The sequence below is a fragment of the Xenopus tropicalis genome, chromosome 5 (assembly GCF_000004195.4).
Source record: "Xenopus tropicalis strain Nigerian chromosome 5, UCB_Xtro_10.0, whole genome shotgun sequence".
In the NCBI taxonomy this organism is placed as follows: domain Eukaryota; kingdom Metazoa; phylum Chordata; class Amphibia; order Anura; family Pipidae; genus Xenopus; species Xenopus tropicalis.
Window position 1 is genome coordinate 12,424,486 of NC_030681.2, and position 1,105,753 is coordinate 13,530,238.

Consider the following 1,105,753-nt stretch of genomic DNA (forward strand, 5'->3'; position numbering starts at 1 on the left):
AAAGAAGGAAATAAATAAAAGGAACAGCATGAGTTCATAATTTTCTTATCAACATGGATCTTATAAACAAAATCAACCAGTGCCTACCTTTTCCAGCTGAGAAGGACCAAGCCGATAGCACATATGTGGGGTTATGTAATAAAAGAGACATAGGGGCATATTTACTACATTGTGTAACATCAGCAGTGATGGTGCCCATAGCAATGAATCAGCAATTAGAATTTAATGGTCACCTATAAATTACAAAACAAAAGCAAAGATCTGATTGGTTGCTATGAGCAACATCACCGGTGATGTTGGCTTACACACTGTAATTAATATGCCCCTAAGTTTGCCCAGGAGCAGTAAAGGTCCCCATACACCTTCAGATCCACTCGCTTCACGATGTCGCCAAGCGAGCGGATCTTCTCCCGATATCCCCACCTACGGGTGAGCGATATCGGAGAATCCAGGCTGGGGCCAAACGATCGAATTATAACGACGGGTATAGGCAAAGTTGGTCCGGGGGCCACATCAACGAGCCAATGCGGTCCCCGATCCGACTAGATTTTTTAACCTGCCTGATCGAGATCTAGACGATTTCAGGCCAGATATCGGTCGGGCAGGCCAGTCGGTAGTGCCCATACACGGGCCAATTAGCTGCCGAATTGGTCTAAGGGACCCATATCGGCAGCTAGAATCGGCCTGTGTATGGCCACCTTTACCCATAGCAACTAATTAGCAGGAAGCATTTATCGGTCACCTGTTTAAAAGCAAACATCTTATTGGTTGCTATGGGTTATTGCTCCTGGGCAAACTTAGTGCCTTTTATTACATGTAGGGGAAGGAGTTAATAAAACAATGAGGTAGTAGGAATCTCTATGGATCTCTCTTCATTATGCAGCTGAGGTTGCACTGTTCATTCTAATGCATTGTGGAGGAATATAACTATATATTTATATATAATTATCCTGAAACAAATCTATAAGGGTTGGTCATTGGCCTCTATCTGGTTAATGTTAAGATTCAGTGATTGCGTAGTAGCAGTCAGTTTCTGGGGGCTCTTGTGGGCTGCTGACCTGTGGTTATTTAAAATCACGAGGGCTATAGGTGGCCTTTAAAAATGACCGTTGGTGCATGTCAATAAGCAAATTGCTTGTGTGACATTTCTGCCTTGTGACAGGCAAGTGTCACAGAGATGATACAGCGAGCTGGTATCTCAGCTACATTCTCTCATGGAGCCAAGACATGTGGAAATAGAACTGGCACAGAGTTTTCACCAGGTCTACAAACCGATAGAAATCAGAAATTCAATTTCAAACAGCTGTAATTGCTACTTTGTGGTTGGTTACCGTGGGTTACTAGACCTGGAGATGACTTTGCACTTGTTCTTGTGGGAGAGTGCTTTGCTTTACTGCAGAGTAGCTTAAGCCAAGGCCTTTTCCCTTATGACTCTCCTACGGAGCTGTCTCGTCAGAGAGTATCCACCTCCCACTCTCTAATCCAACGAGGAGGTAACTGTTGGCCCGGAATGAAGAAAAAGGGGGTACTGGCCACTCTGGAAACCCATAGGCAGGCAAACAAAAATAAAAGTTAACAATTTTATTAAATATTAATCTCACAAAGCCTTACGCATTTCATGTCTGACAATCATAAGCTTATAATTAAGTGTCAGATAGACACAAAATGCATAAGGCCTTTTTTTTAACTCTTATTTTTGTTTGACTGCCTATGGGTTTCCAGAGTGCCCAGTACAGGTATGGGATCCCTTATCTGTAAACCTGATATCCAGAAAGCTCCGAATTACGGAAAGCCTGTCTCCCATAGACTCCATTATAAGTAAATGATTAAGATTTTTAAAACTGATTTCCTTTTTCTCTGTAATAATAAAACAGTACCTGTACTTGATCCCAACTAAGATATAATTACCCCTTATTGGGGCAGAACAGCCCTATTGGGTTTATTTCATGGTTAAATGATTCCCTTTTCTCTGTAATAATAAAACAGTACCTGTACTTGATCCCAACTAAGATATAATTACCCCTTATTGGGGCAGAACAGCCCTATTGGGTTTATTTCATGGTTAAATGATTCCCTTTTCTCTGTAATAATAAAACAGTACCTGTACTTGATCCCAACTAAGATATAATTACCCCTTATTGGGGGCAGAACAGCCCTATTGGGTTTATTTCATGGTTAAATGATTCCCTTTTCTCTGTAATAATAAAACAGTACCTGTACTTGATCCCAACTAAGATATAAATAGTCCTTATTGGATTCAAAACAATCCTATTGGGTGTAATTAATGTTTTATTGATTCCTTAGTAGACTTAAGGTATGAAGATCCAAATTACGGAAAGACCCCTTATCTGGAATACCCTTGGTCCCGAGCATTCTGGACAATGGGTCCTATACCTGTACCTCCTTTTCTTCATTCTCTATACGGTTTATCTCCTCCTCTGAGCTGAGGTCTGGGGCTCCCACCCCTTTTACTTTGACAATGTCCGATTTTGTTCATTTTTTATCTGTTGTCCGGGGCCAGCTTGGAGTGGCCAGGTAGGTACCAACCCAATATGGGATGGTTTAAATGAATTACCCCTTTATTTACAGCCCTCTGGGGTCCCGAATATGAGTGCAACATTGATGACATTGACCCAAGCGCGTCTCTTACATTGGGAAAGAAATTAGATTGCAAGCGGCACTAGAGCAAGGGCTGATTAAACCCATAAAGCTCTGGGTAGGATATCAGCACTGGGAACTAATAAAGCCTATAATGCATGAAATTCTTTAAATTGGGAACCATCTGCCCAGCTGTAGGATATGTTAGCGCTATCTAAATAAATGATAATTATAGATTATTTTTATATCAGCCTTGGAAATGTTTCTATCAACACTATGTACTTGAAGGGATCTCTCATTCCAGAGCTTCGCGTCTCCCCATCACCAGCCTTCCGCAAATCTCACATTTCTCTGTATTGACTTTCTCTGCTATTTTTTCCCTCTTTCATTCCTGGCCACAAAATAAGCCATTTGCCTTCCCTATCCTGTATCTCTTGTTTGCTTTTCCATCCAATACTAGTGTGTAATGCACCATTAATTGCTGGGAAAGGAATCTAATGGATTGGGCTAAAATGTAGCTTTTAGTTTACTGTGGCCGAAACGACCAACGAATATTGACATTTGGACATTTTTTTAGCCACTTATCAGAATTCCCCTCAGGACTTTGACAGCTCAGTGTAACAGCAGGGATTGCATTCACATTCATTTTCTTCTTTTGACTATGAACAATGTAAAGATCTGATGACTGGTATGCTTTTTGACAATCCCATCATGCTCAGCTTCATATAGTGGCCAAGATGAGAACGGGTATGGCATCCCTTATCCGGTAACCCGTTATCCAAAAAGTTCTGAATTACGGAAAGGCCATCTCCCATAGACTCCATTATAAGCAAATAATTCTAATTTTAAAAAATGATTTCCTTTTTCTCTGTAATAATAAAACAGTACCTGTACTTGATCCCAACTAAGATATAATTACCCCTTATTGGGGGCAGAACAGCCCTATTGGGTTTATTTAATGGTTAAATGATTCCCTTTTCTCTGTAATAATAAAACAGTACCTGTACTTGATCCCAACTAAGATATAATTACCCCTTATTGGGGGCAGAACAGCCCTATTGGGTTTATTTCATGGTTAAATGATTCCCTTTTCTCTGTAATAATAAAACAGTACCTGTACTTGATCCCAACTAAGATATAATTACCCCTTATTGGGGGCAGAACAGCCCTATTGGGTTTATTTAATGGTTAAATTATTCCCTTTTCTCTGTAATAATAAAACAGTACCTGTACTTGATCCCAACTAAGATATAATTACCCCTTATTGGAGGCAAAACAATCCTATAGGGTTTATTCAATATTTAAATAATTTGTAGCAGACGTAAGGTATGGAGATCCAAATTATGGAAAGACCCCTTATCTGAAAAACCCCAGGTCCCGAGCATTCTGGATAACAGGTCCCATACCTGTACTGAGGAGCACAAATGGCAGAATTTACAGTAATAGACAGTGTTGCATTTGGGCAAGGAAGTCAACAATAAACAACTCAGCTTGAGGCAACCTTGAATCAAAGTCCATACTCTCAACAGTGATTGTTTTCTAAAAAGCTAAGGAGGGTTCCTGGTCATATGTTGGACCAGAAAGGGTCATTTGCTCCTTCAAAAGTTTAAGGCATTTATGTTGGTATAATTATGTTGAGGAAGAGATCATATTGTTGATTGTATATGTTTGGTAGATGTTTCTCCAGACAGTCTTCTCAGAGCTTGTTTGACCAGTATGCAGTCAAGAGTCATTCCACTTCATATACATGTTCTACCGCACTGACACATTGCACGTGTTTGTAAAAAATTACAATTGCTTAAAAAAAACACCACTCGAGGAGCGAGTTGTTGTGAAAATAAAGCCACGAGTCAAGTCTCATCAGTCATCAAAGGAAGGCAATGAAAGCAGAAGGAGCGTTTGCAAGAGAGGGTCATATTTGTCAGCAACGTTTCTGGATGTGAGACTTCACACTTGCAGTGGACTGATGTGCATTTTGTGATATGAAAACGGTGTTTTAGCCACTGTGTTAGATCTATAAACAAAAGCTAGCCTGCCACCTACATAGCAGGGACAATGGGTCCCGTAATGGGAGAACTTGAGATCATGTTGTAGCTTTGGGTGTCGGATCTTTCCATGTCGTCTCATTTAACTTCTGGTCTGTGATTCGAATTTGCTACGAATGCTTTTGTTTTGCTTCTCTTCAGATTGGGATTACACATTTAAACAAGCTATACAGACAGTGTCGGACTGGCCCACCAGGATACCAGGAAAACTCCCGGTGGGCCCTCCTGCTCCTGCCCATTTGGCCTGTTTCATGGTCATTCCCTATTTCTGAATGGGAACAAAGAGGAGAAATAGAAGGAAGAATAGATGCTAGCATGTAATTGAATAAAATAGTAGAATAAAGAGATTGGGTGAGGAACGGAGGAAAACGATTTAGGAGAGTGGGCCTATGGCCTAAGGTTTTCTGGTGGGCCCCTGGGGTCCAGTCCCACACTGTATACATGGGCCACATAAAATGGCATCTCAGCCAGCACCCAGCCAAATCAGGGAAAAATTTCCTCAGTCATCAGCTTATCAGCCACGTTTGGGGGCAAACCCAATGAATATATGGCTTGTTATAGCCTAGATATTTATCAGGGACAGTAGCAGATTAACTTCTGCCCTGGGCAGTGCCTTGTCCCTCCTTTGATTCAACCCGATCTGCCCCAGCTCCTTTTCTGCCCTACCCCTTCTCCATGCTGTTGGGCCACCTGGGAATAGAGTTGCCAGACGACAGGGAGGGACAATGACATCAGGTGATGACACTGGAGTGCAGGTATGGGCTTGGGGCGTTGACATTTTGAGGCAAAGTTGTGGCATCAAGGCTAAGATGCTAGGGGGTATGACTGGGACAAATTTTTCACAATACTGGAACCCAAGCAGGCAGTACTGAACCGGACTGCCCTTAGAGAAACTGGAGTTGCCCTTATAGGAATCCACCCCATAACTTAAGTCTGCTAAAAATTATTTTAATATTGAATAAACCCAATAGGGCTGTTCTGCCCCCAATAAGGGGTAATTATATCTTAGTTGGGATCAAGTACAGGTACTGTTTTATTATTACAGAGAAAAGGGAATCATTTAACCATTAAATAAACCCAATAGGGCTGTTCTGCCCCCAATAAGGGGTAATTATATCTTAGTTGGGATCAAGTACAGGTACTGTTTTATTATTACAGAGAAAAGGGAATCATTTAACCATTAAATAAACCCAATAGGGCTGTTCTGCCCCCAATAAGGGGTAATTATATCTTAGTTGGGATCAAGTACAGGTACTGTTTTATTATTACAGAGAAAAGGGGATCATTTAACCATTAAATAAACCCAATAGGGCTGTTCTGCCCCCAATAAGGGGTAATTATATCTTAGTTGGGATCAAGTACAGGTACTGTTTTATTATTACAGAGAAAAGGGAATCATTTAACCATTAAATAAACCCAATAGGGCTGTTCTGCCCCCAATAAGGGGTAATTATATCTTAGTTGGGATCAAGTACAAGGTTCTGCTTTATTATTACAGAGAAAAAAGAAAATCATTTTTAAAAATTAGAATTATTTGCTTATAATGGAGTCTATGGGAAATTGTCTTTCCGTAATTCGGAACTTTCTGGTTTCCGGATCCCATACCTGTATTGCGATGCTGGAGGCCCAGCATAAATGCTTTACCCTATATATATATTTTTATGCCAGTCTTTTCAATGAAGGTGCCTATGTGGAAAGTTCCCTCTTTTTCATTCTATTCTTTTTGCCAAACTGAAGACACATTTCCCCGGCTGCTATTCCCTGTGTGTCATTATAGATTAAGTTGCTGCGGACTGATATGTCACCGGCATGACTCGCGCCCATGGATAACGCCGGAGGCAACAGCAAACCTGCCTTTTTGGCATATGTGAAGCGCTCCTGTACTCTGGGGGTTAAATTACTCAGACCCCCCCCCCCCGTGGATCCGTTGCTAACGTGGCTGTAAGAGAGAGAAAGAGGGGCTATAAGTGCTGGTAGCCAGTGTAATCCTGGGTATGGCTGTGTTTACCCTACGTACAGGGGAGATAAGGATCTGAGCCATAAATATACACACGTGCGCTTTACATTACAGCGGCTGATCAGATACTCGCTGCTTTCTCTCACTGTGGCTTTAAGCCATGATATCCTAGGGCGATGTATCAAGCAATTCCTCTCAACTCGCGCCGAAGATTATTGGTGTTTCCACCAGGGAAATATTTGCACTCCATCTCTTCTATTTTTAGAGCCACTTGACAGGTACGGCATATGGTGCATTCCTACCCTCATTTTGTTGTCCTTTTGAGTCATTTTTTGCTCGCAGAGGGCATTGCAGTCCTCCGAGCGCACGTGGGTTAAAAACAATAGCCGGCAGGTCACCGAGAGCCGCTAGGAATGGGTGTATTTTGCTTTAAATTACAGCTCAGCGCTGGCAAAGTAGGGTGCTATTTCGCTAAGCGAGGGTGGGCTGCGGGTTGGTCAGTCTTGCTATAAACACAGGGATGAGCTGACCCAATGGCCAAATTGGTGCTGGATGATGATAGATTTGCGGATTTACAGGCCTTTTCTCTTAGTAATACGGAAAACGTTATGTGTGTGTGTTTCTAACACTCCTTGACCAATGGCCTTCCTCCGAATAATCAGATCAAAGCTCATAGTCCGACTGAAACCTAGGTAAAAAGTGGGACTTGATCCCACCTATTTCCACTCAAACGGTGACCAGAACCACCAGTCCAATGACCAATTTGTCTATAATCATTGGGGTAATTACAAGTTACTGGACCCCGCAGAAAATATTTCTAGGGCCCCTTCAATGTTGAGAATCAGACATTTTCATAAACATGTACTGTTTCACTGGGTCCATTTTATCTCCAGACTCCTCCCCATTAGTCGCAGGATCTGCTTCCTCTATTGGACACATTTCTTCACCGGTGCGGTGGATTTCTGCCACCGAACAAATGCCTAAAACTGCCAGCTTGGAGCACCAACTGTCATTGCACACACAGAGCGGATTTGGGACACGGAACGCGGACAGGAGCATTTCCTGGTCACAATCCAACCTTTATTCTCAGTGACTGTTACCATTTATGTCAATAGAAGTCTGGCAGTATTGGGTGTTTCTCTGCCAGCAGATATAATCATGTGTGTTACATTAGCCTATAGTAATGCCCCTGTCTATAACCAAGGAATAAATATATCAGTAAGCCTGATGCAAAAACTGCTTTGGAACTGCTTTGCCTTGCCAAATGGATTCCAGTGGGGTCAATCTCTAGAGCAGGGTAGAAAGGGTATTGGTATCACCATCTGTTTGCCAGCACCTATGGACTTTGCCTCCCAGAATCCCCAGCCAACAAACCCTATGGAACAGTTTTCCCCAACCAGTGGCTCGGGGGCAATATGTTGCTCCCTAACCCCTTGGATTTCGCTCCCAGTGGCCTTATTTTTGAATGGAGGGAAGTTTTGGTTGCACAAAAACCAGGTGTACTGCCAACCAGAGCCTCCTGTAGGCTGCCAGTCCACTTAGGGGCTACCAAATAGCCAATCACAGCCCTTTTTGGCACCACCACAAACTTTTTTTTCTTTTAAGCGTTGCTCCCCAACTTTTTTTACATTTGAATGTTGCCCCTACTATAGAACATTGCATCAGGAATGGAGTGGAGGCCTTATGGCCGGGTTGTTCCTTGGCCCACAATCTTCAGGAACCAGAGAGAGGTCTTGGTATCAAATTTCACTACCGTAATAAGATAGAGAGTTTTTATAGTAATATCAGTAGTTGCATTAGGTATTTCCCTGCGTATGTGCCTTTAATATACAATATAATATTCACCGCGCCTATATGTGCTATGTTACGGCGAGGGGGGCGGCGGGATCACTTGGAAATTGATTTCAGGACCTTGAGATATCTAGTTACACCAGCGATGCTTTTCTTTCGTTCCAAAGGGCTGAATTGGCCTTGTTCACATTTACTATTTATTGCAATCATTTCCTTTCAGAACAGTCTAATTCATTGTTTTTCACAAGCGGAATATTTTACGTGCGATTATCATAATATCACAGCGACCAAAAGGGCCTTTGATGGGCCACTGACCTTGAAAGAGTTGCTCGTTTAAACGGTGCTTAACATTCAAGGAACAAATCAGCTTTGACTTTTTTTTTTAATGTATCTTCTCCTAAACATTAACCCATTCTGCACAAATAAATATTGACGGTATGGACAATTGCAAGCTTCGGGTTCCAGAGCAAAAGGAACGTAGGGGGGGGCGTAGAGCTGTGCTGCATTTTTCCCTTGCAAATATGTCTGAGATTGTCAATGATTCCTGCTGGGAATATTTCACCAGCTCGCTAAGTTTTCCCTTTGGTGCTACGTGAGTTTCTGATGTAATTTCTACTGACATCCTACCAGTTGGATTATTAGCTTCACAAAATGAAAGTGAAATAATCCTGCATTAATTAAACAGGGCAAATAAATTCCCCTAGTTGAGTTATCTATTGCCGGGAAGACAGAAAAGGAAGAAGCTGGTGGAGGGAGGGGTGAAGTAGTAGCATAAAAATATATTAAAAACCACAGAGTATCATAAAGACGGGTATTGGATTTCCTGGTCGGATAAGGGTTTATCTATTCTTCTGCTTAGCAGATATATGTCGCTTTTATCTGCCCACCCATTCCTAGAAGATATTTTGCATACGTTTGATTTATTTACAATTACCTAACATCTCATAATATTTCAATATTTCTGTTTCATTCGATAGGTGCTTCATATTACTGCAAGTATCCTAGTTGGGTCTACCAATCACGACTGTCTCGCTCAAGTACAGAAAACTGGGAGGTAGGTTTCACTAGGTAATTACATCATTCCATACATTTTTTCAGAGGCCCCTTTTGAAATGGCCAACGAGAGTGGTGCTTCTTGGGCTTGTTGGGTGTATTGAGGTTTATCAAGATGCCTTTTGGACTTTTTGATTCTATTTGTCAGCAACACAATGTCTTCCATTCTCCAGTGTCGTCTCATAGTTCTTATAATTGTATATATTATGTTGTCACTTGTTGTTTAGATGATGCAGACCCAAACACATGGTCACAGCAGCCATGTTAAAGGTTTAAGGAGAAGGAAAGGTCTATGTAAAGTCTATGTAAATACAGCCATAAGCACTTACAGAAACGCTTATCAAAAGATACAGGATTTCTTGTCTCTTTGTTTTCCTGTGCCAGAGACACGCAGCTCTCTGCTCTTTCCTGTTCCCCTGTCCCTCAAGAATGCTAATAACTCCCCCCCCCTTAGGAATATGGATCTGAGCCAATCAGCAGGAAGCTGACTCATAGTCTAACTAACTGAGCATGTACACCGGCCTTGGTCTTGGTGCAGGAGTGAGGCATTATGGGAACTTTCTTTACACAGCTCGGCGTTTTTTTTTCCTATGAGGCTTTTGATCATCTGAACGGGAGAAATATGGGGAGACTTAAGGGCACTATTGAGACAACTGAAGGTATGCCTGCAGCTTGAGATTAACTCTTTATTAGCCTTTCCTTCTTCTTTAAGACATTGGCCATGCACTAAAGCTATTATGCAAAATCTGCTTATGGTTTTATATCCTTAGAACTAGCCTTTAGAGTAAAATCACTAGCCTTTTGCTGAAAAGAGTGGTACCATTTTGTTTTTTCTCCGTGTATCTTGCTCAAACTTGCCCAGGGGGCAAATACTTTTCAACTGTACCCAACCCAAGAAAGGAGAAGAAGAAGAATGGTGCTGATGCAATCCTCAGCAAAGATCTCCTAATCAGGTAGACTTTTAATAGAAGAAGCCCACAGGCTCTGGGCTAAAGTTTGCCGATAATGTTCACTAACAAATGCCTAACAAATATAAAAATATCAACTGACTTGGGAATACTTTGCCCCTAAATGTTTCTTGCACATAGGGGGTACATATGGCTTTCTTGCCAACCTCCAAAATGACTTGGCATGCACCTTACCCAAGGCTGTGTCGAAACACCTAGGAGCAGAGGAAAACTGGTGCTTCCACAAAGATTCTGTTGGTTATGGTGTTTTTAACTTTCCTCCTCCTTTAAAGAAGTGCATGAAACATGAACATGAAAAATTTGCCCTGTCCCCCGTCTTATATCATATTAAGTTAATGTCAGTGACAGATATAAATGGGTGCAGCAGGTGCACTAGAGAACCAGACAGTAGCGTAATTAGTCTTTTGGCCCCTAACCCCCCCATAACTCAGTCAGGATGACCTCTTTGCAAACATATGTTGAAATTGCACATCAGCCGTAACCCTACATGACCATTTACATGTATAGGCCCCCTGCTAATTGCATGGGATGGTTCACTTTTTTGTCTGGCATTAGGCTTTCTTAAGTCCTCCTCTTATTTTGTTAAACTAGTAACGACCTGAAGTCCAGGTAAAATGTGAAAAGCATCACAATATACATATTAAACAATGATCTACTGCTGCCCCATACTTTTTGTTGGAGAAATGAAAACAGGCAAGACAGTAACCCTTCCGACAATTCCCGATTTCTCTGTATACTAAGCACCTATCTAGGCTCATAGCTCCTCCCATCCCTAATTCCCAATGGGAAATGAAATCAGAGCTGACAGAAACCTTGATATAGTATGTTATATTGCATACAGTATATTTCTGCTTATTGTGTTCACTTGTCAAACTCCATTTAATTCTTAGAGCATTGCAGCAAGGTGGCTTGACTGAATATATAAGTTTATCTCTGTGTTGTAGAACTGCAACTAGGGTTCACAGCCCTACAGTACAGGACAGGAGTACAGGTTTGTAGCTAATTTGACACTTTTGCAAGATTATTTTCCATATCGGGGTCTCCAACAGCCAATACTGGAGACATTTTTGCATTTGGTTGAGTACATCTGAATTAAGGGACAACTGAATTAAGGGCCAACTTTGTTTAAAAATGCCAATCCCTTCTGATAATTTACAAATAATTTCTCTGCAGATAGTATGTGGCGAATACTAGTCAACAGAAAATATTATATAGTTATGAGATTCACATTGCATCACTTACTGAATCCAAAGAAGTCAAGACTATGCTCTACTGGTGATTGTACCAGGGCGAGCTGTGTGAAACAGGAAGTCAGTAGATTTCTACTGATAGGTAGGCCTGGACCAGATACAGTAATTGCTTGCAAATGGCTGTAAAACATATTTTGCTGACAGGCATATAGGTTTGTACTTTATTTGGTTTGACCTAGAGCATTTAATTATGATGGCTATGCTTTGCTTTACTAACGGGTCTCTCAACTGCTCCACTTTCACTATATACGGGAAGCATTTTCTTCATAGACCAAGCATGGCAAGAGTTTAAAAGTTTTGTATTCCTGTTCATGTGGGTGCTGGGTTCCCTTGGAAGTATTGAACTGGATGGACTTTGGTCTCTTTTTATAACTATATCTTAGCAATCAGAGCATGATACACTCTTGTTCCATTGACTCTAAAAAAGTAGGACACCTCTCAGTGTTGAAGGAGTAAAATGCTGTCTAAGCAGGATTGGTAGATTGATGTACCGAGCCAGTACGGCAGCAGGTAAGTGATTACTGGAAATGGAAACAAGGGGAAGAATAAACCAAAGGGGTGGAAAGAAAAAAGGGTATGTGATTTAATGGACCACTATAAGGCAGTAAATGGCACAGATAGCAGGGAGAGCTGGGTACAGAGAGAAACAATATATCTATGGCAGCAAAGGTATTCTCCTGTAGTTATTAAAACTCAGCAGGACATTGGTGTTTCTTTAGCTACAGGTCATATCTTGTGACATGAACTTTTACTGAGCAAGGTCTGTGTGAGAAATATACTTACTTTATTAACTTGTACAAATTAAAAGTAGTAAAATTACTGAATATTGAATAGGGGAATCCAGAGGGATTCCCAGCAGGCGAAAATGCTTTCCAAATTACTAGCAGTTTCCTGACTGTCGGGAATTTTTTGGAGTTTACCAAAACATTAACTCAGTTGTTCAGAATGTGTTTGGCTTCTTTAAGGTGAACTCTATTCTTTTCTATTGGGTGTGTAAGCTCAGAAGCAGCACTGAGCTCTAACACCCCATTGAATCTTTATGAACATTCAAATTAAACAGTACAAGTCAATGGGGCCCATAATGATCCTGAAATTCTGTAACCGTGCAGAACAGAGCTTTGTTACTCTAAAGATATTGGTATTGTTTTGCAGTGTGGTAACCACCGTTATTTAATTAAAAAAATTATAAAACGTTAATAATCAACCCCTGAAACTGTGTTTACACTCCTTATGCAGCAGAACACAATAACATGGATGCATCTTTAACTACCTCACCCCAATGGGAAACCACCCATTCCTCTGCCCATTCACCGCAGTGTCTTCTTTTTGTATTATATCATGTATTTGTCCTATTGGCTGTGCCGTGAAACAAGAGATACCTTGCTGGGGTGTCTTTTTTAAACGCTAATTGGTACAGGTGTGGGATCCCTTATCCGGAAACCCGTTATCCAGAATGCTCTGAATTACGGAAAGCCTGTCTCCCATAGACTCCATTTTAATCAAATAATTCAGAATTTTAAAACTGATTTTCCGAACCGAATCCTAATGATTAAAAATAAGAATATGCAAAGGGTTAAATGATAGGGGGAAAGCAGCGCAAGGTGAATTTTAACGCTTCCCCATCCCGATTCGGTTCGGGATTCGCCAGAATCCATCGGGGTGGGTTCAGGGGTTCGGCCGAACCCAAAAACGTGGGTTCGGTGCATCCCTATATTGTATATATTTAGGAACCCTAAGGGCGAGGACAGACGGGGTGATTAGTCGCCATGATTTTTCAACCCAGTTGCGACAACTATTCGCTGCTGCAAAAGTTGCAGTGACTGGTTCCGCTTGGCACATTTCGCCCACAGCAACTTGTAATTTGTGGATTTTTAAAAAAAATCAGGGCAATTAATCACCCCCATCTGCCCTAAAATGTAATAGATGATTAAGTGATAAACAGTACAATACTGTACATGTATGGGATCCCTTATCCAGAATACTGGAGACCTGGGGCTTTCCATAATGCGGATCATTTCAATATTAGAGAACCCCAGTTGTATTCGTTGGCCATCAGAATGCATCTATGTACGCTTGGCTAAAATAAAGCCCAGGCACTGCCTTATTACAGAAAAAAAGCAAATTAGTAAAAAAAAATGATTTATTTTATTAAAACAAATATTCCATATAAATATTATATATATTTAATTTTGAAAACTGTATTTCTAGAGCAAGTGCCCTGGTTAGTACCCCCCTAGCCTGACGCTAGCATCCCAGCCAACAGCTGTGTATTATATATGCCTTCTTTCCAGAGTGCCGCTGACAGTTTTATATAATAATCAATGACAGGATATGCTGATATTCTGCCGTTTGCTCCCCTCGTGTGCTTTGAATATACTTCAGCGGGGCCGGCAAATCACAATGTGTGAAAACCCAGTGCCTAATTCACATACACAGAGTCGTGGAAGCCAACGCCGGGGCCAGATTGCAGGATTGCAATCACCGTCTGTATTATCCTCACCCCAGGATAGTCCCATTCCCTCTGAAGGGAAACTCTCCAGTTATGGAGCGAGAGTAAAGCCAATTGCTTTGTCTGTCACTGCTCTCTGATGTCTGTGTAGGAAAGCGGTGGTGATGAGGACAGGCGGTTGCATGGATGAAAGATGGTTGGTGGCTAGGGAGTGTGTTGGTTGATACCGGAACAGCGGGGGAGTAGGGAGGCAGAGGCTTCTTGGTGGATTTTGAAAACATGAAAAGGAACCTGCTTGGGAAGATGGTGCGATACCATAATCTTGTAGGCTCAGAGAAATTAACAACCCAAATTGTATGCCCTTCAGTCAAGCCCGGATGTTTTTTATGCACATAAACAAAATTATTTTGGCCAATAAAAATGAAACATTATGTATAAATATCCATTAAAAAAAATAATAATCAACGACTACTGGGATCTTGTGTCGTTGACGGTTGTGTAGACCCAACAGCTACGTGTCTATGAGAAGCAGGTACGGCACAGAGGGCTTTGGAACTGGGACCTTAGCTAGCCCCAAAGGGGCCCCATAATTAATAAAAATAAATAAACTAATATTCATATTAACATTTGAGTTAGAAGAGCTTTTGTTGTGATGCCGAAACCTACAAAAAAATTAAATTTCTGTGTCATTTTCTAACCCCCCAATTATTTTTCTTCACTTTTTTTTTAAAAAGAAAACTAAAAACATGGAAAAAACAAATATTTCGGCCAGTGTTTCATTTAAAAATTTCAATAGAACTCTAACACTTTAAAAAGTGAAAAGGACATTCCCATAGGATACAATGGCTTTCGGCACCTCAGGAACTCGGAAAAAAAAAAAAGACACTAAGAAACTGAAAATAAGTGATGATATAATGAGGGAAAATGAGGATAAAAAGAAATGGTAGAAAAGCAGCTTTTTCTTTAACTTGAATCTGTTTGAATGTTACTAACTAGACCCCTTATTGCTGGAGAATTCTCCGTATACGTTAGGAATGTTGAACCTGCTGCCCCAGCTGCTTCAGGACTACAACTCCCAGCATCCCCTTCTGCCCCTGATACTACCCAGCTGCATTCCCTATGGGTATAATAACGGAGAGCCGTCAGGGAGAGATAATGCTGGATAAAGTGGCTTCTTCTGCTCAGTCCTTCCTTTATTCTTTTCATGGGATTTTTCACATTCTGATTCCAATCAAGAAGTCCTCAGCAGAAGGCGTGTGAATGTTCTAGAGCCATGGAACGACTCCCCTGTTAAGGTTTGAGCCTAATCTTTTTCCTTGTTGTACAGTGGCTGCAGAACACTCACATTTTACCTCCCGTCCCAAAGCTATTTTCATGCACCGCTCATAGCAAAATTTACATCTTAATTGCAGGGATCACATTTAACAATATAGACAGCGGAATGCTGTCGTTAATTAAGATTTTACTACTTACTGCCTTTTTTTTTTTTTATAACAGCCACCTAGTTCGGGGCTTAATCCGATCCCTTACGCTTTACGCGGACAAAAGTTAATCGGCTTGGCCAGGTATAATATGTCGGGGAATAGCCCAACTTTCTGTCGACTTTTTCAAACAAAAAAGGCAGAAATTTTCCAAAAACTGATTATTTTTGGGAGCATCGGCTGCTTTGCTCTCTCGGTGCAGCCACAGGGTATATACCTGGGCGTCGGTAGGACCGGAGCAACGTTGGCCGGGGGAAGGATCAAAAAGACATTTAAAAAATAAATAAAACGAAGGCCTGTTTGGCTATTCCAGAAACTTTTTTTTGGGGGGGGGATAAAAGCGAGCAGGTGTACTTTTCTCCTCTAGTCATTGATTAAAAGGAACCTTTCAAGCCCAACGTCTTATCTATCAACTTAAGATATCCCATTAGAAAGAACGGGCTGTTCCATATCTCCCCCCCCCCTCACCTTTCCTACAATATGTTTGCTTTTTCTATCTCCGATACATAACAATTGTATTCTACCTGTTCAAAGGAGACTGCTGTAGAATAAGGCTGGAAATGAAGGGGGGGGGGGTGAGATTTTTTTTTAATTTGGGTCATTTTTGATTTTGGGAATCATTTTTTTATTTTGATAATGGGCAATTTTTTGACGTTTTACTCTTTATTTTTCAGCAGAGACCTATTAAAGCGCGTTCCGCTTGATCTTGCTGAGAAGGAAAGCAGTGTGGGGGGCTAGTATGGGATAATCTGGTCACTGTCAGCGGGGAGAAAGCAGTTGATCAATCTGACTGCCCCAGCTTCTCTCATTGTGTTACCATAATCTGAATCCATGTGCTATGAGTGTAAGATCTGCGTTCCACACCCGAGCTAAACAAATAGGGGCTGACAAGCAGACGGGGACGCGGTTTTTATACCCACATCATATTGTGCGTCTATAAGAATTACACCTTGGATTTGGTTTGAACGCCCGCTGCGTTCTTCCCAGCGCTTTACCAACGGGGGGTGGGTTTCACCTGCTGATAAAGAGCTAAAGTGACCGTAATCCCTTCGCTTCGATATGTGGCGTGCCAGGGGTTAATAGAAATTGAAACTTTTAAATCAAACACAAATTCAATACGTAGAGGGGCTTGAATTCTAAAAATGAATCTGATTTGAAAAAAAAAAAAAAAATAGCGCATGGGGGAAATAAGTGAAATAAAAATAAAAAGCAAAAAAAAAATCTAAAAATGCAGAGAATTTATTTCTGTACCTTTTTGGGGGAGGAAAAAAAATAAACAAAAAGAGCAAATGGAATGAGGCTCCCGAAATGGCAGCTTTCATTTAGCTCTGGTGAGTTGTGTTTAATGTTATAACAAACGTTTAATGGGCAAAACAGAGAAGTCTTTTATTTCCCCTTTGTACTGTCGCCCTAAGGAAACATTTGTAGCACTGGAGAGAAGTCCCTCTCTATCTCCCTCAGTTTTCAGTCTGTTTCGTCCGTCCCCCCCCCCACCCCTCCCTCCCTTACTACCTGCCTAGCTGTCACAATGTGTGAAGTGTCTGCCCTCCCCTGCTCCCATTGGCTATCCTCCCTCCAATCCAGTAGCCAAGTGGGCCAGAGGGACTGCATATGTAAAGCCCTACTTCATATTAATAAGCTGCAATCGGGGCTTTAAGTCCTTGATTAGGAGAGTGTGAGAGCTTTTGGTCCCAACTGGCTGTGCCCATAGGCTTGACACCAGGAGAACATTTCTGTTAATTGCACCGTGCTCTGTCAAGGAAAGTTTGATTTATAGCTGGGGTGCACAAATTATGGTTGCTGAGCGCACATGGATTCGGTAGAACTTTGCCTCCCTGAATCTTTTTCCCTGCACTACGAAGAAGAGTAGGTACCTCTCCTTTTTTTTTACTTTCTTCTTCTCTTTACACAATGCTAAATATTTCTTCTTCTCCGCACAAGGATGCAGGTAAAACAAAACCAGAAGCTGAAAGGGATTTCTGTGCTTGAGTGATTGCCTGAGCTTGTCTTGTGTCTATTGTGTGCTGCCTTCTAATTCCGTGAGTGCTGAATTGTTTCAGTTGCTTCCAATGTGAGTCCTGTGACAATCAGTGGAACAGCTGTGTGACAGTCACTTCTTTTCCATGTTCTAAGAATAGGTCTCTTGGCACAAAAGCTTAGCCAAGTGTTAAAATGTTGCCTTCCCCCCCCCCCTAAAACATGTGCCGTACATCTTCCTAGAATACACAGGATCGGGGGGCTAACCTGCAGCTGATTAAGACCACAGCGTAGCCCTTTTTGCCTTTGCAGCCTATGACACTTAAGGAGAAACGTTCCGTAGAAGAACGAGCAGGCACGGTTAGAGAAACTGTTTGTGGAGCAGTCTCCTGGGTAGCACCCACAAGTAGCATTCTAGGAGGGTAAGCATTAACCAGCTGTAATGCCTAGACCGGTCAATGAGTAACCGCGGGTAGTTAGAAGAGCAGAAACTAGAAAAAAAAAAGGGGAGAGAGTTGAATTACTGTTTGGTTGTAAAATGTAAATATTCTGGTTTATTTCTGAATTCTGTAGACATTATCGATTTTGCTTTTTGTTAATTTGGAAATGGAAATTTTTTGCTGGTGTATAGAATTATGTCTGGAAAGGGGGTCTGTTGGGTAGATGGATCCAGCTTCTCCCACTAACAGTGTCCCGGAGACGGCACAAACTGGGCATTCCTATTGTGTCGGGGGCCATGTGTGCATGTGTCACTGGGGCCGCTCCGGTGTAGCTGCTCGCACAAATTGACTCCAGTAGCCGCTCATTGCAATGCAAATTTTAATTAAGGCTAAGGCTTAAGTGACTGGGAGCCGGGGAAGCGCAGATTTCTAGGGTTTTGCTGGGGCTTCAAAAGTTGCACCTTCAAAAAAATGCTCCTTAGGAGTTGTAAAATCTTAAAAAATAACATGGGGATATTATATTAACTTTTGTGCCATAATATGAATCAGGCCAAGTTTTGTCTTCAGATATAATAAACATTAGGGCATGCCCTGGGCTTTGCCTCTGCTAAGGAAGCCTTCTTAAATTTACCTTCTTATAGCTAATTGGAATGATTAGTTTGGATAAGCTCCTTACAGAACATTGAAATGATCTGGGTTGCAACGTCTTTTTGTGGCATGGCAGGTGTAGGCGGCCAAACTGCCTCGCTCCGTGCGTAGATACCGATGCCTCGGAGTCAGCTGTGTGGGTTTTTTGCGAGGAGCGGGGCAGAATTATGAAATGATAAATAAATCATCCGTCTATCTGTTTCAATTAATAAACCACAGGGTTTATGTAGTGCATGCTGATAGAACCTGCTACAGACCAGCCAGCAGATTCCGTCCAACAATTTATTCTTTCATTGGAACTTGAAAAAGAATCTCTAAAAATAAAAAATTTCCAGTTGGATTTTGGAATTAATTTTTTTTTTTTGCTGTCCAAACTGCCTGACAAGCGTTTGATGGCAAAAAGCAGAGAAGTCGAGGCCAGCTGACTGCCTTACTTCCCCCAATAATGGTTAATAAAAGTAACAGATGCAATAAATATATCTGCCCCAAATGACATATGTGTCGGGGCTAATCTTTGCAAATGAAACAGTAGGTCGCTCCACGTTGAAAGGAAACGCACACATTCTACTTCTGATTAAAATGTAACGTTGACTAAAGGATTACAAAGCTGACTTAATTTTACTGACTGTTTTAACAGTTGTCACAGCTGTTAGAAGGCAGAAAGGCAATTGAAACAACCCCCCCCCCCTTTCCTACTAACACCAACCACGACCAACAAAAAAAAAAAAAATAGCAAAGCGGGAGATTGTTAGTAATATCGATGCTTAACTGAACTGGCAAAAAGGATATGGAAGGCGACGCGTTGATAGTTTGGGTGTATTTTTGTGTTTTGGTTAAAGCTTTACAAAAAGTTGCTGAGATGATAGAAACAATGGAGGAGAATGAGGCTGGAATTGTGCGGATAGAGAGGGCCTACTGCTTGTCAAGAGTCAGAGATAAGATGACATTAGTGCTTCAATAAATGAATACACATCTTAAGTGATTGCTTTTAAATGATCATGTTTCCAACTGGGATCTCTGGATGCTGTTCTTTTTCTTTTTTTTACCCCCCCCTCCCTCCTCCGATTTCCTTGCCTTTACTTCACTTTTACCCTAAAGTTTTCTCCCGAGAGGTTTATGTCAATAAGGCAGAAATTGCGGCTCTTCGGAGAGAGAAAAGAAGCCCCTGATTGGGCTAAGTTGCTAGGAAGTCTTATTGGCAAGATGTGCCCGTTCCCAAGCCATGGGCTTCGTTCTTTGCAATGCCATCATTTACCCCAGGTTAATTAACACATTTTTTTTTCACTCTGCCCCTATTTAATTTTTTTTTCTCCGCTCTGTGATTTTACCCAGTGCTGGATTTCCTTCTACTCATTTACATTTCTGACAGCTCAGCCTGTTCTGGAGAACTTGGCCCATCTTATAGAGCTGGATGCTCATTTTAATGTGTTTATGCCTCTGTTTATTTATTGAGCCTTGTGAGTTGCTGCTGTAATTAACCCATCTTATTAGCAAAGCCCTTGTGAATAGCCATTAATTTCCCAGAATGGCTGGTCTTTCACTGCAATTTTCAAGGTGTGTTATGTGGTGGGTTTTTTTCCCCCTTCTTTTTTGTGGACTTTCATGGGGTTTTTTTTCACGCCCCAGCCTCCTTATTTCTAAGGATAGAATCAGGTGGAGGCAGACTGAGCAGATATGAAAACAGGGTAAATCCTCTTGTTTTTTTCTCTAGAATAAAACCTTATAGGGAAATGTTTTATTTATTGCACCTACATTTCTTGTGTTTTTTTTTTTAATATAGTGTTTGTAGATTGAAATGCATTCCGTCTGCTCTTGGAAAGAAATATTTATTGCACTTTGAGACACTAGTATAATACACTTTGTGCAATTGTATTGATAATGCAATGCAACCCCCCCCCCCCCTCTCCTTGCAATCAGCTTGGAGCGTGCTTGGCTTTCACATCAGATGACCCGATAGCTTATCAAATTCCATGACATTAACTCATGGCAAATTCTAGTACGGAAATATCTATATTTTTCCTAGGGTATAGAATCTAAAAACGGTTCTAATAATGCAAAGTTCTAGATTGTAGACTTTGTAGGATAAGGACATTTATCTCTAACTGAATACATCTCCAGTACCTTTGGCATCTTACTCTACTGAAGCACAAGAGGGAATTCCATAAAGCATTGTGATGCGTTGGAAGAATACTTGGCAGGGAAGTGGCTCAACTTTGTAATGCGTTACTAACACAAGGGCTCATCCTGAATGGGAAGTAGTTGTTCTTCTTCGCTCTGTCCATCATGGGGAACCCTATTGTATCTATAAGACGGACAAGACGGAGCCATGGGTAGACATCAGCTGTAGTTAAAGTGTAACCTATTCCCAAAATAGCAGTCGCCAATCCCCCGTTGAAGAGGAAATAGTTGCGTCCTGTTCTTCAACTTATCAATCAGCGGTTCTAGGTATCAGAAAATCAGATTAAGTAGGAATATATATAAGTACCCTAATGCAATTCATCGAAAACTTTCTAGATTATGTTGGAAACAACAACCTTAATAGAAAGAGTCCGAGCTCTTTTGAATGAGCAGTAGCTCCGTTCTGTTGCTCCGTTAACCCTATCAATCAGAGTGGACCCAGCACCTTTCTCCCTAGAACAGAACAGAATTATATGTTCTATGTAGACACGAATAAACCAGTTAAACAGGAGCCAGATCTCCAGAGGATGCTTTTGATTTTCCCCGGCCTTATTTTTTTTTATTTCCCCCCCCCCTTTTTTCTTTTTCATTCCATGGCCTTGCATTAAATTGTCATTGTCCTAAAGCACATGAGAGAGAAATGAATTGCTGCTCTCGACATGCTCTGACAGTGAAATATTTAGCCCCTCTGCCTCCAATCATACTTTATGTGGAGGTTTTGATAGTGCAGGAATGACATCCACCGTCATTTTCAGCCTAACACCCTGCACCCGCTGTCCTGACTCCCGCACACTTAACACACTGTTAAGTGTCTGATACATGTATGTGTGTGTGTTCACAACTCTCTCAACGTCACAATTGCTCTTTTCACTCTATTCCATCTTTCTGTGTCTCGGGCAGTCAGTTACTGTATGTTGTTGGCTAACTGTCGTTTGTGTGTGTAAAATTGTGTATGTGGATACAGTGTGTGCGTCATTTGTATGAGTGAAGGTGAATGTTGAGTGTAGGGATGGTTTCAAATAATTTACAAATGTCTATCTATCTATTTATCTATCTATCTATATATCTATCTATCTATCTATCTCTCTACATATATGAATTGAATGCAAATACCTTGACTGTACTAGTATTCTGCTGAATATATTTATATTTACTGATGGCTATATATATAGTAATGCATGTGTTGTATATGAGCGTTTGCACACACACAGACTCCCATGCAATATTATGGTTTTACTATGGAGAAAACGATCACGCTTGCACACACACACACACACTCGTAGATCCACATACATGCATATATACACACACACACATATATGAGCGTGCATGTACACACGTGTGTAGATATATGGACTATGTATGCACACACATAACTGTATATATGTAGAGACAGACAGAGCTAGAGCGAGAGATTACAGATGTAGCCATAGGGGTATATAGACGATTTGAGAAATACACACATATATATATATATATATATCAATCTTTAATATTTAATTAATGAATTACCGTAAATATAATGTTTTGCATGTGTCTTTTTTTTATTTATTTTTTTGAAAGGCATTTCCCCCAGACAACTGATAAATTCTTTTATCTTTATCTTAGGGAAATGGTTTATATACACAGGCATGGTGTAAATGTGAGGACGAGCTCTTTTTCTGAAAATAAAACCTTACCTTCATGGTAGGACGGTATCATTTTTTTTACTTTTTTTGTTATGTCTGATGCATTTTCGAATCTTAACATGTTTTGCGATGTTGTGACACCCCCCCACCATACACCTCCCCCCCCCATTATTATTCACACCCAATTTAATTCTCTGGCAAAATAACACTTAGCCCCCCACATAGATGTACTTTGCAAATGCAGTCATTTGCATTCGCAAGGTTTCTCTCTTTTTTTTTATTTGAAGCTGGTTTCTAAATTGATTGTGCAGCGGAGATCTCTCCATCGTGGGGTCCCCAGCACTATGCGCTATTCTTCCTTCTACTTGGTTGTCATCTATGAACCTGCCTTTGGTATTTGTATCCAACCGAACCCATTACAGAACCACGCCATTATCTCGCAGTCGCAGAAACACGTATTGTTCATGTGTGTCGAGTAAATATAGTCACGCTCCCCTATCAGGTGCAGTTGCATGAAACGCAATGTTCAGCTTCTCTGTCCTGGGAAGGGCGAGTCCTAATCCAAAGGCAAATTTTTGAAAGTTTGCTTAGACCTTATATATAGTGCTCAGAAGTTGTATATGTTTAATGCTCATCACAGTTTATAATTATTAATATTTCCGTAACAGTTCATGGTAGATGACCTATTTTCTCTGATGTTTGAGCTTCACAACTGCATAATTCTTCCCCCCCCCTTCCAAAAATAATGGAATTGGTTGGGATATTATTATTATTATTATTAACATTCATTTATAAAGCGCCAACATATTCCGCAGCGCTGTACAATAAGTGGGTTTCATACATTGGACATACAGAGTAACATATAAAACAATCAATAACTGATCCAAGAGGTGAAGAGAGCCCTGCCCAAAAGAGCTTACAATCTACAATAGAGCCCTAAAAGTGTAGTCTATTATTCCATAGAAAACCATTTTGTCGTTTAACCATCGATGGGGCGCGTTAACTTAGATAGAAACCCCCCAATATTTTTGTTTCCAGTCGGTTGGTCGCCACTTTAGAAGATAAAATAAATGTGCCCCCCACCACAGTTGTTATTTTTCTGGAATCCAACCCCTAAGCTACCAAATATTAAAGCAGTTTCTTGTTTCTATGGGTTGTTTTTTTTGTTAAATATCATCTTCTAGGTTTATTATGAACTGAAATGTATTATGGAGTTGACTTCAGGGTCCACTGCTGATGTCCAGTCCTTCCCAGCCTCAAGCCCGGCTTGTTGGCGCCGAGTGAAGTTGAAAGCCTGTGTTTGTTGACTAATATGCAGACAACACTGTAAACAAAGTGCCGGAGAATTAATGGCTGAAACGTTGTCTGTTGATAACAGTTACAAACACTTTTATATCAAGTACACACGTAGTCAAATTCAAACCCTGTTATGGTAGATGTGGCTGTCTAGTGATAAATATCCTCGACAGGATAGATTCAGTTGTGAAATATCTCCTTTCTTTTTTATCATGCATTCCCATGAAACTGGCTTCACGTGGAAGAATGCAATTTTTTTTTTAAAAAATTGAAGAACAAAAATAATTTTCAAATTACGGGCAAATATTTTAGTACATCTGGTTGTTATTTTTTATGTTTGTAACAGAAAGGGAAACATTTTGGACGTAAATAAATGCTACCGAATACATGCATTTTGTTTTATATATTTTTCATGTGTGCTGCTGGGATAATTAATGACGACCATTTGGTATAAAAAGATTTAATAATAATCGCAGTGTTTTTATACGGCCCCTAATACCACATTGAAAAAAAAAGTGGCAGTTTTATTCAAATCAGAGCAGACATTCGGCAGAAAACGGAGCAAGTCATATTTTCCCTTGTCATTTCTTCAAAGCAGGTTGTCCATCTGTTAACACCACTTGTGTTTCCCATGTAATGAAGTGTGAAAATGTAAACTAGACAGCAGCACTCTTTTTCAAACTGTCAGTTGAAAAAGTTGGAGGTCCCCTAACTGGATACTAGGCAGCTGTTTTTTGTTTTTTTGTTTTTCAAAAACGTAGAGATGAACGTCGAAGCAGATATTGTGGGGATCGTTCATTTATTGATCCAGACATAAAAAGACGAGACATAACAAGGCATAGAAAATTAGCATAATCACGGCATAGTTAAACCATTTTCAAAATTTCAAAAATTTTTTATCATAGCGAATACGCTCTTAAATAACCAAAAATATCCTTTTTTGATTCTTATTATTCCATAAGCAATTATATACTATTCCACATATACAAAGAAACGAAAAGGGGTCTTTTTATAATTGTAGCTCAGGGCTGGCCAATGACATTTCTACTTCTACAAGAGAGTTCAAAAGTACAGTATTGCACCGTCGTAAATTCAGGTTAAAAATGTTAAATTGTCTTCTGATTTCATCTGAACCTTTAGATCACTCTGCGGAGGCCAACATTGCAATGTACAGATATATTTTAACAGATTTCAGGTTGAAAAGGATATTTCTGTTGACACCCCCCCCCCCCCCGATTTACATACCGTGGGTGAATAACACTTTCACCTACAGCTATTTATTAAGGTTAAATCAGTTAAATAGGGAAAATTCTTGCATGTTTTTGTAGATATCAAAGGGAAATACTGAGTAGCAAGAACACATTGATTATGACATTTAGAAAATAATAAGTAAAAATGGGATAGTCCGAATGTAGATTGTGAATGAGCCTTTTCATAAAAACATTTAATTAATGAACTTTGCGCTATTTATTATACAAAACGATTTAGACAATTTATTTTATTTATGTAAATGTTAAACTATTACTGAATTTGTTGTTAGACTTCAAAGAAATCTATTCATCGAGTATGTAGTTATCAAATTGCCAGAAGCTATAGGAATTGTTCTAGTGGCAATCAGGAGGGTTAAGTAGGAACTTCGGAATAACGGCGCCTTATTATCCTGCTCTCAAAATAGGAATTAGCACAGGTGGTAATGGCCGTACCAGAGAGCCAATGACAGGCTTGCATTCATTTGAATGACACCTGTCCCATCTATCTTATGTCTACTGGGTCACGGTTGCTGGTGCAAGGACTGGCTTAGTTCTAGATCAGTTAGCTGCCTGCCATCAAGAACCTTCTCTTCTAGAACATGACGAATTCCAAACCAAACTCTTCACTCAGATTCAGGGGTAAGTCGGCCATTTATTTAAAGCCATAAGTAAAATATTTCAAAATATAGAGGGGGGGGGGGAAATCCACACATAAAAACCTTTAGCTATGGCAGAAGGAGCATTGAATTGTAAAATAAATTAGAAAAATTCACTACATTAACTTTGCTGTCAGAAGGTCAGAGCAGAGCAATCGTGCATTTCAGGCTGAAAATTCAATAACCCCTTCCTTGCCAGAGGCGCGTGCGAGGCATGAAAACCACGGCCAAACCATTTCATTAGCCTCACATTGAAAACATTTGTCTTGGGGTCACGAATAAGGGCACGTGACTGCCAATTCTCATTCGCCGGCCCGGCGCATCACCTGAGTTTCCTTGTTTATTTGTCTAATAGATTCAATCCATGAATAACATTGTGTAGGAGTTAGGCTCTGGAATATATTACGTTTTAGTAAATAAAAACATCAGTTATCAGTCTAACTTCAAAAATAAAATCGCGTCCAATAAGCTTGAATTTATTTGATTCGATTTATTTCTTGTTAAATTCAGTTCTTTGTACTTTTACCAAAACGTTAATACAATAGTCATGTAAATAAGATGCAATTGATGGTACAGGTATGGGATCCCTTATCCAGAAAACCCGTTATCCAGTAGGGCAGAACAGCCCTATTGGGTTTATTTAATGGTTAAATGATTCCCTTTTCTCTGTAATAATAAAACAGTACCTGTACTTGATCCCAACTAAGATATAATTACCCCTTATTGGGGGCAGAACAGCCCTATTGGGTTTATTTAATGGTTAAATGATTCCCTTTTCTCTGTAATAATAAAACAGTACCTGTACTTGATCCCAACTAAGAAATAATTACCCCTTATTGGGGCAGAACAGCCCTATTGGGTTTATTTAATGGTTAAATGATTCCCTTTTCTCTGTAATAATAAAACAGTACCTGTACTTGATCCCAACTAAGATATAATTACCCCTTATTAGGGGCAGAACAGCCCTATGGGGTTTATTTAATGTTTTTTAATTTTTTAAGTAGACTTAAGGTATGGAGATCCAAATTATGGAAAGACCCCTTATCCGGAATACCCTTTGTCCCGAGCATTCTGGATAATGGGTCCTATACCTGTACTTTCCTTATTAATTTAAGAGGAAATAAGAGAAAACTTCTAGCATGATATTGTGGTGGGATTCTCTCCTCTTCTCAAATCTTGAGTGGAAGTTCTACATTCGCACTCGGGTGACCCCATATAGAGTAGCACGGAATATTCCTCTGACACCTGCCTTACTCTGTATTTAGGAAGGGAGGTTGACCTTAACCCGCAACAATAATAAACAGTAGGAAATGTCTCCCCGACGTTTGTATCTGCGGCGCTGATGTTTTTATGATGATAGTGGTCATCTGTCAAGGTTAAGAAAAGTATTTTTGTATGCACAAAAACAGATCAGACACAAGTCGTAAAGAAAAGGGGTAATTTGAGGAGAGGCACTGTATCTAGATATGCCGTTTAGTGATCATGAAATGAGTAGAATGATGGTGGGTTGTCTCGGACGAGAAGGAGTTAAATGACACAGAAACATAGGTTTGTACAAAGATGTACCCTTCCAGTAGTTCTTTGAATCAGACATGTTCTAGATAATGTCAGCTAACAAGTCACCGCCGCGCTATATGTGGCAACGGAAAAGATCCGTGTTATTTAGCAGTTTTGTACTGGGAAGTGTAGCTGTGAATAAAATGTGAAAGCGTGTCACTTTGTGTAATATTAAGGGCAACGAGAAGAGATCTTCATATGTCTCTGCTTAAAACTTCCACTCTCGACACAGCAGCATTTGTGCCGCGGAGTTCATTGGGCATAAAGGTGTTTTCTCCGGAAAGGTCAAATTAGTCTTTTTTTTTTATTGTCCCTAAAATATCGCACATACGTTTGTGTTCCGTCGAATAACTAAAAAAAAACGTTATTCCTTGTTATCAGTCGGAATTGATTAATATTTGTGCGTCGGTTAGTTAGTGCAATAATGTATTTATGTATATCTTTATTTATAAAGTGCTACTTATGTACGCAGCGCTGTACAGTAGAATACATTAATACAAACAGGGGGTTATTAAGATAATAATAGATAAATACACAGTATACCAATAAATACAGATAAATACAGGATACAGTTGCAATAAGTTAAGAGTTAAAGACACAAGAGGATGGAGGTCCCTGCCCCGTAGAGCTTACAATCTATATGGGAGGGTAAGAGCCAAAGACACAAGAGGATGGAGGTCCCTGCCCCGTAGAGCTTACAATCTATATGGGAGGGGAACTTACAGACACAAATAGATAGTTGTTTAGTTTTAAAAAGACTGATATATAATAATGGGGAAAAACGGTATGGAGTAACGGGATTCTACACCAATAAAAGAAATGGAGACAGTTCCAGCAATGGCTGCCTTTAGCTGTGAATGCAATGGCAGGATTGGGTCCCAAACCCACTCCCAAAGGAATATATAACGCATTGACCTTGACATAGAATATTCCCCTGTTAGCCCGATGATAGATATATACTAATAATTCAGATATGCAGTCTATTATATGGAATATCCTTTATCCAGAAAACTCAGAAACATGGCAGCCACGTCCTGCTAAAGTTCCGTTTCTGATTGATTTGCCATTTCTCTATAATAATTAGACCTAAACTATCTTAGTTCCATGTTGATAGTAAAAAAACAATTTTATTACGTTTTTGAATGATTTTTAGTAGCCTTAACCATTGCGCTCTGAATATAGTCCCAAGAATTCCAGTTAAGAGATCTTACACCAGTATAATAATAATAACAATGATTATCTTAGTATAATAACTGCTGAGTTTATTCTTTGATATCCCTACATGTTTGATTGTTGCATTTATTTGAACATTCCTTTCAGTAAGTCGCGTGCGCAATTGATACCATTATCCATCTTTTTTTTCCCCCTCTTTACGTACAATAGTGGGTAAATACAGTTCCTTACTTAGATTATCTGTTTCCCGTGACTGCGCTGGTTAAACAACTGATAGAATTAATAAAAAAGCTTTTTAAATGCTGATATGCTTCGAATAAGAACAGGATAATTGCTTCGACTGGCACCGCGTTATCAGTTTAGAAAAAAACGCCAGAGCTTTTACAATAACAATTACGAATGTTTCAGATACAAAGCATATAAAGATGGTTGGTCAACTCATACAGTCAGTCTAAATTATTGTCCATTTAGGAGACAAACTTAAGTTGCCCTTTTTTTTAACTCTTTGGGCAATATCTTTTCCATCCCTAAGGTCTTCTGGGGGCATTTGAAAGCTATAGTCAGTAGAAGGAGCCCGTTCCTAAAGAGTTAATTTAGATTGACTGCACCTCTGACAATAAATGGTCTTTTTCTCGGTCACCAATATTTGACATATTTCCATTTCATATCAAAGTAAAATGTTACTATTTATCCAGTTGGGTTTCGGATACAAAGCATATAAAGAGGGAGGTGTTGTGGTGCCCTCTTTTTAAATGTTATGATGGTTCGTCAACTCATACAGTCAGTCTAAATTATTGTCCATTTAGGAAACAAACTTAAGTTGCCCTTTTTTAACTCTTTGGACAATATCTTTTCTATCCCTATGGTCTTCTGGGGGCATTTGAAAGCTATAGCCAGTAGAAGGAGCCCGTTCCTAAAGAGTTAATTTAGATTGACTGCCCCTCTGACAATAAATGGTCTTGTTCTAATTTCCCTTAACTGGATAGAGCTGGCGTTGATGGGATCTGAGAAGGGACAGTGATGAGGATCTCAGCTTGATTTAGTATGAAGTAGTGAGTAACTTTTTATATAATACCTTCTGCATCACTTTTATTCTGTTTTTTTGTTCATAATATATCCGTACTAGTAGTGGTAACCATGTATTTAGTTCTTGCAGAGAGGTGGACTAGTTAAGTACCTCCAATGTTTACAGTAGGATCTATCCGGTTAAAAAAAGACTTTTTGATTATCGCAACTGTCAAAAACTAGCAAAGAAGCAATGATTTGATGTTTTTTGGAGAATTAGTTGGTAGTTTTCAAGGGTGGAAAACATAGACTTTCTGATGAGCTTAGAGTTGATGTTCCGCATCGGCCATGTCTATCTGTGATTTTCAGTAAGGAAAGGGTTACTAAAGGTTTAACTTTTTATATAATACTTTCTGCAACACTTTTATTCTGTTTTTTCATTCACAATATATCCGTACCAGTAGTGGTAACCATGTATTTAGTTCTTGCAGAGACAGGTGGACTAGTTAAGTACCTCCAATGTTTACAGTAGGATCTATCCGGTTAAAAAAAGTCTTTTTGATGATAGAAACTCTCAAAAACAAGCAAAGAAGCAATGATTTGATTTTTTTTGGAGAATTAGTTGGTAGTTTTCAAGGGTGGAAAACGTAGACTTTGATGAGCTTGGAGTTGATGTTCCGCATCGGCCACGTCTATCCATGACTTTCAGTCAGGAAAGGGTTACTAAAGGTTTAACCAGAGGGTTATTGTTTAAATTCCCCTTTTTCTCATATCTCTTTTGTCTCCATTTCTCCGTGTCACTCTCTCATTTTTCTTCATTTTATACTTGGAAGTGGGTGTTGCATTCTGATGTGATGAATGATAGTGCAAAAAGTGTTGGGATTGATTTTGGATTAGTATTGATCGCTCTTGATTAGATCACTGACACCCTGGGATCAATAGGATTCGATAAGACACTGCGCCCTGTTTCCTAGACCTCTCTCTGCCAGCCGGGGGGGGGGGGAATTCAAGAAAACTGAATGTTCGAGGATGATAAATTGACCAAATGTCCATCTGAAAGAGAGGAAGAAATCCTTTTTGAGAGTACTCTCCACTTATAGACAGGGCTTTTGCTTTAGCCACGAAAACTTCTGTTTATTTGGTAATAAAAAAAGAACACTTTTTATTATTCCTGTTTTTCAAAAACTCAATGAAAATACCTTATTTTTGTAATATCTTTTTCTTGTCCACCGATATCTGACATATTTCCATTTCATATCTAAGTAAAATGATGCTATTTAGCCGGTTGGGTGACAATAATCTGGCCTAACCATTAACCTTTATTAAATGAATTTTACAAAAATATACCCCCATATATTCCGAAGGGGGACAATCTGAAGGACGTAGATTATTTCTAGCGCATTTAAAAATAACGCTAATTTGAATAATACCTATTAATATTTCTCACAGTCACCTGAGAATATAGGTGAGTTTGAGCAATATTCCACCCCCCACCCACCCCCCCCTCCGTCCCAAACCCCCAAGGCACTAATTTGCAAACAAACCCAAGACAGAATTAGGCTCGGTTCATTTAGATTGACTTTTCTTGGCGGAAACAGGAGAAAGTCCGTTACTGGTTGGTTCGTTCATAATACTGAATATTACTGCGGCGTTCATGAAGGTTAAGACCTGCAACGTTGTTGGGGTTTTCCCGTATCAGTTATCGGTAGACTTATATGTCTTCATTTTATGTCTATAGACAATTGTATTGTGAATTTCCAACGATTCTCTCTTTCGTCCAACCTTTCACTCGACTGAGAGTCGTCACTTGAGCTTTGCTTTTCCCCAAACCACCCATGACCTCCTCCCCACCCCATGCACTATTATTTCTCTTAATGTTTTACTTGCATTTGCTTTGGAATGTGATTAATTAACCTTTATTAGTGCCACCGGGGCAAATCCTGCGTGGCGGTGAATATTTTTAATTAGGTCTCCTGATTAAACCTTATGATTTTAAAACATTTCCATATGTATTTTTTTTTTTTTTTTTTTTGTCGGCATCTCAAGCAAGAGAATGTGAATGAAGTGCTCCCCTCCCCTATCTTGGTGCTTTTATAAATCTTCTTTAATCTGATCTATGATAAAAACAGGTTGCTCTGCTAAAAGCATCCCCCACTCCAAAAAAAAAAAAATCCAAGAGGAGCCTCATGAATTATTGTTGGACTTTACTGCTTTAATGCATAACATGTAGTTTGCGTTTCACTGGCTAAAAGTGGAATCGTGGACCCCCAACCTAAAGATACCAGTAGATATGGTCAAACACTTTAGAATCAGAATCAGTCAGTAATAATATTTTACAGGTATGGGATCCATTATCTGGAAACCCATTATTCAGAAAGTTCCAAATAACGGAATGCCCCTCTCCCATAGACTCCATTATAAGCAAATAATTCGAATTTTTGAAAATAATTTCCTTTTTCTCTGTAATTCTAAAACAGTACCTGTACTTGATCCCAACTAAGATATAATTACCCCTTATTGGGGGCAGAACAGCCCTATTGGGTTTATTTAATGGTTAAATGATTCCTTTTTCTCTCTAATAATAAAACAGTACCTGTACTTGATCCCAACTAAGATATAATTACCCCTTATTGGGGGCAGAACAGTCCTATTGGGTTTATTTAATGGTTAAATGATTCCCTTTTCTCTGTAATAATAAAACAGTACCTGTACTTGATCCCAACTAAGATATAATTACCCCTTATTGGGGGCAGAACAGCCCTATTGGGTTTATTTAATGGTTAAATGATTCCCTTTTCTCTGTAATAATAAAACAGTACCTGTACTTGATCCCAACTAATATATAATTACCCCTTATTGGGGGCAGAACAGCCCTATTGGGTTTATTTAATGTTTAAATTATTTTCAGCAGACTTAAGGTATGGAGATCCAAATTATGGAAAGATCCCTTATCCCTAGTTCCCGAGCATTCTGGATAACAGGTCCCATACCTGTACTTATATACAATGCAATAAGGATTTGCATCTTCTCAGAAGAGCATTTCCCAGTATCCTTGGCTTTCCAAGTGGTAGAAAGACTTTGTACTCCTTGCGTTGGAGAAGAAACACCATGATTTTTCCCTGTTTTCCCTCGTGGTGCCCAACAGGGCAGGTCTCAGCTGTGCGTTGGTCAGAAGTGATTACTCAGAACACGCAAGTTTGATCAGTGATTCTCCCACAGTCAGTAGGTGGAAGGGGAACTGGAGTGGAACTAAAGTCGTTGCCTTATAAAATAAAAATAATGGGCGCACCAGTAAAAAGCTGCGAGGGATGAATACCTCCATGACAAGATTTATGGAACCCCATGCTTTAGTGACACCCACTACATGCCAGACTCATTTAGCAGCCTTGATTGCTTTCTTCCAGCCCCCTACAGCTGGACCTCAGGCACCGGCCATGTTCTGAGACACAAACAAGCTCTTTCATTGTGTGTTTGCAAATACTTCATTGTCCTGGACCCAAATGTGTCGCTGTACATTCCCCCTTTCTATTCTCCATCAGCACATCTCATTTCCGCTAAACATTAAGCTAAACGTATTTAGGTTCCTTTGTTACCTCAACACGAGATGAGGACTAAAAATAAGTTTTGTTTGGCATCTCTCTGTGCTTTATATATGCACCAAAGGAAATGCTTGAATGTGTTATTCCAAATGTAACTTTCTATATTGGCATTGTCAGGTGAAAAGGATTTTATCTATCTATCTATCATCTATCTATTTTTATTCTATCTATCTATCTATCTATCTATCTATCTATCTACCTATCTATCATGTATCTATCTATCTATCTATCTATCTGTCTATCTATCTATCTGTCTATCTATCTATCTATCTATCTATCTATCATCTATCTATCATCTATTCATCTATCAATCTATCTATCTATCTATCTGTCTATCTATCTATGTATCTATCTATCATCTATCTGTCTATCTATCTATCTATCTATCTATCTATCTATCTATCATCTGTCTATCTATCTATCTATCATCTATCTATCTATATATCTATCTATCTTCTATCTATCTATCTATCTATCTATCTATCTATCTATCTATCTATCATCTATCTATCTATCTATCTATCTATCTATGTATCTATCTATCATCTATCTGTCTGTCTATCTATCTATCTATCTATCTATCTGTCTGTCTGTCTGTCTGTCTATCTATCTATCTACTATCTATCATCTGTCTATCTATCTATCTATCTATCTATCTATCATCTATCTGTCTATCTATCTATGTATTTATCTATCATCTATCTGTCTGTCTATCTATCTATCTGTCTGTCTGTGTATCTATCTATCTATCTATCTATCTATCTATCTATCTATCTATCTATCTATCTATCTATCATCTGTCTATCTATCTATGTATCTATCATCTATCTATCTATCATCTGTCTATCTATCTATCTATCTATCTATCTATCTATCTATCTATCATCTATCTGTCTATCTATCATCTATCTGTCTATCTATCTATGTATCTATCATCTATCTGTCTGTCTATCTATCTATCTATCTATCTATCTATCTATCTATCTATATGTCTGTCTGTCTGTCTATCTATCTATCTATCTATCATCTGTCTATCTATCTATCTATCATCTATCTGTCTATCTATCTATCATCTATCGGTCTATCTATCTATGTATATATCTATCATCTATCTGTCTGTCTATCTATCTGTCTGTCTGTCTATCTATCTATCATCTGTCTATCTATGTATCTATCTATCATCTATCTATCTATCTATCTATCTGTCTGTCTGTCTGTCTGTCTATCTATCTATCTGTCTGTCTGTCTGTCTGTCTATCTATCATCTGTCTATCTATCTATGTATCTATCTATCTGTCTGTCTGTCTATCTATCTATCTGTCTGTCTGTCTATCTATCTATCATCTGTCTATCTATCTATGTATCTATCTATCTGTCTGTCTGTCTGTCTGTCTGTCTGTCTGTCTATCTATCTATCTATCTATCATCTATCTGTCTATCTATCTATCTATTATGATGATTAGTGATGCCACTTGTATCATATGACTCATTAAATATAAGAAAAAATATACACACCCTAATTATTTCTTATTACATAATTGGTACAAAATGCTGCAGTCATACACTGGAGTCACAGAAGGAATACTGGTTGGTCGGTTACCACCTCACCCACTGCATTTAATATTATGTCCTTGTGACCCAGTTATTGCCCCAAGATCCAACACAAAATAACATAGGGGGCAAGTTCCCCAAGATCCGGACTTAAACAACCTTATTGCAAGGTGTCCTTATTCCATAGGCAGTGAAGGGAAGGCTAATGGGGGAATAGCATTTGAACTCATGTTGCAGGATCTGCAGTGCGTGGCTATTGTCTATTGGCTCCCAGTTGTGAAGTAGAAATTTACATTTGTTAGGTGCTTTTGCTTTTTTTGTAGTGACGTTTCCATCACAATACCTTACAAACCCCCAGATGAAATGTGTGTTATGTAAACAGTTGAGCGGCGGCTGCAGTTCTGGGATCTGCGGTGGGAGTCAATATGTCTCCCCTCCAATGAGTCCCTTCCCGGCCAGCCCTGTGGCGCAGTCAGAACCGCATCTCATCAGTAGGCGGCCGGTCGGCAGCAGGTGTGAACAACATAAAACAAGATTAGAGAGCGGCCGAGTGTACACTATAAACAGAAAGCGCACACCCCTCTTGCCCCATCTTCAAAGGGCAGCAAGACACCAGGCACTGTGGCCCCCGCATTCCGTGTTTACTAAACAGGACTCAGAGTGCAAATAGACTTGTGCAGCTGCGACCCAAGGCCTCACCCCCTTCATATCTATATTTAACTGAGAGACCCCTCCTGGGTAATAGAAGACAATAGATCACTTTCCTACTGCTAAAATAAACATTACTAATAAATAATACATCATTAGCTGTGTTCAAATCCAGCTAAATCATGGTTTCCTTTATTTTATTGACTACAACTCCCAGCATGCTTACCATTTTATTATATATAGAGAGTGCTGGGAACTGTACTCTGCCCCAGAGGCTGCAGGGATATCATTTCTTTGCAAATCTGTAGCCTTAAAGGTCCCTATACATGGGCCGATCAACTCGCTTGGCGATGTCGCCAAGCGAGCGGATCTTCTCCCAATATCCCCCACCTACGGGTGGGCGATATCGGGAGAATCCAGGCTAATTCGATCGTTTGGCCCTGGGGCCAAACGATCAAATTCTAAGGACGGGTATAAGAAAAGTCGGTCCGGGGACCACATCAATGAGCCGATGCAGTCCCTGATCCGACTAGATTTTCTAACCTATCCAATTTCAGGCCAGATATTGGTCGGGCAGGCCCGTCGGTAGTGCCCATACACGGGCTGATTAGCTGCCGAATCGGTCTAAGGGACCCATATCGGCAGCTAGAATCAGCCCTCGTATGGGGACCTTTATTATGTTGCAACATAACATTGCAACATCTAAATACTGAAGGTTGAGAAGCATAGACTCTTGGGTGACATTTCAATACCCTTATATTGTAAAGTAAGGGATATATTATATTTATGGTGCAAGTTTCAAGGAGTCACGTGACAAGTGACATCACTAAGCTCTCATTGCAACAGATGACATCACCAAACACTCGGGTTATTCATAGCGCTTTAGCATATTACATAGTGATATTTTCAGTTATAGGTTTTGTAGACATTTGGCAACCATTAAAAATAGCCATTAAGGGCCGGCGATCACTCAGAGCATGTGACTAATAGAACAATTCCGCCACCCTTAGTCAGTATGCTTTGGAATGTGAATGTCAGGTGTTCGGTTCTTTGGTGGGTGTAAATCCCAATAATCCCAGTGTCCTCACCCAGCCATTGGGAGTGATGGATCACAAGTGGTAGAGTGTGAAGCAGTTTAACGTGCCTAGGCTTAGAGTTGGGATGATAGAGCAGTGAGTGTTATTGGCCTTTTTACATATCTATGGGCAACAGATGACAAATTCCAACCTTGATGTCGATGACATTTGAAAATAATTTGTTGTTGGATGTTGGGCCAATGAGAATTCTGTGAAAAGGGGGCGTAATGCACCACACCTGCCATAGGTAACATACTTGTTGCTCATGGTTATTATAGTGCAATTATATAAAGTGTTATAGAGAGTTAAATTGGCCATACAACTTATCTGCCGTGTATGGGCATCAACTACGGGCCTCCCCGACCAACATCTGGCCTGAAATCGGTGAAAAGCTGAAATGCGGTCCCTGATCCGATCGTATTAATTCGATCTTTGGCCCTAGGATTATTCCAATATCACCCACCCATAGGTGGGCATATCGAGAGAAGATCTGTAACCTAGCTCGTAGGGTATGGACCAAACTGGAATTGATGCTTCCCAGGCAGGAGAACACGGGGTAGTGGCCAGGTACCAAGCTGAGGTCTTCACTCATTTTGCCCATTCAACCGGAAAAATGTTTTCTGGGTTTTCTTTTTTTACAGGGGTGGGAATGAAAGTAAGCAAAGGCTGCAATCCAGGTGACCAATCAATGGGCAGCATGAATATACCCCTGGGTTAAATGCAGTTCATAGCTTCCGCCATGCTGCTTGCCCTTTCTACTTAACGTCAATGTCTTACGCCTCATTTGCCAAAGTCCTGGGCACCGTTCATTTGTGGCTTTGATAGCAGTGCCATTTTGGTTCAATGGATTCTGCTTTTTAATGTTTAAACACTATGTTTCACAAACACCCATTTACACATGAATAAACTGTAAGGTGGCCAATATAGTATAAATGCCCATGCTTTTAAGAGGTGATATCACAATGGGCTATCGGTCCCGGTAAGGAGTGTACGTGTCGGCTGTTGTTCCACAGATTGTTTCACCCTAAATACGTTGACACTTTGGCTATGGCAAAATCCTATTCATGGGGTCGCCCGTAACCCTGCCTCCTCGCTTAAACGCTTTGTGCCGAGCTGTAAAATACAAATTGCAGGCAGCTTGTAACACACAAGTGCTCATTAGTGACTTAAATAAGTAAAAGAATTAAATATTAATACCGCTTCATACCATGGCGCTCCAACCCGCTTGTCTTTAAGCAGGAAGCTATCAAAACTCTGACAGGATCCAACATTTTAACCCTCTGGGTGATAGAGCGGGGCTCTAAGAATGTGTTAAGATGCCAATCTTATAAACTACTGGGGAGGTAATGAATTCCTAGGCATGCTGGGAGTTGTAGTCAAGAGGATCGGGTCGACAGCTGAAGGCAGCTCATTGTGCAATGATGTGATTGACTCATTATTTGTGTATGTATGCCGGCTTCACCTCTTTGCTACCGGGCGAGCATGTGTTGCACAACCTTCCTGCAGCAAAGGGTGCGAGCAATATATATATATTATACCTATATGGAGAGCACAGAATGAATTTTCTCTCTCTTAGTTTTCAGAATTTAAAGAGCAATTATTGAAGGAGAATATAGGAAATAATATAAGAGCATTTCGTTGGATTCCTTATTTTAAAACAAGATGTCTTCCAGAGATTTGCCCAATATATCTCAACAGTGGATAAAGTAAGACCTTTTTTCTACTTATTTGTGCATACATACATGCATAATGCATCTACATGTAGTCTCACTGTGCATAAGGGCTGTGTGTTTGCTGAGGGATACTATATCTGCTGTATATTAGTCCTTGCCCAATGTATCTAGGGGGAACGTGTAGTGTCCATTGGCGAATGCCAGGCAAGGTTACAGCCAGTGCAGTTAACATGCCATACGGTAAATACTTTCTTCGTATTGTTAAACAAATATACCCACTCCCTACTAACATGTTAATATTTGCATGTCCTTCACATGTTCATATGCAATAACACATTGATGAGCCAATGGCAGCTTTCTAGATGTTGTTGGACTAGAACACCGAGACCCCTAGCAGGCGTCAGTGGGATTTTAGGAGTTTCAAATGGAACCATATAGGATCACAAGTTGCCTGGGTTTGGTTTGAAGTTGAGACAAGAGTATTCCTATTCACCAATATGGAGTTGAATGGAAATAGGATGCATGTAGGCATCTATAGAATGCATTAAAATCACATTTTCAATACATTAAAACTTTATTGGATCTCGTTTAAGGCTGGTGGATATGGTCCAACCAAGTTGAGTCAAGACCTGTAGGAACCCCTAAAGGAGAATGAATCCTCTGAACTGTTCTTACTAACAGTACCGTACCTGGTGTGTGATTGGCATTTTACTTTGGCACCCAAAGCCCAATGATGTTAGAATGGAACAAAAACCAACTGCAAAGGAACCCCTTTCTCTATCCAAACCACCCCTAATGCTCACCCATCAGCTGCCCCTTTGCCCCATACCTGATCTGAGAGAAGCACAGAGGGGTTGGTGGCTGATATGTCTGGTTATGTCATGTCTGGAGAACATGCTCCCAAACGTTTATCATCGAGAAGAAATTGTTCTTCTCGATGATCAACGCTTGGGAGTCTATACTCCAGACATGACCTGACCAGACCAGACATATCAACCACTAACCTTGACGCACACAGAAAGCCAATTTGGTGCTGATTTCCAGTGCAAATGCTCCTTGTTGATAATCAATGCCAGGGATCTGCACATCAGGATTGACATGGCCAAACATTACACCCACCAAACCCTGAGCTTCTCTCAGACCAGGTATGGGGCAAAGGGGCAGCTGATGGGTGAGCATTAGGGGTGGTTTGGATAGAGAAAGGTTTTTGATAGAGAAAGTTGGTTTTTGTTCCATTCTAACATCATTGGGCTTTGGGTGCCAAAGTAAAGTGCCAATCACACACAAGGTACGGTACTGTTAGTAAGAACAGTTCAGAGGAAACTATTAGGCTAATGAGAAGTTATTCAAATTCCATTTATACTTTCTGTTTATGGCAATAGCGTCCCATTATTAATTATGGTGTCACTGAAATCAGCCAAACGGCCTGACCATTTCGCTCTGTGCATGGTTACGCTGGGCAAGGCTTCTATAGAGAGACTGAGGATTTGGCTCACTCACCTCATTGTACATCAAATTAATGGAGAAAATGCTTTATAATGCCAAACTGCGAGTGGGGGGGGGGGGGGGTTGAGCTCTGTATAAACATCAAAAAGGTTCTTCAGGCTATAGGTGCACAGAATTGGCCCAGCTTTTGACTATACTGCCTGGGAATGGGGTAGTTACAACACACCATTTTGAAATGGTATTTAATGGTAGAAAGCCTGACCAAAATGAAAACTTCATTGTTTTTGTGTAACTTAAGTCATAAGCAATAAAATCTGCTGATGTAATTTGCCCTGAGCTCCCTCGGTGGTTTTAACCTCTTCGGAGGAGGAAGCGTGGAGCGCAGTTTACGGCACAGCATTCTCATTTCAATTAGCGCAACTTGCACAGTGCATTAAGCCCTCGGCCAGGCCATAGTCTTATCAATAGCAGCTTTATTGCAGCCTTTGATTAATACTCACTTGGTTAGTTTCTTTTTTTTTTCTAAATACCACATCCAAGCCGGATACAAAAGAGACCGGCCATTTTACAAGCTAAATGGATTTTTGTGGTTCAGGGCCTGTGAAATTACCGACCCGCTCTCAGTTTCAGTAAGACAGAGATCCATCTCCTGCACAAATCTTCACGCGTATTGTAAATTCGATGGTAATGACCGACGTCGGAAAATAATTTTTACATATGAAACTTCATCGTCGGAACTAGACGGTTAAATAGGTCTTCATTTACTGTAATCTGGCAACGCTCATATAGGATGCTGTTGTTTTAAAGAAAGGGACGCTTCCTATCTATCCCTTGGAGGCACAGGGACTCGTTTCCTGAATCTGGGGGGGTTGGTGTTTGTTTGATGGACCTTATATACAAGTGTCTGTAGTTTATATGATCTCAGATCCATAGATTTTAGCACTTTAAATGATGTCCCTAATGTAACTGAGTTTCCGTAAGGAGCTATAGTGAGATATTTAGGCAAGTGTTTACTAAGGGATGGAACAGATGCAGTTTCTAAATCAAACACAAGTGCCTTCATTAACTCATTTGTCCAACTTTGGCTCAAATTGCACCTGTGCAGTTGCCACCTACAAACAATAAGACGTTTAGTACGAGAAGTTAGAAATAAAAGTTTGGTTGGTTACACCCTTGTTAATACTTCATCCACTTTTCACCCAAAAGAGTGAATACAAGTTGTATAGATGCTGTAGGACTTGAAAGCCACCATCATAAATAAAGAGGTACATTTATTCACTTGGTGTCTAATGGGACTGTCAACACAAGACATGGTCACTTGTCAATTCTGTTTATAAATACTAATTGTTAATTCTCTATGCATCATTCATCTATTTAACTCTTTCCCTAGTTATAAGCTGTGTCATGGTTATCATGTGACCAGTAGGCACGACTAATGATCAAATAAAGAAGTTGCCTGTTGTTGTATGATAGGGATCCCCAACCCTTCTTACATGTGAGCCACAATCAAATGTAAAAAGACTTGGAGAGCAACACAAGCACCATAAAAGTTCATGGAGGAGCCAAATAAGGGCTGTGATTGGCTATTAGGGGCCTCTATGCACACTTACAGGGGCTTTATTTGGTAGGAAATCTTGTTTTTATTCAACCAAAACTTGCCCCCAAGTCAGGAATTCAAAAATAACTCCCTGGTTTGGGGGCACTGAGAGCAACAACCAAGGGGTTGGGGAGCAACATGTTGCCCTCGAGCCACTGGTTGGGGTTCACTGTTCTATAGGCTTCACCCATTGAAACCATTGCTCTTCCTTTGGCCATTAGTGAATCTTTGGAATAAGTAGGGTAGTTGATGGAGGAAGCTCAGGAAATATTGCCTTTGTTGTGTTTAATATAGTGATGCCATTATATAAGGAAGCTCAGAAATCTTCGGTAGAAGTTTCTCAGTGCTGACGGGGTTATTTAATTCCCGTCTAATTCTGTCGATGTGTTCCTTTGCTTGCATGCTGCTTTCTGCTACACTGACATAAGTAGCCCTGAAAGACAAGGCAGTTCAGAGCAAGGCAGCTAGCGTCAGACAGGGCACCCTGCCATCTGTCCCACCTGCTGCATTTGTGTGTCCATCTGGTAAGAAGCAATAGCTCTTTGCAGGCTGCACTGTAAGAATTCACTGCCAGACCAAAAAAGAAAAAAAAAAACCACAGGCAATGTGAATTATTTAGGTTGCTAGTGTAAATAAAGAATGGGGAGTGGGGGGGGGGGGAATCGTGCAATCCGGTGTGGGGATAGAAACTCTGCTCCAAGCTTTGCAACTTTGCATTAACTGCTGTCTGTGTGTAGGGGGGTCTGGCCACCAGGCATTACAGGGGGCTGCAGCTGGAGAGCACCCATTGCAGATCCCCAAACCCCAATCATTTGTTTTGTTATCGTTACACAATGTACCCCAAAGGCCACTTTTGTACAGGGGCTATCGTTTGTTTGTCAAATTCACTTTACCATTTTACCAAGTTACAAACAGTCCGATATTTATTTCATTTGTCTGCCCTGTTCTATTGGAGCTAAATATAAAACCAAGTGTCCAGCAAAGTTCCATAGTGTTGCTTCTTTCTCAGAGGAACGTTGAATTCATATGTGGCTCTCCTGATGCCCCTAGGATCCCCCCTTCCCATGGAAATAAGGTTTATGATGCACGACACTTAGGGGCCCATTTACTTACTCACGAACGGGCCGAATGCGTCCGATTGCGTTTTTTTCGTAATGATCGATATTTTGCGATTTTTTTTCGGAAAATTATCGCGACTTTTTCGTTACCAATACGATTTTTGCGGGAAAACGCGAGTTTTTCGTAGCCATTCCGAAAGTTGCGATTTTTTCGTAGCGTTGAAACTTGCGCAAAAAGTTGCGATTTTTTCGTAGTTTTAAAACTTGCGCAAAACGTCGCGCCTTTTAAGTTTTAACGCTATGAAAAAAGCGCAACTTTTCGCGCAAGTTTTAACGCTACGAAAAAAATCGCAACTTTCGGAATGGCTACGAAAAACTCGCGTTTTTTCGCGCAAATCGTATTGGTAACGAAAAAGTCGCGATAATTTCCGAAAAGTCGTAAAGGCGCCGAAAAAAATCGCAAAAAATACGAAAAAGTCGCAAAATGTTCGTTTTCCAATCGGAATTTTTCCAATTCGGATTCGAATTCGTGGGTTAGTAAATCAGCCCCATGGTGTAATCTTTTTGTATGAGTTCCCACCATGGCCAGTGGGTTAATGCCCATTATACCCATATGCTTCTCGTTATGGAATAACCAGAACATGATCAGTTTGATCCCTGGCATTTGTTTAAATACAATCTCCTCTTCTCAAACCACACCCGACGTCCATGCCTACGGCTTGCTTCAAACTCCACTCAGTCCTGATTCTTTTCAGGTCAGTGAATAGGGACCGCCCTGCCAAAAATGACCAGATGGGAGAGCAGAGGAAGACTTTTTGTCCCTTTTCAGCCACCATCAACCTAACTTTACTTGAAGTGATGTTCTATTGACTTCCCTGCATTGCAGTAAACTGGAAAGTCACTTAATGAATCCACTATCCTAAAATTCATACTATAATTATAATGCAGATCTTGTAAGCTTCTCGGTACAAAGAGGGAGTAAATCTTTCTTTAACATAAATATCTCTAGATTACCAGACACTTTCTTTCCTTAACATTTGACACCCACAGAAACCACAAAAAAAGAAATACACAATTGAAAAAAAAATAAAAAAGAGGCAGTTGTTCTTCGTATTTTATTGCACCAAAGTAAATCTGGGATCTTCCAAAACAACCACAAAACCACAGAGGCTTAGCACATGAAATCCCATGCACGCGTCTGTTATAAATCATGTCGCCAAAAAAGAGAATCCAGTTTCAGAAATACGCTTGGAAACTGTGTAAAGGGGAGTGAATGAATTTTGCAGGAGGGAGGAGCAGCTACATCTGTATTGGCAAAGTTATTTACCCCTACTTCTGCTTAATTAATGGAGAAGCCACTTTTTTACTGCTGCAAAAGGTTTGGCCTTCAACCTACGACTTGTAGCCTAGATTGTCCACCATCTGGTTTCTGCCTAATGCATGAATGATAAGCTCCATGACTCCTGCTTGTGAGTGGCCCTCAAACTCATCAAGGTGTTTTCCACCCAATGGTTGAGTTATAGACTCCCAAATACTCCCCTCTGTAAACTTAATCCCCATGCATTTACTACTTAATTTACCTTCTCCCCTCCATCTGGAAGATGGCACCAAAATGTAGGTTCCATTGCAGTTAAATATCCCCTGCTTCTTTCCCCGTATGATGACATTATAAAGTTGTAGTCTTGAGTCCCACCACCCCCATAAGCTGCAAGTTTCTTTTCTCACCAATGACATGAGCTCAACTCTCTGTATGAACCCGGGGTGGGGTATTCCCAAAAGTAGAACAACAAATGATGATGTCTAGTTGGAGTAAAATATTCTTTTACATTAAAAAATGATTGAACACCAAATTATCTAAAGACACTAAAGGTGGGAATGTTGAGGCAGATGTGTATGGACACATCAGACAGGTCTACCCAACCGATATCTGGCCTAAAATCATGAAGTGTTGATTTTCCTGTTGGATCTGGGGCCGCATTGATTCATTGATGGGGTCCTCGCTCCTACGGGTTCTATTCCTATCATTGTTATTCAATCGTTTGGCCTGAGGGCCAGGCCATTGGATTACTCTGATATCTCCCACCTTATATGGACATATCGGTGGAAAGACATGCTTGTTTGGCAACCTTATAATGGATCTTATAATGCAGGGGAGGGCAAACTTTTTGGCTCAGGGGCCACATTGACTTATAAACGGATCGTCCAGCGTTACGCTGATTCCACTCGTCAGTCCCCAGACGCCAAGTCTCGCGTGATGAGACTTGTGGAGTCGGCAGGCCAGATTAAGAAGACCAGCGGGCCGTAGTTTGCCCACCCCTGTTATAATGTATGGCCATTACACCAAAATGTTTTTGTTGTCAAAACGTTGGAGTAACAACATTGGCCAAACTGGTACTTCATCTGGGTGGCTGTAAAGTTCTAAAACACATGGAAAACAAAGAAATACTAATGTATTATTATGTGCCCGATATAATTATGTATATTGGGTAGATTTTCAGAAAACTGGAACAAAAGTTAATAGACAGTATCTAGTAATTTAGTTTTTTCTCTTCTATAAGGGATGCGCCAAGAGAAACACGTAGTCAAAAAGCAAGAAATAATGCTTTGAATGTAAAATATTACAAAATAGAATCTGCTTTGCCTTTTTTGTGGAACCCCCCCCCCCAAAAAGAAATCAGCCTTATTCCAGAATAAATTCCTAAAAAGGTGGGTGCGATGTGTGTCAGACGAGGTTTAGATCTCCAAAAGAAAGAGACAGCTTGGAAACACAGCGGCTCGGCTACTTCTATAAGATTTGCACAAATTTCAGCCGCAGCCTTCAAAAGGGATTTGAGTGGATTGGATTTTTTTTTAAGGTTAGTCCATGTCAAACCTATTAAGTTCAATTCACATGCAAAATCCTTTTTACATTCTTTCTCTCCTTCTTGTATTTTTTTTTTCCCCTTTTTAGATTTAGTTAAGCCAATAAGACATTAGGATTTTTTCTTTATGCAATAGAGGTTATTCGACCAGAATATGCATTTGGTGATTTGGCAGCCGTACCGCCTGTGAGTAAATAGTACTTTCCATTAATAAATGGTACTAACATATTGATTTTACTCCCAAATAAAAAACAATACTAAAACCTTTATTCCATGTCCATTTAGCTGATTACTAAATCTGAAATCTTACTTAACGTAAGTGTGTGGGTAGTACAAACAATTCCCTATTTACATACATTTTAGGGTTGAAATAATAAATGGGAAACCAATGGTCCAAGTTTAGAAGAAAACACATCTAGTTATGTATATATATCTATATATATTTATTGAAGGGGGGATAGAAATTGTCCCCAGAATTACTCTATATATTAGTCGGTTGTTTTAGAGTTCATTTCCGTATTTATTGAGGGATCCCTTAATACTTTCAAGCTCTTGATTATAAGAAATAATGTAACCCTGATATAAATCTAAATACAGGTATAGGAGCTGTTATCCAGAATGCTCGGGACCAAGGATATTCTGGATTCTTTCCATAATTTGGATCTTCATACCTTAAGTCTACTAAAATATAAATAAAACATTAATAAAACCCAATAGGGTCCAGTAAGGATTAATTATATCTTAGTTGGGATCAAGTACAGGTACTGTTTTATTATTACAGAGAAAAGGGAATCATTTAACCATTAAATAAACCCAATAGGGCTGTTCTGCCCCCAATAAGGGGTAATTATATCTTAGTTGGGATCAAGTACAGGTACTGTTTTATTATTACAGAGAAAAGGGAATCATTTAACCATTAAATAAACCCAATAGGGCTGTTCTGCCCCAATAAGGGGTAATTATATCTTAGTTGGGATCAAGTACAGGTACTGTTTTATTATTACAGAGAAAAGGGAATCATTTAACCATTAAATAAACCCAATAGGGCTGTTCTGCCCCCAATAAGGGGTAATTATATCTTAGTTGGGATCAAGTACAGGTACTGTTTTATTATTACAGAGAAAAGGGAATCATTTAACCATTAAATAAACCCAATAGGGCTGTTCTGCCCCAATAAGGGGTAATTATATCTTAGTTGGGATCAAGTACAGGTACTGTTTTATTATTACAGAGAAAAGGGAATCATTTAACCATGAAATAAACCCAATAGGGCTGTTCTGCCCCAATAAGGGGTAATTATATCTTAGTTGGGATCAAGTACAGGTACTGTTTTATTATTACAGAGAAAAGGGAATCATTTAACCATGAAATAAACCCAATAGGGCTGTTCTGCCCCCAATAAGGGGTAATTATATCTTAGTTGGGATCAATTACAAGGTACTGTTTTATTATTACAGAGAAAAGGGAATCATTTAACCATGAAATAAACCCAATAGGGCTGTTCTGCCCCCAATAAGGGGTAATTATATCTTAGTTGGGATCAAGTAAAAAGCACTGTTTTGTTTTTACAGAGAAAACGGAAATCAATTTTAAAAATCTGAATTATTTGATTAAAATGGAGTCTATGGGAGACAGGCTTTCCATAATTCGGAGCTTTCTGTATATTGGGTTTCCAGGTAACGGATCTCATACCTGTATATTAGACACCATCTATGTGTTCCCTGACCTGTGTGTAGCCAATCAGATTGTATCTTGTTCATTATAATTTATAGAATTAAGGAGCACTTCTGTCCGAGGTAAATCACCTCTGTCCCAAGTGCAGGTTAGGGGACGATTGGGGATGGGGGTCCCTATATGCTTCCCTTCCTTATCCCATCCCTCATAAATACATTCATGGGGTTTCTTGCACAAAATGGCAATTCTTCTACCTGCAGGGGAGGGAGGAAAGTGCAAAGAACAGGATAGATCGCCCCCATGTTTGCACCTTGCCCCGCAGGACGTAAACCCCACTAGTATCCTTATTATTCAACAGTGGGGCTCCACTCCCTATATAGACATTCAAATGAAAGGATATAACCCTACAAGGGGACTACTAGTTTCTAATTGGGGCAACAGTACTTCTGGTTTTGCCATCACCGTAAAGGCAATTTAATATTTTGGCTGGGAAGGTTGGTAAACATGGCGGCCATAGGGGGTTACAGGTGGTACAGGGCTCAGAGAAACCATATTAATTACTGTTTAGTTCATGGAGGACAGGTATTGCTGGTTTATAAGGTGCCAACCGCTCAGATTTTACCCACAAAGCCCCACCAAGGGTGGAATTCCAGTGCTGCAATTGCTTGAGAACGGCACAACTCCTCCTAAACAAAGTGCATCTGCGGGACGGATAGATTGTCGAACGGAGAAAATGCAGGATCGAACGCTTGGAAAGCGTAAATGTTGATAGTCTTAAGTGCAAAAATCAATCGGCGTAGCTCCTTGGGAATACATATGGCAAACCATGCATATTAAAGTACACTATGGCAAATTGTCTGCAGTCAATACGCGTACTAGGAGACTTTATCTATTCAAGTAGAAGAAATTGGGTAACTACTGAAACAAGGGGCGCTGAAATGTTGCAGGATTTTAAAGAAACAGTGTCCAATATATTGAATATATTTCTCAAGGGATGCTGGGAGTTGTAGTCTACCAACAGCTGCCACCCTTGATTTAATTTGTCTCCATTCGATTTCCTTGCATTAGCAGAGCCCCCTTTTTTCTCTAACTGTCACCTTCGGGCACATTAGCAGCTCGGGCCATTGGCACCAAACAAGATTGCAGATCACTTTCCGAACGCACCCGCGGAACGATTAGAGCGCAGCATAACAAGTGGCATTAATGAAATCCCCGGCACTTTCCGGCGGGATCATTTCATTAGGACAATGCCATTTTAAAGAAGTGGCTCCCAACTGCAACTGCGTTGTGATCTGATTAGATTTGAGTTAAAGAATACCATTTCATTATGTAGCACTTCTCGGCGCTGCAAATGGCTCTTGTACAATTCCCAGGGCTGAGGATTCATTTGACTTATCAACGCTTGCTGAGAGTCAGATGTTGCCTGGGAAATTGCACCCTATTTATAAGTAGGGTTTATAATGCATTTACTATTTTTTTAACCTTGGGGACTCAGATGTTCCTAGACTGCAACTGCCTGCATTCTGCTTCCACTGATTATATGTTGAAGAATGCTGGGAGGTGTAGTCCGGCAAGCTGTAGGCACTCAAGGTTAAGAGACAGACTATGGGAGATACAGTTATATCCTAGAAAATAATAACATCTGTACCCCAGTAGCTTACTAGCAACAACAATAGTTTGGGTGCAGAAACCCTGCTAGACTTAAAGAATGGACACTTGCCCCAAGTCACTATCAGGAGGGCTATTGGTTGTTATGTTCTGTTCTACCCCCTGGAGAAGGCAAGCAGTTCCCATATATCTTTATAAATACAAAACTTTATTGCTGATAAAACACTCTAGTGGCATCTAAGGGCGCTTTGCATAGACTATAGGGGGCCTAGCTGGATATATATAGTAAAATACACATTTAAAACAAATGATCACCCCCAAAGAAATATTTGGCAGGGTAATGTCTAGATATGACATTGGCTATGCCCTTATATTCAGCCTACAATTGTGGGACCCTCTATAACAGGGATCCCCAACCTTTCTTACTCATGAGCCACAGTCAAATGTAAAACGACTTGGGGAGCAACACAAGCACCATAAAAGTTCATGGAGGAGCCAAATAAGGGCTGTGATTGGCTATTAGGGGCCTCTATGCACCCTATCAGCTTACAGGGGCTTTATTTGGTAGGAAATCTTGTTTTTATTCAACCAAAACTTGCCCCCAAGTCAGGAATTCAAAAATAACTCCCTGGTTTGGGGGCACTGAGAGCAACACCCAAGGGGTTGGGGAGCAACATGTTGCCCCTGAGCCACTGGTTGGGGATCACTACTCTAAGGACATCTTTGATTTTATATTTAATATACCAGTTGATTATAAATAACTACTCTACAGCTGCTCTCCGTTTTGGGGTACATGCCAATTTTTGGGTAACAGTCAATGTGGCCATTCATTTACTAACTAAAGCTTTGCATTCTGCATCATCTATATGTTTCTTATTAATGATACCTTATGGATTATTTCTAGAGTAGCATATATATATATATATATATATATATGATTGTGTTCTATAAAACACAACAGCTCTTTATTAATTAGTACCTTTGTGTTCCATGGGCCCTAAAGGCCTGTTAGCATTAGGCTCCTTCATTTTATCCACACACCTATTATACCTATATCTATATATTATATATATATATAACAACCTGGGTGCAAATCAGATAAACAATGTAAATATGTAAAAAATGCTGATGCACACCAGGAAAATTTTATCAAAAAAAAGATACTTAGTTTATTTAGATCTAAATAAACTAAGTATCTTTTTTTTGATAAAATTTTCCTGGTGTGCATCAGCATTTTTTACATATATATTATATATATATAAATATTATATATGTCACATTCTTTTATACATCTTCGTTAATAAAAACATACAGATGAGCTTAAGGCCAATGCTGCCCTGTACAATTCTGAGGCTCGTGGTGCTACTTTCACCCTCCACAATACGTGGTTACCATTAAAATGAACCCCCCCCCCTTCCAGCTGATTGTTTTGCTAAATGACCAGCACTGTTCCCCGTAGCTTGAGTCTGTGTTTTTAAAACAGTACGAGAATGACCAGTTCACAGGGTGACTATAGAATATACATCCCACCCTCTGTGACCTGGTTTTGTCTAATCCCTTTGTATTGTGTCAAATAACAAATCGTCCCTAAACACGGTGAGTTTAGATAGAGGTGATCCAGTTAGCGAAGGGTGTTACATATAAGGCCTGGTGGTCACACCTGGTGGCCAAACTGTGGGGTCAAGAACTCAAGAATATTTTTAATGTACTTATTTGTAGCCATTGCAGCTGGCAGTTTGGTGGCCATATAAGGACTTATATTGGAAGCCATGGTCTGATATATCCACTCACATTTGCTAGGCGTACAATCAAGTTGGGTCTTTAAAGCTCATTACACCGATTGGATGCCCATTTCATAGCCGCATTGCATGCACAGTGCCATATCCACCTCACTTGCCCATTACATTTATACTTATATACACCCCAAACTGTCTGAAATGTATTCTGCACCCCCTGGTGGCTACCCAGCTGGCATATAAACAAGCCCCTTGTACCTCCAGTTGGTACATTGTGCACCCAATGATTTACTCATGGTAATAGGTGCAAGACAATTTGTCTGGGCAATGAAGCCCACTGGGCTTGCACTCTAATGCAGGAGATGTATTACCCCAACAAATAAATACATTCTGTGAAAATGAATGGAAAGTGGCCGTTGCCTGCTCTGCTGGACGCGGCTTTACCAACACCGAGGTTTATTTCTTTAATGGAGAGCAACTTTTGTGAAGGTAGAAGGAGAATTAGTATTACAGAACTAAACCAGATTAGGGCGAATGTGAATTAGATTTGGTAACAGATGGTGCGGGGGGAAATTAAAGGTGCTTTGCGAATGGAAGCGACAGCCGCTCGCGGCCTCTCTCTCTGTCTTTCCTTCATGCTCTTGATAGACGGGTATAAATCACAACAATCCCGTCTTGACAGCCAATTTCTAGAATTTGATCTGGTTAAAGACATGGCTTTCCTGCTCCAGCAGCCAGCTCTTATTTTATTTTCTCTTCCTTACACGGTTCCTTGTCATCTCCATAAAACCAGCCGCCCGCCTTCCCCTGCGCCTTCTGCTAATTACAGTTGTAGGGCAATTACTTCATGACATGGACACAGTTTTCCATCAGTCTCACCAGCAGGTTTCCTCCTTTCTACTTCTAGGCTTTATCTTATGTACATTTAAAGATTCAGTAAATGGACTGACCAACCAGGGGTTATGTACTATGTTTCTATGGCTTCACTTTAGTTCCGCTTACTGGGATTCGCTATAGGAAGAGCCCAGGGAACACTGGTGGGATACTTACAATGGTAGCCAGAATATTAAGGTTTAAATGCAGATAGGTTTATCTTCAACCATGTCCCTTGTGTATTATGTTTTAATGCTCCGAATTACGGAAAGGCCACCTCCCATAGACTCCATTATAAGCAAAAAATTCTAATTTTTAGAAAATGATTCCCTTTTCTCTGTAATAATAAAACAGTATCTGTACTTGATCCCAACTAAGATATAATTACCCCTTATTGGGGGCAGAACAACCCTATTGGGTTTATTTAATGGTTAAATGATTCCCTTTTCTCTGTAATAATAAAACAGTACCTGTACTTGATCCCAACTAAGATATAATTACCCCTTATTGGGGGCAGAACAGCCCTATTGGGTTTATTTCATGGTTAAATGATTTCCTTTTCTCTGTAATAATAAAACAGTACCTGTACTTGATCCCAACTAAGATATAATTACCCCTTATTGGGGGCAGAACAGCCCTATTGGGTTTATTTAATGGTTAAATGATTCCCTTTTCTCTGTAATAATAAAACAGTACCTGTACTTGATCCCAACTAAGATATAATTACCCCTTATTGGGGGCAGAACAGCCCTATTGGGTTTATTTAATGGTTAAATGATTCCCTTTTCTCTGTAATAATAAAACAGTACCTGTACTTGATCCCAACTAAGATATAATTACCCCTTATTGGGGGCAGAACAGCCCTATTGGGTTTATTTAATGGTTAAATGATTCCCTTTTCTCTGTAATAATAAAACAGTACCTGTACTTGATCCCAACTAAGATATAATTACCCCTTATTGGGGGCAGAACAGCCCTATTGGGTTTATTCAATGGTTAAATGATTCCCTTTTCTCTGTAATAATAAAACAGTACCTGTACTTGATCCCAACTAAGATATAATTACCCCTTATTGGGGCAGAACAGCCCTATTGGGTTTATTTAATGGTTAAATGATTCCCTTTTCTCTGTAATAATAAAACAGTACCTGTACTTGATCCCAACTAAGATATAATTACCCCTTATTGGGGGCAGATCCCTTATTCAGAAAACCCCAGGTCCCGAGAATTCTGGATAACAGGTCCCAAATAGCAAATCTAGGGGGGTAATTCTGGAGAAGAGAAGAACAGAGTAAAACTGGGGTACTGAGAGTTCTGGTAGGACCTGCCTCCATTGCCAGGGCCTCATTCTGTGGTGACGCAGGTAGAGGGGCATTGCCCGAATTGTTAGACAGTTGCAGGAGGTGATAGTGTCGACCAGAGGTGGGTGGAAGTGTATGTATATATATCTTTATTTATAAAGTGCTACAAGAATACACAATGCTGTACAACAGTTTACACAGGGAGGACACATATACATATACAGATTAAGTGCCATGTAGGAAAGAGGTCCCTGAAATGTAGAGCTTACAATTAAGGTGTTTGGCAGAATCGGTGGAACCAGTGGGTGGGGCTAGAGGTTCAATACTACTGTGGGTCTAAGGTACCCCAGTCTAATACTTCAGGGCAATACCTATGCTGGCTAAGCCATATGGCATATCTCTGTGTCGACTATAAGTACGTGGAACTATGCCCCTCAAGTGCCAGACTTCCCGCTAAGGGGCTTATAACAGGGCTACAAACGATATGGAATATAAAAAAAAAAAGGTTGTGACCACAATTTAAACAATGGCTGCACCTTCAGAGTCAGTTTGACAATTATCGAAGCTACGAGTTACAAAGCAAGCAGGAAATAATTGCATATCCATCTCTTAATCTTTCCATTAGACAATTATAAAGGGGAAATAGAACATTAAAATTGTTTCCATTTATTGCTTTAAGTTGTAAGTTGCCCTCATAAGGCTCCAGTTCTTCCCAGTGCTTTGCCGCAGGCTCTTATACAGCTCTAACTGAAAGGGATTAAGCATCTGATCCCGTCCCTCTGCTATTCTGTGATTATCAGAGTAATAAAGATGTTGGGGGAAAAGAAAAAAAAAAAAAAAACGAAGTTAGAAATAAAGTGCTCAGCGATCAGGGGAAGCGGAGCCAATAAAGTCAGTGTTTGGCAATAGGGATGGTTGGAAACTTTATGCAGATTAAAGGGTAAGGATGACAACTGACTACAGTGAATTCAAATACAATTAGCCAGTCACTTTGTTTGTCAACTGGAGTTCTCTGCAACATATGCCGAGGCTCTACTGGCAAAATGGGATCAGGGGAGGCTGTCGAAAGAGAGAGCAGAGCTTTCCAAAAGGCAACAAACAGTTGGTGGAAACGACGTTTCCTACTGGCAATCAAATCAAATGTAGTAACAACTCAGCAGCCCCCCCGCCGGGAGCTGACAGCATGCAGGGACACACTGGGACAAACATTCACTTAAACACTGATTGCAGGGAAACGTCATTTTCCAACTTACAGAGCCCTGCTACAAACGACAGGGAGATAAAAACGGCGGAGCATTCTATTCACGACTACTCGGATTTGTTTTGGCTTTCGTTTTGCATTGTTTCATTAATAAGGGCAGAGGGTGCATGTATATATATATATATATATATATATATATATATATATAAAGATTTGCATTTGAAACAAAAACTAGTTTCTCATTATTCCGGGTTGTTTTCTATTTGTATATGAAATACATTCTGGTTTGGAATGAAGGTATTGTTTTTGAGAGTAATCTGATGGATTGGTAGTTTCAAAAATATGATGTTGCTCCTTTTAAGATGTTGTATCTACTAACAACAGATCTTGAGTACAGAATATCTTACGGATTGGTCACGATGGGACGGGAGAGCAAATTTGGAACATATTAGTGCTTTTTAGATGTTGTATTTACTCAAATCAGATCTTGAGTTTGATGAATTTTAGGTATAGGTCAAGATGAGTTGGAAGGGTATGGTGTTCCTCCTATTAATGCTTTGTATGCTGTGTACTAACAACAGATCTTGAGTACAGAATATCGTATGGATTGGTCAAGATCAGATGGGAGAGAAAATTTGCTTCTAAGATGTTGTATTTACTAAAATCAGATCTTGAGTTTGATGTATCTCAGGTATAGGTTGAGATGAGGTGGAAGAGTATGGTGTTCCAACAGATCAGTACAGAATATCTTACAGATTGGTCATGATGGGATGGAAGAAAGTAAAATTTGCCACATAGTGCTTTAAAGATGTTGTATTTACTTAAATCAGATCTTGAGTTTGATGTATCTCAGGTATAGGTCGAGATGAGGTGGAAGAGTATGGTGTTCCTTCTTATAAGATGTTGTACTTACTAACAACAGATCTTGAGTACTGGATATCTAAAGGACTGGTCAAGATCGGATGGGAGGGAAAATTTGCCACATATTAGTGCATTTAAGATGTTCTATTTACTAAAATCAGAACTTAAGTTTAACGTATCTCAGGTATAGGAGATGGAAGAGTATGGTGTTCCTCCTTATAAGATGTTGTACCTACTAACAACAGATCTTGTGTAAAGAATATCTTATGGATTGGTGACAATGGGATGGAAGAGAGTAAACTTTGCCACATATTAGTGCTTTTAAGATGCTGTATTTACTAAAATCAGATCTTTAGTTTGATGAATGTTAGGTATAAATCGAGATGAGGTGGAAGAGTATGGTGTTCCTCCTATTAATGCTTTGTATACTGTGTATTTACTATCATATGGACTGGTCAAGATGGGTTGGAAGAGAGTAAGATTTGCCACATACTAGTGCTTTTAAGATGATGTATTTACTAATATTAGATCTTGAGTTCAAAATGTTATGTATGGGTTAAGAAGAGGTGAAAGAGTATGCTCTTCCCCATAATAATGCTTTTAAAATGTTGTATTTAATAACAACAGCTCTTGAGTGTCGAATAGCTTATGTATGGCACAAGATGAGGTGGAACAGTATGGCGTTCCCTCTAATATGAATTCTTTTAAAATATTGTATTTACTAACAACAGCTCTTGAGTACAGAATAGCTTATGTATGGCACAGACAAGGCGGAGCAGTATTGTGTTCCTCATAATAACGCTTTTAAGATGTCTTATTTACTAACAACAGATCTTGAGTGTCGAATGGCTTATTATGGTACAAGAGGAGATGGAAAAGTATGGCGTTTGTGATATTAGGGCTTTTGAGATGTATTTACTAACTACAGATCTGAAGTTCAGAATAACATGACCCATCGTAATGGAAGCCTCTGTGTTTATTTATAACAGCCCGGGAAATTTGCACTGATTTCCCAAAAATTTCCATTCATAAATACAGCACATGGGTTTAAAAAAAATGGGATTTGCCAACCTATTTCTGTCTGTTTTGCTGCTCTGACAACAAATTCCATGGGCAATCTGCCCCAGATCTCTTCCACCTTGTCCTTTTCATGGTTCTTTGTATATACTATGTGTATGTACAGTTGGGTGGGTCATTTCTAGGGCCTTTTTGGAGACCAGGTGGCTAGCTGGGGATGCTGGGTACAACGAAACAGCTGTAGGTTCAACAATTTGGCTATTTCTGTCCTTATCTGAGCTAAAACTAAATGTTACCATATGGGGCTTGTGTTGGAATGACTTAGCTTGTTGCCTCTAATGGACAGTGGCCAGAAATAAAGGATCATAATAAACTGCATTGGGTCACTGTTCTGCAGATAGACAGACAGACAGACAGACAGATAGATACTGTACTGATACAATACTGTTCCAACACCCCAGCATACGCAACATACGCAGTACTCCCCAGCTATAGTGTGCCCGCCCATCCGTGCTGCAATGCATTAATAGTCACATGAGCTGCAGGTCAATGAGATTCACTAATGGACAAATCACAGCCTGGTGCCTCGGGCTAAGGACTAAGAATAGAGACTGATAGTTTGGCTTATGGGGGGGGGGGTCGTCACAGAACTCACACTTTGCCTCCAATAAGGGATAATTATATCTTAGTTGGGATCAAGTACAGGATCTGTTTTATTATTACAGAGAAAAGGGAATCATTTAACCATGAAATAAACCCAATAGGGCTGTTCTGCCCCCAATAAGGGGTAATTATATCTTAGTTGGGATCAAGTACAGATACTGTTTTATTATTACAGAGAAAAGGGAATCATTTAACCATTAAATAAACCCAATAGGGCTGTTCTGCCCCCAATAAGGGGTAATTATATCTTAGTTGGGATCAAGTACAGGTACTGTTTTATTATTACAGAGAAAAGGGAATCATTTAACCATTAAATAAACCCAATAGGGCTGTTCTGCCCCCAATAAGGGGTAATTATATCTTAGTTGGGATCAAGTACAGGTACTTTTTTATTATTACAGAGAAAAGGGAATCATTTAACCATTAAATAAACCCAATAGGGCTGTTCTGCCCCCAATAAGATTTAGATTTAATAGGTGGCCAATATTAATAGGGGTAAGGGCTAATTTACTGCCCTCTGCCACTGTTTCTCCCTCTGGCCGTACTGTATTTAGTTGCATGTATGGACACATATATATATATATATATATATATATACACAGACCCGCACCCACTCCTGCCCATGTACTGATGCCCATGTACTGATGCCCCTGCCTGGGTCAGCTTTCACTCCGGTGCCACCGCCTCACCCCGAAAGCCTCTATAAAAGACTCTTCTTAAAATATGTCCGGGCTCTATCGATTGAATGGTAGCAGTTTGTTTTATACGTGTGCGTTCCCCCTGTCCGTACATCTCTGCTCTGTAATCAGAATGAAAGCCATCACTATGAAATGTCACCCTCAGTTACAAAGTACCATCATAAGAATTGATCGGACTTTGGCACTAAAGGATCGCTGTGCGTTCCGGTGCCAGACACGGACGCGCTATAAATGATCGAAATTAGCCTTCGGTGCACATCATCTTCCCTCGGAGTGCTGAGATCTCTTTGGTATGGGAAAAAGATGCACAGGGTCTGGCTGAGGATGCTGGGAGTTGTGGTACCTGAGGGCAGAAGTTGTGAGGGAGGTGCTGGCAGGGGAGTCTGCCCTGGGCTTTAGTTTTGTGTTGCTCGCAGGAGCAACAGAGGAGTGAGGGGGCTGTAACAGTGGGATAGTGTATATAGTAGGGCAGAATGGGGTCATATATGGTTGCCCCTATGTAGGGTTCCAATTGCATCTATATATATATATAAAATCTGGCCCCACACAAGCAATTGCTCGAGGCCTTACCACAGGTCAGCGACTGACACGCATGTAATTGAATGGGTTGTACGGCGACTCCGGCATCTAAAAAAACCCATGGACATATACAAAACAGCGCAAGTATATTTACACGTGGTTATTATTCGTTTAATGGCGGTATTGATTTTCTGTTTCTCGTTCAGATGCCAGCACTATGACAGGCGGTTCCCCATAAACAAGGAATACTTATGTGCAGCTGCAAAGAGGATTGAATAATGAGAACAGGATCAACGGCCTGGGGGCTAAAGCGCCTCGGCTCTTAAAGGGACATTGACGCTTAAATGCCAGATCAATCAGAAATACATAGGCTGAGATACAAAGGCTCGTTTATAAATGGAGCCCAGTGTACAAAGTACAGAACTGAGTCTAACTGCAGATGCATCACTTACAAGCTATGGTGCATTTGGGTTGGAAAGGCATGACTGCATGTATTAGTATCTAGGAATTAGGGATAGGTTGCAGATACATGTGTCTAGGGCAGGGGTGGGCAAACTTTTAGGCTCAGGGGTCACATTGACTTTTAAAATTTGACAGACGGGCCGGGCCAGCGCCATCTGCGCTCGTCAGTCCCCTAGGTTTTGCGTCGCTGTGCTTACATGCAGTCTTGACGCCAAGTTTCGCGTGATGAGACTTGCGGAGTCAGGATTTTCTGAAAGACAGAAGATTGCGGTCTCTGTTAGGAAAAGCGAGACACACCAATCCTTGGTGGGCCGGATTAAAAAGACCAACGGGCCGGATGTGGCCCGCGGGCTGTAGTTTGCCCTCCCCTGGTCTAGGGCATGGTTGACCTGTGCTCACCTATCTGTTATTACCCGACATGATAGGCAAGTTAGCATAAGTAGACAGGCAGGAGCAGGTCAAAGAGTCTTCGGAACCAGTACTACTCGGCCCGGCTCTGTTAGTATCTGTCTCACTTGGTGGGACACTGGGAGAAAACCCAGTTGGAAACTATTGACGCTTCCCCCCAACCCCCTTTTGGCCGCAATGGAGAAATATAAGATACACGTTGGGGAAGAGACAGACGTTTGTGGTGGCAACTCATGTTTGGGGTGGGGGGACACAATCAAGTGAATTCCATAGGCAACGGTTTAGGAAGCCAGCAGTCCATCCCAAAAAATGACACCCCACAATTCTATTTTCCCCACCATTTCCTACATGAGTTTTGGGCTCAGACCCTTTACCAGCCCAACTGCCTGGGTCTATTTTCCCACTAAGTGATTTGCCTGTGTGTGTGGGGGGGGGGGGGGGTATAGAAATATTTTTCTTGCCTTATTGTTAGAGTGCTAGTTTGTGGTGGCAACTCATGTTTCGGGTGGGGGGCCCTGGACACCCCAGTCCGATGCTGTTAGTAATAAGCCTTATAGTCAAGTGAATTCCATAGGTAACAGTTTAGGAAGCCAGCAGTCCATCCCAAAAAAATGACACCCCAAAATTCTATTTTCCCCAACATAAGATGTTAGGCTCAGACCCTTTACCAACCCAACTGCCATCATTGGATCAGACTACTTTTCAAAATAGCTTTTTAAAGAGATTCCTGGCTTGCGTCGGTATAAACCAATAAACAGGGATTTAACGGCGTCCGCCAGCTAATAATGTTGTTAACCCTTCGACGGCCGGAGCTCTCCCCCCCGCACAAGAGGTTAATTTCTGCTAATAAATGCAGAGCAGTTCAGCCAAGCCTGCAAGCGAGAGGAAAGCTTTTCCTGCTGATCGGTCTCGGATAAGTAGCCGCCGTGCTGAATTGTCTGAGCGTTTCCATCAAGCTAACCAGGCAATCCTTGAGCGATGTCTTATTAACAAACAGGAACGGGGGGAAAAAAAAATGCTATTTGGCACCTTGCTTCAACTAAGCCGCTGCACCTTAATGCAGTGATGATATGTTAGGAGCGGCAGTTGTCAAAGCACCGTATTACTGTGATGCCGTAATGACACCCTGTCTCTGTAAAGTAGTCATGTTTTCCGAAAGCGCACGTTGCACCGGTGATTTCTGACATGACACTTTATTCGCTTCCTTCGCTTTTCTTCTACATTATTTTACCATAGCAGCCGGGGTCTATTTTCCCACTAAGTGATTTGCCTGTGTGTGTGTGTAAGGGGGGGTGGTATAGAAATATTTTTCTTGCCTTATTGTTAGAGTGCAATTTATCCAAGCAGAAAAAGAGCTCATTGGAAAAGAGAAGCCAGTGTTACTACTGTCAGCCCCTCACAGTGGAAATCCAGTTAAAAAGAGATTTGAGGAGCTGGTTTCCTCTCCTACATACCTTAAGAAGCCAAACTTGAGGGTCAGTTAGGGTGTAATTTAAGGTGAAGTCTATTAGCCTTCAAGTGTGGCCCCTTGATGTACCTAGGGCAGCAAATAGGCCCCCCAGCCGTTGCATGGGGAGGCAGTCAACAGGTTTGGAACCACTATCCTAAATATTAGTGCAAAGAGGATGAATGGCTGACACATGAACTAAAAGGGGTCCTGAGCAAATGTTGGCCGTCAAAATGGGGGGCTTGATACGAAACAGAAAGAAAAAATCTGTTCATGATAACAGGGATTGTCTTCTACTCCTAAAAATGAATGCTGGGAGTAGTATATATATCTGCATTAAGCTCCAGGGCTTGGGGCTGGTAAGGGTGGGAAGCTCCTCTGCTATATTCAATAACATAACAAGCAAAGTCCATACTGATTGGCTGCACCACCAAGTATTGCGGTATACACCATCGCCTGTGTGGCTGATCAGCAGCTCTGGACATAGGTTGAGGGTCTGGGACATGAACACGTTGCCTCAGGCCCCACATTTATGGTGACTACACAGGCAGATCCAACTGTTCAACTCAGATCTGTGGCCAGTTGCACTACATATTTGGAAGTCCAAAATGGCTATTAAAGGTACAGATCTGTACCTGCGATCAGTCCAGTGACTTCATACATGGCCAACTGGATCATTAGAATGTCCAACTGAAGGCTGCTTATAGTTATAGTTTAATATAAAGCAGGAAGGTTGCTGGTTGGATGCAGTAAATAAGGTCCTGACTATTCAGTAGGTATGCATGGCTGCTCTTTGTGGGGGACAACTCTTTATATGGGAGTGCTGCCCCCCCTAAATGGCTAATCACTGTTCAAGTTCACATATAAATATGCTTATATAAACCAGTGCTAATAATATTGTCCATCGCCAGAAGAAAATCTCTATATTATGAGGCATATGCTTGTAAAGCCCAGTGGGGGCCAAAGAGGACAATGTTCCTCCCTCTGAAACATCAATAAAGTTAAATCAGCAATCTGCTTTCAGATATTCTTTCATCTCCTTTCATCTGGCGATACCTCTCACAGCATCACAAAAGCTCGTGTTATAGTTGAGCCGTGCAGAAGAACTGTATTCCTCTCGATGTAACATTAGCAGCGGGACAATAGCAATCCCTTCAAACAAAGAGTATCACTAGACAGAAAGAGTTATATTGGGTCTTGTGTCCAAACGCCAACCTTCCAGCTGTGTCTTAAAGTGTTCATTTTACAGGAATATGTCAGTATCACACTAAACATTCCTAGATGTGATATTTTTTTAAAAAAAAAATAAAACCTCCCTTCCCTTCCATAGGTCCCGGCACCCTCTAGGGTCAGTGCTCTTCTGTTCTACAGCTGCCATGTTGGCTTTGGGCCCATCATTGCTTGTTCTCCATGCCCTGCATGGTGGCTGCAGGTAGTGGATGTAACTTATTGCTTGCATTGAAGCCATTTACTGAAGTTACTTAAGGTCCCAATACACGGGCCGATTCTAGCTACCAATATTGGTCCCTTAGACCGATTCGGCAGCTAATCGAGCCGTGTATGGGCACTACCGACGGGACTGCCGACCGATATTTGACCTGAAATTGGGCAGATCTCGATCGGGAAGGTTTAAAAATCTAGTTAGATCGAGGACCACATCGGCTTTGTTGATGTGGTCCCTGAACCGACTTTGCCTATACCCGTCGTTATAATTCGATCGTATGGCCCAAGGGCCAAATGATCGAATTAGCCTGGATTCGCCTGATATCACCCACCCGTAGGTGGGGGATATCGGGAGAAGATCCGCTCGCTAGCGACATCGCCAAGCGACTGGATCTTAAGGTGTATGGGGACCTTAACCTCCAAAGACACTCTTTGCACTTCCTATAATTCAGCAATTAGGCTTAATTATGGACTTTATGGGAGAGGGCTTTCCTGTAATTTCTGGATAATGGGTTCCTGTATAACAGATACCATATGTGTGCATAAACTCTATAAGACAGATCTTAATAGAAATAAAAGTACAGAATAAACAATCCCTTTGCCACGGTAAAACCTGTTCCTGAGCAAAATCTTTCCCCAGAGGACCTAGTCCGGCTCTCACCATCAGCACAGCACAAAGCCTTTTTTTTTAAGCCCAGATAAAGTCATCATTTTGAAAATAGCTTCATTCTGACAAAAAAAAGAAGAGCTTTTGAAATAAAGCCATATTCTCTAGATCCCAGCTTTAGTTAATGTGAATTTTAGTGCCTCCAATTTTGGAATGAAGTAAAGTCCAGGATAAAAATCCTCGGTCTGACGGCTGAATTTATAGATAATTGTGAATATTTCTGTCCTTGACTAATAAAACGACAGAAGAGAGGAATGTGAATCAGGAGCTGATGGGAAATGCTGAACATAATGGAATGAAGCTCACAAAGTCTTTAGCGTAATGAACTTGGTGGTAATTAGAAGGTCTTCCCCCCTCTTCCCGAAGTCTTGTTTGCTGCTTGACTCCAAATGGAAACACAGCACCACAATGGCTACCCTGCCGCTGATGTTTTAGGTGCCTTCATCTGGAAGGAAAAATTAGGGAGATCAGGGCAAAATGATGCTTCTTACTGTGGATATCAGTGGAATTAAGTATTTTTAATCTGCATAGCCTTGTGCAAATGCGCTGCCATCTGACAGATGGTTTAAGCACCGTAGGACATAATAATTAAAGTAAATATTGGCTATTAGTTGGCAAACTCTTCACCGACTGCTAACACTATAAAAACATATATTGAATTAAAAAGGGATAGAAAGTACTACTGTATTGGTCTACGATTTCCCTTTCCTAGGAAAATACATTGCAACAGAACTAAATTACCCATGTATAGATATATAAAGCTATCAACCCCGCTGAGGAACTTGTAGATCAAACAGAACTCAAAGAGAAGAAACAAACACTCAGCCCGTTGACATTATTCACTAACAGCCAAAAGCTGATGTTACTGACTTACCAGAGGAGAATGTTTTTGTTCAAAACAAGTCACCCAGCCTGAATTAGTTTTATCATTGCTCTACCCACCCATCCATGCTCCAAAATAAACAGCTATAAATTCTAACATATTATTACTGCACATAGAAAGGAAGTTATGCTTGTAAAAATGGGTGGAAATGCAGATCATTGTAGACTGGCTTCGAGAGCAGTTTATAGTGGTAGATCTGTGATGGACAACCTGTTAGCCAGGAAACTTATTTAAACCATAGCTCTAATAGTCAGAAGCTGGACCTCTAGACATCAGAAACTCTGAAGCCCTTCTTGTATGTGAAGATGGTTGAAGAGTCCACTCTTCTTCTATAAGTGGATAAATGAATTAATTCCATTGTGAAAAAAAAAAGGAAGGAAGTCAACTTTTTCGAAAGTTAGTAACAATTATTTTGATTTCCACAAAGTCACAATAGAATTTAAGTTCAGGAAAAAGTTCTTTCAGAGGTGGCTTTATAGAAGACAGATTAACACGCCATTTCGACTCAGCTATAAAGGTCCTCTAGACATCAGAAACTCTGAAGCCCTTCTTGTATGTGAAGATGGTTGAAGAGTCCACTCTTCTTCTATAATTGGGTGAATGAATTAGTTCCATTGTGAGCAAGGAAGGAAATCAACTACTTCTAAAGTTAGTAAACAGTTGTTTTGGTTTCCACCATTTTGATTATTTTAGGTCAGCAATAAAGACCTCTAGACTTCAGAAACTCTGAAGCCCTTCTTGAATGAGAAGATGGTTGAAGAATCCACTCTTCTTCTATAATTGGGTGAATAAATTAGTTCCATTGTGAGCAAGGAAGGAAATCAACTATTTCTAAAGTTAGTAAACAGTTGTTTTGGTTTCCACCATTTTGATTATTTTAGGTCAGCAATAAAGACCTATAGACTTCAGAAACTCTGAAGCCCTTCTTGAAGGAGAAGATGGTTGAAGAGTCCACTCTTCTTCTATAATTGGGTGAATGAATTAGTTCCATTGTGAGCAAGGAAGGAAATCAACTATTTCTAAAGTTAGTAAACAGTTGATTTGGTTTCCACCATTTCAATTCTTTTAGGTCAGCTATAAAGACCTCTAGACATCAGAAACTCTGAAGCCCTTCTTGAATGAGAAGATGGTTGAAGAGTCTACTCTTGTTCTGTACGTGGATGAATGTATTCATTCCATTGTGAGCAAGGATGGAAGGAGGGAAGAGTCATCTTTTATTAAACAATTGTTTTGGTTTCCACCTTGCATAGTTATGATAGAGTTTCAGAAGTTCAGGAAAAGGTCCTTTTAGCGGTGGCTTCACAGAAGACAGATTAGAACCCCATTTCAGCTCTTTGATTAACTTATTTGTAGAAAAGATCCCTAAAATCTATCCCCATGCATCTGGACCCACAAAAATAACCCCGCCCAAGCGTCTTAAGCAAGGGCACTGCAGAGAAATACCAGAAAGCAAAATTAAGTCTCGTGGTACCATTTAATAGTAGTGAAAGAGAACTGAAGGACAGGCAGGATGAGGGAATTGCAATCCTATTGGACAGAACATCTTTAGCTGTAACTGGGGTAAGGAAGGGAAACCTTTTGGCGTGGTTACAGAGAAAGAATCTGCAGTACCTGGCACCAGACGAGATGTGAGGGATGAGTCTGAACGGAAGAATGTTTTAATCATGGCTGCATAAAACTCAGCTCCGGGGAGAGAGAACGTGTTTTAGTGCCCTAATAACTCCTTCCTGTAGCCTAAGATCATAATGTATGTGAGAGCAGTCCAGTAATTATAAGGTAATAAGTGGTTTTGTAAGTGCTCTAAATTAAAAGGAATTCGCGGAGCTGCTGTAAGTCAGAGCCGAGACGCTTTCTTTCAAACGCCGGCGTGAGACCTGAGTGTAAAGAAATATGGGAACGTTACAGATTCTGTTAATTACCTTGCTCATTAACACTGACGGGTGCAGGCGTATCAAAGGAGGACATATACTTTTTGGGTTTTCCTGGTTATTTTTTGGGGGGAGGGATTTCTAGGTCTTCCCATTGACAAGAAGAATTATGATTATTAAATATGAATCCTAGGGTTACAGTTTCTAATATTCCATGTATTCGGTGTCCTTTCTGGAAATACATGATATATTTAATAAAATATCCTACCCCGTATTGTTCTTTGTGTATAGTGACGGACTGGGGTGGGATTTGCAGAGAATGGTGGCACAGTGGTTATCACTGGGGTCTTGGATTTGCATTGAATTAGGGCTCTTTCTTTGGAGTTGGATCTTTTTAAATACAAATGAAGAATACACTACACTGGGGTACTAGTTAGTTGCATTCCATTCAACACAAAGTGAAGGTTCCTCAATGACACTGGTCTTTGCCGACCGCTTTAGGTCACACAGTAGGGTTGCTTTATAGCTTAGGATACTTGGGTGCACATGCTGTGGATCTGAGTTGTATTTAATGGACTTATCCAATTGCCAGGGCAAAAACAATTACTGGTATATTGATGCCAATCCATCCATTTACTAGGAGCTGCATTTTGCATCTTCAAAGTTCATGCCAAAAGTGTGTGTGGGTTGTTCCGATAAAATAGCTTGGTTTGTTCACTGCATACTTAGGACAAGAATATGTATCATTGAATACCATTGGTAATTAGCCTTTTTTAGATCAATTGGCACCCTTTCTTTAACCACAGTGTTGATTAATGTTAGTTTTAATTGCAAAGCATGCTGGAAATGGCAGTTCAACAATGCCGTGGAGTAATGGTGTCTACACTAAAAGATCAAAAAGTTGCTTATACTTTTGCTTTACTCCTGAGGATCCGAATCATAGTCATCAGTTCCACTTTGTCTAACTATGAATGCAATGAAGAGTTAAAGTCATGAAACGTGTCTGCACTGTATCACAGACTGCTGATAGTTCAGTCCCCTAAAATGCGGAAGATGATATGTCTATTCAGAGAATAAGTGGTGTTTTTTAGTGCACAAGCAAAAATTCTGATACTCAATCTCTGAAGTGTTGTTTAAACAGGTAAGGTGCATTAGTATTTGGATAGTTCAGGGTTATTTTAAGCTTTTTCTCTTATGAAGAGAGAGACTGGATGAAATAACTGAGCACTAAAATGGTATTCTGTTGCATGAGTTCAGTAATATTTAGTTACGTTTTACTAAGTACCGATACATATATGTGTCCCACCGACCCTGATAAAGTTAATGGTCTTAAGCTGGAGATATGTGAGAAAGCCCACTTAAATAAGTCTGGCAAGATCTGTTATGCATAAAACCATGCTGGCATAAACTTATAGTATTGTGATTTGCGATGTATTCAAGTACCCTATCCCTTATTATCCATTCCAAAAGCTTTCCTACTACTGATGTCAGACTAACAGGCCTATAGTTTTCAGGCTGAGAACGGGATCCCTTTTTAAATAACGGCGCCACATTAGCAATCAGTTGGGGAGGTCATTGTTTGGCCAAGCGACAGCAAACTTGGTCTGGAGTGGCCAAGTCTACAGATAGTATCATCCCACGTCTATTCAGATTTAGTTCTGTGGTTGTGAGTTGCTTTCTGTCCATGATACTAACTACATGGTTTTCCTTTATTTATGGCGGTTTTCTCCTACACTCCAATAATAGAAAGACAAAGTAAATGGCATGTGTGGAGAACATGTGTTGTGTATGGTAGGGACCGCACATTTCAAGCTTCATTGGGGCAGTAATTATGAACAAACCGTTCTAAAGTGCTGCTATACAGATAAAGCATAATAATATTGTTGTTGATCCAATAAAGAGAAGCAACCCATCTACTACTAGGCGGGTACAAGTAGTTGATTACCAAAGTAGAAGAAAATGTTGGCGTAATGTTCTGGGTGTAACCACTGCCCATCTGTGTTCCATTTGCCTATTGACTGTATATACAAAAGACACAAAACCCTCACACTAGACCTCACCCTAAATCTTCTTATTATATGACACTATGTATTACAGTTACACCCAATTGTTTTGTCCTGTGTATAAAAGTTATTCTGAATTATTTTGAATCAGTCGATGTAATCTGTTTATCAAATGAAACAAATGCAATGAAACATGTTCTATTAAGGCCCCAGATTCACCATTTTCCATTTAGATCAGTGCTAGAAGACTGCACCATAGCTCTTTTCAGATCCTCTTTATGTTTCCAGCTAATCTGGAAATTAGCCATGATCCTCACTGGGCTACAAGCTGGTCTTACGTGGCCTCCCAGACACTAAAGGAGGGGGCAATGCTAAAAATAGGCCTATTTTAATCCTTTGAGTGTAATGTAAATGTGTGAATTCTGGGTTACAGTGGGTTAAACACAGGGAGATGTACTGTTGCATTTTAATTTGAGGCTCATGCATGAGCTGTATCCATAGCACATATCCTATTCATGGCTGACTTGCTATTGACAAATAGCCTACCTTTGGGAAAGGAGATTTAGGCTTTTTAAAGTTTTTGTTTACTGCCTGTCTATAACACTGCTAAATCTCTGTCATAGCCTTATGCTGATTACCTTCATGTACAACAAGAGATATTGACTCATGAATGAATGATGTGCAGCCTTCAGCCCATACAGAGCAATCTTAAAGAGCACAAAGTGTTCCTTTAATAACCAGTGTCTTCTCTCTCCCCTCCACAACACTTTTTTTATGCAGGCTTCTCTGCAGAATGTCAAGCAAAGATCGACACATTGACTCTAGCTGTTCGTCATACATCAAGACGGAACCCTCAAGCCCAGCCTCCTTGACGGACAGTATCAACCACCACAGCCCGGGAGGCTCTTCTGACGCCAGTGGGAGCTACAGTTCCACTATGAATGGACATCAGAATGGACTAGATTCTCCACCTCTGTACCCGTCCGCCACAGGGCTAGGTGGCAATGGACCTGTCAGGAAACGATATGATGACTGCTCCAGTACCATTGCCGAAGAATCGCAAACCAAGTGTGAATATATGCTTAACGCAATGCCCAAAAGACTGTGTCTGGTGTGCGGTGACATAGCATCGGGTTACCACTATGGTGTGGCTTCATGTGAGGCCTGTAAGGCCTTTTTCAAAAGGACAATTCAAGGTTGGTGCTTGTTTATATTTTTCAGAAGCCAAAGTAGTATAGATAAAGAATTCACGGAGCCCCGTTCCATCTCCGTAGATGACATTTTCTATTGACCCACAGAATGTACAGTTTCTATAACCCAGTGATCCCCAACCAGTGGCTCAGGGCAAAATATTGCTCACCAACCCCTTGGATGTTGCTCTCAGTGCCCCCAAAACAGGTGGTTATTTTTGAATTCCTGACTTGGTGGCAAGTTTTGGTTGAATAAAAACAAGATTTCCTACCAAATAAAACCCCCTGTAAGCTGATAGGGTGCATAGAGGCTGCCTAAGAGCCAATCTTAGCCCTTATTTGGCACCTCCATGAACTTTTATGGTGCTTGTGTTGCTCTCCAAGTCACTGTAACTGTGGTTCATGGGTAAGAAAGTTTGGGGACCCCTGCTCTAACCGATTGGGTCGTTGGATATACTCTTGATAAGATTTTAACCTGTAAGTGTTTGAATTTTAAACAAAAATAGTCAAGAGCTACCTACAGCACATGGAGAACATCTAGGTTCATCTCTACTGAGATGAGGGGTGAGAATGGCTTCCCCTTAAGCTCTATCACAAGTAGAAATGAAGCTTATCTATCTTAATTTTGATCAGAACAAAATATTCACCATCAACATTTTGTAGGTAAATAGGTAGGTGCCAGTTGGGGCTTCAATACCATTTTTGCGGCTGGCTGGGGAAGAGGCGCTATAACTCTGTACCATAAAGAGAATTAAAATAAGCCCATTTTCTGGTTTGTTTCATATTAGAAGCCTAGTTTCTAGGGTCTCCCCATTGGAATTATGAAAACCCATTTCAAAAAGCCACAAGCATGTTCAGTGGTATCACATTAAAATGCAATAACAGTCCAGGCTGCTCCATATGCCAGTTATAGACTCCGTGACCATATGTACACTTAATACCTACTAAGCATGCTTTATGATGCTCATTATGATATAGTAAGCTTGTAGGGATGCAGGTACCTACAATAGTTAAACTTCAACCTACAAAGAGGTTGCATGATGACAATTTTCAAATTGGCCTTCAATTCCCAATGTGGCATCACAGCTTCATTGCATGAAGGGTTTTCAGGCAACAAGATTTAACTAGTATTATTATTCCTCATTTTGCACTTCACTGAACTACTGAAGTCGTTTATCTCTATATTATATCTCTGTTTACATATGAACCATTCCAATGGAATCAGTAGACTTGCGCGGTCATTATGGAATGAAATATTCTGATTACCGTATTTACCTTAAGATAAGGGTGTTTTTAAAACCAAGATAGATTCTTTCAAATTGGTTGTGCCTTGTGGATGTGTTTGCTTATACCGGGCGCAATTCTATAGCAAACACGCACCACAAGGGAAAACCAAATATAATGTGGCTTTCAGTCGCTCTGATAACATTTTTCATTCTTATCTATTGTTTGCGATAAGACCTATTTTCCTGCGCTTGTGGTGTCATGTTAATGACCGAATAGTTTCTGGTTGTCCTTCCAAGAACAGTGTAACTAATGGTTAGAACCAGAAGGGGATAAATAGGACTTTCTAAAGTTATTCAGAAATAGAAATTGCTCCTGGGCCTTTGTGTTGTTGAGTAAGTAGAGTAGTCTTCAATATTAAAACATGAATCATGACCTTCTGCAAGACACAAGGCTTATATCACTTCATTCTGGAGGCCTCAACCTAGAACAAGTGGAGAGAAGGTCTCATAAAAGCAAGGCAATCAACACCTTATTGCTAATATATTATATAAGCTAGGCTTCATTGTCTAGGATCAGGAGTTCAAAAACAAACATCTACTTTGAGGCAACTGGGAGTAACATCCAAGAGGTTGGAGAGCAACATGTTCATAAGCTGCTGGTTGGGGTTCACTGTAGTTTGTGTTGTTGAGTAAGTAGAGTAGTCTTCAAATCATATTAAAAAACGAATCATGATCTATGACCTTCTGAAAGACACAAGGCTTAGATCACTTCATTCTGGAGGCCTCAACCTAGAACAATTGGAGAGATGCCTGGTTCATAAAAGCAAGGTAATCAACACCAATAGCTAATATATTATATAAGCTAGGCTTCATTGTCTAGGATCAGGAATTCAAAAACAAATGTCTACTTTGAGGCCACTGGGTGTAACATCCAAGGGGTTGGGGAGCAACTCCACTACTGGTTGGGGTTCACTGTAGCAGTACTTGAGATTAAACATTTCACATAACCAGTATTTCCACTAACCAAGGAAATTATTTGTGTTTTTACCACTCCCTAATCAAAATACTAGACTTTACAACAAATAAGGGAATTAAGTTTGTTACCCCTAGTTTACGATATCATGAAAGCTTTTATATATTTACCTGTATGTGTATCTATCCCCCTTCACAGCCAGGAATTATTATACACTTTGTTCATTATTCAGCCCCTTCACAGCTCTCTCTACTGAGGCAGTGAAAGGAAAGTACAAATTAAGTGCTGGCAATTCAAGCAGGAGTTTTGCATAGACCCCGTTGTTCTGTCAGCCATCGAGCTGTACCATTCTATTATGGAGCAAGTAAGAAAATTATATTGGCAGCCAACTAACTGTATACAAGATTTGTACTCCATAAACCTATCCCATTCTTTAATACCTCTTCTTGGAAAAAGCCAAGCTATTTATATATAAATACACACACACATTTATTAATCTGTTTTTCTGCTTGATCATTGTTTTATCATTCTTGACAGTCTGGTTTAAAAATCACATCTACCATGTTGGATTTATTCACTTGAAAGCACAGTAGCTTTTCCAAATATAGCACGAGGCTGATATTGTAAAGCAAGTAAATGGTATCTGCCCAGTTAACCATCTGTCACCGCGCAGCCTCATCTGGATTTGAGGGGAGCCAAGAATTTTTGTAGGAAATCAGAAATCAGAAGTTCTGGTTCGGTAATGCTATGGGCCCCACATAGACTCCATCATAAATTGGACTGTACTATCTAGAAATTATGAAAATAACAGTAATAATGTATCCATAATGACATTTTGTACTTTTGCCACTCTCTGCCATGACTTTTAAAAGTGGCCCAACTGATGCCCATGCTGAAAAGAAAGCAACATAGCTGCTTTATAGTAGGCATGGGAGCCGCCATTTACCTTTTGCCATAGGCTCAGTGTGACCTAACTCTGATCCAATAATATTGCATTTTGTACAGAAGGAGCACACTCTATCCTAATGTAGACTAGTAGTAGCAGTTTGATTCCAGTTTGACTCTTGGTTGAGTTTTATTTTTGTGTTTTATACAACAGTGGTTACATCTACTTAGTCTTGTTGGGTCACAATCTATTCTTGATAGAAATCAAGAAATTAAATGTTTTTTATACCAATTCAATTATTTAGACTCTATAGTCGTTGTGTAAGTACAGAGACATTATGGCTGCAAGGGGCCCCAGGAGTGTAGAGGACCCAGTGAGGCTAATTAATGAGCAAGTTCAATGTATCTTCGTAGAATAAGTCAACTTACCAATGTTTTGGTTTCCTAAATTAAATCTGCTGTGTGGCCCAGTAACATTTAGCCGTGCCACTGTCCATAGTCAGGAATAAAAAGCCCCTTAACCTTTGCTCCATCTGTATTAAATGGGTGAAATTGGAAAAATAGCCTAAATCCAACTCTAATATATATATATAAGCTAAAAATAGATGCCGCTGATGTTTGGTAGGATAAAAAATCAGGCTAAAGTTTGCTCCATCTGTAATATAATGTTGCCTTTGCTCTTCTGCGAGCGAGCAGCAACATTTGAATGCATCTCTCTTTAACTTTCTTTGTGCGGCTGATGCTATCTATAATGTATTCTTGAAAAATGAAGTGTAGGCTCACAATCTTGTTTTTAAGTACAGAGCGATATGACCTGCTTGACAAATAGAATATCCTGTGCATGTATTAAAGCCTCCTATATTACATCTCACTCAGCTGCATGTATAATATACATCATTAATCGTGTTCTCCTCTTAACCACTGTACTCTTGGCAAGCGCAGCAGTGCATTGTGGGCCTCGCCGTGCTTCCCCTCGCATGTGTTCATTAACCTCTCCCCGCTGTCGGCTCGTCCGCCCCTTCCGCTGTAGCCGAAGGGGTTACAAACACGTTAATTTAAAAACAGGTTGATATATGGCGTAGGAATGAATTATCCTACCTTCCCACACAATTGCTCTTCATTTCATGATGAAATTCTTAATAAACTACTGATTCCGTGGAAGGAAATCGCTCACACTTTGATTATTAATTCATATATTCATCAACAATTCCCCCCACTGCCTTACTTAAAAACAATTGCGAAGAAGGTAGTATTTTTTTTTTTTTTTTTATCTGAGAGACAGAGGGAGGCTATTGCGGAACAAGTGTGGCACAACAAAAAGGCATTTATCTTTCACTTGAGCGGCTCTTGATTTTTGCACTCAAAATATGACTACATTAGCATTCAGACTTAGAATATATACATGCCTTTGCATAGTCAAGTGTCTCTCAATGACAATCAAAATGACCTTTTTTTTTTTTACTACGGTGACACAGACAAGCCCCGTGCGTGTTACTGCCACTGGCATTTAATATTACATAGCTAATACCCCTTTCTACATTTTTATCCCCATGTAACTTTTATGTGCCTTCATAAAGGCCAAGCTTGACTGCCTATGTGCAAAAAATTGCAAATCGACAAACTAGATCAGGTGCAAATGTGAAACGCGTTGTACTGTCCTTACAGTACGCTTATGGATAAAGATGAAAAAAGATACTCATCTATGATTTGTAAACTGGTCTTAAGTCCCTTAAGTCCTCGGTCCCTTGGCAGCTTATCGGCCCGTGTAGGGGCAGAAACGACGGCCATACCCGACCGATATCTGGCCTGAAATTGGCCCGTAGGTGGGGATATCGGGTGAAGATCTGCTCGCTTGCCGATCTTGCCAAGTGAGCGAATCTTCACATGTATGGGGACCTTTAGAAACAAGTATGGGGACCTTAGGAAACAAGGCTGAGGTTCCCATTAAAGGGGTGGAAACTTACACAGATTAGGAATATTCAGTTTGAACCCTCCCCAGCTTTTGTTACACTCCTAGCATCCCTTTCTGCAGTTTAACAGCTGATGGACCCTAACGGGTTCTTCAGATCCTAGAGGCCCTGCTTTATGCTTGGAGTAAGGTTTAGAACTTTGGCTACATAGGTCAGCAAGAGCTTAAGGCAAGAAGGTTGGCCATGCCTAGAATAGACCATTTTGGAATTTGTATAGGTAAAAGCATATTTTACAAGATTAAGACAATCCAAATTCTCGACATTTGCTCAGTGTTGGTGCTCAGTGCATCTGTCTATTTCTGCACTTAATCTCTATCCCTTTGCCAGGACCCTGTTCCTATTCCCAGTTCTCATTTTTTTCCTCCTTGCATGTCAACCTCCAGTCTCTCTATTTACCTCTACCCCCTTTTTTAACTCCATTTGTGCCCCCTCGTTCCCTACTTTTCCCTGTTCTGACAAAATAATATCTCATTTATCTACATTTTTTATTATTTACATAGCATCAGCATACGTACCAGTACTGCACAATTACCTTATAACCTTATTATTATTATTATTAACATTTATTTATAAAGCACCAACATATTCCGCAGCGCTGTACAATAAGTGGATTTCATACATTGGGCATACAGAGTAACATATAAAGCAACCAATAACCGATACAGGAGGTGAAGAGAGCCCTGCCCAAAAGAACCTTATAGAATTATCCACTGATATAGAAGTCCAAGTGCTCACAAACAATATACGCCCTGTGAATTAATATTTTAAATATGAAAATACAAGTCAAGGACTTTTAATCTACCGTTACGAATTTCATCATTTCTAAAAAAGGTCTTGGCTACTCAGTGAGCTTTTGACCTTTCGGGGGGGGGGGAGGCCTATTAATTCAGCTATCAGGTCACACTTATTAGAGTAATTGAGATGGGATTGAGATGTCAGTTCTGTTTTTCAAGTGTCTAATGATTTATTTAGAGGGACATCTTCAATCTTTTTAGACAATATCATGGGGATGTGAAAACACCTATTGTAATTGCTTTTTGTTGTGTGTGTGTGTCTGCTGCTCTAGTAGACAGAGCTGGAATTATTGTAGAACATTACAATCACAATGTTTATGTCAAATGTTAATGGCCGACCTATATAGGAAGAGCAGCATAATGGATACAAGTGTCTCATATACCCAGGTTCTTCACAGTTATTCCAGGCTATGTGAATGGGTTATTGTTGTAGGGTGCTACTAGCATCTCAGAGGGATAGACCAGCTCTGGCCTCCAGGAACCAGAGGTTTAACAATAAGAACAGATAAGTAAGTCTTAAATGTGTATACTGGGCCTCCAGTGAGTGTAACATGTTGCTCACCAACCCCTTGGATGTTGCTCTCAGTGCCCCCAAACCAGGGAGTTATTTTTGAATTCCTGACTTGGGGGCAAGTTTTGGTTGAATAAAAACAAGATTTCCTACCAAATAAAGCCCTTGTAAGCTGATATTGTGCATAGAGGCCCCTAATAGCCAATCACAGCCCTTATTTGGCTCCTCCATGAACTTTTATGGTGCTTGTGTTGCTCCCCAAGTCTTTTTACATTTGACTGTGGCTCATTAATAAGAAAGGTTGAGGACCCCTGCCCTATTCCATCTCAGGTTCATTATAGTTTCTTCTAATGTAATTTGACCCCTGGTAGAATGTTATCATCACTGCTTCTGGGTTCCACTGGGGACCATTAGTTTCTTTTGGGGTCAGATCAAAGTAATTTGATAATGGGCAGAAAAATAGTCAACAGAGGACCTCTCCACTTTATGGAACTGCGTAGGGTGACCATATTCACTGCCCTTGTTTTCTACCTCCTTGATGCATGGAATCTTTTGCCATACTTCGCTACATCCCTAAAGGTCCCCATACACGGGCCGATTCTAGCTGCCGATATGGGTCCCTTAGACCGATTCGGCAGCTAATCGGCCTGTGTATCGGCACTACCGACGGGCCTGCCCGACCGATATCTGGCCTGAAATCGACCAGATATTGATCGGGCAGGTTAAAAAATCTATCTGCCTATACCCCCGTAGGTGGGAGATATTGGGAGAAGATCCGCTCGCTTGGCGACATCGCCAAGCGAGTGGATCTGAAGGTGTATGGGCACCTTTACCCTTTCTATATCTCCTACACAATAGACTTGTGAAACCTCCCAACCCCAGATGCAGCCAGTAATTAGTAATAATGATAATGCGCGTCTATATGCTTTTATTGAATAAGTAGCAGACACTCACACATACATACAGCCGCTGGAATATCCTTAATTATTCAGTTGACACATTCTTATCCTTAATTATTTAATGCTGACAAGTTTCCATATCATAGCCACTTAACACCCTCTCAACATATACGCATCTCATTTTCCTTTAGCGCCGGGGCGACTGTTCCGACTCTTTATGCAGTCCCGCAATCCTCTAATGTGATATTTAATGAGGAGACATCAGTCCGGAGAAAGGCAGTCAATATAAATCAGTGTTTACAAAGTGTGATTAACTCCGAAATATTCCATCAATGCCGCGGTCCCGAGCAGGCTCTGTGCTAATTACTGGAAGGCGCACATGTTTCTGGGGGGCTCCTCTGCTCCCCGAGTGCTGTAAACAAGAGCATGTAAAATTGCAATTATGCCTTGGCTGTCTCCCATGACAATTTATGCATTTGGTGTGCTGACCTCCCCTTCCCAAGAGAGTAATAAACAGAATGCATTTTCATTAAGATACTAATGCACTTAATCACTGAGGGGGGGTGGTTGGAAAAGTAAAGATAGTCCGGAAGCAAGATGAGATGCAGCGTATACTTTCCGTTGCGACTGTAAATGGGCTATGCCATTACTCACGCACTCCCCTATTCTCAAATAACAGGATGCACACTTGTTAATAAATCATAGTCACAGCTTTATTAACCTTTAAACTTGTAACTTTCAACCATTAACTTGGGAATGATGCTAAGAAGGGAACATGCAAATGAGCCGCTGAGCGGATACTGGTTTCCTACAAGATGTCTGGGCAAACAGATTGACCCCCCTGCCCCCTCCTCCAAGCTCTTTCAAGGCATAATCCAAAGAGGACAGCATCCTCGCCAGCTGTCCTGCACAAGCTATGGAAAGATACTCTGGCCATTTAAACGGGGGCTTTTTAAATCCCATGGAAAGGAGCAGGGAATAAGTGGTGTCATCGCTGGCCAATGAGGCGTATAATGTTTCAAAAGCTAGGTTTCTTCTTCAGTCCTGTAGTCTACAGAACCCACGCTCATATTATAGAGTATTTATGATAAAGACATAAGCCAATGACATATTCTATGCTCATCCTAACGTCTGCATGTAGCTTAAAATGCAGAGAGAGGGGTCCAAACTCATTGACGCCACCGGTTCATAGGTGGAATGAAGTTATACTTGTCCTTCAAAACACTTCGAATGAAGTTGCTTTGTGGCACGGTTAGGGAAGTTTGCCACAATAACCTATAGGTAATTTTATTAGTTATAATACATGAATGCTATAGAGCCTTATGCGTTTCGTACCATTCGTTACTTAGTCATAGGCTGAGGGGGGGTCCAAACTCATTGACACCACCGGTTCATAGGTGGAATGAAGTTATACTTGTCCTTCAAAACACTTCTAATGAAAAGTTGCTTTGTGGCACCATTAGTGAAGTTTGCCACAATGACCCATGGCTTAGTGAAATTTACAAAAAATATGCAGATCTAAGCATTTATCTTGGTAGAGAGTAAAGCTTACCAGTATATTAGATTGGTCCAGGTGCTTATGCCCCAGACCCTCAGCATGGGGGAGTCCAAATTGGAAAACAGATAAATTGAAGCAGGCAGGCACTCCGGAGTCACCAAAGAAAAAGTTGTAGAACTCAGGTATAAAGTAAAATCATAGGTAGTTTTATTAGTTATAATACATGAATGCTATAGAGCCTTGCGCGTTTCGTACCATTCGGTACTCAGTCATAGGCTGAGGGGGGTCCAAACTCATTGACGCCTCCGGTTCATAGGTGGAATGAAGTTATACTTGTCCTTCAAAACACTTCTAATGAAAAGTTGCTTTGTGGCACCAGCAGTGAAGTTTGTCACAATGACCCATGGCCAAGGTTGAGTATTCCCAATGGAACTTATTTCATGACCCCGTCCTGTTGTCTTAATTTCTATTGGCTGTATTCTAACCAGTTTGTATTTGTGCTGCAGGTAACATAGAATACAGCTGCCCTGCAACGAACGAATGTGAAATAACGAAGCGCAGACGTAAGTCGTGTCAAGCCTGCCGGTTCATGAAGTGTTTGAAAGTCGGGATGCTGAAAGAAGGTACAGTACAAACACAATTCATCTTGGATCTTTCCATAAGCAATATGTTGTCTGTATTACATGGGTATCATACACTGTAATGAGGATACATTTTGGGGCAGGGTAAAATGGGGATACACATGTAAGGATGGTTGAATAAACTGGTTGTCCTTTTGACCAGTTTGACCAACCATATGTGCTATCCTTAGATGATCAATATAAATGACCAGATGGGTTGGCTTTGGTTCCACAGTACAGAAAAACAAAATAGCCCTATCAGCACGTTAGAACTCATCATATGACAGAAACTAGCTGAAGCCAAACCTCTCCATACTCCCTGTGCAATCCCAGCATGCATCTGAACACCAGGATTCAGTGGGTTTGGAGACATCTTAATGATAATATAGCCCATGCATACTTCCACATACATCACACAATTCACTTTTATAATACAATTGTCTATGTACAGGAACAATCTTACTTTTTCCTTATTGATAAGATGAACATTCATACACATAGACATATATTTCTTTGCAGGGATAGCCTTTGCATTTGGATATGTGTTCCCTTAGAGAGCGGGCCATTTCACGGTAGCACAGAAGGTTATTTCATTTTGCTTGTGCCGGGGGGAGTCCCATCCCATAAACAGGTGTTTAGTAATTGGGCTAAGTCGCCGCTGAGCAACTGGAAGAAAGAGTGGCTTGGTTGAGGAGGGAGGAAAATTCAATACATGGTGAGACAGACAATGAAAAGGGTCTGGGAAGGAGACTGACAGAGACAGATTGTGGGTGAAGCAGTGACAGACAGAGGATTATGCGCAGTTAATAGAGAGGTCAGGGAGATGCAGGAAGATCTGAGGGAAAGTTGAATAGGTCTGTAACGGAGGAGAAGAAGATTGGCTTTTGGATATCTGGGGGCTTTTTGTTTAACAGCCTGGTTAATAGTAAGAAGATATTAAACAGGGGTGTCTAATAGTGATAAGTCTAAATCAACTGGACTTGCCATGTGAAATAAGTCCATGTGTACATAATACTTACCTTCTGCCCAGCAGGGGAGGGAGATCAGTGGCCCAGGGGAGTGCTGGTGGGGATCAGGTTTTTTTCCTGGTTTCCCTACCGGCCAAGTCCAACCCTGTCCATTGTTATTTTTTTCTAGAAGTCATGGACTGTTGGCTACTTGCGCCCATACCCTCTGCAGCCAAAGCAAAGTGACGCACAGTGAGTGTCATTTATAAAGACTGGGCAAATACCTAGGAAGTATGGCAGCCAATTAGGTATTTGCTTCTGTGACATAACAAACTGTATAAGTTGGATGAAACCATTATATATTTCTGTTTATGCTGAAATGTACCCCCTGCCCCCTCCTACCTGTTATAGCAAATGCATTGTGTAGGTTAATCTCATCTAGGTGTGTATTGTGTGTATCCAGCCGGCTCTGTCTGGCCCTCCCCATTTAATTGCCCCTATTGTGAGGGCACACAGAGCCAGACCCCATAGTGACACAATACACATAGTTACCTCTTGTGAGAGCAGTGCTCTGTCTAGTAAATGTAAAAGACTGAACTGGGCATGCTCCCTAGGTGGCTTCCCATAGGCCCAGTGGGATTAACTATGATTGGCCCCTCTGGAAGCTGCCTTTGGGTTGGCAGAAGGAGTCAAATCCTGTTTTGCATTTACGACAGGGGCTGCTCCCTTTCTGGCTACAAAGGTGGCTGCCAAGAGTTCCAAGGAGCCTTTTGTCTGGGGTGTAACCTTAGCTACGGCAGGACCCCCTCCCCTGTGTTCCCTGGAATCTACCTTAGCTGCGGCAAGAAGATTCCCCCCAACTGTGTGTATTTCCCTACTCCCTAAGGAACAAGAGTGCAGGCTGGCTACCACCTACTGGCTTATGGGAACCTGCTGATGGCTACTTGCCATTTCTCCAATAAACGCCTCATCCTGTGATACCAACTGTTTGCTCTTTGGGTCCTGCCCTATGTCTGGGAACTCACGGCCCTGAGGTTGTGACAGCTTCTATTGCTTAACCTGAAGCTGGATGAAAGGTTCTGATCACAATCACTGATGGTTGCTATAGGTCACTGCCCAGGTGTAAATGTGCCCAGTCTTTATAAATGACCCCAAGTAATTCCCGGAACTGTGTCCAAAATGCCACGTGAATCAGTTTTCTAATAGAAAAAGGCAAGTGTGGTGGCCAAAGGAAAAGGCAGCACCTTATGAATATCTTTTTGGTTAAATGAAACCTTTTGCGTTGAACTGGCTCAAAACATTCAAAAAGTGGCCGAGCGATGAGGAGAAAAGGGCCATTAATTCCTAGCAGATACATTTATGGGAGATGATAGCAATCTAGAGAGACGCTCAGGCACCGCAGCTGCTCCGTAGGCAATAGTGTCGGGCACTGCCACCGAGGAACTGTGCCAACCTCACGGAATGCTCGCACAACATCATTTTCCATTGGATGTGAGCGGAATAACACACAGCTGGTAATGTACAGAATAAAGACTCACGGCGCACTCATTTGCCAACTACTTATGAACTTGTTTTAAACGCCTGAACAATACCCCGTACTGCAATAAAGGCGTAAAGGATTATTGATATGAGCATTCGCGTGAGCAGTTGTTCCATATCCAGGAGCTGGAATTAGCGATTCTACCAACTGTCAGGAACACGCTAACATTTTATACAGTGGATTCTATTGTGCATGGGTGCTTAAATGTGTACTTAACTTGTTAAAGGGATAGTGCGCCTAATTTCTAATGGGAAAAGTAAGTGTAAGAAGCAGAAAATGGAAACACATGCAGATTTTCTTTTAATTCCATTGCGTCTTAATGGTAATTTCCCCTTAAAAGAAGATTTGTTCTAGTCGACAGGATTCACAAAGCAGGTAGTTTGTTTTCCCTGGGCCACCATCGCCCTAAGGGTGTAACAATATGGACAGCGCACTATAGGACTCATTAACAAACACCCCTTGGATGTTGCTCTCAGTGCCCCCAAACCAGGGAGTTATTTTTGAATTACTGACTTGGGGGCAATTTTTGGGTAAATAAAAACAAGATTTCCTACCAAATAAAGCCCCTGTAAGCTGATAAGGTGCATAGAGGCTGCCTAATAGCCAATCACAGCCCTTATTTGGCTCCTCCATGAACTTTTATGGTGCTTGTGTTGCTCTCCAAGTCTTTTTACATTTGACTGTGGCTCATGAGTAAGAAAGGTTGGGGACCCCATATCTAATATAATCAGTCTCATTGAGTTTGAGTGCATGGCTGGTGAAACTATATAAAGAAGAGGCGACCTTGCAGACCCTACTCATGGGGAGAGTTGCAGTTTAAGAACAGCCAGAAGGCTACAAGATGGAGATGGCTCCTGTATCTATAGTTAATATGCTTTTGAAGCAATTAAATGTGCCTATTGTACATTTATCAACATTTTCTACCCTGGGGATCCCTGTCATGCTGGGGCCCCAGCCAGCCTTTCCCATTGGCTAATACCAACTCATTACATTCTATTTTATGTGATCACGTGCCAGTCGAGAGTAGGGCTGACATTGGCTTCCTCTCATGCCCAGAGACACATTCTCCGTCTCTGTCCTAAATTGTAACCTGCGCTGAACTGGCAGGGAGTTTGGAACCACAACCCCCCCCCCTCTGTATTCCTTAAGCACGGATTCCAAGCCCATTCACTGGCCGTGAGATCATACTGCAGTAAATCTATTCAAATGTAAACCTGTTCAATTCAATTACCAGTCTATAATACAATTTGCTTCCTCCACCTCGACGCTGGCCACAACAGTCTGTACATGCTGATGGCACAGCGGGTCTCCAAATTGACAGTTCAAATCTATTTAGCCGAAAAAATAGAGTTGCACAATGTGAAATAAGCTTAGATTCGCATAGGCTGAACTCCTACTACGAGAAAATGCCATTTGGTACCATGTGATGTCTGATCTGCGGGGCATCCCGCCCGAATCGGTTTTATGTCTTGTGAAATATAAAGACTTGGTGTGTTTATCTCTGCTAGCGTTATGTTGGGAGGCGTTTATTGAGAGAGATATTAGGGCTATGGAACAGGGGGGGTATAAGCTATTCAGGATAAAGGAACTAGTTCCAAGTCATGTTACAGTTACATAGGGTTGAAAAAAGTCCATCATGTGCTTCCTATTCAAATCCCATAGGAAGGGGAAACGATGGCATCAGGCGATTCTCTGTTGCCCATAAATGCCAGTGGAGAATACGCCCTATGTGCCAAAGGCCTTATATATCTAATGCCATTTAAGTCTTATTTACAGAGAATAGTTTTATGAAATCAAATGTTTGATACCAGTATACTGACCCCAATAGACCTTAGAACACAGGGGGTTCTAGAGCTTGGGGCTTAGGATGAGCCCAATGATACAGGTCTTTATGCTACTAGAATGGAGCACAAATAGGTGCATTAATCATAGTATGAAGATGGTGGGCAGTGCACGAATGGACCCTGAAACCACCCCAGCCTTGTGGTCACTCAGAGGCCATAAGGTGTGGGAGATCCCTGTACTTAAGGCCTGTCTTTGGAAGCCATCAAAGGTAGGGCTACCTTGTGGCTAATAATACTGACGCATGGTTCCCAGCACATAATTTGCCCTTGATGCAATTAAGGGCAATTATTCCCACCTATCTAGGGCAATAATAAATGACTCCTCTTATCTTAATATATTGATAACATTTTTGAAACCTACATATCCCCTGTAATAAGTGTTATTTACAAGGAATCATTTCCATTCTAAGGACAAAAGCTGGGGGGGGGGGGGGGCACACAGCATGAAACTTGGTACCACTAGGACTTGTAATGCAATACATTTCTTCCCCCCTCCCTATTTCCACCCTACAGTTACGTTACCACTAGGTGCTAAGTGCTGGATGCACTATAAGACCATCATTACATGAATTCAAGATGCAAATGGCTTCTTCAACCCCCCCCCCCCCCCTCCAAGTCATTGATTAAGTTATACTGACTAGTTAAATGCTGTTGAGAGCTAAAACATTTCAGAATTCATTAGCTGCTGGGGCTTGTCTAGAAGAATAAAGTGAAGGTGAAGGGAAAAGAAACCTTAAGAGGATTACGTGTACAACTCAGATAATGAAAATGATTTACTGTGCAAATACCCTGCTGTTAGAAAACACCGGCCCATACATGTGGTGGTTCTTGCTGCAAGGACTGCAGGCCGTTTATTATTTCATGCCTGGAACACTAAGGCGGCTACTGATAAGGGTGAAGGGAATAAAGGCAAAGACACGAGAACCCCTTGTTATTTGTTAGATAGAATTCTTAACTAATGATAGTGATCAACATTATGAAAAGTCCTATGTATAAATATATTACATTATAAGATTTGACTTATACTTCAGAATATTAAACAGAACATTTACTAACGGCCGATGTTCTGACCCTCCTAAGAATTCCCACCGTCCATTGTGACCATAGTTTCTCGAAAGGTCATCAAACAAGAGTATCTTTGCTTGGTTTAGCCACTCAAGCAGTGGGCAAAATTGACATAGATCCATCTCGACTATATTGAGTGCTCATTCGGACCTGGAACCGATGGTGCACATCAGGAGGAGATTTTCTACCCTTCTTGATTGATATCTAACAGAGAACTTATATAGATATTGTTCCAAGAAGGATCTTTCACGGGAAATAAACCTCACCAAGGATCTGCCCATTTCCTTATATTAAAGCTAGAACAGGGGTCCCCAACCTTTTTTTTATCAATGAGCCACATTCAAATGTTCAAAGAGTTGGGGAGCAACACAACCATCAAAAATGTATCTGGGGGTAGAGGAACTAATGTGGTACACATCAACTGATGTTCTCCACCCTTCTTGATTGATATCTAACAGAGAATTTATATAGATATTGTTCCAAGAAGGCCCTTTCACGGGAAATAAACCTCACCAAGGATCTGCCCATTTCCTTATAGTAAAGCTAGAGCAGGGGTCCCCAAGCTTTTTTTTATCAATGAGCTACATTCAAATGTTCAAAGAGTTGGGGAGCAACACAACCATCAAAAATGTATCTGGGGGTAGAGGAACTAATGTGGTACACATCAACTGATGTTCTCCACCCTTCATGATTGATATCTGATGGAGAACTGGTCAGTTATAAGGCTTATCTCCTGCTATACTTTATATTTTTATTCCTAAATAAAGAAATTTGTTCATAGCTGATTTTATAGGACAGCAAAAAAAAAAATTAGTAAATGGAGAAGGAAAATATTTCTGCCTTGGACAATGGTTAATAGGGTGTAGGTGACCTCAGAGAAATATTCCCTGTGTTCTTGCTTGGAAGAGGAATCTTAAGTGGCCCCTTCATTAATGGGAGATATTAAACAAAGCACTTGCGCTATAATAGCAGGGGGAAGATGCTGCATTTTAACGTGCCTGTACGGAAAGCAAAGCCTTTATGTTTTTTTAATGTGTTATAAAGAGGCGAATGAAGGCTTGGCACTGAGCCATGGAAGTGTGAACATGACTCTGGCAGAACTTGTTTGTCGGGCTGTGTGATGACTGTATACAGGGCGCCTCGTGCTTTTACTACAATAGGAAGAACCAGTTTGTGCCTCAGACCTGAGGTTAGGAATCATGTGCTTTACAGAAAATATTTAGTGTTTTGACTGTACACTATGGATGGAACTAGGTCAGATGGGACTCTGTACTTGGGTTCTGCTTTACAACCTAAAGCTGGAACAGCAAATCCCAAGATTCCGACCAGTATCTTAGCAAATGTCCTTTGTAGGGTAGGTTTTAGGGTAGGGAAGACAGGGAAACTGCCCTCCCACAAAAGCCATGTTGTACTGTTTAACAGTTACTAGATCTTGTCAGTAGAGAAACAAAGTTTAAATGGGTAGTGTAAACCAAAACATTAGCTGTATTTGTATAACTGTAGATACATTAGACAGATAAAGTGAGAGAAAGAGAGATATGATGAATAGGGAGGTTAGGGATGCACCGAATTCAGGATTTAGTTCAGGATTCGGCCAAGATTCGGCCTTTTTCAGCAGGATTCGGATTCGGCTAAATCCACGCTCCTGGCCGAACCGAGACCTTAAGATCATGTGCCACTCGCAGTTCTCTTTGGCTGTTCTTTATACTAATTTGCGTATGCAAATTAGGGTTCAGATCCGGTTCAGTATTCGGGTGAATCTTTTACGAAGAATTTGGGGGTCGGTCAAATCTGAAGATAGTGGATTCGGTTCATCCCTAAGAGAGATACATAGATAGAGAGATGGCTAGATATGAGTCGGATAGAGCTCCTGAAAACTGGATATTATAAAATACACTATCCTTGGCTTCGGGACCCTGCCTACATTGTAATTCCATTTAAAAAAAAGAAAAAGTCAACCATATTTCATCATGGGAACTTAGTTGAAGGCTTTCATCGTGCCCCTACATTTGTCACTCCTCTCCAGGGCTTGATGAGCGATGCTTGCATTTGTCTAATTTCTATGAACACCCTAGCCGCCCCCCCCTTCCTCGCTTTCCTCGTGCTGCTATGCTTTAGAGCTACAGGAGAAGCTACTTTGGGTGGGAGTGCAGGATATTTGCCTATTCACTGAAGCTCCGGTGACAGCAGTGTAATTGATAAGGGGAGGTGGGAGCAGACCTGAAGGATGTAGGACACAGTTTGCTGTGGCATCTTATCCCTAGAGTATACAGACAAATAGCTGTCCTTTGTTCCAGCTTCCTGCCACCCATAAGCACATATATCAATATGGCACTGCCATTTGTTGCAAAGTGCATGCATTTTATATAAACAGGCCTATACATATAGATAAGGGTCAAATAGTTTTGTTTCTTTGGATTGGTAATTAAAAGGTATGTGTCCCTTAATATCCAATCTATATCTACCTACCATACCTCTACCATAAATAAAATGCCAAGCATTAGGAAATAAATACAAAGCCCTATGCACTATGGCTTTTGTTGAGCAACAGAGAATGCTGGATGTCATAGTCCAACAATCACTGACCTACCACTAGTTTGATAGAAGGCCTGATCTTTGAGTTGTAGGACTGCTGCTTAATATATTAACGTCCTCCAAAACCATCAAAATGGAAAAATATACCGCCCAAAGAAAACGGGTGTTTTAGAAGTCACCCAGCCATAAAGCTGCAGACTACACCTTGGAGGTTTTGACCAGAAGACATGAATTCAAATGAGAAGGCACTTTGTTTATGAACCCCCTTCTAACATTCTTATTACAGAGTTGTTATGGAGGTCACTCGCTTGACAAGTCCCAAGCACCCCTGGTCCTCAGCTCCACCTGTTTCCATTCCCTTTATCTAAGTCTTCAAAACATTCACAATGAAGTGTATTTCATAGCTGTGCAACTGATCCCAGGGCCCTCCTGTAGAATTTGATGGTCCTACCCAGCCCAAGCATTCCACTGTCTTCTTTATACGACATCAACATTTTTATACCCTTTTCTCTATAAACCTGCAGAAGTAACTGCATTCTGTTAATGTACACACTTCTCTCTGTAAAACTATGCATATCCCCCCCCCCTTCCCACTTTACATTTTATGTGGCTGTGTATATGCAATGACAAGTCTCAGGGTCATAACTCACGGCAAGAACAGATAGAATGAATTTTAAGGCCACACCTTCCTGTCTCATGAGCGATGAGTTGGCTTCCAACTATTTATATTCCGCCGCTCAGTGCTCATGTATCCGTAGGGACCACAACATGTAAACATTAACTCTCTTACTTTAAAAGAAGTGCATAATTATTAACTCACTGAGTAGCTGTATATATGTATACATATAAACAGAGAAAGGGAAAGAAATTTCCTAGCAAATAGGCAATTTATACGGCTTATGCCACAGCCATGTGTGGAATAAAACACTTAGCTAATATACATTTAAGCTCCTGGAAAGTTGTTGCTTTCTATGTACAATTCATATTTTCTTTAACACGTTAAAACCTTTAAACTCAACAACTCTGTAATGTCCTCCATTGACCACTAGAGGAGCTTTAATGTTATTATGGTTTCAGAGCTGCCTCTACCGGCTGCTTTTATTACCACATTTTCCATGACTTTCTATGGATAGTGGTAGAGAGGGGAATTGTTTTCCACTTAATGCCAATGGTAGTCAAAAGCTTTCGGTGTCTCTGCCCTTCAACGCCAAGTGGGCAACTCATTGGCCCATGTATGAGGCCCTAATGATGGCCTGTATTGTTGAAGAAAATCCTATTGGGCATATTGATCCTGTTCTCTTCGTAGGTCCATAGTATGATCCGATAATTGGACTGAAGATCAGATTAACCCAGTTGAGCCCAGCAAGTGAGTGACCAAATCGGGCAAAGATCTTCTGTATATGGCCAGCTTTAGAAAGCCTTTTGGACTTAAAAGTGAGGTGATTAATAATAGAAATTGTTAATTATTATTAATAATGAACATATCAAAGCAGAAAGGTAGCAACTCATGATAAACAAAGCTTGATATATGATGGCATCTGGCAAACAACACTTTGACTCATATGGGGTTACTCAATGAAAGTTGCACCAGGTCTAGTAACCCATAGCAACCAATATATCCTGTTTCAGTCAACATAAATTTTTTTATATATATATATAATGGTGGCCACACACGTGGCGATTTCCGATCTTCCGATCGGCCTCTAACCTTCAGGGCTGAAACGGCAGATAAGGAGGTAGAAACAATAGGATTTCGACCTCCTTCTGCCGATTCAGCCCTGACGGCAGATTTTGCTCAGGCACCTTCTATGGCACCCGATCAAAATCTTTTAACCTGGCCGATCGGCGAGTCAACCGATTTCAGCAGCCTCCTGCGATATCGGTCGACTAGCCGACTTGCCATACACGCACCGAATAGCGTACGAAACGAGGTTTCATACGATATTATCGGTGCGTGTATGGCCAGCTTAAGAGTCAATGGTTTGCTGTTGTCCAAGAAGGCCAGCCAGTGGGCTGAAGCATCTGTCCCTGCGTAAATTCTGGCTACAGTAGGCAATGATCTGATTTGCAAGGTGCCTGACTCTTATGTTAAGGGGAAAATAGCCCTGGCCGTATCCCATTTGATGCCCTGTTATTCTATTACTTTCCATAGAGGTCAGTATAATCAATAGCAGATCTTTAGGACATGTGTACATCATCTCCTCGCAAGCCCCGAAATATGATAATGAACCCAAGGCAAGGGCTTCATTAATTCAATTTGAAATCTGTTGCTTTGCTTAACAAATGAATAATTTGTCATGTAATCAAAGAATTGGACAGCGCTCTGTAATGTTTCGATCTGGCGGCGAAAAAACGTAATCATACAAATCAGAGGTTTCGGCTCGAAACAAAATCTTTTTGGCATCTGAAATCTATGCGCTATTGATATGCAGAGTATGTACGTATCAATTTAAATATCTTATCTGTCGAGGGTAAGTGACATCCATGTTAATGAAGGTTATTGCCTGAAATGCAGATGATGAAGGTTTAACAAGCTTAGCTCTTTGTTTTCATTTTAACTACATGGAAGGGGTTTCTGTAGAACATGTGGATCCAACCTGCAGCCAGACCGCTACAACTCTATTGCAAAATGAGTAAGGCATGATGGGAGCTGAAGTCCAACTGACCATAAATATGGCCTGAACACACTACTGTAGGACCATATACTGGTCTCTGGGTCTCACAATACCAGTAGAGACATCAGGTTACAGCCTGCCATCATCTCAAAAGAGACAGCACCACGTCTTTTCACATGGCCTCTGCTACATGTTTTGTTTGTCTCTGGGAATTAAATTTCTGCAATTTAGCTCTTTTACAGATGAAATGAAAGTTCCCAAAAGAAAATTAACGTCTGTTATCTAATATGCCTGGAAAAAAATGCCTAGGTAAGGGGGAAACTTGTTAAGGAGGAACCAGCGCCACCCAAAGAGTTCCGATATCTTTTTGAAATCAGATATGAGGGAATACAAGTATATGGGACGGACTCTTTATTATTTTTATGGGCCATGTCAGAGCAAGTCCATGGGTTCGTTGTTAACACATTCATGGAGAGATCAAAGTTATATCCTCGCGAGTGGTTTGAATTTTATTATTATTATTATTTATATAGCGCCATCAGTTTACGCAGCGTTTTACAGAATAAAGGGGTACAAAAGACAGAACAGTTAACGTGTACATATAAACGATTCACGAAAATGGGTTACAGTTCCATTTGGATGAGGATTGTAGACCCTAGGGGGAGGGCCCTGCTCGCAAGAGCTTACATTCTAAAAGGGAGGGCGGCTGAGACATAAGGTCAGGGTAACTAGCATGGCGTTAGGTCCTTTTTTGCACTCAACTGACCCTATCAGCTGTGATGCTGGGAATTGCAGTTTAACACAGAAGGCTAGACTAGCAGTTGAACATCTTTAATGTAAATATCTAGCAATTTTCTAGGTCTTTTTGTTCCCCTATGATGTCGGGCCACCCCATGTACGTATGAAATTCACTTTTACATATAGTAATAGTGATGCTTAATAATATGTCTGGTCCCAAGACCAAGATATGCGTGTAGGAAACGCTGTAGCATTTGCAGCATGGCGAGATTATTTTCGAGTCGTGCCAGCTCTTGGCAGCAGAAGTTGAGTAGAGAAGTGTTAGGGTTGCACCTGAGCTGGCTGGATTGTGCCAGCCTACTGAGAGCATCTGTCTTGCCACCACCTTGCGCACGCTGTCGCCTCTGCAGGCTTTCCCATTCTTCTGACTAAGAGCATAAATCATCCACCTGTCAAGAGCTCCGCTCGCTCGGATTATGCAACGCCTGCCTTCATTTGGAGATGGTGAGAACAGAAGATTGCTGCAAATGGTCTGCATTCATTTTAATGCCATTATAGCATCTCTACAGCTTTAATGAGGAATCAAGGTGAAGACAATGAAAGTCTCTATACACGCACACACCTGGCTGGAAAGGGAAGCCATAGGAGAATATTTATTTCTAGTAGGGGGAAGGCATAGGGGTTCATGGCTAACACTTGTGCTGGGGATGATGTACGTATCACGTATATTTGGACGTGGTTTATATTCAATAGCATTTCCATTTGTGGTTCTATAGCTTTGGATGGGGCTGAAGAACTGACCCTTTTAGTACCTTGTGGTGCCTTCCCTTATATATATATATATATATATATATATATATACAGGTATAGGACCCATTATCCAGAATGCTCGGGACCAAGGGTATTCCGGATAAGAGATCTTTCTGTAATTTGGATCTCCATACCTTAAGTCTACTAAAAAATCAATAAACATTAATTAAACCCAATAGGATTGTTTTGCATCCAGTAAGGATTAATTATATCTTAGTTGGGATCAATTACAGGTACTGTTTTATTATTACAGAGAAAAGGGAATCATTTAACCATGAAATAAACCCAATAGGGCTGTTCTGCCCCCAATAAGGGGTAATTATATCTTAGTTGGGATCAAGTACAGGTACTGTTTTATTATTACAGAGAAAAGGGAATCATTTAACCATTAAATAAACCCAATAGGACTGTTCTGCCCCCAATAAGGGGTAATTATATCTTAGTTGGGATCAAGTACAGGTACTGTTTTATTATTACAGAGAAAAGGGAACCATTTAACCATTAAATAAACCCAATAGGGCTGTTCTGCCCCCAATAAGGGGTAATTATATCTTAGTTGGGATCAAGTACAGGTACTGTTTTATTATTACAGAGAAAAGGGAATCATTTAACCATGAAATAAACCCAATAGGGCTGTTCTGCCCCCAATAAGGGGTAATTATATCTTAGTTGGGATCAAGTACAGGTACTGTTTTATTATTACAGAGAAAAGGGAATCATTTAACCATGAAATAAACCCAATAGGGCTGTTCTGCCCCCAATAAGGGGTAATTATATCTTAGTTGGGATCAAGTACAGGTACTGTTTTATTATTACAGAGAAAAGGGAATCATTTAACCATTAAATAAACCCAATAGGACTGTTCTGCCCCCAATAAGGGGTAATTATATCTTAGTTGGGATTAAGTACAAGGTACTGTTTTATTACTACATAAAAAAAGGAAATCATTTTTAAAATTCTGAATTATTTGATTAAAATGGAGTCTATGGGAGAAGGGCTTTCCGTAATTCGGAGCTTTCTGGATAATGGGTTTCCGGATAAGGGATCCCATACATGTGCAATAGGTCAAGTATAAGCCACTTCTTTAAATATACCAGCTAGGGGGCCCTCATACTCAGATTCAGAAACCACTATGGGATGTGTTCAACAGAACACATAAACCAATTACAACCACACTATATATAATATTTCAGTTAATAACAAAGCCATTATAGATGTGCACAGGGCAGCTGCCATCTAGAGTTGTGCTAACTAGGGTAATAGGGGCACGCAGCTTACCCTATTAGGCACACAGCCATGTAATAAAGAGTGTCAGGGTTATACAGCGTCATATATGTCAACTAGACCAGAAAAAACTAACTGCTAATTGCTTGCTTAGGGTTAAAGGGCTTTGGGAAACATGGCCTATGTGCATCATCCCTTTAGGTGGCCTGAACTCAGAGAACCATGGTTACACTTTGGGTAGAACTCTAGTAAGGGTTATGACTAACCAAACGCTTTGACGCTTGAGAAAGGGCAAGTAGCTGCTGACAGGAGAAGCCACTGGACCACTTGCTTTGAGATTAAGGAAGCCTTTAGAGATCCAAGGTGCTTAGGGAAGATCTACATTGAGCATAGGCTACTATACACATTCCTCATACACCCTTCTTAGCATTGGTTGGAGATCCAAGGCATTTAAATAACCATAGACCTAAAAATCTACCTTGAGCATATGCTACTAAAAGTAATTATGCAATGGAGAAACTCATTCATACACTCACCTTAGCGTTGGGCTATTAAGATATATTGGATCTAAGGCTTTAAAGCTGGTAAACAATCAGGTGCAAGAATATTGCCTTTCCAATTAACTGCGCTTACAACTGCAATTAAGTTTGTTTGATTTGTTTCCTTGGTACAAAGCCTTACGACGCAGCGGCCAATTACTCGCTTCTCAATCCCAGTCGATAAGAGCGTCAAACTGAACCAGTTGCCAATAAGGTAACTCTTTGAAAACATCTGGGAATTCGCAGACAATTTAAAGAAAAAAACCGGGACGGCATTCTGCAGAAGGCGAGCCGTGGTTATCGTAGGATGCGCCGGAGCAAGCAATAAGGCCTTTATTTACATTAAGACTTGAGAGTCGCCCCGGCTCCCACAATGCTTCACTTAACAGCATTGATGGATCTGAGGATTACTGTTTGATGTATCGCAGTGATAAACCCTTCTTTAAAGCTGCACGGAGAAGCTGCAAAATTGTTGAGATTTATTCATATGATTTAAGCACTAAGAAATATTCCCCATTGCATGGAGAAGGAGAATTGCGGTGCTTGAAATATGAGCTCCATATTAGAGAAGCCGCCCCTCCATGCGCGGACAGGCACCGTTGCGCGCTGGTGAATTACAGTACGGACGCGCATATGGCTTTGCCGGTTGGGGTGTGTCGTGACTCATATTTTTTAATTCAGGCCTCTTTTTTTTTTTTCCTCATCTGAGAGAAAAAAAACCAACCTCGTTTTGCTAATTGCATTCATGTGTCAGTGTAACAGATGGCCGCAATGATTGCAGCACTGGAACCGGACAATACGATGAGACTTCATAGGAAGAAATGCGGCGATTTAGAAATGTTTATAACTCTGACGGTCTGACGCCATTGACTTGGTAGTTGTGCTGGAAAGGAAATGTGTAGGGGCGTATTTATAGACTGTGTAAAATAGTGAGGGCCAACATACATGGCGTAAAAGATTGGGTGAAATAAATATTAATGTATAAATTAAGATCATGCATCTCCATCACGGTAAACTGATTCAATACAAGGAGCTAGAGATATTTTTTTATGCCTAAAATGGCACCATTATTTTATATGGATTCACTTTTTATACTGATTGTCATTTAGCTTCTCCCCAACCCATCTGCTTCTTTGGTGTCTTCTTATTTAGAAAACCCTACCATTTGATCTGTTATATTCTTGCCTGTTCATGGCTGACCATTCAACAAGCGATATCAGATCGTGCCCTCTTTCTGAATCCACAAGACTAAGGGTGAAGACACACAGAGCTACTAGTAGCAGCTACTTGTCGTGGCTACTAAAATAGACAATGCTGATCATTTACTGATAATTGTCTCTACATGTGTTTTAGCAGAGGAAATTCACAGTATTGTCTATGGCAGGGGATTTTCTGGAGTTTAGTAGCTATGAAATAGTAGCTGCTACTAGTAGCTCTGTGTGTATTCACCCTTAGTGTTGTGGATTGCAGATGGGCACGATCTGATATTGCTTGTTGAATGGTCAGCCATGAGCAGGCAAGAATATAACAGATCAGCAGATTCCTAAATTGTAGGGTTTGCTAAATAAGAAGAAACCAAAGAAGCAGATGGGTTGGGGACAAGCTTAATGTAGACATTGATATTCTGAGACAATTTGCAATTGGTCTTCCTTTTTCATGGTTTTTCAGATACTTATTTTTTTTGTTCAGCAGCTCTCCATTTGGTATTTTAGCAGCTATCTGGTTGCTAGGGTCTTGTTTACCCTAGCAACCAGGCAGTGGTTTAAATGAGATTTGGGGAAATGAATAGTAGACAGGGCCTGCATAGAAAGATAAGTGATGAAAAGTAACAATAATAAAATTGTAGTCTCACACAGCAATAGTTTTTAGTTTGCAGGGGTCGGTGACCCCCGCTTGAAAGCTGGAAAGAGGCAGAAGAGAAAGGCGAATAATTAAAAAAACTATAAAAAATAAGGTCAAGGTTGACCTTGACTTATTATTGGGCAAAGAAATTAAACAGTACTTAGAGTTTACCCTACCTGGAGAGCATTAAGGTGGAAAATGCCTGCATAAAGTTAATTGGACCTTTTTGTTCCCATGTGAAGTCATTTTGGAACTGTTGATTTCTTTAGGTTTGGAATATTCCAGTGCAGAATAGTGAAGCTGAAAGGACTTGATTCTGCAGCTAGTGATGGTCTAAATGTAGGAAAGCTTGGGAGAAGGTGCAGTCAGTTACCTGTACAGTCATACCTATACAGAATCACAATGCAAAGTGCTTTACGGTTTGTTTAGGCAGTAGGTTTAATAGAAAAAGTAAGAGGATGAAGAAAATGAAGAATTTTACTGCAAAACCAATAAAAAAAAGGCTTTGTAGTAAAAATCTGCCTTATGTTCACAACATTACTATTTATATTGATTGGTGTCCAGACAGAAGCTATAGTTGCCACCTGGCGAGTATTTTACTGGCCCAGCCGGTAGCAATGAGACTCGCTGCCAATGTTTTTAATAGGAAAGAGAGCTAAAAATGATGGGAAGCCTGGTATTTTTATGCAGAAATCCGGCGGCCCTAGCGGAGGCACCGGCGGAGGATCTGACCGAACATATACATGAATAGTAAGGCTTTCTATAATATGAGGATTTAGATTCTCAGAGCATAGAGAGAGAAGTAAACAATATCGTCTGAATTAATCTCTGTCCTGTACCAAGAGAAATGAGCTTTATCATCAGACCTGTCTTTGGCTTCTGAAAAGAGCTCCTGACAGTCTTTCTGCTTGGGAACGTCATCGTCACAAAGCTGTCACCGGCCCTATTTGAATACACTGACAAGCTTATTATCCTGTTTAAGACCACTGACAATGCCTTGTACTCACAATGCCATGTATTGCCAATCTGGTGTACATGAAACAGATTTCCTTCCCATTCCAACAACAGTATTATAAATTGACAGCTTTTTGCGTTTTGTGTGCACGGCGGCTCTTTATATTCTGCGCGTGGCTTCATGAAAAGGAATAAATACAACTGCCATGTAGAGCAGCTGATCTTATTTCCTAATGAAATGAGCTTTTACATTTTTTCTTGTGATAAATACTGGTTTTCTAACTAAAAAAAGAGGGACTGCAGCCCCCCCAATTTAGGAATGCCATTAATATTTCATAGGTAGCCCCACTGAGGGATTCTCTGGAATCAGACCTGATATAATGCCAAGAATCACAGCAGTTGAGGTTTATTACCAACACATACCAACACACCAAGACAATGACTCCCATAAAGACAACCTCTATTATAGAGAGGGTTCCCAATGTTGGGACAAGGTTTGCTGGCTACTAATGTTAGAGCCAATCTGCATCTCCTTTTCTTCTGGCAGCCATAATGACTGCTGGATTCCTTTATATATTCTTCCTGAGAACAAGAGAACAAGGGGATGACTGCAACCAGGTGGACTGCTGTACACTCTTTAGAAGGTAATAGGAACTTACCCAGTAGACTAGAGATAGGATTCTGTAAGGTGTTTCAGAGAAGGACTGAGGTGAAGAGCATTCTAGGCTGATGCCTACTACTATGCTACTCATAAACAAGACCAGAGGTGCCCCAACCTTTCTTTACTCATGAGCAAAAGACTTGGAGAGCACCACAAAAGTACATGGAGGTGCCAAATAAGGGCTAAGATTGACTATTAAGCAGCCTCTATACACACTATCAGCTTACAGGGGCTTTATTTGGTAGTAAATCTTGTTTTTATTCAACCAAAACTTGCCCCCAAGTCAGGAATTCAAAAATAACTCCCTGGTTTGGGGGCACTGAGAGCAACATCCAAGGGGTTTGTGAGCAACATGCTGCCCCTGAACCACTGGTTGGGGATCACTGCACAAGACCATGGTGAGATGGGGACAGAGCTTAACCCCCTTCTTAGGGCTAGGACTAGACTAGACCATTAGTTGGAGAGGAAATTATTTGGTGTTATCTGTATCCCTTTGGGAAATTTTGATTTATCCAGGTTTATGTGCCTACTTGGAAACGTTTGCCTTAGTCCCGTAACCCATAACAAATTCAAGCATCTTATTGGTGACAATATAAAACCTTGCCAACTTTGACTATAACTGTTCACTGCTACACAACGTTGCAGTATATTGATATACACTACTTTGGAGGAAATTTATATGCAATTATATTTGCACCCATAAGGGCAAAACATGAAGTCTATACAATTACACCAAAAACAGCCTCAATTACCCTGAATCTTCAGCTAATGTTCTTGTTCCCAGCACGGTTGTACAAGAAATAGGCTGAATGACATCCTTGCGTGTAATGTTGGCATTGCTGTGGCCTAAATTTCCCACATTTGTTTATGCAAAAAGCAGCCAAGATGGGTTCCTAATGCAGAAGATGCACGCACTGAACAACTTTTGGGCTCGAACAAACGGATGGAGCCCAGAGAGGTGATGTCATGTTTGCTCCGGTTCTCTCTCCAGAGGTTAGCAAAATGTTTCCTGTTACTCGCTCTAACGCTCCCCACTAGATTCAGTTTCATCAAGAACCGCAGGCAGTAATGCCTGTTTTAGGAACTCTTTAGGAGATCAATAGGAAAAAAAGCTATAGAAACTTTAAATGGCTCTATAAATGTGAATAATAGAGAATATTGCTGATGGGGCAGTGTCAGTGGGATTGTTTTACAAATGTCAAAAGCCTTGCTAAGCATCTCAGCGAGCCTCTTACAAAAGTGCAATGACTTCATAACAACTATCCACCTTTCTCTCCGGCATTAATTTATCGACGCGTTCCCGGCTCGCATTCAGAATTGTATTTATCTCTCATAAGAAATTTATTAAGGGGGGAAGAAATTAAATGTCATTTGTCGCTCGTCGTGGGGCGTTCTCCAGTCTCATATCCATAGTGTTGTGCGTAGAAGGGACAGAGGACCGAAATGGATTATTAAAAAAAAAATAGTAATACTGAAAACGTAAGCTTAACATGAAGAACCATTATAAAGTTACAATTTCCTGCCCACAAAAACAAAGCTAATGTGTAATACGACTACTTTTCAGTTGGGTATTAAGTGAATATATTCTCTTCAGATAGGTTACCGCTGGACAGCATTAACAAACAAAATACTGTTAGGGTAATTTAACCCTCTGTGTTTTTGGCAGGGACATTTCAAAAATAGGAAGACTTATAAGCTGTGGGGGTGGGGGGGATCCCGAAACCATTGGATAAGAAAAAATATGCTTATGTTATAAACCTCAGAATTGTATAAGTCTTGATTATTAAAGCAGCTGCCTCACTGGGGAGTTTGATCATCCAATGTAACCAGGGGAAAGAGTAGCAGCATTTGTCTACAGCTGGGAAGACTTTTTGGTCATCGTTGTTGATCTCTTGAGCAAGCACTTTGAGACTGGTTTGTTGCACACTTATATCTTGTGGGACAACTTATCTTACACGGCTATAGACAATTTTCTTCTTATAGTTTTGGGCAAATTCCACAATGATTAACATAGCTCTATCTCGAAATCTATTGGAACTTTAGACTATAGATCCCGCCATTGCAAATGAGGTAGCAGCTGCTTTAGACTTTAGGTAGCAGCTATTATTTGTTGGTCAGGACAACATCTCATGAAATAGTTGCAAAGCCAAATGCAATTAGAACAAGAGCCAGAGGACCTAGGTAAAGCACAGGCCTACAATCTGAGGGGTTGTTGCACAATGAGGTTCTAAAGGCCCACACTTTGAACTCCTTTGAGGTCTATTGTAAAGATATGTAACAATTCTAATTTGCCCGAACAGAAAACCAGCCCTAGCAGAAACAGCAACTAATACTGATGGAGCAAATTTTGTTGGAACTTCAAAACTGCATGACATGCAACTCCACGTCACAACATGCTTTTGAATGGGAATGTTTTTGCCAATTATCTATTTTAATGGCAGGGCATGGTGAGACACCTGAGCCAGTGGTCCCAATACAGTTTGCTCCATCTGTATTTGTGTGAACTGTTCAATATGAACCAAAGCTGCTTAACCAGCATTCCAGAAAAAAACTTTCCATTGGTGAAAGCAACCACTAATGTGATACAGAGCGCAAATTTACACGGAGGCCGCCAAGCTCTTTAAAGTCTAATTTTGGCAATCCACGAGTTCCTTACACACAGAGATAACATTAATCTTTCAATGGAAACAAGTGGGGAATGTGCCGAAGACCAGAAGCTTTGCATTCCAGTCTCTAGCCTGGCACTGCGAAGAAGTGATCTCCTCTGTTAAATATAACAGGGATATATATTGCAGCTCACTGGGATTAAGGGAGCGATGATTTCATTTGGCCTTCTTTCCTTAAAGGAACCATCAAGCTGATACTTAGGATTCCAGAAAGTGCATGTTGTAGAATACAAAAATATATACAGGCACTGGACCTGTTATAAAGAATGCTTGGATATATGGATATATATATAAATCCATATGTCTTGTATAGCTATATAGAGATTTAGAGAGGGGGCTCTTAAAAATGGGTGGGAACAGTGTCTCTTTGCTTCTGACAACAAATGCTTGTTAAGAGTTGCAATATCTGCTGCGGGTTTGACACTGTGTGTATAGAAATGTAGATGCTAAATGCAAAGTCCCTTTGCTTCTGACATTTATGTTCATTATAGAAGGGATTTTGGCAGGTCCTGTTTGTTGGCTAGTCTGACACACTTGTGTTACCCCTTCTTGACAATTAGTCTCGCAAGTCAGAGAAACCGAGCAGGCCGTTCATTATAACGCTTGTCAAGGGTTGGTATGGAAGTAGTAATCAGCTCCAGCTAAACATATAAGGTATAAACTGGGGGTATCCAATATTCAAGGGTAGGGCAAGATTTCAGAGGGCCCCACTGCACGAATATAAGAGAAGGGACAGTAGTTTGCCTGCATACACCTATTGTTATATCATCTCATTGGGCCTGTGCCAGTCATGAGTTAAGTGATTCTGTCTGTGGCGCTGGTGCCGATGTATTCAAATGTAGGGAATGATAATTATAAAAAGGAAAAAAAAAAAAGATGTTACATAGGGTCACCAGTGTTGGATCTTGACAGATTGTAGCCTTGCTTTACATGAGCAGTAACATCTCATTTGTCAGTGTTTGATCTGTGAGTGCAGGGACGGGAGTTGGAAGGCATTTCCCATCTTTGCATTGTTTTAATTGGTTACAGGGCAGCAGGAATAAATGAATCTTCTGCTCTTGAGCACAGAAATGATGGGCTTGTGGGGTGGAACACAATATGCTTTGCTTCTCAAAGAAATAGGGAACTGATGGACTTAAATGCTAAGGCTCCATTGTTACCTCACCGGTGGCTAATAATATAACGTTGAGTTTTGGCAGGGTTGTTAACTAAGCAAGCCGTGCCATCATTTACTAACATAGGTGCACATTTCCCCTATTAAAGTAACCTACAGCAGCCATTGTCTGATTTCAAATGTCTGATTGGTGGCTAAGGGTCTTTGTGCTAAAGTAGCATCTCTATAATTAAATGAGGCCCACTGAATTTATATGATTCTAGCAGCAGCCTATAATGATGTTTCAGCCCAGGATGTCCTTCCTTCTATCTATAAGGACCTGCACGGGGTTAAAGCAGAGTTCAGAAATTTCTTGCACCTTGGTCATTAAATGAAAAATCCCTGCAACTGGTGGGATAGGGTAGGTTAGTAATATTTTAGTGCATTGTGCCCTAACAGTGTTGATGTGCCTTATAGAAGAGAAGGATGGCCTTTGGGGAGGTTATCAATTGAAGGTTTCCATTGGAGAACTCATTCTCCTCTGCTTGTGAAGGCTACGCCTATATAAAGCTCCATTATTCTCTGCTTATGGTGTTTGATGCCAACCATAGCCTGGCATTACTTTTTTCTGCCATTACACTCAAAAGATTTTAGACTTGTTGGTGCATTTGGCACTATTTGGATATGCTGGAAAGTCCGGCAATCTGTAGGTTCTGACAAATACCAAAGGGGCTATTGTAAGATGCCAAAGACAGTCACTAATTGAGCCTGTATGGGAATGTTTGGGCCTCTCTTTACCAGAAATTCCAGAGCCTTGATCCTTAGTCTGGACCTGCGGGAAAGGGCCAACGACGGAATATCCTATTGCAATTTGCTCTTTATCCTCCACCTATGTTAAGCTTCTATGTGTTATATCCTGGACTTTCTTCTGACATGTCCACCTAGGATGATTCACCTAAATGCAACTTTTGTTCTAATTTGTCACTGCACCTCCATTGTACATAAGCCTGGCTCCATCCTAGTAATATGCAATGGAAATCGAGGAGAGCAGCATAGGGTTTACTAGTTACATGGACCTGGCTTGGTCTAGCGATTGACAGTCTTTCATGTAGACACTGTAGTTTAAATCAACAGGGAATTACTTTACATGAAAAAGCTGATCAGGACCTTAAGATGTTGGGAATTGTAGTTTGTAATGGAGAAAAACCTGGACCTTATTTTTGTGGAGAACTTATTGGCATATGATACAGCTGCTTCCATTACTAGTAAAGACCCCTGTCACCTCATCCTTACCCATAAGCATGCAGCCCACCGTGCCTGTGTAATATTGATTCCCGGCCGTGTTATCTCAAAGCCATTGTGAATCGTTCTGTTAAGCCAGATCCGAAAAGTAAATATCGAAATAGCCCTTTTTATTTATTTTTACCCTGGGCCAGACAGCGGTTTTATTTCAGATCGGATTTGCTGTGCGGCCAGTAACGTGTGGAAATGACAGGTTATATGTGTAAAGAGGAGACAAATTCTGTAACAGCTTGGATGCTTCCCAGCGTGAGTATTCAGTGGTAAAACGAAGGGAAATCTGGAACGCCAACAGGGAACGGTAATTGGTTCTGCCCTCGTTCCTTTATTACACCTTCAGTAAAAATCAGCACGTATGGTGGGTGTGCTTGTGTAGCTGCCTTGGAAACAATAGACAAATGTGTGTTAAATATTGGAAGAACATAGTCTTTGTCAATTAGATTGTAAGCTCTAACGGACAGGAACTCTTGTATTAAATATTGTTTCTATAGTGCTGCCTACAAAATGTGTGGGGTAAATATATTTTACAAATATTCTTAAGCAGTGTTTGGTAAATGAAAATAACAGACACTATTTGACGGATTTGTAATTCAATTCTCATTCATTTTTTGATAAGATTCTATGCAGACTTGCAGGGTGTCTACCCATAGGAACCAATAGCATTCAATGTCATTGGACTATTTTATTCTGATAAAAACAGCAGGAAAGGGGTTTACTAAATAAGCAAATAGAATGTTTCCCGTGAAAAATTCAAGCTTAATAATGATGAAATTTGAACTACAGGGCATAATCCCAATTGCTTCAATGCATTTTATGCTTATTAAAAAGATGATGACGATGGAGGTTTAAGCCCATCCAATTCTGGGTTCAAGGGACTTGGCAATGGTTTCTCATGTGGACCCCCAACAATGGCTTTGCCCAACTCAGATCTGCTTTGCCCAACTCAGATCTGCATTGTAGCAGAAGTTTGATAGTTATAGCTTAAAAACCTATTTGGCAAAAGACTTGGTTGACCTATGCCCATCGGTGGCCTTGGCCGTTGGTTCCGCTGGCTCCTAATCAAGTTGAATGGAGTTGTTCTGGGCATGGGAGCACTTCCATCCAGTATACAGTGCAGACAGTTGCTATTGGAAGCTTGATGAAAGGTCCATAAATGTGGTGGCCTTTTAGATTCGAAAGAAATATAAAAATTGGCGTTCACTTTTCTGGCGTTTGGCTGCAGTCGTAGAATAGACTATAAAGTTAAGAAGCCCTGAGACAGAGCTCAAAGCAAACATATTGCTTCTTAAACATCATATCCAAACAAATACTTGGGGTTTGTTGTTTGGATTGAGGGATTCAGACGGCTGGTAGCTTCCGGAAACCCCGGCCATACAGTTTTACGGTTGATTCCAGAGCGTCTGTCGCAACTGTTGTTAAAAATATCTGAGAATAAGCAGTTCCCAGCCGAGCTCCAGATTAATCTGCCTCTGCATTAATCTTTTAGTCAATTCCATTCCATTCTGACACAGGATACTTGGAGAGCAAAACCAGCACTTGAACAGTGAGTCGGTGACATAGTGACCCTTGTCTGGCATGGTTTTCATTAGCGCAAACGCCACCCCGCTGACAGTTAGAATCATTCCTAACGTGACCTGCTCGTGGCTCGCTTATATATTTTCTCCCTGTTTTACTTACCAGCGACATTAAGATACACATTTACATTTCAAATGAGCCACATACACCATTGCTCCTAAATAAGTGACTGATTTCTACCTCTCATGTTCCATTAATATTAATGTTATGGAACTTCTTTGACACTTACACTCACTGACTAACTCTGATAATTGCTTTGGGGAAGAACACCTTTAGGGCTCCCCGTTCTTGTTAAAGGGGAGGTACCATAGCTAATAAAATGCACCCAAAGTAAAAAGGGGCTCATTTACAAACATACTTGCAATTTGCACTTAGCACTAATACACTGTTTTAGTGAAGGCTTATTTACAAATGCAAGTGCCAAGGGCTAAAATGGATAACACTGTTTCCACATAAACATTATTCACAAAGGTACTTTGCCCCATACACGCTTCATACAATGTTCACTGAGGGCTAATGCAGGTCATTTGGCTATGCTGAATTGCTGATTTCCATGTGCCAACTATTACAGTGGAATTCTGGGAAAATGCTGTATTGTGGATAATAATCACTATTTGCGATTGGTAAAATTAGTAATGGGCTGGGGAACGATTGCACCTGTTAAGACCCATCCATTTCAGTGGAGGCTGGCTAATGATATTAAGCACATAATGTGGGCAGTGGCATAACATAAAAGCCCCCCTATGGACTTCTGGGGCCCAATGTGAACCCTCAAGCTGTTCAACCCCAGTAGAAAAAAAAAAAGAGGCTGGAGTGGGGGACTAACATACAGCAATGCCCTACTCCTGTCAATGAACCTCGGGGACTGCTGTATGTACCACCCTGCCAGTATTTGACCAGCCCAGCTAGTAAATCACAAGCTAGGATGGGGCCAGAATTACATATTTATTGTTAATGTAATTACCAGCAAGTTTGTAATACCTTACAAATCCCTCCCTTTCATGACCCTGTCCACTGACGGATTGCCCCTCATAAGTCCAGACCTGGCTATACTCTGTCCATTTCCCTGCCCACTCTGCCAATTTCCCCATCCACTCTGCCCATTTCTCCACCCCAGGTGATGCCCACGCCCCCCCAACCCGAAGGCCGATAGAAACTTTAAAAATAGGGGGGGGGGGGGGGCAACCCTATTTGTATGGTAGTTACATCACTGGATATTGGCCCAAGCAAGCACATAATTTGTCTGAATGATGTGCAAGCTAGGGCACCTCCAAGGGGACAACCACTGGCCATGCCCATTCCACAAGATTACAGAGCCACACCTTGTGCTGCTTTCTGGAAGAGCAAACCATGGGGTGTGTGATAAATGTGGCCTAAGGTGAGCTGCACACTATTGCGACCAACTATTGTTCTGTTGGGCCTATGACTAAGTACCCATCTAGGTACGAAACGCTTAAGGCTTTATAGCATTATGTGTAAGTTTAAATAAACTATACTGGTTTTATTTCAACTTATTGAGCTACTAAGGACGATTTATTTATCCGGAGTGCCTGCCTGTTTTTCCTGATTTCCCTATATTATTCTGTTGGGGCTCTGGGAAAATGCTGCATTGTGGGTAGAAGATATGTTGGTTTAGTAAACAAGCCCCATAGTGTAGTTAATTATTTCTGCTGTTTATCCGTCAGACATTCCAGATAACGTTTGACTGAGAGACCTCACTAATACCAGTTTATTTTTTTATTTATATATAAATATCAAATACTCTAAGAAAGGATGAGATAAAGAAATAAAGAACCACATAGGAATGTGTAATAGGCAAGAGGGGAAGATTCCATCTGAGGCCGAACTGAAAAGCGGCACGGACAATCCGCTTAGGGAAAAAAGCGAGATAAAATATGACTGTAAGTAAGTTAACTAAACACATTACAGAGTGTGCGAGTAAATGGAGTTAGTCTATTGTACATGTTTAATTTCCTATTAGTCTCTGACGTTTAATACACCAGCCTGAGCCGGGGCTTCTGTAAATTCAGTTAAATATGGTGCATTGTCTAAACATATCAGCGCACCAATCAGTCACCCGGGCCGCTGATAAGCACTCTCTTGCATTATTGAATCTACAAAAGGGACGCTCTGCAGGCACAAAGATAACAGCTAGTTATTTTACTTTAAGTATGAAAAAACACTGGCTCGCCTTTGCTGCCACCGCGATGACATTCATTACCAGTTGTGTGATTTGTTTTATGGGACTGACTTGATTGGTTTTTGTTTGTAGGCAGGGAATAGCCCCCCCACCCCATCACTTTTACCGTTTGTATGCCGGGGTGCCGAGGTGCAGTGTCCCAGGTAGTAGGGGCCTTGCTTTGTGTCGGTTTTAATGTTTTTTTTGTTTTGTTTTTTTTTAAATAATGCATTTTTTCTAAATACAGGTATCAGACCCCTTATCCGGAAACCTGTTATCCAGAAAGTTCCAAATTACGGAAAGGCCATCTCCATTTTAATCAAATAATTCACATTTTTAAAAATCGTTTCCTTTTCTCTGTAATAATAAAACAGTACCTGTACTTGATCCCAACTAAGATATAATTACCCCTTATTGGGGGCAGAACAGCCCTATTGGGTTTATTTCATGGTTAAATGATTCCCTTTTCTCTGTAATAATAAAACAGTACCTGTACTTGATCCCAACTAAGATATAATTACCCCTTATTGGGGCAGAACAGCCCTATTGGGTTTATTTCATGGTTAAATGATTCCCTTTTCTCTGTAATAATAAAACAGTACCTGTACTTGATCCCAACTAAGATATAATTACCCCTTATTGGGGCAGAACAGCCCTATTGGGTTTATTTAATGGTTAAATGATTCCCTTTTCTCTGTAATAATAAAACAGCACCTGTACTTGATCCCAACTAAGATATAATTACCCCTTATTGGGGGCAGAACAGCCCTATTGGGTTTAATTACTGTTTAATTCATTTTTTTAGCAGATTTAAGGTAGGAAATCCTAATTACAGAAAGACCCCTTATCCAGAAAACCCCAGGTCCCGAGCATTCTGGATAACGGGTCCCATACCTGTATTGAAAAATATATACGGGAGAAATATGTTAGGGTCCAATGCCCCAAAGGCTATTATTATTATTATTATCCCAGCGTGTATCAGTGGTACTTCCCCGCTATTATAGATGCTGCCGCACTGCTATGGCTAGCACTATAGATGCTGCGGTGCTGTTTTCCCTGCCATTATTTGTGCCATTCCTGCATCAGGGTCTGGTTTTGACCCATACAGTTCAGTTTTTGGAAGGGCCGTCCAGGTCAGGGTTGCCAGATTTATTTTTCCAAACTAGCCAGTCAGTTTTAAAACCAGCCCAAAACTAGCCAAAAGCCACTTTGAAAGTAGCCCAATAATATCCCAATATGCACAATGAAAAAAAAAATTCTAAAAAAATATAAAGTATATATGGGAAAACCTGCCTTTTTTAAGCGTATAATCACTATCCATGCCCTGTGCCCCCTCTCCAGTTACTGGGATGGCTGATAATTCCCTCTGGGACCAGTCCAGCTGGGAAGTCACTACTGGGAACCCCAGACATGATATACATATGGGTGTGTTGAACTACAACTCTCACAGTCTCAAGATACCCTGAGAGTTATAGCTTAAGGACCAACTGCAGAACTGCCCCCACATCACAGAAGAAAATAACAATACAATCACATTCCCTATAGAGCAGGGAGCTGGTTGTAGAACAGACAGGTTGAGCTGAAAGAGCAAACAGGAACACAAAATGGAGCCTCTGTCTCTACCGTCCAATTGCATGCTGGGTATTGTAGTTTTAGATCAATCCTAGCTGTAGGCTAATTAATAGATACAAACTACATTACCCAGCATGCAGTGGAACAGGCACACTAGGGGGAAAAACTTTGCCTAGTTTCCCAACTACAAATCCAAAAAATAGCCCAAATCTGTACCTTGGCGGGTTTGTACTTTGGAAACCCACCAAGGCTTTAAATTAGTAGGCCAATTTGGTGGAAAAACCTCCAACCTGGCAACCCTGGAACAGGTCAAATCAGCCTGCCTGGTTTTCCAAATTAGACAGGGCTCTACTAGACTGATGTGATGATCAACCAATCGCCGGTCACTGTGTCATAGGTCCCACCCCTGTGATGTCAACACCCCGCCCCCAGAGTTACTGAAGCTGAAAGGTGGCAAGGCTATGTTCCTTACTATTGTAGCTGCACTATATTGGGGATGCTTTACTATTACTATTTACTATTTACGCTTTACTATTATCCCTGCTACTATGGAGGCTAATGTGCTACTATAGCTACCTTTTTTGTATTGCAGGGGGCTGGGGAATGACATCAGAGGCCAGACGGATAACATCATATGGCGGGGGTAATAATGTTTAGGGGTGGAGCAATGATATCAGCAGGTGGGGCAATAAATACCAGCAGCAGAGTTTTTTCTGAACCAGACAGCTCAACTGGAAACTGTCCTGTTTAAAACCAGACTGGTTTTATGATATTATGAATGTTATTAAAGGTGCTGATCCACATTTTAAGCTGCTACTATAGGGACTGATGCAATTTTAGCCCTGCTACCATAGGGGCTGCTGTGCTGATTTAGCAGTACTTATAGGGGCTTTTGCACTTCAATTCCTGCTACCTTAGGGGCTGCTGTGTTATTATAGCTGCCACTTTAGGGACTGATGCACTTTTATCCCTGCTACCACAGGGGCTGCTGTGCTATTATAGCTGCTACTGTAGAGGCTTATGTACTTTTAACCCTACTACCATAGGGGCTGCGGTGGTATTTAAGCCTCCACTATAGGGACTGATGCACTTTTATCCCTGCTACCACAGGGGCTGCTGTGCTATTATAGCTGCTACTGTAGAGGCTTATGCACTTTTAACCGTACTACCATAGGGGCTGCTGTGCTGTTTAGGTTACTACTATCTATAAGGACCAATGCACTTTTATCCCTGCTACCACAGGGGCTGCTGTGCTATTATTGCTGCCGCTATAGGGACTGATGCACTTTTATCTCTGCTACCATAGGGGCTGCTGTGCTATTATAGCTGCCACTATAGGGGTTGGGGGCACAGTTAACCCTGCTACCATAGGGGCTGCTTTGCTATTATAGCTGCTACTGTAGAGGCTTATGCACTTTTAACCCTACTACCATAGGGGCTGCTGTGCTATTATAGCTGCTACTGTAGAGGCTTATGCACCTTTACCCTACTACCATAGGGGCTGCTGTGCTATTTAAGCTGCCACTATAGGGACTGTTGCACTTTTATCCCTGCTTCCATAGGGGCTGCTGTGCTATTTAGGCTGCTACTATAAGCACCAATGCACTTTTATCCCTGCTGCCATATGGGCTGCTGTGCTATTATTGCTGCCGCTATAGGTTCTGGGGCACACTTAACCCTGCTACCATAGGGGCTGCTGTGTATAAAGGCAGACCTAGCCACACTTGCTCTCTGGAGCTGCTTATGTAATAAAATGTGGAATGCTCCTGCACTTGTTTGAGCGCTGACAGCTGTAAAAGAGACAAGACAGTATTCTGCGGCGTAACGCTTGAAATTCGGGTTTGACCTCAAGGCAAACATTGTTGTAGCCATAAAACGCCCTGGAATTGCTGGGGATGATGTCATACATATGTATCTGTTGTGCGCCTATCACGGAGGTTATGTCTGATTAGTCGAGGCGAGAATAGCGCAAGTGTGCTTGTCACTCAGCGTTTTATAGCCGGTCAGATTCTTTTACAGTCTGGGTTTTGTTAACAGAAGCGGTTAATGTATGCTTCCCTAATCCCTCGTCAGCAGACGTGCACCTCCAGCCTCACCAGTTTAATTAACACTGAAATTCTCATATTATTTTGGTGCCCTGATTACAGGCACGGCTCTAAGTGGAAGCCAGTTTGGGATCCCGGGAGATTTGCGTTTTTCCACAATGCCGAGCATTCTCTTCTTCCTCCCGCCTTGCCTCCCAGATAAGCAGCAGGCCGGCGCTAGATTTCATTACTATCACGCACACTTCATGGTCATCTCCTAATATTTGAAAGGATCATTTGTTAACTGGAAATGGTCAATTTTTTTTCTTTTTTTTTTTTTTTTCCTCCAGCTTTTGAAATATAATTTTCAATTTTTAATTTGATTCATTTAGATGAAATCATTAATCAGGGTTGAAACTGAGTTAATTTTCTGGAAAATAAATGAGGTTGTTAGAGTGAACATTATTAAGTGGGTTCTTTGTAAGGGAAGGATAATAGCTGGAAATATAAAACTATAGCAGTTAGGGTCTTTGGGAAAAAAAAAATGATGGTTTTAATAAACTGTAGTCATTTATTTTAAAAAGGAAATAGAACTGGACACATTTAGAATTAATGATACTTAAATCAGTAGACTAAACAATTTATTAACGAAGGAGCGGGAGTAAAATATACTCCAGTTACTTTTTTTTCCTCATTTTTATTACAAATCATAGCTTTCTCTAGGGGTTTGCAAATGGGGGCAAATGTCCTAATTCCTGACTGCATTGGGGGGCCCTAACAGCAGTTGCTGGAAAGAAGAGTGAGGGACACCAGGTACAGTTAGGGTGGATACAGAAGGATAGGCAATCGGGCAAGATGGAGAGAGAAGGGCAAGATGGAGACAGTAGAGCAAGATGGAGACAGAAGGCAATACAAAATGGCAAGACTGAGACAAAAGAGCATGACGGAGACAGTAGATGGAGACAGAAGAACATGATGAGGATAGTAGAACATGATTGAGACAGAAGGGCAAGATGTAGACAGAAGGGAATACAGAAAGACAAGAGATCGTTGGGCAAGCTTAAGACAGAAGAGCAACATGGAGACAGAAGAGCAAGATGGAGACCGAAGGGCAAAATGGAGACAGTAGCGCAAGATTGAGTCAGAAGGGCAAAATGGAGACGGTAGAGCAAGATGGAGATAGAAAGGCAAAATGGAGATAGAGGTGGATACAGAAGTGCAAGATAGAGACAGAAAGGTGAGATGGAGACAGAAGAACAAGATGAGGACAGTAGAACATGATTGAGACAGAAGGGCAAGATGTAGACAGAAGGGGATACAGAAGGACAAGATAGAGATAGTTGGGCAAGCTTAAGACAGAAGAGCAAGATGGAGACAGAAGAGCAAGATTGAGTCAGAAGAGCAAAATGGAGACAGTAGAGCAAGATGGAGATAGAAAGGGATACAGAAGTGCGAGATAGAGACTGTAGGGCAAGACTGAGACAGAAAGGCAAGATGGAAACAGAAGGGGATAGAGCTGGGAACGATTAAGCTAGAAGGGCTAGATTGAGACAGTAGGACAAGATGAAGGCAGAAGGGCAGATGGAGACAAAAGGACAAGATGGATACTGTAGGGCAAGATTGAGGCAGAAGGGTAAGAAAGGTACAGATGTATTTTAGATATGTGAGTGACAGGAGAGGTGAGAGGGGTATGGGGCATTTACCTGCCAGCAGCATAATGCTTTGTGTTTTATTGGCCTATAAAAACAAGAATAGCTTGGAACCCCCCCTGCCCATACCAGCATTCATACTGTCTATGAAGATTCTCATTCATCCAGGTCATGATATACAGTATCTAGTAGAATTAAGTCTAAAACAACTGGACTTTTCAAGAAAAACTCAGAAAAGTCGAGTTGTTTTAGACTTAATTCTACTAGATACAGCATTCATACTGTTAAACACTGCAGTTATAACCCACACTGAATATCCGCAGCAGTACATCCATTATAATGCTTCAATCATATCCTTTAAATAAGATGTTTCATTTCAAGTTAACTTTTTGATTAAATATTTACAAGCCTTCCGCACTTTGAATGCGGCTAACGATCTGTCGATAAGTGCCCTATTATTAGGTTTAAGTTTTGTAGAAGGTATAGAGAAAAAAAAAAAATAATAGCGTTCTAAACCCGTAGCCGTTCCAGAAAGCACAGCAATATGATTGGTCAAATAATTAATGCTGTGGTTGGAACACTGCAGCTGTAAATATGGATCGATTTGCGAGGCCTATTATTGTCCTATACATAATGCAGATAAAATGTCAATAGAGAAAAAAAAACATTGTTATAAATCTCGCTTAAGTAGAGGATGTACTAGGAGATATAATTCATGGTGCATGACTATTTCATTTATATATAGTGCTGAGGGTGTAGGCAGCTCTGCTTAGCAATGCTGGGAGTAGTAGGGGGCAACAACCTTTTCCAAAATTGTCAGGGCCTGGCCAAGTTGTTCATTGGCAATTGGCGGACGTCTATTTTTGTGCTTGGGGAGGCTATTTATTAAAATTATTATGCCTTTCCTTTTGTAAAAAACAACTGCCAGCTATGAGATTCTTGTAAGTGGCCGGTATTACAAACTACTACATTAAGCCTATTATGTTAATCGCCTAATCACAGAGTAACTCAGCTCTGAGTGGATCACGCCATGGGAAGAAATATACTCTATATATATTATATATGTGAGAAGGAATCAATATAATAAGCAGAATTTGGGCTCTATGCTTTCATTTAATAGCTACGTCTTTTTATATCAGTGTTCTACAGGATTGGACTGGGGTGTGTGGGGCCACCGGGGTTGCCCCCCACCAGGTGGTCCAGCTGCCCGAACAACCTCCTGCCCCTAGGTGTGTTCGGTAGAGGAAAGAACCACCAGGGATCGGGTCTGGGTCAGTGGGGTCCATGGGAGCTGGGGACCAATAGGTTTTTTCCCCAGTGTCCCTGATGTTCTTTAGTAAAATACACTAAATAGGCTTTATTTGTCTTTAGTCGGTACTTTTGATTTGCTATACACTATAAACCCCTTCTGGATCGGTGCACAGTATTAGGTCTTTCTCTGCTATGTCCCTGTTCTAATATTCTGGTCTATTGACTTTTGGCCTGTCCTGACCATTCTTGATCTAGACCTGCATCACAACTCAGCCCGACCCTTCTGATCCCACCTGACCCTACTTATACCTTTCTGCTAGACTCTGTCTATTCTTCTGGTCTCAGAGAAGACAGATAACCCCATAGATGTAAAACGTCTGTAGACAGTGTCGGACTGGGACCCCAGGGGCCCACCAGAAAACCTTAGAACCTAGGCCCGCTTTCCAAACTATTTTTCCTCGTTTCCTCACCCAACCTCTTTATTCTCCAAGTTTCTTTTATTTACATGCTAGTATCTATTCTTCCATCTGTTTCTCCTCCTTCTTCCCATCCATAAATAGGGAATGGCCAAGAAACAGGCCAAATGGTTTAGGAGCAGGAGGGCCCACTTACACCTGGGGCCCCCGGGAGTTTTCCTGGTATGCTGGTAGGCCAGTCCGACACTGTCTCACCAGTAGAAAAGTTTAAATTTTCTTAAAAAAGCCTTGAGTTTTAATGCTACAGAGCATTGTGAAGAGTACCCATCAATACATCTCCATAGCATCATCATCATCATCAAGCATTCATTCCCAATCTCACTAACAGAGTTCTCGTGCCAAGTTTTGATCTCCTTTTTTTTCGGAACAATAGACCCACCTCTTCCTTTTAATTGAAACAGTAAAAGCCGTGTCTTATAAATATACGGAAGAGTCACAAAGAACTGTAATTGATTTGTCCCATTTCATTTTTTTAATGCAATTAACAATAAAACAGCAGATCACCGACTAAAGACCAAAGGAAACGACAATGGAAAGGAAGACAATGCGCACAATGCCGCCTCCATAAATTAGAATGGCATGGTAAATGTTACTCACATTAAACACATTGTTTAAAATTAACTTATTATTCTGCAAACAAAGGCCCGGGGAGATGATCTATCCCTACTAAAGTGAACTCCGCACTGTTTTAAAAGAATCTCATTTGGCGGAGCCAGCCTTAAGTGATATGGTTGGTGAAGGATAGCTGCCATTAATCGTCCCAGGCTTCCTAATAAATGGAAAGTCATATTCCAGTTAAAGCAGGGACCATTTTAGCTGTATTCCATTGCCAATATATGTTTAATCAACTTAGAACACAACTTTTAAGCTGCGTTGTACAGGGAGGCTCCATCCCTCCCCTTTAATTTGCATGGTGAGCAAAAACATAACAAAACATTGACAAAGCATTCAAGGCATTGTGGGGATTGAAGTCCTGGATTCAAAGGGTCAAACAAATGCTGATATCAATTGCAATTACGTTTGCAAATAACTGACCAGTTGAATTAATGTATATAAATACATCTCACCATCTTGGCCATTCAGGATCTGACCCCATCCACTGCATTCCTTGAGGCCTTACAGTTTGGCGACCTTGACTCTAAGAAGAGTTTATCAGGGCCTTCAGTCTAGTGTAAGATTAACAGTATTATCTATATTTGCTGTTAATTTCCAGCAACTATAGTGACTTATCAGCCCATGGAATTCCAAACTCAAAGATTAATATTTCTAAGATGTCTAGGTCAACTTCATTAGAACTGTCCACTTGAGTACTTCTAATCAACTTGAGTGGAGTGGTAGATGAGTCTTACTAATTTTAAGCTGTTGATTCAGGGCCTTCAGACCAATTCGGCAGCTTATCTGGCCATGTATGGGGCCTCCTGATGGGCCTTTGCGACCGATATCTGGTCGAAAATTGTCCGTATGTTGATCGAGCTGGTTTGAATTTCCCAACAGATTGAGGACCACATTGGCTCGTTGATGTGGTCTTTACCCTGATGGCCTTCACCCTCACCATTGTTGATCAAGCTGGTTTGAATTTCCCAACAGATTGAACACCACATTGGCTCGTTGATGTGGTCTTTACCCTGATGGCCTTCACCCTCACCATTGTTGATCAAGCTGGTTTGAATTTCCCAACAGATTAAGGACCCCATTGGTTTGTTAATGTGGTCTTTTCCCTGATGGCCTGCACCCTCACCGTTGTTGATCAAGCTGGTTTTCCCAACAGATTGAGCACCACATTGGCTCGTTGATGTGATCTTTACCCTGATGGCCTGCACCCTCATCATTGGCCCAAGGGCCAAACGATTGGGTCAGCCCAATATCGGCCACATTAGGTGGGCACATCAGGGAAAGATTCACTTGTTTGGTGACCTTGCCAAATGTGTGGATCTTATAATGTATGGCCAGCTTTAGACTGATGGGGGTACTTGGCTAATATCGCCAGGAGAACTTGTTGTTTAGAGCTGCCTATTTTATATTGTAAAATAATAATAATAATAATAATAGTAATAACTATTATTCTTATTTATATTACCAGTTATTTGTGGTTGGCAGCTTCTCTGTGACCCTAATTCCATGCCATATCAGGTTACTATCGGATAATTTATGCCTTACTGTTATTTTTCTGAAGATTTCTTTACCGATGGAAAGTGCAACTCGTAGAATCCAGATATCTTCAGCGCAGATTTAAAATTGCTAATGCTTTGGCACCCCTCCAAAAGTATCAGACGGGAAGCCGGTGTGTGTTTTGCAGCACAGAAGATGTTGGTTTTTTAGCAAAAGGCTCTGTTACACAGTGGCTGGAAATTTCTCATTCTAAGCGTCGCTAAAAAACACACAACTGATACATTTTGTATTTTTATTTGAATAACTGCTGTCATAAAAGCCCAAAATAATCCGTACTTACAGGACGTTTATGATTAACAGCTGTAGATGAGAGGATTTGTGGAGTAGCCGTACCCTTGAGCCTGACACTAACTGTTAGCTTTATTGGGTACTTGGGGATACTGATGTGATGAAGGCAGCGTTTACGACATGGAGAAGTCGGTGTTCTAGTGGGATTAACCTATTAAAACTTGTGTTAATGCAACTCAGACAATGATTGGAAGTGAGAGACATTATTGCATCAGGTTGTCATGGTCGGTGCCTGAAGGGAACTAAAGCTAAAACACCATCTTCTTCTATAGGATGGGCATTTTCTCAAATGTCTATGAAGGTTTTCAGTCCTCCAGGTCATGATATACAGCATTATGTAAGTCCAAAGCACCTGGATTTGTTGAGTAATCTTAAAAACATTTCATCACTCGTCTGAGTGGTGAAATGTTTTCAAGATTACTCAATAAGTCCAGTTGCTTTGGACTTACAAATAGTAAATTATTAATAGTGGCCATACAAGGGCCGATGGATTGTGTATAGGGCCCTCAAAAGGGCTAGCCTTGACTGATATCGGATGTTGATCGGGCAGATTCTATATCCTGTCTGGTTGAGGCATGTTGATTTGGTCCTCTTCCTGATGGCCTGTATTCTGTCAACATGATTCAATTGTTTGAAACAATCAGATCAATCTGATATCGCCCAACTCTAGATGGGCATATCAGTGAAAAAAATGCTGGTTGACGATTTTCAAATGTACAACCACCTTTACAATCATCCAATGGCATTGCAACATGGGCTGTATTCTGTCAACATGATTCCGTTGTTTGGCCCTTAGGCCAAACGATCAGATCAATCTGCTATCGCCCACCTCTAGATGGGCATATCAGTGAAAAATCTGCTTGTTGACGTTCTTCAAGTGTACGACCACCTTTACAATCATCCAATGGCATTGCAACATGGGCTGTATTCTGTCAACATGATTCCGTTGTTTGGCCCTTAGGCCAAACGATCAGATCAATCTGATATCGCCCACCTCTAGATGGGCATATCAGTGAAAAATCTGCTTGTTGACGTTCTTCAAGTGTACGACCACCTTTACTTTCATCCAATGGCATTGCAAGATGGCCTGTATTCTGTCAACGTGATTCAGTTGTTTGGCCCTTAGGCCAAACGATCAGATCAATCTTAAATTTCCCACCTCTAGATGAGCATATCAGTGAAAAATCTGCTTGTTGAAGTTCTTCAAGTGTACGACCACCTTTACATTCATCCAATGGCACTGCAAGATTCTTTTTTGAATTTGAAGCTTTTGCTGCTTTTTCCATCATCTATCTCTTTGGGATTTGTATGGCCAATAAAAGAAAAAAGTTGGCTTGTGTGTCATGGCTGGTTTCAGTACAAATATCTTCCTTTACATATTTATTAAGCTCGTGGCGTTACCCAATCAGTAAATGTTAAAGAGAATCATAACATGTCAAAGTCATTTTGGTATATTACATGTATACCATTCGGTTGTAAGTTTTAAAGGGGACATATTTATCCCCATAGACCCACCCCAGCCATTTTTCTTCATAAAGCATGTCATGTGTGATGTAATGATAAAGCAGAAAAAGTCCGAGGTATGGACTTTAATTATGGTTCAGTGGAGCAGTTAATTACAATCCAATATATCCCCGTTCTATGTGTGTTAGGGTCTCAAATTACAGGCTGCGCTCGGCAGTACAAAGAAAAAAAAGAGTTTAAATCATTTAGCTTTTGATGGCCATTGTCTCCATTCTGTTTCTATGTCTTAAAAATATCTAGACAAGCTGTTCTGGTTGGATATTTATGGGCAGTTCTATCTAGACTCAAGGGTTCATTATTTTGGCACCCAGTTTTTTTTGCTTCTCATTATTATTAAGCAGGACAACAGTTAAAGAGACAGGGGGGACTAGTAGCACCCTCTTTTGGGGCATCTGTAGGCCCATTCATTGCTATTCTTTGTCCAAGGCTCTATCCGTATATATAAGGGTAGAATGAAGACATTGTACACAGCACTTCAATAGAAGAAAAAAGAAGAGGTGGCTTATTGAGCGTTTGATTCATAAAGTAATAAGCCTCCATAAAATCATTCAGTTCCATGGCTGCCGTGCATCTTTCACTAGGGAGTCAGGGTATATATTGAACACTGAAATGGAAAACAACTGTCATTGAATTACATTACAGTGCAGTGATATATGGCCGGCTAAGCAGAGGATTCTTCCCTACAGGATCAGGAGGTTGTAAACAGTGAAGACTAAAGGAAGGCAGCTAGTCAAATTACATGATGCCGAAGAGGTCAGCGCGGTACATAGCGAGCTGTTATTATGTGCACGATATATGGGACTTTGCATGTGGGAGGATTTTTTTTCTTTTTTTTACCATTTCCTTATTTTTTTATGGCGATTGTAAAAATGGAACAAAATGGATGCTCGTCCAAGGTTGTTTGTGAAAAATTATTTCAGCTGGTTATAGGCCTTCTTAGTTCTCTACTGATCAAAACAACTATAATTAGAGCTGTGTATGTGGGGGCCCACAACAGGGGATCCCACCAATGAACATGAGTATTGGCCTGGCCAGGGTGGAGCTACACAGAGCAGCAGCTGTAGGTAGGATGAGTGTGGGAATACTTAGTAGTCTAGCACAAAGTAGCTCTTGACTCTGCAGGCAGTCCAGGACCATCTGTAGTAGCAGTGGGTTTTGGGCTGTCGGATAGCAGGTATAGTAGGGAAAGATGGTGCCTATAGTAGCGGTGGGGGGATAATAGCCTCTGGGAAGGGACTGGGGCTGTGGGGTAGCAGGTATAGTACGGAGAGATGGTGCCTATAGTAGCAGTGGGGGGATAATAGCCTCTGGGAAGGGACTGGGGCTGTGGGATAGCAGGTATAGTAGGGAGAGATGGTGCCTATAGTAGCAGTGGGATAATAGCCTCTGGGAAGGGACTGGGGCTGTGGGATAGCAGGTATAGTAGGGAGAGATGGTGCCTATAGTAGCAGTGGGGGGATAATAGCCTCTGGGAAGGGACTGGGGCTGTGGGATAGCAGGTATAGTAGGGAGAGATGGTGCCTATAGTAGCAGTGGGGGGATAATAGCCTCTGGGAAGGGACTGGGGCTGTGGGATAGCAGGTATAGTAGGGAGAGATGGTGCCTATAGTAGCAGTGGGGGGGATAATAGCCTCTGGGAAGGGACTGGGGCTGTGGGATAGCAGGTATAGTAGGGAGAGATGGTGCCTATAGTAGCAGTGGGGGGGATAATAGCCTCTGGGAAGGGACTGGGGCTGTGGGATAGCAGGTATAGTAGGGAGAGATGGTGCCTATAGTAGCAGTAGGGGGATAATAGCCTCTGGGAAGGGACTGGGGCTGTGGGATAGCAGGTATAGTAGGGAGAGATGGTGCCTATAGTAGCAGTGGGGGGATAATAGTCTCTGGGAAGGGACTGGGGCTGTGGGATAGCAGGTATAGTAGGGAGAGATGGTGCCTATAGTAGCAGTGGGGGGATAATAGCCTCTGGGAAGGGACTGGGGCTGTGGGATAGCAGGTATAGTAGGGAGAGATGGTGCCTATAGTAGCAGTGGGGGGATAATAGCCTCTGGGAAGGGACTGGGGCTGTGGGATAGCAGGTATAGTAGGGAGAGATGGTGCCTATAGTAGCAGTGGGGGGATAATAGCCTCTGGGAAGGGACTGGGGCTGTGGGATAGCAGGTATAGTAGGGAGAGATGGTGCCTATAGTAGCAGTGGGGGGATAATAGCCTCTGGGAAGGGACTGGGGCTGTGGGATAGCAGGTATAGTAGGGAGAGATGGTGCCTCTAGTAGCATAAAAAGGGTTAATCGTTTAAGCAGTAAATCCCTCATCATTTGTATCTTCTATTAATAAATCCACTGTTATTATTTTCGGAATATTATAAATGACGGTGCTGAATCTGATCTCCTGCCTCTGCAGAATATAATGTCACACCCGCAAACAATCCCGCAGTAAAATAATTATACAGGACTGGAAAGTTAAAGGCCATAGAAAACAAAACACAAATCTAAAAAGGGGTGGGGGGGGGGTTGAATAGAACACAAACAGAAGAGCCTGAAACAGCTTTGGGATGCATTTCATAATAAAGAGATACTTTCCCCAATGGCATTGCCCGGGATCTGATTAGAATAGAATTTAATGGCATTCCCTGGCAGGTATTGATACAGACACAATGACACTATTTCAGAAGGTAATTATAATGCACAGTATTACCCTGACCTGAAATAGATCCCGGCTTATTAGGCTTTCCTAATGTTAAGCACATGCTGGGATTTTTATCTTTTGAGCAATGGAATCATTTCTGATCAATTCTTTTTTTTTTTTTCTGCCGGACGGATGCAGCTCTATTGGCCTTGAGATCACATGGTTTGTGCCATCAGAAATATAATATTCCCAATAAATCTTCAATTAATCACTGGAGAATAAGCTGAGGAACAGATGCAGGAGGTGGAAGCCAGATAGAATGTCACTCTGGAGAAGAGCGCTGGTATTACAAAAGAAATAAGGGTGGGTGGATGGGGGGTTCCCGGTAAAACAAACCCCCTTATGCTGTAGAAAAGCATTGTTGGGTAGATTCAGTTACAGCCATGGGGGTATATATTATCATCTCTTTATAGGCTACAGGCTCATCACTGGGAAAATATGTGAGGGAATTCATCGTCATTAGATCTCCGTGTTCTTTTGCTCCGGAATATGAGCAAAAATATCTGTTTACCCAGTGTGCTTCTCTCGGCTCTTTGAATAAATGTAGTCGCTGTTATTATAGTCAATAGGATTCTAAAGTCATGAACGCTCCAAAGTCCTGCTGGCAACTGATTATGGCTGTATGAATTCTGTAGGTGAATTCTTAGGGTAAAAAGTGCATTTGTCCATTGGGGGTTACATTGTAGATACAAGTACAAAGGAGCACGCTGGGCCAATCAACCCATAGTGTTTACAAGGGATGTCCTTCATTTTAGATAAGACCAGAAAATTGTATCATGAGTCAATAAAAATGTATTATGTTTAATTTCTCAAACCTGTACAGTCATGTGACCTTAAGTCTTTTGATACCGGTCTTGAATGAGATTCACAATAGGCCCTGGCATTCCAAGTACTCCAAGTACACTGAGGCCCAACAGGCCCCCAAAGACACAACCAAGCCCAGACTGGGATTCAAAATAAACCCTGGCATTCCAAGTACACTGAGGCCCAACAGGCCCCCAAAGGCCCAACCAAAGCCAGACTGGGATTCAAAATAGACACTGGCATTCCAAGTACAGTGAGGCCCAACAGGCCCCCAAAGGCCCAACCAAACCCAGACTGGGATTCAAAATAGACACTGGCATTCCAAGTACACTGAGGCCCAACAGGCCCCCAAAGGCCCAACTAAGCCCAGACTGGGATTCAAAATAGACCCTGGCATTCTAGGTACACTGAGGCCCAACAGGCCCCCAAAGGCCCAACCAAACCCAGACTGGGATTCAAAATAGACACTGGCATTCCAAGTACACTGAGGCCCAACAGGCCCCCAAAGGCCCAACCAAGCCCAGACTGGGATTCAAAATAGACCCTGGCATCCAAGTACACTGAGGCCCAACAGGCCCCCAAAGGCCCAACCAAGCACAGACAGGATTCAAAATAGACCCTGGCATTTCTAGTACATAGATGCCCAAACAGCCCCCCACCAGCCCAATACATAGCACCGGTCTATGGTATATTACAGCAGTCCCTCTGGCATAAAGCTGATAAGTTATGACTCAAAGGGTCATTGAAATCTTTTATTTGGTGCAACATAGCATTTACTGGTCACCTGTTTTAAAGCAAGCATCTGATTGGACGCTAGGGGTTGCTGGAGTTATTGCAAACTTTGGGATTTTTCTGCAACATTACCCTAATTGATCTTCTTTTACAGTCCAACCATCATTTTATTTTTTCAGTAGCCCCGCGATCGCTGTTGGCATGTAGAGGCCCGTGTAACGTTAGCATTTCGGAACAGGGAACAAGGAGTAACATGCTTGTCTTACATCTAGAAAAACAGGCTCTCATCTCGAAAGAGATTAACTGTATCAGAAAGATGTTCCCTGCTGTCATATTTGGCTTCCTCCTGCATTGTTAGAATGAGCCAGCTCTTTATTAAAGCGTTTTATGTTACTCTGTGTTTTGGGCTGGAGCAGAGCTGAGAACAGATATCAGTATCCATTACGGGGCCCCGTCTGAGGCAAAGTCATGAAATACTTCAGTCACATCGGAGACCACACTAGTGTTATTCCAGTCTTATTCCACGACATATATGGACGGAGAACTTTCCCCCTGTACTATATTAAATATCTTCATCATTTATTGAACTGCAAGGCACAGCATTGGGAGGCTTGATGTGGGCCAATAGCACAGAAGGTTTAAAGAAATCCCCTCCTTCCCTCCATGGGACCGTACCACTGCACAGAAGCTAAAACACTCCTCTACCAGAACTCCAGTTAGAAATAGAGTTGGCCCAGGCAATGAGAGAACTTGGGCTCCAGTTGTGGTACCAAAATACCTCCTCTTGATTTCTGACCTTTTTTTCTGGACCTCACAACCCTGAGGCTTCTGGGAGATGTAGTTCACCTGCAGCTGGAGAGCTTCAGTTTGGAGATCCCTGCTGTTTGTAGCTGTCAGGTATCTACTAGGCATTTAATTTCCTCACTGTTGCATGAAATGAGGCTGGTACTCCCGATGGGATTCTCCCTTGTTTCCACCAAGATTTGCATCTTTGGGAGTAATGAAGAGTTCACTAGGTGTCAGCGCCAGTGTATAGATAGCTGTTTAAAAATAATGAGGTATTGGATATTGTTAGACTCATTTATTCCCGAGCTCCCCGGATCCACTTCTCAGACAGAAGTCGTTGTCTTTCAACACGCAGCTGCTTTTTCTACCTTCCCCCCTCAAAACCATGAAGACCTCAAGTTCATCTAAGGCAAAAAAAGGAGCATCTAAATTAGTGTGTCTGTGCAACATTTATATGGAAAACATTGTAAATTACATTGGGGTAATAATAAGGCTATAGTAAAGCTGTTACGTTCTGAACCTGTAAGAGATAAATGAGTTCATTTACTTATGGGTAGTTGCAAGGGCCACGGAGCCAACGTTGTGCCCCTAGAGCACCCAAGGTGGCTTTACATAGGGCACTACAAGCTGCCCTGGGTTTAACAGTGCCCAGTGGAACAAGGGAATGTCTCCCTTGAGCAATTAGTAAGTTCACGGATCTAATCCTACATCAATAAGGCACAAGTAGAGGGCATATACGTAGGCTCTGATAGGTTGGCACAAAGAGTTGCACCTGAAGTTCTAATGCATTGTGGGAAATAAATGTGCCCTTTGTGCCTGTCTTTTGCAGTTTGCCCCTTGCACTGCCCTAGGGGTTATGTAATAAAAAGCCCTATGTTTGCCCAGTAGTAACTCATAGCAACCAATCAGCAGGTAGAATATACTGATCACCTATTTCAAAGCAGACTCTTTATTGGTCACAATGAGCTACTTGGTTACTGCAATTAGGCAAACTAAGTGCCTTTTATTACATATGGGAGGAAGTCTTTATGTGAGCCTAGACACTGCGTAATTATGGGTAATATAGTTAACTAAATATAGTATAGTTAACTAAATAAATAGTTAACTATAAATGTATACAACTAGAGTTGCTTTTTTTTGGTATTTTTATAGTTCCATCCTATCAGAACAAACTAGAAATATAACAGTAGTGCCTGATTGGCTTGGGTTCGATTCCAGGTAGCTTCATAGCATTGAATGCATCTGACAAGATCAATGATTCTCTGTACTGGAAAGACTCAGAGGTCCCATTGATAACATTGGGAGGCCTTAACACAATTGTCTGGAAGTCTAGGGATAGGAAGGAAGCATGAACCAAAATTAAGGGGAAAGGGGGTATACTTTTCATAATGACATATCTAGAAACTCCTGGGCCCTGCCCATAATTCATTATAGGGCCCCCTAGAGGGACCCCATTGGCCCCAATAGCAGTCATAAGGTCTGGATCAGGCACTTTGATTTCATGAGTCAGTAACTATGCTGCATTAATATATTGGTTGCTGTACCTCCGACCCCTTAGCAGCGGCCTCAGATTACCGATATGCTCTTCATATTTGGTTCTAGCGATGGGGCGAGTCAGGGCTTTTTTATCTGCTTTTATGACACAAGATGTAGTTTTCAGCAAAAAAAAAAAATGAAGTGGCTAATGGACTGTAGTCTCCCATACTGTAGAGCTACGGGAGGTTTTGGTTTTCACCTGAGCTTGGCACTTTTACCCCTGATCTGCTGTAAATTGATTACAGTAGCTGTCAGGCGAGCGGCTTTATCTGATGTCAGCGTGCGACTATAAAAAGGTGCTGCTTTGGTTGAACAAATGATTTTTTTTTTTTGCATGGCAGGAATAAAAATAGAAAGGCGACGTTAAATGACACGCGGCCTTAAATTAACCGGTGGGGCTATTTTAGCCCTTGGCAGCCCCCGGGGTCATGTATTTCCAGGGAAGCAGGAAAACGCACAGTAGATCCCCTAACTAATCTTGTCAGTGAGCCCAGGAGTTTACATGCCTGTGTAACCGTGCATTCCCCTGGACTGAGCACAGTTCAGCAGGAACGCCCCATGCCCAAGTTTGCTCATTATCTGTATAGAAAAATACTGTACAACTACAGCAGCACAGGTATTCCCCTGTAGTAGGCACAATTCAGCAGGGACAGCCCCCTAAGTTTGCTCATAGCCTGTACATAGAGATACCATAAAACTATGGCAGCAAAAGGATTCCCCTGTACTAAGCACATTTCAGCAGGAACAGCCCCCTAAGTTTGCTCATAGCCTGTACAGAGAGATACCATAAAACTATGGCAGCATAGGGATTCCCCTGTACTAAGCACAATTCAGCAGGAACAGCCCCCTAAGTTTGCTCATAGCCTGTACATAGAGATACCATAAAACTATGGCAGCATAGGGATTCCCCTGTACTAAGCCTAATTCAGCAGGAACAGCCCCCTAAGTTTGCTCATAGCCTGTACAGAGAGATACCATAAAACTATGGCAGCATAGGGATTCCCCTGTACTAAGCACAATTCAGCAGGAACAGCCCCCTAAGTTTGCTCATAGCCTGTACAGAGAGATACCATAAAACTATGGCAGCATAGGGATTCCCCTGTACTAAACCTAATTCAGCAGGAACAGCCCCCTAAGTTTGTTCATAGCCTGTACAGAGAGATACCATAAAACTATGGCAGCATAGGGATTCCCCTGTACTAAGCACAATTCAGCAGGAACAGCCCCCTAAGTTTGCTCATAGCCTGTACAGAGAGATACCATAAAACTATGGCAGCATAGGGATTCCCCTGTACTAAACCTAATTCAGCAGGAACAGCCCCCTAAGTTTGTTCATAGCCTGTACAGAGAGATACCATAAAACTATGGCAGCATAGGGATTCCCCTGTACTAAGCACAATTCAGCAGGAACAGCCCCCTAAGTTTGCTCATAGCCTGTACAGAGAGATACCATAAAACTATGGCAGCATAGGGATTCCCCTGTACTAAGCACAATTCAGCAGGAACAGCCCCCTAAGTTTGCTCATAGCCTGTACAGAGAGATACCATAAAACTATGGCACATAGGTATTCCCCTGTACTAAGCACAATTCAGCAGGAAAATGGCAGTGTATAGTTGGCCTCCAGTATCAGTTTCCTTGAGGATCATGTATCACTAAGCATTAAGGCACCAGACTATGCATTTTCCCGGGCCTAGTTGGGTACATCAGTTCGATACCAAAGCAGAGCACAGAGGTTTTTATCCTTCCCCGGTGATATCCATCTTTAGCTCTTTTGCACTTTATATTCAGAGAAGGGAATTTATGTGCCGCTCCTATTGTGAAACCCAGGCAAATAAAATGATTGATTAGAATAGATTTATATTATTTAAATTTTAGGCTGCAGTCCTATTACTATTTGATTAAATACACTGCTTTTCTGTCCTATCCATCTTTTTGCATCCATGAAATCCGCCACCAAACAGGCGGGATGATAGCACCTGAATTATGCAGAGTTCATTTTCTTCCCTTTGCTATTAAGATGCCGGGGCGGCCAGTCATAGGTCTACTTTTCATCTTGTGATTTGCTGCACTTATCGCCCCTTCGATCCTTTTCCAGCTAATCCAAATTTCATTCCAATAGATATGATACATTATATACTGATTTATTTATATTATTGGGTGTTCATGTAACATACATAGCTCTCTTGAACTCAGTAACATGTAGTTGTACATATGTGTAATTTGTGTATTCCCTTGTGTGAGTCCATGCATTGATTTAAGGCAGTTATACCACTGTAGATCAGTGACCCCCAACCAGTGGCTTGGGGGTAGCATTTTGCTCACCACCCCCTTTCATGTTGCTCTTAGTAGCCCAAAAGTAGGAGCCATTTTTACATTTCTGGCTTGGAGACAAGTTTTGGAAGCTCAGAGACACAGTTTTACCCCAAGCAGAGCCTCCTACAGGCCAGCAGGCCACATTGGGTTACCAAATAGCCAATCACAGCCCTTATTTGGCACCCCCCAAGAACTTTTTTCATGTTTGTGTGGCTCATCATGAGTGAAAAAGATTAAAGATCCCTGTTGTAGATGGACTAAAGGTCCAATTAACTGCTTTGAGGACATGTATAGCATGGAAGAACCTATTAAAGACCCATTGTATTCACTCCCGACACATCTCTCAGACTTATATTGACAAACCATTGTATCTAATATTGTTAGCTACTTTGAATTACACCAACAAGGTACCTAATTCTAAGTTTTCTTCTACACAATCACACTGGAACCCTCCTTTTGTATTGCAGGAGTTCGCCTTGACAGAGTACGCGGAGGTCGACAAAAGTACAAGCGCAGGATAGATGCAGAAAATAGTCCATATCTGAACCCTCAGCTTGTCCAACCAGCCAAAAAGCCATGTAAGTATATCTGGTACTGTATTTACATGACTGGAAGTGAGTAAGTGATATAGTTGATACTTTTTATGTTGTGCACCAACCACTGACTACTTGACAGCTACTTTTGGTCAGTGGTTGATCATCAGGAACTAGGTTATTATAACCCTAGGCTTATACTTGTGACTTACACGGGATATCAGAAAGTCCTTTTGAGACAACATTTTGAACAGTTATATGAGCAACAGATCACTCTTGATGGTGGCCACATTCTGGCTAATGATATGCACCATGATTATTAACTCATTGGAGCGACACCTTCTGATTGCACTAGTGATCACTCAGTCACAGTTTGGCTGCTTAGTTTCCCAAACTACATCAGAGTGCTCATAAATTGGGAAAAAGAGAACTAGTCTATCAAGTTCAACCATTCTACAACTTCAAAGAAACTCAAAGAAAGACATACATAATGCCCCCGAAAACCATTCTTTAGTTCAAACGGCCTCCATTCTGAACTCAGAACACAGAAATTCCATGCTAAAGGACATCAAACCCTTATTTGGAACTCAATACTGAATTCTTCATTGACCTTTCTTGGTTGGGGATTCCATCATTTGCCTAATCCAGTGATCCCCAACCAGTGGCTCGGGGGCAACATGTTGCTCCCCAACCCCTTGGATGTTGCTCTCAGTGCCCCCAAACCAGGGAGTTAATTTTAAATTCCTGACTTGGGGGGCAATAAAACAAGATTTCCTACCAAATAAAGCCCCCTGTAAGCTGATAGGATACATAGAGGCTGCCTAATAGCCAATCACAGCCCTTATTTGGCTCCTCCATGAACTTTTATGGTGCTTGTGTTGCTCTCCAAGTCTTTTTACATTTGACTGTGGCTCACGAGTAAGAAAGGTTGGGGACCCCTGGTCTAATCTTAAACGCTTATGGCATACATGGCTCATTCTTCACCAGTTCCTACTAGGGCATTTTTGGGCTGAAAATCATCGCTACCAGCACTCTAGTCACTATTTCAGCCAGTGAAAAATACATTTAGCAGTAAATATGTAAAAATGTAACAGTATTCCCTTGGAAATGGGTCAGGTATACCATTTTGATCATGAAATCCCCCAGTAGCCATAATAACAATATAGCGTTGTATATTTCTATATAGGGTGATCAGTACAAAAGCTCCTATGCCCACCTTTATAATATAGAAATTGCAAATCTTTTATTGTCTAGTTTATAGTCTAGTTTTACTATATTTTACTAAACAATGGTTTCAATTGAAACTGAAACTGCCCCGTTGAGTTCTGGTGTCACCATAGGCAAATTCAGTAGCTCCTTGTGTTCGTAATTGTAAAGAACCTAAAAGAAATCTGCATTATTAGATTAAAAAGACCTATAAAACAATACCGGTTCCCATTTTTACCAAGAGGGGTCAGTACTGAGTTCTTTAGATAAAACTCACGCCAAACACACGTACTTTTTGTTCATACCGATGATCACAGATTTTTTTTTTTCACTCTCCGGAAAAGGACATTTTAGCTTTATCAAAGGCAGAACCACCAGTTTTACAGAAAATTAAAGCTTAAGTGAACATATGGCATAGTTTCCCCTTCGCCTTTCCAAAAACATTACGCTGATTATACCTTCAATTGTCCAATCTGGCCCGTGCCACTCAGCTCCAATAAGCCGTTCCACCGCTCTGTAAATACATTTCAGGGCTGCATTAAGCAGATTTGGAGCATTAGAATGAAAACTGTCTGATAATACTATCAAATGGAATAAAATGTAATGCTTAATTTCATTAGAGGTCTCATTTCCACTGGATTTCGGAATGGAGAGATTACCCTTGAATTTTTTTTTTTTAATTTATTTTCATTTATTTGGGTCTGTCATTGTTGACAGTGTCACTTACCAGGGATGTAGGTTAACAGCACGGGCGACGCTTCCGTTCTGGAACGGGGAGATTATTGTGAAATTGCGTGTTGCAATACCTATAAGAAGATAACTACACCAATTTCAGTAAGCCCCATTTGTCGAAGATAAACCAAGCCCTTCTGAAATCATTACTCAGTGACTAAAGGCTTCCCCGAGCTAATTTAGCCTCACTCGCCTAATTAGCTTGTTTTTGTTTAGCTCGGAGCATTTATAAAATGTAATTTTCACGACCTGTCAAAACAAACAAAAAAAAAGAAAGAAAGAAAATGCCGGTGAAACCGTCGGCATCGTTTTGTATCGTTCCTGAGCGCGGCCTTGGAGAAAGAAAATTTCAGTTCTTGTTGGTGCACAAAAGAGAAAACCGCAGAAAATTGGGTTTTATTGATTCCAATTAAGGAAACATTAAATAAGATTTACTTAGAAATAGGGCCTGCGGCTGTTCAATTTCCAGAACACCGGGGCATTGAGGGTAAAATGAGAATTCCATGAGATTTTTTTCCCAGAGTGGGGGGAAGCATGGAGAGGCATTAGCATAGTGGGATAGAAGGGTGGGAATTTCTTCAGGAAAAGGGGCAGAAAAGGTAACCCCCCCAACCTCAGAGTGCCCACAATATATATCCTTCATAAATAGGCCATACGAGATATCATACACTGACATTTACAATGATAAGGGAATCATTTATATTATATATAAAGGTACATTATATATTATAGGTACACTAAGGGGCTTATTTATTATGCTGTGGAAAGAAACGGTGACAAAATTCACCACATTGGCTTTGTAAAAAAGGGCAATATGTTTTTACTGCTGGAACTTAAATATCGTTGTTTGGACTGCGAGATTTGCCATTTATTTAACACAGCTTTTTACACCATAATATTAAATAGGCCCCTAAGTATGCTGGCACACTAGCAGATTAACCTTAATATGTAATAAAAGTTACTAAGTTTGCCCAGGAGCAGCAACCCATACCAACCAATAAGATATTTGCTTTCAAAAAGGTGACCAGTAAATGCTACCTGCTAACTGGTCACTATGCGTTACTGCTCCTGTGTAAACGTAATGCCTTTTATTACATAAACCCAAATGTGACTAGTGTCCAGGGTCACAAGAAGTTGCCGCAGGGAATCGAACCAGGGTCTTCAGTATGAGATCCCACATCAAAGGTATCACTTAACATCTCCGAGGTTCCAACCAGTTACTGTAGAACCCTGGCAGTATTTGGGGGAGTGTAGATATGAATGTATCTTTGTTGCATTGTGTTTGGTAGAGGACAACACCTTCACATCCATTTTTATCATATTTTTCCCTACAGCTTATTACCGTACATGGTGGAAGGTTCCTTCTTATATGGTCAATAGGTAGCTCTATAGCAGAGGTTTTCAGGTTTCTTACCCCCCTTCCTTCCTTTGCAGCCAAACATTTAGGGGCATATTTATTATAGTGTGTAAGCCAACCAATCAGCAATTAGATTTTAACAGTCACTTACAAGTTAGAAAACAAAAGCAAATATCTGATTGGTTACTACATCACAGGTGACTTTGGCTTAAGGTCCCCATACACGTCAAGATTTGCTCGCTTGGCGAGGTCGCCAAGCGAGCGGATCTTCACCCGATATCTCCACCTACGCGTGGGCGATATCGGAGAACGTGTAGGCCCTGGGGCAAATGATCGAATTATAACAATGGGTATAGGCAAAGTCGGTTCGGGGACCGCATCAACGAGCCGATGTGGTCCCCGATCTGACTAGATTTTTTAACCTGCCCGATCGATATCTGCCCGATTTGAGGCCAGATATCGGTCGGGCAGGCCCGTCGGTAGCGCCATACATGAGCCGATTAGGGACCGATACCGGCAGCTAGAATCACTCACTCTTCTATAGTTCCATTGATATCCAAGGCCATAAATAAGCATTCTTCCGGTCTTCATGACCAATACTCTTTCCACTATTTTGGTCACTCAAGGGCCCCATAGTTTGGAAACTGCTCTGTAGCAGTAAAGTAAAAAGGAAGTTGTCATGGTCCTTTAAAGCTCCTCTCAATTAATACAGAATCGCACAGAAAATGAGACTTTCAGCAACTCGTTTCCAAGCCCCAGAGAACATAATCTTATTTCAGCAGCGCGGTGCATCTATTTTCCCCCCTTTATCAAGCACTTTGGAGAAATGCACTGCTATGTAGTTCATCTCTATTCATGGGCTAATTATCTGGTTGATTATATTGATTTTATTGTAATTAAAATAAACGCTGAATGCTGGGGGCTATTTAAAGTTTTCTTTTTAAAAGAAGCTTAGAATAGAAAAAAAAGGGGGAAGGAAAGCCTACGTTCTAATGCTGGAAGGCAGAGTATTTGTACTTGTAGGCAGAAGTCCTATTGCATCTAGTGGGGCCCCTACAGCAGGAATTTGGTTTATTTTAAGCTCAACTTAACGATAAATGTTCCAAATCATCTTTTTGAGCTCCCTAATTATTGCATTGTCTTCTGCCCTGTCTAGTTAATGAGGATTTATTGGGGGTTGTAGGTTCCACCTCATTATCTGCTCTACTGTCTACATATATAGTGCCTAGTGAAATTGCTCACCAACCATTGGGTGATTTCTTTAGTTTAATTTCAGACATTTATTAAAAGCATCGTTATCGTCCAATGTTTGGTTATAGAGTTTCTACGTTTGCCATCTGAAAAAGCAGTTTTAGCAATTACATATTATCTTGCCAGGGCATTGAATGGGACACCGTCAGTAATGCAAGTTTTTTCCCTAAATATTGAGAACCTTCTACCATTTAGATACATTTATATCCAGCTTAACTGGGTATATCTGAAAGAAGTAAGGAATGACCTTTGTAATGGGCCAACATTTCTTCTCTAGTACCCATCAACCAAGCAGAACAGAAGTCCAGTGGAAAGTCCAGGGACTTTTAAAGGGGAACTCCACCCACACACAAACTAAGCAGAAACTTTGCAATAGGTCTTTTCATGATGTTTAATGTAATAATATGGTTTGGAACAGTTCCATAAGCCCCGCCCCCTGTCCCCCTTCTGATTTGGCTGGCTACTTTGTGACTCAAATAAAATGTAACAGTAGTCACCTGTCCTCAGCCTGCATCCTCCCATACCCACAATGTCCTGCTGGAAAGGAACATCACAGTGCAATGCATTGTGGGTTATGTAGTTCCTGCATGCTGTCTGTAAGCTGGGGCTGTTACAATTTGCAATGTTTTAGTCCCTCCTCCCCTGCCAGGATTTCTAATAATGCAGAAAGAGAAGAACAGTTTCGCAGCTTTGTTTTTTTTTTTACAGATTACAGTAATAGGTATATGTAGGGGTAAATAGGGGTAACGTTCCCTATGTTCCTGCATGCTGTCTGTAAGCTGGGGAGAAGTTGTTACAGTTTGCAATGTTTTAGTCCCTCCTCCCCTGCCAGGATTTCTAATGATGCAGAAAGAGAAGAACTGTTTCGCAGCTTTGTTTTTTTTTTTTTTTACAGATTACAGCAATAGGTATATGTAGGGGTAAATAGGGGTAAAGTTCCCCTTTAATGATCCCAGCCTGCCCCATGAACCGCGTAGATGTCATTGTTTGATATAAGTATTTTAATATAAAGTGGGTATGTGCTGTATAGATTTGCAAATTATTCTGCTACTAATTGTTCACCACTTTTGTCTACTTTTGTTTTAGATAACAAGATTGTCTCCCATTTGCTGGTGGCCGAACCAGAGAAGATCTATGCTATGCCCGACCCTACTGTCCCCGACAGTGATATCAAGGCCCTCACTACACTTTGCGACCTGGCGGACCGAGAATTGGTTGTAATCATTGGTTGGGCCAAACATATTCCAGGTAAGGACCTTACCTACATCGAACCCATTGCCCCATTCTACGGTGGGATTTAAAAATGATGCAACCCCTCAACCCTTACTACTATGGAGCATAGATGAAAATACAGTAGTATAAGTTCTAGTTATTCCGCAAACCACCACAATTCATCAGATTTTATTTCATAGAAATGAACTGACGAAAAAAAACAAAGAATAAAAAGCTCCACAAAATATCTCAGCGCGTTCTCCTCTGCCGCAAATCTGTCACCTCCACCACTCCACTCCTCTAAAGCAATCACGAGGGAGTCGGAGAAATAAAAGGTTTATTGGGATTTGTGGGAAGCGAGTTGCTTTACAGAAAATATCTCCATCTCTCTCCATGACCAAGGATATCATAAATACCATACGAACGCACACAGGATTGTAGATGGCGTGAAACAAGCTCCATTCTTACGCAATGAGATATATACGCCATTCCTGATACATAAAACAAATACGGCTTATATCTCGGCAGACAAAATAGAACAATTCAACCCAGCCATGATGCTGCCCCACTGCGCCCCCTAGTTTTGCTATAGAAGTTGGTAAAAACACTAATTATAGATGTAATAAAATTCACCAATGAGAATTCTACTGATAAAAACCTTAATTATAAATGCAAAAGAAGTGACCAATGAGAATGCTGATTCCCAGCACTATATTCCTGTTATCTTACATATAGACATAATTATGTCATTTTTCCCTTTATTATATGGCACAGGAATCAGACATGGGGATAAAGGGACAGACTTGTTCAGTGCTGGGAAACTGTTCTTATTGCTCCCAACTCCAAGAACATGGAGCCAGATTTACACAGATCAGCTGGGATTCTCATTGGAGGATCTTTTTGCATTTTAAAGTAGCCGTTGACTGTGGAGACTTGGGGAAAAGTTTTATTGTGGAATATTCTTTTAAGAATACAACCCTGATGTTGCTGGACTACAGCTCCCAGAATGCCTCAACCTTCATTATATGTTACATTATTCTGGGATTATTATTTCTGAGTAACGTTTGGCTGAGCAGTGCAGCACAGCAGGGTTTACTTACCCTTTAACCCTGGGCTTCAAGTATCTTAATTTACTCAATGGCACATATAGAATATATCTGCCATCCATATTACTTATTTCCTACCATCTTTGCCTGTTCCTCATTGCCACCTCCTTCCCTTTCTCTGCAGCCCTTTATATAATATCTAATCTAAATCTCTACAATTTTGGGGCAGCCTAAATAAAAACCTTCAGGGAAAGCATAACCTTTAACCCTAAAAGCCTTGAGCAAATTGTTAAATAGGGTTATCTCGTGAAAGCCACCGTTCTCTTACTCATAAATAAATGGAAATGGGCGGCTGAACAAAATCCCTTTATGCAGAATAACAGGCCAATATGTTTTACTGGGCATTTAAAACAAAATACAAAGCGAATGCAAGCTCTATTGATAAACGGGTTCTACTTGCACTTTAATTAAGCAAATGGAAACTTTTATACACTTCCTCGTTAAACATAAAGCATAGAATGCAATTTTCCAAAATGAAGTGTATTTGCGGTCTCGGTTGACTTTAACAGGGAGTCAATACACCTCAGTCTAGTGGCGTAATTATAGAGGAAGCCCAGGGGACAACCAAGACCACTGTGTCTATATCCTCTATAACTATATAGAGATCCCCCCTCCTTGGCTGCTGTTCTACCTGAGAGCAATTGGCTGGGAGTGAGGCACACTAGCCGGCAGTCAGAGGGGGGGGGCAGTTAGGGGTTACAATGAGCGCTGGGAAGGGGGGGGGATCCAGTGCCTAGTAGTTCCGCCACTGCCTCAGTCCCTGTGTTCTTGGGGTCTGTGGACAGTGGTTGGCATGGGAATGTTTTATAGGCAGCAACGCTCTGGGCTTCCTCTTCAATTTTGATTGGAAAGACCTTAACACAACTATGGGAAACCTACATCTTATGGGAAGATTTAAGCTGTGGACTTGGGTCCTATAGACTGATTTGGCCTTCTTTGGGGGGGGGGGACAGGCCTCCCCAAAAACTGGCCAGATGTCAATCGGTCAGCCTTGATTTTCTATTGGATCGAGGACCACATTGGCTTATAGATATGGTCCTCACCCCGAAAGATTGTAGTTCAACATCTTAACACAGCTATGAGAAACCTACATCTTATGGGAAGATTTGAGCTGTGGACTTGGGTCCTATAGACTGATTTGGCCTTCTATGGGGGGGGGAGGGACGGGCCTCCCCAAAAATTGGCCAGATGTCAGTCAGCCTTGATTTTCTGTTGGATTGAGGACCACATAGATACAGTCCTCACCCTGACTTTTAATATGTCCTTAATTGTTTGACCCTAGGGGGCAAACAATCACAATAGCACAATATCGCCCACCCTGGGCATATCAGGGGAAAGATTTGCTCTCGCCCTCGCCTAACGAGCAAATCTTACCATGTATGGCCACATTTACAGGTGCTGCTGAATTGCTCCCATCCCTGGCATAAGGCAAGCAATGTGCCTAGTGCAAGTATAATATTCCGACTCATAACCAAATACAATTCAGATGTTAGGAGTGCATTTGATAGTAAAATCAATGTGTTTCAGCTGTGGTTAACTTCTGTCTTTTTTCCCTAAACTACTTTGTCTTTATGCTTTGAATGCTACAATAATTTCTTTAATCAAATTGATGGAGGTCCCTTTCCCAGCCCCAACTGAAACCAATTTATTGGTCATGATACGCCGGCTATGTTGCTAAGAGTCGTAACGAACTGTCAGGCAATATCGCAGTGGAGCTAATTTGAAGTCATTAGGTGTGCAGCGTTCAGACAACAATTTGTTACAGTGGTTAGGAGCGCAGCTGACATTTCTGAATGGCTTTGTTCAGAGCTAGAACTATATGAGCCCAAGCAAATTGTAAACTAATTTAAACATCACTCTGTATTATACCACCCCGGCTACTTTTTTTTCCACCGACGCCGCTTTCTAATAAAGCGCCCCGAATTAAGTCAAAGCTGGTTAAATAGGTGAGTGTATTATTTTATTCTGCTTTTATCTTTGCAAGGCAGCTCCGCCGGGCAAATTTAAATGGAACAATAATGTTAGAAGTCACACACACAGCGGAAGTCCAGAATCTGCTTTTACTTTGATTAGTTCTGATGTAAAATGGCACAAACAAGGCAGCTAGTGGAACGGGTCGAAATCAGCTTCCCTGGCTTGTGTGCACAGAAATCCATTAGGCGGTTTCGCTTGGTCACAATGCTTTTATTTAAAAGGCAGGCGTCGGAGGATTGGACACTGGGCCGCCAAGGCAAGGGAGGTGCCTGTTTTTCCACTCAGTATAGAACTTTATAAATATCTGCGGATACAGATGAGATGTTTCTCTATGGACATTAATACTGGTGCTTCCAGGAAATGTGGAAAAAAGAACCACAAAATCACATATAGTGACCATCAAGGTGGTCGTGGGTTCTCCACTCTCAACGCATAAATAGTGGAACATTTAATATTTTAATGGGGTTTAGTAAAAAATATTTACTTACCCAGACCTGTCTCTGTCCTAGCAGAACTTACAATCAAATTTTCCAAAGTTTCTTATGGTAACCCAGATTGCTTCTGCTGTGGAATGTACCAGTATTGACTCCTTATAAGAAACCCCATCATCCTTCAGCCTAAACCCTAACTCTAAAACAGTGATCCCCAACAAGTGGTTAGTAAGCAACATGTTGCTCCCAGTGGTCTCAAAGTAGGCGCCATTTTTACATTTCTGGCTTGGAGACAAGTTTTGGAAGCCCAGAGACACAGTTTTACCCCAAGCAGAGCCTCCTGTAGGCCAGCAGTCCCCATGGGGCTACCAAATAGCCAATCACAGCTCTTATTTGCCATCCCCAAGGAACTTTTTTCATGCTTGTGTGGCTCCCCAACACTTTTTACATCTGATTGTGGCTCACCAACAATTATTACTTTTTATTATGGCCCACCAGTAAAAAAAGTTTAGGATCCCAGCTCTTAAATACACCACCTACAATACAATGCAAATTCACCCAAAGGTGACCAAACAGTCAACGGTATAAGTGGTTTTACCAAGTTTAACCCTGGCATCATACAACACTTACTCTACACAATGTGAAATGTTTTAGCACTAAAATCCCTGGCCTGTATCAGTAATGCCACACATTTCAGGGGCAGTTTTCTATAATACAAAGGTGAAGAAGATGCCCATTTGACATCATAAATGTTAACAATTTAATTAGTTTTGGTTATCTGCCTATAAAGAAGGTAGTAGGGTCTACTGATGCCTGATAGAATCATCTGGTTGGATATTTACCCATGTGTGATTGGATGACAGGAGGATCTGCCTCCAAAGAGCCCACTTGTAAGGATCTAAAAGATCACCCAATTGGTCTGAATTACAACCATAGTTGCAGTTACCCCCACTAACCAGCAATTAGTTATGAACAGTCTACTAAACTGGAAAATGAAAGTGAAGACCTGACTGGCTGCTACTGACAACTTGTCTATATCCATAAATCAGCCGTTATATCAGCCAAACCCATAAGCTATCTCCCTTCATGTATGGCCACCTTTAGCTACTGAGTAGTTCTTATCCAGACTAGGCTTTAGGGGCATCAGAAAAACAACTCTTTAGGTTTTAGTAAACTACACTACAATAGCAAAAGATACCAGATTAAATATTAATTTAAATAAAAAAAATATACAGTATATATATGCACCCCAATGGGATTGTCAGTCATTAGCCAAGGATATATCCAGGTAAAGGCACATTTAGAGTCTGGGACCCCAGGTCAAAGACTCTCTCTAAAAGTAAATATTTCCTTCCGGAAGGTTCTGCTACAGAATATGCTTGCCTCACAAAACATTTAGTGTCCATGGATGTCTAAGTTGACTAAAGAGAAAGGAAAAAAAAGCAAATTCTGCTATCCATGGGTAGCCTTGGAAACGGCTATGGCACATTTGACCCCATTTATGTTAAGAGACTAAATAGAAAAAGAGAACAATCCTTTTCTGTGCTTTTCGATAAGGGAAGGTCACTGATATAATCTGTGCTTTGCACTATTTAGCCGCAGATGACAAAAATCAAATTGCAGAAGGGGCTTGACATGCTAAAGGGCAGATCTGATGGGCCTGTGTCTCCGAGATTCCAGCCTGTCTGTGAGTGACGGAGATGCTTGGTTGAACTGGGCGAACAAAGAGGGGGCCAGTGATTGACAACACAGAGATGTACCCCGGAGCCCTAAATAAACACAGTCGGAAGGGTTAAATACTTGACAGAAGTCAAAATTCTGGGCAAAGTGTGAAAATCTAGTAATTAAGTTAGTAAAACAATCACTGGCCATGGGTAAATCATTAATCTCAACTGTACCATTCTGTGCTGAAAAAATCCATATGTTTATATATATATATATATACTGTATATACTTTTCTGTTTTTGCTTGCGAGATAAATCAATAGATAGTTTGACAGGGAGACTTTCTTAAGGTAACATATTATACTGTGAGCCAATTAGAATCTATCTATCTATCTATCTACCTGTCTGTCTATCTATATATATATCTTCTTTTCTGTCTGTCTGTCTATCTATCATCTATCTATCTATCTATCTAGCTATCTATCTTTTTATCTATAAGGGATGAACCAAATCCACTATTTTCTTTCCTTTTCTTTTCCTTCATGAAAGATTCGGCCGAATACCGAACCGAATGCGAATCCTAACTTCTGTGTTTATGTGACAAAAACTCACGTGATTTTAAGGGTTCGATTTGGTTCGGCCAGGAACGTGGATTCGAGCTGAAACCTGGATTTGGTGCATCCCTACTATCTATATCTATCTGTTTGCCTGTCTGTCTGTCTGCCTATCTTTCTTTATCTATCTATCTATCTATCTATCTATCTGTCTGTCTGTCTGTCTGTCTGTCTATCTATCAATCTTTGCCTTATTATCTGTCTGTCTATCTATATAAATCTGTTTTGCTGTCTGTCTCTATCTATCTATTATCTATCTATCTATCTATCTATCTATCTATCATCTATCTATCTATCTATCTATCTATCTATCTATCTATCATCTATCTATCTATCTATCTATCTATCTATCATCTATCTATCTATCTATCTATCTATCATCTATCTACCTATCTATCTATCTATCTATCGATCTATCATCTATCTATCTAGCTATCTATCTATCAACCCTGTAGTTCCTTTTACCAGCTGCCCAACCCCAACAATTGTGTTATTACCCCTCCTTATACTTATCCCTAAACTGCCATATTGGCTTATAAACTGTATGATGACACGTCCACTCAGACCAGCACACAAAGTGTTAAATCCCCCCAATCATTTCCCGCACGTAAAGACCATTGACTATGCGCAGTAATAGCAGCCTGGGTTTGGTGGTCCCTATTTCTCCCCCCTTTGGTTGAAGTTAAAAGGTGGATAAAATCAGGTGTATGCCAAGGGGCCGGTGCGTTACAGTTTCTTTTGTCTTTTTCCAATCCAAAGGGAGAGCAAAATACATATCTAGTGGCCTTTATCAGCAAATAGAATTAGCCTAGTAAGATTTATAAATCAAATAAATGGAAGGTATTTTGTTGTGAGGCATGATGGCGGCTTATCTAGGGGATGGGGACCGATCACAATGGCATTAGGGAAATGCTTGACTTTAGTTAGAGAAGCGTAAGGGCATAAGAACAGATGATGTTGGCCCTAATAGCCCTTCCTAAGAATGACAGCACCCCGGCCATTAGCATTCTTTTCTACGCCTGGAAATTGCTCATGCCTCGCTTTCCTGCTCCCTATCTGCCCGAGTCTTTTTTATTTCTCTTTCAATTTTGTCCGCGCTCGGATAAGCGCACGCTAACACAATATGATTGAGCTGTAAAATGGAACGCTGTCGCCTCTAATCTCTTTTATGTAGATATGGCGGCCCCCTTCCACACTCCCTGCCCATTGTGGTCTCGCCTTAGCGAGAAGGGACTTTAGGGTATTGGCGGCAGTGTCAGAGGATGGGATAAGGAGATTACCAGCCAGGGAACATATCTATTGCTCCTTTTTTTTTGTTGTGCCCTCAGCTCCGAGGCATTACCACTGTTGCAACATTGATTGTATATTGTACAACTATATAAGACTATATAAAACTAGTACCTCTCCCAATTCCACATCCTCCTGTTAACTAGTTTATATTGAGCTTTGTCACTTTTCATATGGTTTCCTTATTGTTTCATAAAGGTCCCCATACACGGGCCGATTGTAGCTGCCGATATGGGTCCCTTGGACCGATTCGGCAGCTTATCGGCTCATGTAGGGGCAGAAACGAGGGGCCTGCCCGACCGATATCTGGCCTGAAATTGGGCAGATATCGATCAACCAGGTTAGAAAATTCAGTCGGATCGGGGACCACATCGGCTCGTTGGCCCATTGCCGCCAATATCATTTGATCGTTTGGCCCCAGGGCCAAACGTTCAAATTATTTTTTTTTACCTACATGCTCCCCTATATCCCCCCCGTAGGTGTGGATATCGGGTGAAGAGAATCTCAGCGTGTATGGGGACCTTAAGTCAACATTGTCATGTCATTGTCGGAATGGGTTTGTTACTGTGAGAGCTGTGAAGTTGTGGGATTCCCTCCGCGAATCAGTCGTGCTGGCTGATACATTATATAGCTTTAAGAAGGGGTTGGATGGCTGTTTAGCAAGTGAGGGAATACAGGGTTATGGGAGATAGCTCTTAGTACTAGTTGCCCTAGGGACTGGTCCGATTGCCATCTTGGAGTTAGGAAAGAATTTTTTCCTCCTCTGAGGCAAATTAGAGAGGCTTCAGATGGGGTTTTTTGCCTTCCTCTGGATCAACTAGTAGTTAGGCAGGTTATATATAGGCATTATGGTTGAACGTGATGGACGTAAGTCTTTTTTCAACTTATTATGTTACTATGTACTATGTTACTATGTGTTCCCTTTAATTTATCTCCATGTAGCTGCGGGGACACGATAGGGACGAGGAAGAATCTAACAAAGCAGACACTACATTTCACTTTTGGTTCTTGGAGACTATGCCTTGCATTCCTATACATAAAAGCAGCAGGGGACCTGGAGACTGGAGGGCTGAGGGAAGCGCATACCACTGAAAAGCATGGTACCCTGGCACAGGGATAATGTGTTGTATGGTAGGAAGTCACAACTTGGCGCTACATGATCTAGGGGCTACTGTATCGTATTAAAGACGCACATAGCTTTAATTCCAAAGTTGTATCACATAGTTGAGGAAGGCTGATATGCTGGGAGAAATACATTATCCCAGGCAGATAAAACAGATACTTTTCCATAAATGGCACCAACACTCTAAATGCAATCCAAAAATTCAACAATGTTTCAGGTATCGACGAAGGGGCATGTCCCTGAAACATTGTTGGATTTTTGTTCAGCTTAATAAACCACAGGGGCTTGTACCTGTTATGAATTGCCTTTAGAGTTCCTATCACATTCTTTATAAAGGGGATCTAAACCAACTGCACTCTCTAGTTGTCTAGATGACCAAAAACTCATTTATGGATGTAAGAGATGCCACAAGTGAGACCGCTGCTCATTAGCACTATGGCAGCCATCTTGCTGAAGGAAATGATCATTTTGCCTTCATGATATCACACTGTAATCAAAGTCAGAACAGAGGGCATACTGTTATTTAGTTGTTCCATCGTATGGCGCCATTGGAGGGTTTATTTAAATGGCGAGGCCTTGGAGAGCTAGGCAAACGTTGTAATGCTGCAAGAATACAGCCCTAATGTTGCTTGACTATAGCTTATAGTCATTCCTTGGTGCCTTTGAAAGGGGATCGGGCAAGACTTGGATGCCATTGGAAGACCCCACTTCGACTAAATAACTATTAAGGCCGCTAAACATGGGCCAATAAAAGTTGCCAACAGTCATAGTCGGTAGCTTATCAGCCCATGTATGGGGCCCTCAGGTGGACTTGTCCGACCAATATCTGGAGCAGGATTAAAAATCCTATTGGTCCAAGGAGTGAATGGCTTGTTGGTGTGGTCTTCACCCCTATGACCTGGATCCTATCTATGTGATCCAGTTGTTCTAGGTCCGAACGATCGTATTAATTTGATATCACCCACCTCAAGGGTATATCGAGGAAAGATCTTTCAGTGTATTAACTGCTTTGGGCTAACCAAGCAGATTAGAGCAATATGACTAGGGAACTAATGAGTGTCCATGCACCATATATATATACAGGTATGGGATCCCTTATCTGGAAACCCATTATCCAGAAAGCTCCGAATTTCGGAAAACCTGTCTCCCATAGACTCCATTTTAATCAAATAATTCAGAATTTTAAAACTGATTTTCTTTTAATAAGAGAATAAGACTACCTTGTAATTGATCCCAACTAAGATATAAATAATCCTTATTGGATGCAAAACAATCCTATTGGGTTTAATTAATGTTTTATTGATTTTTTTAGTAGACTTAAGGTATGGAGATCCAAATTACGGAAAGACTCGGAATACCCTTGGTCCCGAGCATTCTGGATAACGGGTCCTATACCTGTAGTGAGACTGACAGAACCAAATATTATCCAAAAAGCCAAAAGAATGCATGCAAAGGGTTACAAAAAAATGCGTTCCTGCTTTTAATGAAATATGATGTTCTTTAGAGTAGAGGATGATTTCCTTGAGACCAGATCACAATTTTGGAATGACTTTAGCAACATCCCTGTAATGTAAGTGTCTAATTGACATTCAGAGAAATGTGCAATGTCCCCTTGTCTTAAATAGAGGCAGGAAACATTAAGCTCTTAAAGATGTGCCTAACAGGAAGATAAAGGAACTGAATGGAATGCCTCCATGCTTCAAAAAGTACTAACTCGCCTCCCGAAATCAGCTTTCTCTTGTACGAATTAAGGGGAAAAGTAGTTGTGCGACATTAATTGAAATAAATCCAGTAAAAAGTGGGCCAGTTTCTCTACTTCAGTAGATTTAACAACTGCACAGTCGCAATCCGTTGTGTTTGCATATTAGCCACTGTTTCTTTGGGTCCAAAATTGTATTGACGTGACAGGTTTTGCCTCCAAACATTGTCTTATTGCGCCAATTGGTAAGTCTTCTGGCTTGATGTATTGTGTTTACGCCTATTGACACGGACATATGTAGGGTAGTATGATAGTAGGGAAACTCTCAAAGTTTGCCCAGGTTTTTTACCCTATAGCGGATGTTTGCTCTCCAGCAAGCAAATTCTCCTAATGGTTGGTTGGTTTGGGTCAGTGATCCCCAACCAGTGGCTCGTGAGCAGCATGTTGCTCCCCAACCCATTGGATGTTGCCCCAAGTGGCCTCAAAGCAGGGAGTTATTTTTGAGTTCCTGACTTGGGGGCAAGATTTGGTGGAAAAAAAACAGGATTTACTACCAATAAAGCCCCTGTAAGCTGATAGGGTGCAAAGAGGCCCCTAATCACAGTTCTTATTTAGCACCTCCATTAACTTTTATGGTGCTGTGTTGCTCTCCAAGTCTTTCTACATTTGACTGTGGCTCACGAGTAAGAAAGGTTGGGGACCCCTGCTTTGGGTTAATAGACCTAGTGCAAGCTTTCATTTGTACTTTTTATTTACATTATCCCATAGATAAGCTATACATTGAACCTCATTATAACTCAAGTCTATCTAAATGGCTCTGGCGTCAGACTTGGGCGTTATTAGGATGTATCCCTCCTCCTGCATTTTTCCGCTAGTGAAGAAAATGGCAACTGTGCAATTAGCTTTATTTTCTTCTTGTTTCTACTTATTACAAGATATTTTTTCTTTATCCTAATTGAGTCAACAGTCAAACTCTTGTCACCTAATATAAAGGGGCATAACAGGGTCCCCTTTAGGAACCGTTAGCTGTTTCCTGTCACAAAATGGGACCCCCAAGTCCCATCATATTCACCTCATTGACCATCCCTTTATCTCTCCCAGACAGTCTCCCAGTGATAGAATGTCTGTCATCTCCTTGGATCTGACACTCTACAGATATTGATTAATAGTCGCCTGAAGCTCCTTTTAGCAAATCAAATTTTCACTTGTAGCAAGGAACTCACCTCTGATTTATTCAGCAAAGTGCAATGCACCAAATTGACTTTGACATTCAAGTGGAAACAGTAACAAACATGCGAGGGAACCGAAAAAACATAAATTGCACAGCAGGCACCTTTGGCGGGTGGCGTGTATGTAGAACATAGGGCAATTCATTTATAATAATATTACTTTCCAATTATTTAATAGGTTTCCTCTAGTTTCCAACTAGGGTCCAAAACTGTAATGATAGGTACATTTATTCCTTTTGAAACTGACCCTTTAGGCAACTAGAATTCATTCTCTGTAGAGTAAAAAATCAGATCAATATAAATAAAGTAGGAGATGATGGTACAGGTATGGGACCTGTTATCCAGAATGCTCGGGACCTGGGGTTTTCTGGATAAGGGATCTTTCCGTAATTTGGATCTCCATAACTTAAGCTAAAAATATTTCAAACATTGAATAAACCAAATAGGGCTGTTGTGCCCCCAATAAGGGGTAATTATATCTTAGTTGGGATCAAGTACAGGTACTGTTTTATTATTACAGAGAAAAGGGAATCATTTAACCATGAAATAAACCCAATAGGGCTGTTCTGCCCCCAATAAGGGGTAATTATATCTTAGTTGGGATCAAGTACAGGTACTGTTTTATTATTACAGAGAAAAGGGAATCATTTAACCATTAAATAACCCCAATAGGGCTGTTCTACCCCCAATAAGGGGTAATTATATCTTAGTTGGGATCAAGTACAGGTACTGTGTTATTATTACAGAGAAAAGGGAATCATTTAACCATTAAATAAACCCAATAGGGCTGTTCTGCCCCCAATAAGGGGTAATTATATCTTAGTTGGGATCAAGTACAGGTACTGTGTTATTATTACAGAGAAAAGGGAATCATTTAACCATTAAATAAACCCAATAGGACAGTTCTGCCCCCAATAAGGGGTAATTATATCTTAGTTGGGATCAAGTACAGGTACTGTTTTATTATTACAGAGAAAAGGGAATCATTTAACCATTAAATAAACCCAATAGGGCTGTTCTGCCCCCAATAAGGGGTAATTATATCTTAGTTGGGATCAAGTACAGGTACTGTTTTATTATTACAGAGAAAAGGGAATCATTTAACCATTAAATAAACCCAATAGGGCTGTTCTGCCCCCAATAAGGGGTAATAATATCTTAGTTGGGATCAAGTACAGGTACTGTTTTATTATTACAGAGAAAAGGGAATCATTTAACCATTAAATAAACCCAATAGGGCTGTTCTGCCCCCAATAAGAAAAAGGAAAGGAAATACTTTTTAAAACTTAGAATTATTTGCTTATAATGGAGTCTATGGGAGATGGCCTTTCTGTAATTTGGAACTTTCTGGATAACGGGTTTCCAGATAAGGGATCCCATACCTGTAGTTCTAACCTAAAAACCTCTCTTGCTAGAGGTGTCCACCCTGGTGGCCTACAGCTGCTGTTGGACTACTAATAGGAATGACTGAGATGCCCAGGTTACTCTCCATTTCAGAAGAAACAAGCAATTAAATATATCTTGTGTCTAACCATTGTCTCTATAAGTTACTGGGCTTCACAGCACAATATTTTATGCCCCCTCATCTAGTCTATACACCTAGAACTGTTGGCCCGGAGTGGCTCTTTGGTCATGATCTGGGAGTCATTTTGTCAATTGTGTCAATAATGGCAATAATTGTCAATAGTGGCAAATGTCTGCAAGGCCAATCCCTGTACAGATATATAATGCACAGATAGGTCTCTTGCCTAAGCATGAATAGTGCTCCTCTCCCTATTTGTGAGAAAGGTAGCAGATAACTTTGTGTTAGGAAGCAAATCGAATCTCCCGGGGGGTGGGGGGGGGGGCTGGAAATGTAGCATTTAATGTGAAACACATGTAGAGAGGCATGCTCATTTGCAGAACATTGCCACCACACAATCTAGGTAATAATGCAAGGAACAGACAGCAGCTAGCATATGCTGTAGGCTTAACAAATGTTTGTTGACAGGGCTGGCCGAACAGCTTAGGGAAGCCAGGTGGTTGCTTCGGAGACAGATTTTTATGTGAGAAGAAATGTTAATGGTATCTGTCGGCTGCGGTTCTGCTATATGTTCTTTGCTTGGGGAAAGATGTATCTTAGTTAGTTGGTTCCGCTCTTCATGCAAGAGTCCTGCCATCTTTGAAAGGGGGCACGTGGTTGGTGAACCCAAGTTAGATGTTTTATTGGCCTTCATCATGGCTGTAAGCCTTTCATATGCAGTAGGTATGTCAAAAACATGACGGGCTTCATCTGTATATAGTGAAAAAGAAATTCCCCTACCATTTGGTGATTCAGGGATTCGGCAGAATCCATCAGGGTGGCTTTAGAGGTTTGGCCGAACCCAAAAAAGTAGGTTTGGTGCATCCCTAGAATATAGTTAGTAGGCACTGGGTGCTTTTTGCATGAATTAAATATACTATATGGGATGCAATAGCACAGTAAACATTCAGGCTATCTAAGATTTTATTCTCAATTCTTTTTGGAAAGACCTGTGCTTTGAGACTTCTTAGAATCCAGCCTGAAAATGACTCCTTTTCTTTATAGTTGTCTTCACTCCCACTTAAGCCACATTGGAAAAAGGGATTAATTACACGGATAAAGTAGCTGCTAGTGGCCAGTCAGCATGTTTCTGCCAGGGTCACGCAGTGCCCCCGAGTGTATATAGTGCGTGTCAGGGAAAGACAGAGTGCCGGGGTCACCCAGGAAATTTACCGAGGAAAGTCAGCATTTTATTCTAAAGTCAGTCGTTTCGCAAATCATTATCAGGTATCTTGACCTGGTTTAAATAGTTCAAATTCTGTATTTTCAATGGAATCTTGTGTGTGTGCATTTGTGCTTGGATATCTTGCATACTGTGGAGCTACAACTTGCTGCTCCAAATGTTCTGCTTTAGCCACATTCTATAATGGCCACTCCTGAACCATGTTCTTAGGGTCCCCATACACCATAAGATCTGCTCGTTTGGCGATGTCACCAAGCGAGCGGATCTTCTCCCGATATCCCCACCTACGGGTGGGCGATATCGGGGGAATTTAGGGTAATTCGATCGTTTGGCCAGATTTTCTAACCTGCCCGATCGAGATTGGTCGGGCAGGCCTGTCGGGAGTGCCCACACACGGGCCGATTAGCTGCCGAATCGGTCCAAAGGACCGATATCGGCAGCTACTATCGGCCCGTGTATGGGGACCTTTAGTCCAGATGACATCAGTAATGACATTGTGTGGTCCTTCATTGTTCACCCTAAGCAGCAGGTCCCACTGGTGTTGCTGGCTCCATTGTGCCTTCAGCCCTAGCAGATAACAAATAAGCTATTTAGTGTTATTGGAGACATTGTAATAATAGGTGCTTATTTTCTCCAGGTCTAGAAATCCACAGGAACCAATCAGACATTTTCTTCAAATAGCAGACTAGTAAATGTTACCTGCTTATGCGTTGCTCACATGATTTAACCATTTCCTTATAACCTAAGTACTAAGTTGGCTGTAGGGTGCCTCTTCAATCAAGGCACCCTACACGTCTCTAGAAAGAAAGTCTTTCTTGTAACCATTTTTATAGACCCGCATTGTGTATAAATAAGTGTGAAATAGTGTATACACGATGCTTCTTTAGATTTGCCCTGACTTGACCTAATTTTGGAGAGGATTTACCTACACTCCTACACATACTAGAGGATTATACTAGAGGATAGGCTGCAGCAGAATTAACCCATTTAACAAAGTCAGGCATGCTGGGACACAGCGTCAGCAGAATTGTCAGCTCTGCAGGCAGGCAAGGGGATACCCCTATTTGTTGGCAAAAAAATTGAATGACAACCATATATATAAGGGTTAATACAGTAACAGATGCAAGGCTTAGTTTAGGTCTATTAAGTCATAGTAACCAATTAGATGATTGCTTTCAGTGAACTACAGTTCCCAGAAACCAATGTAGCCCCCATTTTTTAAAATAACAAAGTTTTTGTACTTTCAGGGATATACAGCAGGGTATAAATTGTAGGAGCATATTATACAGGGGATTATTTACCCCTGATGTAAAATGCAAAGTTATGTCTTGTGACACAAGTGACACCACCGCATACTGATTATATACCTGAAGACCTTATCAAGCACCATTAAATGGGGCAAGTTATTTCATTATCTCATTAAAAAGTACCAAGTGGCAGTTAGTAGAGAAGTTTACAGTCTAGGCCTCCCTGTTGTTATGGCTCAGGTACAAAATCCATCAATTCCTCAAAAGCCAAAGGGCACAGTTTGGACCTTCCTGATCTAGATACAGAAGGAATCATTTATGAACATAGGTGCCCAAATCAATCCATCAGGTCTTTGCTTTCAAGTGGTAGACTGTCAAACCTGACTGCTGATTGGCTGCTACCCGCAGCTGCACTTGTGCAAGTTAGCACCTATGTTCATAAACGAGCTGCAGGAACTGATGTATAAATATGCGCAGTTATGTTTGCCATGTATATAGCTGGTGGCACATTCAACAATAAATCACAGTCTCATTTCTGGCGGTGCTCAAGGATCAGACCTTATTATTGCTGTAGAGGCTCACAATCTATTGAAGAGCCCTTCAGGCATGAATGATGTTAATACAGTGAGCAGGCAACAGAGACACATATATTACAGTCATTGGAACCCGTCAGCGGCAGGACCAGCGGAAAAGCTATAATCTTCATGTGCTTCCCTAGTAGGTTTGGGATCCTCTTATCAAAGCTCTTTGCATCCTTTTGTTTATTGAAGAAGACAGAAAGACGGTGTCGAGGCTGCTTACTCAGGGATATCATGCTTGTTGGCAGAGAAGTGATTGCCAGTTGAAAAAACAAGGCATTATTGCTCATTTTTCCCCTCTTATTAGTTTGATTACATTTGCAAATCAAATCAATCCATCAGACATGATCAGGCCGCGTCCGCGTTTCAAGCAATAGTAATCTCCGTCTAATAAGATGCAAATGTGTCACATCGGAAAGTAACCAATAAATCACGGCCTTGTCTTTGGCAATCATTAAATATCAGAACCAACAGTCAATTTTTAGTATTTTCAATTTGCGATATGCCGCTGGAATATAAAGATAGATGGACGTAATTACACAAAACCAAACACTATTTCAGTTCATTCCAGACAGCAAATTTAGTGGAAGGTATAACTGGCTTGTCATCACACTACATTATTTCTGCCGGTTCATGCAAAGTTCACAGACAAGCTTCAAATGGACATCGGATTTTTTATTTTTTTAACTTCCCCTATGTCCCTATCGCGACCCAAACTTAAATAAATGACTTAATTGGGGCATCATTTTCATCGGTGCCAGGAAGGCATAAAGCAAGAAATATTACGGCGTTTCAAGAAGAAACCTCTAGATCACGTCAGACACATTAAAGGGAGGCTACGACGAGAATTTTGAAATATCTTGTCTCATGTTTTTGAAAATATTTGGTATCTGCCATGTTCTGCAAAGTGCAGATTTTTCTGATGTATTCTGCACTTGGATAGGTCGTTGCCTTTGGTCTTGTGTTGTGAAGGTGTTTCCACCTCTTGGTAAGGAATATGATCATTTATAGATTTATGAACTGATTTGTCTTTAAAGTATTCTGCCCTGGGTAATGGATGATTTAAAGCTTGAATTTGTTTGGGCGTTTGGCTGAGTTTGTTCCACCACAAGTTCATGATCAGCTCTGAACTCCGTGCAGTAGAATGCACGGTGGCTACGGCAAGAATTTTGAAATATCTTGTCACGTTTTTGAAAATATTGGTATCTGCCATGTTCTTCAAGGTGCAGATTTTTCTGATGTATTCTGCACTTGGATAGGTACAGTAATTGCCTTTGGTCTTGTGTTGTGAAGGTGTTTCCACCTCTTGAACATTTATAGAAAGATTTATGAACTGATTTGTCTTTAAAGTATTCTGCCCTGGGTAATGGGTGATTTAAAGCTTGAATTTGGTTGGGCGTTTGGCTGAGTTTGTTCCACCATCAGTGCATGATCACCCCTGAACTCCATGCAGTAGAATGCAGGGTGTTTTCTAAGCAATAAAACTCATTTATTCCAGCCTTCAGGTTCTGTTCCTTTGAGGTGGACACGTTAAACATCCTTGCATCAGTATGTTAGGAAATGAATCATTAGTTGCCCAAGCATTGTGTGCGTCTTCATGTGGACATGAAACACATTGGCCCACAAGTAGAGATGGGCAAAAAGGGAGCCTATGGCGAGAATTTTGAAATATCTTGTCTCATGTTTTTGAAAATATTTGGTATCTGCCATGTTCTTCAAGGTGCAGATTTTTCTGATGTATTCTGCACTTGGATAGGTACAGTAATTGCCTTTGGTCTTGTGTTGTGAAGGTGTTTCCACCTCTTGAACATTTATAGAAAGATTTATGAACTGATTTGTCTTTAAAGTATTCTGCCCTTGGTAATGGGTGATTCAAAGCTTGAATTTGGTTGGGCGTTTGGCTGAGTTTGTTCTACAATAAGTTCATGATCACCTCTGAATTCCGTGCAGTAGAATGCAGGGTGTTTTCTAAGCAATAAAACTCATTTATTCCAGCCTTCAGGTTCTGTTCCTTTGAGGTGGACACGTTAAACATCCTTGCATCAGTATGTTAGGAAATGAATCATTAGTTGCCCAAGCATTGTGTGTGTCTTCATGTGTATATGAACCACATTGGCCCACAAGTAGTGATGGGTGAACTGTTTCACCAGGCATGGATTCGCGGTGAACTTCCGCCTTTCGCCATTGGCAGATTGTTTTGCGAAACGGATGAAAAAATTTGCTGTGGAAAAATTTGCAGAGTGCCCAAAAATTGTTGCAAGAATAGTCACGTGTCAAAAGAATAGTTGCGCGTCTAAAAAAAAGTTGCAAGAATAGTTGTGGGCGTCAAAAGAATAGTCGTGCGTCCAAAAATTGTCGCAAGAATAGTCGCATGTCAAAAGAATAGTCACGGGCAACAATTGCTTTTTTGTGTCGTGCAACATTTTCGCCGCTTCCCGAATTTTTTGCCGTTTCACGAATCTTTTGAAAGATTTGCAAATTTCTCGCCGAAGCGAAACGGGACAGATTCGCTCATCACTACCCATAAGCTGTTTAGTAAATAAAACTCCCAGCACTCTTGGTGATTGACCAAGTTATGACCTGTCAACACCAATAATTCTTCTATGTTCTTTAATACTCAAATAAAACATCTAAATGATCTGTATCTCCATTGTGCCCTTTATGGAGCCCCGTCCAAGTGCCCTATGGTTCTGTACATATGAAGGGGTTTAAAATCATACAAACTTATTCTTCTAAATATACCTTCGACATAAGGGAATCAACTACAGATATTAGCTAATATATTTAATATTCTGCTTTTTAAAAGTGGGAAATATGGACAACTAGGCATCAGTATGAACGATGTAGCCTCCCCCCCCCCAATGCATTTCCTTGTTAGCATTCATTCTTAATATAGATAAAGACGTCATAAATGGGTTAATCGTATTATATATATATAGTTTCTTTCTGTCTCTGTTTTTTCTTCGGGTCACTTTCACATCATAATCAAAGCCCCACTACTGAAGTTGGCCATCTGTTCTTTTATATCCTGCATAATATACCGCGTGGGTTAGTGGCAATGTGTGTTTGGGAGAAAATTATCTTTGTATTTGTAGCAGAACAAAACTCTTGTCTCACAGATCTCGCTTTCTACTGACAAATTACTCCATTGATAGAGCAATGGTGCAATCTGTGAATTATTAAAGAGGGAGTTGCACTTGACATACACCTCATTGTCATTTTTTTTTCACATTCTTTTGTGTTGCCTTTGATCGAAATAAGATTCGGCGGTAGTTTTTAATTTAACAGATTAAGAACTACAATTAAATCATCAATGAATGGAAGATCTTAATCAATGGCTTTTCTCTCTCTTTGTTTTCTACCACCGCACTGATAACAGGCACTTGGTTTGAACAGACCTTGCAAAAGGGCCTCAGATCATTGTATAGGTAACAATTACCTCGGCATCGGCGAATCTGCTCTAGCTGCTAGCTGTGGTGTTAACAGATACCCACCAACGTTCCAGTGGGAAAAGCTTTGCTTAATTAATTAAACTAGGAAGAATACACAGGCAGAAAACCATATCTTTCTTATTAGCAGTTTCTTCTAGAAAAGAGAATCCCCGCATGTGACACATTATTAAATGCCTTACACTTGGGGCGTACATAGCCCTGGTGGGAAAAAAAAGTGTTGAGACAGTGATGGAAATAAAATAGGTCCTGGGACAGAATCAAGTGCTGTGGTCATAAAATGTCATTGAACATAAGTACAGAAAGTTTTCTGTTTACATTTCTAATCCAAGGGGGAAACTAAGAGACATAAAGGCAAGTAGTTTCTAAAAGAGTGCTCCTTGTCAAGCAAAAAGTTGGCCAGATGGTTGGAATGGAAAAGAGACATCTCTTTTTATTATCCACCTTTATTTTGCTTCTGTTGTTGATGAATTTATTTCATGCACTGAAATTGAGATCTAAATCTGTAGGATATATTTGTGACACCAACATTTGCCCAACTATTAGGAGGGATTTGCCAAATGTAGGACTTAATTCAGAATGTGGCCAAATCCTATCCAAATCTCCCTTAGACTCCATTTCTCTTTAATAATATAACAGTCCCTTGTACTTATATAATAATTAAGCTGCATAAATCCATCCTATTGGTTGGCTTCATTTAATGTTCAAATGCTTATCCAAATTACAGAAAGACCCATTATCCAAAAAAACCCAAGTCCCGAGCATTCCAGATAATAAAGCACATACCTGTATCTGTATATTCAAAGCAGGAATCAGATTCGGTTCAGTATTCAGCCAAATCTTTTAACAAGGATTCAGTATTTATCCAAATCCAAAACTGATGGATTTCTTGCCATTTTATTTCTCTGTTACAGATTTTTACTGGCCTCTACCTCCAAAACAAAATTTTTCTTTTTCTTCCAGGTGTAATTTATTCCAAAACAATTCTAAGGGGACCTTTTTTTTAAAAAAAAGAAACAATAGCTAATTAGAACTTTAGGGAAGACCTGCCATATATGAAAGTTAAAATATGGCGATGTTTACATTGATGGACGCAGGTCCCTTCACTTGGCCTCATAAGCTGTGCTTTAATATCCTTAATATACAACTACTTCTTATAGAGCAGTAATTCCCAAGCAGTGGCTTATGAGCTACATGTTGCTCCCCAACCCCTTGGGTGTTGCTCCCAGTGGCCCCAAAGCAGGTGCTTATTTATGAATTCCTGGCTTTTGGGCAAGTTTTGGTTCCATAAAAACCAGGTGTACTGCTAAACAGACCTTCCTGTAGGCTGCCAGTCCACATAGGAGCTACCAAATAGCCAATCACTGCTCTTATTTGGCAACCCGAGAACATTTTTCATGCTTGTGTTGCTCCCCAACTCTTTTTACATTTGAATGCGGCTCACACGTAAAAAAGGTTGGGGATCCCTGTTATAGAGAATTCTACAACTCTACAATACCGATTTTTGTACCTTCACAAGATGAAGCCTTCTGTCTGTTCAGTCTTTATATTATTTTGCCTACCACTCTACAGGAACATTCAACTCAGTTTTTGGTATCAAGTTTAATGAACTAATCAACCAAAAAACCATCACCCAACGTTCTATCTTCACAAATGCAAACCATACAAACATCATTTTACTCCAATATTACCCCAACTAATATATATTATTAAATATCCATCTTGGAAACCCATTTATATCATTATTATTATTTCTTGCTCCAGTTCTATAAAAAATTCATTGAGTTAGTAAAAAAAAGCAGTTTCGTGATGATTAAAATTCACAAAGAACGCTGCTCCTTCAAGAATTTCCAAATAGATTCTTTCCACCTAATTATTAAGCATCGACAGGCACCTCGTCCAGCCTAATGCTAAAAGGGCTGTTGACTTAGCTTCCCTAGACCCTTTAACACAACTGCTGGTTATTGACTGGAAGATTGTAACAAGATACTTGGTTAGGTATATTGACTGGAATAAGCCTGGGGAGATAACTGAAGAGGCCCCTGGGAGGTGACTGAAAAATCTAATACACAAAATTCTAAAAAAAAACTAATAATGCAATTTTCTTCATGTGGCCAAAAATAGATGTTTGACAGATGATGTGACTGGGAAACAAAAGACAGAATGTAAAAAAAAAAATCTGCTTATGGTAACTATTAAGTTCTCCGCTTCAGTAGTCATATCTGATGGGGAGGTACTTATCTACCTTTCTATTTCTTGTATCGTTCTACATATGTCTATGTAAATGTTTTTAATATTTACAGTTGAAAATCTAAGCATTAATAGTCCACTCATTACTGATTGAGAACATATACAGGTATGGGGCCCATTATCCAGAGTGCTCGGGACCTGGGGTTTTCCGGATAAGGGGTCTTTCCGTAATTCGGATCGCCTACCATAAGACTGCTAATAAAATTATTTAAACAGTAATTAAACCCAATAGGGCTGTTCTGCCCCCAATAAGGGGTAATTATATCTTAGTTGGGATCAAGTACAGGTACTGTTTTATTATTACAGAGAAAAGGGAATCATTTAACCATTAAATAAACCCAATAGGGCTGTTCTGCCCCAATAAGGGGTAATTATATCTTAGTTGGGATCAAGTACAGGTACTGTTTTATTATTACAGAGAAAAGGGAATCATTTAACCATTAAATAAACCCAATAGGGCTGTTCTGCCCCAATAAGGGGTAATTATATCTTAGTTGGGATCCAATACAGGTACTGTTTTATTATTACAGAGAAAAGGGAATCATTTAACCATGAAATAAACCCAATAGGGCTGTTCTGCCCCAATAAGGGGTAATTATATCTTAGTTGGGATCAAGTACAGGTACTGTTTTATTATTACAGATAAAAGGGGATCATTTAACCATGAAATAAACCCAAAAGGGCTGTTCTGCCCCCAATAAAGGGTAATTATATCTTAGTTGGGATCAAGTACAGGTACTGTTTTATTATTACAGAGAAAAGGGAATCATTTAACCATGAAATAAACCCAATAGGGCTGTTCTGCCCCAATAAGGGGTAATTATATCTTAGTTGGGATCAAGTACAGGTACTGTTTTATTATTACAGAGAAAAGGGAATCATTTAACCATTAAATAAACCCAATAGGGCTGTTCTGCCCCAATAAGGGGTAATTATATCTTAGTTGGGATCAAGTACAGGTACTGTTTTATTATTACAGGGAAAAGGGAATCATTTAACCATTAAATAAACCCAATAGGGCTGTTCTGCCCCAATAAGGGGTAATTATATCTTAGTTGGGATCAAGTACAGGTACTGTTTTATTATTACAGAGAAAAGGGAATCATTTAACCATTAAATAAACCCAATAGGGCTGTTCTGCCCCAATAAGGGGTAATTATATCTTAGTTGGGATCAAGTACAAGGTACTGTTTTATTATTAGAGTAAAAAAGGAAATAATTTTTAAAAATGTGAATTATTTAATTAAAATGGAGTCTATGGGAGATGGCCTTTCCGTAATTCAGAACTTATATATATATATATATTTTATTTTTTTTGAAGAACATTTTCTATCTATATTGTGAGCCCTATATAATTCCAACATCATTTATTTGCCAACGTCCTTTTCTACAACGTTCTTCCCCTGCGTGAAATAAATGACTCGGACTTGCTCTGATCCACTTGATACCAGTGTATAAACGCTGAACATCTATTGTTTCCTTTTTAATTCAGAGATGGAGGAAGAGGCTATAAATTTCCCCCCCGCATCTTCCTCTTTTATGCAAGGAACTGGCGGTGGAAGAGTAATGCTATTTCTTCTATCTCTCAGTCAGGAGACAACATCATCGATCTTCTTTCCTTTGATTTTTTTGATGTTGAGCAATGGTTGAGACCTTCAACTGGGAATCTGCCTCTGCACAAAATCAAAGACACTGCAAATGGAACAAGAGAGGAGCTATATGGAAGCCCTAATGCAGACGGCTCTCTTCCCCAACAGTTTCATCCTTTTTCCTTTCTGTCATCCTGAGGCAATGCGCCTGCGTTTGTGTGTAGATTTATAGTTTATCTTTATCTATGGCTTCATCTGTAGGTAGCTATTATAGCTGCCTTGCTTGGATATTGTTCGGGCCTGATAGATCTGTCTGTAGTTCATCAAAGGGAAGCAGAGTGGCTAAAAGCCGTTGGGTCCAGCTGATGATGAAATACGAGCCATCAGCCTTGGTAATGGCTGTAAAATTTCATAATTACACGGCCTTTATTACATTGCATAATGATCCTGAAGCAGTATGGAACAATTAATTAAGATTTTCAAGCGTGGCTCTTTCAGAAATTAAAAGGTGCCAGCGACTGAGAAACAGGGAAATGTCTGTCTCTAAAAGCATTAGCAATGCTCTTGAATATGTGCCGTGCCCCTCTGTCTTTACAGTATTACATGGTCATAGTTGGATAATAACAGAGTGATGTGTTTTTGTCTATGTAGTGAGCACTGACAGTGGAATTTCATCTTACTAGTGCTAAGGGGAATAAATTCATTTAAGATCCTGACACTTCGACAGACATTTCAAAGGAAGAGTTATTGTTCGCTTTCTGCCTCCCTGAAAATAAAGGATGTCAGGTGGTTTATTCTGCCAGTTTTTATGAATACATGTTTGAGAACATCTGTATTGTTAGATTTTTACTTTTTTTGTTATCTCAGATTCGGAAACCTTTCTAATTTTTAGGTATCACGTGCCGAATTAGGCACAGAGCCAAATGGAACGGGCACGTTGGTATGGGAGGCTACAGAGCGAGTATCATTCCTCTGAAATAGGACTGGTGACATCTCGATCCGCTTGCCACTATAAATCATTCCGGATAAGCAGATGCATCTTTATTCTAGGGTTAAAAAATTACTCTCTTTGACTGCAAAATTCGTCATTCTGAAAAGCATTGTGACCAATAGGGGGGGAGATTTATTGACGGTCGTTTCCTCAGAATCAAACAAAACGGTAAATTTAGATAATGACAATATTTTTTCAATATTTATCAAGTATAAAAACCATAAGAAAAACTTGAATACAAAGCTTCACCATCTAAAAGTTGGTCATGCAGAAGTCAATGGGAACTGTAAAATGTTGCGCATCCAAAAAAATTTTTAGCGCATCAATTTAGTAAAAAATTGTTTGTTGATGTGGGCATCATTTTTTTTTGCGCTGTGAATTTTTTGCAGGGCAAATTTTTCTGCCCGTTTTGCAAAAAAAAAAAATCCGTCACTGACAGAACGAGGAAATGCACCACGAATCCATTCCTGCCGAATAATTTCACCCATCATCTAATCTTTAATAACTAAGTCAACATTCGTGCTTTTTTAATTTATTAATTTTTTTCGTGGTAGATACAATCCTCTAACGTAACACAAATTCGACTTTTGATAAGTAGGCCTCCTTGTAGCCAAAAAGAAACCCACAATAAATTGCTTTATTTCAAGGGCAGATGGAGAAGATGGTGGTTCACCCGAAACTTTGATACCTACAGTAAACGTAGTAATATTGTAAGTTGAAAAAAGACATATGTCCATCACGTTCAACCATAATGCCTATATATAACCTGCCTAACTGCCAGTTGATCCAGAGGAAGGCAAAAAAAACCCATCTGAAGCCTCTCTAATTTGCCGCAGAGGGGAAAAAATTCCTTCCTGACTCCAAGATGGCAATCGGACCAGTCCCTGGATCAACTAGTACTAAGAGCTATCTCCCATAACCCTGTATTCCGTCACTTGTACTGAGAGCTATCTCCCATACCCCTGTATTCCCTCACTTGTACTGAGAGCTATCTCCCCTACCCCTGTATTCCCTCACTTGTACTGAGAGCTATCTCCCCTACCCCTGTATTCCCTCACTTGTACTGAGAGCTATCCCCCCTACCCCTGTATTCCCTCACTTGTACTGAGAGCTATCCCCCATACCCCTGTATTCCCTCACTTGTACTGAGAGCTATCTCCCCTACCCCTGTATTCCCTCACTTGTACTGAGAGCTATCTCCCCTACCCCTGTATTCCCACACTTGTACTGAGAGCTATCTCCCCTACCCCTGTATTCCCTCACTTGTACTGAGAGCTATCCCCCATACCCCTGTATTCCCTCACTTGTACTGAGAGCTATCCCCCATACCCCTGTATTCCCTCACTTGTACTGAGAGCTATCTCCCCTACCCCTGTATTCCCTCACTTGTACTGAGAGCTATCTCCCCTACCCCTGTATTCCCTCACTTGTACTGAGAGCTATCTCCCATACCCCTGTATTCCCTCACTTGTACTGAGAGCTATCCCCCCTACCCCTGTATTCCCTCACTTGTACTGAGAGCTATCCCCCATACCCCTGTATTCCCTCACTTGTACTGAGAGCTATCTCCCCTACCCCTGTATTCCCTCACTTGTACTGAGAGCTATCCCCCCTACCCCTGTATTCCCTCACTTGTACTGAGAGCTATCTCCCCTACCCCTGTATTCCCTCACTTGTACTGAGAGCTATCCCCCCTACCCCTGTATTCCCTCACTTGTACTGAGAGCTATCCCCCCTACCCCTGTATTCCCTCACTTGTACTGAGAGCTATCCCCCCTACCCCTGTATTCCCTCACTTGTACTGAGAGCTATCTCCCATACCCCTGTATTCCCTCACTTGTACTGAGAGCTATCTCCCCTACCCCTGTATTCCCTCACTTGTACTGAGAGCTATCCCCCCTACCCCTGTATTCCCTCACTTGTACTGAGAGCTATCTCCCCTACCCCTGTATTCCCTCACTTGTACTGAGAGCTATCCCCCCTACCCCTGTATTCCCTCACTTGTACTGAGAGCTATCCCCCCTACCCCTGTATTCCCTCACTTGTACTGAGAGCTATCCCCCCTACCCCTGTATTCCCTCACTTGTACTGAGAGCTATCTCCCATACCCCTGTATTCCCTCACTTGTACTGAGAGCTATCTCCCCTACCCCTGTATTCCCTCACTTGTACTGAGAGCTATCCCCCCTACCCCTGTATTCCCTCACTTGTACTGAGAGCTATCTCCCCTACCCCTGTATTCCCTCACTTGTATTGAGAGCTATCTCCCCTACCCCTGTATTCCCTCACTTGTATTGAGAGCTATCTCCCATAACCCTGTATTCCCTCACTTGTACTGAGAGCTATCTCCCATATCCCTGTATTCCCTCACTTGTACTGAGAGCTATCTCCCATATCCCTGTATTCCCTCACTTGTACTGAGAGCTATCTCCCATAACCCTGTATTCCCTCACTTGTACTGAGAGCTATCTCCCCTACCCCTGTATTCCCTCACTTGTACTGAGAGCTATCTCCCCTACCCCTGTATTCCCTCACTTGTACTGAGAGCTATCCCCCCTACCCCTGTATTCCCTCACTTGTACTGAGAGCTATCTCCCCTACCCCTGTATTCCCTCACTTGTACTGAGAGCTATCTCCCATACCCCTGTATTCCCTCACTTGTACTGAGAGCTATCTCCCATAACCCTGTATTCCCTCACTTGTACTGAGAGCTATCTCCCCTACCCCTGTATTCCCTCACTTGTACTGAGAGCTATCCCCCCTACCCCTGTATTCCCTCACTTGTACTGAGAGCTATCTCCCCTACCCCTGTATTCCCTCACTTGTACTGAGAGCTATCCCCCCTACCCCTGTATTCCCTCACTTGTACTGAGAGCTATCTCCCCTACCCCTGTATTCCCTCACTTGTACTGAGAGCTATCTCCCATACCCCTGTATTCCCTCACTTGTACTGAGAGCTATCTCCCATAACCCTGTATTCCCTCACTTGTACTGAGAGCTATCTCCCCTACCCCTGTATTCCCTCACTTGTACTGAGAGCTATCCCCCCTACCCCTGTATTCCCTCACTTGTACTGAGAGCTATCTCCCATAACCCTGTATTCCCTCACTTGTACTGAGAGCTATCTCCCCTACCCCTGTATTCCCTCACTTGTACTGAGAGCTATCCCCCCTACCCCTGTATTCCCTCACTTGTACTGAGAGCTATCTCCCATAACCCTGTATTCCCTCACTTGTACTGAGAGCTATCTCCCCTACCCCTGTATTCCCTCACTTGTACTGAGAGCTATCCCCCCTACCCCTGTATTCCCTCACTTGTACTGAGAGCTGTCTCCCCTACCCCTGTATTCCCTCACTTGCTAAACAGCCACCCAGCACCTTCTTAAAGCTCTTTTACAGACTATGGCAATATGGTCACAGTTATATCATTGTTGACCAACCATGATTTAGCTAAGCTATCAAGCATTTGCTAAAAATGTGCAGTCACACTCTGGGAACAAGACATAACTGGTGTATGTTACTGTTGTTCTTTTATAGGTCTAGTAACCCATGGCAACCATGGAAAGCAGACCAGAAAATGCTACCTGCTGATCCTTTGTTCAACAAACTTTGCACTTCTTATTACATTTCCCCCAGACAGTGTTTCATGGCGCTTTAGTCTGTTAACTCCATGCCATTAAGTGCAGAGCCATTTGTATGTCATGACACAAGCGTGCACCCTTAGCATCTTTTCCTTGGGAGTGTTGACTTGACACACATTGTATTTGCACTTTAAGGTGTTTTTTTCCCCTTGCAAGTGTGAACTGCTGCTTTCAGCCAGAAAGAGAAAATAAGAAAAAAAACATTTTGAAAATGAATATTTGTGTCAAGAGGGGATTAGCTTTGTAAAGTCAATTTCCTTTTCGGGAAATGTATTCCCTTAATAGGACTTTTCCGATCCACTGTCATTCTTGTTCACACACTGGGTGTCACTGCCTTTAAAACGCTTGTCACTCTTTAATGGAAACAAAACAGTCTTTGCAGTCGGTGCTGCAATGTCATTCCCTTACCCCTTGCTGCGTCGGCAATCGTGAAAATGACAGAGCGCCTCTCGGTAGGGGTAATTAAAATGTAAATATTGATATTTTATTATTTGAAATTACTTTCCAGTGCGGCATTTAATATCTCTCCATCTGTGCCGCTCTGTTTTGTGGTCACTTTAGTGCAGCTCGGGGATGGCGGGGAACGGCTTGATCCCCCGTTATGTCAAAATGCTTGTTGCTGCTTAATTTTGATATCTAATTAAGTGGAAAAGTACAGTCCACACAGTAATCCATGGCATCTTAACCAGCTGCTTGGGTATATTTAGAATTAATCTCCACTATGGAATCAACCTAATGTATGCAATTAAGAGTCTGCCGATGGCTAATTAGGTGTATTAGAACCAGGCAGCTTTCTATCTTTCATTCTTTCTTCTTTCTATTTGTGTGTGGGGGGCTTTTTTTGGACTGTCAAGGGCTTAACCCCATGGGTATCAGAAAGGTCTGGTTTGGAGACCTCTCCAGATAACATCAGTGGCGACTGTAACCCCAGAAGGGCCTCTAAGATTGTCATTGCTTTGACATGGAGGTGAAAGATGATAGTTAATATGATCATATTTAGAACATACCAGTTTGTTACATGATGAAGAGGTGGTACCATGACCATCATTTCTGTTAATCTCCTTCAAATGAACTTCTATCTGGTTGCAAGGTTTTCCGGGCTCAGTAAACTTGCAGAACTTGTTTCATAACCGAGTCATGAAAATGTAATAATTGCAATGGAAATTGAGCCTCGGAACTTGTGCATAGTTGTAAATGGCTTGCCACCAGTTGACCAGCCTGTTCAATTGGAGCAGTTTGGCCATACGAATGTATCCAACAGAATGGCTTTAGGATTGTTGGTCCGATAGCTCAAAATTGCTAAATAAAGCTGCTTTAAACCAGTTGACAGATAGAGATAAGTACAAGACATTTGATATCCTCTGATCTTCACATTTGCAGCCTAGATAGCTAAACTATAATGTACGCTCTATGCCACCCATGAAACTGCCACCTACATGGACCTGTATACAGGTCATAGGTCTTAAGCAAAGGGTCGTTGTGCCATATCCTACCTTCCAGATCTCCATAATATGACTTTATTTTCTATTATGGGCACAGTTCCGTGCTGCTAACTGTACAGGGGACCATTAAGTCATTGTTTTTCCTCTTAACTTGCTGAGATCTATATGGGATTGAAGAAGTAATTACCTGGTTCTTATGGCTTCGAATTGGTATATCGTTACATTGAAAACTAGGGAAAACAGAGTTCAGGGTATGATCATGCATATGAATGAAGTACCATGAACCTAGAGGTAGGTTATAGACACTGTGGAGGAGGAGGGCTGTGCTGAGGTTAATAAGATTAATATAACCTTAGCTTCTCTTGGGGTTTAGTTGCCATTTGATTTTCAACACCAAAGCCAACCAGGGTGATGATGAACCTGCAACCAAGCCAGTAAAACTGCACGTTGCTTAGATGTTTTAGTTACTGCTATTTTTTAATACAGGTATAGGACCAGTTATCGGGTTTCCAGATAAGGGCTCCGACACCTGTAGTCCCATATTGCTATTTATTTTGAACCTTCTAATGACTATATTGTCCCTACATACATACATGTATATACATTCACATTGCACCGGGAAGACTAGTTTATACTCCCCAACTCTATTTCTTCAGTGGTTGGTCTTTTTTTTTTATAAATCCTGTAGAAAGGGCAATTAAAGAAGAAAAAGAAAAAAAAAACCCACTGACAACTAGATGCAACAAGGGACTGTTTATAATTCACCAGATGGACCGACGGGGTGAAAGGATTGCCACTATTTTTTGATGAGGATATTACTGTTTTCCCCTGAAGGTAAAAAAAAATGACTTGGCAGAGCTTAAGCCAAAGTGCCTTCACAGTTGACCCAGTAGTGGGTAGATTCATAAACACAGGCTCATATGGAGATTACAAGTCATCCAAAGCAAACATCGCAAATCAGCAATAGCCAGAGGGAAATGAACAGCCAAGTACAAAACAACTTTCATTTTAAAGGGGAAAGATAGATGCCATTCTTTTCTTTTTTTATTGAAAGTGACCAGACGGTTTATTCAACAAAAATAATCAAAAAGAATTGAGAAGCATTTATGACATTATTCGTAATAGTGCACAGTTTCTTGTCACTTGTATTTGTAATTATACAATTAACTCTTAAGTTGCTGGACTGCTGCAAGATCCAGCCAAAGAGAGGTGGAAAGTAACATGACCTCTGGTGCTTTCAGAGGGCTCTATCCCTGTAAAATAGGAGGGGGGGGGGGCATGTCCAGGATACTTGGGGAAATTTCAAAGCAATGTCACTATATCTTGATCCAATAAAGGGCTAGTTATTGTTTAATGTAGAAGAATGTTAAAGAACAAGTAAACCTTTTTTTTCTATTAATAAAAGTACTCTAAACAGCCTCCCAGAATTGCCTACCTTTGTCCCTCTGTTCTTTCTGACCTGGTTCCTCAGTTACAAGATGATCAATTCCTCTCTTTCCTTGTTCAGAGTGAAGCTCCGCCCCCACTTCCTGTTCAGGTCTCTCGTAGCCCGTATATTGGCTATACCATCTAGCCTAGTGATCCAATGCCTGTGGCCAAGTAGGAACCATCTTGTAAAGCACTACCGGTGCAAGAATGGGGGTATGGTAGGGGAATATTGGGGATAGTAGGGTCATACTAGAAGATCTGGATCTCCATCACCTTCGTTTCTATGAAAAGTAAATCTGCATATAATAATATAGATACTGGAGGGGGCATCATCTCTCAGACTATGGGCATTTTCAGCCTATCCCTAAGGATATAGGAAAACAGAAACAAAAAGTTGCAAAATGTTAGTGATGCTCATCCTCTCCATATTATATTGGCTATACCATCTAGCCTAGTGATCCAATGCCTGTGGCCAAGTAGGAACCATCTTGTAATTCACTACCAGTGCAAGAATGGGGGTATGGTAGGGGCATATTGGGGGACAGTAGGATCATACTAGAAGATCTGTATCTCCGGCACCTTTGTTTCTATGAAAAGTAAATCTGCATATAATAATATAGGTACTGGAGGGGGCATCATCTCTCAGACTATGGGCATTTTCAGCCTATCCCTAAGGATATAGGAGAACAGAAACAAAAAGTTGCAAAATGTTAGTGATGCTCATCCTCTCCGTATTATATTGGCTATACCATCTAGTCTAGTGATCCAATGCCTGTGGCCAAGTAGGAACCATCTTGTAAATCACTACCAGTGCAAGAATGGGTGTATGGTAGGGGCATATTGGGGGACAGTAGGGTCATACTAGAAGATCTGGATCTCCGGCACCTTTGTTTCTATGAAAAGTAAAGCTGCATATAATAATATAGATACTGGAGGGGGCATCATCTCTCAGACTATGGGCATTTTCAGCCTATCCCTAAGGATATAGGAGAACAAAAAGTTGCAAAATGTTAGTGATGCTCATCCTCTCCGTATTATATTGGCTATACCATCTAGCCTAGTGAGCAAATATAACCTACAATGGAAAGGGTCTTTTGCTTTCTAATAGGAGATCATTATTCCATCTACATGAAACATTGTATATTAAACACCCTGTTGCTAATGATCACGTCACCTCGGGCGCAATAAGAAGAACGGCCAAAAATACTATGCAAATTCTCAGCATCTGTAAGTGAATGTCCGTCCTTAGCAGTCAATAAGCACCTTTTTAAATGAGCTGATTTGATTGGCTCCCCCTGTAAAAGTCATTAGGAGGCATTTGTACATGAAGTGGCATTCACAATTATCCCCTACATGTGTTCCATTTCATTAACACTTTCTCAAATCGCTCGAGCGAAAGGTCACAACTCGTAAGAGACAAGTAGCATCTTTGCTGTTTGTAAATGCCCAATTTACGGCTTTTAAATTGTTGCAGAACACACTTAGTATTGCAGAATGAATCTTGTGCCTCAACTACTCCTGACAAGTGAATATTTGTTTAGTGGGAATCTATTGTCCTTAATGGATTGAGATGGACGTGTACTGTGAATGCATTTTCATCGCCACCCCACCTCCGTTCTGTTGTTTCAGTGAAATTAACTCGGTGCTCTGCTAAAAGCAAAGACATTTCTGCCAACTTGGTTAAAAGCTGCAAAAAAAAAATGAACAAAAAAATGCTCTGTTCGGCAATAAGGGAATGTGTTAAAATATGAAACATGTGTTTCATTTGTTAACAGGCTATTATTGAGCTGTGACAGTCAGGAGTAGCCCGACGGTTTCTGCTTCTCATCTGGTTCTACCAGTCTATAAAAAGCATAGAAATGTTTTGTTTTTAATTATAATTAAAAACCTAAACTATAATATGGCTAGAACAGCTGTGTTTTATATGCTGAACATCTTTTACTACAACCCTGTAATAGTCATAGTCCATGTCTTCAATGTTGCCCCCAGCAGATCCCCATCTTGGATCTTGTTAGGCCATCTTTTGTGTGTCAGTGGCACTGCACGTGCTCAGTGGGCTCTGGGCTGCTGTCGAGGGGCTAAACTTGTAAACTTATCAGAAACCATCAAAATCGTAGCAGAATGCAATAGAAGGTCATATTTTAGATGCCGATTCGGGTCTTTCAGACCATTTCAGCAGCTTATCTGCTCGTGTATTGGCACCACCGATGGGCCTACCTGACTGATATCTGGCCTAAAATTGGGCAGATCTCGATCGGACAGGTTTGATTTTCCATCGAATCGTGGACCACATCGGTTCGTAGATGCAGTCCTTGGTCCAATGGCACCTATATTACTTGAGGTATGCCTGCCACCACTTGGCAGTCATTTTGGAGGCACTGATTGTTATGGACCTGTGCAGACAGCAACTTCTACATATAAGTATGATGGGTACATTTCTTTATAAAACACTTCACAATATACTCATGAAAACCTGTTCCATGTTCCATTCTAGAACTGAAAGGCCTCTTCCTATGGCCAACAAGCATGGTGCTTTGAGCTGTATTTCTGCACTTTGCCCCCTGTCCTACCAATCATAAATGAACCTTCTACTAGGTTCCTTCAAACTAGGAACCTTCAAAGTCTACTATGTCCCTTCTATAATTTCTGATTGTGATTTGGTTGCAGGAAAATCTCTTTAGACATGTTTTCTATTTAGCTGTAACAGTCACATCTTTTCAACCTCCTCCAAGCACATCCCAGAGATTTTCTATGTTGTGTTTACTATGAATACACACTGTACGACAGCTAGCAGTCTGACAGATTTGAAATTATTGCCATTTGACTCATTAGCACCAGCTAAATTCAGTGTGTGAAATCCTTCAGATAATGATTGCAAACAGGCATCTATTAGACCTATTAAGCACATGCAAGCCAATTAAAAAAAAAAATACATTTATTCCCTGTTTCCTGGAGCCCGCCGCTGATAGATATGCAATGTTGACAAAATAGTGCGGTGATTAGGGTGTAATTATCATTCTGTGATGATGTGTGCTGTTTGAGGAATGTCTAATGTGTCAGATTTCCGACACACAAACAGCAGTCAAAGCATCAAAACAGACGCATAGTGCCCTACTTTACTGATCCTAGCAGGCACTTTGGTGCGCTGGAAATGCTGAAAGCTACCGGAGAATGCCTGAGAGGGGTTAAATTCATATGCCTTCATTGCAGCCTATTTCTGTCAACACTCGGCTACAAAAATAAACATTTATGTTTTGTGAAGTGAAAGTGTATTTTTGAAGACTACCCATCAGATATTTTTTTTTTTTGTCCTTCACACTTTCCCGTGCTTAGCCGTTTTTGTTAAGTTGGCTGCAAAGTGCATCGGTTCGCTTGGCTAAAAAAAAAATTATAGAATAAAAAAAAACAAAAAAACGAGGAAAAAATAGCTGACAGCTGCCTTTAGCACCGTTGTCAGGCGAATGGACAGCAAGCGCAAAATGGCAGAGGGACAGGTGCGTCTCACTCTCTCCATGCTACGCCCTCCCTCTACTACAAAGGGAAAGATATTGACTCACAGGCTGCAGTTAATACAGTACCTTTTTATATTTACAGACAGAAGTGAGACCATTGTGCCAGGAAAATTATGGAAAAACCCCACCATACTCATTATCGAAATATGATTCCCAATATTGCTGAAGAAAACTCTATGTAATTAGCTCTAGGCATTTTGTTCCATGTAGATCAAAGTTGCAGACCCGTGTTTTAGTAAATCCATGTTCATCTAGAGCAGTGACCCCCAACCAGCGAGTAACATGTTGCTCCCCAACCCCTTGGATGTTGCTCCCAGTGGCCTTAAAGCAGGTGTTTATTTTTGAATTCTTGACTTGGAGGCAAGTTTTGAAGGTATTAGAGATATGCTGCCAAACAGAACCTCCTGTAGGCTGCCAGTCCATATAGGGGGCTACAAAATAGCCAATAAAGCCCTTATGTGGCTCCCCAAGTCTTTTTACATTTGAATGTGGTTCATGGGTAAAAAAGGTTGGGGATCCCTTATCTAGAGGGCTACATAGTGGGTGGCCACCGATGTCTTCTAAAGGACAACAATTATTTCTCCCACCTTTGTGTCTGGCATTCCCGGCAATGGGACAAATGAGTTCCATACTGAATTATGCCTCTGATATTGTTTATTTCCAGTGTAACTCACATGTTGCAGATATGATATGTTCAACCTATCTCTGCCTCCCAACTGCCATCTCTGCACATCTCACCTAGTGCTCCGAAACATTTTATAGCACGATTGCATAGGGGTGCGCCAGGGAACAAGCCACCTGGGAAATCACTGATGGCAGCCTTATACTGATTGGTTGCCACAATGTTAATCACAGCGTTCCAATCAATCTTATGTACATTGCCTTTGTGGTTCCCAACAGGTATGGGTCACATACCCACAACAGAAGCTACGCATTCAAAATGGGGGCTATTATGCCCCATTTGCATTGTTTCCCTGCTATTCCTTAAGGCTCCTCTGAATGCAGTACACTGAAAATACAAGGTGAATGCAGCTGACTGCCAGATTGAAGAGGTTAATGAAAGGGGGCACTTGTTCGTGGGTGGTAATGTCCCTGGAGCTGACTGTTGAAGTCCTACTTTTATAGTCCTGAAGATGTTTTGACCTATCAATGACAATCACATTTGAGGAATTTATTGATATAACTGATTCCATAAATGTAGTGGTCAGTAGATGTAGATTAATGGTCATCTATGGCTTGAATAGGAGCCAATTAGGGAAATACAATAGACTGAATGTCTTACCGATTCAATCAGGTTGTCTAAACCCCCTGATCAGGGAATGTAAACCTATCCGTGGCCCTGGGTGTGTGAAACTGAAACTTTCGTTGCCACAAAATGTTTTATGTGACCTCTTATACATAAAGGGGTGAAATCTCTAACAAATACAGGTATGGGATCCCTTATCCGGAAACCTGTTATCCAGAAAGCTCCGAATTACGGAATGCCCATCTCCTATAGAATCCATTTTAATCAAATAATTCAGAATTTTAAAACTGATAATAAAACAGTACCTGTACTTGATCCCAACTAAGATATAATTACCCCTTATTGGGGGCAGAACAGCCTTATTGGGTTTATTTAATGGTTAAATGATTCCCTTTTCTCTGTAATAATAAAACAGTAACTTGTAATTAATCCCAACTAAGATATAATTACCCCTTATTGGGGGCAGAACAGTCCTATTGGGTTTATTTCATGGTTAAATGATTCCCTTTTCTCTGTAATAATAAAACAGTACCTGTACTTGATCCCAACTAAGATATAATTACCCCTTATTGGGGGCAGAACAGCCCTATTGGGTTTATTTAATGGTTAAATGATTCCCTTTTCTCTGTAATAATAAAACAGTACCTGTACTTGATCCCAACTAAGATATAATTACCCCTTATTGGGGGCAGAACAGCCCTATTGGGTTTATTTAATGGTTAAATGATTCCCTTTTCTCTGTAATAATAAAACAGTACCTGTACTTGATCCCAACTAAGATATAATTACCCCTTATTGGGGGCAGAACAGCCCTATTGGGTTTATTTAATGGTTAAATGATTCCCTTTTCTCTGTAATAATAAAACAGTACCTGTACTTGATCCCAACTAAGATATAATTACCCCTTATTGGGGGCAAAACAATCCTATTGGGTTTAATTAATGTTTTATTGATTTTTTAGTAGACTTAAGGTATGGAGATCCAAATAACGGTATCTGTAATACCCTGTAATACCCTTGGTCCCGAGCATTCCCTATACCTGTAGTCTATTCAGAATTACTATAACTTAATGAAAGTTACTCCAGCAAAGAAAGAAAGAATTATTCAAACATAAAGTTCTTTTCTCTTTTTTTTTGTCTTCTTTGATTTCACTCAATCAGATCAATATTTATTATCTTTTCTTTTTTTTTTTTTTAATTAAACCCCCCCCCCCAGTGAGGTTTTTTTATTTTTCGGAAAGGTCCGCGGAGAGAAATTGTTCATTTGTAAATCACGGACAAAAGAGGCCGCGAAGAATCTCTAAAGTTTCCGCGCACGTAAATGTCAATATAGTGTCTTCTCCATCATCAGCACTAAATTCACATTGATGCCTCTTTTCTTCTACGTATTGATCCTTCCATGAGAACGTAGATTTGTATCTGTTAATTAATGCGTCCTGAAACAGCGTTTGTATTAATCAGGCAGATAAGAAAAATTGGATGCCGGCACCCTCGTGACAGCCACAAAAGTGCTGGTCCTGATAAAATCGTGGACGGACCTCAATAAAAAAAAAAAAAAAAGTTCCTCCTTCCACTCAATAAACTAATCATCCCACTTTTAATTATGCCGTAGAAAGATGTGCGGAGATTGGAGAATGTGTAAATCTAATTATTTACTAACAGCAGTGTCTGGGAGGGAGAATTGGCTGTCACCGAAAGGTGCTGCGGGCTATATTCTCTGCCCATCTGCTCCTGCAGAACAACAACAAAAAAAACAAAAACACCCGGGTTCTTGAGAGAAGTAGAGCATCTAAAGCTAATTGAAACCACACAATATTCTGAATGTATTATTTGTTATGGAAGAAAAAAAAAAAAATGCCGTCGAGCCGATATGATTTGTGGCAAAAGCTTCTGAACAGTTTTTGAACTTCTGGCCTGCAATCTCCTCGAGTAAATGCATTCGGGCGATTCAGGAGGGAATCGTATGAAATCTAATTTTATTTTATAGAAACAATGGAACTTTGTATATTTTCTTTTTTTATAGCTAGTGCTGTAAGCACTTCCACTGCTCAAACGGCAGTCGTATACTATACATTCCCCAGTGTAGCATTATTATTGGGAACTAGAAAATTGATTAAATCAGCTCCTTATACATTGAAATCAAATGTACCAAATAATTAGCCCAGATGAAAGAGATTTAATGATAGATGTTGACTTGATATTTCCTGGTACAGGTATTGGACCTGTTATCCAGAATGCTAAGGGATCTTTCTGTAATTTGGATTTCCATAACTTACGCTGCTAAAAATTATTTAACTATTGAATAACCCCAATAGTATTGTTTTGCCCCCAATAAGGGGTAATTATATCTTAGTTGGGATCAAGTACAGGTACTGTTTTATTATTACAGAGAAAAGGGAATCATTTAACCATTAAATAAACCCAATAGGGCTGTTCTGCCCCCAATAAGGGGTAATTATATCTTAGTTGGGATCAAGTGCAGGTACTGTTTTATTATTACAGAGAAAAGGGAATCATTTAACCATTAAATAAACCCAATAGGGCTGTTCTGCCCCCAATAAGGGGTAATTATATCTTAGTTGGGATCAAGTACAGGTACTGTTTTATTATTACAGAGAAAAGGGAATCATTTAACCATGAAATAAACCCAATAGGGCTGTTCTGCCCCAATAAGGGGTAATTATATCTTAGTTGGGATCAAGTACAGGTACTGTTTTATTATTACAGAGAAAAAGGGAATCATTTAACCATTAAATAAACCCAATAGGGCTGTTCTGCCCCAACAAGGGGTAATTATATCTTAGTTGGGATCAAGTACAGGTACTGTTTTATTATTACAGAGAAAAGGGAATCATTTAACCATTAAATAAACCCAATAGGGCTGTTCTGCCCCCAATAAGGGGTAATTATATCTTAGTTGGGATCAAGTACAGGTACTGTTTTATTATTACAGAGAAAAGGGAATCATTTAACCATTAAATAAACCCAATAGGGCTGTTCTGCCCCCAATAAGGGGTAATTATATCTTAGTTGGGATCAAGTACAGGTACTGTTTTATTATTACAGAGAAAAGCGAATCATTTAACCATTTAACCATTAAATTCCTGCAACTTTTTTGAAGATGTCTTTGATAATAAAGATTTTTGTTCTCGCAACAGGAATCCTTACAAAAGAGCCTGTAATTTGTGCCACGGCCAAGTCAATGTAAAGCCACAGACCCCCTTAAGAAAAGCTGCACTAATCCCCTTTGATGATTTTATTATGTCCGTGTCATGGTTTTTTTTTTTTTTCTGTCAAATTTTTGCTCTTTCCCAATCAGTCCAGAAATTAGCTACAGGTTTTAATGTAATGCAATGTAGTTTTCATAAATAATTTTTATATTGACATATTTCTTTGCTGGTGTAATAAGCTGGAGAGTTACTGTATGTAACTTAAGGTCTGCTCCACATTGTCAAAAAGTAGACATTTGCAAATTAACTATAATTTAATTATTCATTTGAAACTAAAAATTATTTTCTAATTGATGAGCTTTTGTACCAAGAAAATTCATTGATTGATTAGCGAATCTGTCCCATTGCGCTTTGTCGAAAGCTTCTTTCCACGGCAAATTTTGTCGCCTGTTTCACGAAAAACGTGGAAATTTGCCGCGAGTCTATGCCTGGCGAGTTATTTCACCCATCACTAATTAGGAAGTAGTGGCATAGAGTAGACAGATTTTGGAATAAGAACGTATTCTGTATATTATCAAATATATAGCGCTTGTAAAATGGGATCTATTAACAATTACATAAACGTACAGACTAATTACTAGTGATGGGCGAAAAGAAGGCATGGATTCGCAGCGAATTTCCGCGTTTCGCCATTGGCGGATTGTTTTGCGAAACGGATGAAAAAATTTGCAGTGGAAAAATTCGCCGCACGTTAAAAAATAGTCGCAGGCATCAAAAGAATAGCCGCGCGACGAAATAATAGCTGCGTGCGACGAAATAATAGCCGCGCGACAAAATAATAGCCGCGGGCGACGAAACAATAGCCGCGCGACAAAATAATAGCCACGGGTGACGAAACAATAGCCACGCAACACAAAATAATAGTGACGAAATAATAGCCGTGGGCGGCGAAACAATAGCCGCGGGCGACAATTTTTTTTGTTGCACAACATTTTCGCCGTTTCGCGGATCTTTTGAAAGATTCGCAAATTTTACGGCGAAACAGATTCGCTCATCACTACTAATTACTCTTAAAAAAAGTCAAAAACCTAGAAATAAAGATATTCTAAAAGTCATCTGTTTGAAGTAGTGATGTTGCCATAGATGAAATTGTTGCTTGCCTAAAAAAATTCATGTGCGCCAAAAAAATGACACGCGTCTAAAAACATTTTCACCAATTTGTGGATTTTTCGCCGTTTCACGAATCTTTTCAAAGATTTAGGATTTTTTCGGCGAAGCAAAACGGGACAGATTCGCTCATCATTAGTGCTTGTCTTTATGAAGAATTATCTATTACCCCGATTTTACTCCAAAACAGCGAAAGCCAGGGCATTCCATGGTATCCTATACCTATTTCTGAAGAATTTAATGTTTAGTTAGCATTTAGAAAATTATAGAAATTTAGGAGTCCAAAGGAAGAAAGTGAAAAAATGTGATAATTGCTTATTTTGTTTAGACTTTGACACCTCCTGTTATTTTCTCATACATTTACTTTCGGAGGAACCCAATTATAATATGGAAAGAATAATGCATTTTCTCAAAAAATTCTTGGTTTAAATGAAGTTGGAAGAATCCTTGTATAAATATAGAGCACGTTGTCAAAATACAAAAGTCCCCGGGGTCCTACAAATGCATAAAGATGCAATTTATTTAAAAAAGACTATTGCAGTGCATGAAACTAATTTGGCTTGAAAAACTATAAATCAAAATAATAAATATGCCATCTCGGTTTCACCTACAGCCCCCTAGGCAAAATAATATATGACGCCTCCGCTGTTGTAAAGTGCACACAAACTTTTGGGAGACTTAATAAAGGGTTTTATTTTTCTATTTGTGTCATAAGACAAAGGGAATTGTTAAAGAACCACGGTTTAATAATTATCCAGACTGGCATACAGTATATTGGTATAAACTCATTCGGACAATTTATCTTCATTTTAGGGTTCTCCACCTTATCCCTGGCCGATCAGATGAGCCTTCTGCAGAGTGCATGGATGGAGATCCTGATCCTTGGAATCGTGAACCGATCGCTCTCCTTCGAAGACGAACTGGTCTACGCCGAAGACTACATAATGGACGAAGACCAGTCGAAGTTGGCCGGCCTGCTGGAACTGAACAATGCCATCTTGCAGCTGGTGAAAAAATATAAAACCATGAAGCTCGAGAAGGAAGAATTTGTAACCCTAAAAGCTATAGCTCTTGCTAATTCAGGTTGGTAGAGTTCTGTCGTTTTTGCAAAGCCTTGGGTCAATGTTCTGCCTCTTACCCATTGTCTCCAGTGTATGATACTAAGATATTTCTTTATAGAGGAGCATTGTATTAAAAGCAATTCACATACACATTGTATCAGTAGAATTGTTCCTGATAAGAAGCGTCTTTATAAAAAAGGTAATATGTTGTCAAGGCCATGGGGCACATTTACCAATCCACGAACGTCCGAAAAGCTACGAATGCGTTTTTTTTCGTAATGATCGGTATTTTGCAACTTTTTCGCGAATTGTCGCGAATTTTTTGAACGCTCAATACGAAAAAGTCGCGACAATTCGCGAAAGTCGTAATGGCTATGAAAAAGTCGCGACAATTCACGAAAGTCATAATGGCTATGAAAAAGTCGCGACAACTCACGAAAGTCATAATGGCTATGAAAAAGTCGCGACAACTCACGAAAGTCATAATGGCTATGAAAAAGTCGCGACAATTCCTGAAAGTCATAATAGCTATGACAATTTAAAAAAAAGTCGTAACATCGACGAAAAAATCGCAAAAAATATGAAAAAGTCGCAAAATGGTCGTTTTCCAATCCGAATTTTTCTCATTCGGATTCGTGGATTAGTAAATCAGCCCCCATATGTCTGTATTTGAAGGCAAATGTAATAACTGACTTAGTACAGGTATGGGATCTGTTATCCGGAACCCCTTATCCAGAAAGCTCTGAATTACGGAATGCCATTTTACTCCATTTTAATCCAATAATTCAAATTTTTAAAATTGATTTCGGGGAGGGAATCCCACAACTTCACAGCTCTCATTGTAACCAATCCTTTCCGAGTATTTAAACGGAACCTCCCTTCTTCTAATCGGATGTCTAGTGTCTATGAGGGGTTAATGGCATAAGGTTTCATGAAATATATGTGTTTGTGGTATATACAGGGAAAGCTAATTGGTACAATGCACTTGTTTGGAATTTAAACAGATAGCCGCCTGTCCAATGTAATCTCTCTCCCTGCCCTTCTATCCCCTCCTTTGCGTTTTCCCTTTGTCCAATGTAACCGTTTCATTGCCGACAGCCAAATAGACCTTTATCTATCAATAAAAAAAAACATTTTTACTGCCCCATGCCTATTCTATAACATATGTGATCAAAAAACCAGAAAGGGTTTTTCGTTAAGGGTTAAGAAGAGTTTAGCCATCATGAGGGCATAAATGTGCTGAAGCAGTGACCGGGATCAGATAAGTAAAAATCGTTTGGGCTTTGTTTTCCCTTTGTGTCACCTTAATGCTTTTCCTGTGGTCTTAAGTCCCTTTTAGCATTTGCATATAGTTGATGATAGATCAGTGCTTAATAACATGCTGATCATTAGATACCTGTATGTCAATAACACGCTCCCATGCTATGTGCCATTGACAGTCACACCGTGCCCCTCCATCTGCTTTTGTTTTGACCCTTTCTTTGAACTTTATCTTGGTGGCTGGCCAGTCATTTTCCCTTTAATTACAAGAAGGAAACTGTCAATAAAATCTGTTAAATGGGATGCAATGAGTGGCTTGAATGGGCAGACGGCTATTTGTTCAAATTCTGGAGCATTCAAGGTATTGACAGTTTGTTTTCTGGGGCCATATGTGGCGATCAATCTCAGGCTGGGCTCAGCCGCGCTGAAAAATGAAAAACCAGATTGCTTTTGCCGACTTGTGGATGACGACTTGTGATTTGGTGCAACCCTACAGAGCGGAGACCTTCTGCCCAAATTGCCCCCCAGAGAGATGGAAATGTGTGACGGTTTATAGAAATATTGTTTTTAATTGATTTTGTGATTAACAGTTCATCTATAGCATTGTCGATGGTCTTTGATAGAATCAGTTTTTTACAGTGCTTTGTTACAGTGTAGTTTATTGTGTATTTGTATAGTTTATCACAGTGATCCCCAAGCAGTGGCTCAGGGGCCAACCCCTTGGATGTTGATCTCAGTGCCCCCAAACCAGGGAGTTATTTTTGAATTCCTGACTTGGGGGCAAGTTTTGGTTGAATAAAAACAAGATTTCCTACCAAATAAAGCCCCTGTAAGCTGATAGGGTGCATAGAGGCTGCCTAATAGCCAATCACAGCCCTTATTTGGCTCCTCCATGAACTTTTATGGTGCTTGTGTTGCTCCCCTTTTTATTACATTTGACTGTGGCTCACAAGTAAGAAAGGTTGGGGATCCCTGGGTTATCATATGGATTTCTGTATAAAATATGTAGCTTTGTTTCCTTGGAGTGTGCCCAAACATATTTAGAAGTTGTTGACATTCTCACACCTACATATTTTGGGATATTGGTCAATGAACTTTTGGAGTATACTATGCAGTTTGGTCAAACATCCCAATGACCCAATTGACTTTGGGGTGCTTGATGGAATCACTGCAGAGGTAATGGTGGCTGATGAACCCCGTAGGGATCACTAGTAAACTGCATAATCTATTTAGGGTTGAAAGATCAAATAGGAATGAAATTTAGCGATGAGCGAATTTTTTCAGCAGGCATGGATTCGCAGCGAATTTCTGCATTTCGCCATTGGCCAGGGCCGGAATTAGGGGTAGGCAGAAGAGGCAGCTGCCTAGGGTGCAATGATTAGGGGGCGCCAGGCAGGAACCTCTGCTGCCTACCCCTAGTCTGCTCTCTTTAGTTATTGCCCCTGCAAGAGTTCATTTTTATTGACCAAATGGTCAATAAAAAGGAACTCTTGCCACATTCTGAAGCGCTTTAAACTTGAGATTCATCCATTTCATTGAAGCACAAGCTTTGCCCGGCATCAGTGACGCCAACGAATATGCCATTGTATTTGTTACAGTGGAAATATGTGGTAATGATCTTTATAAATAGGAGGTGATGGTGGGACATGGTTAAAAAAGCAATTGTATTACAGGTATGGGATCCCTTATCCGGAAACCCGCTATCCAGAAAGCTCCAAATTACAGAAAGTCCGTCTCCCATAGACTCCATTTTAATCAAATAATTAAATTTTTTTCAAATTGATTTCCTTTTTCTCTGTAATAATAAAACAGTACCTGTACTTGATCCCAACTAAGATATAATTACCCCTTATTGGGGGCAGAACATCCCTATTGGGTTTATTTAATGGTTAAATGATTCCCTTTTCTCTGTAATAATAAAACAGTACCTGTACTTGATCCCAACTAAGATATAATTACCCCTTATTGGGGGCAGAACATCCCTATTGGGTTTATTTAATGGTTAAATGATTCCCTTTTCTCTGTAATAATAAAACAGTACCTGTACTTGATCCCAACTAAGATATAATTACCCCTTATTGGGGGCAGAACAGCCCTATTGGGTTTATTTAATGGTTAAATGATTCCCTTTTCTCTGTAATAATAAAACAGTACCTGTACTTGATCCCAACTAAGATATAATTACCCCTTATTGGGGGCAGAACAGCCCTATTGGGTTTATTTAATGGTTAAATGATTCCCTTTTCTCTGTAATAATAAAACAGTACCTGTACTTGATCCCAACTAAGATATAATTACCCCTTATTGGGGCAGAACAGCCCTATTGGGTTTATTTCATGGTTAAATGATCCCCTTTTCTCTGTAATAATAAAACAGTACCTGTACTTGATCCCAACTAAGATATAATTACCCCTTATTGGGGCAGAACAGCCCTATTGGGTTTATTTCATGGTTAAATGATCCCCTTTTCTCTGTAATAATAAAACAGTACCTGTACTTGATCCCAACTAAGATATAATTACCCCTTATTGGGGCAGAACAGCCCTATTGGGTTTATTTAATGGTTAAATGATTCCCTTTTCTCTGTAATAATAAAACAGTACCTGTACTTGATCCCAACTAAGATATAAATAATCCTTATTGGATGTAAAACAATCCTATTGGGTTTAATTAATGTTTTATTGATTTTTTAGTAGACTAAAGGTATGGAGATCCAAATTATGGAAAAAACCCTTATCCGGAATACCCTTGGTCCTGAGCATTCTAGATAATGGGCCCTATACCTGTATTTGAAACTGTTGAAACTAGTCAGTTCTTTTTATGTATGGACTTAACTAACTGATTGAGTAATAATCACTTATCATTTATTTTACAGACTCCATGCATATAGAAGATATAGAAGCTGTCCAGAAGCTTCAAGATGTCTTACACGAGGCTCTGCAGGATTACGAAGCTGGGCAGCATATCGAAGACCCCCGTCGGGCCGGCAAGCTATTGATGACCTTGCCTCTTCTTCGGCAAACGTCTACCAAGGCCGTCCAACATTTTTACAACATTAAACTAGAAGGAAAAGTTCCTATGCACAAACTTTTTTTGGAAATGCTCGAGGCCAAGGTCTGACTAAAAGCATCATTGGTGTCCCCAGGGTGCTGATTGGTAGAATAAGGGAAAAGTAAAAAAAAAAAAAAGTTCTGGCAAATAAACTTTACTACTGAACGCAAAGCAATTGACTGCGCTGATATTAGCAGCAAGACTTTAGCAGCTTTGTCTGTATCCTGAAGATACAGGTTTTTCCTCTTCCTTTTTTGCTGCTGAAATAAAATAATAATAATAATAATAATTAAAAAAAGTCTTTAACTGCAAGAGATGGAAGCCAGCCCTGCCAAAGGACAGATATCCGTAGAAAGGATACCACTGAATTAAACATGGACCATAATGTCCTCCACGATAATGAAGGAATCGACGAGAGAAACATCATATCTTGACTATAGTTCAAACACATTGACTGAATGAGGTGTTAAGATTTCATGGGAGTAGCCTCTAGTTCCGAGGAGGCTAGCCTCCGTCCTTTCAGCTGCTGTTGAACTCTAACATCGGACATTGCCTGCCAGACAGCTGGACTGAGGTTATAGGAGTTGTCGGTCGCCGTACGCCGCCCTGTCCATGGTACTCCCCCGACCGACGCCTCATTGGCTGCTTCTTAACCATTTCATTTCCGATTTACGAGTCATTTACGGCATTCGATTCCTTGTTTTTTCAAGTCTTCCAGAAATTTCTCGGTTGTGTACTACGGTCACTTTTTTCAGGGAATAGTTTGAGCTTTAGTCATTAATTTAAAAACGGAATTCTGGCTTGAGCGCCAATGAACAATAATTCAAAAAAATGGATAAATCCTTGAGTTTTTTTTTTTAATTTTATTGTTTCACTTATGGTTATAAATTGAGATTATTTTGTATCATGTTTCAGCCGTTTATCAATGTTGGTATTTATCTGATTCAAGCAATAGTGGAAGGAGAGGTGCATATTTACCACGGATGCAATTTGTGTTGTGTGCCAGTCTAGTCCCTGATATTCCGTTATACAAATATATATTCACATTCAAAAATATTAGATTACACCTGCGATGCAAATAGGTAGTCTAGTGCACTTAACCCTTTCAGCAAAGGGGGTGTTTGCAAAATTGCTGCTGCCTCTTTTCCCGAGGAATCCGAATTTTCACCCCCCCCCCCGCCATTACCTAAGCAACAATCGAAAGCGCAAAAAACGCGTTGCAGGCAATAAGGCAAAGGCCGGCAATAAAAACGTAATAATGTTTCTGCTGTTTAGACCATCAAAAAAGGGGAAAGTAATAACTGTAAGAGCCGTTCTTTCTTAACTGTCATTTTTTTAAACAAATGGCTCAATGTGATTTGCTGTCAGTATTGCTGGAGAATGATCGGAGTAGAAAAGGTCAACTCTTTTCATGCCAAACTGGCGTAGGGGTTTAATCTTATAGCTATGCCATCCTGTTGCTGGCTTAGAAGGGGTTAAAAAGATGGAATAGAAGAATATTTTCCGGTTCTTAACAGCCACAGTTGCTAATTAACCGACAGTTACATCAGTGCTATGCCAACATACGAGTGTTAATAGCTGCTCCCCCCGCCCTGTACTATGTGAATGCCCCCATTATATATACAACTGTCATTAAAACTGTAATCCTAACAGACAACAACATTGTAGTTCAGCTTTTCACTGTTTCCTGATTGCTGTGTATTCTCCTTGACTCCATTTTTGCCAATATTTCTTTTTCTTTTTTCCGCAGCCGTCGCGCGGCATTTCCACACTCGTGGTGTGCGCTTTTAGACACAGGGTAGAATTAGAGAAAATACCACATTTTAGCAGCCAAAATGAATGGTTTCTTCCCATTGGATGAACAAATCACACCGAAAATGTAGAATGTTTTCAAAAACAGAACTATAGAAAAACGAAAAAACGTTTTTGACCCAAAACGGTTCTTAAGAGGACACAAATGTATATCTTATATAAAAAAAGAACTACTTAGATAAGCCTAATTTTAAAGAATGCTGTACATATAGCTTTTATGGAACCATCTCAAATGGTATTAACTATCTCTGTGTTGTTGCAAACATTTTTTTTTTCCCCTTTTGTGTGTACAGGTCCCCCCCCCCCCAAAAAAAAACAAACAAAAATATTGCTACTCTGTGTGCTATAAAGAGTCTACAACCGGCCCACCGGCCGCGTTCTATAAATACCGTGTATCTATCATTAGCTATATAAAGACTATATTGTAGATTGTGGTTTCTCAGTAGAGAAGTAACTGTAGTGTGGTTCTAGATAAATCATCATTAGCGATTCATTCAGATGGTGAATACCTGGAAATGAATAGTGTGGATAGGTGTTCATAGGTTGCCACATCCCTTTTCAAAATTTACAACTCCTGGAATAAAAAAAAAAAAGGTGCTGGCTGAGTTAGGGTATTTATTTCCGTAAGCGTAATATATACATATATGTTGTTTTCCAGAGGGCAAGTTTGACATTGATTCAATAATACTATAGGAATTAGTGATGAGCGAATTTCCGCATTTGGCCAATGGTGAATTGTTTCGCGAAACTTCCGTGAAAATTTGCCGCTGAGACATTCGGCACGTGGAATTTTTTTTGTTGCGTGGCAAATTGAGCGCAGTCGTGTCAAAAAAGGTAGCGAATTTCAGCATTTCGCCATTGGCAAATTGTTTCACGAAACTTCCGTGAAGATTCGGCGCGGGAAAATTTGTTGCACAGAATTTTTTTTGGTTGCGCGTCAAATTGGGTACGGTCGCGTCCAAAAAAAAGGCGCGGTCGTGTCAAATTGCCCCGCGGTCGCATCAAAAAAGGGGCGCAGTCGTGTCAAATCAGGCACAGTCGCGCATAAAAAGCCAGCGAATTTCTGCATTTCACCATTGGCTAATTGTTTCGCGAAACTTCCACAAAAAATTGCCGCGGAAAAATTCTTTGCGCGGCAATTTTTTGGGTTGTGCGTCAAATTGGGCACAGTCGCATCAAAAAAGTCACGGTCATGTCAAAATTGACAAACAAAAATTATACACAGGGGCAACAAAAAAGACGCGGGCGACAAAAAAAATTGCGACAAATGCGTTGTGCGAATTTTATGCTGTTTTGCGAATTTTCTTGCCGTTTCCCGAATTTTATCACAAAGTAAAACGGGACAGATTCACTCATCACTAATAGGAATACATTCTATACAACTTTCCCTGTAATACGCAGGGTCGGAATGGGCTGCCGAGACACCGGGAAAAAACTCGGTGGACTCGGAGGACCCCGGCCCTAGTGGGAGCCCCGGTGGGCCCTGCACCCCCCCAGTCCGACTCTGGTAATACATGTGTCTGTACTTGGTTATATCTGTACAATTCATCCTAGGAAAAGAGTTTAAACAGTAACCAAAACTGACGTTCCAATTGGGAGAATTGGAACTGAAATATATATTGTACCAATCAGAATTCAGAAGACAAAACGATTAGATCATGTTAAACTTTGCTCCATTCTTCTTCTTTTTTTTTTTTGAGGGGGGTGGATTTATACCCGGCATGGGTTCCAGTTAATCGTACGTATGATTGAGAATTAATTGCTATTATTTATAACTTGCTTCGTTTTTAAATTATTTTATTTCCTGTTTATTTAATGCCATTCGATCGCGCGTCTCTGGGCAGCCACCGCCGTGTGTCTCCCACAGACCAGATGTTGTATTTATTCCGGTATTTTGCATTTAAATTATATATATTAAAAAAAAAAAAAAAAGATATAAAAAATTTAAATCTGCTATTTTTATTATTGAAAGAAGAAATGGGTGTTGGTGATTGTATTTGAATTATTTATGCTTCTCTGTTCACCTGCCTCGGGAAGAAAAAAAAAATCTTATAGGCAAAAATCATCTAAAAAAGATAAATAAATATGATTAATTAACGTTATTATTATGATCCAGGAGTTGCACCATAGCCAGAAATGACAAATAAAAAAAAAATAATTAAAAAAAAAGGAAATAAAAAGACGATAAAAGAAAAAAAAAAAAACCGAGGAAACCATGTCTATAGTTGTAGAGGTGCTTCACATCGGTAAAGCAATCAACTGTATATTTTTGTGACGTGTACCATACCATGTGCTCCGGAAAATGTCCATTTGTGTAAATGTATTTATTTTATATTGTATATATTGTTAAATGCAAAAAGGAGACATGATTCTGTAACTTCAATCGGTTCAGATGTGTAAGTCAAATAATTATGCCTTTCAGGATGATGGTAGAGCAATATTAAACAAGCTTCCACTTTTGGATTGGGTTATTTGTCTTGTGTTTTATTCCGTTTTATAACATCGGGAGTATCGGACACTAAGTGCCCCCAATAAGGGGTAATTATATCTTAGTTGGGATCAAGTACAGGTACTGTTTTATTATTACAGAGAAAAGGGAATCATTTAACCATGAAATAAACCCAATAGGGCTGTTCTGCCCCCAATAAGGGGTAATTATATCTTAGTTGGGATCAAGTACAGCTACTGTTTTATTATTACAGAGAAAAGGGAATCATTTAACCATTAAATAAACCCAATAGGGCTGTTCTGGCCCCAATAAGGGGGAATTATATCTTAGTTGGGATCAAGTACAGGTACTGTTTTATTATTACAGAGAAAAGGGAATCATTTAACCATTAAATAAACCCAATAGGACTGTTCTGCCCCCAATAAGGGGTAATTATATCTTAGTTGGGATCAAGTACAGGTACTGTTTTATTATTACAGAGAAAAGGGAATCATTTAACCATTAAATAAACCCAATAGGGCTGTTCTGCCCCCAATAAGGGGTAATTATATCTTAGTTGGGATCAAGTACAGGTACTGTTTTATTATTACAGAGAAAAGGGAATCATTTAACCATTAAATAAACCCAATAGGGCTGTTCTGCCCCCAATAAGGGGTAATTATATCTTAGTTGGGATCAAGTACAGGTACTGTTTTATTATTACAGAGAAAAGGGAATCATTTAACCATTAAATAAACCCAATAGGGCTGTTCTGCCCCAATAAGTGGGTACACTATCAGCTTTCCATAAGGTCCCGTCCCTCCACTGGATTCATTGCAACGGTTAAATGGCGTGAGCTCCGCGCTGTTCTGAGAGAATGACAAGTGCTAAGCTTTCTGGTTGAAAAGGTTGCAGCACTCGGGGCGAGGGTCATCTTGCTGGTCCCAGGGAAATGTTCCGTGCCCACTGAAAGAAAAGTGCTAATGTGCTTTTTTAGCTTTGTCCAGAGGATTTCCAATCCTATTTGCCAACGCGCTTTGCACCTTCAGTCCTGAAAATCCTCCTAAGGATTAGAGTGATGACACACAGGATATAGTGCTAAATACTACTCTGGGCCGGGGAGGCTCGGCCAGCGCTTTAGTTAAGGAACGTATTTAATATGATTTATTTGGGACTGGAAAATATCCATTCAGGTTTCTTGGTTTTATTCTATGGATAAAGATAAAACTCCAAGTTACGTTGTGTTAATAATAATAATAAATCATGTTTTATTCTGTGTATTTATAGTCATTCAAAAACCATTGCCGGGGTGTATGGTCCATATTCACTAAAGGGGGATATTATCTCAAGGTGTTGAGTTTAAACCTCCTGAATTATAAATATAATAATAATATAATAAAATGGACCTACTCAATGAGCAATAGCAGGGGGCAGATTTATTCAAATTCTCGTTTTCATGGTTTTAGAGTTTTTTTGAAACCACAACTAAACTCATTTCCACAAAAACCATGAATGTCAGTTATATATTACAAGATCTGAATTGAAAAAGCATTTTTTCTTTTGAATTTGTTGCAGGTTTGTCGGATAATATATGGCAAAAAAATGGTATTTTTGAGCAAAAAAAATAAAAATCATGGAAAAAAATTGAACTTTAGTAAATGCCCCCCCCCCCAATATATATTTACAGGCCAATTGAAACTGCCAGTGTCTGTAACAATAACATTTACTAATAGAATTATTATCGCAGGGGTTTAAAATGCCCATTATTTAGGTAAAATCAAGGTATTGTGGGTATAAATATTAATGAAATGGGGAATACAGATACAAACATATATGTATTTGCACAACACACAAAAATATAAAAAAACTCAACAAACTTGAAAACTCCTACTAAGGTGGCAAAGGGAAAAAAGATTATCCCACATCAACATGTTTGTGCAAGGGCTGAAGGGACACCAGGAAAAAACCCAGTGGGTCCTGCCAGCCCAGGCCCGATCCCCGGAGCTCGCAACGGCTGGAGTTCTCCCTCCCCCGGCATACCCGAAAGTAACTATATTACATGAGCACTCAGGGGAGGGGGTTTAGCGGGCAGCAGGGGTCCATAAGGGGGTGTAGGGGCCACAATGGGGGTGTGGGGGCCCCTGGGGTGGCAGCACCGGTGGGCCCTGCACCTCCCAGTCTGACCCTGCCTGGGTCTGTAATAATAAAACAGTACCTGTACTTGATCCCAACTAAGATATAATTACCCCTTATTGGGGCAGAACAGCCCTATTGGGTTTATTTAATGGTTAAATGATTCCCTTTTCTCTGTAATAATAAAACAGTACCTGTACTTGATCCCAACTAAGATATAATTACCCCTTATTGGGGGCAGAACAGCCCTATTGGGTTTATTTAATGGTTAAATGATTCCCTTTTCTCTGTAATAATAAAACAGTACCTGTACTTGATCCCAACTAAGATATAATTACCCCTTATTGGGGGCAGAACAGCCCTATTGGGTTTATTTAATGGTTAAATGATTCCCTTTTCTCTGTAATAATAAAACAGTACCTGTACTTGATCCCAACTAAGATATAATTACCCCTTATTGGGGGCAGAACAGCCCTATTGGGTTTATTTAATGGTTAAATGATTCCCTTTTCTCTGTAATAATAAAACAGTACCTGTACTTGATCCCAACTAAGATATAATTACCCCTTATTGGGGGCAGAACAGCCCTATTGGGTTTATTTCATGGTTAAATGATTCCCTTTTCTCTGTAATAATAAAACAGTACCTGTACTTGATCCCAACTAAGATATAATTACCCCTTATTGGGGCAGAACAGCCCTATTGGGTTTATTTAATGGTTAAATGATTCCCTTTTCTCTGTAATAATAAAACAGTACCTGTACTTGATCCCAACTAAGATATAATTACCCCTTATTGGGGGCAGAACAGCCCTATTGGGTTTATTTAATGGTTAAATGATTCCCTTTTCTCTGTAATAATAAAACAGTACCTGTACTTGATCCCAACTAAGATATAATTACCCCTTATTGGGGGCAGAACAGCCCTATTGGGTTTATTTAATGGTTAAATGATTCCCTTTTCTCTGTAATAATAAAACAGTACCTGTACTTGATCCCAACTAAGATATAATTACCCCTTATTGGGGGCAGAACAGCCCTATTGGGTTTATTTAATGGTTAAATGATTCCCTTTTCTCTGTAATAATAAAACAGTACCTGTACTTGATCCCAACTAAGATATAATTACCCCTTATTGGGGGCAGAACAGCCCTATTGGGTTTATTTAATGGTTAAATGATTCCCTTTTCTCTGTAATAATAAAACAGTACCTGTACTTGATCCCAACTAAGATATAATTACCCCTTATTGGGGGCAGAACAATCCTATTGGGTTTAATTGTGTTTAAATGCTGTTGCAGTAGATTTAAGGTATGGAGATCCAAATTACTGACAGATCCCTTATCCAGAAAACCCCAGGTCCTGAGCATTCTGGATAACAGGTCCCATACCAGTACTGTTACTGGTATCCACATACAGTTTTTGTGGCCCCTGGAGCTCGCTGGGCACAGACCAACCAATCACTGCTAATCACACAATATGCAGCCGCCGGGGCCCATTTTCAGACTCCCAGAGAAGCTTTAGAAAGAGCACAATGTCGCTGCTGGCTAAATGCTCATTGGAACATGACCTCCTTTATTCCCAGTTTAGCACTCACATCGCTTATTGATCACATATACATGTGCTGTTTCCGGTTGGGCGGCTTTTTTTCATTGTACATTGTGTATTCTTGGGACTGTGAATAGAGCATTTATAAAGAAAAAACATACAGTTTAAAGTCTGTTTGCATAGATTGTTCCTTGGATAACGATAATGTTGGTGAAGGAATCACATGACGTTCTTTGTCTGCTGTAGAAGATATTGTGCCCCCAGCTATAGATTTGCTTATATGAGTAGGGTTTCCAGTGTACTATATGGCCCATAAATCCCTCCCTTCCCTGGCCCTTTCCTCTGCCAATCACCCTTTATAACTATGTGCCAACCTCTACTCCATCCATAACCCCACCCAGTCTGCCAATTTCCCCACCCATTTCCCAGCCCCACCCACCCTTCCCCTGCCTAGCCCACCGACTCCCACCCCCAAATGATGTCACATCCATAACCCCTCCCAGTTTGCATATTTCCCCACCCATTTCCCAGCCCCACCCACCTTCCCCCTGCCTAGCCCACCCACTCCTGCCCCGTTCCCAAATGATGTCACATCCATAGCCCCTCCCAGTTTGCCTATTTCCCCACCCATTTCCCAGCCCCACCCACCTTTCCCCTGCCTAGCCCACTAACTCCCGCCCCCAACTGATGTCACATCCCACCCCCAACTCAACCACAGAAAAAGTTGGCAACCCTAGAGCCCTAAAGCAGCCATGTTTTTTCTGCATTTTATTTCCATTTGCGCTTTTTCAATTCGGATCTTTTAATTATCGACTATTGCGAATGTTGATAAATGGGGCTCCCTGTGTTTAATTTGTTATTGTAATACCGGGAAAGAAAATATGAGAGATTTAGATGATTATATCATTTGTTTTCCATAATTTTAAAATTAAAGAGGCAAACAGAATGCAAAAGATTCATTTTGCATGGTTGCTATGGTGCCTGACACTTAGAAACATCCACTATAGACATCTTTTTAACTAGTAAGTAAATTGACATTCTATATTGATGTGTAGAATTTCTTAAACTGTCAGGTCAATATATTTTCTTATTTAGTATAATGCTAACAAATGTATTGTAATAATATGCAATAATAATTAGTGCAAAGGTATCTTTATGATGGTAATGACCCAACAGAACAACATTTTTTCATACATTTCATAAATACATTATTAAGGCTCTTGAGTATTTTTTCGGGATGCAGCTTTTTTTGACGTGCAACAAACTTTTTTCACACCGGAGTTTTGTTGAAATTTCACGAAACAATTCGCCAACTAACCCCCATATGTAATGAAAGGCACTAAGTTTGCCTAGGAGCAGTAACCCATAGCAACCAATAAGATGTTTGCTTTTAAACAGGTGACTAGTAAATACTACCTTCAGATTGGTTGCTATGAGTTACTGCTCCTGGGCAAACTTAGTGCCTTTTATTACATACCCCAATAGTTTTGGGGTACTACTGTTTACAGCTTTTTTTTGTAGTCTCTGGCCCCAATTTGTCCTAAATAGTGATGAGCAAATGTTTTCGGCAGGTATAGATTCACAGCAAATTTCCGCATTCTGCCATTGGCAAATTGTTTCGCGAAACTTCTATGAAAATCTGCCGGCGAAAAATACGTCATGCGTCCAAAAATAAAGTTGCAGTCACGTCAAAATGGGCGCAGCCACGTAAAAAGAGGGCACGGGTGCGCCAAAAAAGGGCATGGTCGTGTAAAAAGAGGGCACGGGTGCGTCAAAAAAGGGCGCAGTCGGGTAAAAAGAGGGCACGGGTGCGTCAAAAAAGGGCGTGGTCGTGTAAAAAGAGGGCACAGGTGCGTCAAAAAAGGGTGCGGTCGTGTAAAAAGAGGGCACGGGTGCGTCAAAAAAGGGCACGGTCGTGTAAAAATAGGGCACGGGTGTGTCATAAAAGGGCACGGTAGACAAAATAAGACATGGACAGCAAAAAAAGTGTGCAACATTTTAAAAATATTTTTTGCCATTTAGAGAATTTTGCTGTTGTTTCGGGTTTTCACTCATCACTAGCCCTAAAATATTTACTATTCACATTAAAAAGGTTAATAAAAAATGTGCAAAAATTGTAATCCACATACTGATATTCTGCTGTTACTATCGCCATCTTGCCTTTTTGTTAGGATTCTACTAGTGATGAGTACATTTTTACTCCAGACACGGATTTGCAATGAAATACCACATTTTGCCATTGACAAATATTTTCAACAGTCACGAAATTTCACCGTGGAAAAGTCACAGTTGCATCAAAAAAGTTGCGGTCGCGTCGAAAAAAGTTGTGGTTGCGTAACAAAGTTTCAAATTGGTCACGGTTGCGTCAAAAAAAGCTGCAGTTGCGTCAAAATAGTCGCTGTCGCATCAAACTGGGTGTGGCCATGGCAAAATAGGTGCAAAAAAAAGGACATAAAAAAAATTGCACACAAAAAATGTGTTTCGTGAATTTTCCGCCATTTTGGGAATTTTCCTGAAGAACGGGACAGATTCGCCCATCACTAGATTCCACACTGCCAGCCCAATGCCGTCTAAGGCTTTCCCTTCAGCCTATAGCAACACTGGAGAGGTCTTAACAACGGTTGATGCGAAAATCTCTTTTTTTTTTAATTCTCTTAAAAAGTTTTCAAAATTATTTCTGAAAATCTACTTCTTCTGTGGGGAAAGAGATGATTTAATAAATCACCAAATAAAATTCCCATAGACTTGGTGGGCTTAATAAATATTTTAATAAACACCTCTCCTGCACTCTGTGGGTCACTATACCAGATTACTTTGTAGTTTCACAGCTCAGACAGTTCTGCCCACAGAGAATTACTGTGAAGAAAATAAAGTCAATAAAATACATTTAAAGAGAAGACCATCTGGGACTTTCAAATGTGTTGCCTTTTTCTTGGTACGATGGCCCCTTTTTAATTTTTTTTTCTCCAGTCTGTAGTAACAGTCACCCACTGGCGTTTAACACTGATTTTCACATAGAAATCCATTAAACGTGCACATTAACCCTTGATTTCAAGTTTTCTGCAAAAATTACTTTTTGGGAAATTTACTATAAAAATGTATTTACTTGTTCTTCAGTTCACCTTGAGCAGTTCCCTGCCAAGTCTGAAGTTACAGATATAAAGTACAGGTATGGGATCTGTTATCCGGAAACCCGTTATCCAGAAAGCTCCGAATTATGGAAAGCCTGTCTCCCATAGACTCCATTTCAATGAAATGGTTCAGAATTTTCTCTGTAATAATAAAACAAAACCTTGTAATTGATCCCAACTAAGATATAATTACCCCTTATTGGGGGCAGAACAATCCTATTGGGTTTATTTCATGGTTAAATGATTCCCTTTTCTCTGTAATAATAAAACAGTACCTGTACTTGATCCCAACTAAGATATAATTACCCCTTATTGGGGGCAGAACAGTCCTATTGGGTTTATTTAATGGTTAAATGATTCCCTTTTCTCTGTAATAATAAAACAGTACCTGTACTTGATCCCAACTAAGATATAATTACCCCTTATTGGGGCAGAACAGCCCTATTGGGTTTATTTAATGGTTAAATGATTCCCTTTTTCTGTAATAATAAAACAGTACCTGTACTTGATCCCAACTAAGATATAATTACCCCTTATTGGGGGCAGAACAGCCCTATTGGGTTTATTTAATGGTTAAATGATTCCCTTTTTCTGTAATAATAAAACAGTACCTGTACTTGATCCCAACTAAGATATAATTACCCCTTATTGGGGCAGAACAGCCCTATTGGGTTTATTTAATGGTTAAATGATTCCCTTTTTCTGTAATAATAAAGCAGTACCTGTACTTGATCCCAACTAAGATATAATTACCCCTTATTGGGGGCAGAACAGCCCTATTGGGTTTATTTAATGGTTAAATGATTCCCTTTTCTCTGTAATAATAAAACAGTACCTGTACTTGATCCCAACTAAGATATAATTACCCCTTATTGGGGGCAGAACAGCCCTATTGGGTTTATTTAATGGTTAAATGATTCCCTTTTCTCTGTAATAATAAAACAGTACCTGTACTTGATCCCAACTAAGATATAATTACCCCTTATTGGGGGCAGAACAGCCCTATTGGGTTTATTTCATGGTTAAATGATTCCTTTTTCTCTGTAATAATAAAACAGTACCTGTACTTGATCCCAACTAAGATATAATTACCCCTTATTGGGGGCAGAACAGCCCTATTGGGTTTATTTAATGGTTAAATGATTCCCTTTTCTCTGTAATAATAAAACAGTATCTGTACTTGATCCCAACTAAGATATAATTACCCCTTATTTGATGCAAAACCATCCTATTAAGTTTAATTAATGTTTTATTGATTTTTTAGTAGACTTAAGGTATGGAGATCCAAATTACGGAAATACTCCTTATCCAGAATACCCTTGGTCCCAAGCATTCTGCATAATGGGTCCTATACCTGTACAGGTAAAGAAACAAAATATATGTAAAGATCACTACATCTAAATCCAAGGCCATGATTGTTCCTTACATGTATGGGAAACGTTTCTGCCCTTGGTGAAGGAGCACCATGGGGCCAAAGCTTTCGAATAAGGGGGATTAAGGAAAGTGAGGCTGAGTGGGGCAGATTGGGACTGAGGCTGCATTTTTTTGTGTTGTTCTGGTCGGGGTTCAGATGAGACTTGTGGTTTACAAGGCAAGTTATGAGCTGTGGCTATTGATCAAAACACCATGGTAACTAGTGATGAACGAATTTTGAAAGATTCACGAAACAGGGAAAAAAAACCCAAACCGCGAAAATGTCACACATTGAAAAAAAATTCAGCGCAACAATTTTTATTTCTGTGGCCAACAACTTTTGGTCGTAGAGCGAATTTTTCCGCGTTGAATTTGGTCGCCCATTTCGTGAAAGAATCCACCAATGGCAAAATGCAGAAATTCATCGCAGTCCATGCCTGGTGAATTATTTCGCCCATCACTTATGATAACGAGCAACATAGATTAGGTTTGTTTGTATGTTTGCTGGACTTAAGACGGCTGAAAGATTTGATTGCTTGGTGAAGTTGCCAAATAAGGGGATCTCTCCGCAATATGCCTATTATATTGCATTCATCCGATTGTTAGATCTGATAGGCTGTTGGGACGAGGGCCGCATCAACATGAGATGCACTCCCCATCCCCATGGGATTTTTCCCAATAAACATCTGCCCAATTTTTGGCCAGATATCAGTAGGGTGGCCCATCTGAGGGCACCATACATGGTCGTCTTTGCTCTCAAGAGCACTTCCTGGTCCATGGTCCATCAAATTGAAAGAAGTCAACTATGGTTGTTTGGGCAACAAATGAGTATGCCCCTTGGAGATTCCTATTGAGTTGTTCCACACATACCCCAATTGAAGGGAATCCTGTGGGCAGACCTAGGACATGGGACTATACCACCCAGTTGGACTTGGAAACCAAGGGGTCCCTCAGGAAAGTTCTGTGTCTGTGACCAGTTTAAGAAAAGTCTAACCTGCTCAATCTTTTCTATTCTGATCCTTATTAGAAAGTCCCAACCAACCAGTGCTTGATAATAATCTTAATAATATCTATCCTCACCATGAACCAATATTCTGCATGTTAGGGCTACTGACACTAACATACACATTCCATTATTAATAAATGATATTTTGCAGCCGTTTTCTGTGATTTGTGATCTTAGGATAAACCCATGTAAATGGAATTTTTTTAGGAGCCTTAAGGAATTTGTTCCCAGAATCCCTTTGGTCTATTTGCGTATGTATCAGGGGGTCTCCTCAACCCTTTTGACTTGTTTTTGAATCCCCACTCCTGGCTTTACCTAAGCTGATCAGAAAACCCTGCCCTACACTGATGAGCCCCAAGAAGGGTGAAACTGGCAGTTGGGAATCTGATCAGCTATTATACTGGACTTTGCTTCAAAAACCCAGTGGGTGAGCTTTACTCTATAGGATAAACCCATGTGCCGTATATATTCAAGTATAAGCCGATCCGAATATAAGCCGAGGTACCTAATTTTACCTGAGAAAACTGGAAAAACTTATTGACTCGAGTATAAGCCTAGGGTGGGAAATGCAGCAGCTACTGCTAAGTTTCAGTAATCAAAATAAATACCAATAAAATTACATAAATTGAGGCATCAGTGGGGTATATGTTTTTCAATATTTATTTCAAAGAAAAACAGTAAACTAGCTCTGTAAGCGGAGAAGAGGGTCAACAAAAACAATATGAGTACTACCCCACGCTCATTGCACATTGGCAAACTGGCAGCAGACCCGGTCCCGGAGGGATGTAAGGGGAAATAAGTATTGCTAGTGGGAGCCTAGGCCAGGGCACTGGGGGGTCTGGTTGCAGGTGGCCTAATTTGCACACAAAGGACAGAGGGTGCTAGTCTGGAGGGACCCATGGCACCCGACTCGAGTATAAGCCGAGGGCGACTTTTTCAGCACATTTTGGGTGCTGAAAAACTAGGCTTATACTCGAGTATATACAGTAAATTGGATTTTTTTAGGAGCCTTAAGGAATTTGTTCACAGAATCCCTTTGGTCTGATTTTAGTAAATAAATTGCTGATTTTATCCCTATTTTTAATAGGTAAACTGGGGACGGAGGAAAAAGGTAACAAGTAGCACATTTTCTTTATTTAACTCACACTGATACATGTCATGGGGGCTGCTAAGGTCTCCTTATCCCAAGAACACAATATAAAGAAACACAATATAAACACTACTGTTTTTTTGACAACAGAAGAGTAGTAAATCTTGCCGCAGCCATGGGAAAGGAGGCATCGATGCTTGAAATTTGTCGGTCGAGTACAGACGCCCCCGTCAGCTGCATTTTCTGTCAGCTGAGAAAAAAAAGTGTTGAATCATGTTAAAAAATAAACACACAGTAGAACAATGCGATTCACCAGTCAATAAATACTCCTCACCGGAGATAAATATGGAAGCATTTATTAAATGGCTTTAACACAGAGCTTCAAATGTGTTAAGTGTAACGTGTCTTTTGAATACAAAAAGCCTGTACTAAACCATAATAATGGGATTTCTGTAGGCAATACAATTAAATTGAGGAGGCAACAAACTTATTTTTTGTGTGGGCTTAATGATGTATTTAAACATAACTAGTGATGGGCGAAAAGTTTCACCAGGCATGGATTAGCGGCGAATTTTCGTGTTTCGCCATTGGCGAATTGTTTCGCGAAACGGATGAAAAAATTTGCCGCGGAAAAATTCTCCACACGTCCAAAAATTGTCGCCGGCGTCAAAAAAGAATAGTAGCGGGCGACAAAATAATAGCCGTGAGACAAAATAATAGCCGCGGGCGACAAAATAATAGCCGCGGGCGATGATACAATAGCCGCACGACAAAATAATAGCCGCGGGCGACGAAACAATAGACGCGTGACAAAATAAAAGCCGCGGGCGACAAAATAATAGCCGTGAGACAAAATAATAGCCGCGGGTGACAAAACGGATGAAAAAATTCGCCGCAGAAAAATTCTCCACACGTCCAAAAATTGTCACCGGCGTCAAAAAAGAATAGTAGCGGGCGACAAAATAATAGCCGTGAGACAAAATAATAGCCGCGGGCGGCAAAATAATAGCCGCGGGCGACGATACAATAGCCGCACGACAAAATAATAGCCGCGGGCGACGAAACAATAGACGCGCGACAATATAAAAGCCGCGGGCGACAAAATAATAGCCGTGAGACAAAATAATAGCCGTGGGCGACAAAATAATAGCCGCGGGCGACGATACAATAGCCGCACGACAAAATAATAGCCACGGGCGACGAAACAATAGACGCGCGGCAAAATAAAAGCCAAGAGCGACAAAATAATAGCCACGCGACAAAATAATAGCCGCGGGCGACAATTTTTTTTGTCGCATTACATTTTCGCCGTTTTGTGAATTTTTCGCCGTTTCGCGGATCTTTTGAAAGATTCGCAAATTTTTCGGCGAAGCAAAATGGAACAGATTCACTCATCACTAAACATAACCCTATAGATCTTTTGTAATTTTTTCTCATTCTTATTTTCATTACTCTTCATTCATCTACTCTAACTGCTTATGTGTTATATCTCTTGTAACCAGTGGCTTGAACAAGCAGAGTACCCAAGGCTATTGTGATACTAATACCTACAGTCAGTATTAGTGGTTGTATATATAGTTTATGTATGTGAGTGTATAGATAGGTAAGTATAGGGGTGTGGGTGCTGGGTTTACTTGGAAGGGTTGAACTTGATGGACTCTGGTCTTTTTTCATCCCAACTTATCTATTATTATTATTAACATTTATTTATAAAGCGCCAACATATCCCGCAGCGCTGTACAATAAGTGGGTTTCATCCATTGGACAGATTGACATATAAAGTATGTAACCAGGTAAAGCATGGAGGGTGTATTGTAGTTAAACACACAGAACCAATTCTCAATGTTTTTTGCTGTCCAGGATTTTCTAGAACTATATTAAGTTGACATTAAAATGATGTTAAATCTGTCTCGTTTCACCAAAAACTTTGTGAAACAGCAAAAATTCGACGTCAATGGGCAAAAACATTGTTTTACCATTTAGCCATTGGAGTCTATAGGTGTTTTTTTTAAAAAACCTGAAAAACAGATTTAAATAACATCCCATTTGGTTTTGCTGAAAAATTCATGAAACAACAGGAAAATTTACAAAACGTCGAAAAATCTGTTTTGTCGCCTGTGTCTTTTTTTTTACCCGACTGCGCCTATTTTGATGCAACCACGCCTGACTTTTTTTGATGCGCAATTAATTTTTCAATGATGAATTTTCGCGGACGGTCCGCAAAATATTTCACCAATGGCGAAATGCGGAAATTCGCAGCAAATCCGTGCCTGCCGAAAAAATCCGCTCATCGCTAATTAGTGATCATACAACATATGCCAACCCGTTGGAAAAGCATCATCTGTTGCAGTTTTTCTTTACTATATGTTTCAGCTTGGTGCTTCTTCAGCTAAATATTTAATCTATACAAGGTATAAGGTAGATGATGATGGATGGATAGATGATAGATAGATAGATAGAGAGATAGATAGATACATGATAGATACATGATAGATAGATAGATAGATAGATAGATAATAGATAGATGATGGATAGATAGATAGATAGATAGAGAGATAGATAGATAGATAGATAGATAGATAGATAGATAGATAGATAGATGATAGATAGATGATATATGGATAGATAGATAGATAGATAGATAGATAGATAGATAGGTAGATAGATGATGGATAGATAGATAGATAGATAGATAGATAGATAGATAGATAGATGATGGATGGATGGATAGATAGATAGATAGATAGATAGATAATAGATAGAGAGATAGATAGATAGATAGATGGATGGATGGATAGATAGATGATGGATAGATAGATAGATAGATAGATAGATGATGGATAGATAGATAGATAGATAGATAGATGATGGATGGATGGATGGATAGATAGATAGATAGATAGATAGAGAGATAGAGAGATAGAGAGATGGAGAGATAGAGAGATAGATAGATATATAGATGATGGATAGATAGATAGATAGATAGATAGATAGATGATGGATTGATGGATGGATAGATGATAGATAGATAGATAGATAATAGATAGATGGATGGATGGATAGATAGATAGATAGATAAACAGATAGATAGATAGATAGATAGATAGATAGATAAACGGATAGATAGATAGATAGATAGATAGATAGATAGATAGATAGATAGATAGATGGATAGATAGATAGATAGAAGTTCCCCGACAACATACACTTAAGTATCTTATCTCAAGATAGTTATCTGTCAATGCTTGAATTACCAGCTTTCAAGACAATAAGAATCCAACTCTTCAATGCAATATTCAAGATAATTGGAACCATCTGTTCCACTACTCTGCCATGCATCTGGTTCAGACAAATAAATGCGATATCCAGCAGTGGAACTGAGTATTTTCTTCAAATATTACCATGGTGGGTATGACTGTCAATTGAGCAATTGTGTGTTCTGTTTTGCTTTTACAATTTGTTTTACGAAGTGCTATTTGCAAGGAATTTAAAAGTTGTCTTTTTACCCACTCAGCTAAGAAAGTTTTCTTTTTCTTCTTGTTCGGAATGGTTTGGGCTAAATGTAGAAATAAACATCTTGCAATATTCAACTAGAAGATAGATAGATCTATAGAAAACATCAATTTATATATGTTATAAATAGTGATGAGCAAATCTGTCCCGGAAAATTCGCAAAACGGTGAAAATGTCGCACGTCAAAAAAAATTGTCGCCCGCGACTATTCTTTTGTCGCCCGCGGCTATTCTTTCATCGCCCGGCTATTCTTTGGTCACCCGCGGCTATTATTTTGTCGCACGGCTGTTATTTTGTCGCCTGTGGCTATTATTTTGTCGCCCGCGACTATTATTTTGTCGCACGGCTATTATTTTGTCGCCTGCGACTATTCTTTTGTCATCCGCGGCTATTCTTTCATCGCACGGCTATTCTTTTGTCGCCCGCGGCTATTATTTTGTCGCCTGTGGCTATTCTTTTGTCGCCCGCGCCTATTATTTTGTCGCACGGCTATTATTTTGTCACCCGCGGCTATTATTTTGTCGATTTTTGGACGCACAGCTAATTTTCCCGCGGTGAATTTTTTCATCCATTTCGCGAAACAATCCGCCAATGGCGAAACACGGAAATTTGCAGCGAATCCATGCCTGGTGAAACATTTCGCCCATCACTAGTTATAGATTAAATACATTGTAAAGCTATGTAGAATTCCAATGTGTTTGTACTCTACTGTACAAGTTTCCTCCACCACAGAGCTCAGAACTAGTGATGATTTGTGATAAGCGAGTTGTTTCACCAGGTATGGATTGGCAGCAAAATTTTGCATTTCGTCGAAGTTTTTTCTCAAAACTGAGGTGAAAATTCAGAGACAAAAAAGTTGTTGAGATAAACAAGTCTCCAAGAATAAAATCTCAGCAAGAGAAAAAAAGTCACCGCAAATAAACTAGCCTTTGACTTTAATGTATTTGAAGTAAAAAAATAACGCCATTGACCATTTGGAGTAAGGAAAAAAAGTTATGTTCGTAAAAATTTGTTGTACATAAAAAATATTTTCACGACAATTCACGAAATTTGTAATGGCTATGAAAAAGTCGCGACAATTCACGAAAGTCATAAATGCTATGAAAAAGTCGCGACAATTCACGAAAGTCATAAATGCTATGAAAAAGTCGCGACAATTCACGAAATTTGTAATGGCTATGAAAAAGTCGCGACAATTCACTAAAGTCATAATGCTATGAAAAAGTCACAACATTTCACGGAATTTGTAACGGCTACGAAAAAGTCGCAAAAAATACGAAAAAGTCGCAAAATGTTCGTTTTCCAATCCGAATTTTTCCCATTCGGATTCGTATTCATGGATTAGTAAATCAGCCCCATACTGTATATTTTACCCTTTGTCCACAATAAATTGTCTTTAAGACCATATCTTGGATCTTTGTGCACCTCTTTAATTTTGTGAAATTAACAGCGGCAGGTTATTCATTTACTAAAAAAAAAAAATGAAAGCAAATGATCATATTCCAGCAATGCGAGGGAAAGCTCTGGGAAAGAATTAACATTCAGCTCCGGTTTTGTACAAGATGTATTTTATTAATTTAGTAGACTTTGTATCTTGGTACAAGGTGCTCAGGCATCAGAAGGGAATTAGAAGATGAAAATGTAGTGGAGGAAAAAAATAACGCTCGGCACTCGATGTTTTTGAGACATTTTCAATCTGTTTAAAGACTGAGCTTTAAAGGGTCAAATGGGAATCAGTATTACCATAAAATACGCAGTCCAAACAGCGCTAATTGTGCCAGAACATGAAACGGGAGCAAATTTCCTTAATTTTCTGAAGCAAACACGTCAATGTAATCTGAACAGATTCATTCTCTTCTCCTGCCCTCTTTTATGGCACAGCCGGGGTACTAAATTTATTGATTACAAGACAAGAACACTAATCCCCTTAAGGTCATTAATAGTTCTTAATTAAAGAGCAGTTAACGAAGGTCTCCATTCCAAAATAATATTTGCAGGTCTGAATGATTTAATTTAATTATTTATTGCCAGTAGGGGGGGCCTTAAATAAGATAACAGACACATTTTTTTGTTTTGGTTGGAATACAATGGTAGATACCACATATGTCTAAATCTATCCTCAATTTACTATATTTGGGATTAAGATACTAAGGACTAAAAAGGGGCTTATTTGGTTAATTACAGGGCTGAGTAGAAAATCTCATTAGCCAGGGATAACATGAGTGTGGTGAGGGTGAGGGTCACTCCTTAGAAAGAAGGAAAGATTTCAATGCATTCGTTGCTTAAAACTCACTTGGACCACTTTGTCACTGCTTCCATAGCCGACCATTTTGATGAAGGGTATGAGATCCTGTTTTGTTCCATGGGACAAATGCTGAGGGTCCATGATCTTGAGTATATCTTATGTATTCATCCCGATGAGATGGAAGAGAGTAAAATTTGCTACATAGTGCTTTTAAGATGTTGTATTTACTAAAATCAGATCTTGAGTTTGATGTATCCCAGGTATAGGTCGAGATGAGGTGGAAGAGTATGGTGTTCCTCCTCATAAGATGTTGTACCTACTAACAACAGATTTTGAGTACAGAATATCATACAGATTGGTCATGATGAGATGGAAGAAAGTACAATTTGCCACAAAATAGTGCTTTTAAGATGTTGTATTTACTAAAATCAGATCTTGAGTTTGATGTATCTCAGGTATAGGTCGAGATGAGGTGGAAGAGAATGGTGTTCCTCCTTATAAGATGTTGTACCTACTAACAGATCTTGAGTACAGGATATCTTATGGATTGGTCACGATGGGATGGAAGAAAGTCAAATTTGCCACATAGTGTTTTCAAGATGTTGTATTTACTAAAATCAGATCTTGAGTTTGATGTATCTCAGGTATAGGTTGAGGTGAGGTGGAAGAGTATGGTGTTCCTCCTTATAAGATGTTGTACTTACTAACAACAGATCTTGAGTACAGAATATCTTACAGATTGGTCACGATGGGATGGAAGAAAGTCAAATTTGCCCATAGTGTTTTCAAGATGTTGTATTTACTAAAATCAGATCCTGAGTTTGATGTATCTCAGGTATAGGTCGAAATGAGGTGAAAGAGTATGGTGTTCCTCTTTCTATAAGATGTTGTCCCTACTAACAACAGATCGTGAGTACAGGATATCTTAGAGATTGGTCACGATGGGATGGGAGAGAGTAATATTTGCCACATATTAGTGCTTTTAAGATGTTGTATTTACTAAAATCAGATCCTGAGTTTGATGTATCTCAGGTATAGGTCGAGATGAGGTGGAAGAGTATGGTGTTCCTCCTTATAAGATGTTGTACCTACTAACAACAGATCTTGAGTACAGAATATCTGACGGATTGGTCACGATGGGATGGAAGAAAGTCAAATTTGCCACATAGTGCTTTCAAAATGTTGTATTTACTAAAATCAGATCTTGAGTTTGATGTATCTCAGGTATAGGTCGAGATGAGGTGGAAGAGTATGGTGTTCCTATTTATAAGATGTTGTACCTACTAACAACAGATCTTGAGTGCAGAATATCTAACAGATTGGTCATGATGGTTACTCACACTCTTTACCAATGAGTAATCTTTGTGAAATGTCGCATCTATACTGAGATCTTAATAAAATGTCACAAAGATTGCAAGTTATTATTAAGTGTAAGTGCCATTTGGTTACATTGGGTTGTATATGCACAGATCTTCTAAGGTGGAAGAAGTACCAAATAGGGCAGCGGTTCTCAACCTGTGGGTCAGGACCCCTTTGGGGGCAAATGACCCTTTCACAGGGGTTGCCAAAGACCAACCGAAAACACATATTTCCGATGGTCTTAGGAATAATTTTATGGTTGGGGGTCACCACAACATGAGGAACTGTATTAAAGGGTCGCGGCATTAGGAAGGTTGGGAACCACTGAAATAGAGCATCACTTTCATATTTACTCATCAATATCGCTACACACCTGGACCTATGTATTGTCCTGTCATAGTACACAGATCAGGGTCAGTGAGCAAAGGCACTTGTAAGCCTAAACTAGAAGAATTAGTGGGAGACAATATTCCCTAGACTACTCCCCTTGTGTAGGGACCATAATGGAATGGGAGAACATTTATCTTTACTGTGCTTGTGGCAACAATGCACATCAGACCCATCCTCATCTGCTTTAAGGATGAACATCATTTTGTGGTATCAAAATCAAATTCCTACTATCTTTAGATACTTGCAATTTGTGGTAGTCGTTACATGAAATGGTATTAAACCATCAAACGCCCAACTAAGGTCCCTGCATTCACACCTCCTTGTAGGAACAATGGTAAGAACAGCTGCTTGCTCTCTTCAGATTTCAATAAAAATAGCCAACATGGCTTCACTAGTGATGAGCGAATCTGTCCCGTTTAGCTTCACCATAAAATTGGCGAAATGTCAAGAAAATTTGCGAAACGGACAAAAATTCACCAAACGCATTTGCCACGCAATTTGTTTTTGTCGTCCGCGTCTATTTTTTGTCGCCCACGCTTTTCTGACACGACCGCGCCTTTTTTTTTACGCGACCGCTGCCAATTTGACGCTTGCCCTTTTTGATGTGATTGCGCCCAATTTGAAGTGCAAATTTTTCAGCTGTGAATTTTCACGGAAGTTTCGCTAAGCAATTCGCCAATGGCGAAATGCAGAAATTCTCTGCAAATCCATGCCATGAAAATTCGTGAAACGGTGAAAAATTTGTGAAACGCAGTTGTCACACGATTTTTTTTGTTGCCTGCGTCTATTTTGTTGTCCACATCTATTTTTTTGTCGCCAACGCTTTTCTGACACGACCGCGCCTTTTTTGATGCCACTGTGCCCAATTTGATGCAACCACGCCCTTTTTGACGTGCTTGCGCCCAATTTGACGCGCTAATTTTTCAGCTGAGAATTTTAACAGAAGTTTCGCAAAACAATTCGCCAATGGCGAAATGCAGAAATTCGCTGCGAATCCATGACATGTTATGCCATGAAAATTTGCAAACAGCAAAAAATTTGCGAAACGCATTTGTCACATGATTTTCTTTGTCGCCTGTGTCTATTTTGTCGCCCACATCTAATTTTTTGTTGCCCATGCTTTTCTGACACGACCGCGCCTTTTTTTTACGTGGCCGTGCCCAATTTGACGCAACCGCGCCCTTTTTGACGTGATCTCGCTCAAGATGACACGCAAATTTTTCCGCTGTGAATTTTCACGGAAGTTTCGCAAAACAATACGCCAATGGCAAAAAAATACACTCATCACTAGGCTTCACATGTCAAATAAGCTGGATATTACTGGGGGGCAATAACACTTTATTTTCCTCAGTGGTTAAACTGGTTTAAGTATCTAATTATGATATGTACACAGGTGCAAAGTATATGCTCGAACACTCGCCAAGGACTCTTCCTGGGGCTTTATATGATCTGGTTATTTGTCATTAAGCCTGAAAGACCAGAGAGATGCAATATGGCTCGACAACTGCATATTAAAATTGCCCACAGATCCCGTTGTTCTGCGATCAGGATGAATGACCTGCATCTGTGCATCCTTCTTCAGACTTCCAACACATGGAAGGTTGATATCCCTACCACAATGACCAAAGTGAGGGAAAAGGCCAAGGTAAGCCAAGCAGCAGCTGGAGAAGATGATGGATATGGAGAACAATGAAGAGACCTGAAGAACACAACTTATAGTCATGACGTTAATCAGCAGATGACAGATGATCACACACCATCATCTTGCATGACATTTAGAAACCTTTGGCATGGAAGTGTTTCTTCTGTCCTACAGCCCCACGAGTTTGCTGCTCGCTAAGCATATTTCCAGCTCTGCTTCCCATTCGGATTTTAATTATAGGTGTTAAACAAAATGAATTTGTTACTTTCAAGCTCTAAGAATGGGCTATAATACGAGGCAACTGTCAGAATAAATGATTCAATTTCCCAGAAATAAAAGCTGAAATACTCATATTTGCAGAGCTTTGTGTCTACAGAAAGTGCAATATCAATTAACCGCCTTTGTTTCCCCTAGTACTGGTAAAAATGATCACTATTTACTATCTGCTTAGAGCTGGCAGATTTGAAATATTGCTCGGAAAATAAAGGAGACCTTTGTGCCTAAATTATTTACAGATGCTGGTTAATACAATGGGATTTCATGCCGCTAGAATATCTCCAAATTATTCATGAATGATTGTGATGTGCAGCACACGCAGAGCTTTAATTGGAAGACAGAGTAACACTTATATTATCCTATTGCTCTATGGACTCGGTTATATTTTTCTCCTCCGAAAATGTATATTAGATTTGAGCAAGAAAATGTTTATTTTGCGAGGACTATTTCAGCATCATTAAATCTATTTCTGCTGTTATACTGACCACAAGGGCCGAGCGCGTCATTAAAAATTCCCCATTGTTAGGCCAATGGACAGTCCCATCGCGCTCTCTGTTGATGAGCAATATTCTTCAGCATCTCATATTTCTGAGAAATTGCTGTTTTGCAAAATAACGTTGCTATTTTTTCATGGATTTGTAATTAGTAGGATTCTTTTATGGAGCAGGAAAGTCCAAAGAATAAGTAGCATGGGTTATTACAGGAACAGATCAAAGGAAAACTAGCAATGAACATTGACTTCAGTGGATTGAAGCCCTGGAAAATCCATGGTGTCTAGTGGGCATGAAGTTGCTCTCAACGTCTTGGTAGCCATGCTGGATCAATAACATCACTCCGAGAGTCCTATTATGAAATTTGTATTGTTCTACCACCCCTATGGATCATTGTTCCTAATCCATAGGGGTGGTAGACAGCCATGTCTACAGACCACACACAGATTACTCAGTGCTGTTGTTTCATAGGACATTTGCTGACACTACTGGCAAAAACTGGAACTGTGGGATTTACTAGTTTTAGGTGATTCTTTCCAATCAAGCTCTACCACCCCTATGGATTAGGAACAATTATGTTCAGTTCATAAAAAATTTGAGAAAAATAGGATAAAAAAATCAGAATAGGACTCTCTGATTGTGCCAGTCTGATGTTATTGATCCAGCATGGCTACATTATACCAGCGCCAAGACGTTGACAACTGCATCTCATGTTTCTGAGAAATTGCTGTTTTGCAAAATAACGTTGCTATTTTTTCATGGATTTGTAATTAGTAGGATTCTTTTATGGAGTAGGAAAGTCCAAAGAATAAGTAGAATGGGTTATTACAGGAACAGACCAAAGAAAAACTTGGAAAAAGTGACCAACAGGAAAGAGATATCACAAACTAGCAATGAACATTGACTTCAGTGCACTTGAAAGATTTGAATTTTGTGCTGAAATCTAGAATCCCTGGAAAATCCATGGTGTCTAGAGGGGTGGCAGTTGTTGTCAATGTCCTGGCGCTGGTATGATGTAGCCATGCTGGATCAATAACATCACTCCGAGAGTCCTATTATGAAATTTTTATCATATTTTTTCTCAGATTTTTCATGAAACTGAACATCATTGTTCCTAATCCATAGGGGTGGTAGAGCTTGATTGGATAGAATCACCTAAAACTAGTAAATCCCACAGTTCCAGTTATTGGCAGTAGTGTCAGCAAATTTCTTATGAAACGACAACAGAACTGAGTAATCTGTGCACGGCCTGTAGACATCCCAGATAGCAAAAATCATGTGGTCCAGATCTGGCCCAGACCCATCGTAAGTTCTGGGCCAGATTCGCGCAACTGACTTGGGCCGATGTCTTTTGGCACAACGGGCCAATACTGGCATAGATCCGATTGTACTTATCCGGACCAGCACTGAGCCGGCTCCGGGCCAGATGTGGATTCCTTTATGATGATCTGGCTCAAATGTGGACCAGATCTGGTCCAGCTCTGTTCTGGTTTTGGTCCCATACCAGCCCCAGATGTGGGCCAGAAGTGTGGAATAGATGTGGGCCAGATGTGGATTCCTTTATGATGATCTGGCTCAAATGTGGACCAGATCTGGTCCAGCTCTGTTCTGGTTTTGGTCCCATACCAGCCCCAGATGTGGGCCAGAAGTGTGGAATAGATGTGGGCCAGATGTGGATTCCTTTATGATGATCTGGCTCAAATGTGGACCAGATCTGGTCCAGCTCTGTTCTGGTTTTGGTCCCATACCAGCCCCAGATGTGGGCCAGAAGTGTGGAATAGATGTGGGCCAGATGTGGTTCACATTTGCGCCAAATCATCATAGTATCTGGCCTGGAGTTCGCTCAGCTGACTCAGATCTGGCCCAAGACTATGTTGTCTAGAATTTCAAGCATTTATTATCTAAAATATCTTTTTTGTCTTTTGCTACTTATTTTTTATATAAACAAATACTGTATTAAAATGCCTTCTGATCATCTAATGTTAATTCTAACACAACAGCCACTACTTTACTATAAACATACATAAACAATTACACAGAGCAGATTTGACCTTACTTTCTACCTAACACAGTTTTTTACTTACTGTGCTTCCATAATATTCACCAAGCTTAAATCAGTGCTACACAATAAGAAAAACCTAATTATTACCACATAGTTGTAATGCAACACTTCCTGAAATTTAAGTCAACTGAGATCTAATTTCAATTTAAGTTGCTAGTCACAAACATTATTTACCAATATTTTCTCCATGTTTTGAGCCTTGTTATGCTTTTACTAACAAAGACGGTAGGGGAGTGACAGGATAAGGAATAACATCCAATAAAGTCAGTGGTCACAAGCAGTTCTTGGACTACTGTTTAAGTATTGTTTTTCTGTTTCTGTTTCAAAGTAAAGTAAATTGACAGTATATTTATGCTAATAAAAGAAAAACAAACACTGATCTTTACAACACTGTTGACAAAAATAGTTATTGTGCAAAGTGTAAATAAAAAACAAATAAAACAGTACAAGAACAATGCAAATAAATTTATTTATTTATTTACTATTTTTTTTAACTGTGCAACTACAGGAGTTGGTCCCCTGTGTCCAAACAATGTGGTCAGAACAAAACAGAGAATACTAATAACAGATTTATCCCAATGAACAAAAACACAATCCGATAGAGCAGTCAAACAATTTAATTCCCATGGGCCATCTGAAAAAAAACAAAAAAAACACACCAATAAGAAAGCTGTTATTTTTCCACTAAAGCAGTGTTATGAGACAGACTATGGATAAACTGCAAATTAACTTATAACTTATTTTACTGATTAAGTTATCTTACAAATTCTAGTACAAAAAATATTTTCATTTATTTATTAATTTTTTATCTATAAATCAATGGCTGTTTAATAATGTTTGAGTTTTTTGCATTAAATAAAAGTTGAAATTTATTTTTATCATGAAGTCAACCTCTATTACTGACTTGTTATCCTAATGAAAAAATGTAACTGCCACTATGCTTCTTGGATCTGAATTTACCTCAGTTAACGCCTCTTTGACTCTTGAACGCTCTTTCCGGCCACCGCCACGGTCAGGAGCAAGATTGAACCAACGGATGGCATAAGAATCTATCTCACTGTCTGCTGCATTGGTCGAAGACTGGTTCTTTCTTACAGCCCCTGGTAAAAAGAAAAATAAGACTCTTTAACTTCACCCAGATCCAAATAACCAGGCCACGGTATTAGAAGCAGCAGTGGTCTCCTCATTTGAAGCATTGGCAAACCAAATATATAGAGGGATACCGTCCATACACCCCTTAACCCCACCCATGAAATCCCATGAATCCAGGTCTTTTCTAGAACGGTAAAAGTAATACACAAAAAAGCAAATAGCTGGTCCAAGTGGACACCACTCTGGGGCAATAACACCCTTACGCAATTCAGGACCTTCCCAGATGCTAACCTTTGGGCTGCTGCAGGGGTAAAGCACCTACATGATGTGGTGGAAGCAGGAGGTATCAAGCAATACGCTCAATTAAAGGAGGAATTTAACCTGCAGAACCACATGCTCTTCAGGTACCTCCAGCTGAAACATGCGTTCCAGATACAGTTCCCCAGGGAGCCCCCCAATATTACTGAAAGTACCCTTGAACGATACCTACACAGACCTAATCTGCTCAAACCCCTCAGCTGGTTCAATGCCATACTATTGCAGGGGAGCTTTGACTCAGTAAATCATATTAGGCTGAAATGGGCCCAGGACTTTCCCCAGCTAGATAATGATGTCTGGAAAGATATACTAGAACAAATAACTGAAAATAATACAGCAACAAGGGACCGCTACATACAGGTCAAATTCCTTAACAGAGTGTACCTAACCCCCCACAGGCTGGCACGCATATACCAGGGATACCCAGATGTGTGTAAAATGTAATGTAGATCAGGGCAATTACATCCATGTATTCTGGGAGTGTCCTAATCCAGCAGTACAGGACCACCATACTCACCTTATGGCTCACCATATGGGCTCCTTGCTGGGACTCCCGAATATCAGGACACCTGAATTTTGCCTATTGGGCCATACGGAAGGTCTTACTTTGCCCTCAGGGGACAGGATATGTCTGCAGCAACTCCTACATTATGCCAAGAAAGCTATTTTGCTGACATGAAAAAATACGGAACCGCCAACCCTGGGATTTTGGATAAAGCTGGTGGATGACACACTCCCAAGACAGAAACTTACCTACCTGGCCCGAGGATGCCCGGCCAAGTTCGACAAAATATGGAGCTGCTGGCTGACAGTACGAACGAATAGCATAACCCACTAATACCTCAACAAACCCTAGACAAGTAGCTAGGCACCGTTACAAATGAAACTTCTTCAAATGTAAACGCCCACCACTGAGTATTACCATGTATGAGTACCTTCTTTCTTTCCTATTTTCTTTCACTTCCTCCTTTACTATTCTCTTTTTGTTCCAAAATTAATAAAGAAAAACTTTCAAAAAAGAATCTTTAACTTCCACAGAATAATAAGCTCCATAATAATGGCATAGTAACTTTATTGTTTAGGTTTTAAAGATGTATCTAATACTCAACTTCTTGGTATTACTCAATACTTACTGATCAACAAACTTCTTGTGAGCATTTCCTTAAAGCACTTCTTCCCATTGACTCCTTTCCAGTTTATTTGTTTGGCTACTGCATCTGAGTAAAGCCTTGAAAGTATGTTCCATGTCACTCTTTTGGTGTTTTGACCTCCAACAGCACCCAGAGCAGATATCTGAAAAGACAAAAATATATTATATTGTCTGCTCTAATCAAAACGAAAAATTTTTATATAATGTAGAGAACAGCATATTCCAGGGGCCGTTTTACGGTGAGGACCCTCTCTGACTACAAAAGTAGAGAGAGACATTAGTAAAGTCAAGACGCTTTTATTGTCATTACAACCACATATAGCTGACGCAGTACACAGTGAAATGAAACGTTCCTAAAGGACCCTGATGCTACATACTGTAGACAACATAATTCAGGTCCAGGATCCAATTACAGAGGGAGGTGTTCAGGGCCGGCAGGCTCAATTACTCAATCTGGTGCTGTGGAATGATTGTACTGGATGCTGAACTGAAGTCTATGAACAGCATTCATGTATGTCCAGGTGTGTAAGGGCCAGATGGAAGGTTGTGGCATCATCCATGGAGCAGTTAGGATGATATTCAAACTGCAAGGGGTTCAATGAGCGTGATAGCTGTGTTTTGATTTGTTTCCTGATGAGTCTCTCAAAACACTTCTTCACAGTGGGTGTGAGAGCAAAAGGACGTTAGTAATTGAAGCAGGAAACTGTAGACATCTTCAGCGCAGGGACAACGGTCATTGTCTTGAGGCATGTAGGAACAACAGCGCTGCTCAGGAAAATGTTAAAGATGCTAGCTGTTCTGCACATTCCGTGAACGCTCTGCCAGGAATGTTGTCTGGTCCAGCAGATTTCCATGGGTTAACTCTGCATAGAGTTTGCTTAATGTTTCTTAATGGACAGACTGAGCACCTGATCACTGGAGGGAGGGATGGTCTTGATCACGTTGTTCTCTACCATGAACCGAATGAGTACCAAACTTTATATTAATTGGTGCCCTGTATCTAACACTCTCACCTTAAATAATATGTAACCAAAACTAAGAATTAATATTAATATTTGAGGCCAGTATCACTACAACAGGCACAGAACCACTTGAGATAACGTAGGTACAACAACCATAAAGTAGCTTTAGATAATGGGAAAAAACATACCATGTTTTGTTTAGCTTGTGAATTTCTTGAGTCTTTAAGCCATTCCTCAAACTCCTCAACTTCAGGCACAGTGGTCAGGGGGATACTGATGTCTTTAGGCATTTCAGCCACAGGAGCCTCTGTCCCCAGTCTTGCAGCAAGATTGTTCACAGCAGCAGCAATCGCCGTTTGCTGTTCCTTCACATAATCCAATAAAGTTAGGATGTGCAGCTGAGCAGCTACAATAAAGGAAAGATTGAAAGTTTTCTTATTATATATCATTTTGAAAAACTGGATGTTTGAAATAAAAAAAAAAAAAAAAAAAAAAAGATTTTACCAGAGCATGGAATTGGTCCAGTGCCTGTCTTCCCCAGTCTAAATGTGGGCCTAAAGAAATGCTCATCTGGCAGAGGCGTGGCAGAGATCTGGCCCATAGAGCTTGATGGTGTGTGAGAGACACGTGTTGCAACTTGAGGCCCTGAGCATGGGGAGAGTCATTATTTTTAGCTCACTGACTGTTGATCAAAGATGGCATGCAAAGAATTATTAAAAAATATACTATATATATATATATATATATATATATATATTAATTATTATAAAAAATACCTGAGCAAAAATCATCTTGAAAATGCATCGTATCAAAATGGCCAACAGAGGAGTGGGGCAGAGGACTGGAAGGCATGCAAGATGTACTTAAGGGGGCAGGTGGTGCTGCTGTGAAACATAGGTATGTCAATAACATATTTTTAAGTGAATAACAACAAATTATGAAAAATTTACTATTATAATAATAAATCCTTTATGTTTATAGTTTCTATTAATTATGTGCACTTACAACGAACAATGTTCAGCCAAGATCTGTCAGATTCACTCAGCACATAAAAACATTAACTTTACAGTTACATTAACTGCATCAGATCCAGACAAGTACCTTGACTTAAGATAAAATTTGCCACGGCTTGACTGTATATACATGTTCAGTTGTAACATTAACATAACAGTATTAAAAAACTATTCAACAAAAATACAAGAATATACCAGTAAAATAAGATTCCGTCTGCCTCTGGTCTAGGAGAGGTCTAGCAGTAGTCTGGCAAGCTTCATTGTCAGGAGTAGGGGGAGGAATAGGTGGTACTGGACAAGGGAGGACATTGTGGCATCTCCTCTTTATAGCCATCTCTGGCTCACTGTCAGAGTCTGTATCGCCAAAGATTTGCCTAACAAACAAAACAAACACCAACTAATCATAATGTTTGGCAGGGTTAAAACTTAAAGCAATTTGTTAAAGATTAAAACCTAAAAACACTCAAAATACATAAAAAGACACACAAAATATTAAATTAACCTACACTATGGAATCTATAGTATGGCTTGTATCAATTGACCCTTTATAGTACTGCAAAATATCCAAACAGTCCATTGCTTCCTTTGGCAATTATAGCAAATTACTTCAAAGCAAAAAAGAGAAGTTTACACTACCTAGCCTTTAAGCTCTATAGTTAAATATTTCTAAACGTATTTTAAATGGTATATAGTAGTAGTGGAGTAATAGTCTCAGAATATGAAACCTTGGCTTAATTTTTCTCTTCCTAATCACTTCTTCCTCCTCATCTGTTTGTAATTCAGAGGTATTGCAGGTCAGCAAGGCCCTCAGTTTCTGTCTTGCTTTAAGGTAATCACCTGATCAGAATTCACAAAAAATAAATAAAATTAATTAAATAAATACCCTCACTTCTACAATCTCAAATTGAATCTGCAATCCGTCTGTGCCTGTCGCCCATCTGACCCGCATCCGACACATAAATATTACTCCACCTGTTATAGTACATCAAATATTAGCTGTTCATTTAAATTTTCTGTGAAAATCATCAGAACTACCATGCTCAGGGATCATCCGATCATCTCAATCGGAATGCAGTTTATGCATGGAGCGCTCTTCTAACAATCTGATCTGAATCATGTGTGTTAGTGAGGACTAGAATTGAGAACCACTGATCTAAAGTGGTTTGGCTGTTGTTCTAGACCCACTATTAAGTACTGACTGTTAAATTTGTGTAAATTAATGTGTACAATATAGAAATTTGAAACCATTAATAATTGAAATTAAAAAATTTTTAAGTTTAGTTCACAGAAATTACAAATAAATTTCATTTTATTTCTAAAGCAGATTCTTACCTGTTCTTGAATGGACTCGAACATCATATTTTTTCCAGTCTGCTCCTGGCTCTTCACATTTTTGAACAGCTCGGTTTATGCGTTCGTCGCTTCTATAGTTTGGCCACCAAGTGACACCATCTTCAAGCCATGATTCAGATATAATGTTAACAGTGTTTGTTTCTATAAATTCCACAACCAAAAACATCTGAAAAAGAAGTTTTTGCAGAAAGTATTACATATTTTAAAAGACATACAACATTCCTTTAACATTTTCCTTCAATCCATGTACTAGCATTCTTTGATCATACTGTTATCACCAGCATAGATTGCCTTTTCCCTCAAACAATTAAAATTGACACAACATACAAGCACAGGTAACAACATATATAGTACCTCACAAAAATGAGTACACCTCTCACATTTTTGTAAATACTTTAATATACCTTTTCATGTGACAACACTTAAGAAATGCCACTCTGCTCCAATGTACAATAGTGAGTGTACAGCCTGTAAGAACAGTGCACATTTACTGTCCCCTCAAAATAACTCAACACACAGACATTAATGTCTAAACTGCTGGCAACAAAAGTGAGTACACCCCTAAGTGGAAATGTCCAAAATTGGTCCCAATTAGCCATTTCCCTCCCTAGTCCCTAAATTTGGTGTTATTGCTCTCACACTCTCTCATACTGGTCACTGGAAGTTCAACATGGCTCCTCATGGCAAAGAACTCTCTGAGGATCTGAAAAAAACAATTGTTGCTCTACATAAAGATGGAAAAGGATATAAGTGCTAGAAAATAATGGTGAATGGTGGGACCAACGTGTCAAAATATTGACACGTTGGTCCCAATTTGGACATTTCCATTTGGGGTGTTGCCAGCGGTTTAGACATTAATGGCTGTGTGTTGGGTTATTTTGAGAGGACAGCAAATGTACACTGTTATACAGGCTGTACACTCTCTACTGTACACTGGAGCAGCGGCATTTCTTCAATGTTGTCACATGAAAAGATAGAATAAAATATTTACAAAAATTTCTGGTGTACTTTTTTTATACTGTACATGAAATGAAGTGTTACTGTCAATGCTTCATAAAATGTATTATAAAGCCATCAGTCATTTACCACTTACCCCAAGTTACCTGCTCCCCCCTTTTTCTTGTTAGTTGTTTTTCTTTTTAGTTTTATTAACATGTAAATAAGATAACTGACTCAATTTTGCTGTATTACACTTAATAATATATTTTGTTATTTCTCAAAAAATAAATTGTTCAAGTTAGAAATTTACCAGAGAAGAGTAAAAGCAAAAGAAAATTTACAAAGTAAACCTCATCAGAACTACCATGCTCTGGGATCATGGTCAGGGATCATCCGATCATGCATGGAGCGCTCTTCTATCGATCTGATCTGAATCGGGTGTGTTAGTGAGGACTAGAATTGAGAACCACTGATCTAAAGTGGTTTATTTGGAATACTCACATTTTCAAAATCCAGTATCCAGAAACCTTTGTGAAGTAAAGCAGTCTTTTGTCAGTTTTTGTCAGTCTTTTTCGTCATATTGTTCCTAACCCCATCCCTAACCTGAACTAGAGCTGTGTTCTATAAGCGGGTATGCAAGAGAGGCATGACAACAAATTTATCATTGTAAGGAAGGAGTACACACTTGTGAGAGATCTGTGATGCTTTGGCTACCCTTAATGGTCCTGTTGGCTCTGACACAATAAATACTCTAAGAAAATCCGAGCTCATTGGATAGTTGAAAAAATTTGCAATTTGTGTAAAAACTCTAAACACAACGTATATTTCCTTTACAGACTGAACAATGTTAAGAATAACACAAATGTCTTTGCCTATAGCAAAAACATTATCTCCTGTTGAAGCTTTCACTGACCAGTGTTCAGTCCTCAGCTCCCTGTACTGTGCTGTTGCTTGAAGGCCATCAGGAACAGGTCCAACATAATGTTGCATTCTTAAAGCTTTACAGGGCAACTCAGAACTACTGATTTTTTCAACCTCTGATAACCTTCTTATTATCTGCGCAAGAGGAAATTCTGGCTTTCTCACAAACTTCTTCAGTGTACGGAGGTAATTTTCATATGGAAAAGCTGAGATAGTGTCTAAAGAACCATGTAGTTTGGCATCAGCTGACAGGTGGACCAAGGCATGCACATTATACACTAAGGCATCTTTTCCATAAAGCTCCCCAACATGTTTTACAAATGCTGTAAGAAGCGTGTTTGCATAATTGTTAAACAAAGAATAAAGCTGCGGGCTAACAAGGATGCAAATACCTGTATAAAATAACATAAAGTTGTTATATAAATTATGATCTAAATACGGTGCCAGAGCAACAGAACCAGTATACAACAGAAACTGTCTAAGTTCAGTAGCTTTCCAACGATCTAGTTCTCTCAAAGATCTTGGTTTCCTTACAAACTCAACTGGTATGTACGCACGCATCTGAGTCAGAGTTTGAGAAATGCGATCAACACAACCGGAGGACAAGCGAAATTTCAAAGGGCCCCTCAGCCAAACATTTAACAATTTACGTGTAACACCTAAACATGCAAGGTGCATGTAATCTATAGGAAATCTAGTCACCATGCCCACATCTAGACCAAAAAATCCATGTGGTCCATCATGATGATGGTCCTCGTCAACTTTGTCTGAAAATGATGAATCAGTCCGTAACACAAAATCATTCTGGGGGTATGTCATTCTGTGGTTAACATAAACTCCTGGCTGGCAACACTTATCACATCCATGATAACCATTGTGTGCCTTTACGTTTTTTACAAAAGCTCTAGCAGGGGTATCACATACAACAGAATCCAGTTCAAAGAAAACCTTTTTTTCTTTAAAATAGACTCCTTCCTGCAGCTGTTTTAACTCGTGGGTAAAGTCTTTCAAATATTCATCAGGGGCATTTGGTTTTTTGGTACCACAGAAGAGCCCGATAACAACAGGTTCTTTCATTGGGGCATTTAACAAGAGTCCTAAAATGGGCCATAACTGTAAATTTGTGCTCTTAAACAATGGCAAGCCATCAATGTTTACTTGCAATTTAAAAGTAAAGCCATTTGGAAACTTTTCAATTAGTTTGGTTAGGGTGTTCCAGAGAGCTGTCAGGATACCTCTATAATGATAAAACCCACCACATTTTTGTTGAATTTTATATTCAGTTTTTGTTTTAAGGATGGTTCGGGCATCCTTTGGAAGTTCTGGGTGGTACACTCTCAACAAACTAAGGAGAGCTGATAGGGCAACTAAAGAAACACCAAACTGTACAGACCAGTTGGCTAAAGTTTCAACAAAGCTGACTGGCTCATCTGCAACCTCTGGTTCGGATTCAGAGTCAGGCTCTGAAACACACTGTCTTTCAGTCAATCCTCCAAAATCATCTGTGCAAATAGAATCTAAATGCTCGTCTGTCCGAGAGAGTCTTGAGTCACTGTCATTGGTTGTGGAATATGCATCAGCTTCGTAAGCTGTTGTAAAAGTTGGTTCTGGTTGTAAGTCTGCAATGTCATGCAGGCGTTTTTCAAGTGCAATGCGAGCCCTCCGTCTGACTCCAGAACTTGTTAAAGGTGGTTCCCTCCTTTTCATAGTCTCTAAATAAATATTAAGTGTGAACAAAAAAAATTCAGTGTTTCTTATTTCTTATTTTTAGCCTATTATTAACATATTTACTGGTAAATGGTTAAAATGATTGCGCCTCCGCGTAGGGACAGTAACCGGGGGACAGAGGTATTGCAAGTAGTTATAAAGGGTGAAGGAGCTGGAGTATGTAGATGGGAGCAGGGAGGAGGATATGTGGATGGAGTATGGACAGACAGCAGGGGGGTTAAAGGAAGTGACTACCTTAGGGAGCACCATGCATACAATTAGAAGAAATGAAGTGCATTTTGCCATTATCAGGTGAGGTGTAGTCTTGTAGCGTCAGAGAATGGCAATGGTTCCTCAGTGCATTAATGAGTTGGTCTGCATTTGAGACAGTTCTTTAATTTCAAGCAGCAGTCTGTAGTGGCTCTCCTTGTAGGTCTCCTCTGATTAACTCCTTGTTAAACTCGTTCAGATCACTTGTAAACGAATCACTTTGGAACAAATCACCCTTGCAAATGCTCAACCCCCAGCAAATGCTCTCCCCTAAGAAAGTCTTAATAGGGAGAGGCAAAGCTGGGGAATCACAACTGATTGTAATTGATCAAGCAACAGGCTAATCACCCAGCTGTGTCAGAGGGGGGAGTATAGCAAGAGTGAAGATGAACCCTGATATAAAGTGACTTACAGAGTTTATTTACAGAGGAGTTTTATGGGGGGTCATAAAATGTACAAAACTACAGAAAGAGCTAATAGTCTATAGATTTTGGCTAGTGCCAAAAATGAAAATTACCAGTAAAAACTGTACAAATGCAGACAACAAGGCCACAGAGTAGATGGAATGGAGGGCAGATATAGCAGATTTACCAGTAAAAACTGTACAAATGCAGACAAGGCCACAGAGTAGATGGAATGGAGGGCAGGTATAGCAGATTTACCAGTAAAAACTGTACAAATGCAGACAACAAGGCCACAGAGTAGATGGAATGGAGGGCAGATATAGCAGATTTACCAGTAAAAACTGTACAAATGCAGACAACAAGGCCACAGAGTAGATGGAATGGAGGGCAGATATAGCAGATTTACCAGTAAAAACTGTACAAATGCAGACAACAAGGCCACAGAGTAGATGGAATGGAGGGCAGATATAGCAGATTTACCAGTAAAAACTGTACAAATGCAGACAACAAGGCCACAGAGTAGATGGAATGGAGGGCAGATATAGCAGATTTACCAGTAAAAACTGTACAAATGCAGACAACAAGGCCACAGAGTAGATGGAATGGAGGGCAGATATAGCAGATTTACCAGTAAAAACTGTACAAATGCAGACAAGGCCACAGAGTAGATGGAATGGAGAGCAGGTATAGCAGATTTACCAGTAAAAACTGTACAAATGCAGACAACAAGGCCACAGAGTAGATGGAATGGAGGGCAGATATAGCAGATTTACCAGTAAAAACTGTACAAATGCAGACAAGGCCACAGAGTAGATGGAATGGAGGGCAGATATAGCAGATTTACCAGTAAAAACTGTACAAATGCAGACAAGGCCACAGAGTAGATGGAATGGAGGGCAGGTATAGCAGATTTACCAGTAAAAACTGTACAAATGCAGACAAGGCCACAGAGTAGATGGAATGGAGGGCAGGTATAGCAGATTTACCAGTAAAAACTGTACAAATGCAGACAAGGCCACAGAGTAGATGGAATGGAGGGCAGGTATAGCAGATTTACCAGTAAAAACTGTACAAATGCAGACAACAAGGCCACAGAGTAGATGGAATGGAGGGCAGATATAGCAGATTTACCAGTAAAAACTGTACAAATGCAGACAAGGCCACAGAGTAGATGGAATGGAGGGCAGGTATAGCAGATTTACCAGTAAAAACTGTACAAATGCAGACAAGGCCACAGAGTAGATGGAATGGAGGGCAGGTATAGCAGATTTACCAGTAAAAACTGTACAAATGCAGACAACAAGGCCACAGAGTAGATGGAATGGAGGGCAGATATAGCAGATTTACCAGTAAAAACTGTACAAATGCAGACAAGGCCACAGAGTAGATGGAATGGAGGGCAGATATAGCAGATTTACCAGTAAAAACTGTACAAATGCAGACAACAAGGCCACAGAGTAGATGGAATGGAGGGCAGGTATAGCAGATTTACCAGTAAAAACTGTACAAATGCAGACAACAAGGCCACAGAGTAGATGGAATGGAGGGCAGATATAGCAGATTTACCAGTAAAAACTGTACAAATGCAGACAAGGCCACAGAGTAGATGGAATGGAGGGCAGATATAGCAGATTTACCAGTAAAAACTGTACAAATGCAGACAAGGCCACAGAGTAGATGGAATGGAGGGCAGGTATAGCAGATTTACCAGTAAAAACTGTACAAATGCAGACAACAAGGCCACAGAGTAGATGGAATGGAGGGCAGGTATAGCAGATTTACCAGTAAAAACTGTACAAATGCAGACAACAAGGCCACAGAGTAGATGGAATGGAGGGCAGGTATAGCAGATTTACCAGTAAAAACTGTACAAATGCAGACAACAAGGCCACAGAGTAGATGGAATGGAGGGCAGATATAGCAGATTTACCAGTAAAAACTGTACAAATGCAGACAAGGCCACAGAGTAGATGGAATGGAGGGCAGGTATAGCAGATTTACCAGTAAAAACTGTACAAATGCAGACAACAAGGCCACAGAGTAGATGGAATGGAGGGCAGATATAGCAGATTTACCAGTAAAAACTGTACAAATGCAGACAAGGCCACAGAGTAGATGGAATGGAGGGCAGATATAGCAGATTTACCAGTAAAAACTGTACAAATGCAGACAACAAGGCCACAGAGTAGATGGAATGGAGGGCAGGTATAGCAGATTTACCAGTAAAAACTGTACAAATGCAGACAACAAGGCCACAGAGTAGATGGAATAGAGGGCAGATATAGCAGATTTACCAGTAAAAACTGTACAAATGCAGACAACAAGGCCACAGAGTAGATGGAATGGAGGGCAGGTATAGCAGATTTACCAGTAAAAACTGTACAAATGCAGACAACAAGGCCACAGAGTAGATGGAATGGAGGGCAGATATAGCAGATTTACCAGTAAAAACTGTACAAATGCAGACAAGGCCACAGAGTAGATGGAATGGAGGGCAGGTATAGCAGATTTACCAGTAAAAACTGTACAAATGCAGACAACAAGGCCACAGAGTAGATGGAATGGAGGGCAGGTATAGCAGATTTACCAGTAAAAACTGTACAAATGCAGACAACAAGGCCACAGAGTAGATGGAATGGAGGGCAGATATAGCAGATTTACCAGTAAAAACTGTACAAATGCAGACAAGGCCACAGAGTAGATGGAATGGAGTGCAGATATAGCAGATTTACCAGTAAAAACTGTACAAATGCAGACAAGGCCACAGAGTAGATGGAATGGAGGGCAGGTATAGCAGATTTACCAGTAAAAACTGTACAAATGCAGACAACAAGGCCACAGAGTAGATGGAATGGAGGGCAGGTATAGCAGATTTACCAGTAAAAACTGTACAAATGCAGACAACAAGGCCACAGAGTAGATGGAATGGAGGGCAGGTATAGCAGATTTACCAGTAAAAACTGTACAAATGCAGACAACAAGGCCACAGAGTAGATGGAATGGAGGGCAGATATAGCAGATTTACCAGTAAAAACTGTACAAATGCAGACAACAAGGCCACAGAGTAGATGGAATGGAGGGCAGATATAGCAGATTTACCAGTAAAAACTGTACAAATGCAGACAACAAGGCCACAGAGTAGATGGAATGGAGGGCAGATATAGCAGATTTACCAGTAAAAACTGTACAAATGCAGACAACAAGGCCACAGAGTAGATGGAATAGAGGGCAGATATAGCAGATTTACCAGTAAAAACTGTACAAATGCAGACAACAAGGCCACAGAGTAGATGGAATGGAGGGCAGATATAGCAGATTTACCAGTAAAAACTGTACAAATGCAGACAACATTATAGTATATTATTAGTGTATGTGTGTTTTTGTGTGTATTTGGCACTTACTTGTGTAGTAGATCGTGGATCTGCAGGGAGACAGCAGCAGCAGCAGTCTGGCAGTGAGTAGGAGTGGCAGGAAGCAGGGGGCTGAGCAGAGGGGGAAGCAGAGAAAGGCAGAAGGAGATAGTTAAAGCCAGGCACGGATTGCACGGCTTTTCTTATGGGGCCCCTGGGCTATCGCACCCCAGGAGCCACTCTTTCCCCCCCTCTGACTATTGTCTGGAGGCTGGGGAACAAGCGGGGAGTGAAGAAGCGGCTTCCAAAGCCGCTCCTCCGCTCCCAAATCCGGAAGTGCAGGACGTAGAATCTACGTTCTGTGGCACTTAGGTACTTTGTTACCCAGGATGTAGATTCTACGTCCTGTGGCACTAAAACTGTTAATAGACTGTGACTTACCTTTATGAAATTTGTAGCTCTGAGGATGTAGTACTACCACTGAAGCGCACTCGTTTTCACAGATGCGGCACAGATCCGTTTAGCGAATGTTCCCGCCCACTGACACCCGGCCCTGAGCTCTGAAACGGAGGTGACTGTAACGCGGATTTGCCGGTTTGAAAACGGATCTGGCTCGGAGTCAGCTGCTGTGTGGGAAACGGAGGTGACTGTAACGCGGATTTGCCGGTTTGAAAACGGATCTGGCTCGGAGTCAGCTGCTGTGTGGAAAACGGAGGTGACTGTAACGCGGATTTGCCGGTTTGAAAACGGATCTGGCTCGGAGTCAGCTGCTGTGTGGAAAACGGAGGTGACTGTAACGCGGATTTGCCAGTTTGAAAACGGATCTGGCTCGGAGTCAGCTGCTGTGTGGAAAACGGAGGTGACTGTAACGCGGATTTGCCGGTTTGAAAACGGATCTGGCTCGGAGTCAGCTGCTGTGTGGAAAACGGAGGTGACTGTAACGCGGATTTGCCGGTTTGAAAACGGATCTGGCTCGGAGTCAGTTGCTGTGTGGAAAACGGAGGTGACTGTAACGCGGATTTGCCGGTTTGAAAACGGATCTGGCTCGGAGTCAGCTGCTGTGTGGGATGGCTGTAATGTAATGTAAGGGCATTGACTCAAGGGATGAAACATAATTTTGCCTCTTTATAGGTCCCTGGTAGTGATGGGCGAAAATTTTCGCCAGGCATGGATTCGCAGCGAATTTCCGCGTTTCGCCATTGGCGGATTGTTTCGCGAAACGGATGAAAAATTTCGCCGCACGTCCAAAAATTGTCGCCGGCGTCAAAAAAGAATAGTCGCGGGCGACAAAATAATAGCCGCGGGCGACGAAACAATAGCGCGCGACAAAATAATAGCCGCGGGCGACGAAACAAGAGCCGCGGGCGACGAAACAATACCCGCACGCGACGAAACAATAGCCGTGCGACAAAATAATAGCTGCGGGCGACGAAACAAGAGCCGCGCGACGAAACAAGAGCCGCGGGCGACGAAACAAGAGCCGCGGGCGACGAAACAATACCCGCGCGCGACGAAACAATAGCCGCGCGGCAAAACAATAGCCGCGGGTGACGAAACAAGAGCCGCGCGACGAAATAATAGCCGCGCGACAAAACAATAGCCGCGGGAGACGAAACAATAGCCGCGCAACAAAATAATAGCCGTGGGCGACAATTTTTTTTGTTGCACGACATTTTCGCCGTTTCGCGAATTTTTCGCCATTTCGCGGATCTTTTCAAAGATTCGCGAATTTTTCGGCGAAGCGAAACGGAACAGATTCGCTCATCACTAGTCCCTGGTAAGGCCTCACCTTGAGTATGGGGGGCAGTTTTGGGCTCCAGTCCTTAAGAAGGATATTAATGAGCTGGAGAGAGTGCAGAGACTGCAACTAAACTGGTAAAGGGGATGGAAGGGTTAAACTATGAGGTTAGACTGTCAGGGTTGGGGTTGTTTTCTCTGGAAAAGAGGCACTTGCGAGGAGACATGATTACTCTGTACAAGTACATTAGAGGGGATTATAGGCAGATAGGGGGGGTTCTTTTTTCCCATAATAATGATCAACGCACCAGAGGCCCCCCCTTTAGATTAGAGGAAAGGAGCTTCCATTTGAAGCAGCGTAGGGGGTTCCTCACGGTGAGGGCAGTGAGGTTGGGGAATGCCCTGCCGGGGGATGTTGGGTAGGGGGTTCCTCATGGTGAGGGCAGTGAGGGGGTTGGGGAATGCCCTGCCGGGGGGATGTTGGGTAGGGGGTTCCTCACGGTCAGGGCAGTGAGGTTGGGGAATGCCCTGCCGGGGGATGTTGGGTAGGGGGTTCCTCACGGTGAGGGCAGTGAGGCGGTTGGGGAATGCCCTGCCGGGGGATGTTGGGTAGGGGGTTCCTCACGGTGAGGGCAGTGAGGGGGTTGGGGAATGCCCTGCCGGGGGATGTTAGGTAGGGGGTTCCTCACGGTGAGGGCAGTGAGGGGGTTGGGGAATACCCTGCCGGGGGATGTTGGGTAGGGGGTTCCTCACGGTGAGGGCAGTGAGGTTGGGGAATACCCTGCCGGGGGATGTTGGGTAGGGGGTTCCTCACGGTGAGGGCAGTGAGGGGGTTGGGGAATGCCCTGCCGGGGGATGTTGGGTAGGGGGTTCCTCACGGTGAGGGCAGTGAGGTTGGGGAATGCCCTGCCGGGGGATGTTGGGTAGGGGGTTCCTCACGGTGAGGGCAGTGAGGGGGTTGGGGAATGCCCTGCCGGGGGATGTTGGGTAGGGGGTTCCTCACGGTGAGGGCAGTGAGGTTGGGGAATGCCCTGCCGGGGGATGTTGGGTAGGGGGTTCCTCACGGTGAGGGCAGTGAGGGAGTTGGGGAATGCCCTGCCGGGGGATGTGGAGTAGGGGGTTCCTCACGGTGAGGGCAGTGAGGGGGTTGGGGAATGCCCTGCCAGGGGATGTTGGGTAGGGGGTTCCTCACGGTGAGGGCAGTGAGGTTGGGGAATGCCCTGCCGGGGGATGTTGGGTAGGGGGTTCCTCACGGTGAGGGCAGTGAGGGGGTTGGGGAATGCCCTGCCGGGGGATGTTGGGTAGGGGGTTCCTCACGGTGAGGGCAGTGAGGTTGGGGAATGCCCTGCCGGGGGATGTTGGGTAGGGGTTTCCTCACGGTGAGGGCAGTGAGGGGGTTGGGGAATGCCCTGCCGGGGGATGTTGGGTACGGGGTTCCTCACGGTGAGGGCAGTGAGGGGGTTGGGGAATGCCCTGCGGGGGGATGTTGGGTAGGGGGTTCCTCACAGTGAGGGCAGTGAGGTTGGGGAATGCCCTGCCGGGGGATGTTGGGTAGGGGGTTCCTCACGGTGAGGGCAGTGAGATTGGGGAATGCCCTGCCGGGGGATGTTGGGTAGGGGGTTCCTCACGGTGAGGGCAGTGAGATTGGGGAATGCCCTTCCTAGTGATGGGGTAATGGCAGATTCTGTTAATGCCTATAAGAGGGGCCTGGATGAGTTCTTGAACAAGCAGAGTATCCAAGGCTATTGTGATACAAAAAAAATACAATTAGGATACATACATTTATATACATTTTATATATACTGTATGTGTGTGTACAGATAGGTCGGTATGGGTATATATATGTTTGCTTGGAAGGGTTGAACTTGATGGACTTTTTTTTCAACTCGACTTAACTATGTAACTATGTAAAACCATTTCTTAAAGCTACCCAATGTATCTGCCAGTGCAACCACTTTAGAGAGAGCATTCTACAAACAGACAGCTCTAAAAAATACTTTTTATACCCTAAAATGGAACTTCCTTTCTTTTAATAACAAGGTATGCCATTGTGGCATTTGAAAGGATCTACTGGTAAATACAGTAATTAAGGATAAGGAAAGGTCCAGATTAAGAATTCCTCAGCATAAAGGCCAATGTGAATGAGATAGAACTCACTGCATTGCTGAATGTTTTTTTCAGTCAGGTTCAGATGCAGCACTAGCCCAATCTCTGTTCATTAGATGACACTTCTACCTTGCCTTCCCCTTTAAAAGTTCATTAAATATTACCGTCTTATATTTGTACAGTTATCATGTTACCCCTTAAGCGCATAAACAACCTCAAGTTGGCCAACCTTACCTCAACTAAGTCTTCCCATACCCTCTATCTTGCTTAGTTTCTCTTCTTTGTCCTGCATGGCATACTCTAGATAGGGTCTTACAAGTGATTTGTATAGTGGTAGAATGTCTTTGTCCTCTCGTGAATTTATGTCCCTTTTAATAATGGGTAGTACATTAAAGATCTTACCTGCTGCTGACGCACACTTAAATGTACTGAACCTTAGCTTCTACTTAACTGCCCAGATTGTTAGTTTGTTGATGCTGGATGGACTCAATTGTCCAACATAGTTTTGGGTCATCAAAAAACACATTTAAGGTCCCCATACACGGGCCGATTGTAGCTGCCGATATCAGTCCCTTGGACCGATTTGGCAGCTTATCGGCCCATGTAGGGGCAGAAACAACAGCCATACCCGACCGATATCTGGCCTACAATTGGCCAGATATCGATTGGGCAGGTTAAAAAATCTAGTTGGATTGGGGACCGCATCGGCTAGTTCTGTAGGTGGGGATATCGGGTGAAGATCCGCTCGCTTGGCGACCTCGCCAAGCGAGCGAATCTTTATGTGTATGGGGACCTTTACACCGGTTTCACGTTTCTCCTATAAGTCATTAATGAATATTCTTAATATCAATGTATGCCATGTCTTGCCCACAGCTTATGGTAATATTACCCGAGATAATTTCATATACTGGGAGGCCCATTTAGTAGCATTTTTGTGGTTTTATAGTTTTTTGAAACCACAACTAAACTGATTTCCACAAATGTCAGTCATTTATCAAAAGCAGGGGTCCCCAACCTTTTATTCCCGTGAGCAACATTCAAATGGAAAAAGAGTTGGGGAGCAACACAAGCATGGAAAAATTTCCTTGGGGTGCCAATAAGAGCTATAATTGGCTATTTGGTAGCACCTATGTGGACTGGCAGCCTATAGAAGGCTCTGTTTGGCTTTACACTGGGTTTTATGCAACCAAAACTTGCCTCCAAGCCAGAAATTCAAAAATGAGCACCTACTCTGAGGCCCCTGGGAGCAACATCCAAGGGGTTGGGGAGCAACATGTTACTCACGAGCCACTGGTTGGGGATCACTGATCAAAAGAGTGAAAAAGCAGAAACGAAAAAAAGTTCTGGAAAAAATGTGAAAAATGTGACTTTCAGTTGTAAAAGGCCATCTGCCATCAACTTCTATATGATCTTGACAGATTTCAGATGGGGTATGTTTGCAATTTGGACAAATTTGGACATGTGCTGAATCCGTCTGCAAATAAAGAGCCAAAAATATTTCCAAGCTCCGTTTCAAGCAGGGGGGGATAGAAGAGAAGCTGCTGGAATTGGAATCTCCTGCAGTATGCAATGCAGCTGTTTCCATAAAATCGACACACACTGATACTGAGAATACATACCGTGAGTTACATATGACTGAAACACTCGCTCTTAAGTCTCTTCCATATTCAGCTCCATACCGACAAGCCGTTTGTAAGAGCCAGTTCCGCAAGATTTATTTCTTATGGGGAAGGTTGTTCCCATTTCAAGTGGAATTACACAAACATTTGCCATGACAAAAGAGCTCACACTCGTCCTGAATCAAACAACTGTATAGATGTTTTTCAGTGTAATCATTCCTTGGGTCCAGAATAAGCTCAGCAATACAGCTCTTCAACATGGCAAATGATTGGTCAATAGGGATGAGCGAATCTTTCCCATTTCATTTCGCCTTAAAATTCATGAAACGGCAAAAAATTCACGAAAATGCATTTGTTGCACAAATTTTTTGTCGCCCGTGTCTATTTTGTCGCCTGTGTCTATTTTTTTGTCGGCGGCGTTTATTTTTTGTCACCCGAGCTTTTTTTTACGCAACTGCACCACTTTTTTTGACGCAATGGCGCCTAATTTGACGTGCGACACAAAAATTACATGCAACGCATTTTTCCGCTGCTAATTTTCCTGGAAGTTTCGCGAAACAATTTGCCAATTGCGAAATGCGGAAATTCGCTGTGAATCCATGCCTGGAGAAAAAATTTGCTCATCGCTATTGGTCAACAGTTTTAGTAGTTTCTCAGAATCTTCAGAGGACTGGATTCTCCCTGGCTACAGGCCTTTACTGCCCACACTCACTAACCTTGCAAGGTCACTATGCTTTCATATCCATTTCCAACTAGTGCACAGATATAGTCCAATCGGAAGCCACAGTTCTTTAGGAAACATGGCAACTGAATTGTTCTGAATTAGAAGAAGAACCTAGGTCTAAAGACAGAGCACTGACCTAAAACCATGTTCAGATGTGACACAAGCTAGGTCCTGTTGGACCCCATTCTCATCACTCAAGGCGGCCAAATTTATTTCAGGACAGGACAGAAAGTAACAGAATTCTTTCTCCATGCATGGACATTGCATAGGAAATTAAGTATTGGAATGGATTATAGTGCTCAGTTCTGCTGCAGATCAGTCCTAAGCACAACCAACTTTAACTGTCTGGAACACGTCACAACTGGTCTCCGCTGGCCTTGATTATGATCAAGTGGTTGGCTCTGGGGCCAAATTTGGACAGTCCAATTTTGCCCATCACATGGGTATCCAGATTGGGTAAAGATCTGTTTTTGACAACCTATCCAAATGAGCAAAAATGATGATGAATATTGACCCAGTTTGTCACTAGCCATTGTGAGTAAACCCTGTTGAGATCAGTGACCAATGTTTGAGATATGTTCATTCAGTGAACAACAGTATTTACTTAGGCATACAAATACCACTGATAATTGCAATAAAGCCATTTATACATCAATCAATGCCCCAGTAGAGCTACAATCTAAGATCCGTATAGTGTTCATACAGTGTCCAACTATTCTGCACTACAAAAGCACAGGAAGAACATAAACCCTCCACTTGTAATAAAAGGCGCTAAGGTTGCCCAGTAGCAATAACCCAGAGCATCCAATAAGATGTTTGCTTTTAAACAGGTGACCAGTAAATTCTAAATGCTGATTGGTTGCTATGGGTTACTTCTTCCGGGCAAAGTTAGTGCCTCTTATTACATAACCCCCTCGAGGTCTTTAGTGCCCTGGCTGGAATAAAACCTAGGATTGATGCCACCACACTGCCCTAGTATGTGTCAGTTGTTGCAGAGTTTCGCAACAGAGATGATGGCTAGTGATGAGCGAATCTGTCCCATTGCGCTTCGCCATAAAATTCGCGAAACGGCAAGAAAATTAGCGAAACGCATTTGGTGCACAATTTTTTTTGTCGCCCACCTCTATTTTTTGTTGGGCACGTATAATTTTTTTGTCGTCCGCGCTTTTTAATGCGTCCGTGCCCGATTTGACATGACCGTGCCCTTTTTACACTAATTTTTCCGCGGCAAATTTTCAGTTTCTCGACACAATTTACCAATAGCGAAATGCGGAAATTCGCTGCGAATCCATGCCTGGCGAAAAAATTTGCTCCTTACTAATCACGCCGCCCATGGCCACATAGTCACATCAGCATGATGTCATTGGTGTTCTGGCAAGAAAATTCTAAATAAAAGGACACCAGGAACCCGGGTTCAATGCTCGAAAATAGGTTCTACCTGAGAGTGATCCTGGGATCTCTATAATTTCTTAAAGACTGATTCCTGGCACTTGACCCTTCTGCTTTGTTTCCTGACTACGTCTGACAGCTGCCTGCCCTGATCTTTTGCCTGAATACGACTGCAAACTCTGGATACCGCGAATCAGACTATTTCCTGCCTATACGCCAGCTTCCTTCTTGGTCCCGCCTCCATCCCAAAAGCCATTAGGCTCTGGAACCATTGCATTTTGGCATAAAATTTCTGTATGACCTACAGTAACTCATGAGTTAATGACTTGGAGCGCTTAGTAGTTCCCTTATATAAGCAGTGAGTCATTCCGTAAATTCCACTGACCTAAAATAAAACACACGCAAGGGAAACTCAACGATCTTCTTCTTTGCCACATTATCGATTTGAGAACAATTTTTCCCACCGGTTTTGTACATTTCATTTAAGAGTAAAATGAACGTCACATCTTTATAAATACACCCCAAGAAGATGCTCGTTTCCAGGCCCCTCGGTAATTTCACATTTGTTATAATTTTAGGGCCAAGCAATTTATATTTAATTATTGTAAAACATGTGTACGGGCTGCAATTTATTCCGTCTTTTGTATTGAAAGAAACATTTTAGACGCAGGGGCGGATTTAATTAAGTTTGAAAGAATCACATTCAAGCGGTCTAAGTGCCTCTTAGATCTGAATACGAAATATTGTGAGTATAATGTGTACACAAACCATTGGGAGTCTCAGCCATTATTACGGGGTCTATCGGAACATCTCTTAAATAGTGGTGAGCAATTTTTTTTCACCAGGCATGGATTCGCAGCGAATTTCCGCATTTCACCATCAGCGAAACTTCCATGAAAATTTGCCGTAAAAAAAATGCGTTGTCCGGAATTATTTTTTGTTGCGCGTCAAATTGGCCGCGGTCACACCAATTAGGGTGCGGTAGCGTAATAAAAGGGCACAATCGCATCAGAAAAAACAACGGGCGCGTCAAAATTGGGCATGGTAGTGTCAAAATTGGGCGTGGTCGAGTCAAATTTGGGCGTGGTCCCGTCAAAAAAGACTCGGTCGCGTCAAGAAAGTTCGGGCGACAAAAAAAATAGATGTGGGCGACAGAAAATAGACGCGGGTGACAAAAAATACGGGGGCGGCAAAAAAAATCGCACAACAAATGTTTCGCGAATTTTTCGCCGTTTCGCAAATTTTATGGCAAAGCGAAACAGGACAGATTCGCTCATCACTACTCTTAAAATAACCTAGCTTCACTGGATCCTGTAATTAGTAATTAGGACTAGTGATGAGCGAAATGTTTCACCAGGCATGGATTTGTGGCAAATTTCCGCGTTTCGTCATTGGCGGATTGTTTCGCGAAATGGATGAAAAAATTTGCCGCGCTTCCAAAAATTTTCGCGCGATAAAAGAATAGCCGCGGGCAACAAAAAAAAAAGCCGCGGGCGACAAAATAATACCCGTGGGCTACAATTTTTTTTGACGTGCAACATTTTCGCAGTTTTGCGAATTTTTCACTGTTTCGCAAATCTTTTGAAAGCTTCGCAAATTTTTCGGCACAGCAAAACGGGACAGATTCGCTCATCACTAATTAGGACAAACTTTTCTTTTTTAAAACCCAAGGTAGAAAACCATTAGGTCAAGGATGGTAGAAAAGAATTGACAGACCCGAATGCTTGGCTAAAGAGGCAAAAGGTTCCATTTTGTTCAGAATAAGAAGGAATTTTGCAGCAATTACTGCCGTCCCTCCGTGTTATAAAGGAATCAATTCTTCCATTAGGTTTTAGTACATATAACACTGGAGCCATTTGCACTATTAAATGTGCAGTGACACATCCACAACTTTTATATATCATTAAACTTGCTGGCAATGTTTTTGCTCACAAAAAAAGAACTTTTATTGGATGGTTTCTACGTGCCCTAAAAAGCTTATACAAGTTATACAGTATTGCTATAGTGCTGTATTTTCTTTAGTTTTATATTCTATTGCATAAAACTAGCTGTACCCTGACTAGACCCTCTTCCAGAGCCCCACCCATCCGGAACCACACCCCCTAAACACAACCATTTTCTCTACCTTGTTCTATGAAGCAAAGAAGGACATCAGTATTGGTGGGTTCTCTTCTCTAACAGAGAAATGCCCAGTGGAAGCCGATGTGGACCTAGCTTCAACTACACATGTCCAGCATCTGTGATCTCGAGAAGAGGTACGAGATGATGTCCACCAATCCCAAAGCACTACTTTACAGTACAGGGTAGCGAGAATGGCCAAGTTTAGTGGGTTATAAGTGGAGTGGTTTGGTAGGAGGAAGGAAGGCCTTTGGAGGGGGGTCCAGTTATTACTAAGGGTTTCTGTAACAATACTTACCCCTGGGGGTCTAGTAGGACGGTGGGGACACCTACCGTCTTCTCAGGGGCGTGCACTTGGAGCGCACGTTCCATTTAAGTTGATGCGCGCGCTCAATGACATCACACGGCGTGAAAATTCAAATATCTAAAGGGTGCTTGCGCATATTTCTTTTGCCCAACGTAGGTTCTGTTGCTCTAACGTTCCTGGGTGTGTTTTAAATCTGAATTTTCGTGTTTGACCTTGCCTGATCCAGTTTCTGACGATTGCTGCCTGATCTGACCTCTTTGCCTGATTTTTGACCACGCTTTTGGATTTCAAATTTGTACCTCGCTGCCAGTAGGGTTTTTGACCATTTGCCTGTTGTGACTATGCCTCCTCCCTCTGATTTTGTACGCTTAGGTTCCCTTGCCTGCCCAGAATATTTGCCCTGGTTCTCTTACATTAATTCCTGGCGGCACCCTAGTAGCGGAGGGCTCCTCCTGAACCAAAAGGTCGCTGTTATTGGCGGAAGAGTGAGCTCAGACTAGGGACCTTGGCTTTTGTTCTGGGTTTTGGGATTCCGTGCGTTACAGTTTCACTCTTACGAATGTCCTATTCCTACAAACATGGTCTTCATTATTTATTCTTAATAGTTTTTGAGCTATTTGCCTTCCTCTTCTACCTCTTTCCCAACTTTTAATTGGAATAGCTTAATAACTGAAAAACCATAAAAAAAATGAAGACCAATTACAAACTCAGAATATCACTTTAGACTCTTTGTCTACCTTTTAATTAAAAGGTGAACAACCCCCCACCTATTTTATTTTTAAAAAGCAGCAAAAAATAACATTTAGGGGCAGATTTACTAATCCACGAATCCAAATCCCCAAAGGGAAAAAATCGTATTGGAAACGAAAATTTTGCGACTTTTTCGCCGCCACCGTGATTTTTCGTATTTGTCGCGATTTTTTCGTATTGAGCGATAGTAAACGACGGAAAAACAAATCCAATTTTTTCGCGACGGTGATGAAAAAGTAGCAGAAAATATACGGAAAAGTCGTGGCGGTGCCGAAAAATCGCGGGACATACGAAAAAGTCGCGACGGCGACAAAAAATTCGCAAAAATACCGATCATTACGAAAAAAACCACATTCGGACGCCTTCGGACCGTTCATGGATTAGTAAATATCCCCCTTACTAATGCTTGATTTTTTTTGGGTTCAGGTTTTTTCATGCCGAAACCCAATTTTGTTGAGGAAAAAACCCCATAACGCTAAAACCTGACAAGATCGTGTAGAAGTCGAAATGTCCCTTTTACAATTGGAAGATCTTTTTTTGCTTCATGATTTTAGAGTAGTGATGGGAGAAATAATCTGGCAGCCATGGATTTGTGACGAATTTCCGCGTTTCACCATTGGCAGATTGTTTCAAACTTCGGGCAACAAAATTCATAGTAAGTTGGGTTGAAAAAAGACATACGTCCATCAAGTTCAACCATAATGCCTATATATAACCTGCCTAACTACTAGTTGATCCAGAGGAAGGCAAAAAACCCCAAAAAAAATTCGACGCGGAAACATTTGCAGCGAGACACAAAATTGTCGCCAATGTGCAACAAAATGACATACGTCAAAAAAAATTGTCTCGGATGTAGTTTTTTTGACAGGCGTCATTTCTTTTACATGACAAAAAAATTATCCTCACAACAACTTTTTTTTGATGCACAACATTTTTGCCATTTCACAACATTTTCCTAGTTTCGCGAATCTTTTTCAAGAATTGCACGTTTTTTGGCAAATTGAAACGGGGCAGATGCACTCATCAATTTTTTAGAGGATTTTGGATTTTTTTTTATGCTGACTTTTGTACGACAATATGAAAAACTTGTCGTTTTCAAGCGACAAAGCGAAAAAGTTGCTGTTTTTGCTTTTTTCCGCCATCTGTTTGCGTTCGTGCTTTTTTGTTTTGGATCTTTTGATAAATGACTAGGCATTTGTGGGTTTCATGGAAATGAGTTTAGTCGTTTTTTAAAAAAACTCTAAACCCATGAAAATCCAAATGTCGATAAATAGGGGTAAAAATGTGGGACCCATTATCCAGAATGCTCAGGACCTGGGGTTTTCAGATCTCCTACCTTGAGTCTGCTAAAAAAATATTTAAACAGTAATCCAACCCAATAGGATTGTTCTGCCCCCAATAAGGGGTAATTATATCTTAGTTGGGATCAAGTACAGGTACTGTTTTATTATTACAGAGAAAAAGGAATCATTTAACCATTAAATAAACCCAATAGGGCTGTTCTGCCCCCAATAAGGGGTAATTATATCTTAGTTGGGATCAAGTACAGGTACTGTTTTATTATTACAGAGAAAAGGGAATCATTTAACCATTAAATAAACCCAATAGGGCTGTTCTGCCCCCAATAAGGGGTAATTATATCTTAGTTGGGATCAAGTACAGGTACTGTTTTATTATTACAGAGAAAAGGGAATCATTTAAACATTAAATAAACCCAATAGGGCTGTTCTGCCCCAATAAGGGGTAATTATATCTTAGTTGGGATCAAGTACAGGTACTGTTTTATTATTACAGAGAAAAGGGAATCATTTAACCATTAAATAAACCCAATAGGGCTGTTCTGCCCCAATAAGGGGTAATTATATCTTAGTTGGGATCAAGTACAGGTACTGTTTTATTATTACAGAGAAAAGGGAATCATTTAACCATGAAATAAACCCAATAGGGCTGTTCTGCCCCAATAAGGGGTAATTATATCTTAGTTGTGATCAAATACAAGGCAATGAAGAAGGAAATAATGTAAAAAAATGTCATTATTTAATTAAAATGGAGTCTATGAGAGATGGCCTTTCCATAATTCGGAACTTTCTGGATACATTCGCTATAACAGATTTCTGGGTAATAGAAGGCAGATCTGTAACCGATTTACTTTAATACTGCCCAGGAAAGAGGCAATAGAATCCCATTTTGTGGTATTATAAAATGTGTTATGTAAACACCAGAGTTTCTCGTGCAAAGTTAATTTTTTTTTTTTTCTAAATGAAAAAGTAAATGCATTTGAATGCAGCCTTTTAATCATACTATGCCTGCAGATGTTGTACAGATTTTGCCATTGTTCAGAGAGAGATTTTTTAGCTACGCTTATTACTTAGCTTTCTCCTGGGACCCCACAGTGCAAAGCAAATTTTTACCCCTTAGGCAATTTGAAAATACTTTGTAGCTTGTCAGTAGAAATTGCTGTGTTTTCCTCTTGAGAAAAGTGTTTGAAGGGTGTGCGGATCAGTTGGAGGTGGGTGGGATTTTCTCCTTTCAATTGGAGCTCATTAATTTCCGAAAAAAAATCTCTGGTGGAAAAAAAAAAAAAGACATTTTTATTTATGATCTCTTTAAACTCATTTACAGTATTTCACAGATATTATTGCAGGAAAAGAATAATAATTATAGGAACAATCTCAGGTGTCGGAAAGGTGCATTTCGTTCTACAGGTGAATTTTTATAGACAAAATGAAACTAAAATTATATTGAAAAAAAAAAAATAATGCCAACTTTTAAAAATGATTTTCTTTTTCTCTGTAATAATAAAACAGTATCTGTACTTGATCCCAACTAAGATATAATTACCCCTTATTGGGGGCAGAACAGCCCTATTGGGTTTATTTAATGGTTAAATGATTCCCTTTTCTCTGTAATAATAAAACAGTACCTGTACTTGATCCCAACTAAGATATAATTACCCCTTATTGGGGGCAGAACAGCCCTATTGGGTTTATTTAATGGTTAAATGATTCCCTTTTCTCTGTAATAATAAAACAGTACCTGTACTTGATCCCAACTAAGATATAATTACCCCTTATTGGGGGCAGAACAGTCCTATTGGGTTTATTTAATGGTTAAATGATTCCCTTTTCTCTGTAATAATAAAACAGTACCTGTACTTGATCCCAACTAAGATATAATTACCCCTTATTGGGGGCAGAACAGCCCTATTGGGTTTATTTCATGGTTAAATGATTCCCTTTTCTCTGTAATAATAAAACAGTACCTGTACTTGATCCCAACTAAGATATAATTACCCCTTATTGGGGGCAGAACAGCCCTATTGGGTTTATTTAATGGTTAAATGATTCCCTTTTCTCTGTAATAATAAAACAGTACCTGTACTTGATCCCAACTAAGATATAATTACCCCTTATTGGGGCAGAACAGCCCTATTGGGTTTATTTAATGGTTAAATGATTCCCTTTTCTCTGTAATAATAAAACAGTACCTGTACTTGATCCCAACTAAGATATAATTACCCCTTATTGGGGGCAGAACAGCCCTATTGGGTTTATTTAATGGTTAAATGATTCCCTTTTCTCTGTAATAATAAAACAGTACCTGTACTTGATCCCAACTAAGATATAATTACCCCTTATTGGGGGCAGAACAGCCCTATTGGGTTTATTTCATGTTTATGAAATCTGCAAACTGCATACACACACAGACCCTTATTCAGGATACATTCCATCAAGAATACAGTCTCACACAGGCACAACTGTCTCTGATAAAAGTTCTGCTTTGTTTGAGCTGAGCTCAGGAGAGGGGGTTAGGAGAAAACTGAAGCAGACAGCTAGAGCTGAGTTTCTATAGGAACCAGTAATGCCATCTCCTCATTGGCTGCTAGACTGGGGGGCGTGTTTAGTAATCTGAGCTTAGAACAACTGAGCATGCCCACAAGCCAGGAGTCAAAGCAAATTCCTGAGGGGGGGTAGCCGAGTGGGTTACAGGAGGAGAAGGAAATCTAAGTGATTAAGGGGATGCTGCAGCCTTACTATTAACCTCTGGACAACCTTCTGACGTTTACTGAAGGATTTCAAAGAGGCTGTTTACTGATTACATTTTTGTGTGTGGGGTTTACATGTCCTTTAAAGGAGTATAGCCTGTTGTCAAAGACAGTCAATGGGTTCCTGGCTATAGAGATAGTTTGTTGGCAGTGCTGAGTTGAGGAGCAAGTCCCAGTTTATTCAGTGGAACATGGTTTTGATGTTTCCTCTCTAAGAGCGATGGGTCTCTCAGAGGTGGTACGTTACTATAGATACCTTGGTCCAAGCATGGAATCCTGCATACCCGCTATGCTGATGGGCACGAGCAACTGGGGGTCTGGTACGACTGTTATGCACCTAGTTTGGTCCATTGCCAGGGACTTTAGAGCTTCTGAGTGTTACTATTGATATTCTTGTTAGCAACACTGTTATTATGTACTTGTTCTTTATATTTATGGTTATGTATTGTTATTGCTTCTGTCATGTAATAAAGCTGTGGTCAATATTAGTGATGGGCAAAATTTCTGCATTTCGCGGATTGGTTCGTGAAACCAACGTCAAAATTTACGGCGGTAAAATTCGCAGTGCGACAAAAAAATGGCTCTCGAGTTGACATTTTTTTCCCCCCCATTATGCAAATTTTCGCCATTTCACTAATCTTGTGCAAGATTCGTTAATTTTTTGCCAAAGCAAAACAGGACAGATTTGCTCATCACTAATCAATATATGTAGTGATGAGCGAATCTGTGATTTCGCGAAATCGCCCACGGCAATTACTTTGTCGCCCACGGCTATTCTTTTGTCGCCCGCGGCTATTATTTTGTCGCCCTCAGCTATTATTTTGTCGCACGGCTATTATTTTGACAATTTTGGACGTGCTGCAAATTTTTTCTCAATGAATTTTTTCATCCGTTTCGCGAAACAATCCACCAATGACGAAACGCGGAAATTTGCCGCGAATCCATGCCTGGCAAAACATTTCGCCCATCACTTAATATAAATTCCAACAAAGGATAAGTTGCAAGTGGTAATTATTTCTAAGCCAGTAGTTTGGGGAGAGGGGTTATTTTGGCCATGCCCATGTTGTGATGTTTAAACAACAGCAAATAAAAAGCTGGAAACTGGGTTTGTAGTTCAACAACAGCTGGAAGGAATCAGGTTTAGTGTAACTGATTTATTTTTTGCTCAGACAGTTGGTACCCAAGCCCCTTTCTGTCCCCATCATCCAAGTTTTCATCTTTTATAACAGGGCAAAGGATAGCATTACTGTGGGAAAGAACTGGATGGAATATCCTAGTCTAGAGATGTTCTGATTTTTCTTTTCGTTTTTGTTGGAATTCAAAGTCCCAGGAGTGGCAGGGAACTGTGATTGCCAGGAAACAAAGGGATTTGTGAAAGGAAATGCAAGAAAGAAAAAAGAGTGCTTTATTGTGTGAGCCGCTAGCTTGACTGCCTATTTGTAGGCAGGTTACCGAATGTCAAGTTTAAAACTTCCCCGGCGTATGATGGGGACTCACAGGGCACGCTTCAAACACAGCGAGTGGCTGCTACTAACAACAGCTCCTACTGTAACTCTGATTTCTTTCCCTTTCCGTCATATCCTTAACAATAAACTTTAAAGGGAAAAGGTAGCCATCAAATTAGCGGTTTAGTAGAACCCATATTGCCTCTACAATAAAGAGGAGACGACTTCCCCCTCTCTAAATATTCAAGGAAACAACGGTGCAGATAAAGTGCCGTGGGTAACCCTGCCTACTCCACGTCTTTGAAGTCACATAAGATAAAAGAAATGAAGCTTAGACTTCCCCCCTGACGGATACGATGAGTGTAGATTGATCTCAGTGTGTCTAAGGTATGAGCACAAAGGAAATATGGCACCAAGCTAGTCTTTAGGATCTATAATATTGGGATAAACAGACAATTCTGGCTCAGCAGACAGTCTTGGATTGTTATTCTATCTTGGAAAGTCTACATATGCCTTTGTAGGTGCAATGGATCAACTTCCAAAGCTTCCATCAAATATCCTTCCATCTGTCCCATTGTCTGAAAAATATAGAATTATGTGGGTAACTAGTGATGAGCGAATTTTTTCGGCAGGCATGGATTTGCAGCAAATTTCCACATTTCGCCATTGGCAAATTGTTGCGCCAACCTTCCATGAAAATTTGCAGCAGAAAAGTTTGTTGCGCAAATTTCCGCATGTCAAATTGGGCGCGGTCGCGTAAAAAAGGGCGCGGCGGTGTAAAAAAAAAAGAGGCACGGTCGCATCAAAAAAGGGCGCAGCAGCGTAAAAAAAAAAGAAGCATGGTCGCGTCAAAAAAGGGCGTGATCACGGCAAAAAGGGCATGGTTGCGTCAAAAAAGGGCAAATTGTTGCGCGAAACTTCTGTGAAAATTTGCAGCGGAAAAGTTCGTCACGCAAATTTCCGCTTGACAACTTGGGCGCGGTCGCGTTAAGAAGGGCGCGGCAGCGTAAAAAAAGAGGTGCAGCCACGTAAAAAAAAGGGCGTGATCACGTCAAAAAGGGTGCAATTGCGCCAAAAAAGGGCGCAGCGGTGTAAAAAAAAAAAGAGGCACAATCGTGTCAAAAAAGGGCATGATCACGTCAAAAAGGGTGCAATCACATCAAAAAAGGGCATGATCGTGTCAAAATTGTGCGCGGTCCCGTAAAAAAACCTGGGCGACAAAAAAGATATATGTGGGCGACAAAAAAGACGCGGGTGAGAAAAAAAATTTAGCAAAAAATTGCGGGACAGATTCGCTCATCACTATGAATAACTGGTCTTTCTGCCGCCTTGTAGTTAAACGCTATCAAGGGAGATGTGGCTCTAAAATTGGGGCAACATTTGTGCCTCTATTCTCTGACAAGACTTCACATCTGTTGATTCTCAAGGAAGCACTGGTTTGATTACCTCCAAGATGTCTGAATGCAATGTTTTAGCTCCCAATTGCTTACAAAGCTTCTTGTACACTGTTACTGGACCACAAATCCCAGAATGCTTTGAAATTCTGTCAATGATTAAACATGCCGGGCTGTTGTCCAGCCACATTTTTGAACAAGTGGTCAATATTAACAATTGACAGGCCAAATATAATTAACTAACTTGGAGGGGGGAGATAAGAAATAAGTCACAAAACTTCAGGAAGGATCACTATATATTACGTTCTATGTTAGGAACCTCAGGTCGTGTCAGTGGTTCCTAGCTGTAGGTTTCCCAAGTAATGTGTCCATGGAAACCACTCCAACTCATAGCTCCTGTCCAGGAGTTGGTCCCTGGATTCCATTGCTCCGCTCTAGTTAACTTTTGATAACAGCAAGGTTTATTTCTTAAAAAAGATCAAAATAAGACTGTTGAGAACCACCTTAAAGAATAAGTAAACCTTTTTTTTTCTATCGGTAAGATTACTCTAAACAGCCTCCAGAATTACCTACCTTTGTCCCAGCATTCTCTCTGACCTGGCTCCACAGTTAGAAGTTGATCGTTTCCTTTGCTTCCTTGTGCAGAGTGAAGCCCCGCCCCCATTTCCTGTTCAGTTCCCTCATCATTTCGACTACTGTAGTCAAAATGGAGAGCCTTCTGTGCATGCCTGGAGGCAGCAGGAGCCAGTCTGTGCATTAGCAGGGTTTTTTGTTGTTGAGGGAACTGAACAGGAAGTGGGGGCGGGGCTCCACTCTGCACAAGGAAGCAAAGGAAACGATCAACTTCTAACTGTGGAGCCAGGTCAAACAGAATGCTGGGACAAAGGTAGGTAATTCTGGAGGCTGTTTAGAGTAATTTTACTGATAAAAAAAAAGATTTACTTATTCTTTAAGTCATTGTGGAACAGCAGTGCAGTAAAGTAAAAGTTCATCTTTTACTAAAGGTAGAGGGGCATCAGTCACTAAAAGTAGAAGACTATCTGACTTAAATGGATGAATATTTCTGGTTAAATTGTATATTATAGATAATACAAAAATCCAAACTCAAAAAGTGAGGGTGGGAAAAAGTTGCCGAAATGAACTTTTTTCAAATTGCCTCCCCAAAGACACAAATTTCGAATTGTTGCACAAAACCCGGTGCCAAAAATTCGAAAACCTTTACAGGTTTGAGGCAAAAGAAGGATCTTTCAAGAAAGGGAGGGGAAATCTGCCAGTGACTGCTACATGATCTGGGCAAGTTTTACCTGGAAAATGATTGGATTCTGATTTTTAGCCATTTGGACTAAATCTCAAGTCACTTCTAGTGCTAAAAATCTGAACCGGAAAAAAAAAATTCCGATGTCATATTGTGATATCATTTTATTGGGATATTTAACTCTTTGTTAGAGAATGAACGGGGAGTTTGGAGGAAAGGCAAAGAAACCGGTTTGATTCCTCAATGAGTTCTATTATAGATAATGATGAGCGAATTTGTCGTAAAATTTGCGAAACGGCAAGAAAAGTAGCGAAATGGCATAAAATTTGGGAAACGCATTTGACGCATGATTTTTTTTGTCGACAGTGTCTTTTTTGTCGCCCGCGTCTATTTTTTTGACGCCCAAGCTTTTTGCCGCGACCACACCCATTTTGACACGACCGTGCCCTTTTTTTAAGCGACTGCGCCCATTTTAATGAGACCGCTCCCATTTTTACGCGACCGCACCCTTTTTGACGCGCAACAAAAAAAAAATTCTGTGCGACAAATTTTTCCACTGCGAATTTTCACAGCAGTTTCGCGAAACAATTCACCAATGGCGAAATGCGGAAATTCGCCGTGAATCCATGCCTGGCGAAAACATGCGCTCATCGCTAATTATAGATAATATTAAGAGCCAACTTAATGCAAACGCACCGTATAAAGCATAAAATGAAGAGCCGTTGTGGCAACACTGAACAGTTAGAGAATGTGGTGTAATATTTAGCATTTTTGTACAAGCGCTTGTCATGACACGGGGTCTCTGGAGCCCACTCCACAATGGCTCTTGGCTTGATTACTTGATAAATTGGCCCCGTAGGAACGAACTGGAGCATAGGTCACTTCTGGGTCCCACTGAGGGAAAAGGCTCGACAATCAATTAGTGAAAGTAGTTTTAAGTATTGCATCAACCAATAATGTTTCTCTGGCCTGGGATGGATCCGAGTTTAATGAAAAAGGCAATCCACCTTTTTGCTTTTTATTTTCCTTATCCGCTCAGTAGGATTTTTTTCTGTATTGATGTAAATTCACTGGGGTAATCAGATATTTAAGTTGTGACAACACACCTGTAAGATATGGGCTTTTTCCTCTGCTCATTTAGCTCTACATTGTGCTGCTCCTTCATAACAATATACAGTATATTGCTTAATACGAGGACTGGAAAAAGGGCAGAATGGTAAATGTATGGAAAGAAGCAATTTTTTGCTTTATGATTAAACAGAAGACTTGCACTTTTTTGCTGATAGACATTATGCTTGTACAAGTGTTTTATAAATGATATCATTATGTCATTATATAATACCATATAGACTATGTCAGATGAGGACTCGGCACACTGGGAACACTGGGAAGTTAAATGGCCATTCCCATAGGGTGACAGGCCTGATGTATTTCATGCTTTTGGCTCATCATTTGAGATGAGTGTTTGATCCCATCCCCGAAGAGAAGGCCTGTTGGGTATACTTTATAAAAGTACAGTGTTGAGATTTGGGAATCGGCTGGTTTGTGACAGAAACTCCTATGTTGGCACAGGCCTCTGTTCCTATATAAGCCAATAATATATACTCACGGGGCTCATTATGTGTAGAATAGTCAGTTTATAAACATGTCCCATGATCCCAAGGTGCTTTGAATGATTACACTATTCTGCAAGGGCTTCTGTGGGTGGAACACCTTAGCCTCTAACCTTGCACCCATCGACTGACTGATAGAACTATGCTGGTACTTCACTAAACCATGAGTAACAGTGACATCATTGAGCAACTTGTCTCCAAAAAACCCAACATACAAAGGGAGACCAACAACCTACAGATCTGCATGTTGTGCCCCCCCAACCCTAATAAGCCCCTTTGAGTGTATGTAGACGGTGGTATAATATTTTTTCTACACCTTTAGTTATACAGTTATGTTTTACCCAATCATTGATACACGAAATGTCACAAAATTCTAGGGGAATGTATATCACATGCCCATAAATCACACACGCATGTTCTTGTTTGCCACCAATGATACACCCTACACCCAGAGCCCAATATAGCCCATCATCTTAGCCAGTTTTTGTTCCGAGGAGAAGATAAAGCAAGTTTTATACTTGGGTATGGACCCCTTTTACTAGATATGAGGCAATAAAGGTAAACGTATCCATTGTATCCAAAGCTTCAGCCACAGAATATGTGCTTTCTACATTGCACATATACCAAAATATATCAAATAAATATCAACTTTAGCAAATAAATATCAAAAAGGAATTGTTATTTTTTTTTTTGCATAACCGTATGGTAAATTGAGATGAACTATATACACCAGAGTACTCACTCTGGGTAATCTCTGCCCAGGGTCAATACTTGATAGTCGGATGAAGGTGATGTATTCTTGCCACGAGTAAGGCAACATTTTGGGTTCTACCAGTTCTTCATTAAGCCCTTATCATGCCAAGGCTTGATAAAATGCTGGTAGAGCCCAAATTAATCACCTTTTGTTTCACCATTCTGGGTGCTGCTGAGACGTTCTTTCCTTCTATATACACTAGAAAGACATTGCATAAAGTAGTCATGTCATTTCTGAAAGCTTATTTATGATGGAAGGGTAAGCTTTGCCTTTTGGAGCCACAACTTGGAAGGGTAAAACATGTGTTACAGTGTTGTAAGTAAAACTCTTAGGTTCCAGTGCTGAATGTTAGCATAGGTGCCTTCTAGAACCAAGTTCCTTTACTCAAAATGTATGTGTTTATGTAGGGCTTCCAAGCAGCTGTAAACTGCTCTGATGGGATGACCCACTGGGGCCCACTCACATGTCTTTTTTCAACCCAACTTACTATGTTACTATGTTACCATGATGTCGGGCACCAGGAGCAGATAAACCATTGTTGGGAGGGTTTTGACTCTGGTCTTGACTAAAACCTATGAGAAATACCTATTGCAAAATTCTCCACTAGGGATGTCTATGAAAATTCTCATTCATCTAGGTCATGATATACAGTATCTAGTAGAATTAAGTCTAAAATAACTGGACTTTTCTTGAAAACGTTTCACCACTCATCCGAGAGGCTTCTTCAGTTCAAATGAACACTAGGGGGCACATTTACTAACCCACGAACGGGTCGAAATGAGTCCGATTGCGTTTTTTTCGTAATGATCGGTATTTTGCGACTTTTTCGTATTTTTTTCGATTTTTTCGGCGTCTTTACGAATTTTTCGTTACCAATACGATTTTTGCGTAAAAACGTGAGTTTTTCGTAGCCATTCCGAAAGTTGCGTAAAATCTGGCGATTTTTCGTAGCGTCAAAACTTGCGCAAAAAGTTGCGCTTTTTTCGTAGCGTTAAAACTTCGCACCTTTTAAGTTTTAACGCTACGAAAAAGGCGCAACTTTTCGCGTAAGTTTTAACGCTACGAAAGAATCGGGCGATTTTACGCAACTTTCGCAATGGCTACGAAAAAATCGTATTGGTAACGAAAAATTCGTAAAGACGCCGAAAAAATCGCAAAAAATACGAAAAAGTCGCAAAATGTTCGTTTTCAAGTCGGAACTTTTCCAATTCGGTTTGGATTTGTGGGTTAGTAAATGTGCCCCCTAGGTAACTCACGGGCAAAAGGGTCAGTTTGACCTTTCCCCATTCCCTCTCTTACAGAGATTTGTACATACTGCCCATACGAATTATAAAAAAGGGTAACTAAAACACCCATCCTTGAACACAGACATTTCCCTAGTTCCATCTTAAGCTTGCCTAGCCCCATATCACTCATCATTACTGGACTGGATTTTAATATTTTTTAAGCATAGCAGTATTCTTTATGAAAAAAAGTACCTTTTATTTAAAAATGAATATATTACGACCAAACGCTAGCCATTTAATATGCCTGCCATGCTTTTCCCCGAGTCTGTCTCCTTCATATTTTACCTTTTGTATTCATCTCTTATCTAAGAAAAGACCACTACCCTCCGTTACTCATTAGAGGGAATTTTCTGAACAATGAACGTGTTTCTATGAATTATCATCTTAAGGCGCTAATCAATTCTTCCTGACATTGGGCTTGTATTATAATATATTTCAAAGACATCAGTCAACTGGACGCATTTTCCCAGCGCGTAGAAACCAACGTATGCAAAATATAATACGATAATCGTTAGTAAAGGCAAATTCGGATATTGTTTTAGGAATTATCTCCCGCATTAGGCGGCCGTGTAGATAACTGTTAAAAAAAAATCATTTTCTTATTCTTAGTAGTGTCAATAGCCCAAATTTCCTTTGGGTGTTATAGAAATCTATCTGGTTTCAAAAATCCCCATTTTTTTTTTTTTTAAATACAGATCCAAATTTTAATTAATATGGCTATTACAATGAGGACAATTTACATCTCCTGTGTTTAAATGAATATTGGGGGGGGGGGGATCAAAAGGGATCATCATATTAAAATATTCTAAACAAGGAAAGAAACCGAGGTCCATTGACTCATTAAATAGGTTTGCTAAAATGTAATGGGGATTATTTTAGCCAATAAATACCATTTTATTACTTTATGTTATTTTGCATTAAAAACATCATCAAAAACACCACATTGAAATAAACATATTCCATTCTGAATACTATTTCCAATAATTTCCAATAATATGATCATTCAAAATGGGACTTGCTTTCCAAATGATAATTATACATCAGGAATTAATATTATATGTATATTGTATATTTTTTTAATATAATTTTTATTATTGTAGGTACAGGTATAGGACCTGTTATCCAGAATGCTCGGGACCAAGGGTATTCCGGATAAGGGGTCTTTCCGTAATTTCATACCTTAAGTCTACTAAGAAATAAATAAAACATTAATTAAACCCAATAGGATTATTTTACATCCAATAAGGATTATTTATATCTTAGTTGGGATCAAGTACAGGTACTGTTTTATTATTACAGAGAAAAGGGAATCATTTAACCATGAAATAAACCCAATAGGGCTGTTCTGCCCCCAATAAGGGGTAATTATATCTTAGTTGGGATCAAGTACAGGTACTGTTTTATTATTACAGAGAAAAGGGAATCATTTAACCATGAAATAAACCCAATAGGGCTGTTCTGCCCCCAATAAGGGGTAATTATATCTTAGTTGGGATCAAGTACAGGTACTGTTTTATTATTACAGAGAAAAGGGAATCATTTAACCATTAAATAAACCCAATAGGGCTGTTCTGCCCCCAATAAGGGGTAATTATATCTTAGTTGGGATCAAGTACAGGTACTGTTTTATTATTACAGAGAAAAGGGAATCATTTAACCATTAAATAAACCCAATAGGGCTGTTCTGCCCCCAATAAGGGGTAATTATATCTTAGTTGGGATCAAGTACAGGTACTGTTTTATTATTACAGAGAAAAGGGAATCATTTAAACATTAAATAAACCCAATAGGGCTGTTCTGCCCCCAATAAGGGGTAATTATATCTTAGTTGGGATCAAGTACAGGTACTGTTTTATTATTACAGAGAAAAAGGAAATCAATTTTAAAAATCTGAATTATTTGATTAAAATGGAGTCTATGGGAGATGGGCTTTCCGTAATTCGGAGCTTTCTGGATATCGGGTTTCCGGATAAGGGATCCCATACCTGTATTGCATTCCTTGTATTATATTAGTGTTTATAGCTAGTTAAACTTATGCATTAAATGATTAAAATATATTATTACATTAAATAAAACTCTTTATTAATTAAATTCTCATTCAAATATTATACATGTTTAATACACATAGGGCGAGATTTACTAATCCACGAATTGTCCGAATGTGTTTTTTCGTAATGATCGGTATTTTTGCAACTTTTTCGTCGGTGTTGTGACTTTTTCGGATTGCCCAGGGATTTTTTTCGTCGCCGACTCGCGACTTTTTTGTATATTTTCCGCAACTTTTTCGGCGCCGTCGCGAAAACATTGGACTGGTTTTTCCGCCGTTTACTATCGCTCAATACGAAAAAATTGCGATGGCGACAAATTAGTCACACAAAATACGATAAAGTCGTGACAAATACGAAAAATCGCGACAGCGACAAAAAAGCCGCAAAATTTTCGTTTCCAATATGATTTTTTCCCTTTCGGATTCGTGGATTAGTAAATCTGCCCCATAGATGTCATATTGACAAGAACACAATGTAAAGAAGAACTTTATACCTATTTTATATAAAAAAATGTTATTATATTTCAATAAATGTAAGTAGATATCAGTATTGTTTTGGGAACAAATATAAAAATTCAAATAAAATTCATAATTATCTCTAAACTTTGTGTTTATTTTTGGTATAAAAACAACTGATAATGGATGAATTTTTGGCAAATTTATGAACGAATGTCAAAGAAAATTCTTATAGAAAAAAGTGATTAGTGATGAGTAATGATGAGCGAATTTTTTCGCCAGGCATGGATTCGCAGCAAATTTCCACATTTTGCCATTGGCGAATTGTTTTGCGAAACTTCCGTGAAAAGGCGCGTCAAAAAAAATGCGGTTGTGTAACATTTGGCACGGTTGCGTAAAAAAAAAGCAGGCAACAAAAAAAATAGACGCTGGCGGCAAAAAAATTGCGCAACAAATGCGATTCGTGAATTCGCTCATCGCTAGTGATGAGCAATTTTTTTCTCCAGGCATGGATTCACAGTGAAATTCCACATTTTGTCATTGGCAAATTGTTTTGCAAAACTTCAGCTAAATTTTGCCGCAAAAAATTCTCGGTAGCATAAAAAAAAGGTGCGGTTAAAAATGGGACAGACTTACTCTTCACTGCTTGTAATCCTTCTGAACAAAATTTGTAAATGGCTTTTCCTAACTAGAACAAAAGCGATATGAACATTACCAAAGGTGTTAATTCTTTCAGGATTCATGAGAGTTTTTCTCTGTTTATTTGGATTACAGAAGAAACATTTCTAAAAATCAAGGCGTCATTTATAGCAATGAGTGAATCTCTCCAGATTCGTGAAATAGCGAAAAATGTGCGAAACGTTGAAAAATTCGCAAAACGACAAAAAAATTCGCAAAAGAACGAAAAAGTCTTTTTTTGACGCACTCATCATAATAAACACGAGGTGCACAACAATTTATTTTGATGCGCATCATTTTTTTGACGCAGGCTACAATTTTTCACCATGCGTCGAATTTTGTCGCCCGTTTGTTCACGAATCACCGAAAATGTCTTGCAGCAAAAAAAGAGATTGTCACGCGTGCATATTTTTTATTGCTTTTTGAGGTGCGTCATTTGCTTTGCACAGGCAACAATATTTGCTGCCAGGCTAGGATATGCCGCGAATTTCCGAGTTTCACCATTGCGCGATTGTTTCAGTTGCTGATAATAAGAACTTTAACAAATGATTATACCTTTCAACCTCTGGTGGAACTAAAGTGCCCATCTTTAGCTGTTCTGGGACGTTGGTAGTAATGATGAGCGAATAGATAAATATTACTGATGATGTTGCCCATAGCAACCAATCAACAATTAAGATTTATCAGTCACCTACAAGTTAGAAAACAAAAGCAAAAATCTGATTGGCTGCTATGGGCAACATCAGTGGTGTTATTTATCTCCAGTCTTAATAAACATGCCCCTTAGTAGTGACTTTATATTAGCAACAACTGGAGCGTGTCAGACAGGGCATCTCTGTTATGTAAGTACTTTCCAAGATCTAGCAAATCTAGAACATTTAGAACTGTACTGTGCTTAAAGGAAAACTATACCCCCAGAATGAATACGTAACCAACAGATAGTTTATATTATATTAAGTGGCCTATTAAAGAATCTCGCCAAACTGGAATATATATATATCAGTAAATATTGCCCTTTTACATCCTTTCCCTTGAGCCGCCATTTTGTGATGGGCTGTGTGCTCCCTCAGAGATCAGCTGACAGGAAGTGATGCAGCTCTAACTGTAACAGGAAGTAGTGTTGGAGCAAAAGGCAGAACTCTGCCCATTCATTGGCTGATGGGGCCTAGCATGTATGTGTGCCTTGGCTTGTTTGTGTGCACTGTGACTCCTATGATCCCAGGGGGCGGCCCTTAATTCTTAAAATGGCAGTTTGCTATTTAGGATTACCCAATGGCACATACTACTAAAAAGTATATTTTTATCAAAATGTTTTATTTAGATAGAGCAGGAGGTTTTTTTGCAATATATTTTTATAGAGACTTACATTGTTTGGGGGATATAGTTTCCCTTTAATATCATTGGGAACAATTCTGTGACAAATGTCATGACACTGGGCAAAAAGCTTAAAAGAGTTGTATTATAATCTTGGGGGCCGATTTACTAATCCACGAATGGATCGAAGGTGTCCGAATGCGTTTTTTTTAAAAAAAAAACGGTATTTTGCGTTTTTTTCGTCGCCGCCGCGACTTTTTCGTAAATTGCTGCGACTTTTCCGTAGCCGTTACGACTTGTGCGAATTGTAGTGACTTTTTCATAGCCGTCGCAAAAAAACGGAAAGGTTTGCCCACCGTTTACTAGCGCTCAATACTAAAAAGTCGCGACAATTCGCGCAAGTCGTAACGGCTACGAAAAAGTCGCGACGGCGACGAAAACATCGCAAAAACTACGAAAAAGTCGCAAAATGTTCGTTTCCAATCTGATTTTCTCCCATTCGGGGTTCGGATTCGTGGATTAGTAAATCAGCCCCTTGGTGTCAAACAAACCATGGTACTTACATGGGTCTTAAACAAGCCCCCCAAGGGCAGCTGGGCACAGTCCTGGATAGATCGTTGCTTAGCAACATAACAAGCGTTCCTTCTAGAGAAACTTCTCTCAGGTTAATGGAATGAAAAAAAAAAAGTGTTGTTTCCCTGTCAACTCCGAAATCCACATGCTTCTTACTCCACTAGTGCTCAGGAATAATACATTGATTTGCTTCTCTCAGGGTAAAACAAGATAAATAAGTAGCAACTAAGACAAAGGACAGATGGCGGTGACTGGTGAGTTCTAATCCTCTTTCCCGAGACACAAAGGGGAAGGCAACACAAAGCTGGGTAAGGGGGTGTATTACTAACTTGTACTTATTTATTTATACTCCCTGCTCTGTTCTACATCACAAGACGGAACAATGTTCTAAATCTCCCAGTGGTCCATCAAAAGGTAAGAAAGAATTTCCCTCTCTCCTCCCTCCTTACGTCTCTTCCCGTATACTTAACCCTACAGACCATGTGTTGCTATAGCTCATAACACAACCTTTCCCATTCACGTTCTACCCGAGACCAAGGAAAGAAATCTAGTTAGCACCAAACTATAATGATTTCTTCCCATTTTTCAATATGAAGTGACATTTTTTGTAACATTTAAGAAAAAGCTGATTTAAAGCTCTGACGATATATCATCCGCAATAATGTCCCCATATAATTCTATATTCAAAGGTACTGAAATGTCATCTTAACCTTATTAACGTGCTGTGTATTTATGTTAATGTTATGGAACGGGAAGATTCTGCTACTTGGGAGAAAAGTTACTACAGGTATCGGACCCCTTATCCGGAAACCCGTTATCCAGAAAGCTCCGAATTACGGAAAGCCCGTCTCCCATAGACTCCATTTTAATCATATAATTCAGAATTTTAAAACTGATTTCCTTTTCTCTGTAATAATAAAACAGTACCTGTACTTGATCCCAACTAAGATATAATTACCCCTTATTGGGGCAGAACAGCCCTATTGGGTTTATTTAATGGTTAAATGATTCCCTTTTCTCTGTAATAATAAAACAGTACCTGTACTTGATCCCAACTAAGATATAATTACCCCTTATTGGGGCAGAACAGCCCTATTGGGTTTATTTAATGGTTAAATGATTCCCTTTTCTCTGTAATAATAAAACAGTACCTGTACTTGATCCCAACTAAGATATAATTACCCCTTATTGGGGGCAGAACAGCACTATTGGGTTTATTTAATGGTTAAATGATTCCCTTTTCTCTGTAATAATAAAACAGTACCTGTACTTGATCCCAACTAAGATATAATTACCCCTTATTGGGGGCAGAACAGCCCTATTGGGTTTATTTAATGGTTAAATGATTCCCTTTTCTCTGTAATAATAAAGCAGTACCTGTACTTGATCCCAACTAAGATATAATTACCCCTTATTGGGGCAGAACAGCCCTATTGGTTTTATTTAATGGTTAAATGATTCCCTTTTCTCTGTAATAATAAAACAGTACCTGTACTTGATCCCAACTAAGATATAATTACCCCTTATTGGGGCAGAACAGCCCTATTGGGTTTATTTAATGGTTAAATGATTCCCTTTTCTCTGTAATAATAAAACAGTACCTGTACTTGATCCCAACTAAGATATAATTACCCCTTATTGGGGGCAGAACAGCCCTATTGGGTTTATTTAATGGTTAAATGATTCCCTTTTCTCTGTAATAATAAAACAGTACCTGTACTTGATCCCAACTAAGATATAATTACCCCTTATTGGGGCAGAACAGCCCTATTGGGTTTATTTAATGGTTAAATGATTCCCTTTTCTCTGTAATAATAAAACAGTACCTGTACTTGATCCCAACTAAGATATAATTACCCCTTATTGGGGCAGAACAGCCCTATTGGGTTTATTTAATGGTTAAATGATTCCCTTTTCTCTGTAATAATAAAACAGTACCTGTACTTGATCCCAACTAAGATATAATTACCCCTTATTGGGGCAGAACAGCCCTATTGGGTTTATTTAATGGTTAAATGATTCCCTTTTCTCTGTAATAATAAAACAGTACCTGTACTTGATCCCAACTAAGATATAATTACCCCTTATTGGGGGCAGAACAGCCCTATTGGGTTTATTTAATGGTTAAATGATTCCCTTTTCTCTGTAATAATAAAACAGTACCTGTACTTGATCCCAACTAAGATATAATTACCCCTTATTGGGGCAGAACAGCCCTATTGGGTTTATTTAATGGTTAAATGATTCCCTTTTCTCTGTAATAATAAAACAGTACCTGTACTTGATCCCAACTAAGATATAATTACCCCTTATTGGGGCAGAACAGCCCTATTGGGTTTATTTAATGGTTAAATGATTCCCTTTTCTCTGTAATAATAAAACAGTACCTGTACTTGATCCCAACTAAGATATAATTACCCCTTATTGGGGGCAGAACAGCCCTATTGGGTTTTTTTTAATGTTTTATTGATTTTTTAGTAGACTTAGGGGCTCATTTACTAAGCCACGAACGGGCCGAATGCGTCCGATTGCGTTTTTTTCGTAATGATCGGTATTTTGCGATTTTTTCGGAAAATTGTAGCGACTTTTTCGTTACTAATACGATTTGTGCGAAAAAATGTGAGTTTTTCGTAGCCATTCCGAAAGTTGCGATTTTTTCGTAGCGTTAAAACTTGCGTGAAACGGCGCACCTTTTAAGTTTTAACGCTACGAAAAAGGCGCAACTTTTCACGTAAGTTTTAACGCTACGAAAAAATCGGGCGATTTTGCGCAACTTTCAGAATGGCTACGAAAAACTCGCGTTTTTTCGCGCAAATCGTATTGGTAATGAAAAAGTCGCGACAATTTCCGAAAAGTCGGAAAGACGCCAAAAAAATCGCAAAAAATACGAAAAAGTCGCAAAATGTTCGTTTTCAAGTCGGAATTTTTCCAATTCGGTTCAGATTCGTGTCTTAGTAAATGTGCCCCCTAAGGTCTGAAGATCCAAATTACGGAAAGATCCCTTATCCGGAATACCCTTGGTCCCGAGCATTCTGGATAATGGGTCCTATACCTGTACTGGGTTTTCCTGAAATGTTTTTTTATTTATTTTTTGAAACAATATACATAGTCGTCGAACCGTACAAACAAAAATGCATTTATATAAGAACGTCTTGAACAATTAGAAAATGATAATAGCACATTCTAACTGAAATTTGAAAATAAGGTAATATATACTAGAACTACTTTTTTGTCTTTTTTATGAAAGATGTTGATATTAGATATGTAGGATAAAAAACAGTTCAATTTAAATTGAGCAAAATGAGAATATTATATATTCTATTATACTAACTGCTCCAAGAAGTCACTGTACTGAGTTCTACTGGATCCCCCTGGGATCTTGCTCTTTATTAATAAACTGCAGGTCTGAGAATCAGACTGTTAAGTTACCAGGGTCGGACTGGGGGGTGCAGGGCCCACCGGGGCTACCCCCAGGGGCCCCGCACCCCCCAAGGTGCCCCCGCCGGCCACACCCCCCACTACGCTCTGTCCCTCCGCCGAGCCCCACTAACTCCCCGCTGGGGACACCGGTGGCCGGGGGAGCGGCAACAGGCATCGGGTCTGGGCAATAGAGCCAGGGCCCACCGGGTTTTTTCACGGTGGCCCAGTCCGTCCCTATAAGTTACAGTCTCAACAGACATGGGTAGTGATGGACGAAATAATTCGCCAGGCAAGGATTTGCTGCGAATTTCTGCGTTTCGCCATTGGTAGATTACTTTGCAAAACGAGCAACAAAATGCGTCGTGTAAAAATTTGTCTGGCTACAAACAATTGATGCCCGCGTCAACAAAAAAATTGACGCTCCTTTTTTGCCATTTCACGTATTTTTCAGCGTTTCACAAATCATTTCAAAGGTTTGCAAATTTTCCGCGGAAGCGAAACGGGATTCGCACATCACTAGTCATGGGAAAAAGAGCATTTTTTAAAAATAGTGCCAACAGAAAAAGAAGGTGATAAAATCGCCACAAATAATTGTTTGTCAGCAACTTTGATTGCATTTCTGGGGTAAATGCTGACACTGGGGCAGTGAGGAGCAAACTTACCGCACTGGCCTTTGGCCAGATTTTTGAGAGGAGAATTTCATGAAATTGCCAATTTTAACAAAATGAGTTGGAGTCAATGGGCTTAAATTAAAAGAGATACTTCTTTGGGCACTGGATCTATTATGCACAGATTCCATATCAAGAATGCCCTGAAAATGGGGCTGCCATTCCCCACTATGTATTTATTGGTTTTTAATGAGGGTGAACTTTGTTGATGGACAAAGATCTGGTTCATCACACTGTTTACATTGGTGCTCCATCCAGTTGGGTTTTAGCCCTCCCTTAAGTCCATTATCCCAATTTCAGAAAGATTTTTTGCCAGTGATACATTCATTGGTAACGGTTGCCTGCCCAATTTACAGGTGGTCAGTTTACAGAACATGTAGCTACAGGGGCTCTTCAAATACTGTTGGGGACTTACTTATTCCATTTCAACTGAAGGCAGGCTTTCTTTCTGTCTATTAAGCCAACAAGATATTATAAAGAATTCTATAAAGATGCCAAACATCTTGTTCAATTTGGCTACACCATTGAATGTTCAAATTATTCTACTCTGGAATCTAAAGCTGGACATACACGTACTAATAATGTCTTATACAGGTATAGGACCCATTATCCAGAATGCTTGGGACCAAGGGTATTTCAGATATGAGGGCTGATTCACTAAAGTGCGTTAAAACGTGCGTTATTTATAGCGCGCGGTAAAATTTTTATCGCGTCTAATTTTTCGCGTCTTAACGCACGATTCACTAAAAGGATGTTTGCGTTAATTTACGCGTGATACTGCTTGCTTTATTTTAGTCGCGAAGACTATTTTCATGCGGTATTTGCCGGAACGAGCGCTAATCAACGCACCGCGTATAAATAGTTGCCGTGTGCAAAAAAACGTCATGTCATGCCATGCCATGTTAGCCATACACGCCAATACTTTCGGAAAATTACTGTACTGAAAATGCCCATTTCCCTGCAAACTGGCGGCTGCATCACTCTGGGGCCAACACAGACTTGAATAAATCCCACTGCAAAGTCCTTATTGTGTTGCCAAAAGCTCATTAACTGTACTTTTCTATAATTACCGCCTGCCCCAAGTAGGTGTTAATTTTTGCACAGACTAATGCGATATTTAGCGCGTCTAAGTGTTTGTCAATCATGCGTTAGTATTCATTTCTGTGCGCAAATTAACGCATGCGATATGCGACTTAACGCACACGGTAATACTGTAGTGAATTGTGTGTAAATGTTTGCGCCTATTTTAGCGCAAAAAAGCATGCAATATAAATTAACGCACCTTAGTGAATCAACCCTAAGGGGTCTTTCCGTAATTTGGATCTCCATACCTTAAGTCTACTAAAAAATCAATAAACCATTAATCAAACTCAACAGGACAGTTTTGCATCCAATAAGGGGTAATTATATCTTAGTTGGGATCAAGTACAGGTACTGTTTTATTATTACAGAGAAAAGGGAATCATTTAACCATTAAATAAACCCAATAGGGCTGTTCTGCCCCCAATAAGGGGTAATTATATCTTAGTTGGGATCAAGTACAGGTACTGTTTTATTATTACAGAGAAAAGGGAATTATTTAACCATTAAATAAACCCAATAGGGCTGTTCTGCCCCAATAAGGGGTAATTATATCTTAGTTGGGATCAAGTACAGGTACTGTTTTATTATTACAGAGAAAAGGGAATCATTTAACCATTAAATAAACCCAATAGGGCTGTTCTGCCCCCAATAAGGGGTAATTATATCTTAGTTGGGATCAAGTACAGGTACTGTTTTATTATTACAGAGAAAAGGGAATCATTTAACCATTAAATAAACCCAATAGGGCTGTTCTGCCCCAATAAGGGGTAATTATATCTTAGTTGGGATCAAGTACAGGTACAAGTTGGGATCAAGTACAGGTACTGTTTTATTGTTCTGCCCCAATAAGGGGTAATTATATCTTAGTTGGGATCAAGTACAAGGCACTGTGTTTTTATTACAGAGAAAAAGGAAATCATTTTTAAAAGTTTATTGGAGACAGGCTTTCCGTAAATTGGAGCTTTCTGGATATCGGGTTTCTGGATAAGGGATCCCATATCTGTATATAAAATCCTTACTTGGAAATGATTGAACTTTCTATTCATTAGGTTTTCTATATTTTATGGAGTTTTCTTTCTAACAAAACTTCACTAATTTATCATGTAATGAATATTCTTTGCTTCATGTTTTTTCCCTTTCTTTCAGAAGGCCACGGATCAATGAAAATACACAAAATCACACAAAGAGGTTGGTTCAAGATGCGGAAACACGGCAGGATGATTTTCAAATATGTAATTTAGCGGAACTTCTGATAACAAAACAATGGAGTGTTTATATCCACTGAACATGCTTCTGGATAGCCTTAAACCAATACTCCTGTGTTGCTACATCTACATCCCCATAGTGAGCTCCCAAGGTCGTTTCCCAAAACTTGAAAATATTGGTGCTTTTAAACCTATCACCACAACACCGGCGGAGGCAACTTGTGGTTCACCAGAGAGAAGTGTCTTTTGTCAAAGTGATATCCATATAAAAACCATTCAGACTTGTACCCAGCGCCTGTGTATTCAAGAATGCCCGCACAGATCAAAAACGCCAACCCATCGCCAACTTCTTCAAAGTGGCCTTAGCAATTGTGTTAAACTGGACCAAAACGATCTGCGCCCTTCGACCAAAGGCAACGCTACTAGTTTCATTTTCTACGACCACAGAGATTGCTTTGTTGCTCCATCCACGCCGAGAACTGGAACGTCATTCACTCTGACAGTGTGGGTGAACCCCGAGCGAGAAGGTGTAATGTAAGTAGAGAAGCGTCTGCTACTTTCACTTCCATGCAAATCCAATAGCTGATTTTGTTATGAAGACAGAGAGAATATGTAAGCAATAAGGGATATGGTCATTTTTTTTTATATTAATTGTTCTAAGAGCTTCTTGTAACGCTTCAAAGATTCAACATAAGAAAAGCAGGTAGGGAACCCGATTCTGAAACTGAAGCTCGTATTGTAACATTGTAGGTTATTATGGGTCAGTTGGAAATTGTCCCAGGAAACGTTTGCTGACATGGATCAGTGACTTATGTGCCTGGCCTAATTGTGTGTATTTTTGTAGACAGTCTTGGTACCATTGTATAAAGCAGTATTTTGGCTGTTGAAAGCCTTCATGGTATGGTGGGATTGAGGGCTGAAATTAGAGAAAAATGGACTCTTAGCCATGTAGGAAGACTGGTGATCCCAGCAGGACCTTTGGCTGTCTGTGGGATGTTGGGGGTTACAGTCAAGAACAAGAATGCAGGCTAGACATCCCTAATGTACACAGCAGGGGTCCCCTACCTTTTATACCCATGAGCCACATTCAAATGGAAAAAGGTTTTGAAGAGCAACACAAGAATAAGTTCCCGGAGTTGGCAATAACTGCTCTAATTGGCTATTTGTTATCCCTTATATTGTCTGGAAGCCTACAGAAGGCTCTGTTTGGCATTACATTTTGTTTTTATGCAACCCAAACTTGCCCAAAAGCCAGGAATTAAATAAAGAGCACCTGCTTTGAGGCCACTGGGAGCGACATCTAAAGGATTGAGGAGCAACATGTTACGCAGGAGCCACTGGTTGGGGATCACTGGTATACAGTATACAAGATATTCAAGAATTGTATGTCTATCTGGTGAGCCCCTTTGAGGCTAATAACCCATATATAGTGCTTCTCTTTTCTTGGTCTATATTCCTATGATTTATCTCTTCATAATATGCTGCATGCTACAGAATTGGGTTATTTAACGTTTACTGCAGGGGTCCCCAACCTTTCTTACTCGTGAGCCACAGTCAAATGTAAAAAGACTTGGAGAGCAACACAAGCACCATAAAAGTTCATGGAGGAGCCAAATAAGGGCTGTGATTGGCTATTAGGGGCCTCTATGCACCCTATCAGCTTACAGGGGCTTTATTTGGTAGGAAATCTTGTTTTTATTCAACCAAAACTTGCCCCCAAGTCAGGAATTCAAAAATAACTCGCTGGTTTGGGGGCACTGAGAGCAACATCCAAGGGGTTGGGGAGCAACATGTTACCCCAGAGCCACTGGTTGGGGATCACTGGTTTACATGAACACCAGAGTATTTTGGGGCTGAAAAGTGCTAATATCCTCTATTAGCACTAACCAAATGCATTCAATTTGACCCTGATAAATAGCTTAAATGCATTATGAGTATAACTACAATCTAATTTTTATTAAAGTAGTACAGACATTTAAGCAACAAAAGAACGGCTTCAAAGCATTTATACAAATTATTTATAGTGGCAAAGTTTACACCAGTTCCAGCGACCAATATCAACCAATGAAATGTCTGTTTTCAGCTGACCAATACATTCTACTTGCCTAATGCTGGTTCTTTTCTATAAATCAAACAGCTGGTCCTATACACCCAGAGTCCTAACCAGAAAAGATTATTGAAAGTCTACTCTAACCTCATATAAACCCCAAACCCAGGGATGTTCCACTATGATAGACAGTGAAAAGCACAAATTGAGCCCTGCCTGGGGGGGGTCATTTACAACGTTTGCGCAGATAATTTTTTTCGCAAATGGTTGTTTTGCGCGTTGATTCCCCATGATTGCGCGTTGAGTGAGCCGGCCCTCTTTGCATGTTTATTCTGCATTTATTGAACATTTTTTCCGCCACCATAATTTTTGTTCAGCAGCTCTCCAGATGGCAGTTTCAGCAGCTATCTGGTTGCTAGGGTCCAAATTACCTTAGCAACCAGGCAGCAGTTTAAAGGTCAGACTGGTATATGACTAGAAGAGGACATGAATAGAAAAATATGTAATAAAAAGTAATAATAACAGTAAAATTGTAGCTTCACCGAGCAATAGTTTTCAGGTTGCTGGGGTCAGTGACCCTCATTTTAAAGCTACAAAGAGTTAGAAGAAGGAGGCACATAAGTCAAAAATAAGTATGGTATGTATAGTATGATGGATAATAATATAGTACAGGTATGAGATCCCTTATCTGGAAACCCGATATCCAGAAAGCTCCGAATTTCGGAAAGGATGTCTCCCATAGACTCCATTTTAATCAAATAATTCAGATTTTAAAAAAATGATTCCCTTTTCTCTGTAAAAATACAACAGTGCTTTGTATTTGATCCCAACTAAGATATAATTACCCCTTATTGGGGCAGAACAGCCCTATTGGGTTTATTTAATGGTTAAATGATTCCCTTTTCTCTGTAATAATAAAACAGTACCTGTACTTGATCCCAACTAAGATATAATTACCCCTTATTGGGGCAGAACAGCCCTATTGGGTTTATTTCATGGTTAAATGATTCCCTTTTCTCTGTAATAATAAAACAGTACCTGTACTTGATCCCAACTAAGATATAATTACCCCTTATTGGGGGCAGAACAGCCCTATTGGGTTTATTTAATGGTTAAATGATTCCCTTTTCTCTGTAATAATAAAACAGTACCTGTACTTGATCCCAACTAAGATATAATTACCCCTTATTGGGGCAGAACAGCCCTATTGGGTTTATTTCATGGTTAAATGATTCCCTTTTCTCTGTAATAATAAAACAGTACCTGTACTTGATCCCAACTAAGATATAATTACCCCTTATTGGGGCAGAACAGCCCTATTGGGTTTATTTCATGGTTAAATGATTCCCTTTTCTCTGTAATAATAAAACAGTACCTGTACTTGATCCCAACTAAGATATAATTACCCCTTATTGGGGCAGAACAGCCCTATTGGGTTTATTTAATGGTTAAATGATTTCCTTTTCTCTGTAATAATAAAACAGTACCTGTACTTGATCCCAACTAAGATATAATTACACCTTATTGGGGCAGAACAGCCCTATTGGGTTTATTTCATGGTTAAATGATTCCCTTTTCTCTGTAATAATAAAACAGTACCTGTACTTGATCCCAACTAAGATATAATTACACCTTATTGGGGCAGAACAGCCCTATTGGGTTTATTTCATGGTTAAATGATTCCCTTTTCTCTGTAATAATAAAACAGTACCTGTACTTGATCCCAACTAAGATATAATTACCCCTTATTGGGGCAGAACAGCCCTATTGGGTTTATTTAATGGTTAAATGATTCCCTTTTCTCTGTAATAATAAAACAGTACCTGTATTTGATCCAAACTAAGATATAATTAATCCTTACAGGATGCAAAATAATCTTATTGAGTTTTATTAATGTTTTATTGATTTTTTAATGGACTTAAGGTATGAAGACCCCTTATATGGAATACCCTTGGTCCCGAGCATTCTGGATAATGGGTCCTATACCTGTATTATTACAATTAATCTTAATATGAAAAGTTTCCTGGACTATAGTTCTGCCCTTGATAATAAAGTATGCTGGGATTTGTAGTCCAATAATAAATAATTATAATATGGTGGAGCAAATGCTATTTATTTCCCCTTTAGGAAGCTCAAGAGTCTCTCTTTATGTCAGCAGCTGAATTTCAACCACAGCATTTAATCTACTTAAACAGCCATCTGTTTTAAAACAATTTTGGGGGTTTAAAAGGATTAATTTTACTTGTCAATATCATTTGCTCTGTTGGGTGGCAGAGTGCTTTATAAGCCCTATTGATGGAGATCATTGTAAAGCCTACACTAAAGTAAAATGCTTCTACTGTGAGAGGCCATTGAATTCTGCCTGAGAACTTTCCTTTCCAAGGAAGGTATTCAAAGTCATAACCAGAAAAATATAAGCAATGTAATCTATGTTTTTCCTGTGTGGGAACCTGCAAAAATATTTAGCGACTCTTTGCATAGATAACACTTGTGTGTGATACGGGCTATGGTCATTGTGTGTGATACGGGCTATGGTCATTGTGTGTGATACGGGCTATGGTCATTGTGTGTGATACGGGCTATGGTCATTGTGTGTGATACGGGCTATGGTCATTGTGTGTGATACGGGCTATGGTCATTGTGTGTGATACGGGCTATGGCCAATGCCATGTCCGAAAGGTCCCATAATAAAAGGGGAGAGAAACCTATATAGTATAAACTCTTGTCATTTACATACCAATACTAAGGGGCTGATTTACTCATCCACGAATCCGAATCCCGAATGGGAAAAAATCGGATTGGAAACGAACATTTTGCGACTTTTTCATATTTTTGCGATTTTTTCCGTCGCCGTCGCAACTTTTTCGTGAATTGTCGCGACTTTTTCGTAGCCGTTACGACTTGCACGAATTGTTGCGACTTTTTCGTAGCCGCTACGACTTGCGCGAATTGTCGTGACAATTCGCGCAAGTTGTAACGGCTACGAAAAAGTTGCGACAATTTACGAAAAAGTCGCAACGGCGACAAAAAAAATTGCGAAATACCGATCATTACAAAAAAAACGCATTCGGACGCCTTTGATCCGTTCGTGGATTAGTAAATTGGCCCCTAAGACTATATGAATATTAAACACTGTTCATAGACTCAATTATAGCTGCAGTTTGTGATTCTTGAACATAGGAGCAAGCCAAGCAGACTATTTATTCTTGTCTAGATGGAGATGATTTTTGTTTCTGGCATAATATTCTTATGCTTTAAAGAAATGTTTGTGGGGAATACTTATACACTGCAGGTATTGTCTCCCAGTGTTATGCCTTAAGGGTGCTCAGGAGTTACACTCTTGAATCTCAATCAACGTAGGTCCTTATACTGGTACAGTAAATACCACCTGAACAACTACCTCACACCAAACCTTGGTGGAGCACAAGGTTAGTCTTTCTAATTACCCTGCCTATCAATTACATCTGCTATCTACTAGCTATAGTATCTCAGTATTCTCTTCCCCTCACTTCACCAAAGGTCCTCCTTCACTTAGTGCACTAAGCTTCTTCTTACTGAAGCCTTAAGGTGGCCATACACGGGTCGATTCTAGCTGTCCCTTAGACTGATGCGGCAGCTTATGGGCCCATCTATGGGCACTAATGGCAGGCCTGCCCGACCGACACCTGGCCTGAAATCGGGCAGATCTTGATTGGGCAGGTTTAAAAATTATTCGGATCGAGGACCGCATCAATGAGAACCGACGGACGTCTATACCTACCGAATTAGCCCGATATTGCCCACCCATAGGTGGGGATATCGAGGGAAGATCCGGTTGCTTGGCAACCTCGCCAAGTGAGTGATGTATGGGCACCTTTACGTTTCAGACTCCCCAGCACACCCACCAACAGCAGCAGTTGAGGTCCAAAGAGGTAAAACCATGTGCTCCCTCCACTTAAATAAAATAGGAGCAAACCAACTCTCTCTACCCCATGGCCTATGGAAATACATCTCTCCCCCAAGGCAAAGGTTACTGCTAGTGATGGGCGAAATATTTCGCCAGGCATGGATTCGCGGTGAATTTCCACGTTTCGCCATTGGTGGATTGTTTCACGAAACGGATGAAAAAATTTGCGTTGCACGTCAAAAAATTGTCGCGGGCGTAAAAAAAGAATAGTCGCGGGCGACAAAACAATAGCCGTGCGACAAAATAATAGCCGCACGACGAAACAATAGCCGCGGGCGACGAAACAATAGCCGTGCGACAAAATAATAGCCGCACGACGAAACAATAGCCGCGGGCGACGAAACAATAGCCGTGCGACAAAATAATAGCCGCACGACGAAACAATAGTCGCGGGCGACAAAACAATAGCCGTGCGACAAAATAATAGCCGCACGACGAAACAATAGCCGTGGGCGACGAAACAATAGCCGCGGGTGGCGAATCAATAGGCGCACGACAAAACAATAGCCGGGGGCAACGAAACAATAGCCGCGCGACAAAATAATAGCCGCGGACGACAATTTTTTTTTTTCGCACGACATTTTTCGCCGATTCGCGAATTTTCCGCCGTTTCGCGGATCTTTTGAAAGATTCGCGAATTTTTTGGCGAAGCGAAACGGAACAGATTCGCTCATCAGTAGTTACTGCTAATCAGGACTTCCTAAGCAAGTATAGAGACCTAACTCCTTGAGTACCCTATCATCAAAACTACTTCCATTCTTTACCAAAGTATCAGTCCTTTCATGCTTTCAGCTTTGACCCCTTAACAGAATTAATTAGCGGAATAATCAAGATAAGAGCTTGGCAAGGCAAAGTCAACTGACAATTACACTCATTTGTATAAGACATTGAGATTTTTTGAGTTGAATTTCCCATATGATGATGCTTCCCTAGTGTAGTGCAGTGGCATAACAAGAATGAACTTGGCCCCCAAGCAAAAAATCTTTGGAGGGGCTTGGCACATACCTACCTACCCTCCCTTCAGTCCCCCTCTCCTGCATTTCCACTCACCAGCTGCTCGGGTAGGTAGAAGAGCATCTGGTTTCTTAGAGCTATAGAGGGAATTAGACCCCGTGGTCCGGCCCTCCCTCTCCACCAGCCTCCACCCATGACTACTGGGTCTCAATAGTTACTCTATAACTACTGATTCTTTCATTTTTTTTGTGCATTTTTTTCTGGCACAACGAAGAGCTAAACTTTCTGTAGGCATATCACCATTAATGATTATTTGTCTATTATGTAACTGCATTCTCCCTACGATAACTCTTTTATTACTATTAATAGTGTATTGCGTAAAGAAATATGGCTGACCTTGCTTGTGTGCAATCACAGTAGCTGTTAATGTTATGGACAATGTGTTAACTGATTGGCTTGCTAAAATTCCTGCTGGTAGGTAATTTATGAGAAGAACAAGATGTAGAACTGAAAGATTGTTATTGAAGAGACGGGAGGTGCCTTCTCCTCACACCATCTGGTCAGAAAAATGAGACTCAAACATGGATTCCTATGCAATATTTATATGAAGATGAGGCGCATAATGTTTCCCCGGCGCATTAGAGGATATAATTGTATCATATGGGTAGGACTCTGGTGCTTTTCCATGTTTTTTATGCATATCCCATGCAATTACAATAATCCGGCCATTCCTGTCTAATAACGAACTGCAGTAATTGTTCTAGTAAATCGAGCTGTTCTTAAAGAGACCTCCCATTGTATTTTGCTGAATACCAAAAACAAGAAAATACAGTAAGACTACTTTAGAGAATAAAAGAAAAAATATGTTTTAGAATATGTTTAATTAATATTAAATGGGTCTCTAGCTTTCTTACTAAGCACGTTTTTTATTGTAAAATTGCTAGGGCCTTCTCACTGCCTCGGTATGGTACGGGAACATGGTCAATATACAGTATATTCATGACCAAAAAGCAATCAAAACTGTAGTCAGCTTCTATAGGGGCATTTACTAACACCCAATTTTTTCAGCAGTTTGGGGTTTTCTGGTGCCAAAATACGATTTTGTTGCGGAAAAAACATGATCTTTTTATGATTTGTTATGCAACAAAACCGAGACAAATCCGGAAACAAAAATAAGCCATCTAATAGCTGTCTAGATCAAGTAGCAGTCAATGGCAGATGTCTCTCGAAGATCTTTTCTTTTTCTGAGTTTTTGGGGGTTTTGCAACGTGTCCATTTGTGCGACGATATGAAAAAGACACGGTTCTCGCGGTTTCTTTTTTTTTGCTTGTGCTTTTTCAATTCGGATATTTTGATAAATGAAATGAGTTTAGTCGTGGCTTCAAAAAAACTCTAATCCATATGTTAATAATAGAGATGTAGCGAACTGTTCGCCGGCGAACTAATTCGCGCGAACATCGGGTGTTCGCAAGTCCGCAAATTCGCGAACTTTTCGTGATGTTCGCAATTTGGGTTCGCCGGCACCGAAAAAATCGCAAAACTTACGATAACCTTACGAATGCTCCGAAAAAGTCGCAAAACTTACGATAACGTTACGACTGCTCCGAAAAAGTCGCAAAACTTACGATAACGTTCCGAATGCTCCGAAAAAGTCGCAAAACTTACGATAACGTTACGACTGCTCCGAAAAAGTCGCAAAACTTACGATAACGTTACGAATGCTCCGAAAAAGTCGCAAAACTTACGATAACGTTACGAATGCTCCGAAAAAGTCGCAAAACTTACGATAACTTTACGAAAGCGCCGGAAATTACGAAAAAGTCGCAAAATTACCGATCATTTCGAAAAACGGCGTGTGTCAATTTTTCAGAGAAGTTTTTGCCCTTGATCCCCCTCCTGCATGCCCCTGTCCAGGTCGTGGCACCCTTTAAACAACTTTAAAATCAGTTTTCTGGCCAGAAATGGCTTTTCTAGGTTTTAAAGTTCGCCTTCCCATTGAAGTCTATGGGGTTCGCAAAGTTCGCGAATATTCGCAATTTTCGGCGGAAGTTCGCGAACAGGTTCGCGAACTTTTTTTTTGAGGTTCACTACATCCCTAGTTAATAACTGCTCCCCTTAAATTCCTTGGCGTTGTCCATGTTCCTCTACCATTTGTAAATAGGACGTGATAGGAAATGGCAATGGTTTATTTTGGCATTCTCACTTTTTGTTGTCTTTCATGTGCAACCAGTGACTCTAAACCAGGGGTGGCCAGACTTTTTCCATCGTCTATCGACCGATGACTCCTCCCCCAAGACGCAGCAAACATGCCCACTCACGCCACACTTCCGCATCCCCGGGCTTTGTCGCGGTCCACCAGAATTCCATGGCGGATCGACTGGTGGACCGCGATCAACGTCTTGGCCACCCCTGCTCTAAACCCACCCAGTGTGTGTATTGCTCTGGTACAGAGTCTGAGAGTATGTGCAATTCCTATACCCACCCATCGGCTGAACCTGAGATACAACGTTTGTAGCCAACGTAATAAATATTAGACAATAAATTCATATTCTGTAAGAGGTTAGTACAATGCATTCTATTCAAAACAGACCTGTCGATACCAGAAGTCATTGGGAGAATTGGCGTCTTACCAAATAAGTCAAAATAGCCCTGCAAACCTTGAATAGTATAATCATGTGTAGTGATGAGCGAATCTGTCCCGTTTCGCTTTGCTGAAAAATTTGGCAGGAAAATTCGTGAAATGCGTTTTTCACGCATGTCATTTTTTTGAAACAACTGTGCCTATTTTGCCACGCCCACACCCATTTTGCCACACCCACTCCCATTTTGTCACTACCGTGCCCATTTTGACATGACTGCACCCATTTTGACGCAACCGCGCCCATTTTGCTGCAACAGAAACATTTTTTTGAGGCAAATTTTCGTGGAAGTTTTTATAAAAGGGAAATACAGGTATGGGACCCATTATCCAAAATGCTTGGGACCAAGTGTATTCCGCATAAGTTGTCATTCCGTAATTTGGATCTCCATACCTAAAGTCTACTAAAAAAGATAAATAAATACCTAAAATAAATACCAATAAAACATTAATTAAACCCAATAGGACTGTTCTGCCCCCAATAAGGGGTAATTATATCTTAGTTGGGATCAAGTACAGGTACTGTTTTATTATTACAGAGAAAAGGGAATCATTTAACCATGAAATAAACCCAATAGGGCTGTTCTGCCCCCAATAAGGGGTAATTATATCTTAGTTGGGATCAAGTACAGGTACTGTTTTATTATTACAGAGAAAAGGGAATCATTTAACCATTAAATAAACCCAATAGGGCTGTTCTGCCCCAATAAGGGGTAATTATATCTTAGTTGGGATCAAGTACAGGTACTGTTTTATTATTACAGAGAAAAGGGAATCATTTAACCATTAAATAAACCCAATAGGGCTGTTCTGCCCCCAATAAGGGGTAATTATATCTTAGTTGGGATCAAGTACAGGTACTGTTTTATTATTACAGAGAAAAGGGAATCATTTAACCATTAAATAAACCCAATAGGGCTGTTCTGCCCCCAATAAGGGGTAATTATATCTTAGTTGGGATCAAGTACAGGTACTGTTTTATTATTACAGAGAAAAGGGAATCATTTAACCATTAAATAAACCCAATAGGGCTGTTCTGCCCCAATAAGGGGTAATTATATCTTAGTTGGGATCAAGTACAGGTACTGTTTTATTATTACAGAGAAAAGGGAATCATTTAACCATTAAATAAACCCAATAGGGCTGTTCTGCCCCCAATAAGGGGTAATTATATCTTAGTTGGGATCAAGTACAGGTACTGTTTTATTATTACAGAGAAAAGGGAATCATTTAACCATTAAATAAACCCAATAGGGCTGTTCTGCCCCCAATAAGGGGTAATTATATCTTAGTTGGGATCAAGTACAGGTACTGTTTTATTATTACAGAGAAAAGGGAATCATTTAACCATTAAATAAACCCAATAGGGCTGTTCTGCCCCCAATAAGGGGTAATTATATCTTAGTTGGGATCAAGTACAGGTACTGTTTTATTATTATAGAGAAAAGGGAATCATTTAACCATTAAATAAACCCAATAGGGCTGTTCTGCCCCAATAAGGGGTAATTATATCTTAGTTGGGATCAAGTACAGGTACTGTTTTATTATTACAGAGAAAAGGGAATCATTTAACCATTAAATAAACCCAATAGGGCTGTTCTGCCCCAATAAGGGGTAATTATATCTTAGTTGGGATCAAGTACAGGTACTGTTTTATTATTACAGAGAAAAGGGAATCATTTAACCATGAAATAAACCATGAGCTTTTTTGATAACAGGTTTCCGGATAAGGGATCCCATACCTCTATACAATAATCAGAAAAAGGAGTTTCAGTATGGAATCCAGTACATTTTTGCAACCTTATTCCCCACGTATTTTCCCAGCATACATATAATTATTTGATTTCTCTCATCCGCCAAGAGAATAAGTTATGTACTAATTGGTTGAATAATGGAAACCTATTTGTCTCTAAAACGGTGCTCCCAACAGAGCTCTCGCCGCAGCCGTTCCTTTGAATATACCCACTTGTGTGTTAAGAAATAATGTGCAATAATATCTTTGAATTTCCGCCGCTCACCTGAGGCAACTCTTAAAAATAGCAGCTATCATTAGATACACAATGCATAAAATCTATTAGGATTTTTTAGCCGGTGGCACCAAATTAGGATGAATGATGTTATGCAGCTTTGTTTAGCAAGGGTAGGAAAGTAACTAATGAGGCAGTCATTTAAATGTGAGTAATTCAGTATACGCCGCTCGCTAGTTGGTGCCGTTCCTTCGCTGCCATTCGTGCATGGGCGATTATGTTTTTATTTGAAAAAGTATCATGTAACGTAAACTTAAAGTACTGATGAAGAAAGCCCCGAAGACACGAACTGATACCGGGATCCAGACAACAGGGAATCTGCCATCTGCGAGAATTTAAATGGAATAAAAAAGGAAAAGATAAATGTTTTCTCTGTGCCTAATTTCCCCAGGTTTCCTTATCGTTCAAAAATAGCAAATCGCGTTTTTTAGAGAAAATATATCTTATTAATAAGAGAGTCTTATCGTGCATTGGATAGCGATGTATAGCACGGGGGCATTATTTGTCTGTAGCGGTTTCATGATATTTGCTGAAATGAATAAAGCCATGGTGAGTTAATTAGGTTTAATTGTTTGCTTGTTGATGGAGCCATTTTTTATTGTATGAAGAAATGGATTTTCCTATGTAGATCTTTTTCAGCCTCTGTATGTAACTATATAGAGGTATGGGATCTGTTATCCGGAAACAGGGGCGCTTCTGCCATTAGGCGAGTTGAGAAACTCACCTCAAGCGGCAGAAGCGCCCCAGTTACCAGGGGCGGCAAAAAGCCGCTCCTGGTAACTTTAAGAGCCGAATTTCCGTTTTTTAAACCGGAAATTCGGCTTTTCTAGTGCAGCGATCTCGCCGCCCCCGGACCCGCTCCTGCGCTCAGAAGGTAAGCTCTGGGGAGCGGGGGGGGGGGGGGGTTGGGGGGGGGGGCGTCATCCAGGAGCCGCCTCTGGCGGCAATATGTCCAGAATCGCCCCTGTCCGGAAACCAGAGATCTAGAAAGCTCCATATTAATGGAAATATTATTATTTATATTATTTATATTATTTATATTCATGCCTCTCCTGCTGGTATTCCAGCCTCTTATTCAACCCCCGGTCTGGTTGCTAGGGTAATTTGGACCCTAGCAACCAGATAGCTGCTGGAAAGACCACAAAACCACAAATAATGCAAATACAGTCCTATCAAGTGCCAATTATACCATAAAGGTATGGGATCCCTTATCCGGAAACCAGTTATCCAGAAAGATCCGAATTATGTAAAGTCCATCTCCCATAGACTCCATTTAACTGATTTTTAGTACACTTAAGTTAAGGCGATCCAAATTACAGAAAGATCCCTTATCTGGAAAACCCCAGGTCCCGAGCATTCTGGATAACAGGTCCCATACCTGTATAACAATCACCCACGTAGACCCACCATTAATTTGTCATGTTGTTCAATGTCCCTGCCTACTGGGGATGCAATTGACCAATCAGTAAAACATATTTTATAAATGTGTCGATTCGTTTGAAAGTTGTGATAAATCATAAAACAGATTAAACTAATAGCAGCTTATAATAAATGAGTCCCTTTGTGGACTTTTCTTAATAAAGAAAAATGCATAAAAAGACTCCCCCTGAAGATATATTTTTTTCCCAATCTCCCACTTTGTTTACTATGAAATTTGGTTGAAGAAATGACTATCATACAGGCAACATGTATAGAACTTTATGACCCGGTCTCGATGCTTCTGGTTCAGATACTTTAGACATTACCGGATACTGGGGCAATTAGCCTTTAATAAGAATTAGATGTATATTATGGCCTTGTTTGCCAGTTTCAGAGAGTGTATATTTAATGCAAAGCCTTTATCTGTCTGTGATATAAGCAAAAGGTTCGGCCCATAAATATAAATTCCGCGCTAATCATTTCTATCATCGTCCTTTAACATCCTTTGGAAGTGGGGTAATAAAGCTCAGCCCTGGACTAACTTCCATTTCCCAGGTCAATGTAATACAACGGGGAATTAAGTTCTAACGCTGTAATTATATTTCAGCCACAGGGAATGTGGTCTTAGTTGCTCTGAGATAAATTACTAACAACCCAATTCTGTCACATTCAAACCTTCTCGCAGACCTCCCAGAAGCACTTGATTTTTATTGCATCTACCTTGTAGGCTGGGGCCATACCAGGCAGATGTTTATACTGAATCTTCTTGTGGTGACGGCCGGGGGATTTAGGAATTGCCTGGGATATCTTCGCTTATAATTATAGTTAATGTACAATTAAATAATAGCTGAAGTAGGAGAGATAAGGTCATATAAGGGATAATGTACCCCCTACTGTAAATGATAAGGATATTAGCAGTCACTGAGGGGTTCTGTGTCCATATAAAGGCACAAGGCTGCAGGCTGAGTTATACAGGGAACTCTGAGTATCACTCATGTATTATAAGGGATAATGTACCCCCTACTGTAAATGATAAGGATATTAGCAGTCACTGAGGGTTCTGTGCCCATATAAAGGCACAAGGCTGCAGGTTGAGTTATACAGGGAACTCTGAGTATCACTCATGTATTATAAGGGATAATGTACCCCCTACTGTAAATGACAAGGATATTAGCAGTCACTGAGGGGTTCTGTGCCCCCCATATAAAGGCACAAGGCTGCAGGCTGAGTTATACAGGGAACTCTGAGTATCACTCATGTATTATAAGGGATAATGTACCCCCTACTGTAAATGATAAGGATATTAGCAGTCACTGAGGGGTTCTGTGCCCATATAAAGGCACAAGGCTGCAGGCTGAGTTATACAGGGAACTCTGAGTATCACTCATGTATTATAAGGGATAATGTACCCCCTACTGTAAATGATAAGGATATTAGCAGTCACTGAGGGGTTCTGTGACTATATAAAGGCACAAGGCTGCAGGCTGAGTTATACAGGGAACTCTGAGTATCACTCATGTATTATAAGGGATAATGTACCCCCTACTGTAAATGATAAGGATATCAGCAATCACTGAGGGGTTCTGTGACCATATAAAGGCACAAGGCTGCAGGCTGAGTTATACAGGGAACTCTGAGTATCACTCATGTATTATAAGGGATAATGTACCCCCTACTGTAAATGATAAGGATATTAGCAGTCACTGAGGGGTTCTGTGCCCATATAAAGGCATGACGCTTAAAGCCTAGTGCTTTTTTACACAGAGGTTACTTACTCTGAAGCTATTGGGATACACGGTACTGTTTAATTATTACAGGAAAAGAGGTTTTTGTTTTTTAAATATGCATTATTTGGTAACAATGGGAGTCTATGGGAAATGGCCTTCCCATAGTTCAGAGCTTTCCGGATAAAAGGTTTCTGAATAAGGGGTCCCATACCTGTACATCAAATACTTTGCCAAAACTATAATGTCCAACTTGTCCTTACTGAACAATAGACTCCCACTATCCTATGGCAGTAAATGAGATACTTGTCACACACAGTGGCCCACACCCCACATAGGAATGGCCACTGGGGGCCACAGGGCTAGTGTTTAAAGTATAGACTAAGAGGGAGTATAGTGGCAAGGAGACTGGAAGGATGCTTGAGCGCAAAACAGTTTATTAAGCCAAAACAAAGTGAACAACTACCGTTGTATAAGGGTGAAGACACACGGAGCTACTAGTAGCAGCTACTTGTCGTGGCTACTAAAATAGACAATGCTGATAATTGTCTCTGTGTGTGTTTTAGCAGAGGCAATTCTCAGTATTGTCTATGGCAGGGGATTTTCTGGCATTTAGTAGCCATGAAAAAGTAGCTGCTACTAGTAGCTCAGTGTGTCTTCACCCTAAGGACAGGCAGGATAATAAAAGTAAGCAACTGGCTGACTCATCAGGGATAGTTCAAGGATAACAAAAGTCCTGGGGCAGGCAAAAATATAGGCAGAGTTCAAGGTAACCAGGTCCAAAATCAGGATTAAAAAAAAAACCAGTACAGGGTCAGGGTGCCCAACCCAACAGGGTGACCAGCAGGTACAGGGACCTAGGAACTGGCAAGGTGAGGGGCCGGGTCAGGGTTTAAATAAGGATTCTCTGCTAGCAGCTCACTAGGGATTGGCTGCACCTACCAATTAATACAGAGCAGCTGAGTATAATTAACCCCACTGGGGATGGCTATAGGAACCTCAGGACAGGGTAAGCCTATACCTCTTACCTGCCTAAATAGGGAAAAGGTAATGCAACCAGGGCCGTATTTATAATAAGGCACCCGAGGGCCTGAACCTGCTGCAATATAACAAGTACAGGTATGGGACCTGTTATCCAGAATTCTCGGGACCTGGGGTTTTCCAGATAAGGGATCTTTCTGTATTTTGAATCTCCATAACTTGTCTGCTAAAAATTATTAAATAGGATTGTTTTGCCCCCAATAAGGGGTAATTATATCTTAGTTGGGATCAAGTACAGGTACTGTTTTATTATTACAGAGAAAAGGGAATCATTTAACCATTAAATAAACCCAATAGGGCTGTTCTGCCCCAATAAGGGGTAATTATATCTTAGTTGGGATCAAGTACAGGTACTGTTTTATTATTACAGAGAAAAGGGAATCATTTAACCATTAAATAAACCCAATAGGGCTGTTCTGCCCCCAATAAGGGGTAATTATATCTTAGTTGGGATCAAGTACAGGTACTGTTTTATTATTACAGAGAAAAGGGAATCATTTAACCATTAAATAAACCCAATAGGGCTGTTCTGCCCCCAATAAGGGGTAATTATATCTTAGTTGGGATCAAGTACAGGTACTGTTTTATTATTACAGAGAAAAGGGAATCATTTAACCATTAAATAAACCCAATAGGGCTGTTCTGCCCCCAATAAGGGGTAATTATATCTTAGTTGGGATCAAGTACAGGTACTGTTTTATTATTACAGAGAAAAGGGAATTATTTAACCTTAAATAAACCCAATAGGCTTGTTTTGCCTTCAATGAGGATTAACTATATATTAGTTGGGATCAAATACAAGGTAAGGTTTTATAATTCTAGAGAAAAAGGAAATTATTTGCCTATAATGGAGTCTATGGGAGATGGCCTTTCTGTAATTCTGAACTTTCTGGATAACGGGTTTCCGGATAAGGGATCCCATACCTGTACCTGGTTCAAGCCCAGCAGAGGAATGGATTGAAAAAAGATACCTTACAATACTTAATAAGTTGTTTTTCAATATTTTTATATAAAAAAAGGAAGGTGCAGCTCTTTGGAAAAGTCATATATTGCTAATGCTCACAGATGTGCAAAAGAACCGGTGTGAATAAAACCTGCCCCCCCCCCCCCACCCAGAGGATAATAATGCCTCTTTAAAAGACTAGTCAAACTGGGAAGGAACAGTCATATTGAGCCCCAGATGCACAGAGTGCAGTAAGGTAACAGGATTAAAAAAAGAAAATGTCTTTTTCCATTAAATACTATCTTTACATTAGATTTTGTGTACTCTTAAGCTGTACTGAGCTGCATTTTATTTTGCCGTATATGTTTACTCGAAGACGATTTAGATCTTTTTCTATTTACTTCTTAAGGTGTGTGATAGAAAAGTCTGCTGATGGGCAGATTGTGTTCAAACTCACAATCTCGGAGAAAGAGACTGCGTTTTATTATCGCACAATAAATGGTTTGCAGCCTCCTGTAAAAGTAATGACACAGGGGAGATTTCTTGGGAAGAAATGGATTCATCTCACTGTGCAGGTGAGTAAAAGAAAAGAGGGGAAAAAGGGGGGAACAATATTTGGTTAAACATGAAATGGGTTTCAAAATGATGTGCGAAAATCACCCCTGGAGATGTTGTTCTTACAGCGTTTGTAAATGTTTCCTTAAGTACATTAAATAAATGCAAAAAAATAGAGAAATAAATTGTATTTTAGTTATGTATGTATGTATATCTTTAAGTGCTACTTATGTACGCAGCGCTGTACAGTAGAATAGATTAATACAAACAGGGGGTTATTAAGATAATAATAGATAAATACACAGTATAACAATAAATACAAATAAATACAAGATACAGTTGCAATAACTTAAGAGTCAAATACATAAGAGGATGGAGGTCTCTGCCCCGTAGAGCTTACAATCTATATGTTGTGTTGTTTTAAATATTAAAGGGAATTTTTTAAAAAATGAACTCCGTTATTCTAAGGCAATTACTCATTGGTGTTCTGTACCCATTGGTTCTACAACCAATGAGTAATTGCCTTAGAATAACTGAGAATAGTTTAACAAGGTGTGTTCTATGGATCTCCAGTTTGCAGTTCATCATCATCATCACCATAATTTATAATTATTTATCATCATTATTTATATAGCACTAGCAAATTGCACAGTGCTTTACTTTCATTTCTACACATGTTTATAGAGTAAAGGTCCCCATACACAGGCCGATTCTAGCTGCTGATATCGGTCCCTTAACCTGATCGGGCCGTGTATGGGCACTACCAACGGGCCTGCCCGACCGATATCTGGCCTGAAATCAGGCAGATCTCAATCGGGCACGTTAGAAAATTTAGTCGGATCGGGGACCGCATTGGCTCGTTGATGCGGTCCCCAGACCGACTTTGCCTATGCCCGTCATTATAATTCGATCTTTTGGCCCCAGGGCCAAACGATCGAATTAGCCTAAATTCCCCCAATATCGCCCACCCGTAGGTGGGATAATGGGAGAAGACCCGCTCGCTTGGCGACATCGCCAAGTGAGTGGATCTTAAGGTGTATGGGCAACTTTAGAATAGGATCTGAGGGCCCTACTCCTAGAGCTTACAATCTAAAGGGGTGAAGGGTGGATTTGAAAAAAAAAGGAAAATAGAAACAGATTGATGATCTATGATACATTAATAAATGTCTGATCAATGGAGATACATTGAATATGCTTCCTTAAACAAATGGGTCTTAAGGGAGCGTTTGAAAGTGTGGAAGGAAGGGGAGAGTCTGATGGCTCGAGGCAGAGTTTTTCAGAGACAGACAGAAGCCCAGGAGAAGTCTTGCAGTCGAGATGAGAGGAGAAGAGTGGTGAAGGTCAGAAGCAGAGCGTAGGTTGCGTGATGGGGTTTGGTTTGATATCAGAGCTGAAATATAGGGAGGGGCTTCATTAGTAAGCGACTTATATGTGAATGTTTGAATTTGATTCTAGAGGAGACAGTGAAGAGATATGCATAGCGGAGTGGCTGATGTGGAACAGTGGGATAGAATAGTGAGTCTAGAAGCAGCGTTTAGAAGAGTTCAATACACTGCAAAAAGTGAAAGCAATACCCTGAGCCTTGGTTTCCCAATTAATAATGAACCACAGAATCCAGCATTGGGGTTGAAAATTGTGCTTGGGTTGTACCCCATTACTAGTGATGAGAAAATCTGATGCTTTTTGCTTCAGCACAATTTTTTCGAAACATCAGAAAAATGTGTGAACTTTTTTGATGCAACCACTCCTATTGAGACGTGATCATGCCCAATTTGACGCAACCCCCGAATTTTCCAAGGCAAACAATTTTTAGACATTTCACAAAAAAATTTGCCGATGCTGAAATGCGGGATTTCACTGCCAATCCATGCCTGGCGAAAAAATTTACTCATCCCTACCCATTACATCTATTACATCTATTACATCTATTACATCTACCCATTACATCTATATCACTTGGTAGCACATTGTCAGCAGTATGGGGGGTCTCCTCTTGTATCCCCCTGTTCATGTTTTTATGGAAAAGGAAAGTATTTATTTAAAGATATTAAAATAAAATTTGACATGTGGTCTTATCCATTCATGCAATGGTTTATTGTGGCCTTATAACTACCAGGGGAATGGTTTAATTGGTTTCATGAAGGTTATATAATTTGGTTCAGCGTTCAGAACAGATTGGAGTTGTGAAAGGCAATGTGTTAGAGTGCCTGCAAGGAGTAAGTTACAGTAGTCAAGGCGGGAAATTATAAGAGACTGGAAGAGTATTTTAGTTGTGTCTAAACTAAGGGTGTATTTGGGAAATGTTGCCCAGGTGAATATCACAAGATTTGGCAAGTGGTTGGATATGCGGTGTAAAATACAGATGGGTATCTAAGATAATTCCTAGGCAGCGTGCATGGGTGGTTGATTGAAAGGTGATGTTATTGACTGAAAGTGAAACCAGAGGGACAAGAGAAGATGTAGGAGGAAATATAATGAATTCTGTTTTAGAAAGATTCAGTTTCAGATGGTGTTGTGGCATCCAGGAGGAGATGGCAGACATGTGGTCTGTAACTTGGGAAAGGACAGAAGGTAAGAGGTCAGAAGTAGAGGTAGAGTTGGGTGTTATTGGCATAAAGGTGGTACTGAAGTCTAAATGACTGAATAAGCTTCCCTAGAGAAGTTGTATAGATTGAGTACAGCAGAGAGCCTAAGACAGAGCCTTGAGGAACTCCAACAAAGAGAGGGAGTGAGGTAGAGATAAAGTTAGAGAAGGCCACTTTAAGGGTGAAGACACACAGAGCTACTAGTAGCAGCTACTTTTCATGGCTACTAAAATAGACAATGCTGATCATTTACTGAAAACTGTCTATGTGTGTTTTAGCAGAGGTAATTCTCAGTATTATCTATGGCAGGGGATTTTCTGGGGTTTAGTAGCCGTGAAAAAGTAGCTACTACTAGTAGCTCCATGTGTCTTCACTCTAAAAGAATGGTCCAAAAGATAAAATTTAAACCAAGAAAGCAATTTTTGTTTATTTACTTGACCAAGGGTTTCATTATGAATGGGACAGGAATAAACATAGAGATATGTCATTTAAAACAACAAAAAAAGTGTTTTTTCTTCCTTCTGGTTCCTGGGTCTTCAGAGATACATGGCACAGAGAATAAAGATCTATTGCAAAGAGTTTCCTAATTTCAACCTCTACCTACACAACTAACCATAAGACAGCATTACTATGATATTACCGATTTAACAATTGTATGATTAACATAAAAGCATGTTATTATTAATTTTGGGGCAAATTGGGGGGCCCAATTTACCATAAGCTTACAGAAGTTTTAAACAATTTGGGGAGATAAAGTGCAGCAACATCGGGGCTCCATGTCAACTAAACAACAATATGTCCTCCATACTGGTGTCTTTATCAAAATGTAACATCATGAATCCAAAATTACACTGTAATCTCTATATGTAAGATGACTGGGGTCCTGTATTGGTGAATTCCCATGTACCTCAACTTTACAAAACTAGGGTATGGGGAAACAGATTTTTTTGGGGTATATTAATGTTTGAAGAAAACTTAGGCAGTGAATACACAGATAGGAGGTTTAACAGACCCTTTTATATATAAATTCATGCTCTGAATCAGACATAGCTATTCTTACGTTAATAGAATAAAGTAGATATACATAATACAAATGACTCTTGTGTGTCCAAAGAGACATTTCTGTAAAGGTAAAGCTGGGGTTACAGCAAACACATACATGTATTGTAGCATCAGAATACGTAGGTGAGATAACACATTATTGATGTAATGCAGTAAATACAAGAGGTTTGTGAGTTCACTTAATGGTCTCCAGAGTCTCCCCATGTAGGGACCAGCCAGAGGTAGGATGTTCCTTCCTGAAGATGAACTTTTGTAATCATCTGTTAAAGTGGGTTATGTCACAGGAAACAAAATATGAATAAAAACATGAAAACCCCGAGTCTAAACCTTCCCAAAAACCCTCTAAAACCATGATGCAAAGAAAGGTCTTCCAGTTGTAAAAAAGACACCTGCCATTGACTTCTACATGATCTCAACAGCTTTTAGATGGTGTATTTTTTTATAATAAATCATGAATAAAATTTACAATTTTCCCACCAACAAAATCGGATTTTGGCAAATAAAAAATACAAATCATGGAAAAAAAACCATTAGTAAATGATCCCTTTAGTAATAGGGATTTATATAAAAGTTCTGCATAGTTGGACTGGTTGTAATGGTGCAAGAAAAAAAGATGTGGGCACAATGGATGCAGAATAACCCAATCATTTTTACTCATGGGACACACTGAGATGTATAAAGTGTTGGGGAGCTACACAAGCATGAAATAAGTTCCTTGGGAATGCCAAATACATATACACCCACATACATAAACTATATATACAAACACTAATACTAACTGTAGATATTAGTATCACAATAGCCTTGGATATTCTGCTTGTTCAAGAACTCATCCAGGCCCCTCTTATAGGCATTAACAGATTCTGCCATTACCCCATCACTAGGAAGGGCATTCCCCAACCTCACTGCCCTCACAGTGAGGAACCCCCTACCCAACATCCCCCGGCAGGGCATTCCCCAACCCCCTCACTGCACTCACCTTGAGGAACCCCCTACCCAACATCCCCCGGCAGGGAATTCCCCAACCTCACTGCCCTCACCGTGAGGAACCCCGTACCCAACATCCCCCGGCAGGGAATTCCCCAACCTCACTGCCCTCACCGTGAGGAACCCCCTACCCAACATCCCCCGGCAGGGAATTCCCCAACCTCACTGCCCTCACCGTGAGGAACCCCCTACCCAACATCCCCCGGCAGGGCATTCCCCAACCCCCTCACTGCCCTCACTGTGAGGAACCCCCTACCCAACATCCCCCGGCAGGGCATTCCCCACCCCCTCACTGCCCTCACCGTGAGGAACCCCCTACCCAACATCCCCCGGCAGGGCATTCCCCAACCCCCTCACTGCCCTCATCGTGAGGAACCCCCTACCCAACATCCCCCGGCAGGGCATTCCCCAACCCCCTCACTGCCCTCACCGTGAGGAACCCCCTACCCAACATCCCCCGGCAGGGCATTCCCCAACCCCCTCACTGCCCTCACCGTGAGAAACCCCCTACCCAACATGCCTCGGCAGGGCATTCCCCAACCCCCTCACTGCCCTCACCGTGAGGAACCCCCTACCCAACATCCCCCGGCAGGGCATTCCCAACCCCCTCACTGCCCTCACCGTGAGAAACCCCCTACCCAACATGCCTCGGCAGGGCATTCCCCAACCCCCTCACTGCCCTCACCGTGAGGAACCCCCTACCCAACATCCCCCGGCAGGGCATTCCCCAACCTCACTGCCCTCACCGTGAGGAACCCCCTACCCAACATCCCCCGGCAGGGCATTCCCCAACCCCCTCACTGCCCTCACCGTGAGGAACCACCTACCCAACATCCCCCGGCAGGGCATTCCCCAACCTCACTGCCCTCACCGTGAGGAACCCCCTACCCAACATCCCCCGGCAGGGCATTCCCCAACCTCACTGCCCTCACCGTGAGGAACCCCCTACCCAACATCCCCCGGCAGGGCATTCCCCAACCCCCTCACTGCCCTCACCGTGAGGAACCCCCTACCCAACATCCCCCGGCAGGGCATTCCCCAACCCCCTCACTGCCCTCACCGTGAGGAACCCCCTACCCAACATCCCCCGGCAGGGCATTCCCCAACCCCCTCACTGCCCTCACCGTGAGGAACCCCCTACCCAACATCCCCCGGCAGGGAATTCCCCAACCTCACTGCCCTCACCGTGAGGAACCCCCTACCCAACATCCCCCGGCAGGGCATTCCCCAACCCCCTCACTGCCCTCACTGTGAGGAACCCCCTACCCAACATCCCCCGGCAGGGCATTCCCCACCCCCTCACTGCCCTCACCGTGAGGAACCCCCTACCCAACATCCCCCGGCAGGGCATTCCCCAACCCCCTCACTGCCCTCATCGTGAGGAACCCCCTACCCAACATCCCCCGGCAGGGCATTCCCCAACCCCCTCACTGCCCTCACCGTGAGGAACCCCCTACCCAACATCCCCCGGCAGGGCATTCCCCAACCCCCTCACTGCCCTCACCGTGAGAAACCCCCTACCCAACATGCCTCGGCAGGGCATTCCCCAACCCCCTCACTGCCCTCACCGTGAGGAACCCCCTACCCAACATCCCCCGGCAGGGCATTCCCCAACCCCCTCACTGCCCTCACCGTGAGAAACCCCCTACCCAACATGCCTCGGCAGGGCATTCCCCAACCCCCTCACTGCCCTCACCGTGAGGAACCCCCTACCCAACATCCCCCGGCAGGGCATTCCCCAACCTCACTGCCCTCACCGTGAGGAACCCCCTACCCAACATCCCCCGGCAGGGCATTCCCCAACCCCCTCACTGCCCTCACCGTGAGGAACCACCTACCCAACATCCCCCGGCAGGGCATTCCCCAACCTCACTGCCCTCACCGTGAGGAACCCCCTACCCAACATCCCCCGGCAGGGCATTCCCCAACCTCACTGCCCTCACCGTGAGGAACCCCCTACCCAACATCCCCCGGCAGGGCATTCCCCAACCCCCTCACTGCCCTCACCGTGAGGAACCCCCTACCCAACATCCCCCGGCAGGGCATTCCCCAACCCCCTCACTGCCCTCACCGTGAGGAACCCCCTACCCAACATCCCCCGGCAGGGCATTCCCCAACCTCACTGCCCTCACCGTGAGGAACCCCCTACCCAACATCCCCCGGCAGGGAATTCCCCAACCTCACTGCCCTCACCGTGAGGAACCCCCTACCCAACATCCCCCGGCAGGGCATTCCCCAACCCCCTCACTGCCCTCACTGTGAGGAACCCCCTACCCAACATCCCCCGGCAGGGCATTCCCCACCCCCTCACTGCCCTCACCGTGAGGAACCCCCTACCCAACATCCCCCGGCAGGGCATTCCCCAACCCCCTCACTGCCCTCATCGTGAGGAACCCCCTACCCAACATCCCCCGGCAGGGCATTCCCCAACCCCCTCACTGCCCTCACCGTGAGGAACCCCCTACCCAACATCCCCCGGCAGGGCATTCCCCAACCCCCTCACTGCCCTCACCGTGAGAAACCCCCTACCCAACATGCCTCGGCAGGGCATTCCCCAACCCCCTCACTGCCCTCACCGTGAGGAACCCCCTACCCAACATCCCCCGGCAGGGCATTCCCCAACCCCCTCACTGCCCTCACCGTGAGAAACCCCCTACCCAACATGCCTCGGCAGGGCATTCCCCAACCCCCTCACTGCCCTCACCGTGAGGAACCCCCTACCCAACATCCCCGGCAGGGCATTCCCCAACCTCACTGCCCTCACCGTGAGGAACCCCCTACCCAACATCCCCCGGCAGGGCATTCCCCAACCCCCTCACTGCCCTCACCGTGAGGAACCACCTACCCAACATCCCCCGGCAGGGCATTCCCCAACCTCACTGCCCTCACCGTGAGGAACCCCCTACCCAACATCCCCCGGCAGGGCATTCCCCAACCTCACTGCCCTCACCGTGAGGAACCCCCTACCCAACATCCCCCGGCAGGGCATTCCCCAACCCCCTCACTGCCCTCACCGTGAGGAACCACCTACGCTGCTTCAAATGGAAGCTCTGTTCCTCTAATCTAAAGGGGTGACCTCTGGTGCATTGATTGTTTTTATGGGAAAAAGAACCCCCCCCATCTGCAGCTAATCCCCTCTAATGTACTTGTACAGAGTAATCATGTCCCCTCGCAAGCGCCTCTTTTCCAGAGAAAACAACCCCAACCCTGACAGTCTAACCTCATAGTTTAACCCTTCCATCCCCTTTACCAGTTTAGTTGCAGTCTCTGCACTCTCTCCAGCTCATTAATATCCTTCTTAAGGACTGGAGCCCAAAACTGCCCCCCATACTCAAGGTGAGGAAAAATTATGTTTTAATGCCTTGAGTTCATACAAAACACTTTTCATGGAAACTCTTCTTCTTTTCTTTCCTTCACTTCCTTCTCTACCCCTCCCCTCTCCTACCCTCTCCTTTCCCATCCTCTTCCTTTCCCCCTATAAACTGAACTGCTACAAAACCTGGAATTTCACAAATTCTTTGCATTCACTTCTGTATCTTCTACACTTTTAATGGAAACTCTTCTACTTTCCTATCCTTCACTTTCTTCTTTCCCTTTCCCTTTCCCTTTCCCTTTCCCTTTCCCTTTCCCTTTCCCTTTCCCTTTCCCTTTCCCTTTCCCTTTCCCTTCCCTTCCCCTCCCCTCCCTTTCCCTTTCTGTCCCTTTCCTTTCCCCCTATAAACTGAACTGGAATTTCACAAATTCTTTGTGGTCACTTCTGTATCTTCTACACTTTTAATGGAAACTCTTTTACTTTCCTTCACTTCCTTCTTCTTCCCTCCCCTCTCTTTCCCTTCCTCCTTCCCTCCCCTCCCCTTCCCTTCCCTTCCCTTTCCTTTCCCTCCCCTTCCCTCCCTTTCCCTCCCCTCCCTTTCCCTCCCCTCCCCTCCCTTTCCCTTCCCTCCCTTCCCTTTCCCTCCCCTCCCCTCCCCTCCCCTCCCTTTCCCTTCCCTCCCTTCCCCTTCCCTTCCCTTTCCCTCCCCTCCCCTCCCCTCCATTCCCTTTCCCTTCCCTTTCCCTTCCCTTTCCCTCCCCTCCCTTTCCCTTCCCTTTCCCTCCCCTCCCTTTCCCTTCCCTCCCTTCCCTTTCCCTCCCCTCCCCTCCCCTCCCCTCCCTTTCCCTTCCCTCCCTTCCCCTTCCCTTCCCTTTCCCTCCCCTCCCCTCCCCTCCATTCCCTTTCCCTTCCCTTTCCCTTTCCCTTTCCCTCCCCTCCCTTTCCCTTCCCTTTCCCTCCCCTCCCTTTCCCTTCCCTTTCCCTCCCCTCCCTTTCCCTTCCCTTTCCCTCCCCTCCCTTTCCCTTTCCCTTTCTGTCCCTTTCTGTCCCTTTCCTTTCCCCCTATAAACTGAACTGCTAGAAAAGCTGGAATTTCACAAATTATTTGCAGTCACTTCTGTGCTTTCTACACTTTTAATGGAAACTCTTCTACTTTCCTTTCCTTCACTTTCTTCACTTCCTTCTTCCTTCCCATCCATTTCCCTCCCCTCCCTTTCCTCTTCTCTTTCTGTCCCTTTCCTTTTCTCCTATAAACTGAACTGCTAGAAAAGCTGGAATTTCACAAATTCCTTGCGGTCACTTCTGTATCTTCTGTATACACTTTTAATGGAAACTCTTCTACATTCCTTCATTTCCTTCTCCTCCCCTTCCCTCCCCTCCCCTCCCCTTCCCTTCCCTTCCCTCCCCTTTCCCTCCCCTTCCATTTCTTCCCCTCCACTTCCCTTTTCTTCCCTTTCCTCCCCTCCCCTCCCCTTCCTTTCCCTTCCCTTCCCTTCCCTTTCCTCCCCTCCCCTCCCCTTCCCTTTTCTTCCCTCTCCTCCTCTTCCCTTCTCTCCCTTTCCCACCCCTCTCCTTTCCTCCCTTCCTCTCCCTTTCCCTCCCCTCCCCTTCCTTTCCCTTCCCTTCCCTTCCCTTTCCTCCCCTCCCCTTCCCTTTTCTTCCCTCTCCTCCTCTTCCCTTCTCTCCCTTTCCCACCCCTCTCCTTTCCTCCCTTCCTCTCCCTTTCCCTCCCCTCTCCTTTCCTTTCCTTTCCCCCCTGTAAACTAAACTGCTAGAAAAGCTGGAAGTCCACAAATTCTTTGCAGTCACTCCTGTACGTACTGCGAGGCTGTTTGAATAGACACAAGAATTAAACACTTCCAGGTTCCCGCAGTAAAGAGCTGAGTGATAATTAGCACATTACTTGCATTTAGTAATTAGGTTTCGAGTGCTTTATGCGGCCATTTCCAAGCGGCTCCATATTAGATTGACTTTATTAGACAAACTATGAGTTATTACATAATTGCTGTCACCTGGTATTTCCTACTGTGGGTTCTAAATGGAGACGCGCTCATTCCTTTATTTTGAAATATGAAAATCAAGTTGCTCCTAATGAATTTCCACCGAGCGAACCCAAAACAGATTAAACAAAGGCCGTTTTTAGAAGTTTACCAGAAGATGTCAGATTGATGTGGCTTATCTGGGTTCTCTGTCTGCAATTATAATACATAATCTTTTTGGTAGGCTTTATTTTGCCTGGTCCTATCAGTGTAACCGGGCCGCAGCCTGGCAGACAGACGCACGCTAAAAGCCTCCGCGAGAAAGTTTCAAATGAGAAGGCAAAGGGAAGACCATGGCAGTATGACTCTCGGGGGAGCTAATGCTCTTAGAATGCCTATTGGAATCAGCATTATCATTTCTGTACATGGCAGGTATGAGTCATTTCCCAGTTCAGGCAAAAATTTCTTTATAAATCTTTAAATCTTGCAGTTCTTTCAAGAAAAGGTTAGGGTACTTGTGATTTAATGAAACGGCTTTACATCACAACTGTTTGACTATCAAGTGCAAACTTGTCCTTTAAAATGAGAAGTCCTTTTTTTTTTTTTGCTCTAAGGAGGATCGGATTTGCCTTTATCAGCATAAAAGCTAAAGAGATCCTCAGAATGAAAAGTGTTTCCTTATACTTGTGGGATATATATATATATATATATATATATATATATATATTTTATGATATCATTGGGACCTGGTGTTTTAAGTTAAAGGGGAACTCCACCCAATCACAGCTTAAGTGAATATAATTTCAAGCAACTTTGCAATGTAATAATATGGTTTGGAACAGTTCCCTAAGCCCCGCCCTCTGTTGATCCGGCTAACTACTTTGTGACTCAAATAAAATGTAACAGTAGTCATCTGACCTCAGCCTGCCTCCTCCCAATCCCATAATTCCCTGCTGCACACGTGATGTCAATAAGCAAAGGAACATATCAGCGCAATGCATTGTGGGTTATGTAGTTCCTGCATGCTGTCTGTAAGCTGTGGAGAAAGTGTTACACTTTGTAACATCAGTGTTTTAGTCCCTCCTCCCCTGCCAGGATTTCAAATGATGCAGAAAGAGAAGAACTGTTTTGCAGCTTTACCAGAAATGCATTATTATCCCCCCACTGCCACTATAGGCACCATCTCTCCCTACTATACCTGCTATCCCACAGCCCCAGTCCCTTCCCAGAGGCTATTATCCCCCCACTGCTACTATAGGCACCATCTCTCCCTACTATACCTGCTATCCCACAGCCCCAGTCCCTTCCCAGAGGCTATTATCCCCCCACTGCTACTATAGGCACCATCTCTCCCTACTATACCTGCTATCCCACAGCCCCAGTCCCTTCCCAGAGGCTATTATCCCACTGCTACTATAGGCACCATCTCTCCCTACTATACCTGCTATCCCACAGCCCCAGTCCCTTCCCAGAGGCTATTATCCCCCCACTGCTACTATAGGCACCATCTCTCCCTACTATACCTGCTATCCCACAGCCCCAGTCCCTTCCCAGAGGCTATTATCCCCCACTGCTACTATAGGCACCATCTCTCCCTACTATACCTGCTATCCCACAGCCCCAGTCCTTTCCCAGAGGCTATTATCCCCCCACTGCTACTATAGGCACCATCTCTCCCTACTATACCTGCTATCCCACAGCCCCAGTCCCTTCCCAGAGGCTATTACCCCCCCCCCCCCACTGCTACTATAGGCACCATCTCTCCCTACTATACCTGCAATCCCACAGCCCCAGTCCCTTCCCAGAGGCTATTATCCCCCCACTGCTACTATAGGCACCATCTCTCCCTACTATACCTGCTATCCCACAGCCCCAGTCCCTTCCCAGAGGCTATTATTATTATTAATCTTGTCCAGCTTTATAAATAAAAACATGGGCATGTCAAATATATTCACCGTGGGAATAATTCTGTGCTGTACAAACTTTATAAATGAGCTCCAATAAGTGTTTTTTGTGCCAAAAGCATTAGAGTTAATGGATTTGTTTTCCTATGTTTTATCTTGCACAAAACTCCTTAGAATCAACGGGCATTTTTCAATGGGCAAAATGGGCAAAAGAACAAAAATTTCCTCCAGCCCTAAAAACACAAATCCGTATCAGGCAAAAACCAAAAAAGCAAAAAGTGCTCATCCCTAACCCCAAAGTAAAGCCATAAAGACGCTGGCACCGTGCCTCTGCCGTCTCCATTGTCAGGGACTGTGCTTTATGTGCAATCCTTCATCTTTCCCACGAAAAATTATACTCTGGTCTAACCTTCCGTGGTTGCCAATATTTATATATCTCTCCGTATCACAAATGCTTCCGATGTCTTAATATATCTCAAGTTCTCAAGTGTAGTGAGTCTACTAATCTAATTTATATATATATATATATATAGTTAGATTTTTTTTAATGGTTGTATATAAATAAATTTTTACTTAGCAAAATAAGTGCCAAAAAAAATATAATGTGGAGTGTATATATATATATATATATTTGCCATTCTATAGAGGTATATTTAAAGTTATGAAAGAACATTTTTATTTGAATGATATGACAGGACTATCACAAGAGTGTTACCTGCTATAAAGAAAGCTCCTTAAGAATTATTACCTTTATTAGAGCGGTGACACTGTGCTTTAGCTATACATTTCCAACTTCTGTCCCTCTACAGAGACAATTTTCTTTTCTTAAATAAACTGTCATGCTAGTGTTAATATATTGTTTGCTCTCTCATACTCCGAGAATACAGCTGATATAAAACATGTATATGTTAGATTGGTAATGGTATCTTTAGTGTTGCTGACTTGAACAAATGGTTTTCCCTCATGGCTGTGCTAATGTGATAAAGGAAAATTGGCTGTTCGTCAGCTTTTGGCTGGGCAAAGACAGAAGAGATGGAAGCGCATTCTTTTTTATGCATTAATACCACTAAGAACTTTCTATGAGTTATATTTCATATGTCTGCGCGTTGCGCCGAGGCATTGTAAAACACGAGATAATGTTACCAAATAACAGTGTGGGACGGCTGTATCTTTTATAATGATAACAGTCAAGAACTGAATGACAGTAACAGGCAGTAAAAAAAAAATAAATAAAAAAGCGGAAAAATGCAATTCCGTCTGCGCTATGTTTAAAAAGCTTTTATAATGAAATTCAGCACGGATTTCATGCATATAGATTGGGTGAATTGAAAAAGAAAAAAAACAAAAACAAATAACGTTGATGGAAATGGTTAACTTCCTAAACAAATAAATAACATTCCCGTAGATTTAATTTTTCTCCCTTCACTCGTAACTTCTGCATCTTAATAGCTGGGAAAATGCCCAATTTGGCACGACGGTAAGCAATACTACGCAGAATGTTATTTAAAAAGCATCATCTTCCAGTAACATAACAATTCTTAAGGGCAATTGTGCGCCCCTTCACGAATAGATATCCGCGCTTTTTTTCCTCTGTGCGGTTAATGCCCGAGGCTCTGATGATAATCATGGCTTGGACGGGAGGCAATTTGAGTTTATTTTCATGAGCGAGAAATATGCAAAAGTGCCGTACTTGGGCTATTGAATGTTTATGTTCTGATTTTTAGAGAAACAATATTTAAGAATATTACACCCCTCTGTGCGTAAATGGTTATTGCTGCTGAATGATTTGTCTCCAGTGTATGGGTGATCAGATTGAATCTGTGAGTTCCGAATACTTCTTGTTTATTCTTAAGGGCATCATCAATCCGGGCAAACGTTTGTTATTATACATTTAGCATCACCGCATTATTCTACATTGCGTTATACATTAAGCATTACCATGGTTCACCGTGTAAAATCACATTATCGAGCCGTGTAATTAATTTTGATCAATGTGTATCAGAGTGTAAAATGATGGGGTAAAAAAAAAAAAAGTAGTGTAAAAATTGGTGTTATTTGGCACAGCTTTGTATACAGGTATAGGACCTATTATCCAGAATGCTTGGGACCAAGGCTATTCTGGATAAGGGGTATTTCTTAGTTTGGATCTCCATACCTTAAGTCTACTAAAAAATCAATAAAGCATTAATTAAACCCAATAGGATGGTTTTGTATCTGAAAAGGATTAATTATATCTTAGTTGGGATCAAGTACAGGTACTGTTTTATTATTACAGAGAAAAGGGAATCATTTAACCATTAAATAAACCCAATAGGGCTGTTCTGCCCCCAATAAGGGGTAATTATATCTTAGTTGGGATCAAGTACAGGTACTGTTTTATTATTACAGAGAAAAGGGAATCATTTAACCATGAAATAAACCCAATAGGGCTGTTCTGCCCCCAATAAGGGGTAATTATATCTTAGTTGGGATCAAGTACAGGTACTGTTTTATTATTACAGAGAAAAGGGAATCATTTAACCATGAAATAAACCCAATAGGGCTGTTCTGCCCCCAATAAGGGGTAATTATATCTTAGTTGGGATCAAGTACAGGTACTGTTTTATTATTACAGAGAAAAGGGAATCATTTAACCATGAAATAAACCCAATAGGGCTGTTCTGCCCCCAATAAGGGGTAATTATATCTTAGTTGGGATCAAGTACAGGTACTGTTTTATTATTACAGAGAAAAGGGAATCATTTAAACATTAAATAAACCCAATAGGGCTGTTCTGCCCCCAATAAGGGGTAATTATATCTTAGTTGGGATCAAGTACAGGTACTGTTTTATTATTACAGAGAAAAGGGAATCAATTAACCATTAAATAAACCCAATAGGGCTGTTCTGCCCCCAATAAGGGGTAATTATATCTTAGTTGGGATCAAGTACAGGTAATGTTTTTTTATTACAGAAAAAAAGCAAACCAGTTTTAAAATTTTGAACCATTTGATTAAAATGGAGTCTATGGGAGACGGGCTTTATGTAATTCGTGCTTTCTGGTTAATAGGTTTCTGGATCCCATACCTATACTAAAATGTTTGGGGCTAGAATGTGCCCACATGAGTGGGTTTCTCAAGATTTAAGGTTGTGTAAAATTGAACTTAGTTTAAATTCAAAATTAAAATTCCAAGTGCTATTACTTGTTGAAGAATTTTACTGCATTCTCAGTATTAGTAATGAGCGAATCTGTTTTGGTGAGAAATTTTCAAAACAGAGAAAAATTTGTGAAATGCTATGACTATGTATATAACTCATTAATGGAAGGTTCTTAGCTACTAACCAGGGTAACTTGGGTGGTGGGAGAGTAAACTCAAACCCTGCCAAGGGCAAAGCAGAGGTAATGAGGGGGCCTTAGTATACAAAGCTTACACCTATCACACAATGTCTAGTAGGTACCAGATAACCTTTATTTCATGTTGTGTATATACATTGTTATAGATTTGCCCTTATTGTGACAGGTGCACCATATCAAGATTAATTTTTTTATGGACGGACTGGAGGATGATGGGAAGGCATTTGCATCAAGACTCCTCAATGACCCTATACTGGATGATGACAACAGTTCTATTTTACTTGGACAAACTTACAATGGTATAGTTACGTTGTTTTTATTTCCAATAATGTTTGGCCAGTTCTGGTGGAAAATCTATCAAGACTAGTATTATTTTCCCCATTAAAGAGCACATTCCGGCCCCACACACTGCTCATACTATTCACACCAACACTCAAAATATGTTTGTTTATCTTTCTACTCAAGCCCTTTCCTATTCACTTTTGAGCCATTCAAACTATTCCTTAACTACTAGTTGGCAGTTTCAGTGGAGAAGGTACTAGGGATGCACCGAACCCACTTTTTTGGGTTCCGCCGAACCCCCGAACCCACACTGAAGGATTCGGCCGAATCCTAATTAACACATGTTAGGATTAGGATTAAAAGGGGTTAAAAATCTTTTTCACCTGGCAACTTAATGCTTTACAAGTGCTAATTAACACATGTTAGTTAGGATTAGAATTGGAAGGGGTTAAAAATCTTTTTCACCTGGCAACTTAACGCTTTCCAAGTGCTAATTAACACATGTTAGGTAGGATTAGAATTGGAAGGGGTTAAAAATCTTTTTCACCTGGCAATTTAACCCTTTTCAAGTGCTAATTAACACATGTTAGTTAGGATTAGAATTGGAAGGGGTTAAAAATCTTTTTCACCTGGCAAGTTAACGCTTTACAAGTGCTAATTAACACATGTAGTTAGGATTAGAATTGGAAGGGGTTAAAAATCTTTTTCACCTGGCAAGTTAACGCTTTCCAAGTGCTAATTAACACATGTTAGTTAGGATTAGAATTGGAAGGGGTTAAAAATATTTTTCACCTGGCAACTTAACCCTTTCCAAGTGCTAATTAACACATGTTAGGTAGGATTAGAATTGGAAGGGGTTAAAAATCTTTTTCACCTGGCAACTTAACCCTTTCCAAGTGCTAATTAACACATGTTAGGTAGGATTAGAATTGGAAGGGGTTTAAAATCTTTTTCACCTGGCAACTTAACCGAAAGCCCAGATTCGGCCAAATCCCGAACCGAATCCGGGATTCGATGCATCCCTAGAAGGTACATAATGGGCAAAGGGACTATAAAGTCTAACAGAACATGGTTGCCAGCACACAAAATGGCAGCACTATTTTTTGTCTTTAACGTTAAAGAACAATTATACCTATCTTTTTACTAATTAAAGGTGGCACTTGGACTGGCTCATTACTTGAGCTTAATGAGGCGGCCTCCATACCACCTTGCTAATCAGAATAAAGAATGATACAAATGCTCTTGCGAGATATTATAAATCATTCTTTTATAGCAGAGGATTAAGCGACAGATATTACATTTTCCAAGTTTTGAGGAGCATGAAAGATAAAATCATTTGAAGCTAATCAGGTATTTAAATTACACATGAAATAGTATTTGCATTCAAAATTGCCTTATGTTTCAACAGGGTCGGAACAATTTGTTGGAAGAATGCAGGATTTTCGGGCGTACCCAGTGGCTCTTACAAACAGGTAAAATGTTTCATACTATAAGCATAAGTAGGGATCCATAGGGTTAACTAGTCCCCATGGCTGTAACCCTTCCACTTCCTTTGTCTGTGCTGTTACTGGGCAAAGTCCCATGTATCAGTTTAAAGATACCTTATTGGTTTAAAGGTTGACTCCACCCTTTGCACTCCAATATAGTGTTTGGCAAAGGGGTGGGTCTTCCTCTTGTCTCTGCCTCTGTGTCTCAGGTGAAGCCCCACTGAGTCTGGGATCAGCAGGGCCCCAGTAAAGCCTTTCACCCTAGAGTCTGCATCTATTCTAGAGAAGTCGGGGACAGGAACCCCATGAACGAGGACCAGTTAGATAGCAAGTTGTGTCGAGCACTTTTTAGGAGAGTGAGATAGAGAGGGAAGGAAGCAAGAGCAGTTTTGGCTCCACCAAGGAAAGTAGTTGGAAGTACCTTCCATACAGGTACTGTTGCCTCAGCATAGGGCCACGGTTTAGGCATAGGCGGCTGCTGCCAATAACAACCAATAAGAAATGCATTTTTAACCGTTTACAGGTTGGAAAATGATAGCAAAGATCTACAATATTCAAATTAAGATGAATGATCTCTAAAAACAGATTGAACCCATTTTTTACGGGGTTTTAAGAGGTTAATAATCCGAATTTATAGTCTTGGGTATCAGTAATTTTGATTGCTTCAAAAAAAATGGCAGCTCAACATTGATGGGTAGCAATGAGCAAATCTGTCCCGTTTCGCTTCTCCGAAAAATTTGCAAATCGTCAAAAAAAATTAGCAAAACGGCAAAAAAATTGCGTTTGTTGGCCAACTTTTTTTGCCATGCCCAACTTTTTTTTTACGCAACCGCGTCTATTTTTACATGAATGCACCCATTTTGACATGACCGGACCTATGTGGAAATTCACTGACAATCCATGCCTGCCGAAAAACTTTACTATTCACTAAATCATTATTGATGGCCTTATTTATCAATTTTGAAGTTTGTGAATTTGAGTTTGTTTTTCTAAATCAAATAAACTCGCATATCAAAAGGTTGCTTATTTATTAATAAGGAAAACTCATTTGAACAAAACTTTAATATCTTGAATTTTATGAGTTTCAAGCTACTGTGATACTAATATCTACAGTTAGTATTAGTGGTTGTATATATAGTTTATGTATGTGAGTGTATAGATAGGTAAGTATAGGTTGTGGGTGCTGGGTTTATTGGAAGGGTTGAACTTGATGGACTCTGGTCTTTTTTCAACCCTATGTAACTATGTAACTATGAGTTTGAGAATATTGCTTGACTTGGACCAGTACAACTCCCATTGACTTGTATAGAAACTCACAAGCTTTTATATGGGCAATTTTTGGGGTTTTTTGCACTTAATAAATACCAGACATTCGAGTTTGCGAACCATAACTAAAATTTGAGTTTTTTCAACAAACAAAAACTCAAATTGAGAAAAAGAAATTAAACACCACCTTTGATAAATCACCCCCCCCCCCCCCCCCCAATTTCAAGTTCTTCGTTTTTACAAACCTTGAGCAACTTAACTGCTCCTGCAGAATAGGGCTTAGAACTTGGGCTTGTTGAGTGGATGGGAATTACTATTAATGGGATACATTATGCTATGTCTCCTTGCAGACTTTTAGTTAATGGGCGGATCCTTATAACGGAACTTAGTACAGGTCGATACCAATTCACGTATAGGTTTACCGTATCTCTTTGTACAAAAATTGTGCCTGGTATTGGGGAATGCTCATTGGAGGAATGTTGATCTAGTTATATGTTATTTATCTCTAATGTTATGGGCAGATTTAGAGCGTTGTTCCTACTCTTGACTTTTTATGAATAGGAACAATCCTCTAATCCTAAATAGTAATTTTTTAACTTCTACTAAGAGAATTATATCACTACAGGGAGATTTTTGTAGAAGATAAGGGAGGGCTGTAGCTTGACAACTAGTGATGGGCGAAATGTTTCGCCAGGCATGGATTTGCGGCGAATTTCCGCGTTTTGCCAATAGTTGCACGTCCAAAAATTGTCACAATAGTCGCGGGGGTCAAAAGAATAGTCACGTGGCCAAAATTGTCACAAGAATAGTCGCGGGCGTCAAAAGAATAGTCGCATGGCCAAAATTGCCGCAAGAATAGTCGCGGGCATCAAAAGAATAGTCGCATGGCCAAAATTGTGGCAAGAATAGTCGCGGGCGTCAAAAGAATAGTTGCACATCCAAGATTGTTGCAAGAATATTCGCGGGCGTCAAAAGAATAATTGCGTGGCCAAAATTGTCGCAAGAATAGTCGCAGGCGTCAAAAGAATAGTCGCACGTCCAAAATTGTCTCAAGAATAGTCGCGGGCGTCAAAAGAATAGTTGCGTGGCCAAAATTGACGCAAGAATAGTCACAGGCGTCAAAATGATAGTCGCACGTCTAAAATTGTCGCAATAATAGTCGTGGGCATCAAAAGGATACTCGCACGTCCAAAATTGTCGCAAGAATAGTCGTGGGCGTCAAAAGGATAGTCGCACGTCCAAAATTGTTGCAAGAATAGTCGCAGGCGTCAAAAGAATACTCGCACGTCCAAAATTGTTGCAAGAATAGTCGCGGGCGTCAAAAGAATAGTCGCACGTCCAAAATTGTTGCAAGAATAGTCGCAGGCGTCAAAAGAATACTCGCACGTCCAAAATTGTCGCAAGAATAGTCGCGGGCATCAAAAGAATACTCGCACATCCAAAATTGTTGCAAGAATAGTCGCGGGCATCAAAAGAATAGTCGCACGTCCAAAATTGTCGCAAGAATAGTCGCAGGCGTCAAAAGAATAGTCGCACATCCAAAATTGTCGCAAGAATAGTCGCGGGCGTCAAAAGAATAGTCCCATATCCAAAATTGTCGCAAGAATAGTCACGGGCGGCAATTTTTTTTCCGCGCAACATTTTCGCCGTTTCGCGTATCTTTTGAAAGGCTTGCAAATTTATTGGCGAAGCGAAACGGGACAGATTCGCTCATCCGTATTGCCAACATCTGAAGAGTGGGATTCTTATATTCACTTCTATTCACTTCTTACTTGTTATACTTCCATTAGACAAATGTAATTTGGAATATAATAAAAACTTAGCCCTAGAAATGATTCCTAATGTTCCCTTCACATGTGTCCTACATAATTCTTCCAAGAAGATAGGGTTAATATGATTTCTATTTTTTTTTCCCAGAGAAATTATGGAGGTCTATTCCGAAGAGCTTCCATATTTGCACATCCAGTCAGAGTGTCGTTGCCCCAGCAGCCATCCGCGCATACACCCATTGGCTCAGAGGTTTTGCATCCCAAATGGAGTTGAGAAATCAACCGGAGATAAAATTTTAAGAGTAAATCCAGATGCACACCCTGTTTCTTACATGAACGACAATGATCTGGAAACCACGTGGATCTCTTCATTACTTCCATCTTTAAACACTGAGGAAGGCATTATTATTACATTGGACTTTGTTAATGGACAATATCAGGTATATATTTTTCTGTAAAATGATCACTGAAATCTATAATTACACTAATGTGGGTAAATCCAGACATTTGAATCCAGATAAAAATCTATTTTCTCGTATGGTTTTGATTTAGTAGGGTATTTTTGATCATCTACTAGGTCTACACAACAGATACTGACACCAGAAATAGAACCTTTTTTATGTCTATTACAGGTATGGGACCTGTTATCCAGAGTGCTCGGGACCTGGAGTTTTCCGGATAAGGGATCTTTCCGTAATTGGGATCTCCATAACTTAAGTCTACTAAAAATCATTTAAATATTGACTAAACCCAATAGGCTTGTTCTGCCCCCAATAAGGGGTAATTATATCTTAGTTGGGATCAAGTACAGGTACTGTTTTATTATTACAGAGAAAAGGGAATCATTTAACCATGAAATAAACCCAATAGGGCTGTTCTGCCCCCAATAAGGGGTAATTATATCTTAGTTGGGATCAAGTACAGGTACTGTTTTATTATTACAGAGAAAAGGGAATCATTTAACCATTAAATAAACCCAATAGGGCTGTTCTGCCCCCAATAAGGGGTAATTATATCTTAGTTGGGATCAAGTACAGATACTGTTTTATTATTACAGAGAAAAGGGAATCATTTAACCATTAAATAAACCCAATAGGGCTGTTCTGCCCCCAATAAGGGGTAATTATATCTTAGTTGGGATCAAGTACAGATACTGTTTTATTATTACAGAGAAAAGGGAATCATTTAACCATTAAATAAACCCATTAGGGCTGTTCTGCCCCCAATAAGGGGTAATTATATCTTAGTTGGGATCAAGTACAGGTACTGTTTTATTATTACAGAGAAAAGGGAATTTTTTAAAATTAGAATTATATGCTTATAATGGAGTCTATGGGAAATGGCCTTTCCGTAATTTGGAGCTTTCTGGATAATGGGTTTCCAGATAAGGGATCCCATACCTGTATAACATTGTCCTTAAATGTTATTTATAATTTTTCCATAAAAGTAATGCCCGATGCTTTAACTTTAGCTACCAGATCCCCCATGTTCCTCTATGAGGGGGCTGCCATATTTGTGCAGCAGGAGTCCATTAGCATTAGAAGTAGTGATGAGTGAATTTTTTCGCCAGACATGGATTCGCATTGAATTTCTGCATTTCGTGATTGGCGAATTGTTTTGTGAAACTTCAGTGGAAATTCGGCTCGAAAAAATTCGGGTTGCATCAAAAAAAATGTTGCGGTCACATTAAATTGGTCGCGGTTGCATCAAAATGGGCGCAGCCGCATCTAAAAAAGTCTTGTGACACCTGCATGGATACGCAGGGAAACAGCATTTTGACATTGGCAATTTTCTTTCGCAAACTGCTGCAAAAATTAGTAGTGATGAGCGAATTTGTCCCGTTTCCCTTTGCAATAAAATTCACGAAACGGCAAAAAATTCACGAAACGCATTTGTCTCGCGATTAGTTTTGTTGCACGTGTCTATTTTTTTGTTGGCCGTGCTTTTACATGACCGTGACCACGCCCAATTTGACGCAACCTTTTTTTGTGCCCAATTTGACGCACGACTAAAAAAAATTCCGTGCGATGAATTTTTCCCTGTGAATCATCACGGAAGTTTTGCGAAACAATTCGCCAATGGCCAAATGCGCAGCGAATCCCTGCCTGGCGAAAAAATTCGCTCATCACTAAAAATTAGCTGTGAGAAAAAAATCACCAAGACAAAAAGAAGCCAAGTCAAAAAAGCCAAAAAAATGCCCATTGGCTTTAATGCATTTGGAGTAAGAAAAAAAAGTTGCGTGTAAAAAATGTCAGGTGTGTAAAAATGGTTGCGCGTCGCCTATTGACTTCAACGCATTTCGCTAAGTTTTACGTTTTGCAAATTTTTTTATCAGTTTCGCAAATTTTTGGGCCAAGCCAAATGGGACACATTCACTCATCACTAATTAGAAGCTGTAACTGACAGGCTGAGAAGGGACAGTCAGGTTTAGGGAGGAAAAATGATCAACATAACCTATAGGTTGAATAGTTTTCCCTCTTCTTTTAGGTCTTTTATGTCATTATCCAGTTCTATAGCCCATTGCCTCAAACATTGAAGATTCAGAAAAAGAAAGACAGAGATTCGCTGTGGGAAGACTGGCAATATTTCGCTAAGGATTGCCAATATTTTGAAATGGAGAACAACGGTGTCCTGAAGTTTCCAGACTCTGTCAATTGCCAGCAGATACCTAAGTATGAATTTTTGGTGTTTCTTTGGGGTATTCATTAATAATTGTTCCACAGAGAAACCATCATAAGTTTTTTAAAAAGTCTAAAGGAATCTAAACACTATGGGGCAGATTTACTAATCCACGAACGGACTGAAAGCGTCCGAACGCGTTTTTTCGTAATGATTGGTATTTTTGCGACTTTTTCGTATGTCCCGCGATTTTTTCGTTGCCGTTACGACTTTATCGTATATTTTCCGCGACTTTTCCGTCACCGTCGTAAAAAAATTGGATTGGTTTTTCCACCATTTACAATAGCTCAATACGTAAAAATCGCGACAGCGACGAAAAAGTTGCACAAAATACGATAAAGTCGTGACAGCGATGAAAAAATTGCACAAAATATGAAAAAAACGCGACGGCGACGAAAAAGTCGCAAAATTTTTGTTTCCAATCCGATTTTTTCCCATTCGGGATTCAGATTCGTGGATTAGTAAATGTGCCCCTATGGGGCCAATTCACCAAAGGTCGATAACGCTTATCACATGCTTTTTTGCATTAAAAAGCATGCGATAATTAAGTCCCGATTAATCAAAGTCATTTCGCATGCGTTAAGACGCATATCGTATGCGCAAAAAAATGCATCACAAAGCTTTATTTCTATTGCATTGCGTTAATTAGCGAATAGAAATAATACTAACGCATGATTTACAAACACATATGAAGCGTTAAACGCACTAAGTATCGCATTAGTCTGTGGGAATATTAACCCCTACTTGGGACAGGCCGTACTTAAAGAAAATTGTGGTTCATGAGCTTTTGGCAACACAATACGGACTTTGCAGTGGGATTTATTCAAGTCTCTGTTGGCCCCAGAGTGATGCAGCCGCCAGTTTGCAGGGAAATGGGCATTTTCAGAACTGTAGTTTTCCGAAAGTAATGGCTACGTGTAATATCGTGCGCTAATATCGTACGTGGCGAAATATATCGCGCGCAGCAGGAAATAATGCAAGAAAAATGCTCATCGCGAGTTAAATAATGCAAAGAACATTGCATCTTAATTATAACGCCTGTCCTTTTAATGAATCGAGTGTTAAGTCGCAAAAAATAAGAAGCAATAAAAATTTTAACGCATGCTATAAATAGCGCTCGTTTTATCGACCTTTAGTGAATTGGACCCTAAAATTGCTTTACCACAGTTTATTCATTTGTTGATGGACTACAATATTGCACTATCAATATTATCATGGGTTAAAGCAGGGGTCCCCAACCTTTATTACTTGAGAGCCACAGTCAACTTTAAAAAGACTTGGGAAGCAACACAAGCACCATAAAAGTTCATGGTGGAGCCAAAGAAGGGCTGTGATTGGCTATTAGGCAGCCTCTATGTACCCTATCAGCTTACAGGGGCTTTATTTGGTAGGAAATCTTGTTTTTATTCAACCAAAACTTGCCCCCAAGTCAGGAATTCAAAAATAACTCCCTGGTTTGGGGGCACTGAGAGCAACATCCAAGGGGTTGGGGAGCAACATGTTGCCCCTGAGCCACTGGTTGGGGATCACTGGGTTGAAGCATACTGGGAGCCGTAGTCAATATTAGGGTTGTATTTTTAAAGCATTGTGCATTTGAGTAGAGGAAAGGCAGCTTGAAGAACATGTTGACAACACAGCCAACATATAAACACATCCCTAAGCACCATATGCATTGGATATACTGCGGCATTGTTGGAGCAATGATGACTTTCAGCCAAATGGATAGCTCTATCAATATATATTTCAATGAAAAATAAAACCCAGTATCGATGGGAGGTTTTTTTTTTTAAACATAAACAAACAAGTTTTGCATTATGGATCCATCCAAAGTGTGACTGACATTAGTGCTTAATTGTTTCACGAACGAGATGGATCTTAATTAATTTATGGAGGGTTTGGTGAGTTGGGACGTTACATGTCAATAGTTAGATTGGTTCAGTTTATAAACCCCTCCATTCTAAGATTAAGGTTTTCCGATCAATGGAACTTTAAGGAATACTAATGTCTCTTTGCTGGGGTGAGCTTGTTAGAATATCGTGTATGATTTTAAATAAAATCACATAAAATCACGTCAAGAATGTTGGTGCAATATATAACACAATATCATTTTTTTAATGTGTATAAAGTGAAGCAACAATATTTCATTATTATTCACAGGATCATTTATTTACAGATTACTTTTTGTTGTTCCAGTTTGGAACTTTAAACAAGCAGAACAAAATTGGCTTACTATGTTGATTTTAGCTAGGGGCTATACAGTACAGGTATAGGAACCATTATCCAGAATGCTCAGGACCAAGGGTATTCCGGATAACGGGTCTTTCTGTAATTTGGATCTCCATACCTTAAGTCTACTAAAAAATCAATAAAACATTAATTAAACCCAATAGGATTGTTCTGCCCCCAATAAGGGTAATTATATCTTAGTTGGGATCAAGTACAGGTACTGTTTTATTATTACAGAGAAAAGGGAATCATTTAACCATTAAATAAACCCAATAGGGCTGTTCTGCCCCCAATAAGGGGTAATTATATCTTAGTTGGGATCAAGTACAGGTACTGTTTTATTATTACAGAGAAAAGGGAATCATTTAACCATGAAATAAACCCAATAGGGCTGTTCTGCCCCAATAAGGGGTAATTATATCTTAGTTGGGATCAAGTACAGGTACTGTTTTATTATTACAGAGAAAAGGGAATCATTTAACCATGAAATAAACCCAATAGGGCTGTTCTGCCCCCAATAAGGGGTAATTATATCTTAGTTGGGATCAAGTACAGGTACTGTTTTATTATTACAGAGAAAAGGGAATCATTTAACCATTAAATAAACTCAATAGGGCTGTTCTGCCCCAATAAGGGGTAATTATATGTTAGTTGGGATCAAGTACAGGTACTGTTTTATTATTACAGAGAAAAGGGAATCATTTAACCATGAAATAAACCCAATAGGGCTGTTCTGCCCCCAATAAGGGGTAATTATATCTTAGTTGGGATCAAGTACAGGTACTGTTTTATTACTACAGAGAAAAAGGAAATCAGTTTTACAATTCTGAATTACTTGATTAAAATGGAGTCTATGAGAGACGGGCTTTCCGTAATTCGAAGCTTTCTGGGTCTAATACCTGTATTAGAGACTTTTACCAGGTGTTTTAGACTCTTGGTGCCTTGCAGTGTTCCTAGATGGGGATATGCTATATCAGATATACTCCTAAGGTACATTAGAGGCAACACTTTCCAATTATTTTTCTTAAAGAGCTTGGGGACAATTTTCAGTGGGATGTTAGAACTCAGTAGCAGCACTGAGCTCCAAAGCTAGCATCCATCCAAATGATTATGCCTCACTGCAATATTAAGGGGGTGGGCAGCATTATGCCAGTCATGTTGGTTGCCTTTACCTCCATCTGCTTTCCAAAGTCGGGCTATCTGCTCCACCAAAAAAGCCTAGATCTGTTGTTGAGGTTTTCAATACATATATGGTCAATTTCAACCTTATTATCCAATTTGGGTATGCACGGAAACCTTGTAGGGCAGTTTTAATAGACTGTCCCATCCCATGGGGTTGTAGTTAATAGGTAATGATGGTACCTCATCTCAGTGTGAAGATATCAGACCTGGTAATGACTGTAATTTCCTGTGCTTTATATTGAGATCTAACCTTTTAGGCATTCTGCATTCATCTGTGAGAATGGACAAATCATAAAATGTCATAACACATGTGGGCACAATCAGTTGCATAATACAACAATCAGCCAATGCATACACATTTAAAGCAAGAAATAAGTCATAAATTAGGTCCAGAGTCAATAAATGGCTATTATTTAGCTCATTAAGACAGAATGCAACTTTTGTAATCACTGTAACCATTGGTTCCACTATGAAATCAAATAATGTGATGTAAGTTTGGCATCTGTGGTGGGCAAGTTATTTGGAAGCTTCACATTCCAAAGCATGTTGTATACCAGTGATCCCCAACCAGTGGTTCATGAGTAACATGTTGCTCCCCAATCCTTTGGATGTTGCTCCCAGTGGCCTCAGAGTAGGTGCTCATTTTTGAATTACTGGCTTGGAGGCAAGTATTGATTGCATAAAAAGCCAATGTGAAGCCAAACAGAGCCTTCTATAGGCTGCCAGTCCACATAAGGGCAACCAAATAGCCAATTATAGCTCTTATTTGCCCCCCCAGGAATATTTTCCATGCACGTGTCGCTCCCCAACACTTTTTCCATTTGAATGTGGCTCACAGGTGTAGACAATGCCATTATAAATAATAATCACCGTGGCTTTGTGAAGGACAGATCACATCAAACTATTTTAATGGCTTTTTGCTAGTGATGGGCGAAATGTTTCGCCAGGCATGGATTCGCGGTGAATTTCCACGCTTCGCCATCGGCGGATTGTTTCGCGAAACGCATTAAAAAATTTGCCGCGGAAAAATTCGCAGTGCGTGCAAAAATTGTTGCAGGTTATAAAATAATAGCCAAGCAACAATATAATAGCCGCGGGTGACAAAAAATAGCCACGGGCGACAAAAGAATAGCTGCGGGCTCATCACTACTTTTTGCCAAAGCTTTTGCTACAGTGGCACATAAAGGTTTTAAGATAAAGTCTGTTGATTTTAGTAATGTACATTGGTAGAAAACTGACCATAGAATTATGTACAGAGGTTGTTAATGGTACATTCTCTCCTTGGTGTAGGGTTATCAGTGGGGTGTGGCAGTGTTCTGCATTATATCTATCTATCTATCTATCTATCTATCTATCATCTATCTATCTATCTATCTATTATCTATCTATCTATCCATAAATGATATAGTTTGGTTAAAAATAGGATTCCTAACTATTGTAATATAATAAAAACTTAGGTATGCACCCTTTTCTCAAGGAAACGTAACCCCTGAACCCAACCATCACACATCGACTATCTATCAATCAATCAATCTATCTATCATCTATCTATCATCTCTCTATCTATCTATCTATCATCTATCTATCTATCTATCTATCATCTATCATCTCTCTATCTATCTATCATCTATCTATCTATCTATCTATCTATCTATCTATCTATCTATCTATCTATCATCTCTCTATCTATCTATCTCTCTATCTATTATCTATCTATCTATCTATCTATCTATCCATAAATGATATAGTTTGGTTAAAAATAGGATTCCTAACTACTGTAATATTATGGAACCTTAGGCATGCACCATTTTCTCGAGGAAACGTAACCCTTAGCGTCCTTACCCCTGAACCCAACCATCGCCCGGGGTACAATGACTTCTACAACACCCAAAGTCTTCAAGAGTTTGTTAAAGTTTCCCAGCTGAGGATTCACTTGATGGGCCAGTATTACTCCGAGGGGTCTGAAGCCGAAGCCGTTCCCTACAGACACAGATATTATGGAATCAATGAAATTACTATAAGTGGAAGGTAAGCGCGAGCACTGTATCATCCATCCACAGGAAGATTCCATTACATATTCAGGGGCCATTTCTGGAAATACAATAAATAACAACACATTATGCTTATTGCAGGTAGTACTTTAAAACCTATTAATGCCCACCTTGGGAGTCGGGTTCTTAGGGCTGACTATAAAATGAGCATTAAAGTAATGAGGAGCAGTATTGTCAGCGATCGTGTTACAATCATGTGACAATTGATGCATTTTATTCCTACAGTAATAATACAAGCAGCCCAGTAGTACCATCTTGAAGTAATTAAGTGATTCGGAAATTTGATTTCCCCTACATTTTTATTAGTATTCATTATTCATGTAGACCTGGAGTTCAAATATGCCTTTCCAATAGAAATAGATGATGTATAAGTGAATTTCCCTATGGAATTGCTCATTACGGGTTTTATCAATTTTTTTTTTTTTGCCGAGGCAATCCTGTCACAATAAGAACTAGATAACCTAGACTGCTAAATACATTGTTAAACTGTTTATATTATATTGAATGGAGGAGCACAAGATAAATTATATGTTCCCTGAACTGAAAATGAATTATTTGAAAAGGGCTTTATTCAGATCAATTTCCTTTACTGTTTCCCATACTAAAATAATAGTAGAAAATATGGAGTTGAGATTGAAGCTAATTTTATATGCCTCACTTCATAATAAGGATTAACTAAAGTCGGAATCAAAACTAGAAGAATGGCATCAAAAAACTACTGCACGTTTGATATGTTATATAGGGGCCGATTCACTAAAGTGCGAAATAACGTGCGCTATTTATAGCGTGCGTTAAAAATGTTATTGCTTCTTAATTTTCGCGACTTTTCGCACGATTCACTATAAGCATACTTGCGCTATTTTACGCACGGTATTTCATGCGATAGTTTTGTCGCAATAAATAGCGTGCGCGGTATTTTCCGCATGCACGCTATTTATCGCATGCGCTAATTGTCGCGACATTACGCACACGACAATCGGCAGCATAAAACTGGCAACATTTTGCCCTGGGAGAGCACAGAGTGCTAGAGGTGCTGTATAAATGTTTTTTTTTCCAAAAAAAACCCCAAAACCAGTAAAAATATATATTGGCGTGTATGGCTAACATGGCGTGCGTTCATTTGCGTGACTATTTATATGCGGCTACAAGTGATGAAATGTTTCGCCAGGCATGGATTCGCGGCGAATTTTTGGACATGCGGCGAATTTTTCCACGGCAAATTTTTTCACGCATTTTGCCATTGGCGGATTTTTTTGCGAAACGCATGAAAAAATTCACAGCGGAAAAATTCGCCGCACGTCCAAAAATTTGCCGCGAATCCATGCCTGGCGAAACATTTCATCACTTGTAGCCGCATAGAAATAGTCGCGCAAATGAACGCACGCCATGTTAGCCATACACGCCAATACTTGCGGAAAATTACTGTATTAAAAATGACCATTTCCCTGCAAACTGGCGGCTGCGTCACTCTGGGGCCAACACAAACTTGAATAAATCCCACTGCAAAGTCCATATTTTATTGCCAAAAGCTCATTAACTGTACTTTTCTATAATTATCGCCTGCCTCAAGTAGGTGTTATTTTTCGCACAGACTAATGCGATATTTAGCGCGTCTAAGTGATTGTGAATCATGCGTTCTTTTCTTTTCAGTGCGCTATTTAACGCATGCTTTAAAACTAACGCATGCAATCGCGCGAAAAATAACGCATGCGATACGCGACTTATCGCACGCGGTAATACTGTTGTGAATCGCACGCTAATTATCGCATCTTATTTAACGCAAAAATGCGTGCAATAAAATTTATCGCACTTTAGTGAATCAACCCCATAGTGTTTTAAATGATTGAAACAATAGAAACAAGGGACATACTACAGTATATCTGGGGAATATAGTGTAGGTTAAATAAACCTTGGCTTCTATACTATTAATTTCAATACCCAATGGTCACCAAGTAGTGGGTTGCCATACCAAATCTTGAGTTGAGCTGCAGATGCAGGTGTATAATTCCATGGAAGCCAATGGATAGATTTTTTTTAAGCAATGCCTAGCATCTATCTTACAACTGGCCATATTATTATAGGCTGGCCAATGGAAAGGACCCACTTGTTTGGTGACCTCATCTGTTAAAAATGCAAGTTGGAGTGATATCCCCCCTCCCCCCCAGCAGCCGATCAATAGAACAATGGGAAGGGAGCAAGATAGCAGCTCCCAGTAGGTATCAGAATAGCACTCAATAGTAAGAAATCCAAGTCCGGCTTGGGACTCCTCCAGTTACATGGGAGTAGGAGAAGCAATAGGTTAGCTGAAAGCAGTTCTAATGTATAGTGCTGGCTCCTTCTGAAAGCTCAGACTCAGGCACACTTTACTGCTGCGCTGCAAGTTGGAGTGATATCCCCCCCCTCACCCCCAGCAGCTGATCAGCAGAACAATGGGAAGGGAGCAAGATAGCAGCTCCCAGTAGGTATCAGAATAGCACTCAATAGTAAGAAATCCAAGTCCGGCTTGGGACTCCTCCAGTTACATGGGAGTAGGAGAAACAATAGGTTAGCTGAAAGCAGTTCTAATGTGTAGCGCTGGCTGAAAGCTCAGACTCAGGCACAAGGCACTGAGATGGCGCCTACACACCAATATTACAGCTACAAATACATTTGTTGGTTCAAGAATAAAATATTAAATGGGAATTATTTGCTGTGTAACAGTGTCATTTAGACACTGTCATTTCTTTATCAAAAACTAGAAAAAGTTGAATTTGAAAAAAATTGACAAAATACATTTTGTCCTTAGCGTGCAGCAGCCTAGAATAACAGTTGGTGGAGCTTTCTGCCCTGTTTAATATGCAGCAAAAAGGCTTTGGCTAAGGCACATAGGGTTAATTTCTGAACAAAATCTCAAATTGGGGACTATTTCGCATGTGCAAACCTGCATTCCCTTGATGAATACAGTGCCGCCAGCAGGGCGCTATTTATGAGGGTCGGAGGAGGCACGTAGGAGCCCCTTCCCAAACTCTAAAAAATCTTTCCCCATTAAGGGTTTCACAGTCGCCTTTAATGCTCAATCACAAGTTTATCCACAGCCCGTGCCTTACTGAGTTAGAGTATTTATTTTGTGTATACCTAAATTATAACTTTTCTCTAGTTTTGTACTTCAGGTGCAATTGCAATGGACATGCTGATTACTGCGATCAAAGTGTCACCCCGTACCGCTGCCTTTGTGACATTAACAGCCACACCTATGGAGCTAATGTAAGAATATAAGCATTTACTAAAGAATTTACTAAAATCTGATTTTTTTTTTTTTTGATCGGTTTTCGGTGTCTTAATTTCACAGAACTTTCTGCATACCAATGAAACTGGACCTCTCATGGGTCTGTCTTAAGGCCCATTTCTCTTTTCTCTTAGATTCTCTATTTTGGTGACCTCATCATATCTCTCTGTTTCTCCTATAATCTTTACACAGATGACAGCTTGATTAAGGGCCCAGTAGGACCGAAACATTGCCTTACCTGTATGTAAATGGGCTAAATAAATCATCTTCACTAAGCAACAGCTATCAAAGATGCAATGGATTTTTTTGGCACATGAGTTGTGACCCCTATACAAGGAAGGATTCTTCCAGTGCCAGCACCTGACCCACTTTTGGTGTTTCACAGTGGGTTGAGCTCCCCATTTACAGCTGCCTGCTATTCAGGCTAAAGCCATGCAATGCCTTACTGCTGTAGTATCTTACATTGCTGCTTGCCACCTGAAACGTAATATGCCCAAGACTGAAAAGCTTATATTCCCACCTAAACCTGCCCCCTTCCTCTATTTAACATTACAGTTGACAACATCACCCTATGCCCAGTCTCCTAAGGCATTACATTACATTACATTAACATTTATTTATAAAGCGCCAACATATTCCGCAGCGCTGTACAATAAGTGGGTTTCATACATTGGACATACAGAGTAACATATAAAGCAATCAATAACCGATACAGGAGGGGAAGAGGGCCCTGCCCAAAAGAGCTTACAATCTACAAGGAGAAAGGGTTGAGACACAAGGTGTGGGAATGGGCATGACCAGAGTTGTGAGAGGTGGGGCACAGGGTATTGCTAAACTAGATTAGGGTAAGCCTCTCTAAATAAATGTGTTTTTAGAGATTTCTTGAAGGCAGAGAGATTGGGAGAAAGTCTGACAGTTTGTGGGAGCGAATTCCAGAGAAGGGGGGCAGCCCTTGCAAAGTCTTGAATGCGAGCGTGTGAGGAGGGAATGAGAGAGGAGTTGAGGAGCAGGTCAGTAGGGGAGCGTAACAAGCGGGTTGGATGGTACCTAGAGATGAGTTCAGAGATGTAGGGTGGGGCAGAGTTATGGACTGCTTTAAATGGCAGGTATCTAGTTCTTACTACATCTCTCCAGGCTCAGCAATCATAAATCTGGCCCTTAGGAGAGCTATTCTAGGATCTGGACAGAAACATAACCTACACACACTCGCTTTACTCACCAATAAAAACTGTGTGTGACAATATCATTGTTGGAATGATAAAGGCCAAAGCTTTATTAATTCAATATTATTAAATGTATTATTCTATGTATTCTCAAATACAATTTGTAAACCTGTATAAGCAATACATAACATTCATAAAAATACAAATACAAATCAGGTCTCCCAAGCCCCTTGCCAGTCTGCCCTTCAACAACCACATTGTGATATCCTCCAGCCACCAAATCCCTAGCTCAGGGGATACCCGCCTATAATCTGGATCCTCTAGGGCCCCCCTTTCCAAGCAATCATCCATTGGTACATTATAGTGCACCTTTTTAGCACTCCATCCACACCAATGGTCACCACCTTAGAGGTTAAACCATCGCACTCAACCAGATCTGGCATACCAGAACAGATCCCCCCACTGGCAGACAACTGAAATGCTAAATCTGTGACAACTACCATATGGCCGATCCCAGTTCTACAAATGTACCTACCTTCTCCAACCCATAAAACTAGTGTACCTCTTAACCTTCCAAGGCCAAATGCATGACAACTAGAAAACAATAAACCAAAACAATGAATCCACCCCCCCAAAACTAGGGGAAGGTGGGTGATATTATGTCTGCATCATTCAGTGGGTGCTTCATAGAGTACACGGAGTGAAACATTACCGGGGATGCAGTTTATAGCAGCCAATCAGATGCTTTGCTTTGGTTTTCAAACTGTTGAAATATAATTGCTGATTGGCTGCTATGAGCAACATCACCGGTAATGCTTCACTCCACTTTTTACTGCTTTATTCCTTGTACAATTCCAATTCCTTCCTCTACTTTCTCTCTCATGCTAGTATTCTCACTTCCTGTTCCTGCCTTCTTACCCAGCCTGCCTCTCTGCCTTAAAGATACATAGCTTAAACATGCAGATACTACAGGTGAGGACCTTTTCTTTTTGCTGTCCACACAAAATGGTGGCTAACCAACCTCCCTGTGTCTCCTCCATATGTCCACTCCCCCTTCTTCTAACCTTTGTGATGCTGAGCTGGGTCATGAAGCCCCTTCTCCAACCCTGTTGCTATGGAGCTCTCAAGCTTACCAAACAATTTCAAATACCTTGTTTTCTTTTTTGACAACAAATAACTGCTAACTTTTCTACTTTATAGTGTGATACTAACCATATTCCGTTGAATAAAGAGAAGTTTGAGAGAAGGGGGTTATTAGTTCAACTGTAGAATCTATTAGGAACTTTCACCAACCTACACATTCCCCTCGTCTAATCACAGACCGTTCTCTTCTTTCTTGGGAAGCAAATTAAATATACCATTTAATCTTTTGATATGAAGACGTGTCTTTTTAACTGCTCAGAATATTTCCTTAATCATTTAAACACCCTGCCCTCCCGTCGCTAATATTTTTCATGCTCTTTAGATTTTCCTCAGGCAGGTATATCTTGTTTAGCAGCCTGCCAGGTTAGCGCTGTTTCTTATCTCGCCGTCTTTTATGTCTCTCTATAATATAATTATCACAACTGCTTATTAAATTCTGAAAGCGTTATTGACAAAATTTTGCTTTAAGGGAATAATTTATTTTTTTTTCCTCGCCAGCCTCGCGAGGTATTTTTTTTTTTTCATATCAGTTGACTCAAGCTGATGCAGAACAGTTTCCTTTTTAGAAAATAATACAGGGGAAAAAAAGAGGGGTACATTTTCTAGGACTCAAATAGGATCACCACCCCTTAATAATAAACATAAATCTCACATTTTTCAGTAGTTTCAAAGCTATTTTTAAATGTAAATTGCTACTGAAACCAGTTTTTGTTTCACACTTTTTATTCTCTTTTTGAATTTTAGTGCATTGGAGCAGAAGTCAGTTCAGTTTCAGGCCTGTTAGCCAGCAGTTCAGAGAAATAGCGATTTCATTTCCAAATGATTGAAAAAATATTGGAATATTGGAAAAATGTATTGGAAAATTGCCTGGAATTATAATAAATAAATTAAATTAAACCAATAGGACTTGGGTCCTTTGCATTTAACTAGAGGTGGCCATCTACATGCAGATTTATACAGCCGATTCAGGTCCTTCAGACCAAGTTGGCAGCTTATCTGCTCATGTATGGGCCTCCGCGTTGGGCCTACCTGACCAATATCTGACCTAAAACTGCCCAGATATCGATCGGGGAGGTTTAATTTTCCCATTGGATCAGGGGCGACATTGGCTCATTGATGTAGGGCTGTATGTAGGTCCACTGGCACCCTAAATGGCTCATTGGTGTAGGGCTGTATGTAGGTCCAGTGGCACCCTAAATGGCTCATTGGTGTAGGGCTGTATTTAGATTCACTGGCAACCTAAATGGCTCATTGGTGTAGGGCTGGATTTAGGTCCAGTTACACCCTAAATGGCTCATTGGTGTAGGGCTGTATGTAGGTCCAGTGGCACCCTAAATGGCTCAGTGATGTAGGGCTGTATTTAGGTTCAGTGGCACCCTAAATGGCTCATTGGTGTAGGGCTGTATGTAGGTCCACTGGCACCCTAAATGGCTCAGTGATGTAGGGCTGTATGTAGGTCCAGTGGCACCCTAAATGGCTCATTGGTGTAGGGCTGTATTTAGGTCCAGTGGCACTCTAAATGGCTCATTGATGTGGGGCTGTATTTAGGTCCAGTGTAACCCTAAATGGCTCATTGATGTAGGGCTGGATTTAGGTCCAGTGGCACCCTAAATGGCTCATTGATGTAGGGCTGTATTTAGGTCCAGTGGCACCCTAAATGGCTCATTGATGTAGGGCTGTATTTAGGTCCAGTGACACCCTAAATGGCTCATTGATGTAGGGCTGTATTTAGGTCCAGTGGCACCCTAAATGGCTCATTGATGTAGGGCTGTATTTAGATCCAGTTACACCCTAAATGGCTCATTGATGTAGGGCTGTATGTAGGTCCAGTGGCACCCTAAATGGCTCATTGGTGTAGGGCTGTATGTAGGTCCAGTGGCACCCTAAATGGCTCATTGATGTAGGGCTGTATTTAGGTCCAGTGGCACCCTAAATGGCTCATTGATGTAGGGCTGTATTTAGGTCCAGTTACACCCTAAATGGCTCATTGATGTAGGGCTGTATGTAGGTCCAGTGGCACCCTAAATGGCTCATTGGTGTAGGGCTGTATGTAGGTCCAGTGGCACCCTAAATGGCTCATTGATATAGGGCTGTATTTAGGTCCAGTTACACCCTAAATGGCTCATTGATGTAGGGCTGTATGTAGGTCCAGTGGCACCCTAAATGGCTCATTGGTGTAGGGCTGTATGTAGGTCCAGTGGCACCCTAAATGGCTCATTGATATAGGGCTGTATTTAGGCCCAGTGGCACCCTAAATGGCTCATTGATATAGGGCTGTATTTAGGCCCAGTTACACCCTAAATGGCTCATTGGTGTAGGGCTGTATGTAGGTCCAGTGGCACCCTAAATGGCTCATTGGTGTAGGGCTGTATGTAGGTCCAGTGGCACCCTAAATGGCTCATTGGTGTAGGGCTGTATGTAGGTCCAGTGGCATTCTAAATGGCTCATTGATGTAGGGCTGTATGTTGGTCCAGTGACACCCTAAATGGCTCACTGATGTAGGGCTGTATTTAGGTTCAGTGGCACCCTAAATAGGCCCCTACGTTGTGCATGTGACATCACAATGTGACATCACAAGCAACCAAGCAACCAGACCCCCTACCCATTGCCTCCCAGCTCTGTCACCGGATTTCCTATAAAAATGCGTGGCGGAGGCTGGGGGCATTTTTAAAAAAAAAAAAAAAAAGCAAAAATTAATATATAGGCACCTGAGGGTCAACCCCCCCCCCCCCCAAATCTTTATATTTCTGAAGTCCACTATTTTGCCGGTAGAAAGGCTTTTTGGGGTGATCAGTTGGCCACGGTAGCAGAGATTTATCACGGGTGACTAATCTCCCCACGGGACATTTATCATGCTGTGTAAAAAGTGGAGTAAAACATAACCTATGTTGCTCATAGCAGCCAATCAGATGTTTTGCCTTCGTTTTCTAACTGTTTAAATCTAATTGCTGATTGTTTGCCCTGGGCAACATCACCGGTAATGCTTCAGTCCACTTTTTGCACAGCATGATAAATATACCTCTTAGTGTTTTACCTAAAGTCCTCTTAAAGATATTAATTTAACCCCTTCAGTTCCATACTTTGTAAATGCTCAAATAGTATAGTAAACCAGGTATGGGAGCTATTTTGTGAAAACCCCATTACTCAGAAATTGCCAAAATGCATGAATGCCATTTTTTTCATGAAATTCTATATTTTTTTTTATTTAACTCTTTGCATCCCTTAGAAGTTATCTACACAATGAATTCTATGTTTCCTGGTTACATGTGTAGGATGGCATGTCTGCCAACACTTGACCCTGTTAAATATTGATTTAATTTATGGGAATTGAAATTAAGTTTATTTTTTTGCCCCAAAATAAAAATTCATTTTGAAATTTTGTAAAACATTAATTGTTCAAAAATAATTGACTTTTCAATCTTGAATTTTGACAGCAGTTAGTATGTTAACCTAAATCTTTCTATTCTGAACTTTAATACCATGAAATGACCTTCCTAAAAGAATCTGTCATATGCAGTCATTATGTTGCGGGAAAGGGATGGTCCCACGTTGCAACGTGCACAGAAATGGTACGGAATTGAAATCCCTCACCAATATAGCCCCTTTGCTACAATTTTAATGGTTGTTTCCTAATATAAGATGCTTTTCAGCGTAATATGTCTCCTGAACTGAAGGCTATAAAATGGAAAAAAAAGTCAAATAAATGCATAATACTTTCGAAAATAATTTTTTACTTCTGATATCTATGTGATATTTCCCTTCAAATGACCTAGGAAATGAAATCTTGAGTTGAGATAAGTGTTTTGGATTACTTTTTGAATATTAATGTTTATCTGAACAGTGGTTCAGAAAAGCCAAAGAAAATACCGTAGAAGTCATCTTTTATTCTAGAATCTAGGCCAAGGATAAACAGGCCAAACCTTTGGGCAACACAACTCCTCCATAGATAGACAAAGGTTGAAAAAAGGAAAAAAATTAAATAAATGGTTTTAACTATTTATATGACAGGGTTTATTAAAGCTAATTTACCAAGCTTTTTGTATGAAAGCTTCATCAAAGTAAGAGACTAGATGGTTATGTAATTTTTTTAACTAGGTAAGGTTAGAAGGTGTCTGAGGACATGCTACACAGAATCTAATTTCTAAACATTAAATCGTTACAGGTATGGGATCCGTTGTCCATAAAACCCATTATCTAGAAAGCTCAGAAAAGCCATCTCCCATAGATTCAATTTTAATCAAATAATTTGGATTTTTACAATTGATTTCCTTTTTCTCTGTAATAATAAAACAGTACCTGTACTTGATCCCAACTAAGATATAATTACCCCTTATTGGGGGCAGAACAGCCCTATTGGGTTTATTTAATGGTTAAATGATTCCCTTTTCTCTGTAATAATAAAACAGTACCTGTACTTGATCCCAACTAAGATATAATTACCCCTTATTGGGGGCAGAACAGCCCTATTGGGTTTATTTAATGGTTAAATGATTCCCTTTTCTCTGTAATAATAAAACAGTACCTGTACTTGATCCCAACTAAGATATAATTACCCCTTATTGGGGGCAGAACAGCACTTGTTCCTTATCAAACATCATGTGGACAGAATAGTTTTTAGCTTCTCCTAAATGTGGTCCACCGACCATCCCACTCAAGGCCACTCTGATCTATTCTTAAACCATAGCAACCACAATATTGAGCAAGAGGTTCTCACCAAGACCTAAGCCTAACTCTTATGCTACCTTTATTTGCCTAATTTCAAAAGAAATCTTTTGATGTCGTCCATCCAATAACCATAGACATGGGATATAAGGCCAAGACTTGCAAATGATAGGACAGCACCGTATTATATGTTGCCCAGTGTCTACTTATTGAATGAACACCAATAGGTTTAAACTCTCTCTTAAAAGTATGTCCTCCTTATTTTAAAAAATATTATGGAAAAGAGATCCTTTGGGTCTCTACAAAAAGGTGCTCAGCAAGTAAAATTAACTTGTGAGAATTTATTGTTATAAAAACTAATATAGGCAATTACAAGCAAAATCAATTTTCACAATGACATTAAACCAATCACAGAGCGGCTCGAATGCCCCTACCGTTTCCCATTTTCACTCTATAAGCCATGTCTTTATTATCAATTTGTATTCAAAGGCTCCCTAGAAATTGATTGTCAATGAATTGGCAAGGCTTTGTAAATTGAATATAAAATGAATTGGCAAGGAAAGTTAATATCATGGAAAGTTGGCTGTAAATCATTAGACAACTGGTTGAAATGTCAAGCTCACATGCTATTCATATTAAGGCTATTTATGAATATTAACTTTTTTATCATTTTAATATATAATATTAAAGATGAGAACATTTTTCTACGGTGCAAGTTGGGATATAGTTGATACTGAATGAATAATTAAGATATTGGAAGCTTAATGGTGCCTGCACACAGGATCTGTCATTGGTTTATGAGAGATACACAAATGCCTCATTTAATGATACCATAAAATGCTTATAATATAAATACATAGTTACATAGTTAAGTTGGGTTGAATAACGACCAAAGTCCATCAAGTTCAACCCTTTCAAGCAAACCCCAATGCTCACACACAGACCCATACCCACCTATCTATACAGTCTCATATATAAACTACATCTACGACCATCAATAGTAATTGTAGGTTTTAGTGTCACAATTGCCTTACCAGGGATCTATAAAGAGGCAATATAATGTTCTCATCCCTTAAGTCAATGCCCTTTTTTTATACAAGACAGCACTTTATTTGCTTTAGTAGCCACAGAATGACATTGCCTGGAGTTAGACAACTTGTTATCCACAAAAATCCCCAGATCCTTCTCCATTAAGGATCCCCCCAACACACTACCATTTAGTGTATAACTCACATTTATATTATTTCTACAGAAGTGCATAACTTTTCAACATTGAACCTCATTTTCCATTTTGCTGCCAAAATATAAGTATAAGGGCATCTCTGCAATGTGTCAACTGGGAAAGGCTTTTCATGGGGTTAGACACAGAAGGAAAATGGAACATCTTTAAAACATTGCTTTGTAGGTATACACAACAGTATATTCCCCTTGTAAGCAAGGAGAGGCATCGCAAAGCAAAACCTTTATGGCTGAATAAAAGTGTTATTGTCGAGGTTGGTAAGAAAAAACGTGCTTTTAGGGCATTCAAGTTAGCTGGGACAGCAGAAACTTTCATCAGGTACAAGGAAGCAAATAAAGCATGCAAAAAAGCTATCAGGCAAGCTAAAATAGAGATGGAAAGGGATATTGCTGCTAGGAGTAAAAAGAATCCAAAATTATTTTTTAATTATGTGAATAGTAAAAAAATGAAGCAAGAAGGGGTGGGAACTTTATTATCACGGGGGGGTACGTTGGTTGATGAAAACGGGGAAAAAGCTGAAATTTTGAACTCTTATTTTTCATCTGTCTATACATCTGAGGAGCCAGATAATGAAGGCTTCCCTTGTAATATGCCCAGTTCTAGTAATTTAGCTACTGACGCATGGGTCACTCGGGAGGAAATTCAAAAGAGACTTGAACATGTAAAGGTAAACAAAGGTCCAGGGCCGGATGGGATTCATCCCAGGGTATTAAATGAGCTGAGCGCTGTGATTGCCAAACCTCTTCACTTAATTTTTCAGGATTCATTGAGGTCTGGCATGGTGCCAAGAGACTGGCGGATTGCTAATGTGGTGCCGTTATTTAAAAAGGGATCCCGTTCTCAGCCTGAAAACTATAGGCCTGTTAGTCTGACATCAGTAGTAGGAAAACTTTTGGAAGGGGTAATAAGGGATAGGGTACTTGAATACATTGCAGTTCACAATACTATTAGTTTGTGCCAGCATGGTTTTATGCGTAACAGATCTTGCCAGACTAATTTAGTTGCCTTTTATGAGGAGGTGAGTAGGAACCTTGATGCTGGAATGGCAGTTGATGTCATCTACTTGGACTTTGCTAAAGCGTTTGATACAGTACCTCACAGAAGGTTAATGATCAAATTAAGGAATATTGGCCTAGAACATAATATTTGTAATTGGATAGAGAACTGGCTGAAGGATAGAGTACAAAGAGTGGTTGTAAATGGAACATTTTCTAATTGGACCAGTGTGGTTAGTGGAGTACCGCAGGGGTCAGTCCTTGGGCCTTTGCTGTTTAACTTGTTTATTAATGACCTGGAGGTGGGCATAGACAGTATTGTTTCTATTTTTGCTGATGACACTAAATTGTGCAAAACTATAAGTTCCATGCAGGATGCTGCCGCTTTGCAGAGCGATTTGACAAAATTAGATAACTGGGCAGCAAACTGGAAAATGAGGTTCAATGTTGATAAGTGCAAAGTTATGCACTTTGGTAGAAATAATATAAACGCAAACTATCTACTGAATGGTAGTGTGTTGGGGGTTTCCTTAATGGAGAAGGATCTAGGGGTTTTTGTTGATAACAAGTTGTCTAATTCCAGGCAGTGTCATTCTGTGGCTACTAAAGCAAATAAAGTGCTGTCTTGTATAAAAAAGGGCATTGACTCAAGGGATGAGAACATAATTTTGCCCCTTTATAGGTCCCTGGTAAGGCCTCACCTTGAGTATGCAGTGCAGTTTTGGGCTCCAGTCCTTAAGAAGGATATTAATGAGCTGGAGAGAGTGCAGAGACGTGCAACTAAACTGGTTAAGGGGATGGAAGATTTAAACTATGAGGTTAGACTGTCGAGGTTGGGGTTGTTTTCTCTGGAAAAGAGGCGCTTGCGAGGGGACATGATTACTCTGTACAAGTACATTAGAGGGGATTATAGGCAGTTGGGGGATGTTCTTTTTTCCCATAAAAACAATCAACGCACCAGAGGTCACCCCTTTAGATTAGAGGAACGGAGCTTCCATTTGAAGCAGCGTAGGTGGTTTTTCACGGTGAGGGCAGTGAGGTTATGGAATGCCCTTCCTAGTGATGTGGTAATGGCAGATTCTGTTAATGCCTTTAAGAGGGGCCTGGATGAGTTCTTGATCAATCAGAATATCCAAGGCTATTGTGATACTAATATCTACAGTTAGTACTAGTGGTTGTATTTATAGTTTATGTATGTGAGTATAGATTGGTAGGTGTGGGTTAGGTGTGCTGGGTTTACTTGGATGGGTTGAACTTGATGGACACAGGTCTTTTTTCAACCCTATGTAACTATGTAACTATGTAACTATGTAGTCAAATCGCTCTGCAAAGCGGCACATCCTGCATGGAACTTATAGTTTTGCACAATTTAGTGTCATCAGCAAAAATAGAAACAGTACTGTCTATGCCCACCTCCAGGTCATTAATAAACAAGTTAAAAAGCAAAGGACCAAGGACTGACCCCTGCGGTACCCACTAACCATACTGGTCCAATTAGAAAATGTTCCATTTACCCCACTCTGTGTAATCTATCCTTCAGCCAGTTCTCTATCCAATTACAAATATTACGTTCCAGGCCAATATTCCTCAATTTTATCATTAGCTTTTTGTGTGGTACTGTATGACATCCACTGCCATCCTAGAACAACTTTTTTACATCTTGTTGTAAGGTTTTTTTCAATGCTGAGGTGATGGGGTGATGGTAGAAGCAATAAACAATACCAGGGGAACAACAACTGTCTGAAAAAGATTTAAAGTGTCTTAACATTGCCATATTGTATAGAAACCAGAAAAGATGAGCAATTAGAAATGGCTAGTACAACTAGGCATGTTTAGGGGTTATCAGGTCTGTAGAAGATATTAGATTGCAAGAAGATGAATAAAACAGTCTTCTTCTTAGACTCATTAAGCAAGAGCCATATGCTCTACAAGCAGAGCCCAGACTCAATAATGGAACATCCCATTTGCTTTAATGGAAACCAGCTGCCATGACCTTAATTCTTACATTTTGACTGGCAATACCCGATACATGTCCCACTATATGGAGTCCTGATCTATTTGATGTCCCCATCGTGTGGGTAACTGCTGGGTACCCAACCTTCAGCAGTGGGGAATAATAAATCTATTTTCACGATGTAAAAACAATCGCTGTGTGATGTCACTTCCAGTTTGTGATGTCACTTCCGGCCAGCACAATGCCTAATGTGGGAGGGGGTCTGGTGGGCTTGTAGAAAGCAGGTTAGTGGGCTTAAATAAGCCCTTTAATTAAAAACCTGCAGCATGTCCCATTCTGTCTTTCCATGCCATGAGTTACATAATGTTACTCAAATCAAGTTTATTTCATTTATATCATACTTAGCTTCTTTGTAAGTTAAGACCTGAAGATCTGCCTGACCCAAAGATACTTATAATTATAACCCAATTTGAGAGCATTAATACTAATATTACAAGCACCTCTGCTATACTGTCCTTTTTGATTGAGGAAAATTCAATACTACATTAAATAATATTTCAAAAATGATACCTGTGCCTATACTCCCACTTAAATGGTTCAACGTTTTATATATCATAGGATTTGAGTGGTTTAATGATGAAAGAATGAAGAACCATCAGATTTAAAAAAAAGTATGTCATGCAGTGTTGTGTGACCTTCTGGTTAATATTTTGTAGATCTTATGATTACCAAAAAGTTCCTTGATATGGACATGACAACCCTAATGGCCTTAACGAACCCAATGCTGTTCTCTTCCTCATTCATATTCTTTTTTCCTTTATTTTACATCTCTCCATATATACACACACTGTGCTATGACAGATCCTTATCCGGAAACCCGTTATCCAGAAAGCTCCGAATTACGGACAGCCCGCCTCCCATAGACTCCATTTTAATCAAATAATTCAGAATTTTAAAACTGATTTCCTTTTGTTCTGTAGTAATAAAACAATACCTTGAACTTGATCCCAACTAAGATATAATTACCCCTTATTGGGGGCAGAACAGCCCTATTGGGTTTATTTCATGGTTAAATGATTCCCTTTTCTCTGTAATAATAAAACAGTACCTGTACTTGATCCCAACTAAGATATAATTACCCCTTATTGGGGGCAGAACAGCCCTATTGGGTTTATTTAATGGTTAAATGATTCCCTTTTCTCTGTAATAATAAAACAGTACCTGTACTTGATCCCAACTAAGATATAATTACCCCTTATTGGGGCAGAACAGCCCTATTGGGTTTATTTCATGGTTAAATGATTCCCTTTTCTCTGTAATAATAAAACAGTACCTGTACTTGATCCCAACTAAGATATAATTACCCCTTATTGGGGGCAGAACAGTCCTATTGGGTTTATTTAATGGTTAAATGATTCCCTTTTCTCTGTAATAATAAAACAGTACCTGTACTTGATCCCAACTAAGATATAATTACCCCTTATTGGGGGCAGAACAGTCCTATTGGGTTTATTTAATGGTTAAATTATTCCCTTTTCTCTGTAACAATAAAACAGTACCTGTACTTGATCCCAACTAAGATATAATTACCCCTTATTGGGGCAGAACAGCCCTATTGGGTTTATTTAATGGTTAAATGATTCCCTTTTCTCTGTAATAATAAAACAGTACCTGTACTTGATCCCAACTAAGATATAAATAATCCTTATTGGGGGCAAAACAATCCTATTGGGTTGAATTAATGTTTTATTGATTTTTTTGTAGACTTAAGGTATGGAGATCCAAATTATGAAAAGACCCCTTGGTCCCGAGCATTCTGGATAATGGGTACTATACCTGTATAAGGAGAATATAAGGAGATTGGCACCTTCTGCTTTCTTCTAAGAACCTTAAGACCGACGTGCTAGAGATTTAAATACATTGCTCTCTTTTCATCTGTCTCTCTTTCATAATTTTCAGAAACTATATCATTAACATGACATTGAAGTGATAATCAACCTCAATTACTGTTGACGATAGAAACTTGCAATAGTGTTTAAGATTGATAGCTTTAAGGAACGTGTCGATCCTGCGTGGGTCAATTGGAGCCCCTGTACAATGCTCAATTTCTCTGACCTTATTTCTGAGGTAGATGTCAATTATTTATTTCTACTTTCCTATGGTGATGTTTTAAACATTCTACCCTACTTGTTATTCCTGCCGGCATTGAAACTGTCCTTTGATATTATTCTTTAGTACATCAAATGGGAACATTTTAGTATTTTTCTGATTGCCCTGATAGTTTCATACAAGTTTTTAATGTATTCAGTTCAAAGATCTTAAGAAAGTCTGGCTCATTACTGGATAGGCAATAAAAAAAAAAACAGAAATGATTCAGCCCAGGTATATTGAAGTATATTTCCCAACAGGAAAAAGGAAAGAGCGAATCATTACATCTAACCATGGCTACATTGGGGGTTTCAAGAAAATTAGTAAAGTGCTATAAGCCCCATATTGCCGAGGAACTAGGAGGACCATTTCATATCGTTTGGTCTTTCCATCGATGCATATTAATCTGAAGACTAACTTAATGTTAAAAAAATCATATTTATAAGTTTAATATTTATTCTAAGACATATCAGTTTTTGACTTTTTATCGCCAGTGGAAAAAAAACAATGAAAAAAAAAATTCTTCATTTCTGTGACTTATTCTTCACTAGCTTGGTCTACAGATTGGTCTACATTGGTCTACAGATGTGAAAAAATGATTCTGTTGCATCTTTTGTCTCATAGATCTTTACACTTTTCCAACTTTTTGCCTTGGTTGACTTTGGGGCACACAATGGGGCACATTTACTAAGATCTGATGTTTTTCTGGGCTTAAATCACGATATGGTAAAAATTGTCACAAAAAATGTCAGGAAAATGCTTTTATCGGTCGTACAAAAAATATTGCAATTACTTTCCGAAAGTCACAAAATTTTCGTGCCGAAAAGTTCGTTAAGCTACGAACCCTTTCTGGCTTTGATGCCTTCTGTGTCTTGCTTTGGAAGCCTTCCATAGGACTCAATCGTTCTCGACAGATCAAACCTGGTGAAAAGATAGTCCCAAGGAAAGTTTAACCAAAGCTTTAAAGAATTCCGAAATGTTCGTAGTCTTTGTGCAAAATATGATTTTTCGTGGTTTTTTTAACTAAAACCACAAAAAAAGTCATGGAATTTTAACAAACTTTTCGCATACATTCCAAAATGTTCTATAAGTTAAAAAAAAAGTTGGGAAAAATATGAAATTATCTCAAAATTGTTTAGTAAAAGGGCCCCCAAGTTAGACTACTTGAAGCTGGAAAACACACTTTAGTAAAAGTTACAATAGGAAAATGGGAAATAATTTGATTAAGCTTTTGATTGAGTTTTTAAGAGTATTTAGATTTGATAAAAAATACACAAATTCTAAAGAAATTGAAATTTTCATGGTAGAAAAAAGTTTGTTCAATCTGTCCCTACTCCCTATATATGGAAATATGTGCAGAAAAAAAATTCACAACACAAAAACAGCTGAAAAAGTATCATTTAACCATTTGAGTACCAAATGGTTTTGTTCTGCATTGTCAGTAAATATGGTGCAGGATGGATAAAAGAAAAAACTGGTAACATAAAATCAACTGCACTGGCAATATTTAGAGCCAGAACTATAGCTTTGGTAATTTTTGGAACTTTAAAAGTTTAAACTGTCTATTTTGTTAGCCTTGGAGATATAGTTCATTCATTTGTTTGAAAGAAGTAGAAAAACAGGGCATTTGTATAGATAGATAGTTAATTATGGATTAAAAAAAGGGACCCAGTGTCTCTCCCACTATCATTGTCCTGCACTAGAAAATACAACACTCATTTCTAAACACTGGGCAAATCTGTACATGGGCAGTAACCCATAGCAACCAATACCTGGGACCTGGGGCTTTCCCGATAAGGGATTTTCCTGTCGAACATTCGTGAGATTTACCGCAAAAAAATTTCAACCACAGTAGAAATGTAAACATTTAGAATTGTGTCCCATAGTGTTGATTATTGCTGGTATGCCTTGAGAAAGGTCCCAAAGGGGAAGAAAACATCATGTTGTTTGCAGTATCTAGTAGAATTAAGTCTAAAACAACTGGACTTTCCTGAGTTTATCTTGAAAATGTTTCACCACTCATCCGAGTGGCTTCTTCAGTTCAACTGACTTCCCTACCAGTCATTTAAACTGAAGAAGCCACTCGGATGAGTGGTGAAACGTTTTCAAGATAAACTCAGGAAAGTCCAGTTGTTTTAGACTTAATTCTACTAGATACTGTATATCATGACCTGGATGAATGAGAATCTTCATAGACCTATCATGTCCATTGTACTTTAAATGCACTAACAACTGAATTTCATGGTGTTGCTGGTCTTCTTTTTTATAAATACCAGGCAGAGCATTACCTAGCCTCATTACCCACTTAACAAAGGCCATTTGCATTGCTGTATAGGAAAATACCTTTCCTCCAGTCTTTTACTGTGTAAAAAGTTCCCCACTATTTACGTGTGACATATTTATAAAGCATTATTAAGTACCATTGCATGTTCCTTGTCTCCTGAGAAAACAAACCCAACTATCAACGTTTTCCCAATTAGTCTAATTGTTCCATTTGTTTTTACCATTCAGTTGCACATCTCTGCATTTTTATTGCTCCGCAATATTGTATCTAGTAGAATTAAGTCTAAAACAACTGGACTTTTCTGAGTTTTTCTTGAAAACGTTTCACCACTCATCCGAGTGGCTTCTTCAGTTCAAAGTTTTAGACTTAATTCTACTAGATGCTATATATCATGATCTGGATGAATGAGAATCTACATAGACTCAGCAATATCTTAGTATATTCATGGTATGGTCGTACCAGGTAGAATTAATGTACCTATAGATAATATATATATCAAAGAAAATGTAACCACACTCATCTCCAAACGCTCTATCGAGGTGCACGGTCAAAAAAAATACATATGTTTGGTAAGGACCAGCACTCTCAAATATAAAAACAACAACGTCTTGTCTTGTGCCCAACGTTTTGGTCCACAATAGATCCTTGATAAAGGTCCAAGTGGTATGTGAAGTGGAGACAAATAGTGATGAGCGAATCTGTTCCGTTTCGCGGATCTTTTGAAAAATTTGCGAATCTTTCAAAAGATCCGCGAAACGGCAAAAAATTCACGAAACGGTGAAAATGTTGTGCGGCAAAAAAAAATGTAGCCTGCTGCTATTCTTTTGTTGCCCGCAGCTATTGTTTTGTCACACAGCTATTCTTTTGTCGCTCGCGGCTATTATTTTGTTGCGCGGCCATTATTTTGTCGCGCAGCTATTCTTTTGACACCCGCGACTATTCTTTTTTGACGCGGCGACAATTTTTGGACGTGCGGCAAATTTTTCCATCTGTTTCGAGAAACAATCCGGCAATGGCGAAACGCGGAAATTCGCTGTGAATCCATGCCTGGCAAAACATTTCGCCCATCATTATAGACAAATGTTTATTAATTAAAAGCTTATTAATGGTGGCCATACATGGGTTGATAAAAGTTGTGTTGGCAGCTCATTGGATCATGTATTAAGCCCACTGATGGTAGGGCTTAATGATAGTTGGATAGTTGGAATCAAGTACAGGTACTGTTTTATTATTACAGAGAAAAGGGAATCATTTAACCATTAAATAAACCCAATAGGGCTGTTCTGCCCCAATAAGGGGTAATTATATCTTAGTTGGGATCAAGTACAGGTACTGTTTTATTATTACAGAGAAAAGGGAATCATTTAACCATTAAATAAACCCAATAGGGCTGTTCTGCCCCCAATAAGGGGTAATTATATCTTAGTTGGGATCAAGTACAGGTACTGTTTTATTATTACAGAGAAAAGGGAATCATTTAACCATTAAATAAACCCAATAGGGCTGTTCTGCCCCAATAAGGGGTAATTATATCTTAGTTGGGATCAAGTACAGGTACTTTTATTATTTCAGAGAAAAGGGAATCATTTAACCATTAAATAAACCCAATAGGGCTGTTCTGCCCCCAATAAGGGGTAATTATATGTTAGTTGGGATCAATTACAAGCTTCTGTTTTATTTCTACAGAGAAGAAGGAAATCAGTTTTAAAATTCTGAATTATTTGATTAAAATGGAGTCTATGGGAGACAGGCTTTCCGTAATTCGGAGCTTTCTGGATAATGGGTTTCCAGATAAGGGATCCTTTACCTGTATATTGTTCAATAAAACCGAGGGGGAATACAGTCTTGTAGGAATTAAAGAAAAAGTTTCAAGACTGTCTTTATACCACCAAGCTAAAGCGAATTTCCCACAATGCTTTTCATTCATATGAATCCCCCATATTCTCAACACTAGTCCTACCCCCACACCTTATAGATCTGCACCAATAAAGGGCCACCATTTCTAACTGATATTCAGGCAAATGTATAAAGTTCTTTTATATTTCTAATAGATATAAGATGGGATTTTAGATCGACTTGAATTGAAATGATTTATGGTTGCGATTGCGGCACATAATGTTTAATTAATCTGGCCATTCTGGGTTGCCCAGAAGTTCAATTAAACACAATTTAGATAGCAGAACATGTCTGAATATAATAACATTTTTGATTAGCTTGTGTAAACATTAATTAAATCTTTTCGGGGTAATTATAAAATCTATAGTTTTATAAAATTAAGGTGTGATATACTAACTAGGTTATATTTTTATTATGCAAGACGTTTATTATTTGAATCCTGGATTGCGCTTTGTGAATTGATTTTATTTTATTTGTGTCATTAACCCACACTGTTTTTGTTAAATGGAGCAGAAAAGTTGCAGTTTATTTTTTAATTTCCCCCCATGTTTGAAAAATATTTTGCTACGTTTTGTAATGAATAAGAGGAAAGTTGACCCATGATCAGCGTCAACACAGACCCAATTGTCACGTTGAGATCTCTTATATACCAGTGCCAACCAGCCAATCACAAGGGGGGGGCTAATGTGGCTGTTGGGTTAAAATGGGGCCAGAGGGGTCCACCATGACTGGGGCCCACCTGGACTTTTCTCAGTATCCCTGAGGGCCAGTCTGTTCCTGCCCACAATTGTACGTTAATTCGTTTTTAGTGAAATATTGATTGCAAAAGATATGGATTTATGAGTTATTGATACCATAGATTTCTTATATAGAAATCCATCTCTCTATCCCCTATATGTAATAAAAGGCACAAACTTTGCCCAGGAGCAGTAACCCATAGTAACCAATAAGATGCTTGCTTTTAAACAGATGATCTTAACCTCCTTCGGTTGTTATAGGTGATAAGTGTAGCAAACTTTGCTCCTTATATAACATAACCCCAAATATTCCCAAAATTTCTATTTCTTACCCTCTCTCTCACTAAATCTAACTGAAGTTAGGATACTTTATTATAATGTGTGTTTCTTGTAGGGCTTCTTACATACCAAAAAACCCCAATACTGGTCTTATGCTGTCCCATATGTCCTGGATAAATGTTCTTTATACTCTTACTACACTTCATGTGATTTTTGTATTGTTTTTTTTTAATTTTTGTGTTGGTTTCACATACCCATGATACTACATGATCCCCAACCAGTGGCTCTGGGGCAACATGTTGCTCCCCAACCCCTTGGATGTTGCTCTCAGTGCCCCCAAACCAGGGAGTTATTTTTGAATTCCTGACTTGGGGGCAAGTTTTGGTTGAATAAAAACAAGATTTCCTACCAAATAAAGCCCCTGTAAGCTGATAGGGTGCATAGAGGCCCCTAATAGCCAATCACAGCCCTTATTTGGCTCCTCCATGAACTTTTATGGTGCTTGTGTTTCTCCCCAAGTCTTTTTACATAAGTAAGTAAGGATGGGGATTCCTGCTCTATGTCTTTCCTCTTCCCCCCTCCCCACTGCAGTCCAATCTCTCTCGCTTTACCCTCTTCTGTGCTTCTTTTACCCCTATTCTCCCAATACTTGATATCTCTGAAGTCTAGCAAACCTCTCCCCAATATTAGTAGAACTAAATCAGGGTTTTAATAGACATCACCTGTACAGTTCTTGTACTGCTTTTAGTAATTACTACCTCATTTTGCTCTTTCCCTACTGGCGGTTGCCAATTCCTACCATATAATATTTGCAGCGCGGCAATGATATGAAGAACAGATGGGAAAAGTGCATAGAATTAATTTATACCATCATATTAAAATGATAACCTCTGATTAAGCCATGGGACCATCTGGTGATTATCAAAACAGGGCTAACTGGGTATTGTGATATACAGCAGGGTTGAAATAAATGTGATTATAGTAATTCTCATAAACTTTTCCATCTCCTATCCAGCAAATGCCTTTTATCAGGTCAGAAATACCAGTAAATCCAGAGCTTTAAAATATTACACTATTGAAAAAAATGCCGGCTTCCCTAAATCTGTATTTATTCATTTTCCTTTAGATTTTTCTAGTTTAAAGATCATCTAAAATGCAATTTGCTCACAGAAAAAAAATAATAATTTGGTAACAGACAGAATATATTTATAATATTTGGCCTTGACCTGGTATTTCTGTCAAAAAGACCCCTCGGCAACTGATACGTTGCATTGGTAGTGCTCAGTTAATTGCACGTGGGCACCCTGCCTGTATGTGCCATACTCCTCCTGCACTATGCTGCCTGTGTGTGCCATACTCTGCCTGCCCTACCCTGCCTGTGTGTGGCGTACTCTGCCTGCCTTATGCTGCCTGTGTGTGCCATACTCTGCTTGCCCCACCCTGCCTGTGTGTGCCATACTCTTCCTGCACTATGCTGCCTGTGTGTGCCATACTCTGTCTGCTCTACCCTGCCTGTGTGTGCCATACTCTGCTTGCCCTACCCTGCCTGTGTGTGCCATACTCTGCCTGCCCTACCTGTGTGTGCCATACTCTGCCTGCCCTATGCTGCCTGTGTGTGCCATACCATCCCTGCCCTATGCTGTCTGTGTGTGCCATACTCTTTCTGCCCTATGCTGCCTGTGTGTGCCATACCATCCCTGCCCTATGCTGTCTGTGTGTGCCATACTCTTTCTGCCCTATGCTGCCTGTGTGTGCCATGCACACAGGCAGCATAGGACAGACAGTACATACAATCTCTGCGGTGTGAACAGGTGAACAATGTGGGTGATTACAGCCTGAGCCTGAGGTGTGAACACTGCAGGGGGTGAACAATGCAGAGATTAAAAGGTGTGAACAACACAGGGGATTACATGTTGAAACAGTACAGGGGGGATTACAGCCTGAATCTGAGGTGTGAACCATGCAGGGGGGGCAGTTAATCACAGTACTGATACCATTTAAAGCTTACACAAAGGTAAGCCATCAAAGCAGCCAGAAAGGTGGGGGGGGGGCACACAGAGGGGGGGTCGTGGGCCGCCATTTGGACAGCACTAATCTAGACAATTATTGAGTTCATCCCAGATCTTAGAAAGGATAAACACCCAGATCTCCTGCATTTATTGTGTCAGTTACAACATTTCAGGTGGGTAGCCCTTTATCAGATAGGCGGTGAGATTTCAAAACATAAGGGTGAAGACACACAGAGCTACTAGTAGCAGGTACTTGTAGAGGACAGCGGGACCGTGCCCATTTTGATGTGACTGCGACTTTTTTTGACATGCTACAAATTTTTCTTGGCGAATTTTTATTGAAGTTTTGGGAAACAATTAGCCAAGGGTGAAATACGGAAATTAGCTGCAAATCCATGCCTGGTGAAATTCACTCATCACTAATATCGAGTAAGAAAAGTTGGGGGCCCCTGGACTAGTTACCAGGGCTGGCAAAAAGCACCTCTTGTTACTTTAAGAGCCAGATTTTCATTTTTTAAAATGGAAATTCAGCTTTTCTAGTGCAGAAGCACAATAGCTCTTTGCACAAGCGATGCGCCCCCCCCCCCCCCCCCCAGGACCCATTCTGAGGCTGAAGAGATAACCGTAAAATGGGTAAGGGGGTCAGCATTGGGGGCATGACCTCAGGGGCCCCCAGAAATGCTGCTGCTAACAACACAAAAATTCAAAAATATTAAATAACATTAACTTCCCATCCTATGTCAGAAAAGTCAACACAAAATAAGAAAAAAGTCTTCATTTCCATTATATAGGGGCAGATTTATCAACATTCTCATTTTCATGGTTTTAGTGGTTTTTGAAACCACAATTAAATTCAGTTTCTCTAAAAAGTGATTTATTAAATATAGATTGTAAGCTCTACGGGGCAGGGACCTCCATCCTCTTGTGTCTTTGGCTCTTACCCTCCCATATAGATTGTAAGCTCTACGGGGCAGGGACCTCCATCCTCTTGTGTCTTTGGCTCTTACCCTCCCATATAGATTGTAAGCTCTACGGGGCAGGGACCTCCATCCTCTTGTGTCTTTGGCTCTTACCCTCCCATATAGATTGTAAGCTCTACAGGGCAGGGACCTCCATCCTCTTGTGTCTTTGGCTCTTACCCTCCCATATAGATTGTAAGCTCTACGGGGCAGGGACCTCCATCCTCTTGTGTCTTTGGCTCTTACCCTCCCATATAGATTGTAAGCTCTACAGGGCAGGGACCTCCATCCTCTTGTGTCTTTGGCTCTTACCCTCCCATATAGATTGTAAGCTCTACGGGGCAGGGACCTCCATCCTCTTGTGTCTTTGGCTCTTACCCTCCCATATAGATTGTAAGCTCTACGGGGCAGGGACCTCCTTCCTCTTGTGTCTTTGGCTCTTAACTTATTGCAACTGTATCTTGTATTTATTTGTATTTATTGTTATACTTTGTATTTATCTATTATTATCTTAATAACCCCCTGTTTGTATTAATCTATTCTACTGTACAGCGCTGTGTACATAAGTAGCACTTTATAAATAAAGATATACATTAGTGATGAGCGAATCTGTCCCGTTTGTCTTTGCCATAAAATTCACGAAACGGCGAAAAATTCGGCAAACACATTTGTTTTTTGTCTATTTTTTTTTGTCGCCCGCATCTAGTGATGAGCGAATTTTTTCACCAGGCATGGATTCGCAGCGAATTTCCACATTTCGCCATTGGGGAATTGTTTGGCGACACTTCCGTGAAAATTTGCTGCAGAAAAATTTGTCACGCGGAATTTTTTTTGTTGCGCATCAAATTGGTCGCGTCAAAAAAGGTTGTGGTCGCGTCAAATCGGGCGCCTGCACTTTTTTTACACGACCGCATCCAATTTGACGCACCTGCCACCTTTTTTGACACAATTGTGCCCAATTTGACTTGACTGCACCCAATTTGACGCGCAGCAAAAAAAATATCCTCACAAAATCCATTTCTGTGGCAAATTTTCACAGAAGTTTCGCAAAACAATTTGCCAATGGCGAAATGTGGAAATTCGCTGCGAATCCATGCCTGGCTAAAAAAATTCGCTCCTCACTAGTACAGGTATAGGACCGGTTATCCAGAATGCTTGGGACCGAGGGTATTCCGGATAAGGGGTCTTTCCGTAATTTGGATCTCCATACCTTAAGTCTACTTAAAAATCAATAAAACATTAATTAAACCCAATAGGATTGTTTTGCCCCCAATAAGGATTATTTATATATTAGTTGGGATCAAGTACAGGTACTGTTTTATTATTACAGAGAAAAGGGAATCATTTAACCATGAAATAAACCCAATAGGGCTGTTCTGCCCCAATAAGGGGTAATTATATCTTAGTTGGGATCAAGTACAGGTACTGTTTTATTATTACAGAGAAAAGGGAATCATTTAACCATTAAATAACCCAATAGGGCTGTTCTGCCCCAATAAGGGGTAATTATATCTTAGTTGGGATCAAGTACAGGTACTGTTTTATTATTACAGAGAAAAGGAAATCATTTAACCATTAAATAAACCCAATAGGGCTGTTCTGCCCCCAATAAGGGGTAATTATATCTTAGTTGGGATCAAGTTCAGGTACTGTTTTATTATTACAGAGAAAATGGAATCATTTAACCATTAAATAAACCCAATAGGACTGTTCTGCCCCCAATAAGGGGTAATTATATCTTAGTTGGGATCAAGTACAGGTACTGTTTTATTATTACAGAGAAAAGGGAATCATTTAACCATTAAATAAACCCAATAGGGCTGTTCTGCCCCCAATAAGGGGTAATTATATCTTAGTTGGGATCAAGTACAGGTACTGTTTTATTATTACAGAGAAAAAGGAAATCAGTTTTAAAATTCTGAATTATTTGATTAAAATGGAGCCTATGGGAGACGGGCTTTCCGTAATTCTGGATAACGGGTTTCCGGATAAGGGGTCCGATACCTGTATACATAGAAATCAGTCTTTTAAAAAAAATACACACACACAAAGCTTTTTCGTATTGTCGCACAAATGAATCAACCCCCCAAAAACCTCTCTCTATATATTCTCTCTCTATTATATATATATATATATATATCATATTACGTAGTGAGATTGTTCATATTTTCATACATTCAACAGAATTGACTTTTTTTGGGATATTAAAAAGCAAATATGTTACACACTGCATTTTCTTAATTATGAGCAAAAAAAAAAACCTCTATTGCCGCTGACTTTGCATTCCCCTCATTTGCCTTTTGCCACTAAGACCGTAGCGTATTTTAATGCAAATTGCGGCCAGCTTATACGCCTCGGGGGATAGCCCTAGAGCAGAATGCAAGCTCAGTGTGATTTATGGAACGTTTGCCGTAGTTAGTAGATTTTATGGCCGCGACGTTACTTTTAGTTAGCCATTCTAACGGCTCCAACTTAAAAATGAAACCCTTTTAAGTGGAACAATATTTATTGTGCCATTACAAGGAAACCTCTCGGTGGAAGGAGGCACCTACCGGGGTCACATTTCAGAGGGGAGTGATACCGACAGATGGACAGGGGCGTATGAATATGTATGAGTGTTCTTATTGTGACCCCAAAAGTCACCGCTAAACACAGAGGAGGTTGAAAAATCTCATATTTTTTTCAAAGGAAATAGGAGCCTGAGGCGATTTTATTCAGTGAGTAGTTTGTTCTGCAGCGAGCGGATTGGAAAATCCAACGTTTTCTGAAAACAGCGTTTAAAATAGTGCAGAATAAAAGCAGGGGGAAATTTAATTTCCATCTTTAAAGGTAACTAAACCCCTATTCACTAATATAGTTAATCAGCTGTTTGTTTACCCAATATGGGAGGCTTGCCCTAGCACAGGCATTGTCATTAGACTTCAGTACATAACGGCTACTCTTGTCTTAGATAATCAGTATGAAAATATGCCAACAAGGGCCGATGCCTCATCCTTTATTGGCTCTTAAAATATGCTGTAAATCATGGTGCCCAGAGAAAGCAGTCCTAGCATGAATGCTAATTATTGGGAGATTTTTACTTTCCTGGGTACCCCTGGAACTATAGCAGGGTGACTGTTACCCCAATGTTTCTATATATCTGTAACCTTGTTATGGGCTAAGGGGGCCCAGCCTGAAGGCCAGTTAGGGGGGGATTTGGGGTGAGTGCTTATTTGTGCCCTGGGTACCCCTGGAACTATAGCAGGGTGACTGTTACCCCAATGTTTCTATATATCTGTAACCTTGTTATGGGCTAAGGGGGCCCAGCCTGAAGGCCAGTTAGGGGGGGATTTGGGGTGAGTGCTTATTTGTGCCCTGGGTACCCCTGGAACTATAGCAGGGTGACTGTTACCCCAATGTTTCTATATATCTGTAACCTTGTTATGGGCTAAGGGGGCCCAGCCTGAAGGCCAGTTAGGGGGGGATTTGGGGTGAGTGCTTATTTGTGCCCTGGGTACCCCTGGAACTATAGCAGGGTGACTGTTACCCCAATGTTTCTATATATCTGTAACCTTGTTATGGGCTAAGGGGGCCCAGCCTGAAGGCCAGTTAGGGGGGAGATTTGGGGTGAGTGCTTATTTGTGCCCTGGGTACCCCTGGAACTATAGCGGGGTGACTGTTACCCCAATGTTTCTATATATCTGTAACCTTGTTATGGGCTAAGGGGGCCCAGCCTGAAGGCCAGTTAGGGGGAGATTTGGGGTGAGTGCTTATTTGTGCCCTGGGTACCCCTGGAACTATAGCGGGGTGACTGTTACGGCAATGTTTGAGTAATTAATAATAATTTCAATAAGTTCAATGCAATATATCTACCTTTACTGCACTGTCCAACAAGATGACTGCTTATATTCTTGTTTCCTTTCTATCAGTGTGATCGATGTTTGCCACTATTTAATGACAAGGCTTTTCACCAAGGAGACCAAGTCAATGCATATAACTGCAGACTGTGCCAATGCAATAACCATGCAACCAAATGCCATTACAATGCTACATTAGACCCTTATCCACATGACCATGACCAAGGAGGGGGAGGAGTTTGTGAAGATTGTTCTCACAATACAACAGGTAAGTCATATTATTTTTTTTCTAAAGTTTACAATACCCACGAAAAAGTGATTCAGACACTGATAAAGACTGCAAGATTGGATAAGTTGAAGAGTTTATATGCTGAGGATTTCCCATACCAGTTGAACTGAAGAAGCTGCTCGGATGAGTAGTGAAATGTGTTCAATGATTACTCAGCAAGTCCAGTTGCTTTAGATTTATTTATACTACATATACCAGTAGGGCTCATTCACATTTGCAAGCGCAGGTGTGGTCCCCTGCAACTACCCAGCAGTCATTTGCTTATAAAACCACTTTCATCATTGGTACTTTAGTCAAGATACCCTCCTTGCACTTCCATAGAGTTGTGCTCGGCAATGCAACACCTTTTGATGCAGGGGAACCCTGGAGCCACCTCCGGAACCAGCTAGTAGGTCTGAACACCAGAAATGACAATGGACAAACTTTAAATATATGGCATTGGGCCTGATTTGCTAAGATCGCATGTGCAGTTGTGTCCATTTTGCCAAATAGGCTGCAGTTGCCGTAGGTGCAGCGCAATTAAGTCAAGAGACACGTCCCTTCGCATACAGAATGATGCGGGAATCATGGGAAAAAACAGCTGCTTGGTGGAAAAAAAACATGGCAACTGCGCTCGAAATTGCACTTCGCTCACTGCACTTGCGGATGTAAATGAGCCCTAGCAGAGGCAGGCCAAGCCGACCAGGTGTCCTAGGTGAACCGGCTGGCCACTGCTTCTTCCAACCCCCCCCCCAATACACACACGAATGCGCATTGATAGGGGAGCTCTGCGCGTAAGGCACACATTAGGGGTAAAAGAATCGGCAGTGGGGGAAAGAGATCCCGAACTAGGGGTAGGCAACAGAGGTATCTAGCGCCCCCTCACGGTTGTACCCTAGGCAGGTGCCTCTTCTGCCCACCAATAGTTTCAGCTAGTGATGAGCAAAATCTGTCCCGTTTCCCTTTGACATAAAATTTGCGAAACGGCAAGAAAATTTTGCAAAAAATTTGTGAATCGAATTTGTCGCACAATTTTATTTTGTCGCCCGCATCTATCTTTTTTGTCACCCGCATATGTTTTTTGTCACCCGCATCTATCTTTTTTTGTCACCCGCATCTATTTTTTTGTCACCTGCATCTATTTTTTTGTCACCCGCGTCTTTTTTGTCGCCTGCATCTATTTTTTTTGTCGTCTGCATCTATTTTTTTTTGTCGCCTGCATCTATTTTTTTTGTCGCCCACGTCTTTTTTGTCGGCCACATCTATTTTTTTTGTCGTCCGCGTTTTTCGTTTACGCGACTGTGTCCAATTTTGACACAACTGCGCCTTTTTTTTGCCGCGCAACAGAAAAAATTTCCACGCAACAGATTTTTTTCACTGGAGTTTCGCAAAACAATTCGCCAATGGCGAAATGCGGAAATTTGCTGCGAATCCATGCCTGGTGAGAAAATTCTCTCATCACTAGTTCCGGCCCTTACCCTTAGCATTTAAACCTCCTTCAAAGAAAGCAACTATATCAACAACAGATGTTAGGCACCCAAGGTCTATGACAAGTGTATTTTATTTTATAATGCACCCCTTAAAAGTGTCACCCCAAGGTGTGCCGGTTGAAAAACAAATGCAGTCCCAGTCAATGAAAGGCACAGATCAGTATTCTGCGCAGCTCTGTAACACGCCGGGCTGCCCATTCCTTCCTACAGATACTGCCTAATATAATAAAACAGATGGAAGTTAAATGAGGTAAAGCCGCATTTGTAACAGGTTCTTTGTTTCATATGCTCTGGGTCACTACATTGGCAGGTAGGTGTGAGAGGTGCATTAAAATGGACATTCGGAAAATGATCATTCTCTCCTAGGAATGAATTTGCTATTTCTGCAGCGAAACTTTAACGCCCCTCCGCCTTCCCTCTTACAGGGCAGCACTGCCAACTGTGCAAGGAGCATTTCTACCGAGGAGCTGGAGATGATCCCGCTGCCATCGATGTTTGCAAGCCTTGCGCCTGTAACGAGGCCGGGGCAATGGGCAAGAACATTCCTTGTCAGCAGGTACGTCGGCTGAGATAGTTGGAGATAATTTCCCTGGTAGTTACAGTAAAGTTAAATAAACATTGTCTTTGATACAATTGAACTCCAAATGATAGGAACGAATGGAAATAATCCAGCTGTTCCCAGTTACCTCTGCCTCAGTCAACATGGGGTGAATATACTGTAGTTCCAGTTCCCAAAGCAAATGGATACAATAGGGCTTGTTTATAGTTTGTCTACTAAAAAATCATTCAAACATTAAATAAACCCAATAGGATTGTTTTGCCCCCAATAAGGATTAATTATATTTTACTTGGGATCAATTACAAGGTACTGTTATATAATTACAGGTATGGGACCACTTATCCAGAATGCTCGGGATCTGGGGGTTTCCAGATAAGGGGTCTTTCCGTAATTCAGATCTCCTACCTGAAGTCTACAAAAATATTTAAACATTAATTAAACCCAATAGGGCTGTTCTGCCCCCAATAAGGGGTAATTATATCTTAGTTGGGATCAAGTACAGGTACTGTTTTATTATTACAGAGAAAAGGGAATCATTTAACCATGAAATAAACTCAATAGGGCTGTTCTGCCCCCAATAAGGGGTAATTATATCTTAGTTGGGATCAAGTACATGTACTGTTTTATTATTACAGAGAAAAGGGAATCATTTAACCATGAAATAAACCCAATAGGGCTGTTCTGCCCCCAATAAGGGGTAATTATATCTTAGTTGGGATCAAGTACAGGTACTGTTTTATTATTACAGAGAAAAGGGAATCATTTAACCATTAAATAAACCCAATGTGGCTGTTCTGCCCCCAATAAGGGGTAATTATATCTTAGTTGGGATCAAGTACAGGTACGGTTTTATTATTACAGAGAAAAGGGAATCATTTAACCATGAAATAAACCCAATAGGGCTGTTCTGCCCCAATAAGGGGTAATTATATCTTAGTTGGGATCAAGTACAGGTACTGTTTTATTATTACAGAGAAAAGGGAATCATTTAACCATGAAATAAACCCAATAGGGCTGTTCTACCCCCAATAAGGGGTAATTATATCTTAGTTGGGATCAAGTACAGGTACTGTTTTATTATTACAGAGAAAAGGGAATCATTTAACCATTAAATAAACCCAATAGGGCTGTTCTGCCCCCAATAAGGGGTAATTATATCTTAGTTGGGATCAAGTACAGGTGCTGTTTTATTATTACAGAGAAAAGGGAATCAGTTTTAAAATTCTGAATTATTTGATTAAAATGGAGTCTATGGGAGACAGGCTTTCCATAATTCGGAGCTTTCTGGATAATGGGTTTCCGGATAAGGGATCCTATACCTGTATAAGATATAAAATAAATTCCTGGGTTTTTAAAGATATACCCATAGGTCTCCTAGTCTATGGGAGATGGCCTTTCCGTAATTCGGAACTTTCTGGATAATGGGTTTCCGTATAAGGGATCCTCAACCTGTATAAGATATAAAATAAATTCCTAGGTTTTTAAAGGTATACCCATAGGCCTCCTAGTCTATGGGAGATGGCCTTTCCGTAATTCTGAACTTTCTGGATAATGGGTTTCCAGATAAGGGGTCCTTTACCTGTACAAAGAAAAAGGAAATATGTTTTAAAAATTTTTATTGTTTGATTAAAATGGAGTCTATGGGAGATGACTTTCTCATAATTTGGAAGTTTCTGGATAGCAGGTTTTTGGATAATGGATCCCATACCTGTGTTTTTAAGGCAGCATATACTGTATATCCTGTGTAAAACCAGGTTTATTCTCCATAGCATAGCAAAACCTGTCTATGGATGATATTGATTTAGTTTTTAGATTGTAGAATACTCCATGTTGGCTGTTCTGTGTTTTTTAAAGTTAACAAAGGTTTTCTATTCTATTTAGATTGGTGGTCAGTGCAAATGCAAAATGTATGTTTTCGGAAGACAGTGTGATCAGTGTATGGATGGATACTATAATCTGACAAAGTCCCAGGCTGAAGGCTGCCTTCCCTGCAGATGTAGCAGTTCGGGCACGCGTATTGGAGATGTAACATGTGACCAGTATTCGGGGCAGTGCAAGTGTAAGCCAAATTTTACTGGTAAGTTGGGGGGAAACACTGGCTGAACATTCACTGGATCCCAAGAATCACCCTACAGGCCAAACAGATGTATATAGTATGAATGGTTTTAATGTTCATGGCCACCTTCCATTGTTTGGGTTGGAACAGCTCAAACGACATAACTCAGAACTACATGAACTGAATAGGAGCTGCAGCTCATCTTCACTTCTTCATCAGCCAGTCCACCATATACCCACTGGCAAAAGAAATTTTGAAACAAGAAAGATAACCGTTAGTCCAACAGAATAACTAAATAGTCTGTTAAAACCAACCCCTGACATAGCATAGATGGCCAAACAGTAGGTCTGTTGGTGGAATTGACCAAACTTTGCAGATATTCCAATTTAACATATCAAGTTATGCCCAAAGCATCAGCTTAAGGGTAGTTAGAGTACACTTTTCTTTGAATGGTATCAGCCTGGCACAAACCAGACCATTATGGTTTTGTTTTAAAAGAATCATCCTACAAACAAGCCTTATAGGAGAAGGAAAGGTAAAAACTCAGTAATCTTTATCGGAAAGATCTATGTAAATACAGCCATAAGCACTCACATAAGTCCTCTGTCAAAAGATTTGTTGTGTCTATTTTCCTCTGCCAGAGACACCCAGCTCTCTCCTCTCTGCTGCTCCCTCCTCCCTCAAGAATGCTAAGAACTCACTCCCCCCCCTTAGGAATGTGGATCTGAGCCAATCAGCAGGAAGCCGACTCATAGGGGCACATTTACTAATCCTCTAATCCGAATCCCGAATGGGAAAAAATCGGATTGAAAAAGAAAATGTTGCAACTTTTTTGTCGATGTCGCAGGTTTTTCGTATCTTGCGCAACTTTTTCATCGCCGTCACGACTTTATCGTATTTTGCGCAATTTTTTCGTCGCCGTCGCAATTTTTTTGTATTGAGCAGTTGTAAACCGCGGAAAAATCAATCCGAATTTTTCGCGATGCGGCACAAAACGTTGCGGAAAATATACGATAACGTCGGAATGGCGACGAAAAAGTAGCGCAAAATATGAAAAAATTGCGACGGCAACGAAAAAATTTAAAAAAATGTCGATTATTTTGAAAAAAACGCATTCGGGCGTTTTCAGACGTTCGTGGATTAGTAAATGTGCCCCATAGTCTTACTAACTGAGCATGTACACCGGTCTTGGTGCAGGAGTGAGGCATTATGGGAACTTTCTTTACACAGCGCAGCGTTTTTTCTTCCTGTTTGGCTTCTGATCATGTGAACGGGAGAAATATGGGGAGACTTAAGGGCACTATTGAGGCAACTGTAGGTATGCCTGCAGCTTGAGATTAACTCTTTATTAGCTTTTCCTTCTCCTTTATGCATTTTGTGCCCTAGAGCAGTAGTCCCCAACCTTTTTTGCACCATGGACCCGTTTCAAGCAAGACAATTTTTCCAAGGACCGGGGATGGGGGGTGTGGTGCAACTAGTGCTAGTTAAATATTATATTATGCACTTTATTATTAGTATTATTACATACAGCTTAATAAAGTACTTTGGTCTTTGTCGTGATCAGTAGAAATCTTCCTGGGGTTCGCATAGCTATTGTCATGGCTGTGTAACACATCAGGGAGTTGGGATCACAGGTAACTGGGACCAGAGGTGACCCGATTCAGCACAGCCCACGGCAAGGCACCGGTCCCTGGCCCGTTGGTTGGGGACCCCTGCCCTAGAGGGCTCTTAATCATATGCTCATAGGTCTATGATTAGGTGCCTTCTAAACCATGAAACACATAAGGCTTAAATGCATCTTTCAAGCCATGATGCTCTGGTTTGTGCCAACATCTAAAGAAAAGTGAACTGAGATGTTCCAGTCTATTTAAATATATAAGATATAAAATAAATTCCTAGAATTTTTAATGGTATACCCATAGGCCTCCTGGGGAACTTTACCAGAATCCTTTGGCATTCCAGACATTACTATTTAATCTTATATTTGTATTGGCACCAACTGGATCTCACCAAAATTCCAGCTAAAATTCTGATGTTGTCACTTTAATTGTATATGAAGATTTACAGCCATCTGTGCGATGTTAGCGCTAAGGGACGTACTCTGTAGCTCTATGAATATCACCAGGGTGTTTTTTTTAATAAAAATTTTTATTTTCCAACATCAACTTTTCACTCGACAGCTTCCCACCGATGTTGTTAAAATAACATTGCTTGCTTACTGTAGGCATGTCCCTTTTGGTAAATTAGTAGATTTTCAAAACTGTTTTATGCTTAATGAGTTCTAAGCAAATCATTCCTGTGCCAGTTTTCTTATTAAACAAAATAAATGGGTTTTTTTTTTGTAACATATTTTTTGCTACGGGGTCCTTTGTGATAAATCTTTCCATTTTCCTATTATATTTCTTTGAACTGTTCCTATGAAATGCAAAATAAGTCAACATAATTCCACTGATCATGTACATTGGTTGGGTTACTTATCAAGGGCCATATAATTTTAATTTTGTAATTCAATGCCAAGCTGATTATAATACACTGCTGCCTCCAGCGTTATTTATCATGTTCCTTTACAAGACGTTCTTTTTTTGTTTGTGGCTCCCACAGGTATTTTTCAAAAATTAGATTTGATTATGGCAATTTATTACTTTCAAAATATTTGAGGAGAGCTACAAATACATAAGGACAAAATTTATCAAATGCCTGAAATACACTGCGCATATAATACACTTTGAAATGTTGATGTATGGGAATATTATGATAAAGTGAGCATGGAATTACTAGCAAACATGTCTGCTCTAAACAGAATTGAGTCTTTTGTATTTGTATTTTTTTTTGTATTTAAGTGACATTACACGCTTTGAAATGAAAACTGATTATTTTCCACATCTTGAGTATTTGTGACGGGTTAAACATTTCAGATTCGAACATTTGTTGTTGACGTAAACAGTAAAAGATTCTTTATTATTTGATATTGTCAAAATGTTCTAAATACTTAAGCTCCTATTCTATCAATTTAGTTTTCCCTTTGTCCGGAAACACATTATCCAAAAAGTTCTGAATTCCGGAAAGGCCATCTCCCATAGACTTCGTCATTTTGATCAAATAATTAACATTTTTAAAAATGATTTCCTTTTTCTCTGTAATATTAAAACAGTACCTGTACTTGATCCCAACTAAGATATAATTACCCCTTATTGGGGGCAGAACAGCCCTATTGGGTTTATTTAATGGTTAAATGATTCCCTTTTCTCTGTAATAATAAAACAGTACCTGTACTTGATCCCAACTAAGATATAATTACCCCTTATTGGGGGCAGAACAGCCCTATTGGGTTTATTTCATGGTTAAATGATTCCCTTTTCTCTGTAATAATAAAACAGTACCTGTACTTGATCCCAACTAAGATATAATTACCCCTTATTGGGGGCAGAACAGCCCTATTGGGTTTATTTAATGGTTAAATGATTCCCTTTTCTCTGTAATAATAAAACAGTACCTGTACTTGATCCCAACTAAGATATAATTACCCCTTATTGGGGCAGAACAGCCCTATTGGGTTTATTTAATGGTTAAATGATTCCCTTTTCTCTGTAATAATAAAACAGTACCTGTACTTGATCCCAACTAAGATATAATTACCCCTTATTGGGGGCAGAACAGTCCTATTGGGTTTATTTAATGGTTAAATGATTCCCTTTTCTCTGTAATATTAAAACAGTACCTGTACTTGATCCCAACTAAGATATAATTACCCCTTATTGGGGGCAGAACAGCCCTATTGGGTTTATTTAATGGTTAAATGATTCCCTTTTCTCTGTAATAATAAAACAGTACCTGTACTTGATCCCAACTAAGATATAATTACCCCTTATTGGGGGCAGAACAATCCTATTGGGTTTATTTAATGGTTAAATGATTCCCTTTTCTCTGTAATAATAAACAGTACCTGTACTTGATCCCAACTAAGATATAATTACCCCTTATTGGGGGCAGAACAATCCTATTGGGTTTATTTAATGGTTAAATGATTCCCTTTTCTCTGTAATAATAAAACAGTACCTGTACTTGATCCCAACTAAGATATAATTACCCCTTATTGGGGGCAGAACAGCCCTATTGGGTTTATTTCATGGTTAAATGATTCCCTTTTCTCTGTAATAATAAAACAGTACCTGTACTTGATCCCAACTAAGATATAATTACCCCTTATTGGGGGCAGAACAGCCCTATTGGGTTTATTTCATGGTTAAATGATTCCCTTTTCTCTGTAATAATAAAACAGTACCTGTACTTGATCCCAACTAAGATATAATTACCCCTTATTGGGGGCAGAACAGCCCTATTGGGTTTATTTCATGGTTAAATGATTCCCTTTTCTCTGTAATAATAAAACAGTACCTGTACTTGATCCCAACTAAGATATAATTACCCCTTATTGGGGCAGAACAGCCCTATTGGGTTTATTTAATGGTTAAATGATTCCCTTTTCTCTGTAATAATAAAACAGTACCTGTACTTGATCCCAACTAAGATATAATTACCCCTTATTGGGGGCAGAACAGCCCTATTGGGTTTATTTCATGGTTAAATGATTCCCTTTTCTCTGTAATAATAAAACAGTACCTGTACTTGATCCCAACTAAGATATAATTACCCCTTATTGGGGGCAGAACAGCCCTATTGGGTTTATTTCATGGTTAAATGATTCCCTTTTCTCTGTAATAATAAAACAGTACCTGTACTTGATCCCAACTAAGATATAATTACCCCTTATTGGGGGCAGAACAGCCCTATTGGGTTTATTTCATGGTTAAATGATTCCCTTTTCTCTGTAATAATAAAACAGTACCTGTACTTGATCCCAACTAAGATATAATTACCCCTTATTGGGGCAGAACAGCCCTATTGGGTTTATTTCATGGTTAAATGATTCCCTTTTCTCTGTAATAATAAAACAATACCTGTACTTGATCCCAACACACTGTGCACCTATTAGGACTGAATGCTGGATTCTCCCCTTGCTTGGGGCTTAGGGTTGCTGCATCTGGGCCACCAACATTTCCTGGTGAGTCTGCTGGAGGTTTTTGAAACCCTTTCTGCAATAGAGAGATTGGAGGTGATCTGACAGGATGAACTCGGGGTTTAAGAATCTGAGCCATTTGCTTAATTACCTGCAGCAGATGTTTTAGTCAAATGATATGAGTTTTAGTAGATATTGACTGGTTTGGTAATGACTAGAACCTTTTGCAACTAACACTAGTGATGAGCGAATCTGTCCCGTTTGGCATAAAATTCGCGAAACGGCAAGAAAATTTGCAAATCGGCAATAAATTTGCGAAATGCATTTGCCACATTTCGATCACGTTTTTGTCGTCCGCGTCTTTTTTTGTCACCCACACTTTTTTTGACGTGACCGCGCCAAATTTGACGCACAACAAATATTTTTTACGCACGCCCTTTTTTTCCTGCGACAAATTTGACAGAAGTTTCCCGAAACAATTCGCCAATGGTGAAATGCGGAAATTCGCTGCGAATCCAGGCCTGGCGAATTCACTCATTATTAACTAACACCAGACTCAATACAATAATCTTCTTTTTCAATATAAATCTCTCACCAAAGTAAAATGTTGCATTTATTGGTATTGCCACAGGACTGGGCACAACCACAGGTTTACTGATCTACAACTAGTAAAGAGCGAATCTGTCTCGTTTTGCTTCTCCATTAAATTCGCGAAACGGCAAGAAAATTCGCGAAACTGCAAATAATTTGCGAAACGCAATTGTCTCGCAGCCCGTGTCTTTTTTATTACCCGCGTCTGGTTTTTTTGTCACACGCGCTTTTTGACAATACTGCACCCAATTTGGATACAAACACACCCTTTGTTGTTGTAGCCGCACCCACTTTGACGCAACCACACCCTTTTTTACGCTATCGTACCCAATTTGGACGCGACCACACCCTTTTTTGAAACAACCACACCCAATTTGATGCAACCACACCCTTTGTTGACGTGACCGCACCCAATTTGATGCAACCACACCCTTTTTTACGCTACCATACCCAATTTGGACGCGGCCACACCCTTTTTTGAAACAACCACACCCAATTTGACGCAACCACACCCTTTGTTGACGTGACTGCACCCAATTTGATGCGACCACACCCTTTTTTACGTGACCGTGCCCGATTTGATGTGCAACAAAAAAAAAAATTCTGCTCAACAAATTTTTCCGCAGCGAATTTTCACAGATGTTTCGCGAAACAATTCGCCAGTTGCCAAATGCGAAAATTCACTGCGAATCCATGCCTGGCGAAAAAACTTGCTCATCACTATCTACAACTGATAAACCAATATCTGTGCAAGAAATAGTGACTGTATCCCTTACTGGCAAACCCTATATACAGAGCAGTATAGTTACATAGTTACATAGGGTTGAAAAAAGACCAGAGTCCATCAAGTTCAACCCATCCAAGTAAACCCAGCACCCACACCCCTATACTTACCAATCTATACACTCACATACATAAACTATATATACACCCACTAATACTAAGGGGCAAATTTACTAACCCACAAACGGGCCGAATGCGTCCGATTGCGTTTTTTTCGTAATGATCGGTAATTTTGCGATTTTTTTCGGCGTCTTTACGATTTTTGCGTAAAAACGCGAGTTTTTCGGCGTCTTTACGATTTTTGCATAAAAACGCGAGTTTTTCGGCGTCTTTACGATTTTTGCGTAAAAACGCGAGTTTTTCGTAGCGCAAAGTCGAGATTTTTTCGTAGCGTTAAAACTTGCGCGAAACGTCGCGCCTTTTAAGTTTTAACACTACGTAAAAGGCGCGACTTTGCGCGCAAGTGTTAACGCTACGAAAAAATCGCGACTTTGCGCAACTTTCGTAATGGCTACGAAAAACTCGCCTTTTTACGCAAAAATCGTAAAGACGCCGAAAAAAAATCGCAAAAAATACGAAAAAACCGCAAAATGTTCGTTTCCAATCGGAATTTTTCCAATTCGGATTCGAAATCGTGTCTTAGTAAATCAGCCCCTAAGTGTAGATATTAGTATCACAATAGGATATTCTGCTTGTTCAAGAACTCATCCAGGCCCTTATGGTTCCTATAAACTCCGAAGGCACGATTGCAGGCTCGGATTTGTGGAGAGGCCACAAAGGCCCAGGCCTAGTGCGGCAGAAGTGTAGGGGCGGGACCTCTCCCCACTGCTCTGTATGGGAGTTTAAAGGAGCGCATGCGCACTCGTGGCTGGCGCAGGGGGGGGGGTGTCGCACGTTCGCGCATGCGCACTGGTGGAGGGGGGGGCGACTAACAGGGGCGGCCTTGGGGCGCCCAAAAGACAAATCCGGCCCTGCACGATTGTATAATATAGGAAGGTATATTCCCTGCCACTCAGTGCCATTGTCAAGGCCACGGTCCTAAATTAAAACTTCTCTCTAAATTAAATTGCGTCGAGAAACATCTCATTCCATCTGTACGATGGCAAGCTGGAATTTAGTGCTACTATCTCTTAAATTTCCGAATGAAAAGCAATTGGGAGAGTGATTACAATAAAAATACAAGTGCGCCGCAGCAGAATCAAATGCCCTTTTGAAATAATGCAATTCATAAGAGTAAAGAGGCAGAGAATGCATTTAATGCCAAACACGCTAACTCCTTGTGATGCCCCTTAGGCCTTTGTCAGTCTCGTTAGGAATAGATTACCTGTCAGGAATATGTATGGCATATTCAAATAAGCACGGCGCATATTTTTAAAACACGATATGAATCCATGTAGGCCAATTGTAATAGTTCAAAATGAATCATAATTCTTGTTAACAATACATTTATTTTTACGATTTCCAGCAGCAGTGGCCCCTTCTTTATTTTCCTTATTGAAATTAAATGATATGCCTTGGGTGAGCCATTCATCATTCCTTAAGGAACTTGCCTTCTGTTGAAGAGTTCTTGGATTTTTTTTATCCCTATACATTATGTATTTCTATCCAATTTAAGAGATGCTTTTTCTCCACGTGCATTTCTGAATGCATTCTCTGTATGTTTACGTATATTAGATCTGTAATGCTTTCTTGTCACTCTAATATATATATATATTTATAATATATTGTATTATACCGATACTAAATATAACTTAACATGATATTACAAAGTAGAAGAAATACTCACTAGATAAAGCTTCTTATGTTGAGGGTATCTATTCTGTGCATTTTTTATTCAACTTCAACCCATGCTTTTGTAGGGACCCATAGGATTAAATGGTCCCTATGGCTTTAAATCCCTACAGGTTCAGTTCCCTTAGTTGCTGGGCAGAAGGGAATGTATCTAAGTAAGTTCATTAACATAGGTGTGCTATTGGTTACAAGGTATGGTGACCACTTCCTGCCTCACTTTGGTATAGTGCTGGGAAAGCAGAGGCACTTTCCTGTTTGCTTCCACCTGAGGAACAGGGTGGAGCTGTGAGCCCAGGGCATGGGCCCAGTGAAGTTGGGGAACAGGGCCCCGTGAATGAGGCATTAGATAGAGGCAGGTGTAGCTCCCTGTATAGTACCACTCTAGGGGTGTAAGGCAGTTAGGGCTGGGCCCCCGTACCAGTACCACTCAAGGGGTGTAAGGCAGTTAGGGTTGGGCCCCCGTACCAGTACCACTCAAGGGGTGTAAGGCAGTTAGGGTTGGGCCCCCGTACCAGTACCACTCTAGGGGTGTAAGGCAGTTAGGGCTGGGCCCCCGTACCAGTACCACTCTAGGGGTGTAAGGCAGTTAGGGTTGGGCCCCCGTACCAGTACCACTCTAGGGGTGTAAGGCAGTTAGGGTTGGGCCCCCGTACCAGTACCACTCTAGGGGTGTAAGGCAGTTAGGGCTGGGCCCCCGTACCAGTACCACTCTAGGGGTGTAAGGCAGTTAGGGCTGAGCTAGAAAGAACAGTTCTGAGCTCTTACATAGGACTTACAGTTTTGGAGGTATCTCCCCCAGGCCATATTGCCTGTAGTGTAGAGATCCCAGTGAATAGGGAATCAGGATAGAGAATTCCCTGAGGGATCCACTACGGGGTGTCGCAGAGGTGAAGTGAGATTCCTGCCAAGTCTGTACTCAGGGGAGTGTCAGTCTGTATATACACTCTGTATGTGGTGTTGCCAGTACCACTGGCCTCTGAGAAGCTGTATTGTGAGTAACCCTGTGGGTGTTTAATAAACACTTATTATTTTGTTAATTGAAAGAACCTCTGGCGCCCTCTGTTTTCATTTTTGTGCATAGCAGCAAGAGAGGTGTAGTTGCACAACACCCTCACCTTCCTCTTCCACTTAGCGAAGGCCCATTCTGGGTAAGAGAGTACAGTGTAACCCATGTTCTACTGGTACTAGTCCGGGAAGGCAGCTATTGAGCTAAAATAGAGGTTACACTTTTTTTTTTTTTTTAAATATATTGAGGCACCATTGGGGGATTTCTCTGAAGGGTGAGGTCTTAGTACAACTGTAGATGTGAACTGTAATGGCAACCAGCTTAAGTTGATCCATCATATATGGAGATCCAGTGAAGCTCTTAGAAAGGAAGCTATAAACCTGGAGGACTGCATCCGGCCAGGGGTCCTCCAACTGCATATTTTTGTTCTAGAAGACTATTTTGAACCCCCCAATGTTCTAATGGAGTTTGATGACCTTCAATTACAGTAATACAGATGAAGATATATCTAACATAAACCATAAACTTAATCATTGCCTTCATACCAGTCACTGGTCAATATCTACACTAGGTCCAGCTGATTTAAGACTTTACTACCAAAAAGAAAACTCAGGTTAGATTTTACTCCTGTTTTTAACAGTAGAAGAAGAGATTAGCGCTTTAGAATTCTGTAGATCAAGGAGGTCACTTGCACTTCATAAGAACTGCTTGCAACTGCAAGGCATCAGGCTGGGGGTACAATAGCCATTGTTTTAAGGGGAGCAATGTGTGTAGCATCAAAAAAGTTGCTGGCGTGCCATTAATTAGGAGCTAGTCAGTTCCACGTATAGGCACAACACATAAAGGGAATTCTAGAAGTAACACCAAATGGGACCTTGTGTGGAAAGAGCTTAAGGGGTAATCTAATAAAAGGCATTTAATTTGCTCAGATGCAGTAACCCATAACAACCAATCAGCAGGAAGCATTTACTAGTCACCTGCTTAAAAGCAAACATCTTATTGGTTGCTATGGGTTACTTCTCCTTGGCAAAATGTGGGGGTAACTAGAGCCTTGTCCTGATAATTACATGAACTTGATTGTTTCATTACCAAAAAAGTGTTCCTACCACTATATAACAGGAACCATTGCATCATGATTGATAGTTACATAGATATGTAAATGAGATTTATTCATCAGAGTTGAGGTAAAATGATCATGTTTGGTTTGTCGAAAATTTGTTAAACCAGAAAAGTTTACAAAACTGCAAAATATCAGATAACCTATTGTATTGTATCTCCTACTCCCATGTAACTGGAAGAGTCCCAAGCTGGACTTGGATTTCTTACTATTGAGTGCTATTCTGATACCTACTGGGAGCTGCTATCTTGCTCCCTTCCCATTGTTCTGCTGATCGGCTGCTGGGGGTGAGGGGGGGATATCACTCCAACTTGCAGCGCAGCAGTAAAGTGTGCCTGAGTCTGAGCTTTCAGAAGGAGCCAGCGCTACACATTAGAACTGCTTTCAGCTAACCTATTGTTTCTCCTACTCCCATGTAACTAGAGGAGTCCCAAGCCGGACTTGGATTTCTTACTATTGAGTGCTATTCTGATATCTACTGGGAGCTGCTATCTTGCTCCCTTCCCATTGTTCTGCTGATCGGCTGCTGGGGGGTGGGCGATATCACTCCAACTTGCAGCGCAGCAGTAAAGTGTGCCTGAGTCTGAGCTTTCAGCCAGCGCTACACATTAGAACTGCTTTCAGCTAACCTATTGTTTCTCCTACTCCCATGTAACTGGAGGAGTCCCAAGCCGGACTTGGATTTCTTACTATTGAGTGCTATTCTGATACCTGCTGGGAGCTGCTATCTTGCTCCCTTCCCATTGTTCTTCTGATCGGCTGCTGGGGGTGGGGGGGGGAATATCACTCCAACTTGCAGCGCAGCAGTAAAGTGTGCCTGAGTCTGAGCTTTCAGAAGGAGCCAGCGCTACACATTAGAACTGCTTTCAGCTAACCTATTGTTTCTCCTACTCCCATGTAACTGGAGGAGTCCCAAGCCGGACTTGGATTTCTTACTATTGAGTGCTATTCTGATACCTACTGGGAGCTGCTATCTTGCTCCCTTCCCATTGTTCTGCTGATCGGCTGCTGGGGGGGAGGGGGGGATATCACTCCAACTTGCAGCGCAGCAGTAAAGTGTGACTGAGTCTGAGCTTTCAGAAGGAGCCGGCGCTACACATTAGAACTGCTTTCAGATAACCTATTGTTTCTCCTACTCCCATGTAACTGGAGGAGTCCCAAGCCGGACTTGGATTTCTTACTATTGAGTGCTATTCTGATACCTACTGGGAGCTGCTATCTTGCTCCTTTCCCTTGTAAACTTTAAAATGCTAACCAGTGACATCACTAGGCAAAACTATTTGAAATCTATTGGAAAAATGAACATTTTAATCTATAGGCACTTTTGCAGCTGAATATGCACTGGATATACATCACCCCAGAATATTTGCCCCTCTCGTGACAATAAAATAGTGTCATTTATATTGTCCCTCGTTAAGGTTTTCAGTGTGTGTTTTTGCAAAAATCAATCTGATAATGTTAAAGCACTTAAAATTAATACCTAATAAAAATGGGGTCTTAAAAATGTGCAGACATCCAAAATCTGCATAAGAGCAAATGAGAGCAGCAATTTCTAAATTGAACATAGGAAGCACTGGGATTAATATTTGAAATTCACTGATATTTTTCATTTTACTCATTTCCCCATTGTGTTAACCCTTTTGTTGAATTTTTTTCATTTTGTTCCATAAACGCTTTGACAAAAAATTTGCTTTTGTTGCGTGATTTTTTTGATGTGCAGGGCCTTTTTGACATTTTTTTCGTGCCCATTTTGACGTGACTGTGACTTTTTTTGATGCACAACAAATTTTTCCACGGCGAATTTTCATGGAAGTTTCCCGAAACAATAGCCAATGGCGAAATGCTGAAATTCACTGCAAATCTATGCAAAGACAAAAAAACTATAGAAATTAGGGATTCGCAAAACAGCAAGAAAATTCGTGAAACGGGCAAAAATTTGTCACACAATTTTTTTTGTTGTCGCCCTTGTTTTTTTTTCGCCAGCATTTTTTTTTGTCACCCGCTTTTTTTCTATGCGACCGCACCTTGTTTTACACGACCGCCCCCTTTTTTACGCAACCACACCCAAATTTGTCGCCACCAAGCTCAATTTGATGCGCAATGATTTTTTTTGACAGGTGACGAATTTTTCCACAGTGACTTTTCATAGAAGTTTTACGGAACAATTCGCCAATGGCCAAATGCGGAAATTTGCTGCTAATCCATGCCTTGTGAAAAAATTTGCTCATCACTAGTAGAAATATATTGTGAATAGTGATGAGTGAATTTTTTTGGCAGGCACGGATTTGCAGCAAATTTCCACATTTCGCCATTGGCAAAAATTGTTTTGCAAAACTTCAGTGAAAATTTGCCGTGGAAAACTTCGTTGTGCAGCAAAAAAAGTCATTATCACATCAAAATGGGCGCAGATACATCAAAAAAAGATGCAATGGACAAAAAAAGACAGATTTTTCTGCCATTTTGCGAATTTTTCGGCAAAGCATAACAAGACAGATTTGCTGATCACATATACACAAATGTATAGAAATGATGAGGTGCCTATATCTACTGTACGTTTTTAGCCTATAAAAGCTTCATTCGGTTTTGGGGTGATTACAGCTCCCAGGCAGGCCAGAATGGTGGAGTCTTTTTGTACAAAAACAATTCCATATTCAAAGTATCTATTGCTTTATCATTTTATTTTATTTTTTTATTTTGGGGGAGAATTTGTGTTTGCCGTTTGGACACAATGGCAATCTGTACTTAGTAAACACACGGTTAACCAGCTTTTTGTTCTTCTAGGTTACTTTTCTTAATGGCTAATGCAGTAGAAAATTAGAAAATAGGCGCAGTCGCGACAAAAAAAGACGCGACAAATAAGTCACATGACAAACATGTTTCGTAGATTTTTCGCAATTTTGTGAATTTTCCTGTTGTTTTGTGAATTTTCCGGCAAAGTGAAATGGAACAGATTCGCTCATCACTAATCATTTATCATTCTATATATTTTAGAAATCAAACCTGTTTGAAGGAGGCTTTGGTTTGCCAGTTGTTAAAATGGGGTAGGAGATTCTCTGAGATGCTTAATAAAAAGATCAAGGAAGTCTCTAATTTGAAAATATATACAGATATAGGACCCCTTATCTGGAAATCTGTAATCCAGAAAGCTCCAAATTCCAAATTTTAGGAATTCCATCTCCCATAGAGTCCATTTTCATAAAATTGACGCGACTGCAACTTTTTTTTTGACACGCAACAAATTTTTACGCTGCAAATTTTCGCAGAAGTTTTGTGAAACAATTGCGAAATGCGGAAATTCACTGAGAATCCGTACCTGGTGAAAAAAGTCGCTCATTACTAAATATCTGTAGTCATGTGCAGTCATGGGCTCAGATTTATCTCTCTTAGGCCAGAAGCACAACAAATAAAACAAGCCCCCAGCAAGAAGATCCACATTAGTTTTAGATTATCAAAGGTTGGAATGGAAAAATGTTGAGTGTGATCTTAGAGAAAAAAATTTTATATTATATTTTGGTTTCTTGAGTATCCTCCACAGCATTTTTTGGCAAAAAAAAGATTCAAAGCAAAAGATGAATAAATATGTAGGCTGAGAATCAATTTTTTACATTTCTGGCGAGATTAAGCAAGAAAAACAAGGCATGGTAAATGTGTGATAAAAAGAATCTTCAGAATTGAGTCTTTCAAAAAAGATTAATACTACAGGTATGTGATCCCTTATCCGGAAACCCGTTATCCAGAAAGCTCCGAATTACGGAAAGCCTGTCTCCCATAGACTCCATTTTAATCGAATAATTCAGAATTTAAAAACTGATTTGCTTTTTCTCTAATAATAAAACAGTACCTGTACTTGATCCCAACTAAGATATAATTACCCCTTATTGGGGGCAGAACAGCCCTATTGGGTTTATTTAATGGTTAAATGATTCCCTTTTCTCTGTAATAATAAATCAGTACCTGTACTTGATCCCAACTAAGATATAATTACCCCTTATTGGGGCAGAACAGCCCTATTGGGTTTATTTAATGGTTAAATGATTCCCTTTTCTCTGTAATAATAAAACAGTACCTGTACTTGATCCCAACTAAGATATAATTACCCCTTATTGGGGCAGAACAGCCCTATTGGGTTTATTTAATGGTTAAATGATTCCCTTTTCTCTGTAATAATAAATCAGTACCTGTACTTGATCCCAACTAAGATATAATTACCCCTTATTGGGGCAGAACAGCCCTATTGGGTTTATTTAATGGTTAAATGATTCCCTTTTCTCTGTAATAATAAAACAGTACCTGTACTTGATCCCAACTAAGATATAATTACCCCTTATTGGGGGCAGAACAGCCCTATTGGGTTTATTTAATGGTTAAATGATTCCCTTTTCTCTGTAATAATAAAACAGTACCTGTATTTGATCCCAACTAAGATATAATTACCCCTTATTGGATGCAAAACAAACCTATAGGGTTTAATTAATGTTTTATAAATTTTTTAGTAGACCTAAGGTATGGAGATCCAAATTACGGAAAGACCCCTTATCCGGAATACCCTTGGTCCCGAGCATTCTGGATAATGGGTCCCATACCTGTACTGAAATTCTGTAGTGACTGACATGGAAGCAAATCCCAGCATGTGGGCAAATGTTGGTGAGAGTCAACATGACTGTGGACAACTTACTATATATTTACCAAGGGAATCGCAAAACAAAATTGTTTCGCCATTATCAGCCACCATGGACAATTCAGAAATATGCAGTGTTCTGTTCCAGGTGAGAGCCACTGACCACTAAATCTACCATCTTGCGAACGTTGGAGTTGACATATGTTCAGCCTTGCCCAAAAGGCATCAGTGTCTGCATCTGGTTCTACCTGCCTAAGGGATTAAATCTTTGAAGATCAGTCTACTGTTTGCAGGGGCCATTCATTCGATGGATATAGTGATGAGTAAGTCGGTCCCATGTCGATTTGCACAACTGCTAGTGATGGGCGAAATGTTTCGCCAGGCATGGATTCGCTGTGAATTTCCGCGTTTCATCATTGGCGGATTGTTTCGTGAAACGGATGAGAAAAATTTGCAGTGGAAAAAATTCGCTGCGCATCCAAAAATTGTTGTGGGTGTCAAAAGAATAGTCATGGCGTCAAAATAAATAGTCGCGGCAGCAGAATAAATAGTCTCGACGACAAAGAATAGTTGCGGTGTCAAAATAAATAGTCGCGGCGTCAGAATAAATAGTCTCGGTGGCAAAGAATAGTCGCGGCATCAAAGAATAATCGCGGTGTCAAAATAAATAGTTGCAGGCGTCAAAAGAATAGTCGCGGACGGCAACATTTTTGCCGTTTCGTGAATTTTTTGCCATTTTGCTAATCTTTCGAAAGATTCGCAAATTTTTTGGCAAGGGGAAACTGGACAGATTCGCTCATCACTAGAAACAACCAAAAAATTTGTGAAGCATTGGAAAATTTGCAAAACGCCTTTGTCGTGCAACTTTTTTGTCGCAACCTTTCCCATTTTGTGCCTATTTTGACTTTTTTAAAACACAACTATTTTTTTTCGCTGCCAATTTTGCCTGAAGTTTTGCAAAACAATTCGACGAAATGCGGAAATTCACTGTGAATCCATGCCTGGCGAAAAAATTCGCTCATCACTAGACGGATAGCTTTATCTAGTACTGACCAGATGGGCTGAAGTTTTGTCACGTATAATGTACAAATGCATTTGCGCCTTTTAATTTCTTCTTTACAAAAAGTAATATAATTTTAATCATTAAATTTTCTTAGCCTTTGAAAACCTGTAAGAGGATAATTAGCAGATAGTTAAAAGAAATAATTATAACATATTCTGAATACATTCCAGGCCCAAACCAGTAATGTTGTCATTAATCACTGCCTTGCTGTGGCCATGTCTAGGCACTCCTAGTAAAACAAAATTAAAGCTTTCATTTTTCATAAATTGATACTGAGAGAATTACCCACCTCCAAATTAAGGGAAATGCAAATTAAAAAATACATAGAGCTAAATATGACAAAGGGGCAGATTTTACAGTTGCAGAAAGCAACTGGGAATAAAAAGAACCAGCTTTGGGGTCTATTTCAGAAAATTTGTATTTTTTTTTTCATTTTCACGAATTGTGGTTTTAGTGCTAAAAGCATGGGTTATAGTTATTACATGAAAACTCAAAAAAATTGTGATTTATTAAGCAAAAAAAAGACAAAATTATGCCATCTAAAAGCTGTTGAGTAGTGATGGGCGAAATCAATTGCCAGGCACGGGAAAATTCATGGCGCGTCAAAAAATTGTCGTCCACACAATATTTTTGATGTGCAACATTTTCACCGTTTCGCTAATTTTTCGACAAAGCAAATGCCACAGATTCCCTCTTCACTATTGTTGAGGTCATGTATAGTGATGAGCGAATTCTTTTGCCAGGCATGGATTTGGTGCAAATTTCCCATCGGCGAATTGTTTTGTGTCAAATTGGACGCGGTCGTGTCAAGAAAGGGCGCGATCACGTCAAATTGAGAGTGGGCACGTAAAAAAAAGGGCAACCGACAAAAAAAATAAAAAAATCACGCAACAAATGCGTTTCTCGAATTTTTGGCCATTTTGCAAATTTTCTTGCCATTTCACAAATTTTATGGCCAAGCAAAACTGGACAGATTCACTCATCACTAGTCATGTAGACATCAATAGGAGTTGTCCTAGGCAAATTGTAACAATCTTTATTTTATTTGTGGTTTTAGAGGTCTTCAGGGGTTTTTTTTTGTTTGTAAGTTCACGGAAATTCTTCCGGAAATAACAAATTCAAGGTTTTCATGTTCTTTTCACTTTTGTTCAATTTGTTTGTGGTTTTTTTTTTTTAATTTGGATCTTCTAATAAATGAATAGACATTTGTGGTATTAGTGAAAATGAGTTTTTTTTGTGGTTTCTAAAACCACTAAAATCAGAATGTTGATAAATAGGTCTCCAAGGATTAGAAAATCAGCTGTGAATTATTGTGTATAAAGAAATGAAATTGTGTAGATTTGTCATTATATCATGCAGATCAGTTGCCGACAGTAGTGATGAGCAAATCTGTCCCGTTACTGAAAAATTTGCAAATCTTTCAAAAGATTTGCAAAACGACGAAAAAATTGCAAAGCGATGAAAATGTCCCACAACTATTCTTTTGACGCCCAAGACTATTCTTTTGACGTGCGACTATTCTTTTGACGCCCAAGACTATTCTTTTGACGCCCAAGACTATTCTTGCGACAATTTTTGGACGTGCGACTATTCTTTTGACGTGCGACTATTCTTTTGACGTGCGACTATTCTTTTGATGCCCAAGACTATTCTTTTAACGCCTAAGACTATTCTTTTGACGCCCGAGAATATTCTTGCAACAATTTTTGGACGTGCGACTATTCTTTTGACGCCCAAGACTATTCTTTTGACGCCCAAGACTATTCTTGCAACAATTTTTGGACGTGCGACTATTCTTTTGACGCGCGACTATTCTTGTGGCAATTTTTGGACGCGCGCCAAATTTTTCCTTGCCAAATGTTTTCAGCCGTTTCGCGAAACAATCCGCCAATGGAGAAATGCAGAAATTTGCCTTGAATCCATGCCTGGCGAAACATTCCGCCCATCACTAGTCGACAGGAATCTTTGTTGTCTCTGTTCTCCTTGTTGTGACCAGAGAGGCCACCAGAAACACTGATGAGATTTTGATGGTTTTGGTGGCACCAAAAGAACATCTTCTCAGCAAATGTTGCAGAAGGTGCTGAGTAGGAGATTAGTAGGTGATAATTGCAGTTCTTGGGACATAGATTTTATTGCTTTCAGTGGAGTGAGGCATTTCTTATGCTTCCTCAGAAATAAATGAGAGAGTTTTTTACTACAACTACAAGTTGCCAATGTAATCTGTGACATGAGGATAGCCACAAATATGCCTATGAGTAGTGATGGGCAAAATGTTTTGAATTTCTGTGTTTTGCCATTGGCGGATTGTTTCACAAAATGGATGAAAAAAATTGCCGTGGAAAAATTCGCTGAGCATCCAAAAATTGTCACAAGAATAGTCACGGGAGTAAAAAGAATAGTCGTGAGCGACAATTTTTGTTTTTGTCACGCAACATTTTTGCCTTTTCGCTAATTTTTTCGGTGAAGCAAAATGGGACAGATTCACTCATCACTACCTATGAGTATGATACCTACATTTTAGCAGGTTCTTTCTCACCACATTAGTCTATATGGCTATTATTATTTACTATCTCAGTATTAGACATACTGCTACACCAGATCACCCTCCTTTTTGACACTCACCAGGGATAAGTAGAGACATCTCTTCTCTATGGAGCCAGAGGTCCATTAAGTACCAAGGGAACTACAATTAAACCCTGGATAGAATTAATTAAGGACTTTGTGGTCAATTATGATATAGATTCACTAGATTAAGTTTGGCCACATATTGGTGATCATTTTTCAACAAACTGCTCTATGACCACTGCTCCATGAGTGTGTGCCCACACTTGATTTTAACTGAGCACACATCACAACATTTTCAGTAAAAAACTTGACGTAAGATACCCTAATTCAGGTATCCCCAACCTTTTATACCCGTGAGCCACATTCAAATGGTAAAAGTGTCAGGGAGCAACACAAGCATGGAAAATGTTCCTGGGGTTGCAAATAAGAGCTGTGATTGGCTATTTGGTAGCCCCTATGTGGACTAGCAGCCTATAGAAGGCTCTGTTTGGCTTTACACTGGGTTTTATGCAATCAACACTTGCCTCCAAGCCAGGAATTAAAAAATGAGCACCTACTCTGAGGCCACTGGGAGCAACATCCAAGGGGGTGAAGAGCAACATGTTGCTCACGAACCACTGGTTGGGGAAAACTCTGACTCTGACCTTCTAGGAAGTGTCAGGGGCTACACTATTCTTTCATATTTCCATCCATACTGTATGCATTGCCAGAGGGCTGAATGTTGAGGTCTGTACTTGTTGGCAATCCATGTTCGAGACTGTATGCTATTCTGATGTTCCACCCCAGTATCAGAGATACCTAAAAAACACTTATTGCCTATTAATTGTAACATTACATAACAAAGAAGGTGACAGACATGAGCTCATAAACATTATCAGATATGATCAGAATGCACAACAAAGAAAACACATTGCACTCAAAGAAGTCCACTGAGCATGTTGCCTTTCTGTCCCAATAGGTTGATAGCGCTGCATTACACATCTCAGCCTCTCCCCGCTCTGGGTCTATCTATATAGTGATTTCCCTGACTATGCAAAAGAATACTAAAGCACATGGCATCTGTAGTACATCTGGCTCACCATATCCCTTCTGGTGTCTGTAGACCTCCAGGTGGGCTGGACAAATGGCTGAAGACCCTTTAGGGCATGTTGCACATTTACATTTCCTAGCAGACGTTAAAATTGCTGAGCTTGGAAAAATTCCATGAATCTTTTTTTTTATCTACTCTATTTACCAAAGGTTCCCTCATTTACCCTTCTGAGCTGAGATTCTTAAGTCAATTACATTAGGGAGTATGTAATTCTGTTGATTCATTTTGTCTGTATGTAACACATGGGGGTCGTTGAGATCATGTAGAAGTCAATTGCAGGTGTCCTTCTTACAAATGGAAGATCGTTCTTTGCTTTGTGGGTTTAGAAGTTTTTTGGTTTTTTGATACGGTATAGGACCCATTATCCAGAATACTTGGGACCAAGGGTATTTCGGATAAGGGGTCTTTCTGTAATTTGGATCTTCATACCTTAAGTCTACTGATGATATGCAATAATGGTGTAATTTATGGTCTTACTATAAAAACAATGCAATCTTGTTCTTGTGTGTACAAAAGATTCTACTCATCCCTAATGTGTTAACCACAGGTCTTCAATGTGATCGTTGCAACCTGGGCTTCAAACTACAAAACACATTCGGGGAGGAGAGCTGTGTGCCATGCCTGTGCAACACATACGGATCCATCAATCAGTTCTGCAATCCAATCAGCGGCCAATGCAAATGCAAAGTGGATGTCAAAGGTCTTCTCTGCAACAAATGCCCTGACAACTATTATGGGCCCGATGCTCTTGGTTGTAAGCAATGTGATTGTAACCAGGATGGAATTATCCCCGGGACAATTTGCGATGTCGAGACAGGACAATGCGCTTGTAAGCCTAACATTGGTGGAAGACAATGCAATGAATGTGTGGATGGGTACTACAAAGTACAGCTGAAAAACTCTTGTTTGCCCTGTGATTGCGATGTTTCGGGCACAATTAACCATTCTCAGTATTGCGACAAGTCAACGGGACAATGTTTCTGCAAACCGTTTGTAACAGGTCAGAAATGCAACATCTGCATGTCCCACAAGTATAATCTCAGCATCTTCAATCTTCTTGGTTGTCAGGATTGTGACTGTGACCCGCTTGGGACATTAGTAGGCACCCAGTGTGATCCTATTAGTGGGCAATGTAAATGTCTTCCAAATAATCAAGGGAGAAGATGCAACCAGTGCAAGAAAGGTAAAAACACATATTTCCTTGTTTTGTTGATGAAAAAAATATCATTTTTTTATATCTGCAATTCCAAATGTTCTCAAAGATATTTAATAACAAAACTTGTCTTATAACCTCAGCTGTTTGCAATTATTAGCCAATCAGTGGACCCGATGGAGTTAGGAAACATTTTGAAGAATCTCTAAGTTAATAATAGGATATAGCTACATTTATGGGCTTATGTATGAAATTTCGAGTTTGTGAATTTGAGAGTTTTTTTCTCATTCGAAAAAAACTCGCATTTTAAAAAAAACCCTCAAATGTTTCCTTATTAATTAATATGAAAAACAGCCTTGAATAAAAAAAAAAAAATCCTGAATATCTAGAATTAGTGCATTTACAAACTCTCGAATCTCAAATTGAAAATATGGCTTGACTTTGCCTTGGACAACTCCCATTGACTTCTACATAAACTCACTTTTTAGATGCCGACGTTTTACATTCTAGTTTTTGGGTTCGTTGAACGTAATAAATGTTGGACATTCACATTTTTGAACCACAGTTTGAATATTGGGAGTTTTAGTATAAAAAAACTTGAATCATGGAAAAAATGTGATATTGAACATTGATAAATGACCCCTTATAGTCTATTGACTTGAATCAGAAGATATACCTCTTAGAATAAACATGTGTGGCTTTAACTGGAATTTTTGTGAAAAACATTATGTGACATTTGTGGTGGTTTCAGTTTAGTGGCAAACCTGTTTATTCTAAGAGGTATATCCACTCTGTGCTAAAGGTTTATGGCTGGAGCATCTGGACCCCCTGTCAACTTTGGTGAGATTATCTTTATTTTAGTACATAATTAGCAACTGCTTCCATTATAGTATAGGTTGAGCCATATGATAAGCAGACAAAATATTAATGTTTTCTTTGTGGTTGAATGAGGTTGTACACAATGGAAATGCTTGTTGAATGATAGCTCATTTACCCGCACTCAGCGTCGGACTGGGCCACCTGGGCACCGGGAAAAAACCAAACCCAATCCTTTGGTCTCCCCAGTGTACCGCAGGTAAGTTTCATTTAGGTGTAGTGTCGGACTGAGATGGCAGGGGCCCACCAGAAAACCCTGGACAATGGGTCCACTCTCAAAACTTTAATACCATTTCTCTTCCCTCAGTCTCTAGTCTTCCTAATCTCTTTTCTCTAAAAACTATGCTCTATTCTTCCATCTATCAAGCTTCCATGTTCCCATACAGAAATAGGCTAAATAGATGGAAGCAGGAGGGCCCACTGACACCTGGGCCCACCGGGAGTTTTCCTGGTATCCTGGGGGGCCAATCCGACACTGTTTAGGCGCACTCGGGGGAGGAGGCCGGAGGGTGTTGGGGGCACCTGCAGGGGGAGGGGGGTGCAGGGGCCCCTGAGACAGAAGCCCCAGTGGGCCCTGAACCCCCAGTCTGACCCTGCCAGCAGCAGTCAGCTGTAACTTCGCTAATGTCATGGATGTCTTCGCTATAGCAACAGGAAGGAAGAAGGAAGTTTTAATACCAACAAAAGGGAGTGGTGCAGAGAGGAAAAAAAGCAGAGGGGAGAATGTGAGCAAAATATCAAAGGGGGTATTGGGTGAGGTGGTACCAAAGGGAATAGTGATGAGCGAATATTTCCCGTTTCGGTTTGCCGAAAACTTCACAAAGCTTTGAAAAGATTTGTAAAATGGCGACACATTTTCGAAACGACAAAAATGTTACATTTCAAAAAAAATTGTTGTGCGCCTCATTGTTTTGAAATTGTCCCGCACTTGAGAAAAAAATGGTGCGTGTGAGAATTTTTTGTTGACACGTGTGAGAATATTTTGTTGGAGGCAAATTATTCTGTGGCAAATTTTTCCGCCCCTTTCGCGAAACAATCCGCCAATAGCGAAACGATGAAATTTGCCGCAAATAATTTCGCTCATCACTAGAGATATATAAAGGACATTAAGATATTTCACAGGTGACACAAGCAAATTATTAGTAATAAAACTCTTACCCCCCCCCCCCATATGTAATAAAAGGAACATTTGCCCAGGAAAGGAAACAATACGATGACCAGTAAATGCTGTTTGCTGATTGGTTGCTATAGGCAACTAGACCAGACATATAGTTACCTCCTTAATGTTTATAAACAGGTAACACAAAAAGAACAGCTCGTTTTATTTTTCTAGGGATAAAAAGAGTTACCCTTTATATCATAAAAACCCTACCCTATCCAAATAATAATAATCTATATATTTTTTAGAATTTCTGAGTAGCAAAATCAAATTAATTGTATCTCAGAAAATGGCCAGCATTTACTTAAAACCTGTAATGCGTAAAAATTTGAAGGGATTGGTTTGGTTCACATAAAATTTATAGGCAATTTGTTAAAGTAGAAATGTACATTACGGAGTGCATTAGCGGTGCGCTGGTTTTAATGCGCCACTCTATAACCCGGAGAGAGGTTAAAAAAATACAACTTAAGTTCCATTAAGTACATTTTTTCAAATTTTATTCAAAATGATTTGGGGGGCTCTCTAATAAATATGACAACATGTTTTTGCCTTGTCTTTTACCTTTATACTAAGTAACCTAGTGACAGGGGGTGCCGGCACTTTGTCTGAAAGAAATGGCAGAATAGTGTGGCCAATGTTTCTCAGGTTACTAAGCGTTTGCTTGAAAGTGTAAGGTTTCCTCAGGGCTGAAGGTTTCATTTTTCATTTTTATAAGTGCATCCGTTAATAGCCCTCCTCCATCAGAATCCTGCATTGAAATCCATTATATTTAATTTTGAAATGTGATATGGGGCTAGATATATTCTTACTTTCCTAGGTGCCCACAGCCATGTGACTTGATAAACCTCTGATAAACCTCAGTCACACTTTACTGCTGTCCTGCAAGTTGGAGTGATATCATCCCTTTCCCTTTCCCCCTAGCAGCTGATAAGCAGAACAATGGGAAGGGAGCAAGATAGCAGCTCCCAGTAGGTATCAGAATAGCACTCAATAGTAAGAAATCCAAGTCCGGCTTGGGACTCCTCCAGTTACATGGGAGTAGGAGAAACAATAGGTTAGCTGAAAGCAGTTCTAATGTGTAGCGCTGGCTGAAAGCTCAGACTCAGTCACACTTCACTGCTGCGCTGCAAGTTGGAGTGATATCCCCCCCCTCACCCCCAGCAGCCGATCAGCAGAACAATGGGAAGTGAGCAAGATAGCAGCTCCCAGTAGGTATCAGAATAGCACTCAATAGTAAAAATCCAAGTCCTGCTTGGGACTCCTCTAGTTACATTGAGCAGGACAAAACAATAGCTTATCCGAAAGCAGTTCTATGGTGTATTACTGGCTCTTTCCAAAGGATCAGAATCAGGCACAATACACTGAGATGGGGCCTACACAACGATATAACAACTTTAAAAAAAAATACATTTATTGGTTTAAAAATAAAATGTTAAATGCAAGAATGGATTATTTACAATGTTAACAGTGTAATATAGTAACAAAAACTATACCATAAAAATTATGACCGGATCCATTTAAGTAACAGTAGTGGGTACGTACAGTGCAAGACCATTAAAACTTACATTCCTATTAGTTACTCATTAATCCAACACCGATTAGCTTAACAACACTCTTTGAGGTGAGATGGGGATTCCTGTAACCAGAAGGTTGGTAACACCCACCTTGTTGCTCAACTGCTGAGCTTTGTTATGAGTAAACAGGAGAGGGCGGGGTTTGTAACAGAAGAACTACCCCTTCTCTCTACTCCATTGTATTTGTTGTTGGGGGTATCATGACCTAATGTTGGTACACTATGGAGGTTAATAATGATTTAGTTGGTTTATGTGCCTGATACGATGGCAGTTGTTCTTGGGAATTAATTGTAGAAAGAAGAATTGAATTAAAACTGTGCCAGTGGCACTCAGACCCGCCCATAAACCAGCCTGATAATATGGCTTAATACCAATAACCTTGTCTATTCTTATAGGTGTTCATTTTAGCTATTCATTATTACCTGTAAATGTTACCGTACAAAGTCAAGCTCAATATTTTCCTTCCATGCCTTCATGTAGAACAATCTGATTTCTGTTCTGTACACTGACTTAATGCCCTCCATGCAGCGGGTAAAAAAATGGCTATTATAAGCCAGTAAAATAAATTATCTGCTTTGTCAAACAATTTGTGTTGGCTTTCATCTTGCTAACTCCCATGGAGTGACTTTGCAAGATGTCACTTTCTTCGGATTTCTGGCAAGGAGCGCGGTTTCTAGGAGCTAGATTATCCATCAGACCCACATTCTGTTGCAGTGTTTTCAGATTTGTATTATTGAGGAATAAAAAAAAACATGAGCTTAAAAAAGAAATATGTTCAGTTTTCCACAAAAAAAGAAATACTAAATAAATGTTTGAGTCGTTATTTAAGCTTGGTGATCTACAACTTCTAGCACCCACTACTTTTAGCCTGGGGTCCTGGGAGCTGTACTTTAATAGCAACTGATGGGCTATACTTCATATGAAATAAAGTATTACTGTCACCAACTTTCTTCACTATGCATATTCTAGTGCATCTTAGAGCCTATTATCCCACTGCTACTATAGGCACCATCTCTCCCTACTATACCTGCTATCCCACAGCCACAGTCCCTTCCCAGAGGCTATTATCCCCCCCACTGCTACTATAGGCACCATCTCTCCCTACTATACCTGCTATCCCACAGCCCCAGTCCCTTCCCAGAGGCTATTATCCCCCCACTGCTACTATAGGCACCATCTCTCCCTACTATACCTGCTATCCCACAGCCCCAGTCCCTTCCCAGAGGCTATTATCCCCCACTGCTACTATAGGCACCATCTCTCCCTACTATACCTGCTATCCCACAGCCCCAGTCCCTTCCCAGAGGCTATTATCCCCCCCACTGCTACTATAGGCACCATCTCTCCCTACTATACCTGCTATGCCACAGTCTCAGTCCCTTCCCAGAGGCTATTATCCCCCCACTGCTACTATAGGCACCATCTCTCCCTACTATACCTGCTATCCCACAGCCCCAGTCCCTTCCCAGAGGCTATTATCCCCCCACTGCTACTATAGGCACCATCTCTCCCTACTATACCTGCTATCCCACAGCCCCAGTCCCTTCCCAGAGGCTATTATCCCCCCACTGCTACTATAGGCACCATCTCTCCCTACTATACCTGCTATCCCACAGCCCCAGTCCTTTCCCAGAGGCTATTATCCCCCCACTGCTACTATAGGCACCATCTCTCCCTACTATACCTGCTATCCCACAGCCCCAGTCCCTTCCCAGAGGGTATTATCCCACTGCTACTATAGGCACCATCTATCCCTACTATACCTGCGATCCAACAGCCCCAGTCCCTTCCCAGAGGCTATTATCCCCCCACTGCTACTATAGGCACCATCTCTCCCTACTATACCTGCTATCCCACAGCCCCAGTCCCTTCCCAGAGGCTATTATCCCCCCACTGCTACTATAGGCACCATCTCTCCCTACTATACCTGCTATCCCACAGCCCCAGTCCCTTCCCAGAGGCTATTATCCCACTGCTACTATAGGCACCATCTCTCCCTACTATACCTGCTATCCCACAGTCTCAGTCCCTTCCCAGAGGCTATTATCCCCCCACTGCTACTATAGGCACCATCTCTCCCTACTATACCTGCTATCCCACAGCCCCAGTCCCTTCCCAGAGGCTATTATCCCCCCACTGCTACTATAGGCACCATCTCTCCCTACTATACCTGCTATCCCACAGCCCCAGTCCCTTCCCAGAGGCTATTATCCCCCCACTGCTACTATAGGCACGATCTCTCCCTACTATACCTGCTATCCCACAGCCCCAGTCCCTTCCCAGAGGCTATTATCCCCCCACTGCTACTATAGGCACGATCTCTCCCTACTATACCTGCTATCCCACAGCCCCAGTCCCTTCCCAGAGGCTATTATCCCCCCACTGCTACTATAGGCACGATCTCTCCCTACTATACCTGCTATCCCACAGCCCCAGTCCCTTCCCAGAGGCTATTATCCCCCCACTGCTACTATAGGCACGATCTCTCCCTACTATACCTGCTATCCCACAGCCCCAGTCCCTTCCCAGAGGCTATTATCCCCCACTGCTACTATAGGCACCATCTCTCCCTACTATACCTGCTATCCCACAGCCCCAGTCCTTTCCCAGAGGCTTTTATCCCCCCACTGCTACTATAGGCACCATCTCTCCCTACTATACCTGCTATCCCACAGCCCCAGTCCCTTCCCAGAGGGTATTATCCCACTGCTACTATAGGCACCATCTCTCCCTACTATACCTGCGATCCCACAGCCCCAGTCCCTTCCCAGAGGCTATTATCCCCCCACTGCTACTATAGGCACCATCTCTCCCTACTATACCTGCTATCCCACAGCCCCAGTCCCTTCCCAGAGGCTATTATCCCCCCACTGCTACTATAGGCACCATCTCTCCCTACTATACCTGCTATCCCACAGCCCCAGTCCTTTCCCAGAGGCTATTATCCCCCCACTGCTACTATAGGCACCATCTCTCCCTACTATACCTGCTATCCCACAGCCCCAGTCCCTTCCCAGAGGGTATTATCCCACTGCTACTATAGGCACCATCTCTCCCTACTATACCTGCGATCCAACAGCCCCAGTCCCTTCCCAGAGGCTATTATCCCCCCACTGCTACTATAGGCACCATCTCTCCCTACTATACCTGCTATCCCACAGCCCCAGTCCCTTCCCAGAGGCTATTATCCCCCCACTGCTACTATAGGCACCATCTCTCCCTACTATACCTGCTATCCACAGCCCCAGTCCCTTCCCAGAGGCTATTATCCCCCCACTGCTACTATAGGCACCATCTCTCCCTACTATACCTGCTATCCCACAGCCCCAGTCCCTTCCCAGAGGCTATTATCCCCCCACTGCTACTATAGGCACCATCTCTCCCTACTATACCTGCTATCCCACAGCCCCAGTCCCTTCCCAGAGGCTATTATCCCCCCACTGCTACTATAGGCACCATCTCTCCCTACTATACCTGCTATCCCACAGCCCCAGTCCCTTCCCAGAGGCTATTATCCCCCCACTGCTACTATAGGCACCATCTCTCCCTACTATACCTGCTATCCCACAGCCCCAGTCCCTTCCCAGAGGCTATTATCCCCCCCACTGCTACTATAGGCACCATCTCTCCCTACTATACCTGCTATCCCACAGCCCCAGTCCCTTCCCAGAGGCTATTATCCCCCCACTGCTACTATAGGCACCATCTCTCCCTACTATACCTGCTATCCCACAGCCCCAGTCCCTTCCCAGAGGCTATTATCCCCCCACTGCTACTATAGGCACCATCTCTCCCTACTATACCTGCTATCCCACAGCCCCAGTCCCTTCCCAGAGGCTATTATCCCCCCACTGCTACTATAGGCACCATCTCTCCCTACTATACCTGCTATTATCTGCAATCAACTGATGAAAACAAAATGACTCTCATCCCTTTTTCCCCTTTTCTCATCGCCTTCTCAACAATAGTTTTTTTTGCTAGTAAAGTACATATTGCATTAATTGCATTAATTTTATTTGTTGTAATGTAATTTCACTGTTGCTAAAATCTTGTAATGACCCCTTCTATGTGTCTTATATTTTTCCTCAGGTTTCTATTTATCGAATGCCCAGGGCGAGGGGTGCATTCCATGTTCTTGCCACCCCAAGGCATCATATAATGAGACCTGCACGGATTTAAATGGTCAGTGCTACTGCCATGATTTTTCAGTAACCGGTCAAAAATGTGACGAATGCAAGGATTTCTTTTTTGGATTTGATCCAGAAACAGGAAGGTATGTGAATATTTATATCAATTGTCTAAAATACTTTTTTGCCAATATTTTATCGGTAAAGGAGGTTAAATCAAGTGCAGAGACCTACATTCCCCAGATGAATACAGCAATGTCTGAACCCTCTACCAGTTCCCTAACTAAAATACCCTATGGTAGGTGGTAAGGACAGTAACATGGCCCACCCCACCAATGACATCAGCGTGCTCTAACCTATTGCATTTCCCATTGGCCGGCTTTGACTTATACACTTGCACCTGATCCAGCTCCTCAGGTGATGTTAGTGATGGGCAGGTATATATGTGATGGCAGCATGAGAGGTGGAAGAGAGTGGGATAAGGTCAGATGTAAGTAGACCCTGTATGCAAGTACAGGTATGGAACCCATTATCCAGAATGCTCAGGACCTGGAGTTTTCTTTATAAGGGGTCTTTCCATAATTTGAATCTCCATACCTTAAGTCTACTAAAAGATTATTCAAACATGAAATAAACCCAACAGGACTGTTCTGCCCCCAATAAGGGGTAATTATATCTTAGTTGGGATCAAGTACAGGTACTGTTTTATTATTACAGAGAAAAGGGAATCATTTAACCATTAAATAAACCCAATAGGGCTGTTCTGCCCCCAATAAGGGGTAATTATATCTTAGTTGGGATCAAGTACAGGTACTGTTTTATTATTACAGAGAAAAGGGAATCATTTAACCATTAAATAAACCCAATAGGGCTGTTCTGCCCCAATAAGGGGTAATTATATCTTAGTTGGGATCAAGTACAGGTACTGTTTTATTATTACAGAGAAAAGGGAATCATTTAACCATTAAATAAACCCAATAGGACTGTTCTGCCCCCAATAAGGGGTAATTATATCTTAGTTGGGATCAAGTACAGGTACTGTTTTATTATTACAGAGAAAAAGGAAATCATTTAACTATTAAATAAACCCAATAGGGCTGTTCTGCCCCCAATAAGGGGTAATTATATCTTAGTTGGGATCAAGTACAGGTACTGTTTTATTATTACAGAGAAAAGGGAATCATTTAACCATTAAATAAACCCAATAGGGCTGTTCTGCCCCCAATAAGGGGTAATTATATCTTAGTTGGGATCAAGTACAGGTACTGTTTTATTATTACAGAGAAAAGGGAATCATTTAACCATTAAATAAACCCAATAGGGCTGTTCTGCCCCCAATAAGGGGTAATTATATCTTAGTTGGGATCAAGTACAGGTACTGTTTTATTATTACAGAGAAAAGGGAATCATTTAACCATTAAAAAAACCCAATAGGATTGTTCTGCCCCCAATAAGGGGTAATTATATCTTAGTTGGGATCAAGTACAGGTACTGTTTTATTATTACAGAGAAAAGGGAATCATTTAACCATTAAATAAACCCAATAGGATTGTTCTGCCCCAATAAGGGGTAATTATATCTTAGTTGGGATCAAGTACAGGTACTGTTTTATTATTACAGAGAATCAGGGACCTAGGTAAATGACCCTTAGCAAGACTACTTTAGTAGGCTTTCAAAAGGCTGCAGTAGGAAAAAAACCCACACACATTATATATATATATATATATATATATATATATATATAATTATATAAAGATGTGGATATTTACATGGCAGGTATTATATAGTATGATAAATAGAATCATAAATAGAACAGCCCGCAACTCAAGGGCAAGGCACAGTCAGGAATTTCTGTAGCCCTTTACTGGGTAGATAGGAAATCATGTTGATCCCATTTTCCATCATCCGTTCCTAAATGACTGTGTCTTTGTTTACTGTTATGAACTGATCAATATGGCGTCACAGATTGCTAATTTATATAAATCTTGACAGATTAGTGTTTATGAAATTCGCTCGGTAAGTGAAGCCTTCCCGCAAGAAAAATGAAGATTTTAAATTGATTGCTGGAAAAGCTCTGACTGTACCTGGAGAGTCAATGTAATAAAGGTTCTTCTATATTAATATTACAAAAACCATTTGTACTAGAAAAAAAAATCAATATTGCAATTCATCTTGGTTTGGTTTTCTTATTTCCAGGTTGAAATTGTCTCCTCCTTAGTATTCATAATTCCCTTTTAATAAATGTGAAAAGCTATTGTTGCACAAAATCCCTCAAGGAATCAGCTCTATAAAGATTTAAAGCTCAATTTGTTTTACACTTAAGGCATGTTTTATTATAGCTAAGAAAGAAATCAAGTTGTACAGGACTGTTTATTCCATTTGAAAGAGCCCACGCGCATTCTGTTGATATCTGATCATTTCTTCCTTCCTTTTTTCCTATTTAGACAACAACAAAAAAAAACAAATGATGAATGTTTCCAATTTTTTTTAAACATTTCTTTTCTTTTATATATAAATAGAATATGAGATACTGTACGTTGGCAAAACAGGGGTGATTTCATGGTTACCTGCACAGGCACAAGGCAGTAATTTTCAGAGTTTCTTATCCACACATGGATTTTTTCCAAACATTTTTGCCCAGTAGTGATGAGCGAATCTGTCCCATTTCGGTTCGCCGTAAAATTCAAAACGGAGGAAAATTCGCGAAACGGCGACAAATTCACGAAACAGCGAAAATGTTGTGCATCTAAAAAAATTGTAGCCCGAGACTATTCTTTTGTCACCCACAGCTATTCTTTTGTCGCCCGCGGCTATTCTTTTGTCGCCCGCGGCTATTCTTTTGTCGCCCGCGGCTATTCTTTTGTCTTGTGGCTACTCTTTTGTCGCCCGTGGCTATTATTTTGTTGCCCTGCTATAATTTTGTCGTCCACGGCTATTATTTTGTTGTCCGGCTATTATTTTGTCGCCCGCAACTATTATTTTGTCGCAGGGCTATTCTTTTGACACTGGCGACAATTTTTGAACGCGCAGCAAATTTTTCAGCGCCAAATTTTTTCATCCATTTTTTCAAACAATCCGACAATGGTGAAACGCGGAAATTCGCCGCAAATCCATGCCTGGCAAAACATCCCCAACCAGTGGCTCATGAGTAACATGTTGCTCCCCAACCCCTTGGATGTTGCTCCCAGTGGCCTCAGAGTAGGGGCTTATTTTTTGAATACTTGGCTTGGAGGCAAGTTTTGGCTGCATAAAACCCAGTGTAAAGCCAAACAGACTCTTTTATAGGCTGCAAGTCCACATAAGGGCTACCAAATAGCCAATCATAGCCCTTATATGGCACCTCCAGGTTCCTTTTTCATTCTTGTGTTGCTCCCAAACCCCTTGGATGTTGCTCCCAGTGGCCTAGGTGCTTATTTTTTGAATACTTGGCTTGGAGGCAAGTTTTGGTTGCATAAAACCCTATGTAAAGCCAAACGGAGCCTTCTATAGGCTGCAAGTCCACATAAAGGCTACCAAATAGCCAATCATAGCCCTTATATGGCACCTCCAGGTATCTTTTCATGCTTGTGTTGTTCCCAACTCTTTCTACATTTGAATGTTGCTCACGGGTAAAAAAGTTTGGGGATCCCTGTCCTAAAGCATTAAGGGGCACACTGACCAATGAATCAGATCAAGGAAATAATGACCCTACCAATAATCTGGTGAATCAAGGCTGGTTCAGTGTAGGAAACCTCTTATTTGGCTGTACAGTTTCACTATTTAGAATGAGTTCACAAGTGGCCAGTATGAATCAGAATGTGAGGGTTGCTACACGCTCTACTAAAACCAATGTCAGTTCTAGTGATAAGTCAATCTGTCCAAAAAATTCACGAAACGCATTTGTTGTGCAATTTTTTTTGTCGCCCGCGTCTTTTTTGTTGCCCGCATCTATTTTTTTGTTGCCCACACTTTTTTTGACGCGACCGCACTGAATTTGACACGCAGCAAAACAAAATTTCCACTCAACGAATTTTCCTGAGGCGAATTTTCGCAAAACAATTCGGCAATGGCAAAATGTGGAAATTCGCTGCGAATCCATGCCTGGCAAAAAAATTCGCTCATCACTACTCAGTTCTTATATACTTATTTAGCTAACACTATGTCCAATGTTTGCCCTTTATATCATGTTCTCTAGTGGGTTCTAGGAGGCCCAACCTCACATTGCCCAGCTAATAAGACTATTGGAAAGAGACCCAGGTAAGGAGACAATGTGACATATCTGTGCCGGAAACTTTGCCCTAAACTGATATTTTTATAAAGTTTGAGTTGTGACTAGCGATGAGGGAATTTTTTCATCAAGCATAGATTTGCAGCATATTTCCGCAATTTGCCATTGACGAATTGTTTCACAAAACTTCCGAGAAACTTTGCTGTCAAAAAATTTGTTGCATGTCAAAAAAATTGCGGTCGTGTAAAAATAGGCGCTGGCGCATCAAAATGGGCACGGTAGCGTAAAAAAGGGAGCGGTCGCAGCAAAAAAGGCATAGTCACGTCAAAAAAGGTTGCAGTCCTGTCAAACTGGGCACGGTCGACAAAAAAAAATTGCGACAAACACGTTTCGCATATTTTTTGGCATTACGCGAATTTTGCTGTTTCGCACATTTTTAGGCAAAGCGAAATAGGACAGATTCACTCATCACTAGTTGTGACACAATTCATTATGTGATGAAGTATTGGGGGGAATTGATCGAGATTAAGAGGTAGATTAATTCATATTTGAGAGTATGTTTTTCCACAATTCGATAAAAAAAACAGGATTGTGAATATATTCAAGAATATTTTTGAAAACTTGAATAGTTGCAATTTGAAAAGAAACTTGAACATTCTCATGCGAACTTGAAAACATAAACAAAAACTCAGCAAGCTGACAAGTAGTGATTAGCTTCACCATAAAATTTGCGAAACGACAAAAAAATTTGCGAAACTTTTCTTTGGCGCCCGCACTTTTTTTATGCACAATTTCCGCCCAATTTGACGTGCAACAAAAACATTTATGCCCAATGAATTTTCCCGCTGTGAATTTTCACTGAAGTTTCGCACAACAATTTGCCAATGGCGAAATGCAGAAATTCGCTGCGATTCCATGCCTGGCGAAAAAATTCGCTCATCACTACTGACAAGTTTCTATAGAATTTAGTGGAAATTGTCTCTTTATTGAATTGTCTCTTTATTGTAACTTTATTTTATTTATTTTTTCCCAAATTATTAACAGTCAAGGTTCTCAGCCTCATTTCAAATGGATAGAACACAATGGGATAAATTAAAAACTTGTGGCTCACCATATACTAAAGACTGAATTTGAATTTATTTCCTCAGTTCCCTTTTGAAATGTATTTAATTATCAGGTTGCTGTGGTCCTACTCACCCAAACAAGACAGTGGCTTGAATGACAGACAAGAAAACGAATAGGGAGGACCTGAGAAATCAAATTTTAGAATGAATATCCTTTCTGGTTGCTCACAAAAAAAGCACACAAAAAGAATATCTGTATATACATTTAGCTAAACTGAACTTGCATTTTGTCAGTACAGGTATGGGATCCCTTATCCGGAAACCCAATATCCAGAAAGCTCCGAATTACGTAAAGCCTGCCTCCCATAGACTCCATTTTAATCAAATAATTCAGATTTTTAAAATTGATTTCCTTTTTTGTCTGTAAAAATAAAACAGTACCTGTATTTGATCCCAACTAAGATATAATTACCCCTTATTGGGGCAGAACAGCCCTATTGGGTTTATTAAATGGTTAAATGATTCCCTTTTCTCTGTAATAATAAAACAGTACCTGTACTTGATCCCAACTAAGATATAATTACCCCTTATTGGGGCAGAACAGCCCTATTGGGTTTATTTAATGGTTAAATGATTCCCTTTTCTCTGTAATAATAAAACAGTACCTGTACTTGATCCCAACTAAGATATAATTACCCCTTATTGGGGGCAGAACAGCCCTATTGGGTTTATTTAATGGTTAAATGATTCCCTTTTCTCTGTAATAATAAAACAGTACCTGTACTTGATCCCAACTAAGATATAATTACCATTTATTGGGGGCAGAACAGCCCTATTGGGTTTATTTCATGGTTAAATGATTCCCTTTTCTCTGTAATAATAAAACAGTACCTGTACTTGATCCCAACTAAGATATAATTACCCCTTTTTGGGGGCAGAACAGCCCTATTGGGTTTATTTAATGGTTAAATGATTCCCTTTTCTCTGTAATAATAAAACAGTACCTGTATTTGATCCCAACTAAGATATATAATTACCCCTTATTGGGGGCAGAACAGCCCTATTGGGTTTATTTAATGGTTAAATGATTCCCTTTTCTCTGTAATAATAAAACAGTACCTGTACTTGATCCCAACTAAGATATAATTACCCCTTTTTGGGGGCAGAACAGCCCTATTGGGTTTATTTCATGGTTAAATGATTCCCTTTTCTCTGTAATAATAAAACAGTACCTGTACTTGATCCCAACTAAGATATAATTAATCCTTACTGGGGGCAGAACAGCCCTATTGGGTTTATTTAAAGTTTTATTGATTTCTTAGTAGACTTAAGGTATGAAGATCCAAATTATGGAAAGACCCCTTATCCGGAATACCCTTGGTCCCGAGCATTCTGGATAACGGGTCCTATACCTGTATATATTTAAAAAGCTATAATTAGAAGTAAATCTTTACTACTGATATGCCCTATACCAGCTGTGGGAGAAAACACTTTTTTTTTTTACAGTGGATAAAAGCTAAAGGCATATCAAATATTAAATGATACATTTCAGAAATTCCCATTTGGGATATTTTTCCCGTTACACAAATTTGCAGCTTTTATCAGTCTTCGGGAGAGTGTTGAATGGTCACTCATGAGTTCACACTGTCAGAGTTCCACTGGGTAAAGAAACTGCTGGGAAAAAGTGAAATCGGACAAGTCTTTCCTGTAGTGTAAGGACTGGTACATTTATCATCAAAAACCCTCACTTGCAATGGACACAAACAAGAATGCAAATGCATAGGGAAAGATCTATCAAAGGTGGAATAAAGACATTTTCCTGGCAGTAGTTAAATGTTTATCACACTTATGAACCTTTTCCTGATATTTTTGGAACATTTCCACAACTTTCAGCAAAGGAACCCTTAAACGTTTAATGATTTTGCTCATAGCTCTCGAATCTGCCCCAAAAATTTGTGAATCTTTCAAAAGATTCCCAAAACGGAGGAAAATTCGCGAAGCGGGGAAAATGTTGTGCGTCAAAAAAAATTGTTGTGTGCGACAATAGTTTTGAAGCGCGACAATACATTTGACGGGTGAAAAATTCGCGAATCTTTCAAAAGATTCGTGAAACGGCGGAAAATTCGCGAAACGGGGAAAATCTTAAACGTCAAAAAAATTGTTGTGCGCAATTCTTTTGATGCGTGACAATATGTTTAATGGGTGAAAAATTTGCAAATCTTTCAAAAGATTTTTTTTTGCCAAATCTGAAAAAGAACCCTAATTTGTACATTAAAATGCAAGAAACTTTTAAAAATTGTACTTTTAGTAAAAAAATTTTACTATATTGTCATAAAAAGTTTTGGGTTTTGGATGAATACTGGATTAAGACATGGTAGGTAGTGATGGGCGAAATGTTTCGCCAGGCATGGATTCGTGGTGAATTTCAGCGTTTCGCCAATGGCGGGTTGTATCACGAAACAGATGAAAAAATTTGTGTGCGTCCAAAAATTGTCGCGGACGACAAAAGAATAACTGCGGGCGACGAAATAATAGCCGCGGGCGACAAAATAATAGCCGCGCAATGAAATAATAGCCGCGGGCGACAATTTTTTTTTGACGCTCGACATTTTCGCCGTTTCGCAAATTTTAGCTGTTTTGCAAATCTTTTGAAAGATTGGCTAATTTTTCTGTGAAGCGAAACTGGACAGATTCGCTCATCACTAATAGTAGGTTGTGATGAGCGAATCTGTCCCGTTTTGCTTCGCCAAAAAATACGTGAATCTTTCAAAAGATCCATGAAACGGCAAATTTGCAAAAATGTTGCGCTTCAAAAAAAAAAATACTTATGATGCGCAACAATTCTTTTGATGAGAGACGATTCTTTTTGACGCGGGACAATTCTTTTGACGCTCGTGACAATTTTTGAATGCAAGGCAAATTTTCCACGGCAAATTTTGTCGCCCAGTTCGCAAAAAAATAAGCCAATGGCAAACGCGGAAATGCTCCACGAATCCATGCCTGCCGAATTTTTTCACCCATCACTAATAGCAGGTCCTGGGCAAAGGTAATGTACCTTTATCATGATGACAACACAACAGCTTAAAAATATATTACATGTTAATTAAGAAAATGTTCAGAATGATCTGCAAAATGGTTCAAAGGTTTGAAAATAATTAAGAAGTACAAAGTGTCTCAAATTTCTATAGAATTTGGCAATATTTAACAAAATGCTCAAGAGACAGACGGCAAACAATCATTTATTTCTTATTAAAACCTCTTTCAATTTATTTGCAGATGTGAAACCTGTGACTGTGATCTGGCTGGGGCAATAAGTGGCAGCTGTGATTCGCTAACAGGCCAGTGTTACTGTAAGATGTTTGTGAGAGGACTTCGATGTAACCAATGTATGGAGGACTCTGGGGGCCTTGACTTCCAAAACCCATTTGGCTGTAGCAAAAGTAGGTTTATGGTCTCCTCATTCAGAATACTACTTTTACCTGGTCACTATGTGTAGTTTTTACAGAATGGATGGGGCTATTCTTCATGTAGGGGATATTTATATTACACCCTAGAACAGAAATACCCTCACACATACTAAACTTATTATGAACTTATGAGGTTTTGGAAGGGTTAAAAGTCGCCGCACGCTGAAAATTTTTCAACTTCCGTGTTTGTGACAAAAAGTCATGTGATTTTTTGGATTCGGATTCGGTAGGGCCAGGACCGTGAATTCGGCCAAATCCAAATCCTGCCAAAAAAAGGCAGAATCTTGGCCAAATAAGAATCGAATCTTGGATTCAGTGCATCCCTAGTCAGTATATGTAAATAAGTCATGTGTGGTCATACCACAAACAAATAAATAAAGGAAAACTATACCCCCAGAATGAATACTTAACCAACAGACAGTTTATATCATATTAAGTGGCCTATTAAAGAATCTCCCAAACTGGAATATATATCAGTAAATATTGCCCTTTTACATCCTTTCCCTTGAGCCGCTATTTAGTGATGGGCTGTGTGCTCCCTCAGAGATCAGCTGACAGGAAGTGATGCAGCTGTAACTGTAACAGGAAGTAGTGTGGGAGTAAAAGGCTGATGGGGCCTAGCATGTATGTGTGCCTTGGCTTGTTTGTGTGCCCTGTGAATCCTATGATCCAAGGGGGCGGCCCTTAATTCTTAAAATGGCAGTCTTCTATTTAAGATTACCCAATGGCACATACTACTAAAAAACTATATTTTTATGAAAATGGTTTATTAAGATGAAGCAGGGTTTTATGTATGAGCTGTATATGCAATATATTATTATAGGGACCAACATTGTTTGAGGGCATAGTTTTTGTTTAAGTCAGGGTAGAATTATACCCATTATTGCCCAGGAAAAAGCATAAGTAGGAGGTGTGCAGGTGTATTGTCTTTCTGACACGTTTAGGGTCAGACTGGGCTGCCGGGTGAAAAATTTGCAAATCTTTCAAAAGATTTTTTTTTGCCAAATCTGAAAAAGAACCCTAATTTGTACATTAAAATGCAAGAAACTTTTAAAAATTGTACTTTTAGTAAAAAATTTTTACTATATTGTCATAAAAAGTTTTGGGTTTTGGATGAATACTGGATTAAGACATAGTAGGTAGTGATGGGCGAAATGTTTCGCCAGGCATGGATTTGTGGCGAATTTCAGCGTTTCGCCAATGGCGGGTTGTATCACGAAACAGATGAAAAAATTTGTGTGCGTCCAAAAATTGTCGCGGACGACAAAAGAATAACTGCGGGCGACGAAATAATAGCCGCGGGCGACAAAATAATAGCCGCGCAATGAAAAAAAATACTGGCCCCGTCGGCCCAGACCCAGCCCTTGTGGCGCACCCCCGGCCTGACCGCTCCTGCCCTGACGCGTTCATTTTACGCGCTCGGGGGAGGATGTCGGGTGGGGGGCCCTGCAGGTGCCCACGCCCCGAACCCCCCTCGCAGGGCCCCCCACCCGACATCCTCCCCCGAGCGCGTAAAATGAACGCGTCAGGGCAGGAGCGGTCAGGCCGGGGGAGCGCCGCAAGGGTTGGGTCTGGGCCGCCGGTGGGCCCTTCACCCCCCAGTCCGACCCTGGACATGTTGACACACCTTGGGCCCCAATGTATGGTTTTTACTACAGTTCCATATATTTTGCTTATATTTTGAACACAGAACATAGATTAGCCTTATGGCAGCTTTATTTCAAAAGAGAGAATAGTAAAAAAAAAATTGTATATTAGAGGCCCCATTTGGCAACATTCTCATTTTTATGGGTTTAGAGCTTTTCGAAACCACAAACGAACTCATTTTCTCTAAAAGTGATTTATTAGAACCGCTTTTTAAAAAGCAACACAAACATCTATAAAAGTAGAAGATATTACTCCCCATTCATTTCAGTTATTAAGAGTAATTCATTTTTGCTTCTGAAAAGGAGTTTTTTGTTTTTTTTTAAATGAAGGGAGAACACCAAAGACTATGCAGTGTGCCTATTGTACGGCTCGGAAAGCAAATAAAGTGTCACCGGAAAAAAAATCACTGCCATTTCCGTGCTTTTCAAGCCGCGCACAATGTAATCAGAGCCTCGCTGGATCCCATGCTTAATGTCGGAATGACAAGCATTTAAACCTTTACACAGCCATTTTGTCATTCATTTATATTTTGGCTGGGTTTACTAAATAATGTCATTTCAGCAGTAGCATTGTAATGCCTCCATAATAAATTGCCGTAGACGCTCATAATTTAAAATTTTTGAAATATAGTTGCTATTTACGGGAGTGTTTATGATGCTAGAAATGGTTTTATAGCTGCCCATAAATATTACTTAGATTTCCTCACCATCGTCGATTAATAATCAAGTCATTTAGCCCCAGTTTACTAAACTTAATGATCAGAGAGTGACTTTTTATTCTTCCATTTGAAATAAGGTACAGTTGGGCTGACGGATAGGTTGCTAAGAGTGATGGTAATTGGACCATATTCTAATTGGAATAGTGTTGTTAGTGGAGTACCGGAGGGGTGTGTCCTTGGCGCTTGGCATGAAAAGTTGCGTTTCTATTTGTGTTGATAATACTAAATTGCGTAAAACTACTTTTAAACTCGGCAGCAAACCGCAAAATTAGTTTTCATTATGATAAGTATAAGGTACTTTGATAGAAATAACATAAATGTGAGTTACACACTAGATAGTAGCGTGTTGGGGTATAACTAAAAAGGATAGTTACATAGTTACATAGGGTTGAAAAAAAAGACCAGAGTCCAGCAAGTTCCGAGTAAACCCAGCACACAACCCACACCTACCAATCTATACACTCACATACATAAACTATATATATACAACCACTAATACTAACTGTAGATATTAGTATCACAATAGCCTTGGATATTCTGCTTGTTCAAGAACTCAGCCAGGCCCCTCTTATAGGCATTAACAGAATCTGCCATTACCACATCACTAGGAAGGGCATTCCCCAACCTCACTGCCCTCACCGTGAGGAACCCCCGATGCTGCTTCATATGGAAACTCCGTTCCTCTAATCTAAAGGGGGGGGCCTCTGGTGCATTGATTGTTTTTGTGGGAAAAAAAGAACCCCCCCATCTGCAGCTAATCCCCTCTAATGTACTTGTGGGTTTTTGTGGATAACAAGCAGTGTTACTCTAGGCAGTGTCATTCAGAGGCTATTAAAGCAAATAAAGAGCTGTTTTGCATAAAAAGGGCATTAATTTAATGGATGAGAACATAATTTTGCCCCTTTATAGGTCCCTGGTAAGGCCTCACCTTGAGTATGGGGGGCAGTGACAGTGAGTATGGGGGCAGTTATGGGTTCCAGTCCTTAAGAAGGATATTAATGAGCTGAAGAGAGTGCAGAGACTGCAACTAAACTGGTAAAGGGGGTGGACAGTTTAAACTGTAAGGAAAGACTGAGGGGACAATTTCTCTTTACAAATACATTAGAGGGCATTAGGGGATTTTTTTTCCATAGAAAAGATTAACGCACTAGTGGCCACCCCTTAATAAGTGAGGAATGGAACTTTCATTTGAAGCAGCGTAGGTGGTTTTTCAAGGTGAGGGCAGTGAGGTTGGGGAATGCCCTGCCGTGGGATGTTGGGTAGGGGGTTCCTCACGGTGAGGGCAGTGAGGGGGTTGGGGAATGCCCTGCCGGGGGATGTTGGGTAGGGGGTTCCTCATGGTGAGGGCAGTGAGGTTGGGGAATGCCCTGCCGGGGGATGTTGGGTAGGGGGTTCCTCATGGTGAGGGCAGTGAGGGGGTTGGGGAATGCCCTGCCGGGAGATGTTGGGTAGGGGGTTCCTCACGGTGAGGACAGTGAGGGGGTTGGGGAATGCCCTGCCGGGGGATGTTGGGTAGGGGGTTCCTCACGGTGAGGGCAGTGAGGGGGTTGGGGAATGCCCTGCTGTGGGATGTTGGGTAGGGGGTTCCTCACGGGGAGGGCAGTGAGGGGGTTGGGGAATGCCCTGCCGGGGGATGTTGGGTAGGGGGTTCCTCACGGGGAGGGCAGTGAGGTTGGGGAATGCCCTGCCGGGGGATGTTGGGTAGGGGGTTCCTCATGGTGAGGGCAGTGAGGTTGGGGAAAGCCCTGCCGGGGGATGTTGGGTAGGGGGTTCCTCACGGTGAGGGCAGTGAGGGGGTTGGGGAATACCCTGCCGGGGGATGTTGGGTAGGGGGTTCCTCACGGTGAGGGCAGTGAGGTTGGGGAAAGCCCTGCCGGGGGATGTTGGGTAGGGGGTTCCTCACGGTGAGGGCAGTGAGGTTGGGGAAAGCCCTTCCTAGTGATGGGGTAATGGCAGATTCTGTTAATGCCATTTATTTATACTGTAGAAAAACAGGGGGGTATGAATTTTTTTACATAAAGGAAATAATTTCCATGAAACTGTTTTGAAGTGAATATATATATTTATATTGTTTCTTTTATTTGAAATAAACTGCAGCTCCCTATCAACAACCCCCTCCAAATGGGTATATTCTGAACAGCACATCTATTGCCCTCTCCTGGAACCCTCCAGATTCTCCCAATTCCAATAGGATAACCTACGAGTTATATCGAGATGGATATCAGATCAGCCAACTTATGGACTTTTACCCTTATGGTGAGTATATTATGATTTAGGATTTGGATCAAAGGATGTATTGGTGGGCTACCCTAAGCGCTGAGCTACTTTGCCAAAAATCACCCATAAAAACAAAAACAGAGATATGACTAAAGGCACCCAGTTAGGAGACTCTATAACCTGATAAATGGCAACAAATGTAATAAAAATAATGGTCTCTAACCACTGGATAAAGAGACTTCTACCTAAACGGAAACAGATTTCTGAAATAAACCGAGCTTTACTTGTTAATTTAATTAATCCTAATACAGTGATAGACAAGGTTAGGAAGGTGAGCTGTTAATCTGCTTACACGCGCTTACAAAATTTGAACTCAATATCAGCGTGTTCATTATTACGTACACTGTATGTCTCTTTATTCTGATACCCTGCCTGCGCTTTCATGCCTTATTTTTCTGTAATGTCAATTTACAGTGAATTTTCTGTCAAATGTGCAACAAGATTTGGTAGTATTATAACAGCTCTGCTCTGCACACTTCAACCAGACTGCTTTCTTTTATCACATTTTTTTTTATCTTATTTAACTTTTTAGAAGTAAAATGCTAGTCTATTGGGCATTTATTATTGGCAACAATTCCTTATTGCATGAAACACCATAGGCAAAAAAGCAAACCAATGAGAATGCTTGTACCAACACAATATCAGTTACCTTACTGTTATTTTACATGCAGAGATTATTGTGTAGTTTGGCTTCATGATATACCAGTGGAATTAGACATCAGGAGGAAGGAATACTGCTGTTTAGTTGCTCTGTGGAGGAAAAACATGTTTAAAAAGCATTTTTATAGAGACTAAAGGTGCCCATACATGCTAAGAGCCGCTCGCTTGGCGAGGTTGCCAAGTGAGCAGATCTTCTCCTGATATCCCCACCTACAGGTGGGCAATATTGGACTAATTAGGTAATTTGGCCCTGGGCTAAAATGCTTGAATTAGAATGATGGGTATAGGCATCCGTCAGTTCAGGGCTGCATCAACAAGCCAATGAGGTCCCCAATCTAACAAAATTTCAAACCTGCCCGATCGAGATGTGGCCGATTTCAGGTCAGGTGTTAGTTGGGCAGGCCCATAGTAAGTGCCCATACATGGGCTGATAAGCTGCCGAATTGGTCTAAGAGCAGCTAGAATCAGCCCGTGTATAGCAGCCTTTAGTTTAGTGATGAGCATACCATTCCAATTTGCCATTAGTTTATACAGGTGCAGTGGGCAACCTTGTAGCTTCCACTATTCCTCACTTATGCCCAGCATCGGACTGGGCTGCCAGGGGAACCGGGAAAAAACCCGGTACGGATCCGATCACCCCCAGGGCACTCCCGCGATCCGCCTTCTGCCTCTCCCGATGTGCTGCAGATAAGTTTCTTTTAGAAGCGCTCGGGGGAGGGGGTGTTGGTGGCCTCTGTGGGGGGGGGGGGGTGAAGATGGTGGGGGCCATTTGGGGGAGGTGCCCTGGTGGGCTCTGCACCCCCCAGTTCAACCTTGCTTATGGCAGTTGATCCCTGTGGAGTTCAATAGAAAATGGGCAATCGGATGGGAGTTTTTACCTGGGAAAAGTAAGCTATAGGTAAAAATATGTAGGTGACCCAAGTAGTTAATCTTCTTTACTGATAAAAATGTCTTGGTTCTGTGACCTATGCCCTGTGGGTGGTTTCCAAAATGTGACCAGGTCCTGTCTATATTTTATATTATGGGAGGTAACAACAAGGTTGGAGTCTGAAGTGTAAGGCCTCAGTATCAAGCTTGGTACACTAAGGAGATTGTGGACCCTGTGAATGTTATTTGGTCTAAGAGCAGCTAGAATCAGCCCGTGTACACGATCTGCCTTCTGCCTCTCCCGATGTGCTGCAGATAAGTTTCTTTTAGAAGCGCTCAGGGGAGGGGGTGTTGGGGGCCTCTGCGGGGGGGGTACGGGGTACTGGTAAGATGGTGGGGGCCATTGGGGGGAGGTGCCCTGGTAGGCTCTGCATCCCCCAGTCCGACCCTACTAATGTCAGTTGATCCCTGTGGAGTTCAATAGAAAATGGGCAATCGTATGGGAGTTTTTACCTGGGAAAAGTAAGCTATAGGTAAAAATATGTAGGTGACCCAAGTAGTTAATCTTCTTTACTGATAAAAATGTCTTGGTTCTGTGACCTATGCCCTGTGGGTGGTTTCCAAATTGGCTCAAGGATCTTGTGACCAGGTCCTGTCTATATTTTATATTATGGGAGGTAACAATAAGGTTGGAGTCTGAAGTGTAAGGCCTCAGTATCAAGCTTGGTACACTAAGGAGATTGTGGACCCTGTGAATGTTATTTTCTGTTATTGCAACCTCATAAGGGTTGTACGACAGGTCAGCTTAGAGAGTAGTATTCTGCTCCACAGAGGAGTAGAAGAAGTGGAGTCAGTTCACCCATTTAAGTGTAAAACCATAGACTGAAAAAGGGACACAGACTGGTGTCATCCCTGAGAGGCTTCCAATGAAGGGGATCCATTTAATGGCTATGGTTCTAGATGTATTCATTGTTCTTTTTAGAAGCCTCAGCTTCCTAAAGCCATTCCTCCATTACCTTGAAAGGGCCCAACAAACAAAGTGGTTCACAGTGTAACTATGTTGTTCCTGTAGAGCAACTGGAAAAGATATTACTACCAAGAAGGGGTTACATATGCAGATAAAACCATGATTAATATTGGAAAATTTTCTTACAACCGAATTTGGTGACAATGTAAAGAAGAAAGGAATTCTCCCAAGCCTTTACCTTAGCTTTTACTTATTATTTCCACTTTTATTTTCCTTAGGTGCTCAGACGTTTGTGGACAATTCTCTGTTGCCTTACACTTTCTACTCGTATCATATTGTAACAAGCAATGTTTATGGATCTACCAGTAGCGACAAAGTGACCTACAGAACCAAAGCTGGAGCCCCAGTGGGAGACATCTATTTATACCACTTCAGCACCACTTTTCCACCTTCCGTCTATCTGAACTGGACTCTCACATCCAACGATTCTGGCCCCATAGAAACATTCAGATTAACACAATCAACGGCTGATGAACACAAAGTCATTTATGAAGGACCTGGAAATTCTGTGACTCTTTATAACTTGTCTCCGTTCACCAAGTATCTTTTCTCTGTACAAGCTTGTACCACTGAGGGATGTTTGCTCAGCTTGCCAGTGCCTGTAGTAACACCCCAAGCCCCCCCATTATATCAAAGTCCTCCAAGCTTACACAACTGCAGCTCCACATATATCTTTTTACATTGGTCTCCACCATCCCAAGCAAATGGTAAGTAATACTGTGTAGTGATGGGCGAAATGTTTCGCCAGGCATGGATTTGCAGCGAATTTCCACGTTTCGGTTTTGGTGGATTGTTTCCCTTAACAGATGAAAAAATTTGCCACAGAAAAATTTGCCGCGCGTCCAAAAATTGTCGCAAGAATAGTCACAGGCGTCAAAAGAATAGTCGCATGTCCAAAATTGTCGAGAGAATAGTCGCGTGTCCAAAAATTGTCGCAAGAATAGTCGTGTGTCCAAAAATTGTCGCAAGAATAGTCTCAGGCGTCAAAAGAATAGTCGCATGTCCAAAATTGTCGCAAGAATAGTCGCGTGTCCAAAAGTTGTCTCAAGAATAGTCGCATGTCCAAAAATTGTCGCAAGAATAGTCGCATGTCCAAAAATTGTCTCAAGAATAGTCTCAGGCATCAAAAGAAAAGTCGCATGTCCAAAATTGTCGCAAGAATAGTCGCAGGCATCAAAAGAATAGTCGCATGTCCAAAATTGTCGCAAGAATAGTCGCAGGCATCAAAAGAATAGTCGCATGTCCAAAATTGTCGCAAGAATAGTCGCAGGCATCAAAAGAATAGTCGCATGTCCAAAAATTGTCGCAAGAATAGTCGCGTGTCCAAAAATTGTCGCAAGAATAGTCTCAGGCATCAAAAGAAAAGTCGCATGTCCAAAATTGTCGCAAGAATAGTCGCAGGCATCAAAAGAATAGTCGCATGTCCAAAATTGTCGCAAGAATAGTCGCAGGCATCAAAAGAATAGTCGCATGTCCAAAATTGTCGCAAGAATAGTCGCAGGCATCAAAAGAATAGTCGCGCAGCCAAAATTGTTGCAACAATAGTTGCACGTCGCGGGCAACTATTTTTTTCCTTGAGACATTTTCGCCATTATGCGAATTTTTCACTGTTTCGCAAATCTTTTGAAAGATTCACGAATTTATTGGCAAAGCGAAATGGGACAGATTTGCTCATGACTAATACTGTGTAGTTGTATAATTATTAGGGCAAATCCATCTTATGACTACCCTATGCCTACAGATCCTTGGCTGCTGATGCATGGTTAATTGTAATGCTCTGAGCTCTGACTTATTTCTTCAAGAGAAATACAAATAAAGACTACAGAATCGTTTTTACCTTTTGGCACAGCCGCTGCTACCCCAGTGTTTTCCCATTCCAATAAATCATCTTTATGCCTCTGTACTTAATAGCTCAGATTAAATAAAACCAACAAGGTTGCTCTCAACACCCCAAATTCCTCTTTCATGGAATGGTACCAATTAGTGATGAGTGAATCTATCCCGTTTCGCTTCGCCATAAAATTTGCAAAAACAGCAAAAAAATTCACGAAACAGCGAAAAATTCGCGAAACGCATTCGTTGCAGGATTTTTTTTGTTGCCCTTGTCTATTTTTTGTCACCCACGTCTATTTTTTGTCGCCTGTGCTTTTTTTGGCACGACTACGCAGGTTTGCCCTATTTTTATGCGACTGCGCCCAATTTGGCACGCGACACAAAAAAATCTGCACAATAAATTTTTTCGCAACAAATTTTCACGGAAGTTTCGCTTAACAATTCGCCAGTGAGGAAATTCCCTGCGAATCCATACCTGGTGAAAAAATTCGCTCATCACTAGTACCAGTCATTACTAATAGAAATCATTTTTCTAGAGGGGATATCTTTATCTTCCAACTGTCATATGGAGTAACTCTTATTGCCCTCTTTATGAATAGCCTTTTTACAAGCTGCCTGATCTTTATAAAGCTTAAAGCAAAATTCCACTTGAGCCATATGTATCATACATGAAATAGCATTACACAGTGCTCTTAGTAGTTAAACCAGACATATACTGATGGTTACATATCAATTTCAATAATATTTTTCCAGGCATTGTTATAGCATACGAACTATACATGAGAGGCTTAACGGAGACAACTGGGAATCCTACACCACCTGAAAGACGTGTTTTTCATACCACCGGTTGGCTGAACCCTCAGCCAGTTGTGGAGTCGGAAAATGAAAATGCTTTATTGCCACCTGCTACCGGCACAACTGTCGCGAATCTAGAGCCAAATACGGAGTATGAGTTTTGCATTGTGGCAACTAATATGGCTGGAAGTACTGCCTCGGAGTGGGTAACTCTGAAAACTGCTGAATCAGGTAACATTAAAATAGTTTTCATATTAGTACAGTTATAGGACCCGTTATCCAGAATGCTCGGGACCAAGGGTATTCCGGATAAGGGGTCTTGCCATCATTTGGATCTCCGTATCTTAAGTCTACTAAAAAAATAAATGGAACATTAATTAAACCCAATAGGATAATTTTGCATCCAATAAGGATTAATTATATCTTAGTTGGGATCAAGTACAGGTACTGTTTTATTATTACAGAGAAAAGGGAATCATTTAACCATTAAATAAACCCAATAGGGCTGTTCTGCCCCAATAAGGGGTAATTATATCTTAGTTGGGATCAAGTACAGGTACTGTTTTATTATTACAGAGAAAAGGGAATCATTTAACCATTAAATAAACCCAATAGGGCTGTTCTGCCCCCAATAAGGGGTAATTATATCTTAGTTGGGATCAAGTACAGGTACTGTTTTATTATTACAGAGAAAAGGGAATCATTTAACCATTAAATAAACCCAATAGGGCTGTTCTGCCCCAATAAGGGGTAATTATATCTTAGTTGGGATCAAGTACAGGTACTGTTTTATTATTACAGAGAAAAGGGAATCATTTAACCATTAAATAAACCCAATAGGGCTGTTCTGCCCCCAATAAGGGGTAATTATATCTTAGTTGGGATCAAGTACAGGTACTGTTTTATTATTACAGAGAAAAGGGAATCATTTAACCATTAAATAAACCCAATAGGGCTGTTCTGCCCCAATAAGGGGTAATTATATCTTAGTTGGGATCAAGTACAGGTACTGTTTTATTATTACAGAGAAAGGGGGATCATTTAACCATTAAATAAACCCAATAGGGCTGTTCTGCCCCAATAAGGGGTAATTATATCTTAGTTGGGATCAAGTACAGGTACTGTTTTATTATTACAGAGAAAAGGGAATCATTTAACCATTAAATAAACCCAATAGGGCTGCTCTGCCCCCAATAAGGGGTAATTATATCTTAGTTGGGATCAAGTACAGGTACTGTTTTATTATTACAGAGAAAAAGGAATAATTTAACCATTAAATAAACCCAATAAGGGGTAATTATATCTTAGTTGGGATCAAGTACAGGTACTGTTTTATTATTACAGAGAAAAAGGAAATCAATTTTAAAAATCTAAATTATTTGATTAAAATGGAGTCTATGGGAGACAGGCTTTCCATAATTCGGATCTTTCTGGATAACAGATTCCATACCTGTATGACTTTTCAGATACTGTACTGTGTGCGTATAGATGAACCTGCTGTGCTATACTGTGTACAATCAACATTTAGGGGCAAATTTACTAAAATTCATTTTTTTGAAAGTCATATAAACTCGACATGGTATAAATTCAAATAAAACTCGATCATTGCTGTATTTATAAAATGTCACACTAATGCTTGAATCGTTTGTATGAAAAATTTGAATTTACATTTCAAAATCCCGAAAACTCGACTTTAAATGGAAATTCATTTCTTTGAATCCTCTTTATTTTTCTCAAACAGGAATTGCTCCAGCAGCCATTTTAGGAGCATTGGCACTCTTGGAAAACAATCATGTGTTTAAGTTTCACTTGAAGCTGGGTAAAACTGAAAACAATGAGGGGATTAGCTCCCCCTTGAAAATGTGCCAAGGACAGGCTGTCACTGACTATTCTATTCCTCTACTATTCTAAGCCTCCATAGGGCTCAATGGACAGATCAAACCGGCTGAATTTTTTTTTTTACAAAAAAAAGTTAACCAAACATTAATAAATCATGAATTTATCTAGAAAACCCATTCATAAATCTCGAAATTATCTAGAAATAAGAAAAAAAATCTGACTGTATCTCAAAATTGCTTAGTAATGGGCTGTTTGGTGCATCATCACTCAAGCTGAGCAAATCCCTGACTTAACCGTTGCTACTTTCTCGGTTTTAGACATCTGGCCTATACAGTATCTTGACCCCCTGCCTAGACCTTTGCCTATTGCTCATATCTAAATTTTTTCTGCCTTTTGACTTTTGGCCTAGACATTAATTACCCTTTTACCTTATCCCTTGCTTTTTCTATTGTCTTTTATGAAATGTGGTTAGATTTCTGTAAGTTTTACCGTAGAAATCAGGGGTTCCCAAAAGGGCATCTTAAATACCAGAACCTGCAGAGCTCTTTAGCCTTGCTGTAAGCCTAATATATGGGTTCTGATATTACCCAAGTCTTATTCTATATGTGTCACAATTATATCTGCCTCCTAGATTGTGATGAGCGAATTTGTCCCGAATTTTGTCGCCAAAAAATTAGCAAAACGGTGAAAATGTCATTTTATTTATGCTGGTGTAATTTTTTCGACACAGGTGGCAATTTTTTTGTTGTGCCACATATCCATGCATGGCGAATTATTTCACCCATCAATACTCCTAGACAAAGTCAGACTTGCCTGGAAAAAAAACAGTGGTCCCCTAGTCCTTGTGGACCCCACAGACCCAATCCTGCTCCCCAGCAGAAACTTTGGCACTCCACCCCCAATCACAGCTGCAAGGAGGAGTTAGGGGTTACAGGGTGCATGGCACACAGAGTAGGGGGGAAAACTGGCAGCAGTGAAGGATAGTGATGAGCAAATCTGTCCCGTTTCACTTCGCTATAAAATTTGCGGCAAGAAAATTTGTGAAATGCATTTGTTGCGTGACTTTTTTTGTCGCCCACGTATTTTTTGTCGCCCGCGTCTATTTTTGTCACCCGTGCCTTTTTTTACGCACCCACGCCCGATTTGCTGCGACCGCACCTTTTTTAACATGAGTGCACCCGATTTGACGCGGACGCGCCCATTTTGACTCGCGACAAAAAAAACATTAGCACGACACATTTTTCCGCGCAAATTATCATGGAAGTTTCGCAAAACAATTTGCCAATGGCAAAATGCACAAATTCACTCAGAATCCATGCCTGGCGAAATAATTCGCTCATCACTGGTGAAGGAGTTTGTGACTGGGATGGGGGGCCCCTGGGGGGGCAGCCCCGGTGGGCTCTGGACATCCCAGTCCGACAATAGTTCTAGAAGCAGATAACATATGCACATTGCAACAATTTACTGATGTAAAAAATAGGATAATAATGAATAATAGAAAACCTTTAATGTATTACTGGGCAATATGGGCCAATATGTTTCTAATTTTTCAGCATGAGGAGACATACACTTTAATGAAAATGTGTTACCTCTATACCTTGTGTGTGTGTGTACATTGCTAATGGTGATAGATGTTAATTACAGAAATGAATTGTAAGACAATCCAATTGACAAACGAGGTAAGTTACAAATCAGTCAAGAATTGACTTATAATGTGTGCTAAATTGATCCACAATGAAAGGAATTATGAATCGATTCATAATTTGTAGTGGACAATTGATTCCTTACAAAAGGATTTAAAAATCAATTTGTTATTCCCAGTGGATAAATTGATTCATGGCCACAAATGATGAGCCGAAAAGTTCCCCCGATTTTGAGATAGGCATAGATTGTAGGCAGTTTTGATTCCTTCTTGTTGATTTACTCGTCTTTACTGACAAGCTGTTGCTGAAATACAACTTTGGTGAATGTATGTATGTATAACTTTATTGTACGCAGCTCTGTACAATCTTACAATATACACAGTTACACACAGGGAGAACAAGTGTTATAATAAATACAATAAATAAGTATAAATACACAGGGAGTAAAGCCCCCCATACACGGGCCGATTCCAGCTGCCGATATGGGTCCCTTAGACCGATTCGGAAGCTTATCGGCCCATGTAGGGGCACTACCGATGGGACTGCCCGACCAATATCTGGCCTGAAATTGGGCAGATCTCAATCTGGCAGGTTATAAAATCTAGTCGGATCGGGTACCGCATCGGCTCGTTGATGCCGTATTCGTACCGACTTTTCCTATACCCGTCGTTATAATTCGATCGTATGGCCCCAGGGTCAAACGATCAAATTAGCCTGGATTCTCCCAATATCGCCCACCCGTAGGTGGGGGATATCGGGAGAAGATCCGCTCGCTTGGAGACATCGCCAATCGAACGGATCGGCCCATGTATGGGGCCCTTAAGTGCCATGTGGTATGAGACACAGTAGGAAGGAGGTCCCTGCCCCATAGAGCTTACAGTCTAAGTGGTTGGGTAACATACAGGCACAAATTGGAAGGTTAGAGTGCACCAGGTATGGGCATTTGCCCTTAAACGCAGGACTGGGCAAAATAATGTTTTAGTGCTCCAGAAGGTACAGTCTGAGTTTTATCTTAAAGAGAGTGGGTGAGTGTTCCCTACGGAGGGATTCAGGGTCCTCAGGGTTCCAGAGGTAAGGAGCAGTGAAGCATAAGTATAGTGAATTCTCACTATGGCTGGGAAAGAAATGTAGTGCAACATCTTGGAATCTTTAATCCAGATCATTAGTGTATGATTGGTTTTTCATGGTGTGAGACATTAGAATCAGAGTAATATGCACGTAAGTGGAGCTTCAGTAATTCTGGGACATCAGTGAAGTAATTATTGTTGCTATCCCACTATTTTTCATAGGTGAGAACATTTCCCTGACCACGTTGCAGGCAGTGGGTGGCTTTCAGTAGATATAAGTGAAATCAGTGGAAATTTTCCACCTTAATCAGGCTTGTCAGGGCTCAGATATGGCACAGAGCAGATTTTCTGACAATTTTGAACATATGGTGAGAAACAAGAACCTTCAATCCTTCACTCTCCAGCTGTCGTTGAATTACGACTTGCTTCTGCCTCTGACAGCCAGAGGCTGGGACTTGTAGCTCTGCAACAGCTTGACAGCCTCTGGTTGGGAAAGGTTTCTGTGGAGAGTTGCTTACTCTTCCAAAAAGGGACTTCCATGCTTTCATAGTGGCCACGTCTTCCATCCAAAACAAATAATTCTCAAAACAAATAATTCTCAAATAAAACGTTTTACAATCTATTCTAGATAGTAATTCTATTACTTATTCTTTCATACATTCTGGTGGTTTTCTGTTGCCAGTATTTGGGTTTTTATTTCCCTAATTATATACCTTTAGCATAGTTGTTTATACAGGATCCCTTATCCGTAAACCCGTTATCCAGAAAGCTCCGAATTACGGAAAGATTTCCTTTTCTCTGTAGTTATAAAACAGTATCTTGTAATTGATCCCAACTAAGATAAATTACCCCTTATTGGGGGCAGAACAGTCCTATTGGGTTTATTTCATGGTTTAATGATTCCGTTTTCTCTGTAATAATAAAACAGTACCTGTACTTGATCCCAACTAAGATATAATTACCCCTTATTGGGGGCAGAACAGCCCTATTGGGTTTATTTCATGGTTAAATGATTCCCTTTTCTCTGTAATAATAAAACAGTACCTGTACTTGATCCCAACTAAGATATAATTACCCCTTATTGGGGCAGAACAGCCCTATTGGGTTTATTTAATGGTTAAATGATTCCCTTTTCTCTGTAATAATAAAACAGTACCTGTACTTGATCCCAACTAAGATATAATTACCCCTTATTGGGGCAGAACAGCCCTATTGGGTTTATTTCATGGTTAAATGATTCCCTTTTCTCTGTAATAATAAAACAGTACCTGTACTTGATCCCAACTAAGATATAATTACCCCTTATTGGGGCAGAACAGCCCTATTGGGTTTATTTCATGGTTAAATGATTCCCTTTTCTCTGTAATAATAAAACAGTACCTGTACTTGATCCCAACTAAGATATAATTACCCCTTATTGGGGGCAGAACAGTCCTATTGGGTTTATTTAATGTTTTATTGATTTTTTTAGTAGACTTAAGGTATGTAGTTCCAAATTATGGAAAGACCCCTTATCTGGAATACCCTTGGTCCCGAGCATTCTGGATAACGCGTCCTATACCTGTACAATAAATTAAAAAGATGAGAAAATCAGTAATACTAATATTCTAACATCATACTTGTTTTCACAGAGCCACTCTCGATGCCAGCTCCAAGTATTCTGCCACTTACATCGCACTCTTTAAATGTGACGTGGGTAAAGCCCAACAACAGTGCAGCGAGAGGAGACATTACTGGCTACACGATCAATGTTTCAGAAGAGGATGTGACTAACAAGGATGGGATGTTTGAGGTATAAATAGAGGAAACTATTATTGTTTTGATGACTGCCTACTCCTGTTGACTAGGGATGTAGCAAACCTCAAAAAAAAAGTTAGCAAACCTGTTCGCGAACTTACGACAAAAAGCGTGAATATTCGCGAACTTTGCGAACCCCATAGACTTCAATGGGAAGGCGAACTCTAAAACCTAGAAAAGCCATTTCTGGCCAGAAAACTGATTTTAAAGTTGTTTAAAGGGTGCCATGACCTGGACAGGGGCATGCAGGAGGCGGATCAAGGGCAAAAATTTCTCTGAAAAATACTTTGTTGACACAGCGTTGCGTAAAACCGCGAAGGCAGCTGGCAGACCTAGCGGAAATACGCAGCGTTTTTTGCTATTTCGCACTATTAGCACCATGGAAACAGGATTTGCTTACACCAGTACTAGGCTGAAAAACGCCATGTGTGGCTTGTGCTGCGTTTTTAGGCTGTGAAAAAATGCAGCAGAAAAACGCAGCAGAAAAACGCAGCGAACCCAAATTGCGAACATCGCGAAAAGTTCGTGAAGTTCCGAACTTGCGAACACCCGATGTTCGCGCAAATTAGTTCGCCGGCGAACAGTTCGCTACATCTCTACTGTTGACATCAGTTCTACAAGCTATGGCCTTTTTTGGGGAAAAAGGGAAAAGTTAGTTGAGGTTTGTAACCCGTACTAAAACAGGCAGGTGTTGACTTTTATTATTCAAATTGCTCTTCATTAATAAACCTAACTGCTTATTGGTTGCTTTTGCCCAATAGATGTGGGCAAAAAAGTGCTTAACTCCATTTACTATAGCACAGAAGGGGTTTTGTTTTACTAGATCTACCCTTCAAGTGATGACAGAATGTACTGAAAAATGTAAGGTAGTCTTGTTACAAACAACAAAAAGGGCCACCATTGCCGTCACTGGGGCATATTCATAATATAGAGAGCACCCACGGTCCTACTAGAAAGATGAACAGAGTGTCAGTTCATGTGTGCTAGGGGAACCAAAGACCACTGACACTTTAGGTGTAGATTTTAGTGTTAAGATGGCCATACAACTAAAGGTCACCAAATGAGCAGATCTTTCCCTGATATTAGTGTCAGACTGGCCCACCAGGATACCAGGAAAACTCCTGGTGGGCCCAGGGGTCAGTGAGACCTTCTGCTTCTGACCATTTGGCCTACTTCCTGGTCATTCCCTATTTCTGAATGGGAACAAAGGGAGGAATAGATGGAAGGATAGATGCTAGCATGTAAATAAAAGAGACTAGGGGAATAACGAGGTTGGGGGAGGAAAGGAGGAAAAATAGTTTGGAGAGTGGGCCCATGGTCTAAGGTTTTCTGGTGGGCCCCTGAGGTCCCAGTCCAACACTGCCTGATATGTCCATCTTAAGCTGGGCAATATAGGGCTGATCAAATTATTTGGCCCTTACGTGAACAAAGGGATCACAACCTAGGTAAATACATGTTGTCATGAGTGGACCTCATCAACGAACCAATGCAGTCCTTGCCCTAATGGGAAAATCAAGTCTGCCTGATTGCTGGAAAGACCAAGGCTTTTATTGGCCTATGTATGGCCACCTTTAGGTCAGGTAACTGGTTGACTATCATTCCAAAGATAAGATTGTGTGAGTTTGGTACCCCATGAATGGTATTTTAATAGAAGATTCCCCTGTGCAATAAAGGTCTTCAAATGAGTAGTACCCACTGATTCAATCAGGTTACTCTTTATTTAATAGAAAAATGTGCTGCCGTATAAGTATTGCCATGTTGCATCTGCAACCAATAAAAAATCACAACAAAAGACATGATCATGAATTTATTCGTATTCTCTTCTCAATTTTTTCTAGAAGTATCCCTCAAAAAATTCAAGCTATTTTATTTAGTTTTAGTTTGATTTTTGTAAAAATAAATAGAGTGATGTCATTTTTCATACAAGTCTTCTCAGCAATTTGATAGCGATTAGTAAGCGAAATATTTCGGCAGAATTTCTGTGTTTCGGCATTGGCAGGTTTTTTTCGTAAAATATTTCCCTCATCAAAAAAAGTCATATGTGTCTTTTTTTTTGATGGACGCCACAATTTTTTTTTCGTTTTGCAAATTTTTCGCCATTTTGCAAATTTTTTCAAAGTTTTGCAAACTTTTTGGCGAAGCAAAATGGCAGATTCACTCATCACTAGTAGTGATCAAGAAGAAATCATACCCCCCCAAAAAATAAATTGAAATGCGTTTTGAGTTGAATTTTTTTCCTAATTAAAAAAAAATACTCAAATTCAAAAAAATTCAAAATAGACCAACCCAAACAGAGCTGAATATTTAGAAAAGTAATGTTGTTTTCTTTCTTTAATAATCAATTGTCCCCCATCAGGTGTTATATGTGGCCGAAGATCATGAATTATTTCATGTAGCAACAGGATTAAAACCTTACCGTTCGTATTCCTTCACAATTACTCTGTGCAACAAAGTCGGCTGTGTGACCAGTGTGCCCGGTGTGGGGAAGACTTTAGCAGCAGGTGAGTGAATAGACCAATAGGGAGTGGGGGTTAAATGACATTAAAACTATGACAACAAGCCGAATCTTACAAATGGCTCCATTGTTCCCCGTGTCGTCCTTATCTTGTTTATGGCAATTAAGAACACAGATGCTATTTTATGGAAGATATTCCTACAACAGCCCTGGCATCTGGCTCCTTGGCAGAATCCTTAAGCAGCTGTATTGGTTGATGGCAGATTTGCCTCTGGGTCTTGTGGGGTAATGATGCTGATGGGCTGTCTAGTTTGCATTATAACTTAAAATGTGATGTAGATTTGTGTTTCTGTTTGATGCTAAGCAAATTGTGCATTTTTGTCAGATTAAGCAAAGAATGTCATTTTGATCTATTTTGCTGCCTGCGTATGTGTGTGAACTGCTGTGTTCCATTACGTTACCCGGAGACAGTCATGTTACACTTTGGTCTTCGAGAATTGTTGTTTATTTTGAATTCTGTATTTATTTCTAACATCATTTGAACATTGCTAAAGGATTTATATTAAAAGTAGCTTAGACCAACTACAACAGACTGTTACATGTAGGGAGGTGGGACTGATAAGAGTAGATCCTTAGCAAGCATAAGGGATCATTGGGAGATGGCCTTCTAAGAAGACTTAGCAGGAAGCAGGACAGAACCACATAGACATGGATATACAGATACAGCTTAGTTCCTTTACAGGTATAGGACCTGTTATCCAGAATGCTTGGGGCCGAGGGTATTCCGGATAAGGGGTCTATCCGTAATTTGGATCCCCATACCTTAAGGGGCTGATTTACTAACCCACGAACGGGTCGAAATGAGTCCGATTGCGTTTTTTTCGTAAAGATCGGTATTTTGCGATTTTTTCGTATGTTTTGCGATTTTTTCGGCGTCTTTACGAATTTTTCGTTACCAATACGATTTTTGCGTAAAAACGCAAGTTTTTCGTAGCCATTACGAAAGTTGCGTAAAATCTTGCGATTTTTCGTAGCGTTAAAACTTGCGCAAAAAGTTGCGCTTTTTTCGTAGCGTTAAAACTTACGCGAAACTTCGCACCTTTTAAGTTTTAACGCTACGAAAAAGGCGCAACTTTTCGCGTAAGTTTTAACGCTACGGAAAAATCGCAAGATTTTACGCAACTTTCGTAAAGGCTTTTACGCAAAAATCGTATTGGTAACGAAAAATTCGTAAAGACGCCGAAAAAATCGCAAAACATACGAAAAAGTCGCAAAATGTTCGTTTTCAAGTCGGAACTTTTCCAATTCGGGTCGGATTCGTGGGTTAGTAAATCAGCCCCTATGTCTACTAAAAAAATCAATAAACATTAATTAAACCCAATAGGACTGTTCTGCCCCCAATAAGGGGTAATTATATCTTAGTTGGGATCAAGTACTGGTACTGTTTTATTATTACAGAGAAAAGGGAATCATTTAACCATGAAATAAACCTAATAGGGCTGTTCTGCCCCAATAAGGGGTAATTATATCTTAGTTGGGATCAAGTACAGGTACTGTTTTATTATTACAGAGAAAAGGGAATCATTTAACCATTAAATAAACCCAATAGGACTGTTCTGCCCCAATAAGGGGTAATTATATCTTAGTTGGGATCAAGTACAGGTACTGTTTTATTATTACAGAGAAAAGGGGATCATTTAACCATTAAATAAACCCAATAGGGCTGTTCTGGCCCCAATAAGGGGTAATTATATCTTAGTTGGGATCAAGTACAGGTACTGTTTTATTATTACAGAGAAAAGGGGATCATTTAACCATTAAATAAACCCAATAGGGCTGTTCTGGCCCCAATAAGGGGTAATTATATCTTAGTTGGGATCAAGTACAGGTACTGTTTTATTATTACAGAGAAAAGGGAATCATTTAACCATGAAATAAACCCAATAGGGCTGTTCTGCCCCAATAAGGGGTAATTATATCTTAGTTGGGATCAAGTACAGGTACTGTTTTATTATTACAGAGAAAAGGGAATCATTTAACCATTAAATAAACCCAATAGGGCTGTTCTGCCCCAATAAGGGGTAATTATATCTTAGTTGGGATCAAGTACAGGTACTGTTTTATTATTACAGAGAAAAGGGAATCATTTAACCATTAAATAAACCCAATAGGGCTGTTCTGCCCCCAATAAGGGGTAATTATATCTTAGTTGGGATCAAATACAGGTACTGTTTTATTTTTACAGAGAAAAAGGAAATCAATTTTTAAAATCTGAATTATTTGATTAAAATGGAGTCTATGGGAGACAGGCTTTCCGTAATTCGGAGCTTTCTGGATATCGGGTTTCCGGATAAGGGATCCCATACCTGTATATAGTCAATTTCAAAATTATACAATAACTACTAATGATGAGCGAATCCGTCCCATTTCACTTCCCCCCAAAATTGACAAAGCTGCAGAGAAGCTTGGAAAAGCTGAAAAATATGTGAAATGTGGCTACCGTGTGACTTCATTGATGTGCGCCTTGTTTTTACACGACCGTGCCTTTTTTTTATGTGAATGCACCTTTTTTGATGCAGCTACACATTTTTGCTGCAAAATTTTGCTGAAGTTTTACAAAATAATTTGCCAATGGCAAAACGCCGAATTTCATTGCAAATCCATCCCTTCTAATACAAATTGCTAATCCCTAATAACTACTGAAGCCATCACATTTAATTTTTTGTCTAAATTTGTCCTCTATCTTCCTATTGGCCAGTTCTATGCAACCTATCCTGTAAAGCAGTGATCCCCAACCAGTGGCTCAGGGGCAACATGTTGCTCCCCAACCCCTTGGATGTTGCTCTCAGTGCCCCCAAACCAGGGAGTTATTTTTGAATTCCTGACTTGGGGGCAAGTTTTGGTTGAATAAAAACAAGATTTCCTACCAGATAAAGCCCCTGTAAGCTGATAGGGTGCATAGAGTCCCCTAATAGCCAATCACAGCCCTTATTTGGCTCCTCCATGAACTTTTATGGTGCTTGTGTTGCTCCCCAAGGCTTTTTACATTTGATTGTGGCTCACGAGTAAGAAAGGTTGGGGAGCCCTGAGTCAGTATAACTTGTGGTCTCAATAAATTGTTAATATTCTGCTTTTATATATTTTTTTCTACCAGTATTACGAAGAAAAAAAAATTCAAGTTTCCCAAGAATGTTCCAGCAGCACGCTCAAATGAATTTGATTCAGCCTTTGACAGAAACACTTGAGCAAAATTGTTATCCCTCTGATGATTCAGCTTGGCTAATTATCCAATTAGATATTTCAAGAGTAAAGCCTCTGCTAGAGAACAGCGCCTATGATTAACAACGTGTAAAATCATCTGAGAAATTTTTTAGTATCGCCAACTTCAGAGATAAAATAGAAATTTGTAAATCTCCAAAATCTGTCTCAGACAATATTGCCGTTTTAGACTGTATTTTACAGTAAGCTCCCCGGTGGAAATTGAAGAGGACTCTCCGAATTTATTTATCGCTTTTTTCGGCTATAAAAATATGTAATTTTACGGTGAACCGAAAAGTCCTTAATATTTAACTGCTTGCGTGCTGCCGATTAACCGGTTGCCTAATCCGCGGCCGCATTATATTTCCCTTGATTAAAGTCTTTTGGTTCAAAGCGATACTTTTTAATTGCCTAATGATATAAGTCAGTTCTTAGGAAATAACCGTGCATTTAGGAGTTCATTTGCAATATAACTGAAAAATTCATTGCATGGCAGTAAAACAATTTACTGTTAATTACAAGGAGAAGAATTTGCTGTAGCATGCTCACAGACTGCCATGAATCATGCAGCACTCCTAGAGATTTATAACGGATGTGTAAGTGGGATGAATTAGCAGGGTTTAATAACAGAGACACAAATCATGCAGACTTCAAGGAGCTTTAATTGATATACTTGAATGTGACGGGCATGAATCACTCAGCCATTCAACAGCACTGTAACATATGGCCATCTCAATATGCTGCATCTTAAATCGGTTGGTGAGTCGTTGGTCGTCCCATATGGCACAAGCAATATATTTTTTTTTTTTTGTAAGTTTCTTCCTGCTTCCTATTTTTTTTCATAGAAAAGTTGATGAAACCAAAGGACGGATATCATTAATTACAATTGTTTTGCCTTTTGAACAAGAGACAGAGGTTCGGGGCAATAGGACTGCATCTTCAAGGCTTGTAGAGATGCACATTTTTTCAGTTTTTACTATTATAAAAGCATTGGGAGATAGGAGGGCAGAAAACAAAGTGGGAATGAAAGTGGATGTGGTTGGACTGAATAAAAAAAACTGAGGATGTAGAAAGAGAAGATATGAATGGAATAGAGAGGATATTGGTGTATATTTTTTTTGTAAGTTTCTTCCTGCTGCCTATTTTTTTTTCATAGAAAATCTGATGAAACCAAAGGACGGATATCATTAATTACAATTGTTTTGCCTTTTGAACAAGAGACAGAGGCTCGGGGCAATAGGACTGCATCTTCAAGGCTTGTAGAGATGCACATTTTTTCCAGTTTATACAATTGTACAAGCATTGGGAGATAGGAGGGCAGAAAAAAAAGTGGGTGGGAAAGTGGATGTGGTTGGACTGAATAAAAAAAACTGAGGATGTAGAAAGAGAAGATATGAATGGAATAGAGAGGATATTGGTGTATATTTTTTTTGTAAGTTTCTTCCTGCTTCCTATTTTTTTTCATAGAAAAGTTGATGAAACCAAAGGACTGATATCATTAATTACAATTAATTTGCCTTTTGAACAAGAGACAGAGGTTCGGGGCAATAGGACTGCATCTTCAAGGCTTGTAGAGACACACATTTTTTTCAGTTTATACAATTGTACAAGCATTGGGAGATAGGAGGGCAGAAAACAAAGTGGGAGTGAAAGTGGATGTGGTTGGACTGAATAAAAAAAACTGAGGATGTAGAAAGAGAAGATATGAATGGAATAGAGAGGATATTGGTGTATATTTTTTTGTACGTTTCTTCCTGCTTCCTATTTTTTTTCATAGAAAAGTTGATGAAACCAAAGGACTGATATCATTAATTACAATTAATTTGCCTTTTGAACAAGAGACAGAGGCTCGGGGCAATAGGACTGCATCTTTAAGGCTTGTAGAGACACAATTTTTTTCAGTTTATACAATTGTACAAGCATTGGGAGATAGGAGGGCAGAAAAAAAAGTGGGTGTGAAGGTGGATGTGGTTGGACTGAATAAAAAAAACTGAGGATGTAGAAAGAGAAGATATGAATGGAATAGAGAGGATATTGGTGTATATTTTTTTGGTAAGTTTCTTCCTGCTTCCTATTTTTTTTCATAGAAAAGTTGATGAAACCAAAGGATGGATATCATTAATTACAATTGTTTTGCCTTTTGAACAAGAGACAGAGGCTCGGGGCAATAGGACTGCATCTTCAAGGCTTGTAGAGACACACATTTTTTCCAGTTTATACAATTGTACAAGCATTGGGAGATAGGAGGGCAGAAAAAAAAGTGGGTGGGAAAGTGGATGTGGTTGGACTGAATAAAAAAAACTGAGGATGTAGAAAGAGAAGATATGAATGGAATAGAGAGGATATTGGTGTATATTTTTTTTGTAAGTTTCTTCCTGCTTCCTATTTTTTTGATAGAAAAGTTGATGAAACCAAAGGACGGATATCATTAATTACAATTGTTTTGCCTTTTGAACAAGAGACAGAGGCTCGGGGCAATAGGACTGCATCTTTAAGGCTTGTAGAGACACAATTTTTTTCAGTTTATACAATTGTACAAGCATTGGGAGATAGGAGGGCAGAAAAAAAAGTGGGTGTGAAGGTGGATGTGGTTGGACTGAATAAAAAAAAACTGAGGATGTAGAAAGAGAAGATATGAATGGATTTACTAACTGATTAGGCTAAGCAAATTTAGAATAGAGAGGATATTGGTGTAGAACTGTATTAAAATCCAAGTTTATGATAATTTGCTTCTTCTCCTCCAATACAATTAGGAGTTGTCTATGTTACAATAGATTTGACTACACCATTTGTTTTTTCTTAACGTGACATTAAAATCATCAAGTTTTGGGTACTTATTCATGTATATATGAAAGTTTTCATTTATCCAGGTCACAGTACATATAGTAGAAAAAAATCTAGAGCAATTGGACTTGCTGAGTGATCATTGAAGACGTTTCACTCATCCGAACAGCTTCTTCAGTTCAACTGATTTCCGCAACCAGTCAATTGAACTGAAGAAGCTGCTCGGATGAGTAGTGAAACGTCTTCAGTGATCACTCAGCAAGTCCAGTTGCTCTAGAGCAGGGGTGGCCAGGCTTGGTCCGGTCGCAATCGACCGGACCAACGCAGAATGCAGAAGTGTGGCGTGAATGCGCACGTACGCGGCGCAGCATACGTACGCATTCACGCAGCACTTCTGCATCCCCGGCTTGATCGCGGCCCACCATAAATCCACGGGGGATCAACTGGTGGACCGCGATCGACGTATTGGCCACCCCTGCTCTAGAGTTACTTATACTAGAAGTACTTATTCATATTTCCCAGTATGTTGAGAGTACATTATAGATGGGAGCATACATACAAACATACTGTACATACATACATACAACCTTAGGAAAGTATTTTCCACCAGGAATGGAGGATGAAATGTATCCTACGGTGGTTACCAAAAGATGCCTTTCCACAGTAGAGCGTATTACTGTATACTTACATATGCCAGTTGGTTTCTTTATGTGAGAAGTAGTGATGAGCGAATTTTTTTGCCAGGCATGGATTCCCTGCAAAATTTCACCATCTGTGAAACTTCAGCAAAAAATTGCCATGAAAAGAATTTGCAGAGTGAAGAAAAAGTCAAGGCCGCATTAAATAAGTCACGGTTCCATCAAAAAAGTTGCGTCAAATAAGTTTATGGTCACTCAAAATAAGTTACAGTCGCATCAAAACCACCAAAGTTGTATTAAAAAGTTGCTTGCATCAAAAAAAGTTGTTCAGTAGCCACATTTTGGGAATTTTTCGCCATTTTTTAGCATTTTCGCAAATTTCTCGATGAAGGGAAACAGGACAGATTTGCTCATCACTAGTGGGGAGGCCAAGTCTGCCTAAACCTTTTATGACCTCTATGTCCTATATCACCTTTATATTACTAGTTGTAAATGATATAGTTCTTTTGGGGATATAGAGATTGCTATAGCCAAAACAAGCAGCTGGCAGCCACCATGCATGTGGGGGTATGTACGGTATGTAGTATTTTCAGTAAAGGTATGGGATCCATTTTCCCGTTATCCAGAAAGATCCGAATTACAGAAAGCCTGTCTCTCATAGACTCAATTTTAATCAAATAATTCAAAATTTTAAAATTGATTTCCTTTTTTTTTGTAATGATAAAAGAGTACCTTGTACTTGATCCCAACTAAGATATAATTACCCCTTATTGGGGGCAGAACAGCCCTGTTGGGTTTATTTAATGGTTAAATGATTCCCTTTTCTCTGTAATAATAAAACAGTACCTGTACTTGATCCCAACTAAGATAAAATTACCCCTTATTGGGGGCAGAATAGTCCTATTGGGTTTATTTAATGGTTAAATGATTCCCTTTTCTCTGTAATAATAAAACAGTACCTGTACTTGATCCCAACTAAGATATAATTACCCCTTATTGGGGGCAGAACAGCCCTATTGGGTTTATTTAATGGTTAAATGATTCCCTTTCCTCTGTAATAATAAAACAGTACCTGTACTTGATCCCAACTAAGATATAATTACTCCTTATTGGGGCAGAACAGCCCTATTGGGTTTATTTAATGGTTAAATGATTCCCTTTCCTCTGTAATAATAAAACAGTACCTGAACTTGATCCCAACTAAGATATAATTACCCCTTATTGGGGGCAGAATAGCCCTATTGGGTTTATTTAATGGTTAAATGATTCCCTTTTCTCTGTAATAATAAAACAGTACCTGTACTTGATCCCAACTGAGATATAAATAATCATAGTAACATAGTAACATAGTAAGTTGGGTTGAAAAAAGACATTCGTCCATCAAGTTCAACCATAATGCCTATATATAACCTGCCTAACTACTAGTTGATCCAGAGGAAGGCAAAAAACCCCATCTGAAGCCTCTCTAATTTGCCACAGAGGGGAAAAAATTCCTTCCTGACTCCAAGATGGCAATCGGACCAGTCCCTGGATCAACTAGTACTAAGAGCTATCTCCCATAACCCTGTATTCCCTCACTTGCTAAGAATCCATCCAGCCCCTTCTTAAAGTTATATAATGTATCAGCCAGCACGACTGATTCAGGGAGGGAATCCCACAACTTCACAGCTCTCACTGTAAAAAATCCTTTCCGAATGTTTAAATGGAACCTCCCTTCTTCTAAACGGAGTGGGTGCCCTCGTGTCCGTTGGAAGGACCTACTGGTAAATAAAACATTAGAAAGGTTATTATATGATCCCTTTATATATTTATAAATAGTTATCATGTCACCTCTTAAGCGCCTCTTCTCCAGTGTAAACAGACCCAACTTGGCCAGTCTTTCTTCATAACTGAGACTTTCCATACCCTTTACCAGCTTAGTTGCCCTTCTCTGGACCCTCTCTAACTCAATAATGTCCCGTTTGAGCACTGGAGACCAAAACTGAACAGAATATTCTAGATGGGGCCTTACCAGCGCTCTGTAAAGGGGAAGAATAACCCCCTCCTCCCGTGAATCTATACCCCTTTTAATACAGCTCAAAACCTTGTTTGCCCTTGCAGCTGCTGCCTGGCATTGCTTGCTACAGCCAAGTTTATTATCTACAAGGACTCCAAGGTCCTTCTCCATTATGGATTTGCCTAGTGCAGTCCCATTAAGGGTATACGGGGCTTGCATGTTTTTACATCCCAGGTGCATGACCTTACATTTATCCACATTAAATCTCATCTGCCACTTAGCTGCCCAGATTGCCAGTTGGTCAAGATCCTGCTGCAGGGATGTCACATCCTGGATAGAATTGACTGGTCTGCAGAGTTTTGTGTCATCTGCAAACACTGATACATTACTCATAATACCCTCCCCTAAGTCATTTATGAACAAATTAAACAAAAGTGGACCCAGTACAGAACCCTGAGGGACCCCACTGAGGACCTTATTCCAAGTAGAGAATGTGCCATTAACAACCACCCTCTGTACCCGATCCTGTAGCCAGTTTTCTATCCATGTGCAAACGGCTTCACTAAGACCAATAGACCTTAGCTTAGAAAGCAGTCGTTTGTGGGGAACGGTATCAAATGCTTTGGCAAAATCCAAATAGATTATATCTACTGCATCCCCACTGTCCAGCTTCTTACTTACCTCATCATAAAAAGCAATTAAATTGGTCTGACATGACCTGTCCTTCATAAAGCCATGCTGATTACTGCTCATAATGCCATTCTCCACTACATAATTTTGAATGTGATCCCTTAACAAGCCTTCAAATAACTTGCCCACCACGGATGTCAAACTTACAGGCCTATAATTGCCAGGCTGAGATCTTACTCCCTTTTTAAATATGGGAATGACATTCGCCTTCTTCCAATCCCTAGGTACCATACCTGATGAAAGAGAGTCTGAGAATATCAGAAACAAGGGCCACTGCAATTCTGCCCCTAGCTCTCTCAGTGCCCGAGGGTGTATTCCATCTGGCCCAGGTGCCTTGTTTACATTTATCGTGTGTAACCCTTTAAGCACCATATCCTGTGCCAACCACTGTGTAGTTGGAGCTGAGGCAACAGTGCAGCTATTGGGTGGGACTTGTCCCACTGGCTCCTCTACTGTATACACAGAAGAAATAATCCTTATTGGATGCACAACAGTTCTACTGGGTTGAATTAATGTTGTATTGATTTTTTAGTAGACCTAAGGTATGGAGATCCAAATTACGGAAAGACCCCTTATCTGGAATATCCTTGGTCCCGAGCACTCTGGATAATGGATCCTATACCTGTAATGACTCCATGAGGTTATACATTAACTCACTTTTCCTGTGGGACCTCTGGAGTGCAAGAAACCTAAAGAATAGTTTAAAAACCTATGGTTAATAGTGTCACACCTACTGGGCCTTGGTAAGAGGTGAGGAAATCTCTTGGCAGAAGTAACAAAGGCTAAGTAGATATTGAAATAAACTGAAACTTGACCTAAAAGGTGTAGATGGAGCACAAGTGGATAAAATGTTACTCACCAGGGATATTAAATAAGTATTTTTGCTTAAAGTTGATTAATTGTCATTTTCTACAGCCTCCCATAAGGCCATATACCTTCATTTTGTGCTTAGAAGACTTCCTAAAGATCCAGCTTTCCAAAGCTGATGCTGTTTTTTTCTGCCATTTTTTTTAATCCCCTTCCATGCAACTTTAAGAGCAAATTGTTTCTGGTAATTACCTGTAATTGTTTGATTTCATAACAATAAATAATCTGGGCAGCGTATTTACACCTTGTTCAGCGCAATATTTTTATAGCCGTGTCAAGATATGTACAACATTAAATGATCTAATTAAAACAATGGATTTATAAAATAAATATACATTCCACATTAGCGTTGGCATTACCTCCATCTGTGACTAACGGTGGAAACCGAACACCAGCACACACAGGCAGCCTACAGTGACACAATGCTGGCACTGCTCCTACAGTCTGCACAATAACTATATATTAAAAAACTTTTTAATTGCAGTACCACCTCAGTATATGTTCTTTTTGTAGTATGCAGGGATTATTTGTGGGTTTCTACTGCTCCTGAGGTGTGAACAGGGGAACAATGTGAGTGATTACAGCCTGAGCCTGAGGTGTGAACACTGCCGGGGGTGAACAATGCAGAGATTAAAAGGTGTGAACAACACAGGGGATTACATATTTAAACAATACAGGGGGATTACAGCCTGAATCTGAGGTGAGAACCATGCAGGGGGCGGGGCAGTTAATCACAGTATTGATACCATTTAAAGCTTACACAAGAGTAAGTCATCAAAGCAGCCAGACAGGTGGGGGGCCACACAGAGGGGGGTCGCGGGCCGCCAGTTGGACAGCACTGCTTTAGAGGAAGCAGACCCCACGGTAACCCCCCCCCCAACCCACAGCAGTGCGGTCTGCTACGCAAATCTTGAATTTTTTGAGTTTGTAAGAATTTTCATGCTGTTACAAATAAAAAAACAAAACCTCTAAAACCACAAATTAAATAAAGAGTATTACAATTTGCCTAGGCCAGCTCCCATTGGCTTCTACGTGACCTCAACAGCTTTTAGATGATGTATTTTTACATTTGCTTTTTTTCGTGGTTGTGTATAATAATAAATGGTGAAAAATTAACGTTTACATTTTTTGTGCAAAAAATTCACGTTTTAAAAAAACCACAAATTGCGGAAAAAAAATATGAATATTTGTAAATGTCTTGCTTGAAGTTAACCTAATGATGAACCACCCCTTTAAAATGGCTAGGTAAATAGGAAGTGGCATTCTAGCCCTATACCCCATACAAATGAAATAAGGCTTCTTACCTGGACTTTACTTTCCATATTTTGCCACTGGCGAATTGTTTTGTGAAACTTCAGAGAAAATTCACTGCTGAAAGAATTTGTCACACGTCAAAAAAAGTTGCGTCGCATCAAAATAGGCGCGGTCGCATCAAAAAAAAGACGTGGGTGGCAAAAAAACAGATTCACTCATCACTACTTAGGTAAATTGCACATCAGTCTTAATGATGATTATACTTTTATGAACAGTCCAAGGGTATGTTTGTATGTATATGTTTATTTATAAAGTGCTACTTATGCACGCAGCGCTGTACGGTAGAATACATTAATACAAACAGGGGGTTATTAAGATAATAATAGATAAATACAAAGTATAACAATAAAGACAAATAAATAAGATACAGTTGCAATAAGTTAAGAGTCAAAGACACAAGAGGATGGAGGCCCCTGCCCCGTAGAGCTTACAATCTATATGGGAGGGTAAGAGCCAAAGACACAAGAGGATGGAGGCCCCTGCCCCGTAGAGCTTACAATCTATATGGGAGGGTAAGAGCCAAAGACACAAGAGGATGGAGGCCCCTGCCCCGTAGAGCTTACAATCTATATGGGAGGGGAACTTACAGACACAAATAGGCAAATATAAGTGCTGTAGGTCACAGTGGGTGACACTACAATATAAGTGCTAGTTCCCTGGTCAGGTGCTGGGTAGGAGAAGAGGGAACCCCTACCCATAGCAATGGAGGATGGATGGCTATGGTGGTAAATCTACCTTTTCCAAGGGCCCCCCCCTCCAACAACCAGGCAGCACAATTACTAAGATGTGAAGCTTTGCCTCGGAAAGCTTTGCCATACTTGCCTAATATCTACAGTTAGTACTAGTGGTTGTATTTATAGTTTATGTATGTGAGTGTATAGATTGGTAGATGTGGGTTAGGTGTGCTGGGTTTACTTGGATGGGTTGAACTTGAGGGACACTGGTCTTTTTTCAACCCTATGTAACTATACTTTGCGCAACCCTAATTTTAGCTGCGGCTATAGAATATTGGCGAATTTTTGCCAGAAAAGGACCAGTCGCCCTTAAGTAAACGTGTCCTCAGGTCTCTATCTTTATTTCATGATGCACATTTTTTTGCACTAAAACATAATTTTTTAACAGAAAAAAACATTTTTTCACCATTTATTATGCAACAAAACTGCAACACATCCAATAGAAAAAAAATACACCATCTAAAAGCTGTTGAGATCATGTAAAAGCCAATGGCAGGTGTCTTCTTTACAACTGGAAGATCTTTCTTTGCTTTGTGGTTTTAGAGGTTTTCGGTAGTTTTTGATGCTTTTATTGGTGCGACAATACTAAAAAGTTGCGTTTTTTCGTCGTCTTTTTTCGTTTGTGCTTTTTCAATTCAGATCTTTTTATTAATGGCTGATTTTAGTGGAAATGGGTTTAAAAAAAACTTTCAAATCACGAGAATCTGACTGTTGATGAATCTGCCCCATGTGCCGGATGGATTCTCCAGTCTCCTAAATCATTCTGTACCCTAATGGTTGCTACACAAATGAATATATTCATACAAGCAAGTAAAATGCTGCTCGGCCTCCGCTAAGCAAATTGATCGAGCAGCATCCAGGCAGCCGTAATGAAGAGTCCAGTGACTCATAACCATAATGGAAATGCCGGGCCTCTGTTGATATAGTTTATGGTCAAGCAAATTCTCCTAACAGAGAAGACGCTCCCAGCGGAAATATTATGAAATCCGAGACAGGTAAAATTGGCTTATAGCGGGATAATGCTGCCATCATCAACAAGAAGAGGCAAAAGGAGCAATATATTGGCCAGCTCCTTCTCATTAGAGCTTCCATTTTAATGCCGTACCGGCGGGGGCAACACCTCTCGACTAAACCCATTTTGGGAATTAAAAAACCCACACCGATGCCGCGATCTCAGCCATTTCAATAGGCTTCAGAGGAAAGAAATTCCATATTCTCCTTAGCGAGCCTGCCAGAATTTAATGTCGACAATTAAAATTTATTTTGATTCTTACCTAGTGTTTATTACTGTTTGTATACACAACAGACCGCGCTAATACAGAGATGCACTATTAGTTAGAATTGCCATCTGTTCGGAGTGAAATGCTGGCATCTGTCTTACATTTTAAAACTAAAATGATATTATTTCAACAAAAACAAAATTAACTGCCTCTTTTTTTTATTTTATTTTTTTTGCTTGCCGGCCTCGTTCTGCGCATAGGAGGAAATAGCTTACTGGTGGAATATAAAGTGACCTCCGCATTATTTATTTTTAGATTTGTGACTTAAACATCAGCTGTATGGGCCATCTGTCCCTTCTTTCCCTGCCCTCTGTTGTACGAGGCGAGTAGAAGTGTGTCTGTCTGCAATTCTGGAAGCTGCTCCCATTTATCAATATATGAAAGGCTGACATATAGTAATTATACAGATAGGAAACTCTTATTATATTTGCTTTTCCATGGGGGTTTTTTTTTGGAGTCTGACAGTAGAGAGAGTTCTTCCATTTTCTTTATGGGCCAATTTTCTATACAATTTAACTATATCACAATGAATTACAGACAGTTATCCTATGGACACAAACAGGTAGAAAAAGACATCTAAAACTCCGGCTTCTAAACCAAAATTTGTAAATGAGCCCCTCACAACACAGAAACCCCTAATATACCTACACAGAAACCACCTAATATACCCATTATCTGTTCACTTTATCTGTTCCTTCAAAAAGTATGAATAAATAGTGATGAGCGAATCTGTCCAGTTTCGCTTCGCCATTAAATTCGTGAAACGGCAAGAAAATTCGCGAAACAGTGAAAAATTAGTGAAATGCATTTGTCACATTTGCGAAAAATTCGTGAAACGCATCTGTCGTGCAATGTTTTTGTCACCAGCGTCTATTATTTCGCTCGCGTCTATTTTTTTTATTGCCCGCGGTTTTTTGACGCGACCACACCCAATTTTGACATGACCGCGCCTTTTTTTGCGCGACCGTGCCCTTTCTTTGTCGCACCCAATTTGACGCTTAACAAAAAAAAAACACTTCCGCGCAAGGAATTTTGCCGCTAATTTTTCACAAAACATCGCCAATGGCAAAATGCGGAAATTCTCTGCGAATCCATGCCTGGCGAATAAATTCGCTGATCACTATGAATAAATATCATTTTTATATGCTGAAATCCAGCGACAAAACAGTTATTCTATTTTTGCATCATTTGAAATCCTGGCAGGGGAGGAGGGACTAAAACATTGATGTTACAAATTGTAACAACTTCTCCACAGCTTACAGACAGCATGCAGGAACTGCATAACCCACAATGCATTGCACTGGGATGTTCCTTTCCTTATTGACATAATTTGTGCAGAGAATTGTGGAATTTGGAGGAGGCAGGCTGAAGGCAGGCTGACGGCAGTTGACTACTTTGAGTCTCAAAGTAGTCAGCCAGATCTAGGGATGTAGCGAACATCGCCAAAAATGTTCGCGGATCCGTTCGCGAACTTTGCGAACCCCATAGACTTCAATGGGAAGGCGAACTTTAAAACCTAGAAAAGCCATTTCTGCCCAGAAAACTGATTTTAAAGTTGTTTAAAGGGTGCCACGACCTGGACAGGGGCATGCAGGAGGGGGATCAAGGGCAAAAACTTCTCTGAAAAATACTTTGTAAAAAAAACGCCAAAAAAAAATCGCAAAAAAAAAAACGCCAAAAAATAACGCCAAAAAAATAACGCCAAAAAATAACGCCAAAAAAAAACGCAAGCTATTCCTATGTATATGCATAGGCGATAAAACGCGGCGGAAAAACGCGGCGCCAAAAAAAAAACGCGGCGAACCCAAAGTTCGCCGGCGAACAGTTCGCTACATCCCTAGCCAGATCAGCAGGAGAACATTTCAAATCATACATATACTGCAAAGTTGCTTGAAAGTATGTTTACTTTTCAAAAAGCTTAAGTTGTGTTTGGGTGAAGTTCCCCTTTAATAAAAAAACTAAAAAATGAAAATTGCTATGAAGGAGGAGATATCCCAAACAAAACTACACATTATTGACTGTATAGTCCCTAGGGACAACAGCATGTGGGAGAGGGCAGGAACGAAAGGGCTGCAGTCTTAATTGTTACCTTCCCTTCAGCTCATTGTGTAATTAACCTAAAAGGTAACCTCTGAATATTACTGTCTGCCTATAATGTCCTTTTATGTATTTATGTTATCGTGTCCCCTGGCAAGTGTCTTTTCAACTGAAGAAAACAACCCCAACCTTGACAGTTAGTGATGAGCGAAATTTTTCACCCGGTATAGATTTTTGTATTGAGCATTTCCCCATTGGACAATTTTTTCTCAAAACTTCCGCAAAAATTCACCGCAACAAAAATTTGCTGAGTAAGGAAAAAGTCACAGTCTGGTAAAAAAAAAAAGTGAAAAAAGTTGCTCAGTAGCCACATTTCGCTCATCACAATTGACAGTCTTTCCATTTTTCCATTGCCCCTATCCCTACTGCCCAGTAACATATTTCTTAATGACTGGGGCCCAAAAATACACTACATATTCAATGTAAGGCTGTAGAAGACTGGACAGCTACAAACTGACCAACTGGGCCTCCGTTGGCTAATCTAGTGGCTTAAAAACCCAGGGATCCCCAGCCTTTTTTTTACCCGTGAGCCACATTCAAACGTAAAAAGAGTTGGGGAGCAACACAAGCATGAAAAATGTTCCTGGGGTTACAAATGCCTTTATTTTCTGCATAGTGCTGTGAGCTGAAATAAAGCCTGCCGCAGGGCAAGTGCCTCAGAGGCCTTACCAGATACATACAAAGGGGCAAAATTATGATGTTATCCCTCAAGTCAATGGCATTTTTTAGGCAAGACAGTAATATATATGCTTTAATAGCCACTGAATGACATTGCCTAGTGCTATACAGTTTGTTATCCACAAAATCCCCAAACCCTTCTCGGTTAAGTCTCCAACACTAGTGATGAGCAAATTTTTTCGCCAGGCATGGATTCGCAGCGAATGTCCGCATTTCCCCATTGGCAAATTGTTTCGCGAAACTTCCGGAACAATTCGCCGCGTGGAATGTGTTTTTGTTGCGCGTCAAATTGGGCACGCTTGTGTCAAAAAGGGCGTGCTTGCATAAAAAGGGTGTGGTCGTGGTAAAAAGGACGCGGTCATGTCAAAAATTGGGTGCAGTCGTGGCAAAAAGCGCGGGCGACAAAAAGAATATACGTGGGAGACAAGAAATAGATGCAGGCGAAAAAAAAGATGCGGACGACGAAAAAAAAAACCGCGCACAACAATTTGTTTCGCAAATTTGCGGGACAGATTCGCTCATCACTGTCCAGCACACTACCCATAAGTGTAAATCTAGCATTTATGTTATTTTTACCTAAGTGCATAGCCCTGCATTTATCAACATTGAACCTCATTTGCCAGTTTGCTGCCCATTTTTCCAGTTTATAGAGGTGGGGCAGTCAATTACTCACAGTCTATAATTGTTTAGCCAGTGCTTGGGCATAAGGTCCCCCATTCTGGCACATAGATAAGATTTAGGGGTGAAACAAAACTTGCCTTAATAACAGTGTCCACAAAATGGCGCCTCCCTGCTTGCTGTCATTGTAAATTTCAAGACTGAAGGAAACAAGATTTCTATAATTTATATTGTGTAAGTAAAGTTTATTTTGCTCAACAAACAGATTTGTAATTATTTCTTAGGGTGACAGGTCCCCTTTAACTCCTAAGCCTCCTAAGCCCATTATAAATAAGGAATGTTCAGTTACTGTGGCTCCAATACCCGCAGAGGGTTACATTACATTCCGCACTCGTATTCTATTTTATTTTCATAATTATTATCTCACCATAATGTGTAACGGATAGAAATAAAATGCAGTCATTTTTTAAAAGAAGTTGTTATGATTAAAATAAAAGATTAAAGGAATCACTGAGCCACGGAGAAAACAGACATAAATTTAGTACAAAGGGGAAAAGAGGAATAATGTTAAATTTATTCTAAAGGAGGGAAAGCACAGTTTTGCTGGAGGCTGCCTCGTGGGTCAGCTCTGACCCCTGTGCCTCCTCCCTTGGAATCTCTATGAGTAGAGCGCTACTTTTATTCCTGACATTGTCATTTAGGCACCGACTGGAAATCGTGTCCCTTTGCGTGCTGCTACTTTCCGTGCCCTCCAATGACTGCTGAATGTTTGGTGGACGCAAATAATATCAAATGCAGTGTTTAGTGAAAGTTGCTGCTCCGTATGTATGCGTAAGGCTGCTTTGCTTTCACCGATTCCGTTATAGCTGTAATATTGGTGTGTAGGCGCCATCTCAGTGCCTTGTGCCTGAGTCTGAGCTTTCAGCCAGCGCTACCCATTAGAACTGCTTTCGGCTAACCTATTGTTTCTCCTACTCCCATGTAACTGGGGGAGTCCCAAGCCGGACTTGGATTTCTTACTATTGAGTGCTATTCTGATACCTACTGGGAGCTGCTATCTTGTTCCCTTCCCATTGTTCTGCTGATCGGCTGTTGGGGGGGGGGGGGATATTACTCCAACTTGCAGCGCAACAGTAAAGTGTGACTGAGTCTGAGCGTTCAGAAGGAGCCAGCGCTACACATTAGAACTGCTTTCGGCTAACCTATTGTTTCTCCTACTCCCATGTAACTGGAGGAGTCCCAAGCCAGACTTGGATTTCTTACTATTGAGTGCTATTCTGATACCTACTGGGAGCTGCTATCTTGCCCCCTTTCCATTGTTCTGCTGATCGGCTGCTGGGGGGGGGAGGGGGGATATCACTCCAACTTGCAGCGCAACAGTAAAGTGTGACTGAGTCTGAGCTTTCAGCCAGCGCTACACATTAGAACTGCTTTCGGCTAACCTATTGTTTCTCCTACTCCCATGTAACTGGAGGAGTCCCAAGCCAGACTTGGATTTCTTACTATTGAGTGCTATTCTGATACCTACTGGGAGCTGCTATCTTGCCCCCTTTCCATTGTTCTGCTGATCGGCTGCTGGGGGTGAGGGGGGGGTTATATCACTCCAACTTGCAGCGCAACAGTAAAGTGTGACTGAGTCTGAGCTTTCAGAAGGAGCCAGCGCTACACATTAGAACTGCTTTCAGCTAACCTATTGTTTCTCCTACTCCCATGTAACTGGAGGAGTCCCAAGCCGGACTTGGATTTCTTACTATTGAGTGCTATTCTGATACCTACTGGGAGCTGCTATCTTGCTCCCTTCCCATTGTTCTGCTGATCGGCTGCTGGGGGTGAGGGGTGGGGGGGATATCACTCCAACTTGCAGCGCAGCAGTAAAGTGTGACTGCAGTTTATCAGAGCACAGGTCACATGGCCCTAGCCACACCCCCCAAAAAACATGTAGTTGCTTGCGACATTATTGCCCAGTATTTGTGACATGCGCATAATAAGAACCACCATAAAAATAAATCAACCCACTAGTGATGAGCGAATCTGTACCGTTTCGCTTTGCCATAAAATTTGCGAAACGGCAAGAAAATTCGCGAAACAGTGAAAAATTCGCAAAACGCATTTGTTGCACGTCCTTTTTGTCGCCCAAGTCTATTTTCTGTGACCCATGTCTATTTTTTTGTCGCCCACGTTTTTTTTTGACGTGCCCAACTTTGACGCAAATGCACCTTTTTTCTGGCGCGACTGTACCCAATTTGATGCGAGCATGCCCTTTCTTGACACGACTGCACCCAAATTGCCGTGCAACTAAAAAAAATTTCACGCGATGAATTTTTCTGCGGCAAATTTTCACGGACGTTTTGCAAAACAATTCACCAATGGTGAAATGCGGAAATTCACTGCAAATCCATGCCTGGTGAAAAAATTTGCTCGCTACTACAACCCGGGTAATGTAACGCATATGCAATTGCATGTGCGCACAAAATGGCGCATAATCATGAATGCGCCGGTTTGTGTGCTGCGATGCGTTGATAAATGAGCCCCAATGTGTTTCATTTCTTATTGGGGGTGAAATTATAGACGTGACAATTAACCCTGTACAGGTGAATGTCTATTAATGTACTGAATGAAAGGCATTTGGAAAAGCCTAAAGCTGGCCATACACGGGCAGATCCGCTCACTTGGCGACCCGATATCCCCACCTACGGGTGGGCGATATCGGGGAGGCATGTAGGCGAATTTGGATCGAATTCTACACGCGGCAATGGGGCAGTCGGTTTGGGGACCGCATCAATGAGCCGATGGGGTCCCCGATCCGACTGGATTTTCTAACCTGCCCGATCGATATCTGGCCAATTTCAGGCCAGATATCGGTAGGCCAGGCCCCTTGGTTCTGCCCCTACACGGGCCGATTAGCTGTCGGACCAGTCCAAGGGGCCCATATCGGCAGCTACAATCGGTCTGTGTATGGGGACCTTAATGAAATACTAGGGAAACAGAGCAATAAAAATTTCAGGAGCAACAAAAGAGACAAATGTAAAATGTATATTTGCTAATACAGTCATTTCACCTGAATCCAAACACCCAGATGCATTGCCTGTAATACACGACTTGGTAAATCCCAGTGTGCGGCCATTGGTGCAGCATTGTCTGTATATTATATGGTAATGGCTCAGCCCTGCCGGTGCCCCTTCTGTTTGTACGAGAGACAGGAATGTGCTCACTGAGCGCCTATAAGATATAGACATACAGAAAATAGAAGTTATTTAAGATCAACTAGTCTAAAGGTGCTACAGTGACACCTTTTGGAAAGTAGACTTGCAGTCATACATATGTATTTCTCTCCTGGTCGTTTTATCAATATTTATCGCTCTTCATTCATAAAACCTGAGCATTCAGCAAAGTCCAGAAGGACAAGAGTTACAAGGAGATTCTGATCAGCTATTATCCTGGTTTCTGCTTCAAAACCCAGTGGGTGAGCTTTAGCCTATAGGATAAACCCATGTAAATGGGTTTGTTTGGAATTCCCTCCCAGAATTCCTTTTGTTTATTTGTATCGGTATGAGGCAGTCTCCTCAACCTTAATGATTTGAAGGAGGAACAAGGGACTCCACAGCCATTGAGTTCCAGGGGACCCTGGTCATTGAGACTTCACAATATAGAGCAATCTGAATGAGAAGAAGGAACAACTTTCTATATTAAAGGGGAACTAACTCCTCTGTAAAGAGGTCTACAATTCAGATGACCATCAATTTAATTTTAATGAGCACCCTACACTCCAGCATTGGGTCCTCATTGTTATCTTGCATAAGGAGAGTGTTGTGTAATGTTTAAATCATGATAGTATATTGACATATCATAAATATACTGCTGTTTAGTTGCTCCGTGGCAGAAAAACTGCACTTTAATGGTGTCCTTGACCTCCCAAAGCTTGGGAAAGGTTGAACAGAGCAATACAGCCATAACAATACAACAGTGATGTTGCTGAACTATAGCTCTCGGTGGCAGGATTTATAGTCAAGCAGCGATTCAGAGCAGTGTGGTTGAGCAACAGAGCTTTAATAGATATTTTTCCTTTTTTTAAAAAAAAATGTTGCCCAATGAAAGGTTTTATGAGTAAATTTACTTTGAAGTATCTTAATTTTTACGTTAATTTTGCCAGTAATTAAAAAAAAAATGATTGTCAGGACAAGGACATAACCTTTATGAATCTCCTCTATATCTGTGAATCCAGCCAACCTCCATGGCCAGGTGATGGCAAAAATGGACCTTTTATAAGCTGGTTTCTCCTTGCAGCCAGTTCTCTGTTATTAATCCTGGCAGTTGGGATCTAGCATGAGTTCCTGGATCCTGTTTATTTGACCCTTTTACCTGCCAGCCCCCTTCCCTGTCCATGGACCTTTCACTGGACTACTCTAGCTTCTACCTTCTCAGTAGTGATGAGCGAATTTTTTCGTCAGGTATGGATTCTCAGCGAATTTCCGCATTTCGGCATTGGCCAATTGTTTTGCGAAACTTCCATGAAATTTTGCCGCGGAAAAAAGGCACGGTCGTGTCAATAAAAGCGCGGGCGACAAAAAAATAGACGCGGGCTACAAAAAATAGATGTGGACGACAAAAAAAGACGCACGGCAAATGCGTTTCGCGAAATTTTTGCGACAGATTCGCACATCACTACTTCTCAGGTCATTGATCGACTCCCTTATAAGTCACCGTTACGACCCCTCAGTTTATTGGCAGGATCAGAGAGATGGGGTTAAGTGTATTTCTAGCTTTAGCTCTAATACTTACACAATACATTTCTATAACAGCACCCTTGTGCCACAATGTCACCATCCACCAATATAACTAGTTGTTTCCATATGACATGTTCAAAATGTATGTTCTTGGGCCATTTTCTATTTGTAGTACTGTTACAAGGGGAGGTTTTATTATCTAATCTTTAACTCCCCCTCCCCCACTCACCTGAAAGTAAAGCAATGGCTTGGTTGTGTATTGAGCAAGTGATTGAATGTAATGGCTGCCAGAATTGGAGGGACTGGTCTATTTAATCAGCAACAACTAGATTACTCAGTTGGGCAAGTTTATTCTGTTATTCTACTTTTTTGCTTCACTGTTAGTTATTGACTTCTTCTGAATTTCCTGCTCTTATCGTCTTTCCACCTTACCTTTTCTACTAAGCTTTCCTTGTATCATTTTTTTTGTAGTTACTTTCTTTCCCCCCTTCTCTACTGTTTTTCAGTACACTCTTTCTCTACTGTTCCCCCTACTCCCTCACCCCGTCCTCTTCTCTTTTGTTCCCCCTTCTCTTCTGTTCTCCATTTACCTTCACCTCATACTGTGCCCTTCAGATTCAGATCTCTTTTCCTACTCCATTATTCTCCTGCTCTTCACAGTTCTCCCTCACCCTTTGTATTCTCCTCTCCTTTTCCTACTCCATTATTCTCCTGCTCTTCACATTTCTCCCTCACCCTTTGTATTCTCCTCTCCTTTTCCTACTCCATTATTCTCCTGCTCTTCACATTTCTCCCTCACCCTTTGTATTCTCCTCTCCCCCTTTGATTTTGCTTTACTCCTTCCTTTCACAACATTTTCTTCATTACCAGAGGAGGAGAGTGATTTTTTTAGATCTCCGCTATAGGAAACAATGAGGCAATGTATAGTTCCTGTAGAATTTCGGAGGCCAAATTTAAAGAGTTACCTAGTGCGGTTCCCAGTAACTCCGGATTTTCGATGCTAACTTTAGGCTACTAAGAAAACAATAATCCCTTTGTGTGGTTTAAAACACCATTGCCGAGGATCATAGCACAATGATAGAGCATCACAACGCCCAACTTGGAGTAATTTATTGACATGTCATTCCTACTTTAGATCTCCCATATTGTAACATTCCCAATGTGAAACCAAATATCCGAGCATGGAATGTACTAATGCAGCTCATATGAAAGGGAAAGGTATTTGAACGTGATGGCTGGTATGCGCCGAAGTTAAACAAAGGTGATGCCAGTATTTCCAAGAAACAGAATCTTTAATATATTACATTACTTGTTTACTTTACTCACCTCTCTCCTAAAACAGCTTAGCCTACATGAACCTCAGATGAATGTGAGTAAGGACACATACCCATAACTCATGCATTTTAGTCACATGAATTTATACTTCCTCAGTCATTCTGGGGGGTCTGTATATACAGGTATGTGGGTTCAACTTTGGTCTCCAAGTCTTTGTTTGAATCTTGGAACTTATTGGGTCCAAGTCTCTCTCTCTCTCTAGCATTTTCAGAATAGGGGTTGTGTCACTTAGCATGCATGTAATTCATTGGGCGCAATTCTGGTCCATCTATAGATGCAACTGGGTGTGGAAACCATAGAGCTAATGCCAGGTCCAGGATGGAGGTAGCTCCAGGGTTCCCCAGCATTACTAGTTACAGTTGTCCTCCATTGACCAGTAGTGGAGCACACAATATGGTAACCAAATGAGGAGATGCTTATTGGCATATGCCCACAGGGTGGACTGAAGGTTGAGCAGTTTTGCTTTAATTACACTTAGGGGAGTATTTTTGGATAGTGATGAGCGAATCTGTCCCATTTTGCTTCGCCATAAAATTTGCAAAACGGCAAAAAATTTGCGAAGCGCATTTGTTTGTTTGTTTTTTTGTTGCCCGCAACTTTTTTGGTCGCCCGTGTCTTTTTTTTGCCACCCGCACTTTTTTTGTCGAGACAGCATCCATTTTTGATGCAACCGTGCCCATTTTTGACGCGACTGTGCCCAATTTTGCTGTGCGGTGAAATGTTTTCATGCTCAAAAATTTTTCCGTGCCGTATTTTCCCCGCCGTATTTTCCCCGGATGTTTCGCGAAACAATGCACCAATGGAAAAATGCGGAAATTCACTGCAAATCCATGCCTGGCGAAAGCATTCGCTCAACACTATTCTTGGTGCAGTAGAACAAAAAAAGGTGGGTGCTAGAGTGGGAGTGTCATATAAGGCACCTGATTTTTGGGGTAGAGGTGTAACAAGGTTTGGAAAAATGTTAAATATTAGTGCAAAAGTATTAATAATGCACCTTCCTATATAAATCCAAATTATGAAATGTGTCGCCCCAGTGTTTAATGTGTGTACATAGTGCATTAACTGTAAGTGTAGTACATTTATTTGTGCCGGAGACGACTTGAAAATGATTAAAAAATCAATATTCCCCTGTCAGGGAAGCAAGTGTTACGATGCATTTAAGTAGTTAATTGAAGAAACCATATAAAAGCTGCAGGTTTGGGTAGGGATGGCATTATTACATGGGGTATAACTGCTATTCCCTAACCGAGGGGCTTTAACCCTCTCAATGCCAAAGACAGGGCTGGCAGTGTCCCACAGAGGAATCACACCTGTCTTTAGTTGATATGTTTCAGGGTGGGGATGAGAGGCATTTCTCCAGCTTCCTGGGCCCCCTTGGTCAGGACATGATCTTCCTAAAGGCATAGAGTTATCTCCCCCCTTAGCCCATAACAAGGTTACAGATATATAGAAACATTGGGGTAACAGTCACCCCGCTATAGTTCCAGGGGTACCCAGGGCACAAATAAGCACTCACCCCAAATCCCCCCCTAACTGGCCTTCAGGCTGGGCCCCCTTAGCCCATAACAAGGTTACAGATATATAGAAACATTGGGGTAACAGTCACCCCGCTATAGTTCCAGGGGTACCCAGGGCACAAATAAGCACTCACCCCAAATCCCCCCCCCCTAACTGGCCTTCAGGCTGGGCCCCCTTAGCTCATAACAAGGTTACAGATATATATAGAAACATTGGGGTAACAGTCACCCCGCTATAGTTCCAGGGGTACCCAGGGCACAAATAAGCACTCACCCCAAATCCCCCCCCCTAACTGGCCTTCAGGCTGGGCCCCCTTAGCCCATAACAAGGTTACAGATATATAGAAACACTGGGGTAACAGTCACCTTGCTATAGTTCCAGGGGTACCCAGGGCACAAATAAGCACTCACCCCAAATCCCCCCCTAACTGGCCTTCAGGCTGGGCCCCCTTAGCCCATAACGAGGTTACAGATATATAGAAACATTGGGGTAACAGTCACCCTGCTATAGTTCCAGGGGTACCCAGGGCACAAATAAGCACTCACCCCAAATCTCCCCCCTAACTGGCCTTCAGGCTGGCCCCCCTTAGCCCATAACGAGGTTACAGACATATAGAAACATTGGGGTAACAGTCACCCTGCTATAGTTCCAGGGGTACCCAGGGCACAAATAAGCACTCACCCCAAATCCCCCCTAACTGGCCTTCAGGCTGGGCCCACTTAGCCCATAACAAGGTTACAGATATATAGAAACATTGGGGTAACAGTCACCCCGCTATAGTTCCAGGGGTACTCAGGGCACAAATAAGCACTCACCCCAAATCCCCCCCTATCTGGCCTTCAGGCTGGGCCCCCTTAGCCCATAACAAGGTTACAGATATATAGAAACATTGGGTAACAGTCTATAGTTGCTATAGTTCCAGGGGTACCCAGGCAGTAACTAAGCAATCATTTTCAATGCCCCCATACCATAGGCAGGTTGGGAATCGTTGCTCTCAGAGAAGTAAATGTAAGAGCAGCAGTTACAGGGCTGGTTGTGCTGCAGTACAGTCTGAATGAGGAGTTCAGTTCCCTGGAGATACAAAGCCAATATATTACAGGCGCTACTGCATGTTGAACAAAGACTAGAGCACATTGCTTAGATGGTTTAGAAACCTACATAACATACCGGAGCTGCAGTATATAGTGTTGCCTATAACTAATATAACACTTTATTATCCTTACTGGCTTCCACCCCAGCCTCCATAACCAGCAACGTATAACTGGGGATGCTGGAACAGCCCAAGGGCCACATCCCTATCAGACAAGGTACATTCCTACATGTGTGAGTGCTTATTAGTAAACATAATGCTACAATTACATGTGTCTATAGTTAAACCCCTGTTAGATGAATCTACACACAGTGATTTGTGATTTTGTCAGATTTGTAATAAAAAGCATCAAACTTTGCTTTCCCGGCTGTATTTTGTTCTCCAGCTATTCTGTCTGTATAAGGGGAGAGTATTTTAGCTACTGACAAAATTCCATCTGTTAAATACTATACAGGGATCAGTTCTGTTCCTATGACCATTGCACTAAACAGGCCATACTGCCCTCTAGTGGCACCTTGCACACCAGCCTGCACAATAAATACCATTTAGCATAATGTGAAAAACACATGAATAGTATCTGTCTACGTGGTCAGATCATACTGAATCTAGACTATTAATATTAAAGCAGTTATATTATTATTTTTACCCTTTATGTATCTTATATTGTTCAGTGATTTTATATTTCTCACTCTGTATTTAATGAAGAGTATTTTATTATCAGGGTATTAATTTGTGCAATATGTATCCCACATACAGTACAGCCACTCACTGTTCTGTATCAGTTGCACATAGGGTTGCAACCAGGCCGGTATTTCTCCATAACATACGAGCCAGGGCCAATATTATCATTTTACCAGCAATATAGTTGCCATTAAATATGTAATAACTTGTCCTCCACCCCGGCCTGCCTCCAATCTGCCCCCAGCCCACCTCCCCCAGCTCTCTGTCTAGCCCACCCTACATAGTATCTCCTCTCAAAAAAGGCTAACTGACATCATGCCCTGCCCCTTTGACATCATAACTCATCCCCAAAGTCATTGACCCGCCCCCTTGAAAATGCCTGAAATGTGGCAACCCTAATTGCACAGGTCCTAGTTTAGTTCGGTGCAATACCAAGTAACCATGTGGCAAGATGAATACTCGCTTGTTCTGTTTTTATATTCTTTTTATCCTTCTAGCCACTTTCTCCCATGGTTCCCTGCAAGATGGGCCCTTTGGGCCACAGCTGAAACAATGTGTTGCATGATTGTTAGGGTGGCGCACCAGAATAATGTACATAAAAATGGGCGCTCACTGTCGGTGGCTTCCTAAAAGCCTCAAGGTACCTTTGGAAAATTCTCACAAAAACGGGGCACACTAATAATGTCCAGAATGTATTCATCATATTATACAAAAAAAGCAACGCGTTTTGGCCTTTTATAAGTGGGGTCTTTGTCAGGGGCACTCCTTTCATGTGGCCAAGACCTCACTTATAGGGGACCCTGACCAATACCCCACTTATAGGGGACCCTGACCCATACCCCACTTATAGGGGACCCTGACCAATACCCCACTTATAGGGGACCCTGACCAATACCCCACTTATAGGGGACCCTGACCAAGACCCCACTTATAGGGGACCCTGACCAAGACCCCACTTATAGGGGACCCTGACCAATACCCCACTTATAGGGGACCATGACCAATACCCCACTTATAGGGGACCCTGACCAAGACCCCACTTATAGGGGACCCTGACCAAGACCCCACTTATAGGGGACCCTGACCCATACCCCACTTATAGGGGACCCTGACCAATACCCCACTTATAGGGGACCCTGACCAATACCCCACTTATAGGGGACCCTGACCAAGACCCCACTTATAGGGGACCCTGACCAAGACCCCACTTATAGGGGACCCTGACCAATACCCCACTTATAGGGGACCCTGACCAAGACCCCACTTATAGGGGACCCTGACCAATACCACACTTATAGGGGACCCTGACCAAGACCCCACTTATAGGGGACCCTGACCAATACCACACTTATAGGGGACCCTGACCCATACCCCACTTATAGGGGACCCTGACCAATACCCCACTTATAGGGGACCCTGACCAATACCCCACTTATAGGGGACCCTGACCAAGACCCCACTTATAGGGGACCCTGACCAAGACCCCACTTATAGGGGACCCTGACCAATACCACACTTATAGGGGACCCTGACCAATACCCCACTTATAGGGGACCCTGACCAATACCCCACTTATAGGGGACCCTGACCAAGACCCCACTTATAGGGGACCCTGACCAATACCACACTTATAGGGGACCCTGACCAATACCCCACTTATAGGGGACCCTGACCAATACCCCACTTATAAGGGACCCTGACCAATACCCCACTTATAGGGGACCCTGACCAATACCACACTTATAGGGGACCCTGACCAAGACCCCACTTATAGGGGACCCTGACCAATACCCCACTTATAGGGGACCATGACCAATACCCCACTTATAGGGGACCCTGACCAAGACCCCACTTATAGGGGACCCTGACCAAGACCCCACTTATAGGGGACCCTGACCAATACCCCACTTATAGGGGACCATGACCAATACCCCACTTATAGGGGACCCTGACCAAGACCCCACTTATAGGGGACCCTGACCAATAACCCACTTATAGGGGATCAAACACGTTGGGTTTTCTTTATAATATGATGAATGCATTTTGAACTTTTTATGATTGGTGGGTTTTTTTAGAACTTTCCACAGCCAAAACAAGGCAGGGGCAGAAGACAGATGGATGGGGAGGAATATAAACAAGGTGCCCATTGGTACCACGTGTCATTTTTATCAGCTGGGCTGATTAAATACCAATTTAGTGGTACCCCTAACCAGCCCCCCCACCCACTTGCATATTAATTCCTACTCCCCACTCGCTCTCCTACCTAAGAGCCGGCGTAGAGTGGAGATTTAATACAGCAGGAAGTAGACCCCATCGCTACCATGTCTCCAGGGCCCCCCGCGACCACAGGGTCTGTTTCCTCGATTGTTACGCCACTGACCCCTAACTACGGAATTTTCTAAAGCATGATCTGTGATTGGAGGAAATACTAAGCCACACAAGTTGGCTTGTCTTAAAAGACAATGGGCTATAAATGTACGCTGTAGAACTGTAAGTTCCTTGTGACCATGGTACAAGACATATGTCCTGATATGAAATATGACAAAAATATATATATATATATAGCTTCTTTTATAACTAGATCTGTTCATCTGGAATTATATATATATATATATATAAAGAGAGAGCAATGCTCATTCCCTTATTTCTTCAAAATTAAAGATCCAAGGTCTTTCCATGGTGGCTTCTATTAAATCCAGGTGATAGATGAGCCCTTCAAACTATAAATCCCAATTCCTAATGGTTTCTGCTCACTTTATTTTAGCGCCATACAAATTAAATGCACCACTAGTGCATGGGATCAATAGCACGACGATGAAGGTTTCCTGGGCGCCACCTGTGTTCCTTAATGGCCCTTCGCCAACCTACCAGCTAGAGAGGATCGACCCTGCATTAACAATCACAAGTGCAACCAACTTTATCAAGGGAACCCGCTTTCCTGGGGCCGGATACTTCAAGTTCCCTCCGTCTACGTTGCCGATGAACACTTACTTCACAGGTAGAATCATTTCTTTATTTCTCCATCTATCATTTGTATTGTTCTATGAACCCTATATCTACGTACTGTGTTTTATATACATATATGTATAAACATATATATATATATATATACAACTAAGGGTTGGTTGATGTACAGGTATCGGATCCCTTATCCGGAAACCCCTTATCCAGAAAGCTCCGAATTACGGAAAGCCCGTCTCCCATAGACTCTATTTTAATCATATAATTCAGAATTTTAAAACTGATTCCCTTTTCTCTGTAATAATAAAACAGTACCTGTACTTGATCCCAACTAAGATATAATTACCCCTTATTGGGGGCAGAACAGCCCTATTGGGTTTATTTAATGGTTAAATGATTCCCTTTTCTCTGTAATAATAAAACAGTACCTGTACTTGATCCCAACTAAGATATAATTACCCCTTATTGGGGCAGAACAGCCCTATTGGGTTTATTTCATGGTTAAATGATTCCCTTTTCTCTGTAATAATAAAACAGTACCTGTACTTGATCCCAACTAAGATATAATTACCCCTTATTGGGGGCAGAACAGCCCTATTGGGTTTATTTAATGGTTAAATGATTCCCTTTTCTCTGTAATAATAAAACAGTACCTGTACTTGATCCCAACTAAGATATAATTACCCCTTATTGGGGGCAGAACAGCCCTATTGGGTTTATTTAATGGTTAAATGATTCCCTTTTCTCTGTAATAATAAAACAGTACCTGTACTTGATCCCAACTAAGATATAATTACCCCTTATTGGGGCAGAACAGCCCTATTGGGTTTATTTCATGGTTAAATGATTCCCTTTTCTCTGTAATAATAAAACAGTACCTGTACTTGATCCCAACTAAGATATAATTACCCCTTATTGGGGGCAGGACAGCCCTATTGGGTGTAATTAATGTTTTATTGATTTTTTAATAGACTTAACGTATGGAGATCCAAATTACAGAAAAACCCCTTACCCAGAATACCCTTGGTCCCTAGCATTCTGGATAATGGGTCCTATCCCTGTATTTATTTAGAAGGCTGAATTTTCTAGTTAATATTTTGAGATACAACTTTTTATTTTTTTTTTGCTAATAATTCTGGCAATATCTTAACAGAGCAAAGAAGGCATTAAGATGAAATATGGGACCCTGTATTCTCTTCATGGTTGGTTATGAATGATGTACATAATCAAGATTTATTATAGCTTTGAATTCTAATTGCCTGTTATGAATCACTGTTAATCACAATCACCCTGCAGTTTAAAGAAAGTTAATTTCAATGTATGCTTTTTTTTTTCTCGAAATGTCAAATTTTGCTAGAAACTCATGGTATTAGTTCAGTCCATGCCGGTATAAAGAGAAGTGATGTAGACGTGCCGATGACGTATTGCGTACATATTCTAAGCTTTCAATATGTGCAGATAGTTCAAAATGTATTCATCATATTACCCAGAAAACCCAACGCGTTTCGACTCCTATAAGTGGGGTGCAAAAGTTTTACCATATTTAAGAACACACATATATTTACAAATAAAGGCTAGGGGGGATGTGCATGGGGTGATTGTCCCCTGGAAATGTTGGCCGGATAATTGTTAAGATCCTAGCCATGTTGTTTCTTGTTCTTGGCCATGCAACTGGTCATCCATCAGAGGCCTGGTGTCTACCAACCAGAAGGAGGCTGAAAAAGGAACGTTCAACATTAGAAGCTGGACGGTATGGAGAGGGGCATCAAACTCATTGCCCCACCATTAGTGATGAGCGAATTTTTTTGCCAGGCAGCGAATTTCTGCATTTCGCCATTGGCAAATTGTTTCGCAAAACTTCCGTGAAAATTTGGCGCGTCAAATTGGGTGAGGTCATGTCATAAAAAGGCGTGGTCGCGTCAAAATTGGGTGCGGGCGACAAAAAAAATAGACGCGGGCGACAGAAAATAGACGTGGGTGACAAAAAAGACGCAGGCGACAAAAACAATTGTGCAAAAATGCGTTTTGCGAATTTTTCCCGTTTCGCAAATTTTCTTGCCATTTCTAAAATTTTATGGCGAAAAAAGCAAAAAGCAGCATGGTAGATGATACAGATGTGAGCCTGATGAAGGTTACAATAGCAGAGGCTGCTTGTTATACACAATGACCTGCCTGTGCTTGACCTACTAGACCTGTAAGTTGCTCAGTGGACATCTGGAGTATTATCAGAGATATTAGAAGTCATTATGTCTAATTAATAACTACCCCTGCCACAGAGGCAGGAGGGCTAAGGGGCTCAAATGTGCCCACCTTAGTACTTATTTCACTGTTGATTGAAAATCCATCTCTGGTTGATGAGAGGGCAAATGGCAGCACTGTCCTTCCCACCTGCTATAGTACAGGCTGTAGGTACAGGCCCAGTCGTCAGCGGATCCCGACGGCACTCCCTGACTAAATACATAATGATAGGAAGAGTAGGGGATGGGGGGGGCACCAAGTGCGTCCATTTTCTCACCCCTGTATTCATGAGGGAGCATGTAGAGACTTGCATTGATTTAGTTAGTGTGCAGGGCATAAAGCCAAGTACAAAAACATGGTGGACTATGAATGTTTTTTTCAAAATTGCACCCTGAAAATGAAATGATCCCCACTCTAAAAATGGTTGGATGCTATTAAGTCTGATGCTTCAAGACACATTTGTTTTTTTACCACTGAGCCACATTCAAATGTAAAAAAAAGTTGGAGAGCAACACAAGCATTCAAAAAGTACCTGGGGGTGCCACATATGGGCTGTAATTGGCTATTTGTAGCCCCTATATGGATTGGCAGCATACAGGAGGCAATACTCATGGTTTTGATACAAGAAAAACTTGCCTCCAAGCCAGGAATTTATAAATAATCCTCTGCTTTGAAGCCCCTGGGAGCAACATCCAAGGGATTGGGGAGCAACATATTGGGGATCACTGGTGTAATGACACTTGGACTCATGGCAGTTGGCTTTCAGCAGATCAAATTACTTGCCCAGTACAGGTATGTGACCTGTTATCCAGAATGCTTGGGACCTGGGGTTTTCCAGATAAGGGGTCTTTCCGTAATTCGGATCTCCTACCTTAAGTCCACTGAAAAAATGATTTAAACAGGAATTAAACCCAATAGGATTGTTTTGGCTCCAATAAGGGGTAATTATATCTTAGTTGGGATCAAGTACAGGTACTGTTTTATTATTACAGAGAAAAGGGAATCATTTAACCATGAAATAAACCCAATAGGGCTTTTCTGCCCCCAATAAGGGGTAATTATATCTTAGTTGGGATCAAGTACAGGTACTGTTTTATTATTACAGAGAAAAGGGAATCATTTAACCATTAAATAAACCCAATAGGGCTGTTCTGCCCCCAATAAGGGGTAATTATATCTTAGTTGGGATCAAGTACAGGTACTGTTTTATTATTACAGAGAAAAAGGGAAATCATGTTTCAAAATGTGAATTATTTGATTTAAATGGAGTCTATGAGAGACAGGCTTTCCGTTATTCTGAACTTTCTGGATAATGGGTTTCCAGATAAGGGGTCCGATACCTGTATGTATAATACATCTGCAGGGGGGATTATCGAGGGGATCCCTGCTGGCAGTGAGAGCGGCTCAGTCTGTGGGAGGCCGGCAGCTGTCAGTCAGCGCTATCTCATACAGCCGCCTAGATTAGAACCTGTTCCCTTGTCTCGTTAGTTTGTAACACACCAGTCGCCCAATTCAGAATGTATTTCTATGTAATTAACCATAAATATTATAATAAAACTATTTGAACACAATCAGCACATGACGCATACAGTTCTGTTTCATTATTTATGCACGTCTAATTAGCTTCCCATTACTGAATATATCATTTTTTTTTGTTTGTTTTGTTTTCAAATGACATATATTAAAACTGCTATGGAGATAATTCCCTTACCTTGTAAACATTCTTATCAGCAGTCTCTCTATTAAGGGTCCAAAATCTTGGAGTGATGTTAAACGTGCAAAGGGGAACTAAACCCAAACACAACTTTCGCTTTTTGAAAAGTAAACATCATTTCAAGCAACTTTTCAATATATATCAGCGAAAAAATATGCAGCCTTCCAAACCAGTAATAATATGGTTTGGAAAAGTTCCCTAAGCCCCGCCCCCTGTTCCCCTGCTGATCTGGCTGGCTACTTTGTGACTCAAATAAAATGTAACCGTAGTCGCCTGTCCCTCAGCCTGCCTTCAGCCTGCCTCCTCCCAATCCCACAATTCCCTGCTGCACACATGATGTCAATAAGGAAAGGAACATCCCAGTGCAATGCATTGTGGGTTATGTAGTTCCTGCATGCTGTCTGTAAGCTGTGGGGAAGTTGTTACAATTTGTAACATCAGTGTTTTAGTCCCTCCTCCCCTGCCAGGATTTCAAATGATGCAGAAATAAAGTAGCTGTTTAGCTGTTTCAGAATATAAAAAATGTATCTATTCATACTATCACAGATTAGAGTGATAGGTATAGGGATGCACAGTGATCCCAAAGGTGTTGATTTAAACGGCAACTGACTCCGGGGAGGGATGATCATTCTTATTATACCCTCAAGACCATGAACATGGAAGCTAATGTTATGCTTTACATGTCTACATATTGATAGCTTCTATTAACATTAATACATTTCCAAGTCACTCATGGTAACATAATAACTTCAGTCTTTTATTCATATATGAAACCTTCCCAACTGCTATTTGATCCCGAGTAGGGCAAAATCTTCTTCTGAAGCCTCTCTACTTTGTCTCAGAAGGAAAAAGAAGTCCTTCCTGACCCCAAGATGGCAATGGGACCAGTCCCATACCCCTGTATTCCCTCACTTGCTAAACAGCCATCCAACCCCTTCTTGTACCTATATAATGTATCAGCCAGTACACTTAAATTAAGACATTCAGGGCCGGACTATAGTGATGTGTAGGACCCGCAGGACCTGCAGGACCCTTAGGTTCAGGCCGACAACACAACATCAAAAGCGGGTTGCCCGCGACCTAACTGAGCCCCATTTCCGGGTCCGGCAGCGTCTATTTAGTGACATCATAGGCGGGGCAGGTTCGGGTCTATAAATAGATGTGAAGCTGCAGATCAGGACGGGTGGAGAAGGGCCGGGTTAGTCACTACCGACTAGAATTCACTATAGGACCTGGCATTAGAGATGTAGTGAACTGTTCGCCGGCGAACTAATTCGCGCGAACATCGGACTTTTGCCGATGTTCGCCACTTTGGGTTCGCCGCGTTTTTTTTTGGCGCCGCGTTTTTTCGCCTTGGTTTTCCCGCCGCGTTTTTCCGCCGCGTTTTATCGCCTATGCATATACATAGGAATAGCTTGCGGGTTTTTTTTGGCGTTATTTTTTTGCGTTTTTTTTTTTTTGCGTTATTTTTTTGCGGTTTTTTTTTTGGCGCTTTTTTTTGGCGTTTTTTTTACAAGTATTATTCTGAGAAGTTTTTGCCCTTGATCCCCCTCCTGCATGCCACTGTCCAGGTCGTGGCACCCTTTAAACAACTTTAAAATCAGTTTTCTGGCCAGAAATGGCTTTTCTAGGTTTTAAAGTTCGCCTTCCCATTGAAGTCTATGGGGTTCGCAAAGTTCGCGAATATTCGCGAGTTTTGGCGAAAGTCCGCGAACGGGTTCGCGAACATTTTTGCGCGGGTTCGCTACATCCCTACCTGGCATTTCACTTACACAATGAATATTAACTGTCTATGGCATCTTACAACAGCCCCTCTGGCATTCACCAGAACCCACAGATTGCCAGTCTGGGCCTAAAGACCTTTAGGATTCATTATCCAGAATGCTTGGGACCTGGTTTTCCAGATAAAGGATCCTTAAAAAAAAAAAAACATAAAAAACTAAATAGCTTAAATGTTTAAATTCACCTCCCATTGACTTATATAGAAGCTGGTGAGTTGTTTTTTTCTAATTTGCGAATTTTTCAAATTTTTTTGATTGACTAATCTCAAAAATTCTAGTTTTTTTCAGTAATGAATTTCCGCGTTTCTCCATTGGCAGATTCTTTCGCAAACGGGCGACAAGATCCGCCACGGAAAAATTCAAAGCACATCCAAAAATTGACGCCCGCGTCAAAATAATTGTTGCACGTCAGTTTTTTTTCCCGCCCTCGCAATTTCCGGCTTTTTCGCGAATTTTTCACCAAATTGACAGATTTGACCTTCACTAGGGAAGTGTTGTCTGAAGCTTATGGTCGACCCCCCGGATTTCTCCAATAGCTTTCCGGTACAAAACTGCAGAGAAACGAATACCGTATTGTCATTGCATTAACCATTCTTTTTGTCAAGATTTATGTTCCGTACACAAAGCTTGCAGTCGATGACTTATTGTGTTGAGAGAAGATCTTCAATCAAAGCAGCCATTCGGCATTACCACGGCTACGTTTTTAGGTTTTTCTTATTCTTTTCATTGAAAACAGCGTTCAAAAATAAAACAAAATGATTAAAGGAAAACAGGGGATGTATCTTTTTGAAATTCAGCCGTGCTGTACTGAAATAATGGATTTAAAAGAAAAACGCTGTGAATTAAACATTTCAGACATGATCTTTGACTGTTTTATAGTGGAGATTCTGGCACAACCTTCCGGAAAATAAATGAAAAGTGATTCATGGTTTCCCACGTTCCTTTCACCCATTATTGGCAGTCTCTGTACTTGTCCTGACTAGTGATGAGCGAATCTGTCCCATTTCGCTTTGCCGGAAAATTTGGAAATCTTTCAAAAGATTTGCAAAACGGCAAAAAATTAGCGAAACGGCAAAAATGTCGCGCGTAAAAAAAAATTGTTGCCCTCGACTAATTTTTTACGTGCGTTTATTATTTTGACACCCACGACTATTTATTTTGACGCTGCGACTATTACTTTGACGCCCACGACTATTTATTTTGATGCTGCAACTATTACTTTGACGCCCACGACTATTTATTTTGACGCTGCAACTATTATTTTGATGCCCGCGACTATTTATTTTGACGCCCTGACTATTCTTTTGACGCCCTGACTATTCTTTTGACGCCCCGACTATTCTTTTGAGACCCGTGACTATTTATTTTGACGCGCAACAATTCTTTTGATGTCATAGTCCCTCAGGCTGTAGGAGGGCCGGACTATAGTTAGTCCTCCAACTACGCCCCCACTTGGCCCTGCTGCATTGTCACCCCTGGCTACTACCCGTTTGCCTCAGCATTGTCCTTGACCCCAGCTTGCATCATTAGCATTGGCCGGTGGGATGCAGCCATGTGACTCCGAGGACCACTCTGAGGCAGACAGGTAGTAGCCAGGAGTGAGGACGCAGCGGGGCTGGGCAAATGACCTTGGTGGGCCATATCCAGCCCCCAGGCTGAAGTTTGAGGACCCCTGGTTTAGTACCTTGCTTAGATTAACAGGCCCTACTGAAACTCAATTACCAGCAAACATATCACCATGGGATTTACCCACAATGCAGTTCTTTTACCCAGAACTTTATCTTAAATGAAGGACCCTGCTAAGAAGCTAAGTAGAATCAAGCAACTTTCTGTCAGGCCGCAGAGTGGTAACAGGCCGAGGAGAGGAGTCAAGCCGGAGGACGAGTTGTAGCGAGCAAGCCCACAAACGTCTCACACTAACCGGAGGCTTGCCTGAGGATGTGGACAGGAAGCACGGTAGTGGAGAGAGGCCGGAGAGCCAATAGCGAAGTACCAGGGATCAAGCGAAGGAGTGGTCAGACGGGTCCGAGTCGGGGCAGGCAGAACAGGTTCAAGAGCGAGAATCCGGGCAGAAGTTCAATCGGAGAGTCAGGGTATACGGAAACGCCAGGCACCAGAATAAACTTGATAACCAAGCAAGGATGGCTTGGAAATGGCGACTATTTACAGGCCTCATTGCGTATGGCGCCAAGACGCATGCCGCAGCGTGCGTACGTGCGCGCGACTTTTCGCCGCGTGTGATTTTGCGTGCGCGCCCCTTTGTTGTGCGCGCAATTTTACACGCGCACCTTTTTGACGTGCGCGCGATTTTACGTGCGCGACTTGGCGCACGCAAGCGTCTGAGCGGTATTCCTTTGGGCGCATGCGCTAAAAGACGTGCATCCTTACACTTGCACTAATTTGTGACCATATTGGTGCATTTCATGCAAGTTGTGGCGCACATTTTCCAAGTCAATGACAATATTAACCTCTGATTATCTTAATGCACATCAATTCCATCCATAGTCAGCCAGGGAACCATGAAAATACCACCAAGTCTAGGCCGCTAGTAGTTCCCTGCAATTGGGAGCAGCGGCACTTGTTGCATGTTTCTAGGATCATGTATGGGTGCAAATACCTTAATCAATTGCATCAACGCATGTTTGGTTTTGTCCCCATTCTAGCACTTTGCCCTTTGCACCTGCATTTATAAATGGTAAGTTATCCAAATATGTACACAACAGAGCCCATACATGCATTATAGTGTCTTTAAATTGAGAAGTACTGGGTTATGAATGAAGTTTGGCATGCAGTATCTCTCTCAGGTCTCTGCTGATTGAGTCAGGATTAAGCTCCTATTGATTTATATTTGGATATAAATGGTAATGCAGACAACCTGAGGACTAGACTTCTCAAAATTGCTGACCCAATTACTATTAAACTACTTGATGACATCTTAATATGTCCATTCCTCCTGGTAAAATACTACCGCGGAGGAGCCGGGTATAAGTTGTGTGTATGAAAAATGGAGACATAAGTTTATTTAAAATAATTATTGACCGCAACTGACCTGTTCATTTCCCATTTGCTGATCTCCCCGAGGTAAGTAATTAGATTTTTATAGCCAAAGATGATAATCAATGTTCCACAGTTCTCTTTATTGATTAAACTAAGGCCTTTGATCTGACACTCAGTAACTATTTCTACCAAACTTGTGATGCTTCATTTACTAAATACAACTTAGCAGATCAATACTTGAAGGTTTCAGAACCCTAAAAACCATTTGAAATAATGCGTTGCGTAGTAGGATTGGCAGAAACCGGGAAAATGCGCCCAAAGTGTTGCAGGTCATTTATGATAAGATAATGAAATCATGCAACAAAAATCAAATTATTCCATTCATTTTTACAAATTCAGCTGAAAAATAAATAGTTGTGCAACATTTCCTCCTTCAGGCAACTTTATACAACTTCCGAGTCCTATTGTTTCCAGTGGAAAGGCATTTCAGAGCAGTTAGTCACAGAATTCTATCATGGGTCACTAACTCGCTCCGTGGGCCATCAGCCTTATAAGTCCCAATAAACAAGAGTTTGAACACTCAATTTCTGGAAAGACCATTTAGGAATGTTGTGTTTTATCCAGGGATTCCCATTTTAGGTGCAAAAACGCAATCCAGTTTGCAACATTATGAGTGCAGCACAATGTGGTTGCACCTGGGTTTTTTTTTTTTGTGCACCTAGACCAGGGATCCCCAACCTTTTTCATCCATAAGCCACAGTCAAATGTAAAAAGACTTGGAGAGCAACACAAGCACCATAAAAGTTCACGGAGGAGCCAAATAAGGGCTGTGATTGGCTATTAGGGGCCTCTATGCACCCTATCAGCTTACAGGGGCTTTATTTGGTAGGAAATCTTGTTTTTATTCAACCAAAACTTGCCCCCAAGTCAGGAATTCAAAAGTAACTCCCTGGTTTGGAGGCACTGAGAGCAACACCCAAGGGGTTGGGGAGCAACATGTTGCCCTGAGACACTGGTTGGGGATCACTCACCTAAGGCCGTTGTGGATATTAAATCTATTAATGTGAATAAGGATCTATGTGCAAAGGAACAGGACATGAACCTCAGACCATTATATATTCCATTGACCGGGCATAAAATACTTAGTTTGCACATTACACCCATGTTTTCTATATAAAGTCACCTCTAAAACTAACCTCCATTGTGGGGACTTCAATGACTATGACCATATGTGTGATGTTTAGAATTTCCCACCTATTCACCCTTGGCTTTAGCATTGCACATAGATAATTCGGCTAGAAATCCTTTTCTCTTCTTCTTCTAAGTTTTCTCTAAAGACAACTCTGAATCAAAGACCAAAGATGTTGGACAAACTCCTTCTTTGGTAGCTTCCAAGCTTTCAGCAACTGACAAAGTATTCCCATTGCAATCCTCTTGTTCCCCTTGACACTCAGTGCTGATAAGTTACTGTCCCTTATTTGATAAAATCTAATGTTATGCACCCAGCTTTGTTTTGCCAGGATGGTGCAACTCCCATTTAGCCCCGTGATCTGTGTGACTGCTAAAAAACAGACAATACCCCATTGATTTTGTTATATTCACTGTTGCGTTTTGTTGCAACCCTAATAATCATTAGGCGAGCCTTCTCCTTAGGCACCTTAAGCTAGCATATTTATTACAAATAAAAAGGGATAAATGAGTCTGACATTAAAGGAATAAATAAAAAGTAAACTCGTTCATTGTCTGTGCCGAATAACTACACAAAATCTTTAAGATGGGAAATTTTCGGATTCTTCAATTACTCTAATTGATTGTTCAGTGCGCTCAGTCAGCCAAAAGTAGAAAGAAACTTTGTACAGAGATCATTAGTTTTTCTCCATTTAGAGATTAATCATGGGGAGCTCTGGCTCTTTAATTCTGTAATTTGTATATTTAATGGGCTGCTGCAGAATCTATGACAGTAATTAGCATTGCCTGAAAACTCATTAATACGCAACAACATGATTAATGCAACATTAATGCAAACATGAGTGAAGTTATTTGGGTTATATAGTAAAGAGATTAAAGTTATAATATCCTGTTTGTTTTACTAGTGGGGGGCATAATGGGATTGTAAAAATATATATAAGAAAACAAGTGACAACATCAGTCATTCGGAGCTAAAGTTGGGCCAAGGAAAGCCTAGGTTTATCCATTGGGGTTTATAGCAACAATCTACAACGAAATCAGATCTTCTTCAGGTTTGGCAAGCAAAGGAAATTATATCACCGGCTGAAGGAGTTAATGGGATCATTGTAGGGGATCTATAGGGTTAACTTCCCCCGACTGCCCAGGAAGTCGCCTGTTAGTAATCTCAAACCTCGGAAAAACAGACATGAAAAAAAAAATGGACAGCTTCCATTGACTTCTACAGGAACTTGCAAACTTTTAGATGCCAAAGTTTTACATTCAAGTTTTTTTGTGCTTAATAATAATCAAGCATTCAGGTTTTTCAAGTGTACCAAGGAGGTACCTTTGGGTTCAATAAGTGATGAGTGGAAAAAAATCATGATACTAGGCGACCACAGCTTTTTCCTCACTCGCGGTAAATTTTTGCAGCCATTTTGTGATTGAAAATTGCAGATGGCGAAATGCTGAATTTCACAGCGAATCCACAGCGAACTACCATAGACTTGTATATGTATGGTGTGGTATATACAATACCCAAAGACATCGGCGCTCTTAATGGAAGTTCTTAAAGATAAAGTGGTGAATCTTCTATATTGAAGTTCTTAAAGATAGAGTGGTGAATCTTCTATATTGAAGTTCTTAAAGATAGAGTGGTGAATCTTCTACCATCTTCTACCATAGACTTGTATATGTATGGTGTGGTATATATAATACCCAAAGACATCAGCACTCTTAATGGAAGTTCTTAAAGATAAAGTGGTGAATCTTCTATATTGAAGTTCTTAAAGATAGAGTGGTGAATCTTCTATATTGAAGTTCTTAAAGATAGAGTGGTGAATCTTCTACCATCTTCTACCATAGACCTGTATATGCCTCTTTTAGCCTCTTTTTCAAGATTCTTAGTTGAAGTTGCTTCTTATAGAAGTATTGAGTACCAAAGTCTAGATGGTTACCTTCTATTTACCCAATAGACTTCCTAAAAACATTTATGAACTTAACAACTTGTGAAATTAATCTATGGGTAACATTGATATTCTTGTCTTGGTGGTTCCCTTTGGCTTCATGTCTGACACATTGATCTACTCAGCATGAAGCCAAAAATGGCCAAAAATGAAGCCAAAAAATGTATCAACATTCTCATTTTTGTGGTTTTATAGGTTTTTGAAACCACCAACAAACCCATTTTCTCTAAAACTGCAAATGGCTAGTGACTTATGAAAACAGCCTTTTAAAAAAAAGCACAAACAAAAACAATTGTGGAAGAACACTTAAAATACTCATTTTTGACAAATGAAAGCATCAGAGAAACCTACAAACTTCTAAAATCACGAAGCAAAGAAAGATTAGCCATTTGAAAAAGGACAGCTGCCATTGACTTCTACATGACCTTGACAGCTTTTAGATGGAGTATTTTTACTTTTTGGTTTGTTGCTGTTTGACATATAATAAATAGCAAAAAAAAAATCATATTTTTGTGCAAAAATATAGAAATTGTAAAAAACAATTAAATACAAAAATGAGTAAATGACCCCCCCTAAGAGTTAGCAATCTGAATGCTTCTGCTATGGCATGTGAGAGTACCAAATGTAAGGAGAAGGTAAAAAAGGAGGTGCAAAATCTTGGTACAGAGTTAAATATCCGAAGGTCAAACAGACAATAAGGTTCAATAAGAATAATAAGATACATAGAAGACTTCTGTCACTCAGAGCCCAATTTGGCACTGCCTGGATTCAAACTAGGGACTGCTGTGCAGTCTGCAATATTTTTCTATTTGCTTTCCTATAAAATCCCCAGCTCTGAGCTCATTCACTTCCCAAGTCTGTTTGAGACTGGTTGCACAGATTCCTGATTCCTGTATTGAGATCCCTGTATTCCGTTTCATGCCCTGGTCCTGTCAATAGCATTGATCACTTGGCTTTGACCTGGTTCTGTCCCTGTCCCTCTGACTGAATGTTATTATGTCCTTACTGATTGCCATTGGAATCTCTGGATTCTTGAGCAGTAAAACCTGAGGGCCAAGCCCAATGTCAATGGTGGCTGTAATAGGCAGGATAGTAGACCAACAAACGCCAAAAACAAAAGATAATAATAAAAATAATAATGAAAATCAAAATCTAACTAGTGAAAGAATGTGCAATAGATATAACAAATTATATAAACGATGAAATTCGTACCAAATTAAACGTTAAGGTCCAGGTGTAAAAACCCTAAACCTAACGCTAATGTAGAGAGGCAAAGCCCATAAAGTCCAATAGGGTCAATTTCACTACCACTGGTCCCAAAGTGGTCCGGGTGCTCAGCCCCGCGAACCCATAGCCAAGGAGATGATTCCAAACTCAAACGAAAGAAGCACCAAACACTCCGGATTCCAAACGATAAAAACCCATCTTTATTAGTCCATTAAAATGCGGATACCTAACGCGTTTCGTGCGCGTGCCCACTTAATAATAGGCCTATGATTAAGTGCGCACGCGCACGAAACGCGTTAGGTATCGCATTTTAATGGACTAATAAAGATGGGTTTTATCGTTTGGAATCCGGAGTGTTTGGTGCTTCTTTCGTTTGAGTTTAGGATAGTAGACCAAGACTGGAATCTGCTTATTCCCCTGGGGTTTAAGATTGTCTTATTTAACACTACTGACCTAACACTGAGCTGACTGTACACAAATAGATATTATTTGTCTGAAACCTTGTCTGAAAATTTCCAAACCAAAATGGCCGATATCCATTGTATGAAAATGTCTGTTGGGCACATTCAAGCTTGAAGGGGTGGAGCAATGGCCTGAAACATTGCATTGTCACAGATCTAAGCCATGTGATACTAAATAAAGGCTTATTTCCTTGATAGTGCTGTACCTTGCATTGTGGGACACACCTCCAGAAAATCATGCAAAACCTTGTTATAGTGATGAGCGAATCTGTCCCGTTTTGCTTCGTCGTAAAATTAGCGAAACAACGGCAAAATTCGAGAAACGGCGAAGAATTCACAAAACTCGTTTGTCGCGTGGTTTTTTTGGCACCTGTGTCTTTTTTTTTTACGTTCACGCGCCATTTTTTAAAGCGACGCACCCTTTTTTGAAGCAACCGCGCCTGTTTTGCGACTTTGTTTTGACGCGCATCGAATTTTTCCGCGGTGAATTTTCTCTGAAGTTTTGTGAAACAATTCGCCAATGACGAAATGCGGAAATTCAGTGCAAATCTATGCCGAAAAAATTTGCTTGTCACTACTTGTATATAATGACAATATCTATAGCGGTATATCCAGCTTATATCGGAGCTATCTTTTATCTTTTTCCTTCTGTCTAGTGATGACTAGTGATGAGCAACTCTTTCTTTCACCCTGTCAGAAAATTTGCAAAACTTCAGAAAAATTTAAGAAACTGAGAAAAATGAGCGAAACACAACTTTTTTTGATGCAACATTTTTTGACGGGACTGCAGCATTTTTTGATGTGACCGCAACTTTTTTTTTACTCACACTTAGCGATGAGCGAATTTTTTCACCAGACATGGATTCGCAGCAAATTTTTCCGCATTTCACCATTGGCGAATTGTTTTTGTGAAACTTCCATGAAAATTTGCACGGAAAAATCTGTCACGGATCGTGTCAAAAAGGGCGCAGTCGCATCAAAAGAGGACGTGGTCATGTCAAAAAAAGCACGGGCAAAAAAAAAAAAAGACGTGGGTGATAAAAATCACGCAACAAATGCGTTTTGCCAATTTTTTGCCGTTTCGCAAATTTTCTTGCCGTTTCACAAATTTTATGGCGAAGCGCAACGGGACAGATTCGCTCATCACTTGTCAGGACCTGCCTGTACTAGAACTGTAGACTCTATGTTAGGCAGGTTCTGCATTACCACCCTGAGCCTCAGGAGACCTTGGGCAGCCAGACCTAAACATTATGTTCACCCCTCTTTGCTCCATTGTTCAGGTTCACCTCCTCCTCCCTTAGTAAGCCCAGGTGGTTGCAATTGGACAATTAACGGGCTTTATAAGCCAGTTACAAGCAACCCCTGGTTGATTTTTCATTAAGCCTTTTTTGTGATCCTGTGACCATACCTGCCTGACTCCTACCCTGTTCCTGCCCGACTTCTGCCAGTGTTCCTGCCTGATTCCTGCCTGGTTCCATTCGCTTCACCCCGTTCCTCGTCTCCTGTCCCTGATCTCTGTTGGATCTCCCGGTATTGACCTCGGCCTGTTTAATTGACTGCTCTCTGTCTTCAGCCTGCCCCTGACCACTGCCTGTTATTCGGACCCTCCTTGCCTGCTGCCAGTCCTGACCCTCTGCCTGCTTAACGGACTTGTATTGTTTTGTCGCCTGCCTCTGAGCAATGTCTCAGCATCTCAACATGCTTTCTGCTCATCAACAAGCGAGGTACCCTTTATATCCGTTTTACACAGCATATAGGCTCCCACCTGCCAGCCACCCACCTGTTGCTGTACCTGATATCACTACTCGCATTACAATTATTGACACGTGCAACAATTTTTTATGTGACCGCAACATTTACGGATTTTCCACAGCGAAATTTTCAGGCATTTCGCGAAAAAAAAATGCAGAATTTTTCTGCGAATCCATTCCTGGCAATAAAATTCGCTCATCATTAGTGAAATTCGTGAAATGGTGAAAAATTTGCGAACCACGTTTGTTGCACAATTTTTTTTTGTTGCCTGCGTCTTTTTTTTTGCCCGTTTTTTTGACACAACCACGCCCAATTTGAAGTGCTCCAAAAAGAATTCCGTGCGAATTTTCACGGAAGTTTCGCCAATGGCAAAATGCTGAAATTCGCTGCGAATCCATGCCTGGCCAAAAAATTTGCTCATCACAATCTCTGTCTCCTTCTTTCAATCCTAGAAGCATGAAAGCCTTATAAAGTAATCCCTTAACTCCCAAACTTCCCTGTTATTGCACAAATGTAAGATAAAAAGACAACACAATCCCTTCTCGGCCGTTATTTGTCAGTAGGAATAAGTTCTAGGAATAGTCGCGCGTCAAAAGAATAGTCGCGCGTCAAAAGAATAGTCGCGCGTCAAAAGAATAGTCGCAAGCATCAAAAGAATAGTTGTGGGCGCCAAAAGAATAGTTGCGGGCGTCAAAAGAATAGTCGGAAATATCAAAAGAATAGTTGTGGGCGCCAAAAGAATAGTCGCGCATCAAAAGAATAGTTGCAAGCTTCAAAAGAATAGTCGTGGGCGTCAAAAGAATAGTCGCGCGTCAAAAGAATAGTCGCGCGTCAAAAGAATAGTCGCAAGCATCAAAAGAATAGTTGCGGGCGCCAAAAGAATAGTCGCGCATCAAAAGAATAGTTGCGGGCGCCAAAAGAATAGTCGTGGGCGACAAAAGAATAGTCGGAAATATCAAAAGAATAGTTGTGGGCGCCAAAAGAATAGTCGCGCATCAAAAGAATAGTTGCGGGCGCCAAAAGAATAGTCGTGGGCGACAAAAGAATAGTCGCAAGCATCAAAAGAATAGTTGCGGGCGCCAAAAGAATAGTCGCGCATCAAAAGAATAGTTGCAAGCATCAAAAGAATAGTCGTGGGCGACAAAAGAATAGTCGGAAATATCAAAAGAATAGTTGTGGGCGCCAAAAGAATAGTCGTAAATATCAAAAGAATAGTTGTGGGCGCCAAAAGAATAGTCGCGCATCAAAAGAATAGTCGTGGGCGACAATTTTTTTTGCCGTGCAACATTTTCGCCGTTTCGCAAATCGTTCACCATTTCGCAGATCTTTTGAGAGATTTGTGAATTTCTCAGCGAAACGAAACAGGACAGATTCGCTCATCACTAATCGCTACCTCTGTCTCCTACTTACAATCCTAGAAGCATGAAAGCCTTATAAAGTAACCCCTTAACTCCCAAACTTCCCTGTTATTGCACAACTGTAAGATAAAAAGACAACACAATCCCTTCTCGGCCGTTATTTGTCATTAGGAATAAGTTCTTTGTGGCCGTGCATAATTGCCTCGGCTGTGACAGTGAGTGATTTGTCTCCATGGGTTTTGATCTCGGAATGGGACCCATTGTATTGAAAGCATCACTTGGATTTCAGCAGGAATTCTGCCCTTCCAGCTACCAATCAATATTTTCTTCTCTTTAGTAAATTGCTTCATTTGAAGAAAACAACACTTGTTATGGATTCAGAACATCGGCGTCCCTTACAAATAAATATAAAATTCCTGCAATGTTTGTATAAAATTCAGTGAATATAAAGAACTGCTACACATAATGTTATTTATTTGTCCCGTAATGAGATTTTGATGGTTTCTAAAGGTCGAACTGATGGCGCAATGATAATTTCCTTCATCTGTTTTAGGTCATTACATTTTATTTAAAGAGATAATACGTTGCTAGTGATAATTATGAGAGATTCGCATGTGTCTGTGTTTATGTCAGACCTATAGACAGCAATAGGGAGAGATGAAAAGCTATTTAGGGTATTTGGACAAAGGGGAAAAAAAACACAACCCTAAAATCAATACATTTCATTTACTGTTCGGCTGCTGGGATTGTGTGGGAAATACACAGGTTACTATGGGAAAGTCAATGCTCTATCAAGGAACATACAAGCAGGGAAAAAACCTAGTCAATGTAAAACACAATTTTGCAAAACAAAAAGTATTTATGATTTTGTTTTATAGTGTTCTACCAATGCTGAGCAAGACTTTCTATGTGGCAGGAAAATGAGCTGCTAGAAAACTGGGCTACGTTACATTACATAGTTACATAGGGTTGAAAAAAGACCAGAGTCCATCAAGTTCAACCCTTCCAAGTAAACCCAGCACCCACACCCTATACTTACCTATCTATACACTCACATACATAAACTATATATACAACCACTAATACTAACTGTAGATATTAGTATCACAATAGCCTTGGATATTCTGCTTGTTCAAGAACTCATCCAGGCCCCTCTTATAGGCATTAACAGAATCTGCCATTACCCCATCACTAGGAAGGGCATTCCCCAACCTCACTGCCCTCACCGTGAGGAACCCCCTACCCAACATCCCCCGGCAGGGCATTCCCCAACCCCCTCACTGCACTCACCGTGAGGAACCCCCTACCCAACATCCCCCGGCAGGGTATTCCCCAACCTCACTGTCCTCACCGTGAGGAACCCCCTACCCAACATCCCCCGGCAGGGTATTCCCCAACCTCACTGTCCTCACCGTGAGGAACCCCCTACCCAACATCCCCCAGCAGGGCATTCCCCAACCCCCTCACTGCCCTCACCGTGAGGAACCCCTACCCAACATCCCCCGGCAGGGCATTCCCCAACCCCCTCACTGCCCTCACCGTGAGGAACCCCCTACCCAACATCCCCCGGCAGGGCATTCCCCAACCCCCTCACTGCCCTCACCGTGAGGAACCCCCACCCAACATCCCCCGGCAGGGCATTCCCCAACCCCCTCACTGCCCTCACCACGAGGAACCCCCTACCCAACATCCCCCGGCAGGGCATTCCCCAACCCCCTCAAGGCCCTCACCATGAGGCACCCCCTACCCAACATCCCCCGGCAGGGCATTCCCCAACCTCACTGCCCTCACCGTGAGGAACCCCCTCCCCAACATCCCCCGGCAGGGCATTCCCCAACCCCCTCACTGCCCTCACCGTGAGGAACCCCCTACCCAACATCCCCCGGCAGGGCATTCCCCAACCCCCTCACTGCCCTCACCATGAGGAACCCCCTACCCAACATCCCCCGGCAGGGCATTCCCCAACCTCACTGCCCTCACCGTGAGGAACCCCCTACCCAACATCCCCCGGCAGGGCATTCCCCAACCCCCTCACTGCCCTCACCGTGAGGAACCCCCTACCCAACATCCCCCGGCAGGGCATTCCCCAACCCCCTCACTGCCCTCACCGTGAGGAACCCCCTACCCAACATCCCCCGGCAGGGCATTCCCCAACCCCCTCACCGTGAGGAACCCCCTACCCAACATCCCCACATCTGGTGTGTTGATCGTTTTTATGGGAAAAAAGAACCCCCCCTATCTGCCTATAATCCCCTCTAATGTACTTGTACAGAGTAATCATGTCCCCTCGCAAGCGCCTCTTTTCCAGAGAAAACAACCCCAACCCTGACAGTCTCACCCCATAGTTTAACCCTTCCATCCCCTTTACCAGTTTAGTTGCAGTCTCTGCACTCTCTCCAGCTCATTAATATCCTTCTTAAGGACTGGAGCCCAAAACTGCCCCCCATACTCACTGTAACTGCCCCCCATACTCACTGTAACTGCCCCCATACTCACGGTGAGGCCTTACCAGGGACCTATAAAGGGGCAAAATTATGTTTTCATCCCTTGAGTCAATGACATGACAATGTTGCTGAGACAAAAATGTCACTTATACAAAAAATGCCCATTGGCTTTAATGCATTTGGAGTAAAATTCTTGCATTAAATTTTCTGCTGTTTGCAAATTTTTCCTGCAGTTTTGCAGATTTTTTGGCAAAGCGAAACGAGACAGATTCGCTCATACCTAGACTTTACTTAAACCCAACAGTAGCCTCACTGAAAACCGAAACATTTGGGTGGATCGCCCAGAGGAGATTTTGTCATTTACAATAGATACAGGGTTGGACTGGGCCGCCGGGGCACTGGGAAAAAACCCGGTGTGCCCCGGCCCTGGAGGGCCACAGTAGCCCAGACCTGATTGCTGATTGCGGCCCCCAGCGGCCTGTCTGCAACTTTCTGGATAATGGGTTTCCAGACAACGGATTCCATGCCTGTATCTAGTTGTATTTAACTCCATTTGTGTCCGTGCAAGCACTGTATATAGGCCGGAGTAGGTAAGCTATAGTAGAATCCCACAACAGATGCTGCACCGGTGTAGTTACCTATAGCAACCATTTAATAATAATTTGTCATCAATATAGCCCAACTCTGTTAAAGGAGAAGGAAAGGCTAATAAAGAGTTAATCTCAAGCTGCAGGGATACCTTCAGTTGTCTCAATAGTGCCCTTAAGTCTCCCCATATTTCTCCCGTTCAGATGATCAGAAGCCTCATAGGAAAAAAAAATGCTGAGCTGTGTAAAGAAAGTTCCCATAATGCCTCACTCCTGCAACAAGTCAGCTTCCTGCTGATTGGCTCAGATTCACATTCCTAAGGAGGGGGGAGTGAGTTCTTAGCATTCTTGAGGGAGGGGGGAGCAGGAGAGAGGTGAGAGCTGCGTGTCTCTGGCACAGGAAAACAAAGAAACAAGAAATCCTGTGTTTCTTTTGATAGAGGACTCTGTGAGTGCTTATGGCTGTATTTACATAGACCTTTCTGATAAAGCTTACTGAGTTTTTACCTTTCCTTCCCCTTTAATAAATTAGTTCCTGTTGATGTTTTTTTCTGAAATACGATGCTCCTTTCCAATTTTATTTGAAAAAAAAAAATCTCATTGCCTTTTCTCTGCGTTCCACAGGCATTAAACTACAGTTCCGAACCAAGGAACCAGACGGGCTGATCCTCTGCGCTGCGTCAGCGGGAATGCAGGAAGAATTCGTCGCTCTTCAAATCAGCAATGGACGTCCTTACTTTCTTTTTGATCCACAGGTAGAGTAATGAGCAAACTGGTGAAAAAGATCTCTATCAAAGATCCCAAAGGCATCTTGTGCGTTTAATGGTTTAAGATGATGAGGCATTTGCTGTTTTCATTTTTCCTATTGATCCAGGTTAATGGGTTCTCGAAAACCTTTGTAGATTGAAGTTCTCTGGGAGAGAAGTATTGAAACCCCCCCGGCGGTTTCCCATTTAATTAGTTATCTGTTTACTACTACTTCGAAATTTTGTGGCCAACAACAGAATGTTTAAAAATATGTTGACCTTGCTAATACCCCCGTATTAATGTGTGCGCTTCCTCCGAGCTTTCCTCGGTGCCAGAGAAGTTAATTGAAACAATATATTGGATTTTATTGGTATTTAATACTTTTACAGTTTAGTAAATCCAAACAATGAGGAGATTAAAACAAAGGCTTTTTTAGAATTTAACTCCGGCTTCCAAATCGAAATTTGTTAAAAAGCCCCACAAAACACAGAAACCCCCTAATATACCTATCCAGGGCCGCCATCAGAAATCACGGGGCCTCTCACAACAAAATTTTCTGGGCCCCCCTTCTCCCACACCCTGCCCCCCAATGGCCCCTCCCATCAGTACAAAGGACACACAGACATTGGTAGCCAGGGCCCCCCTAAAACATTGGTAGCCAGCATCCCCCCAGCATCCTCCAGTTACCCCCCCTCCCACGTCCTCCAGTTCCCCCCACAGCATCCTCCAGCTCCCCCCAGCGTCCTTTCCACTATCCTCCAGCTCCCACCCCCCCAAGCATCCTCTGGCTCCCCCCCCCCTGCTCCCACCAGCATCCTCCAGCTCCCTCCCAGCGACTTCCTACGGCTCCCCTGCAGCTTCCTTCAGCTCCCCCCCCTGCGACTTCCTCCGGCTCCCCTCCAGCTTCCTCCAGCTCCCCTTCCCCCACAACTTCCTCCGGCATCCTCCAGCTGCGTCCTCTAGATCTGTGCCCGGCTCCCCACTGCATATGCACATTTTATATGGTTGCGCCTCGGGCTTACATACAAACGATCCAATCAACCAATCAAATTTCCCGCTGGCCACCAATGACAGGGCCCATAGTTATTTAAAGAGGGCCCGAGCTAAAAAAAACTGTATCATTTTTATGTGCTGAAATCCAGCTGCAAAACAGTTCTTCTCTTTCTGCATCATTTAAAATCCTGGCAGGGGAGGAGGGACTAAAGCACTGATGTTACAAATTGTAACAACTTCCCCACAGCTTACAGACAGCATGCAGGAACTACATAACCCACAATGCATTGCAATGTGATGTTCCTTTCCTTATTGACATGCCAAACTGCAGCGCTGCTGAACAAAAGATAAATAACTGTAAAAAAAACCCACAAAAAATACAAAATGAAGACCAATTGAAAATTGTCTCAGCATATCAATGGCTACATCATACTAAACGTTTATTTTCGACCCTAGCAATAGTGATGGGCGAAATGTTTTGCCAGGCATGGATTCGCGGCAAATTTCCATGTTTCGCAAATTGTCGCCGGCTACAAAAAAGAATAGTCGCGGGCATCAAAAGAATAGCCACGCAACGAAATAATAGCCGTGGGTGACAAAAGAATAGCTGTGTGACGAAATAATAGCCGTGGGTGACAAAAGAATAGCCGTGTGACGAAATAATAGCCGTGGGTGACAAAAGAATAGCTGTGTGACGAAATAATAGCCGTGGGTGACAAAAGAATAGCTGTGTGACGAAATAATAGCCGTGGGTGACAAAAGAATAGCCACGCAACGAAATAATAGCCGTGGGTGACAAAAGAATAGCTGTGTGACGAAATAATAGCCGTGGGTGACAAAAGAATAGCTGTGTGACGAAATAATAGCCGTGGGTGACAAAAGAATAGCCGTGTGACGAAATAATAGCCGTGGGTGACAAAAGAAAAGCCGTGTGACTAAATAATAGCCGCGGACGACGAAATAATAGCCGTGGGCAACGAAACAATAGCCGTGCAACAAAATAATAGCCACGGACAATAAAATAATAGCCGCGGGCGACAATTTTTTTTGCCGCACAACATTTTCGCCGTTTCGCGAATTTTTAGCGGATCTTTTGAAAGATTCGCAAAGTTTCCGGCGAAGCAAAACGGAACAGATTTGCTCATCATTACCTAGCAACCATATAGCTGCTAAAATTCTAAACTAGAGAGCCACTGCATAAAATGTCAAATAATCCACAAATATTAAAAAATGAAGACCAATTGCAGGCCGTCTAAGGATATCATTCTTTACATCATACTAAAAGTTAAGTTAGAGGTGAACAACCCCCATCTGGCGTTACCTGAAAGTATTTGTATATCACTTTAGACTTGTATATTCACACTGTAATATTTTAACCCTACACTGTCTGGATCTGTCTCCTATATTGACAAGCTCAGTATAGCCTCCTTGTACCCAGAGGCACAAACAGCCCCCCCCAGCCCAATAAATAGTGACTGTCTGTGGCACCTTACAGCCCCCTGGCATTCCCAGTACCCAGAGGCACAAACAGCCCCCCCAGCCCAATAAATAGTGACTGTCTGTGGCACCTTACAGCAGCCCTGGCATTCCCAGTACCCAGAGGTACAAACAGCCCCCCCAGCCCAATAAATAGTGACTGTCTGTGGCACCTTACAGCCCCCCTGGCATTCCCAGTACCCAGAGGCACAAACAGCCCCCCCAGCCCAATAAATAGTGACTGTCTGTGGCACCTTACAGCCCCCTGGCATTCCCAGTACCCAGAGGCACAAACAGCCCCCCCAGCCCAATAAATAGTGACTGTCTGTGGCACCTTACAGCCCCCTGGCATTCCCAGTACCCAGAGGCACAAACAGCCCCCCCAGCCCAATAAATAGTGACTGTCTGTGGCACCTTACAGCAGCCCTGGCATTCCCAGTACCCAGAGGTACAAACAGCCCCCCCCAGCCCAATAAATAGTGACTGTCTGTGGCACCTTACAGCCCCCCTGGCATTCCCAGTACCCAGAGGCACAAACAGCCCCCCCCAGCCCAATAAATAGTGACTGTCTGTGGCACCTTACAGCCCCCCTGGCATTCCCAGTACCCAGAGGCACAAACAGCCCCCCCAGCCCAATAAATAGTGACTGTCTGTGGCACCTTACAGCCCCCCTGGCATTCCCAGTACCCAGAGGTACAAACAGCCCCCCCCAGCCCAATAAATAGTGAGTGTCTGTGGCACCTTACAGCCCCCCTGGCATTCCCAGTACCCAGAGGCACAAACAGCCCCCCCCCCCAGCCCAATAAATAGTGACTGTCTATGGCACCTTACAGTCCCCCTGGCATTCCCAGTACCCAGAGGCACAAACAGCCCCCCCAGCCCAATAAACAGTGAGTGTCTGTGGCACCTTACAGCCCCCCTGGTATTCCCAGTACCCAGAGGCACAAACAGCCCCCCCCCCCCCAGCCCAATAAATAGTGAGTGTCTGTGGCACCTTACAGCCCCCCTGGCATTCCCAGTACCCAGAGGCACAAACAGCCCCCCCCCCAGCCCAATAAATAGTGACTGTCTGTGGCACCTTACAGCCCCCCTGGCATTCCCAGTACCCAGAGGCACAAACAGCCCCCCAGCCCAATAAATAGTGACTGTCTGTGGCACCTTACAGCCCCCCTGGCATTCCCAGTACCCAGAGGAGCAAACAGCCCCCCCAGCCCAATAAATAGTGACTGTCTGTGGCACCTTACAGCCCCCCTGGCATTCCCAGTACCCAGAGGCACAAACAGCCCCCCCAGCCCAATAAATAGTGACTGTCTGTGGCACCTTACAGCCCCCCTGGCATTCCCAGTACCCAGAGGCACAAACAGCCCCCCCCAGCCCAATAAATAGTGACTGTCTGTGGCACCTTACAGCCCCCCTGGCATTCCCAGTACCCAGAGGCACAAACAGCCCCCCCCCCAGCCCAATAAATAGTGACTGTCTGTGGCACCTTACAGCCCCCCTGGCATTCCCAGTACCCAGAGGCACAAACAGCCCCCCCAGCCCAATAAATAGTGACTGTCTGTGGCACCTTACAGCCCCCCTGGCATTCCCAGTACCCAGAGGCACAAACAGCCCCCCCCCCCCAGCCCAATAAATAGTGACTGTCTGTGGCACCTTACAGCCCCCCTGGCATTCCCAGTACCCAGAGGCACAAACAGCCCCCCAGCCCAATAAATAGTGACTGTCTGTGGCACCTTACAGCCCCCCTGGCATTCCCAGTACCCAGAGGCACAAACAGCCCCCCCAGCCCAATAAATAGTGACTGTCTGTGGCACCTTACAGCCCCCCTGGCATTCCCAGTACCCAGAGGCACAAACAGCCCCCCCAGCCCAATAAATAGTGACTGTCTGTGGCACCTTACAGCCCCCCTGGCATTCCCAGTACCCAGAGGCACAAACAGCCCCCCCAGCCCAATAAATAGTGACTGTCTGTGGCACCTTACAGCCCCCCTGGCATTCCCAGTACCCACAGATTGCCAGTCCGGGCCTGACTGGATCAGCCTATCCCCATATATAAAAACATGGTAGCCCTCACTAATGTCTGTGGGAGGAGGGCAGTGTGTTCGAATGGAATCTCTTTCCTTCCAATACATAAACAGTATAAAGACAAACATCCCTTTATGTTATTGCAAATGACTGAGTAATAGACTTTACTAAACATGATTTCTGTCTATCTATAGCCAATCAGTCTGGGGAAATGTTGTCTTCGCTATTCCTTTTATTTAAACTGAATTGTCAAACCTTCCACAAGTGTAAAAAGGAGCCTATAGTGATGATCCTAATCAATGTGCCTGCCACTTATCTCTCCCTTGCAGAATTCTGTAGCCCAAGGGTTAAGGGCAGGCAATTAAATGGTCTGTGTCACACTTTGTATTGTCTTATTGTGCATTTGGAGTGGGGGTTAAGGATAAATACACACACACACACATACACACACACTATTTGAGTGAGATTTTAAACTAAAAGATTATACAACCATCTCTATATATTTATACAAAACCAGTTCTGAATAATGCCAAAGCCTGAGCTATATAGGTGGGGGAAATCTAAGTATCACTCATGTATTCTAATGGGCCTTTTAATATAAATTATAGGGATATACTGTATAAGAAATCACCTTTAAATTCAATAACACTATATTGGCATGTCAGTATCACTTATGTATTATAAGGGATAATGTACCCCCTACTGTAAATGATAAGGATATTAGCAGTCACTGAGGGGTTCTGTGCCCATATAAAGGCACAAGGCTGCAGGCTGAGTTATACAGGGAACTCTGAGTATCACTCATGTATTATAAGGGATAATGTACCCCCTACTGTAAATGATAAGGATATTAGCAGTCACTGAGGGGTTCTGTGCCCATACAAAGGCACAAGGCTGCAGGCTGAGTTATACAGGGAACTCTGAGTATCACTCATGTATTATAAGGGATAATGTACCCCCTACTGTAAATGATAAGGATAAGCCTCTGGGAAGGGACTGGGGCTGTGGGATAGCAGGTATAGTAGGGAGAGATGGTGCCTATAGTAGCAGTGGGATAATAGCCTCTGGGAAGGGACTGGGGCTGTGGGATAGCAGGTATAGTAGGGAGAGATGGTGCCTATAGTAGCAGTGGGGGGATAATAGCCTCTGGGAAGGGACTGGGGCTGTGGGATAGCAGGTATAGTAGGGAGAGATGGTGCCTATAGTAGCAGTGGGGGGATAATAGCCTCTGGGAAGGGACTGGGGCTGTGGGATAGCAGGTATAGTAGGGAGAGATGGTGCCTATAGTAGCAGTGGGGGGGATAATAGCCTCTGGGAAGGGACTGGGGCTGTGGGATAGCAGGTATAGTAGGGAGAGATGGTGCCTATAGTAGCAGTGGGGGGATAATAGCCTCTGGGAAGGGACTGGGGCTGTGGGATAGCAGGTATAGTAGGGAGAGATGGTGCCTATAGTAGCAGTGGGGGATAATAGCCTCTGGGAAGGGACTGGGGCTGTGGGATAGCAGGTATAGTAGGGAGAGATGGTGCCTATAGTAGCAGTGGGGGGATAATAGCCTCTGGGAAGGGACTGGGGCTGTGGGATAGCAGGTATAGTAGGGAGAGATGGTGCCTATAGTAGCAGAGTAGATTATAGCCTCTGGGAAGGGACTGGGGCTGTGGGATAGCAGGTATAGTAGGGAGAGATGGTGCCTATAGTAGCAGTGGGGGGATAATAGCCTCTGGGAAGGGACTGGGGCTGTGGGATAGCAGGTATAGTAGGGAGAGATGGTGCCTATAGTAGCAGAGTAGATTATAGCCTCTGGGAAGGGACTGGGGCTGTGGGATAGCAGGTATAGTAGGGAGAGATGGTGCCTATAGTAGCAGAGTAGATTATAGCCTCTTGGAATCCCAACCCCCCTTCATTTAGAGCACTTGGGAGTTGTGACAGGCTTACTTTATACATACTGGTGTTAGTCTTGTCCTAGTCTCTCCATGCCTAAGAGTATCTCAAAGTTCCCTGACATATTTTGTTAAAATCATTAAAAGAAAATCAGACCAACACAGTATTGCTTCCCACTATACTATAATCCATTGCTTTTGTACCCTGACCGAGTAGAAACTTGTTGAACAAGTCACATCATCTTTTTTGATGTCACAAAATGTAAATGGTAGATACGACCATCAAACTAAATGCTAAGAATCCCTTTTCATCACTTAAATACTGTATTTAAAAAGCGGCGTCGTTTGTACCAATTTCAACGCTAACTAAATGCACTTTGATGAGACAGCGTTTAATAAAATGCTCATTAATTTCATCATTAGAATGGGTATGCCAAGAAGTTAGGCAGTTTCTTATGTCACGCCCAATTAGCATCCCGCGCTAGTAATCCCATTAGTATTGTTCAATTCACTAATGGGGAAACTAATGGGCATGCTACCAGGGCACATTAATTGGGCATGACACCAGTTCTGGTTTTAATTATTAAACTACAATCATGAAATGCATGTTTGTGAAATATGAAACTGTTGAAATAGAAGTAAATACAAGGAAAATCGATGGGAACGGAAGCCGTATCAGCCATATTGCATTTGATAATCATTTCAAAGTTGCTTTAGAGTTTCCAGGATTTGTGAAAATGCGATGAGATCATCTGCCATGATTATTTTCTATGGGGAAAAACATGGGGAAATAGTAAAGTGCAATTTATACTATAGGCTTCAGAATATAGGCTTATACAGGTATAGGACCCGTTATCCAGAATGCTTGGGACCAAAGGTATTCCGAATAAGGGGTCTTTCCGTAATTTGTATCTCCATACCTTAAGTCTACTAAAAAAATCAATAAAACATTAATTAAACCCAATAGGATTGTTTTGCATCCAATAAGGATTATTTATATCTTAGTTGGGATCAAGTACAGGTACTGTTTTATTATTACAGAGAAAAGGGAATCATTTAACCATGAAATAAACCCAATAGGGCTGTTCTGCCCCCAATAAGGGGTAATTATATCTTAGTTGGGATCAAGTACAGGTACTGTTTTATTATTACAGAGAAAAGGGAATCATTTAACCATTAAATAAACCCAATAGGGCTGTTCTGCCCCCAATAAGGGGTAATTATATCTTAGTTGGGATCAAGTACAGGTACTGTTTTATTATTACAGAGAAAAGGGAATCATTTAACCATTAAATAAACCCAATAGGGCTGTTCTGCCCCCAATAAGGGGTAATTATATCTTAGTTGGGATCAAGTACAGGTACTGTTTTATTATTACAGAGAAAAGGGAATCATTTAACCATGAAATAAACCCAATAGGGCTGTTCTGCCCCCAATAAGGGGTAATTATATCTTAGTTGGGATCAAGTACAGGTACTGTTTTATTATTACAGAGAAAAGGGAATCATTTAACCATTAAATAAACCCAATAGGGCTGTTCTGCCCCCAATAAGGGGTAATTATATCTTAGTTGGGATCAAGTACAGGTACTGTTTTATTATTACAGAGAAAAGGGAATCATTTAACCATGAAATAAACCCAATAGGGCTGTTCTGCCCCCAATAAGGGGTAATTATATCTTAGTTGGGATCAATTACAGGTACTGTTTTATTATTACAGAGAAAAGGGAATCATTTAACCATTAAATAAACCCAATAGGGCTGTTCTGCCCCCAATAAGGGGTAATTATATCTTAGTTGGGATCAATTACAAGTTACTGTTTTATTATTACAGAGAAAAAGGAAATCAGTTTTAAAATTCTAAATTATTTGATTAAAATGGGGTCTATGGGAGACGGCTTTCCGTAGATCGGAGCTTTCTGGATAACGGGTTTCCGGATAAGGGATCACATACCTGTACTATAGACTTTTGTGCTGTCCTACCTAAATGTAGTCTTCCAGCCAAGGCAATAGATGGCTCTTATTGGTTCATAATTAGGGATGTAGCGAACCTCCAAAAAAAAGTTTGCGAACGCGTTCGCGAACTTACGCCAAAAAGTGTGAATATTCGCGAACTTTGCGAACCCCATAGACTTCAATGGGAAGGCGAACTTTAAAACCTAGAAAGGAGGGGGATCAAGGGCAAAAATTTCTCTGAAAAATACTTTGTTGACACAGCGCTGCGTAAAACCGCAAAGGCAGCTGCCAGACCTAGCGGAAATACGCGGCGTTTTTTGCTATTTCGCACTATTAGCACCATGGAAACGGGATTTGCTGAAAAACGCCATGTGTGGCTTTTGCGGCGTTTTTAGGCTGAGAAAAAACGCAGCTTTTTTTACGCTTGCGTCAAAAAAGTTGCGTGGTAGCCGCATTTTGTACATTTTTTCCCGTTTCGCAAATTTTTCCACAGTTTTTCCAGTGAAATGGGACAGATTCTCTAGGTTTTTGACCCATATTCTCAAGATTTTTTTTTTTAAATCAACCTTTGTTTATATATCAACCAATAGCCAGAAAACTTATTGAATTATGGGAAGGCCGTCTCCCATAGAGATTTTTAAGCAAAAAATTTAAAATTACTGTAATTATTACCTTTTCCTCTGTATTAATAAAACAGTAGATTTTAACTGTAACTAAGGCTGTAACTAAGCTCCATAAATCCACATTGGTAGCAAAAACAATCCTATTGGGTTTATTTAATCTTATCATTTTCTTTAGTAGACTTAAGCTATAGAGATTAACCAAATTAACCAGAAGAACCCATCTGGAAAACCCTAGGTCCCTTAGACTGATGCCAGACGTGGCGTTTTTACGCTGCGTATTTTCTCCGCCTAAAAACGCTGCACAAGCCACACAGCCCCTGACTATGGCGTTTTTCAGCCTAGTACTGGTGACGTAGCAAATCCCGTTTCCATGGTGCTAATAGTGCGAAATAGTAAAAAATGCAGCGTATTTCCGCTAGGTCTGGCAGCTGCCTTTGTGTATACATAGGAATAGGTTGTTGTGCAAATAACGGCGTATTTTGGCAAACGCATGAAAAGTCCGTGGCAACACGTTTTCTAGCGTATTTACGCATAGGGGCACATTTACTAATCCTCGAATCCGAATCCCGAATGGGAAAAAAACGGATTGGAAACGAAAATTATGCGACTTTTTCGTATTGTGCACGATTTTTTCGTCGCCGTCACGACTTTATCATATTTTGCAAGGTTTTTTTCGTCGCCACCGTGATTTTTCGTATTGAGCAATTGTAAATGGCGGAAACAATCATCCGAATTTTTCGCGACGGCGCCGAAAAAGTTGCTGAAAATATACGATAAAGTCATAACCACGATGAAAAAGTCACGCAAAATATGAAAAAAATCGCGTCGGCGACAAAAAAATGCAAAAATACCGATCATTACGAAAAAAACGCTTTCGGACGTTCGTGGATTAGTAAATGTGCCCCATAGTGTGTTTTCCATCAAGACTGTTTAAGTTATTTGTATGGATGATGATATTGTGCGTTTTTCAGCCGCCGAGAGAATTAGAAAATACGCAGCGTAAAAACGCCACGTCTGGCATTAGCCTAACACACTGAATTGTGATGAGCAAATTTTTTCAGCAGGCATAGATTCAAGCAAAATCTCTCATTTCGCCATTGGCGAATTGTTTGGGAAATTTCTGCGAAATGTCGTTGCAAAAATTTGTGGGTGTGTAAAAAAAAATGTGCAGTCGAATCAAAAAAAGTCACGATCACATCAAAATAGGCGGATTTTTTCTATGGTTTTGCACATTTTTTGGTGAAGCAAAACGGGACAGATTCGCTCATCGCTAATTCTGAATAATAGACCTCATACTTGTATTATGTTTTTACTATTCTATTGGTATTTTTTTTTCACTTTACCTTTAAGCCTTGACAAACTAACCAAAAATATAATGACTATGTACGCTCTATCTTTTAATAGGGCTCAGCAGTGGCTGTAAGTCCCACAAACGATGGAGGAAGAGTCTATAATGATAACAACTGGCATGAAATAATTGCTGTAAGAAATCAAGCCAATGGCACCATCACTGTGGATGGCCTATACACAGGTACCGATGTCTTCTTTGGTTCAAAAAGTTGAAACTAACATCGTACAAATCTTTCTGTTTAAAAATATGTATTTATAATATTATTTGATAAAATAATTCAGAGTCTGAAGTTTTTTAGCATTGTGGATCTTCTCTACATGCAGGATCTTCTTCTGCCACAAGCGGAAGCACCATCATTGGGGAGATGACTGGAATCTTTGTTGGCGGGTTTCCAAATGATTTTTTAATTGAAAGAAATGATAAAGGTAAAAAAATATAATATAAAATATTTGTCCCACAGAAACCTTCACAGCTGCAAGTAATATTAGTTCTATTAGTACAGATCTACAGCAAACTGCTAACTTGACCTAATCTGCCATTTCCCACCCCAGATGAGAAAGGGCAAGATTGCTTCTCAGGCCTCACTTTACATCAGGGATCCCCAACCTTTTATACCTGTGAGCCACATTCAAATGGAAAAAGTGTTGGGGAGTAGGGATGTAGCGAACCTCAAAAAAAAGCGAACTTACGCCAAAAAGTGTGAAAATTTGCGAACTTTGCGAACCCCATAGACATCAATGAGAAGGCGAACTTTAAAACCTAGAAAAGCCATTTCTGGGCAGAAAACTGATTTTAAAGTTGTTTAAAGGGTGCCACGACCTGGACAGTGGCATGCAGGAGGGGGATCAAGGGCAAAAATTTCTCTAAAAAATACGTTGTTGACACAGCGTTGCGTAAAAACGCAAGCTATTCCTATGTATACGCAAAGGCAGCTGGCAGACCTAGCAGAAATACGCTGCGTTTTTTGCTATTTCGTACTATTAGCACCATGGAAACGGGATTTGCTGAAAAACGCCATGTGTGGCTTGTGCGGCATTTTTAGGCCGAGAAAAAACGCAGCGGAAAAACGCCACACGAACCCAAATTGCGAACATGCGCGAAACCACGCGAACCCAAATTGCGAACATGCACGAAAAGTTCGCAAACTTGCGAACACCCGATGTTCGCGCGAATTAGTTCACCGGCGAACAGTTCGCTACATCTCTATTGGGGAGCAACACAAGCATGAAAAATGTTCCTGGGGGTGCACATAATTGGCTATTTGGTAGCCCCTATGTGGGCTGTGAGCCTGTAGAAGGCTCAGTTTGGCTTTACACTGTGTTTTATGCAATCAAACCTTACCTCCAAGCCAGAAAATTCAAAAATAAGCCCCTGCTTTGAGGCCCCTGGGAGCAACATCCAAGGGGTTGGGGAGCAACATGTTTCTTACGAACCATTGGTTGGGGATCACTGCTTTACATCATGGCAGAAATGGTGATAAAGTTAAGCGAAAAAGAAAATTTGAAAAAAGCTTCAGGTTAAGGATTTGCGTTAGTTGGGGTTAAACCCAAGTCAGATAATCCTTCTGAAAACTAAAGGTCAAACTTGTGATCAGGCTATTTTGTAATTTAGGTTTTATTGAGTTTTTGAATTCCTGTTTTTCAATCTTTCTGTATCTATTTTTCTATAGGCACTACACAAATCAATAGGAAACATTTTGTCGGTTGCCTTGGGGCAGTTTACATACAGCGCAGTGGCAATCCTCTGGATATCTGGGAGGCTTTAGACTGGGATGAAGCTGAAGAAAAAAATAATGTTTATGACAAATGGGAGGGCTGCCCTGAGACATCTGAAGAAGGAGCACATTTTCTTGGATTTGGTATTTTTTGTTTCATTAATTTATAACAGTAGTGGTTCAGTATTTATTAATATGTTGATAAAAATGTATGGTATCTACCTATATTCAGTTTATATACCTGTATATACAGTATATTGTAGAGCCCCAATTTTACATCCCTGGATTTTATGTTTTCATGGAATTGACTCTGTTTTTAATGGTGCCATACAGGCAAGTGGCATTTTTTCTTTCCCGGATTTTATGTTTACCCAGAATTTACGCCCGTCCCCAGGAAAATGTAAAATGGGGGTTCTGTTGTAGGTAGATACCAGATTAGAACAAATATTCCTTTTGTTTTTTAATAAAGAAAATGCTTTGTTTATCAATTATTTATTCATTTTATAATGAAAAAAAGGTTTGGTTATTGTAACATAAAATATTTTGGTCTAAAAATTGAGTTTTTCACCTAAAATTTGTGTCTAAAAATTTTTCAAAACATTACTTTTTTGATGCGCGTGATGCAACTGCAACATTTTTTGAAGCATGCAACATGGTTTCATGAAAAAATTTGCTAATGCGGAATTTCACTACGAATCCATGTCTGCCGAAAAAGTTTGCTCATCACTAATTAGAGGTAGTGATGGGCAAAATTATTTAGCAGGCATTTATTCGCACGAATTTACACATTTCGCCATGATGCGCGTAAAATAAATTGACGCATGTGTCAATTTTTGACATGCGCAGCATAAAATTGTCCCACAGCGGGCGACAAAATAATAGCTGCAGGTGACAAAAGAATATACATGCAACAAAATAATAGCCGCGGGTGACAAAAGAATAGCCGTGCGACAAAATAATAGCCGTGGGTGACAAAAGAATAGCCGTGCGACAAAATAATAGCTGCAGGTGACAAAAGAATAGCCATGCAACAAAAGAATAGCCGCGCGACTAAATAATAGCCGCGGGTGACAAAAGAATAGCCGTGCAACAAAATAATAGTCGCGGACGACAATTTTTTTAGCCGCATGACATTTTCGCCGTTTCGCGAATTTTTCGCCGTTTCGTGGATCTTTTGAAAGATTCGCAAATTTTTCGGCAAAGCGAAACGGAACAGATTTGCTCATCAGTACTAGCATATTTACAAAATAACCTGAATCTGAAAAATGTGGTCATGTTAATTTGCAGTAAATAAGCCGCAGTTGCAATACAGTTGCATTGATTTTCAAAAAGTCTTGATTTAAAAAAAAACAAAAAAACTTGAATAGTAAAATAACTTAAAATTTAAAAATAATCCGCCCCTGTACTTATTCATAAGCTACTGAATTTTTTCATTGCTAAATCTCGAAAATGTAAGATCAGATGATCAAAATTGAAAATAGTCAAAACCTTTAATTTTTGTAGCCCCAAAGGGAAGCAGAATTCTGGTGCTGTCATTATTATTATTATTATTATTATTATTAACATTTATTTATAAAGCGCCAACATATCCCGCAGCGCTGTACAATAAGTGGGTTTCATACATTGGACATACAGAGTAACATATAAAGCAGTGCTGTCCAACTTCTGTTGTACCGAGGGCCGGAATTTTTCCGACCTACGTGGTGGAGGGCCGATAATGGAAGCCAGTTTTGACCACTCCCCTTTTTGAGACCGCACCCACTTGAAAACACACCCATGTTATCACATGACCATACCCACATTAATGGTTGTTGTACAGCAAAAACCTGCCATACTCTGCCTGCCCTACCCTGCCTGTGTGTGCCATACTCTGCCTTCCCTACCCTGCCTGTGTGTGCCATACTCTGCCTGCCCTACCCTGTCTGTGTGTGCCATACTTTCACTGTGTGTGCCATTCTTGGCTGGTTTGTGCCATACTTGGCCTGTGTGTGCCATACTCTGCCTGCCCTACCCTGCCTGTGTGTGCCATACTCTGCCTTCCCCACCCTGCCTGCGTGTGCCATACTTTCACTGTGTTTGCCATTCTTGGCTAGTTTGTGCCATACTTGGCCTGTGTGTGCCATACTCTGCCTTCCCTACCCTGCCTGTCTGTACACACTACAAAAAGAACATATACTGAGGTGGTACTTCAATTAAAAAGTTTTTTAATATATAGTTATTGTGCAGACTGTAGGAGCAGTGCCAGCATTGTGTCACTGTAGGCTGCCTGTGTGTGCCATACACACAGGCATCATAGGGCAAGCAGAGTATGGCACACACAGGCAGCCTACAGTGACACAATGCTGGCACTGCTCCTACAGTCTGCACAATAACTATATATTAAAAAACTTTTTAATTGAAGTACCACCTCAGTATATGTTCTTTTTGTAGTGTGTAGGGATTATATGTGGGTTTCTACTCCTCCTGAGGTGTGAACAGGGGAACAATGTGGGTGATTACAGCCTGGGCCTGAGGTGTGAACACTGCAGGGGGTGAACAATGTAGAGATTAAAAGGTGTGAACAACACAGGGGATTACATATTTAAACAATACAGGGGGATTACAGCCTGAATCTGAGGTGAGAACCATGCAGGGGGGGCAGTTAATCACAGTACTGATACCATTTAAAGCTTACACAACAGTAAGCCATCAAAGCAGCCAGACAGGTGGGGGGCCACACAGAGGGGGGTCGCGGGCCGCATGCGGCCCGCGGGCCGCCAGTTGGACAGCACTGATATAAAGCAATCAGTAACCGATACAAGAGGTGAAGAGAGCCCTGCCCAAAAGAGCTTACACTCTACAAGGAGAAAGGGTTGAGACACAAGGGGGCACATTTACTTACCCACAAAAGTTCCGACAGCGTCCGAATGCGTTTTTTTCGTAATGATCGGTATTTTGCGATTTTTTGCAAAATTTTCGCAACTTTTTCGTAGCCATTCTGAATATTTCGCAAAATGTCGCGACTTTTTCGTAGCGTTATGATTTGCGCGAATTGTCGCAACTTTTTCGCATCTTTCGCGCCGAGTACGAAAGTTTTGGATTCATTTAAGCTTCAGTATGGTGACTTTTCTTGGGCCAGGTTGGAGCTGCAGAGTGCCATTGAGCCCTATGGGAGACTTTCCTTGGGCCGGGTTGGAGCTGCAGAGTGCCATTGAGCCCTATGGGAGACTTTCCTTGGGCCGGGTTGGAGCTGCAGAGTGCCATTGAGCCCTATGGGAGACTTTCCTTGGGCCGGGTTGGAGCTTCAGAGTGCCATTGAGCCCTATGGGAGACTTTCCTTGGGCCGGGTTGGAGCTGCAGAGTGCCATTGAGCCCTATGGGAGGCTTTCCTTGGGCCGGGTTGGAGCTGCAGAGTGCCATTGAGCCCTATGGGAGGCTTTCCTTGGGCCAGGTTGGAGCAGCAGAGTGCCATTGAGCCCTATGGGAGGCTTTCCTTGGGCCAGGTTGGAGCTGCAGAGTGCCATTGAGCCCTATGGGAGGCTTTCCTTGGGCCAGGTTGGAGCTGCAGAGTGCCATTGAGCCCTATGGGAGACTTTCCTTGGGCCGGGTTGGAGCTGCAGAGTGCCATTGAGCCCTATGGGAGGCTTTCCTTGGGCCGGGATGGAGCTGCATAGTGCCATTGAGCCCTATGGGAGACTTTCCTTGGGCTGGGTTGGAGCTGCAGAGTGCCATTGAGCCCTATGGGAGACTTTCCTTGGGCCGGGTTGGAGCTGCAGAGTGCCATTGAGCCCTATGGGAGACTTTCCTTGGGCCGGGTTGGAGCTGCAGAGTGCCATTGAGTCCTATGGGAGACTTTCCTTGGGCCGGGTTGGAGCTGCAGAGTGCCATTGAGCCCTATGGGAGACTTTCCTTGGGCCGGGTTGGAGCTGCAGAGTGCCATTGAGCCCTATGGGAGACTTTCCTTGGGCCGGGTTGGAGCTGCAGAGTGCCATTGAGCCCTATGGGAGACTTTCCTTGGGCCGGGTTGGAGCTGCAGAGTGCCATTGAGCCCTATGGGAGACTTTCCTTGGGCCGGGTTGGAGCTGCAGAGTGCCATTGAGCCCTATGGGAGACTTTCCTTGGGCCGGGTTAGAGCTGCAGAGTGCCATTGAGCCCTATGGGAGACTTTCCTTGGGCCGGGTTGGAGCTGCAGAGTGCCATTGAGCCCTATGGGAGACTTTCCTTGGGCCGGGTTAGAGCTGCAGAGTGCCATTAAGCCCTATGGGAGACTTTCCTTGGGCCGGGTTGGAGCTGCAGAGTGCCATTGAGCCCTATGGGAGACTTTCCTTGGGCCGGGTTGGAGCTGCAGAGTGCCATTTGAGCCCTATGGGAGACTTTCCTTGGGCCGGGTTGGAGCTGCAGAGTGCCATTGAGCCCTATGGGAGGCTTTCCTTGGGCCAGGTTGGAGCAGCAGAGTGCCATTGAGCCCTATGGGAGACTTTCCTTGGGCCGGGTTGGAGCTGCAGAGTGCCATTGAGCCCTATGGGAGGCTTTCCTTGGGCCAGGTTGGAGCTGCAGAGTGCCATTGAGCCCTATGGGAGACTTTCCTTGGGCCGGGTTGGAGCTGCAGAGTGCCATTGAGCCCTATGGGAGACTTTCCTTGGGCCGGGTTGGAGCTGCAGAGTGCCATTGAGCCCTATGGGAGACTTTCCTTGGGCCGGGTTGGAGCTACAGAGTGCCATTGAGCCCTATGGGAGACTTTCCTTGGGCCGGTTGGAGCTGCAGAGTGCCATTGAGCCCTATGGGAGACTTTCCTTGGGCTGGGTTGGAGCTGCAGAGTGCCATTGAGCCCTATGGGAGACTTTCCTTGGGCCGGGTTGGAGCTGCAGAGTGCCATTGAGCCCTATGGGAGACTTTCCTTGGGCCGGGTTGGAGCTGCAGAGTGCCATTGAGCCCTATGGGAGACTTTCCTTGGGCCGGGTTGGAGCTGCAGAGTGCCATTGAGCCCTATGGGAGACTTTCCTTGGGCCGGGTTGGAGCTGCAGAGTGCCATTGAGCCCTATGGGAGACTTTCCTTGGGCCGGGTTGGAGCTGCAGAGTGCCATTGAGCCCTATGGGAGACTTTCCTTGGGCCGGGTTGGAGCTGCAGAGTGCCATTGAGCCCTATGGGAGACTTTCCTTGGGCCGGGTTGGAGCTGCAGAGTGCCATTGAGCCCTATGGGAGGCGTCAATACGAAAAAATCGTGACTTTTCGCGCAAGTCATAACGCTTACGAAAAAGTTGCGACTTTTCGCGCAAGTCGTAATGGTTACGAAAAAGTCGCGACAGTTTCCGAAAAATCGTAACGGCGACGAAAAAAATCGCAAAAAATACGAAAAAATCGCAAAATGTTCGTTTTCCAATCGGAATTTTTCCAATTCTGATTCGTGGGTTAGTAAATGTGGCCAAAGGTGTGGGAATGCATTCATAATGTTATTATAAAATATAAATAGGTTGTTAGGGGAATGTTGAGATCTTTGGAAGCTTTGTAAATTTATGTTTGTTTTTTCTATCTATTTCCAGGTTTCCTTGAGCTTTATCCTTTTGTATTTCCTCGGGGTCCCAATTTTGAAATATCCTTCATGTTTAAAACAGACCAATTGAAAGGGCTCCTTCTGTTTATATACAACAACGACGGTCCGGATTATTTTATGGTACGTATGATAAATAGTGATGAGCTCATCTGTCCCGTTTGTGAATCTTTCAAAAGATTTGTGAAACGGCGAAAATGTTGTGCGTCAAAACGTGTGCCATTTTTTTGACGCGGGCAACAATGTTTTCACGTGGGCAACAATTTTTTGACACGGCGACTATTTTTGTGGCACAGTGAATTTTTACGGTTCAAATTTTGACGTCCGTTTCGCGAAACAATGCGCCAATGGCGAAACACGGAAATCACTCTTCCTGTTTACAAAGCACTGGTACAGTACCATCTAAAATATGCAATGCAGTTTGGGTTTCTAATGCTTAAAGGGATATTACTGAATTAGAGAGAGTCCAATGGGCAACCATGTTAATACATGGTGTGGAAAGCCTCCGTTTTAGAAGAGGTTCAAAATATCAATCATTTTGATATTTGATGTACAACCTAATTCCATGTGTCATAATAAAAAATGATACTGTGCATTACCACATATAAAAAAATGCATGAAAAATATTAAAATACATATATTTATAGGAAGGAAACACTAAAAACAGTAAAAAGTTTCGCCAGGCATGGATTCGCGGTGAATTTCTGCGTTTCGCCATTGGCGGATTGTTTCGTGAAATGGATGAAAAATTTTGCCGCGGAAAATTTCTCCGCACGTCCAAAAATTGACGCCAGCATCAAAAAAGAATAGTCGCGGGCGACAAAATAATAGCTGCGGGTGACAGAACAATAGCCGCGCGACAAAATAATAGCCGCGGCCAACAAAATAATAGCCGTGAGACAAAACAATAGCCGTGGGCGATGGAACAATAGCCACGCGACAAAATAATAGCCGCGGGCGACGAAACAATAGCCGTGCGACAAAATAATAGCCGCAGGCGACGAAATAATAGCCGCACGACAAAATAATAGCCGCAGGCGACGAAACAATAGCCGCGGGCGACGAAACAATAGACGCGCGACAAAATAATAGCCGCGGGCGACAATTTTTTTTTGTCGCACGACATTTTCGGCGTTTCGCAAATCTTTTGCCGTTTCTGGGATCTTTTGAAAGATTCACTAATTTTTCGGCAAAGCGAAACGGAACAGATTCGCTCATCACTATACACCACTAATAAGACCTCTGGGAAAGAAAATTACCTGCATTACTGCATAAGAATAAATGGTTCTGGAATGGGTAATTTGGGTTGCATTTTGAACTTTGCTATATGCATTTATTTTGATATTGATGTGTTATAATAAAAAATATGCTCCGCATTTTACCACATTTAATAAATAATCACTTAACAGTTCAAGATTGCATATATTTTTTCAATTGTATTTTTCTTGTCCACCAAGGTTCAGCTACACAATGGAATCCTGAGCGCCATGATTAGGACACAATCCAGCCTTCTGCAGTTAAATCTCTGGGCAGGTCTATCTTACTGCGATGGGAGATGGAACAAAGTGCATATCAAGAAAGAGCACACCTTATTCCTACTACAACTAAATAACTTAGTAGACAAAGTAGAGGAACTTGACAACTTGCGGATGGAAATACGAGTCAATTCGGCAGTTTATATTGGCGGTGTGCCGGAGCATGTCCAAGACTCCTTTCCCGATCTCGATTTGCAACAAGGTGAGTATATGGGTTGAGTTGGATTTTGGAAATATTTTATTTACTAATGTGATACGTTTGTACCTAAATGTTTGTTAGTTTTTTTATTTAAACTAATTGTCTGCTTTCCAAACTGTATACACCCTCTTGGCACATAATTTGGTTATTTGTCCGATAAAGGGGTGCTTTACCGTTACGTTAAGTTTCATTATGTTATACAATGCCCTTTTCCTAGCAAATTTGCAAATTTTTTTTTATTATTATTAGTGATGGGCGAAATGTTTAACCAGGCATGGATTCGCGGCAAATTTCTGCATTTCACCATTGGCGGATTGTTTTGTGTGCGTCCAAAAATTGTCGCACAAATAATCGCGAGCGTCAAAAGAATTGGCGTGTGCCCAAAAATTGTTGCAAGAATAGTCGCGAGCATCAAAAGAATAGTCGCGGGCGTCAAGAGAATAGTTGCGGGCGAAATTTTTTTTTCACGGCACACATTTTTGCCGTTTCGCGAGCGTCAAAAGAATAGTCGCACGTCCAAAATTGTCACACAAATAGTCGCAAGCATCAAAGGAATAGTCGCACGTCCAAAATTGTCACACGAATAGTCGCGAGCATCAAAAGAATAGTCACGGGCGTCAAAAGAAAAGTTGCGGGCAAAATTTTTTTTTCGGCACACAACATTTTTGCCGTTTCGCGAATTTTTCGCCGTTACGGCAAAGCTCATCACTAATTATAATTATTTGGCATTCTCTTCTGACTGTTTCCAGCTTTCACATAGGGGTCACTGACCCAGGTAGCCAAAAAGTAATGCTCCGTGAGGCTACAATTTCAGTGCTGTTGTTACTTTTTACTACTTACTTTTCTTTCCAGGTCCCCTCCTATTCATATCCTTGTCTCTTGTTCAAACTGCTGCCTGGTTACTAGGTTAAATAAGACCCACAATCGGATAGCTGCTAATTCCTAATAACTGAAAAACGATAAAAAATAAAGACAATGGCAAATTGTGTTAGAATATTAATATCTACATCATACTTAGGGGTATATTTATCATGCTGTGTAAAACATGGAGAGAAACATTACCAGTGATGTTGCTCATAGCAGCCAATCAGATGCTTTGCTTTGGTTTGCAATAGATACACAAGAATAAACATAGATAGGTTTTCTCTCTGCTTACTAAGACACTGGCCATATGTTCAAAATATGTTAGAAAGACGATGTACAAAGATGGGCCTCTAGGGGTTATATCTGTTTTTACCTGTTTGTTATCGTAATCTTCCATTGGGATTATAAAGTCAGCCTTGAGTTTTCTACTAAAGAATCAAACAAATAAATAAGGTTGAGGAGACTGCCTCATACAGATAAAAGCAAACAAAAGGAATTCTGGGAATGAATTCCAAACTCTTGAAAAAAAAATCCCCTTTATATGGGTTTATCCTATAGGCTACAGGCTCCAGCTCACGCAAACCCAGTGGGTGATACCAAACCCAGTGGGTGATAGATACTTTCTAATACTGTAGGTAAGCAAGTAGACAAGCAAATGTAACAAGAGAGAAAAAAAGACTTCATTTTCTCTTTGATTTAAGAAAATTACAGGCAAAAACTGTGTGTCTATTGACACAGGGGAACCCTGGATCTACTACCACCCTTTATCGTGCTGGTACTGTAGTTGGGTTCCCCAGTATCCAAATCAATTGCCAGAGCGCACACTTGTGCACTAAAGAATTATGTCCAGAAGTAATATATATTAAAAAATGTGGCATACATACATATAGGCTTTAAAACCAGGAATGCAGTGGCCACACATGATGGGCAGGACCCAGGTCTTACCCACTAGCCCCCCAAAATTCATTGTTAAATATCACTGCGAATAACTCAAGAATAACCATTTGATCAATTTTACCCATTAGGTTTTGGGGGCTGTATGAAAGAGATGCAGCTTACAGAAGGCTTTGTTAACTTTGCAACTGCCACCCATGATGCTGTAAGAGTTAATCTGGATGGCTGCTTATTGACTGACAGCTCTGTTAGCTGCAGAGGGAATGACTCCATCATTGTATATGGAGGGGAAAGTCAAGAAGTCTATGACAATGAGCTCCAGCCATTTACAGGTATGGTATAATTATTGTATCCTGTACATTAATTCTTAAAAAATGATTTCCCCTTTCTCTGCAATAATAAAACAGTACCTTGTACTTGATCCCAACTAAGATATAATTACCCCTTATTGGGGGCAGAACAGTCCTATTGGGTTTATTTCATGGTTAAATGATTCCCTTTTCTCTGTAATAATAAAACAGTACCTGTACTTGATCCCAACTAAGATATAATTACCCCTTATTGGGGGCAGAACAGCCCTATTGGGTTTATTTCATGGTTAAATGATTCCCTTTTCTCTGTAATAATAAAACAGTACCTGTACTTGATCCCAACTAAGATATAATTACCCCTTATTGGGGGCAGAACAGCCCTATTGGGTTTATTTAATGGTTAAATGATTCCCTTTTCTCTGTAATAATAAAACAGTACCTGTACTTGATCCCAACTAAGATATAATTACCCCTTATTGGGGGCAGAACAGCCCTATTGGGTTTATTTAATGGTTAAACGATTCCCTTTTCTCTGTAATAATAAAACAGTACCTGTACTTGATCCCAACTAAGATATAATTACCCCTTATTGGGGGCAGAACAGCCCTATTGGGTTTATTTAATGGTTAAATGATTCCCTTTTCTCTGTAATAATAAAACAGTACCTGTACTTGATCCCAACTAAGATATAATCACTCCCTATTGGAGGAAAAACAATCTCACTATGTTTATTTTATGTTTAAATGATTGTTTTTATATTTAAGGTATGGAGATCCAAATTATGAAAATAAAATCTGTAAAACCCCAAGTCTCAATCATTCTGGATAACAGGTCCCATACCTGTATTTTGGCATATTGTCAGTTGTTAACACCACTGTGCTTACATTGATTCAAATTTCCTCTCTGTTTAAAGAATATTTATATAGAGTGATTGCTTCAAATGAAGCAGGATCGGAAGCAAGTAGTTGGAGTCGAGGGCGTACGAAAGCAGCTGGTAAGTACTGCAATAGTTCAAGAGGTACCCAGGGCACAAATAAGCACTCACCCCAAATCTCCCCCTAACTGGCCTTCAGGCTGGGCCCCCTTAGCCCATAACAAGGTTACTGATATATAGAAACATTGGGGTAACAGTCACCCTGCTATAGTTCCAGGGGTACCCAGGGCACAAATAAGCACTCACCCCAAATCTCCCCCTAACTGGCCTTCAGGCTGGGCCCCCTTAGCCCATAACAAGGTTACTGATATATAGAAACATTGGGGTAACAGTCACCCTGCTATAGTTCCAGGGGTACCCAGGGCACAAATAAGCACTCACCCCAAATCCCCCCCTAACTGGCCTTCAGGCTGGGCCCCCTTAGCCCATAACAAGGTTACAGATATATAGAAACATTGGGGTAACAGTCACCCTGCTATAGTTCCAGGGGTACCCAGGGCACAAATAAGCACTCACCCCAAATCCCCCCCTAACTGGCCTTCAGGCTGGGCCCCCTTAGCCCATAACAAGGTTACAGATATATAGAAACATTGGGGTAACAGTCACCCTGCTATAGTTCCAGGGGTACCCAGGGCACAAATAAGCACTCACCCCAAATCCCCCCCTAACTGGCCTTCAGGCTGGGCCCCCTTAGCCCATAACAAGGTTACAGATATATAGAAACATTGGGGTAACAGTCACCCCGCTATAGTTCCAGGGGTACCCAGGGCACAAATAAGCACTCACCCCAAATCCCCCCTAACTGGCCTTCAGGCTGGGCCCCCTTAGCCCATAACAAGGTTACAGATATATAGAAACATTGGGGTAACAGTCACCCCGCTATAGTTCCAGGGGTACCCAGGGCACAAATAAGCACTCACCCCAAATCCCCCCCTAACTGGCCTTCAGGCTGGGCCCCCTTAGCCCATAACAAGGTTACAGATACATAGAAACATTGGGGTAACAGTCACCCTGCTATAGTTCCAGGGGTACCCAGGGCACAAATAAGTACTCACCCCAAATCCCCCCCTAACTGGCCTTCAGGCTGGGCCCCCTTAGCCCATAACAAGGTTACAGATACATAGAAACATTGGGGTAACAGTCACCCTGCTATAGTTCCAGGGGTACCCAGGGCACAAATAAGCACTCACCCCAAATCCCCCCCTAACTGGCCTTCAGGCTGGGCCCCCTTAGCCCATAACAAGGTTACGGATATATAGAAACATTGGGGTAACAGTCACCCTGCTATAGTTCCAGGGGTACCCAGGGCACAAATAAGCACTCACCCCAAATCCCCCCCTAACTGGCCTTCAGGCTGGGCCCCCTTAGCCCATAACAAGGTTACGGATATATAGAAACATTGGGGTAACAGTCACCCTGCTATAGTTCCAGGGGTACCCAGGGCACAAATAAGCACTCACCCCAAATCCCCCCCTAACTGGCCTTCAGGCTGGGCCCCCTTAGCCCATAACAAGGTTACGGATATATAGAAACATTGGGGTAACAGTCACCCTGCTATAGTTCCAGGGGTACCCAGGGCACAAATAAGCACTCACCCCAAATCCCCCCCTAACTGGCCTTCAGGCTGGGCCCCCTTAGCCCATAACAAGGTTACTGATATATAGAAACATTGGGGTAACAGTCACCCTGCTATAGTTCCAGGGGTACCCAGGGCACAAATAAGCACTCACCCCAAATCCCCCCCTAACTGGCCTTCAGGCTGGGCCCCCTTAGCCCATAACAAGGTTACAGATACATAGAAACATTGGGGTAACAGTCACCCTGCTATAGTTCCAGGGGTACCCAGGGCACAAATAAGCACTCACCCCAAATCCCCCCCTAACTGGCCTTCAGGCTGGGCCCCCTTAGCCCATAACAAGGTTACGGATATATAGAAACATTGGGGTAACAGTCACCCTGCTATAGTTCCAGGGGTACCCAGGGCACAAATAAGCACTCACCCCAAATCCCCCCCTAACTGGCCTTCAGGCTGGGCCCCCTTAGCCCATAACAAGGTTACAGATATATAGAAACATTGGGGTAACAGTCACCCTGCTATAGTTCCAGGGGTACCCAGGGCACAAATAAGCACTCACCCCAAATCCCCCCTAACTGGCCTTCAGGCTGGGCCCCCTTAGCCCATAACAAGGTTACGGATATATAGAAACATTGGGGTAACAGTCACCCTGCTATAGTTCCAGGGGTACCCAGGGCACAAATAAGCACTCACCCCAAATCCCCCCCTAACTGGCCTTCAGGCTGGGCCCCCTTAGCCCATAACAAGGTTACAGATATATAGAAACATTGGGGTAACAGTCACCCTGCTATAGTTCCAGGGGTACCCAGGGCACAAATAAGCACTCACCTCAAATATCCCTCTAACCTCGCAAAATAATCTGCCAATGCAAAATGCGGAAATTCTCGGCAAATCCATACCTGGCTAATTATTTATCCAGTCCAATGCTTATTGTCAACCAAAAACTGTAACAATTAACAGTCAGTAGGGACCCAATCAGAATTCAGAGTCCAACAAATGTTCTGAAAAAAAGCGACACCCCTGTTTGTATGAATGAACCTATACAAACACAAGTATAGGATCCCTGTCTCTGTAACATCTTCATTTTCTACTTTTCTCCCATCTGAACTGATTCAATATACATTTCCATGCAAAGGACTTTTATGAGAGATTAAGCTAAAATCTTGCTTCTAACAGAGGATGCAAAGTCATTAATTTGTCCATATTTCTCACATGCCATCTCTTGATTTCGCTCCTTAATTAGATTTAAACAAATTGAATTCAGGAAATGGATTCGCACATTTGGGCGATGTCTAAAATGTGGTGTTTTGTGGGTTGATGTACTCAATCTATAAAAGTGTCACAGCACAATGTGTAATAAGGCTGAATTATCTCGCTTTCTCAGCTTTTACTGTTACATTATGTGAGAGATCTCCCTAGCACCTCTTTTATAGTTGGAAATATACCCTTTGTATTGGTAGGATTTGCTCTCCATTAGATTTGTATGTGTAGAAAAGTCCTTTTCTGAAAATGTCTATTTATATGTATGGGCTGTCGTTGCCATTGCTGAGATACTGTATCTAATAGAATTAAATAGTGATGGGGGTTTCGCCAGGTATGGATTCGCGGCGAAAAATTCGCCAGATGTCCAAAAATTGTCGCCGGCGTCAAAATAGAATAGTCACGGGCCTCAAAAGAATAGCCGCGCAACGAAATAATAGCCGTGGGCGACAAAAGAATAGCTGTGCGACAAAATAATAGCCGTGGGCGACAAAATAATAGCCATGGGTGACAAAATAATAGCCATGGGCAACAAAATAATAGCAACGGGCGACAAAATAATAGCCGCGGGTGACAAAATAATAGCCATGGGCGACAAAATAATAGCCATGGGCAACAAAATAATAGCAACGGGCGACAAAATAATAGCCGCGGGTGACAAAATAATAGCCGCGGGTGACAAAATAATAGCCGCGGGTGACAAAATAAAAGCCGCAGTCGACGAAATAATAGCCGCGGACGACAAAAGAATAGCTGTGCGACAAAAATAATAGCCACGGGCGACATCACTAGAATTAAGTCTAAAACCAACTGGACTTTTCTGAGTTTTTCTTGAATACTTTTCACCACTCATCCAACTATTCTTTTCTATTCAAGAAAAACTCAGAAAAGTCCAGTTGATTTTAGACTTAATTCTACTAGATACTGTTTATCATGACCTGGATAAATGAGAATCTTCATAGACCCATTGCTGAGATATTCCACTTACTGCACCATTGTTGGAGTGGAACCCTGGAGCCACCACCATCTTCTGACTAAGCAGTAGCTCCAGGGTTCTCCTCACATAGGCGCAGGACACTTGCACCTTAAGAATTGGGCAACTGGCACACAGAACACCAGGAATGTTGCCAGTCAGACTTCCAAGCAATGCAACAAAATGCGCAAGTAGTTGCATTAGTTTGAAGATGCTGGAATTATGGAGCGAAATGTCACATTATGCCTAGTGATGAGGCATATCTGGGGAAATTTGGGAAAAATTAGTGGAACGTGGCTACTGCACAACTTTTTTGACACGACCGCGATGTATTTGGCGTGACCGGGATTTTCTTTGATGCAACCACAACTTTTTTGACACAATCTTGACTTTTTTTTTACATTACTATTATTATTAACATTCATTTATAAAGCGCCAACATATCCTGCATCGCTGTGCATGACCGCAATTTTTTTTGATGTGACTGCAAAATTTGCGATCTAGACTTTTTCCTCACTCTGCAGATTTTTTCACTCTGAATTTTTGCACCCATTTCACAAAAAAATCTGCCAATGGGGAAATGTGGAATTTTTCAGTGGAACCACGCCTGGGAAAAAATCTTTCTCAACACTAGGAATGTAGCGAACTGTTCGCCGGCGAACTAATTCGCGCGAACATCGGGTGTTCGCAAGTCCGCAAATTCGCGAACTTTTGGCGATGTTCGCCATTTGGGTTCGCCTTAGCTGGCGCCAAATTTTGACCTCTCACCCCAGACCAGCAGATACATGTCAGGCAATCAGGCAGCTCTCCCTCCTGGGCCACCCCCCCCCCCCCTTGGACCACTCCCTTCCATATATAAACCGAAGCCCAGCAGCCATTTTACATTCTGCCTGTGTGTGCTTGAAGAGATAGTGTAGGGAGAGAAGCTGTGATTGATTTGAGGGAGAGTTTAAGTAGGATTTCTGGCTAGTAATCTACTACTGCTCTGTATTTGTGTGGGGATAGGAGCTGTGCATTCATTTCAGGGAGAGTTTAAGTAGGATTTCTGGCAAGTAATCTACTTTCTACTGCTCTGTATTTGTGTGGGGATAGGAGCTGTGCATTCATTTGAGGGAGAGTTTAAGTAGGATTTCTGGCTAGTAATCTACTTTCTACTGCTCTGTATTTGTGTGGGGATAGGAGCTGTGCATTCATTTCAGGGAGAGTTTAAGTAGGATTTCTGGCTAGTAATCTACTACTGCTCTGTATTTGTGTGGGGATAGGAGCTGTGCATTCATTTGAGGGAGAGTTTAAGTAGGATTTCTGGCTAGTAATCTACTTTCTACTGCTCTGTATTTGTGTGGGGATAGGAGCTGTGCATTCATTTCAGGGAGAGTTTAAGTAGGATTTCTGGCTAGTAATCTACTACTGCTCTGTATTTGTGTGGGGATAGGAGCTGTGCATTCATTTCAGGGAGAGTTTAAGTAGGATTTCTGGCTAGTAATCTACTACTGCTCTGTATTTGTGTGGGGATAGGAGCTGTGCATTCATTTGAGGGAGAGTTTAAGTAGGATTTCTGGCTAGTAATCTACTTTCTACTGCTCTGTATTTGTGTGGGGATAGGAGCTGTGCATTCATTTCAGGGAGAGTTTAAGTAGGATTTCTGGCTAGTAATCTACTACTGCTCTGTATTTGTGTGGGGATAGGAGCTGTGCATTCATTTCAGGGAGAGTTTAAGTAGGATTTCTGGCTAGTAATCTACTACTGCTCTGTATTTGTGTGGGGATAGGAGCTGTGCATTCATTTCAGGGAGAGTTTAAGTAGGATTTCTGGCTAGTAATCTACTTTCTACTGCTCTGTATTTGTGTGGGTATAGGAGCTGTGCATTCATTTCAGGGAGAGTTTAAGTAGGATTTCTGGCTAGTAATCTACTTTCTACTGCTCTGTATTTGTGTGGGGATAGGAGCTGTGCATTCATTTCAGGGAGAGTTTAAGTAGGTTTTCTGGCTAGTAATCTACTTTCTACTGCTCTGTATTTTTTGTCTAAATAACAATTTGTCTAAATAACAATAATAATTCCGTGTCCAGAAACATCACTTGAGTGACGGTTTTCCACCAGCAATAAAATATTCCGTATCCACTACTGTATACGTTGCCCTTGCAGGCCTTGTTGCCCGGTGTCTGCAACCAAGTGCCACCTAGCTGTGTGATCTTTTTCACAATTTGTCTAAATAACAATAATAATTCCGTGTCCAGAAACATCACTTGAGTGACGGTTTTCCACCAGCAATAAAATATTCCGTATCCACTACTGTATACGTTGCCCTTGCAGGCCTTGTTGCCCGGTGTCTGCAACCAAGTGCCACCTAGCTGTGTGATCTTTTTCAGAATTTGTCTAAATAACAATAATAATTCCGTGTCCAGAAACATCACCCAAGTTGTTGTTGTTTTGTAAAAATAAAAAAAATGCCAGGCAAAGGCAGGCCGCCACGCAGAGGCACTAGGGGCCGTGCTGCTATGACATCCTGTGGCCCTAGGAAATTGCCCAGTTTTTCGAAGGCACTTACCCTGAACTCCCAAAATGCTGAAGAGGTAGTTGACTGGCTTACACAGCACACCCCATCCTCTACTGTTTCTAACTTTGCCACAACATCCTCATCCTCCTTTGCTATGGGCACCCCACGTACCACTTCCTCCACCACCGCCGCCCCTTCTTCACTGGAGTCAGAGGAGTTATTTACTCATGAGTTTGTTGAACTGAGTGATGCGCAACCATTATTGCCAGAAGAAGATGAAGGAGATGCGGATGTTACACCAGATATCATAATTCAGGCAGGCAACACAACAGAGATGGACATAAGGTGTGATGAGGTCCCCGCTGCTGCTGTCTTCTGTGAGCTGTCAGAAGAAATTGATGCATCTGAGGAGAATGATGATGAGTAGAGTGCTATTTTGTGGGTGCCCACAAGAAGAGAGCAAGAGGAGGATAGTTCAGATGGAGAGACGGAGAGTCAGAGAGGCAGGAGGAGATTAAGACTTAGAAGAAGCAGGGACAGCTCCCAGGGAACAGTAGGGCAACAACATGAATCGGCACCTGTGGTCAGCCAGCCAACGCACCCGCCAACTTCTACTTTTACTGCTAGAAAGCCCACATCAAAAGGCTCAGCAGTGTGGCATTTTTTTAATGTGTGTGCCTCTGACAAAAGCGCTGTAATTTGCAATGAGTGCAGTCAGAAACTGAGTCTTGGGAAGCCCAACACCCACTTAGGTACAACTGCTATGCGAAGGCACATGAACGCCAAACACAAAGCACTATGGGAGCAACACCTCAAAGGCAGCAGCCAAACGCTAAGCCACCCTCCTTCTGCTCCAGCATCTTACTGCTCTACCTCTGCTGTCCTTGACCCGTCTCAACCACCCTCCACTCTGCCTTCCAGTTCCTGCTCATCTGCCCCCAGCCAAGTTTCTGTGAGGGCCATGTTTGAGCGTAAGAAACCAATGCCTCCGAGTCATCCCCTTGCCCGGCGTCTGACAGCTGGATTGTCTGCACTCTTAGCCCACCAGCTTTTACCATACCAGCTGGTGGACTCTGAGGCTTTCCACCAATTTGTAGCAATTGGGACACCGCAGTGGAAGGTACCCAGCCGCAATTTTTTTTCACAGAAGGGAATACCACACCTGTACCAGCATGTGCAGAGCCAAATCACCGCATCTCTGTCATTTAGTGTTGGGGCAAAGGTCCATATGACTACTGACACATGGTCCTCCAAGCATGGTCAGGGCAGGTATGTCACCTACACTGCCCACTGGGTGAACCTGGTGATGGCTGGGAAGCAGGGAATGCGTGGTTCAACAACAGTGGAGTTGGTGTCACCGCCACGGGTTGCATGCGGGTCTGCCACCACCTCTACTCCTCCTTTGCTCTCTAACTCATCTTCTAACTCGTCTTCTAACTCGTCTTCTAAGTCGTCTTCTAAGTCGTCTTCTAAGTCGTCTTCTAACTTGGCTTCTTCCTCGGCTTCTTCCTCCTCTGCTGCTGTGTCCTCCTCCACACCTGTGCACCCCCAGCTCCACATAGGCTATTCGACGTGCCAGGTACGCCGTTGTCATGCTGTCTTGGGCATGACGTGCCTGGAAAGTAGAAACCATACCGGATCTGTACTCCTGTCATCTCTGCACTCACAGGCCGATCGGTGGCTGACCCCACACCAACTGAAAATTGGAAAAGTGGTGTGTGACAACGGAAGCAATCTGTTGGCAGCACTGAGACTGGGCAATTTAACACATGTGCCCTGCATGGCACATGTTTTAAATTTGATAGTCTAACGGTTTGTCTCGAAGTACCCAGGATTGCAGGACATTCTCAGGCAGTCCAGGAAGGTGTCTGGCCATTTCAGACGTTCCTACACAGCCATGGCACGCCTTGCTGACATTCAGCGGCGGCACAACTTGCCAGTCAGGCGTTTAATTTGCGACAGCCAGACTCGCTGGAATTCCACGCTAATGATGTTTGAACGTCTGCTGCAACAACAAAGAGCCATCAATGAATACCTATTTGAACTGGGTGGTAGGACTGGATCTGCAGAGCTGGGGATTTTTTTCCCCCGTTACTGGGTGCTTATGCGCGACGCCTGCAGGCTGATGCGCCCTTTTGACGAGGTCACAAATATGGTTAGTCGCACTGAAGGCACCATCAGCGACCTAATACCCTTTGCTTTTTTTCTTGAGCGTGCCGTGCGACGAGTGACAGATGACGCTGTAGACCAGCGTGACCAAGAGCCTGATTTCTGGGCGGAATCACCAGAACGTTCCCAGGCACCTGCTGCAACGCAGGGAGAGGTGTCAGAAGCGGAGTCAGAGGAGGAAGGTGGCTTTGTGGAGGCAGAAGACCAACAGGAGCAGGCTTCCCAGGGGGCTTGTGGTCACCTTTTGTGGAGCCCTGGTCTTGTACGTGGCTGGGGGGAGGAGACGGTGGTGGATGAGGACGTAGTCCTTGATAACGAGAAAGGGGAGATGGATACCTCTGCATCCAACCTTATGAGAATGGGGTCTTTCATGCTGTCATGCCTGTTGAAGGACCCCCGTATCAAGAGGCTTAAGGAGAAGGACCTGTACTGGGTGGCAACACTACTAGACCCTCGTTACAAGCATAAAGTGGCAGAAATGTTACCAACGTACCACAAGTCCGAAAGGATGCTGCATTTCCAAACCAGCCTGCAAAACATGTTGTACAATTCTTTTAAGGGTGATGTCACTCCACATTCCAGGGGCAGAGGTGCCGGTAATCCTCCCACGAGCACACCTGCAAGGACAATGCACTTTGGCCACTCTGTAACGTCAGACATGCAAAGTTTTTTCAGTCCAAGGCAGCGCCAGGACCCTTCTGGATCCACCCTCAGAGAACGCCTCGACCGGCAGGTAGCGGACTACCTGGCATTAACTGCAGATATTGACACTCTGAGGAGCGATGAACCCCTGGACTACTGGGTGCGCAGGCTTGATCTGTGGCCAGAGCTGTCACAATTTGCCATAAATCTGTTGTCTTGCCCTGCCTCAAGTGTCCTCTCAGAAAGGACCTTTAGTGCAGCAGGAGGGATTGTAACTGAGAAGAGAACTCGCCTAGGTCACAAAAGTGTTGATTACCTGACCTTTATTAAAATGAATGAGGCATGGATCTCGGAGGGTTACTGCACGCCGGAAGACTTGTTCTGACTGCCCATGCAGCTGTCCTTCTCTGCACGCCGCTTGACACCACACACAGCTGTCCTTTAGCGTCCTCCTCCACCACCGTACAAACTAGGGTGCAAATCCTACTGGCTTAATTGTAAGCCAAACTTTTTGGACAGGTAAATCCTGAATTTTTCTCTCTTCTACTCTTCTGTGCTTGTCACCCTATCTGAGTTCTTTGAAAGGGTTTGGCTGGGGCGTGGTTATGATACCATTTAGCTTTGATGTTTTTAATGTCTTCTGTGCTTGTTGTCACCCTATATGAGTTCTTTGAAAGGGTTTGGCTGGGGAATGGTTATGATACCATCTAGCTTTGATGTTTTTAATGTCTTCTGTGCTTGTTGTCACCCTATATGAGTTCTTTGAAAGGGTTTGGCTGGGGCATGGTTATGATACCATCTAGCTTTGATGTTTTTAATGTCTTCTGTGCTTGTTGTCACCCTATATGAGTTCTTTGAAAGGGTTTGGCTGGGGCATGGTTATGATACCATCTAGCTTTGATGTTTTTAATGTCTTCTGTGCTTGTTGTCACCCTATATGAGTTCTTTGAAAGGGTTTGGCTGGGGCATGGTTATGATACCATCTAGCTTTGATGTTTTTAATGTCTTCTGTGCTTGTTGTCACCCTATATGAGTTCTTTGAAAGGGTTTGGCTGGGGCATGGTTATGATACCATCTAGCTTTGATGTTTTTAATGTCTTCTGTGCTTGTTGTCACCCTATATGAGTTCTTTGAAAGGGTTTGGCTGGGGCATGGTTATGATACCATCTAGCTTTGATGTTTTTAATGTCTTCTGTGCTTGTTGTCACCCTATCTGAGTTCTTTGAAAGGTTTTGGCTGGGGCATGGTTATGATACCATCTAGCTTTGATGTTTTTAATGTCTTCTGTGCTTGTTGTCACCCTATATGAGTTCTTTGAAAGGGTTTGGCTGGGGCATGGTTATGATACCATCTAGCTTTGATGTTTTTAATGTCTTCTGTGCTTGTTGTCACCCTATATGAGTTCTTTGAAAGGGTTTGGCTGGGGCATGGTTATGATACCATCTAGCTTTGATGTTTTTAATGTCTTCTGTGCTTGTTGTCACCCTATATGAGTTCTTTGAAAGGGTTTGGCTGGGGCATGGTTATGATACCATCTAGCTTTGATGTTTTTAATGTCTTCTGTGCTTGTTGTCACCCTATATGAGTTCTTTGAAAGGGTTTGGCTGGGGCATGGTTATGATACCATCTAGCTTTGATGTTTTTAATGTCTTCTGTGCTTGTTGTCACCCTATATGAGTTCTTTGAAAGGGTTTGGCTGGGGCATGGTTATGATACCATCTAGCTTTGATGTTTTTAATGTCTTCTGTGCTTGTTGTCACCCTATCTGAGTTCTTTGAAAGGTTTTGGCTGGGGCATGGTTATGATACCATCTAGCTTTGATGTTTTTAATGTCTTCTGTGCTTGTTGTCACCCTATCTGAGTTCTTTGAAAGGGTTTGGCTGGGGCATGGTTATTATACCATCTAGCTTTGATGTTTTTAATGTCTTCTGTGCTTGTTGTCACCCTAAATTAGTTCTTTGAAAGGGTTTGCCTGGGGCATGGTTATGATACCATCTATCTAAGATATTTTTTCTGTCCTCTGTGCTTCAGTGGCTGCAACAAAAAAACCATAATTTTTTAGGAATGTACACATTCCTGATTTTTCAGGGTTCTGCAACTGCGGCAAAATCGTATCTTTTATGGTCACCACAGGTGATCGAAAAGGTAGGACAAACCTGGGCCCACACTGCAGAATCAGTGTTTTTTGGTTCACGTTACTCTACATTGAATTACCTCTGCCTGACCATGCAAGTGCGCACAAGCACGGTGACTGCTAAACACACCACTACAGAAATATTCCTGGAGGTGACAAGCAACTAGTAAAAACTAATATTCGCACACTTGACAGTATCATTAAAGCTTTTTGCGTTTTTTTTCGTTGCAGTAAACGCGGCGTTTTGTCTTTGCGTGTGAACCGGCCGTAACCTTTACACGACTTGATTGGACTGTAGATGCCGGACTTTTTAAAGCAGTTTATTACATAAGTTTAGGAATGTAGTGTGTTTTCTCCCCTTAACAGCACAAAACGCAACGCTGTGTCAACAACGTATTTTTCAGAGAAATTTTTGCCCTTGATGCCCCTCCGGCATGTCACTGTCCAGGTCATGGCACCCTTTAAACAACTTTAAAATCAGTTTTCTGGCCAGAGATGGCTTTTCTAGGTTTTAAAGTTCGCCTTCCTCGCACTTTCCGACGAAAGTTCGGGAACGGGTTCGCGAACATTTTTTTTTAGGTTCGCTACATCCCTACTCAACACTAATTATGTTGCCTTGGTGGGGGGGGATAATGATGATTGCAAACGAGCCCAGTTATCTCTCAAAAGGGCTCATTTAATACAGATGTGCAAAGTACAAGATTTGAATGCAAATTATCATGCTTCTTACAAGTTATTCAGTGCTATTTCCCCATTATTTGTATTAAATTTCCATAACATATGACCCCAACTGCCTCACCTCCTTCTTTGTACCAGATTTTTCTGCTGATAGCCAAAAACTTCTTCAAACTCTCCATCCCCTCAGCCTTTATAATTGCATTAACCTGTATTTCCCCCTCCTCTGCAACTTTTAGTTTGGATACCAAGGCCACCAGGCATGGATTTGTTGTGAAATTATGTGTTTCTGGGTTGTTTCATGTGCCTTTTCCACATTTACCAATGTGGCTAGTCAAACTGGGGTTTAGTAGTAGGATCAAAGTTGACTGGGCAGAAGAAAAACTTGGCCAACACATGCATAATGTCTGCCGGGAGTGGAGAAACTTGATGTTTGGTGACGTGACCTGTATGTATATGCTTGTGTGTAAAATATAACGATCAACGTGATGGCTTAGGGGGAGATTTATCAACATTTGAGCTTAATTCTTTTCACAATTCAAGTTTATTTGCGCTAAAAAAACCCTCAAATTCGAAGTATGGTTCAAAAACTTGAGTGTCTGTTATTTATTAAGTGCAAAAAACACAAAAACTCAAAAATAATACTTTGCCATCTAAAAGCTTGCAAGTTTCTATAGGAGTCAATGGGAGTTGTCCTTGGCAAAGTCAAGCTGTATTTTCAATTCAAGATATTCAAGTTTTTTCAAGTGTGTAAACTTAAGTGAGCATTCGATATGTGATATAGAAGAAGAAACTTGAATTTACAAACTTGAAAATTGATACATAAGCCCATTAATGTAAAATGATTCCATATTCTTCCATAGAATAGCCAGCCATACCACACTAAGGGGCACATTTACTAAGACACGAATCTGAACCGAATTGGAAAAATTCCGATTTGAAAACGAACATTTTGCGACTTTTTTGTATTTTTTGTGATTTTTTCGGCGTCTTTACGACTTTTTCGCTACCAATACGATTTGCGCGAAAAAACGCGAGTTTTTCGTAGCCATTCCGAAAGTTGTGCAAAATCTGCCGATTTTTTCGTAGCGTTAAAACTTGCGCGAAAAGTTGCGCCTTTTTTTGTAGCGTTAAAACTTAAAAGGTGCGACATTTCGCGCAAGTTTTAACGCTACGAAAAAAGCGCAACTTTTTGCTCAAGTTTTAACGCTACGAAAAATCGCCAGATTTTGCGCAACTTTCGGAATGGCTACGAAAAACTCACGTTTTTTCGCACAAATCGTGTTAGTAACGAAAAAGTCGCAACATTTTTCTGAAAAAATCGCAAAATACCGATCATTACGAAAAAAACGCAATCGGATGCATTCGGCCCGTTCGTGGCTTAGTAAATGTGCCCCTAAGGGTCCCCATATATGGTATATATATATAGTAGCTGCCGATATCAGTCCCTTGTACGATTCAGCAGCTTATCGGCCCGTGTAGGGGCAAAAATGAGGGGCCTGCCCGACCGATATCTGGCCTAAAATTGGCCAGATATCGATCGGCCAGGTTAGAAAATTCAGTCGAATCGGCTCGTTGATGCGGTCCCCAAACCGACTGCCCCATTGCCGCCAACATAATTCGATCGCTTGGCCCCAAACAATCGAATTATTTTTTTTTTTACCTACACCCTCCCCGATATCGCCCACCCGTAGCGAACGGATCTCAATGTGTATGGGGGCCTTAAGGCACCTATTTATTGAAATTGGAGGCAAACATTACTGGGAATGCTGTCCATAGCAACCATTCGGCAATGAGATCTGAATAGTCACCTAAAAGTTAGAAAACAAAAGCAAATATCTGATTGGTTACTATGGGCAACATCACCAGTGATGTTTGCCTCCACTGTTAATAAATTTGAGGCCCAAAGGTTATAAAAAATTGTGCTTTTGCCATTCGTTCTCTTTAGCCTACTCTATGAAGATCACCAGTAGAAAACCAAACCACGTCAATAGTTGATTAACAGCCTTATCGTATGTTTTCCATTTTTTTGTTCAGTTCCACAGCACGTGAATGTCGATTTAAGAGCCATGCACATAAGTGGATATAGTGTGGGTGTAACCTGGACAAGACCTACTGGGGTCAAAGGTATCATTGAAGAATATATTCTAAAAGCTTATCCTGAGCACAGTCCTAACGTATCTGCCGTAACGGCAACATTTCCGGATGCAAGTAATGGTAAGTTACCTTTGGAAGCTGTTAATAGCTCAAGTAGAACATAACAGGTTGCATGTGATTTACATCCTACCCTAGGGGGCTGATTTACTAAGACACGATTTCGAATCCGAATTGGAAAAATTCCGATTGGAAACGAACATTTTGCGACTTTTTCGGTAATTTTGCGATTTTTTTCGTATTTTTTTCGTTTTTTTCCGGCGTCTTTACGATTTTTGCGAAAAAACGCGAGTTTTTCGTAGCCATTACGAAAGTTGCGCAAAGTCGCGATTTTTTCGTAGCGTTAACACTTGCGCGCAAAGTCGCGCCTTTTTCGTAGCGTTAAAACTTAAAAGGCGCGACGTTTCGCACAAGTTTTAACGCTACGAAAAAATCGAACTTTGCGCAACTTTCGTAATGGCTACGAAAAACTCGCGTTTTTTTCGAAAAAATCGTAAAGACGCCGAAAAAATCGCAAAAAATACGAAAAAAATCGCAAAATTACCGATCATTACGAAAAAAACGCAATCGGACGCATTCGGCCCGTTCGTGGGTTAGTAAATGTGCCCCTAGGAATATACAATAAATGTCTGTAGATTTAACATGGAATAGTGAGAAGAGTAGGGAAGGTGAGCAACAGTAACAATAATTTTACTGTTTTTAATTAATTTTTACAATAATTGATTCCCAATTCTTCATCTTTTGTCAGTTTCCAGTACCCAACAATAGCTGCAGGCTGTCAAGGAAGCTAAAGGCCATAGTGCTATGCATTATTATAATATCAATAATTCTGCTTTACAAAGTCAGTGCCGAAGAGGGGTGCTATAAAACAGAGGTGGGTGGTACATAGGGGAAACTAGGTGCAAGGAGTCTTATACTTACTACCTGCTTAGCATTAAAGATAGGGCTCATTTGCACCTGTTAGCAAGCTGTTCTGTGCCTTATGTTAGATTCTATCCAGCACAGAGATAGGGTACAGCATTAGTAATGAGCGAATCTGTCCCGTTTTGCTTCGCCGGAAAATTTGCAAATGATTTGGGAAACAGATTTTTATTCCCAATTTTATCGAATTGTTGCTGCGACAATTACAAAAAGTTGTGATTTTCAGCCAAAACCCTGCAAAATCTCTTCAAGTTTTGCTACAAAAGCAAAAGGGAAGGGACCTTTTCCATGAACTTGGCAAGTTAATATTGCAAATTGTCGAGTTTGGATTTTTAGGCATTTAAATGCATGAAAAAGCCACAGCGTTTTTGTTCTCTGCCACTTTTTCAAAAACAAATTTGAATCAAGTTGAAAATTCTAAATCGATGGTGAGCAAATGAGCCCCTTCATTTTCACAGAATATCTTGTATCAAACTAAATACTCTGTATGAAAACTTAACATAAGTATTAATCTAAAAATTATTTTCTTTGAAAGAAACAAAGGGGAAAGTGTCATTAAATTTGTAAATGTAAAGAAAAAATTTGCACAAATAAGAATAAAAATTTTAATTTCACAATGTAATATTCTTTGTTAGACTGATGTTGTACTGCAGATACTCTTTGGGAGCAAATGTAACTTTTCCAGTAAGAAATCGGTAATGGTGGCTACACAATTTTTGGATTTGTAAAAGCAACATCAAATAACCACAAAGGCAAAAAGTTTCCCCCCAAAGTTTATAACTAGTGATAAGCAAATTTTTTCGCTAGGCATGTCACCATGGGCAAACTGTGAAAAATCGGCTTATAAAAGTTTGTTGCGTGTCAAAAAAAGCTGCAATCGCATCAAATTGGGCGCAATCACGTCAAAATAGACGCGGTTGCAGCAAAATAGGCGTAATCGCATCAAAATAGGCACAATCACATCAAAAAAAGACATGCACGACAAAACAACATGCAGGCGACAAAAAAAGAGGCAGGCGACAAAAAAGTCACTCGACAAAAGCGTTTCACAAATTTTCTTGTTGTTTCGTGAATTTTCTTGCCGTTTCGCAAATTTTTCCGTGAATTAAACGGGACAGATTCACTCATCAATATTTATAACACCATTTTCCTACCTTTAAAAAGACGTGGGCAACAAAAAAAAGACACGGACGTTAAAAAAAAAAGACGTTGGGGACATAAAAAGTCGTGCGACAAATGCATTTCTCAAATTTTCTTGACGTTTCTCAAATTTTTCACCAAAGCGAAACGAGACAGATTCGCTCATCACTATTTATAACACCATGTTACTACCCTTAAAAAGATGCAGGCAACAAAAAAAGTTGTTTTTCAAAGGCGTTTTGTGAATTTTCGTGTTGTTTCGTAAATTTTCGGTGAAGTGAAATGAGACAGATTTGCTCATTACTATTTAAACACCATGTTCCTACCCTTAAAAAGATGTGGGCAACAAAAAAGCTGCGCGACAAACGCGTTGTAAATTTTCTTGTCGTTTTGCAAGTTTTCTTGTCATTTTGCAAATTTTTTAGCGAAGCAAAACTGGACAGATTTGCTAATCACTATTTATAACACCATGTTCCTACCCTTAAAAAGACGTGGGTGACAAAAAAAACATGCAACAAATGCGTTTTGCAAATTTTCTTGTCTTTTTGCAAATTTTCTTGTTGTTTCAAGAATTTTCTTGTAGTTTTGCAAATTTTTTGGCAAAGCAAAATGGGACAGATTTACTCATCACTATTTATAACACAAAAAAGTAGTGCAACAAACGCGTTTCGCGAATTTTCTTGTTTCACTAATTTTCTTGTAGTTTTGCTATTTTTTTGGCGAAGCAAAACGGGACAGATTCACTCATCACTATTTATAACACGATGTTCCTACCTTTAAAAAGACGCGGGCGACAAAAAAGTAGTGCGACAAACGAATCTTTTGCTGTTTCGCAAATTTTCTTGCCGTTTCGCAAATTTTATGGCGAAGCGAAACGCGTCAGATTCGCTCATCACTGCTCAAAAGCTTTCAGATTTGTTTCTAGCCTCCAATCAAATGAGATTTTATTCTAAATATAATGGTAATACAAAAGTGTTTTTTCATTGCTAATGGCCTGAGGATTAAAGGTAGCAATGCATACACTATATATGTGTCGTTTTGCTGCTAGACTTTGAGCTTTCAAATAATTGTCTTCAAATTTTACACATTTCTGATTTTTTTTTTCCTTTAACGTGACCTTATCAAACACGCCGTGACACTTGTAAGGAAGCAGTGTGAGCATTTCTTAGCCCCGGCAATACTAACGTATGGGATTGAAGCCGTAGAAATGAAAAATGTGACCATTTTGTTATGGCAAATGATAGTGGAATTAGTCCCTGACAGCTTCAAACCTTGGACTTTATCGCAAGTAAAAGATGAAATACAGGTTACGTCCCTACCATTTTTTTCACATAAAATATATTTATGATTGAGAGAAAAATAGGGGGAGTCGCATCGCTAAAATTGTCTGGAGAAAATAATTTAGTACATATATTTCATGGTCTAAACACACATTACTATCAATCTGCTTAACTAGTCCTATAGGCTGAATTGATTTTCTAATACTCAAAAAAGAAGGTTTTAAGCAGAATAAGTTTGGCTTTGGATGCTGACGGATTAGCCGAGGGGTTTATAGTGGGGAAGGATTATATATGCTCGGCGCATGGGGTTTGATTGAGGGGATTGAAATTCCCAAAGTAGATTGTTGCTGATATGCCCTGATATAGTGCAATAACATTGTCATTAGATGAAGGGAAAATTCTGTAATATATTTTGTTAAATTGTGTTATGGGAGTGAAGTTAACAGGGTGAGTTTAGAAACGGCACTGGGAAAAAAGGAAATTTCAGATGAATTTTTCCCATCTGTAAATAGATATTAAGGACCAGTCAGTTAGTTAAGCTATAACATTATAGCATAGCATTAACCTGAAAATACTGATACAATTATAAGGCAGATTTACAACATTTTAAACTGGTGAATCCAGTATCAGTTTCATATTGTTGTGAGCTATTAACCCGTTGTGCTACTACAGGTACGGGACCTGTTATTCAGAACGCTTAGGACCTGGGGTTTTCCGGGTAAGGGATCTTTCCATAATTTGGATCTACATAACTTAAGTGTGCTAAAAATCACTTATATATTAAATAAACCCAATAGGATTGTTTTGCCCCAATGAGGGGTAATTATATCTTAGTTGGGATCAAGTACAGGTACTGTTTTATTATTACAGAGAAAAGGGAATCATTTAACCATGAAATAAACCCAATAGGGCTGTTCTGCCCCAATAAGGGGTAATTATATCTTAGTTGGGATCAAGTACAGGTACTGTTTTATTATTACAGAGAAAAGGGAATCATTTAACCATTAAATAAACCCAATAGGGCTGTTCTGCCCCCAATAAGGGGTAATTATATCTTAGTTGGGATCAAGTACAGGTACTGTTTTATTATTACAGAGAAAAGGGAATTATTTAACCATTAAATAAACCCAATAGGACTGTTCTGCCCCCAATAAGGAGTAATTATATCTTAGTTGGGATCAAGTACAGGTACTGTTTTATTATTACAGAGAAAAGGGAATCATTTAACCATTAAATAAACCCAATAGGGCTGTTCTGCCCCAATAAGGGGTAATTATATCTTAGTTGGGATCAAGTACAGGTACTGTTTTATTATTACAGAGAAAAGGGAATCATTTAACCATGAAATAAACCCAATAGGGCTGTTCTGCCCCCAATAAGGGGTAATTATATCTTAGTTGGGATCAAGTACAGGTACTGTTTTATTATTACAGAGAAAAGGGAATCATTTAACCATTAAATAAACCCAATAGGATTGGGTTGGGCTTTCAGGTGTATATAGGAGGGCAAATAGGCATTTACCCCCTAATTCACGGGCAGCAGTGGACAATATGCCCTGTATGCCATTAGCCTTAATAGGGAGGGGAGTGCAATCCACCCCTGTGACTGAGGATGAATAATCAGTAGGTAATATATGGATAAAAAGAGTTAAATCCCCTTATTAGATTTTCCCTCCAAGTTCTGTTAACAAGCCTTGTACCTGTGACCTGGATATCTGGGCGGGATGTGTTCCTTATTGGCCCTGGCGGGTGGTGACCACTTCCTGCGATAGTTTGCATGTATAGTTTAGTATGTGGGAGCAGGTAGCATCTCTTTCATTGGACTTTCACTTCAGGAAGGAGTGAGTGTTTCTAAGGTAGCATAGAACTTGGAGTTAGGCCCTTGGTAAAGTTATGAACCATGGCCAAGTGAATGAGGCCAATTCCTGCCAAGTATTGGGGCTCATTTATAAACACTGGGAAAATGTGCACCTCAGCAGTAACATAACCCATAACAACCAATCAGTGGTTAAATTTTTACAGCCAGCTGGAGGTTGAACACTAAAAGCAAACATCTAATTGGTCCCTGTGAGTTACTGCCCAAGTCCACAATTTTTTTTGGTTGCCCGTGTCTTTTTTTACATGACCGTGCCCATTTTTTTATGCAACCGCACCCAATGTTGACATGACCGCGCCTATTTTGACGCAACAAATTTTTCCACAGTGAATTTTCTCAAAGAAGTTTCTCAAAACAATTTGCCAATGGCGAAATGCGGAAATTCGCTGTGAATCCTTGCCTGGCGAAAAAATTTGCTCATCACTAGGTGAGAGGTATAGCTCTGATGTTACTGTTGCTCTACACCAGTTAGATGGGAGCTAGTCCTGGGTGGGTAAATAAAGGTCCCCATACACGGGCCAATTCTATCTGCCAATATTGGTCCCTTAGACTGATTCGGCAGCTTATCGGCCCATGTAGGGGCACAAACGAGGGGCCTGGCCGACCGATATCTGGCCTGAAATTGGGCAGATATCGATCGGGCAGGTTAGAAAATTCAGTGGATCGGGGACCGCATCAGCTCGTTGATGCAGTCCCCGAACCGACTGCCCCTGGGCCAAAAGATTGAATTATTATTTTTTTTACCTACACGCTCCCCGATATCGCCCACCCGTAGGTGGGGATATCGGGTGAAGATCCGCTCGCTTGGCAATCTTGCCAAGTAAGCAAATTTCAACATGGATGGGGACCTTAAGGGTTACAGTAAGATTGTACAGCCACTTCATGCTCTATCCGCCCATCAGTATTGACTGGCACCACAAAGGCACAGTGGGCAGCACAAGGTCAGGTTTCCGTCTCAGATATGGAAGTTTTCTTCAACTGTCAAAGCTTAATTCAGAAAGCTAATAGCTTCGCCTCCGCTATTTATCACAGCAATAAATCCGTCCCACCTGAAATGTGAGGAGCTTGCTTTCTATTTGGCATTTTGCCCTGTTGGAATTGAAGGGTTAAAATAAAGAAGGGAAAAGTTAAGGTCAGAAAATATATTTTTGAAACCCCTTTGAAGCCATTTCGGACTCTAAGAGGTTAATCCCAATTCCAGGGAATGAAGAAAAAGAAAAAAAAAAGGTTTTCTAAATGTCAGTGGAGATCTCTCGCTGCGGAACTGCTGACTTTGTACTCCGGTCCCCCCTCGCTGGGTGTAAATCCCACGGCCGGGCAAGGAGAGCAGAGGGAATGAGTATGGAGCTGAGGGGGGGGGGCACAGCCAGGTCTCTAATTGAATTAAAACCTGGGTGACACCAGTGCCGACACCTGTCCAATTACAGACAGGCCTAGGTGTTTACGGTCGCTCTACGAGCGCTGAGACGATGACAGAAATCATTCCGCCCACAGATTAACATAATGAAGGGGAACAGATTACAGTGAACGCCGGCCAAACAGAGCTATTGGCAGTTCAGGAAAAAAAGATAAAATAAAAAAAGGAAATTAGTTTGCGGAAATTCAGTATGTAAATAATAACGGTACACACTCCGTCGGCCAACATTTGCCCTTTATGTGCTTTGTTACTAGCAAATGAATGGCTTTGCGTTGGCAAATGTCAACATACGGGGCTCAGCATAGCGTAGGCGCAATGGCCCTAGCATTGTAATAAACCCAAATTTAGCTGACAATAGTCACATCACACTGAGAGCTTTACTGCCTGTGTATAAAGCCATATATTTCCTATTATTGGTTGCAATTGAAATACCTTGAAAGTCCATGCTAGGTAAACGCCTACTTTACAACAGGGTAGATGGCAGGGGTCATTTACTTTACCAATGGGAAAATGGTTTATATAGTGATGAGCGAATCTGTCCCATTTTGCTTCACCATAAAATTCACGAAACTGCGAACAATCCGCAAAATGCATTTATGTGACTTTTTTGTCGCCCGCATCTTTTTCTTGTTGCCTGCCCATTTTGACGCAACTGCGCCCATTTTTGGCGCAATAGCACCCAATTTGACGCGACTGTTTTTTTTGACGTGTGACGAATTTTCTGCGGCAATTTTTCGCTGAGGTTTTGTGAAACAATTCGCCAATCGCGAAATGCGGAAATTCACTGAGAATCCATGCCTCGCAAAAAAATTTGTTCATAAAAAAGTTCCATAAACAAATTGGCAAATTGTTTTGCAGATGTTGTGAAAAGTATTGGCGCAAAAAATTAGTGGTTGCGTCCAAAAAGGGCACGTTCAGACACGCTGTACCCGCATTTTTGCCATTTTTCTGAAACAGGAGAGATTCGCTCATCACTAATCGTAAATAATAGATGGTACTATTTGCAAAACCCTTGTAACACCCTGCCGGGATTTGAACCAGGAACCCACTGCTTGCTGTGCAGTTTCCTTGCCTCACACCTATTTGGGCAGGATTGCTGGGTTCCTGGTTCACGTCAATAATATCCTTAGTTATCCAGGCAGGAATGATGGCTACAGGTTCACCTGTCTTGAATTTTTAATTATCCAGCCTTTAAACCCCTACCTCCCAGTTTCTCCCACGCCCAATATAGGTCTATCTATTATAGTTCCTGGGTGGGCATTTGGTCCTGTGTGTCTGGTTCTGGCCCCTGCCTGTATCCTGACTTTAAGTGAACTCTGCCTGGACTGACCCCTTTGCCTGTTTGACTTTGCCTCTGGATCCTGATTCTGTACTGCACTACTGTTCTGGTTTTGACCCGGCATGCCTAACTCTAAATCTAGTAAGCTCCCTTAGTCCTCCTGTAATGATCCGGTTCCTTTGCTTGCTCACTCAGAACCTTTGCCCTGATCCTCTCGCTTTAAGACCTGGCGGCACCCGAGTAGCGTTGGGCTCCACCCGAAGCCAAAGGTGGCTGTTATAGGCAGAAGTGTGAGTTGTGACCGGGACCTTGGCAGTTGTTCTGGGTTTTGGGTAGGGATGTAGCAACTAATTCGCGCGAACATCGGGTGTTCGCAAGTCCGCAAATTCGCGAACTTTTGGCGATATTCGCCATTTGGGTTCGCCTTAGCTGGCGCCAAATTTTGACCTCTCACCCCAGACCAGCAGATACATGTCAGCCAATCAGGCAGCTCTCCCTCCTGGGCCACCCCCCCCCTTGGACCAGTCCCTTCCATATATAAACCGAAGCCCAGCAGCCATTTTACATTCTGCCTGTGTGTGCTTGAAGAGATAGTGTAGGGAGAGAAGCTGTGATTGATTTGAGGGAAAGTTTAAGTAGGATTTCTGGCTAGTAATCTACTACTGCTCTGTATTTGTGTGGGGATAGGAGCTGTGCATTCATTTCAGGGAGAGTTTAAGTAGGATTTCTGGCTAGTAATCTACTACTGCTCTGTATTTGTGTGGGGATAGGAGCTGTGCATTCATTTGAGGGAGAGTTTAAGTAGGATTTCTGGCTAGTAATCTACTTTCTACTGCTCTGTATTTGTGTGGGGATAGGAGCTGTGCATTCATTTGAGGGAGAGTTTAAGTAGGATTTCTGGCTAGTAATCTACTTTCTACTGCTCTGTATTTGTGTGGGGATAGGAGCTGTGCATTCATTTGAGGGAGAGTTTAAGTAGGATTTCTGGATAGTAATCTACTTTCTACTGCTCTGTATTTTTTGTCTAAATAACAATTTGTCTAAATAACAATAATAATTCCGTGTCCAGAAACATCACCTGAGTGACGGTTTTCCACCAGCAATAAAATATTCCGTATCCACTACTGTATACGTTGCCCTTGCAGGCCTTGTTGCCCGGTGTCTGCAACCAAGTGCCACCTAGCTGTGTGATCTTTTTCACAATTTGTCTAAATAACAATAATAATTCCGTGTCCAGAAACATCACCTGAGTGACGGTTTTCCACCAGCAATAAAATATTCCGTATCCACTACTGTATACGTTGCCCTTGCAGGCCTTGTTGCCCGGTGTCTGCAACCAAGTGCCACCTAGCTGTGTGATCTTTTTCACAATTTGTCTAAATAACAATAATAATTCCGTGTCCAGAAACATCACCTGAGTGACGGTTTTCCACCAGCAATAAAATATTCTGTATCCACTACTGTATACGTTGCCCTTGCAGGCCTTGTTGCCCGGTGTCTGCAACCAAGTGCCACCTAGCTGTGTGATCTATTTCACAATTTGTCTAAATAACAATAATAATTCCGTGTCCAGAAACATCACCTGAGTGACGGTTTTCCACCAGCAATAAAATATTCCGTATCCACTACTGTATACGTTGCCCTTGCAGGCCTTGTTGCCCGGTGTCTGCAACCAAGTGCCACCTAGCTGTGTGATCTTTTTCACAATTTGTCTAAATAACAATAATAATTCCGTGTCCAGAAACATCACCTGAGTGACGGTTTTCCACCAGCAATAAAATATTCCGTATCCACTACTGTATACGTTGCCCTTGCAGGCCTTGTTGCCCGGTGTCTGCAACCAAGTGCCACCTAGCTGTGTGATCTTTTTCACAATTTGTCTAAATAACAATAATAATTCCATGTCCAGAAACATCACCCAAGTTGTTGTTGTTTTGTAAAAATAAAAAAAATGCCAGGCAAAGGCAGGCCGCCACGCAGAGGCACTAGGGGCCGTGCTGCTATGATATCCTGTGGCCCTAGGAAATTGCCCAGTGTTCCGAAGGCACTTACCCTGAACTCCCAAAATGCTGAAGAGGTAGTTGACTGGCTTACACAGCACACCCCATCCTCTACCGTTTCTAACTTTGCCACAACATCCTCATCCTCCTCTGCTATGGACACCCCACCTACCACTTCCTCCACCACCGCCGCCCCTTCTTCATTGGAGTCAGAGGAGTTATTTACTCATGAGTTTGTTGAAATGAGTGATGCGCAACCATTATTGCCAGAAGAAGATGAAGGAGATGAGGACGTTACACCAGATATAACTCAGGCAGGCAACACAACAGAGATGGACATAAGGTGTGATGAGGTCCCCGCTGCTGCTGCCTTCTGTGAGCTGTCAGAAGAAATTGATGCATCTGAGGAGAATGATGATGAGGAGATTGATGTTTTGTGGGTGCCCACAAGAAGAGAGCAAGAGGAGGATAGTTCAGATGGAGAGACGGAGAGTCAGAGAGGCAGGAGGAGAATAAGACTTAGAAGAAGCAGGGACAGCTCGCGGGGAACAGTAGGGCAACAACATGAATCGGCACCTGTGGTCAGCCAGCCAACGCACCCGCCAGCTTCTACTGTTACCGCTAGAAAGCCCGCATCAAAAGGCTCAGCAGTGTGGCATTTTTTTAATGTTTGTGCCTCTGACAAAAGCGCTGTAATTTGCAATGAGTGCAGTCAGAAACTGAGTCTTGGGAAGCCCAACACCCACTTAGGTACAACTGCTATGCGAAGGCACATGAACGCCAAACACAAAGCACTATGGGAGCAACACCTCAAAGGCAGCAGCCAAACTCAAAGCCACCCTCCTTCTGGTCCAGCATCTTACTGCTCTACCTCTGCTGTCCTTGACCCGTCTCAACCACCCTCCACTCCGCCTTCCACCTTGACCACAAGTTCTTGCTCATCTGCCCCCAGCCAAGTTTCTTTGAGGGCCATGTTTGAGCTTAAAAAGCCAATGCCTCCGAGTCACCCCCTTGCCCGGCGTCTGACAGCTGGCTTGTCTGCGCTCTTAGCCCGCCAGCTTTTACCATACCAGCTGGTGGACTCTGAGGCCTTCCACAAATTTGTAGCAATTGGGACACCGCAGTGGAAGGTACCCAGCCGCAATTTTTTTCCCCAGAAGGGAATACCACACCTGTACCAGCATGTGCAGAGCCAAGTCACCGAATCTCTGTCATTTAGTGTTGGGGCAAAGGTCCATATGACTACTGACACATGGTCCTCCAAGCATGGTCAGGGCAGGTATGTCACCTACACTGCCCACTGGGTGAATCTGGTTATAGCTGGGAAGCAGGGAATGCGTGGTTCAACAACAGTGGAGTTGGTGTCACCTCCACGGGTTGCATGCGGGTCTGCCACCACCTCTACTCCTCCTTTGCTCTCTAACTCATCTTCTAAGTCATCTTCTAACTCGTCTTCTAACTTGGCTTCTTCCTCGGCTTCTTCCTCCTCTGCTGCTGTGTCCTCCACACCTGTGCACCCCCAGCTTCCCATAGGCTATTCGACGTGCCAGGTACGCCGTTGTCATGCTGTCTTGGGCATGACGTGCCTGGAAAGCAAAAACCATACTGGATCTGCACTCCTGTCATCTCTGCACTCACAGGCCGATCGGTGGCTGACCCCACACCAACTGAAAATTGGAAAAGTGGTGTGTGACAACGGAAGCAATCTGTTGGCAGCACTTAGACTGGGCAATTTAACACATGTGCCCTGCATGGCACATGTTTTAAATTTAATAGTCCAACGGTTTGTCTCAAAGTACCCAGGATTGCAGGACATTCTCAGGCAGTCCAGGAAGGTGTCTGGCCATTTCAGACGTTCCTACACAGCCATGGCACGCCTTGCTGACATTCAGCGGCGGCACAACTTGCCAGTAAGGCTTTTAATTTGTGACAGCCAGACTCGCTGGAATTCAATGCTCCTCATGTTTGAACGTCTGCTGCAACAACAAAGAGCCATTAACGAATATCTATTTGAACTGGGTGGTAGGACTGGATCTGCAGAGCTGGGGATTTTTTTCCCCCATTACTGGGTGCTTATGCGTGATGCCTGCAGGCTCATGCGCCCTTTTGACAAGGTCACAAATATGGTTAGTCGCACTGAAGGCACCATCAGCGACCTAGTACCCTTTGTGTTCTTCCTGGAGCGTGCCGTGCGACGAGTGACAGATGAGGCCGTAGACCAGCGTGACCAGGAGCAGGAAGAGCATGATTTCTGGGCGGAATCACCAGAACGTTCCCAGGCACCTGCTGCAACGCAGGGAGAGCTGTCAGAAGTGGAGTCAGAGGAGGAAGGTGGCTTTATGGAGGCGGAAGACCAACAGGAGCAGGCTTCCCGGGGGGCTTGTGGTCACCTTTTGGGGAGCCCTGGTCTTGTACGTGGCTGGGGGGAGGAGACGGTGGTGGATGAGGACGTAGTCCTTGATAACGAGGAAGGGGAGATGGATACCTCTGCATCCAACCTTGTGAGAATGGGGTCTTTCATGCTGTCATGCCTGTTGAAGGACCCCCGTATCAAGAGGCTTAAGGAGAAGGACCTGTACTGGGTGGCAACGCTACTAGACCCTCGTTACAAGCATAAAGTGGCAGAAATGTTACCAACGTACCACAAGTCCGAAAGGATGCTGCATTTCCAAACCAGCCTGCAAAACATGTTGTACAATGCTTTTAAGGGTGATGTCACTCCACATTCCAGGGGCAGGGCTGCCGGTAATCCTCCCACGAGCACACCTGCAAGGACAATGCACTTTGGCCACTCTGTAACGTCAGACATGCAAAGTTTTTTCAGTCCAAGGCAGCGCCAGAACCCTTCTGGATCCACCCTCAGAGAACGCCTCGACCGGCAGGTAGCGGACTACCTGGCATTAACTGCAGATATCGACACTCTGAGGAGCGATGAACCCCTGGACTACTGGGTGCGCAGGCTTGATCTGTGGCCAGAGCTGTCACAATTTGCCATAAACCTCTTGTCTTGCCCCGCCTCAAGTGTCCTCTCAGAAAGGACCTTCAGTGCAGCAGGAGGGATTGTAACTGAGAAGAGAACTCGCCTAGGTCACAAAAGTGTGGATTACCTGACCTTTATTAAAATGAATGAGGCATGGATCTCGGAGGGTTACTGCACGCCGGAAGACTTGTTCTGACTGCCCATGCAGCTGTCCTTCTCTGCAAGTCGCTTGACTCCACTCACAGCTGTCCTTTAGCGTCCTCCTCCTCCACCGTACAAACTAGGGTGCAAATCCTACTGGTTTGAGGCATGGATCTCAGAGGGTTACTGCACGCTGGAAGACTTGTTCTGACTGCCCATGCAGCTGTCCTTCTCTGCAAGTCGCTTGACACCACTCACAGCTGTCCTTTAGCATCCTCTTCCACCACCGTACAAACTAGGGTGCAAATCCTACTGGTTTGAGGCATGGATCTCAGAGGGTTACTGCACGCCGGAAGACTTGTTCTGACTCCCCATGCAGCTGACCTTCTCTGCACGCCGCATGACTCCACACACAGCTGTCCTTTAGCGTCCTCCTTTTTGAACAGGTAAATCCTGAGTTTTTCTGGCCTCTGTGCTTCAGTGGCTGCGACAAAAAAAACATAATTTTTCAGGAATGTACACATGCCTGATTTTTCAGGGTTCTGCAACAGCGGCAAAATTGTATCTTTTATGGTCACCGCAGGTGATCAATAAAGTAGTCCAAAACTGGGCCCGCACTGCAGAATCAGTGTTTTTTGGTTCACTTCACTGACATTGAATTGCCTCTGCCTGACCGTGCACGTGCGCACAAGCACGGTGACTGCTAAACACACCACTACAGAAATATTCCCATCGACAGGACGAACATCCTGGAGGTGACAAGCAACTAGTAAAAACTATTATTCGCTCACTTGACGGTATCATTAAAGCTTTTTGCGTTTTTTTTTCGTTGCAGTAAACGCGGCGTTTTGTCTTTGTGTGTGAACCGGCCCTAACCTTTACACGACTTGATTGGCATGTAGACGCCGGACGTTTTAAAGCAGTTTATTATACAAGTTTAGGAATGTAGTGTGATTTGTGCCCTTTACAGCACAAAACGCAACGCTGTGTCAAAAACGTATTTTTCAGAGACATTTTTGCCCTTGATCCCCCTCCAGCATGTCACTGTCCAGGTCGTGGCACCCTTTAAACAACTTTAAAATCAGTTTTCTGGCCAGAAATGGCTTTTCTAGGTTTTAAAGTTCGCCTTCCCATTGAAGTCTATGGGGTTCGCAAAGTTCGCGAACGTTCACACTTTTTGGCGGAAGTTCGCGAACGGGTTCGCGAACTTTTTTTGCGAGGTTCGCTACATCTCTAATTATTATGGGTGTGGGAGAAACTGGGAGGTAGGGATTTAAAGGCTGGATAATTAAAGATTCAAAACAGGTGTGTGTAAATAGAGAGCACCCGTAGCCATCATTCCTGCCTGGATAACTAAGGATATTATTGAAGTGAACCAGGAACCCAGGAGTCCTGCCCAAATAGGTGTGAGGCAAGGAAACTGCACAGGAAGCAGTGGGTCCCTGGTTCAAATCCAGGCGGGATGTTACAACCCTCAGTCAAAGGGTGAACAAATTATCCAATTTAGAACAACTTAAATGCAAAAGACCATCAATAATTATGAGTAAGCACCCCATAAGGCATGAAACACATTCGGCTGCTTCTTGTACTTAGAAATGACTTTTTGAATTTTACTTCCCACTACTGCACTAATTGTTGATGGTCTTTTGCATTTAAGTTGTTCGTCATTGATTGGACCCCGGAGGGGTCTGGCTACGCTCCATACCTCGCACCAATACAAGAACTCAGCGCCATTGGGAGCAAGGGATTCATGTTCTTACCACTTGCCCACTGGTGCTCCCTAACTTGCCCATATGAATGACACGCAACTAGGGATGCACCAAATCCAGTTTTTTGGGTTCGTCCGAACCCCCGAATCCTCTGTTAGGGCTTTGGCCAAATACCGAACTGAATCAGAATCCTAATTAGCAAATGCTAATTAGGGTTTGTAAGGGTTAAACATTTTCCACTTAATGTGACAAAAAGTCACGTGATTTTTAGGATTCGGTTTGGCCAGGGCTGGATTCAGCCAAATCCAAATCCTGCCAAAGAAGGCCAAATCCTTGGCGAATACTGAACCGAATCCTGGATTCAGTGCATCCCTACGCACAATGAGGGGGGATCGGAGGTGAGATCCGTACATGCCTTCCCCACCTGGCCCTGGAGTAAATGCAAGTCTCTGTAATCTATTGTGTAGCACAGAGCCCTGGGGCAATTCATCTACCCTACAGGGCATGTTGCAAAGGGCAAAAACATGGCAGATTGCGCTTTTTTTGGCAATTTGTTCCTGCCTTGCATGTAGTAAATGACCCCTTTTACCCTGTTAGGGGTGAGAAAATTTTTTTGCCTGATACAGATTAATGGCGAAATTCACGTTTCTGCAAGTGGTGACAATTTTTGCAAATATAATTTTGGCATGGTTTTGTTTGGTTTGGAGAAAAAAAATCAAGTTTTTTCCATGCAGGGAAAAAATGCCAGTTGACTTCAGTACATTAGGTGAGTAAATTGTTTCACCTGGTGCAGATTCACAGCAAAATTTCTGTTTCTACAAATGGTGAGAATTTTTGTGAATCTATGCTAGAATTTTGCCATCATTTCTGTTTGGCTGGGAAAAAAAGTCAAGTTCTTTTTATGCAGAAAAAAAAACACAAGAAAAAACTCCTGTTGACTCAAAGGCATTTGGTGCAAGAAAAATAAAAACACCAACTGCCTCTGATACATTTGGCCTGAGGAAAACGCCTCTTTCTCAAATTTTTCAGCGGTTACAAAAATTGCTAGATCAGTGAAATTAGGCACAATGGCTTTAACGGACAGAAACCTGAAACCATTTCAACGCATAGCACTTTGCCTATTGATTGTACATCAAACCTTATGTAGATTTCATTGATGAGAAGTGCTGTCTCTTAAAGGGAAACTCCACCCAAAGACAACTTAAGCTTTTTGAAAAGTAAACATAATTTCAAGCAACTATGCAATAATATGGTTTGGAACAGTTCCCTAAGCCCCGCCCCCTGTTCCCCTGCTGATCTGGCTGACTACTTTGTGACTCAAATAAAATGTAACAGTAGTCGTCTGTCCTCAGCCTGCCTCCTCCCAATCCCACAATCCCCTGCTTAACACGTGATGTCAATGAGGAAGGGAACATCCCAGTGCAATGCATTGTGGTACAGTATCTAGTAGAATTAAGTCTAAAACAACTGGACTTTTCTGAGTTTTTCTTGAAAACGTTTCACCACCCATCCGAGTGGCTTCTTCAGTTCAAATGACTGGTAGGGAATTCCCCGGTATTTAAACCCTTGAGGGTAGTAGAGTCACAGACATCCAATCACAATGGTTCCATTGAACTTGTTCAGTTAGGTGTTGGCTGAAACTGACAGGTGTAAGAAGGTATGATCCAATCACAATGGTACCAAGATTCTCATTGATGAATGGCGCATTGACATCTTTACCCCGGTGGTTTCAAAACAGTTCACACTTCCAGTCATGTACTTTGAAGGATTAACACCTTCATCAATGAGAATTCTACTAGATACTGTATATCATGACCTGGATGAATGAGAATCTTCATAGACAATGCATTGTGGGTTATGTAGTTCCTGCATGCTGTCTGTAAGCTGTGGAGCAGTTGTTACAATTTGTAACATTGATGTTTTAGTCCCTCCTCCCCTGCCAGGATTTGAAAATGATGCAGAAATAGAACTATTTTTCAGCTGGATTTTTGGTATTTATTCCTACTTTTGGAAGGAACAAATTACAGTGATAGGGATATAAAGGGTTTCTATATTGAGTGGGGCTCTTTAACAAATTTTGTAAGTAAATAAGCCTTCATATAATAAATTATTGTCGAATGTTTTCCTGAACTGAAAATCACTGATTTCAAATGTGAATATTTTGATCAACTTTTCCCTCTTTTCCCCCCCTCCCAGGCACCCTGAAAGGCTTGCTCCCCTTCAGCAAGTACGCCGTAACTCTCTCGCTCTGCACCTTGGCAGGGTGCAGTGAAATGCCGACCGTTCTGCGCATCTCCACTCTTCAGGAAGGTAAAAGTAATTTCAGAGGTCTTGACTCCCCCATCTCAGTCATGAATAATAAAAGAGTGAAGCGAGATGCTGCAAAGCCATTTGCTACAAAGCTCGGACCTAATTTGATGACAAAGTGCATTGCCAGACTGTAATTGCACCATTTTTTTGGGGGGTGCTAAAATGAATCAAACTCCATACCCTTTAATGACATGCATCTTTAATAGATGTAATGCAGATTAATGGGCTTTTTAATTGCTGTTACATTGTTCATGCAAGAGCCTTGTCATTAATACGAAGCATCTGAAAGATTAATGAAAGCTTCCCCGTTTTACTATGGCTCGGAAGTAAATCCAGAGACAGACTGACTAAAAAGAATTGATTGTATGGCACAGTATGAAACTGAGAATCAAATGCTTTGCTTTCCATGGTCTCTTTTAACTGCTAAACCCCAGCACCGGCAACAGTTATTCCTAGATGATACAACTACCGAATGCTATTGGCTTTGTCTATCAATCACTTTAACATGTGCCCTATTCATACAAGAGCCTTTCCTCCTTTTCCTTTCTCAAAAATAGTTTATTTTCTTGGTTAATTGTCCCATGATATTGTCCCCATGGTATTGTCCCCATGGTATTGTCCCCATGATATTGTCCCCTTGGTATTGTCCCCATGGTATTGTCCCCATGATATTGTCCCCTTGGTATTGTCCCCATGGTATTGTCCCCTTGGTATTGTCCCCTTGGTATTGTCCCCTTGGTATTGTCCCCATGATATTGTCCCCTTGGTATTGTCCCAATGATATTGTCCCCTTGGTATTGTCCCCATAGTATTGTCCCCTTGGTATTGTCCCCATGATATTGCCTTATGATATAACCTTGTTTCATGGAAGTTGAGATAGATAAAAAAAAAGTCTAAGGGGACGATTTTCTAATCCACGAAAGGATCGATTGTGTCCGAATGCGTTTTTTTCGTCATGATCAGTATTTTTTGGGATTTTTTCGTCGCCGTCGCGACTTTTTCGTAGCCGTTGCGACTTGCGCAAATTGTTGCGACTTTTTCGTAGCTGCCGCGAAAAAATCGGAAAGGTTTGCCCGCTGTTTACTCTAGCGCTCAATACGAAAAAGTTGCAACAATTCGCGCACGTCGTAATGGCTACGAAAAAGTCACGGCGGCGACGAAAAAATCACAAAAAATACAAAAAAGTTGCAAAATGTTCGTTTCCAATCTGATTTTTTCCCATTCAGGATTCGTGGATTAGTAAATCAGCCCCTAAAGTTTTATCTCCAAAAATAATTTGCTGTTCACTGGTTGCCTTTATACAAACTGCTTCATTGTGTAATAACTGCAAGAAGTATACGATGAACAGTGATGAAAAGATTCAAAAAACAGAGAAAACGGCACAAAAAAATTTTGGGCGCACGTCGTTTTTTGACATTTTTAATTTTCTTACTTTATACAGTGAGTTTTGTTGCCCGTTTTATTGAAATAATGCCAATGCCGAGATGCAGAAATTCACCGCAAATCCATGCCTGCCAGAAAAAAAAATCGCTGAAAAATGTGCAAAAGATTCCTGAAATGATGAAAAATCTGCAAAACGGCAAAATTTCACGTGGCAAAAAAAAAAATTTGATGCGTGCATCATTTTGAAGCACGCAACAATTTCTTTTAAACTTTTTTTTTTACATTTTTTTACTTTCTACAACAAATTTTGTTGCCCATTTCTCTAAATAATCCACCAATGCCATATGTGGAAATTCACTGCGGATCCATGCCTGCTGAATTATTTCACTGCTAATAATCCCTAATTATGAAAAATATTATGGAAAATGTGTGAATCTTTAAAAAGATTCACGGAACAGTGAAATTCACCGCAAATCCATTCCTGCCAGAAAAAAATCGCTGAAAAATGTGCAAAAGATTCCCAAAATGATGAAAAATCTACAAAACAGCGAAAATTTCACGTGGCTTCATTTCGAAGCACGCAACAATTTTTTTTAACCTTTTTTTTTAACCTTTTTTTCATTTTTTTACTTTGTACAACAAATTTTGTTGCCCATTTCTCTAAATAATCCACCAATGCCATACGTGGAAATTCACTGCGGATCCATGCCTGCTGAATTATTTAATAATCACTAATTATGAAAAATATTATGGAAAATGTGCGAATCTTTCAAAAGATTCATGGAACAGTGAAAAATCTGTGAAACAGCAAAAATATCATGTGGCAAAAAAAAAAAAAAAGTCACAATTTTGCACCTATTTTGATGCTACCACGACTTTTTTTTACGCGTCCATGACTTTTTTTCACGTGCGCCAATTTTTTTCGCATTCACTGCAAGAATGGTTCCAAAACAATAGAAAAAGTTAAATATAGAGTCCATGCTATTAATATTAAAAATCTAATTTTAGTGATAAGGGAATGTCCTCTCCTGTTTAGTTGCACCAGAAAATCCATGAATATTCCAAAAGATTTGCAAAATGGCAGAAAATCCGCGAAATGTCATTTTTTGGCACGCACGAGAATCTTTTGTCGCATGCTAAATTTTTCTGCTGCTACTTTTGTTGCCCGAAAAAAATCTGCCACCAGCAAAACTGAAATTTGCCACAAATCCACTCCTGGCGAAAAATTTCGCCCATCGCTAACTAATTTATTTAACTAGGAAACTATGGAAAATAGCAATTACGTATTTCATACCTTTATAATTGCCATTGCCAAGTTGCCATAAAAAGGTTTATTATAAAAAAAAAATATATAAATGATTTCAAAATAAATACAATATTTCTATCCCATCACATGACTTATCCAAATATTGTATTTAGGAAACCTTTTTGCATCAGTCAAGAGCAATAATTCCAGTAAGAGACAAATATAAAATGCCTGATAATAAGAAAACAAGAAGCTTACCGGATTCATAAATAAATCCCCCGCAGGCCAGTGCCTTGAATATAGATCTACATCTAGGAACATTTATTAAATTATTAGGATTTTAGTTTTTTTTACATTTCTGATGTAAGTGTTGATAGCATTTCTCAAGGATGTGCTTTGGGTAAATTAAGGGTTTTCTAAAGTCTTCTCAGCTGTGCCAGAATTTACTTTCTAAGAAGAACTGTAGGTAGTGATGAGCCAATCTTTTTCGCCAGGCGTGGATTTGCAGCAAATTTCTGCGTTTTGCCATTAGCAAATTGTTTCACCAAAAATTGTTTCACAAAAATTTGCAGTGTGTCAAAAAAAGTCGGGATGCGTCCAAATAGGCACCGTTGCATCAAAATGGCTGCAGTTGCGTCAAAATAGGAGTGGTCATGTCAAAATGGGAGTGGTCACATCAAAAAAAAGTTGTGTGACAAAGGCATTTTACAAATTTTTCTGTTTCTCCCCTAATTTTTCACCAAAGCAAAACGGGACAGATTCGCTCATCACTAACTGTAGATAGAATATATTTAGATAACCGGATTTTAATAGAATCAGTTCACTAATAGTCTGATACTTTTCCATCAGTTTATCTTTAGTGATGCGCGAATTATTTCGCCAGGCATGGATTCGCAGTGAATTTCCGCATTTCGCCATCGGCGAATTGTCTTGCGAAACTTCAGTGGAAATCCGCAGTGGAAAAGTTCGTATGAAAAAAAGTCATGGTCACGTCAAAAAAAGTTGCGTTCACATTAAAATGGGCGTGGTGACACAAACGGGCGCAGTCACCACAAAAAAGAATGCACATGACAAAAAATTTGTGTGACTAATGTGTTTCACTGATTTTTGGGGGATTTTTCCTGCGATTTCACTAATTTTTCTGCGAAGCGAAATGGGACAGATTCACTCATCACTATTTATCTTGACTTGGGGCAAACAATAAAATTAGGATTGTGTTTGTGTAACATTTTGTTGAAGACAAAGAGCTTCCTCAACTCTCTCTTAAGCCGGCCCAACCATCATTGGATGTAGGTAGTGATGAGCGAATCTGTCCCGTTTCGCTTTGCCATAAAATTTGTGAAACGGCAAGAACATTAACGAAACTCATTTGTGGCACGATTTTTTTGTCACCAGCGTCTTTTTTTGTCGCCTGTGTCTATTTTTTGTCGTCCGTGTCTATTTTTGATAAAAAAATTCTGCACAATTAATTTTTCCGCTGCAAATTTTCACAGAAGTTTCGCGAAACAATTTGCCAATGGCAAAAACATTCGCTCATAACTAGATGTAATTATGCAGTGCTCCATTAGCTTGACTTTATTACTATCCACCTGCCCAGTAGTTCAGTAGTTGGGTCTTGTGCCCTTCAAAGTCCCATTGGTTCTCAGCCAATCTGTCTTTATTGTAAATCTGGGCTGCTAATGCTTTCCATTACTATGTGTATAAGTGACAGGGGGCGCGCCTCCCTCCGACTTCTGCTCTGTTCTACATATTCCGTCCATCCAACAAATAGAAGATCAATGGTATTTATTCCAAGCTGGACAATATCTCATTATTCATCTTGTAGGCTGATCAATCAGATAACCCGGGTGTGGGCCAGAGTATGGCTGCCATTAGGCTGCTCTGTCAGTGCGTTAAGTTAAATAACAACGCAAATAAACATTTACAAATATGATTTGATTCATTTAATTTTAATTTTAGTTCCAGAAGAAGTCCAGCCGCCCATTGCAGAGCCGTTTCCATATTCATTACATTTACATTGGTTGGAACCCAGGAAACCAAATGGAATTATAACCCAATACATACTGCATATGAATGGAACCCAAATATACATAGGAAACGGGACGGAGCACAACGTTACCGGTGAGTATTACAGTGCGGTTGTTTTTTAAAAGTGCTCTCTCTTGGTTAATAAAATGTATTTAATTGTTTTCTTTCGGTATTTTTAAGTGAGATTATATTTTTGTGATTGTTTCAAGACTTTCTATTACTTTAAAGTGGACCTGTCACCCAGACATAAAAAGCTGAATAATAAAAGCCCTTTTCAAGTTAAACATGAAACCCAAATTCCTTTTTTTAAATAACACATCCATACCCTTTATAAAGGCATTTAAAAATCCCAGCTGTCAATCATATATTGCCTGCCCCGCCTCTATGCCTTAGGCATAGAGGCGGGGCAGACAATACCTTTAGCTTTCCATTCAGCACTTCCTAGATGTCACTGCACTTCACACTTTCCCCCTCCCTCCCCATCACCTAATTATGTAGCCAGTGCATGGGTATGGGCATCAGGTCCTTCAACAAGATTTTGGGGTGGTGCAAAGCTTGCCTTACTAACAGTGTCCACAAAATGGCAGCTGTCTGCTTGCTGTGATTGAATAGTTCCAAGACTGAAGGCACCAAGATTTATACTATCTGTATAGTGTAAATAAGGTTTATTTTGCTTGACTAGCATGATAGAAAAGAATTTGGAGTTTTTTCTTAGGGTGACAGGTCCCCTTTAACATTTCTCTTTGGTTTCATTTATTGATTTCAAGGCTCTCTAGAACTATTGTGCAGAAGAGGCATAAAGCCACTGCCCCATTATTATTATTAACATGTATTTATAAAGCGCCAACATATCCCGCAGCGCTGTACAATAAGTGGGTTACATACATTGGACATACAGAGTAACATATAAAGCAATCAATAACCGATACAAGAGGGGAAGAGGGCCCTGCCCAAAAGAGCTTACAATCTACAAGGAGAAAGGGTTGAGACACAAGGTGTGGGAATGGGCAAGACCAGAGTTGTGAGAGGTGGGGCACAGGGTATTGCTTTTAGCAGCCTACTGAGGTTATGTTAAACTAGATTAGGGTAGGCTTCTCTAAATAAATGCGTTTTTAGAGATCTCTTGAAGGCAGAGAGATTGGGAGAAAGTCTGACAGATTGTGGGAGCGAATCCCAGAGAAGGGGGGCAGCCTTGAATGCGAGTGTGTGAGGGGGGGAATGGGAGAGGAGTAGGGGAGCAGGTCAGTAGAGGAGCAGGTCAGTAGGGGAGCAGGTCAGTAGAGGAGCAGGTCAGTAGAGGAGCAGGTCAGTAGGGGAGCAGGTCAGTAGGGGAGCAGGTCAGTAGGGGAGCAGGTCAGTAGGGGAGCAGGTCAGTAGGGGAGCAGGTCAGTAGGGGAGCAGGTCAGTAGGGGAGCAGGTCAGTAGGGGAGCAGGTCAGTAGGGGAGCAGGTCAGTAGGGGAGCAGGTCAGTAGGGGAGCAGGTCAGTAGAGGAGCAGGTCAGTAGGGGAGCAGGTCAGTAGGGGAGCAGGTCAGTAGGGGAGCAGGTCAGTAGAGGAGCAGGTCAGTAGAGGAGCAGGTCAGTAGGGGAGCAGGTCAGTAGGGGAGCAGGTCAGTAGGGGAGCAGGTCAGTAGGGGAGCAGGTCAGTAGGGGAGCAGGTCAGTAGGGGAGCAGGTCAGTAGGGGAGCAGGTCAGTAGGGGAGCAGGTCAGTAGGGGAGCAGGTCAGTAGAGGAGCAGGTCAGTAGGGGAGCAGGTCAGTAGGGGAGCAGGTCAGTAGGGGAGCAGGTCAGTAGGGGAGCAGGTCAGTAGAGGAGCAGGTCAGTAGGGAGCGTAACAAGCGGGTTGGATGGTACCTAGAGATGAGTTCAGAGATATTAACATTGTTAATGTAGTGAGCATGGATGAGCACATTGATTCCAATGCATTTGGCACAATAAAAAAAACAGAAAACAAGCCCACTGACTCCAATGCATCCAGCAAAATCTTGGCAAAACTTTCCCATTTTGCAATCTTTTTTCAACACTTTGGCCAGATTCATTAAAGTAAGAATCCGAATCACTAAATCCAATTTCTGATGTTTGCAAACATCACGAAAATTCCATTTGTTTCAATATGAAAACTCTGCAGCTCTAACCTGGCCCAAGGAAAGTCTCCCATAGGGCTCAATGGCACTCTGCAGCTCCAACCCGGCCCAAGGAAAGTCTCCCATAGGGCTCAATGGCACTCTGCAGCTCCAACCTGGCCCCAGGAAAGTCTCCCATAGGGCTCAATGGCACTCTGCAGCTCCAACCCGGCCCAAGGAAAGTCTCCCATAGGGCTCAATGGCACTCTGCAGCTCCAACCCGGCCCAAGGAAAGTCTCCCATAGGGCTCAATGGCACTCTGCAGCTCCAACCCGGCCCAAGGAAAGTCTCCCATAGGGCTCAATGGCACTCTGCAGCTCCAACCCGGCCCAAGGAAAGTCTCCCATAGGGCTCAATGGCACTCTGCAGCTCCAACCCGGCCCAAGGAAAGTCTCCCATAGGGCTCAATGGCACTCTGCAGCTCCAACCTGGCCCAAGGAAAGTCTCCCATAGGGCTCAATGGCACTCTGCAGCTCCAACCCGGCCCAAGGAAAGTCTCCCATAGGGCTCAATGGCACTCTGCAGCTCCAACCCGGCCCAAGGAAAGACTCCCATAGGGCTCAATGGCACTCTGCAGCTCCAACCCGGCCCAAGGAAAGTCTCCCATAGGGCTCAATGGCACTCTGCAGCTCCAACCCGGCCCAAGGAAAGTCTCCCATAGGGCTCAATGGCACTCTGCAGCTCCAACCCGGCCCAAGGAAAGTCTCCCATAGGGCTCAATGGCACTCTGCAGCTCCAACCTTGCCCAAGGAAAGTCTCCCATAGGGCTCAATGGCACTCTGCAGCTCCAACCTTGCCCAAGGAAAGTCTCCCATAGGACTCAATGGCACTCTGCAGCTCCAACCCGGCCCAAGGAAAGTCTCCCATAGGGCTTAATGGCACTCTGCAGCTCCAACCCGGCCCAAGGAAAGTCTCCCATAGGGCTCAATGGCACTCTGCAGCTTCAACCCGGCCCAAGGAAAGTCTCCCATAGGGCTTAATGGCACTCTGCAGCTTCAACCCGGCCCAAGGAAAGTCTCCCATAGGGCTCAATGGCATTCTGCAGCTCCAACCCGGCCCAAGGAAAGTCTCCCATAGGGCTCAATGGCACTCTGCAGCTCCAACCCGGCCCAAGGAAAGTCTCCCATAGGGCTCAATGGCACTCTGCAGCCCCAACCCGGCCCAAGGAAAGTCTCCCATAGGGCTCGATGGCACTCTGCAGCTCCAACCCGGCCCAAGGAAAGTCTCCCATAGGGCTCAATGGCACTCTGCAGCTCCAACCCGGCCCAAGGAAAGTCTCCCATAGGGCTCAATGGCACTCTGCAGCTCCAACCCGGCCCAAGGAAAGTCTCCCATAGGGCTCAATGGCACTCTGCAGCTCCAACCCGGCCCAAGGAAAGTCTCCCATAGGGCTCAATGGCACTCTGCAGTTCCAACTTGGCCCAAGGAAAGTCACCATACCGAAGCTTTAATGAATCCCAAACATTTTTCACAAAGAACGGAAAAGTTATCCAAATTAATGAAAATATTGCAGATCCAGAGGAAGGAAAGGAAACCCAATCTGTTGCTGTCACCAGTCTTGAATGAAAAGGCAAAATAATCATTTTCTAGCTACAAAATAACAAAAGGACCAATGTTATCTATTATTTAAATCAAGGTAGAAAACATGATCTTGAATGTTTTTCAAACCCAAATTTTCAAATAAATTAAAAAAAATTCAAATGATAAAATTCAGCAGCAAAAACCTTTGCGAGCCTTTCCAAAATTGACTGGAGGTATATTTTCAACAATCAAGCTATTTGTAAAAATGAATGGAACTTGAGATCACTTGACAATGGTGCTTGAAATCAAGAGAAGAAATCTCAAGTAAAAATCTTGGTTGTGCTTTTTTATTTATTTTTTAACTGAAATTTGGAAAAATCTCAAAATTAGAGAAAAAATTAAATCTACCCCCTAGGTTTTTAATACTAGTAGACTTATATCTGCATAGTGTTTGGCTAAAATCATCCTTCTTGTACCTACAGTCAAAGGGAAAAATTCAACTAAAACCTAAATCAGTGATCCCCAACCATTGGCTCGTGAGTAACATGTTGCCTACCCCTACCCTTTGATGTTGCTCCCAGTGGCCACACAAAGTAGGTGCCATTTTTACATTTCTGGCTTGGAGACAAGTTTTGGAAGCCCAGAGACACAGTTTTACTCCAAGCAGAGCCTTCTGCAGGCCAGCAGTCCCCATGGGGCTACCAAATAGCCAATCACAGCCCTTATTTGGCCCCCAAACAACTTTTTTCATACTTGTGTGGCTCAACAACACTTTTTACATCTGAGTGTGGCTCACAAGTAAAATAAGTTTGGGGATTTAACGTAGTAATAACGTAGTAATTAGAAAACCTACAGTTTTTTATTTATTAATGTATTTACTAAATGTTGCTGAAAGTCTGACTCCCTCCAATGTGAAATGTAAATTGAAGTCTGGTTCTTAGGATCCATGGCATTAGCGACCAAAAATGAACTGATTGTTAGTGATGAACGTATTTTTTCGCCAGGCATGGATTTGCAGCGAATTTCCGCATTTCACCATTGGCGAATTGTTTCGTGAAACTCCCGTGAAAATTTGCCATGGAAAAATTTGTTGGGTGTAAAAAAATTTTGTTGCATGTCAAATTGGGTGCGATTGCGTCAAATTGGGCACAGTTGTGTCAAAAAAGGTCATGGTTGCCACAAAGAAGGGTGCGGTCGCGTCAAAGAAGGGCATGGTCGCGCCAAGAAAGGGCGCCAAAAATAGACGCGGGCGACAAAAAAAATTGCTGTTTTGCAATTTTTTTTCGTGAATTTTATGGCGAAGTGAAATGGGACATCTCATCGCTCATCACTACTGATTGAGAGTCTAGATCATGATGATGGTGGAATTATGGATGAAGATGATGAAATGATGAATTATGATGATGTTGTTGTCTGGTTTTTAGGGTCTGCTACTCATGTAATCAGTCAAATATCAGTTTAAATACCATAACTAGAAAATAATAATGACTAGTGATGGGCGAAATGTTTCGACAGGCATGAATTCACAGCGAATTTCCGCGTTTCGCCATTGGCGGATTGTTTTGTGAAATGGATGAAAAATTTTGCCGCGTCAAAACAATAGCTGCGCAACAAAATAATAGCCGCAGGCGACAAAATAATAGCCGCGGACGACGAAATAATAGCCGCGGGTGACGAAACAATAGCCTCGCGACAAAATAATAGCCGCAGTCGACAATTTTTTTTGTCGCACAACATTTTCGGTGTTTCGCAAATTTTTCGCCGTTTCGCGGATCTTTTGAAAGATTCGCAAATTTTTCGGAGAAGCGAAACGGAACAGATTCGCTCATCACTAATAATGCCCAATTGTCTCAGATATTCTTTGAATGATATATTTTAGTATGAGGAAACTAAGGGTTCTATGTTCTTAACTCTTTCCTGTATGAGCCTAGAACTTCCTCTCTTGGACCCACTCATGACCCATTATAGGCAGTGATTTGCTTTTCTCACTAAGTAATGTAAAACATAAAATAATGCATAAATCCCCCATTCATTTCTTAACATACGTCTGAGCTCGTCCTGTGCCGGGTCAGTTCTGACACTGAAAAATGACTGCACTTCTAGCGCCTCGTGAAGGCCACTGAATTTTTGCTATAATAAATAGCGTACATTTTTAAGTCAAACTTTTTTTTTTTTTTCATTCCTTATTCAAAGGTAATGGATTTTCTGTAACCATAGAAACCTTGTTGTAGTGTTTTAGATGAATACATAAGGGATATAAATGATGGGAACACTTATTTTTGAATATAAATGACCACATTATGTATTATTAGTAGCACGAGGAAAACAGACACAGGTTTCATTTTGGGCACTTTAAATATGCAACAAAGAAAATGATTTATTATACAAAAAAAAGTTGACTTGAGTTGAGTAATTTCCGAGCAAGTGATTTTGTTCTTCAAAACTTTCGCAATATGTAATTCTAAAGCAAAGGCCACTTACAGCCAGGGCTGGATTTACCCAAACGCTGCCCAATACTATAAGGAACCCCCCAAATCTGTACTGCCTCATTCTATGTTAGCAATATGTTCTATTGGCAAAAATGCAATTATAGATGCAAAAAAATCACCAATGGGAATTCTACTGATCAAAAACTTCATTATAAATGCAAAAGTATTGACCAATAAGAATGCTGATACACTGTGTCAGCCATCTTGCTGTTATCTTACATATAGAGATAATTATGTCATTTTTCCCGTCATTATATGGCACAGGAATCAGACATGGAGATAAAGGGACAGACTTGTTCAGTGCTGGGAAACTGTGCTTATTGCTCCCAACTAGGGATGTAGCGAACCTCACAAAAAAAGTTCGCGAACCCGTTTGCGAACTTCTGCCAAAAAGTGCGAACTTTTGCGAACTTTGCGAACCCCATAGACTTCAATGAGAAGGCGAACTTTGAAACCTAGAAAAGCCATTTATGGCCAGAAAACTGATTTTAAAGTTGTTTAAAGGGTGCTACGACCTGGACAGTGGCATGCAGGAGGGGGATCAAGGGCAAAAATTTCTCTGAAAAATACGTTGTTGTAATCAGTAATCAGAAAATAAAAGCAGTCCTTACAAGGACTATTGGGTTACAGCAGATGAGATCAGCAGGACAGCTGCCCCCAGCAGCTACATACAGAGCAGTAGAAAGTAGATTACTAGTCAGCAAAGCTACCTAAACTGTCCCTCAAACCCCTGCACAGCTCTCTCCCTATGCTAACTCATCAAGCACACACAGGCAGAATGTAAAATGGCTGCTGGGCTTCGGTTTATATATGGAAGGGAGTGGTCCGGGGGTGGTCCAGGAGGGAGAGCTGCCTGATTGGCTGCCATGTATCTGCTGGCTCTGGGGGGAGAGGTCAAAATTTGGCTCCAGCTAAGGCGAACCCAAAATTGCGAACATCACTAAAAGTTCGCGAACTTGCGAACTTGCGAACACCCGATTTTCGTGCGAATTAGTTCTCCGGCGAACAGTTCGCTACATCTCTACTCCCAACTCCAATTGCAGGAACAGAGAAACAACAGATTTATACAGATCAGCTGGGATTCTCATTGGAGGATTTCTTGCAATTTAATGCAGTCGCTGGCTATGGAGATTTTGGAGAAAGTTTTGGAAAAGTTTAATTGTGCAATATTGTTTTAAGAGTACAACCCTGATGTTGCTGGACTACAGCTCCCAGCATGCCTCAACCTTCATTATATGTTACATTATTCTGGGATTTGTAGTCCAGCAACAGCCAAATAAAGTTTGGTTGAGCAGTGCAGCATAGCAGGGATTAGTACCCCTATAAAGGGCCTCTATAAATGTGTTTCTTTCTCTTTGCTTCTCAGCAGGAGCTTTGATTATAGCCTATACAAAAATATACCATAAAACTATGCCAACATAGGCATTCTGTGTTAAGCTCTATTCCTCCTCAAACCCCTTCAACCGTAGATGGGTCTTATATTTCAATTTTCTATAAATAGCTAATATTTGTATTAGTCTGCCCTAGTTAAGGCCTTTTGATCATTCACTTCCTAATGATGAAGGCAGATAAGGCAAGAGTTTTAGATTTAACCTTTCGCTCAGCTGTACAAAGATCTTAAATGCTCTCAGCAATCAGAAATAAGAACAATTATACAATATATTATACTATATATTATATCTCATTTTATCATGCATTAAATAGGCTATAGCAGCTCTTATCAGTCCATTGGTAAAGCAGTGGAGGTGCAGTGGCCAACTTGCGCCCCATGGTGAGTTCCATCTAAAACCACTTTCATTAAAGCTACTTGCATCCAAACATGCTCTGCTTATAGTTACATTCAGTACCAACCAGTCCTACCTGCCTTCCATTCTGGATTGAGTGCTGCTGGTCCTATTGACACATGGTGCTGTGTGAACCCAGGACCTACCATCGCCTCCATTTCTTTTATAGTAAATTGCCCCTATTGGGTTTTACTCATAGGCTGTCATATAGGGAAATAATACTAAACACAGAAAAACTCTGCTGTTACAAGAAACCAGACCCACTCCCACCTCAATATCTCATAATGACACTGTTAAAAGAAATGCACTCCCAACATAGATCCCAAGAATCCCAAAGGGGTCAATATCACTTTAAGTTTAATGATCTTGTTAAAATCGACCATCAAAACCCTCAACCTCCCAGCAACTCCGTTCATAGTAAATTCTCAAATACCAGCACATTTTCCAGGTGCTTTGGCAATACCCAACCTCCCCCCCACCTACAAAATGGACACCAAACCCATCCTACCAGTCTATTTCAATGCCCTCCATCCACAGCATCAGTGCCAGAGTGAGGAGCAGCGCTCACAAAAAGCTCCTCAAACCGGATTCATCATGTGATCGTAGAGATAAAGGATCCACCGGAAACATTTAGGTGACTTTCATGTGACATGAAGCAGACCTGTCAAATCCTTTGGGTAGAATACCTATCCAATCAATATGCTTTCATGTTATCTATCTGCATTCTTCATTTGTTTTTCAAATGTGAGGAGTAGGTTGTACTTATTAGATGTATTACTTCATAATTGAAGGTGAAAGGCTGAAAAACAATATCTGAAAACTGTACAACGATGTGGATGTTCTTGCAAGGTACTGTATACCGGGGAGAGAGATAGAACTAGATTGATTGATAGATGCATAGATAGATGATAGATAGATATATAGATAGATAGATAGATAGATGGATAAAGGGGGGAGAATAGATTATAGATAGAGAGAGAGCGAGAGATTATAAAAATATATATATAGAGGGAGACGGATAGATGGAAAAAATAGATGCAGAGAAATATAGATGGACAGAGTGAGAGAGATAGATAGAGAAGCAATTATATATATATATATAACAGTCCACACGACAGCACCACACTCCAAAATCTGCTGCTCAGCAGTTGCCCCTGTGCACGGGATATCATATAAATATCAAAATAAAACAGCCAGCACCAAGGGTCTTTGTGTTTCAAAAAATCTCTCGTGTATTAAAATTGCATGTACAACCGACGTTTCGGTCCCTTTTGAAAAAGGTCCCAAAAGGGACCGAAACGTCGGTTGTACATGCAATTTTAATACACGAGAGATTTTTTGAAACACAAAGACCCTTGGTGCTGGCTGTTTTATTTTGATATATATATATATATATATATATATATATATATATATATATATATATATATATATATATATATATATAGTATATAGATAGAGATATATGGGAGAGACAGATAGATGGAAGCATAGGTGGAGAAAAAGATAGATGGAGAGAAATATATATATATATAGAGCGAGAGAGAGAGAGAATAGATGCAGAGAAATATAGATGATAGATAGATAGATAGATAGATAGATATGGAGAGAGAAACTGTGATAGATGGAGAGAGACATGAATAGATGGAAAAAAATAGATGCAGAGAAATGAATTTGGGAAAGAAGAGAGAGAGATGGAGAGATAAATAGATAGATAGAGAAGCAATTTGATAGATAGATAGATAGATAGATAGATAGATAGATAGATAGATATGGAGAGAGGGAGAGACAGATGGAAAGAGAAAAATCCATAGATGGAGAAAAAGGTATATGGAGAGATAGTTAGATGATAGATAAATAGATAGAGAAATATATATAGAGAGAAAGAGAGAGATGGAGAGAGAGAAAAAGATAGAGAGACAGATAGATGGAAAGAGAGAATAGATGCAGAGAAATATAGAAAGACAGATAGATAGATAGATAGATAGATAGAGAGATAGATATGAAGAGAGAAACTGTGATAGAGATAGATAGATTCTTTCTAATCCTGCATGTCTCAGCCTGGCACAACAAATGCCCAGTTTAATCCACGTTACAGTATTTATGTGGGACAGTGTCAAAATAACATGAAATAAACATAAGCAGCAATGTGTAAAGAGGGTACTGATGGAATAAAAGAATGTCAGCTCCTGAGCCGGAGAAGGCCAAGTATCTGGCTGCGCTTTCCTTGGTTGGTAACAGAACATATCTCCCCTTTCTGTCCTTTTACTCCCAACAGACGGATGTTCAGTAGACTCTATTCATTAGACTAAATAGTGTAGATGGGGGGGGGGCATTATGGGTATTCCGAGTGAGCCTATTGTATCATTTTCTGCTGTGATGCATTAGTGCAGTGTTAAAATCAAATCTGCTTATTTAAAATCCTTTTAAATAGTGTTGCAACGTTCCCCGCTGTTCCAAGCTGCTTTTTGGATAGCAGTTATCCTTGCTGCAGATTTCAGTTAACCTTGTCACAGATACTAAGCCTGGAGCAATACAGACTTTAAAGGGTTTTGATTATGAGGCAAGACCCTGTGGTGCCATTACAGTAGGAAATCACAGGGAAAAAAAAGAATAAAAGACGGAACATAATGGCATTTTTCTGGGAAAGTGGCAATTCTATGTGCTGTTCTAAATCTGCTTCGTTTTAGAGTGTTTCACCCTATTAAGGCATTGTACACCCCCTAACCAGATACTGGGGAAAGTATTAGTCAAACCCGACTGGGAGTTTAGGATTTGGGAAAGGATAGGCTGCTCAGTACAGTGTTTATACAGTATATAATATACAGTTGGGTCATTTCCCTATGGGACTAAATTGTAAACTATATCCTTATAAACGGTGCTTAGTCATGTCATCAGTTATAATCGGAGCTTAGTGATGTCATTTCTGTCACGTGACTCACTAAAACTTGTATATTATAATAAATAAAGTACCCCCTGTTGTATAATATAAGGATATTAGAAGTCACCTTGGAGTTCCGTGACCTGTATAAAAGCCGAAGGTGACTTATAATATCCCTATATTTCACAATGCTCACTATAATATAATATAATATCCCTATCTTGTTCACTATATAAAGTATTATCGTAAGCTGCATTTGTTCAGACCAGGAACTGGGAAGGAATTTACATAGTAGATAAGGTTGAAAAAGGGAAAACGGCGTCCAGTAACTTTTTGCCCAAAGCCCGAGTTGTACAGGTATAGGATCTGTTATCTGGAAACCCGTTATCCAGAAAGCTCCAAATTAAGGAAAGGCCATCTGCCATAGACTCTATTATAAGGAAATAATTAAAACTTTGAAAAATGATTTCCTTTTTCTCTGTAATAATAAAACAATACCTGTACTTGATCCCAACTAAGATATAATTACCCCTTATTGGGGCAGAACAGCCCTATTGGGTTTATTTAATGGTTAAATGATTCCCTTTTCTCTGTAATAATAAAACAGTACCTGTACTTGATCCCAACTAAGATATAATTACCCCTTATTGGGGGCAGAACAGCCCTATTGGGTTTATTTAATGGTTAAATGATTCCCTTTTCTCTGTAATAATAAAACAGTACCTGTACTTGATCCCAACTAAGATATAATTACCCCTTATTGGGGGCAGAACAGCCCTATTGGGTTTATTTCATGGTTAAATGATTCCCTTTTCTCTGTAATAATAAAACAGTACCTGTACTTGATCCCAACTAAGATATAATTACCCCTTATTGGGGGCAGAACAGCCCTATTGGGTTTATTTAATGGTTAAATGATTCCCTTTTCTCTGTAATAATAAAACAGTACCTGTACTTGATCCCAACTAAGATATAATTACCCCTTATTGGGGCAGAACAGCCCTATTGGGTTTATTTAATGGTTAAATGATTCCCTTTTCTCTGTAATAATAAAACAGTACCTGTACTTGATCCCAACTAAGATATAATTACCCCTTATTGGGGCAGAACAGCCCTATTGGGTTTATTTAATGGTTAAATGATTCCCTTTTCTCTGTAATAATAAAACAGTACCTGTACTTGATCCCAACTAAGATATAATTACCCCTTATTGGGGCAGAACAGCCCTATTGGGTTTATTTAATGGTTAAATGATTCCCTTTTCTCTGTAATAATAAAACAGTACCTGTACTTGATCCCAACTAAGATATAATTACCCCTTATTGGGGGCAGAACAGCCCTATTGGGTTTATTTCATGGTTAAATGATTCCCTTTTCTCTGTAATAATAAAACAGTACCTGTACTTGATCCCAACTAAGATATAATTACCCCTTATTGGGGGCAGAACAGCCCTATTGGGTTTATTTAATGGTTAAATGATTCCCTTTTCTCTGTAATAATAAAACAGTACCTGTACTTGATCCCAACTAAGATATAATTACCCCTTATTGGGGGCAGAACAATCCTATTGGGTTTATTTGATGTTTAAATTATTTTTAAGCAGACTAAAGGTATAAAGATCTAAGTTACAGAAAGATCCCTTATCCGGAAAACCCCATGTCCTGAGTATTCTGAATAATAGATCCCATACCTGTACTGTGTGACTTCAACCAGCAACAGGACCAGTCCCTGGATCAACTTTGTACTGAGAGTTAATATCAGTAGCCTTGTGTATGTATGTACTTTATTTTATAGAGCTACTGATGTATGCAGCGCTGTACAGTAGAGCAATAAATGAATATAACAAACAGGGTTTTTACAATAATAGATAATATGATAGTATGATAATAAATACAAATAAATACAAGATACAGTTGCAATAACTTAAGAATCAAAGAGACAAGAGGATGGAGGTCCCTGCCCCGTAGAGCTTACAATCTGTATGGGAGGGTAAGAGCCAAAGACACAAGAGGATGGAGGTCCCTGCCCCGTAGAGCTTACAATCTATATGGGAGGGTAAGAGCCAAAGACACAAGAGGATGGAGGTCCCTGCCCCGTAGAGCTTACAATCTATATGGGAGGGTAAGAGCCAAAGACACAAGAGGATGGAGGTCCCTGCCCCGTAGAGCTTACAATCTATATGGGAGGGTAAGAGCCAAAGACACAAGAGGATGGAGGTCCCTGCCCCGTAGAGCTTACAATCTAAATGGGGGGTAACAGACACAGATAGGACTAGCTGGAAGAGGTAGATAGATATTAGTGCAGCAGGTTACAGTGGGTGACACTGCAATATAAGTGTCAGTTCTCAGGGAGACATAAGGGTATATTTATCATAATAGTGAAATTAGAGCTCACCCCTGTCCACTAGAGTAAAGTTCCGCCACTCTCCATTTATTTCTATGGGACTTTTAAAAGACCATAGAAACCATAGAAATGAATGGAGAATGGTGGAACTTCACTCAAGCATACTGTGGCGAGCTCTAACTTCACTTTTTGATCAATATCCCCCCTTGAGTTTAGTTCTGAAGAGGCTGAGGGAGTATTCCTTCCAAGATTTCAGGGATGGCATTCCCAAAGTAAGGTGCAGCTCTGAGAGGAACGGAGGAGTCGGCCAGGAACGTATGGAGATACAAGGGAAGAGATGGAGTGAGGAACGGAGGAGTCGGCCAGGAACATACAGAGACACAAAGGAAGAGATGGAGTGAGGAGCAGAGGGATGGAGGGAAGGTTAAGAGAAGGAGTTTGTAAGATATTCTTTGTTTAATAGGGAGCCACGATAAGGACTTTAGCAGGGGAAGGGCCTGAACTCTCCTGGATGAGAGGAGGAGAATTCTGGCAGCAGTATTTAATATAGACTGTAGGTGGGAGAGATGGCAGTTAGGGAGGCCAGTTAGTAACAGCTTGCATTAATTTAGTCAGGATAGAATGCTAAAAAGGCATCAATCCTCACTTGAAACTATGTAATGTTTCTGCCAGTATAACCCTTCCAAGGAGAACATTTCTCAAGTTCAAAAAAAACCCCCGTCCCCTCCATGAGATGGCCCTTTCTTATGATAACGAGCTATGCCCTCCAATCTTCCAAATGGATCTCCTGGTGAATAAGGTGGAATCATTCCCTTATAGAGGTACCATAGTCACCCTCAAGAGTCTCTTCTCCAGTGTAAGCAATCGTTTCTTCATGACCTTCCATACCCTTCAACTGCTTTTGTGTTCTGAAGTCTATGCCCTGTTATCTGATCGGGCTAGATACCGGAGCATCCCTATTACTGTATGTGTCTGTATGAATGTCTCGCCCTATGCATGCCTTGCTGTCTCTAATATTGGCTCACTCATTTTCATAGCATCTTTATTTTGTCCTCCAGTCTCAGTGTGGATGTCTCTCCCTATGCATGCCTTGCTGTCTCTCTCACTCCATCGTTCTGTGTTTTGGTATCTATATATATCTTTCAGTCTCAGTGTGGATGTCTCTCCCTATGCATGCCTTACTGTCTCTCTCACTCTATCGTTCTGTGTTTTGGTATCTATATATATATATCTATCAGTCTCAGTGTGGATGTCTCTCCCTATGCATGCCTTGCTGTCTCTCTCACTCCATCGTTCTGTGTTTTGGTATCTATATATATATCTATCAGTCTCAGTGTGGATGTCTTTCCCTATGCGTGCCTTACTGTCTCTCTCACTCCATCGTTCTGTGTTTTGGTATCTATATATATATCTATCAGTCTCAGTGTGGATGTCTCTCCCTATGCATGCCTTACTGTCTCTCTCACTCCATCGTTCTGTGTTTTGGTATCTATATACAGTATATCTTTCAGTCTCAGTGTGGATGTCTCTCCCTATGCATGCCTTACTGTCTCTCTCACTCCATCGTTCTGTGTTTTGGTATCTATATATATATCTATCAGTCTCAGTGTGGATGTCTTTCCCTATGCGTGCCTTACTGTCTCTCTCACTCCATTGTTCTGTGTTTTGGTATCTATATACAGTATATCTTTCAGTCTCAGTGTGGATGTCTCTCCCTATGCATGCCTTACTGTCTCTCTCACTCCATCGTTCTGTGTTTTGGTATCTATATATATATCTATCAGTCTCAGTGTGGATGTCTTTCCCTATGTGTGCCTTACTGTCTCTCTCACTCCATTGTTCTGTGTTTTGGTATCTATATATATATCTATCAGTCTCAGTGTGGATGTCTCTCCCTATGCATGCCTTACTGTCTCTCTCACTCCATCGTCATGTGTTTTGGTATCTATATATATATCTATCAGTCACAGTGTGGATGTCTCTCCCTATGCGTGCCTTGCTGTCTCTAATATTGTCTCACTCATTTTCATGATATCTATTAGTGATGAGCGAATCTGTCCCATTTCGCTTCGCTGGAAAACTTGCGAAATGACAGGAAAATTTGCAAAACAGCAAAAAATCTGTGAAACAAATTTGTTTTGTTTTTTTGTTGCCATGTCTTTGTTTGACACGACCATGTTTAATTTGATGTGACTGCGCCCAATTCTACGCGACTGCAATTTTTTTTGACACACTACAAATTTTCCCCAATCGCCAATGGCGAAATGCGGAAATCCACTGCGAATCCATGCTTGGCGAGAAAATTCGCTCATCACTAGTATCTATATAAATCTCTCAGTATCAGTGTAAATGTCTCTTTCTATACATATTTTACCATCTCTCCTACTCTCCTAATCTTTGTATTGGTCCCTATTGGTCCCTGTTTTGTGAGACTTCTGTGAAAATCCGGCATGAAAAAAATTTGTTGTGTGTAAAAAAATTCAGTCGTGCATCAAATTGGGCGCGGCTGCTTCAAAAAGGCGTGGTCACATAAAAAAAGGTGCAGTAACATTAAAAAAGGGCGCAATCATGTCAAAAAACGTACGGCCAACAAAGAAAGACGCTGGACAACATAAAAAAAAATTGTGTGACAAAAAAATCGTGCAACAAATGCGTTTTGTGAACTTTTCGCCGTTTCACTAATTTTCTTGTTGTTTTATGGAGAAGCAAAACGGGACAGATTCACTCATCACTACTTCCCAGCTAAAGGGCTGGGGTCATGTTGGGCTTGTACAGAAGCCAAAAACATCATGTACAACATTTCTTCCCTACTGTACTTCTTCAGTTAAGCTTTAGTTCTCCTTTAAAAGTCAATCAGAGGTAAAGACACGACTGATAAGCACTCGCCCTTCCCTACAGACTGATAGCCGACTGACTTTCACCACTAATAAAAGAAGCATCAGTCATAACGCAACTTTTTCACACAAAATGGGTAGATTACGAAAGTGCTAAATTTGACCATTCTTCATTGATACCCCCGGTCAGTTTGCTAGTTAGTATTTCGTAGGCATTACTACAGTAACTCCTTAATTTACAGAATCAAAATCCCTCGCTGCCCGAAGAAGAAGAAGGAAAAAGGGGCAAGTGAGAAACGTGTGTGAGAATTGAAAGCAGAGCCCAGCACTGTGCTGTGAGATAATGTAGTGTATCAGATCCTTTGGAGTAATTAAAAACCTAGAAGGACACAAATGGTTTTTTAATTCTCTAATATGAAAATTAATCATCAGACAAATGGTCTTCAGTTTATGTCAGAAGTGAGAAGAAAATCATTTCCTCCTTATCCAATCATTTCTGTAAATTGAAATCAATGAAATTCTCTCAACAATAGAAAGAAATCAATGGGGAGAAAAGCATAACTTCCCCGGCCATCGTGTGAGTTATAGTTTGTCTGACATTAATTGGGAGGATATCTGAGGTCTGCGATAGAATTTCTTGTAAGATACTCGACTTGTTCCCAAAAAAACATGCAATTAGGGAAAAGACAAATATATACAAAATGGCTGTCAAGAGGCGCTCGACGATTAACAACACAAAAACATAATGCTGGGCAGCTGCCATTTGTCACTGTAACATGGAAGCACTTAACAGACGCAAAATGGCCTACAGGTAAAATATAAGGTCAGAATGATATCAAATAAAATAGCAAATTGTTTCCTTGAACATTTCAGTTTTTTTTCTTCAACTTTTTTTTCATATGGTTTGGCCCATGAATTTGTTGAGTAAATAGTTTTTTTTTTGTTTTGTTTGTTGTAACAAACGGGCGACAAAATTTGATACAGAAAAAATTTGTGGCAAATTTCCGCGCTTTGCATTTGGTGGATAGTTTTGTGAAACTGGCAACAAAAAAATGTTGCCCGAGAAATTGACGTGCATCAAACAAATTGTCGCCAAATTTTTCTGTCACTCGACATTTGCGCCATTTCGCGAATCTTTTGTAAGAATAGTGAATTTTGTGGTGAAACAAAACGGGACAGGTTCGCTCATCACTACTCTTTTTTTTTTTTTAATTTTCAAATTCGACTAATTTCTCCCACATTGTCCCACATTTTTTGCCACAATAAACCTTGTTCTTTGGATATACAGGTATAGGACCTGTTATCCAGAATGCTCGGGACCAAGGGTATTCTGGATAAGGGATCTTTCTGTAATTTGGATCTCCATACCTTAAGTCTACTAAAAAAATCAATAAAACATTAATTAAACCCAATAGGACTGATTTGCATCCAATAAGGATTAATTACATCTTAATTGGGATCAAGTACAGGTACTGTTTTATTATTACAGAGAAAAGGGAATAATTTAACCATTAAATAAACCCAATAGGGCTGTTCTGCCCCCAATAAGGGGTAATTATATCTTAGTTGGGATCAAGTACAGGTACTGTTTTATTATTACAGAGAAAAGGGAATCATTTAACCATTAAATAAACCCAATAGGGCTGTTCTGCCCCCAATAAGGGGTAATTATATCTTAGTTGGGATCAAGTACAGGTACTGTTTTATTATTACAGAGAAAAGGGAATCATTTAACCATGAAATAAACCCAATAGGGCTGTTCTGCCCCCAATAAGGGGTAATTATATCTTAGTTGGGATCAAGTACAGGTACTGTCTTATTATTATAGAGAAAAAGGAAATCAGTTTTAAAATTCTGAATAATTTGATTAAAATGGAGTCTATGGGAGATGACCTTTCTGTAATTCGGAGCTTTCTGGATAACGGTTTTCCAGATAAGGGATCCCATACCTGTACTATGACAGATTTAGCACCCCACCTACAAAAAGGGATTTTACACAGGTTTGAGCTCTGCATTCTTGAGTGGATCTAGATATAGTCAGTAAGGATGGGTGAAATTTTTGGCAGACTTTATTTTGCAAAAACACCCATAGACTCCATTACCAAGTATTGGTAGCTTGGAAAATCACAGCTTCAACGCATTTCGCAATTTTTTGCCTCTTCGGGAATTTTTTAGTGCAACAATACAGGACAGATCCGCCCATCACTAATAGTTAGAAACTGGCCTAGTGTTTTGAAGAAATAAACCTGGTGGTAGAAAGTGGAATTTGTAAACAATTAATAGCTGGGTGTAAACTTTCTCAGTTGACCTCTAAAGCCTAACCAGGCATTTAGTTTCGTTTAGTTACAGGGGTTGATTTACTACCCGTAACAAGAACCAATACAACATTGTCTGATACAACCCTATTTAAGTTTTCAATTTCATTTTTGCTTATGGACAATAAATTACTTTTACTAAATTGCTTAGCGCGCAGCAAATGACCTGGGATAAGTAAAGGAATTCTGTGTGTTACAATCAGCGAGTATTTTGTTGCCTTTTGCCATTGCGTTATCTGTAGAAACAAAGAGGCATGTTCTGTAATCTCCCGTATTGCCTGTGACCTTCGCAGGTAGATATAATTGCGGTTTTGAAAGATAGGAGAGGTTTTGTTAGTCCCAATGGCGATCCCACTGGGGGCATTCTGGAAAGGTGAAGAGGTAATCTCAGATTGTTTATAAAATCTTAATTATTTGATGATATGAACTGACTTATTTTTTTTTCCAGCCTTGACTGCTTTTACACCGTGCTACTTTTTGCTGACTGCCTGCACTCTGATTGGCTGTACCAACAGTTCCCAGATAACCATCTTTACAGCTCAGCTGCCACCAGATTTTGTGTCTCCGCCAATTCTTACAGTCTTGGATGCTACAAAAATCTTTGTGCGGTATGTGATGGTGTGTCTTGTTTTTAATGAAAAACTGATAGCTAATACTGATTTGATTTGTATTAGCTATCAACTCACAATAAATGTTACTTGGCAGTGGCGGAACTATAGAGGAGCTATAGAGGAACTATAGAAGAACTATAGAGGAAGCAGGAACTACAGAGGAACTATAGAGGAAGCAGGAACTATAGATGAAGTATAGAGGAAGCAGGAACTATAGAGGAGCTATAGAGGAAGCAGGAACTATAGAGGAGCTATAGAGGAACCAGGAACTATAGAGGAGCTATAGAGGAAGCAGGAACTATAGAGGAACTATAGAGGAGCTATAGAGGAAGCAGGAACTATAGAGGAAGCAGGAACTACAGAGGAAGCAGGAACTATTAGAGGAACTATAGAGGAGGCAGGAACTATAAAGGAACTATAGAGGAAGCAGGAACTATAGAGGAACTACAGCGGAAGCAGGAACTATAGAGGAACTATAGAGGAGGCAGGAACTATAGAGGAACTATAGAGGAAGCAGGAACTATAGAGGAACTATAGAGGAAGCAGGAACTATAGAGGAAGCAGGAACTATAGAGGAACTATAGAGGAAGCAGGAACTATAGAGGAAGCAGGAACTATAGAGGAACTATAGAGGAAGCAGGAACTATAGAGGAAGCAAGAACTATAGAGGAACTATAGAGGAGCTATAGAGGAAACAGGGACTACAGTGGAAGCAGGAACTATAGATGAAGCAGGAACTATAGAGGAACTATAGAGGAAGCAGGAATTATAGAGGAAGCAGACACTATAGAGGAACTATAGAGGAAGCAGGAACTATAGAGGAACTATAGAGGAAGCAGGAACAATAGAGGAAGCAGGAACTATAGAGGAACTATAGAGGAACTATAGAGGAACTATAGAGGAACTATAGAGGAAGCAGGAACTATAGAGGAACTATAGAGGAAACAGGAACTATAGAGGAAGCAGGAACTATAGATGAAGTATAGAGGAAGCAGGAACTATAGAGGAACTATAGAGGAAGCAGGAACTATAGAGGAACTATAGAGGAAGCAGGAACTATAGAGGAACTATAGAGGAAGCAGGAACTATAGAGGAAGCAGGAACTATAGAGGAACTATAGAGAAAGCAGTAACTATAGAGGAACTATAGAGGAAGCAGGAACTATAGAGGAAGCAGGAACTATAGAGAAAGCAGGAACTATAGAGGAACTATAGAGGAAGCAGGAACTATAGAGGAACTATAGAGAAAGCAGGAACTATAGAGGAACTATAGAGGAAGCAGGAACTATAGAGGAACTATAGAGAAAGCAGGAACTATAGAGAAAGCAGGAACTATAGAGGAACTATAGAGAAAGCAGGAACTATAGAGGAACTATAGAGGAACTATAGAGAAAGCAGGAACTATAGAGGAACTATAGAGAAAGCAGGAACTATAGAGGAACTATAGAGAAAGCAGGAACTATAGAGGAACTATAGAGAAAGCAGGAACTATAGAGGAAGCAGGAACTATAGAGGAACTATAGAGAAAGCAGGAACTATAGAGGAACTATAGAGAAAGCAGGAACTATAGAGGAACTATAGAGAAAGCAGGAACTATAGAGGAACTATAGAGAAAGCAGGAACTATAGAGGAACTATAGAGGAAGCAGGAACTATAAATGGTGAAAAAAGCATGCAACGTGTTTGTTGCACAAATTTTTGGTTACGCCTTTTTTTGCCACAACAGTGCCTATTTTTTACGTGACCACGCCTATTTTTGACGTGACTGCGCCCATTTTGACGTGACCGTGCCTAACTTTTTTTGATGCGTGACAAATATTTTTCTCATTCGCTCATCACTAGTTATGGGTCACCAACCTTTGTACATGATAGGAAAATCTAAGGTTTACATGTCCTTTCAGGTATTTAGTTAAGACTGTTAGAATTCTAAGACACACATCAAATAACAATAAGTAAATAATTAAAAGCTGCTTCATATAAAAAAAAGTAGACGAGTTGCAAATGGTCTTAGATATGATTTTCCCTTTCAACATTGGGGTCATTCTTGCCTTCAGTGTTTTCTGCCTCTCTAAAACAATATTATCTTTTCCCATTCATTATGTATCGGGCAGCCCCCATGGGAATAGCTTCAGGCCGAATCCCTTTGCCCCTTTACTCTCAGATCAAATTCAAACCTGTTTGACAGGAATGGGAGGTTCAGGTCATTAAATCAGGAGAAACCAAACTTTCCCTTGATTAAAATGTAGATGAAGGAGCTGCCTTTGATTTCATATTGATTATGACTTCAATATTTGTGCGCTGGGGGGCTCCTTTATATTGCAAATGGCACAGGGAAGGAGTTGCTCTCAAACCCCACTGCTGATTTCTGTTACTCATTAGGTAATATTACTACATGATTGGCTGCTCAAACCTTCATTACTTGTAGCAAAATGCTTACATTCAAATGAATACAGTTTGCATCAAAAATTTGAAATTATTCAACTTGCCAAATCCAAGGGGAACTCCACCCAAACACAACTTGAGCTTTTTGAAAAGAAAACTTAGGGGCACGTTTACTAAGCAATTTTGAGATAAAGTTGGATTTTTTTCTTACTTCTCGACAATTTCGAGAATTTTGAATGGGTTTTCACCAGAATTCAATTTTTTTTTCATAATTGCTCTCCGAAAAATTTGAGTTTTTATAAAATAGCCGTAATTCTAATTATTAATGTTTAGTTAACTTTTTTGGTAAAAAAAAGTCCTACGGAGGCTTAGAATAGTAGAGGAATAGAATAGTCAGCGACAGCCTGTCCTTTCAATGAGAAGTTAATCCCCTTATTATTATCAGTTTTATCGAGCTTCAAGGGGAAATTCATCCCCTCATTGTTTTCAGTTTCACCCAGCTTCAAGGGGAACTTAATCCCTTCGTTGTTTTCAGTTTCACCCAGCTTCAAGGGGAACTTAATCCCTTCGTTGTTTTCAGTTTCACCCAGCTTCAAGGGGAACTTAATCCCCTCGTTGTTTTCAGTTTCACCCAGCTTCAAGGGGAAGTTAATCCCCTCATTGTTTTCAGTTTCACCCAGCTTCAAGGGGAACTTAATCCCCTCATTGTTTTCAGTTTCACCCAGCTTCAAGGGGAACTTAATCCCCTCATTGTTTTCAGTTTCACCCAGCTTCAAGGGGAACTTAATCCCCTCATTGTTTTCAGTTTCACCCAGCTTCAAGGGGAACTTAATCCCCTCATTGTTTTCAGTTTCACCCAGCTTCAAGGGGAACTTAATCCCCTCATTGTTTTCAGTTTCACCCAGCTTCAAGGGGAACTTAATCCCCTCATTGTTTTCAGTTTCACCCAGCTTCAAGGGGAACTTAATCCCTTCGTTGTTTTCAGTTTCACCCAGCTTCAAGGGGAACTTAATCCCCTCATTGTTTTCAGTTTCACCCAGCTTCAAGGGGAACTTAATCCCCTCATTGTTTTCAGTTTCACCCAGCTTCAAGGGGAACTTAATCCCCTCATTGTTTTCAGTTTCACCCAGCTTCAAGGGGAACTTAATCCCCTCATTGTTTTCAGTTTCACCCAGCTTCAAGGGAACTTAATCCCCTCATTGTTTTCAGTTTCACCCAGCTTCAAGGGGAAGTTAACCCCCACATTGTTTTCAGTTTCACCCAGCTTCAGGGGGAAGTTAACCCCCTTCAAGTGAAACGTAAACACATTATTGTTTTCCAAGAATGAACGCCAATGCTCCCAAAGTGTTTGGGAAAAATAAAGAGAATTCATGGAAACGAATGTCTGTTTAAACTCGAATTTTTCGAGTTTTAAGAATACTTTGATTTTCAAATGTGAACTCGAAATTTACGTACGAACGATTTAAGCATTATTGTGACATTTTATAAATACAGCAGTGGTCGAGTTTAATTCGACTTTATTCCATGTCGAGTTTATTCAACGTTCAGAAAAAAAACAAATTTTAGTAAATGTGCCCGATAATTTCAAGCAATATATATCAATTATAAAATATGCATCCTTTTCATGATTGGAACAGTTCCCAAAGTCCCGCCCCCTGTTCCCCTGCTGATCTGACTGATTAGTTTGAGTACTCGACTGTCCTCAGCCTACCGGAATTTAAATTTTTAAACAGGAACTTTGGCTATTCTAGAGCAGAGATCCCAATGGCGCTCTCTGTACTAACAATGTAGTCCCACCCTCGACCCACATGGAAGATCCTGAAGTCAAGCACAGGGAGGGAGGGGCCTAGAACCACCCCTGAGTATATTTATCGTAACCAATGATCATGTAATATTACAGGATCATACCATTTAAGGGCACTATTTACCTTACAAACCACATTGATTTCATATAAATGTATCTACTGTAGACATACTAATAGATGTACCATTTAACCAATTTATCAAGCTTTATTTTTATTCAATTTTCAGATGGAGGGAACCCAGGAGAAGCAATGGCCTCCTGGAACGGTACATTCTACATATCACTAGTAACCCGAAGAACAGAAGTTGTTGGCAAGTCATCTACAATAGCTCTGAGCTTTTTTTAGATTATACCATTCAAAATCTGATACCAGGAACAAAGTATTTCATCAAGTTAAGCGTAAGTGTTAAATTTATTTGCATTCGGCCTACAGGTATTGGATCCTGTTATCTGGGGGCCGGGGGTATTCTGGGTAAAGGGTTTTAATTAATCACCGTACCTTGTCTACGAAAAAACACGTAAATATTAAAAAACCCAACTGGATTTTTTTTTTTTGCCACAAATATGGGTTTTATTTTTATAAATATTTTCATTCTTGAAATAATTTTTTTTAACATGGAGTTTATAGGAGATGCCTGTCTTGGAGCTCAGAGCTTTACGGATAAAGGATCTCCGGATCCCATATCTGTAGTATGTGCTGTTTTTCCATTTGTCTATAAATCATTTCAAATTACAACTTACTTTGTGAAACAAATATTTACATTGAACTAATTTATAGTGATGAGCGAATCTGTCCCGTTTTGTTGCGCCCAAAAATTTGCCAATCTTTCAAAAGATTTGCGAAACAGCGTAAAATCTACGAGACGGTGAAAATGGCACGCATCGAAAAAAAATTGCCATGGGTGACAATGTTTTTTGACGTGGGTGATAATTGTTTGTTACGCAGAAATTTTTTCACCTGTTTCAAAAATTAATCCTCCAATGGCGAAATGCGGAAATTCGCAGCGAATCCATGCCTGATGAATTCTTTCACCCATCATTACTAATTAATATAAAATGAGTATATTAATGTTTTAGAAAATATATATATTTTTTTGTTTGCCTTCTCTAAAATTGTAAATGTAAAATTTTTTTTGTTCCACTTTTTGTCATTTAAGTTTATTTTCCCAAAGTGCATTGCACAGCACATTGAAATATCTTGAAACTTTAGAAAAACTATTATTAGTAGTAGTAGAAGTGGAATTAATAATATTGTGCGAATCTGTCTAGTTTCACTTCGCCGAAAAATTTACGAATCTTTGAAAAGATTCACAAAATGGCGAAAAATTCACAAAACGGCAAAAATGATGAGCGTCATTTTTTTTTGACACGGGCGCACTGCAATATTTTTCCGTGCCAACATTTTTTGCCCATTTTGCAGATAAATCCGCCAATGGTGAAATTTGCCTTGAATCCATGCCTGGCTAATTATTTCACTAATCACTAATGATAACATTAATAACATTATTAGCACTAGTGATAGTCGAAAAAATTTACGGTAAATTTCCACGTTTCGCCATTGGCAGATTTTTTTGCGAAACGGGCGTCAAAATTCACTGCGGTAAAATTTGCCGTGTTTCCAAAAATTGCCACCCGCGTCACAAAAAGAATTCTTTCAATGATTCTCAAGTTTTTTGTCGAAGCGAAACGGGACTGATTTGCTCATTATGAATTAGCACCTTTATTACAAGAAACAAAATGATGGGTGTATTGATAGATATAGACAGATGAGCATTTCCTTCTATGCTAAATAATAATGGGGTGTACATTATTTCTTATATTTATTGTGAGTCATGTGACACAAGTGACATCATAACAGCTATATATACAGAGAGAGAGAGAGACAGAGATGATAGATAGATGATAGATAGATAGATAGATGATAGATAGATAGATAGATAGATGACAGATAGATAGATAGATAGATAGATAGATAGATGACAGATAGACAGATAGATAGATAGATAGATAGAAGATAGATAGATAGATAGATAGATAGATAGATAGGTGATAGATAGATAGATAGATAGGTGATAGATAGATAGATAGATGATAGATGATAGATGATAGATAGATAGATAGATCATAGATAGATAGATAGATAGATAGATGATAGATAGATAGATAGATGATAGATAGATAGATAGATAGATGATAGATAGATGATAGATAGATAGATAGATAGATGATAGATAGATAGATAGATAGATAGATGATAGATAGATAGATAGATAGATGATAGATAGATAGATAGATAGGTGATAGATTGATAGATAGACAGACAAAAAGATAATTTTTTTATTATTATTTTTAAATAAATAACAACTTTATATAGTATGAGACAAACACACAGAAAATCAAAATATAGAAGTTTGTGTCCAGACTTTTTTTTTTTTTTTTTTTAACTTTTCTTGAAAATCTATATATGGATATTTGTTTTGATGAGGCCCATAAGAGATATTCAGTCGTTGATTATGAATAAATTTACATTGATGCGGATAGCATGCATACATTTAGTCTGCTTCATATGCATTGAGCCCTCTCATTATATTCCCAGTTATCCCTTGAACGTTAAATTGTAAAAAAAAAATGTTTTTCAGCAATTAAAAATTAGGCAAAGAATGATTCAATACAACGCACCCGTATCATCTGCGTGTTGCCGAGCCTAATCTTTAGATTGCAAAGGTAATGCTTATTAATATGAATCAATCTTGGGTTGTACCTTATGCCTGTGTCTAAAAATATATTGTGTCTCCAATGAAACTGCATTCATTTAGATGCAGGGAGGTCGTTTAAAGATCACAGGCCTTTCTTTCTGTAGCAACGGAACAAACAGCACAATCAGGTACAAATGCAGCTCAGAGGAATTGTCTATGGGGATATAGAATTGAACAATAGTGTTGAGTAGTGATGGGCGAAATGTTTCGCCAGGCATGGATTCGCGGCACGTCCAAAAATTGTCGCCGGCGTCAAAAAAGGAATGGTCGCGGGCGTCAAAAGAATAGCCGTGGGCGACGAAATAATAGCCGTGGGCGACAAAATAATAGCCGCGGGCGACGAAATAATAGCTGCGGGCGACAAAATAATAGCTGCGGGCAACGAAATAATAGCCGCACGACAAAAAAATAGCCGCGGGTGACGAAACAATAGCCATGCAACAAAATAATAGTCGTGGGCGACGAAACAATAGCCGCACGACAAAATAATAGCCGCGGGCGACAATTTTTTTTTTTTTTGCACAACATTTTCGCCGTTTCGCGAATTTTTCGCCGTTTCACGGATCTTTTGAAAGATTCACGAATTTTTCGGCGAAGCGAAACGGAACAGATTCGCTCATCACTAGTGTTGAGCGAATCTGTCCCGTTTTGCTTCGCCATAAAACTCATGAAACGGGCAGAAAATTAGCAAATCTGCGAAAAATTTGGCAAACACGTTTGTCGCGTGATTTTTTTTGTCGACCGTGCCCAATTTTGCCGTGACCGTGCCTTTTTTGCCGCTACTGTGCCAATGGCAAAATGCGGAAATTCGCTGAGAATCCATGCCTGCCGAAAAAATTTACTCATCACTACTGAACAAGTTTTCATAACACACAATTTTAGATTAAAGAATGCAGTGCTTAACTTGCAGTACAGATTGTATGTCAAAATAGGTCAAAAGTAGTGATGAGCGAATCTGTTCCGTTTCGGTTCGCCGAAAAATTCTCAAATCTTTCAAAAGATCCGCGAAACTGCGAAAAATTCGCGAAACGGCGAAAATGTTGTGCGACAAAAAAAAATTTGTCGCCCATGGCTATTATTTTGTCGCGCGGCTATTGTTTCGTCGCCCGCGGCTATTATTTTGTCGCGCGGCTTTAGTTTTGCCGCCCGCGGCTATTATTTTGTCGTCCGCAGCTATTATTTTGTCGCACGGCTATTGTTTCTGTGCCCGTGGCTATTATTTTGTCGCGCGGCTATTGTTTCTGTGCCCGTGGCTATTATTTTGTCGTGCAGCTATTGTTTCGTCGCCCGCGGCTATTGTTTTGTCGCGCGACTATAATTTCGTCGCCCGCGGCTATTATTTTGTCGCGCGGCTATTGTTTCGTCGCGCGGCTATTGTTTTGTCGCGCGACTATAATTTCGTCGCGCGGCTATTATTTTGCCGGCGACAATTTTTGGACGTGCGCCGAATTTTTCCGCGAAACAATCCGCCAGTGGCGAAACTCGGAAATTCGCAGCGAATCCATGCCTGGCGAAACTTTTCGCCCATCACTAGTCAAAAGACATGTTTATGGGGTATTTGGATGAGCTGAAATATGCATGGGCTTTTCTGCAACCTTCTACCCAGTGTTTCATTCAATCAGTTAGCCTGAATAGTGATGAGCAAATCTGTCCCTTGTCGCTTCGCCAAAAAATTTGTGAATCTTTCGAAAATTCTTAAAACGGCAAAAATGTTGCGCGTAAAAAAATGTTGTCCCGGCCCTTCTGTGGCTCCCACCAGGCTTAAGCCAAACTGCTCCTTTGTTACTAGGAGGTTATAGCATTTACTTGCCTGTGCAGAGCCCCTATAGTGTTGGTTGCCATGGTGGATAGAAAATATTTTCAGACTTGTAGAATATATTTCTGAAATAGTTCACACAGCATTGTTCCTTTTGATCAATTAAATGACAATAACCATTTAATTTTTTTCCATATACTGTATCTTTTACCCATTTTTTAAGGCATGTACTCAAGGCGGATGCACGACAAGCAACATTAGTGTGGCCATGACAGAGGAGAGCTCGCCGGGAGGTGTCCAGACTCCTACAATCCAGTCATATTCACCTGAGTCTTTGAACATTTCTTGGTTGAAACCTCTGCACCCAAATGGTAAATGGCTCAGATGGATACATATAGAATTCCTGTGGCTAAAAAAGTAAATATTGTTAGTAGAAACTATAGAAATAGCAAAATGCTAATCTTGCTAGTAGGAACGCTACAAAAAATACTTTGGTGGAATGATTACGTGCCAAGCAGCACTCTCACATACCGATTAGAGATTCTTCAAAAACAACTCTCTAACCCCCTCTCCATTTCTCTTTTCTCATGGGAGACTTCTAGACACAATATCACATCTACTACCGTCTACACTTCTATTACTTCTCCCCCACATAATCATCCTTCCAATAAGTCCAACTGATGAATGTTGTTGAGCAAATTGGTACCTATAAATAAAGGAACTTGCATCCAATGTAACAATGAGTCTATCCCATCCCCACTCAATTGAGCATAAGTGCACTATTGACACTGGGGAACCCTTGAGCTTCCACCACCTTGATTGTGATGAAAATTCCAGGGTTCTAGCAGTATGCTTCATCAATAGGTAGAGCAGGCTTGCATTCAAAGAATCACAGGCAGGGATGGAACTAGGGGTTGGCAGAAGAGGCACGTGCCTAGGGTGCAATGGTGCCCAGGGTGCTTGGCACATATCTCTTCTGCCTGTCTACTCTGAGTTCTAGCCCTTCTGTGTCTCCTCACCAGGCTGGCTCAGTACATCCTACTCTTCTCCCAACCAGTTCATCACTTCTCCCTTATTCATCCTGTCCCCCTCTTGCTGGTTGTGTAGTAACATATAGCAAGCTGAGGGTAGGAACGTGAGGGAGGTATGACATGTTATGGGTGCAATCAGTGTTGGACTGGCCCACCAGGATACCAGGAAAACTCCCAGTGGCCCCAGGTGTCAGTGGGCACTCCTGCTCCTGACCATTTGGCCTGTTTCATGGCTATTCCCTATTTCTGAATAGGAAGAAAGAGGAGAAATAGATGGAAGAATAGATGCTAGCATGTAAATAAAAGAGACTTGGAGAATAAAGAGGTTGAGTGAGGAAAGGAGGAAAAATAGTTTGGAAAGCGGGCCTAGGTCTAAGGTTTTTTGTGGGCCCCTGGGTTCCAGTCCGACACTAGGTGAGACTTGACACATTCAAGTTTTAGTAACGACATCCCCTCTATGAACGTTGTAGCCCCAACAATTTGCATCAAAACTCGAGCACAACTGCATTTCAAACATTGAGCACAAATAATTCCCTGCCTGACCCCTAACTATGCTGGAATTATAGTCTTGCTACATATTTCCCATAAATAAATAGCAGTTTGCACACTCGCATTCACACATGTCCCTTCTATGTGGGAGATTTGAGTACCCTAAATTTCCCCAACGATGTGTGCCCCCACTGATACAGTAAGCCACCATACAGGCACATATTTCCACATAATCAGGCTGATATTAAAGCCATAAAGGAAATCAGAATATAGATTGCCAGTTCATGGAGACTGGTGATTGTTTAATCATTGGAAAATTGAAATAATTTGCTTTAATATATGCACTTATGCTTCATTTTTCAAAATCAATAGAGAGGCTTCAATTAGATTCGAAAAGCGACTTGATTCCCAGTCAAAGAAAAAATGTGATTGGAACAAATAATTAGTGATGAGCGAATCTGTTCCGTTTCGCTTCGCCGAAAAATTCGCGAAACGGCGAAAAATTCGCGAAACGGTGAAAATGTCGTGCGACAAAAAAAATTGTCGCCCGCGGCTATTATTTTGTCGCGCGGCTATTGTTTCGTCTCCCGCGGCTATTGTTTTGTCGCGCGGCTATTATTTCGTCGCGCGCGGCTCTTGTTTCGTCGCCCGCGGCTATTGTTTTGTCGCGCGGCTATTATTTCGTTGCGCGCGGCTCTTGTTTCGTCGCCCGCGGCTCTTGTTTCGTTGCGCGGCTCTTGTTTCGTCGCCCGCGGCTATTGTTTTGTCGCGCGCAGCTCTTTTTTCGTCGCCCGCGGCTCTCGTTTCGTCGCGCGGCTCTCGTTTCGTCGCGCGGCTCTCGTTTCGTCGCGCGGCTCTCGTTTCGTCGCGCGGCTCTCGTTTCGTCGCGCGGCTCTTGTTTCGTCGCCCGCGGCTATTATTTTGTCGCCCGCGACTATTCTTTTTTGACGCCGGCGACAATTTTTGAACGTGCGGTGAATTTTTCCGCGGCGAAATTTTTCATCCGTTTCGCGAAACAATCCGCCAATGGCGAAACGCGGAAATTCGCCGCGAATCCATGCCTGGCGAAACTTTTCGCCCATCACTACAAATAATATCTCTGTTCCGTGTATGCCAAGGGGTCATTCATTTATTTTTTATCTACTGTATCTTACTTTCTACATCTACTAATCCATACCCTATATATGTTTCAGGCATAATCACAAGCTATGCACTATATATGGATGGCATTCTGGCGCAGAATTCCTCAGATCTTAGTTATTTCGTTGATGGTCTCTCTCCCTGGAGCAAGCATTCTTTTCAGCTACGAGTGTGCACTGCAAAAGGCTGTACCCTTAGCAAAAAGGTAAGCGGCATTAATAAAATAAACAAATCTAAAGAAAATCAATAATGATTTTGCAACATATTAATGTAGAATTTAACTAAAAAGTGTTTATAGGACTCCTTTGGCACAATTGGCACAATTGGGGGGATGTAATATATGTATATAATATACAGTTTAGTCATTTCCCTGTGGGACCAAACTGTAAATTATATCCTTATAAACGGTGCTTTGTGATGTCATCAGTTATAATCGGAGCTTAGTGATGTCATTTCTGTCACATGACTCACTACAACTTGTATATTATAATAAATAAAGTTGTAAAATATGAGGATATTAGAAGTCACCTTGGAGTTACATAACCTGTATAAATAATATTATTATTATAGAACTCCGCCAAGGCCAAGGCGGAAATTCAGCACAAATCCATGCCTGCCGAATTATTCACTCAAATAGTAATAAAATTTTTGATCAACAGTCGCTTTTGTGTTTTTCCAACTTTGAGTTGTTTTGGAACAAAATGATGAATTCAAATTAGAGCTTCAAAAAATGTGGATTTTGTGGATTTATTAAGCACAAAAAAATCTAAAACGTGGCGAGTCCATGGGAGTTGTATTTTCAAGTTTCATTCTATATTTCAAATTGAGTTTTTGTAAATATTTCCAATTTTGGTCAACTTTTTTATTACTCAACTTAAAAACATGTATTTATATAATATATATATATATATATATATATAGGTATAGGACACGTTATCCAGAATGCTCGGGACCAAGAGTATTCCGGATAAGGAATCTTTCTGTAATTTGGATCTCCATACCTTAAGTCTACTAAAAAAATCAATAAAATACTAAATAAACCCAAAAGGACTGTTTTGCCCCCAATAAGGGGTAATTATATCTTAGTTGGGATCAAGTACAGGTACTGTTTTATTATTACAGAGAAAAGGGAATCATTTAACCATTAAATAAACCCAATAGGGTTGTTCTGCCCCCAATAAGGGGTAATTATATCTTAGTTGGGATCAAGTACAGGTACTGTTTTATTATTACAGAGAAAAGGGAATCATTTAACCATTAAATAAACCCAATAGGGCTGTTCTGCCCCCAATAAGGGGTAATTATATCTTAGTTGGGATCAAGTACAGGTACTGTTTTATTATTACAGAGAAAAGGGAATCATTTAACCATTAAATAAACCCAATAGGGCTGTTCTGCCCCCAATAAGGGGTAACTATATCTTAGTTGGGATCAAGTACAGGTACTGTTTTATTATTACAGAGAAAAGGGAATCATTTAACCATTAAATAAACCCAATAGGACTGTTCTGCCCCCAATAAGGGGTAATTATATCTTAGTTGGGATCAAGTACAGGTACTGTTTTATTATTACAGAGAAAAGGGAATCATTTAACCATTAAATAAACCCAATAGGGCTGTTCTGCCCCCAATAAGGGGTAATTATTAGAGATGTAGTGAACCTCACAAAAAAAGTTTGCGAACCCGTTCGCGAACTTCTGCCAAAAAGTGCGAACTTTTGCGAACTTTGCGAACCCCATAGACTTCAATGGGAAGGCGAACTTTAAAAGCTAGAAAAGCCATTTCTGGCCAGAAAACTAATTTTAAAGTTGTTTAAAGGGTGCCACGACCTGGACAGGGGCATGCAGGAGGGGGATCAATGGCAAAAATTTCTCTGAAAAATACGTTGTTGACACAGCGTTGCGTTTTGTGCTGTAAAGGGCAGAAATCACACTACATTTCTAAACTTGTGTAATAAACTGCTTTAAAATGTCCGGCGTCTACATGCCAATCAAGTCGTGTAAAGGTTACAGCCGGTTCACACGCAAAGACAAAACGCAGCAGTAGTGGATACGGAATATATTATTGATGGTGGAAAAACGTCGCTCAGGTGATTTTATTGCAATGCAATGTCACTACTATGTGTAACGTGTTTGGTGCACTACTATGAATAACAGCAAACAGCACTGGACACATTAAAGAACAGTAAGTTAAATTAAAAAAAAAAAAAATTAATAATAATAAAACAAAAGTGATCTCTGGTTGGTGCTGGGGGTGAACTACTAGGAGCAGCACACCAGTCCCCAACACAGCTAGACTAATAGCACTCGGCTCTATAAATTACAGTAGCAAAGTAAAAAAACACAAATAAAAAAAATGATGTGAATGTGCGGTTGGTGCTTAGTGCACTACTATGAGCAGCACACCTGTCTCCAACACACACAGACGGAGCTGCAGTACACAATGAAAAGAAGAGTAACAGTAATCAGAAAATAAAAGCAGTCCTTACAAGGACTATTGGGTTACAGCAGATGAGATCAGCAGGACAGCTGCCCCCAGCAGCTACATACAGAGCAGTAGAAAGTAGATCACTAGTCAGCAAAGCTACCTAAACTGTCCCTCAAACCCTTGCACAGCTCTCTCCCTATGCTAACTCATCAAGCACACACAGGCAGAATGTAAAATGGCTGCTGGGCTTCGGTTTATATATGGAAGGGAGTGGTCCAGGGGTGGTCCAGGAGGGAGAGCTGCCTGATTGGCTGCCATGTATCTGCTAGCTCTTGGGTGAGAGGTCAAAATTTGGCTCCAGCTAAGGCGAACCCAAAATTGCGAACTTCGCTAAAAGTTCGCGAACTTGCGAACTTGCGAACACCCGATTTTCGTGCGAATTAGTTCTCCGGCGAACAGTTCGCTACATCTCTAGTAATTATATCTTAGTTGGGATCAAGTACAGGTACTGTTTTATTATTACAGAGAAAAGGGAATCATTTAACCATTAAATAAACCCAATAGGGCTGTTCTGCCCCCAATAAGGGGTAATTATATCTTAGTTGGGATCAAGTACAGGTACTGTTTTATTATTACAGAGAAAAGGGAATCATTTAACCATTAAATAAACCCAATAGGGCTGTTCTGCCCCAATAAGGGGTAATTATATCTTAGTTGGGATCAAGTACAGGTACTGTTTTATTATTACAGAGAAAAGGGAATCATTTAACCATTAAATAAACCCAATAGGACTGTTCTGCCCCAATAAGGGGTAATTATATCTTAGTTGGGATCAAGTACAGGTACTGTTTTATTATTACAGAGAAAAGGGAATCATTTAACCATTAAATAAACCCAATAGGACTGTTCTGCCCCCAATAAGGGGTAATTATATCTTAGTTGGGATCAAGTACAGGTACTGTTTTATTATTACAGAGAAAAGGGAATTATTTAACCATTAAATAAACCCAATAGGGCTGTTCTGCCCCAATAAGGGGTAATTATATCTTAGTTGGGATCAAGTACAGGTACTGTTTTATTATTACAGAGAAAAGGGAATCATTTAACCATTAAATAAACCCAATAGGACTGTTCTGCTCCAATAAGGGGTAATTATATCTTAGTTGGGATCAAGTACATGTACTGTTTTATTATTACAGAGAAAAAGGAAATCAGTTTTAAAATTCTATATTATTTGATTAAAATGTCTATGTGAGAAGGGTTTTCTGTAATTTGGAGCTTTCTGGATAAGGGTTTCCGGATAAGGGATCCCATACCTGTATTATATATATATATATATATATATATATATATATATATATTTTTTTTTTTTTTCTTTTTGGATAATTGTGTCCCTTTGTGGCAAAAAAAAAAAAAAACCCCAAGCACAATCCCAAACCTTCTCTCTGAAATGAGATTCCTAATTGTGTCAGCTAAAAGCACTTTGCTCACATCATCTATTGGTAGAAAAGAAATGCATGCTTTATTGCCATGAAACATTTTACAGCTTGAGCTACTTTGATGAATATTTACTCTTAAAAGCTTGCCTGGCCTCGAGCCAGATAAACGTCTTCATTTTTAACTTTGGATGTTTAAAAAAAATTTAAGCCTTACAATATATATAAATGTAAATTAAATAAAAGTCTGCACAAAAAGCCTTCAAAATTCCCACAAACCTTTTATTTATACATACATGCAGTCTCAAGCTGGGGTTATGGATCAGTCGTAAGGCTATACTGCAGGGATCCCCAACCGTTTTTGGAAAAAGCTCCTTAAGGATGCAAAATAAGGGCTGTGATTGGCTATTTTGTTGCCCCATGTGACCTACTGGCCTTCAGGAGGTTCTGCTTGGGGTAAAACTGTGTCTCTGGGCTTCCAAAACTTGTCTCCAAGCCAGAGATGTAAAAATGGCACCTACTTTGAGACCACTGGGAGCAACATCCAAGGGGTGGGGAGCAACATGTTGCTCACGAGCCATTGGTTGGAGGTTGAGGTATGGAACCAACCTGATACATAGCATCACAACAGGTGAGAAAGAGATGATAAGTAAATGTAGTAACATCCAAATGAAGAAGAAATGTAGAAGCATCCAACCAGCAGTATGCACGTTACAGCCAAATTGCTTTCTGTTTACCCAACCTGGAATATATTGATATCTGATTAATGTGAGTTGGTAGGTCTCCCAGAAGAGCTGCAGGCACACAAGTCAGTATTGGCTAGGAAGATCACTATAAAGAATATCTTCTTGGCAACAGGTGGAAGGAGCACTGACTGCCAGACCACATTGACCACCCAGGACAGATCTTCCGATTAGATAGCTGGAAGTGAAACCAATCTTACTTACCCTTCACAGAATACCTGATTCCCAACCACACATTTAAATCACTGCAAAAACTGCTCTTCCTTGGAGAAGGATGCTCCTTCCAGGTTTAGCTTGTGGCTTAGGTTAATCTGGTGCAAATGGACATTCTACCCTTCATGTATTTCCCTCGGGCCCTGGAGACATAGGTATTTTCTAGACAGCCATGGTTATACATTAAGTGCATCGGGGCTAGCTAGGAGAAACGCTGTGCTCTCAGGAAAGGAACCAATCTGTGATGTGTGCTATTGTAGGTGTAAATGTCTTATATTGTGGGCAGCTATGAAGGTTTTTTTTAGGAAGAGCAGATTTATAGGTCTATTTCTCATTGACAAGAGGGCTAAATTTCTGCTGCAAAGACAGTTGGAAAGAAGAGACCACTCCTATGAATTGTGCCTACTGGTACTCCCTATATTGCCCATCTACAGGACATAAGAACATGAGAATGTTGTATAGCAACAATGTTTTATGCTTATTTTTTTTGCCCTTTGGACTTCATGGATCCATAATTATAAAGGAATCTTAAGATCTTCATTTCCAACATTAGTCTTATTATTCAGTTTTATCTTAATCCTCTAGAAGTTGTTATAGGGCATTGACATCTCCATTCTACCTTGAGCCAGATATAAGCTAAGAGACCTACACTATCATATTCTTATTTTGATTTTGAGCCTTCTAATACTATTTGAGATTGGGTGTAAGCAGGATTCCCAAGAAAGAAACGGATCCTTACCCTTTAGGAATATGAATTTTTTTGTATTTCGGACCTGTTGTACTTTAATATATCAGCCCCCTGGTGTTCTTCCAGGCCAATGAACTGTGTGTTTGTTGGTAAGACCTCTATTCAGACTTGCTTCATCTTAATATTAATGTAATATCTGAATGATGAGGGTTGTTTCTCCATGAACCAAATATGTTGGTAATAATAATGGTTATTTTTAAAAAATGAGATTTCCATTTTTCCACAAATCCATAATATGTAGGGTATTATTAAGTGCATTAAACAAGGTTACGTGCAACAGAACACATTAAAAGCTCAGGCTATTACAGGTATGCATAAGGGAAAATAAAGAAAGTGCAGAATCAGACTAAATCTGCTAAAGGTAATAAAATGACACATTAGACTTAATATTTGGAAATATTGCCAGGAATCATAAACCCTGATTCATGCTGATCAAGTGTATTAAAGCAATTGTGGATTTTCTGCGTGTAAATCTAAAATATTTTACAGGTTGATGCTTACACTCAGGAGTCGCAACCAGAGGGAAATGTTCTGCTACATGTGATCATTGATGGGCCAAGAGGGGTTCAGATAAAGTGGCAGGGCCCCGGAAAACCCAATGGACAAATCACATACGCTGTTATTTTCAATGGAACATTTTACACAAATGAAGGTAATAGGAGGGATTGGAAAATGGCAGTATGGCAGCTATTGTGGAAAGTTTGTAGCTTCAGCCTAGAAATGAGCTGGGCAAGGGATGGTGGTGGCTGGGTCTGTCTACATTATCATTTTATTCTTGTTAATGCTGTTGTTTGTTAGTATCTGTAGAAGTAAGAGTTTATATCCAGCATCCAATCTACTGCCAATCGGATCTGCAATATGGCCACACAATTTTGAAATTATGAAGACTGGATTAGCAGTGCCATAAGATAACAAACCAATGGGGTTATGTAATAAAAGGCACTACGTTACCAGGTACAGTGACCCATAGCAACCAATGAGCAGGTAGAATTTCCTGGATTAGGAGCATCCATAGCCACAACATAACCCGGTGCCTCTTAATTATCTATGTAGCACCTCAATTACATCAAATTTGCAGAGCTATGTAAGTTGTAATTATCGAGGGGTACACACACTCTCCCCCTACAACCTGGGGAGGAGATACATAAAAGTCAACACAGACATTGTAAGCCTTAATAACCCTGTCTAAGATTCCTAATTGCATGGATTGTTAAAGCTACAGATGCTCCAAACCCATCATCAAGATGTTCCCAATTGAATGAATTTGCACAATAATTTTCATATTCATATTCATCTGTATAGGAAGCTTGCAAAAGGTGGTGGGCCCTAGCTAAACCCCCCCAAAAAAGCTGAGATTTGGTGCTTGCCAAAATATATTGGTCCTATGAACTGGTGCCACCTATTATCTATGTAGAACCTCAATGCCATTGTATTTGTAGAGGTGCACAAGTTGTTATATAGTTACATAGTTACATAGGGTTGAAAAAAGACCAGAGTCCAGAGTCCATCACACTCACATACATAAACTATATATACAAACATCAATACTGACTGTAGATATTAGTATCACAATAGCCTTGGATACTCTGCTTGTTCAAGTTGTGATTCTTGTAAGGGGCATAGACTGCTCACTGGTGATGAGCGAATCTGTCTCTATGTTTGGCTTTGGCGAAAAAAAATTTGCGAACTGCTGAAAAATCCATGAAACGATGCAAAATTAGCGCCATTAGCTACTGTGACTTTTTTTTACATAGCCACAACAATTTCTGCACTCAAAAAAAAAAATGCCAATGGCAAAATGTGGAATTTCACAGTTAATCCACGTCTCATCACTACCGCTCAGAGATATATTCATATAAAGGTATGGGACCCCTTATCCAGAAACCCGTTATCCAGAAAGTTCCGAATTACAGAAAGGCCATCTCCCATGGACTCCATTATAAGCAAATAATTCTACTTTTGAAAAATTATTTCCTTTTTCTCTGTAATAATAAAATAGAACCTTGTACTTGATTCCAACTAAGATATAATTACCCCTTATTGGGGGCAGAACAGCCCTATTGGGTTTATTTCATGGTTAAATGATTCCCTTTTCTCTGTAATAATAAAACAGTACCTGTACTTGATCCCAACTAAGATATAATTACCCCTTATTGGGGCAGAACAGCCCTATTGGGTATATTTAATGGTTAAATGATTCCCTTTTCTCTGTAATAATAAAACAGTACCTGTACTTGATCCCAACTAAGATATAATTACCCCTTATTGGGGGCAGAACAGCCCTATTGGGTTTATTTAATGGTTAAATGATTCCCTTTTCTCTGTAATAATAAAACAGTACCTGTACTTGATCCCAACTAAGATATAATTACCCCTTATTGGGGGCAGAACAGCCCTATTGGGTTTATTTAATGGTTAAATGATTCCCTTTTCTCTGTAATAATAAAACAGTACCTGTACTTGATCCCAACTAAGATATAATTACCCCTTATTGGGGGCAGAACAGCCCTATTGGGTTTATTTAATGGTTAAATGATTCCCTTTTCTCTGTAATAATAAAACAGTACCTGTACTTGATCCCAACTAAGATATAATTACCCCTTATTGGGGGCAGAACAGCCCTATTGGGTTTATTTAATGGTTAAATGATTCCCTTTTCTCTGTAATAATAAAACAGTACCTGTACTTGATCCCAACTAAGATATAATTACCCCTTATTGGGGCAGAACAGCCCTATTGGGTTTATTTAATGGTTAAATGATTCCCTTTTCTCTGTAATAATAAAACAGTACCTGTACTTGATCCCAACTAAGATATAATTAATCCTTATTGGAGGCAAAACAATCCTATTGGGTTTAATTAATATTGAAATGGTTTTCAGTAGACTTAAGGTATGGAGATCCAAATTACGGAAAGATCCCTTATCCGGAAAACCCCAGGTCCCGAGCATTCTGCATAACAGGTCCCATACCTGTACTATATATAAATCCCAGAGTGCTACTTCTGTAATGTTCTACCTACTGGATCCATGTCTCTATGGCAGTTAGAAAAGAAAAAGATGTGACATTATATAGAGCAGTCCCAATAGAATCATGCAAAAAGCTCTGTTTTGGGAAACACATGTGCCGCTTCCTTTAATATATGATAGGCAGTCTCTGCTGACCTCTTTCAAAGCCTGACATCTTCTTCTCTTTATGCAATGAAGCCCTGTGTATTCTGCCGTGAAGCACTTGTAAGATTATGTGGTGTAAGTATCGATTAAAAATAAGAGAAGAGAGAGCAACATTTCTGCCGGAGTTGTGACAAGACAAGCCTATCCGCCCAGACAGGGTGGTGAATAATGTAAAAACCATATCTCCCAGGCTTAATCCGGCATTGTTTTCTGCGGAGTAAATTTCTGCTTTCCCTCCGCAACATGTCATCGCCGATTACCTTCCTGTCTTTCAAGCCATCAAAATGGCATTAAACGTAGCAAAGCAAGTCAGGGAGAGAACTTTCAGAAGTCAGAACCCATTTGCCGAGCAGCCCTTGTAGAAAATATATTCCGTTCTCGGCAGAATTTTCCTTTCATTTCTTTCCACTGAGAAGTTTACTGATTTCTCCCAGTGGAATCTGCTGGAATTTATCGGTTCATGGTTGGCAGTCACAGATTAAGGTAAATGTCGATCCGTAATGACCCTCTCCATGTTAGTATTGCAGTAAAGCTGGGCTTTTATGTCAAAGATATCGAAGAGGGAGCTATAACACATGACAGGGGTGATCAAGGGACTACAGACCAAGGCAAGCATTATTAAATATTGACTACTTCTGTGATTTATGTAGAGCTGGAAGAAAAAAGTGACTTTTTAACCATTATATATTCTTCAGCAAGGAAAACCAGCCATTTATCTCCTGATGGTAATAAAGGCGAAAGTTCCTGCATATTTTAGTGGTGGGAGAGCAGGTCTTAAAAATGAGATGGATTCTTTCATGTTAACAATGTACTTTGCTAATTGACGCAGCAGGTAAATGCACTGTAATTGCCAGGCTTGACAGGGAGTGGGGGAAAGACACTTATTTGATCAATTTTAAGGGTGAATAACCAAAGGGCATTAATATATACATATATATGGGGTCTGTATTTGATAAAATTGCATATGCTGCAGAATAAATACTGCATGGAGCCGATTAACATACTGAGGGTGTAGGGACTCACCGCATGATCTCAATTTACAATGGATATTCCTTTGCTTTTTGCCACCATGTGCCTGAGGGGGAAAAGGTATGGTCTGGAGTAAACTGGTTTCTAGTTATAAATTAAAAGGCATTGTAGGTGGGAGCAAGAAACAGAGACAAGCAGGGACATATTGGAAAAGTTAATGCATCTTCTACCCTCTTATACCCCGGGCAGATGTGCAACAGAACTAAAAAGCATAAACACAATTTCCTTAGTGCTCATTTCTGTCTGTGATCTGCACCTCACACTGGAAAAAAGGTGCAAGGCTGCCCTGGCCTTACCCTCTGCCAATATGGCCAGCACCCATGATACAGTCAGATACTCAAGTTATAGGGCAGGTAGGGGGCAAGTGAAGTGACACCTAGGTCCCTTCCCCAGCAGACCTCTCATAAATACAGAGATGCCAAATACTGGCAGTGCTGTGCCCCAAAAAATCGTGCAGAGACCTGTGGAAATTCATGTAGGCTGAAAGGCAGGGTTCAAAAACATAGTGGATTGCAACCATTTTTGCACTCTGCCTTCCACATCCTGAATGACTCCAAGGGATTGGTGGCACATATAGAGAAAGACAAGTATCATAAGGCTTACTCTGTGGTTAGAGAAGGTATGGGATTGGTGGCACATATAGAGAAAGACAAGTATCATAAGGCTTACTCTGTGGTTAGAGAAGGTATGGGATTGGTGGCACATGTAGAGAAAGACAAGTATCATAAGGCTTACTCTGTGGTTAGAGAAGGTATGGGATTGGTGGCACATATAGAGAAAGACAAGTATCATAAGGCTTACTCTGTGGTTAGAGAAGGTATGGGATTGGTGGCACATATAGAGAAAGATAAATATCATATTGAAATTATGTTTACTTTTCAAAAAGCTTAAATTGTGTTTAGGTGGCGTTCCCCCTTATGGGGTAGAAGGGGAACACCTATGTGCCTCTACCTGCCCCTCTTGAAGTATATTCAGTTTTTTTGTATCCATTTTTACTTGCATCAGTCCAGGAAAGTTCACGGAACAATAAAACAAATTTGCACCCTGCTCTGCAAAAATGGACGCCAGTTGCTCGTATTGACCCCATTCATTAAAGGTACTTGTGTCCAAACACTCTCTTTGCACTTATAGCTAGTGATGAGTGAATTTTTCCACCAGGCATGGATTCGCATTTTGGCATTGGCGAATTGTTTCGCGAAACTTCTGTGAAAATTCACCGCGGGAAAATTTGTTGCACGTCAAAGAAAGTTGTGGCTGCGTAAAAATTGGGTGCGGGTGCTTCAAAAAGGCCACGGACGCGTTCCAATTGGGCACAGTTGCGGCAAAACAGATGTGGTCGCGGCAAAACGGACGCATAAAAAATGACTCAGCGACAAAAAAAATTGCGCAACAAATGCATTTCACAAATTTTTTGCCGTTTCGCTAATTTTCTTGCTGTTTTGCGAATTTTATGGCAAAGCGAAACGGGACTGATTCGCTCATCACTACTTATAGCTTTACAAAGCCCAATTGCCTCCATTAGTGATGGGCAAAATGTTTCGCCAGGCATGGATTTGCGGCGAATTTCCGCGTTTCGCTATTGGTGGATTGTTTAGAGAAACGGATGAAAAAATTTGCCGTGGAAAAATTCAGCGCACGTCCAAAAATTGTCGCCGGCGTCAAAAAAGAATAGTTGCGGGCGTCAAAAGAATAGCCGCGCAATGAAATAATAGCCGCAGCCGACAAAATAATAGCCGTGTGACAAAATATTAGCCGCACGATGAAATAATAGCCGCGGGCGACGAAATAATAGCCACGGGCGACAAAATAATAGCCGTGTGACAAAATAATAGCCGCACGACGAAATAATAGCCACGGGCGACAAAAGAATAGCCGTGCGACAAAATAATAGCTGCGGGCGACAATTTTTTTTGACGCACGACATTTTCGCGTTTCGCGGATCTTTTGAAAGATTCACTAATTTTTCGTCGAAGCGAAACGGAACAGATTCGCTCATCACTAGCCTCCATCCTTCCTCTACCCTGAATACGGTGGTACAGTAATTCCCGGGTCCCACAGAGAGTCACATCAATGGCAGATTGGCTACAAAAGAATTTGAATTTGTCTGAAATTGTGCTTCGCCAATGCACTTGTGTAAGGAAATGAGCCTTTTGTTTCTCACAATAATAATAATAATAGTTATAGAATGCAGAGCAAGTATCTAGGGGCGTTATGCTCCGTACTTTGGCCAGAACCTTACTTTGGATCCCAGCAAGACCCGCAAGAGTTAAACAGTTGTGTTTGATTACCGCTCACCAAATGATTTATTTTGCTCCCATAAATCAGTTTTAAGCCACATTTTATTATTCTCTCTGGTCAGCCCCTCCAATTGGAATCAATAAGAGTGCAAATGACACAATCAATCTAGATATTTGATTATGGATTTCAGCCTTTAACTCAAGCGAGCTGCCGTTTAGCCATCTTTCTCGTTGGCCTCCCCAGAGAGCGGAAAATCTCTATTGGCAACCATGAATTATGAACAGCAATTCGGGAGGCAGATAATCTTCATTTACATGCCGCCGATTTTCAGTTAAACAAAGTTATACAAAGACAGGTCACCATCGAATTTTTTTCTGGAACCCTGGAAAGTGTGATAGATGGGCTGATATGTTTAATACATCTTTAATTGCTTTAAGAGAAAGCGGCTCTTGCGGAACTATAACGTGTGAAGCAGTTAAATAGATGAGTAGCCACTGGATAATGTACGTCGGTTACCCCCAGTCTATAATATACTGGATAACTAATTGCAGCGGTGTGGGCAGGGCGTGGAAAGATTCCTTCATGCTCATTATAAACTGCTATATCTTAAAGCACTGATGGAGTTTGGCTCAGTAGACAGGAGAATAACTACAGATTTATGGGCCTATGGTGCAAATTTTGGGATCCAAGCCCCTCCCACACACTGCCTATATGTAAATCCCCCCATAGGGCTCATTTTTGAACATTGCTGCAAGTGCAATAACGGTAAAATCGTGGCAATTGTAAGGCATTTGCATCCAAACACACGTCTTGCATTTCCTTATACTCCTGCTTCTTTTGCTGCATCTCCCACAAGTTTGCTCATTGACACAAGGGAACCCTAGAGCTACCAAAAGGTCCTCTACCCAGGGGTCCCCAACCATCGGGCCGGGGACCGGTGCCGGGCCGTGGGCTGTGCTGAATCGGGCCACCTCTGGTCCCAATTACCTGTGATCCCAACTCCCTGATGTGTTACACAGCCATGACAATAGCTATGTGACGCCCAGGAAGCTTTCTACTGATCAGGACAAGGACCAAAGTATTTTATTAAGCTTTTTGTAATAATAATAATAATAATAATGTGCATAATATAACATTTAATAATTACATTTACATTATCTATGTAATAATTAAATTATATACTATGCACTAGTTGTGCCACCCCCCCCCCATCCCGGTCCTTGGAAAAATTGTCTTGCTTGAAACCGGTCCGTGGTGCAAAAAAGGTTGGGGACCACTACTCTACACCCATTATCAATATATATATATAGGACATTACATTATGTGCATTAAGCTACCAAGCAACCCTAGAGCTACCGCCACCCTGGATGTGCCATCATTGTAAAGTTGGGCTTTCATGTTGTCAACTGGATGCCAATGTCCTTCGCTGTGAGAGGTAGCCATGACACAAATGTTGCCTTGAACCACAGCAGACTTTATTGTAGGCTCTTTACAGGTGGTACAGGGCCAGACCGACGCTAGTTGACTAGCAAAAGTTACACAATTGTCCCAACTTGAAAGACTTTCTCACACACACAAAGCATTCCTTTCTTGAAGTCTCCAGGACCCCTGTCATGTAGGAATGCACAGAGAGCTATTCCAGGGGGCTCTACCCTCTCTATAAAACTTTTTCTACTTTCTCTATGGTGTCCACACATACAGTGCCCAAGTTTCATCCATAGGCTCTCTTCTCCTCTACACATAAAGGCTATCAGATCCCTTCCTGGCCCACACTCTCCATTGGGCTCTACCCCCAAACTCTTACTTATCACTGGGACCCTAACTCTCACTCCTAGAGCGAGCTCTTACATTCAGCTCCCATGTCTAGCAAATCTGATAAGGCCCAGTTCCCTCCTTGTCTGGCTCAGTCTGCACTCACTGTAGATGTGATAGGCCCAAAAGGAAGTAATCTTTAAATAGAGGGAATCCCCCTACAGGCCAACCCTAGTGGTTGGTGATATTTAGTGGACGAACCCAACACAACCTTAACTACTGTATATACATGCTAAAGGGAACTCCACCTTTCACCTTCTTACATAATTGCAGGGTACCCCTATCCAGCTGCGTTAATAGACACTTTTACCAAAAGATTCACACACAAAAGTAGTTTTAACTAGTGATGAGCAAATTTTTTCGGCAAGCATAAATTCGCAGCAAATTTCCGCATTTCGCCATTGGTGAATTGTTTTATGAAACTTCCGCGAAAATTTGCAGCGGAAAAAATAGTCAAAAAAAAGTAGCAGTAGCGACGAATTGGGTGTGGGGAAATGCCACATTTCCCCATTGGCCGTTTTTTCCATTAAACTGCGACAAAAAAAGAAAAACACTACAAAAAATCCCTGTTCAAATTAATTCATTAGGAGTGAGAAAAAACTTGAGAAAAAGACACCCATTCACTTCAGTGTATTTTGCGTGAGGAAAAACACCCATTGACTTTAATGCATTTGGAGTGAGAAAAAACAGAAAAAGTTGTACATTAAACAAAGTATTGATGAGTGAATCTGTCCCGTTTTGCTTTGGCAAAAAATTCGCAAACCGGCAAAAAATGCGTGAAACACATTTTTCACACACGTCTTTGTCTTTGTCCTTTGCGCCTTTTTTTTTTTTTTTTGTCGCCCGCAGGTTTTTTTACATGACCACGTCTTTTCTGGCGCGACCATGCCCAATTTGATGCCACCATGCCCAATTTCATGCTACCACAACTTTTTTGGATGCTTGACGATTTTTTCTGAGGCAAATTTTCAATGCAGTTTTACAAAACAATTCGCCAATGGTGATGCGGGAATTGCTGCGAATCGATGCCTCTTGAAAAAATTAGCTCATCGCTAGAACTAAGTTGTGCAGTAGCGTCGAAAAAATCCCTATTGACTTCAATGATTTTTCCACCATTTCACGAGTTTTTCAACAGTTTCTCTAATTTTTCGGCGATGTGAAATGGGACAGATTTGCTCATCATTATCTTAGTCAATTAAATACGCAGGCAATGTCTCCAGTGATGCGCCCTTCTGCATCATGCTTCTTCCCAACTTGGGGATTGTAAGGCTGTATTGAGTGAGGGAGTTACCATTGTCTTTTTCTAAAGGTGGCGACGCACGTGTGGATTTTCGATCTTTCATGCGACCATCAGTCCAGCCTCCACTGACGTTCAGGGCTGAATCGTCGGATATGGAGGTAAAAACAATAGAAATTCTACCTCCTTCTGCCAATTCAGCCCTGAAGGTAGATTTTGCTTAGGCTCCTTCAATGGCACCTGATCAAAATCTTTTAACCTGGCCGATCCGCTAGTCGACCGATGCCCGCAGCCTTCTGCGATATCAGTCGCCTCGCTGAATTGCCATACATGCACCAAATATCGTACGAAACCTTGAAAACGATGATATCATCGGTGCATGTATGGCCAGCTTAAGTCTCTTAAGGAGAACCTAAGAAGTTCTCTTAACATATTTGCCTCATAGGACCAAGCCCACAAGTCTCCTCTTAAATCTGTCCTATGTGCCTTTCAAAGTTGGAAGTAGAGTAGAGTGGCATTTTACATTATAGTTCATAATCAATATTATGAAATGAAGCCCCAATAACTCATTGCTCTGTAGTATAACCTAAGGAAAACACTTCTAATAAAAGCAATTATGCTCGTTATTATTTGAAAGTGCGAGTGGGACAATCATGCAGCCTTTATGAAGTCAAGATCACTCGAAGAGCTCTTCAGCTAAAGATTGTTTTGTTTCCTCACGTAGACTATACAAAGGGCACGGAATAGACAAAGGGCTGATTTAGAGTAAGTTTACGGACCAATGCAGCTTTGAATCTACTAATTAGAGCATTGTTTAAAAAAACCATTGCAGTTAGATAGAATTTCAATTATGTCTGAGAGCCTCTAACATTATTACTTGACAGATGAACTATGTCTATGGTAAATTCAATTCTAACCATGAAAAAGAAAACTGTATATTTTGCATCCTGAATATACGGATTAGAAATGCTTGAGTTGTATTTACGTTCAGGCATTTAGTTGTATTATAGACGTCCATATTATTTTCCCTCAACAATTCTATTTGTTTACAATAAAACATTTGGAAACTTGCCATGTTTATCCTTCTGTTTGAGACACAAATGTGGTACTGCTACTTTTAGCGCCTAGCTGATATAATATAACTAGTGATGGGCGAAATGTTTCGCCAGGAATGGATTTGTGGCGAATTTCGGCATTTCGCCATTGGCGGATCGATTTGCGAAACGGATGAAAAAATTCGCTGCAGAAAAATTCGCCGCATGTCGTAAAATTGTCGCAGGTGTCAAAAGAATAGCCGAGCGACAAAATAATAGCCGAGCGACAAAATAATAGCTGCGGGCGACGTAATAATAGCTGCGCGACAAAATAATAGACACGGACAACATAATATTAGCCGCGGGTGACAAAATAATAGCCGCAGGCGACAAATTTTTTTGCTGCACGACATTTTCGCTGTTTCGCAAATTTTTCGCTGTTTTGCTTTGCCGAAAAATTTGCGAATCTTTCAAAAAAATCTTTTTTTTTTGCGAAAAATTCATGAAACAGCGAAAATGTCGTGCAGCAAAAAAAATTGTCGCCCGCGGCTATTATTTTGTCGCCCACGGCTATTATTTTGTTGCCTGTTGCCACTAAATATAACTAGTGATGAGCAAATTCACCATTGGCGAATTGTTTTGCGAAACATCAGAGAAAATTTGGCGTAAAAAATTTGTGGTGTGTCAAAAAAGTCATGGTCGCATCAAAATGGTGTGGTCGTGTCAAAATGGGTCTGGCTGAGTAAAAGGGGTGTGGTTGAACTAAAATGGGCGCCGTCTCGTAAAAAAAAAAGGAGCACGCGACAAAATGGTCTTCATTGGCATTTTGTGAAACTTCTGTGAAAAAATTTGTTGTGTGTCAAAAAAAGTTGTGGCCATGTCAAAATAGAGGCAAATTAGGCATGGTTGTGTCAAATTGGCTGACAAAATAAAGACGCGCATGACAAAAAAAAGTCGCGCAACAAACGCAATTTGCAAATTTTCCTGTCGTTTCGTGAATTTTTCAACAAAATGGGTCAGATTCTCTCATCACTACTCACAGAAAATGATGAGTAGAATGAGAATTTGCTGCATTCAAATATTTTTAATGTTTCTATTTGATTGAATTTTTTTATATGCAAGATTTGTAATAAATTCGCACACATTCAAGTTTGGTAAAAATTGTAGTTTATTCTAATATGAATTGTTGATGCACTATATAATAAACGGAACATAGAATGGTTAAGCTCTGTAAAATGAGAAAAGTGAGACTATATTGTACATTTTATTTTACTACTCAAAAATTTGCTGAGCAAATCTATTCATACTTTGTCTATTCCTGAATGAAAGCCAAGCTATCATGTTCTTGGGTGCTCTATAAAAGAGCAGAAGAATGGACTACACTGAAAATTAGACATCTACATGTACAATGACCTAATAACAATAAATAGTGATGGGCGAAATGTTTCGCCAGGCATGGATTTGCGGACAAATTTCTGCGTTTCGCCATTGGCGGATTGTTTCGCGAAACAGAAAAATTGTTTCACCGCAGAAAAATTCGGCAAATGTCCAAAAATTGTTGCGGCCGTCAAAAGAATTGTTGCGGCGTCAAAATAAATTGTTGTGGCATCAAAGGAATAGTCGCGGCGTCAAAATAAATAGTCGTATGTCAAAAGAATAGTCGCGGCGTCAAAGAATAGTCGCACATGAAAATAAATAGTCACGGCATCAAAGAATAGTTGCGGCGTCAAAGAATAGTCACGTGTCAAAAGAATAGTCGCAGCGTCAAAATAAATAGTCGCAGCGTCAAAATAAATAGTCGCAGCGTCAAAAGAATAGTCGCAGCATCAAAGAATAGTTGCAGCGTCAAAGAATAGTTGCAGCGTCAAAGAATAGTTGTGGCATGAAAATAAATAGTCGTGCGTCAAAAAAAATTAGTTGCAGACGTCAAAAGAATAGTTGCGGGTGACAATTTTTTTTTTAACACACAACATTTTCATTGTTTCGCAAATCTTTTGAAAGATTCGCAAATTTTTTCGGCGAAGCAAAGCGGGACAGATTCGCTCATCACTAACAATAAACACTACTTTGCTACAACTTAAAAAACTTTAAACTGTTTCCAGCAAAAATCAGAGGTTAGTATATGTAACAATGGGAATAACATCAATAACATCTGGGTATTTCAATAACATTTCAACAACTTTGAACAGATGATCAGCTCGTAGTAAAATGCTGATGACTTTCTTTCTCACTTTGCCAAATAAAAGTTCTTTAACCCCTCTCATTAAATAATGGAATTTCCCCAGGTGTGAGCTGCTGGATGTGTTTATTCACATTTTGCCCAATGTTCCATATAAAAAGATTAGAGAAAAAAAGAGTACAGGTATAGGACCCATTATCCAGAATGCTCGGGACCAAGGGTTTTCCGGATAAGGGGTCTTTCCGTAATTTGGATCTCCATACCTTAAGTCTACTAAAAAATCAATAAAATATTAATTAAACCCAATAGGATTGTTTTGCATCCAATAAGGATTAATTATATCTTAGTTGGAATCAATTACAAGGTTCTGTTTTATTTCTACATAGAAAAAGGAAATCAATTTTAAAATTCTGAATTATTTGATTAAAATGGAGTCTATGGGAGACGGGCATTCCGTAATTCGGAGCTTTCTGGATAACGGGTTTCCGGATAAGGGGTCCGATACCTGTATTAGAATTTCTATTTACGTAATATCGGAATTAAATATTTTTTGTCGAAGCCAAAGGTTTATAAATAGATACAGTTGACAAAAATCTGAAGACCTGTTTCTTCAACTTTAACCTTTAGAAAGTGGTCCTCTTGTCTCGTCTGTAATTCCTAGTGCAAGGTTCTGATTCCTGGTTCTTGCTCCTGTGTTCCTGGCCGTCATTATTCCTTTTCTCCATTTTAATGCTATTGCTCTGTACCTACCTTCCTTCCTGCCTGTCCTGTGTTAATGAATTTCTGGATAATATATCCCATACCTAGGGGCTGATATACTAAGACATGATTTCGAATCCGAATTGGAAAAATTCCGATTGGAAACGAACATTTTGCGACTTTTTCGTATTTTTTGCGATTTTTTCGGCGTCTTTACGATTTTTGCGTAAAAACGCGAGTTTTTCGGCGTCTTTACGATTTTTGCGTAAAAACGCGAGTTTTACGGCGTCTTTACGATTTTTGAGTAAAAACGCAAGTTTTTCGTAGCCATTACGAAAGTTGCGATTTTTTCGTAGCGTTAACACTTGCGCGCAAAGTCGCGCCTTTTTCATAGCAATACAACTTAAAAGGCGCGACTTTGCGCTCAAGTGTTAACGCTACGGAAAAAATCGCAACTTTGCGCAACTTTCGTAATGGCTACGAAAAACTCGCGTTTTTACACAAAAATCGTAAAGACGCCGAAAAACTCGCGTTTTTATGCAAAAATCGTAAAGACGCCGAAAAAATTGCAAAATTACCGATCATTACGAAAAAAACGCAATCGGACGCATTCGGCCCGTTCGTGGGTTAGTAAATGTGCCCCTTATATTTGCTGTTCTTTTTGTCAGGAAAACAAGTCTCTCGAGCTCAGGGTCGGACTGCCTGTTTTTTTCCCGGCGGCCCAGACCTGATGCCTGTTGCCAATCCCCTGACGCGTTTCACTTATGCGCAATCAGGGGAGGATGTCGGGATGGGGCCCCTGTGGGGAGTTAGGGGGGCACATCGGGGGATGGAGTGTGGCAGGGGACATGGCTGGCGGGGGGAACCTTGGGGGTGCGCAGCCCCTGGGGCAGTAGCCCAGGCTCTTCAACCCCCAGTCCGACCCTGCTCTCGCTGCCTTTATCAAAGCCTTAAATCCAGTGATCCCCAACCAATGGCTCAGGAGCAATATGTTTCTCGCCACCCATGTTGATGTTGTTCCCGGTGGCCTCAAAGTAGGTGCCATTTTTAAATCGCTGGCTATTGAGACAAGTTTCGGAAGCCCAGAGACACAGTTTTACATGGGGGCTACCAAATAGCCAATCACAGCCATTATTTGACATCCCCATTGTTTTTCATGCTTGTGTGGCTCCCCAACACTTTTTACATCTGAGTGTGGCTCATGAGTATAATGTCCTGTTTAATCCATGAAACTTAAAAAATTTAAGACATTATTTAGGAACAAAACATATGGCATATTGTTCAGGACATTACTAGAGGTAATTCTTTTTTTTCGTGTATTTTTCCACAAGTTTCTACATACTACAGTTTTCTTCTACAGATCTCTCCTCACGCCATCGCTCAGAATGTATAGACAAGGTGAAGTAGACCTATTTTTCTCGTTGCATAATGGCCTTTAAAGGTTTTCAATAAAGGACATTTTAATTACGAAGGAGTGGAAATATGGTGTGAGCTGTTTTCAATTTCAGGGACCCTAGGAGTTATACGTTGGTGAATTCTGTGCTAATAAGGTTAGGAGTCCCTCTGGGATTAATTATAGCCACTGATAGCTTTGCCATTCTTTCCAATGATCTTGGGATTAGCCATATTGAAAGAGTTCACCTCGGTGAAGTCCATGTTGATTTCAGAGCATCTCACATTCCAAAGCAACGCGCTCCAAACGAGCGCTACTTACATTCTCCTACATTTCAAGAGACGCTACATTCATCACAGGGATACGTTTATGAAGAGCAACAATCATGTATCACATCTTCAAACTAATGAAAATCTAAGGGAACAGGGAGATGTCAACCAATATAGATTATCCATAAATGACGTGGGTTTTTTTTTTCTCTTGCTTTTTATTATTCTCTTTCAAAAAGCAGTGATTTCTGAAATGTTGAAACCTACAATATTTGGAGCATTTTGCTACTTAGACCATACACAATAATGTATGTTAAGATTTCCAGATCATAAAGTCAATGCTGTATATTTAATACCTTGATCTATATAGGCAATTGTTATGTAATGTTATGTAATGCAACAATTATGGTATGCACTAATAGTACATCCATGTACAGGTATGGGACCTGTTATTCAGAATGCTTGAGACCAAGGGTATTCTGGATAAGGGGTCTTTCCATAATTTGGATCTCCATATCTTAAGTCTACTAAAAAAACCAATAAAATAAGAAATGAACCCAACAGGACTGTGTTGCCTCCAATAAGGATTCATTATATCTTAGTTGGGATCAAGTACAGGTACTGTTTTATTATTACAGAGAAAAGGGAATCATTTAACCATTAAATAAACCCAATAGGGCTGTTCTGCCCCCAATAAGGGGTAATTATATCTTAGTTGGGATCAAGTACAGGTACTGTTTTATTATTACAGAGAAAAGGGAATCGTTTAACCATGAAATAAACCCAATAGGGCTGTTCTGCCCCCAATAAGGGGTAATTATATCTTAGTTGGGATCAAGTACAGGTACTGTTTTATTATTACAGAGAAAAGGGAATCATTTAACCATTAAATAAACCCAATAGGACTGTTCTGCCCCCAATAAGGGGTAATTATATCTTAGTTGGGATCAAGTACAGGTACTGTTTTATTATTACTGAGAAAAAGAAAATGAATTTAAAAAAATAAATAAATCTGAATTATTTGATTAAAATGGAGTCTATGGAGAGCAACACAAGCACCATAAAAGTTCATGGAGGAGCCAAATAAGGGCTGTGATTGGCTATTAGGGGCCTCTATGCACCCTATCAGCTTACAGGGGCTTTATTTGGTAGGATATTTTGTTTTTATTCAACCAAAACTTGCCCCCAAGTCAGGAATTCAAAAATAACTCCCTGGTTTGGGGGCACTGAGAGCAACACCCAAGGGGTTGGGGAGCAACATGTTGTCCCTGAGCCACTGGTTGGGGATCACTGGGCTAATGGCATACTTCACGGCAGTTCTTTTAAAGAGTTAAATTGACTACCTAGATAAGACCACAAAGAACATATAAATAGTAAATAATAAAAATAGGTACATAAAGGCAATCTGGTGAATGAAGTCTCATTTAAAGCTAATATTATTACTGGGGATGCAACAATTCCATTCCATACGTTTATGCTTTGGACAAATTATGGAACTTTTGTGTGTTCTAAAGTCATATCAAGCTATAGACAACAAAGTTCAACATTTTATTATTAGAAGATGGAATCTTACTTTATTTGCTCACATGTGAATATGCAACTTAAAGTTCAGATTCTGTTTGATATTTGTCCAAATCCAGAAATAATGGATTTTTAAACCACTGGTTTAACAGCACGGATACAGTCTAATCATTCAGATCCTTATGTTCAGACATGCAGACAGCCTGTTTTGATCTTGTTAGATCTCACCGGTGAAAGATATTGGAACACACACTCATATCCTTACTTATGTTTTCTTTATATTTGTTCCTTTTTTCAGATGGTGGTGAGACTTTTCCTGTCGTTAATGGTCCAAACATTTTGCACCGCAGTCAAGAGAGCAACAGATGGGTCTTTATCAGTGGTCTTGTTCCTTATTTAAACTATAGCATTTACATAAATGCTTCTAATAGTAAAGGATACGTAATAAGTGATCCCATCCTGGTAACGATGCCTCCTGCTGGTAAGTACTTGGGTGCATGGTACCTCAATTGTACTGTCATTTTGCCAAAGAAAAGATGAATGGCTTTCCATTTTGTAGATGTTCTCCTACACATTGTCTATGAAGATTCTCATTCATCCAGGTCATGATATACAGTATGTAGTAGAATTAAGTCTAAAACAGCTGGACTTTTCTGAGTTTTTCTTGAAAACTTTACACCACTAGTGATGGGCGAATGTTTCGCCAGGCATGGATTCATGGCGAATTTCCACGTTTTCCGCGAATTTCAGCGTCAAAATAAATAGTCGCGCGTCAAAAGAATAGTCATAGCGTCAAAGAATAGACGTGGCGTCAAAATAAATAGTTGCGGCTTCAAAATAAATAGTTGCGGCTTCAAAATAATAGTTGCGCGTCAAAGAATTAGTCGCGGGTGTCAAAAGAATAGTCGTGGGTGGCAACATTTTTTCGCCGTTTCGCAAATCTTTTGAAACATTCGAGAATTTTTCGGCGAAGCGAAACGGGACAGATTCGATCATCACAACAGTTCACACTTCCAGTCATGTACTTTGAAGGATTAACACCTTCATCAATGAGAATCCTGGTACCATTGTGATTGGATCATACCTTCTTACACCTGTCAGTTTCAGCCAACACCTAACTGAATAAATTCAATGGAACCATTGTGATTGGATGTCTGTGACTGTACTACCCTCTAGGGTTTAAATACCGGGGAATTCCCTACCAGTCATTTCAACTGAAGAAGCCACTCGGATGAGTTTGGAAAACTCAGAAAAGTCCAGTTGTTTTAGACTTAATTCTAATAGATACTCCCACACAATGAATAAAGTGTGGGGCATAGCCGATCTAGTTGTGCAATGATCAATATTTGTATCTGTATTTTTAGATTTTGAGAGGAGGCTACCACTGTGCAGTTCCAAATGTCTTCTTTTCTGCTCCATTTTGTTGGATCTGCTCAGGGACTTTTTTTCACCAAGGTTGGCCGGTGATCCACGGATCAAGGGAATCAGCCAAATCTTCTACCTGAGCTTTCATTTTTGGTGATAGTACAGGTATAGGACCCATTATCCAGAATGCTCGGGACCAAGGGTATTCCGGATAAGGGGTCTTTCCGTAATTTGGATCTTAATACCTTAAATCTACTAAAAAATCAATAAAACATTAATTAAACCCAATAGGATTGTTTTGCATCCAATAAGGGGTAATTATATCTTATTTGGAATCAATTACAAGGTTCTGTTCTACATAGAAAAAGGAAATCAGTTTTAAAATTCTGAATTATTTGATTAAAATGGAGTCTATGGGAGACAGGCATTCCGTAATTCGGAGCTTTCTGGATAATGGGTTTCCGGATAAGGGGTCCGATACCTGTATAGATTTTTTTATACCGAATTTTTATAGGACTATATTGAAAGTAAGTCTTTAAGGTGACAATGATAAAATACTTCTAGAGCCGGGAAGAAAAGACGGATATGCGTGACTGTAGAAAGGACAGTAAAACAGGAGCAAAATACTTTTAGATGCTTGATCCAGTATTTTACAGTAATGCAGTCTGATATATCAATACAGGTATGGGATCCCTTATCCGGAAATCTATTATCCAGAAAGTTCTGAATTACGGAAATGCCATCTCCCATAAACTCCATTAGCAAATAATTCTAATTTTTAAAAATGATTTCCTTTTTCTCTGTAATAATAAAACAGTACCTGTACTTGATCCCAACTAAGATATAATTACCCCTTATTGGGGGCAGAACAGCACTATTGGGTTTATTTAATGGTTAAATGATTCCTTTTTCTCTGCAATAATAAAACAGGACCTGTACTTGATCCCAACTAAGATATAATTACCCCTTATTGGGGCAGAACAGCCCTATTGGGTTTATTTAATGGTTAAATGATTCCTTTTTCTCTGTAATAATAAAACAGTACCTGTACTTGATCCCAACTAAGATATAATTACCCCTTATTGGGGCAGAACAGCCCTATTGGGTTTATTTAATGGTTAAATGATTCCCTTTTCTCTGTAATAATAAAACAGTACCTGTACTTGATCCCAACTAAGATATAATTACCCCTTATTGGGGCAGAACAGCCCTATTGGGTTTATTTCATGGTTAAATGATTCCCTTTTCTCTGTAATAATAAAACAGTACCTGTACTTGATCCCAACTAAGATATAATTACCCCTTATTGGGGCAGAACAGCCCTATTGGGTTTATTTAATGGTTAAATGATTCCCTTTTCTCTGTAATAATAAAACAGTACCTGTACTTGATCCCAACTAAGATATAATTACCCCTTATTGGGGGCAGAACAGTCCTTTTGGGTTTATTGGGTTTATTCAATATTCAGACTTGAGTTATGGAGATCCAAATTATGGAAAGATCCCTTATCTGGAAAACCCCAGGTCCCGAGCATTCTGGATAATAGGTCCCATACCTGTACAATATTTCAACACTATGGGAAAATAAATGTTCCATTTGGATTAATACTGACACAAACAATTTGCAATCAGTGAGCTACAATTTTACATTTAACCTTTCAGTCCATTTTCTCGTATTTGTAGAAAATGTGTCCATTATTGGCACAGATTTGTCTAGTTTTATTCAATAAATGAAAGCAGGACATGAAAACGCTATTTTTATGATATTTGGCATAAATCTATCTCTTTCTATAATTTATTTTTGCATCATTTTGGAAATTATCCAGAATGAGAATAATTGGCGATAAATTATATTTTTTTATGCCCTACTTTTCCCAGTTATAAATGACAACTGTCCTGACTGAATTGCTGTTTATTACAATTAATAAACATTTCACTTTTATATTTTACGGCGTTGGGATAATTTAATGGTATACACCATTAGTTAAATAGGTTCTAGTTCATGCTTTCTTTTACTTAATGATCTGAACGTATATTATCATCATTTAGACAGAAGCTCAAGCAGAAAAGCATGGGATTCTGACATGAATAGGTCTTGTTAAGTAGAAATATATTAGCACTCAGCTTTGAAAAAATAGAATTCTGTGCATTTTACCATTCAGAATATGATCCGTATCAAAATGAATTATTAATGACTCAGCAAGCTTTTCTATATTTGAGAAATGATTCTAATAATGGAGAAACATTCCAATTCATCCACTTTTCATGACAACGAGATGGAAACAAATTCAAAATCTGAAAAATACAAAAAGTATGTTTAGTTTAGACAAAATGCCCCCTCGGGGGTCTTATTTGAAGTAAGTTCTTTGCATATCAACAACAGGGAGTTCATGATTGCCAGCAATATTTTATTGAGCAATAGTGATGGGTGAAATGTTTCGCCAGGCATGGATTCGTGGGGAATTTCTGCTTTTCGCCATTGGCGGATTGTTTCGCGAAACAGGTGAAAAAATTTGCCACGCGGCCAAAAATTGTCACGGGCGTCAAAATAAATAGTCGAGTGTCAAAAAAAATAGTCGCGGGCATCAAAGAATAGTCGCTGCGTCAAAATAAATAGTCATGCGTCAAAAGAATAGTCGCGGCATCAATATAAATAGTCGTGGGGTCAAAATAAATAGTCGCGCGTCAAAAGAATAGTCGCGGCGTCAAAATAAATAGTCGAGTGTCAAAAAAAATAATCGCGGGCGTCAAAGAATAGTCGCTGCGTCAAAATGAATAGTTGCTGCGTCAAAATAAATAGTCGAGTGTCAAAAAAAATAGTCGCGGGCATCAAAGAATAGTCGCTACATCAAAATAAATAGTTGCTGCGTCAAAATAAATAGTCACGCAGTAAAAAAATAGTTGCAGCGTCAAAATCAATAGTCGTGGGGTCAAAATAAATAGTCGCGCATCAAAAGAATAGTCACGGCGTCAAAATAAATAGTCGAGTGTCAAAATAAATAGTCGCGGGCGTCAAAGAATAGTCGCTGTGTCAAAATGAATAGTTGCTGCGTCAAAATAAATAGTCGCTGCGTCAAGATAAATAGTCGCGCAGCAAAAAAATAGTCGCAGAGTCAAAATTTTTTTTTGCACAACATTTCCGCTGCTTCTCAAATTCTTCGCCGTTTTGCGAATCTTTTGAAAGATTCACGAATTTTTTGGCAAGGTGAAACGGGACAGATTCGCTCATCACTATTGAGCAGTAAACATATCAACCATTGTCATAAAAGGACCTTTTTACCTTTATATTTTTCAGCTCAAGTGTGCTTAGTATGGGACATTCTTATGGTCATTTTTTAGTAGTTAGTGCAAATTCAATTCTCTAAGAACTCTATTACAAATGCTGTTTAGCTGAACACATACGATTATACCCTTTAGGGCATCGCCTCATATGTATGCAAATAGACCAAAGGGATTCTGGGAACAAATTCCTTAAGGCTCCTAAAAAAAATCCCATTTACATGGGTTTATCCTATAGGCTAAAGCTCACCCTCTGGGTTATTAAAGCAGAAGCCGGGATAATAGCTGATCAGATTCCCAACTACAGACCAGTTTCGCCCTTCTTGGGGCTCATCAGTGTAGTGCAGGGTTTTCTGATCAGCTTAGGGAGAGCCAGGAGTGGGGATTCATGAACAAGTCAAAGGGGTTGAGGAGACCGTCTCATACGTATGCAAATAGACCAAAGGGATTCTGGGAACAAATTCCTTAAGGCTCCTAAATAGGGATGTAGCGAACCTAAAAAAAAAAGTTTGCGAACACGTTCGTGAACTTACGCCAAAAAGCGCGAATATTCGCGAACTTTGCGAACCCCATAGACTTCAATGGGAAGGCGAACTTTAAAACCTAGAAAGGCCATTTCTGGCCAGAAAACTGATTTTAAATTTGCTTAAAGGGTGCCACGACCTGGACAGTGGCATGCAGGAGGGGGATCAAGGGCAAAAATTTCTCTAAAAAATACTTTGTTGAAAAAGCGTTGCGTAAAAACGGGCAGACCTAGCGGAAATACGGGGCGCTTTTTGCTATTTCGCGCTATTGGCACCATGGAAACGGGATTTGCTTACACCAGTACTAGGCTGAAAAACGCCATGTGTGGTTGTGCGGCGTATTTTAGGCTGAGAAAAAACGCAGAGAAAAAACACAGCGAAAAAAAAAGGGGCGAACCCAAATTGCGAACATACGCGGAAAGTTCGCGAACTTGCGCGTTCGCGAACACCCGATGTTCGCGCGAATTAGTTCGCCGGCGAACAGTTCGCTACATCTCTACTCCTAAACCCAGTGGGCAAACTTTAGCCTATAGGAGCCTTAAGGAATTTGTTCCCAGAATCCCTTTGACCCTTTAGGGAACTTACTATCCCTTACTAGCTCCTTGTACTGCAACACAGAAGGAGGGCAATATAAGGATATAAGGAAGGATGTGGCCAGCAAGCTTAAGACAATGGTAGCTTAAGAGAGGCTAAAGATTTTGTATTTGCTGAAAAGTTATATTGTATTAATATGTTTGGTGTTATGAGTTTTCAGAGATCAGCTCAGTGGTCTAGGGTTTTTATGCCCATGTGTTTACCTTGGCTGCTTCCACTATTATTCTTTTTTAAACTGTAATTACCCTTATCTTCCTACAATGCACCCCTGTCAGTTTTACTCAGAAAGGAGTACCATCTTAAAAAGACTCCTGTTTAAGGGCATGACCTAGGGGTAGAGATAGTGATCAGAAAAAATCAGGGGTAAACAGGAGGATTTGGCTATTATTGCTCACCAGTGGCAAAATCTTGATTTTCCCTTCTCTGCAGCATCTCTTTAGAATAAAGTCTAATTTTAACATTATTCCTACCATATGTATAGGTTACAATTCAAGCTGCTGTGTCCAAGTCCCTCTCTAGTGTTTTACCAGCCTTAAGGCCTACAAATTCGCCCCCCCCACCCCCAATTTTGCTTTTAGCCAGTGCAACATAAATCTAGGACAGGGAACCCCTTTTTTTACTTGTGAACCACAATCAGATGTAAAAGATGTTGGGGAGCCACACAAGCATTGAAAATGTTCTTTGGGGGCCAAATAAGGACTGTGATTGGCTATTTGGTAGCCCCATGTGGCCTGCAGGAGGCTCTGCTTGGGGTAAAACTGTGTCTCTGGGCTTCCAAAACTTGCCTCCATTCAGAAATTTTAAAAAGGGCACCTATTTGACCTACTTTGAGGCCACTGGGAGCAACATCAAGGGGATGAGGAGCAAAGTGTCAAAGTAAAGCAAATGAACACATTTAATTAATTGCACATTCATCTCTTTTGATATTTATGTCAATTAATCAGGAACTTTTATCAGAAAATGTTTTTGACAGTCAGGAAAAAATGTAAATCCCCAATCTGGATTATGTTTTTGACATTTTTCAGATTGCCACCACTGTAGTCTGCATTCCATCTTATGCCTACAGCACTTAGCACATTTACCTCCATGGGCCCAAAAATCTTTATCTCTCTCAGAGGAATATTACTGAGTTGGAACATTTTTCAAGGTCCATAAAAATATGTTCAGTTGATAGCTTTTATCCATGGACCCCATAGGAGTGGGGTGGTGGATCTCACCACAATTAATATGTTCCCTATACCACTCCCTAAAATTCAGCTTGTTACCTAAACTGTAAATTGGTTGATTTAAATTGATACGTTTATAATAATAATAACCAATAAGTCTTGATAGTCAAATAATCACAAAAAGTGTTTATATTTTGCCTTTTTAATGGAAATTGGTGCGTTTGTACTTTGGCCTGCACATAATTCAGCTTTTGTTTAATAAGTGGTTGACATTGGTGATGTCCCTTAATTTTCTTAAATCTAATTGGCTCTTTTATCAGTCAAGCCTTTATGGATTGGCAATTGATCAGAAAGGGTCAGCCATGACTGTGCATGTAGTTAAATAATGGAACCACAAGCTGAAGGCATTGCTGCATAGTAATCAGAGAACAAATGAGGATAGAGACAGAAGCCATAGAGAGAAGGAAGTTTTTCAGGTTGCTCAAGTTCAAAACAAAGGCATTCTACGGTATATAAACGCTAAATACACTTCATTTTGCCTCAAGTCCTACAGCTTATTTTTACCAAACTCTTCTGTAACCGCATCAAACAAATACATAGAACAGAAACAAGAAGTCAGTTTAGATCCAAAGTTTTGTGGATTAAATATATTAGGTGGAATCTCATGTTTAATATAATTTGTTTTTCATAATCTCATATATTGTTTCTATTCAATAATAGTGAAGAGCAAATGTTTTCGCCAGGCATGGATTTGCTGTGAAATTCCACATTAAGCCATTGGTAATTGCAGCAAAAATTCACCAATTGAAGAAAAAGTTGAGGTTACATTAAAAAGGTAGAGGACATGTAAAAATAAAAAAAGCCATTGCGTCATATAAGCCACAGTCTAATAAATAAGTCTTGGTCGCATTAAAAAATAGTTTAACTAATTTTTTATCAGTTTTGTGGTTCTGACATTGTGTTTCTCATCTCTTCTCTTCATTTCATCTTTTAATCACCCTCCACGGTTCAACCTCCATAATGCTCATTTGTTCCTTCCTCCACATTAGATCCAAACTTTGCTCCCCATGATCCTCCCCCATTCCTTTCTCTGCCCTCCATCTCCATCGTCTGCTCCAAGTATATTTTCTGTCTGCCATAGGGAAAAAAAAAATCTGCTGTGGTGGCACAACATATATCTTGGGCTTATGTTGAATGAAGACAATAATCTGTGGTAAGAATCGGCTTCCAAATGCTATGGGGCAAAGGGGCCTACTTGATGACTTATAGGGGGAATGGATCATAGGGTTGAACCACGGTTCAACCTCCATAATACTCATTTGTTCCTTCCTCCACATTAGATCCAAACTTTGCTCCCCATGATGCTCCCCCCATTCCTTTTTCTGCCCTCCATGCTCCATCATCTGCTCCAAGTCTATTTTCTGTCCACAATAGGGAAAAAAAATCTGCTGTGGTGGCACAACATATATCTTGGGCTTGTGTTGAATGAAGGCATTGATCTGTGGTAAGCCTGGGCTTCCAAATGCAATGGGGCAAAGGGGCCTACTTGATGACTTATAGTATGAGATGCAGTATTGTAGATTCACCTCCACCACCACTAGCCAAAACCAGTTTCTCACTGGTTTGATATACCCCTTTGGATCTCAACTCCTGGGGGTTCAGAAGTTAGTTTTATTGCACCTAAGCTATTGTGAAGTGACCCAAACATCTGGTGATAGCATAGCCGGAACGTCACAACTACAAGCCTCCTAGTACTAGAAAGAGGGTGGATTATACAACAAGCCATATAATAACTATCATTATTAATGATGGGCGAAATGTTTTGCCAGGCATGGATTTGTGGCGAATTTCCGCGTTTTGCCATTGGCAGATGGTTTCGTGAAACGGATGAAAAAATTTGCTGCCAAAAAATTCGCTGTGCCTACAAAAATTGTTGCCCACGTCAAAAGAATAGTCGCGTGACAAAAGAATAGCCGAGGCCGACAAAAGAATAGCCGTGGCCGACAAAAGAATAGCCGCGGCCGACAAAACAATAGCTGCGGCCGACAAAAGAATAGCCGCGGCCGACAAAAGAATAGCCGCGGCCGACAAAAGAAAAGCTGTGGCCGACAAAAGAATAGCCGTGCGACAAAAGAATAGCCGTGGCCGACAAAAGAATAGCCGTGGCCGACAAAAGAATAGCTGTGGCCGACAAAAGAATAGCCGTGCGACAAAAGAATAGCCGCGGGCGACAAAAGAATAGCCGCGGACGACAAGTTTTTCTGACGCGCAACACTTTCCAGAATTTTTTGCCGTTTTTGAAAGATTTACAATTTTTTCGGTAAAGCGAAACGGGACAGATTCGCTCATCACTAATCATTATAGTTTATAATAGGGTCTAATAGGGTCTACTATATCAGAAAAATATAAATGCCTGCATCCATTTGCAGTCCAATAAACCTTACCCTAGAATGTATTTGTATAGGAATACTGTGCATTTCTGCTACAGGTTCCCCGCTACATGAAAGACTAATACTACTATTTTATGGAAATATGTTCCCGTTAAGAGCACTGATGAGACGGAAGAAAAGATAGAAAGCCTCTTGTGGGCAGGATTGCTTTCTTGATTATTATACAAAACAAATCCCAACTTTGATTAGTTTTTCAGTATATACTTAAAGGTTGATGCTGATTGTTCCTATAATTATTTTTACATTGGAATGTATAATTTAATGCTGTGCGATCCAAGGCGCATCTTTTCATTATATTCGATGAGACTTAAAAGGCTGAGCTGTAATATCAGTGTTCTATGCACCATATTTCTCGCTGAAGTTGATTAAACTCTGTATTTTGTTCTGGTTTCATGTGATCAAGCTAAAATGAAGTAAGGGCAAAATTAAGGGGAGGGCATATCACCCCCAAATTAAGGGGTGGGGGTGGGGCTATGACTCTTAATTACATAATTAACTTGGGTTTAGAAAAGGAAAAAAGTCCATCAAGTTCAACTCTATTCAAATGACCCTCAGTGCCTATACCTATACTGTATAAACTGTTCATACCAATATCTATACTAAACTAACTGTAGATTTTAGTATCACAATAGCCTTAGTTATTATTTTATAATCACAAAAGCCCCTCTTATAGGCATTAATAGAATCTTCCATTGCAACATCACCCTCTAATATACATGTAAAGAGTGAGCATGTCCCCTTACAACATTGACAGCCTTTCCTCTTTGTTTAATTCTTCTTCCAACATGAAATAAACCCAATAGGGCTGTTCTGCCCCAATAAGGGGTAATTATATCTTAGTTGGGATCAAGTACAGGTACTGTTTTATTATTACAGAGAAAAGGGAATCATTTAACCATTAAATAAACCCAATAGGGTTGTTCTGCCCCCAATAAGGGGTAATTATATCTTAGTTGGGATCAAGTACAGGTACTGTTTTATTATTACAGAGAAAAGGGAATCATTTAACCATTAAATAAACCCAATAGGGCTGTTCTGCCCCCAATAAGGGGTAATTATATCTTAGTTGGGATCAAGTACAGGTACTGTTTTATTATTACAGAGAAAAGGGAATCATTTAACCATTAAATAAACCCAATAGGGCTGTTCTGCCCCCAATAAGGGGTAATTATATCTTAGTTGGGATCAAGTACAGGTACTGTTTTATTATTACAGAGAAAAGGGAATCATTTAACCATTAAATAAACCCAATAGGGCTGTTCTGCCCCAATAAGGGGTAATTATATCTTAGTTGGGATCAAGTACAGATACTCTTTTATTATTACAGAGAAAAGGGAATCATTTAACCATTAAATAAACCCAATAGGGCTGTTCTGCCCCCAATAAGGGGTAATTATATCTTACTTGGGATCAAGTACAGGTACTGTTTTATTATTACAGAGAAAAGGGAATCATTTAACCATTAAATAAACCCAATAGGGCTGTTCTGCCCCAATAAGGGGTAATTATATCTTAGTTGGGATCAAGTACAGGTACTGTTTTATTATTACAGAGAAAAGGGAATCATTTAAACATTAAATAAACCCAATAGGACTGTTCTGCCCCCAATAAGGGGTAATTATATCTTACTTGGGATCAAGTACAGGTACTGTTTTATTATTACAGAGAAAAGGGAATCATTTAACCATTAAATAAACCCAATAGGGCTGTTCTGCCCCAATAAGGGGTAATTATATCTTAGTTGGGATCAAGTACAGGTACTGTTTTATTATTACAGAGAAAAGGGAATCATTTAACCATTAAATAAACCCAATAGGGCTGTTCTGCCCCCAATAAGGGGTAATTATATCTTAGTTGGGATCAAGTACAGGTACTGTTTTATTATTACAGAGAAAAGGGAATCATTTAAACATTAAATAAACCCAATAGGACTGTTCTGCCCCAATAAGGGGTAATTATATCTTAGTTGGGATCAAGTACAGGTACTGTTTATTATTAAAGGGAAAAAGTTTGAATTATTTGATTATAATGGAAACTATGGAAGATGACCTTCTGGTAATTCGGATAAGGGATCTTATACCTGTACTTAAATTTCTTTTTTAAGACCAGAGTCCAAAACTGCACAACATACTCAAAGGGAGTGATCTATAAATAATCCCGCTGCAGCAGTCTAGGAAGGGCTCTCATTGGCAGAAAACTTGTTCTAGTGCCAACCTTCATCATACGGTGCATCCCTTATCATTAGAATATTTTCTTTCTTTTTTTTCTTATTGTAAAATAAACATTTGTTTTAATTTTATTTGCACCTCTCGTGCAAATTCATAAAGAAAAAAGAAAAAAACAAAATATAAAAAAAAGAAATGTTCCATCCTGTTTGTTAAAAAATAAAGCCCAAAGAAAGTAATTGCGCGGGAGCTTCTGAAGAATGTCGGCAACGGAATGTTGAAGCATTGTATTTCTTTTGCAATTTTCCCCCCGTCGTCGTGTAATGACACAGCCAAGATCACTAGAGATGAAAATCTGGTGAGAAATGTTTACTAGCTCTCTGCAACAATATCCAGCAGGAAAAAGTCTGAGTTATTAGTTGGCACAACTCAATTTCAGCTCTGATCCTTGTATTAAACTTTCAAAGAAGAGATACCGGAATGACCCAGTTTATCATGAGCACACATCCTTAAACCTATTTATTGTATGTGTATTCATAGATTGCATGGTATCTGCATCATTCAAGGGTACTTGTTATGGCTGCATTGTGCAGCGCCTCATCTCTCATTGTGCTCTTCATTCTACATTGATAGAACCCGAATGGTGTGAGCATCGAGTCTGCAAGATACAGAATTGACTCAGCTGTTACTCAAAGGAATTGTGTGTGGATAATAATTCATACCCGCTGGAGATACAAAATAAATAACGCCGAATACATTGAGTTCAAACACAGTATATGTCAGAAGCTCATTTCCTTCTTTCTCTGGGGAAGCTACACCGAGGGTCTCCATCACTCGCTAAACACTCGCCATGAAGTGCAAATCTATTCTATACATTCCACTAGCAATACAAATTAAAAGAAATTAGAGATTAAATTAAAATCCTTGGTTTGGGGTATAAAGTTACTGGATCTTGTAATTCCTCTTGTTATTAATTAGGGAATAATACGTGATTTAGTAGGAAAATTGCATCTGTAGCCATTGTGGCTTCAGGATACACAAGGGACGCACTGTGGATTATCCAATGGAATTTTCTGTGGTCATTTTTAGTGGGGCCTTAAGCAGATGGCATGGATATCTATTAGTTGCTTGCTATTTTTTTTTATTATAGAGGAACTCTATCCAAACACATTTTAAACTTTTTTGAAAAGTAAACATAATTTCAAGCAACTTTGCAATATACGTCAATTAAAAAATATGCAGCCTTTTCATGATGTTTAATGTAATAATCTGGTTTGGAACAGCTCCCTAAGCCCCGCCCCCTGTTCCCCTGCTGATCCGGCTGGCTACTTTGTGACTCAAATAAAATGTAACTGTAGTCGCCTGTCCTCAGCCTGCCTTCAGCCTGCATTCTCCCAATCCCACAATCCCCTGCTGCACACGTGATGCCAATAAGGAAAGGAGCATCACAGTGCAATGCATTGTGGGTTATGTAGTTCCTGCATGCTGTCTGTAAGCTGTGGAAAAGTTGTTACAATTTTTAACATCAATGTTTTAGTCCCTCCTCCCCTGCCAGGATTTCAAATGATACAGAAAGAGAAGAACTGTTTTGCAGCTGGATTTCAGCATATAAAAATGGTATTTATTCATAGTTTTTGGAGGAACAGATAATAGTGGTATATTAGTATTTTCTGTGTTGTGTGGGGCTTAAAAAAATTTTGGTTTGGCAGCTGGAGTTCCCCTTTAACTAGCAAAACTATAAAAGGGGCACTAAATATATCTTATTGGTTGAATAGACTTTTGGGACATGCTTTATAGTAGTGCTCCCAAAAAAGAAAGTGATCTAAATACTGTATATACTCGAGTATAAGCCTAGTTTTTCAGCACCCAAAATGTGCTGAAAAAGTCACCCTCGGCTTATACTCGAGTCAGGTGCCATGGGTCCCTCCAGACTAGCACCCTCTCTCCTTTGTGTGCAAATTAGGCCACCTGCAACCAGACCCTCCAGTGCCCTGGCCTAGGGTCCCACTAGCAATACTTATTTCCCCTTACGTGCCCTCCGGGACTGGGTCTGCTGCCAGTTTGCCAATGTGCAATGAGCGTGGGGTAGTACTCATATTGTTTTTGTTGACCCTCTTCTCCGCTTACAGAGCTAGTTTACTGTTTTTCTTTGAAATAAATATTGAAAAACATGTACCCCACTGATGCCTCAATTAATGTCATTTTATTGGTATTTATTTTGATTATTAAAACTTAGCAGTAGCGACTGCATTTCCCACCCTAGGCTCATACTCGAGTCAATAAGTTTTTCCAGTTTTCTTAGGTAAAATTAGGTACCTCGGCTTATATTCGGATCGGCTTATACTCGAGTATATACTGTACTTAACAAATGACAAGGTTGGATTTCTGTAAACGAAAATGCTTAAAAGATGTATATATTAAGGCTGGTTCTTATGTCCCCCACAGGGCTCGAGTTTGAGACTTGTAGATCTGTTTAATGGAATTTCTATATACAGGCTATGAGACTACCCAGGCTTTTTCAAGCCAGCCAACCCCACACCCAAGCTTGGTCATTCTCAGTTATGACCTGTACGGCCCTTATCAGGGTTGAAGTCAGGACCAAGGAGAAAGCAGAGTACTAACCAGCGGAACAAGTTCAAACACAGTATCTAAAGAACTTAGAGAGTCTCTTAGTCAAATTTAGTTAAAGGTCAGGGCTGGAGGCAAATGGAGTAGTCAGAACAGGATAGCAGGGTCAGGAACCAGATCGGACAGAAAAGGCAATTTAGAGCGCACCCAGGAACTTCCACAGCAAATCCTGGTTCTTCAGGGTCTTTTTATTTTAAATTTGGCACCAAACTGCAATGTGATGAAGATACATGTCATTCCTTCACCTGGGAAGCCATGTGGTGCCTATGGTTACCTCCATATTGGAATATGCTCCAGAGAGAACGAAGGCACCCAGCAGCGTTACACTAGGTCCAACCAGTTACATAGTTACATAGGGTTGAAAAAAGACCAGAGTCCATCAAGTTCAACCCTTCCAAGTAAACCCAGCACCCACACCCTATACTTACCTATCTATACACTCACATACATAAACTATATATACAAACACTAATACTAACTGTAGGTATTAGTATCACAATAGCCTTGGATATTCTGATTGTTTTCTATGAAGTTTATAAACAAATAACAAGGATCAGATGAATACAAAATCGATTAGTTTGTCCTCTTATACACAGGTGACAGTATCCATCTCTACTTTGTTGTTTTCAGTATTTGCCAATAGGGATGTAGCGAACCTAAAAAAAAAAGTTTGCGAACTTACGCCAAAAAGCGCAAATATTCGCGAACTTTGCGAACCCCATAGACTTCAATGGGAAGGCGAACTTTTGTTTAAAGGGTGCCACGACCTGGACAGGGGCATGCAGGAGGGGGATCAAGGGCAAAAATTTCTCTAAAAAATACTTTGTTGAAAAAGCGTTGCGTAAAAACGGGCAGACCTAGCGGAAATACGCGGCGGTTTTTGCTATTTCGCGCTATTGGCACCATGGAAACGGGATTTGCTTACACCAGTACTAGGCTGAAAAACGCCATGTGTGGTTGTGCGGCGTTTTTTAGGCTGAGAAAAAACGCAGCGAAAAAAAACGCGGCGAACCCAAATTGCGAACATACGCGGAAAGTTCGCAAACTTGCGCGTTCGCGAACACCCGATGTTCGTGCGAATTAGTTCGCTACATCTCTATTTGCCGATTGTGATGAGCAAATCTGTCCACGAAATGGGCAAAATGTATAAAATGCATTGAAGTCAATAGACGTTTTTTGCTATGGTTTTCTTTGTGCGTAAATAGCGCTTTATCAAGTGCTGAGCTTTTTTTCTTATTTTGGAGCAAACCCATGTCTGGTGAAAAATTTCCCTGATCGCTATTTGTCAGTGATCAATAGTTCTATGTACCGTAAGAACAATGGCTAAATAACAGGGATCCTCAAACTTCTTCAGCAAGGGGCCAGTTCATGGCCCCTCAGACAGTTGGAGGGCCAGACCACTATTACCAGCACCCCCCCCACCCCCTTCTCCTGCCTCTCTTCAAGCACCCCCCATAAACCTGCCCTCCCCCCCACGCTCCGTCCATCCAACAGTCCATCTAGTCTCTCGTCCCGCTGACTCTTCTCTCTCAGCTGCCAGGGGTGAGGACGCAGTGGGGGGGCCGGGTAAATAACCCTGGGGAGTCGGATCCGGCCGTAGTTTGAGGACCCCTGCGTATTGACATCGCATTGGTGGAGGTATCTTTGAATATCATAAAATGCCCTCTGCAGTCTCGACTAATACAGCAGCTCCTCCTTAATATAATACACATAACATATCCATAGATGTCTAAATGGACTCTAGAGTTTTATGCCAAACGGCTGGCATCACTTGCCACAGAATGTCCCCATCTGAATGTTGATTATAGAAGCAGTTTGGCCTTATTTAGCAATTAGTAAAGGTTCAAAGACTAGTGATGAAAAATTCGAAACGGCGAAAAATTCAGCTATTATTTTGTTGCCCGCGGCTATTATTTTGTTGCGCGGCTCTTATTACGTCGCCCGCGGCTATTATTTTGTCGCGCGGCTATTATTTCGTTGCCCGCGGCTATTATTTTGTCGCGCAGCTATTATTTTGTCGCACGGCTATTCTTTTGACTATTCTTTTTTGATGCCGGTGACAATTTTTGGACGTGCGGCGAATTTTTTGCGGCAAATTTTTTCATCCGTTCCGTGAAACTATCCGCCAATGGTGAAACACGGTAATTCGCCGCGAATCCATGCCTGGCGAAACATTTCGCCCATCACTATCAAAGACATCTTGGTGAGACTGCTTCCATGTTGTGGAAGATGCTACATTTGCCCAAGATACTGAATGGATTCAGACATTTTCTTAAGATTTCAACTATAGCTTCATGTTCATGTATAATATTTTCTATCAGTACAAAGCTTTCGCTTTTGTCTTCCAAATGTTTTTCCCGTCGATCAGACAAGTTCTGCCATTACGTGCAATTATCTATTTAGCAGCTGTGTGGGGCCTTTGAAGCAGAAAAAAAAACACCCAGATATTTAGAAAGCAAATCATGCACAATATACATTTACTGTTTGCTTTGTTTGCTCTGAAATGCTCCTTTTAAATGCAATGTACCATAGGAGCCAGGTTTATCTGCATGAAGAATAAAAAGAGATAGCTATAGGTAAAGATCCCAGCCTCGCGTTATGTTAACCCCGTTAGCCTTGTGGTAATACCATGTACGATGTAGTGCTGAAGTAGTTCAGTGGTGATAACATTAAATTAAATGGTCCATGTTAACATTGCGGCTGATCCTGAGGAGAAGTTTTTTCCAGCGTATGGAACATTTCAGCATATGTTCACCACGGTTTTCTCTGCTCTAATTCATCCACGTTTCCTTTTTTCATTTTCCCCACAGCTCCAGATGGTGTGCTGCCCCCAAGGCTTTCATCTGCCACCCCGACCAGTCTTCAGGTTGTCTGGTCTACACCAGCTCGTAACAATGCTCCTGGCTTGCCCAACTACCGACTCCAGATGAGCTCTTTGAATCCTACCAATGAAATTATAGAGTAAGCAATTTGTTTTTCTACCTTCTATATAGATCATAGATATTTTTCAATATTAATAATTCAACTGATATTATGGTATTTTCTTTTATTATGCAGGTTATATTCTGGTCCCAGCGCCTCTATAATTTACTTGATTAATGATCTCCAGCCATTCACACCATATGACCTAAGAATTATTGCATCTAATGCATATGGGGAGACCAAGAGCAACTGGACCACTATGTTTACCAAACAAGATAGTAAGTGCATGTTTTTGGTAAATAATAATAATGATTCTCCTTTATTTATATATAGCATGGACACATTAACGTATTTATGGCCGTCACATTAGATAGAGTCAAGAAAGGGTTGAGTGGGAGATAGCTCTTAGTACAAGTTGATCCAGGGACTGGTCCAATTGCCATCTTGGAGTCAGGAAGGAATTTTTTCCCCTCTGCGGCAAATTAAAGAGGCTTCAGATGGGGTTTTTCGCCTTCCTCTGGATCAACTGGCAGTTAGGCAGGTTATACTGTATATAGACATTAAGGTTGAACTTGATGGACTCAAGTCTTTTTTCAACATAACTATGTTCCCGTTCCAGTGATCTTTAAATGTACTGCTGGGGAAAAACACACCTAAAATAGGTTCCCCTTCATAAACAGACCAGCCAATCAATAATGTGTGGGACATGTCAGTGACTGGCTACAAAGTACACTTCAATCAAAATGAATATTGTAGTGGGTGGGGCCGAAATGCTTTGTTCTATTTCTATATCATCAGATAACAAACTATTTACAGGGATCAGGAAGGCTCCATACTGCGGTGCCTTATTACCCCTGCACCCTCCCTCTATTGCACTCTATACAAACAGGGGGTCATTTACTTTCCAAAGTACAATATTCAAAATTTTGGACTCAATTTGTCATGTTTTTACCCAGAACGTTGTGTATTTTCCATACACAATCCAGATTCATTGCAGCCACCAGGGGATGTTGCATAATTTCTGACGTTCTGGACCTCCCAAGGCAGCAATAACAGAAGCCAAACACCTATGTGCTGTCAAGTAAACAAATGGAGCCCCAGATTTTATGGCCAGTTTATACAATTTTTAACTTTTCTGGTCAGGATCCCTAAAAATTCTCTTCATTTACTAATATTAATTTTTTTGCTGCGGTTTGTAGTGATTTCACCAGGCATGGAAATTCTGCATTTTGCCACTGGCAACATTTTTGGGAAACGGCTTCAAAAATTTGCTGTGGACAATATTTGGCGAGTGAGGGAAAAGTTGCATCAAAAAAGGCACCATTGCATAAAAAAAAGCCCTGGTCACGTCATAAAAGTCGTGGTCACGTCAAAAAAAGTTGAGGTTACATCAAAACTGTGACGGTCCCATAAAAAAGTTGCGCGCGTCCAAAAAGTTGTATGGTAACAGTGTATTTGTGCTATTTAAGTGATGGAAAATTCACGATTCAAGGTTTTTGTGTTTTTTTACACAATTTGGCATCCATGTTGTTTTGGTTGCAGTTTTTAATAAATGAGTAGGAAGTAGACATTTGTGCTTTTTTAAAAAGTGAGTTTAGTCATGGTAGAAAAAAAACTCTAAAATTAAATGGTCCTCCAAGAATGTGATTTTGCACCCCTTAGGGGGTTATATAATAAAAGTTTGCCCAGGTGCAGTAACCCATAGCAACCAATAAGATGCTTGCTTTTAAACAGGTGGCCAGTACATTTTACCTGCAGATTGGTTGCTATGGGTTACTGCACCTGGGCAAACTTTTATTATATTACCCCCTAAGGGGTGCAAAATCACATTCATGGAGGACCATTTAACAAAATACTACTGGGCAAAGTTAGTGTCTTTTACCACATATGGGGTAAGTGTTCCATTGCTTGTGCCTGGGGTCTTTGTTAATGACTAGTGATGGGCGAAATGTTTCGCCAGGCATGGATTCACGGCGAATTACAGCGTTACAGCGAAAAAATTTGCCTCGGAAAAATTTGCCACGCGTCCAAAAAAATGTCACAAGAATAGTTGCATGTCCAAAAATTGTCGCAAGAATAGTTGCGGGCATCAAAAGAATAGTTGCGCGTTCAAAAATTGTCTAGTCGCCGACGTCAAAAGAGTAGTCGCGGGCGTCAAAAGAATTGTCGGGCAACATATTTTTTTTTTGCTGCACAACATTTTTCGCGTTTCGCAAATCTTTTGAAAGATTTACAAATTTTTCGGCAAAGCGAAATGGGACAGATTCGCTCATCACTAATAAAGACCCTTACATTCAGTAGACAGTAGTGATTAATGAATCTGTCCTCATTTCACACAACTCGTTTTACGCAATTGCGTCTTCTTTGACACGGCCAGGGTCGGACTGGGCCGCCGGGACACCGGGAAAAATCCCGGTGGGCCCCGGCTCTAGTGGGCCCTGGCAGCCCAGACCCGACCCTTGCCGGCGCTCCCCCTCCTGAACGCTCCTCCCCTGATGCATCAAATTTATGCGCTCGGGGAGGACGACGGGTGGGGCGCTGCGAGGGGGGTTAAGGGGGCCCCCACGGGGGGGGGGATTTGAGGACACACCCGGATGAGTGCACCTGAAGGGCCCCCAGGGGGGAGTCCCGGTGGGCCCTTCACAGCCCAATCCGACCCTGGACATGGCCACATCTACTTTTGGCAAAATTTTGCAGCAGTGTCATGAAAAAAATTGCAAATGGCGAAATGCGGTCATCACTAGTAGACAGTGCCCTGGAAGTAATTAAAACCAATACATACTTGGAACAAAATACAAGCTAATGTGCTATTATGGAATTTTTTTTTACAAGCAAAAGACTGGAGGTGGCTTAATCAGGATTATAAAGGGATTCAGGAAAATGTCCTCCTGTAGATGACTGGCTCTTAACATTGAGTAGTGCCTAAACCCATGCTATATTCGTTTATCCTAAAAGCGTTTTTCCCCCCTAGAATCCGGCTGTTATGCGTTGCCCAACCAACAAATGTCAAATCCATCTCGTTTTAGAACTTCTATACTATTTTATTACAAATAAAGTTTAACTTTCAAGCTATCATTCAGGTGATTTTTATAGGCAATTTCTGTGTGCTCTAGGGAAAACAGGGAGTAGACTATTAGATATGGACTGTAAAACAAGTTTATACAACAAGGACACACACACAAAAAAGGAAAGTTTATGTTTCAGTGAAAAAATGGTATTTTACAAAAAAAAAAGTGTTCTCCGTTTAGATTTTATTTTTGGATAAGTACCATAGGTGGCATGGTCAGTTATTGTTTTGAAAGGATTAAATACAAGTTATTGGAGCTCTAGTTAGAATTTCTATAGATGCAGTAGGAAGTCTAAGCTGTATTTGTTATAGTCATAGTGCGGGCATAGCTTTATATAAACAATAACCTTAGGAAGCCCTATAATGCCCAAACCTTGGCTGGCTTTGCCCCCATCCCCTTTATACCTGCATTACAGGAGATATACTCTGTACCGGTATTTAGAATTTGTCCTGCTTTGTGTCAGCTCTAGTGATGAACGAATCTGCCTTGATTTGCTCAAACAAAAAATTCACAAAATGGTAAAAAATTTGCGAAACGGGAATAATGTTGCGTGTAAAAAAAACTTGTTGCGCGACAATAATGAGAGACAAGTCTTTTTGGCGCAAGACAATTTGTTTGATAAGAGAGACAATTCTTTTTGACGAGCGAGACAATTCTTTTTGACGAGCGAGACAATTCTTTTGACGAGCAAGACAATTCTTTTTGACGAGCGAGACAATTCTTTTTGACGAGCGAGACAATTCTTTTTGACGAGCGAGACAATTCTTTTTGACGAGCGAGACAATTCTTTTGACGAGCGAGACAATTCTTTTGACGAGCGAGACAATTCTTTTTGACGAGCGAGACAATTCTTTTTGACGAGCGAGACAATTCTTTTGATGAGCGAGACAATTCTTTTTGATGAGCGAGACAATTCTTTTTGACGAGCGAGACAATTCTTTTTGACGAGCGAGACAATTCTTTTTGACGAGCGAGATAATTTTTTTGACGAGCGAGACAATTCTTTTTGACGAGTGAGACAATTCTTTTTGACGAGCGAGATAATTCTTTTGACGAGCGAGATAATTCTTTTGACGAGCAAGACAATTCTTTTTGAAGCTCGCGACAATTCTTTTGATGCAGGCAACAATTTTTGGACGAAAGGCAAATTTTTCTGCAGAGAATTTTGACGCCCGATTCTGCCAATGCCAAAATGCGGAAATTCGCCGCAAATCCATGTCAGCTCCCCTTGAAAAGGTTCCAGATTTATAAAAATATGGGTGTGAGTGTTGGAGGATTTATCAACTGGGCAATTTTGCACAAAAGCAATCAGTAATTCAAAGTAATTGCCATGGATTAATGCCCAGGTACTACTTTGATAAATGACCACTGAACTGTCCCAGGGACATCACGATTTGGAAAGCAGAGAATGGATTAGCCTAAAGGAAATGCAGTGGAAAGATAAAAAGAGACAGCAACCGGGGCACTGGGGGCATCATTTGCATTGCTGCAATAGCCACAGCTAGATTTTATTATCCTAGGTGGCAGTAGTGAGCCGCATCTCAAAAACATCTATTTGCCATGATGGCAAAGCCTTATGAAGCATTTGGGGAAGAAGGTAGTGCCGGCCACTTATCTGATGCTACTCACATTACTACTGTTCTACACAAGGTCCATAAATGATCCCCAGACCCAAATTTTTATAATGGAAGCTTCAAGGGAAATTCTAGTTGTAACTAGCAAGAAAAACATTTTTAAAACTGTGAATTGTTTGATTATAATGGAAACTATGGGAGATGTATGTATGTATGTATGTATGTATATCTTTATTTATAAAGTGCTACTTATGTACGCAGCGCTGTACAGTAGAATACATTAATACAAACAGGGGGTTATTAAGATAATAATAGATAAATACACAGTATAACAATAAATACAAATAAATACAAGATACAGTTGCAATAAGTTAAGAGTCAAAGACACAAGAGGATGGAGGTCCCTGCCCCGTAGAGCTTACAATCTATATGGGAGGGTAAGAGCCAAAGACACAAGAGGATGGAGGTCCCTGCCCCGTAGAGCTTACAATCTATATGGGAGGGTAAGAGCCAAAGACACAAGAGGATGGAGGTCCCTGCCCCGTAGAGCTTACAATCTATATGGGAGGGTAAGAGCCAAAGACACAAGAGGATGGAGGTCCCTGCCCCGTAGAGCTTACAATCTATATGGGAGGGTAAGAGCCAAAGACACAAGAGGATGGAGGTCCCTGCCCCGTAGAGCTTACAATCTATATGGGAGGGTAAGAGCCAAAGACACAAGAGGATGGAGGTCCCTGCCCCGTAGAGCTTACAATCTATATGGGAGGGTAAGAGCCAAAGACACAAGAGGATGGAGGTCCCTGCCCCGTAGAGCTTACAATCTATATGGGAGGGTAAGAGCCAAAGACACAAGAGGATGGAGGTCCCTGCCCCGTAGAGCTTACAATCTATATGGGAGGGTAAGAGTCAAAGACACAAGAGGATGGAGGTCCCTGCCCCGTAGAGCTTACAATCTATATGGGAGGGTAAGAGCCAAAGACACAAGAGGATGGAGGTCCCTGCCCCGTAGAGCTTACAATCTATATGGGAGGGTAAGAGTCAAAGACACAAGAGGATGGAGGTCCCTGCCCCGTAGAGCTTACAATCTATATGGGAGGGTAAGAGCCAAAGACACAAGAGGATGGAGGTCCCTGCCCCGTAGAGCTTACAATCTATATGGGAGGGTAACTTACAGACACAAATAGGCAAATATAAGTGCTGTAGGTCACAGTGGGTGACACTACAATATAAGTGCCAGTTCCCTGGTCAGGTGCTGGGCGAGTGCTCCAAAAGGTAGTCTTTTAGTTTGGTTTTAAAAAGACTGAGGGAGGATTCTCTCCGAAGGAAATCAGGGAGGGCCTTTCTGTAATTTGGAGCTTTCTGGATAATGGGTTTCCGGATAAGGGGTCCAATACCTGTACGTGCAAGAGCAGTATATTTACCCTCACGTATTTAAGCTCAACCTAGCTGATATGAAAGCTGCCAGATTGGCAAATTGGGCGAGATTGAGGGCAGAAGGGCAGAAGTAAATAAATGCATGTGGCTGTAGGCAGATCATCAGAACAATATTTATTGCCGTTTTCCCCTTCAGTCCAAGTACAGACTTCTAAAGTAGTCGCGCAAAATAGCTTTCCATAAAAAGATAATTTAATTTGCAGAAATGAAGCAATCTTCTTTTATTAATGATGGAACGCAGCGTCGCTGGAATATGAATCACGGATCTCTCCTGCGGTTGGGGGGAGAGGGGGAGGCCCCGCTCGCTTATCAATAATTAGTTCTACAAACAATTACTTGCGAGTCCAAAGAAAGCGTGTTGTTCCTTTCATCCCGCGCACCTTAACCCGTGTCGCTGTCACGCCGCCTTCTCCCCTCCGGTGACAGCCACACTGACAACATGTTATATTCCACATTGATTTTACACTTAAGGGTTTGATTGTGATATATAGGGATTTTAAGAATTCAGCTGAGAGGCTGACTTTTGCCTTTTATCATTCCATTAAAATTTTATAACCATCTTTTTCATGTCATTTCATCCATGAATTCTTACTTTGGAAAGTGATAGCTCCAGCTGCGAACATAACTTTCCTCTTGTTCAAAGCTTTCCATTGTATTAGCCAACTACCTTAATTATAGTTATCACTCATGTTTTACATAATTGGGGCGACCCTTGCAGACAAGCGGCAGCGGGCGACGTATGGGACGTTCGATGACTTCACTTGTCATTTTAAAGAAGAAAAACTCTAAATTAAACAACTGGAAATTTCGATATTTCAGTCGTTAATACCTATGGTGCAAAAAACAATTGACACGTATTTTTGAATTGTGCTGATTTTGTATTAAATATATTGGAAAACAAGAATAAGGATTGGGGTTATTTGTCTTTTTGAAGGCAGTCCAAAAGAGAATTCACGATTAAGGTGTTTAAGGGGATTATCACCTATAGCAACCAATCAGCAGGTAGCATTTACCGGTCACCTGTAGTGATGAGCGAATTTTTTCGCCAGGCATGGATTCGCAGTGAATTTCCACCATTGGCAAATTGTTTCACGAAACTTCCGTGAAAATTCGCCACGGAAAAATTAGTTGCACAGAATTTTTTTTCCATGCGCCAAATTGGGCACGGTCCCGTCAAAAAAGGGCGTGGCTGCATCAAAATGGGCATGGGTGCGTAAAAAAAAAAAAAGCACAGGCGACAAAAAAATAGCCACGGCAACAAAAAATAGATGCAGGCGACAAAAATATAGCCGCAGGCGACAAAAAAGACACGGGCGACAAAAAAATCGTGCAACAAATGCATTTCGTGAATTTTTCCCCTTTTCGCAAATTTTATGGCGAAGTGAAACGGGACAGATTTGCTCATCACTAGTCACCTGTTTGAATGCAAATATCCTATTGGTTGCTATGGGATACTGCTCCTGGGCAAACTTAAGTCCTTTTATTAAATATGGGGGTTTGTCTTGGGTAATGGGTAAATTCTCCTTTATATTATCTTCTAGTATGTTATATTCTAGATATTCTTAGCAACCTTTTACATGGATTTGTTCTTTAATTATTAGATTTAGCGATGAGCGAACCTGTCCCGTTTCACTTCGCCGTAAAATTTGTGAAACAACAAGAAAATTTGCGAAATGGCGAAAAATCAGTGAAACGTGTTTGTCGTGCAACTTTTTTTGACGCCCGTGTCTTTTTTTGTTGCCCGAGTTCTTTTACACGACTGCGCCCAATTTGATGCGACCGTGCCTATTTTGATGCAACCGCTTTTTGACGCACAATGAATTTTTTTGCAGCAAATTTATCGCTGAAGTTTTGCAAAACAATTCGCCAATGGCAAAATTCGGAAATTCACTGCGAATACATGCCTGGCGAAAAAATTCACTCATCACTAATTAGATTAACTCTTCTGTCTCATTTCGAAATGCAATTATAAATATAGGTATATGACCTATTATCCAGATTGCTTGGGACTTTCCAGATAAGAGATTTTCCCTTAATTTGGGTCTTCATACCAACAGTATGAAGTTCTGTTGTAAAACTGAAACTGGGTAAAATAGACAAACTGTGCAAAATAAAAAAATGTTTCTAATATAGTTAGTTAGGCAAGAATGTAATCTATAAAGGCTGGAGTGAGCAGATGTCTAACATAATAGCCTGAACTCTACTTCCTTCTTTCAGCTCTCTAACCTCTTAGTTAGTCAGTGACTTTAGCGGGGGCCACATTGAACATAACTGTTTAGTTAGTTTGTGAGCACACAGGTCAGATTTAAATGCAGTTACTGTATGTCCCATATGCTCCCCCTCTCAAGTCACTGATTGGTTACTGACTGCTAACAGCTTACTTAAAAGCTTAGAACTGTAAAGGAGGAAGTAGTGTTCTGGCTATTCTGTTAGACATATGTTAGATGCAGAAACTGCGACTTTTTCAAATTGTCTCCATAAAAAAAAAAAAAACTATTTTTGCACAAAAACTAGTGTCAAAAATCCAAAACCTCTAAAATTCTGAGGCAAAAGAATGATCTTTTAAGAAAGGAAAGGGGCATCTGCCATTGACTTCTACATGATCCTGGCAAGTTTTAGCTGGCAAATTGTTGGATTCGGATTTTTAGCCGCTTGGACTTAAATCTTGAAAAAAAATGCCACTTTTTTCTCTGCAACTTCTGATGATTAGTAAATGGCCCCCCTAGTGTCTGGCCTTAGTCTGACCTTTTTGTAATTCAAAATATTATGCATTGATGATATTCAGCATATCCAACAGTCAATTTCACCTTAGGAATGTTCACCTGCTATCATTCTTGTGATCTGCTCAGTCAACCAACACACTGACCAGTTAGAAACAGCTAGCCTGCTAGTCAGTCACAATGCCCAATGCTCCCCAAGGAATAGCCATGTTACTCTACCAAACAATAAGCAGTGTTTCTATGGATTGTCTGATGCAAACCAGTTCTTAAGACTACGGCACCAAATCATGATATCCTAAATCAGAGAAAAATAAGATACAGATGGATACAGCTTGGAGCAGTGATTGTCTAGCTTTCTCAGTCCAAGCCTTCATTGGAGCTCCATGCTTTCATTAGGTTCCTTCTTAGCACATAACAAGTTTATGGGAAAACATTTCTTTATCGGTCAGATCCAAGACTATTTAGGGCAGCAAATAAGTGTTAAACCAAAATTTCACCTTAACTAAAGCTGGAATTTCAATCTATAAAAAGCAAATAGATATTTTCTCCAAATCTTACCCTAAATGGACGTTAGACTGATCATTGCTCCAAGCCTGTTCCACTGTTTGGGAACCACTGAATATGTCTTATGGATTTCTACCCAACTTCCAACACAAGAGTTGATCTCCTTAAGGAACTTCTCTCTTCTATTTTCATAAAACCCACTCTCCTTTACTGAAGCTGATATCATGCATGGAATCTTCTATCTGTGCCACTTCATGGGAAAAGCCTTAGTGACTCACAGACTGATTTCCACTACAGTCAAATCTGCGGTAATTACCCAACAATAGGCCCCTTTTGTTTTCATGTGCTGCCTGAGCCCAGTTGCATTCATAAGCCTTTATTCCATGCATTTACCCACAAATAAAGTTATCTATAACAATAGAAAACCGAATTGCAGTTGTGGGTTTGTGTAAGGATAATGTAATTTCCAGAATTCTAAATTAATATGATACTTTCTTTTAATGAGAGGAAGTCTGATGGTCCTATTGACCCAGCCCACAGAGGGTAACCATGAATTGCCACAAGCTTGAAGGAGGAGAATGGTGCAAAGGTGCATGGCATAACTATGGGGATGTTGAAAGAGTGTCTTTGGATGTAAGTACCTTTAATGAATGGCAACAATGTGCAACTAGTGGTGAGTGAATCTGTCCCGAATGCGCAAAACTTCGGAAAAATTCGTGAAACGGTGAAAAGTTTGTCTTTTTTTGAAGCTACCGTGACTTTTTTTACGTGACCATAACTTTTTTTGGTGTGACTGACTTTTTTTTGACGGGATCATGAATTTTCCACAATGAAATTTTGTGGACGTTTTGAGAAGAAAATCGCCGATAGCGAAATGTGAAATTTCACTGCGAATCCTAGCCTGCCAGAAAAATTCGCTCATCACTATGCGCAACATCTGCTTTCACTTTTGCCTTACCATTATGAAAGAGAGAAAGAAAGAAGGTGAGAAAGAGAGAGAAAGTGACAAAGGGAGAGAAAATGAGAAAGAGAGTGAGAAAGAAAGAAAGAAAGAAAGAAAGAAAGAAAGAAAGAAAGAAAGAAAGAAAGAGAAAAAGAAAGAGAAAAAGAAAGAGAAAAAGAAAGAAAGAAAGAAAGAGTGAGAAAGAGTGAAAGAGAAAGAGAGAGAGAGAAGGTGAGTGAGAAAGAAAGATATAAAGTGAGAAAGAGAGGAAGAGAGAGAGAAGGTGAGAAAGAGAGAAAGAAAAAGAGAGAGAGAAGGTGAGAAAGAGAGAAAGAAAGAAAGAAAGAAAGAAAGAAAGAAAGAAAGAAAGAAAGAAAGAAAGAAAGAAAGAAAGAAAGAGAAAGAGAAAGAAAGAAAGAGAGAAAGAAAGAAAGAAAGAAAGAAAGAGAAGGTGAGACAGAGAGAAAGAGAGAGAGAGAAGGTGAGAAGGAGAGAAAGAAAAGAGAGATAGAGAGAAGGTGAGAAAGAGAGAAAGAAAGAGAGAGAAGGTGAGAAAGAGAGAGAAAGTGAGTGAGAAAGAGAGAGAAAGTGAGTGAGAAAGAGAGAGAGAAAGAGAGAGAGAAGGTGAGAAAAAGAAAGAAAGAAAGAGAGAAAGAAAAGAAAGAAAGAAAGAAAAAGAAGGCGAGAAAGAAAGAAAAAGGTGAGAAAGAGAGGGAGAAAGTGAGAAAGAAAGAAGGTGAGAAAGAAAGAGAGAGAAAGTGAGAAAGAGAGGGAGAAAGTGAGAAAGAAAGAGAGAGAAAGTGAGAAAGAGAGGGAGAAAGTGAGAAAGAAAGAAGGTGAGAAAGAAAAAGAGAGAAAGAAAGAGAAAATGAGAAAGAGAGGGAGAAAGTGAGAAAGAAAGAAAGAAAGAAAGAGAGAGTGAGAAAGAGTGAAAGAGAAAGAGAGAAAGAAAAAGAGAGAGAAAGAAGGTGAGTGAGAAAGAAAGAAAGAAATAAGATAGATAGACAGTGATAGACAATGAATTTGATGCCTTTGTTATATTTTATACCCATGACATTTGCCATCAAACAGAAAAGCTATTTTAAACAATTACAAAAACTCAAGTGTATCTTCTTTTTTCTAAAAGCATACAATAAAACCTAATGCTCGCGCACACACACACACACACAAAATCTCGTAAATGTCAAAAATTGCTCCGGGCTAAAACGAGGGCCATAGTATTTTCCCGATCTGCCGTAACAATTTCTCCTTATCGGGATGTGGTTTATAAGAATGCTAAATGTTGTGGAATTACAGCTGTTCCGCTGATCAGTGATGGAGGCCGACTGCTGTTATTGCACCATGTTCCTGCTTGTACCTAGAGAGCAGTAAAGCCTCAATATAATAAAAGGCACCTGCATTTTAAATGAAATTTCAATTGAAAAACTTAACAGCCCTTCAAATTGCAGAATTTAACGCAGCCCAGTAAAGCTTAAATAACACTTTGCCTCTCCAGACTGAGGGTTTTCGCATTCAAGGTGACTTGATTGTGTCGCGTGGCGAAATTATTTACAATTAAGGATTTTCTCTGGAGGGCCGCAGAGCATTTTGCTGTTCCACAACACCTATGCGGGCATATGGTCGCTCTCTTTCTGTATTCCGAGAGGCTGCCCGAACCTTTATGGTAATTGAATCAGTTAGAGTGCTGAGTGGAGCAAGCATAAAAACCTGTTAACCCAAAGGTCAGCTCTGTGCATTGTTTATTTATCAGCGGGTGAAAGAGCTAAATCGGCAGCTTCTGTCACAGTCGCTGTAAAATATCACCTACAATATTAACAGGGAGTAAATAAATTGCAAATCATGGAGCAGAATTACAAATAGAATCAAGGGGATAACAGGTATATTATTGGATGAGAAAACCAGGGATGTAGTTTGAAAGTTATACAGTTCAGCAATGCGCTGTCTATGGCTAATAAAGGAGACTAGTGATGAGCGAATTTTTTCGCCAGGCATGGATTGTTGCGCGAAACTTCTGTGAAAATTTGCAGCGGAAAAAATTAGTCGCGCGGTAATTGTCTCGCGTCAAATCGGGCATGGTTGCGGCAATTCAGGCGTGGCTGTGTCAAATCGGGAGCGGTCATGTAAAAAAAAGTGGGGGGCAAAAAAATCGCCCAACACTAATTTTTCACTGTTCCGCGAATTTTATGGCGAAGCGAAATGGGACAGATTCGCTCATCACTAAAGGAGACATATTGGATAAATGGAATAAAGCCCTAATCTTGTAGGCAATTAGGAATAATATACGATGCTGGTTTCCCTTTGGGCTAAACATTAATCCTCTCTGTAACAATGGCCCCTTTATTGGAGCTCCCTATAGATCCTATCACTTCTCTGACCATGTTTGAAATGAAGGGTGGGCGTGTCCTAACGGTCCCTGCCAGAAGCACAGCAGGAGGGGGAGAGCCAATCACAGCCCTGCAGTCACACAAGCACAGATAGGCTTCAGTTCCCTATCAGGTCAGCCTAGCTGCTGATTGGTTCCTATCCTACAGTGCAGTCTGAGTGCCACCGGCACATCCAGAGAATTCAGCCAGTAGGAAGTGGAACAGATGGGCGGGGCTAGTGGGGTTTTGGTGGAATTTCTCAATAAATCAGTCAGAAATACAACTTTTTTAAGCACAATCCTTCTATATTTAGACGAGTATAATTTACTGGTACATTCTTAATTTTTATAGGATATGTCTCCTTTAACACAATGCCTATTTCTGCTACTAACCCCAACTGCCACCAAATGAATACCTTTGGTTTATTAAAGACACACTAGGGGGCCCATTCATTAAAACACGAATTTTGGATTGTTAAAAGCACGATTGGAAAAATTTCGTAGTAACCACAATCATTTCTGATGTGCGTAAACTGCGCGAAAATTTGTGTCGTGGTCGTACGAAATAGATTAGACCACATATTGAGAAAAGAATAGTTCTGATGAAAAATCTTTTAAAGGAACAGTAACACTAAAAAATAAAAATGTTTTAAAATAATTAAAATATAATGTACTGTTGCCCTGCACTGGTTAAAGTTGTGTGTTTGCTTCAGAAAGACTACTATAGTTAATAGAAATAGCTATTGTGTAGCCATGGGGGCAGCCATTTAAATTGAAAAAAGGAGAAAAGGCACAGGTTACACAAGAAGATAACAGATAACTGTGTAGAATATAATGGGAATCTGCTACTTATCTGTTATCTGCTTAGTAACCTGTGCCTTTTCTCCTTTTTTCAATTTAAATGGCTGCCCCCATGGCTACACAGCAGGGTATTTATATAAACTGTAGTAGTGTTTAAGAAGCAAACACACAACTTTTACCAGTGCAGGGCAATAGAACATAATATATTAATTATTTTTATACACTTTCATTTTTTGGTGTTACTGTTCCTTTAAATCCACATTAGGATACATTATGGGATGGGAATAAGCAGTGTGCAAATACTATTGTTACAGTTTATTTTTATTTCCGTCTCATTAACAGAGCCTGGGACAATTGACCCTCCTGTTCTTACTGATGTACAGTCAAGATCAATCAATATTACTTGGCAACCTCCACACAAACCCAATGGTATTATAACTCATTACAATATTTACCAAAATGGCAGGAAGCAAGTGTCAGTTTCTGGAAACAGTTCAAGTTACACGATGCTTCAGCTGGATCCCTTCACAAAGTACCAGTTCCAGATAGAAGGATGCACATCTGAAGGATGCTCACTGTCCTTGGTCTCTTTTGGGGTGCAGACCTGTCCGGATGCACCAAGCGATATTCCTCCACCTGCCCTTCACTCTGACACACCTACATCAGTGGTTATTCAATGGCAGCCTCCTCTTCACCCAAATGGAATAATAGAGAATTTCCAAATTGAAAGGCGAATAAAGGGAGTAGAGAAAATAAACTCCTTAATAACATTACCTGGAGACCATCAGATGAAGCATGTTGACAAAACAAGTGATATAAGCCCTTGGACCTTATATGAATACAGGGTAAGAGCAGCTACCATCAATGGAGGAGCAAATACTAGCTCTTGGGCTGAAGTAAGAACAAGACCATCAAGACCTGCTGGCATGCAAGCACCTAATGTTACTGTTCTAGGACCATATACAGCCAAGGTAACCAACTGTTCTTCTATTTACTTAGTTATTTTGCTATGATTAGCTTAAAACAGTGGCCTAACAGCAGAATTTAATTGATAGGAAAGATGTTCTATTGCCCTAGCTCAGCGGTTCTTAACCTGTGGGTTGGGACCCCTTTGGGGGTTGAATGACCCTTCACAGGGGTCGCCTAAGACCATCGGAAAACACATATTTCCAATGGTCTTAGAAACCGAGACACCGCTCCTCTATGGATGGGGGGTCACCACAACATGAGGAACTGTATTAAAGGTCACGGCATTAGGAAGGTTGAGAACCACTGCTCTAGCTTATCTATTGACTATCTATGAAGTTTTTCATTAATTCACTTTAAATAAATGACTCATCTTCTGGGTTACCTGAGCCCCAGGTATAATGGTTCAAAATGCATCCAGGAATTGCAGCACTGTTGAAATCCCCATTTAATTAAACTGGAACACCAAGCAATTAGTGTGTTCTTTCTATGTAGTAGTCACTCTTGTAGCTTTTGACCCATTCTAACTCTAACTTCTTGTGGAGAGCAGGAATAAAACAAGGAGTTACAGTTGTACTCTTGTAGCCTATTTTCCCATCCCAATGAGATAGAGCAGCAGTTCTCAACCTGTGGGTCGGGACCCCTTTGGGGGTCGAATGACCCTTCACAGGGGTTGCCTAAGACCATCGGAAAACACATATTTTCAATGGTCTTAGGAATAATTTTATGGTTGGGGGTCACCACAGCATGAGGAACTGTATTAAAGGGTCACGGCATTAGGAAGGTTGAGAACCACTGAGATAGAGGGTAGTGACAAAATGCTCCAAGCCCTCTCTAGTTTGAAATCAAGTCATATAGACATATAAACAGTGCCTTCACCCTACCTGTGACTCCAGACCCCTTGGACGTTCTTTGGTTGGGGTCAAACGGTGCCCCCATGTCTACCTATCAGTTGCCACACAATTATGATTTCCAAGACTATGAAACTATTACTGTAAATGTCAATAATCAGGAGAAATGAATGAATTATGGTTTGGGATTATCTGAATCCAGCGACTATTTATTACATACCTTACATCACTGATTGGCAAGTTTTTTTTAAATAAATAATGGAGTCAACTTAACTAGATTTGGTAATAAATGAATCATTCTGAATTGATCTATTTAGGCTAGGAAAGTTCTTTAATTGGCTACTGAATCATCTGGGGACATAAATAAATGATTAAATCATTGTTTGTAGCATTCTATGGGACTGGATATCTCCCAACACTATTTTGTGGCAGAAAAATCAACTATAATAGGTTTACAGGTGTGTATTACGTGAGATACATAGGCCTTGACCAATACTGCTACTGCTTATAAAATTATCTTTTTTTTGTACAATAAATCTGACCTAAAACCACCGCAGGGGACCCCAGGAGTCAAAGTTTATAAATAATCAATATCAAGGCATAAACCTAAAGTTAATATTTATAACTCATCATCAATCTGTATTGGTAACAAATGACAAATATAAACACTGGCTATATATTTTATTTACAGTTTTCAGGTTTGTGTTTTGCTTAAATCATGGCAAAAAAATAACAATCACCATTTCCCACAATTTACTCTTTTTCTTTGGATGTCATTTGTTATGTGGGGGTGGTATAAATTAAGGATTTGTAGGGGACTGAAGGTTTAGTTGCCCTTTATTCAGACAGTCCCCTAAAATTTAAAACGCCTAAAGGTCCCCATACACGGGCCGATAGAAGCTGCCGATATCAGTCCCTTGGACCGACTCGGCAGCTTATCGGCCCGTGTAGGGGCAGAAACGATCGGACTGGCCAGATATCGGTCGGCCAGGTTAGAAAATCCCGTCGGATCGGGGACCGCATCGGCTCGTTGATGCGGTCCCCGAACCGACTGCCCCATTGCCGCGTGCAGAATTCGATCGTTTGGCTCCAGGGCCAAACGATCAAATTCACCGACATGCCTCCCCGATATCGCCACCCGTAGGTGGCCGTGTATGGCCACCTTAAGTGTGTTTCCATATCCTGGGTTAAAGTATTTAGCAGGCAGTTCAGTAACTGGGCAAGAGAAGTCATTGTTCGATTTAATTGAAGGGCGCTCCGCCTTTTTGAATCTTATCTGATAGGGTGGATGGTACTCAGAGCATGGGTGGAGGTAGGCCCAGTAGGAGAAGATATTGTTAGTATAGTTTTGTAAAAGATTTATTTCTGAGTAACAATTAGGATCAGTGTAGCTATTGAGCAGCCTGAAGCTCCAACGAGGGGTATAGAAGCATAAGCAGTCCTAATCCACAGATTAGGGACTCAAGTGTACCGACCTAGGGGTAGTTGTGTTCCCATGTAGGTCCCATTTGGAGGGCCTGTATTTGGGGTCCAACACTTCTGAGTAGACTCAGTCCAAACAATATTGGCCCCTGATGGGTAAAGGCATTGTTGGAAGCTTTCTACATGAGTAAATACTGAATAACTGTTACCGTGAAAGAGTTATCAATTGCTTTAAAGAACCACTCTCACCCAATTGATTTATCAATTCAGTGAGTTATAGTTCAGAAACACCTTTCCTCCACTAACTCCATGAGGGTCCATTCCCAGAGATCAAGAGTTGCATGTTGGTATGATAGGCGGAGAGTTTCTGGAGAACACTGCAACTCTATTTAATTATAGGCCTAAATATATATATATATATATATGTATATTTTTATTTATATAGAGGTTCTGCTTTTGTATTTTAAGCTTAATATGTGTTAAAGTAACAAAACTCATAATTTTTGCTTTGTTAACATAATATATTGTCACACTAGACAAAATTGTAGAAGACAAATAAAATATTTATTTTATATCTGAAAAATGACCCTTTCCAGATCATCTTTAAATGCAAAAAGGAAACTGTAAAGATAAAATAAAAGAGAAGCCAACTTTCCTGATTACCTAAGAAGTTTTCAATTATTCCGTTATTTCTTCTGGAAACGAGCTCTGGAGGGGAGGATAAGTGCCACTGTTTTGGCTAGCATACAAACGTCATTCAGGGGAAATTAGTGTAACCAAACAAGAGGGATTTTGTAGCTTTGAAGCCTCTTTTGTGTAAACACTCCCGTGCTTCCATGAATTCAGTCTTGTAGCCGTGCCAAAGCTATTGGTACACTAGCCTGATCATTAGAGCGCAAAGCCGAGCGTGCACGCAAGCATAAAAGATTCATCACACACCCACAAAATGCTTCTCAAGTACAGAATTTGCTGTGGAGATGGAATCAAAGAGGGATTTTTGCTTGGTGGCTGTCAAACGAAAATCAAATTATTTTTTAATATATACCTGTCATAGTTAATATTTTTACAATTCCTAATTTTGGGGGTAAAACATTACTAAGACACTGGGCCTAATTTAGTAACATGGGAAGGTATAAAAGTGGACTATTTTTGTACTCTACTTCATTCTTCAGTATATAAAAAATACGGTCTACAAGTTTCCTACTCCTGAAGCAACCATGTTGTCTGTTGTGCTCCAATGTCAGTCTGCGTAAAAAACAATTAGACATGCCCACATAGAGAAAAATATATAGCATTTTAAATGGCTGGCTAGTGATGTGCGAATCTGTCCCATTTCAATTTGCTGAAAAATTTGCAAATCTTTCAAAAGATTCGTGAAACGGCAAAATGTTGCACGTCAAAAAACAATTTTTTTTGTGACACGAGAGACCATTCTTTTGAGGAGAGACAATTCTCTTTGGAGCGAGACAATTCTTTTGACGAGCGAGACAATTCTTTTTTTGACGAGCGAGACAATTCTTTTTTTGACGAGCGAGACAATTCTTTTTTTGATGAGCGAGACAATTCTTTTTTTGACGAGCGAGACAATTCTTTTTTTGACGAGCGAGACAATTCTTTTTTTGACAATCGACAATTCTTTTGACGTGGGCTTCAATTTTTGGACATGCAGCAAATTTTGTCACCCATTTCACAAAAAAATCCTCCAATGGCAAAACGTGGAAATTCGGCGTGAATCCATGCCTGGTGAATTTTTTCGGCCATTACTAATGGCTGGAATTCCTTGGTTTCAGTCATGATTAGTGATGGGCGAAATGATTCGGCAGGCATGGATCCGTGGTGAATTTCCATGTTTCACCATTGGCAGCCGGCACAAAATGGCGCGCGTGTCAATTTTTTCTGGACACGCAACATTTTTGCCGTTTTGCAAATTTGTTGCTGTTTCTTTAAAAAGAAACATGAAATTTTCTGCCGAAGCGAAACGGGACAGATTTGCTCATCACTTGTAATGATCCAAGAATGATGGCAAAGCAGCATGGCTTATCCCACACACATGCCTCTTTAATGGTCTCCAAAGAAACCGAGCCTCACTAACAATGCATATATGAAATGCCAAATGTCAGTCATGTGTCAAGTAAAGAAGACTATTAATTAAAATACTATACCCATCATCAGTAATCAATGATGTTTCGGTGTAATTCTTAAAACCTACCAAAATACAACAACAAAAAAACCTTTACAGGTCAAGTTAGAGATTATTCTTGACCTTTTAATCCTTCTGAACATGTTCATAGATGTTGTGTTTGATGATAATTGAAATTTGCTCTTTTGCTTTAAACTATACCCCCAAACAATGTAGGTCTTTATCAAATATACAAATAACAACAGATAATTCAGTGAAAATAAAACCACATTTTAATGGCTCAAAGATTCTTTCAAAACATAACACATAACAAATTCAGAAATATACTATACCAAATAGTGGCAAGGTGCATCCTAGTGCCTCTCCTAACGCGTTTCGCACATAGTGCTTCATCAGAGGAGGTATAGTGTATTGATGTCACTTCCCTTTTATACCCAACATCATTTCTCTTATACAGTGTGCAGGGTTGATGCTATACCTTATAGTGAGCATATATTATAACAATTCTTTAAAACATACACGTTCCAGGGTTTAAAAATTGCCCTGTATTCAGCATAAATTATACAAATCACATAAACAACCTCATAAACATTATTAGTTTCTGAAAAAATCTTCTCGGTTAGAACTTTTTTACTTTTTTAACCACTATAGTGGATATTATAGCCACTGTGTTAAAACATCACACACAATAAAATAGTATAGTGAGAATTCAGTGCCAAATAGTGCAAATCAGTTAAAACCAAATAAAAACATTTACTTTTTGCTCATTCACTTATTTCTTTTTTTCTTAAATTCCTTCAGACCCAGACCAGTTACCCTTAAAAAGACTTCTTCAGACCCAAACCAGTTACCATTAAGTAACTTCTTCAGACCCAGACCAGTTACCCTTAAAAAGACTTCTTCAGACCCAAACCAGTTACCATTAAGTAACTTCTTCAGACTCAGACCAGTTACCATTAAATTGTTTTAGTACTATGGATTGCAACCCTTATTTCTCCTACAAAAATTATTATTTCCAAGGTGATACGAGGAATGGTTTTATTTCAAATTTTGTATTCATCCCCAGGGCCGGATTTCTCTCCGGTGCGCCCCGAGGCCGCCCCTGTGAGAGTCCCCCATGCGCATGCGCGAATGCGCACCCCGGTGCGCATGCGCGAACGCGCCCCCACTGCGCATGCGCAAAGCGCCAGCTCCCCATTGCGCATGCGCCAGCTCCCCATTGCGCATGCGTGAACGCTCTTTTTAACTCCCATACGGAGCAGTGGGGAGAGGTCCCGACTGCTCCGTATGGGAGCAAAATTAAAAAATGTTCTTGCGGCGGGGCGGCATGCCGCCCCTAAACTTCTGCCGCCCTAGGCCCGGGCCTTTGTGGCCTCTCCACAAATCCGGGCCTGTTCATCCCTTTTGGTATTACAGTATTTAATGTAAATATCCAACTTAGATTCTAACCACAACAACTTAGTGACCAGATTTCCTTCACTTTTTTCATCTATTTTTTTCTTTATAAAATATATTGCATAAACAGCTCATATGTAAAACCCTGCTACATCTAAAAAAAAAAACATTTTAAAAAAAATATACTTTTTAGTAGGATGTGCCATTGGGTAATCCTAAATAGGAAACTGCCATTCTAAAAAATAAGGGCCGCCCCCTGGGATCATAGGATTCACAGTGCACACAAACAAGCCAAGGCACACATACATGCTAGGCCCCATCAGCCAATGAATGGGCAGAGTTCTGCCTTTTGCTCCCACACTACTTCCTGTTACAGTTAGAGCTGCATCACTTCCTGTCAGCTGATCTCTGAGGGAGCACACAGCCCATCACTAAATGGCAGCTCAAGGGAAAGGATGTAAAAGGGCAATATTTACTGATATATATATTCCAGATTGGCGCGATTCTTAGGCCACTTAACATGATATAAACTATCTGGTGGTTACGTATTCATTCTGGGGGTATAGATTTCCTTTAAAAGATGCATTTCTCATATTTACCCACATATCCATTATCTTTAATTTCATGCAATGCAACAGATTTCTTGAAATGGCAAATTCTGAGAAAAACGATTGCTGTTTCCAGTGAGGAGAATAAGGAGAGTACAAATACAAATTCCGCATGCATAGCAAGAAATTCCAGTATTTTATATGGACATATTATGACATATTTACTGTACAACCAGACATTAAGTACGTTTATGTGTTACACAATATGATTTTATGGTTTCTAGCAACTATTGGGCCTACATAATATAAAAATGAATTGGCCTTTCACACATTAAATGCATGCTGTTTCTAAATACACATTAAGATGCCTTCATATCCATTCAGTTATCATTCGCCTTGCCTTATCTTGGTCCTATATCCTTAGGTGAAAGGGAAATAAAAAATTACAGGTATAGAACCCATCATCCAGAATGCTCGGGACCAAGGGTAATCCTGATAAGGGCTGTTCTGCCCCAATAAGGGGTAATTATATCTTAGTTGGGATCAAGTACAGGTACTGTTTTATTATTACAGAGAAAAGGAAATCATTTAACCATTAAATAAACCCAATAGGGCTGTTCTGCCCCAATAAGGGGTAATTATATCTTAGTTGGGATCAAGTACAGGTACTGTTTTATTATTACAGAGAAAAGGGAATCATTTAACCATTAAATAAACCCAATAGGGCTGTTCTGCCCCCAATAAGGGGTAATTATATCTTAGTTGGGATCAAGTACAGGTACTGTTTTATTATTACAGAGAAAAGGGAATCATTTAACCATTAAATAAACCCAATAGGGCTGTTCTGCCCCCAATAAGGGGTAATTATAGCTTAGTTGGGATCAAGTACAGGTACTGTTTTATTATTACAGAGAAAAGGGAATCATTTAACCATTAAATAAACCCAATAGGGCTGTTCTGCCCCCAATAAGGGGTAATTATATCTTAGTTGGGATCAAGTACAGGTACTGTTTTATTATTACAGAGAAAAGGGAATCATTTAACCATTAAATAAACCCAATAGGGCTGTTCTGCCCCCAATAAGGGGTAATTATAGCTTAGTTGGGATCAAGTACAGGTACTGTTTTATTATTACAGAGAAAAGGGAATCATTTAACCATTAAATAAACCCAATAGGGCTGTTCTGCCCCAAATAAGGGGTAATTATATCTTAGTTGGGATCAAGTACAGGTACTGTTTTATTATTACAGAGAAAAGGGAATCATTTAACCATTAAATAAACCCAATAGGGCTGTTCTGCCCCAATAAGGGGTAATTATAGCTTAGTTGGGATCGAGTACAGGTTCTGTTTTATTATTACAAAAAAAAGGAAATCAGTTTTAAAATTCTGAATTATATGATTAAAATGGATATGGCTTTCCGTAATTCGGAGCTTTCTGGATAATGGGTTTCGGATAAGGGATCCCATACCTGTACATCAACTTTAAAGAGCAGACTATACTCATTTCCACAGAAACCACAAATGTCTAGTCATTTATTTAAACATCTGAATTGAAAAAGGCACAAACATACAGACACAGAAAAAAAACGAAAACTGTGACTTTTTCATATTGTTGCACAAATTCCAGCAAAAAAAAACCCCCAAAAACTTCTAGAACCACAAAGCAAAGAAAGATTTTCCAGTTATAAAATGGACACCTGCCATTGACATCTTCATGATCTTAACAGCTTTTAGATAATGTATATTTTTTAGGTTTAGTCGCATAATAAATAGTGAAAAAATTGTGCTTTTTTTCCGCAACAAAATTATATTTAGGCACAAAAAGAATATGGCAAAAAATTGTGGGTTTTTTCTGCAACAAAATCATATTTAGGCACAAAGGAATATGAATCGTGAAAAAAAATCAAACCTTAATAAAAGAGGGGTACACTGGTTGGTTACCATGGAACCTATTCACAGAAGAGAATCCTGGTATAATGAGACTATATTATATTGTAGCAGCATGAAGATTGCTAAATTATTGAAGTACTTACTGTATATGTAAGAGAGAGAGTGAACGACAGATAAAGAGCCTCCCTATTCATCTTTAAACCAATATCTGTCCCAACGAATTCAGGATAAAAATTAAACCTACACGTCAATCTAAATTAATCTTAATTTCCATCCATTATTCTCACCAAAGTTGCTTAAATTCTGTCAACTTGCTTGAGGGCTGATGCCGGACAGCATCTTTTTGATTCTCTTCATGGATTTCCTATCAGGATCACGTCAGGTCATTGACTGGGCCACTCAAGGACATTTAGTTTTCTCTTGTTAAAGTCATTCTGATGTAGATTTGGCCTTCTGCTATTGGACATTGTTTGTTGATTGTCAATCTTGCCAAATAACGTCGAGTTTTTCCATGTACCTATAGTTTGCTCTTGCCATTCTCTTCGAAATCCTTACTAGCCGCCTGGTCCTTATGATAAATATGTCTCCTCAATGTATCGTAGTACCACCTGCCTGAAGAATGCCTGTAGGTACTTGGGTAATATGCTATCTGTGTTTAGCGATTTGACATTTTCTACCAAGACCAAACATTTGTAAATTTAGTTAATCGAACAAAAATAACATTTTCTTACATGTTTATAGCATGGCCTTAACACAGTGGGGGTCATTTATCAACACTGGGCAAATTTGCCCACGGGCAGTAACCTATGGCAACCAATTAAATTGTTGCATTCATTGTTCTACATGCAGCTGGCTGAAAAAAGGCAATCACTGATTGGTTGCTATGGGTTACTGCTAGTGATGAGCGAATCTGTTCCGTTTCACTTCGCCGAAAAATTCGCGAATCTTTCAAAAGATCCGCGAAACGACGAAAAATTCGCAAAACGGCGAAAATGACGTGCGACAAAAAAATTTGTCGTCCGCGGCTATTATTTTGTCGCGCGTCTATTGTTTCGTCGCCCGCGGCTATTATTTTGTCGCGCGTCTCTTGTTTCGTCGCCCGCGGCTATTATTTTGTCTCGCGGCTATTGTTTCGTTGCCCGCGGCTATTATTTTGTCTCGCGGCTATTGTTTCGTTGCCCGCGGCTATTATTTTTTCACGCGGCTATTGTTTCGTCGCCCGCTGCTATTGTTTCGTCGCCCGCGACTATTATTTTGTCGCGTGGCTATTGTTTCATCGCCCGTGGCTATTATTTTGTCGCCCACGACTATTATTTTTTGACGCCGGCGACAATTTTTGGACATGCGGCGAATCCATGCCTGGCGAAACTTTTCGCCCATCACTAGTTACTGCCCATGGGCAAATTTGCCCAGTGTTAATAACTGAGCATCAAAAAAGCTGCAGACTCGTCAAAATAGACGCGGTGGCATGTGGTTGCAGCAAAAAAAGTGCGTGTAGCAAAAAAACAAGCATACGACAACAAAAATGTATGCGACAAACGCGTTAAGCAGATTTTTCACCATTTTGTGAATTTTCTTCTTCTTCACGAATTTTTCGGCGAAACAGGACAGATTCGCTTATCACTAATAATATGTATTCAGCCAACTCAGTGTGAAGGAGAAGCTTGTACTAAAGTAGTATAGGTGGCCGCCAATGACCAAAACAGGAGCTACAGTGGCCAGTTCTCTCCATACTAAATAAATGAACACAGACGCGTTGGGAAGAAAAAAAGGCCACACCTTTATTATTAATTAACAAATTAACTTTACACAATATGCCAAGTGCTTCTAAAGCTGCCCATACGTGTATGTTTGCTTGACGAAGTGGCCGATATCGCAAAAGCCTTCTCGTCGATCCAGTGGGACAAAAGATTTTGATCAGGAGCCGTCGAAGGCGCCTAATAATCCTTATTGGAGGTAAAACAATCCTATTGTGTTAAGTTAAATAGTTTTTAAATAGACTTAAGGTATGAAGCAAATCTGTCCCGTTTCGCCAAAAAAATGTGCAGAACTGCTGAAAAATTTGCTAAATGATGAAAAATTTGTCAAATGTGGCCATGACACAATTTTTTTTATGCGCGTGACTTTTTCTGATGCGACCACAACCTTTTTAATTCTACTTTTTTCCTCACTCTGCAAATGTTTTTGTTGCAGCGAATGGCAAAATGTGGAATTTCGCTGCAAAACAAAATCACTGGATGAGGAAAAAGTCACGGGGGGTGGGATTTACTGTATTTTCAGGTTGTTCCAGGCATTTACACAATGCTGTAAACCCCGCCCATTTTGCCAAAACACCTGTCATGGAGGCAACTATATTCAGTTAGCATGACTAATGATGAGAGAATCTGTCCCGTTTCACTTTGCCATAGAATTTGCGAAACGGCAGGAAAATTTGCGAAATGCATTTGGCGCGTGAATTTTTTTGTTGCCCGCGTCTTTTTTACATGGCCACGCCCATTCTTGACGTGCCAGAGCCTATTTTGACATGGCTGCAACTTTTTTTTTTTACGCGCGGTGAATTTTTTCACGGAAGTTATAATAAAGTTAATAGTAAAGTGTTTACACCCAGTAAGCCCATGATAAATCCCTTTTAAGCGTTCTTTTTTTTTATTTCCAAACAATTAACGGTCATATTTACCCTTAGGAAAAAGCTCAATACTCAGAATAAACGTAATACTAAAAATCCTCCCTTTTGAACGACACCGAATTATCCCGCATGCCTCTGCGCCATTCATTTCATATATTTCATTTTAACAATGAACATTGGGCCATTCAACTAATCCATTAAAGTCTGCTGGATAAACTATTTGATGGGAAAAAGAATAAAAAAAAAAAAAAACGCCAGTCTCTGGTTAATCAATACCTGCGTTGATTATTTTTATTTTGAGCCTGTAAAGTTTATTCCATTTCAAATATTATATTTTGTGTTATATATATTTTTTTTATTCAGTTGGGGTAGTACCATTGTATCCTGGAATATATATAGCTGGATGTTTAAGCAGCACAGACATATTAGCGGCTGAATCAGCGCAGACGAATACGTCTCTGCTAACATCTTTATCAATGATAGCAATGATTCCCAAGGTTACGATACAATGACTCCTTTATAATGGATAATGATGCCTCATAAGTATCTTTGCATGTTTTTGTCAAGAAAATAAGACAAAGTGATGGCATCCTCTTCGCTGTACAATAGCTGCCTCCCGAGCATTCTTTCTCGTGGCATAAATACTGATCTTTAAATCAATGAACAAACTGCTTATGCTCTGCTCAATGCGCTCTTATGAGCTCTGCTGCCTCCACGCTTCCCACTGCCAAGCGACCGAGCGAAAGCCCACGAGCCTCAGGAAAACCAGAAAGCGTAGCAATGTGTGTTTTACAAATTTATTGTCTTCCGATTTTTGCCCGTCGTCCTTGAAATTCTCAAAGTGCAGCAGGCTATCCGGCTTCATATTCGCCCTCACTAAATATATTCTTTTATTATGCTATTGCTGGGGGTTGGAAGGTTCCCAAGGAATTTAGCTGTTGAGGTGCTGTGGAAAAGTGGTAGATAGTGATGAGCAAATCTACCCTGTTTTGCTTTGCTGAAAAATTACCGGAACAGCGGAAAAATAGCAAAATTTACTTACCGTATATACTCGAGTATAAACCGATCCGAATATAAGCCGAGGTACCTAATTTTACCTAAGAAAACTGGAAAAACCTATTGACTCGAGTATAAGCCTAGGATGGGAAATGCAGCAGCTACTGCTAAGTTTAAACAACCAAAATAAATACCAATAAAATTACATTAATTGAGGCATCAGTGGGGCATATGTCTTTAAATATTTATTTAAAAGAAAAACAGTAAACTAGCTCTGTAAGCGGAGAAGAGGGTCAACAAAAACAATATGAGTACTACCCCACGCTCATTGCGCATTGGCAAACTGGCAGCAGACCCAGTCCCGGAGGGATGTTAGGGGAAATAAGTATTGCTAGTGGGAGCCTAGGCCAGGGCACTGGAGGGTCTGGTTGCGGGGGGCCTAATTTGCACACAAAGGAGAGAGGGTGCTAGTCTGGAGGGACCCATGGCACCCCACTTACATGTTTATAGCACGACACTGAATATCACTCGTTTTTTCGGCCTTTAGTGAATCAGCCCCTTAGGGTTCATCTGTACAAAACCTGAACCCAGGAAAAAAAAAGCCGTGGAAAGAGATTAAGGTGTATATTTATTATGCTGTGTAAAAAGTGGAGTAAAACCCCCCCGGTGATGTTGCTCATAGCAGCCAATCAGATGCCCAGGTGTCAGTGGGCCCTCTTGCTTCTATTTGCTGGAGTTGGACATTGAGATACCAGGAAAACTCCCGGTGGGCCCAGGTGTCAGTGGGCCCTCTTGCTTCTATTTGCTGGAGTTGGACATTGAGATACAGGGTCAGACTGGGCCGCCGGGACACCGGGAAAAATCCCGGTGGGCCCCGGCCCTAGTGGGCCCCAGCGGCCCAGTCTGACCCTTGCCGGCGCTCCCCCTACTGACTGTTCCTCCCCGACGCGTTCAATTTATACGCGCTCGGGGAGGACGTCAGGCGGGGGCCCTGCGGGGGGGGGGCCCCTGGGGGGGGTTAGGGGACGCGGCTGGGGCACCTGCAGGGCCCCTGGGGCGGAAGCCCCGGTGGGCCCTGCACCCCCCAGTCCGACCCTGTTGAGATACCAGGAAAACTCCCGGTGGGCCCAGGTGTCGGTGGGCCCAGGTGTCAGTGGGCCCTCTTGATTCTAACTATTTGCTGGAGTTGAAATGGTCCATTGAGATACCAGGAAAACTTCCGGTGACCTGCTTCATGGTCATTCCCTATTGCTGTATAAGAACAAAGAGGAACAAGAGACTAGGACAATAACAAGATTAAATGAGCAAAGGAGGAATAATAGTTGAGGGAGTGGGCCCATGGTCCAAGGTTTTCTGGTGGGCCCCGGGCATCTCAGTCCGACACTGAATATCACTCGTTTTTCGGCCTTTAGTGAATCGGCCCCTTAGGGTTCATCTGTACAAAACCTGAACCCAGGAAAAAAAAAGCCGTGGAAAGAGATTAAGGTGTATATTTATTATGCTGTGTAAAAAGTGGAGTAAAACATCCCCGGTGATGTTGCTCATAGCAGCCAATCAGATGTTTTGCTTTGATTTTCTAACTGTTGAAATCTAACTGCTGATTGGTTGCCCTGGGCAACATCACCGGTAATGCTGCACTCCACTTTTTACACAGCATGATAAATATACCCCTTACTTACTGATGTTCAGTGTCCAAAATGCAATCTTGTATGCGTTTAGTCGTGTGTTTTACAGAACTATTGTGCCCAACATGGTAAGTTGTAATGGGGGCAACTGCATCCAATGCATTAAAACATGTGCAGTTGTGATTTGTTTTGATGTGAATTCAACACAAGTACTGTACAACGATAATTTTCTAAATCCAGGTGGTGCATTCGGTATCAAAATAATGTTGCCGCGTAAGGCTACTGCTTCACGGAGAGATTAGTCGCCCATGAGAAATCTCTGCTACCAATCTCCCCGAAATGTCCTTCCACCGGCAACAACGTGAATCGCTGGTAGAAGGGTATATGCGTTGCTTTGTTTTTTAAAAGTCACACAAAGTTTGGAAAAACGAAGCAATGTGTATGCCTTTTTTACTGGCGACTCGCTTTGTTGCTGATGGAAAGGCATTTTGGGGAGATTAGTCGCCGAAGTAGCAAAGATTTATCGCGGGTGACTAATCTCTTCGTGGGGCATTAGTCTAATTCTTCAGGGGCATTTTGTTTTATTCCAGCGCACCACCCCTTGAGGTGGCAGTAGCTCCCCTGCATCAATTGGCACACTGTGTGCAATGTATCCAAACAGATTGGCAAGGCACACTGGCACTTGGCACAAAACCCTGCAAGTGCAAGGAGGTGAATCCCCCGGTCAAAATAAAACACTTTTATTGAAATGTTACCAACTCAGCTGGGAATTTCATCCATGAATAAGACTAAATTGTTCATTGACTGTTTGACTACATCCTCCCTCGCCTCTTCCCACAGCTTCCAATTCCTTATGCGCCGTAACTTTGCTGCTACGAACTGGCATTCCCGTTTGCTGTTAACATTTGTAAATATCAATGAGATCTGCTACTTAAACTGACAAATGGTAGAATACTGTAATTTCAAGTTTATTATCCTAGGAAATTGCTAAACTAAAACGAGAAGGATGTGGTCAGCCGCTTTATTTCATTTACGGGTTTTTTTGCCTTGACCGCGGCCCTTATCTAGCTTTAAGCGTTTTCTTTTTATTATTGTGTGAGATTTAAAGATAAAAATGTTCTTTTATTTTTTAGGTCACCTGGAGAAGTCCTCTCGTGCCAAATGGAGAAATATTGAGCTATGAGATTCGCATGCCTGAACCTCGAATTGCTATCATTAACGCTACTTTGTTAAGCCATACAGTGACAAATTTAATTCCCGACACTAACTATTCTGTAACCATCGTGGCTTGCACAGGCGGAGGCTCGTATCATGGGGGATGTTCTGAAAGTTTACCTACAAATGTGACCACTCACCCAACAATTCCTCAGGGCATTAGCCCTATATTGGTGACTCCAATCAGTGAGACATTTGTTGTTGTTTCCTGGCAACCTCCTTCACAGCCTAATGGACCACATTTAAGGTAATATGAAGTATAACAGTATATATTTTGGCAGTCCAGTCTCTTTTTTTTTCTTCTTAGGCTTTGAATAAAGTATTAGACAATCAACTTCTGCCTAAATATCATTATCAAGTGGGTCTTTAGAAATTCAGCTGGACAAAAAGGTAATCCCAAACCCCAGGAGATTAATTGGATTCTGGTCTAGTCATGCTCTTCTGCTTATAATAGTCCTCTTTGGCTTTGGGCCTGGCCCTCAGCTTTTCTGGTGCTAACCAGGTCTTACTGTATAAGAATCCAGGGGCTCAAAATGGGGGTGAGCGATTGTAGAACTAAGTGATGGCGCCAGTACAGACAGAGTTAGGTGAGGTCAGATGGACAGGGTCAGAACAAGATAACCAACCATAGGATCAAGAGGCAAACTCATAAAAAAGAACACACCAGAAGAAGATTAATAAATGGGACAGGACTAGGGCAGGGCAGGAATTAGGAACCAGGATACAGGAATAGAAATCTGGAAAAAGGAATCAAAACATCCAGGTACAGGCGGACTTGACTACAACAGGCGGTGAATGAGCTCTGAGCTGAGGATCATATAGGGAAGCTAAGGGTAACCTTTGACCTGACCAAGGTCACCTATGACCAGAGCAGACCAAGTCTACCGGGAAACTCAAAGCACTGAACCAGGAACCAAATTGTTTACCTATATGGAGCAGAGGTATTGTATGGTAAACTGATGGTTTCTGGTTCAAATCCAGCTAGGAAGTTACACTTACCAGAAAAGGTGCCCAGCCTTGGCTTAGGGAAAGAATGAAAGAGGAATTAGCAAGAATAGTGGCTATTTACAAACACCCCAGCTGTACCAGTGCAGGAATGGCTGCCCCCGGGGCTACACAGCGGGGTATTTATATAAACTATAGTAGGGTTTCTGTAGCAAACACCCCAGCTGTACCAGTGCAGGAATGACTGCCCCCGGGGCTACACAGCGGGGTATTTATATAAACTATAGTAGGGTTTCTGTAGCAAACACCCCAGCTGTACCAGTGCAGGAATGGCTGCCCCCGGGGCTACACAGCGGGGTATTTATATAAACTATAGTAGGGTTTCTGTAGCAAACACCCCAGCTGTACCAGTGCAGGAATGGCTGCCCCCGGGGCTACACAGCGGGGTATTTATATAAACTATAGTAGGGTTTCTGTAGCAAACACCCCAGCTGTACCAGTGCAGGAATGGCTGCCCCCGGGGCTACACAGCGGGGTATTTATATAAACTATATTAGGGTTTCTGTAGCAAACACCCCAGCTGTACCAGTGCAGGAATGGCTGCCCCCGGGGCTACACAGCGGGGTATTTATATAAACTATAGTAGGGTTTCTTAAGTGTTACTTTTGCTTTAAACTTTATATTTAGGAATATTTGCAATGTACACATTTTCTGCAAAAAAAAAAAAATAAGAAAATTGTATTTATACATTTAGAATGTCTTTTTTGTCTTCAGATCATATTCAGGGGAAAAAAAATCCCAAGAATGATTAACACAGTTGCCGTTTTCCCCTAGATGTGGTTTGGTTCTGATAAATTTACTAAGGAAATTCAATTTTCTCTTGCAAAATAAATGTTTAAAGCGACGTGAGTTTATCTGAGCAATTTAGCAGCTGTAAAAACAAAATAATATTTAAAAACCCCTGTTTTTTTTTGGGTTTAATAATATTAGTCGAGATAATCCACCGGCTCTGCTTGTCTTTTGTGTTAGATATGAACTCCTGAGACGTAAAATCCTGCAACCACTTGCATCAAATCCCCCTGAAGATTTAAATCTGTGGCAGAATATTTACTCAGGAACTCAGTGGTTTTATGAAGATAAGGGTCTTAGCAGGTAAGATTACAAAACGCTGGGAAAAAAAACAAAACAAAAAAAACCAACACAAATACTGGCATTTCCAGCAGAGCTTGCTCCGTGGGCCGAGCGCTTGTGCCGCTCCGGATATTTATTATGTGATATTGTTCAATAGGAACTCGGAATTCGAAAAAAGGGCAGCGGAATTGTTAGTAATCAAGAGACATCACGTATCGTTCATTTTTATAGACAGAAATGTCTGCGACGTGGAGCCAAGGAAGGGAAACATCGACAAACGTTCACTTATTCATGCTCTAAAATGAACTATTACGGATTAATGTGCAACGAGAATAGGGGTTTGTATCAAGTGTCTCGAGCGTTACCCTTAAAAGAGACATATCATAGAAAAATTAAGAATACAGTATCTAGTAGAATTAAGTCTAAAAACAACTGGGCTTTTTTGAGTTTATCTTGAAAATGTTTCATCCGAGTGGCTTCTTCAGTTCAACTGACTGGTAGGGAATTCCCCGGTATTTAAACCCTGGAGGGTAGTACAGTCATCCAATCACAATGGTTCCATTGAACTTATTCAGTTAGGTGTTGGCTGAAACCGACAGGTGTAGGAAGGTATGATCCAGTCACAATGGTTCCATTAAACTTATTCAGTTAGGTGTTGGCTGAAACCGACAGGTGTAGGAAGGTATGATCCAGTCACAATGGTTCCATTGAACTTATTCAGTTAGGTGTTGGCTGAAACCGACAGGTGTAGGAAGGTATGATCCTGTCACAATGGTTCCATTAAACTTATTCAGTTAGGTGTTGGCTGAAACCGACAGGTGTAGGAAGGTATGATCCAATCACAATGGTTCCATTGAACTTATTCAGTTAGGTGTTGGCTGAAACCGACAGGTGTAGGAAGGTATGATCCTGTCACAATGGTTCCATTAAACTTATTCAGTTAGGTGTTGGCTGAAACCGACAGGTGTAGGAAGGTATGATCCAGTCAAAATGGTTCCATTAAACTCATTCAGTTAGGTGTTGGCTGAAACCGACAGGTGTAGGAAGGTATGATCCTGTCACAATGGTTCCATTAAACTTATTCAGTTAGGTGTTGGCTGAAACCGACAGGTGTAGGAAGGTATGATCCAGTCAAAATGGTTCCATTAAACTTATTCAGTTAGGTGTTGGCTGAAACCGACAGGTGTAGGAAGGTATGATCCAATCACAATGGTTCCATTAAACTTATTCAGTTAGGTGTTGGCTGAAACCGACAGGTGTAGGAAGGTATGATCCAGTCACAATGGTTCCATTGAACTTATTCAGTTAGGTGTTGGCTGAAACCGACAGGTGTAGGAAGGTATGATCCTGTCACAATGGTTCCATTAAACTTATTCAGTAAGGTGTTGGCTGAAACCGACAGGTGTAGGAAGGTATGATCCAGTCACAATGGTTCCATTGAACTTATTCAGTTAGGTGTTGGCTGAAACCGACAGGTGTAGGAAGGTATGATCCTGTCACAATGGTTCCATTAAACTTATTCAGTTAGGTGTTGGCTGAAACCGACAGGTGTAGGAAGGTATGATCCAGTCAAAATGGTTCCATTAAACTCATTCAGTTAGGTGTTGGCTGAAACCGACAGGTGTAGGAAGGTATGATCCTGTCACAATGGTTCCATTAAACTTATTCAGTTAGGTGTTGGCTGAAACCGACAGGTGTAGGAAGGTATGATCCAATCAAAATGGTTCCATTAAACTTATTCAGTTAGGTGTTGGCTGAAACCGACAGGTGTAGGAAGGTATGATCCAATCACAATGGTTCCATTAAACTTATTCAGTTAGGTGTTGGCTGAAACCGACAGGTGTAGGAAGGTATGATCCAGTCACAATGGTTCCATTGAACTTATTCAGTTAGGTGTTGGCTGAAACCGACAGGTGTAGGAAGGTATGATCCTGTCACAATGGTTCCATTAAACTTATTCAGTTAGGTGTTGGCTGAAACCGACAGGTGTAGGAAGGTATGATCCAGTCACAATGGTTCCATTAAACTTATTCAGTTAGGTGTTGGCTGAAACCGACAGGTGTAGGAAGGTATGATCCTGTCACAATGGTTCCATTAAACTTATTCAGTTAGGTGTTGGCTGAAACCGACAGGTGTAGGAAGGTATGATCCAGTCAAAATGGTTCCATTAAACTTATTCAGTTAGGTGTTGGCTGAAACCGACAGGTGTAGGAAGGTATGATCCAATCACAATGGTTCCATTAAACTTATTCAGTTAGGTGTTGGCTGAAACCGACAGGTGTAGGAAGGTATGATCCAATCACAATGGTTCCATTAAACTTATTCAGTTAGGTGTTGGCTGAAACCGACAGGTGTAGGAAGGTATGATCCAGTCACAATGGTTCCATTGAACTTATTCAGTTAGGTGTTGGCTGAAACCGACAGGTGTAGGAAGGTATGATCCTGTCACAATGGTTCCATTAAACTTATTCAGTTAGGTGTTGGCTGAAACCGACAGGTGTAGGAAGGTATGATCCAGTCACAATGGTTCCATTAAACTTATTCAGTTAGGTGTTGGCTGAAACCGACAGGTGTAGGAAGGTATGATCCTGTCACAATGGTTCCATTAAACTTATTCAGTTAGGTGTTGGCTGAAACCGACAGGTGTAGGAAGGTATGATCCAGTCACAATGGTTCCATTAAACTTATTCAGTTAGGTGTTGGCTGAAACCGACAGGTGTAGGAAGGTATGATCAGTGGTGAAACGTTTTCAAGAAAAACTCAGAAAAGTCCAGCTGTTTTAGACTTTATTCTACTACATACTGTATATCATGGCCTGGATTAATGAGAATCCTTAAAGACAAAAATTAAGAATGTACCAGTGAATTATACTTAATATAGGAGGATTGGCTTTAAAAAGTTGTGTTTCGGATAGGGATGAGCGATTTTTTTGGCAGGCATGGATTCGCAGCAAATTTCCGCATTTGCCAGTGCCGAATTATCTTGGGAAACTTCCGCGAAAATCTACCACGGAAAAATTTGTTGCATGTCAAAAAAGTCACGATCGCGGCAAAGTATATTTGCAAAATGGCGAAAAATCATCGAAACGCATTTGTTGCATGTCTTTTTTCGTTGCCTGCATCTTATTTTTGTCTCCTGCGTAATTTTTGAAGTGACTGCGTCCAATTTGACACAACTGCACTTTTTTTGACGCAGGCTGCAAATTTTCACTGAAGTTTCGCTAAACAATTCGCCAATAGTGAAATGCAGAAATTTGCTGCAAATCCATGCCTGGCGAAAAAATTCACTAGTCAGCAGCCAGGCTGACCTGATAGGGATCTGAAGCCTGTCTGTGCTTGTGTGAGTGCAGGGCTGTGATTGGCTATTCCCCTCCTGCTGTGTTTCTGGCAGAGATCATTAGGACACGCCCACCCTTCATTTGAAACACGGACAGAAAACTGATAGGATCTATAGGGAGCTCCAATAAAGGGGCCATTTTTACAGAGAGGATTTATGTTTAGCCCAAAGTGAAACCAGCACCGTATATTATTCATAATTGCCTACAGGATTGGATTTTATTTCATTTATCCAATATGTCTCCATGTCTGCTCGGGGGCAACATGTTGCTCTCAGCGCCCCCAAACCAGGTCGTTATTTTTGAATTCATGACTTGGGGGCAAGTTTTGGTTGAATACAAACAAGATTTCCTACCAAATAAAGCCCCCTGTAAGCTGATAGGGTGCATAGAGGCCCCTAATAGCCAATCACAGCCCTTATTTGGCTCCTCCATGAACTTTTATGATGCTTGTGTTGCTCTCCAAGTCTTTTTACATTTGACTGTGGCTCACAAGTAAGAAAGGTTGGGGACCCCTGATGTAGACATTGATATTCTGAGACAATTAACAATTGTTTTTTTGTCAGTTTTTGTCTGTTATTTAGCTTTCTGTTCAGGTGGGCATATGGGGAGAAGATCCATTCATTGGGAGACCTCGCCAAACAAGCGAATCTTACCGTGTATGACTACCTTTAGAGTGGGATCAGCCCTACAGTTGGGAACCTCTACAGAAGAGTAGGGTCTCTTACTAAGTCCTTATAGATTCAGATACTGATAGATCCATGGCCACCATGATGGAAAAAGATATATTTTCCATAGTGCCCTGCATTAATTAATATATGACAGCTTGAAGCAATGGCAAGGAAGCCTATCCTTGTACCACAGGGCCTGTCTCAAGTACATGTGTGGTCATAATTCAACTACACATAGAGGCAGCTCCTATTAATAATTCCATACACACTGTGCGAATCAATAACCTTATTAGTATAACTGTAGTCATTCCTCTGTATGCCTAATACTAGGGTTATAAAGCTTCCCATACCAGTACCTCTACCTTCCAATGGGACATTGCTCTCTGCACAAGCACCCCAGCCTTATGAACTGTTACTAAATATCTGCAAGATAATTCTAGTTCATTATTGTGCTCTTCTTCCCAAATTCCAATCCTTTATGGCTCATTTGCTAAAGCTAGACACACCATTAGGCAGAAAACTGGGTGTAGTATTAGGTCCATTAAAATTCAATAGAGAAAGTGCCTGCACTGTTCCATACTAGTGTTCTGCACCCGTTACCAATTGTAACTATTTTTAAGAATGAGGTTCAAGGTGCAGGGTATGCCCTGTACCCAACCCCTGCTGTGTCCATGTGGTATGTATGTGGTTCCATTTGGCCAGTGTGCTCACAGGCTTGTTGAACCAAACACAACCTTGGGCATATAAGTGTATATATATGAGTATATTCCCATATCCAAGTCTATATTCCACCCTCAAGCCCCTCTTTACATGACTGCATGTTGCACCCAAATGAACATAACCAATCCAAATCTTTGGTTTGTGATTAAGGTGGAATTCTGGGAAAGAATTGTGGAAAAAACATGGCAATGTTTATTGCACTTTGTGCTTTTTTGAAAGCACTTGAATAATTATTAAGACTTCAGACTGAAGTACAAGAGCACAAAGGTGCAAGTAGGGGGCAGGGACATAGCTACCATTTAGGCCCTCGAGGGCCTGTGCCTAGGGCCCTCGGATGCCTGGCATCAAGCAAAAGAGATGGGGGATATTTAATTTGTTCTTAACATAGGCAATCAGAAGTTTGCTAAGGTTAGAACATTTGGGGGTTTGAGGTGTTACTTTAGGCCAATGGAAATTTTTGTATATCTGGGCCTAAATATGGATGAATCTTGGATGAACCATTTAGATCAGGGATCCCCAACCTTTTTACTCATGAGCCACACTCAGATGTAAAAAGTGTTGGTGAACCACACAAACATGAAAAAGGTTCTTTGGGGGCCAAATAAGGGCTGTGATTGGCTATTTGGTAGCCCCATGTGGCCTGCTGGCCTGCAGGAGGCTAAACAGGAGTAAACCTGTGTCTTTGGGATTCTGAAACTTACCATTGACCAGAAATGTAAAAATGGCACCTACTTTTAGGGGTGAGCAACATGTTACTCACAAACCCATGGTTGGGGATCATTGATTTTGATTCTGCGAAAAATTATCAGTCAGTAGACTTTTTTTGGCTGTGACTTTTTTTTGCAATACATGCTGCATGTTCGAATCACGTCGGGGTCGCCAATTTGTGGGTCATTTTGTAACCCAGGGCACCTTGTCATAAAACAACACTCAAGGACCAGGTTTTGTAACAAAGGCTCAGTCATTTATTAGGCAAAATAGAGTCTTGTGGAAGCCTCTGTAACACATACAATGAGATACGAGGGGGCTTCAAAATAATGCAATGGTGGCCTTGAGTTTTTATAAACAACATATACGAAATACATATATAAGAAATGGCTTTCTACAGAATATAAGTTTACCAATAAGCTAGTGGTTTTTCTATGAATTGCAGACAGTGCAGTAGCGAATCTGACACACAATCATGGAGGGGACGATCTGCTAAACATCGTACAGCCTTATCTCTTCCAGCTTTTGACATTTCTCTAAATAGTTTATCAGTCTTTTACTGCAATATCAGACATTCCTCTTACCTTGCCCTACCTTAGGCCGATCTTTATTGGGGACACAAATTTGGGGCTATTGGTCTAGTGATGAGCGAATTTTTTCGGCAGGCATGGATTTGCAGCGAATTTCCGCATTCCGCAATAGGCGAATTGTTTTACGAAACTTCTGTGAAAATTTGCCGTGGAAAAATTTGTCATGCAGAATTTGTTGCACCTCAAATTGGGCTTGGTCGCGTCAATTTGGTCGCGGTCACATAAAAAAAGCACGCGGTTGCACCAAAATTGGGTGTGGTTTTGCAAATTTTTTGCCGTTTTGCAAATTTTCTTGCCGTTTCGCAAATTTTATGGCGAACCGAAACGGGACAGATTCGCTCATCACTATCGGGGTGGTGTCTCACCACAGACTGATAATGTGGAATATTTTCTTCAGTCCCTTCTGGAGGATTCATCTTCATCTGTATGAGGTTCCATTTCATAGGTTTCATGGTTCCTAATATAAATGAAAATATACTTCAACCTCCTATGGGTAGCAGAAAAAGTTTTTAATAATAATAATTATAATATTACAAGGCAAATGTGCGTTGTTGAATAAAATCATAAATAATTATGCCTTACCGTAATTGTAGTAATTAAATGAAGATAAAGAGATGTGCCGCTTCTATTTCCCGGTGCAGGTATACAACCTATGAATACAGACTAATTGTACATAACGAGGTGGGATATACACTTGGCACCGATGTGAATGTGACCACAATGGCCGGGCGGCCTATAAGAGGCAGCGATGTTACTGCAGTCGCTATCAATCACACTGCTATAGAGGTGAAATGGTCCAGACCCAGTAAGTACCTAATTACTAAAAACAGATGTAATGCAAAATGAGTTCAGGGCTGCAAATAATCATTTCAGATGGAACTCGTGTCTTTTTGCAGTGATACGGCTTCTATTTACAGTTACATTGAACTGCTAGTGAGGCTTACTGTGCCGGAACATTCCATTTGCTTAATGAAAGGCCATGATGGGTGGTTTCTTGTATGATGGAATACAGTAACAGATATGTAGCTTAATATAAAGCCACACCAGCAGAAATGGACAAATAGATGATAGATAGATGATAGATAGATAGATAGATAGATAATAGATACTGTAGATGATAGATAAATAGACAGACAGATATCTGTCTGATACTGTAGATGATAGATAGATAGATAGATAGATAGATAGATAGATACAGATGTAGATGATAGATAGATAGATAGATAGATGATAGATAGATAGATAGATAGATAGATGGAATGTAAAAAGAAATTTGTGAAACTGCTGAAAAACTCATGAAATGGCCCAAAATTTGAGAAATGTCAATCTTACCAAACTGGAATATACATATCAGTAAATATTGCCCTTTTACATCCTTTCCCTTGAGCCGCCATTTAGTGATGGGCTGTGTGCTCCCTCAGAGTTCAGCTGACAGGAAGTGATGCAGCTCTGACTGTAACAGGAAGTAGTGTCGGAGCAAAAGGCAGAACTCTGTCCATTCATTGGCTGATGGGGCCTAGCATGTATGTGTGCCTTGGCTTGTTTGTGTGCACTGTGAATCCTATGATCCCAGGGGGCGGCCTATAGTACTTAAACTGACAGTTTCCTATTTAGGATTAACCAATGGCACATACTGCTAAAAAAGTATATTTTTATGAAAATTGTTTATATAGATGAAGCAGGGTTTATACAATATATTTTTTATAGCGACCTACATTGTTTGGGGGTATAGTTTTTAGTTACCCTATCCTGGGTTGTGGCACCAATCATGAATGGGAATCTGTTGACAGATAAAGGCCAAAAGCAGCAGAACAAGAGAGTCTTTTATAATTTGCCGGGTAGGGTGCAAAAAATGGACACAATCCACCACGTTTTCTGTACTTTGCTACAGGTCCAAAACGGAGCAATAAAAACCTGATTCTCCCTGGTCAATACAATGCATTGGCAGCACTGTATTCATGAGGGATGAGCAGGGACTCCCCTTCTCCCATTCTCTACCTGTCCCCTAACTTTCACATCACACATTGGGGAGCAGTATTAAGGGGCCTATCCTGTGTAAAATGAAATTTGCCCAAAAAACAGGGTAAAAAGCTGTCTAAAATAAATGATGAATTTCGTGTCCAAATGCCAGATGTTAAGCCATGATTTTACGTAAGTTCCAACTGAGGAAAAAAATGGGTACAAAAATTACACCATTTTGGAACAATAACTCTACTAGTTCATTGTCTCATGATAACTAATGTGCCTTCGTATCATATAACTTTGTATTTCTCTGTCCTTGCTTTTATTATTGAAAAATAAAAATATAAGTTACAAAAAAAAAAATTTCACCATTTTTTACATGGCAAAACCTGCGGCATAATAAATAGGCCCCTAAGTGTATGGCATGCTCCAGGAGTGCTATAAGCATGATGAAGTGTACATGACATACTCCTACCCTACGCACAGATCTGATGGACCTGCTAATGAATAAAAGGCACTAAGTTTGCCCAGGAGCAGTAACCCATAGCAACTAATAAGATGTTTGCTTTTAAACAGGTGACCAATAAATTCTACCTGCTGATTGGTTGCTATGGGTTACTCCTCCTGGCAGGGCCGGAACTAGGGGTAGACAGAAGAGGCAGCTGCCTAGGGCACAATGATTGGGGGGCGCCAGGCAGGAGCCTCTCCTGCCTACCCCTAGTCTGCGCTCCGCACTCCTTTGTCATTGCCCCCACCGCTTGTCATTACGTGGTGGGACAATGACCCAACGCAACGCACCCCCCCCCCAGATCTGCACATGCGTGCCAAAGCACACGCAAGGGGAGGGGGGCGAAGGTGCAGGGGCGAGATGGCCGATCGGGTTGCCTAGGGTGCAAGGTCGGCTTGGCCCACCCCTGGCTCCTGGGCAAACTTAGTACCTTTTATTACATAATCCCCTATGAGCAAACTTAGGGCCTGCCCGTAAAGAATTATACTTTAATACAGTGAAATACTTATGCTGCCATATATTAACAGTATTTCCCTGACCAGGCTCTAAACAAATTTGGGAGTTGTGTTTATGCCAGGAGCATGTCCAATTTCCTCTGGCAATGCCCACAATGGCATCACCTAGTGCCCCCTGGCTCTCTAGGCTGTGAGAGTATAATGATAGCCTAAAACAATATCATTACTGCTGTTATTCAATAACAAATGAATTAGCAATAAATCTTCTTTAGAAACCATTTGGGATAACTTGGTTCTTCATTTTCTTGCTTCCAAGCATTACAAGACTTGCAGGGGGCCGTCGAACTTTATACTTTGGTCATAAAATCGCCCAAGTCGAACGAGTCTCTGACGTTACAAGCGTCTGACAACTATATGGCGATTGGCGGTTTGCATCCAAACACCAAATACCAGCTTTATCTTCAAACCTTCAATGGGGCTCATAGTATAAATGGCGACTCGGTGGACGTGCAAACGTTGGATGGAGGTGAGTACTGGAAAAAAAAAAATGTAAAAAAAAAAAAACCACATTGCTTTCCCCAATCTGAGCACTAAATGAATTGATTTTGCAAGGTTAAAACCAGTCAGCCTTCCTTTTTAAAATGTCATTTTATTAAACGGAGAGAAAAAAAAAAAAGAGGCCTAAATGGTCTAAAATGTTAAAATGCTTAAGTGCTCGTTGACTTCAGATGGGAGATCAATAAATGGCCCTCAGAGACCAGCGCATAAAGCGGTAACGGCGATATTAGCCGCCTTGAACTTATTCTGCTGTGTGCACAGGGCTGTTTGGGCCGGCTGAGCTTTGGACTGAGCCCGGCTGTCAATAAACCGTCAAATTCAGAAACAATTAGCCTTTTTTTTTTTTTGCGGTAAAGATTTGTTCTGCGAGGCAGCATGCTATCAACATGACAGCCATACTGGGAACTATTACCGACTTGTTAGAATTTCCTGATGCACGTTCAACCACTGAGAAAAACGGCTCCTCCATGAGCCATTTCCATTGCAGCTGAGAGGGGGCGATTTTTTTTATTTTAAAAAATAAAGCAGCCCTCAGATCTGAATGGCCGCGGTGTCGCTAATCTTCCGATTTTCTAAAAACTCATTATAAACATTATAACATCATTACCTCCCAAGGCAAGTGTTCCAGGTCATTAAAAAAGCTCTTTAAGTAAGGATTTCATTTTCTCCGCCGTGCCAAAGGTCAGCGCCCTTTTTTTTTTTTTTTGTTGTTTATAAAAATAAAATATGAGCAGCCGGGCCCCCGATAAAGAAAAAAAGGGCCCCGGCGTAGTTATCTTTGTGACATTTCTGAAGAACGGTGTCATTTAGCGTCCACGATTTTTTTTTTCTCTTTTATACGAGACGGCGTTATTATCTAAGGTAATCAACTTTGGAGATCATTTTCCCTAATGATAATGCCAGACAATTGCTGGATATAATTTACAGGATGAAGTCTAAAATGTTCTCGGGGTCAAACAGGATGGCCGCGTGCCATTACGGGGGGGGGGCTGTTATTTGTGCAAGTTATGCACAATGTGTTGGTGACCCTTCCCAACGGGACGCGTCTAATGTGTTTGTGGGAATTTAAAAATGTCGGCGCCGGACATAATGATCATTGTGCTGCCGGATAGCGTATATCATTTATAAAACATCCCACCGACCAAGTATCGTAAGAGATTATTAACACCATGTTGGTAATATCAACTATTCCACCGGCAGCCCCCACGGTCTCTGGCTGAGACGCTAATAAGCCAATTTGGTGTCGGCTGCAGACTGATAAACAGCAAACGGATTGCTGAAGCTCAATCCTGATCTGCATATGGTCAGGCAAGGTCTTTCACGCAGACAGCTGGAGTTTATTCCGTTGCCTTCCCATTATTTCCAGAGCCTGAAGGCATCTCCCCTCCAGAGGTGGCTGTCATCAACAGTACAGCTGTACGTGTCATCTGGACGCCACCGTCAAACCCAAATGGCATTGTGACTGAATATTCCATCTATGTAAATAATCAGATCTACAAGGCGCAGCTCAAGTCCCCCAACCCCTTTGTTGTCGGAGGCTTGTTGCCGTTTAAAGTGTACAAAATACAGGTTAGTGGAACATCCTTCCCAAATGTTATATTCCTTAATAACATAAATATACAGCTGCCTTTTTTGTTGAACAGTCCCACTTTCATCTGTTAAAGCAGGGATCCCCAACCTTTCTTTCCACAGTCAAATGTAAAAAGACTTGGGGAGCAACACAAGCACCATAAAAGTTCATGGAGGAGCCAAATAAGGGCTGTGATTGGCTATTAAGCAGCCTCTATGAACCTTTCTTTCCACAGTTAAATATAAAAAGACTTGGGGAGCAACACAAGCACCATAAAAGTTCATGGAGGAGCCAAATAAAGCTGGCCATACACGCACCGATACTATCGTACGAAACCTCGTTTCGTACGATATTCGGTGCGTGTATGGCATGTCGGCGAGTCGACCGATATCGCAGGAAGCTGCTGATATCGGATGACTCGCCGATCGGCCAGGTTAGAAAATTTTGATCGGGCGTCATAGAAGGAGCCTGACCAAAATCTGCCATCAGGGCTGAATTGGCAGAAGGAGGTAGAAATCCTATTGTTTCTACCTCCTCACCTGCTGTTTCAGGTAACCGACGGTCGCACGAAACATCGTCAGATCGCCACGTGTATGGCCAGCTTAAGGGCTGTGATTGGCTATTAAGCAGCCTCTATGCACCCTATCAGCTTACAGGGGGCTTTATTTGGTAGGAAATCTTGTTTTTATTCAACCAAAACTTGCCCCCAAGTCAGGAATTCAAAAATAACTCCCTGGTTTGGGGGCACTGAGAGCAACACCCAAGGGGTTGGGGAGCAACATGTTGCCCTGAGCCACTGGTTGGGGATCACTGTGTTAAAGAGAATATGGATTTTCTGTTTGATCGCTTTCATCATGCAGGAGATGATAATAAGATATGGCACTGGATTTAGGCTAAAAATCATGGTTTCCTTTCAAAGTTATCCGTCCGTTTAGAACAGGGATCCCCAACCTTTTCTACTCATGAGCCACACTCAGATTTAAAAAGTGTTTGGGAGCCACACACAAAAAGTTCTTTGGCGATGCCTAATAAGGACTGTGATTGGCTATTTTGTTCCACCATGTGGACTGCTGGCCTGCTGGAGACTCTGATTGGAATAAAATGGTGTCTTTGTGCTTCCAAAACTTGCCCCCAAGCCAGAAATGTAAAAATGGCACCTACTTTGAGGCCACTGGGAGCAACATCCAACATCCAAGGGGTTGGGAAGCAACATGTTGCCCCCGAGCCACGGGTTGGGGATCACTGATGTAGAACATGCCTTAGATTTAGATTTATTTCTAAAACAGGCCAGAGTAGATCTATATTCACACTGGCCTGTGTTGGAAATAAGTGTTAGGGATGTTCTACAGGTCCATCCCCAGAAGAACAGTAGGATGTAGGTTGGAACTTCTTTTCGGAGCTTTAACACCTGAGGCAGCACCAGGTCCAGACTGGGATTCAATACAGGCCCTGGCATTTCAAGCTCAAACAATCCCCACCAACCCACTAAATAGTGACTGTCTATGGCAGGGGTCCTCAAACTTTTTAAACAGGGGGCCAGTTCACGGTCCCTCAGACTGTTGGGGGGCCTATAGTTAGTCCTCAAACTACAGCCCCCCATCACCACTGTGTCCTCAACCCTGGCTACTACCTATCTTCCTCAGCTTTGTCCCACCAGCCATTGCGTAAGTATCCAGGGGTGAGTACGCAGTGGGGGCAGGGTAAATTACCTTGGGGGGCCTTATCTGGCCCGTGGGCCGTAGTTTGAGGACCCCTGGTCTATGGCATCTTACAGAAGCCCTGCAGAATCCACAGATTGCCAGTTTGGGTCTGGGCAGAATTCTATCCAAGAGGGTTGATGAGGGGAGGCTAATAAGCCTCCTCAACTCCCACCCCTTCCTGTCCCCTAATTTGTGTGCCAATCAGATGTGTAAGTTAGGGAACGGAAAAAGGCGCAGACCACAATGGCCCTGTAAGACTGCTTCCAAGGTGCATCCATACATACATACATACATGTATGACTTCTCTACCCCTGCCATTGGCATCATGGCATGAAACAGCTCATAGCAAGTGCCATACAGAGTAGAACCTACCAGAGTCCCAGTTTGACCTTTACTGAATACGCAGCCATTCCTTCTCTGGAGCTGCCATATTGCTTGCCTCTGCCAAGGTGTTCTGCAAAAGACAGATGTATCACTATTCACAACTGTGTATTTCCTATTCCCCAGGTTGGAGTTTGTACAGTCTACGCTTGTGTAAAAAGCAACGCTACTCAGACTGCAACCGCGGAACGTCCGCCGAGAGGAATTCCCCAGCCAGAGGTCATAGTTACCAGCGCAAGGTATGGGAATGGCCATATGTAATAGTGTTTGTATGGGTATTGCTTCTCACAAAGGCACTACAGCAGCACAGTAAGGTAATGTAGCCAGTGCATACTCTTTCTATATTCATACATATGGGTGGAAGCTGCCATATTGCTTCTCTGTTTAACAGTGTGAGCTTATTCAGAAATACAGATAGAAATACAGATATACAGAAATTCAAGGATTCTTTGCACTTAATTTGCATTATTTTGTGTTCAGACCAACCCCTGCATTTACACATATGGGTTGGAGCTGCCATATGGTTTCTTTTAGATGTCAACATATGAGGTTGGGCCCCACTATTTGAACTGAATAAAGGTGCAGCTATTCTAGTCCTATTCCTGTAACGCATTTTCTTTTATGTACTTCTGTCTGAGTAAGAGGATGGGGCGAAAAGTGGTTCTGGCTTATTATTGGTTACTTTACTAAAAGAAGGTGAGGTCACCAACCCCATAGCAACCAGAGGATGATTGACAGGAGCTTCCTCTGTATATTGTGTTCTGAGCAATTTACATCTTATTTGGGGAGACATTATAGATATACATATATAGGATCTATTATCCAGAATGATTGGCACTAGGGGGTTTCTGTAATTTAGATCACCAAAAGGACTTTTTTTGCCACCAATATGGATGTGTGCTTCTAAGTTACCATCAAGTACAGGTACTGTTTTATTATTACAGAGAAAAGGGAATCATTTAACCATTAAATAAACCCAATAAGACTGTTCTGCCCCAATAAGGGGTAATTATATCTTAGTTGGGATCAAGTACAGGTACTGTTTTATTATTACAGAGAAAAGGGAATCATTTAACCATTAAATAAACCCAATAGGGCTGTTCTGCCCCCAATAAGGGGTAATTATATCTTAGTTGGGATCAAGTACAGGTACTGTTTTATTATTACAGAGAAAAGGGAATCATTTAACCATTAAATAAACCCAATAGGGCTGTTCTGCCCCCAATAAGGGGTAATTATATCTTAGTTGGGATCAAGTACAGGTACTGTTTTATTATTACAGAGAAAAAGAAAATCATATTTCAAAATTAGAATTATTTGCTTAAAATGGAGTCTATGGGAGATAGATTTCCTGTAATAGGGAGCATTCTGGATAACAGCTTTCCAGATAACAGATCCCATGCATATATACACAGAAATGGGGTCTTTGGGAGACAGCCTTCCCGTAATTCGGAGCTTTCTGGATAGCGGGTTTACAGATAACGGATCCCATGCATATATACACCGAAATGGAGTCTATGGGAGATAGCCTTCCCCTAATTCGGAGCTTTCTGGATAACGGGTTTCCAGATAACAGATCTCATGCATATATACACAGAAATGGATTCTATGGGAGACAAACTTCCCCTAATTTTGAGCTTTCTGGATAATGGGTTTCCAGATAACAGATTCCTGGCATATATACACAGAAATTGAGTCTATGGGAGATAGTCTATGGGAGATAGCCTTCCCCTAATTCAGCGCTTTCTGGATAATGGGTTTTCAGATAACAGAACCCATGCATATATACACCGAAATGGAGTATTTGGGAGATAGCCTTCTCGTAATTCTGAGCTTTCTGGATAACGGGTTTCCAGATAACAGATCCCATGCATATATACACAGAAATGGAGTCTATGGGAGAAACCCCTAATTCAGAGCTTTCTGTATAATGGGTTTCCAGATAACAGATCCCACGTATATATACACAGAAATGGAATCTATGGGACATAACCTTCCCCTCATTTGGGGCTTTCTGGATAACGGGTTTCCAGATAACAGATTCCATGCATATATACACAGAAATGGAGTCTACGTGAGATAGCCTTCCCCTAATTCTGAGCTTTCTGGATAACGGGTTTCCAGATAACAGATCCCATGCATATATACACAGAAATGGAGTCTACGTGAGATAGCCTTCCCCTAATTCTGAGCTTTCTGGATAACGGATCTCCAGATACCAGATCCCATGCAAATGTACACAAAAATGGAGTCTATGCGAGAGAGCCTTCCCGTAATTCAGAGCTTTCTGGATAATGGGTTTCCAGATAACAGATCCATGCTTGTATACGCATGAATGCATGCATTCACTTACATAAGTGCTTACAAAAACTAACACAGAAATCATGTTAATCTGCGAACAGACCAGGCAGCAATGTGACACTTTCAGGCAGCAATGTGACACTTTCAGGCAGCAGTGCTGTAACAACATTTCTTTCCCAACATGTCATCTTAGCATCAACTCTTTCCCATATCCCAAAAGAATACTAACTGCTGATCGATTGCCCTGACAAGCCTGGTCGTGGCCTACACGCGCCCCGGGTAGTTCATTTATTTGCCATGGTGGATTTGCTAGAGTGGAATTTAATCAATAGGTAATTCATTAATTCTGATCCTGGAGTATGAAGGGCCGGCGAGGTATAACAATATCTGTCTGTCTTCAGTTTTGAAGACAAGGTAATAAGTGCGGAACACGTATGAAAGGGAATATGTATTTTTATTTAGCAGGATATCAAATATGTAACGAGCTCAGAACAACACACCCAATCACAAATCTGTCTCAGTGGAGTTTATTCTGGATTTTTTCTTACAAATGAGTTACAAAATCAACACAGAAACCCCTAATATCCCTATCCCTGTAATCTGTTCCTTTAAAAAGTAGGAATAAATACCATTTTTATATGCTGAAATCCAGCTGCAAAACAGTTCTACTCTTTCTGCATCATTTGAAATCCTGGCAGGGGAGGAGGGTCTAAAACACTAATGTTACTAATTGTAACAACTTCTCCACAGCTTACAGACAGCATGCTGGAACTACATAACCCACAATGCATTGCACTGGGATGTTCCTTTTCTTATTGACATCAGGCGTGCAGGGAATTATGGGATTGGGAGGATGTGGGCTGATGGTAGTCAGTCAGATCACAGGCGAGCAGGGGGCAAGGCAGTGGCATAACTATAGAGGAAAAAGTCACGGGGGGGCCCATACTGGGGGTCTGCTTCCTCTATAGTTGTAAAGTCTTCCCTCCCTGCTTGCAAGTAGTAGAGCAGCTTGAAAAGGAACACTCAGGCTGGGCAGAAGACGTTGGTTGGGGGGTACCTGAATTCAGGTATAGGACCCGTTATCCAGAATGCTCGGGACCAAGGGTATTCCAGATAAGGGGTCTTTCCGTAATTTGGATCTTCATACCTCAAGTCTACTAAAAAATCAATAAAACATTAATTAAACCCAATAGGATTATTTTGCCTCCAATAAGGGGTAATTATATCTTAGTTGGGATCAAGTACAGGTACTGTTTTATTATTACAGAGAAAAGGGAATCATTTAACCATTAAATAAACCCAATAGGGCTGTTCTGCCCCCAATAAGGGGTAATTATATCTTAGTTGGGATCAAGTACAGGTACTGTTTTATTATTACAGAGAAAAGGGAATCATTTAACCATGAAATAAACCCAATAGGGCTGTTCTGCCCCAATAAGGGGTAATTATATCTTAGTTGGGATCAAGTACAGGTACTGTTTTATTATTACAGAGAAAAGGGAATCATTTAACCATTAAATAAACCCAATAGGGCTGTTCTGCCCCAATAAGGGGTAATTATATCTTAGTTGGGATCAAGTACAGGTACTGTTTTATTATTACAGAGAAAAGGGAATCATTTAACCATTAAATAAACCCAATAGGGCTGTTCTGCCCCCAATAAGGGGTAATTATATCTTAGTTGGGATCAAATACAAAGCACTTTTATTTTTACAGAGAAAAAGGAAATCAATTTTAAAAATCTGAATTATTTGATTAACATGGAGTCTATGGGAGAAAGGCTTTCCGTATTTTGGAGCTTTTGGGATATTGCGTTTCCGGATAACAGATCCCATTCCTGTACCTCAAATTCTTGTGTTTGCAACCCCCCCAAAAAAACATCTTTTTTTACTTGCCAACTGTTACCAGACTCGCGTGGAAGCCGCTGCCTTGCATACACATTCAGATATTAAAAATATTTATGTACATAGAATCAGGGGAATTGTATCAAATACATATTCTAATATTAAAAAAAAAAACAGAAAAAATTAATACACAATACACATTAATACACAATTAGTGCACTTTGGCCAAACCCTATAGCATAAGTTGTATATGCAAAATGGAATTGTACATCTATCCGGCTGCCTTGTGTTATGGTGAATGTTTTGTTTATTTACTGCAAGTGAATTGTGGCTCATATGGGGTTTAGGTGATTTAGAAAGTGTCAGGCGTCTTGGTACTGTACCCGCCTGTATTTCTATTTAGGTCTGTGAGCGTCGGAGCTGGCTGCCTATTGCTTGCTGGAAATAATGGCTGTGTTGTTGCTACTCTCTCCAATAAATGTGTATTGAATGGAGATTTTACAAAGCATAAAGTGCGTAGTCAATATCTTTAGAGTAAATTGATTTCCTGTGGATTTCTCTAAAGGCATCTTTTTTTGAGTGCTGAATTTGTAAAGGCAATTATTAATCTAACGTTGTTTTTAGCCCGTTGTGCTTTGTATTTAGTGCGGCCTCCCTGCCTCACTAAAGGTCCCCATACACGGCCGATTCTAGCTGCTGATATCGGTCCCGTAGACTGATTCGGCAGCTTATCGGCTTGTGTATGGGCACTGCCCGACCGACATCTGGCCTGAAATCGGCCAGATATCAATCGGGCAGGTTTAAAATCAGTCGGATCGGGGGCCCCGAACTGACCGACGCCTATACCCATCGTTCTAATTTGATTGTTTGGCCCGATATCGCCCACCCGTAGGTGGGGATATCGGGAGAAGATCCACTCACTTGGCGACCTAGCATGTATGGCCACCTTAATGGACAATCACATGAGCAGGTCAGGATCAGGGTGCACTTTAGATTAACAATTAATATATTGCATGGGATTATTTGATACGGGAAATGATGGACAATGGCCCATTGGGTGTTTTGAGCGCAGCAGTGTTTTCTGGGCTTCGTCAGCAGCCATTTCCTGTTAACAGGGAGGCCCATTTATTAACTTTCTCTTTTTTGCGGTTTTAGAGTTTTTTGAAATTTCAGCTAAAATTTTAACCAAAATCGCAAATGTCTAGTCGTTTATTAAAAGCTCCTAATTGAAAAAGCATGAACCAAAAAAAAAAAAAAGCGGAAAAAAAATGCAAAAACCACAATTTCTTTTTCTAGGACTAGAAAGGGAAATTTTCAAAAATGTTTAACTTGTTTGTGACAAAAAGTCACATGATTTTATGGATTCAGATTCGGTCCAGCCAGAGGTATGGATTCGGCCGAATCTAAATTCTGCTGAAAAAAAGCTGAATCTTGCCCAAATTCTGAACAAACACATCATTTCCTGCCACCCCAGGGGCCATTGGTTCCTCTGCATTCATGTATTTATATATATATATATATATATATATATATATATATATATATATATATATATATATATATATATATATATATATATATATATATCTATCTGAGAGACAAACTAGGGGAGGCACTTAATTCTTTCACCAATTGTTTCTTTTGAACCACCATGTTTCACTTCATTCATCCATTTGTTTAAAACTGTTCGTACTTCACTTTGGACACAAACATAAAAACGAAAAAAACTAAAGGAGTAAAATGGAACTTTAAAGAAGTAATCCCCAGACCAAAGGGTTCTGTGTTAAGGTCCCCATACACCTTAAGATCCTACGGGTGGGCGATATCAGGAGAATCCAGGGTAATTTGATCATTTGGCCCTGGGGCAAACGATTGAATTATAACGGCAGGTATAGGAAAAGTCTGACCGGGGACCGCATCAACAAGCCGATGAGGTCCCCGATCCGACTAGATTTTTGGACCTGCCCGATCGAGATCTGGACGATTTCAGGCCAGATATCGGTCGGGCAGGCCTGTCGGTAGTGCCCCTACACGGGCCAATTAGCTGCTGAATCAGTCTAAGGGACCCATATCGGCAGCTACAATCGGCCTGTGTATGGCCACCTTTATTTCCATCTGTCTCACAAGTTCTCGTCCAAATGCCTCCCTAGCTTCTTTGGCCCGCTACTTTACTTAAATGATGGTTACTGCAATGGCTCCTCCATGTCTTCATATAAACATATTCTATGAATTCATTTTCTTTCACCAGATCAGTTCAGATTGAATGGAGTTCCCCAGAAAAACCAAATGGAATCATTCTTGGCTTTGCTCTTTGGAGACAGACCTTGCATCCATGTTCTTCTGCTGAAAAGTTATGGATCCATGGTTTTAAATCATGCTCGTATCTTAAGTGCCAAAAACATGAAGATATCTGTGGAGATTTATGCTACAATCCTATTAATCAGGTAAACTTGTTATTTAAAGGAATACTGTCATGGTAAAACATGTCTTTTTCAAAACCCATCAGTTAATAGAGCTTCTCCTGCAGAATCCTGCATTGTAATCTGTTTTTCCCATGGAGCTAGCCATATTCTTCATTTCCCAGGGTGCCACAGCCATATGACCTGTGCTCTGATAAATTTCAGTCACACTTTACTGCTCCTCCAGTTACATGGAAGTAGGAGAAACAATAGGTTAGCTGAAAGCAGTTCTAATGTGTAGCGCTGGCTCCTTCTAAAAGCTCAGACTCAGGCACACTTTACTGCTGCGCTGCAAGGGAAGGGAACAATGGGAAGGGAGCAAGAGAGCAGCTCCCAGTAGGTATCAGAATAGCACTCAATAGTAAGAAATACAAGTCCGGCTTGGGACTCCTCCAGTTACATGGGAGTAGGAGAAACAATAGGTTAGCTGAAAGCAGTTCTAATGTGTAGCGCTGGCTGAAAGCTCAGACTCAGGCACACTTTACTGCTGCGCTGCAAGTTGGAGTGATATCCCCCCCTCACCCCCAGCAGCCAATCAGCAGAACAATGGGAAGGGAGCAAGATAGCAGCTCCCAGTAGGTATCAGAATAGCACTCAATAGTAAGAAATCCAAGTCCGGCTTGGGACTCCTCCAGTTACATGGGAGTAGGAGAAACAATAGGTTAGCTGAAAGCAGTTCTAATGTGTAGCGCTGGCTGAAAGCTCAGACTCAGGCACACTTTACTGCTGCGCTGCAAGTTGGAGTGATATCCCCCCCTCACCCCCAGCAGCCAATCAGCAGAACAATGGGAAGGGAGCAAGATAGCAGCTCCCAGTAGGTATCAGAATAGCACTCAATAGTAAGAAATCCAAGTCCGGCTTGGGACTCCTCCAGTTACATGGGAGTAGGAGAAACAATAGGTTAGCTGAAAGCAGTTCTAATGTGTAGCGCTGGCTGAAAGCTCAGACTCAGGCACACTTTACTGCTGCGCTGCAAGTTGGAGTGATATCCCCCCCTCATCCCCAGCAGCCAATCAGCAGAACAATGGGAAGGGAGCAAGATAGCAGCTCCCAGTAGGTATCAGAATAGCACTCAATAGTAAGAAATCCAAGTCTGGCTTGGGACTCCTCCAGTTACATGGGAGTAGGAGAAACAATAGGTTAGCCGAAAGCAGTTCTAATGAGTAGCGCTGGCTGAAAGCTCAGACTCAGGCACAATGCACTGAGATGGCGCCTACACACCAATATTACAGCTAAAAATACATTTGTTTGATCAAGAATAAAATATTAATTATTTGCATAAACAAAGAACATGGAGCCAGATTTACACAGATCAGGTGTGATGGGATAGGATATCCACTCGATGGAGGGTCGTTGAGGTCAATTAAGGGGATGTTTATGGCAATTGCATATATGATGTCTCAAATAACTTTAATTTAAAGGTAATATACTGTCAAAAAACTAAATTAACATATTTTATTTGATCATTTTTGTTCTGTTTTTATGCAAAAGTTAATATTTCACAGAGCGCTCCCTCACCCATTCACTGATGTATGGGGCAGCCTCTGGCTGCAGAATTAGCAGCTTTTGGTGTCAGGAAAACATAACTGTGTCATCTGTTTTATGTGCAGGGTGTTTTTCAGCGATCCACAACCTTAAACTATCCTTGGGACATTAGTGTTATATTATGACTATGTTTTCTGTATCATTGTATTAGGGAAAAAACAAGGACATGAAGCCACAAGTTCTAAAGCCCCCTAGTCCAGGCCATTGTACTGTAGTCAGCTGTAATGATGAGCGAATCTGTCCCGTTTTGCTTTGCCATAAAATTTGCAAAACGGCGAAAAATTCTCAAACCGCATTTGTTGCACTTTTTTTTGTCGCCCACATCTTTTTTGTCACTCACGTCTATATTTTGTCGCCCGGGTATATTTTTTTCGTTGCCCGCGCATTTTGACACGACCGTGCCCAATTTTGACGTGACTGCGCCCTTTTTTTTATTCCGCACAACTAATTTCTCTGTGGCGAATTTTCACAGAAGTCTCACGAAACAATTCGAATGGCGAAATGCGGAAATTCGCTGCGAATCCATGCCTGGTGAAAAAATTTGGCTAGTCAGCTGTATACAAACAATTCAAATGACCTGGATATGGCAATAGTCAGCCAATTCATAAGTTAAAATAGGCCCACACCTGACCTTAACCCATCCTCTCCAAATCTGACCAGGCAAGTCACTTCTATTTGTAGACCCATATCTGCCCCTCCTCTTCTCTGACATCACAAAGGGGGCAGGGCAGGTTTATGCCTACAAATAGAGGCTGCCGGAGGTGACAGTCTCGCAGAATGTCAGCCAGAACCCATCCTTCCTATTGGCTTTTGGCCAGCCTACACATCACTATCTTCCATCTCATCCCTTGCATCAGCAAATATATAATATTAATATTATATATATAAATTTGTCTTTACTCTCTATATCAATGTTCATCATACATTTTTCAGTTCAAGCCCCTCTTGGACGTTCATCATTTGGTCAGGCCCCCATTAGCTCATAACAAGATAACAGGAAAATCGTAGAGTAAGGTTATTGTCAGGGTGGGCAGAAGGGAGAGCTCAGCCCGAAACCACCCACAATCCTGAAATCCTGTTAGAATGTCAACCAGAACCCATCCTTCCTATTGGTTTTTGGCCAGCCTACACATCACTATCTTCCATCTCATCCCTTGCATCAGCAACTATATATATTAATACTATATACAGGTATAGGACCCATTATCCAGAATGCTCGGGACCAAGGGTATTCCGGATAAGGGGTCTTACCGTAATTTGGATCTTCATACCTTAAGTCTATTAAAAAATCAATAAAACATTAATTAAACCCAATAGGATTATTTCACATCCAGTAAGGATTAATTATATCTTAGTTGGGATCAAATACAAAGCCCTGTTTTATTTTTACAGAGAAAAAGGAAATCAGTTTAGAAAATCTGAATTATATGATTAAAATGGGGTCTATGGGAGACAGGCTTTCTGTAATTCGGAGGTTTCTGGATATCGGGTGTCCAGATAACAGATCCCATACCTGTATAAACTTTAATAATAAACTCCCTGTATCAATGTTCATCATACTTTTTTCAGTTCAAGCCCCTCTTAGATGTTCATCATTTGGTCAGACCCCCCTTAGCTCATAACAAGATAACAGGAAAATCGCAGAGTAAGGTTATTGTCAGGGTGGGCAGAAGGGAGAGCTCTGCCCGAAACCACCCACAATTCCAAAATCCTGTTAGAATGTCAGCCAGAACCCATCCCTACTATTGGTTTTTGGCCAGCCTACAACTACACATCACTATCTTCCATCTCATCCCTTGCATCGGCAACTATATAATATTAATATTATATATATATAAATTTGTCTTTACTCTCTATATCAATGTTCATCATACTTTTTTCAGTTCAAGCCCCTCTTGGACGTTCATCATTTGGTCAGGCCCCCTTTAGCTCATAACAAGATAACAGGAAAAACGCAGAGTAAGGTTATTGTCAGGGTGGGCAGAAGGGAGAGCTCAGCCCGAAACCACCCGCAATCCTGAATTCCTGTTAGAATGTCAGCCAGAACCCATCCTTCCTATTGGTTTTTGGCCAGCCTACAACTACACATCACTATCTTCCATCTCATCCCTTGCATCGGCAACTATATAATATTAATATTATATATATGAGCTTGTCTTTATTCTCTATATCAATGTTCATTATACTTTTTTCAGTTCAAGCCCCTCTTGGACGTTCATCATTTGGTCAGACCCCCCTTAGCTCATAACAAGATAACAGGAAAATCGTAGAGTAAGGTTATTGTCAGGGTGGGCAGAAGGGAGAGCTCAGCCCGAAACCACCCGCAATCCTGAATTCCTGTTAGAATGTCAGTCAGAACCCATCCTTCCTATTGGTATTTGGCCAGCCTACACATCACTAAGTTCCATCTCATCCCTTGCATCAGCAACCATACATATTAATACTATATATATACTTATATACTTTTATATACTTTTATAATACTATATATATACTATTCTTTACTCTCTATATCAATGTTCATCATACTTTTCAGTTCAATCCCCTCTTGGACGTTCATCATTTGGTAAAATATCAGTCACTCAGCCATAGTACTAAGACTATCTGTATTTAGAAGACAAAGGTATCACACCAAATCCCACCTTAATTGACTTTCAAGTTGGACTTTCAGGTGTATCTATAAAACCAAAGAGGCATTCTTCCCATGTTTAACATAACCGGATCTCTGGTTGAGCTTAACCCCAACTCACCGGGTGGTGAGTTGGGGTTAAGCTCAACCAGAGATCCAGTTATGTTAAAGCCCTACCATGGCTGCCCCACAGTTTGGGAATCCCCACTCTATACCTCTCTTTATTGTGCATCTCCTGCATTTCAATCAAGCTTACGTGCCTTTTCTTTTCTCCTCCTCTGCCATGCTTATTCGCTCAATCTCACTTATAGCGAATATCTGACGCTCAGCACATTATTCAGAGCAAGTGAGAGGGAGATTACCGCACTGTAACACAAAGCAATTACCTTTTTTGTATCAGTTTTAGTATAATTATTTATACTAGAGCAAACCGAAAGGCTGGCTAGACAAATTTATTAAATTGCCTGGTTAAATCACTTGATTCTGCTTTATAGAAAATCAATTTCTCTTCAGTCACAAGTGGGTGCTTGTTTACTTGACAAGTCACTGTGAAAGGACCCGCCATAATTTGTCAGGAGTATTCTTAAATTATTGTATTTTTTTTTCAGATTAATTCTCATATTAACTGCTGTTTAGGTTCTGGATCAATAAGGCAACCACACGGCGGGAGGCTACAAATGGTTTTTATTGACAAATTATACAGAAAAACTCGGCGTCGGTGGTACATTTTCGAGTAATGAAATAATGTAGCAATTTGTCAACAGCAACACAACCGACTCCATGACTCTCCTATTAGTATATTGAGAAAATGTGCCATCTATGCAGGCAGTAATTAAAAGCATGAATTATCGGAGCGTCGGGGGTAGAAATAGAAACGATTCCGTGGTGTTTTAGGTTTAGCCTTGGGTTGCAAACTGTAAAATGTCAAGCAAATAACACTCCTGAAACATTTGTTGTTCATAACGCTATTAGCCGCAATGATTCTGCATGATGTTTTGGTGCAGACAATTATGGAGTTCTAAATGAGATTATCATGTGTCAAATGGAAGGAAATGAACAACTCAGTGTTTAATTTAGCAGTAAGATGACAAAACGAGCTCTAAATATCCAGCACCAACCCAGGTTTAGTCTCTTTATACTCTATTAGTGTAATTACAAGTGTCCCTTTGATGGCCCAGCCATGCTATTAGACAGACAGTCTTACCACTCTGGCTATGTTTATTATACTTATATGTCTATAACGGAACGCTCTGCATATGGATACACACTGTTTATATTGGTATGAAACAAACACAAATAAGCCAACAAAGAGCAATTCCACAACATAGAGGCAGATGGATCAAAGACACATTGAATTAACACCACTATTGTGCCAGTGGAGTGGACAAGATAATATGCATTGGATTCAGAGAAATATGGCTGCTTGCTTTGAATAACTAATTTAATAAACTGGATTTCTCAAGTCAGCGTCAGCCCCTATAATTCAATTTAGACACATCAGCAGTTTTTTGGCTATCTCTCTTTCTGTACCCTTCACATTGAAAAATGGATGATGCTACAGTTTTATATAGAGGTGGAAACATCTTGCAAAAGTGCCTGTGAGAATAAGAATATATTTATACAGTATGAGTGTGTAGTTTCCACTTTTATTCCCCTGTGCTTTATTATTTATTTATTTTCTTCTATATGATTAAATATGTGTTGTAGCCTTTTGTTGTAATGTGTAGTTTAAACTCCAGAGAAATATTATTTAAATACTCATAAGGTGGGTGGGGGATCTTCCAGTGCCAATGTCACTGGGGCTACTGTCCCCTGTGTGCCCATCCTTTGATTCCCTTTAGGTCTTCTAGAGTTTTACTTGTGTGTTCTACACTGTAGGATAGGGTGTAGAGGCCAATTATGTATCCTGCACCCATAGATAGCAATATAATTCAACCTTGGAGCATTAATGAGGGATGCCAATAGGTAAGACCCAACAATTGAGAGGGCCTTCAATGAGAGATCCATATAGGTGAGACTCAACCTTTAAGAAGGGCTTTGCTAATGCATCCAAGTTGGTAAAACCTTGGAGAAGGTCATTATTAAGAGATACCAAGAGGTAAAACCCAACTTTGGATAAGTGCAATTCTGAAGAATCCCAACAGGTAGGACCCAACCTTGTAGGACGGCATTGCTGAGGGATCCCAGCAGGTAGGACCCAACCTTAAGGAAGGCCATTGCTAAGGGATCCTAACAGGTAAGACCCAACCTCGTAGAAGGGCATAGCTGAAAGATTCCAATAGGTACATTCTTAATGACAGAAAACTGATGGTAATGAATCACCCTATCCCAACTGAATATTAAAATAAAGCAATATATAAAGGCTAAAGATTTCCTGTAAAGAAATGTCCATCTTCTAGCCCAAATGGGAGATGTACTATTTCTGAAGATGCTTAATAAAAAAAGTTCTTTAATTTGCATTATGGTATTTAATCACTTGCAGTTACTTGCAGAACCGCTTGGCACCGGTTACAGAGGTCAATCATTTCTGTAGGTTGCAAAGGAACAGGGTCATAATAATTTGTGCAGTTTTAGGTTGTAAACAACAACCGGTAGCTAAAATGTTGACTCCTTGGGTTTTTACCTTAACGGGCCAATAAAAAAAATTTTTTTTTTACTTTTAAGGTTTGTGTCTGCTAATCTAACATCTATACATGAACTATTTTTGACAACAAATTATCTGAATATTACATAATTTATGAATGATATGTGTATCTCCCTAATTAAGTACAGGACCCCTTATCTGGAAACCCATTATCCAGAAAGTTCAGAATTACGGAAAGGCCATCTCCCATAGACTCCATTATAATCAAATAATAAAACAGTATCTGTACTTGATCCCAACTAAGATATAATTACCCCTTATTGGGGGCAGAACAGCCCTATTGGGTTTATTTCATGGTTAAATGATTCCCTTTTCTCTGTAATAATAAAACAGTACCTGTACTTGATCCCAACTAAGATATAATTACCCCTTATTGGGGCAGAACAGCCCTATTGGGTTTATTTAATGGTTAAATGATTCCCTTTTCTCTGTAATAATAAAACAGTACCTGTACTTGATCCCAACTAAGATATAATTACCCCTTATTGGGGGCAGAACAGCCCTATTGGGTTTATTTAATGGTTAAATGATTCCCTTTTCTCTGTAATAATAAAACAGTACCTGTACTTGATCCCAACTAAGATATAATTACCCCTTATTGGGGGCAGAACAGTCCTTTTGGGTTTATTTCATGGTTAAATGATTCCCTTTTCTCTGTAATAATAAAACAGTACCTGTACTTGATCCCAACTAAGATATAATTACCCCTTATTGGGGCAGAACAGTCCTATTGGGTTTATTTAATGGTTAAATGATTCCCTTTTCTCTGTAATAATAAAACAGTACCTGTACTTGATCCCAACTAAGATATAATTACCCCTTATTGGGGGCAAAACAATCCTATTGGGTTTAATTACTGTTTAAATAATGTTTTTAGCAGACTTTAGGAAGGAGATCCAAATTACCGAAAGATCCCTTATCTGGAAAACCCCAGGTCTCGAGCATTTAATGGGTCCCAAACCTGTACTAATAATGTTGCATAACTAATTTGTTTATATATTATCTGCTATACAATATTTCCCATTGGTGACACAGCAGATTATTAATATACACTGTATTATTGAAGCAAACACCCGGTTTGTGCCAGTGAAGGGTAACGGTACATTCGATTTAAATACATAGAAAAGCAGTTTGTCCTTTTAGTAATGTTGGTAAGACATTGGGCACCGATATGTGAATAAAAATCATTTGATGTCACTTTAATAGGAGTGTTGCAAAGGAGTCCTGCATAACAGACTGTCGGGATATGAATGTTGTGAGGAGAAATACATGGGGTCCGGCCAAAATTCTTCACTCATCTGCTGTGGTGATCAGAAGTATGTTGTCCAGCCAGAGCACCAGTGCTGCGGAGGATATTATACAAGAGTCAAAGCAGGTAACATCAGTGTCACGTTATAATTTGTTATCATTTATTACTTCTGCAGCCTTTTACAGTGATTTTACAACATCTAGTCCCTGCCCCAGTGGAGCTTACAATTTAAGATCCCTAGCGCATTTATACTATGGTCAAGAACAAACTGCCCTGGTCTGGAATGGAACCCAGGACTTCATGAAGCAATGAGTGCTGAGCCACCAAGCTGTCCATTAGATTGTATGTGCATTTAAATCATCGCTATATATTTCCCTTTGTGAATCTGGTGCTGCCATATCCCTTCCTACTGATATAGCACCCACATCCTAAAGACTGCCACGATACGGGTAATTTATTAAATGCAGGGCAGGGTGCAACGTGCAAAAACAGATGTGATCTGCTATGTTTTTACACTTTGCAATCTGCGCTGCACTTTAGAAACTTGATAAATGCAGAGCTACTTGTGTATGGCAGAGCTGTATTCATGATGGGTGGGTGGGGCAGACATGTTGGTGTCCCCCTTCTGCGTCCTTCTCATGTCCTTACGGGTCATTCTGATGCCCATGATATGGTTCACCAGTGGACGGAGATCACAGTAGAGCCTTGCTCCATGCTTTTATTCCCCTTAATGCTCTTACACTTCCATCCGCAGTCTCCAACCCAAGTGGTCGCAACCCATTTTATTTGTTCTACGTGACCTTATATGGAGTTCTCTTAAATTCTTCAACACCCAAATTCCAGAATTCTACAAGCCCAAAAAGTTGCCAATCTCTAATCCAGTGTAAAACTTTATTAAAATGCAACCCAAGGTTTCTGCTCTTTGGCAACAGACCCCAACAAATTCCTTTACCCCAAGAAAGTTTTTCTCAATGAACAATAAGGAACAATAAAGATTTTTGATGTTTTTCCAGTCCCACCAGAGCACAGTTCTAGGTCATTCATCCAAGTATGATTAGAAACCTGGCACGTCTAGGCTTAGTTCTCTCTTTAACATGTACTCTATCAAAGTCTAAAAGGGGTATGTAGAGTTGGGGTGTGTTAGGGGTCAGTCAGGTACCCATTTATAATATAAATTGGTGAAGTTAATGCTTTTAACCTTTGTAACGGTTTCTTTTCCAGGAGCACAACCAAATGGTTGACCTCAGGGGGGGTTAGGCTTAACCCAAAGAGTTTGATAGGCTCATAGGTTGAAATTCAGACTTAAGGAACCAAAAACAGGACATGTTTTCCATAAATGCAGATGAACAGACCACCGGGCAATAATTTCAAAAAGTTTTTGTTTGCCCCATACAACTGCCATATAAATGGGCTTCTGCAATATTAAATATACACAGAATGATACATGTAACTACCATACTGCAGACCCAGAGACTGCCAGAGGCCCAGGGGAGAGGGGGGCACGGGTGGGCACATGGTTCCTGCTGCCACTTACTTGTTCCTGCTCTGCCAGCTGCTGCCTCCATTCTGTCGAGGGCAAAAGCTGGGGGAGGGGTTGTTGTGTCAGATACAGAAGGTGTGAAGGGGGGGGGGGGGGTGCCCAGAAATGTTCTTTTAGTGGGGAGGGGACCGGCTTCCTACAGTCACATCACTAATGATACCCAGCAGCACACGGAGAAGAAAATTCTCATTATCACAATGAATATATAAATACTGTATGCCTCTCTAGTAATTCCAATCACTATTTATGCCTTTCTCTCTCTTATTTCTACATGAGCAAATAAATCCAAATCCAAATCGAAATAACTATGGATTAGGGTTTTGCTACTTATCCCTTTAATGTGCATATCCCTTTAAAGACTTATTTTTAAAGAATGATTGGATACTGAAAGCTGCATTCAGATCAGAATAGAAATACCGGAAGGGGACCTGTTATCCACAATGATTAGGCCTTGGGGTTTTTTGGATAAGGGGTTTTTCCCTAATTTGGATATCTATACAGGTATGGAACCCGTTATCCAGAATGCTCGGGACCAGGGGTTTTCCGGATAAGGGATCTTTCTGTAATTCGGATCACCTACCTTAAGTCTTCTAAAAAAAATATTTAAACAGTAATTAAACCCAATAGGATTGTTTTGGCTCCAATAAGGATTAATTATATCTTAGTTGGGATCAAGTACAGGTACTGTTTTATTATTACAGAGAAAAGGGAATCATTTAACCATTAAATAAACCCAATAGGGCTGTTCTGCCCCCAATAAGGGGTAATTATATCTTAGTTGGGATCAAGTACAGGTACTGTTTTATTATTACAGAGAAAAGGGAATCATTTAACCATTAAATAAACCCAATAGGGCTGTTCTGCCCCCAATAAGGGGTAATTATATCTTAGTTGGGATCCAGTACAGGTACTGTTTTATTATTACAGAGAAAAGGGAATCATTTAACCATGAAATAAACCCAATAGGGCTGTTCTGCCCCAATAAGGGGTAATTATATCTTAGTTGGGATCAAGTACAGGTACTGTGTTATTATTACAGAGAAAAGGGAATCATTTAACCATGAAATAAACCCAATAGGGCTGTTCTGCCCCAATAAGGGGTAATTATATCTTAGTTGGGATCAAGTACAGGTACTGTGTTATTATTACAGAGAAAAGGGAATCATTTAACCATGAAATAAACCCAATAGGGCTGTTCTGCCCCCAATAAGGGGTAATAATATCTTAGTTGGGATCAAGTACAGGTACTGTTTTATTATTACAGAGAAAAGGGAATCATTTAACCATGAAATAAACCCAATAGGGCTGTTCTGCCCCCAATAAGGGGTAATTATATCTTAGTTGGGATCAAGTACAGGTACTGTTTTATTATTACAGAGAAAAAATTAATTATTTGATAGTCTGTGGGAGATGGCCTTCACGTAATTTGTTTCCGTATAATGGATCCTATACCTGTATGTTAGATTATATCATGGTTTCGTTATGTCATCTGCTACTTTTACAGCCTTCTGGGTTGCAATAATCATTAGCTGGAATCACAGATGTAGGCAGCACAGACTGGATGGCAGCACTTCCAGCAAAAATACTTTTTTATGTGCAGAGGTAGTTGAAATTCTGCCAATTCATTCTTCACGTCCCGAGCTCTAAAAAAGAAAAAACTCTGGCAAAGGAATTCATATATCACAATATTCTGAATGCTACAATGATGTCATCAGAAAATGCTATCACACAGAAAAACCGGCAAAGGCAGTTAAATAGTCTCATTAATCTCAATGTGCGACGGAAAGATTCCATTTCGTAACCTCTATCTCCATCCAGTGGTCGATAATAACGAATTTTTGTATACGTCTAGATTGAAGGTATACGTTTGTACCGCCCGCAATAAAACGCAATCAACAACAAATGTATAAATAAAATATTGCCTTCGGTTGTTGGGCGCCGCTGTGGACGCCATATTTTGTCTTTGCCGGACTTAGTACGCTCATTGGACGATATGCCTGGTATAAATCCACTGCCTGAATACTTGAAAGTTCTGTTTATTTTCTTTTTATTCTTTGATGGTTTGTTTTAATAAGAGATCTATTTTCCATAAATTGTATCATTCCAATGTAACGCTTGTTTGTTGTGCTTCAATGAACCTTAAAGAACTTCAATTAAGTCAATTAGTTAAAGCTATTAAGGCCTTCTATTCCATTAGAGAGTACATTTGTGATCTCCCTGGTGTTCACCATATTAACTACTGAAAGACTAAATAGCAGCTTGAACAAAATCTATGTATTTGCTTTAAAATCAAACATGTCAGGATATACCACGGGCGTAGAGCTGGATGGTAGGAGACTAAAGGCTGCGTAACCTCAAGGGTACCTGAAAGTAGTTAGATTAAGAGTGGGAAGAATATTTATAGAAATCAGAACAATTTAAATAGTAACATAGTAAGTTAGGTTGAAAAAAGACACATCCATCACCTTCAACCATAATGCCTATATATAACCTGCCTAACTACTAGTTGATCCAGAGGAAGGCAAAAACCCCATCTGAAGCCTCTCTAATTTGCCGCAGAAGGGAAAAAAATCCTTCCTGGCTCCAAAAGGATTTATAAATACATATAAGGAATAACAGTGGATATATAATAATAATTTAATAATAATAAAAGCAAGTCTGTAGAACAGGCTAATGGTCACGGCAGGTGGAAGGCAAACAAGTCCATGTGACCAGACAGGGGTCGAACCAGGAGATCAGCAGAAATAATATCAGTACAGCAGTGCTGAAATATGGGAGGAATGCCATCCCTCGTAATGTGGGGTAATATGCAGGGGCGGGCCAAGCTGACTGGGCGCCCTAGGCAACCCGGTCGGCCAACTCCGCCCACCTCCCCGCCCCCCGAACGATGCATGCGCGCCAAAGCACAGGAGGCGGTGCAGGGGGGGCGGGGCGATTAGATCGGTCATTGCCTCCGCCGCTAATGACAAGCGGCGGAGGCAATGACAAAGTAGCACTAGGGGTAGGCAGCAGAGGTACCTCCCTGGTGCCCCTCAATCGTTGCGCCTAGGCAGCTGCCTCTTCTGCCTACCCCTAGTTCCGGCCCTGGTAATATGTAGAATATATATAGAATATGCTAGGACACAGTAGTCGTAAGTGTTAATTCTAGGGTCCCTACAGGCCACATTCTTAGGTAAATCTATGCATATTGAGCATCAAACTATTCATTAGAAGGAAATAGCAAATTGAGTATGTTTAAAAGAGGTGAAACCAGAAAGTGTTATTGGGTGAGGCTTATTATAATGGTGGGTGTGGCTTATAATGGTGGGTGTGGCTTAATGTTGGCACGCTGTGGCGCCCATAGCATTTCTCAATGTTTTTCAACCCAGTTCAAGCACTGAGGACAGGGTAGGAGAACCCTCATGCAGAAATTCAGGGGTCAGGACTCCTGGAACAAGGGCTTTAGCACCCAAGGACTTGCATGATCCAGCACAAGGGAAAGGAAGGGAAATGAAAAGAAAAGGGCAGGTTTAAATAGAATCTTACTGCCTGCAACTGAACCTAATGGGCCCACAAGTCTTATTGATGGAAAGCAGAGAAAGTGGTCATAAACATTACCTACAAGCCTAAAGTGGCTCAAGAGCATTGGCCTGTCAACATAAGGTCCCATGTCCCAGACCCGACAGGCCCTGACAATATTTACCAAAAAGCAACAGGGTTTTACTGTTTTCCCTTGGTGCCATTACTATTTTGAAGGGTTTCTGTCTGTATTGCTTTCCTTCAGAACAATTCATTGATATAGGTTATCTCTGAACTGGCTTTTTCAGTGGGCGTTTATGCTTAGTTGTACTTGATTGACTGGAGTGGAACTTGGTGAATAACTTACAATGTGTTGGATAACATTGTCCTGTATTTGGGGCTTGCTCTGTTTTACGCCTATATGTAACTTGTATTACCCAGGGGAGGTTTGCTGCTATGATATGCTACAGAACAGAGTAGCGGTTGGCCAGGGAGATTCCTGCTGTAACGGAATGCCATTTTCATCATCTGGAAGTCAAGTGTGTTGTGGCAACGCTCTGCAGGATGGCTTCAATCAACAGTGCTGTGGTGGAACGATGATGGGGAATGACTTCATTTGCTGTGGAGATAAAGAAAATGGTTCCATTTACCATCCATCTACAGGTTAGATGTCATTTATCAATGCTGTAATTTCCACAAAATAAGTTGTAGCTATAAAGCAAGCAGGAGTCAGTACTTGTTGTAAGTCAACTGTATTATTTAGATTGGCCTACAGCAGGGGTTGAGTTAGTTTAGGCCCCCTTGATGATCCAACATTTATGTAGGGCCCCATCTTAGCTTCTAACATGGTTAAAGATTTAGGAAAACATTAGTGTGTCAACCATTCAACCATACTTCTAAGAATATAAGGGGGCCAATCCCTCAGTTTGGGGACAATTGAACAAAAATGACTGCAGTAATTATGAAGACAGTCTATCTATTGCAGTTAGGTTGCTCCCTTGCAGACTCTGGAACAATAGTCACTGAATAGTCTCTAAAGCAATGATCTCCAATAAGTGGCTCACCACCCCCTTTGATGTTGCTCCCAGTGGCCTCGAAGTAGGTGCCGTTTTTAAATTTTAAGTTTTGGAAGCCCAGAGACACAGTTTTACTCCAAGCAGAGCCTCCTGCAGATCAGCAGGCCCCATGGGGCTACCAAATAGCCAATCACAGTTGGCCCCCAAAGAACTGTTTCTTGCTTGTGTGGCTCACCAATACTTTTTACATCTGCATGTGGGTCACAAGTAAAGAAGGTTGGGGATCCTTGCTCTAAAGAAAACCCAGAATAAAAATGGGACCACATAGCCTTTATTGTAACTTATAGGGTTTGCAGCACAATGGACGTTTTTTAGAAAAAAAAACCTCGGGGGACAAAAAATAGATGTGAGAGACAAAAAATAGACACGGGCGACAAAAAAGACGTGAGCGACAAATAAGACGCGAGCAACAAAAAAAATCTCACAACAAATGCGTTTTGCAAATATTTCGCCGTTTCCCGAATTTTATGGCGAAGCGAAATGGGACAGATTCGCTCATCACTACTTATCAGGTATTTGGATATCTGATCATAACCCCATAGTCTCATAACGCATAGTAACCAATAAGATTTTTATTTTTAATCGGATGACCAATAAATGCTACTTGCTGATTGGTTGCTTTGGGTAAGTAGTCCTGGGGAAGACTTTGTCCCATTCTGCCAGCATAGGATTGTCATAAGTTTGAGTCACACCAAGCTTTGGTCAGTGCCTGCTTGAAATGAATGGGAAGTTTGATGCTCCGAGGCACCCTACATGCAATGATACAGCTGTTGACTAGACAAGCCTTTCCCTGATACAAGAAACCAAGCAATGATCGTATGTCTGGCCTGAGTGATTTCTGAATGTCTAGGACTTAATAACATTGGGAAGAGATGGGCAAGGGCTGAAGATCTGCTGATTCAGTCAACCATGGGTAGATGGAAGCCATTATGTCTCCATGTATGAGACTCACACCCCATAGTCAAGCTCCAAGTCATAGACCTAAGCCAAGGGCTGGACTAGAACACCAGACTTCTGAAGGGTTACTGCCTTTTTATTCCATCAAAATCACATTTAATTTGGATGAAATCACTTGATATATAAACCCAAGCTCCACGTGTGAGGGGTAAAGGAGCCCTTATTAGTTAATTCAATTATTAATGTCCAGAAATAAAGTCTCCCTAATACCCCGCTAGGCTTCAAATACAAACAATATATCCGAGCGTTCAGCTATCCCTTAATGTGCGCTATTCTTTAGACTGCTCGACGCCAGCAGGAGTCCTTTAACAAAATCACATTGAATTGACTTTCTCACACCAAATCAAATCTACCACGTCCCAGTTCAGTTGTCTTTGTCAATATGTATTTTATAAATGGAGTGAATTAACAGATGCTGTTGGGAGAGAACTGCTGGGGCAGCATTTATGTTTTACGGCTCTCCCCGGGCAAATGAGTTGTGTAGAAGTGGAATAGAGGCACCAGGGGAAGGCGGTCATGTTTTGCATTTCAGCATGTGCATGAATACTTGATAAACAGCAATATCGTTATAACCCCTTCGCTTTGTTACTGATCCACTTACGTTGACTTTGTGTTTTGGGATAAATCTTGGGAGGATTTGGGAAAATGCAAAGTGTTCCACTATAGCTTGGCATTGAAAGCTGTACAGGTATAGGTTATCCAGAATGCTGGGGACCTGGGGTTTTCTGTAATTGGGATCAAGTACCGGTACTGTTTTATTATTACAGAGAAAAGGGAATCATTTAACCATTAAATAAACCCAATAGGGCTGTTCTGCCCCCAATAAGGGGTAATTATATCTTAGTTGGGATCAAGTACAGGTACTGTTTTATTATTACAGAGAAAAGGGGATCATTTAACCATGAAATAAACCCAATAGGGCTGTTCTGCCCTCAATAAGGGGTAATTATATCTTAGTTGGGGTCAAGTACAGGTACTGTTTTATTATTACAGAGAAAAGGGAATCATTTAACCATGAAATAAACCCAATAGGGCTGTTCTGCCCCCAATAAGGGGTAATTATATCTTAGTTGGGATCAAGTACAGGTACTGTTTTATTATTACAGAGAAAAGGGGATCATTTAACCATTAAATAAACCCAATAGGGCTGTTCTGCCCTCAATAAGGGGTAATTATATCTTAGTTGGGATCAAGTACAGGTACTGTTTTATTATTACAGAGAAAAGGGGATCATTTAACCATTAAATAAACCCAATAGGGCTGTTCTGCCCCCAATAAGGGGTAATTATATCTTAGTTGGGGTCAAGTACAGGTACTGTTTTATTATTACAGAGAAAAGGGGATCATTTAACCATTAAATAAACCCAATAGGGCTGTCTGCCCCAATAAGGGGTAATTATATCTTAGTTGGGGTCAAGTACAGGTACTGTTTTATTATTACAGGGAAAAGGGAATCATTTAACCATTAAATAAACCCAATAGGGCTGTTCTGCCCCCAATAAGGGGTAATTATATCTTAGTTGGGATCAAGTACAGGTACTGTTTTATTATTACAGAGAAAAGGGAATCATTTAACCATTAAATAAACCCAATAGGGCTGTTCTGCCCCCAATAAGGGGTAATTATATCTAGGGTTTATGTAGGCATAGTAGTGACACATTCCTTTTAAAACTTGGAAGATATCACTATCCCTTTAAACTGTTTTTATGTGCAAAGCATCCTTCATGTCTATTTTTATTTCATTTCTACTCCTTTATCAGTTCCTACTTCAAACAGTGGCCCCTGAGACTCTGCTGTAGCCCCTAGGTGGTCACTCTGTGTGGGTTTTTAGCCACTGTGCGTGACGATGGGATTAGGAACAAATAACACTTGACTGCTTTAGGCACCTTGACTACATCACTTGCAAACAAGGTGTTCTCATTGGCTTATATTCCAAGTACAGATTTATTAAGCAAATTACATGCTATAGATGTACATGTTAACTGCAAGACCAGAAACCAAACTGTTTGCAATAAACCAGAGTGATAAAGGGCAAATGGACCAAGTGGACTAAACAACATTAGGGTTCTTAGTATTAGGCCTAGGCATGGATTCACAGCGAATTTCCGCATTTCGCCATGGGCGAATTGTTTCGCGAAACTTCTGTGAAGATTCGCCATGGAAAAATTCGATCCGCGTAAAAAAATGTTGTCGGGCGTCAAATTGGGCGTGGTCGCATCCAAAAAGCGCAGGCGTTTCGCGGATTTTTCGCTGTTTCGCAAATTTTCTTGCCATTTCACGAATTTTATGGTGAAGCGAAATGGGACAGATTCACTCATCACTATCTATATATTATATGTTTATAGTTTTTGAATTATTTGTCTTTTTTCTTCTGCCTTTCTAACTGTCAGATGGGGGTCACTGACCCCGGAAGCCAAAAAAAAAAAAGATTATTGCTCTGTGAGGCTACAATTCTATTGTTATTGTTGCTTTTAATTAATTTTTTTTCTATTCAGGCCCTCTCCTATTCATCTTCCAGGATCTCATTCAAACAACTGCCTTGTTGCTAGAGTAAACTGGACCCTAGCAACCAGATAGCTGCTGAAATTCAACCAGATAGCTGCTGAAAACATATTTATGTTCTATTTGCAATTGGTTTTAACCTTTATGGTTTTTATAACAATTTAGCTTTTTGTGCAGCTGGTCTCCACTGGAATTTCAGCAGCTGTCTGGTTGCTAGGGTCCAGTTTACTCTAGCAACCAGGCAGTGGTTTGAATGAGAGCCTAGAAGATAAAAAGGAGAGGGACTGAATAGAAAAATAGAATTAATTAAAAGCAAAAATAACAATAGAATGTCAAGATCATACTAAAAGTTAGTTGAACCACCCGTTTAACCGTGAAGCCATGGACACAGCAGCTCTGAGGCAAAGTTTCTGAACCAAAAGCCTGTAATTAACTCTATGAAAACTGCAAATTTAATTAAAATTGACAAAAATAACTAAAAATAACAACAGGTTGCAAAAACGCTAAGAGGGAGTGTACTTTACCTTTTGTAGGGCAGTTTTAGTTCCCCTTTAATGTGAATAAGACATAAGAACCCATTGCGTAAATACAGAATAGAAAAGCAATACATTTTTAATATTCTCCGTTTCTCCATTAAGTTATTTAATATTAAATAAAGGGACAGAGGGAGACGTACCGGGGCAGACAGCTGACTAATCTGTTGAGTTTCTATTTATGAAGTCCCAGTCATTTTTATGACACCGAGGTTTGGCGGAACAAGGACAATTTAAAAACTCTTCTCTTTTATTATCCTATTTTACCCCAATGCCTACATCCTAAAACCTGCTGTTCCCACAGCTGTGATTCCCCGATCGGCAATACCTGCAAAATAAGCTTTCCAGCCAATGTGTCTAAATGGTGTATATTAGGCACCGGCTTAATATTCTGTGGGGCTTATGTGCTGGCTGGGAAGCTTATGCACTTTAATTCTAATGCTTCCTTTAAACCATTGGTTTTACAGATTTATTGAATTAGTCATTCATCAGCCAGCTGTGTTTATACATTCCTTCAGTTCTGTGATGAACATTAAATAATTGTTGGCAGGATTGCAGGAAAACGGCTTTTCTTTTTTTTTTTTTTTCCGCCAGTGTAATATATTTTCTCCTTGACTTTCCTGATAAAATGTTTTGCAATACTGCTTTCATATCATATATATTACAGGACAGAGGGAAGGAATAAGAAGACTCTAGTCAAAGGGGTCTGATTTATGAAACCTGGGTCCTGTGTTCTTGGGCAGCTTATATATTCTCTTTGTGTGCCACCAAAATATAAACCATTTGCCCTAACAGCCAACCCCTGGGGTGACTTGGAGCAGCACTGGTTGATACATTCATAAGAAGACACAACATCTGGTGGTGGGAACAGAGCATTTGTATGTATTTGTCCCCACCCTCCCCTCAATGCACAAAGTTTTTAACATATAGTTACATAGGGTTGAAAAAAGACCATCAAGTTCAACCCTTCCAAGTAAACCCAGCACACACAACCCACACCTACCAATCTATACACTCACATACATAAACTATATATACAACTATATTGTATTAGTATCAAAATAGCCTTGGGTACTCTGCTTGTTCAAGAACTCATCCAGGCCCCTCTTATAGGCATTAACAGAATCTGCCATTACCCCATCACTAGGAAGGGCATTCCCCAACCCCCTCACTGCCCTCACCGTGAGGAACCCCCTACCCAACATCCCCCGGCAGGGCATTCCCCAACCCCCTCACTGCCCTCACCGTGAGGAACCCCCTACCCAACATCCCCCGGCAGGGCATTCCCCAACCTCACTGCCCTCACCGTGAGGAACCCCCTACCCAACATCCCCCGGCAGGGCATTCCCCAACCTCACTGCCCTCACCGTGAGGAACCCCCTACCCAACATCCCCCGGCAGGGCATTCCCCAACCTCACTGCCCTCACCGTGAGGAACCCCCTACCCAACATCCCCCGGCAGGGCATTCCCCAACCCCCTCACTGCCCTCACTGTGAGGAACCCCCTACCCAACACCCCCCGGCAGGGCATTCCCCAACCACACTGCCCTCACCGTGAGGAACCCCCTACCCAACATCCCCCGGCAGGGCATTTCCCAACCTCACTGCCCTCACCGTGAGGAACCACCTACCCAACACCCCCCGGCAGGGCATTCCCCAACCTCACTGCCCTCACCGTGAGGAACCCCCTACCCAACACTTCCCCGGCAGGGCATTCCCCAACCCCCTCACTGCCCTCACCGTGAGGAACCTCCTGCCCAACATCCCCCGGCAGGGCATTCCCCAACCCCCTCACTGCCCTCACCGTGAGGAACCCCCTACCCAACATCCCCCGGCAGGGCATTCCCCAACCTCACTGCCCTCACCGTGAGGAACCCCCTACCCAACATCCCCCGGCAGGGCATTCCCCAACCTCACTGCCCTCACCGTGAGGAACCCCCTACCCAACATCCCCCAGCAGGTCAAGAAAGGTCAAGAAAAGTTCTACAGTCCTGTAGATATCAGCTATTAATAAGCAGTTATGGGGAAGATATAATATACTGATCAGTCAGTTTTATGGTTTTGTAGGATATCAAATAGTTGTGACAGAACATCAAGAGGTTCTGTTAGTAGCCTGACTATTGTCCCAAACCACACCAGTATATAAACTAAACCACTATGCATTTGCTCTCTTTGTGTAGGCGAGTGTAACTGTGTGCGCATGTGTATGTTTGCTTTCATATACAGTACATGGAATTCTTTCAATTATGTGACTGCCTAGCCGCTAGTGATTAGTGAATCTGTCCCATTATGCTTCACCAAGAAATTTACAGAAAGTCAAAAATTCAAGAAATGCATTGAAATCAATGGGCAACATTTTTTTTTTACCATGCAACATTTTGCCGTTGGAGTCTATGGGCCTTTTTTCACTGCAAAACCTTTCTGACTTTGATCCTTCTGTGCATGATTTTGGAAGCCTCCCATAGGGCTCAATGGCACTCTGCAGCTCCAACCCGACCCAAGGAAAGTCTCCCATAGGGCTCAATGGCACTCTGCAGCTCCAACCTGGCCCAAGGAAAGTCTCCCATAGGGCTCAATGGCACTCTGCAGCTCCAACCCGGCCCAAGGAAAGTCTCCCATAGGGCTCAATGGCACTCTGCAGCTCCAACCCGGCCCAAGGAAAGTCTCCCATAGGGCTCAATGGCACTCTGCAGCTCCAACCCGGCCCAAGGAAAGTCTCCCATAGGGCTCAATGGCACTCTGCAGCTCCAACCCGGCCCAAGGAAAGCCTCCCATAGGGCTCAATGGCACTCTGCAGCTCCAACCCGGCCCAAGGAAAGTCTCCCATAGGGCTCAATGGCACTCTGCAGCTCCAACCCGGCCCAAGGAAAGTCTCCCATAGGGCTCAATGGCACTCTGCAGCTCCAACCCGGCCCAAGGAAAGTCTCCCATAGGGCTCAATGGCACTCTGCAGCTCCAACCCGGCCCAAGGAAAGTCTCCCATAGGGCTCAATGGCACTCTGCAGCTCCAACCCGGCCCAAGGAAAGTCTCCCATAGGGCTCAATGGCACTCTGCAGCTCCAACCCGGCCCAAGGAAAGTCTCCCATAGGGCTCAATGGCACTCTGCAGCTCCAACCCGGCCCAAGGAAAGTCTCCCATAGGGCTCAATAGCACTCTGCAGCTCCAACCCGGCCCAAGGAAAGTCTCCCATAGGGCTCAATGGCACTCTGCAGCTCCAACCCGGCCCAAGGAAAGTCTCCCATAGGGCTCAATGGCACTCTGCAGCTCCAACCCGGCCCAAGGAAAGTCACCATACCGAAGCTTGAATGAATCCCAAACTTTCCTACTCGTTGCGACAAATACGATTTTGCCACGTAAATTTTGACGCAAAGTACATAAAGGTCACGCAAATTAGCGGAAAAAATGCAGAAAATACAAAAACTTAGAAAAAATTATTTTTTTTGTATTCAGAATCAATTGTATGTTAGAATGTGCCCCTAAAGGTGGCCATACACGTAGCGATCTGCCGATGGTTGCACGAAACATCGTCAGATCCGCCATACACAGTCATTGCTGAAACAGCAGATAAGGAGGTAGAAACAATAGGATTTCTACCTCCTTCTGCCGATTCAGCCCTGACGGCAGATTTTGGTCAGGTGCCTTCTATGGTGCCCAATCAAAATTTTCTAACCTGGCCGATCGGCGAGTCGTCCGATATCAGCAGCTTCCTGCGATATCGTCGACTCGCCGACATGCCATACACGCACCGAATATCGAGGTTTCGTACGATAGTATCGGTGCGTGTATGGCCAGCTTTAGCCCTACTAGTTGAAATTACTTCTTAAGACATTTTTTTGGCATTTTGCCAAAAAAAATTCTTTGATCATGATCATTCTTTTGTTTCTTGTTTTGTAATTTTGCCAGCTGATAAATGTGTATTGACTAAAAGAAAAATGTGCTTATTTCACATCTTCTTAAATATTCCCAGTCACGTGGCTTATGACGCTTCTCTTTATTCTTTGTAGTGGGATAATTCCTATTGATTTATCTTTTTTTTCCCTTTTGAAAGCACCGCCTGTTATTCCGTCAGCTGAACAATATGCCTTTTTTTTTTTTCCCAGCGCATGGCAAATAAATAAATAAATATAAAGATAAACACCCCCTGTGTTCCAGATCAAATGTCAAGCACCACAGTACATGTGATAGATTAGGCAGGGGTCAGAAGCTATGCAATGCCGCTATACAAGACTGTCTACCTCGGCAATTGCAGTTCATTCATGCTGAAGTGATGCACTCTGGGAATTACGACCAAACTCTACTCGGCAACATCTGCTCCCCCTAAGTGAGTTAGTGCACGTCAGACATCTTTATGTCAGAATTTCGCAGTGATGGATGCAGTCTTCAGAAAATGCTGCATAAAAATCTGGTGTGCCGTTCGGGCCATTAAGTGAAATTACTATTTAAATTAATGGCGCTGTCACAGTTTATCTGTGCAAAGAATGAACGCTGATTAGGGTATTAAGTAATTAGCAATTTATCACACTGGAACAAGGTTGATAATAATTAAAGAAGTAATGGTTTACCAAAGAAACTAGAAAGGGAGTCACTTCTTGTTATGTGACTGAATTCTTGGCTGAAACATCCAATTCTGTCAAAGAGGGGATTTTATGAGAAATGCCGCATCTTTTTTTTTTTTTTCCCAAGCTACAACAGTTCATTATCAGAATTTGAGTTTTCCTGTCAGACGTCCCTTAGAGCGATCCGACTGGTGTTTATGAGTTTTTGAATTAGGTCACTGTTTGCATATGATTTATTGCTCGAAATGCGCCATAAGTGTCATGAAATTCAGGAACAACAAATAGCGAAATGCTCTGCTTCATTGGCAGAAAGGCTTCCTCTCTAAAAACGATCGACTTTTACATTTGTCTAGAAACAAATGACTGAGCGGCAAATAAAGTCTGATAGAAATAAAAAGTTTGTGTGTATTAAGTGTTAAAATACATAGCAGGTTCTACTTATATACACATATGGCGGTGTGTCCTAAGCTATAGGGCTGGCCCCATAGGGAAGGAGCTTGGAGTTGTGGTGTCTAAGGTTGAAGACACATGGAGCTATTTAGAAGCAGCTACTTGTCACGGCTACTAAAGGCCAGAAAATACCCTGCCATAGACAATACTGAGAATTGCCTCTGCTGAAACACACAGAGCAGGGGTCCCCAACCTTTCTTACTCGTGAGCCACAGTCAAATGTAAAAAGACTTGGGGAGCAACACAAGCACCATAAAAGTTCATGGAGGAGCCAAATAAGGGCTGTGATTGGCTATTAGGCAGCCTCTATGCACCCTATCAGCTTACAGGGGGCTTTATTTGGTAGGAAATCTTGGTTTTTATTCAACCAAAACTTGCCCCCAAGTCAGGAATTCAAAAATAACTCCCTGGTTTGGGGGCACTGAGAGCAACATCCAAGGGGTTGGGGAGCAACATGTTGTCCCTGAGCCACTGGTTGGGGATCACTGACACAGAGAGACAATTATCAGTAAATGATCAGCACTGTCTATTTTAGTAGCCGTGAAAAGTAGCTCAGTAAGATTCAGGAAGAGTAAGGAAAGAATAGTTGTTTTCTCTCCATGTTAAATCTGAAAACACAGCCCGAAGGTCAGTTAGGCTAAGATTTGGGAAGAATTTGGAAAGAATTGCTGTTTTCTCTCTATGATTAATCTGAAAACCCAGTTGGAAGGTCAGTTATGGTGAGATTTTGGAAATAATGTAAAAGGAATTGCTTTTTGCTCTCCATGATCCATCTAAAAAGCCCAATATGAAGGTCAGTAAAGGTGAGATTTAGGGTGGAAACGTATTTACTTTCTTAGATATTCTTAGACCTACAGCTGAATGACCACTACACCAATGTTTTCTAATCCCAATAAACTTATTAGCTAATGGTTTCCTGAATAATGGTTGGACCTCCAAGGATCTCCAAAGTCATACAACCACTGATTTCAGTAGATTTGTTTTATCTGACATTCCCAAACTGTAGGCTGTCCAATCAAGGGGGAAATTAAAATAAGCGTTATCCCCATTTAGAAGTTTATTAGGGTTTGATTGGGGATTGAGGCTTTCAATTTACTCATAGATACTCATATTACTGTAATATTACGGCCTATATTTTTGACATAAATTAACCATCTTGATCAACGTGGCCTCACCAGTGGTGGAACTTTCACTGGTACCGAAGGTAAACTGATACATAATCTCTTTCAAACACCTTGTATAAGTTATAAATCCCAAACACTGGATCTCAAAGTGGATATGAGCCCAAAAACTCTGAAGACCTCTGTCCTGCTGTGCAATGAGCAAAAATTAGCTTCTGCCAAGCAGCCAATCATATGGTCATCGTCAACTAAAACTAATGGCCATTGGGTACTATAGGCATCATTTACTTACCCCACTGCAGTGGGCAAAAGTGCAATTTCAGACACCGTGTTTTCTTAACCATAATGCAACATTTTCCCATAATTCCAGTGTTTTTGTGTTCACCAGCATTTCCAGCATGAAAGTAAAGCGTGCACCCTATTCTTTTGGTGTAATAGAGCTATACTAATTGACACAGGCCATTGTGGGAACCTTAGAGCTACCACCTGGTTTGGAGGCAGCAGGGTTGCCCTGGAGGTGGAAAGTATGAGCGTTGCCAAGGGCAAATATACAGGAGACGCAAGTACTTGTAATGAATATGATTTTCACGCAACTCACTGTGACCAATTTTAGTGGCCATAATGGCCTTTATGTGTATTAACGAGCATGTAATTATACAGTTAGCCCCCTTTATTAAAAAAAAGCCTAATCAGAGATTTGCAGCTCGCTACTGTTCTAAAGATGTCATTGGGAATCAGAGGCAATTTCTATGCATGGACCTTCTTCTAGATGCTCAGGGACACGAGCGGGGATGAGACTGATAAGACAGGATTCCTCCTGATGTGGTTTGACGTATTTGATTAGAATAAACAAAGCCCCATGCTGTGTTCCCTGTTTCTAGTCATCTCCAGCCTCCCTCCTGATACTGATAATTCCCTGGGCATATTATGTATTCTTATTCTAAGCTACTGAGCCTGCAAAATGTGACAATATAGATGTTTCTGTGCACGGAACATATGTGCATGTACACAACATATATCTCATAATAGACCATATGTCATTTCTTGGCTTTTGTGTGACAAATTACAGTTTCCACAATAGAAGATTAAAGGGGAACTCTGGCTTCCGAATCAAACACAGAAACCCCTAGTATACCCATCACTGTAATCTGTTCCTTCAAAAAGTAGGAATAAATACCATTTTATATGCTGAAATCCAGCTACAAAACAGTTCTTCTCTTTCTGCATCATTTGAAATCCTGGCAGGGGAGGAGGGACTAAAACACTGATGTTACAAATTGTAACAACTTCTTCACAGCTTACAGACAGCATGCAGGAACTACATAACCCACAATGCATTGCACTGTGATGTTCCTTTCCTTATTGGCATCACCTGGGCAGGGAATTGTGGGACTTGGAAGATGCAGACTGAAGGCGGTCTGAGGACAGTCAACTACGGTTACATTTTATTTGAATCTCAAACTAATCTTTTCCTTCAAAAAGTGTGAATAAATACTATTTTTATATGCAGGGGAGGAGGGACTAAAACACTGATGTTACAAATTGTAACAACTTCTTCACAGCTTACAGACAGCATGCAGGAACTACATAACCCACAATGCATTGCACTGTGATGTTCCTTTCCTTATTGGCATCACCTGGGCAGGGAATTGTGGGACTTGGAAGATGCAGACTGAAGGCGGTCTGAGGACAGTTAACTATGGTTACATTTTATTTGAATCTCAAACTAATCTTTTCCTTCAAAAAGTGTGAATAAATACTATTTTTATATGCAGGGGAGGAGGGACTAAAACACAGATGTTACAAATTGTAACTAGTGATGAGTGAATCTGTGCCGTTTCGTGTCACCATAATGCGAAAAATTGCGAAACACATTTGTCGCACGATTTTTTTTGTCACCCACGGCAATTTTTCTTTTGTCGCCCGTGCTTTTCTGACGCAACCGCGCCTATTTTGACAAGAAAAAATTCAGCCCAACAAATCTTTCCGCAGCGCGGAAGTTTCACGAAACAATTCGCCAATGGTGAAATGCGGAAATTCGCTGTGAATCCATGCCTGACGGAAAAATTAGCTCATCACTAATTGTAACAACTTCTCCACAGCTTACAGACAGCATGCAGGAACTACATAACCCACAATGCATTGCATTGATTGATGTTCCTTTCCTTATTGATATCATGTGTGCAGCAGGGAATTGTGGGATTGGGAGGAGGCAGGCTGAAGGCAGGCTGAGGACAGTCAATTACTGTTTAATTTTATTTAAGTCTCAAAGTAGTCAGCCAGACCAGCAGGGGAACAGGGGGCGGGGCTTAGGGAACTGTTCCAAACCATATTATTACAGGGCTGCATATATATTTTACTGATGTATATTGCAAAGCTGCTTGAAATTATGCTTACTTTTCAAAAAGCTTCAGTTGTGTTTGGGTGGTGTTCCTCCCTAAGGAGTAAATGCTGAATGTGCCCCATCTTGCTCCTATATCTGTTACTGCTCATCATCATTAGTCTTCTCCATGGCTGAAACCATGCTTTGTTCAAGTATCAGAATAAAATCAGGTAAAATGGGAATAAATTATGGACTGAGGAGACTGGGCTAGGTGTTGTAAATGTGTTAGAGAAGAGTGTGCCAGAAACCAACTGCCCTGCTGTTTGTCTCATCAAGTAACTGCGGGTATGGGAATAGCAGTTGCCAACATACTCACCATATTTCCCTTAATTACTATGATCTCCAAAGTAACAGCAGCTGTCATTTTTTTTTTCTTTTCCCTCTGTAGATGCTGAATTCTTCTACAAAAAAAATGGTTTTATTCAAATATATAGCCATTGCTTAAAAAACCTATAATTGTGTAGTCACTTTACAGTAAAGTCTTCTGGTGTTTGGACATTAAACTGGTTACTAAGGTCCAATATACTGTAGTAACTAAGCAAGGCACCAAATGGCACATGGGGGATAAGGAGGAGGAGAAGGGTCTAAATAAAAAGATAAATGAATATAAAATATAACTGCACAATGAATCTACAAGGTATAGAGCAGCGGTTCTCAACCAGTGGGTCGGAAACCCCTATGGGGGTATAACGGCCTTTCACGGGGGTCGCCTAAGACCATCAGAAAACACATATTTCCGATGGTCTTAGGAATAATTTTATGGTTGGGGGTCACCACAATATGAGGAACTGTATACCACTGGTATAGAGGGATAAAACAGAATAGGCAATACATAATTACGGACAGCAATTACATATTAGCTGAGATCATTACTGTTTCATATATGATAACGTGTAGGCAAAATGGTATAGCAAAAAGCAGCCAAAAACAGTCTAAAAGAGCAAAAAGTTTATTTAATCCATATAAACAAGGAAAAGCCTTACGCGTTTCGTACCAATAGGGTACCTAATCATAGGCTGAATTACATTTTCCACAAACACACATTTTAAAGGCAAGGTGGCCAACACGTTATCATATGTGAATTTCTCCATGTTGGCTCCCTAAGCTGAAGGTCTGCGGCATGAGCACCCGGGCCCAACTTTACTATGGGTAAGATTTGCACCTTGTTTTGGCTAAGACTGTGATTACCCTTAAGACGTTTTTGGATTTCATTACTGTTTCATAGTCAGCATAGCCCTATAATAATTATACATTATGGGTAAAAAGAAATGCACTTTGCACAATGCGTTGGCACTCATAATAACCCTTTATGTCTCCATAGTTTAAAGGAAAACTATACCCTCAAACAAAGCAGGTCTCTGTAAGTGTATATCACACAGCTCAAATGTAGGACCCTGCTTCAACTGAATAAACTATTTTCATAAAAATATACTTTTTTAGTAGTTGGAGCCACTAGGTAAGCATAAATAGAAAATTGCCATTTTAAGTAGTAAAGGCCGCCCCCTGGGATCATACAATTCACGATGCACACAAACAAGCCAAGGCACACATACATGCTAGGCCCCATCAGCCAATGAATGGACAGAGTTCTGCCTTTTGCCCCCACACTACTTCCTGTTACAGTTAGAGCTGCATCACTTCCTGTCAGCTGATCTCTGAGGGAGCACACAGCCCATATATATATTCCAGATTCTTTAATAGGCCACGTAATAAACTATCCGTTGGTTAAGAATTTATTCTAACAGTCTAGTTTTCCTTTAATGATCAGTCTTTTTTATACTGTCTTTCTAGTACCCCTCCTTCTCCTGCCTGTTTAGTCTTGGGGATGTCACTGCCCTTTTATATTTATCTTTTCTAATTTAAGATCCAACAATGACTAAAGATTTCTTAGACAATAATTTTTTTTGTCCATTAGTATCATTGATACATGTTTTCACAATAATAACTTGTGCAATATACTGTATAAAACAACATTTTCCCCCGTTCACTAAAATATAAATAACAAAATTGTAGAAAAATGCCAATGTTGCTCAGTAGAGTATTCCACTTACCTTTATTGTCCTATAAGAAAGTGTTTCCTGTTGTTGCAGGGATGATCTGCTGTGGGACAGAATATGTCAATAGTTCAGAATCTACCTGCTGCTTGGGTTCCAATGGTAAATTCAAAGTCCACTTCAGACCTCGGAACCAGGCACAACTGAAATGCTGTGAGACGGAATTGATATCAGAGGAGAAAGAGTGCTGCAATGGGCTCGGGTATGACCCAAGTGTGTATGTGTGTTCCAGCAGGCTACCACAAGAACTTCCTACAGAGGTAATATCAATATCAACACTTTTACTATCAATTACGGTAAACTGTTTTTTAAAATTTAGAAGATCATAAAGACCAACACAGAAAGAGAAGCATACGTATCATTCTCCATTCTATCCCGTTTTCTTACTCTATGTGCCATTCTCTCCTTACTTCTCTAGACTATAAGCCACTCCTTTGTCCTCACCACTATTACACTCCATGTTCTCCCCATCCTTATAAATGGTCCCTCTTTTCAAACTTAGACGTTAAAGGGGGTATTGGGTCTTGGAACTTTCCATCTGGGACTTGGAACTTTCTATCTGCCTCTGCTTTCACTACATTTCTGGTAGCACACCCCTCCCTCTGAACCCCAACCTGAGTGTATCGTATTCCTCCAGTACAGTTTTGACAAGGACAGCAGACTCTAATGAAAAAGAGACCAAAATCTTGTCAGCATTAGGGTATGGTCCTACATCCAGCTCCCATGGATTCCAGTTTGATTGTTGCATATACATATGATGATGATGATAATTATTATTAGAGATTGGCAAACAGTGTCGGCCTGGGACCCCAGGGGCCCACCAGAAAACCTTAGATCCTAGGCCCATGTTCCAAACTATTTTTTCTCCTTTCCTCACTCATATCTTTATTCTCCTAGTCTCTTTTATTTACATGCTAGCATCTATTCTTCCATCTATTTCTCCTCTTTCTTCCCATTCAGAAATAGGGAATAGCCATGAAGTAGGCCAAATGGTCTGGAGCAGGAGGGCCCACTTACACCTGGGCCTACCAGTAGTTTTCCTGGTATCCTGGTGGGCCAGTCCGACACTGTTGGCAAACCTGGTCCATTGTTGCATATACATTTAGAATGGTCTAACTTGAATTTTATGGCAGCCCATAACTTGGCAGAACAAGTGTCCAACACCAGCCACTGTCCATGCTAAGAAATGGTGTATGAACCAACCTTCAGTTGACTACCAATAAATTCAATTTTTTGTTCACTTAATCATGGTTGTCTGTCTGTTTTCAGGAAGAAACATGCCATTCACGTGTCCTATGTCCCATATCGATGCTTTTCACTGCATACTGTGGTCAGTGCCATTTTAACCCCAATACCGAGTCTTGTTTCTTGAGAAAAGGTTTGGGAAACCAATATGGCAACATTAATAAAAAGGAGGATGGTTTCTGTGCAAGTGAAGGAGAAGACATTATATATACTGGAGATGCTAATACATACAGCTTTACTGGTATTTATAACCCTAATTATTCATATTTCTGGGAAAGAAGGAGAGTTCAGGGAGAGTTGTTGCAATGTTGAGTCTTTTAGTCACTGAGGGACTTTCATGAAAGTGAGCCTGTCACCCAAGATTTTCTTCATGGCAAATGAAAGGGAGCCAAACATCGTCTATATATTGTGTTGGGATTTATTCTCTCCAAGCATGAATGGGTTTGTAATAAATGAAGTGTATGTGATATCATTGAATGTAGATTTCCTGATTTAACATTCTAATTAGTTGAAGTCAGTAGGGAGAAGATGGGAGTGCACTTTACTGACAGCTGCAGTGAGAACCAATCATGGACTGACTAACAGAGCTATACAGTGATGTGTCTATAATCAGTAGTATACAGTAGCTCTGTTAGTACTACAGTGACTAGTAGGGGCAAGGCTAAAGGTCCCCATACACGGGCCGATTCTAGCTGCTGATATGGGTCCCTTAGACCGATTCGGCAGCTAATCGGGCCGTGTATGGGCACTACCAACGGGCCTGCCCAACCAATATCTGGCCTGAAATTGGCCAGATCTCAATCGGGCAGGTTAGAAAATCTAGTCGGATCGGGGACTGCATCAGCTCAGTGATGCAGTCCCCGGACCGACTTTTCCTATACCCGTCGTTATAATTCGATCGTTTGGCCCAGGGCCAAAAGATTCTCCCAATATCGCCCACGCGTAGGTGGCGATATCGGGAGAAGATCCCCTCGCTTGGTGACATCGCCAAGCGAGCGGATCGGCGCTTGTATAGGGACCTTTAAGCAACTGATCTTGCCAAGTAATCTTGAAAATATTTCACTACCTCATCCAAGAGATTTCTTCAGTTTAGCTGAGAGTGGAAGGGACGTTCCTTGGCATTTTAGACCATAAAAATTAATACAAACACCATGATCCAATCACAATGGCTCCACTGAACCATTGTGACTGCATTATGACTGTGTGTGATTGTGGTACCCATAAGGGTAGAATCAGGGTCGGACTGGGGGGTGAAGGGCCCACCGGGGCTCCCGCCCCGGGGGCCCTGCAGGTGTCCCCTAACCCCACCTCCAGGGGCCCCCCTAACCCCCCTCGCAGGGCACCTGAAGTCCTACCCCAAGCACGTAAATTTAAGACGACAGGGGAGGAGCGGTCGGGCAGGGGGAGCGCCGTAAGAGTCGGGTCTGGGCTGCCGGGCCCACCGGTGTCCCGGCGGCCCAGTCCGACCCTGGGTAGAATGGATAAATGTAAAACTTTGCTGATATGCACTGAATGCCTAAATTCTGCTCCCTGTACCAAACTCTACTGGTAGCCCAGTCTAACTGATCTGCTGGTCTCAGAGGAAAGGGGATAGAGATGAAGCCCCTGTCATATATGAGTAAGCCATGCTCCAACACTTAGGTCAGCAGGAGGGATCAAAAGACCAACTTCGTAATCCAGGCAGACCAATTGCAACAGTATGGCATCACAGGACATTCTACTTATCCTGTTTCCTGAGGATCTCATACTATGCATGTATCGATGGATATTTCAGTTGGGCAGAAATCAGTCAAAATGCCGAGCCATCATTTTTTCTTTATATTTCTTTATAATATCTCAATAAAGTTTGGAAAAATGTGCCTCTAGGTGCAAGCCAACATACCATTTATATATCGGCAAAAGAAATTAATTGGTTACTACATTTCTAGTGCTATGTAATGTAATGTATATTAGTGAACGTTGTATTTTTAGATACAACTGTGGATCCTTTCACTACTTATGAATACAGAATATACACTTGGAACTCTGTTGGCCATGGCTTTAGCAATGTGAGCAAAGTCACAACCAAGCAAGATAAACCCCAGGGAGTACGGCCACCAAGATGGACCAAAGTGGACAACCGTGAAGATATGATATTCTTGACATGGAGAGAACCATATATGTCAAATGGTATATGAATAGATTCTATATATCCATGTGTCTATCTATCATCTATCTATCTATCTATCAATCATAAATCTATCTATCTATCTATCTATCTATCAATCATCAATCTATCTATCTATCTATCATCTATCTATCTATCTATCTATCTATCTATCTATCTATCTATCATCTATCTATCTATCTATCTATCTATCTATCATCCATCTATATATCTATCTATCTATCATCTATCTATCATCTATCTATCTATCATCTATCTATCTATCTATCATCTATCTATCTATCTATCTATCTATATATCTATCTATCATCTATCTATCATCTATCTATCTATCTATCTATCATCTATCTATCATCTATCTATCATCTATCTATCTATATATATATCTATCTATCATCTATCTATCATCTATCTATCTATCATCTATCTATCATCTATCTATCTAGCATCTATCTATCTATCTATCTATCTATCTATCTACTGTAGCTATCTATCTATCATCTATCTATCTATCTATCTATCTATCTATCTATCTATCTATCTATCTATCTATCTATCTATCTATCCATCTGTCTGTCTGTTTCATCTATCTATCTATCTGTCTATCTATCTATCTATCTATCTATCTATCTATCTATCTATCTATCTATCTATCTATCTATATCTATCTATATATCTATCTATATATCTCTTCCTCCCTGTCTGACCATGACCATATTATACATATAGGAATGGTATAATAATAGGTAACCCACATTTGCAGGCATTGATTATTACGTGCTTCTCCGTGATGGCGCTGAGCGTTATAAAGGGACAGAACAAAGCTTTCAAGACAGAAGAGGAATTTCTCCATTTAAAGAATATATTTATCAGTTAAAAGCATGCACCCTCGCTGGATGTTCACTCAGCAGAAAGGTAAGTAGATCTGATAATTGAAGTCAATGAAGACTTATTAAGTCATTTAATATTTTTATAGAATATATTGTATTTATGTATGATAGTGGGAATAGGGGAGGGATAGCTCTAACTAAAATATTATTTAATGAGCGAATTGTAGCTTATTGATTTTACAACACAAATGAGATTATGTTGGCTTTTGTATGATTAAGTCTAAAAAAGTAATTTAATAGCAGACTTATAGCCATTGCTCTGTCTCTATCTTTTTTAGGTGTTTGCAGCTCTCAAACAGGGAGTCCCCCAGAATGTTCTCCCACCCACAATCACTCCTGTGAACTCTACAGCTTTACATCTGAGCTGGTCTACTCCTCAAAAACCCAATGGCATCATAAGGGAATATCAAGTTCTTTTGGTGGCTACAGGAATTATATATTCATGTTCGGCAGAAAGGAAGCACTACACTGTAACAGGTATGGAAACTCCCCTGGTGTCCTCATAATAAAAGCATCAGACTTATTCAAGGGATAATATTGGTTCCATGGATGTGTTTCCACATGGGTAGAGCCTATGGCACTTATAAACATAAGTAGAAAATGAGGGGCACATGTTGTTATTCAGTAGCATCTTGCTGCATTAATAGCCAGGCGTCAGGATCAGTCGCGATTCGAACAGGGCTGGGGGTGATCCTGGCAACGTGCATTTGCCTCCTGAGCCACTGGAGGCATTTTGGGCTGATTCTGTCCGATTCTCTTGTCTGTCTTCTACTTTTCTGTCTGCTCCCTTTCCTCCGCCCAACTCATTATCCTCATGTGTTTCCCATCTTCTAATCTTGACCCTTTATAAACCTGTCCCTGACCATTGCCCCTTGCTTGGTCATTAATCTGTTTCCTGTGACCCTGCCGCTGTGTTCCTTGTTCCTGTGGATTTCCTTGTCATCCCCTTCTGGTTCCAAGCACCAGATTCTGAGTCTTGTTCCTGCCCTTGCCCTGTTCCTGTTCTCTGTGCCCTTCCTTGTTCTGCTTTGATTTCCCGGTTCTGACCTTGGCCTGTCCTCGACTTTGCTTGTTTGCTGCTAGCCCTGACCTTTGGCCTGAATTGGATTACGTCTTTGCCTGCCGATTCAAGTATTCAAGTGTGTAAATCCTCTGTGTGCACTGTTACTTCATATAACATTTATTAAAGTTCTTCACTGATCATCATGGCCTCTGACACCAGTTCTGTGACCTATGGTTACACTCCGGGTTGCCCAGTGTTCAGGCTCCCAACTTCATGGTACTCCACGGCGTCTCCTTAGGGAGATCGTGACACCAGGGAATGGGACTGGTATAAATAGGACTGGTATTTCTAATTAGTTTGTGTGACAAGGACAGGTGCAAGGAGATGGGAAGTCATCTGTAGTTTTGAATCAGAAAATGAGGATACATAGATGATGGTGGAGAAGCAATCACAGGAAACAGGAAGAAGTATAGATCTAAGGTGATTGGTAAAGAGGAAACTAGAGGAAACAATAAGGTAAAGGTGTAATAGAAAAGAAGTAAGGTAATAATAGTAATATACAGGCATAGAGGGGGGATAGAGGAGAAGGACTGGTGACAGAGTGGAGTATGAATAGAAAAGGACAGAGTCTTACGGTATATCGAGAAGGTAAGCAAGAATGATATAGACATAAGGAAGGAACAGGAAGAGCTATAATAAAAAACTAAAGATTTATGCGCCTTTTCAGTGAGGACCGGAACTCGTTTACTGGTGAGTAGTGATGGGCGAAAAGTTTCGCCAGGCATGGATTCGCGGAAAATTTGTCGCGGGCGACGAAATAATAGCCGCGGGCGACAAAACAATAGCCGCGGGCGACAAAACAATAGCCGCGCGACGAAATAATAGCCGCGTGCGACGAAACAATAGCCATGCGACAAAACAATAGCCACGGGCGACGAAACAATAGCCGCGGGCGACGAAACAATAGCCGTGCGACAAAACAATAGCCGTGCGACAAAACAATAGTCGTGGGCGACGAAACAATAGCCGCGTGCGGCGAAACAATAGTCGTGCGACAAAACAATAGCCGCGGGCAACGAAACAATAGCCGTGCAACGAAACAATAGCCGCGCGACAAAATAATAGCCGCGTGCGACGAAACAATAGCCGCGCGACAATTTTTTTTGTCGCACGACATTTTCGCCGCTTCGCGAGTTTTTCGCCGTTTCGCGGATCTTTTGAAAGATTTGCAAATTTTTCGGCGAAGCGAAACGGAACAGATTCGCTCATCACTACTGGTGAGCACCATTGAGGAAGGTTATCCATTGATCCAAAGTGTCAGGTGAAGCACCCCTTTCCAGTACCTAACAATTCAGTTGTTCTATCTAAGTGAAAAGGTTGCAAGGGAATTGACTTCAGTTTGGGGGCATTTATACCGCTGATACACTATGTTTTAAACTATGTTTTCAAGTAATGTTACTTTCTGCTGTTGAGTGAGCTTGACCTGCTAACATGAGGAATAGTGATGAGCAAATCTGTGCCGTTTCGCTTCGCCTGGAAACGTTGGGAAACAATAGGAAAATTCACAAAACGGAGAAAAATCTGTGAAACGTGTTTGTTGCGTGCATATTTTTTTTGGCACGTGCTCTGTTTTTTTGCCATAACCGCAAATATTTTGATGCAACCGCATTTTTCACATTTTCTCTGCAGTTTCGCTAAACAATTCAGCAATGGCGAAATGCAGAAATTCAAAGCGAATCCATGCCTGCCGAAAAAATTTGCTCATCACTACTGAATGTTTGTTTCGCCCGTTTTGCAAAACAATTCGGCAATGGGGAAAAATGGAAATGCACAGCGAATCCATGGCTGCCGAAAAATTTCAGCAGCCATGGATCATTTTCAGCAATAGTAATGAGCGAATATGTCCCATTTTGCTTCACCGAAAAATTTGCGAAATGATGGTAAAATTTGCAAAATGAAAATAATCCACAAAACGCTTTTATCGCACAAATTTTTGGTTGCCAGATTTTTTTGGGGTGGATTTTCACTGAAACAATTCGCAAGGAATCCATGCATGGCGAAAAAATACGCTCATCACTATTCAACAATTCTAGAAAGTCAGGGCAAAAAACAAATGTGTAAAAATGAATGGTAGATGTAAGTAGATCCTGGTTCCAAATGTTTTCAGCAAATGAATGCAATTGAGTTTATCCATTTCAAATTATTTGTAAATATGCTAGAGATCAAGAAAAAATGGAGCAAAAAATTTTATTGCGATTTTTACACTTTTGAAAAATGTTATTGAGAGTTTTTGAAGTTTTTCTAATACAAATATTTTTGTAAATATGCTAGCAATCGAGAAAATAAACTTTGATCAAGTTTGTGGGTTTTTTTTAATTACTGAATATTTAAACATATCCAGTTGAAAAAAAAAATGTATTACGGGTATTGGACCCCTTATCCGGAAACCCGTTATCCAGAAAGCTCTGAATTACAGAAAGCCCGTTTCCCATAGACTCCATTTTAATCAAATAATTCAGAATTTTAAAACTGATTTCCTTTTTCTCTGTAATAATAAAACAGTACCTGTACTTGATCCCAACTAAGATATAATTACCCCTTATTGGGGGCAGAACAGCCCTATTGGGTTTAATTAATGGTTAAATGATTCCCTTTTCTCTGTAATAATAAAACAGTACCTGTACTTGATCCCAACTAAGATATAATTACCCCTTATTGGGGGCAGAACAGCCCTATTGGGTTTATTTAATGGTTAAATGATTCCCTTTTCTCTGTAATAGTAAAACAGTACCTGTACTTGATCCCAACTAAAATATAATTACCCCTTATTGGGGCAGAACAGTCCTATTGGGTTTAATTAATGGTTAAATGATTCCCTTTTCTCTGTAATAATAAAACAGTACCTGTACTTGATCCCAACTAAGATATAATTACCCCTTATTGGGGCAGAACAGCCCTATTGGGTTTATTTAATGGTTAAATGATTCCCTTTTCTCTGTAATAGTAAAACAGTACCTGTACTTGATCCCAACTAAAATATAATTACCCCTTATTGGGGCAGAACAGCCCTATTGGGTTTAATTAATGGTTAAATGATTCCCTTTTCTCTGTAATAATAAAACGGTACCTGTACTTGATCCCAACTAAGATATAATTACCCCTTATTGGGGCAGAACAGCCCTATTGGGTTTATTTAATGGTTAAATGATTCCCTTTTCTCTGTAATAATAAAACAGTACCTGTACTTGATCCCAACTAAGATATAATTACCCCTTATTGGGGGCAAAACAATCCTATTGGGTTTAATTAATGTTTTATTGATTTTTTAGTAGACTTAAGGTATGGAGATCCAAATTATGGGAAGACCCCTTATCCGGAATACCTTTGGTCCCGAGCATTCTGGATAACAGGTCCAATACCTGTAAAACTTTTTTTTACGATTTAATTTTTTATATTTTATTCATTTCAAAAATGAATAAATCTGCCTCGCCCCATGTTTATATATTTTATAAATAAAGTTGTGCGGCTCCTAGCCGTTGTGCTTTCTCTCCTGGCAGTTTAATTGCATCAAGGCTATGGAAACCTGAGTCCATAAATGCTTTGTGGGACTTGCGGTAAATGCGGACAACACGTGAAACCATAAATTGCTTATAATCCTCTAAAGATGTTAAAAAAAGCATTTAGTCATTGAAGACAGGAAGTCCTCGCTGAATTATTTAGAGGTGTTATCAATGCTTTAAGTAAACTGAGGCATTTTCTGCTATCTCACCGAGCCCAATACTTCTGGGAGGCAGAGGCAGCAGCCATCATCTTCTCATATTCTCTAATGCAAACAGCATATGGCAGCTTGTCAATAAAGGGCCTCTCATATCATTTATTACTGAATACTTCCACTCCCCTGTACAAAACAATTTGGATGACAGTTATGGCTTTGTTTCACTTTGTATTACTACTTCTTTACAAATGAGGTGGGCAAGGGGTAGAAAAAAAAAAAAAGAGAGAGAGAAAATGATAAGAATCGGGTTGTTGGAGCTTGGCCATAAGATGACGAGTCGGAGGCTCCATTGGCTGGATGAATGAAGGGAGTCTGGGCAAGGTGACGCGCAATGTGTCTTTGGTGCTTATGTGGGAACCCCAGCAAGGAGACAGCAGTGTAGTGACGAGTCCCTTGGAATACATCATAGCTTGGAATACAGTGTATGGCAGGATTTATTGCTGTCTGATGTCAGAGAGTGATAAGCAAAAGATATACAGGTATGGGAACCGTTATCCAGAATGCTCGGGACCAAGGGTATTCCAGATAAGGGGTCTTTCCGTAATTTGGATCTCCATACCTTAAGTCTACAAAAAAAATCAATAAAATATTTATTAAACCCAATAGGGCTGTTCTGCCCCCAATAAGGGGTAATTATATCTTAGTTGGGATCAAGTACAGGTACTGTTTTATTATTACAGAGAAAAGGGAATCATTTAACCATTAAATAAACCCAATAGGGCTGTTCTGCCCCAATAAGGGGTAATTATATCTTAGTTGGGATCAAGTACAGGTACTGTTTTATTATTACAGAGAAAAGGGAATCATTTAACCATGAAATAAACCCAATAGGGCTGTTCTGCCCCAATAAGGGGTAATTATATCTTAGTTGGGATCAAGTACAGGTACTGTTTTATTATTACAGAGAAAAGGGAATCATTTAACCATTAAATAAACCCAATAGGGCTGTTCTGCCCCCAATAAGGGGTAATTATATCTTAGTTGGGATCAAGTACAGGTACTGTTTTATTATTACAGAGAAAAGGGAATCATTTAACCATTAAATAAACCCAATAGGGCTGTTCTGCCCCCAATAAGGGGTAATTATATCTTAGTTGGGATCAAGTACAGGTACTGTTTTATTACTACAGAGAAAAAAGAAAATCAGTTTCAAAATTCTGAATTATTTTATTAAAGTGGAGTCTATGGGAGACAGGCTTTCCGTAATTCGGAGCTTTCTGGATAACGGGTTTCCGGATAAGGGATCCCATACCTGTACTTTACTATCTCCTTCCATGCCCAACGCCCTACTGATAATCCTATCCAGCTTACCATCCCAGACCAAGACTCCCACTAAACCTTCTTTGCCCATTGCTCTATCAGTATTTGTTCTCACTATTGATATAAATGTCTGAATCTGGGCATTCTCCTTATCTACCCCATTAACCCCCCCCCCCCCCCGCTACTCATTCCTGACTCTTATCTTCCACATTACCACATTATTGACTAAATCCGTTCTACTGTAATTATTATGGTTCATTTCTACAACATTGATTATTTCTTTCACATAGTTACATAGGGTTGAAAAAAAGCCCATCAAGTTCAACCCTTCCAAGTAAACTCCGCAGAAGAGGAGTAGAGGAGCTCTATCTCGGGCAACTAATCACCTATTGTAGGGATCCCCAATCTTTTTTACTTGTGAGCCACACTCAGATGTAAAAAGTGTTGGGGAGCCACACAAGCATGAAAAAGTTCTTTGGGGGCCAAATAAGAGCTGTGATTGGCAATTTGGTAGCCCCATGGGGACTGCAGGAGGCTCTGCTTGGAGTAAAACTGTGTCTCTGGGCTTCCAAAACCTGTCTCCAAGCCAGAAATGTAAAAATGGCACCTACTTAGGGGCCACTGGGAGAAACATCAATGGGGGTGGAGAGCAACATGTTACTCTTGAGTAACTGGTTGGAGATCACTGGCCTAGTGTGTCATTGTCTTTAAAGGAGACATATCCTATAAAAATTAAGAATGTACCAGTGAATTATACTCCTCTAGATATAGAAGGATTGTGCTTAAAAAGTTGTGTTTCTGACTGATTTATTGAGAAATTCCACATAAACCCACTAGTAGGGATGTAGCGAACCCGCGCAAAAATGTTCGCGAACCCGTTCGCGGACTTTCGGCAAAACTCGCGAATATTCGCGAACTTTGCGAACCCCATAGACTTCAATGGGAAGCGAACTTTAAAACCTAGAAAAGCCATTTCTGGCCAGAAAACTGATTTTAAAGTTGTTTAAAGGGTGCCACGACCTGGACAGTGGCATGCAGGAGGGGGATCAAGCAAAAATTTCTCTGAAAAATACTTTGTAAAAAAAACGCCAAAAAAAAGCGCCAAAAAAAAAAACGCAAAAAAATAACGCAAAAAAAAAAAAAAACGCCAAAAAATAATGCCAAAAAAAAAAACCGCAAGCTATTCCTATGTATATGCATAGGCGATAAAACGAAGCGGAAAAAACGCGGCGGAAAACCAAGGAGAAAAAACGCGGCGCCAAAAAAAAAACGTGGCGAACATCGGCAAAAGTCCGCGAATTTGCGCGAACGCGAACACCCGATGTTCGCGCGAATTAGTTCGCCGGCGAACAGTTCGCTACATCTCTACCCACTAGCCCCGCCCATCTGTTCCACTTCCTGCTGGCTGAATTCTCTGGATGAGCTGGGGAGCCGGCGGCCCTCAGTATTCAGCACTGTAGGATAGGAACCAATCAGCAGCTAGGCTGACCTGATAGGGAACTGAAACCTGTCTTTGCTTTGTGTGACTGGAGGGCTGTGATTGGCTCTCCCCCTCCTACTTTGCTTCTGGCAGGGACCGTTAAGACACGCCCACCCTTCATTTCAAACATGGTCAGAGAACTGATAGGATCTATAGGGAGCTCCAATAAAGGGGCCATTTTTACAGAGAGGATTAATTTTAAGCCCAAAGGGAAACCAGCACCGTATATTATTCATAACTGCCTACAGGGTTAGGGTTTTTCCCCATTTATCCAATATGTCTCCTTTAAGGTGGGAGCTGTTTAACCATCAAATTCATTTTGCCAAATGTGACTACTGTCCCTCCTCTCTATGCTCCTGTGATGTTGCCTTTCTGACTGTACTTCTGCCTGCAGAGCAATAACAGAGAAAATAACTCAAAATATCTAAGGAAACAAAGAAAAAGACCCTTTGTGCATTGATGTTATGAGCCTCAGACACAGATGGATGTAAATGTGCGGTTGGACTTTTGCTTTCTCTGCCCTCTTGTTAACCCACTCTATGGGCCTCTTGGCATTTGGCACGCTCACAAACGCCATCAGTTGTGACAAATACAATTACAGGAGATGTTCCTGAGTGACAGGGCCGCGCATTGCTATGGACAATAGACTGCACCCCACATGTATTAACAAAAGCTGCCGTGCGCTCTTATTCAATCAGCTCCATTTTAGTCAAGGTCTTTATACAATTCAAGTCCCCAACTAGGAAAATAGTATTCATTTATTTTGGTTTAACCTAAATAAAAATAAAGGTTTTACAGTATTCTGAGGTAATTTATATCCCGGCTGTGGGTACTAAGTGCATTTTTACATGAATTCTTTGAGAATGTAACTCTAATAATTTTAGTTTATGGCACTTTCTGCCTGCTGAAATCCCTTTAGGGGAATTGAGGTAATTGCTTGCCACGGTATTCCATCCTATCCTTAAGTTTTCAAATCTTGGCTTTCTTCCATAATGTGGTGAACTTTGCTGCAGCCTTTGTGTCTTTTCCTCTTAGGCATTTCAATGTCCTTATGATGAAGAAGAAGTGATTATCTTTGTTTCTGCCCGAAATTGTTGCTTGTCAGGAGTTTTCCTAAAGGAAATGTTTCAAAAAAAGTTAAGAATAAAAAAAAAAAATATGTTCTTGTGGTATTTTGACCTATATAAATGAACATACTGTAGGGGACCTAAGGGGATAACTTCCTCCCCTGTTCAGGAATCCAGGTTTCTAGCACCTATGCCTTGTGGGATGTGGTGACCTGACCTGGCCAACGGATCTTGGGACCAGTTCCTTTTCATATGTTATATAATGGGAGGGAGAACATGGCTCCTTCAATCCTCCTGGACATCACTCTACCAGGAGGTCTCAGTGCTGTAGCCCAAGTCCTAAGGTTACTAACTGTTTTATTTATTCATTTATCAACAATCTAATTTTTGCGGTTTTAGTTTGATGTCCCATGGAGTTTTAGTCGCCCACGAGAGATCTCTACTATTGCGGGCGACTAATCACTTCAAAATGCCTTTCCATCGCCAACCGTAGGAGTCACTGGTGGAAAGGCCTTGGCATGGCTTCGGGTTTTCCATAGTTGCGCAAAAAACGGGCGTCAAAAGAATTGTCAAGGAGTCAAAATAAATAGTCGTGGCGTCAAAATAAATAGTCGCACGTCAAAAGTATAGTCGGGACGTCAAAATAAAAAGTTGTGCATCAAAAGAATAGTTGCGGCATCAAAGAATAGTCGTGGCATCAAAATAAAAAGTTGCGCATCAAAATAAATAGTCGCGCATCAAAAGAATAGTCCGGACGTCAAAATAAAAAGTTGTGCATCAAAAGAATAGTTGTGGCATCAAAGAATAGTCGCGGCATCAAAATAAAAAGTTGCGCGTCAAAAGAATAGTTGCGGCATCAAAGAATAGTCGTGGCATCAAAATAAAAAGTTGCGCGTCAAAAGAATAGTTGCGGCATCAAAGAATAGTCGCGGCATCAAAATAAAAAGTTGTGCGTCAAAAGAATAGTTGCGGCATCAAAGAATAGTCGTGGCATCAAAATAAAAAGTTGCGTGTCAAAAGAATAGTTGCGGCATCAAAGAATAGTCGCGGCATCAAAATAAAAAGTTGCACGTCAAAAGAATAGTTGCGGCATCAAAGAATAGTCGCGGCGTCACGGTGGCAAAATTAAATAGTTGCACGTCAAAACAAGGCGCCCAATTGACAAAGAATGACGCGTACATTTGCCTTGGGTAGGTGCAAACTGGTAGGTGCTCCATAATTGCATCAAGAGAATCACCTGTTTGCGTCTGTAATAAAGTCAGAATTCTGGGGAAAAAAGGTGCATTGTAGTGAAAAAAGGCAATTGTGTCTAGGTAAGTAATTGTGCCCTATGGTGTTGCTACAGTTGTGCCTGCAAATGTTTGCTTTGCCACTGTATAGAACCACTTTGGTCTCCACTTCTAACTGCCCTTTAACCCTGCCCTTGCCAGAACGAGCAACGTATCCCCCTCACTGTGCAGGGTGAACCCCCACTTGAGAAGTGGAAAGAGGTTGTTTCTAAAGATTAAATGCAAGGTGCCCCAGCCAAGCAGCCATCAGTCTCTATGAAGAGGGATTCAGGCCTTGGAAAACTGTAAATTTGACTCCGAGCCACTGATATCGATGTACTCAGTGACCCCAGACAAACCAATTAAAACTCTAGACCTTGACTTGGGATTTTCTTTACACATCGCCCTTATTATGTATTCAGCACATTAAACAGCCTCTCAGCTACCATTAAATCAGGAGCAGTTTGACTCCAATATGCTTTAAAGGGGTGGTTCTTTCTCAGGCTAACTTTTAGTATGTTATAGAATGGCCTACTTTGAGCAACTTTTCAATTTGTCTTCCTTTTTTATTATTTTTGAATTATTTACCTTCCCATCCTGACTCTTTCCAGCTTTCAAATGGGGGTCACTGACCCCAGCAACCAAAAAAGCAAAAAATATTTCTTTGTGAGGCTGTTACTGTTACTTTGTATTACGTATCCTTCTGTTTAGACCCTCCTCTATGCATACTTCAGTCTCTCTTTCAAATGACTACCTGGTTGCTGGTTAAATTGGACCCTAGAAACCAGTTAGACGCTCAGATTCCAAACTGGAGAGCTACTGAACTAAATACTAAATATTTCAAAAGCCGCAAAGATTAAAAAATGAAGACCAATTGCAAATTGTCTTATCATACATTTATCAAAGTATGACAGGTCCAATTAAAAAATTTGTATTTTTTCTAAAGTTTACAACTTTTTTGTACCTTGCGTCAGTTTGCGCGTCAGTTTGTGCTAGTACTAGTTTGGGATTCATTCAAGCTACAGTATGGTGACTTTCCTTGGGCCGGGTTGGAGCTGCAGAGTGCCATTGAGCCCTATGGGAGACTTTCCTTGGGCCAGGTTGGAGCTGCAGAGTGCCATTGAGCCCTATGGGAGACTTTCCTTGGGCCGGGTTGGAGCTGCAGAGTGCCATTGAGCCCTATGGGAGACTTTCCTTGGGCCGGGTTGGAGCTGCAGAGTGCCATTGAGCCCTATGGGAGACTTTCCTTGGGCCAGGTTGGAGCTGCAGAGTGCTATTGAGCCCTATGGGAGACTTTCCTTGGGCCGGGTTGGAGCTGCAGGGTGCCATTGAGCCCTATGGGAGGCTTTCCTTGGGCCGGGTTGGAGCTGCAGGGTGCCATTGAGCCCTATGGGAGGCTTTCCTTGGGCCGGGTTGGAGCTGCAGAGTGCCATTGAGCCCTATGGGAGACTTTCCTTGGGCCGGGTTGGAGCTGCAGAGTGCCATTGAGCCCTGTGGGAGGCTTTCCTTGGGCCGGGTTGGAGCTGCAGAGTGCCATTGAGCCCTGTGGGAGACTTTCCTTGGGCCGGGTTGGAGCTGCAGAGTGCCATTGAGCCCTATGGGAGACTTTCCTTGGGCCGGGTTGGAGCTGCAGAGTGCCATTGAGCCCTGTGGGAGACTTTCCTTGGGCCGGGTTGGAGCTGCAGAGTGCCATTGAGCCCTGTGGGAGACTTTCCTTGGGCCAGGTTGGAGCTGCAGAGTGCCATTGAGCCCTGTGGGAGACTTTCCTTGGGCCGGGTTGGAGCTGCAGAGTGCCATTGAGCCCTATGGGAGACTTTCCTTGGGCCGGGTTGGAGCTGCAGAGTGCCATTGAGCCCTATGGGAGACTTTCCTTGGGCCGGGTTGGAGCTGCAGAGTGCCATTGAGCCCTATGGGAGACTTTCCTTGGGCCGGGTTGGAGCTGCAGAGTGCCATTGAGCCCTATGGGAGACTTTCCTTGGGCCGGGTTGGAGCTGCAGAGTGCCATTGAGCCCTATGGGAGACTTTCCTTGGGCCGGGTTGGAGCTGCAGAGTGCCATTGAGCCCTATGGGAGACTTTCCTTGGGCCGGGTTGGAGCTGCAGAGTGCCATTGAGCCCTATGGGAGACTTTCCTTGGGCCGGGTTGGAGCTGCAGAGTGCCATTGAGCCCTATGGGAGACTTTCCTTGGGCCAGGTTGGAGCTGCAGAGTGCCATTGAGCCCTATGGGAGACTTTCCTTGGGCCGGGTTGGAGCTGCAGAGTGCCATTGAGCCCTATGGGAGGCTTTCCTTGGGCCGGGTTGGAGCTGCAGAGTGCCATTGAGCCCTATGGGAGGCTTTCCTTGGGCCGGGTTGGAGCTGCAGAGTGCCATTGAGCCCTATGGGAGACTTTCCTTGGGCCGGGTTGGAGCTGCAGAGTGCCATTGAGCCCTATGGGAGACTTTCCTTGGGCCGGGTTGGAGCTGCAGAGTGCCATTGAGCCCTATGGGAGACTTCCAAAATCATGCACAGAAGGATCAAAGTCAGAAAGGTTTCCCCGCTGTTTACGATCATTCGGATATGAAAATTTCTTGTCCATTGGATCGCCATTCGCAAATGACCGTTTCAATACGAAAATTTCGGAACTTTTGGATCGTAAGTACAAAATCTTCAAACGGACAGAATTTTCGTGACTTTTGCCATCATTGGAAATTATTGGATTTCGTGATTCGGATTTGTACATTAATGAATCTGGCCCCGAGAGTTTCAAAGGTGAATAAGGCTCATTAGGGATCGTTCTATCATCATAGTCCCTGGCTTACATAGTAACATAGTAAGTTAGGTTAAAAAAAGACGTATGTCCATCACGTTCAACCATAATGCCTAATTTCTAGTTGATCCAGCTTTTTGGCTGCTTTTTTGCCCAATCTGGAATTCTGATATTTATATTTAAGTTGAAGTAATGTCTGAACCAAGTGGTATTCTTGCATTTTTACCTCGAGCGATATATCCATAAAATCTAACTTTTAAATAATGTTTTTAGGGTCAAATAACTCTTGAGAGCCATTCAGTGAGTTTAATGGTATCAGTGAATCCTGCGCGACGTATCTCTCATCCCCCAGCTCCTGGGTGTGCCTTAAAGCTGTCACTCTCTATTTCTTCCCCAGCACGTTGTCTTTGTAGAGGTCCCTGCAGCCTGGAGTGTCGGCACATAAATCCAGACTTGTCCACTGCCTCTATTGTGTGTGTCTTTCTGCGCTAATTGATTTATATGATATTAGAGCGCTAGTGCATTGGGCTTGATTTAGAGTGCAGGGCTGGCAGAAATGGGACGGTCACTAATTGGTGCTTGTATTTGTCCTAGAGGAAAATGCTGTGCTCTGCAAATGAGTTCAAGAGCTCTGTTTAAATGGCTAGCGCTCTCCTAGAAGGTCATTTAAATACGGCAACCTTGGTTTTAAGCACCGTCTATCCTTTATAGTAACTAAATCCCCGATAGAAACGTGGGAAACTTGCAATCTGATTTGACAGCTAAAAGTTGCTTTCCGCTGCTTTCCTGAATAAAATCTCACCCTTTTGCCTCCAGCCACATGATTTCCTTCTACTCTGTAATACTAAAACAGTACCTGTACTTGATCCCAACTAAGATATAATTACCCCTTATTGGGGGCAGAACAGCCCTATTGGGTTTATTTAATGGTTAAATGATTCCCTTTTCTCTGTAATAATAAAACAGTACCTGTACTTGATCCCAACTAAGATATAATTACCCCTTATTGGGGCAGAACAGCCCTATTGGGTTTATTTAATGGTTAAATGATTCCCTTTTCTCTGTAATAATGAAACAATACCTGTACTTGATCCCAACTAAGATATAATTACCCCTTATTGGGGGCAGAACAGCCCTATTGGGTTTATTTAATGGTTAAATGATTCCCTTTTCTCTGTAATAATAAAACAGTACCTGTACTTGATCCCAACTAAGATATAATTACCCCTTATTGGGGGCAGAACAGCCCTATTGGGTTTATTTAATGGTTAAATAATTCCCTTTTCTCTGTAATAATAAAACAGTACCTGTAATTGATCCCAACTAAGATATAATTACCCCTTATTGGGGGCAGAACAGCCCTATTGGGTTTATTTCATGGTTAAATGATTCCCTTTTCTCTGTAATAATAAAACAGTACCTGTACTTGATCCCAACTAAGATATAATTACCCCTTATTGGGGGCAGAACAGCCCTATTGGGTTTATTTCATGGTTAAATGATTCCCTTTCTCTGTAATAATAAAACAGTACCTGTACTTGATCCCAACTAAGATATAATTACCCCTTATTGGGGGCAGAACAGCCCTATTGGGTTTATTTCATGGTTAAATGATTCCCTTTCTCTGTAATAATAAAACAGTACCTGTACTTGATCCCAACTAAGATATAATTACCCCTTATTGGGGGCAGAACAGCCCTATTGGGTTTATTTCATGGTTAAATGATTCCCTTTTCTCTGTAATAATAAAACAGTACCTGTACTTGATCCCAACTAAGATATAATTACCCCTTATTGGGGGCAGAACAGCCCTATTGGGTTTATTTAATGGTTAAATGATTCCCTTTTCTCTGTAATAATAAAACAGTACCTGTACTTGATCCCAACTAAGATATAATTACCCCTTATTGGGGGCAGAACAGCCCTATTGGGTTTATTTCATGGTTAAATGATTCCCTTTTCTCTGTAATAATAAAACAGTACCTGTACTTGATCCCAACTAAGATATAATTACCCCTTATTGGGGGCAGAACAGTCCTATTGGGTTTATTTCATGGTTAAATGATTCCCTTTTCTTTGTAATAATAAAACAGTAACTCCCACCCTAAACAACTGGAAATTGAACCGGTTGGAAATCCTGAGCGGGTCGTTGGGTATAATCCAAATGGATTCCATTTTTAAAGGTCTAAGACAGAAAGGCATCAATATTGCAAACTCTCTTCTGCTTTGAAATTCTGGTCATTGTGGCAGATCCTCCATCTTCCCACTTGCCCGGACGGATCCAATCAAGTCTCATACAACTGTCTGCCTTTCACTCACCCACAAGTGGTTTGCCATTGCTTCAAGCCGTGAATGAAGAGGCTTCGGGTGCAAAATGCTTTATAAAATGACAGCAAAAACGTCAGCCTTTCTCTGCAACTGCACATTTTGTAGACAGTTTCAGGTCAACACACCAGCAATGAAAACCCTTTAATTATTTATGCAAATTGCACTTGAACTTTGTGTTGCACTAAGTGAAGTTCAAGCTTCATGGTGAAATGCGTGGGTTAGGCAACAAGAAAGGTAACATTTACTGTATTAATATTTTCCATTTACTACCATTGTTGCATCGTAAATGTTTAGAAAAAACATATATAAATACTGTGCACAAAGGTCCCGATTACCGTATATACTCGAGTATATGATCCGAATATGAGCCGAGGTACCAAATTTAACCTAAGAAAACTGGAAAACCGTATTGACTCGAGTATAAGCCTAGGGTGGGAACTGCAGCCGCTACTGCTAAGTTTCAATAATCAAAATAAATACCAATAAAATGAGGCATCAGTGGGGTATATGTTTTTAAATATTTATTTAAAAGAAAAACCATAAATTAGCTCTGTAAGTGGAGAAGAGGGTCAACAAAAACAATATGAGTACTACCCCCTTAGCTCAATCAGCAACCAAGCTAATACACAAAGAGTTAAAATCATTCAAAATTATATATAGTTTATATTGAATATAAAGTGCAATGTCTAGTGCAGAATGGGAGAGGTGAGGATGGTAGATGAAGATGAATTTGGGAGTGGGCTGGGGCACTGGAGGGTCTGGTTGCGGGGGGGCCTAATTTGCACACAAAGGAGAGAGGGTGCTAGGCTGGAGGGACCCATGGCACCCGACTCGAGTATAAGCCGAGGGTGACTTTTTCAGCACATTTTGGGTGCTGAAAATCTAGGCTTTTACTCAAGTATATACAGTACTCTTTATATTTGTATCACTAGTACGGATGCACCGAATCTACTATTTTTGGATTATTTTTTGCAGCTTTTTTCTCATTTTCTCGGATTCCTTTTTTTTACACTGTGAATTTTTGCCACTGTTTCATGCAAAAAAATGAGCTGATGCTGAAATGTGGAATTTCGCAGCAAATCCATGCACGGTGAAAAAACTTGCACATCAATAGTAGTTTCTTTTTCATTTTGTCTCAGGAAATAATTATTAGAAATGAGGTTTCTACATGGGGTTCCACCAGCCTACTCTGATCCAACCACTGTCCTAGAACATGGAATAAAGAATAAAATAATGACTAGGGATGCACCAAATCCACTTTTTTGTATTCGCCCAAACCTTCGTAGAGGATTCAAGCGAATACCGAACCAAATCCGAATCCTGAAAAAAACAAACTCAGGTTTAACTACAGGTATGTTGAGTTTGTTGAATCATGTGCAAGTGCACCTACTGACTCTAGGGAGCCCTGGAGCCCCTTCCACCATGAATGTGATGCCAATTCCAAGGTTCTCACAGCTACTTGCGTCTAGAGATGCAGCAGGCACACTAATGGCACTTTAACACCATACGCCTGAAGACACAATTCTTAATCCCTGACAATTTTGACTGCAACGAACCCCTGATTCTCAAAAAGATGAGCAGCTACAATTGTGTCTGTTATTTCATTAGGCGTAATTGCGCCTGGTGCAACTTGGAGCACAACTGCAATTCCTACGCATGGATTCAAGGCTGTTAAGCTCTGCTGGGGTTTGATCCCAGGACCTCCTGGTTGTTGACTGCTCTTCCTAACCATTGAGCCAGGAGAGCAGCTGGCAAGCGGTTGTTGCTTATATGTTGTTTTACTCACCTGTATCCTGGGTTTGGCGACATCACCCCAGCAGCCTTATTGGTTAGGTGGAGTCCGCTAATCGGGGCTGACTCTGCCCTATTTAAGCCCAGCCCACCTCACACACCTTGCCTTAACAAGGGGCACTGTGGCTTGTCCCTAGCTTGTGTTCCCTGTTCTGGCTCCTGATCCTGCTCCTTGCCTTTGCTCTTTTATGCCTTGCTTCATCCGTTCCATCCCGCTCCGTCCTGTCAGTCTCCACCCACTCCGTCCTGTCAGTCTCCATCCGCTCTGTCCTGTAACAGCCCCTGCCTTAAGGACTCACCTTCCTATCTCCATCTCAGAACCCTTATCCCCTCATAACAATTGAAAATTTCCACGTTCTGCCAATGGGGGATTTTTTCAGGAAACGGGCAAAAAAAGTAATGCGCGTCAAAAAAAAGGTTGCATACGCCATAAAATTGCTGCGTGTGTCAAAAAAGTCATATTTAGCTAATTTTTCGCCATTTAGCAATTTTTTTTCCCAATTTTGCAAATTTTTTGGTGAAGCCAAATGGGACAGATTCACTCAGTACTAATTTTGTCCCAAAATAAGAAATATCAGGAATATAAATGATGGTTATTCCCATAATATCCAGAGCCCTTGGGTTGTCTAAGTGCCAATATCACGATTTCTACATACATTCTAGTGTTTATTCCCCTTATACAAGCTTTAAATTGATATTTATTTTCCATGTTTCCTTTAGGTCTGAAGCCTTTCACAAGTTACAGCTTCACCCTGACAGGCTGCTCCTCGGCGGGGTGCAACAGCAGCGAGCCGGCGTCCGGTCAGACGTTGCAGGATGCACCTCAGGGTGAGGGACCGGGAATAATTCTTCTCCAGTACATAACGGCTCTAATTGTAAATTCCAAACATTATGGCTGATTGTGTATTTCGCCCTAAGCTTGTGGGGCAACATTGTTATAGAAACACTTTCCTCTGTTCTGCCCCGAGGGCGGTGATGGCGCAGCTATTACAGTCCTCACGGAAAGGGCTTCTCGGAAAGGTTTACAAACCATAACAATGATGAAATAGGACTTAAAGTTTAATCACAAATGAAACCATCGCGCAGGATAATCATTCGGCAGCAGGATGATGAAGTTTTTCAGTGCTTCTCAGTTCAAATACATTCTAAATGGGCAAATAGCGGATTCCCACAATAAGATATACAGTCAAAAGCTGTTATTTTTTCAATGTAACCCTTTCAGTCCTTTCAGTCTGATTTATTATTATTAACATTTATTTATAAAGCGCCAACATATTCCGCAGCGCTGTACAGTTATGGGATCCCTTATTCGGAAACCCATTATCCAGAAAGTTCTGAATTACGGAAAGGCCATCTCCCATAGACTCGATTATAAGCATTAAAACAGTACCTTGTACTTGATCCCAACTAAGATATAATTACCCCTTATTGGGACAGAACAGCCCTATTGGGTTTATTTAATGGTTAAATGATTCCCTTTTCTCTGTAATAATAAAACAGTACCTGTACTTGATCCCAACTAAGATATAATTACCCCTTATTGGGGGCAGAACAGCCCTATTGGGTTTATTTAATGGTTAAATGATTCCCTTTTCTCTGTAATAATAAAACAGTACCTGTACTTGATCCCAACTAAGATATAATTACCCCTTATTGGGGCAGAACAGCCCTATTGGGTTTATTTCATGGTTAAATGATTCCCTTTTCTCTGTAATAATAAAACAGTACCTGTACTTGATCCCAACTAAGATATAATTACCCCTTATTGGGGCAGAACAGCCCTATTGGGTTTATTTAATGGTTAAATGATTCCCTTTTCTCTGTAATAATAAAACAGTACCTGTACTTGATCCCAACTAAGATATAATTACCCCTTATTGGGGCAGAACAGCCCTATTGGGTTTATTTAATGGTTAAATGATTCCCTTTTCTCTGTAATAATAAAACAGTACCTGTACTTGATCCCAACTAAGATATAATTACCCCTTATTGGGGGCAGAACAGCCCTATTGGGTTTATTTCATGGTTAAATGATTCCCTTTTCTCTGTAATAATAAAACAGTACCTGTACTTGATCCCAACTAAGATATAATTACCCCTTATTGGGGGGCAGAACAGCCCTATTGGGTTTATTTAATGGTTAAATGAGGAGGAGGTTGTCCACGAAAGGGATTTGTGTAGGGCAAATCCCATCAGAACCAATTATCTTGCATTCCGGCCTGCCCAACCATCCCTAACAGTAAGATACTGGCCCCTAGTGAGATAGTATGGGAGACAATGCTGATGGTAGAAGGAAGTTGGTGCTGAGGTTTCAGACCCCATTAGGCATAGTAAGGGAATTCAGAAATTTCGATGACACCCAACTAGAAACTGCGTCCAAAATGATGAGTAACTACTTGTCGAGCATGTTCACCAGCAAACAGCTACCCTATGTTACAATACCAAAGAACTCAGGTCATTCAACCTCTTCCTGCTAATAAATTCCCAACTAGAGAGCTAAATAAGAAAAATAAATATCTCATTCAGTGGCGTATCTAGTCAACACTGGGCCCCCCTGCAAAAAATTCTTAAAAGTGGCCTGACGTAGAATAACAAACTTATCTGCCTCCCCCGCGTTAAAATTTCCACTCTCCTGCCTTGGAGCTGGTATAGAGCAGGGATTTACATGTAAAATGGAGGAAGAAGACCCTGTGGTCCAGGCCCCCAGTCCTCCGCACAACCATGGGGGTCTGCTTCCTCTACTGTTACGCCACTGATCTCATTTTAAAGGAGAAGGAAAGGTAAAAACTCAGTAAGCTTTATCAGAAAGGTCTATGTAACTACAGCCATAAGCACTCACAGTAATGCTGCACTGACTTCTCTGTCAAAAGATTTGTTGTGTCTGTTTTCCTCTGCCAGAGACACGTAGCTCTCTGCTCTTCCCCCCTCTCCTGCTCCCCCCTCCCTGAAGAATGCTAAGAACTCACTTCCCCCCTTAGGAATGTGTGATCTGAGCCAATCAGCAGGAAGCTGACTCATAGGGGCACATTTACTAATCCACGAACGAACCGAAAGCGCCCGGATGCGTTTTTTTCATAATGATCGGTATTTTTTTGACGTTTTCGTCGCCGTCGCAACTTTTTAGTATATTTTCCGCGTCTTTTTCGTCGCCGTTGTGAAAAAATCGGATTGGTTTTTCCGCCGTTTACAATTGCTCAATACGAAAAAAATCACGACGGCGACGAAAAAGTCGCGCAAAATACGATAAAGTCGTGACGGTGACGAAAAAATTGCTCAAAGTACGAAAAAACATGTCGGCGACGAAAAAGTTGCAAAATTTTCGTTTCCAATCCGTTTTTTTCCCATTCGGGATTCGGATTCGTGGATTAGTAAATGTGCCCCTTTGTCTAACTAACTGAGCATGTTCATCGGTCTTGGTCTTGGTGCAGGAGCGAGGCATTATGGGAACTTTCTTTACACAGCTTTTTCCTTCCTGTTTGGTTTCTGATCATCTGAACGGGAGAAATATGGGGAGACTTAAGGGCACTATTGAGACAACTGAAGGTATGCCTGCAGCTTGAGATTAACTCTTTATTAGCCTTTCCTTCTCCTTTAATGTCATCAATCTAAGCACCTAATATTGTAGAAGTCCGCATGTAGCTCTCCACTCCAACTACTTTCAACCATGATCCTACATTTGTATATTATGCCCATTTGTTTTCTCTACTATTCCATAAGACCAAAATGGGTCATTCTGATTATTGTTATTACTGTGTCCAAAAATCAGTAGAATATTTTTTTACGTACCTAGGTCTATACAGTGGGAACAGCAGCCCATTTAAGAAAATATATTGAGAAAAATTGGCAGAGTGTAGGAATACTAATTGCATTTTTATGCAGGAGTGTGGTCAAATCCCTACCACGTCACGATCAATGAATCAGTGCTGGAACTATATTGGAGTGAACCGGAGACCCCCAACGGGATCGTTTCTCAGTACAGACTTATACTCAACGGAGAAGTCATTTCCCTTAGAAGTGGGGAATGTTTGAATTTCACAGATGTTGGCCTGCAGCCCAACAGCAGGTAATGTTTAACGCTGATCTATATTAAGCTTTCAAGCAGTGATTAACAATGATATTTTATCTGGGAATGTTACAAACAAGACTTTGACTTCCGCTTTTAAAAAGGGAAAAATCATTATTACTTAATCATTAAAAGGCATCGACAGAGAAATCTTGCAAGGGCTTTGTCATTGGGCTTTCTGAAAAGACTGGCACTGACTCAAGCACTGAAACCTACATGAAAAAAAATAAAAACGGCCATCCTCTACCCCAGGGGTCCCCAACCTTTCTTACTTGGGAGCCACAGTCAAAGTAAAAAGACTTGGGGAGCAACACAAGCACCATAAAAGTTCATGGAGGAGCCAAATAAGGGCTGTGATTGGCTATTAGGGGCCTCTATGCACCCTATCAGCTTACAGGGGCTTTATTTGGTAGGAAAGCTTGTTTTTATTCAACCAAAACTTGCCCCCAAGTCAGGAATTCAAAAATAACTCCCTGGTTTGGGGGCACTGCGAGCAACATCCAAGGGGTTGGGGAGCAACATGTTGCCCCTGAGCCACTGGTTGGGGATCACTGGTCTACCCTATAAAAATTGGTAAAATCCCCAACAATTGGTCATCTTTTATTTAATTAACAGTAAACGTAATCACAAAGATTGAATTCTAGTGCGTCTAACTGATTCATAATAATTTGAGCGGGGGATAATTATCTCTATTTTTTCTATTGTTGAGACACTCACTTATGACGGGTAAGTTCTGTATAAAGGGGCACATAAAATCCCCCAATGTCCCCTATAAAGACAACCCAAGGCAGGTGAGGTAGGAGATAAAGGTACAGGTATGGGATCCCTTATCCGGAAACCCGTTATCCAGAAAGCTCCGAATTACGGAAAGCCTATTCTCCATAGACTCCATTTTAATCAAATAATTCAGAATTTTAAAACTGATTTACTTATTCTCTGTAATAATAAAACAGTCCATTGTAATTGATCCCAACTAAGATATAATTACCCCTTATTGGGGGCAGAACAGCCCTATTGGGTTTATTTAATGGTTAAATGATTTCCTTTTCTCTGTAATAAAAAAACAGTACCTGTACTTGATCCCAACTAAGATATAATTACCCCTTATTGGGGGCAGAACAGCCCTATTGGGTTTATTTAATGGTTAAATGATTCCCTTTTCTCTGTAATAATAAAACAGTACCTGTACTTGATCCCAACTAAGATATAATTACCCCTTATTGGGGCAGAACAGCCCTATTGGGTTTATTTCATGGTTAAATGATTCCTTTTTCTCTGTAATAATAAAACAGTACCTGTACTTGATCCCAACTAAGATATAATTACCCCTTATTGGGGCAGAACAGCCCTATTGGGTTTATTTAATGGTTAAATGATTCCCTTTTCTCTGTAATAATAAAAAAGTACCTTGTAATTGATTCCAACTAAAATATACATAATCCTTATTGGATGCATAACAATCCTATTGGGTTTAATTAATATTTTATTGATTTTTTAGTAGACTTAAGGAATGGAGATCCAAATTACAGAAAGACCCCTTATCCGGAATACCCTTGGTCCCGAACATTCTGGATAACGAGTCCCATACCTGTATATAAATATACTATATATGCAAGGTATAAAATAGAATATAAAAGCCTAGTATAACATCTTCTAAAATCACAAGGGCCAGACATGATAGTGCTGACTAGTTAAGTCCCTACATGCACTTTGCTATTTGCACAGCTGGAACCACAGAGCACACAGACAGTTGTAAAAGGGTATCATATATTTTTTAGATAAGGTATGTCATTCTCTATAAAAGGCTAAAGGTCCCCATACACGGACCAATAGTAGCTGCCGATATCGGTCCTAATCGGCCTGTGTATGGACACTCCCGACTGGCCTGCCCAACCGATATCTGGCCTGAAATCGGGCAGATCTTGATCGGGCAGGTTAGAAAATCTCGTTGGATCGGGGGCCACATTAGCGCGTTGGAGCGACTTTTCCTATACCTGCCATCGATCGTTTGGCCCCAGGGCCCCTGCGATATCGCCCACCCGTAGGTGACGGATCTTATGACCTTAAGACTTTCAGGGTCTCATTTGAAGCTGTTAGTGACACATTTCAGTTGCTGAAAGCTTCCACAATGTATTAATAAATAATTTGATTAACTGAGAACCTTGTCTCAGGGTCTTGTTGTATAGTAAGGTTCTGGTCGGTTAAAATTACCATCACTATTTATGTCTAGGCTTAAGTTATCTCAACTTCGCAGTCATGATTTTTTTCTCTAATAAAATATCAATACTAAAAAAAGAGGCAAAAATAGGCACGTGAAAAATGTCTTTCCGATCAATATAAAATATAGGACCTGTCACATCTAATAAATAGCAGAACAAAGCTAAAAATAATAACCATGTTAAAGCTACGGTGTGTAGGGTCTTAGTGATTATATTTAAACCGTGGCTGGATCTTGGATTGACAGCAGGAAGTATAAACGGAGACCTAATGCTCTTCTGTGTAAGGGCCCTTCCTTCCAACATCCTTCCTATGTTTGACTACCTGCCCTTGTAGAGTTGAGTTACAACTCAACTCTCGAATCTTCCAATGATGGGGTTGAGACTATGAGGGTAGTGGGAGTGGTGCATATAATATCATAGAACTATAAATTATATAATTTGCCACAGATTAAGCAAGAAAAAGCTTAATTCATTTTTGGGTCAACGTTCTACAGGGGTTTCCATTTCCTTGGGCTTCTGTGAACCTGGCATTCTAAGCTGACTATTGATCCTAGTCCTGGGAATTAGCTCTACAAATTGTATGGGACAACCTATTAGTGTAAGTGCACACATCTATTTTTCTACTGTCAAGGACTACCGTTTAGGTTTTACCTTCTCAACGCCATGGCTTTTTCTCAGATACTAATACTAGTAAAAAAATCTCATTTTAGTGTCCTGGGCAAGAATGCAATCATATGGATTTTAAGACCATTATATAAATACATTGATGTGGACCTTTGCCATGATAAAGGCTTATGGTTATTTTGTTCTTGTTTATCATCTTTGCTGAGTTCAGCCAGTCATTTATCCATAAGACCAGGGATCCCCAACCTTTCTTACTCGTGAGCCACAGTCAAATGTAAAAAGACTTGGAGAGCAACACAAGCACCATACAAGTTCATGGAGGAGCCAAATAAGGGCTGTGATTGGCTATTAGGCAGCCTCTATGCACCCTATCAGCTTACAGGGGCTTTATTTGGTAGGAAATCTTGTTTTTATTCAACCAAAACTTGCCCCCAAGTCAGGAATTCAAAAATAACTCCCTGGTTTGGGGGCACTGAGTGCAACATCCAAGGGGTTGGGGAGCAACATGTTGCCCCCGAGCCACTGGTTGGGGATCACTGCATTAGATAAAGCTCTACCTGGTTGTATTCAATAACATTTCAGTTAATATCCAGGAACTGCCCCTAAAAGCCCTACCAGAAATTCTGCAGGTATTTTCTAATTAAAAACGTAACACTTGAAAAATGGTGCGGGTGAACTTTCCAGAGGAATTGAACATTACTAAATCTAAATGTCTTTTGGTCACTTTCATTTCCTGGGGTTTGTGGCACTTTAAAACAGAGATAGGTGCCTATAACTGTGGTAAGTTTGTGCCTCAGAACCCTGAGTAATTTATACCCATAATGCTTTTTGTAGTGATTTCTTAATCCAAATCACCTTTGGAAAATATTACATATCACATCTGACTATTTATGTGCATTTATGTTCCCCAAGGTATTCGTACCAGTTGGAGGCTAGCACTGAAGCTGGAAGTACTAAGAGTGGAATTTACGTTGTTCAAACCCCAAGTGCAACACCAGCAAAAATTCCTGCCCCGTATAATGTCTCAGTGCTTGGTCCATTTTCCATTTACGTAGCTTGGGATGCTCCAGGTAAAAAAACATTCTTTTTATATTATATTATGCCTGTATAGAAGGAAAGGTAACCACCCACTTGACTTTTACCAGCAAACTTTTCAGCATGTGAAAAGAACAAAACAAAATACCCATTGACCCCAATGTATTTTCCTGTGGTTTTGCAAATTTGGCCTACCCTTTCCTTAATTTTTACTTTTTGTCCCCCACTGACAACTGGGCCCACCTGGAGGTTTTTTGGTATCCTAGTGCGACAGTCCAACACTGGGTGTAAAAGGACCCCTAGGGGGTCTGGCTGTGCCCTGTGCCTTATGGCAGATACACAATGTAGCATACATGTAGAGGAGAGCTCCAACAGATACAGAAATACCCTGTTCCATAGGAATGAATAGAAACTGGTTAAATGTTTCTGTGGTGAGTTCTAGTGATGGGCGAAATGTTTCGCCAGGCATGGATTCGCAGCAAATTTCTGCGTTTTGCCCTTGGCGGATTGTTTCGCGGAACGGATGAAAAAATTTGCTGCAGAAAAATGCGCTGTGCGTCCAAAAATTGCTGCGGCCGTCAAAAGAATAGGTGCGCGTCAAAATAAATAGTTGCATGTTAAAAGAATAGTTGCGGCGTCAAAATAAATAGTCGTGGCGTCAAAATAAATAAGTGTGTGTCAAAAGATTAGCCGCGCGTCAAAATAAATTGTTGCAGGGTCAAAATAAATAGTCACACATCAAAAGAATAGTTGTGGGCAACAAACTTTTTTTCTGCGCAACATTTTCGCCGCTTCGCAAAAGACTGAAAGATTCGCAATTTTTTTCAGCAAAGCTAAATGGGACAGATTCACTTATCACTAGTGAATTCTAATCTCACATTTTGATAAATCTGCAACTTAATATTTCTGGGGACAACATCGCAGATGTCTTAGGAATAGGGTTGCCACCCCTGCCAGCTTTCTTTGCTGGGCATGGGGGGGGGTGATGTCACAGGGAAGAGGTGGGATTGTGACTTTGTGTGGTGGGAAAGAGGCGGGGCCATGACATCACATGACGGGGATATGACGCAGTGATGAACTTTTCCTAATTTGGGAAACCAGGCAGGAGGTTTTGACCCGGACAGCCCTTCCAAAAACCGGCTGTCCGGGTCAAAACCAGACAGGTGGCAACCCTACTTAGGAAGCATTTCCAACCACGGAATTAAAACGGGTGAAGGTTAGTGAGCAAATCTGTCACAATTCGACAAGAACCGACAAGAAAATTCACAAAACAGAATAGCTGCGCGACAAAAGAATAGCCGCGGCCGACAAAAGAATAGCCACGGGCGACAAAAGAATAGCCACGGGTGACAAAAGAATAGCCTCGCGACAAAAGAATAGCCACGGGTGACAGAAGAATAGCCGCGGGCGACAAAAGAATAGTCGCAGGTGACAATTTTTTTTTTGACGCACAACATTTTTGCCGTTTCGCGAATTTTTTGCTAATCTTTTGAAAGATTCGCAAATTTTTCAGCAAAACGGGACAGATTCGCTCGTCACTATTGCTCATCACTAGTGAAGGTACTTTTAAAGTTGCTACATTTGGTTGGGACACAGACAACTCTTCGTTATTTCTCAATTTAATAGTCTGGTTCTTTATTTTTAGAGTTATATATATATATAGCAAATTTTCAAAGTCTTCTGTGGCTTTTTATAGCCGTCCCTCTATTGGCATGCAATGCAGCGCTACGTGAAACCAAAGCAGGATAACCGCGGCTTGCCCTGGATATTATTTCAATAAGAGCGCCTTTAATTATTCAGTTCTGCAGCGCCCTGACAAATTGTACTTCAGTTAGCGAGAAGAAAACATTTATTAAAGGATGCCTTTCCCTATTCCAATTTGGCCACGTGCGAGGCCACTCCGAGAAGTTGGAAAATATCAACTATTTATTTATAAGGATAATAGTGAATTTCTGATGATATTGTAAGTTCATAAATGTTAAATAACCCTATCAGCATCGAGTTGTTGTAAATTATGAAGAGGCGCTGTGCTCGGAATATTAACAGCCTAAAACCTTGTTCTTTAGCGAACACGAAAATGCATTTTGGCAGCTTGTCATTATACTCATGGTAACTTGGAAACAAAATAACAAAACTGCCATTTGCACTTAGGATAAATTGCTTCACTTGTTCTTCCCTGTACCATTTCATACGTCTCGCTAAAAATGGATGAACGCGGGATCGTACCAAGTGCTGTATACCTGGTCAATAATGCATTTATTCTTCTTGGAAAACCCGGCTCTCTTACTCAGGTCTGTGAAATTTGAAAAAAAAAAACCAAAACATATATATATATATATATCTATATATATTTCCATTGCACAAATTTAATATAGAGATTGTGAAATGGAAAAATTGTAGCCTCATTCAGCGCAGGAAGAAAGTTGTAGTTGTAAAAAAACTAATAAGAAAGTCCTTGTATCAAAAGAATACGCCGCCTTTATCCAGGTCTTAGCAATGCACTATGTGCAACTAAAATTCTCAGTGTAGTTGTGCGAATTTTTGGTCGTGCGCGTCTTTTTTTGTCACCCATCTGTTTTTGCCATGACCGAAAGTATTTTTGACACGACCGTGCCTGTTTTTGATGCAAATTTTTTTACGTGTGCTGATTTTTTCCACGCTTTTTTTGCTTAAGTTTCGCAAGACAATTCGCAAGAAGCTAGAAAAATTTGCAAAACGGCGAAAAATTCACGAAACTCGTTTGTCACTCGTTTTTTTTTGTTGTGCGGGTCTTTTTTGCTGCGCCTATTTTGACGCCACTGTCTATTTTTAGAGATGTAGCCAACTGTTCGCCGGCGAACTAATTCGCGCGAACATCAGGTGTTCGCAAGTTCAGAAGTTCGCAAACTTTTCGCGTATGTTCGCAATTTGGGTTCGCCGCTTTTTTTTTTTCCACTGCGTTTTTTCTCGGCCTAAAAACGCCACACAAGCCACACATGGCGTTTTTCAGCCTAGTACCGGTGTAAGCAAATCCCGTTTCCATGGTGCTAATAGTGCGAATTAGCAAAAAACGCTGCGTATTTCCACTAGGTCTGCCAGCTGCCTTTGCGGTTTTATGCAACGCTGTGTCAAGAAAGTATTTTTTAGAGAAGTTTTTGCCCTTGATCCCCCTCCTGCATGCCCCTGTCCAGGTCGTGGCACCCTTTAAACAACTTTAAAATCAGTTTTCTGCCCAGAAATGGCTTTTCTAGGTTTTAAAGTTCGCCTTCCCATTGAAGTCTATGGGGTTCGCAAAGTTCGCGAATATTCGCGCTTTTTGGGGTAAGTTCGCGAACGCGTTCTCACACTTTTTTTTTTAGGTTCGCTACATCCCTATCTATTTTGACGTGACCATCACTTTTTCGCTCATCACTATAAATAAGGTAACATTTGTTTTTAGTTCAATTTGCGGTTATTCATAGAAGAAAAAAATTACAAAAAAATACAAAAATGACAGAAATACAAGTTGATAAATAACCTTTGTGTATACTTTTGGCAAAGTGTTAATAACCAACTGCACCATCATTCACATATTCAAAACTGGAATTTTAGGAAATCATAAAAGACGAAAATAAAGTTGAATTACTAACACTCAGCCCAACATGGTTTATTGGATACAAGTTTATCAGGTGGAGGATTTATGAAACTGGGGTCATAGGGAGAAAGGGTGGCAAAAAAGTTATGCTACTGCAGGGATCCCCAACCTTTCTTACTCGTGAGCCACAGTCACATGTAAAAAGACTTGGGGAGCAACACAAGCACCATAAAAGTTCATGGAGGTGCCAAATAAGGGCTGTGATTGGCTATTAGGGGCCTCTATGCACCCTATCAGCTTACAGGGGCTTTATTTGGTAGGAAATCTTGTTTTTATTCAACCAAAACTTGCCCCCAAGTCAGGAATTCAAAAATAACTCCCTGGTTTGGGGGCACTGAGAGCAACACCCAAGGGGTTGGGGAGCTACATGTTGCCACTGGTTGGGGATCTCTGTGCTACTGTATATACATTTCTGTTAAGCTTTCTCTACTCATTTAACAATGTCAGTTTCCGTAGACATTAGCAGTGATGAGTGAATCTGTCCCGTTTCACTGCGCCCAAAAATTCACAAAATGGTGAAAATGCTGTGCGTCATTTTTCTATGTTATATTTTTTTTGATGTGGGCAATAATTTTTTTTTTGACGCAAGTGACAATTTTTAGATGCGCGGCAAATTTTTGTGATGCAAATTTCATCACCTGTTTAGCAAAAATAATCTGGCAATGCCAAATTGCGGACATTCGCCGCAAATCCATGCCTGGCGCAGCTATAATCACTGGGGGGTCGAGCAGTCTACTAAAATGGTCTAAGGGCTCCCACATATTGAGTGATTTACAATATGCCAGTTGGGTTGAAAATTATCGATGAGCGAAATTGTCAATCTTTGAAAAGATTCACAAATTTTTTTTTTGCCATGGGCCACAATTTTTTGACGCGCAGCAACAATTTTTTGAGACAAATTTTGACACCTGTTAGGGGCGGGCCGAGCCGACCGGACGCCCTAGGTAACCCGGTCCGCCACCTCGCCCCTGCATCGCACAATAACCCACGCACATTGCCCCTGCGCTCGAACTGCGCATGTGCGCCAGTTCGAGCGCGGGGGGGGGGGTCGATGTGCGATGCGAAACAACGTGAAACGGAGACATGGGGTAGGCAGGAGAGGCTCCTGCCTGGCGCCCCCCCAATCATTGCACCCTAGGCAGCTGCCTCTTCTGCCTACCCCTAGTTCCGGCCCTGACGCCCGTTTCACGAAAAAATCTGCCAATGACAAAACGTCCCATCACTATTGAAAATAATAGCACTGGGGGATTCCGTTCATTTTACATGAGCTCGCTGTCTTATACCATTGTCTATGTGCCATTAAACAGGTGAGTTTGACTCCGGCCGGCCTTTGGAATACAATATTTTGCTAAATACTGGCCTCCCTGACTCCCAAGTACATCCAGCTGGGGGAGAACCGTTTCTCATTCTGGAAGAGCTGAATGCTTATACAGAGTATGATGTGAGAGTACAAGCCTGCCAACATGGTAAGATGCCAGATTAAGGCATAAATATTTTTTAAATCGAACCCTTCCAAATGCATTAATGCTACGTTCGCCAAGAGAGTGACAGGAAGGCTTTTGCTATTTCTGCAGATCAGATTCCGTTTGGGCAACTGTCATCTCACATTTCATCCAATCGGATGCTAGATTTTCTCACTTGTTGGGGCCAATGTCTATAATTTTGTACTCATTCATCTAAATGGCTACTGACTACGAGTGGAGATACCAGCATGCATTACGTAGAGGGGAAAAAGCAAACGTATTCTGTATTAGATTACCTTAACCTAAAATAACCCCATTTTCTATGGATAGTGGGATCTCAGTGGTCTCCTTGGTTTCCCACCTGATATGACTGAAGAGCAGCTGATGGGCAACATGATCTAAGTAGCTTTATCCATTAATTTCGATTTAAAAAAATACGTTTTTGAGATTAACCTATAATAATGTGCATCATAAAGATAAAATTCTTTAAACAGTTTACTATATTTATTGTATTTTAGCTGCTGTATTTATTATAGAACCGAAGGAAAACTATACCCCAGAATGAATACGTAACCAACAGACAGGTTATATCATATTAAGTGACCTATTAAAGAATCTCGCCAAACTGGAATATATATATATATCAGTAAATATTGCCCTTTACATCCTTTCCCTTGAGCCGCCATTTAGTGATGGGCTGTGTGCTCCCTCAGAGATCAGCTGACAGGAAGTGATGCAGCTCTAACTGTAACAGGAAGTAGTGTGGGAGCAAAAGGCAGAACTCTGTCCATTCATTGGCTGATGGGGCCTAGCATGTATGTGTGCCTTGGCTTGTTTATGTGCACTGTGAATCCTATGATCCCAGGGGGCGGCCCTTAATTATTAAAATGGCAGTTTTCTATTTATTATTACCCAATGGCACAAACTACTAAAAAGTATATTTATATGAAAATGGTTTATTTAGATGAAGCAGGGTTTTACATATGAGCTGTTTATACAATATATTTTTATAGAGACCTACATTGTTTGGGGGTATAGTTTCCTTTAGGAATAGATTTGCAAATTAGAGAAAGACCCCTTATCTGAAAAAAACCCAAGTCCTGATCATTCTGGATAACAGGTCCCCTTCCTGTATTTCTGAATGCAGAGACCTCCATTGTTTGGGGGTATAGTTTTCCTGTAAGAGGAGAAAAAATGAAGGATTAAATAATGATATTATTCACTGTAAGGGGGGGATTTATCACTGTTCGAGCTTGATTTTTTTTTTCACAATTTTTTGCACTAAAACACTCAATCGAATTATATTTTAAATTATTGAATGTCTGGCATTTATTAAGTGCAAAAGACTCGAATGTAAAAATTGCAATCTAAAAGCGTGCCAGAAGTCAGTGGGAGCTGTCCTGGGCAAAGTCAAGCCACATTCTTGCAAACTCGAACTTATTGAGTTTTTCAAGTTCTTTGAATTGGTAAAATCAAACAATTTGAGTTATTTGAGTTTTTTATTGCAATGAGTTTTCCTTATTAATGAATAAGCGAGCATTCGATATGTGAGTTTATTTGATTTATTTGATTTGTGGTTCTGCACACAAAAACAAACTCAAATTCAGAAACTCAAAAATTTATAAATAAACCCATAATAAGTTTCTATAAAATGCACACGTGACGCTGAACTTTCTTTGATACAGGGAACTGTGGCGTGGGCCCCCGTGTATCTACAAGAACCGATGAAGCACCTCCAGAGGGGCTGGATTGCCCTCACATGGTGGCAGTTGGGCCAGAGACTATTAAGATTGACTGGAGGCCACCAGTTAAACCAAATGGAATCATCACTAGCTACTTCATTTATAGGTAAATACTGGTGTATAATTCAGTTGCTATGATCTTAAATTAATGCTGCAACAAAATGCATTTATTTCTGTAAGAAACACTGGCTAAACAGTCAGAGACTGATACTGAACTAGAAGGGGTAAAAAATAAGGGGTAATTATATCTTAGTTGGGATCAAGTACAGGTACTGTTTTATTATTACAGAGAAAAGGGAATCATTTAACCATTAAATAAACCCAATAGGGCTGTTCTGCCCCAATAAGGGGTAATTATATCTTAGTTGGGATCAAGTACAGGTACTGATTTATTATTACAGAGAAATGGGAATCATTTAACCATTAAATAAACCCAATAGGGCTGTTCTGCCCCAATAAGGGGTAATTATATCTTAGTTGGGATCAAGTACAGGTACTGTTTTATTATTACAGAGAAAAGGGAATCATTTAACCATGAAATAAACCCAATAGGGCTGTTCTGCCCCCAATAAGGGGTAATTATATCTTAGTTGGGATCAAGTACAGGTACTGTTTTATTATTACAGAGAAAAGGGAATCATTTAACCATTAAATAAACCCAATAGGGCTGTTCTGCCCCCAATAAGGGGTAATTATATCTTAGTTGGGATCAAGTACAGGTACTGTTTTATTATTACAGAGAAAAGGGAATCATTTAACCATGAAATAAACCCAATAGGGCTGTTCTGCCCCCAATAAGGGGTAATTATATCTTAGTTGGGATCAAGTACAGGTACTGTTTTATTATTACAGAGAAAAGGGAATCATTTAACCATTAAATAAACCCAATAGGGCTGTTCTGCCCCCAATAAGGGGTAATTATATCTTAGTTGGGATCAAGTACAGGTACTGTTTTATTATTACAGAGAAAAGGGAATCATTTAACCATTAAATAAACCCAATAGGGCTGTTCTGCCCCCAATAAGGGGTAATTATATCTTAGTTGGGATCAAGTACAGGTACTGTTTTATTATTACAGAGAAAAGGGAATCATTTAACCATTAAATAAACCCAATAGGACTGTTCTGCCCCCAATAAGGGGTAATTATATCTTAGTTGGGATCAAGTACAGGTATTGTTTTATTATTACAGAGAAAAGGGAATCATTTAACCATTAAATAAACCCAATAGGGCTGTTCTGCCCCCAATAAGGGGTAATTATATCTTAGTTGGGATGAAGTACAGGTACTGTTTTATTATTACAGAGAAAAGGGAATCATTTAACCATTAAATAAACCCAATAGGACTGTTCTGCCCCAATAAGGGGTAATTATATCTTAGTTGGGATCAAGTACAGGTACTGTTTTATTATTACAGAGAAAAGGGAATCATTTAACCATTAAATAAACCCAATAGGGCTGTTCTGCCCCCAATAAGGGGTAATTATATCTTAGTTGGGATCAAGTACAGGTACTGTTTTATTATTACAGAGAAAAGGGAATCATTTAACCATTAAATAAACCCAATAGGACTGTTCTGCCCCCAATAAGGGGTAATTATATCTTAGTTGGGATCAAGTACAGGTACTGTTTTATTATTACAGAGAAAAGGGAATCATTTAACCATGAAATAAACCCAATAGGGCTGTTCTGCCCCCAATAAGGGGTAATTATATCTTAGTTGGGATCAAGTACAGGTACTGTTTTATTATTACAGAGAAAAGGAAATCAGTTTTAAAATTCTGAATTATTTAATTAAAATGGAGTCTATGGGAGACGGGCTTTTACGTAATTCAGAGCTTTCTGGATAACGGGTTTCCGGATAAGGGATCCCATACCTGTACAGGTCTTTGAGATGACCTGAAAGGGGCATGCAATAGGAAGGGTGACCGGTGGGAAACATATTTAGCTCTTTAATGGTACAGAAGGCATGTCGGTGGACATCAAATATGCCACAGGCATTCATTTTCATTCACTTGTTTGGAAAATGGGCAAATGAGAATTATTAATGTCCCATTTCTCAGTCTCTGTGCATTAGCATGTACTGCGGATCTGAAAATTGCCTGTGTTCTTGAAATATTGTTCTTTTATCCGTTTTAATGCTAATTATATGAGAAAGCTAGATCAAGTCCTTCTAATACGGGGGGAAAAGGAAATAAAGTATCCGTTAAAGCTGCAAATGCCGTTTCACATGGTTGCATTTGTAAATAAAGGCGGTAATTACGAGCGCTTTTCCACGGCCGCTTTTATACGGGGAGGAAAACTCAGGAAATACGATGCAGAAAAGCGCGCATCAGTGGGGGAAAAAAAGTCCTGTAAATTGAATTTGACAGCGTTTGATGCCATTTGATTATTCCAGTCACAGCCAAACAATGATATAAAGAGTAATATGAAAGAGAATGTGTTACTGCCTAGCAGACTCAGAAGCAATAAACCTTCTCCCAATGTGACACAATCACTTCACAATCATAATTGTAGCCTGTTTGATACCTGTGAGTAGAGCGGAAGGGCACTGACTGACACAGATACATTTTGTGTTTTATTTCAAGTGAAATGAAAATGGTGTGCCGGGGCTTTAGATACAATCGTTATATTCACCTACATAAGCATGAATCACTTGACAGTTATTCCAGCTGAGGTTTAAATGTGCTTAGACAACAACAATATTAAATCTCTCTCTGATAGCTGCATAAAATCAGAAAAAAAACATTTGTTGGGAAGGGAATCAAATGTGGCTGGGTTTTATTTTTTTGTGAAGTTGTACATTGGCTGCCCAGTAGCACCAAACAGTGGTAGATGTTCCATAAATTTTTAGCTCAACAGACACTCAATCAGTCCCATATTGCTTTGTTTTTTTTTTAATTTATATTTTTGTGATTGATACAATAACATGTACAATATAGAAAGGATCAGGGTTGGACTGGGCCGCCGGGACACCGGGAAAAATCCCAGTGGGCCCCGGCTTTAGTGGGCCCCCATGGGCCAGACCCAACCCTTGTTGGAGCTCCCCCTGCCCGACCGCTCCTCCCCTGATGCGTTAAATTACACGCGGGGGAGGACGTCGGGGGGGAAGGAGGGAATTATGGGACGTGGTGGCACCTACAGGGCCCCTGGGGTGGGAGCCTCGGTGGGCCCCTTCACCCCCTAGTCCGACCCTGGAAAGGATAGAGAAAAGAAAAGTAAAAAACAAAACAGATTGGCAAGAATTCTATGTTTATGTATAATAAAATATTTGTTTCATGCCTTTATAAATCAAGGAGTCATCCCACAAGTTCCAAGTTTTGCAGGTTTTTTGAGACCTATTGGATGAATTGAAAAAAAAAACCCTAATTTTGTCGGCAATTATGAACAATATACGGTGCTGGTTTCACATTGGTCTAAAATTGAATACAGTCTGTAAAAATGGCCCCTTTATTGGAGCTCCCTATAGGTCCTATCAGGTCTCTGTCCGTGTTTCAAATGAAGGGTGGGCGTGTCCTAACGGTCCCTGCCAGAAGCACAGTAGGAGGGGGATAGCCATTCACAGCCCTGCACTCACACAAGCAAAGACAGGCTTCAGTTCCCTATCAGGTCAGCCTAGCTGCTGATTGCGGTTGTGTCCAAAATGTTGCTGTTGTGCCAAAAAAGTCGTGGTCACGTCAAAAAAGTTGCAGATGCATCAACAAGGGTAGTGCGTGTCTAAACAGCCATGCAGTAGACGCATTTTGCAAATTTTTCAGCAGTTTCCTGAATTGTTCCGCAATTGGAAGAAAACTAAACTATAGCACAACTATCATGGGAAAAAGATCTCAATATTGATTTTGACAAAATATTGGGTATATTGGCAAAATTTGGTAACTTCCAAAAAATACGGGGGTTTACAGCTCTGAAATGGTCCAAAATAAGTATTGCCAGTTTATTGTATTTCTGCTTTAGGGACATTAAAAATGATGTGTGCTTATCTTTGCTCTCCTTCAATTTTTCTTTTAAATGAAATATTGAAAATGTCTCCATAATATCTGATTCCCTGCTAGCTATAGCTATGGTTTCAGCAATAGGTGATTTGTAGGTGCTCAGTTCCCATGAAGAGAAGGCAGTTGCTGGAGCTATTGTGCTAGTACGTCTACAATTTTGAAGGGTGGAGAGGTAAAGATAAATCATTCGGGGATGTGGCCAGGAATGTTTTAAGAAGGAAAAGAGCATAAAAGAAGAAAAACAGTAGAATAAACATGTTTATTGAAACAATCATGGAAAGTTACCCATTTGCAATGTGCATCAGGTTGCTCTCTAGCTTTGGCCTATTGCCACAAGAGAACCCTAAACACAGCAGTTATTATGGGCTTTGGAATTGTAATTTCATCAACAATGGTATTCATTTGGGTGCTTTCTGCATGATCGCATTGGATACAAATCAATGAGCTGCTAGAATTGCATTTGGAAATGGCCCCTTTTCCCAATTCTAAGGGGTGCCAAGTGTCCCAATTCTTTAAAGAGAAAGTTTCATGGGGTTCTGTCTTCAGACAGAACCTGTCTTTCAACCCAACTTGAGGTGGGAAGTTAGAAAGCAAGGAAAGTAGAAGGTGAGGTGGGACGTTAGGAAGCTAGGAAAGTAGAAGGTGAGGTGGGACGTTAGGAAGCAAGGAAAGTACAAGGTGAGGTGGGACGTTAGGAAGCTAGGAAAGTAGAAGGTGAGGTGGGATGTTAGGAAGCAAGGAAAGTAGAAGGTGGGGTGGGACGTTAGGAAGCTAGGAAAGTAGAAGGTGAGGTGGGACGTTTGGAAGATAGGAAAGTAGAAGGTGAGGTGGGACGTTAGGAAGCAAGGAAAGTAGAAGGTGGGGTGGGACGTTAGGAAGCTAGGAAAGTAGAAGGTGAGGTGGCACGTTAGGAAGCAAGGAAAATAGAAGGTGAGGTGGGACGTTAGGAAGCTAGGAAAGTAGAAGGTGAGGTGGGACGTTAGGAAGCAAGGAAAGTAGAAGGTGGGGTGGGACATTAGGAAGCTAGGAAAGTAGAAGGTGAGGTGACACGTTAGGAAGCAAGGAAAGTTGAAGGTGAGGTGGGATGTTAGGAAGCAAGGAAAGTAGAAGGTGGGGTGGGATGTTAGGAAGCTAGGAAAGTAGAAGGTGGGGTGGGACGTTAGGAAGCTAGGAAAGTTGAAGGTGAGGTGGGATGTTAGGAAGCAAGGAAAGTAGAAGGTGGGGTGGGATGTTAGGAAGCTAGGAAAGTAGAAGGTGAGGTGGGACGTTAGGACTAGCTATTGTGAGGACTAGCTCTGGTAATGGCTTAGCCTAGGAGTAGACTCAAGAATAGAAAGATCCCAAGAGGAGCACCACTGTGAGTGCCTTGTACTCTGGGAACTGGATACCTGATAGTACTACTACTGGCCCTAATTAATACCCTGTCTAATGTTATTAAGAAATAAATATATTTAATATACTGTGTACCATCCTGAAGTAACATCTGAAAGACTTGTGAAGTTACACCAAATAAACAGTTAACTGTGTTTTAGGAACCCAGATGTATAAAAAGTTTGTGCGATGTCAGGGTGAATAAACAAAAGGAATTCTGGGAATGAATTCCAAAAAGCTGCAAGAAAATCCCATTTACATGGGTTTATCCTATAGGCTAAAGCACACCCACTGGGTCCACACTCTTGGCTCTACCTAAGCTGATCAAAAAACCCTGTGCTACACTAAACCGGTTTGTAGTTGGGAATCTGATCAGCTAGTATCCCGGCTTCTGCTTTAAAAACCCAGTGGGTTAGCTTTAGCGTATAGGATAAACCCATGTAAATGTGATTTTCTTGCAGCTCTTTGGAATTCATTCCCAGAATTCCTTTTGTTTATTTGTATCTGTATGAGGCAGTCTCCTGAACCCTAATGATTTGTTTGTGATGTCAGGGTGAAAACCCATCCTCCATACCTTTAGTATGGGTCCAACTGAGAGAAAGAGTCCCGTGTAACAAGTACATTAGAGGGGATTATAGAGCTTTGCGCAGTGGCAGTATCATAGCCAATGAGGTCAAACCGAGGCGTTATTATTGCTAGTTGTGATGAAGCTGAAGCTTGATGAAAGTGGAGGGGCTGTGTTCCCATTAGGGAAGAGTTGCTGACTTATTTTTTGTCGGGGGCTTTACACATGCTCATTATCCCTAATGGCATTGCACCCGTACACTTCTGCACCCTTTTTGTGTTTGATTTGTGCACCCTGGAAAGGTGTCATAGTCCTCTGGGCTTGACCCTAGGCCAAGACTTGGTGTTTCTCACTTGGTGTGCCCGCACCTGCTGTTCATTGGCGAAAGCCTTGGACACATGAGCATCGGAGCCCATAGCTTCAGGTAGGACTCACAGGCGATGACTCAACATCAGAGGGGATTATAGGCAGATTGGGGGTGTTGTGTTTTCCCATAAAAAAATTTAATGCACCAAAGGCCCCGCCTTTAGATTAGAGGAACGGAGCTTCCATTTGAAGCTCCGGTTCCTCACGGTGAGGGCAGTGAGGGGGTTGGGGAATGCCCTGCCGGGGGATGTTGGGTAGGGGGTTCCTCACAGTGAGGGCAGTGAGGGGGTTGGGGAATGCTCTGCCGGGGGATGTTGGGTAGGGGGTTCCTCACGGTGAAGGCAGTGAGGGGGTTGGGGAATGCCCTGCCGGGGGATGTTGGGTAGGGGGTTCCTCACGGTGAGGGCAGTGAGGGGGTTGGGGAATGCCCTGCCGGGGGATGTTGGGTAGGGGGTTCCTCACGGTGAGGGCAGTGAGGGGGTTGGGGAATGCCCTGCCGGGGGATGTTGGGTAGGGGGTTCCTCACGGTGAGGGCAGTGAGGGGGTTGGGGAATGCCCTGCCGGGGGATGTTGGGTAGGGGGTTCCTCACGGTGAGGGCAGGGAGGTTGGGGAATGCTCTGCCGGGGGATGTTGGGTAGGGGGTTCCTCACGGTGAAGGCAGTGAGGGGGTTGGGGAATGCCCTGCCAGGGGATGTTGGGTAGGGGGTTCCTCACGGTGAGGGCAGTGAGGTTGGGGAATGCCCTGCCGGGGGATGTTGGGTAGGGGGTTCCTCACGGTGAAGGCAGTGAGGGGGTTGGGGAATGCCCTGCCGGGGGATGTTGGGTAGGGGGTTCCTCACGGTGAGGGCAGTGAGGTTGGGGAATGCCCTGTCGGGGGATGTTGGATAGGGGGTTCCTCACGGTGAGGGCAGTGAGGGGGGTTGGGGAATGCCCTGCCGGGGGATGTTGGGTAGGGGGTTCCTCACGGTGAGGGCAATGAGGTTGGGGAATGCCCTTCCTAGTGATGTGGTAATGGCAGATTCTGTTAATGCCTATAAGAGGGGCCTGGATGAGTTTTTGAACAAGCAGAATATCCAAGGCTATTGTGATACTAATATCTACAGTTAGTATTAGTGTTTGTATATATAGTTTATGTATGTGAGTGTATAGATAGGTAAGTATAGGGCTGTGGGTGCTGGGTTTACTTGGAAGGGATGAACTTGATGGACTCTGGTCTTTTTTCAACCCTATGTAACTATGTAACTATGCAACCTATAGGGACAGGGTCGAACTGGGCCACTGGGACACCAGGAAAAAACCCGGTGGCCCAGAGCTGACCCTTGCCGGAGCTCCCCTGGCCTACGGTGTTTCTTCCGTGACGTGTTAAACTTAGGGGAGGATGTCAGGCGGGGGCCCCTGTGGGGGGGTAAGGGAGGCTCAGCAGAGGCCCCTGTGGGGGGTTAGGGGGTGCAGCGGGGGGCCCTAGGGGGTGTACGGGATGCAGCCGGTAGGGCACCTCCGGGCCCCCTGGGTCAGCAGCCCCGGTGAGCCCAGCGCCCCCCAGTCCGACCCTGTATAGGAATTACAGGGAGCTGCAACTTGCCAGCTCTGTGTTGAGAAGGGAAACATGGTGTCTTAAAAAGTATTAATTACCCCAGTTCCTAAATAGAATTACACACAGATGAGCAGAAATAAGCAACAGTAAGCCGACTGAGAACCGGCTGCAGTATATAAGTGCGTATAGGATAACACAGGAGTCAGTGGGATGCCCAGATAAGCACAACTTACCAACTGCAAGCATTATGCTTTTATATCACTGCCCTTTCTATTTGCTTGCCTTCTTCTCAAGGTTAGAGATGCAATAAAGTTCCGCTATCCTTTAAAAGACCAGGGGAAGCAGGCTGGAATATAAAAACTACAAAGTCTGATCTTACATTTGCACAAACAACACAGAGAGGCAATTCAGTCTCGGACTGAGTTCACTGGTCCCAGCTCCATACAGATTATCTCCGAGCGGAGAAGGCTATGAAGTCAGTGATTCTTCACAAACTGTTATTTCTTTGAAATTATCAGAGGAGCCATCGTTGTCAGTTACACAGGCGGGACCAGAGGAAACCTTTGCCGACGCGCCTTTCCCTTCCACTTGGTGTGTAAGTCAATTGTGCCATTGTCTCACAGAAATGAGGCATTCCGCCATTCCACTCCGCTCACGGAGGAAATAGGCATTTCCGTGTGTGCTGAACGGGAGCAACCGGGGGAGATTACATCTCTGACACGACACAATAATCATCTTCTCAGGAAATTAAAGATTTTAGGGCTTTGAAATATCATTGTGGTTTCAGCACTTGCCTCGGGAAAGTTGAGAAGATGATGAAACTAGAAGAACCTTTTCCCTGTCTTTTTAGAGTTAGACTTCTATTGCAATTCCTGCCTGATTGAGTTGTTGGTAGTTTCCCTAAATTAGAGATTGATTAAAGTTTAAGAAAGGGTTTTTTTGCAGTTCGATAAAATAACAGAAAAAAATGGGGTTGTTTTGCAAGTTCTGAATACCAAAAAGTTCATAAAAATAAATAGAACAATGCAATCATTGCGATCAAGTTTCTTCTGTGACTTAAAAGAGAAGGAAAGGCTAATAAAGAGTTAATCTCAAGCTGCAGGCATACCTTCACTTCTCTCAATAGTGCCCTTAAGTCTCCCCATATTTCTCCCATTTAGATGATCAGAAGCCTCATAGGAAGAAAAAATGCTGAGCTGTGTAAAGAAAGTTCCCATAATGCCTCACTCCTGCACCAAGACCCAGACTGGTGTACATGCTCAGTTAGTAAGACTATGAGGAAGCTTCCTGCTGATTGGCTCAGATCCACATTCCTAAGGGGGGGAGTAAGTTCATAGCATTCTTGAGGGAGGGGGGAGCAGGAGAGGGGAGAGGGGAGAGAGCTGCGTGTCTCTGGCATAGGAAAACAGGCACAACAAATCTTTTGACAGAGAAGTCAGTGCAGCATTTCTGTGAGTGCTTATGGTTATATTTACATAGACCTTTCTGATAAAGCTTATTGAGTTTCCGATATCCAGAAAGCTCCGAATTACGGAAAGCCTGTCTCCCATAGACTCCATTTTAATCAAATAATTCAGATTTTTTAAATTGATTTCCTTTTTCTCTGTAAAAATAAAACAATGATTTGTATTTGATCCCAACTAAGATATAATTAATCCTTACTGGATGTAAAATAATCCTATTGGGTTTAATTAATGTTTCATTGATTTTTAAGTAAACTTAAGGTATAAAAATCCAAATTACGGAAAGACCCCTTATCTGGAATACCCTTGGTCCCGAGCATTCTGGATAATGGGTCCCATACCTGTACTGGGAAAACAATTAAATTAAGACAATTCTCATTTAGAAATAAAGGAAACCTCGCACTACAACTGTAAGTATAGGGTGCTCAATGTGTGATTTATATACATAAATTGAAAAAGACACAAGAAACAACTGGCACACCTACTTAGTAGCTAAAATCTAACCTTTAATATAAATATATTAAAATGACATTAAAATAAATAGAAAAGACAAGAAGGAAATTATTAAAAAATTCTCATTGACTTTTATTAAACCTTCTCCTGGCGACTTTGCGAGGACTTCTTCTTTAATAAATACAGACTATTTATGGTTCTTAAGAATATTCTCAAGTGAAATAGATACAAATGCGGATTTTGCTAAATCGGCCCCTTAGTGCATTTCTGGATGGAGTCTCCAACCACTAATATGTTGAATTGGTTTCTTTCATTTGTAGACGCCCTGCTGACAGTGATGAAGAGTTGCTCGTCCATAGATGCCTGGATGGGATCTTAGAATACACTGACTCTACTAATGGGCTGTTGCCCCACACCGCCTATGAATACTGTGTCAGAGCTGAGAATCCCAGAGGAAGCGTTCAAAGTGTATGGTCTTTAATTTATACCCTTGAAGCCGCGCCTGAAGAACTGGAACCGCCCTCTGTAATAGTAACCGGCGCGTATTCAGTATTTCTTACTTGGAACCCACCTGCTTACCCTAATGGAATCATAAACTACTATCATGTCATCTATGAGGAATTCCCTGGGGAGCAAGGCTTTAGCTCATCAGCAGAAAGAACTCTAACCTTTCAGGTGAGTAAAACACTACTTTTCCACATATTATCTAAGCTGTTTTCATTTCAGGTCATAGGAGTTTGTTTTGGACCCCCTACAGCAGGCACCAAATCCCATCTTTTCAATTTGCCCAAAAACTAAATCCTACCCAAAAATGTTTTTTTGACTAAGCCAAATCTAAACATGATTCTTTTATCGGTGTTCAGATTTCTTTTGGCTAAACACTATGGATTAAAATCCTTCATAGTTTTTTAGAAATCCTGGATCTGTGGTATCATAATAATTGTACCAGATATGTTCCCTGGGACACAATTTCAATAGAAAAATAAAGATGGCAGCTAACTTTACAGGATATATTTCCTGTTTTAATATGATCTGGGTCATTTCCTACCTTGTCTATAGCATGAGACTTCAGATGGGTGGCGGGGGTTTAGGGGGTGCAGCGGGGGGTTAGGGGGGTGCAGCGGGGCCCCTGAGGGGGGTGCGGGGGAGATGTGGCGAGGCGCCTTGGGTGGTAGCCTGGTGAGCCCTGCACCCCCCAGTCTGACCCTGTGCATGAAGGTCCAGCCAAATGGTCCAACTATGTGTCCATACATGCAGCAATGCTCCAGTTGATGTATGTATGTATGTATGGCTACTATTAATTCTATTAAAATTGCAACCATTCTATCAAAATTAACAATTCTAATATTAGCCTATTCTAAGCAAATTTGTATTTGGTTTTTGGTGTCAAATTATTATTATCTTTCCAGCTTGCAAGTTCTTCTGGTTGTTTGGGTCTGGGGTTACATTTTTGATTCTTTTTTATTCCATGGGGCAGATTTACTAATCCACGAACGGACCGAAAGCGTCCGAACGTGTTTTTTTCGTAATGATCTGTATTTTTGTGACTTTTTCGCCGCCGTCGCAACTTTTTCATATGTCCCGTGACTTTTTTCGTCGCCGTCACAACTTTTCCGTATATTTTCCGCGACTTTTTCATCGCTGTGGTGAAAAAATCGGATTGGTTTTTCCAGCGTTTAATACCGCGCAATATGAAAAAATCGCGACGGCAACAAAATAATCTCGCAAAATACGATAAAGTCGTGACGGCGCCGGAAAAGTTGCGACAAATACGAAAAATCGCGAGGGAGATGAAAAAGTCGCAAAATTTTTGTTTCCAATACGATTTTTTCCTTTTCGGGATTCGTATTCGTGGATTAGTAAATCTGCCCCCATGTCTGTAAAGGTCCCCAAAACACTTACTTTTTATTTAGACCAAGATGAATAAGTCCAGTTGCAGATAAAGCAGCTCAGATAAGGTAGCAGGGCAAAATGGGTAAAACGACTGGTTGTTAATTGGAATATGGTCTAGTTGGCCCCGGTCACGTGGAGGCCCACCTAGTTAATTCCTTGTTGGTCTATATTTTATGGGACCATAGGCATTTTTGACCAAAATATCACATTTCGATATATATATATAAATATAGACAATGGGCCGCACACACCTCAAAAAAAAAAGTTCGCAAACTTACGCCAAAAAGCGCGAATATTCGCGAACTTTGCGAACCCCATAGACTTCAATGGGAAGGCGAACTTTAAAATCTAGAAAAGCCATTTCTGGCCAGAAAACTAATTTTAAAGTTGTTTAAAGGGTGCCACGACCTGGACAGTGGCATGCAGGAGGGGGATCAAGGGCAAAAATTTCTCTGAAAAATACTTTGTTGACACAGCGTTGCGTAAAACTGCAAAGGCAGCTGGCAGACCTAGCTATTTCGCGCTATTACCACCATGGAAACTGGATTTGCTGAAAAACGCCATGTGTGGCTTGCGCGGCGTTTTTAGGCCGAGAAAAAACGCAGCGGAAAAACGCCACGCAGTTCGCTACATCTCTATTGATACACACTAAGGGGGGTGGTCCCTGGCTAACTATGTAGTGACGTCACCTGCCGGTTTTTGGCGCCACATCGGGTTTATCAGGGGGGTTTTGTGTATGTTATTTCATGTTATGAAAAAGGCTGTGGAAGCAGCCGAAACGTTAGCTGTACGCTTCAATAAAATTACTTTTTTGTTTTCACACTAAGCCCTGCGAGTGCGACTTCTATTTTCTGCATATATATACAGTATATATCATTTTTTTTTTTTGGACAAAAACATATCATATAAAAAACTTCTATTCCATTGTTCAAATATTAACCCAGGCTGAAAGTAGTAAAAAAAAATAGAATTGAGAAAATGAATAGCTGCATTAAATGAATTGTTATCGTACAAGATTTGGGATCTCTGCCATTTCTCTTGGCATACGCTGAGCGCAGGATGATGTGCCAACTATGTAATTTATGGTTATAAAGTGTAAATTCACCTGAGCTCTGTGGTCAAATTCCACTCAGTCAAATAGTGCAGTGAGAATGCAAAGTATTGGGACGTGTCGCGGCAAACAAGGGGCAAATTCCCAATCAACCTCAAATGAGCATCAACTCTCTCTTCCCTTCAAAATGTCATTACTAAAGGGCGTATTCACCAATTTTCATCATCGCTATTCAGGTGAATGGAAATACATTTTTTTTTCAACTCTTCCAAAATGTGTCATTCTAAAATGTAATAATTCAGTCAATGTAATTATATATCATGGCTGGAGATAGTTTGTCCAAAGAATGAGTCAAACATAAAGAGTTCCCAAGAATCTATTAAAATTGATCTTTCATCTGCAAGAAGAATAATCTGGTGTGGGGCCAACCATTTAGGGTAATAGTTTCCAATCATTTTGGGTTAAAGCTGCTATTGGCTGCCTTGCAATGTGGATAGGGTTAGCAACAGATACATGGAAATAGGTGGAATTACCAGCCACACAGTCTATGAATTTTCTAATTTAGGAGAACCTTACATTTTTACACATCAGCGTAGACAACAGCCCTGCCCATACTGGCAGATGTCTCTAGGGCAGGGGTCCCCAACCTTTCTTACTCGTGAGCCACAGTCAAATGTAGAAAGACTTGGAGATCAACACAAGCACTATAAAAGTTCATGGAGGAGCCAAATAAGGCCCGTGATTGGCTATTAGGCAGCCTCTATGCACCCTATCAGCTTACAGGGGCTTTATTTGGTAGAAAATCTTGTTTTTATTCAACCAAAACTTGCCCCCAAGTCAGGAATTCAAAAATAACTCCCTGGTTTGGGGGCGCTGAGAGCAACACCCAAGGGGTTGGTGAGCAACATGTTGCCCCTGAGCCACTGGTTCGGGATCACAGATCTTTGGAGGAGGCTATTTGATTCTCCCAATGGTGGCCTTTCCTGCACATTTCTGAAAAGTGTATATCATTTATCCTAGTGGAGCATTTAATTTATGTTCCCTATCATCCATACTAGGGTTACTTTTGTCTGGAGCAAGTGTGGTTGGAAACTAGAGTACCTGGAGGAAATACACATAGACATGAGGAGAACATACATTATCTTGTTGCATTAACTTGCTGCAATGTAGAAGTGATAATGATTGAGCCATAGCAGGATCAGTAGCATGAGGTCTGTTAAGGTATAAAGCAAAAACACACAGGGCTTTTTTTAAAAAGTCGCGGCTACTAATCGGCACACTCCAAACAGAGCAAGATTGGTCGACTCATATATTAACCCATGGCAGCTAAATCGATGGCAGGGACCGAGTTTCGGTGACTAATCGCCCCGTGTGTCTTTGCCCTTACGGGTGCCTTACTGATTTTTGAACCATAAAAGTGGCTCAAAACAAACAAAAATAACTCCCAAAACCTCTCTTTTAAGTGCAAATACAAACTATTTAGAGTTACAGGTGTGAATTGATACAATAGATTATTATAGGGGATTAATAGATTATTAGATTAGATTATTATAGGGGACATTTATTAACAGGCTTTTTGAGATGAGTGTATAATAAAGATTTTTTCTTTTTAACTTTTCAAATGGTCTTTTGCCCCCCTATTTTTTTTTTTTTTTTGTTCTGCGCTAACGGCTTGTTCGTTCCCTTGAGCTGAGGGTTTGGATTAGAGCACCTGGATTGGTGAGTTCAAAATGTTAAGAGACCTTCTGTACGCAGCGGAACTAGTGATGAGCAGATCTGTCCCGTTTCGCTTTGCCGAAAAATTTTGATGCAAATCTTTTGGTGCCCACAACAATTCTTTTGACGCATGAGACAATTTTTGGACATGCGCCGAATTTTTCTGTGGTGAATTTTTTCATCCGTTTTTTAAAAAAAATTTGCCAGTGGCGATATGCTGAAATTCGCCGTTAATCCATGCCTGCCAAAACATTTCGCCCATCACTATTCTCTATGGCTTATGGATGCTAAATTGCTAGACATAAGTGTGTGTTTTAAAATTTATTAACATTCCTAGTTTATTTTTTTCATAATTTGTGTTTTTTGGTGCTGAAACTCAATTTTTTTGTCGAAAAATGCCATTTAGATACGTCAAAAATGTTACAAATCCAAAAGGTAAAAATGTAACCTTAAAGGGGAAGGAAAGGCTAAGTCACTTGGGGGTGCCAAAATGTTAGGCACCCCCAAGTGACTTAGATCGCTTACCTTTTACCCTGGGCTGGTGCCCCTGTACGGAGAGAACAGCCCCAGGCCGGGGTAGCAGCGAGCGCTTCCTCCTTCCTTTTTGCTTGCGCGCGCATGCGTAGTAGAGTGAATAGTGGAACTTAAACAAGAAAGTCGGCTTTTCACTCTACTGCGCATGCGCCGGCCGACGGATTTCGCCGGCAGAAGAGAAAGGAAGGAGGAAGCGCTTCCTACAGGTACCCTGGGCTGGTGCTTTTTTCTCCTAACGGGCAGGGTACAAGGTAAGCTATCTAAGTCACTTGGGGGTGCCTAACAGTTTGGCACCCCCAAGTGACTTAGCCTTTCCTTCCCCTTTAAAGCTTCCGAAGTCATATAGAAGTCAGTGGGCAGATGCCCTGTTTCCAATTGGAAGATGTGTTTTTTTTTTGCTTCGTGGTACCAGAGGTTTTTATCACTTGACATTCATGGTTTTAGTATAAATGGGTTTAATTGTGGTTTAAAAAAAACTCTAAAACCATGAAAATGAGAATTTTGATAAATGGGCCTCTATGTACCCAAAAGTTCTTGTGCTTTGGCTGGCTTCTTTCTTCAGAGACCTGCTGGCACCATTCTTCAGAGACTTCAGTAGAACAGGACAAGGTGGTGAAATCCTCCTTATGGCTCTACAGTAGCTCAGACTCAGAATTTCTTCAAACCTGATGTGTGCATTGGGAGCGCCTACACTCTGTAGCCTCACATAAAACACCGAAGTAGCCTGCTGAAGAGGAGATTTGTGAATGGAAGTCAGTAGATAGCTGGCCAGCCATAATCCTGCATGCAGTAGGAACAATATGGCCGTCCTGTAAGCGCCTTAGGCACGCTGAAGAATTCCATTCTGTGCAGTTCAAGGGCTTGTTACAAGGAAATCATACACAGATGACTACTCTTTTTATGGTTCACAGGCGACCAGAGTGAAATTCAGCAGCTGTTCAGGACAAGTGACCACTCTAACAGCTTTATTATAACCTACTAATAGAGAGGGAATTGCATTAGAGCACGAGGTTAGCAGTGATTATCGGCAGGTGAGTGCTTTATTGAAGCTGAAAACCATTAACATTGATAGAGTAATTATTTCAACTTGAAAGTAATTACCTTGATGGGTGATAACCACTCTGGTGTTCCTGGGTTTGATTGGCCCAAACAGTTGTCAGCTCTTAAAGCTCAAGAAATTATAACTGGGAAAATCTGCAGTGTCGGAGTCCGTACATTCACACGAGGAATGAGTAGCCATGGAATACATCTGTTTGGGGCACATTTTCATTGCCAAATATACATTTTAGTTCTCTGGAATCTCAATTTGATAGATGGATTAAGTAATCTGAGGCTGACTAGTAATATACATTGAATAAAATAGGTTTTGGCTGTATTAAAGTTACTGGTATATACGTTATATAGTGTTACCCCATATTATATAGGAGTAAATGCCTTCTGTTGCTATATGTATATAAAGGTTTGGTACATTATACTGGGGTCATTTACAAGTGCAGATATTTGCAGTTGCCATAAAATGGACCCAATGCAGAGAATATAATGATTATTAATTCAATAGTGGTGGATACAACTCAGCAATTATTCTGGCATTATGGGAAACACTTACTATGAGTAAAAAATATAAATTACCCCTTATATATCTATATACTGTATGTTAAATTACCATTACATATTGTATAATATATATGTGAATATAAGTTATATAGGTTGCCACCTATAAATCAGCTTTTCCAAATTGCCATTGGTTGGCTAGGAGCCACCCAAACACTGGATTTGAGAGTCTGGCTACTTGCATATTATTTCAGCCAGTCTTTGGCTTTTACTGAAGAAGCTTGGGGTCTCCATGGGGAGTGGGGGTCTTGGCTTTTGCTCAGAATAACTGTGCCCCCTTCTGCTCCAGTGAGATAATAGTTGAGTTTATACAGAAGATTCACTCTCATTTGGATCATACAAGGCACACAGTATGTATGGCACTGATACACAGTACTAGGGCTCCTACTTGTACTCCCCTCCATAGCTGCCAATCCCATTTCTGCCTTTATAATTCTCAGTAGAATTATCAAAGCTAACTGCTCATTGGTTGCTATTGGTTGTTGCTGTAGTCTAAGAGCAGCTCAAGTCTTCTTGTTGGATGTTCTGCCACAGAACCTTGGCTTATTCTCAACCCTGGGCAAAGTTGCACCTGGTAACCAATCATAATTTTGATTAACTTGTTCTGGCTAAAGCAGTGGTTCTCAAGCTTTCTAATGCCGCGACCGTTTCATACAGTTCCTCATGTTGTGGTGACCCCCAACCATAAAATTATTGCTAAGACCATCGGAAATATGCGTTTTCTAATAGTCTTAGGCGAGTTGTTGAGCAAATTGATGACAATTATTACTTGCATTCAAGGCTGCTCTTTGCACTTCCCTACAGCTTCCTTCAAAGCCAATGTGTCCATTCCGCCTCCTGTTCCAAATTGTGCACAAGTGCGCCTATCGACACAGTGGGCTGCGCCAAAATGTGTAAAATACTTGTGCTTAAAGAATAAAATGTAGGCACCATTTTTACCCCAAGTAATGGAAATGGCATCTTGACACCCCATAGTGCAGGGGTCCCCAAACTTCTAACCCAAGGGGCCGGATCAAGGGCCCCTCAGACTGTTGGGGGGCCGGACCGCCATAACCAGCACCAGCCGCCGGGGGGGAGGGTGGGTGCTGGTGAATTAGCCCACATCCTCTTTCATATCCCACCCGCCGCTGCCGCTATCAAACCAGACTGTTCACAACTCCTCCCCCCTCCCGGCGTGTCCTACCTGTACCAGTTCCCCTGGTCCGTCCTTCATCTCAGTTCCCCTGTGCCGCTCCCCGCTGAGTCCTCTCTTTCCACTGCCAGGTGGGAGAACGCAGCAGGGGCTGGGTAAATTGCTCTGGGGGGGCCGGATCCGGCCCGCGGGCCGTAGTTTGATGACCGTTGCCATAGTGGGTTGCAATTGTGGGCAAAAGCACTGCATTCTGGGTAGAAAACATGTCATTTGTAAATTATAATTTGCACACTGCAACTGCATAAATGAATGGCCCTTATAATTGCGGCAGTAAGTGAACCTTTCTATGTGTATATTTATTTTCACACTATTATTTGTATCAATTCCAGCTATTTAGTACCATAAAACATAAATATGTATCCCACTCCCTGGCCCGGTAACACAAGGGGACCAACTCATTACTAATTCCATGCATTTAATAAAACATTATTGCGGGTAACGCCTGTAGGTCTCCCGGAAAGTTCATTCATGCGTCGGCCGAGGGTCTGTGGCTACAAACAATTAAGAAGCCTCATTGATAGAGAGGTGACTTATAGGAGATGCAGCGAGTAATAGCCTCTCACCCCGGGTCACCAGTTAAAGGTTTTGTTCATTTGGGCCTTAAAGTTGTCATCTGTTCAGTGAAACGCGAAATAAGGTGTCATATTTGTGCCGTTCTTATTGTACTGTGGGGCTTATGTTTTACACCGCCGGCATTCGGCAGTATATAAGTTGTCTTCTTATCTCAGATTGCAGCTGATCAACAGTCTTTCTAGAAATATATTTATATATACTTATATAAGTATATTTATACACTCCATATATTTTGTATGAAGCCACAGTCACAGCAAATACATGCAATGTACCAGTCTCTGCTTTGGTCTCTTACTAAACATCTACATGGGATCCCAGACCAACTACCTGGAGTAAAGAACATCCAAAGAACATGATTAATTGGTTACTTTTGTTTTTGGTTCCGTTTTAGCTCCTCATTTTAATGAGGCTTTAGGGATTGCAGTAAATTGACTGACACTGATTGGAGCAATGTTTATAAACTCAAGTGCAGTATATAAAGTGGCTTTTTAGATGCAAGTCACCTTTTTTTTCCTCTATAATTCAGTGTTTTACCCCATAGTTCCACCTTAATTGTAGTACAAATATGGGACTTGTCATCCAGAATGCTCGGGACCTGGGGTTTTCTGGATAAGGGGTCTTTCCGCAATTTGGATCTTCATAACTTGTCTGCTAAAAATCATTTAATTATTGAATAAACCCAATAGGCTTGTTTTGCCTCCAATAAGGGGTAATTATATCTTAGTTGGGATCAAGTACAGGTACTGTTTTATTATTACAGAGAAAAGGGAATCATTTAACCATTAAATAAACCCAATAGGGCTGTTCTGCCCCAATAAGGGGTAATTATATCTTAGTTGGGATCAAGTACAGGTACTGTTTTATTATTACAGAGGAAAGGGAATCATTTAACCATTAAATAAACCCAATAGGACTGTTCTGCCCCAATAAGGGGTAATTATATCTTAGTTGGGATCAAGTATTCTGTGCTTTTTTGTGTGTGTTTTTGTTTTTGAGTGGTACTTAATAAATACCCCTCCGTGCCTGACAAATTTGGTGCGGAATGAATAGCCCTCTATAAGAGTAGAGATTTTTTATTAAGGCCATTAGTCTCTGTAAGCAAAAATCTTTCAACAGCAAATAAACGACCCTACGAGATTTATTTTCGTTAAGAGCGAACGCCTATCAAAAAGAAATATTGATACAGAAACCTTGAAATCTCATTTTAGTGGTTTCATTTACAAATAAATACTTGTTGTTTTTTGTTCCACGCCGTATTGTGAGTAGGGGGGGGGCAATTTTAATATTTTTCTAGTTTTGCTAAAGCAATTACCAATGTCATGGCTGGGTACCTACACCCATTATTGCGGCGTTTTTGAGTTCTCCGGATATTTATTTATTTTATTTTTTTCAGATGGTTATTGATCTCTTGCTGAGTTGAGATTTCAGGTTCACGCCAGAAAGCTTGATTAATGGTTTGGTTTTAAAAAGTGGACTGAATTGGGACACGCGGCCCGGGCCGCTCCAAAGTTCCGAGCCGAAATCCGTCAAGACGCGTAGCTCATTATGAAACACTTATCAAGCGTACATGAAAAATTAATTGAGCTCTGTTTGATTCTGAGAAAAGAAAAAAAAACGTTGAATGAGAAGAATACGCTTTCTACTTGGCGATTCCCCCCCCCCCGATCTTTCCAGATGTTGCACACCTTCCCCTAGAGGTACAGCAGAGGGAGATGTATTAATATATTGTATTGATTAGATCAAGACCCCTGACAGTTATTTGTAGAGATACCATCTGGCTTGTGTTCGAATTCCTTCACCAAAAACAGGACGTGACACGTTATTAATCTTAGCTTTCTCCGTATAGACAGTCGCCTTTTTGCTAAAACGCGTTTTGCCATTCAGCGCGAGATGAAGGCAGAGCTGAAGGGTGCTGAAATTAAGGTTATTACACAAATTGAACCATATGGTCCAAATATTTCAGCAAGAAAATTGCCAGACAATAAAAATTGCTCCTGCCTTCCTAATGGTGTAAATTACAGTTTAACCATAGCTCTAATGATGTCCTTCTGCCATGCTTAACTACTGTTACATGAAGGGCATAGTTTTTAAAAAAAAAAATATATATATATATTAAAAAAAAAAAATAGTAAATGCCAGAAGCGCGTTTTACAATCTGTTACTGTGTCATTAAGAACACTGTCAGAACTGCATAAACATAATTACGCTCAACGAACGGGAGAACAATCTAAATAGGGTTGAAAACGCGTAGCTCAGTGTCAGATTCCATTGTCTGTAGAAGTGTCCAAAGGAAAAGCGAAACCGCGGGCAAAAATGAGGCCCATTTGGATCAAATCAGCTGATCCACGAAAGTCATAAATCAGCTGAAATATTTGTATTTATTATTTTTTTATAATCAGATTTTTTAATAAATAAGCAAAGTTTTTTTAAAATTGTTTATTTGAAGTCGAAAATAAGGGGCCCATTTACTAAAATTTCGTTTTATTCTGGCCATGAAAGTCGTATAGTGTATCAACATGTAGTCGTAAAATTGGGATTTTTTTTATGCTCGTGTTTATTTTGACATGCGCGTCAAAAAAACACGCGTGCGACAATTTTTTTTACACGCAACTTTTTTGCCGTTTCGTTTCGCCGAAAAATTTGAGAATCTTTCAAACGATTTGCAAAATGGCAGTTTAACCATAGCTCTAATGATGTCCTTCTGCCATGCTGAACTACTGTTACATGAAGAGCATAGTTTTTAAAAAAAAAATATATATATATATATACCTGTATATAAAATAAAAAAAATAGTAAATGCCAGAAGCGCGTTTTCCAATCTGTTACTGTGTCATTAAGAACACTGTCAGAACTGCATAAACATAATTACGCTCAACGAACGGGAGAACAATCTAAATAGGGTTGAAAACGCGTAGCTCAGTGTCAGATTCCATTGTCTGTAGAAGTGTCCAAAGGAAAAGCGAAACCGCGGGCAAAAATGAGGCCCGTTTGGATCAAATAAGCTGATCCGCCAAAGTCTCTGCATAAATCTGCTGAAATATTTGTATTTATTATTTTTTCATAATCAGATTTTTTAATAAATAAGCAAAGTTTTTTTTAAATTGTTTATTTGAAGTCGAAAATAAAGGGCCCATTTACTAAAATTCGTTTTTTTTCTGGCCGTCAAAGTCGTAACGTGTAGTCGTAAAATTGTGATTTTTTTTATGCTCGTGTTTATTTTGACATGTGCGTCAAAAAAACGCACATGTGACTATTTTTTTGACACGCAACTTTTTTGCAGTTTCGCTTTGCCGAAAAATTTGAGAATCTTTCAAACGATTTGCGAAACGGCAAAAAAGTTGCGCATTTTTTTGACGCGCATGTCAAAATAAACATGAGCATAAAAAAATTCACTCACCACTACTCTTGGGGGCACATTTACTAATCCTCAAATCCGAATCCCGAATGGCAAAAAATCGGATTGGAAACGTCGCCGTCGTGATTTTTTTGTATTTTGCGCAACTTTTTAGTCGCCGTCATGACTTTATCGTATTTTGCGTGTTTTTTTTATCGCCGTTGCGATTTTTTCGCATTGAGCAACTGTAACCGGCGGAAAAACCAATCCGAAATTTTTTCGACGGCGGCGAAAAAGTCACAGAAAATATACGATAAAGTCGTAACGGCGATGAAAAAGTCGCGCAAAATACGAAAAAATCACGATGGCAACGGAAAAATCACAAAAATGCCGATCATTACGAAAAAAACGCATTTGGACGCTTTTGGCCATTCGTGGATTTGTAAATGTGCCCCTTGGGGGTATGGCCAGTCAAATAGGACCAGAAAGGGAAAATTCCAGGCTTAACATTAGCAAGTAGGACTAACTAAATGGGCTTGTAGGATGCTCAGAAAGACAGAATATGCTCTATATTGTTCTGTACCAAGCAACGTTCCATAAGAACATCTTAGGGTAAAGTTAAAGCCTACTGAATCTCTCATCATAAGCCACACAACCATCTTGGATGGTTTGCATTATATCCCCTGGTGAAGAAGGAATGAAAAACCAAGCGAAACGCGTTGAGCTCACTTTCTTTTCACGCTCCAAGACGTGAGCTCTACGTGAGTATAAGTTATGTGTGTGCATCTAATCAATAAAGCAGAGTTGCATCATTTTCTGCTTCTATCTGGAGATGCAGCAGATGTTTGGGAGTAGTCACCACGTTTAATCATTGATTAAGTGCTTGAAATAGGAATTAATTCTGCGAGTAGCCGATCTAGCCCCAGTGTGGGGTGGCTGTAACACAGCCTTCACAAGATTCCCATGGCGGGGGGCCTGTTCACTTGCACCACTTACATTCTGACTGAATATATATATATATGACTGAGTTGTTCCAGTCCAGACAACTGAACATGGGAGATATCTCCATAGCAAAAAACAAGGTCTTGGAATAATGTCAACTCGCATGTTACCCCCCAAAATATATTATTTATAGGCACAATTTAGTTGTCCTTTAACAGAGATATACAGGTACAGGACCTTTTATCTAGAATGCTTAGTACTAGGTGTATTCCAGATAAGGGATCTTTTTTTTAATTTGGATCTCCATACCTTAAGCCTCATAAAATAATTTAAACATGAAATAAACCCAATAGGGCTGTTCTGCCCCCAATAAGGGGTAATTATATCTTAGTTGGGATCAAGTACAGGTACTGTTTTATTATTACAGAGAAAAGGGAATCATTTAACCATTAAATAAACCCAATAGGGCTGTTCTGCCCCCAATAAGGGGTAATTATATCTTAGTTGGGATCAAGTACAGGTACTGTTTTATTATTACAGAGAGAAAGGGAATCATTTAACCATGAAATAAACCCAATAGGGCTGTTCTGCCCCAATAAGGGGTAATTATATCTTAGTTGGGATCAAGTACAGGTACTGTTTTATTATTACAGAGAAAAGGGAATCATTTAACCATTAAATAAACCCAATAGGGCTGTTCTGCCCCCAATAAGGGGTAATTATATCTTAGTTGGGATCAAGTACAGGTACTGTTTTATTATTACAGAGAAAAGGGAATCATTTAACCATTAAATAAACCCAATAGGGCTGTTCTGCCCCAATAAGGGGTAATTATATCTTAGTTGGGATCAAGTACAGGTACTGTTTTATTATTACAGAGAAAAGGGAATCATTTAACCATTAAATAAACCCAATAGGGCTGTTCTGCCCCAATAAGGGGTAATTATATCTTAGTTGGGATCAAGTACAGGTACTGTTTTATTACTACAGAGAAAAAGCGAAATACCTAAAATTTTAATCTATTTGGGCCTTCCTGTAATTTAGAGCTTTCTGAATTACAGATCCCATATCAGTATAGACTTGTTTATTAACATGGGCCTAAACATTAATGAAACTCAAATTGTTGAGGTTAATCATTTTAAAAAAAAAATCTCAAAAGTTCAAATGAAAAAAATCAGCAATTCAAACCAATTGAGTTTCTAGAGGTCAATGGGGTGTTTTCTACGTTCAATTTTTATTGTTAGAACGGGGGAATGGGTAAGAATGAGTGTAATAATTGCTTAGTTTTTATTTCACAAATCGACATCAATTCTTTTTTTTTTTAAAAGAAAACATTTCAAAGTTTTCGTTATAAAAAATGTTCGAAATCGCTGCCTGTGTTTTCGCTGTGTCAGAGGCGAGAGAAGATAGTCCTTGATGCGCTACTGGATTTGTGCTTACAGTGGGTGTAAACCAATCATGCCAAACCTGACAGCGCTCTCATTTGTCTGTGTCCGGAGTCACTACAATCACTGTCACGGTGGCCAAGTGATGTTATTATCTGCTGCAGCGGCAGACTGTCAGATGTGTAGCCTTACATTTATACACAGTGTTAAGGTTGGGCCGACACTTGTGTTTCACTTGTAAAGATCTTTATTCAGGAGAGGTTTGGTTTCCCAGCCTGAAGTGTAAGTTGTTTCACCGTTGCAACTAGGATTGATGTGAGGCATAGGATACAAGCAAGAGGGCAGGATAGGCTGAGGTTGAGATTTTTTTTATCCTACATAGCAAATAATTCCCTCTGCCATTTAACATTTTATTTTTGAACCAACAAATGTATTTGTAGCTGTAATATTGGTGTGTAGGCGCCATCTCAGTGCATTGTGCCTGAGTCTGAGCTTTCAGCCAGCGCTACACATTAGAACTGCTTTCAGCTAACCTATTGTTTCTCCTACTCCCATGTAACTGGAGGAGTCCCAAGCCGGACTTGGATTTCTTACTATTGAGTGCTATTCTGATACCTACTGGGAGCTGCTATCTTGCTCCCTTCCCATTGTTCTGCTGATCGGCTGCTGGGGGGGAGGGGGGGGTATCACTCCAACTTGCAGCGCAGCAGTAAAGTGTGCCTGAGTCTGAGCTTTCAGGAGGAGCCAGCGCTACACATTAGAACTGCTTTCAGCTAACCTATTGTTTCTCCTACTCCCATGTAACTGGAGGAGTCCCAAGCCGGACTTGGATTTCTTACTATTGAGTGCTATTCTGATACCTACTGGGAGCTGCTATCTTGCTCCCTTCCCATTGTTCTGCTGATCGGCTGCTGGGAGGAGGGGGGGGATATCACTCCAACTTGCAGCGCAGCAGTAAAGTGTGACTGAAGTTTATCAGAGCACAGGTCACATGACTGTGGCACCCTGGGAAATTAAGAATATGGCTGGCCCCATGTGAAATTTCAAAATTAAATATAACAAAATCTGTTTGTTTTTGAAAAACAGATAACAATGCAGGATTCTGCTGGAGAAGCTTTATTAACTAGTGATGGGCAAAAAAATTTGCCAGACATGGATTTGCGGCAAATTTTCGCGTTTCGCCATTGGCGGATTTTTTCACAAATGGGTGACAAAATTTGTTGTGCGTCCAAAAATTGTTGTCTCGCATCAAAAAAGAATTGTCTCGCTTGTCAAACGTATCGTCCTGCATCAAAAGAATTGTCTCTCTCATCAAAAGAATTGTCTCTCTCATCAAAAGAATTGTCTCTCTCATCAAAAGAATTGTCTCTATCATCAAAACAATTGTCGCGCGTCAAACTTATTGTCGCGCGAAATTTTCCGTTTTGCAAATCTTTTGAAAGATTCGGGACAGCTCATCACTACTATTAACTGATGTGTTTTAAAAAAAAAAAAAAACATGTTTTCCCATGACAGTATCCCTTTAAAGCCCAAATCATTTGCCCCAATCATGTGACTTTATTTACTGTTGCCCACTAATGATGGTACATGTAATTTGCTTATTGATAAGCAGTGCTTTTCCCATTAAACATATATGGATCATTTCATTACTAACACAGACACTTTTCTAATTAAAGCAACTTACTATGGAAATGATATATAAATCAAAATTTCCCATTTGTGAAGACTGGAGCACTTTCTAACACCGCACAATTTATTTTGGAATTTTTAAAAAAAATTCTCCCCCATATTACAAGTATGGGATCCCTTATTCGGAAACCCGTTATCCAGAAAGCTCCGAATTACGGAAAGCCTGTCTCCCATAGACTCCATTTTAATCAAATAATTCAGAACTTTAAAACTGATTTCCTTTTCTCTGTAATAATAAAACAGTACCTGTACTTGATCCCAACTAAGATATAATTACCCCTTATTGGGGCAGAACAGCCCTATTGGGTTTATTTAATGGTTAAATGATTCCCTTTTTCTCTGTAATAATAAAACAGTACCTGTACTTGATCCCAACTAAGATATAATTACCCCTTATTGGGGCAGAACAGCCCTATTGGGTTTATTTCATGGTTAAATGATTCCCTTTTTCTCTGTAATAATAAAACAGTACCTGTACTTGATCCCAACTAAGATATAATTACCCCTTATTGGGGGCAGAACAGCCCTATTGGGTTTATTTAATGGTTAAATGATTCCCTTTTCTCTGTAATAATAAAACAGTACCTGTACTTGATCCCAACTAAGATATAATTACCCCTTATTGGGGGCAGAACAGCCCTATTGGGTTTATTTAATGGTTAAATGATTCCCTTTTCTCTGTAATAATAAAACAGTACCTGTACTTGATCCCAACTAAGATATAATTACCCCTTATTGGGGGCAGAACAGCCCTATTGGGTTTATTTAATGGTTAAATGATTCCCTTTTCTCTGTAATAATAAAACAGTACCTGTACTTGATCCCAACTAAGATATAATTACCCCTTATTGGGGGCAGAACAACCCTATTGGGTTTATTTCATGGTTAAATGATTCCCTTTTCTCTGTAATAATAAAACAGTACCTGTACTTGATCCCAACTAAGATATAATTACCCCTTATTGGGGGCAAAACAATCCTATTGGGTTTAATTAATGTTTTATTGATTTTTTAGTAGACTTAAGTTATGGAGATCCAAATTACGGAAAGACCCCTTATCCGGAATACCCTTGGTCCCGAGCATTCTGGATAAAGGTTCCTATACCTGTACTAAAAAAAGAGGTTTACCAGAACAAATAAATCCATCTTTCAATCTTGTTTTTATTTTTTTTATTTTTTTATTTCCCGTTGCAGATAAAGGCCTTGTGTAGTGTTTATATACGGCTGCAGTGAAGGCATGTCAGTGTAAAACACTTTGCTACAGGAACAGTTGGATGTATTAAAGCGTATAGTGGTCGTCCTTTAGCAGGGTGTCCTCTTGGGCCACATAAGCTTGTTGCTGAGACAAGACTTTGGATGTGCCTTTGCTGCTCTAAGCAGTTGTGCGAATGGAATGACTACATTTATTTATACTTCATATGTGCAGGACCTTCTAATCGCTAAAACAGCAGTGACCTCAAGGGAGCTGCTGACTGGGCAGTTAGAGTTTTTACTTTCTCCAGCTGGTACCTACTTAAAAAAGAGCAGCCTTTGCCTAAAATTACGACATAATATTCTAAATTAAGTATCGCATTATGCCGGTGACATTACGCTGTGTTTTCAAGAAAAAGCTTTTCATCATAAACTTTCTAAAGTTATTGCTGCTGCCATACTTGACGAGCATTTATGTTTGTATATGGGTTTAAAGAACTTTGGGGAGTCTCACTATTGCTGCTACTGTGCATTAATATGTTCGTATTCTAGGTATAATGTTTTTTTTTGTTTAGTATAAAGATTATACATTACGTGATCAGTGCTATGTAAAAAAAAAAATAATTATGGTTTTTATAGATAAGGTTTTTTTGTTTTTGACTTGATTTACCATAAAATAGGATATATCAAAGCACGGAATTTAGGAACATACAAGCACAGTACAAGCAAGTGATTGATTTTCTAACCAGTATGTATCTAAAGGAGGCTAAAGGTTTTACCTTTACTTTTATCTGGCCCATAAGGCAGGGGCACCTAAGCTTTTTTTACTCGTGGGCCATTATCAAATGTAAAAGAGTTGGGGAGCAACACAAGCATGAAAAAAGTTCCTGGGGTGCCAAATAAGGGCCGTTATTGGCTATTTGGTAGCCTCTATGTGGACTGGCAGCCTACAGGAGGGTCTGTTTGGCAGTACACCTGGTTTTTATGCAACCAAAACTTGCCCCCAAGTCAAAAATAACTCCCTGCTTTGAGGTCACTGGGAGCAATATCCAAGGGGTTGGGGAGCAACATGTTTCTCTCAAGCCACTGGTTAGATGCAGCCAAGGGTTCGGCTTGCTTCAGAGTTGGAAGGGGGAGCTGTCTCCCATACTAGATTAAAGTGTACCCTGGTGGTTCCAGGGGTGTCCTTTGTCCCTAGTCTTCAAAAAATGGGAAGCAACATGTACTCTGTCGCTTTGGACTCCATTTGCTAAAGGGGACGGTTAATGCTGTAGAGCCTGAAGGAAGCAGGCCTCATTAGTGCCCAAAAGTGCCGCCCCTCTCTGCCAATCCTTGCACTGGCTACCTATCATGTACAGGATCCAGTTCAAAATTCTTGTACGCGCCTACAAAGCACTCACTGATGCCGCACCCTCTATTTAACCACCATAATCCCCAAGTGCACCCCCAGACATAACCTTCGCTTTACACATGACCTCCTCTCCTCCTCACTCATCACCTCCTCTCACTCTCGCATCCAGGACTTCTCACGCGCTGCGCCCATCCTCTGGAACGCTCTTCCCCATCCCATTAGGCACTGCCAGACTCTCCAAGCCTTTAAACGGTCTCTTACAACTCACCTTTTCATTCAAGCCCATAACCTAAACCCTCAGAAATGCGATTACCCACTGAGCCCCCCTAATCTTCCCTCCACCTCTCTCGCACTTACTGTCACTTTACACACCTACATGAACTCTAACGCCATGCTAGTTACCCTGACCTTATGTCTCAACCCTCCCTTTTAGAATGTAAGCTCTTGTGAGCAGGGTTCTCCCACTAGTGTCTCCAACCCTCATCCAATGTAACTGTAACCCATTTTTGTGAATCGCTTATATGTACATGTTAACTGTGTACCGCACCACCATGAGCATCCTTCTAGGTGAACTAGTGTTTGTCAAGCATATCTTTTTTATGTGACAAATTTTTCCACTGCAAATTTTCTCAGAAGTTTCGCAAAACAATTTGATGCCACCACAACATTTTTTACATAACCGCAACTTTTTTGACGCAAGCATGACTTTTTCTTACTGTGGCAGTTTCATAAAATAAAAAAAAATTGGCCAATGGCGAAATGCCAAATTTTGCAGTGAATCCATTTCTGGCAAAAAAATTTGCTCATCACTAGAGCAGATATAAGGTCATATAATATATGGTTTTTTCATATCAAAATAGGGGTGACTCTTTAGGTCCTTTCACATAGGGATAGATAGCAGCTATAGCAAAGCAATATGGCAGCACTAGGGCAAGATGAGATATGTCAACCAGTTACCCAACAAATCCTTCAGGCTGGGTACAAGTGCCAGTACCCAATGACCAACAAATAAAATGAGGAATTTAGCCAATAATTAAACCATAAAAATACACTGCATTCGTTTATTATCAAAATGTAAAATAAAATATTATCTCTTGAGGGATTACCAAAATATATTGAGATAAAGTGAACTGCAATTATTAACAAATAATGTCCATGTTTAAAAAAAGCTGCTATTAACAAATGTAAACACAAATTTTTGGTTAAATAAAAAACTGCAGTAGACCACTATTTTCAGAAAAAATTGTAATTGCAAAAGTCTGTGGAAACTCATACTGAGCAGGTTGAAATGATCCAAAATGAAATGAATAGAAACTACATTGAATATGAAACCTGATTGGCAGATTTATTTATTTTGACCAATTATGACCCTTAGGGGCACATTTACTAATCCACGAACACTCCAAGCATTTGTTCGATGGGACTATTTTCAGCGACTTTTTCGTACCTTGCATATTTTCGACGATTTTTTCGTTATTTTGTGCGACTTTTTCGTACTGTGCGTTAAAAATTATGCAACAAAATCATATTGTCGCAACGAGTAGGAAAGTTTGGGATTCATTCAAGCTTCATTATCGTGACTTTCCTTGGGCCAGGTTGGAGCTGCAGAGTGCCATTGAGCCCTATGGGAGACTTTCCTTGGGCCGGGTTGGAGCTGCAGAGTGCCATTGAGCCCTATGGGAGACTTTCCTTGGGCCAGGTTGGAGCTGCAGAGTGCCATTGAGCCCTATGGGAGACTTTCCTTGGGCCGGGTTGGAGCTGCAGAGTGCCATTGAGCCCTATGGGAGACTTTCCTTGGGCCAGGTTGGAGCTGCAGAGTGCCATTGAGCCCTATGGGAGACTTTCCTTGGGCCGGGTTGGAGCTGCAGAGTGCCATTGAGCCCTATGGGAGGCTTTCCTTGGGCCGGGTTGGAGCTGCAGAGTGCCATTGAGCCCTATGGGAGACTTTCCTTGGGCCAGGTTGGAGCTGCAGAGTGCCATTGAGCCCTATGGGAGACTTTCCTTGGGCCAGGTTGGAGCTGCAGAGTGCCATTGAGCCCTATGGGAGGCTTTCCTTGGGCCGGGTTGGAGCTGCAGAGTGCCATTGAGCCCTATGGGAGACTTTCCTTGGGCCAGGTTGGAGCTGCAGAGTGCCATTGAGCCCTATGGGAGACTTTCCTTGGGCCAGGTTGGAGCTGCAGAGTGCCATTGAGCCCTATGGGAGACTTTCCTTGGGTCGGGTTGGAGCTGCAGAGTGCCATTGAGCCCTATGGGAGACTTTCCTTGGGCCGGGTTGGAGCTGCAGAGTGCCATTGAGCCCTATGGGAGACTTTCCTTGGGCCAGGTTGGAGCTGCAGAGTGCCATTGAGCCCTATGGGAGACTTTCCTTGGGCCGGGTTGGAGCTGCAGAGTGCCATTGAGCCCTATGGGAGGCTTTCCTTGGGCCGGGTTGGAGCTGCAGAGTGCCATTGAGCCCTATGGGAGACTTTCCTTGGGCCGGGTTGGAGCTGCAGAGTGCCATTGAGCCCTATGGGAGACTTTCCTTGGGCCGGGTTGGAGCTGCAGAGTGCCATTGAGCCCTATGGGAGGCTTTCCTTGGGCCGGGTTGGAGCTGCAGAGTGCCATTGAGCCCTATGGGAGGCTTTCCTTGGGCCGGGTTGGAGCTGCAGAGTGCCATTGAGCCCTATGGGAGGCTTTCCTTGGGCCGGGTTGGAGCTGCAGAGTGCCATTGAGCCCTATGGGAGGCTTTCCTTGGGCCGGGTTGGAGCTGCAGAGTGCCATTGAGCCCTATGGGAGACTTTCCTTGGGCCGGGTTGGAGCTGCAGAGTGCCATTGAGCCCTATGGGAGACTTTCCTTGGGCCGGGTTGGAGCTGCAGAGTGCCATTGAGCCCTATGGGAGACTTTCCTTGGGCCGGGTTGGAGCTGCAGAGTGCCATTGAGCCCTATGGGAGACTTTCCTTGGGCCGGGTTGGAGCTGCAGAGTGCCATTGAGCCCTATGGGAGACTTTCCTTGGGCCGGGTTGGAGCTGCAGAGTGCCATTGAGCCCTATGGGAGACTTTCCTTGGGCCAGGTTGGAGCTGCAGAGTGCCATTGAGCCCTATGGGAGGCTTTCCTTGGGCCAGGTTGGAGCTGCAGAGTGCCATTGAGCCCTATGGGAGACTTTCCTTGGGCCAGGTTGGCGCTGCAGAGTGCCATTGAGCCCTATGGGAGACTTTCCTTGGGCCAGGTTGGGGCTGCAGAGTGCCATTGAGCCCTATGGGAGACTTTCCTTGGGCCGGGTTGGAGCTGCAGAGTGCCATTGAGCCCTATGGGAGACTTTCCTTGGGCCGGGTTGGAGCTGCAGAATGCCATTGAGCCCTATGGGAGACTTTCCTTGGGCCGGGTTGGCGCTGCAGAGTGCCATTGAGCCCTATGGGAGGCTTCCAAAATGATGCACTGAAGGATCAAAGTCAGAAAGGTTTTCCTGCATTTTACTATCGTTCGGTACGAAAATTTCGTGACTTTCAGATCGCCAATACAATATTATCATGACTAATACGATTTTTTTGTAAGCATATTCATGATATTTGTGATCTTAAGAAATTATCGTATCCAATGCGAATTTTTCCCATTCGGGATTCGAACTTGTGTTTTAATGAATCGGCCCCTTAGTATTGATTTGAGTGCAGTTTTAGTACAAACAATAAAATAATAACAAAATATGCAAGGTCATACTGGTCTAGAAGCCTCTTTAAATGCCCTTTTCCTTGTATAATTTGAAATAAAGCCGCGTATCCTTTTCAGTAAAAAGTCTTCGGCTTATTTACCTTTCAGTCAAGTAATAAAGTTTTTGTGTGCTTGAAAAGAAAGCCATTGATAAGGTAGAAAAGTGCTGGGCCAGCAGATCAATAGATTAAAAATGACCAGATTACTTTAGGCAGCCCTCTACCTGCGCCCAATTTGTCTAGTGAGTCTCTAAACTGAGTTCTATTGACATCCACAAATCAATTCTCATCTTGATTGTTTCCAGCAAACAAAAACCCTTTGACCCACTGCCATTTTGTCCACTTCAAGCAGTCAGACATGTTATCGAGGTCTTTTACCTGTTATAAAATTGTCAGCTGCGCTTTGCCGAACACCATTGTTAAGGAATCTGAAGACACGGCAGATTACGATTTCTCTCAAAGAAATGTTTTGATGAATCAGGAAGGTGAGACAAGTTTTCATTGTTTATCCTTTTAATGAAATAATGGATGCTAAACCGGTGCGTTTCTTGATTGAAATCCTTACTTTTTTTTTTTTTTTTTTTTTTAATTAAACGCTGAAGGGACACAACTGAAAATATTGGATTACATTTAAATAACTTGAAAGTCATGGAGCAGTAATTAACGAAGGACAAATCCCCCTCCAACAGCACAATATGTATATTGTAATACTATAAACCATTCATTTTATGTGTTCTAGGAAATCGTTTATATATATCATTTGTATGAATGTGCCATTATTTTGGCAAAATAGTTTGGTTCTTGAGTTTGAGGTACTGTATGTTATTGTCTTCTAGCACAGCATAATTGCCATTGGTATGGTCTTTACAAGAGTAGAATTGGGGATTGGTATAGTCCTTTAGAAGAGCAGAATTGGGGATTGGTATAGTCCTTTACAAGAGTAGAATTGGGGATTGGTATAGTCCTTTACAAGAGTAGAATTGGGGATTGGTATAGTCCTTTAGAAGAGCAGAATTGGGGATTGGTATAGTCCTTTACAAGAGCAGAATTGGGGATTGTTATAGTCCTTTTGAAAAGCAGAATTGGGGATTGGTATAGTCCTTTACAAGAGTAGAATTGGGGATTGGTATAGTCCTTTTGAAAAGCAGAATTGGGGATTGGTATAGTCCTTTACAAGAGTAGAATTGGGGATTGGTATAATCCTTTACAAGAGTAGAATTGGGGATTGGTATAGTCCTTTAGAAGAGCAGAACTGGGGATTGGTATCATCTTCTACCGGGCCAATGGCTCAATTTTCTAAAAGAGCAGATTTGGGGAAAGGTCTGGTCTTGTGCTAGATCATAATTGGAAAATGGTATCATATTCTAGTTGACCAGAACAGGTTAACAGTATGGTCTTGTATAGTGATGAGTGAATCTGTCCCGTTTCGCTTCGCCGAAAAATTTGGGAATCTTTCAAAAGATTCGCAAAATGGTGAAAAATTCACAAAACGGCGAAAATTGTCTATTCTTTTGTTGCCCGCAGCTATTCTTTTGTTGCCCATGGCTATTCTTTTGTTGCCCGTGGCTATTCTTTTGACGCCCACGACGCCCCCGTTCTTTGGACGCACGGGGTGAATTTTTCTGTGCCAAATTTTTTCATCTGTTTCGCAAAACAATTTTTGGATGCAAATCCATGCCTGGTGAAACATTTCGCCCATCACTAGTCTTCTAGAAGAGCAGATTTGGGGAATGGTATAGTCTTCTTGCTGGTATAAATTTGGCTATAGTATGGTCTTCTAGAAGTGCAGAAGCAAAAATGGCAATAGTATGGTCTTCTAGCAGAACTGAGGAATGGTATGGCCTTCAGACAGAGTAGAATTGGGGGAGCGGAACTGTGCAATGGTATAGTCTTTTAGCCAAACATAGTTGGGTAATGGAATGGGCTTTTAGCTGTAAAGAGTTGAGTAATTGCATAATTCTAGCTAAGCAGAGTTGGTTAATTGTATAGTGGTCTAGCCGAGCAGAATTGTGAATTGGTATAGCCTTCTATCTGAGCAGAATTGGGGAATGTATGTCTGGTAACAGAGCAGAATGGCTTGGCTAATATTACATATTGAGCTTTAACTGCCAACGTTGCACATTACAAATCACTAAAAGACTCCTTACATTTAATGAATGGGATTGGCAAGAAAACACAATGTATACTTTCACACTGATGTACGCGTGCAATTTTAGACCCCGCCCAAAAAAGTTGGCACACTGCAATTGCGTTTTCATGCTATTTCCAATAATTTTAGTGGGAAGTCATTTTTAGGAAGCTGTGGAAGAAAATACCTTACCTATATAAGTAGCCTAACTAGAAGTGTGCTCTCCTCTATTTGACCATTTCTGGGTATCAGTGGCCATCCCAAAGAAAGAACAATTGCTACAAGCACTGAATCTCCCACAAACCTGCAAAACATCCAGTACTCCTTTCTAAATGGTGATGTCCCCATCTCTTGGAAGATGAGCTACAACTCCCTGCATCCCCTGACACCCTCCCCTTTACCTTTTTCTACAATAAATGTTCCCATCACCTTTGTTAACAAAAAGTAATTTCTTTAAAACATGACAAATACGTGAAACTTGTAACGAGAATATACTGGAACCTCATAATGGTCAAAAAGTCCGACCGTATCCTTCCGTCGTGAACTATCCAGCTCCAGGATCCGTGTATTTTATCATGAATTAAGAGTAGCGCGAGTTTCTTGCAGTTAATGGCTTGATTCTATTTCAAACTGTGATCAGTTCCAGTAGCTTCTGAAGGCTCTTAAAACCGTAACCCCCACAATTCATGCTGAAGGAGTAATCTGGAGGTGTATCAGACAAATCACTTTAATAAAAATAAAGTGGATTAAAAACTACAGAAGAGAAACACATGGGCAGTGATATGGAAAGAATGTACATTCTGAGCCCATTTCCTATTTAGTCGGTTCATTTTGCCATTAAGGCCATTTCTTGACAGTCATTCTTTTTTTTTTTTTTTTTTTTTTAGTTTTTCTGTTTGACTAACAGAGAAAATCTTAAATACTGACAGAAAACTCAAGTGGCTCGTGAATTTTATGAAGTCATTTCACTAAAGTAAAATTAAATCAAGTCCATATACTTTCACAGGCAACCTGCGATTTTTATTTGGCCAGTTAATAAAACTATTATTTCTATTTGGAGTTACTATTCTGATGTCTGATTGCCACCTTTGGGGTTTAATCTCCCATCGTGCTGGGCCCTTTAAAACCATTTCAAACTATATAAACGCAGTTATATATAACGCTATTAGACTGCAGCCCCACCTGAGTATATATACAGATTTAATGGCATATTTAGTGACATGGAAAATGAAAACCATCTTAGATTTAGGTCCATAAAAGCAAGAAATTCATTTTAGGAGAAAATGTCTAAAGCCAGAGACCTAAAAAATCCGGAATGAAAAAGCATTTGTGGGAAACAGTCGCAAATAGCGCAACTTTTTCCAACTTGTTGCGCAATAGCCACAACTTTTTTTAATTATTACCCCTGCCCCCCAGTTCTGACGCCTTTGACCAAGGTTCCACCCTATTCCAATTAAGCAATTGAGCAATTTTCGGCTGCCGCTCAATAGTGCACAATGTCAGAAAGAACATAGGCGTATTGAACTTTTTGGGGTCGGGAAAGGGTGGGTTAAGGACGGCACTTAATACTTCCTAATTATTTTGTGGAATGCTTTGAAAATCTTTCACTAAAATCCGTTCAATACATTTTTTTGGGGCTGTTTTACTAGTAGAGAACCCAAAATACAGTTTTTAAATTTGCCCAAATTGGTTGATTAGTCCTAGACTGTTAGTTAGAGCATGGTGTTTCCTTTAAACACCCTCCCATTTGGTTAGTGAATTTTGTACCTCTATCTTCTCAGTTCCCTTCTTCACCCACCTGCTGGCCCATCCCCAGTGTCGGACTGGGACCCCAGGGGCCCACCAGAAAACCTTGGACCATAGGCCCACGCTCCAAACTTTTTTCCTCTTTTCCTCGCCCAACCTCTTTATTCTCCTAGTCTCTTTTATTTACACGCTAGCATCTATTCTTCCATCTATTTCTCCTCTTTCTTCCCATTCAGAAATAGGGAATGACCATGAAGTAGGCTAAATGGGCAGGAGCAGGAGGGCACACTGACACCTGGGCCCCCCGGGAGTTTTCCTGGTATCCTGGTGGGCCAGTCTGTCACTGCCCATCCCATAAACATATAGAGCAATTGCTAATTGGATGAATATTCTCCAGTTTTCTTGTTGACCATAACTTTAGAATACTGTCGGGGTTAGTCAACTTCATAGCTCTTATTGTATGTTTTTGGAAACTAAGGTGTTGACCACTGTTAGTAAGACTTTCTTAAGCAGTATACAAAAAATCTAACTTATAAAAAGTATAACTTTTATACACAGCTTAACTTAATTTTTGTTAAACTATGCTTATTGCTCTGACTATGGTGCTGATGCCTGGATAGACCTTATGGTAATATACGTTGATATTTATTTAGTACCTGGTCACCAGGTGGAGCTGTGGAACTGTCACTTTTGGTCACATGGTTTGGTGGGGGTGATAGGCTTATGGATTTATATGGTCATACATTCACCAAAGGAAGGACCCAAGTGGTCCAAAACATGTATTAAGTATCTCTAAATAAAGTCTAACACAAAGTTGCACTGTCAGAGCTCTCCAGTGGATTCTATTTGATGTCTCGGGACTAGTAGGAAATATGAGGCCCAAATACTTGAATGAAGTTTGCGTTTGTGTGCAACTAGATGTTACTGTTTAAATTTCTACATTTAAGTAAAGATTAGTGTAGGTTGGCCTGCTCTTCTACATGGAGTGCTTTGGGTTGGAGGCCTGTGTATTATGCAAGATAGGGTGCGCTTTGATTGCAAGTAGCAAGCAGAAACTGAAACATAGCAGAGAGGATCACTGCCATCAATTGATCCTCAGATACCTAAGATAAATGTTGCTTTTATTTCAGAATATAATTCTGCCTAAATTTAATTTATGCCCCGGCGTACGTACGCAAAGCAGCGTACGTATGCATACCCAATAAATGTGCCACACTTCCGCATTGCCCGGCTTAGACACGGTCCACCAGAAATCCACGGGGGATCGACTGGTGGACCGTGATCAATGTTTTGGCCACACAACAAGGCATTGCATATCGCCCAACTTTAAAATAATTCACAAAGAGATGGAGATCACTGTATTGTAAGATATCCAACACAGCAGTCTATCTCTCAGCATCAATATTGCACCATGGACCTTATTGCACTGCTTAGCGCTCTACTAAAGCATCAGGGAACAGTGTAGATGAACCATAATAGGACCACTCCAAGGGTAAGGTTGGACCATGGCCTGCTAGCTTCCCCAGGTTCCTGGCTTCACCTTACTGAAGGCTCTTCGGGATATCCACCCCCTCAATAGTTCGGAGTCCAAAGACACATGGACAGTCCCCTTCCAAAGGGCATAGATTGCACTTCCCCTGAGCAGGGATAAACTCCTTTGCATCTCAGTCTGGGAATTTAAACTGCTCTAGAAACCAGACAGCCATTAGGGAGTCAAGATGGAATACAAATAGTAGGGGGTCTTCATAGAAAAATAAGCAATAAAAACACTTATTATTATTAATAACATTTATTTATAAAGCGCCAACATATCCCGCAGCGCTGTACAATAAGTGGGTTTCATACATTGGACATACAGAGTAACATATAAAGCAATCAATAACTGATACAAGAGGTGAAGAGAGCCCTGCCCAAAAGAGCTTACAATCTACAAGGAGAAAGGGTTGAGACACTTCATATAATAAGTTAATTTGAACCTTCCTATAAATACTTTACAATTAATTTAGACCTAACTGTGGGTTTTTCAGCCCTTCTATATTTCAAATTTTGAATCCAATCATAGTGGCTTGGGAAGCCGCTGTATTTTTATTATCCCCCCATCATTACACTCACTTATCCTTCTCATAAGTTTCTTAAGCTGCTTATTAATCACTTTTAACAATAATGATTTAATACTAATTCCTGTCATTTATAAAAAATACTAATTCCTGTCATTTATAATATTTAGAACTTAATGGTGTTCTGTGAATTTAGAGATTCCACATTTTTAACATTAAAAAATAAATGTTTATACCTATTTTTGTATGTTTTTTTTTTTTATAATGACCATTGCAGCCTATTTGTAAAGCCTGCAAAATACATTTTTTAACCAGCATAGAAACTAAAATTCTTATATGGAAACTGAATGCTTTGTTTCTTGGATCAAAATGATAGAAAAAGAATATGTGTTGAATTGTGTTGGGCGAGATAATTTGACAGACATGGATACGCGGCGAATTTCCATATTTCACCATTGGCGAATTTTTCTACGAAACGGGTGACAAAATTTGCCTCGGAAAAATTCACAGCACGTTCTCAGTTTGTGAATTTTTCACTGTTTCGCGAATCTTTGAAAAGATTTGCCTCGAAAAAATTTGCAGTGCAACAAACCATTGTCACCCACATCAAAAAATGTCACCGTGTCAAAAACAATATTTTCACCATTTCTCTCTTCAAAGATTCTCACATTTTTCACCAAAGCAAAACGAGACAGATTCGCTCATCACTAATGTTGAATGAATTCAAATTAAATATTTTCCTAATAATATTGCTATAACATTTGTAAGCATTAGTATAATATACTGTATAAACAGGTATGGGATCCCTTATCCGGAAACCCGTTATCCAGAAAGTTCCGAATTACAAAAGGCCATCTCCCATAGACTCCATTATAAGCAAATAATTCTAATTTTTAAAAATGATTTCCCTTTTCTCTGTAATAATAAAACAGTACCTGTACTTGATCCCAACTAAGATATAATTACCCCTTATTGGGGCAGAACAGCCCTATTGGGTTTATTTAATGGTTAAATGATTCCCTTTTCTCTGTAATAATAAAACAGTACCTGTACTTGATCCCAACTAAGATATAATTACCCCTTATTGGGGCAGAACAGCCCTATTGGGTTTATTTAATGGTTAAATGATTCCCTTTTCTCTGTAATAATAAAACAGTACCTGTACTTGATCCCAACTAAGATATAATTACCCCTTATTGGGGCAGAACAGCCCTATTGGGTTTATTTAATGGTTAAATGATTCCCTTTTCTCTGTAATAATAAAACAGTACCTGTACTTGATCCCAACTAAGATATAATTACCCCTTATTGGGGGCAGAACAGCCCTATTGGGTTTATTTAATGGTTAAATGATTCCCTTTTCTCTTTAATAATAAAACAGTACCTGTACTTGATCCCAACTAAGATATAAATAATCCTTATTGTTTCGTCATTGCTTCACAAAACGGATGAAAAAAATTGCAGCGGAAAAATTCGCTGTGTGTCCAAAAATTGTTGCGGGTGACAAAATACTGTAATAGCCCCATGACAAAATAATAGCCGCGGGCAACGAAATAATAGCCACGCGACTAAATAATAGCCGCGGGCGACAAAAGAATAGCCACACGACAAAAGAATAGCCGCGGGCGACGATTTGTTTTTGGCGCGCAACATTTTCGCCGTTTCGCAAATTTTACGCTGCTTCGTGAATCTTTTGAATGATTCAGGAATTTTTCGGCGAAGCGAAACGGGACAGATTCGCTCATCACTACTCTCCATACTACTATAAATACAGACAAAGTCAAGCTAAAAAGCTCATTCCAATCATATTTATTGCAAAATTAATTTGCCGCGTTTTTATGCCACACATGAAGCCCAGTCCTGGCTCTGTATCCCAACCCGAGCCTTGTAATTTCCCATTAAGAAGTCGCCTTTCCTGCGCCGTTGCCGTCGTGAAAGGTTCCGTTTTTAGGAATCTCGGCTATAAATGTTTATTAAAAGGATTCCTAATGAAATCAGTTTTGTTATGTTTTTAATAGGCGCCTTGAGTACGTTAGGCGAATGAATGAAGGTTGTTAATCATTAACTACTCCGGCTGCAAAAAGTATTTGATAGTATTGCCATCTAGGGGCCGAAGTGAAGTCTCTACACTGAAATAAACTGTAATTGAACAGGTGCGGCAATTGACAATATACATATGTTTTTGTTTTATAGCCCACATGCTTTCCATGTTTCTTATGATAAAAGACACTTCTAAATGCCCCAAAGCAGCCGACACTTTTATATATAATCTGTTAGAGGTGATTACTATTTGCATTTGAGCTTAGGAATCTTCAACAGCGTCAACTTTATTGTCTCACCCAAAAAAAAAAAAAACCCTCCCTGTATATATTTTCTGCATTATTCATCTTGCGTGTGTTTGTCCAGTTAAAGAGCAAACAAATCATGTATCAAGCAGAATTATACCCCCTCAATGTGCCGGAGAATACATTTGAATTTTTCATGAGGCAACATTTCATATTTTAAAAAGTAAATTAAGATGTCTGCAAATGTTGACGTGTTTGGCTGTGGCGGTGCTGAAATATTAAACAGTTTGGAAATCTTCGTATGTTGTGGAATATAGAGGAAGAGAGAAATATGGACAGGGTCGGACTGGGTTACCGGGATACTGGGAAAAAACGCGGTGGGCCCAGGGGCGGGCCAAGCCGACTGGGCGCCCTAGGCAACCCGGTCGGCCACCTTGCCCCTGCACCTTCCTCATTTGCCCCCCTCCGCCCTTTGGCGCACATGCGCAGTTGAACGCGGGGGGCGGCGTTCGCGTTGCGATTCACCACCGCGTAAGGACAAGCGGAGGGGGCAATGACTAAAGAGGGCGGACTAGGGGTAGGCAGGAGAGGCTGCCTGGCGCCCCCCAATCGTTGCACCCTAGGCAGCTGCCTCTTCTGCCTACCCCTAGTTCCGGCCCTGGGGGGGCCCCAACCCTGGCCAGACCCTACCCAGACCTGATCCCTGTTACTGCTCCCCCGGCTGCCGGTATCCTCCCCTGACGCGTTTCACTTGTGTAATCAGGGAAGGATGTCGGGTGGATGGCGGGGGGTAAGGGAGGAGCAGCGGGGGATGCGGCCGGCGGGGGCACCTTGGAAGGTGCTAGGTCCCTGGGGAAACAGTCCCGGTGGGCTCTGCACCCCCCCCGACCGACCCTGAATATGGAACGTTCCCTATAATAATAGAGTCGATGCTGGATGAATTTCTTGAAATGTTTTCGGTGGGTGCAAAATATTAAAAAAAAACAAAGTTACATTAATATTACTCCCTATTGTAAAATACAGGTATATAATACCAAGGAGTTTCATGGCCATATAAAGGCAGGAGGTTATAGAGAAAGTGCTTTTACGTGGGGGCATTTAATAAAGGTTGCATTTATTTCACAATTTATTACGCGACAAATCTGTGACAAATCCAAAAAAAAAAATGACGCCATCTAAAAGTTTTTGAGGTCATGTCGAAGTCAGTGGCAGATTTGTCCTTTGACAAAGATCTTACTTGGCGTTGTGGTTTTAAAGGTTTTCGTGGGGGGGGTTTTCTGCTTTCATTTCAAGATTTTCACATTTTTTCTGCATCTTTTGTTGTTTGCCCTTTTTTTTTAAAAGGCTGGTTTAATATATCACTTGGCATTTGTAGTATTAGAGTAAATGAGTGTAGCCGTGGTTTCAAAACCTCTAAAACCACAAAAATGAGAATGTTAATAAGTGGGCCTCCCCATATCTTTATATATTACAACAGCGGGTAGCTTGTTTTTTTTTCTTTTTAACAAAAATCTTTTATAAGGGTACATTTCTACAACGTTTATGGTTCTTGTGTATTTTATAGATGTTGCATATTTTGAAGCCCTACCTGGCTGTTAGTTTTATGTATTCAACATTTATCTATACAAGAATAGGACATTCTATAACATACTAAAAGTTAACGTAAAGGTGAACTACCCCTTTAAAGTAATCATTATAATTACAGGTATAGGACCCGTTATCCAGAATGCTCGGGACCAAGGGTATTCCGGATAAGGGGTCTTTCTGTAATTTGGATCTCCATACCGTAAGTCTGCTGAAAAATCAATTAAACATTAATTAACTCCCATAGGATTGTTTTGCACCCAATAAGGATTATTTATATCTTAGTTGGGATCAAGTACAGGTACTGTTTTATTATTACAGAGAAAAGGGAATCATTTAACCATTAAATAAACCCAATAGGGCTGTTCTGCCCCCAATAAGGGGTAATTATATCTTAGTTGGGATCAAGTACAGGTACTGTTTTATTATTACAGAGAAAAGGGAATCATTTAACCATTAAATAAACCCAATAGGGCTGTTCTGCCCCCAATAAGGGGTAATTATATCTTAGTTGGGATCAAGTACAGGTACTGTTTTATTATTACAGAGAAAAAGGAAATCAGTTTTAAAAGTCTGAATTTTTTTGATTAAATGGAGTCTATGGGAGACAGGCTTTCCGTAATTTGGAGCTTTCTGGATAATGGGTTTCTGGATAAGGGGTCCGATACCTGTATAATCTGTCTGACCACCCTTTTTTTTTGACTGGCTAGCTTGGTTAATTTGACATTGTGATGCATATACAGTCTATAGATATATTATCCAAAAATACTTTGGAAATGTATGTATGTATAACTTTATTTATAAAGCGCCACAAGGGTACGCAGCGCTGTACAATCTTACAATATACACAATTACACACAGGGAGGGCAAGTGTTATAATAAATACAATAAATAAGTATAAATACACAGGGAATAAGTGCCATGTGGTATAAGACACAGTAGGAAGGAGGTTCCTGCCCCGTAGAGCTTACAGTCTAAGTGGTTGGGTAACATACAGGCACAAATTGGAAGGTAAGAGTGCACTAGGCATGGGCATTTGCCCTTAAGCGCAGGACAGGGCAAAATAATGTTTTAGTGCTCCAGAAGGTACAGTCTGAGTTTTATCTTAAAGAGAGAGGGTGAGTTTTCCCTACGGAGGGATTCAGGGATAGAGTTCCAGAGGGAAGGGGCAGCAAGATAGAAAGGGTTAAGATGAGAGAGCGCATTGGGTGTGGGTGGTGTAAAAAGATGGAGGCTTTAGTACTACATCATTACTATTGCATTCACCGGTTTGTAAGTGCCTTTAAATATCCAAAAACCTTTTGGTCTAGATGAAACTGCAGGTACGGTACCTTGCTGTTTAACTTTGGGAATATTTGGAAGAGGTAGGCATGATCTAGCTTTTATGGGTTTTGCTCATAACTTTTTATTGTTCTGTTTCAGGGGACAACATACCAAACTATGGTATTCGGTTTGCTACCGGCTACAACCTATGGATTTCATATTGAAGCCTCCAATACAGCCAGCAAAGCCTCCAGCACATCGACGTTAGCACAAACAATGGAAGCTTCACCGAGTGGGCTCAGCAACTTTACTGTAGAAAAGAACGAGAATGGCAAGGCCTTGCTTCTCAAATGGCAAGCTCCGGAAAGAACCAATGGAAAAATACAGGTATACTAATTATACTCTTGCTTAAGTCACAACAAATAGGCAGAAATAATTATAGCCAGTGTATCAGAGTGTTTTAACTTGTCCTACCTATACTGCCAATACATTGCATTGAGATTGTTCTGTCCTTGACTTTCACAGTTGAGACAACAGGAAAATGCATAACAATAATTACATTAGCTGGAAAGTGATGTTTTATATGGTCTTTATCAGGGATCCCCAACCTTTTTAACTCGTGAGCAACATTTAAATATAAAAAAGTTGGGGAGCAACACAAGCATGAAAAAGTTCCTGGGGGTGACCAAAAAAGGTTGTAATTGGTTATTTGTAGCCCCTATGTTGATTGCCAGACTACAGGAGGCTCTGTTTGGCAGTACTCATGGTCTTTATGCCTCCAAAACTTGCCTTCAAGTTAGAACTTAAAGAATGAAGACCTGCTTTGAGGCCACTGGGTGCAACATCTAAGGGGGTGGTGGCAACATGTTGCTTCTGGTTGGGGATCACTGGTCTATATGATGCCTGTGAGACCATTGTAAAACAAAGTCCAAGAATTGCTTGTCTACTGTCCATCTTTGTTTATCTTGTCCCAATTGTCCCCAAATCTGTCTTAAGCAGAGACAGTTTATTTATGCAAAGTGCTCCTCACTTTGAACATGGGTAAAATAGTATAAAACACCAATGTGTAAATGCCAAAACCATGTTGTAATGCTTGGGAATCAGGTTTAAGCAGATCTCTAATTATTATTATTACAGCTCCTCATCCATAACTGCTTTACTTACAGTATATTTACCTTGGCATATATTACAGCAGTGATCCCCAACCAGTGGCTCGGGGGCAACATGTTGCTCCCCAACCCCTTGGGTGTTGCTCTCAGTGCCCCCAAACCAGGGAGTTATTTTTGAATTCCTGACTTGGGGGCAAGTTTTGGTTGAATAAAAACAAGATTTCCTACCAAATAAAGCCCCTGTAAGCTGATAGGGTGCATAGAGGCTGCCTAATAGCCAATCACAGCCCTTATTTGGCTCCTCCATGAACATTTATGGTGCTTGTGTTGCTCTCAAAGTCTTTTTACATTTGACTGTGGCTCACGAGTAAGAAAGGCTGGGGACCCCTGTATTACAGGGTTGACCTATATAAACTTAATTAAGCAGTCCCATGAAAAGGAAAACAAACCATCTACTTATCCCACTTCTATAATTGTCCCTGGCTTCGGCCTGCTCTGAGTGATCTGTAGGTGGAGCATGTGCCAACCACTGACATATGTAACGGAAGTTAAAAAAGAAGTCTATAGCGGCTTAAGATGATCAAAGTCCATTTGATAAATGAATCTGTTCAATAGAAGAAACATAAAGCATGCATTAATTTCATTTTCATTTCTTTGCTTTGCAGATGTATAATGTTTTCTGCGATGGAAATATTGAATACAGTGGTCTCTCACATCAATTCTTCTTCCAACGTCTTCAGTCATATACCAATTACACATTAGTCCTGGAAGCTTGTACTGCGGCCGGATGCACTCGTGCATTTCCTCAGCTTGCTCAAACAGAAGAAGCTTTCCCAGCATCCCAGCTTCCACCTTCAATCCACTTTGTCAATTCTAGTCATGTAGAACTCTACTGGTCACCACCAATGTATCCCAACGGGCAGCTAAAACAATACAATGTGATCAAAAGGTGGTCTCCTGAAGGTCCTTCAGAAAATAAGGACAATATGAATGAGAAAATTGTACATACAGAGAGGAACACAAGCAGTGAGATATATACATATGTGGATGGAGGTCTGCATCCATGGACAGAGTATGAATACAAAATCCGTGTGTGGAATTCTGTTGCTTATACAGATAGTTCATGGTCTTTGGTTCGAACAAGTCAAGCAGCTCCTAGACGTCTTCCACCGCCCAAATTATTTCACGTGGAAAACAACCCCCACCAACTAGTAATACAATGGTCTCAGCCAGAAGAAGAGAATGGTATAATACTCTCTTATAGGTTACAAAGAAATAACATATCGTTTCATTTTACCTTTGATTCTGAAACATTCACTTATATAGACGAGGGCCTATTGGCTCATACCAAGTACAGCTACTCCATAACAGCATGTACCTTAGGAGGTTGCACCACCAGTGATGCAGCTCATATTCAGACTTTAGAAGCAGCTCCAGCTTTGGTTTATCCACCAGAAGTGAAGTCCGTGAGTTCCACTGAAATCAATGTGACTTGGTCTTCACCACTGCTTACAAACGGAGAAATCTCCAAATACATCATACAGATGGATAAAGACAAATATTTTGTTGGAAAGAAATTATCAACCCTTGTGTCCAATCTTCAGCCATTCACACAGTATAACATCAGCCTGCTTGCCTGCACCAATGGAGGGTGCACATCAAGTCTGACTACTTCTTTTAGAACAATGGAAGCCCCACCTTTGGAAATGAAAGCTCCAACATATAACGTCACAGGGCCCAGCTCAATTAATTTAACGTGGGAAAGTCCAGATAAACCCAATGGGCAAATTAGAAAGTATGAGCTCCGAAGGGATGACCTTGTCATTTATGTGGGTCAGGATACAAAGTATCACGACTTTGGACTCACACCAGGAATGGAGTACAGTTATGCCGTTCAAGCGGATAACAATGAGGGGAATATAACGAGCCCTTCTGTAAAAATTAAGACACACCCTTCTTCTCCCTCCGACTTGGAACCTCCTGAGATTCAAGCACTCAGTGCCCATGAGATACTAGTATCTTGGAGACCTCCTTTGAAGCCTAATGGTGACATTATCAATTATACTTTATCTATCCGTTGCCCACTGGAAATGGCAACAAAAAAATATCACCTTGACAATTCTTTGACCTCTCAAAGCAGACAATCATTCATTGTAAGAGAGCTCCAGCCCTATCACCAGTAAGTTCCAAGTCAGATCATGTTCAGTCATGGCTTGACATTTTAATATTTATTAGGTTTCCCTGTATTTATAGACAGCTTGAGTGCCAGTAATTTTATGAATATGTATTTGTTTGATTATGCACTAAAATGAGTCTTGACAAGATAACAAACCAAGAACAATGTACAGCTGCTCAAAATATATACCGATATTTCTGGGAGTCTCTTCTATATAGATCATCTCAACCCAATTATTGTATTTATGTAGTAAAATGCCAGTCTGTCCCATTTTGTAAAAAAATTCATGAAATTGTGAAGATTTGCAAACCGAAGTGGTTGGTTTTTTTTTTGGTGACTTTTTCCATTCTGTGGTGACTTTTTCTATTCATTGGAGTCTATGGGCATATTTTTGAGGTGAAACCTGCTAGAAATTTTTGCTCAGCACTAGTGATTGAGTGACTTTGTCCCATTTCTGTTCTCCGAAAAATTTGAAAATAGTGCAAGAAAATAAGTGCAACGGGGAAAAATCTTTTTGTTGTCGCCCACATCTTTTTTTTGTCATGCGTATCTATTTTTTACGTGACTGCACCTATTTTGCCATGACCACGCCCAATTTGACGAGACTGAGGGGTTTTTTCTCACAAAAAAGTTTCACAAAATAACTCACCAATGGCGAAAATATTTTGTGAAATATTTAGTGAATATTTTCGCGAAATTTCCATTAAAGTTTGCAGCAGAAAAATTTGTTGCGTGGATTTTTTTTGTTGCTCGTCAAATTGGACGTGGTTGCATAAAAAAAGGCACGGTTGCGTCAAATTGGGTGCGATTGTGTCAAAATTGGGCATGGTCACATCAAAATTGCCCACGGTCGCGCCAAAAAAACTCGGGCAAAAAAAATAGACACGGGCGACAAAAAAGATGTGGGTGACAACAAAAATTGCGCTACAAAAGGGTTTTGCAAATTTTTCCCCATTTCGCAAATTTTCTTGCCATTTCGCGAATTTTATGGCGAAGTGAACTGGGACATCACTACTCAGTACTAGTGATGGGCGAAAAGTTTCGCCAGGCATGGATTCGCGGCGAATTTCCGCGTTTCACCATTGGCGGATTATTTCGCGAAACGGATGAAAAATTTTGACGCGGAAAAATTCGCCGCACGTCCAAAAATTGTCGCCGGCGTCAAAAAAGAATAGTCGCGGGCGACAAAATAATAGCCGCGGGCAACGAAACAATAGCGCACGACAAAATAATAGCCGCGGGCGACGAAACAAGAGCCGCGCGCGACGAAACAATAGCCGCGCGCAACGAAATGCGTGCGACAAAATAATAGCTGCGGGCGACGAAATAATAGCCGCGTGACAAAACAATAGCCACGGGCGACGAAACAAGAGCCGCGCGCGATGAAATAATAGCCACGGGCGACGAAACAAGAGCCGCGCGACAAAACAATAGCCGCGGGCGACGAAACAAGAGCCGCGCGACGAAACAAGAGCCGCGCGACGAAACAAGAGCCGCGGGCGACGAAACAAGAGCCGCGGGCGACGAAATAATAGCCGCGGGCGACGAAATAATAGCCGCGCGACAAAACAATAGCCGCGAGAGACGAAACAATAGCCGCTCGACAAAATAATAGCCGCGGGCGACAATTTTTTTTGTCGCACAACATTTTCGCCGTTTCGCGAATTTTCGCCGTTTCACGGATCTTTTTAAAGATTCGCGAATTTTTCGGCGAAGCGAAACGGAACAGATTCGCTCATCACTACTCAGTACGAATTGGTCCACAAGAGGCACATGAGCTGATGTATAGCAGAGGGAATATGTAGTTTTTCCAACTGTTTGGGAACCCAGTTCTACTACACAGCCTTTTCTTCTAACAAAACCATTGTTTACACCAGGCTACAAATAATAAACAACATACAAGCAACAAGCAACAAGGTGGCAAATCGTATTTGGCAATTCTGGAAATGGTCAGACATTTCTTGACTGGAAATTTCCAGATATCATTTGGCAAGGCGGCCTATGAATAATGTCATGCCATGGTATTTGCAGTAAGATTTATTTATCGTTTGGACATTCCATCCATTTTCTATCTACAGAACACAGTTTTTCTAATTACAAAGATAGCACCAGCTGATACATCAAATGTGCACCAGAGACGGCTCGAGGCTATGCTCTGAATCATGCATATTCCCTTCACCTGCTTCAGCTTGATGAGATGTCAGAGGGGAGGATGGAAAATATTTCCAACAAGCTTCTTTAGTTAAGCACGAAATAGATTTCAGTTAAGAGGTACATTATGGGCTACATTTCTTGGAACAGTGGAAAATATGGATGGACCTTTTGAAGCCTTTTTATGGTAACAAAAACCCCAAACTTACGCGTAAAGTGTATTCCTTTGACTAAATCAAAGAGCTAGGACCCAATCCTGTACCTAAAAAGAAATTTCTGGAGTACAGGTATCCAGATAGTTCCAAATTATGGAAAGACCATCTCCCATAGACTCTATTATAAGCAATCTATTGACTATTGAATCTATTATTTTGCACATACCTGGTCATTTTCCCCTGTAACTGTAGAATTCTTTAGATATAAAAACTATTTTGTTTGTTTGTATTTGAAGGTACGAGGCCAAAATTGAGGCTTGCACTTTCCTGGGATGTACTACGAGTGAATGGGCCAGTGGATACACAATGGAAGCTCCTCCAGAATCCCAACCTTCCCCTCTCATAGATCTACAGACCAACCAGCAACAGCCTTTACTTTTATGGAACAGCCCCAGCAACCCCAATGGGAGAATTCTATTCTATGAACTCTACCGGAGAAGGATCTCTAGTTTAAAAGACAACGCTCCAGAGGAACTGGTTTACAATGGCTCTTCCACTTCATTCAAAGATATGAAATTGTTGCCCTATACGGAATATGAATATCAGGTATAAACTACAAGAAAGAGAAATTTCCTCCTTTCATCTACTGCTCCATTCCAGAAAGCTACTGCTTTGTTTAGATACCAATTGCCTGTCAGTGTGTGGCTTCATCCTTAGGGAGTAGGTATAAAATAATAATACATTTGAAAAGAAATGCCAATTAAAGTTAGAAAAGTCTAAAGGTTATCCGTCATTTTGGTCCTAGCACCCTTTTCTCTATAACATTGTTGTATTACTTATATTGCTGGGCTTACTAAAAAATGTAGGGCATTAAATAATCACTCACCCCAAATCCCCCCCTAACTGGCCTTCAGGCTGGGCCCCCTTAGCCCATAACAAGGTTACAGATATATAGAAACATTGGGGTAACAGTCACCCTACTATAGTTCCAGGGGTACCCAGGGCACAAATAAGCACTCACCCCAAATCCCCCCCTAACTGGCCTTCAGGCTGGGCCCCCTTAGCCCATAACAAGGTTACAGATATATAGAAACATTGGGGTAACAGTCACCCTGCTATAGTTCCAGGGGTACCCAGGGCACAAATAAGCACTCACCCCAAATCCCCCCTAACTGGCCTTCAGGCTGGGCCCCCTTAGCCCATAACAAGGTTACAGATATATAGAAACATTGGGGTAACAGTCACCCTGCTATAGTTTCAGGGGTACCCAGGGCACAAATAAGCCCTCACCCCAAATCCCCCCCTAACTGGCCTTCAGGCTGGGCCCCCTTAGCCCATAACAAGGTTACAGATATATAGAAACATTGGGGTAAAAGTCAACCTGCTTATTGTTCCAGGGGTACCCAGGTCACAAATAAGCACTCACCCCAAATCTCCCCCCTAACTGGCCTTCAGGCTGGGCCCCCTTAGCCCATAACAAGGATACAGATATATAGAAACATTGGGGTAACAGTCACCCTGCTATAGTTCCAGGGGTACCCAGGGCACAAATAAGCACTCACCCCAAATCCCCTCCTAACTGGCCTTCAGGCAGGCCCCCCTTAGCCCATAACAAGGTTACAGATATATAGAAACATTGGGGTAACAGTCACCTTGCTATAGTTCCAGGGGTACCCAGGGCACAAATAAGCACTCACCCCAAATCCCCCCCTAACTGGCCTTCAGGCTGGGCCCCCTTAGCCCATAACAAGGTTACAGATATATAGAAACATTGGGGTAACAGTCACCCTGCTATAGTTCCAGGGGTACCCAGGGCACAAATAAGCACTCACCCCAAATCCCCCCTAACTGGCCTTCAGGCTGGGCCCCCTTAGCCCATAACAAGGTTATAGATATATAGAAACATTGGGGTAACCGTCACCCTGCTATAGTTCCAGGGGTACCCAGGGCACAAATAAGCACTCACCCCAAATCTCCCCCTAACTGGCCTTCAGGCTGGGCCCCCTTAGCCCATAACAAGGTTACTAAATGGCTTTCAGGCTGGACCCCAAGCTACAGCTTTGGAAACATCTAGTGGGCAATTCCACCATCACAGAAGGAGAGTTTTTTCTCTGCTCATGATCTACTTGAGACCCCATAGTGTAATTTTAAATTTAGGAAATGGTTTAGTATTCACTTCTATTCGCATCTCTAGTGACAGGGCACATTCCTACCTATTATACTTTAGAATATCGTAATAAGATCTATATTGACTGATCAAGTGCCAATGAAGCAAGTGCCGATAGCAGGGTTTGCATTGATCCATGTACAGAGCAGCCAAGGGTGAACATAGCAATGCAAATATAAATAACCTTTTCTCGTTAATATCTAATTAATAAAAGAAGACATAAGTCCGGCTTGCTTGGCGCTCGTACGTTAAGATGCATTAGCGAGCGCATAATGGGATAGGTAAATGAATTGGTGCGATTTCCTTAATTGTAATTTTTTCTTTATTTATGAGCTATAATTTATGAGCAGCGAAACGCAAACTAAGATGACGGATGGCTGAAGAAAGCCAAAGTAATAAATCACTAGGAGCTAAAGAAGTGGTGATTTTGATCGAATCTATTGAATCAGCTGTTGCCCTTAGCCATTACAGATATTGGAAAGACCTTTTAATATCTCCTTATCTCTCCCATGGGAATGCTATAACTATTTCATTACATGCCCATAGGAAACAAATTATTAAATTACTTGCCTAAAGTGTTTTTTAGATTATTAACAGCTTGTTACGGTATTTGCCATTTATCGGGTGCCATATGTGTTAGGGACATGCTTCCCCGGCACCTGAGATTCCTATTAGCATCCAACTCAGTCTATAAAAATGTATATATATATATATAGAGAGAGAGAGATAAAAACAGATAAAAGGTCAATGACAAATGCTAGTAAAGTTTGTAAAGTGAAATTTTACATGTAATTTGCCATGTATTTTACCCACAATGCAGCATTCTCCCCATAATTCCCATTAATCTCCATATCCCCACCTTTAGGGGCATTTGACTAAAACATACCTAAATGCAAAGGGTCGGATGGGACCGGGGCCACCCCCTTTCCCCCATGTCTACTCCCCTGCCTGGGTTGCAACCTCCAGGGCCCTTCTCCCAACATCCATCCCCAACCCCCTTCATGCCATATCCCTTTTACCTCTTTAAGCCCACTCCCCTGCCCGAACCACCCCCTCTCCCCTAAGCCTGATCCCCTGCAAGGTCACTTTCCCCCCCCTGATCCCACTCCCCTGCCAGGGTCACCCCCCTCTCTCCCCTGAGCCCATTGCCCTACCTGGGCCACCCCCTCTCCCCCAAGCCCACTCGCCTGCCTGGCCTCTTTCTCTCCCCTCAGCCCACTCCCCTGCCCGGGCCACCCCCTCTCTTCCCTGAGCCCACTGCCCTGCTCTGCTCCTCCCCGTTACTCCTGCAACACACACTGGTTCCCTTGCCTGCCCAGAACTCCTGCCTTGGGTCTCTCTCTTAAGACCTGGCGGCTTCCAAGGAGCGGAGGGTGTTAGGGTTCCTGACCGCAGACTGAAAGTGTAGGGAGCTCTCCTGCCAGGACAAAGATGTAATTATGGGAACAAGAAGGATGCAACCACAATGGAAGTTCAAACTTGTTCAGTTTATTCTTACGTGCTCATAGCTAAAGGTGCCCATACACTATAAGATCCGCTCGTTGGCGATGTCGCCAATTTTAGGCCAGATATCGGTTAGCCAGGCCGCTCTGTTCTGCCCATACACGGACCGATTAGCTGCCGAATCAGTCCAAGGGACCCATATCGGCAGCTATAATCGGCCAGTGTATGGGGACCTTTAGAATAGGATCTCATTAGCTTCAAGGATGGCCTTCAAGGATGGCAAAATTAGGGAGGACAAAAGGATGCATCAGTACACAGATAAGATTAAGTTGTTTTTCAAACCGTATATTTCGTAAGGTGCCAGCTGTGCAAGGGTACTAGTTGGGAAAAACAACTATTATGGGATGTTCAAGCCTTTGCAGTTACAAAATGGAGATACATTTCTAAAATGGAACCTGATATGCTAAGCATGGAAGTAAATCAAAGTTACCAAAGTACACACATATATGAATATATGATTATATCGATATGAGAATATAAGATATTATAACAAACCTCACAGAGGGTTCCTCCCAAAGTGAAAGTGTGAGCTCTGACCGGGACTTTGGCGTTAGTTCTGGGTTTTGGGATACCAAGTATGACACCAATAACGGCACAAAACCTTTTGGGGATGATGTTACTGGTAGATGCACTGACTGACGGGGCAGAAGAGGTCAGGCTTGAACCTTTCTATGAGAAACAGCTCATTGTCCCCAGTTGTGTTACCAACACTCACGTTCTTTCCCAATACCAGTCTGAAAAAGTGAAGATCCTTCAGAAACTACTCGTGCAACTTTAAATCTATCTCCGCGGATCAAAACTAAGTCGGTAACGGAGGAGAAAAGGCAAAACATATTGAATGCTGTTCAAACGAGAGAAGGCGAATGCTTACTAAGGAATACTTTCTCAAAAATCGCTTAGACAGTCTTTCTGCATTGCCACTTGAATATATCATCCTGATTGATCACTGTGTAATTGGCCATTATTGAGCCTAATTTAACCCTATAAGCTCTCCCATCCATCTATTCTGTCTATTGCCAATGACACCCTGCAAACAATTTACTCATGCAAATGCCGACCCCGCGCAACCTTTTTATGATATTCGCGTTTAATTATACAAATGATTTTTGATAAATAAGATTAAAGCTTCTTCCATATGTTTATTCCCTCCTAGATGAAAGCGCAATTTAATTTCCATGCAGATTCAGCGAGGGCGCGCTTAATAAGTGCTGAGTTTCACTTAGCCGGAAAATCAGTTGGTTTTTCTTTGAGAGATTAAAATCGGGACGATTTTGAGTTGGTTTGTCTTTAATATTAACCAGTTTCTTAAATTGGCCAATTTTTACACTTCTCTCTTGTAGGACAAGGCCATAGATACATGCAGAACTCTCACTGAGTAGGGAAGATTGGAGCATCTATTAAACCTTTACATGAGACAATATCTACCGCTATAATGACCCGTGGAAAAAAATCTGAAATGAAAATGAAAAAGTCTGCGTCAGTGTCGGACTGGGGGGTACAGGGCTCACTGGGGCTCCCACCCCAGGGGCCTTGCAGGTGCCCCCACTGGCTGTGTCTCCTAACCCTACCCCCCCCCCCAGGGTCCCCCATCCAACTTCCTCCCCTGAGCGCGCGTAAATTTAACGCATCATGGGAGGAATGGTCGGGCAGGGGGAGCGCCGGCATGGGTTGGGTCTGGGCCGCTGGGGCCCACTAGGGCTGGGGTTTCTCCCGGTGTCCCGGTGGCCCAGTCCGACCCTGGTCTGCATGGGAAAAGTCCCAGAAATTGTTGCACAAAAAACAGCATCTTAAATCCAAAACCTCTAAAGTTTCAAAGCAAAAAAAAGATCCTCCAAAAAAATTGAAGGGACATGTGCCATTCCCTAGTGATGAGCAAATCTGTCCTGTTTTGATTCGCCAAAAAAATTTGCGAAACAACAGAAAAATTTGCAAAACAACAGAAAAATTCGCAAAACGGCGAAAAATCGACAGAATGCAACTTTTTTTTTTGACCACATGTACCAGATATCTGGGTCTGGTATTTCTCTGTACCAGTTGAGCAAACGTCCCATTAGCCATGGCCTAAAAAAATTAACAGAATGCTGCTGTTCTGATAAGCTTACAATCTACAGTAACTACCTATAGTAACTACAGTCAGGGCAATCATAAACTGGTAAGAGCAGGTAAATTCACTCTATATACATCCCTATGTTTCATTGCTTCCAGATGGCCATTAGATTGCAAGCTTTTGTTACTATGGAGCTGTAGTCCTGCCCATTACATGTGTACAGTGTATATATACATTCACCGTAAGAGTGATGCATATTGATCAGCAGAAAATTCGTGAAACTGCTGAAAAATTTGAGAAACAGCAAAAAACTTGGCAAATATGGCTACCGCACAACTTTTTTGACATGATTTTTTTTTGACAGGGCCAAGACTTACTTGAATCAGACGTGCTGCAAATAATTGCTGCAACTTTTTCAACGCAACTGCAATTTTTTTGACGTGGCTGCAACTTTTTTTACACACTCTGCGAATTTTTAATGCTGCAAATTTTTGCACCAGTTTCGAGAAAAAATTTGCCAATGGCAAGATGCGGACTTTCACAGCGAATCCATGCTTGCCAAAAAAATGTGCTCATCACTAGTGATGAGTGAATCTGTTCCGTTTCGCTCCGCCGAAAAATTTGCAAATCTTTCAAAAGATCCGCGAAAAAGGCAAAAAATTCGCGAAACGCCGAAAATGTCGTGCAACAAAAAAAATTGTCGCCCGCGGCTATTATTTTGTCGCGCGGCTATTGTTTCGTCGCCCGCTGCAATTGTTTCGTCGCCCGTGGCTATTATTCCGTCGCGCGGCTATTGTTTCGTCGCCCGCGGCTATTATTTCGTCGCCCGCGGCTATTATTTTGTCGCGCGGCTATTGTTTCGTCGCCCGCGGCTATTCTTTTGACGCCCGCGACAATTTTTGGACGTGCGGTGAATTTTTCCGCGGCTAATTTTTTCATCCGTTTCACGAAACAATCCGCCAATGGCGAAATGCGGAAATTTGCCACAAATCCATGCCTGGCGAAACATTTCGCTCATCACTAGTGAAGGGCAATACATTTGCCATGACTGGGTTACTATGCAGATTTATTAGCATAGAAACCCATCTGCATCTCCTTGGCACAGTTCAGTTGGGGGTTTAGAGCAATATTTGGTTCAGCTTAAGGGTGAAGACACACGGAGCTACTAGTAGCAGCTACTTGTCGTGGCTACTAAAACAGACAATGCTGATCATTTACTGATAATTGTCTCTACATGGGTTTTAGCAGAGGCAATTCTCAGTACTGTCTATGGCAGGGGATTTTCTGGCGTTTAGTAGACGTGACAAGTAGCTGCTACTAAGTAGCTCCATGTGTCTTCATCCCATTAACTTAATAACACAGCTGCCCTGCACCAACAGCCTGGGCTGAAGGAGAATGCAACAAGGGCCATGTTATTATAAGTTATTATATAGCCGCTAACTCAGCTAATGTATAGAGAATGGCTATAGAAATGGAAGTTGCACTTGGGTAATATTTTCCAATCTGCCTTGAAAACTGCCCCCACCCAAGCAATGTTAAGCAAATAGCTCCAGTCCTGACCCCCCCAAGGAACATCTCATAGACACACTCCACTCAGCGCTGAAATATATACTGTACATCTTTATGTCTATATCCCCTCATTGTTCTCTTCCCTCTGATCTTTCAGCTTTGGGCTGTGAATTCAGCCGGACGGACCCCAAGTCTCTGGATCTACTGCAGAACTGGCCCGGCCCCCCCAGAAGGGATCCTGGCGCCCACCTTTGACACTGTGACATCTACACAGGCTGTGGCTAAAATCCCTCCTCCATCTACTCCTAATGGCATTGTAACCTTGTACAGGTTCTTCTCTGGCAACAACACAGGCCCCGACGCAATTGTAAGTACGAGAATCCCTGCTAATTCCCTGCCTGTAGTTCCCTGGCATTCAAGGGCATTCTGTAGAGCTGTCATGGTATCTCTCTGTACAGGCTATGAGCAAACTTAGGGGCTGTTCCTGCTGAATTGTGCTTAGTACAGGGGAATCCCTATGTGCCATAGTTTTATGGTATCTCTCTGTACAGGCTATGAGCAAACTTAGGGGGCTGTTCCTGCTGAATTGTGCTTAGTACAGGGGAATCCCTATGCTGCCATAGTTTTATGGTATCTCTCTGTACAGGCGATGGGCAAACTTAGGGGGCTGTTCCTGCTGAATTGTGCTTAGTACAGGGGAATCCCTATGTGCCATAGTTTTATGGTATCTCTCTGTACAGGCTATGAGCAAACTTAGGGGGCTGTTCCTGCTGAATTGTGCTTAGTACCGGGGAATCCCTATGTTGCCATAGTTTTATGGTATCTCTCTGTACAGGCTATGAGCAAACTTAGGGGGCTGTTCCTGCTGAATTTTGCTTAGTACCGGGGAATCCCTATGTGCCATAGTTTTATGGTATCTCTCTGTACAGGCTATGAGCAAACTTAGGGGGCTGTTCCTGCTGAATTGTGCTTAGTACAGGGGAATCCCTATGTGCCATAGTTTTATGGTATCTCTCTGTACAGGCTATGAGCAAACTTAGGGGGCTGTTCCTGCTGAATTGTGCTTAGTACAGGGGAATCCCTATGTGCCATAGTTTTATGGTATCTCTCTGTACAGGCTATTATCATTACCTCACACACTTGGAATGACAGAAGTCAGATAAGTTCCCCTTTAGTAACAGTTGTAGCGACATTGTAGCATTGGGAATGACGGCAATTATATCACTGCACGCATTTTATTTTCTTTGGGGTATAAATGAGTTTCTGCACAAGGTTCTAATGTGCCGCGCAGAACATATGGCTCCCATCCAATCTCCATTTACTTATTCCCACTGGGAAGAAACTTTCCTGTTCCTTTTTGTTGGTGAAACGAGGAGCTCGTCTCTCTAACGAGTGTAATTGCTGTAATTACTGTACTACGGAGTGTCAGCCTTGTGGGACAATCCCAGGATACCTGCTCAAACCGGACCGGTTCTTCTTATCTGAAACTTCAGATTCACCAGAACTGCAATTATTCTGTATAGTTCTGTATTCCCCTCGCTTGCCAAGGGCCCACCAGAAGACCTTAGACCTTTGGCCCACTCTCCCCTTCTCTGTTCTTTCACTTTCTTTAATCTTTTAATTACTTTTTTTTACATACTGTGTTATCTATCCTTTCCTCCATTTCTTCTGTTTCTTCTCATATAGAATTGAGTAATGGCTGTGGTATAGGGATACAAAGCAAATGGTTGGGTGAGCAGGAGGGCCCACTGACCCCTGGGCCCACCGGGAGTTTTCCTGGTATCCTGGTGGGCCAGTCTGACACTGAGCCCGGGCAATGTACTCGCCAGTAAATTTCTAGTGCCTTATATTCTATGCCTCCCTTCCCTGACCCTCTCTGCTGCCGAACACCCTTTATAACCAAGGGCCACCCTCTGCCCACCAATAACCCCGCCCATTTCCTGGGCTCACCCACTTTTTCCCACCCAGCCCCACTCATTTACCCACCCAGCCTACACTTTCCCCGCCCCTTACATCATAGTCCTGCCCAAAAATTATATCACACCCTGCCCCCAACTGGCAACCCTTGGCCAAAAGTATCGCTGTATTGCAAGCTACAGTGCGCAACTGAGCTGCAGCTATTGACGCAGGATGCGAGGGAACCTTTTTGCACCTGTTTAGGAGGTGCCGGTAGCTCCAGGGACCCCCTGTTTCAAAAGGCACAGCAGCACCCAATTCAAAATGGAAGGCAAGAAGAACGCAAGAGTGGCGCCAAGCACAACTATAGGGAGGAGCAAGGAGAGCATTTTGACGCAAGTACCTTTCATGAAATTGGTGTTACGTGCAACTCACTGCTGGGAAAATCGCATGTTGCCCATGGCCCTTGCCGACATAAATGAGCCCAAAATGACAATTTAACGTCAAAGTGTCCAAAAAAAATAAAGTATTGTTCATGGAACAAGAACAAGGCTAATGTGGATGATCCCCCGACAACTATTGTTTCCCCAGTTGGGGTAAGAAAGACACTTCTGTTAATAATACTTTGCCTTTAAATTTGCTGCTCAGCAGTCTGGTTAGCAGCGTGTTTGCTATCGATGCTGCCACTGCCTGGTTGCTATAGTAAACCCTAGCAACCATATATCAGTCTAAACTCCGAGCCTGAACAACAATAAAACTAAACACATATATGAAAACAAAGATTAATTGTAAATGTGCCTGAGGGTACTGCTTTCTAGGTCACACTAAAAGTGAATGTGAGGTGGATATTAGGCATATTACAGCCGCAACATGTTGTTCTCATTTAATGAATTGAGGTTTGTCCCATTTATTCATTATTAAGAAGGAACCCTTTGACCCTGGGCGCACAGAGACCGGCTGTTCACTAGACAACAATGCGCAGCCAATGCAATATTAATGTGGGCTCAGTGAGTCGGATCCACGGCGCAGCCCTCTGTCTGATCTGGATAAACGAGTCCTTCTGTTTTACTTTATAGTTGTCAGAAGGAACATCCAACGTGCAAGTCCTCTACGGCCTGAGACCCTTCACCAATTACTCCGTCGGTGCGGAGGTCTGCACCTGCCTGAAGTGCTGCAGCAGAGGGCCAATGGTCCAACTAGCCACCCAGCCGGCCCCACCTTCCCATCAGCTGCCTCCCCGGGTAACGCACGCCACTTCCAGATCTGCGTCCTTTGAATGGAAGGAGCCGGAGTCACCTAATGGCATCATTGAGGGGTAAGTGCTTCATTCCTGTGACATTTCCAATTCTGCTCTAATTAATTAAGCGCATGTCATATTTCTCTCAGGAAGATAATAAATGAGGCTGCTAGCATTCAGGTTTTTTAATATTTCATGCTGTGCGTGGACAAGGCCTGTGAAGGTTTGTCTTTCCATTGCTTCGTATCGGGCAGTTATTAATATTTCTTTCCTTATTCTCGGTGTCATATTTGGTTTTGGGAGAAGTTATTTCTTCATTTCTTCTTTCTGACCTTCACTAGAAAAACAGCTGTACAATGGGGATTAGTAGACTGGATTACATGAAAGATAACTTTGGGTTACTCCCAAACAGGGGACGGCTAGAACCCAGTTAAAGAAACTTGATGCAGGGTGTCGTTGTTGTTCAGCTCATACTTTGTTGCTTATTTATACCTCTATTCACTTACACTGCGTGGCCAAAAGTATTTGGATGCCCTCTTCTGGATTTGGCCATTAAACGCCATTAAACGGCACCCATTGCCAACACTGGATCCACAAGATCATACAATGACATTCTTGCCAATTTCGGGCTTTCAACTTCGTGCCATCAGTTTGGGGAAGGTCCGTCCTTTTCAGTACAAAGTAAGGTCCATACAGAATCACTTTGCTGAATGGAAGAACTTGGCCTGTACAGAGCCTTGACTTCACCCTAAATAAACAACTGTGGAATGAACTGGAACAACAACTAGGAGCCAGTCCTGAAGCCCAGCATCAGTGCCCAACCTCATCAATGCTCTTCATGGGAAGCAATTCCCACCAACAATGTTTCGGCATCTAGTGGAAAGCCCTCCCAGAAGAGTAGAGGGTTAGGACTGTTAACTTCACATTAATACCCTTGATTTATTATTATTATTATTAACATTTATTTATAAAGCGCCAACATATCCCACAGCGCTGTACAATAAGTGGGTTTCATACATGGGGCATACAGAGTAACATATAAAGCAATCAGTAACCGATACAGGAGGTGAAGAGGGCCCTGCCCAAAAGAGCTTACAATCTACACATTGAGATATTGGACTGTATGTCCAAATACATTTGGCCATGTTGTCTATATCCTACCACCCCCTAAATGTACAATTGAGAATTGTTTTTAATCACTTCTGGTGAAACAAAGGTTGATTTGAGCCCACAAGGCCCTTGTAATGTTCCTTCCCAAGGCACTCACCCAAAATGTTATGCAAATTGCTCTAGGTCTTATTAACTATGTGACACAGAACATATATATTTTTCAAGGTTTTTCTGAAAATTGTCTATTCTCAAGCTGAATTCCATGTTGGTGTGCAGCACACAGTAAAACCTTTCCCCCATATGTAATAAGAGGCATTAAGTTTGCGCAGGAGCAGTAACCCATAGCAACCTATGCTCCCTGCTGATTTGTTGCAATGGGTTATCATGGGCAAAGTAAAGGTCCCCATACACCATAAGATCCGCTCGTTTGGCGATGTCACCAAGCGAGTGGATCTTCTCCCGATATCCCCCACCTACGGGTGGGCGATATCAGGAGAATCCAAGGTAATTTGATCATTTGGCCCTGGGGCCAAACGATCGAATTATAACGGCAGGTATAGGAAAAGTCAGTCAGGGGACCGCATCAACGAGCCGATGCGGTCCCCGATCCGACTAGATTTTCTAACCTGCCCGATCGAGATCTGCCTGATTTCAGGCCAGATATCGGTCGGGCAGGCCCATCGGTAGTGCCCATACACGGGCCAATTAGCTGCTGAATTGGTCCAAGGGACGTATCGGCCCGTGTATGGGGACCTTTAGCATCTTTTATTATATAATCCCATTTGCTTACTATAAGTTAGTATGCAGTGGTCAATAGCACAAATTTCAAAGGGGAAACAAAACCATCTTGTAAGGGCCCTGCACAGGCTTACCTTCTCCTTCCTAGATCAGATCCAGGAAGCTAGGGGCAGGAAGAAGATGCCCAGACATGGCCTGTAGTGTTTACAGCCTGGCAATATCACTGTGACTCTGGGCATGGAGGCACTCACAAACCACTTGGCCCACACTGAAATATATGGAGCCTCTCTATAAGGCCATTTGGTATCATTTAACTTATAATTCTTTTTTTCTTTGCAGCTATGAAGTCCACATGCAGACCCCATGCCCCCAGCCTGCGCAGGTAGTACCCTGTATACGAGGAGCCCCTGAAATAAAGTGCAGGGGAATCGAAAAGGAGTGTAACGTTACAGATCTGCAACCGTATACTCATTACAGTGTGCAGGTGATTTCCCACAATGCAGTAGGCAGCGCGGCCTCTGAATGGATCAGCTGTGTTACAAACAAAGAAAGTAAGTTGAGATATCCCTGCAGGTCTACAATTACAGGAGGCCAGTATTATAAAGATTTTATCCTCGTCATGCTGGGACCAACATCAGGGTTATATTCTTAAATAAATAAAACATTTCCCCAACTCTCCTTAGAGAGTGACACCATTATAATGCAACAGAACCATCCAGTGAGATTGAGGGGCCTACAGGGGGGTTACTGCAGTTACGGCACACCAGGGATCCCCAACCTTTCTTACTCGGGAGCCACAGTCAAATGTAAAAAGACTTGGAGAGCAACACAAGCACCATAAAAGTTCATGGAGGAGCCAAATAAGGGCTGTGATTGGCTATTAGGGGCCTCTATGCACCCTATCAGCTTACAGGGGGCTTTATTTGGTAGGAAATTGTTTTTATTCAACCAAAACTTGCCCCCAAGTCAGGAATTCAAAAATAACTCCCTGGTTTGGGGGCACTGAGAGCAACATCCAAGGGGTTGGGGAGCAACATGTTGCCCCTGAGCCACTGGTTGGGAAGCAACTAAACTAGTAAAAGGGATGGAAGATTTAAGCTATGAGGTTAGACTGTCAGGGTTGGGGTTGTTTTATCTGGAAAAGAGGCGCTTGCGAGGGGACATGATTACTCTGTACAAGTACATTAAAGGGGATTATAGGCAGATGGGGGGGGTTATTTTTTTCCCATAAAAACGATCAACGCACCAGAGGCCCCCCTTTAGATTAGAGGAACGGAGCTTCCATTTGAAGCAGTGTAGGTGGTTCCTCACGGTGAGGGCAGTGAGGTTGGGGAATGCCCTGCCGGGGGATGTTGGGTAGGGGGTTCCTCACGGTGAGGGCAGTGAGGGGGTTGGGGAATGCCCTGCCGGGGGATGTTGGGTAGGGGGTTCCTCACGGTGAGGGCAGTGAGGGGGTTGGGGAATGCCCTGCCGGGGGATGTTGGGTAGGGGGTTCCTCACGGTGAGGGCAGTGAGGGGGTTGGGGAATGCCCTGCCGGGGGATGTTGGGTAGGGGGTTCCTCACGGTGAGGGCAGCGAGGGGGTTGGGGAATGCCCTGCCGGGGGATGTTGGGTAGGGGGTTCCTCACGGTGAGGGCAGTGAGGTTGGGGAATACCCTGCCGGGGGATGTTGGGTAGGAGGTTCCTCACGGTGAGGGCAGCGAGGGGGTTGGGGAATGCCCTGCCGGGGGATGTTGGGTAGGGGGTTCCTCACGGTGAGGGCAGTGAGGTTGGGGAATGCCCTGCCGGGGGATGTTGGGTAGGGGATTCCTCACGGTGAGGGCAGTGAGGGGGTTGGGGAATGCCCTGCCGGGGGATGTTGGGTAGGGGGTTCCTCACGGTGAGGGCAGTGAGGGGGTTGGGGAATGCCCTGCCGGGGGATGTTGGGTAGGGGGTTCCTCACGGTGAGGGCAGTGAGGGGGTTGGGGAATGCCCTGCCGGGGGATGTTGGTTAGGGGGTTCCTCACGGTGAGGGCAGCGAGGGGGTTGGGGAATGCCCTGCCGGGGGATGTTGGGTAGGGGGTTCCTCACGGTGAGGGCAGTGAGGTTGGGGAATACCCTGCCGGGGGATGTTGGGTAGGAGGTTCCTCACGGTGAGGGCAGCGAGGGGGTTGGGGAATGCCCTGCCGGGGGATGTTGGGTAGGGGGTTCCTCACGGTGAGGGCAGTGAGGTTGGGGAATGCCCTGCCGGGGGATGTTGGGTAGGGGATTCCTCACGGTGAGGGCAGTGAGGGGGTTGGGGAATGCCCTGCCGGGGGATGTTGGGTAGGGGGTTCCTCACGGTGAGGGCAGTGAGGGGGTTGGGGAATGCCCTGCCGGGGGATGTTGGGTAGGGGGTTCCTCACGGTGAGGGCAGTGAGGGGGTTGGGGAATGCCCTGCCGGGGGATGTTGGGTAGGGGGTTCCTCACGGTGAGGGCAGTGAGGGGATTGGGGAATGCCCTGCCGGGGGATGTTGGGTAGGGGGTTCCTCACGGTGAGGGCAGTGAGGGGGTTGGGGAATGCCCTGCCGGGGGATGTTGGGTAGGGGGTTCCTCACGGTGAGGGCAGTGAGGGGGTTGGGGAATGCCCTGCCGGGGGATGTTGGGTAGGGGGTTCCTCACGGCGAGGGCAGTGAGGGGGTTGGGGAATGCCCTGCCGGGGGATGTTGGGTAGGGGGTTCCTCACGGTGAGGGCAGTGAGGGGGTTGGGGAATGCCCTGCCGGGGGATGTTGGGTAGGGGGTTCCTCACGGTGAGGGCAGTGAGGTTGGGGAATGCCCTGCCGGGGGATGTTGGGTAGGGGGTTCCTCATGGTGAGGGCAGTGAGGGGGTTGGGGAATGCCCTGCCGGGGGATGTTGGGTAGGGGGTTCCTCACGGTGAGGGCAGTGAGGGGGTTGGGGAATGCCCTGCCGGGGGATGTTGGGTAGGGGGTTCCTCACGGTGAGGGCAGTGAGGGGGTTGGGGAATGCCCTGCCGGGGGATGTTGGGTAGGGGGTTCCTCACGGTGAGGGCAGTGAGGGGGTTGGGGAATGCCCTGCCGGGGGATGTTGGGTAGGGGGTTCCTCACGGTGAGGGCAGTGAGGGGGTTGGGGAATGCCCTGCCGGGGGATGTTGGGTAGGGGGTTCCTCACGGTGAGGGCAGTGAGGGGGTTGGGGAATGCCCTGCCGGGGGATGTTGGGTAGGGGGTTCCTCACGGTGAGGGCAGTGAGGTTGGGGAATGCCCTGCCGGGGGATGTTGGGTAGGGGGTTCCTCATGGTGAGGGCAGTGAGGGGGTTGGGGAATGCCCTGCCGGGGGATGTTGGGTAGGGGGTTCCTCACGGTGAGGGCAGTGAGGGGGTTGGGGAATGCCCTGCCGGGGGATGTTGGGTAGGGGGTTCCTCACGGTGAGGGCAGTGAGGGGGTTGAGGAATGCCCTGCCGGGGGATGTTGGGTAGGGGGTTCCTCACGGTGAGGGCAGTGAGGGGGTTGGGGAATGCCCTGCCGGGGGATGTTGGGTAGGGGGTTCCTCACGGTGAGGGCAGTGAGGGGGTTGGGGAATGCCCTGCCGGGGGATGTTGGGTAGGGGGTTCCTCACGGTGAGGGCAGTGAGGGGGTTGGGGAATGCCCTGCCGGGGGATGTTGGGTAGGGGGTTCCTCACGGTGAGGGCAGTGAGGGGGTTGAGGAATGCCCTGCCGGGGGATGTTGGGTAGGGGGTTCCTCACGGTGAGGGCAGTGAGGGGGTTGGGGAATGCCCTGCCGGGGGATGTTGGGTAGGGGGTTCCTCACGGTGAGGGCAGTGAGGGGGTTGGGGAATGCCCTGCCGGGGGATGTTGGGTAGGGGGTTCCTCACGGTGAGGGCAGTGAGGGGGTTGGGGAATGCCCTGCCGGGGGATGTTGGGTAGGGGGTTCCTCACGGTGAGGGCAGTGAGGTTGGGGAATGCCCTTCCTAGTGATGCTGTAATGGCAGATTCTGTTAATGCCTATAAGAGGGGCCTGGATGAGTTTCTGAACAAGCAGAATATCCAAGGCTATTGTGATACTAATATCTACAGTTAGTATTACTGGTTGTATATATAGTTTATGTATGTGAGTGTATAGATTGGTAGGTGTGGGTTGTGTGTGCTGGGTTTATTGGAAGGGTTGAACTTGATGGACTCTGGTCTTTTTTCAACGCTATGTAACTATCAATGGGTCACACAAATGGGTTGGGGCTTGCAGGGGAGTGGGTGGGGTTTGGGCAGATCATGGGAGGGGATTTAGCATAAGGGGGTATATTGGTTGGATCAGGGGAGTGATCATGAGTGTTGGGGACATTTTTTTCCATTGGGGCTCATTCTTCTTGTAGGCAGGACCCTCCTATTATTACACAAATAGATTAATAAAAGGTGGGCCCCCTGCTAACGTATTATTATGGAGCCCCGGGTTGAGGTGATATTGTCATTATTCTGCCACCTTTCCTTTCTGCACATTACTTCTTCTGGTCATTAAATAACTCATCAGGTACAACGCACCAAAAACACAGGAAGGGATTATGCAATGTAGAAAGGGGGACTAAGGGTTACATGGTGGAGTGAATGAGGAGCTATGAAGTGACAAAACTAATCGTCAGTGGCCTACAAGAAAAAATATATATTAATTAAGGCTTTCCACCATGAGAATCTGGTCATTGGAGGGCACTTATCATTAGAACCTCAAGAAAGCAATCATGGCTGCACCCACCAACATAAATAAACCCAAATATGCAGTTAAGTGAGGTTCCCTTTGCAAAGTAACCTCTGTCAATAGTTTTTTCTGAACATTTACAAGAAAAGAAAACTAAATGTAGAGAGGGAATATTTTCCCTTTATCATGTGGTTACAATATAATGCATTTTTGCCATTAGCTTGACATGCCCATACATAACCATACCTTTATTGCTTGTTTTGGAAACATTTTATGGGAAGTAAATGGCTTTTTTTTCTCTCTAAGGTTCTACTTTAGTAGGCGTCAAATGATAAATGGCAGCACCCGTAGCTTGGACGCAAACTACACATCCCACTAGTGAAATCTTCCATAATCATAAACAAACGGTCCGCGCTATTGATTGATTAGTCAGGGAAATGAATTATTATTCACAAATTGGTTTTTAGGAGGCTTTTTAACAATCAGAGGAAATTTGCTAATGGTTCCAGAAAACAGGATACATATGAGTAGGTGACAGAATGGCATGATTCCCTTGCTAAGGAGACCACTTTGTGTGTATATAACATTTACATATATTTTATGGCCTCTTGTACTGCCCAGTAATAAATATTCCCTTAGCCTGACATCAGCAAATGGAGGTTATTGGGTCAAATAACATATTTTTTATATATCACTATACGCTGAAGCTTTTGGTTTTACCTTAAGCGAGTTATCTGTGTAGATACATACAAATTACATGCAAAACTGATCAATACAGAAGGTAAAGAAGGCCTTTGCTCAACAGAGCTTACAATCTAATTGAACCTGTTTCTTGCGGTGATAGGGTAACTGTCAAAATACACTACATGGCCAAAAGTACGTGGCCACCCTCATTGCCAACCCAGGTGCCACTATATCATATAATGACATTCCTGACTATTCTACGATTTCTACTTTGTGGCACTAGTTTGGGTAATTTCCTGTTTCAGAACATTAATACCCACAATCCTAAAGCAAGGTCCATACAGAAGAGAGACCCAACTCAACTGAACATCTGTGGTATAAATTGGAACATCAACTGGGAACCAGGCCTGATCCCCAACATCAACACCCAACTGCTCTAATGCTTAGAAGCCAATCCCACAAACAATGTTTCAGCATAATAACCCAATGGACAAAAGTCCATACAGAATGGGAAGAGCTTGCCCTGACCCAACTCAACTGAACACCTGTGATATAGATTGGAACATCAACTGGGAACCAGGACTGATCCCAATCCCACAAACAATGTTTCAGCATAATAACCCAATGTCCAAAGTAAGGTCCATACAGAATGGGTTTGCTGAGATGGGAATGGAAGAACTAGACTAGTCTGCTCAGATATCTGACCTCAACCCAGCTGAACAACCAGGCCTGATTCCCAACATCAATGCCCAACCTCTCTAATGCTTAGAAGCCAATCCCACAAACAATGTTTCAGCATAATAACCCAATGTACAAAGTAAGGTCCATACAGAATGGGTTTGCTGAGATGGAAATGGAAGAACTAGACTACTCTGCTCAGATATCTGACCTCAACCCAGCTGAACAACCAGGCCTGATCCCCAACATCAATGCCCAACCTCTCTAATGCTTAGAAGCCAATACCACAAACAATGTTTCAGCATAATAACCCAATGTACAAAGCAAGGTCCAATAAGAATGGGTTTGCTGAGATGGGAATGGAAGAACTTGACTAGTCTGCTCAGATATCTGACCTCAACCCAACTGAACAACCAGGCCTGATCCCCAACATCAATGCCCAACCTCTCTAATGCTTAGAAGCCAATCCCACAAACAATGTTTGAGCATAATAACCCAATGTACAAAGTAAGGTCCATACAGAATGGGTTTGCTGAGATGGGATTGGAAGAACTTGACTAGTCTGCTCAGATATCTGACCTCAACCCAGCTGAATAACTAGATCTGATCCCCAACATCAGTGCTCAACCTCCTACATATGAATGATTCAAATCCCACCAACAATAGTCCAACATCTAGTAGACAGTCTTTTCAGAAGAATAGAGGGTAAAGGTTGTGTTGATAGCAAGGACAGAATCAAAGTCATAATAATAACCCTGGTTTCAGAATGAGATGTTCGGCAGGCAGGTGTCCACAAACTTTTGGCCGTATAATATAGATTTCCATATCTGTAGGCTTAACATGAACTAAGTTGGTGTGAACAAAAGGAAGGTGGACCCATGAAGTCTGAAGAAAAAACATGCTTTAGATACTAGTATTCTAGGACTGAGGATTCTAGGCCTGAGGGCCAGGGACACATGTTCAAGAAGCAAAACTCAACATGAAACTGGTCTTCCCATCATCTTTCAACCGCGATAACTTTTCAGTAAAGGATCTCCCAGAAATGGTTCATATTAATGGTTCAGATTAAACAGTAATGTCACTTTTCCTATACCTTATCTCTATTGAATTTTATTAAATAAGTACAGTATATTGTTAGATTAGATATATGGGGCCACAAATGTGATCTTTGTCTTGCATCTATGATGGATCTATCAATGGAGAGTATTTAATGTTTTTGATGTTTGAGTTTTATACAAAAATCATTCAGAGGATTCCATGTCATTTTATGTTCCAGATCCAACGTACAACAGAAACGTTCATGTGTCAAGTAATATTACCACCATATTCCTAGACTGGAGCCTCAGCTTCCAGCTCAATGGAGATTTAAAAGAATTTGTTTTAACAGAAAGGGGACAGCGCCTTTACAGCGGATTTGATAGCAGCATCTATCTGCAAAGGACCATGGACAAAAGTAAGTCCTACTTGGTTATTGGTCAGTCTGGCAGGACAATGCCTGTGAATCCAATTGTTGCAGGTCAATAGATACAGCCAAAGGCAAAATACTCATAATGTTTCTCCATACTGTCATGGATAGGAGGGTATGAGTTTTCTATAATACAGTGATGGGAAAACACAACTTTCCATAATCCCTAAACAAAATGTATTTTCAATAAGGTGAGCAGATCCACTGATCGTATGGTCACCTCTGTGCGTGTAGGAGGGCAAAGGTTTTACCCACCTTTACTTTAAATCAATCCCCATAAAGGGTTAATCCAGCCAAGGGCTCAGCTCCAGGTCAACATGTTCGTTATCTGTTCCTTCTCTGTTTCTTTGGACCTCCTTGGACTTGATAGATAAGGGGGGGTTGGTACAGCAGAGCCTGAGGCATTGGTAGAGAAATTAGTGTGAGGACAGACCTGTTATAGCTAACTCTAGGAGTAAGAGCTAGGATCAGGGTATTTAGAAGAGCAGCCAGAGGCTCCACTGAGGCGACCAGGAGGGTTCATACCCCACTGTATCACTCTCCAGTACAGGGACTCAAATGGTTAGTCAGGAACAGGAGTGAAGAATGACTTTGAGCCCTGGGGATTAATTCACCTTTAAGTAAGTACTACCTCTGGGTACAATGCAAACATTGTAGCAGTACCGCCAAAGATCCAGCAAATCAAGTATTAACGGTTTGTTGCAAAAACCAGTAACACCCATGTTATTGATGCATCTGGTTCTCACAATGGATATGATTTATTTGAGCCGGGAAATGTTGTGGTGTTTTGTACCAGAAACTTCAGCTTTGCCTTCTCCATTCGCTCAAATTGGTTCAGAATATCACTGAAAGTTGATTTAAAGATGAACTATCCATTAAAAAGTATTATTCCCTTCTATATCGTACGTAAACAGCAGATCCACAGATATGAATCCCATAACCATGTACTTATCCTGAACTTATCTCTGCAGCTTTATTCTTTGAGGTGACATGTACTACGGATGTGGGAAAAGTGAGCAGTCCGATAATTAAATACAATTCAGCGACGGGACTTGGTAAGAATTGACGTGATTTTATATCCATTTTCTTAAAATCTGATCCCCTATTCTCTAACATAATATAATCAGGGCAGAGCTAGACAATAGCGCCCTGGCAAACGCAGAGAGAAATTTGGAGCAGTTACCTCTTCCATTGGCAACACGCTCTGTTGGTATCTAGGAACCGTAAGAGCTGCTGACCTGGCCACGCCAGACTCCCTTGGACTGATTCGGCAGCTTATCGGCCCATGTAGGGGCAGGAACGTGGGGCATGCCCGACCGATATCTGGCCTGAAATTGGCCAGATATCGATCGGCCAGGTTAAAAGATTCAGTCGGATCAGGGACCGCATTGGCTCGTTGATGCAGTCCCCGAACCAACTGCGCCCATTGCTCCTGTTATAATTCGATCGTTTGGCCAAGCGAGCGGATCTTAATGTGTATGGGCATTTTTAGTTGACCTGTTGTCATGCTTCGGCATCCTACAACCTGCCTGATATCTGGATAGGAGTCATCCAGATATCTATTGGGCTGGTTAAAAAAAATTCCATTGGGTGAGGGCCACATGCTTTTGTCTCGCAACAGATCTTCATAGTTGTCCCCCCTGGCCAATGATCACATCAGCTTGATTTGGCTCTGAACATGGCTGACCAAATGAGCATATGTATATATTTTCTGTATGGCCGCCTCTAGATGTTGTCTTATACCAGTACTTGATCCCAACTAAGATATAATTACCCCTTATTGGGGGCAGAACAGTCCTATTGGGTTTATTTAATGGTTAAATGATTCCCTTTTCTCTGTAATAATAAAACAGTACCTGTACTTGATCCCAACTAAGATATAATTACCCCTTATTGGGGGCAGAACAGTCTTATTGGGTTTATTTAATGGTTAAATGATTCCCTTTTCTCTGTAATAATAAAACAGTACCTGTACTTGATCCCAACTAAGATATAATTACCCCTTATTGGGGGCAGAACAGCCCTATTGGGTTTATTTAATGGTTAAATGATTCCCTTTTCTCTGTAATAATAAAACAGTACCTGTACTTGATCCCAACTAAGATATAATTACCCCTTATTGGGGGCAGAACAGCCCTATTGGGTTTATTTAATGGTTAAATGATTCCCTTTTCTCTGTAATAATAAAACAGTACCTGTACTTGATCCCAACTAAGATATAATTACCCCTTATTGGGGGCAGAACAGCCCTATTGGGTTTATTTAATGGTTAAATGATTCCCTTTTCTCTGTAATAATAAAACAGTACCTGTACTTGATCCCAACTAAGATATAATTACCCCTTATTGGGGGCAGAACAGCCCTATTGGGTTTATTTAATGGTTAAATGATTCCCTTTTCTCTGTAATAATAAAACAGTACCTGTACTTGATCCCAACTAAGATATAATTACCCCTTATTGGGGGCAGAACAACCCTATTGGGTTTATTTAATGGTTAAATGATTCCCTTTTCTCTGTAATAATAAAACAGTACCTGTACTTGATCCCAACTAAGATATAATTACCCCTTATTGGGGGCAGAACAGCCCTATTGGGTTTATTTAATGGTTAAATGATTCCCTTTTCTCTGTAATAATAAAACAGTACCTGTACTTGATCCCAACTAAGATATAATTACCCCTTATTGGGGCAGAACAGCCCTATTGGGTTTATTTAATGGTTAAATGATTCCCTTTTCTCTGTAATAATAAAACAGTACCTGTACTTGATCCCAACTAAGATATAATTACCCCTTATTGGGGGCAGAACAGCCCTATTGGGTTTATTTAATGGTTAAATGATTCCCTTTTCTCTGTAATAATAAAACAGTACCTGTACTTGATCCCAACTAAGATATAATTACCCCTTATTGGGGGCAGAACAGCCCTATTGGGTTTATTTAATGGTTAAATGATTCCCTTTTCTCTGTAATAATAAAACGGTACCTGTACTTGATCCCAACTAAGATATAATTACCCCTTATTGGGGGAAGAACAGTCCTATTGGGTTTATTTAATGGTTAAATGATTCCTTTTTCTCTGTAATAATAAAACAGTACCTGTACTTGATCCCAACTAAGATATAATTACCCCTTATTGGGGGCAGAACAGCCCTATTGGGTTTATTTCATGGTTAAATGATTCCCTTTTCTCTGTAATAATAAAACAGTACCTGTACTTGATCCCAACTAAGATATAAATAATCCTTATTGTTTCGTCATTGCTTCACAAAACGGATGAAAAAAATTGCAGCGGAAAAATTTGCTGTGTGTCCAAAAATTGTTGCGGGTGACAAAATACTGTAATAGCCCCATGACAAAATAATAGCCGCGGGCAACGAAATAATAGCCACGCGACTAAATAATAGCCGCGGGCGACAAAAGAATAGCCACACGACAAAAGAATAGCCGCGGGCGACGATTTGTTTTTGGCGCGCAACATTTTCGCCGTTTCGCAAATTTTACGCTGCTTCGTGAATTAATTACCCCTTATTGGATGCAAAACAATCCTACTGGGTTTAATTGATGTTTTATTTATTTTATAGTAGATCCAAATTACGGAAAGACCCCTAATTCGGAATACCCTTGGTCCTGAACATTCCTATATCTGTACCTTTAAAAATGACAAGGACCTCCACTGGTACCGGTATTTACAGGTGCCATATAGGGACCTATTGGCAAAACCATCCCAATGGATGGATGGTGGTTGAAGGTAGGATGGTGATTCAAGGTGCAAAACATAAAATACTGGGCAGTCAATATAACCCTTGTTCTTCAGTAGATCCTGAAGAAGAGAAGGCAGCTTGGGCCTAGAAGGACATCAAAAGGTTGCAAAGTGGCTTAATGGGACAATATGTTCACAAGAACATGGCAGTAATTAATACAAATAACCATGTAGGCATGTAACGTTGACACCAAAACCTGAGCAGAACAGCACGGGAATGCGGCCATAACAAGGCTAAATGTATCTACTGACAGTTTGCTTTCCCTTATCTTCCATAGAAAGTATAATGGCTGTAATGAGCACCCCCCCCCCCCCCACTCAGCTGATTTATATCCAGATAATCCTAAACCACATATTTATAATGTAACCTTCCTCCATCATTCCCTGACCGCGTAGCTTTCCCTTTAGTTTATGGAGAATATTGTTTTATGCGGTGCTATCGGTAAGTGCCGGGGCTCTGTAATAGAAACCCGCTGTTTGTTTTAGTAAATTAAGATGTCAAATAAAGGTTAGAATTATTCACCGAGATGATGCTTTGTTGAGGGTATATAAGTCAAGGTATGACATATTCTATTTGTGGGCATGTTGGGGGAGTGTGACATATCCTTCTGTACTAAGTATAAAGATTGAACTGTGCTCATTTCATGTCTCATGAATCAGTCTCTTTTACGGCACTTGGGTTATGGAAGGGCCTTCTCCAAATCCAAAACACAATCATAAAAAATCCCGCTGCTTAGAGGAAAGGGGAGCTGCTTTAGTTTGTCATTGTAGGAAATACAAGAAACGCAACAGTATATTATAGCCACGGAAAGGGAAATATCTACCTATTTCTCTGGATATATTCATTGGTAGGTATAGTGATAAAGGGATGGCACAAATGGGCCTTTATGCTCTGACATTGAAATATGTCTAAAGTGTAAAAAAAGAAACATAGTTTTTCTATTTATCTAGAGTTCTAGTTATCTGCTGTTTCCAAGTCATGAGAATGAGGGCAGTGGAAGATCTTCTTTATCTCCATCCTACCTATTGGGTTCTTCAAGGCAGTTCAAGAAGAAGAAGACATTCAGATTCTTTCTTCCTGTATAAAAAACTCCTCCTCCACACTTGGCCCAATTGGACTTATCCAATTGGTAGCCCCTGATCATGCTGCAGGCCTATGGAGAGCCACCAGATGAGGACCACATAAATGGACCGATGTGATCCTTCCCAGACATTACTTTCAATTCTGTCCTTTACATATCAGTGGGACAGGCTGTCCCTACACAGGCCAATAAGTTGCTGGCTTGGTCTGGAGGGGCCAATCCAGCAGCTTTTTGATGAATTTCTGAGTTTCATCAGGTTTTATTTAGTCCTGATCCAATAGGGGTTTTTGAAACTGGCCCATTAATAATTTGGCTTATCCGTGGATGGATATCATTGTTAGACTGTCAATTTAATCCTGTATATACAGTATGTGTCACCTCAGTGGCAAATACTGGCCTCTGCATGGCCATTTTTAGGGTGACCTTTCACGGAGTAATATGGCATGATATAAAGCTGAACTTCGATTATAAGTTTTTCAGGGGACAGTGAAAGCAAACACCATCAAATCCAGAAAACCATAAGTTGTGGAAGCAGAAAATCCAGGTTTGACTTTAATTGCCAGGCTCTAGATAGTTATGACACTCCATTCTTTGATTCTATCAGATTATAGCCTTTCCACAGAAAATGTGGCTTTGCTATCTACCTATCTATCTATTTATCTATCTAGATAGACAGACATATAGATGATAGATAGATAGATAGATAGTTGATAGATAGATAGATAGATAGATAGATAGGTAGATAGCAAAGCCACATCTCTCTATCTAGCTATCTATCTATCAACTATCTATCTATCTTATATATGAGATCTATCTATCTATCTATCTATCAACTATCTATCTATCTATCTATCTATCTATCTATCTATCTATCTTATATATGAGATCTATCTATCATCTATCTATCTATCTATCTATCATCTATCTATCTATCTATCTATCTATTATCTATCTATCTATCTATCTATCTATCTATCTATCTATCTATCTATCTATCTTATATATGAGATCTATCTATCTATCCTATCTATCATCTATCTATCTATCATCTATCTATCTATCTATCTATCTATCTTATATATGAGATCTATCTATCTATCTATCTATCTATCTATCTATCTATCTATCTATCTATCTTATATATGAGATCTATCTATCTATCATCTATCTATCTATCTAATCTATCATCTATATATCTATCTATCATCTATCTATCTATCTATCTATCTATCTATCTATCTATCTATCTATCTATCTTATATATGAGATCTATCTATCTATTATCTATCTATCTATCTATCTAATCTATCATCTATATATCTATCTATCTATCATCTATCTATCTATCTATCTATCTATCTATCTATCTAATCTATCTATCATCCTGTTCTCTAGATCCAGATAGAACCACAGCATTTCTCCAGAGGCTTAAGGAATTGCTGCATTAGAAATATGACATATTCTGCCTTGTTTAGCAAGAGATAAAAGTCATTCTTATTAGTTGCTAAAGGAACAATAGGTGTTTCAGAGACCCACATTTGTATTGCACATTGCAGCAGTGACACCTAGGGGTTAAACACATTTATTCTCTAAGACAGTCAGTCTGTATAGCACTGTGCATCATGCATACAGTACATTTATAGCCAATATCACACCAATATGTAGAAAGTGTAAACATTATTGGTACAGATTTATCTCTAAAGATTCATACCTTAGGAATATTGAAATAATACAAATAATAGATAACGATCCCCCGAAGCTGCATTGTGGGTATCAATATGGAAATTTGTGTCTGAAACTTGCCCTTTGCTTACAGCGCCGGGTAAATAGATGCCCCCCAGTAACTTTTCTGCTAGTCTGGGACACATGACTAGGGGGCATGACCCATTGCTCACTCCTCCCTCCCACTGTACCAAATGTCCACGCGTGACATCACCTTCTGTTGGATGATATGGCCACAGCTTTATTTGTACATCAGTCATGAAGATAAAACTTTATTGTTTACATAGCAGAGGAAATGTCATTAGTAACATGGTACAATTTTGTAACGATTGGCAATAATAATATTATAATATAACGCTGGGTCCGATCTCGTATTCTCCTCAGCCCTATCCCCGCCTCCACGTTGCCCAATTCTCTTTCCCTCAAGATTTGGCAATGGGGAGGGTGGGTGGGGATTCGTGCCACTGCTGCCTACCCTTCACCTGGCCATCTTCCCGCGCGACTGTCTGCGCCTCCGTCCGTGTCCCCCCTTTTAACCCCTTGCTGACCCAAGCCTGAGCTGCCAATCGGCGCTCACGTTGCCTGCCCCGTCATGTGGGCCCTCCCCCTACACTGCGCCCGGTGTCCGTGCCTTTCTATATTTTCTGCCACTCCTGCCTGGGTTGGCAACTTATTGTATGGGACCATGGCCTTCCCAGCCAACATCTCATCAGAACTTATCCAAACATTGACTGGACTGGCTGGAATGATCCCTGACCCTCGGGTTCTTGGGTATCTGGATGGCTTATTTTACGTGCTGTGTATTGCAGAAAATTGGGTTTTGGGGAGATGATTTGGAAAGAAAAGTGACTTTGCGTATGTTGCAGAAAGGAAATACACAACCCTACAGAATTCTATGGCACCTACTGAAAATATAATATAAAAAGAAGCACTACCTTTAGTCCACATTCATTTTGTGCATTGTTGGATCATTGGTGCAGTTTAATTAGCTCAAAGTAGGTTGTATAAATTGGATAGGTGCAGTGGACATTGTAAGTTAATTAAAGTCTAAGTAGGTGATGCCCATTGTGTAAATATTCCAAAAGTGACATGCAGATAATCTCTTTATTTTCTCAGCTCCGGCACAGCCATTCCCGAGCGCCAAGAACGGAACGGACTCAAGAGGGAACACGTTCTACACGGAGCTGTGGTTCATAATTCTCATGGCCCTTACGGGGCTGTTACTGTTGGCCATCTTTCTGTCGTTGGTTCTCCGGAAAAAGATAAACAAACAGGCGTATCCTCGAGAGCGACCGCCTTTGGTCCCAGTTCAGCCGAGGATGTCCCCGGCGAGTGCTTACACTCAACATGAGACTTACGCGGTAGGTCAAAAACATAGTATTGTGATGTCAACATTTTTTTACTTCCACAATTTGCAGTAAACTGTTGGGCCGAGCATGCTGGGAATTTCAGTTTACAAAAAATGTCATTTCATTGTTCAGCTTTTTTTCCATACCCAACGCTTGGGGACATGGGGTATGTATGAATAGTGAGTGTTTACTAAGATTGGAGATAATTATCTCCGGTGATGTTGCCCATAGCAACCAATCAGCAATAAGATTTGAACAGTCACCTACAAGTTAGAAATTAAAGCAAAGACCTAATTGGTTGCTACAGGCAACATCACCGGTGATATTTATCTCCGTTCTTAGTAAACATACCCCATGGTTCTTCTCATCATTGGTTCTCCTCATCATTGGTTCTCCTCATCATTGGTTCTCCTTATCATTGGTTCTTCTCATCATTGGTTCTCCTCATCATTGGTTCTCCTCATCATTGGTTCTCCTTATCATTGGTTCTTCTCATCATTGGTTCTCCTCATCATTGGTTCTCCTTATCATTGGTTCTTCTCATCATTGGTTCTTCTCATCATCTGGAAGGTCACTGGATGGATAACCTTAACATTTATACATTCCTACTCTTTATATTTTTATTCTCTTTCTCCAGATTTCCTCCTAATTTTTTCTTTGCTTTCTGTATCTGAATTCCTTCTAATCTCCAGAAACACTCTCTGTCTGATAGTCAGCATGTCCTTCTTCCTGATTCCATTTTGAAAGTTCCTACAACATCTCACGAAGGGGAAACTGAAGAGAAGGTAAGGGGTTTTAGGGATGTTTATTCACAGTAACAATGAGGTATATACAGTATATGCATGTCTATGTGTCAGTAACAAAACTAGGCTCTTCTACTTAAGGTCCCCATACACCGTCAGATCTGCTCGCTTGGTGATGTCACCAAGCGAGCGGATCTTCTCCTGATATCCCCACCTACGGGTGGGCAATATCGGGAGAATCCAGGCTAATTATAACGGCAGGTATAGGCAAAGTCGGTTCGGGGACCACATCAACGAGCCGATGCGGTCCCCGATCCGACTAGATTTTTCAACTTGCCCGATCGATATCTGGCTGATTTCAGGCCAGATTTCAGCGGGGCAGGCCCGTCGGTAGTGCCCCTACACGGGCCGATTAGCTGCTGAATCAGTCTAAGGGACCCATAGCGGCAGCTAGAATCGGCCCGTGTATGGGGACCTTTAGGCGTGGTCTCTGTATTCCTCAGTGAACGTGGTTGGAGGAAAGGACCTCAGGGACAAAGCCACAAAGCATTCTGCTTGTTGATAAATAGAAGATATTCTTGATCCAACCGCTATTTTAAACCACTTGGACTGCACATTTCTTCACTAAATGACAAACAAGAACCCTGGCAGTCAGGTCCTTAAGAGTTAGCACCTTAGATTCTACAGTCTACTGCAGGCAAACCGTTAAAGGGGTGTTTCACCTTTACATTAAATTTTAATATGATGTAGACATTGATATTCTGAGACAATTTGCAATTGGCCATCATTTTTCATGGTTTGTTTTAGTTATTTAGCTTTATGTTCAGCGGCTCTCCCTTGGATATTTTAGTAGCTGGTTGCTAGGGTCTAATTTACCCTAGCAACCAGTTAGTGGTTGAAACGAGGGATGGGTATATGTATAATAGAGGATCTGCATAGAAAGATAAGTTATAAAACCAGCCCAGACCCGACCCTTGCCGGCGCCCCCCTCTGCCCAACCGCTCCTCGCCTGATGCGTTATAGTTACACTCTTGGGGGAGGATGTCGGGTGGGGGGCCCTGCAAGGGGGGTTAGGAGGGCGGGTTAGGGGACGCGGCCGGCGGGGGCACGTGCAGGGCACCCGGGGCAGGAGCCCTGGTGGGCCCTTCACCCCCCAGTCCAACCCTGGGTTTGGTTAAATATATTATATATATTTTGACTACTACAGTGACGTGATGGGGAAAATTGATAAAATATGCCAGAAAACAAAATGTATTGAACTTTAGTAAAGAAAGTTTTTTTCATTTTTGGCAAATTCTCATATTGCCCCTTTTATAGATGCCACTCAATAGCAGTTCAACTCATGTTTCATGAGGAGCAGTTGTTGACACCCTTTCCCTTGAGCCGCCATTTAGTGCTGGGCTGTGTGCTCCCTCAGAGATCAGCTGACAGGAAGTGATGCAGCTCTAACTGTAACAGGAAGTAGTGTGGGAGCAAAAGGCAGAACTCTGCCCATTCATTGGCTAATGGGGCCTAGCATGTATGTGTGCCTTGGCTTGTTTGTATGCACTGTGACTCCTGTGATCCCAGAGCAAAATTAAGACGCTATAGTAGTAAAATTGGTAGATTTTGGTTCAGTTCTCAACAGAATTCCAACATATTTCTTCCAAGGGTTTTACTCGTTTATTTTAAAACACTTCACATTATTTTTGAACAAAAATATTCTGTTGATTTCTCATTTTTCTACTTGTTACCATCCGTTTCGGTTTGAATATTAAAATATTTCATGTGCTCAGACTTGGCAACATCCCATTTATTTGTATGAATTGTATTTGGTAGAATGAGAGATAAATGAGCAAAATGAAAAGTAACTGTCCTCAGCCTGAATCCTCCCAATCCCACAATTCCCTGGACACGTGATGTCAATAAGGAAAGGAACATCCCAGTGCAATGCATTGTGGGTTATGTAGTTCCTGCATGCTGTCTGTAAGCTGTGGAGAAGTTGTTACAATTTGTAACATCAGTGTTTTAGTCCCTCCTCCCCTGCCAGGATTACAAATGATACAGACAGAAAGGAACTGTTTTGCAGCTGGATTTCAGCATATTAAATGGTATTTATTCTTTTATTTACATCCCAGTGTGATCTTGTGGCCGATTTGTCCGGCTCAGCAAATTGCATTACATTAAAAAGTTACACAACACACTCAGAGGTACAGTAAAGTGGCGCATTGAATCCAACGCATGTGTATTGTGTGGCGCTCCAATCTGCATGGCTTGGTGCTCCTCTGTTTTTGTTCTCAGCTGCCATTCTTCCCTGAGAGTGTTTGGCGCCCGTACAGTGGGTGCTACATATGTGATCTGACCTATACGGAAAGATTATAAAGCATGAAACCTACTGCTTGGAAACACATGCTTGGTAAGAGTTTTACTGTAGTTTCCAAAAAGCCCAAAATCACTATTTGCCAATACATGTATGGGATCCGTTATCCAGAAACCCGTTATCCAGAAAGTTCCGAATTACGAAATGGTCGTCTCCCATAGATTCTATTATAAGCAAATAATTCTAATTTTTGAGAATGATTTCCTTTTTCTCTGTAATAATAAAACAGTACCTGTACTTGATCCCAACTAAGATATAATTACCCCTTATTGGGGCAGAACAGCCCTATTGGGTTTATTTCATGGTTAAATGATTTCCTTTTTCTCTGTAATAATAAAACAGTACCTGTACTTGATCCCAACTAAGATATAATTACCCCTTATTGGGGCAGAACAGCCCTATTGGGTTTATTTCATGGTTAAATGATTCCCTTTTCTCTGTAATAATAAAACAGTACCTGTACTTGATCCCAACTAAGATATAATTACCCCTTATTGGGGCAGAACAGCCCTATTGGGTTTATTTAATGGTTAAATGATCTCCTTTTCTCTGTAATAATAAAACAGTACCTGTACTTGATCCCAACTAAGATATAATTACCCCTTATTGGGGGCAGAACAGCCCTATTGGGTTTATTTAATGGTTAAATGATTCCCTTTTCTCTGTAATAATAAAACAGTACCTGTACTTGATCCCAACTAAGATATAATTACTCCTTATTGGGGGCAGAACAGCCCTATTGGGTTTATTTAATGGTTAAATGATTCCCTTTTCTCTGTAATAATAAAACAGTACCTGTACTTGATCCCAACTAAGATATAATTACCCCTTATTGGGGGCAGAACAGCCCTATTGGGTTTATTTAATGGTTAAATGATTCCCTTTTCTCTGTAATAATAAAACAGTACCTGTACTTGATCCCAACTAAGATATAATTACCCCTTATTGGGGGCAGAACAGCCCTATTGGGTTTATTTAATATTTAAATGATTTTTAGCAGACTTAAGTGATGGAGATCCAAATTATGGAAAGATCCCATATCTGGAAAACCCCAGGTTCCGAGCATTCTGGATAACAGGTCCCATACCTGTATTAGATAAATGGGTTTTTTTTTTTGTAGGGTGAGTGAGCAATGAATTTCTTTCCTTCTGGTTTCTGTGTGCATTTTCAGTACAACATCTAAATATTTCTAGAAAGAAATATAATTATATTTCTTAAAAACATTTTTTTTATCATTTCCATTCCAGGGGATAGTGGAACTGAAGGTATCGGAACTGGAGGCTCACACAGGCCCCAATACGCCGTCGGTGGTTCGAAAAGCGAGTCACGTCAGCCACAGCTTTTCCCAGAATTCTCTGTACCGCAGTGCCAGCCAGCTCATCCATTCCCACCACAAGAAGTCCCTGGTGGAAAGCTCATTGTGGGACAGTGCACTGCAGGGCCATGACAGTGGGATGGTAAGTTGACAGGGGGCAGAGTAAGACGTTAATAGCGGGTAGGAATGGGACATTGTGGTCGGATAATTTGCCGTGTCTGTAATTTAGCTAATATGCTTTTGTGGTGGATTCCCATGAATCCTAAAATCGTGGATTCGGTGCATGCTTAATAATGGGTTAATCTGGGTACAGCAGCTAAGAGAAGACTCTCATCTGATCTAGAAGACGGTCTACCAGCTCCAAGGTATTAAGCTGGCCACACACGTGGCGATTTTCGATCGTGATGGTTGCACGAAAGATCATTCCCACCCTCCACTGACATTCAGAGCTGAAACATCATATATGGAGGCAGAAACAATAGGGATTCTACCTCCTTCTGCCGATTCAGCCCTGAAGGCAGATTTTTGCAATGGCGCCAGATCAAAATCTTGTAACCCGCCCGATTGGCGAGTCGACCGATATCAGCAGCCTTCTGTGATATTGGTCAGCTCACCGAGTTGCCACACACACACCGGATATCATACGAAACGAGGTTTTGTACAATATTATTGGTGCGTGTATGGCCGGCTTTAGGGTTCTTCTTACAATTTTTACCAGAACCTTATACATAATCTTTAAAGGAGAACTAAAGCTTAACAATGAAGTAGGGTAAAAATGCTGCACATTCTGTGGATTTCTGTCCAGCCTAAAGCTGGCTGATATCGTACGAAACCTCGTTTCATACGATATTCGGTATGTGTATGGCGGCTCGACGAGGCGACCGATATGGCAAAAGGCTGCAGATATCGGTCGCCGATCGGGCAGTTTAAAGAATTTGATCGGGCGCCATTTAAGGCGCCTGAGCAAAATCTACCATCAGGGCTGAATCGGTAGAAGGAGGTAGAATTCCTATTGTTTCTACTTCCATATCTGACAATTCAGTTGCACAAAAGATCAAAAATCGCTACATGTATGGCCACCTTAAGGCACCCACAGCCCTTTAGCTGTGCCTCCAAAGATGCCCTCAGTAGTTTTCCATCTTAGCTGCATGGAGCCAATTGAACACCTGAGGAAGGACCCATGGAATAGGACCCGAAATATGTTGCGTACCACATCTCTCCAATAAACTCATTTTACTTGCATTTCAAGAGCTTTTTTAATGGTTAAGTCTATTTTATTTTGCTGTCCTGCTAAGTATCCCCAGCTCTGTGGTGTAACCATCTTGGATGTAACTGCACTGTTTTCTAATAGGTTTAAGAGAAGAACAAAAAATGATGTATAGAGTGAGTTTTAACTAAGCTGATTTTTTTTTTCATAGCACAAATAAGTATTGACAACTATTGACAAAAAAAATAATTTTTTTGGGTGACTTCTGAAGAACTTATTTTGAACCACTCACCGTTCATGTTTTCTATGGATCCACCTGAGCATGTGTGTAGGCCCTGCCTTTGGGATGCTCAACGGTAACCTGGATATTCTTATGTTTGTAACCACCTCCCAAGTAAGAGGCGTCCATTTCCATATTTCACACAGTTATTGTTACTGTTGCCATCAAAGATGAAATTTTCAAATGTTTCACAGCCGCAAGCAGATCAGCCTTTGTCATTGGTACAAGAGATGTTCACTACTTCCTTTAGTGTATAACAAGCAGAGGCAGCACCGCAGCCATAGATAATAGCATTAAATGGCATACCTACTGTATAATCTGATTTATTTCTTCGATTTTCTATGGAAGTTCTAGCAAAAAAAAACCCAGAAACAATACCATTTGAAAGTGTAAGCCACTGGCCACGTACCAATCAACATTCTTGTTTCTTTTATAGTATACGGAGGATGAAGATCTGATCAGCACCATTAAAGGTTTCAGCACAATGACAAAGCAACACACGGCCTTCACCGACACGCCATTATAAATGAGGTCAAGGTTATTGGACCAACCGGACTGCACCTTCGGCAGCATTGTAATATGACTTTCGAGTCCTATTATGGTCTTGAGACCAAATATACAGAGAAATGATATCGTTTGCTGACTTTATCTGGCCTGCAGATAATATCCATAGACATTGGGTGGATTTTAGCACCAGATTCATAGTTCGCCACTTGATAAATGAAAGACAAATACTAAGGTCTGGATCTTATGGACTGTAATTGTACGGGCAGCTAGATGCAACGCCGGAGTCAGAGAGTTATAGGAAACTGCCTTCTCCTTTTCTGTGCAAGTTACAACTGGAAAATCTACTCGTGTACCCACCTTTATTTATCTACTACAATGACTGAGATTGTCTAGTCCAGATCAAAAACACTCTTTAAAGTGCCACTGTACCCTAAAATGTTTCTCTGGCATCGTCTGTAGCACTTAGTAGCAATTGTCAGGCAATTATTCCTGCTAACTGAATGGATTTAGCAGCCATTACTGTCCGCATTTGGCTGGTCCTTCCCTTGTGAGGTCAAACCAAGTCTCGCTAACCCTGGCCCGTGATAGTTTCCCATAGGCAGACAATGGGAGTTTATATTGAAGCTTTGGCTAGCCAGCTGGAGATAATGGCAGACTGTGAAGGTTAATAATGAAGCTTTGGCTAGCCAGCCTGAGATAATGGCAGACCACAAAGATTCATAATGAAGCTTTGGCTAACCAGCCTGAGATAACGGCTATTGGGAGAGACTGATCTGTGACATTATGATAGAAGCTGTAATCCTGGAGTAATAACAGGCTTTGGCTAGCCAGCCTGAGATAATGGCAAATTTGGAGATTGAACTGTGGGGGGGGGTTGGGATAAAAAGGGAAAAGATTAATAACCAAATCTTAATATCCCCATTAGACCAATACAAATTACAAATATAAAATGTTAGTGACCCTTAACTTGTTGAAATAATTACAGGGCACATATATAATGTAGTGATATCGCACAACTGTTAATTCATTTTTTACCTTATCTGTGAATGTTATTTGGGGCGCGGTGACGGGGGGGGGGGGGGCAAATATTGCCATTAAACAGCTATAAGAAAAATCTGTCTTAGTAAAGGTCTTAACGCATGAATCATCTTCTATTATGTTGAAATTAAGGCATAAATTTTAAACAAAATGGCATTCAGACAATTGTGACTTTGTCGTTTAATCATTTTCTGGTGTAAATTGCTCAAATTGAAATAGTTGTTGTAAGGCCACCTTGTGAGTCCACCCCCTGGGCTTAGAACACGTCTTCTATCCGCCGAGCGCAGGGGCAAGGTAGGGTGGGTGCCAAGGATGCCGGATGCGGAGGAGGGCGTGGCCTGCGCTAGAAGGCTTAGAACACGTCTTCTATCCGCCGAGCGCAGGCCACGCCCCCCCCATTTTTTTTTTTTATTAAAGATTTGGCAGCGAGCCAGATGCAGCCATTAAAAGAGCCACAGCTGCCCTACCCCTGATGTAGATGTTACGGAGAAAAAGGGAATTAATTCATTCTCTTCATTTCTTATGAAGGTGTTATTGGCTCAACAGGATAGGCAAGCCTAAGCCATCATTCTTCCAAGATATTTGGAAACTGTTTCTTATCTCATGTGATCCCGAATCCAACATGGGCGGGGCCTGGATGTCCAAGAACCATGAATTGTCAACAGCAGCTGTTTCACCAAGAGAAGGATAAGATAGAAGACGTGCTCTAAGGCTTAGAACACGTCTTCTATCCGCCGAGTGCAGGCCACGCCCCCCCCCGTTATTTTTTTTTTTTATTAAAGATTTGGCAGCGAGCCAGATGCAGCCATCAAAAGAGCCACATCTGCCTCCCGAGCCATAGGTTCCCTACCCCTGATGTAGATGTTACGGAGAACAAGGCAATTCATTCATTCTCTTCAGCTCTTATGAAGGTGTTATTGGCTCAACAGGATAGGCAAACTGTTTCTTATCTCATGTGATCCCGAATCCAACATGGGCGGGGCCTGGATGTCCAAGAACCATGAATTGTCAACAGCAGCCGGTTCACCAAGCGAAGGATAAGTAATAATCTGACAGCCAGTAGAGAGGGATACCATAGAGTTAGTGTTGGTATTCCCCAGTATGAAGCACAACGGAGCAGGAACTGGACTCAACCCCGCCCCCCAGTCAGTATCCCCACTGCGAGGTCAACACGAAACACTGAGATGTTAATTTCACATTCTACATTTCCAATTCATTTTATTCTTTGGTTAAATTTTATATATATATATACAGTGGTGTGAAAAACTATTTGCCCCCTTCCTGATTTCTTATTCTTTTGCATGTTTGTCACACTTAAATGTTTCTGCTCATCAAAAACCGTTAACTATTAGTCAAAGATAACATAATTGAACACAAAATGCAGTTTTTAAATGAAGGTTTACGTTATTAAGGGAGAAAAAAAACTCCAAATCTACATGGCCCTGTGTGAAAAAGTGATTGCCCCCCTTGTTAAAAAATAACTTAACTGTGGTTTATCAATTTCAATTTTCAATTTCAATATCAATTTCTGTAGTCACCCCCAGGCCTGATTACTGCCACACCTGTTTCAATCAAGAAATCACTTAAATAGGAGCTACCTGACACAGAGAAGTAGCCCAAAAGCACCTCAAAAGCTAGACATCATGCCAAGATCCAAAGAAATTCAGGAACAAATGAGAACAAAAGTAATTGAGATCTATCAGTCTGGTAAAGGTTATAAAGCCATTTCTAAAGCTTTGGGACTCCAGCGAACCACAGTGAGAGCCATTATCCACAAATGGCAAAAACATGGAACAGTGGTGAACCTTCCCAGGAGTGACCGGCCGACCAAAATTACCCCAAGAGCGCAGAGACAACTCATCCGAGAGGCCACAAAAGACCCCAGGACAACATCTAAAGAACTGCAGGCCTCACTTGCCTCAATTAAGGTCAGTGTTCACGACTCCACCATAAGAAAGAGACTGGGCAAAAACGGCCTGCATGGCAGATTTCCAAGGCGCAAACCACTTTTAAGCAAAAAGAACATTGAGGCTCGTCTCAATTTTGCTAAAAAACATCTCAATGATTGCCAAGACTTTTGGGAAAATACCTTGTGGACCGACGAGACAAAAGTTGAACTTTTTGGAAGGTGCGTGTCCCGTTACATCTGGCGTAAAAGTAACACAGCATTTCAGAAAAAGAACATCATACCAACAGTAAAATATGGTGGCGGTAGTGTGATGGTCTGGGGTTGTTTTGCTGCTTCAGGACCTGGAAGGCTTGCTGTGATAGATGGAACCATGAATTCTACTGTCTACCAAAAAATCCTGAAGGAGAATGTCCGGCCATCTGTTCGTCAACTCAAGCTGAAGCGATCTTGGGTGCTGCAGCAAGACAATGACCCAAAACACACCAGCAAATCCACCTCTGAATGGCTGAAGAAAAACAAAATGAAGACTTTGGAGTGGCCTAGTCAAAGTCCTGACCTGAATCCTATTGAGATGTTGTGGCATGACCTTAAAAAGGCGGTTCATGCTAGAAAACCCTCAAAAAAAGCTGAATTACAACAATTCTGCAAAGATGAGTGGGCCAACATTCCTCCAGAGCGCTGTAAAGGACTCGTTGCAAGTTTTCGCAAACGCTTGATTGCAGTTATTGCTGCTAAGGGTGGCCCAACCAGTTATTAGGTTCAGGGGGCAATTACTTTTTCACACAGGGCCATGTAGGTTTGGATTTTTTTTCTCCCTAAATAATAAAAACCCTCATTTAAAAACTGCATTTTGTGTTTACTTGTGTTATCTTTGACTAATAGTTAAATGTGTTTGATGATCAGAAACATTTAAGTGTGACAAACATGCAAAAGAATAAGAAATCAGGAAGGGGGCAAATAGTTTTTCACACCACTGTATATCATTGGGAAAACTGCAAATTGGGTTTCGCATATAATTGTTCTTACACTTCCCAGACAGCAAGATTAATGGATCCTCGGATATTTAGGGACACCGCTTAATGAAACCGGCCATTTTGTTCCTTTCAAATTAATGAGCAGCAATGAGATTTCCAAGGTCATTTTTTCCCATTGATATTTACCCACGTCGAGACCACAACGTCCGGGGACGGAGAAGAAAAATCGACGGTTCCATTTGCAATTTTTTTTTTTTTTTAATGTTCCGTGGATTATGTCAGTTTACGTTACAGTAGCGTGAATATGAACATATCACAGACTGCAAGACAGGTTTGAATGATACTTTTCTATAAATACTCAGTGTTATATATGTTTTCTAAAATCGATTTCCAGTTTAGACAATGCTAAAAAAAAAAACAAACAAACCTCGGAGCATTAAATACTGAAATAAGAAGTCAATACACTGGGGGTTATTACCCACCAGCCATATTGGCCTGACTCCCCATAATCATGTCTGAGTGACATCACAAGGTAGGAGTGACAATTGTGACGTCACTCACGTTTGATGTAATATGCTTGGGGTGGGGTCTGGCCTTCAGGAACGATAACTAATAAGCCCCCGCTAAGTTTACTGGTGCGTAATGGAGTCAGTGTACACGACACCCGAGTGCAATATTGCTATATTATAGACACTTTGCAAACATGGCAGAAAAATAAAAGTACTATAGCAGCGATAGTGACTTGTCAAGCCCTCCGGATGTTGTAGAACTACAAATCCCGTCAAGTTGCCACGCCCCTGGGCTTGAAGGCCATCTATCACTATATTATGGCCCGGCTACGTGCAAATTATGCTATACATTAAAAAAAAAATCAGAATAAATGTCTATTGACTGCATCAGTGCTGTAAGATAAATAACTATTTATAAATCAATAAGTTATGACACTAGCATGTGTGTACAATTAAGCTTTTTTTTTTCCTCTTATAAAAGTATATATATTTATAAAAGTACAAGGGCGCAGAAAGACTGCATAGATGGTCAAACCCTCACAGGGGGCATCGTGTAAGGCCGGTTCTCCAGAAGGCTGAGATACAATCCAGTCTTATGGGCAAGGCAAAGATATCTGAGCGGAGGAGTCAGACGCTAGTATTTCACGTTTCTCTGGGAACTGTAGCCCCCCGACATGCTTTAGAAGCCAAAAACAAACACAAAAACATTCTTGCCTCCGTACTAAGCGTAGTCCTGGCAGGAAGAGTCGCTTTTCTTACGGCGCGGAGAAGTGGTGGATTTGGTGGGGGATGGCGACGCCGTGCCGGGAGAATCGTTTCCTCCTTCGCTCGTGTTGGGCGAGGAACCGACGTGAGGAACGTGGGAGACTTTTCTCCTTCCTAAGAACGCTCCGTCGAAACCACTTCTCCTTTTTAACTCGGACTTTGATTCGCCGTCGTCCTCCCCGACGCGTTTCTTGGCGTCTAAGCTTTCGGGGCCTTTGCAGGCGTCGGGTAGGTTTTCCAGAGCTTTGCTTCCCCTTGCAGTCTTTTTATCTGGGGTGCAGGTTTCATGCTCGGCTGGTTTTACTTCACATTTTACTACAAAACTTCCATTTTCTGGGCTTGCCTTTTCAATATTGTTTTTCCCGAAGCTGAACGACTGGAAATCCCTGTAACTGTGGAAGCTCTCTGTTCGCCTTGCCCTTGCTAGTAGTGGGCTCTCCCGGTAAGGCCTAACTGACCCGTAGGTGGCGGCTTCATGAATGGTTTCATGCTGGAGCTGCAAACTGCAAAAGAACAACAATGCATGAACCAACCCAGAACTGTGTCCCTATATACTGCCTCAATTAATCTATAGATATAATGCTATAAAGTGCAAATAGAAGGTAACAGATTAGGGGTAGGTCAGTGCTGTCCAATAACAGGACACAGAGATGCAAATAAGGGAGCACAGGTATAGGACCCATTATCCAGAATGCTTGGGACCTGGGGTTTTCTGGGGTTTTCCGATCTCCTACCTGAATTCTGCCAAAAAAATTATTTAAACAGTAATTAAACCAAATAGGGTTGTTCTGCCCCCAATAAGGGGTAATTATATCTTAGTTGGGATCAAGTACAGGTACTGTTTTATTATTACAGAGAAAAGGGAATCATTTAACCATTAAATAAACCCAATAGGGCTGTTCTGCCCCAATAAGGGGTAATTATATCTTAGTTGGGATCAAGTACAGGTACTGTTTTATTATTACAGAGAAAAGGGAATCATTTAACCATTAAATAAACCCAATAGGACTGTTCTGCCCCAATAAGGGGTAATTATATCTTAGTTGGGATCAAGTACAGGTACTGTTTTATTATTACAGAGAAAAGGGAATCATTTAAACATGAAAAAACCCAATAGGACTGTTCTGCAGGTAACAGAATAATAACAAACCATATATATATACCAAGACTTACCTTGAGTTTGAATCCCGGAGTCGGCTCTGATGAACTACAGAAGTTGCGGGGCTGATGTTGGGCGTCGCACAGCGAGACGTGCTCAGATCACATTGGTCCAGAAGCTTTAGAAGCTCTTCTTCCGATGGACCGCCTACATCTAATGACAGTAAGAGACCGTTCAGCCATTGGTTCAGTAACATTCATTCAACTTCTCAGTCTGAGAAATCTCCCTGAAAAAGCAGTGGTGGGACTGGGACGCTGGAATCCAGAAAGGGCCGAAGCAACCAGCAACATTGCCATTGCAGCACAGGCACCCTGCTATACAAGCTGAATCAATACCCCTTTAAAGGACATGTCAACCCCAAAAGTCAGTTTTTTTCCTAATAAAAGAAAACTTCCCAGTACACAGTACATTTATTACACATTTTTATTGCTTTAAAAGTTACGTGTAAATGTAATTGCTATTGAAAGCAGCATTTGCTGAACTCCTGGTTGTTACTTTTTAAACAATGTTGCAAAGGTCGGTCTCCCCCAGCGAGTCAGGTCTGTCAGTCTGCTGCCTTGTGTTACATTGTTTCAGTCAGAGCCACCGGGGCAGGGAAGAGAAAAGGACAGGCAAACACTACTTATAATAGCTATTATATATACGAATAAGTCAGAAACCATTGCAAATATGTAATGAATGTATATTGCAAAGTTGCTTAGAATTCTGTTTTCTTTTATTCAGAAAAAATATTATATTTTGGGTTGACTTGTCCTTTAAAGAACACAGATTTATTTAGACAAAACATTTCACTTTATTTTACCTTTCTCTTCAGTTTTTGTCACCATGTCCATAGCAGTGGTGAGGTCCCACATCTGAATGCTTCCGTTGGAGTGTCCAGTAAAGAGGTAGCGCCGCGGCCTGGAGCCCATTCTGCTCGACCCCTCGCATTCCCTCACCGTGAAACACGTGATTGTGGTGCAATCCACCGCCTGAATTTCACAGATTCTACAACGGAAGGAGACCAACATGAGACTGGAATTCTCGGACCAAAGTCTGGACACACGGAAGTTTTAAAAATAAAGCCCATGGAGCCATTGCTTGAAGTCTTTTATTTGTTCCTTAAGAAATGAAACCTTGTTTGAAAGATAAATGTAAAGGACTGGGGGGTATATTCTTGAGTTGAGGGGTAGGAATAGGTGGCCACGTAATGATTACCACCTGCTTATTATTTTGCTTTCCATGTTCCAAGGCAGTGATTATCAACCAGCCGCTGCCCAATGAGCCCAAGTCACCAACAGTTGGAGAGTAAATGTTACATTGATGGTACCATAGTTTTTGCACTTTATGGGTTCAAGCAACACTTAGTGGCCCCCTTAGCTCATAACAAGGCTGCAGATATACACAGATGGCTGTGTCGGTCACCCTGCTGGAATATTTACAATAGTGAGTGAGTACTAACTCCAATCCTTGGGGTTGGCATTTCAGGATTATCTAAGGGTAAATAAGCAGACCCTTTTTTCCCCCAATGCCAAAGCCCATGACCACAAAGGAGAGGGAAAGGTAAAAACTAAGTAAGCTTTATCAGAAAGGTCTATGTAAATACAGCCATAAGCACTCACAGAAACGCTGCACTGAGTCCAAGAAACACAGGATTTCTTGTCTCTCTTTTGTAAACATGATGTTCCAGTGTCTGACTTCCTCTCTCAGAAACATCCTTAATTCCCTGGGCCAGAGTCTGCGCACTTCTCTCCTCTCTCCTGCTCCCCCCTCCCACCAGAATGCTAAGAACTTCCTCCCCCCTCCCTTAGGAACGTGTAATCTCAGCTATAATGGCTAGACTGCAGGCAGGAAGCTACCTAAAATGACAGCTGCTATCTTAAGCAAACGGAGAAAGCTTCTAAAGCTGTTTACTTAGGTATGGTAATGGTTTCTGCAGAATAAATATATTGTTCTAGGTGGCACTAATGTGGCAAATCTATTGGCCAAAATGACTTTCCTTCTCCTTTAACATCAAAAATAGGGAAAAGCTGACAAAGTACAAGTAGAGGGGATTATAGGCAGTTGGGGGATGTTCTTTTTTCCCATAAAAACAATCAGCGCACCAGAGGTCCCCCCTATAGATTAGAGGAACGGAGCTTCCATTTGAAGCAGCGTAGGGGGTTTTTCACGGTGAGGGCAGTGAGGTTGGGGAATGCCCTTCCTAGTGATGGGGTAATGGCAGATTCTGTTAATGCCTTTAAGAGGGGCCTGGATGAGTTTTTGAACAAGCAGAATATCCAAGGCTATTGTGATACTAATATCTACAGTTAGTGTTAGTGGTTGTATATATATAGTTTATGTATGTGAGTGTATAGATTGGTTAGTATAGGTTGTGTGCTGGGTTTACTCGGATGGGTTGAACTTGATGGACAATGGTCTTTTTTCAACCCTATGTAACTATGTAACTATGTAAAATCTCTAAACCCAGCCAGGAATTCAGCCAACAGCTGTAGAACCACTGTATTAACCCTTTAGCGTGAGGCTCAAGTAAGTGATGGGAACTGAAATTTTTGCTACAGAGATGGAGCAAATGATATCTAGAACAGGGCTGTCCAACTGAAGGCCCATAGCCCAGATAAGGCCCTCTCCCCTTTTACTCAAAAGCTCTCCAGAGACTTCTTTGTAGGTCAAAAATGATTTTAAAAAGGTGGTGTAAGAAATAATCACCCCAATGTAAAACATTGGACAGCACAGATCTAGACGTTTTTGCTTCTATTTCTCACCAAGTTACTCCATACAAACAGGTCGTTAAAATCCTGAACATGTTGCACTGTGGGGTGCCATAGGAAATTAGGGATGCACCGTACCCACTATTTTCGGATTGGCCGAACCCCCAAATCCTTTGTAAAAGATTCAGCCAAATACTGGCTTTATATGGAAGGGTTAAAGAGAACTGTGTGCTTAGCACGTGGCAAAAAAAAATTCAACTTCCAGGTTTAGATGACAAAAAGCCACATGATTTTAATGCTAAGGATTTGATTTAGCCAGGAGCGTGGATTCAACCGAATCCGAATCCTGCTGAAACTGGTCGAATACGGAACGGAATCCTGGATTTGTTGCATCCCTATAGGAAACAGTTTGCTCAATCTTTAGCATCAAAGTGCACCCATGGTTTTCAGTTGAGCCTGAGAATTAAAAATTAATATACAAACGTTCCAAAACTGGAATCAAAATAAACATATGATTTACCTTCTCCCAGTAGAAGAGAGTCTTACAAATAATTTGTTTGTTATGGGCACCACTTTTTGGATGAATACTTGCTGATCGTCCCTTTCTCCAAAAGGCCCTGGGAAAGAACAGGGAAGGGGGGTTAGAGTTACAGTATGGAGACCTACAGCACTTACTAAATAGGATATCCAATATAAATAAATCTAAAGCAACCGGACTTGTTAAGTAATCATTGAAGACATCCAGTTGCTTTAGATTTATTTATATTGGATATACCATGGCCTGGATAAATGATAAATGATAAATCTTCATATTCATACTTAATAGGATAGTTCTACAGTATTATACAGAGAGGTCCATAGCAGCTCTCATTAGTCTTCCAATAACAATGTATGGAAACCCAACTGAAATCAGCCCCAATTATTCTATGCGTTGTGTTTTATTCTGTACATATACAAGCACTGCACCTTTCCCTAAAGAATGACCACATTAAAGGGATAATGAAATAAATGGCCTTATACATGTCTAGTAACCCATAGCAACCAACCAGGTAGCATTTACTAGTCAGCTGTTTGAAACCCAAGATCTGGTTAGTTTCTGTGGGTTACTATACAAGCAAACTTAAAGGAGAACTAGAGCTTAACTAAAGAAGTAGGCTATAAATATTGTACATTATGTTTTGGGGTTCTGTACCAGCCCAAAGCAACCCCAGCCCTTTAGCGGACAGATCTGTGCCTCTGTAGATGTCCCAGTAGCCCCCCATCTTCTTTTCTGTTAAATCCCAGCACATGTTCTGTGCTGCTGTCACTTACGTGAGCTTAGGGGCCCACACACACTATATTGTATATACAGAATATAAATGGCACAATATAACCTGAGCTTAGGGACCCACTCACAATATACTGTATATACAGAATATAAATGGCACAGTATAACCTGAGCTTAGGGACCCACTCACACTATACTGTATATACAGAATATAAATGGCACAGTATAACCTGAGCTTAGGGACCCACTCACAATATACTGTATATACAGAATATAAATGGCACAGTATAACCTGAGCTTAGGGGCCCACTCACACTATACTGTATATACAGAATATAAATGGCACAGTATAACCTGAGCTTAGGGACCCACTCACAATATACTGTATATACAGAATATAAATGGCACAATATAACCTGAGCTTAGGGACCCACTCACACTATACTGTATATACAGAATATAAATGGCACAATATAACCTGAGCTTAGGGACCCACTCACACTATACTGTATATACAGAATATAAATGTCACAGTATAACCTGAGCTTAGGGACCCACTCACACTATACTGTATATACAGAATATAAATGGCACAGTATAACCTGAGCTTAGGGGCCCACTCACAATATACTGTATATACAGAATATAAATGGCACAGTATAACCTGAGCTTAGGGACCCACTCACACTATACTGTATATACAGAATATAAATGTCACAGTATAACCTGAGCTTAGGGGCCCACTCACAATATACTGTATATACAGAATATAAATGGCACAGTATAACCTGAGCTTAGGGGCCCACTCACACTATACTGTATATACAGAATATAAATGTCACAGTATAACCTGAGCTTAGGGGCCCACTCACACTATACTGTATATATACAATATAAATGGCACACTATACTGTATATATACAGAATATAAATGGCACAATATAACCTGAGCTTAGGGGCCCACTCACAATATACTGTATATACAGAATATAAATGGCACAGTATAACCTGAGCTTAGGGGCCCACTCACACTATACTGTATATACAGAATATAAATGTCACAGTATAACCTGAGCTTAGGGGCCCACTCACACTATACTGTATATACAGAATATAAATGGCACAATATAACCTGAGCTTAGGGACCCACTCACACTATACTGTATATACAGAATATAAATGGCACAGTATAACCTGAGCTTAGGGACCCACTCACACTATACTGTATATATAGAATATAAATGGCACAGTATAACCTGAGCTTAGGGGCCCACTCACACTATACTGTATATACAGAATATAAATGTCACAGTATAACCTGAGCTTAGGGGCCCACTCACTATATACTGTATATATACAATATAAATGGTACAATATAACCTGAGCTTAGGGGCCCACTCACAATATACTGTATATATAGAATATACATGTTGCTATATAAAGGCTGATTAGTAGTTTATTTAGGTTCACATTACATGGCAGCTTTGAAACCAGTGTAATTAGCACCAGAATCACCCCTGTAGCATCAGCTTATATAACAGGCCAACCTCATTTTCTGCTTGATAACTTGTAACGACCCCTAAGCTCAGCTTCCAAACAGCTGCCCACTGAGCATGTGCAGTGCCACTGACACTTTCCAAGATGGGGGGAGCCCCTGTGACAACGGTAAAGACCTGAATCATTGCTGCTATTGAGATGCTGAAACTTTAGGCTGGTGCTGTAAGTTTGTATATAAAATACGGCATTTTTTCCCATATTCTTTTTAGGGCTTAGTTCTCCTTTATGGCCATATATTTCATTACCCCTTCTTTGAAATCCAATATCTGATTGGTACTATTGGGTTACTAGATCTAAGTTTATGGGATTTTTATTGTTACCCAAATATCAGTGTTATGTTGCATACATTTTTCTCTATTTATACCATAAGTCTTCCCCTAGTCTTCCAATAGGCTGCAGGAAGGACTTGCTGGAAGGTCTATTTCACCCGTATGTTCCTGACTAAGCTGGAATACAAGTATTTTCCCATAGGACAATGATCCTGCCCCTTGATTTAAAAGGAAGTAGATACCAACAAACAACCTTTTGTGGTACTGACAACTCCCTGTATATAGAGAGCCTCCCAAGCCCTGCATACTGCATATTGTTATACAAGCTATACCTATGTCATTGCCTGAAGAGTAGCTCCCATGGCTTTCTGCTTCTTCTAAAGACAAGATCTTGAAAGAGGCAAGAGGAGTGGAGCCGGGCTGGGTGGAAATCATCCCTCGGAATCGCGTCACTGTCCACGTCCGGACGTGATTGTTATCAGCGCAGACTATTAAATACATTAAAACAAGAGTTTATTCCACACAGTCATATTGAAGAACATGGAAAAATCCAAAGCAAAATAGGACTTTTTTTTCCCTGAAGAATTCCTGCTGTTTTGCATATGAAGGAGATGACAGTTTGGTAACAATGTTGCCATCATTGTTCTTTTGTGTGACCCTCCATTGGCTGCACATATGCTCTATAGTGATCCCCAACCAGTGGCTCAGGGGCAACATGTTGCTCCCCAACTCCTTGGATGTTGCTCCCAGTGCCCCCAAACCAGGGAGTTATTTTTGAATTCCTGACTTGGGGGCAAGTTTTGGTTGAATAAAAACAAGATTTCCTACCAAATAAAGCCCCTGTAAGCTGATAGGGTGCATAGAGGCCCCTAATAGCCAATCACAGCCCTTATTTGGCACCTCCATGAACTTTTATGGTGCTTGTGTTGCTCTCCAAGTCCTTTTACATTTGACTGTGGTTCAAGAGTAAGAAAGGTTGGGGACCCCTGCTCTATAGGAACCCTACAATACAACTGATGAATGGGCCCAACAAGGATGGGACCAGTGTGCCGCCGGGATGTGACCCAGTGGAGTAACATGAATACTCAGCAAAGACACTTTCTCTGTGTAAATAGAATTTTGTTTAGTTTTGCAGCATGATATAGGTACATACTGTACATCGGGTTGGGTACCCGCAGAATACCTGCAAAGCAGTTGGGTTTTGGGTAGAAGGTCCCCAATTACCAGACCATGTAGGCAGTCTGTGGGTACCTTGCTTGGGTGCAGAAGCGTTCCCTCCCACCCCAACAATAATGCTATTTTTTTTCCTCCTTAACCGGAGTGATATCACCGTGCACGGTGACGTCACTTTTGGTGACCAGCATGGAAGGTAAGTTTACCCATTACTAGTAGGGTTGCGTAACTGGTCTGGGTAGGAGGCATAGCAGGGTGATGGGTGCAGGTCCAACTGAGGCACAGGTATGCCCAACCAGACCCGCACCGGTCTCATAGCACATACAATAAACATACAAATAAAGTATCTACATATCTAGTACCTGAAACAAGGTGTTTCTCAGACAACATGATCTTTGTGACAGAACTCCGATGAACAGTGAAAGTCTGGAAGAGCTGGGGGCCAGAGCCAACCGTCTCGGGGTGCTGCACTATCACTCGCACAGCGCCAGAACTTGTACCGTAGGCGATCTCGATCCAGTTTCCGCTCACACCTGAAACCCACAGCAGACATGTAACCATTACGTCATTATTGTGTTTATCTTGATATTTATGATGGGAACCAATGGAAAGACATTAAGAAAAAAAAGTAAGGTTTTCTTGGAGGTTTCTACATAATGGAAGGAAAGTAGGAGCAGCGCAATTGTGTCAGGAGAATTGCCCCTTTGATACCCCAATGATGCAAGAATTCTGGGAAAAAACACATGCCGATTGCGCTCGAAACTGCACTTTGCTCACTGCACTTGCGGATATAGGTGAGCCCCATATAACCAGAAGTTAAATGTGTATATGTATATATGTGTATATGTATATATGTGTATATGTATATATGTGTATTTGTGTATATGTGTGTACGTGTATATGTGTGTATGTGTGTATATGTGTGTGTATGTGTGTGTATGTGTGTGTATGTGTGTGTGTGTGTGTGTGTGTGTGTATGTGTGTGTGTATGTGTGTGTGTATGTGTGTACGTGTATATGTGTATGTGTGTATATGTGTGTGTATGTGTGTGTGTGTATGTGTGTGTGTATATGTGTGTATGTGTGTGTGTGTGTGTATGTGTGTATATGTGTGTACGTGTATATGTGTGTGTGTGTGTATGTGTGTATATGTGTGTACGTGTATATGTGTGTATGTGTGTGTGTATGTGTGTATATGTGTGTACGTGTATATGTGTGTATGTGTGTTTATGTGTGTATGTGTGTTTATGTGTGTATGTGTGTTTATGTGTGTATGTGTGTTTATGTGTGTATGTGTGTTTATGTGTGTATGTGTGTATGTGTGTGTATGTGTGTATGTGTGTATATGTGTATGTGTATATGCTATTTATAAGCACTTTTATTCAAATCCAGCTGTGTATCAGAATTCCGATACAGATACTCACTTGTTTTAGGAGTCAGGTAGACGCTCAGGGCAGTGATGGCATCGTTAGAGGGATCATGGTACAGTTCAGTCACCAGGAGATCATTGTCTTTCATACGCAGTGGAAATTTCTGCATATCTGTAATAAAATTACCCCTTGAAACTGGCTGCTTTACACTGAAATATTCCTGCTTTGTACATATACCTATGTTTACTTAGTTTTATGGTATCTCTCTACAGATTAGGGAGCTTAGTACAGGGGAATCCCTATGGTGCCATAGTTTTATGGTATCTCTCTGTACAGGCTATGAGCAAACTTAGGGGCTGTTCCTGCTGAATTGTGCTTAGTACAAGGGAATCCCTATGTGCCACAGTTTTATGGTATCTCTCTGTACAGGCTGAGGAAATTTAGGGGGCTGTTCCTGCTGAATTGTGCTTAGTACAGGGGAATCCCTATGGTGCTATAGTTTTATGGTATCTCTCTGTACAGGCTATGAGCAAACTTAGGGGGCTGTTCCTGCTGAATTGTGCTTAGTACAGGGAATCACTATGCTGCCATAGTTTTATGGTATCTCTCTGTACATGCTATGGGCAAACTTAGGGGGCTGTTCCTGCTGAATTGTGCTTAGTACAGGGGAATCCCCATGGTGCTATAGTTTTATGGTATCTCTCTGTACAGGCTATGAGCAAACTTAGGGGGCTGTTCCTGCTGAATTGTGCTTAGTACAGGGAATCACTATGCTGCCATAGTTTTATGGTATCTCTCTGTACATGCTATGGGCAAACATAGGGGGCTGTTCCTGCTGAATTGTGCTTAGTACAGGGGAATCCCCATGGTGCTATAGTTTTATGGTATCTCTCTGTACAGGCTATGAGCTTATATACAGCTTACATAAGGCTAAGCCAGCAAGCTGAGTCAGTGAGACATTCTTGGGGAAATAAAACAAAAGGAAAATAAATATTCAGCTCTAGGTTTCCATACACATAAAAGTATCAAGTTTCCTTCAATATCTGGTACATGTTTATAATAAATGTACATAAAAGCTCTTTGTAAATCTGCTGACCTATATAATAAATGGATCCATTGTTGCAACCCAAGAGAAGAAATGATCCAGCGGTATCGTAGCTTGTAATAGGGACAACGTCCTGAACCTACAGAGAAAGGGAAGGTTAGAAAGGTCGGCCATTATCCCATGGACTGTGTTCTATACGCAGGTCCCCCTGAAGCTTCTCTATGTAACTGGGAGGTCTGCTTGTCTAATAATAAATATAATAAATATGATTAGAAACGTACCTGCCAGTGCTGAGTTACGGCATTCCATACGCCGACTTTGCCTGTATGGCTGGTAGCCACCAACTGGTTCCCAATAAAGAAAAGTGCATCCACAGGCACGCCCAGACTGAACACACCTGCATTGGAACAGAAATTGTAACAGAGTTACCTATGCACAAAGAGGGCATAAAGCACACATATTCTTATATAGGGATAGGATCCATTATCGGGAAACAAGTTATCCAGGAAGCTCTGAATTACAGGAAGGCCATCTCCCATGTACTCCATTATAATCAAATGACTTCTTCATTATCTATAATAATAAAACAGTACCTGTACTTGATCCCAACTAAGATATAATTACCCCTTATTGGGGCAGAACAGCCCTATTGTGTTTATTTCATGGTTAAATGATTCCCTTTTCTCTGTAATAATAAAACAGTACCTGTACTTGATCCCAACTAAGATATAATTACCCCTTATTGGGGGCAGAACAGCCCTATTGGGTTTATTTCATGGTTAAATGATTCCTTTTTCTCTGTAATAATAAAACAGTACCTGTAGTTGATCCCAACTAAGATATAATTACCCCTTATTGGGGCAGAACAGCCCTATTGGGTTTATTTCATGGTTAAATGATTCCTTTTTCTCTGTAATAATAAAACAGTACCTGTACTTGATCCCAACTAAGATATAATTACCCCTTATTGGGGGCAGAACAGCCCTATTGGGTTTATTTCATGGTTAAATGATTCCTTTTTCTCTGTAATAATAAAACAGTACCTGTACTTGATCCCAACTAAGATATAATTACCCCTTATTGGGGGCAGAACAGCCCTATTGGGTTTATTTCATGGTTAAATGATTCCCTTTTCTCTGTAATAATAAAACAGTACCTGTACTTGATCCCAACTAAGATATAATTACCCCTTATTGGGGGCAGAACAGCCCTATTGGGTTTATTTCATGGTTAAATGATTCCCTTTTCTCTGTAATAATAAAACAGTACCTGTAGTTGATCCCAACTAAGATATAATTACCCCTTATTGGGGGCAGAACAATCCTATTGGGTTTAATTAATGTTGAAATTACTTTAAGGTAATGGAGATCCAAATTATGGAAAGACCCCCTTATCCAGAAAACCCCAGATCCCGAGCATTCTGGATAACAGGTCCCATACCTGTACTGTCCATTCTACTGGCTTGAACTATTTTGTGTATTTAGGGGTAATCATGGGGTGATGCACAATTCTGTTCTGTTTTCTGGCCCCGTTCACTACCTCTAAAGAAAATGGAGGAACTATATGGAACATAGTTTCATTGTTTTTTAATTATTTGCATTCTTCTTCTTCTGACTCTTTCCAAATTTCAAATGGGGGTCACTGACCCCAGTAGTAAAAACACTATAGCTTCATGAGGGTACAGTTTTATTGTTTCATTCCACTACTTATTTTTCTATTCACACCCTCTCCTATTCATATACCAGTCTCTCATTCAAACCAATTTCTGGTTGCCAAAGTAATTTGAACCCTAGCAACCAGATAGCTGCTGAAATTCCTAACTGGAAAGCTGCTGATCAAAAAGTTAAATAATTAAAAAAAAAAAAAAAACACAAATGGGACTCAAAATAGGCCCTGGCTTTACAAGTACACAGAGGCCCAAACAGCCTCTTACAGCAGCCCCTCTGGCATTTGCCCGAGCCCACAGACTGCCAGTCCAGGCTGGAAGATGACCCCCATTTCTGTGATTATTAAAACATGGCACTGGCCATAGCCCTAAGTCTTGAGTCGGAGCAGAGGCAAACAACTCAAATATGGGGAATACCGGAGATAAAATCCTTGCTACAAAGCGTCGCACAGTCACTTCTTTAGATTTCAATTTTTCCGTTGCCTTCTGATACATTAGAGAACACGGGACGGGCCGTAATAAAAACAGAGAAACATGTAAAAGTGATTACTCCAGAGGAGGACGCGGTTGTGGGAAATCAAGGCAGACAGCTTGAAAGGTCTGAAGGAATTTAAAGTGTCGCTCTCGCTTAGGCTCAACAATCCGGGCTGCTCTCCGCCGGGAAGGAGATGCTATGAGTAATGACATCTCCTCGTCTTAAGGGGCCCGATGCGTAAAATAGTGCTTATAGCAGCAATCTGCTCGCGGTGTCTTCCGTAAGTAATACTGAAGGCAGAGCAACCTGGGGGAGACGTCGATCACGCGGGTGCCAGCCGCTGTCATTTGCTTTCCGTGGCGCTAGTGGGGTCCGGATGCCTTTTCCAACAACAAATTGTTTCTTTTTGCAGGGCTTGAACATAGGGCGCCTGTATGAGCAGCCCCCGTATGGAAAACCAAACTATCCCGTCCAGCCATCAAATGGAAGGGACGGAACACTCCATTATAGGGTGAGAGGGAAACTAATTGCAGGGGATACAAGCAATTTCCTTGCTTCCCAACCCGATGCCCACATGCGAGAGGTTGCTATTCCCCGATGTACATCCAAGCAGCCTTTCGCCTTTCTTCCGTACGCCTTCAAGTATAAGAATCGTTACATATTTCTTTGTGTGTTTAGAAGTATTACATGGCAATACTCCCAATCTCATCATCTGATCAAAGTAATTCTCTTACGACGGTCACACATGGGCAAAGAGGGAGCGGAATATTCTACTGAGAGTCCTTCACGGACCGGTGGTTCTGACCCCACCTTGTTCCTCACTCTGAGTTTGTCTCATGGTTCTGCTGTAGTTTCCTGGTACGGACCCAATCTACCCGATACATCTAGTTCTGCCTTACTGGCTCCTTCCCTGTGGTAAATGTTTGGCTCCCTTGGTTGGCCCAGTGGAAATCTCTGGATTCTTGTAAGATGAAACCAGGCAGCACCCAAGTAGCTGAGGTCCAGGCCTGAGACCAAAGGTGGCTGTTATAAGCCTATTTGTTATTATTTGTGTTTTTTTTAATTATCCAACTTTTTGTTGAGCAGCTCTCCAGTTTGGAATTTCAGCCGTTATCTGGTTCCTAGGCTTTAAATTACCTTAGCAACCAGGTGCTAGTTTGAATCAGAGACTGGTATAGGAAAACTGAATAGAAAAATATGTAGCAGAATGTAACAATAATAATAAAATTGTCACCTCATGAAGCTATTTGTTTGACTACTGGGGCCATTTGAAAGCTGTAAAGAGCCAGAAGAAGGAGGCACATAATTAAAAAACTATAACAAATAAATAATGAAGACCAATTGAAATGTTGCGTATAATTGGCCATTCTATAACATAATAAAGAGCATAAAGGTCCCCATATATGGGCCGATTCTAGCTGCCGATATTGGTCCCTTAGACAGATTTGGCAGCTTATCGGCCCATGTATGGGCACTAACAACAGGCCTGCCCGACCGACACCTGGTCTGAAATCGGCCAGATCTCGATCGGGCAGGTTTGAAAATTAGTCGGTTTGGGGACTGCATCGGCTCGTTGATGCGGTCCCCAAACCGATGGACACCTATACCCCTCGTTCTAATTCGATCAGGGCCGAACGATCGAATTAGCCTGAATTAGCCCAATATTGCCCACCCGTAGGTGGGGGATATTGGGAGAAGATCCGCTCGCTTGGCGACCTTGCGTGTATGGCCACCTTTAGTTCCCAAATAATCTGGGTTAGAAACTGGCCTATTTCTATACAGGGTCCCTCAGAAAACCATTATGTCCCTGCATGTATTTCAGGCTAATTCAAGCTCATTATACCCAGTCTGTAAGCCCATAATGAATGGTTCCGAAACACAGAGTATATGTATACACTGTATATTTCCTACCTATTTCGCTTCCACTGCTTCCATCCTGTATGCTCCAAAGTATGATGCTGCTCTCTGAGGCAACGGCCACCATCTTGTCTTTATCCCCATGAGGGCCTCCAACCACTTTGGCATTAAGTGCTACGCGCTCGATAGTCCAGTCCAGAAAGGGGCTGGAAAACACTTGTTGCCAGCCCGATGATTCTTTTATCCTAGAAAGACAATAGTCAGAGCTTTGAGTCCGCATTCTTGTAACGGAGGTGTTCCAAAATGTACTGAATGTTACAGAAGACGAATGTTAATTTTTACTGGGGGGGAGGAAGTTGAATAACCAAAATACACAAGGGCTCATGTATGAAGAGCAGGCATAGCACTAGGTGCAAAGACACATGCTCTAATAATGTGGCGGAGGAACAACTCACTGCGCACAGAGACACAAAGCAGCCTGTGCAATCCCTAGCTACTAAAGGGGAAGTGAACCCCACATCAGAAAACTTCTCATTGGGAAAACACATTTCTACTGTACTGTTGCTGACATGTTTTTTCTCCTATAAAAATGTGCAAGATTTCCCCATAGTGAGAATTTAGTAAGTGGTTTGTGTCCTTTCCACTGGGACCAGCAATTTTTCTTGGGTCGGTTTTGCAGGTTATGGTCGGGTGTGGGTTAAAATTTTGCGGGTTAGGGTGGGGTGTGGGTTAAGGTTTTGCAGGTTAGGGTCGGGTGTGGGTTAAGGTTTTGTGGGTTAGGATCAGGTGTGGGTTAAGGTTTTGCAGATTAAGATCAGGAGTGGGTTGAGGTTTTGTGGATTAAGAATATCCATATAAAATACGCTAATGGAATCCATCATTGCTCAGTATCAGATGACAGATAAGAGTGCAGATACACACGGTAGTGTTTGGGGCTACACACATACACACACACAAGATCATGTTGTGCCTACTTGGCTTTCAAAGTCACAGAAAGAAGGTTTCATTGATCCCATTGCGACAGTGTAAGGAGAGAGAAGGAAACTCGGGGAGACCAAACAACAGACAAAAAGGAACCATATGAATAAGTCATACCTGTAACAAACCACGAAATGAGCGTACGCGGTGACAATCCAGTTGTGATGTCCTGCAACTATTAGCACTTTCCTGGGATCCACTGGGAACCCTGCGAAACACAAAAACACAACAATGGCCGACGTTATTCCTGCAAGAAACCTTAAGACGAATGATTATGCTCGCGTGCTGTCCGAAAACAGTCGAATGATATTGTCTGCAGCCCCTTCATCATCCGGTGCGTCCCCGAGCCTCCCTTTCCCATCTCCCACGAATTAAGCAAAGTTATGGCTCGTTGGCGATGTTGCCATTTTGAATGCCCCCGATAGAAAGGAAATTGGATTCCTGAATAGGCCAGTCGGATTGCCTGCGCTGTGGAATTACAGCAGCCCTGATGTAGAAAGCGAGCGAGGCCTTCCATTTATCTACAGGTCAGCTACGTTGCTGGCAAGTTCCATAATTGCATCACCATCACTGATCCATCAATGTTCCTCAAATCGGAAACCCCTGAGACCGTCCTGCCGAGGATTCGGGCCGCTGAAAATGACACGTCTACTAAATCATAACTCTCTTAAGTAGAAAGTGCTGGCCGTATTTAATAACGACAACACGGAAATGTCTACAGAACAAACAACGTTCCTATATTTATTCTGTATAACCTCGGCCAAATGCTGCTTCACCCCGCTGTAATTCCCCAAAACGGCTGCAACTAAAATGTTAAAAGCCCCATTTAGGAATAAAGCTCTGCGTGCCGCCATTAGGCTGCCAATTGCTTCCCCATATCGAGCGGGAATGGAAGATCCTCGTTATTGCAGCCGCTAAGTGAAATGAGTGGGATTAAAGCTTGGGCGAGTAATGAAAGGAAACCGCATGGAGTTAGCGCGGAGATATCTGGGAAGGAACACTTGATTAGAAACAAAATGAAATGGATACCGAGTGCTTCGGCAGAGGTTTGGGTTATGGTGGGCATATGTTCTCTTATAGCCCATTATAAATAACCAGCAGGGTGGTGAGATCTTCCCATGGCACTGGCATTATTAAATGCACTGTTTATCAGTTGGGCTTAAAAGTTCAGTAAAACACATATAAAACCATAGGTTATACCGCACAGCCTTATTTCTCTTTATTCATATGGTAGGGGCAGCCCTGGTTCTATGGCTAGTTAACCTTAGATCTATATAAAACCATACCGTGGGTGGTAAGCTCTAGTGCAGTGATCCCCAACCAGTGGCTCAGGGGCAACATGTTGCTCCCCAACCCCTTGGATGTTGCTCTCAGTGCCCCCAAACAAGGGAGTTATTTTTGAATTCCTGACTTGCTGACAAGTTTTGGCTGAATTAAAACAAGATTTCCTACCAAATAAAGCCCCTGTAAGCTGATAGGGTGCATAGAGGCACCTAATAGCCAATCACAGCCCTTATTTGGCTCCTCCATGAACTTTTATGGTGCTTGTTTTGCTCTCCAAGTCTTTTTATATTTGACTGTGGCTCACGAGTAAGAAAGGTTGGGGATCCCTTCTCTAGTGAGCCAATCATCAGTGGCAAAACAAATGGAATGCTTCCTCAGCTTTGCCAGGCAACTACTTTTATAACTAATAAGACACAACCTTGAGATCCCACACTGATCAAAAGCCTTTCCATTCCCACACATAGAATTGGGAACCATACAGCCAAGGAACACAGAAATGAGTATTCCCCAAGCAAACCAAGGCTTGAAAGGGTCAAAGCGCAATGTGGCACAAAATGGCACAGATTGGGAGTGGCGCTCCGGAGCACGATACTACAATAACTATAGAAAGAGAAAAAATAGCAAGCCCAATAAGCACTGGGTGCTTTTCCCGTTAGCACAAATAAGAGCACACATTATTATGAATGTATTGTATTTGTATCAAGTACAAATAAAATAAATATGAAACCCTAAATTAGTAGGCTGTTCTCCAATAATACACAATGTATCCCTAACATATACATACTAAATAAATATATAAATATAGATGGGGAAGAGAACACTTTTTGACCACGATCCAACACAACCCAGACAATTTTACTCTGTCCAAAACTGGTCCCAACTTCACAGAATTCTGTCCCCCTTCTAGACCAATATGGGACTGAGCAAAAGGAATTGAGATCTCTGCTCCAGGCAATTTTAATTACCTCCTAGCCAGAAGCGTATGCCCAATTGTTGTTAAAGGAACAGTAACACCAAAAAATGAAAATGTATCAAAGTAAGTAAAATATAATGTACTGCTGCCCTGCACTTGTACATCTGCGGTGTTTGCTACAGAAACCCTACAATAGTTTATATAAATATCCTGCTGTGTAGCCCCGGGGGCAGCCATTCCTGCACTGGTACAGCTGGGGTGGTTGCTACAGAAACCCTACTATAGTTTATATAAATACCCCACTGTGTAGCCCCGGGGGCAGCCATTCCTGCACTGGTACAGTTGGGGTGTTTGCTACAGAAACCCTACTATAGTTTATATAAATACCCCGCTGTGTAGCCCCGGGGGCAGCCGTTCCTGCACTGGTACAGCTGGGGTGTTTGCTACAGAAACCCTACTATAGTTTATATAAATACCCCGCTGTGTAGCCCCGGGGGCAGCCATTCCTGCACTGGTACAGCTGGGGTGTTTGCTACAGAAACCCTACTATAGTTTATATAAATACCCCGCTGTGTAGCCCCGGGGGCAGCCATTCCTGCACTGGTACAGCTGGGGTGTTTGCTACAGAAACCCTACTATAGTTTATATAAATACCCCGCTGTGTAGCCCCGGGGGCAGCCATTCCTGCACTGGTACAGCTGGGGTGTTTGCTACAGAAACCCTACTATAGTTTATATAAATACCCCGCTGTGTAGCCCCGGGGGCAGCCATTCCTGCACTGGTACAGCTGGGGTGTTTGCTACAGAAACCCTACTATAGTTTATATACATACCCTGCTGTATAGCCCCGGGGGCAGCCATTCCTGCACTGGTACAGCTGGGGTGTTTGCTACAGAAACCCTACTATAGTTTATATAAATACCCCGCTGTGTAGCCCCGGGGGCAGCCATTCCTGCACTGGTACAGCTGGGGTGTTTGGTACAGAAACCCTACTATAGTTTATATAAATACCCCGCTGTGTAGCCCCGGGGGGCAGCCATTCCTGCACTGGTACAGCTGGGGTGTTTGCTACAGAAACCCTACTATAGTTTATATAAATACCCCGCTGTGTAGCCCCGGGGGCAGCCATTCCTGCACTGGTACAGCTGGGGTGTTTGCTACAGAAACCCTACTATAGTTTATATAAATACTCCGCTGTGTAGCCCCGGGGCAGCCATTCCTGCACTGGTACAGCTGGGGTGTTTGCTACAGAAACCCTACTATAGTTTATATAAATACCCCGCTGTGTAGCCCCGGGGGCAGCCATTCCTGCACTGGTACAGCTGGGGTGTTTGCTACAGAAACCCTACTATAGTTTATATAAATACCCCGCTGTGTAGCCCCGGGGCAGCCATTCCTGCACCGGTACAGCTGGGGTGTTTGCTACAGAAACCCTACTATAGTTTATATAAATACCCCGCTGTGTAGCCCCGGGGGCAGCCATTCCTGCACTGGTACAGCTGGGGTGTTTGCTACAGAAACCCTACTATAGTTTATATAAATACCCCGCTGTGTAGCCTCGGGGGCAGCCATTCCTGCACTGGTACAGCTGGGGTGTTTGCTACAGAAACCCTACTATAGTTTATATAAATACCCCGCTGTGTAGCCCCGGGGGCAGCCATTCCTGCACTGGTACAGCTGGGGTGTTTGCTACAGAAACCCTACTATAGTTTATATAAATACCCCGCTGTGTAGCCCCGGGGGCAGCCATTCCTGCACCGGTACAGCTGGGGTGTTTGCTACAGAAACCCTACTATAGTTTATATAAATACCTATAGTAATATAGTAACTATAGTAGGTTTTCTCAAGCAAACATGCCAGTTTTCCCAGTGCAGGGCGGAAGTACATTCAATTTTGATAACTGTAAAACATTCCTTTTTGGTGTTACTGTTTCTTTAAACAGTAAAGAAGGCTGCTGCTTGCTGGGGAACAAAACATATATTACACTTACCCAATCGAACCATTCCCTCAGCAGCCGCAAGTGTTGGCTGGGCGGAATTTGCTTGGGCCCCTGCTTCACAGGGTCGTAACCCGGCTATCCCATCTGGGGAAGGTGATGCTTCACAGGTGAATTTACGTCTAGGAATCGCTGCAACAGAATGAGTGGAATACACAAAATGGTTTTAAAGGGCAAGTAAAGCTCACAATTATAATCTAGCCAAAGCTGCTGCATGTGAAAGCAGAGCAGCTCTTAACAAAAAACTACCCAAAGGGGCCTAACATTTTTGGCTCCCTAGGGGATTCAGTTTATGGCTACACTGAAATCATGGATATGGATTTGATGCATCAGCAAATGAGGCCTGCTTTGCGCCACTGTGGCAGGTCGGAAGTTTAAATGGGGCGTTACGCCTCTCAAACCTTAACACAGGGGGCCTAAGGCAAGCTCAGGTTGGACAGACTCCTCCCATAAAGCAAAAAGGATCCACCCTTCCCAGTAAAACACCAACATAATAAACTATTCCTGACTGATAAACCTGAGAAAGTGGCAGTAACTGAGGGAAGGGAGGGGCACTTACATACAGAGCTCACTATCGGATTCTGGAGGATGGAGGCGGAGTTAGTAAGGGCTTGGTAAAAGGTTGGTAAAACATTTTCAATGCTCAAGTTAATCACAGATGCCTGGTGACAAACAGTTATTGGATGAAGAGTTACCTGGTGGAGGTAAGTAGCCATGAAAAAGGACACTTCCACATGAAGAACGTTCAAGCTCTTCACATAACAGCAATCTCTTTACTAGGAACAAAAATGGACAAAGGTGAGTATAACGAAACCGATGGAACAGTTGCAAGGATCACTTTGTAACCTCCTCTGCTGCAGTGTGGGGACATCAGTGAGATTCTAATGGAGCCTCAGTCTATTAAGCTGCTTCTTTGGAGGTGCCATGACGGCAGCCATACTGCTTACTCTGTGGACTAAATTATCCTTATTTCTCAGCCAGGAAAACAGATAGTGTTATATTTTAACCTCTGGAGCCATGATTCCGTTACTAGAGAAGGAGGGGGGGTTGCTGCCATTCTGTCCCAAATTTTGATCATATATTTGAGTTGTATTTAGTCTTTAGTACTTGTAGGTCCTGTAAAGCAACTGTTGGGTTAGTGAGGATCAGAGGGACATCATCAGCAAATAACAAGAGTTTGTGTTCTTGGGGACCTACAACTAGTCCTTTCATTGTTTCAGACTGCCTAATAACTTGGGCCAGTGGTTCCATACTTATGTACGCAGCGCTTTACATACATATATATATATATTGGGGTGACAAGGGGCATCCTTGTCTAGTCTCATTAGTTGGTAAGAAATAGCACTGGAGATGTGCATCTGTTCACATGCACGTGTAGGCTGTGCCGCTGCCGCCTTTTAAAGTGACTAAAACAATTTAATAGGAGTATCACTTTAAAACGGAACCATTCTCAATATCCCTGGCCATTTGATTGGACTCCTATCCTTCTGGCAGCTGTAGACAAAGTACAGACCCTTTGTGCACTGCGAGGATCAGAAATATTGGGTCTAGTGATGTGCAATCCAAATCCACCAGTTTGTTATCTGCACCCACCCCTTTCTGACATCATAAAAGGGGCAGGACGCGAGGGTGAAATGCTATAGATTTTAGATATATAGAACATCTGAAGTTGGAAACCAGGCATTGGAAGGTTGCAGGCAGGGTGGGCACATGGAAAACTTCAGTCCGAACCTGCCTGCAACCCGCAAAAGCTGTGTAGGTGTCGGCCCAAACCCAGGCCGGCCGCACATCACTAATTGGGGTCCTCAGCTGGAACCCCATACACTCACCATGCACAAAGGAAACAAGAATTTAAATGATCTTCATCACAATATATTTTATTTCCGCATGTGAAATGATTTTTAATGAATTACCTAGGGGAGTGATTCCGTAAAATTCTGCTTCATGGCGGAGAACATTCAGGCTTACACCCCTGAAAAAGAAATGGTAGGAATGCTTAAAACCACCCCATACCTTACCTTAAACCCTGTTCTTCCTTTACCCAAGATTAAAAAAGATATAGTTCTAAATCTTTAAACCAATAGTTTCTTTAAAAGTGTATCTCAATGGCATGACCTTTAACACGCTGTTCGGGCTCACTTTCTGGCAGTCTGTAACTTCACTACAGTGGCAAATGTGAACACTTCAACCAACTGGCCCCCCACCTCCCCCCAAGACTACAGCAAGGAATATGACCAATAAAGGCAGCCTTCAACTTTCTGGCAGAATTGCACCAGCTCTAGTAACTCATAGCAACCAAGCAGCAGGAATCATTTACTGATCCCTTGTGGTAGAATAAGCTTCCCATTGGTTGTTATGGGTTACAAGACCTGGTGTAAATACATTCTATGGTATATACATCTAATAGCCTCACATTTTAAAAGAGGAATACATTATTTTTTTTTTTTAATACACAAGAGGCATGAATATCCTCTATATTTAATCTTTATAAACAGTGCTTGGTGATGTCATATGTTATAATGGGGACTTAGTGATGTCATGTGTGTCACTTGACTCATGGAAACTTGTGTTTTATAATAAATCATGTGCCCCCTATTGTAAAATATGAGGATATTAGAAGTCACCTTGCCGTTCCATGACCTAAATGACTCCACGGTGACCTATAACATCCTTATATTTCACAATAGGGGGTACATTATTTTTAGGGATGCACCGAATCCCGGATTCCGTTCGGGATTCGGGCGAATCCGGGCTTTGTTTTAAAGGATTCGGTTTTGGCTGGATCTGCGGTCCTGTCAAACCGAATCCTAATTAGCATAAATTAGCATATGATAATTAGCATTCGGAAAGGGTTAAATTGCCAGGTAAAAAAAATTTTGCCGTTTTAACCCCTTCCGATCCTAATTAACACATGTTAATTGGGATTCGGATCGGGATTCGGCCGAATCCTTCAGCGTGGGTTCGGGGGTTCGGCCGAATCCTTCAGCGTGGGTTCGGCCGAATCCTTCAGCGTGGGTTCGGCCGAATCCTTCGGTGTGGGTTCGGCCGAATCCTTCAGTGTGGGTTGGGGGGTTCGGCCGAATCCTTCAGTGTGGGTTCGGGGGTTCGGCCGAATCCTTCAGTGTGGGTTCGGGGGTTCGGCCGAATCCTTCAGTGTGGGTTCGGGGGTTCGGCCGAATCCTTTAGTGTGGGTTTGGGGGTTCGGCCTAACGCAAAAAAGTGGGTTCGGTGCATCCCTAATTATTTTATTATAAAACAGAATGTGCAGTGAGTCATGTGACACAAAATACATCACTGAGCACCAATTGTAACACAATACTATATACATATATAGGGATGCACCGAATCCAGAATATTTGGGTTCAAATCCTTTGTAAAAGATTTGCCTGGATACCTAACCAAACCCTACTGAAGGCTACTGAAGAGTTAAATAGAAGCGTGCCCGGAAAAAATGTTCACATGACCAAAAGTCATGTGATCTTAAGGATTTGGTTCAGCCGGGCACTTGGATTTGGCTGGAGCAAAATAACTGATAAACAATTAAAGTGTAAAAAGTCTGTTCATTTGAGAAAAACAAAATGTACGTACCTCAAATCAAGTTCCTTTGTACGAAGAAAATTTAAGATTGGTGCAAACGCAGTTGGGTCTCTGTCAATAAATATCTGCAAGATAAATGTGTCCGATTACGGGAAATTAAGTAACAGGCAACACTGCCATTTCTCATAACCTCATATGTATGCTAAGGTGCAGTAACCCATAGCAACCAATAAGATGTTTGCTTTTAAACACTGTGCATTCTAACTGCTAATTGGTTGCTATAGGTTACTGCTCTTCAGCAAACTTAGTGTTTTTATTACATAAGCCCAACAGAGTCTTATTTATACAAGCAATTCTGCATTTCTGAATGATTAGTTTTCCTCTGTAATAATTAGAAAGCTGCTTGTATAGTAAAAATAAAAGAGATGAGCAAAGAAGCATCAAGAGACCCTTCCTGCATCAGCAGAGCATTTTTGCTGTGGGACAGAATAACAGGAGACCCTCCTGCTGCACATTCATTTGTTCGTTCTGCCCTCAAGAACCTTTTTATACCAGTTTTATATCCGTTTTAGCAGTTTCTGAGATATTTGCATTTTTATACTGCCGGGCTTTGTATTCAACGATCAGCAACCCAAGGGTTAACCGAATTGATGAAGTGTATATAAAATGCAGAGTCTGTTAGGTTTCCGGATACTCTGGCTCTTTAAAAAGCTGTTGAGGCAAAAGCCTGGTATTTGCAGTCTAAAACAGCCAATATCTTAGAAAACAGAAAATGAATGCAAATAGCAGTGTTTAGGGGATTGCTCTGAATACATTTACATCAATTCAGTGGGGTTAAGACCCCCTTAAAGTTTAAAGTTTATACCCCAGAATGAATACTTAACCAATGGATAGTTTATATCATATTAAGTGACCTATTAAAGAATCTCGCTTAACTGGAATATATATATCAGTAAATATTGCCCTTTTACATCCTTTCCCTTGAGCTGCCATTTAGTGATGGGCTGTGTGCTCCCTCAGAGATCAGCTGACAGGAAGAGATGCAGCTCTAACTGTAACAGGAAGTAGTGTGGGAGCAAAAGGCAGAACTCTGCCCATTCATTGGCTGATGGGGCCTAGCATGTATGTGTGCCTTGGCTTGTTTGTGTGCACTGTGACTCCTATGATCCCAGGGGGCAGTTTTCTATTTAGGATTACCCAATGGCACCTACTGCTAATGTAAAAAAAAGGTTTATTTAGATGAAGCTGGTTTATGCAATATATTTTTATAGAGACCTACAGTACATTGTTGGGGGTATAGTTTTCCTTTAAGGTACTAATCCAACCCTATCCCACCTGCTCTCAAGCCGTCGAGCTGCCTGTATTTATAGCCCTGCCCTCAGACATCACTAAAGGGGCAGGGTGAAGCAGGAATGAGTTTTATCTACTGGTACATCCCTTAGTGTGCCATATGCCTAAAAGACTGTTTATAAAATACAATGGCATTATAATAAAAGGGGACATCTATGTGCTACCCCCAGAATGGGTCTTCTTGCACTGGGTGTGGCTCCACCATAAACCCCCTACCCTTATACACTCAAGAGTTGCCACCTTACACATTGCAAATAATACGTAATAATAATAATAATAATCATATTAATAAATAAGACTCACAGCTGCAGTTTCATCACGAAGAGTTGAAATTCTTCCACTCAGCAGACTGCAAAAGTCAAAAAGGTACAACTCCTTATGTGCTAAAGATCAGAACTACCATGCTGTACAAACAAGTAAGCCCAATGAGGAACAGACCAATATCGATGGTACACAGGTCGGGATCAACCACCCAACATTTATGCACCAAAATTCAATAAGTGCAAAGCCAGCTTTACTCACATAGAGGGGTACTGTCATTTTACTCAGCAAGCCATACAAATCAACTATTACTTGGTCCATACCTGGCCAGTATATTTTCCAGTTAATGATGCGAGACACAATTTTTTTTTTCTTTAAAATGTATATTTTTATATTTCAGCTCCAGTTTTAGATTCAGGGTGAAGACACACAGAGCTACTAGTCGCAGCTACTTGTCGTGGCTACTAAAATAGACAATGCTGATCATTTACTGATAACTGTCTCTACGTGTGTTTTAGCAGAGACAATTCTCAGTATTGTCTATGGCAGGGGATTTTCTGGAGTTTAGTAGCTGTGACAAGTAGCTGCTGCTAAGAAGCTCTGTGTGTCTTCACCCTTAAGGTGGCCATGCACAATGAGATCTGCTCGCTTGGCGAGGTCGCCAAGCGAGCGGATCATCTCCCGATATCCCCACCTACGGGTGGGTGATATCGGGCTAATATGGTCGTTTGGCCCCAGGGCCAAAACAATCGAATTAGAACAACGGGTATAGGTAAAGGCATCTCAGTTCGGGGACCGCATCACCAGCCGATGTGGTCCCTGATCCGACTAAATTTTTAAAGCTGCCTAATCAAGATCTGGCTGGCAGGCCCATCGTTAGTGCCCATACAGGGGCCAATAAGCTGCCGAATCAGTCTAAGGGGTGGCCATGCAGGGGGCAATAGAAGCTGTCAACTTGGCCCCTCCAGACCAGGTTAGAAAAACCCATTAGACAAAGACTACCTCAACCAATGCAATCCTCTCCTGGAACATCTCCATATACCCCAATACAATTGGTCTGGCCTGGGGCCTAAATGGTGGAATCATCCTAATTTGGCCCAGTGCCTTGGTGGCCAAATAGGGTAAAGAGGTAGCCAGATGAGGGCATTTTACAGTGTATTTTCAGCTTTACATGTTACCCAGAGATACCTGCCTCCCATTATTTTCCATAGATGGGTGCGGTTCTCCTTGAGAGGACCAGTGTGACATATGGCATGTGACCCAAGATAAAGTCAGTGTTTATATAAATACAAATACATAATTACCTAGTTAATAACTCACCTAGAAAAGAAGGAATCAGGAATCCAGGTTAATGTTTGCCTCGATGTGCTGAATCTGGGGGTACACAAAGCAGGAGTCAGGTGAATCAGAAGCATATTTCATACCGCGGCGGGGCTCATTCAGCCATGGCATTGCCCAATCTCACAATCAGCTTGGCCAACAATGGTCCTTTTCTGACATTATATCAAAAATCTGGATCTGAGTGGGGAAGATAAGCCTCAATAGCCTTCTTTTCTAATGACAAAGAAACTTCAACACACACACAAACATATTATAAGAGGATTATTGGGATCTGATAACAAATAGAAAGTTGACCAGACTTCCAACTGATTATTATGGCCAGTCAAGCACCAAAGGGAAGGCAGCTAGGCTAACGCCTGTGCATTTTGACCGCTAACAAACCAATGGGAAGATGGCTAGATATACATCTGAACATTCTTACAACTCATGAACCAATGAGAAAGCAGCTAGGTCTATGTCTGAACACTCACAATTGATCTGACTCTCACAAACCAATGGGAGCACAGCTAGGCTTAGGCCTGAACATTTTGACAACCCACAAACCAAAATGAAGGTAACAAGGCTTACGCCTGAACATTCTGACCACTCAGGAACCAATGAGAAGGCAGATAGGCTTATGTTTCTGCAATCTGACTCGCACATACCAATGGAAATGTAGCTAGGCTTAGGCCTGAATATTTTGACAACCCACAAACCAATGTGAAGGCAACAAGGCTTATGCCGGACGATTCTGGAACCAATGAGAAGGCGGCTAGGCTTACGCTACAGCATTGTGACTCTCACAAACCAATGGGAAGGCAGCTAGGCTTATGCCGGACCATTCTGGAACCAATGGGAAGGCAGCTAGGCTTACGTTTCTGCATTGTGACTCTCACAAACCAATGGGAAGGCAGCTAGGCTTACGTTTCTGCATTGTGACTCTCACAAACCAATGGGAAGGCAGCTAGGCTTACGTTTCAGCATTGTGACTCTCACAAACCAACAGGAAGGCAGCTAGGCTTACGTTTCTGCATTGTGACTCTCACAAACCAACGGGAAGGCAGCTAGGCTTACGTTTCTGCATTGTGACTCTCACAAACCAATGGGAAGGCAGCTAGGCTTACGTTTCAGCATTTGTGATTCTCACAAACCAATCGGAAGGCAGCTAGGCTTACGTTTCTGCATTGTGACTCTCACAAACCAACGGGAAGGCAGCTAGGTTTACATTTCTGCATTGTGACTCTCACAAACCAATGGGAAGGCAGCTAGGCTTACGTTTCTGCATTGTGATTCTCACAAACCAATGGGAAGGCAGCTAGGCTTACGTTTCTGCATTGTGATTCTCACAAACCAATGGGAAGGCAGCTAGGCTTACGTTTCTGCATTGTGATTCTCACAAACCAATGGGAAGGCAGCTAGGCTTTACATCTAAAGATTCTGACCACTCATACCCCAACAGCTAGCCTTGCAACTGAAGCTAGAGGCCCATCATGCAGCCCATGTTACCTGCGGGGGCACATTCACGGGTACACCGACACCTTAGGCACCTATATACCTTTGTCTGTAATGATAATGCCTAGGGCACCTTATTGCAGCACAACAGGGCAGATTTCAATATATTTTATTTTCATATGAAAATGCCTAACTTTTCCATTTTCTGTAAGAAGCAATAAACCTCAGGGAATAAGTGCCTTAATGGAAGGCATCAATAAAATATAAGTCATAACAGCCGTACTATGTGTCTGCAGATTATAAACACTCAGCATCTTGGGGCCAGTAAGGCTACAGGGAGGGCTTCCCGACACGTCCCTTTAAGCTGTCAGAAACAGAATATTCCCCAGTGATTTATATGTATTGGGCACAGCTCTGTAGTCGCTGCATGATAACTGGATTATTTAGCAGAGATTTGATCTTTGTAACCTTCCCCTTTATTCTGTGCAGTTTATATGTCACCCTGGTGCCAAGGGAAAAAAACATGTGATCTTGGCAGCCTCTCCTTGTCGAGCCCCCGATAGTGATTCACTGCTAGTCAAGAGCAGTAGTCAATCCCAATTGCACACAAAGGCTTCCCCTACACAGGTGCTAATCTGTGTGCAGCTCTTCCCTATGCCCCCCCCCAGTGTTATTACCTAGGTACCCCAGGTAGAGTTGTCATTAACTGGGCCCCCTCCAACTCCCGAATGAACAGCTGCAGGGTCTCACACACTGGTATAATGCCTACTGGTCTCACCATGCCCTACTGTTTTCATTTCTGCATACCCCTACATTCCCTAGCTGTGCCCAAAATAATGCCCTTACACCCCAGCATTCCCTGGCTATATTCAGGGTTATGCCAACATAATCCTACACTCTTTGAGTATAGGATTATGCCAACATATAATGCCAACATACTGCAGCACTTTCAAGCTGGGCCCAGCGTAATGCCCACATATCCCAGCTATCCCTGCCTGTGCCCAGTGTAATTCCCACATATCCCAGCTCTCCCTGCCTGTGCCCAGTGTAATGCCCACATATCCCAGCTCTCCCTGCCTGTGCCCAGTGTAATGCCCACATATCCCAGCTCTCCCTGCCTGTGCCCAGTGTAATTCCCACATATCCCAGCTCTCCCTGCCTGTGCCCAGTGTAATGCCCACATATCCCAGCTCTCCCCGCCTGTGCCCAGTGTAATGCCCACATATCCCAGCTCTCCCTGCCTGTGCCCAGTGTAATTCCCACATATCCCAGCTCTCCCTGCCTGTGCCCAGTGTAATTCCCACATGTCCCAGCTCTCCCTGCCTGTGCCCAGTGTAATTCCCACATATCCCAGCTCTCCCTGCCTGTGCCCAGTGTAATGCCCACATATCCCAGCTCTCCCCGCCTTTGCCCAGTGTAATGCCCACATATCCCAGCTCTCCCCGCCTTTGCCCAGTGTAATGCCCACATATTCCAGCTCTCCCCGCCTTTGCCCAGTGTAATGCCCACATATCCCAGCTCTCCCTGCCTGTGCCCAGTGTAATTCCCACATATCCCAGCTCTCCCCGCCTGTGTCCAGTGTAATGCCCACATATCCCAGCTCTCCCTGCCTGTGCCCAGTGTAATGCCCAAATATCCCAGCTCTCCCCGCCTGTGCCCAGTGTAATGCCCACATATCCCAGCTCTCCCTGACTGTGCCCAGTGTAATGCTCACATATCCCAGCTCTCCCTGCCTGTGCCCAGTGTAATGCCCATATACCCAAGCTCTCCCTGCCTGTGCCCAGTGCAATGCCCACATATCCCAGCTCTCCCTGCCTGTGCCCAATGTAATTCCCACATATCCCAGCTCTCCCTGCCTGTGCCCAGTGTAATGCCCATATACCCTAGCTCTCCCTGCCTGTGCCCAGTGTAATGCCCACATATCCCAGCTCTCCCTGCCTGTGCCCAGTGTAATGCCCATATACCCCAGCTCTCCCTGCCTGTGCCCAGTGTAATGCCCACATATCCCAGCTCTCCCTGCCTGTGCCCAGTGTAATGCCCACATATCCCAGCTCTCCGTCTGTGCCCAGTTTAATGCCCATATATCCCAGCTCTCCCTGCCTGTGCCCAGTGTAATGCCCACATATCCCAGCTCTCCCCGCCTGTGCCCAGCGTAATGCCCACATATCCCAGCTCTCCCCGCCTGTGCCCAGTGTAATGCCCACATATCCCAGCTCTCCCCGCCTGTGCCCAGTGTAATGCCCACATATCCCAGCTCTCCCTGCCTTTGCCCAGTGTAATGCCCACATATCCCAGCTCTCCCTGCCTTTGCCCAGTGTAATGCCCACATATCCCAGCTCTCCCCGCCTGTGCCCAGTGTAATGCCCACATATCCAAGCTCTCCCGCCTGTGCCCAGTGTAATGCCCACATATCCCAGCTCTCCCTGCCTGTGCCCAGTGTAATTCCCACATATCCCAGCTCTCCCTGCCTGTGCCTAGTGTAATGCCCACATATCCCAGCTCTCCCTGCCTGTGCCCAGTGTAATGCCCACATATCCCAGCTCTCCCTGCCTGTGCCCAGTGTAATGCCCACATATCCCAGCTCTCCCCGCCTGTGCCCAGTGTAATGCCCACATATCCCAGCTCTCCCCGCCTGTGCCCAGTGTAATGCCCACATATCCCAGCTCTCCCTGCCTGTGCCCAGTGTAATGCCCACATATCACAGCTCTCCCTGCCTGTGCCCAGTGTAATGCCCACATATCACAGCTCTCCCTGCCTGTGCCCAGTGTAATGCCCATATACCCTAGCTCTCCCTGCCTGTGCCCAGTGTAATGCCCACATATCCCAGCTCTCCCTGCCTGTGCCCAGTGTAATGCCCACATATCCCAGCTCTCCCTGCCTGTGCCCAGTGTAATGCCCACATATCCCAGCTCTCCCCGCCTGTGCCCAGTGTAATGCCCACATATCCCAGCTCTCCCGCCTGTGCCCAGTGTAATGCCCACATATCCCAGCTCTCCCTGCCTGTGCCCAGTGTAATTCCCACATATCCCAGCTCTCCCTGCCTGTGCCCAGTGTAATGCCCACATATCCCAGCTCTCCCTGCCTGTGCCCAGTGTAATGCCCACATATCCCAGCTCTCCCTGCCTGTGCCCAGTGTAATTCCCACATATCCCAGCTCTCCCTGCCTGTGCCCAGAGTAATGCCCACATAGCCCAGCTCTCCCTGCCTGTGCCCAGTGTAATGCCCACATATCCCAGCTCTCCCCGCCTGTGCCCAGCGTAATGCCCACATATCCCAGCTCTCCCTGCCTGTGCCCAGAGTAATGCCCACATATCCCAGCTCTCCCTGCCTGTGCCCAGAGTAATGCCCACATATAGCAGCTCTCCCTGCCTGTGCCCAGAGTAATGCCCACATATAGCAGCTCTCCCTGCCTGTGCCCAGAGTAATGCCCACATATAGCAGCTCTCCCTGCCTGTGCCCAGTGTAATGCCCACATATCCCAGCTCTCCCTGCCTGTGCCCAGTGTAATGCCCACATATCCCAACTCTCCCTGCCTTTGCCCAGTGTAATACCCACATATCCCAACTCTCCCTGCCTTTGCCCAGTGTAATACCCACATATCCCAGCTCTCCCTGCCTTTGCCCAGTGTAATGCCCACATATCCCAGCTCTCCCTGCCTTTGCCCAGCGTAATACCCACATATCCCAGCTCTCCCCGCCTGTGCCCAGCGTAATGCCCACATATCCCAGCTCTCCCTGCCTGTGCCCAGAGTAATGCCCACATATAGCAGCTCTCCCTGCCTGTGCCCAGAGTAATGCCCACATATAGCAGCTCTCCCTGCCTGTGCCCAGAGTAATGCCCACATATAGCAGCTCTCCCTGCCTGTGCCCAGTGTAATGCCCACATATCCAAGCTCTCCCGCCTGTGCCCAGTGTAATGCCCACATATCCCAGCTCTCCCCGCCTTTGCCCAGTGTAATGCCCACATATCCCAGCTCTCCCTGCCTGTGCCCAGTGTAATGCCCACATATCCCAACTCTCCCTGCCTTTGCCCAGTGTAATGCCCACATATCCCAGCTCTCCCTGCCTGTGCCCAGAGTAATGCCCACATATAGCAGCTCTCCCTGCCTGTGCCCAGAGTAATGCCCACATATCCCAGCTCTCCCTGCCTGTGCCCAGAGTAATGCCCACATATCCCAGCTCTCCCCGCCTGTGCCCAGTGTAATGCCCACATATCCCAGCTCTCCCTGCCTGTGCCCAGTGTAATGCCCACATATCCCAGCTCTCCCTGCCTGTGCCCAGTGTAATGCCCACATATCCCAGCTCTCCCTGCCTGTGCCCAGAGTAATGCCCACATATCCCAGCTCTCCCTGACTGTGCCCAGTGTAATGCCCACATATCCCAGCTCTCCCTGCCTGTGCCCAGTGTAATGCCCACATATCCCAGCTCTCCCTGTTGGCCCTTCTATCAGAAGCAATAAGGGAATGAATGAGATTGCCCATAATCCCCAGGGTGCAGATGAGGTTACAGCACAATTCCCAGCAGCCCCAATGGGGGAAGCAGGAGAAGTAGCCATAGTCCCACATTAGACATGGGAGCCCAGGCTGTAGGGCACAGTAGCGCTTTACTGTACCTGGTACCGCCGACATTGAGCTGAATGATCTCCCCGCTGCCAGGACTAAGGTGGCTGCACATCCCAGCCATGACCAGCGGCCTCCTCCCCTGTGACCCCCGGGCTGGTGTCCCGCTGTGGGGCGGGAGCAGAGAAGCGGGGCTGCGCTCACTGGCCCAGGGCTGTGCAGAGAAGGAGCCCCATTCTCCCAGCAGACAGAAGGGGCCGCAGCACAGAGACAGTGGGAAAGGGGGAGGCATCCTAGGTGGGAGGTGGGATTAGCCAATCCCTGCGTCAATCCGGGATCGGCCTCCCCTTGCAGAAGACATGGGCCGCGCCGTCACTATGGAAACCAGAGCCAGGGGAACAGAGCTGGGAAGCAGGGAAGTATCCAAAGTGGCCGAAAAACTACAATTCCCATAATGCCCATCCCCAGTAAACACGAATGTCTGGTTGCTCGATGTTCAGCAGCGTATGCGGGCGGGCGGGGGTCAGCGTGTGCGTAAGTGACAGGAATGTGCGCTCCGCATCTACTGCCATTGCTGTTCTGTGTCTCTTTAATCATTTCTTGGGGTAATTGCGTTGCCCACAGACTCCGCCCTCTTCTGACCGTCCAGTTGGCACTGTGCTAGTTAAGGATGGTTGTGTGCTAGTTAAGGTTGGTTGCGCGTTACTGGCACAAAGAGGCCAATGTTATGGCCACAGGGTTACATAACGCCCTGCTCTCAGCTTTGCAGCCTCTGTATGAGGCAAACAGCCGTAAAGCATAGGGCCCTATCCTATCCTGGCACTGTAGGGTTCCAGTAGTAGCCAATCAACCTGCCTCATACCTCCCAACATTTGATAAAGAAATGCAGTGCCCAGTGTGCAAAATTGTTTTACCACGCCCATTGTTGTGACCACGCCCCCTAAATACTCATGCAGGTTATATATAAAGTTTGAACACATTTCTGGGTTTTTTTTAATTCCCCAAGAGGCCTGTTTAGCTTATTAGTTACAATTGTATCTCAGTGCAGGTGTAGCTTGTTAACTTTTTAGGACTCTGCCAAAAGCTACTTTTTTTAATTGAGTTTGAGAAACATTTGTAACACTTGTTAGGCTATAATATGGCCGACCCAGGCTAGTAGCGTAGTGTAGAGCATGTGTTACATGCAACCTTAATACTTAGGAGTGGGCCTCCGCTATGTGGGAGATAGATAATGGAGCTGAGGGTGTTGTTGAACTACAACTAGCTAGAGTAGTGTGGTGCAATAGATATAAATGGACGCCAGAGGATTCTTTATGGTAAACTATAATACAGATTTATTGTCCAGCAAGATAGATGTAATAGTGCACACGGGGTATTATACTCACAGACACAGCAGAGATAGATATGATCACAATGAAGAATAGCAGATGTGACACTAAAGCAACAGTATAACCCACTTGAAGGATGTTGCAATGGAGTAGCTGAATACCTGAGATGAAGACCTTTACAATAGGGAGTGTTTCCAGCCGACTATGGTCCAGGGGCACAGCACCTGCCTGCATCTAAACCGGTCCCTAAAGAACGACAACAGAGCCGGGGTAGGCTAAACACTTTAACAACTCCTTGATGGGGCTAGTGCTGCCCTTGCTAAATAAGCTGACTGTGCTCACCACTCCTAGAGGGTGCTATTACATATAACTGACTGTGCTGGCTTGTTCTCATTCACGGGGCCCTGTCCCCGACTTCAGAAATGGCTGGTTCTCTTTACTGGGGCCTTGTGCCTCAGGCTCAATGGTGTGACGTCTGGGACAACAACAGCCAGAGAGGAAGACACTCCTCCTTGCAAGACACTATATAGTCTCCAAGGGGAGTGGTCAACCAGACTAAGTCGGGACTGTCCAATTGGGAGGTTTGCTGGGGGCCCAGTTATTGTGCTGTGTAAAAAACGCCCTCACATCGCCAGGCTTAATGGTGTCATTTTTAGGCATTTCTTCTTCGCTGGATGTACATAAAATCTGCCGTTCGGATGGTGAAATTCATTTTTTTGCATCGTTTTTTTGGCAAATTTCGTTTTACACAGCATAATAAATAGGCCCCCTAGTGCCCTGACTGAAACTGATATGATGGATCATGGGTGGGTGGGGGTGTGGCTGTGCGGATTAATGGGGTGGAGTTATGGTATAGTGGGTGTGGCAGCGCTGGATGATGGGGTGGAGTTATAGCATAGTGGGTGTGGCTGTGCTTTATGATGGGGTGGGGTTATGGCAAAGTGGGTGTGACTGTGCTGGATGATGGGGTGGAGTTATGACATAGTGGGTGCAACTGTGCTATGACACAGGTGTGATGGGGCGGGGTTACAGCATAATGGGTGTGGCTGAATCACGGGGTGCAGAACAGTGGGTACTGACATTTTTTCTGTTTTTTAGGGCCCTGTTCAGTGCCTTCCACTCAGGGGGCCCAAGTGAGCAGTGGGCTAATAACTGGGCCCTTGATCAGTAGGACGAAGCTTGGCAGGATGGGGCCCAGTGATTACTGCTGACGGCTCTGTCAAAATACATTGGGCCCCAGCATCCCAAACAGGAGCCACATGAAGGTGGGAAAGTGCATTTTTTTTACCCCTGAGCCCCATATCTTCCTGTTAAGGCTGATGGCTCATTCCTGCCCCAGTGACTGTACTCACCGTGCCGGGGTATCTGTAGGCCCACTTTTCCCTCTGCTGGTGGAGGAGCCCTTACCTTTATCTGCAGATTATAAAACAGACCAATTGCAGTGCTGGCTTTGTGCCCCCCCATACATGTGATAGTGTTGGAGCACAGCAGTGCAGTGAGCAGAAATGGCCAGGAGGTGTCAGTATCGGAACGCAGTTCACAAATGAAACATAGGTATATTTATATATGTCAGGGGGCTCAAACTCAATTTACCTGGGGGCCGCAGGAGGCAAAGTCAGGATGAGGCTGGGCCGCATAAGGGATTTTACAAAAAAAAGTACTCAAATGTCATTATTAACAGTTTTAATTATTTCTTCTGAACATGAAGTGTCCTGAACATGAATAGAACATTGAGTGAAGATCATGAACAGTTCTTCTGAACATGGCATCTTTTGCCTACTCCTTGCTGCCAGAGACTTGACAGCGCTTCTTCTCACAAATCTGAACCACATTTGGCTTTAGAGAGGAAGCAGTTGAGACCCTCAGTATGGCTTGAAGATGATCATCATTAAGTCTAGACCTGTACTTTGACTTATTGAAGTTCAAGGTGGAGAATAACTTTTCACACAAATATGTGCTCCCAAAAAGGCACATGGTGCGCTTGAACATTCGGGAAAGCTCAGGGAAGCTGGGGGGCAATTCTCTCAAAAATTGCACATGCGTGTCTGCTTTTCCACTCATCTCCCTGAACTTGGCTTTGATATCAGAGTTGCATTGCAGGTCAATGAGCTCCATTTGAAGCACAGGAGGGGCATCTTGCACATCAAAGGAAAAGGGGTCCACAAAAATTTGGAAAGTGGCTCTGTGCGTTTTGAAGTCTGCAAATCTGTGATCAAATTCCTTCTCTAGCTTAAAAATAGCATCAACATATTTCTCACCACTGAATGGTATGCCTGCATCCACAAGTTCCTTGCATGCTGGGAAATGGCAAAGGTTTGTCTGAGAGAGCTGGGATTTCCATAACACAAGTTTTGTGGAGAATGCTCTGACGTTGTCATAGGCAGCACTGACGAGCTGCCCCTGGCCTTGTAACATCTTGTTTAGTACATTCAGCCTTTGTGTGATGTCAACAAGAAAAGCTAAGTCCATGAGCCATTTGTGATCACTCAACTCAGAAACAGCCTTCCCATTCTTCTCCATGAAGGCTTTCACTTCTTCTCTCAACTCAAAAAATCTTTTCAGGACATTTCCCCTGCTGAGCCAACGTACCTCGGTGAAACAGAGCACATCTCCATATTCTGACCCCATTTCCTCTAAAAAAGCACGGAACCTCCTGTGCGTTAAGCCCCTGGATCTGATTTGGTTGACGCATTTCACAACAACAGACATCACATTGTCACACGGCAGGCATTTGCTGCAAAGGGCCTGCTGATGGATAATGCAGTGAAGAGCAATCGCCTCCTCTTCTATACCCTCCTCTTCAAGTTTTTTTTTAACAAGTGCCACCAGTCCATTTTTCCTCCCTGTCATCGATGGCGCTCCGTCAGTTATTATTCCAACAAACCTCTTCCATGGCAAACCTGCATTCTCAATGGCATCACACAGATGATGAAATATCTCATTAGCGGTGGTCTGGCCATGCATTGGAATTATTGTGAGCAGCTCCTCCGTCAATTCAAAATTGCAATCAACACCACGGACATAAATTGTGAGCTGAGCAGTGCCTGTTATGTCTGTGCTCTCGTCAAGAGCAACTGAGTATGCATCAAAACATTTGGCTTTCTCACACAGTTGATGATAAATGTCACTTGACATGTCAGAAATGCGCTCTGCCACAGTGTTGGCAGAAAGACTGATTTTGCTAAACTGACCTTTTTTTTCTGGACAGATAATACTTGCAACCTGTAACATACATTTTTTAACAAACTCTCCTTCTGTGAATGGTTTCCCTGCCTTAGCAATCATCTCACTAACCATGTAACTAGCTTGGACTGATGCAACATTCTCTTTGGTTGCTTTCTTGAAGAAATCTTGTTGCCTCATTAGACATGCTTTAAGACTGGCAACCCGCTTGGCTCTCTCATCCCCTTGATATTTTGCACATTCCTCAGCATGTTTAGTGGAATAATGGCGTTTCAAGTTGTATTCCTTGTGCACTGCAACTTTCTCTGCGCAAATAAGACATGTGGGGATGCCCCTGTGCTCAACAAAGAAATACTGCATCTCCCACTTTTCCTGAAATTGTCTGTGCTCATCATCAATCTTTCTCTTCACTGCAGGCTGTGATGAAGTCATGATGAAGTATGACAAAACCTAATTCTGTACTAAACTTCTCTCCCTTGTGTCTGTTCTGCTTTCAAGGGATATAATGCAAGGCAGGAGCAGGAGCTACTGCAACCGAACTACAACTCCCAGCATTCCCGATATTCACCCACAGAGGAAACAGGCACGTACCTCAAATTTGACAGAAATGGTCCCTTGAATCATACCAGAGGCGAACGCAACGACAGGCTTCAGACAGATCAGCAGGGACAGATTCAGCAGATCCAAATTTGGCGCTAGGCAGGGACTGTACTCCCACAACAGAAAAAACTTGCAGCAGGCGTGGCTTAGGAGGGACGCAACGCTGGCCCGGAAGCGCTTTACTGACACTCCTGGATGCCGGCGGTGAGATCGCTAGTGCAGAGAGCGCAATTGCGCTCTCTGCACTAGAAGAGCCGAATTTCCGGTTTAAAAACCGGAAATTCGGCTCTTAAAGTTACCAGGTGCGGCTTTTTATGCAGCCCCTGGTAACTGGGGGCTTCTGCCGCCAGCGCTTCTGCCGGCGCTTCTGCTGATGGAGCCCGACTTCTGACTGACACTGCCGGCGGTGAGATCGCTAGATGCAGAGAGCGCAATTGCGCTCTCTGCACTAGAAGAGCCGAATTTCCGGTTTAAAAACCGGAAATTCGGCTCTTAAAGTTACCAGGTGCGGCTTTTTATGCCGCCCCTGGTAACTGGGGTGCTTCTGCCGCCGGCGCTTCTGCCGGCGCTTCTGCTGACGGAGCCCGACTTCTGCGCCAGCTCCCCTTGGTGCGGGCCGCAAAATATTGGATGGAGGGCCGCAAATGGCCCGCGGGCCGTGAGTTTGAGACCCCTGATATATGTAATATAGAGTAGTAGCTCCTATATAAGCTGAATTTAATCAGAGTAGGCAGTAACGCTGGTTTATAATGGTTATTTATTAATTGGTTAATGAACATATTCAGTCACATGTTTTGCCTCGCAGCGCAGGGGTCCTGGGATCAGTTCCAGCCAGGGGGCTGACTGCAAGGAGTTAGTATGTTCTCCCCATGGATCATGATAAAACACCGGCCCTAGTGAATGCAATAGGGCCCTTAGACTGTAAGCTCCTCTGGAGCAGGCACCCCCTTCTATTGTGTCCGTTACCACATGGCACTAAGTTTATTTACACTTATTTATACTTCATTATACATTATAATGCTTGTGCTCCCTGTGTGTACTTTTGTATATTGTAGGATTGTACAGTGCTGTGTATTTTTGTAGCCCTTTATTACATACATACATAAATACATGTATAATCTCTGTATAGAGTGTGTTGTTTGTACAGAAGGCCACCAGAGGGAGCTCTTTAGCCAATAAAATGACAGCCCATTACTATTGGTAACTATTGATAACCATTGATTTTGTATTTTAAACTCGCTTTAATTTTTTTTTTTCGAAAAAAAGTTTCAGAGAAAAAACACTGCAACTTTTCCATGATTTACTATGCGTTTAAACGGCTTAAGATCCAAATCCAACAATTCGCCAGGTTAAACTTGCTGAGTTCATGTAGAAGCCAATGGCAGAGGTCCCCTCCCTTTCCTTGAATTTCTTTCTCGCTGGGTTTTACCTGAAAACTCGACTTTTCTGAATAGTCGCAGCAAGAAACATTTTTCTATGAATTCAGGGAGGCTAAAAACATGAATGCAGCAAAGCATTGTGGGACCTGATCTGCGAGATGTGATTGGGCAATGACCCAAACCTATATTTTATATACTGAACTTACTGTACTAGCTGAGTGGTTCAGCTGCCCTATAACAGTAATGATCCAGGCCTTCAAGTTTGCCCCAGCAGCTGCCCATCTTGGATCTTGCTGGGCCATCTCTTGTGTGTCAGTGGCACTGCACACGCTCAGTGGGCTCTGGGCTGCTGCTGAGAAGCTAAGCTCAGGAGGTGTGGGAAATCATCAAGCAGAAAATTAGGTTCATCTGTCACAGAAGCTGTTGCCACAGGGCTAATTATTAAATTGTGCTGCAGACTGCACTGGTTTCTGAGCTGCCATGTACCACCAATCTAAATTAAATACTAATCAGTCTATTATGAACTTTATGACATTTTTTTAAAGCTTGAAACAGTGTAGCAGATCTTGTCCAGGTCTGTTAATCAGCTGTCTTTGGGGGTCAGAACCAGCAGTGCAGAGAATATAAACAGCCCGACTGATACGGCTTTCCATAGCAGTTACATTCGCAAATAACTTTAAAGCCAATGAGAATTTGGAGTGAGTATGTGTTGTAAAGTGGCTTGATAACGTCTTTCATTATCCAAAAACCTTTTTTAGGGTGGATTTCCCCTTGAATGCTGCAGCTTACTGAAAAAGAAATGGTTGTCAGAATCATTCCCTGCACTCCCCCTGCAGTCTATCACCTATGGGTGCTCCCTCATTCCTTCTGCATTGATGAGCCAATTGCACCAGTAGGGGGCACCAAAGCACTGCATTTGAGAGGCAGTCTGACCCGGCTGCAGGTTTTGCTGCAGTTCTGCATCCTTTGTGCTTGGGGCTGACTTGCTTATACTGATTACTATAGAACTGAATGAATTAGTGGACTGGGCAGACATCTTTTACATCTGATTTATTTCCACAGTACTTTATATAAAGGCTCAGCTTACCCTGTGAATAGAACCTTCTCTGCATTTATGTGAGTGTGAGTTGCCTTATTGCTTTGTCAAGACAGAAGTAGACCTAAACGACTATTCCCTAGAGATTATGGAAGAAACAGTATTTCTTCCTTCCAAAACTCTATCTCTATGATTGTATAGTTACAGGAACTGACCAGCAGGTGGCGATGTGGCTACACAATTCATTAACTTAACAGCTGCAAAACTGGAAAAAAAATGAATGTAAAAAGTGCTTAGAAAAGTACTTTACTTATCCTTTAAGAGCATCATATAATACCCACCAATGGGATACAGGTGGGCTGGGGATACAGGTGGGCTGAGGATACAGGTGGGCTGAGGATACAGGTGGGCTGGGGATACAGGTGGGCTGGGGATACAGGTGGGCTGGGGATACAGGTGGGCTGAGGATACAGGTGGGCTGGGGATACAGGTGGGCTGAGGATACAGGTGGGCTGGGGATACAGGTGGGCTGGGGATACAGGTGGGCTGGGGATACAGGTGGGCTGGGGGATGAGGATACAGGTGGGCTGGGGGCTGGGGATACAGGCGGGCTGGGGATATAGGTGGGCTGAGGATACAGGTGAGCTGGGGATATAGGCGGGCTGGGGGCTGGGGATATAGGTGGGCTGAGGATACAGGTGAGCTGGGGATATAGGCGGGCTGGGGATATAGGCGGGCTGGGGGCTGGGGATATAGGTGGACTGGGGATACAGGTGGGCTGGGGATACAGGTGGGCTGGGGATACAGGTGGGCTGAGGATACAGGTGGGCTGGGGATACAGGTGGGCTGGGGATACAGACGGGCTGGGGGCTGGGGATACAGGCGGGCTGGGGATATAGGTGGGCTGAGGATACAGGTGAGCTGGGGATATAGGTGGGCTGAGGATACAGGTGAGCTGGGGATATAGGCGGGCTGGGGGCTGGGGATATAGGTGGACTGGGGATACAGGTGGGCTGAAGATACAGGTGAGCTGGGGATACAGGGGGGCTGAGGATACAGGTGAGCTGAAGATACAGGTGAGCTGGGGATACAGGGGGGCTGAGGATACAGGTGGGCTGAAGATACAGGTGAGCTGGGGATACAGGGGGGCTGAGGATACAGGTGAGCTGGGGATACAGGTGGGCTTGGGATACAGGTGGGCTGAGGATACAGGTGGGCTGAGGATACAGGTGAGCTGGGGATACAGGCAGGCTGGGGGATGGGGATATAGGTGAGCTGGGGATACAGGCGGGCTGGGGGATGGGGATATAGGTGGGCTGGGAATATAGGTGGACTGGGGATACAGGTGGGCTGAGGATACAGGTGAGCTGGGGATACAGGTGGGCTTGGGATACAGGTGGGCTTGGGATACAGGTGGGCTGGGGATACGGGTGGGCTTGGGATACAGGTGGGCTGGGGATATGGGTGGGCTTGGGATACAGGTGGGCTGGGGATATGGGTGGGCTTGGGATACAGGTGGGCTGGGGATACAGGTGGGCTGGGGATACAGACGGGCTGGGAGATGGGGAGAACATTGTTCAACTCCTGAAAGAATCAGATATAGCTACCTTGCAGCTTGATGCTATACCCCCCCTTAGCAGTTGGTACAGTCTGAGCTGAGCTTTTCCATACATAGCATAGAACTGGTAAGGAACAAGCAAGACCTGCAATAATGAACCTCAGAGCTCAGAGGGTTGGGCAGCCCCAATGAGAAGGTTATAAGGTGGTAATACACACAAATACTTCACGAGTCAATGAAACAAATGGTAGGACCAGAGTCTTCACCCACTGCCTTTGCCAAAGCCCTTTGCTGAGTCAGGTTAACTTGATCCAAGAAGATGTAGGAGCCGTTGGGAGGTGGATCCAGTGAAAGGTATTCGGTTAGGTTGGCCATTAGGCTGGCCATCGGGCTCGTATTGAGGGGAGCCCCCTACCTTTTTATGCTGGTTGACTGTTTGAATGCTTCTAAAGTGTGCATTGCTATCATACTATAGTATCATCCTTTGCTGTGTCAGTACAAGACAATAGGGCAGTCCCGAGGTGTCGGGGGGGCACGGATAGGGATAGATACTGTAGATATTGCTCTGTGTCTTTAATTGATGCCACTGTGTGTCATTGGGTACAGCCGGGGGGCGCAACTGCAGAGGAAGCAAACCCTGCCCAGGAGTGTGGGGGCCCACAAAGGGAACAGCTTCCTGATTGGCAGACATTTTTTTTGCATGTTAAATAATTCTGCATGCTGCTCACTGAAAATGGTATAGAGACAAAGAGATAAGTAAAATCCAAATATTAATTTATATTACAAAACCCTAATGAAAAGAGAAATACTAGCTTTACCCTCTCCCCCCTTTTTCATTTTTCCATTCCCCATTGGACTCAATACCTTAATAGCTCTGTGTCTACCAAAGATATTTATGGACTTTTCTACCTAGTGAAATGTCTGCCACCCTGGGGTTATTTTTATTTCCCAACCAAATCCTACTTCATACTGTTTGTAAAATAAAATCATCTCTTTAGCCTTTAATCCTGTTTCCCTGCAATAATCCAACTGCTGCAGCCAACGGCCATGCCTTTCTTCCACGGATATTTCTTATGTGTTATTGCTGAACTTTAATTAGAGCTGACCCCACCCAAACAGAAGGATGGCCAAACGGCACTGACTCTTTAGCCCTAGGCTCACAGGTTGGATCCAAAATGGAATACGTGTGCATTCCAGGTAGTTAGTGGGTGACCGTTTATTTGGCCACTCAAGTTTGGTGCAATCAGGGGTTTATCACACACCCCAATATCATACAATTCAGATATCAATTGGCAAGTCAGACTTAAGACCCACCCTGCCTATTTGCAGGACTATAACAGGTGCTGATTGGCCCCATACCAGGAGCAGAAAAGTGCAATATGGGGCAAGTAACAGTATAATATTCAGTATGGAGTGGAAATAGGTTGCGCTGAGACTGATGGGCAGTACCGTATTATTAACACCCCAGCATGCTCCCTTTTGTGTATTCCTAGAAGCCTTTGTTTGCAACACTGAAAGTATACACTATGTATTTGATGTATTTCCTACATAGTATATGTGCATATGCATGTCAGTGTCTGTATTTTGTAGTTTTTACTATTCCCCAATCCTTCCATGTAACTCCCCTAATGGATGTCCCAATCCCCCAATCATCTCTGCCAATTATTGTACCCCAAGCAACTCCCCCCTAGCAGCTCTGCCAAACAATATCAGTTCCAGCAACTAATGTACCAATACCCCTAAGCAACTAACCCAGTGAATGTCCTGGTCCCCCATAGAACCCAAGTAATAGATATCCAAATACCCAAATTAACTCCCCAATGAAGATACTAATTATCCCATACCACTCCCCCAATAAATACCCTAATCCCCCCCCCATACATGTATTGCTACCAATTAATGGCTCAATCTCTCCAAGCAACTCCACCAATGAACTCCCCCCCGGCAGTTCTGTCAATCAGTGTTTCAATGCCCCAACGCAGCTCCTCAACTTCCCCAGTGAATGTCCCAGAACCCCTCTAATAGATGTCCCAATGCCCAAAGAAACTCCCCCAATAAATGTCCTAATCCTACATATCACTCCCCTAATAAATTCCCTAATCCCCCCATACACTTCTCTACGTTTTATTATTACTTACCACTTCGCCCAGGCAACTCTGCCACTTCATGTCCCAATTGCCCCAAGCAACTCCACCAATGAATGTCCCAGCCCCCCAGCAGCTCTGCCAATCAGTCTCTCAATGCCCCAAAGCAACTCAGCCAACTAATGTGCCAATACCCCAAGCAACTTCCCCAGTGAATGTCCCAGTCTCCCATGTCCAAATCCTCACATACCACTCCCCTAATAAATACCTTAATCCCGCCCCCCATACACTTCTCTACATTAATTTCCCAATTTGCCCAGGCAACTCCACCAATTAGTGTCTCAATGCCTCCAAGGAACTCTGCCAATAAATATCCCAGTCCCCCAGCTCCTGAAATAAATGTCCTATTCCTTCTATTTATTATATTTTATTTTAAGACAGTATGTTTTTGGGTGTAGTCAGTGAAGCTTCTTCTTACCGTGGGTCATGCTTAAACCCCATCAGGCCGTTGGTTCGGGCGCTCGTCACTCAGCTAATTTATCATGGCAGAACAAATAAGAACCAAGTTTCCAGCTGTTTTAATTACTGCTCAGAAAAACGGAACAATCTCAATCTATATGTTTTTCATTATCCCCATCGCTATTTGCTAATTGCTTTACTGGGATTCTTTTTCATCTCTGGCATATTTCAATGAGGCCATGGAAAGCTCAATTCTCTATAGACGTTTGTTATTGTTGTTAAGAATATAAATGTTCTGCAATGAAAAATAATGGAATTTCCAATGGTAAACATGAAAAAGGGACAGTGGCAATGGCACAGGTTCCCAAACCCAGGCCTTCCCAGTCGGGCCTAAAGCAGTGGATGAGGCTCCTAGGCTAAAGGCTGAATTGACTGAGACCTTGGGCAGATTCTTATTTAATGTTCTTTATACATATGAAACTACAGTAACCGGTTTTCTACTCATTATTGTAGCACAATTATAATTCCATTATGACATCCATGTTGTTTTGACATAATATTTGTAGCTTTTTAACATTGCATTAACCTCTGTACTGTTACAAGTCAATGATAATTGTGACATTATGACTTAGTGATATTTGAGGCGTTATAGAATTGCAAAAACACTTGTCCATTGTGCTATGGTTACACGTTGCTCTTGCTAGGGGTCATTTACTAAGTGGAATACAGGCACTATCTGCCATTTTTCTGCACTTTGCAACTCGCCTTTTACCATAAATGAATACAGTGCTGCCTGCATTTAGCAGTGCTGTGTTCATAAGGGGCAGGTGGGGATAGGCTTGTAGGCCTCCCCCATTCCATCACAGCAAAGCAGGCCATAACAAGGCCCTGTACTTGCTGCCTGCTAAAGTTGTCACTTTACTGGTAATTCACCAGCCTAACCATCATATTACCAGCTATGGCCGACGCTGGTATTACAAATTTACCGGCAATGTGGAATTTGAAATCCCTCTCATTCTTAAAGTTTCCCCCTGAGATACTTACTTCTTAGGGCTCAGATCTGCTCTTCATAAGAAGCACCTCTCCTCCCACCCCTGTTCTGCCCATACCCCACCCCTGTTCCACCCATACCCCACCCCTGTTCCACCCATACCCCACCCTTGTTCCACCCATACCCTGCCCCTGTTCCACCCATACCCCGCCCCTGTTCCACCCATACCCCACCCCTGTTCCACCCATACCCCACCCTTGTTCCACCCATACCCTGCCCCTGTTCCACCCATACCCCACCCTTGTTCCACCCATACCCCGCCCCTGTTCCACCCATACCCCACCCCTGTTCCACCCATACCCTTCCCCTGTTCCACCCATACCCCACCCTTGCTCCACCCATACCCTGCCCCTGTTCCACCCATACCCCACCCCTGTTCCACCCATACCCTGCCCCATTAGGTCATTGCCCCACTTCTGTGATGTCACCGCTGGCCTCTCTGGACTGCAGGCTGGTAAAGATGGCCATACACAGGCAGATTTAAGCTGCTGATTTGAGTTTTTTAGACCAAGTGGGCAGCTTGGTCTGCCCGTGTATTGGGCCGCCTGACAGGCCTCCCCAATCAATATCTGGCCGAAAATCGGGCAGGTGTCGATCGGCAAGTTTGAATTTTTCCCATTGGATCAGGAACTGCATTGGCTCATTCATGTGGTCCACTGTCCAATGGACCCTATGCCCTTAGGTGGGCATATCGGGAGAAGATCCACTCATTTGGATAAGGAAATCTTAAAGTGTATAGTATGGCCACCTTAAGTCCCGGGAATATATTAAATTGTGCCCGCACAGAGAAAACATGGCTGCCTCTCCACTGAAGGATCAGAACATAAAGCATGACTAAAAACAGGGCCCAGAAATTGCCAAATTACCCCTCCATCTATTAGTTACATAGTTACATAGGGTTGAAAAAAGTCCATCAAGTTCAACCCATCCAAGAAAACCCAGCACACACAACCCACACCTACCAATCTATACACTCACATACATAAACTATACATACAACCACTAATACTAACTGTAGATATTAGTATCACAATAGCCTTGGATATTCTGATTGTTCAAGAACTCATCCAGGCCCCTCTTATAGGCATTAACAGATTCTGCCATTACCCCATCACTAGGAAGGGCATTCCACAACCTCACTGCCCTCACCGTGAGGAACCCCCTACCCAACATCCCCCGGCAGGGCATTCCCCAACCCCCTCACTGCCCTCACCGTGAGGAACCCCCTACCCAACATCCCCCGGCAGGGCATTCCCCAACCCCCTCACTGCCCTCACCGTGAGGAACCCCCTACCCAACATCCCCCGGCAGGGCATTCCCCAACCTCACTGCCCTCACCGTGAGGAACCCCCTACCCAACATCCCCCGGCAGGGCATTCCCCAACCCCCTCACTGCCCTCACCGTGAGGAACCCCCTACCCAACATCCCCCGGCAGGGCATTCCCCAACCCCCTCACTGCCCTCACCGTGAGGAACCCCTACCCAACATCCCCCGGCAGGGCATTCCCCAACCCCCTCACTGCCCTCACCGTGAGGAACCCCCTACCCAACATCCCCCGGCAGGGCATCCCCCAACCTCACTGCCCTCACCGTGAGGAACCCCCTACCCAACATCCCCGGCAGGGCATTCCCCAACCCCCTCACTGCCCTCACCGTGAGGAACCCCCTACCCAACATCCCCCGGCAGGGCATTCCCCAACCTCACTGCCCTCACCGTGAGGAACCCCCTACCCAACATCCCCCGGCAGGGCATTCCCCAACCCCCTCACTGCCCTCACCGTGAGGAACCCCCTACCCAACATCCCCCGGCAGGGCATTCCCCAACCTCACTGCCCTCACCGTGAGGAACCCCCTACCCAACATCCCCCGGCAGGGCATTCCCCAACCCCCTCACTGCCCTCACCGTGAGGAACCCCCTACCCAACATCCCCCGGCAGGGCATTCCCCAACCTCACTGCCCTCACCGTGAGGAACCCCCTACCTAACATCCCCCGGCAGGGCATTCCCCAACCCCCTCACTGCCCTCACCGTGAGGAACCCCCTACCCAACATCCCCTGGCAGGGCATTCCCCAACCCCCTCACTGCCCTCACCGTGAGGAACCCCCTACCCAACATCCCCCGGCAGGGCATTCCCCAACCTCACTGCCCTCACTGCCCTCCCCATTCTTCATACATTCTGCTTTCTGTGACCCTCAGTGAAAAGAAACAAACATACTCTACCAAGTGTCAACTGTTTTACTAATGTCCAGTGTCATTTCTTTATTTAAGAATGGAATGATGCGAGTACACCTAAGAATGGCAATTCCTGAATAGCCAATGGAATAAAAAGAAGAATCATGGAATTTTCGGAGAGCTATGCATCTGTATTAATGTGCTTATTGCAAGTAAAGACTGATCAGTCGCACAGTGAACAAAAAAGGCAGCCGTCAAGTCTTCAGAACATGCTGTTACTCTGTAACCAAAAGCATATTCTCCAGTGATCCTTTTAAACTGAAATTTTTTTTCATACCTAAGGCATTTTCTGAATTATTTATATCAACTGTCAGAAGGCGCTTTTTTAACTGCGCAGATTGAAAGTGAAGATGTTGCATAAGACATTTAAATCCCAGGGGAAATTTAAGAGTAGAATCAAAGGTGGTCATGAACTTCTTACAATGGATATCAATATACAGAAATCTTATATTGATAAGGAAAACCATTTAGAGAAAGGTTCCTCTGCAAGAGCCTTCATTAATAGTGCCAACTTAGAATCATATCAGCAGAGGAGAGGGAGTTCCGATTTAGGACTTTGTTTCTACAGTTCCTGGTAGGTGTCCTGTCCACCTCAAGGGAAGTTCTCCAACTGCTGCCCCAGAGCTAGGTGCAACGTTTAGAAGATAGAACTTTATAGAACATAGAACTTTCCTTTTGGGTGAGGGGATGTGTAAATAATATCAAGTAAATATTAGTATTATCCTTCCACCATTGAGGATCTTCTTTTTGTGTCATCTACCAGTTTTACCATTTATCTAGCTCTTCCCAATACAATGAAGACTTAGTCTAATATTCACCTCTCACTAGATCACCCTGAAACCTTGCCATGAGTTATGCCATAGTGCCAACTTAGAGCCTCATCAGCTGAGAAGAGGGAGTTTCTGTTTGTAACTTCTTACAAAGTTCTCCAGCTGCTTCCTCAAAGCCCCAATGCTAGCTGCAAATTATAGAACATAAAGGGCCCGATTCACTAAAGTCCGAAATAAGGAGTGCTATTTATAGCATGCGTTAAAAATCTCATCACTTCTTATTTTTCGCTCGATTCACTAAAAGGACACTTGTCATAATTAAGAAGCGATGTTCTTGGCGTTATTTATCTTGCGACGACATATTTTCAAGCAACGTGCTGCGTAATATGTTGTGCGCTGCGTAATATATTGCTTGAAAATATGTTGTCGCAAGATAAATAACGCCAAGAACATCGCTTCTTAATTATGACAAGTGTCCTTTTAGTGAATCGAGCGAAAAATAAGAAGTGATGAGATTTTTAACGCATGCTATAAATAGCACTCCTTATTTCGGACTTTAGTGAATCGGGCCCAAAGAGTTGATGGCACCTATTATATTTAATACATTTTCGTTTTGGGGGGGGGGGGTGGAATGTGTATATAATGTCAAGTAAATATTAGTATTATCCTTTAACCAATGGGAATCTTCTTTTTGTGGTATCCACTAGTGATGGCCAAAAATTTTGCGTCTAAGGAATAGTCGCGCGACAAAAGAATATCCGCAGGCAACAAAAGAATATCCGCGGGCAACAAAAGAATAGCCACGCGCGACAAAAGAATAGCCGCAGGCGACAAACGAATAGCTGTGGGCGACAATTTTTTTGACGTGCAACCGTTTCGTGAATCTTTTGAAAGATTCGCAAATTTTTCGTTGAAGAGAAACGGGACAGATTTGCTCATCACTAGTATCCACCAGTTTCACCATTGATCTAGCAATTCCTAATGCAATGGAGTCTAAGGGGCTTATTTATTAATTTTTCGAAACTTGCATATCAAATGATCACTTATTAATTAATAAAGAAAACCCATTCAAATAGAAAACTGGGATATCCTGAATGCTTCCAGTTTACGAGTTTGAAGAATTTGAGAATATGGCTTGACTTGCCTAGGACAACTCCCATTGACTTCTGTAGAAACTCACAAGTTTTTAGATGGCGAATTTTTAATTTTTGGAGTTCTTGCACTTAATAAATACCACACATTTGAGTTTTTGAACCATAATTGGAATTTGAGTTTTTTCAGCACAAAAGAAACTCAAGAAAGAATGAATGGTACCAAATACAGGCAAATACTGTAAAAAAAAAACCTGTTACAGTCTGGAAAAATACTAAAACTTGGGCGAAAGTTTATCTGGATCAGGCAGCAGGATAACACTGCCAAACACAAGGCCAAAGCAACACCGGGGTGGTTAAAGTATAAAAGATTGAATGTCCTACAATTGCCCAACCAATGCTCTGACCTTAATTTAATTATGAATAGTATGTGGCCAACAGGATGGAATGGCTTGCACCTGGTCAAAGCTCTTTTTGAATTATTTATTTCTTGTTCAACTCACCAGTTCTGAATTTCAGCATTGATGTGGTTGTTAGGGTCTAAATTACCCTAGCAACCAGGCAGCGGTTTGAATGTGAAACAGGAATATAAATAGAAGAGAGCCTAAATAGAAAGATAACTAATAACAAGTAACAATAACAATAGCTGTTGTGGCTGCCGGGGTCAGTGAACCCCATTGAAAGCTGGAAAGAGCCAGAGGAAGAAGGCAAATAATTGTAAAAACTATACAAAATACAAAATGAAGATCAATTGAAAAGTTTTGGCCATTCAATAGCAAAGTGACATGCACGGACAGTTGAGGGCTGTAGGAAACACTTTGACTTGGGATTCTACGCCAACTGAAGGGCCACAAGTATAGTTCCATTTAAATAAATAAATAAGGTCTGTTTTGTTCCCTTGACAAATAACAGCCTTTATGAGAGGGGAGGTGGGCACAGTGTTGGACTGGCCCACCAGGACATCATGAAAACTCCCAGTGGGCCCTCCTGCTTACCCAGCCATTTTCCTTGTATGCCTTTACCATGGCCATTCCTTATTTCTATATGAGAACAAAGAAGATAAATAAAAGGAAGAATAAATAATAATATATATGGGGAAGTGATTAATAAAATATATAAATAATGCAAGTGAAGAGAGAAGGAAAAATTGCTTGGAGACAGGTCCCACAGTCTAAGGTTCTCTGGTGGGCCGCTGGCACCCCAGTTCGTCACTTCACATTACGTATTTTGGCACTGCTTTCCCAATACACCATCCTCTAGTTCCCTCTGTAAGTTAACTTGCTGCAGTCTGCCCTGATTTCTGAGCCGCCTTGCAAAATAGCCTAATCCATTGATAGAATATCTCCTAACAAAAAGAGCATATTTTTCATTGTTTAACACAGTATCCAAAAGGCAAGAAAATAATAAGGTTTCCGTGCATCAGAATTAGCCTTCAGATTGCCAGTGTTGGTAGCACGATGCCTATTTATATTGCTGTCACATACTCCGTTCCCTCTTATTTCCTACAATAGAAACTCAGCATCAACAGCCTCTCCAGCACACGCTGTTCTTGGCTACATTAGCGCTCTCTGTTTTCTTACTTTCCCTTTGCAGGTGGCGCATCTTAAACTGCCAGCTGAAAAACATATTGACAGGCGTCCACTTAAACAATGCGAAAAATGGAAAGAATCTCCAGGTTTCAAGAATCTTGTCTTCATTCTGTGCAAGGGGAAGATAATGAAAGGGAATCAAATGCGGCACAAAGATATTCCTGTAAGATATTCCTTTGTGGCTCTTGGTGCCAGTCGAGTGATTCTGCACATTCAGTGTTCGTATTGTGATACCAGCGGGAGAAAGGAAATGGGAAACAGTAAATCTCATTTATGTTATTTAAAAATACATAATTCTCTATCCAGTAAATGTATTTTTTTATTTTATTAGTGTTAATATTGGTGCATTGTGCCTAAGTCTGTGCTTTCAGAAGGAGCCAGCACTGCACAATGAAACTGCTTTCAGATAAGCTATTGTTTCTCCTGCTCAGTGTAACTGGAGGAGTCTGGCTGAGCCAGACTTGGATTTTTACTATTGAGTGCTATTCTACCACTAGGTGGGGCATAAGAGCAATTTTAGCAATACAGTTGTCTGCTATGTTGCTCCCTTCCCATTGTTGTGCTGATCAACTGCTGATCAGCTACTGGGGGGGGGAGGTACACTCCAACTAGCAGCAGTAAAGAGAGGCTGAAGTTTATCAGATCACAAATCACATGGCTCAGGGCACTTGGGAAACTAACAGTCTAGCCCCATGTCAAATTTCAAAATAAAGAAGAAATCTGTTTATCTGAACTATAATGGACTGACCCACTAGTGCCCTGGGAGAGACAAGGGTAATATCATTTAGGTCAATGGAGGTGCAAATGCAAGGGCTGGAAATCACACGAATGGCAAAATGTTGGCAATTGCTCATTGTACCATAAGGTTACTGGAACCTGGTGTTTAGTGGGAAGGGGTCTGCATTTTTTTGTTGAGCAGTAGAGTCTCTTGCAGCTAGAGGACCCTATGGGTTCATGGGTCCTGTCTACCAGCTTGCCCTAAGGCATCCTATAATGACCAGTTAGGGGCAGATTAGTGCAACTGCCCTGTGGGTAACCGTGTTGTACGTATGGAAAGTACCATTGCTTAGACTCATGATTTCCATATCCAACATAGCAGTATTTCCCAAACCGTAGGGCTGCCCACTGGGGCCTGGAGCAATGGAGGGCAAATAGAGTTAGATATGGGAAGAATGTCTATTTGCTCTTGTAGATAAACCTATAAAGCTAGCCTAGAGGTCAGCTATTGTGATATTTGGGGTGAAAACCTCTTTTCTTTCCTAGATATTCAAGGAACTATGGCTGAATGACTGATACATCAGTGTTTTCCCATATGTATAACCTTGTTATGTTAAGAGAGGCCCTGACCCAAAGTTGGACCTCCAACAAAGTCAGATATGTTGCATAACTGATAAAGCAAGATCCTGTTGGTGTTCCATAAGCCACATTGCCATTAAAGCCTATTTCTGTTGGCTACCAGTGAGCCTCGTGCTGTATATCACATGATTTTATTGGTGTTCCATAATCTACATGTCCTACAACCAATATGGAATGATTCTTTGAGTGAGTTGCCCTTCATGACTAATATGGCATAATGCTATTGGTGTCCATTAAGGCATATATTTCACTTTCCCTGTTTATCATTCAGCTGTCCTTGGGGCAGGACTCTCGGTGACTTGTCCCTTGGGTAATGACACGTATAAAGACGCTTTATCAACCTGTCCATTTAAATAGATTGCTCAGTACAAGTTGCGGTAACACGATGAGAATTGATTGGTAGCAATAAACCTGCCTTCTCTGTTTATCGCTGGGAGCCGCGCAGAGCAACGTTACTGTCCCTTTAAGGCATTGCGTGCACTCTCATAATTAACACAGCGTAATTTGCATAGTTCCAATACATGGATATGAGAATGAATAGAAATCACAAGAGAGCATAAGGGTCATTTACTTACGCAAGGGCAGTGTGCCGTGTCAGAAAACCATTCATGATATTTTTATTTTACATTTTCCCCTCAAAAATTCGAGCTCTATTCACCGCAAGTCTGTCCGATATGTCAAAATAAGACAGTGTAATAAGTGTGTGCTCCTTCCTATGCAAGCCCGGTGACACAGTGCCCTGAGGGGACCCCCCCTGAATGTGGCGCTAGCTCTAGCGCTCCCCAGCATAAATAGGGGAGCTTACACATGACTCGCCAGGCATAGATTTGTGGAGAATTACCGTGTTTCACCATTGGCGGATTGTTTCGCGAAACGGATGAAAAAATTTGCCACGGGAAAATTCGGTGCGTCCAAGAATTGTCGCAAGAATAGTTGCGCATGCAAAAATTGTCGCAAGAATAGTTGCAGGCATCAAAAGAATAGTTGCATGTCTGAAATTGTCGCAAGAGTAGTCGCGCGTCCAAATATTGTCGCAAGAATAGTTGCAGGTGTCAAAAGAATAGTTGCACGTCTGAAATTGTCGCAAGAGTAGTCGCGCGTCCAAAAATTGTCGCAAGAATAGTCGCGGGCGTCAAAAGAATAGTCGCACGGCCAAAATTGTCACAAGAATAGTCGCAGGCATCAAAAGAATAGTCGTATGTCCAAAATAGTCGCAAGAATAGTCGTGCGTCAAAAGAATAGTTGTGGGCGACAATTTTTTTTCCGCGCAACATTTTCGTCGTTTCACTAATTTTTCGCCGTTTTGAGAATCTTTTGAAGGATTCGCAAATTTATTGGCGAAGCGAAACGGGACAGATTCGCTCATCACTATTTGTAAGGGCTAGAAAAGACGACCAGACGCTCAATGCCTCGATGCGCTAAATGCAATTTAATGTCCCTTCCCTGGAGGATCCTTCTTTTGCTTCTAAACTTTAGAGGTTTCAGATAAGCCTGACCTGGACCCACGCACCCATGATCCAGCTTTGACCTGTGCACCCTCATTGCCACTGAAGATTCCGCCAACCCAAACCTGTCTGACCAATTGGCTTCCCATAGTTGGCCCGACCTCTGTTGAAAGTCTCTTTAATCTCAACATCTCTAGTGGGGGGCAATAGGAAGAGAAAGTGGCGTCTCTGTCCGGCCAGATCATGGGGGAGTTCAGTATTGTTTTTCCTTTTTTTGGAATGCTTTATAGCTGCCCGACTACCTCTGCTGAGTACCTGCAGACCACCCTCCTGGTCAGGACATGAGGACTTTTCTTCCCAAATCCTTCTTTCAGGGTATTCCTCAGGTACCCAACCCGGTGCAGAACTCTACATTATAGTTATTAGGTTTAGCTATATATACATAGGTATGAATTTCTTTTTGAGTAGCTAACCTGAAAATCAACTTTTACTATTGTGTAGGCCACATTATAATACAATATTCAATTAGATTCATTACTTTACACTTGATAAAGGGTTGTTGTCCAAAATGTATGGTAATATTTTTACCCAATAGGAATGCAGTTCTGTATAACAGCACTCTAGCCCAGGGGTCCCCAACCTTTCTTACTCGTGAGCCACAGTCAAATGTAGAAAGACTTGGAGAGCAACACAAGCACCATAAAAGTTCATGGAGGTGTCAAATAAGGGCTGTGATTGGCTATTAGGCAGCCTCTATGCAACCTATCAGCTTACAGGGGGGTTTATTTGGTAGTAAATCTTGTTTTTACTCAACCAAAACTTGCCCCCAAGTCAGGAATTCAAAAATAACTCCCTGGTTTGGGGGCACTGAGAGCAACATCCAAGGGGTTGCCCCCGAGCCACTGGTTGGGGATCACTGCTCTAGTCTGTCTATTTCTATTATTTCTACCTGCTTGTCCTGTAGGGGGCAACATTGGGGTACCAGGGGACATTCTCTGGGCAGATCACATGCTTTTAACGTGGTGCCTTATATGGTACATAGGCTGTTGTTTGTTGTCGAATGATACTGTAACTGGCAACAACGCTCTGTTTATATATTCAGGGTCTCGTTTGTAAGGGGAATAAATACAAATCCCAGCTGTGTTTGAATGGAAATACAAACCAGAAGTGACTAATTGTGCTAAAAAGATTTGTCAAAAGAAAAAAAAAATAAATCCAAACAATTCAGAACTGAATGAATGAAAATTGTGCTCTTGGTTTAGATAGTTATTATTAATGGGACCCAGCAGAATCCCTGCACTGCCTACTTTATTGCAGAACTGACCTGTATGCCCACTGTTTGTAATGGCCTCTGCATTGGGCACATTGTTCTGGAACTATCTAAACAGATTAATCAAGTGAAACAAGATTAATATCTTTATCAATAGTAAATGGAGATTACAGAGGGACTAACTATATTATTACACATAGTGCTGCTGCCCAAGCCTGGCAATACAAGAGCCTCATATGACTGTAAAGACACGTGCACAGAAGATATTGACCAATGCAACGTATTTCCTTGTAGTTTATGCCAAACCGTCCTGATAAAGACATAAGGGCTCATTTGCAGTTGTGGTTGGGCAAAAGTGGACACCTTGACGTGACTCAATCAAGGTAGTTGTGTTCAATTATGCTCCTTGTCCTATGGCTTCACTTGCACCAATTTTGAATCCCACCAACAGTAAAGCAAGGGCAGCGTTGACCAAGATCTGCAATATTTGAGATGTATGGTATAAGTTTTGTCCTTACCACATGATACATGCACTAGGAGCCTCAGGAGTCCATTGCATTGTCCTGAGATCTCATTAGATAGGAACTCATTGGGCGTCTATGAGACCTTGGAAGATCCAGAAGAGAGAGGGGCCTCTAGAAACCTTTCATTTCCTTTCTACTAGGGCTTCCTCTTACTAACCTGGGGCATTTAATAAAGGCCACCTTGTCAGATCATACACTAGTAAGGGACAATGTAATGGTACTTCATTGAAGAACTTGCTGTTAGTTGTACAAACACTATGAATTTATAGTTCAATAACTAATGTAATACATTTCCAGAATCAGTATCTCAGGTATTACTCTTCTATAAATCACAGGGATATGCATCTTGTGTCATTGCACAGGCAACTCTTTAACCCAGGCCTCTGCCTCTTATCTATCAGACAGGGATTAAGGAGATTTGTAAATTATCATATTCAGTATAACTGGAAAAGGCACGCTGCATCCTCACAGTCAATTCCATTCGTTCCCTGGAAGAGCTCGGCCATGTGGAAATGCACAAAGATGGAAGGCATTTTATTGAACTATGCAATTTACAGTAGGTCATTATTTTGCAAATGTTGATCTGTGTATGTATATGGTACCTCCTGACGGATCAAGATGAGCATTGATTTGATTCCGCTGTCAGGCGTTAGTACTCAAACTGGATTTGCCTGCCTCAATTTTAATGAATTAGGGGTCATTTGCACCCACAAAGGTCACAATGGAGAGCACATATGCAATTCATTAAGGTACATCCAAACACACTTCTGCACTTCCTTATGGTTGTCAATCTACCCATCCTGCCTCTTCCAACAACATGCAACTGTGCCTATTGATTGTGAGGCACCCTGAAGCTAAACCACCCTGGACCTGCCAGTAGCTCCAGGGTTTCCACAACAACTGCACCTACTGATGGTGAAGAATCTTGGAGCTACAACCATCCTGGACCTGCCAGTAGTTCCAGGGTTTCCACAGCAACTGTGTCTATTGATGGGGAAGAACCTTGGAGCTATAACCATCCTGGACCTGGCAGTAGCGCCAGGGCTTCCACAGCAGCTGTGCCTATTGATGGTGAGGAACCCTAAAGCTATAACCACCCTGGACCTGCCAGTAGTTCCAGGGTTTCCACAGCAACTGTGCCAATTGATGGGGAAGAACCTTGGCACTATAACCATCCTGGACCTGGCAGTAGCTCCAGGGTTTCCACAGTAACTGTGCCTATTGATGGTGAGGACCCCTGAAGCTATAACCACCCTAGATATGACAGTAGCCACCCACTTTGATGTGACCAGGTGCAACTTGCATCTTACATTCGTCAAAATTAGTGCAATTGCGTCTATTTTTATGCATTCGTCACAACTGCAGCGGATGCAACTCAATGTGTGGGCTGAATTACACTGAAATTATTGGAGGAGACACTGCGTGAAAAGTAGAACATGGGGTGATTTGTCCAAAAATGCACTTTGCACCCTTCACGTGCAGTTGTAAGTGACCTCTTTGGTCATCTAAATATTTTAGGCATCTGAAAAGGCAGTTGTAAGTGGTTTCTCAGCTGTACCTGACATGCATAGGGTTTGTGCAGTTAAGCCAGCAAGACAAGTAACAAAGCATAGGGCAGGGATCCCCAACCATTTTTACCTGTGAACCACATTCAAAATAAGAGTTGGGGAGTAATACAAGCATGAAAAATGCTCCTGGGGGTGCTCTCCGCCCCTGCTTGTGTCAGTCTCTAATTCCTCACCTGCTCCGTCCCTGCTCTCCCTTTCTGTTCTTGGGTCATCGCCCTTCACATCCTGAATCTGTCTATCCTGTTCCTATCATCTGTCACCCCTTTTCAATGTAAGGCTCTGCTGGGGTTTGATCCTCTGACCTCCTGGAGAGCAACCAGGAGGGCCCAGGTTCAAACCCCAGCAAAGCCTAAGATACATCTGCTTTGTTTAACATTGATTTTTATTAGAGCTGAAATAATGGTGTTACGTTATTGTGCATAATTCCAGTACAGCTCCATTGTCCGACAGCCTGGTGGTTTCCACACATCATGAAAAATGGTACTGAGTCAGAACATTTATATCACTGTGATTTTAGCACTTGGGCTCAGAGGCATTTGCTCTCTTGATCTCTGAAAGTGACAGATTAATTCCCGGTGATGTGGCTCATCAGATAATACTCCCACCTGTTCTATCATACGGAGCGTTGCTGTTTCCAGTCACAGCTGCTAGTGACCCTCTAATGATTTCCAGTATATATACCAGGATTAGTGCGCAGGGCTTAAGCATAACAGCTCTTTCTCTGTTGGTAAAAATATCTGTGGGTATCAGATTTATCTTTATTCTCTGGATATGATTCTTATGCACTTTTAAAACAATTTTTGTTGTATTAATACCCTCCGGTGGTTCATATTAGCCAAGGGTCAGGGAAAGGGTATTACTATGGGACATTTTTCATGATTAGTAAGCATAATTAATTGCTTCTTAATTGGGTATGATGGTGGAGATATCTTGGTATAGACCTGCTTGTTGGAGATACAAATCTGTATTTTTGGGTGCAATATGAATGTGTCCTCATCCAGAACCAATACTAATCCTACTGAGCATTTGGGTTAAATACTTGATAGAAATGCCAGGTACAAGCTTTCAGCAGCAAGGCTGTTCATAGGGAATGGTCTTAAATGTTACGCAAAGGGCATATAAATGAAGTTTCTGGGGTCTCAGTATGTATAAAGTTGCTGGGCGTCAAAGTGTGCCATAAGGTTTCTGGGATTACATTGTGCATAAAGTTGCTGTGCGTCAAAGTGTGCCATAAGGTTTCTGGGATTACATTGTGCATAAAGTTGCTGGGTGTCAAAGTGTGCCATAAATTTGCTGGGATTACATTGTGCCATAAAGTTTCTGGGGGTCAAAGTGTGCCATAAAGTTGCTGGGATTACATTGTGCATAAAGTTGCTGGGGGTCAAAGTGTGCCATAAGGTTGCTGGGATTACATTGTGCATAAGGTTGCTGGGCGTCAAAGTGTGCCATAAGGTTGCTGGGATTACATTGTGCATAAAGTTGCTGGGCGTCAAAGTGTGCCATAAGGTTGCTGGGATTACATTGTGCATAAGGTTGCTGGGGGTCAAAGTGTGCCATAAGGTTGCTGGGATTACATTGTGCATAAGGTTGCTGGGGGTCAAAGTGTGCCATAAGGTTGCTGGGATTACATTGTGCATAAAGTTGCTGGGGCTCAAAGTGTGCCATAAGGTTGCTGGGATTACATTGTGCATAAAGTTGCTGGGGCTCAAAGTGTGCCATAAGACTGCTGGTATTACATTGTGCATAAAGTTGCTGGGGGTCAAAGTGTGCCATAAAGTTGCTGGGATTACACTGTGCATAAAGTTGCTGGGGGTCAAAGTGTGCCATAAAGTTGCTGGGATTACACTGTGCATAAAGTTGCTGGGGGCCAAAGTGTGCCATAAAGTTGCTGGGGGTCAAAGTGTGCCAGAAAGTTGCTGGGATTACATTGTGCATAAAGTTGCTGGGATTACACTGTGCATAAAGTTACATAGTTACATAGTTACATAGTTACATAGGGTTGAAAAAAGACCATTGTCCATCAAGTTCAACCCATCCGAGTAAACCCAGCACACAACCTATACTAACCAATCTATACACTCACATACATAAACTATATATACAGCCACTAATACTAACTGTAGATATTAGTATCACAATAGCCTTGGATATTCTGCTTGTTCAAAAACTCATCCAGGCCCCTCTTAAAGGCATTAACAGAGTCTGCCATTACCACATCACTAGGAAGGGCATTCCCCAACCTCACTGCCATCACCGTGAAAAACCACCTACGCTGCTTCAAATGGAAGCTCTGTTCCTCTAATCTATAGGGGTGACCTCTGGTGCGCTGATTGTTTTTATGGGAAAAAAGAACATCCCCCAACTGCCTATAATCCCCTCTAATGTACTTGTACAGAGTAATCATGTCCCCTCGCAAGCGCCTCTTTTCCAGAGAAAACAACCCCAACCTCGACAGTCTAACCTCATAGTTTAAATCTTCCATCCCCTTTACCAGTTTAGTTGCACGTCTCTGCACTCTCTCCAGCTCATTAATATCCTTCTTAAGGACTGGAGCCCAAAACTGCCCCCCATACTCAAGGTGAGGCCTTACCAGTGACCTATAAAGGGGCAAAAATATGTTCTCATCCCTTGAGTCAATGCCCTTTTTTATACAAGACAGCACTTTATTTGCTTTAGTAGCCACAGAATGACACTGCCTGGAATTGGACAACTTGTGATCTACAAAAACCCCTAGATCCTTCTCCATTAAGGATACCCCCAACACACTACCATTCAGTAGATAGTTTGCGTTTATATTATTTCTACCAAAGTGCATAACTTTGCACTTGTCAACATTGAACCTCATTTTCCAGTTTGCTGCCCAGTTTTCCAATTTTGTCAAATCGCTCTGCAAAGCGGCAGCATCCTGCATGGAACTTATAGTTTTGCACAATTTAGTGTCATCAGCAAAAATAGAAACAGTACTGTCTATGCCCACCTCCAGGTCATTAATAAACAAGTTAAAAAGCAAAGGACCAAGGACTGACCCCTGCGGTACTCCACTAACCACACTGGCCCAATTAGAAAATGTTCCATTTACCACCACTCTTTGTACTCTATCCTTCAGCCAGTTTTCTATCCAATTACAAATATTATGTTCTAGGCCAATATTCCTCAATTTGATCATTAACCTTCTGTGAGGTACAGTATCAAACGCTTTAGCAAAATCTAAGTAGATGACATCAACTGCCATTCCAGCATCAAGGTTCCTGCTCACCTCCTCATAAAAGGCGACTAAATTAGTCTGGCAAGATCTGTTACGCATAAAACCATGCTGGCACAAACTAATAGTATTGTGAACTGCAATGTATTCAACTATCCTATCCCTTATTACCCCTTCCAGAAGTTTTCCTACTACTGATGTCAGACTAACAGGCCTATAGTTTTCAGGCTGAGAACGAGATCCCTTTTTAAATAACGGCACCACATTAGCAATCCGCCAGTCTCTCGGCACCATGCCAAACCTCAACGAATCCTGAAAAATTAAGTGAAGAGGTTTGGCAATCACAGCGCTCAGCTCATTTAATACCCTGGGATGAATCCCATCCGGTCCTGGACCTTTGTTTACCTTTACATGTTCAAGTCTCTTTTGAATTTCCTCCCGAGTGACCCATGCGTCAGTAGCTAAATTACTAGCACTGGGTATATTACAAGGGAAGCCTTCATTATCTGGCTCCTCAGATGTATAGACAGATGAAAAATAAGAGTTCAAAATTTCAGCTTTTTCCCCATTCTCATCAACCAACGTACCCCCCCGTGATAATAAAGTTCCCACCCCTTCTTGCTTCATTTTTTTACTATTCACATAATTAAAAAATAATTTTGGATTCTTTTTACTCCTAGCTGCAATATCCCTTTCCATCTCTATTTTAGCTTGCCTGATAGCTTTTTTGCTGCTTTATTTGCTTCCTTGTACCTGATGAAAGTTTCCGCTGTCCCAGCTAACTTGAATGCTTTAAAAGCACGTTTTTTATTACCAACCTCGACAATAACACTTTTATTCAGCCATAAAGGTTTTGCTTTGCGATGCCTCTCCTTGCTTACAAGGGGAATATACTGTTGTGTATACTTGCTAAGCAATGTTTTAAAGATGTTCCATTTTCCTTCTGTGTCTAACCCCATGAAAAGCCTTTCCCAGTTGACACATTGCAGAGATGCCCTTATACTGGCAAAGTCTGCACGTCTAAAATTGAGCATTTTAGTTACTCCCTTATAGAGCGGTCTCTGTAGCATTATCTCAAAGCAGACCATGTTGTGATCACTGTTCCCCAAATGCTCACCCACACAAATGTTAGAGATGAGTTCAGTACAGGTATTGGACCCCTTATCCGGAAACCCGTTATCCAGAAAGCTCCGAATTACGGAAAGCCTGTCTCCCATAGACTCCATTTTAATCAAATAATTTAGAATTTTAAAACTGATTTCCTTTTTCTCTGTAGTAATAAAACAGTACCTTGTAATTGATCCCAACTAAGATATAATTAATCCTTATTGGATGCAAAACAATCCTATTGGGGTAAATTAATGTTTTATTGATTTTTTAGCAGACTTAAGGTATGGAGATCCAAATTACGGAAAGACCCCTTATCCGGAATACCCTTGGTCCCGAGCGTTCTGGATAACGGTTCCTATACCTGTATTATTAGATATTACCAGGTCCAAAATAGAATCATTCCTAGTGGGTTCTTGAACCACCTGAAATAAAAAGTTGTCATTTAGCATATTTACAAACCTACTAGCTTTTTCTGACTTAGCCACCCCATTACTCCAGTCAATGTCCGGATAATTAAAGTCCCCCATAATAACAACTTGACCCAGTTTTGAAGCCTCCTCCATTTGCAAAAGTAGCTGGGCCTCATCCCCCTCATCTATACGGGGTGGTTTATAGCATACACCAATGATCATTTTCTTTGTGACCTTCAGCCCTACTGAAATTTCTACCCAAAGAGATTCAACGGTTTCATTGGTAATGTCTTTATTACATGGCTTTAAATCTGACTTTACATAAAGACAAACCCCTCCACCCTTTTTAATCCCTCTGTCCCTCCTAAAAAGCGTATACCCATCCAAATTTACAGCCCAGTCGCATCCCCCATCCCACCAGGTCTCAGTGATACCAATTAAGTCATAATTTTCAATACATGCAATAGCCTGCAGCTCCCCTATTTTTCCCGACAAGCTACGCGCATTAGCCAGCATGCAGCGGAGATTACTACTTCTTCCTCTGATGCTTACATTAGCTAAAGGACAGTTAGAGCTAAGGTGAAAATTAGTCTGTTTCCCTTGTAACAATGGAAGCTCCTTATCTGATAAACTATATGCCCCCCTCACTCCTCCCCCACAACCCTTTACTGGTCACACTGCCCCATCTACACTAGCTCTCCCATAAGAATCTAGCTTACCAACCCCCCCCCTTGTCTAGTTTAAACACTCCTCCAGCCTCTTAACCATTCTCTCCCCTAGCACAGCAGACCCCCTTCCATTGAGGTGCAATCCGTCAGGGCTGTATAGATTGTACCCCAAAGAAAAGTCAGCCCAGTGCTCTAGGAACCCAAACCCTTCCTTGCTGGGATTACACTGTGCATAAAGTTGCTGGGATTACACTGTGCATAAAGTTGCTGGGATTACACTGTGCATAAAGTTGCTGGGATTACACTGTGCATAAAGTTGCTGGGATTACACTGTGCATAAAGTTGCTGGGATTACATTGTGCATAAAGTTGCTGGGGGTCAAAGTGTGCCATAAAGTTGCTGGGATTACACTGTGCATAAAGTTGCTGGGGGTCATACTGTGCCATGAATTTGCATGGGGATTGGGGAAACACTGAGCTTTGAATTTGCTGGGGTTGCCATGAACTTGGTGTGGCCATACTGTGTCAGAAAATGCTGGGGGGCAGATTGTGTCTTGAAGTGTTGGGGGGCACAATGTAGTGCCACAGTATGTCATAAAATGTAGAGGGGGGACAGTTCATGGTTCCCACCCCCCCCACTCCCGCTCCAGCTCCAGCTCCCTGCTGCGGGGTCAAACCACGGCCCACTCCTGCATCCACTCTCTTCCAGCTCCCCCCTCCCACTCCCTGCTGCATCCTCTCTCTGCCAGCTCCCCAATCTCCGCTGAGTCCACTCTCTTTAAGCACCCGCTCAGTCCATCCTCCCTCTCCCAGCTCCTCCCTCATGCTCCCGGCTGAGTCCTCCCTCTTCCAGCTATCCCCCGCTCCCCGCTGAGTCCTCCCTCTCCCAGCTCCCCACTCTCCGCTGAGTCTGCTCTCTTTCAGCACCCACTCTGTCCATCCTTCCTCTCTCAGCTCCTCCCCCCCGCTCCCCGCTGAGTCCTCCCTCTCCCAGCTCCCCACTCTCCGCTGAGTCTGCTTTCTTTCAGCACCCACTCTGTCCATCCTTCCTCTCCCAGCTCCTCCCCCCCGCTCCCCGCTGAGTCCTCCCTCAATAATGAATTATTGCAATCTGAATTTTGACCCTTTTGAGAGATCAATGGAATGTTTCCCAATAAGGCAGGGAAAGTGTTCCTAGCTACCAGATAATGAGTATTATAGCTGCTGTATGGGGGAGGGGGGTCCAAAAAATCAAACGTTGTTTTCCTGCCATTGATTTTTTGCATTTCTTGTGCTTATTGCACGTTTTCTAATATTTTTCAATTAAATTCATATTTTTAATGGCACTGCTCACTGTTTCTTCCCCTGGTTGACACAATTACTTATGGCATACACTGTGAGATGGAGATATGAGAATTTCAAATTGGGGGTTTTATTGGGTTTGCAGCTTTTGTTAAGCTTTTTAGTGTCAATAAACATGAAAAATGGATCTGAGTATTGGTGGCGAATAAGTGTTGTATTGCTGATGTGCCTCCATTATTTATTCATTAATGTGCATTAAATCACCTCTGGCGGAAAATCAAAGCAATGGATATAATACGCTGTGACAATAGTATGTTGTTTTATGTGTTTATGTGTCTCGTGCGGCTGTGAGAATAAAATCACTGCAAGGACCAGGGCAATGTGAAAGTGCCACTTGATTATCTAGACCAGGGCTGTCCAACTGGTGGCCCGCGGGCCGGATGTGGCCTTCCAAGGGATTTTTATTGCCCCCCCCAGTCGTCTCAATGGCTCCATAGACTTCATTATGTGACATCATTTTAATTTAATCCTCACATGCTATACGAGATATAATTGGCCCACTAATTGGACAGCACTGATCTAGCTTTTCCAACAGAACTTTGATTAATACAAGGAGAACTCGCTAATGTTTATCCAGTTAGAAGATATGAGGAAAACCTAGTGAGTTGTGTCTGCTATGAACAGGTCCATTTACAGAGTTCTTGATTGGCCCCTCCCCCAGTGATGTCACGCCACATCCCTGAATTTCTAGAATATACAACCCTTCTGATCTGTCATTGGGTTATAAGCACAATGGAATCCCCGTAGGGGTTAATGTCTAACCTACCAGCATACATACCCATGTACCGTATGCCCACATTATGCCATTTTGCTACTGACCAAGACTAAGGGGCATATTTATTATAGTGTGTAAGCAAACATCACCACTGATGTTACCCATAGCAACCAATCAGATCTTTGCTTTTATTTTCTAACTTGCAGGTGACTTTTCATATCTAATTGCCGATTGGTTGCTGTGGGCATACACACTATAATTAATATGCCCCTAAGTGTGTCTATACATGGCCAAGAGGCCACACACAATGGGGGTCATTTATCAACACTGGGCAAATTTGCCCATGGGCAGTAACCTATGGCAACCAATCAAATTGTTGCATTCACTGATTGGTTGCTATGAGTTACTGCCCATGGGCAAATTTGCCCATTGTTTATAAATGAGCCCAATATGAGAATCAAACTCTGGACCCCCCAATACAGAAACTCATTAATGTATGTGATAAACTGCAATGATATGGGATAAACTGAATCAAATTAGAACCTACTTGCAGCCAATCAGAGCAATACAATCTTAGCAAGTGAAATATACCCCAGGCTAGGGTGTATTCCCCCGGGGTTGGGGGGTATTTGCTGCATTTTCACTTTCCTTGCCCTTTAATATGAAGGACGGATAATCTATATGGCTGACAGTTCCCATAATCCCTTATGCTTAGAGTGCTAGCTTCTATCTATAGGCATTCTGCTGGCCCTGATTGAGATATTAACGTCTCATTTTTACAATTCATTGGAAGCAGTCTATGCACACAGCTTGGGAAACATATGCCTACAATCTTATTTGCTCCCAAAACCTGATATTTGACATTTAATTAACTTGCAGCAATTTATGGCAGTGTTGCAGTAATATTTATTGCCACTTGAGAAGCCTGCTAATATATTTGTTCTGAGTGTAACATCAATCTCACGCCGGCCATCCTGGGAAATTGTGTGTTTAATTGTTGTTCCGTTTGTTTTCTTCTTTCTTTTCCCTTTCAAGACATTGGGTGGTTTCTTTGCCAGTGGTGCCTGGTTTGGTTTAATTCTCTTATAATTACTCTTATAAAAACTCTTCATGTGGAACGGATGGGCTTAGCAGTAGCACTTGCGTATAGTTGTGCTCGGCAAGGTGCAGTCCTACTTGCCTTCCATTCCTATTGCCGCAGAGGAAACCATGAGCTACCGCCAATTCCCGATCAGGTGGTAGCTCCAGGGATCCCTCAGCACCCTTTGTCAGTGGGCACATTACCCCTGTGCCAAAAGAACAGGGTGCACATATCATTTACACACAAAACACTGAAAATGACACCAGCAAACACCAGAAATGATGCCAGCAAGAGCACCCAATTTTGCCAAATTGCAGTTGCGTCCATTTTGCCAAATCACACACAACTGCAGTAGGTGGTGCACAATTGCATCAAGAGAATCACCCGTTTGTGCTTGCAATGATGTAGGAATTGTGGGGAAAACGGTGCATTGTGGGGAAAAACATTAAAATTGCGCTTTGCCCACGGTGCCTCTGTACGTGAATGCTCCATAGAATGTCACATTTTTAGTCTTCTCTTATTTTTATTAGGAAATAGAGAAATAGGATCTTAACTGTAAAGCTCTGCTGGGATTCAATCCAGAAATCGCCAGTTACTGGCTGATAATCATTAGCCACCGGGACAGGATGGCCAGTTACTGGCTGATAATCATTCGCCACCGGGACAGAATGGCCAGTTACTGACTGATAATCCTAAACCACCGGGAGAGGATGGCCAGTTACTGGCTGATAATCCTAAGCCACCGGGAGAGGATGGCCAGTTACTGTCTGATAATCATTAGCCACCGGGACAGGATGGCCAGTTACTGGCTGATAATCCTTAGCCACCGGGACAGGATGGTCAGTTACTGGCTGATAATCCTTAGCCACCGGGACAGGATGGCCAGTTACTATCTGATAATCCTTAGCCACCGGGACAGGATGGCCAGTAACTGGCTGATAATCATTAGCCACCGGGACAGGATGGCCAGTTACTGGCTGATAATCCTTAGCCACCGGGACAGGATGGTCAGTTACTGGCTGATAATCCTTAGCCACCAGGACAGGATGGCCAGTTACTATCTGATAATCCTTAGCCACCGGGACAGGATGGCCAGTAACTGGCTGATAATCATTAGCCACCGGAACAGGATGGCCAGTTACTGGCTGATAATCCTTAGCCACCGGGACAGGATGGTCAGTTACTGGCTGATAATCCTTAGCCACCGGGACAGGATGGCCAGTTACTATCTGATAATCCTTAGCCACCGGGACAGGGGAGTTTGTTTTTTTCATGTTCCTTTCCTATTACGTTGCAGGATATTTAATGATTATTTAAGGCCAACCAGTTGGAGCAGGGTGCCCCCTATTCAAACCCATCTCCCCATAATTCCTGCCCTTGGCACTGAGGCTTGTCCCTGGCTCTTGTCCCCCTGGCTCTCATCCTGACTTGGTCTTGTTCTGGTCCTGCTTCTCCACCCACTCTATACTATCCTGTTTCATCTCCATCTTTCCTTCTAGTACTTGTTGCTTCCAAACTCGTACTTGCCTTAGATATTCACCTCCCTAACATTCTATTCAGGACATACTTGTGTCTACATCAGATAATCTTACACATAGTTCTTCTCTGTAATGGGCTGAAATTGTTGCCTGGTCCTAGAGAAACGAGGAAAATCCAGTAACTCAACATTTTCTCTCATTTTAATGGGTGACTGGATTATCTTTCTCCATATAACGTCTATAGCCTCTAAAAATAGGTCTCACTGATTGTACAAGTAGAAGACAATGTGGTCCAATCAATAACTCATCAATAAAATTGCAAAGCGTCATCGATCAAGGCATGTTAAGTGTTTGTTTTGAGGTTGTGTAACCATCCCCCCTTGAAAAGGATCACAAACAAATGACTAAATGATTCAGTTATCTCTAGATATTGCAGTTTCTGTATCGGAAGCCACTTCTTCCTTGAAACACTGGTTCATGGCACCCATTACAGATATAAGTGAATTAAGATATTTGCTCTGCAGAAGTGGTTTTCATCAAATGAATTGCTGCCAGCTTGGTGCCCATCCAAGTAACAGCAAACAAGCTTTAAGACTATACAATGTAGAGATGTGACCTTCTTACAGTGAGGGTATTTCCCTATGGTAGAGGCAATGGGATAAAGCTGCTGTATGAGAGGGCTCAGGGTAGCACTATATGGCAGATGCAGTAAGTCGGCAGCTAGTAACTGGATGGGTTGAAACCAGAGAACATACTTTTTGGTCAGGCCCTTCCTTTAGCTCCTAACTAGATGGTAATGAAAGTTGCATAGGATATCCAACATAGTAAATTCACCCTCAAATGTCATCATTGCCCGACATGACAGGGCCCCTTGGAAGGGTGAGAGTCTGACATTTGTTTAACTACTGAGTTAGATTCAGTCCTGAAAATTCCCACAAACTGGATGTAAATCCAGAGTCTGAGGAAGGAGGCCCCAATGAAATGTGACAGCTAGTCCAGTACAGGTACTGTTTTATTATTACAGAGAAAAGGGAATCATTTAACCATTAAATAAACCCAATAGGGCTGTTCTGCCCCAATAAGGGGTAATTATATCTTAGTTGGGATCAAGTACAGGTACTGTTTTATTATTACAGAGAAAAGGGAATCATTTAACCATTAAATAAACCCAATAGGACTGTTCTGCCCCAATAAGGGGTAATTATATCTTAGTTGGGATCAAGTACAGGTACTGTTTTATTATTACAGAGAAAAGGGAATCATTTAACCATTAAATAAACCCAATAGGGCTGTTCTGCCCCCAATAAGGGGTAATTATATCTTAGTTGGGATCAAGTACAGGTACTGTTTTATTATTACAGAGAAAAGGGAATCATTTAACCATGAAATAAACCCAATAGGGCTGTTCTGCCCCCAATAAGGGGTAATTATATCTTAGTTGGGATCAAGTACAGGTACTGTTTTATTATTACAGAGAAAAGGGAATCATTTAACCATTAAATAAACCCAATAGGGCTGTTCTGCCCCCAATAAGGGGTAATTATATCTTAGTTGGGATCAAGTACAGGTACTGTTTTATTATTACAGAGAAAAAGGAAATCATTTTTAAAAATGTGAATTATTTGATTAAAATGGAGTCTATGGGAGATGGCCTTTCCGTAATTCAGAACTTTCTGGATAAGGGGTTTCCGGATAAGGGGTCCAATACCTGTATAGGCAAACATGAGTCTGGGTTTAAGTTCCCCCTGACCCAAACACTGGAGAAGGTTTAGTTTCCCTTTAACCCAACACACTTGTTCGACTGCAAACAGTTAATCTCCAATTGTGTGCTATTTTGCATTTCAAAAGTACATTCAAGGCATCTGTGCTTCCCAAGACATATGGAGCGCGGTCGCTGTTTCCTTTTTTGTCACCTCCTTGACAAAATAACATTAAAATAAATCCATTACATGTGACTTCTCCGAATTTATTTAGTTTATGAAAAAAAAAAACAGAACGGAATCCAACAAACTGAAAAATGTCATTGAGGGTAAATGTCTTAAGCCGTGATGGATTGTGTAGAACACACAACGCTGTACGTTTTCCCTTTGGTTTTTGCATTTAGACTTTAGAAAAGGTCAACAACGGAGCGAGCCCGGGAAACATCTGTTCCGACGCCGCGAATATAGCGACATGCTAAATATAAACATTTCATAAAGGGTTTCCAACAGTTGCTTCTTGTCTAGCTTTTTTATAAAGAACACAAAAACAATCTGTTCCCTAAACTAAAAATATGGAGGCTTATCGCTTTGCTTTAAATAAGGGCCCTACGGGGTGCCGGGGTTTATTTTCCAAACTGCAGGCAATTATGGAAGTTATGGTGCTTTGTGAGCATTAATGGCCGTATTATATGAATATGTTTGAAGTCTTATGCGCCAAGATTGTTTGGGCCGAGTGTCTAAAGGGAGATAAAAAACGGTTTTGGAGTTCAAGTGACAGAAAGGAGCCGTTTGGGTTCCTGACAGACATGGGAAGGTAACAGGCAGGATGAAGACACTTGGGGATGAGGTCATCCTTTGTTTTTCCCGCCTAAAGATAGGGGAGTTGTGATTGGTAGATGGTGCTGCAGGGACTGGGGGGTTCAGGGCCCACCGGGGCTTATGCCTCAGGAGCTCCTGCACCCCCTAATGGCTCCCGCCGCCTTCACCCCCCTCGCAGAGGCCCCCAACACCCTCCGACCCCCTTCGAGTACTACTAAATGGAACTTACCTGCAGCGCATCGGGGGAGGGAGGCCGGTGGATCACGAGAGCGCCCTGGGAGGGATTGGATCTAGGCCGTTGGGGCCCACTAGAGCCGGGGCCCACTGGGTTTTATCCTGGTACCCCGGCAGCCCAGTCTGACGGTGGTTGCTGGGGGGATCATGGGAAAGCTAGGCAGGTTACACTGATGGGTCAGGCATTGGTTAAAATGGGTAAAGTGGGGGATCAGGTGACAGGTCAGGGCCCTATTTATAAAGAGGTTTCCAGATGGATATGTACCAATTGGGAATAGATCATAAGACGTCCCTGAAAACCTCCAGGATGACAGCGGTAGCAGGCCTGGGTTTGTAGGGAGGCCACAAAGGCCAGGGCCTAGGGTGGCCTAAATTTAGGGGCGCCCAGCTGCATGTAAATTTTGCTCCCATATGGAGCACAGGGAATGGGGCAGTCAGAACCTCATTGTGTCCTGTCCCCAGGTCTCCATATGTGTACAAAAAAACGCGCAATCACACAAATGGGGAGGGGGGTGTTAGGGGAACCCAGAAGGGGGGCGGCCTATGAATGCCCAATTGTGAAATCCGGCACAGAGTGGCAGAGAAGGATCTTGGAGGATTGTTGGTGTTAATAAAATTGGAAAGCAAGTTCTTAACTGGGGCTCCTGGCTGGCGGTGTGTTGGGAGCTGCAACATTGATAAAGGCGGCCTGTTAACAGCTGTACACGGGCTGGCCATGTATGAACTAATATGTTCTATGTTTAGGTATAACAGTTATGAAAGTTGATATTCATATGGTCAGATGAAAGTGACTGTAATGCAAAGCAAGACCCTAGCAACCAGATAGCTGCTGAAATGCCAAACTGGAGGGCTGCTAAACATAAAGCTAAATAACTGAAAAACTAACTCATGTATATTGCAAAGTTGCTTGAAATTATGTTTACTTTTCAAAAGCTCAAGTTGTGTAAATACATGATTTCTGTGCTAAAAAGTATGATTCGGGGAAATGAACAAAAATTTGACAGTTAGTAAATCTGGCCCTAAGGGGGAGATTTATGTAGACACTAATGCTCAGAGCATGTTTACGCCGTTATTTTTTTGCGCCCACTTGATTTTTTCGACCACCCGCACGACTTTTTCGGACGCTTGCGCGAAAAATTCGGAAAGGCTCTGCCGCTATTTACAATCGTTCGGTACGAAAATTTCGTGACTTTCGGATCACCAACACGATATTATCGTGACTACTACGATTTTTTCATAAGCATTTTCGTGATTTTTGCGATCTTCAGAAATTTTCGTTTCCAATCCGAATTTTTCCCATTCGGGATTCGAACTCGTGTTTTGATAAATCTGGCCCTAAGTGTGTAGCTGCACAGCAAGAATAAACACTTTTGTGTAATATCAGATCATCACTAGTCACAGGAGGCAGAGCAAAGATCACCAGTGAAAAAACATCTCGGTGAAATGGATCCCCTCTAGTGGAAACCCCTTTCCCGAGCGGTTTGGGAAGAAACGCTCTTCCTCACAGGTTGATCAGGATTAATAGAAACATAGGGGCTGATTTACTTACCCACGAACGGGTCGAATGGAGTCCGATTGCGTTTTTTTCGTAATGATCGGTACTTTGCGATTTTTTTGTATGTTTTGCGATTTTTTCGGATTCTATACGAATTTTTCGGATCCAATACGATTTTTGCGTAAAAACGCGAGTTTTCCTATCCATTACGAAAGTTGCGTAAAAAGTTGCGCATTTTGCGTAGCGTTAAAACTTACGCGAAAAATGCGCAACTTTTCGCGTAAGTTTTAACGCTACGCAAAATGCGCAACTTTTTACGCAACTTTCGTAATGGATACGAAAAACTCGCGTTTTTACGCAAAAATCGTATTGGTAACGAAAAATTCGTACAGAATCCGAAAAAATCGCAAAACATACGAAAAAGTCGCAAAATGTTCGTTTTCAAGTCGGAACTTTTCCAATTCGGGTCGGATTCGTGGGTTAGTAAATCAGCCCCATAGAGTATGATGTAGAAGACATAAAATGGCACAACATTATTGATTCCCCTACCCATAAATCTGTACAAGAAAGTATTTTTCCTGATTTGGCTGCTGGAAAGGTTGACTTGATACCTTGATATTAATAGATGCTCTTACATTTCTTCTCAGTGTCAGATTATTGACTATTTTTGCTTTTCCATCCATTACCATTTCTTACTTTTAGCTGCCTTATCCCTAATGCCCTCTTCAGCTGTTGGTGCTTTAGCCTCTGGGCTTTACACATTCTGATATTGTGCGTTCTGGATTTCAGCCATAAATTCTCTCTCAAGGGATGGTAGAGACATAACAATTTTGCTTTTGCTGTGTTCCCAACAATAACTTACATATGTCGCCATCATCATCATTAAAATATATACGGCAAACAGAATCCAAAAAACACCTGAAGAACAGTGTACAGACAACAAGAAGAAATTTGTAAGAAGACTATACAAAGACTAGATTTTGGTGGCAGTTGGACTTTTTTGACCCCAGCGATCATCTGGAGATGTGGCAACTCTGGGATCAGTCAAAAAAAGCCAAGTGACCCAGTTTGTGGCAGGGGCATTTGTACTTGTAGATGCAGAAACAAAAGGAACAATCATCTCAGATGATGTTCTTCAGCCCAGAATGTCCAAATTACAATGTCAGATTAATTTTGGGTTGTCTAGGACATGACCATTTTTAGTTGGATTTTGCAACTATCTGATTGCGGATGACCAAATATTAATCTTTCGTGCTCTATCTTAACAAGAAAAGATTGTTTTGTCGTCTTCTTCTTCATCAACCCCCATATGTAATACAAGGCACTAGGTTTGCCCAGGAACAATAATTCATAACCAGTGATGAGCGAATCTGCCCCGTCTCGCTTCGCCAAAAACTTTGTGAATCTTTCGAAAGATGGTGAAAAATTAGCAATATGTCGGAAATGTTGTGTGTCAAAAAAGAATTTTGCGCATGTCAAACCGCGTTGCCGCGTGTCATCAGTTTTTTTTGTTGTGCAGTGAATAATCCCGTAGCAAAACTTGTTGCACGTTCTGCGATACAATCCGCCAATGGCGGAACTCAGAAATCCGCCACTAATTTATGCCTCACTACTCATAGTGACTAATAGGATATTTGCTTTTAGACAGGTGACCAGTAAACACTACATGCTGATTGGTTGCTATAGGCGATTAGACCAATAGAAAATGTTACACCTTATTTTTACATTTCCCCTTATATATTCTATACTCAATGGAATTTACCTGCTCAAACTTGGAAAACACTTTCTGACCAAAAAAGTAAATGGAAGAAAGAAACAAAAATTTGTTAACGAAATTCAGATATAATAAATCTCTTATGTTTTTGCACATTTCAGGAGAGGTGTTCTCCGAGTACTTGCATCACCCATCCCACTCACAGTATCCAACTTGGCTCATTCTCATGGAAACAATATATTTATGTATTTCATATTTATACATCCGTGTGCTTTGTGTTTGATTTATTCTGAACTGAAATGGCCCATTGAACAAATATTCATTGAGCTCAGTAAGAAATCACTGTTTCATTATATTTTCTAATTGCCAAATACAAGGGCTTCAGAGCGACGCATGATCTTTAAAGAAATATATCTTTTTTTTTTTTTAGAAACAGAAACAAACAGTATGCTGTTGAGTTCTTCCAAATGAATAAAACCAGGAGTCTTACAAGATGCTACTAATCCATTACAAGAAACCTTTACTTATTTTGCTAGTTTTGTTTTTATAAAAAAAACAAAAACTTAAACAGAGATGAAGATTTACTAATTCAGAAAAAGGTTGAATGAACTTACCGTATATACTCGAGTATAAGCCGATCCGAATATAAGCCGAGGTACCTAATTTTACCTAAGAAAACTGGAAAAACTTATTGACTCGAGTATAAGCCTAGGGTGGGAAATGCAGCAGCTACTGCTAAGTTTCATAAAAATAAATACCAATAAAATTACATTAAATGAGGCATCAGTGGGATATATGTTTTTAAATATTTATTTCAAATAAAAACTGTAAACCAGCTCTGTAAGTGGAGGGTCAACAAAAACAAATGTTTTATCAACAATGATACCTTAAGAGTACTCAGCAACCAAGCTAAAACACAAAAAGTTAATATCCTTCAAAACAATATATAGTTTATATAGAATATAAAGTGCAATGTCTAGTGCAGAATGGGATAGGTGAGGATGGTAGATGAAGATGAATTTGGGAGTGGGCCAGGGCACAGGAGGGTCTGGATGCGGGTGGCCTAATTTGCACACAAAGGACAGAGGATGCTAGTCTGGAGGGGCCCATGGCACCCGACTCGAGTATAAGCCGAGGATGACTTTTTCAGCACATTTTGGGTGCTGAAAAACCAGGCTTATACTCGAGTATAATTTCTTGTTTTTTTTTTTTTTTTTAAACTTGATGTGGATGTGGGGGGTGGTAAAGTGTAGTGTTTTACAATGACCCTTGGGCATATCTTCCCTTCAGGAAAATGGTAGATCCAATTACCCCATATCCCATTATATTTATTCACCGTACCGTTATGTAAAGCTGTTTTCACCTCCTCTATCTCATTCTGTAGTTCACTATCTGTGGGAGTTGGCTAGTTGTTTCCATTTTTGGCAGATTAGTCCCCTAGCTGCCTTTAGGATATGGTTAATTCATTTGCTGGCCACCCTTGTGACCCTGGGTATGGGTCCAGAACAAAAGTCCAGGTTTCCCTTTGAATGTCAGTTCGTAGGACCCTCAGCAGCAACTGCTTCACCATCTCCCAGTAAGGGGTGATTTTGGGGCAGTCCCAGAGTATTTTGGGAAATGTCCCTAATTGTCCACATTCAACGCCTAGGGGGTATATTCTGTGTAGTTTCTCTGGGGCGTAATACCAGTTTAGTATAATCTTATAGATATTCTCCCTATAGTGAATATAAATAGATGATTTCTTGACATTATCCCATAGGTATATGTTATATATTTGTATTTAGGGAAGTTATCTGGGTGTAGCCTTACTAATATATCATAAATAAGCAATATTGCTCTCTTATAGCCAGGACCCCTATGGCAGATCTGTTGGATTGGGGTGAGTGTTACATCTGCTCTTGTTTTCATGTGATTGGTGGCATAGTGAGAGATCTGTAGGTATTGATAAAAACGTAGGTTGTCATTTCTAGAAATGGCCTTCAGGGCCTTAAGATCTTTGGTTTTCCATTTATTGGAGTCACAGATATCACACAAGTGAAAAGGTTTTAGTGTCCATATTTTCTTCAGTTCTAGGGGAAACTCCCAGTTTCCAGTTAACTTATGCAATAGAGGCCTGGGGGACTACAACATGTGATGGACTTGTGCTTCCTTCCACACCATTCTAGTAAAGTCTATCATATGTAGGGGGTTAGTCTTCTTCTCTAGTGCTGTGACCCCAGGTCAGGTTGGTTGGTTTGGTTACTGGTTGTTTTGCCTGCCTTCTATACCAGTGTGCCTTATTCCATTAAGCTAAGTCCTTCCAGATCTGGTCTAGGAGGAGTGAGAATTTATTAGTGTAGCGACAGTCATAGGTTTTTTTAGCTTGGTCTCAGTAGCTTCCTGCTGTAGCTCTAGCTGCAGGTAGCTCAGATTACACAGCACAGTTGGGAAGGGGTGCAAGCTGAGATGGGAGGGGGAATGAGTTGAAATGGGAGGAGCAAGATAAATGCTTTGTTTCTTTTGACAGAGGACTCAGTGCAGCATTTCTGTGAGTGCTTATGGCTGTATTTACATTGGCTCTACTAAAAAAGCTTACTTAGTTGTTACCTTTCCTTCTCCTTTAAAGAAGAAGGAAGGTTCAAATCACAGGGGGCACATTGGCCGAGGGTAAATGCAGGCGAGTGATCCTCTTCCATCTTTTTTCTTTGCTGTATATGCGCAGAAGAATGAAAAGCCAAACTTAAACCAAAATGTCAGCTTTTCAACTCTAACATTTGGCACCCCCCAGTGATTTTTAACTTTCATTCTCTTTTAAAAACTTCTAACTAGTGATGAGCGAATCTGTTCAGTTTTGCTTCGCCGAAAAATTTGTGAATCTTTCAAAAGAAAACAGCGGAAAATTCGCGAAACGGCAAAAATGTCGTGCGGCAAAAAAAATTGTCGCCCGCGGCTATTATTTTGTCGCCCAGCTATTATTTCGTCGCCTGCGGATATTATTTCGCCGCACTGCTATTCTTTTGACGCCCAATTATCCAATGGCGAAATGCGGAAATTTGCTGGGAATCCATGCCTGGTGAAAAAACTACTTCTAACGCTGCACCAAGAAAATAATTTTCCGAATGTGGAATATCGTGAATTTAAAAAAATGTTGATTTTTTTTCTTCTCCTCTCTTTGTACAGTACACAGGCAAGATATTACTTTTGACTTTTACTGCTGTATAACGAGAACATTAGCTTTACGTTTCCAGTTAAAACTGCTGAAATGACGGTTTGTTTAATTAGTCTGTTTTTATACACACAACTACAGGGATCACTGAACTCTGGCAAAAATACATCTCTGATCAGACTAATATTTACTGGGTATCAGCATGTAGAAGTCTAGAGTTCCCATCTGGTCATCATTTGTATTTGTGTTTGATTTAATTGTTATTTTACAGCAGCTGTAATTTTCTGGTATTGTTTTAAATCTTCATCAAGCAGTAATCTCTCACATTAAAAAGACCTTATGGGGGGGGCGTGGCCACGGCATGGTGGAGTAGAGACTAGAGATGCACCCAATCCAGGATTCTGTTCAGGATTCAGCCAAGATTCGAATCCACACTCCTGGCCAAACCGAATCCGAATCCTAAAGATCACGTGACTTTTTGTCACGTAAACACGGAAGTTGAAAACATTTAACCCTTCCAAAACCTAATTAGCATTTGCTAATTAGGATTCGGTTTGGTATTTGGCCGAATCCTTTACGAAGGATTCAGGGGTTCGGCCGAATCCGAAAAAGTGGATTTGGTGCATCTCTAGTAGAGACGTGCTTTTCAGAGGCTCTGGGACCAGCGAATATTAAGGATCCACATCTGGAATAGGACAGTGGTTGCCGAATGGTGTGGCAGTCCCTTCTAGAAGAACCTGAGCTATGAGGCTCAGACTGAAGGACAGTTTGGGGTGAGATTTGGAAGGAAAACTATTGGCTCTTCTGGACTCACTTGAAAGCCCAATGTCAGGGTTAATATTTGGGGCAAACACCTATTGGCTGCACTAGATATTCTTGGAACTATGGCAAACTGGAAATATGTCTGTAACCTAGCTATGAGCTAAGGGGGTCCTGGCCAAATGTTGGACCACAAAGAGGACTTTAAAAAAAAGTCAGAATGCTGGAATAGATGGAGTAAATGGGGAAATTAATATATGTACCATCACAATAACCAGATGTTCAATACTGCTTCTAGGCCAGTGGTTCTCAACCTTCCTAATGCCGTAACCCATTGATACAGTTCCTCATGTTGTGGTGACCCCCATCCATAGAGGAGCAGTGTCTCGGTTCCTAAGGAAAGTTAATATATGTGCCATCACAATAATCAGATGCTCAATACTGCTTCTAGGCCAGTGGTTCTCAACCTTCCTAATGCCGCGACCCTTTAATACAGTTCCTCATGTTGTGGTGACCCCCAACCATAGAGGAGCAGTGTCTCGGTTCCTAAGGAAAGTTAATGTATGTGCCATCACAATAACCAGATGCTCAATACTGCTTCTAGGCCAGTGGTTCTCAACCTTCCTAATGCCGTGACCCATTAATACAGTTCCTCATGTTGTGGTGACCCCCAACCATAGAGGAGCAGTGTCTCGGTTCCTAAGGAAAGCTAATATATGTGCCATCATAATAACCAGATGCTCAATACTGCTTCTAGGCCAGTGGTTCTCAACCTTCCTAATGCCGTGACCGATTAATACAGTTCCTCATGTTGTGGTGACCCCCAACCATAAAATTATTCCTAAAACCATCGGAAATATGTGTTTTCCAACGGTCTTGGGCGACCCCAAAGGGGCCCCGACCCACAGGTTGAGAACCGCTGTTCTAGGCCTATCTATCAGCTGTTCCACAACAAGAGGACTATTGTTTTGGTTTCTCAAGCTGATTAGTCTTTACATTCCTAGGTGGAAAGTAAATACATTACTGAAAAGCAGTACGTTCCCACCATGAATGTGTCTTCATAATATCTGATCCCTATAAGGAAGAAGGCCACGCATGAACGCACTAACACAAAACCGGCTCTAGTGCTAATGTGGCTTTACACAATTTTTACAATTAGCAAGTCCAATTCCAATGCACACAGGCAAGAATTCAGTAAGTGCTACTCGCTTATTAACAATTCAGATATATTCCATACTGAATAAACTGCCCATTACATGCCACTGGGCTATCTGTGAGAATATAAAAACGACGGCAATGTCGCTCATGTAGATGTCTGTCCTAATATTTTCCCTGAAATTGTGTTATATTCATCGTGGTGATTTCTAACCTTGGAACCGTACTGTACTTCATTCATATGCAACACTAAATATCAATAATTTGTCACCTAAATTGCCAGATGTCGGCGTAACGCATGAATTCTCTGATATGTTTGTGCTTTGGATTCCTTGGTGGCTTTACTGAAATACGAGCCGTAGAGGTTCGAGTCTACGCGCACCATATGTTTCACCTTTCCTGCACTCTACGTACTCGGTGCAATGGGTCTCGGTTTAGAAATATGATGGGGAACTTGTTTAATGGGCAGTTCCACTCAAATAAAGAATATTTCTGAACTGTGAACATAGAATTTAAAGGGGAACTCCACCCAAACATTATTTCAAGCAAGTTTGTAATATATGTCAATTAAAAAACATGCAGCCTTTTCATGATAGGGTTTGGAACAGTTGCCTAAGCCCCGCCCCCTGTTCCCCTGCTGATCTGGCTGACTACTTTCTGACTCAAATAAAATGTAATAGTAGTCCTGTCCTCTACCTGCCATCAGCCTCCGTCCTCCCAATCCCACAATTCCCTGCACATGTGATGCCAATAAGGAAAGGAACATTACAGTGCAATGCATTGTGGGTTATGTAGTTCCTGCATGCTGTCTGTAAGCTGAGAAGTTGTTACAATTTGTAACATCAACCTTCAGAAAGTGTGATTAAATACAATTTTTATATGCAGGGGAGGAGGGACTAAAGCACTGGTTTTAGTCCCTCCTCCCCTGCATATAAAAATGATTTTTATTCACACTTTTTGAAGGGACAGATTACAGTGATTGGTATATTGGGGGTTATATCTAGGCTACCGTTTTATTTCTAACAGATCATGCTTACAACCTGGCATACATACAGGGTTGGACAGCCTACAGATTATTAGTGGATCTCCCAGTGGACCTAGAGACCCAACTTTGCAGAATTCACATCACCCTGTTCTTATTCCCGCCATTTGGCACTATCTGTATGTTTTATCTGTAGGGAAGATCCAGTCCAACACTGCATTATGCCACCTCTTGCCCCTGGACCTTCCCGGTGACTGATCACATGATGAAGGAAGGCAGGGCATGAATAATTGAAATGGATATACACATTTAATGTTTTTCCCATGTCTCGTTGACATAATACGGAGCCTATTTTTTGAGCTGTGTCAAATTATTTATGCCTAAAAAACGGTGTAAAATTCAATGTATAATAAATGACAAGTGTGACTTTCTTCTATTTTCTTCTATTTTACAGAATTATTTCTGTAGAGTAACCCATTTAAGTCAATGAAAAAAAAAACAGGTGGCGTAGAAAAAAAGTAGTGATAGATATTTTTCACATGGTATATTCAAGTGGTTTCTTTTTTACGATAACGTTGGGAAAAAAAACAATATCTTCCAGATCTATGGTGTAAATAGTGTTGCACGTTTCTTTGCAATTCTGACACTGACATCCAACCCAGAACTCATTGCCGAACTCATTGAAGCACAAACCCATTATTCCAAGAAATAATTGAACTCGTTCCATGAGCAACTTTCACAAGATTCATTTCTGTTCCCCAGAAAAAATATCATTTCAGATCCTTTGAGCAACCAGAATTTTAGAATTAATGAAGAAATAGATGACAGGAAATGAAATATTCCCGTGTGTGTTGCTATTTTTACATAATAGGCTGAAATTCTGTCTTTTCCGTATTTCTTGGCTATAATGTTCAGACTGGAGTTAGCATTGTGTTCCAAGGAGATGTAGAGAAGAGATCATAAAGTGATACAATGGGGGAGGAATTCACAAAAATGAAGGAAAAATGTAAATACAGGTATAGGATCCCTTATCCGGAAACCCGTTATCCAGAAAGCTCCGAATTACGGAAAGTCTGTCTCCCATAGACTCCATTTTAATCAAATAATACAGAATTTTAAAACTGATTTCCTTTTTCTCTGTAATAATAAAACAGCACCTGTACTTGATCCCAACTAAGATATAATTACCCCTTATTGGGGGCAGAACAGCTCTATTGGGTTTATTTCATGGTTAAATGATTCCCTTTTCTCTGTAATAATAAAACAGTACCTGTACTTGATCCCAACTAAGATATAATTACCCCTTATTGGGGGCAGAACAGCCCTATTGGGTTTATTTAATGGTTAAATTATTACCTTTTCTCTGTAATAATAAAACAGTACCTGTACTTGATCCCAACTAAGATATAATTACCCCTTATTGGGGGCAGAACAGCCCTATTGGGTTTATTTAATGGTTAAATGATTCCCTTTTCTCTGTAATAATAAAACAGTACCTGTACTTGATCCCAACTAAGATATAATTACCCCTTATTGGGGGCAGAACAGCCCTATTGGGTTTATTGAATGGTTAAATGATTCCCTTTTCTCTGTAATAATAAAACAGCACCTTGTAATGGTTCCCAAATAAGATATAAATAATCCTTATTGGATGCAAAACAATCCTATTGGGTTTATTTCATGTTTTATTGATCTTTTAGTAGACTTAACGTATGGAGATCCAAATTACGGAAAGACCCCTTATCCGGAATACCCTTGGTCCCGAGCATTCTGGATAACGGGTCCTATACCTGTAATATAAAAATGTTGTATTTGGACATTTTTATGCCAATATTTTATAACGAAAATGTCAGGGAAGAATGTCGATAGGTTAATTTGGCTTAAGTCTCTATAGAGAAATGATGAGTGAGTGATGAGCGAATCTGTCCCATTTCGCTTCGCCATAAAATTCGTGAAACGGCAAAAAAAATTGCGAAACGGCAAAAAATTTGCGAAACGCATTTGACGTGCAATTTTTTTTAAGTCGCCCGTGTTTTCTTGTCACCCGTGTCTTTTTATTACCTGGCCACGCCCATTTCTGACACAACGGCGCCCAATTTTGATGTGACCATGCCCAATTAGACGTGACCTGCACCTTTGTTTGATGCGCAATGAATTTTTCTGTGGCGAATTTTGCCGGAAGTTTCGCGAAACAATTTGCCAATGGCATCTATGCCTGGCAAAAAAATTCGCTCATCCCTATAGGGAACATTTTTTGGCACACAAACAACATTTTCACAGCGAATAATAACTGTTTACGGTGCATATGCCACTTTTTAAAATATGGCGGCATTACTACAAATCCATTTTCTGAATTCCCCCCAATCATACATTGCTAAGATTGAATGATTGCCTGTGTAGTAGAATCAGAAGGGATTGCCCCCTTATTGCCTGGATTAAATTAGGGCAAGTGCTGGGGTTGTAAATGTGGCTCCAACTCTTCCACGGAGCTATTGCCCCAAAAGCATTTCCAGTTGTGGACACACAAGTCACATTTTGGGCAATTTATAAAAAGTGGAGCTACAAAGTGTAATGATGCCTTATTGTACCTTATAGTGTGATCACTGCTGTTTGGGTGTAAGTAATAGGTGCAAGGGAATTACTGACACTACACAGGAGGAGCAGAAGATAAGTGGTTAGTCAGAATGGCCACAGACCCTGATTTTCAGGACCAAAACAGTGAGGGGGATGTCCTTCAAGGTCCCTCTGCTAAGGTTTAGTGATGGGCGAAATGTTTAGCCAGGCATGGATTCGTGGCAAATATCCGCGTTTTTGCCATTGGCGGATTGTTTCGCAAAACGGACGAAAAAATCTGTCGCAGGCATCAAAAGAATAGCCGTGCGTCAAAAGAATAGACCCCTTGGGTGTTGCTCTCAGTGCCCCCAAACCAGGGAGTTATTTTTGAATTCCTGACTTGGGGGCAAGTTTTGGTTGAATAAAAACAAGATTTCCTACCAAATAAAGCCCCCTGTAAGCTGATAGGGTGCATAGAGGCTGCCTAATAGCCAATCACAGCCCTTATTTGGCACCTCCATGAACTATTATGGTGCTTGTGTTGCTCCCCAAGTCTTTTTACATTTGACTGTGGCTCATGAGTAAGAAAGGTTGGGGAGCCCTGCCACACAAGGGAGTCGGCACTTGTATTTATTATCTGTAACCAGTAACCTAACACTTCTGAAATGGTATGTTTCCGGGTTGGTTTACTCCACTCTGCATTGCGAGAAGCCTGCAATAAAGTCCCTTTTGGTTCAATGCACTTTGCTGGGATCATGGCTACTGTTCTACACTGGCCCCCGGAGGAGAGGGAGGCAGCCCTGGGTTCCAACTTTTCACACATATTCCCTTTTTATGCATCGAGTGGCCCTGTAAGTATTCACTATAAAAACTACACTGTCAGACCCCTGAGGATTTGCTTTGGAAAACAGGGAAATTGTGTTTTTTCTTTCTGAAAATGCCATTTATTATATATTATACTACATGACAAGCATGTTTATTTTTAGTTGATGCTGCATTTCCTGGAAATGAGTGCCCCATTGATCTAATATCTGCAGAGCCTCAGGATATCTGGTCCTCTCTCCTGTCTATTCCCCGGGCTCCGCACAGACCATGCAAACCATCCTGATGAGCTTCCACCGAATCCAATAACCACTCAGTTACATTACTGCCAATGTGCTTAAGAAATGACTAAAAACGGCAGTTGCTTGGGATTGTGAGGGGAATATTAGGAAGGGACTGAGCTGCCAGGGGATGTGAAAAACTGGGCACCAGTCTAGAAACTCCAACTTGTAGGGGTGCAGTGATTGTGTTTCAATGCCGACTCAATACCCCCCAAGTCACTAGTGCAGAAGGAGCAATTGTGTTTGCTGAACTATAGGAGATACATTTTGTCACCTTAATAAAGTGCCACAAAGGCAAGAACCTCATGACATGAGCAGCTCAGCGCATCCCTGCTTATTGCCATCATCTGGTTAGATTATCTCACTATTATATCCTTATAATCAGTGCTTAGTGGTGTAATTTGTACCACATGACTGAAACGTGTGTAGTATAAAAAACAACGTACCCCCTATTGTTAAATATTATGATGTATAGGTCACCTTGGAGTCTCCTTAATTGCATAACTCAGCCTGCAGCCTTGTGCCTTTATATGGTCACAGAACCCCTCAGTGACTGCTAATATCCTTATCATTAACAGTAGGGGGTACATTATCCCTTATAATACATGAGTGATACTCAGAGTTCCCTGTATAACTCAGCCTGCAGCCTTGTGCCTTTATATGGGCACAGAACCCCTCAGTGACTGCTAATATCCTTATCATTTACAGTAGGGGGTACATTATCCCTTATAATACATGAGTGATACTCAGAGTTCCCTGTATAACTCAGCCTGCAACCTTGTGCATTTATATGGGCACAGAACCCTCAGTGACTGCTAATATCCTTATCATTTACAGTAGGGGGTACATTATCCCTTATAATACATGAGTGATACTCAGAGTTCCCTGTATAACTCAGCCTGCAGCCTTGTGCCTTTATATGGGCACAGAACCCCTCAGTGACTGCTAATATCCTTATCATTTACAGTAGGGGGTACATTATCCCTTATAATACATGAGTGATACTCAGAGTTCCCTGTATAACTCAGCCTGCAGCCTTGTGCCTTTATATGGGCACAGAACCCCTCAGTGACTGCTAATATCCTTATCATTTACAGTAGGGGGTACATTATCCCTTATAATACATGAGTGATACTCAGAGTTCCCTGTATAACTCAGCCTGCAACCTTGTGCATTTATATGGGCACAGAACCCCTCAGTGACTTCTAACATCCTATATAATATTATATATATATATATATATATATATACTGTATATATACTGTATATAAAATATATTATATATGTATTTATATATAATATAATGACTATACACCTATGAAATCGACTGATATTAGAGCAAAGGTAGGAAATTGTGCTTTCACTATAGGACATAGCGCTACATATATATATATCCCTTTATTCATTTACTGTCCATTAGATTTATAATTCTATATAATTCCAAGCCTCTGACCAAACGTTATGTAAGAATTGTATGAGATTCTATTCCAACCACAATAAATATATTTTTTCTATTTAAAAAGGGATCTCGTTCTCAGCCTGAAAACTATAGGCCTGTTAGTCTGACATCAGTAGTAGGAAAGCTTCTGGAAGGGGTAATAAGGGATAGGGTACTTGAATACATTGCAGTTCACAATACTATTAGTTTGTGCCAGCATGGTTTTATGCGTAACAGATCTTGCCAGACTAATTTAGTCGCCTTTTATGAGGAGGTGAGCAGGAACCTTGATGCTGGAATGGCAGTTGATGTCATCTACTTGGACTTTGCTAAAGCGTTTGATACAGTACCTCACAGAAGGTTAATGATCAAATTAAGCAATATTGGCCTAGAACATAATATTTGTAATTGGATAGAGAACTGGCTGAAGGATAGATTACAAAGAGTGGGGTAAATGGAACATTTTCTAATTGGGCCAGTGTGGTTAGTGGAGTACCGCAGGGGTCAGTCCTTGGTCCTTTGCTTTTTAACTTGTTTATTAATGACCTGGAGGGGGGCATAGAGAGTACTGTTTCTATTTTTGCTGATGACACTAAATTGTGCAAAACTATAAGTTCCATGCAGGATGCTGCCGCTTTGCAGAGCGATTTGACTACATTGGAAAACTGCGCAGCAAACTGGGAAATGAGGTTCAATGTTAATAAGTGCAAAGTTATGCACTTTGGTAGAAATAATATAAACGCAAACTATCTACTGAATGGTAGTGTGTTGGGGGATCCTTAATGGAGAAGGATCTAGGGGTTTTTGTAGATCACAAGTTGTCTAATGCCAGGCAGTGTCATTCTGTGGCTACTAAAGCAAATAAAGTGCTGTCTTGTATAAAAAAGGGCATTGACTCAAGGGATGAGAACATAATTTTGACTGTTTATAGGTCCCTGGTAAGGCCTCACCTTGAGTATGGGGGGGCAGTTTTGGGCTCCAGTCCTTAAGAAGGATATTAATGAGCTGGAGAGAGTGCAGAGACTGCAACTAAACTGGTAAAGGGGATGGAAGATTTAAACTATGAGGTTAGACTGTCGAGGTTGGGGTTGTTTTCTCTGGAAAAGAGGCGCTTGCGAGGGGACATGATTACTCTGTACAAGTACATTAGAGGGGATTATAGGCAGTTGGGGGATGTTCTTTTTTCCCATAAAAACAATCAGCGCACCAGAGGTCCTATAGATTAGAGGAACGGAGCTTCCATTTGAAGCAGCGTAGGTGGTTTTCCACAGTGAGGGCAGTGAGGGGGTTGGGGAATGCCCTGCCGGGGGATGTTGGGTAGGGGGTTCCTCATGGTGAGGGCAGTGAGGGGGTTGGGGAATGCCCTGCCGGGGGATGTTGGGTAGGGGGTTCCTCATGGTGAGGGCAGTGAGGGGGTTGGGGAATGCCCTGCCGGGGGATGTTGGGTAGGGGGTTCCTCATGGTGAGGGCAGTGAGGGGGTTGGGGAATGCCCTGCCGGGGGATGTTGGGTAGGGGATTCCTCACGGTGAGGGCAGTGAGGGGGTTGGGGAATGCCCTGCCGGGGGATGTTGGGTAGGGGGTTCCTCACGGTGAGGGCAGTGAGGGGGTTGGGGAATGCCCTGCCGGGGGATGTTGGGTAGGGGATTCCTCACGGTGAGGGCAGTGAGGGGGTTGGGGAATGCCCTGCCGGGGGATGTTGGGTAGGGGGTTCCTCACGTTGAGGGCAGTGAGGGGGTTGGGGAATGCCCTGCCGGGGGATGTTGGGTAGGGGGTTCCTCACGGTGAGGGCAGTGAGGTTGGGGAATGCCCTTCCTAGTGATGGGGTAATGGCAGATTCTGTTAATGCCTATAAGAGAGGCCTGGATGAGTTTTTGAACAAGCAGAATACCCAAGGCTATTGTGATACTAATACCTACAGTTAGTATTACTGGTTGTATATATAGTTTATGTATGTGAGTGTATAGATAGGTAAGTATAGGGGTGTGGGTGCTGGGTTTACTCGGATGGGTTGAACTTGATGGACACTGGTCTTTTTTCAACCCTATGTAACTATGTATCTATGTAACTATATCAATATTTTATTTATACCCTGTGGGGGGCACAGATACTCGCTATCAGACACTTCAGACAGAAGCCGGAATCTCTGCTCGGCTCTACTCATCGGGGGGCTCGCCTGGACAAAAGCAGCACAGTATGGTGACCTTTTTCAAACTATTGAAGAAATGTTACAGATTCTGTTCATTATAAAAATGTGTAGGACAGAAAAAAGAAGTGATTCTAAAGGGCAGATTTATCAAAATGTGATATTAGAGTTTACCACAGAAAAAATCAAACTCACCCCTATTCTATTCATTCCTATGGGATTTTTTAGAAGTGTATTTATCAATGGGAGAAAGTTAGACGTCACCATATGATAAATGCTTCTAAAAATCCAATAGGAATATATAGAAAGTGGGTGAATTTTTCTGGGGTGAGTTCTAATCTCACATTTTGCCCCTAAGTGTTTTTAGCTAGTGCTGTCAATACAGAGGGCCAAATATTCACTATACTGTATGTTCAAGGGCCAGCCACAGTCCATAGTCCATGCATCATAAAACCATGATTTTGTTAAAATCAAGATAGCAAAAAAATCGGAGTAACCAGGATTTCTGATGTTCGAAAATGTCACGAAAATTCTTTTATCGGTCGTACAAAAATATTGTGGTTGTGTTTCAAAAGTCACAAAATTTTCGGATCCGAATGTTCATAAACGGCGCAAAAACCTTTCTGGCTTTGAAACCTTCAATGTATGGTTTTGGAAGCCTCCCATGGGGCTCAATGGCACTCTGCAGCTCCAACCCGACCCAAGGAAAGCCTCCCATAGGGCTCAATGGCACTCTGCAGCTCCAACCCGGCCCAAGGAAAGTCTCCCATAGGGCTCAATGGCACTCTGCAGCTCCAACCCGGCCCAAGGAAAGCCTCCCATAGGGCTCAATAGCACTCTGCAGCTCCAACCCGGCCCAAGGAAAGTCTCCCATAGGGCTCAATGGCACTCTGCAGCTCCAACCCGGCCCAAGGAAAGTCTCCCATAGGGCTCAATGGCACTCTGCAGCTCCAACCCGGCCCAAGGAAAGTCTCCCATAGGGCTCAATGGCACTCTGCAGCTCCAACCCGGCCCAAGGAAAGCCTCCCATAGGGCTCTATGGCACTCTGCAGCTCCAACCCGGCCCAAGGAAAGTCTCCCATAGGGCTCAATGGCACTCTGCAGCTCCAACCCGGCCCAAGGAAAGTCTCCCATAGGGCTCAATGGCACCCTGCAGCTCCAACCCGGCCCAAGGAAAGTCTCCCATAGGGCTCAATGGCACTCTGCAGCTCCAACCCGGCCCAAGGAAAGTCTCCCATAGGGCTCAATGGCACTCTGCAGCTCCAACCCGGCCCAAGGAAAGTCTCCCATAGGGCTCAATGGCACTCTGCAGCTCCAACCCGGCCCAAGGAAAGTCTCCCATAGGGCTCAATGGCACTCTGCAGCTCCAACCCGGCCCAAGGAAAGTCTCCCATAGGGCTCAATGGCACTCTGCAGCTCCAACCCGGCCCAAGGAAAGCCTCCCATAGGGCTCAATGGCACTCTGCAGCTCCAACCCGGCCCAAGGAAAGCCTCCCATGGGGCTCTATGGCACTCTGCAGCTCCAACCCGGCCCAAGGAAAGTCTCCCATAGGGCTCAATGGCACTCTGCAGCTCCAACCCGGCCCAAGGAAAGTCTCCCATAGGGCTCAATGGCACTCTGCAGCTCCAACCCGGCCCAAGGAAAGTCTCCCATAGGGCTCAATGGCACTCTGCAGCTCCAACCCGGCCCAAGGAAAGCCTCCCATAGGGCTCTATGGCACTCTGCAGCTCCAACCCGGCCCAAGGAAAGTCTCCCATAGGGCTCAATGGCACTCTGCAGCTCCAACCCGGCCCAAGGAAAGCCTCCCATAGGGCTCAATGGCACTCTGCAACTCCAACCCGACCCAAGGAAAGTCTCCCATAGGGCTCAATGGCACTCTGCAGCTCCAACCTGGCCCAAGGAAAGTCTCCCATAGGGCTCAATGGCACTCTGCAGCTCCAACCCGGCCCAAGGAAAGTCTCCCATAGGGCTCAATGGCACTCTGCAGCTCCAACCCGGCCCAAGGAAAGTCTCCCATAGGGCTCAATGGCACTCTGCAGCTCCAACCTGACCCAAGGAAAGTCTCCCATAGGGCTCAATGGCACTCTGCAGCTCCAACCCGGCCCAAGGAAAGTCTCCCATAGGGCTCAATGGCACTCTGCAGCTCCAACCTGGCCCAAGGAAAGTCTCCCATAGGGCTCAATGGCACTCTGCAGCTCCAACCTGGCCCAAGGAAAGTCTCCCATAGGGCTCAATGGCACTCTGCAGCTCCAAAACCAGCCCAAGGAAAGTCTCCCATAGGGCTCAATGGCACTCTGCAACTCCAACCCGACCCAAGGAAAGTCTCCCATAGGGCTCAATGGCACTCTGCAGCTCCAACCTGGCCCAAGGAAAGTCTCCCATAGGGCTCAATGGCACTCTGCAGCTCCAACCCGGCCCAAGGAAAGTCTCCCATAGGGCTCAATGGCACTCTGCAGCTCCAACCCGGCCCAAGGAAAGTCTCCCATAGGGCTCAATGGCACTCTGCAGCTCCAACCTGACCCAAGGAAAGTCTCCCATAGGGCTCAATGGCACTCTGCAGCTCCAACCCGGCCCAAGGAAAGTCTCCCATAGGGCTCAATGGCACTCTGCAGCTCCAACCTGGCCCAAGGAAAGTCTCCCATAGGGCTCAATGGCACTCTGCAGCTCCAACCTGGCCCAAGGAAAGTCTCCCATAGGGCTCAATGGCACTCTGCAGCTCCAAAACCAGCCCAAGGAAAGTCTCCCATAGGGCTCAATGGCACTCTGCAGCTCCAACCCGGCCCAAGGAAAGTCTCCCATAGGGCTCAATGGCACTCTGCAGCTCCAACCTGGCCCAAGGAAAGTCTCCCATAGGGCTCAATGGCACTCTGCATCTCCAACCCGGCCCAAGGAAAGTCTCCCATAGGGCTCAATGGCACTTTGCAGCTCCAACCCAGCCCAAGGAAAGTCTCCCATAGGGCTCAATGGCACTTTGCAGCTCCAACCCGGCCCAAGGAAAGTCTCCCATAGGGCTCAATGGCACTTTGCAGCTCCAACCCGGCCCAAGAAAAGTCTCCCATAGGGCTCAATGGCACTCTGCATCTCCAACCTAGCCCAAGGAAAGTCTCCCATAGGGCTCAATGGCACTTTGCAGCTCCAACCCGGCCCAAGGAAAGTCTCCCATAGGGCTCAATGGCACTTTGCAGCTCCAACCTGGCCAAAAGATACCAAAGTTTGAATGGATTCCGAAATGGTCATAGTCTTTGTGAAAAATACGACTTTTTTGTAGAATTTAACGATAACCACGAAAAGGTTGTACAGGTATAGGACCCCTTATCCAGAATGCTCGGGACCAAGTGTATTCCGGATAAGGGGTCTTTCCGTAATTTGGATCTTCATACCTTAAGTCTACTAAGAAATCAATTAAACATTAATTAAACCCAATAGGATTATTTTACATCCAGTAAGCATTAATTATATCTTGGTTGGGATCAAATACAGAGCCCTGTTTTATTTTTACAGAGAAAAAGGAAATCAGTTTTCAAAATCTGAATTATTTGATTAAAATGGAGTCTATGGGAGACAGGCTTTCCGTAATTCAGAGCTTTCTGGATATCGGGTTTCCGGGTAAGGGATCCCATACCTGTACTATTTTAACGATATTATCGCGGTCAATACGAAAAAATACAAAAAAATACGATTTTTTTTCTCATTCGTGGTCAATCGTGGTTTAATCAATGGGCGCTTGGGTTCCATAAAAATCCAACATTTATTTCATTACCCACAACATACATTTTTTAGCTCCCAGTAGTGATGTGTGGGCCGGGCAGGTTCGGGCTGACCCCTACATGGACCGATTTTAAGCAAGACAATTTTTCCGAGGACCGGGGTTGGGGGAGCAACTTCTGCATACTATAGTATATATAGTATATTTATTGCATATATAATGTAAATGTAATTATAACATTTTATATTATGCACTTTATTTGTATTGTTATTAATATTATTACATTATAAAATATAATACTGCTCACTATAATACAAAATCAGTGCAACTAGATGCGTCCAGGTTCAGCACAGGCGGCCCGGTTCAGTACAGCCCGTGACCCGGCACCGGTCCACGGCACGGTGGTTCGGGAACCCTGCTCTACACAACACTGCTGATTTTCTGATTCCAGATCACTTATTTATAGGTGCGCGCCCACCCCCGCCCTGCCTCTTTTGTGACGTCATTGTTGGACAGGTTGGGCGCAGGTCAATAAATAGAGGTGACTAGCCGGGTCGGGTAGGGTTCGGACTGGGAGTGGGCAGGTTAGGGTTGGGCGCGGGTCTATAAATAGAGGTGACTAGCCGGGTCGGGTAGGGTTCGGACTGGGAGTGGGCAGGTTAGGGTTGGGTGTGGGTCTATAAATAGAGGTGACTAGCCGGGTCGGGTAGGGTTCAGACTGGGAGTGGGCAGGTTAGGGTTGGGTGTGGGTTGAGTAAAACTGAACCCGCACATCAATAGCTTCCAGTTATTTGCTCATCTCAGAAGGCTCCCAAATAAACTATCCTCTCCTTTCAGGCCTAGGGTTGTGACCATATTTATTTACAAGGAATTAGGACCCCCCAGACCCACAGAAGCACTTATACTGTAAATATGAGAAACCCATTCTGCTCAGTTATTTACAGCCATTGGTTCCAAACACTACTGTTGATTTTCTCTTTATAAACATTGGCATGCTGCTTGGCCATAGCCCACCTGTTATTTAGCGAGTCGCCGAGCCTGAGGGCTGTGGTTTTGCTAAGAATAGGCTGTTTTTGTATAGACTATTGAGCTGCTGTACACCTGCGAGAGCACAATGGCCTGCAAATGTTTGTGCCAGTTGTGTGGTGTTTATAGTGGAAGATAAAAGCCTGATATCATGTGCAAATGTCCTTGTATAAACCAAGTGCCGGTATCAAAGGCTGCGAAGGGAAAGGGAAGTTAATTGCAAAGTTACTTGGAAGGGAAGTTACTTGGAAATAATATGACGGCTCCGAATAAGCGACTCATGGGGTCAGCAGTAAAATCACTTTAGGGCCTCGGCCTCCGAAGCCTTGGGGTACATTATCTCAGCAATCAAAGCACATAAGTAGGAGTAGGGAAAAGCTGCTCTACACCTGGAATAACGAAACGCGTCAGGCGTCTTGTTTTTAGGATATGAATAAAGGTTAAAAGCTTTTAATACTTCGGTGTGCGTTCAAAGCCGAATACAATTGAACTGGACTGGTTCCCTTGGGCTACGGGTCCGGGGCTTGAGGCACCCGGAACACCGCATTGACTACAGCGAGTTTCCCATTAACGGTGGCGGATTGCTTGTAGATGTGTGCAGGGATGAGCCCGAGGTTTGGACACCCCTGCTAATACTTTACTCAGGTATTGTGTATGCAGCAATGCTTGTTTTCTAACTTTACCTTGACAAATATCTATTTGGGTTTAATGATAAAACACATGACTTTTTCTTTTCTATTTAGTTGTTTGTCAACACCTGGAATAAACAATATAGTGATACAAATGATAGGCAGTGTCACGCACACCATACGAAAAAAGACAGCAGTACTACAGTGCCCCATGGTCTCTGAGATCCTCCCTCCCAACGCGTTTCGCACCATTGGCCGCTTCATCCGAGGAGGATTATCTGGTTTATACTGCAAATATAGTTATTGGATTCTGTTTCCCAGTATATGGAGAATTCTAAAAATACTTGGGAAAGCCCACAAAAAGCCCCCAAATCTGTCAATCCCACTCTCACTCTTCCCTTTGGACTCATTGTTGTAAAATGTTAAACAAAATACCTGGTAAAGGGTCTGCAACCATTTCTTTTTTTCCTGGGATGGCATTAATTCACTTTAGTATACTCTGCACCCCCTGAACAATGTAGGTCTCTATATAAATACTGTATATATGCCATAAGCAGCTCATATGTGAAACCCTGCTTCAAACAATTTTCATAATAATTTATTTTCATAAAAATCTACTTTTTTTAAGTAGTGCCAAACGCGTTGGGCTTCTTTCATGCCCAAACTAGGGATTCTGTTATTTTTAAATATATATTTTTAGATTTATTCTACCTTTATACCTGTGGATTAGAGTAGAGCAGTGATCCCCAACCAGTTGCTCCTGAGTAACATGTTTCTCCCCAACCCCTTGGATGTTGCTCTCAGTGGCTTCAAAGTAGGTGCCATTTTTACATTTCTGGCTTGGAGACAAGTTTTGGAAGCCCAGAGACATATTTTGACTCCAAGAAGAGCCTCCTGTAGACTAGCAATCCACATGGGGCTACCAAATAGCCAATCACAGCACTTATTTGGCCCCCAAATGTGTTTGTGTGGCTCCCCAACACTTTTTACATATGAGTGTGGCTAATGAGTAAAAAAAGTTAGGGATCCCTGAGTAGATAAATCCTCAGCCTTTACAATTTTGATTATATTAGCTTATTTTTAGTGATAGGTGAAATGTTTGATAGGCATGGATTCGCGGCGAATTTCCGCGTTTCGCCATTGGCGGATTGTTTCATGAAATGGATGAAAGAATTTGCCGCAGAAAAATTCGCTGCACGTCCAAAAATTGTCGCTGGCGTCAAAAAAGAATGGTTGCGGGCGTCAAAAGAATAGCCACGTGACAAAATAATAGCCGCGGGCGACGAAATAATAGCCGCGCGACAAAATAATAGCCGCAGGCGACAAAATAATAGCTGTGGGCGACAAAATAATAGCCGTGCGACAAAATAATAGCCACGGGCGGCGAAACAATAGCCGCGCGACAAAATAATAGGCGCAGGCGACGAAACAATAGCCGCACGACAAAATAATAGCCGCGGGCGGCAATTTTTTTTTGTTGCACGACATTTTCGCCGTTTCGCAAATTTTTCACCGTTTCGCGGATCTTTTGAAGGATTCGCAAATTTTTCGGCGAAGCGAAACGGAACAGATTCGCTCATCACTACTTATGTTATTAAACATAATGATGCTTGAACCAATCAGTGGCTTGTCCAACCATAGATGTCCTATGCGGTGCCCCCATCTGGCCTTTATAGGCTGTATTAGTCTCACTGATGTGTACAGTCACTCAGATGACATAAATACCTGAAATTGTTGCTATCAATAAATAGATGTACCTTGTCATCTCCCACATTATTCTTTCTCTTCTGAACGTTCCACGATGTGCCGAACTTTATTGACAGATCCCCAGTGCTCGCGTATTGTTCTGTGGTTTCATCAATGCCCACAATTACCTTTGATTTCAGATGTGAGAAACAAAATTGACTTGTACTTAGTGAACTTACTAAATTGCGTTATACACACTGTTTATCGCACATTGTCATAGCGCCTTGTGTTTTGGAAATGTACTGTACAAAATGTCAACTTGTTCTTCTGAATTACTGGCAGGATCAGTCCACAGACGCACATCCTTGGCCTGGAAGTACCCAGCGTATAATCAGGTACAGCACATTTTATTTCAGAAAAGCCTTTTAATTCCTAGAAATAATTTGCTGGCACCAAATTTTACAGGTGATTTGATGAAAAACTCCATATATTGGGGGAACGAGTCAATGTCACTCTGTAAGTTTGTGGGAATAAAATGTCTTCTTTCTTTTTAAATGATTCCCTTTTCTCTGTAATAATAAAACAGTACCTGTACTTGATCCCAACTAAGATATAATTACCCCTTATTGGGGGCAGAACAGCCCTATTGGGTTTATTTCATGGTTAAATGATTCCCTTTTCTCTGTAATAATAAAACAGTACCTGTACTTGATCCCAACTAAGATATAATTACCCCTTATTGGGGGCAGAACAGCCCTATTGGGTTTATTTCATGGTTAAATGATTCCCTTTTCTCTGTAATAATAAAACAGTACCTGTACTTGATCCCAACTAAGATATAATTACCCCTTATTGGGGGCAGAACAGCCCTATTGGGTTTATTTCATGGTTAAATGATTCCCTTTTCTCTGTAATAATAAAACAGTACCTGTACTTGATCCCAACTAAGATATAATTACCCCTTATTGGGGGCAGAACAGCCCTATTGGGTTTATTTCATGGTTAAATGATTCCCTTTTCTCTGTAATAATAAAACAATACCTGTACTTGATCCCAACTAAGATATAATTACCCCTTATTGGGGGCAGAACAGCCCTATTGGGTTTATTTGATATTTGCTGCAAATCTATGTATAACAGCTAATCTTTGCTAGGAATATGGTTTGGCAGAGACTATTGTTTTAACAGTACTTTTACAAAGTAAATTGATGGTCTAGGTACTTAGGGCCCATTTAATAAACAATTTAGAGATAATTTCGATTTTTTTCTAACTTGTAGAACATTTCGGAATGTATGTAACATTTTTGCCAGGTTTGATGTGTTGAGAACCATTGAGCCCTATGGAAGGCTTCAAAGCAAGACAGGTTTTCGTGGCATTTACAAACTTTTCGGCGCAGAAATTTTGTGACTTTGGGAACGCAATTGGGATATTTTGTACGACCGATAAAAGCATTTTCGAGACATTTTAGAACATCAGAAATTATCGTGGTTACTCCAAGTTTTTACCATATTGTGTTTTTAAGCCCCCCAAAAATCGGATTTTACTAAATGTGCCCCTTAATGTTGCTTTTCGAAGTATTATATCCAAAGGTGACAGCTTGTCCACTGATTCAGTGTCGCTTTTTGGCATTCAGCACGTGTCTCTTCAAATTTGTGGATCTCTTCCATTTCCTTCATCCATTCAGCGAGTGTAGGGGGATTCGTAGTTTTACATCTGTGTGGGATCAATATTTTAGAGCATATTGTGCAAGAGATTGTTTATATGCTGAGAGAGAAGGGTTATTATGATGCAGGAGTATGGTAGCTGGGGTTTTTTTCCATTTCCAGCTGTAGATGATTCGAGCAGATCCCCATAATCTCACTCCAGAACTTCTGTATTGTGGGGGACTCCCATAGGATAAGTAGCAATGTTCCTGGGGTGTGGGTGCATCTCCAACATTGATCTGAAAGGTCAGGGAACATTCTGCTTAGCTTAATAGGTGTATTATACCAATAGGAAAGAATTTCATAGTTATTCTCCATAATTTTGAACCTTCTCTGTCCTGTAAAGGATTTGGCAATTATGTCTTCCCCTTCTTGCTCAGTAAGTGTAACATTTAGAAGTTTCTCCCATTTTCTGAAGTATAATATCGGTGATGATATAATATCGGGGCATGATTACTCTGTACAAGTACATTAGAGGGGATTATAGGCAGATAGGGGGGGGTTCTTTTTTCCCATAAAAACAATCAACGCACCAGAGGCCCCCCCTTTAGATTAAATTCCATTTAAAGCAGCGTAGGGGGTTTCTCACGGTGAGGGCAGTGAGGTTGGGGAATGCCCTGCCGGGGGATGTTGGGTAGGGGGTTCCTCACGGTGAGGGCAGTGAGGTTGGGGAATGCCCTGCCGGGGGATGTTGGGTAGGGGGTTCCTCACGGTGAGGGCAGTGAGGGGGTTGGGGAATGCCCTGCCGGGGGATGTTGGGTAGGGGGTTCCTCACGGTGAGGGCAGTGAGGTTGGGGAATGCCCTGCAGGGGGATGTTGGGTAGGGGGTTCCTCACGGTGAGGGCAGTGAGGGGGTTGGGGAATGCCCTGCCGGGGGATGTTGGGTAGGGGGTTCCTCACGGTGAGGGCAGTGAGGAGGTTGGGGAATGCCCTGCCGGGGGATGTTGGGTAGGGGGTTCCTCACGGTGAGGGCAGTGAGGGGGTTGGGGAATGCCCTGCCGGGGGATGTTGGGTAGGGGGTTCCTCACGGCGAGGGCAGTGAGGGGGTTGGGGAATGCCCTGCCGGGGATGTTGGGTAGGGGGTTCCTCACGGTGAGGGCAGTGAGGTTGGGGAATGCCCTGCCGGGGGATGTTGGGTAGGGGGTTCCTCACGGTGAGGGCAGTGAGGTTGGGGAATGCCCTGCCGGGGGATGTTGGGTAGGGGGTTCCTCACGGTGAGGGCAGTGAGGTTGGGGAATGCCCTGCTGGGGGATGTTGGGTAGGGGGTTCCTCACGGTGAGGGCAGTGAGGTTGGGGAATGCCCTGCCGGGGGATGTTGGGTAGGGGGTTCCTCACGGTGAGGGCAGTGAGGTTGGGGAATGCCCTGCCGGGGGATGTTGGGTAGGGGGTTCCTCACGGTGAGGGCAGTGAGGTTGGGGAATGCCCTGCCGGGGGATGTTGGGTAGGGGGTTCCTCACGGTGAGGGCAGTGAGGTTGGGGAATGCCCTGCCGGGGGATGTTGGGTAGGGGGTTCCTCACGGTGAGGGCAGTGATGGGGTTGGGGAATGCCCTGCCGGGGGATGTTGGGTAGGGGGTTCCTCACGGTGAGGGCAGTGAGGTTGGGGAATGCCCTGCCGGGGGATGTTGGGTAGGGGGTTCCTCACGGTGAGGGCAGTGAGGGGGTTGGGGAATGCCCTGCCGGGGGATGTTGGGTAGGGGGTTCCTCACGGTGAGGGCAGTGAGGTTGGGGAAAAAAATTCTACTTCCGTGTTCACGCGGCGTCATTTAATCCTTCCAAATCCTAATTAGCATATGCTAATTAGGATTCGGATTTGGTTCGGCCAGGACCATGGATCCGAACTCTGTAGAAAAAGACCGAATCCTGGCCTAACACCGATCCAAATCCTGAATTTGGTGCATCCCTATCTTTCTTCAATCCTGTGTAACTATGTAACCTTTTTTTCTACTGCAATAACCCAGAAACCCTGCTGTGCGTCAGTCGTGCCTTGTAAATTGCTGCCTCCTACTAGAATCAGCCAATTAATGCAGGTGAAATCTGTCAACGACTCACAGCATGAGTGTGTTGGTTGCAGCTGGACAAAAATGTTAGGTTGAGGAACTCTAAAGTAATCATTAAACATTTGTACAAAGAAACATGCCCCCTACTATTGGGGGATTATTTAGAAACAGGTCTCCTCGAGTTATTTTGCTTGAAAACATTAAATACCATTTTGACTATGTTTCTTTCAGCCTGGTGTGGAGCCATGATGGTTCCTTTCCATATTAATTACATCTTGGCTTTTCGTGTGACTGTACCTCTGGGTCACAGATGTCACATTAACAATGGAATAGCAGCCGAGCTCAATTAGTATTATCTTGCTCGTTATCTCGCTCATTATTATAACAGATCCATAAACCTCGCCCTGTGGATGAAAGAAATGATTTAATAGCAATGTGTCCCTGTATAATTCCTTTTCTTATTATCCTGCAATTATACCATTCCTACAAGCAACACAAACAAAGCTTCTTTTTTCCATTTTTCCATTTTATCAAAATTCGAGTTTGCATTTTTTTTTACGATTTTGAGAAAAAAAAAACGTAGGGAAAAAAGCGAATGAGAATATACTCGAGAATATTCTTAATAACCACGAATTTTCTGTAGTTATTTAAATAAAAATCCTTATAAAGTCGCCAGAAAAAACTGGAAGTTTCAATAAGAGGGGCATTTACCATTGCTCAGTTTTTTTAGTTTGGGGTTTTTTTGAAACCGAAAAGCTGATTTTTGTCAACAACAAATCCGAATGCAAGAAATACTCCTACCCGTAGAGATTAAGTCAATGGCAGACGTCCCTTTTACAGCTGGAAGATCTTTGCTTCGCGGTTTTGGAGGTTTTTAGTGTTTTTTAGTCGCAGTTTTCATGCGACAATTCTAAAAAGTTGCAGTTTTCTGCCATTTTTTTGTTCTTGCTTTTTCAATTTGAATTCTTTGATAAATGACCTACATTTAAGGAAATGAGTTTAGTCATGGTTTAAAAAAAATATATATATATAAAACCACGAAAATCTGAGTTTTCATAAAGCCCCCCCCCATTGAGAATTGTCTCTAAAAACTTTTTTTCCCAGTTATTAAAACATTCAAGTTTTTTAGCGTCATTGATAGTAATGAGCAAATTTTTTTGGCAGGCATGGATTTGCAACCAATTTCCGCATTTTGCCATTGGTGAATTGTTCCGAGAAATTGTCTCAAAAAAATTGGCGCGAAAAAAAATTGTGGAGAGCTGCGTCAAAATAGACACAGTTGTGTCAAATTGGTCGCGGTCGCAAGATTGGCACGGTCACATAAAAATGGTCGCGGTCGCATCAAAATAGGGTCAAAAAAAGTCACTCACGACAAAAAAGTAAATTTTTTGCCAGTTCTCAGAATTTTCTGTCATTTTGTGAATTTATCGGCGAAGCGAAAAAGGACAGATTCGCTCATTACTAGTCGTTAAAGCCTCATTGAAAATGAATGAAACAATGTGATTCTCGCCAGCATGTGACTTTTTTCTGAGACAAAACGCATGCAGGAATATTCTGTCGCATTTGAGAAGAAAAGTTGCACGAGTTTTGTCACAGTTATTTATTTCACAAACTCGAATTTTCATAAATCTGCCCCTAAAAATCAGTTATATCAGGAGCCATTTCTGTATACAAACTCCATGCACAGTGTCTGGGTCAGAGTCAGATCCATCTGGGCCACCATACCTCTTTCTTTTGGCAATCAATGAGAATAATAATCTGATATTAAATCATTAATAAAGCAATGGTTCCTTTTTTAAAATCATATTCTTGTACTACGAGATCTAAAAAAATATTTCTACACTATTGTGAGAATTAAAGTTTTTGGGACTTTCTTCACACAACACGGCACATTTTATTAGTCTTATGTAGTTTGGCAGGCATGGATTCCCAACTAATTTCCGCATTTCGCCATTGCCGAATTGTTTTGTGAAACTTCCGGGAAAATTTGCTGCGAAAAAATTTGCCCCATGTCAAAAAAAAAGTTGTGGTTGCGTCAAAATGGGCGTGGTTGCAGCGTGGTTGTGACAAAATAGGTGCAGTCGCATCAAATTGGGCATGGTCACATTTTCGCAAATTTTTCTGTTTTGAGAATTTTTCGGCGAAGCAAAACGGGACAGATTCGCTCATTACTAGTCATTGACGCCTCATTGAAAATGAATGAAACAATGCGATTCTCGCCAGCGTATGACTTTTTTTCGGAGACAAAACGCATTGCTTTTTTTCTTAAATAAGCTAGCATTCGAGAAGAAAAGTCGCACGAGTTTTGTCACAGTTATTTTTTTTCACAAACTCGAATTTTGATAAAACTGTCCCTAAAAATCAGTTATATCAGGAGCCATTTCTGTATATAAACTCCATGCACAGTGTCTGGGTCAGAGTCAGATCCATCTGGGCTACCATACCTCTTTCTGTTGTCAATCAATGAGAATAATAAGCAGATATCAAATCATTAATAAAGCAATGGTTCCTTTTTTAAAATCATATTCTTGTACTACGAGATCTAAAAAAATATTTCTACGCTATTGTGAGACCTGCTGTTTTTGGGACTTTCTTCACACAACATGGCACATTTTATTAGTCTTATGTAGTTTGCCAGGCATAGATTCGCAACTAATTTCCGCATTTCGCCATTGCCGAATTGTTTTGTGAGACTTCTGGGAATATTTGCTGCGAAAAAATTTGTCGTATGTCAAAAAAAAGTTGTGGTTGCAGCAAAATGGGCGTGGTTGCAGCAAAACGGGCGTGGTTGTGACAAAATAGGTGCAGTCGCATCAAATTGGGCATGGTCACATTTTCGCCAATTTTTCTGTTTTGAGAATTTTTCGGCGAAGCAAAACGGGACAGATTCGCTCATTACTAGTCATTGACGCCTCATTGAAAATGAATGAAACAATGCGATTCTCGCCAGCGTATGACTTTTTTTCAGAGACAAAACGCATTGCTTTTTTTCTTAAATAAGCTAGCATTCGAGAAGAAAAGTCGCACGAGTTTTGTCACAGTTATTTTTTTCACAAACTCGAATTTTGATAAAACTGTCCCTAAAAATCAGTTATATCAGGAGCCATTTCTGTATATAAACTCCATGCACAGTGCCTGGGTCAGAGTCAGATCCATCTGGGCCACCATACCTCTTTCTTTTGGCAATCAATGAGAATAATAATCTGATTTTAAATCATTAATAAAGCAATGGTTCCTTTTTTAAAATCATATTCTTGCACTACGAGATCTAAAAAAATATTTCTACACTATTGTGAGAATTAAAGTTTTTGGGACTTTCTTCACACAACACGGCACATTTTATTAGTCTTATGTAGTTTGGCAGGCATGGATTCCCAACTAATTTCCGCATTTCGCCATTGCCGAATTGTTTTGTGAAACTTCCGGGAAAATTTGCTGCGAAAAAATTTGCCCCATGTCAAAAAAAAGTTGTGGTTGCGTTAAAATGGGCGTGGTTGCGTTAAAATGGGCGTGGTTGTGACAAAATAGGTGCAGTCGCATCAAATTGGGCATGGTCACATTTTCACAAATTTTTCTGTTTTGAGAATTTTTCGGCGAAGCAAAACGGGACAGATTCGCTCATTACTAGTCATTGACGCCTCATTGGAAATGAATGAAACAATGCGATTCTCGCCAGCGTATGACTTTTTTCGGAGACAAAACGCATTGCTTTTTTTCTTAAATAAGCTAGCATTCAAGAAGAAAAGTCGCACGAGTTTTGTCACAGTTATTTTTTTTCACAAACTCGAATTTTGATAAAACTGTCCCTAAAAATCAATTATATCAGGAGCCATTTCTGTATATAAACTCCATGCACAGTGCCTGGGTCAGAGTCAGATCCATCTGGGCCACCATACCTCTTTCTGTCAAAAATCAATGAGAATAATAAGCAGATATAAAATCATTAATAAAGCAATTGTTTCTTTTTTAAAATCATATTCTTGTACTACGAGATCTAAAAAAAATATTTCAACGCTATTGTGAGACCTGCTGTTTTTGGGACTTTCTTCACACAACACGGCACATTGTATTAGTCTTACGTAGTGATGAGCGGATTTTTTCGCCAGGCATGGATGCGCATTTCGCCATTGGTGAATTGTTTCCCAAAAAGTCAGTGAAAATTTGCTGGGAAAAAATTTGTCGTATGTCAAAAAAAAAGTTGTGGTTGTGACAAAATAGGCGCGGTCGCATCAAATTGGGCTAGGTCACATTAAAAGGTTATGGGAATGCAAGTTACGAGGAAACGGTGTCACTTAATATATATTTTGTAGATTTTATTAAGCCATAAACATTTTTCTCATCGACACAATTGTTTTTGTAACACTGTACAGGTTTATCCTGATTTTACTATTGTTGTGCCTCATTCCAGCCCCGCTCACCACAAAGCAACCCGTTCCTACAGATGTAGGCAGAGTTTTCCCAAAGGTTTATATTATAGGTTTCCCCAGTAGGCATTTGCTTGGCTACAGACCTACAGATGGAGCCGCTAAATATCACAGTGGGTCCATCTATAGCTGGGATAAGACTACAGTAACATAACCTGGAACCCATTTTGAATAATGATGGGCCCACCTGTTGGATAATGATGAACCCAATGGGATAATCATGGGCCCATCCCTGAACCCAAAGCATGGAAACCCTTTTGTAACAGTACAAGGGAAAGAAAAGCTAAAACAAGCAGATAGGTCTCCATGAACTTACAGTGTTGTGTCCAAAAACATATTGCTAACATATTGCAGGATATTCATTGCATCCCATTGTAGCTATTATGGTGCGTGGCTTCTACAATTAATTGCTGACTTCATTTTTATTTTTTTGCATGTTGCATTATTGTATTTATTTTTCCCGTAAGGGGTCTGGAACCCTAAAATGGCTATAAAGTCTATTAATACATGTTGTTTCCATTGTTAGAGAGGAATACATGCATAACTTATCTCAGGTTGTACAGGTATAGGACCTGTTATCCAGAATGCTCGGGACCTGGGGATTTAGGGATAAGGGGTCTTTCCGTAATTTGGATCTCCATACTTTAAGTCTACTGAAAAATCATTTAAACAATAATTAACCCCAATAGGAATGTTTTGCCTCCAATAAGGATTAATTATATCTTAGTTGGGATCAAGTACAGGTACTTTTTTTTATTATTACAGAGAAAAGGGAATCATTTAACCATTAAATAAACCCAATAGGATTGTTCTGCCCCAATAAGGGGTAATTATATCTTAGTTGGGATCAAGTACAGGTACTGTTTTATTATTACAGAGAAAAGGGAATCATTTAACCATGAAATAAACCCAATAGGGCTGTTCTGCCCCCAATAAGGGGTAATTATATCTTAGTTGGGATCAAGTACAGGTACTGTTTTATTATTACAGAGAAAAGGGAATCATTTAACCATGAAATAAACCCAATAGGGCTGTTCTGCCCCCAATAAGGGGTAATTATATCTTAGTTGGGATCAAGTACAGGTACTGTTTTATTATTACAGAGAAAAGGGAATCATTTAACCATTAAATAAACCCAATACGACTGTTCTGCCCCCAATAAGGGGTAATTATATCTTAGTTGGGATCAAGTACAGGTACTGTTTTATTATTACAGAGAAAAGGGAATCATTTAACCATGAAATAAACCCAATAGGGCTGTTCTGCCCCCAATAAGGGGTAATTATATCTTAGTTGGGATCAAGTACAGGTACTGTTTTATTATTACAGAGAAAAAGGAAATGCTTTTTAAAAAATGGAGTCTATAGAAGATGACCTTCCCGTAATTCAGAACTTTCTGGATAACTGGTTTCCAGATAATGGATCCCATACCTGTACACTTAAATAGGAAGGCACAGCTTATTATGTGGGCAGAATGTTCGAGTTTTATTTTTTGAGCTTTGATTTTTCAGGATTTGAGTTATTTTGCACTAAAAAAACCTCAAATTCGAGTTATGGTTCAAAAACTTGAATGCCTGGTATTTACCAGTGCAAAGAACTCAAAAACTCAAATGCAAATATTCGCCATCTAGAAGCTTGCGACAAGTCAATGGGCAAAGTCAAGCCATATTTTCAAACTTGAATTTTTCACGTTTTTCGAGTTTGTAAACTCAAAAAAATTTGAGGTATTCAAGTTTTTTTATTTGAACGAGTTTTCCTTATTAATAAATAAGCGAGCATTCGATATGCGAGTTTATTGGGTTTAGAAAAACAAACTCGAATTCACCAACTTGAAAATTGATAAATAAGCCCATTATTTTCTGTGGATATGCTTTGAATTCTACTCCAGAAACCCCATTAGGGGCAACTGAAGTCTATCAAGAATTTCCAGATTAGGACAGTGCCTGGTCATATGTACAACAAACCAGTAAAAAAACGGGGTTGGCTTCAAAAACTGGGGTTGTTCACCCTAGAAAAGTGGTGAATTCCATCACCATGTACATATATAAACAAGGCAAATGTACAAAGTCCTTCCATAAGAAGTTCTAGTGGTCAAGGGGACATTTACTGAGACTGGGGGATGGGGAATAGTTACTGTATGGGCAGGCACGATATAGAATTCTCTGCCAAGAGAGGCTTTCTTGATAGACGTTACAAAATGGCTGCCTGCATTCCTAGCAGTTGATGTTCTAGGGTTTAGTTATTGAACATAGATGGTGAGAAATGGAAGAACAGTCGTACAATACACAAGAGCCCTGAATAACCTGTAAAATACTGTATATCTGTCATAATGGTACTTAGTGATGTCATAAGCTGTAATTGGTGGGGCGTCACTTGTGTCACATGACTTTTGTGTATTACAAAAATGAATTTACCCCATCTTATAAAATCTGAGGATATTAGGCATCACTTTTCTGAAGATATGGACTCTTTGTGACTTTTAGGGGGGCAATTACTACCATTCGATTTTTTTTCACGCCAAGTCAGAAGAAAAAATACATTATCTGAAACCTGTCGAGACCATGTAGAAGTCAGTGGCAGATATCCCTTTTACAACTCTTTCTTTGCCTCGTGGTTTTAGAGATTTTTGGGGGGTTTGGACAATTGCACTTGTACGACAATACGAAAAAGTCACGGTTTTTGTGTTTTTTCCACATTTTTCATTTGTGCTTTTTCTATTCGGATCTTTTAATAAACGACTGACCTCGTGAAAATGAGTTTAGTGGTGGTTTTAAAATACCCCAGAAACACAAAAATCTGAATATTGATAAGTGCCCCTCTTAATATCCATATAGTACATTTTTTTAAGTTAATTTACTCATTTTCAAGTTGTAATTTAACCAAAATTCATGCAAATCACAGCAAAATCTTGACTGAGACCAAAATAGCTCTCTGTAGCATGCTGGCGTGTAAAACCTCTAGAAATTTATATTTTAAATAAAAAATGAATAAAAAAATTTTGATTTGATTTTACTGCAAATTTGAGGAGAATGTAACAAAATTCGTAAATGGAAAAAATTGTGCCCAAATAAGAATAAAAATTCTCACTTGTGCACAATATTTATTCATATTCCATAGTGATGAGCGAATCTGTCCCGTTTTGTCGAAAAACGGCAAAGAATATTTGAAACACGTTTGACGTGCAACTTTTTTTATGACAAGACCACACCCATTTTGCTGTGACCGCGCCCATTTTGATGTCACAGCTCCCAATTTGACACTACCGTGCCTATTTTGACGCAACTTTTTTTACACGAGACTAAAGGAATTTTCGCTGAAGTTTCGCAAAACAATTCACCAATGGAAAATGCAAAAATTCCCTGCGAAATCAAGCCTGGTGAAAAAAATTCGCTCATCACTAGCATTGAGATTATTTTTCCCATTATTACGTTCCCTCTTTTGAGTCTTGATGGCAAAATTGCAACTCGAATAAAATAAATGTACCTCTTGTATATTTACAAAAAATTGTGAGAAACATGCACAACTTGCTATTGTCTTAACAAGACCATTCTATCAAAGTCATTCTATCCCACGAGAAACAAGGATGGTTGTTAATGGGAACTAGAGATGTAGCGAACTGTTCGCCGGCGAACTAATTCGCGCAAACATCGGGTGTTCGCGAACTTTCCGCGTATGTTCGCAATTTGGGTTCGCGTGGCGTATTTCCGCTGCGTTTTTTCTCAGACTAAAAACGCCGCGCAAGCCATACATGGCGTTTTTCAGCAAATCCCGTTTCCATGGTGGTAATAGCGCGAAATAACAAAAAACGCCGCGTATTTCCGCTAGGTCTGCCAGCTGCCTTTGCGGTTTTACGCAACGCTGTGTCAACAAAGTATTTTTCAGAGAAATTTTTGCCCTTGATCCCCCTCCTGCATGCCCCTGTCCAGGTCGTGGCACCCTTTATACAACTTTAAAATCAGTTTTCCGGCCAGAAATGACTTTTCTAGGTTTTAAAGTTTGCATTCCCATTGAAGTCTATGGGGTTCGCAAAGTTCGCGAATATTCGCGCTTTTTGGCATAAGTTCGCGTTCGCAAACTTTTTTTTTTGAGGTTCGTTACATCCCTAATGGGAACCAGATGCTTTCCCTTGCAACTAAAAAAAAAAACCCACCCAGTTCTCCTCAAATTTTACTTCTTATTTCTCTAGAGCTTTTTGCAAATTTCATTTATTTAATTAGTCATTAATTTAATTTATTTCAATTAATTTAATGAATGAATTCAAATCATTTTCTAAAATGAAAAAAAAATGTAACGAAATACATTCCTTAGGTCAAAAGGGAAAGTGGGAAAGAGACAAACATGTAACAGGTAAGGAGGTTTTGTGTCTTTTAGAATATAAGGCACTGATAACAGTTTCTTAGGTAAAGGCTGCATCGCAATCATTTCAGCTTTTATAAAAACGGCGTCTTTGAACTGCGCATTCTTCTGGCCGCTCGTATCCGGAACATTCGCTATTATTCCTCTGTAGTCATACCAAAAAGTATTAACAATATATTCAATATATCCTATAACTTTGTATACGTTATGGCACATTAGAAAAAGAAATAAAACAGTCTGGGCACCTAAAGGCATCAGACCTTGTTGGATTCAGTAGTAATTCCGTATGGTTTTCACTAAAGCGCTATACATTATATTACATGATATATTTATATAACAGTGTCTCCTCGTCCCTATATGTACTGAGTTCATGCAGAGTTTAATGCTGGTAGTCTTTAATCGTGGCCATGGAAGCCTCTCAGATGGATCAGATGTTACTTAAAGTTCTCAATGATGGCGATTTCATCGTTGGCCGAGTGTGGCGTCAAGCCGTTAAGGTAAATACTCTCGCATTTGGTCATAGGCGAAAATAACTCTTTGTCATTGGAGAGATGATTGACTGACAAGGTTCTCTTGCACGGAGTCATTTCTGGATTAGAGGTCATGGCAAGTTCTGCAGAAAGCTTCCGCTTAATGGATGTCGCCCGCTGGAACTTGTCGTAGATCTCCACGCTTAAGCGCCGCCGTGTTTCTTTGAATTCGGCTGTCACGTTGGCGGTCCATTCAGCAGCGTGGGCTCTGAATTCCCCCACCTGCAGGGAGAAGGATATGGATGGGGTTAGTTAGGGTGGGATTTGGGGTGAGTGCTTATTTGTGCCCTGGGTACCCCTGGAACTATAGCAGGGTGACTGTTACCCCAATGTTTCTATATATCTGTAACCTTGTTATGGGCTAAGGGGGCCCAGCCTGAAGGCCAGTTAGGGGGGGATTTGGGGTGAGTGCTTATTTGTGCCCTGGGTACCCCTGGAACTATAGCAGGGTGACTGTTACCCCAATGTTTCTATATATCTGTAACCTTGTTATGGGCTAAGGGGGCCCAGCCTGAAGGCCAGTTAGGGGGGGATTTGGGGTGAGTGCTTATTTGTGCCCTGGGTACCCCTGGAACTATAGCAGGGTGACTGTTACCCCAATGTTTCTATATATCTGTAACCTTGTTATGAGCTAAGGGGGCCCAGCCTGAAGGCCAGTTAGGGGGGGATTTGGGGTGAGTGCTTATTTGTGCCCTGGGTACCCCTGGAACTATAGCAGGGCGACTGTTACCCCAATGTTTCTATATATCTGTAACCTTGTTATGGGCTAAGGGGGCCCAGCCTGAAGGCCAGTTAGGGGGGGATTTGGGGTGAGTGCTTGTTTGTGCCCTGGGTACCCCTGTAACTATAGCATATATGTGAATTGGTCTCCTTTAAATGTTTTGTAATATCACAATACAGAATTAAACATTCATATTTTTCCCTATTTCTCAGCTCAGCTAACAAACAGCTTGATTCATTAGCGAGGAGTCTTTGTGCCAAGCATTGCAAAATGTAAATTGCATTCCTTTTAACAAGTCTGAAAACATCAAAACCATTAGTGCTGTGTAATCTTGTCCCTTTAATTATCGTTTGCGCTGCTGTATTAGCAGATTGGCCAGAAGGCAATGCCAATGGATATGACAAAGTGGCCCTGCCATACAAGGTAGTATCTGAGATTCAGCAAAGACTAATTATTATGCAGAATTGTTTCCCCCAAATGTAAACAACACATAAGCAAAACAAAGTTACAGTCATTCTCAAATAATTCTCACATTTTCATTTTCTCCAAAGAACAAAGTCATTTACTGACACTGAAATGAGATCATTAAATAGTTCATCAAACCAGATAAACCATCTCCTGTTTGGTGAGAGCTTCTAAGCCTTCTGGGACTATGATATCATATCAATTACAATTCTAGCGATTAACCCAGCAGTGACAAAACTTAAATGCCAGTCTGTGACATCTCAGACATAATGGTAGTGCTCTGGCGTGTATGCTGGGATATATACATGGACACAGAATTTCGTATTGAGTCCGGCTAAGAATATTATATTTAATACACAAACACATATACGCAAACACATGCACATACAAGCATACAGGTGGCAAGCCTTGCCCTGAGATGGAAAGGTGTGTTTCCTGGGATGTGAATAGGGCGGGGCTTAGGCCAGGGGTCCCCAACCTTTCTTACTTGGGAGCCACAGTCAAATGTAAGAAGACTTGGGGAGCAACACAAGCACCATAAAAGTTCATGGAGGAGCCAAATAAGGGCTGTGATTGGCTATTAGGGGCCTCTATGCACCCTATCAGCTTACAGGGGCTTTATTTGGTAGGAAATCTTGTTTTTATTCAACCAAAACTTGCCCCCAAGTCAGGAATTCAATAATAACTCCCTGGTTTGGGGGCACTGAGAGCAACATCCAAGGGGTTGGGGAGCAACATGTTGCCACGAGTCACTGGTTGGGGATCACTGCTGTACACTAACATCTAAAATACAGATACAGTAACTCTGGGCTGGGAGGCAGGGTGTGACATTACGTGGGCATGTCGTACCATCACGAGGGTGGGGCTATGACATGGTGATCAACGATTCGCCAATTGCTGCGTCAATCTTGGAGAATTCTGCTCGATTTTCCAAATTGGGAAAACCAGGCAGGTCAAAACTGGGCAGGTAGTAACCCTATTGGGGACCTAATGGTTTAATTTACCCTACTGCTCAGGAATTCCCAGTTCTGACATCTTTGCCCTGTGGGATGGACATTTCCCCAAGTGGACCTGGGATCTTGTGAGCAGTTTCCATTCATAGGTTATGTATTAGGAGGGAGCACATTCTGTTCCTATACTCTATTTTAGCAGGAGTTGGATCTGCCATGGCCCTGAGGTGGAGGCCTCAGTACAGAAATTCAAGATCAAGCACTAAGATAACCAGCCCTTAGCAAAGTAGGGGTACAGGGACCCCATGATCAAGGATTGGATAGTGGCAGTTTAGCTCCTGTGTTAGTACATGTTAGGGATGTAAGATAGTCAGCACTAATGAGCAAAAGCAGTTCTGTGCTCCACCAAGGAGACGTAGCAGGGTTATTATCTACCCAAGGTGATACCAGCTTAAAGGAACAGTAACACCAAAAAATGAAAGTGTATAAAAGTAACTAAAATATAATGTGCTGCTGCCCTGCACTGGTAAAAGTTGTGTGTTTACTTCAGAAAGTCTACTATAATTTATATAAATAAGCTGCTATGTAGCCATGGAGGCAGCCATTCAAAGGAGAAAAGGCACAGGCACATAGCAGATAACAGATAAAACACTATTGTATTCTACAGAGCTTATCTGTTATCTGCTATGTAACCTGTGCCTTTTCTCCTTTTTCCCAGCTTGAATGGCTGCCCCCGTGGCTACACAGCAGCTTATTATATCAATTATAGTAGTGTTACTGTAGCAAACACTCCAGTTTTACCAGTGCAGGGAAACAGTGCATTATATTTTTATTACTTTAAAGCACTTTAATTTTTTGGTGTTACTGTTCCTTTAATGTGGAGTCCACAGTTTGGAAAGGGACTCAGACTTCCACTGGAGGGGATCCATTACACTGGGGTGTGCCTGGATGGTAGTACAAACACAAGTATGGTGCCCATCCTTTCATCTCCGACCATGCTGGGTGTAGGGTGCACTGTGTCTGCTTATTTTTGTATTATCATTTCTATTCCCTTATCTATGTTAGTTTACCCAGGGAGTACATTTCGACTGCCCAATAAACCTTTAATTCATGATTAAGAACCACTGAAGATCATTTTTTTTCTTTATACTGTCATGGCGCCTAAACTTACAGCTCAGTAACAGCAATTTCCACCGAGGGCTCAGCTGGTTGCCATGTTCTGTAACTGTGTTATTAGGCATTGTAGGTTTTGAAGGGCATTTTTTGCCCCCCACGCCAATTCTACCCATTGAAAATATACAAAATGCCTTTAACGTCTTATGTCAGAAAAAATGAATCTATCAAATGACAAAATGCAAATCTGGATAATTACAGAGATTTTCATAGAACCATTTCTCCAGTTCTATTCATAGGTCTCACACACACAAGCACTCGCATCAGCTGCTATTGTTTATATCTGAAACATTGCCTTTTGGGCACACATGTAGATGGCAGATTGTTTGGGGAGAACTTCATTTCTGACTTGGTACATTGGTTTTATTAGTTTCACACTGTACGAGGAGGATAGCGAAGTTAATTGTTCTGAACATTAACACACACATAATTATATTATATTATAGAACCCAATGCCTGCAGAATACATACCCAGTGTATTGTCCTATTGCCATTCGTTTTGCCCTCTCTCCCCCACTTCATATAATTCTAGTGTCTTTTGCCCAAACCCACCCCAGGAGCCATGCATGGTATAGAAATAACAGCCAACAAGCCACATATTATAGAAATGAATTGTTATGATGATTGTCCCCAATTAGTAATACAGGTATGGGACCTGTTATCCAGAATGCTCGGGACCTGGGGTTTTCTGGATAAGGGATCTTTCCATAATTTGGATCTCCATACCTTAAGTCAGTTAAAAATCATTTAGGTATTGAATAAACCTATGTTTATAGGCTTGTTTTGCCCTCAATAAGGATTAATTATATCTTAGTTGGGATCAAGTACAGGTACTGTTTTATTATTACAGAGAAAAGGGAATCATTTAACCGTTAAATAAACCCAATAGGGCTGTTCTGCCCCCAATAAGGGGTAATTATATCTTAGTTGGGATCAAGTACAGGTACTGTTTTATTATTACAGAGAAAAGGGAATCATTTAACCGTTAAATAAACCCAATAGGGCTGTTCTGCCCCCAATAAGGGGTAATTATATCTTAGTTGGGATCAAGTACAGGTACTGTTTTATTATTACAGAGAAAAGGGGATCATTTAACCGTTAAATAAACCCAATAGGACTGTTCTGCCCTCAATAAGGATTAATTATATCTTAGTTGGGATCAAGTACAGGTACTGTTTTATTATTACAGAGAAAAGGGAATCATTTAACCATTAAATAAACCCAATAGGGCTGTTCTGCCCCCAATAAGGGGTAATTATATCTTAGTTGGGATCAAGTACAGGTACTGTTTTATTATTACAGAGAAAAGGGGATCATTTAACCATTAAATAAACCCAATAGGGCTGTTCTGCCCCAATAAGGGGTAATTATATCTTAGTTGGGATCAAGTACAGGTACTGTTTTATTATTACAGAGAAAAGGGAATCATTTAACCATTAAATAAACCCAATAGGGCTGTTCTGCCCCCAATAAGGGGTAATTATATCTTAGTTGGGATCAAGTACAGGTACTGTTTTATAATTACAGAGAAAAGGCAATCATTTAACTATTAAATAAACCCAATAGGACTGTTCTGCCCCCAATAAGGGGTAATTATATCTTAGTTGGGATCAAGTACAGGTACTGTTTTATAATTACAGAGAAAAGGGAATCATTTAACCATTAAATAAACCCAATAGGGCTGTTCTGCCCGCAGTTGGGAAGGGGAGTAACCCCCCTAGTTCATACAAAGGGGAGCTCACAAGTGCTTGCTTTTTTTTTGGTTCTTATAATTGTGGGTCTTTACTCTTAATTTATTTCAGATTCTCAACCATTTTGCTCAATAATTTCAGAAGAAGAAATAATTCAGACGTTTCTCTCTAACTAGATGTAAGTGAATTTCAATCAATGATTCCTTAATGCACAAGGAAACAGGAGCGGAACATAAAGCTCTTATACCGGCAAGAATGTCTATTTTTCCAAGAATCAGAGGCAGAAAATGCAGACAAATGCATCTAACGTATTTCAGAGAAAGCAGACATTACAAAGAGACCAACAAACATCTAAAAACCAGCTAGAATAATAGTATTCAGGTCTTCTCTGGGTGGGGTATTGGAGGAACCACCTCAAAATTTCTCATATTGTTTTTTTCAATGCATCCATCCCCAGTGGTAAGCGTTTGATTGGTGCATATTTCAGCATTCAGCAGGACAACCAGTGGAAGCATTACTTCTAAGCTACGCAAAACCTAATTGGTAGAAGGAAGCTAGATTACTGGATCACCAAACCTCAACCCTAACAAGCTCTTGTGGGATGATCTTCACCATAAAGTCAGAGAAAAATGCCCTACAAGCCAGTGGCACCTCTGGGAAGAGATATAAAAGGCATTGGTTGAGATTTTCCATAAACCTTCTGCAAAGCTAGAATTCCGCCAAATGAAGGATTCTTTAATGGATGTAAAGATGGGGCAAAATAGTTATATTGAATATATATCACAAATATATGACAGTGGCTATAATTTCTGATCATGAATGCTACCTCGGTGAATAAAAAAATTGTTTCGGAAAACTTCCACGAAAATTTGCAGCTGAAAAATTCGTTGCGCTTCAAAAAAAGTCGTGGTCGCGTCAAAGTGGGCGACAAAAAAGTTGTGCAACAAACGCAAACGCACCATTTCGCGAATTTTATTACTTATCTTTCTATGCAGGTCCTCTACTATTCATACTATTACACATACTGTTCATATTCCCATCTCTCGTTTAAACCACTGCTTGGTTACAATGGTAAAAAAAGACCCTAGCAACCAGATAGCTGCTAAAATACTAAATGGAGAGCTACTGGTCAAAAAACTAAATTACTGAAAAAAACATAAAAATGAAGACCAATTGCTAATTGTCTCAGAATATCAATGTCTACAACATATTCATTTCAAGGCAAACTAACCAGAACATGGTCAGTCACAGTTATGGAATGCTGAAGGCGGCATGGAAATCAGTTGAGGGAACTCTGGTCCTTGGTGATGAATGATTGGATTTTGATGCCAGTGCCACATTAGCTACTCAGCAAGGAGAACAGTCTTTTAAACTGAAGATCCTGGAAAATGTGCCCTAACAATCTTTCACTGAGGTTTTTTCTTCTACCCCCAAAATATTTGGCAGATGGACTTTCCTAGTATCTTTATGAAGAAGCCATTTGTGAGAGCATCTTCTTTTCATATACTGTACAGGTATGGTACCAGTCCTATTGGGTTTATTTAATGGTTAAATGATTCATTTTTCTCTGTAATAATAAAACAGTACCTGTACTTGATCCCAACTAAGATATAATTACCCCTTATTGGGGGCAGAACAGCCCTATTGGGTTTATTTCATGGTTAAATGATTCCCTTTTCTCTGTAATAATAAAACAGTACCTGTACTTGATCCCAACTAAGATATAATTACCCCTTATTGGGGGCAGAACAGCCCTATTGGGTTTATTTCATGGTTAAATGATTCCATTTTCTCTGTAATAATAAAACAGTACCTGTACTTGATCCCAACTAAGATATAATTACCCCTTATTGGGGGCAGAACAGCCCTATTGGGTTTATTTAATGGTTAAATGATTCCCTTTTCTCTGTAATAATAAAACAGTACCTGTACTTGATCCCAACTAAGATATAATTACCCCTTTTTGGGGGCAGAACAGCCCTATTGGGTTTATTCATATATAAATGATTTTTAGAAGACTATGGTAATCCAAATTACGGAAATCCAGAAAACCCCAGGTCCCAAGTATTCTGGATAACAGGTCCCAAACCTGTACTTTGTATCCCTCTTTCTCAAATGTATTCTTTTCGGTATGTACCTGCTGGGAATTTTTAATACCTAAACTCTACACTAACAAGCATTGCATAAAGTAATGGCCATTGATATATATATATATATTCTTTTAAAGTGTAAGACATGATTGGGCCACTACATTGGTGCACTTAACCATTAGTCACCTTATTTCAAGAACCATTCTGTTGCTCTCCTGGTTGGTAGGATAAAATAACAGACATAGTTCAGGAATATTATGAGTTATTACAGTATAATCAGTGCTTCTTTGTCACAGTTGTACATTCAAGTTGTTGCTGATATGTTGAAAGACCTCAGTATTTCCCCCCCCAGCTCACATTAGCATTCCGTCCATGCACAGCCGCCGAGCACGACTTCCTAATCCTTGATTAAATATAAGTACTATAGCCTGCATCGTTCTCTCGCTCAGGATCCCAACTTGCTGCTATTCTGTGATATTTATGCCCAGCAACATTTAATGGAAGAAACCAATTAGAAGCGGTTGATTTGCATCTCATAGGACAGTTACCACGAGCAGATTAAATAAAGCATTTCCAATCCTTTTGACACTTTCACCACCCTGAACACACTGAATTAGGCGTGCATTAACGCTGGGCGATTACTCTGTGAAGTGCTGATTAATATTGAAAGATGGGCCCTTAATTGCAGGAACCGACAAAATTCTGAATTATCCCTTATGCCATTTGCTCTTTTCTTTGGAAATGAAGGCACATATTGCGAATAGTTACCTTAGGAAATGATTTAAACCTAATAAATATTAAATAAATATATATTATATACAGTTAAATATATATAGATATTGATATTACTTAAGCCACTAAATTGATCTGTAAGCCTGGTCACAAAAGATCGCCAGCTGAGTTATACAGGCCTGGGAACTATAAGGAGTCTTCTAATGCAGTACAGTTTTGCAATGAAGGGGACATTATATCAAATATATTTCATATACAGCAGGGGTCCCCAACCAATGGCTTGGGAGCAACAATGTTGTTCACCAACCCCTTGGAACAGGGCTCCCCAACCTTTCTTACTTGTGAGCCACAGTCAAATGTAAAAAGACTTGGGGAGCAACACAAGCACCATAAAAGTTCATGGAGGAGCCAAATAAGGGCTGTGATTGGCTATTAGGCAGCCTCTATGCACCCTATCAGCTTACAGGGGGCTTTATTTGGTAGGAAATCTTGTTTTTATTCAACCAAAACTTGCCCCCAAGTCAGGAATTCAAAAATCACTCCCTGGTTTGGGGGCACTGAGAGCAACACCCAAGGGGTTGGGGAGCAACATGTTACCCCTGAGCCACTGGTTGGGGATCACTGATGTACAGGAAAATGTTGCATAAAGCTTCAAGGGGAGTAGCATGGGAATGTGGGGAGAAGGGATGCTGCCCATGCAATACAGCCAATCTCCCTAGGGCCAAATGATCAAATCAAAACCACGAGCATAGGCACCATCGGATCAGGGATCACATCAAGCCAATGTGGTCCCCGATCCGACAGATCAGAAACCTTGCCCAATTTCAGGGCAGATGTTGGTCGGGAGGCGATTACATGGGCTGATAAGCTGCTGAAGTAGTCCTGTCAATCAGCAATTTGTTTTGATCTGTTTTCTGCAGATGCAGTAATGCAGTGATCCCCAACCAGTGACTCAGGGGCAACATGTTGCTCCCCAACCCCATGGGTGTTGCTCTCAGTGCCCCCAAACCAGGGAGTTATTTTTGAATTCCTGACTTGGGGGCAAGTTTTGGTTGAATAAAAACAAGATTTCCTACCAAATAAAGCCCCTGTAAGCTGATAGGGTGCATAGAGGCCCCTAATAGCCAATCACAGCCCTTATTTGGCACCTCCATGAACTTTTATGGTGCTTGTGTTGCTCTCCAAGTCTTCTTACATTTGAATGTGGCTCAAAAAAAGTTGGGGATCCCTGCAGTTATGAAGCAAAACCTCTTGTTGGTCGGAACGGGTAACCAGTATTTGTAAATAAGTCCCACTGGCTGCTATGGAAGTAGGATAGGTTTCAAGCTATAGGGCTTGGGTCAAAATTAATTTGTCTAATTTCTTATACAGAGCTTGTGATATTTCTAAAACATCCAAATACTCATTTTCACAACCTGGCAAGCGTCCTAAACGTTTTCAGTTATTTTTTTTTTTTTACAAAACCTCCCTTCAGTTTTCATTATAATTATAATTAATTCTCTTCTTATTCTCTTCTGTCTAGGTAATTTAGCTATTACATTGCAGCATATGTGGAAGATACAGAATAAAGGAGAGTGCCCAGGCAGAATCTACGCTGTCCCCAGCCTTCTCATCCAGGGTTAGTATGTATTTTTCTCTTCAGTCAATTTATAAATGCACATTCTATTAAATGAAATGCATGGGGTGACTTCCCAGCTTTCATAACGTACATAAATTCAATTAAAAAAAACCTTGAATAGCTAGAGCTTGCATTGTACAGGTATGGGACCTGTTATCCAGAATGCTCAGGACCTGGGTTTTTCCAGATAAGGGATCTTTCCGTAATTTGGATCTCTAGGAATCATTTAACCATGAAATAAACCCAATAGGGCTGTTCTGCCCCCAATAAGGGGTAATTATATCTTAGTTGGGATCAAGTACAGGTACTGTTTTATTATTACAGAGAAAAGGGAATCATTTAACCATGAAATAAACCCAATAGGACTGTTCTGCCCCCAATAAGGGGTAATTATATCTTAGTTGGGATCAAGTACAGGTACTGTTTTATTATTACAGAGAAAAGGGAATCATTTAACCATGAAATAAACCCAATAGGGCTGTTCTGCCCCAATAAGGGGTAATTATATCTTAGTTGGGATCAAGTACAGGTACTGTTTTATTATTACAGAGAAAAGGGAATAATTTAACCATTAAATAAACCCAATAGGGCTGTTCTGCCCCAATAAGGGGTAATTATATCTTAGTTGGGATCAAGTACAGGTACTGTTTTATTATTACAGAGAAAAGGGAATCATTTAACCATTAAATAAACCCAATAGGGCTGTTCTGCCCCCAATAAGGGGTAATTATATCTTAGTTGGGATCAAGTACAGGTACTGTTTTATTATTACAGAGAAAAGGGAATCATTTAACCATTAAATAAACCCAATAGGGCTGTTCTGCCCCCAATAAGGGGTAATTATATCTTAGTTGGGATCAAGTACAGGTACTGTTTTATTATTACAGGTTACACAAAATCACATTTTTCCCTAATCTTCTCCATAAGAGCAGAGGATCCCCAGCTAGCCCAGCTCTATGGCTTATTTCATTTCATAACAAGAAACACTCCTGTTTAATGAATGCATTATGTTTCCTGGAGATGAAGGAGACTCGCATTTCCTTTATTCTGCAGCTCACATTGCAGCGCGTGGCATTACCTTGAATATTAACCATGCTCTTCGCATTCATTTATTTTCCTCCATACGACTAATTACAGGTCATTATTCGTTATTATGGTTGGTAAGAAATATACGTTCCCGTCATCGTTCTGTTTCCTCCATTAACCTGAATTCATTTATTGTCCATGTTGCCTTTAGTGCCATCTCAATCTTCTCTTTCAGCCATGCAGAGCAATGTACTTCTGAGCCCTGCTCTGCTTTAAGTGCTTCTTGGGCCAGAATATTAATTGTGTTTGTGAGCAAGACAAATTGTAAAAGCCTGACGAGATGAATGTGTATGTTGGTCCCAGTGTCACAGCTGCCAAGCGCTTACATCTTGTAATATCTTCTGCATAATCTTTATAATGACTTGTTTTTATTTAATGTTGGAGGGCTCTCAGCACCATCGGAGGTGGCAGTAGATTTTGCCGTTGCTGCGGGGAGCATAGGGGTCCCAGTGGGGTAGTTTTAATTTATAGTGTCTTTCAATGGTATTCAGATCATTGTGTAGGGACCCATAGGGTTAATATGCCTATATTCCCTATGCCCTATGGCTTTAAGCCCTACCATTCCTATATTACTGGGCAGAGGCCCATGTATGTATAGCTGATATTACCAGGTTGTGCCTTATTGGTTTATAGGTAGACCACTCCCTTTGCACTCTAATGTTGGTTAAAGGAGTAGGTCTTTCTCTTTGGCTCCATCTGTTGACCCAGGTGGAAGTTCCACTGAGCCTGGGATCAACAGGGCCCCAGGAAAACAAGTTACCCTGTGGCTAAGTCTTGATAAAGGGCTGGAGTGAAGCCCGAAACGTTGCCTTTGGCACTTAGTAAAGATTCACATTTTTCAAAACAACCGGAGTGCTGCTGTTTTCTTCATTCCTGTGGCTAAGTCTAGCTCTAGTGAAGTCGGGGAACAGGGACCCCCATGAATGAGGAGTAGTGAGTATCAGGATAATTTATAAAAGCACTTTCTAGGAAAGTGAGATAGTGAGATTGGTTAGAAAGAGCAGTTTCTGGCTCCAACCAGAAGAGATTAGCTGGAGGTACTCTTTCCTACAGGCACTGTTGCCTTAGAGTAGGACCACGATTAAGATGCAGGTATCAGGTCAGTTCCTATCCCTGATCTCTAGTCAGCTGTGAGGGATCCTTGGCTGCTAAGGGACACCCTGAGGATACAGATACTGGGCCAGGCTACTCTCCACAGGGAGGCCATGCTGGTTGTCGTTTCCCACCTTCCCCACCCTCGGCTGAGGTGGGCTAGACTGGTGGACACCATATTCTTCTATCTTCTCTGCAATTACCTGACGTCTCCTCTGTGTGAGTATTGCTATAACCCTGTGGATCATTGTCTTGGACAATAAACAAGTTAAGTTCTGGTTTACCACAAAAGAACCTTCTTGTGCCCATTCTTTCGTTAACTTTGGACACACCCTAAGTGAGTTGTAGTTGCACTACACCCCCAAGGATTTCCACATAGCGAAAGCCCATCTGGCGTGTAGAGTCCTATGTACCCCATGCTGTAAAGCCTACCTAGCCGGTATTGCCTGTTGTCACAGCCAAATCGGGGTTACACTTGATACATTTCTAGGTTTTTCTAAAATGTTATTTTTTTAATACTAAAACTCAAAATGACTTCCTCTAGTGTGGCATTGTTTTATATTAAGGAAAAATATTGAGAGATTAAAAGAAAGACTAAAATATGCAGTTTGCATAAGAACTCCGATAAAGTCCAGCTTTGCACTATACTTTTTCAGTGATTTTGGCCCATTTTTCCAGACTGTTCAGATTATTTACACCTTAGTTTTTCAGAATGTTTCACAGATTTTTAATTGGGCAGAAGTAAAACTACATAAACGTTCATGGGCCGGAAAGGCACTGTATCCCTGTATACTCATACCGTATACACATACCTATACACATCTATTAAATGGGTGATCCATGAGTTAACTTTTACTATTTTACAGAATTGCCTACTTTAAGCGACTTTTCTGTTAGTTCTTTCTTTATTTTTTTATAGGTTTTGATCTATTTGCCTTGTCTTCTCTTTGCAGCTTTGAAATAGGGGTCACTGACCCCGGCAGCCAAAACACCATTGCTCGGCAAGGCTTCCGTTTTCTTTTTATTGTTACTTTTTATAACTTGTTTCTCTATTCAAGTCCTCTCCTATTTATTTACCTTCCTCTCGTTCAAACTGCTCTCTGGTCACTAAGGTAATTTGGACCCTAGCAACCAGATAGCTGATGGAACTCCAAACTGCAGAGCCACAGAACAAGAAGTGAAATAACTTAAACAAATACAAATAATAAAAAATGAAGGCCAATTGCAAATTGTCTCAGAATATTAATCTCTACATCATACTAAAAGTTAACTCAAAGGTGAACAACCCCTTCAATACACTCAAATAAAGAAAAAAAATATATATATATACATACATACACACACACACCTTTCTTAAATTGCACTATTTCCAGCTAAATCCTGGGGCTGCAACTCAAGGTGAAGCCCTAGCAGGAATCTATAATGGGCAGATTTATGCTTTTATTCCTTAAGTGAAAGCCCTTTTTGTACAAGAGAGTACTACTTGCTTTATATTCCACCAATTGACACTGCCTAGAGTTACACAGCATGTTATCCACAAAAATCCCCAAATCCTTCTCAATTAAAGAGACCCCCGTAAAAGTTCCATAATTCCCCCTGAATGCCTTTCTGAATACCCCAAGAAGGTGCTAAAAATGAAGGGATGAAGGGTAGCTAGCATAAAACATGGTTTATGAGTAACTAAAGAGAATTGCATTGGAGTAGTAGCACAGAAGGATACAAATTTTTACACCGCAAAAACCCTACACAAGCAAGACTTGTGTAAGCCATTGGTTTGTGTTCAAGAAACAGACGATTGGTTAATTTCTAGTATAATTCATGAACATACATAAGTGGGTTGTTGACGCATAGCTTTATCTAAGAAAGAAGAAACTATTTCTTTACAAGATGATTGGGAGAAGCCATCACGTCTTTGACATCTAACATGTGTCATTACTCAGCCAATCAAGTTTCAACTGAGCTTAGAACTCACCTCTTCCTTTGTCTTCCTGGAGATGACTCTAAGCCAATCACTAATCATGCTGAGCACTGCGGCAAAGTAAGCGAGTCCTACTAAGATCCAAAACCATACAACAGGTTTGTAAAAGTCCAAATATTCTATATCTGATCCACCTACCAAAGATAAAACACACTTTGTTAGCAGTTATACAAGGGTGTGGTGAAAACCAGAAGGTCTTAAACTGGTGTCAAATTTGGATTTCAGGATTTTTGAAGCTTGCAGATAATTTTACTGACAATGTATCAGAACCAACAGTGACAATCATGTCCAGTAGCTCTTCCTGCCCAAACTGCTCAAATTTGACTTCTCAGTGTCAAACTTTAAAGGTCACCTTCCCTAGGATAAGCACAACCAAGCAATGTAGCTTGGTTATAAGTACAGGTATAGGACCCGTTATCCAGAATGCTCGGAACCAAGGGTATTCTAATAATTTGGATCTTCATACCTTAACTAAAAAAATCAATAAAACATTAAACCCAATAGGATTATTTTGCATCCAGTAAGGATTCATTATATCTTAGTTGGGATCAAGTACAGGTACTGTTTTATTATTACAGAGAAAAGGGAATCATTTAACCATGAAATAAACCCAATAGGATTGTTCTGCCCCCAATAAGGGGTAATTATATCTTAGTTGGGATCAAGTACAGGTACTGTTTTATTATTACAGAGAAAAGGGAATCATTTAACCATTAAATAAACCCAATAGGGCTGTTCTGCCCCCAATAAGGGGTAATTATATCTTAGTTGGGATCAAGTACAGGTACTGTTTTATTATTACAGAGAAAAGGGAATCATTTAACCATTAAATAAACCCAATAGGGCTGTTCTGCCCCCAATAAGGGGTAATTATATCTTAGTTGGGATCAAGTACAGGTACTGTTTTATTATTACAGAGAAAAGGGAATCATTTAACCATTAAATAAACCCAATAGGGCTGTTCTGCCCCCAATAAGGGGTAATTATATATCATTATTATCTTAGTTGGGATCAAGTACAGGTACTGTTTTATTATTACAGAGAAAAGGGGATCATTTAACCATTAAATAAACCCAATAGGACTGTTCTGCCCCCAATAAGGGGTAATTATATCTTAGTTGGGATCAAGTACAGGTACTGTTTTATTTTCACAGAGAAAAAGGAAATCAATTTTAAAAATCTGAATTATTTGATTAAAATGGAGTCTATGGGAGACAGGCTTTCTGTATTTTGGAGCTTTCTGGATATTGGGTTTCCGGATAAGGGATCCCTTACCTGTATAAGCCCACATTTATGAAGTTAATATGCAATATGTTGGCAAGGTTATTTATTACTAAGTATTATCAATAAAAGTTAGTTTATTGTGGTCGTTCTTTTAAGATAAATACAGACAAATATGACCCCGTCCTATTCAACATTCGGAAGATGGGGACAAACCTGTTAAATGGAGTATGTAATTATGTATTAGGGAGAATAAAGCCTTACCGGCGACATAGTCCCCAAATCCGATTGTGGTTAGCGTGATAACCACAAAGTAGAAGGCATCCAGCGTATGCCAGTCTTCTATGTGTTGGAAGATGACAGCTGGAATAGCGACAAACAGGATGCAGCCAAACAGGATGAATATTACAGTCGATATGATGCGGATTTTCGTCTGACTTACATTCCACTTCTGTCACAAAAAGGCAAAGATATTGTTATTTGTGATGAAGCCACAGCTTTCTCCGGCCTTAGGCCACACCATCAATCTGTCCTGTTTGCAGGAGATTAGGTTTCCCCCTAGGCTTGCATTGACAGGAGGCCATACTGGAAACACATTCATCTGCTAATGTTCTAGATAATGATAAACGTTAGTTTGAGTTCAGTGGGGAACTGTTCTAGGGATGGTTATTGCTCTAGGTTGTTTCGGACCTGTATTCCCAGCCTATGGGAAGAGGCACAGATGGCCCACATTCTATTTTTTTGACACAGTCTGCTACAATATTTATAAGGTGAGTTGAAGACTGTTGTGTATTTCGTGCTGTATAAATCCCAAACCCTCACTGGGTTTCTGTTCAATTTGCTCTGGAACTGTGGCAGCACGTCATTGAATATTTAGATACATAGCCCAAGGTTGTCAATCAGATTAATTTCTTGTGACATGTTTTGTTAATCCTTGGAGACTGCTTGCATTTACAAAGCAATGGGCATTTATTCTTTATTGGATATAGAGTTTGCAGGCACAACCTGGCCAGAGATATACGCCCAGTAGTCGGTGTAATGGGGATCAGTACATTAAACTGCAACAGTTTAGGAGGGCATGTCAATGTAAATATTAATTTATTTACATTTTTGCCCTTTTTAATTACTGACACTAATGAACATTATTTCAAATGCATGGTACCAACATCTTATTATATGCAGGGCAGTGGAAAAATACAGCCCAGTCTGGAGTGCGGAGACCTACATGCCCCCCAATGAATACAGTGCTGTTTGTGTTCGGTAGAGTTGTATTCACAAAGAAGGAGGGGCATGTAGGCACTCTACCTCCACTGCCTAATTTATACAAGTTAGAAAGCTACCCTTTGACCTGTAGTTAAGGTGGCCATACACATAAAAATCCCCTCGGCTGGCGAGGTTCTCCCGATATCCCCACATACGGGTGGTGATATCGGGGGAATTTAGGCTTATTCAGTCATTTGGTCCTGTGGCCAAACGACTGAATTATAACGATTCTTAAGGGCGCAGTCGGTTCAGGTCCTTGATCCGACTGAATTTTTTAACCTGCCCAATCGATATCTGGCCGATTTCAGGCCAGATATAAGTCTGGCATGCCCGTCGTCCCTGCCCCTACATGGGCCAATAAGCTGCCGAATCAGTCCAAGGGCCACCTTTACTCTGTGCCTTGGTTACATTACCCCATTGATGTCATGTGATTTTTATAGCACTGGATTTGAAAGGAAGGTGACGGATAAGATAAATGTCCAACAAGGTAAACAATATTGCCCCAAAAACACCTTCAGTCTCTGAATTCCAATAGGGCATGGACTAAATTCCAAAATGGAACATTCTACAATCAGTATCATTATTTTTCTCAGTATCAAACCCCAGTATTGAAAATACTAAAGGGTATAAATGTTATATATGATTCAAAATTGCTATTTTTACCACCCCATACAGCTATAAAATTCATAAAGGGTACTGGATGTGCTCTTACTTCAAACATATCCTCAACTCGGGCGATTCCTTTGCCAAAGATGGTCCCTAGTTGATCTCCGACACCGGCCAAGAGAAATCCAAACAACGGAATTCCTAATAAGGCATAAATAATACAGAATATTTTTCCACCTTTTGTGCGTGGGGAAATATTTCCAAAACCTGAAAAGAAACAAGAGAAATAGATCTTAGGTTAATAACTACAAATCTAACAAATAGACGTTTCTATGCTTTACGATAGAAGGATTGGGGTAATGCCTCAAGCAATACAAAAGGTGCCCATACACGGGCCGATTCTAGCTGCCGATATCGGTCCCTTAGACCAATTCGGCAGCTAATCGGCCTGTGTATGGGCACTAACGATGGGCCTGCCCAACCGATATCTGGCCTGAAATCGGGCAGATATCGATCTGGCAGGTTAAAAAATCTAGTCGGATCAGGGACCGCATTGGCTCATTGATGCGGTCCCAAAACCGACTTTGCCTATACCCGTCATTATAATTCGATCGTTTGGCCCCAGGGCCAAATGACGGAATTAGCCTGGATTCTCCTGATATCGTCCACCCATAGGTGGGGATATTGGAAGAAGATCCGCTTGCTTGGAAACCTCGCCAAGCGAGCGGATCTGAAGGTGTATGGGCACCTTTACACTTATGAAGTAGACTATAACTTGCTCTCCTATTTTTTTCTGTTATTGTGTAAACTGAAAGTCCCAGAGCAGGCCATAATGATATTTCCTATACTATGACCATTCATACAGAGAGACTTGAGCAGCTTGGCCAGTTTCAGCATTACCACCTTACCATGTACAGCAGTGATCCCCAACCTGGCTCGTGAGTAACATGTTGTTCCCCAACCCCTTGGATGTTGCTCCCAGGGGCCTCAAAGCAGGTGCTTATTTTTGAATTTCTGGTTTGGAGGAAAGTTTTGGTTGCATAAAAACCCAGTATAATTGACAAGCAGAGCCTTCTGTAGGCTGCCAGTCCACATAGGGGCTACCAAATAGCCAATTATTGCTCTCATTGGCACCTCCAGGAACTTTTTCCATGCTTGTGTTGCTCTCCAAAATCTTTTTCCATTTGAATGTGGCTCACGGGTATAAAAGGTTGGGGATCCCTGATGTACAGACACCCCAAAAGGCATTTCAACATCCCATCAGATCACACTCCATTTGTCTGACCTATAAACTCAATCTACCAGTGTCTCATCTTGGCACATGGGTGAAGGACTTATAGATCAGAAAGTAAGGAGGCCACAAGCTAAATCTCACTTACATTCAGGCCTAATCTATAGAGCTAAAGAGAACTAATAGATTAGGGATAAAGCTTACTTGCTGTCTTAGATATTCACAAAGGCAATTTAGGGTAAAATATGAAATAGCCTAATCTGCAGCAGGATAAGCCAAATTGTAGTGTCTTATATTTTTTAAACCTTTTTATGGTGTTGAAAGGGGACTGGTGGGGCCAGTACCCAACAATCTGAAAACTGTTTTACATGGAATTGAAGATGGAAACCCTTTCTAGACCTAAGACCTATTCATTTCTTGAGAGGTCTACAACAACAAATCAGAATTGTTGACCTGCTTTTGACCAGAAAGTGCCGCTGTTGTGCACTTTGTAATGGCCATAGAGGCCGTCTTCACCATCCTCTTTTTTGCATGCAAATTTCTCCTGCTTGAGTCTCTATGGATATTTTTGTACCACAACCTTAAATTCCTTACACAAAAAGCCATATTTTCATATCAGATTGTACATTAAGGTACAGGCATTTTTTCGGATAAGGGATCTTTCTATAATTCAGATCGCCTACCTTAAGTCTGCTAAAAAAATATTTAAACAGTAATTAAACCCAATAGGATTGTTTTGGCTCCAATAAGGATTAATTATATCTTAGTTGGGATCAAGTACAGGTACTGTTTTATTATTACAGAGAAAAGGGAATCATTTAACCTTGAAATAAACCCAATAGGGCTGTTCTGCCCCAATAAGGGGTAATTATATCTTAGTTGGGATCAAGTACAGGTACTGTTTTATTATTACAGAGAAAAGGGAATCATTTAACCATGAAATAAACCCAATAGGGTTGTTCTGCCCCCAATAAGGGGTAATTATATCTTAGTTGGGATCAAGTACAGGTACTGTTTTATTATTACAGAGAAAAGGGAATCATTTAACCATTAAATAAACCCAATAGGGCTGTTCTGCCCCAATAAGGGGTAATTATATCTTAGTTGGGATCAAGTACAGGTACTGTTTTATTATTACAGAGAAAAGGGAATCATTTAACCATGAAATAAACCCAATAGGGTTGTTCTGCCCCCAATAAGGGGTAATTATATCTTAGTTGGGATCAAGTACAGGTACTGTTTTATTATTACAGAGAAAAGGGAATCATTTAACCATTAAATAAACCCAATAGGGCTGTTCTGCCCCCAATAAGGGGTAATTATATCTTAGTTGGGATCAAGTACAGGTACTGTTTTATTATTACAGAGAAAAGGGAATCATTTAACCATTAAATAAACCCAATAGGGCTGTTCTGCCCCCAATAAGGGGTAATTATATCTTAGTTGGGATCAAGTACAGGTACTGTTTTATTATTACAGAGAAAAGGGAATCATTTAACCATTAAATAAACCCAATAGGACTGTTCTGTCCCCAATAAGGGGTAATTATATCTTAGTTGGGATCAAGTACAGGTACTGTTTTATTATTACAGAGAAAAGGGAATCATTTAACCATTAAATAAACCCAATAGGGCTGTTCTGCCCCCAATAAGGGGTAATTATATCTTAGTTGGGATTAACATTTTTAAAAATTGCAATTATTTGCTTTTAATGGAGTCTATGGGAGATGGCCTTTCTGTAATTCTGAACTTTCTGGATAATGGGTTTCCAGATAAGGGATCCGATACCTGTATATAATCTGAATGATAAGCCTTTACAAAAGCTGCAATAAAAAAATTAAATATGCAAAAGCCAACAGAAACCAGTGAGCATTAAAAGTGTTGAAACAGCTCATTCAGTTTTTTACAAGGTTCTCGATGCTGTTAGTTCTGACTCATTCCTTGAGCTGATGCCCAGAAATGAATGTATGTCAGTGGAACACTGTGTTGCTCTCAATGCATGGCAGTTAGTACAATATACATTGTCTCTAATGATCAGATATTAGAATAGAGATTCTAACAGCAAGTGTAGGATTTAATAGCAGAGAGAAAGAGACAATCTCTCCCCCCAAGTATCTCCAGTAAGGTAAATTGTAATTGGTAGGTGCCAGAGGCTATAAATTGTCTTTAATGTTCATACTAAACACAATAAAGTAATTTACTTAAAGGAGACGGAAAGCTACTGAGGCAGTTTATTGCCAATAGATTAGTCACAACAGTCTAAGCTGAAAATGCTATATTTATTCTGTGGAATGCTTTACCATATCTGAGTAAACAGCCCTAGAAGCTCTCTCTGTTTGTTGAAGATAGCAGCTGCCATTTTAGCTTGCTCTGATGTCACTTCCCTGCCTGCAGGCTGTAGCCTGGTAGCTCTGGGTTCAGATTACAGCAGGGAGGGGGGAAGAGGTAGAAGGGAGGGTGAGAGGGAGAGAGGAGCAAGCTGATCATGCTCAAGCCTGTGCCCTAGAGGTTTAAGCTGAGAAAAGGAAGTCTAATACAGATAACCACGTGTACACAATAGAAGCAAGGGAATGCAACATTGCTTTTCACAGAAGACTCAGAGCAGCAATACTGTGAGTGCTTATGGCTGTATTTACCTAGACCTTTCTAATAAAGCTTACTTAGTTTTTACCTTTCCTTCTCTATTAAACACTCAACTTTGTCTGTCACAATAGCAAAGGTGTAACAGCACAAAAACATCAACACATTAAAAAATACACAAAGTTATAGTTGGGTGCCAGAGGTTCTTCAATAGTTGATGTCTTTAATATTTGCCCTAAAGCCAGTGTGTAATTAATCTCACTTACATGCAGATATATATATATGACAATAGTATAGGTATAACAGCAGCAAAAACTTAACAATTTAATAAATGTCCCAGTGTCATCAGCAAAGTAAAAACATCACTGTAATATAGTGTAGGGCCTGCAAAGGAAACCACATTGCTATTTGCACAGGAATATTCCTTTCTGATAGAAATAGAGAATAATGTACCTCTGCATAGACTGATACACAGGTGATGGAGCTCTGAGTTGAGCCCTAATTGCCTCGTATTTTACAACAGGGAGGATGCAGCTCTATCTCATTGGGTCAGGAAACAGGGGCTTTATTTTTATAGACGTATATAATGGCACAGAACTGAAAGCCAATGGGCTCCTACCAAGTGGGGAATAGTGTAAGTGTTACAGGACAGATATGGCAAATAAAGTTGGTCCTCAGGCACAAATGATCCCTCAGGTACCTCAGGCATGGTGGTATCAGTGTATGCAATAATGAATGAGCCTACCGCGAAAGATACAACAATAGATAACAATTACTACTGTAACTATGAATAGCAGAGATGACTTCTCCCCTACAGAAATATACTAGATAGGTGATCAATAGAAAATATAGAAATATAGACTGAGGGTTGGAAGTGTGACTTCCCTGCAGAATTGGGGATTACAAGCACTAGACAGACCCTTGCAACTATTATTTGTTTATGATTATCCCTACTATATATTTCTAATCCTATTAATATGCTTGAGGGTCCATCTCCCTTTTCTCCTGCCTCTTCTGTACTGTCTAAGACTCCTCCTTTGTATAATTTCTACTTCAACCTTCAAGTACAATATTAGAAGCTGTTCCATGAATGGTCTCATTCATATCAATTCCCTACTAAAGATGAGGGTTTTAAGAATTAAAAACAACAATGGCCCAACAATGGAAGTGTTTTGTGCCCCATCACAACATTGTCACCTCCAAAGAACTGCTCCTGTTAATAAAATCTCTGATACATAAAATATCCACCAAAAATTCCTTTGTATCAGAGCAGATACCAAAGGGATAAACTAATATTGTTCTGACCATAATTATCCTGTAATTTTATATGGTGTTTTGATTCTATATGATCATCTCCATGCCATGTAACACATTCAGATAAGATCCTGAATGTATAACCTGTGTTATTTTTCATTTCTCTTACTTTTATTAACAAATAATAGTCTGTACAGGTATCGGACCTCTTATCCGGAAACCTATTATCCAGAAACTTCCGAATTACGGAAATACCATCTCCCGTAGATTCCATTTTAATCAAATAATTCAAATTTTAAAAAATGATTTCCTTTTTCTCTGTAATAATAAAACAGTACCTGTACTTGATCCCAACTAAGATATAATTACCCCTTATTGGGGCAGAACAGCCCTATTGGGTTTATTTAATGGTTAAATGATTCCCTTTTCTCTGTAATAATAAAACAGTACCTGTACTTGATCCCAACTAAGATATAATTACCCCTTATTGGGGCAGAACAGTCCTATTGGGTTTATTTAATGGTTAAATGATTCCCTTTTCTCTGTAATAATAAAACAGTACCTGTACTTGATCCCAACTAAGATATAATTACCCCTTATTGGGGGCAGAACAGCCCTATTGGGTTTATTTCATGGTTAAATGATTCCCTTTTCTCTGTAATAATAAAACAGTACCTGTACTTGATCCCAACTAAGATATAATTACCCCTTATTGGGGGCAGAACAGCCCTATTGGGTTTATTTAATGGTTAAATGATTCCCTTTTCTCTGTAATAATAAAACAGTACCTGTACTTGATCCCAACTAAGATATAATTACCCCTTATTGGGGGCAGAACAGTCCTATTGGGTTTAATTACTGTTAAAATATTTTTTAGCAGAGTTAAGGTAGGAGATCTGAATTACAGAAAGACCCCTTATCCAGAAGGTCCCCAGGTCCCGAGCATTCTGGATAATGGGTTCCATACCTGTATTTGTTATATAAAATGATAACAATATGTTACAGATGTTTAATACTCTCATTAGTGATGGAACCTACCCCTTTACAAATTGTTCATTTTTACTGAATTCATTTTTATCTGAAGTCTTTTCTCTCATTTGTGTCACTTGACTGAATACACAGCACTGAGTTCAAATCCCGGTACATAATATTGGCATCTGCGCTGAACTCACAGCAAGTTCATATTGGCATTTAGACAAAAGAAGGATGAGTCCCTTGGGCAAATGAGCAGTAGTGGAGAAGCAACTAATCTAATCTATGCCAGTGAAGTCAATAAATACTTATCTATTTAAGAAGAACACTCACACTCGAAAAGGAATGATGCATATAAGCAGCTTATTTCTATGGTATGCTCTATAAACACCTGAGGGAAAATAACATTGCTGTTTCTGCTTCTTTATACTAGTCCTGCAGCGGGTCGGGTACCCTCGGGTTACCCACAAAAGTATCAAGTACCCTGAGGGCAGGATTTTTAGATGCGGGTCAGCAGGTTGCGGGACTTGTGTCTATTTCTTATTTTATATTATATTACCTATATTATTTTTATTATATTATTTATATTTTACCCCTTTTTTTTCTACGCCCACCCACTTCTGATGATGTCACTTCTGGTTTGCAGCAACAGCACTTCCTGTTCAATGGTGGTCAACTGGTCGGAGATCACATAGCAAATAAGCAGGGTCGGAGTGGGGGGTGCAGGGCCCCCCGGGGCTGCTGCCCCTGGGGCCCTGCCGATACCCCCACCAGCCACATTCCCCACACTCCTTAGGGGTCCACACTGTACCCCCTAACCACCTGCAGGGGCCCCCCGTTGAGCCTCCATAACCCCCCCCCGACATCCTCCCCGAGCGTGTCAGTTTAAAGTGCCAGGAGAAGAAAACAGTTGGCCGGGGAGCTCATGGGTCGGGTCTGGTCCACCAGGGCCCACCGGGTTTTTTCCTGGTGTCCCAGCGGCCCAGTTTGACCCTGCAGATAAGGCAGCTGAGGGAAGGGTAGCGGGTCAAAGCAAGTAAAAATTCTAGTTGCAGGACCGTGTCGCAGGCCGCGGGTCTGGGTTGGGTCCGGGTCTCAAAAATTGGTTCAGCGCAGGAATGGGTTTTTTTTAATAAAGCAATTAATTACATCAATAACAACTTGCCATTGCACCCCTTAACCCCCTCTCCCACGCTATAGGACGAATGTAATAAAATTCAAGTCTTTGCTACGACTCAAGAAAATCCCAACAAATAAATTCTGTCAATTAAATTGCAAATGGAATATTTTCTAGGTTTTTTCACAGTTTTTTGTACATATGCTATTGATCAAAAACCAAAAATACACCACTGGGGAATAAAATAAGATTTTTTTTAAAAAAATTTCACTTGAGTTTTGATAAAGAATAAGAATATTTCTAAGCCTGTATCCTATATAAGTATATAGGGTAAGTTTGTCCCTATGTAACTCATGTTTATCTACACAGGTATGGGCAATGGCCGACTGGGTACGTTTTCCAATTAGCTTGTTCTAATTGAATTATAAAATGCAAAGTCAATGAGACTCTTTCACCTTTTTGGAGTAGGGCAAGGCCCAAACTGCAGATGAGTTAATAAAACACTCACATAAAGAAATGCTGATGTAATTTGCTTTAACAGCATTGTCTATCAATAACTAAGTCAAGCCACAAAAGACCTGTATGGATCATACTGCTGCTCTCAACCAACAGAATATGTATCCAGTGTGCAGATAGAAAGAAAGAAATATTCAGCTAGTATTCCTGTATAGCGTATAAAATAGATCTGTTGACCAAAGGGATACTCCGTCTTCTGAACCAAACTTTGTTACAGAGCCCCACACAACACAGAAACCCCTAATATCCCTATCACTGTAATCTGTTCCTTCACAAAGTAGGAATAAATACCATTTTTATATGCTGAAATCCAGCTGCAAAACAGTTCTTCTCTCTCTGTATGATTAGAAATCCTGGCAGGGGAGGAGGGACTAAAACACTGATGTTGCAAATTGTAACAACTTCTCCACAGCTTACAGACAGCATGCAGGAACTACATAACCCACAATGCATTGCACTGGGATGCTCCTTTCCTTACTGACATCATATGGGCAGGGAATTGTGGGATTGGGAGGAGGCAGGCTGAAGGCAGGCTGAGGACAGGCGACTACTGTTACATTTTATTTGAGTCTCAAATTAGTCAGCCAGGGGAACAGGGGGCGGGGCTTAGGGAACTGGTCTAGACCATATTATTACATTATTTTTAATTGATGTATATTGAAAAGTTACTTGAAATTAGGGATGCACCGAATCCTGGATTCGGTTCAGGATTTGCCCGAATCTCGGCTTTTTTTTTAAGGATTCAGTTTCATCTGCGGTTCCGGCTGAACCGAATCTGCATCCTAATTAGCGTAAATTAGCATATGCTAATTATAATCCGGAAAGGGTTAAATGGGCAGTGAAAAAAAAATGTTGCCACACGAGCATTTTTAACCCCTTCCGATCCTAATCAGCATTTTCTAATCAGGATTTGTATTCGGTTCGGGATTCGGCCAAATTCTGCTGGGTGGGTTCGGGGGTTCGGCCGAACCCAAAAAAGTGGGTTCGGTGCATCCCTACTTGAAATAATGTTTTCTTTTCAAAAAGCTTAAATTGTGTTTAGATGGACTTCCCCCTTATAACCTAAATTAGTAGCTACTGTATCTAGCAACGGTGCATGAACAAAAAACAACATCCTGACAAAAACACAAAACACAATTATTTGGAAGGAAAGAAGACACACTGAGAAGATGGATAGAACGAACCTCATAGAATCGACCTCACCCAATCATGTTTCCAATGTTTAATGCCAAGGAGGAATGGGAACAAGCTACAACTCAAGTCGGTAACAATTCTACACAAACACAGGACCAAAGATATAAACACAGACATCCATCACACAGACATCCCTCAGCAGCCATCCCTCACCTTTCCAACAGTACAAAGCACAGCAAGTCCATTGGCCATGGTTTGGTGATACACTAGATAAAGAACAAGCTACGTTTCCCTAGTTGTTATGGTATACCTTCCTAAGATACAGAATGGAGGATCTCCAACTGTGGCAAGCCATCAGAAGTACCCGTATGACTTTATAACCCTAAGTCTCTGCTCACTGATGCCGCCCTTGGTACAATGGGCTTCAATAAACTTCGCCTTAGGATGTTTGCGTGGAAGGGAATGGACTCATCGCTCAAGTGTTCTGTGTGAAGCCAATATCACCTACAAGAACAAAAAAACAAAAACAAAGGAGAGCTGTCACACTCTTATGTCTGGTATCCTAGCACAAAAGTATTAGGCAAAGTATATCAGTATTAAAAATGGCTGCCAAACGGGTAATTCATACTGATATCAACCTGACATCAGATACCGCTCTGTCTTAAAGTGCCCATACACATTTAGATTCGCTCACTTGGCGAGATCGCCAAGCGAGCGGATCTTCACCCGATATCCCCACCTACGAGTGCTATCGGGGAGCGTGTACGGGCCAAACGATCGGATTATATTGGTGGCAATGGGGCAGTCGGTTTGGGGAACGCATCAACGAGCCGATGTGATCCCCGATCTGACTAGATTTTCTAACCTACCCGATTGATATCTGGCCGATTTCAGGCCAGATATCGGTCGGGCAGGCCCATCGGTAGTGCCTATACACGGGACGATTAGCTGCCGAATCAGTCTAAGGGACCCATATCGGCAGCTAGAATCGGCCCGTGTATGGGGACCTTTATGCACCTTACTAGGCAAAATATTCTACATCTATTCTGCATTGCCATGATCATGCAATATAGGGGCTGATTCAATAAAGGTCGATAACGCTTATTGCATGCTTTTTTGCGTTAAAAAGCACACAATAAATAAGTACCGATTCATCAAAGTCATCGCATGCACAAAAAAACGCAGTTATTTCTATCGCATTGCGTTAATTAGTGAATAGAAATAACATTAACGCACGATTCACAAACACATATGAAGTGTTAGATGCGCTAAATATCGCATTAGTCTGTGGGAATATTGACACCTACTTGGGGCAGGCGGTACTTAAAGAAAATTGCAGTTAATGAGCTTTTGGCAACACAATATGGACTTTGCAGTGGGATTTATTCAAGTCTGTGTTGGCCCCAGCGTGATGCAGCCGCCAGTTTGCAGGGAAATGGGCATTTTCAAAACAGTAGTTTTCAGAAAGTAATTGCTACGTGCGTAATATCGTGCGCTAATATAGCACACAGCGAAATATATCGCTATAAATAGCCCTCGTTTTATCGACCTTTAGTGAATCAACCCCATAGTGTTTTGTGGCCAGCTACACTTCTATTTAATTTATAAAATTGAAAAAGTAAATATATTCAAGCCTTTACTACGTAAAATGAGATATTTCACATATATCAACTCAACAAGGAAGACGTAATCAAAGGACGGCTCAGATACGGTTCTTGGGTGCTCTCCATCGTTGGATAAATTAAAGCAGCCATTTACTGTACTATAAGTGTAGTTCTAGATTGTCAGCGAGCCTTGATGCTCAAGCTAATATGGTGCTTAGATTGTAATATATGCTTCAGCTCTGAATTAAGGCTTTGAACCTAAAATATGTTTAATCATACCAAACTATAAATCTCCATAATGTCAGGGATGTCAGAGGATGTGAGAGTTGTAGCTCGGTAACATGAAGGTAAATAACTTTTATGCCGAATTGTTATATGTCTCCAGCTTGGGCAGAAATAATAAGTGCAATGCTGAGCAGATTGCTCATGTAATGCGGGCTCGTTAGAGGATGATTATAGAAACAGCCTCATTATGTAGGAAATGGGAAAAACAAGTCAACACGGAGGTTTCATGCAAAGGGAAGTTGCGCCGGGGCTGCTGTAGATTTGTACAGACGTTTTATTCCAAGATAAATTGGCCCCACGTCATGAATGAAAAGAACAACATTTATAAATCTGGAATAAGCAGCATATTTCTTTTTTAAGCCAGATCTTAGCCAGTACTGTAGTGTAGGACAGTGGTCCCCAATCTTTTCTGCACCACAGACCAATTTTTCCAGGGGGTGGGGGTGCAAATAGTGCATAGTATATAATGTAATTATTACATATATAATGTAAATGTAATTATCAGGGCCAGATTTCTCTTCTGGGCGGCCCGAGGCCACCCCAGTTGGTGGCCCCCCACCCGTGCGCATGCACGAACGCGTGACCCCCCCCAGTGCACATGCGCAAACACGCGACAACACCCCCATCCCCGCAGCCGCAAGTGCACATGCGCCAATGCGCGACCCCCCCAGTGCGCATGCACAAACGCGCGACAACCGCCTCCCCGCAGCCGCGAGTGCGCATGCGCTCCTTTAAACTCTCATACGGAGCAGTGGGGAGAGGTCCCGACTGCTCCGTATGGGAGCTAAATTTAAAAATTTTCTTTTTATTATTCCCCTGACGCTTAGGGGCTGATTTACTAAGACATGAATTGGAAAAATTCTGATTGGAAAACAAACATTTTGCGACTTTTTCGTATTTTTTGCGTTTTTTTCGGCGCCTTTACGACTTTTCGGAAATTGTCGCGAATACGATTTTCCAATACGATTTTCGCGAAAAACCGTGAGTTTTTCGTAGCCATTACGATTCACTCGTATCTTGTCGCGACTTTTTCGTATTGAGCGCTCGTAAGCGACGGCCGAAAATGTCATACTTAGCATGATTTTGGAAGCCTCCCATAGGACTCAATGGCACTCTGCAGCTCCAACCTGGCCCAAGGAAAGTCTCCCATAGGGCTCAATGGCACTCTGCAGCTCCAACCCGGCCCAAGGAAAGTCACCCATAGGGCTCAATGGCACCCTGCAGCTCCAACCTGGCCCAAGGAAAGTCTCCCATAGGGCTCAATGGCACTCTGCAGCTCCAACCTGGCCCAAGGAAAGTCACCCATAGGGCTCAATGGCACCCTGCAGCTCCAACCTGGCCCAAGGAAAGTCTCCCATAGGGCTCAATGGCACTCTGCAGCTCCAACCCGGCCCAAGGAAAGTCTCCCATAGGACTCAATGGCACTCTGCAGCTCCAACCCGGCCCAAGGAAAGTCTCCCATAGGGCTCAATGGCACTCTGCAGCTCCAACCTGGCCCAAGGAAAGTCTCCCATAGGGCTCAATGGCACTCTGCAGCTCCAACCCGGCCCAAGGAAAGTCTCCCATAGGGCTCAATGGCACTCTGCAGCTCCAACCCGGCCCAAGGAAAGTCTCCCATAGGGCTCAATGGCACTCTGCAGCTCCAACCTGGCCCAAGGAAAGTCACCCATAGGGCTCAATGGCACTCTGCAGCTCCAACCTGGCCCAAGGAAAGTCTCCCATAGGACTCAATGGCACTCTGCAGCTCCAACCCGGCCCAAGAAAAGGCACCATACTGAAGCTTGAATGAATCCGAACGCTACGAAAAAATCGCAACATTTTGCGCAACTTTCGGAATGGCTACGAAAAAGGCGCGACTTTTCGCGCAAGTTTTAACGCTACGAAAAAATCGCCAGATTTTGCGCAACATTCGGATGGCAACGAAAAAGTCGCGATAATTTTCCGAAAAAATCGCCAAATACCGATCATTACGAAAAAAACGCAATCGGACGCATTCGGCCGGTTCGTGAGTAAGTAAATGGGCCCCTTAGTATGGAGCTTTAAGTACTTTGGCCCTTGTTGCAATCAGTAGGAAGCTTCCTGGGCTTCACATTGCTGTTGTCATGGCTGTGTAACACATCAGGGAGTTGGGATCACAGGTAATTGGGACCAGAGGTGGCCCAGTTCAGCACAGACCACGGCCCGGCACCGGTTCCCGGCCCATGGTTGGGGACCCCTGGCTTAGGACATTATTTATAAAGCATCAATGGTGGAATCAACTATTTTTAAAGCTTCAGTCAAACAGGCACATTTATAAAGAAGAGGCAATTCTACTTTGAGTGTTACACTGCGAGGGTCTGTTCTTTTCCCTCCGAGAATAGAGCACAAAGAGTTGCCTCCCACTCTGTATACAGGGGAGTTGGGTGGGATATGGGCATCCTAGGGACCAGCAATAGCTTGGGATTTAGTACAAGGAAGCAGGGAAATACTGGGGGATTCAAGGCTCTTGTACTTACTCTAGCTGCTTATGGCACAAGGGGCAAAGCTTGGTTGCCCTGTTTGCCCCTGACACTGGAGAATGTAGAAGTGCCATATCTATGGATGTTACGGCGAGCAGTTTTGCACCTTATAATACTCCGGAACTGGGCCTGGAGCACTGGTAAATGACCACTGAATTGGGAGGAAAGTTAAAGGAGACATTTCATGTGCAAATTAAGAATGTACCAGTGCATTAAACCTCTCTAAATATGGAAGGATTGGTCTTTAAAAAGTTGTGTTTTGGACTGATTTATTGAGAAATTCCACCAAATCCCCACTAGCCCCGCCCATCTGTCCCCCTTCTTGCCGGCTGAATTCTTTGGATGTGCAGGGGGGCCGGCGGGTAGGATAGGAACCAATCAGCAGCTAGGCTGACCTGATAGGGAACTGAAGCCTGTCTTTTCTTGTGTGACTGCAAGGCTGTGATTGGCTGCTCCCCCTCCTACTGTGCTTCTGGCAGGGACATAAGGACACCCCCACCCCTCATTAGAAACACAGACAGGGACCTGAGAGGATCTACAGGGAGCTCATTCTACCATTTTTTCCTCCCCCTTTATTTTTATTGTGCCTTCCAAACACAAATTAATCCAAATTTCGAAATGATCTCAAAATTTCACTTGAAAAATAGTTTTGAAACATATAAGTTGTATTTAAACTCCCCAGCTATTTACATACATAGTTACATAGAGTTGAAAAAAGACCAAAGTCCATCAAGTCCATGTAGGTCTCTCGAGTAGACCTAACTGCCCTTTACAGTTATAAATGGGTGGCAAAATATGAAAGTCATATTTAATGGGCTGCATTTATTTTCAAGGGAAAAAAGTACAATAAACTCAAAAACTTGATCACTCAAAAAAACCCAGAAATGCTGTTTCAGTTACATTACATTGTTGTATTGTTTCAGTTACATTCTATGCTTCCAAATGTCATATTAATCTCAAAAACTTGGTTTGAAAAATAGCTTGAATATTATATATACCAGTTCTACATGAACTTGTTCTGATGAGATTTACTCCAACATTGGGGCACATTTACTAATCCACGAATCTGAATCCCGAATGGGAAAAAAATCGTATTGGAAGCGAAAATTTTGCGACTTTTTCGTCGCCGTTGCGTTTTTTCCATATTTTGCGCGATTTTTTAATCGCCGTCACAACTTTATCGTATATTGCGTGACTTTTTCGTCGCCGTCGTGATTTTTTCGTATTGAGCAATTGTAAACGGCGGAAAAAACAATCCGATTTTTTCGCGACGGCGACAAAAAGTCACGGAAAATATACAATAAAGTCGTAACGGCGGCGAAAAAAACGCGGGACATACGAAAAAGTCGTGACGGCGATGAAAAAGTCGCAAAAATACCGATCATTACGAAAAAACGCGTTCGGACGCTTTCAGTCCGTTCGTGCATTAGAAAAATCTGCCCCATTGTGTATGTTGTTTACTGACAAGGCCTTTCCATAACGGTTGCCCCTTTCCCTCCCTAAAATTTAAAGCTACAGTATCTCTAAAATGACTCCAACAGCGCAGAGATGAGCTCAGGACTCTCATGATTCTGCTTTGAGCTTCTGCCGCTTCCAAGCAATTCAATTTCCCAGAAACACAACTATTTACTTAATGACTTCATTAGTCTATTTAGAAATATATTTTTTAAAACAATATTGTTCAAGGATTAGTCATTTCTCGAGCCCCCACTGATACAGTTTACATTACGGATGATATGGCCGTCAAGTCAGCAACAGGATTAAAATGAATACGCAACCTGCCATGTAACATATGGTCGTTAGATGAATCAGCATTGGGGCTTGTCATGTTGTGAGAGGAGACGGTTTTGTATAAATCAGAAAAACAAATGTTCCTAAACTGCAAGACTTTGCCCCAAAGCAGAGGAACAGAGGCCCAGTCTGAATGTCAAAGGGGATAAGATTCCAGACAAAAGCTAAGTTACCCTTTTACATTGTAGATACAATGGGCCTGATTCACTTAAGTGCGATAAAATTTATCGCACGCTTTTTTTGCGGTAAATTAGACGCGATAATTAGCGCACGATTCACCATAGTATTATCGTGTGCGTTAAGTTGCCATATCGCATGCGTCATTTTTCGCGCGACCGCATGCGTTAAATAGCGCACAGAAAAGAATACGATCGCACGATTGACAAACACTTAGGCGCGCTAAATATCGCATTAGTCTGTGTGAAAATTAACACCTACTTGAGGCAGGCGATAATTATAGAAAAGTACAGTAAATGAGCTTTTGGCAATAAAATATGGACTTACAGTGTTATTTATTCAAGTCTGTGTTTCCCCCAGAGTGACGCAGCCGCCAGTTTGCAGCGTAATGGTCATTTTTAATACAGTAATTTTCCGCAAGTATTGGCGTGTATGGCTAACATGGTGTGCGTTTATTCGCACGACTATTTATATGCGGCTACAAGTGATGAAATGTTTCGCCAGGCATGGATTTGCAGCGAATTTTTGGACGTGCGGCGAATTTTTCCGCGGCGAATTTTTTCATGCGTTTCGCAAAAAAATCTGCCAATGGCAAAACGCATGAAAAAATTTGCCACGCAAAAATTCACCGCACGTCCAGCAATTGATACAAGCATCAAAAAATATTAGTCGTGGGCAACAATTTTTTTGCCCGCACAACATTTTTGCCGTTTCGTGGATCTTTCAAAAGATTTTCTAATTTTTCACTAAAGAAACCAGAACCCATTCGCTCATCATAAGTGGCTACTATTTATAAGCATCTACTATTTATATTCGCGTGCATTATTTAGCGCATGTACCGTCTTTGCGAGTTAAATAACGCATGCAATATCGCGCGTAAAATAGCACAAGTATGCTTATAGAAAAAGAGTTTCTTGTCAAATAAATGGGCCTGACATTGCCCATAGCCGAGGGCCATTACTATAGAATACACGGGGAATAGATGACAGAATATTTTTTTTGAAAACTTAAATAGTCGTGATTTATTAAAGAAGAAAAAAAAAATCCTCCAGCTCAAAAATGGATTCGTCTGACCTTTGGAAAAATATGAAAGTGTTTCATAAACAGCCGTATATAATGGGCTTTATTGATTCTCAATGGGAAAAAATACCATATTTAATTCTCATAAATCGCTCTTGCTAACTTGTTCTTCTGTCTCATGTAGGGATGCACCGAACCCTCCCTGACGGATTCTGCCAAATCCCGAACCAAATCCCCATTAGGATTGGGAAGGGTTAAAAGTTTCCCCCCTAAAATGTAACCCGTTCCGGTTCAGCCAGGACCGTGGATTCGGCCGAAACCGAATCCATAAAAAAAAGCTGGATTCTGCCCGAATCCCAAACAAAATAAGCGATTCGGTGCATCCCTAGTCTCATATTTGGACACTGTAATACAGTGATCCCCAACCAGTGGTTCGTGAGTAACATGTTGCTCCCCAACCCCTTGGATGTTGCTCCCAGTGGCCATAAAGCTGGTGCTCATTTTTGAATTTCTGGTTTGGAGGCAAGTTTTGGTTGTATAAAACCCAGTATAATGCCAAACAGAGCCTTCTATAGGCTGCCAGTCCACATAGGGGCTACCAAATAGCCAATTATAGCTCTTATTGGCACCCCCAGGAACTTTTTCTATGCTCTTGTTGCTCCCCAACACTTTTTCCATTTGAATGTGGCTCACGGGTATAAAAGGTTGGGGATCCCTGCTGTAATATATATTTTGTCCTAAATCTGTGATCATTTTCTTCAAACTCAAATTTTGAAGAACAAATCAGATCTTTGCTTTTGTCTTCAAACTTGTAGGTGACCGTTCAAATCTAACTGTTGATTGGTTGTTATGGGCAACATCACCAGTGATGTTTGTCTCCAATGTTAATAAACACACCCCTTTGTGTCTTATACCTCCCTTCTACTTTAAACTTGAAAGCTCTGAAGGGCAGAATACTCTTTTACTGCCTCATATATTTGTATTAAACCATAGGGGCTGATTCACTAAGGTGCGCTATTTATAGCATGCCCTAAAAATTTTATCGCGACTAATTTTTCGGGTCTTAACGCAGGATTCACTAAAAGTATATTTGCGTTAATTTAAACGCGATGCTGTTTGCGTTACTTAAGTCGCGAAGACTATTTTGTGCGCCACATTAGCCATACACGGCATTACACTCGTAAAAGTACTTTTCTGAAAATGCCCATTTCCCTGCAAACTGGCGGCTGCGTCACTCTGGGGCCAACACAGACTTGAATAAATCCCACTGCAAAGTCCGTATTGTGTTGCCAAAAGCTCATTTACTGCAATTTTTCTATAATTACCGCCTGCCCCAAGTAGGTGTTGATTTTCACACATAGGGATGTAGCGAACCTCAAAAAAAAAGTTTGCGAACTTACGCCAAAAAGTGCGAATATTCGCGAACTTTGCGAACCCCATAGACTTCAATGGGAAGGCGAACTTTAAAATCTAGAAAAGCCATTTCTGGCCAGAAAACTTATTTTAAAGTTGTTTAAAGGGTGCCACGACCTGGACAGTGGCATGCAGGAGGGGGATCAAGGGCAAAAACTTCTCTGAAAAATACTTTGTTGACACAGCATTGCGTAAAACCGCAAAGACAGCTGGCAGACCTAGTGGAAATACGCGGCGTTTTTTGCTATTTCGCACTGTTAGCACCATGGAAACGGGATTTGCTGAAAAACGCCATGTGTGGCTTGTGCGGCATTTTTAGGCCGAGAAAAAACGCAGCGGAAAAACGCCACGCGAACCCAAATTGCGCACATACGCGAAAAGTTCTCGAACTTCCGAACTTGCGAACACCCGATGTTTGCGTGAGTTAGTTCGCCGGCAAACAGTTCGCTACATCTCTATTCACACAGACGCAAGTTAACACATTCGGTTGTGCGCTATTTAACACCCGCGATATGCGACTTAACGCATGCGATAGTACTTTAGCGAATCGCGCGTTTTTTTCCATGTCAATTTTAATGCAAAAAAGCATGCGATAACGCTTATCGAGCTTTAGTGAATCATATGTTCAATGTGTACACCTATCTATTGTAACAAATATAATAATAATAATTTTATTTCTTCTAGGTGATCCAGAGGAAGGTGAAAAAAAAACATCTAAAGGCACCTTAATATATATTCAATATATACATCATATTCTTGATCGTGCAATCTCTTTGGTGATAAGTAATTCATCAATTTCTCTACTGTAGCAACCAAATCCAATCTGTATAGCCCAATTATGACAAATTGCAGGATGGGAAGAACATTACGTGATAATTGGCTCCACTCTAGAGAGAATGGCTGTCTATTGATCAGTCAAAAGTTGTGAGCAGAGTAAAAGACAATTTAGAAGGAAAGGATACTGAACATATTTCTGTTTAATACTTATTATCTACTATTTTATTATCTACTATTAATCTCCAGGTCTTAACTATAAAATGTGTAAATTTGAGGTTTCAAGATTATTGTACAGGTATAGGACCCGTTATCCAGAATGCTCGGGACCAAGGGTATTCCGCATAAGGGGTCTTTCCGTAATTTGGATCTCCATACCTTAAGGCTACTAAAAAAACAAAAAAACATTAATTTAACCCAATAGGATTGTTTTGCCCCCAATAAGGGGTAATTATATCTTAGTTGGGATCAAGTACAGGTACTGTTTTATTATTACAGAGAAAAGGGAATCATTTAACCATGAAATAAACCCAATAGGGCTGTTCTGCCCCCAATAAGGGGTAATTATATCTTAGTTGGGATCAAGTACAGGTACTGTTTTATTATTACAGAGAAAAGGGAATCATTTAACCATTAAATAAACCCAATAGGGCTGTTCTGCCCCAATAAGGGGTAATTATATCTTAGTTGGGATCAATTACAAGGTACTGTTTTATTATTACAGAGAAAAGGGAATCAGTTTTAAAATTCTAAATTATTTGATTAAAATGGAGTCTATGGGAAACAGGCTTTCCGTAATTCGGAGCTTTCTGGATAATGGGTTTCCGGATAAGGGATCCCATATCTGTAGTTGATAAATCTCCAAAATGAGAGTTTGAGATCTGAAAACTCAAATTCGAAAATAATCACAAATCCCAATTCATTCATTTACCTATAATAAAAACAAATGCAGTAAACGAATTTAGTAAATGCAGTGGTAAGGTGACAAGTAGAGAAATAATGTGGGAAATCACAGGAATTTTTAGTTCTAGTGATGATATTTTTGTTTCTGTTGACAAAAATGTATTCAGTGATAAAGACTCAAAGCTTGCTAGATAGTATACGAGCAAAGCAGTATTCAGTAGCAGCCAATCAAATGTTTGTTTTTAATATTGTAACTGCAGTACAGGTATCGGACCCCTTATCCGGAAACACATTATCCAGAAAGTTCTGAATTACGGAAAGGCCATCTCCCATAGACTCCATTTTAATCAAATAATTCATATTTTTTTAAAATGGTTTCCTTTTTCTCTGTAATAATAAAACAGTACTTGATCCCAACTAAGATATAATTACCCCTTATTGGGGGCAGAACAGTCCTATTGGGTTTATTTAATGGTTAAATGGTTTCCTTTTTCTCTGTAATAATAAAACAGTACCTGTACTTGATCCCAACTAAGATATAATTACCCCTTATTGGGGGCAGAACAGTCCTATTGGGTTTATTTAATGGTTAAATGGTTTCCTTTTTCTCTGTAATAATAAAACAGTACCTGTACTTGATCCCAACTAAGATATAATTACCCCTTATTGGGGGCAGAACAGCCCTATTGGGTTTATTTCATGGTTAAATGATTCCCTTTTCTCTGTAATAATAAAACAGTACCGGTACTTGATCCCAACTAAGATATAATTACCCCTTATTGGGGGCAGAACAGCCCTATTGGGTTTATTTAATGGTTAAATGATTCCCTTTTCTCTGTAATAATAAAACAGTACCTGTACTTGATCCCAACTAAGATATAATTACCCCTTATTGGGGGCAGAACAGCCCTATTGGGTTTATTTCATGGTTAAATGATTCCCTTTTCTCTGTAATAATAAAACAGTACCTGTATTTGATCCCAACTAAGATATAATTACCCCTTAATGGGGGCAGAACAGCCCTATTGGGTTTATTTAATGGTTAAATGGTTTCCTTTTTCTCTGTAATAATAAAACAGTACCTGTACTTGATCCCAACAAAGATATAATTACCCCTTATTGGGAGCAGAACAGCCCTATTGGGTTTATTTCATGGTTAAATGATTCCCTTTTTCTCTGTATTAATGAAACAGTACCTGTACTTGATCCCAACAAAGATATAATTACCCCTTATTGGGGCAGAACAGCCCTATGGGGTTTATTTAATGGTTAAATGATTCCCTTTTTCTCTGTATTAATAAAACAGTACCTGTACTTGATCCCAACTAAGATATAATTACCCCTTATTGGGGGCAGAACAGCCCTATTGGGTTTATTTAATGGTTAAATGATTCCCTTTTCTCTGTAATAATAAAACAGTACCTGTACTTGATCCCAACTAAGATATAATTACCCCTTATTGGGGCAGAACAGCCCTATTGGGTTTATTTAATGGTTAAATGATTCCCTTTTCTCTGTAATAATAAAACAGTACCTGTACTTGATCCCAGCTAAGATATAATTACCCCTTATTGGGGCAGAACAGTCCTATTGGGTTTATTTAATGTTTAAACAATTTTATTAGTAGACTTAAGGTAGGAGATTCGAATTATGGAAAGACCCCTTATCTGGAAAACTCCAGGTCCAGAGCATTCTGGATAATGGGTCCCAATACCTGTATATCTATAAAAGCTAACTGGTCTATTGGATCAATCATTACTCCTACTGGCCAGAGTTCCACTAATCTGTATTTTCTTGTTAATAGTAATTATATGTATATAAGTAATATACGTATTTTTGGCCAACGGCCATTTGTGTCACTTGTATTTCCCATTTGGGCTCTAAAAATCTAAGTTTAATTACCTTTTGTCCTTTTATTTCCTGCAAGTATTCATTTTCAATCAGGCTCCCTGAAGGGACTTCATTAGTCATACAGATTGTAGTACAGGGTAAATCATTGATTGGTTAAATGTGTCATAATGGTTCAAGAATGAATGAATAAAATAGTTCATATATATGTGACCAGAGTGTATAAAAGGGAAAGGCTATGCCCTAGATCAGCATGGCCAATGTTTTTCTGAGGGCGGCTTCAGGTCATTCTGTGTTATCAATAGGATACCCCCAAGCAGTAAATAAATAGCGTAGCCAACCCTTTCTTAAGACTTCACCTTTCCCATACTACTGTGCATCATTGAACTCAATGCCTTCTGCCACATCTATCAAAGAGCTCAAGTCCAACAAAGAAAGAATATTATTTCTGCAGATCAAATGGCACCTTTCTTTTAGCAGCTTTAGGCGGCCATTGTTCTACAGGTAATGGCAAAAACAAAGTCTGGCAACCCCCAAACCATCTTGCTCGATACGTATACAGATAGGGATTCGGGACTCATCTTAAGATGAGTTTTCCATTTCTACAGCAAAAACTGTAGTACCGTGTTAGCCAGTGTCAAAAATAATAATAAAAAGACACAAATACAAGAGTATTGTAGAAATGATACCTATATTGACTAACAATAAAAATACATTGCGAGCTTTCGGCGCTCTAAGGCCCCTTCATCAGGCAAAATACAAATGAAAACTGGAATGGCACAACATATATACTGTTAGATCAGAGAGAAGTGTTCACGAGCAATACATTATGAAGTTACAGATAGAAAGAGATAACTTGTGACGATAATAAAAGTAATTAGTGTTTATTAGGGTGGGTTGTAAATAGTCCAGGGGTCTGGATTCAGTCAGGTCAGATAGCCCCAAATTAAGGCCCTGTCTCTTGCATTTGTGTTTTTTTACCATTTCTAAAGGTAAGATAAGGTCATTTAACTGGAAAACATTCTGTACCTATTCATTGGGGCTGCTGTTCTACTATAGTTCCATTTCGCTTCACCGAAAAATTTGCGAATCTTTCAAAAGATCCGCGAAATGGCAAAAAGTTCGCGAAACGGTGAAAATGTTGTGCGGCAAAAAAAATTGGCGCCCACGACTATTCTTTGGTCGCCCGTGGTTATTCTTTTGTTGCGCGGCTATTATTTTGTTGCACGGCTATTCTTTTGTTGCACGGCTATTATTTCGTTGCGCGGCTATTCTTTTGACGCCCACAACTATTCTTTTTTGACGGCGGCGACAATTTTTGGACGTGCGTCGAATTTTTCCGCCACAAATTTTTTCATCTGTTTCTCGAAACAATCCACCAATGGCGAAACGCAGAAATTCCCCGCGAATCCATGCCTGGCAAAACATTTCGCCCATCACTAACTATAATCTTTGGAATGGGTTTACCAATATGGCCCGGTAGAAGGTGCTACTCCAAATGTGCCCTTGTATGGAACAAACTCCATCTGTCTAGCTTGTCATTTAGCATTTGATAGTTGGACTTTTCTGCTTATTCCAATGCTTATCAACCCTTGCCTTAACGTTAAAGGCCCAATTGTGTTATTGTACAGTGCATCTGACAGTGAAAGAGTCAGCAATTGATTGTTAAGCTGATACAGGGGCATTTTTCAGTTTCTTACAATTTTATTTCTCTTTAGGTCAGCTCCCTATGACCATGTAGTCAATAAAGCTGCCTCTGCAGTCTTATTCCCACTCCAGTAATAATACTGAATGTTCTCTGAAGCTGACATTGGCTTTAAAGGTCCCAGCTGGACAAGACCAATAGCAGTTGTTAATAGCTGTCTCGCAAAGCCAAGTGCAAATATCTTAAGACCCAAACCATTATTTATGAGCAGAATAATTCCCAGATGACCAACTAACCCTACAGCAAATCAAATATGGGCTATTTAATAATGGTATTCACATGTCCTACTGGGCCCAAAAATCAATATAATACTATAGAAAAGAAACCTTTAATCACCAGGATGTTTTGCAGTTATTTTGTACCATGATTCCTTGTGTAGTGTAGGGGGCAGATTTGTTTTCAAAAAGAATATACTCTTTCTAAGGTTATGTAACCCTATTTTTCTCCAAGTGTAGAGCAAGGGTAAAGCACTGTAACTGAGAGCAATTGCAACTCTTCACCTCAGCTTATGGACTAAGGGTCTCCAGGGTGAACTATAATTTCCAACACATTCATTTTTACATAGAAACTTAACCAGGAACAGTATATTTACTGAAGAAAACACAAACGAGAAGATACTTTCTATGGACACCAAACATTCATGGCACAATATCACATCATGCATTGTATTCACAATGGTATTAATCACAACTCAGGTGCCTGCCCAGAGCATACCAGGGTTCCCACAGTGTGCTCCAAGGCAATTCACTCACTATGCCTGAGTCCTACCAGCTGGAATCCCTAGAGTCTGGTTGGTGTTGCTTGACCAACTACCCCAAACCCCTCAGTGGAGTACAAAGCTTTTCCTACTAGCTCTTACTGTCTATCTAAGGCTACTAAAGTGTTCTATAATAAGAGCTAACTAACACTATCTTTACCTCATTCATGGGGGGGCCCAACTTTACTAAGGCCTTGGTTACCTTAGGACAGTGATCCCCAACCAGTGGCTCGGGGGTTACATGTTACTCCTCAACCCCTTGGATGTTGCTCCCAAACCAGGGAGTTATTTTTGAATTCCTGACTTGGGGGCAAGTTTTGGTTGAATAAAAACAAGATTTCCTACCAAATAAAGCCCCCTGTAAGCTGATAGTGTGCATAGAGGCTGGCTATTAGCCAATCACAGCCCTTATTTGGCTCCTCCATGAACTTTTATGGTGCTTGTGTCGCTCTACAAGTCTTTTTATATTTGACTGTGGCTCACGTGTAAGAAAGGTTGGGGATCCCTGTCTTAGGGCTTAATCTTCTTACTAAGGCCTTCTACCGCAAACCTCAGCTACTAAAGGGTTATACATTTTTTTCCTTATTTTTCATTTATTGTGTGATCAGAGGTCTTAGACTCAGATTTAAGAGAAGTCTATGGCAGTTTTTTTGGGCATGTAACATTTCATTCAGTGAGTTTAATAAAGAGACATTTATAAATTAAAAAGAGTGCTAGGAACAAAACAGAAAAAACTTCAGCACTCAGAAAGAGCCTATATTTGTATCACAAAACAATCTGTCCTATCAACACATCAAAGCCATTCTTCTCTCATACACATGCTTTCATACCTATGTACACACATAATGACACCGATTGGTGGAGGGGGGTGCAGCCATTTTTTACACAATTCCCAGCTTGCTCGGACCTACCCACCAGTTTATGAAACTCAATTATAAGCAATGTTGACTTTGGCACACAGGAAAGCAAGTGCAATACAATCTCTCTGGACAGACTAATCCAGGTATAAATAAGTCTTCGCTACAGACTGTCTAGTGATTGCCCCACATTACTTCACATTGCAGATCATTAGACTTGATTATGTTTGTAGAGAAGGAAAGTGAGAAGAAACCCGTTAGGTTTCTCCACTGACATTTATAAAGCTCATTCCGGCTCATTACCCCACTGAAACAACTTTGCAAATCATTTCCACTGTCGCTCATGTTCAATCTAAACCGCTTCTCACATTCAGTAAGGATTGCATCAAATTAGCAGATTAACTGCGCTCACGTTGGGAATGACTATACCAAGCATGGCTGAGCCGTTGTTCATTAGCTTTGTCAGTCTTGATGCTGCCATGGTGTGTGATTTGCAGTATCGTCCACCAGTGAATTGATTCTAATGCTGCTTATTGTCATTTACAGTTCCCACTATCCTCAGAGGTTCCATGTAGGATTCCCATCACCATCACAATACAGTGGTTTGTTTAGTTGATTATAGTGGAATTTGCAAGGGAACCATCTACAGTAGCAAGTCGCCTAGTGTTGTTTAGCGTAGAATGAAATACCTTGTAAAAGCCAGGTGAAGTTGGCAGTAACTTCATCAGCCTAGGAATGTTCAATCCTTTCAACTGGAAATAAACTCATTAGGGATCCATAAGACAGTATAAGCCTTAAGGTGGCCATACATGTTCAGATTCCGACTTCTTCTGATGAATGTTCAGATATCGGTCGTACGTTGAAATGCAACGATCTAAAACTAACATTCAGACTGAAATCGTAGGATAAAGCCCTAAAAATAACAAATGGGAGGATGTTCTGAATATGAAATAGTTGGCAGCACCAATCGTATGAAAGTGACTCCCATTGTAGGGCTGCAAGGATATCGTCAAATACACAATACATGCGCAGATTTTATCTTTATCCAACCAAAGTTTTCTGACCTGTCCGATCGAGTAAACACCCCATCGTCATGGTAAGAAAATTATCAGGGCGATAATTTTGACCCCATACGAGGTCGGAAAATCTTATCGGTGCATGTATGGCAGGCTTTACATAAAAATATCCCATGAAAACAATGCTCAATGTGAAGGAAACAATCCCTCTCAGCATTTATAAATGCAGTCAGTGTCCCACTAGGTGCCAGAGGCCCACCAGAAAACCTTAGATCACCACTCTACAAACCACATTCCTTTTCATACATAATAGGGTAATGGCCATACAAGGCTCAAATAGTGAACAAGAAGATCCACTGGCCCCTGGCTTTCCTGGTACCCTGCTTGGCCAGTCATTCAGTATAACTAAAACAACTTGTCTTCAAAAGCTGAGAATGCTTCCTAGATGTTATAGCAAGGAGACCATTTACTATTGACCATTAGGTGGCACTAGACTAAAATCAAGATAGGATTACAGTTGTAACTGGATTAGGCCTCTCCTACACTATATAAAATGAATTACGCCTAGTAATATGGCATTAAATATGGAATTTGGTTTTCAGAATAAATATCTACATGTCTAATAATAACTATTTCTATAGTAGAAATAAAGGCAGAACAGAGTAAGCCATTGCATTTATCACTTTTCCTTGCTCCCACCTTCATTTTGTCACCTTTGCGCCCAATTCTGAATCAATCCAGGACAAACAGAATTGAGGGGGATGAAAATCTGAGTCCCGGTGAATAAACCCCAAACCCCCATGCATTAGCTTTTGGGTCAGTTTCCAAACATATCTGTGGGTGCTTATTCATTTACAGCAGTAACTACTTCTTATTTTACTCTATGGAGAGAAGAAATGTCTCATACAAAACAATGGCCCAGATTCAGTTCGATAAGTCCCCATAGACCTTAGTGGGAGTATTCACTTGATAAACCCTCTGATACATCGTGGGATCTCACTCTTGCACTTGCCCACGTACATAGTAAATGACCCCCTATAACTATCTGTAATAGCCTGAGATATCAATCAGAGATAACTATGGCTACACCGGCATGCATTCATATTCAATGGAGAATAAAGGCAAGACTTACCCTACTTACATACCAAATACAATTATCTGCCCATTGTTCACTTGGTCGGCCATCATAAGCCAAGCCATATTCAGTCTATTAAAAACAAAACAATATCCTACCTATAGTAGTAATAACGGTGCCAGCGAAGAAAAAAGAGCTTCCCAAATCCCAGTGGCTGTTCTGATGGGAGGTATTTCCTATAGGTATGATCCCCGCATTAATAGCTGCCATAAGTTGCTGTAGGATTAGAAAGAAATAATGAGAACAGTTAAGTCTTCAGGACAGTAGTTAGCATTCCCAAAGCTCTACCCCTGACAAAATACAAATGCATAGGGCTTAGTGGGTAATGTAATAAAAGAGGGAAAAGTTTTCCCAGGTTTAGTAACCCACAGCAACCAATTAGATTTTTACCTTTCAGCCAGCTGACCAGTAAAACGCTAGCTGCTGATTGGTTGCTGTGGGTTACTAAAACAGGAGCAAACCCATGTCATTTCCTTTATATAAAGGTATATAAAGGAAATGACATGGGTATGCCACACCTCCTCTGATGAAGCACCCAATGGTGCGAAACGCGTTAGGAGAGTGGGTACCTCTGGGGATGGGCACTGGGATGTACCTATCCATTGTTTGGTATAGTATGTTTACTGCTCATTTTTGAATTGTTTGTTTAAGTTTGAGCCAATAAATGTTTTGTTTATTTCACTGAAATATGTTGTTATTTGTTCATATATTGATTCAGTGGGATATCATTTATAGACTCTCTTTCTTAATCTAATCCACTATTATAATTTGCTCTGCTATAACTGCTTTATGCTTTATACTTACTAGAATGTAAAATACCAATGCAACTATGTAGCTTTGCTGAGACAACTGGAACGCACAGTGCAGTTACTGGGGTCGGCCAGGCTGCCGCTCCAGGGGCCCTGCAGGTGCCCCCACCAACCACGTCCCCACACCCCCTAACCCCCGGCAGAGCCCCCGCTGAGCCCCCATAGCCCCCCGCAGGGTCCCCCACCCGACGTCCTCCCCTGAGCGTGCATAAGTTTAACATGTCAGAGGAGGAACAGTCAGCAGGGGGAGCGTTGGCAAGGGTTGGGTCTGTGCCGCCGGGACCCACTAGGGCCACTAGGGTTTTTTCCCGGTGTCCCAGCGGCCCAGTCCAACCCTGGCAGTTACACCTGGGCACCAGTAGGAATAATACGCGCAGTTGTGAATGCGTTACATATTCCCTTACTTCACTCTCTTAACCAAATTAAAACAGAGCCCTATTCTCTGTAATAAATATGATAAAAATATCACTTCAGGTACAGGGTGGGCTCCTCCGGCTGCTTAATATATTGGGAACTAGTTTTGGAAGAAACAATTCCCTTCATTTCTCATCTTTCCATTTGTGCGACTGCACCCTAAGTGAACTAGTTCTGCAATCACCCTGGGAAGGAAAGCAGTATTTTCAGTTGAAATACAATATGCACTCATCCAGAAACTAATGTCATCAGATGATAGCTGCTGCTTTGGCGGGTGCAGGAATAAATGCATTATTTAAAGCAATTTTCCTTCACAGGCCGCTATGTATTATCCTCGCTTCCAGCCGAAGCACTAAGCAGGGCTCAGATTTCCCCGGCATAACCGTACGGCACTACAGAGCCTGAGATAGAAACACCCTGAATCATATAATGACACCTGCAGTTAGCTGCTCAGCTGAAATACTTTGCTCACCCAGACAGTAAATAAGTTATCAGCTTATACAGCCACCATGGCTGGGCTTTTATTGGGTGATTTTTCCTTTATACACAGATCATTTGCCGATTCTACCGGAACTAATGGAACATCAGTTTGGAACCTTGTATTTTCTGAAATAGTGAAGGAACTTGTCTTATTGAAAATGGCAACAGGTTATTGTATGGAATTCTTGTCCTTCCTCATAAAATGGGATGTGATTAATACAGGCATGGGATCCCTTATCCGGAAACCTGTTATCCAGAAAGTTCAATTAGGGGAAGACCATCTCCTATAGACTCCGTTAGAAGCAAATAATTCAGATTTTTAAAAATAATTTCCTTTGTTTCTGTAGTAACAAACCAGTACCTGTTCTTGATCCCAACTAAGATATAATTACCCCTTATTGGGGGCAGAACGGCCCTATTGGGTTTATTTCATGGTTAAATGATTCCCTTTTCTCTGTAATAATAAAACAGTACCTGTACTTGATCCCAACTAAGATATAATTACCCCTTATTGGGGGCAGAACAGCCCTATTGGGTTTATTTCATGGTTAAATGATTCCCTTTTCTCTGTAATAATAAAACAGTACCTGTACTTGATCCCAACTAAGATATAATTACCCCTTATTGGGGCAGAACAGCCCTATTGGGTTTATTTAATGGTTAAATGATTCCCTTTTCTCTGTAATAATAAAACAGTACCTGTACTTGATCCCAACTAAGATATAATTACCCCTTATTGGGGGCAGAACAGCCCTATTGGGTTTATTTCATGGTTAAATGATTCCCTTTTCTCTGTAATAATAAAACAGTACCTGTACTTGATCCCAACTAAGATATAATTACCCCTTATTGGGGGCAGAACAGCCCTATTGGGTTTATTTAATGGTTAAATGATTCCCTTTTCTCTGTAATAATAAAACAGTACCTGTACTTGATCCCAACTAAGATATAATTACCCCTTATTGGGGGCAGAACTCTCTCTGCTACAAGTCACTCATGAAGGAGACCAAAGGGAGGTGCTTTTGGGCTTGAAGCAGGGGCTTTAGCTTAGTTATCCTTTAAGTATTTTCCTCACTACTTACCTCTCCAAAAACTGAACAGGGACTGAATAAAATGATTCAGAAAGCTTTTCAAAAATAAGGACTAGTTGCAAAATGTGCCCAAATGCCATAATTTTCATCATATTAAACCTTAATTATAAGGAGAAGGAAAGGTAAAAACTCAGTAAGCTTTATCAGAAAGGTCTATGTAAATACAGCCATAAGCACTCACAGAAACGCAGCACTGAGTCCTCTGTCAAAAGATACAGGATTTGTTGTCTATTTGTTCTCCTGTGCCAGAGACACACAGCTCTCTCCTCTCTCCTGCTCCCCCTCCCTCAAGAATGCTAAATCATCCTTCCCCCCCTTAGAATTGTGGATCTGAGCCAATCAGCAGGAAGCTTCCTCATAGTCTTACAAACTGAGCACGTTCACTTGGTCTGGGTGTCGGTGCAGGAGCGAGGCATTATGGGAACTTTCTTTACACAGCTCAGCAGTTTTTTTTCCTATGAGGCTTCTGATCATCTGAACGGGAGAAATATGGGGAGACTTAAGGGCACTATTGAGACAACTGAAGGTATGCCTGCAGCTTGAGATTAACTCTTTATTAGCCTTTCCTTCTCCTTTAACCTTTCAAGAGGAAAATAACATGGGCAACTTTTCAGGGTTTTGTAAAATGATGTAGCAACTGGGGAAATAAACAGGGCTGATAACTATTGGATGGGTCAGTCCATAGGCAGTTGATGATTCCCCAGGTTTCCAGTCCTCTCTACGCTTCACTACACTGTTCCTGATGCCCCACGTGATACATTAGAGCACCGAAGTGCTATACTGATTATACACGAGCCCACTGGGCACCTGCAAAGCCTCAAAACATCCTACTGCCATCTGCAGCATATCACCTTCTCCTAGTTTTCCCTGCAGTACATTACATCCAGGACCTTCAATATATTAAAACCTAAATGCTCACATACTTACAGCTTATGAAACTATAGGGACCCATAGAGTTAATCTCCCCTATGGATTTAAAGCCTACCTCTCATATTACTGGTACTGGGCAAAGTCCCATGTATCAAGTTTTCAGTTATATCTATACCTTATTGGTTTAGTGTGGTTGACCCCACCCCTTGCAGTCTCATATAGTGTCTGGCAAGGAGTCCACTGAGCCTGGGAGCAGAACTAGGCCCCAGAAAAGCCATTTGCCCCAGAGTGTCACCATCCACTCTGGAGAAGTTGGGGACAGGGCCCCGTGAATGAGGTTAAGTAAGATCAGCAGAGATTGTCATAGCACTCTCTAGGAGAGTGAGATAGTGAGCCTTAGCCAGCAAGGGCAGTTTAATAGCCCCACCAAGGAGAATTAGTTTTGGAAGTACCCTTCCATCTGGCAATGTTGCCTCAGCAATAGGGTTACGGAGTAGAGATAGGAGACAGGTTAGAATAAACCCTGATCCCTACTCACACGGAGGACTCTCATGTTAGGGGTTATCAACCTGAGGACTGAGGTATCTATCCAGACTATCTCCAAAGGGGTATTCGTTTGACAGGTGCATTTACCCGCCCAGACTCTACCAAAAGGTGGGATAAAATGGTGTGTACCCTCCTTTGTTTGTCCTCAAGGGGTATTGTCATCTAACCTCTATATCTGCATGCATTGTGAATATAACCCTGCATTTCAATTGTCTTGGACAATAAACTTGTACTATAGATCAACTGCAAGAACCTTCTGGCGTCCATCTTTGCTAATCTGCACTACACAGCTACAGTGAGTTGTAGTTCTACTACACCCTTGCTCCGAAGGCCCATCCTGTTTAAGAGAGTTGCATGTAACACATGCTCTAAATCGAACACTAGCCTGGGTTTTGTCTAAATATAGCCAAACAAGCGTTACAAAACCTATTGATAAAAAAAAGACTTTTAGTCTAAAACTAAAGGATGTTTTTAGTGTAAACATCAGGGATATCCAACCTGTGCCCCCCAAGGCCTTTACCCACACTCAGTACCCAGGAGAATAGACACAAATGGAAGAATGTTGACCTTCAACTCTATAAAACATGTCCTCAGCCCTGGAACTTGCAGTTGCTATTCCTATGTCTGTTTTCTTTTATAAAGCATTCGTTATTGACTGAGAGACAACAAATATTTAATGGGAAGCTACGAATGCAAACAGACAGGCTCAAGGTCAAAGCTGAGAATTCTCCGGAGAACATTGCCATGCAACTACTGCAGGGGGGACACAAGTCTCTTCTTTGAACCCAGTGTATTTATATCCAGATTATATCCAATATATATTAGAGTGACCTTGGAAGCTCACAGTTGTTTAATCTTTGTCTAATCGTTTCATTGAGATGTGTCCACTGATAAGTCATTGAATGATTCTCTGGAGAGTAAAAGGCCTTTAGAGAGGTCCAGGTCAGAACAGGCCGGTGAAGAATCAAATCAGCTGAGAAGATATCAAGAGGAAACGAGGTAAAAACATGCAATTAAAACCATAAATAACCACAAGTGTACCTCAGATCGACATTGGTAACATCCCATAGAGTTGCTTCTTACCTGCCTAATCACCCCCATCTCACTACAATATCAGTATGGGCAATTTTCCTTGGATTCTTATCCAATAGACACACAAGCATGAATCGGAACAGGAGTGTAAAACTCATTGCATTCGACCATTGGTTGGTAGCCGCCTTTACCACTTTGTTAGCAATACCTATGCTTAGTAAATGGTTCCCTACATTATTATATAAACATCTACTTTAACATCTCTTATGAGCACTTGTGGGCCTTATTTGCTCTTGGCACTGCAGCACATCTTCCCAAAGGGGCACAGGGATTTACCAGGTAAGTATCAAAGTTCACATTAGTAGAAAGGGATGAAAAGTTTACTGGTTATTTATTAAAGGGGACCTGTCACCCAGACATAGAAAACTTGTATAATAAAAGCCCTTTTCAATTCCTTTTTTAATAGCACATCCATACCCATTATAAAGGCATTTAAAAAACTCAGCTGTCAATCATATATTGCCTGCCCCGCCTCTACGCCTTAGGCAGACAATACCTTTAGCTTTCCATTTAGCAGTTCCTAGATGTCACTGCACTTCTCACTTTCCCCCTCCCTCCCCATCACCTAATTATGTAGCCAGTGCATGGGTATGGGCATCAGGTCCTCCAACAAGATTTTGGGGTGGTGCAAAGCTTGCCTTACTAACAGTGTCCACAAAATGGCAGCTGCCTGCTTGCTGTGATTGAATAGTTCCAAGACTGAAGGAAACAAGATTTATACTATCTGTATAGGGTAAATGAAGTTTATTTTGCTCAACTAACATGATAGAAAAGAATTTGGAGTTATTTCTTAGGGTGACAAGTCCCCTTTAAATGCAAGGCAGAGTGCAAAATGCAAAAAACAGGAATAATATGCTTTGTTTATTGCTCTTTGTACCCTGCCCTGTACCTTAAAGTTGCCAAAGGTTTCTTTGCTCTGAAAGGGAGCACAGAGATTTTCATCAAACCCATGAATACCTTTCTGACTACATTCAGCAGCTCAGTATTCATGAGTGCCGATTGGTGGGGGGCACATCCACCTGTGCCCTACCTTCCTTGTACCATTCCTCTAACTTGTGCGTTGAGCATTAAGACATGAATGTTGGAAATCTCCAGCCGGCACAGGCAGCAATGGGGCCATTTACTTATTGCCTTCCCTATGGCATCAAGAGATGAAAGGTGACAGTTTCATAATTAGTCTGATGTTTATATTTTGGAGCATGTAGGACTTTTGGGGTTCTAACTTTTGCGTCATGGAGACATGCATGTTTGTAATCTCTGGCAGGCACAGGCAGCAATGGGGCCATGTACTTATTGCCTTCCCTATGGCATCAAGAGATGAAAGGTGGCAGTTTAATATTTAGTCCTATGCCTAGCTACATCTTGCCCCTATAATTTGGAACATGTTACATAGTTAGTTACATAGTTACATAGGGTTGAAAAAAGACCAGTGTCCATCAAGTTCAACCCATCCAAGTAAACCCAGCACACACAACCCACACCTACCATGTAGGACTTGTGGGGTTCTAACCTTAAATGGGGCAGCTGTTCTGGTTACAGTGCATATTTAATCTTACCCATAAATTCTAATGGGAAACTGTCAGCTCTAGTAGCCAAATACTTCTCAAACTGGCACAATAGCTGCTAGAAATTACCAAGAACTGGCCAATAGCTAAACATGCCAAAAGCCATTCCAAAACCATAAACGATCAGTATAATCTCTCAAAAAATACATCTGTTTTATAAAAACTAGATAAAATAATACTATTTATGCCAATGCTAACTGTGCATATTTAGTCAATACATATATAGAGAATAAAACTATACAACTTATTTGATTGTTTATTACAAGGATAGTTCTCAAGGTTCCAAATCTAAAGAATAGGCACAAACTTCAAGTTCAGCTATGGTGATTTCTATTTCATATTTCTTAAGGACAAGAGAGGGAGCATTTGTTACAGGCTGCACAGAAAGCCGTCAGGTGAAACATAGAGAGAAATAAGGCCATCAGCTGCGTTTCGATAGATTACTATTTAGAAAGGCTGAGATGGCAAGATATGTGCCGAGAACATCGCATTACTCAGCCGGCACGATTATATTCAGCTTGTGGGGTTTTTTTCATTGTGAATCTGCCAAGGCAAAGTTAACTTGATAAAGAACTTTCTAATGGAGTGTGTGTGACAAATAGGAGGAGTTATTTATGGGCTGTATAATATGCAGGGAAGGGGGCTATTATCTACAGCAGTGATCCCCAACCAGTGGCTCGGGGACAATGTTGCTCACCAACCCCTTGGGTGTTGCTCTTAGTGGCCTTAAAGTTGGTGCCCATTTTTGAACTTCTGTCTTGAAGGTAAGTTTTGGAGGCATAAAGCCCATGTGTACTGCTAAACAGAGCCTCTAGTAGTCTGCCAGTCCACATTGGGCTACTAATTAACCAATCTGAGTCCTTACTTGTGCTTGTGTTGCTCCCCAGCTTTTCTTTTTCACTGAAATGTATAAAAAGGTTGGGGATCCCTAATCTACAGGGAGGTCAGAAATATGATAATGTCATTTCCAGTACGTCCTCCCATATCTACTACAATCTGTAAGGGTTTACTTTTCCCTATGCTCAGAATGTCCCCGGTCAGTCCTGTGGGAGTATTTTCAATTATTCTACATACTGTATTACATCAGTTCTGGGTTCCCTAATGTATAAAAGGAGAGGAAAAAAATATGCACAGTCTCTTTTTGGGTTCGACCATAGCAAGGGGTGGATCTGTCAGAAGGCCTAAAATGGAGGCAGCATCTGAGGAGACCCTATGGTACCTTAGTAAAGCCAGAGCTATACTAGCAGCTGAGGTCTTGAAGGCACTTTTTATGACCCCCCCTCACGTTTACATTTTTGCACAAATCCTCCCCCAGTTTAGTGTTACCCAAGGACCAACAATCAGAGCAGCTGAAATGTGCAGCCATATCTGTCAGTTGCTTTGACTTATTATTAACAATAATTAACTTATTTATAAAGCGCCAACATATTTCCTAGCGCTGTACAATAAGTGGGTTTCATACAGTGGAAATACATAATTACATACAAAGCAACCAATAAACGATACAAGAGGTGAAGTTGGCCCTGCCCAAAAGAGCTTACAATCTGCAAGGATAGGGGGTTGAGACACAAAGTGTGGGAATGGGCAAGATTAGAATTAAGCAAGGTGAGAGGTGGGGCACAGGGTATTGCTTTTAGCAGCCTACTGAGGTTGTGCTAAACATACTGAGGGGAAGCTTCTCTAAATAAATGTGTTTTTAGAGTTCTTTTGAAGGCAGAAAGATTGACTTATATATGTACTCCAGCCAATAGAAGAATTGTCTTGCTCTCAGCCCACCATGACTGAAAGACCCTCCCTGTCCCACACAGTTTAGCTGGTCCATGTGTCGGACTCTTGTTAATTGTGGGCTGGAAGAGAAAGTTTGGCTTTACACTCTACTGCTCATGCTCCTGCCCAGACTGAAATCAAAAGACAGAAGAAGCCAAAGAAGATGGTGACAATGAGCTTCTACAGAAATAGCCCAGGCCATTCAAGATTTTAGCTAACTGGTTACTGACCCAGGGTATCAGGTAAGCATTACAATCACTGTGGGGCACCTAACATTCTGGAACCCCCTAGTGATGATACCTTTAGTTCTCCATTATAACAAATAAAGAACATCTCCTCTACATGGGAAGTTCTCTGGAAGCCATAATGCAGTGATCCCTAACCAGCGGCTTGCGAGCAACATTTTGCTCCCCAACCCCTTGGATGTTGCTCCCAGTGGCCTCAAAGAAGGTTCTTATTTTTGAATTCTGGCTTGAAGGCAAGTTTTGGTTGCATAAAAACCCAGTGTACTGCCAAACAGAGCCTTCTGTAGGCTGCCAGTCCACATAGGGGCTACCAAATACCCAATCCTAGCTCTTATTTGGCACCCTAGGTACATTTTTATACCTGTGTAGCTCCCCAATACTTTTTTCCATTTGAATGTAGCTCACAAATAAAAAAGGTTGGGGATCCCTGCTAATGCATACGTTCTTTTCAAGTCAGTCAGGGACCCGTGGCTGAAAAAGTGCCAATTTCTGCAGAAGGGCCATGATTTTCACAAACAGGGATTTCCTCAAAATAGATATCATTGATGACAGCTATGGTTTTTTTTTATTTAACAACTGCTTCCTATAGGAAAAGGCTGTTTCTTTGTTTGTCCACGCAAACAGTTTTGTGAATTGTGCTGTGCCTACAAGTTTGGGGAAACATATAGAATTATTATTGAGATTAAATAAAGATTATTGCATCAAGAATGCTGAAGAGTAGTAATGAGTGAATCTGTCCCTTTGCCAAAAATTTGGCCAAACGCGGCTACTGCATGACTTTTATGATGTGCTCACCTTTTCTGACCCAACCGCAAATTTTTTGATGAGACCACAACTTTTTTGGCACCACCCTGATCACCGAATTTTTGTCATTGCAAGTTTTTTCGGCAGTTTCACAAAAACATGGTGAAATGCAGAATTTCGCAGTGAATCCATGCCTCGTGAAAAAATTTGCTCATCACTACTGAAGAGGCATTTATAAAGCACCAACGTATTCTGCTGCTCTGTAAAATAGAAGGTAGGATGCAACATAATGGATATAAATGGTGAACAAGAAGGCCCTGCTCATTAGAGCAAACAGTACAGTGGGCTATGAGACTCAAGGTGTTGGGTCGTACAAGTATTACAGATGACAACAAAAGAAGGTGCTACTTGAACCCATTGAAGTCAACTTGGAAATCCAAAAAGTGGTCCAGGTGTACACGCCCCAGACCCTCCAGCCGGGGAGCGGAAAACTATCAACAATAGGAAAAGAGAGGGGCCTCCAGGCACTCTAGGAATCCCCAGGGCCACATTGTAAAAGCAGAAATACTCTTTATTAAAGTTGAATTAAAAAATAGACATCAATAGCCCTACGCATTTCGTTCCCATAGGCACTTAGTCATGGGCTGCCGTTGGGCTGTTATCCACTATTTATAGTATTGCAGAGTATGTAAATGAATTTAAGGGTGCAGCGCATGGGCAATTAGTGGTGCAATCTTGCTCCCCCTGGTACTCCAGCATTTGCACCCCAAATATAGTAAATGGGCCTTAAAATCAAACCTTTTAATTCCAATACAATATTTTATTCTGTAACAACAAGTGAATATTATGTGTGTGGCCTTGGAAATCACTGCAAGCTGGAGAGATGGAATTCTGTGCGGCAATTAACAGCAGAGGCTGCACATACAGTAACTGGTCATTAGCTGAAATGTACTTTTGTAGGACTTAGTAAAGCAAAATGGCACTAATTTCTTCTAAAGGCTCAATAAATAACCTTCCTTAATAATAAAAGCTCCTTCATGATCTCATCTAAGTGCTTGTGGGAACAAAAGAGCTGAATTTGTTTCTTTAAATCTCTCATACATGTTCTTTGTGTCAGGAAATCGTCTTTCTCTGCAATTTGTACACAACTAGACAAAGAGACGGGATGGACTCGAGGCTTTGGAGAAATCTCTTTTGTGGCCCTTGGATTGTGATTTGCTGAATAAATATATTACATATACTCTTTTCTCCACATTTATTGGCCCTGTTTCTGTTCTCTATACGAGTCTCCTTCACTTCCCAGTATTGATCCTGCTTTCACTTGTGGAACTCATGGTCATAGTACTGCAATGCTTTTAATACCCAGAATCCTCCTCTCAAAACTCAAGTTTGCCTCTCATTCATTCATTCATTCATTCATTCATATAACCCAAAATTCATTGCAGTTGAAACATGTTTAGAGCAAGAGAACACATGTTCTTCTATCTGCAAAGGCCAAGCATATGGTCCACCTTTGTTTAGGGGTTGCCTATATTGTTCATTCTTGTTTTCCTCTGCACAGGCCAGCGAAAGTCCCATAACCCAAAAAGGTTTGTGTTTGGGCATGCTATTAGAAGGAAGGAAGGAAGGAAGGAAAGAAGGAAGGAAGGATGGAAAGAAGAAAGGAAGGAAGGAAGGAAGGAAGGAAGGATGGAAAGAAGAAAGGAAGGAAGGAAGGAAGGAATGAAGGATAGAAGGAAGGAAGGAAGTAACTAGGAAGGAAGGAAGGAAGGAAGGAAGGAAGGAAGGAAGGAAGGAAAGAAGGAAGGAAAGAAGGAAGGAAAGAAGGATGGAAAGAAGGATGGAAAGAAGGAAGGAAGGATGGAAAGAAGAAAGGAAGGAAGGAAGGAAGGAAGGAAGGAAGGAAGGAAGGAAGGAAGGAAGGATAGAAGGAAGGAAGGAATGAAGGATAGAAGGAAGGAAGGAACTAGGAAGGAAGGAAGGAAGGAAGGGAGGGAGAAAGGAAGGAAGGAAGGAAGGAAGGAAGGAAGGAAGGAAGGAAGGAAAGAAGGAAGGAAGGAAGGAAAGAAGAAAGGAAGGAAGGAATGAAGGATAGAAGGAAGGAAGGAAGGAACTAGGAAGGAAGGAACTAGGAAGGAAGGAAGGAAGGGAGGGAGAAAGGAAGGAAGGAAGGAAGGAAAGAAGGAAGGAAAGAAGAAAGGAAGGGAGGGAGGGAGGAAGGAAGGAAGGATGGAAGGAAGGAAGGATAATGGTCCATGGGTGACCTGCTGCGCTTATATAGATCTTAAATATTATACAACAAGTCTCAGTTTTATTGAAAATTTAGCAACCAAGGTTTTGCTTTTTCCACAGGTGCCCACACCTGAATGTAACCCCTGAAATGTTATTTATAAGACTGACCATAAACTACTAATAGTGATGAAGTATAAGTAATCAGTGAGTTATTTTATTTCCATTATCAAAAGCATTTATTTACTAACATACCCAGTCACATTTTCTTTTCCTAAACCCCACAATCATTCAAATCTAAATCTTTTTCCTCAACCCCCTAATTATCTTTCATTCCCTTTTTCATCCTCCCCTTATCTCTCTATACGCTGTGCTCCTACTTCTATCCTAGAGACCCATTGCTTAGTCTGTTACAGTCTTTTGAACAACGAGCTTGAATGTTTACTTTTTAAATCAGCCCATCAATCAAAATTGAGTTTAAAAACCTCATTCTGGGATTCACAGCAAAAAACAATTTGCTACGGTTCAGCTGCTAAGGCTTGGCAGTTGTGCGCACACATAAGCATTCTGCATCTGAAAGAGGTTTGTCGGGTTTTTGTCCAACGGACAAAAAAAGAAAGAAAAATATATATAGCTATATAAAGCAGCTAAACCGTATGGATTCACAAAGAGGTTTTGGAATATTAAAGACATCATTAATGTTCTTTCTCAACCCAATGTTTTCTTGTTGCAGGCAACTCAGCCATGCTATACACCAGTTCTATATTCCAAAACTGCAGACCCAGGCTGGAATCGTATTGTTAGAGCAGGCAAGTCTATAACCTCTCTCTATATGCTCTCCTAAGATCCTTCAGTCTGGGTTTCAGAGGATCGGCTAATTGAAACAAGAAAAAAATTGGGTTGACGGAGCTCACTAAAAAACATGAATTCTCTAAAAACTATAATAAGAATAATAAAGGTCATAAAGCTCCTTTAATAAATCTAGGTGCAGAATTGCACCAAATGAGAAGCCATACACAAAGCACTCCAGTCCTACCACTATCCTACCACTGTATGTTTGGTGATTGCTGTGCAAGGTGCAGTGCACTCAGCTCAAGGGACCTCAGTACCTAACACCAACTTTGGCAAGGCACCTCAGTTGTGCCAGTTGAATTATTTTCCACTGATGACTGCAAGTACACACCCATGTCCTGGCAAGCAAAATAGTAACCACTGCATGTCTTTGTGCTTCTGGTACCTGCCAGTATATGTTCCTAACCATAATAATGGCTCTCATACGGAACTCTCATTCAGTGGCAAATAAATACAGCAAACCTCAATTGGAATCAGAAAATTATTTATTAAATTACTGTCCCTGATGGAATACAGTAGAGCCTGAATATCTAGGTCCATGTGTTTCTAGGGAGCAGTCTGAAATAATGGGCATGGCTATTTTAAAAAGGAATCCATGAATGAGATAGTATGGAGATGCTGAGATAATATGGTGATGTATGAGATAGTATGGAGATGTATGAGACAGTATAGAGATGGTGAGATACTATGGAGATGTATGAGATAGTATAGAGATGCTGAGACAGTATGGAGATGCTGAGATAATATGGAGATGTATGAGATAGTATGGAAAGGTATGAGATGGTATGGAAAGGTATGAGATAGCATGAAGATATTGAGATAGTATGGAGATATTGAGATAGCATGGAGGTATTGAGATAGTATGAAGATATTGAGATAGCATGGAGATATTGAGATAGTATGAAGATATTGAGATAGTAAGGAGATATTGAGATAGTATAGAGATGTATGAGATAGCATGGAAATGCTAAGATAGCATGGAAATGCTGAGATAGTACTGAGATTTGTCTAGGGCCATGTGCTTCTAGGGAGCACCATAATAGTCTGAAAGAATGGGCATGGCTGTTGTAAAAGCGAATCCATGAGTAAGATAGTAGGGAGATGCTGAGATAGTATGGAGATGCTGAGATAGTTTGGAAATGTATGAGACAGTATGGAGAGGTATGAGATAGTATGGAGAGGTATGAGATAGTATGAAGATACTGAGATAGTATAGAGATGTATGAGATAGCAGGGAAATGCTGAGATAGTATGGAGATGTATGAGTTGTATGGAGATGGTGAGATAGTATGGAGATACTGAGACAGAATGGAGATGCTGACATAATATACAGATATATGAGATAGTATAAGGAAGCTGAAACAGTATGAAGATGCTGAGATTGTACAGAGATTCTGAGCCCTGGCATGATGCTATTTAACGTCATATGGAGCCTCTGTCGGAGTAGAACCCTTTGGTGTTAACACCTTCAGCAAGTGCCAGACCTCTGATACTTATTACTGGCTGTGTATGTGCTTCCTAAGCATACTGAATGAAATGTCACAAATCTGTCAGCTAATTATCACTAGATTCACAGGAAAGCTTCTCACATAATAAATTTCATTATTACCCCTTTAAAATGCGAGAGTCAGTCCCCGGCAACCCCTCACAGATATCCCTGTACAGAAGCCACTTTTTCTTGGAAAAGAACGACAAATGGAGGAACACTAGATAAAATAGTCATTTCAATTTTGCATGATACGTTGTCTGAGCAGATTAAAGCTTTGTAGAAATACTGTACAAAATATCATTTAGCAACTGCCTTGCTGTTCTGGGTTTGTAATGAGATTTGCTGAAATGGATACTGACCTCGTCTGAACTTGAAAAAATGTTAAAAGAATTTCATTAAAACCACACAAAAAATAGCCATCTGTATGTTTATATATTCTAGCTGTGTAGGTACAACATAACCTAAATGGATTATTTTGTCTGTAGTTTTTTTTTACTGAAACTGTGGGACTATCGGCTCATAATGAGTTTATTAGCACAACATCAAGCCTAACATCAAACTATGTTTTTGTAAACTTTGCACCCTGCGTGAAGATGAATTGCTGCAAGTCTTCGCATTCCAAAACAGAGCACAAAGACTGGTGCTCATCCGATGAATACAGCCCTCCCTGCATTCGGCAGAACTTTATTCACGAGGAGCAGAGTGAGGCACAAAGGAGTACTTTCTCCTGCCCCCTTAATTGGGTTTATTTAAACGCACAAGCTAGGGAGCACCTATGGCAAGTAGTAAGGACAGGGCTGCCTTGTACCCAGTGGCATTGTGCTCTGCTGGAATATTTATTTGGCACAAAGTCCAAAGCATATCCAGACAGAAGTGCTCTTTTAAAGGAGAAGGAAAGGCTAATAAAGAGTTAATCTCAAGCTGCAGGCATACCTACAGTTGTCTCAATAGTGCCCTTAAGTCTCCCCATATTTCTCCCTTTCAGATGATCAGAAGCCAAACAGGAAGAAAAATGCTGAGCTGCGTAAAGAACGTTCCCATAATGCCTCGCTCCTGCACCGAGACCAAGACCGGTGTACATGCTCAGTTAGTTAGACTATGGGGTACATTTACTAATCCACTAATCCGAATCACGAATGGGAAAAAAATCGGATTGGAAACAAAAATTTCTGAAGATCGCAAATATCCCGAAAATGCTTCCGAAAAAATCGTATCAGTCACGATAATATCATATTGGCCAGCCGAAAGTCACATAATTTTCGTACCGAACAATTGTAAACAGCGGTAAAACCTTTCCGATTTTTTCGTGCAAGCGTCCGAAAAAGTCGTGCGGCGTACGGAAAAGTTGTGCGGCGAACGAAAAAGTCATCCGGACGCCTGAAAAAAACGGCGAACATACACTTGGAGCGTTCGTGCTTTTGTAAATGTGCCCCTATGAGTCAGCTTCCTGCTGATTGGCTCAGATCCACATTCCTAAGGGGGGGGAGTGAGTTCTTAGCATTTTTGAGGGAGAGGGAGCAGGAGAGGGGAGAGAGGAGAGCTGCATGTCTCTGGCAGAGGAAAACAAAAACAACAAATCTTTTGACAGAGAACAATGTAAGTGCTTATGGCTGTATTTACATAGACCTTTCTGATAAAGCTTACTGAGTTTTTACCTTTCTTTCTCCTTTAATGAGCACTGACAAGGTGCACTTTTTTAGCCCTTTGACTCATACAGTCTCTTATTAAATTGTTATCTATGACTAGAAAAATTAAAGGTAAAGATTATTCTTACCTACATTAGCGATACATAGGTCGACAATTATTGGACCTACGCTGACCCTAACCTACACTAACCCAAACCAAGCTCAATCAAGACTGAGCGGGACAAGCACAAGTATATCAGTTAGTGCCACTAGTGGGGCTGGGACAGGACATAGACATTTGGGAGGGAGTGGGTGGTGGAAAATATGGCCTGTGACCCACCTCTGGAGGCAATAGACTGGCCTGAACCCAGCAAGTTCACTATCCTACATATTGCAAGAAATATGTTGACATAAACTATATATACATATATATATATATCCACATGAAAAAAAATGGGGCACTCAAGGGAAAAATTGTTATTCGTTTGTCAACGATTTGTTGCTGCTAAGAGGAACTCATTTGAAAATGTCTTGATAAAGGTCCTCTTACTGTAGCAGAACTGAAATGTTGAAAGGCTAATGACATTTTTTCACTTATTCGTAAGACCCATGAGTGCTCCATTTTTTTATGTGGATATTAATTTCTTTTGGATGCACCAGGGCCATATTCCCCCTATATTGGGAGTCTTTCTTTAATTGGATTACTGGGTAAGGATAGGGAGCCGTAGCTAACCAGGATGAGTCAACTCTACTGGAGTGGACCCTAATAAAGGCCTTCTCGGGCCAACCCTGTGAAGCTCGAGCATGGCTGCCCTAGAAAATGTCTAATTTATAGGAAAGGGGGTTTGGGAGATCTCCTCTAAGATTTATAGGTGGAAACCCAATACTATACAGCATTTTAACTTTGTTTGAATGCACTGTCCTCCATGGTACAGTATTATACCATAAGGGAGGTGACACATGGGGACATTAGTCGCCTACGATAAATCTTCGCTACTGTGGGCGACTAATCTTCCCAAAATACCATTCCACCTGCAAGACTGTATATCACCGGTGGGATGTCATACGTGTTGCTTCGGTCTTCCAAAGTCGCCCAAAGTTTTCTTGAGAGGCAACTTTGGTCAACTTTGGGAAACCAAAGCAACGCATATGCCATGCCACAGACAATTTACATTCTTGCCGGTGGGATGGCATTTTGGGGAGATTAGTCACGTTAGCGAAGATTTATCGCAGGCGACTAATCTCCCCATGTGTCACCTCCCTTATGTGTAAAGAAGTGATAAGATGCCAAGAGAGTTGGTTTCAGTAAAGCCTGGAACCGTAGCACCTAATAACCAAGAAATTAAGCAGAGAGGTTTCTCAGCTCATAGGTTTTACTGTTTGCTGTACCTAATAATGCATGGATTGGGGAAAAAAAATGTTCTTTCAGAGAGCAGCACAATATCATATTGTCCACATTAAGGCAAAATAAAATAAACCAAATTTCCACAAGTAAAAAAATTCAAAAACATAAAATGGTAAAGGATTCTCCCCATTACCTGAATGAGTTCGTCCAGTTCTGTGACGTTGACACATGAGTGGTTCAAGATGAAATTGTTCTTCTGAATGACGATGGTGGTTCTCTGGGCACTCTCATGTGGCTGCTCCAGCGCTTTGAACACCGTGGCGCCTATTATGAGATAGAGAACCACGACCAGAAAAACCGTCGATACTGTTTTCCATTTCATTACATTCATTGTTATTTCCCTGTTGTCCCTGGTGGACACCACGGCTGGCTTCGCAGAGAAGGATAATCTTGGCTTTGAGTTCTGTGTTGCTGATTTAGGATCCAGTAAATCTGGTGCCGCCACTAAAAAAGAAAACACCATGAATATGAGTCACTATAACATGATGATGCTATAGGGAACAGAATTGTATCCTAATAAAGGGATACTGTCTAATATCCAGTACCTCTGACACTGGGCAGTGGATAAAACTAGAGATGTAGCGAACTGTTCGCCGGCGAACTAATTTGCGCGAACATCGGGTGTTCGGAAGTTCGCGAAGTTTTCGCGTATGTTCGTAATTTGGGTTCGCCGCGGTTTTTTTTTCCGCTGCGTTTTTTCTCTGCTTTTTTTCTCAGCCTAAAAACGCCGCACAAGCCACACATGGCATTTTCAGCCTAGTAATAGTGTAAGCAAATCCCGTTTCCATGGTGCTAATAGTGCGAAATAGCAAAAAACGCCGCGTATTTCCGCTAGGTCTGCCAGGTGCCTTTGCGGTTTTACGCAATGCTGTGTCAACAACGTATTTTTCAGAGAAATTTTTGCCCTTGATGCCCCTCCTGCATGCCACTGTCCAGGTCGTGGCACCCTTTAAACAACTTTAAAATCAGTTTTCTGGCCAGAAATCTAGGTTTTAAAGTTCGCCTTCCCATTGAAGTCTATGGGGTTCGCAAAGTTTGCGAATATTGGCACTTTTTGGCGTAAGTTCGGCATTTAAACACCCCCAAAAAATGCATGTCATTAATGGATTGCATGGATTAATTACCACCAAATACATGGCATTATACATGTACAAATACAAGTGAATCAGCCAAAAATACCCTTGTAGGTTTCAAGAATACAGATACTATAATTTCATGTACACAAAATAAGATATGAACATATTGTGTCAAATAGGAAAATTAAATCATAAACAGGGGTAATTGTGCCATTAACCAGTCCCCAGTTCCACATGTGTTCCCATTTGGGGTATTTGAAATAGCAGGCAACAGAAAATGAGAAATAGAAGGGATAATAGCCCAACCGAAGATAGTAAAAAGAAGATCAAACCAAATAACACAGGATCTGCCAATTAAAGAAAATCTTGGCCTCAATAGTCATGAGTGGACATTTTCACCTTTAGACTAGAAAGGCAATGGCAATGCCCCTCACAGGATACTTGTAAAGGAGGAAGGCCAAGAAAGGTGATCTGGAAGGTTGTGGGTTGGCCGTGGGCAGTAATGGAAGCTTATGACATAGAATAGTGTCCTTTATGGAACCAATTTTTGAAACCCGACCCATAGCTTTTTTTTAACCTGCTTGGACCCACTCCCAACCCACAACGGCCTTATCTGCAACCTGATCCATGACCTGCTGACCACCATTAAACAGGAAGTGCTGTTCTGCAAACTGGAAGTGACATCTTCAGAAGTGGACAGGGGTGGAAAAAAAGTTTAAAAAATGTTTAAAGGAGCAAATATAGATAATACAGTATAAGATAAGAAATATAGATATGATCCACAATCCAACCTGTGACCCGCAGACCAGCATCTATAACCAAATCCGAAAATCCTACCTACAACCCGCAGGGTACCCACTACAGAACTCTAATGTAGAGTAAGGAATACTCTCATACTTGCAAAGACATTGGCTTTTAGACTTCAGTCCTCCTTTGTAGTCCAACATTAGGCCAAACTGCTCATAGTTGATGAAAAGGTTACAGATATATCAAACCATTGTCGTAGCAATCACCTTGCAATAATTCAGTAAAGTATTATTTCCCCCTTGCTTTGATTACTGTCTTTGTGTCTTCAAAGCAAGAAGAAAATAATAGTACACTCTACTCTTAATATTTCCACATGTACAACAATAGGGTGACCACATAGAAGCAAAGATCTGGGACTTTCCCTATGGGCACATACAATGGCCATAGACTGAGATGAAATTCATTCCCCACCAAGGCTAAACTGCCCTATTTAGTAGTTGTGGATGTGGATAGATACATTCTTACCTACCCATTTAGGCCACTTATACAAGGAGATATGTTTTTGTTTGCCTCGTCTTTGAACATAATGGATACTTAACGCACTTTGAATCCAATGGACATAAATCTTTTTTAGACCCAACGAGTGCGGATCTCTAGTTAGACTTATTCTCGGTGTTGCAATATTCCCAACCAGGCAATGTGCTTAGAGTGATGGATGGAAGCGATTCCTGGAAAGGTACATGAAGGATACAAGCTTCTCCAATTATCCTTTCCTCCACAACAACTTGTTTTTCTCTTGACAAATGGTATTTTCCTGCTTTCTAACCTGACGTTTCCCTGTGTGTTCTCTTCCATTTATTTTGAAGGGTAAACATTTGGCCGGCATGAATGTGAATCTTGTTCACTAAGATCTCGTTCCATAAGCAGAAACTGTAATTAATTCATATGGTACTTTGCCTGCAGGCATTTTGTTCTGATCATTTTATTGTCTATATACAGAACATTTGGATTTATTCCAAGCTGAGATAGATTTGAGAATAGGGTAGTGGCTATCAAACTATTGTTGGGGTACACACGAGTTCTGGGGATACCTCTCTTTTGTCTTTTCAGGCTAATTTTAAAAGATTCTTGGTGTCATTTGTCAACTATTGTTCCATATAGGCTTTATACATCCATGTTGTTTATCAACTGCACCATGTTAAGAAGCAATACAACAGCACACAATGGAATCTTCTGGCTCTGAAATCAAGACATCTGTTTCCAACACACATTTCTTGTTAATACAAAAAAGGGACAGACTGTTATTCTACTCTCTCTTATTGAGTGTAAAGATGGAGTGTTCAGTGTGGAGCAATCCCTCCTAGTAAGCAGATATGTCAGTCACATCTCTGCCTCTTGATTCTGGAAGACCTCTTTGTGACCGAGGGAAAATGGAGTAGAATGGTGAGATTTGGTAATTAGAGAGGTTTAACACAGTAGGGGCCATTTGGTACGTTCAGGGCAGGGTACAAAGTGCAAAAAATGGGTGAAACTCACCATGTTTTCTGGCACTTTGCACCCTTCCCTGCACTTAGGGGATAGCCATGGTTATCTCCAAAATGGAGCAAAGATACCTTTATTATGCCCATGAATACAGCTCTAACTGCATTCAGCAGCACTGTCCGGCTCAATGGGACCCCGTACTTAGAGCCTGCACTGGGGCAAGGGGTAAGGACTTTTGCCTGCCAATGCTCTGCACTGAACCCCACAGCAGATCTTTATGTGGCACAATTAGGCAGATCCTGGTTGGAAGTGTGAATAAACACCAAGGGGAACATTTTTGCACTACATCTGTTGGGGGTATATACAGTATAAATGACCCCTAGTGAGTTTTATTAAAAGCTATGGTGGTCATTAAGCTGCAGATTTTACTCATTTTCTATCTAGCATCATTAGTCTAATTTCCCTATCACAAACACACACTAGGGTTATTTTCATTATCAACTAATTGATTAACCAGTATGTCTTTGGACTGTGGGAGGAACCCAGATCAGCCATGGGAAGCCTACTCAGATACAGAATGGACACACACTCGGGGTACACTTGGGCAGATAGTGCCCAATCAAACCAAGATGCTACAGGGCAACAATACTCTTCTACAGTTCATCTCCAAATCACAGTCGCTTCATACACAGCTGCCAAGATGTTCAAAATGTTCAAAAGAATCCTCTTGCATCTCTGGTGATACCCAGGAGCCTAATTATTTAACATCTTCTGGATTCATTCATCGGGTTTATGCTGACCAAGTGATCTGAATCTCGAAAACCTGTCCCAGGGCAAGTGTAATTACCCCGCTTTGGATTATTCTGCCATCTATTTCCCACACAACAATAGCTGATGAAAGCAGTGTTGTCACAGTAGTGAAATTCTATTACAGAGGGGGGAATTCAGTGCTAACTTAATAAGCATCAATGGGACTTTATAATGTCTCCGCTTAACCCATAGCGTCACCCAGCTGTGACCCGGCGTGAAGTCTTCTCTTCTCCGAGCGCCTTATTAAGGGACACCGTATCTGCCCACCAGATGCCCAAATTGGAAGGCATGTTCCTAATGGTTCTTCTATAAAATTCTGAATTGCTACTTCAGGTACACCTGCTGCTAGACAGATGATAACATCACGACTCAGTTGAACTACAAAATGAATCATAAATGATCTGTAGGAACTCCATGCAGAAAACCAACAGCATTCTCAATATATGGGCTCGGTGGGGCCCTTATGTGGGGCTCTATCTGTGCATCACTATACATATATTGCAAATGAGTTCTCAAAATTATAAATAGTAAAAAAGGGAGATATTCGGGCTCCAGTGTTCTGTTCTGTATAACTTACCGACAGAGAGAGAGAGAATTTTTTTGCCCAATTTGCCAATTTAAGGTGCAAACTGTAGCTATGAAAGCCAAGTTACAGATTAAGATGGATACAGGCAGACTGCAGTTATGGCATTTTCTGCTTCTTTTAAATACAGGTATAGGATACATTATCCAGAAAGTCTCGGATTACAGGAAGGCCATCTCCCATAGACCCCATTTTAATCAAATAATTGAATTACCTCGTACTAAGATATAATTAATCCTTATTGGATCAAAATAATCCTATTGGGTTTATTTAATGCTTAAATGATTCCCTTTTCTCTGTAATAATAAAACAGTACCTGTACTTGATCCCAACTAAGATATAATTACCCCTTATTGGGGCAGAACAGCCCTATTGGGTTTATTTCATGGTTAAATGATTCCCTTTTCTCTGTAATAATAAAACAGTACCTGTACTTGATCCCAACTAAGATATAATTACCCCTTATTGGGGGCAGAACAGCCCTATTGGGTTTATTTAATGGTTAAATGATTCCCTTTTCTCTGTAATAATAAAACAGTACCTGTACTTGATCCCAACTAAGATATAATTACCCCTTATTGGGGGCAGAACAGCCCTATTGGGTTTATTTAATGGTTAAATAATTTTTCAGTAGACTAAGGGACTGATTCGAATCCCTAAATGTGTAAAATTCGGATTAGATAGGATAATCTCTGATGATCGGAAATGTCATGAAAATGTTTACGAAAAAATCGTATTAGTCACGATAATATCGTATGGTCGATCCGAAAGTCACAATTTTTGTATTCAATCGTAAACGGCGGGAAAACCTTTCCAACTTTGAAACCTTCAGTGCATGATTTTGGAAGCTTCCCATAGGGCTCAATGGCACTCTGCAGCTCCAACCCGGCCCAAGGAAAGTCTCCCATAGGGCTCAATGGCACTCTGCAGCTCCAACCCGGCCCAAGGAAAGTCTCCCATAGGGCTCAATGGCACTCTGCAGCTCCAACCCGGCCCAAGGAAAGTCTCCCATAGGGCTCAATGGCACTCTGCAGCTCCAACCCGGCCCAAGGAAAGTCTCCCATAGGGCTCAATGGCACTCTGCAGCTCCAACCCGGCCCAAGGAAAGTCTCCAATAGGGCTCAATGGCACTCTGCAGCCCCAACCCGGCCCAAGGAAAGTCTCCCATAGGGCTCAATGGCACTCTGCAGCTCCAACCCGGCCCAAGGAAAGTCTCCCATAGGGCTCAATGGCACTCTGCAGCTCCAACCCGGCCCAAGGAAAGTCTCCCATAGGGCTCAATGGCACTCTGCAGCTCCAACCCGGCCCAAGGAAAGTCTCCCATAGGGCTCAATGGCACTCTGCAGCTCCAACCCGGCCCAAGGAAAGTCTCCCATAGGGCTCAATGGCACTCTGCAGCTCCAACCTGGCCCAAGGAAAGTCACGATAATGAAGCTTGAATGAATGCGAAACTTTCGTACTGGGCACTACAAATACGATTTTGTCGCACAACTTGTCATGTTTTTTGTCGCAAAGTATGAAAAAGTCTCGCAAATTAACGAAAAAGTTGCAAAAAAATACGCACATTACGAAAGGTACAAAAATCCAAATTACAGAAATCTGGAAAACCCAAACATTCTGGATAATAGGCTTGGGGAGCAACACAAGCACCATAAAAGTTCATGGAGGTGCCAAATAAGGGCTAAGATTGGCTATTAGGGGCCTCTATGCACCCTATCAGCTTACAGGGGCTTTATTTGGTAGGAAATCTTGTTTTTATTCAACCAAAACTTGCCCCCAAGTCAGGAATTCAAAAATAACTACCTGGTTTGGGGACACGGAGAGCAACATCCAAGGGGTTGGGGAGCAACATGTTGCTCACGATCCCCTGGTTGGGGATCCCTGACTTATGGAATACATGTGACCAGCCCCACCATTATTATGTCATGAGTATGACATGGCATGAGCAATATGACATCAGAGCAAATGTTTTTGGCTGCCGGGGTCAGAGACCCCCATTCGGAAGGTGAACCACCCCTTTTATTTTATTCTGTAACAATAGGCCTGTTGGTACTGCCGATACACATTAGCGCACAGCACCCAGGTTGGCAAAGTTTCAGGATGGAGGGCATGCCGAGGAAGGCACGTTGCAACATGGCTGCACACATGAATAGTAATGCAGAGAGAGGACTAGTGCAAACTGGTTTTAACTTAAATGTAAGTTATTATGTGGCACGTTTGTCTTCAATGAATATTTGTACATAAATTCTTCTCACAGGTCTTCATGCCAGTTGGGGGGAATTGGGAGCACATATTGCTACAAGACTAAAGCTGGCCATACTTCTTTCTCTACATCTTTCCTGCTTTTCGTCACTGACCCCACCAGCTAAACAGAACTTTTGCCTTTTGAGCCCACAGTTGTATTTTTATTGTTACTTTTTATTCCTTCTTGTTCTGTTTAGTCCCTTGTCTAATCATATTCCAGTCTCTCGTTCACACCACTGCCTGGTTGCTAAGGTAAACAAGACCCTAGCAACCAGCTAGCTGCTGAAATGTCAAACTGGAGAGCTGCTCAACAACAAGCAGAATAACTGAAACACATAATACAAAATAAAATCCAGTTGCAAGTTATCACTGTTTACTAGTGATGAGCGAGTCTGTCCCGCTTTGATGAAAAATTGCAGAACTTTGCCAGCGGAAAATTCACGAAACGGCGAAAATATTGCACGTCAAAAAAATTGGCGCCCACGACTATTCTTTTGTCCCCCGCGGCTATTCTTTTGTCACCCGCGGCTATTCTTTTGTCACCCGCGGCTATTCTTTTGTCACCCGCGGCTATTCTTTCCTTGCGTGGCTATTCTTTTTTGGCCTGCGGCTATTATTTTGTCACGCGGCTATTATTTTGTCGCACGCCAAATTTTTCCGCTGGTTAAATGATTTATCCGTTTCGCGAAACAATCCGGCAATGGTGAATCGCGGGAAATTTGCCTCAAATCCATGCCTGGCGAAACATGTTTCGCCCATCACTACTATTTACGTCATATTGAAGTTAATTTCAAGGGAAACTATGCCTTTAATGTTATTTCTGAATATCACCCATACTTTCAATTCAGTATAAAGCTGCAGTACCCACCCAGCACCCGTCCTCTCCACTAAAACTCCCAGCTTTCCACAAAGTTGCATTTCACACCTCGGAAGCTGCTCATTAATACGGCTTTGTGCCGATGGGAGCCATCAATGCACATTGTGCGGACTGCAAAAATTCTGGTGTTTTCTCCATTGAAGATTTCCTTGATTAAAGCTGCACTTAAACCTCTTCCTATATTTAAAGCGGTGCTTGGGGAGAAATACCCCGGCTCTAGACTCATCAGTAAAGAGCAGGACGGATCAATGTAGGATAATTCCCATCCTCCCTCCCATTCCCAACTCTCCGCTCCGTCACTTTGTTAACAAGCAGATGCATATTTTAGCATTTTGTATTGCGCTGCAGATGGGTACCGGGCTCACACACACAGCGCGTGGGGGGGGATACTGCCTCATTGTCACGGGGGAAACCCATTGGATACAATGGAACAGGGTGCTTAAGTCAGTATTAATTAATATATATATGAACAAAGACTGTAAAGCCTTAAGAATGTTTCCGACTTGACTTAGTGCTGATAATGGGGAAGGGCCAAAAGGGTATTTGTCCAGAGCCCCTCAGGGGGCAAAGCATAGCTAAAAGTATAAAGAATATTGTAGACTGTCTTTATATGTCTTTACTATATACATTGGCAATGTCCAACCTGCAGCCACATTATACTGATTAACAATCCTTAGATGACTTTATATATGTATACATAGTGCAGGTATAGGACCTGTTATCCAGAATGCTCGAGACCTGGTGTATTTTTCCTTCATTTGGATCTCCATACCTGAAAAATCATTTCAAGTACAGGTACTGTTTTATTATTACGGTAAAAGGGAATCATTTAACCATGAAAAAAACCCAATAGGGCTGTTCTGCCCCCAATAAGGGGTAATTATATCTTAGTTGGGATCAAGTACAGGTACTGTTTTATTATTACAGAGAAAAGGGAATCATTTAACCATTAAATAAACCCAATAGGGCTGTTCTGCCCCAATAAGGGGTAATTATATCTTAGTTGGGATCAAGTACAGGTACTGTTTTATTATTACAGAGAAAAGGGAATCATTTAACCATGAAATAAACCCAATAGGGCTGTTCTGCCCCAATAAGGGGTAATTATATCTTAGTTGGGATCAAGTACAGGTACTGTTTTATTATTACAGAGAAAAGGGAATCATTTAACCATGAAATAAACACAATAGGGCTGTTCTGCCCCCAATAAGGGGTAATTATATCTTAGTTGGGATCAAGTACAGGTACTGTTTTATTATTACAGAGAAAAGGGAATCATTTAACCATTAAATAAACCCAATAGGACTGTTCTGCCCCAATAAGGGGTAATTATATCTTAGTTGGGATCAAGTACAGGTACTGTTTTATTATTACAGAGAAAAGGGAATCATTTAACCATGAAATAAACCCAATAGGGCTGTTCTGCCCCAATAAGGGGTAATTATATCTTAGTTGGGATCAAGTACAGGTACTGTTTTATTATTACAGAGAAAAGGGAATCATTTAACCATGAAATAAACACAATAGGGCTGTTCTGCCCCCAATAAGGGGTAATTATATCTTAGTTGGGATCAAGTACAGGTACTGTTTTATTATTACAGAGAAAAGGGAATCATTTAACCATTAAATAAACCCAATAGGACTGTTCTGCCCCAATAAGGGGTAATTATATCTTAGTTGGGATCAAGTACAGGTACTGTTTTATTATTACAGAGAAAAGGGAATCATTTAACCATTAAATAAACCCAATAGGGCTGTTCTGCCCCCAATAAGGGGTAATTATATCTTAGTTGGGATCAAGTACAAGATACTGTTTTATTGTTACAAAGTAAGAGGAAATAATTATATAAAATTATTTGAATAAAATGGACTCTATGGGAGATTGCTTTCCTGTAATTCAGAGCCCTCTGGATAATGGATTTCCGGATAACGGATCCCGTATTACTGTATATACTGATATATTGTATTGTTATTGTTATACAACTGATAAGTATAAGAGCAACTCCCAGAATCCTGCAGACCCTAAGGTTGGGTCCCACGCTTTCCTGCACTGTCAGGGCCCCCCCTTATTCATGCAACTTCAGACCCGACTGGATCTCATTTTGCCCTCGAATAACCGTTAGCAAACCTGTAGATTCCGAGGTTAATGCTCTGAAATATTTATGGATTTGCACTTTATCCCTGTCCATTGTCACCTCCCCTGATTTCCCCCCACAATTTCCTTTCAGAATAATAAAATGACAGATGGGGGGGAAGTAATAATTTGCAAACTCTTCTGTGCATTCAAGGGGGATTCTCCAAATGCTTGGCTGTCTATAGGGCTGAATAATGCACAGTATAAATCTATAGGAGTCGTAACTATAGCCCTAATATTGCATTTGGAACAACATGGATACATTGAAGCCACTTGCCTGGGGGGCTGCAGCCCTTGCCATCCCCTGCACTGCCTGTCACGACTCCGGAGGTGAGAGGAGCAGCAGCAGCAGCAGCATTCCCCTGGCACAGTCCAGCAGGAACAGGCAGCAAACATGCAGTACTTACTCATTTCCACGATCTGTGCAGCTTCTTTCCTGGACAGCAAGACATTGTTTGATGATGGGGCTGCTATTGAGTTCAGGAATAAACGAATGGTTGTTTAAAAAAAAAAAAGTCTAATATTAAAAATAGATAATGGTGATAATCCACAGGGTTAGTCTCCCCTTAGGAGGAATAAAAAAGGGAGGAGTGATGGAAAGGGTAAGTAAAAGAAGGGAAATGTGCAGCTCAGAATAGAGGGATAAGGGAAGAGTGAATGGGGGAGGCAATGAGAAGGACAAGTCTACTTTGGCCACATGAGAGGGAATAAGGGGCACAATGGGGAGGGGCAGGGGAGAGGCAGGTACAGGGTTGGGGGGGCAGTTATGTAACAGGGGAAGGAGGCAGATCAGCTCAGCAATCTCAGTGTGTTTCAGTCTCAGCGCTGGTCTCTACAGACTCAATGTTCCAGCCCATGTAGCATCCAGCACAGACTTCCAGCCCATCTCCTCCCTGTCTGAGCCATGCTGACTGATGCCACCCTGCCCTAATGAGGGAGGAGGGGTGCTGATACCTCACATGGGGGCTGCAAGGAGACATCTCATAGGTGGGGGGGGGGATACGAGCGGATTGCAGGGAAGAACCACAATTATCATAAAGGATGAAAAGCAAAGATGCTCAGCCTGCTTGCCTTCTGCTGGTGTAGAACTGCAACTCACAGCTACATCCGACAGGGGATGGTGGGGTTTTCCTTCAAACAAAAGCCAAAGCTTTATGGGTTCAACTGACATATGGCAATGTTAATGGGGATATATGAATACTAAACAGGTGCCAGATGACAAGTGATCTATTGTTTTTCTGTTCTTACTTATTTATATAAAGGTGTAACTTAATAATAAATGCAAGCTGTTTTATTTAATTCTTGATTCATTTGCGATCGTTTATCACAGTCATTTTTTTATATCAAAGGAGCGAAAGATGTTAGGAGGGGCTGCCAGCTGCATTTTAACAAAAGCTGAAGGGCCGTAAGATAACAAGTCCCTTGGGGCCTGTACTAACAAAAGAGAGTGGGAAAGTACAGAAATGCACCCCCATATTTACCTCTCAACTGGCCCGGCAGCACATCAGCTGTGAGATGGTACCTATAGTAGGTATGGGATAATAGCCTCTGGGAAGGGACTGGGGCTGTGGGATAGCAGGTATAGTAGGGAGAGATGGTGCCTATAGTAGCAGTGGGGGGATAATAGCCTCTGGGAAGGGACTGGGGCTGTGGGATAGCAGGTATAGTAGGGAGAGATGGTGCCTATAGTAGCAGTGGGATAATAGCCTCTGGGAAGGGACTGGGGCTGTGGGATAGCAGGTATAGTAGGGAGAGATGGTGCCTATAGTAGCAGTGGGGGGATAATAGCCTCTGGGAAGGGACTGGGGCTGTGGGATAGCAGGTATAGTAGGGAGAGATGGTGCCTATAGTAGCAGTGGGATAATAGCCTCTGGGAAGGGACTGGGGCTGTGGGATAGCAGGTATAGTAGGGAGAGATGGTGCCTATAGTAGCAGTGGGGGGATAATAGCCTCTGGGAAGGGACTGGGGCTGTGGGATAGCAGGTATAGTAGGGAGAGATGGTGCCTATAGTAGCAGTGGGGGGATAATAACCTCTGGGAAGGGACTGGGGCTGTGGGATAGCAGGTATAGTAGGGAGAGATGGTGCCTATAGTAGCAGTGGGGGGATAATAACCTCTGGGAAGGGACTGGGGCTGTGGGATAGCAGGTATAGTAGGGAGAGATGGTGCTTATAGTAGCAGTGGGGGGATAATAGCCTCTGGGAAGGGACTGGGGCTGTGGGATAGCAGGTATAGTAGGGAGAGATGGTGCCTATAGTAGCAGTGGGGGGATAATAGCCTCTGGGAAGGGACTGGGGCTGTGGGATAGCAGGTATAGTAGGGAGAGATGGTGCCTATAGTAGCAGTGGGGGGATAATAGCCTCTGGGAAGGGACTGGGGCTGTGGGATAGCAGGTATAGTAGGGAGAGATGGTGCCTATAGTAGCAGGGGGGATAATAGCCTCTGGGAAGGGACTGGGGCTGTGGGATAGCAGGTATAGTAGGGAGAGATGGTGCCTATAGTAGCAGTGGGGGGATAATAGCCTCTGGGAAGGGACTGGGGCTGTGGGATAGCAGGTATAGTAGGGAGAGATGGTGCCTATAGTAGCAGTGGGGGGATAATAGCCTCTGGGAAGGGACTGGGGCTGTGGGATAGCAGGTATAGTAGGGAGAGATGGTGCCTATAGTAGCAGTGGGGGGATAATAGCCTCTGGGAAGGGACTGGGGCTGTGGGATAGCAGGTATAGTAGGGAGAGATGGTGCCTATAGTAGCAGTGGGGGGATAATAGCCTCTGGGAAGGGACTGGGGCTGTGGGATAGCAGGTATAGTAGGGAGAGATGGTGCCTATAGTAGCAGTGGGGGGATAATAGCCTCTGGGAAGGGACTGGGGCTGTGGGATAGCAGGTATAGTAGGGAGAGATGGTGCCTATAGTAGCAGTGGGGGGGATAATAGCCTCTGGGAAGGGACTGGGGCTGTGGGAAAGCAGGTATTTAGGGGGTGCAGGGTCCCTGAGGCAGAAGCCCCAGTTGGCCCTGCACCCCTCAGTCCGCCCCTGACTGTGGCTGTGGGATAGCAGGTAGGGAATAACAGCAGGCATTTGGATAGAAGGGTATAGGAGGCTAAAATAGTGGATACATTATTTCATATACAAGCGTGTCTGTGTGTGTGTGTCTATAGAAGCTTCATTATTTCCTCTAAGACACAAAAGTAATACAAATGACCTCACTAGTTCTGATGACATCATTAAACATTCTTTATAGCAATATATTTTACAGGCTCTTCATGGCTGTTGTGTATTATATAAACACAGCTTATTTCCATTGGTCGCTAGTTTAAGGTAATATCTGCTGAGTCTTTTGATTCAAAAATAAAATATCTTCCTATGATTCAGGTCAAATATTGAGTAACATGAGTGGAAAATCTCTTACAAGAAATCCCCTGGCCCAGCGCCACCCCCAGTTGTTTATAGAACCCATATAAATAAACACTGGTTCCAGCTGAGGGGCCAATCTAGGTACAAGCTTGTTACAGAATTCCCCCTCCGTCCAGCTGCTCTGATTCCATTGCTTTGGCTGTCTGTCTAATGTGGCTTCATGGACTGGGAGAACCACACCTGTTCTTTGGAAATCTGCTCAGATACACAAATGTGCGGCCAGTAATTCATGCCCCTGACAGATGGCGACTATAGAATGGGCTTAGTAAAGTCACCGGCTAGTAAGTCTAGTATACCTGCTATCCCACAGCCCCAGTCCCTTCCCAGAGGCTATTATCCCACTGCTACTATAGGCACCATCTCTCCCTACTATACCTGCTATCCCACAGCCCCAGTCCCTTCCCAGAGGCTATTATCCCCCCACTGCTACTATAGGCACCATCTCTCCCTACTATACCTGCTATCCCACAGCCCCAGTCCCTTCCCAGAGGCTATTATCCCCCCACTGCTACTATAGGCACCATCTCTCCCTACTATACATGCTATCCCACAGCCCCAGTCCCTTCCCAGAGGCTATTATCCCCCCACTGCTACTATAGGCACCATCTCTCCCTACTATACCTGCTATCCCACAGCCCCAGTCCCTTCCCAGAGGCTATTATCCCCCACTGCTACTATAGGCACCATCTCTCCCTACTATACCTGCTATCCCACAGCCCCAGTCCCTTCCCAGAGGCTATTATCCCCCCACTGCTACTATAGGCACCATCTCTCCCTACTATACCTGCTATCCCACAGCCCCAGTCCCTTCCCAGAGGCTATTATCCCCCACTGCTACTATAGGCACCATCTCTCCCTACTATACCTGCTATCCCACAGCCCCAGTCCCTTCCCAGAGGCTATTATCCCCCCACTGCTACTATAGGCACCATCTCTCCCTACTATACCAGCTATCCCACAGCCCCAGTCCCTTCCCAAAGGCTATTATACCCCCACTGTTACTATAGGCACCATCTCTCCCTACTATACCTGCTAACCCACAGCCCCAGTCCCTTCCCAGAGGCTATTATCCCCCACTGCTACTATAGGCACCTTCTCTCCTCCCTACTATACCTGCTATCCCACAGCCCCAGTCCCTTCCCAGAGGCTATTATCCCCCCACTGCTACTATAGGCACCATCTCTCCCTACTATACCTGCTATCCCACAGCCCCAGTCCCTTCCCAGAGGCTATTATCCCACTGCTACTATAGGCACCATCTCTCCCTACTATACCTGCTATCCCACAGCCCCAGTCCCTTCCCAGAGGCTATTATCCCCCACTGTTACTATAGGCACCATCTCTCCCTACTATACCTGCTATCCCACAGCCACAGTCCCTTCCCAGAGGCTATTATCCCCCCACTGCTACTATAGGCACCTTCTCTCCTCCCTACTATACCTGCTATCCCACAGCCCCAGTCCCTTCCCAGAGGCTATTATCCCCCCACTGCTACTATAGGCACCATCTCTCCCTACTATACCTGCTATCCCATAGCCCCAGTCCCTTCCCAGAGGCTATTATCCCACTGCTACTATAGGCACCATCTCTCCCTACTATACCTGCTATCCCACAGCCCCAGTCCCTTCCCAGAGGCTATTATCCCCCCACTGCTACTATAGGCACCATCTCTCCCTACTATACCTGCTATCCCACAGCCCCAGTCCCTTCCCAGAGGCTATTATCCCACTGCTACTATAGGCACCATCTCTCCCTACTATACCTGCTATCCCACAGCCCCAGTCCCTTCCCGGAGGCTATTATCCCCCCACTGCTACTATAGGCACCATCTCTCCCTACTATACCTGCTATCCCACAGCCCCAGTCCCTTCCCAGAGGCTATTATCCCCCCACTGTTACTATAGGCACCATCTCTCCCTACTATACCTGCTATCCCACAGCCCCAGTCCCTTCCCAGAGGCTATTATCCCCCCACTGCTACTATAGGCACCCTCTCTCCCTACTATACCTGCTATCCCACAGCCCCAGTCCCTTCCCAGAGGCTATTATCCCCCCACTGTTACTATAGGCACCATCTCTCCCTACTATACCTGCTATCCCACAGCCCCAGTCCCTTCCCAGAGGCTATTATCCCCCCACTGCTACTATAAGCACCATCTCTCCCTACTATACCTGCTATCCCACAGCCCCAGTCCCTTCCCAGAGGCTATTATCCCCCCACTGCTAGTATAGGCACCATCTCTCCCTACTATACCTGCTATCCCACAGCCCCAGTCCCTTCCCAGAGGCTATTATCCCCCCCACTCAGGGGGCTCAGGAAGGCCGTGGCCCACCATTCAAAGAAGAAAAGGCTAAGGTTACATAGTAGACAGCAGATAAGCTCTGTAGAATATAATGGTGTTCATTTCTATCCAATACTTAACCTGAGCCATTTAGCTCTATTTCAGTTGCCTTCAGTTGTTTATATAAACTATAGTAAGCAAACACACCAGTTTTACCAGTACTTTGAAACACTTTAGGTGTTACTGTTCCTTTAAAAGGTTTGCACCATCCCTTATAGACTTGCCACACTGGATCTAAAGGCTGACACAGCCCACCCAGTGATCTAGTACTGTAGTGGCCTGTCCAGTAAGGCTTCATCTGGAGCAAATGCCCAACTATGATGCCACGCTGGGTGTCCACCTCCAGCCCACAGCCTCCAGTTGGACAGATCTGGTCTATGTCACACTAAGGGGAGTATTTATTAACATTGGAGACAAACATCACCGGTGATGTTGCCCATAGCAACCAATCAGATCTTTGCTTCTTTTTTCTAACTTGTAGGTGACTGTTGAAATCTGATGGCTAAATGGTTGCTATGGGCAACATCACCGGTGATGTTTGTCTCCAATGTTAATAAATACTCCCCTTATTTAGCTCTGATTGGTTAAGTGCAATAAAACCAACACAGTTTTGATTGGATGCTTTGGGTTTGCATCCACAGTCTTGTTCACACCAACAGAAATGGAGCCTGGAAAGCTTGCTAGCTTGGCATAGTACCAATATGGTTCAGGTTAACCTTTTGGGCAAAGACACACAGAGCTACTTAGTAGCAGCTACTTGTCATGGCTCCTAAATGCCAGAAAATCCCCTGCCATAGACAATACTGAGAATTGCCTCTGCTAAAACACACAGAGACAATTATCAGTAAATGATCAGCATTGTTTATTTTAGAAGCCGTGACAAGTAGCTGCTACTAGTAGCGCCGTGTGTCTTTGCCTTTAAAGTACTATTATTCATAGTTTTTTTTTTAACAAACTATTCAATTCAACAACAAAAATATGGTAAAGCCACATTTAAGGGCTATGACACACGGAACTACTGGTAGCCAGCTACTTGTCTCAGCTACAAAATAGATAATACTGTTAATTGTCTTTACGTGTGTTTTAGCAGAGGCATTTCTCAGTATTGTCTATGGCAGGGGATTTTCTGGCGTTTTACAGCCGCGACAAGTAGCTCCATATGTATTAGCCCTAAATGATGGTAACTACAGGATAAGTTTAAACAGTAGGACAATAAATGATAATTGTGCTTTGATATATGAACGATTATATAATGTTCATATGTTGCTCAGATTCCTGCCCCAGAGAAGCTCCCAGTCTCATTTCCCAATCACCGCCCTGCTGAGCGCTTTGCCACGTACATCATTTTTTATTTCTAGTTTTCAAAACCTAAATACCTGAAAAACCACAAATAATAAAAAATGAAACCCAGTTGCAAATGGTCTCAGAATAGCATTGTCTACATCAGGGCTCCCCAACCTTTCTTACTTGTGAGCCACAGTCAAATGTACCGTATATACTCGAGTATAAGCCGATCCAAATATAAGCTGAGGTACCTAATTTTACCTAAGAAAACTGGAAAAACTTATTAACTCTAGTATAAGCCTAGGGTGGGAAATGCAGCAGTTACTGCTAAGTTTCAATAATCAAAATAAAAACCAGTAAATTACATAAATTGAGGCATCAGTGGGGTATATGTTTTTAAATATTTATTTAAAAGAAAAACCATAAACTAGCTCTGTAAGCGGAGAAGAGGGTCAACAAAAACAATATGAGTACTACCCCACGCTCATTGCACATTGGCAAACTGGCAGCAGACCCAGTCCTGGAGGACACGTCAGGGGGAATAAGTATTGCTAGTGGGCCTAGGCCAGGGCACTGGAGGGTCTGGTTGCGGGGGGGCCTAATTTGCACACAAAAGAGAGAGGGTGCTAGTCTGGAGGGACCCATGGCACCTGACTCGAGTATAAGCCGAGGGTGACTTTTTCAGCACATTTTGTGTGCAGAAAAACTAGGCTTATACTCGAGTATATACAGTAAAAAGACTTGGAGAGCAACACAAGCACCATAAAAGTTCATGGAGGTGCCAAATAAGGGCTAAGATTGGCTATTAGGGGCCTCTATGCACACTATAAGCTTACAGGGGCTTTATTTGGTAGGAAATCTTGTTTTTATTCAACCAAAACTTGCCCCCAAGTCATGAATTCAAAAATAACTCCCTGGTTTGGGGGCACTGAGAGCAACATCCAAGGGGTTGGGGAGCAACATGTTGTCCTGAGCCACTGGTTGGGGATCACTGATTCAGATTTCGGATTCAGTATTTGGCCAAATCTTTTGCATAGGATTCAGGGTTTGGGCAGATCCTAAAATAGGGGATCAGTGCAACCCCATCTTATTGTAACCAAATTGCAATCTTAAATGTAAAACTGAAATGTAGATCAAGTCTATATGAAATATTTTCTCTTTACTTCTTTCTTCTTACTGCACTATAACTGTGATGGGGCCAGAAATCTAAATGTATATTCTAATAGAAATCTGTTTAATTATCTTTAAGCTGACTGATCCAGACAACAATACAAGAAGAAGGTTTTTATGTTTTTTATTCTCCATACTAAGATTTTCTATAGAGCCTGGTGGAGAAGGAATCCAGTCAGTTGCATTTCCCCCTACTTTGTTATACACCAGTAATTATTCCAATTAACCGCTGGTTTATTGTACATTTTACTCGCTGCCTCCTCAAGTGATAATTATGCTGCCTTGTTAATAAGGAATCAGTGCATGAATCAAAAAAAATAAATCTGCAGATTAAACAGTCGCAACATCGAACAATTCAAACAAGGACATTCCATCTAGGGGTGTGGTACAATGAGACTGACTGTTGACTTTAGAAGGTCATATCCATAGAAATAAATGGTTTTCGGTTGCAATTAAATATTTGTGGAGCATGTTGTCATGAACCTCCAATTTCCAGGTTGGATATGGTGTACAGCAGGGGTTCCCAACCTTTCTTACTCGTGAGCCACAATCAAATGTAAAAAGACTTGGGGAGCAACACAAGTACCATAAAAGTTCATGGAGGAGCCAAATAAGGGCTGTGATTGGCTATTAGGCAGCCTCTATGCACCCTATCAGCTTACAGGGGGCTTTATTTGGTAGGAAATCTTGTTTTTATTCAACCAAATCTTGCCCCCAAGTCAGGAATTCAAAAATAACTCCCTGGTTTGGAGGCTTCCATTGCTTCCATTGTCCAAGCTGACTTCTTTACTAAAGGACATCTTTCAGCCCCTCTTGTCCCCTTGTTTGTCTGGTATTACCCTTGCCAGTTCCTGGACCATGATTTTCATTGCCTGCCCCAAACCGTTGACCATCTCTCAGATTTCAGTATTAACACCTGCCCTGAGTTTCTGCCTTTTTCTGCCTTTTCTGTCTTTGTATATCTACTGATCCATCCCTTAGTTACCGTATGCAGGTTGCCACGGGAAAGTCTGGGGCCCAAAAAGGACTAGTATATGTAGGCCCCAGGGGTGCTTTCTGTCAACAGTGTTTAAAGCAACATTTTCCACCCAGGATAGATGGCTCCAACCCAGGGCCAGAACTAGGGGTAGGTAGACGAGGCACCTGTCTAGGGTGCAACAGTGGGTGGGCCCCAGGCAGGTACCTCCTCTTTCACTTACCCCTATTTCTGTGCCCTTTACCCACACCCCCCTCCAGTGGCTCCCGCAACCCCCCCCCCACCTGTGTGCATGCACCCATGGGAGGCAAGCCAGCTGAGTTGCCTAGGGCGCCCAGCCGGCCTGACCCGGCACTGCTCCAACCAGCCACACAGTGATTGGTCAACGTCCCTTGTCTCCTACCCATCCAAGAGGCCATTGCTTGGGAAAAGCTTGCTAAAGTAACTTAATATTAGAGTACTCATGTCCCTTCACAAGCTTCTATTAACTCTAGGGTTCTTTAAAGGGAAAATATACCCTTGTTTTTAAAATGAGCTCATTTAGTTGAGTTATGTAAAGAGGTGCATGAACAATGTCTGGACATAAATTCATATGATTTTGTTACAACACATAACTGATGCCACAGAATGACACCATGATACTCTTAAGAACTATTTCCCACATCCCTTAGGCTCACAGTGTAACACAATCCCCCTCCCCTACCTCCTTGTTCCATTGTGAAGTGATGGATTCTGGGATTTAAAGTCCCTCTGCTTTCTATATTGGATGGTGCACAGATTCTCTGGTAAACAGAGGGACTTAAAGAGTCCAAAATATATTACTTTACAATGAAACAATATGGGGGGAGGGGCGGGGGTTGTATTACACAATGAGCCTAAGGGGAGTGAGGAACTGGTCCCTATGATCACAGGTGCTAATATCACTAGAAATCACAGAAATCAATATTTTTTTTTTTCATATTATTGTAGATAATCCTTTTTTTTTAACAAATGTTGAATTGTATTTCTTCAAATTTTTTTTTTAACCAAAAGAGCAACCTTTTTAATGAAATCCCAAATGCTGAAAGAGCAGAACCTGGCCCAAAGCTTTGTTTATACAGAAACAAATCCCAAATAAATAACATTATTAAATTATAAGTGGCTGGCGTGCATTCCTTGCCCCCGGCATCTCCAGCCCAGAAAGGGCCACGGAACCGAAAGGCCCTGCCATCTGTGTCAGCGTGGGGGCACCGGAGAAGTCAGATACAGAAGGAAGATCTCCTCCACGTTCTGTGGTTGCTATGGGGACAGGAAATTTGCTTTAAGCATTGCAGAACACTCGCGTAAAGTTAACCATTAGGGATCAATAACGAAGCAGGGTGTTCCCAGGGTTCCCCGCAGTGGATCTAATATCGTGACATTCCGAGGGATTGAATGCACATTCTGCCCATGATATTCCTCTTAATCTCAATTTGAAAACAAATGCACTAGGTGCAACTGTGCGGCTTTAGAAGGCAGGGGCACGGCCTAAACTGTCCAGATTTTAGGGTTTTTAGGAGATATGAGGCAAATAGATGCCTTATATTCCCAGGTCTGTGTAGTCTATCTGCCACAAAGTATTGTATTTTCTATTAAAGAGTAGGAATATATGAAAGAGCTGGTGTCCTTGTTATCTGGAGCCTTTGCAGCAGTGTTGCCTGCCAAAGATTTAGCAGAGATCTCTCTGTATACTGCATACTCCACCTAGTGGTAGAATAAGGAAACTAGAATTAAATATTAAAGGAATTCTGTCCCGGGAAAACATGTTTTTTTCAAAATGCATCAGTTAATAGAGCTTCTCCAGCACAATCCTGCATTGTAATCTGTTTTAATTTTGAAATGTCACATGGGGTTACACTTTAGGCACACTTTACTGCTGCGCTGCAAGTTGGAGTGATATCCCACCCCCCCCTGCAGCCGATCAGCAGAACAATGGGAAGGGAGCAAGATAGCAGCTCCCAGTAGGTATCAGAATAGCACTCAATAGTAAGAAATCCAAGTCCGGCTTGGGACTCCTCCAGTTACATGGGAGTAGGAGAAACAATAGGTTAGCTGAAAGCAGTTCTAATGTGTAGCGCTGGCTGAAAGCTCAGACTCAGGCACAAGGCACTGAGATGGCGCCTACACACCAATATTACAGCTACAAATACATTTATTGGCTCAAGAATACAATTTAAAATGGTAGAGTGAGTTATTTGCTGTGTAAACAGTGTAATTTAGACATAAAAAGTACCCTTTTAGTATCTGTTATTTGCTGTGTCTTTGGAAGTGGCTTTGGAAGGCAGGATTGTGGACTAAATTGTCCAGATTTTAGGGGTTTTAACGGATAGTTGGCAAGTACTGTAGATCTCCCTTGTCTTCTTTCTGGTCTTTGCAGGCAACCTGTTCAAAAGTATTGTATTTTATCTTATGAAGGGAGATAAGAATGCTGCTAAAGCTTTTCTGAAGGCAAAGACACACGGAGCTACTTGTAGCAGCGGCTACAATATTAGAAAATGATGATTATTTATTGATAATTGCCTCTATGTGTGTATTAGCAGCAACAATTCTCAATACTGTCTGTGGCAGGGTATTTTCTGCTGTTTTGTAACTGTGACAAGTAGCTGCTACTAAGTATCCCTGTGTGTCTTACTGTTATCTGGAGCCTTTGCAGCAGTGCCCATTGCCAAGGATTTAGCAGACAGATCTCACGGCATACACCACCTAGTGGCAAAATGAGGAATCTAGTAATAAATATTAATATGTGAGTAATAATGAGGGTTAAAAAAATAAAAAGGATTACAAGTGCAAAAATGGACACAATTTGTAAAGATTATTAACCACAACGCAAACTTTTTTGCCAGATTTCAATCATTTTGGGCATCTTCTTTATTCTGAGAAATGCAATTTATAAGTGTGCACACACATTAGCAATGCTTTGGTTTTCTCAGAGCAAGTGGTGACACTCCCAGGATGGCAGAAGGGCACACAGTTCATCAGGCTGGACTGGTACGTTGGCACTCAGAGTAATGTGTAAGGCAGGAGTAACAAGTTCAAATGTAAATGGCACTTTCTATTTGCATTCATATATGAGCCTTATAATGTATAAATGAACTTACCTTCTACCTTAAGTGTCACGATTATCATGTTCCCGGCTGTGGGTGCAGCCCGTGGGCACTTTGTCAGATAAGGTTGGGTGCCATCCAGGAGAACAGGGGCTGCAGCCAAGAAATCTGGGAGGTAAGTGGGTTGTGCATGGAAGGTGCTGTGCGGTTTAGGGCTGCTGCCTGTGGGAAGCACTGCTGTGCTAGGAGCTGAAAATAACCGGTGTCTCATTGCCGTTATAGTATATATACAGTATATTCTGCGCTTTACCTTTTAAATGTCAGTGTCCTTTTTCAGCTTCCACCACTACATAATCACGTGACTCTGGGGGGATATAGGAAGCTGCTGCTGAGCCACAAAAGGTCCAGTTTGCAACTGCAGTAAGAATTACTGGGTTACTGGTTTGGGCAATGACTAGGGAGGGGTGAGGCATGCTGGGAAGTGCCACTTATATGGCATTAATACCGTGCCAGCGTTGATGCCAGATCTGTATTGGTGCTCTAGTCCCATCTAAAGTAATTACACACTTACTGGGGATTCTATAAGAATGAAACTTATTAGTCTTGGAAAGTCCTTGGCGTGCAAACATGTCCAAATATCTGCATTCTGATTGGTTGAATGATTGGTCAAAACAACCCCCGCAATCTAGCGCCCCTGTGTAGCTGGCTGGGCGTATGGCTGAAATCTACCAGGAATAATGTTTTTTTTATATACTGAACTTACTGCCCTGGCTGAGTGGTTTAGTGGCCCTATAACAATAATTATCCAGGCCTTCAAATTGCTCCTAGCAGCTTGGGAATTTTATAATATATTTATACTGTATATTGTGTGATGCTCCCTAAGAATCAAATGCTGGGAATCAGCACTAAAGAAGATGGGGGCATCTACTGGGGGCATCTCCAGCGGCACAGACCTTCCTTGCTAAGGGTAAGAACGCACAAACAGTTCAGTCGCCTACAACAGAAAACAGGCAACAATAGTAAGTGCCAGTGGAAGGCCCTTCGTGCTTCTTCGTTTTCCAAAGTCGTGCAAAGATGCCTGCAGGAGGAAACCTTGAGTGACTTCGGATTCCTGAAGCGATGCAATGGGCTTTCCACCGGTGACTCCTATTATTGCCAGTGGAAAGCCTTTTCAGAGCTGTTTGTCGTAACTCAACCGCTCCGTGGGTTCTTACCCTAAAGGGCTGGGGTGGCCTTGGGCTGGTACAGAACCCAAAACATAGGCTACAAATACTGCACCTTAATTCTTTATCTTTAGTTCTCCTTTAGGGTGAAAACACACAGAGCTACTAGTAGCAGCTACTTTTCCATGGCTACTAAACGCCAGAAAATACCCTGCCATAGACTGAGACTTGCCTCTGCTAAAACACATGTAGAGTCTGTTATCAGTAAATGATCAACATTGTCTATTTTAGTAGCTGCTACTAGTAGCTCTGTGTGTCTTCACCCTTACTGAGATGAGCCTAGAGATGAGCAAACATGCGGAATCAGATCTATGAGCCGGTGGGTCAGATAAGTGGGATATTTCATTGTTTCTTCTTCAACTTCATCAATCACCAGATGTGGTTAATCGCACAGCATCTCATGTTTACCCTTTATTTCTAACCACTATATTAATTGCTAATAATCACATGAACATAGCACAGCCCCTAATCCCAGCAAGATATCTGCCCCGCTTTGTATTAATATCAGGCGTCTGTTTGTTGTTTCTGGAAGCGCCGTGCTCCGTACGATCACTAAGATATTATTCTGACAGGCCCAGACTTCCTGTGCCGCTGAGCGCCCCGTGCCTGTGCTTCCTGTGCTCCGTGCAATTACACACTCACACACACACATTCACACACACACTAACAGGATCAGACTGGGCCACCGGGACACCGGGAAAAAACCCAGTGGGCCCCAGCCCAGAACCAATCCCTGCTGGGTACTCCAGGGCCCTCATTTATCCCCCCCTCTGCTACTATAGGCACCATCTCTCCCTACTATACCTGCTATCCCACAGCCCCAGTCCCTTCCCAGAGGCTATTATCCCCCCACTGCTACTATAGGCACCATCTCTCCCTACTATACCTGCTATCCCACAGCCCCAGTCCCTTCCCAGAGGCTATTATCCCACTGCTACTATAGGCACCATCTCTCCCTACTATACCTGCTATCCCACAGCCCCAGTCACTTCCCAGAGGCTATTATCCCCCACTGCTACTATAGGCACCATCTCTCCCTACTATACCTGCTATCCCACAGCCCCAGTCCCTTCCCAGAGGCTATTATCCCCCCACTGCTACTATAGGCACCATCTCTCCCTACTATACCTGCTATCCCACAGCCCCAGTCCCTTCCCAGAGGCTATTATCCCCCCACTGCTACTATAGGCACCATCTCTCCCTACTATACCTGCTATCCCACAGCCCCAGTCCCTTCCCAGAGGCTATTATACCCCCACTGCTACTATAGGCACCATCTCTCCCTACTATACCTGCTATCCCACAGCCCCAGTCCCTTCCCAGAGGCTATTATCCCCCCACTGCTACTATAGGCACCATCTCTCCCTACTATACCTGCTATCCACAGCCCCAGTCCCTTCCCAGAGGCTATTATCCCACTGCTACTATAGGCACCATCTCTCCCTACTATACCTGCTATCCCACAGCCCCAGTCCCTTCCCAGAGGCTATTATCCCCCCACTGCTACTATAGGCACCATCTCTCCCTACTATACCTGCTATCCCACAGCCCCAGTCCCTTCCCAGAGGCTATTATCCCCTCACTGTTACTATAGGCACCATCTCTCCCTACTATACCTGCTATCCCACAGCCCCAGTCCCTTCCCAGAGGCTATTATCCCCCCACTGCTACTATAGGCACCATCTCTCCCTACTATACCTGCTATCCCACAGCCCCAGTCCCTTCCCAGAGGCTATTATCCCCACTGCTACTATAGGCACCATCTCTCCCTACTATACCTGCTATCCCACAGCCCCAGTCCCTTCCCAGAGGCTATTATCCCCCCACTGCTACTATAGGCACCATCTCTCCCTACTATACCTGCTATCCCACAGCCCCAGTCCCTTCCCAGAGGCTATTATCCCACTGCTACTATAGGCACCATCTCTCCCTACTATACCTGCTATCCCACAGCCCCAGTCCCTTCCCAGAGGCTATTATCCCCCCACTGCTACTATAGGCACCATCTCTCCCTACTATACCTGCTATCCCACAGCCCCAGTCCCTTCCCAGAGGCTATTATCCCCTCACTGTTACTATAGGCACCATCTCTCCCTACTATACCTGCTATCCCACAGCCCCAGTCCCTTCCCAGAGGCTATTATCCCCCCACTGCTACTATAGGCACCATCTCTCCCTACTATACCTGCTATCCCACAGCCCCAGTCCCTTCCCAGAGGCTATTATCCCCCCACTGCTACTATAGGCACTATCTCTCCCTCCTATTCCTACCTACAGATTCTGCATTCAAGGCCCCAGTATTTCCCCCCTCCCAGTCAAAGGCATCTTTATATTAAATGTTGCTTTTGCTCTTCATACAGCTAATACTGTCTGTGTATAAGGCATAAGAAGGATGGAAGATATGAATTATTAAGGACGCAGAGCCAAGAGTAACACTGGTTGTAGAAACAAGAATACACTATTTGTTCTTATCACGATCCCTCCATTGATTCAATGAGCACAGAAAATTAAAGAGGAATAAAGTATCCCCCATGGCCTAATAAATAACCCATTCCCTGTATGTGAGAATAAAGGGCAGCCGGCTGCGCTACTCTGTGTCAGTCTTACCTCTCTGTGTTTGGGAGAACTGGTCTCTTCTTGCTCATTTTTAATGCGGCTTTGAAATAAATTAAATTATTTACTCGTATTCTATTTTTTAATACAGTCTCAAGCCGCTCAGATACACAGGTCTGGAAATTTCCACTCTTTTCTTGGCATTAGATGGTAAACAATGTAAAATATTTTCACTTTCCCTCTGCACCTAATCAGTAGTATAATTACTTTTTTTTTTAATGCAAAAAGATGTTTGTTTCAGCTGATGAAAGGCAAGGGGTCTGCCACTTTGGGTGATGCTTCAATTAAAAGTTGTGACCTCACTGTTTTACAACTCTCAATAAGTTGGGCACCAGTAGTTCTGAAACCTATTTGCTGTACCTCATACAGTCTCCTTGGTGACTTGGTAGATGGTATAACATTCAGTGACTTCACAGATACTACACAGTTATTTCCCTGAATGGTATTGGTCACAGGCAGAGTATTAGTTTCAAACTGTATTCATTTATAGGTGAATAATTGCTAGAGGTTGCTCACAGTGTGACATGGGGGGATATAATAACCCATCTGTTCTACTTGTTGGAGCCTGTGGCTGCTCTACTTACTTCCCTCAGCCAAAAGGTGGCAATACCTATTTGGCGAGATTGCCGATATGCCCACCTAAGGTTGGCTAATTCTAATTCTATCATTAGGTCTTACAACAATGGGTATAGGAGACATTCGACTAAGGACCACATCAATGAGCTGATGCAGGTTCCGATCTAACGAGAAAATCAAACCTGCCCTATTTTCACCAGGCCAATTTTCAGCCAGATATCGGGGAGGGGGGGGCACATACATTGGCAGATAAGCTAAAGGATTGGAATAGGCTTCTTAAATCTGCCTGTGTATGACCACCTGGGCACTTTCGACGGGCCTACCCGACTGATATCTGTCCTAAAAGATTTTGATAGGGCAGGTTTCATTTTACATTGGATTGGGCACCACATTAGCTCATTGATGTGATCTTCGGTCCGATGGCGCCTGTGTCCACCATGGTTATCCCAGTATTGCCCAACTTTAGGTGGGCATATCAGGCGAAGATCCTCTCATTTGGCAACGTCTCCAGCCTTAGTGGAGGATTCTGTATTTAGCTTTCTGTATGTGCTCACTTTTTTGGCTGCAATATTCTTGGGTCAAAATTGGTTGAACTTGATGGACGTATGTCTTTTTTCAACCCAACTTACTATGTAAAATGGCTATTATATTTGGTGTATAGCTAAACTTGTCCATGTCTATAGGGCTGGAAACCCTAATTGCAATCAGTCCCTCCTGCTACAATCAGAGAGAATGGAGCCACACTGAGGACAGGGCAGACAAGAGATTCTGACCGATGTTTGAAACCACCACCAAGTATTTGTCCTGAATCCGGTGGGTCAGACAATTTTCCTTGTATTTGTTTGTATTTCTTCTAGATCATCTTAATAATTCCACTGTGACCTCGCTGACCATATTTTTAGGTCAACAAGGAGGTCATAAATACATTCTTCCCTTTGTGGTCACGACAACCCAGGAAAGAAGCCGTGGATAGTTATGATGGTACCAGTCAACCAATCCACCAATTGGGTACAAACAGTAATGGCTCCCATCGTGAGATGTTAACTCTGCTCATTCGGTTACAAAGCCATTGCTGTTTCATTGTTACAGAGGAATTAGAAGAGGCAGGTCAGGCTGCCCTTAGCCAACATCTTCCGGTAAGGAAGCTCGGAAAATCTGAAATAAGGTATCAGAATGGAACAGAAACATTCTGAGCATAATGAAAATTGGAAATTCTTTATAAAAAGCGGAAAATAATGAATGAAAAGTGAATTTGTTTGCTTACGACCGCCAACGGGGCTGTTGAGGCAGAAGATCATCAAATGCAAATGGAACTCATATAAACCATTAACATTCAGCTCAGTGATTTCCGCTTCCCGAGCTCGGAACACCAGGCAGTATGGAAATAAATGCTAACGGATGGGAGAATGAAATAGAAATGTCAGAATGTATTTCCACATGTGCTACTGTCAGTGTTTTAGTATAAACACCTTATCATCGGGCGCATTGAGAGCACAAAATAAAAGGTCTCCTGGGGGGAGAAGGAGCTGCATCTAGGTGGGAGAGATTGCTTCAAGCAGGAGGGTAAATTAACCTTGGACCTTCCTAAATTACTTGACCTTGAAGGAAATATGGAACTTTCCAAATATAATCAATTAAACATTCTGAAATAAAGATGTCAACCTTCAGTAACCCCCCTCTCAGCAGTCTCCCTCTCTCTCTCCCTCTCTCTCAGAAGTCAAATTTTGACAGTTTAGTCAAATACATTGGCAAGTGCTCCCTTTGCCTAGTTAATGTAATAGACTGAACTGTCTTTCAAAATAACCGACTCCGACACAAAGCTGCCTGTAGAGAGACAGGTTGTTTTGAGGGGGATAGTTAATATACTTGTTTATTTCAGAATATTTAGATGATTGTGTAATGAATGTTTCTAAGAAAGAAAGGCCAGTATAACTTCTGAAATTTTCATTATTATCTAATACCCTACAGCAGTGATCTCCAACCAGTGGCTCATCGTGAGTAGTGATGACCGAAAAATTTGCGAAACTGCGGGAAAAATTTGCAAAATGCGGGTACTGAGTGGCTTTTTTGAAAGGCCCATGCCTTTTTTTTTTACACGATTGTGCCTTTTTTATACGACCACACCATTTTTGTCACGACCACAAATTATTCACAGATGGTGATGGTGAAATGCTGAATTTCACTACTCATGAGAAACATGTCGCTCACTAATTCCATTCATGTTGCACTCAGTGGCCTCAAAGTAAGTGCCCATTTTGAAATGGCTTGGAGGTAAGTTTTGGAGGCATAAAGACACAGGGTTAATTCAACAGAGGTTCCTGAAGTCTAGCAGTCCACACTGGGCTACCAATTAACCAATCACAGACCTTATTTGGTATTTCCAACAATTTTTACATTTGAGTGTGGCTCATGGATAAGGGGCCCTGCCCTATAGGCTACAGGTCGCCCTAAAGCACAGCCAGGGCATTTGCCCAGTTTGCTACTTACTACAATACTTACCCCCCATAACTGTAGCCAAAGCTGGAGTTTAAAATTGTTGGACTTGGCAAGGAGTCTACGGCTTTTGGAACACCTCTTCCCCAGCCTCCACCAGTTCAAGGGGTTCTTCTGGCCATAGCCAGGCAAAGGGGAAAGGGTAGCTTCCCATATGGGAGATCATGTGAATCCCTACGAACCCTTTGGGGCTTATCCATCAAGTTGAGTAAAAAACAGCTAACCCCCATATGTAATAAAAGACACTAACTTTGCCCAGGAGCAGTAACCCATAGCAACCAATAAGATGTTTGCTTTTAGACCAGTGACCAGTATGCTACCTGCTGATTGGTTGCTATGGGTTACTGCTCCTGGGCAAACGTAGCACCTTTTATTATATAACCCCTTATAAAGTACACCACCTGGGTGGCAGGCACCACCATGCAAAATCCAGGGCAATTTTCAAACAGTGTCTAAATAGGCCCCACCTAGTGTTTCTTTCCAAAAGACCCCCAGTTCAAGCGAATATTCTCAGTTTCTTTTACAAATGACAAACCAGAGAAATCTCCAAATCCTACAGAATCTGTATTTCTCATTCCTTCTGCACCCCCATGATACATGTCACCATACTCCAACGTGCCCCTGGTACCTTATATACAGTCAGGTGACTCCCCTTGGGCCCCGTAATGTAATTACTTACCCTTAATTGAAGAACTTAATCCAGTGGCTTGTACATTCGGAGATGTTTGGAGCCTGAATCTTAATATCCCATTTCTGCATGTATTCCGACTCATGAGGCTTATCAGCATAAGGGCATGTTTGTCATTGAGACTAATGTTGTATGTAGCCCGTATGCATTTCCCAGCATGCTCAATCAAAACCAGACATCAGAAGCCCAAAGAAAAACAAATTATCCCCAGCGGCTTCTTGCCTGACACAAACAAATGAAAGGCTAATGACCAGCGAATGTAGTGGAATAACTCCATTAGGGCCCGACCACTTCTACAGCATTTGCCATTTGCATTCATATCGATGGATTAGGCTTTGGTTTGACTACACAATTAATTTGCCCTCATATCTAGGGGGCTGTCAGCAGCACAAAATGCATTTCTAATGGGAAAGCCATTAGGCCCGAAGAATGGATAAAATGCTTTTTAACATGTAACAGTTTTATAAAATGATTTTATATATTGCTTATTAAATCTGACCTGCAGCATTGTCTCCCTATAGAAATAAAAATCCTGCCCATAAATACATGGTTTCCAGATGAAATATATATATATATATATATATATATAGTATAAAAAAGACCAGCAACTCCGGGATTTCTTGTGAAAAATCAAAACATATATTCAAAGTAGCATAAACAGCCGACGTAACGTTTCGGTCCCCATCGGGACCTTTATATATATATATATACAGGTATATCTGTTGTTTGGAAACCTGCTATCCAGAAATTACAGAAAGGCCATCTCCAGAGACTCCATTTAAATGAAATAATTCCTTTTTCTCTGTAATAATAAAACAGTACCTGTACTTGATCCCAACTAAGATATAGTTACCCCTTATTGGGGGCAGAACAGCCCTATTGGGTTTATTTAATGGTTAAATGATTCCCTTTTCTCTGTAATAATAAAACAGTACCTGTACTTGATCCCAACTAAGATATAGTTACCCCTTATTGGGGGCAGAACAGCCCTATTGGGTTTATTTAATGGTTAAATGATTCCCTTTTCTCTGTAATAATAAAACAGTACCTGTACTTGATCCCAACTAAGATATAGTTACCCCTTATTGGGGGCAGAACAGCCCTATTGGGTTTATTTAATGGTTAAATGATTCCTTTTTCTCTGTAATAATAAAACAGTACCTGTACTTGATCCCAACTAAGATATAATTACCCCTTATTGGGGCAGAACAGCCCTATTGGGTTTATTTAATGTTTAAATGATTCCCTTTTTCTCTGTAATAATAAAACAGTACCTGTACTTGATCCCAACTAAGATATAATTACCCCTTATTGGGGGCAGAACAGCCCTATTGGGTTTATTTAATGGTTAAATGATTCCCTTTTCTCTGTAATAATAAAACAGTACCTGTACTTGATCCCAACTAAGATATAATTACCCCTTATTGGGGGCAGAACAGCCCTATTGGGTTTATTTAATGGTTAAATGATTCCCTTTTCTCTGTAATAATAAAACAGTACCTGTACTTGATCCCAACTAAGATATAATTACCCCTTATTGGGGGCAGAACAATCCTATTGGGTTTATTTAATGGTTAAATGATTCCCTTTTCTCTGTAATAATAAAACAGTACCTGTACTTGATCCCAACTAAGATATAATTACCCCTTATTGGGGGCAGAACAATCCTATTGGGTTTATTTAATGGTTAAATGATTCCCTTTTCTCTGTAATAATAAAACAGTACCTGTACTTGATCCCAACTAAGATATAATTACCCCTTATTGGGGGCATAACAGCCCTATTGGGTTTATTTAATGGTTAAATGATTCCCTTTTCTCTGTAATAATAAAACAGTACCTGTACTTGATCCCAACTAAGATATAATTACCCCTTATTGGGGGCAGAACAGCCCTATTGGGTTTATTTAATGGTTAAATGATTCCCTTTTCTCTGTAATAATAAAACAGTACCTGTACTTGATCCCAACTAAGATATAATTACCCCTTATTGGGGGCAGAACAGCCCTATTGGGTTTATTTAATGGTTAAATGATTCCCTTTTCTCTGTAATAATAAAACAGTACCTGTACTTGATCCCAACTAAGATATAATTACCTCTTATTGGAGGCAAAACAAGTCTATCGGGTTTATTTAATATTTAAATGATTTTTAGCAGGTTATGGAGATCCAAATTATGGAAAGATCCCTTATCTGGAAAACCCCAGGTCCTGTGCATTCTGGATAACAGGTCCCATACCTGTATGAGAAAAAAGTTGCGCAGCACCCAGTGAAGTTCCAGCCGGCAGGGTGCTCGGCATTCCTCCAGTTCCCAGGTAACCCAGCAGCACGGGGAGTGTTTGTATCGCACTGCTTGCTGTTGTTATGGCTTCTACCCCTCCCTGACTCCTTGAGCTCAATACAGAAATCAGGGACTGCCTTGTGTCTGTGCCTACAGGGATCTCTCTGCACTACTGTACTGGCTTTATTGGAACAGAATCTCATCTCATTGAGTTCAGAGACTGTAAAAAAATGTCCCCTCCGTATGGTAAGTAGTTCAACTCAGAATTCTGTGCACTAAATCCATGCCGTGACCCAGGGAACACTGACCTCCATTTTATGTATAAAGGGAATCTCTGCTATTTGTGCTGCATTTACTTTTTAGTTTAGCTGCTGATGTCTTCTACATATATGTACCAGCCAAGCGCTAGTTATTCTCTAGGGCAGAGCCATGTTGTTCTGCAAAGGGTGGAGCCTCTTAGAAAGGGGGCGGATAAGGGAATGGTAGGCGTATCCTCCATCAGCACCAGTTTTTTTTACATTAATTGTAATTAATACATAAATGGGTAGATTGCTTTGAAATAAACTTAAAGTTTTATCATTATAAGGCCAAATGAAGTGGGAGTCCAAGACACACCTTCGCGAAGTGGGGGGAAGGTAACATCAAAGCCACCCCTTCCCTGTGGCCCTCTCCAATCCCACTCAGTAACTTTCAACCCCACCCACCCCACAGCTCTCTGTTGGACTTACCAAAAAGGCTGGACCTAGGGGTAGAAGAGCTACATTCCCAGCCATGGTCGGACTGGGACACTGGGAAAAAACCCTGCCGGTCCAGACCCGATCCCAGATGCCCTTCCCTGATCACGTCTCAGGGGATGGATGGGGCCCCTGTGGGGGGGGGGGGGTGGCCAGTGGGTCCTGCACACCCTCAGTCCAACCCTGTTCCCAATCCTCCTCCCCATTGCACTCTAGGCACATAACTCTTCTGCCTACCCCTAGTTCAAGCCATGTTTTTTTTGCGATCAGAACTTTCTAGAATTTTACATTTTGGCTTAAGGAGGGAGAAAATAAAAAGGTAAATAATTCAGTTCTATAAAAAGTAGCTTAATACATGGAGTTCATATACACAAATAGGTAGATAATACTGTATGTAGCTAGTTGGAGAGGGAAATGATCAATAGGAATATATTTATTAGTACAGGTATAGGACCCATTATCCAGAATGCTCGGGACCAAGGGTATTCCGGATAAGGGGTCTTTCCATAATTTGGATCTCCATACCTTAAGTCTACTAAAAAATTAATAAAACATTAAGTAAACCCAATAGTATTGTTTTGCATCCAATAAGGATTATTTATATCTTAGTTGGGATGAATTACAAGGTACTGTTTTATTTCTACATAAAAAAGGAAATCAGTTTTAAAATTCTGAATTATTTGCTTATAATGGAGTCTATGGGAGACGGGCTTTCCGTAATTCGGAGCTTTCTGGATAATGGGTTTCCGGATAAGGGGTCCAATACCTGTATATGTATAGTATGTATATATATTCACAATGGCATCTCTCCATGGAAGGTACATCATTCCTAAGACAGAATAGATAGAGTTAACCTCCACAACTTCCCAGCCATACACTGAGCTGCTGATGTAGGAAAACGTGACTTACTGGCGGGGATGCAAAATGTGATTTATATTCTTGTTATGGTGTTTATTTGAATTTATGTATAGCTTTTACCCACACAAAGCCAAGAGCCAGCAATAAACTTCTGATTTTATGCAGTTACTGAAATAGAAATAATAGCTGGGAGCCTCAGAAAAATGTCAGTATCCAATCAGATACTCAGCAGCAGTCCTGCCCTGCTTTATGGCTGAGATTCTGTTTGTATGACAGAGTATGCCGATGACAATGGTCAAATATCCTATCTGAAGCCCAATATAAAAAAAAACCTTTTTGTGGTATCCGCTATGTGCCCATGGATTGCCCATGGATTGCCCCCCTTGCCTTGGGTGCTAAAGCTCCTTGGCCAGACTCCAGCGGCCTGTGGATTAAGAGAGAACCAACCAAAGCCTTGTAATTACACAACTAATCTGCACAGAGCTAATTAAACTTGAATTAAAAAATAAATTGAAATTTTAAAGAAAATATCATGAAGTAGCAATATGACAGTCAGTATTTGTATAAAATCTTCTGTTGTACATTGCTGCAGAACTGGCTATTTATAAAAACATTCTTATAAGAATATATTTTACTGACATGATATTTATGTCCCAGTAGAATAACAAACGGAATGTATTTATTCCATAATTCATATCCTTCTCATTTATAAATAATCCCATGCTTGTATTATGCATAGAGGTAAATTTTGCACAATGGTGCTATTTAAAGAGCCACGAGCATTCGGATATTAACGTTTTATAATTGTCCAATAACAAGGTGAGGTTGTAACCTTTTGTCATGTACAGGTATGGGACCTGTTATCCAGAATGCTCAGAACCTGGGGTTTTCCGGATAAGGGATGTTTCTGTAATTTGGTAACCATATCTGCTAAACATCATTTAAATATTGAATAAACCCAATAGGGCTGTTCTGCTCCCAATAAGGAGTAATTATATCTTAGTTGGGATCAAGTACAGGTACTGTTTTATTATTACAGAGAAAAGGGAATCATTTAACCATTAAGTAAACCCAATAGGGCTGTTCTGCCCCAATAAGGGGTAATTATATCTTAGTTGGGATCAAGTACAGGTACTGTTTTATTATTACAGAGAAAAGGGAATCATTTAACCATGAAATAAACCCAATAGGGCTGTTCTGCCCCCAATAAGGGGTAATTATATCTTAGTTGGGATCAAGTACAGGTACTGTTTTATTATTGCAGAGAAAAGGGAATCATTTAACCATGAAATAAACCCAATAGGGCTGTTCTGCCCCAATAAGGGGTAATTATATCTTAGTTGGGATCAAGTACAGGTATTGTTTTATTATTGCAGAGAAAAGGGAATCATTTAACCATGAAATAAACCCAATAGGGCTGTTCTGCCCCCAATAAGGGGTAATTATATCTTAGTTGGGATCAAGTACAGGTACTGTTTTATTATTGCAGAGAAAAGGGAATCATTTAACCATTAAATAAACCCAATAGGACTGTTCTGCCCCCAATAAGGGGTAATTATATCTTAGTTGGGATCAAGTACAGGTACTGTTTATTATTACAGAGAAAAGGGAATCATTTAACCATTAAATAAACCCAATAGGGCTGTTCTGCCCCAATAAGGGGTAATTATATCTTAGTTGGGATCAAGTACAGGTACTGTTTTATTATTACAGAGAAAAGGGAATCATTTAACCATTAAATAAACCCAATAGGACTGTTCTGCCCCCAATAAGGGGTAATTATATCTTAGTTGGGATCAAGTACAGGTACTGTTTTATTATTACAGAGAAAAGGGAATCATTTAACCATTAAATAAACCCAATAGGGCTGTTCTGCCCCAATAAGGGGTAATTATATCTTAGTTGGGATCAAGTACAGGTACTGTTTTATTATTACAGAGAAAAGGGAATCATTTAACCATTAAATAAACCCAATAGGGCTGTTCTGCCCCAATAAGGGGTAATTATATCTTAGTTGGGATCAAGTACAGGTACTGTTTTATTATTACAGAGAAGAAGGAAATCATTTTTAAAACTTAGAATTATTTGCTTATAATGGAGTCTATGGGAGATGGCCTTTCCATTATTCGGAACTTTCTGGATAATGGGTTTCCGGATAAGGGATCCCATACCTGTAACAGAGAATGCATAACAAACCATGAACTGATTGGATAGCTGGAATGTGTTGGTGTCCAGCTGGAATGGAAGGTACTAGAAATCTGGGTGGGCCTAAGGCTAATGTGTCCCATGGAGCAATTTAGTCACCCGTTATAGATCTCTGCTACTACAGTTAACTAATAGCTCCAAAATGCCTTTCCACCGGCAACAAAGGCAATCACCGGTGGAAGGACCTCTACATTGCTTTGGTTTTCCAAAGTCACGTAAAGTTGCCTGTAGAAGGAAACTTTCCCTGAAAGAAAAAGGTGAACTTTCCCTTTAAAACACATACTGCAAGTACAATCCCCCTTCTTTATTAACCAACACACTAATCACAGACAGTGAGCCATTGCACTAGTTCACTATGTATAGTTTTACCAACTGCACTGAATTTCCTATGGCTTTCCCTCTAGCAGAGGTTTGTACCTTTGCAATCTTGGTATTAAAAATTTGGTTGGACAGCTATTCTCAATAAGCCACACCCCCTAGTCCAGAGTAAAGAAGGAGATGATTCTCCGAGCATCATTTGTTATACAATTTACCCTAACCCCCAATCTCATTCAGCAATGCCAATGTTAAAATGAAAGGTAATCAACATTATTTTTAAATCTGCTGTAATCATATACGACCAGAGCTACTTAGTAGCAGCTACTTGTCACAGCTACTAAACTCCATCCCCTGCCATAGACAATACTGAGAATTGCCTCTGCTAAAACACACGTAGAGACTATTATCAGTAAATTATTAGCATTGTCTATTTTAGTAGCCATGACAAGTAGCTGCTACTAAGTAGCTCAGTCTGTCTTCGCTCTTAATGTGAATTAAAGTTAATGGGACATTATTAGGTGGCTTGTGGTATCTGATTACCTGTTTAGATATGTTACAGTTATGTCTTATCTACTACAATGGCAGCTGATTGTAATACACACGGGCCGGTATCTGAGAGACAGGACAGTGATCTCTTCATTCTCTTTGTGCATTTGAGTATCAGACAAATAGTTGCTGGATGGAGCATTTGCAATACATGAAAACCTATGGTTGGGTCCTCTGCATTGAAAGTTACATGTGGGATTTCAACTATTAGATATTGAGTTCCATAACACTTATATAATCTGGAATCATGCAGATTTATTCATAAGAGAGGGCTATGCTGCAGGCCATTAAAATCTTTTTGAGAACCAAAAACGGATTGACTTGGCCCTGGAACCCAATGTGCTTGGTTGCTTTCAAGCGCAATGTGCAAAGTGCAAAAATGAAGGCAAAGCACTGTGTTGTAGTGTTGCTTACCCATAATTCCAGTGTATTTCTGGCCACACTTCAACTTGCAGACACCTCAACTGCACTTTTGATGCAAAAATTGCGTTTTGATGCAAATAAGTGAATATTCCTAATGGCTTTTGCATCCGATAACAAGGCTGATGTGCCTATGGGCACAACCCCCTGTGGGAAGACTGGAGCTTGGCAGTAGCTCCAAGGTTCCCCAGCACCAATAGGCACACTTTCACACTATTCAGAAGAAGGGGCAGGATGGATACACAATGTGTGGGTGCACTAAATGGACACAATAGATGCAATGGAGAGCACATATTGACACATTCATTAAGGTTCTTGGGTCCAAACACTCTATTACGAACATCTACTCTCTACCAACATGCTGTCCCTTGTCCATCTTGTAGAGCACACACGTTCTATGCAGGTCTCGTCAGGTGTGTTTGCAAAGGATTAATTCTTGGTCAATAAGGGACTTCAGGGAACTAGGTACCTAATCTTGCTTTCCTACAAAAGACAGAGAGATGGGGATCATCCATGGTGGCTCAGTGGGCAGCACTTCAGCCTTGCAGTACTGGGGTCCTGAGTTTAATCCCACCAGGGTTCTATCTGCAAGGAGTTTGTATGTTGGTATGCTGGAAAATGCTGGTGTGACTCAATAGAAACGTCCATGGTTGTATCACAGACAATTGTTGGGTGGTCAGAAGGTGACCTCTGGTAGCTGCCAGCTAGATGCCAGTCTGTCACTACAAGATTTAATAATATCATAACTTGCATTTGTCTTTATTAAGGGAATCCCACTCTTGGCAAGCTCAGTATAGCCATATCTGATATTACCTATTGACATCCAGGAACAGTTGTGCTCTTACACTGACCCTTTTTGCTGAATAAGACTTGAATATGGCCCCCAAAAGTGACTTTATTTTGCACTCGCTGCATGCGGCTCCTGGTCAGTCAATAGATTTCCATCAGATGCAGAAATGTCCAGGTTTCACTTAAATACTTTGATATATGCTCCCAGGAAGGCTCCCCTACTATTTATTTGTTCTAGAACAAAAGTTCCTCATAGGATATCCCCTGCTTTCTAATACATTACCCAAGAAAACTAACAGACTCCCAGGTTACCAAGGTAATAAGGTTATAGAACTTTTTTTAGTAAAATCAACATTATAAAAAGTCTTGTGCAGGACCACTCTCATTCTTGGAATGCCTTCCAGCCACCACAGATGGACTACCTGCCATGCCAGACACCTTCTGCAGCCACATCAGTAGACCAAGTAAGGTCAGGCAACCGTAAAGTGCACCCCTCTCCCTGAGGAGACCACTGAACGCCATCAGCACCCTTGTGTTTTTTTTCCTAGGGTGTATACTTGGACACCCTGGCATGCTTTGCTATTGCTAAGCTATGACAATACTGACACCAAAAAACTTTACACAGACAGCTTGCTGGGAATGCTATAAACTAGGAACTCTCTTTATCCTGAAATTCCCTTTGACACGTTTCTTCAACTCCGAAACCCAATGCTTCCAGCACCTTATTGCTCCTCCACATTCCTTAGCCCAGTGATCCCCAACCAGTGGCTCAGGGGCAACATGTTGCTCCCCAACCCCTTGGGTGTTGCTCTCAGTGCCCCCAAACCAGGGAGTTATTTTTGAATTCCTGACTTGGGGGCAAGTTTTGGTTGAATAAAAAACAGGTGTACCGACAAACTGAGCCTCCTGTAGGCTGCCAGTCCACAAAAGGGCTGCCAAATAGCCAATCACAGCCCTTATTTGGCAGCCCAGGAACAATTTTAATGCCTGTGTTGCTCCCCAACTCTCTTTACATTTGAATGTGGCTCACAGATAAAAAAGGTTGGGGACCCCTGCCTAAGCCCTACCACCATCCCTTAAGCTACCTGACCCATTATGGCAGGGATCCCCAACCTTTCTTACTCGTGAGCCGCAGTCAAATGAAAAAAGACTTGGGGAGCAACACAAGCACCATAAAGGTTCATGGAGGAGCCAAATAAGGGCTGTGATTGGCTATTAGGCAGCCTCTATGCACACTATCAGCTTACAGGGGCTTTATTTGGTAGGAAATCTTGTTTTTATTCAACCAAAACTTGCCCCCCAGTCAGGGATTCAAAAATAACTCCCTGGTTTGGGGGCACTGAGAGCAACACCCAAGGGGTTGGTGAGCAGCATAGTTACATAGTTACATAGTTACATAGGGTTGAAAAAAGACCTGTGTCCATCAAGTTCAACCCATCCAAGTAAACCCAGCACACCTAACCCACACCTACCAATCTATACACTCACATACATAAACTATAAATACAACCACTAGTACTAACTGTAGATATTAGTATCACAATAGCCTTGGATATTCTGATTGATCAAGAACTCATCCAGGCCCCTCTTAAAGGCATTAACAGAATCTGCCATTACCACATCACTAGGAAGGGCATTCCATAACCTCACTGCCCTCGAGCCACTGGTTGGGGATCACTGCATTATGGCCTACTCCTTCCTTAAGGTGGCCATACACAGGCTGATTCTAGCTGTCAATATCAGTCCCTCAGACTGATTCGGCAGCTTATCGGCCCGTGTATGGTCACTAAGGCCGGGCCTGCCCGACCCACATCTGGCCTGAAGTCGGCTCGTTGATGCAGTCCCCAAACCAACAGATGCTTAAACCCGTCATTCAAATTCGATCGTTTGGCCCCGGGGGCAAATGACCGAATTAACCCGATATTGCCCACCTGTAGGTGGGGGATATCGGGAGAAGATCCGCTTGCTTGGCAACCTCGCCAATTGTATGAATCTTAGCGTGTATGACCACCTTTACCCAGGCAAAGCTCCTTTCCCTTATTTCCCGCAGGTCAGAACCCCAAACTCTAAGACGGAGGGTTCCAGACCAACAAGTCTGACTCTAACAAATGTCTGTCTTCTTAAGAACTGAATGAGAAATGCAATGCATATATATTTCTATATAGGTCACATTTTCCTTTTGATGTTTGTGCTTTGCTTCTTGGTTTGTTGATCCTGCCGAGTCTATTCCCTCTTTATAATCACTTGAATAATGCATGACTGGGAACAGCAATAAATGAGCTAAAGGTCTTCTAATCACCCAGGTACTCACTGCCCCATGCTTAGAGCAACTTGCTAATGTAGTAACCGGATTATTTATATATGTGTGTGGGATTCTAATTATGTTTTACGTCTTGTTGTCGTAGTTTTTCCCTGGTCCCAGTGTCCCTCTAGTCCTGGATTGCGCTGACCCACATTAAACTAGCTTAAATTGCTTTTGTCAGGTTTTCTATCATGACTTGGTAAATGTATGCCTTCATTAATTTTACATGGAAGTGCATTATGGTAATGTGTCATACAGGGAATGCATGAAAGGGCAATGCATCAGCTTTATAAATGCACTGTAGGCTGTTTCAGAGGAAAATATTCCGTACGTGGAAATCATTTGCCTTGCCAGGGCGGCCGCTGAAACCAACATGTTCAGTTCTATTTACTGCAGTCTGAAGGATACTGGGCTCATTGAGATAACTAGGCACAGTCATGGGCACTCCAGATCTACTTCAATCAAGAAGTATCTGTAAAATACACCATAATTTACTCAAATTGTGAAAAAAATGGTGGCAGTTCTCCTTCCTTCTGTTGTTCCATCGATCGCTGTAAAAATGTTAAGGGCTCTGGCACACGGGGAGATTAGTCGCCCATGACAAATCTCCCTGTTCGCGGACTAATCTCCCCGAATTGCCATCCCACTGGCGAAAATGTAAGTCGCCGGTGGGATGGCACACGCTCTTCTGGCGATTTGCCGAAATCGCACCGCCGCGTGTGCCATCCCACCGGCGACTTACATTTTCGCCGGTGGGATGGCAACTGATGGCAACTCGGGGAGATTAGTCGCCCGCGAACAGGGAGATTTGTCATGGGCGACTAATCTCCCCATGTGCCAGAGCCCTAAGGGGTGGCGCGATTTCGGCAAATCGGCGAAAATGCCTCGCGAGGCGACTTCAGCCTGCGCAGTGTGTGCCATCCCACCGGCGACTTAAATTGTCGCCGGTGGGATGGCAATTCGGGGAGATTAGTCACCCGCGAACAGGGAGATTTATCGCGGGCAACTTATCTCCCCGTGTGTCAGAGCCCTAAGGGTGAAGACACACTGAGCTAATAGTAGCAGCTACTTTTTCAAGGCTACTAAACTCCAGAAAATCCCCTGCCATAGACAGTAGTGAGAATTGCCTCTGCTAAAACACACATAGAGACAATTATCAGTAAATGATCAGCATTGTCTTTTTTAGTAGCCACGACAAGTAGCTGCTACTAGTAGCTCTGTGTGTCTTCACCCTAATATGTATTATCTGGGCGGAATAGTGAGAAAGCTTGGGGGCACAGGAAAGTGTGCTGAGGAGGAGGAACAGACTGAGTGAAGGGAACAGCCAAGAATAAAGCTTAGTTCTACCCTTAGTCTGGTATCCATGTGTGAATGTTTTACAGTTCTGTACCCCCTGCACTGGGGCATCACACCTTCTCTCAATAATTAGCAGTTCTGCTTTGTGTAATGGCTAAGGTTCTAGCTCTGTCATGCCCATTCCCACACCTTGTGTCTCAACCCTTCTAGATTGTAAGATCTTTTGGGCAGGGCTCTCTTCACCTCTTGTATCGGTTATTGATTGCTTTATATGTTACTCTGTATGTCCAATGTATGAAACCCACTTATTGTACAGCGCTACGGAATATGTTGGCGCTTTATAAATAAATGTTAATAATAATAGCTATCTGTATAACAGAGCATTCTGCACAGTTCCTATCTGATACCCATTGCAAGAGGGCTCTACTATGTCCGGAGCAAGCCCAGGCCCTGCTAGGGCTACTAGGGCTCCTCCAAAACTGACACCCAGGCTTTGGAGCCTAACCCATGGGCTAAGCTTTCAAGGACAAAATTAAGATAATCTTTGTTAGGATCCCCTAGATCTTCTAGAGGGAGGAGTAGCAATGACAGTGAGATAGAGGTTGAGAAAATTATGCAAGCCAAAAACCAAATGCAAAAGTATGTACAGGTTGCTAGAGAAATTGGGCTTCGCTGTGGAGCATCTAGTGGAGGATTTTCTTAATATTCAGTGGAGTGGAAAACAATGGAGAAGAAAGAGTTGAGGTTCAGGGGTTGCAAGAAGAAGTGGTGTCTAAAAGATCTATGACAAGAGTGATCAAACATGAAAAGGACAGACAGGGAAGTGAGAAGAAATTCCAACAATACAGTCAGGAAAGACAATGAAGGTTGAATGGGACCAAACAGAATGCTGACCTATTAGATCCAGGAGAGGGTAACTCAGGTGTCTGTTCTTTCTCACTTAGCATTAAGAATACGTTTTCGGTGCTGGATGAGGAGCTGGACAGTTGGGGTAACAGGGCAGAAAGGGAGGAGCAGGAGGAGTTAGAAAGAATATGCAGGGAGGCAAAAGTGAAAACCAAGAACTAGAAGGAATAGAAATCCAAATTTCATCCTCAGGATAACATATTCACATGCACAATTGTTTATATATACACCCTTCCTTTTTTTCCAGAAACCCAGAATACCTGGATTCCTCAATATTCCATGATTGGACCATTTAGAGGTCATATGAGCATCAAAAGTTCTCGTAAGTACTTCCTAATAAGGTGTGGGCAGCATGGCGGTTAATATGACTGTTTGGGGTTTAGTTCCAACCAGGGCACCAGCATTTGCATGTTCTCGGCATGGTTTCCCCATAAATATATCTTCAGGATAATTGGCCTCTGCTCAAAACTACCCCAGTTTATGGGTGTGTGTACATGGCAAGGAAATTAGATTGTAAGCTCTTCTGAGGCAGGGACAAACATAACTGGTTAAATATAAGAGTATTTAATGTTGGGTCATTGGAGCTTCCAAGACTGAATCATTGTATATATATCTCTCTCAAACCCAGTCACCTATCTCTCTTTGGGCTGCACATTTGCTGTTATCAGCCAACCAACAACAAATCAAAGAAAGAAATAAAGTGGTTAGGGGGCAGCAGTAATTAGAACTTAATAGTTGTCAACGGTGATGTATAGCAGAGCAGTAAGAACATAGCCCCAGAGAGCCAGCCACATGGGTCAAGCTCCATTACTTAATGATAGGAAAAGCCAATTCAATTAAGAATAATTATACTGTGATTAAAGAATTCCTAAGAATCTGCTATGTTGAAACCCCCCAAGAATGATGGAATCACTACGTAAAACTTAAATAAATATCAATTAAATTAAAGCTTTTCTATGGACGATTGTGAATGGGAAGACTGTTCAAGATTCCAAAGATGAACACAGACTGTGATCCATCTAGTCTGACCATTACGATACAGGTATGGGATATGTTATCCAGAATGATTGGGACCTGGAGAATTCTGTATAAGGAATATTTCCCCAATTTGGATTGCTGTACTTTAACTCTACAAAAAAATTATTTCAAACTTAAATAAACCCAATAGGACTGTTCTGCCCCCAATAAGGGGTAATTATATCTTAGTTGGGATCAAGTACAGGTACTGTTTTATTATTACAGAGAAAAGGGAATCATTTAACCATTAAATAAACCCAATAGGGCTGTTCTGCCCCCAATAAGGGGTAATTATATCTTAGTTGGGATCAAGTACAGGTACTGTTTTATTATTACAGAGAAAAGGGAATCATTTAACCATTAAATAAACCCAATAGGGCTGTTCTGCCCCAATAAGGGGTAATTATATCTTAGTTAGGATCAAGTACAGGTACTGTTTTATTATTACAGAGAAAAGGGAATCATTTAACCATGAAATAAACCCAATAGGGCTGTTCTGCCCCAATAAGGGGTAATTATATCTTAGTTAGGATCAAGTACAGGTACTGTTTTATTATTACAGAGAAAAGGGAATCATTTAACCATGAAATAAACCCAATAGGGCTGTTCTGCCCCAATAAGGGGTAATTATATCTTAGTTAGGATCAAGTACAGGTACTGTTTTATTATTACAGAGAAAAGGGAATCATTTAACCATTAAATAAACCCAATAGGGCTGTTCTGCCCCCAATAAGGGGTAATTATATCTTAGTTGGGATCAAGTACAGGTACTGTTTTATTATTACAGAGAAAAGGGAATCATTTAACCATTAAATAAACCCAATAGGGCTGTTCTGCCCCAATAAGGGGTAATTATATCTTAGTTAGGATCAAGTACAGGTACTGTTTTATTATTACAGAGAAAAGGGAATCATTTAACCATGAAATAAACCCAATAGGGCTGTTCTGCCCCAATAAGGGGTAATTATATCTTAGTTAGGATCAAGTACAGGTACTGTTTTATTATTACAGAGAAAAGGGAATCATTTAACCATGAAATAAACCCAATAGGGCTGTTCTGCCCCCAATAAGGGATCATTATATCTTAGTTGGGATCAAGTACAGGTACTGTTTTATTATTACAGAGAAAAGGGAATCATTTAACCATTAAATAAACCCAATAGGGCTGTTCTGCCCCCAATAAGGGATCATTATATCTTAGTTGGGATCAAGTACAGGTACTGTTTTATTATTACAGAGAAAAGGGAATCATTTAACCATTAAATAAACCCAATAGGGCTGTTCTGCCCCCAATAAGGGGTAATTATATCTTAGTTGGGATCAAGTACAGGTACTGTTTTATTATTACAGAGAAAAGGGAATCATTTAACCATGAAATAAACCCAATAGGGCTGTTCTGCCCCCAATAAGGGGTAATTATATCTTAGTTGGGATCAAGTACAGGTACTGTTTTATTATTACAGAGAAAAGGGAATCATTTAACCATTAAATAAACCCAATAGGACTGTTCTGCCCCCAATAAGGGGTAATTATATCTTAGTTGGGATAAAGTACAGGTACTGTTTTATTATTACAGAGAAAAGGGAATCATTTAACCATTAAATAAACCCAATAGGACTGTTATGCCCCCAATAAGGGGTAATTATATCTTAGTTGGGATCAAGTACAGGTACTGTTTTATTATTACAGAGAAAAAGGAAATCATTTTTTTAAAATTAGAATTATTTGCTTATAATGGAGTCTATGGGAGCCTTCCTTTCCGGATAATGGGTTTTGGAAAGCAGGTCCCATACCTGTATACAGTATATAATTTGTGCAGATTTGGATCATTCCAAGATTTTGAGAGCAAGTGACCTTCTTACTAGCAGTTAAGCTTATAGTATGTCTAGCTTTCAACCCCAATGAGACCATCTAACCCATCTAACCCAGTCCTTGTCTATGGTAGCTGGTTGACAATGGAAGAGGTTAGCAATGAGTGAAATTTTTCACCAGGCAAGGACTCGTAAGGGAATTTCCGTGTTTCACCATTGAAGGACTTTTTCACGAAACAGGCGCAAAAACTTGCTGTGGAAAAATTCACAGAGCCTCCCAAAAAATTGCGCTCACGTCATTTTCGCATTTCCCGCATTTTTCACAAATCTATCCAAAGTTTCGAGAATTTTTCTGCAAAGTAAAAAAAAGGAAGATTTTATCATCACTAGAAGAGGTGGAAAGGGCACATCTATGCAATCAGATTGTTTTCTTTAAGTCTCAGAAACCACAGTGTATTCAAAAGAAGGATAGGATATTAAATACCATCATTCACATCATTGACTATGATGATCTTCCACCCAAGCACTGAAGCAATAGTGCAACTGGCCTTCAGAGTTTAATATTATTTCTCCCCTAGGGCAACTATACATTGGCAAGTTATCCCATTATCCATTATTACTGCCTATTATCCATTATCAGTTTGTCTGCAGGATGAACCAGTAGGATAATGTCAAGTTTGTTCTTACAGACAGACAACAAATAGCACTGACCTCGCCTCGGGCTGATTGCCATCTTCAGGCCAACATGGGACATTAGATTTTAACTGTCATCTAATAGTTTAGCTGGATAGTCTGTTCAAACTGCATGCACATAGATGTTCAATTCTTATGTTTACATAAAACTGTTTTTGAAATGTTGCCATCAGTGAAATCTACGTTAGCTCTTAGGGAAGCTAAAGTGTTTAGGCAACTCTTCTCATGGATTTTTTTTCTTAAACGTTAAATGCTATGAGGTCAGTGTCGGACTGGCCCACCAAGATACCAGGAAAACTGCCAGTTGGCCCAGGTGTCAGTGGGCCCTCCTGCTCCTGACCATTTGGCCTGTTTCATGGTCATTACCTATTTCTGAATAGGAAGAAAGGGGAGAAATAGATGGAAGAATAGATGCTAGCATGTAAATAAAAGAGACTAGGAGAATAAAGAGGTTGGGTGAGGAAAGGAGGAAAGTGGGCCTAGGGGCTAAGGTTTTCTGGTGGGCCCCTGTCCGACACTGTATGAGGTTAATTATCAAAGTTATATAGATTGTTCCATTTAGGTAGTCTAGACTCATCGTTGCTGGTATCTAGTAATAGCATATTATATAGAGCCAGGCAAAAATGGTTTTTGTCAGAGAATAATTCCTCCCTTTTTGCTTTGAAATGACAAATTCCAACTTAAGAGGGAATTACTGCTGTCCTCCATATTGTTCTATTCGCATATTCTCCCATAGCAGGCCTATCATGGAGAAAATTAGTTTAGAATGAAGCAATTTGCTTTTGAGATGACAGAAATCTTACCTCATGTATTATAAGGAGTACAATGCAACACAGGGACTTTTAATGATATATTTTTTTATGGATAATTGTGAAATATGTGTAATATGCCAGTGACTGATCACTGTTAAGGTGACCTCATTGAAAAGTTGCCCAAATGAACACAGGTTGACTCTAAGCTAAGGAACCCAAGAGTAGATATCTGACAGAAAAGGTGATGGTCCATAGTTTTATATATATATATATATATATCTCATTGCAAAGAAGGCACTCGCCAACCCAAAAAATACCTGGGTGGTGAGTTATTTCAATACAAAAGGCAAGGAGATCCAGCACTCACAGGATTTGAGATCAACATGACTATGAAGATTTTCGTTCATCCAGGTCATGGTGTATCTAGTATAAATAAATCTAAAGCAACTGGACTTGTTAAGTAATCATTGAAGACGTTTCACTACTCATCCGACCTATTTCTGAATAGGAAGAAAGGGGAGAAATAGATGGAAGAATAGATGCTAGCATGTAAATAAAAGAGACTAGGAGAATAAAGAGGTTGGGTGAGGAAAGGAGGAAAGTGGGCCTAGGGTCTAAGGTTTTCTGGTGGGCCCCTGTCCGACACTGTATGAGGTTAATTATCAAAGTTATATAGATTGTTCCATTTAGGTAGTCTAGACTCATCGTTGCTGGTATCTAGAGTACCTTATCTGAGAATGAGCTAGGAGGTGCCCCCAGTGTAGAGGATTTTCAGATGGCAACCCTATGCTCAAGATACAGAGGTTCAAATATTTTGTTCAAAACCTCCCAATAGTCTTCAGTAGACATGGATGACATTACCGCTTAGCACCAGAGATCTGTTATCACCAGTATTAGTACATAGTTGGAATCCCGGAGTCTGGCACCATGTCACACAGCTGCGCTAGGCGTCAAATGAAGATAAAATATTCTGTAGACACTTTTACCGCTTTTCCAGCATTTTTTCACTTGGCGGACAATCTCAGACACATGGATATACAATGATAACTGGTGCCTGCTCTTGTCTTCCTGATTCATCATCTGGATCTTTTCCGGGTGAGGAAGTTCCCCACTGTTTATATGGATTCTCCAGGTAGCTTTTAACATTTGTTCTTTTTGGCACACCTTTGCTTTATTAGTTCAGGCTTAAGCACGCTTCTTTTCTTACCCTGGAAAAACATGTTGTTTCTTGTCAGCACTTCCCTTTGGGTTTTGTCTAGAAAAACAACATTGTTAACTTTGGCCCAATCCTTCACCGGTTTAGAGTGAGAATTCTCAGTTACTCCCATGTTCCACTTCTCCCGCTCTACTGACAAGGTGACCCTGCCTCACGTAATAGCATATTATATAGAGCCAGGCAAAAATGGTTTTTGTCAGAGAATAATTCCTCCCTTTTTGCTTTGAAATGACAAATTCCAACTTAAGAGGGAATTACTGCTGTCCTCCATATTGTTCTATTCGCATATTCTCCCATAGCAGGCCTATCATGGAGAAAATTAGTTTAGAATGAAGCAATTTGCTTTTGAGATGACAGAAATCTTACCTCATGTATTATAAGGAGTACAATGCAACACAGGGACTTTTAATGATATATTTTTTTATGGATAATTGTGAAATATGTGTAATATGCCAGTGACTGATCACTGTTAAGGTGACCCCATTGAAAAGTTGCCCAAATGAACACAGGTTGACTCTAAGCTAAGGAACCCAAGAGTAGATATCTGACAGATAAGGTGATGGTCCATAGTTTTATATATATCTCATTGCAAAGAAGGCACCAAAAAATACCTGGTGGGTGAGTTATTTCAATACAAAAGGCAAGGAGATCCAGCACTCACAGGATTTGTCAATAAACATCAAAAATGATTTATTGTTGAGATCAACATGACTATGAAGATTTTCATTCATCCAGGTCATGGTATATCTTAGTATAAATAAATCTAAAGCAACTGGACTTGTTAAGTAATCATTGAAGACGTTTCACTACTCATCCGAGCATCTTCTTCAGTTCAACTGACTGGTATGGGAAGCCCTCAGCATATATACTCTTCCACTAATCCAATCACAATGGCACTTTGCAACTCTTCAGAGAGGTGACATGTGAAACTCACAGAGGTGTGAATGCTGCGGAGTTACTTTGAGATCAATGTTTCGGTCACAGACCACACAGACCTTCATCAAGAGACATCCCCACCACAGACCGGACATTAAATACCCCAGTTTGTATTGGCACCAAAACAACTTCACTGTGACATCAAGATGTGCAAATATACAATACAGTAGGCCAATATCTATTTATTTAGATTTCCTTCTTCAACCATTGGTCAACAGATGAAAAGTTACATTTAGGATAGTGTTCATTTTATATGTGAGATTAAAAAGTCAGGTAGGTTAACTAAAGATTGCATTTTGGCCACATTTGATGGTAAGAGTTTATATACCATAATCCCTTACTCCAGTGATCCCCAACCAGTAGCTCCTGAGTAACATGTTGCTCCCCAACCCCTTGGATGTTGCTCCCAGTGGCCTCAAACCAGGTGCCTATTTTTTGAATACTTGGCTTGGGGGCAAGTTTTGGTTGCATAAAACCCAGTGTAAAGCCAAACAGAACCTCCTGTAGGATTCCAGCTCACATAGGGGCTACCAAATAGCCAATTATAACTCTTATTTGGCACCTCCAGGTACCTTTTTCATGCTCTTTTTACATTTAAATTTTGCTCACGGGTAAAAAAGGTTGGGGACCCCTGCCTTACTCTATGGGTAACGACATTTGTAGGGAGATGTTACATAATTCTGGGCAGACAATACCCCTACTGAGTTTCTGATGAAACTACTTAGAATGTCCTTAGAATTATAAATATTTACATGTATATATGTTCCACTGAAAAAAGAAATAAGTCAAGTTAAGTAATTTAGCCAAACAAACCTTCATTTTCATCTTTACAAGGTGAATACCCTTTCCTGACCCCCAAAACTGCCATTGTATAAAGTTCTACTGAATGTTAAAAGACTCTTATTATATATGTTTATAGATAATATAGACTATTATTATATATTTTTACCGTACCGTCGATCTACTAATCTTGGCAGATTACTACTGTCTTGGCAGTGAATTCAATAACCGTTACAGAAAAGAAATGTATTGATATTTTGATAGCAAAAGTCCTTACCCTTGAGCCTCTATGGATGGTCTTCTTTTCTCCTATAGAAACCAAAGGGGAAAAATTAGAGATGCACCAAATCCATTATTTTGGGATTTGGCCGAACCCTGAATCCTTCATGAAAGATTTAGCCAAATACTGAACCAAATCCGAATTTGTACATGTATATTTGGTAAAGGAGGATATAAAAAATGTCACCTTTTGTGTTTATGCGGCAAAACGTCACATGAAAGGATTTGGATTTGGTTTGGACAAAATATTGTGTATTTACACCAAGCCTATCATTTTATACCTTGCCCTATGCATGATAGGATAGAATAGGATAGCATAGAATAGGATAGGATAGAATAGAATAGAATAGAATAGAATAGAATAGGATAGGATAGGATGGAATAGAATAGGACAGGATAGGATAGAATAGGATAGGATAGGATAGGATACAATAGGATAGGATAGAATAGGATAGGATAGAATAGAATAGAATAGAATAGAATACAATAGAATAGGATAGGATAGAATAGGATAGAATAGAATAGGATAGAATAGAATAGGATAGAATAGGATAGGATAGGATAGGATAGAATAGAATAGAATAGAATAGGATAGGATAGGATAGGGGTGAAATGATAGGGGTTGGCAGCAGCTTATGTTGCTTCTCTTGTACAAAACACCCAAGTGTTTATCCATAGATGGTGATGTTGATGCAGTTATGAAGACTGTATTAGGCAAAGAAATCACATGTAACATTGCAAATACTAAAAGACATTCTGTACAAAGAACAATGTGCTGTTCCAGAAAAGGGCAGATTTTCCTTTCATTCATTGCTTTGAAGTGATGGCGTCTCTTTGAGAACCTAATTGTTGAGTAAATTTGAAATAAATTCAATGTACACAATGACTCAATAGAATACATACTCTGCTGTCAGAATTACCTTTCAGTCAATAGTTCAATCCTGCTTATATTTCAGCAGAGAAAGTTACAACTGCTCAGACTGATCTTGATAAGTTGGTTAAATCAGGAAGGCTTTGGCCAGAAGGTTATCAGAACTGAGTAATCTTAGTAACATGCAAGCAAAGCAACAACTTCATCTGCCTTGTTTGTATTGGTGTGAAGAACTCCATTCAGGAGAGGAGAGCATGCCAGGGCTTTTCCCCTTCTAATTACACTTTCCTATCCTATTTCCAACATGAGGGATTATTTCCTTCTTGGCTTGCTTTATATTAAAGGGAAACTATACCCCCCAGAATGAATACTGCATCACTTCCTGTCAGCTGATCTCTGAGGGAGCACACAGCCCATCCCAAAATGGTGGCTCAAGGGAAAAGATGTAAAAGTATCTACTGATATATAGAAGCTTCTTTAATAGGCCACTAAATATAATATGATCTATCTGTTGGTTAAGTATTCCTTCTGGGGGCATAGTTTCTATTTAATATTATTACATCATGTATTAAAATGTTTATTACTTGTGATATGTCCGTTCTGCAGCTTATATTTATACACATCTTATAGCATCATAAAGGGGTTGTTCACCTTGTTCACTTTTAGTATATTGTAGAGAGTGTTATGTTGACACAATATGGAATTCATCTTCATTTTTTATTATTTGTGGTTTTTGGAATTGCAGCAGCTGTGTGGTTGCTGGGGTTCAAATTACCCTAGCAACCAGGCAGTGATTTTCATGCAAAACTGAATTATGAATAGGAGAGAGCTTGAAGATAGAGAAGAGTAATAAAAAGTAACAATAACAAAATAATAAAATGATTAAAGCAACTATTGTTATAGTGAAGGGTCTAATACAACATCCATAAATAGATATAACACTTGGAACTAGGACCAATAGGACTAGGACTCCAAATAGATTCGTTAATGTGATTTATTGAGTATCACTGAGCATTCAGACTCTTTGGCCCCTATTAGGACCCTTAGCAAGGATAAAGGTCCCAATGGGGTCTGAAATTACATTACAATAACATTTATTTATAAAGCGCCAACATATTCTGCAACGCTGTACAATAAGTGGGTTACATACATGTCAGAATGCACAGTGATACTCAATAAATCACATTAATTAATTTATCTGGGGTATTGGGCCTTGTTACAAGTTTTCTATACTAATTGACAGTGCCCCCGCCATCATTGAGTGTGAGCCACAATGGACACACGGCTGGGCACTTATTAACGCTATTCATTAAACACACATCTTGCACTTCTTGCAGGAGAAAAAAATTGTTATTGTAGGTAAATTGTAGATACAACCTTTTTGTAAATGAGTTCTTGAATTATACTGTATATCTATATCATAGAGCTTACATAAACACTGCACCCACAATAAATGGATTTGATCAAAAACAAAGCCCTAATGAGCAATATGATTGATTATCCATTATACAGCACTGACATATTTCAAGCTCTCTACAGACATTGTTCATCAATCACATCAGTCCCTGCCCCAGTGAGCTTACAATCTAAGGTCCCTATCACATTCCCATCAGTCCCTGCCCCAGTGAGCTTACAATCTAAGGTCCCTATCACATTCCCATCAGTCCCTGCCCCAGTGAGCTTACAATCTAAGGTCCCTATCACGTTCCCATCAGTCCCTGCCCCAGTGAGCTTACAATCTAAGGTCCCTATCACGTTCCCATCAGTCCCTGCCCCAGTGAGCTTACAATCTAAGGTCCCTATCACGTTCCCATCAGTCCCTGCCCCAGTGAGCTTACAATCTAAGGTCCCTATCACGTTCCCATCAGTCCCTGCCCCAGTGAGCTTACAATCTAAGGTCCCTATCACGTTCCCATCAGTCCCTGCCCCAGTGAGCTTACAATCTAGGTCCCTATCACGTTCCCATCAGTCCCTGCCCCAGTGAGCTTACAATCTAAGGTCCCTATCACGTTCCCATCAGTCCCTGCCCCAGTGAGCTTACAATCTAAGGTCCCTATCACGTTCCCATCAGTCCCTGCCCCAGTGAGCTTACAATCTAAGGTCCCTATCACGTTCCCATCAGTCCCTGCCCCAGTGAGCTTACAATCTAAGGTCCCTATCACATTCCCATCAGTCCCTGCCCCAGTGAGCTTACAATCTAAGGTCCCTATCACATTCCCATCAGTCCCTGCCCCAGTGAGCTTACAATCTAAGGTCCCTATCACGTTCCCATCAGTCCCTGCCCCAGTGAGCTTACAATCTAAGGTCCCTATCACATTCCCATCAGTCCCTGCCCCAGTGAGCTTACAATCTAAGGTCCCTATCACATTCCCATCAGTCCCTGCCCCAGTGAGCTTACAATCTAGGTCCCTATCACATTCCCATCAGTCCCTGCCCCAGTGAGCTTACAATCTAAGGTCCCTATCACGTTCCCATCAGTCCCTGCCCCAGTGAGCTTACAATCTAAGGTCCCTATCACATTCCCATCAGTCCCTGCCCCAGTGAGCTTACAATCTAAGGTCCCTATCACGTTCCCATCAGTCCCTGCCCCAGTGAGCTTACAATCTAAGGTCCCTATCACGTTCCCATCAGTCCCTGCCCCAGTGAGCTTACAATCTAAGGTCCCTATCACGTTCCCATCAGTCCCTGCCCCAGTGAGCTTACAATCTAAGGTCCCTATCACGTTCCCATCAGTCCCTGCCCCAGTGAGCTTACAATCTAAGGTCCCTATCACATTCCCATCAGTCCCTGCCCCAGTGGAGCTTACAATCTAAGGTGCCTATCACATTCCCATCAGTCCCTGCCCCAGTGAGCTTACAATCTAAGGTCCATATCACATTCCCATCAGTCCCTACCCCAGTAGAGCTTACAATCTAAGGTCCCAATCACATTTACACACTAGGGGCACTTTTGCTAGGAGCCAGTAAACCTGTCTGTATGATTTTAGACTGTGGGAATAAACAGGAGTTCTTTGCATAAACAAAAATATCATTTGTCCATATTTCCAGCTTTTTACACTGGATCATCGTGCAAGTTGTCAACCCAGTACCTCATCCAAGACCACATGGCGGCACACTACAAGAAACTTCTAACCACCAAAGGTACGTGACATTCATCTTATAGTCCTCAGTCCTGGAATTGTTCTATTGTTTCTTCTGAGCTCGTTAGCCTGCCATCTTGGAGCTAATACAATAGAGGTCATGAAAAGTCATGGTTTGACATTCTTTTCTATTAAGATTTTCAATGGAAGTAAAAAAAACTTGGCTTTCTTGATGTGTTCCTTTCATCAGCCAATAACTAAGTGATGAATGAAGACATTTCTGAGACGAACTGGGACTGTAAAGGAATACATTTAAACACCTGAGGGTCCCTATATCATAGATATGTCAAAGAATCTTTGACTTAATTCATCAATCATCTTAATTACTGGCTCTGCCTTCTGGTATCCGTAGCCCTCATTATTCAGCTTGTACATGATTGGCACACCCCCTCCCCACACTGGGCATCTATTGGTCAGACTGACTGACATGGAGACCATATTCCCTGTTTAGTGGCCATTCTATAAGTTACCTGAACCCCTATCTTGTCCACCATTGTTATACTGCATACTATGCCATTGATAGTAGTCTGATTGAACTTTTTCTGCCCCAAGGATGACTTTCCTGTCTATAGTATTAACCTTTGCTAGCAGGGCTTGAATTGGAGCCACTCCTACTGTTGTAAGCCTCGCCCACCAACATTTCCTGGTTTCACCCACTTTAAACCAATACCACTTTGCTATTTCCATCTATTGAGCAGTTTGATGCCCAGGGTGAATAGATTTACCAGAGTATGTGGAGTGTAGGGATCCCAAAATGGTGCATATGCATTGTCTGACCTTGCATTTCAGCTTCTGTAAACACAGCCCCCTGTCTGTGTATTGTAGCACAGCACAATCCCAGTATATTTTATATTACCCCACATTATTAAATATATATCATCCCCTCACTATTCCCAAGTCTGCTACTGTTCTCTAAGTTTACTTTATCTTGTTTACCCATATTTTCTTCTTCTGTTCTGTTGATTATGATGAGTGATCCCCAACCAGTGGCTCGGGGGTAACATGTTGCTCCCCAACCCCTTGGGTGTTGCTCCCATTGGCCTCAAGTAGGTGTTTATATTTGTATTCCTGACTTGTGGGCAAGTTTTGGAGGCATAAAACCAGTTGTAGTGCCAACCAGAGGCTCATTTAGGTTGCCAGTCCAACAATAGCCAATCACAGCCCTTATTTGCACCCTCATCAACATTTTTTATACTTGTGTTGCTCCCCAACTCTTTTTACATTTGAGTGTGGCTCACAGGTAAAAAGGTTGGGGATCCCTGATTATGACCCTCTCTGATGCCCCCACCTATATAATACTTCTTCATCTCTTCCCTACTTCTCTCCCAGCAATCTTTTCTCCCCTTTATCTTCCATGTGTGCTTTTTCCTTTTAAACCTCTCCATTTTAGAAAGCAAAAGAAAGTTCCCAGATTTAAAACTTTTGCATCCCTCTGAGGGAATGCTATTTCACAAAAATAAAGCATTGGATGAGTGGAATTCCTCCTCATCTCTCCCCAATTCCAGTACTGTGCCTAAACGGACACCATCAAGCTGGTAAATATGGCATACTGGGCAAAGGGAGGGAGGCTGTAGACAAATGACAGAAAGTGAGCACCATGAATGCCCCATACACAGCAGCAAGACAGTAGCATTAGTATGATCGATGGAATCCCATCACTGGGTTATATGGACGAGCCCAACACACAGCGGGTGTAGCACTTACATCATCAATGAACCCTATTATTAAAGTGGTGCATTCCTACGGGGCTTATTGATAATCTGTGACTTCTAGGAATATCAGTTGCATCAGTTCAATATGTCTTTTATGTTTTTCAGCTGCTGTGGACACATCAACACCAAAGAGTTTATATAACAGCATCAAATGTAAGTAAATCAGTGTGCAGTATATAAAACAGGGCCTGCTGGGCTTTATCTGGTCACTTACGTCCTGTTATTATTGGTATATATCCAAAATACATTTATATGGGCTTGAAAGCAATATCTACCTGGGGTGCAGCATATGTAGGGTTTCTCCTCCATTTATATCACTTTAGACAGTTACAGTATATCCTGTTGTGTGATCAGAGTGTTCCTTCTCTGCACATTTGTATAAATAAATGTAGGGATACTGCTAAAAAACCTGGTGGCCCCCACTGACCCAGTCCTGATCCTGACCAGCCATTCCCCACCGCTGCCGCTCCCACACTGCCCTCCCTCACCCAATCGTAGTGAAGTATAAGAAATGCTCAAGGGGGGGAGCGGCTGGTGTTGGGTCAGTGGGTGGTCAGCGGCCCCTGAGGGGGTGTGGGGGTCCCTGGGGTAGTAGCCCCAGTGTGCCTTGCACAACCCAGTCTGACCCTGGTGCATCTCTAGCACAATGTGCCCCTAGATTGTTCTAGACTAGGAGACTAGGAACATGCATGATAGGGGTTAGAAGATTGTTGGTTTGATTTATTATCATTGTAGCTAAACTGCTGCAGTTAACCAAAGCAACTAATCAACAATAAATTCTGGTAAACCCAATACAATTTTCGAAAATAAAAGTTAGGGATCATATTGGTTGATGTGGCTATCTGCCCTGAATTCATGGGCATAGTAAATCAGTCCCCAGTGCATGAGCTTAGGGTAAGACCCTATATGTCGTGTTAGATCTTATTACTACACTATGGTGTAGCTCGGGCCATGTCAACCCCCCTGCCAAGTATAAATAAAGCAGTGGGCTACATCTTTCTTTTGGACTCCTCTCATGGTGCTGGGTGAATGTATGTTCAGAATCCTGAGTGGGTAACTAGAATGGTTGTATTAGTAGGCGCACTAGCATTGTGCTCAATATATTGGAGGCAAACACCAACAGGGTTATTTTAATAAATGGGCAAAAGGGGCAATTGCCCAGGGCCCACCATCAGATCATTCATCTGCTATAACTTTTGACTAATACCTTTGAATCCTTGTCTGGGCCTGCAGTTGCGTCGACAATTCCTATGGAATTTTGGGGGGAAAAATGCTTTATTGTGAAGCGAATTGCATCCAAAAACATAGTTACATAGAGTTGAAAAAAGACCAGAGTCCATCAAGTTCAACCCTTCCAAGTAAACCCAGCACACACACCCCTATACTTACCAATCTATACACTCACATACATAAACTATATATACAACCACTAATACTAACTGTAGGTATTAGTATCACAATAGCCTTGGATATTCTGCTTGTTCAAGAACTCATCCAGGCCCCTCTTATAGGCATTAACAGAATCTGCCATTACCCCATCACTAGGAAGGGCATTCCCCAACCCCCTCACTGCCCTCACCATGAGGAACCCCCTACCCAACATCCCCCGGCAGGGCATTCCCCAACCCCCTCACTGCCCTCACCGTGAGGAACCCCCTACCCAACATCCCCCGGCAGGGCATTCCCCAACCCCCTCACTGCCCTCACCGTGAGGAACCCCCTACCCAACATCCCCCGGCAGGGCATTCCCCAACCCCCTCACTGCCCTCACCGTGAGGAACCCCCTCCCCAACATCCCCCAGCAGGGCATTCCCCAACCCCCTCACTGCCCTCACCGTGAGGAACCCCCTACCCAACATCCCCCGGCAGGGCATTCCCCAACCCCCTCACTGCCCTCACCGTGAGGAACCCCCTACCCAACATCCCCCGGCAGGGCATTCCCCAACCCCCTCACTGCCCTCACCGTGAGGAACCCCCTACCCAACATCCCCCGGCAGGGCATTCCCCAACCCCCTCACTGCCCTCACCGTGAGGAAACCCCTACCCAACATCCCCCGGCAGGGCATTCCCCAACCCCCTCACTGCCCTCACCGTGAGGAACCCCCTACCCAACATCCCCCGGCAGGGCATTCCCCAACCCCCTCACTGCCCTCACCGTGAGGAACCCCCTACCCAACATCCCCCGGCAGGGCATTCCCCAACCTCACTGCCCTCACCATGAGGAACCCCCTACCCAACACCCCCCGGCAGGGCATTCCCCAACCTCACTGCCCTCACCGTGAGGAACCCCCTACCCAACATCCCCTTGCAGGGCATTCCCCAACCTCACTGCCCTCACCGTGAGGAACCCCCTACCCAACATCCCCCGGCAGGGCATTCCCCAACCCCCTCACTGCCCTCACCGTGAGGAACCCCCTACCCAACATCCCCCGGCAGGGCTTTCCCCAACCTCACTGCCCTCACCGTGAGGAACCCCCTACCCAACATCCCCCGGCAGGGCTTTCCCCAACCTCACTGCCCTCATCGTGAGGAACCCCTTACCCAACATCCCCCGGCAGGGCATTCCCCAACCCCCTCACTGCCCTCACCGTGAGGAACCCCCTACCCAACATCCCCCGGCAGGGCATTCCCCAACCCCCTCACTGCCCTCACCGTGAGGAACCCCCTACCCAACATCCCCCGGCAGGGCATTCCCCAACCTCACTGCCCTCACCGTGAGGAACCCCTTACCCAACATCTCCCGGCAGGGCATTCCCCAACCTCACTGCCCTCACCGTGAGGAACCCCCTACCCAACATCCCCCGGCAGGGCATTCCCCAACCCCCTCACTGCCCTCACCGTGAGGAACCCCTTACCCAACATCTCCCGGCAGGGCATTCCCCAACCTCACTGCCCTCACCATGAGGAACCCCCTACCCAACAGCCCCCGGCAGGGCATTCCCCAACCCCCTCACTGCCCTCACCGTGAGGAACCCCCTACCCAACATCCCCCGGCAGGGCATTCCCCAACCCCCTCACTGCCCTCACCGTGAGGAACCCCCTACCCAACATCCCCCGGCAGGGCATTCCCCAACCCCCTCACTGCCCTCACCGTGAGGAACCCCCTACCCAACATCCCCCGGCAGGGCATTCCCCAACCTCACTGCCCTCACCATGAGGAACCCCCTACCCAACACCCCCCGGCAGGGCATTCCCCAACCTCACTGCCCTCACCGTGAGGAACCCCCTACCCAACATCCCCTTGCAGGGCATTCCCCAACCTCACTGCCCTCACCGTGAGGAACCCCCTACCCAACATCCCCCGGCAGGGCATTCCCCAACCCCCTCACTGCCCTCACCGTGAGGAACCCCCTACCCAACATCCCCCGGCAGGGCTTTCCCCAACCTCACTGCCCTCACCGTGAGGAACCCCCTACCCAACATCCCCCGGCAGGGCTTTCCCCAACCTCACTGCCCTCATCGTGAGGAACCCCTTACCCAACATCCCCCGGCAGGGCATTCCCCAACCCCCTCACTGCCCTCACCGTGAGGAACCCCCTACCCAACATCCCCCGGCAGGGCATTCCCCAACCCCCTCACTGCCCTCACCGTGAGGAACCCCCTACCCAACATCCCCCGGCAGGGCATTCCCCAACCTCACTGCCCTCACCGTGAGGAACCCCTTACCCAACATCTCCCGGCAGGGCATTCCCCAACCTCACTGCCCTCACCGTGAGGAACCCCCTACCCAACATCCCCCGGCAGGGCATTTCCCAACCCCCTCACTGCCCTCACCGTGAGGAACCCCCTACCCAGCATCCCCCGGCAGGGCATTTCCCAACCCCCTCACTGCCCTCACCGTGAGGAACCCCCTACCCAACATCCCCCGGCAGGGCATTTCCCAACCCCCTCACTGCCCTCACCGTGAGGAACCCCCTACCCAGCATCCCCCGGCAGGGCATTTCCCAACCCCCTCACTGCCCTCACCGTGAGGAACCCCCTACCCAGCATCCCCCGGCAGGGCATTTCCCAACCCCCTCACTGCCCTCACCGTGAGGAACCCCCTACCCAACATCCCCCGGCAGGGCATTCCCCAACCCCCTCACTGCCCTCACCGTGAGGAACCCCCTACCCAACACCCCCCGGCAGGGCATTCCCCAACCTCACAGCCCTCACCGTGAGGAACCCCCTACCCAACATCCCCCTGCAGGGCATTCCCCAACCCCCTCACTGCTCTCACCGTGAGGAACCCCCTACCCAACATCCCCCGGCAGGGCATTCCCCAACCCCCTCACTGCCCTCACCGTGAGGAACCCCCTACCCAACATCCCCCGGCAGGGCATTCCCCAACCCCCTTACTGCCCTCACCGTGAGGAACCCCCTACCCAACATCCCCCGGCAGGGCATTTCCCAACCTCACTGCCCTCACCGTGAGGAACCCCCTACCCAACACCCCCCGGCAGGGCATTCCCCAACCCCCTTACTGCCCTCACCGTGAGGAACCCCCTACCCAACATCCCCCGGCAGGGCATTTCCCAAACTCACTGCCCTCACCGTGAGGAACCCCCTACCCAACATCCCCCGGCAGGGCATTCCCCAACCCCCTCACTGCCCTCACCGTGAGGAACCCCCTACCCAACATCCCCCGGCAGGGCATTCCCCAACCCCCTACACTGCTTCAAATGGAAGCTCCGTTCCTCTAATCTAAAGGGGGGGCCTCTGGTGCGCTGATTGTTTTTATGGGAAAAAAGAACATCCCCCAACTGCCTATAATCCCCTCTAATGTACTTGTACAGAGTAATCATGTCCCCTCGCAAGCGCCTCTTTTCCAGAGAAAACAACCCCAACCTCGACAGTCTAACCTCATAGTTTAACCCTTCCATCCCCTTTACCAGTTTAGTTGCAGTCTCTGCACTCTCTCCAGCTCATTAATATCCTTCTTAAGGACTGGAGCCCAAAACTGCCCCCCATACTCAAGGTGAGGCCTTACCAGGGACCTATAAAGGGGCAAAATTATGTTTCATCCCTTGAGTCAATGCCCTTTTTATACAAGACAGCACTTTATTTGCTGTAGTAGCCACAGAATGACACTGCCTGGAATTAGACACCTTGTTATCAACAAAAACCCCTAGATCCTTCTCCATTAAGGATCCCCCCAACACACTACCATTCAGTAGATAGTTTGCGTTTATATTATTTCTACCAAAGTGCATAACTTTGCACTTATCAACATTGAACCTCATTTTCCAGTTTGCTGCCCAGTTTTCCAGTTTTGTCAAATCGCTCTGCAAAAAAACATTACCTTGCACACTGTGGCTGATAAGTCAATGTACCCTAAGGGGCACATTTACTAACTAACTTTTATTTTTAAAACTTTGAATAAACGAATTTCCACGAATGTTGAACATTTACTTCAAAGTCTGAACTGGAAAAGTCCATGCTGGAAAAAGCTGCGGAAAAGTCACAAAGCTGATTGTTTTGAATTGTCGCACCAAAACCTCTACTTTTTCGAACTGTCGCACAAAAAAACAACATCAAAAAATCCCAAACCTCTAAAGCAAAAGAAGGATCCTCTAGGGAAGGAAAAAAAATTCCTCCGTTTGTAAATGGCCCCCTAAGTTACAATGGAAGAAGTTAATATGAATATAGCTGAACCATTAATGTGGCAAATAAGTGAAATAACAGAAAGGAGACTCATCATCACAACACAAAGCACAATTTTTCACTTAAGGAAAAGATAAAGTTTCAAAATATGTGAACAGTAACTTTTTATTCTCAACAAATTAACGACAGCGAGAAGGCGCCGGAATACTTATTAATTTGGGGACAGACAGTTTGTACGAGGGAAGGTTTCGGCAGATTGTTGTGAGCACAAGAGGTGTGAGGCAAAGAGAATATTCAGAGCTGAGTATGAAAGAATGAGCAGGCAGCAAATTGCTTGTGACTAAGGGTGGTAATGTTTGAAACGCGTAAGGCTTGACCTGGAGGTACTGTAGCGCGTTGTTATGTGGACTTTGATTTTTGTTATTTTTTGCTCTAAGCAGGACTGTTCTTCCAAGCACTATCACCCTAAATGACCAGTCCACTGAGAAGCCCTCTATGTCAGTCTAACCATGGCTTCACCTTCACAAAGGGGAGGTTTTGTTAACAGACATGTGGTTGTACCCCTGATTGCAGATTTGAGGGGTCATCTGCCATTGCCAGAACTAGGGGTAGGCAGAATAGGCACAGTGAGGGGGGCACTAGACATGTACCTCTTTTACCTACCCCTAGTACAGGCCCCTTTGCCCCCATGTCCCCCTCACATCTGCATTACCTCCCTGCCCGTCTTCTTCAGCTGGGCCGCGCTCATTCGCCCATGTGTGTTAATGCACTCTTACACACAAGGGGGCAGGTTGGCGACCAGGTTGCCTAGAGCTTGCCCTGGCACTTTTCAAAACCCATTGTGCCCAAGTTCTTTGAAAGATCAGTTCTGTGTGTGTAATTAAACATGGTTAACCCTTCCTAAACCAATACAAAGAGAGCCCACCTATAAAACACATGTTGTATCAAGGAGTTGAATGGGACTGCAACTGCCGCCCAGTCCAAGCTGGATAAGAACTAGTACAAACCTGTGTACCAAAGGGTAGACGGCATTACAGAGAGAAAACAAAAGTGACATCACAGTGACTTTTCATAATGTAGCCCTTCCATATGGGGTATTGTTCACTGACCTAGGGCACCCATTGCACTTAGCCCTGCCGTCATTGGAACCTGGAGCTGTTCCAGTTGCTTTGTTGCCAAGGCATTTACACATGGAGCAGCCCTAAGTACACCCAGGTACTATCACCCATATATCCAGTGTTTCTATGATGTATCCATGATGTATAGAAATGAAGATATTACAGCAAGCTCAAACCAATGGAACGCTGCAGTATTATCTCAGTTGCTTTAAGGCTTGCTAAGCACGCACAATAAATGGGAAATACACCACACCTGAAAGTACAAAAGGAAATGACAAACACAGGGCAAATAGACAGGAAAATAATCTGATTTAATGTGCTTTCTGCCTTCGTTTCACTGAAACAGCATTTTGTCTGTAACACGGGGTCAACATATTCGCTCTCAGACCTCCTGAAGAATTCTTATTATCCACTGCGCTGCGTGGGAGCCGAAGACACACGTGGTGTTTGTTTCATGACACCGCAGGAAAGGCTTCATTATGGGAGGCTGTCGACCTACTGACAGATGTATGACTGGGGGCTGATGCAGTGCTGCCAGTTTGTGCGAGGTGCTGACTGTAGAGAATAAGAGAAAATAATACAAAAGATGATGAAACAAGTTCTTATTATTCTTATAATAACAAGATGATCACAGAGGCAACAGTGCGAAGATAATATGGAATATACTTCTTTCAAGAGGTTTACTGAATGCTTTATTCTGCTGTGAAGAAAATGGGTGTCCATTGAGGCATCAAGGCCAAGGAACGCCAAGACAAGGGAAACCTGGATAAATGCGTGAAATGACATGTAGGCCGATTTAGGGGATGTACTGCTGCTTGGTACAGGGGACAATGCTGAGACCCTTCCGAAAGAAACTCAACAAGTTACAACTCTCAGCAGAGAATGCCTTACTCCCGACTCTCTTTCTCGAGGGTCAAGAAAGGGTTTTCTCACTGACAGCTCACACTGAACAGATCTTTCAGTTATTTGGTTCTTTAAAATTACCCTTAGCCTTTTATCCACAGAAGCTTACGACAATCTATCAGTTTTGGCTCAAAATGTAACACAATACACATTCAGAGTTTCAAGTTACTTTGCTTGATGGCATTAGGCACAGGCGGGGTGTTTGTAACAACTGGCAAGAGTCCAGCCCCCAGTGGTGCTCACAGTGGTGCTCCTCTTGGGATCTCTCTAGTTTTAAGCTATCCAGCTGAGTCCTTAACAAGTTAAAGCCCAGGGTAGTAACCCATCTGCTTCCCTTGCCGGAGCCTCTGGCTGCTCTTCAAACTGCCCTCAGCCTGACTCTCAATCCCAGGGTGAGTTCAATGTAACTATTCATTTCTACATCTCCTACCTCAGGCTCTCCAGCACCTTCACCCCCTCCAGTAAGTGTGGTCCAAATAGACCAAGCACATGGTGAATTCCCTTTTTACAGACCAGGGAAACCCAACACCTCTGGCCAAAAGGAACACTTCAACCTGGAAAGGGAAACAGCTCCCCACTCTAAATAGGCCCAACCCAGTATCCCTTAATGGGCCATCTCTAGAGTAAAGGTGAACAAAACCTTTATACTCTTACAGACAAGAGAGTGGTCAAAAGCACAGGCTAATGGTGGCCATACAGGTAGCAGTTTTGTTTGTTCCCACCCTCCACTGACGTTCAGGGCTGAAACATCATATATGGAGGTAGAAACAATAGAAATTCTACCTCCTTCTGCCGATTCAGCTCTGAATGTAGATTTTGCTCGGGCACCATCAATGCCTTGGCTTGTTTGTGTGCACCGTGAATTCTATGATCCCAGGGGGCGGCCCTTAGTATTTATAATGTCAATTTTCTATTTAGGATTACCCAATGGCACATACTACTAAAAAATATAGATCCCTGCATTGTTCAACGGTATAATTTTCCTTTAATCCAGGTCTATTTACCCATAGAAACCAAAGAAAGCATTATATTTTTTTATTCTCCCTGCGTTTCCAGTGGGCCCTTTCTTCCTCAACAACGGCAATGTCCACCCCGTATAGTTAAAGCCACTTAGAAGAAAGTTTTGTTGTCTTGTTGGTTGTTTGAGTGTTTAAAACCTTCCAGGACCTTTGTAATTATCAAGCACAGTTCCCCCCCCCCCCCCAGGCCCTTAGTGCCCCAGTTTTGACTAAGCTTTAAAGGAGAAGGAAAGGTAAAAACTCAGTAAGCTTTATCAGAAAGGTCTATGTAACTACAGCCATAAGCACTCACAGAAACGCTGCACTGAGTCCTCTATCAAAAGATACAGGATTTGTTGTGTCTGTTTTCCTGTGCCAGAGACACGCAGATCTCTTCTCTCTCACCTCTCCTGCTCCCCCCTCCCTCAAGAATGCTAAGAACTCACTCCCCCCCCTTAGGAATGTGGATCTAAGCCAATCAGCAGGAAGCTGACTCATAGGGGCAGATTTACTAATCCACGAATCCGAATCCCGAAAGGGAAAAAATCGTATAGGAAACGAAAATGTTGCGACTTTTTAGTCGCCATCGCGATTTTTCGTATTTGTCGCATTTGTTGCGAGTTTTTCGTCGCCGTCTCAACTTTATCGTATTTTGTGCGACTATTTCGTCGCGATTTTTTCGTATTGAGCGATTGTAAACGGCGGAAAAACCAATCCGATTTTTTCGCGACGGCGACGAAAAAGTCGTGGAAAATATACGAAAAAGTCGCGATGGCGACAAAAAAGTCGCGGAACATACAAAAACGTCGTGACGGCGACGAAAAAGTCGCAAAAATACAGATCATTACGAAAAAACGCATTTGGACACCTTCGGACCGTTTGTGGATTAGTAAATCTCCCCCATAGTCTTACAAACTGAGCATGTACAGGGGTCTTGGTCTCGGTGCAGGAGTGAGGCATTATGGGAACTTTTTTTACACAGCTCAATGGGTTTTTTTTCCCATGAGGCTTCTGATCATCTGAACGGGAGAAATATGGGGAGACTTAAGGGCACTATTGAGAGAACTGAAGGTATGCCTGCAGCTTGAGATTAACTCTTTATTAGCCTTTCCTTCTCCTTTAATAAATGACTGCCATGCCTACGTTTCATCCATATGAAGAGAAGAGGATGTTGGGAATCACGCTCCATCCCGTGCTTAGCAACATGTACTTTGGGCCGAGGGCCCAGGCCAAATCACATTTGCAGGAAGCCTGTACAGGTGCCGGCATCTCATTCATGAATGTTTTATGAGCTGGATCAATGCAGTCACTATATTTAGCCTCGTGCTTGGTGAGATCCGCGCCCGGCTCACTTTGTTTGGCAGCTTCTATGAACTGAGCAAATGCCCACTCTATTATATCTCTTACAGGCCTTCAGGAAATGTTATTGCCAGAAACTGACACTAATCTCTGTGCCGTGCATTTTATATTCACCCGGCCCCCATGCAGCAAGTGCCCTCTGGCAGCCAACATTAATAGCCCCTTGTGCCGTATTTATTGTCTGTCAGTGGAATTGATGAATGAAACTATAACAGTTATTTATGGCATGTTCTGGTACAGGTATGGGACCTGTTATCCAGAATGCTCGGGGCCTATGGTTTTCCGGATAAGGGATCTTTCCATAATTTGAATCCTGATAACTTACGTCTGCTAAAAAAAACCCAATAGTATTATTTTGTCTCCAATAAGGGGTAATTATATCTTAGTTGGGATCAAGTACAGGTACTGTTTTATTATTACAGAGAAAAGGGAATCATTTAACCATTAAATAAACCCAATAGGGCTGTTCTGCCCCCAATAAGGGGTAATTATATCTTAGTTGGGATCAAGTACAGGTACTGTTTTATTATTACAGAGAAAAGGGAATCATTTAAACATTAAATCAGGGGTCTCAAACTCGCGGCCCGTGGGCCATTTGCGGCCCTCGGTACAATATTTTGTGGCCCGCACCAACGCCGAATGAATGGATCGCGATTTTTATTGCGATTCAAGGGATAATGCAAGGCACGGCGGGCGGGAGCTGCTGATTGCGGAAATGACGTTACGCCATCATAACAGTTATTATGGGAAGACGTAAGGAGCTAATTGTGCACACAGAACATCTTCCCATAATAACTGTTATGATGGCGTAACGTCATTTCCGCAATCAGCAGCTCCCGACTTTTTTTTGTGAAATCCCTTATGCGGCCCAGCCTCATCCTGACTTTGCCTCCTGCGGCCCCCAGGTAAATTGAGTTTGAGCCCCCTGCATTAAATAAACCCAATAGGGCTGTTCTGCCCCAATAAGGGGTAATTATATCTTAGTTGGGATCAAGTACAGGTACTGTTTTATTATTACAGAGAAAAGGGAATCATTTAACCATGAAATAAACCCAATAGGGCTGTTCTGCCCCAATAAGGGGTAATTATATCTTAGTTGGGATCAAGTACAGGTACTGTTTTATTATTACAGAGAAAAGGGAATCATTTAACCATGAAATAAACCCAATAGGGCTGTTCTGCCCCAATAAGGGGTAATTATATCTTAGTTGGGATCAAGTACAGGTACTGTTTTATTATTACAGAGAAAAGGGAATCATTTAACCATGAAATAAACCCAATAGGGCTGTTCTGCCCCAATAAGGGGTAATTATATCTTAGTTGGGATCAAGTACAGGTACTGTTTTATTTAACCATTAAATTTAAAAATTAGAATTATTTGCTTATAATGGAGATAACAGGTTTCCGGATAAGGGATCCCATACCTGTACTCTATAAAATTAAGCCATAAGGCACAGTTGTGTAGTTGTGTCCACTATATTCTAGCTGATGCTGCTGTTTGTGCTAATGTAGAACTAAGCCCTAAAGTGAATATGGCTAAAAATGCCATATTTTTTTACACTGAACTTATTGCACCAGCCTAAAGTTTCAGCCTTTCAATAGCAGCAATGGCCCTGGACTTCAAACTTGTCACAGGGAGTCATCATCTTGGAAAGTGTCAGTGACACTGCACATGCTCAGTGTGCTCTGAGGTTGACCTGTAATTGAAGCTAAAGTCTAATTATCAAAGCTAATTGCACTGGTTTCTAAGCTGCTATGTAGTAATTATATGTATTAATAACTAATCAGCCTTATATTGTGCCATTTATATTCTGTATATACAGTATAGTGTGAGTGGGCCCCTAAGCTCAGGTTATATTGTGCCATTTATATTCTGTATATATAGTATATTGTGAGTGGGCCCCTAAGCTCAGGTTATATTGTGCCATTTATATTCTGTATGTACAGTATATTGTGAGTGGGCCCCTAAGCTCAGGTTATATTGTGCCATTTATATTCTGTATATACAGTGTATTGTGAGTGGGTCCCTAAGCTCAGGTTATACTGTGCCATTTATATTCTGTATATACAGTATATTGTGAGTGGGCCCCTAAGCTCAGGTTATATTGTGCCATTTATATTCTGTATGTACAGTATATTGTGAGTGGGCCCCTAAGCTCAGGTTATATTGTGCCATTTATATTCTGTATATACAGTGTATTGTGAGTGGGTCCCTAAGCTCAGGTTATACTGTGCCATTTATATTCTGTATATACAGTATATTGTGAGTGGGCCCCTAAGCTCAGGTTATATTGTGCCATTTATATTCTGTATATACAGTATAGTGTGAGTGGGCCCCTAAGCTCAGGTTATATTGTGCCATTTATATTCTGTATATACAGTATAGTGTGAGTGGGTCCCTAAGCTCAGGTTATACTGTGCCATTTATATTCTGTATATACAGTATATTGTGAGTGGGCCCCTAAGCTCAGGTTATATTGTGCCATTTATATTCTGTATATACAGTATAGTGTGAGTGGGCCCCTAAGCTCAGGTTATACTGTGCCATTTATATTCTGTATATACAGTATATTGTGAGTGGGCCCCTAAGCTCAGGTTATATTGTGCCATTTATATTCTGTATATACAGTATAGTGTGAGTGGGTCCCTAAGCTCAGGTTATACTGTGACATTTATATTCTGTATATACAGTATAATGTGAGTGGGCCCCTAAGCTCAGGTTATATTGTGCCATTTATATTCTGTATATACAGTATAGTGTGAGTGGGTCCCTAAGCTCAGGTTATACTGTGACATTTATATTCTGTATATACAGTATATTGTGAGTGGGTCCCTAAGCTCAGGTTATATTGTGACATTTATATTCTGTATATATAGTATATTGTGAGTGGGTCCCTAAGCTCAGGTTATACTGTGACATTTATATTCTGTATATACAGTATAGTGTGAGTGGGCCCCTAAGCTCAGGTTATACTGTGACATTTATATTCTGTATATACAGTATATTGTGAGTGGGTCCCTAAGCTCAGGTTATATTGTGACATTTATATTCTGTATATATAGTATAGTGTGAGTGGGCCCCTAAGCTCAGGTTATACTGTGACATTTATATTCTGTATATATAGTATAGTGTGAGTGGGCCCCTAAGCTCAGGTTATACTGTGACATTTATATTCTGTATATACAGGATAGTGTGAGTGGGCCCCTAAGCTCAGGTTATATTGTGACATTTATATTCTGTATATATAGTATAGTGTGAGTGGGCCCCTAAGCTCAGGTTATACTGTGACATTTATATTCTGTATATACAGTATATTGTGAGTGGGCCCCTAAGCTCAGGTTATACTGTGACATTTATATTCTGTATATACAGTATAGTGTGAGTGGGTCCCTAAGCTCAGGTACGTGCCAGCAGCACAGAGAAAGTGCAGGGAATCAGCAGAAAAGAAGATGGGGGGCTACTGGGGGCCTCTTTGGGGGCACAGTTCTTCCCTTCTAAAGGGGTGCGGTTGCCTTGGGCTGGTACAGAAGCTCAAAACATAATCTACAACATTTCTACTTCTTCAGTTAGGCTTTAGCTCTCAGGTTCCATGCTCTCAGGGCAGTGCCAAGGAGCTTTGCATCCAAGGGAAGGGTGCAGATCTTTGCCCCCCCCCCCCTTCTGTTCCACCACAATTTAACACCAATTGGAGCAGAGACAGTGTCAGACACAGAGCAGCTTACATGGGAAGGGTAAGTTGGGACAAGTATCTGGTCTATAATAGCCTTGTTGGACATTGGTCAACAGTACTGACCATTATGGATGTTTTGCCATCTTCTCAAGCACCTCTACTCCTTGGGTATTTGCTTCTATCGCACCCATGCCCTGTCATGTGGCTTTGTGACATTACAGTGTGGGCATCAGCCAGTCAGAACATAACTTGCCAGGCTAGAGTGTGTGAGAGTGCAAGCCTATGTCGGAGACCAGGGGAGCCACTGTCAAGGTCTTGGATAGGGTAGAAAGCCTTTTACAAAAGTGTGTGGCAGTGTTATGGCTCATCAAACTAAACCGCTCCATAGTTTACTCATGCCCTACATGTGAAGGTAGTGAGGCCTCCACCATTCTACTACAAAGAATCTATGTTACTATAGACACCAACCTTGTCTGGGAGAATAAAGAACATTAATTAGTATAAAAAGAAGGGCATATTTGGGAATGTTTGGAAGTTCACCTATGAGCAGATGTGCTGTGTGGGACCTGACTGACTGGCTGCTCCTATTCCCTTTGCTGTATTCCGGGTTCCCCAGCTGATGTAGGCTAGGATAATGTTTTTAAACTCAATCGGTCAGGTCTTTATTTCTACTATACAGTCTACTACATTTTACATTACAGTATTTCTCATGATTTCATCATCAACGGCACATAATAACATGAAAAAATTCAGAGAATACAGGAAATCTTTGCGTGGCCATGATCTCCGGGCCCTCAGGCAGCCTTGCATTAAAAACAGATCCGATTCTGTAGTGGAAATCGGGATCAGGAATAATTGACAGTGGGAAACATGTCCCTCAGCCAACCTTATATAACGTGTTGCTGCCATTAAACTCAAAACGAGTACTGTAGATATTTTTCAGAAATCAAGAATATTTCTCTGTTTTTAACATTTGATACATTGATATTTAATGTCTTGGTTCTATTTCTAATTAAATACAGGGTTCCACTGATTTGCAGATCATCCATTTCTCTTATTATTTTCAGACAAGACCTCAGTTTCTTTTGGGTTGTACAAAAAATACACATAGACACTAAAAACGGAATTTGTTTTGGATTGAAATACACTTGATTAGCCATAACCATCAGTACATGATATATCAGGTTGAAACCCAACATACATTCCCCTGTAAGTAAGTAGGACAATCTCCAAAACACACAAGTGAAGTGGCCACTGGCCCCGTCGTGATATTAATCTCTCAGAACTGGTGTCACTTTGCCAAATAAGTTCTCAGTCTCCGCAAGAAAAACATATTAACGTCTTCTTTTCGACAGCAAGCTTCCTCATTCACTTGTATGGTTTGTTTAGCTTGTTTGGCTTGGATGGCATTCAGTGGAGAGAGGGGCTGTCTGGCATTCAGCTCAGAAGATAAATAAAGCAGGGATATTATACGGAACTGTATTTTGTATGGCTCACAAGTGTTACAGTTAGACCTGTGTAGCACCCCCCGACTTCTAATGCTTAGTTTGGGGCTTAGCTGTTTCTCCTACTATTTAGAAGTAGCCGTTTCCTTCCATTCAGCACATTTTCCATAAGGATAGGGTTATATGGGTGCATGGGTTCAGCTCATTTTTGGCTGACCGCTCATCCAGTGGTGTTAGGCCATGTCCCCTGCTGACTTCCTATAAAGCATAGGTTTCCCCCAGGGGGGGTAAAAACAGTCTCTGGGGGCCCAGCCTGAAGGCAAATTAGGGTGAGCTTTGGGGAGTATGTCTATTTTCTCTCTACGCCTTTTTACCCACCTTTCTTAGTGGTGGTTTGGTGGGTAAAAAAGTATGGATATAAACATATTCACATACCAATAGATAGATAGATGGATATATAGACAGACAGACAGACAGACAGACAGACAGACAGACAGACAGACAGACAGATAGATAGATAGATAGATAGATAGATAGATAGATAGATAGATAGATAGATGATAGATAGATAGATAGATAGATAGATAGATGATAGATGATAGATAGATAGATAGATAGATAGATAGATAGATAGATAGATAGATAGATAGATAGATAGATAGATAGACAGACAGACAGACAGACAGACAGACAGATAGATAGATAGATAGATAGATAGATAGATGACAGATAGATGATGATAGATAGATAGAGAAATAGATAGATAGATAGACAGACAGACAGACAGACAGACAGACAGATAGATAGATAGACAGATGATGATAGATAGATAGATAGATAGATAGATAGATAGATAGATGGATAGACAGACAGACAGACAGACAGACAGATAGATAGATAGATAGACAGACAGACAGACAGACAGACAGACAGATAGATAGATAGATAGATAGATAGATGATAGATAGATGACAGATAGATGATGATAGATAGATAGAGAAATAGATAGATAGATCGATAGATAGACAGACAGACAGACAGACAGATAGACAGATGATGATTGATAGATAGATAGATAGATAGATAGATGATAGATAGATGACAGATAGATGATGATAGATAGATAAATAGATAGATAGATAGATAGATAGATAGATAGATAGATAGATAGATGGATAGACAGACAGATAGATAGATAGATAGATGACAGATAGATAGATGATAGATAGATAGATAGATAGATAGACATATAGATAAATGATAGATGATATTTATTTTGGTGCCGCGACAATTAATTTGAGTCCCGTGACAATTTTTGGACGTGCAGCAAATTTTTCTGCGGTGAATTTTTTCATATTTTTCACAAAACAATCCGCCAATGGTGAATTGCGGAAATTCACTGCAAATCCATGCTTGGCGAAACATTTCGCCCATCACTAGTTACTATCCATTACTGTGCTCCCTTTAGTAAGTAATGACATTTTAAAAAGGGTAAATATATTGATTTTCCTTTTTTACCCTAAATTCTATCAATTCAGCTTGCACTTTAATGGTTGCTTTATGTTGTCATTGACTGGCCACAACATTGCTTATCACCCATACCCCTTTCATTGTGTTATAATCCCCTTACAGGGAGTCTGGTGGGATGTCTGTAGGGTTATGATCAATCCATGCAGGAACAAGTAGAAAAGTTTGCTCATAGCCTCTATAGATCGATACCATACAATGATACTACATATAGTCCTGTAGCTTTAATCATAGCTTCTATGGAGAGGCATTTATGACTAATTGTGGTTACACAAAATGGACACAGTCGCTACAAGAATCAACATGATTTAATAAAGATACTCGCGCCCAAAGCCACTCGGGGCCCTTTGCATATTTGGCACCACTGTTTCAATTCCACCCCCTATACTGAATCATGGGCAAATGCACTGTGGCACATTAGACAGGCTGATCGTTTCCAAATGTTGCCAATAAATGGCCAAATCCATAGCCTGAGTAATGTAGCACTTCATAGGAGCGAGAGAGAGCTAATGAATGAAACATGAGGAAAAATACATTATACTTTCATGATTTTTATGGGATACTTTTTTATTTCTAATAACACTGTTTACGTAGCAAATAATTCACATTTTATTCTTGAACCAACAAATGTATTTGTAGCTGTAATATTGGTGTGTAGGCACCATCTCAGTGCCTTGTGCCCGAGTCTGAGCTTTCAGCCAGCGCTACACATTAGAACTGCTTTCAGCTAACCTATTGTTTCTCCTACTCCCATGTAACTGGAGGAGTCCCAAGCCGGACTTGGATTTCTTACTATTGAGTGCTATTCTGATACCTACTGGGAGCTGCTATCTTGCTCCCTTCCCATTGTTCTACTGATCGGCTGCTGGGGGTGAGGGGGGGGGGATATCACTTCAACTTGCAGCGCAGCAGTAAAGTGTGCCTGAGTCTGAGCTTTTAGAAGGAGCCAGCGCTACACATTAGAACTGCTTTCAGATAACCTATTGTTTCTCCTACTCCCATGTAACTGGAGGAGTCCCAAGCCGGACTTGGATTTCTTACTATTGAGTGCTATTCTGATACCTACTGGGAGCTGCTATCTTGCTCCATTCCCATTGTTCTGCTGATTGGCTGCTGGGGGTGAGGGGGGGGGATATCACTCCAACTTGCAGCGCAGCTGTAAAGTGTGCCTGAGTCTGAGCTTTCAGCCAGCGCTACACATTAGAACTGCTTTCAGCTAACCTATTGTTTCTCCTACTCCCATGTAACTGGAGGAGTCCCAAGCCGGACTTGGATTTCTTACTATTGAGTGCTATTCTGATACCTACTGGGAGCTGCTATCTTGCTCCCTTCCCATTGTTCTGCTGATCAGCTGCTGGGGGTGAGGGGGGGCTATCACTCCAACTTGCAGCGCAGCAGTAAAGTGTGCCTGAGTCTGAGCTTTCAGCCAGCGCTACACATTAGAACTGCTTTCAGCTAACCTATTGTTTCTCCTACTCCTGTGACAGTTTTGCTTTAAAGCTGAAAAAGATTGTGTTAAATTGCACTCGCAGTCAATCAAGGGGCAGTGTTACCGTAACCTAATTGGCGCCGCGGGGTTCCCACATCATGTAAGGTCACAGGGGTCTGGCTAACGGTGAGGCCAGATTGATGATGCCCTTTCTTAATGAGAGAGTCTCTTCATTGGCATGTTGGCTGCGGATACAGACTGTATTTCTTTCATTTACATTCCCTTCAGTAAATATTTTAGGCCAATACATAAAAGAAACCATGTGGAAAACATAATAAGTAGGAGTTTCTATGTCTCGGAATGCTGTCATGTTCCAGTGTAGGTTCTGTTTATCCTCACTAATCCACACGCGTCATTGGCTCATCCACTCTACTTCAATAAACATGCCCCGCGGCCTTTATACAGCGCCGAACTACATGCAAATGCTGCCTGCATAAATAACCGCTCTCTATAAATCTCGGGTGTGACAGCTACACTAGATATTAACTGCATTTATTAAAAGGAAAATGTACCCCATATTTCATTAGGGTTTTTTTTTTTGTATTTGATGATGAGTAAAATATATTGGCATAGCTTATGCTGAACGGGGAGCCTATTTTATCATTTTCCTGGAAGAATTTATCTTATACTCTGATGAGATAACCTAATCTCCCATGTAACACGCCAGCCTGATCCAGTTAATGATTCCACTCCAGGCTGAAATTGAAGTATTTCTTTTGCCTTAAAAGAACCTTGTTTGCACCAGTTAAACAATTCATAGTACAGTCAGCTTCCATAAAGTCCTTCCCTGAGAAGACAGATGTCCCTCTCCTAACCACTATCAAGACATGAGTATCCATGACCCCATGAAGTCCCCAACCAACTTGAATTTCCATTTATCAAGATCTATGGGTGTAACGTCTACCATGTAACAAAGCCAACCTGATCCAATTAATGGTTTGACTGCAGGCCAACTTCTACAATCAACTTCCATATAGTTATTGGGTCTCACTCTGTATGGACTTGTTCCATGGAGTTGCCTATTCTTTCCTGAGAAGACAGATATCCCTCTCATAACCACTATCAAGACTTTAGTAATTATGAGCCCCCACCCAACTTGAATTTCCATTTAGTGCACTCTATGGATGTAATATCTACCATGTAACCTGATCCAGTTAATGATTGGACTGCAGGCCGACTTCCACAGTCAACTTCCATATAGTTATTGGGTCTTACTCTGTATGGACTTGTTCCATGGAGTTGCCTATTCTTTCCTGAGAAGACAGATATCCCTCTCATAACCACTAGCAAGACGTTAGTATTCATGAGCCCCCACGCAACTTGAATTTCCATTTACTGCAATCGATGGATGTAATATCTACCATGTAACCTGATCCAGTTAATGATTCCACTCCAGGTTGATTCCCACAGTCAACTTCCACACAGTTATTGGGTCTTAAGGTGGCCATGTACAGGCAGATATAAGCTGCCAATTCAAGTCTTTTAGATTCGGCAGCTTATCTGCCCGTGTATGGGGCCCCCCAACAGGTCTTTCCAGTCAATATCTGGGTGAAAATTGGCAGGTGTTGATCGGGTAGGTTTGGTTTTCCCATCAGATCGGGGACCACTTCAGTTCATTGATGTAGTCCACTGTCCAAATGTTACTATGTATGACCTTGGGCTGAATTTGAATATGCCATTAAGTTACTAATGAGGAGTAACTCAGCGGCAGTAACTGAGTATTAATTTTGAGTTCACTGTGGCTGTATACTATATATACAGGTATTTTATATTTAATATCACCAACATCCCCTTTAACACAAGCATTCCAGTCCACAACAGAGGCTTCTGGGAGTTACAGTTCAGAGCAACCTGCAGGCAAAGGCTTTTAAATATCCGCTCTATCCATTGGGAAGCAAGAAACAGTTAGTTGTCCTAGCATTTTTGGTATGTCCCCATGCAGTTACATCAAAGCCATCAGTAAATTGGCCTATCATATCCGCTTAGGCTTTCTGAAATTGCTGCTTTAATCAACTTAAGGACATTTCCCGCAGCAATAACATTCACCAGGATTTGATTGTGCCGTCCAGCCATCATCAACACCCACTAAATAGACGCAGGCCCAATAAAAATAATCATGTCCATGGGAAATATAACTGTCCCCGTTGAACGGCATCAGTGATACAAGGATAAAATCGCATTAACCTACCGATGCCATATCCTTGCTCTGAATCAACTATAAATAACCCGAGTAATTGCTCTGTTGTACACCGAGCTGCCATCTTTGCTTAATCCTAACGTGATATGACAGGACCCCTGTAATATGTCAGGGAATATTCATATTTTGGAGGAGCAATGTAATCCTTTGGTTCTTGGATGCAAGATGTGTAGTGAAACCCGTGCTGGTTCCATTAGAGCTTATCTGTTTGGTTCATTTGGGTACTGATAGGTGATTTATTTGGCACATTACAGGACAAGCTGTCTGTATAGAAAAGCTAATAACCACGACTGAAGCCGCAGTTTTACTATTACAAGGAGATAGGGAAAAATAAGAAGCATATTTATTATAATGTGATGTTGCCCATAGCAACCAATCAGCAATTACATTTGAACAGTCACCTACAAGTTAGAAAATAATAGCAAAGATCGGATTAGTTGCTATGGGCAACATCACCAGTGATGTCGGCTTACAAACTATCATAAATATGCCCCTTAGGGTAAAGCTTCCACCACATAAATGTAGAAGGCAATAAAGAAAAACAGACATGTTTTTGGCCCCCAGTTATATCCCAGCCCCATTGTTTGAGAATCCTCAGTATGGAGTAGGAACCAGTAATGAGCCCCACCACAGGAAAATGGTTAGAAAGTAGTATTGACGCCAGTTGGGTATTTTCCTAGGGTTATTGATGTCCCCCTAGTAAAATACCCAACTGGCGTCAATACTACTTTCTAACCATACTACATGGGTCCTGAGGTTCATGCCTTCTTTATCTAGGAATTGTTCAATAAAGCCTCAGTCTTTACTAAGGAACCTTCTACACAGTGTTGTCCAATTTATTGCAAGTAGTGGGACGATTTTATCTCATATAGCATGTTTGAGGGCTACATTTAATTGTAATGATGATGTAATTCGGTCTATGGAGCCTTTGAAAAGACTCGGGTCATAAAAGTCCTTTGGAGGGCCACATCTGGCCCTTGGGCCTCCAGTTGGACAGCCCTGTTCTAAATGAAAGACGGGTCCACTTTGAAATTCCTGACCTGAGCCTAAGGGCCTGGAGCAGTGGCGTTGGGGGGCTCAGCCTGAAGGCTAGTTAGAGAGATATTTGGGGATAATGTCTATTTGCTTTCTTAAATACACCTTAAATTCCCAATATTTGGGTGCTGTACTATGTTCGGAACTGACTGATACACCAGTGTTTTCCTGTACAAGTATGGGATCCGTTATTAAGAAACCCATTATCCAGAAAGCCCTGAATTATGGGAAGACCAAAGACTCAATTTAAATCAAATAATTCACTATTTTCAACATGGTTTCCCTTTTTTCAGAGCATCTTCTACATGATCCCTACTAAGATATAATTAATCCTTACTGGAGCCAAAACAATCCTGTTGGGTTTGTTTAACGTTTAAATGAATTTTAAGTAGACTTAAGGTATGGAGATCCAAATTCCAGAAATATCCCTTATCCGGAAAACGGGAAGGTCATCTCCCATAGACTCCATTACGAGCAAATAATTCTTATTTTTAAATTTTTTCCTTTTTCTCTGTAATAATAAAAAAGTATAAGATATAATTACCCCTTATTGGGGGCAGAACAGCCCTATTGGGTTTATTTCATGGTTAAATGATTCCCTTTTCTCTGTAATAATAAAACAGTACCTGTACTTGATCCCAACTAAGATATAATTACCCCTTATTGGGGGCAGAACAGCCCTATTGGGTTTATTTAATGGTTAAATGATTCCCTTTTCTCTGTAATAATAAAACAGTACCTGTACTTGATCCCAACTAAGATATAATTACCCCTTATTGGGGCAGAACAGTCCTATTGGGTTTATTTAATGGTTAAATGATTCCCTTTTCTCTGTAATAATAAAACAGTACCTGTACTTGATCCCAACTAAGATATAATTACTCCTTATTGGGGGCAGAACAGCCCTATTGGGTTTATTTAATGGTTAAATGATTCCCTTTTCTCTGTAATAATAAAACAGTACCTGTACTTGATCCCAACTAAGATATAATTACCCCTTATTGGTGGCAGAACAGCCCTATTGGGTTTATTTCATGGTTAAATGATTCCCTTTTCTCTGTAATAATAAAATAGTACCTGTACTTGATCCCAACTAAGATATAATTACCCCTTATTGGGGGCAGAACAGCCCTATTGGGTTTATTTAATGGTTAAATGATTCCTTTTTCTCTGTAATAATAAAACAGTACCTGTACTTGATCCCAACTAAGATATAATTACCCCTTGTATCACAGCTTGTATCAATGGTCGTTGGACTTTTTTTTGTTCAAGCCCTTCATCATTTAGTCAGAGCCCTCCCAACCCCAGAACAGGTTTACAGATACAGGTATGGGACCAGTTATCCAGAAAACTCAGGACTCATCAACTCATCAACTGGTCCCATACCTGTATCTGTAAACCTGTTCTGAGGTTGGGAGGGCTCTGACTAAATGATGAAGGGCTTGAACAAAAAAAAGTCCAACGGCCATTGATACAAGCTGTAGCTCTCCAAATTTGTTGATGGGCTCACAGACCGAAGATACTTTATGTGTATAGAGTTAAAAAACATTCCCTACATTAATCTATTATTGGTCATCCTTAAAAAGTATCCTACCAATAATTAAAAAAGATTTCTCTTCAACCTACGTCACCTGCATCAGAATATGGTGGAAAAAATGCCAAAGACTAAATTAAATTGTATCAAACGACAGTCTAGTCTTACTTATAGATTCCACATTGATTTGATTAGAGATTCATCCAATCTGGGTTATTAGCAGTCAGTTGAAAAGAGAATCATTATAAAACAATTAGGCGGCATCTAAATTGGATTACTGCTTAGAAAAAAATCCTATATGACTCCAATTCAAAAGGAAATTGATACCACCTGAGCCTCAATGGAGAAAGTCATATCAATGGAGGTTATCTTCAGCCCTTCCTTCCCACCTGTTACTGGGGAGATGAGGCTGGACTTTACTGCGCCTGAAATCAGTTGACTTGGTACCGAGAATTCATAGCAGTGTAGGGACCCATAGGGTTAATGCGTCCCTATGGCTTTAAGCCCTACTAGTTCCTTCTTTGTCCTGTTACTGGGCAGAGGCCCATGTATCTAGAGTGCCATTAGCATATGTGCCTTATTGGTTTATAGGTAGGCCACTCCCTTGGCACTTCAATATAGTGTTTAGCAAAGGGGTGGGTCTGCCTCTTTGGTTGCATCTGCTGACCCAGGTGGAAGTTCCACTGAGCCTGGGATCAACAGGGCCCCAGTAAAGCCTTCTACCATAGAGTCTGCATCTAGCTCTAGTGAAGTCGGGGAACAGAGACACTGTAAATGAGGAGTAGTAAGTATCAGGATAGTTTATAAGAGCACTTTCTAGGATAGTGAGATTAGATAGAAAGAGCAGTTTCTGGCTCCAACCAGGAGAGATTAGCTGGAGGTACTCCTCCCTATAGGAATTGCCTTAGAGCAGGACCACAGGTAAGAGGTCAGTTCCTATCCCTGATCCATAGTCGGCTGTGAGGGATCCTTGGCTGCTAAGGGACACCCCCGAGGATACAGATACTGGGCCAGGCTGCTCTCCACAGGGAGAGTGGTCCTCACCTTCCCCACCCTCGGCTTAGGTGGGCTAGATTGGTGCACACCATATTTTTCTTCCATCTGTGCAATTATCGGATATCTCCTCTGTGTGAGTATTGCTATAACCATGTGGATCATTGTCTTGGACAATAAGTAAGTGATACATCTTGCCCTTACTTTCTCCACTTGGCCCTACTCTGACCATCTTGTCATGTATGCCTTCAACCTCTGGTCTTATCGACCCCAACCACCCCTCTATGCATTTAGCACTGTATTAATGGGGTAAAATGGCCAGGCTTTGGATTCCAAAATGGAGACCCGCAGCAGTTCCTACAGAGCAATAAGCAGTGTAAAGTGTAAAAAAGGCCTTTGCACACTCTACTCTGTGTAAATGTTCCCTAATATTTTCAGTCGCCAAGACTGCTGCGTTCAAGATGGTCTTAAGCTTCTAATGGTTTCCAAAATTGGCAACTACTTCTGGTTCAGCCAACCAGATAGAGATAACTCTGTAAACCCAAGGAATCAGCTTGATCCAGATCTAGTAACCCACTGCAACCAATGGTGTTTTGACTACCAGAACCCTACCTGCTGATTGGTTGCTTTGGTTACTAGGCCTATGCATCTTGGATTGCTGTTGGCTGCCAATGGCACATTCAGGTTTCAGGCAAGTGTATGGGCTCAGGCACCAATAGACAGAGCCAAAAGATATATAAAGAATGGGCACCCATGCACTTAATGATCTTGGTTCAAAGTGTAATGATTATTTGTGATGCCATCTCTCATTTCTCATCCGTCTTTCTATAGCAGATAACTGTCCCACTGCACATAGGCTGCCCGACACTCTATCCATTTCCATCATATCGGATTATTGAATATCAGCTCCCAGTTTATTATAAAGCCATTGCTATGTTCCCTACAATACCATAATTACGGTCTCTTTCATTCTTCTTATTTCATTTCTTGCAGACTCTTCGATTTTTCTTTTTAAATAGAGCTTTCATTTAGACATCTGTCATAACTACGTCCCAACCAGCGTCGTACAGATCCATTTATCCCCCAGGATGTCTTTCCTATTATTTCTAACACAAAACTAGCTCATCTGATACAGTGCTGACAGGTGAGCTTATTGAAAGTCTGTTTAACTCACGCAGTACCATAGTCCTCTACAAAAGTCCTGGTATACAATGTAGAACCCCGCTCTGAATTTTGCAGTAGAATAAAATCATCAGGAGCAGGATGGTGCATCCCACTGGTTACCCCAAATCTCCTCCTAACTGGCCTTCAGGCTGGGCCCCCTTAGCTCATAACAAGGTTACAGATATATAGAAACATTGGGGTAACAGTCACCCTGCTATAGTTCCAGGGGTACCCAGGGCACAAATAAGCACTCACCCCAAATCCCCCCCTAACTGGCCTTCAGGCTGGGCCCCCTTAGCCCATAACAAGGTTACAGATATATAGAAAGATTGGGGTAACAGTCACCCTGCTATAGTTCCAGGGGTACCCAGGGCACAAATAAGCACTCACCCCAAATCTCCCCCTAACTGGCCTTCAGACTGGGCCCCCTTAGCCCATAACAAGGTTACAGATATATAGAAACATTGGGATAACAGTCACCCTGCTATAGTTCCAGGGGTACCCAGGGCACAAATAAGCACTCACCCCAAATCCCCCCCCCTAACTGGCCTTCAGGCTGGGCCCCCTTAGCCCATAACAAGGTTACAGATATATAGAAACATTGGGGTAACAGTCACCCTGCTATAGTTCCAGGGGTACCCAGGGCACAAATAAGCACTCACCCCAAATCCCCCCTAACTGGCCTTCAGGCTGGGCCCCCTTAGCCCATAACAAGGTTACAGATATATAGAAACATTGGGGTAACAGTCAGCCTGCTATAGTTCCAGGGGTACCCAGGGCACAAATAAGCACTCACCCCAAATCTCCCCCTAACTGGCCTTCAGGCTGGGCCCCCTTAGCCCATAACAAGGTTACAGATATATAGAAACATTGGGGTAACAGTCAGCCTGCTATAGTTCCAGGGGTACCCAGGGCACAAATAAGCACTCACCCCAAATCCCCCCCTGACTGGCCTTCAGGCTGGGCCCCCTTAGCCCATAACAAGGTTACAGATATATAGAAACATTGGGGTAACAGTCAGCCTGCTATAGTTCCAGGGGTACCCAGGGCACAAATAAGCACTCACCCCAAATCCCCCCTAACTGGCCTTCAGACTGGGCCCCCTTAGCCCATAACAAGGTTACAGATATATAGAAACACTGGGGTAACAGTCAGCCTGCTATAGTTCCAGGGGTACCCAGGGCACAAATAAGCACTCACCCCAAATCTCCCCCTAACTGGCCTTCAGGCTGGGCCCCCTTAGCCCATTACAAGGTTACAGATATATAGAAACATTGGGGTAACAGTCACCCTGCTATAGTTTCAGGGGTACCCAGGGCACAAATAAGCACTCACCCCAAATCCCCCCCCTAACTGGCCTTCAGGCTGGGCCCCCTTAGCCCATAACAAGGTTACAGATATATAGAAACACTGGGGTAACAGTCACCCTGCTATAGTTCCAGGGGTACCCAGGGCACAAATAAGCACTCACCCCAAATCCCCCCCTAACTGGCCTTCAGGCTGGGCCCCCTTAGCCCATAACAAGGTTACAGATATATAGAAACATTGGGGTAACAGTCACCCTGCTATAGTTCCAGGGGTACCCAGGGCACAAATACGCACTCACCCCAAATCCCCCCCTAACTGGCCTTCAGGCTGGGCCCCCTTAGCCCATAACAAGGTTACAGATATATAGAAACATTGGGGTAACAGTCACCCTGCTATAGTTCCAGGGGTACCCAGGGCACAAATAAGCACTCACCCCAAATCCCCCCTAACTGGCCTTCAGGCTGGGCCCCCTTAGCCCATAACAAGGTTACAGATATATAGAAACATTGGGGTAACAGTCACCCCGCTATAGTTCCAGGGGTACCCAGGGCACAAATAAGCACTCACCCCAAATCCCCCCCCTAACTGGCCTTCAGGCTGGGCCCCCTTAGCCCATAACAAGGTTACAGATATATAGAAACATTGGGGTAACAGTCACCCTGCTATAGTTCCAGGGGTACCCAGGGCACAAATAAGCACTCACCCCAAATCCCCCCTAACTGGCCTTCAGGCTGGGCCCCCTTAGCCCATAACAAGGTTACAGATATATAGAAACATTGGGGTAACAGTCACCCCGCTATAGTTCCAGGGGTACCCAGGGCACAAATAAGCACTCACCCCAAATCCCCCCTAACTGGCCTTCAGGCTGGGCCCCCTTAGCCCATAACAAGGTTACAGATATATAGAAACATTGGGGTAACAGTCACCCCGCTATAGTTCCAGGGGTACCCAGGGCACAAATAAGCACTCACCCCAAATCTCCCCCTAACTGGCCTTCAGGCTGGGCCCCTTAGCCCATAACAAGGTTACAGATATATAGAAACATTGGGGTAACAGTCACCCCGCTATAGTTCCAGGGGTACCCAGGGCACAAATAAGCACTCACCCCAAATCTCCCCCTAACTGGCCTTCAGGCTGGGCCCCCTTAGCCCATAACAAGGATACAGATATATAGAAACATTGGGGTAACAGTCACCCTGCTATAGTTCCAGGGGTACCCAGGGCACAAATAAGCACTCACCCAAATCCCCCCTAACTGGCCTTCAGGCTGGGCCCCCTTAGCCCATAACAAGGATACAGATATATAGAAACATTGGGGTAACAGTCACCCTGCTATAGTTCCAGGGGTACCCAGGGCACAAATAAGCACTCACCCCAAATCCCCCCCTAACTGGCCTTCAGGCTGGGCCCCCTTAGCCCATAACAAGGTTACAGATATATAGAAACATTGGGGTAACAGTCACCCCGCTATAGTTCCAGGGGTACCCAGGGCACAAATAAGCACTCACCCCAAATCCCCCCCTAACTGGCCTTCAGGCTGGGCCCCCTTAGCCCATAACAAGGTTACAGATATATAGAAACATTGGGGTAACAGTCACCCTGCTATAGTTCCAGGGGTACCCAGGGCACAAATAAGCACTCACCCCAAATCCCCCCCCTAACTGGCCTTCAGGCTGGGCCCCCTTAGCCCATAACAAGGTTACAGATATATAGAAACATTGGGGTAACAGTCACCCCGCTATAGTTCCAGGGGTACCCAGGGCACAAATAAGCACTCACCCCAAATCCCCCCCTAACTGGCCTTCAGGCTGGGCCCCCTTAGCCCATAACAAGGTTACAGATATATAGAAACATTGGGGTAACAGTCACCCTGCTATAGTTCCAGGGGTACCCAGGGCACAAATAAGCACTCACCCCAAATCCCCCCCTAACTGGCCTTCAGGCTGGGCCCCCTTAGCCCATAACAAGGTTACAGATATATAGAAACATTGGGGTAACAGTCACCCCGCTATAGTTCCAGGGGTACCCAGGGCACAAATAAGCACTCACCCCAAATCCCCCCCTAACTGGCCTTCAGGCTGGGCCCCCTTAGCCCATAACAAGGTTACAGATATATAGAAACATTGGGGTAACAGTCACCCTGCTATAGTTCCAGGGGTACCCAGGGCACAAATAAGCACTCACCCCAAATCCCCCCCTAACTGGCCTTCAGGCTGGGCCCCCTTAGCGCATAACAAGGTTACAGATATATAGAAACATTGGGGTAACAGTCACCCTGCTATAGTTCCAGGGGTACCCAGGGCACAAATAAGCACTCACCCCAAATCCCCCCCTAACTGGCCTTCAGGCTGGGCCCCCTTAGCCCATAACAAGGTTACAGATATATAGAAACATTGGGGTAACAGTCACACACAACAATAATTTCTACAGAAATGTAAGTGGGTGCAGGCAGTAGGGTGGGGCGGCACTGAACGGTTCTCCTTGTCCCTCTGAACCCTCTGCAGTTCTGGAATCTACTGGAGTGCAGTGAAAGCTGACCCACAAACCGTTGGACCCTATACATTAGTTAGGTTAGTTTGGTTAGGTTTCAAATTTGGGCGACCATTGTGGGTTTGGCATATAACTAGTAGTTATGCCCTGCAAAGTTCCTTTACTTATGTGTAACTAGTTCCAAAACTGCAGTAGCTCTAAGAAACCAATCAGAAATTAGCTTTGATTGGTTTGGTGCAGGAAGAGTAATGAAAGCAGACTTCTGATTGGTTGCTATGGGTTTGCTATGGCAAATTTTCCCAGTGAATGAGCCCAGTTATGTATAATGGAGCTTTACTGATGTACTGATGTGGATTTGTACTGAGGGAATATATGGGTTTCAGGGAAATCAGTTTGCTGGGATTGACAGTTCTTATTCTCCTGTCAGTCAGTTCTATGCAAGGCAATTGTTATATCTTTATAATTCTACCCGTGTCCTTGTCACATCTGTCACACACAGCGCTGAGAGCCCCCAGCCTGGGAGGTGCAGTCAGGCCTGTACTAAACTATGGAATCTAACGGTTTTACTATGGGTTGTATGAGAAGTCTCATTTCATCAATCAATTTACATCTAAGAAAGATATTTTATTCACAGTTACAAGATGTTTCATTATCAAAATGCCCCCAAAAACATTCTGGCAGCTCAGCGACAGCTCAGGGAACTGAGACTATCAAACACTGGTTGCACAATTGGCCCCTCTGCCGCTGAGGCCCCGCAGCTACTGCCCCGTCTGCCCTGCCCCAACAGTAACCCTGCGATGGAACCCAGCGCCATTCTCCCGGCCAACACTTTCCTTTCATTTAAAGTTTGAAACTTGATGTTTTCTTCCAAGAATTCCGACCCCCTATAAATACTTTACATTGTGATACAGAGAGCTTACGTATAAATAAGAAATGCCTTTGGGTCGACAAAACCCAACAGGAACATTTTGACTCAGCAAAAAAGTGTAATACAAGGAGAGTTTGGCACTTTTTAGAAAATATATCATTCTAATTATATACACAGTATATATATATATATTTTTTTTTTTTTATATAAACTATAGTAGGGTTTTCTGTAGCAAACACCCCAGCTGTACCAGTGCAGGAACGGCTGCCCCCGGGGCTACACAGCGGGGTATTTATATAAACTATAGTAGGGTTTCTGTAGCAAACACCCCAGCTGTACCAGTGCAGGAATGGCTGCCCCCGGGGCTACACAGCGGGGTATTTATATAAACTATAGTAGGGTTTCTGTAGCAAACACCTCAGCTGTACCAGTGCAGGAATGGCTGCCCCCGGGGCTACACAGCGGGGTATTTATATAAACTATAGTAGGGTTTCTGTAGCAAACACCCCAGCTGTACCAGTGCAGGAACGGCTGCCCCCGGGGCTACACAGCGGGGTATTTATATAAACTATAGTAGGGTTTCTGTAGCAAACACCTCAGCTGTACCAGTGCAGGAATGGATGCCCCCGGGGCTACACAGCGGGGTATTTATATAAACTATAGTAGGGTTTCTGTAGCAAACACCCCAGCTGTACCAGTGCAGGAACGGCTGCCCCCGGGGCTACACAGCGGGGTATTTATATAAACTATAGTAGGGTTTCTGTAGCAAACACCCCAGCTGTACCAGTGCAGGAATGGCTGCCCCCGGGGCTACACAGCGGGGTATTTATATAAACTATAGTAGGGTTTCTGTAGCAAACACCCCAGCTGTACCGGTGCAGGAATGGCTGCCCCCGGGGCTACACAGCAGGGTATTTATATAAACTATAGTAGGGTTTCTGTAGCAAACACCCCAGCTGTACCAGTGCAGGAATGGCTGCCCCCGGGGCTACACAGCGGGGTATTTATATAAACTATAGTAGGGTTTCTGTAGCAAACACCCCAACTGTACCAGTGCAGGAACGGCTGCCCCCGGGGCTACACAGCAGGGTATTTATATAAACTATAGTAGGGTTTCTGTAGCAAACACCCCAACTGTACCAGTGCAGGAATGGCTGCCCCCGGGGCTACACAGCAGGGTATTTATATAAACTATAGTAGGGTTTCTGTAGCAAACACCCCAGCTGTACCAGTGCAGGAATGGCTGCCCCCGGGGCTACACAGCGGGGTATTTATATAAACTATAGTAGGGTTTCTGTAGCAATCACCCCAGCTGTATCAGTGCAGGAATGGCTGCCCCCGGGGCTACACAGGGGGGGGTATTTATATAAACTATAGTAGGGTTTCTGTAGCAAACACCCCAGCTGTACCAGTGCAGGAATGGCTGCCCCCGGGGCTACACAGCGGGGTATTTATATAAACTATAGTAGGGTTTCTGTAGCAATCACCCCAGCTGTACCAGTGCAGGAATGGCTGCCCCCGGGGCTACACAGCGGGGTATTTATATAAACTATAGTAGGGTTTCTGTAGCAATCACCCCAGCTGTACCAGTGCAGGAATGGCTGCCCCCGGGGCTACACAGCAGGGTATTTATATAAACTATAGTAGGGTTTCTATAGCAAACACCCCAGCTGTACCAGTGCAGGAATGGCTGCCCCCGGGGCTACACAGCAGGGTATTTATATAAACTATAGTAGGGTTTCTGTAGCAAACACCCCAGCTGTACCAGTGCAGGAATGGCTGCCCCCGGGGCTACACAGCGGGGTATATATATAAACTATAGTAGGGTTTCTGTAGCAAACACCCCAGCTGTACCAGTGCAGGAATGGCTGCCCCCGGGGCTACACAGCGGGGTATTTATATAAACTATAGTAGGGTTTCTGTAGCAAACACCCCAGCTGTACCAGTGCAGGAATGGCTGCCCCCGGGGCTACACAGCGGGGTATTTATATAAACTATAGTAGGGTTTCTGTAGCAAACACCCCAGCTGTACCAGTGCAGGAATGGCTGCCCCCGGGGCTACACAGCGGGGTATTTATATAAACTATAGTAGGGTTTCTGTAGCAAACACCCCAGCTGTACCAGTGCAGGAATGGCTGCCCCGGGGCTACACAGCGGGGTATTTATATAAACTATAGTAGGGTTTCTGTAGCAAACACCCCAGCTGTACCAGTGCAGGAATGGCTGCCCCGGGGCTACACAGCGGGGTATTTATATAAACTATAGTAGGGTTTCTGTAGCAAACACCCCAGCTGTACCAGTGCAGGAATGGCTGCCCCGGGGCTACACAGCGGGGTATATATATAAACTATAGTAGGGTTTCTGTAGCAAACACCCCAGCTGTACCAGTGCAGGAATGGCTGCCCCCGGGGCTACACAGCGGGGTATTTATATAAACTATAGTAGGGTTTCTGTAGCAAACACCCCAGCTGTACCAGTGCAGGAATGGCTGCCCCTGGGGCTACACAGCGGGGTATTTATATAAACTATAGTAGGGTTTCTGTAGCAAACACCCCAGCTGTACCAGTGCAGGAATGGCTGCCCCGGGGCTACACAGCGGGGTATTTATATAAACTATAGTAGGGTTTCTGTAGCAAACACCCCAGCTGTACCAGTGCAGGAATGGCTGCCCCCGGGGCTACACAGCGGGGTATATATATAAACTATAGTAGGGTTTCTGTAGCAAACACCCCAGCTGTACCAGTGCAGGAATGGCTGCCCCCGGGGCTACACAGCGGGGTATTTATATAAACTATAGTAGGGTTTCTGTAGCAAACACCCCAGCTGTACCAGTGCAGGAATGGCTGCCCCCGGGGCTACACAGCGGGGTATTTATATAAACTATAGTAGGGTTTCTGTAGCAAACACCCCAGCTGTACCAGTGCAGGAATGGCTGCCCCGGGGCTACACAGCGGGGTATTTATATAAACTATAGTAGGGTTTCTGTAGCAAACACCCCAGCTGTACCAGTGCAGGAATGGCTGCCCCGGGGCTACACAGCGGGGTATTTATATAAACTATAGTAGGGTTTCTGTAGCAAACACCCCAGCTGTACCAGTGCAGGAATGGCTGCCCCGGGGCTACACAGCGGGGTATATATATAAACTATAGTAGGGTTTCTGTAGCAAACACCCCAGCTGTACCAGTGCAGGAATGGCTGCCCCCGGGGCTACACAGCGGGGTATTTATATAAACTATAGTAGGGTTTCTGTAGCAAACACCCCAGCTGTACCAGTGCAGGAATGGCTGCCCCTGGGGCTACACAGCGGGGTATTTATATAAACTATAGTAGGGTTTCTGTAGCAAACACCCCAGCTGTACCAGTGCAGGAATGGCTGCCCCGGGGCTACACAGCGGGGTATTTATATAAACTATAGTAGGGTTTCTGTAGCAAACACCCCAGCTGTACCAGTGCAGGAATGGCTGCCCCCGGGGCTACACAGCGGGGTATATATATAAACTATAGTAGGGTTTCTGTAGCAAACACCCCAGCTGTACCAGTGCAGGAATGGCTGCCCCGGGGCTACACAGCGGGGTATTTATATAAACTATAGTAGGGTTTCTGTAGCAAACACCCCAGCTGTACCAGTGCAGGAATGGCTGCCCCCGGGGCTACACAGCGGGGTATTTATATAAACTATAGTAGGGTTTCTGTAGCAAACACCCCAGCTGTACCAGTGCAGGAATGGCTGCCCCCGGGGCTACACAGCGGGGTATTTATATAAACTATAGTAGGGTTTCTGTAGCAAACACCCCAGCTGTACCAGTGCAGGAATGGCTGCCCCGGGGCTACACAGCGGGGTATTTATATAAACTATAGTAGGGTTTCTGTAGCAAACACCCCAGCTGTACCAGTGCAGGAATGGCTGCCCCGGGGCTACACAGCGGGGTATTTATATAAACTATAGTAGGGTTTCTGTAGCAAACACCCCAGCTGTACCAGTGCAGGAATGGCTGCCCCGGGGCTACACAGCGGGGTATATATATAAACTATAGTAGGGTTTCTGTAGCAAACACCCCAGCTGTACCAGTGCAGGAATGGCTGCCCCCGGGGCTACACAGCGGGGTATTTATATAAACTATAGTAGGGTTTCTGTAGCAAACACCCCAGCTGTACCAGTGCAGGAATGGCTGCCCCGGGGCTACACAGCGGGGTATTTATATAAACTATAGTAGGGTTTTTGTAGCAAACACCCTTTTTCATTAAGCCGCCATTTTGTGATGGTCTGTGTGCTCCCTCAGAGATTGCATGACCAGCATGTAAGAGGTCCCCTGATGCTCCCTGATCTGCTCCCAAATATAATATAGCCCCCACCCTAAAAACCCTAGTCTTTGCCACAGATTTATGTGCAATATGGCACTTTGCTTACTGCATTTGTTTTGTAAGCGACCCGTATAATCGCTGTTGAACTACGTTTATAGATTATTTTGCACTGAAGTATTTGCTATAACAAAGTGCCCCCACCCCCAATCAAATAACAAAAATGGCTGCCTCTGTAGAAGAGCTTGATTGCTTTATTCATCCTCACGAGAGGTACCACGGGGCATTATTTCACAGAGAATAAAGATTGGGAAAGTAAAGGGAAAACGTTGCCCCCCCTTGCGCTATAATGAAGATACTCAGCATTACAATAAGCTCAATTGCCTGTTATACATTAGAGCAGTTGATTCTATCTGCACATTAGCGGGCCTGATATCTGTCCGGGCATTGCGCCATTATAGTATTGATTAGTTGAAGTCATTTAGCATGTCCTGGGCAATTTGCTCTTAACACTGCCCAGATAGAAACCCGAGGTACACGAGTTACACTTAACATCATTATTGATTCGGCGGTGATGCAATTGCACAATGTATTTTAAATATTACTGTAACCATATCAAATCCATATTGTGCCTTTGTGTAAAATACAATCAATTCCTGTTTCCTGACTGTGCCCAAGGGCCACCTTGCTGTTCCGTGTATTGTACTCCAAGTGCTAAGCTTTCCAATGGGCATGTTTGTGTGTCCTAGATGCTTCAGATATTCCTGTATTACGCACCGTTTGGAATGTTCTCCCTTGACACATTAGACTGCCCCCAGATTGCAAAAGTTTAATCACAGTCACAAAATTTGTATTAGCAACTCATCCTGCCCCCTTCCAATCTTTGTTCCCAGACTCCTCACTGTTATATTCTGGACCAGGGCCACCATCAGAATTCAAGGTGCCCCTCACAACAAAATTTTCTGGGCCCCCCCTCTTCCCACGCCCTGTCCCCCAATGGCCCCTCCCATAGCTACAGAGGACACACAGACATTGGTAGCCAGGAACCCCCAGCATCCTTCAGCTCCCCCCCATCATCCTCCAGCTGGGGGCCCCAAACATCCTCCAGCTCCCCCCCAGCATCCTCCAGCTCCCCCAGCATCCACCCCAGCATCCTCCAGCTCCCCCAGCATCCACCCCAGCATCCTCCAACTCCCCCCACCCCCCAGCATCCTCCTGCTTCCTGCAGTTCCCCCTCCGGCTGCACACTTTTATAAGGTTGCGCCTCGCGCGTACTGATGTCACACGTATGCACGGGGCACAACCAATCGAATTACCTGCTTACCACCAATGACAGGGCCCGTAATTGTTTAAAGGGGGCCCGAGCTAAAAAAAACTATCATGGCCAAGCCCCCTTTAAAGCAAGAATCGTCCGGGCCCAGGACAACTGTACCCCCTGATGGCGGCCCTGTTTTGGACTATTATAAAAGAGGTTCACAGCAGCTGGTAGTGAAACAATCTTTACTTAGAAAAAAACATGGCTGAACTGCCATCAAGTTGGGAGGAAGGAAAGGATAGATAGGCAATGCTAGGGGGAAACAATTATCAGCAGAACCGGATGACACATATCAGTTTTTATAAGTAACAGCGCCATCTAGTGATCATGCATGAACAGTCAATACACACAGTGTCAGACTGGCCCATCAGGATACCAGGAAAACCAGGAAAAAATAAAGTGCTGTCTTGTATAAAAAGGGCATTGACTCAAGGGGTGAAATATAATTTTGCCCCTTTATAGGTCCCTGGTAAGGCCTCACCCTGAGTATGGGGGCAGTTTTGGGCTCCAGTCCTTCAGAAGGATATTAATGAGCTGGAGAGAGTGCAGAGACTGCAGATAGGGGGTGTTCTTTTTTCCCATAAAACCGACTAGCGCACTAGAGGCCCCCCCTTTAGAGGCAGTGAAGTTGGGGAATGCCCTGCCGGGGGATGTTGGGTAGGGGGTTCCTCACGGTGAGGGCAGTGAGGGGGTTGGGGAATGCCCTGCCGGGGGATGTTGGGTAGGGGGTTCCTCACGGTGAGGGCAGTGAGGGGGTTGGGGAATGCCCTGCCGGGGGATGTTGGGTAGGGGGTTCCTCACGGTGAGGGCAGTGAGGGGGTTGGGGAATGCCCTGCCGGGGGATGTTGGGTAGGGGGTTCCTCACGGTGAGGGCAGTGAGGGGGTTGGGGAATGCCCTGCCGGGGGATGTTGGGTAGGGGGTTCCTCACGGTGAGGGCAGTGAGGGGGTTGGGGAATGCCCTGCCGGGGGCTGTTGGGTAGGGGGTTCCTCATGGTGAGGGCAGTGAGGTTGGGGAATGCCCTGCCGGGGGATGTTGGGTAGGGGGTTCCTCATGGTGAGGGCAGTGAGGGGGTTGGGGAATGCCCTGCCGGGGGCTGTTGGGTAGGGGGTTCCTCAAGGTGAGGGCAGTGAGGGGGTTGGGGAATGCCCTGCCGGGGGGTGTTGGGTAGGGGGTTCCTCATGGTGAGGGCAGTGAGGTTGGGGAATGCCCTTCCTAGTGATGCTGTAATGGCAGATTCTGTTAATGCCTATAAGGGGGGCCTGGGTGAGTTCTTGAACAAGCAGAGTACCCAAGGCTATTGTGATACTAATATCTACAGTTAGTATTAGTGGTTGTATATATATTTTATGTATGTGAGTGTATATATAGGTAAGTATAGGTTGTGTGTGCTGGGTTTACTTAGAAAGGTTGAACTTGATGGACTCTGGTCTTTTTCCCACCCTATGTAACTATGTAACTATGTTAATGGCCACCTTTACACATGCTGTTATTATTGTGACTCCTATAGATAGTGTTTCACAGAAACTAGATTGCCAAACACTGTTGTGATGTCTCTTTCCCATGGGCAGTCAAGGACCAGCAGAAGAAGGAGAAGCTCCTGGAAGCCGTTGATCTGTACAAGAAGGAACAGCAGCGGATCTGTTCCCCGGCTCATCACCAATCAAAAAGCCATTTCCTGGAGCAATGGAAGGTGAGTCTTTCCTTCTTGCCTCTTGAACTAATCAGCGGCGGATAGGGAAATGTAATTAGGGCTTAATAGGCGTATGCATATACCAACGCTGAGTAAGCAGTCCCTCCGTACAGGTGATTCCTTGCCTGCAGAGCTTCTTACAGCAAAGGGCAGATTCACTACACGAATGATTTCAGCACTTTGATCATAAAAGATTCTATTCTTCTGAAAGAACTTGCTGAGTTCACAGATATGTATCTTGGACTACTTGTAGCCAAAAGCACTTAGAACAATGTTTCCAAAACTGCAGGGCTAGGCCACCCAGTCAGTTACTTTCTATTCATTATAGGCCCCTGTCCTTTTTATTTTCCAGTATCTCATGTGAACCACTGCCTGGTTGCTAAGGTTAAACTGGACCCTAGCAACCAGATAACTGTTGAAATTCCCCCGGCTGAACAAAAAGCTAAATCATTCAAAAAATAGACCAGCTGCAAATGGTCTCGTAATATAACTGCCTGCTCTGTGCTCAGAGTTCATAATAAGGATTAGCTGGAAAAAAACTGAGAATGTACTCATTTTCCTACAGTAGTGCCAATTGCTTTACACAGTGCAGACCCAATCTGAAATGTTTAATAATAGATTATTACTCCAACTCACTACAGATTCCAAGGGCTTTTCTTTTTTGCAGGTGATAAAATAATTTTATAAAATCATATACAATTAACCCTGAATTTACTAGAGGAAACTGTTAATTGCTGTTATTTATTTTTTAAGGAGATGACAATCCTAAACAACAGACTAGATTTGCTGTATTTTATGTACTAGACTTACCGTACCAACCCAAAGATCCAGCAGCCTGTAGCAGGAATGACCCAGGTCTTTAAGTTTGCCCTGAGCAGTTTAATCAACTTGGAACTTTTAGGGGCCATCTTGGTGTGCCAGGGGCACTGCACATGCTCAGTGGGCACTGGGCTGCAGTTGAGAAGCTTAGGATTTGTGGAAAATCATACCAGAAAGTGAGGTTTATCTGTCATAAAAGCTGATGCTACAGTGCTGCTTATTCACCAATCCTGATGCAGAATGTATTGTTTTTAAGTTACCATGTGATTTATATCTGTACTGTTACTAATTAGCTTTTTACTGGACTTTTAATATATATCCTTGAGAAAGGTCCTAATAAGGACCGAAACGTTGGTTTTAACAATATATCTGCAATAAAAATTTTTTTGATGAAACATTGAAGGGTGTGCTGGCCACAGATGATTATTTTCTATATATATATATACAGTATATTGTGATTGGGTTCCTAAGCTCAGGTAATTGACAGAAAATTAAGAAATTAAGATGGGGGGCTACCGGGGGCATCTTGGGGGGCACAAATCTTCCCTGCTAAAGGGCCATGGGGGTCTTGGGTACAGAAGCCCAAAACATAAGGTTTAACATTTGTGCCTAATTTTGCTGAGCTTTAGAATGTAATTTACAAATATTGTATATACTCGAGTATAAGCCTAGTTTTTCAGCACCCAAAATGTGCTGAAAAAGTCACCCTTGGCTTATACTCGAGTTGGGTGCCATGGGTCCCTCCAGACTAGCACCCTCTCTCCTTTGTGTGCAAATTAGGCCCCCCGCAACCAGACCCTCCAGTGCCCTGGCCCACTCCCAAATTCATCTTCATCTACCATCCTCACCTGTCCCATTCTGCACTAGACATTGCACTTTATATTCGATATAAACTATATATCATTTTGAAGGATTTTAACTCTTTGTGTTTTAGCTTGGTCGCTGATTGAGCTAGTTTACTGTATTTCTTTTAAATAAATATTGAAAAACATATACCCCACTGATGCCTCATTTAATGTAATTTTATTGGAAACTTAGCAGTAGCTGCTGCATTTCCCACCCTAGGCTTATACTCGAGTCAATACGTTTTTCCAGTTTTCTTAGGAAAAACCTCGGCTTATATTCGGATCGGCTTATTCTCGAGTATATACGGTAATATAACAGTTTTGTGTTTTAGCAGGTCCTGTTTAGTAAACCTGGTGAAGAAATACACGAGCAAAGGAGGGCAACACAAGCCAGATCTCCGGTTCTGATTGGCAGGGATACAATGCGCACAATGGAAGGGGAAGGCTATATTCAAGGTGATGCGGTGACAGCTGCCATTCAGCCATGGAGAAGCCAGACACGGCACAGGAATGAGACCCCCAAACAGAAAGCCTATAAGGACCCCGAGAAGAAAGCCTACAGTGGGGACATTCTGGATAAACACGCTACAAGGTTCACGAGTACAAAACAATGGTTCAAACCGCGGTTATTAAAGAAGACCGCCCAGTCCTTTCTATCGAATTCCAAGCATTACACATCTCCCCGAAAATCAAATGCTGCCCCTCAGCCAAGAGGGGATCAACATGGCGCTGAGCCTCTCATAGAATCACACAGGTAATATGCTGCGTATCGACGGATAGGGATAAATGGCATTTTATAGTCACTCCTAACTAGGATAAGCTGTGCCACTGCCAGATACATGCATTGTGGGTTATGTAGTTCCTGCATGCTGTCTGTAAACTGTGGAGAAGTTGTTACAATTTGTAACATCAGTGTTTTAGTCCCTCCTCCCCTGCCAGGATTTCAAATGATGCAGAAAGAGAAGAACTGTTTTGCAGCTGGATTTCAGCATAGAAAAATGGTAATTATTCCTACTTTTTGAAGGAAGAGATTGCAGGATCATGCTGCAATCAGGCATTACGACAACTTGTTCATTGCTACTGTCAGTAACACTAGCAACTAGACCTCCAAACTGAGCAACTTCTAGGTATAAAAGTCACGTAAAGAACCGTAACTGGCAAATGACTGCAGAGACTATATTGTCTGTGTTCAACCAAGGGCCGCGTTTATACAGCTTCAAATAGGAAAGTCAGTCAAAGTCAGCTCATTTCTCCAGTTTTTCCTCTGTTTATTTATAAATCATCTATTTTGGTGTCAGTGTTTCATAATGACGCTTTTCTGCTTCAATATCTTTTTGCTGTCTATTCATCAATACAGTTTCTAAGGAAAACATTGATGAAATTTGTTTCAAACTATTCCTGCCCACTATTAATTCATGGAAATAAATAGGATTTCAGTCAGCGCTGTACAGGGGCCCCCCTGCAAAAATAATCATTAGAGGGGCCCAGCGCACCCAGGTACCTAGTCCCTCCCTGCTCACACTAACATGCAAGCGTGCCCGCTGTTAAACATTTGCCAATAACTTTTAAAGCGTCTATAGAGGAAGCAGACCCTGTGGACCAGGTCCCTTGGGTCCCCTACGGGGTCTTTTTCCTCTATAGTTACTCCACTGATTTCAGTGATATTTTCATTCTAACAGCAAGAAAAGCTTTATAAATAGGCAGTTTCTACAGTGACAAAGAAAATCAAAGGGCAATTAAGGAGCATATGTGACAAATAGGAACCTAAAAGGAAAACTATACCCCCAGAATGAATACTTAACCAACAGACAGTTTATATTATATTAAGTGGCCTATTAAGGAATCTCCCCAAATTGGAATATATAAATCAGTAAATTGCCCTTTTACATCCTTTACATCCTTTCCCTTGAGCCGCCATTTAGTGATGGGCTGTGTGCTCCCTCAGAGATCAGCTGACAGGAAGTGATGCAGCTGTAACTGTAACAGGAAGTAGTGTGGGAGCAAAAGGCAGAACTCTGCCCATTCATTGGCTGATGGGGCCTAGCATGTATGTGTGCCTTGGCTTGTTATCATGCAGAAGAGCCCAGTGCCATGAATTTTTCATGAGTGGCGATTTGGTTAATGTTAAAAGCAATGATAATTTTCATGCTGGTAGTACCAGAGGAATTTACAAAAATGTTACATAGAAAACAATATAAAAAGTAATGGACTCGATTTTTTTTTATTAAGAAACGGGAAATATCCTTCATGAAACATGAAAATTCACCCTAATAGTTAGGGAGTCACTCTAATTTGCCCCCCTTACCTGACACCCTGTTACCGCCTGTCAGAATTGTTACCCTAATTTTACTTTACCTGTCACCATTGAAAAGTATTTAAATTCACCCTAAATCTATCAGAACCAGGATCGGACTGGTCCACTGGGACATTGGGAAAAATCTCAGGGGCCCCAGCGGCCCAGACCCGACCCTTGCCGGCGCTCCTCCGGCCGACCGTTCCTCCTCTGACTCGTTAAACTTACGCGCGCACAGGGGAGGGCGTTGGGGACCCTTTGGGGGGTTAGGGCGCCCCTGTGGGGGGGTTAGGGAGGTTCAGTGGGGGCCTCTGCAGGGGGGGCTTAGGGGGTGCATGGACTCGACCGGCGGGGGCACCTGCAGGGCCCCTGGAGCGGGAGCCCCGGTGGGCCTGGGTGGAATCAGGGCATGTCTATGGGTAAACCAGGTGTATGAAGTTAATTCCAGGTCTAGTTACCCATAGCAACCAATCAGATGTTGCTTTTAAAAAGCATACTGATAAATTCCACCCGAACACAAGGGCTGGAGCAAACTCTGCACTTGTTATTAAGTCATTAGTCTCTTTTTCATTCAGAAGGTTAATTACTGGCTTCATTTTACAAGGCTAATTGCTCCTGCCTTGTCAGAACATTCTGCTTACATACAATACAGAGTTTCAGGGATATTCTCACCAGGGTTCCCTGCTGGGTGCATTTTGCCTATGTATTCCCTGCTGAGCAGATTCCTTCTCATCCATATGGCTACAAGCAACAGTCTGACCGATGCACGTAGGGTTGCCAACATATCCCTTGATGTTTGACATAGACTTGTCTACATGGACAACTCTGATCCCGAGCATCATCTGGCACAACAGCGCGAGTAGCATTATTCTCCTCTCACATATGATAATGAATGCCCCTATTGACTACTGATATTTCCCACAAGTTCTGAGCAGCCAAAATGCATTAATACGGATTTCCTCTAGTATAGAAAATCCATAATATAAAGTATTGATGCACCCAGTTCCCCCACTGTGATATCTCAGGCTACCCTCGATATTGATTTCCTAAGCTGCAATATCGTTGTCCACATAGTAACATAGTTAGGTTAAAGAAAAGACATGTCCATGGAGTTTAACCTTTTATGTATATACTATATATAACCTGCCTAACTGCCAGTTGATCCAGAGGAAGGCAAAAAAACCCCCATCTGAAGCCTCTCTAATTTGCCGCAGTGGGGAAAAAATTCCTTCCTGACTCCAAGATGGCAATCGGACCAGTCCCTGGATCAACTTGTACTAAGAGCTATCTCCCATAACCCTGTATTCCCTCACTTTCTAAATACCCACCCAACCCCTTCTTAAAGCTATATAATGTATCAGCCAGCACGACTGGTTCAGGGAGAGAACTTCCCAGCTCTCACAGTAAAAAATCCTTTCCAGATATTAAGTTGGAACCTCCCTTCTTCCAATTAGAATGGGTGGCCTTGTGTCAGTTGGAAGGACCTACTGGTAAATAAAACATTAGAGAGATTATGATATGATCCCTTTATATATTTATACATAGTTACCATATTTTCCCTTAAGCGCCTCTTCTCCAGCATAAACAAACTCCAGCTTGCCCAGTCTTTCTTTTTAACTGAGACTTTCCATACCCCTTACCAACTTAGTTGCCCTTCTTTGGACCGTCTCTAATTCAATAATATACCATTTGAGCACTTCACAGCATATTCTAGATGGGGCCTTACCAGCGCTCTGTAAAGGGGAAGAATAACCCCCTCCTCCCGTGAATCTATACCCCTTTTAATACAGCTCAAAACCTTGTTTGCCCTTGCAGCTGCTGCCTGGCATTGCTTGCTACAGCCAAGTTTATTATCTACAAGGACTCCAAGGTCCTTCTCCATTATGGATTTGCCTAGTGCAGTCCCATTAAGGGTATACGGGGCTTGCATGTTTTTACATCCCAGGTGCATGACCTTACATTTATCCACATTAAATCTCATCTGCCACTTAGCTGCCCAGATTGCCAGTTGGTCAAGATCCTGCTGCAGGGATGTCACATCCTGGATAGAATTGACTGGTCTGCAGAGTTTTGTGTCATCTGCAAACACTGATACATTACTCATAATACCCTCCCCTAAGTCATACAGAACCCTGTATATCACATACAAATAAAAAGAATATGTTTTCTCTACAAAAATGTCTGTTTGGATGTGGAGTTTAATTCCTCTCTTATCCTCATATTATCTTTGGTAAGTCAGTTTGTCTCCATGTTTAATAAATGCTGAGTACAGTTTACATACAATTAATAGCACTGAAATCCTACTGAGTGTATCCTAATAGCAGGGTATTCACTTACACAGATCTCTGGAGAGCAAGGACCTACAGCTTGAAACTACCAGCCAAGAACAGAGTTTGGTAAGGATTATCTGGAATTATTGTTATGGGCGATCATTAATATCTGGAAAACTACTTTTATTGTATCATCCCATTTCACTTCCTCTCTCTCAAACTTTACCAACAGTATTAACTAGACCAATAGATGGATAGATAGATAGATAGATGATAGATAGATAGATAGATAGATAGATACATAGATAGATAGATAGATAGATAGATAGATGATAGATAGATAGATAGATAGATAGATAGATAGATAGATAGATAGATACATACATACATACATAGATAGTAGATGCAGTATGATAGTCAAGTAGGTAGAAAGATATAGATAGGTCCATAGATGGATAGGTAGTAGATATACAGAGACAGTTGGGTAGATAGACAGTAGATAGAGAGAAAGACTTGGATTGACAGTATATAGAGATTGGGATAGGTGATAGATAGACAGATAGATAGATACATGATAGATAGATAGATAGATAGATAGATAGTAGATAGATAGATACTGTAGATGATATTATAGATAGATAGATGATAGATAGATAGATAGATAGATAGATAGATAATATATACTGTAGATGATAGATATATAGATATAGATAGATAGATGATAGACAGATGATAGATAGATAGATGATAGACAGTAGATAGAGAGAAAGACTTGGATTGACAGTATATAGAGAGTGGGATAGATGATAGATAGACAGATAGATAGATAATCGATTGATAGATGATAGATAGATAGTCAATTGATACTGCAGATGATAGCTAGATAATTAGATACTGTAGATGATAGATAGATGAAAGATAGATAATCAATTGATAGATAGATAGATAGATAGATAGATAGATAGATGATAGATAGATAGATGATAGATAGATAGATAGATGATAGATAGATAGATAGATGATAGATAGATAGATAGATAGATAGATAGATGATAGATAGATAGATAGATAGATAGATAGATGATAGATAGATAGATAGATAGATAGATAGATAGATAGATAGATAGATAGATACTGTAGATGATAGATAGATAGATAAATAGATAGATAGATAGATGGATAGATGATAGATAGATAGATAGATGATAGATAGATAGATAGATGATAGATAGATAGATAGATAGATAGATAGATACTGTAGATGATAGATAGATAGATAGATAGATAGATAGATAGATACTGTAGATGATAGATAGATAGATAGATAGATAGATAGATAGATAGAGAGATAGATAGATAGATAGATACTGTAGATGATAGATAGATAGATAGATAGATAGATAGATAGATACTGTAGATGATAGATAGATAGATAGATAGATAGATAGATAGATAGATAGATAGATAGATAGATCTAACAAAGCTCTGCTACCTTCACTGATGATATCCAGGGGCAGACCTACTCATAGTAAGGCTAGTGCATTGGCATTGGGTCTATGGATTCTTAGGAAAACCTATGGGCCTAAAGGTTGGGGTGATTATTGGATTCAACAAGACGAATGCCATGCACGGGCCCTTAGCAACCACTTAGCCTCTTACCCTGATTATTCCTCTTTCCCCGCATATAAATTGATATTTTATTCAAAAGACTAAAACCCCATTCATCTAATTGATAACCATCTTGTTGCTGCTACAGGGAACAGAAAATGGAAATCTCCCCGGGGCCCGTCGTTCACAGCATCTGGAACAGTGAGTTTATTACAAATTTTCTTCAGAGCCGAGGAGTGCGTTCCTTCCTTGCGGGGCCTCATTATCCATCTTAGCATAATGTCTAGGGGCACCGTGTTTGCTCATTGACTGGTTCCCCAGCAAATATATCCCATCCTTCATTCCCTGGCAAGTCATTCATATGGGCTGATGGCTCCCAGGCTTGCCGTGCCACCTCAGAGTATCTATTGCAATAATTATTAGTCATGTGCTTCCTTTAACTACTCTCATACATGTACAACTTACATCTCCATGTACAACTCACGACTTTGGTTCTGTCCCCTCAGCTTCTTTGGCACCATAGTGTTTGTGGGGGGGGGGGTATCATAATGGCCATTTCTACTAACTAATATGCATACTGCTGGGCTAGTAGCCTGGATTCCAGGAGGTGGGTTACTGGCCAGAATGAGCTTAGGTCACAACCTCCATCTTTTTTTGTATCACTGTTTCTTTAATTATTTACAGAAAAGAGAGAAATTCCTCATGGAATATATATTCTGAAGGCCAATAGAAAATTCTCAAAATATCCCCATCTACATCATTCTAGTCTAAGGTAAATGACCTCTTTATTGGAAGGTATTTACCAGGGTGCATGCTGGGACACTGGGCAGTAGCTGAGAGCCTTACAAAATGCATGGTTGATAATAACTTCAAACGAAGGACGGCCTTTGTTCAGATAAATGGATTATTGGGGGTTCACTTGCCATCATGGTGGTTTTTGGTTGCTGGCCAGATTTCTATGAGTGAATTACCCACCAGTAAGGCTCAGGGCAGTGCTTCAGTCCTTTCCCCAACCAGCCCAAGCTCCACCCTGTTCAACCTAAGGTCCATTCTTCCAGAGGTGAATTACCCACCAGAAAGTCTCCCAGACTTATATATAAGCTGGTGCCATGGTTGGGGCATGCCAGGGAGTGGCCAGGTTGCAATGGGCATGGTTGGGGTGTGGCTGAGATGTAACGTTAGATGTACTGTGCTTACCCGCAAGCCAAGGGCAAGTTGATAACATTCTTTGTTGTGTTGCTTACATACAGAAATGTCCAAGAAGTCTTTCATTCATGGTGCATCTTGGCTATGCCCAGTTATGGACCAATCCTTAATGTGCCCCTCACAACACCTTCACTTGCAATTGCACCTCTGCCCAATACTAGCATTGTAACTGCCGCCAGTGCTTCCAAAAGCTTCTTACTGAATTAACCCATGTACTGCTATACAGAGCCGGGCAGTTCTGCACATTACCCATTAGTGTGTAGGGCAATAACAGGGCAAAGGTGACACTGTGATGGCAGTAATGGTGACACTGTGATGGCCGTAATGGTGACCCTGCGATGGCCGTAATGGTGACACTGTGATGGCCGTAATGGTGACACTGTGATGGCAGTAATGGTGACACTGTGATGGCAGTAATGGTGACACTGTGATGGCAGTAATGGTGACACTGTGATGGCAGTAATGGTGACACTGTGATGGCAGTAATGGTGAAACTGTGATGGCCGTAATGGTGACACTGTGATGGCAGTAATGGTGACACTGTGATGGCAGTAATGGTGACACTGTGATGGCCGTAATGGTGACACTGTGATGGCAGTAATGGTGACACTGTGATGGCAGTAATGGTGACACTGTGATGGCCGTAATGGTGACACTGTGATGGCCGTAATGGTGACACTGTGATGGCCATAATGGTGACTCTGCGATGGCAGTAATGGTGACACTGTAATGGCCATAATGGTGACACTGTGATGGCAGTAATGCCTATACAGTATATAAATAAATAAATATAGAACTCCTGCCTTGAACATAATGTCATTTGCTGTTCCGTTCTGCTTTGTGCTACTTTCCCAGCTGGAGATTCTTTTGAAGAATGAGTCTAACTGAGAGATGTTCCTATGTGCCATGGGTCTAGCTGTAGTCATCTAACTCCCAGCACTCCCGGCTATCTAACTCCCAGCACTCCCGGCTATCTAACTCCCAGCACTCCCGGCTATCTAACTCCCAGCACTCCCGGCTATCTAACTCCCAGCACTCCCGGCTATCTAACTCCCAGCACTCCCGGCTATCTAACTCCCAGCACTCCCGGCTATCTAACTCCCAGCACTCCCGGCTATCTAACTCCCAGCACTCCCGGCTATCTAACTCCCAGCACTCCCGGCTATCTAACTCCCAGCACTCCCGGCTATCTAACTCCCACCCGGCTATCTAACTCCCAGCACTCCCGGCTATCTAACTCTCAGCACTCCTGGCTATCTAACTCCCAGCACTCCCGGCTATCTAACTCCCAGCACTCCCGGCTATCTGACTCCCAGAACTCCCGGCTATCTGACTCCCAGCACTCCCGGCTATCTAACTCCCAGCACCCCCGGCTATCTAACTCCCAGCACTCCCGGCTATCTAACTCCCAGCACTCCCGGCTATCTAACTCCCAGCACTCCCGGCTATCTAACTCCCAGCACTCCCGGCTATCTAACTCCCAGCACTCCCGGCTATCTAACTCCCAGCACTCCCAGCAGAGTCAGATAGTGTTGCCAGCAGCCCACCAATCTGTTATCTGTTACAGCAGAATATTTAGTTTTTTTATTCTTAAATAGTGTGCCAGAAACCCTCATATTCAGTATTCAGCTATGTCCCTGTGAATATTTTTTTACTGTTTCCCAAAGTAAATGCTAAACTCTACAGAAAGTGGGAATATAGAATTTTAGACGAGGAAAGGATTTTGCCACATATGAATAAAGAGAGATTTCTCTACGTGGGTTGCCACTTGGATCGGTATTTGACAAGCCTGTAAGAATCATGCTTGATGCCAATGTTATTAATAGGGGAAAAGATAAAAATTTTAAAAGGTTGGTATTTTTTTCCAGAAAAGCTGGCAATTTTATTCTCTATACAGAGAGAAAACCAAGAATTCACCCAAAATCAGAATATTATGGGCAAAACAGGCTCATGGGTGGGTCATATAGTTGTTTAAGTCCTGTATGATTCCTAATGGCAACCCTGCTCACAGCCGCAATCTACAGGGTAGGACTGGGCCAGCAGGACTCTGGGAAAAAACCCAGTGGGCCCCGGACCTAATGGGCCCGCCGACCCAGACCTGATCCTACACTGACCTTCCTCCCCTAATTATACCTCATTACGTATGAGAAATGCACCCTTGGGAGGAGGAGTGGGGGGTGTGTGGTCAGCGTGGGCCCCTGGGGTGGTATTGGGGCCCCTGGGGTTGCAGCCTGGTAGGCCCTGCACACCCCAGTCCAACCCTGGCAATCTAATGCTATATTTCGTTCTACCATTAATACTGGGCACCCCATAAAAGACAACCTTTATTTATATAGCGCCAGAATATTCCATAGCTCTTTAGAGGGGTTACACATCATTCCCTCAGTCCCTGCCCCAGTTAACCAGCCTTAGTGAGTGGCAGGGTTCTGAGCTACACTCTATGACTGATATGATAATAAGAATAACATGTGGCACTTTGCAGTATAAACTGCCAGCTTACAGAGCAAGCACGGGCCTGTCTGTGCCCCAGCGAATCCATGATTAATAAAGGCCACTTGCGTTTGCCCTGGAATGACACGGACAGCTATAAAACATGACAGGGCCGCACTGCCCCCCCAGGAACTCATTTGTTATAGAATCTTCCTAGTGATGCGCTGAATTAAGCACCAAGCAAATCTCTGTGAGGCTTAAAGTGAAGCTGATACCATGTTAATAGCCTGGGCTTTATCTACTGGCTCGTTCAGATGGAGCTGGAAAGAGTCTATGGGGATGGGTGGGATATAAATAATATTTGTAGGATTTAATAAAGGGAAAACATACTTTATTTCATTTTCCATAGAGGTACTTTTTCTTCTGTAGCATAAATAACACAGCACCCGCATAGAATATTTTGGTTCTGTATAAAGAATTCACCAATGACACTTATAACAAATCCTGCATAGATTCTGTCTTCTACTTTACTCTGCACCCACCTATGGAGCGCTTGCTTGCCTGCTTGACTGTCACCTAATATTGAATCCGGCGCAGGGCAGAGCACTGTGGCAATAAGACAACCCTGTACTTTATCCCATTGGCCACACAGGCTCCTTGGGTGGAGGGTCCTGCTAAAAGTCCTATGAACCCCAATGAAGAAATGTAGCCCCTTATCTACCCATCATGCTAAAACCCTGCTCATTACCTACTTGACTTTCACATTTTTGGGGCCCCCTTTGCCACAGGGTCCCTGACTAAAGTACCCCCTGTACTCCCCTGACGGAAGCCCTGTATGCACAGTAAGGGACATATAATGGGACACCAACATACCAATATGAGCTTATAAACACAGGCAACAGTGTATGCATTAGGGAAGGTGGGGAAAGGTACAGGTCCATTATGGAGTACAAAGGCCATGGTACTTGCTTTGTTAATGAGCTGGGTGTTTTTCCATGCATTCCCCTGCAGTTGATCCTTCATGTTTTGCAGGAAAAAATGCAGGTCTGTATTCCCTATTAGGCTGTACTCACTGGGGCACAGGTAAGCACCAAACAATGGTGGAAGGCCAGTGAGCCCTGCTTTCCCCTGTGGTATAATGCACTCAGGGGAACTCAGGTCAATTCTCCTGTATATAAAAGGTCTAAGTGAGCCATTGTTGATTTCTGCACAAAGTTACTAGGAAACCAAGTAGGGAACTGGGCATCGCTGGCCTGTAAAACCATCATTCCCAAGCTAAGATCTAAAGGTCCCCATACATGGGCCGATTGTAGCTGCCGATATCGGTCCCTTAGACTGATTCAGCAGCTAATCGGCCCGTGTAGGGGCACTAACGACGGGCCTGCCCGACCCACATCTGGCCTGAAATCGCCCAGATATCGATCGGGCAGGTTTAAAAATTTAGTTGGACCAGGGACCACATCGGCTCGTTGATGCGGTCCGAGATCCGACTGCGACTATACCCGTCGACATCGCCAAGCGAGCAGATCTGGAGGTGAATGGCCACCTTAACTCCTGCACTTAAAAAAAGTTAAGGTTGAAAGTGCCAGTCATCCTGCAAGCTAATTGTTTTCAGAATTTATTCAGGCAGATGTTGCCTTTTCAGGAATTTTGGTCCCCTTGGGAGCAGGGTAGCACTAGCCTGGCAATACACTATAGGATCACCCAGTGGGCCCAGGACCTGCTGGACCCCAGCCAGTGACAATTCCAAATGTTGCTTATTTTCACAATAGGACAATATACCACCAACATATTTAGCACCATCTACATCTAATTGTTATGAAAGTGGGCCCTTTGGGCAAGGTTCTCAGGTTGGCCGTAGGAGGCCCATTCCAGGGCAAGCCTTGTGATGCTTCCCTGGGTTTGGTATTATTCATTCGTCATTCTATTGTAACATGATCATACAGTACCTTGCCTACATCCTAATGTTCTTTATAAATAGGGCCCAAAAGCAAAACAGAGAAGGTGTCACCATCCTTAATCTACAGCTGCCGGCCCTCAGTCACCGGGCTTTATATACCAGGCTAGGGCAGAGCTGGAGTCATGGGCAGGAATCAGCTATGGCAGCTACACATCTCTGATAATCTTCTACGGGCCACAATATGGTTTCCTGGTAAAACAGAACTCTTCCCTTGTGATCATTGCCACATGAATAAAAGTGCATACTTGCACATAGAGTGTATTTCATTATCACTGCTCCGTACAACAAGGACATTCCGCACTGTTACCTTATTTTAATTATCACTCTGCTGTGTGTTACTTCTTTCATCTCATCATGTATAATTATCAAACCAAGCGAAACCTTGTGCAAAAGCCTTGAGTCACATAGCCACCGTCTACGAGCCCCTCTCCCATAGCCAAGACAGGGAAGACCTATGTTATTACTAACAGGCACCATCTACTTCAATTAAGCCTTTAAAGAATAAGTAAACCTTTTTTTTATCTCTAAAATTACTCTGTACAGCCTCCAGAATAACACAGCTTTCTCTCTTGTTTCACTATTACAAACAGCCAAACTGCAGCTCTTTTACTGACTTCCTTCTAGCACGAAGCCCCGCCCCCTTTAGCTTTCCGAGCCCTCCTTTTCTCTCTGACTATGATGACCTCAAAGAGGTGCCTTATACTCACCATTATAGAATTCTGCATCTGCCCATTCTCTCTCCCATTTACCTTCCTGCTCTTTCGACCATGGGATGAAATTGTAGTTATCTGGCTATGGATAACTCTGGCTTTCACCCGCTGATGAATACGGCTTTTAAAATCCCATAGGAATGAATAGAAAAGTGGGTTTATCTAGGGTGAGCTCTAATCTCACACTTTCATAAATCTGCCCCTAAATTTATAGAATAAAGGGGGGAATCAGAGGGGGGAAAATATACATTAGATTGTGGATATCTTCGATAGACAAATAAAATACTAATGCAAAATAATAAATATAGCGACCCTGTAAAGCTATAGGTTAAATAGATGCACAGACAGTCAAACTGTACTCCGGACTAACCCAAGGCAACCAATCAAATGTTTGCTTTCATTATTCTAACTGCACTATACTGGTAAAAGCAAACTACTGGTTGGTTTTTATGGATTACAGGGCTTGGAAGAGCTTAAATGATGTTTGGGCCCCTTAATATCTCGTTAGACGGCCAAATGACTCTATCCACTGTATTTATAGGCTTAGCTATTTAGTTTAGCCTTAAAAGAGCTTAATAAAAAGAATGTGAAACTGTTTAAGGTTGTTAATCCTCCAGTAAATGTTTGTTTTGGCGTTTAGAAATTTGAGGGTGAATGGCTTAAGCCGATATGAAATCGCCATAGAGTAGAGAGCATAGAAGCGCTATCTCCTACAGTCAGGCACCCAGGGAGTGTATTGTGCTGTAACTAGATTTTAACATAAGGTGAAGTTCAATGAAGCCAAATCTCTCATTATCAATAAGGCTGGGAAATACGTCCCTGTCAGCAGCGTCAGCACTAAAGCTCATAATTCCGCTGCTCTCTAATGCAGCGAGAGCATTACGCATACAGATAAATAATGTAACATGCTCCTGCTGACATGGAAGGCAGTCTGTATTGTAATTATCCTAAAAATGCTGTGTGGCCTCTTATCATCTCAATCAGTGTTTTAGTAAATATAAAATCCCTGTACCAACATGGATCTGCCTTCGTACATATTGTAAAGGTGGCCATATATGTCAAGTGCTCAACTGCTCCGTCAGGTCTTTTCCCTAAGGTGGCCATACGTTATAACATTCCCTTGCAGATGCTCTCTTGGCAAGGTCGCCAAGCGAGAGGATCTTCTCCCGATATCCCCACCTACGGGTGGGTGATATCGGGGGAATTTAGGATAATTTGGTCGTTTGCCCCTGGGGCTAAACGACCGAATTAAACCGACAGTAATAGGCGCAGTCGCTTTGCGATCTGACCGACTATATTTTTTAACCTGCCCAATCGATATCTGGGCGATTTCAGGCCAGATATCGGTCGGGCAGGCCCATCGTTTGTGCCCCTACACGGGCCGATAAGCTGCCGAATCTGTCTAAGTGATCAGCTAAAATCATCACCCTTAAGGTGGCCATACACGGGCAGATTTAAGCAGCCAATTTGAGTCCTTTAGACAGATTCTACAGCTTATCTGCCTGTGTATGGGGACCCCTGTCGGTTCTCCCTCGCTGATATTTGAGCAAAAGACGACCGGTGTTGATCGGGCAGGTTTTAATTTTTTCGTCAGAATGGGGACCTCATCATCTCATTGATACAGATCGGTCGTCACTCCAACCGCTCATATCTTCATCGTTGTAATTTAATTGTTTGGCATATAAGGGAAACATCCACTCGCCTCACCATACAAGGGAATGTTATAACGTATGGCCACCTTAGGGAAAAGACCTGACGGAGCAGTTGAGTTTCCCACGATAGATCTCTGCTATTGTGGGTGACAAACCCACAACCCCGAAAAGGCTCCTGTTGTTGCCGGTGGAAAGCCCTTCACATCACTTTGGTTATCTAAAGTCACGCAAAGTTTCCTCCTGAAGGCAACTTCACAGAACTTTGGAAAATGAAGCTATGGGAAGGGCTTTCCACTGACGACTCCATCGCAGAGATCTATAGTGGGCAACTTAACCGCTCCAAGGGTTCTTACTCTGACACATCCGTCCAGCAGATTTTTTTCAGGTTCAACCTTCACTTGGTGGTCCAACCCTTAGTCAAGACCCCACTGTAGCTCACAAGATTACAATTATAGGAAAACAGGTCTGGACTTGGATTCAAAGGCCCTGGCATTTACACCGCTACAGAACTGCCATTTTTATTAGGATTGTATCACTTTATCTTGCTCTTATAGGTTTATTGACCAATGGTTGTCTCTGTATTTGTCCAGGGAGGAAGAAATTAAATACCTGCGTTTCCTCCAAGATGTGACAAATGACATTTTAATCAGAGGCTGTGGCTCCGAAAGGTGAGTACCTGGCGATTCAGTCTTACTGTGTGGCAGGGCTTGGCCAATAGGGCTCACAAACATGTCCTTGCTGGTAACATTGAAGAATGAGATTTATATGCATTTAAAGCTAATGTACTGTTATCCTGCACTTGGGAAAACTTTTTTTCAGTAGCAATACTACAGCTTATATAAATAAGTTGCTGCTGTGGGAGCAGCTATTCAAGTTGAATAGGACAATAGGGCACATGTTTGAGTAGTAGATAACCAAGGCTTTGTAGTGGCTTTGGGGTGGGGGGGTCTAACGCCTTTCCTGGAACTCTACAGAGCAATTCTAGGCCAAGTAGTCCATGTAATATGGGGTCTTATAAACGTATACATGTCTATTACCCCATTATATACTGCCCCATTAGGGTTGCCACCTTTTCCTTTTGTGCAATTCAGACAGGGCCGGACGGGGCTGTACCAATATCATCAGAAGGCATGGTAATGATGTTCTGGGGGAGTAACCATAACATTTAGGGGTGGGCTATGAGCTTTGCGTGATTGGCCCCATTACTGGCTAACAGGGCCTGATTTGCCCAACAGAGTTGCCACCTGTCTGATTTGAACAAGACAATCTGTATTTTAGATGGGCTGCCCTATTCAAACTGCCTTCCTGGTTTTTAGAAAATTAGAAGATTTAGAAGGCCGGCAGTTTTGAACCGGGCAGACCATCTAAAAACCATGCTGTCCAGTTTAAAACCAGACAGGTGGCAACCATGGCCCAGTTGGTCAGTTTTTGACTGACCCAGTCACTGTTATCAGAGCGCTCCAGTGTATCTGTGTCTGCATTTTTTTAAATAGAACATTATCATGCCACTTGCCATTGAAGTTGATGCTGTGACATCACATGTAAGCAATATGATGTCACAAGAAACGTTGCTCCATCTGTAGTACAGCATACTGTGGAATTCTAATGAAAAATAGAAATAGAAAAACTGATAGAGCAAATAATATTTATATTAACACTAAATTAATGAGCCCACACTGCGCTATACAGGTATAGGACCCATTATCCAGAATGCTCGGGACCAAGGGTATTCCGGATAAGGGGTCTTTCCGTAATTTGGATCTCAATACCTTAAGTCTAATAAAAAATCAATAAAACATTAATTAAACCCAATAGGATTGTTTTGCATCCAATAAGGATTAATTATATCTTAGTTGGGATCAAGTACAGGTACTGTTTTATTATTACAGAGAAAAGGGAATCATTTAACCATGAAATAAACCCAATAGGGCTGTTCTGCCCCCAATAAGGGGTAATTATATCTTAGTTGGGATCAAGTACAGGTACTGTTTTATTATTACAGAGAAAAGGGAATCATTTAACCATGAAATAAACCCAATAGGGCTGTTCTGCCCCCAATAAGGGGTAATTATATCTTAGTTGGGATCAAGTACAGGTACTGTTTTATTATTACAGAGAAAAGGGAATCATTTAACCATTAAATAAACCCAATAGGGCTGTTCTGCCCCCAATAAGGGGTAATTATATCTTAGTTGGGATCAAGTACAGGTACTGTTTTATTATTACAGAGAAAAGGAAATCATTTAACCATTAAATAAACCCAATAGGGCTGTTCTGCCCCCAATAAGGGGTAATTATATCTTAGTTGGGATCAAGTACAGGTACTGTTTTATTATTACAGAGAAAAGGGAATCATTTAACCATGAAATAAACCCAATAGGGCTGTTCTGCCCCCAATAAGGGGTAATTATATCTTAGTTGGGATCAAGTACAGGTACTGTTTTATTATTACAGAGAAAAGGAAATCATTTAACCATTAAATAAACCCAATAGGGCTGTTCTGCCCCAATAAGGGGTAATTATATCTTAGTTGGGATCAATTACAAGGTTCTGTTTTATTTCTACATAGAAAAGGGAAATCAGTTTTAAAATTCTGAATTATTTGATTAAAATGGAGTCTATGGGAGACGGGCATTCCGTAATTCGGAGCTTTCTGGATAACGAGTTTCCGGATAAGGGGTCCGATACCTGTACAGATTTTACAAATGCCAAAACCAAAGAACAAACCATACCAAGTATGAAGTGGAGACCCGGGTGTTTAAAAAGCTATCAAATATGAGATGAAAGCAGCTCACCATAGTCCAAGGATGGTCCGGGTGCTCAGGGCCCTGAACCCGTAGCCAGAGGTAAATCACGAACTTCCAATTAGGTAACACCAAGCGCACCGGACGAGGGATATTCTCTTTAAAAGTTGATCTTTATTTGTCCATTTAAAAACACAACACCAGACGCGTTTCGTGCACGTACGCACTTAATCATAGGCAGGAAGTATACACACATCACAAGGGTTTTGTTTTTTTTAAATAGAACATTATCATGCCACTTGCCATTGAAGTTGACGCTGTGACATCACATGTAAGCAATATGATGTCACAAGAAACGTTGCTCCATCTGTAGTACAGCATTCTGTGGAATTCTGCATTGGAGACTATTGAGATTATTATTCATACAATCCCAACACAAATGGCTCTGCTCTTCATCTAACCCACAACATTGTGCCCACTGTGATGGAATCCCTTTTGAGAATATTCTTCTTAAGCACGGGCCTTTGGCACAGGATTATACCAAATCCAAACTCAACAACATTAAACAGTCCTTGAAAATATTCTTCTTTCTCTTGAGACACAAACAGCCCGGCAGCGATGTTTAAGCAAATTAAAGAGAATTGAGCAGATTAGCAGCAGGAAACCAGCGTTCCATCGCCAGAGCTCCTTCCTATTCTGATTGGCTCTGGTATCTTATTTCATTTCCAGAACTATAGAAAACGTTTTTCAAGAACACCTTCAAAGAAAAGAACATGACATTGATGAGGTGGGTAATTATTATTTATGTGCTATTGAGCTTTTCGTTTAAACATTGAGAGCCGGCCTCGCATTCTGACTGTGTTGTTATTTATATAAAGGAGATAGTGAATTGCATTTCATGGGACTTGTGATCAATTCATGGCCGTGCAGAACAGGGGAAACAACTAATAGTGGTTCTGTTTGGGCAGGGAACTCCTGGGGTTACTCAGTCTGTAAGTACTAATCCATTTGCCCTCTGTCGGGGTAAGGTACATGTACATTTCTGCATTCTGTATGTGCCACTCAGTCTGACTGGGCAATGTAAATCTGGGATTACCTATTCTGCCCTCTGTTTGGGCAAAGTGTATCACTGGTTTCTGATTCCATATGTGCCATGTACCCTGCCTGGGCAAGGTCCATCTGTGTTTTCTCTTTTATTTGTGTGCCACTCACCTTACCCTTTAGCTGGTCATACGCACACCAATATTATTGCACAAAACAAGGTTTTGAATGATATTCGTGTGTTTTTGGTGGATTGACGAGACGACTGATATCGCAAAAGCTTCGGATATTGGTCATCTTGTGAATGGGGAAGGACAAAAGAGCAAAATCTGCGTTCAGGGCTGAATCGTTAGATAGAGGTAGAATCCCTATTGTTTATACCCCCATATCTGACGATTCAGCCCTGAATGTCAGTGGAAGGTGGGAACAACCATCCTACTCCTTCATTATGAAATCTGCACAGTGATTGCCAGCAATGCATTAGACATCAGGACCTCTTGGGGTGGGACAGAAGAGCAAAATCTGCATTTAGGGCTGAATCATTAGATAGGGGTAGAATCCCTATTGTTTCTACCTCCATATCTGACAATTCAGCCCTGAATGTCAGTGGAGGGTGGGAATGATCTTTTCTGGTCAGAGGAAAGATTGTTCCAGAGCTGTTCCATCCAGGGTCAGTGTTTGTGTCCAAGATGGCAGCTGGGGGACATGACTTGCACTTGTCAGCATTAAGGTACTACTATTGTAAGGTACCATTAGGGCAGAGATCCCCAACCTTTTATGCCCATGAGCAACATTCAAATGGAAAAAGAGTTGGGGAGCAACACAAGCATGGGAAACGTTCCTGGGGGAGCTAGAATTGGCTATTTGGTTGCCCTTTTGTGGACTGGCAGCCTATAGAAGGCTCTGTTTGGCTTTACACAGAGTTTTATGCCATCAATACTTGACACCAAGCCAGAAATTCAAAAATAAGCACCTTCTTTGAGGCCACTGGGAGCAACATCCAAGGGGTTGGGGAGCAACATGTTGCCCCTGAGCCACTGGTTGGGGATCACTTAATTAGGGTGTTCTAGCCCTGCCTACTACTAGAGTTATGCTTCCCATGTTAGCAGACACCAATGTATTCTAGCTTTGACCACCTTGCAAGGAGCCATCAGACTATTCAGTTATACAGTAGATTCCTGCTGTGATACACATGACCTGTAATGCATAGGGGAATGAGTTCTTATGTGTTCAAGAGGTCAAAAATGACAACGATGAAATAATGGTTGTAATAAAATAAACATAAGTTAATGCATCAGCAACTTATCCTTAATGTATTTAAGTGATAGTATAGCAACAATAGGATCCATATGGAGGTTACCTAGGTCAGCTTCAGGCTGAATGGATATCCAAATGGGATTTTGAATTCAAATGATCTTATTTTGCTGCATTCTGTTCCCAGTGATGAGAATAGACAACTTTGCCAGGTCCCACAAAGAACGAGAATATCTGCTTTTCCCGTGGTGGCTTTGTATTGGACTTACATTGGCTTAGATGTTGAACAATAGAAACGGTCTGGGTAATAACCAGGATTCTCCCCATAGCTGTCCTACTATAAAGAGAATTACCTTCCTAGGTCATCTTGGGAGACAAAATGTGGCAGGAAATTCCTTTTCATCAAAATCATTGATACAGGGAAGGAGGAAACCAGACGTGCATATGGACCATTTATATATCAATTTATATATCAATAATTATACCTGGTCTTTAACATTTCCAGACAGAGAATAATCTTTCCCTGAGCTATTGATTAATTTCCAGTGCATTTTCTCTGCTTCACTGCGGAGCAATCCCTTTATGAAAAGCAAATGAAAAATATCTGATTGAGGGAACAGTTATATGAAAGGGACAATAAACTTATTTCTGTTGCATAACATAACTTGCTGAAACCCATGGGCCCATCAGTGGGACACTGTAGAAGACAGTACCTGCGTGGTTATGGGGGCTGTTATTCACATAACAGTAGGACTGTAGGGCAAACGTTTTCATTGTAGATAACAGATAATGTGAATGGATGCAGTGAGTCCCACTTGCCAATGGACTTGTCATGAATGAAGCTCAAAGCCACCAGTGAGTGGAGCAATAAGAATGTAAGATTTCTAAAGCTTCCTACTGAAGCTATATCAGAAAGGTCTATGTAAATACAGCCATTAGCACTCACAGAAACGCTGCACTGAGTCCTCTATCAAAAGAAGCACAGGATTTCTTTTCTTCTTTTGTGTAAACATGTTCTTCGGTATCTGACTTCCTGCTCTCAGAAAAATCCTTTAGCAAATGGCAGGAATCTACTCTTCAGAATTCACTCCCCCATCCCATACAAATTTGTTCCCCCCTCCCAACTATGTGTAATCTGAGCTACCAGCAGCTAGCGCTGCAGCAGGGAAGCTACTGAGACCAAGCTAAAATGGCAGCTGCTATCTTAAACAAACAGAGGGAGCTCCAATGGCTGCTTACTCAGGTATGGTAAAGCTTTCTGCAGAATAAATATGCACTGTTGTGACTAATAAAATGCCAAAATGCCTTTCCTTCTCCTTTAAGGTGATACAGTTATGCTTTTCATGGCGTTGTTTTTTATACTCTATTACATGGTGTGCCTTGCAAATGATTCATTCTACCATTTTAAATATTATTTTCAAATTAATTTTTGTTGTGTTTTAGTTTTAATCATGGTAAGGGGGGGGAGCAATCTCTCTTCATTATGCATGAACCTATGCTTGCAGAAACAGCCAGTACAGCATTATGTAAGTCCCTTTGTGTTGCCTCAGTTGCCATTGGCATATATAGCAGAACTCCCATTCACCAACTGGGTGCTATTCTTACATTTACCACTAGGTGATCTGCTTACTCAGGAGTACAGATGAATTCTACGATAATATTGGCCTGTAGGATGTTGAAAGCCTTCAGGTAACTTGCGTTTTCAAAGAGTAACAGGGAATCTGCATTGTCAGGACCTCTTGCCTCTTACTGTATATAATGTATGTTGGGGCTAAAGTTCCCACTGCCTCTCATGGAATCATGGAGCTCCTGTCAGTTTAGAATTCTGCTCAGAACATATGGTGCTAAATTATGTATCTGGAAGAAAGATCTCATGTAGACATAATGTGAAAAGTGAACTTCATGAGACTGATTATGTACTTACTGATTGGTGTTACCTTCCACTGAATATTCAGCTGATGAGATGCAACGGGCTTCAAAACCATCCTACTCCTTCATTATGAAATCTGTGATTGCCAGCAATGCATTAGACATCAGAACCTCTTAGCAAATCATAGAGATGGCCCTGTAAAGGGTGTCCTTCAGAAATCACTGCTGGTTGCTAATGGGTTATGTCCCTATGCTGGAGGCATCTCCAATCCAATGGCTTCCCTTAATACCCTGCCATCATGGCGCTGGGTTGTAGAGCAGGGATACCTAAACTTTCTTACTTGTGAGCCACAGTCAAATGTAAAAAGACTTAGAGAGCAACACAAGCACCATAAAAGATCATGGAGGAGCCAAATAAGGGCTGTGATTGGCTATTGGGCAGCCTCTATGCACCCTATCAGCTTACAGGGGGCTTTATTTGGTAGGAAATCTTGTTTTTATTCAACCAAAACTTGCCCCCTAGTCAGGAATTCAAAAATAACTCCCTGGTTTGGGGGCACTGAGAGCAACATCCAAGGGGTTGGTGAGCACCATGTTACCCCTGAGCCACTGGTTGGGGATCACTGATGTAGAGGGATGAAGCAGCTTCCTCAAGCCCATTAAGTACATTTTGCCATGTAACTTATAGGGCCTTCAGGCACCCATTACATTTTCATAGAAAGTAAAGTTAAACAGATAGAGCTCCTCTTACAATAAGGTTCCCCTGGGGAACTGAACTAACTCCATTGATTTCTTCAGCTCCCAGAATTCCCTGGTTTTCTCTACTTTGCCAGGAACTCAGCTACCTGAAGAACACAGGGAATTTAAGCAGAAAAGGAAAAAAAAGTCTCGCATCTTTACCCCCTTTGATGCCAGTGTCTAGCAACTCTAATCTTGGTTTCCTATTCATAGCAGGAAAACAGTGAAGCGAGCTCTGATGTGAAACCCTCGCTGACAGCAAACTGCTTACGATAAACCCAGATGAGAAGGATTTGTGTCCTTCTACAAACATGTTAATTGGAAGCCAATTAGACATTTGTTTTTCATCTCCACTAGGATTTGTTCTAACAAAATTCTTGGAGAGAACCTCCAAACGCGTCTTTTATCCCACTCAGCGGGGTGCTCGGCTAATGGTTTGATTGGAAGTGTTTGTGCGGTTTGTTATGATATCCCAGAGAATATACATATAGGGCAGAGGTCTCTAACAAATGGCTCTGTAGCAACATGGTGCTCCCCAACCCCTTGGATGTTGCTCCCAGTGGCCTCAAAGCAAGTTTTGGTTGCATAAAAAACAGATGTACAGAGCCTCCTATAGGCTGCCAGTCCACATAGGGGCTACCAAATAGCCAATCACAGCCCTCATTTGGTACTTTTTTTATTCTTGTGTTGCTCCCCAACATATTTGAATATGGCTCACAGGTAAAAAAAGATTTGGGAACCCTAATATAGGAACAGGCTACTATAGGATTGGCCAAAAAAACCAATTGTTCTCTGAGGCTACAATTTTATTGTTATTGTTACTTTTAATTAATTGTCTTTCTATTCAGTCCCTCTCCTATCTATATTTCAGTCTCTCATTCAAACTACTCCTTGGTTGCTAAGGTAATTTTCACCCTAGCAACCAGATGGCTACTGAAATTCCAGAGCTGCTACATAAAAGCTAAATAGTATAAAAAGAAAATGAAGACCAACTGCAAATTGTCTCTGAATAGCACTTTCTACATCATAATAAAAGTCAACTCAAAGGTGAACATCCCCCTTAGAAAGTATTGGGTAGCATGGTGGTTGGCGTTGCAGCCTGCATTTAGCAGCACTGTATTCATGAGGGTGGGCGGAGTCACGCAGGCATCCCCTAACGTACCTGTCAATCAGATGCTAGTTAGCAGAGGCTACAATGGGTCATGTACTAACTGTCACCCTATAGCTGAAGTAAGAACAGGCAGCGTCGAACTGGCGAGACTGGTAGAAATCCCATAGGCCCCATCACTCTGGGTTTGTGTGGTAGGTATGTACGTCCCAATGCATTGTGATCAAAGGGCATTTGTTCTTGTGTTTTTTATTCTAACGCCAAATGCAATGGAGTTAATGGAGCTCTGAAGGTCAAGTCATCCTGTGGGTCTTTGGGTCTCCATCCCAACATTCCTTGCACCCATTGGCAGTGCATTCTACCCAGTGAGAGGTGCAAAGTATTGCCAGGCCCTGGCCAGAATTACTCTTTGAATGAGCACTAAGGGTCACAAATTAGCACCCTTTAGTTTTCTTGAACTTTAGTCCACGGTCTAGGTAAATTGCTGCTTCTATCTACACACAGTTTGAATGTTCTCGCCATAGTTAGGTTAGATTCAGCTGTTTCTCTTTAACACTCCCAAAACCTACGTGTGTGCCTGCTCATAGGAACATGAGATTGTAAGCTCCACTGGGGCTGTGTAATATGGATCTGAGATGTGTAGTGTTACTCACACAGCCACTCACACTCACTTCTACTGAAACCAGATGCCAACATCTTCTTGCTGATCAGCTGGCAGATGGTTGAATAGGATGTCCTATACCTGCATTTATAGGAGTTCTGGGTTTGGCCTGCTTTTCTGTTTAGGCCAATCTTTTCTCCAGGGTTTGATAAGCCTATTTTATCTTTCAGTGGGCAGCACACAGACTACATGTGGCCATACACAGTAAGATTTGCTCATTGGGCGCCAAACAAACTATTCTTTCCCCCCTGATATGTCCACCTTGGGTGGGCAATATTGAGCTGATGTGATTGTTTGCCCATAGGGCAACATCACATTGCATTGAAGACATCTACTATAAGTAAATCTAAAGCAACTTGACTTGTTAAGTAATCATTGAAGACGTTTCACTACTCATCCTACCATACAAACCCAGAGTGATGGGGCCTATGGGATTTCTACCAGTCTCGCTGGTTCAATATTGCCTGTTCTTACTCATCCAAGCCCATACCAGTCAGTTGAACTGAAGAAGCTGCTCGGATGAGTAGTGAAACATCTTCAATGATTACTTAACAAGTCCAGTTGCTTTAGATTTATTTATACTAGATATACCATGACCTGGATGAATGAAAATCTTCATAGTCTCATTGCAATGAAGAGGATATGAAAAGTTGGAGCGAGGACCTCATCAATGAATTGGTATGGTCCCCGATCAAGCCTGTCTGATTGACATGGCCACCTTATATCTGGCCATACAGAGACTGATATTGTCCATTGATTATCATGATCAAGCTTCTCTGATTTATATCTGGTCAGAGAATGGATAAATAATGAGAAATCCCCTTGAATAAGGACTGCATTGGGCTTCATAGGGGACGTAGTTACCCAGGCATCCGCCTGGCGACTGATTTGGCCAAAACTCATTTTATGCAGCAGCTGGAATACCACCAGCATTAAGGCACAATATATCTATAGCAGGGATCCCCAACCTTTTATACCCATGAGCCACATTCAAATTGAAAAAAGTGTTGGGGAGCAACACAAGCATGGAAAAATTCCTGGGGGTGCTAATAAGAGCTATAATTGGCTATTTGGTAGCCGCTATATGGACTGGCAGCCTACAGAAGGCTCTGTTTGGCTTTACGCTGGGTTTTATGCAATCAACACTTGCCTCCAAGTCAGGAATTCAAAAATAAGCACCTACTTTGAGGCCCCTGGGAGCAACATCCAAGGGGTTGGGGAGCAACATGTTACTCACGAACCACTGGTTGGGGATCACTGACCTATAGCAATATTAACTAATAATATCCATCTCTTTGTTTCTAGGAGAATAAGAAACATCTAATGGAAGAATTAAAGGCTGAGCTTCAGGGCAGCCCCAAGCTGGACTTTTCCATCAGTAACGACGGGACACAGTACAGATCCGAGGCTCTTCCCCTGCGAGGAATCCTTCTGGCCAGACTGCTCTCCTCCCACGCCCCACAGTCGGCCAGGGACATACGGACAGATAGGGAAACTGGCTCCAAAATGTAACAAAGGCTAAATATGTGAATAAGCCGTATAATCCTTCATATTTATTATAAATCAAGCGCTTCAGTACTGACCAAGGACGGATTTTAAGCGTCGGACATCCTTGCTGACAAAAACCACAGCACTTCCACGTCTGGGAGACTTTCCATTTTACTGGTTATTGCCAAACTTTCCTTCTTTGCACAACAATCTGTATACAACTGATCTCTATAGAAGAAATAAACACAAAGGGCAAATATTCCCACTTGTAGAGGCAGTTTTGGGCAGGCAGGTAAGGGCGGTACTTATGTTGCCACAACCTATCGATATGGATGGATGGATACACTAACAAAGCCAAGCAGCAACTTTTGTGACTGTCCCTTTTAAAAGGACTGCTGTGATTGGATGACAGAGCCCATATAGGGCGATACAAGTGGATGATGGTGAAAATGATGTCACTTGATGTAAACACTGAATGGGCGGTATCCAGCTGCCAGTTTCATATAGATTAGCACTATAGACGCATCAGGCTGACGATTGGGCAAACCTGATGCGACTTTTCATTTAGTCTTCATTTTTTATCATTTATAGTTTAATTATTTGCCTTCTTCTGCCTCTTCCCAGCTTTCAAATGGGGGTCGCTGACCCCAGCAGCCAAAACGGATTGCCTCATAAGGCTACAATTTTATTGTTATTACTTATCTTTCTATTCAGCTGCTCTACTCTTCATTTATCAGTCACTCTCTCAAATCATTCCCTGGTTACGAAGCTAAATTGGACCCTAGCAACCAGACAACTGCTGAAATTCCAAACTAGAGAGCTGTAGCACAAAAAGTAAAATAATTAAAAAAAAAGGCAGTAATCAAAACAAAATCAAGACCAATTGCAAATTGTTTCAGATTAGCACTGTGTACATCATACTAAATTTAATTTAAAGGTAAATCACCCCTTTAAGAAGATGCCAGGCCCAGAGGCCCCCAGCTGGACAGCCCACATACCCGGCACATATTGCCCACCGTCCGTAGGATACTGATACAGAAACATCAAAGAAACCAGACACAGACCATATATATATACAAATTTAGACGTTTCTTTTATAAGAAATTGTATAAAAAGAGTTAGGTGCCTTTTCTGTACATCCGGCATATTTACAACTGTACAAGCAATAAAAGGAGCAGAAATTATTGGTTTAAATAGTTAAAAACACAGGATGATAAAAGGAGTTAAAATTAATTTCAAGGTCAAATGATAAAATTATACATTGTTATAAAATCATAGTTTTTGGATGAACAGCAATGGATACCCAGCGGCCAATCAGGGTTGTGCTTTCACTGTACATGACAGGCTTCCTCAGTCTCAGACTCTTCATGCAGAAGCTTCTCCGAGATCCTTTCTATTGCCATTTTCCTGCTGATCGGACTGTCAGACCCCGGGTTCTTTAGTCTGTTGTAGGACGAGAGTGGGGAAGACACTTCCATGGGTCCAACTTCTGATCCAGCCCTAACGGCTTCTGAGAGTTTCGACTGAAATGAGAGAATAAGACTGTTATATTCCTATAACTAGTTACGTATGTATGTATGTATGTATGTATGTATGTATGTATGTATAACTTCGCCACAAGGGTACGCAGCGCTGTACAGTCTTACAGAATACAAAATTACACACAGGGAGGACAAGTGATATAATAAATAAATACTATAAATACATATATGTATACATATATATATATATAAGTGCCATGTGGTATGAGACACAGTAGGAAGGAGGTCCCTGCCCCGTAGAGCTTACAATCTAAGTATGTAAGACAGACTGATCTACGGGGAGGGGGGGAAGACATTTTTCATAGACACACTAGTGCTCACATGATCCAGGAAGTCCTGCTGCATGCCTACAAATCATGCATCCGAAAACTTAAAGAAGAACTAAAGCCTGTTTAATACCTTGTCCCCCATTAGTGGTATCTTTCCCCCTCCTGAACTGCACCTCTGAGGACCCCCGGCACCACCCCTTTTCCTTACTGGATTTACACAGCAGCAGGGTTGGAGGGCGCCACCTTGTGCAACTTGACCTGAAGCAGCACAAGATGGCGCCTGGTGACTCCAATGAGCTACTTTGTGTTTTGGAACCAGCAAGCAGGATAGTTTTGGGTGTCCCTAGAGGTGTGGTTTGAATGGAAAGCCTCTGGAGGGATTCAGTGTAATTTAGTAGGCTTTGGTTCTCCTTTACGGTGTTGGCACACAGGAAGCTTTGTCCCATGGGCCGTTTGGACCTGCCATTCCTAACAAGGTATTCCTGAGCAATATCACCCATGGGTGACCAAGTGACCAGCACCCTAAGGCATATGGCATGCACGGCATTTTGTCCACCTGTCACTATGTTACTTATTGGAGGGCACACTGAGCAGTGACAGGAGCACAAACCACCCCTTGTATCAAGGGGAACTCCACCCAAACACAACTTAAGCTTTTTGAAAGATAAACCAAAAACCAACTTTGCAATATACATCAATTTTAATCACATGAAAAGACTGCATTTCTTTAATGTAATAATATGGTTTGGAACAGTTCCCTAAGCCCCGCCCCCTGCTGATCCGGCTAACTACTTTGAGACTCAAATAATATGTAGTCGTCTGTCCTTAGCCTGCCTCCTCCCAATCCCACAATTCCCTGCACGCGTGATAGGTATATAAAGGGTTTCTGTGTTGTGTGGGGCTCTTCTACGCGTGGTAGTTCTGGCTGGGATCAATCCCAGGACCCCAAGGCTCCCCACTGTACCAATCTCTCCCCATGTAAACAAACTACAGTTATATACACCCATGTACAAACACAAATAAAGAGCTAATGATTTATATGTAGCAGTGATTATCCGCTATTACAATGCTCTGCATTTATAACCCCAAGCACTGCCCCAGATATAGCAAAACCCATATCTGTTAAGGGATGCTGGGAATGCTGGTCCCGTATCTGGACGCCAATGCTCAAACTCGCCCTGTCGGGGTTTTTCTTTCCAAGAATGTATTTACCTGCTGTGCTTTGCTGCCCCCTGCTGCTGGACTGGAGAAATGCGCAAGGTTTTCCAGATCTTCGTGGGTGGATGGAGAAGGTTTAAGTGCAGCGAGTCGGGGGCTTTTCCTTACGGGCCCTGTCGTTCTCCTTAGAATGTAAGGACTTTGTTTTCCTGATGGGATATCGGCAAACCCTGGGAGAGATTTTCACAAACAAATCAGCTTGATATTTGGAGAAAGTTCCCTAATGAGCCAATGTGTGTGTGACTAGGCCCCGAGCTCCAGCTAAGAGCAGCAGCATAGTATACCCTTTAGTGACATTTTGTTGATCTGCTCCCAATCCTAACCAACCCGCATCCAACCTGTGCCCAACCCGACCCAGCACGACACCTATATTCATAGACCCAATCAGCCCATCCATGATGCCACAAAGGGGTGGGGCAGACAGACTGCAGGAGGCAGTACCTGCCCAACCGGGCCAGCCCTTCCCAAACTTACCTTTTTGTACAACATCTGGGAGCCCATCAGGTTGGAACTCTTCCTCATGCTCAGTGGAACGCTGATGGGGCACAGTACGGCTCGCAGTCTTTCTAACTCTTTTGGCCAAACCCTGGGGTATTGGAGATCGTGGCTCTTCTTTATCTAAAGTAACATCTTGCTCTCGCCGCCTCTTGGAAGACTGTTTAGATACTCTCTGTGCCGACTGGTTGTCTTCTCCTCCTTTTTGGTCCATGCTCTGTGGTCCTGGATGGTCCCCTCTCTGGGGTGGGCTTGGGACCTCTTGACTTGTTTGCAGCTGCTTCAGTTTGGAGCTGAGGAAGTCGAGTTGCTTCTTCAGGGTGTCATTGTCCTCTTCCAGTTTGTGGGATTTAATCATTATCGTGCAGTACTTCTCAACACTCTCGTCTGCCTCTGTAGTCTTCTCCTCCAACCACTGTTTCAGTTCCTCGATCTCAGCCAATAAGTCCTCGTTAGAGCTAGCTCCGCCCTCTGCATCTGCAACAAAGGACACATTATTACATATAATCTGTTACATATGTCAGCGCCTCGGGTATGATGTCAAGTGGGCAGCCTCCATTCACAGGGCTATAACGAGCAGCTTATATTGACGTATAGTAGCTTATTTGTATTTGTTGCAGTTTAAAGGGAAAGTAAAGCCTCATAAAAACTTGGGGGACACAATTTCACCCCAACTCCAGCGCAGTGATCATAGTGGGAAGGAGGGCAACTTACTGACCCCCTGCACATGTAATTAAACTTAAACCAGCCCTTTTAGCAGTAATCTCTGCAATTGGTTGCAATTGGTGTCAGGCTAAAAAAAAAATATTTGAACATATTCTGTTTTTAAAAAGGTTTCTCTTCTCCTTTAATCCTGGGTCGCCCTCTAGGGGTCAGTTTTACAATTTTCAGGATTCCCACATTTGGTAACATGTAGCTACAGTGTGTGTGTATATATATATATATATATATAAATAATAATAGTATGAGGAAAGAGCATTATGTGCATGGAATATCCCCCCGTCCATTAATACGTATTAGAGTGATGTTCTATTAATTGCCTAGATGGCAATAACAACAGCACCCCTAGTGGTACCAAAGACTTCAAGTGACACAAAAAATAAATCTTTCCTATTAATATAATGTTCCCACTAAAATCTGTTCTACTGCAAAGACGAAATGTATTTACATAAAGCTGCTAACGACCAAGTGAACTTGTCCCTTCAATTTTATCACTCTCAGCGAGAACATTACATTCCATCAATCTTCATGGCATGTTTACGGCTCAGCAGGCAGCAAAAATAGCTGCAAAGGCTCCTGAATGTGAATCTGTTTATTTAGGGAATTAAAACTGATTTCCAGACCCTCCGGTATGGAGCATGATTTCTGCAAGAAGACCCCTATTTAATCACCTGGAGTGACCTGCGAGAGCGCCCCCTAGCTGCAGCCAGAAGAGAGACCACAGAGGGTGTCACTGTCACTGACCCAGAGCAGTCAGGGATCAGCCTGTTACAAATTAGAAAATGGAAGCAAAGATCTAATTGGTTGCCAGTAACGGCACTAGAACAAATTAGAATCTATGTTTGCGAATCAGACAAAATGTCTCAAGTTGGATGAAAGAATGTGAGAGAGCAGAACCTACTTTGCTGTTTTGCCTGAAGATGTTTTAATTCCTCTTCTCTCTCGTTTATCTTTCCCTTCAGCCGATCTCTCTCCTGCTCCAGTTCTGCGCAGGACTCCACCTGGTGCCTGAGGGCAGCGCAGACGCGCGCGTGTTCTTCCTTCAGCTCAGCAAAACTCACCTACACACATTAGAAATATATAAATTCATAAAACTTCATGAAGAACTTTCTGTTAGGGTGAAAAGGAGAAACGCCCCTTCCTGCACCACCGGCTCCCTTGTACCAGACTTGCTAAGGTGTAGTTGCACAGTGGGGTCGGTGGGGCCCCGTGTAGTTGCACAGTGGGGTCGGTGGGGCCCCGTGTAGTTGCACAGTGGGGTCGGTGGGGCCCCGTGTAGTTGCACAGTGGGATCGGTGGGGCCCCGTGTAGTTGCACAGTGGGGTCGGTGGGGCCCCGCGTAGTTGCACAGTGGGGTCGGTGGGGCCCTGTGTAGTTGCACAGTGGGGTCGGTGGGGCCCCGTGTAGTTGCACAGTGGGGTCGGTGGGGCCCCCGTGTAGTTGCACAGTGGGGTCGGTGGGGCCCCGTGTAGTTGCACAGTGGGAATGGCGGGGCCCCGTGTAGTTGCACAGTGGGAATGGCGGGGCCCCGTGTAGTTGCACAGTGGGAATGGCGGGGCCCCGTGTAGTTGCACAGTGGGGTCGGCGGGGCCCCGTGTAGTTGCACAGTGGGAATGGCGGGGCCCCGTGTAGTTGCACAGTGGGAATGGCGGGGCCCCGTGTAGCTGCACAGTGGGAATGGCGGGGCCCCGTGTAGCTGCACAGTGGGAATGGCGGGGCCCCGTGTAGTTGCAGTGGGGTCGGTGGGGCCCCATATTCAGCCACATGGTGCAACTTTCCCTTAGGAAGACTAATAGGTGGGGGGGCAATATTGGGGAATAATGTTGCCACAGTTCTAGGTTACCCTTAGTTGGGCAATAGAATTTAGTTTTTTGTGATTATGGGGGTCATTTACATTGCAGAAGGCAGTTTCGGAGAGCAGAGACCTGCCCCTGTGGTGGTGGCACATAGGTGTCCCCCTTTCCTTGCATGACATTCAGATGTGCCAGTTAGGGGCAGCAATGGGGCCCTATCCTATAGCAGATGGCAAGGGCAGGACTTGTGCTTTCTGATGTCAGGGCAGGATCAGACTAGGCCGGCGGGGCTGACCCAGTCCCCTCCCTCCGTAAACTGCAGGCGCCAGCGCATCTTCCCCCCATCGCAGCCACAAGGAGGAAGTGCAGTATGTGGCGGGGGAGGGGCTTTGACATCACAACTGGGGTGGAGGGCCCCCAGGCGGCAGCACCACGAGGCCCAAGACACCCCAGTCTGACCCTGTGTAAGGGTTAACCATCAGCTGGAGAGCATATACAGTAAATACCAGCAGGGGCAAAATCAGCAAATAGGATGCAGTGTAATGTCTGCACAATGCAGTCTCTGGCTTATTGCCGAGTCGGCTCATACATTCCCTCGTATCTCAATGCTTCGAGCTAATGTTTCCCACAACTACAAGGTGCTGCTAAGGGAGTAGCTGAGCAAAATGCATGGTGTGCTCTGAAGCAGCCTATAAACCAGCACCAGCACCTGAGCACTCACCTTCAGTTGGTTCAGCTCCTCCAGTTGCCGGTGAGCACTGCCCAGAGAGCCATTCAGTTCCACATTAGCTGCTTTTAGCCGTTCAACCTCATATCCGTGCCCAATCGCATGCTCTTCGGCCAAGGTGAGTTTGCCTTGCAAAGCCTGGATTTCCTCTTTGTGCTACAGGAAGGAAACGCACAGTTTAGCAGCCCAGTAAATCATGCCTGGGTATAGACTCCTTACTGATCCAGTCACAACCTTACAGGTTAGTGCCAGTTTCTTGTAAACTAGCCAATCAGATGCCTGGTCAGTGAAAATGGCCTTTAAAGAGAATATTCATACATTCACAGCCCAGACAAAGCTCAAGCAGACGGGGGTCTCTCTATCACCTGTATCAGTAGCGCATCCAGGGCAGCCTGCTGCTTAGCCTCGGCCTGAAGAAGTCTGTTCTGCAATTCCCTTGCGTCACTGCGGCTCCGATCTGCCTGCGCCTCCTGCTCAATGCGGAGTTTGGCGATCGTCTCCGTTAGTTCAGTTTTTTCTGTGGTTGTGGCACAGAGCCGTGTCTAAAGAACAAGATATGGGTTATACGGTCATTTCTTTCATGCTCCAGCAATTCAGGGTTCCCTTTAGAAAAATTCTGTTTATAGTGATACTGACACAATTATTGTAATAAAATCTGCTTTATTTAAGCCTGAAGGACAGTTAGGGGGAGATTTGGGGTGAGTGCTTATTTGTGCCCTGGGTACCCCTGGAACTATAGCAGGGTGACTGTTACCCCAATGTTTCTATATATCTGTAACCTTGTTATGGGCTAAGGGGGCCCAGCCTGAAGGCCAGTTAGGGGGGGATTTGGGGTGAGTGCTTATTTGTGCCCTGGGTACCCCTGGAACTATAGCAGGGTGACTGTTACACCAATGTTTCTATATATCTGTAACCTTGTTATGGGCTAAGGGGGCCCAGCCTGAAGGCCAGTTAGGGGGGATTTGGGGTGAGTGCTTATTTGTGCCCTGGGTACCCCTGGAACTATAGCAGGGTGACTGTTACCCCAATGTTTCTATATATCTGTAACCTTGTTATGGGCTAAGGGGGCCCAGCCTGAAGGCCAGTTAGGGGGGATTTGGGGTGAGTGCTTATTTGTGCCCTGGGTACCCCTGGAACTATAGCAGGGTGACTGTTACCCCCAATGTTTCTATATATCTGTAACCTTGTTATGGGCTAAGGGGGCCCAGCCTGAAGGCCAGTTAGGGGGGATTTGGGGTGAGTGCTTATTTGTGCCCTGGGTACCCCTGGAACTATAGCAGGGTGACTGTTACCCCAATGTTTCTATATATCTGTAACCTTGTTATGGGCTAAGGGGGCCCAGCCTGAAGGCCAGTTAGGGGGGGATTTGGGGTGAGTGCTTATTTGTGCCCTGGGTACCCCTGGAACTATAGCAGGGTGACTGTTACCCCAATGTTTCTATATATCTGTAACCTTGTTATGGGCTAAGGGGGCCCAGCCTGAAGGCCAGTTAGGGGGGGATTTGGGGTGAGTGATTATTTGTGCCCTGGGTACCCCTGAAAATGATCCTACTGTGCCCACAGAAGAAGGCCCCATTCTCAGTGACATAAAAACTCACATTAGTGTCTTCAATTTGCTGCTTAACTGCCTGCAGTTGCTCATCCAGCACCTTCTTTTCCTTTATTTTCATTTCCGCCTCATGTACTTTGCTTTGTAAGATGGTACAGTTTTCTGTCAGCTCATCTACCTGCAGAACAACATAGAAGAATAAGATGAATACGTACAGGTTTTTTATATATAAATAATCTTAAAAAAAGGAGGTCTGCTCTCTCTGATGTCCTGCTGCCCACCCTGGCATTGATAGCATGGGGGTGTTATGTTTAGTCCAGCACATGAACTGGCTAGCTTTGCCACTAGATGGCGCTCTGTAATTCTACAGAAATGTCAACATGGAGGGAGGGGTTGTTGCATTGGGCAGCTGTACAGATAGCAATCAATCCCCCGTGCACTGCAATCCACAGCAAAAAATAGTTTGGGGATTTAGTTGCCCTTTGAAGGGCAGATTTGCATTTTCTGTTATGTAAGGAAATTAAAGTTATTTTGGGAGCTGATTTTCTTTGTACTCTGCCTTTCTTTAGAATACAGTTTAAAAGGTAAACACTGAAATCTTCCTATAAATATTTATCTCTGATAAATAAAGTATTCTGGTATATTCCAGAAACTATGAATCAAGCGTGGGCCAATCATGCACTGAGGAGCCCCCGTCCATAAGGCTGACAGAGAGAATACCCTGTGCGTAGCACTTACTTTCTGCAAAGTGGAAGGAAGGACATCGAGCACACTTTACCAACACATTTTTTCTATGCTCACATGCTTTATTTATTCATTTACTTATTTATGTTACGTGTATATTTATATATTGGTATATTTTATATTCAGCATGTTTCATTTTGACTCAATTTAATTGACAGTCTTTTTAGTGTGTTCTTCAGTCTTTAACTGATAATGTTAACCCCTTATGGATTAACTTTGATGGAATCCGTTAGAGAAAATCTGATATGAAGTATTTCTCATGTCTGTCTTTTTAAATTTTGGGAGTGGGTGTGGCCTGAGTTGTCATCCCCAACGTCATACTGATTTAGCTATTTAAAGTTTTTCAATACTGATTGATGTTTGCCTATGAATAAGTGCTCCTAACGCACAAAACGCGTCAGGCACACTTTTGTTTTTAAACATGATGAAATAAAGTACAGAATTTTAACGGATTCCTTGTGTCCGAAGTGTGCTCGATGTCCTTCCTTCCACTTTGAAGTTATTCCTCCTCAGCTGCGGGTTCGGGGCTGTGAGCACCCGGACCATTGCCGGACTTTGGTGAGCATGCTGTTTCTCAGACTTTAAACTACATAAGAGATAGACTCTAAAACTTGAGCGGCAGGCCCGGGGTTTAAACACCCGGGCCTCATCGAACCACGTGGTACTTATAGTTTGTTAGTTTATTATACTGTTTTCATTTTTTCATTTATTTGTTTATTATTTACTTATATTGTTTCTGAGGAATTTTTGTTTCGCTTTAGGGTTTCCCTTAGAGCGATTCTTTTTCTTTTTGTACTTACTTTCTGCACAAGAACTTGCTTCTCCGCATCAGAAGATTGGAGCTGGGCTTCTAGATCGTTGCAAGTGGATTTCAGATCACGGATTGCTGCCTGAGAAGACTCACTGGCCCCAGACTCCATCTGAACCTTGCATTGTAGCAGCTCCAGATCTCTTTGCTGGTTCTCAATTTCTCCGTTTAGACGGTCTCTTTCTGCTTCACACTGCAACAGTTCCAAATGGCATTTCTTTTCAGACTCAATGGTCTCTTCCAACTTGCATTCTAGAACAAAGATCTGCTGTTCCTTTTCTTCCAGTCTCCTCTTTGTTTCACCCAGTTCTGTAGCAATTTTCTGAAGAGACAGTTCCATGTTCCTGGTCTCTCCTTGCGCTTCTCCTACCTGGTGCAACAGCTCTGCTTTATTTTGGTCAATTAAAATAAGGAGCTCAGCATTCTTGGTAGCAGCTGCATTGCACTTCTCATCAGAAAGGGCCTTCTGCTCAGCTAGCTCAGCCAGTTTCTTTTCCAAATTCTCTGCTTCTTCCAATTTGCCTTCTAGACTCAGAACCAGCTCAGTCTTTTCATCAAGTTGCAATTTGCATTCCCTTAATTCCAACGTGACTTTCTCCATGGTTAATTCCAGGGTCCTGCTTGTATTGTGTGCTTCCTCCAGTTGCTGCATCAGCTGCATCTTATTCTGTTCCAGAAGAGCTTCAAGATCTGACTGTTTTGCAGAAGCTCTTTTTTGCTCTTGCAACTCATTTAGCTGGGCCCGCAGCAACAAAAGTTCTTGTCCGGACTCCTCATTGAGACAACTCTTCTCCATTTCGCTCTTTTCCAGGGCATTTGAAAGGGTAAGTACTCTGGTTTCCAGTTCTTCTATCCTCTCTTTGCTTTTCTCAAGTTCTCTTTCTAGATCTACAATCCTCCTCCTGAAGGTGTTCACGTTAGCTTCTAGCGCCTCCTTCATCGACTTTAGTTTCTCTACTTCTTCCTTAGAAGATTCCGACTGAAGGATTGTGGACTCGAGATTTTCCTCCGACATAAGCAATTCCCGTTCAAGATTCTCGATTTTATCTTTCAGATGATCTGAATTCCTTTCAGTCTCTTTTAGTTTCCCGATCAAGTGATTCTTCTTCTTTTCATCTGACTCCATTCGAACCTTGAGCTTCTCAATCCCAGCCCGCATCTGAGCAACTTCTTCCTGAGCAGAGCTCAAGTTTGTGGCCAATTCCCGTTTCTCATATTGACAACACTCTAGAACTTTGGAGATTTTATCCTTTTCGCTGCACACTTTACTCAGCTGGGCCTGCATATCTTCAGAGTCTTTTAACAAAAGCTGATACTCCCCTTGTATTTGTTGCAGCTGGTTCTTCAGCCCTTCTGCTTCCACATGCACATTCTTTTCAGATTCCTGCAGATCCCTTAGATCTTTTTCAGCAGACAACTGCTCCAATGATGCTTTTGCTCCCTGAAGTTCGGCTTTTAAAGACCGCAATTCAGTTTCCAATATCTTAATAAGATTTCTGTTGTGCACTTTATTTAATTCAAGGTCTTCCACCCTTTCCTTCAGTTTCTGACACATTTGCTCAAGCTCATCTTTCTCTTCAGTTAAATTCTCCAGCTCCTGATCAATTTGATTCTTCTCTGCCACAACAACACTGAGACGGTCTTGTAAAGTTGCAGCAGATCTTCGGTACTCTTCGTTTTCCTCTTGCAACTGCTGGTATTTAGCCTGAATTGTGTCTAGATCTATTTCAAGAGATAAGGCATGGTTCTCCATGTTTGCTCTTTCTGATTTAACCCTTCTTACTTCATTTTCTGTCTCCAGATACTGTTCCTTTAGATTTCCGTTTGCTATTTCTAAACTCTCCCTTATGCCGGACAATTGAGACAGTTGTTCTTTCAGCACCTCCATTGCATTAGAAATGCTAGCAAGTTCCTTCTCAAGGTCCCCAACTCGACCGGTTAATTGCAGTTTCTCTTGAGAAATCGATTCATATTTTTCAAACAACTGCAGCTTTTCAGCGTCAAGCTCTTTTACTCTGCTTTGAAGCTCGGTGCCGATATTGTCCTTCCCAGAATGCTGCTCAATCTGTTTATTAAGAGATTCTATTTCTGCCGACAAATTTAGATTTTTCTTCTCTCCAGCCTCGAGCGACTGAAGCAGTTTAAGATTTTCAGCAGTGGTTTGATGAATCTGCATCTTTAGAGTTTCCATAATTTCTTGCAAACTCAGTTTACTGACGGGAGAATCTGAAATGTTACTATTTGTCGAGTCGGCAGAGTTTTCTTCGAGACTTGAGGCATTTTCATCTCCCTCATTTGGTATTTCCGGGCAGTTAGTTGCCAGAATGCTTCTGTCCTTTTTGGTCTCAGAGTTGGTTGATTCTAGACTTTGTATGAGGTTTTTTAGATTATGGTTGGTGAGCAATTCACTGCTGCTAAGAGATAACTTTCCTATGGGCAAAACGGTGCAGATACTCTGGTTTGCAACTTCCAGTGTTTTTGTTAACTAGAAAAATAAAATGAATTCTAATTTAATAAGAAATAAAGGTTTTTCTTCTCAAATTAAACATTTAGCACTGAAGATAGAGATATTCTTAATGCAATTATACATTGACCAATTGGGTACAATCTCTGACCAATCAGCACCTAAGCTGAACGGACCTAGAGCTTATGAAGAGACATACACCCATCTTTCTATTATTCCGATCATTCAAGCTCTTTCTGCTAATGATTGGAACAGCAGAAAGTGAGGAGCAGCTGTGCCTCCTCTTTGCATTGGCAGATGAGAAAGTAAAGAGCGACATGGTTCATTGGCAGAAAAAGAAAATCACTTGTCTTCCAAGTGACTTTTGCCAACAAGTTGAAATACTAAAGTCTACAGTGCCACAGCTGGCACCCTCATTTGATAGGACATACCCAGTATATTTTAGAGGCAGGCCCCAGCAATTGGATAACCCTATATCCATGATAAGGAATCGCATATAGGCAAGAAGCCAGGGAATAAAATGGACAAAATGCAGAATAACAACAAGTGAAACCTTTACACTAGGAAATGCACCAAAAACTAGCACTTTTCCAAAATTTTAGGCTGAATCCTCTTCCACCAAACTAAATATGAACTGGTAAAGTTGTATAAACTAAAACAGATAGGCAGCTAAAGGCCTTTTTAAAATAAGTGATTTGGTAAAATAAGGTTTTGGATTCAGACGGGTATTCATACACAACTTTCAGATTCAGCTTCTGGTTTATCTAAAAATGATGTATTCTGTGCATCCCTAGTTTATATAGCTAGTATAAAGCTCAATCTTCTGTATGAATGTTATAGAACATGCCAATTGTATTTAAAATAACAATACAAATCATGAAAATGAATATAATAAACAAATGAAACATTTCAGGAACTTACATCTTCAGTATCAAAAGACAGGAATGAGCGTGCACTCAGGTCAAGGCACTGAAGTTCAAGTCTGGCGGCTTCAAGTTCATGTGATAAATACTCCGTCTGTTGCTTCTCAGCTGCCAGTTTAACTTCCAGTTCTGCCGCCTGTTCCGTCATCTTCTGCTTGCAAGCCTCCATTTCTAAAAGGTGCTGTTTTTTTAACTCGTCCACTTCTGTTTGGTAAGTTGTAAGAAATTCTTTAAAGTCTCCGGCATCTCCGCTGGCCATAACAGCCATCATCCATAACTGATCTTCGAGTGATTTCCCAAGAATGGAGTCAGCAGCAGATTTGCAAGGGATAGACTTTCTATTGGCTTCACGGCCTCCTCTGTTATTGGAATTCATTGAGGATGGACTACTACGCTGACTTGGAGGAACTGGTGATTTCAATATGTTTTCTGCAGTCTCTTTCAAACGTTTTGATGTGCCCTCGTTCGGTGAAGTCAAGAGACCACTATTTTCGTTGTCACTAATAGACTGAGGTGGTTTTGTAGTTGCCCAACCACCAGATATTCGAAGGCCTAAAATGTCTTTATTAAGGTTAATACTGTCATCGCACTGGCTGGAATCAAGACTACTGGATGGACGATCACCTATTTGATGGTCACTGATGTTCACCAGAAGGTCTGAAATATTGGTGGCACGTTCTGCCTGGTCGATATCAAATGAAAATATGTCCTGTTTTTGAAGTGTAGATAGCTCTTGTTCTAAATCTAGATCATTGTTGGACTTCACGGTGTTTGGTGTACCCTTTAGTGTAGGAGAATCAGTGCATCCATCGTGAATTTGTTTCTCATCATCAAGATCCATTGGAAGAGTCTCAAGCACAAAATTACTGTTATTTAGAGAATTTTCCTTTTCCTTCAAATAAGCACTTAAATCGGTGATGTTATCGAGAGACTGTTCGTTGTTTCGGAGGTCATCAAGCAGCTTGGTAAGTTCCTCGTTGGCATTAGTGAGTCTGTCATATTCTCTTTGCAGTCTACAGTGTTTTTCTTTTACATGAACGAGTTCTTGCTGAAGTGCTTCCAGCTCATTGGTATTCTCAATACCCGCCCCATCAGGCAACCCTCTAGGCTCAACTTTATCTTCTGCCGATGGCTGGGTAGTCTCTAACTGGTGCTCCGATTCTTTGTTTGTTTCCTGATCATTGTGAGGATCATTGACTTGATGGGTTCTTTTATTTTCTTCAGTCAGCCGTTCAATTTCCTCCCGATTCAAACTAATCTGGGAATTTAGTCTTTCTCTCTCTAAAGGCCACGATTCAGAAAGCAGGTTGAGCTCCTGCAGTTTATCATTAAGCTCTTTGTTTTTCTCCTGGACAGATTGCAAGTTTGCATCTAGAACTCCTAATTTTTCGGTTAAAGTGGTAATTTGCTCTTCTTTCTCTCTAACTGCACATTCTATTGACTCAATGTAGTTCTGCTTGGAAGAAATGTTTTCCTGCAAGCTCTCCATGTGGCTTCGGGAGCCTGTGACAAACTGTTCGTGCAATACCTCTGCTTCATTTAGACATTTCTGGATATCTTCCTTCTCTAATAACAGTTCTTTCATCTGTTTTTGCATTTCGGAATTCAATTGCTTCTCCTGGAATAGCAAGTTTTCGCAATAAGACGATTTGTCCAAACTAGCGGAACAATTTTGCTCTTTGATTGCATTCTCAAGCTCGGAAATTTGTAGCTGCAACTTTTCATTTTCGCTATTAAATTTCTGGTTTTCGTAGTCCAGATTTTGTCGAAGTTCACCGCATACCAGTTGCTGATTTTGCAGGTCCACGGTCTTGGCATCGACGATCTCTTGCAAGGTTCTAATTTGAGTGTGCAAGTTTTTCTTGTCATTTTCTAACAAGTGTACTTGGTCACCGTGAGTCTGCAGCAAATGTTCCAACTCCTGAATCTTCTTCAGCAGATCATCTTTATCTCTGCTAATTTGACCCACCACCTTCTCCTGTTCCACTTTCCAGCTATTAAGTGAAATATTAGCATTTATCAGTTCCTTACATTCTTTTTCTTTGTGATCAAGGTGACTTTTTAATGAGTTTGTTTCATCCATCATTCTCGCTAAATTATTTTTAATTTCTTCAAAATCATTCTCTCTTTTCTTTAATAATTCTTGGGCAAAATTCCTCTCCATTTCCAAATTATGCACCGTGGCTTTCAAATTCAGGAAGGTGGCAGAGTCGTGGTCTTGCAGTTTCTCAAAAGCTGACTTCAGTTCTGCTTCTAAATGAAGATTCTTAGCTGCAAAAGCAAATGAAAATGTGATTTAGATGACACTCACGCACATTTTATCAGAATCTGTAGCTTCAGCGTAGGCCCTAACCTTGACTTCTGTCACTGTGCCCATGACTAACGTAGCAATGGGTTACTGACCCCTTCCCTCCTACTCTACTAGCTGGCCTCTCTCTCTTATCAACTGCCCCAAAGGATCTGGCCTACCACTAGCTAAAGAACTATAGGTTTGATAGTGTGTTACCTTGGCACCTCCCCAAAGTAGCTGATCCACATTATGTTCTTCATAGACTTCCATAGACTTATATCCTTGGGCAATCTGGTCCATTCTGATTGATACTAAAGGATGCCCACTTCCTGAACCTTCAAAAGGGGATTCCCAGCCTCACACACCCATCTAATGACTGGAACCTTAACTACATCCATATAACGTTATATGAATCCCTTCGAAACTCAATATGAATCATTTCACTAACCTTTTATTTCATCCACAAAGAGCTGGTTCTGCCTCAGGGTTTGGTTCGCCGTTTGTAATTCTTCTTCCAGTTTCAGAGCGTCTTTAGATTTCTGATCATACTGGCTTTTCATTACATTTTTTTCCGACTTGGTGTCCTAAACCAAGAAGAACAATGGTCACACTGGGCCAGAAGTAAAAAGCATTTATAAAACTATCCCAAAGTCTTAACAGACAGAACTTTTATGGGACCTTTAGGTTTTTTGCTTTTACAACTGTTGGCAGTTGCCTCTCATACATTACCTCTAGCACATTCTCTACACATACACATATAAATAGCGTCTGATAAAAACATCAGAACCAGATCTAAGCATTACAGAATATAACCAAGATATAATAATGCTGCCATCTGCTATGGAAACATGTCTGTATCTACCTCAAGGCTCTTCCTTAAATCATTTTCGTTACTTCGGCACTGACACAAGTCCTGTTCCGCTCGGCTGAGCCTCTGCCTTAGTTCTTCTGTTTCGTTTTCCAAAATCTTTTTCGTGTGAATGGCCTAAGGTAACCAAACAAAAAGTACATCTATAGACTGGAAACCGACTTAAGAACAGCAATATTTGTTTAATTTCTTATATCACATATATTCAGGCAAAAGATACACACAGCTATGTAAACTGCTCCTGAGATGTAAAACGCCTCTGCAGCGCCATCTGCTGGCTGAGAGCGTTATGGCCATATAGTGCTCCTCTCTATTATATATCAAACCCTAATTCCCCTTTAATATATATTACATTTGTATCCATTACAAATCGGTACTAGGCAGTTCTGTTTCTTCTAAGTGAGCCCTATGAACATTGCCCTGGGTTTTTAGTAAAAAAGGGCAACAATCCATATATGTGAGGAAGTTTTGTAGGTGTTGCGTTTTATACTTCATCCCTGCCTAAATATTAAATAGAATATCTTCCAATCAATCACAAATAATCTCAATTAACAAACACAATACCCGGTCAAGCTCTGATTGGAGGGCGTTGAAGTCATTTTTGGCTTGCTGTGCCTCCTGGCTCATCTTGGCTTTTATCTGGCTGAGCTGCTGCTCCATATTCCTTAGGGAATTCTGCTGCTGTAAAATCTCCTGTTGGGGAAATGCAAAGAAAAAGTTTCAGTGATCGGTTCTGCACCCTTGCAGTTAGTTATTTCCCATTGTGCTGTGGGGTATATATATGAAAAATGGCTGGCTCTTGTACCTGTTGGTTTTCCTTCTCTCGTTCCTTTAGTTTCTGCTCCGCAGCAACCCTCGCACTCTCAGCATTTTGCCTCTGGCAGCTCAGCTCATCTGAAACTTTCTTTAACTTCTGTTCCGCCATCACACACTGAAATAATCACCCATGAAGAGGTTAAATGCCCAGCAGAACACAGGTAGTTACTGTGAGTTACATATAATATACACATTAAAAAAGGAGATATTTAAAGGGGAAGACAAACTACTAAGTTATTACTAAGTAATAATTGGACAGTTGCATTCATAGACAATCCCCAGTTTGTCCGAGAGTAAATGAATGCCCATGATTGGTGCAAGAGCAGTACATCACTTCCTTCTGTGCATGAACAAATCAAGGGCTGGGGAATACTGCAGCATCAAACCATAATACAACTCTAAGGATTATGGGAGAAAATAAGGAAGGCTTTGGTCTCAAACTGCACATTGGGCAAATAGAAAGATACATTCATCAATTCCCATTAAACAGTTCTACAGAGGATAAATAGGAATAGTATCGCTATTAAAAGGGAGTAAATGTTCTGCAGCAATTGGGATTGTTTGGCTTTTGACAACTTTTCTTATCCATTTCTTTTTTATAATGGAACTTAATGTTGAAAGATGCAGTGAGCGTAGAGCACTATCTCCTAGTAGGAGGGAGCATTGCTCCGAGTGGGGCCCACCTTATTAGCAGCCTGCTCACACTGCGCAGTCACACGTGCCAAGTCCTCCTTGCATTTCACCAGGGTTTTGTCTCTCTCTGCGAGTTCCCTTTGGGTTTTTTCATACAGAGCTTGGCTTTCCTGGAGTTTGTTAAGCTGATTTTTCAGATCTTTCTCTTGAACTTGCAAGCGCATCTCCAGCTCATTTATTCTGGATTTCAGCTCTGTAGGAGAGGACAAAAGGGATTTGGTTACTGAAGCACGACGAATACGACCGCTATACCTGTACTGGAATAGTTTAACTTTATCTCTCTGTACCAACTATGAGCAAACTTTGGGGCTGTTCCTACTGAATTGTGCTTATGTTGTCATAGGTTTAGAGCAGTTTAAGCACTCTCACTGCATTCTTTAGCAGGCCAAACGTTGCAGAAGTGCCCCAAACTGACCTCCATGTGTATCTCCTGCAATCTCCTATGCACAGCTATAAAGCATTTGTGAAGCTATTATGGGAAAAACCTAGAAAGTCATCACTGCTATAGAGTTCCTGTTAAAGCCATTTTGAATGCCCACACCCTAATGGCATCAGGCCTCCTTGGTGAGGGGCAATTAAGGTGAGATTTAGGGCAAGTGTTTATTTTCTGGAACTATAGTAGGGTTACTGTTACCCCAATGTTTCTATATATCTGTAACCTTGTTATGGGCTAAGGGGGCCCAGCCTGAAGGCCAGTTAGGGGGGGATTTGGGGTGAGTGCTTATTTGTGCCCTGGGTACCCCTGGAACTATAGCAGGGCGACTGTTACCCCAATGTTTCTATATATCTGTAACCTTGTTATGGGCTAAGGGTGCCCAGCCTAAAGGCCAGTTAGGGGGAGATTTGGGGTGAGTGCTTATTTGTGCCCTGGGTACCCCTGGAACTATAGCAGGGTGACTGTTACCCCAATGTTTCTATATATCTGTAACCTTGTTATGGGCTAAGGGGGCCCAGCCTGAAGGCCAGTTAGGGGGGGGATTTGGGGTGAGTGCTTATTTGTACCCTGGAACTATAGCAGGGTGACTGTTACCCCAATGTTTCTATATATCTGTAACCTTGTTATGGGCTAAGGGTGCCCAGCCTAAAGGCCAGTTAGGGGGAGATTTGGGGGGAGTGCTTATTTGTACCCTGGAACTATAGCAGGGTGACTGTTACCCCAATGTTTCTATATATCTGTAACCTTGTTATGGGCTAAGGGGGCCCAGCCTGAAGGCCAGTTAGGGGGGGATTTGGGGTGAGTGCTTATTTGTGCCCTGGGTACCCCTGGAACTATAGCGGGGTGACTGTTACCCCAATGTTTCTATATATCTGTAACCTTGTTATGAGCTAAGGGGGCCCAGCCTGAAGGCCAGTTAGGGGGGGATTTGGGGTGAGTGCTTATTTGTGCCCTGGGTACCCCTGGAACTATAGCAGGGTGACTGTTATGCCAATGTTTCTATATATCTGTAACCTTGTTATGGGCTAAGGGGGCCCAGCCTGAAGGCCAGTTAGGGGGAGATTTGGGGTGAGTGCTTATTTGTGCCCTGGGTACCCCTGGAACTATAGCGGGGTGACTGTTACCCCAATGTTTCTATATATCTGTAACCTTGTTATGAGCTAAGGGGGCCCAGCCTGAAGGCCAGTTAGGGGGGGATTTGGGGTGAGTGCTTATTTGTGCCCTGGGTACCCCTGGAACTATAGCAGGGTGACTGTTACCCCAATGTTTCTATATATCTGTAACCTTGTTATGGGCTAAGGGGGCCCAGCCTGAAGGCCAGTTAGGGGGGGATTTGGGGTGAGTGCTTATTTGTGCCCTGGGTACCCCTGGAACTATAGCAGGGTGACTGTTACCCCAATGTTTCTATATATCTGTAACCTTGTTATGGGCTAAGGGGGCCCAGCCTGAAGGCCAGTTAGGGGGGGATTTGGGGTGAGTGCTTATTTGTTCCCTGGGTACCCCTGGAACTATAGCAGGGTGACTGTTACCCCAATGTTTCTATATATCTGTAACCTTGTTATGGGCTAAGGGGGCCCAGCCTGAAGGCCAGTTAGGGGGGGATTTGGGATGAGTGCTTATTTGTGCCCTGGGTACCCCTGGAACTATAGCAGGGTCACAAATACAAGCAATAAGCTTAGACTTTTTTTTTATATCACATGTAGAAATGTATCAGGCCTGTAGAGATTACCTTGATTCTGGGTTTTTAGCTGATCATTAAGCTGAGTGGTGTAGGAGTCACTGGCACTTTTACCCAAGTTCTCTGATCGGACACCTCTTTTGCTTGGAGTTTCCTCCTGGTCCCACAGGAGCTGGGATGATGCAAAACTTCTCTTAAGTCTTTTATCATGACTGGTAGATGAGGGGTGACTTGGGGTTCGATCTTCTTGCCACGAGAACACAGACGAGGAAGTCTGGTGCCGCGCGATATCCCGGTGCGTCATGGTGCTCTGGGCAGCGGCCTGTGGAGGCTGGGGCACATTCTGAGGAAGAAATTACACTGTTAAAATACTAAAAATTGCCTGGCTGGTGGGACTATAGAGTACAGACAAGGCCATTTGCCTCTTTAACCCAGAATACAATTCAGCTGCTCCCATTTTTAATAGAAACCTCTCTTATTTCCAAAGCTATCTTTTTGGCTTTGTGACCCTTTCTTTCTTCTAATGTAGGGAACAATGCAGTACATTTCCAGTAAATGGACAAAAACACAGCTCTTTCCAAGAGGCCACAGTGCCCCCAGCCAGCACCATCTGCCTTAATACATTCCTGAATCAATGGAGGACATGGCTGGGCTCTAACCAGGACCACCATTAGGGGACTACAGGGCAGCGCAATAACAGAGGTGGGTCCCTGTAAGATATAAAGGTTCAATTCAAAGCAGGTGAAATGAGTGTGTGGGGGGGGTTGTTCTAATTGAGGGACATGTATTTTATATTGGGGCCCCATTGTACTTAGTTGGCAGTGCCCAATGCTCAGAGGGCTTAGGGACATGGAGGACTAATAACTGAGGCTCTGTGGGGGAAGGGGTCACATTAATAGAGCAAGCTTTGCCATATAGATAGTAAAAAAAAATGTGCAGCTGAAGAGAGATTCACCTCAGAATCATCCCTCTGCTGATCCTTCACTTCTGCACAGACCCTGTGCTGGGGGGTCAGTGACCCCTATAAACACTACAGTCGCTTTTTTACTTCCTTATATGATGTAATTCATAGTACTGGCAGCAGGCTTAACCATTGGCTGTGTCTCCTGTCAGTCTGACACTGTTTCCTGTGCCTGTGACAGAGTGCTGCTAATCTAACAGGACAGTATATTACATGTGTGATATGCCAAGTCAGTTTGCCTACGCCATTGCACGGGAGAAATTAACCAATGGCCTTTCATTTTATGCAACTGGTCCAATAGGAAAATAGTAAGGGCATAGCCTGGACGTGATGATGTCAGGATACAGGAAGTTCTCAGTGTGTCAGGTTCAAAATAGGCCACTCCCATCCCTTCAGAAAACTGATCAGAGAGACAGAAGAAGGGCTGATTTAACAGGTAGAAAAAGTAGCTTTTACAGTGGTCTTGTTCCACTGTGCATGTATGTATGTATGTATGTATGTATATCTTTATTTATAAAGTGCTATTTATGTACGCAGCGCTGTACAGTAGAATACATTAATACAAACGGGGTTATTAAGATAATAATAGATAAATACACAGTATAACAATAAATACAAATAAATACAAGATACAGTTGCAACAAGTTAAGAGTCAAAGACACAAGAGGATGGAGGTCCCTGCCCCGTAGAGCTTACAATCTATATGGGAGGGTAAGAGCCAAAGACACAAGAGGATGGAGGTCCCTGCCCCGTAGAGCTTACAATCTATATGGGAGGGTAAGAGCCAAAGACACAAGAGGATGGAGGTCCCTGCCCCGTAGAGCTTACAATCTATATGGGAGGGTAAGAGCCAAAGACACAAGAGGATGGAGGTCCCTGCCCCGTAGAGTTTACAATCTATATGGGAGGGTAAGAGCCAAAGACACAAGAGGATGGAGGTCCCTGCCCCGTAGAGCTTACAATCTATATGGGAGGGTAAGAGCCAAAGACACAAGAGGATGGAGGTCCCTGCCCCGTAGAGCTTACAATCTATATGGGAGGGTAAGAGCCAAAGACACAAGAGGATGGAGGTCCCTGCCCCGTAGAGCTTACAATCTATATGGGAGGGTAAGAGCCAAAGACACAAGAGGATGGAGGTCCCTGCCCCGTAGAGCTTACAATCTATATGGGAGGGTAAGAGCCAAAGACACAAGAGGATGGAGGTCCCTGCCCCGTAGAGCTTACAATCTATATGGGAGGGTAAGAGCCAAAGACACAAGAGGATGGAGGTCCCTGCCCCGTAGAGCTTACAATCTATATGGGAGGGTAAGAGCCAAAGACACAAGAGGATGGAGGTCCCTGCCCCGTAGAGCTTACAATCTATATGGGAGGGTAAGAGCCAAAGACACAAGAGGATGGAGGTCCCTGCCGCGTAGAGCTTACAATCTATATGGGAGGGTAAGAGCCAAAGACACAAGAGGATGGAGGTCCCTGCCCCGTAGAGCTTACAATCTATATGGGAGGGTAAGAGCCAAAGACACAAGAGGATGGAGGTCCCTGCCCCGTAGAGCTTACAATCTAGATGGGGGGTGCATTCCCCGGCTCAGCAATGATTGTCGGAATGAATGGGATGTGCAGTCTCAGAGCTGGTATTGGTGGTCCAGGGATTTTTAGGGGCCACGTACAGTGCAGTCGGGGGGGGAGAATCATTAGAAAACTAATTTGAAGGGCTCCAAAGGGACATTATCCAACTGTGCTCTGCCCTGACAACTTGCAGTCATTATAAGAATTTGTACAGAATACAGAGTACAGAATACCTTTAACCAGAATAAAAGAGTACATTTTAACGGCACAGGTACAGGTATGGGACCTGCTATCCGGAAACCCGTTACCAAGAAAGCTTCGAATTATGAGAAAGACATATTCCATAGACTCCTAATCAAATAATGTATATTTTTAAAAAATGGTTTCCTTTTTCTCTGTAATAATAAAACTGTATAATCAGATCTTTGCTTTTTTTCCCCCCTAACTTGTATAGTAGGTGACTGTTCAAATCTAATCGCTTTTTGGTTGCTATGGGCTATGATGTTTGTCTCTGTTAATAAATACTCCCCTTGGTGTATAACAGTCATTTACCCTTAATGTTTTCATCTCTGTTTCCAACCTCTTCCTCTCTTCCACCTCTTTCTGATATTTCTCTTGCAATTCTTCATACCTGAAATCTAAAGAACCAACCAGCAATGAGATAAATCCAGTGCAACAAGAAATACTATCATGCCTGCTAAAAAGTATAATAGGGGAGATTTACCAGTGTATTTATTGGGTGTATATGGCGCCACAAAGCTCTTCTGGGGAGTGGCGCACACAGACATGTCACAGGCATTGAACGACAGTTGGCTTTTCTCCAAGTCACTCTTGTACCTGCAGGATATTAATGTACCATTAAAGTCCTTCATCTATGAGCAAACAAGATCAATATAATAAAAATTACAGCAAATATTAAAAAATATGCAAGCTATACACCACCAACCAACATATCCCTTAGCATATTACAGAGATTATACATGACTCTCATCAGTCCCTGCCACATAGGAGCTTACTATCTAAGGGCCCCTATTACATTCACTTACACTAGGGATTTATTAGGAGCCAATTAACCTGCCTGTATGTTTTTGGGTGAACAGGGAGATGAGGTGCCCTGACTGGTGATAAACGATATCCCACTGCATTCCCAAGCAGGTACCTTTAGTATGCTATAAAATGCCCTATTCCTAGCAAGACCTTTGCAATTGGTCTTCAAAAGGGGTCACTGAAAACAGCAAACTAAAAACTATTGCTCTCAGGCTAGAATTTTATTGCTATTGTTACTTTTAAATACTTATTGTTTTATTCAGCCCCTCAACCATTTATATCCCAGTATTGTATTTAAATCACTGCCTAGTTGCTAGGGTCTTATTGGTAAATAAGACCCTAGCAACCAGATAGCTGCTGCTATTTCAAACTGGAGAGCTGCCTAACAACTGAAAAACCACAAAGAATAAAAGAATGAAGACCAGTTGCAAATTGTTTCAGAATAGAATATCAATGTTTATGTCATAAATGTTCATTTAAAGATGAACCACCCCTTTAAGAACATATACCTTGAAGCTGTATCTCACACATGTTATATAAATGCAGAACGAACCTTTTAAGCTCTTGCTCCAGTTTTTCGATTTGCTTCTTGCTGGCGCTGAGTTGGCCCTCCAGGAAGTTGACCTGTGACTCTTTTAGCTGGTACTCATGGGTAATCTTCTGCTTTGCCTTCTCCTGATTGTCACATGATTCTATCAAACTCTGATTCTCTCGTTTTAGGGCGGAGATTTCGCTTTTTTCACTTTCTGCCTGTTCAGCCAATGCAAGAATGACAACAACAAAATAAAAAAGTCATTACAAATGCAAAAATATATAACGTTATCCCCACGGTTGATGGAAGGACCTGTCCCATTGGGACCATCTGGCGCAGGGATTCCCAACCTTTTATACCTGTGAGCCACATTCAAATGGAAAAAGTTCCTGGGGGTGCAAATAAGAGCTATAATTGGCTACTTAATAGCCCCTATGTGGACTGGCAGCCTATTACTGCCCCTCCATTAACTTTAAGGGTGATGACACACTACTATTACTTAGTAGCAGCTATTTGTCACGGCTACTAAACACCAGAAAATACCCTGCCATAGACAATACTAAGAATTGCTTCACACATAGAGACAATTATCAGTAAATGATCAGCATTGTCTACTCCTGTAGTCGTGACAAGTAGCTGCTACTAGTAGCTCCGTGTGTCTTCACCCTAAATGTAATGGCCTGGTCCCTGTTGGTGCAGAAGACAAAACTCTGGGAATCTCCCCAAGTGACACTGCCTGTGATAAATCTTCATTATTGCGGGCGACTAGTCTCTCCCACATGCTATCCCACCAACAAGGAATAAAGTAAATCGCTAGTGGGATGGTATACGCATCGCTTCAGTGCCACTGCCTTTAGGGTGAAGACACACGGAGCTACTAGTAGCAGCTACTTGTCATGGTTACAGAAACAGACAACGCTGATCATTTACTGATAATTGTCTCTACGTGTGTTTTAGCAGAGGCAATTCTCAAAATTGTCTATGGCAGGGGATTTTCTGACATTTAGTAGCTGAGACATGTAGCTGCTACTAAGTAGCTCTGTGTATCTTCACCCTTAGAGAGGAGATGTTTTACCTGCAGTCCCTCAGTTGCAGTTAGACTATAACCATTACACCTCCCTTAGCAAGGATGCTGGGAAATGAAGGGAAGGAGAGCAGAATATGCTTGATGTTACTGTGCCGCAGCCTCTCCAGTCCCTGTACTGGGGTAAATATATATTACCTTTTGCTTCTGCTTTTGGAAAGCGGCTTCCAGCGACTCCAGCTGAAACTGCCTTTGCTGCCGCTCTTTCTTTAGTTTGTCCAACTGACTTTCCAGCTCCTGGATCTTCTGAAGGGTCTTTGTGGGCAGCCCCTCCTTCCACTCCTCTACGACCCAACTCATTGTGCTGTGCCTATAGGATCACTCCCACCAGGTCACCTGGAATGAACCAAACCACAAGCATGAAAGGGGTGCTTCACCTTAAAGATAACTTTTAGTATGTTATAGAATGGCAATATCTAGGCAACTTTTCACTTGGTCTTCATTATTTATAGTTTTTGAATTATTTGCCTTTTTCTTCTGACTCTTTCCAACTTTCCAATGGGGGTCACTGACAAAAAACAGTGCTTTGTGAGGCTACAATTTTATTACTTTTTATTACTGATTTTTCTGTTCATGGAGCACTTTTTCTTTCAAACCACTGCCTGGTTGCTAAGGTAATTTGAAGACTAGCAACCAGATAACTGCTGAAGTTATCTGGTTAACTAGAAAGTTGCTGGACAAAAAGTGAAATAATTAAAAAAAAACGCAAATAATACAAAATGAAGATAAATTGCATTTTGTCTTTGAATATTACTCTCTACAACACTAACATATCTGACTGCTAATAATGCCCAAGTTGCTTTATTATATGTCCCGGGACTCTGCCTGCTTGCTTCTCTCTCACTATGGTTACACTGGCCAAATCTGGGGTGCTTGTGCCCAGGTTAAATACTCTCAAGGGTTCTGTTAAGCAACTGGTACCACTGTGAATGATTTATATGGTGCCAACTGGGGTCTTACAATAAACAAACTAACAAGGATTACATAATGAAAATGTCAGATTTCAGGGCCCTGCATGCAGGAGCTTACAATCTGAAGGGCTAGTGTCAGGGCCTGTATCACTGTTAGTCCCAGGTCTCCAAAACTAGTCCAGTTTAGCTAACGGATACACATCCGCCTCTAAAGAAGTTCGGACTTTTTTTTTTTCTAACTTAATATCAGTCCCAGCTTGGAGAGCCACAAAAATGTCTATTTCCATCTGGTATATAAAGTGCTGAGGGGGGTAATGTCATTTTTTTAAAAGCTATTTTTCATGCAAAGGTGCATTTATGAGTGTTGTAGAGCCTGAGGCTACTGCTGAACTATTTATGCTGATTTGGGGGCCTCTGATTATAGTGAGTAATGCTGAATGCAGTGTAATGTGATTTATTCTGCTTTCTGTGAATCAGAGAAGTATTTAGGCCCAGTGTAACCCAAGGCACAGGTTGCCCACTGACAGCAGACGTGGCGTGATGTCCGTTCCGGTGAAAACAATGCGCCAGACCCCTCACCCCCCAACTCCGTCGCCATATTTCAACTGGTAGGTCTGACAGCGGCTGGGAAAGGTTTTTATTTTTTCAAAACTTTATTGAATATATAGCCAGCCCCCGCCTAAGGTTGCCTGCCACCCTAGGCTCAAGGCCTCGGGAGCCTATATATAAATACCCAGAAGTCCCACCTTTCTGGGAGTTGTAGCTCAGCAAGAGGTAAAACTACTATATATATTGCATGGGATACTTGTATCACTGGATGAGTTAGACTTGTGTAGGGACCCATAGGGTTAATGTTCCCCTATGGTGTTAAACCCTACCTTTTCTTCCTTGTCACTAGGCAGGATAAATGTATCTAGTTGGTGTTTACATATACCTGATTATTGGCCCAAGGCTAGACCAGACCCTACCACACTTTAATGTAGTGTGGAAGGAAGGGGTGGATCTTTCTTCTTGGCCTGCAGCATCTGACCTAAGTGGATGTCTCCAGGAAGCCTGGGATCCACAAGGCCAAGAAGTGTTAGGCTCTAAGAGGACAAATACCCTTAGTGAAGTTGGGGACAGGGCCCCGTGAACGAGGTAAAGCTAGAACAGGTTAAATAACACCATAGCACTTTCTAGGAAAGTGAGGAAGCCAGAACTTATCTAGAAAGAGCAGCTCATTTGCTCCACCCAGGAGAGAGAGTAAGGGCTCTGGCACACGGGGAGATTAGTCGCCCGCGACAAATCTCCCTGTTCGCAGGCGACTAATCTCCCCGAATTGCCATCCCACCGGCAAAAATGTAAATCGCTGGTGGGATGGCATACGCGGCGGCGCGATTCATATTTTCACCGGTGGGATGGCATTTTAGGGAGATTAGTCGCCTGTGAACAGGGAGATTTGCCCTGCATTACCACCTTTGTCTTGGACAAACAAACCATTATCTTTGTTTGCATGATCTCCTGGCGTCCATTCAATAATTTATTTAAGCATTTCACTACACAGTGGCAGTGGGAGGTGTAGTTATACAACACCTTCTATAAGCACCTTACATTTAGCGAAGGCCCATCCTGTTGCATCAGAGTCGCATGTACCCCATGCTCTATTACTAGCTGGATAGTTTGACTTTTACAGCCAAATAAGGGTTACACTTGTACAGTGAACACTCATTGGGGCATATTTATCAGGGAGTGACGCTCTCTGTTCATTTCTATAGGATTTTTACAAGGGTATTTAACAAAACGTTTTCGGCCATCAATAATAAATATAACCCCCCCCCCCCCAAAAAAAAATCTCATAGAAAGCAAGAGACAGCAGGGGAATTCTGAACTTTATTTTTGCACTTTGATCAATATGCCCCTAAGTACAGGTGCCAATCAGGTGGGTGGAACTATATGTTTATTTATAGAAGAGAAATGGATGCCCTACAGGGGGGCAACTGTGCCCAGCAAAACCAGCTAGTGGCACTAGTCGTGAACCCGACTCGTATAATATTCTCATAAAGGAGTAAAGGGGACACTGGTTCCCCTCCTTTTTATCCACTGCCCCCTGATGTTATTGAAGACCCATAGGTGGGATACTAAGGGCTATTTGCCATGCTCTGTATATTCCCTAAGACCCCTATAAGTGCCTGTGCCTTTTATTGACCTTTATGCATGTGCACTTACCTTGGAAGCAGATATCCGGGGGCCCGGTTGGCGGCTACACGACAAAAATAATTCCCCGTTTTCCCTGCGATCGCATTTCCCAATTCAAACGCCGCGCCGTCTAACAAAAACACATACACCAGCAGCCAGACAGCACGGAGGATAGGGAAGGCAATCGCTTCGGTGATTGGTCGAGAACTCCGGCCAGACTCGTCTCATTGGCGAAAGTTCACGATAGGCTTCTGCCGATTGGCTAATAGTCGTGTTGACGCATAGGAAGGGCGGGGCTTTCTGTTTGAATTGGAAGCGTGAAACTGTTGGAGCTTGACTATTGGATCCGCCCATCGCCTCAGGGTCTTCTCTGATTAGTAGCGGGTTGCGAGGTGATGACCAATAGGAGAGCGCTTAGGAGTGTTTAAAAGATGGCGCAAAACCAAGCGCTGTAAATTTAAAAATGGTGGATGGGTGGAAGGAACGCGTGTGTAATGGCGGCTCTGTAACAAACCAAGAGGCAGCGGGAGCGAGTATATAAACTTGTTACCGTATTGGCCGCGCACTGGCGCTATAGTTACAGGGGAGTAAGGGCTATTGGATAACGTGGGGAAGGGGGGAGACTACGGCAAAATGGCGACTATAGTGCGACAGTGCTGGGGTCCCTGCGTCAGCTACTGAAAAGCTATCTGTTTAGTTGACAATGTGCGGCCCTTTGGCTGCTGAGCCACAGCTCCCACTGCAATTTGCCTATTTCTACAAAAACTGAGGGCACAATGCCGTCTGGGGATCCAGTTGCCCGTGTGGCTCCATTGCCCGGTGGGCTCTGTTACACTCTGTGGGCAACTTCACATAGCCACAGGGCTCACACTCCCCATAGGGTTAATCTGCCCCTATGGCTTTAAACCCTACAACTTCCTTAGTCTTACCGTTACTGGGCAAAGACCCCGTGTATCGTGAATGTAGTGGTTGTTTGGGTTGAGCACTCCCTCTGCACTCCAATATAGTGTTTAGCAGGATGGTGGGTCTTCTGCTTTGGCTGCCTGTGTGTCTCAGGTGGAAGGTCCACTGAGCCTGGGATTAACAGGGCCCCAGTAAAGCCATTATTGCCCTAGAGTCATCATCTACTCTAGTGAAGTCGGGGACAGGAACCCTGTGAACGAGGACCAGTTAGATCAGGGGTAGGGAACCTATGGCTCGGGAGCCAGATGTGGCTTGTTGATGGCTGCATCTGGGTCACTGCCAAACCTTTAAAGGAACTGTAATATCAAAAAATTAAAGTGTTGTTGCTCTGCAAAAAACTGGTGTTTTTGCTACAGAAAAGCTACTAAATAAGCTGCTGTGTAGCCATGGGGGCAGCCATTCAAGCTGGAAAAAAGGAGAAAAGGCACAGGTTACATAGCAGATAACTAGTAGATAAGCCCCATATAATGGGGGTTTGTCTTTTATCTACTAAGTAACCTGTACCTTTTCTCCTTTGAATGGCTGCCCCCGGGGCTACACAGCAGCTTACTTATATAAACTATAGTAGTCTTTCTGAGGAAAACACACCAGTTGTAGCAACGCAGGGTGTTGGTGTTACTGTTCCTTTAATAAAAAAAATAATGGGCATGGCCTGCGCTCGACGGATAGATGTGTTCTAAGCCTTAGAACATGTCTTCTATCTGCCAAGCGCAGGCCACTCCCTCCTCTGCATCGCATCCGGCATCCTTGGCACACACCCTACCTTGCCCCGTAGCATCCGCGGCCAAACATTGTATGGCTCTCATGGAATTACATGTTAAAATATGTGGTGTTTATGGCTCTCAGCCAAAAAGGTTCCCGACCCCTGAGTTTGATTGTTACTCTTGTAGAGCACTTTCTAGGAAAGTGAGAGAGAGCGGGAAAGAAGCAAGAGGAGTTTCGGCTCCACCAAGGAAAGTAGCTGGAAGTATCCTTCTATACAGGCAGTGTTGTCTCCTCATAGGGCCACGGTTAAGACATAGGAGACAGGCAGTATCTCAACCCTGATCCACAGTCGGCTGTAGGACTCTTAAAGCTACAGGTATTCAACCTGAGGACTGAGGTATCTATCCTGACTGCTTCCAATGGGGTGCCAAGCTGACTGGGTGCATTTACCCTGCCCAGACTCTAAAGGAGGTGGGATAAATCGGTGTGCATCCTCTCCTGTTGTCCTCAGACTATTGCTATCCTATAACATCTGTATGTGAGTATATTGCCATAACCCTGCATAGTGATTGTCTCTGACAATAAACCAGTTCTATTCAACTACAAGAGCCTTCTGGCATCCATCTTTGCTAATCATAATTGTTTAATTATCCTTGTACAGCTATTGGCTAATTTGTCTTTAAATACCTGTTGTCTATGTCTTTGCATTCAGCCTATGATTAAGTACCATACAGTATGAAACGCGTAAGGCCATGTAGTGTTAATGTAATAAACTTGATTTTATTTCAATTTTTGGAGTTCACTGCCTGATACTGTTTCTTCAAGTCCTGGAGTGCCTGCCATTTTTCAATTTTTGGATATAACATCTGTATGTGAGTATATTGCCATAACCCTGCATAGTGATTGTCTCTGACAATAAACCAGTTCTGTTGTTCAACTGCTAAACCTTCTGGCGTCCATCTTTGCTAATCTGCACTGCACACAGCTACAGTGAGTTGTAGTTCTACTACACCGCCGGTTACTTCCATTTAGCGAAGGCCCATCCTGAAGGATTGGATCGCATGTACCCCATGCTCTAAACCTATACTAGCCACGTGTTGATTGTTTTACAGCCATATAGGGGTTACAGTATATGTTCCCAACAATGTACCTACTGTAGGTCCGAAACAGACCATGCCGGATGTTTTCATCCAATCTGTCGAGAGATTCTCACTTTGTGGCTTCGGGAATGGCATTGTCTATCTTAAAGACTCCTCTATTGACACTAATCCTGTGCTACCCCTTCTGTGTAAGTCAGGGAATCCTACCCCATGTGTTAGGGGGCCAGAAATGACTCCCTGGGCTCCCTTTGTAAAGCTTCCTCCTACAGGAAAAAATAGGAATTATAATAAGGTGCATGAATGGTGCTATAAATAGGGCCTGTGCTGAACTTAATGTTTGCAGCTTGTTTTAGCAAACAGGATAACTGTAACCCTATGTTTAGGCTTTTTGAGTAGATAATTACACTCCCAGTATACAGCCCCTCCCTTTACCTCGTTTTGTGAGCAGGAGTCCATTGTGCAGGGGGATTCTTATTCAGGGGACCCCACCCTTTCTACTCATGAGCCACAGTCATAAGTAAAAAGACTTGGAGAGCAACACAAGCACCATAAAAGTTCATGGAGGAGCCAAATAAGAGCTGTGATTGGCTATTAGGGGCCTCTATGCACACTCTCAGCTTACAGGGGGCTTTATTTGGTAGGAAATCTTGTTTTTATTCAACCAAAACTTGCCCCCAAGTCAGGAATTCAAAAATAACTCCCTGGTTTGGGGGCACTGAGAGCAACATCCAAGGGGTTGGTTACCCCTGAGCCACTGGTTGGGGATCATTGCTCTTACTGTAACTTAAAGGGGTGGCTCACCTTTCAGTTAACTTTTAGTATGTCATAGAATGGCCAGTTCTGATGTACTTTTCAATCGGTCTTACTTTATTTTTTATAACTTTTTGTTTTCAACTTTCAAATGGGGGTCACTGACCCCTGCTGTGTTACAATTTTATTGTTATTGTTTCTTTTTTTTGTATTCAAGGTTATTGTTACTTTTTGACTTTTCTTTGTGTTTAGGTTCTCTTCTATAAATATATCAGTCTTTCATTCAAACCACTCCCTGGTCGCTAAAGTAAATTGAACTGTAGCAACCAGATAGCTGCTGAAACTCCAAACTGGAGAGTTACTGAGCAAAAAGTGAAGTGATTAAAAAAAATAATAATAATAAAAAATGATCAACTGCATATTGTCTCGGAATATCACTCTCTACATTATATACAAGTTGACTCAAAAGTGAGCAAGAAAAGCTTTTTTTTTTTTTGTGGTTGAAGCAATAAGTATGTTTAGAAACCAGCCCTATATATTGCACTCATGTTAAATGCTTAGTAAACTTCCCCTTTAAACTATTTACTGTTAGTGGATTCTGCACTTTAACCTAAACTGCAACCCGGTCCCACCAGATGTCACCGTACAGGTGTCCCCAGTGTGTTCTGCTCTCCTTCATACACTGATTTTATATATGTATATATATAATTTATTTTTTTTTAATATACCTCTTGCTTGTTTTATATATATATATATATATTGTCTATTTGGGCTTGATAAAGGGCACGTGTAAGATGTTTACTATTATGAACTGAATATACTTTTTGCACTTTTGAAAAATACTTTTGAGTGCCGCCTTTTCTTGTTGTCTTTTTGTATATGAAGGAGTAAATGGAATTCTCTTTTTGAGGCTGTGCACCAGTATACTTAATATATTACTACTGGAGGTGAGTGGTGCCGTAACTTGTGTGTGTATATATGTATATATGTATATACATATATATATATATATATATAACAGTAATTAAAGTACAATGGGAGTGCGACTGATTTACTACCAATGTAGGGATGGATCAGTGCACTGCCCCCTGCTGTTCAGTTGGTGCAAGTGCATACATTTTCAAAAACTATGGATTTAAATGACAAGGTTATGTGTGTGACTTGCCAGTCACTATACCAAATCATGGTAAGCCCCATATGGTCCTACAATCATTTATAATAAGCAGGGGACCTACAGTAAACTAACAAACATAGGTTACTAGAAAAAAATAGGTTTGGGGGCCCTACATACAAAGCTTATAATCTAAAGGGGGAGGGCACAACTGACACATAGGGGTTAATTTATCAAAATTTGAGTTTGCTTTCTTATTCATGGTCTGAGAAAAAAGTGCGATGAAAACCCAAATGCAAATCTACTTGAGAATATTCTTAAGAACCGCGAGTAGTCTGTATTTATTAAAGAAAACAAATTAGAAAAGTTATCAAAAAACCTTTGCAAGTAAAAGCTGGCTGGTTCAATAGAAGTCAATGAGAATTGTCTCTAACAACTTCATTCATTTTCCCAGTTTATTAAAACATTCAAATTGTTTAGTCTCATTGAAAATGAATGGAACAATGCGATTCTCCCCAGTGTGAGACAAAATGCGCATGGGAAGTTGCTGGGCAAAAGGGAATGTATCTAAGTGAGTTCATTAACATATGAGTGCTATTGGCTAGCAGGTATGGTGACCACTTCCTGCCTCACTTTGGTATTGTGTTGGGAGAGGGGTGGCACCTTCCTGTTTGCTTCCACCTGAGGAACAGGGCGGGTGTGTGCTGTGAGCCCAGGGCATGGGCCCAGTGAAGTCAGGGAACAGGGCCCCGTGAATGAGGCATTAGATAGTGACAGGTGTAGCTCCCTTTATAGTACCACTCTAGGGGTGTAAGGCAGTTAGGGTTGGGCCCCCGTACCAGTACCACTCTAGGGGTGTAAGGCAGTTAGGGTTGGGCCCCCGTACCAGTACCACTCTAGGGGTGTAAGGCAGTTAGGGTTGGGCCCCCGTACCAGTACCACTCTAGGGGTGTAAGGCAGTTAGGGTTGGGCCCCCGTACCACTCTAGGGGTGTAAGGCAGTTAGGGTTGGGCCCCCGTACCAGTACCACTCTAGGGGTGTAAGGCAGTTAGGGTTGGGCCCCCGTACCAGTACCACTCTAGGGGTGTAAGGCAGTTAGGGTTGGGCCCCCGTACCAGTACCACTCTAGGGGTGTAAGGCAGTTAGGGTTGGGCCCTCGTACCAGTACCACTCTAGGGGTGTAAGGCAGTTAGGGTTGAGCCCCCGTACCACTCTAGGGGTGTAAGGCAGTTAGGGTTGGGCCCCCGTACCAGTACCACTCTAGGGGTGTAAGGCAGTTAGGGTTGGGCCCCCGTACCAGTACCACTCTAGGGGTGTAAGGCAGTTAGGGTTGGGCCCCCGTACCAGTACCACTCTAGGGGTGTAAGGCAGTTAGGGTTGGGCCCTCGTACCAGTACCACTCTAGGGGTGTAAGGCAGTTAGGGTTGAGCCCCCGTACCAGTACCACTCTAGGGGTGTAAGGCAGTTAGGGTTGGGCCCCCGTACCAGTACCACTCTAGGGGTGTAAGGCAGTTAGGGCTGAGCTAGAAAGGGCAGTTCTGAGCTCCTACATAGGACTGGTAGTTTTGTAGGTATCTCTCCCAGGCCACATTGCCTGTAGTGTAGGGATCCCAGTGAATAGGGAATCAGGGTAGAGAATTCCCTGAGGGATCCACTACGGGATGTGGCAGAGAGGTAAAGTGAGATTCCTACCAAGTCTGTCTGCAGGGGAGTGTCAGTCTGTATTACACTCTGTATGTGGTGTTGCCTGTACCACTGGCCCCTGAAGCTGTATTGTGAGTAACCCTGTGGATGTTTAATAAACACTTATTATTTTGCTGTTTGCAAGAACCTCTGGCGCCCTCTGTTTTCATTTTTCTGCATAGCAGGAAGAGAGGTGTAGTTGCACAACACCCTCACCTTCCTCTTCCACTTAGCGAATGCCCATTCTGGGTGAGAGAGTACAGTGTAACCCATGTTCTACTGGTACTAGTCTGGGAAGGCAGCTATTGAGCTGAAATAGAGGTTACACTAGCATTGGAGAAATAAAGTCGCACGAGTTTTGCCGCAGTTGGGTTTTTTTTTTCCACCTTGAATTTGAATAAAGCTGCTCCATAAAGGGCAGTGGAGAAAGTTGAATTCTGATCAAGGAGGGTGCATTAAATATCTTTTTCTTAAAGGGGTGGTTCACTTTTAGAATGTTATAGAAAGGCCAGTTCTAAGAAACTGTCTTTATTATGTATTTTTTATAGTTTGCCTTTTTTGTAGCTTTCAAATGGGTCACTGACCCCCGCAGTGAAACAACTATTGCTCTGTCAGGCTACAGTTTAATTGTTATTTTTACTTTATATTACATATTTTTCCTATTCATATATGTCGTTCATTCGAACCACACCCTGGTTACTACGGTAATGTGGACCCCAGCAACCAAATAACTGCTGAAACTCCAAGATGAAGAGCTGCTGAACAAAACCTGAAGTAATTAATTATATTAATAATAAATAGTTAAAAACTACAATCTAAAAATGAAGACCAATTGCAAATTGCCTGGGAATATTACTCTCTTACATCAGGGATCCCCAACTTTTATTATTCATTAGATGTAAAAGTGTTGGGGAGCCACACAAACATGAAAAAGTTGTTTGGGGGGCAAATAAGGGCTGTGATTGGCTATCTGGGAGCCCCATGTGGCCTGCTGGCCTGCAGAAGGCTCTGCTTGGGGTAAAACTGTGTCTCTGGGCTTCCAAAACTTGTCTCCAAGCCAGAAATGTAAAAATGGCACCTACTTTGTGTTGCCACTGGGAGCAACATGTTACCCCCGAGCCAATGGTTGCTCCAGGGGCATTTTTGGCCTCAGATGCCGCCCCCCGTGCTTACCATTGCAGTTCCGGGGGGGGCCACATTGCTAGGGTAGAGAGTTGCTTTTTGCCACCCCTGGTAACATTGGGGGCGCTGCATTGGCGAGTGCCCCTGCACTGCTCTATATCATTTTAAAGTTAACTCAAAGGTGAACAACCCCTTTAACAGCTGGGTCTTTAGGGAGTGATTGGAGGGAAAGGGATATGTGGCAAGGCCACAAAGGCCCGGGCCTAGGGCGGCATAAATTTAGCCCAGCCGTACATAAATTTTGCTCATCTACAGAGAACTGGGAATGGGAAGTGCAGAAAACTTCAGCACATCCTGTGCCCGGTGCTCCGTACGCACAATCCTAGGGTGGGGGGTGCAGCGGAGAATGGGGGTGGCCTCTGGGCACCCTAATCTGGAATCCTGCGCTGGAGACAGACAGCTCCAGAGAACATGTGTGTTTGGGAATGGGATGAAGTGATGAGAGGAGAAGCGAGGGAAGGTGAGGAGAGGTGCGTAGGGACCTCAGGGTTCAAGGCCCTGAATGTGTTCAAGAGAAGGGGTTCCACATCCCAATTTCCCCCATTTCAGCTTCACTCTTTTCTCCTTCATACAAGCTTTTAATGGCTGAGTGACTGCATTTCTGTTTATGTAAATTTCAGCTTAGAGAGAGAGAGACTGACCAGAAAGACAAGCTATAGAGACAGCACCCCTGACAGAACCTTGAGGTGCCCCTTTTAGTTTGGGAACCCCATAACAGCAACAAAATAAATTGTTTTATATGCATTTAAATATGATGTTCTGTTACCCTGCACTAGTAAAAAATTGTCCCATACACAGGTATGGGACCTGTTATCCAGAATCCAGAATGGGGTCTTCCGGATAAGGGATATTTCCGTAATTTGGAAATAGTCGAAGTCACTCAGTGACATTGGGCACCCTGGCATAAATAGTGTGAGAATGGCAGCATTTTATATTTAAGCCAATAAAATTCAATGGATGAAATCTGATTGGCTGTTAGTGGCCCAACCCACTTTTCCTATTTTTGAACTGCAGTCCCCCAGTGACCAACTCTGCAAAGTTTGGGGAGACTGACAGCATTTTACATTTCACCATTGAAAGTAAATAGGTGAAATGTGATTGGCTGTTGGTGGCCACGCCCACTATTTCTAACGTTGAACCACAAATACCCAGTGACTAACTTTGCAAAGTTTAACAACATTAAAATTAATACTTAAATAATGGCATCAGTTAAAATATAAACTAATTAAATTTAATGGGTGGAAATGGATTGGCTGTTGGTGGCTCCGCCCACTTTTCCTAACCTTTAACCTTTGTTCCCCCAGTGACCAGCTGTGCAAAGTTTGGGGACACTGCCATTAAACGTGTGAGAATGGCAGTGTGAGGAGTGCCGGGAGACCGGCACGCGCTCTTACCTTCAGGCGCTGGTCCCCGGTCTCCTCCTGTACAGCGCGCTCCTGCGCGCAACCCTCCTCGGCGCGTTCCGACGCGCAATGGCAAGGGGCGCGCGCATGCGCAATAGCTTTAGGCTCTCTGGGCGCTGTGCGATGACGTCAGCGGACGCGCTGACGTCACTATGGCGCCAAATTCAAATCTTAAAAGCGGTTCCTTGCTTGTTTTCCTTGCCCAAGCTGGTCCTGATTTCCTGGTGCCTTGCTAAGCTTGTTTTGTATCTGATTCTCTGGTTTTGACTTCTTGCCTGACTTTTGACTACGATCCTTGCCGCCTGCCTCTGACCATTGCCTGATCTCGACTCCGATTTTGTCTCATCCCTTTGTACCGTGTTTGAATAACCTTGGCCGTAAGTAGGATCCCTGCTTCTCCCGCCGCAGGAAGTCCGGGGCCCCAAAAGGGCGTCGGTGAACACCGGGGTCGGCAGGGCTCTCCTGTTTACCTAAGGGGTTATTCCAGGCAGTTACCGGGCTCCTAAGCATACAGACTGTAACAGTTAGCTTGGGCCACCGGTGAACTCACTGCTTGGGATTCCTCCTGCCGTTCTAAGTGTTTGCCAGCTCCAGTCGTGCCACTCCATGTCTCTTCTGTCGTGCCTGACCCTTCTCCTTTACCTAAATGCTATGATGACTTCCGTGATGTCTTTGAGAAAAAGAATGCTGAGACTCTCCCTCCACATAGGCCTTATGATTGCCCCGTTGAACTGATCCCTGGCACTATGCCTCCGAGGGGCAGAACGTATCCATTATCTGTCCCGGAAACTCAGGCCATGAAGGAATATATCCAGGAGAATCTCTCCAGGGGCTTCATCAGGAAATCCAGTTCCCCTGCGGGCGCTGGTTTTTTCTTCGTCCAAAAGAAGGATGGGGGTCTTAACAAAATCACTGTCAAAAACCGTTATCCTCTCCCCTTAATTCCTGAACTCTTTGACAGATTAAAAAACGCAAAGGTTTTCTCCAAACTTGATCTCCGAGGTGCTTACAACCTGATCCGCATCCGCCGGGGGGATGAATGGAAAACTGCATTTAATACCCGTGATGGCCACTATGAGTATCTCGTCATGCCCTTCGGCCTATGCAATGCTCCTGCTGTCTTCCAAGACTTCATCAATGACATCTTTCGTGATATGCTGCAATCCTGTGTCGTGGTTTACCTCGATGACATCCTGGTGTTCTCTTCTTCATGGTCGGAACACATTCCTCAAGTCAAATCTGTGCTACAACGTCTCAGAGAAAATAATCTCTACGCTAAGCTGGAAAAGTGTGAATTCCATAAGTCTAAGATTTCCTTCCTTGGGTATATTGTCTCTTCCTCCGGTTTTGAGATGGATCCTGCCAAGGTTTCTGCAGTGACTGAGTGGCCTACCCCTGTAGGCCTAAAGGCCATTCAACGTTTTCTAGGTTTTGCCAACTTCTACAGAAGGTTTATTAGAAATTTTTCCCAGATCGTTGCTCCCATCACTGCCCTCACTCGTAAGGACTCTAAGTCACTTTGGTCTCCTGTGGCCCAGAAGGCCGTTGCATCTCTAAAGTTGGCTTTCGTCTCTGCTCCGGTCCTGATCCATCCGGATACTTCTCGGCCGTTGACACCTCTGATACGGGGGAAGGTGCTATTTTATCCCAGCGAGTGGATTTCCAAGGTCCTCTTCATCCCTGTGCATTTTTCTCCCGGAAGTTATCATCCGCCGAGAGAAACTACGATATCGGCAACCGTGAACTATTGGCCATTAAGCTAGCCTTGGAGGAATGGCGTCATCTCCTTGAAGGTGCTTCTCAGCCAGTCACAATTCTTACTGACCATAAGAACCTTGAATATATTTCCTCTGCTAAGAGACTGAATCCACAACAAGCCAGATGGGCGTTATTCTTTTCTAGGTTCAATTTTTTTATTTCTTACAGACCTGGCTCCAAGAATGTCAAAGCTGATGCCCTATCCAGATCCCTGTCTCCAGAAGAGGCTCCTTCTGTTCCTCCTTGTTCTATTATTCCCCCCAAACGAGTGGTGGCCCCGGTATCCTTAGCTTTGCCGACTACTGAAGCTACACCTGTGTTCCCACCTGGTAAGACTTTCGTCCCTCAGGCTAAGATTTCTCAAATCCTCTGGTGGGGTCATTCCTCTAAGATTGCAGGTCACCCAGGGGTAAAAAAGACACTTGACCTAATTTCCAGATACTTCTGGTGGCCTTCTCTTGTTAAAGATGTTTACCAGTATGTTTCCGCATGTTCTGTCTGTGCCCAGCAGAAGATTCCTCGGTGTCTCCCCTGTGGTCTTCTTCATCCACTGCCTGTTCCAAGCCAACCCTGGACAGATATTTCAATGGACTTCATTGTAGATTTACCAAGATCGGCAGAATTTACTACTATCCTGGTAGTTGTAGATCGATTTTCCAAAATGGCTCACTTCATTCCTCTAAGGAAGCTCCCGTCTGCAGTTCTCCTGGCAAGTATCTTTATAAAGGAGATTTTCCGACTCCATGGTTTCCCGTCATCTATTGTATCTGATCGTGGGGTCCAATTTGTCTCCCGCTTTTGGCGGGCCTTTTGCAAATTGTTAGGAATTGGACTAAATTTTTCTTCTGCATACCATCCTCAGAGTAATGGTCAAACTGAAAGAACCAACCAAGTCCTCGAGCAGTTTCTTCGCTGTTTTATTTCGCAAAACCATGACAACTGGGCCGAACTTCTCCCTTGGGCTGAATTCGCTCATAATAATCTCCAGCATGAAGCCTTAGGTTCCTCTCCATTTGCTTGTGTTTATGGACGGAATCCTCTGTCCCTACCTCCTTCTGTACTCAAGGTGGATGTGCCCGCCGCTGAGGCTGCCGTTCATGACTTCAAGTCCGTTTGGTCTTCTGCTCATCAAGCTCTAGTAAAAGCATCTCTCCGTCAAAAGAAAGCAGCAGATAAACGTCGTAGACCTGCCCCTTGTTTTGCAGTTGGAGATTCCGTCTGGCTGTCTTCTAAGAATATCAAGCTTCGTGTTCCTTGTCCTAAGTTAGGTCCTCGTTACATTGGTCCTTTCAAATTCAAGGAGGTCATCAATCCTGTTTGTGTCAAGCTCGAGCTCCCTTCCAGTATGAATATTTCGAACTCCTTCCATGTCTCCCTCCTCAAGCCTGTGGTTTGTAATGCCTTTTCTTCTACTTCTCCTACTCCGGTTTTGGTTGATGGGCGTCAAGAATTTGAGGTCCAGGATATTGTAGATTCCCGCAAGATTAGAGGTAACATTCAATACCTTATTCACTGGAGGGGGTTTGGTCCTGAGGAGAGATGTTGGGTGGCAGCTAAGGATACTCATGCTCCACGATTGGTAAAGCTGTTCCACAAAAAGTTTCCCGGGAAACCTTGGGAGCCCCCAGTGGGTGCTCCTGAGAGGGGGGGTACTGTGAGGAGTGCCGGGAGACCGGCGCGCGCGCTGTTACCTTCAGGCGCGCCGGTCCCCGGTCTCCTCCTGTACAGCGCGCTCCTGCGCGCAACCCTCCTCGGCGCGTTCCGACGCGCAATGGCAAGGGGCGCGCGCGCGCATGCGCAATAGCTTTAGGCTCTCTGGGCGCTGCGCGATGACGTCAGCGGACGTGCTGACGTCACTATGGCGCCAAATTCAAACCTTAAAAGCGGTTCCTTGCTTGTTTTCCTTGCCCAAGCTGGTCCTGATTTCCTGGTGCCTTGCTAAGCTTGTTTTGTATCTGATTCTCTGGTTTTGACTTCTTGCCTGACTTTTGACTACGATCCTTGCCGCCTGCCTCTGACCATTGCCTAATCTCGACTCCAATTTCGTCTCATCCCTTTGTACCGTGTTTGAATAACCTTGGCCGTAAGTAGGATCCCTGCTTCTCCCGCCGCAGAAAGTCCGGGGCCCCAAAAGGGCGTCGGTGAACACCGGGGTCGGCAGGGCTCTCCTGTTTACCTAAGGGGTTATTCCAGGCAGTTACCGGGCTCCTAAGCATACAGACTGTAACAGGCAGCAGCTTAACTTTCACCACTGAAATCAATTTAAGAAATGTGATTGGCTGTTGGTGGCTCTGCCCAATTTTTCTAACCTTGAGTACAAAGTCACCCAGTGACTGACTGTGCAAAGTTTGGGGACCCTGGTGTTAATACTGTGAGAATGGCAGCAGGTTGGATTTCCCCATTGAAAATCAATAGATAAATCTGATTGGCTGTTGGTGGCTCCGCCCACTTTTTCAAAACTAAAACTGCAGTCCCCTAGTGACCAACTGTGAAAAGTTTGGGGACCCTGATGTTAACACTGTGAGAATGGCAGCAGGTTGGATTTCCCCAGGCAAAATCTGGCTGTTGGTGGCTCCGACCACTATTTTTAAAACTTGGATACGTAGTCACCCAGTGACTGACAGAGCAAAGTTTGGGAACCCTTAGTTGGGATCAAGAACTCTTAGTTGGGAGCTCATTGTGCCAATCCTGACAAGAAGCCAGATGTGAGTAGCTCTAGGAGGAGGAAGAGTGCTCACACTTTCTCACGAAGATGAAGTAAGACAGAGAATTTCAGAAAGAGAGGAAAACAAGAGAGTTCTGGGCTTCAAAGCCCAACTGTTAACTGTCCTTGGTCACCTTGGCCAACGGTTAGTGGCAGCTTTTACTCCAACTTCTTTTGAGGAAGAAATGCAGGAGAAACCAGTCCTTTGCAGAAAGCGGAAGGCAGAGGAAAGCTGTGAGGGGGCAAAGACTCTCTCAAAAAAGCAGAGAAGAAGCCAAGATGGAGCTGTCGGCCAACCGAGTGCTGCAATAACGTGGCTACAAGATAAAGCCTTGGGTTGTGTGGCTCTTGCAAGCCAATGCGCTCTACAGTGGTGGGAGAAGGCAAAGCCCTTCCTTCCTTTCACTGGCCGCGGAATAAAGCGACAGAGGTCAGAGGAAGAAGAATCTGAAAGTGCGAAAAGACTGAAAGCCCAAGATGCCATAGAACCTAGTTCAGGTAAGTAGATCATCAAAGTGTGACTATAAATACAGATAAATGTATATAGCAATACACAGAGCACCCCTTATGCCAAATTGTCCCATCCATGCATGGGTCTGATGTCTACATATTGCTTATTATTATTCATAATAGTACTAATATTATTATTAATGTTTATAAAATTAATAAAATATGTTTTTTTTGGGTCCCATAGGTGAAAGGGCCAGTCTTATGGAGACAACGGTGTTTCTCAAGAAGTTCAGCTACCATAAAATCCTCGGAGAAGGAACCTTTGGAATGGTAAGTTATGTGCTTCCAAAATACATATGGACCTAGGGCAGGGCCCCCTACCATGTTGGCTGCCCGAAGGCAGCCATTTTATAGCATGTCTGAATGTAAACACCTTCAATTGCCCACCCTTTACGCCTTGGGGAGAATCAACAAAACATTGCCATTTTCAGTGCACATTTCCTGGGCAGGTTAAGGGGCAACAAGTCCCACAATGAAAGCAAGCTGTAGGGCCTTTTCAAGGCCTTGGTGGGCCCTGGGCCAAAATCCAAAGAATGGGGCCCTATTATCCTGCTGCACGCAGCATGGCGATATTTTTATTTTTAATTACATCAACTCTTTGCCCACACCCGTTTCACCAAAACATAAACCCAGACGTGCCAGAATAATTACTACAGATTTTATTTTTTTTAGAGAGATTTCAAATTCCAGAGATGTCCAACCTGTGGCCAGACAGCTGTTGCTGAACCCACTATTGGGCTGTACTTTGGACCTCCCTCCCCTAACCCATTCAATTGCTCATATCATTGTGTGACAAGTCTATAAACCAGCAATGGGAAGTGGTTTTCCAACAGCCATACACTTTCCTGAAATACTCCTATTATTCCATAATGTCCGATATTATTATTAACATTTATTTATAAAGCGCCAACATATCCCGCAGCGCTGTACAATAAGTGGGTTACATACATTGGACATACAGAGTAACATATAAAGCAATCAATAACCGATACAGGAGGGGAAGGGAGCCCTGCCCAAAAGAGCTTACAATCTACAAGGAGAAAGGGTTGAGACACAAGGGGCCTGATTCACTAAAGGGCGATAAAAATTATCGCACGCTTTTTCGCGTTAAAAAACGCAAAATAAATTGCGCGCGATTCACCATAGTATTATCGCGTGCGAAAAATCTCCATTTTCGCATGGGTTATTTCTCGCACTAGTTTTACCGTTTTGCGTTAATTTCCGCGCTGAAAAGAATACGATCGCATGATTCACTATAACTTTTGCGCGCTAAATATCGCATTCGGCTATGCGAAAATTAACACCTACTACAGGCAGGCGAAAAATTATACAAAAGTACAGTAAATGATTTTTGGCAATAAAATATGGACTTACAGTGTTATTTATTCAAGTCTGTGTTTCCCCTAGAGTGACGCAGCCGCCAGTTTGCAGCGAAATGTTCATTTTTAATACAGTAATTTTCTGCAAGTATTGGCGTGTATGGCTAACATGGCGTGCGTTCATTCGCACGACTATTTCTATTTGGCTACAAGTGATGAAATGTTTCGCCAGGCATGGATTCGCAGCAAATTTTTGGACGTGCGTTGAATTTTTTTTGCGGCGGATTTTTTCATGCGTTTCTCAAAACATTCCTCCAATGGCAAAACGCATGAAAAAATTCGCCACGCAAAAATTCACCGCACATCCAAAAATTGATACAAGCGTCAAAAAATAATATTCACAGCAACAATTTTTTTGCCCGCACAACATTTTTGCCGTTTCGTGGATCTTTCGAAAGATTTGCTAATTTTCACTAAAGAAACCAGAACCCATTTGCTCATCACTAGTGGCTACTATTTATAAGCATCTACTATTTATATGCTACCATTTATATGTGGCTAATATTTATATACATCATTTATATGCGGCAACAATTTTTATACACTATTTCTATGCTACCATTCATATGCGGCGATTATTCGCGTAATTTAGCGCATGTACCGGCAAATACCGCATTGAAATTTTCGCGAGTTAAATAACACACGCAATATCGCGCGTAAAAAAGGGCAAGTATGCTTATAGTGAATCGTGCGAAAAATCGCCAAAATTAAGACGCGGTAAAAAATTTAGCGCACAATAAAAATAGCGCACGTTTTATCGCCCTTTAGTGAATCAGGCCCAAGGTGTATAGAAAGCAATGTTTCCGTTACCCAACACATCACTTCCCAAAGCATCAAACCCTATGTATTCCTTATGGACAGACATTTATTGCCATATGTGCCCCTTTATCTCTCTTCTCAGGTATTGCTGGCACGAGAATTAATCACAGAACAATTAGTCGCCATGAAGATAATAAAGAAGGATCCTAAGACCTATAATATCAAGCACTTGACTAACGAGACAAGGATTCTAGAAGCCGCGTGGAAATGCCCATTCCTGACGCGAACATACACCACCTTTGATAATGAGGTATGACATTATTTTTTAATTTATTTTCGTGTGTGTTATTGGTCCAGCACTAAAACTCAGCAATAATGTGTGACTGCTGGCCAATTCCCTTGCTGTATTGTAACTGTGTCCTATAGGATCTGTTTCCTCTCACAGGAGAACGTCTTCCTTGTGTTGGAATATTTACCTGGAGGGACCCTGGAGGACTTTTTGGCAAAGAGCAGAAAAATGGATATCAGCGCCATACGGTAAGCCCTAGGGAAAAGACAAAACTGTGCAATAGTCCGTTTATAGGGATATAGGGATATAACTAGGGATATGGCTGCCATAAGACCAACTAAGCTGGTAAAGGGTATGGAAAGTCTCCGTTATGAAGAAAGACTGGCCAAGTTGGGTCTATTTACACTGGAGAAGAGGCGCTTAAGAGGTGACATGAGAACTATGTATAAATATATAAAGGGATCATATAATAACCTTTCTAACGTTTTATTTACCAGTAGGTCCTTCCAACGGACACGAGGGCACCCACTCCGTTTAGAAGAAGGGAGGTTCCATTTAAACATTCGGAAAGGATTTTTTACAGTGAGAGCTGTGAAGTTGTGGGATTCCCTCCCTGAATCAGTCGTACTGGCTGATACATTATATAGCTTTAAGAAGGGGCTGGATGGATTCTTAGCAAGTGAGGGAATACAGGGTTATGGGAGATAGCTCTTAGTACAAGTTGATCCAGGGACTGGTCCGATTGCCATCTTGGAGTCAGGAAGGAATTTTTTCCCCTCTGCGGCAAATTAGAGAGGCTTCAGATGGGGTTTTTTGCCTTCCTCTGGATCAACTAGCAGTTAGGCAGGTTATATATAGGCATTATGGTTGAACTTGATGGACGTATGTCTTTTTTCAACCCAACTTACTATGTTACTATTAGATACTTGTCTCAGGCAGCAGCAGACAGGGGCGGCAAAAAGCTGACCCTGGTAACTTTAAGAGATGAAATTCAGATTTTTAAACCGGAATTTCTTCCAGCGCAGAGAGTGGCAGTAGGGGCCAAAATGCCCATGGTCTTTAGCTAAATGATCCTGGGACCAACCTTAACTCTCCAGTAACCTATACATGGCATAACACAAGGGGGCAGTATAACAAAGACTGTTTAGGCAGCCATACACCTTAAGATCCGCTTGTTTGGCGAGATCACCTAATGAGTGGATCTTCTCCCGATATGACCACCTAAGGTGGGCAATATTGGGTTAAGTAGATCATTTGGCCCTAAAGGCCGATTCTAGCTGCCGATATCGGTCCCTTAGACTGTGTCCAAAGGCAAATTCATTCCTTTCCAAATGGGAATTTCAAACGTTTATACCCCTGGTGCCAATAAATATTACAAAAACTGTTTCTAAATAATAGTATATAATAATAAATCAATAAATATCTTTTGAACTTGTCATAAATCCTATGAGTGCTGTTTTTCTGTTTATATTTCTAAGCGCTGCATTGGGCATTAATTGGTGGTCATATTAGTGCCACAGGGTTATTCCCCTGTCTAACAATTAACAATGAATTAACATTTAAAGGGGAAATAAACGTAGAAACTTTCCAATATACATTTGGGAAAGTGCAATGAATTTATATTTGGAAGGTGCTTAGAATGACATCTCTGTTATTGGGCCAATGCCAGGCAGGGTGGATAAACGCAGGCATAGAATCAGCCTTTCCCCATGCCTGTACCTGGAGCCATTGCGTTGGGCTGGGTGTAGGCACATGGAGCGGATTTGTGCCCAGAAATGTGCGTTTTGCTCAGCAAAATCCGCTCTGGGTGCCTGTATCCGGGCCAAAGCAATGGCTCCAGGTGCAGTGACACGGAAAGGCTGATGCCAGCGCAGGGGTCAGCATTAGCCTTAGCCAATATTTTTATTTTTGGTTTACATCCCCTTTAATATCTAATCTCACATGTTTCCTGTAACTGTGCATTAGGCACTATTGTTTCTAAGGATTCACTGGGAATTCTAATAATGGCTGCTCTAAACTGTCATCTCCATATGGCTTAGCTTTCGCCCCAAGATTAGATATGAACATAGAGCTGTCACTCAAACCAGGGCACTATCTGCAAGCAGTGTGTATGGTCACCCTGTGTCTGTGTGGGTTTCCTCTGGGCTCTCCGGTTTCCTCCCGCGCTCCAAAAACATATAGGCAGGTTAATTGGCTGCTGATAATATTGATCATAATGTGTCTGTAAATGTGATAGAGAGATTGTAAGCTCCACTGGGGCAGGGACTGATGGGAATGTGATAGGGACCTTAGATTGTAAGCTCCACTGGGGCAGGGACTGATGGGAATGTGATAGGGACCTTAGATTGTAAGCTCCACTGGGGCAGGGACTGATGGGAATGTGATAGGGACCTTAGATTGTAAGCTCCACTGGGGCAGGGACTGATGGGAATGTGATAGGGACCTTAGATTGTAAGCTCCACTGGGGCAGGGACTGATGGGAATGTGATAGGGACCTTAGATTGTAAGCTCCACTGGGGCAGGGACTGATGGGAATGTGATAGGGACCTTAGATTGTAAGCTCCACTGGGGCAGGGACTGATGGGAATGTGATAGGGACCTTAGATTGTAAGCTTCACTGGAGCAGGGACTGATGGGAATGTGATAGGGACCTTAGATTGTAATCTCCACTGGGACAGGGACTGATGGGAATGTGATAGGGACCTTAGATTGTAAGCTCCACTGGGGCAGGGACTGATGGGAATGTGATAGGGACCTTAGATTGTAAGCTCCACTGGGGCAGGGACTGATGGGAATGGGATAGGGACCTTAGATTGTAAGCTCCACTGGGACAGGGACTGATGGGAATGTGATAGGTACCTTAGATTGTAAGCTCCACTGAGGCAGGGGCTGATGGGAATGGGATAGGGACCTTAGATTGTAAGCTCACTGGGGCAGGGACTGATGGGAATGTGATAGGGACCTTAGATTGTAAGCTCACTGGGGCAGGGACTGATGGGAATGTGATAGGGACCTTAGATTGTAAGCTCACTGGGGCAGGGACTGATGGGAATGTGATAGGGACCTTAGATTGTAAGCTCACTGGGACAGGGACTGATGGGAATGTGATAGGGGCCTTAGATTGTAAGCTCCACTGGGGCAGGGACTGATGGGAATGTGATAGGGACCTTAGATTGTAAGCTCCACTGGGGCAGGGACTGATGGGAATGTGATAGGGACCTTAGATTGTAAGCTCACTGGGGCAGGGACTGATGGGAATGTGATAGGGACCTTAGATTGTAAGCTCACTGGGGCAGGGACTGATGGGAATGTGATAGGGACCTTAGATTGTAAGCTCACTGGGACAGGGACTGATGGGAATGTTATAGGGACCTTAGATTGTAAGCTCACTGGGGCAGGGACTGATGGGAATGTGATAGGGACCTTAGATTGTAAGCTCACTGGGGCAGGGACTGATGGGAATGTGATAGGGACCTTAGATTGTAAGCTCACTGGGGCAGGGACTGATGGGAATGGGATAGGGACCTTAGATTGTAAGCTCCACTGGGGCAGGGACTGATGGGAATGTGATAGGGACCTTAGATTGTAAGCTCACTGGGGCAGGGACTGATGGGAATGTGATAGGGACCTTAGATTGTAAGCTCACTGGGGCAGGGATTAATGCTACAATGATTCAGATAAACTCCGTAGCTGCTGTCTAGCATTGATCCACCTCTGACTGAAATGGCAAGTTGAAACATCCGAGACGGATTCCTGAGTGACGGGAAACCCCCAGGTATAAGATAAAATCACTTTTTTCCGAAAGGTAACTTTAGTACATTTTGCTAAGAAAAGGAGCCGGTAAGGAAAGGAAAGGAAATGAAGGATTGTAGGGGATGTAAACCCAAAAGTAACATTTTGCTGGATGAAAGTAATTTTCCAATACACATTCATATTTCTATTCTATTTCCATTGATTTTTAAATATTTGTAGACGTACTTGCTACTAAACCCAGGGTCTCTCGCTTTCCTCTTCACTGCTGCTTCTCAAGCCGGCCGACTAACAGACCTTTGCATTGTGGGAAATTGACTGGAGGGGTTCTGACTTCTGCTACATTATTTCACTAGTCAGTCAGGACCAGCAATTCAGAAAGGACAGAGAGCTGCTTTTTTAGTTAAAACTGAATTTACAAATGCAAATATGGGATCCATTACCAGGAAACCTGTTATCCAGAAAGTTCCTTACTGTGGGATGGTCATCTCCAATTGAGTCTATTTTAATCAATAAATCCCAAATTTTGAAACATATTTACCTTTCCTCTGTAATATTAAAACAGTATCTTGCACTGAATCCCAACTAAGATATAATTACCCCTTATTGGGGGCAGAACAGCCCTATTGGGTTTATTTCATGGTTAAATGATTCCCTTTTCTCTGTAATAATAAAACAGTACCTGTACTTGATCCCAACTAAGATATAATTACCCCTTATTGGGGGCAGAACAGCCCTATTGGGTTTATTTAATGGTTAAATGATTCCCTTTTCTCTGTAATAATAAAACAGTACCTGTACTTGATCCCAACTAAGATATAATTACCCCTTATTGGGGGCAGAACAGTCCTATTGGGTTTATTTAATGGTTAAATGATTCCCTTTTCTCTGTAATAATAAAACAGTACCTGTACTTGATCCCAACTAAGATATAATTACCCCTTATTGGGGGCGGAACAGTCCTATTGGGTTTATTTAATGGTTAAATGATTCCCTTTTCTCTGTAATAATAAAACAGTACCTGTACTTGATCCCAACTAAGATATAATTACCCCTTATTGGGGCAGAACAGCCCTATTGGGTTTATTTCATGGTTAAATGATTCCCTTTTCTCTGTAATAATAAAACAGTACCTGAACTTGATCCCAACTAAGATATAATTACCCCCTTATTGGGGCAGAACAGCCCTATTGTGTTTATTTAATGGTTAAATGATTCCCTTTTCTCTGTAATAATAAAACAGGATCTGTACTTGATCCCAACTAAGATATAATTACCCCTTATTGGGGGCAGAACAGCCCTATTGGGTTTATTTAATGGTTAAATGATTCCCTTTTCTCTGTAATAATAAAACAGTGCCTGTACTTGATCCCAACTAAGATATAATTACCCCTTATTGGGGGCAGAACAGCCCTATTGGGTTTATTTCATGGTTAAATGATTCCCTTTTCTCTGTAATAATAAAACAGTACCTGTACTTGATCCCAACTAAGATATAATTACCCCTTATTGGGGGCAGAACAATCCTATTGCTTCTCTGAGATATGGTGCTGGCAGCCTACAGCAGTGTGAAGCCTACAGTGACATCACTGAAATCTCTCTCCCCTTCCTGTAGGTGCCAGCGGCAGCCTTCCTATTCTCTGAGCATGTGCGTAACTTGATCCTGTCTCCTGTTCTGAGCTACACATGCCCACCAGCCAATCAGAAGCGGATCTGGCAGAGGGGAGGGGGGGAGGGAATGAAACACATGTGCAGTATGAAGCAAGGAGGGAAAGGAAGGGAGAATACCTTTTTAGAGATGGCTGCCTGTTCTAGAAAATGTGAAGTAAGTGTGACTGAGTAAATATGTGATTAGGTGAGCCAAAAGTGTGGTGTTTTTACTAAACAATAGGAGGACTATTGGGCAGTATGCTTTTTAAATTTTGACTTGCATTCTCCTTTAAGGTAGGAGATCTGAATTACAGAAAGACCCCTTATCCGGAAAACCCCAGGTCCCATACCTGTACTGCTTGCTTACTAAAGCTGGCAACACAAGGGCACATTGAAGCTGCCGATACATATTGGCCCTTCCTGACTGCCTCCTTGACAGATATATGGTCACAAATCCAGCAGATATCTATTGGGTTGGTCTGAAAATCCTGTGGGACAGGAACTGCAATAGTTCGTTGATGTGTTCTTCTCCCAGTATTGGCCCAGGGGCTAAATGATTGGATCAGCCTGATTTTGCCTAGCATATAGATGACCAAATCGGGCATGGATAAGTAACATACAGTAAGGAAAGGTGGGTATGTGAGCAGTAAGGTCAGACAGTGGCGTCAATCAAAAGAACAGTTAGGAAATAGGTTGCAGTAACTAGTCCTATGGTCACACTGCTGGTTGTACTAGTATATAAGCAACTGGGATGCTTATAAGTCACAGACTAGATGAGTGTAAGTCAGTTTTCCTTGGGGTACCCCTTGTGAGCCTACTGGTGCTGCCCAGTACAGCAGTGTCCCACCTACAAACTATGAGCTCTTTTGATCCCAGGTAACCAGGCCATCCTGTGAAAGGAGAAGCCAATCAGTAACACTGTTATATACATGGAACTTAGAACTCTTTTATGGGAGATAGCTCTTAGTACAAGCTGATCCAGGGACTGGTCCAATTGCCATCTTGGAGTCAGGAATTTGCCCTCCAGGAAGGCTTCAGATGGGGTTTTTGCCTTCCTCTGGATCAACTAGCAGTTAGGCAGGTTATATATAGGCATTATGGTTAAACGTGATGGTCTTTTTTCAACCTAACTTACTATGTTACTATGTATTATGTTTCTATGTATTAGCAAGCGAGCCCCACTCTGACGGCTAAAGGTTGCTGGGTAGAACAAACCCATTCTTAAATGGTGGTGCAGAAGTACTATAGCTATTATCGACATGGCCATACATTTTCAGTTTTAATTAATAAATCCAGCAGCTAGTGTGGGCTGTGGCTAACGTGCCCCATGTGCTTTAGCATTAGTAAATATGTATTCACCTTGCCAAAGACTTACCATGTTCCCCTGCTGTTGCTGCCTATAAATGTTGCCCTGTGTGCTGGCCGTTGGGCACATTTCCCTCTATTGCCCCCGGAGGTGAGTCTGCGCAGGTGAAGCGGATCCTCTGTTTCTATTCAGTTGCCCCTTCGCAGCTGCTGAGCCTATCCCCCTGCTTGTTATAATAAAGACACCCTATATATCCATATTATGCTCTCTGATTGCAACACACCATCTCCTTTAATGCCATATTTCTCACTTCTACACAACAGAGTAACGTGCAAAGGGCGGTGGAAAAATAAGAAATGCGGTTGACTTGTTTTTTTTTTTTTTCTCTTTCCAGAATTAGGCTGGATGAGGAATTATAACAGGGTCAGGATTCCGATTCATACAGCTGTGAATGGAGCCCATTCTTTTCTGCCCTGAGTCCTAACCGCAAGGCCACTCCTACTCACAAGGAATGAGAGTTCCTGAAATCTGTCTAATCTTGCTCAGTTTTTCAAGGTATGCATTTTATTGGAACGCTGAACCTTGAATGCTCTCGTTTCTGTCCCAGCACCTTTCTAGGCACCTTGAAAGATTAGAAAGGCGCTGAAGCCGGGTATATAGGCCCATGGTCGATAAGAGTCCAGGGCAGGGCTTGTGTGGGCAGGCTGGTAGTAGATTTTGGGGGCAGCTATAATCTGAATTTTTATCAGCTGCCAGAGGCCAAAAATGCTTTTTCTTGCCCTATTTTTGCTGGTTCTTACAAATGGTCTGCATAGGGAAGAAGAATTCAGTGGCAAAATGTCCAAGAATGCCATTTTCTTATTGTCACAACACTGCAGTATAATGGCGTACTTAAAGGCTGATGCCACATGGGGCTGATTCTCGGCCTCTGGAAAGCCCCTGTGCTTGCATCAGCTTTCTCCAAAATGCAAGCTCTTGTGTTTCAGCACCATCATCGGCCGCGTGTGTCTGCCCCTGGGCCTGGTTGTGGGTGCAGGAACAGAAGAAAACTGATGCCAGCTTAGGGGCTGATTCTCAACCTGCTTTTTTCACAGGCCAAGAATCTGCCCTGTGTGGCATTAGTCAAAAAGTTCAGAAGATAAGAAACATTTGCAGTAACTCTCTACCTTTTCTCTTATCTCCTAAGCCTAGGGTGTCCAGTCTTGACCCACACAGCTCAGGTTCCAGAAGGGCTGTCCGGGTCAAAACTTGAGTTGGAAAACCAGACAGGACTTTCCTATATTGGCAGATTGCCATGTCATAGCCCCTTTGATGTCACCATCCTGCCCAGTGACATCACCGTCACCCCTGACATCAACGCCTGCCCCCCTGTCTGGCTTTCAGCAAGGCAACCCTACCTAAGCCTATGAAACAATGAATTAGTGATTAAGATAAGGACTATGTACTATGCTGTACATGGGGTGATCTGCTACACTCTCTGACCGATTGGCCCAAGTGCCGAAGTGAGGGAAAGTATTTGAGAGGCCACACTTGGTAGGGTCACCTTTCTATTGCTCCAGTCGTTGGCTCTAAGAACACAAATGATCAGAACAGCAGGAGCTAAGGCTCCTCTCCACTTTCTAATACACTGGGCAACATGTTGCATTGGCAAATACATTTTTTAAACCTGTCCAATCCCCAAACCTCAGGAGGATTAAACCAATTAAATAAAAAACCCTGATATGAACTTAGCCTGAAATTTCAGCATCCCAACAACTTTCTAGGCCAGTGGTTTCCAAACTGTGGGGCTGTGCTCCCTGGAGGAGCCCAATATGGGTGAGATCAGGAGAAGAATGGCTTTTTGACTATTTCTAGATGTCTTGATACTCTTAAAAGTCCAAACACCACTGTTCTACACCCCTGATTCCATGATTATTATGGTAGGACCTCTTCGCTTGCACTTTGGGCCTGCACGTGCTGAATGGCTCTGATATAACTCAAGTGAGCATCAAGCAGTGCCATTCAAGGTTTGACCAAACAGTAGAAACTCTTCCAGTTTCAAGCATCACCATGTCAATTAACAATAAGTCCTGTAGCTTGTGGATATTTGGGTTGTTTGATTTTAAAGTGATAGGGGTACTGCACCTTAAATACAGTTGTTAATCTTCATATTGCCAGTTGCCATTGATGCCTACTGCATCTATATATTGATTATTATCCCCGTGAACCCACCTTCTCATCAGTTTGCCTTTTTAATACAATACAATATGTAGCATTATACCTTTCAGAATATTAACAGCCTTTATAATACCCCCTAAGGAGACACGCATCAGATTTAATGCCTATTAGGTAAAAAGTGGAGAGTTCATCCATCACCCAAAGAGATTGTGATCTTAATAGTGTATGCTGATCACTTATCATTCCTTTATATATATGTATCGTCCAATAATGCACAACTCTTTAGCTGATAAAGCCATAAAACAATTTAAACCAGTAATCTTAATGTCTAAGATGCACTAATTGGTTATGAAAGAGGCAATCATTTATTTGCTATTATGCAGTCAGTTTAATGGAATGTACCCTCAGGGTAAACCCAATAAATTATTAAGCCCAACCAAATATTGATCTTTCTCAGTGCTTTAATGCCTACATTCCTCCTGAACAAGTTTAGCTTAATGGCACTGTTTGAAATTGATACTGAGGGATATATTTATTATAGTGTGTAAGTCAACATCACCAGTGAAGTTCCCATAGATACCATTTAGATTTTTGCTTTTGTTTTCAAAATTGAAGATGACCATTACATTCTAATTGCTGATTGGTTGCTGTGGGCAATATCACCGGTGATGTTGGCTTACACATTATAATAAATATGGCCCTAAGTCATGGCGCAACAGTCGTTTCCTTCTCCAGCAGAGAAACGTTGCCAGAGACACCGCCCGTGCTGCCTGCCATTGAATTGAATGACAACTACATGGCACCTGTGTTGATGTTTTTGGCTGAAATCTGTCAGTTAAGTTGATGAAAGGCAGCCTGGGTGACAGGAGCATAAAGTACTGCGTGTGGCATTAGCCTAAAGGGTGTAGGAGTAGATGTGCCAACATTCACGTGCCCTAGAGTCAGAGGCGCTTTGTGCTCTGTTGTCCCTGTTAACCAATGCAAGTCCTCAGAACAAGGCTTGGAAGATAGGGCCAGCATATAAAGACCAGGGATTAAGGATCCTGGAATACTACCAGAAATGGGAGGCAAACTAGAATCCACTATATGAAGAGATTATCCATCACCATGAATAAAGGAGAGCCTTGCATATTTGGTCAGAAGGAGATGAGTGGCCACCAGGCCCGGACTGGCAATCTGTGGATTCTGGCAAATGTCAAAGGGGCTGCTGTAAGGTGCCACAGACAGTCACTATTTATTGGGCTTAGAATGCAGGGCAACTCAAGGCATAAAGGGGGAAAGATCCAAAAGACTAAAGGTGGCCATATACAACCAGATTGAACCTGCCGATTCGGGGCTTCACACCGGTTCAATAGCAGCAGGTGAGATTTTCCTGTAAGATCAAGGACCGCATTGGCTTATTAATGGAGGCCTTGCTCCGATAGCTCCTCCTTCTGTTGTTGTGGTCTGATCGTTGTATGATTAGTTTAAGGATTCTTGAGTAGTACCAACAATGGGAAGCGAACTATAGTCCACAACATGCAACTCTCATCACCATGGATAAAGGAGAGCACTACATACTGTATTAGATTTTAGGGAGATGAGTGACCACCCATTTTTGGCTGCAATAGAGTCTACATTCACCCAAATCTGCTTTAAGGGATTGGTGATTATGCACGGGAAGTTAATGTGTTAGATGTGCCCAAAGGAAAGGAAAAAGTGCAGTTGGTAACACAGTCTATGAATTAGGACCCATTGTTATATTAATATTAGGGCAAGAGCCCTAACCTGCCAAATGATCCCTCTATTATAGTAATAGTAGTATAGTAGCAAGCTCCTACCATCACAACTGGTGGCAATAATCTTGTATGGGTAGAAGCACCATTGCAGCTTAGATTTATTCTTCACCAGTGTTTGCTCATTTTATCTGTATTATCATATGATGTGTTGTACCAGTGCCCCTTTTGTGATTCAGTGGGGTGCGACCATGACCCTACATATATGTGATGCTCATCAGATCCCCAATTTCATACTAATTGATACAAAGCCAATTAACAAGGCCTGGACTGGCAATCTGTTGGTTCAGGCAAATGCCAAAGGGGCTGCTGTAAGATGCCATAGACAGTCGCTATTTATTGGGCCTTTGGGGGGGCTGTTTGGCCCCCTGTGTACTTCTAATGCCAGGGCCTATTTTGAATCCCAGTCCAGGCCCGGATTACATTAACCGTCCTTCACAAAGTGAAAGCTCCAGTTTTCATAAAGGGAGTGACGCCACAATGCAGCTGCATGTACTGTTTGCTAAAAATGCAAAATGTAAGATCATTCTCACAATGGAATTTGTTATTGTACAGAAAGGCATGTTTTATTATTTAAAAGGCTTCATTATCATCGCTTCAGTGCTCCGGTAGCATAACATGCTGTTCTTAAATCTAATTAAAACCTTTTCCCTAATCAATTTCCAAGTAGTAACATGTATCCAAATGCATTGATTGGATCCTGTAGAACAAAACATTGTATTATAAACTCATCCCCAAACCTCACCCTGTTCCCATAAACTGGTGCCACGTAAAGTATTGTGTTAATGTGTGTGTGTGTCTCTGTGTGTGTGTGTATGTGCGTGTGTGTGTGTGTATTACTCACTAAATAAGTGATGTCACAAAGTGTTTTCAACTATTATATACAACACCTTATATACTACATGAATACATAAGACATATATCCCAACGTGTGTTAATAAAGGCTCCTTCAATGCTGACTTGCCATGTTATATGGTTATTACGCTCGATGGGCCTCGGGTTATTCTACACATCTGGACCCGTGTTCTTGAAAAAGGACTGAATGCTTTAATTCTACTCCAACAAAGAGCCAGAAAAAAAAAATAAACCTTAACTCCATATGTTGCATTACACAATTCATGTTGTTGGCATCTGTGGCACAGGGTGATGTCTTAGGACTTAAAAGGGTTTCGACGTGTTTGTTCTTGCAAGTATCAAAGTGTTTGTTTATAAGGATTGTGTAATGAAAATTCCTTGTTCTAAAGCTGCGATCCAACTATTACTCACTGGGTGGAATATGAATAAGTGTTAGCCAGGTGCAAAGTCAGTGTGTAGCAGAGATCTGGGGTCCAAAAGTGGATTAAGGGCATTGTTGGTAGTTAAATAATGATATACAGGTATGGGATCTGTTATCCGGAAACCTGATATCCAGAAAGCTCCGAATTACGGGAAGCCTGTCTCCCATAGACTCCATTTTAATCAAATAATTCAGATTTTTAAAATTGCTTTGTATTTGATCCCAACTAAGATATAATTACCCCTTATTGGGGGCAGAACAGCCCTATTGGGTTTATTTCATGGTTAAATGATTCCCTTTTCTCTGTAATAATAAAACAGTACCTGTACTTGATCCCAACTAAGATATAATTACCCCTTATTGGGGGCAGAACAGCCCTATTGGGTTTATTTCATGGTTAAATGATTCCCTTTTCTCTGTAATAATAAAATAGTACCTGTACTTGATCCCAACTAAGATATAATTACCCCTTATTGGGGGCAGAACAGCCCTATTGGGTTTATTTCATGGTTAAATGATTCCCTTTTCTCTGTAATAATAAAACAGTACCTGTACTTGATCCCAACTAAGATATAATTACCCCTTATTGGGGGCAGAACAGTCCTATTGGGTTTATTTAATGGTTAAATGATTCCCTTTTCTCTGTAATAATAAAACAGTACCTGTACTTGATCCCAACTAAGATATAATTACCCCTTATTGGGGGCAGAACAGTCCTATTGGGT

At 41.8% G+C, this 1,105,753-nt stretch overlaps 7 protein-coding genes and 1 pseudogene across 16 annotated transcripts; 4 read left to right on the forward strand and 4 right to left on the reverse strand.

Annotated features, from left to right (window-relative positions):
- Positions 1-17,233: 17,233 nt before the first annotated feature.
- On the forward strand, positions 17,234-178,260 carry esrrg (estrogen related receptor gamma). 9 transcript variants are annotated; one of them, XM_012962578.2, is made up of 9 exons: positions 17,270-17,458; positions 22,444-22,521; positions 37,851-37,980; positions 67,021-67,436; positions 76,693-76,809; positions 123,207-123,317; positions 128,905-129,066; positions 169,422-169,691; positions 173,805-174,267. In XM_012962578.2, the coding sequence occupies exons 3-9, from the start codon at positions 37,937-37,939 to the stop codon at positions 174,047-174,049; spliced, it is 1,365 nt and encodes a 454-aa protein (XP_012818032.1). In that variant the 5' UTR covers positions 17,270-17,458; positions 22,444-22,521; positions 37,851-37,936; the 3' UTR covers positions 174,050-174,267.
- Positions 178,261-200,967: 22,707 nt separating this feature from the next.
- Positions 200,968-214,082, reverse strand: LOC116410918. The gene is made up of 10 exons (XM_031902537.1): positions 214,048-214,082; positions 206,385-206,571; positions 205,778-205,889; positions 205,248-205,426; positions 204,816-204,923; positions 204,544-204,684; positions 204,228-204,445; positions 203,061-203,220; positions 201,478-201,617; positions 200,968-201,151 (listed from the first exon to the last, which is right to left on the reverse strand). Exons 2-10 carry the CDS (start codon positions 206,569-206,571, stop codon positions 201,134-201,136), a joined length of 1,263 nt encoding a protein of 420 aa, XP_031758397.1. The 5' UTR covers positions 214,048-214,082; the 3' UTR covers positions 200,968-201,133.
- Positions 214,083-247,939: 33,857 nt separating this feature from the next.
- Positions 247,940-758,663, forward strand: ush2a (usherin). The gene is made up of 72 exons (XM_031902040.1): positions 247,940-248,516; positions 265,131-265,296; positions 280,607-280,739; positions 282,131-282,194; positions 285,393-285,684; positions 287,732-287,916; positions 293,129-293,359; positions 296,532-296,625; positions 322,025-322,220; positions 324,136-324,266; positions 326,151-326,346; positions 346,514-347,149; positions 354,818-355,001; positions 363,403-363,566; positions 368,056-368,214; positions 371,008-371,496; positions 373,376-373,648; positions 379,598-379,758; positions 382,120-382,264; positions 411,285-411,518; positions 431,796-431,926; positions 442,272-442,398; positions 442,542-442,643; positions 443,888-444,076; positions 449,453-449,583; positions 450,918-451,197; positions 453,084-453,284; positions 454,177-454,257; positions 468,159-468,338; positions 485,214-485,327; positions 489,916-490,077; positions 508,723-508,882; positions 513,297-513,468; positions 517,805-517,952; positions 520,295-520,446; positions 526,297-526,459; positions 542,689-542,871; positions 559,371-559,521; positions 559,618-559,760; positions 573,231-573,859; positions 588,482-588,810; positions 590,538-590,660; positions 597,304-597,467; positions 599,904-600,113; positions 601,512-601,714; positions 603,923-604,035; positions 610,190-610,385; positions 618,425-618,593; positions 623,947-624,168; positions 639,175-639,398; positions 640,408-640,624; positions 642,355-642,552; positions 643,314-643,465; positions 643,719-643,917; positions 660,879-660,986; positions 664,038-664,221; positions 667,977-668,134; positions 673,020-673,178; positions 674,861-675,023; positions 684,982-685,336; positions 718,030-718,257; positions 719,645-721,158; positions 723,758-724,067; positions 730,845-731,054; positions 733,660-733,898; positions 736,008-736,219; positions 742,969-743,145; positions 744,129-744,212; positions 750,840-751,084; positions 751,765-751,857; positions 755,422-755,631; positions 757,413-758,663. The coding sequence occupies exons 1-72, from the start codon at positions 248,041-248,043 to the stop codon at positions 757,500-757,502; spliced, it is 15,666 nt and encodes a 5,221-aa protein (XP_031757900.1). The 5' UTR covers positions 247,940-248,040; the 3' UTR covers positions 757,503-758,663.
- On the forward strand, positions 680,918-681,075 carry LOC116411257 (annotated as a pseudogene).
- A 2,974-nt stretch (positions 758,664-761,637) lies between the features above and the next one.
- kctd3 (potassium channel tetramerization domain containing 3) lies at positions 761,638-795,613 on the reverse strand. Its single transcript, XM_002939274.5, has 18 exons — positions 794,907-795,613; positions 788,844-788,897; positions 787,566-787,611; positions 785,964-786,037; positions 784,289-784,347; positions 783,071-783,151; positions 782,370-782,507; positions 778,301-778,391; positions 777,260-777,450; positions 773,489-773,604; positions 773,259-773,346; positions 772,217-772,333; positions 771,156-771,326; positions 769,953-770,108; positions 767,048-767,144; positions 764,640-764,824; positions 763,852-763,990; positions 761,638-763,181 (listed from the first exon to the last, which is right to left on the reverse strand). Exons 1-18 carry the CDS (start codon positions 795,143-795,145, stop codon positions 762,635-762,637), a joined length of 2,589 nt encoding a protein of 862 aa, XP_002939320.2. The 5' UTR covers positions 795,146-795,613; the 3' UTR covers positions 761,638-762,634.
- A 72,097-nt stretch (positions 795,614-867,710) lies between these two features.
- kcnk2 (potassium channel, two pore domain subfamily K, member 2) lies at positions 867,711-940,017 on the reverse strand. The gene is made up of 7 exons (XM_031902880.1): positions 939,537-940,017; positions 929,310-929,620; positions 912,052-912,169; positions 885,474-885,634; positions 883,763-883,949; positions 882,272-882,411; positions 867,711-868,903 (listed from the first exon to the last, which is right to left on the reverse strand). The coding sequence occupies exons 1-7, from the start codon at positions 939,538-939,540 to the stop codon at positions 868,586-868,588; spliced, it is 1,239 nt and encodes a 412-aa protein (XP_031758740.1). The 5' UTR covers positions 939,541-940,017; the 3' UTR covers positions 867,711-868,585.
- A 21,342-nt stretch (positions 940,018-961,359) lies between these two features.
- LOC100493599 (spermatogenesis-associated protein 7 homolog) lies at positions 961,360-1,049,168 on the forward strand. Of its 2 annotated transcripts, none has more exons than XM_031903018.1 (11): positions 961,360-961,495; positions 971,871-971,945; positions 983,026-983,118; positions 984,935-984,982; positions 1,021,697-1,021,818; positions 1,023,815-1,024,236; positions 1,028,117-1,028,171; positions 1,029,802-1,029,854; positions 1,038,202-1,038,279; positions 1,041,085-1,041,142; positions 1,048,332-1,049,168. In XM_031903018.1, exons 1-11 carry the CDS (start codon positions 961,480-961,482, stop codon positions 1,048,536-1,048,538), a joined length of 1,227 nt encoding a protein of 408 aa, XP_031758878.1. In that variant the 5' UTR covers positions 961,360-961,479; the 3' UTR covers positions 1,048,539-1,049,168. The 2 variants fall into 2 exon arrangements, with proteins under 2 accessions (XP_031758878.1, XP_031758879.1); XM_031903019.1 differs by having other exon boundaries at positions 1,023,818-1,024,236.
- A 414-nt stretch (positions 1,049,169-1,049,582) lies between these two features.
- cenpf (centromere protein F) lies at positions 1,049,583-1,077,096 on the reverse strand. The gene is made up of 20 exons (XM_002934692.5): positions 1,076,849-1,077,096; positions 1,073,871-1,074,068; positions 1,072,670-1,072,866; positions 1,071,794-1,071,906; positions 1,071,622-1,071,707; positions 1,068,597-1,068,888; positions 1,066,422-1,066,624; positions 1,065,728-1,065,853; positions 1,065,487-1,065,615; positions 1,064,917-1,065,039; positions 1,064,503-1,064,638; positions 1,061,763-1,064,035; positions 1,058,370-1,060,862; positions 1,056,875-1,057,003; positions 1,055,643-1,055,819; positions 1,055,272-1,055,433; positions 1,053,659-1,053,818; positions 1,052,017-1,052,514; positions 1,051,537-1,051,712; positions 1,049,583-1,050,037 (listed from the first exon to the last, which is right to left on the reverse strand). The coding sequence occupies exons 2-20, from the start codon at positions 1,074,030-1,074,032 to the stop codon at positions 1,049,843-1,049,845; spliced, it is 7,830 nt and encodes a 2,609-aa protein (XP_002934738.2). The 5' UTR covers positions 1,074,033-1,074,068; positions 1,076,849-1,077,096; the 3' UTR covers positions 1,049,583-1,049,842.
- Positions 1,077,097-1,105,753: the final 28,657 nt, after the last annotated feature.

Excerpts from the sequence above, each read along its gene's own strand:
- kctd3 (XM_002939274.5), bottom strand. The coding sequence starts at position 795,145 with ATGCCTCCCCCTTTCCCACTGTCTCTGTGCTGCGGCCCCTTCTGTCTG. Across the intron at positions 788,898-794,906 it reads CTCAATGTCGGCGGTACCAG|ATTCAGCACATCGAGGCAAA; the intron begins GTACAGTAAAGC and ends GTGTACCCCCAG. Across the intron at positions 773,347-773,488 it reads CCGTAACTCAGCACTGGCAG|GTTCAGGACGTTGTCCCTAT; the intron begins GTACGTTTCTAA and ends CTTTCTCTGTAG.
- LOC116410918 (XM_031902537.1), bottom strand. The coding sequence starts at position 206,571 with ATGTTTTTGGTTGTGGAATTTATAGAAACAAACACTGTTAACATTATA. Across the intron at positions 204,924-205,247 it reads GACGGAATCTTATTTTACTG|CAGCACCACCTGCCCCCTTA; the intron begins GTATATTCTTGT and ends TATGTTTCACAG. Across the intron at positions 204,446-204,543 it reads TGGACCAATTCCATGCTCTG|CTGCTCAGCTGCACATCCTA; the intron begins GTAAAATCTTTT and ends CCTTTATTGTAG.
- cenpf (XM_002934692.5), bottom strand. The coding sequence starts at position 1,074,032 with ATGAGTTGGGTCGTAGAGGAGTGGAAGGAGGGGCTGCCCACAAAGACC. Across the intron at positions 1,060,863-1,061,762 it reads TGTCTTTTGATACTGAAGAT|TTAACAAAAACACTGGAAGT; the intron begins GTAAGTTCCTGA and ends TTATTTTTCTAG. Across the intron at positions 1,055,820-1,056,874 it reads AGCAAATTGAAGACACTAAT|ACACGGCTCTGTGCCACAAC; the intron begins GTGAGTTTTTAT and ends CTTGTTCTTTAG.
- ush2a (XM_031902040.1), top strand. The coding sequence starts at position 248,041 with ATGGAGTGTTTATATCCACTGAACATGCTTCTGGATAGCCTTAAACCA. Across the intron at positions 280,740-282,130 it reads ACTTGGACAAACTTACAATG|GGTCGGAACAATTTGTTGGA; the intron begins GTATAGTTACGT and ends ATGTTTCAACAG. Across the intron at positions 675,024-684,981 it reads ACTAGCTACTTCATTTATAG|ACGCCCTGCTGACAGTGATG; the intron begins GTAAATACTGGT and ends TTTCATTTGTAG.
- LOC100493599 (XM_031903018.1), top strand. Across the intron at positions 1,028,172-1,029,801 it reads CCAGCCAAGAACAGAGTTTG|GGAACAGAAAATGGAAATCT; the intron begins GTAAGGATTATC and ends TTGCTGCTACAG. Across the intron at positions 1,029,855-1,038,201 it reads CGTTCACAGCATCTGGAACA|GGAGGAAGAAATTAAATACC; the intron begins GTGAGTTTATTA and ends GTATTTGTCCAG.
- esrrg (XM_012962574.3), top strand. The coding sequence starts at position 17,403 with ATGGATTCGGTAGAACTTTGCCTCCCTGAATCTTTTTCCCTGCACTAC. Across the intron at positions 17,459-22,443 it reads TCCCTGCACTACGAAGAAGA|GGAAATGGTTTATATACACA; the intron begins GTAGGTACCTCT and ends TCTTTATCTTAG. Across the intron at positions 129,067-169,421 it reads TTGGGCCAAACATATTCCAG|GGTTCTCCACCTTATCCCTG; the intron begins GTAAGGACCTTA and ends TCTTCATTTTAG.
- kcnk2 (XM_031902880.1), bottom strand. Across the intron at positions 885,635-912,051 it reads CACCGTTATTACTACTATAG|GTTTTGGAAATATTTCCCCA; the intron begins GTAGGATATTGT and ends GTTTCTTTTCAG. Across the intron at positions 868,904-882,271 it reads CCAGGAAGACAAAGGAAGAG|GTGGGGGAATTCAGAGCCCA; the intron begins GTGAGTTCTAAG and ends TTCTCCCTGCAG.